Source organism: Euwallacea similis, chromosome 3 (assembly GCF_039881205.1).
Source record: "Euwallacea similis isolate ESF13 chromosome 3, ESF131.1, whole genome shotgun sequence".
Classification (NCBI taxonomy): Eukaryota; Metazoa; Arthropoda; class Insecta; order Coleoptera; family Curculionidae; genus Euwallacea; species Euwallacea similis.
In genome coordinates this window covers 7490792-8644224 of record NC_089611.1, presented here as the reverse complement: position 1 = coordinate 8644224, position 1153433 = coordinate 7490792, and the positions used below count along the sequence as shown (strand labels likewise).

Genomic DNA, 1153433 nt, shown 5'->3' with positions numbered 1-1153433 from the left:
ATGATAGTATTGACCTTCCGGAATCGGCCGAACTGCTGGAATTATTGCTACAAAACGAACAAAACATAAATATATTTGCATACGTACAGGGTGAGTATTTTTTCGTGCATAGTGAAGGGATCTTTGAAACTAAAAGAGATGGAGAATCGGTTAAATGGGGAAAAGTTTGCAGTTTTATGAGTTGAGTTTATAGTCATATTTGAAGTTTAAAAAAAAAAAGTCATGGCTTAATAGATATTTACTAAAAATCGAAATAGATCAAAAATCTAAAACGTCTGTAGTTCCCTTATTATTAATGGTATGAAAAATGTGTAAACACAAAAGTTGTAGATAACTGTTCTACAAATGTGATAAAATACATAACTTTTTTTTAAATGTTTCAAATTCGTTTCAGAGATATGACACAAACTTATCTTTTTTTAAATGGGAACCATATTAAAAAGTGGGCCTTTAAAATAGCGTACTTCCCCTTTTTAATGATATAAGGCTCTCAATATACTTATCTTCAAAATTTCCAAAATTATAGCACTTAACTGTTTTATTAAATTTTTCTTAGTCGGCTTTGGAAACAATAAAATTGGCAATTAAATGTAGTGATAATTTGACAATTACATAAGTATTTAAACATTTTGTAGTTTTATTTAATTCATTGTGCCTAATTTATGTGTTTTTTTCAATATAAAATGAAATTTTCTAATTTAGAGAAACGCGATATTGTAGTGTTACATTCAGTGTCATAAGAATGCAGTTAGGGCGGCAGAACAGTATTTCCTTCAGAGATGTTTTCATCGTCGGCAGCTTCAAGATTTTCGTGAAAAGCTTCCCTACATTGCAGTGATGGTGTCGCAATTTTGTAGCCCTTTCGATTATGTAGCGAAATTGTTTCGTCAAACTGGCAGTGTTCAAAGGAAATCGGGAAGTGGTAGACTAATTTAGCGAACCCCAAAACTTGTTGAAAGTGTCAGGCGAGTAATGGAAATAGTCTGCAGGCTGAAAGAGACCTATAGACGTACTTACAACTTTAATTAACCAACACACAAGTCCGTGGAGTCTTGGAAAAGACTATTTTTAATAAAATCCGACTAATAATAAATGTAAGCAGAGTTGTATTTTGAAATGAAGTTAGGTTGGTTTGTTTATGTTCGAGATTTCGCAGAACATGTTAAAGACATGCGGGTTCTCGCTCAAATAATTCCATGGTCTACTTGAGCTGAAATTTTTTATGACACATATTTCAATGAAACCAAACTAGTAATTAATGTTGTGAATATTTAGCTTCAGCCACCAAGTCTTCCAGTTCCATATAGATAAAAATTTACAAAAAAACAGTCAATAACACAGCCATTGTCAATGATAAAAAATTACTATAAAATCATAGATAACTGTTAAGAAAATTTTTAATATTAATTATATATTTGTATACATGTCTTACTTATTTTTGCTATAAAATGTATTAATTAACAATTCGAAAAAGTAGGTTCGTCACTTTTTTAAATTGTTCAATTTACTTAATTAAACTTTTTGATTCATATAGGTAAAATTTATTTTGCACGACATCTCAAATATACATAAATGCCGTAAAATCTTACAATAATTTTCTTAAAACTAAACAAATGACATTAACATAATTAGTTTCATCTACCTTTCAATTTTACAGATTATTTATTTAAATGTTTGTTAAAAAATTCTTGCTGTAACACAACGTCTGCAAGTTTTTTGGCACTTCCATTGTAGTTCGCATCGACGATGGCTCCAACGCAACCTCAACGGTTCGTTAACGCAATCGATATACAGAGTGTTAAAAAAAACCGTTTAATATTTAAGGGGCATATAGTGCGAACGAAAACAAGTAAAAAAGTTTTAATAAACATGGGTCCGCAAATGAACCGTTTTCGAAATAAAAGTGATAGTCTCTTTTCATTGTACAGTTTTTTTCAGCAGAAATAATTAATACAAAAAGACAAAAAAAATTACAATAGATGTTCGATATATCCTCCTTGCATTTCAACACAAGATCTACACCTTCTCAAAGAGGAGCGCCGCACTTTTTCAAAAAAGCCCGATTGTTGTCGAATTGTTTGACAACATTGTTCAATTCGTTGCCGCAATTCATCGGGATTATTTACAGGTGTCGCGTATACTAAACTTTTTAGGTAACTCCAAATACAAAAGTCTAAAGGGTTTAGATCGGGAGGTCTAGCAGGCCATAGAATAGGACCTCTTCGGCCTATCCATCTCCTTTGAAATGTTTTGTTTGAGTGCTCCCTAACAGCGAGCGTAAAATGAGGCGGTGCTCCATCTTACATAAACCAAATATTCAATCTTTAATTTAAAGGTACATCTTCCAAAAGGGCGGGCAAAGTGTTCATCAGGAAGTCAAGGTATACAGCACCTGTTAAACGTTGTAGCAAAACAACTGGTCCTAATAATTGGTCGCCTAAAATGCCTAGCCAGATATTCAGAGTTAAACGCTGTTGATGTCTGGATTCGCGAGTAGCATGTGGATTTTCATCCGACCAAACGTAATTATTGTGATAGTTGAAAATCCGATCTTTAATAAAACCGGCACCAGTGAAAAGGATGTTAGAAGCAAAATTTGGGTATTCAGCAGCATTCCTTAAGAACCACTGAGAGAATATCATTGTTGCTTGATAATTAAGGGGAGTAAGAGCTTGTACCGGTTGAATATGGTACGGTTGCAGGAGTTGTTGTTGGAGAGTTCTCCAAATAAGAGGATAACTTACGCCTAGTCCATCCGAGATTCTTCTCACATTATTTTCGGGATTTTCATCTACCATTTTCAAAATTTGTTCTTCAACCTCTGGCGTACAAACTGTCCTTGGACGTCCACTGTCATAAGCACATTTTGCAAAAAAGCCACTGTCCCTTAGCCGTTGGTAAACGTTTCCAAACATCATGTGCGAAAGTAGTTGACGATTGGGAAAAGCGTCGTTGTACAAGCGACGTGCTTCCAAAGCATTCCCATTGAAACGACCATACATGAAAACCATATCAGCCATTTTAACATTTGAATGTGGCATTGCAAAGCGAAAACTTTGAGTGTTTGAGTTAAAAATATAAACAAGCAAAAAATACTCTATACGGCTTTATCTCGGACTTGAAACTTTCTGTTTTTAAAACTTTTTATTTCAAGCAAAGAACGTTTACAAAATTTATGCGTATACATCAAAGCCGACTTATTAACTAACTGCATTAAGGCACTCCTAGCTTTTATAATAAAAATAATGCTGATTCTACTTTTGGTTTCATATTCTGTCTATCGTCACGTACACTGTGTATATATCACATAGCTAATGCAATATTTCTGGGGGTAAATGGACATATAACTATACCTTGATTTCCTGATGAACACTTTGCTCAAGGAAAAGAAACTATCGCTTTTATTTCGAAAACGGTTCATTTTTTACTTGTTTTCGTTCGCACAATATGCCCCTTAAATATTTAAACGTTTTTTTAACACCCTGTATAACTACGATCGACGTTACGATTATGTTTCTTGGTTCGTCACTTTTTTAGATTATTCAATTTTCTTAATTAAACTTTTTGATTCATATGGTTTCATTTCGATTACAATAGATTCGCTAAACAAACAACGGTGTGAGGAATGATACTATGCTAACAATTAGAGGAACAATAGTGATGATTAGAGAAATAATCATAACGATTAGAGTAACGATAAAAGTTTTAAAATTATAGAAGACTGTTATATTAATAAATTTAATGGAAAATTTAAAAAAGTTCTACTCAACAATCATTCTTTTCTAACATAGGTTCCTAATATAATTTTTTTGGCTTATATGTATTTTTCATTTTTATTTCCTTTTTTACCTCAATATAATTTCATTTTATATTCTTGTGTAATAAATTACTATTTTCTTCAAATATACTTAATTTTTAATACAATCAGAAATAATATATTTAAATAAAGCGATCATTATTTGGAAATGATATTTAATGATTTTGTTGTGACTGATATTACATTTAATGAATTTAAATCTATATGTAAACAATGTTGGAGTGTTGATTATGGATTCCTTATCCTTGTTGAAGACAAGTCTGCTTGAACTAATCTGGCGCTTACTGCTTTTTTCAAAAAATCTTAAAAATTACTGCTTTTATTAATAAATTTGACTCATTTCCTTTCTTTTAAAAACCGTTTAATATTTTTTAATAAAATGAACGTGACTTATTTCAAGTATCTTAAAATTTTGTTTCAATTATCACTCATAGTTTAAGTGTCTTAAAAACTTACTTGAAGTATTATGAAGCTGTAGGCAGGCACACCTGTGATAATGCTGATACATGACCATGCGCCAATGTATCTGTTGATCCAGGAATTAGATACCTTTTATCATCTTCCCAACTTAGCGACTTTTTATTTAATTCTTCTGTGTAGTGTTAGAAAATAATTGTTAAATGTTAGGGATTATTACTAAGAATGTTGGACGTGTAGATTTAAGATCAGGGTAAACAGTTTAGAGGAATATTGTGCACGTGTGAATGTTTGCGTAAGAGGGGGAAAACGACTCATCCACTTGAAAGGGCGGGTACCATCAGCATTACGGTACGAAAAAGGAGAAGGAATGCTTGCGACGAGACCCGGTGTTTCTCGTTCGAAGGACCAATGAAAAAGAAATGAAAGAAAAAAAAGAACTGCTGTGAAGGACCACTTTCTCTCTTTTTTCGATTCTCTAGTTCTTCTGTTACATCCGACCACCCCAACCGCACTCACTCGACCTCGACTTCCCCACCTTCTCCCGGTGTTGCCAATTCTTAAGCCCTTCCTTGCTTCAAAGTCTTAACACCCGTCATTATTTTCAATTTCCTATGTTTTGGGTGCTAAATAAAATAGAACTTCATTTTAAATTTTTGGTATTCTTAATAGCAGATTTCATGTTTATGACTCCTGATTATTTTTTTTAATGAAAATACTCTTTAAGCTCAAAGAGCGCATTCTTATAGTCATTAAAACTGATTTCTTTCTTTAGCACACCTTTCTTAATTCCTTTTAGCTTTTTTGCAACTGAGTTTTCTGTTCTAAAACTGCACATTTTAAGTTTCAAACCTATAAATTCCAACATATTTTCCGAGTTCAATTCATCCTTAAATTTTCCTATAACTTTTTTATTTTTATCTAAAAACAACTTACGGTTCTTAGGATAATCAGATGTATCAAAATAATTAGGATTATACTTCATAAAGTTATATAAATCGCAACCTTTAAGTTCAAAAAGGTGTGCGTTGGTATCCGCGTATAATAATTTCAATTTCTCATTAAAATTTGTGTTTTAATACGTTATAGTAAAAGTCATACATCAAGAATTTCGATAAATCTAACACTGCTTGTCTAATATAAATCGGTTTATTGAATAACACTTTGGCTTTATAATTATGAACTGCTACCAGATGCTTGCTAAATATAGTTCTTCATTTGAAATTGGGCTTATTAATATCTTTTTGACCCTTTTGATCATCAGAGCACAATTTAATGTTTTGCTGTTTTTTAACTAATTACATCGACTTTCCAAAAGTCCTTTTGAAAATTCTTTTTTGCTTTCTGCCTTTATTCAGTATTGAACTTGATATATGGTGCTATAAAGTCAGATTGAGTAAATTTTATACCTCTGTGAATTTTAGTTATTTCCATTCCCAACTCTATAAAGCTTTAATATTTTTTAATGAACTATTAGGTCGTGTAGTATGAAATGAGTAGAATTGAATTGAAACTTTAGTAATTTTTTTTTCATATGAAATGTTTTTATTGTCAATCGAAATATGCACCACCATTATCAATACACTTCTGCCATTTAACGGGAAGTTCATTGATTCCCCTGCTGTAAAAGCCTGCAGGCCGGAAGTCGATAAACTCTTGGAAGGCAGCTTTGACAGCCTCGTCGGAGTTGAATGTTTTCCCTACCAAGAAGTTATCTAAATTTTGAAAGAAGTGGTAATCAGTGGGTGCTAAGTCGGGTGAATACGGTGGACGACGAAGAGTGTCCAATTCCAACTCCTGTAGCTTGGCCAAGGTGACTTGTGCGGTGTGTGGCCGAGCGTTGTCGTGCAACAATAGCGGTGCGCTTCGATTGACTAATCTTGGCTGCTTGGCTGGCGTCAGTTGCCTCATCATTTCGGTCAGTTGTCGGCAGTAGACATCAGCCGTAATCGATTCACCAGGTTTCATGAAGCTGTGATGGATGACACCTACGATGGACCACCAAACGGACACCATAAGCTTCTTTTTATGAAGATTTTTTTTCGCACAATGGTTTGGTGGTTCATCTTGATCCAACCACTGCGATGAACGTCTGGTATTGTCCATTGTTGTAGGATCCATTTCTCATCACAAGTAACAATCCGATTGAAAAATGGATCGTTATTATACCGGCACAACAAAGAAAAGCTTCGAGACGTCGTTCTTTCTGTATGTCGCTCAACTCATGCGGTACCCACTTATCCAGCTTTTTCACCTTACCAATTTCAGCCAAATGAGTCGATATTGTTTTTTTGGTTACACTGAATATTAACGATAATTCGCTTGCACTTTGACGTGGATTCGCTTCCACCACGCTTCCACACTTTCAGATAATCGTTATCCACTTGAGTTTCAGGTCGTCCACGTGGTTCATTTGTTCAGGTTAGTTCAGGTCAAAATTGCCAGAACGAAATTTCATGAACCAACGAGATACTGTTTGCTGTGAAGTGACTTCAGTACCAAACACATCATTAATATTGCGAGCCGTCTGAGCTGTTGTGGTTCCACGGTGGAACTCATATTTCATTGTGTCAAACACACGAATTTCACTATTTTGCATGGCTGCACAAAAATTTTTATTAAAATAAAAGTTTTCAATAATTTTTAACACTTTAAACTCTGATTAAAAGAGGAAGAATGTGCCTTTTCCACATAAAAAAGTCAAATCCAAATATAGATTTAGAGTGAAGTTATTCGCAGTTAAATGTGGCATTTCGAGAATCTACTCATTTCATACTACACGACCTAATATATAGTTCTTCTTATCATAGAATCATAGATCATAGAAATGACACAACTTCTCGATTTTTCCACCTGGAGGAATTCTATTTTCTGGAGCAAGTGGAAGGTCGTTGTACCTTTTGTGCAGTTCTAAAACTTTTGGAAAAGACAAGTCAACTTCTAATATACAGGGTGTTAAAAGAAGATTGTAAAATATTTAAAGAGGCAATAGTATGGACCAAAATAAGTAAAAAAGTCTTAGTAAACATGGGTCTGCAAAGTAATGGTTTCGGAGATATGGAATGTTAATCTTTTTTGAAAGACTTATTTATTTATAAACAAACAAAAACTATTCTTTTTTTACCCAATTTTTTTATATTGCAAAAACTTGCATTTTCTTACCATGGTATAAACATTAAGTATTTGATTGTTGTCAGTGTACAAGTTCTCGTTTGCTATGGCTGTTTACTCTAACGCAGAATTAAGCGACATGTATTTCATGTGTGGTCGTGCTAATGGCATTGCCAACAAAGTGCGACGTCTTTATGCTGAAGCTTATCCAAATCGTCAGATTCCTTCACATCATATGTTTGGAACAATTCGTTAAAGATTGCGTGATACCGCAATCCTTGATTTTTGATTTTGATTTTGAATTGCGGTTCGTTAAACAAACAACGCTATTTATCCGGAAGATCAAGGTCAGTATCTATTCCTAGAGTAGAAGAAGAAATTTTAACACGGATAGACCATAATCCAGGGACGAGTGTGCGAAGAATATCAGCTGCGGTAGGAATTAGTGTTCCTCTTGTTTGGAAAACCCTCCACGAGGAGCTGCTTTATCCATACCATGTACAACGAGTGTAGGCCTTAAATTCATTTGGTCATGAAGCACGTAAATCCTCATGCTTTAATGGAATGTGGGCATCAGACACGTTTTTCATTAAACATTTGGATGGGTATTGTAGGCGACAGGTTCCTAGGTCCTGTTGTTTTACCAAATCGATTAACAGATGCTGTTTACTTAAATTTTCTGCAAAACACAATGGGTGATCTTTTTGACGACATTCCTTTAGACCAAAAGCAACAAATGTGGTTCCAGCATGATGGTGCTCCAACTCATTTTTCGATTGCCGTTAGAGAGCTTTTAGACCAAACTTTTCCACGTAGATAGGTAGGACGGAGCGGACCTGTATTATGACCTGCAAGATCGCCTAATTTAAACCCTCTAGATTTCTTTTTTTGGAGATATTTGAAAACATTGGTCTATGGTACTCCTATAAATAGCCTCGAGGAGTTGCAGCTACGGATTAATAAAAAATGCCAACAAATCTGAGCCAGTGAGGGGATTCTAGAAAGGGTTCGAATACCCTTCAGACAAAGATGTCGGGCCTACTTGGAAATGGAAGGAGGGCACTTTGAATACCTTACGTAATTGTATTTTTTGTTTTTGTAAGAGGCTTTTTTGTTATTTGTAGATAATAAATAAGTAATAAGTAATTAGAAATAAGTCTTTCAAAAAAGAATAATCTTCCATATCTCCGAAATCGTTACTTTGCGGACTCTTTGTTTACTAAGAATTTTTTGCTTATTTTGGTCCATACTATTACCTCTTTAAATATTTTACAATCTTTTTTTAACACCCTGTATATCCAGTTTCATCGTCAGATCTCAGAATAGTCTCTAAATCATATAATTCATCAATGACCACCCATTGAAAATCCTTTTGAGGTAATTTTTGATATAATGAATGGCCATAAAGGTTATTAAAATCAATATAATGAATTTGAGTAAAGTCAGAAATTTTTTCACCATTAATTTGTATTTCTGGCTTCACTAGCCCATATCTATTACTGCATTGAAATATTCCACCACGAATTTCTTTTTCGAAAAACAAATACATCTCATAATCTGTTAATAATTCAAGACTAACGTCACTATATTTTAACCTACAATCCCAAACTAATGCTAGTGTAGTATAATACCAAACAAGATCTAATCCATAAGATTTTTCTAGGCACAAATCTCTAAAATTCTCAAATATACCTGCTAGAAGTAAAACATCTAATTTTAGATATAGATCATGCCATTCACCTAGATCGTTGATTTCAAAATATTTCCAGACTGTTTGAGCATGATCATATTCTGACCAACTTATATTTTCTTTTGCTAGTGAGGAGTAAAATTTATCTATTGGAGGAAGAGAAGTTTCTTCAAATCTTTCAAATGAGTCCATATATCCATAAAAATATATGCCTTTTCTAATTATCTTTGATTCTTGTTTTCTGAATAATGCTTGTAGCTGTGTATTGCTATAGTATTTCTTCATTTCTCTCAACTGTTCATGTTCTAAATTAGATGACAGTGTCTAAATTATTTGCTAGGAACCTGAATGAATCTATAAATCTTAATTCACTATAGCTATCGTCATCCATTGTTAAAAGTTTACTGAATGAAATGTATTTCTCTTCATTATCTGGGATTAGCTTCAGATTACTTTTATCCTCACCCAAATTTTTAATAAACAAATGACAATCATATGAACTCAAATTTTGAAATAGAATTGGAATGAATAGTGGTTGTTTGTATTTCAAGTTGCAGTTTCTACATGCTGCAAGTTTATATTTGCCTGTATTATGATCATGCTGCCTGACCTTTGGATTTTTTTCAGTAAAATCTTTTTTGCATAGATATTTTGCATTCCTTTGCTTTTCTATACCCCTTTAGAGCTACATCTGTTATAGTTTCATTTTACGTTAATAATTTATATATTGTTTTTGCTTGCTTCGTGTTTTGTTCTATAAATCTTTCATCAGCATTTTCTTCTCTATAAATTTCTAAAGGATTTGGGATATTTCCTTAGACACTTTTTATACAAAGTCCATAACTGTAAGTAATATGTACTTGAGTCTTCTGAGCATATGATTTTACTGGATTTGGTTCACATGTCGGAATTGGCTTTAAGATTGATTTAAAATCACAATAAATCACATACAGTGAGGACAAAAAGTTTGGAACAATTTGATTTAAAATTTATTGGTTTATTTTCGGAAAAAACGCTGAGACCCGTCGATTTTTATTTTTGGTTGCGATTTTTCTGACGGTAAATTCCTGTATACAGGGTAACCAAAAACCAAGTTACGACAACAAACTTCATTTTTTCAAATGGAAACATTTATTTTATATTTCATTTTTAAATTCTACTTCAGATCCTAAGCAAGTTTCATGTAGCATTTCCTATACCCAAACCCAATGGTTATCGAGAAATTTACAATTGAATATTATAAAACGCACTTACAAAACAAATTCATCTAATCGTACAATATCCTATACCTAAACTAAACTTCTTTTTATTTTTCGAAAGTTAAAGTTTAAAATTATAAATTAAAAAACAATTAATGTTTTATCACTTTAGTAAATGTTGGAAATGTGTTCCATTAGTTAATTGGTAGTAACCTAAACGATCGATAAATGCTTTTTGCACATTTATAACTATTTCTGGAGTGATTGACCGTATTCCTTGGGTAATTCGATGCTTTAGGTCCTCCATGTTAATTGGGTTAGTTTGGTAAACTTTACCTTTGAGGTAACCCCACAGAAAAAAGTCGAGAGAGGTTAAATCGGGAGACCTTGGCGGCCATTCAATGGTACCCCCTCTGCCAATCCATCGGTTTTTAAAAGTATTATTTAAATAAGCACGAACTTCTGCTGAGTAATGAGGCAGGGTACCGTCTTGTTGTAACCAAATATTACGGTTGGGTAAATCTGAATTTTCTTCTTCAGGAAATGGTGTAGCAAGGGTTAGAACAAGATCATCTTCCAGAAACTTCAAATATCTTCGACCGGTTAAATTCTCGTTAAAAAAGATTGGTCCTACAACAACGTCACTCACAATCCCACACCACACATTTATTTTTTGCCTATACTGTGTACGCCCTTTTCTCATCCAATTAGGATTTACATCTGACCAATACCGAAAATTTTGCGTGTTGACTTCACCATTCAAGCAAAATGTGGATTCGTCAGAAAAAAACAATATTTTTAACAAAATTAGGATCTCTAAGGCACATTTGTTGTAAAAGTTCACAAAATTGAAAATGCCGCTCATAATCATTTTCATGAAGTACCTGAAGAACTTGCGTCTTAAAAGGATGGTACTTATTTTGATACAGTACATTTAAAACTGTTCCCTTCGCAATATCCAGACTTGAAGCTATCATTTTAGAATTAAGATGGGGATTTTCTTGAACACTAAATAACACGTTCAACTTTTTTTCATCAGTAATCGTTGGCCAACCGCTTCTTGGAGCATCTCTAACGGGATCGAGTCGAAGAAACTTGTACTCAATTTTAGTTACTGTTGAATGTGAAATTAGCTGGCTGTTAGTGTTATGTGGTCTGGAAGGGTGAAGAATTGTGATGGAGGTAAAATAAAAATAAAACAGTCTGGTGAGGTTTTCGTTGAGACGTTTAATACTGAACTGAACTCATTTTTGTCGGTTATCCAAAAACGTTTTTTTATCATCAGAGAATGGCCACTCATCAGTTGGCTAAACCGCACAGTTGCTTTGGCGGTCTTCTCATCAAACAAGAAGGAACATAAACTATTATTATTTTTGTTCAAGAGCTTACGCTATTTCAACACTGGCGATTAGGATATTTTTCGTTGAATAAGAGTCACATTTCTTCTCGAGTCCTTGCCCCATCGCCATATCCTCTTATAATAAGAATTTCTATCCTCTGTACCTCAGTGAGTTTCATTTTAAAAACAAAACTCAAAATAACTTATACTTATTAAATTTCTACACTTAACTTTAAATAATATGACAATTAACAAAAGAGACGAAGAAAGAAGAGCATAAATGTTACAATAAAAATACTTGACAATATAAAAAGGTTTATTGAGTAAGTTACCAAGGTAACCTCTATGATAACCAAGCTCAGGCAACTTGACTTACAATTATATGAATTTATTTTTAAGTGCGTTTTATGATATTCAATTGTAAATTTCTCGATAAACATTGGGTTTGGGTATAGGAAATGCTACATGAAACTTACTTAGAATCTGAAATAGGATTTAAAAATGAAATATAAAATAAATGTTTTCATTTGAGAAAATGAAGTTTGTTGTCGTAACTTGGTTTTTGGTTACCCTGTATACAGGAATTTACCGTCAGAAAAATCGCGGCCAAAAATAAAAATCGACAAGTCTCAGCGTTTTTTCCGAAAATAAACCAATGAATTTTAAATCAAATTATTCCAGACTTTTTGTTCTCACTGTACAGCTTGGCAAGAATAGCTTGATATATGAGAATTTTAGGAGGTGCGTAAAGGCTAAACAGAAAAAGTATTCGGAATAAAGAGATAGCAGCTGATTCGTTGCGGTAACAAAATTAATGTACATCACTACCAAAAATATTGAACATTTAACATTAATTGTAATTTTTGAAATAGATTCGATTTTAAAAAATCTAATAAGGCTTAGCTTTGACGTTAATAATTATTCCTGTATATCTTTTCGATGAATCAATAGTGTAGACAAAATAATAAGATTTTTAAAAATGCAAAAGCAAACATATTTCTCAAGAATCTGTTCTAACAATAAGTATTACTTATTTGAACAGTTAATAACTTAATAAGTTCGAATAACAAACTCAAAATTTTCGGTAATCTATCACTATCAACTTCTAAATTTATAATTAATTAATCTAATACTAAATCTAAATAATTTTGGTTCTTTTTCCATGTAAAACTGTTCAAATTCTTCGGGGTGTTAGTATCGTTTGGTCCAACCTTTTTTAGAAAATATCGGAAAAGTGCATCAGATTTTTGAATATTTTTAAAACTGAAATTTAAATTTTTTGCAGCTATGTATTATTTTACAGAAGTCCATACTAGTTCAATCGGCAAAACGGTTTAACTTGACCAAGCCATTATTTCATCTCTATCATAAGTTTTACATATGGACCTATGTATTCTTAGGAGAGTGTATAGCTATGTTTTTAACATGTTGTCTGTAAATAGTTCGTATTTTGAGCCTTTTTTCATATCATTTTTCATAGGAGTTGTTATTTGTTAATCGGAACGTTATGGTGCATTGTCTGGAACCAAGACACTCTCGGGTGGTAAATTTCGAATGAGTTTTTCTTCGATCTACTTTTATCTTATAGTCTAGTTAAATTGAGTTCATAATAATAATTTTAAAATTTATGAAAATAAAAAAAAAATTTTAATTTAATTTTAAATAAATAAGGGAGATTTTAATGAAAGAATGATATGTCTTAGTTATTAATTTCATTAGTTTCCACGAAAAAATGCTTAAAAAATTTAAAAAATGTTTGTTGTCTCAGTACTTTCGTCAACTACTGTAAGTCGTACAGTACTTCGTTCGGCGATGATAAATACCAAAATAATGACAATTTTTTTGTAGGTGGTTTAGTACGCATCGATAGGTGGAGATAAATATCGATTTTTCATATATCAAGCTATTCTTGCCAAGTTGAACGTGTGTCTAAGCATTCTTTGAATATTTTTAAACGATATTGTTTATTTAATTTCTATTCCATTTTCTAATTTATATTTAGGTATAACAGGCAAGCAGGTTTCATTATTACTACATATTACTTAGTGCTTTTTAACAGCTTCTTCAGTTCTAGCACTATAATTTAAATATCTTCTACAGAAATATTTTTTATGTCCATCAATTTCTAATCGATTATTTAATAATCGACTTAAACTTTTAATCCAATAATAATGATTTTCAAAATAAAGTAGATCAATATTTTTATCATATTCTTGTTTTTTATTATGGTATAATGGATGGAACGTAGTATCTTCAAAACTGAATACTGTGATATTAATTTTATTCTGTGTTTCAAATTTAAGAATGTCTCGAATTTTAATTGGAAATTCAATTCCATTAAAATTTAATAAATCTTTGTATTCTGGTTTGAGATATTGTGCCCATCTTTGTGGATCTTGTTTTTGGTGTTTTTAACGCATATGAAACTGAATATCGAAAACGCTCATTATTTTTATTTTTTATATTGATCCATGCTTTCTTATCCTATATCCATTTTGGTAGTGCGATATATGAACTTCCACTTAACGGTTTATATTTGTTAATATTAATTCTTAAATTATCTATTCTGCTTAGAGCCCAGTCTGATCCATTGGCTTCTAATTCATCACATATGGATATAAATAAATCTCTTTGAGTATCCCAGTAATTAATTAAATCATTTTCTCCTCTTATTATTACATTAGGTAGTTGGAACTTGTGCGTCATTTCTTGTTCTAAATTTTTAAAATCAGATTCCAACTCTAAATTTATTTCAATATTATTATGCATATCTAAAGCGTTTTTAATAAGATTATTTGCTTTATCTTTAATTGAGTCCATATAGTATTAGGTGTACAACTTTGCTTCCGCCGTTTTTTTTCCGAATTTCGCGATTTTATTGTAAAAAACTAATTATACCTTTAGGATCCAAAGTATTGTCCATCGCTGGCCACTACTTTCTCCCATCTTTCGGGCAGCATACGAATCCCGTGTTGAAAAAATTGGACATCTTTTGAAGCGATCCACGATTCTATCCAATTTCTTACTTCTTCATAAGACCGGAAGTGTTGGTCAGCTAGCCCATGTGCCATGGATCGAAACAAGTGATAATCAGAAGGAGCTAGGTCAGGAGAATATGGCGGGTGGGGTAGGACTTCCCATTTCAATGTTTCCAAGTATTTCTTGACCACTTGCGCAACATGGGGTCGAGCATTATCGTGCTGCAAAATCACTTTATCATGTCTCTCGTTGTATTGCAGCCGTTTCTTTTTCAATGCTCGGCTCAAACGCATTAATTGGGTTCGATAAAGAGCACCTGTGATTGTTTCAGTTGGTTGTAACAGCTCATAATATATTACGCCGAGTTGATCCCACCAAATACAGAGCATGATTTTGGAACCATGAATAGACGGTTTGGCCGTCGACGTGGAAGCATGGCCGGGATATCCCCAAGTCTTTTTGCGTTTGGGATTATCGTAATGAACCCATTTCTCGTCCCCAGTCACAATACGATGCAGAAATCCCTTCCGTCTTTGCCTTGCAAGCAACTGTTCACAAGCGAACAGACGCCTGTCAATATCTCTTGGTTTCAACTCGTACGGCACCCAATATCCTTGCTTCTGAATCATTCCCATGTCTTTGAGGCGTTTTGAGATTGTTTGTTGAGTCACTCCCAATGATTGTGCCAATTCTTGTTGACTTTGACACGAGTCTTCGTCAAGTAATGCTTCCAAGTTCGCATCTTGGAAAACCTTCTTTCTTCCACCGCTATGTTGGTCTTCGACGTGAAAATCACCGTTCTTGAAGCGCTGAAACCACTCACGACATGTCCTTTCACTAATAGTGGCTTCCCCATAAGTATCTGAGAGCATTCGATGAGCCTCAGCAGCAGATTTCTTCATATTGAAGCAGAAAAGTAAAACCTCCCGCAAATGACGAGAATTTGGCTCGTACACTGACATTTTCAATTGCGAATAACTTTATGATGAAGACACAAATAGACTAATATTTTTATGAGGTTATGTTAACAGGTGCCCAAGGCTCCTGCATGCCCACATGGGGTTATTTATTTCGATCATTACTTACCGCTACATACATCTATTCAAAAACGGCGGAAGCAAAGTTGTACACCTAATAAGATATGTTAGTGTTACCTTCTTTATTATTATGTTGATAGGTTAATAATCTACCTTTAAAAACAACTTCAACTAAAATAAAATGGGACCTTTTGCAACTTATCTCTGCATAAAGGCGGTAGGGTGCAATTAGGTACCCGGCCTCTCGTGGTCGGAACTAAAAAGATCATCTAGATCGTTCACCGACGATTCTAATAAAGCGCATTAGTAATGTCGATGAGTGCTCTCCAGCCAGGGTGCGACGTGTTTTTTTACGACCCCCGGGCGAATCCTTGGTACATACCGCCACCTGCGATCTCTCTCTTCTCTCTACTCTTTTGGCTGCTGGTAACTCCAGCGGCAATTCTCTCTTGGCCTTTGGCGACTCCAGATCGCGCACTTTTCTCTCTGTACCAGATCTTGTGCAACTCGCGAATCAACTCAGAAACCGCGACTCGTGTTACTTCCTCTCTGTATCAGATCTTGTGCAATTCGATGCTTAATTCTGTAATTGCGACCTTTGTTCTTTTTTCGTTATTATGTCTATACAAGAACTATCGTTGTGTGTAAATTAGCGGCTGGAGCGGCAGTGTTTCTCTGACCCTTAGAACCTTGAAACCCCTTTAATTGATGACGATAGATCGTCTAGTCCTTTGATTCTACAAATAACCACGCCAGCGCAAGTAAATTACATCGTGGGTACCTATTGAGACAGTCCCTACTGTTAGGCAGGATCTCAGGAAGCCCCTGGCCTCAATAATCACATTTTATTTGTTTTATTACTTTTTCTTTGGGGGTACTACTCTATCTGTGTCAAATGGAAATAAATAATTCAATTTCTTGTTTTATTCTTCTTTATGTTTTTCATGTTGTCTGATGATCTGTTCTATCAGCTCAGCTTTTTTATATCTTGTAATGTATTGTATTTTTAGTTCTTTAGCAATATTATATAACTCTGGTAGTTTAAGTTTATTTAATTTGTGCAATAACATTTGATCTTTTCTAATATATTCACCACCTTCTTTGCATTTTTTCTTCATTCTTCTTCCTTTCCTTGGTTCTGCTATTATATCCTGATCAAATGGAAAAAATTTATTTATTTTCTTATTTCCTCTTTCTTTTTTCTTCTTTTCAAACTGTTTTATAATTTTTCCTATTAATTCATCTTTAGTATAACTCTTCACATATTTTATACCTAGTTTTTTTAGCAAAAGTATATAAATCTTTAATGCATATTCATTTAAACGTTCTTCCATTTTAAGACAACCAATTTATTATAAAAAAAATTATTTCAATAAACACCTTTTCCCTTTTTATGTAAATTTGATTGCGAGTGTCTTTGATAATGCATTTTAATATAATATCTACCACATTCGCATAGCAAACGCTTACAATTTGTATAGATTTTACATTATTTACATCTTCTATCAGGATTTTTCTACTTATAAAATTCATCTGGATATTTAAATAGTAAACAAACAGAACACCGAATATCGTCTATTTATTTAGGAAAAGACATTTTCAATAAACCTAATTTAGCTGAAGTTATAATTTTATTCTCATATTCTTCAAATTGAACACTCATATTGCTAATCGTAATTCTTTCAAATTCATTGGATGCAGAATATTCTGATCTGTGTAGATCTTTCGGTAAAAATTGGGTATCACGGAAACCACTTAGAGCATTGCTTTTTTTCCTGTAATCAACTCGATTAGTAGTTTACGAATATGTGTTTTTTTGGTGTGGAAATGCTCTGTTCAAAAGTTCGCTTTTTTACATAAAATTTCATTAAGTGTCTTACGAGACAGTGGAGTGAAAAGGGATGCTGGGTGGGGTAAGTTAAGGCAAGATAAGGTAAGGTATGTCAAAGTAAATTAAGGTACCTGAACTAACCATTACCACTCTTATGCCCTATATCCATAAGATAGACTAGTGCGAATCGTAAAAACTATAACTCAGGAACGCGTTGACCGATTGTTCTCATATTTGGTCTATAACTACAACTACTCAACCTCTTATATTACCTTACCTTACCATGACTTACCTTATCTTACCTTGGAACGATAAAGAAACGATTAGCATGGCCCCTGCGCAATTATGACACCTTACCTTACCTCAACTTACTTTAATTTACTTTGACTTACCTTATTTTACCTTAACTTACCCCACCCAGCAACCCTTTTTACTCCACGATCCCGTAAGACATTTAAGTAATGAAATTAATGTAAAAAATCAAACTTTTGAATAGGGCATTTCCGCGACATAAAAATCACATATTCGTGTACTACTAATCGAGTAGAATATAAAAAAAAAAATCAACGCTGTTAGTGGTTTCCGTGATATCTAAGTTGATCCGACCTTTCACTCTTTTTTAAAATTCAGCACATGCACTTAGGTCCTTCAGACACTCATTGATTTGGGTTGAAACAAATTGATTCATTTAAAATTGAGTTAAATACTTTGACATTTTATTGTATGAAAATATCACAATTATTTATGTAGGCTATAAAATAAACTTAGATAATTGGTAGCAATGTCGGCTATATTTAAATATTAATTATAAATGATAAAAAATTTCATTTAAATCTTTTTTTAATATTATACCAAATTTATAAACGTATGCGACGTTAAGCGAAATTCAGCCGGAATGTCATAAATTTGTTTATCGAAACAAAAGTATGTATGTTATTTCCAAGGCACTCTTTACAGAAACAGGATTTTTGATATTTCCACCACAAGTCCGAATTTTAACATGTAATATATCATCGTAACAAGAAAAAAAACTGCATTGAATAATGTGAAAATCCAAGATGGCGCCCATAAGAAAACACAAAGTTGATGATGGTTCTGAAAAATCGAAACGTCGAATTCCAAATTTGGAACCGCCATGTTATAGAAGAGAAGAAGTGGCCACGACAATGTGCCAGCCATTTTCAATTATCTCTTCAAATAAGTCCAGAAAAAATAAAGACCTTTTTTCGAAATTTCGTATTTTCCCTTGTATTTCCGGAAGTAATAGGAATTTTGTAATTCTTCAAACGGCATCTTACAAAGCTCAAAAATGCCCAACTTTGTCCTAATTTAACCGACCTCATATCTCTTCAAATAACCAAGATCCCTGTGGTTAAGCTCGTAAAACGGACATCCTGTATATTTCTTCAGCAATATGTACGTTATTCAATGCTTTAAAAAATTTGATTATCATTTCATTATATGAATCTGGGAGACCTTTTAGGTTTTTAACACCATTATTGATAGTTTGAATATTATAACCCGATTCTTCGATTAATTCTTGTAATTAATGTACATTGGTTATTAAATTATCTAATCCTATTAATTCACTCTCACTGGGGGTAAATCATTTAATTTGTTTTTCCATTTAATTAGATTTATTTTTTAAACATTTCCACGCGATGCCATTCAACACAATACTTTACTATTCGTCACGAAACTATTCTCAATACCATGCTATATTACCATAATTCGCTGCCTTAATACAATTCAATACAACAATACCTTACATTACAATTCAATACCCCACAGTACAATACTTTACAATAACTTAAAAAATAATTTAAATAAATTAAAAAAATATCAAAGCTGATTACACCTGATGAATTTATTAAACTTTTAACATCTTAATAATTTTTTATCTAATTCTATTAATTCCCTTTATGAAAAATATAAAGTTAATCCTAAAACTGTAGTAAAATATTTCAAAGCTAAGATATCCTATAATCAAAAAGGAGTTGTTATTTTACCACCCCGAGATAATTATGGACGATTTACTTTAAAGGCCGTGTAAGGTTAAGAGGTCAATTCGGCCATCACGGACGATCGATCTGAAATTTTTACCAATTGTCCTTATCACTAAAAGGACTTACCACATAAAATTACAACTTCCTAAGTCTCACCATTCAAGGGTAGAACGTGGGTAGATACTTTGAGAGATCCTCTACACAGTGTGCAAAAATGGTTAGTGTACCGAAGTGCGAACTCCTCTAAAATCACCTAAGTTTTTTTTTTGAGATTTTGGCCCTTTGGCCTCAACCGATAAATCTCCAAGTATATGAAAATAAGGTGGTTATTGAAGGACGCACCATTTTGCCCCACGCTGTACGATGAATAGTTCCCGAGATATGGCGTTTTAAAGTTTTCACCCTCAACCCCGTCCTACCCTTGAATGGTGAAACTTAGGAGGTTGAAATTTTATGTGGTAAGTCCTTTGAGTGATAGGGACAATTGGTAAAAATTTCAGATCGATCGCCCATGGGGGCCGAATTGACCCTTTAACCTTACACGGCCTTTAATATTTATTAATATTAATAAGTAAAATAGAGAAATATAGAAAAACATGTTTAGTGCCAAACCATTAATAATTTCTGTTGATGAATGAAATGAATTCCATAAAATATTTTTCAATTTTGTACTCTTATTGCAACCGATAAAATAAGGCGGTAGCCGATCTTTAATGGTTATATAGATGGAATGTATTAAAATGCTAATTTCGCAAGACTCTAATTGATGTTTAAGAAGCACTAGTACTAACCATAAATGTACACAAGTAACAAAAAGCATTATCTTTGTTAGTGGCGCGCCTTAGTAAAAATGACATGCTCATGTACAGATGTCAAAATCAAGATGGTTTTACCCCGTATTAAAGCATAGGAAATATACGCACATGCGGGCGAAGCCTGGAGAGGAAGGGAAAAGAATGGAACATGGAAGCCATAGGCATCAACCTTACTATTTTATGGATTTGTTTATAAAAGACATTTGCTGGAAATGCATGAAGTATCTCGACTACATCATTATTACAACCTAGCCTGCTATGGTTATGTAAAGCACCCCGGCTTACGCATACGTATTATTATATCATATATGTATTAACCTCTTACATTATTTCTTGTACTATTTTCTCATGGAAACCTAAGGACAATATTAGAACTTAATTAGAATGCATGTCTACGTAGAAACACAATTCCTTTGTCTAATATAAGCAACCCATCAAATTGTAATTAGCTGAGACTCAAAGTCTCAGTACTGTTTAAGGTTCAAACTACCCTTATTAATGTACTTTAGCAAAGTCCACGTAGATATCATGTATATAAATAGGGCAGTCAAGCAGTCAAGCTGATAGTCCAGCAGAAACCTTCACGACTCATCTTCACAAAACACTTACATAAAAGGGTCTTTACGCCTCGCTCCCGCTCTTGTATTATCGAGAAGTTAATAAAGTGTTATATTTTTGACTCGCGTATAGTTATTCCAACCCGGCACATTACACCCTTTTTAATGTTTCTTTATTTGTAATCTGATGATGTCGAATTTGAATGTCTAATTAAGGCCACACGTTCTCAATGGGGTTGAGATCCGGGAATTGTAGTGGGATTTTTATTACATTTGGACAATTATACAACAACCATTATTTCTCTATTCGAGCACTGTGCTTAGGGTCATTGTCTTGATAAAATTTAAACCGATCCAGTAATCCTATTTTCTCAGCATTTTTTTAAGATTTTGCTTTAACAAGTTGAGACAATTATCTTACCTTTTATTCCCTCAATAAAAATCAATTCGCCCACACCTCGCAAGAATATACACCTCCAAACCATTAAAAAACCTCCTCCGTGTTTAATTGTGGGACATAAATTGTTATTATTTAGCTCAGTATTTGCTTTTCTCCAGATCATTTGTCTACCGTCCGATCCAAAAATGTTAAATTTAGATTCATCACAAAAAATAACGTCATTCCAGAAATCCTCATCTTCAGAAATCTGTTCAGTGGCAAATTATTGGTTGCTTGATAATTAATGTCATATTTTTTATGTTTTTTCAAAGTGAATATATTTATATTAATAATAAATATTAATCAACGATGTAGTGGCCATCTTGTTGGATGACTTTTTATCATCTTTCGGCAAGTTGGAAAATTCCGCGTTCGAAAAAGTCTTGATTTTTAGAGATAAAAAATTGATTTAACTCATTTTTAACGGCTTGATCAGAATCGAAATTTTTACCATTCAAATGATTTTGAAGAGAACGAAACAAATAATAATCTGATGGCACCAAATCAGGGTTATGTGGTAGATGAGGTATTAGTTCCCAATTTAGTTCCAATAATTTTTGACGCGTTATTAAAGACATATGGGGTCTAGCGTTATCATAATGGAATAGTACCCCTTTGCGATTGGCGAGTTCAGGACGTTTTCTTTTGATTTCTTCGTTCAATTTCGATAGCTGACGACAGTAAACATTCGAATCAATAGTTTGGTTTCTCGGAAGCAGTTCAAAATAAAGAACACCCTTGTAGTCCCACCACACAGATAGGATAATTTTTTTTTAATGAATATTGGCATTGAACATCAATTGTGCAGGTTCATCTTGTTTAGTCCATGATCGTTTTCGGACTACGTTATCGTAGACAATCCATTTTTCATCACCCGTTATGATTCTTTTTAGAAATGGGTCGTTTTGGTTACGATTCAGCAAAGAATCACATATGTTAGTGCGTTTGGTGAGGTGATTGTCCATCTTCAAGTTAAATTTTAAACAACTTCTTGTTTACCAATCACGTTCAATTTTCGATTGAAAAAAGACTAAAACATAACCTTTAAAATGGCATATAATAATATAAGCGACGAGATCATTACTACTCGATATGTATAAATTAAGCCATCTATGAGAATAAAACGACATTAATTTTCGAACAACCATAATAAAATCGAAACTTTTTGATTTTTCTTACTTAACCAGGGCTACATGACCATGGAAACCATGATCTCAAATACATTTTCGAATAACCTCCGTTGACACTTTCTGTCCATGAAATTTTTCCATTTTCATTTGCAACTTAGGGGCACTCACTTTAGGATTTTCTCTCACTTTTCGTATAATAAGTCGGTAATCTTGTGCGGTGAGAATTCATAGACGGTCATGGATTCATGGATTGCTTCAATAGCGTAATTCTATCTTCATTTTTATACTTTGATATTATGCCTCCTACCGAGCTTTTATTTAGATTTACCATAGCAACTATTTTTCAGTATGAATAACTTTTTTCACAATTGAAAATCACTAACTGTCTAATCTCGAAACTAATGTTCTTATTTGCGATACTGTCCATTTTTCAGATGATAATAAATTGCAATTCGATAACGTACTGTATGGATATGTATGAAAATGATTCTTGACATAAAAATGACTTATAAAATAGTAAAAAACTGTTATCTTGCAAGTAGCTAAACAGCATCTAAATATTATTGTGAGATTAAAAATGTGTGAACATTTTCTAATTCCATAATTTTCTTTTGATTTCGATGGTTTTATTTGAAAATGAAGGTCACTTTATGGTAGAAAAGATATCTTAAAAATTTGTTATTGAATATTTTTTGTCTAATTCTTTCAAATATCCGTTTAAAACGGTAAGTATAATTAATTAGATTTGCTGTCCGAATATTTTTGTGATCACTGTATCATCGCCTTCGCGGCAATGGATTTTTTAAAAAATATCAGAGCAAAAAGCGGCAATGTAGATAAATTTTTAAAAAAAGACGAAAACACAATAACTTTGAGTATTAAAATCAAAATGACTTACGTGTTTTATCTGCACTGGTAAATTTATTTATTTTTTGATATCGTTTTAAATGATGAACAAATCGTTCCGTTCCGTTTATCAATTGACCTCGAGTCTTGTACAACTAGGGTCGCCCTCCGGCTAAGTTTTGAGCCTACCAAAAGTTCATAAATATCAGCGAACTCAGATCATCATATTCATCAATAACGTACCTAAGTTATGCTATAGTGGGGAAACGTACAATAATTCATAAATAAGTAAAAATTCGAAACTAATTTAATCCATCACTATAACGTACATACAGTAGCAGTCAAAAGTAGAGAAACATTTATACTTGTCGAATTTATCTTGAAACAAATAAAATAAACTAAATCAAAGATATATTTTGGAACACTTAAGGTCTACAGTAAAGCAATTTTACAGAAAAAAATGAACAATACTCTTATCATATTTTTTTATATGGCAAAATTCTTTCATGGACAAGCAAGAGTAGAGAGACATTTGCTTATTGCTCTCACATCGTATTTAAAAATCATTGTATGTTTAACTATAATTGTTATACAGTGGGCCGCATTAATATTCGGACATTGTAGTAGTTAAGCATTTGTTGCTTTTAAAGTAAGCTGTTTGTAAAATTAATAAATCCCTTGTTGTATAATAAGTTAAATCACACATTCTAGATACTCAAAACATAATTTTTATTCCCCTAGATTATCCACATTTTTTATTAATCAATATTAAATGAAATACTGCTTAAATTTAACCGAGCAAAAATATTCGGACACATCACATGTCATGCAGTTTGAACGTCCTATTCTGCTGAATTTTTTGCTGGATTACAATGTTTGTAAACATATCTTTAAGCGCTACCTCGCAGAATTACTTTAGCTGTAAAAATGCCATGTAAAGGTAAAAATACGCCGTTTGATATACCCCAACTTGTGATTCATAATCACGAAAAAGGAAAATCTTGTAGAGAAATTGGTAAATTATTAAAATTAAGCAAGAGCATTGTAGCCGATATCATAAAAAGGTATAAGCATGAGGATAGAATACAATCTATCCCTCAAAAAGGTCGTCCAAAGTTATTGGACGATCGTGATAAACGCAATATTATGAAGAAAGTGAAGAATAATCCTGCTATAAGTGTTCCAATATTAGCAGCAGAATTGCTTCAAGAAACTGGAAAGAAAGTTCATGCATCTACAGTACGTCGAATAATTAATGAAAATGGGTACCATGGTAGAATTCCACGGAAAAAGCCATATATCTATGATGTTAACCGAAAGAAAAGATTATTGTTTGCCAATCAATACATTTCTAAAGAATATACTTTCTAAAGGATACAATATGTTTGGTTCAGATGGACATAAACTTATATGGCGTAAAGCCAATGAAGAGCTTCTTGTCAAAAATCTCAGACCAACCCTGAAACACGGCGGAGAAAGTGTTATAGATTGGGGCTGTATTTCGGCTGCTGGAGTGGGCGAATTAGTTTTCATCGATAGAATTATAGACAAAAAGTATTATTTAACTCTTTTGAAAGAAAATTTAATTAAAAGTGCTACTAATATGAATATTCGGCAAAGTTTCAAGCTTTATCAGGATAATGATCCGAAACATAATTCGCGTATTGTACAGGAATATTTATTGTATAATTGCCCAAAAATATTATATCCTCCTCCATAGTCACCAGATCTAAATCCCATAGAGAATCTATGGGATTACTTGGATCATAAAACCAGAACCTCACCCGTAAAATCCAAAAATGAGTTAAAACTACGATTGACTGAAGAATAGTCACGTATTCCACTATCATACTTAAATAATTTTTTTTCTAATACGTCTAAACGATTGAGATATGTAATTAAACAAAAAGGATATCCTACCAAGTATTAAAATTGTTAATTAAAAAGTAATAATTCGTGAAGTGTCGGAATATTTTTACTCGGTTAAATTTAAGCAGTATTTTACTTAATATTGAATAATTAAAAATGTGTATAAATTAGGGGAGTAAAAATTATGTTTTGAGTATCTAGAATGTGTGATTTAACTTATTATAAAACAAGGAATTTATTAATTTCACAAACAGCTTAGGTTAAAAGCAACAAATGCTTAATTACCATACTGTCCGAATATTAATGCGGCCCACTGTATACAGGGTATTTCAAATTCGACCCTCACCATTGGGATCTCGGAAACTAAAGGAGATACGAAAAAGTTTAAATGGGGCAAAGTTGCGCAATCTAGTGCTTGATCGAATACCGTTTTGAAAATTTTAATTTTCCGAGTACTTCCGGAGATATCCGAGAAAAACTAAAAATTGGAGAATCCATTTTTATTTTTTTTAGCATTATTTGACAAGAAAGGTTAAATTCGTAAGCACATTTTCATTGCCACTTTTTCTCAGCTACACAATGATATATTCAAATTTGCGATCCGACGTTTCGTCTTTCGGCTACCATCATCTACTTTATTTTTTCTTATGGGCGCCATATTGCATTTTTCGACAAAAAAATAGTGCGTTTCATTCTGATTTCGTTGATATAGAACTTCTCATAATTTACTTTTTTAAAAGCCGAAATATTTAAATAAAAAGAAATATTACATAGTTGGCCTTGACTCCATCGAAAGACTTTCTTTTGTTCGCGTTATATGACAGAACTTCTCAAACGAATTTAGAGCGTGTGCAGATTTCCAATGAAAATGAGTTTCCGAAGTGAAGAAAAACGAGATATGTTAAGACTTTATTACAAATTTGATAGGAACAGTACGAAAACAGCCTTTTGGTGGTGGCGGATTGATGGTTTGGGGGTCCTTTTCTGGACTTGGTATGGGACCACTTGTAAGAATAAATGGAATAATGGATCGATACAAGTATTTAGAAATAATAAGAGATGTTATGTTACCATATGCGGAAGATAACATGTCTCTTAAATGGATTTTTCAACATGACAATGATCCAAAGCATACCGCCAAAATTATTAAATAGTTTTTTGCCACCAATAATGCCAGTGTAATGAAATGGCCTCCGCAAAGTCCGGACCTCAACCCCATTGAAAACCTCTGGGACATGATAGATAAAAAATAAGACAGGATTATCCAGATAAATTTACAAACAAAGAAGAACTATTTAGTGCACTAGAAGATGCCTGAAACTCGATTGAGCAGGAAATAATTAATAAATTATTAGACTTTATGAAAAGAAGATGTAGTGCAGTTTTACTAAATAAGGGTTATGCAACAAAATATTGATTGAATACATTTAATTATTGAGTTAAAAACTTTGTTCATCTACTTTTGACCGCATCAAGTAGATTTTTTTTAGTTATATATGAATGGCTTGATGAATTATAATAAAAATTAATTAAAACTATGCCACTACAGTTTACATTTATAATAATAACAGTTTAATTTAAATGTAAGTAATATTTAGAAAGTATAATGCCTAAAAGAAATATTTCTCTACTTTTGACTGCTACTATATATCAGTAAAAATTTTGAAACAATGAAAAATCTGGCAACTGGATCTAGACTGACTTCGTCCTTTTCAAGCGCTAGTGCTCAATGCACTTCGTTGTTCTTTGTCGGAGGCATATTAAAACTTATATCGTCCTTCTCCCACTTATATAATTCCTATGTTCCGACTTGATCTGATGTTACCTATATATGAATACTTCGCGTTGCTGCCCTATATACTTATAGTATAACTTTGTATCATATCTAAAATAGTATAGCTGGTGTTCATCCCATGAACATATAAAAATACTGTAACACTGCATGAAACAAATGATTTTTTTATTGATAATGTTTAACAATTCACTACAAACCAGAAATACATACGTATGCAATTAAGTAACAGCTTCATTTCCTATACTTTATTAGGTAATAGCTATAAAGAGAATAGACAAATCCAGCAAATGCAGATACAACGGTACCCCTATATAAAATACTATCGAAGTACCCGCCTTTTAGATGGACTGGCACACCATTATCTTGCTGGAACAATTGCTGCCTCTTCTGTAGAGCTTGTCTAACTGTAGCCCTGCTGGCTTCAGTGCTGTAGGTACGAGTTAATTGGCACAACTACAATTATTATTTACTTATTTGCCATATTAAAATTCACTGAGTAAATCTCACCTTCACTAACGAGCTTTTTGATGCCATAGTTGATCGGTACGCTATGAAACAAATCGGCTATTGAATTTATTTTTAATTAGACTTTTCTGGCCAAGCTATATTTAATTTAATCTAAATGCCAAAAGCTAATTTTGTATTAAATTACATACGTATTGCAGTCTTTAATTAAGACAGTATCTCTGTCGGAGTGGCATTGGTTATATTGGTTTGTACGTACATGGTTAGTCCCAAAATTTCACGTACACCTTAAAAAATTAGGTTTTTTGAATAATATTAAAAAAAGACAGAGTTTAATTGCCGACTTCTAATATAAAACTGTTTTAAAATGTTAGATAAAACGTATGCTAAATTCAAATTTGCTTTAGTGTCATATTTGTTCATTTTCAACTTTTAAAACAGGCACCTCTCAAAAGTCTAAGTACAGTTTCAACTTGCTCCTAATAAATTGTTTAAACTCGCAAAAGAACGAAATTTGTTTAACCCATTAGTGCCCATAACTTTTATTTTGTTAAATTCTTACAAAAACTACGTTCATGGAGAACCATAGACACTAATTAGATGTATTAATGCATATTTCAGTTTTATTTTAATTGGAAGTACAAAAAAAATGGTGGCACATTAATGTAAACAAAAATTGATTTTATTTTTATAGGACTGCCGAACAAGGTGTGTAGTGTAAGAAAAATGGAAATTGTTATGTTATAAAACAGTGCAAGTAAACAAAATAAATTACTTATTACAATGCAAACACGTTATGATAATAGCTGTGCATCGCACTGCATATTTACCAATTTATGAAAAATTACTAATTATAACTTTTAATAAAAATTTATGTAATGCAAGCACATCACAAAGAATGCCTTCGCATATATTTAGAAGCGCTAAGTTCATATATTTTTTGGAAAAAAAAATTCTTTGACACATTTATGTGCCTATGGGCTTTAATGGGTTAAAACCTGTCAATCGTAGAGGTTGCTTCCTTTGTTATTGTATAATACAACATAGCATTATATTCGACAGTATTAGTAATAAGTATTTAAAACGCCCAGCACAGTTCAAACAATCTTTAAAAATTTTATTAAAAACGGTTATCTTGCTGATAAACCCCCCGTGTAGGTTGTCCCAAAAAATTAAGTGATCGAGATTGTAAAGAATTAAAAAAAATCGCCTTTGTTTTAATGGAAGAGTGCCCCGAAAGAAACCACTGATTTCTTAAGTCAACAGAGAAAAACGATTTGCGTTCGCTAAGGAAGACCAGAACAAAACTCTCGATTTTTGGGCAAAAGTTTTATGGACTGACCAGAATAGGTTTAACATTTTTGGATGTGATGAGAGGGGAAAAATATGACGAAAAAAAAAGAAGAACTGAAAACCAAAAACTTAATGGCAACCGTAACGCATGGTGAAGGGTCGATTGTGGCTAGTGGAGTAGGCAACTTGGTGTTCATTGATGGAATAATGCATAAAGAACTCTATCTGGTTATATTACAGGAAAATTTTAAACCATCTGCAACTATATTCTGCTCGGAGGATGATTGGATCCTTCAACATACAGCTCGGTTTATTAAGACGTGGATCTCACAACGTGCCTATACAGTTTCATTCGCCACCACAATCGCCCGATCTCAAAGCTATCAAGCATGTTCGGGACGAATTAGAAAGAAGAATTCGAAAATATCAAATTACTAACAAAAATTCCTCGAAAGATGCTTTACAGAGAGCATGAAATGATATCACCCCTTAAATTAGCATGAATTTAGTCAGTTCTATGTATGCCTAGAAACTATTGTAGCTTTACAAGATGGACAAACTATACAGGGTATTTCAAATTCAACCCTCACCATTGGGATCTCGGAAACTAGAGGAGATATGAAGAAGTTTAAATGGGGGCAAAGTTGCGCAATCTAGTGCTTGATTGAATACAGTTTTCAAAATTTTAATTTTCTGAGCACTTCCGTAGATATCTGAGAAAAATTAACAATTGGAGAATCCATTTTTATTTTTTTAGCGTTATTTGACAAGAAAGGTTAAATCCACAAGCACATTTTCACTGCCACTTTTTCTCAGCTACACGATGACATTCAGATTTACCATCCGGCGGTTCGTCTTTCGGCTACCATTATCAACTTTATTTTTTCTTATGGGCGCTATATTGGATTTTTCGGCAAAAAAATAGTGCGTTTCATTCTAAATTCATTGATATAGAACTTCTTACAATTTACTTTTTTAAAAGCCGAAATATTTAAATAAAAAGAAATATTACTCAGTTGGCCTTGACTCTATTAAAAGACTTTCTTTTGTTCGCGCTATATGACAGAACTCCTCAAACGAGCTTAGAGCGTGTGCAAATTTCCAATGAAAACGAGCTTCAGAAATGAAGAGAAACGAGATGTGTTAAGACTTTAATACAAATTTGATATGAACAGTACGAAAACAGCTCAAATGTATTTTGAGCTACAGTTAGGCGCAGAACTGAGTCAATACTTATAAAATTCGTATTAATGGTGGCATAAACAAAATATCTAACAAGTATTCAAAGGAAGGCTTTTATTTTCAAAAAGTACATTAACATTAACATTAAAACCATACAAAACATTTGCCGAAAATAAATGGGGTACATCAAATAATCCTAAATAACATTGGTTCAGTTTTGCACCGTCAAATTCCAGCCATGAACAAAAACGATACGATCGAGAAACTAGTCGACAAACAAGTAGAAACTCGCCATAAAATGCAGTGTGCAGCTAATATAGACGAGTACGAACCATTTAATCGCATATCCTCCGTTAATAAACATCATAATTCAAAATCTTTAAACAATGAAGCCGATTTCAAAGTTTCAAAGAAAACTAATTAAAAAATCACTGATTGATGGAAGATCCACACGGGAAATCGCATTTCAATTAAATATAAGTCAATCCACAGTACAAAGGGTAAAAAATAAGTGCAAAATTTCCTTAAAAATAAATAAAGGTGGCCAACCAAAAAAGATGTCTGTGCAAGATACTAGAAGAGTAATTAGATATTTGGGCAGTGGTGAAGCCTCTTCGGCCTCCAAAGCAGCCGTGTTGCTGCGAGGGGATACTGGGAAATCGGTGAGCAAATGGACAGTCCAACGAGCTTTACATCAATCCAAACTTGTTGCTGTGGAGAAGAAGAAGAAACCCCTACTTTCTAAGAAGAATATTAGGGCACGACTAGATTTTGTAAAAAGATATGAGGCATGGACCGAGAAGGATTGGATGAAGGTTATTTGGTCTGATGAAACTAAAGTTAACAGATATGCAACAGATGGTCGACATTGGAGCTGGAAACGAGAGGGAGAATCCATGAAACTAAAAGATTTCATTCTGACGGTGAAACATGGGGGAGGAAATATTAAAGCTTGGGGCTGTATGTCGGGATATGGGGTTAGCCCATTGAAGAAAATAGATGGGATAATGAACCAGCACATCTATAAAGCCATTTTAAATGATCACCTAATAGATACTGTTAATAATATGCCTTATCCCACTAGCAAAGTAATTTTCCAACAAGACAACGACCCCAAGCATACCGCAAAATCTGTGAAGGAATGGTTGGGTACCCAAAAATTTCAGGTTTTGCAGTGGCCGGCACAAAGTCCCGACCTAAATCCCATTGAGAATCTATGGGCTTACGTGAAATATCATCTGGTCGACGACTACGATTCGCCACCATCTTCACTTAAAGTTTTATGGGAGAGAATAGAAGAAGTATGGGACCAAATTCCACCTGATTTCTGTGAAACACTAACAAAAAGCATGCCAAGACGTCTACTACCTGTTAAAAAAGCTAAAGGTCTCTGGACCAAATATTAGTGTCAATGTCGACCAAAGTGTTCAATGTTAATATTAGTGGAGCAAAACTGAACCAATGTTATTTAGGATTATTTGATGTACCCCATTTATTTTCGGCAAATGTTTTGTATGGTTTTAATGTTAATGTTAATGTACTTTTTGAAAATAAAAGCCTTCCTTTGAATACTTGTTAGATATTTTGTTTATGCCACCATTAATACGAATTTTATAAGTATTGACTCAGTTCTGCACCTAACTGTATATATATATTTGAGCCTTTATTTATTAAGCTCATATCTAATCGCTATTTGGCGTGATTTATTCTTTGCTATTCCTCGCTGATTCTGCTTAAAGTCAATTCTCTTAGGTGACAAATAATAATCAGAATCAGCATCGCCGATTGCTCTTTTTTAATCATAAGATATATTAGCATTAGTCAGTTAATTTTTACCGCTTCTTATAGCCAGAAGTTCAATTAATAAACTCTTTTCGGATCGACTGGTGTTTAAATTAATAATTATTATTAATTGTTGTCCATCAACATTCTTTTAAAGCGGGCAAAATTTCTGTAGTAAACAATAACTTTCCTAAGCGTTTCCAACTCTTATAAGTAATTGTTGTGACACTAGCCGGTATTTTATACGTGGTGGGCACCACGGGGTTGTTTTAGTCGGGAATAAGACAGCTCACTGATTCGGTAACTCACTAACAACTTGTTTATTTCTTGTGTAAAGCACCCCGGCTTACGCATACGTATTATTATATCATATATGTATTAACCTCTTACATTATTTCTTGTACTATTTTCTCATGGAAACCTAAGGACAATATTAGAACTTAATTAGAATGCATGTCTACGTAGAAACACAATTCCTTTGTCTAATATAAGCAACCAATCAAATTGTAATTAGCTGAGACTCAAAGTCTCAGTACTGTTGTAATGTACCCTTAGGCTACGCCTGTGAATTTTCATTACTTTGGTGGTATGTCCAGGATGGCCATATGTTGGGAACCCATTATTTTCCAATAAGGGTTACCCTTCATAAAAACTTTCACTTCTTTTCCTCGTCAAGACAAAAGTCTAAAATATCCACATTTTGCTAAAATCTCACTATAGCTACAACACCCCCGTAAATCATCTTTTCTTACCATTATCTTGACGTTACGGGTTAAGGATTTAGAAAGTTACCATCTGTGGATTGTCTTGTTAATTGCCTAAAACCGGAGTACGCCTATGGGTACTGACCCCCAGATTTGGTACTTAAGATACCCCGAAGCTTGTAAAAGGACCATAACTATTTTGACCATTACGATTATAATAATATAACTCGACGCTCCCGGAATTTTGTCACTTCCCTCATTAACTCATAGCTCTCTCTATTGAAATGTCAGTTTAATCCCAAGATCTTTAGTTTTGTAAACGATTAAGGGTTGTGTGTGTCATAACGAGTGGAATAAAAATCTACCAAAGTGTTCCCGAGTTTTGTTTCGCGAGTTCCATTACACTGTTTAAGGTTCAAACTACCCTTATTGATGTACTTTAGCAAAGTCCACGTAGATATCATGTATATAAATAGGGCAGTCAAGCAGTCAAGCTGATAGTCCAGCAGAAACCTTCACGACTCATCTTCACAAAACACTTACATAAAAGGGTCTTTACGCCTCGCTCCCGCTCTTGTATTATCGAGAAGTTAATAAAGTGTTATATTTTTGACTCGCGTATAGTTATTCCAACCCGGCACATTACAGTTAACCAGCCGTGAAAAATTACAAACAAGAACTTGTTAGCGAATATGCATGGACATATTAGGAAGGTGTTAACACGGTTTATGCACAATTTCATTAGTATTTAAGCAGAAAAGAAGGAGGACATTTGACAATCCGCCAACACGTGTTTTTACTTATTCATTTCATCAGGCTTCTGTGTGTGTATAAAGTAGATACACACAAATCATGATGTATTCTGTAAATATAATATGTATTAGTATTGCTGTTCATACAAGCCAATTTTGTGTCATCATTATGTTATTTAAAATTATTTTCTGATTTAAAATCACTAAGAGAATTCCCTTCTTTTCAGGAGACATCGGCACAAGTGAAATGAATCTACACTACTCAAAACAATTAGAGGATATTATGTTATTTATGAAAAAAAATTATTTATTCAATTTTTTTTCGTCCAGTTCTTATCGTAATAAAAGTACAACAGGATTCGACACGAAAATAATGCATTCGCTAGGTTTTTGTCGTTTTTGCAGGTTTTGACTTGGTTTTTCACCAACGGTATAAAAGCGCATTTTTATACCGCTTACGGTTTAGTCCAGTTTTGGATTTACGATTAAGTTGTTTAAGTCTTTCATTTTTATTTATTCGTACAATGAACGTACAACATGAATTAACCGAAAGTGAGGCATGGAGAGCAATAGGGCAACTTGAGGCAGGGCGAACTCAAGTACATGTTGCCGAATTGTTTAATGTGACTCAAAGTGTGATTTCGCGACTGTGGAATCGGTTTCGGGAAACGGGAAATGTGAGAAGAAGACCTGGACAAGGTCGACCATCTTCCACAACACAAAGGGAAGACCGTTTTCTCCATCTGCTGACTCGGCGACATCGACATCTCAATGCAACACTTCTAAGAAGTGAGTTTGCTAATGCTACTGGAAGGCTTGTGTCCACTCAAACCATCAGGAATAGGCTGCATAATATCGGACTTTATGCCCGAAAACCTATGGTTTGTATTCCATTAACGATGCAGCACAAACGAGCAAGGAAAGAATGGGTCGAGCTTCACAGAAATTGGAGCCATAATGACTGGAGCCGGGTACTGTTCAGCGATGAGTCTAGGTTCACTCTGGAACCTGATAATCGACGTGTGCTCATTTGGCGTGAACGCGGAACACGAAACAATCCCCATTTTGTAAGAGAAAGATCTACTTTTGAAGGCGGCGGCGTAATGGTATGGGCAGGAATTAGTCTTGGTGGACATACAGATCTGTATTTCATCGACAATGGTCCTTTAAATGCCCATAGGTATCTTCACGAAATTCTACAACCTATTGTAATGCCTTATGCTGCAGCAATGGGCAATCAGTTTATTTTTATGGACGATAATGCTCGTCCACATCGTGCTAACATCGTGAGCAACTGGTTGGAAGAAATTAGGGTAGAGAGAATGGTATGGCCTGCCAATTCTCCGGATGGAAATCCAATTGAACATGCTTGGGATACTTTGGGAAGACGTGTTGCCAGCAGAAATTTGCCACTTCGAACCATTCCAGATCTTCGAAATGCCCTAATTGAAGAGTGGAATGAAATTCCACAAACAATCTTCAATAACTTGATTGAGTCAATACCATCAAGATGCCAAGCTTTCTTAGCAGCAAGAGGAGATCATACTCATTACTGAAAGTTAGTTTTTTTATCAAATTAATAAACAGAAAGTTTTATTTACCTTTATAAACCGTGACCTTTTAATGCACAACTGTACACATTTTTATTAAATATTGTCTCAAGCGGTCAAAATAAGCCTGTACAGTGTAAAACACTTTTACTATGCTGAAGAAAACTTAACATGCAAATAAAAACTTGTTTTGGAGTATTTCCTGTGACAAAAAAATTTTTTAAAGCTTTATTTTGCAATATCCCCTAATTGTTTTGAGCAGTGTAGTTGTTCGAACTTCTTGCATGTTGTAAATTATTGCCCATCTCCCGTTGTAAATCACTGCCAAGGGAAAGAATACCCTTTGTTGGAAAGGAGACACATGGGCCCACTTGTACCGTTCACAAGTGGACAACGGCTAGGAACCATGTGTGCTGCACATGGGGTACAGCTGACCAAGGACTAGAGAGACAGGTAATGGTGATATACAAGAAACTAGAACACCTTTGGCAAGTGATCGAAACGGACACACTTGATATCCTTCGGAAATTTTTGTTATCACTGCCTTAGTTGTTATCTTCGTTACTTGTTAAAATAAATACTTTAAAATTCATCACAACTGAGAAATTAATTCCTCACGTGTACGTCATTCACGAACCCCTATTTACCACTGAGCATTTCGAGATGATATGAGGATAGTCATTACTATATCCAACACTAGTTTTCTCAAATGTACCAGCAACTGCCGCAATTTCTTGATAAGAACGTGGCATCTGAACTATCCTGTCCATTAGCGTTTGTCGCTTTGCTTCACTTGTTCAACGAGTAAAATTTGAGTTTAGAGAGTTACAATGATTACGATTTCTGCATTTCAAATTCGAATTTTTAGCTATATAATTTTTTTGTCGAACTCAATCTTGAATTATACATCATTTGTAATGTTGTATCCCTTTAAATATTTTTGATAAGGAGTGCACAGAAAGTACTAAGCCATGAAATTTTCGGAGTGTTTATCTTCCTGACACTCGCACAAAGAAAGTGAGTAGATAACATATTAGGATTCTACGATCTACTTTGTAAATAAAATTTAAATTGGGTTTTTATACAGTAATGTGTTTATATGAAGTTTTTGCAAAATACAAAAAAAGTTTTTAAAAAATGGCATTTTTTTCTTATCACCTTCCCAAAATATTAATATACATATAATTTCAGACCTCGAAATCTAAGGCACTTGAATATTCCTGAACACATTCGTGGAACGCCTAAACGTCCAGATTACGACTGAAGAGTTTTCGCATAACAATTGGTTATTATTTGTATGTAACAGTTTTGAAACACCCTGGGCAATAAATTATTTTGCTTACGTGTCTACAATCTATTTTATGTTTTTTTCGCCTTATTAAAATTACATAGGGAGGTATAAAGTATGTTGTTGATGCTTAGAGTAAAGTCAACTTCTGCTGATCTTCGTGTTCATTTATTAACCTTTGATAGTATATCTATTAACACTATTACAATTGAGTGACATCTAACACATGGTATGCATACATTTATTTTTTATTTGAAAATTCATGTAAGTAACGTATTTATCATGTATTGGAAACTATCTGTGATATACCTACCCCTACTGCCTTATCTATTAAGTCATAATGAGTATCACGTATGAATATGTACCATTAAGTATCTAAAAATTAGTAAGTTCCATGAGGACCGTAATTACATCAATGAGATCAGTAGATGCAAACTTACAGAAATAAAGGACTGTATCGACATCGCACCAAATGGACCAATCGTGAAGGCAAGAGGTTTCTGAACTCTCGTGATAAAAATTAAAATCATGAATTTGATTTTAGGAGTCTCGTCTGGCCAATTGCTTTCCCAGATTGAATGGGTTAATTTCTGACTCTAAAATCGAATAAGAGCGGAGTCTTTTAGGAATTCCTAATAAAAGGTACTTACCAGAATCAAGAGTTCATCGGCATAGTAATAATACAAACAAAGCCTTAGCAACATGCTTATCGAGAACATAGTTACAGATGCGATTAACAGTAATGTGATTTCGTTCTAATTAGAAGATAAAGTAAGAGAATATTGCGACTAGAAGGAAAGTTACCAACCCCCGAAACTTGCGTTACAGCCGTGGCAATTTGAATTGAGCTCTGAATAAAATCTAACATCATAGGATAGCCCATGTTCTTGTTGTAGATGTTAACATATCTGAAAATGTGGAAATCACCTAAAAGTGGGTTATAGCACCTGTTTGTGACTCACTGAATAATATTCTCATGTCTGACAATGAGGTGTTTAAAAAATAAGAAAGCAGCCTCAATGGCATTCAAAATTTGATACTTCCGTCTAAAATCCTGAAAATTCCTGAGCAAATGGTCTAATTTTTTTAGCTGCCTGCAAGGATAGAGAATTAAACTGATCATGAGGATATCGATGACTACTACAGAATTAGACCCCGCTATACCATTTATAAACTGAAAAGTATACGCCGTCTAAAACTGATAATATGTTATTTGTCTATAGGGCATGTAACTCAATGGACCTTATAGTGCTCTTGTACATTAAAAGGAAACCAAGAGGATATAGGCAATTCTCTTACAATTTTGGTCATATTGCCATATGTTTCTTCAAAGGGTTCAACCATAATATGTTTTGTGAAGTATATCAAAGTCACGATAATTACGAAGTAAATGTAGATCTTACAGTTCCAATTGACGTTTTCTGTCCTCTCTATCGAGTCTTTGAATCTTAAATTTTGGAATATTATATGATGAAAACTAAACTATTGCTAACTCTACCAATTCATCATCAATAAGGTCTCCCTTCATTTGATCTTCAATAATTGTCTTGATCATTTTCTTGAAGCTGGGACTTATTCGTGTTATCAATCGCCTACAGAAAATAACGGTGTATATCAAGGTAATACATAGATTCAAAGACATTAGATCTTTTTTAATGGGATTTTCGTTCAGAATCAAGTATAATTCTATGTATGCCGTGACTATGAATACGGCCCAATAAACAAGTGTTATGTTGGAATAGACGTCATAAGCGCTTCGCATCTTCTTGTTTTCTGGAAACATGAACTCCGACGGTAAAATTCCCACCATAGAACACCATTTCAGGGCTATTCTCAAGTTTTCGCATTGGGGGTATATCTGGAAAACGTCTTTAGGATAGGAAACTATATAATATCCAAAGAGATGTTTTATAATTAATGGGATTTTGAAGGTTGACTTACGATCATGTTTTTCGGTAGCTTTAGCTGCAGCTATCACTCGACAGATGCAAATATATAGCTGCCAACAAAGTGCGGCACTGAGGTAAGTTAACTTCGGCGCAAATTACAAAGGTAATATAATATTGTATTGTATACAGCATGTACTTTATTCGCGTGTTAAAGGAATTCAGTGTTAGTTTTAAATGCTCGGAATGGTAGGTAAGACAGGTTCAAATGTCAGAAATTTTTTGGAAACGGCTTCTTTTATGTTAATATAATTTAAGGATCGGTTCCAACAATTTCTACCATATGCTATGTAGTAATTACATAATAAAGGCACTTGAAGCAATAGCTACTAATGTACGCTGATGGAATCTAATAGGAATGTTGGCAAATGCTGCAATGAAACGACAATTTCATTTGCAACAAAAACAAAAACTTTCCCGAGTAATTTATGCATTTTACCTTTACTTCAACTTAAGCGCTTGCACAATATGGTTTTCTTCCCGGAGAAAAGACCCTCACTCAAAAGACGCCTCCAACTGGCGCCTACCTACGAAACGGTGCATGGAGTCTTAAAGCTATAAAATTCCGGAGAACGCCTAAATACTCCTCCATCCATCAACTTTCTTTTGGGGGATATTAAAGTGGTAGCTTTCTCCCAACTCGTCTAGGAGAAGGGCTTCTTTGTGGTCATTGGACTATATGGTTTTCTTCCAACTTTTTGGTGAAATTACTTGAAATTAAAAAAAATCCATTCACCCTAATGTTCATCGCTAGAGATAACTCAGAATTTCAGGCTAGGCACTTACTGGTCTGTTGTCAGATTCGTGTCCTTTTAAAAATTTCGGTGCTTGGGAAAATTATTCATTGGTAAGACGACAGTTATTTGCGACATACTGTATAATAATCTGACCATGATACACTGTAATATTGTCCTCTTATTTAGTTATCATTTTAATAGTTACCTATGTACAATTATAAACCAATTACATTGGTATTAAATGTCTAGTTACTATTTCAGGACTATTATAACTTTAGTCTATAATTACCATTAGTTTAACCGCATTGCATGAACAGGTTTTCGTCATTAATAAAGAAGTATTTCCCATTTTTATATTCACATGTTTTATAACTTAATTTGCTTATTTATTGGCTGACCTTGGGACTCTGATGGTAAATCGAGACACAACTCTTCCCTGAAACCGAAAGACACTTGATGGTAAGACAAAATCAGGTTGTGCCAACACGGAATTATCTGAAACAGGTCATTCGGAACGTAACAGTGACGAACGCTGAATGCAGATATACAGAGTGATTCACAACTTATCTACAAAATTTTAGAGTTAGGTGTGTCATGAAAAACTAAGTCGATTTTGTAAGATTTTTTTTGAAAAATCCTTATAATTTCCGAAGAAAAAATGATTAAATCTTAACCATTGTATAATTGGACGACTGTAATATTTATGTTTTTCTGCAGAATCCTTTTTAGGTTCATTAACCTTACGCATAATTTATGGTTAGGTCTCTCACGTGTCAATGATTGGGAGCTGAAGACATGGTAGATCCAATTTAAGGGTAACAATTTATGATGCCAAAATTGCTTACACATGTAAGCTCGCTTCTTTTATTTCGGGGAAAACAAAAGTATCTTTAAGTCGAATCACCCATGTCTTCAGCTCCCAACCATTGACACGTGGGAGACCCAACTATAAATTATACCTAAGGTTGATGAACTTAAAAGGGAATCTGCAGAAAAACGGAAACATTACAGTCGTCCAGTTATACAATGGTTAAATTTTAACAATTTTTTCCGAAAAATTTTTAAGGATTTTCAAAAAAATTTTCTTACAAAATCGACTTAGTTTTTCATGACACACCTACCCCTAAAATTTTATAGCTAAATTGTGAATCACCCAGTAGATGTAATGCATCTGAAACCATTCAACACATCACCGAAGACTGTCAAGCGGTTGCAGGGATGGAGTATAAGAAGCGACACGACTTGCACACATTGAATCGAAAACTGGCTAGTAAGCTGGGGCTCCTACAAGCGGGCAGGAACCCCTATGAGCACGCATTGAAGCCTATTTTGGAGACCGAAAGCCATTTGCTGTATTGGGACCGTACAGTTTCGACAAACCGTATAGTAGATCACAATAGATCAGACATAATGCGAGCCCTAACTACTAAATGTTTCGAAAAATAAAAATTGTTCGAAAAACAATAATAACTTTTTTTTATTAATACGGAAACATCTATAATTAATTTAACAGCACAATTTGCTCGTTGAAATAGGTATTCTGTACAATGCCAGTGTCAAATTCAAAGAAATACTCAACAACAATAACAAAATAATGAAGAATTGTGGAAAAAAGATGACAACAAAATATTGGAAATTATTTTAAAAAATAGATTAACGTCTCCTTTGGCTTTAAAAACTGCTTGAATTTTGGCAGATATTAATTTAACTAGTTCGTAATATAAGTTCGGAGCAAAATTTTCCCATATTTAGGTGATTTACGATTTTAATTCTGGAATAGTTTTTTGTGGATTATTATGTAGGTCTTTGTTTGATTTTATGCCATATCTTTTCAATTACTCCATGCACAGTCTCGTAGGTAGGCGCCAGTTGAAGGCGCCCTTTGAGTGAGGGTCTTTTCTCCGGGAAGAAAACCATATTGTGCAAGCGCTTAAGTTGAAGTAAAGGTAAAATGCATAAATTGTTCGGGAAAGTTTTGGCTTTTGTTGCAAATGAAATTTTCGTTTCATTGCAGCATTTGCCAACATTCCTATCAGATTCCATCAGCGTACGTTAGTACTTAAATTTCAATTAAACTAGTTTTCATCAATAACGTAATATTTATACTGGAAACTCCGCAAACAGCTATGATGTTTTATATTTAATAAAAAAACGTCATTGCTTCATGTGCCTTTATTATGTAATTACTACATAGCATATGGTAGAAATTGTTGGAACCGATCCTTAAATTATATTAACATAAAAGAAGCCGTTTCCAAAAAATTTCTGACATTTGAACCTGTCTTACCTACCATTCCGAGCATTTAAAACTAACACTGAATTCCTTTAACACGCGAATAAAGTACATGCTGTATACAATACAATATTATATTACCTTTGTAATTTGCGCCGAAGTTAACTTACCTCAGTGCCGCACTTTGTTGGCAGCTATATATTTGCATCTGTCGAGTGATAGCTGCAGCTAAAGCTACCGAAAAACATGATCGTAAGTCAACCTTCAAAATCCCATTAATTATAAAACATCTCTTTGGATATTATATAGTTTCCTATCCTAAAGACGTTTTCCAGATATACCCCCAATGCGAAAACTTGAGAATAGCCCTGAAATGGTGTTCTATGGTGGGAATTTTACCGTCGGAGTTCATGTTTCCAGAAAACAAGAAGATGCGAAGCGCTTATGACGTCTATTCCAACATAACACTTGTTTATTGGGCCGTATTCATAGTCACGGCATACATAGAATTATACTTGATTCTGAACGAAAATCCCATTAAAAAAGATCTAATGTCTTTGAATCTATGTATTACCTTGATATACACCGTTATTTTCTGTAGGCGATTGATAACACGAATAAGTCCCAGCTTCAAGAAAATGATCAAGACAATTATTGAAGATCAAATGAAGGGAGACCTTATTGATGATGAATTGGTAGAGTTAGCAATAGTTTAGTTTTCATCATATAATATTCCAAAATTCAAGATTCAAAAACTCGATAGAGAGAACATTGAAAACTCCAATTGGAAATGTAAAATCTACATTTATTTCATGTTTATCGTGTGTTTGACATACTTCACAAAACCTATTATGGTTGGACCCGTTGAAGAAACATATGGCAATGCGACCAAAATTGTAAAAGAATTGCCTCTATCCACTTGGTTTCCTTTTAATGTACAAGAGTACTATAAGGTCCATTGAGTTACATGCCCTATGGACAAATAACATATTATCAGTTTTAGACGGCGTATACTTTTCAGTGTATAGGTGGTATAGTGGGAGCTAATTCTGTAATGGTCATAGATCTCCTCCTGATCAGTTTAATTTTCTATCTTTGCAGGCAGCTACGAAAGCTAGACCATTTACTTAGGAATTTTCAGGATTTTAAACGGAAATATCAAGCTTTGAATGCCATTGAGGACGAGGAAATGGCTGCTTTCTTATTTTTTAAACACCTCATTGTCAGACATGAGAATATTATTCAGTGAGTCACAAACACGTGTTATAACCTAATTTTAGGTGATTTCCACATTTTCAGATATGTTAACATCTACAACAAGAACATGGGCTATCCTATGATGTTAGATTTTATTCAGAGCTCAATTCAAATTGCCACGGCTGTAACGCAAGTCTCGGGGGTCGGTAACTTTCCTTCTAGTCGCAATATTCTTTAACTTTATCTTCTAATTAGAACGAAATCACATTACTGTTAATCGCATCTGTAACTATGTTCTCGATAAGCATGTTGCTAAGGCTTTGTTTGTATTATTACTATGCCGATGAACTCTTGATTCTGGTAAGTACCTTTTATTAGGAATTCCTAAAAGACTCCGCTCTTATTCGATTTTAGAGTCAGAAATTAACCCATTCAATCTGGGAAAGCAATTGGCCAGACGAGACTCCTAAAATCAAATTCATGATTTTGATTTTTATCATGAGAGTTCAGAAATCTCTTGCCTTCACGATTGGTCCATTTGGTGTGATGTCAATACAATCCTTTATCTCGGTAAGTTTGCATCTACTGATCTCATTGATGTAACTACGGTCCTCATGGAACTCACCCATTTTTAGATACTTAAGGGTACATATTCATACGTGATGCTCATTATGACATAATTGATAATGCAGTAGGGGTAGGTATATGTTAAAATACGACAGATCGTCTCTAATACATGGTAAATACGTAACTTACACGAATTTTCAAACGAAAAATAAATGTATGCATGGCATGCATTAGATGTCACTTAATTGTAATAGTGCTGATAGATGTACTATTAAAGGATAATAAATGAGCACGAAGATCAGCAGAAGTTGGCTTTACTCTAAGTATCAACAACATACCTTATACCTCCCTATGTAATTTTAATAAGGCAAAAAAAATAGAAAATAGATTGTAGCCATGTAAGTAAAATAACTTATTATACAAGGTGTTTCAAAACGTGTATCCGCAAATAAAGGATTTGATTCCTTGGCTCTTTATAAGAAAAAAATCCCTATAAACATGAGTCTGCAAATGTATCGTTTTCAAGATACAGGGTGTATAACATAAAGTTTATTATTATTATTATCACAGTGCAACCTCGCTAATCCGAATGAATTCAGGGAGAGGGTGTTCGGATTATCGGGGTTTATCAAAGAATGTAAAAATGAAAAAATGTAAAAATCTTAATGTTTGCTACAAAAAAAACATAAATTTATTATTGAAACGTTTAACAAAAAATATATAACTAACATCATTAAACAACAAACAACTTAAACAAAAATTAATTAAAAAAAAGACAGTAAAAAAACTATTGAAAATATTCTCTGATGGTGTGTTGTTTCATTTTATTAAGCTGTAGAAGGACTGCCTGTTTTCGCAATTTCGAAAGAACCAGTCGGTCGCTAGAAGACCTTTGATTTTCGACAGCCCATTGCAACACCTTATTGAGACAATTTATAATTTCCTGGTGAGAAACAGAAAATGGTGGCAGATCTTCGGAATCAGTTTGGACATCGTCATTTTTACCTTCTCCGGTAACAGCAATCAAATCTTCATCGGAGAAAAAGATCTCGTTATTTTCCTTTTTGTTCACAGCCCATTCCTTTACTTCGTCTTGTGATCATTTTTCGCCCTTTGATAGGGTATTCATTAGGATTGTCATTTGCTCAATTTCATTTATTGTCAGCTTAAGTTTTAACTGTGATAAGGGAATGGTGTCCTCTTCATCCCATTTTTCTGAAAGTGAATTGTTTATCTCCAGCGATAAATTTCGCTATGATTTCTTAATAAAATCGATTTTCACATTTGTCCAGGCTTTGTCAAGAGAAAACACTATATCTCGCAGATTTATATTTTTCAAAGCATTTATAATATCCACATCCTGTGCGACCAATCGGAAAAGCAAATCTTTCCGGTAGGATAATTTAATTGCCTGTATAACATTTTTATTTATTGGTAGGATCAATGGTGTACAATTTGGTGGCATGTGCATTACCGTGATTTAACCATCTTCGCTTACTAATTCTTCGTTGGCAAGATGGCTTAAAGCATTGTCCAGCCTTTGGAGGCATATTCCTATTAGTTAAATGTTGTTGAACTGCCGATACAAAATTTTGATGAAACCATTCCTTGAAAATTTCTTATGTCATCCAAGCATTGCTACTGTTTTTATAGATAACAGGCAATGTAATGCTTTTGGTTTCGCCGACCTTTTCGATAACAAGCAATTTTAATTTATGAGAACCCGATGCATTGGCACAAGGTATGAAAGTTACCCAATCTTTACTTATTTTTCGTCCTGGTGCCGATTTTTCATTTCTATGTGCAAGAGTTTTATGTGTGCAAAACTCGCCAAAATAGTTCACTCTCATCTGCATTATAAATCTGCTCGGAACAGAAATCAAGAGATCGAATTTTCCTGTTTAATATTTTTTGAAAGTGCTCGATTGCAGAAAAATCACCGGACAATTTTTCACTGCTCATAGTTGTATTCCGTATTTTTTTTAAATCTGTGTAACCACCTTTGACTTTCTATAAAATCGTCGCGTCCTGTTATATTTCTGTAGAACTATTTCGCTTTTTCTCATAAGATATCACCAAAAGTAGGAGTTTCCTTTAATCTTTGCTGTAAAAACCAAGAATGTAACGCTTCCTCTATTTCGAGGTTCCATGCTCTCTTTAAAGTGGATTTTGCCGTTCTTTTACTTGTTGTGGCTATTGCAATGTGTATTCTAAAATTTCTTGTCTCTTCTTCTTGATATCAAAAATGGTCGACTTCCCAACATTATATCGAGTGGTCAATTGTGTCAGGGATTGTCCTCTATCGAGATTTTTTATAAGTTTTTTTTTTCTTTCAAGCTTAAAGTGTGATGTTTGTGCTTTGATATTGTGCAAGCTTCACACGTAGTCAACTTAACAGAATGAACATAGCCTACAATATACAGGGTGTCCTATTTAACTTGACAAACTGGAATATCTGGACAAATACATATCGGATTAAAAAAAGGTTCAAATGAAATTTATTAGCCTTGAAGAGAGACATCCGATGACACCAAAAAACACCACCCCCCACCCACACTCCCGTAGGCGGGGGTGAGGGTAACTTTGGGATCTTAAATGGGAACCTACATTTTTTATTGCAGATTCAAATTCCGTGACTCAAAATACGTAAAATTTGTCTGAAACTTTTTTCGATTCGCGATAGATGGCGCTGTAATCGAAAAAATAATTTTTCGTGAAGAAAAGATACACATGAAATTAAATGTAAATTGAAATGTAAATATTGACATTATTTGTTTATGTTTACGTTTTATTTTTTTATCCATTTTATTATTCGTTTTAAGAGTAGTAAAGGAAAATTATTAAGCTATTCGAAATGGAATATTTAAGTCTAAGTGAAAAAATTGAAATGGTCTTCATTTATGGCGAAAGTGGAAGAAATTTCGACGTCGCGGGGTTAATCTTTATGCAGAACGTTTTCCAAATAAAGTACGATCACAGTCCTTTTTTGTTCGCGTAATTAAAAAATTTTCCATTGATAGGAGTGTAGAGCAGAAAAAAAGAACGCGACCACATACTATTTTGTGGACAAAATAATCAAATAGCAGTGTTAGCTGCCGTGGTTCATAATCCACATTACAGCATACGTGAAATATCTCTTCAATCAGGGATTTCTCGTATGAGTGTTTGGAGAATGTTGAAGTTACATAAATTCCACCTCTATCATGTGTCTTTACATTAAGAATTGTATGGTGATGATTTTCAACATTGATTAACGTTTTCTCAATTGGCAATTCAACAAATAGAAATCAATCCGAACTTTTTGCATGTGTACTGTTCTCAGAAGTTGGGTTGGGGAGGGTTGGGCCCCAACCCAACTTTGGGGGGTTGGGAAGATACTCTAGATGTAGGATGGAGAAGAGAATCGAAGTAGGAAGGTGTTTTCGGTGTTGGGGGCTGGACCATGTGGCCAGGAATTGCAAGGGAGAGGATCGGTCGAGGTGCTGTTTTACGTGTGGGAAGGAAGGACGTGGAAGAAAGGAGTGTAAAGGGGAGAAGGAATGCGTGAATTGCGGGAAGACAGGACACAGGACAGGATCTGGAAGATGCAAGGTGTTTAAAGAGGCACTAGCACGGGCAAGGAAAGAGGAGAAGACAAGGAGAAGTGATGCTGCGCCACCTTCTGGAGGAGGGGCGTAGCACACGACGATACAACCCCCCCCTTGAAGTAATGCCAAACGGCGGTTCCGGGGGGGATCCAGGTAAATAGAGGAAGGGGGTTTTAGTGGGTAGTCGGCATTTTACTGTTCACCGAAGTCCCACACAGCCAGGTCGATTTACCAGCAGAACATCAATGGCCTGGCGGAAATGCATAAATGCATTTCCCCTGCCTCTATAAAAAAAAGCTCTTTTTAGATATGAAATAAATCAGCCGATGAAAATAACTAAAATATAAATTTGTTAATGCATAAAATTCAAAACACGAAATACACTATCATTCACTATTAAAAATATCATGTTGTTCATATTTCTTTTACTCTAACAGCCGCGTAAGATTTTGAGCAAAATGTCTGTTAAGCAGCTTAGTAAACCAGTTGAGAAAAGTGATTTTCGAAGTAAACGTTTTGAATTAAGAATGTGAAGAAATCTGAGATAATTACGATAGTGTTCTAATACTACAGCTATAACATTAAAATCTTTTAGTTCCCAAAAAATGTCTGCATAGGAGAGAGAACAAATTGCACAACGTTGCACCGAACTCTTACTGTGACGTTACAAATTGAGATTGAAAACAAATAGTTTGTAACTTGAATAATTAAATTACAACTCTCTTAATGTTTTGATCCAGTACGGTATAAAAGTTGGTGAAGATAGAGATTGTCAAACTAAATTATTAATAAGTTGTCACAAAAATTCAAACTATTGCATGTGAGAAATTTTATAGGGATTAATGTGTTTTAGGTCCATTTTAACGTTATACACTCTGTGCGCGCGAGTTTTCCCTTTTATAAGAAAACAATGGCAGGAATGATTTTAAAGTTATTTAATGAAAAGATATATAATAATTGCTTAGTAATAAGGCCCTGACTCGGACACCTCGTTAAGATGGAATGAATGCAACTTGGGTCGAGCCTAAGAAAAGAAAAAATAAGAAAAACAAACAAGGAGGAGACAGTGCCCAATTTCACCGGGTGAACCGAAATACACCCGTGGTCTTAAATAATATCAATTAACAAACATCCAGAAATTTATGGGATTTGAAAAAATATACGAGAGCCGTAAGATCTATCGACTCTAGAGTTTATACATACTCCAAACTATCGGGAATACTCAGAAATGAAAACTGCTTGTTGTTTATGATAAAGTTGCCAGTTAGCACATTACTAATTTAGACCGCAGTAAAATAATCAATACTTGAAATAAATCATTATTTCTGCAAGAAATACTAATATTAAACTGGATTTTACTAAAAGTCACTCGAATACGTAGAAAATAAAGATCCAAGGCAGTTTTAGAATAGAGAATATAATACGATATATTTGTTTATGTGTTGATTATTAGATAGACAGTGTTTATAATAAAATTCTTTAATTAAAAACATTTTTTATTAAATCTTATGATTGACTGTCCTGAAACAAATTATATGTACATCGCCTCAATGATTTGTTCGGAAGTCTGGCAACAATTTAAGGCAGCGCGACATAGAACTTTGATGACGTACAAGACTTTTTGGTATGGCGTTTACTACAAAAGCATAAATGGTCAAAGATGCTGCAATGAAGAATCGTTCCATCCATAAAGTTCTTGTTACCTAACAAATCCTCTATAAATTCATTTTAAACATATTTCTTCAGCACATCTAAATTTTTGTTTATTGCCATCCAAAGGATAAGGTAAATGAATATGTTGTTTCCCTGATGATTTCTCCGTGATAGAATAAATTAAAATTCTTCCATGGTCATAATTTCAACCAAATCTAGTATTTTTTCCGCATCACCGAATTTACACCTGTTACGTAAAATTGGGTCTCCTTTAATATTTGTCAAGGAGAGTAGTTTCTTTACCAAATCATTTCCATATAACTTTTTGACTTTAATTAAGAATTTCGTTTCGCCATTATGATACGCATCATTTTCAAATAAATAATTTACGTCAAATTGAGACACGAAGGGCTTCATATTTAATAAAAAGAAGGCTCGGTTTTCATTAATATATTACAATAGTATATCGACGCTGTCGTCATAGAACATCAATTTATTCAAAATAGTTTGACCTTAAGAATTTAAAAGAGAAAAAATGTGAAACACAATGGTAGGTTCAAAGTGGTTGGGAAGAGGTTTCAGTAAAATCTTCGATAACTCATAGAAATTTTGGTGAAGCAGAGTATCGCCATTTGTGTCCGCTTTACAAATTACTTCCATTCCAGTATTAATTGCAAAATATTCTGTGATTATTAAAAGCAAATTTTCTGTATCTTTATCATTCAAATATTGGATATGGAACACTGATTGGCCCTCGATAGTATATATTTGAAGGAGTTTTTGCAATACCATAATGCTAAAATTTTTAATAAGATATTCTGACAATAATTGTAATGCAGTCGAACGTTGATCAAAGTTAAATGAGTAACTTATATTAGGTATTAGAAGAGACCAATATGCTTTATCAGAAACTGCTATGTAAAGGAATGATTCAACGTTCACGCTAACAAGATGCAAAAATGTAGTCAAATCGTAAGAAATACCAGCTTCTTGAACTTTAAATCTTATTCAGTTGAAAAATTGCTCTATAAATTGAAATCGTTTTCTTGGAGCTGCAAAATATAGAGGTTTGAAATTATAATTTAAACAAATACGTATTAAAAGCTCGAGAAAAAATTCAATATTCATATTTTGCGGGTAAATCGAATATACAGGGTGGCGCACTTCACCTCCCGTCTCCTATAGCTCGGTTATCATTGACAGTAGGGTTTCGATATTTTGTATACTTTACCTGTGTCTTAGGACGTACTCCAGGAACATATTTCTAATTATACAGGGTGTCCCAAAAAAGTGTGACGATACCGAACTTTTTTTTTATGGAACACCCTATTTTTTTCACATTTAAATGCTTTCTATGATTATCTACATATTCCTAAAATTTTGTTGAGATCGGTTAAATAATACCGGCGAAAAAAATTAAAAACTGAAAAAATTACATTTGAGCTTCTAGCTTGAAAAAATAATAAAAAATAGAGATAGTGTCTATGTCAAGAAACTACTCAAGATGCTTATTAAGCACGGTTTAATAGTTTTATTAAAAAAGTTTCGATGATCGATATTGTACAGGGTCTCCAAAATTTAGCGTCACATTTTTCAAACTTCAAAGTGTTTTATTTTTCTTATTTTAAATTGGGACCCCGTATATTTTAATTTAGTTCGATGCAGAATTCAAAAACAAACATTTTTCGAATTACATGTCTGTCGCAATTCCTAACACTTCGAGAGTTGTTCGCGGAAAACCATTCCAATAGTAATTAAATTGATTAAAAAACTACGGTTGCTATGACAAACGAATTATTTATAGGACTTATTTTATAATTACAATTATCTTACAACCATTACACATCTAAAGTATGTGTTCGAAATGTCCTCCGTTCTCTTGAAGACACAAATTAAGACGACTTTGGAAGGTCTTGTAACTTTCCGCAATTCATAAAAAAAAAGCGAAGGTGGCTTTGAACAAATTTCAAATTATTTCCGTTTTTATCATATTGTCAAATATTATTAGCATCATATTATTAATTAGTTAAGTTTTAAATATTATAAATCTAATTTTTTTGCCATGGAGTACAATTGAGAAGAGCTCGTGGACATGATCTTCGTGTTAGGCGAATGCCAAAAGAACTGTTTTTTGGCCAGTCGAGTTTACGCTCAGCGTTATCCTGAACGAAGACATCCAGACAAAAGGAGCCTGCAAAATTTATTACAAAGGTTTGTGGAAACAGGAAATGTTAGCTATACGCCACCAATTAGAAACAAACCGGTTAAGAACAGAAGAAATGCATTGGACGTACTATTAGCTGTTACAGAAAATCCCTCTGTTAGTCAACGAATAATCGCTAATAATTTAGATATTAGCAGAAGATCTGTTCAGCGGATTTTAAAGGAAAACCGTTTTCATGCTTATCATGTCCAGTTGCATCAAGAACTCCGCGAACAGGATTTTGAACGACGTATCGAATTCTGCAACTGGGCGCAGGGAAGAATTAGAACCAATGCTGATTTCTTCGACAAAATTTTGTTTTCTGATGAAGCTGTCTTTCATAAAAATGGATTCGTGAATCGTCATAATTTCCATTACTATTGTGACTATAATCCGAGAATTTTCCGGCAAATTGATGAACAGTACAGATGGTCAATTAACGTCTGGGGGGGAATTATTGGGGATCATGTTGTTGGACCATACTTTTTTAATGGCAACTTAAATGGACCGTTATATTTGGATTTTTTGGAAAATCAATTTCCAAATTTATGTGAAAATTTGCCATTAGTTGTAAGGAATATAATGTGGGTACAACACGATGGGGCCCCAGCACATTATGCATTACAAGTCAGGGACCATCTTGACATGACCTACCGAAATCGGTGGATTGGAAGAGGAGGTCCAATTAAATGGCCTCCACGTTCACCAGATCTAACTAAAATGGACTTTTTTTTATGGGGCTTTATTAAAGAAATGGTTTATGAGGAACTTCCAACCACGCCAGACAACATGCAAGAAAAAATTATAAATGCATTTCAACGCATCACACCCTATATGTTATGAAGAGTTACAAGATCTTTCCATAGTCGTCTTAATTTATGTCTTCAAGAGAACGGAGGACATTTCGAACACATACTTTAGATGTGTATTAGTTGTAAGATAATTGTAATTATAAAATAAGTTCAATAAATAATTCGTTTGTCATAGCAACCGTAGTTTTTAATCAATTTAATTACTATTGGTATGGTTTTCCACGAGGTAAAGTATACAAAATATCGAAATCCTACTGTCAATGATAACCGAGCTATAGGAGACGGGAGGTGAAGTGCGCCACCCTGTATGTAGTCCAAACAATTACTTACATTCTGACCTTCATAACATTTAAAACATATATTTAAAAGTATTTATAAATTATCATGATTTACTTTCAAAATAAATGTTTTATTATGTTTTGTAGTTTGTTGTATTTTTTTAAAATTTACTTCATTGAAAGTTATTACTTTTGCTAGTAGATTGACAATCGTTTTGAAAAATTCTAAATCAAAATATGCTAGCTGTATTATGTTTGAAACAATCTGTTTATACGAATAATAGACATGGGACAATGACAACATTTTAATTTAATAGTTCAGGTTAATTCGTTATTCTATAGTAGTACTAAGAAGACATGCTTGAATATATTCTCGTGTCGTCGTTGCATTATTTGCTTAAAAATTTCAAAAAGCTGTATTTCAATTTTTAATTTTAAAGTTTTGCAATTATTTACCAAGACACCTTTTTTATCTTTTGCATTTATGAATGTCAAGATAGTTTCGTGTTTCATAAAACAGAGATTGAATTTTTTCGTGAAGAGAATTTTTCAACAAATATTCGACTACGAAATACTCAGCAAAACTCAAGTGAACAAATTGAATATGGCCATCAACTGATACCGAGATAAATCCAATTTTGGCGATTTCCGCAATTTTCCCCTCATCTAATCATAATGGCTCTATTACTGTGCCAGGAAACAAAGTTTGAAATTCTATAACATATATCATCAAATGCAGGAACATCAGACGATGAGGATGCTTTTTCATCATAAAATATATTTAATTTTACTTCAGTAAACTTGTCATATAAAGAAGACATGTTAAAAATCGAACTATTGTCCATTTTGTGGTGGAAGATAATGTTCAGTACCATATCAAAATGTAATGGATTTTCAATGAATTTTAAATTCAAATTTAAGTAGATGCCCGAATCTTGAATAGACTCTCTGCCAAAAAGAGTGTCCCTGTCTGGCAAATCATTCCAATAACTTATCGTGCCATAATAAAAGTTTATATTATATTCATGTGGGTTTGATTGCCGAAATTTTTCAAAATATTATTCTTTTTCTTCGTTACTAAATGCATTCAAATAAAATGCAGCCACTCTCAAATTATCCTCTAGACTTTGTACTTCATGAATTCTGGTACTTGCCAACATTGGCGTCACACTACTTTACTTAAATGCCTTCAAGAGTATTAAAGTCTTATCTTTGTACGTAGGACTAATCTCATCAAACCCATCAAATAAGAAAGCAGCTTTTAGTTTTAGGTTTTCATGCTCATTTTTACCTTCCTTCAAAGCATATTTGAATAATCTTTTCTGTAGCAGTTCATCGTCTGTGCCACTGCTAAGTAACATCTGTATCTTCTTCTGTAAAATTTATATCTCCTAACGTGAGTTTTGCTGCTCCTAGAAGCTGTTCAGAAGATGCGGCATATCCATTAAGATTCACTCGTTTCACCTATATTTCGGGATATGCGGATTTGAAGTTTTCGCCAATGTTAGACATGACTAAATTTTGCCAATCTCGGTTCCGCTGCGATAAGGTTCACTTTGTTTTCCATTGATCTGTGCAACTTTATAATTTCTTCTTCATGAATTTTAATGCCGTTCGTTTCACTATTTATATTGCAAATAAAGCCCTTTACAGGGCAGTAGTTGTAAATTGCTTTAACACTAAATGACCTGCAGTGTTTTGTAGCTGAAACATATTATGGGTCTTTGACATATTTTGTTCACTATATCTCCTAAGTAAATATGAAAAACTTATAGTTTGGTTAATTAATTTAATTTCACTTCCCAGTTGGTTGTAACCAAACAAGGATTTCTTTTCAAAGTTTGCACCTAATTTTTGTAAGTCATCTGTTGAGGCATTTGATTAACGGCACAGTTAGAAAATAAAAAAGTACCGTCGCTTAAAATTGTTTTATTTACAATATGCGGTTTTAATGCGCGGTTAATAAAAACGTGTCCTTCCTCTACTGGACTAAAATTATGCAATATAAGTTCATGTTTTTGAAACAACTTTATCAACGTTTTGGGTAAAACTTGGATATCACGGAAACCACTTAGAGCGTTACTTTTTTTTTTCCGTAATCTACTCGCTTAGTAGTTCACCAATATGTTTTTTTTTGGTGCGGAAATGCTTTGTTCAAAAGTTTCCTTTTTCACATTTATTTCAATACTTGACTCTCTTACGGGACCGTGGAGCGAACAGAGGTGCTGTGTGGGATAAATAAAATAAATTGAGGTAAGTTGAGGTAAGTTTAGGTAAATTTAGGTACCCATGAGAAAGAGGAGTGTTCCGGAGACCTGGATCAGGAAGGAAGAAATCGAAGGCATGGAGACTGGGTTTGCCAGGAGAGGGAGGGTGCAAAGAACCCCGCCAAAGGACAAAGGTGAGGAAAATTGTACCTTTTCCACAGAGGAGTCGCCAGAAAGCGCACCGAAGGGGAAGAGGAAGAGGATGGAGGAGTCGCACGCGGAGTTAGAAGAAGCAAGGCCCAAGACGATGCTAGAGGTGGCTAAAGAGCAAATGGCAGAGGTCGACCGAATCCTAAGGGAGAGTTATCATCCCAAGCAGGAACTGGTCGATGCCGTTTCGGAGCTAAAAAGCACCATTAGGAGCATGGTGATTGGAGAAGAGGGAAAGGATTTGAAGACAAAGAACCTAGAGGAAGAAAACAGCAGACTGAGGGGAGAAATAACCCGGCTGATGGCCGGCAAGAGGAAAGGGGTCTCGGTGGAATGCCAGACCGAAACAGAGGAGGAAAGGACTAAGGGTGAGTTTAAGGAGAAGTTAACCATTTTAGCAAAGGAGGGAAGGATCTTGGAGGCCATCAAAGAGAGATGGGATGAGGAGATCTTCGGAGCGACCGAGGTGGCTTATGGAGATCCCATCAGCGAGGGTTTTAGAATGGACCTGGCCATTCTTGTGGGAAAAGGGGAGAGCTCTGTCAAGGAGAGGTTCTTGCAGTTCCTTCCGGAGTTGAGAAAACTCGAGACGGAGGAGGGAAGGATACCCAGCCTTATCCAGACGTGTAACCTGAGGAAAGAAGGTAAGGTTATAACTAAGCAAAAACACGTCTACTTCCAGGAGTTGAACAGTACGGGGTCAGAGGGGGTCTTCGAGGCCCTTAGGAAACTTACTGCCACGATGCTGGAGAAAAGGAGGGAAAGCGTAGTCATCTCGTTGATACCGGAGGCTGATCCGTGGAAGCTTCGGAAGGTGTGCGAGTTCGCATGCTGGAACCTGGAGACGAAAATTAGGATCAAGCTGTACTTGCCTGGACGGACAACCACTGGGGGGCAGGCAGTCAAAGGTCCGGATCCAAAGAGAAAAGAAGAGGGGGTCGTCTTCGTAGCCAAACAGGAGGGGGTGAGTTATAATGACACTCTCCGCAGGGTATACCAGCTGGTCGCAAACAGCCAGACCAAAGTGGACATCGGGACGGTCAGAGTGACGAAAAAGGGGGAGGTGCTCATCACGCTCCCCAAGGAGGGAAAACAGGGGGAGAAGCTGAAGGACATACTGGGGAAAGGATTAGGGAAGGATAAGGTCAGGTCTGGGGGTTACGGGCAGACTGTAGTGTTCCAGATTACAGGAATGGACGGGGTGATCACGGGGGATGATGCCATCGGAGCAGTGGCTGCTGCGACTGGGCTGGATCCCAAGAAGCTCCGACTGAAGGGACTCCGGACGAACTATGGGAGCTGCCAGACAGCCACTATCCTCGTCAGAGAGAGGGATGCGGCCGGTCTCCGAGGGGTGACCAGCCTGAAGATCGGCATAAATATGTGCCGACTTAGGGAGCGGAAGGACACCGGAAGGTGCTACCGCTGCTGGAAATCAGGACACCGGGTCCAGGAGTGCAAAGGGGTGTACAGGACCCGGCTGTGCTCCCGATGCGGGAAGGAGGGGCATAGGGCGAGGGAATGCAAAGACCCTCGCTACTGCCCCCTCTGTAAAGCAGAGGGACACAGCGCGGGGGGACCCGGCTGCAAGGGACCGGTTAAGGCTCTTGCAGGTGGTCGGGAAACGACCCCCAAAAACACTGGTGGGTCAGAGCCAAGGCCAACGGAGAAGATGGACGAGGCACCGGGGGCTACCGGGGACAGGAACATGGATCAGGGAAGGTAAGGAGTGAGTAATGGGTATGCATGTTTTAGGTGCGGGAGTGAATGAGGAGGACACGAATGGTACAATGGCGAGGCTCAGAAATCTTAGATGTTTGCAGATCAACCTGGACAGAAAACGGGTTGCTACCGATCTGCTGTTCCATACGATCAGGGAACAGGACATCGATGTCGTTCTAGGACAAGAACCGAACAAAGCCTTGAAGGATGCAATCCGGGATAGAGACGATGATGCGTTCATCTGGCTGAAAAGCGGGATGAGGACGAGGTCCATACACAAGGACCGGGGGTTCGTGGCGGTGGAGCTGGGACGGTTAACGCTAGTCTCGGTATACTTTTCGCCAAATAAGAGCACGGGTGAGTTTAAAGCGATGATAGATAGGTTAGACAGGTTCGTCGCTGACCTGGACGGCAGGAGGGTCCTCATAGCCGGGGACCTGAATGCAAAGTGCGCGATGTTCGGCTCTGACGTCACGAATGCCTATGGAAGAGTCCTGGAGGAGTTTGTTGGGGCGAGTCAACTCACCCCACTTAACATCGGGGCGGAGTGGATGATCGGTAACAAGAACGGAAGATCGGTCATAGACGTAACCATAGGTGGCGCTACTGTGGCGCGTACGGTGAGAGAGTGGCGGGTCGAACGGGACATTGAGAGTGGGAGTGGACATAGGTACATCACCTACAGAATCGTGGGGGATAGACCTGAAAGTCTGGGAAAGACGGATGAGAGGAAGACTGACGAATGGATCATCACAGTGAAAGGTTTGAGTAAGTTGAATAGATACGTAAGTGAGAATGTTTTAGAAGGCGGAACCGAGCCGGACCAAATAGTAAGGGAAATCGGGGAAGCCTTCAACGAGTGCTTGCTTAGGAAGAATGGAAGAACGGGTAGCAGGAAAGCGGTGTATTGATGGAATGAAACTGTAAGTTTGCATAGAAAAGAGTGTTTGCAGGCCAGGCATGATGACAAGAATAAGGGGGAGCAAGGAGACGAATGAGGGCAGAAGGGTGGCTGAAGAAGAGTATGTGCAAGCGAAGAAGACCCTGAAGGAATCCATTAGGAATGCCAAGGGGGACGCGTGGAAGAAGTTGTGCAACGACCTGGAGACGAACATCTGGGGGCTCGGCTACAAGATCGTGGCTGGGAAGCTTGGTCGCCTGAAACCGAGCCACCTGGCAGAAGCGGATATGCTGAAGCGGGTGGAGGAACTGTTCCCGGTAAGAGATAGGATAAGATGGGATAGGGTTGTTACAGGTGCTGAGGACGTGGAGCAGGTCTCGGCGGAGGAGATCCGACAGGCGGCCCGGGAACTCGGGAGTAGGAAGGCTCCAGGGTTGGACGGAATCCCCAATGAAATCATTAAGACCTACCTTGGGATTAATCCCCAAGGGATGGCAGACTGTGTCACGAACATCTTGGTGACGGGGGAATTACCGCAGAACTGGAAGAGGGTCCGGCTCGTCCTGGTGGAGAAGCCGAAGAGGGACCCGGGAGCGGAGGCATCGTACCGACCCATCTGTCTTATCGATGGACTCGGGAAGGTCGCTGAGAAGATCATCAAGACCAGGCTGATGACCCAGGTCGGGGAACACGGTATGATTGACAAGAACCAGTTTGGTTTTGTTAAGGGTAGGTGCACCATAGACGCTATGCGGGCTGTGATGTGGATCGTGGAGAAAATCAAAGAGACCAGTTACACACATGCGGGCCTCTGCGTGATGGTAACTATTGACGTTAAGAACGCGTTTATCTCAGCACCTTGGGACCAAATAGTGGAGACACTAAAGAGGTCCCAGGTCAGCGGGTACCTTGTAGGCGTGGTACAGTCGTACCTCGACGAAAGGTCGGTGCAGTTGCCTAACGGGGAGGTCCGGGAACTATCGTGTGGGGTGCCTCAAGGGTCCGTACTGGGTCCGGTGTTGTGGAACTTGTATTACGACGAGCTGCTGAAGCTAGACTATCCAAAAGGCGTCACACCAGTGGCGTACGCGGACGATCTGACGTTGGTGGTTACGGCGGGGAGCAGGGAAACACTGGAGTTGAGGACCAGAGAGGCCATGGAGAAGGTCATTGACACGTTCCGTGCCAAGGGGCTCAGCATGGCGTCCGAGAAGACCGAGATGGTGTTACTGGCCGGAAGGCGTAAGTTACCAAGTATGAGTGTAGTTGTGGATGATTTCAGGTATGAGACGAGTGCAAGTGTCAAGTACCGGGGGGTGTGGTTCAGCAAGGACGCTAGGTTCGGCGAGCACACTCGCAGAACGGCTGACAAGGTGGGGGGAATAATCCGCAAGCTGGATGGCATTCTCTCCAGGGTGAATGGGCTGGGTTATGACAGGAGGCGGGTGATGGTCATGGCGGCATCGTCGACGCTGTTGTACGCTGTACCAGTGTGGCAAGGAGCGCTAGGAACCAAGACGTACAGGGCCGTCCTGGAGCGGGCGAACAGAATGCTCGCGATCAGGGTGGCCTGCGCGTATCGAACGGTTCCGTGTGCGGCGGTGTTGGCACTGGCCAAGATCCCGCCGATCAGATTGTGTGTGGAAGAAAGGAGAATGGTGTGGGAAAGAGGAAAAGGTATAAGAAATGAGGCCAGAGAATGGGTGATGAATGAATGGGAGAATGAATGGGCTATGTATGATGGGTGGATGAAGGTCCTCGTTCCGATCATAAGACGTTGGGTCGAATGTGAATGGACGAGGACCGGTTATGACGCAGAACGGAACTGACGCAGGTATTTACTGGACACGGTGTGTTCGGGAAATACCTGCACAGAATAGGTGTTGAAGAGAGTAACGGCTGCTGGTTTTGCGAGGAGCCCGGAGTCACGGACACCCCGGAGCAAACACTCTGGGGATGTCCGGAGTGGGAGGCTGAGCGAACCGAGGCTAGAGGGGCTGGACTCAACCTGGACCGAGGGACGATTGGCAGCGAACTTGTGGAAAAGGAGAGTAGGTGGAAAGCGTTTGAATGTATGTTATATAAGATTATGTGCAGGAAGAAAGAGAGGTAGTGCATCAGGAGAAAAAGGCTGGAGAAGCGGACTGCAGATTGAAGGACCGGGAGCCCCGAAGGAATGCGGACCAGGTGATACCGGGGCTATAAGAAGAGAGAAGGTGGTTTTAGTGGGTAGGCGGGCGACGTAATAGTCGGTCGAATCCCACACTACCCGGCCGAGGGACTACCAGGCCGGGTGTTTTTGGAAGATTTCCACCTCCTCGGGCACAAAAAAAAAGGTAAATTTAGGTAAGTATATAGCAAAATAAACTTAGTTTTTTTAGATTAATTTATTTATTAACGGAAATCACCATATTCCAAACGAATTATATTTAATAAAGCTTCCATTGGGTCGATATTGATTTTTTGACAATAGCAACGCCAGAGTTCTTCACACAGAACATCAGCGAATTGACTTTCCGGTATAGATCGTCCTTTCAATTTTCGCTTCAATACGTTCCACTGAGATTCTATCCTTTGTGTATGTGTCCCATCCTCAGCAACAAACTCTTTGCTGTGATTTACCGTATGCCGTATACAGCTATTTCCGGTTAAACCGGAAGTAACAGCAAATTGAAAATATTTTTAAAAAATAGTATATATCGAACTTAACTTAACTCCAAATTTTCCAATTCGCATCACTTTTAGATCCTAGTAAACTTCTAATGAACGGTTTGGGTGAATAACCCTGTATAGATCGGACTTTCTGCGTCATAAGGGCGCCTACCATCATAAACCCAACCGTCGGGCGCATACCTATATCGGTCCCTTTTATTGGGGCATTGGAGACACGCTAAATTGCGGATCTCACCATTAGTTCAATTTAGACTGCGTCTATTCACAAGTAGCGTATTTCCCAAACATAAAACAACCTTCGGTATGGCTTTTTGGGTGTCGTCGTCACTCCCTCCACGTAAAGTCTCCCCAACAAATACTGACATACATTGGCGTAGCTTAAGGGACTAACTACGGCTAGTTTACGATTAAAATTAACTAATTACCTAACTCAAGGCACCAACAATACTACAACTTACCTAAACTTACCTCAACTTACCTCAATTTACTTTCATTTATCCCACCCAGCACCCCTGTTCGCTCCACGGTTCCGTAAGAGAGTCAAGTATTGAAATAAATGTGAAAAAGCAAACTTTTGAACAAAGCATTTCCGCACCAAAAAAAAACATATTGGTGAACTACTAAGCGAGTAGATTACGGGAAAAAAAAGTAACGCTCTAAGTGGTTTCCGTGATATCCAAGTTGATCCACGTTTTGTTATCAATAATTGTGTTAATATCAGCAATACTCAAAATTTTATTAAAAGAAATACTCTTACCGTGGAAATTAGTATTTTTCTGTAGTTTTTTATTTATGCATTTTTAATTTATCATGTAAGACACTGAAATTGCTGTTGTTATGGATGAACATATTTCCAAATTTTAATTTCCAATCCAAATCAACTAAAGCAATTTTTTTTTTAATCTTGCCATTCAAAGTTTTTGACCTTTCCAAACATTCTAGCAGTTTCGATAAAATTTCAGTTTTTATATCTGTATTATGCTCATTTGTAAATTCCCAGTTTAGAACCAACAGGTTAAAAATGGCCTCATTTTCAAAATAATTAAAAATAAGTTCATGAACCATTTTACATTGAAGAAGTTTGGATAGAGGCAATATAATTTCACTATATTTATATTTAAATTTGATATGGTCTGCAACGCATTGATTCATTCTGATGGAAGATAATAGAGGTGAATCGATAGAAAGAAGTAATATTTGAAAATTCCGGCTCTTCAGGAATTTAGTTATTTCTTGTCAGATGTTAGTGAATTGAATACGAAAAACATTGAGTTCTTCCATGTATTCTTCTGATAAGGCCAATGAGTCGATTTGACCAAATTTCATAACGAACTGATCGGTTCTGACCGAAATCACTAATTTCTGCCTATTTTAATCATATTTGCACGTTTTCTCGAAATTGGTGTTATTTGAAACCCAAATTGACAGATTTAGCCGAATTAACATATAATAGATTAGAACTCACCGAGATTTTGTTGTCCTTTTAATTCATCAATTCAATAGAAGTCCTTTCTAGTATCAAGTTCTTTCATTTAGAGCATTTGATGGAGAATTGGAGAGCAGGTGCTTTTTGCATATCAACTACACCGGCACTGATTAAAGTTTAATAGTCCTTATTACCGCATTAAAAAAAGACGAATCCTCTAACCAAATCGGAGAGACATTAAACTTTTCTTTTTTACATTGAATTTTATTGTAGTTGCTTAATGAATGGAAAGTTGAAGCTTTAAAGAGTCGTCGTAAATTATTTCGCATGAATTTTAATAGAGCATTTAAAAGAAATTATTCGGGGAGCCCTACAATGATCGCGCCATTGGCGCATGTCCGAGTGCATCTTCGCCACGTCCAATCTCCGCTCAACATAAAATTTTCAAATATTAATTATGGAGAAATGGATTAAAACCCAGCTGGAAGAAAATCATTTAGTCAAATGGTTTTTGAATTGACAAGGGAACAAATGATGTAATAATAGGCAGTTCGTGCGTCGATTTGATATTCATTTCCCCCAAAAAAAAACATTAAGGGAAAAGATTAATGTTTTGAACAACGCTTCGTACTAGAGCTAAACTGTTTTTTGTATGATAAGCAGAATTAATTAATTTAACTGTCTGTTAGGTAAAGGACATTAAATAACTCGAAATTCCTCACCTTTAAGTCGCCTAAAAATTGAATTCTCGACGGTTACGTTATAAAAATGTGTTCCTAATTATTTTTCGAGGAATACAGTGGAAGACCATAAAGCGTAATAACCGACATTACAAAGACTTAAGCATTATGAATCCGCACCTAATAAGCCATTTAAAATCGAAATTAGGCTAGTAATTTCCCTTAATAATAATGGTAAATGGTATTTTTGCGCAACAAGAGGCCATTCGAGTTGCGAATTAAACCGAAACTACGGAAGTCAAAAATTGGTATACAGAATGAGTTTTTTAAGTGTGTCACGTAAATATCTCTGAAGTTATGAGTTTTAGAAAAAAAAGTTTCAAATAAAAAAGGGATTATATGAAAGGGGAAAACTTTTGGCATCATCACTGTTTCGATTTAAGGTCACCTTCAGACTCTAATCAAGGTCAACTTTGTTTTTTCAAATGGAAACCCCACATTTTTTTGACAGATTCTAATTTGTTGTTCAAAACAAACATGTTTTTACTTGAAACATTTTTTTATTCATTTGATAGTTTTGGCACAAATTGACATTTTTAAAGAATTTTGTTCTAACGAAAATGCTTGTATCGATACATTCAAGAGAAGAAATTAAAAAAAAAAACATAATTTTTAAACAATTCAATCAAATAAGTGTTCAAAATGATATTCTTCTACTTCAATGCATTTAGCGATTCTCATTTTGAATGACTGTTGGATATTCCAATATGTTTCTGGTCGAATATTACGGCAAGCTACTCTTATTCTTTCTTTCATGTTTTCAGTAGTTGTTGGCACTTCAGCGTAGACAATTTCTTTTAAGTACCCCCAAAGAAAGAAATCTGGAGATGTTAAGTCTGGTGAACGTGCTGGCCAGTTAACATAACTACCACGACCAATCCACTTTTGGGGAAACATTTCATCCAATTTTTCCCGAACAACTGTTGCATAATGAGCTGGGCACCCATCATGTTGATACCACATGGTCATTCGTCGATTTAGATTTACTTCTTCCAGAAGTATTGGCAAGTTATGTGTTAAAAAATCGAGATACTTTGCAGCATTAAGATTTCCATCGATAAAAAAAGGGCCAATTAAATGTTCTCCTACAATGCTACACCAAACATTTACAGTCGATGGACGCTGGTTTTCCACCTCTCGCAACCAATAGGGATTTTCAACAGCCCAGTAATGCATATTGTGTCTGTTAACTTGCCTATGGTTTGTGAATACAGACTCGTCCGAAAATAACACATTAGAGAAAAAATCATCATTTTGTCTCATTTTTTTTTGAGTCCAAGTATAAAAGGTAACTCGGTTTTGAAAATCGTCACCATATAGTTCTTGATAAAGAGAGAAGTAGTAAGGATGCAACTTATGATTTTTTTAAATTTTACAAACACTACTTTGTGAAATACCAGACTCGTCAGCCAGCTGGCGAGTACTTACATGAGGATCAAGTGCAATGGCAGCTAAAATATCAATGTGATTGTCTTCATTCCAACGACAGTCTTTGAGCGCGCTCTTTTTTGTGTTTCGACACTTTCTGTTGCTCGAAATAAACTAACAATTTTATTGACAAAAGTCCGTGACGGAAGTACGTTTTATAGGAAACACTCGGCATAACGCTGCACTGTTGCAGTAGGACTTCTACCTGATTCGCCATAAGCAAAAATAATTTCAATTTTTTCGTCTTTTGAAAATCGCACTGCCATTTTACAATATTTATTATTCTAAAACTGAATTGAAACTGTAAGCGAGTAGGACTGTGGGTCCTACTTGTTTACAAATTGATAAAACATCTATTTATTACGTTTTTTTATTCTTTCTTTATTCGACCAGAAACATATTGGAATATCCAACAGTCATTCAAAATGAAAATCGCTAAATGCATTGAAGTAGAAGGACATCAATTTGAACACTTATTTGATTGAATTGTTTAAAAATTATGTTTTTTTTAATTTCTTCTCTTGAATATATCGATACAAACATTTTCGTTAGAACAAAATTCTTTAAAATTGTCAATTTGTGCCAAAACTATCAAATGAATAAAAAAATGTTTCAAGTAAAAACATGTTTGTTGTGAACAACAAATTAGAATCTGTCAAAAAAATGTGGGGTTTCCATTTGAAAAAACAAAGTTGACTTTGATTAGAGCCTGAAGATGATCTTGAATCGAAACAGCGATGATGCCAAAAGTTTTCCCCTTTCATATAATCCCTTTTTTATTTGAAACTTTTTTTCTAAAACTCATAACTTCAGAGATATTTACGTGACACACTTAAAAAACTCACCCTGTATAGAAATATATTACGAGTACTCACTCTAAGGTATCATTATCGCGTAATTACAGGAACAAATTATACAAAGTAAATTGAAATGCCGAAATTTTTCAAAGCTCTCCGGTTACATATTATTACATAATATTATTCTTACATGTTATTCTTAAAATTATTATTACTGTTAGTTTTTATCTATTTCTTATCAGGTGATCAACCAAATATAAATCGTGGCGCTATGATAATTACATTATTATCTGAAACACATATTAAACAAGTTGAAAATATTACCAAGATGTGGTGGGCTTTGGTTCTTCTCTTTGGACTTCTATCGCAAAGCTTTGCTGTAAGTTACTATATTTCTATTCTTGGGCTCAACCTTGAAACAGCATTATAATTCTAGGCAGATGATCTTATAGTAGAAATCCAAGCTGGAAAGGTGCAGGGTACTAGTTACACCTCTCCAAATGGAAAAGAATTTTACACCTGGAGACATATTCCCTATGCTAAGCCGCCTCTTGGGGACCTCAGATTTCAGGTACTCATATTGGAAATACAGTAATAGTATCCTGTATGTTATGAATTTCTCAAAGCGTTTAGACCTGCCGGGATGGAATCTTCCTAACATTTTCTCCCTTGTGGTCATAATATATACATTAAAAAGACCGTTTATAGGCACGCTAAAGTTATGATAAACGAAATGTTTATCACTTTTGTCTGGTAAATAAGTAAACCAACTTTTTTAAGCATGCATCATAATCGTTTTATGTCCATCGTACATAAAGCGGTCTTTACGATGCACATTTGGTTTCTAGAGAAATAATATTATATATAGTGCTTTCATTTCAAAACGAACCTCCCTAAACAACACTTGAATTATCTATTGTTTTAAAATTTCCAAAAACACGTCAATTAAGATGTCGAGGGGGAAACTTTTTGAGCTTATGTCCAATCCCCTACCTTCATCCCCTTGAGCAAGGGGCGACTCACCTCTAAAATCTTAAATGGAATGGGGGTTCGAGTGATACCTCATTTTAAAGGGCATGCAAAGGCCTATTCGTCTACGAAGTTTCAGCTCGTTCCGTTTAGCCATTCCAAAATGGCAGCCACTTGAATTTTTCGATTTTTACAACGAAAAAATTATTTGATAAAATGCTCAAAATGCGACCTGTTATTTTCGAGACAATAATAAATCTATTTTAAAATTCTTTGCGAACATTAATAAAAGTTTATCTGGTAATACCTCTGCATTCCAGTGTTATTATGTTTTTCAGTTCTTGAATATTTTATCAAATGTTCAAAATGCGACCCATTATTTTCGAGATAATAACCCTAAAGAAATGCCAAATGCCTTGCATTCTTTTGATATCAAAGCAACAAACACTAGTTTTTAGGACTACTTAGTACTATTTTAACGTTACTGTTAGAATATTCATTTATCAGATAGTTTGAAATTATTATTTAAAATGGTGTACACTTTGGCTGAAAGAATGGAGATAATCTTCCTTTACGGAGTCAAAAATCGATGCGCTCGTAGAACTGCTAGAGTTTTTAATTAGCGGCATTTAAATAAAAACATCAGTCATAAGTATGTTATCGAATTGGTGCACAAGTTTGAACAAATTGGATCTGTATGCAACAAGAAAACTACACAAGCAAGGGTGGTGAATGAAGCTTGCCAGATTGAGGTACTTAGTCAGTTCGCTGTAGATCCATGTTCTTCCATTCCCAAAGTAACTAATTTGACCAATATTTCGACTGGTTCCATGCACAAAATTTTGAAAATGAACAAGTTTTTCCCCTACAAAATGAAGATTCTGTACAAACTCTACGAAGACGACTATAATAGAAGAATTGAATTTTGCAAATTTATGTGCCAATGGATTGACGAAAACCCTAACTTAATCAAAAACATTTGTTTTAGTGACGAAGCAACATTTTTCTTGAATAGGTTTGTTCACAAATACAATTGCAGGTATTGGGATAATGAAAAAATTCACACTTATTTCGGGAAAGACATACTCAATTCCCACAAAAATTAAATATTTGGGCGGGTATTCTGGAAAACGAAACAATTGAGACATTTTTTCTAGAACAAAATTTAACTGATCAATTGTATCTGAACCTGTTTGAAAATGAAGTTAATCCTCGCATTTTGCAATCTTTGCAAGGTCAAGTGGATCAAAAGGGAGTTTTGGAACTCAATGAAAAAAATTTACATTTCTAGCACGATGGAGCTCCCCCTCATTATACTTTAGCAGTGAAAGAATGGTTTAATGAACGGTTTCTTAGAAAATGGATCGGTCGTCGAGGAGCAACAGATTGGCCAGCAAGATCTTCAGATTTTACTCCCCTCGACTTTTATCTTTGGGGTTACTTAAAATCTAAAGTGTATAAAACTCCAATTGAAAATATTCAATAACTGAAAAACAGAATAACACTGGAATGCAGAGATATTACCAGACAAACTTTCATTAATGTTCGCAAAGAATTTGAAAATAGACTTATTATTGTCTCGAAAATAACAGGTCGCATTTTGAGCATTTTATCAAATAATTTTTTTGTTGTAAAAATCGCAAAATTCAAATGGCTGCCATTTTGGAATGGCTAAACTGAATGAGCTGAAACTTCATAGATAAAAAGGTCTTTGCATGTCCTTTGGAATGAGGTATCACTCGAGCCCCCATTCCATTTAAGATTTTAGGGGTGAGTCGCCCCCTGCTCAAGAGGATGAAGATAGAGGATTGGACATAAGCTCAAAAAGTTTCCCCCTCGACATCTCAATTGATGTGTTTTAGGAAATTTTAAAACAATAAATAATTCAAGAGTTGTTTAGGGTGGTTCGTTTTGAAATGAAAGCACTGTATATTTCAATAGCGATATGTCTAAACAAGGTGCCATATTCATAACACTCCTTGATATCTAAAAACGACCATTACTTCAGGTTAATTCAGGTTAATTCAGGTAAAAAATATTGTTGTATAAGAGTTTCTAAACCCTTTATAAATGTTTCTATCAAGACTTTCTTATATACCTATTTATAATATATTGTTTTGCTCAGCCTCCAGTTAGACCCGATTCCTGGACCAATATTCTGGATGGATCTAAAGATTCTCCAGCGTGCCTTCCTGTTACATCTTCTGACATGGACTCTGTTTCAACATACGGATACAGCGAAGATTGTTTGTACATTAATGTATATTCCCCAGTACCAGCAAATTCAAGTGTAAGTAAATAAGGAAAATTGTTAAGAAAATTTAGAAGTACTTATTTAAATCTTCCCATCACACATGGATAAGTGCAAAATAGTGTTATTTACTATCAATTGTTTACTTAATTTCGATGAATGACCATATCATGCATTTCTCCAAAAATTTTGGACAATAGTGAATCAGTCTATTCAGAAATGAATAAAACAATTTTCTGACAACTTTGAAAATTTTGGCATCTAGAGTGGGACAGTTTCCGTAATTGAGACTGTTGACTATGTGTACTGGTTGCAACAAAATGCGAATAGGTCTTCGTCACCATGAGCCCCCTTCATTAGAGGCTTGCTTGTTCCCCTCTTCACTTGTTCTGAAGATTATCTAAGGCTCGTTATTTTGATTACCTATTCCAGAATCATGGTAAATCAGGCCATTTTCCTAAAACTTACAATTTACTGGAACATCTGTAATGAATATGGAAAAATATATAACACGAAAAATTATTCTAATTCATCTAGGAACAAACCATTTTAGTGAGTAAACGTCAGTGGCGTACCAAAAAAAAAGAAACCTTCTCAAAAATATCACTTAGTTTGTTTTCAAATTGACCAAATTATGTGGACTCGCATAGGAAATGTGTGTTTTTATTTGTAACTATATATCCTGAAAACTGAAGTAACTTTTATGAAAAAAAAAACAAAAAGAGTCTGGAACTCAAGACCCTATTTGTTTGCTAATATGTGATTTTCTACCACTCTCTAAAAAGACACACATTACAGGTGAAACAGTTTGTCTGTGAAAAATGTCCATTAAAATTGTAAGAAAAATGAACGCATCGTCTCTCAAATGTATCGGATATTATTTATTCTAGGCCAGTTTTTCCGTTATGTTCTGGATCTATGGTGGAGGCTTCGTGGGGGGATCTGGAGACTTCTCGTTGACCGATCCCACCGCCTTACTAGAAGACAACGTCATAGTAGTAACATTCAACTACAGACTTGGTAAGCTTTGTATCAAGCCCTATTTTCCTTTATAAACATCTACTTGTCTCAGATATATTTGGGTTCCTATCAACTGAAGACAGCATAGTACCCGGAAATGCTGCACTTAAAGACCAATTGGCTGCCTTGATATGGACTAAAAAGAATATAGCTTTCTTCGGTGGAAACCCTATGGACATTACAATTTTCGGGGGAAGTGCAGGGGCCATATCTGTGGGCTATCACATTATCAGCCCAATGTCCAGAAGTATTATCAATACCATTAACAAATTTCCCAAAAGACTAAGCTGGACTTATTCTTTCAGACCTATTTCAGGGTGCCATAATGCAAAGTGGTGCCGCTGTGACTAATTGCCTGCAAGCAAACCCTCGAGCTAATGCAGTAGCGGTGGCAAAACAAATAGATCCGACAATCACAGATGAAAGTTCTTCAGAAACAATTATGGAAGTCCTGCAAGCAACCGATGCTCAGTTATTGGTTAATGTTAGCTTGGCAACGCGTGTTTTTGATGCTGCTATATCCACAGTATGTCCACTGCTAATTCTTTTAACTTTAAGTTACCCTATCTTCATCTTAGTTTACCCCAATTATTGAAGTAGAAGAAGACAATCCAACTCCCTTCATAAGCCGTCCGTTGTATGAGGAAATTAAAGTTGGAAATATAACGAAGGTGCCCATTATTATAGGAACCAACTCAGAAGAAGGATTGGTTTTAGTACAGAGTAAGTTGCAGTGTAAAAATCGAGCACATGCGATTGATTATGACTTTTAGCTACGGACGAGCTTAATGATTTAGCCCAGTATTATGATGCCAATCCAGATATTTTGTTACCTAACATGAACCTAAAAGACGGAGTTTCGAAAGACACTGTGGTGGAATTGATAAAAGAAGCTTATGCTGGAAATAGCAGTTTTGAAGATGATCCTGCTTCTCTAATTAGAGTAATGAAAAGAGGCGTTTTATCAACTCGTGTAGTTAATTAATAAGTAAAAATTATAGCTAGTGAGCGATGCTTCATTTGTGCGACCCGAACTTAAGCACGGAGTTCTCCAATCTGAATTCAGCAATGTCTACTTTTATGAATTCTCGTTTGTGGGAACACTTAGCGCTGATAGACTCCAAATCCCCGGTAAAATCTTTGATTTACGAAAGAATGAACATAAAACACTTCTATTGTAGGATGTGGGAAAGTGGCTCATGGCGATGAAGTGGGGTACTTGTTCAACATTTCTGCAACACCCATAGAAACTGAAGCTGACTACCTTACTAGGAGCAGACTTGTTAAACTATGGACTAATTTTGCTAAAACTAAGTAAATATATACAAGGTTCTCTTTAATATCATACTAATATTTCAGGAGGTGATTTCTTAGGTCATTTTATGAAGAAAAGTTCATATAAACATGTCCACAACGACCCAAATTTTTAGTTACAGGATATTGAAATTATCTTTTCAAATCGTTATTTTTAAATTTCTCAGAAAGTACTTTAGATGTTGCTTTCAATTTTGCCGCATGATAATATTACATAAAACCCCATATTTTAATAAGAGGAATAATTCTATTCCTTAACCAATAACGTCCCGACATACATGTCTCCCGATATTATTTATGAAAAAAGTGGTACGCCACTGACATTCTTTCGTGGAAATATTCTTTCTGATTAGGTTGGTCAGTTCTATATGAAAAAATTATTATTATAATAAACTCTTAAAATATATAAATCAATTAAGACGATTTTTATTGTTTCAATCAAGAACGGTTCGTCTGACGAGAAAAGCGTTAGAGACCTTTTTCATATGGAATTAACCAACCTAATTAAAAAAAAATATTTTCGCGAAAAAATAACAATGATGTACCACTTTTTTCGTAAATAATATCGGAAGACATGTATGCAGGGAAGTTACTGCTTTAGAGATATAATTACTTCTTTTTATTAAAACATGGTGTTTTATGTCGTATTAACATACGCCAAAATTGAAAGTAATATCTAAGATACTTTCTGAGAAATTTAAAAACAACGATTTGAAAAAAAACCAGCACTCTACGTAAAAATTTGGGCTGCTACGGACATATGTTCATACGAACTTTTCTTTATAAAGTGACCTGAGGACTCGCATCTTGAAATATTGGCACGACATTAAGGAACACCCTGTATATACATGTATAATATGTATATCCGGTTCTGAACTTCAACCATGGGAGTGTCTGTAATTATAAAAGATGCGAAGTCGACCAACTTAAAACAAATTACGCAAAATTACCCCAATTCAACCCACTTCGTATTTTTTATGGTTACCGAGATCCTCATGGTGGAACTCCAAAAATGAACATCGTGTATAATTAATAATGTTCATATTGTTACACACTATTTAATTTTAGAAATCCTACGCCTGAAGATGACTCTGCTGAATTGCTGCAAAATGTAACATGGGAGCCCTTGGATAAAGATAACTTGCAATACCTTGATATAGGAGAAAACTTAGAACTGAAATATCATAGAAAGGCTGAAACTACAGCATTTTGGGATTCGCTTTGGGAGGAATATTCCTTCCATCCGTATAATACGTTTTGAATGTGTTTGCTAGCAAACATTTGTTGTATTAAATTTCAATAAAAGTGAATATCCTATATTGTAATAACGAAATTCAATTCAAGTGATTGCAAAAACAGCATGTTAATATAATAGTGTGCTTCCCAAAAGTGCCTAAGTGCCCACATCTAACAAGGGAGCCCCTGGCGCCCAGGTTCACGGCGCTACTCCAGTCGCCTAGCTCCAACCGAGAAACCTATGGCATACAGATCCATCGTAGACCAGTAGTTAAATTATCATAATAATATCAAATTTCTTTCAAAGTTAAATTTATGCGAAAGCCAAATTGCGTCATACTTAATTGAATCGGTCGATAAATGGTTCAAATCAATTTAAAAAAGTCGAGTTAACTAGAAACAGGAAGAAGATAGTCGACTTCATCCTTGTGCACATACTTCACTACCTATAATTTAATTCCATCCGTCCAGGTAATTTTGAACATAATCCAATCTAAAGGCAATTTAATCGTAGCTCAATTACCTAAAAGAATAACTCTCCTTAATCGACACGCCGATCTCTATAACATGCCGTAAACCTTGCGTTGACGTATTGCGAACTTCACAAAATAAATCATTACTTTTTTACTTTTTCTTATACTCTTTCCAAATTGTTGAACTGCGTTAACTCAGACCGACGTGGCTCAAGTACCTTAAAGAATAACTATCATTCATCGACAAGCCGAGCTGCATATCATGCCGCATACCTCATGTTGACATATTGTAAGGTTTTCCAGATACATCATCACTTTGATAACCTATGTTTTTGAGTCACGTCCGCCCAAGTTATCGCAATTAAAGTAATTGGAAAGTGCAAAAGAATAGGTACCAAAGTGATGATTTATCTCTTGAACTGTACAGAGTGGCCACCGAGAGGTGACCCTGTACCTTATCTCAAAAACTGTAAGAGCTACAAAAAAACTTTAAATATAAAAGTTTCATAGTTTTGTTAATAATTTTTAAGTATTTTATGTTTATGTATACAGCATGTCTCATTTTCGCGGAATGGAAGCTAACTTTCTTATTTTGAATTAGACAGTATACGTTTTATTTTTTTATTTGATTCTACATAAAAATCTAAGCCTTTTTTGTATTTAGTCATATATACCTATCTCTCATAGTTTTTGAAATAATGAAGTTTTTGATTTTTTTTTTCAAAAAATCTACTAGCAAAGAAATAATAATATTTACTTCAATATGCAAATCAAAACGATAATTTTTAAATAGCAAGTGAATGATGGTCTACTAACACTTGATATTTGGTCACTTTGCATTATTTATATACAGAGTACCGAAAAATTTGGATCAAAAAATTGAATTTTTGACGCGCAAAAAGTCAAATATTTTAAATGGGACACCCTATATATTAACTTATATTTTAAATAACTTGTATTTTCTCTATATTTTTTCATATACAGGATGTTTCATAAATATACCGACTCATAAAAACAAATATTTAGAACAAATAAAGTTAGATCCGAAATCGCTTCGTTTCTAAGATACAGGGTGTTTAATTCCTTTTTTTTGAATATTTTTTTAATATTTGAAAAACAGTTTGAGATGCGGACATGAAATTCGGGACATGCTATCACGGGATAAATGTGCATGTTCTGGAGTATACAAACCATTTCCACTTACACCAGTGGCGTCCGTGCGGCCATTCAATGGGATGTTTTTAATTTAAAAACTGGTACGCCACTGACTTTTTTTAATATAAATATTTTTTTCTTAATATTCCATCAATTCTTAACAAAAAAGGCCTCTTAGTGTTTTGTTGCCAGAGTGGCTGTTTTCAAGAAAAAAATTATTTCTCATTCATGTGCCTAGCAAAAAACCGGTGTAAGTTTCAAAGTGTGATTTTTTTAAAGAGAAATTAATGAATAATTCATGAAAAATTAATTTCAAAAAAAACCACTGGTGTAGGTGGAAATGGTCTGCATACTCCAGAACATGCACATTTATCCCGCAATAACATGTCCCGAATTTTATGTCCGCATCTCAAACCGTTTTTGAAATATTAAAAAAATATTAAAAAAAAAGAAATTAAACACCCTGTATTTTGGAAACGAAGCGATTTCGCATCTAACTTTGTTTGTTCTAAATATTTGTTTTTATGAGCTCTACAACCCCTGAAAGTTTGTCGATATATTTATGAAACACCCTGTATGGTATACATTAATCGTCGCCGCAATCTATATGCTAGCTGTTAAGTCTCTGTTAGTCTATATGCTAGGTGTAATGTAATAATCTCTCTAATTTGCAAATAAAATTGTTTTTGAGTTTAAGGTTCCCGTCCGATCACCGAAGTCAAGCGACGTCGGGCGTGGTTAGTACCTGGATGGGTGACCGCCTGGGAACACCACGTGCAGTTGTGTTTTTTTTATTTTTTTTTATACACTTTTCTCACTTATCCATATCATTCGCTAATGCCACTAAACTCTATACGCAACTGCCATACCACGTTGGTCTACCGGTTCCCGTCCGATCACCGAAGTCAAGCGACGTCGGGCGTGGTTAGTACCTGGATGGGTGACCGCCTGGGAACACCACGTGCAGTTGTGTTTTTTTTGTTTTTTTTTTTTATACACTTTTCCCACTTATCCATATCATTCGCTAATGCCACTAAACTCTATACGCAACTGCCATACCACGTTGGTCTACCGGTTCCCGTCCGATCACCGAAGTCAAGAGACGTCGGGCGTGGTTAGTACCTGGATGGGTGACCGCCTGGGAACACCACGTGCAGTTGTGTTTTTTTTGTTTTTTTTTTTTATACACTTTTCCCACTTATCCATATCATTCGCTAATGCCACTAAACTCTATACGCAACTGCCATACCACGTTGGTCTACCGGTTCCCGTCCGATCACCGAAGTCAAGCGACGTCGGGCGTGGTTAGTACCTGGATGGGTGACCGCCTGGGAACACCACGTGCAGTTGTGTTTTTTTTATTTTTTTTTATACACTTTTCTCACTTATCCATATCATTCGCTAATGCCACTAAACTCTATACGCAACTGCCATACCACGTTGGTTTACCGGTTCCCGTCCGATCACCGAAGTCAAGCGACGTCGGGCGTGGTTAGTACCTGGATGGGTGACCGCCTGGGAACACCACGTGCAGTTGTGTTTTTTTTATTTTTTTTTATACACTTTTCTCACTTATCCATATCATTCGCTAATGCCACTAAACTCTATACGCAGCTGCCATACCACGTTGGTCTACCGGTTCCCGTCCGATCACCGAAGTCAAGCGACGTCGGGCGTGGTTAGTACCTGGATGGGTGACCGCCTGGGAACACCACGTGCAGTTGTGTTTTTTTTATTTTTTTTTATACACTTTTCTCACTTATCCATATCATTCGCTAATGCCACTAAACTCTATACGCAGCTGCCATACCACGTTGGTCTACCGGTTCCCGTCCGATCACCGAAGTCAAGCGACGTCGGGCGTGGTTAGTACCTGGATGGGTGACCGCCTGGGAACACCACGTGCAGTTGTGTTTTTTTTATTTTTTTTTATACACTTTTCTCACTTATCCATATCATTCGCTAATGCCACTAAACTCTATACGCAACTGCCATACCACGTTGGTCTACCGGTTCCCGTCCAGTCTTCAGTTTGCTTTCCTAGAGAACGGGCGTGTCCCAAAACTCGACGAAATCAAAACACCGCAAATCCAGATAAAAACTCACGGCGGTAAAACAAAGCGGCGGCATCAAAGAGGCCGACAAAGAGCGGCACTACTGTGTGTTGTGAGTAAGTTTACACCAGTGCATTTGTAGGGTGCCCCGTCAGGGGGACCCTTCGCCCTTCTTCCAACAAATCGCATGAACAGCGACAACCCAAACTTAGAAAATTGTGTTGTGGGCACAGAAACAAACCACTCAGATGAACCACGCGTTCTAACTTCATCAACATCATCGAGCGACCAACACACAGAGGTGTTTTGCAGAGCTAAAAGAAATCGCCACAGCAAACTTTGCTCTCAGCTGAAAGCAAACAAAACTTGTCTGAGATGTAAAGCCCTCCTGAATGGCGTGAAGACGGCCGTGGACGACAATAATTGTACAAAGCTTCTCACAGTAGTAAACCACATCCGTACGAAGCACAACAAAAGGGGGATATCAAAGAATATCTCAAAAACGTGCCCCCCCAGCAACCCGTCACAGGATCCCGAGCTCTCCCGCAACATGGCAACCTTAAGGGCGCCGAAGAATCAAGACGAGCAGGAGTTCATAACCCCATCAAAAACAATCAAATGGGGAAGCCTAATCCGCAATCCCACACAAGTGGAAACGGGCAACAAGTTTAAGCCACTGGAGGAAAAAACGGCGGAGGAAATGCAGACTGAGGAGGCCGAGGACCACCCGCCTACTTCAGCCAATCAAACCCCCCCAGACTCGCAGAACCGAAGAACACCCGCCACCAACCAAAGAAAACGGGGCACCGACAAGCCCCCCCCATTAGTTGTGCCTGGTAAGCTCGTCCATCACAAGGACCTTACCACCAATATAAAATTAATAGTGAAAAATAAATTCACGCTCAAATACGCCAAGCACTCAGTCATAGTCTACGTGGAGGACATTAACGACTGGTCCCACCTCAAACGGAATTTCGAGCTGGCAGATCTGGAATTCCACACGTACGCCGCATCCGAGGACAGAACGCACGCTTTTGTCCTCAGAGGACTGCAAGGGGAAATCTCGCCGGAGGAGGTGAAAAGCGAGCTGACGGAGGAAAATGGTGTCCCAGTGAAAGAAGTCCATCTAATGAAAACCGCCTTCCGCCCCCTATACCTGGTAGTGGTGAATAGCTCGTACACCCTGAAAAAGCTCCAGAATCAGGTGAAGACAATCTTCAATGTCCGCATTAGCTGGGAGAATAGGAGAAACCAGCGGGACATCACCCAGTGCCGCAGATGTCAAATGTGGGGGCACGTTGCCAGAAACTGCCACCGCAAATTCCGATGTTCCAAATGCTCTCAGGAACATCAAATCACGGAGTGCACCGAGGAAACTGCCCTCAAATGTGCAAACTGCGGTGAACCGCACAGATCCTTCGACAAGAGCTGCCCAGTCTATCAGCACAGGATCAAAGCCTTGTCAAAGACGAAACCCACCTACAAAGAGGCCCCTCTGCCAACCAACCCTGCGTGGACCGGACGCCCACCATCTGGACGATGCCTGACCAGCCACGTCCACCCAAAAGGAACGGAACCCCCCCGAAAACGAGCTGCCGTCCCAGGACCATCCGACCCTCCAACCGAGGATTACGATGTAAATTTTCCCAACACGCTCGGCCAGAAAAGTAGGCAGACACCGAGACCATCAGAGGCGCAAAGTGCAAGCACGCAGGTTAAGTTCACTGCTCTAAAAGACAAATTTGAGGAACTAAGCACTTTGATAAATATGGACGAAATGTTGTCGGCATTAGACCATTACATATCCATCTTAAAACCCTGCAAAACATCCGAACAAAAATTTATTGCCAGTCGGCAATTTTTCACCGTCGACATTCAAAATTTCAAAATTTAATTTCAGTCACGTTCAATATTATCGAGTGGAACTGCAATGGTCTAAAATCCAAATTGGGCGAATTCATTCACTATTTGAGTACTAGAAAAATCGACGTCGCCGTGATCGTGGAAACGGGATTGCGGGACGTCGATAAAATTCGAATTAAGCATTTTCGCATAGAGCGAAGCGACAGACCCAACGCAAGAGGGGGGGGTGTTGCTATCGTCATAAGTAACCACATAAATTACAAACGACTCCCTCAATCCCCCACAAATATAGAGCACGTATCCGTCCAGTTGGAAAACGGCGGACTCTTGACCGGAATATACGTCCCTCCCAACCTAAATTTCACACCAGCCGATCTCAATGGCTTTTTCCCACCTAACCGAAGGGTGTTAGTGCTGGGAGACTTTAATGCACGTCACCGCTTGTGGAATAACAACCGCCTAAATACCAGAGGCACAGTGCTCGCGGATTTTATCTCGGACAACGCGGACTTGCATCTGATGTACCCCAGCACACCCACGCACTTCCCGCCCAACGGAATGTCACCCACCACAATAGATCTGGGAATCAGCAGAGGCCTAAACGATTTGCCCGATCTCACCACTGACAACGCTCTCAACTCAGATCATCTCCCAGTACACGTTTCTTGGAACGAGCTCAGGGTAAAACCGGGTGGTACAAAATATTCCTATAAAGATTTCGATTGGAACCTTTATAGGGCCAATATTTCTAACAAATGTATAATTTCAAATCAAATAGAGACCCCCGAAGCTTTGGAGCAAGAAATTCGGAATCTGACGGAGATGATCCAGAGTCAGCAAAGGTCATTGGCCAAAAAAGTACCGGATAGGCCTCCGCCAGATAACTTACCCCCCCAGATCATCGATTTGATAAAATTTAAAAACAAAGTCCGGAAAAGGTGGCAAACTTTTAGACGGGAAGCGGACCGATTGCGGTTCAATGCCCTTACGGTAACCATCAAACGAAAAATAAGCATCCACAAAAATGAATGCTGGTCGAGGACTCTTCAGGATCTGAGTACTCAGGACAATTCCCTGTGGAAAATTGCGAGAAACCTACGTAGAAACTACGAAAAACTCCCCACCATCCGGCACAACGGGGAGGAATCCGTTTCAGATGCGGAGAAGGCCGAGATATTTGCCAGTTTTCTCAGTACGGTACACACAGAAACCCCGAACGTCAATCAGGAACAGATTGCAATTGACGAGGCCGCCCGTAGATTCATTGAGAGGACCTATCCCATCTCCCCACGGGTTCACCGACAAATCCTGTGTACCCCTTTGGAAATCCGGAAATGCTTGCGTCGGCTCCCGAACAATAAGGCTCCGGGACCGGACGGCATAACATATCCTCTCCTCAAGAATTTACCAAGGAAAGCCATCGTCCAAATCACCTACATAGTCAATGCCGTCATCAAACTGCAATACTTTCCACAAGCCTGGAAACGGGCCGTAATAATCCTCATTCCAAAACCTGGAAAAGACCTATCCCTACCCTCGTCTTACCGTCCCATATCTCTCCTGAATACCTTGGCAAAACTAACCGAAAAGGTAATTTTGACAAGGCTAAACAAGATCGTGACCCACAGAGACGTCCTCCCCGCCGAACAATTTGGTTTTAGACCAGGCCACAACACGACCCTCCTTGCGGCGAAAGTGGTCAACGACATCTTTACCGCATACAACCACCAAATGAACACGGCGATGCTCTTTCTGGACATGGAAAGAGCTTTCGACACCGTGTGGCACTCAGGCCTCATCCACAAACTCGCCACAGTTCTCAACTTCCCCCCTCATTTCGTTTCCCTCATTTCCTCCTACATAACCGGACGTTCCTTCAACGTCAAAATCGAACAATCTCTCTCCCGCTCTTACCCACTAGCAGCGGGTGTCCCGCAGGGGACAGTGATGTCCCCATTACTGTACTCCCTGTATATCTCGGACGTACCCAAATTCCCCACCACCAAACTAGCCCTCTACGCAGACGACACCGTCATGTATAATCACAGCTTTTATGCCCAAGGGGCGAAGCAGCGACTGGCACATCACCTCAGCCTCCTCCTTCCGTACTTCCACAAATGGAAACTGAAAGTCAACCCGACAAAGACCGAATTGGTGGTTTTCACCCAGAAAATCACCAATCATCGGATCATGAATCCTTTGCTGGTGAACGGAACCCCGATCCAACAACAAAGAACCGCGAAATATCTCGGAATTGTGCTCGACGAACGGCTGTCCTTCAGGGACCACGTCACGCATGCCATACAGAAGACCTTCGCAGGCCAGCAGAAGCTGTACCCGCTCATTAGTCCGAAATCGGTAATGAGCCCGGCCAACAAACTTCTCATCTACAAAGCGATCATAAGACCGACGATGCTCTATGGCGCACCCGTGTGGTGTGCAATATCTGACAAACAAAGGAAGAGACTACAGATATTCCAAAACCGAATTCTGAGAGGAGTTTTGTCAGCCGGCAGATACACCCGCATACGTGACTTGCACGAGATGACCGGGATCGAGCACGTTTCCGAATACATCGACAGGACCTCCGACAAATTTTACAGATACCAAGCCTCTGGTTCCCCCCTGACGAGGGATCTAACCCGACTCCGATTCGATCCAGATAACCGCGTTAAGCACGGACCGGCGTACAAGCGCCTTCCCATATTCTTCGAGCCATGGAGGCCTCCTTGACTGGCATCAACACCATCCTATCTTACCCCATCTCGGGAACTCTTCCTCAAACTGCCGCAAAGGCCCCCTCCCCCCTCTCGAACGCGCTGATCCTACGCTAAAGGATCCACCGGAAAAGCTTGATAAGAACTCTGTAAGTCTGCTTCAGAGATCTCGAAAGACTTCCGAAATTTCTCGAATGCCACATAGTAAATGAAGCCACCCTTTAAACTGGTTTTTTCAACTGTTTTTCCAGTATATCACCTAATCCAACAACATTACGTCACGCATCAAACAGCCTACCGCAAAACTCTTTCACACACAAGTGTACGTCTTAGTTTCGCAAATGTTCACATAAGAGCTGAGAGCCCAGGTGGTGAACTACCCAGTGTACTCCCTTAAGACACTCTCTGATGGCGACTGGACATAACACCGTCCACCGTGCTCTGCGCACGGTCTGTCACGCGCCACTTTGCATGTCCGACATGTTGGGTGCGAACACTCCCAATTCGTGTATATACTTTATATATACTTAGCTATTAAGGTGTAATGTATGTATTGAAAATTTGTAAATAAAATTGTTTTGAGTTGAGGTTCCCGTCCGATCACCGAAGTCAAGCGACGTCGGGCGTGGTTAGTACCTGGATGGGTGACCGCCTGGGAACACCACGTGCAGTTGTGTTTTTTTTGTTTTTTTTTTTTATACACTTTTCCCACTTATCCATATCATTCGCTAATGCCACTAAACTCTATACGCAACTGCCATACCACGTTGGTCTACCGGTTCCCGTCCGATCACCGAAGTCAAGAGACGTCGGGCGTGGTTAGTACCTGGATGGGTGACCGCCTGGGAACACCACGTGCAGTTGTGTTTTTTTTGTTTTTTTTTTTTATACACTTTTCCCACTTATCCATATCATTCGCTAATGCCACTAAACTCTATACGCAACTGCCATACCACGTTGGTCTACCGGTTCCCGTCCGATCACCGAAGTCAAGCGACGTCGGGCGTGGTTAGTACCTGGATGGGTGACCGCCTGGGAACACCACGTGCAGTTGTGTTTTTTTTATTTTTTTTTATACACTTTTCTCACTTATCCATATCATTCGCTAATGCCACTAAACTCTATACGCAACTGCCATACCACGTTGGTTTACCGGTTCCCGTCCGATCACCGAAGTCAAGCGACGTCGGGCGTGGTTAGTACCTGGATGGGTGACCGCCTGGGAACACCACGTGCAGTTGTGTTTTTTTTGTTTTTTTTTTTTATACACTTTTCCCACTTATCCATATCATTCGCTAATGCCACTAAACTCTATACGCAACTGCCATACCACGTTGGTCTACCGGTTCCCGTCCGATCACCGAAGTCAAGAGACGTCGGGCGTGGTTAGTACCTGGATGGGTGACCGCCTGGGAACACCACGTGCAGTTGTGTTTTTTTTGTTTTTTTTTTTTATACACTTTTCCCACTTATCCATATCATTCGCTAATGCCACTAAACTCTATACGCAACTGCCATACCACGTTGGTCTACCGGTTCCCGTCCAGTCTTCAGTTTGCTTTCCTAGAGAACGGGCGTGTCCCAAAACTCGACGAAATCAAAACACCGCAAATCCAGATAAAAACTCACGGCGGTAAAACAAAGCGGCGGCATCAAAGAGGCCGACAAAGAGCGGCACTACTGTGTGTTGTGAGTAAGTTTACACCAGTGCATTTGTAGGGTGCCCCGTCAGGGGGACCCTTCGCCCTTCTTCCAACAAATCGCATGAACAGCGACAACCCAAACTTAGAAAATTGTGTTGTGGGCACAGAAACAAACCACTCAGATGAACCACGCGTTCTAACTTCATCAACATCATCGAGCGACCAACACACAGAGGTGTTTTGCAGAGCTAAAAGAAATCGCCACAGCAAACTTTGCTCTCAGCTGAAAGCAAACAAAACTTGTCTGAGATGTAAAGCCCTCCTGAATGGCGTGAAGACGGCCGTGGACGACAATAATTGTACAAAGCTTCTCACAGTAGTAAACCACATCCGTACGAAGCACAACAAAAGGGGGATATCAAAGAATATCTCAAAAACGTGCCCCCCCAGCAACCCGTCACAGGATCCCGAGCTCTCCCGCAACATGGCAACCTTAAGGGCGCCGAAGAATCAAGACGAGCAGGAGTTCATAACCCCATCAAAAACAATCAAATGGGGAAGCCTAATCCGCAATCCCACACAAGTGGAAACGGGCAACAAGTTTAAGCCACTGGAGGAAAAAACGGCGGAGGAAATGCAGACTGAGGAGGCCGAGGACCACCCGCCTACTTCAGCCAATCAAACCCCCCCAGACTCGCAGAACCGAAGAACACCCGCCACCAACCAAAGAAAACGGGGCACCGACAAGCCCCCCCCATTAGTTGTGCCTGGTAAGCTCGTCCATCACAAGGACCTTACCACCAATATAAAATTAATAGTGAAAAATAAATTCACGCTCAAATACGCCAAGCACTCAGTCATAGTCTACGTGGAGGACATTAACGACTGGTCCCACCTCAAACGGAATTTCGAGCTGGCAGATCTGGAATTCCACACGTACGCCGCATCCGAGGACAGAACGCACGCTTTTGTCCTCAGAGGACTGCAAGGGGAAATCTCGCCGGAGGAGGTGAAAAGCGAGCTGACGGAGGAAAATGGTGTCCCAGTGAAAGAAGTCCATCTAATGAAAACCGCCTTCCGCCCCCTATACCTGGTAGTGGTGAATAGCTCGTACACCCTGAAAAAGCTCCAGAATCAGGTGAAGACAATCTTCAATGTCCGCGTTAGCTGGGAGAATAGGAGAAACCAGCGGGACATCACCCAGTGCCGCAGATGTCAAATGTGGGGGCACGTTGCCAGAAACTGCCACCGCAAATTCCGATGTTCCAAATGCTCTCAGGAACATCAAATCACGGAGTGCACCGAGGAAACTGCCCTCAAATGTGCAAACTGCGGTGAACCGCACAGATCCTTCGACAAGAGCTGCCCAGTCTATCAGCACAGGATCAAAGCCTTGTCAAAGACGAAACCCACCTACAAAGAGGCCCCTCTGCCAACCAACCCTGCGTGGACCGGACGCCCACCATCTGGACGATGCCTGACCAGCCACGTCCACCCAAAAGGAACGGAACCCCCCCGAAAACGAGCTGCCGTCCCAGGACCATCCGACCCTCCAACCGAGGATTACGATGTAAATTTTCCCAACACGCTCGGCCAGAAAAGTAGGCAGACACCGAGACCATCAGAGGCGCAAAGTGCAAGCACGCAGGGTAAGTTCACTGCTCTAAAAGACAAATTTGAGGAACTAAGCACTTTGATAAATATGGACGAAATGTTGTCGGCATTAGACCATTACATATCCATCTTAAAACCCTGCAAAACATCCGAACAAAAATTTATTGCCAGTCGGCAATTTTTCACCGTCGACATTCAAAATTTCAAAATTTAATTTCAGTCACGTTCAATATTATCGAGTGGAACTGCAATGGTCTAAAATCCAAATTGGGCGAATTCATTCACTATTTGAGTACTAGAAAAATCGACGTCGCCGTGATCGTGGAAACGGGATTGCGGGACGTCGATAAAATTCGAATTAAGCATTTTCGCATAGAGCGAAGCGACAGACCCAACGCAAGAGGGGGGGGTGTTGCTATCGTCATAAGTAACCACATAAATTACAAACGACTCCCTCAATCCCCCACAAATATAGAGCACGTATCCGTCCAGTTGGAAAACGGCGGACTCTTGACCGGAATATACGTCCCTCCCAACCTAAATTTCACACCAGCCGATCTCAATGGCTTTTTCCCACCTAACCGAAGGGTGTTAGTGCTGGGAGACTTTAATGCACGTCACCGCTTGTGGAATAACAACCGCCTAAATACCAGAGGCACAGTGCTCGCGGATTTTATCTCGGACAACGCGGACTTGCATCTGATGTACCCCAGCACACCCACGCACTTCCCGCCCAACGGAATGTCACCCACCACAATAGATCTGGGAATCAGCAGAGGCCTAAACGATTTGCCCGATCTCACCACTGACAACGCTCTCAACTCAGATCATCTCCCAGTACACGTTTCTTGGAACGAGCTCAGGGTAAAACCGGGTGGTACAAAATATTCCTATAAAGATTTCGATTGGAACCTTTATAGGGCCAATATTTCTAACAAATGTATAATTTCAAATCAAATAGAGACCCCCGAAGCTTTGGAGCAAGAAATTCGGAATCTGACGGAGATGATCCAGAGTCAGCAAAGGTCATTGGCCAAAAAAGTACCGGATAGGCCTCCGCCAGATAACTTACCCCCCCAGATCATCGATTTGATAAAATTTAAAAACAAAGTCCGGAAAAGGTGGCAAACTTTTAGACGGGAAGCGGACCGATTGCGGTTCAATGCCCTTACGGTAACCATCAAACGAAAAATAAGCATCCACAAAAATGAATGCTGGTCGAGGACTCTTCAGGATCTGAGTACTCAGGACAATTCCCTGTGGAAAATTGCGAGAAACCTACGTAGAAACTACGAAAAACTCCCCACCATCCGGCACAACGGGGAGGAATCCGTTTCAGATGCGGAGAAGGCCGAGATATTTGCCAGTTTTCTCAGTACGGTACACACAGAAACCCCGAACGTCAATCAGGAACAGATTGCAATTGACGAGGCCGCCCGTAGATTCATTGAGAGGACCTATCCCATCTCCCCACGGGTTCACCGACAAATCCTGTGTACCCCTTTGGAAATCCGGAAATGCTTGCGTCGGCTCCCGAACAATAAGGCTCCGGGACCGGACGGCATAACATATCCTCTCCTCAAGAATTTACCAAGGAAAGCCATCGTCCAAATCACCTACATAGTCAATGCCGTCATCAAACTGCAATACTTTCCACAAGCCTGGAAACGGGCCGTAATAATCCTCATTCCAAAACCTGGAAAAGACCTATCCCTACCCTCGTCTTACCGTCCCATATCTCTCCTGAATACCTTGGCAAAACTAACCGAAAAGGTAATTTTGACAAGGCTAAACAAGATCGTGACCCACAGAGACGTCCTCCCCGCCGAACAATTTGGTTTTAGACCAGGCCACAACACGACCCTCCTTGCGGCGAAAGTGGTCAACGACATCTTTACCGCATACAACCACCAAATGAACACGGCGATGCTCTTTCTGGACATGGAAAGAGCTTTCGACACCGTGTGGCACTCAGGCCTCATCCACAAACTCGCCACAGTTCTCAACTTCCCCCCTCATTTCGTTTCCCTCATTTCCTCCTACATAACCGGACGTTCCTTCAACGTCAAAATCGAACAATCTCTCTCCCGCTCTTACCCACTAGCAGCGGGTGTCCCGCAGGGGACAGTGATGTCCCCATTACTGTACTCCCTGTATATCTCGGACGTACCCAAATTCCCCACCACCAAACTAGCCCTCTACGCAGACGACACCGTCATGTATAATCACAGCTTTTATGCCCAAGGGGCGAAGCAGCGACTGGCACATCACCTCAGCCTCCTCCTTCCGTACTTCCACAAATGGAAACTGAAAGTCAACCCGACAAAGACCGAATTGGTGGTTTTCACCCAGAAAATCACCAATCATCGGATCATGAATCCTTTGCTGGTGAACGGAACCCCGATCCAACAACAAAGAACCGCGAAATATCTCGGAATTGTGCTCGACGAACGGCTGTCCTTCAGGGACCACGTCACGCATGCCATACAGAAGACCTTCGCAGGCCAGCAGAAGCTGTACCCGCTCATTAGTCCGAAATCGGTAATGAGCCCGGCCAACAAACTTCTCATCTACAAAGCGATCATAAGACCGACGATGCTCTATGGCGCACCCGTGTGGTGTGCAATATCTGACAAACAAAGGAAGAGACTACAGATATTCCAAAACCGAATTCTGAGAGGAGTTTTGTCAGCCGGCAGATACACCCGCATACGTGACTTGCACGAGATGACCGGGATCGAGCACGTTTCCGAATACATCGACAGGACCTCCGACAAATTTTACAGATACCAAGCCTCTGGTTCCCCCCTGACGAGGGATCTAACCCGACTCCGATTCGATCCAGATAACCGCGTTAAGCACGGACCGGCGTACAAGCGCCTTCCCATATTCTTCGAGCCATGGAGGCCTCCTTGACTGGCATCAACACCATCCTATCTTACCCCATCTCGGGAACTCTTCCTCAAACTGCCGCAAAGGCCCCCTCCCCCCTCTCGAACGCGCTGATCCTACGCTAAAGGATCCACCGGAAAAGCTTGATAAGAACTCTGTAAGTCTGCTTCAGAGATCTCGAAAGACTTCCGAAATTTCTCGAATGCCACATAGTAAATGAAGCCACCCTTTAAACTGGTTTTTTCAACTGTTTTTCCAGTATATCACCTAATCCAACAACATTACGTCACGCATCAAACAGCCTACCGCAAAACTCTTTCACACACAAGTGTACGTCTTAGTTTCGCAAATGTTCACATAAGAGCTGAGAGCCCAGGTGGTGAACTACCCAGTGTACTCCCTTAAGACACTCTCTGATGGCGACTGGACATAACACCGTCCACCGTGCTCTGCGCACGGTCTGTCACGCGCCACTTTGCATGTCCGACATGTTGGGTGCGAACACTCCCAATTCGTGTATATACTTTATATATACTTAGCTATTAAGGTGTAATGTATGTATTGAAAATTTGTAAATAAAATTGTTTTGAGTTGAGTTGAGTGGTTCCCGTCCGATCACCGAAGTCAAGCGACGTCGGGCGTGGTTAGTACCTGGATGGGTGACCGCCTGGGAACACCACGTGCAGTTGTGTTTTTTTTATTTTTTTTTATACACTTTTCTCACTTATCCATATCATTCGCTAATGCCACTAAACTCTATACGCAACTGCCATACCACGTTGGTCTACCGGTTCCCGTCCAGTCTTCAGTTTGCTTTCCTAGAGAACGGGCGTGTCCCAAAACTCGACGAAATCAAAACACCGCAAATCCAGATAAAAACTCACGGCGGTAAAACAAAGCGGCGGCATCAAAGAGGCCGACAAAGAGCGGCACTACTGTGTGTTGTGAGTAAGTTTACACCAGTGCATTTGTAGGGTGCCCCGTCAGGGGGACCCTTCGCCCTTCTTCCAACAAATCGCATGAACAGCGACAACCCAAACTTAGAAAATTGTGTTGTGGGCACAGAAACAAACCACTCAGATGAACCACGCGTTCTAACTTCATCAACATCATCGAGCGACCAACACACAGAGGTGTTTTGCAGAGCTAAAAGAAATCGCCACAGCAAACTTTGCTCTCAGCTGAAAGCAAACAAAACTTGTCTGAGATGTAAAGCCCTCCTGAATGGCGTGAAGACGGCCGTGGACGACAATAATTGTACAAAGCTTCTCACAGTAGTAAACCACATCCGTACGAAGCACAACAAAAGGGGGATATCAAAGAATATCTCAAAAACGTGCCCCCCCAGCAACCCGTCACAGGATCCCGAGCTCTCCCGCAACATGGCAACCTTAAGGGCGCCGAAGAATCAAGACGAGCAGGAGTTCATAACCCCATCAAAAACAATCAAATGGGGAAGCCTAATCCGCAATCCCACACAAGTGGAAACGGGCAACAAGTTTAAGCCACTGGAGGAAAAAACGGCGGAGGAAATGCAGACTGAGGAGGCCGAGGACCACCCGCCTACTTCAGCCAATCAAACCCCCCCAGACTCGCAGAACCGAAGAACACCCGCCACCAACCAAAGAAAACGGGGCACCGACAAGCCCCCCCCATTAGTTGTGCCTGGTAAGCTCGTCCATCACAAGGACCTTACCACCAATATAAAATTAATAGTGAAAAATAAATTCACGCTCAAATACGCCAAGCACTCAGTCATAGTCTACGTGGAGGACATTAACGACTGGTCCCACCTCAAACGGAATTTCGAGCTGGCAGATCTGGAATTCCACACGTACGCCGCATCCGAGGACAGAACGCACGCTTTTGTCCTCAGAGGACTGCAAGGGGAAATCTCGCCGGAGGAGGTGAAAAGCGAGCTGACGGAGGAAAATGGTGTCCCAGTGAAAGAAGTCCATCTAATGAAAACCGCCTTCCGCCCCCTATACCTGGTAGTGGTGAATAGCCCGTACACCCTGAAAAAGCTCCAGAATCAGGTGAAGACAATCTTCAATGTCCGCGTTAGCTGGGAGAATAGGAGAAACCAGCGGGACATCACCCAGTGCCGCAGATGTCAAATGTGGGGGCACGTTGCCAGAAACTGCCACCGCAAATTCCGATGTTCCAAATGCTCTCAGGAACATCAAATCACGGAGTGCACCGAGGAAACTGCCCTCAAATGTGCAAACTGCGGTGAACCGCACAGATCCTTCGACAAGAGCTGCCCAGTCTATCAGCACAGGATCAAAGCCTTGTCAAAGACGAAACCCACCTACAAAGAGGCCCCTCTGCCAACCAACCCTGCGTGGACCGGACGCCCACCATCTGGACGATGCCTGACCAGCCACGTCCACCCAAAAGGAACGGAACCCCCCCGAAAACGAGCTGCCGTCCCAGGACCATCCGACCCTCCAACCGAGGATTACGATGTAAATTTTCCCAACACGCTCGGCCAGAAAAGTAGGCAGACACCGAGACCATCAGAGGCGCAAAGTGCAAGCACGCAGGGTAAGTTCACTGCTCTAAAAGACAAATTTGAGGAACTAAGCACTTTGATAAATATGGACGAAATGTTGTCGGCATTAGACCATTACATATCCATCTTAAAACCCTGCAAAACATCCGAACAAAAATTTATTGCCAGTCGGCAATTTTTCACCGTCGACATTCAAAATTTCAAAATTTAATTTCAGTCACGTTCAATATTATCGAGTGGAACTGCAATGGTCTAAAATCCAAATTGGGCGAATTCATTCACCATTTGAGTACTAGAAAAATCGACGTCGCCGTGATCGTGGAAACGGGATTGCGGGACGTCGATAAAATTCGAATTAAGCATTTTCGCATAGAGCGAAGCGACAGACCCAACGCAAGAGGGGGGGGTGTTGCTATCGTCATAAGTAACCACATAAATTACAAACGACTCCCTCAATCCCCCACAAATATAGAGCACGTATCCGTCCAGTTGGAAAACGGCGGACTCTTGACCGGAATATACGTCCCTCCCAACCTAAATTTCACACCAGCCGATCTCAATGGCTTTTTCCCACCTAACCGAAGGGTGTTAGTGCTGGGAGACTTTAATGCACGTCACCGCTTGTGGAATAACAACCGCCTAAATACCAGAGGCACAGTGCTCGCGGATTTTATCTCGGACAACGCGGACTTGCATCTGATGTACCCCAGCACACCCACGCACTTCCCGCCCAACGGAATGTCACCCACCACAATAGATCTGGGAATCAGCAGAGGCCTAAACGATTTGCCCGATCTCACCACTGACAACGCTCTCAACTCAGATCATCTCCCAGTACACGTTTCTTGGAACGAGCTCAGGGTAAAACCGGGTGGTACAAAATATTCCTATAAAGATTTCGATTGGAACCTTTATAGGGCCAATATTTCTAACAAATGTATAATTTCAAATCAAATAGAGACCCCCGAAGCTTTGGAGCAAGAAATTCGGAATCTGACGGAGATGATCCAGAGTCAGCAAAGGTCATTGGCCAAAAAAGTACCGGATAGGCCTCCGCCAGATAACTTACCCCCCCAGATCATCGATTTGATAAAATTTAAAAACAAAGTCCGGAAAAGGTGGCAAACTTTTAGACGGGAAGCGGACCGATTGCGGTTCAATGCCCTTACGGTAACCATCAAACGAAAAATAAGCATCCACAAAAATGAATGCTGGTCGAGGACTCTTCAGGATCTGAGTACTCAGGACAATTCCCTGTGGAAAATTGCGAGAAACCTACGTAGAAACTACGAAAAACTCCCCACCATCCGGCACAACGGGGAGGAATCCGTTTCAGATGCGGAGAAGGCCGAGATATTTGCCAGTTTTCTCAGTACGGTACACACAGAAACCCCGAACGTCAATCAGGAACAGATTGCAATTGACGAGGCCGCCCGTAGATTCATTGAGAGGACCTATCCCATCTCCCCACGGGTTCACCGACAAATCCTGTGTACCCCTTTGGAAATCCGGAAATGCTTGCGTCGGCTCCCGAACAATAAGGCTCCGGGACCGGACGGCATAACATATCCTCTCCTCAAGAATTTACCAAGGAAAGCCATCGTCCAAATCACCTACATAGTCAATGCCGTCATCAAACTGCAATACTTTCCACAAGCCTGGAAACGGGCCGTAATAATCCTCATTCCAAAACCTGGAAAAGACCTATCCCTACCCTCGTCTTACCGTCCCATATCTCTCCTGAATACCTTGGCAAAACTAACCGAAAAGGTAATTTTGACAAGGCTAAACAAGATCGTGACCCACAGAGACGTCCTCCCCGCCGAACAATTTGGTTTTAGACCAGGCCACAACACGACCCTCCTTGCGGCGAAAGTGGTCAACGACATCTTTACCGCATACAACCACCAAATGAACACGGCGATGCTCTTTCTGGACATGGAAAGAGCTTTCGACACCGTGTGGCACTCAGGCCTCATCCACAAACTCGCCACAGTTCTCAACTTCCCCCCTCATTTCGTTTCCCTCATTTCCTCCTACATAACCGGACGTTCCTTCAACGTCAAAATCGAACAATCTCTCTCCCGCTCTTACCCACTAGCAGCGGGTGTCCCGCAGGGGACAGTGATGTCCCCATTACTGTACTCCCTGTATATCTCGGACGTACCCAAATTCCCCACCACCAAACTAGCCCTCTACGCAGACGACACCGTCATGTATAATCACAGCTTTTATGCCCAAGGGGCGAAGCAGCGACTGGCACATCACCTCAGCCTCCTCCTTCCGTACTTCCACAAATGGAAACTGAAAGTCAACCCGACAAAGACCGAATTGGTGGTTTTCACCCAGAAAATCACCAATCATCGGATCATGAATCCTTTGCTGGTGAACGGAACCCCGATCCAACAACAAAGAACCGCGAAATATCTCGGAATTGTGCTCGACGAACGGCTGTCCTTCAGGGACCACGTCACGCATGCCATACAGAAGACCTTCGCAGGCCAGCAGAAGCTGTACCCGCTCATTAGTCCGAAATCGGTAATGAGCCCGGCCAACAAACTTCTCATCTACAAAGCGATCATAAGACCGACGATGCTCTATGGCGCACCCGTGTGGTGTGCAATATCTGACAAACAAAGGAAGAGACTACAGATATTCCAAAACCGAATTCTGAGAGGAGTTTTGTCAGCCGGCAGATACACCCGCATACGTGACTTGCACGAGATGACCGGGATCGAGCACGTTTCCGAATACATCGACAGGACCTCCGACAAATTTTACAGATACCAAGCCTCTGGTTCCCCCCTGACGAGGGATCTAACCCGACTCCGATTCGATCCAGATAACCGCGTTAAGCACGGACCGGCGTACAAGCGCCTTCCCATATTCTTCGAGCCATGGAGGCCTCCTTGACTGGCATCAACACCATCCTATCTTACCCCATCTCGGGAACTCTTCCTCAAACTGCCGCAAAGGCCCCCTCCCCCCTCTCGAACGCGCTGATCCTACGCTAAAGGATCCACCGGAAAAGCTTGATAAGAACTCTGTAAGTCTGCTTCAGAGATCTCGAAAGACTTCCGAAATTTCTCGAATGCCACATAGTAAATGAAGCCACCCTTTAAACTGGTTTTTTCAACTGTTTTTCCAGTATATCACCTAATCCAACAACATTACGTCACGCATCAAACAGCCTACCGCAAAACTCTTTCACACACAAGTGTACGTCTTAGTTTCGCAAATGTTCACATAAGAGCTGAGAGCCCAGGTGGTGAACTACCCAGTGTACTCCCTTAAGACACTCTCTGATGGCGACTGGACATAACACCGTCCACCGTGCTCTGCGCACGGTCTGTCACGCGCCACTTTGCATGTCCGACATGTTGGGTGCGAACACTCCCAATTCGTGTATATACTTTATATATACTTAGCTATTAAGGTGTAATGTATGTATTGAAAATTTGTAAATAAAATTGTTTTGAGTTGAGTTGAGTGGTTCCCGTCCGATCACCGAAGTCAAGCGACGTCGGGCGTGGTTAGTACCTGGATGGGTGACCGCCTGGGAACACCACGTGCAGTTGTGTTTTTTTTATTTTTTTTTATACACTTTTCTCACTTATCCATATCATTCGCTAATGCCACTAAACTCTATACGCAACTGCCATACCACGTTGGTCTACCGGTTCCCGTCCAGTCTTCAGTTTGCTTTCCTAGAGAACGGGCGTGTCCCAAAACTCGACGAAATCAAAACACCGCAAATCCAGATAAAAACTCACGGCGGTAAAACAAAGCGGCGGCATCAAAGAGGCCGACAAAGAGCGGCACTACTGTGTGTTGTGAGTAAGTTTACACCAGTGCATTTGTAGGGTGCCCCGTCAGGGGGACCCTTCGCCCTTCTTCCAACAAATCGCATGAACAGCGACAACCCAAACTTAGAAAATTGTGTTGTGGGCACAGAAACAAACCACTCAGATGAACCACGCGTTCTAACTTCATCAACATCATCGAGCGACCAACACACAGAGGTGTTTTGCAGAGCTAAAAGAAATCGCCACAGCAAACTTTGCTCTCAGCTGAAAGCAAACAAAACTTGTCTGAGATGTAAAGCCCTCCTGAATGGCGTGAAGACGGCCGTGGACGACAATAATTGTACAAAGCTTCTCACAGTAGTAAACCACATCCGTACGAAGCACAACAAAAGGGGGATATCAAAGAATATCTCAAAAACGTGCCCCCCCAGCAACCCGTCACAGGATCCCGAGCTCTCCCGCAACATGGCAACCTTAAGGGCGCCGAAGAATCAAGACGAGCAGGAGTTCATAACCCCATCAAAAACAATCAAATGGGGAAGCCTAATCCGCAATCCCACACAAGTGGAAACGGGCAACAAGTTTAAGCCACTGGAGGAAAAAACGGCGGAGGAAATGCAGACTGAGGAGGCCGAGGACCACCCGCCTACTTCAGCCAATCAAACCCCCCCAGACTCGCAGAACCGAAGAACACCCGCCACCAACCAAAGAAAACGGGGCACCGACAAGCCCCCCCCATTAGTTGTGCCTGGTAAGCTCGTCCATCACAAGGACCTTACCACCAATATAAAATTAATAGTGAAAAATAAATTCACGCTCAAATACGCCAAGCACTCAGTCATAGTCTACGTGGAGGACATTAACGACTGGTCCCACCTCAAACGGAATTTCGAGCTGGCAGATCTGGAATTCCACACGTACGCCGCATCCGAGGACAGAACGCACGCTTTTGTCCTCAGAGGACTGCAAGGGGAAATCTCGCCGGAGGAGGTGAAAAGCGAGCTGACGGAGGAAAATGGTGTCCCAGTGAAAGAAGTCCATCTAATGAAAACCGCCTTCCGCCCCCTATACCTGGTAGTGGTGAATAGCCCGTACACCCTGAAAAAGCTCCAGAATCAGGTGAAGACAATCTTCAATGTCCGCGTTAGCTGGGAGAATAGGAGAAACCAGCGGGACATCACCCAGTGCCGCAGATGTCAAATGTGGGGGCACGTTGCCAGAAACTGCCACCGCAAATTCCGATGTTCCAAATGCTCTCAGGAACATCAAATCACGGAGTGCACCGAGGAAACTGCCCTCAAATGTGCAAACTGCGGTGAACCGCACAGATCCTTCGACAAGAGCTGCCCAGTCTATCAGCACAGGATCAAAGCCTTGTCAAAGACGAAACCCACCTACAAAGAGGCCCCTCTGCCAACCAACCCTGCGTGGACCGGACGCCCACCATCTGGACGATGCCTGACCAGCCACGTCCACCCAAAAGGAACGGAACCCCCCCGAAAACGAGCTGCCGTCCCAGGACCATCCGACCCTCCAACCGAGGATTACGATGTAAATTTTCCCAACACGCTCGGCCAGAAAAGTAGGCAGACACCGAGACCATCAGAGGCGCAAAGTGCAAGCACGCAGGGTAAGTTCACTGCTCTAAAAGACAAATTTGAGGAACTAAGCACTTTGATAAATATGGACGAAATGTTGTCGGCATTAGACCATTACATATCCATCTTAAAACCCTGCAAAACATCCGAACAAAAATTTATTGCCAGTCGGCAATTTTTCACCGTCGACATTCAAAATTTCAAAATTTAATTTCAGTCACGTTCAATATTATCGAGTGGAACTGCAATGGTCTAAAATCCAAATTGGGCGAATTCATTCACCATTTGAGTACTAGAAAAATCGACGTCGCCGTGATCGTGGAAACGGGATTGCGGGACGTCGATAAAATTCGAATTAAGCATTTTCGCATAGAGCGAAGCGACAGACCCAACGCAAGAGGGGGGGGTGTTGCTATCGTCATAAGTAACCACATAAATTACAAACGACTCCCTCAATCCCCCACAAATATAGAGCACGTATCCGTCCAGTTGGAAAACGGCGGACTCTTGACCGGAATATACGTCCCTCCCAACCTAAATTTCACACCAGCCGATCTCAATGGCTTTTTCCCACCTAACCGAAGGGTGTTAGTGCTGGGAGACTTTAATGCACGTCACCGCTTGTGGAATAACAACCGCCTAAATACCAGAGGCACAGTGCTCGCGGATTTTATCTCGGACAACGCGGACTTGCATCTGATGTACCCCAGCACACCCACGCACTTCCCGCCCAACGGAATGTCACCCACCACAATAGATCTGGGAATCAGCAGAGGCCTAAACGATTTGCCCGATCTCACCACTGACAACGCTCTCAACTCAGATCATCTCCCAGTACACGTTTCTTGGAACGAGCTCAGGGTAAAACCGGGTGGTACAAAATATTCCTATAAAGATTTCGATTGGAACCTTTATAGGGCCAATATTTCTAACAAATGTATAATTTCAAATCAAATAGAGACCCCCGAAGCTTTGGAGCAAGAAATTCGGAATCTGACGGAGATGATCCAGAGTCAGCAAAGGTCATTGGCCAAAAAAGTACCGGATAGGCCTCCGCCAGATAACTTACCCCCCCAGATCATCGATTTGATAAAATTTAAAAACAAAGTCCGGAAAAGGTGGCAAACTTTTAGACGGGAAGCGGACCGATTGCGGTTCAATGCCCTTACGGTAACCATCAAACGAAAAATAAGCATCCACAAAAATGAATGCTGGTCGAGGACTCTTCAGGATCTGAGTACTCAGGACAATTCCCTGTGGAAAATTGCGAGAAACCTACGTAGAAACTACGAAAAACTCCCCACCATCCGGCACAACGGGGAGGAATCCGTTTCAGATGCGGAGAAGGCCGAGATATTTGCCAGTTTTCTCAGTACGGTACACACAGAAACCCCGAACGTCAATCAGGAACAGATTGCAATTGACGAGGCCGCCCGTAGATTCATTGAGAGGACCTATCCCATCTCCCCACGGGTTCACCGACAAATCCTGTGTACCCCTTTGGAAATCCGGAAATGCTTGCGTCGGCTCCCGAACAATAAGGCTCCGGGACCGGACGGCATAACATATCCTCTCCTCAAGAATTTACCAAGGAAAGCCATCGTCCAAATCACCTACATAGTCAATGCCGTCATCAAACTGCAATACTTTCCACAAGCCTGGAAACGGGCCGTAATAATCCTCATTCCAAAACCTGGAAAAGACCTATCCCTACCCTCGTCTTACCGTCCCATATCTCTCCTGAATACCTTGGCAAAACTAACCGAAAAGGTAATTTTGACAAGGCTAAACAAGATCGTGACCCACAGAGACGTCCTCCCCGCCGAACAATTTGGTTTTAGACCAGGCCACAACACGACCCTCCTTGCGGCGAAAGTGGTCAACGACATCTTTACCGCATACAACCACCAAATGAACACGGCGATGCTCTTTCTGGACATGGAAAGAGCTTTCGACACCGTGTGGCACTCAGGCCTCATCCACAAACTCGCCACAGTTCTCAACTTCCCCCCTCATTTCGTTTCCCTCATTTCCTCCTACATAACCGGACGTTCCTTCAACGTCAAAATCGAACAATCTCTCTCCCGCTCTTACCCACTAGCAGCGGGTGTCCCGCAGGGGACAGTGATGTCCCCATTACTGTACTCCCTGTATATCTCGGACGTACCCAAATTCCCCACCACCAAACTAGCCCTCTACGCAGACGACACCGTCATGTATAATCACAGCTTTTATGCCCAAGGGGCGAAGCAGCGACTGGCACATCACCTCAGCCTCCTCCTTCCGTACTTCCACAAATGGAAACTGAAAGTCAACCCGACAAAGACCGAATTGGTGGTTTTCACCCAGAAAATCACCAATCATCGGATCATGAATCCTTTGCTGGTGAACGGAACCCCGATCCAACAACAAAGAACCGCGAAATATCTCGGAATTGTGCTCGACGAACGGCTGTCCTTCAGGGACCACGTCACGCATGCCATACAGAAGACCTTCGCAGGCCAGCAGAAGCTGTACCCGCTCATTAGTCCGAAATCGGTAATGAGCCCGGCCAACAAACTTCTCATCTACAAAGCGATCATAAGACCGACGATGCTCTATGGCGCACCCGTGTGGTGTGCAATATCTGACAAACAAAGGAAGAGACTACAGATATTCCAAAACCGAATTCTGAGAGGAGTTTTGTCAGCCGGCAGATACACCCGCATACGTGACTTGCACGAGATGACCGGGATCGAGCACGTTTCCGAATACATCGACAGGACCTCCGACAAATTTTACAGATACCAAGCCTCTGGTTCCCCCCTGACGAGGGATCTAACCCGACTCCGATTCGATCCAGATAACCGCGTTAAGCACGGACCGGCGTACAAGCGCCTTCCCATATTCTTCGAGCCATGGAGGCCTCCTTGACTGGCATCAACACCATCCTATCTTACCCCATCTCGGGAACTCTTCCTCAAACTGCCGCAAAGGCCCCCTCCCCCCTCTCGAACGCGCTGATCCTACGCTAAAGGATCCACCGGAAAAGCTTGATAAGAACTCTGTAAGTCTGCTTCAGAGATCTCGAAAGACTTCCGAAATTTCTCGAATGCCACATAGTAAATGAAGCCACCCTTTAAACTGGTTTTTTCAACTGTTTTTCCAGTATATCACCTAATCCAACAACATTACGTCACGCATCAAACAGCCTACCGCAAAACTCTTTCACACACAAGTGTACGTCTTAGTTTCGCAAATGTTCACATAAGAGCTGAGAGCCCAGGTGGTGAACTACCCAGTGTACTCCCTTAAGACACTCTCTGATGGCGACTGGACATAACACCGTCCACCGTGCTCTGCGCACGGTCTGTCACGCGCCACTTTGCATGTCCGACATGTTGGGTGCGAACACTCCCAATTCGTGTATATACTTTATATATACTTAGCTATTAAGGTGTAATGTATGTATTGAAAATTTGTAAATAAAATTGTTTTGAGTTGAGTTGAGGTTCCCGTCCGATCACCGAAGTCAAGCGACGTCGGGCGTGGTTAGTACCTGGATGGGTGACCGCCTGGGAACACCACGTGCAGTTGTGTTTTTTTTATTTTTTTTTATACACTTTTCTCACTTATCCATATCATTCGCTAATGCCACTAAACTCTATACGCAACTGCCATACCACGTTGGTCTACCGGTTCCCGTCCGATCACCGAAGTCAAGCGACGTCGGGCGTGGTTAGTACCTGGATGGGTGACCGCCTGGGAACACCACGTGCAGTTGTGTTTTTTTTATTTTTTTTTATACACTTTTCTCACTTATCCATATCATTCGCTAATGCCACTAAACTCTATACGCAACTGCCATACCACGTTGGTCTACCGGTTCCCGTCCAGTCTTCAGTTTGCTTTCCTAGAGAACGGGCGTGTCCCAAAACTCGACGAAATCAAAACACCGCAAATCCAGATAAAAACTCACGGCGGTAAAACAAAGCGGCGGCATCAAAGAGGCCGACAAAGAGCGGCACTACTGTGTGTTGTGAGTAAGTTTACACCAGTGCATTTGTAGGGTGCCCCGTCAGGGGGACCCTTCTCCCTTCTTCCAACAAATCGCATGAACAGCGACAACCCAAACTTAGAAAATTGTGTTGTGGGCACAGAAACAAACCACTCAGATGAACCACGCGTTCTAACTTCATCAACATCATCGAGCGACCAACACACAGAGGTGTTTTGCAGAGCTAAAAGAAATCGCCACAGCAAACTTTGCTCTCAGCTGAAAGCAAACAAAACTTGTCTGAGATGTAAAGCCCTCCTGAATGGCGTGAAGACGGCCGTGGACGACAATAATTGTACAAAGCTTCTCACAGTAGTAAACCACATCCGTACGAAGCACAACAAAAGGGGGATATCAAAGAATATCTCAAAAACGTGCCCCCCCAGCAACCCGTCACAGGATCCCGAGCTCTCCCGCAACATGGCAACCTTAAGGGCGCCGAAGAATCAAGACGAGCAGGAGTTCATAACCCCATCAAAAACAATCAAATGGGGAAGCCTAATCCGCAATCCCACACAAGTGGAAACGGGCAACAAGTTTAAGCCACTGGAGGAAAAAACGGCGGAGGAAATGCAGACTGAGGAGGCCGAGGACCACCCGCCTACTTCAGCCAATCAAACCCCCCCAGACTCGCAGAACCGAAGAACACCCGCCACCAACCAAAGAAAACGGGGCACCGACAAGCCCCCCCCATTAGTTGTGCCTGGTAAGCTCGTCCATCACAAGGACCTTACCACCAATATAAAATTAATAGTGAAAAATAAATTCACGCTCAAATACGCCAAGCACTCAGTCATAGTCTACGTGGAGGACATTAACGACTGGTCCCACCTCAAACGGAATTTCGAGCTGGCAGATCTGGAATTCCACACGTACGCCGCATCCGAGGACAGAACGCACGCTTTTGTCCTCAGAGGACTGCAAGGGGAAATCTCGCCGGAGGAGGTGAAAAGCGAGCTGACGGAGGAAAATGGTGTCCCAGTGAAAGAAGTCCATCTAATGAAAACCGCCTTCCGCCCCCTATACCTGGTAGTGGTGAATAGCTCGTACACCCTGAAAAAGCTCCAGAATCAGGTGAAGACAATCTTCAATGTCCGCATTAGCTGGGAGAATAGGAGAAACCAGCGGGACATCACCCAGTGCCGCAGATGTCAAATGTGGGGGCACGTTGCCAGAAACTGCCACCGCAAATTCCGATGTTCCAAATGCTCTCAGGAACATCAAATCACGGAGTGCACCGAGGAAACTGCCCTCAAATGTGCAAACTGCGGTGAACCGCACAGATCCTTCGACAAGAGCTGCCCAGTCTATCAGCACAGGATCAAAGCCTTGTCAAAGACGAAACCCACCTACAAAGAGGCCCCTCTGCCAACCAACCCTGCGTGGACCGGACGCCCACCATCTGGACGATGCCTGACCAGCCACGTCCACCCAAAAGGAACGGAACCCCCCCGAAAACGAGCTGCCGTCCCAGGACCATCCGACCCTCCAACCGAGGATTACGATGTAAATTTTCCCAACACGCTCGGCCAGAAAAGTAGGCAGACACCGAGACCATCAGAGGCGCAAAGTGCAAGCACGCAGGGTAAGTTCACTGCTCTAAAAGACAAATTTGAGGAACTAAGCACTTTGATAAATATGGACGAAATGTTGTCGGCATTAGACCATTACATATCCATCTTAAAACCCTGCAAAACATCCGAACAAAAATTTATTGCCAGTCGGCAATTTTTCACCGTCGACATTCAAAATTTCAAAATTTAATTTCAGTCACGTTCAATATTATCGAGTGGAACTGCAATGGTCTAAAATCCAAATTGGGCGAATTCATTCACTATTTGAGTACTAGAAAAATCGACGTCGCCGTGATCGTGGAAACGGGATTGCGGGACGTCGATAAAATTCGAATTAAGCATTTTCGCATAGAGCGAAGCGACAGACCCAACGCAAGAGGGGGGGGTGTTGCTATCGTCATAAGTAACCACATAAATTACAAACGACTCCCTCAATCCCCCACAAATATAGAGCACGTATCCGTCCAGTTGGAAAACGGCGGACTCTTGACCGGAATATACGTCCCTCCCAACCTAAATTTCACACCAGCCGATCTCAATGGCTTTTTCCCACCTAACCGAAGGGTGTTAGTGCTGGGAGACTTTAATGCACGTCACCGCTTGTGGAATAACAACCGCCTAAATACCAGAGGCACAGTGCTCGCGGATTTTATCTCGGACAACGCGGACTTGCATCTGATGTACCCCAGCACACCCACGCACTTCCCGCCCAACGGAATGTCACCCACCACAATAGATCTGGGAATCAGCAGAGGCCTAAACGATTTGCCCGATCTCACCACTGACAACGCTCTCAACTCAGATCATCTCCCAGTACACGTTTCTTGGAACGAGCTCAGGGTAAAACCGGGTGGTACAAAATATTCCTATAAAGATTTCGATTGGAACCTTTATAGGGCCAATATTTCTAACAAATGTATAATTTCAAATCAAATAGAGACCCCCGAAGCTTTGGAGCAAGAAATTCGGAATCTGACGGAGATGATCCAGAGTCAGCAAAGGTCATTGGCCAAAAAAGTACCGGATAGGCCTCCGCCAGATAACTTACCCCCCCAGATCATCGATTTGATAAAATTTAAAAACAAAGTCCGGAAAAGGTGGCAAACTTTTAGACGGGAAGCGGACCGATTGCGGTTCAATGCCCTTACGGTAACCATCAAACGAAAAATAAGCATCCACAAAAATGAATGCTGGTCGAGGACTCTTCAGGATCTGAGTACTCAGGACAATTCCCTGTGGAAAATTGCGAGAAACCTACGTAGAAACTACGGAAAACTCCCCACCATCCGGCACAACGGGGAGGAATCCGTTTCAGATGCGGAGAAGGCCGAGATATTTGCCAGTTTTCTCAGTACGGTACACACAGAAACCCCGAACGTCAATCAGGAACAGATTGCAATTGACGAGGCCGCCCGTAGATTCATTGAGAGGACCTATCCCATCTCCCCACAGGTTCACCGACAAATCCTATGTACCCCTTTGGAAATCCGGAAATGCTTGCGTCGGCTCCCGAACAATAAGGCTCCGGGACCGGACGGCATAACATATCCTCTCCTCAAGAATTTACCAAGGAAAGCCATCGTCCAAATCACCTACATAGTCAATGCCGTCATCAAACTGCAATACTTTCCACAAGCCTGGAAACGGGCCGTAATAATCCTCATTCCAAAACCTGGAAAAGACCTATCCCTACCCTCGTCTTACCGTCCCATATCTCTCCTGAATACCTTGGCAAAACTAACCGAAAAGGTAATTTTGACAAGGCTAAACAAGATCGTGACCCACAGAGACGTCCTCCCCGCCGAACAATTTGGTTTTAGACCAGGCCACAACACGACCCTCCTTGCGGCGAAAGTGGTCAACGACATCTTTACCGCATACAACCACCAAATGAACACGGCGATGCTCTTTCTGGACATGGAAAGAGCTTTCGACACCGTGTGGCACTCAGGCCTCATCCACAAACTCGCCACAGTTCTCAACTTCCCCCCTCATTTCGTTTCCCTCATTTCCTCCTACATAACCGGACGTTCCTTCAGCGTCAAAATCGAACAATCTCTCTCCCGCTCTTACCCACTAGCAGCGGGTGTCCCGCAGGGGACAGTGATGTCCCCATTACTGTACTCCCTGTATATCTCGGACGTACCCAAATTCCCCACCACCAAACTAGCCCTCTACGCAGACGACACCGTCATGTATAATCACAGCTTTTATGCCCAAGGGGCGAAGCAGCGACTGGCACATCACCTCAGCCTCCTCCTTCCGTACTTCCACAAATGGAAACTGAAAGTCAACCCGACAAAGACCGAATTGGTGGTTTTCACCCAGAAAATCACCAATCATCGGATCATGAATCCTTTGCTGGTGAACGGAACCCCGATCCAACAACAAAGAACCGCGAAATATCTCGGAATTGTGCTCGACGAACGGCTGTCCTTCAGGGACCACGTCACGCATGCCATACAGAAGACCTTCGCAGGCCAGCAGAAGCTGTACCCGCTCATTAGTCCGAAATCGGTAATGAGCCCGGCCAACAAACTTCTCATCTACAAAGCGATCATAAGACCGACGATGCTCTATGGCGCACCCGTGTGGTGTGCAATATCTGACAAACAAAGGAAGAGACTACAGATATTCCAAAACCGAATTCTGAGAGGAGTTTTGTCAGCCGGCAGATACACCCGCATACGTGACTTGCACGAGATGACCGGGATCGAGCACGTTTCCGAATACATCGACAGGACCTCCGACAAATTTTACAGATACCAAGCCTCTGGTTCCCCCCTGACGAGGGATCTAACCCGACTCCGATTCGATCCAGATAACCGCGTTAAGCACGGACCGGCGTACAAGCGCCTTCCCATATTCTTCGAGCCATGGAGGCCTCCTTGACTGGCATCAACACCATCCTATCTTACCCCATCTCGGGAACTCTTCCTCAAACTGCCGCAAAGGCCCCCTCCCCCCTCTCGAACGCGCTGATCCTACGCTAAAGGATCCACCGGAAAAGCTTGATAAGAACTCTGTAAGTCTGCTTCAGAGATCTCGAAAGACTTCCGAAATTTCTCGAATGCCACATAGTAAATGAAGCCACCCTTTAAACTGGTTTTTTCAACTGTTTTTCCAGTATATCACCTAATCCAACAACATTACGTCACGCATCAAACAGCCTACCGCAAAACTCTTTCACACACAAGTGTACGTCTTAGTTTCGCAAATGTTCACATAAGAGCTGAGAGCCCAGGTGGTGAACTACCCAGTGTACTCCCTTAAGACACTCTCTGATGGCGACTGGACATAACACCGTCCACCGTGCTCTGCGCACGGTCTGTCACGCGCCACTTTGCATGTCCGACATGTTGGGTGCGAACACTCCCAATTCGTGTATATACTTTATATATACTTAGCTATTAAGGTGTAATGTATGTATTGAAAATTTGTAAATAAAATTGTTTTGAGTTGAGGTTCCCGTCCGATCACCGAAGTCAAGCGACGTCGGGCGTGGTTAGTACCTGGATGGGTGACCGCCTGGGAACACCACGTGCAGTTGTGTTTTTTTTGTTTTTTTTTTTTATACACTTTTCCCACTTATCCATATCATTCGCTAATGCCACTAAACTCTATACGCAACTGCCATACCACGTTGGTCTACCGGTTCCCGTCCGATCACCGAAGTCAAGAGACGTCGGGCGTGGTTAGTACCTGGATGGGTGACCGCCTGGGAACACCACGTGCAGTTGTGTTTTTTTTGTTTTTTTTTTTTATACACTTTTCCCACTTATCCATATCATTCGCTAATGCCACTAAACTCTATACGCAACTGCCATACCACGTTGGTCTACCGGTTCCCGTCCGATCACCGAAGTCAAGCGACGTCGGGCGTGGTTAGTACCTGGATGGGTGACCGCCTGGGAACACCACGTGCAGTTGTGTTTTTTTTATTTTTTTTTATACACTTTTCTCACTTATCCATATCATTCGCTAATGCCACTAAACTCTATACGCAACTGCCATACCACGTTGGTTTACCGGTTCCCGTCCGATCACCGAAGTCAAGCGACGTCGGGCGTGGTTAGTACCTGGATGGGTGACCGCCTGGGAACACCACGTGCAGTTGTGTTTTTTTTGTTTTTTTTTTTTATACACTTTTCCCACTTATCCATATCATTCGCTAATGCCACTAAACTCTATACGCAACTGCCATACCACGTTGGTCTACCGGTTCCCGTCCGATCACCGAAGTCAAGAGACGTCGGGCGTGGTTAGTACCTGGATGGGTGACCGCCTGGGAACACCACGTGCAGTTGTGTTTTTTTTGTTTTTTTTTTTTATACACTTTTCCCACTTATCCATATCATTCGCTAATGCCACTAAACTCTATACGCAACTGCCATACCACGTTGGTCTACCGGTTCCCGTCCAGTCTTCAGTTTGCTTTCCTAGAGAACGGGCGTGTCCCAAAACTCGACGAAATCAAAACACCGCAAATCCAGATAAAAACTCACGGCGGTAAAACAAAGCGGCGGCATCAAAGAGGCCGACAAAGAGCGGCACTACTGTGTGTTGTGAGTAAGTTTACACCAGTGCATTTGTAGGGTGCCCCGTCAGGGGGACCCTTCGCCCTTCTTCCAACAAATCGCATGAACAGCGACAACCCAAACTTAGAAAATTGTGTTGTGGGCACAGAAACAAACCACTCAGATGAACCACGCGTTCTAACTTCATCAACATCATCGAGCGACCAACACACAGAGGTGTTTTGCAGAGCTAAAAGAAATCGCCACAGCAAACTTTGCTCTCAGCTGAAAGCAAACAAAACTTGTCTGAGATGTAAAGCCCTCCTGAATGGCGTGAAGACGGCCGTGGACGACAATAATTGTACAAAGCTTCTCACAGTAGTAAACCACATCCGTACGAAGCACAACAAAAGGGGGATATCAAAGAATATCTCAAAAACGTGCCCCCCCAGCAACCCGTCACAGGATCCCGAGCTCTCCCGCAACATGGCAACCTTAAGGGCGCCGAAGAATCAAGACGAGCAGGAGTTCATAACCCCATCAAAAACAATCAAATGGGGAAGCCTAATCCGCAATCCCACACAAGTGGAAACGGGCAACAAGTTTAAGCCACTGGAGGAAAAAACGGCGGAGGAAATGCAGACTGAGGAGGCCGAGGACCACCCGCCTACTTCAGCCAATCAAACCCCCCCAGACTCGCAGAACCGAAGAACACCCGCCACCAACCAAAGAAAACGGGGCACCGACAAGCCCCCCCCATTAGTTGTGCCTGGTAAGCTCGTCCATCACAAGGACCTTACCACCAATATAAAATTAATAGTGAAAAATAAATTCACGCTCAAATACGCCAAGCACTCAGTCATAGTCTACGTGGAGGACATTAACGACTGGTCCCACCTCAAACGGAATTTCGAGCTGGCAGATCTGGAATTCCACACGTACGCCGCATCCGAGGACAGAACGCACGCTTTTGTCCTCAGAGGACTGCAAGGGGAAATCTCGCCGGAGGAGGTGAAAAGCGAGCTGACGGAGGAAAATGGTGTCCCAGTGAAAGAAGTCCATCTAATGAAAACCGCCTTCCGCCCCCTATACCTGGTAGTGGTGAATAGCCCGTACACCCTGAAAAAGCTCCAGAATCAGGTGAAGACAATCTTCAATGTCCGCGTTAGCTGGGAGAATAGGAGAAACCAGCGGGACATCACCCAGTGCCGCAGATGTCAAATGTGGGGGCACGTTGCCAGAAACTGCCACCGCAAATTCCGATGTTCCAAATGCTCTCAGGAACATCAAATCACGGAGTGCACCGAGGAAACTGCCCTCAAATGTGCAAACTGCGGTGAACCGCACAGATCCTTCGACAAGAGCTGCCCAGTCTATCAGCACAGGATCAAAGCCTTGTCAAAGACGAAACCCACCTACAAAGAGGCCCCTCTGCCAACCAACCCTGCGTGGACCGGACGCCCACCATCTGGACGATGCCTGACCAGCCACGTCCACCCAAAAGGAACGGAACCCCCCCGAAAACGAGCTGCCGTCCCAGGACCATCCGACCCTCCAACCGAGGATTACGATGTAAATTTTCCCAACACGCTCGGCCAGAAAAGTAGGCAGACACCGAGACCATCAGAGGCGCAAAGTGCAAGCACGCAGGGTAAGTTCACTGCTCTAAAAGACAAATTTGAGGAACTAAGCACTTTGATAAATATGGACGAAATGTTGTCGGCATTAGACCATTACATATCCATCTTAAAACCCTGCAAAACATCCGAACAAAAATTTATTGCCAGTCGGCAATTTTTCACCGTCGACATTCAAAATTTCAAAATTTAATTTCAGTCACGTTCAATATTATCGAGTGGAACTGCAATGGTCTAAAATCCAAATTGGGCGAATTCATTCACCATTTGAGTACTAGAAAAATCGACGTCGCCGTGATCGTGGAAACGGGATTGCGGGACGTCGATAAAATTCGAATTAAGCATTTTCGCATAGAGCGAAGCGACAGACCCAACGCAAGAGGGGGGGGTGTTGCTATCGTCATAAGTAACCACATAAATTACAAACGACTCCCTCAATCCCCCACAAATATAGAGCACGTATCCGTCCAGTTGGAAAACGGCGGACTCTTGACCGGAATATACGTCCCTCCCAACCTAAATTTCACACCAGCCGATCTCAATGGCTTTTTCCCACCTAACCGAAGGGTGTTAGTGCTGGGAGACTTTAATGCACGTCACCGCTTGTGGAATAACAACCGCCTAAATACCAGAGGCACAGTGCTCGCGGATTTTATCTCGGACAACGCGGACTTGCATCTGATGTACCCCAGCACACCCACGCACTTCCCGCCCAACGGAATGTCACCCACCACAATAGATCTGGGAATCAGCAGAGGCCTAAACGATTTGCCCGATCTCACCACTGACAACGCTCTCAACTCAGATCATCTCCCAGTACACGTTTCTTGGAACGAGCTCAGGGTAAAACCGGGTGGTACAAAATATTCCTATAAAGATTTCGATTGGAACCTTTATAGGGCCAATATTTCTAACAAATGTATAATTTCAAATCAAATAGAGACCCCCGAAGCTTTGGAGCAAGAAATTCGGAATCTGACGGAGATGATCCAGAGTCAGCAAAGGTCATTGGCCAAAAAAGTACCGGATAGGCCTCCGCCAGATAACTTACCCCCCCAGATCATCGATTTGATAAAATTTAAAAACAAAGTCCGGAAAAGGTGGCAAACTTTTAGACGGGAAGCGGACCGATTGCGGTTCAATGCCCTTACGGTAACCATCAAACGAAAAATAAGCATCCACAAAAATGAATGCTGGTCGAGGACTCTTCAGGATCTGAGTACTCAGGACAATTCCCTGTGGAAAATTGCGAGAAACCTACGTAGAAACTACGAAAAACTCCCCACCATCCGGCACAACGGGGAGGAATCCGTTTCAGATGCGGAGAAGGCCGAGATATTTGCCAGTTTTCTCAGTACGGTACACACAGAAACCCCGAACGTCAATCAGGAACAGATTGCAATTGACGAGGCCGCCCGTAGATTCATTGAGAGGACCTATCCCATCTCCCCACGGGTTCACCGACAAATCCTGTGTACCCCTTTGGAAATCCGGAAATGCTTGCGTCGGCTCCCGAACAATAAGGCTCCGGGACCGGACGGCATAACATATCCTCTCCTCAAGAATTTACCAAGGAAAGCCATCGTCCAAATCACCTACATAGTCAATGCCGTCATCAAACTGCAATACTTTCCACAAGCCTGGAAACGGGCCGTAATAATCCTCATTCCAAAACCTGGAAAAGACCTATCCCTACCCTCGTCTTACCGTCCCATATCTCTCCTGAATACCTTGGCAAAACTAACCGAAAAGGTAATTTTGACAAGGCTAAACAAGATCGTGACCCACAGAGACGTCCTCCCCGCCGAACAATTTGGTTTTAGACCAGGCCACAACACGACCCTCCTTGCGGCGAAAGTGGTCAACGACATCTTTACCGCATACAACCACCAAATGAACACGGCGATGCTCTTTCTGGACATGGAAAGAGCTTTCGACACCGTGTGGCACTCAGGCCTCATCCACAAACTCGCCACAGTTCTCAACTTCCCCCCTCATTTCGTTTCCCTCATTTCCTCCTACATAACCGGACGTTCCTTCAACGTCAAAATCGAACAATCTCTCTCCCGCTCTTACCCACTAGCAGCGGGTGTCCCGCAGGGGACAGTGATGTCCCCATTACTGTACTCCCTGTATATCTCGGACGTACCCAAATTCCCCACCACCAAACTAGCCCTCTACGCAGACGACACCGTCATGTATAATCACAGCTTTTATGCCCAAGGGGCGAAGCAGCGACTGGCACATCACCTCAGCCTCCTCCTTCCGTACTTCCACAAATGGAAACTGAAAGTCAACCCGACAAAGACCGAATTGGTGGTTTTCACCCAGAAAATCACCAATCATCGGATCATGAATCCTTTGCTGGTGAACGGAACCCCGATCCAACAACAAAGAACCGCGAAATATCTCGGAATTGTGCTCGACGAACGGCTGTCCTTCAGGGACCACGTCACGCATGCCATACAGAAGACCTTCGCAGGCCAGCAGAAGCTGTACCCGCTCATTAGTCCGAAATCGGTAATGAGCCCGGCCAACAAACTTCTCATCTACAAAGCGATCATAAGACCGACGATGCTCTATGGCGCACCCGTGTGGTGTGCAATATCTGACAAACAAAGGAAGAGACTACAGATATTCCAAAACCGAATTCTGAGAGGAGTTTTGTCAGCCGGCAGATACACCCGCATACGTGACTTGCACGAGATGACCGGGATCGAGCACGTTTCCGAATACATCGACAGGACCTCCGACAAATTTTACAGATACCAAGCCTCTGGTTCCCCCCTGACGAGGGATCTAACCCGACTCCGATTCGATCCAGATAACCGCGTTAAGCACGGACCGGCGTACAAGCGCCTTCCCATATTCTTCGAGCCATGGAGGCCTCCTTGACTGGCATCAACACCATCCTATCTTACCCCATCTCGGGAACTCTTCCTCAAACTGCCGCAAAGGCCCCCTCCCCCCTCTCGAACGCGCTGATCCTACGCTAAAGGATCCACCGGAAAAGCTTGATAAGAACTCTGTAAGTCTGCTTCAGAGATCTCGAAAGACTTCCGAAATTTCTCGAATGCCACATAGTAAATGAAGCCACCCTTTAAACTGGTTTTTTCAACTGTTTTTCCAGTATATCACCTAATCCAACAACATTACGTCACGCATCAAACAGCCTACCGCAAAACTCTTTCACACACAAGTGTACGTCTTAGTTTCGCAAATGTTCACATAAGAGCTGAGAGCCCAGGTGGTGAACTACCCAGTGTACTCCCTTAAGACACTCTCTGATGGCGACTGGACATAACACCGTCCACCGTGCTCTGCGCACGGTCTGTCACGCGCCACTTTGCATGTCCGACATGTTGGGTGCGAACACTCCCAATTCGTGTATATACTTTATATATACTTAGCTATTAAGGTGTAATGTATGTATTGAAAATTTGTAAATAAAATTGTTTTGAGTTGAGTTGAGGTTCCCGTCCGATCACCGAAGTCAAGCGACGTCGGGCGTGGTTAGTACCTGGATGGGTGACCGCCTGGGAACACCACGTGCAGTTGTGTTTTTTTTATTTTTTTTTATACACTTTTCTCACTTATCCATATCATTCGCTAATGCCACTAAACTCTATACGCAACTGCCATACCACGTTGGTCTACCGGTTCCCGTCCGATCACCGAAGTCAAGCGACGTCGGGCGTGGTTAGTACCTGGATGGGTGACCGCCTGGGAACACCACGTGCAGTTGTGTTTTTTTTATTTTTTTTTATACACTTTTCTCACTTATCCATATCATTCGCTAATGCCACTAAACTCTATACGCAACTGCCATACCACGTTGGTCTACCGGTTCCCGTCCGATCACCGAAGTCAAGCGACGTCGGGCGTGGTTAGTACCTGGATGGGTGACCGCCTGGGAACACCACGTGCAGTTGTGTTTTTTTTGTTTTTTTTTTTTATACACTTTTCCCACTTATCCATATCATTCGCTAATGCCACTAAACTCTATACGCAACTGCCATACCACGTTGGTCTACCGGTTCCCGTCCGATCACCGAAGTCAAGAGACGTCGGGCGTGGTTAGTACCTGGATGGGTGACCGCCTGGGAACACCACGTGCAGTTGTGTTTTTTTTGTTTTTTTTTTTTATACACTTTTCCCACTTATCCATATCATTCGCTAATGCCACTAAACTCTATACGCAACTGCCATACCACGTTGGTCTACCGGTTCCCGTCCGATCACCGAAGTCAAGCGACGTCGGGCGTGGTTAGTACCTGGATGGGTGACCGCCTGGGAACACCACGTGCAGTTGTGTTTTTTTTATTTTTTTTTATACACTTTTCTCACTTATCCATATCATTCGCTAATGCCACTAAACTCTATACGCAACTGCCATACCACGTTGGTTTACCGGTTCCCGTCCGATCACCGAAGTCAAGCGACGTCGGGCGTGGTTAGTACCTGGATGGGTGACCGCCTGGGAACACCACGTGCAGTTGTGTTTTTTTTGTTTTTTTTTTTTATACACTTTTCCCACTTATCCATATCATTCGCTAATGCCACTAAACTCTATACGCAACTGCCATACCACGTTGGTCTACCGGTTCCCGTCCGATCACCGAAGTCAAGAGACGTCGGGCGTGGTTAGTACCTGGATGGGTGACCGCCTGGGAACACCACGTGCAGTTGTGTTTTTTTTGTTTTTTTTTTTTATACACTTTTCCCACTTATCCATATCATTCGCTAATGCCACTAAACTCTATACGCAACTGCCATACCACGTTGGTCTACCGGTTCCCGTCCAGTCTTCAGTTTGCTTTCCTAGAGAACGGGCGTGTCCCAAAACTCGACGAAATCAAAACACCGCAAATCCAGATAAAAACTCACGGCGGTAAAACAAAGCGGCGGCATCAAAGAGGCCGACAAAGAGCGGCACTACTGTGTGTTGTGAGTAAGTTTACACCAGTGCATTTGTAGGGTGCCCCGTCAGGGGGACCCTTCGCCCTTCTTCCAACAAATCGCATGAACAGCGACAACCCAAACTTAGAAAATTGTGTTGTGGGCACAGAAACAAACCACTCAGATGAACCACGCGTTCTAACTTCATCAACATCATCGAGCGACCAACACACAGAGGTGTTTTGCAGAGCTAAAAGAAATCGCCACAGCAAACTTTGCTCTCAGCTGAAAGCAAACAAAACTTGTCTGAGATGTAAAGCCCTCCTGAATGGCGTGAAGACGGCCGTGGACGACAATAATTGTACAAAGCTTCTCACAGTAGTAAACCACATCCGTACGAAGCACAACAAAAGGGGGATATCAAAGAATATCTCAAAAACGTGCCCCCCCAGCAACCCGTCACAGGATCCCGAGCTCTCCCGCAACATGGCAACCTTAAGGGCGCCGAAGAATCAAGACGAGCAGGAGTTCATAACCCCATCAAAAACAATCAAATGGGGAAGCCTAATCCGCAATCCCACACAAGTGGAAACGGGCAACAAGTTTAAGCCACTGGAGGAAAAAACGGCGGAGGAAATGCAGACTGAGGAGGCCGAGGACCACCCGCCTACTTCAGCCAATCAAACCCCCCCAGACTCGCAGAACCGAAGAACACCCGCCACCAACCAAAGAAAACGGGGCACCGACAAGCCCCCCCCATTAGTTGTGCCTGGTAAGCTCGTCCATCACAAGGACCTTACCACCAATATAAAATTAATAGTGAAAAATAAATTCACGCTCAAATACGCCAAGCACTCAGTCATAGTCTACGTGGAGGACATTAACGACTGGTCCCACCTCAAACGGAATTTCGAGCTGGCAGATCTGGAATTCCACACGTACGCCGCATCCGAGGACAGAACGCACGCTTTTGTCCTCAGAGGACTGCAAGGGGAAATCTCGCCGGAGGAGGTGAAAAGCGAGCTGACGGAGGAAAATGGTGTCCCAGTGAAAGAAGTCCATCTAATGAAAACCGCCTTCCGCCCCCTATACCTGGTAGTGGTGAATAGCCCGTACACCCTGAAAAAGCTCCAGAATCAGGTGAAGACAATCTTCAATGTCCGCGTTAGCTGGGAGAATAGGAGAAACCAGCGGGACATCACCCAGTGCCGCAGATGTCAAATGTGGGGGCACGTTGCCAGAAACTGCCACCGCAAATTCCGATGTTCCAAATGCTCTCAGGAACATCAAATCACGGAGTGCACCGAGGAAACTGCCCTCAAATGTGCAAACTGCGGTGAACCGCACAGATCCTTCGACAAGAGCTGCCCAGTCTATCAGCACAGGATCAAAGCCTTGTCAAAGACGAAACCCACCTACAAAGAGGCCCCTCTGCCAACCAACCCTGCGTGGACCGGACGCCCACCATCTGGACGATGCCTGACCAGCCACGTCCACCCAAAAGGAACGGAACCCCCCCGAAAACGAGCTGCCGTCCCAGGACCATCCGACCCTCCAACCGAGGATTACGATGTAAATTTTCCCAACACGCTCGGCCAGAAAAGTAGGCAGACACCGAGACCATCAGAGGCGCAAAGTGCAAGCACGCAGGGTAAGTTCACTGCTCTAAAAGACAAATTTGAGGAACTAAGCACTTTGATAAATATGGACGAAATGTTGTCGGCATTAGACCATTACATATCCATCTTAAAACCCTGCAAAACATCCGAACAAAAATTTATTGCCAGTCGGCAATTTTTCACCGTCGACATTCAAAATTTCAAAATTTAATTTCAGTCACGTTCAATATTATCGAGTGGAACTGCAATGGTCTAAAATCCAAATTGGGCGAATTCATTCACTATTTGAGTACTAGAAAAATCGACGTCGCCGTGATCGTGGAAACGGGATTGCGGGACGTCGATAAAATTCGAATTAAGCATTTTCGCATAGAGCGAAGCGACAGACCCAACGCAAGAGGGGGGGGTGTTGCTATCGTCATAAGTAACCACATAAATTACAAACGACTCCCTCAATCCCCCACAAATATAGAGCACGTATCCGTCCAGTTGGAAAACGGCGGACTCTTGACCGGAATATACGTCCCTCCCAACCTAAATTTCACACCAGCCGATCTCAATGGCTTTTTCCCACCTAACCGAAGGGTGTTAGTGCTGGGAGACTTTAATGCACGTCACCGCTTGTGGAATAACAACCGCCTAAATACCAGAGGCACAGTGCTCGCGGATTTTATCTCGGACAACGCGGACTTGCATCTGATGTACCCCAGCACACCCACGCACTTCCCGCCCAACGGAATGTCACCCACCACAATAGATCTGGGAATCAGCAGAGGCCTAAACGATTTGCCCGATCTCACCACTGACAACGCTCTCAACTCAGATCATCTCCCAGTACACGTTTCTTGGAACGAGCTCAGGGTAAAACCGGGTGGTACAAAATATTCCTATAAAGATTTCGATTGGAACCTTTATAGGGCCAATATTTCTAACAAATGTATAATTTCAAATCAAATAGAGACCCCCGAAGCTTTGGAGCAAGAAATTCGGAATCTGACGGAGATGATCCAGAGTCAGCAAAGGTCATTGGCCAAAAAAGTACCGGATAGGCCTCCGCCAGATAACTTACCCCCCCAGATCATCGATTTGATAAAATTTAAAAACAAAGTCCGGAAAAGGTGGCAAACTTTTAGACGGGAAGCGGACCGATTGCGGTTCAATGCCCTTACGGTAACCATCAAACGAAAAATAAGCATCCACAAAAATGAATGCTGGTCGAGGACTCTTCAGGATCTGAGTACTCAGGACAATTCCCTGTGGAAAATTGCGAGAAACCTACGTAGAAACTACGAAAAACTCCCCACCATCCGGCACAACGGGGAGGAATCCGTTTCAGATGCGGAGAAGGCCGAGATATTTGCCAGTTTTCTCAGTACGGTACACACAGAAACCCCGAACGTCAATCAGGAACAGATTGCAATTGACGAGGCCGCCCGTAGATTCATTGAGAGGACCTATCCCATCTCCCCACGGGTTCACCGACAAATCCTGTGTACCCCTTTGGAAATCCGGAAATGCTTGCGTCGGCTCCCGAACAATAAGGCTCCGGGACCGGACGGCATAACATATCCTCTCCTCAAGAATTTACCAAGGAAAGCCATCGTCCAAATCACCTACATAGTCAATGCCGTCATCAAACTGCAATACTTTCCACAAGCCTGGAAACGGGCCGTAATAATCCTCATTCCAAAACCTGGAAAAGACCTATCCCTACCCTCGTCTTACCGTCCCATATCTCTCCTGAATACCTTGGCAAAACTAACCGAAAAGGTAATTTTGACAAGGCTAAACAAGATCGTGACCCACAGAGACGTCCTCCCCGCCGAACAATTTGGTTTTAGACCAGGCCACAACACGACCCTCCTTGCGGCGAAAGTGGTCAACGACATCTTTACCGCATACAACCACCAAATGAACACGGCGATGCTCTTTCTGGACATGGAAAGAGCTTTCGACACCGTGTGGCACTCAGGCCTCATCCACAAACTCGCCACAGTTCTCAACTTCCCCCCTCATTTCGTTTCCCTCATTTCCTCCTACATAACCGGACGTTCCTTCAGCGTCAAAATCGAACAATCTCTCTCCCGCTCTTACCCACTAGCAGCGGGTGTCCCGCAGGGGACAGTGATGTCCCCATTACTGTACTCCCTGTATATCTCGGACGTACCCAAATTCCCCACCACCAAACTAGCCCTCTACGCAGACGACACCGTCATGTATAATCACAGCTTTTATGCCCAAGGGGCGAAGCAGCGACTGGCACATCACCTCAGCCTCCTCCTTCCGTACTTCCACAAATGGAAACTGAAAGTCAACCCGACAAAGACCGAATTGGTGGTTTTCACCCAGAAAATCACCAATCATCGGATCATGAATCCTTTGCTGGTGAACGGAACCCCGATCCAACAACAAAGAACCGCGAAATATCTCGGAATTGTGCTCGACGAACGGCTGTCCTTCAGGGACCACGTCACGCATGCCATACAGAAGACCTTCGCAGGCCAGCAGAAGCTGTACCCGCTCATTAGTCCGAAATCGGTAATGAGCCCGGCCAACAAACTTCTCATCTACAAAGCGATCATAAGACCGACGATGCTCTATGGCGCACCCGTGTGGTGTGCAATATCTGACAAACAAAGGAAGAGACTACAGATATTCCAAAACCGAATTCTGAGAGGAGTTTTGTCAGCCGGCAGATACACCCGCATACGTGACTTGCACGAGATGACCGGGATCGAGCACGTTTCCGAATACATCGACAGGACCTCCGACAAATTTTACAGATACCAAGCCTCTGGTTCCCCCCTGACGAGGGATCTAACCCGACTCCGATTCGATCCAGATAACCGCGTTAAGCACGGACCGGCGTACAAGCGCCTTCCCATATTCTTCGAGCCATGGAGGCCTCCTTGACTGGCATCAACACCATCCTATCTTACCCCATCTCGGGAACTCTTCCTCAAACTGCCGCAAAGGCCCCCTCCCCCCTCTCGAACGCGCTGATCCTACGCTAAAGGATCCACCGGAAAAGCTTGATAAGAACTCTGTAAGTCTGCTTCAGAGATCTCGAAAGACTTCCGAAATTTCTCGAATGCCACATAGTAAATGAAGCCACCCTTTAAACTGGTTTTTTCAACTGTTTTTCCAGTATATCACCTAATCCAACAACATTACGTCACGCATCAAACAGCCTACCGCAAAACTCTTTCACACACAAGTGTACGTCTTAGTTTCGCAAATGTTCACATAAGAGCTGAGAGCCCAGGTGGTGAACTACCCAGTGTACTCCCTTAAGACACTCTCTGATGGCGACTGGACATAACACCGTCCACCGTGCTCTGCGCACGGTCTGTCACGCGCCACTTTGCATGTCCGACATGTTGGGTGCGAACACTCCCAATTCGTGTATATACTTTATATATACTTAGCTATTAAGGTGTAATGTATGTATTGAAAATTTGTAAATAAAATTGTTTTGAGTTGAGTGGTTCCCGTCCGATCACCGAAGTCAAGCGACGTCGGGCGTGGTTAGTACCTGGATGGGTGACCGCCTGGGAACACCACGTGCAGTTGTGTTTTTTTTGTTTTTTTTTTTTATACACTTTTCCCACTTATCCATATCATTCGCTAATGCCACTAAACTCTATACGCAACTGCCATACCACGTTGGTCTACCGGTTCCCGTCCGATCACCGAAGTCAAGAGACGTCGGGCGTGGTTAGTACCTGGATGGGTGACCGCCTGGGAACACCACGTGCAGTTGTGTTTTTTTTGTTTTTTTTTTTTATACACTTTTCCCACTTATCCATATCATTCGCTAATGCCACTAAACTCTATACGCAACTGCCATACCACGTTGGTCTACCGGTTCCCGTCCAGTCTTCAGTTTGCTTTCCTAGAGAACGGGCGTGTCCCAAAACTCGACGAAATCAAAACACCGCAAATCCAGATAAAAACTCACGGCGGTAAAACAAAGCGGCGGCATCAAAGAGGCCGACAAAGAGCGGCACTACTGTGTGTTGTGAGTAAGTTTACACCAGTGCATTTGTAGGGTGCCCCGTCAGGGGGACCCTTCGCCCTTCTTCCAACAAATCGCATGAACAGCGACAACCCAAACTTAGAAAATTGTGTTGTGGGCACAGAAACAAACCACTCAGATGAACCACGCGTTCTAACTTCATCAACATCATCGAGCGACCAACACACAGAGGTGTTTTGCAGAGCTAAAAGAAATCGCCACAGCAAACTTTGCTCTCAGCTGAAAGCAAACAAAACTTGTCTGAGATGTAAAGCCCTCCTGAATGGCGTGAAGACGGCCGTGGACGACAATAATTGTACAAAGCTTCTCACAGTAGTAAACCACATCCGTACGAAGCACAACAAAAGGGGGATATCAAAGAATATCTCAAAAACGTGCCCCCCCAGCAACCCGTCACAGGATCCCGAGCTCTCCCGCAACATGGCAACCTTAAGGGCGCCGAAGAATCAAGACGAGCAGGAGTTCATAACCCCATCAAAAACAATCAAATGGGGAAGCCTAATCCGCAATCCCACACAAGTGGAAACGGGCAACAAGTTTAAGCCACTGGAGGAAAAAACGGCGGAGGAAATGCAGACTGAGGAGGCCGAGGACCACCCGCCTACTTCAGCCAATCAAACCCCCCCAGACTCGCAGAACCGAAGAACACCCGCCACCAACCAAAGAAAACGGGGCACCGACAAGCCCCCCCCATTAGTTGTGCCTGGTAAGCTCGTCCATCACAAGGACCTTACCACCAATATAAAATTAATAGTGAAAAATAAATTCACGCTCAAATACGCCAAGCACTCAGTCATAGTCTACGTGGAGGACATTAACGACTGGTCCCACCTCAAACGGAATTTCGAGCTGGCAGATCTGGAATTCCACACGTACGCCGCATCCGAGGACAGAACGCACGCTTTTGTCCTCAGAGGACTGCAAGGGGAAATCTCGCCGGAGGAGGTGAAAAGCGAGCTGACGGAGGAAAATGGTGTCCCAGTGAAAGAAGTCCATCTAATGAAAACCGCCTTCCGCCCCCTATACCTGGTAGTGGTGAATAGCCCGTACACCCTGAAAAAGCTCCAGAATCAGGTGAAGACAATCTTCAATGTCCGCGTTAGCTGGGAGAATAGGAGAAACCAGCGGGACATCACCCAGTGCCGCAGATGTCAAATGTGGGGGCACGTTGCCAGAAACTGCCACCGCAAATTCCGATGTTCCAAATGCTCTCAGGAACATCAAATCACGGAGTGCACCGAGGAAACTGCCCTCAAATGTGCAAACTGCGGTGAACCGCACAGATCCTTCGACAAGAGCTGCCCAGTCTATCAGCACAGGATCAAAGCCTTGTCAAAGACGAAACCCACCTACAAAGAGGCCCCTCTGCCAACCAACCCTGCGTGGACCGGACGCCCACCATCTGGACGATGCCTGACCAGCCACGTCCACCCAAAAGGAACGGAACCCCCCCGAAAACGAGCTGCCGTCCCAGGACCATCCGACCCTCCAACCGAGGATTACGATGTAAATTTTCCCAACACGCTCGGCCAGAAAAGTAGGCAGACACCGAGACCATCAGAGGCGCAAAGTGCAAGCACGCAGGGTAAGTTCACTGCTCTAAAAGACAAATTTGAGGAACTAAGCACTTTGATAAATATGGACGAAATGTTGTCGGCATTAGACCATTACATATCCATCTTAAAACCCTGCAAAACATCCGAACAAAAATTTATTGCCAGTCGGCAATTTTTCACCGTCGACATTCAAAATTTCAAAATTTAATTTCAGTCACGTTCAATATTATCGAGTGGAACTGCAATGGTCTAAAATCCAAATTGGGCGAATTCATTCACTATTTGAGTACTAGAAAAATCGACGTCGCCGTGATCGTGGAAACGGGATTGCGGGACGTCGATAAAATTCGAATTAAGCATTTTCGCATAGAGCGAAGCGACAGACCCAACGCAAGAGGGGGGGGTGTTGCTATCGTCATAAGTAACCACATAAATTACAAACGACTCCCTCAATCCCCCACAAATATAGAGCACGTATCCGTCCAGTTGGAAAACGGCGGACTCTTGACCGGAATATACGTCCCTCCCAACCTAAATTTCACACCAGCCGATCTCAATGGCTTTTTCCCACCTAACCGAAGGGTGTTAGTGCTGGGAGACTTTAATGCACGTCACCGCTTGTGGAATAACAACCGCCTAAATACCAGAGGCACAGTGCTCGCGGATTTTATCTCGGACAACGCGGACTTGCATCTGATGTACCCCAGCACACCCACGCACTTCCCGCCCAACGGAATGTCACCCACCACAATAGATCTGGGAATCAGCAGAGGCCTAAACGATTTGCCCGATCTCACCACTGACAACGCTCTCAACTCAGATCATCTCCCAGTACACGTTTCTTGGAACGAGCTCAGGGTAAAACCGGGTGGTACAAAATATTCCTATAAAGATTTCGATTGGAACCTTTATAGGGCCAATATTTCTAACAAATGTATAATTTCAAATCAAATAGAGACCCCCGAAGCTTTGGAGCAAGAAATTCGGAATCTGACGGAGATGATCCAGAGTCAGCAAAGGTCATTGGCCAAAAAAGTACCGGATAGGCCTCCGCCAGATAACTTACCCCCCCAGATCATCGATTTGATAAAATTTAAAAACAAAGTCCGGAAAAGGTGGCAAACTTTTAGACGGGAAGCGGACCGATTGCGGTTCAATGCCCTTACGGTAACCATCAAACGAAAAATAAGCATCCACAAAAATGAATGCTGGTCGAGGACTCTTCAGGATCTGAGTACTCAGGACAATTCCCTGTGGAAAATTGCGAGAAACCTACGTAGAAACTACGAAAAACTCCCCACCATCCGGCACAACGGGGAGGAATCCGTTTCAGATGCGGAGAAGGCCGAGATATTTGCCAGTTTTCTCAGTACGGTACACACAGAAACCCCGAACGTCAATCAGGAACAGATTGCAATTGACGAGGCCGCCCGTAGATTCATTGAGAGGACCTATCCCATCTCCCCACGGGTTCACCGACAAATCCTGTGTACCCCTTTGGAAATCCGGAAATGCTTGCGTCGGCTCCCGAACAATAAGGCTCCGGGACCGGACGGCATAACATATCCTCTCCTCAAGAATTTACCAAGGAAAGCCATCGTCCAAATCACCTACATAGTCAATGCCGTCATCAAACTGCAATACTTTCCACAAGCCTGGAAACGGGCCGTAATAATCCTCATTCCAAAACCTGGAAAAGACCTATCCCTACCCTCGTCTTACCGTCCCATATCTCTCCTGAATACCTTGGCAAAACTAACCGAAAAGGTAATTTTGACAAGGCTAAACAAGATCGTGACCCACAGAGACGTCCTCCCCGCCGAACAATTTGGTTTTAGACCAGGCCACAACACGACCCTCCTTGCGGCGAAAGTGGTCAACGACATCTTTACCGCATACAACCACCAAATGAACACGGCGATGCTCTTTCTGGACATGGAAAGAGCTTTCGACACCGTGTGGCACTCAGGCCTCATCCACAAACTCGCCACAGTTCTCAACTTCCCCCCTCATTTCGTTTCCCTCATTTCCTCCTACATAACCGGACGTTCCTTCAACGTCAAAATCGAACAATCTCTCTCCCGCTCTTACCCACTAGCAGCGGGTGTCCCGCAGGGGACAGTGATGTCCCCATTACTGTACTCCCTGTATATCTCGGACGTACCCAAATTCCCCACCACCAAACTAGCCCTCTACGCAGACGACACCGTCATGTATAATCACAGCTTTTATGCCCAAGGGGCGAAGCAGCGACTGGCACATCACCTCAGCCTCCTCCTTCCGTACTTCCACAAATGGAAACTGAAAGTCAACCCGACAAAGACCGAATTGGTGGTTTTCACCCAGAAAATCACCAATCATCGGATCATGAATCCTTTGCTGGTGAACGGAACCCCGATCCAACAACAAAGAACCGCGAAATATCTCGGAATTGTGCTCGACGAACGGCTGTCCTTCAGGGACCACGTCACGCATGCCATACAGAAGACCTTCGCAGGCCAGCAGAAGCTGTACCCGCTCATTAGTCCGAAATCGGTAATGAGCCCGGCCAACAAACTTCTCATCTACAAAGCGATCATAAGACCGACGATGCTCTATGGCGCACCCGTGTGGTGTGCAATATCTGACAAACAAAGGAAGAGACTACAGATATTCCAAAACCGAATTCTGAGAGGAGTTTTGTCAGCCGGCAGATACACCCGCATACGTGACTTGCACGAGATGACCGGGATCGAGCACGTTTCCGAATACATCGACAGGACCTCCGACAAATTTTACAGATACCAAGCCTCTGGTTCCCCCCTGACGAGGGATCTAACCCGACTCCGATTCGATCCAGATAACCGCGTTAAGCACGGACCGGCGTACAAGCGCCTTCCCATATTCTTCGAGCCATGGAGGCCTCCTTGACTGGCATCAACACCATCCTATCTTACCCCATCTCGGGAACTCTTCCTCAAACTGCCGCAAAGGCCCCCTCCCCCCTCTCGAACGCGCTGATCCTACGCTAAAGGATCCACCGGAAAAGCTTGATAAGAACTCTGTAAGTCTGCTTCAGAGATCTCGAAAGACTTCCGAAATTTCTCGAATGCCACATAGTAAATGAAGCCACCCTTTAAACTGGTTTTTTCAACTGTTTTTCCAGTATATCACCTAATCCAACAACATTACGTCACGCATCAAACAGCCTACCGCAAAACTCTTTCACACACAAGTGTACGTCTTAGTTTCGCAAATGTTCACATAAGAGCTGAGAGCCCAGGTGGTGAACTACCCAGTGTACTCCCTTAAGACACTCTCTGATGGCGACTGGACATAACACCGTCCACCGTGCTCTGCGCACGGTCTGTCACGCGCCACTTTGCATGTCCGACATGTTGGGTGCGAACACTCCCAATTCGTGTATATACTTTATATATACTTAGCTATTAAGGTGTAATGTATGTATTGAAAATTTGTAAATAAAATTGTTTTGAGTTGAGGTTCCCGTCCGATCACCGAAGTCAAGCGACGTCGGGCGTGGTTAGTACCTGGATGGGTGACCGCCTGGGAACACCACGTGCAGTTGTGTTTTTTTTATTTTTTTTTATACACTTTTCTCACTTATCCATATCATTCGCTAATGCCACTAAACTCTATACGCAACTGCCATACCACGTTGGTCTACCGGTTCCCGTCCAGTCTTCAGTTTGCTTTCCTAGAGAACGGGCGTGTCCCAAAACTCGACGAAATCAAAACACCGCAAATCCAGATAAAAACTCACGGCGGTAAAACAAAGCGGCGGCATCAAAGAGGCCGACAAAGAGCGGCACTACTGTGTGTTGTGAGTAAGTTTACACCAGTGCATTTGTAGGGTGCCCCGTCAGGGGGACCCTTCGCCCTTCTTCCAACAAATCGCATGAACAGCGACAACCCAAACTTAGAAAATTGTGTTGTGGGCACAGAAACAAACCACTCAGATGAACCACGCGTTCTAACTTCATCAACATCATCGAGCGACCAACACACAGAGGTGTTTTGCAGAGCTAAAAGAAATCGCCACAGCAAACTTTGCTCTCAGCTGAAAGCAAACAAAACTTGTCTGAGATGTAAAGCCCTCCTGAATGGCGTGAAGACGGCCGTGGACGACAATAATTGTACAAAGCTTCTCACAGTAGTAAACCACATCCGTACGAAGCACAACAAAAGGGGGATATCAAAGAATATCTCAAAAACGTGCCCCCCCAGCAACCCGTCACAGGATCCCGAGCTCTCCCGCAACATGGCAACCTTAAGGGCGCCGAAGAATCAAGACGAGCAGGAGTTCATAACCCCATCAAAAACAATCAAATGGGGAAGCCTAATCCGCAATCCCACACAAGTGGAAACGGGCAACAAGTTTAAGCCACTGGAGGAAAAAACGGCGGAGGAAATGCAGACTGAGGAGGCCGAGGACCACCCGCCTACTTCAGCCAATCAAACCCCCCCAGACTCGCAGAACCGAAGAACACCCGCCACCAACCAAAGAAAACGGGGCACCGACAAGCCCCCCCCATTAGTTGTGCCTGGTAAGCTCGTCCATCACAAGGACCTTACCACCAATATAAAATTAATAGTGAAAAATAAATTCACGCTCAAATACGCCAAGCACTCAGTCATAGTCTACGTGGAGGACATTAACGACTGGTCCCACCTCAAACGGAATTTCGAGCTGGCAGATCTGGAATTCCACACGTACGCCGCATCCGAGGACAGAACGCACGCTTTTGTCCTCAGAGGACTGCAAGGGGAAATCTCGCCGGAGGAGGTGAAAAGCGAGCTGACGGAGGAAAATGGTGTCCCAGTGAAAGAAGTCCATCTAATGAAAACCGCCTTCCGCCCCCTATACCTGGTAGTGGTGAATAGCTCGTACACCCTGAAAAAGCTCCAGAATCAGGTGAAGACAATCTTCAATGTCCGCGTTAGCTGGGAGAATAGGAGAAACCAGCGGGACATCACCCAGTGCCGCAGATGTCAAATGTGGGGGCACGTTGCCAGAAACTGCCACCGCAAATTCCGATGTTCCAAATGCTCTCAGGAACATCAAATCACGGAGTGCACCGAGGAAACTGCCCTCAAATGTGCAAACTGCGGTGAACCGCACAGATCCTTCGACAAGAGCTGCCCAGTCTATCAGCACAGGATCAAAGCCTTGTCAAAGACGAAACCCACCTACAAAGAGGCCCCTCTGCCAACCAACCCTGCGTGGACCGGACGCCCACCATCTGGACGATGCCTGACCAGCCACGTCCACCCAAAAGGAACGGAACCCCCCCGAAAACGAGCTGCCGTCCCAGGACCATCCGACCCTCCAACCGAGGATTACGATGTAAATTTTCCCAACACGCTCGGCCAGAAAAGTAGGCAGACACCGAGACCATCAGAGGCGCAAAGTGCAAGCACGCAGGGTAAGTTCACTGCTCTAAAAGACAAATTTGAGGAACTAAGCACTTTGATAAATATGGACGAAATGTTGTCGGCATTAGACCATTACATATCCATCTTAAAACCCTGCAAAACATCCGAACAAAAATTTATTGCCAGTCGGCAATTTTTCACCGTCGACATTCAAAATTTCAAAATTTAGTTTCAGTCACGTTCAATATTATCGAGTGGAACTGCAATGGTCTAAAATCCAAATTGGGCGAATTCATTCACTATTTGAGTACTAGAAAAATCGACGTCGCCGTGATCGTGGAAACGGGATTGCGGGACGTCGATAAAATTCGAATTAAGCATTTTCGCATAGAGCGAAGCGACAGACCCAACGCAAGAGGGGGGGGTGTTGCTATCGTCATAAGTAACCACATAAATTACAAACGACTCCCTCAATCCCCCACAAATATAGAGCACGTATCCGTCCAGTTGGAAAACGGCGGACTCTTGACCGGAATATACGTCCCTCCCAACCTAAATTTCACACCAGCCGATCTCAATGGCTTTTTCCCACCTAACCGAAGGGTGTTAGTGCTGGGAGACTTTAATGCACGTCACCGCTTGTGGAATAACAACCGCCTAAATACCAGAGGCACAGTGCTCGCGGATTTTATCTCGGACAACGCGGACTTGCATCTGATGTACCCCAGCACACCCACGCACTTCCCGCCCAACGGAATGTCACCCACCACAATAGATCTGGGAATCAGCAGAGGCCTAAACGATTTGCCCGATCTCACCACTGACAACGCTCTCAACTCAGATCATCTCCCAGTACACGTTTCTTGGAACGAGCTCAGGGTAAAACCGGGTGGTACAAAATATTCCTATAAAGATTTCGATTGGAACCTTTATAGGGCCAATATTTCTAACAAATGTATAATTTCAAATCAAATAGAGACCCCCGAAGCTTTGGAGCAAGAAATTCGGAATCTGACGGAGATGATCCAGAGTCAGCAAAGGTCATTGGCCAAAAAAGTACCGGATAGGCCTCCGCCAGATAACTTACCCCCCCAGATCATCGATTTGATAAAATTTAAAAACAAAGTCCGGAAAAGGTGGCAAACTTTTAGACGGGAAGCGGACCGATTGCGGTTCAATGCCCTTACGGTAACCATCAAACGAAAAATAAGCATCCACAAAAATGAATGCTGGTCGAGGACTCTTCAGGATCTGAGTACTCAGGACAATTCCCTGTGGAAAATTGCGAGAAACCTACGTAGAAACTACGGAAAACTCCCCACCATCCGGCACAACGGGGAGGAATCCGTTTCAGATGCGGAGAAGGCCGAGATATTTGCCAGTTTTCTCAGTACGGTACACACAGAAACCCCGAACGTCAATCAGGAACAGATTGCAATTGACGAGGCCGCCCGTAGATTCATTGAGAGGACCTATCCCATCTCCCCACAGGTTCACCGACAAATCCTATGTACCCCTTTGGAAATCCGGAAATGCTTGCGTCGGCTCCCGAACAATAAGGCTCCGGGACCGGACGGCATAACATATCCTCTCCTCAAGAATTTACCAAGGAAAGCCATCGTCCAAATCACCTACATAGTCAATGCCGTCATCAAACTGCAATACTTTCCACAAGCCTGGAAACGGGCCGTAATAATCCTCATTCCAAAACCTGGAAAAGACCTATCCCTACCCTCGTCTTACCGTCCCATATCTCTCCTGAATACCTTGGCAAAACTAACCGAAAAGGTAATTTTGACAAGGCTAAACAAGATCGTGACCCACAGAGACGTCCTCCCCGCCGAACAATTTGGTTTTAGACCAGGCCACAACACGACCCTCCTTGCGGCGAAAGTGGTCAACGACATCTTTACCGCATACAACCACCAAATGAACACGGCGATGCTCTTTCTGGACATGGAAAGAGCTTTCGACACCGTGTGGCACTCAGGCCTCATCCACAAACTCGCCACAGTTCTCAACTTCCCCCCTCATTTCGTTTCCCTCATTTCCTCCTACATAACCGGACGTTCCTTCAGCGTCAAAATCGAACAATCTCTCTCCCGCTCTTACCCACTAGCAGCGGGTGTCCCGCAGGGGACAGTGATGTCCCCATTACTGTACTCCCTGTATATCTCGGACGTACCCAAATTCCCCACCACCAAACTAGCCCTCTACGCAGACGACACCGTCATGTATAATCACAGCTTTTATGCCCAAGGGGCGAAGCAGCGACTGGCACATCACCTCAGCCTCCTCCTTCCGTACTTCCACAAATGGAAACTGAAAGTCAACCCGACAAAGACCGAATTGGTGGTTTTCACCCAGAAAATCACCAATCATCGGATCATGAATCCTTTGCTGGTGAACGGAACCCCGATCCAACAACAAAGAACCGCGAAATATCTCGGAATTGTGCTCGACGAACGGCTGTCCTTCAGGGACCACGTCACGCATGCCATACAGAAGACCTTCGCAGGCCAGCAGAAGCTGTACCCGCTCATTAGTCCGAAATCGGTAATGAGCCCGGCCAACAAACTTCTCATCTACAAAGCGATCATAAGACCGACGATGCTCTATGGCGCACCCGTGTGGTGTGCAATATCTGACAAACAAAGGAAGAGACTACAGATATTCCAAAACCGAATTCTGAGAGGAGTTTTGTCAGCCGGCAGATACACCCGCATACGTGACTTGCACGAGATGACCGGGATCGAGCACGTTTCCGAATACATCGACAGGACCTCCGACAAATTTTACAGATACCAAGCCTCTGGTTCCCCCCTGACGAGGGATCTAACCCGACTCCGATTCGATCCAGATAACCGCGTTAAGCACGGACCGGCGTACAAGCGCCTTCCCATATTCTTCGAGCCATGGAGGCCTCCTTGACTGGCATCAACACCATCCTATCTTACCCCATCTCGGGAACTCTTCCTCAAACTGCCGCAAAGGCCCCCTCCCCCCTCTCGAACGCGCTGATCCTACGCTAAAGGATCCACCGGAAAAGCTTGATAAGAACTCTGTAAGTCTGCTTCAGAGATCTCGAAAGACTTCCGAAATTTCTCGAATGCCACATAGTAAATGAAGCCACCCTTTAAACTGGTTTTTTCAACTGTTTTTCCAGTATATCACCTAATCCAACAACATTACGTCACGCATCAAACAGCCTACCGCAAAACTCTTTCACACACAAGTGTACGTCTTAGTTTCGCAAATGTTCACATAAGAGCTGAGAGCCCAGGTGGTGAACTACCCAGTGTACTCCCTTAAGACACTCTCTGATGGCGACTGGACATAACACCGTCCACCGTGCTCTGCGCACGGTCTGTCACGCGCCACTTTGCATGTCCGACATGTTGGGTGCGAACACTCCCAATTCGTGTATATACTTTATATATACTTAGCTATTAAGGTGTAATGTATGTATTGAAAATTTGTAAATAAAATTGTTTTGAGTTGAGGTTCCCGTCCGATCACCGAAGTCAAGCGACGTCGGGCGTGGTTAGTACCTGGATGGGTGACCGCCTGGGAACACCACGTGCAGTTGTGTTTTTTTTATTTTTTTTTATACACTTTTCTCACTTATCCATATCATTCGCTAATGCCACTAAACTCTATACGCAACTGCCATACCACGTTGGTTTACCGGTTCCCGTCCGATCACCGAAGTCAAGCGACGTCGGGCGTGGTTAGTACCTGGATGGGTGACCGCCTGGGAACACCACGTGCAGTTGTGTTTTTTTTATTTTTTTTTATACACTTTTCTCACTTATCCATATCATTCGCTAATGCCACTAAACTCTATACGCAACTGCCATACCACGTTGGTTTACCGGTTCCCGTCCGATCACCGAAGTCAAGCGACGTCGGGCGTGGTTAGTACCTGGATGGGTGACCGCCTGGGAACACCACGTGCAGTTGTGTTTTTTTTGTTTTTTTTTTTTATACACTTTTCCCACTTATCCATATCATTCGCTAATGCCACTAAACTCTATACGCAACTGCCATACCACGTTGGTCTACCGGTTCCCGTCCGATCACCGAAGTCAAGAGACGTCGGGCGTGGTTAGTACCTGGATGGGTGACCGCCTGGGAACACCACGTGCAGTTGTGTTTTTTTTGTTTTTTTTTTTTATACACTTTTCCCACTTATCCATATCATTCGCTAATGCCACTAAACTCTATACGCAACTGCCATACCACGTTGGTCTACCGGTTCCCGTCCAGTCTTCAGTTTGCTTTCCTAGAGAACGGGCGTGTCCCAAAACTCGACGAAATCAAAACACCGCAAATCCAGATAAAAACTCACGGCGGTAAAACAAAGCGGCGGCATCAAAGAGGCCGACAAAGAGCGGCACTACTGTGTGTTGTGAGTAAGTTTACACCAGTGCATTTGTAGGGTGCCCCGTCAGGGGGACCCTTCGCCCTTCTTCCAACAAATCGCATGAACAGCGACAACCCAAACTTAGAAAATTGTGTTGTGGGCACAGAAACAAACCACTCAGATGAACCACGCGTTCTAACTTCATCAACATCATCGAGCGACCAACACACAGAGGTGTTTTGCAGAGCTAAAAGAAATCGCCACAGCAAACTTTGCTCTCAGCTGAAAGCAAACAAAACTTGTCTGAGATGTAAAGCCCTCCTGAATGGCGTGAAGACGGCCGTGGACGACAATAATTGTACAAAGCTTCTCACAGTAGTAAACCACATCCGTACGAAGCACAACAAAAGGGGGATATCAAAGAATATCTCAAAAACGTGCCCCCCCAGCAACCCGTCACAGGATCCCGAGCTCTCCCGCAACATGGCAACCTTAAGGGCGCCGAAGAATCAAGACGAGCAGGAGTTCATAACCCCATCAAAAACAATCAAATGGGGAAGCCTAATCCGCAATCCCACACAAGTGGAAACGGGCAACAAGTTTAAGCCACTGGAGGAAAAAACGGCGGAGGAAATGCAGACTGAGGAGGCCGAGGACCACCCGCCTACTTCAGCCAATCAAACCCCCCCAGACTCGCAGAACCGAAGAACACCCGCCACCAACCAAAGAAAACGGGGCACCGACAAGCCCCCCCCATTAGTTGTGCCTGGTAAGCTCGTCCATCACAAGGACCTTACCACCAATATAAAATTAATAGTGAAAAATAAATTCACGCTCAAATACGCCAAGCACTCAGTCATAGTCTACGTGGAGGACATTAACGACTGGTCCCACCTCAAACGGAATTTCGAGCTGGCAGATCTGGAATTCCACACGTACGCCGCATCCGAGGACAGAACGCACGCTTTTGTCCTCAGAGGACTGCAAGGGGAAATCTCGCCGGAGGAGGTGAAAAGCGAGCTGACGGAGGAAAATGGTGTCCCAGTGAAAGAAGTCCATCTAATGAAAACCGCCTTCCGCCCCCTATACCTGGTAGTGGTGAATAGCTCGTACACCCTGAAAAAGCTCCAGAATCAGGTGAAGACAATCTTCAATGTCCGCGTTAGCTGGGAGAATAGGAGAAACCAGCGGGACATCACCCAGTGCCGCAGATGTCAAATGTGGGGGCACGTTGCCAGAAACTGCCACCGCAAATTCCGATGTTCCAAATGCTCTCAGGAACATCAAATCACGGAGTGCACCGAGGAAACTGCCCTCAAATGTGCAAACTGCGGTGAACCGCACAGATCCTTCGACAAGAGCTGCCCAGTCTATCAGCACAGGATCAAAGCCTTGTCAAAGACGAAACCCACCTACAAAGAGGCCCCTCTGCCAACCAACCCTGCGTGGACCGGACGCCCACCATCTGGACGATGCCTGACCAGCCACGTCCACCCAAAAGGAACGGAACCCCCCCGAAAACGAGCTGCCGTCCCAGGACCATCCGACCCTCCAACCGAGGATTACGATGTAAATTTTCCCAACACGCTCGGCCAGAAAAGTAGGCAGACACCGAGACCATCAGAGGCGCAAAGTGCAAGCACGCAGGGTAAGTTCACTGCTCTAAAAGACAAATTTGAGGAACTAAGCACTTTGATAAATATGGACGAAATGTTGTCGGCATTAGACCATTACATATCCATCTTAAAACCCTGCAAAACATCCGAACAAAAATTTATTGCCAGTCGGCAATTTTTCACCGTCGACATTCAAAATTTCAAAATTTAATTTCAGTCACGTTCAATATTATCGAGTGGAACTGCAATGGTCTAAAATCCAAATTGGGCGAATTCATTCACTATTTGAGTACTAGAAAAATCGACGTCGCCGTGATCGTGGAAACGGGATTGCGGGACGTCGATAAAATTCGAATTAAGCATTTTCGCATAGAGCGAAGCGACAGACCCAACGCAAGAGGGGGGGGTGTTGCTATCGTCATAAGTAACCACATAAATTACAAACGACTCCCTCAATCCCCCACAAATATAGAGCACGTATCCGTCCAGTTGGAAAACGGCGGACTCTTGACCGGAATATACGTCCCTCCCAACCTAAATTTCACACCAGCCGATCTCAATGGCTTTTTCCCACCTAACCGAAGGGTGTTAGTGCTGGGAGACTTTAATGCACGTCACCGCTTGTGGAATAACAACCGCCTAAATACCAGAGGCACAGTGCTCGCGGATTTTATCTCGGACAACGCGGACTTGCATCTGATGTACCCCAGCACACCCACGCACTTCCCGCCCAACGGAATGTCACCCACCACAATAGATCTGGGAATCAGCAGAGGCCTAAACGATTTGCCCGATCTCACCACTGACAACGCTCTCAACTCAGATCATCTCCCAGTACACGTTTCTTGGAACGAGCTCAGGGTAAAACCGGGTGGTACAAAATATTCCTATAAAGATTTCGATTGGAACCTTTATAGGGCCAATATTTCTAACAAATGTATAATTTCAAATCAAATAGAGACCCCCGAAGCTTTGGAGCAAGAAATTCGGAATCTGACGGAGATGATCCAGAGTCAGCAAAGGTCATTGGCCAAAAAAGTACCGGATAGGCCTCCGCCAGATAACTTACCCCCCCAGATCATCGATTTGATAAAATTTAAAAACAAAGTCCGGAAAAGGTGGCAAACTTTTAGACGGGAAGCGGACCGATTGCGGTTCAATGCCCTTACGGTAACCATCAAACGAAAAATAAGCATCCACAAAAATGAATGCTGGTCGAGGACTCTTCAGGATCTGAGTACTCAGGACAATTCCCTGTGGAAAATTGCGAGAAACCTACGTAGAAACTACGAAAAACTCCCCACCATCCGGCACAACGGGGAGGAATCCGTTTCAGATGCGGAGAAGGCCGAGATATTTGCCAGTTTTCTCAGTACGGTACACACAGAAACCCCGAACGTCAATCAGGAACAGATTGCAATTGACGAGGCCGCCCGTAGATTCATTGAGAGGACCTATCCCATCTCCCCACGGGTTCACCGACAAATCCTGTGTACCCCTTTGGAAATCCGGAAATGCTTGCGTCGGCTCCCGAACAATAAGGCTCCGGGACCGGACGGCATAACATATCCTCTCCTCAAGAATTTACCAAGGAAAGCCATCGTCCAAATCACCTACATAGTCAATGCCGTCATCAAACTGCAATACTTTCCACAAGCCTGGAAACGGGCCGTAATAATCCTCATTCCAAAACCTGGAAAAGACCTATCCCTACCCTCGTCTTACCGTCCCATATCTCTCCTGAATACCTTGGCAAAACTAACCGAAAAGGTAATTTTGACAAGGCTAAACAAGATCGTGACCCACAGAGACGTCCTCCCCGCCGAACAATTTGGTTTTAGACCAGGCCACAACACGACCCTCCTTGCGGCGAAAGTGGTCAACGACATCTTTACCGCATACAACCACCAAATGAACACGGCGATGCTCTTTCTGGACATGGAAAGAGCTTTCGACACCGTGTGGCACTCAGGCCTCATCCACAAACTCGCCACAGTTCTCAACTTCCCCCCTCATTTCGTTTCCCTCATTTCCTCCTACATAACCGGACGTTCCTTCAACGTCAAAATCGAACAATCTCTCTCCCGCTCTTACCCACTAGCAGCGGGTGTCCCGCAGGGGACAGTGATGTCCCCATTACTGTACTCCCTGTATATCTCGGACGTACCCAAATTCCCCACCACCAAACTAGCCCTCTACGCAGACGACACCGTCATGTATAATCACAGCTTTTATGCCCAAGGGGCGAAGCAGCGACTGGCACATCACCTCAGCCTCCTCCTTCCGTACTTCCACAAATGGAAACTGAAAGTCAACCCGACAAAGACCGAATTGGTGGTTTTCACCCAGAAAATCACCAATCATCGGATCATGAATCCTTTGCTGGTGAACGGAACCCCGATCCAACAACAAAGAACCGCGAAATATCTCGGAATTGTGCTCGACGAACGGCTGTCCTTCAGGGACCACGTCACGCATGCCATACAGAAGACCTTCGCAGGCCAGCAGAAGCTGTACCCGCTCATTAGTCCGAAATCGGTAATGAGCCCGGCCAACAAACTTCTCATCTACAAAGCGATCATAAGACCGACGATGCTCTATGGCGCACCCGTGTGGTGTGCAATATCTGACAAACAAAGGAAGAGACTACAGATATTCCAAAACCGAATTCTGAGAGGAGTTTTGTCAGCCGGCAGATACACCCGCATACGTGACTTGCACGAGATGACCGGGATCGAGCACGTTTCCGAATACATCGACAGGACCTCCGACAAATTTTACAGATACCAAGCCTCTGGTTCCCCCCTGACGAGGGATCTAACCCGACTCCGATTCGATCCAGATAACCGCGTTAAGCACGGACCGGCGTACAAGCGCCTTCCCATATTCTTCGAGCCATGGAGGCCTCCTTGACTGGCATCAACACCATCCTATCTTACCCCATCTCGGGAACTCTTCCTCAAACTGCCGCAAAGGCCCCCTCCCCCCTCTCGAACGCGCTGATCCTACGCTAAAGGATCCACCGGAAAAGCTTGATAAGAACTCTGTAAGTCTGCTTCAGAGATCTCGAAAGACTTCCGAAATTTCTCGAATGCCACATAGTAAATGAAGCCACCCTTTAAACTGGTTTTTTCAACTGTTTTTCCAGTATATCACCTAATCCAACAACATTACGTCACGCATCAAACAGCCTACCGCAAAACTCTTTCACACACAAGTGTACGTCTTAGTTTCGCAAATGTTCACATAAGAGCTGAGAGCCCAGGTGGTGAACTACCCAGTGTACTCCCTTAAGACACTCTCTGATGGCGACTGGACATAACACCGTCCACCGTGCTCTGCGCACGGTCTGTCACGCGCCACTTTGCATGTCCGACATGTTGGGTGCGAACACTCCCAATTCGTGTATATACTTTATATATACTTAGCTATTAAGGTGTAATGTATGTATTGAAAATTTGTAAATAAAATTGTTTTGAGTTTGAGTTGGTTCCCGTCCGATCACCGAAGTCAAGAGACGTCGGGCGTGGTTAGTACCTGGATGGGTGACCGCCTGGGAACACCACGTGCAGTTGTGTTTTTTTTGTTTTTTTTTTTTATACACTTTTCCCACTTATCCATATCATTCGCTAATGCCACTAAACTCTATACGCAACTGCCATACCACGTTGGTCTACCGGTTCCCGTCCAGTCTTCAGTTTGCTTTCCTAGAGAACGGGCGTGTCCCAAAACTCGACGAAATCAAAACACCGCAAATCCAGATAAAAACTCACGGCGGTAAAACAAAGCGGCGGCATCAAAGAGGCCGACAAAGAGCGGCACTACTGTGTGTTGTGAGTAAGTTTACACCAGTGCATTTGTAGGGTGCCCCGTCAGGGGGACCCTTCGCCCTTCTTCCAACAAATCGCATGAACAGCGACAACCCAAACTTAGAAAATTGTGTTGTGGGCACAGAAACAAACCACTCAGATGAACCACGCGTTCTAACTTCATCAACATCATCGAGCGACCAACACACAGAGGTGTTTTGCAGAGCTAAAAGAAATCGCCACAGCAAACTTTGCTCTCAGCTGAAAGCAAACAAAACTTGTCTGAGATGTAAAGCCCTCCTGAATGGCGTGAAGACGGCCGTGGACGACAATAATTGTACAAAGCTTCTCACAGTAGTAAACCACATCCGTACGAAGCACAACAAAAGGGGGATATCAAAGAATATCTCAAAAACGTGCCCCCCCAGCAACCCGTCACAGGATCCCGAGCTCTCCCGCAACATGGCAACCTTAAGGGCGCCGAAGAATCAAGACGAGCAGGAGTTCATAACCCCATCAAAAACAATCAAATGGGGAAGCCTAATCCGCAATCCCACACAAGTGGAAACGGGCAACAAGTTTAAGCCACTGGAGGAAAAAACGGCGGAGGAAATGCAGACTGAGGAGGCCGAGGACCACCCGCCTACTTCAGCCAATCAAACCCCCCCAGACTCGCAGAACCGAAGAACACCCGCCACCAACCAAAGAAAACGGGGCACCGACAAGCCCCCCCCATTAGTTGTGCCTGGTAAGCTCGTCCATCACAAGGACCTTACCACCAATATAAAATTAATAGTGAAAAATAAATTCACGCTCAAATACGCCAAGCACTCAGTCATAGTCTACGTGGAGGACATTAACGACTGGTCCCACCTCAAACGGAATTTCGAGCTGGCAGATCTGGAATTCCACACGTACGCCGCATCCGAGGACAGAACGCACGCTTTTGTCCTCAGAGGACTGCAAGGGGAAATCTCGCCGGAGGAGGTGAAAAGCGAGCTGACGGAGGAAAATGGTGTCCCAGTGAAAGAAGTCCATCTAATGAAAACCGCCTTCCGCCCCCTATACCTGGTAGTGGTGAATAGCTCGTACACCCTGAAAAAGCTCCAGAATCAGGTGAAGACAATCTTCAATGTCCGCGTTAGCTGGGAGAATAGGAGAAACCAGCGGGACATCACCCAGTGCCGCAGATGTCAAATGTGGGGGCACGTTGCCAGAAACTGCCACCGCAAATTCCGATGTTCCAAATGCTCTCAGGAACATCAAATCACGGAGTGCACCGAGGAAACTGCCCTCAAATGTGCAAACTGCGGTGAACCGCACAGATCCTTCGACAAGAGCTGCCCAGTCTATCAGCACAGGATCAAAGCCTTGTCAAAGACGAAACCCACCTACAAAGAGGCCCCTCTGCCAACCAACCCTGCGTGGACCGGACGCCCACCATCTGGACGATGCCTGACCAGCCACGTCCACCCAAAAGGAACGGAACCCCCCCGAAAACGAGCTGCCGTCCCAGGACCATCCGACCCTCCAACCGAGGATTACGATGTAAATTTTCCCAACACGCTCGGCCAGAAAAGTAGGCAGACACCGAGACCATCAGAGGCGCAAAGTGCAAGCACGCAGGGTAAGTTCACTGCTCTAAAAGACAAATTTGAGGAACTAAGCACTTTGATAAATATGGACGAAATGTTGTCGGCATTAGACCATTACATATCCATCTTAAAACCCTGCAAAACATCCGAACAAAAATTTATTGCCAGTCGGCAATTTTTCACCGTCGACATTCAAAATTTCAAAATTTAATTTCAGTCACGTTCAATATTATCGAGTGGAACTGCAATGGTCTAAAATCCAAATTGGGCGAATTCATTCACTATTTGAGTACTAGAAAAATCGACGTCGCCGTGATCGTGGAAACGGGATTGCGGGACGTCGATAAAATTCGAATTAAGCATTTTCGCATAGAGCGAAGCGACAGACCCAACGCAAGAGGGGGGGGTGTTGCTATCGTCATAAGTAACCACATAAATTACAAACGACTCCCTCAATCCCCCACAAATATAGAGCACGTATCCGTCCAGTTGGAAAACGGCGGACTCTTGACCGGAATATACGTCCCTCCCAACCTAAATTTCACACCAGCCGATCTCAATGGCTTTTTCCCACCTAACCGAAGGGTGTTAGTGCTGGGAGACTTTAATGCACGTCACCGCTTGTGGAATAACAACCGCCTAAATACCAGAGGCACAGTGCTCGCGGATTTTATCTCGGACAACGCGGACTTGCATCTGATGTACCCCAGCACACCCACGCACTTCCCGCCCAACGGAATGTCACCCACCACAATAGATCTGGGAATCAGCAGAGGCCTAAACGATTTGCCCGATCTCACCACTGACAACGCTCTCAACTCAGATCATCTCCCAGTACACGTTTCTTGGAACGAGCTCAGGGTAAAACCGGGTGGTACAAAATATTCCTATAAAGATTTCGATTGGAACCTTTATAGGGCCAATATTTCTAACAAATGTATAATTTCAAATCAAATAGAGACCCCCGAAGCTTTGGAGCAAGAAATTCGGAATCTGACGGAGATGATCCAGAGTCAGCAAAGGTCATTGGCCAAAAAAGTACCGGATAGGCCTCCGCCAGATAACTTACCCCCCCAGATCATCGATTTGATAAAATTTAAAAACAAAGTCCGGAAAAGGTGGCAAACTTTTAGACGGGAAGCGGACCGATTGCGGTTCAATGCCCTTACGGTAACCATCAAACGAAAAATAAGCATCCACAAAAATGAATGCTGGTCGAGGACTCTTCAGGATCTGAGTACTCAGGACAATTCCCTGTGGAAAATTGCGAGAAACCTACGTAGAAACTACGAAAAACTCCCCACCATCCGGCACAACGGGGAGGAATCCGTTTCAGATGCGGAGAAGGCCGAGATATTTGCCAGTTTTCTCAGTACGGTACACACAGAAACCCCGAACGTCAATCAGGAACAGATTGCAATTGACGAGGCCGCCCGTAGATTCATTGAGAGGACCTATCCCATCTCCCCACGGGTTCACCGACAAATCCTGTGTACCCCTTTGGAAATCCGGAAATGCTTGCGTCGGCTCCCGAACAATAAGGCTCCGGGACCGGACGGCATAACATATCCTCTCCTCAAGAATTTACCAAGGAAAGCCATCGTCCAAATCACCTACATAGTCAATGCCGTCATCAAACTGCAATACTTTCCACAAGCCTGGAAACGGGCCGTAATAATCCTCATTCCAAAACCTGGAAAAGACCTATCCCTACCCTCGTCTTACCGTCCCATATCTCTCCTGAATACCTTGGCAAAACTAACCGAAAAGGTAATTTTGACAAGGCTAAACAAGATCGTGACCCACAGAGACGTCCTCCCCGCCGAACAATTTGGTTTTAGACCAGGCCACAACACGACCCTCCTTGCGGCGAAAGTGGTCAACGACATCTTTACCGCATACAACCACCAAATGAACACGGCGATGCTCTTTCTGGACATGGAAAGAGCTTTCGACACCGTGTGGCACTCAGGCCTCATCCACAAACTCGCCACAGTTCTCAACTTCCCCCCTCATTTCGTTTCCCTCATTTCCTCCTACATAACCGGACGTTCCTTCAACGTCAAAATCGAACAATCTCTCTCCCGCTCTTACCCACTAGCAGCGGGTGTCCCGCAGGGGACAGTGATGTCCCCATTACTGTACTCCCTGTATATCTCGGACGTACCCAAATTCCCCACCACCAAACTAGCCCTCTACGCAGACGACACCGTCATGTATAATCACAGCTTTTATGCCCAAGGGGCGAAGCAGCGACTGGCACATCACCTCAGCCTCCTCCTTCCGTACTTCCACAAATGGAAACTGAAAGTCAACCCGACAAAGACCGAATTGGTGGTTTTCACCCAGAAAATCACCAATCATCGGATCATGAATCCTTTGCTGGTGAACGGAACCCCGATCCAACAACAAAGAACCGCGAAATATCTCGGAATTGTGCTCGACGAACGGCTGTCCTTCAGGGACCACGTCACGCATGCCATACAGAAGACCTTCGCAGGCCAGCAGAAGCTGTACCCGCTCATTAGTCCGAAATCGGTAATGAGCCCGGCCAACAAACTTCTCATCTACAAAGCGATCATAAGACCGACGATGCTCTATGGCGCACCCGTGTGGTGTGCAATATCTGACAAACAAAGGAAGAGACTACAGATATTCCAAAACCGAATTCTGAGAGGAGTTTTGTCAGCCGGCAGATACACCCGCATACGTGACTTGCACGAGATGACCGGGATCGAGCACGTTTCCGAATACATCGACAGGACCTCCGACAAATTTTACAGATACCAAGCCTCTGGTTCCCCCCTGACGAGGGATCTAACCCGACTCCGATTCGATCCAGATAACCGCGTTAAGCACGGACCGGCGTACAAGCGCCTTCCCATATTCTTCGAGCCATGGAGGCCTCCTTGACTGGCATCAACACCATCCTATCTTACCCCATCTCGGGAACTCTTCCTCAAACTGCCGCAAAGGCCCCCTCCCCCCTCTCGAACGCGCTGATCCTACGCTAAAGGATCCACCGGAAAAGCTTGATAAGAACTCTGTAAGTCTGCTTCAGAGATCTCGAAAGACTTCCGAAATTTCTCGAATGCCACATAGTAAATGAAGCCACCCTTTAAACTGGTTTTTTCAACTGTTTTTCCAGTATATCACCTAATCCAACAACATTACGTCACGCATCAAACAGCCTACCGCAAAACTCTTTCACACACAAGTGTACGTCTTAGTTTCGCAAATGTTCACATAAGAGCTGAGAGCCCAGGTGGTGAACTACCCAGTGTACTCCCTTAAGACACTCTCTGATGGCGACTGGACATAACACCGTCCACCGTGCTCTGCGCACGGTCTGTCACGCGCCACTTTGCATGTCCGACATGTTGGGTGCGAACACTCCCAATTCGTGTATATACTTTATATATACTTAGCTATTAAGGTGTAATGTATGTATTGAAAATTTGTAAATAAAATTGTTTTGAGTTGAGTTGAGTGGTTCCCGTCCGATCACCGAAGTCAAGCGACGTCGGGCGTGGTTAGTACCTGGATGGGTGACCGCCTGGGAACACCACGTGCAGTTGTGTTTTTTTTATTTTTTTTTATACACTTTTCTCACTTATCCATATCATTCGCTAATGCCACTAAACTCTATACGCAACTGCCATACCACGTTGGTCTACCGGTTCCCGTCCAGTCTTCAGTTTGCTTTCCTAGAGAACGGGCGTGTCCCAAAACTCGACGAAATCAAAACACCGCAAATCCAGATAAAAACTCACGGCGGTAAAACAAAGCGGCGGCATCAAAGAGGCCGACAAAGAGCGGCACTACTGTGTGTTGTGAGTAAGTTTACACCAGTGCATTTGTAGGGTGCCCCGTCAGGGGGACCCTTCGCCCTTCTTCCAACAAATCGCATGAACAGCGACAACCCAAACTTAGAAAATTGTGTTGTGGGCACAGAAACAAACCACTCAGATGAACCACGCGTTCTAACTTCATCAACATCATCGAGCGACCAACACACAGAGGTGTTTTGCAGAGCTAAAAGAAATCGCCACAGCAAACTTTGCTCTCAGCTGAAAGCAAACAAAACTTGTCTGAGATGTAAAGCCCTCCTGAATGGCGTGAAGACGGCCGTGGACGACAATAATTGTACAAAGCTTCTCACAGTAGTAAACCACATCCGTACGAAGCACAACAAAAGGGGGATATCAAAGAATATCTCAAAAACGTGCCCCCCCAGCAACCCGTCACAGGATCCCGAGCTCTCCCGCAACATGGCAACCTTAAGGGCGCCGAAGAATCAAGACGAGCAGGAGTTCATAACCCCATCAAAAACAATCAAATGGGGAAGCCTAATCCGCAATCCCACACAAGTGGAAACGGGCAACAAGTTTAAGCCACTGGAGGAAAAAACGGCGGAGGAAATGCAGACTGAGGAGGCCGAGGACCACCCGCCTACTTCAGCCAATCAAACCCCCCCAGACTCGCAGAACCGAAGAACACCCGCCACCAACCAAAGAAAACGGGGCACCGACAAGCCCCCCCCATTAGTTGTGCCTGGTAAGCTCGTCCATCACAAGGACCTTACCACCAATATAAAATTAATAGTGAAAAATAAATTCACGCTCAAATACGCCAAGCACTCAGTCATAGTCTACGTGGAGGACATTAACGACTGGTCCCACCTCAAACGGAATTTCGAGCTGGCAGATCTGGAATTCCACACGTACGCCGCATCCGAGGACAGAACGCACGCTTTTGTCCTCAGAGGACTGCAAGGGGAAATCTCGCCGGAGGAGGTGAAAAGCGAGCTGACGGAGGAAAATGGTGTCCCAGTGAAAGAAGTCCATCTAATGAAAACCGCCTTCCGCCCCCTATACCTGGTAGTGGTGAATAGCCCGTACACCCTGAAAAAGCTCCAGAATCAGGTGAAGACAATCTTCAATGTCCGCGTTAGCTGGGAGAATAGGAGAAACCAGCGGGACATCACCCAGTGCCGCAGATGTCAAATGTGGGGGCACGTTGCCAGAAACTGCCACCGCAAATTCCGATGTTCCAAATGCTCTCAGGAACATCAAATCACGGAGTGCACCGAGGAAACTGCCCTCAAATGTGCAAACTGCGGTGAACCGCACAGATCCTTCGACAAGAGCTGCCCAGTCTATCAGCACAGGATCAAAGCCTTGTCAAAGACGAAACCCACCTACAAAGAGGCCCCTCTGCCAACCAACCCTGCGTGGACCGGACGCCCACCATCTGGACGATGCCTGACCAGCCACGTCCACCCAAAAGGAACGGAACCCCCCCGAAAACGAGCTGCCGTCCCAGGACCATCCGACCCTCCAACCGAGGATTACGATGTAAATTTTCCCAACACGCTCGGCCAGAAAAGTAGGCAAACACCGAGACCATCAGAGGCGCAAAGTGCAAGCACGCAGGGTAAGTTCACTGCTCTAAAAGACAAATTTGAGGAACTAAGCACTTTGATAAATATGGACGAAATGTTGTCGGCATTAGACCATTACATATCCATCTTAAAACCCTGCAAAACATCCGAACAAAAATTTATTGCCAGTCGGCAATTTTTCACCGTCGACATTCAAAATTTCAAAATTTAATTTCAGTCACGTTCAATATTATCGAGTGGAACTGCAATGGTCTAAAATCCAAATTGGGCGAATTCATTCACCATTTGAGTACTAGAAAAATCGACGTCGCCGTGATCGTGGAAACGGGATTGCGGGACGTCGATAAAATTCGAATTAAGCATTTTCGCATAGAGCGAAGCGACAGACCCAACGCAAGAGGGGGGGGTGTTGCTATCGTCATAAGTAACCACATAAATTACAAACGACTCCCTCAATCCCCCACAAATATAGAGCACGTATCCGTCCAGTTGGAAAACGGCGGACTCTTGACCGGAATATACGTCCCTCCCAACCTAAATTTCACACCAGCCGATCTCAATGGCTTTTTCCCACCTAACCGAAGGGTGTTAGTGCTGGGAGACTTTAATGCACGTCACCGCTTGTGGAATAACAACCGCCTAAATACCAGAGGCACAGTGCTCGCGGATTTTATCTCGGACAACGCGGACTTGCATCTGATGTACCCCAGCACACCCACGCACTTCCCGCCCAACGGAATGTCACCCACCACAATAGATCTGGGAATCAGCAGAGGCCTAAACGATTTGCCCGATCTCACCACTGACAACGCTCTCAACTCAGATCATCTCCCAGTACACGTTTCTTGGAACGAGCTCAGGGTAAAACCGGGTGGTACAAAATATTCCTATAAAGATTTCGATTGGAACCTTTATAGGGCCAATATTTCTAACAAATGTATAATTTCAAATCAAATAGAGACCCCCGAAGCTTTGGAGCAAGAAATTCGGAATCTGACGGAGATGATCCAGAGTCAGCAAAGGTCATTGGCCAAAAAAGTACCGGATAGGCCTCCGCCAGATAACTTACCCCCCCAGATCATCGATTTGATAAAATTTAAAAACAAAGTCCGGAAAAGGTGGCAAACTTTTAGACGGGAAGCGGACCGATTGCGGTTCAATGCCCTTACGGTAACCATCAAACGAAAAATAAGCATCCACAAAAATGAATGCTGGTCGAGGACTCTTCAGGATCTGAGTACTCAGGACAATTCCCTGTGGAAAATTGCGAGAAACCTACGTAGAAACTACGAAAAACTCCCCACCATCCGGCACAACGGGGAGGAATCCGTTTCAGATGCGGAGAAGGCCGAGATATTTGCCAGTTTTCTCAGTACGGTACACACAGAAACCCCGAACGTCAATCAGGAACAGATTGCAATTGACGAGGCCGCCCGTAGATTCATTGAGAGGACCTATCCCATCTCCCCACGGGTTCACCGACAAATCCTGTGTACCCCTTTGGAAATCCGGAAATGCTTGCGTCGGCTCCCGAACAATAAGGCTCCGGGACCGGACGGCATAACATATCCTCTCCTCAAGAATTTACCAAGGAAAGCCATCGTCCAAATCACCTACATAGTCAATGCCGTCATCAAACTGCAATACTTTCCACAAGCCTGGAAACGGGCCGTAATAATCCTCATTCCAAAACCTGGAAAAGACCTATCCCTACCCTCGTCTTACCGTCCCATATCTCTCCTGAATACCTTGGCAAAACTAACCGAAAAGGTAATTTTGACAAGGCTAAACAAGATCGTGACCCACAGAGACGTCCTCCCCGCCGAACAATTTGGTTTTAGACCAGGCCACAACACGACCCTCCTTGCGGCGAAAGTGGTCAACGACATCTTTACCGCATACAACCACCAAATGAACACGGCGATGCTCTTTCTGGACATGGAAAGAGCTTTCGACACCGTGTGGCACTCAGGCCTCATCCACAAACTCGCCACAGTTCTCAACTTCCCCCCTCATTTCGTTTCCCTCATTTCCTCCTACATAACCGGACGTTCCTTCAACGTCAAAATCGAACAATCTCTCTCCCGCTCTTACCCACTAGCAGCGGGTGTCCCGCAGGGGACAGTGATGTCCCCATTACTGTACTCCCTGTATATCTCGGACGTACCCAAATTCCCCACCACCAAACTAGCCCTCTACGCAGACGACACCGTCATGTATAATCACAGCTTTTATGCCCAAGGGGCGAAGCAGCGACTGGCACATCACCTCAGCCTCCTCCTTCCGTACTTCCACAAATGGAAACTGAAAGTCAACCCGACAAAGACCGAATTGGTGGTTTTCACCCAGAAAATCACCAATCATCGGATCATGAATCCTTTGCTGGTGAACGGAACCCCGATCCAACAACAAAGAACCGCGAAATATCTCGGAATTGTGCTCGACGAACGGCTGTCCTTCAGGGACCACGTCACGCATGCCATACAGAAGACCTTCGCAGGCCAGCAGAAGCTGTACCCGCTCATTAGTCCGAAATCGGTAATGAGCCCGGCCAACAAACTTCTCATCTACAAAGCGATCATAAGACCGACGATGCTCTATGGCGCACCCGTGTGGTGTGCAATATCTGACAAACAAAGGAAGAGACTACAGATATTCCAAAACCGAATTCTGAGAGGAGTTTTGTCAGCCGGCAGATACACCCGCATACGTGACTTGCACGAGATGACCGGGATCGAGCACGTTTCCGAATACATCGACAGGACCTCCGACAAATTTTACAGATACCAAGCCTCTGGTTCCCCCCTGACGAGGGATCTAACCCGACTCCGATTCGATCCAGATAACCGCGTTAAGCACGGACCGGCGTACAAGCGCCTTCCCATATTCTTCGAGCCATGGAGGCCTCCTTGACTGGCATCAACACCATCCTATCTTACCCCATCTCGGGAACTCTTCCTCAAACTGCCGCAAAGGCCCCCTCCCCCCTCTCGAACGCGCTGATCCTACGCTAAAGGATCCACCGGAAAAGCTTGATAAGAACTCTGTAAGTCTGCTTCAGAGATCTCGAAAGACTTCCGAAATTTCTCGAATGCCACATAGTAAATGAAGCCACCCTTTAAACTGGTTTTTTCAACTGTTTTTCCAGTATATCACCTAATCCAACAACATTACGTCACGCATCAAACAGCCTACCGCAAAACTCTTTCACACACAAGTGTACGTCTTAGTTTCGCAAATGTTCACATAAGAGCTGAGAGCCCAGGTGGTGAACTACCCAGTGTACTCCCTTAAGACACTCTCTGATGGCGACTGGACATAACACCGTCCACCGTGCTCTGCGCACGGTCTGTCACGCGCCACTTTGCATGTCCGACATGTTGGGTGCGAACACTCCCAATTCGTGTATATACTTTATATATACTTAGCTATTAAGGTGTAATGTATGTATTGAAAATTTGTAAATAAAATTGTTTTGAGTTGAGTTGAGTGGTTCCCGTCCGATCACCGAAGTCAAGCGACGTCGGGCGTGGTTAGTACCTGGATGGGTGACCGCCTGGGAACACCACGTGCAGTTGTGTTTTTTTTATTTTTTTTTATACACTTTTCTCACTTATCCATATCATTCGCTAATGCCACTAAACTCTATACGCAACTGCCATACCACGTTGGTCTACCGGTTCCCGTCCAGTCTTCAGTTTGCTTTCCTAGAGAACGGGCGTGTCCCAAAACTCGACGAAATCAAAACACCGCAAATCCAGATAAAAACTCACGGCGGTAAAACAAAGCGGCGGCATCAAAGAGGCCGACAAAGAGCGGCACTACTGTGTGTTGTGAGTAAGTTTACACCAGTGCATTTGTAGGGTGCCCCGTCAGGGGGACCCTTCGCCCTTCTTCCAACAAATCGCATGAACAGCGACAACCCAAACTTAGAAAATTGTGTTGTGGGCACAGAAACAAACCACTCAGATGAACCACGCGTTCTAACTTCATCAACATCATCGAGCGACCAACACACAGAGGTGTTTTGCAGAGCTAAAAGAAATCGCCACAGCAAACTTTGCTCTCAGCTGAAAGCAAACAAAACTTGTCTGAGATGTAAAGCCCTCCTGAATGGCGTGAAGACGGCCGTGGACGACAATAATTGTACAAAGCTTCTCACAGTAGTAAACCACATCCGTACGAAGCACAACAAAAGGGGGATATCAAAGAATATCTCAAAAACGTGCCCCCCCAGCAACCCGTCACAGGATCCCGAGCTCTCCCGCAACATGGCAACCTTAAGGGCGCCGAAGAATCAAGACGAGCAGGAGTTCATAACCCCATCAAAAACAATCAAATGGGGAAGCCTAATCCGCAATCCCACACAAGTGGAAACGGGCAACAAGTTTAAGCCACTGGAGGAAAAAACGGCGGAGGAAATGCAGACTGAGGAGGCCGAGGACCACCCGCCTACTTCAGCCAATCAAACCCCCCCAGACTCGCAGAACCGAAGAACACCCGCCACCAACCAAAGAAAACGGGGCACCGACAAGCCCCCCCCATTAGTTGTGCCTGGTAAGCTCGTCCATCACAAGGACCTTACCACCAATATAAAATTAATAGTGAAAAATAAATTCACGCTCAAATACGCCAAGCACTCAGTCATAGTCTACGTGGAGGACATTAACGACTGGTCCCACCTCAAACGGAATTTCGAGCTGGCAGATCTGGAATTCCACACGTACGCCGCATCCGAGGACAGAACGCACGCTTTTGTCCTCAGAGGACTGCAAGGGGAAATCTCGCCGGAGGAGGTGAAAAGCGAGCTGACGGAGGAAAATGGTGTCCCAGTGAAAGAAGTCCATCTAATGAAAACCGCCTTCCGCCCCCTATACCTGGTAGTGGTGAATAGCCCGTACACCCTGAAAAAGCTCCAGAATCAGGTGAAGACAATCTTCAATGTCCGCGTTAGCTGGGAGAATAGGAGAAACCAGCGGGACATCACCCAGTGCCGCAGATGTCAAATGTGGGGGCACGTTGCCAGAAACTGCCACCGCAAATTCCGATGTTCCAAATGCTCTCAGGAACATCAAATCACGGAGTGCACCGAGGAAACTGCCCTCAAATGTGCAAACTGCGGTGAACCGCACAGATCCTTCGACAAGAGCTGCCCAGTCTATCAGCACAGGATCAAAGCCTTGTCAAAGACGAAACCCACCTACAAAGAGGCCCCTCTGCCAACCAACCCTGCGTGGACCGGACGCCCACCATCTGGACGATGCCTGACCAGCCACGTCCACCCAAAAGGAACGGAACCCCCCCGAAAACGAGCTGCCGTCCCAGGACCATCCGACCCTCCAACCGAGGATTACGATGTAAATTTTCCCAACACGCTCGGCCAGAAAAGTAGGCAAACACCGAGACCATCAGAGGCGCAAAGTGCAAGCACGCAGGGTAAGTTCACTGCTCTAAAAGACAAATTTGAGGAACTAAGCACTTTGATAAATATGGACGAAATGTTGTCGGCATTAGACCATTACATATCCATCTTAAAACCCTGCAAAACATCCGAACAAAAATTTATTGCCAGTCGGCAATTTTTCACCGTCGACATTCAAAATTTCAAAATTTAATTTCAGTCACGTTCAATATTATCGAGTGGAACTGCAATGGTCTAAAATCCAAATTGGGCGAATTCATTCACCATTTGAGTACTAGAAAAATCGACGTCGCCGTGATCGTGGAAACGGGATTGCGGGACGTCGATAAAATTCGAATTAAGCATTTTCGCATAGAGCGAAGCGACAGACCCAACGCAAGAGGGGGGGGTGTTGCTATCGTCATAAGTAACCACATAAATTACAAACGACTCCCTCAATCCCCCACAAATATAGAGCACGTATCCGTCCAGTTGGAAAACGGCGGACTCTTGACCGGAATATACGTCCCTCCCAACCTAAATTTCACACCAGCCGATCTCAATGGCTTTTTCCCACCTAACCGAAGGGTGTTAGTGCTGGGAGACTTTAATGCACGTCACCGCTTGTGGAATAACAACCGCCTAAATACCAGAGGCACAGTGCTCGCGGATTTTATCTCGGACAACGCGGACTTGCATCTGATGTACCCCAGCACACCCACGCACTTCCCGCCCAACGGAATGTCACCCACCACAATAGATCTGGGAATCAGCAGAGGCCTAAACGATTTGCCCGATCTCACCACTGACAACGCTCTCAACTCAGATCATCTCCCAGTACACGTTTCTTGGAACGAGCTCAGGGTAAAACCGGGTGGTACAAAATATTCCTATAAAGATTTCGATTGGAACCTTTATAGGGCCAATATTTCTAACAAATGTATAATTTCAAATCAAATAGAGACCCCCGAAGCTTTGGAGCAAGAAATTCGGAATCTGACGGAGATGATCCAGAGTCAGCAAAGGTCATTGGCCAAAAAAGTACCGGATAGGCCTCCGCCAGATAACTTACCCCCCCAGATCATCGATTTGATAAAATTTAAAAACAAAGTCCGGAAAAGGTGGCAAACTTTTAGACGGGAAGCGGACCGATTGCGGTTCAATGCCCTTACGGTAACCATCAAACGAAAAATAAGCATCCACAAAAATGAATGCTGGTCGAGGACTCTTCAGGATCTGAGTACTCAGGACAATTCCCTGTGGAAAATTGCGAGAAACCTACGTAGAAACTACGAAAAACTCCCCACCATCCGGCACAACGGGGAGGAATCCGTTTCAGATGCGGAGAAGGCCGAGATATTTGCCAGTTTTCTCAGTACGGTACACACAGAAACCCCGAACGTCAATCAGGAACAGATTGCAATTGACGAGGCCGCCCGTAGATTCATTGAGAGGACCTATCCCATCTCCCCACGGGTTCACCGACAAATCCTGTGTACCCCTTTGGAAATCCGGAAATGCTTGCGTCGGCTCCCGAACAATAAGGCTCCGGGACCGGACGGCATAACATATCCTCTCCTCAAGAATTTACCAAGGAAAGCCATCGTCCAAATCACCTACATAGTCAATGCCGTCATCAAACTGCAATACTTTCCACAAGCCTGGAAACGGGCCGTAATAATCCTCATTCCAAAACCTGGAAAAGACCTATCCCTACCCTCGTCTTACCGTCCCATATCTCTCCTGAATACCTTGGCAAAACTAACCGAAAAGGTAATTTTGACAAGGCTAAACAAGATCGTGACCCACAGAGACGTCCTCCCCGCCGAACAATTTGGTTTTAGACCAGGCCACAACACGACCCTCCTTGCGGCGAAAGTGGTCAACGACATCTTTACCGCATACAACCACCAAATGAACACGGCGATGCTCTTTCTGGACATGGAAAGAGCTTTCGACACCGTGTGGCACTCAGGCCTCATCCACAAACTCGCCACAGTTCTCAACTTCCCCCCTCATTTCGTTTCCCTCATTTCCTCCTACATAACCGGACGTTCCTTCAACGTCAAAATCGAACAATCTCTCTCCCGCTCTTACCCACTAGCAGCGGGTGTCCCGCAGGGGACAGTGATGTCCCCATTACTGTACTCCCTGTATATCTCGGACGTACCCAAATTCCCCACCACCAAACTAGCCCTCTACGCAGACGACACCGTCATGTATAATCACAGCTTTTATGCCCAAGGGGCGAAGCAGCGACTGGCACATCACCTCAGCCTCCTCCTTCCGTACTTCCACAAATGGAAACTGAAAGTCAACCCGACAAAGACCGAATTGGTGGTTTTCACCCAGAAAATCACCAATCATCGGATCATGAATCCTTTGCTGGTGAACGGAACCCCGATCCAATAACAAAGAACCGCGAAATATCTCGGAATTGTGCTCGACGAACGGCTGTCCTTCAGGGACCACGTCACGCATGCCATACAGAAGACCTTCGCAGGCCAGCAGAAGCTGTACCCGCTCATTAGTCCGAAATCGGTAATGAGCCCGGCCAACAAACTTCTCATCTACAAAGCGATCATAAGACCGACGATGCTCTATGGCGCACCCGTGTGGTGTGCAATATCTGACAAACAAAGGAAGAGACTACAGATATTCCAAAACCGAATTCTGAGAGGAGTTTTGTCAGCCGGCAGATACACCCGCATACGTGACTTGCACGAGATGACCGGGATCGAGCACGTTTCCGAATACATCGACAGGACCTCCGACAAATTTTACAGATACCAAGCCTCTGGTTCCCCCCTGACGAGGGATCTAACCCGACTCCGATTCGATCCAGATAACCGCGTTAAGCACGGACCGGCGTACAAGCGCCTTCCCATATTCTTCGAGCCATGGAGGCCTCCTTGACTGGCATCAACACCATCCTATCTTACCCCATCTCGGGAACTCTTCCTCAAACTGCCGCAAAGGCCCCCTCCCCCCTCTCGAACGCGCTGATCCTACGCTAAAGGATCCACCGGAAAAGCTTGATAAGAACTCTGTAAGTCTGCTTCAGAGATCTCGAAAGACTTCCGAAATTTCTCGAATGCCACATAGTAAATGAAGCCACCCTTTAAACTGGTTTTTTCAACTGTTTTTCCAGTATATCACCTAATCCAACAACATTACGTCACGCATCAAACAGCCTACCGCAAAACTCTTTCACACACAAGTGTACGTCTTAGTTTCGCAAATGTTCACATAAGAGCTGAGAGCCCAGGTGGTGAACTACCCAGTGTACTCCCTTAAGACACTCTCTGATGGCGACTGGACATAACACCGTCCACCGTGCTCTGCGCACGGTCTGTCACGCGCCACTTTGCATGTCCGACATGTTGGGTGCGAACACTCCCAATTCGTGTATATACTTTATATATACTTAGCTATTAAGGTGTAATGTATGTATTGAAAATTTGTAAATAAAATTGTTTTGAGTTGAGTTGAGGTTCCCGTCCGATCACCGAAGTCAAGCGACGTCGGGCGTGGTTAGTACCTGGATGGGTGACCGCCTGGGAACACCACGTGCAGTTGTGTTTTTTTTATTTTTTTTTATACACTTTTCTCACTTATCCATATCATTCGCTAATGCCACTAAACTCTATACGCAACTGCCATACCACGTTGGTCTACCGGTTCCCGTCCGATCACCGAAGTCAAGCGACGTCGGGCGTGGTTAGTACCTGGATGGGTGACCGCCTGGGAACACCACGTGCAGTTGTGTTTTTTTTATTTTTTTTTATACACTTTTCTCACTTATCCATATCATTCGCTAATGCCACTAAACTCTATACGCAACTGCCATACCACGTTGGTCTACCGGTTCCCGTCCGATCACCGAAGTCAAGCGACGTCGGGCGTGGTTAGTACCTGGATGGGTGACCGCCTGGGAACACCACGTGCAGTTGTGTTTTTTTTGTTTTTTTTTTTTATACACTTTTCCCACTTATCCATATCATTCGCTAATGCCACTAAACTCTATACGCAACTGCCATACCACGTTGGTCTACCGGTTCCCGTCCGATCACCGAAGTCAAGAGACGTCGGGCGTGGTTAGTACCTGGATGGGTGACCGCCTGGGAACACCACGTGCAGTTGTGTTTTTTTTGTTTTTTTTTTTTATACACTTTTCCCACTTATCCATATCATTCGCTAATGCCACTAAACTCTATACGCAACTGCCATACCACGTTGGTCTACCGGTTCCCGTCCGATCACCGAAGTCAAGCGACGTCGGGCGTGGTTAGTACCTGGATGGGTGACCGCCTGGGAACACCACGTGCAGTTGTGTTTTTTTTATTTTTTTTTATACACTTTTCTCACTTATCCATATCATTCGCTAATGCCACTAAACTCTATACGCAACTGCCATACCACGTTGGTTTACCGGTTCCCGTCCGATCACCGAAGTCAAGCGACGTCGGGCGTGGTTAGTACCTGGATGGGTGACCGCCTGGGAACACCACGTGCAGTTGTGTTTTTTTTGTTTTTTTTTTTTATACACTTTTCCCACTTATCCATATCATTCGCTAATGCCACTAAACTCTATACGCAACTGCCATACCACGTTGGTCTACCGGTTCCCGTCCGATCACCGAAGTCAAGAGACGTCGGGCGTGGTTAGTACCTGGATGGGTGACCGCCTGGGAACACCACGTGCAGTTGTGTTTTTTTTGTTTTTTTTTTTTATACACTTTTCCCACTTATCCATATCATTCGCTAATGCCACTAAACTCTATACGCAACTGCCATACCACGTTGGTCTACCGGTTCCCGTCCAGTCTTCAGTTTGCTTTCCTAGAGAACGGGCGTGTCCCAAAACTCGACGAAATCAAAACACCGCAAATCCAGATAAAAACTCACGGCGGTAAAACAAAGCGGCGGCATCAAAGAGGCCGACAAAGAGCGGCACTACTGTGTGTTGTGAGTAAGTTTACACCAGTGCATTTGTAGGGTGCCCCGTCAGGGGGACCCTTCGCCCTTCTTCCAACAAATCGCATGAACAGCGACAACCCAAACTTAGAAAATTGTGTTGTGGGCACAGAAACAAACCACTCAGATGAACCACGCGTTCTAACTTCATCAACATCATCGAGCGACCAACACACAGAGGTGTTTTGCAGAGCTAAAAGAAATCGCCACAGCAAACTTTGCTCTCAGCTGAAAGCAAACAAAACTTGTCTGAGATGTAAAGCCCTCCTGAATGGCGTGAAGACGGCCGTGGACGACAATAATTGTACAAAGCTTCTCACAGTAGTAAACCACATCCGTACGAAGCACAACAAAAGGGGGATATCAAAGAATATCTCAAAAACGTGCCCCCCCAGCAACCCGTCACAGGATCCCGAGCTCTCCCGCAACATGGCAACCTTAAGGGCGCCGAAGAATCAAGACGAGCAGGAGTTCATAACCCCATCAAAAACAATCAAATGGGGAAGCCTAATCCGCAATCCCACACAAGTGGAAACGGGCAACAAGTTTAAGCCACTGGAGGAAAAAACGGCGGAGGAAATGCAGACTGAGGAGGCCGAGGACCACCCGCCTACTTCAGCCAATCAAACCCCCCCAGACTCGCAGAACCGAAGAACACCCGCCACCAACCAAAGAAAACGGGGCACCGACAAGCCCCCCCCATTAGTTGTGCCTGGTAAGCTCGTCCATCACAAGGACCTTACCACCAATATAAAATTAATAGTGAAAAATAAATTCACGCTCAAATACGCCAAGCACTCAGTCATAGTCTACGTGGAGGACATTAACGACTGGTCCCACCTCAAACGGAATTTCGAGCTGGCAGATCTGGAATTCCACACGTACGCCGCATCCGAGGACAGAACGCACGCTTTTGTCCTCAGAGGACTGCAAGGGGAAATCTCGCCGGAGGAGGTGAAAAGCGAGCTGACGGAGGAAAATGGTGTCCCAGTGAAAGAAGTCCATCTAATGAAAACCGCCTTCCGCCCCCTATACCTGGTAGTGGTGAATAGCCCGTACACCCTGAAAAAGCTCCAGAATCAGGTGAAGACAATCTTCAATGTCCGCGTTAGCTGGGAGAATAGGAGAAACCAGCGGGACATCACCCAGTGCCGCAGATGTCAAATGTGGGGGCACGTTGCCAGAAACTGCCACCGCAAATTCCGATGTTCCAAATGCTCTCAGGAACATCAAATCACGGAGTGCACCGAGGAAACTGCCCTCAAATGTGCAAACTGCGGTGAACCGCACAGATCCTTCGACAAGAGCTGCCCAGTCTATCAGCACAGGATCAAAGCCTTGTCAAAGACGAAACCCACCTACAAAGAGGCCCCTCTGCCAACCAACCCTGCGTGGACCGGACGCCCACCATCTGGACGATGCCTGACCAGCCACGTCCACCCAAAAGGAACGGAACCCCCCCGAAAACGAGCTGCCGTCCCAGGACCATCCGACCCTCCAACCGAGGATTACGATGTAAATTTTCCCAACGCGCTCGGCCAGAAAAGTAGGCAGACACCGAGACCATCAGAGGCGCAAAGTGCAAGCACGCAGGGTAAGTTCACTGCTCTAAAAGACAAATTTGAGGAACTAAGCACTTTGATAAATATGGACGAAATGTTGTCGGCATTAGACCATTACATATCCATCTTAAAACCCTGCAAAACATCCGAACAAAAATTTATTGCCAGTCGGCAATTTTTCACCGTCGACATTCAAAATTTCAAAATTTAATTTCAGTCACGTTCAATATTATCGAGTGGAACTGCAATGGTCTAAAATCCAAATTGGGCGAATTCATTCACTATTTGAGTACTAGAAAAATCGACGTCGCCGTGATCGTGGAAACGGGATTGCGGGACGTCGATAAAATTCGAATTAAGCATTTTCGCATAGAGCGAAGCGACAGACCCAACGCAAGAGGGGGGGGTGTTGCTATCGTCATAAGTAACCACATAAATTACAAACGACTCCCTCAATCCCCCACAAATATAGAGCACGTATCCGTCCAGTTGGAAAACGGCGGACTCTTGACCGGAATATACGTCCCTCCCAACCTAAATTTCACACCAGCCGATCTCAATGGCTTTTTCCCACCTAACCGAAGGGTGTTAGTGCTGGGAGACTTTAATGCACGTCACCGCTTGTGGAATAACAACCGCCTAAATACCAGAGGCACAGTGCTCGCGGATTTTATCTCGGACAACGCGGACTTGCATCTGATGTACCCCAGCACACCCACGCACTTCCCGCCCAACGGAATGTCACCCACCACAATAGATCTGGGAATCAGCAGAGGCCTAAACGATTTGCCCGATCTCACCACTGACAACGCTCTCAACTCAGATCATCTCCCAGTACACGTTTCTTGGAACGAGCTCAGGGTAAAACCGGGTGGTACAAAATATTCCTATAAAGATTTCGATTGGAACCTTTATAGGGCCAATATTTCTAACAAATGTATAATTTCAAATCAAATAGAGACCCCCGAAGCTTTGGAGCAAGAAATTCGGAATCTGACGGAGATGATCCAGAGTCAGCAAAGGTCATTGGCCAAAAAAGTACCGGATAGGCCTCCGCCAGATAACTTACCCCCCCAGATCATCGATTTGATAAAATTTAAAAACAAAGTCCGGAAAAGGTGGCAAACTTTTAGACGGGAAGCGGACCGATTGCGGTTCAATGCCCTTACGGTAACCATCAAACGAAAAATAAGCATCCACAAAAATGAATGCTGGTCGAGGACTCTTCAGGATCTGAGTACTCAGGACAATTCCCTGTGGAAAATTGCGAGAAACCTACGTAGAAACTACGAAAAACTCCCCACCATCCGGCACAACGGGGAGGAATCCGTTTCAGATGCGGAGAAGGCCGAGATATTTGCCAGTTTTCTCAGTACGGTACACACAGAAACCCCGAACGTCAATCAGGAACAGATTGCAATTGACGAGGCCGCCCGTAGATTCATTGAGAGGACCTATCCCATCTCCCCACGGGTTCACCGACAAATCCTGTGTACCCCTTTGGAAATCCGGAAATGCTTGCGTCGGCTCCCGAACAATAAGGCTCCGGGACCGGACGGCATAACATATCCTCTCCTCAAGAATTTACCAAGGAAAGCCATCGTCCAAATCACCTACATAGTCAATGCCGTCATCAAACTGCAATACTTTCCACAAGCCTGGAAACGGGCCGTAATAATCCTCATTCCAAAACCTGGAAAAGACCTATCCCTACCCTCGTCTTACCGTCCCATATCTCTCCTGAATACCTTGGCAAAACTAACCGAAAAGGTAATTTTGACAAGGCTAAACAAGATCGTGACCCACAGAGACGTCCTCCCCGCCGAACAATTTGGTTTTAGACCAGGCCACAACACGACCCTCCTTGCGGCGAAAGTGGTCAACGACATCTTTACCGCATACAACCACCAAATGAACACGGCGATGCTCTTTCTGGACATGGAAAGAGCTTTCGACACCGTGTGGCACTCAGGCCTCATCCACAAACTCGCCACAGTTCTCAACTTCCCCCCTCATTTCGTTTCCCTCATTTCCTCCTACATAACCGGACGTTCCTTCAACGTCAAAATCGAACAATCTCTCTCCCGCTCTTACCCACTAGCAGCGGGTGTCCCGCAGGGGACAGTGATGTCCCCATTACTGTACTCCCTGTATATCTCGGACGTACCCAAATTCCCCACCACCAAACTAGCCCTCTACGCAGACGACACCGTCATGTATAATCACAGCTTTTATGCCCAAGGGGCGAAGCAGCGACTGGCACATCACCTCAGCCTCCTCCTTCCGTACTTCCACAAATGGAAACTGAAAGTCAACCCGACAAAGACCGAATTGGTGGTTTTCACCCAGAAAATCACCAATCATCGGATCATGAATCCTTTGCTGGTGAACGGAACCCCGATCCAACAACAAAGAACCGCGAAATATCTCGGAATTGTGCTCGACGAACGGCTGTCCTTCAGGGACCACGTCACGCATGCCATACAGAAGACCTTCGCAGGCCAGCAGAAGCTGTACCCGCTCATTAGTCCGAAATCGGTAATGAGCCCGGCCAACAAACTTCTCATCTACAAAGCGATCATAAGACCGACGATGCTCTATGGCGCACCCGTGTGGTGTGCAATATCTGACAAACAAAGGAAGAGACTACAGATATTCCAAAACCGAATTCTGAGAGGAGTTTTGTCAGCCGGCAGATACACCCGCATACGTGACTTGCACGAGATGACCGGGATCGAGCACGTTTCCGAATACATCGACAGGACCTCCGACAAATTTTACAGATACCAAGCCTCTGGTTCCCCCCTGACGAGGGATCTAACCCGACTCCGATTCGATCCAGATAACCGCGTTAAGCACGGACCGGCGTACAAGCGCCTTCCCATATTCTTCGAGCCATGGAGGCCTCCTTGACTGGCATCAACACCATCCTATCTTACCCCATCTCGGGAACTCTTCCTCAAACTGCCGCAAAGGCCCCCTCCCCCCTCTCGAACGCGCTGATCCTACGCTAAAGGATCCACCGGAAAAGCTTGATAAGAACTCTGTAAGTCTGCTTCAGAGATCTCGAAAGACTTCCGAAATTTCTCGAATGCCACATAGTAAATGAAGCCACCCTTTAAACTGGTTTTTTCAACTGTTTTTCCAGTATATCACCTAATCCAACAACATTACGTCACGCATCAAACAGCCTACCGCAAAACTCTTTCACACACAAGTGTACGTCTTAGTTTCGCAAATGTTCACATAAGAGCTGAGAGCCCAGGTGGTGAACTACCCAGTGTACTCCCTTAAGACACTCTCTGATGGCGACTGGACATAACACCGTCCACCGTGCTCTGCGCACGGTCTGTCACGCGCCACTTTGCATGTCCGACATGTTGGGTGCGAACACTCCCAATTCGTGTATATACTTTATATATACTTAGCTATTAAGGTGTAATGTATGTATTGAAAATTTGTAAATAAAATTGTTTTGAGTTTGAGTGGTTCCCGTCCGATCACCGAAGTCAAGCGACGTCGGGCGTGGTTAGTACCTGGATGGGTGACCGCCTGGGAACACCACGTGCAGTTGTGTTTTTTTTGTTTTTTTTTTTTATACACTTTTCCCACTTATCCATATCATTCGCTAATGCCACTAAACTCTATACGCAACTGCCATACCACGTTGGTCTACCGGTTCCCGTCCGATCACCGAAGTCAAGCGACGTCGGGCGTGGTTAGTACCTGGATGGGTGACCGCCTGGGAACACCACGTGCAGTTGTGTTTTTTTTATTTTTTTTTATACACTTTTCTCACTTATCCATATCATTCGCTAATGCCACTAAACTCTATACGCAACTGCCATACCACGTTGGTTTACCGGTTCCCGTCCGATCACCGAAGTCAAGCGACGTCGGGCGTGGTTAGTACCTGGATGGGTGACCGCCTGGGAACACCACGTGCAGTTGTGTTTTTTTTGTTTTTTTTTTTTATACACTTTTCCCACTTATCCATATCATTCGCTAATGCCACTAAACTCTATACGCAACTGCCATACCACGTTGGTCTACCGGTTCCCGTCCGATCACCGAAGTCAAGAGACGTCGGGCGTGGTTAGTACCTGGATGGGTGACCGCCTGGGAACACCACGTGCAGTTGTGTTTTTTTTGTTTTTTTTTTTTATACACTTTTCCCACTTATCCATATCATTCGCTAATGCCACTAAACTCTATACGCAACTGCCATACCACGTTGGTCTACCGGTTCCCGTCCGATCACCGAAGTCAAGCGACGTCGGGCGTGGTTAGTACCTGGATGGGTGACCGCCTGGGAACACCACGTGCAGTTGTGTTTTTTTTATTTTTTTTTATACACTTTTCTCACTTATCCATATCATTCGCTAATGCCACTAAACTCTATACGCAACTGCCATACCACGTTGGTTTACCGGTTCCCGTCCGATCACCGAAGTCAAGCGACGTCGGGCGTGGTTAGTACCTGGATGGGTGACCGCCTGGGAACACCACGTGCAGTTGTGTTTTTTTTATTTTTTTTTATACACTTTTCTCACTTATCCATATCATTCGCTAATGCCACTAAACTCTATACGCAACTGCCATACCACGTTGGTTTACCGGTTCCCGTCCGATCACCGAAGTCAAGCGACGTCGGGCGTGGTTAGTACCTGGATGGGTGACCGCCTGGGAACACCACGTGCAGTTGTGTTTTTTTTATTTTTTTTTATACACTTTTCTCACTTATCCATATCATTCGCTAATGCCACTAAACTCTATACGCAACTGCCATACCACGTTGGTTTACCGGTTCCCGTCCGATCACCGAAGTCAAGCGACGTCGGGCGTGGTTAGTACCTGGATGGGTGACCGCCTGGGAACACCACGTGCAGTTGTGTTTTTTTTATTTTTTTTTATACACTTTTCTCACTTATCCATATCATTCGCTAATGCCACTAAACTCTATACGCAACTGCCATACCACGTTGGTTTACCGGTTCCCGTCCGATCACCGAAGTCAAGCGACGTCGGGCGTGGTTAGTACCTGGATGGGTGACCGCCTGGGAACACCACGTGCAGTTGTGTTTTCTTTTATACACTTTTTTTCATTTCCACTTTTCATTCGCTAATAATATCCCACAACCAGACAAGTCGCTGAGTAAGCATTTTTCTACTATAAAAGCTGTTTACCACGTAGTATACGGGACATTAAGTGTTAGGGCTTGTGTAGAGGACAAAATATCCGATAAGTGATTCTATTAGTTCGATAAGTTGTATTCTACATAAGCCTAAAATTAAATCCTTGATTATTATGTAAGGAACCTATGTGCTACGCCTATGAACATTACTCGTTTTCTTTTGCCACTTTACCCGTATGACCAGATATTGGTACGCATTGCGTTTGAATTTAAACTAACTGCGTAACAAAACTTCTCGCAGATCTTTTGTGCGTACTAAAATTTAGGCACGTTCTCGATTCTGGTTTTAACCGCCCTCCAATAAAACCCAATTATATTGTTAAAATTAGGCAAGTTACAAGGACAAATCTAGAAGAAGTGCCGATGATGACCTCCTAATTTCTGGTACGCCTATGTACGCTTACCATTAACTTTAGTATTTAAGATTTTGCAAGAAGAAAAATCTCCCTCTTCTTGTGCGTCTCCGTCGACTCTTAACTCCGTTCCCTGCACGTTACTCGTACGCGATTACTTTACTCACGGTTCCTATACACGATTAATTAGTGCACTAGTAACTTATCACAAAAAGTTGTTACTCTTTTGCTCTTTTGCACGAAATTGTTGGTGAATAATAAACCTTAGTTACAGTTAAAAGGGTTTTTTTGATTTTTCATTTGCACGAACACGGTATCTCTGAGACCGCGAACTCAGGCTGGTTCTTCGCAAGCATCTAGTCCATTGCTAACTAGACGTATCTAGAATTAGGCCACGTCTAATCAACATCTTGGTACTACGAATTCACGAACAAACACGTCTAATGTAAAATAAATTTGTTCTCAATTTAATTATTAAGTTTTTGTCTAATTAAGAGAAAATAAAAATATTTATCAACATTTCTTGGAGCATGATAATGTTTTCAAATTTATAATACAGAGCGAAATTATTTGTCCATTTGATTCCTTCAACAAAATATTTATTATTTCTTTATTTATCTTTTGTAAACTACCTCCAGATAAATTGAACGAAGTATTTGTGATATCTGAGTAGTATTCATATTCGCAGAAGGCGAGTTAATTTTAAAAATGGATCGTAAATATTCTGAAGTTCCTGCTCATTTAAGAGCGTTAATTGTAAAATTAAATAACAAAAGAAAATTGCAATGTAAAATAGCCAAAATTGCTGGTAGAAGCGGATCAACGGTTCAATCTATTATAAAAAAAATTAAAACATTGAAAACAACTGCAATATTACCAGGAAGAGGAAGAAACTGTGGTTTGACCGAACACATGAAACGAGAAATGTTAGAAAAGTGACAATAAATCCAAGAATTACGAGCACAGATTTGACAAAATGCGTTGAACATCATTACGGATTAGTTGTACATGTCGCAACAATAAGAAAATTATTAAGAAACAATGATTTGAGGGCACGAGTAGGTACGAAAAAACCATTCGTTAATAAAGTAAACAGAACGAAGGGTCTGGAATTTGTTAAAATGTATCTGTCCAAAGAATTTTGGAAAAACGTTATATTTACGGATGAGACTAAAATTGAGCTATTCGGAAAGTCAAAAAAAGTTTTAGTATACAGAAAACGAGTAAAGCTTATAAACCTAAAAATATAATTCCAACAGTGAAACATGGAGGTGGTTTTGTTCTTATTTGGGAGTGCATGTCTTGGTACAGAGTGGATCAACTTCATTTTATTGACGGGATTATAAACCACTTTGTCTTTCTTGGACATCATTTGTTCTTTTTGGACATCATTAAGAATAATTTAGACGAAAGCGCAAATGATACGGGAATTTTAGATAAATATGTTTTCTAATAAGATAATAACCCTAAACAAAAACTCGGATAGTTGAATGGTCATTATACACCGAATACACCGAAAGTGTTGGAAACGCTACCTCAGTCATCGGTCGTACGGTATCGGACGGGAACCGGTAGACCAACGTGGTATGGCAGTTGCGTATAGAGTTTAGTGGCATTAGCGAATGATATGGATAAGTGGGAAAAGTGTATAAAAAAAAACAAAAAAAACACAACTGCACGTGGTGTTCCTAGGCGGTCACCCATCCAGGTACTAACCACGCCCGACGTCGCTTGACTTCGGTGATCGGACGGGAACCACTCAACTCAACTCAAAATAACTTTATTTACATATTAGGGATTATTACATTACACCTTAAAAGCTAGGTATATACGGGGTATATACGAAAAGTACGAGTGATTGCACCCTACATGTCGGACATATATGGTGGTGCATCATAATCCGTGCCTAAGACACGGTGGACGATGTTATGTCCAATTGCCATCAGAGGGTGCATTAACGGGAGTAAGCCAAACAGTTCACCACCTGGGCTCTTGGCTCTTATGTGAACATTTGCGGAACTATTACGTACGTGTATGTAAAACGACTTTTTGAGATGAGTGGTTTGATTCATGACTTAATGTTGCTGGATTAGATATTATACTGGAAAAATAGGTGAAAAAACCAGTTCAAAGGGCGGCTTCAGGTACTTCGTAGCATTCAAAATTTTGGATCCTAAATCTTTGGAGCAGACTTGCAGAGTTTCCACCAAAACTTGTGAAGTAGGCCATCCGGCGTAGTGTCCGCGTTGTCAGGGGGGGCGGGGGGGTTTTATCCACTCCGTCCTGCAGCCACTACGCAGCAATCTGGGAATTCATGGGATAGGATGGAATAGTTCATTTGCTGGTCAAGGAGGCCTCCATGGCTCGAAGAAGATTGGAAGACGTTTGTAGGCCGGTCCATGTTTGACGCGATTTTCTGGATCGTATCGCAGACGGGTGAGATCCCTGGTCAGGGCAGAGCCGGAAATTTGATATTTGTAAAATATGTTGGACGTTCGGTCGATGTATTCGGAAACATACTCGATCCCGGCCATCTCATGGAGGTCACGTATGCGGGTGTATCTGCCAGCTGAGAGAACTCCTCTCAATATTCGGTTTTGGAATACCTGCAGTCTCCTCCTTTGCGAGTCAGATATTGTGCACCAAACAGGTGCACCGTAAAGCATTGCTGGTCTGATGAGTGCTTTGTATATTAGAAGCTTATTTGCCGGGCTCATGACCGATTTCGGACTGATGAGCGGGTACAGCTTCTGTTGGCCCGCAAAGGTTTTCTGGATAACATGCGTGATGTGGTCCCCGAACGATAGTCTTTCGTCGAGCACGATTCCGAGGTACCTCGCAGTCCTACGTTGCTGGATCGGCACCGCACCCATCATCAGAGGATTTATGATTCTGTGATTGGTAATTTTCTTCGTGAAAACCACCAATTCGGTCTTGGCTGGATTGACTTTCAGCTTCCATTTCCGGAAGTATGGTAGAAGGAGGCTGAGATGATGTGCCAGTCGTTGTTTCGCCCCTTGGGCGTAGAAACTGTGGTTGTAGATGACGGTGTCGTCCGCATAAAGGGCCAGTTTGGTGTTGGGGAATTTGGGGACGTCCGAAATATACAAGGAGTATAGCAGAGGGGACATTACTGTGCCTTGCGGCACTCCCGATACTAGCGGGTGGGAATGTGAGAGGGATTGTTCGATTTTAACTTTGAACGAACGTTCTGTAAGGTAGGAAAAAATGAGAGAAATGAAATGGAGGGGGAGATTGAGCATTACGGCGAGTTTGTACATGAGGCCTGAGTGCCAGACGGTGTCGAATGCCCTTTCCATGTCTAGAAAGAGCATCGCCGTGTTCATTTGGCGGTTATAGGCGGTAAAGATGTCGTTGACAACCTTTGCTGCAAGTAAGGTGGTGTTGTGGCCTGGCCTAAAGCCGAATTGTTCGGGAGGGAGGATGTCTCTATCGGTCACGATCCCGCTCAGCCTTGCCAAAATCAACTTTTCAGTCAACTTTGCCAAGGTGTTCAGGAGCGATATGGGACGATACGACGAGGGTAGGGATAGGTCCTTGCCGGGTTTAGGAATGAGGATTATTACGGCCTTCTTCCAGTCTCCTGGGAAGTGCTGCAGTCTGAGGATGGAATTTACTATATGGGTGATTTGGACGATGACTTTTTTGGGTAAATTTTTGAGGAGGGGATAGGTTATGCCGTCCGGTCCCGGTGCCTTATTGTTCGGAAATCGACGGAGGTATTTACGAACTTCGGAAGGGGTACAGAGGATGGACTGGTAAATGTGTGGTGGGATGGGGTAGGTCCTTTCAGTGAATTTTCGGGCGACTTCGGCAATCACAACCTGTTCCCGACTGACGTTCGGAGTTTCAGCATGAACTGTGCTAAGAAAACTGGCAAACACCCCAGCCTTCTCCACATCCGAAACAAAATCTTCGCCGTTCTGGCGGATAGTAGGTAATTTCTGGTAGCTTCTACGAAGGTTACGAGCGATCTTCCAGAGGGAGTTATCTCGAGCACTCGCATCGTGCAGGATTCTCGACCAGCATTCGTTTCTGTGAATGATTATTTTTTGTTTGATGGTAGTCGTAAGGACGTTGAAACGCAATCGGTCCACTTCTCGTCTAAAAGTTTGCCAACTTTTTCGGACCTTGTTTTTGAACTTTATCAAGTCAATGATCTGGGTAGGCAGGTTATCGGGCGGAGGCCTATCTGGTACTTTTGTAGCCAACGCTCTTTGCTGGGTCTGAATTATATTCGTCAGCTTCCGAATCTCCCGATCCAAGTCTTCAGGGGTCTCTATTTGATTTGTGACAACACAGTTTTTTGATATGTTGAGTCTATAGAGATTCCAGTCGAAATCTCTATAGGAATATTTTGTGCCACCTGGTGGTGCCCTGAACTCGTTCCAGGAGACTTGTACTGGAAGATGATCTGAATTAAGAGCGTTGTCTGTGGTGAGTTCTGACAGACCATTAAGGTCTCTGCTTAATCCCAGATCTATTGTAGTAGGTGACATTCCGTTAGACGGAAAGTGAGTGGGTGTGTCAGGATACAATAAATGCACGTCCACGCTGTGCGAAATATAGTCAGCAAGCACTGTGCCTCTTGTGTTTAACCTCCTGTTATTCCATAAGCGGTGACGCGCGTTAAAATCTCCCAGTACCAACACCCCACGGCTGGGAGGGAAGAAGACGTTGAGGTCAGCATGTGTGAAGTTACGAGTTGGGGGGGCGTATGCTCCTATTAGGAATATGCCATTTTCTACACAGATGCACACGTGCTCAATGCTCGTGGGGAATTGAGGAAGCCGCTCATAGTTGATGCGGTTGCTTATGACGATGGCCACACCGCCCCCTCTTGCATTTTGTCTATCACTTCGCTCTATAGAAAAATGTTTAATGCGTATTTTGTCGACGTGTCGTAATCTTGTTTCCAAAATCACAGCGACATCGACTTTTTTGGTACTTAGTTAATGAATAAATTCGCCTAATTTGGCTTTCAGTCCGTTGCAATTCCACTCAATAATATTGAATGTAATGGAACTTAGATTCTAAAATTCTGCAAGTCAGCAGTGAAAAATTGCCGACTTGCGATAAATTTTTGCTCAGGTGTTTTGCAGTTTTTTAGCATCGAGATGTAGTTGTCTAAAGCCAACAACATTTCGTCCATATTTATCAGTGCTTTCAGCTCCGCAAATTTATCCTTCAATGCAGTGAATTTGTCGCTCATACCTACGCTGTGCACCTCTGATGATTTTGGAGTATGTTTATTTTTCCGTCCGAGGACGTCGGGGAAGTTTACCTCGTAGTCTTCGGTTCGAAGATTGGATGGTCCTGGGGTCGTTGGTCGCTTTCGGGCACGCTCGGCTCTTGTGGTTTGAGGCTCACTTATCAGGCGTTGTGTGGGTGGCAGATGTCCGGTCCAAGCTGGATTGGCGGGCAAGGGGGCATCCTTGTACTTCGGGGTTTTGTCCCTTGACAGTGCGTTGATTCTGAACTGATATACTGGACAGCTTCTGTCAAAGGATCTATGCGAATCACCGCAATTTGCGCACTTGGTAGTGGCTTCCTCATTACATTGCGTTATTTCGTGCTCCTGAGCGCATTTGGAGCAACGAAATTTCCGTCGGCAATTCCTAGCAACGTGTTCCCACATCTGGCACCTGCGGCATTGCGTAATGTCACGTTGGTTCCGCCTGTTTTCCCAGCTAATGCGGACGTTGGAGGACAATTTTTACTTGGTTTTGCAACTTACTGAGGGTATAAGAGCTGTCCATCACCACCAAGTACAAAGTACGAAACATTGTTTTCATGAGGTGGACTTCTTTGACTGGGATACCGCTCTCTTCTCTGAGCTCGCTCTTCACCTCTTCTGGCGAGATTTCCCCTTGCAATCCTCTGAGTACAAAGGCGTGAGTTCTTTCTTCAGATGTGGTGTATGTATGGAACTCTAAGTTTCCCAACTCGAAATTCCTCTTTAAGTTGGTCCAGTCAGTAATGTCTTCCACATACACTATTACCGAGTTTTTGGCATATTTAAGGGTGAATTTATTTTTAACGATTAGTTTGATGTTCGCTATTAGATCCTTAAGGCAGGTGAGTTTACCAGGAACAACTAGTGGTGGGGGTTTGTCCGTGCCCTTTTTCCTTTGGAGGGTGGCGGATACCTTGCGGCGTATCTGCTGACTTGCGGATGCAGTTATATTTTCCTCAAGCTCTTCTGCCTGCTCATCCTCTGCTTCGTTGACAGTTAAAAGCCCGTAGAAATTGTCCGTTTCGACTTGAATGGGATTGTGAATCAGGCTTTCCCATTTGACTGTCATGAGTGGGGTTATAAACCCTTCATGGTTCTTATTCTGGGTCATCATTTCGTCTTGGTGGTTTGACAGCGAAGCCGGTGGGCTCGAGTTTTCCGAGAACCGTGCCCTTGAACTTGCCGTGTGAGCGGAGGGATCGAGACTCCGAGGGGGATTACTGGGGATGACCACTGTGGCTTGTTGTCTTTTGCTCTTGTTTTCTAGAACTCTATTTGACTTCCTCTTTTTAGAGTGCTCCGCACGTATGTGATTCACTACTGTGAGGAGCTTTAAAGATTTATTTTGGTCTAGGGCTCTCCCTACTTGATTCAGGAGGTCCTTGCACCTTAGGCAAGTTTGGTTGGCTTTTAACAGGGAGCAAATTTTCTTTTGGTGGTTTAATTTGCCTTCGCTAGTTAATCCAGAAAAGGTATCTATCCCTGGGTCGCTCGTTACTATCGACAGTTATAACTACCGAAAGCTAAATGATATTAGCATTGGTGACTCTTTTCCGCTTCCACACATCACAGAAATTTTAGACCAATTGGGTCACTCTAAATATTTTACAACTCTTGACTTAGCATCAGAATTCCATCAAGTCAACATGCATCCGGACGATGCACCTAAAACCGAATTTTCTGTCTCTTCCGGACACTATCAGTTTAAACGCATGCCATTTGGTCTGCGAAATGCCCCTTCTACCTTTCAAAGGCTTATGAATTCCGCCTTCGCCGGTATCCAAAATTATCGCTGTTTCGTTTACCTTGATGATATTGTTATCCACGCTGGAGATCTCGCTACTCGTAATCCTCGTCTAAAAGAAGTCTTCGAACGTTTGTCCCGCTACAACCTCAAACTACAACCCGAAAAATGTGAGTTTCTTCATAAGGAAGTCATGCACTTGGGACACCTAATAACTGAAACTGGTGTAAAGTCTGACCCTGACAAAATTTAAGCTATCAAAAATTATCCTATTCTAAAAAACGCAAAGTATATCCGAGCTTTTCTAGGTCTAGCAAGCTATTATTGCAGATTAATTTCCAATTTTAGTGAACTCAACACCTCTCAGTTTAGTGAACAACCTCTCTCAAAACTTCTTAAAAAGGACACCGATTGATTTCATCTGGACTACCCTACAACAGAAAGCATTAAATCAACTGAAACAGATTCTAACTGAGGAACCAATCCATCGGTTTACCGATTTCTCTACCCCTTTTAACCTTTCAACCGATGCCAGCGATCTAGCTATTGGCGTCGTTCTATCCTAGGGTAAAATCAGTCGTGATCTCACGATAGCCTATACTAGTCTCAGCTTAAACAAAAGCGAATCCAACTATAGCAAGATAGAAAAGGCGCTCCCTGCCATAATTTGGGTCGTAAAGCATTTTCGCCCCTATTTATATGGCAGGAAATTCGACGTACGAGCCCAGGCTCATAATAATTCGACCGGGCGAATTTTTCTGATGCATCGAATATTTCTGTACATTTGCTTTGACTATAAGAAAAAGATAGGTGGTCGAGTTACAAAATCAAAGTATTTTATTCTGCATTTACAATTAACAACAAATATCTAACTAAAAATGCAACTCAACACATGGGTCACAATAGTTCGGCCGACAGTTAGTATTGCGTAACACCGCTTTTATTGGCATCTACAGCTTTAATTCTTTTTGACATTGTGCCTACCAGCGTTACACATTCATCTGAAGTTATGTTAATTCAAATTTCTTGCAAAGTACTTTTTAATTCTTGTACTGTACGAGCTGGCTTTCTTCAAAGTTGCTTCTTCATATTATGCCAAAGAGTGTCTATTGGCGATAAATCTGGACTAGAAGATGTCCACTTTAGGAGTGGTATATTATTCTCCTGAAGCCATGATTTAACTATTTGTGCCGTATGACACGGTGCGCCGTTTTGTTGAAAGATAAAGTTACCTTCCATTGTTTGGCACGTAGGGACGGAAGATAACAGACTCTTTTCAAGAATCTTCTTGTATTTTTTCGCGTTAACATGACCATCAATGAATTGTGAACTAACCTACCCACACCTCTCGCAGACATGCATCCCCAAACCATAATATAGGCAGGAGACTTCAATTTTTTTTACAGTCGTTACGGTCGTTACGGTAAGCTTCGAAAGGTGTTCGTAAAACTCGCTTGCGGCTGTCACCAACACAAACGTAGAATTTCGACTCATCAGACCAAATTATGCTATTCCATGGGTTTGGAGTCCAGTTTTTATGCTCTCTAGCCCATTTCAGTCTATTGCGCTTCTGTATTGTCGTTAAGAGTGGTTTTTCTTTTGCTTAATCAATCCAAAATTGGCAAAAATCTGTTTTACAAAAGAAGAAATGCAAAACAGATACATAATATTATAATATGTACATAATATATATAAAATTTGTAACCGATTTTTTTAATAGTATTCTCTGTTGCAGACATTGAAACTTCTTTGCCAATGCTCTCTCTTCATAACACAGTAAGTTCCTTGCTGTTTAGTCGACGGCTAAATTTCACTATTCTTTTTAGAGATCTGTTATCCGCCTCCGTTATGGAAGACGGTCGACCATACTTAGGCTCTTGTTCTACTCCACCAGTACTTTTATACAAGTTGATAATATCTTAAACTGTAGACCCTGGAATAGAATGCGAAATAGATATTGTCCTCGTCGAATTCCCTTTTTTATGAACATTAATAATTGATATTCGTAGATTTCTGCTGAGAGCTTTACCACGACCCGTTTTGCTTCAAAACTGACGTTTTACAAACGACAATGGACAGTTTACACTTGTCATGGTAGCTTTAGATGTAATGTGCATTTGTTTTGCATTTCCTCTTTTGAAAGGATCGATATGCAAATCGAATATCAACTGCCGGCCGAACTATTATGACCCATGAGTTGAGTTGCATTTTTAGTTAGATATTTGTTAAGTCTATTGATTAAGTTAAATGTATGTATCGACGCATTATCCTCCCTGATGTTACGCCTATGTATATCGTGATCGGGGGTATTCTGTTTGGCAACAACTGGGTTTTTTTAACCGTTACTCGCAGACCAGTGAGGTTTATGATCGGAATTCCCAACCATTTGTGCCCACTATCCCCAAATGTAGCTTGCTTCAAGATCAAGAATCTCGACGGTAACCTTTGTCGGACCCAGAACTTAGGTCTAATTAACACACCACTCAATTGGCATCACCAATAAAGTTCCCATCGGCTATTCACTGAGACGTTACGCGTTAATATGATAGATTGCCAAGAAGCCGACAACTGCCAGGGTCTTCTAACCAGGGGTACGCCTATGAGGGTGGACTTTTAGGGGTAGTACTTAAGAGCTTCGGATTGAAGGATTCTGGTCTTTTTTTTTACATCACTCTCGCATTGGTACCTCATTGCCGTCAACGCTGTCGCATCCTGCTTCAAACTTGTAACTATTGTAACACTCCGGGCGTAAACGTACACTTATTGTCTTAATGCTTTATCTCGTATTGTATTAACGTAACTGGTGCAGCAAATGTTTAGTCAAAGTATTCACGATTTTTACTACCCGCGAGTCCTGCAATCACGTACAATATTCACGAGGGTGGTCACTCGCGCCTATCAAGGAACGAACCCCCTAACCACGAACAATATTTGTTATTAATTGTAAATGTAGAATAAAATACTTTGATTTTGTAGCTTGGCGATCTATCTTTTGTTATAGTCAAAGCAAATGTACGGAAATATTCGATGCATCATCCAGGTTTTGAAATTGATTATAACTTCAAATTGAAAAATGCGCCCGGCCGAACTATTACGATCTGGGCTCGTATATACAGACCATAGACCCTTAACATGGTTGTTCGACCCAGATATTACTGAGACTTTTTTATCTAGAATTTTTTTCTCGGAAATAGGCTAAATTTGTTTGGTCCAAATTTGGCGCGTGTACGTGGTTGGGTCGATTCACCCCTTTCGATACGATAACCGTGAACTACGTAGATCGTGGACTGGATTGATCGATTATGAAGGACCACCCTGAGTTCGCAGTCTCAGAGACACTGTTTTCGCGTATAAAAGAAACTAAACCTTAACTTAATAAAGGTTTATTGGTAACATTAACAACTATACAATATCGAGAAATGCGTTATTTAAAGAATGTTGACGAGAGTTTAACGCGTACGAGTCCGTGATGAAGTAGCGACAAAAGAGAGCTTCTTCACTTTCGCACCCTCCTTAAGTACTGATACGGAGGTGTAACGCCCATAGACGTACCCCCGATAGGGCCCCATTAGCGGCTTCTAGGCTACCTTGTCGCGTTAAAGCGTAGCACTTAGAGGCATGGTCGCTGGGCTTTTATTGGAGCCCAGCCATTGTATTCGTTTGGCGGTACCTTTAATTTAGATTTGCAATTTTAGTCCGACAAAGAATAGTGCTGGAAATCCCAATCATAAAATAACTTCTCTCAACCGAAGATGGGTGTTAAGCGCTGGGAATTCCAACAGTATTACCCAATGGCTGGGGTTGTCCATGGGCGTAACATCAGCTTCTTAAACTAACTTTGAACATTTAAACTAATAAATAACCCAACCATAATCCATGAAAACAATACGTCGCAAGTCCTAACAAAATTATTATAATTAAAAATAGATAGGATCTTATATTTTCCTTTTTTTTCTTCATCTAGTAATTTTTTGGTGTTCTTTTTAACGGACGGTAGTAATAATCACTACTATATGAGAAACATTTCCTATTGAAAGTAATAAAACAAAATATTGTCAAATGCCACTAAGTAGGTACAACATTCATTTATTTTCGGTTCAACAAAACTTAAAACAAGTTAAAAAAGAAAATTTGAATTTAAAATATTATTTAAAAGAAAATGACCTAATGTTCTGTATAATAATTTTTGCAACAAAACTTAGGGTGTAACGCCACGTTACATTTCTCGCAAATAAACTGCGCTTTTCTATGACAATAAGCACATCCGAGTTGAGTTTCATTGTAAACAATCAAATTATCTAAACCGTCGTACCTTGAATATTCATTGGCGTGTGAATTCCTTTTTGACGGTCGTTTCTTTGAATTCGTTTTGTTTGTTTCAAGGACGTTACATGCTAATGCTCTTCTGAAGCCTAACTGAGCCATTCTCCCTCGATGCAATTGCCAGACGTTTTGAACTATCATATCTAAACATTGGGCAAAAAGAGGAAAGTACCACTTTTTCCTTCTCATAGACACCCGATACAAGCTAATATTTAGGTCCGCGCGATCGATACCACCCATATACGTATTATAAGACTTTATAATTGCAAGCCGATTTATATGTATATGTTTTTTCTCTTCGTGAGAAAAACGGTTTACTTGACCCAGAGGGTATATGGGAGAAAAGTTAGAGGCAATGGAAACCACACTATTATCGTGCCATCGGCAAACAACAATACCTGTGTCTTTTTCATGCTGGTAATCAAACGACCTTCTTTTCAATTTTTTCACATCACTGGTACGTGAGAGTGGACATTTTAGCGATCTTCACGTACAGTTCCGGTAGCACCTATTCCTTTTACTTTGAGCGCGGATAATAAATGTATAGATGTGAAAAAGTTATCAAAATATAGTTGGAATCGAGCCGTGCCCCATTTTGTTCTAAGTATATCAGTGTATCGAACTACCACACTTGATTCTAAACCGAGCTCTTTGTAAGGACTCGCCAATTCCTGCGAAGCTCCTTGATATGGAGAAAATCAAACTATATAATCTAGGCGAAGTGAACCCACTCATAGTTTGTAACCCTTGGCCTGTTCCTGATAAATTACTTGCACGAGTGCCTTCCAAAGTAGGGCACCATTGCTTCGTCAATGCTGTGCTGCTGTTCCATTGGTGCAAAATTTAAAAATTTCTCATTTAATTGACTGAAAGGAGGTCGATGTTTTGCATATCTGTCTAATTTGTCCAGTTGGGTGTTGTCACATGTGTGAATTACTCTCATAATATACGAAAATAAATCTGTCCCTAGACATAGCTCTCGTTACCGTCTCGTATTTTGAACATCATCTCGATTCTCCCAATACACAAATCTCTTTGATACTACAACATCGCCACTTAGAAGTAGCACGTCGAAAAAACATTTTATCTTCGTTGGCGTTATATTGGCGTCTAAGTTCTTTTGACATGCATATGTATTAGTAAACGCAACTATCGTATCTATAATATCACTATCGAAGAAACGTTTAAAGAGTTGCATAGGAGATCATTCTTCTTCAGGTCCATACATTTGATCCCATTTGTTTGTTTTGCATTGAGGAACTAAATCTTCGTGGGTCTAAGACATTGGTTTTTTTTTTACTGGTTGCGGTCCGATCAGGTTACTCTAAAGTACCGCCCCAGGATAAAGCTGAGCTAGAGGCACGTCATCGTCGGATTCATCTGAATCTTCTTTCCCGTCACAGAGGATATTATTTGTAATCACCTCAGCATCATTTCTGAGCTGGGTACCAGGTAAATTACTGATGGCAGTACATTCTTCATCGCCCGAGTCGCAGTCAGCATTGTCGTGATTCGCATTTTCAGGTGGAAATATAATTATTCCCTCAGGAGGAACAGGAATTCCATCAGGATCTTCCAATTCGTCCAGTAGTTGATGTAATTTCAGTGGTCTCCTTAAAATTAAATAAGGTATGAAAGATTACTACCGTCCTTTTAAAAGGCCAGTTCATATTTTGCGGCATTGTAAAGAAAATAAGTCAAACTATACTGCACAATCAACGTTATAGTATTTTTAGATTATAAATCCATTGTAATTAACCAAAGGAAATACAAAACGTGTAGAATTTATAGGAAAAACTTACCTCCAACAGTCCATTTTGTTTCAATTAAAAAAATATTCACATAAATCATAACAGAGCTAATCGCAGCACAAGAAAGTTTTATGGACACTGGCTGACTGGAGGAATTACTACATTTGTATGAAAGAATCTCTCAACCGCCATTTTTGACTAAACGGCCAAACTTACAAAAAAATCATTTAGAAACCTATTGACTCTTAAAAGGACAGTAGTAACATATGGGTTAACGTCAAGGACCCTAGTTTTCGATTAATTAGATAGCGTTTACTCCTAGAAGAATACGATTATATTAGGTCGTGTAGTATGAAATGAGTAGATTCTCGAAATGCCACATTCAACTGCGAATAACTTCACTCTAAATCTATATTTGGACTTGACTTTTTTATGTGGAAAAGGCACATTCTTCCTCTTTCGAGCAGAGTTTAAAGTGTTCAAAATTATTGAAAATTTTTATTTTTATAAACATTTTTGTGCAGCCATGCAAAATAGTGAAATTCGTGTGTTTGACACAATGAAATATGAGTTCCACCGTGGAACCACAACAGCTCAGACGGCTCGCAATATTAATGATGTGTTTGGTACTGAAGTCACTTCACAGCAAACAGTATCTCGTTGGTTCATGAAATTTCGTTCTGGCAATTTTGACCTGAACTAACCTGAACAAATGAACCACGTGGACGACCTGAAACTCAAGTGGATAACGATTATCTGAAAGTGTGGAAGCGTGGTGGAAGCGAATCCACGTCAAAGTGCAAGCGAATTATCGTTAATATTCAGTTCAGTCAGTCAGTCCAAAAAAACAATATTGACTCATTTGGCTGAAATTAGCTGAAATAAGGTGAAAAAGCTGGACAAGTGGGTACCGCATGAGTTGAGCGACATACAGAAAGAACGACGTCTCGAAGCTTGTTCTTTGTTGTGCCGGTATAATAACGATCCATTTTTCAATCGGATTGTTACTTGTGATGAGAAATGGATCCTATATGACAATACCAGACCAGAGTTCATCGCAGTGGTTGGATCAAGATGAACCACCAAAACATTGTGCGAAAAAAAATCTTTATCAAAAGAAGCTTATGGTGTCCGTTTGGTGGTCCAACGCAGGTGTCATCCATCACAGCTTCATGAAACCTGGTGAATCGATTACGGCTGATGTCTACTGCCGACAACTGACCGAAATGATGAGGCAACTGACGCCAGCCAAGCAGCCAAGATTAGTCAATCGAAGCGCACCGCTATTGTTGCACGACAACGCTCGGCCACACACCGCACAAGTCACCTTGGCCAAGCTACAGGAGTTGGAATTGGAAACTCTTCGTCATCCACCGTATTCACCCGACTTAGCACCCACTGATTACCACTTCTTTCGAAATTTGGATAACTTCTTGGTAGGGAAAACATTCAACTCCGACGAGGCTGTCAAAGCTGCCTTCCAAGAGTTTATCGACTCCCGGCCTGCAGGCTTTTACAGCAGGGGAATCAAAGAACTTCCCGTTAAATGGCAGAAGTGTATTGATAATGGTGATGCATATTTCGATTGATAATAAAAACATTTCATATGAAAAAAAAATTACTAAAGTTTCAATTCAATTCTACTTATTTCATACTACACGACCTAATATATGTTCGATTTCAATTTATACCCGGTAGTTAAGAAAAAATGCAATATTAAAGAAGTTTCCATACTTATGGCCACTACTGTATGTGATTTCATAATTTTGCATCAGCAGTTAAAAAACCGAGCACATAAAAAAATGTAACATTTTTGAACTCTGACGCCCCCCATGCGGCACGCCTCTGACGAAATATTTTCCATTCAGCCACATGAGTCAATTAAGGTTTAAAAGGTATAAAATCATACCAAATTTCATAAAGTTATCTTGCACTGTTTTGGAAATATGTCAAAATAACCGTCATGAAAGTTATGTCTAAAGAGCCATAGGTCATTAAAAAAAGCATTTTTCGATATATGTTTATATAAAGTTTTGGTGTTATTTTTGACCGTAATTTACGCTGTTTAAGTCGTGGCAATTTCGTGGCACCCTGTATAAAATATTCTTTCAGGAAAAGGGGATGTTTAGCGGAATTACTAATTTCTAATTTCAATCATCAACAATGGAATAAACTTGTATACGATAAGTCCGCTTCCGTCACAATATGTACAGTAAAATTCAATTCCATTCTCATCATCACTCTCCTGTTGCCATGATATAAATTGAGTCGGAAAATCCAAAATATTTGTTATCGTTGAAATAGCGATAATTTGCAAATAACGCATAGGGTTTATAATTAACTCTAATGTGTTATTTACATATCGGTCGTGTATGATTTATCACTTTTTATTACGCTTCCGTAATTGTTTTATAATTCATAACAAAGAAACTTTACTAAATCTTATAACACTTCTACCTAGCTGCCTAGATGAAAGCTGTGTTTATAAAGAACATTTTCCACTGACCGCACCAAACCACTACGATGATAAGCTTAACTCCATATATTATCCTTAAGTTTTGAAATGATAGAGGTATCTTCACACCACCCTAATGTGATCAACATTATCAAGTTTATATTACATATACAATAGTGGTACATACAATGTGCAAGTTTTGGATGGACAGTCCATATAAGTAAGTTGCCGAACATATGCGACCAAAATCCTCAGACACGTGTATTTTTATTTTTTCTTGTGGTTTTTTTTTATGGTAAATTCATGTATACAGGGTAGTCCAAAAATGAGGTACGACCACCAACTTTGTTTTTTCAAAGAGAAACATCTATTTTTTATTTCATTTTTGAATTCTATGCAAAATTTTAAGTGTGTTTCATGTACCATGTCCTATACCTAAACGCAACAGGTCTCGAGAAATGCACAATTGAACGTATCAAAAATTAACATTTTTTATTTATTTTAAAATTTCTTTGGTCCTGAAAAAGACCGATTTGATACAAAATGGCACCCTCTTATTACCACGTTGATTTTAGGACTTATTGATCAAATGATATTTTTCTTGAACGCTGGATTAAGAGACGAGGGGTAATTGAATCGCTGGCACTATCACTTGACCTCACGCCTTTAGATTATTTTCTATGGGGTTATCTTAAGAGTAAGGTATACTTTGACCAACCAGCAACTATCGAAGCCTTAAAAGAAACAATCCGTAACAAAATAAGGACAATTACCACAGCAATGCTTCAAAATGTCAAACAGGAGTTCACTCATCGTCTTGCGAAGAAGTGGGTGGGATCCAATTTGAACATTTAATTTAATCGTTGCTTGTTTTTTTATTTTGTATTAAATCGGTAAGGACCAAAAGAACCAACCGATAAGGACCAAAGAAATCAAGAGGTTTAGTTTTCGATTGATCGTAAATTTTTCGAGACCTGTTGCATTTAGATATAGGACATAGTACATGAAATACACTTAGAATTTTGCGTAGAATTCAAAAATGAAATAAAAAAATAGACGTTTCTCTTTGAAAAAACAAAATTGGTGATCGTGTCTGATTTTTGGACTATCCTGTATACATGAATTTACCATCAAAAAACCGCAAGAAAAAATAAAAATCGACATTTCCGAGGATTTTGGCCGCATATGTTCGGCATCTTAGGTATATGGACTGTTCCATCCAAAACTTCCACACTGTGCGTATGTATACAGTGGTTATGCAGAGGTTCATGGAAATTTGACATATTTTCCCTTGCATAATATGATGGAAATTATTTTTAGGTCAGACTTGCCTCCTCCAAGGTTATAGACTACAGGTAAATAAAACCTCTCTATCTAAATGTCAATATAATTAAAGTAACAGCGCTGCTGTAAGTCCACCTGTTGGCAAGCAAATTTCGAGACTTTTTAAGGTCAATTTAAGGAGACATAGCGAAACTTAACCGTAACGCTATGTTACGTCAAAATTTCCAGATACCAACGAGCTAAATAATCTTATAAAATGAGGTATAATCTGTAATTCTTTATGGTACAGTAATATCCCCGAGTGATTCATAGAGTAAAGTGCTCGAGACTTCTTTATGACCTCTCCTATTGTGTTTTATGGTATAAGCGTTCAGGAAGTTAAACTGATAAATTTATTAATGTTTCACTGCGCGTTTAAAAGCCTGTGACGTGAGCGCTGTGCGTAATTTTTTTAGCAATTCCGTAAAAATACGCCTGAAGCAGGTAGAAGCTAAACTTTTCTACCAAAAAATTCAATTAACAAATAACTGATATTAAGAGAATATAACTTTTCATTAAGGAGGAGAATTTTTTATTTTACAAAATCGTTTAGAATGATAAAATCAATAATGCTTCAGCGTGTGGTATCTCTTAAAACACTCTGGTACACAAAGAGGTGCGTCGCATTGCTTACATATACAGGGTGTCCCACGAATATGGGCCTCTATCTTGAAAACTATGACTAGAAAAAAGTTTAAACTTTGGTGTCGTATTAAAGTGGATGTGATTTATTAATTAAAAATATTTTCATGAAAATACCACTTCAGGTTATGCCGGGAATGAATGTTAACTCGCTTATTTTAAATAGAATACCCTGTATATTATATCAAATTTCGATTATGTGGAACATTATAAACATTTTTCATGTATAATATTCTATACCTATTTTTTACAGTTTTCGACATATTTAGAATTTTCCAAAAAAATACTTAAATTCTAGCGAGCCATCTTAGTAACTCTCGACGTCATTTAAAATAAATCGTTGAATACTTAACATTGAAAAGTGTTTTTTTGAAATTAAATGAAAACGGTTAGATTTAGGTATAGACAATTGAATTGAAAGTAGTACCTATTTTTTGCTGTTAAATGCGTATTCTTTGAAAAAATAGGATAATCCTATTTAAAAAATGAAAGTTTTTAAAAATTTTTGAATAATAATTTTGGACTATCTTTTTGAATACCCTGTATGGAAAAGGTTGATTTAACTCACTGATCTAAGGACTGTAAAGCATTTTCTACAATAGTGCATAATTTCATTATAAAATACTTAGCCATTTTTGAATTATTAGAAAATACATTAATGGCTGCAACTGTTATTTTTTTGGAAAATTCTAAATATCTCGAAAACTGTAAAAATTAGGTATACATTATACATGAAAAATATTCATAATGTTCCACAGGATCGAAATTTGATATAATATACAGGGTAGTCAATTTAAAATAAGCGAGTTGACATTCATTCCCGGTATAACCTGAAGTGGTATTTTCATGAAAATATTTTTAATAAATAAATCACATCCACTTTAGTATGACACCAAAGTTTCAACTTTTTCCTAGTCATAGTTTTCAAGATACGGATATAGGCCCATATTCGTGGGAGACCCTGTGTACCGGATATTTTTTTTTGGTTTATGTTGCTGGTATAAATGCTATAAAGTGTCTGTCAGTTAGGCATAACGAATTTTCGCCATCAGCAGATCTTTTACCATGTCTATAATCGGTTTGTGTTTGATGATTGGCTTCTAATAGACTCTTTATAACATCTGTTTGAAACCTTGAAATGGACGGCTTTTTTCCATTTTTTATTTTGTAAAGTACGTGGATATTTATTAGCGATAAGTTCACCAAATAAACACTTTTTTGTACCATTTGATGCTTTTTCAAACACATTCAACAAAACTGACGATCATGTCGTTTCTATCAATAGCACTCATGTTTTCATTATTGTTTTTGATGCAAATGGGCTTTCTTATGGGCTGATTCGTTTCGAAATCAATTTTATCAGTATTAACAATATCGTTATTATGAAAAGTAGAAAGCATTCTCACTTCTTTTTTGTCTTTCCATTTTAAAGCTAATAGATTATTGCTGGACATAAATTCTACTTCACTTTTATTAAGTTTCTTTGTGAGAGAAGGCATTCCTTTGCGATTTTTCTTTACTGCTCCGCACGCGTTTGTATCATGGTCAAAGAGACATTGAAATAAATTTGGGCTGGTATACCAATTGTCGACAAACGATGTATGACCTTTACCTAAATACGGTTCCAACAAAGTCATAACAACATTTCCAGAAACACCAATGTCGTGGTCATTGTAATTCTAGTTCAACTCTGTTGCTGCTTCTATATAAATTATGAAATCAACGACATACCCCGTCTCATAATCACAAATTAGAGAAAAATTAATTCCAAACAGATATCGCTTTGAAGGGATGTATTGTTTGAAATACAATCAACCTTTGAATGGTAGTAATTTCTCATCAATGCAAACATTTGTAAATGGTAGAATGCTTCTTTGAAGGTTTTGCGTAGATGATCTACAAGTTTTCTAATTTTTCAAAATTTGTCGTTATCAGCGTTACTATTGTTGTCTACAAAATGGAGCATTCTCAGCAAAATTACATATCTACTCAGCTTATGATTTGAGAAAACATAGGAATAGCCCAAAATGGCTCAGTGGACCTGTAACTAGCTATGTCATTCTTTTTTACTTGCGCCATTAAAAATGTCATTGAAAGGGAACAATAAATTTCTTTGTAATCAACGTAATGCTTCAATCTTGATGTAGCCTCTACATGATTTTGGCACTGGTACTCATAATACAAGTTGTATTGTTCTGCAATGTATTGAGTTACTTCAAGTCCAAAGAATACTTGAATGCAGTCAAAAGGCGTACAAGATTCGTGCAAACTAGGAACTTTACAAACCAAGGCTCCGTAAAATTATGTATTTTAGGCTAAGTTTTTTGATTGCCAAATATAGTTATGGGTCTTACATAATTTGATAGATGGCGGCTCATTATCGTCGCATTTGCTATTAGACGAGTCAAAAGTTACATCAAAATCCAAAAATGTACTTAAATATTTAGTATTACCTATACAGGGTGATTCACGTAACTGTTTCATTAGAAACTTTTGTACTTGTAACAAATCTAAATTTTTCATATTTGGGGGTTAAACTAATATAGAGACACTCTACTTTTTAAAAATATTTTGAAAGTCATATCACTTCCGGTTATACCGGAAGTCGAGGTCAACTTCCTTATTTCAAATGGAACACCCAGTATATTTTTGAATTCTTAGAATCTAGTGATTAAGCTGATTAAATTCTTATTAGGTACTCCTATAACTAAACCTAACCGTTTTAAAGATATTTTGGTTTAAAAGAAAAATCTTTTTAAAACACCATTTCTATAAAATTGAAAATTCGCAGTTATTATTGAAACTGGCATTACGAAAATTTGCTGACATGTTAACTAGATATTGTAAATTAGGTTATTGTGAAAAGTTTTTATAAATATTCTACAGAGTATCCAAAAAAACACGTCATATTTAAAGAACTTTGATGGCAAAAAAGTCGCTTATTTCAAATGGAACACCCCATATATTTTTATATGTCTAGAATTTAAATTTCATTTTGAAACATTCTTTACTCTTAATCATCCCTATACCTAAAATGAATGCTTTTGCTCTAATTTGCGATTTTTTAATATTGAACAATAATAATTGTAAGTATCTTAGTTGGCTTTGAAAAGAACATGGCTATTTCCTCTAAAATGCGTTAAACTACTAAGCAAACTTATTAAATTGATAATTACATTAACTTCATTTTACAAACCATGTTGTTTTCAAAGCCAACTAAGATACTTACAATTATTATTGTTCAATATTAAAAAATCTCAAATTAAAGCAAAAACGTGAATTTTAGGTATAGGGATGCTTAATAGTAATCGATTCAGAATGAAATTTAAATTCTAGACATATAAAAATATATGGGGTGTTCCATTTGAAATAAGCGACTTTTTTGCCATCAAAGTTCTTTAAATATGACGTGTTTTTTTGGATACTCTGTAAAATATTTATAAAAACTTTTCACAATAACCTAATTTACAATATCTAGTTAACATGTCAGCAAATTTTCGTAATGCCAGTTTCAATAATAACTGCGAATTTTCAATTTTATAGAAATGGTGTTTTAAAAAGATTTTTCTTTTAAACCAAAATATCTTTAAAACGGTTAGGTTTAGTTATAGGAGTACCTAATAAGAATTTAATCAGCTTAATCACTAGATTCCAAAAATGCAAAAATATACTGGGTGTTCCATTTGAAATAAGGAAGTTGACCTCGACTTCCGGTATAACCGGAAGTGATATGACCTTCAAAATATTTTTAAAAAGTAGAGTGTATCTATATTTGTTTAACCCCCAAATATGAAAAATTTAGATTAGTTACAAGTACAAAAGTTTCTAATGAAACAGTTACGTGAATCATCCTGTATATAAGTAATACATATGTAAGTAATAAATAGTAGTTCATTACCACAGTCATACTCAAAGTAAACTTTTTCGCTTTCTTTCGAAATTGGAATGTGTTCGTCTTCATTGTCGCTGTTAGCCGACAAATCGTATAACTCTTTGTTGGTATAAAAACGAAAAATTCCAGCCATTTTATTAGAAAAATATGAAAATAATGCAACTGTTTTAAAAAAATTTACTCATGTAACATGTTACGAAATTAAATTTTGTCGCCGGTAAAATCAATTGACCTGACGTTGTAAGGCTATTATTAATGCTATCTATCGGAAGATACGTTAACAAAGCGTTATGTTAGCATATAAATATTGCCAAAGCCCTTTACCACCTGTTAATATTTTTACGAAATCCGACGTAAATATACGTCTACAGCTGCAAAAGCAGCAGTGTATATTTACGTCTGGAACAGTTGAAGAGTTAATCAATTGATTTTTTGACAGTACTTTATTAGCTAACCATAATTTCAAATGCTTCCAACTTAACACACGACTGTATAAACAATTACTATTTATCTGCAAAATTTTCTATTAGGAACTTATACGACTTTGAACTGGCGCATAAAGTAATATATGAGGTTAACCCACCCGTTACATTCATATTATTTTTGCATAAATTACTTCATATTTAAATTGTTTCCCTATCAGTGGATTACTTAAAGAATTTAAACCTTTGAAGGTTTTTTAATCTGTTCACTATCAAGAGATAACAATACTTTTTAAACGCCAGAAATCCGTATCACAATCCACAATATCTTTAACAAAGTAGGTCATACAATTGCTACGTTATAATGAGTCACGAGGGTCATGATGATCATGATGACCATAGCGGTCATGATGGTCATGAAATGAACAGCTACGTAAGTATATATTTCGGATTCAGAACATTACTTTAAATCACATTTTTTTAACTTTACTTTTCAATTCCACAGTTTATCTTTTCAACAAGTGCTACGGTCCTGTTTAAACAATGGAATTTCGATTCAATTGGTGGTCTAATCGGGTCAATGTTCGCTATCTACGCGATGGCTTTCTCGTACGAAGCTCTAAAGTTTTTGAGGTCTATAGTTTTTGCTACTTTAACCCTAATATAAGAGAATGTTTTAGGGCTTATCTGCTTGCAACTGCAGCCAGGATTAAACGAACCAATAAAGGTTCTGGAGACGAAAAATCCTCAGAGTAAGCATCAAGTTTGTATTGCCATTAAATCTTTTGTCCTTGGTTTTTCTTAGGCCAACAATAATGAGTAAATGGCACTTTATCCAGGCTCTACTACACGGAGTTCAAGGGATTCTCAGCTGCTTTTTAATGTTAATATTCATGACTTTTAACGTGTGGCTTTGTTTAGCTGTGATTGGAGGTTCCATATGCGGGTATTTCGTTTTCGCATGGCGAATGCCCTCTGCTTTGCTTGATAACGACGACCACTGTCAATAGTGTATTATTAGAAAATCACTTCACAATGGACAACTGTCGTTTAGTATAATTATTTTTGTACCAAGTGCGTAAAACTTAGCTTTTACGCCCGCAGCTGAAAGTTACTACCCGAGCTGTGCAAAGGCAATAGTCGATTGAGGACTAAGCTGGTATTACGCCAAAGGTGCGAAATATGTTAACAATTACACTGTCGAGAAATTACATTATTTTATGTCTGTATGTTCTTTTTATTTCTTGGTACCTTAAATTTGAAGTAAATAATAAAATTACAAAATGGAAATTTGTCAACAAATCTTTGCGGTCATTCCACTGGTGGATATGATTAATTATTTTGATTTACATAGAATGAAAATCGAGCATAATTAGATAAAAAATAATGCGGATATGATGAGAGGCAAACTACATATGAAATAAATTGATAAAAAATGCATCCATTTGTGGACAGAGTGACTGTAAAATCACCCATTGCGAGTGCATAAGTGCATTTGGGTCAACAGAAAATAAATAAACATTATTTAAAATTTTACTATTCAAATTTAGTTAAAGTAAGGGCACTGATAAAGTAAACGCACTTACATACCTACAAAAAATGGTTGTAATGTACCCTTAGGCTACGCCTATGAATTTTCATTACTTTGGTGGTATGTCCAGGATGGCCATATGTTGGGAACCCATTATCTTCCAATAAGGGTTACCCTTCATAAAAACTTTCACTTCTTTTCCTCGTCAAGACAAAAGTCTAAAATATCCACATTTTGCTAAAATCTCACTATAGCTACAACACCCCCGTAAATCATCTTTTCTTACCATTATCTTGACGTTACGGGTTAAGGATTTAGAAAGTTACCATCTGTGGATTGTCTTGTTAATTGCCTAAAACCGAAGTACGCCTATGGGTACTGACCCCCAGATTTGGTACTTAAGATACCCCGAAGCTTGTAAAAGGACCATAACCATTATAATAATATAACTCGACGCTCCCGGAATTTTGTCACTTCCCTCATTAACTCATAGCTCTCTCTATTGAAATGTCAGTTTAATCCCGAGATCTTTAGTTTTGTAAAAGATTAAGGGTTGTGTGTGTCATAACGAGTGGAATAAAAATCTACCAAAGTGTTCCCGAGTTTTGTTTCGCGAGTTCCATTGCATGGTTTTACAGTCCCTTTGTCCAAAAATGAGAAAGTTTTTTATGCATTTATTACATACATATGTTAACTTTCACTTACGCGTCAAAATCAAATACTATTTTTTGTCAAAGAAATTATTTCAAATTACTGAATGTTTTAAAACTATTTCTCCATTTGCATTAGCAACCAAGCTACTTTCAAGGAAACCTTAGTTCTGATAAAACCTTTTCTTCAAAATTTTACAACAATAAAACCGATCCTAGCTTATGTATACGATTTTTTAAACGAGTATGACCTTAATCGAACCGGGATTTAGACACATATCATTGATTACATATTATTTTCGTCAATAATGACCATACATTTATCCACATTAAGATAAGTTATGCGATATCAGTCACCTTGGGACGTAAAGAAAATCTGACGTCAGTTGGTATAATATCCATAGCAAGCATATATCGTGATAAAATTTTTCGTTTCAAAATAGTACAACGGATACCAAGCTAGCACATCGGCATTTAATGAGGACTTGCAATAATTCATTCGTAGCAATAATCGATTAGTGATTGTCGTTTCAAGTACAAGACATGGAGAAATGATCAAATGTACGGTTACGAAGAGTTCTAAACCCAGATTACTCTTGTATGATATGTGGAAGTAAAGCCTATGCAGACAACGTAGCATTACTCGTAAGAAAACCACCAAACAATTGCTTATTTAAGTTTGTTATGTTTCCCATTTTATTTTGTTATCTAATTAAATTGTTAGATGAATTTTAAATACGGCATTTTGATAAATAACACTATTAAAGTTAATCGGTAATCACTTTTTTCAATAAAATAAGTTATTTGGGAGTCGCGTATCAACCTCGGTACAGATATCACGTGTTCAGTTCGAATATTTACAAACAATTTTATCACGACGTATTCCGAAGAAACAGTTAAAGAACTCGGAAAATAACAATAGCAATTTCATCGCGTGGTATACAGGGAACCTTTGAAAAAAAAAGGATGTACCCTGGGAGCTTGCAAGAGTTCGAATCGAACCAGGCCTCCCGGGAGGTGCCTTTTAAAAGCCAAGAACGAGGAAAAGGGATAGAAAGTCTAATTCTACTCCCACTACGCCTACATCCCCGACAAGTAACACAATACGATCAGCACTCGAACAACCAAAATTGATGAAAGAACCTACAACTAAACCGACAACACCAACTATCACAGCAAGAATACAACACCCATCGTTCAATCAACAGACATCATTTCTACACACCTTCACGGCGGTTCCAACTATCGCAACCATCACAAGAGTCGAGTTTGCCCTTAAATGGGAAGAACTCAACCCCAACAATCAAGATATCATCATCAAACGGGAGGAAAGCTTCCTGGTAAAAACTAACGATGAAACCAAAGCCAACCAGACATTGAAAGCGCTCATCGAGAAGAAAGAAGTAGCATCTTTCAAACTACACCACAATAAAGATCCAACAAAAGGAGCGAGGACAAATCGCCCGATATCTCCCTTGTACTCAGTAGTAACTACAGGGGTAGACCTGGATATCACCGATGAAATGTTTCTAAAATACCTAGAAAAATGCAAAAGGATTATATCAAGGCAGAGGGATACGCCGACACTCATGATGAGACTAATTACGGGAGATTTAACAACCTACGAAAAATTAAGAAACAACCGTACCGTCCACTTCTTGGGCAGAGTATTTAGGATCATGGAAAGTAGACCTCCAGCACCTATCCCAGCCGCATGCGGCCAATGTCATCGTTTTGACCACCGGACGGAAGACTGCAAACAGCCAACGAGATGGAACAAGTACCAAGGACCGCACACAACGACGTCTTGCAAGTCACCACTTCCTATAAAATGCACCACTTGTAACGCAGAGGACCATGCGGCATGGAGTATGAAATGGCCAAAGAGACCCACAGCCCCAATTGATGGTATTCTAAATGATAAAATCAAATGCTTCAATAAGAGAACGGTGTCTAAAACAATAAAGAAAAATAGCAGAGTGTACGCGCCTATTGCAACTCACGACCACATAATAAATAAGTACAAACACTAACTGAATAAAACAAACAACACCAGTAAAGAGGAATTATTAAAAATAATGCGCAAACAATTCATTAAAGACTTCAATATTAACACCTTGGTCGTCTTCGGCAACCATATACATATATAGGGTGTTTCAGAATAGTATGTCATAAATTTAAGGGGTGATTTTATGATTGATTTTGAGAAAAAAAGTTTATATGAACTTAAGTCCGTTTTCGTTTTCTTCCTGAAATTAGGGTGTTAAAGTTTGCTATATTTTTTTGTTTTTTTTTAATAAGTCCGGACTTACACTAAATATTTTTATCAAACTTGGTGGGAGTAAGTTAGGTATAGAAACACAGCTTTTAAGACAAAAACGAATTTTTAAATTTAAACAGTGGCGCCCCCAGGGCCATGACCCTGGTTATTTTTTGTGAAAAATATGTTACGTCGCTGATATTTTTTAAAATATAAATATTTTTCTTAATTTTAGTTCTTTTTGTTAAAAAAATGGTCTCTTAAATTTTCTTTGTAACATCAAGCGTTTTCATGCAAAAAAATTGAAAAAGAATACTAGTAATTTCTTACTTTATGGAAAACCGGATTTTAAAATGATCTAATAGACTGACTTCAAAGGGTAATTATTTGTTGGTTATTTACTTTGACAGTTCTCGCTTTTTTTCTTTAATTGCATTCACATTTATTATTATTTTCAAAATAAAATAGTCAATTTTACTAATACGGAGTTTGCAGATATCCATTTCATTTATGGTCTCGCTGATGGAAACGCAGTAGAAGCTGCCCGATTATATCAAGAACGCTTCCCAAATAGAGTCATGCCAGATAGACGTACATTTTCCGACGTCCATAGGAGATTAATGGAAACTGGTACTTTTAAACCTAACAACCATTTAAAAGGTGTCCCTCGAACTGTTCGAACTCCAGAAATCGAAGAAGCGGTTACAAATTTAGTAGAAGAAAATCCTAAATTGAATACTAGAAAAATAAGAAAGCAATTGAATATTTCCTATGTTTTGGTATGGAGAATTCTACACGCTTTTTTTATTGTACCGGTATCATATTCAGCGCGTTCAAGCTTTACTTCCTCGGGATTTTCCTATGAGAACTAGTTTCTGTCAATGGCTTTTGCAGAAGATTGTGCTAAATCCTCTATTCAGTAGTGAAATAATGTTTATGGATAAAGCTAGCTTTTCAAGAAATTTTCACAATAATCACTATTGGGCCGAGGAAAACCCGCAAGCAATTGAAGAATTCTACCATCAAGTGCAATTTTCAGTTAATGTATGGGCTGGAATAATTGCTGATCACTTGATTAGACCATTTTTTCTGCCAAACAGATTAAACGGTAATACTTATAGTCGATTTCTAAAGGACGACTTGCCCTTATTACTTGAAGAAATTCCGCTTTTAACGAGAAACGGAATATGGCTCATACATGACGGTGCACCACCTCATTTAAGTGTTGAAAACATTTAAATAGTTCATTTAATAACTGGTGGATAGGTCGTGGTGGACTACAACCATGACCACCTCGGTCTCCTGATTTAAACAGTTTGGACTTTTTCTTATGGGGTCATTTTAAAACTCTAGTTTATAGCACTCCAGTTGATAGTGTGGAAGATCTAAGAAGTCGCATAATAGCTTCTTGTAACACTATTAGAAATATTCCAGGAATTTTTCAAAGAGTGCACGATAATATAAGAAAAAGGACTGAGGTGTGTATCCTTGCAGGCGAAGGACACTTTCAGCAACTTATTTAATTTTTTTTGTCTGAATGGTTGTTATAAATTGCTATAAATTATGTATTATTATAACTAATTTGGTCGTTATTATAACATAAAATGTGAATTAATCCGTTTGTTGTTTGAAAACGCTTGATGTTACAAAGAAAATTCAAGAGATAATTTTTTTAACAAAAATAACTAGAATTAAGAAAACGATTTTTATTTGTTGAAAAATCAGCGGCATAACATATTTTTCACAAAAAATAACCAGGGTCATGGCCTTGGGGACTCTACTGTTTAAATTTATAAATTCATTTTTGTCTTAAAAGATGTGTTTCTACACCTAACTTACGCCCATCAAGTTTGATAAAAATATTTAGTGTAAGTCCAGACTTATTAATGAAAAACAAAAAAATATAGCAAACTTTAAAACCCTATATTTCAGGCAGAAAGCGAAAATGGACCTAGGTTCATATAAACTTTTTTTCTCAAAATCAATCTTAAGGTGGCTCTAAAAAAAAATCATTAAGGGAAAGGTCAGGAGATCTGGGTGCCCATAAAATTGGTCTAAATCTGCCTATCCACCTATTCGGAAACTCCTGATTTAGTAAATCTCTAATAGCATTTGTAGAATGGGGAGGAGCACCATCCATTTGAAACCACGGATTTTCAATATTTAAATTAGCAATCTCTAGGAAAATTTGATTACGAAGAAGATTCAAAAATTTAATTGCTTTGAGATTTCCTTGAATAAAAAATGGTCCAATAAGGAAATCACCAATTATGCCGATCCTAACGTTGACTCTCGCATTATATTATGTGTGGGTTAAATTTTGTAGATGGACATTTTTATTTGACCAGTACCTAAGGAATAATAAAAAATTTAGATGTAGCGAGATACAACAGAATCAAAATAAGTTCTTACCTATAATTTTGAGAAATCACATAACCATTTAGGAAAAAAGATGCTTCATTAGTAAAACAAATTTTTACTAAAATATCCCCATTTTCATTGAGTAAATTTTGCACACGTTCGCAAAAATCTCTCCTTCTAATTTTATCTTCTTCGTACAATAATTGATGATTAGAATATTTGTAAACTTTGTATTTGAACTCTTTTAGGGTTTTACGTACGGAAGATTTTAAAATTGCAAAATATTCAGCTACTTGCTTCAAAGATGCGATATGATTTTCTTCCACAAAACATAATATATTCAGTTTCATTTTTTCAGTAAGGACATGTGATATTTTAAGTCTTTTTTTGTGCGAATGAACTGCACAACCTTTTGAGTTAAACGATTTTACAATGTAGTGAATAGTTCCTATGACAGGTATAGTTTTTTTCTGGATATTTTGCTGCAAATAAATCCCGTACATTTCTGAAACTGTTGCCGCTTTAGTATAAATTGAGTATTTCTATTATTTCTTGTTTAGAATACATAATATTTGAAAAATTCGAATTTTTATTAAGACTGACTTTGACGTTTTAAACATTCGCTGTGTAATGTTGGTTGCATGCGTTCCAATGCGTTGAGATGTGTTTTTTTTTAATTGAACATAAAGTAATAACATGATATGTTGAGAAATAAAAAATCTCACTGTATAGTAAACGCCAAACCAAAAATCTCGCACGTCATCAAAGTTTTATGTCGCGCCTCCCTACGCTGTTGCCAGACTTCATGTACTCGTATTAATTATATTACAAGTGTTAAATTCTATCTATAATTACCTCTCGCACAGTATTTAACGGTAACAAAGGTCCGTTATTATCTCGTTCCTGTTCGAAATAGTAGATTAAAGAAGCCATCATTTCTTTGCACCGACTATTCAACTGCTTTGGCATTTTCAAAATAATTGAGAAATCCCTACTTAAAAGCTGTATGACGTATTTGTTTTGAAAAAAACAATTTTTAAGTACAATTTACAACACGAAAGTTTCTAAAAAAAGGAAAATTTAAGAGCAAAAATCGACAAAATCGCCGGTATTATAAGATGACCTCACAAATAATCAAAATATAAACAAACATGGGTTTGCGATTAGCGGCAAGCCTGTTGACTTAAAATTTTTCCAGTGATTATGTTTACTTCATTAGAATTATCATATTTTTACCGAATGACATCACACCAAAATTTCTGACCATATTTTATTATAATTATGTATGTTTATATTTTATTATCTTATATACCTACAGTCAGCGGCAAAAGTGAGTACACACAATAGAAATTGAAAGAATAATATATTTAAGATAAACTAAATAATGAAAAAAATTTTATAAACATTAAATTATAGGTCATCATTAAAAAATAGGTACATATGTGGTTACATAAAAACATGGTAATAATTGTAATTACCTAAATGAATTACAAATCGATTTATAGATGATTGCCTTATAACAGAGCTTTAAAATAGAGGCAAAAGTCAGTACACAATATTACAAATCGACGTGTTCCAATGCATTTTGTTAACATTAACGATAAAAATTAATACTTTGTTGGTCCACCATTGGCCTTGATGATAGCTCTTAATCGTCTGGGCATAGAATTAATTAAATTTTGTATAACAGTAGGTAAAATTGTATCCCATGCTTCAAGTAGTGCAGTTTTGAGAGAAGTTGCGCTTGTAATTTGTTCAGAACGCACCTTCCTGTCCAATATTTCTCACAGATTCTCAATTGAATTGAGATCTGGGGACTGGGGTGGAGTATGGAGTTGTTTTGGAATGTTGTATAACAACCATTCCTTGACCATATGGGCAGTGTGCTTGGGGTCAATATCTTGTTGAAATACCCATGACCCCTGTAAACCTAATTTAACAATACTGGGCCGTAAATTGGCTTTTAGGATATTCATATATATTGTTTTATCCATTATTTTATCAATAAAAACTAACTGCCCCACTCCAGAGGCTGCCATTGCACCCCAAACCATTACGGAACCACCCCCGTGTTTAACAGTGCTCAAGAGATTTTTGGGATCCAGCTCAGAATTTTTCGTTCGCCATATTTTTTATCTCTTTTTTTGAGCAAATATCTCAAATTTACTTTCATCTGTACAAAGAATCGTGTTCCAAAATTCTAGTGGTTCTGATAAGTATTTTTTTGCAAAGGCCACTCTGAGGGTTCGATTTTTAGCACTAATAGCTGGCTTTTTACGGGGTATACGACCATGGAAGCCTTGCGAATTGAGTGCTCGCCGAATAGTACTAACATTTATAGAAGTCCCCTTCGGTTCTGACACATCCGCGGCTAATTGCACTGCACTGGTTTTAGGATTTTTTTTAACCGTCCTTGTTATATCGCGTATATCAAGAGGTGTTAATTTCCGTGGACATCCTGAACGAGGTTTATTGCGCACACTACCCGTAGCTTCATACTTATCCCAAATTTTTTTTATATTCTATATTTTTTCACTATATTCACTATTCACTATATTTTTCACTATATTTCCAATTTCCCGAAAAGACTTGCCCTCTGTCGCAAGGTTGCAATAAGTTTGCGTAAATCTTCTGATATTTCAGTCCTTTTATGATTTTCATTACGTTTTGCCATGTTGTTACTTATTGGATATTGTATTAACAGCCAAACAATTCACATATCGTATGAATTACTTCTTCACTGCATGCTACTTAGTGTTAATTGATCTCTAATACACAGACTGTGTACTCATTTTGCATCATATTTTACGGAGTCCTGTGATTCCCCAAACTCTACCTTGTTGCCAATTGTATATAAACATGTTTTTAAACGGTAATTATGAAGACGATAGAACGAACATTCTACTGTATTCATAACTTTAAATAAGGCTTTTTAAAAATTTTTTACTACGAGATAAATTGTACAACTTTTAAGTGTGTACTCACTTTTGCCGCTGACTGTATATGACCAAATTCATTCAATTGAGAATATCATCGTTTGTGTATTCTTCCATTTTGTTTCAAAATTTCATTTTAATGTTGCTACTAACAGCCACCGAAAAACAAAAATGCACAACTCAAGTAATATCTGTCATTATTTCTGTTCCATGATCAACTACGCGAAGAATAAAAATTTACCAGAATGAATATGTACTATTAGTTTCACATAAACTTAATTATCTCGAAAATGGTTTGGAATAGGTATAGGCAACCCTAATACAGTTCAATGGAGAATTACATTTTCTACTTGGTACTGCTTAAAGTTATAGGGTGTCCCATTTAAAAAAAAAACGACTTTTGCAACTTCAAAAATGTAAATGTCAGGAGCTGAATTTTGGATACCCTGTATAATACTAAGCCATGTAAATAGTGAAAGAGTGAACCTAACACTATGTATTGACATTCTGAAAAATATGGATATTATGTCTTTAATAACTACAGAGATATGCAATTTTAAAATTGGTCATTACAGAGGCATGTTTTTAATTCAAGGTCAAATATCTCAAAAACGGTAAGAACTAAGTATAGAACATTATACAGAAAATGTACCTAAAATATTATGTAGAATCTAAAAATAAAATAATATAGTGAGGGTTCCATTTGAAATAAGCAAGTTACAGCTATTTCCGGTTAAACCGGAAGTGACAGCAAGTTGAAAATATTTAAAAAAAATAGAATGTCGAACTTAACTCCAAATTTTCAAATTCGTATCACTTTTAGATCTTAGTAAACTTCTAATGAACGAGTTGGGTGAATAACCCTGTATACCTATACTTTGAATCGCTATATCTCAAATACTGAATTTGGTACAAATCTGATTCAACGTGGGTAGATACTTCGAGAGGCGCTCTACACAGTGTGCAAAAATGGTTAGTGTACCAAAGTGCGAACTCCTCTAAAATCACCTAAGTTTTTTTTTTGAGATTTCGGCCCTTTGGCATCAACCGATAAATCTCCAAGTATATGACAATAAGAAGGTGGTTACTGAAGGTCGCACCATTTTGCCCCACGCTGTACGATGAATAGTTTCCAAGATATGGCGTTTTAAAGTTTTCACCCTCAACCCCGTCCTACCCTTGAATGGTGAGACTTAGGAAGTTGAAATTTTATGTGGTAAGCCCTTTGAGTGATAGGGACAATTGGTGATAATTTCAGATCGATCGCCCGTGGGGGCCGAATTGACCCCTTAACCTTACACGGCCTTTATTATTATTTTACCTTGGATTATTATTACTTTTAATTAATTTACTATTTAACCTAAATGTCAAATCTTAACATATGGAATATGGTTGTTATTTGTTTTACTTGTGTATTTTATTACATCAATCCTGATAATCTAACAAGATTAATGGTGTGCAATATCAATAATTTACCTTCATCACAATGTTACATATCCTTGCTATTCTTTTACAATTGAATACCAATAGTGAACATGAAAAAATGGAAAATTGCTATTAAAAACCTTGACTTGTGCTATCTGTTTTTAGACCAATTATACTTATATATACACTTTACCGTTTTCTTATCAATACAATATTCGTATTTACTATGTCATCTAAATATCATAGTAATAGAAAAATGAATTATTTGTAGTTTATTCTTATACAAGGTGATCCTAGATAAGTGGGACAAGCAAATATCTTGAAGTCGGGAAGATCTACCAAAAAAATGTTCAAATAAAGTCTCTATTTTCGGAGCCTCAACTTTTTATGTCAATTTTTTTTCAAGGTCACCTCACCTGTCTTTTGGGGTCAACTTCATTTTGTCAAAAAAAAGACTTGTGTACTCCATAAATCCATTTCAATGATTCACAAAACGAATAAAACTACTTTTGTGAGCCTTTGACTCTTAAATCGAACTATCCGCCTAAAGAAATCTGCTTGACTTTTTATCTTAAAACTAAACATAAACATAAAAATAACAAAAAAATAAAGGTGTATGTCTCAGTCTAAACTATACCAGAACATAAATAGAAATTAATTTTAAAAATTGCTGGCGCTAACTACGTATACCTACTTAAACGGTATGGATTACGAGACGAAATCTATGCCTATTCATAAATAAATCAATCATAAGATTCATTGATGAATTTATGGAGTACACAAGTCTTAACACAATCAATGAAGAACCGTAGTAAACTATTTTCAACGAAATTTAACTGTTTTAACAAAAATTTTATAAAATTGGACTTGTAGCGTTCGCGGGATAAGAGTTTGGTATTATTATGAATCTCAATACTTTTAGCAAAAAATGTTTCAAGTAAAAACATTTTTATTGCCAACAAAGAATTCGAATCTCAAAAAAAAAAATTGGGTGTTACATTTGAAAAAATGAAATTGACCCCAAAAGACAGGTGAGGTGACCTTGAAAAAAAAATTGACATTATAAAAAGTTGAGGCCCCGAAAATAAGGAAGACTTTGTTTGAACATTTTTTTTGTAGATCTTCCCGATTTCAAGATATTTGCTTGTCCACTTATCTAGAATCACTCTGTATATAATTATAAGCGTGATGATATATAAATTAAGAGTAATGTCGGTGTGGTATACCTTTTTTAAGCAGAAAAGATGGAAAAAAGATTTTTTTAGTCAAAAGTAACATACGCCGTGGCACAAAAAATGTTGGCGGTTCGAAAATGTCCTATTGGTCGCTGGTGACGCCTTCTAGAAGATGTAACTTAAACGTCTACAAATTTGAATTTCTCATCCCAAAAAAGCCCTACATACTAAAATTTTTTGAAATTTACTCCAAAAAGTCGAAAAATATTAAATAAAATGTGATTTATTTTTTTATCTTCTACACCCTGTACATCCGTTATTATTAACTTTTGTACTAAGGTAAACTTACTTAGGTAAATCGACTTATTTTGACTTTCTCTATGCCTGCACTTTCATTTTTGACAGGACCTTCTAGGATGCCCTGCAGTAGTGACGAGTGAATTTAATTTGTTAAAATGCCTTGCTAAATGTGAGCCGAACGAATGAATCTTACACAGATTGTAAAAGATTTACTGTGTGCATAAAAAATAAAAGATCCCGTCAAAAGGAAAAACAGGTATTGACTTAAAAAATCCGGTCGTTGCAAAAATTAAGAAAATGTTCATTCGAGATCTTTTTGTCGAGGTTCCGTGTACATTTACGGATTGATATGTCGGTAATAGTGTAGCGTGCACCTAGAGTGAATGGGTTCGTTTTGCGTTATAGCTCCCGGTAGATACGCAGGAAGAATCAATATTCAACCCGACAGAGAAACTAATCCAGTAGATTAAATACGCGCTTTTCCTAGTAAACCACTTTATTTTGCACAAAGTTAAGGTTTGCACTAACTATATTACAACTTGGCATCTCTGATACTAAGGGTGATGTTGTGGTACTTTACCTCGAGAGAGTTCAGGGCAGCAAGAGAGAGTTTTAGAGGGTTGTCTTCCCTTTTAAAGGCTAACAACCCTTTCTGTTTGTCTGGTACTGGCACCCGTCAAGTGAGACTTTCCTGATAGTGCCACTTATCGGTGCAGATTCTTGGAGTGGACGATCTCTCGAGTGGTGCACCACATTTTCCTTTTCTATGAAATAAAATAAGTCAAATTTCAAGAAATGGTTTGCCATTGGTAAGTTCTGCGATAAGACGTAAGTCAGTGAATACTAAATTATTCTCCTGATTGGTGGTGCAACCCAAATACCACCGCTTAATACCACGAGTTAAACATGAACAGATTTCTTCATTGCACAACTCTCAGTTTGGCTAGTAAGGAATAATTCCTTTCCAATCTCGAGTTCCCAATAATACACTTACAATATTTACCATAACATATACAAACACAAAACGTATACACTTCAATTAAATTGCTATTCCTTCTAAGGCAATGAAAACTTACCTCTGATGTTGTTTCGTTATAAAAAAGACTTTTCATAATTGAAATCTCAAGACATCTCTTGAACGTGTATACAATTTAGGCTGAGCAAAATGACCATGCAAAAATTACGATTTAGTTCAGGTTATCAAGTTAATATTACCTTAAGTCCATTAACCTGCTAGGAAAATGTCTTATAAAAGCTGATGGGTGTATCATATTATTTGCAACACTCTATGATATTCAATTAGAAATTTCATTGAAATTGCAATTTTGTAGAATTAATTTTAAATTGTTCCCACCTTTGATTGTCTTTTAGGCGCTTATCTTGACAAGATTCGGTATATCAATAACTCCTATTCATCGGCTCGTCCATCGAGGGCTTTAAGTATGAAACTAGAAAATCATAATTCTGTGTTAATTCCTAAGTAATTATTTATTATTATATCGAACCTTCTTAAATGTACTGGAAGGTATTTAAGGTCGTTCATCTTTTGGCGTCTTTAAATAAATTTTCAATCTATTACATATAATTTGAGAATCGAACCTCTTGTGTTGTGTTCATTCAATTTATCCATCGATATATCCTTGCCCCTCAGTCGCAAGGATTATGCTGTGAAACCTCAAATGTCTTAAGTACCAGGATTGATAATCAAGGCTTGGCTTCAGATCTGATGCTTATGCCAGACCCATCTAATGCAGAACTCATTCAAGCTTTTTTGTTTAGATCTTTGATCGAGTGCTGTGTCCATTTAGTATATCCACCTATAAGAAATCTATTTGTTCTTTATTTTTAGAAATATTAAATATCCTACTTTCTTCCTCAATATGATATTTTCATAATCCCATTACCACAAATTTATTCATCATGTTGTGTAAAATACATCTCGAGATCTGTTCTCTCCGAATTTTCCTGTAAATACATGAATTAAAGACCTCGCTCTACTGGAAAAATATGTATGTTTACGAATAGATTTTATCATTTAAATGAACTGGTGACTATAAACACTAAGTATGCTTTCTGTACTCCATAGAAGTATTTGCTTCGTTAAAATAAATATGTAGCATTAATCCTCAAACATTATCGCCATTTGATTGTCAGGTAATAGTAACGCTACGTAAAAATTACGTATATTAAGCTTATTAATTAAAAAAAAACTTTTTTGAAAATTGTGTTTTTTTTCAAATTTCGTGCTTTATTAAATAAAAATAAAATATTTTTAACAGATTTAAACTTCAAACTAAATAATATCGTACTTCTTAAAACATTAAAAAAGAAACAAAAATTATAAAAAATTAAGTTCTTTGCTTTATTTACTGCATGCTGAACAACATTTCACTTGGTGTTAACCACAAATTGGTTTTTTGCACTTTTTACAGTATGTAGTCATGATTCTTCTTTTTTCCGGAGCACAGAGATGGCAATATGTTTGACGTCCTTTAGAGGACTGCTGCAAAGCCAGACTTGCATTCAAAGCAGATTCCTCACAATACTTTGTGAGGTACACTCACAGGTACTCCTCTGAAATTATCTGTTTCAATTCTCGGCTCAAGTTAGTGCCACATTCAAGGCGGTGCTGTTGCCATGGCTTCGTCAGGCTTTTATGCAATTCAAACATACATATATGATGTTCTTGATAACGACTTTTCTCAATGGGCTAACACATTATACGAGTAAATAACATACGAGTTAATACACGCCATTTTTAGCATGTTATAGAAGACGCACCTGGGCCACCTCTTCGTTTTCCTATTACAACTCAAATTGGCACACATTTAATCAAATGTATCCACCGTCCCTTTACTAGAATTATGTGAATGAATAACTTCGTGTTTATGCATATTTTCATTTATAGCACTAGTTAGATGCATCGATGACAATAATAGAGGTAACTTATTTGTTTCGGTTTGTATAAAACTAGTGAAATATTGTTATTTTTACTAAAAGCAAATATGAACGTAGAAATGTTCCGTTCTTTGTTATTTTCAACGAGAAGCGGTGGAATTTTGGATTTGTTTTTTTAAGGTTTCAACTATGATTAATCTATACGGTTCCTGGAGAAGCTTCTCTGCTAATGGAACGCTGGTAAACCAATTATCTATGGTACGATTTCCATTGATACCATGAATTATTTTAGTCAGCAATTTCACATAAAATTCGGTTAACGGACGACCAGCTGAATGAATAGATTTTCCAGCATACGATACAGCATCGATCAGATATGTATTTCGTGCTAACATCGCAAAGCAAAACGAATTTGAGTCCATATTTTGCCACTTTATTTGGCAAATACATATGAAAGCTGCATCTTCCTCTAAATCCTACTAACTCATCATTAACTTTTACATAAGATCTGGGTTTGTACGATTGTCTACAAATTTCTATAAATTTCTCCCATATTTCCGAAATAGATGCAAATTTATTAACCATTTGTCTTTCGTTTCTGGTTTGCTTGTCATCAAAACGAATGCAGCAAGTTAAAAAATCAAACTTCCCTTTGCTCATTGTGACTCTACAACGAGTGCCGCAGAATAAATTATGAAATATTACATTGGAAGAAAGATGGTTATCTTTGAGAGCTCCCGTCAAAATGTATGTATTAGGTCGTGTAGTATGAAATGAGTAGATTCTCGAAATGCCACATTCAACTGCGAATAACTTCACTCTAAATCTATATTTGGACTTGACTTTTTTATGGGGAAAAGGCACATTCTCCCTCTTTCGATCAGAGTTTAAAGTGTTCAAAATTATTGAAAACTTTTATTTTTATAAAAATTTTTGTGCAGCCATGCAAAATAGTGAAATTCGCGTGTTTGACACAATGAAATATGAGTTACACCGTGGAACCACAACGGCTCAGACGGCTCGCAATATTAATGATGTGTTTGGTACTGAAGTCACTTCACAGCAAACAGTATCTCGTTGGTTCATGAAATTTCGTTCTGGCAATTTTGACCTGAACTAACCTGAACAAATGAACCACGTGGACGACCTGAAACTCAAGTGGATAACGATTATCTGAAAGTGTGGAAGCGTGGTGGAAGCGAATCCACGTCAAAGTGCAAGCGAATTATCGTTAATATTCAGTGTAACCAAAAAAACAATATTGACTCATTTGGCTGAAATTAGCTGAAATAAGGTGAAAAAGCTGGACAAGTGGGTACCGCATGAGTTGAGCGACAGACAGAAAGAACGACGTCTCGAAGCTTGTTCTTTGTTGTGCCGGTATAATAACGATCCATTTTTCAATCGGATTGTTACTTGTGATGAGAAATGGATCCTATATGACAATACCAGACCAGAGTTCATCGCAATGGTTGGATCAAGATGAACCACCAAAACATTGTGCGAAAAAAAATCTTCATCAAAAGAAGCTTATGGTGTCCGTTTGGTGGTCCAACGCAGGTGTCATCCATCACAGCTTCATGAAACCTGGTGAATCGATTACGGCTGATGTCTACTGCCGACAACTGACCGAAATGATGAGGCAACTGACGCCAGCCAAGCAGCCAAGATTAGTCAATCGAAGCGCACCGCTATTGTTGCACGACAACGCTCGGCCACACACCGCACAGTCACCTTGGCCAAGCTACAGGAGTTGGAATTGGAAACTCTTCGTCATCCACCGTATTCACCTGACTTAGCACCCACTGATTACCACTTCTTTCAAAATTTGGATAACTTCTTGGTAGGGAAAACATTCAACTCCGACGAGGCTGTCAAAGCTGCCTTCCAAGAGTTTATCGACTCCCGGCCTGCAGGCTTTTACAGCAGGGGAATCAAAGAACTTCCCGTTAAATGGCAGAAGTGTATTGATAATGGTGGTGCATATTTCGATTGACAATAAAAACATTTCATATGAAAAAAAAATGACTAAAGTTTCAATTCAATTCTACTCATTTCATACTACACGACCTAATATTTTCTTTTACACACAGATGCACCCTTCTGCTCGATTTTTTTTTTTTTTTTTATTTTAGTTTTGACACCAAATCACAATACATTTATTTTCTCAAGAACGAATGACTTCTCGAAAAATGTGCAAGAGTACGAAAAGATATGAAATTAAATTTACTATCCTATTTATAAACCTTAATTGTTAATTTGGTAAGGGTTAAAAAAATTCATATCATTTTAAGGGTAACCAACCCCTAAACCACCCCTTATTGAGCTTTCGGCCACTTCAAATTTTTATCAAATAAAGACGTCAATAAAACAAAAATATTTCCTAAATATGGTTATTCTAGGTTAAGCCTTTCCTGAGATCCCGAATTTTTTCAAATTTTTTAATTTATCTTCTGAAGCCGATATATCAGCAACCACAGACCTCAGAAAAAAACTTCATATAAAAAATCGATATGTTTTGAGGTCCTCTACACGCACCTGTTCTGTGTCGGTTGCGTTACGAATCACCTTGTATAGTAATTTGATTTTTAAGAAGCGAAATCACACTCAACTGTTGAACGCTCCACCACCACAAACTCTTTGAACGCGCCTATTGTTTTTTATGGCGCCACAATATAAAAACCAATTATGTCATCTTTGTAAGTGTCAAGTCAACTCGGCATTTGTCATTGCTTGGACCACGAAAAAAAAATTGCGGATAACTTTTATTGGGGTTTGAAGCACCGACCATAATACGTTAGGAATACCCCGATTTTTGCTGATTGCCAGTATATAATTCCCTTAAAATGCAGTCACAAATGCTGAACGTAATGGCCAATTCGTTAAAGGTAAGTTCCTATGTTATTTTTCCCTCTGTATTTGTCTGGACGTAAAAACTACCGTTTACGTAATATAACCTTTTAAATGAAATAAAATTTCCAAATTTTTTAACATAAATTGTGGGCCCGTCTACTCAGATGTTTCAGTTACTTTGTCTAGCCTTAGAAATTTTTGGAAATTTCATTCTAGATCACTTACCTTAGTGACAGCAGTAACTTCAAGTTACTCAGCTCTGTTTCTCTAAGAGCAAATCAATGTAATGGATATTCAATCTAGAAGATAATTTCTGTGGAAACCAAGAAACTAAGCAAAGATGTGTCCTTATTTCGTAGTCACTATACTAATAAAAATAAGAATCTCACTATAAGCAGTTTAAGCAGGTTTGTTCTAATTGGTCAGAAAACTATCTCAGCGTGGTTCAAGAATCCTTCTGGGCAACTTGCATAGTAAATTGCAACTCGAAACAAACAAGGCCTTTCTCAAAAGGGTTCTGGAACTGTTCTGAGGTTATTTCCTGGTAGGTTGGAAGAAGCCTATTATATACATGTCAGGAGGATATGTATTTCAATAGACTTCAGAATAATTTTATTATTGATTTTCAGCCTTCTCTCAGACTTCACAGGAACATAGCTGCCAGTTTGTGTCAGCGCTCATATTCATCATCTACAGATGCTGATTTAGTGGTAATTGGTTCTGGACCAGGAGGGTATGTTGCTGCTATTAAAGCTGCACAATTAGGAATGAAAGTAAGTGTGTAGTGAAGAGTAAATTTGGAATTATTATAAACTGCAATTTGTACCACATATTCTCTAATTTTTCATGGATACCTAAATTCTCAACTCAGTAAAACAAACTCCTGAACATTTCTCAAATTTTGACACATACAAAAACAGTTTTGATAATGAAAATTGGTGGCAAAATGAGTTTCACAGATCTTATACAGGGTGTCCCAGGTTTATTATCAGTGTTTCAGGAATGATTACATAAGAATGTTTTAAGGTGGGTCGATCTTATAAATATAAGTCTTGTTTGTTTTCTCAAATGAGTCAAAATTTAAATGTGGTATCTGAAAAACTATGAGCAAATTATATGGAAATTTAGAAAAAATGTTTGAAACAGACATTTCACACTTTAGAGCAGTAAAATTGGATGTGTATAATTTGGTTGATATTTATTTGTATTGATTTTATTTCCAGTTAAACCAAACTTAATTTTATTATTGTTGCAGACAGTATCCATTGAGAAAAATGCCACATTAGGAGGCACCTGCTTGAACGTTGGTTGTATTCCTTCAAAAGCTTTACTAAATAATTCACATTATTACCATATGGCACATTCAGGGGATTTAGCCAAAAGAGGAATTGAAAGTGATAATGTTCATTTAAATATAGATGCTCTTATGACCCAAAAGACCAATGCAGTTACCGCTTTAACTGGCGGTGAGTTTAACCACAATAGCATATTAACAACTTCCAAAATATATATACCAAAGTCTAGCACTGATTCCTTAGATTGAAATACAATCATATGACACAATTATCAGAAATCAAGATTTTGTTCAAGTGATAATAAAATGTTTGTGTAGCGTATTTCAAAATGTTGAAATAAGGCAAGTATTTGGGTTAAATCATGGTGCTTTAATCTGAGGCATCTGTGGTAGGGTTTTGTACAAACCCTTTAGGGACACCAATGTAATAGTGCATTGACTCTCATATATTATTCAGGCATTGCCCAACTTTTCAAGAAAAACAAGGTAGAACTGATCAAAGGCCATGGAAAAATAACTGGTGTAAATCAAGTGACAGCAATCAAAGACGATGGCTCTAGTCAAATTGTTAACACCAAAAACATTTTAATTGCCACCGGCTCTGAAGTTACGCCTTTCGCTGGGATTGATATTGATGAGGAACAAATAGTTTCCTCTACCGGAGCATTATCTTTAAGTCGAGTACCCGAACGCCTAATTGTTATTGGAGCGGGTGTTATTGGCGTCGAGCTGGTATGGGATAGGATATCTTGAGAGTCAATTTCAATTAAAGTAAAGAGCTTCAAACTTGCAATAGGGATCTGTGTGGTCTAGATTGGGTTCTCAAGTCACCGCCATTGAGTTTATGCCAACTATTGGAGGAGTAGGAATCGACCAGGAAGTTTCCAAAACCTTTCAGAAAGTTCTGACCAAACAAGGTTTAAATTTCAGACTGGGAACCAAAGTGACTGGAGCCACCAAAGCTGGAGGAGTTGTGAAAGTTAGTGTCCAAGACGTTAAGGATAGCAGTAAAACAGAAGAGGTAATTGTTAGTTTGCTTGTCTAGTGGCTAAACATAAGTAAATTGGAGTTTGTCATCATATTTTATGGACACAAACCTTCACTTGAAGTATTTGTTTGAAACAATTACAGCTCGAATGTGAAGTTCTGTTAGTGTGCGTTGGCAGAAGACCTTACACGGAGAACTTGGGACTAGAAGAAATGGGAATCGAACGAGATCAGAAAGGAAGAATACCGGTAAACTCAGTATTTCAGACTGTTATTCCAAATATTTACGCGATTGGTGATTGTATCCATGGGCCTATGTTAGCACATAAAGCAGAGGATGAGGGTAAGATATTTATGGTTAAACAGGGTGATTTCTAATGGTTGCAAAAAACATCAATCAGGTATTCTACATCAAAATATAAAACTAGTTTGCTATACAGAGTGTTTTTTTAGATATATCCACTATTGCTATCTCCGAAATGGTAATAACTTACAAGGTGGATAAGTCCAAGTTAGCTCACTTCATGACTTTCATCAATTCAGAGATAGCAGTAGTGTGCACACTTACCTTTAAAAAAACTATATACCTGAATAAAAATTTTGAGAATTTTTATTTCATATTATACAAAGTACTACAGCCCAAGAACTAATCTAGACCCAAACGACATAACACCATAAAAGTACAAGAATATTACAACGTTTAAACAGAAAGCATAAAAGATAAAATTATACAAACTATATATTTAAAATTTTTCCTGAGGCTTATCAGGAAAACTATAGAATTAAAGTAAAATTGAAAATCAAAGCTGTGGTCTATGCTTTATACATATGTCTTGATATTTTTTCGGCAGGAATCATCTGCGTTGAGGGTATTTTGGGAGGTCCAGTTCATATAGACTATAACTGTGTGCCGTCTGTGATCTATACACATCCGGAAGTGGGATGGGTTGGGAAGTCTGAAGAAGACCTTAAAAGTGAAGGTAAATTTAAAAAATACGAAGAGAGTTTAAGAATTAATGTTTTTTTTTCTTTCATAACTATTTGTCTAGGTATTGACTACAAAGTAGGGAAATTTCCTTTCCTGGCCAATTCGAGGGCGAAAACGAATAACGACACCGATGGATTTGTTAAAGTGCTGTCGGATAAAGCCACTGATAGAATTTTGGGCACTCATATCATTGGCCCAAGTGCTGGGGAATTAATTAATGAAGCTGTGTTGGCTCAGGTAATGTTATTATTATCAACTAAAATAATTAACATAGCAAGCTGTAAACGAAACAAATCGCATTCTAACGCATTGAAAAGTCGTCAATATCAAAATTAGCTGTAAAAAGTCGCCTGCTATTTAATAAAGAGAAAAAATCAGTTGGATTTGCTTAGTCGCTCTAATAATTCTGTGACAAACTGTTATAATTCAGTTTTGTACCTGTGTTCTTTAAGAATGTGACACGAATATAGCATATGGAAACCATTTTATCAGTTCAATTAATAATCCAAATAATTATTATATTCCTATGAAACAAATATTGATCAGAAATAGTTCCGAAAACACATCGCTGGGAGTGACTGACATGGTTTAGAAGATCCCTTATATTGCAGCAAATTTGTAGCAATTTATATACCTCATGGCACCTTCAGCTTTTATAAAAATTAATCATCTGAATGCCTTTGTTTTTCAGGAATACGGTGCATCTTCTGAAGACGTAGCAAGAGTATGCCATGCACATCCGACCTGTGCAGAAGCGCTCAGGGAAGCAAACTTAATGGCGTATTTTGGAAAACCTATAAACTTCTAAATAAATTTAAGCAATGAACGGTCTACCTATTTATGAAAGCATTCAGCTCATGAAATTCGAGCATTTTAAAATTACTGATTAAAAACATCCTTCAAATAACACATCAATAGTGTTATCATTAGCAGTGTTAAATTCAACATCACTTCGATTGATAACACCACAATATTCTTTAGTAATAATTAAGTGAGAAAGATAAAATAGTACCAAAATATACACATTTTGATAAATGCTTCATAAATAGATGATCTAAGTTCCATACTTTTTTTTGTTATTTCTTTGTAAATATTTTATTTCCTCTTTAATTTTTGATCATATTGTATTTTCGATCGGATAGGAAGTACTTCATAAGAGTCGTAAAAAATTGTGCGGTTTTAAGTATAAAATAATTTATTTATTAACCGTTTTATTATTTAAGCGGATAGATGAAATTCGCAAATTCTTTTACACTTTAACTATGTTAAATCCAAAGGTGATTAGTTCTAAACAACATCGACATAAATTTTACAACCACTGGGAAGGTTCAGTAAGAACATTTTGAAACACTGTACTATAGCATATTTCTATATCTATAATACATAGGTGGAAATTTATCTTTACATGCATTTTGCGTGTAATGTCTTGTTAGTATCGTAAACACACCCACATATGTATTAGTAGGAAAAACCGATATTTTTTAGATAAATTAAAAGACAGACATAAACTCAAATCACACACTGGTGAATTTCAACGTTTCAATTTTATTCACAAAAGTTCCAGTTACTAAACCGTTTCAATTGTCAAAAATAAGCTTAAAAATTTCATCAATTTTGGATAACGCCCTAAATTAAATATGGGGTACCCATTTAATAGCCCCTTCAGACTACTGTGAGTTTATTTATAATTTGATAAAAAATAAATTATGGGGATGTATATGAGACTAATGAAGGTACATTTTAAAATTAGTGACAACCTTACAAGGTGTCCCAAAAAAGCGTGACGCCATAAATTTTTTTATCAATCAATTATTTTTTTATTTGTCGTCAATCATTTTTTTAAATGGGACCACCCACATTTTTTTTCATACAATAGAATCTTCTCTTGAAACTGTGTTAGTTCCTAGATTTTTTTTACCTTGGATGCACTGGCTCGGAGCTATGATGTAAAAGAATTTTTTTGCATTTACAGTGCCTCAAAAAAAAATTAATATCACAGTTAGCTTAAATTCGATTTTGATAATTTCAGGATGAATTTTTATGTAAGATCTCCTAAATAGGCACTAATACTTATTTAGTCAAAAATGCATACAGGGTGTCCACAATAACAACTTTAATTTTCACTTTTTCAACTTAAATTTTTTTTATTTTTTCAAATGGGCTGGTGTTTTTTTTATAATGTAGGACGAAAGAATATTTAATTTCCTTCATTTTGATATAAAATAATGGCATATTTATCTTAAGGGTTAATGGAATTATTAATTATTCTAGGAAATTCGCACTCATGGCTAAGTGCCTGAGTGTTTAGCATGTGCTACCATGGTTTGAATGTCTTTTGTTTTAAGTTTTGACAACTCATTTACGGCTTTTTGTTTCTTTGAAATTTATTTCTTTTAAAACTGGTAATCAAAATGAAGTATTCTCAACCAACAACTTATCAGTATGATTTATTTGGTTGCTTCATGTGTTGAAAATAGTTTATTAGCATATTGGGTTATACATACAGGGTGTTTTACAATTTCATCAGAAAACGTTAATGAGTGATTCTGCACATGAAAATAATGGTAACATGTCCTGTAACAAAAGTTCGAATCTCAATATTTATCAAGTTATGACGTATCAAAAGTGAAAATTTTTATTATTTTTTTCAAGTTTGTGTCGCCATTTCATAATCGATTAAAGAAATATTTGGAATGAGGCACAAGCTTAATGAATCTTAAATTCCTATAACAAAAATGTTTTTAAAATGTGTCACCAGAGGGAACTTTTCCTACATCCAAATTTTAACTTTCCTCTATTTTTTTTTGTTTCTTCAATTATAGCAAAATAAAGTGTGTCATTTTAAAGATATGAACATATTCCTATAAAAAGGTACTCTTCATTCAAACCGATAAATTGAACGGTTTAGGCGTAATTCAACATTAAAACTCTTACTGATTTTAAATTTAGTAAAGTAATTTTGACTTTACTTGTATTTTTTAAACAATTAAAATAGTGGGTACCAGTTTTTAATTTATTAATAAGTACCATAAAGAAAATTGCTTTAATTTAAAAAATTTTGAAAATGTTCTCCATTTTTCTCTATACACTTTCTAACACTCTTTAAGAAATGTCTTCGTACACGAAAAAAAAATGCCCTGAGTCTCCTGTATAGTATTAAATCCATTTTCAATTTTAAAGCGTAGTTGTTCAACATTATTGATCGGCTCATTGTACACTAGTGATTTTATATGGCCCCAAAAATAAAAGTCCAACGGATTTAAGTCAGGTGACCGTGGTGTCCAAGACAACGGCCCATTTCTACCAATCCATCTGTTCGGAAAGGTATTGTTTTGATGGGAACGTACAGCTACACTAAAATGTGGTGGTGCTCCGTCTTGTAATAGCCACATATTTAATCTGGTTTCTAAAGGAACTTCTTCTAATAGGACTGAAAGGTTATTTGTAAGAAAATGTAAATACATTGCTCCATTTAGGGTTCCATCAAAAAAATAAGGTCCCAAAAGAAAATTTCCTATAATTCCGTCCCACACATTTACAGTAAATTTTCGCTGATGCTTTAACTCTACGGTGGCCTGAGGATTTTTATTTGCCCATCGGTGTGTATTATGTAAGTTCATAATCCCATCTCGTGTAAATGAAGCTTCGTCAGTAAATAAGACCAAATTCGTAAAGTTGATATTTTCTTCTCATTTTTGTAATATTTGACTACACACATTCAATCGCAATAGTTGGTCCCCTTCATATAGCACTTGAACCTTTTTAATATGATAGGGATAAAGTTGCTCTCTTCGAAGAACCCTTGAAATTGTTGCGGAACTACACGTCACCCCTCCTAAATTTGAAATTTTTCTGATACTTGTTTCTGGATTTGCAGCTACATTTTCTAAAATCCTTTGCTCTTTTGTAACATTTATAGGTCTTTCAGTGCCAGCCCATTTGCCTTTAAGTGATCCTGTTTCGCCCAGTCGTCTGTGTAGGTTTATAAAAGTTTGTGTGTGCGGTACCTTATTTCTTTGCGGATAGGAAAGCATGTAAATCCGACGAGCTTCTTCTGCATTTCCATTTGCTCTTCCGTAGCAAAAATGAATATCACACAATTCACGGTTTGAATATCCGTAAGTCATAACACTACTACATCCCCTGACCCGTAAATAACCGGAATAGCGTTAAAACAAAAGAAAATCGTGACGCGATCTGTCAAAGGGCAATTGTTTTGTAAAAAGCTGTTCAAGCCTATGAATGACATCGACGATTTTGTTGTAATTGTTTTAAACGTACAAGTAAGGTCAAAATTAGTTTACTAAATTTAAAATCTGTAAGAGTTTCAATGATGAATACGCCTAAATCGTTCAATTTGTCGGTTTGAATGAAGAGTACCTTTTTATAGGAATATGCTCATATCTTTAAAATGACACAATTTATTTTGCTATAATTGAAGAAACAAAAAAATAGAGGAAAGTTAAAGTTTGGATGTAGGAAAAGTTCCCTCTGGTGACACATTTTAAAAACATTTTTGTTATAGGAATTTAAGATTCATTAAGCTTGTGCCTCATTCCAAATATTTCTTTAATCGATTATGAAATGGCGACACAAACTTGAAAAAAATAATAAAAATTTTCACTTTTGATACGTCATAACTTGATAAATATTGAGATTCGAACTTTTGTTACCGGACATGTTACCATTATTTGCATGTGTAGAATCACTCATTAGCGTTTCCTGATGAAGTTGTGAAACAACCTGTAGACCCTAATCTCCGCCGCAATCTGTATATACATATAATGGGAATGGTGTCCCATTTAAAGCTGTGATTGAAGATTACTCTAAAACGGTATGTTGCATGAAAAACAGTTTCAAATAAAAGTTATCCGATAAAGAGGAGGACATGTCATGAAGATAGTGACTTTTAGCCAAAACGTCATTTTAAGGTAATTTCAAGGGTAACTTTTTTTTTCAAATGGCAATCCCATATTTTTTACAGATTCTTGTAGACCTTCAAAAAACGAATATCTTTTATTTGAACATTTTTTTTTATTAGACGTTTTGCTGCAGAGTTATTCTTGATTTTTGTCCACTTTTTTAGATACCCGAAATTATTACATTTCTTTTCTAGAAAAGTTTTGCAATGCATATTCTGTTTAAAACTCAACAATCCTATGTAATCAAAAAAAAATTATTTCTATAAAAAAAAAATTTCTTATATGTCCTTTTGTTAGAGCCTACCTTATAACAAGGTCTACAGGAAATCGATATTCTTTTTTTGTGACAATCAATCTAATTGTTTTGTGTGAAAGTTTTAAAAATTATTCTCTTCGTTTCAAAATTCAATAATTAAAATGGATCGCTATTCTTTGGATGAAAAATTAGAAATGGTCTCTATTTAAGGAGAGGCTGGACTTAAGGGCAACAATTTATGATGCCAAAATTGCTTACACATGTAAGTTCGCTTCTTTTATTTCGGGTGAAACAAAAGTATCCTACTTAATCACCCATGTCTATCAGCTCTCAATCATTGATACGTGAGAGACCCAACTATAAATTATACGTAAGGTTGATGAACCTAAAAGGGATTCTGCAGAAAAACGGGAACATTACAGTTGTCCAGTTATACAATGGTTAAACTTTAACAATTTTTTCCAAAAAATTTTCTTAAAAAATCGACTTAGTTTTTCATGAAACACCTACCCCTAAAATTTTATAGATAAGTTGTAAATCACCCTGTATGTACAGTGGCGGCCACCTATTTAAAAACGATCCAAAATTTAATTTACCTGGAAAACTACATTTTGTAATTTTACATATGATATTTATTTATAAAGGTTAGATATGTACAACACATTTTACCCCAAAACAAACGTTATTTATAAAAGAATTTAACAAAATTTATTTTGTTTTCAAAAAACCAATGGACAACAAATTAAAAACGATTTCTATATTTTAATTTTTACAATAAAAAAGTTAATATTTGGTAGGATAGCCTTTAGCTTCTATCACTGCTAGACATCTTCTTTGCATAGACTCAATTAGATTTTGACAACGACTGACTGGGATGGAATACCAAGCTTCTTGAATACCTTTCACTAACTCGTCCATGTTTTTAAATTGTTTTGGCTGAATCATTTTTTTAAGATCATTCCACAGATTTTCTATAGGGTTAAGGTCTGGACTACATGAGGGCCATTCAATTATAATACATCAACCACGTTTTGCTCAAACCACCTTTTTACTGACCGTGCCGTATGTTTAGGGTCATTGTCTTGCTGATATTTCCAGGTAACGGGCAATTTTTCTTCTGCATATGGCAGCATCACATTTTCTAATATATATTTGTATTTCTCTTGATTCATAATTCCATCTATTTTATAGACTGGTCCAACTCCATACCATGACATGCAGCCCCACATCATGATCGAACCACCCCCATGTTTAACAGTCAATTTTGTGTATCGTGGATTATATTCTTCATTAGGTGGCCTTCGTACGTACGTACGACCATCTGATCCAATGCGATTAAGCTTTGTTTCGTCCGACCAAAATATATTTTTCCATTGAGCAAGTGTCCAACTCGAATGGTCGCGTGCGAACTGCAATCGGATTTTACGATTCTTTTTTGAGACAAGGGGCTTCTTTCTGGAAACTCTTCCAAATAGTTGAAACTCGTTAAGGCGGCGACGAATCGTTCTTACTGATGGCTTTGGATCGTTTTCTGCATACATTTCACGTCTAATATCTACTGCTGTTAAATGGGGCGACTTTTTCGCCATACGTACCACAATTTGGTCTTCTCTTTTCGTTGTTATTCTAGGCCTTTTTTTCCTAGGAACATTTTTAACAGTACCATGGGTTTTATAATGTTTAATAGCATTATACACCATAAACTTGGAACACTTTAGAAGTGATGTAACTTTACTATAAGAATGGCCTTCTCGAATCAAATTTAAAATTATTTGCCTTTTTTCAGAATCACAATTTTTCTTTTTTCCCATAACGTATGTTTTCTTTGAATCATGTACTACTAAGCCAAGACACCAACTAAATAATAAATACCTTCTACACATTGCATTCGACAAATATGGCTAAAATACAGGTAAAAAATAAATCGTTTTTATTTAGTTGTCCAAGATATTTATAAATTGTTTATAATAGGTGTACAAAAAGAAACTGAGCATTTTTTGGCGAAATTAAGCTTCATTAAAAACATAGTTATTGAAAATATTAGTAATCAAAATAATTTCCATAACTGTCTATGGTCTTTTGCCATTTACTGGGTAGACGATGGATGCCCTCGTGATAAAAGCTTAGTGGTTTCGTCGAAAAATAGTTATCGAGCCATTTTCGAATATCTTCAACATTCAAGAATCGTTGGTCAGCTAAATGAAACTGCATGGATCTGAACAAGTGGAAGTTGGAAGGAGCCAAGTCTGGAGAGTACGCCGCATGCTGGAGTATTTCCCAGCCTAACGAGAAGATGAGTTCCTGGGTCGGTTTAGCTGTATGCGGACGAGAATTATCATGCAGCAATATCACTTTCCGACTTCCTTGGCCCGTAAATGGTCTTTTTTCCTCCAGAGCATCGCTTAATTTGATCATTTGGGCCTGATAACGGTCAGCTGTAACAGTTTGACCGGGTTCCAGAAGCTCATAGTAAATGACTCCTTTACAATCCCACCAGACACACAGTAAGATTTTCTTGGCATGAATGTTTGGTTTTGCAACTGATGTGGATGGCTGGCCTGGGTCAACCCATGTTTTTCTGCGCTTAGGATTGTCATACAAAATCCACTTTTCATCTCCCGTAATAGTATTATGCAGAAAATTCTTCCTTTTATACCGAGAAAGCAAGTTCATGCAGATGTCAACTCTTCGATTTTTATTGTCTTCGGTTAGCTCATGAGGAACCCATTTTCCTGCTTTTTGAATTTTTCCAATTCCATGCAATCGAACTGAAACTGCTTGTTGAGTTACTCCTAACTGCTCTGCAAGTTGTTTTTCAGTTTGGCATGGATTTTCATCCAGTAAAGTTTGCAGTTCTTCGTCTTGAAACTTTTTTCGACACCCGCACGTGGATCGTCCTCAAGACAAAAATTTTCCTCACGAAACTTCTTAAACCATCTCCTAACAGTTGATGCACCAACAGAATTATCTCCCCAAGCCGAATTAACCATTTCTGTTGTTTCAACAGCATTTTTGTTCAGTTTAAAACAGAACAACATTGATATTCTCAAATATTGCTTGGAAATATCCATGTCTCTATTTACGTTTTGTGCACTGAACTACAGCTCCTAAACAACTGAAACTTTTATCATATAAAAAGTCATAAATAAACAATACCTGCTTACAATTGCAGGCGAATTGAACGTGTCTAAGTATGTTTTTTTATTGCATATAACTTCATTGCTCAGTTTCTTTTTGTACACCTATTATATAGGATACAAAACATTTTTCAATTCTATGTCTTTTTACATATTCAGACTTAAAATGAAGTGATAACAATATTTATGTATAAATAGAAAATATACCATACGTATTATAACATAAAATATTGAAAATTGTATCGTTTTTAATTTGTTGGCCGCCACTGTATATATGTATACAAGATGGTGACGATTTCGATGTGTCATTATTGGGATCTCGAAAAGTATAAGATATAGAGAAAAGTTGCGCATTTTAAGGCCCTTTCACATAAGCTTTTTGAAAAAGCAAAATATACTGTCATTTTTGAAATATCTGAAAAAAACTGAAAATCGTCGATTTTGTTTTTTATTATTTTTTTTTATATTATAAGGAGTAAAAATATGAATTTTGGTATACACACTTAATTCGATGAGAGGAATAAATTGACATTAGAATAAAGACGGTACATGTTATAATTTTGAAAATACGACACCCAATTTTCGTTTTTCTTATGGACGTCATACTTCTTTTTTATACTGTTGGATAGAGCGGAAAATTTCCTTTACAAGACATTACAAAATATTTTCAAAAAATCACATAAAAAAAATTCTAACCACTTTCACCATTTCATTTTTGATAAAAATATTTTTTATATCAGGTGGGCCATGAAAAAAAAAAGAACGACGTTTATTCGAATTGAAAATAGTTACGCCTTATTCAAATCTGAATTCAATCTGTTTTTACAAAGTGTGCAGTGTACTAAAATGTTTTCAAATGAATAAAAACGGGATATGTACGATTCCTACGTACGTAGTTATAGGAATTGTGGAACGGCTGCAAAAAATTTTCATCAATTATTATACCCTGAAAGGCAACGGCCAAATTCTGCAATATATTCCAAACTTTGTCGAAATTTAGCAACCTACGGTAGCTTCCAGCAGGTACGTTCACTGAAATATCGACCAAGAGCTCCTAATATCAACGAAATCAACGTTTTGGCGCAAATTGAAATTAATCCTGCTAACTCAAGTCGCAACATTGCCAACGAATGTAACATCCACGACAGTACTGTTCGTAAGATTTTGAAAAAAAACAAGCTCCATGATGATTACAAATTCCTTTCTATTCAAACATGAGAGTGATGCACAAAGAAGATTTGGAGTTTTGCAATTGGTATATCGAAAAACTACAAGACGATTTACATTTCCCCAGGAAAATGCTTTGGACCGACGAATCTTTTTATCAATAGTGGAATATTTAACAGGAAAAACCAGCACTTTTACTCCACAGTAAATCTTCGTTTAGTGAAGCAGGGTAGACTGTAATGTACCCTTAGGCTACGCCTATGAATTTTCATTACTTTGGTGGTATATCCAGGATGGCCATATGTTGGGAACCCATTATCTTCCAATAAGGGTTACCCTTCATAAAAACTTTCACTCCTTTTCCTCGTCAAGACAAAAGTCTAAAATATCCACATTTTGCTAAAATCGCACTACAGCTGCAACACCCCCGTAAATCATCTTTTCTTACCATTATCTTAACGTTACGGGTTAAGGATTTAGAAAGTTACCATCTGTGGATTGTCTTGTTAATTGTCTAAAACCGGAGTACGCCTATGGGTACTGACCCCCAGATTTGGTACTTAAGATACCCCGAGGCTTGTAAAAGGACCATAACCATTATAATAATATAACTGGACGCTCCCGGAATTTTGTCACTTCCCTCATTAACTCTTGGTTCTCTCTATTGAAATATCAGTTTAATTCCGAGATCTTTAGTTTTGTAAATGATTGTTGTGTGTATCATAACGAGCGGAATAAAAAATCTACCAAAGTGTTCCCGAGTTTTGTTTCGCGAGTTCCATTACAAGACCTCAAGTTAAATTTTCGTTCAATGTATGGGCTGGAATAATTAGCAGCAAAATTTTCGGTCCTGTGTTTATCAATAATCAATTAAATGGACGCACATATGTAAATTTTCTGCAAAACGATTTAGAAAATTTAATAGAAGAAATTCCGTTAGCTGTCGAACGGAACTTGTGGTTTCAAAATGATGGTGTTCCTCTTCACAACACAAATGTTGTGAGGAAAATTTTAAATAATAGATTCCCTAACAAATGGATGGGCACATATGGGCCTATTCGGTGGCCACCATATTCTCCATGTTTAAACCCTTTGAACTTTTTGCGGGATACTATAAAGAACGATGTGTTTGCAATCGTTACAAACAATTTAGAACACCTAGAAATGAAGATAACTAATTAGTTTCAAACAATATCACAGGAAAGTGTTCTAAGAGCTGTGGATCAAATAAGCTTAAGAATACGACTTTGTGTTGAAAATAATGGTGACCATTTTGAACAGTTATTAAATTAGTTATTTGTCCTAGATACAACATTTGGTAAGTTTTTAGGTGTAAGATACTAATAATGTTAGAACAATGTAGAAATAAAATTTTGTAATTGTTTTATTTTTTGTTTATTGTATAATTTTCGAAATCTCAATAGTATAACATAAATCGTCATCGCCGCCATGGCCCACCTGATATAAAAAATATTTTTATCAAAAGTGAAATGGTGAAGGTGATTAGAATTTTTTTTTTTTTATGTGATTTTTTATGTAATTTTTTGAAAATATTTTGTAATGTGTTGCACATATTTGTAAAGAAAATTTTCCGTTCTATTCAGCAGTATAAAAATGAAGTATGACGTCCATAAGAAAAACGAAAGTTGGGTGCCGTATCTTCAAAATTATAACATGTACCGCCTTTATCTAATGTCAATTTATTCCTCTCGTCGAATGAAATATGTATACCAAAATTAATATTTCTACTCCTTATAATATCAAAGAAAATAATAAAAAACAACATCAATGATTTTCAGTTTTTTTAGATATTTGAAAAATGACAGGATATTTTGCCTTTTTGAAAAGCTCATGTGAGAGGGCCCTAAAATGCGCAACTTTTCTTTAATTTAACCGTTTCTTTAACTGTTCTACTTTTCCAGATCCCAATAGTGACACATCGAAATCGTCACCACCCTATACACCTGTATACGCTGTTGGAATCCTATACTCAACCATAAGTTATCCAAATTAATAGTAAACAGTTTTTCTAGCGACGTCTAAAAGACAAGCGGATTGATTTCCTATACAGGGTATTTCAAATTCGACCCTCACCATTGGGATCTCGGAAACTAGAGGAGATACGAAAAAGTTTAAATGGGGGCAAAGTTGCGCAATCTAGTGCTTGATCGAATACCGTTTTCAAAATTTTAATTTTCCGAGTACTTCCGAAGATATCCGAGAAAAACTAAAAATTGGAGAATCCATTTTTATTTTTTTTAGCGTTATTTGACAAGAAAGGTTAAATCCGTAAGCACATTTTCATTGTCACTTTTTCTCAGCTACACAATGACATATTCAAATTTGCGATCCGACGTTTCGTCTTTCGGCTACCATCATCAACTTTATTTTTTCTTATGGGCGCCATATTGGATTTTTCGACAAAAAAATAGTGCGTTTCATTCTGAATTCATTGATATAGAACTTCTTACAATTTACTTTTTTAAAAGCCGAAATATTTAAATAAAAAGAAATATTACATAGTTGGCCTTGACTCCATCGAAAGACTTTCTTTTGTTCGCGTTATATGACAGAACTTCTCAAACGAATTTAGAGCGTGTGCAGATTTCCAATGAAAATGAGTTTCCGAAGTGAAGAAAAACGAGATATGTTAAGACTTTATTACAAATTTGATAGGAACAGTACGAAAACAGCTCAAATGTACTTTGAGTTATATCCGGAAAGACAACAGCCGCATAGAACATTATTTAAAACTTTGGACGAACATTTAGCTGAGTTTGGTGCTTTTGAAAAATCTAGGATGAAGTATGGAAGCAGAATGGAAGAAGATACTAGAAATAACCTACTGGCAGAGACAAAACTAAATTATTATTAAATGTTACAACAAGTGCTCAAATTGACGACTTTCCTCCTGCATACATAAACGAACACGTCTATTTAAATTAGTGACAGCCCTAATAATATTTCTCCTTCTGATTACTCTACATTGTGTAATGATGTTTTCTCTAAATTCTTCTATTGTGTTATAATCTCGATTCTCATATATTCTATTTTTCAAAGTGCCCCACAAAAAAGTCGTCAATTTGAGCACTTGTAACATTTAATAATAATTTAGTTTTGTCTCTGCCAGTAGGTTATTTCTAGTATCTTCTTCCATTCTGCTTCCATACTTCATCCTAGATTTTTCAAAAGCACCAAACTCAGCTAAATGTTCGTCCAAAGTTTTAAATAATGTTCTATGCGGCTGTTGTCTTTCCGGATATAACTCAAAGTACATTTGAGCTGTTTTCGTACTGTTCCTATCAAATTTGTAATAAAGTCTTAACATATCTCGTTTTTCTTCACTTCGGAAACTCATTTTCATTGGAAATCTGCACACGCTCTAAATTCGTTTGAGAAGTTCTGTCATATAACGCGAACAAAAGAAAGTCTTTCGATGGAGTCAAGGCCAACTATGTAATATTTCTTTTTATTTAAATATTTCGGCTTTTAAAAAAGTAAATTGTAAGAAGTTCTATATCAATGAATTCAGAATGAAACGCACTATTTTTTTGTCGAAAAATCCAATATGGCGCCCATAAGAAAAAATAAAGTTGATGATGGTAGCCGAAAGACGAAACGTCGGATCGCAAATTTGAATATGTCATTGTGTAGCTGAGAAAAAGTGACAATGAAAATGTGCTTACGGATTTAACCTTTCTTGTCAAATAATGCTAAAAAAAATAAAAATGGATTCTCCAATTTTTAGTTTTTCTCGGATATCTTCGGAAGTACTCGGAAAATTAAAATTTTGAAAACGGTATTCGATCAAGCACTAGATTGCGCAACTTTGCCCCTATTTAAACTTTGTCGTATCTCCTCTAGTTTCCGAGATCCCAATGGTGAGGGTCGAATTTAAAATACCCTGTATACGTAACAATAAACTATTAATTTGGGGAACTCGAGAGAAATGCATACGTAGCAGTTATGATTGTATATTTTCCTTCTTAGAGTTAGTTTTATATATAAGTTCAGTCTGAAGATTTGTCGTCCACAAGACGTACACGATTCTTGGTCCTCTCTAATTTTTCTTTATTTAGACAATAAAGTTATTTCATTCTAAGTTGTACCTCTTATTATCTCCCAAAATCCAACATACGCACCTATATTATTCACAACTTATTTGTTTTGGCATAAGTAAATATTACTTATGAAAGATACTTACTCTTATCTCTACATATCATCCTGTAGAATTAACGTTAACCGATAAAATTTATTATTTTGTGATTAGGCATTATCTGATAAGTTGTTATTTCGCAGTAGACCACAAGTTCTCCAGAGTTGATTTTCATGTATGTTGCGTTACATTTGAAGCAAAAGAAAATTAAAAAATGTGTACTGAAGCTATTGCAAGAATTCTAGTTTTCGTCTTTAACTTTTGCTTCGTATTGGTGGGAGCAACATTACTAACTCTAGGTATACTCTACACAATAAATTTTTCGGATTTCTTAGACACAATCCCCGATGATTACAAAATCATTGAACATGTCCCAACGATTGCCATCGTAGTTGGTTCAATTATATTCTTCATAGCGTTCTTAGGTAAGTAAGATGACATTATTTTACCTCAAGACACATTGGTGCAGTTTCATTATAAGTATCTACCTTTTCTAAACTAAATTGAGACAATTACGATATTGTAAAAAAAATGTAACTTTTTATGGGGACATGAAAGTCCATAGTTGTCTATTTGGATAGTGTGAACTAGTGATCGACAAACGGTAGCTTAACTATTTTTAAAAAATTTCTATTAACTAATGTGGAGAAAAAACTGATTACCCAACAAAATCATGAAAAAACATGTGCTATCTTTGGATAAATTTGTCTAGCGAATCTTTATCTGTCCCTGCATTGGAAACTCATGGAAATGGTTAACATACTAAAAATGGTGCTGCTCAGTATAACGCCGATGTTTCTTAAATCAATTATATGATAAATTTTTAAATAAATAAATGATGTAAATATATACACGTAAGTGAGAATCGTTATTAGGAGAGTCAATGGCGCATGAAGGGTTGGGCCTCGTTGCGAAACAAATTCATGTGTTATGTATCGATCTTTATTTCAAAAATTATGCTTCAGTGACAAATAAAATAGCATCAGAAAATAAATGTGGAGATATGGGCCTGGACTTGCATTTGGTGCCCAAAATGCAATACACATGCTATGCGCGTTTCACAATTTAAGAACCCGGACATTATCTTAAATTATTTCTCCTACTTTATTGTTTTTTTTTATCCTGACTATTATTTCAACACTGCTATTACTTTCACTGCAGTAAAATACAAAACTTCTCAAATTATAAATAACCTTTACAGCATTAATTGTAAATAAACTAAATCATTGAATTATTAGTCCTAAGAGAGGTATTAGTCATTTTTCAAAATTCAATGTATTTTCATCCTGTACAATGACTTGATAATAATGCCTAATTGACCAATTTTAACAAATTTATTTTCACCTTTGCCGCTACCGTATTAATTCACCTGGATAATTTATTTTACGAACTTTATTTATTTTTAACTTTATTTTTATTGTTCTAAGAATGACAACGTCGATTTAATTGGCTTATCTATTTTAGAATATCGAACTGCTCAATGCTCCGACAGTCCAAGATTCTCAAATTAATTGTTTATTAATTTTTAACTTTTTTCAGGATGCTGTGGTACATTGAAGAGCAGCAGTTGCATGCTCACAACATATGCGAGTATCTTGTTCATCATATTTGTCCTACAAGTGGGTTTAGGAATATTCGGTTTAGTACAAATTAAAAACACAGATGAGTTAAAGAAGGCCATACGTGAACAAACTACCTTTTTCTTCAACAAATATCACAACAAAGACGAGATAGCTAGAGTTATTGACGATATTCAAACAAACCTCAAATGTTGTGGGTCAACAAATAGTAGTACACCTTACGGTGGAAATCCACCTGCAAGTTGTTATGAAAATCCTACTACAAAAAAAGATCTATATAGGGACCCATGTTACTCTAAAATATTCGAAACTTTGACAGGTTCTGTAAGAATTATAGCAATAGTGACGTTAGCAATTTCAGCAACTGAAATTATTGTCGCCTTTTTAGCTTTATACCTAGCCAATGTTATCAAAGGCAAGTTTAGGAGGACTCAATATTAAAATTAGATTTTGCTTTCAAACTGGCGGGTCCGAAATTCACTAATCATAAGAATTAAATTGATCACACTGGCGCCGTCAAAATGTACAACATTAGTAATGTTAATTAAAAAGAAGCAAAGTTGAAAGTTTATTGTTGAAAAATCGGAGGACCTGTCAATTAAACGTGCTTTGGAATATACCTCCATTTATTTAAGTCATTATTATGTTTAAAATGTATCGATTATATATGAGATCTATTTTGACATAACAATTTCTGTACGACACAATAAAATATCTAAAAAATTCTTATACATAAGATATTTGCATTATTAGTTATGCGAGTGTTTCTATACCACTTTCCAATTTGCCCAATGAAATTTCGAGAATGTATGAACGATTTATACAAACTGCGCATGCAATAGTTCGGAATTTGGCTGGAAGAAACAATATACCCTACTTTTCTCTTAAAGTTGACAATATATTGTTAATGTATTGTCAACTTTGACTGCAAGATAATTTCCATAGAAACATTGAAAATGAGCCCAGGTAATGGACAATTTCTTGGTTCCAACTGTTGGTAAAATGAACCATGCAGGGTGTGAGTGACCAGAATGATACACGTTGATAGTATATAAACTATTAGTATATTATACGAGAAATAAAGTGCTTGGTTGAGGTGGTTCCGTAACCTCTTACAGACTAACTATATCATATTCAAAGAAGTAAAGGGTACATAGAACCCAAAAAATAAAAACACAACGTAGCCAGAAAAGAATCAGACATAAACATAAACAATCTCCCTAGACGAAAGGTAATCAATATCAAGTATTTATTACCGAAAATGGGAGACTGTTCCCATAAACCATCTTTAATATTGTGATTTCTAACACCAACTTGACATTAAAAATTACCAGCACACTAATAATTTAACCTTTAGACTTAGGTGTAAAGTCATGGTTAAAAATTCGGTTTAGCTGAATCAGAACTGGTATTTGAAACACGTTATCAGATTAGCGTTAGTGTTACCAATTTTAACAAATGAAATGAATTTGACTCTTATAAATGATTCAAGTGCTAGTTCTAGTTCAGTGTGCAGTTAAACTAATTTGAAACCTAATTATAGAGCTGGTCCTAATACATACATGTGAGCATTCCTCGCTTATGTTAAGACTATCAAGTAATACCATGTGAGAATGACATGGGGGTTAGCCGTAAACTACTTCTAAGATAAGCGTGAGAAAACGATAGAGGGTTGTTTATGAATTCCTTAACATAGGCGAGAGAAAAATTGATGACGGGTCAGGGAATCGTGGGAAAAGGCCTGGAATGTGGCTTATCAATGCTCTTGAAAAGAGCGCGGGGGTGGATAAGACATGTGTATCGGGGGGCATTCTGACTCGGATCCTTGACAAGTAAAGAAGTACCTCAAAACTTGCTTTTGTTTTATTTTTTTCTTTCCATAACGATACCGAAATCTTACATACACATAAAACGTAAAACTAAATGTCACATCCTTTGTCCATGTCGGTATCCTTAAAATTAGTCAAATTTGAGTTTACATTCACACTTGAAGTTTCCATTTTTGTCCTGATATTGTCATGAATTGGGCTGCTGGGCAATTGACTTTGGTCGTTCCAGTTGATTTCATCAAAATCAATGACAATTTTGCGGTTTTTTGGTATAAATTGTCTGAAAATATGATAATAATTTATTTGATATGTATATGTCAGATCTTCCAAACTCGTAGAGAAACAAAAACACAAGTTTAGGTGATACTTCTTTATTTCTCTAGAATCGGGAATCGAATGAATCCCTTTTTGATGCGTGAGGGTCACCCCGGGTGCATCTGCTTTTCTTCCAAAAAGCCTGTCACCATACCTTCCACATTCTTCCCACGCTTACATCCTTTAATCATCTTATTCGCACCTCCATATGTTTTTAGGCGAGATGATAAACAGACCTTTATCTTTACCACGAATGATCTATTTTGACTAGTACAAGTTTAGTCCATTTCTAATTTACAATGGGGCACCAGTAGGTGCCTGTGACATTCCGCACATGTCCAAGGATAAGTTACAATATTATGGGACAACATGTTTTTTGCATTTACATTAAATAAGTTGATAAGTAACCCCATATGGCTTTCTTTATGAAAGCTCACACGGCCAATCCTGACACAAAATTCGTTCTCGAATTTTATCCTTACTAAAACCTATAGTAAAAACATTATCATTTTATATTGCGAAGACTACGCCATTTTAACAATTTACAAAATATTAATTTTAATTGCAAAGAGCACGTCATTTCAACGTTTAGGTACTCATGACCTAACGCAAAGAGCACGTCTTTCAACAATTCTCAAAGTATTAGTTTCAATTGCAAAGAGCACGTCATTTCAACGTTTGGGTACTCATGACCTAACGCAAAGAGCACGTCTTTCAACAATTCTCAAAGTATTAGTTTCAATTGCAAAGAGCACGTCATTTCAACGTTTGGGTACTCATGACCTAACGCAAAGAGCACGTCTTTCAACAATTCTCAAAGTATTAGTTTCAATTGCAAAGAGCACGTCATTTCAACGTTTAGGTACTCATGACCTAACGCAAAGAGCACGTCTTTCAACAATTTTTTTTTTTTTTTTTTTTTTTTTTTTTTTTTTTTTTTTTTTTAGGTGATAAATCTAAGTTTTTATCAACTAATAAAGCTCATACGGACATCCGTTGAACAGAACACTTGATAGCGATAACATAACTACAAAAATATTACAAGGGACAAACCTATAAGATACAGTAATATCAAGAATTATTAAATAATTATTAAATAGAAGAAATTATAAAATTATTATCAATATACTACTGATACTTCCTCTTCGAATTCGCCTGGCCATATTCGCATCATGTCTTTGGCGACAATTCGTTTGCGGTTAGTGGCTAAGTTTTTTATTTCTACGCGGTCGTTAGGCAATATCTGCAAAATTTCAAATGGACCTTCGTATCTTGAGTCTAACTTGGACAGATGTGAGTTCCCGGATGGGTGAAAAACTATATCGCCTACTTCGAATTTTTTTGTCATGCGTCGCTTTTTGTCAAATCTTTCTTTTGATTCTGATCCGTAGCGCAACGAGCGTTCATGGGCTGTTTTGCGGTCTTTGTCTAAATTTCGGTTGGTACTTATCACGGGCTTGATGGTTTCTGTCAAATTCTGAATCTCTGGGATATCTAAGGTTTGTCCTGTGAGTAGATAAAGTGGGGAAAAACCCGTTGTTTTTTGAATGGTCGTGTTGAGAGTTAACTGTAACTTTGAAAGAACGCTCGTCCATTCTGACTTGTTGCCATTTAGATCCGCCCTGAGCAAATCTAGAATTGTCGAGACGTATCTTTCAATTTGGCCATTTCCACGCGGGGCACTTTTAGCAATAAGATGTTGTGTAATTTGTAACTCTGAAAGCAACTGCTTCACTTGTTGATCAGTGAAATTGGTTCCTCTATCGCATATTAGTCGTTTAGTGTTTCCGAATATAGTTAGATAAGTCTTTAATTTCTCGCATGTCTCAGGGCCGGAGAGGGTTTTTAAGGGGATCAAAAACAGGTATTTTGTGAAGGCATCGATTACAAGAAGGACATGCTTGTAACCGTCTGGTGATGTAGGGAATGGACCAACACAGTCACAGTGTACGGTGTGGAAAGGAATGGGGATTTTATTGATAGGATGTAGCCGTCCCTGTTTGGGTCCAGTATGCTTCTTGTTCACGATACACTTTAGGCATCGATCGCAGTATTTTTTGACAAACCTAGCCATTCGTGGAAACCAGAAGTAGTGATTTATTTTAGCAAATGTCTTATCTGGTCCCACGTGAGACTGTTCATCATGGAATATTTTTAGTAACCCGAGCCTGCTTCCTTTTGGGACAAAAGCTCTGTAGATTGGTGGATTTTGGCCCGGATTTATTTTTCTAAATAAGATGTCGTTTTGGCAGAAATATTCGTGAGTCAGATAACCATCAAGCAGTTTTGATTTGATCTCGCGAGTCTCGGGGTCGCGTTTTTGATTGATTTTGAGCCAGTTGTCGGTCGTGAGGACGTTCACGGGAGCTGAGCAACTAAGTTCTTCCCGAGATTGTGGAATATTCCTACTGAAATAGTCCACATGGGGAATGTATTTGCCTTTTCGATACTCAATGTCGAAATTGAAGGATTGTAAATAAAGCCACCATCTTGCAACTCTGGGCGCTAAATCTTTCTTCTTCTGTGTCAACCTAAGCGAGTTGCAGTCGGTAACAAGTTTAAAGTTTATCCCTAATAAGTAAACACGATAATGTTTTATGGCATAATACACAGCTAGTGTTTCGAGTTCGTACGAATGGTACTTGCATTCCTCCTTCGTAGCTCGTTTTGAGAAATACGACACAACTTTTAGTTTGTTGTCATGTTTTTGAAATAGAATCGCCCCATACCCTAAAGAACTCGCGTCTGTATGGAGCTCGGTGTTTAATGTTGGGTCGAAAATTGCCAAAAGGGGGTGCTGACTTAAAAACGCGCAAACATAACTCTTGGCAATTTTCTGGTCAATTCCCCATTCGAAACTCACATCTTTTTTCGTTAATTTCGTAATGCAAGCGGTACGTGCGGCGAACTCGGGGACATACTTGCGGAAATAACCGGCCAAACCCATGAACTGTCGGACTTGTTTAACATTTTTTGGATCGGGCGCGTTAAACAAAGCGGCCAATTTCCTTTTATCAGGTCTTACACCCTCTAGAGATATTTCGTGGCCAAGATAAAGAATTCGGTTCTCGAGAAACTTACATTTATCGATGTTTAAAGTGAAACCCGCTCTAGTAAGAGAAGCTAATACCCTATCGAGCTTATCAAATCCTTCTCGTATGGTTCTAGACGGGATAATTATGTCGTCCAAATATACCAACGCGTCGGCGTCCTTAAGTTTGCCTAGCGCCTTACAAATTGCCCGCTGAAACACCGCAGGAGAGTTCGACAGCCCAAAGGGTACACGCAAGTACTCAAAATGTCCGTCCGGCGTCACGAATGCCGTCTTTTCGATCGAATTCTTGGCCACAGGGATCTGGTGAAATCCAGCCGCCATGTCTAGGGTCGTGAAGTACCCGTGTCCTCCCAGTTGGTCAATTTGGTCGTCTATGCGTGGTAACGGAAAGCGATCTTTGACGGTGATTTCGTTGAGTGCGCGGTAATCCACGCATAAACGATGACTACCATCCTTTTTGTGGACTAAAATAACCGGGCTAGCGTATGGCGATGTACTTTCGCGAATGATTTTGTTTCGCAATAGATCTTTGATAATTCCCTTAACTTTTTCTCGCTCGCTCAATGACATTCGATACGGGTTGTAATGTATTATTTTATCGCTCTTCAATCTTATTTCCATTTCGCCAGTTTTTATTGCCCCAACGGAATTACCAGTAGCTATGAAATCGCTATATTTCGTCAATAACCTTAGCAATTCATCGTATTCGCCCCCTTGTACGCCTGTCTTAATTTGTTCGGGAGAAATGCTTACATTTTGAATTGTTTTAGATTCATTCTTATCTTCCTCATCATCTAGGTAAATTTTGGTACCGCGCGAGTCAGTGCAAATTTTAACCCCCTTATAATTGAGCAAATCCCTGCCTAGTATAGCGTCTGGTTTCATAGCAGAACTTTCGACAACATAAAAGGTGATATCGAATGCAGTACCCTCTCTTTCGAGCAACAAAGCCGCCCTTCGACAAGTTGGTACTAGGTTACCACCTATACCCCTTAATATAACGAAACTTGGTTCAAAACGGCAATTTAGTTTATTAGCGACTTTCTCAGAGATGAGGCTACATTCGGCACCAGTGTCGATTAGGCAGTTTACAGTCAAATCTTGTATTTTAAACTTGACGCAAAAATCACTATCTAAGCTTACGCAGAAATAATTTATTTTCGAGAATCTCGACAAGTGGCCCCCTCTTTTATTTTTAAAAAAACACTTTTCGGGAGAATGTCCGATTTTTTTGCAGATATCGCAAGGCTTTTTAACTTCCATCGGATTTAGACCACCCGCAGTAGTAGTATCGCTCAATTTGGACGATTTCCCACAGTTTCGACTCATATGCCCAGGCTTATTACAATTATAACAAATTATCCCTTCGTCGTTCTGCCTAGGCAGATCTGGACGGGGACGTTTTAAGGATTTTCCTTGAGGCTGATGGCCTTGTTTATTGATTTGATAATTACTAAGTACATTAAGTAGCGTCGCAATAGAATCAATATTGCTATTAAAGGCTGCTGTTTTAACATGAGTGTCGGTTATGTCACCAATAACCAGCTCAATTATTTGACCAACACTTAGGTTAAAATTCAGCCCTTTCAATAACGATATCTTCTTTCGTGCGTACTCACAGTAACCCGGTGCTTGTCCGCTGGTGTACAAGCTTGCCCTGCGCAACCGCTCGCTCAGGTTTCGTCGTACAGGATAGAGCTGACAAATTTCTGCTCGAAAACTAGCCCAATCCTTTCTTGCTGGGTGCCAATTATTGTACCACTCCTTAGCGTCGCCCTCCAAAGCGCTTGCAGCTCGGCAAAGTTGTTCGAAATCAGTCCAATTAAAGGTGGTCGCCAAGGCCTGCACGTCATCACACCACCCGTTCGCCCCTACATCGCTCTTCGAGGGGTCGAAGGTCGGAATGTCCACTGGCATAGCAGGCGCCTGCAGCACAGGCACAGCTTGTTGAGGCCGTTGTTGCATTTCACGAAGAACAGCCGTCAAAACACTGGTCAATTCTTCCATGCTAGCGTACTTTTCTGCACACGAAACGCACCCACAAAACAAGCGCACTTTTCACACAAATAATTGTTTTACACGTTGTGGTATCTTCGCGAGTCTATCCCACTTCTGATGTCAGATCTTCCAAACTCGTAGAGAAACAAAAACACAAGTTTAGGTGATACTTCTTTATTTCTCTAGAATCGGGAATCGAATGAATCCCTTTTTGATGCGTGAGGGTCACCCCGGGTGCATCTGCTTTTCTTCCAAAAAGCCTGTCACCATACCTTCCACATTCTTCCCACGCTTACATCCTTTAATCATCTTATTCGCACCTCCATATGTTTTTAGGCGAGATGATAAACAGACCTTTATCTTTACCACGAATGATCTATTTTGACTAGTACAAGTTTAGTCCATTTCTAATTTACAATGGGGCACCAGTAGGTGCCTGTGACATTCCGCACATGTCCAAGGATAAGTTACAATATTATGGGACAACATGTTTTTTGCATTTACATTAAATAAGTTGATAAGTAACCCCATATGGCTTTCTTTATGAAAGCTCACATATATGTATACAGGGTGTCCGGAAATTAGAGGTAAATATTTCAAGGGATGATTGTATGACCAAAATATGTAGGAAACCTCATATAAGCATAGGTCGGCAAATGGACCCTAAGAGAGCTAGACCCTTTTAAAAGGAGAAGTTTGAAAATGGTTTTTTATCGATATATTCTAAACAGTTTGAAGTAAAGTTATGAAATTTTGAAAGTTAACTCAGATTTTTATAGTAAATTAAAAAACTTAAACAAAATTTAAAAATCTTGTTTAGATGTGTGTTAAACAGGGCCGGCTTAAGCTATTTTAAGCCCTAACTTTTCATACATTTTGACTACATGAACTGAAAAAGAATGGTTTTCTAGATTAAAAAGGTACTTTTTGTCGACTTCGAAATAAGGCCTCGTTTTCGAGTAATATCGATTTTAAATAGCATATGCAAAGTGTCATGTAACGTGAAAAAAAAAACTTTTTAAAAAGAATTAATTTATGTTTGGTACTAGAAGGAGATCATTTTTATAAAATAAAATAAATAAATAAATAATTATTTACTTAATTAATTTTTCACGTTACATGACACATTGCACATAATATTTAAAATCGATCTTTCTCGAAAACGAAGCCTTATTTCGAAGTCAGTCGACAAAAAGTACCTTTTTAATCTAGAGAACCATGCTTTTTCAATTTATGTAGTCAAAATGTAGGAAAAATTACAATAAAAAAAGATAGGGCTTAAAATGGCCTAAGCCGGCCCTGTTTAACACACATCTAAATAAGATTTTTAAATTTCGTTTAAGTGTTTTAATTTATCATAAAAATCTGAGTTAACAGTCCAAATTTCATAACTTTACCTCAAACCGTTTCGAATATATCGATAAAAAATCATATTCAGGGTTCACCTTTTAAAAGGGTCTAGCTCCCTTAGCCCCCCCATTTGTCGACCTATGCTTATATGAAATTTCCTACATATTTTTGGTCATACAATCATCCCTTGAAATATTTACCTCTAATTTCCGGATACCCTGTATAAATTAGTAATACATAATGAATACAACTCAAAATATCGGGTACTGCTAGAAAAATGCGTTGCATTTAACTACTTACAAAAATAGTGGGAATAATAAATTTTTGTTTGCACATTTGGAGATTTTCTGAGTTTTTCTTTTGACTTACAATTCGAAATGTCAGAAAACTAGTTTTCGATTTTGCTGAAAAAAATTATTCTGCTTTTAGACAGCCACACAATGCATTGCAAAAATCTGAATGCTTTGAATTTGGCTACAGAACGGTGTAATAATGCTTCAGTTATCGGGTCATACTACACACCGATTGCAGCCGCTGGACCGTTCTTTTTTTAAACCACTTGGAGCTTATTATAATCAAGCTATGAAAAAGTGGCTGAGAACCAATGTCGGAAGGCCTGTAACTCAGTATCAAGTTGCAGCACTTTTAGAAGAAGCTTATGGAAAAGCTGCAACAATTGAGAACGTAAAAAATTATTTTTCTTTTTCTGGAATATGGCCGGTTGATAGGAATGTTTTTAAAGAATCAGACTTTCTTGTTTCTAAGGTATTCCAACAATCTCCTGTTTTAAAAAATAAAAAAATAATTGAAATGGATTGGTCTACTAACGATAATGTGCCTTTCATTATATTTAAAAATCGTGAAAACTTGCAAAATGTTGAACTTGAATTTCTATCTTCTACAAGTAAGGTCTTACGTGCCCCTTTACAGGCGATTGCTCCTCTGCCAAAACAGTCCACTAGATTTGAGCACAATCAAAAACTAAAACAAGGTCAAAAAAAGAGGAAGCGACACAAGACGTTGGAGAGGAATTCAAAAAGCTCTAGTAGTCACTAGTTCTGAGTATAAGGAAAATTTGAAAGTTTCTGCTCAACAGAAAAAAACCTGATTCTAAGACCGAAATGAAGTTTTTTTCTTCAAATGAATTTGTTTTTTTGTTAGCGTTTTGAAAATTTTCTGATGTTAATATAGTTAATACGAGTACATTAAAATTTCCTTTTTTATTAAGCATTTCATTTTTAAAACCGATAACAAAATCTAAGGGTACAAATTAGGCAACTCGTTGTGATTTGTACCTTTTGTAAACTTTTTGTCTTAAGTTATTTGTGAAAAACCTATTAGCAAAAATAAGTTGATGAGTGCTCAGTTCTGTGAATAAAGGACCAATTAATCCTTAAATGCATGGTGTTGCCATTTGGTAACACGACAGTATTTAAACATATCTAATGTGAAGAACGGAAAATTTCGGCTCGCTGCATGGCGTAGCCGATTGAATATTTACTATTTAAAATCTCAATTGTGTCATTCACGAATAAAAGGGGCTCTCTAGGATATTTCAACCATTTGTGTTATTCACAGTAATCCAGTCACATTGTAAAAGTTTCGAATTTTGTTATTTTGTTCACAATATTATTTTTGGCTTTTAAAATTGGGATTCTTAGTGCGTAAGGTATATATTACAGCCTAGTAATTTTGCAACCTTGCTTTTCTCCAAATACTGCTTTTTGTTTGTTTTGTGTTATTGCCAATTGAATACTGCATGCATTAAGTTCTACTGTGTTATTGCATTTGTCTTCTCTTTCAGCATGAGTAAAGATAAGTGGTTCTTGTTAGAAAAACAACCGATTGAATACTAGCAAAGTTTTACGGACTTGGAAAGTGACGATGAGGTTTTAAGTGATCATGAAAGCCTTAGCGAGTTTCAAGATGACTTAATGGTAGCTGGCTCATCAAAATTTACTCAAATACAGAATACGGTTGATCAGAAGTGTTTCAGTCAAACGAAAGCTCATTCATTCGCGCACAAGAATGATCAAAACCCAGAAGTCGTAACTAATGTGGAATCGAGTGATGGCGAAGAGGACTATGTACCTCTAAGTATTTTACGGCAACGGCAAAAAGATATAAAAAAAAACGGGCAGATATTAGAAAGAACACGATCTAGAAAGAAAAATCAATGCGATTAAAGAAAATCAAATGATACGTTTCAATGGAGACACAAAACTAGAATGAAGTATCTGTAAACGTGACAGTCCTTGTGAGTTTTTCAGTTTTTTCTTTCCCAATGAGTTGTTCACTAAAATCGTAAATGAAACTAACCTTTACGGAGTACAACAAAGATCCGAAAGACCACCGATTTTCACAATGGCCGATAAAAAGCAATATATATAGGAATAATAACATATGTATATGTTATTAATTCACATGCCTAATACGAGATTATTCTGGAGTAAAGAACTTAGATGTTCACTTGTAGCCGATGTAATGCCTGTAAATAAATTCGAAAAAATTAAATTATTTTTACAATTCAATATCAATCAAAGTTTTATAACTCGCGATCAACAAGGACATGACAAACTCTATGAAATAAGACCTATCGTTGATCACCTCAACAATAAATTTGGTTTGGTTGCCTTAGAGGAACATCTTAGTATCGATGAACAAATATACTCTACCAAAGTAAGGTATTATTTGAAACAATATATGCCAATGAAACCAAAAAGTGGGGTTTCAAATTCTATGTTTTATCAGGTATAACAGGATTCGCCTATTAATTCGAAATTTACGCCGGTCAAAAAGGTTTTAAGGGTCTACAAGACGGTGAATCGGACCTGGGAGCACTTCAAATCTCGTTTTGAGATTGGTTAGGATTATACTACGAGGAAAAAATTTTAAATTGTATCATGATAATTATTACACAGCATTATCTCTCATAGTGCCCTTGACAAAATAAGGAATGATTTATCTTTTTACGCAGAAATAGATTACCAAATTGCCTACATAGGCTTTTCTGAAAAATTCTGTGCGCGGTACTAGTCATGAATATGTCACAACAATCGACGGAATTGAAATATTTTCAGTGATTTGGAAAGATAACAAATATTTAACTTTTATTTCGTCATTTACAGGAAAGAATCCCGTTTCAAGTATAAAAAGATTTGATCGTAAAGAAAAAAGGATCATTGAAGTAGAGCGCTCTTACATTGTACAGGGTAGTTCATTTTTTTTTGGCTTTCGGAGGTATCATGGAAACTACTGTAGATAGCGTAAAACGGTTTACACAATAGTTTGCTATTTTTTTGTGAAAAAAATGATGTTGCTGACAAAGTTTTCATAGTTAGCTATATGTTTCATCTACAGGGTGATTTTGAAAAAATGCCATTTTGCGACCTCCCCACGTATTTCCTTTATCTCCTGGCTTATCGAAACGGAGAAAATGAATTCCTAGGTAGAATTTTCCGTAGAATCCAGAAGCGTACTCAGTTTTTTCTATATGTTATAATTTTTTGGTTATTGACTAAAGTTGGGTTTTTTCTTATGGAACACCCTGTATATTTTTTCATAATAAAATTCTTTTTGTGTAAAAAATTGTGTAAAAAATACTGTATGTATTAAAAAAATTCTGATCAAGTATGCCATGGAATTTTTTCAAAGCGAATCCGTATGTCTTTGATACGTTCTGCGTAATCTCGAACATAAATGAACTAACCTAACCTCATTTAAAAATACCACTCTGTTTACCTGTATTATTAGTTGATTTTTATTAAACATAGTCTTTTCTAAGACTTCATGGACTTGTGTGTTGCTTAGTTAAAGTTTTCTGGGTGCAAAAAATGGTTTTTGCACTCAAACAAAAAGCCTTGATGATTGAGTCTTATTTTATGAATGGCGAGTTCATAAACAGAAAATGGGCCTATAAATATCAACCCTGTTAGTTGGTCCACCACTTCCTGATGTTCTTTGAACACTGTCAGTTTCACAAAACAATTTCATAATTTGCTACAAAATTGCAATTCCATCACCGCAATGCGGGGATATTTTTCACGAAACTCTTGGAGACAAGGTTGAATTTTGTAGATCCATTCTCCGTTTATGAACTCGCCATTCTGAAAATAAAACTTAACCATAAAGGCTATTTGTTCGAGTGTAAGCAGCATTTCTTGCACTCAGAAAACTTTAACTAACCAACACACAAGTCCGTGAAGTCTAAGAAAAGACTATTTTTAATAAAAACCAACTAATAATACAGGTAAACAGAGTGGTATTTTTAAATAAGGTTAGGTTGGTTCATTTATGTTCAAGATTACGCAGAACGTATCAAAGACATACGGATTCGCTATCAAATAAATTCCATGATCTACTTGATCCGGAAATTTTTAATACACACGGTATATAATACTATAGAGTTGATTCTATATTTGATTGACAAAATTAATATTTATTAATTTCTAAATTATTTTTAGTAAGTACACTATGAAAAACAGAAGGATTTTTACTTTGACAAAAAATTACATGTATTTTCTGGAAATTTAAGTTAAACTATAATATATTAAGTTTCCCACTCCTTGTTATGGCAGTTTTTGAAAGTTCTGAAAAATATGATGCATTAGTTTGTTATATACAGTGCAATGAGAATATTGAACAAACTCAAGAAATGTATTTCAACCGATCCGATAAGTGTACCTAGGTCTACTTAACTTTATTTGTTATTGATTGTTTAAATTGTGATAAGTAATTTTAAATTTCCTGAACACAGACAACCCGAAAAAAGATTTTATCCACGACTTAAAAGGAATTTAATAAATTATGGCTCGTTTTGCAGGCCACATTCGAAAATTTATAATAAAGAAAATAGGGAAATTGAAGAAATTAACGTCTTAGCTAGTGTAGCAAATAACCCATCCGTTTCAAGTAGAAAAATTGAAAGTAACAGAGGCGTTGCAAGATCAACAGTTTTGCGAACATTACTTAAGCATAAATTCAAACCATTTAAATATAAAATTGTTCATCACCTTTTTCTTGAAGATGCAGAACGTCGGCTCGATTTTTGTTATTGATATCTGCAGAAGTTAAACAGTGATAGAAATTTTTTTTAGAAAATAATTTGATCCGATGAAGTTCATATAACTAGTGCAGGTATATTAAATAGGCATAACACTCTATGATGGTCGCAAGACAATCCACATAATATCCTTCCTCGACAACAACAAGGACGATTTGGGTTCAGCATTTTCTGCCTTATAATCGGAAGTAAAATATTTTATTGTATTTTTGAAGGAGGATTGAATGTTAATAAGTATCTTCAAATTTTGCAACATGTAATTTCTGAAATTATAGATGAGATTCCGTTAGCACATAGAAATCTTTTTTTTTTTCAATAAGATGGAGCTCCAGCTCATACTGCCCTTGTAACTACTACATTTTTAAATGCAACTTTTAACAATAGGTGATTAGGCACTCATGGTCCAGTGAGATGGCCTCCATGATCCCCGGATCTTTCAATGTTACATTTTTTCTTTTAGGGTTGTTTCCAAATTATATTATACCTCACTCAATACATATAATAATATTGACGAGTTAAAAATGACAATCCATAGAGCTTTTGCTCAAATTCAAGAACGACCAATTGTCATAATAAATGCTTTAAAAAGACAGACAAATTATGTTAAAAATTGCATAAGAGTCAATGGTTTACAGTTTGAAAAATTTGAATAGCGTTGTAAATAATTTCATCGATTAAGTATAAGTAAGTCTAAGAAAATACATGTAATTTGCTATCAAAGTAAAAAAAGCCTTCAGTTTTTTATAGCCAACTTACAAAAATAATTTGGAAATTAATAATTAATTTCGCCAACCAAATATAGAAATAACCTTATAGTATTATATATTTTTTAAAAGAGAATTACAAGTAGAATTTTATTATGAAAAAATATACAGGGTGTTCCATAAGAAAAAACCCAACTTTAGTCAATAACCAAAAAATTATAACATATAGAAAAAACTGAGTACGCTTCTGGATTCTACGGAAAATTCTACCTAGGAATTCATTTTCTCCGTTTCGATAAGCCAGGAGATAAAGGAAATACGTGGGGAGGTCGCAAAATGGCATTTTTTCAAAATCACCCTGTAGTTCAAAAATGAAGCTAACTATGAACATTTTATCAGCACCATTATTTGTTTCACAAAAAAGTAGCAAATTATTGCGTAAACCGTTTTACGCTATCTACAGTAGTTTCCATGATACCTCTGGAAACTATCAAAAATGGGTCACTGTACAACAAGAATTTAATAAACACATAGGAAAAGTAGATTTATTAGACACTTTTATGGGAAGATTTTAGTAGACAGTTTTATTAGAAAAAAAAATTGTATATACGAATATTTTATCGTTTGATTGACTTATCTTTGGTAAACATATGGTTACTTTACAAACACGTACATTCTGAGAATGGAAGTGGCAAATTACTGAATTAATCTGAATTTAGAGCCGCAGTCGCCTACCATTTGTGCAATTTTAGATCCACACATGGAAAACGTGAAAAACCAAACAACTTGGAACAAGAAATTGCAGAAAAAAGAAAGATAGGTCCGACGAAACATGTTCCTCCCAAAGAACTGCGAACAGATCAAATTAGTCATTGTCCTATACATCAGGATTCCAAAATAAGGTGCAAATATTCACAATGCAAAGGTTTCACACACACAAAATGTGAAAAGTGTGGGCTAGAATTATGTTTAAACAAAAATAAGAATTGCTTTAAAAATGTTCATGTTTAGTATTACTACGTCATTTTGACACTCGTTTCAACATAACTGCATATTGTAGCCATTTGGAAACACTTTTTTTGTGGTTCTTAAAAAATTTAAATAACGTCCAAATATTTTTTTAATTATTTTTCCTGTGTTTTAAACTTGTTAACTGATGTAGTATATATATTTTTTGTTTCTAATTAAAAAAATCATGCATTTAAGGATTAAGAATCCAGACTATTTTATTACGGAAAATTTGGATTATTTTGATAGTTATTGTCAGTTAAGTTCAAAATGGTACAAATTAGACAACTTTGCCCTATACAGGGTACCCAAGATAAGGAGGGCCACTAAGGGAATCTTCGAAACGATACAGATGCTGTAGAGAAGTACCATCAGTTTTGGTCTAGGTTTAATATTACCGCCAGAAAAAAATAATATGTAAAATCGGAAAATCCAATTTTTTCCAAATATCTCAAAAACCAAAAAATATTTTGGCGATTTCTAAACACCATTTTTTTAGGTCATTGATTGCGCAACTTTTCTTCCATTTAACCAAATCTGTATCTCTTACCGTTTCGAAGATTCCCTTAGTTGGCCCTCCTTATCTTGGGCACCCTGTATATCTTTGTGTAGAATAAACCTTATATTTTTGGAATCAGCAAGAAGAGGGCTATAGAATGAATCAATTATATAGAGGATGTCCTATTTAAAAAATTAAAATTTCTCTCAATATTCCTAAAAATATTGCTTTTTAAAAAATGAAAATTAAACTTAAAAAAAATAAAAATTTTAAAGAGGATAAGATTTACAGGTAGTTTTAAAAAAATGCCCTGTAGCTTTGAGGCGGTAATAGATATCAAAATACGGTTTTCGCCGTTAAATTCTCCTCAAAAAGTGTTTCTCTACATGATTAAAAAATGGGTTTCTCTTGTCAAAACTATCCAAATGTGACTAACCTATATAATAAACAAGTAACTATTTTGTGTTCACTTACTAAATGGAATTTGTTATTTCTAGAAATTCTGATATTTTTACCATATCTTCTTAAGATATGCAAATATGAAAGAATAGAAAATACCAAAACAAACAAGATAATTCAACTCACATAAAATATATGATCACACTCACCTATATTCAATACCAACAGCATCAAACATGTTTTTGGCAGCAATTGTTGATAATTTCCTTTCATGTTTATCTGACATATAAACAACTTCTTTTATTCCTGATTGAATTATAACTTTGGCACATTCATTACAAGGAAATAACCCCACATACATAGTGCAATTTTTGACACTGGTACAATTTTTATTTAATATTGCATTAAGTTCCGCGTGACACACTACAAAATAAAAAATAATGAAAAAGTGTAAATAGGGCTTAAATTGGGTACAGTAGAAACAAAAAATGTTATATAGTCCATCGTTTAATTTACTTAAATTGCAAATTAAATTAACCTATGTATAAATATACTTTGACATTCATAAGAAATACATTGGTGTCAATATCATATGGATAAATTTCTTATATGTACCTCTTGTTACGGACACCTCTAATAGATGGACAACTCTCTTGAACGAACACTTTTTGTGGCGCCGATTTTGCTATATTGATTTCTTATATATTCAGCTCTCTCTTGAGCGGACACTCTCTTGGACGGACGCGGACACCGAAATCCAGTCCCATGAAACAGTAAAGCTCTCTATTGAGCGGACGGAAAACAACATTTCAACTTGCGCGCAAAAATAAACAGTCGGGGTTTTTTAGGATTCAATGGGTAGTTCCCCACTAGAGTGCGTGGACCTATTCGCGGAAGCAATAATAATTTGTAATTTTGCCTGTAGTGTTGTAACATTGCCGACATGTCGTCGAAACGGAATGTTCTAACGCTTAAACAATAAGTCCATGTAATTGAAACATTCGATAAGGAAAAATTTAGTGTCCGTGATTTAGCAAAACGCTTTGAAATAGGAAAAACACAGGCAGCTAATATTGAAAATAAAGAACATCTATTAACTAAATTTCGCTCAAATATAAACGTATGTGAAAAACGAAGCTTTTTAAAAGAAGAAGGTAGAAATATCGATAGGTTGCGTTATGAGTGGTTTATTCGGACTCGTAGTAAAGGTATTCCATTATCAGGTATGTTCATTATTTTAATTTAAAGTGATTTGACGTAAATAAAATTTTAAATATACAGTGAAATCTCTCATAGCAGACACCTCTCTTAAGCAGACACCCCTCTTGAGCGGACACTTTGTCCCGGTCCCAAAAATTCATGAAATTACATTAGATGAATTTTTATCTTATTTTTATTTAATGTGTATACATGTTTATTTTTTCAATAAAAAATCCTTTATTTAAATACATATGTATATGTTTTCTGGATGATTTTATATAATAAAAAATATCTGTTATACCTGAACTTTTTTCCCTTTGAGCGGACAAAATTTATGGTACCATCAGTGTCCGCTTAAGAGGGATTTTACTGTATATGTATGTATATTTTCAGGTGTATTACTAAAAACAAAAGCCAAAGAAATCGATGATGGATTAAGTTATAATAATTTTAGTGCTTCCGAAGGTTGGCTGGAAAAGTTTTGTATCCGACACAATATCGCTTTCAGAGCCATATCTAGGGAGGCTGCGAGTGTAAATCCCAATGATGTTGCCACATTTTTGGCCAAAATTCCTTCAATTATAAACACATCTTTTTCAGAAAAGATTTATAATGCAGATGAAACCGGGCTATTTTTTCGTTCACTTCCCAACAAAACATTACATCTGAAACGTGAAAGATGCACTGGAGGCAAACTTTCGAAAGAAAGATTTACAATACTGTTTTGTGTAATATGACTGGCAAAAAAGAAAAACCGCTAGTAATAGGAAAAACAGAAAAACCAAGGACTTTCAAACATATTAATCTAAATGATTTATCGGTTACTTGGAAATGGAATAAAAAATCATGGATGACTGGTGAACTAATGACAGAATGGTTGGTGCAGTTGGATTAAAGGATGAAACATGAGAAACGAAACATTCTGTTATTTCTTGACAATGTGTGTTCTCATCCAAGAGACATAGTGAAAAAATATTGAACTGATTTTTTTCCCTTCTAACTGTACTTCTGAATGTCAGTCTTTAGATCAGGGCATTATTAAAAGTTTCAAATCTTTACAGAACATTTATTGTGAAAAAACTTTTAGTAGCCATTAATATTGCTGAACAGCTCAAGAATTATCAAAGAATATACATATTTTAAATACAATTTATCTTATGCATGGGACAAAGTAACAGAAAGTACAATTCATAATTACTTCTACAAATCTGGAATTACTCACTCTACTAACCGTGAAAATGCACCACATAGTCTAGAAAATTCAGATACTAAAGATGACCTTCTATTGTCACTTTTAGCTCAAATATTGAAACGTAAAAAATGATTTTGGAATTGATAGTGATAGTGCAAAATGATAGTGATACAGGGGACTTTTACACCGTAGACGATAATATCTTGTTCGAAAAAATAGATGATTCCGCATGCCTGGAGGTTTGCTTGCAAGAAAGAGTGTCCGATGATTCAGATGATGAGTATATAGCAGAAGAAGAGGGTATATATATATCAATAAGCAATTGTTGATATATACATATACCTGATTTGACACAGCAATTAAAATGCTTTGTTGAGGCACGTGGTAACTTATCAGCTCTAAATTTAATATCTAAGCTGAATCTCCACATCCGGGATACTTTAATCACCAAGAAAACTCGACGAACAACTCTGCAGGAATATTTTAGACTTAATTAAAAATTTTAAAATATATAAATTGTAATTTAGGTTTCTTTTTAAGTTATAATAATGTATGTGTCGGAGATTTATTAGTTTTTAGTTCTGTAGATGTAATATTAGAAGAGACAATAAGATGAAGGGCAGGCTGACAGTCTTAAGAAAAAGCATTGTCAAGCGAGGTCACTAATACCACGACGCTCTTAAGTGGCCATGTGTGTTAATTATTGGGGTGACACTAAACTATTGGTTCCTTTGTAATAGGGACTAGCAGGTACTTTTCCCACGGTTCTGAAGGACTGGGAAAGTTAACACAACAGGGACAAAGAACTGACAGTTAATAGATTGACGAGCAGAAGAGCGGTCGTGGGGTAGTGAATTCGCTAGTCTGTCTTTTCATTCTTTGACTTTTAAAGAGATACCTTTCCTTCAAAATGGAAAACGCATCAAACACTATTCCGACATATGTAATATTTTTTTACACCTTATGCCATTTTCTACGTACATATTAAATATTATTTTTAGTTATTAATAAATAATATAATGTTTTGCTATATTCGCTTTTTCGTCACATCTCTCTCTTAGACGGACAACTCTCTTAAATGGACACTTTGCCGGGATTTAGAATTTAGAATTTAGAATATTAAGATATATAAATTTAGAATCCTAGTTAAAAAATTTTATTTACGCTATAACTTGTAAACAAACGAAAATCGGATAACAACATTTGAGTTTTTTTACATTTATTTTTCATGTACAATACGCTTCTGAAGTTTGGCACGATCCTCCCGACTCACCCTGTATACAAGAGTCTAGCTTAGCAAAGTCTAACTCTTTTATTCATAACAGAACAATTTGATGTAAGTATTTTTCACCTAAAAATGATAATTTTACATCTTAGTCTCTCAATATCTACTTATGACAATAGAGATTTATGTTGTCATTGAAAAGGTTTTTTTCAAGCCCTCTAAATATATAATAATGGTGGTCCTTAAGAAAGTTGTATAAAGTGAAGCTTTTCATGTTATGTTAAGATGGGTTTATACAGCACATAATGTATAACACAATGAATAAGGATTGCACAGTAAGTTAAAAAGATATTAACTTTTTATATCCTGTTATGTTTATGCTATGTTCTGTATAGACAGTAATAGGTACCACCATAAAACCCACTTCCTATGTCTTGCACTATGATATGCATTATGTGCTGCATAAACCTGGTTTTATGTCACCTTTATTTTATTTTAGGTAAATCTCAAACCTGGGCTAATTCATATGATTTGTTAAATGCTGGTCAACTCTACTTAAAACATACCATAGAAGTGTTTGTTTTCAAGTTTATTTTTGGAGTTTTTGGTCCAAGGGAACTGATCATCACTGCACCCGATAGGCATCCCATTATAGCCAACACCGACCATAACATTGTTCTCATTAACTATACAAGCCCCTACTTGCGAACATGGATCTTTGCTTCTTTGTGCAGCTAAAAATGCAGCTGCCATAAAATAATCTGGCCACTCCAGGTACCCTTTCCGTTTTTTGTTAATGTTGAGGTCAGTGCTATCCCTGTATTAATTCATATTTATGAGATACCCTAGTTTTTTGAGCTTAGATTTTGCTAGACTTACTTTTCATCTTTGCAATTCATGATGTGATGTAACTATCTGGCCCATAGAAGTCGAATAACTTAATTACGTAATTACTTATTTAAATCACTAATAGATAAAAGTTAATCATTAAAAATTCTGATGCTGAAATGTCAGACGCACACTTTGGTTAAGTTCATCTGTTATCTATTGTCAATAATTATTAGGTTTTTAATGACGTAATTTTTAAAGTATATTTTTGGTCATTATATCTGTCTCTGTTTTGTAATTGAGATTTTGTATAGTTTATCTTTTTCGGTTGTCGGAAAACGTCACCAACAGTCAGTACGAAGATGTTAACTTTAAAAACAGACGTACGGCCTATCTATACGGTTCACCGCTGTTACGAGGTTACAGAGTTAGTAATGCTCCGAATAGAGAAAAGATGGGCATAGTCTCATAAAGGCAAGTTTCAGTAACGTTAACCATAATCAGAAGCGCTTGCAACAAAGATAAATGCTCGAATGACAAGTGAACTGTCATTCATTTTGTCAAACGCGTAAAAACGATTAGTCAAAGGCAGGCGGCGGGCAGCCGAACTGAAGCCTAACTCACCAATCAACCAATTTTAAAGAAGTAGTCATTAGTGATAGTCGTAATACTTGTAATGGTTTAAGAAGTTTTGAATTAAAACCCGACGTTAAGATATCGGGAATTATTTAGAAAATCATGAGTGACCCTGGCAGCTCCAATAACCCGAGCGGTGATTTGGCCAATCCAACGCCAGCCGTGGATAATGCTGGAAACCAAAATGTAAGTCAAGGTTCATACCCGATTTATTCCTAGTTTTAAGTTTTGGTGTTGGCAAAGATCAAAATTTTATCAAACTTAATTTTATTCAGGCAGTAATGGTGGGTTTATGCTCGTTTACAATCTACAATTTAACATCTAGATTTGTTAACTATTTAAACTAAAAACCACCTATGTTCCGATCTACAATTTAAGAGAAAATTAATTACAATGAGCTTTATTATCACGTGATTGTGACTCGTTCCTTTGACAAAAAAATGAATTTACCTATATTCTGCATACCATGTGGGTATACATGTTCTGCTCATTTTTCGTTGTCTTCTTATTGTTATTCTGATTAAAAATTTTCAAAACATCTAAGTTTCACACATTTGACAAAATAAAATGTATGTACAGAACATAGTGTTTGTAAATTCAAAGTCCTTAACAGAGGAGACAGCTTAACTAAGAAATTAAGTTGTCTTTATTGCCACTTGTGTGGTCACACTGTGCAACAAAATTCTGGGAAAAAACTTAGTTTACGACTACAAATTTAACAGAAATATAAAAAATTATCGGCCTTAAACAGGGATAATGATATGTAGCACATTTGATGAAACACAGATATTGCAGACATACAGAGTTACTAATTTGATCTGCTTGCATTACTATGTTTGTAACCATTTAATACAGAAAGTTAATTAAATTGAGGCAAACTTGTTTACTAATAAAATAATTTTGTTGAATAATTTGTTAAAAAGAAATTGTATTTCCACAAATATTAAAAAAAAATTAGATTTCACTATTATTTTATGGCTTCATTTCTCATTATTTTCAAAAACTAACAACACTTAAATGTTTCTTATTACTCTCACTAGAAATCCACCTTTCAGTACATTAAATAAAGGATAGTCATTATAAAAGATATCAATTGGGTGTTTCAATATCAGAAGTATGCCTTGGCTAAATTAAATCTTTTAGCTATTAATGGGGATATGTTTGATAGTAAATAGTATCATTGCTTAATCAATGCCTTAAAATTGTAGCTTACTTATCGTAAAGGTTTAATTAATGCAGGGACTGACAGATCTTCAAGGCATGCATATATACATATTAGCTAAGTTATCTGCCTTATATGATAGCAGGGTGATATTTAATACTAAAATTCATGCATAGAGACATTTGCTTGAATAATGATGCAGTGTTATGAAACACTCCATATATGCAAAGCATGAACATAGTCTTTTAATAAAATTTTGTAGAATAATCTTAAATTGAATATTCTGAATTTGTTTTGAGTTACAAAAAATCATTTTTGAGAAGCAGAATCCTATACTTTTTCTACAATTATGCATAATACAAAAGGTAATTAAATTATCAAACAATTTAATTATTACTACCATGGCCAATCACAATGGTCCACATTGTATGTTTTATTAAACCCAAAATCAACAAGACAGGGTAGTATTCAGTTCCATTGGTAAATAATTACAGTATCAGTCTATTATATTTGTGCCCAACATCTATTCTTATTTATATTACAGTTCAGGTTCAGTCATTGTTTTTGGGGTTAAATTTTTGAAAGAGGCTACTCACATACTTCGAGCAATACTCTGATAAATGGCAGATTGCGTTCATGCGTCATTGTCAAATTTATACCCTTAGAGACGTAAATTTATTTTCGTTTAGGGTAAGGTACTCAAATGATTTCATATAAATGGGTGAAACGTCGAATTTGAATGACCCTGTATGTATTTAACAAAAATATGCATTCCAACATAATGCTTATGTGGACATTTTTTATTCACTTTCAGCAAAATGGACAACCTCAAAGGCAACCAACAAGAATGGAATATTTTCTGTCGATTGCTAAATCCCTTTTAGTCAGGGGCTTGATTATTTATGCAGTATCTTCCTTCTTTAGAGCACCAAAACCTCAGCCTCTAAATAATAATGGCCAATCGGGGCCGGCTATACAAGCCAGGAATATTTTCCCTGAAGGCACACCATTAACACTTTATGTTTACCTCACAGAATCGGACGTTCTTGACAACTTTCACCATTCTAATTTGTTTTGGATTAAAGAGAATATAGTGTATGGTGATTGGACAGCTGGATTCAATAAAGATGGAATCTTTGAGATTGAGAAGGATGTCTTCATTACAGAGAATATGAAAAATAATGGTTCTCTATATTTTCATACCTTTATCACAAGATTAGGAAATAGTCCCGATCCAAAAGCCAAAAATTATGATATAGACCAAACGGCCTATGCAGTTAAGCAGCTTAATAGGCAAGTTTGTTTTGTTTTTTGACACCTGTGTATTTTTATGGGAGTCTTTTAAGCTTCATTATAGTTTAACATTAAGGAGAAGTACTCGGCTTCAGCCATGACTCAAAAAAACTAAACCATAGAGTTCTGTTAATATTTAAATGTCATTTTAATGGAAACTCAATAAATAACATTTTTCTAGTATTATCGAATTACATAATTTATGGTCTTAGACAATAACTTTACATTCATGTTTTTTTCAGGTTTAAAAAACTTCAAGCCAGTAAAACCAAAAATCTGTTGACTGGGGAAACTGAACAGGCACCTGTTGAAGATGGAAAAATAATATCCCATTGGCACCCTAACTTTACTATCAACCTTATAACAGACCAATCAGTCTGGACTTTTGGAGCTGTACCAGCACCTCTTGATCAGTACATTAAGTTTACAGATGATTTCAAACATTACAAACCTATAGTGTACCCCAATGATTATTGGAACATGGCGCGAGATTATAAGCCCTTGAACGAGACTTACTCACTTAAAGTGACATTCCAGCCTTTAAGCTTGTTTAAATGGCAGTTGTATGCCGCCCAAGCTATGAAGAATAGTATGTTTAATATGTGGGATAGCGGTGAAAATGGAAACACAGATGAGGAGCAAGATACCATTAAAGAAACCCTCTTGGATACCAATCCCTATTTGTTGGGTGTAACAATTGCCGTGTCTCTCTTACATTCGATTTTTGAAATCTTGGCCTTTAAAAATGACATTCAGTTCTGGAATAATAGAAATTCACTCGAAGGCTTGTCAGTTCGATCTGTTTTTTTCGGCGTTTTTCAAAGTGTTGTTGTTTTGCTTTATATATTGGACAATGAAACGAACGTCATGGTGAAGCTGTCTTGTTTCGTAGGATTAGGCATTGAACTGTGGAAAATATTAAAGGTTGTAGACGTAAAATTTGAAAATGGAAAAATTAAATTTACAGATAAGGGGTCTTATGTGGAATCAAGTACCAAGCAATACGACGAACTTGCTTTTAAATACCTCTCATGGTTATGTTTCCCATTGTTCGCCGGATACTGTGTTTACGCTTTACTCTATCTGGAGCATAAGGGTTGGTATTCATTTGTCTTGGACATCCTTTATGGGTACTTGTTAACATTTGGGTTTATAATGATGACCCCTCAATTATTTATAAATTACAAACTAAAATCAGTGGCGCACTTGCCGTGGAGGATGTTAACTTACAAGTTCCTCAATACCTTTATAGACGATATGTTTGCATTCGTGATCAAAATGCCTACCATGTATCGGCTAGGTTGCTTCCGAGACGACATTATATTCCTGATATTTTTGTACCAAAAATGGATGTATCCGGTAGATAAAACCCGTAGAAATGAGTTTGGCTATTCCGCTGAGCAGGAAGAACAGAAGGTTGTCGAAAGCAAGGAACAGAAGCCCGTCGACAGCAATGGAGAAGCCGTTCCTGCCATTGAGAATAAGAAAGACCAGTAATATTTTTATATTTATTTTACATTAATTACGTATAAATAGATAATTGTTGATTATTTTAACGTCTTTTGTATTTTATCACATTTCCAGTTGAATTTTCACGCAGATTGGCGAGTACTTACGCAGTCTCAAATAGAAAATTTCGCGATTGAATAAAAAAATAAGGATGATATCTTGGGGGAAAGGGGGTATTACCGTTGTGTACTAAACTCTCTTTTGATGTTTTACTGTCATGTTAGCTTTTCGAAGTCTGGAATCATTGGACATGAGGTAAACAGATATTGAGAAGTGCCTAATGCTTGATCTACTACTTATTTTTTTGTTTCCAATTATTCATATTTTTCTGAGAAATGTTCTGGAAATTTTAAATAGTTTAAACAGTTATTGTCCAGAAAAATCAATTAAATCGTCGATTATGTGGACTGCTATTAACCAAAAATCTTTAAATTTAAATTAGATAAAGAGATACTCATTAAGGTTTTTTCTCCAGATTTCCCATAGGAAATCTAACAAAATGTAAATTTAAGATCTGTGTTCCAGGGTGGTGCCGTATGATTTAAATAAATAATAAAAATATATAATATTTCTAACAGTTAGAGAACTTGAAAAAGAAAATATGGACGGCCACGTGAAATATAGAACTAGAAGCTCTTTCAAACACTGGAAAAAGGGGGTTAAAAAAGAATCAATATAAAATTCTTCACGTTCTGCCAAACGCATCCATGTGCCTACAAGTAAATACAGGGTTAGATCAATAGTTCGAAAAAATACAAAAGAAAAACTGGTTAAATGATGAACCAGATAGCAACAGTAAAATAGACATATGCATTAAATAAAAGTTGAATAAAATACAGCATAAATCGAATGTTTTAGGAGTGTGTAACACATGTATGAGCAATTGCTAGATGTTTAAGTATTCATTACGCAGCTCTGAAGGTCTATAAGCCCAAGCGGACAGTGAAGTTATATATATATATATAGTAAGTACCCATGACGAAAACCTTTGAAAATAACAGTTTGTCACATGGTTTAATTACTAAGCTACAATCGAATATGATCATATTTACATGGGTCTGCAACAGTTGCATTCTAGAGATATAGGGTATTCAAATTAAAACATTAATTTAATTTCTTGATTATATTTATGGAGAATACAGCGAAATTCTGACAACATTTTACATATCGGTGCAGTTGATGGTAGACTTAAATAGTTACTCAGTTTTTTGTTTACCGATAGAGGACGCTGCACACTGTGATTTACCTGAATTTAAATAGTTATAATTTTTTTTAATTTTTAATTAATTTTTTCTTTTTATTTTTTATTTTTTATTTTAATTTAATTTTAAATGTATATAATTTTTGAATAAAAAAATATTCGTATTATTAACAATTGTTGACTTCAGCTTTTTATCTTAAAATTGTTCAATATTTGACCCTTTAAAATTTGTGTATATACTTAACACCCTATATAAATACATACTACATAATAACAATGGGACGACTTGGCAATGCCGCCCATCAGCTGACCGTATACTGAATCGTTCAGAAAATCGGACGCTGGAGGCGGATGGGAACTTCATACCATTAAAAGGAGTAAATAAGTCAAAAAAGTTTAATTTTAGGATCTTCAAAATACATTTTTTGTGCCTACATTTTCAGCGTACGTTTCCGTTTACCTTATCATTTGTTACATTTTTCTTTAAATTGAATACAATTTTTATATATTTTACTACTGTCCTATAATACTAATAATTGTTTGCATTACTACTATTGTCCTGTCCAATATTTGATTAACTGAAGTGGAGTACCTACTGGAGGAAGTGGAGAATCGTGAGGATACCTACATACACTCATGGGTAAACAATACCTATACTTATTTAACAAGGCTATTAATGAGTAAACAATAAGGGCTATTCAAGCGAGAAGATTAGTTCAATACCAACCAGGTAGTACTGCTGTTATATCTTGGTCATTTTTACACTGTCTGGTGTATCCTTTAACAGCTGTTGATAAATACCATATTGCAGCAGTCTTTTGCTCGATTGGCCTGATAGTTTCCCAAGGAAAGCACTGCTGTAATATAGGGGCCATTATAAAATTTTGCCCAAGTATTTTACATTCATGTGATTTTTTAGGTAGGGGTAGGAAAGATAATTATTGACATTGAAAAGTATTATTGAGTCTATATTATGGCTGTTGAGTCATGGCAGAGCTTTCCTAAGAAACTGTAGTATAAACAACAATTTTGTAATCAATATTTTCTCTTGCAGCACATTTTAATTTAAAAAAATGAATACAGTGTGTTGTAAAAAGGTACATCTTTACCTTATAGTGTGAACAGTAGCTATATTTTTAAAGTATCAATTCAATTTTGATTGCCACTTTATTGAGTTCAAATAATCTTATAATTATATGTTAGGCAGATTTAGCAAAGACATATTCAGTGTATATGAAATATATTGTTGTTTTAGGGAAAGGAGAGGAGTTTTTGGATTTGTCAAATACAAAAATTAGGAAGCTGAATAAATGTACACCCAATGAGTGTCAAGTCACTGAATTGGTGCTTGATGATAATGAACTTCAAAGACTAGATAATATTGACTCATTTGTGAAATTGGAAAAGGTAAGTATCTAAGTATATTATTTATCATATTTAAAAAAATCAAATGGTATAATAAAAGGTATTTCCTCTTACATTTGTAAGATTTGTAAGCTGATATGTGTTTGCTTTAAAATCAGAAACTATTTCATTATAAAACATATTTTTGCTTTGGAATTTAAGAAGATAATTATGCTTTTTTCTATATATCCCAACTTGTGTCATCAAGAAATAAATTTAGGGAGTTAAAAGTTATTTCCAGCAATTTCTTGTGGGCAATTTCATATTAAAATACTTTTCCACATTGATCTACCATTAGTGTTTTTCAATATTTGTACACAGTACATCAAAATTTTAACAAACAATGTTTGAAACTCACTTGGAAACTTCGCTGCACTCGTCTTCTACTGCATAATCTTTTTACACAATGTATGCATTTCTCAAATGGCTTGTTTTTTGCAATCATGGCGATCTTATTGTTATGTGGAAAATTACCTCTAAAAACGTTATTGTTTTTTTGAAAAATACTGGTAGATATGCAATGGATTAAAAATTATTTTTAAAATATCCAGTTGACTATTTTAATTAACTCGTTTTTCTTGAAATAAATTTTCATAAATACAAAAATTTCAGTAAAAGTCGTAAGGAAGTTCCAGTATTTATATGTCAATTTGATTTTTTAAATTAGTTACGACTAAACTGTTATTTTTTTCTTCAGCTCTCTGTTTGTCGTAATCAACTCTTGCGTATGTATGGAGTCTGCCGGCTTCACAACTTGCACACTTTAAACCTCAGCAACAATGGAATTCTCATGATTGAAGGGCTAAAGGAGCTTATTGGGCTTAAATGGCTTTGTCTGTCGGGCAACAGCGTTAAGGTCTTAATTGTTTAATTTTCGTTAACATCATGTTTAGTAAGATTGTTTTTGTCGTCTTTGCAGACCATTGAGCATTTAAATACTAACATCAACTTAGAACATTTGGATTTATCAGAGAACAGCATTACACACGTCAGCGATCTTTCATTTCTAAAAATTTTAAAGGTAAATTTAGTGATGATCATTATTCATGCTTTTCACTGCTAACTTGGAACTAATCTTTTATTTCAGAATTTGTTTTTACATAAGAATAAAATAAATCATTTAGGACAATGTGACCGCTTCTTGCCAGCAAGTCTAACAACACTAACCCTAGCTAATAATAATATTGGGGATTTAAATGAAATTTCTAGGCTTGGACACCTAGTCAATTTAACCAAAATATCAATTGCTAATAATCCCTGCGTTAATATGACTGGCAGTAACATGTATCCTTTATAGGTTTTTTTAGACATTTTTAGATAGAGTGAGTTATCAAACTAACAAAAGTTCTGGCCTTAGATCAGACTTTTACTAGTTTGCTTTCTTCTGTTCATTTATAATGGAAATTTGAGATTATTTTGAAAGTTTATAAAATTGTAACATTCATTTCTACTTGATACGTTGTTAATAAGTAAATGGAAGAAAATTATTCAACCACAACTTTTAACATTAAATACGGCTCCTTAATTAACATACAGAGGTTTTGACTATAGACCCTTTGTCATAAACTGGTGCTTAAATGTTAATGTCATTGATGACTATGTTGTGGATGCCATTGAAAGGTATTATCATGGGTTATCTGAGAAGTAATGAGAGTAGTCCAGAAGGTTTTTAGTTAGGTTAAAAAAATACATATTCCAAGTTATGTACCAGGTGGGCCAACACGTGAGTTAGTCAGATTACCTCAAAGTGGATTTGTGTCCTTGGCCTGTGGCTCGGGATCAAACATTTCCCTAAGGAAATATTGACAGTTATAATACATCATCTCCGCAGAGTCTAGTCTTTGAAGATGTTCTACCTATCACTCATCAATGCTGAAATAAATACTTAACAAAATCAAAAATAGTAATTCATCAAAATGTATACTCTCATTACTTTAGAGATTTACCCCGTGTCTCGTTACTAACATATTATGACAGCTTTAAAATAAGTTCATTTTCATTCCAAATTTCTCTAGTTTAAGGGCAGAATGGTTATATTCTCAAGGCAGGGGAAGAAATTTTAGAATTGGTGACCAAAGGGAGCTTGCCAACTACTTGGCCACTGTCTGTCCTTTAACAGGAGAGACGCTGGAAACTGAAGAGGACAGAAAGTTACGATTAATTCTAAGCAAGGCTCAGCATCATCAACAACAGCTAAGGGAACAGTCTTCTAACTGTAAGCTACTTATTATCAAGAATGTTGTGTTTTACTTTTTTGATGATATTTGAATAGCTTCTCCACAACCATCCCCTGCCAGCAAAAAGAGAATGCAGCAAAATAGGAATTCGCCTAGATTAAATTGTGAGTAGTAATGTAAACACTCTGATATTCTGAAAATACGGGTGAAAATTTGAGAATTTATACGAACATTGGAAAATAGTAGATTATGTTTTTTTACTTTCCCATTTTTTGCCAAAAGTTGGAAAATGCTGCATTGAGTTCAGGTCAATGGTTTAATTAATTTTATGGTCATCCTTTAACTTTTATAGCTTCCCGAACATCAAGTCGCATTAAATCTCCCGATCGAATGTCGCTGAGTTGTTACAATATTTTAACCGGTAGCGGAGATAATGATAATAGTTCCATAATGACGCAAAGTTTGGACGCTTCAATATTGAGACAGAGTATTGCGAAAAATATGACAGAGTCTTTGAGTAATTTCCCCACACCTGACAGACTTCGAGGTATTTTTGTCCCAAAACAATAATCGAATATATTTAAAAGTTTGATGACTTTCAGATGCAGCGCCCATAAACAGTCCGTTGCAGGCAGTGACTAAAATGGTTCCAGTACCGGAGAGTCTTATGAGTCCCGATTACAGACCTCCGCCTTTAATTGAAAAAATTAACAGAACACAAATGGCGCAGGTTTCTAGCAGTTCACCTACCAAAGTAAAGCAAACTGAAGTTGTTCGGTCACCTAAGTTCAATAGGATGTCTTCATCGACCTCAAGGTCACAGATTAGTGAAAGTGGAAAAAAAGATCGTGGAACACCATCTCCTAATAGGCAAAGGAAAATTGTGGATTCCAACTTGAGGTATAAAAATTACCCATAAATTTCAATTAATATTAAGAAATAAGTTTAGTCTATCTAATCACTATTAGCTGTTACTTTTCTCACGTTAAATGAGCTTAAGGGAGTATATTAAATTAATATACATAGTTTGAAGCACCAGTCTCGCGCTACAAAGACATGTATTTAGAAAAATGATTAATAAAATTGACTGAATTGTCACTATTCAAACATAAATAAAATACTAATGATTAATTGATTTAATATTGATTTAGAAGGGAAGTGAATAAGAAACCATCAATTTTGCGGGCTAAATCTCCCTGCAGTGAAGATGAGTCTGAAGTATATGATTCGAAGCTGGAAAGAATTCAATTGAAAGCTGAGGAACGAAGGTAAAAGTTTCATATGTGAATTCAGATATTGGTTTTGTTTCGATCGTAATAATTAGTTGGTTGATTCATCGTATTATTAATATCCAGAGCGTTTTATTATATGTTCCCGCCATTGTTATCTCTGAAACGGTAAGAATTGCAAAAACAATTAAATAGGAGAAGAGTTGCCATTTTTGAAGATTTGATATGCTATAAAAGGCGTTGTTAAACTATTTTTGGTTTCCAAGATTTTATGAAAAATGTAAACATATAGTGGAGATAGTTTAAATCTAGTGGATTGTTCTTTTTAGATTTTAGAGAAAAAACTATTAAAATACAAAATGTATTTAAGAGAATGGTGGAAAACTGTCAATGTTACTAAAAATATATCATAATTTTGACGTTAAATAAGTCCTAGCCTACTATCCGATTTTAGTGATTTATTAATTTAAATTGTGGGTTCATTTTTTATGAATCGCACATCTTACATTTTTAATAATTCCCATTACCACTTGAATCTATGCAACTTCTGATGAAGGCACTCTCTATAAAGCATGACACCTATTGTTTCTCATTTCCTTCTACAATACCTGCAGTTTTCTCTTGCTATGCTATTTAAAGTTACTAGATTCACAATACACTTTTTTGATGTATATTATATTTTTTAGGATACAAAAAGACTTTGAAAACATTAATGAGAAGGTTACTCCAGCTGCAATATATATTCAAAAAATGTGGCGTGGATATTATACAAGAAATAAGGATAAAGATGTTCAAGAGATGTTCAGAGCCTTACAGAATCAGCGCGCTAACAGTTACATTCAGTAAGTATTTTATTTTTTTTATTTATGAGTTGACTATCCAAATGACTGATCGGAACACTATTTAATATAGAGTCTTTCGTAATTTAGTCTTTTAGTATGTTCCAAACTGGTTCTACATGTGTGGAAACTTCGGTTATCATAATAGATTCAAAATCGGTTAAACAGGTAATACTTTAGAGAATTTGATAAACATTTACTTGTTTTAAAAATGGTCTTAAGCTTAACCACTTTCCAGAAAAATGAAAATAAGTCAAACTCTACATTTTTTAACTTTTCCCTTGTAGTTTCTAAACTAAGCCAACAATTGTTTTTGCCAAAAGTGATCCAAGTTTAGTTTTATTGATTCTATTAATCCTTAGAAAAACTGTATGTATTGGCCGTTAAAAAACGTATAACTAAAGTAGTTTTTTACTGTTAAACCATATATTGCAGGAAAAATGAACTACATTACAGAATTCAATGGCTAACACTCTACGGGTACAAATCGCCGTATTTTAATCTCTGGAGTCAGTGGTAGTATCTTCTACACACCATTTTTATTCCATTTCGGGATATCCGTTAAATTACACTTTGTTTTATCACTGCCTTTAGAATTTAGGTTGTTTTGTAAAAAGACGGTTTTATTCTACAGAAAACTCTCTTCTGATATGGAAACCACTAAAGCAGCTTTGGAGAGCGAACGCAAAATTCAAATGTTGCAGACGGAGGCAATTAGTGCTTTGTGGAAAAAAATTTCATCGCTACAAACTATAAATCCTGACGGTAGTTCATGCAGTTTTAACATGACGAATTTGGCACCAAATAACTCCGAAGTTGTTCGAGAATTGGCTCAAACCTGTTCGGTTCTGCAAGAGCAGGTTTGACAGACTCTAAACGCATGTCATACATTTTAATATTTTATATTATGTCTGTTAATCGTAGATTCAACAACTTCAATACTCCATGCAAGACATCCTACGGGTGATGTCTATATTTAATCAAAACGCCGTCATTGGGCAGCAATTAACAGAGAATGGAATTGCTACTCAGACCGAAATCGTTGCTGTTCATACGCCTCAGGTAAGGTGCCATTTGGGAAAACATTCTGGTTAAATTTTGTTTCTTTCGATATCGCATTAGAAAGAAGTCTGTGTTATTTTTAGGGTGAGGCAGGAAAAATATTTCCTTTCCAAAAGCAGCATTTACAGCAGTCACGACCTTCTTCTTTGCCATTGCCAGTGAGCCAAAGAAAAAAGGAGAATGTCGAAACTGGACAAGCGAATAAAGAACTGCATCAGTTTGCCGGAACATTGGTGGATGGAGTTATACGAACTGTATCTGAAAATGTTGACACACAGGTAAAGTTATTGAAATTACAAAGACATTAAATTATGCCCTACGTTTATATAAATATTATTTCTATTTTCAAAATCCAAAACAAAAGCACAAAACAGATACATATAGACGACCTCAAAACATGTCAATTCTAAATTTAAAAAATTTTGATACCTACGGTTTAGCTTCAAAAGATGCACTAAAGAATATTAGAAAATTCTGTATTTCAAAAATGCTATTGCCTTAATCTAGAAAAGCCAAATTTCGAAATCAAGTGTATTTGTTTTATTGATATCTTTATTTAACTAAAAGCTTAATAAGAACTCTCTTCAATATCCTACTAAATTGTACGTAAAATAATTTACACTTAATCGTAACCATCAGTCAATGTCCTTTTTTATGGTGGAGGTGTTTTAGATATGTATTCTTACCTCAACTACTAAGCTTTAATTTCAGTTTAAAACACGCTTCTTCGGCAAGTTAATTTTTATCTAATAGCTGTCATTCCTTAACTAGACATTAAAGAAACAGTTCTATAGAGTGGGTGGAAAATCCCTTAATGGGACACCCTCTAATAGTAAGTGATACCTCAGTTTATTAATAGAATCAGTGCAAGCACCCCTTTGATGCCTGCAAAAAGTCAGCATTTTTGGTAACGGTTGTAACATAAATCATGTGAACAGAGTTGCGTGAATTAAAAAGCGGTCTACTTAGGACACTTACAACGGGTTTGGAGGTACTCTACATACAGCTGTTCTGTGTCGATTGTGTTGAGAATCACCCTGTATGGTAAATGTATTTTTTCATAAGTTGAGAATATTCTACAGGAACCACAATTGGCAGAACTAGAACCGAAAGAAGATTCTCCCATTGAAGACGTTGAAAATAAAGGCAGGGATGCTTCTATAGAGGAAACGTAGCGGTTCACTTGCTGTGGTATCATTAAAATACACGTTGTTTCGAAATACTCTAAAATTAAAGAATCAATAATTGTTGTTGTGGACGGAGAATTTACTTCTAATAGTTTGTTATTCGTGTTGCCTCGAAGCTGCATAATTTAAGATGTGCAATTGTGGCTATGGTGGGTGCTAATGTTTAGATATAAATTTGAATAAAGAATAAACAGCATGGGGACATAGGAAATAGTAAGAATTACAGATTTGGACTGTTTCCATAGAAAAAACTTGTAGGGGAATTTTAGACTAAGTGGAAGACCTATGATTTAATCATACATAAAAAGTAAAGAAACAAGTTTTAAAAATCTGAAAAATCAGTTTTATTCTTAGAGAAGTATACAGTCTGTCTTAAATTGGTTCTACGTGAACGTTTGCCTCGGTTATCATAAGAGGTACAAAGTCAATTAAATGAGGAAAGTTTTAGAGTATTTTATGAGAAATTCATATCTGGTTTTAAAATTTGCTTTAGGTTTTACCTAAAATACTGTAAAAAAAGTGTAGTTACTTATTTTTACACGTTTTGTAGAGTAGCTGCCATGAAACGAAAAGTTTATTACTTGTGTAATAAAATGTTTCTATTGAGTTTTTTTCTATTTTAATTCCGTAAGCAGAAAATTCTTTGGTATCAATAGCCTTACTGCAAAAGTTAAAAAATAGCTCTAATGATTTGATACTCATGTCTTTCGTTTCAGTTTGCTTCAATTAATATTTTCCACTTAACCCTTATTTAAATTCAAAACAGGTTACTTCAGGTTAGTACACGTTTGCGTAACAATTACTCTAATTTTCTATATCACTATGCTAGAGAAAATCAGTTTGTTACTTTAAGTAATATAGTCATAATTTACCACAGCCTGATCAAATTAATTATAATTTACATATCGTCACTTCGAAATACAAACCCTTACTATCCGATCCTTTCATCCTTACATCTGAATATTATATAATAAAAAGATAGCAGATGGAGCTAGTTTTTTAAAATAATAAATTCCATTTTTTATTATTTTCTATTATTCGACTTTGCTCTGTTCCCCTATAGGTGCTATGAACTATACATATATAAATTTTTATTCAGTATACATGTGTATGAACCAATATTTGATGTTGGCAAGATAATGAGAATAACACGTGTATTATTTTCTTGTTGCATAGTAAGCAACATAACAATTTGTTGGATATAAATTAGGCAACTTTTATTTAAATTTAAAAGTTTTGAAAGTATCTTACTACATCCGATGTCCCGATTTTGTTAATATTTACCGTTATACCTTTTATTTGACAAGTGTTTGCACTAAGACTGGCAGCAAATCTTTCACTGATACTTTATACTAATAAGGCGAAGTATTAAATGCACATCAACAATTTTTGTAACACTTTTATAAGGTTCATTAAGCTAGTTCAAACTATGTAACAATTTAATATTATTTTTAATCTCACTAATCACAAACCATCGTAAATATATGTATATGTATATGGGGATTGAGTTATGAACTTTACTCAATCGGATAAAGCAGAAAGCCATTCTTTCGTAAAAATTACTCACCGAAAAGATATCTTCTCCTGAGTCTATATTTAAAGTATTTTTCTTTCTAACTAAATAAACTATCAAACTGACTCTAGTCTTAATATTTATTGTTTGTTTTTAGCTTGAATAAATGGTTTTACTGAAATTTTATTGCCCTTTTGTTTTATCTCGTATTAATTCAACAGCGTGTTGAGGAAGTAAACTCTGACAAGTCATACGAGATATGTAACCCCCTATTTTGTGTCGAGAAATAAACTAAGCAACAGCTGAACTATTGGAAAAGAAATTTAAAGTTAAAGGGTACAGCAGGATAAGCATGGCGAATTGGCCTATGAAAGGGATTTCAAATTTTTTGTTTAAAATAGATGTATTTGGTTATAAAAATAACATTTACTTTGACTTTGGGTCGATTTTTCAAAGTAATCTTGAAATATATCAAAAAGATCGTTTAAGTACCTTTATTACTTTAAACTCAAATATCTCAGGAACTAAAAAAGATACAAAAATGATTCAAAAACTAGTTTGTAGCTGATACTCTAAAGAATATTTATGTATTTTTTTAATAATTTTTAGAGGGTCGCAATATTTTTAAAAACATTTTTAAGTACTATTTTTTCATTTTGGTTTTTGAGTGATAATCACAGATTTAATATATGTTAAAATATGGTCCAAATTCTATTTCCTGTAAAAATTTTAATTTTTAAAAAGTGTCGCAACGCATTCAAATATATAAAAAACGAAGAGCCCGTCACCAATTATTTATACTTCTTAATGTTATGAATATAAAATATAAACTAATAATAAGTTATACAAATACAAATAAAAAATAATAACTAATACAAATGCAAGTAAAAAATAATAAATTATAACTAATAACTAATACAGGATATTATTATATTCTACAATTAACAATTAACAAACAATAATTCAACAATTAACAAACTTAAGCAGAATTTTTTAATGACAATGAATTGAGTCATCTTATTGTAGCTGATGAGTGCGGGAAACATTGAAGTGGTTTGTCCTAAAAATATTTAATGACAAATTTGATAAGGGTAATTATTTACCCTTGTCTATATTTAAACAATTAGAACCTTCGGCGATCCTTTGTTCCGCTAAGAAGAGGAAGCAAGAAATAAAAGTAGATTGGAAGAAAGTTCATCCATCTTATGAGGAGACATTATATGCTGATTCAACAATGCAAAGGGTGAAGAACTTGAAGAGAAAATTAGAAAATTTTACTCCAGTCCAAATGTTTGAATATTTTTTCGACGCGAGTGTCTTCAATTTGATTGAAAAAGAAACCTTAAATTATGCCAGGAATCAAAAAAATAAACACGACTTTTCTATAGATACTGATGATATAAATATATTTATCGGCTTTCTGATCTTTTCCAGTTATCACAAGTTACCAAGTGAAAGGGATTACTGGTCAGAAGAAGAAAATTTGGAAATATCAATAGTAAAAAGTATATTTAGCAGAAACACCTATCAGGCCATCAAATCGTTTTTTCACTTGGTAAATAATTAATTTGCAAATGAATATAAACAAGATAAAAGTTCATCCACTTGTCGATTTAGTGAACAAAAACTTCAAACAGTTTGGAATTTGCAATAGGAATATCTCGATAGATGAGATGATTGTTAGATACTACGGACATCACTCGCTAAAACAATTTATAAAGGCTAAGCCCATAAGGTTTGGCTATAAATTATGGGCTATGTGTGGCGATGATGGTTAGTGCTTCAATTTTTATCTGTATTGTGGTAAGGAGGACCCTTCAAGTTTCTACGAAGGTCCTCTTGGTTCAAGGGTGGTTATTAAGATGGCAGAATGTATCGAAGATCCTACTAGTAATATATACTGCGTGACATAGAAAAGAGAACACCCCGTAAAAATGGTTTAATTTAAATAATTTTTGGTATGCATGTTTGTTTATATGTATAGCAGAAACGATCAAAATTTCACTCATATTTATCTACGTATTTACGAGTTATTCGGAATTTTAGGTTTTTTTTTAATATAAAAATTGCAATAAAATATCAACAATACAACTGGAAAATAACATTTATTGGAGTGTAGTGTGCTTAGAAACTGCGTAGAGATATGCCTAGAACCAAAATAGAGCGAAATTTTCATCAATTGAGCGAGTTTGAGAGGGGTCGAATAGTGGGTCTACGAGAGGCTGGTCTGTCATTTAGGGAAATCGCCACTAGATTGAACCGTAGTGTAAACACTATAGTGAGATGCTGTCAGGGATGGTTCGAAGAAGGGCAAACAGGCAGAAGAACAGGTACTGGACGACCTCGAAGAACTACAGAACGCCAAGATCGCCGACTCCGAATTATGGCCCTAAGAGATAGGTTCGTCTCGTCGAGGACGCTGGCGGATCAGTGGTTCGCTGAGTATGGAAGGGCCATTGGGATACGAACCATTTATCGCCGCATAAGAAGTTTTGGATTGATTTCCTACCGTCCCTATCTCGTGTTACCCCTCACCTTAAATCATCGTCAAAATCGACTACAGTGGTGCCAAGAACGGATACATGGGACTCTGGAATGGGATAACATCGTGTTTAGTGACGAATCCAGATTCTGTTTCGGTATGCATGATGGTCGGGCAAGAATACGAAGGAGACGGGGTGAAAGATGGGATCCTCAGTTTGCAATACAGAGGCATGTCCATCAGACTGTTGGGGTAATGGTTTGGGGTGCCATTGCATATGGTAGCAGGTCACCTTTAGTTTTCGTCAGAGGCAGTATGACAGCCCAGCGATACATCCAAGAAGTCCTGGAACCTCATCTTGTGCCTTATCTGGAAACTCTTGTTGATCCAGTTTTCCAACAAGACAATGCACGACCACATGTGGCTAGAGTGACTATGGACTTCTTCCAACAAAATGCAGTCAATTTGCTACCTTGGCCACCTCGATCTCCAGACCTCTCACCGATCGAACATGTATGGGATATTATAGGTAGAAGGTTGCATAATTTACCCCATCCCCCGCAAACCCTAGCGATGCTGTGTCATGCTGTCCAGTTAGCCTGGAATGAGATCCCCCAAGAGGACATCAATCACCTCATTAGATCCATGCCTAGACGTGTACAAGAATGTAAAAGACACCGCGGAGGACCGACAAATTATTAAATTTTTTTTAGTTTTTAACAATTAAATTTGTTCAACTTTTTAATGAAGTATTTGTTTTGGCGTAAACAACATGCATACCAAAAATTATTTAAATCAAATCATTTTTACGGGGTGTTCTCTTTTCTATGTCACGCAGTGTACTTTACTTCAAGAACTTTTTTAGTAGTCACGAGCTATTTTATAAATTGTCAGAAATTGGACTTAGAGCTACAGGAACCATTAGAGACAACAGAATAAGAAAATATCCACTAATAAATAACAAATCACTACAGAAGAGTTCCAGAGGAACATATGACTTCTGTTTTGATGAACAAAATAAAATTTTCATTGTAAAATGGAAGGATAATAAATGTGTTTCTCTAGCGACAAACTTTGGCAAAATTGAACCCCTTGCATCAATAAATAGATGGAGCGCTAAATCCAAAGGATTCAAGTACCTCAGCCTAAAGTAATCTCAAATTATAACCGATTCATGTGGGGTGTAGATCAACATGACTGGTTGGTTGAGAAATATTCTATATCTATTAGGGGCAAGAAGTGGTATTGGTGTTTAATAACTAGAATAATAGATATGGCGATTGTAAATGCTTTCCTCCTCTATAGAGTTGTAAATGGAAAAAAATCTATTTCACTAAAAGATTTTAGAAGAACGCTAGCGACCCATTGTTTGAAATTAGGACATGGACGAAGAGTTCAAAAAGGAAGGCCATTCAGTTTCCCATCAACATCCGGAGTTTCAGATGATATAAGAAAAGATGAACGGGATCATATGATTCAAAAAGAGCTAACTAAAGAAGATGTCAATTCGCAGGTTGTAAAAGCAAGCCGTTAACATTTTGTGGAAAATGTAACGTTATCGTGTGTACTCTTTGCTTTCCTAATTGGCACAATAAGTAGATCTGTACTTACAGTTCATTTAGTTTTTGTATTTTTTTTATTAAATAGTTTTTTGTAAAAAATAAAATTTATGCATTTAACGCCTAAATAATTTAACCAAAAATATAATAAAAAAGTACACGACACATCCCAGTGATCTATATACAGGGTGTACCAGCTAAACATAATCATTAGAAGTATCTGGTCAACCATCAAATATAAAAATCTGAAAAAATTTACATAAATCTTTATCGACCTGATCTACCTCTGGAAAATATTTTCAACTTTGTGACACTTCCGGTTATACCGGAAGTAGCTATCAACTTCGTTATTTTAAATCGAAACCCCCATTTTTTTAAAATTTTCGGATTTATCGTCAAATTTTAAGGTCACTTTATGTAAGGTGTTTTACCTTTAAAATTTACCGTTTCCGAATTATTCTGGAAAATTTGAAAATTTTCGAAGCTGCAAGGTCCTACAGAAATCGATATTGTACGCTAACCGCCAAGAATTTTACAATCAGTCTTTTGGGGCTCCAAGAGGATTTCACAAACTACGTTTTGACATATTCACACTTTAAAAACGGTCCCTTAGAACCTTCGAAATAGGCCTCCGAAATGGCATGATTTCGAACGTCAATAACTTGCTTATTTCGAATGCAATGCTTCAATTTTCTCCACGGCATCGGGTTCAGAATTCAAAAATCTACAACTTTTGTTAACATTACCCAATCCCTAAATCCAGCCGTTTCTGAGATTTCGAAAACTGCTTGTCAAAATGACATTGACATTGCGTAACATTTGTCTATGCTGACGTCACCCGTGCAAAAAAAAGATAAATTTCAAGATTACTACTCAAATATGATGCTAAAAGACTAATTCGTGAAGAAAGCAGCATATTTTTTCACGACAAAATAATTTGGGCGCTAATGGGTTAAATGACACTGTTTTAGATTCATACGTAAATAATGTAAAAAATATCTTGATCAGTTGATGTGTGCTCGCTTCGTTTGAGGTTTCATTCAGCGTGCCGATTGGCGCCCAGCGTTTATGAACGTCTTCAATCGTTAACTGTCTTGCGGTAGATGCGAATTCGTCAATTCTTAGTGTACAAGTAGTATAAATTTTGCGTTAAAGCTTAAAAGCTTTTAATCTTGCATATAATGGAACTTTAAATATCCTTTTCTTTGAAAACGATCCAGGAGCTTCGCAATTTCAGCCCTTGGCCTGCCAGTCAGAATAACTGGAATATAATAAACAAACAAGACAAGAAAATATGCATCTAGGCACTGAAATTAATGTGATTTTAGAGAAAAAATAAGCCGGAGCAAATCTCGTTTGAAACCGCTGGTTGAGAAATGTCGCGCAAATTTTAAATGATGAATGAATATCATTTATATTAAAACTAAGATTTTTTGTCTGTGGCAAACACTTTTTCGGCCATCAAAGCTGATAAGGCTGAAAAAGTTGGAAAATTTCTTTCTAGTTTCGTTAAATTCATTTGATTTATACTAAAGAGTTGATATGTCTTTAGACTTTGAATGTTTGCTTTAACTTCTTCATTTCAAAACTTTTAGGAGTTATTCGTGCGTAACAGTATCAACCAACGAAGAGCTTAAAATACTAGCTAAAACACGAAGAAATTATGATTTCAATTTCATTATTACAGTTACCTTATATATTTTAACGTTAACGATATAATTAAAACTAGATATCATGTCCAACATTAAAAAACAGGGGGTGACGTCATATCTGTTACAATAATGATCTAAAATATGTTTGTTTGTGAGAATCTGTGAATTAAAAAATTAATTTTAACCTTTTTCCGATAATTGTTTTTAATTCAGTACCTCCAACCTTTGAGTCTCCATTAAAAATACCGAGTGATAATTTAAATTTCACACCTAACCAGCTGTGCAATTTTACACAAGAGAAATAGAAGATAAAAAGTATGTCGTAGCTTGATCATATGCTGCAAAATGATGTTAAAAGTAATTTTTGATAGTGGAGCTGAATGAAATTCTGTTGCTTTATTACTTTTAACTTTGAAGATTTCAATTAAATGTCAAAACTATTTTTTAATAACACAAGTCTAATTGTTTAAAAAATTTACAATAATTGCTGAAAATGCTATCTATTCCCTTTAATGCACAAATTTACCCGACGCTTCATACTCTCGAAGACATTGTCGAGAACTTCTGGGATGATATTTGCACACTCTGCTCTAGTCCGTTCTTTAAGGTCTTCAATTGTGTATACTGGTTATCTAAAAACGTTATTTTTTAAAGTTGGGAATAAGAAGTAATTCAATGGAGTAAGTGTTAAATTTAAATCCTCCATTGAATTTCGTTATAACTGTTTTTATTGAACAAAACCAAGTTTATGGCATCAAAGCTTTATTACGACTGGCTGAAAGAAAAAAAACAAAAACGGTGTTGGGCAAAAATCAATATAAGCATAGTATCGATTATTATAGTGCTGACCCAGCAATCATATAAGGTTGCCGCCAAACTTGCAGTTTATTAAGAAAATCAGATTACGAGTGAAACCTTATCGGTCGGCATCGGCACAAATTTCAAATATATGTGAGCTTTCATAAAGAAAGTGATACGGGGTTGGTTATTAATTCATTTAAGGCAAGAGCAATAAACCTGTTATCTTACAAATGTAATGTACCCTTAGGCTACGCCTATGAATTTTCATTTCTTTGGTGGTATGTCCAGGATGGCCATATGTTGGGAACCCATTATCTTCCAATAAGGGTTACCCTTCATAAAAATTTTCACTTCTTTTCCTCGTCAAGACAAAAGTCTAAAATATCCACATTTTGCTAAAATCTCACTATAGCTACAACACCCCCGTAAATCATCTTTTCTTACTATTATCTTGACGTTACGGGTTAAGGATTTAGAAAGTTACCATCTGTGGATTGTCTTGTTAATTGCCTAAAACCGGAGTACGCCTATGGGTACTGACCCCCAGATTTGGTACTTAAGATACCCCGAAGCTTGTAAAAGCACCATAACCATTTTGACCATTACGATTATAATAATATTAGGTCGTGTAGTATGAAATGAGTAGATTCTCGAAATGCCACATTCAACTGCGAATAACTTCACTCTAAATCTATATTTGGACTTGACTTTTTTATGTGGAAAAGGCACATTCTTCCTCTTTCGAGCAGAGTTTAAAGTGTTCAAAATTATTGAAAACTTTTATTTTTATAAACATTTTTGTGCAGCCATGCAAAATAGTGAAATTCGTGTGTTTGACACAATGAAATATGAGTTCCACCGTGGAACCACAACAGCTCAGACGGCTCGCAATATTAATGATGTGTTTGGTACTGAAGTCACTTCACAGCAAACAGTATCTCGTTGGTTCATGAAATTTCGTTCTGGCAATTTTGACCTGAACTAACCTGAACAAATTAACCACGTGGACGACCTGAAACTCAAGTGGATAACGATTATCTGAAAGTGTGGAAGCGTGGTGGAAGTGAATCCACGTCAAAGTGCAAGCGAATTATCGTTAATATTCAGTTCAGTCAGTCAGTCCAAAAAAACAATATTGACTCATTTGGCTGAAATTGGTAAGGTGAAAAAGCTGGACAAGTGGGTACCGCATGAGTTGAGCGACATACAGAAAGAACGACGTCTCGAAGCTTGTTCTTTGTTGTGCCGGTATAATAACGATCCATTTTTCAATCGGATTGTTACTTGTGATGAGAAATGGATCCTATATGACAATACCAGACCAGAGTTCATCGCAGTGGTTGGATCAAGATGAACCACCAAAACATTGTGCGAAAAAAAATCTTCATCAAAAGAAGCTTATGGTGTCCGTTTGGTGGTCCAACGCAGGTGTCATCCATCACAGCTTCATGAAACCTGGTGAATCGATTACGGCTGATGTCTACTGCCGACAACTGACCGAAATGATGAGGCAACTGACGCCAGCCAAGCAGCCAAGATTAGTCAATCGAAGCGCACCGCTATTGTTGCACGACAACGCTCGGTCACACACCGCACAGTCACCTTGGCCAAGCTACAGGAGTTGGAATTGGAAACTCTTCGTCATCCACCGTATTCACCCGACTTAGCACCCACTGATTACCACTTCTTTCGAAATTTGGATAACTTCTTGGTAGGGAAAACATTCAACTCCGACGAGGCTGTCAAAGCTGCCTTCCAAGAGTTTATCGACTCCCGGCCTGCAGGCTTTTACAGCAGGGGAATCAATGAACTTTCCGTTAAATGGCAGAAGTGTATTGATAATGGTGGTACATATTTCGATTGATAATAAAAACATTTCATATGAAAAAAAAATGACTAAAATTACAATTCTACTCATTTCATACTACACGACCTAATATAAGTGCAATCAACGCCCATATTCTCCACCAGAGTTATAAAAATAATACTGCGATGGAAAAAACAGATTTTATAAAGATTTTGGCGGACGAACTAGTTAGACTACACCTACATAGAATGAAGACAAAGAATCTAAGAATCTGTCGCGAATTACGTTTTGCATACAGAGTATTCTTAATTCGGATGAAAAACAGTTGGAACCAAGTGATACGGATAAACTTGAAAAAAGAAAAACATGTTATACATGTCCTTCAAAAAAACGGAAAACCATTTCATTTGTGTCACTTATGTAAGATGTCGATTTGTCTAGAATATTTTATGAAGTTGTGTATAAACTGGAAGTGGAATTTGTTATGATTGTGAGTGCTGTGATTTTTTAGAAAGATAAGTTTTTGACCTTGACTTATACTTTTTAAATGTTAATTTGGGCTTTAATCTAAAGGAACAAGCACTTAATTTTTAAAAAATAAATTTTGTTTTTAATTACGATTCACATAAAAATATTATTACAATTTTTGCTTAAAAACGCTTTGTGTCAAAGTACTCAAAATTATTATGTTTTATTTGTTATTTTTTCTTTAATAGAGCGTTTTGTTTTTGTTACCCAACCTTATTCAATTTACTAGAAAAAATAAATAATTAAAAACCAAAACATACATATATTGTTTTACTTTACTTTATTTAACGCGGTCACCATTACCGCACCACATACGAAGCGTCCCAAAGTGTGCACCACAGTAGTTAAGTGTTAATGCAAAAATGTTTGCCTCGTATCCAGTTTACACCATGATGACAACATTGATTTGTCTGCAAACGAAAAATGTAAACCCGAAATAATAACATTTTATAATCATACTAAAGGAAGTGTGAAAAATTTAGATAAACTATGTGCGATCACGATATGACATAGTTAGAAATACGAGAAGGTGGCCTATTGTGGTGTTTTTTGCACTAATGAATATGGCTGGTGTAAATTCTCAAATAATATTTGCATCTAATAACAACAAATTTAAAATGCAGAGGCGTCTCGATCTAAGGGAAGTTGGATTGTTCTTGACAAAAGAGCATTTGGAACGCCGTTCTCTAGAAAAAAACGTACCAAGGCTTACAAGGGAAAAAAGACAAGAGGTTTTTGGGATAAAGGATAACAAACCAAATAAAAGTGTACAACCTGGCACTAGAAAGAGGTGTTATTTTTACACAAGCAATTCAAAAACTAAATATTTTTGCAAATGATGTAAAAAATTTGTTTACTTGAAACATTTGGAATCTTTATGCCCTAATTGTGTTGAACTTATTGACAGCGATTAAAATTTTTTATTTTATGTTTAATTCGTTATACCTTCTTAGGAAAAAGTTATACGTTGTTAACGTATTTTTGTATTTGCTGTTTTACAAGCGTATGTTCATTTTGAATTGCTCAGAATAAACTGCATTTTCTGAATAACTTTAAATTGAATTTTAAAACCATTTATGAACTTTTAGGAAGAAAAGGTTGCTATATTTATATAGAATTAAAAATATTTGATTTTTGTTGAATATTGATGGTTATTCATACAAAGGATGTCTAAGACCCGGCGCTCTGATTTACGTACTAAATATGGGCGCCCTGCCCTGAGGGTGAAGCAGCATAGGTAAAATGAGCTGTTCTAAAATTATGTATAATATGACGAACAAAAGTAACAGTTAACACACGAAATGTATAAAAAAAGACGTAGGTTTCTTTGTATTGTATCGATTTGACATCGTTGCAATATAAGCAACACATCAACAGCTTGCATGTCTGATGATAGGAAATTTGTTTGTGGTTTCCTCTCACTGTTTTTTACCTTATATGTATATTCTCTTAAAAATGCAGCTATACTTTATCAGATTTTATAATTTATTCTTTTTTTTGCTGCAGAAAGATGAACAGTTCAACTGAAGGCGACCAAGAATCGTGCAACGATTCACGCACAAAAGTAAGTCAAGTTTCTATGGAATTTTTGTGCGATAAATTTAATTATCTTTTGGGAATTCTAAAAGCAACAGTTTCAGGTGACGAAAGTTATCAAGTGGATTCGTATTGTACTCTATGGATTAAGATACTTCTTTAAGTTCTGTAATATCTGGGGGCCTATCTTCAACAAGGACATATTGTTAGCGATTACTATCTTATGGATTCTATCACACTATCTTGCTAGGTGGCTATCTAAACCATATGTAAGAATTTCAAGTAATCAACACAACATATTGTCAAGCCCTCTGAAATGATTTTTTCTCCTATCCCCTATTGCACTATACAAAGTTCTCCTCACATTTTCAAATTTACATAAGAAAATTAAATTTACATCTAAAGAACTAATCCAAGATATACAATAATTTAATAAAACCTATTTAGTAAAAAATATAAAGTATTAAATTAATCATAATCATGTGTTAATCAAATATTGGTCATATCTGTAGTAAGTTGTCGACAACTTAAAATTACGAAATTTTAGCTGGAGATGACTAGAATGTGACGTGATTCGATAATATTACTGAAATGAGTGAAATAAAAAAAATATTTATAAAAACTAATTACCGACCGAATATTTACATTGGGAGCGCTTTGAGTTCTGAATCTCAGGATACTGCTTCGTGCAAGAAAAAACCGACAACCTTTCTAACTATGCCTAAGGTTTATTACACTTGTCAAAACAATCTTAAAAAACACGAGCAGTATACAGGATGTTTTTAAAAAAGGGTTCAGGAATGAAGAGTGTGATTGATTCCTTGGCCCATTCTAAGGAAAAAAGTTCTTATTAATATGGGTCAACAAACATATCGTTTTCGAAATGCAGGGTATCAAAAAAAAACAAGATCAAGAACAGTTTTAACTTTTTTCCTTACTTAAAGGAGATATACCACATGTCATTTGTACACAGAATCCACATCTTCGCCGAAAAGAAGCACTTATTCTTTCGAGCTATCTGGAATTTTGTCTAATTGTTTGGTACTCATATTCTATTCGTTATTGTAGTTCATCCACATTATTAATTGGCCTCGAATATACCAGTTATTTTAAATATCTCCAAATGCAAAAATCAAGTAGGGTTGTGTGGTCATGACACAGGACCTCCCCGCCCTATCCATTTGTTGTTATATGTTTTATTTGAAAAACGTCTTATGGCGATAGCAAAGTGCGGTGGGGCTCCATCGTATAAAAACCATTGTTTAGATCTATCAATTAAGGGAACATCTTCACGTAATAAGGATAAAATTTTAATTAAAAAGTGCGAATAATTTTCTTCATTTAAATAATTTAGTACAAACACTGGACCAAACGATCTCCAAACTTTCACAAAATACCGATGTTGATGTTTTGTCTCCATAACAGAATGAGGGTTTTCATCGACCCAAATATGGTTATTGTGAAAATTGATTATTGTATTGTTTGTAAAAATAACCTCGTCAATAAATAAAATATTAACAATAAAGTTTCGACAAGTTTTTCTAACAGGAATCTACAGAAAGCAAGTCTGGAATCATAATTCGGAGCTAAAAGAGCTTGTACCGATTGGATATGATAAGGATACAGCTGCTGTTCTCGTAAAATCTTCCAAACTGCAGAAGCATTCATCTTTAACTCCGCTGCTATTGGTCTGGTGCTGATATTCGGATTTTCTTCTACTTTTCTTAAAACACGTTCTTCAACTTCTGGAGTTGTCACTGATCTTGGTTGCCCAGCATCATGTTTTTGAACGTTAAATGAACCAGTTTCCCATAATCGTTGATATAGTTTCGAAAAAAAAAATGTTATGTGATAGAAGCGCACCATTAGGAAATGCCTCTGCATATATCACTGTGCTTCAGCAGCATTGCTATTAGCACGACCGTATCGGCCATCTCTGAATTAGTATAAAAAGACATTTTTATAGTAAGAAAGAATGAGCACAAACTAGCAGCACAACAGTTAACACTACTAAATAACATTTGCAACATTACATTTCCTTGAATATAAAGCAGTAACAACAACAAAGACAGCAACACTGGTATTCTTTTTGTAACACCCTGTATCTCGAAAACGATGTGTTTGCGAACCCATGGTAATAGGAACTTTTTTCTTAGAATGGGCCAAAGAATCACACCCTTCGTTTCTGAACCCTTTTCTTTAAATACCCTGTATATGGATGGCGAGGCAGAACAGCATTGAGCCACTTTCGAAACGAGGGGTTCTAAAATAGCGTCTAAAGTATAAATGTTCCAAAAGATAGTGTCTGTTCTCATACTTACACATTAAATCTACACATAGACCATAACATAAAAAATACTTTACAATGTATGGTGTTGTAACATAAAAAACTATATCTTTGTCTATTTTTCAGGAGTATACCACTTGTGAAAAATTCTTCCTCGTTGAGACTCTTATCTTTGCTATGTGTTCAGTAGCATTTAACTTTTATACATCAAAATGGATCTTTGAAGAGAAAGTCGCCATCGGGGCTCTAACATTTGTAACCTTCTTCTGTGGATTCCTAATGGCAAGATTTCGTGATTGCAAAAAACCTGTGGATGTAAGTTTCTTTCGTGTTCGGTTATACCTAATTCTGAATTGGTTTAATTTTATTTCATATAATTCCGCTAACAAGAATACTACTCAAAAACTATTGGCTTTGCACCGGGCCATTGTACTTCTACGAGTGACATTTTGGTTTTTCGAGCTACTTTTTATATTAAATCTTGGGGCCATGATATAGTACGTAGCTGGCAACCCTCGGACGAACATATGTTGCATGTAATCTGGTTGCTTTATACGACCATGTTGGAGGCGATTATAGACTACTGTCTAGAAAATTTGAAGGCCGTAAGTATATCATAGTGATATATTATAATATATATAAAAAGACTGTAGGTGGGGTAATCTATTAGAAATGAATCAAAGCCGTGTTTTAGACTTTTTAGACTCCAAACTTGTGCCATATACGGAACTAGCTTTTCACACCCTAAGCCCTTAGTTTTTTGTCTTTTGTTAGTCTCTAGTGTTTTATTTGTCAACAACAAAAGTAACGTATTTTTCACATTACTCCCACATGTTCTTTTATAGTCTTCAAAATAATGTTAAAACACCAAGAGCAAGAAAATAACAAAAAATAAATAAACAGAACACGAGACTAGATTTTAAGATACAAATTATCAATAGCGTATCCCAAAAATATTCAGGATGTTAAAAGACCAATAAAAATTTTTTAATATATTTTCACCCCCATGAAAAAGTCGAGGCATGTGCCCATGTATCCTCCATCCGTACCTTATCTAACAAAGTCTGACTTTTCCGATAAGAAAACTATATTATCATCCCGTTTACGGAAAGTACTGAAATTGCTTTGAATTAATACTGTATACCTGGTATTTGTTAAACATCTAATTATTAAGGGTTTTTTATAAGTCCTTTTACATAATAAGTATGTCGGAATAGTGTAGGACACGTTTTCCAAATTTGAGGACAGGTATTTTTTTAATAGCCAAATAATGAAAAGACAGACTAGCGAATTCACTACCCCACGACCGTTCTTCTTCCCATCAATCTATTAACTGCCTGTTCTTTGTCCCTGTTGTTTTAACTTTTTCAGTTCTAGTGTGTCCTTAAGAACCGTGGGAAAAGTACCTGTTAGTCTCTATTACAAAGAAATCAACAGTTTAATGTCGCCGAAAAAATTACCACACATGGTCACTTAGGAGCATCGTGATATTAATGACCTTGCTCAACAATGCTCTTTCTTAAGGAGGCTCTGTCAGCCTACCCCTCATCTTATTGTCTCTTCTAATGTCAAATTTGCAAAACTTAAGAACTAATAAATCTCCGACAAGGACATATATGTTATTGGAAAAGGTGTTAACGAATTTAATAGTACACAGGAAGTTCTATAAAAAAACAGTCCACTTTTTGAATATCGCAAAAAATATTGCCCAGAGAAAACTAAATTATCGAAAGCATCCTGCGTCTAGGAAATAAAAAAAGACCCGAATTTTTCTCAGGCTATCCATATTCGTTATAAAAAAATTACCTATTGACGTAATTCGAGATTAAATTCCATGTCGGTTGTTTCAGACAATTTTGATTATTAGATATTTTATAACAATTTAAACTTGAAACTCTTGGCTTGACATTTTATTACCTTTTCAGCAACAAGAAGAATCATTGCAACATTCTACGTCCACTGATTCAAAACCTAAAGATTATATGATGATTGAGATGATAGTGTAAAGCACCCCGGCTTACGCATACGTATTATTATATCATATATGTATTAACCTCTTACATTATTTCTTGTACTATTTTCTCATGGAAACCTAAGGACAATATTAGAACTTAATTAGAATGCATGTCTACGTAGAAACACAATTCCTTTGTCTAATATAAGCAACCCATCAAATTGTAATTAGCTGAGACTCAAAGTCTCAGTACTGTTTAAGGTTCAAACTACCCTTATTAATGTACTTTAGCAAAGTCCACGTAGATATCATGTATATAAATAGGGCAGTCAAGCAGTCAAGCTGATAGTCCAGCAGAAACCTTCACGACTCATCTTCACAAAACACTTACATAAAAGGGTCTTTACGCCTCGCTCCCGCTCTTGTATTATCGAGAAGTTAATAAAGTGTTATATTTTTGACTCGCGTATAGTTATTCCAACCCGGCACATTACAATAGTACTCAAGGAAACGTAATTAGAATTTGCCTAATATACCGCTGATGAATATTTGTGTTATAAACTTTCATTTAAAATTTATTTTAAGAGCAAGAAATATAAAATTAAGACTTATTTAGGTCTCTGGATTTAGGGATCTTGTAATTTTTGCTCTTACCTATACGAACAATGACAACATCGGTACCTGTCTTATACTTACTATATAAATATAAATATATATATATTACATATATAAATAAAGCACTGATAACATTTATATTTACTATTCATTATTAATTATAATATGATATACAATAAAAATAATATTACCCGATTTGACAATTTACTAGACTGATTATGTAGTGTACCCATCGAAAGCTATTAGTAACGCAATATTCTTAGAATAAGCTACATCGATTATTAATATTTTTTCATCCAGATTTATTTATCTTTTCCATTAAAAGGCACCATTAGTATAAACAAACTCAACCTTTATCTCAATAATAAAGTAATTAAGACAACCAAAGGTTAGCTTGGAAAAATTCAACAAAAATTAAGATATTGATGCAAAAAATCCTCCTAGTTGGTAAATTTATCTCCAATAGATATAAATATAGGCATAAGCCAGTTACAGGGCACTTCCAATACAGAATGTACAGGATGACTCACCAATGATAGAACACAGCCAAAATTTAGGCGTCTCCTGTAGTATTTGCAAATTCTCATCGCTTCCAGCTATTTTTCTCTGTAGAACTAAGGTGCAAGCTTAGCTATGATATACAGGGTGTTTTTTTTTGGGGTGCCTATCATTGCTATCTCCGAAACGGTGAGAGTTACAACTTCGGTTAAATTAGACTAAATTGGCCCCTTATGGAGCTGATTAAGGAAACCGCTGCAAAGTTGCCACATTTTCAGTAGTTTCCTAGATATTTGAAAAAGTATGAAAATGGTCCAAAACTTCAATCCCTCGTATTTCGTATACTATTTGTGACAGAAAAAAAGTTGAAATTACAAAGTTTCATAACTTTTTACTCTCTACAAAACGACATATCGAACGTCATTGTACAGCTTTTAGTAACTAAGTAATCGGTATCAACTTCATTATTTTAAATACGGACCTGGAATTTTTTTTTCATATTTCGAAAGCGCTTTTTATTCCTGATAGACCCATGTATAACATGTTTACATTTATTAACATTTCTACCCGCATAATTCCTCATCAGACTATTTTTTATTTACGTTTTTAAACTACATTACGTACTAGGTCACTATGGAAACGATTTTCTAACAAGTTTGACATTTATTTGTCAAATAAAGTTATTTTTAGATTTATTTTCCTCTTTTATCATTTATTTTCGGGCTTAGCTCATAAAAAAGTAAATTTCAATCATGCAATTTAGTAACGACGAAAAAATGGATATGTTAGTTGTGTATCTGCGAAGTTTTCGTAATGTTAAAACTGCTTTCGAACAATATTAGAACTTGTACCCAGAGAGAAAATTTCCCACATCAAAAATCTTCGCGAAATTGGAAAGAAACTTACGTGAGTACGGCTCTTTTGTTAAACCTAGAACGAATCCTTACGCCACAAAAGCTGGGGAAAATCGGGAAATTAATGTTTTAGGTAAGCACCATAAAGTCGTAGTAGTTTTAGTGGCATTAACGAAAACGCTAATAGCTTATAAGTCAAACAAATATTAATTCTTTCTGCTTCTTTATTGTTTTGTTTTTCAAGATTCACCAATTTCAAAAACTTTAATAATAATGACGTATCTCTAAGGGAAATCCAGCAAGAAACTAATGTATCTGTGACATCGGCTAGAAAAATCTTACGTCAAAATGGTTTCAAACATTATCGAGTTCGAAAAGTCCATCATTTGAGAAGAACTGATTTTGTTAGGAGGCGCACATTTTGCAGATGGTTATTACGTTCACGAAGACGTGATACGAACATCTGTAAAAAAATAATGTGGATCGATGAAAGCCGATTCTGCAACAATGGTTAGTTTAATAGAAATATCCATTATCATTGGACCCAAGGAAATCAACATCTTCATAGAGAAACGGCATTTCAGGAAAAGTTTGGGATTAATGTGTGGCTTGGAATATTGGATACCAAAGTTGTCGGTCCTTTTTTCTTCGAAAATCATTTGACTGGAGATATGTACCTACATTTTTTGGAAAACGATTTTCAGGATTTGCTAGATGATCTTCCCTTAGATGTTTTTGCACAATTTCAATATTTTCAACAAGATGGGGCTCCCGCTCACCGCGATCGTCGTTGCGTGAGGTTTTTGAACCGCTTTAAACCTAACCGCTGGATAGGAAATAACGGCCCAATATTATGGCCACCTCGTTCTCCCGATATGACTCCAATGGATTTTTCTATTTGGGGAATAATTAAAGACAAAGTTTAACCCCACCAGAAAATATTGACGACTTAAAAAATAAAATTATCTTTGCGTGTCAAAGCATTACACCCAGAACACTTAGAAGCATCCAGAAAAAACTAATAAATAATGTACGGTTATGTCTAACGGAGAATGGGAGACACTTTGAACATTTAGGATGATTATAGGTTAATAAGAAAGAGTACGTAGTGTAGTTTAAAAAGGTAAATAAAAAATAGTCTGATGACGAATTATGCGGGTAGAAATGTTAATAAATGTAAACATATCTGTCAGGAATAAAAAGCGTTTTCGAAATATGAAATAAAAATTCCAGGTCCGTATTTAAAATAATGAAGTTGATACCGATTACTTAGTTACTAAAAGCTGTACAATGACGTTCGATATGTCGTTTTGTAGAGAGTAAAAAGTTGTGAAACTTTGTAATTTAAACTTTTTTTCTGCCATAAATAGTGTACAAAATACGAGGGATTGAAGTTTTGGACCAGTTTCATACTTTTTCAAATATCTAGAAAACTACTGAAAATGTGGCAACTTTACAGCGGTTTCCTTAATCAGCTCCATAAGGGGCCAATTTAGTCTAATTTAATCAAAGTTGTAACTCTCACCGTTTCGGAGATAGCAATGGTAGGCACACCAAAAAAAACACCCTGTATGCAGAATATTTCCAAAAATGTGGGCAATATCTTGGATATGAAAAGTACTCGTAAAAAGATTGTACTTACGTTTATAAGGTGATTTCCAAAAACTTACCCCTACGGAAATACAGCCCTTCAAAATTTGATGGCGAAAATGGTATTTTCTAAAAAACTTTTTTTCCAGTTGATGAAATTTAATGAATTTTAGGTCATTTGTGTATCATACAAAGGTTAATAAGATAGGATTTAACATTTTTTTCTACATGTTCAGAGGGGTGGAGGGGAGGCTACCCTCAACTTTTTTACCCCTAAACTTTTAAGATCTTGGATTTTTTTAAACCGTAACGTGGTTTATTAGATTTCCGGCATATCTAACTAAAAAAAAGGTACTCTTGGCTGATACACGCAAACTGAACCGTTTTCCTCAAAAACAGCATTTTGTAAAAGGATGTATTTTACAAAAATCAAATTTTACAAACAAAATTACAAAAAAAATGAGAAACAAATTTGAATATTCATAATGATTCAACATGAGCGCCATTAACTCTCGCACATTCTTGAGCTTGACGTATGGAAAACTGTTGCACTTTCTACAATACCTGAACGTTAATTCTAATTTGATGACAATGAAAACTTCTTCTTTTTAATAATTCTTCTCTGTTCTCTACTGGAGTGACATATACTAAACTTTTTAAATGTCCCCACAAGTAAAAGTCCAAAGGATTTAGATCTGGAGAACGAGGCAGCCAAACAACAGGACCTCCACGACCTATCCATCGGTTCGGAAAAACATGATCTAAATATCTTCGTACTTCAATACTGAAATATGGAGGAGCACCATCATGCATGAATCACATATTACCACAAGTTTCAAGAGGAACTTCTTCTAATAAAGCGGATAGTGAATTTTGAAGGAAATCCAAATAATGTAGTCCATCCAACCGCATTGGCAATACGAATGGACCAATTAGAAATTGTCCCAAAATTCCTGCCCAAATATTAATTGAATTGAATTGGTGCTGATATTTGCCAACAATAGTCGAATGAGGGTTTTGAGCGGACCAAGTGTGTAAGTTGTGCGAATTAATGATGCCGTTTCTGGTAAATCCTGCTTCGTCAGTGAACAAAATATTTCCGATAAAGGTATTTTTATTCGTGTGTTGTTGTAACATCCAGTTTGCGAATTCTAATCGACGTGGAAAATCATGGTGAGTAAGTTCATGAACTTTTTGAACATGATACAGATGCAACAGTTGCTCTTTAAGAATGTTAAATACCGTCTTCTCAGAGGTAACAAATTGGCTTGCTGATTTTCTAACGCTAGTTGAAGGATTTTCAAATACGGCATCTAATATGTTTTCTTCCAGCGCCGGTCTACAAACAGTTCTTTGGACTCCGGCGTCTTTTCGGATAATTCTTTATTTATGATATTTTCAATATTATTTGCGTAACTTACAAGATAACTTTCATATTTAATCAAATCCCCGAAAAAAGAATGCATAAATATGACTCTTTATATTGATATTTTAGATGTCACCGTGGTAACTGATACAAAAAGTAATAGGATTTTCTACTTTCTTTAAAAATCTTAATTTTCAAGGAAAACTTGTACATTTAGGTATAGGAAAGTATAATAGTTTTCGATCGGTAATATTTCAATCTCATAGTTGGAGTAATAAACTATAGGGTGTTCCATTTAAATTAAACAAGTTAATACATTTCAAAGTAAATACATATTTCAATTTATGTTTTGGACACACTGTTTAAGATATCTAAATTTTCATGACTATGACATGAAATATGCCTCATGTCTGAGGTTTGATGTGAATTTCGGCTTACTCCAGTTTAAACTTCCTTTAAAGTAAAATTTTTAAACTTGTACTACATTTTTACAAAATCTCAATTATTTCAAAATCCTTAAGGTTTAGGGTAGGTAAATCTTAATCAAATTTACATCTATTTTTCTCAAGGAATCTAAAACGGTACTAATATATTGAGTGTTCCATTTAAAAAAACATAACTTTGATATTTTTCAATTATTTACAACCCCCAGTATAAAAGTAAAATAATTTTAGAATGTACCTCTATATGAGTTCTACACATCGCAAAAAAGAAAAATTCTAAATATTAAATACTCTAGCTGCAATATTCCGTGTAGCATGACGTGAATAATCCTGTATATATCGTTGAAGAGGGTTTAAAATTGTCTATTTTGTTAAGCCATGGCCACCTATGATTTATATTTGAAAAAATGAAGTTGTAGCAATTTATAGGAAAACGGTGAACAGCAGAAAAAAATTGAGTACTCTATTAGATTGTTCTTAAAAAAGTGCTATAGTAATGTTTTTACGCAAAACCAATATTTTAATAAATAAGAAAGTTATTGGCGATTTTCAAAATGGCCAAAAATCAAATAACCTTCTGTATCTTAGTGGGCTGTAATGATATCGGGAAACGGTTTTTGGCATTAAACATTTCTCAAAAATCGAGCCCGTGACACCTAAATCAGTTTTCTTCTATCTAGTTAAGAAATAGGTTTTCCCTGTCAAAACACTCTAAATTGAAACACCCTGTACATACAGTCAGTCCCAAGAGTCTACGTACACCTTAGAAAAATAGAATTTTTGGGTATTATGAGAAAAAAATATTTGAACAAGAATTTTTATTTCAGAACAGTCTTATAATGATAAAGGAAATATTATATTTGTTGAAGTTAAATTTGCTCTAGAGTCCAAATTATTTATTTTTAACAGTTAAATCTTAAATTGGCACATCCTAAAAGTGTACACACAGTGAAAAGGTTTTCATGTGAACTAGTTCTAATCTTATTATTTTTTACGAAATTAATATACAGGGTATTTCAAATTCAACCCTCACCATTGGGATCTCGGAAACTAGAAGAGATATGAAGAAGATTAAATGGGGGCAAAGTTGCGTAATCTAGCGCTTGATCGAATACCATTTTCAAAATTTTAATTTTCCGAGTACTTCCGAAGATATCCGAGAAAAACTAAAAATTGGAGAAACCATTTTTATTTTTTCTTAATGTTATTTGACAACGAAGGTCAAATCCATAAGCACATTTTCATTGCCACTTTTTCGCACTCACAATACTGTTCTGTGCGGCTGTTGTCTTCCCGGATATACAGTTAGGTGCAGAACTGAGTCAATACTTATAAAATTCGTATTAATGGTGGCATAAACAAAATATCTAACAAGTATTCAAAGGAAGGCTTTTATTTTCAAAAAGTACATTAACATTAACATTAAAACCATACAAAACATTTGCCGAAAATAAATGGGGTACATCAAATAATCCTAAATAACATTGGTTCAGTTTTGCTCCACTAATATTAACATTGAACACTTTGGTCGACATTGACACTAATATTTGGTCCAGAGACCTTTAGCTTTTTTAACAGGTAGTAGACGTCTTGGCATGCTTTTTGTTAGTGTTTCACAGAAATCAGGTGGAATTTGGTCCCATACTTCTTCTATTCTCTCCCATAAAACTTTAAGTGAAGATGGTGGCGAATCGTAGTCGTCGACCAGATGATATTTCACGTAAGCCCATAGATTCTCAATGGGATTTAGGTCGGGACTTTGTGCCGGCCACTGCAAAACCTGAAATTTTTGGGTACCCAACCATTCCTTCACAGATTTTGCGGTATGCTTGGGGTCGTTGTCTTGTTGGAAAATTACTTTGCTAGTGGGATAAGGCATATTATTAACAGTATCTATTAGGTGATCATTTAAAATGGCTTTATAGATGTGCTGGTTCATTATCCCATCTATTTTCTTCAATGGGCTAACCCCATATCCCGACATACAGCCCCAAGCTTTAATATTTCCTCCCCCATGTTTCACCGTCAGAATGAAATCTTTTAGTTTCATGGATTCTCCCTCTCGTTTCCAGCTCCAATGTCGACCATCTGTTGCATATCTGTTAACTTTAGTTTCATCAGACCAAATAACCTTCATCCAATCCTTCTCGGTCCATGCCTCATATCTTTTTACAAAATCTAGTCGTGCCCTAATATTCTTCTTAGAAAGTAGGGGTTTCTTCTTCTTCTCCACAGCAACAAGTTTGGATTGATGTAAAGCTCGTTGGACTGTCCATTTGCTCACCGATTTCCCAGTATCCCCTCGCAGCAACACGGCTGCTTTGGAGGCCGAAGAGGCTTCACCACTGCCCAAATATCTAATTACTCTTCTAGTATCTTGCACAGACATCTTTTTTGGTTGGCCACCTTTATTTATTTTTAAGGAAATTTTGCACTTATTTTTTACCCTTTGTACTGTGGATTGACTTATATTTAATTGAAATGCGATTTCCCGTGTGGATCTTCCATCAATCAGTGATTTTTTAATTAGTTTTCTTTGAAACTTTGAAATCGGCTTCATTGTTTAAAGATTTTGAATTATGATGTTTATTAACGGAGGATATGCGATTAAATGGTTCGTACTCGTCTATATTAGCTGCACACTGCATTTTATGGCGAGTTTCTACTTGTTTGTCGACTAGTTTCTCGATCGTATCGTTTTTGTTCATGGCTGGAATTTGACGGTGCAAAACTGAACCAATGTTATTTAGGATTATTTGATGTACCCCATTTATTTTCGGCAAATGTTTTGTATGGTTTTAATGTTAATGTTAATGTACTTTTTGAAAATAAAAGCCTTCCTTTGAATACTTGTTAGATATTTTGTTTATGCCACCATTAATACGAATTTTATAAGTATTGACTCAGTTCTGCGCCTAACTGTAGCTCAAAATACATTTGAGCTGTTTTCGTACTGTTCATATCAAATTTGTATTAAAGTCTTAACACATCTCGTTTCTCTTCATTTCTGAAGCTCGTTTTCATTGGAAATTTGCACACGCTCTAAGCTCGTTTGAGGAGTTCTGTCATATAGCGCGAACAAAAGAAAGTCTTTTAATAGAGTCAAGGCCAACTGAGTAATATTTCTTTTTATTTAAATATTTCGGCTTTTAAAAAAGTAAATTGTAAGAAGTTCTATATCAATGAATTTAGAATGAAACGCACTATTTTTTTGCCGAAAAATCCAATATAGCGCCCATAAGAAAAAATAAAGTTGATAATGGTAGCCGAAAGACGAACCGCCGGATGGTAAATCTGAATGTCATCGTGTAGCTGAGAAAAAGTGGCAGTGAAAATGTGCTTGTGGATTTAACCTTTCTTGTCAAATAACGCTAAAAAAATAAAAATGGATTCTCCAATTGTTAATTTTTCTCAGATATCTACGGAAGTGCTCAGAAAATTAAAATTTTGAAAACTGTATTCAATCAAGCACTAGATTGCGCAACTTTGCCCCCATTTAAACTTCTTCATATCTCCTCTAGTTTCCGAGATCCCAATGGTGAGGGTTGAATTTGAAATACCCTGTATAGTTTGTCCATCTTGTAAAGCTACAATAGTTTCTAGGCATACATAGAACTGACTAAATTCATGCTAATTTAAGGGGTGATATCATTTCATGCTCTCTGTAAAGCATCTTTCGAGGAATTTTTGTTAGTAATTTGATATTTTCGAATTCTTCTTTCTAATTCGTCCCGAACATGCTTGATAGCTTTGAGATCGGGCGATTGTGGTGGCGAATGAAACTGTATAGGCACGTTGTGAGATCCACGTCTTAATAAACCGAGCTGTATGTTGAAGGATCCAATCATCCTCCGAGCAGAATATAGTTGCAGATGGTTTAAAATTTTCCTGTAATATAACCAGATAGAGTTCTTTATGCATTATTCCATCAATGAACACCAAGTTGCCTACTCCACTAGCCACAATCGACCCTTCACCATGCGTTACGGTTGCCATTAAGTTTTTGGTTTTCAGTTCTTCTTTTTTTTTCGTCATATTTTTCCCCTCTCATCACATCCAAAAATGTTAAACCTATTCTGGTCAGTCCATAAAACTTTTGCCCAAAAATCGAGAGTTTTGTTCTGGTCTTCCTTAGCGAACGCAAATCGTTTTTCTCTGTTGACTTAAGAAATCAGTGGTTTCTTTCGGGGCACTCTTCCATTAAAACAAAGGCGATTTTTTTTAATTCTTTACAATCTCGATCACTTAATTTTTTGGGACAACCTACACGGGGGGTTTATCAGCAAGATAACCGTTTTTAATAAAATTTTTAAAGATTGTTTGAACTGTGCTGGGCGTTTTAAATACTTATTACTAATACTGTCGAATATAATGCTATGTTGTATTATACAATAACAAAGGAAGCAACCTCTACGATTGACAGGTTTTAACCCATTAAAGCCCATAGGCACATAAATGTGTCAAAGAATTTTTTTTTCCAAAAAATATATGAACTTAGCGCTTCTAAATATATGCGAAGGCATTCTTTGTGATGTGCTTGCATTACATAAATTTTTATTAAAAGTTATAATTAGTAATTTTTCATAAATTGGTAAATATGCAGTGCGATGCACAGCTATTATCATAACGTGTTTGCATTGTAATAAGTAATTTATTTTGTTTACTTGCACTGTTTTATAACATAACAATTTCCATTTTTCTTACACTACACACCTTGTTCGGCAGTCCTATAAAAATAAAATCAATTTTTGTTTACATTAATGTGCCACCATTTTTTTTGTACTTCCAATTAAAATAAAACTGAAATATGCATTAATACATCTAATTAGTGTCTATGGTTCTCCATGAACGTAGTTTTTGTAAGAATTTAACAAAATAAAAGTTATGGGCACTAATGGGTTAAACAAATTTCGTTCTTTTGCGAGTTTAAACAATTTATTAGGAGCAAGTTGAAACTGTACTTAGACTTTTGAGAGGTGCCTGTTTTAAAAGTTGAAAATGAACAAATATGACACTAAAGCAAATTTGAATTTAGCATACGTTTTATCTAACATTTTAAAACAGTTTTATATTAGAAGTCGGCAATTAAACTCTGTCTTTTTTTAATATTATTCAAAAAACCTAATTTTTTAAGGTGTACGTGAAATTTTGGGACTAACCATGTACGTACAAACCAATATAACCAATGCCACTCCGACAGAGATACTGTCTTAATTAAAGACTGCAATACGTATGTAATTTAATACAAAATTAGCTTTTGGCATTTAGATTAAATTAAATATAGCTTGGCCAGAAAAGTCTAATTAAAAATAAATTCAATAGCCGATTTGTTTCATAGCGTACCGATCAACTATGGCATCAAAAAGCTCGTTAGTGAAGGTGAGATTTACTCAGTGAATTTTAATATGGCAAATAAGTAAATAATAATTGTAGTTGTGCCAATTAACTCGTACCTACAGCACTGAAGCCAGCAGGGCTACAGTTAGACAAGCTCTACAGAAGAGGCAGCAATTGTTCCAGCAAGATAATGGTGTGCCAGTCCATCTAAAAGGCGGGTACTTCGATAGTATTTTATATAGGGGTACCGTTGTATCTGCATTTGCTGGATTTGTCTATTCTCTTTATAGCTATTACCTAATAAAGTATAGGAAATGAAGCTGTTACTTAATTGCATACGTATGTATTTCTGGTTTGTAGTGAATTGTTAAACATTATCAATAAAAAAATCATTTGTTTCATGCAGTGTTACAGTATTTTTATATGTTCATGGGATGAACACCAGCTATACTATTTTAGATATGATACAAAGTTATACTATAAGTATATAGGGCAGCAACGCGAAGTATTCATATATAGGTAACATCAGATCAAGTCGGAACATAGGAATTATATAAGTGGGAGAAGGACGATATAAGTTTTAATATGCCTCCGACAAAGAACAACGAAGTGCATTGAGCACTAGCGCTTGAAAAGGACGAAGTCAGTCTAGATCCAGTTGCCAGATTTTTCATTGTTTCAAAATTTTTACTGATATATAGTAGCAGTCAAAAGTAGAGAAATATTTCTTTTAGGCATTATACTTTCTAAATATTACTTACATTTAAATTAAACTGTTATTATTATAAATGTAAACTGTAGTGGCATAGTTTTAATTAATTTTTATTATAATTCATCAAGCCATTCATATATAACTAAAAAAAATCTACTTGATGCGGTCAAAAGTAGATGAACAAAGTTTTTAACTCAATAATTAAATGTATTCAATCAATATTTTGTTGCATAACCCTTATTTAGTAAAACTGCACTACATCTTCTTTTCATAAAGTCTAATAATTTATTAATTATTTCCTGCTCAATCGAGTTTCAGGCATCTTCTAGTGCACTAAATAGTTCTTCTTTGTTTGTAAATTTATCTGGATAATCCTGTCTTATTTTTTATCTATCATGTCCCAGAGGTTTTCAATGGGGTTGAGGTCCGGACTTTGCGGAGGCCATTTCATTACACTGGCATTATTGGTGGCAAAAAACTATTTAATAATTTTGGCGGTATGCTTTGGATCATTGTCATGTTGAAAAATCCATTTAAGAGACATGTTATCTTCCGCATATGGTAACATAACATCTCTTATTATTTCTAAATACTTGTATCGATCCATTATTCCATTTATTCTTACAAGTGGTCCCATACCAAGTCCAGAAAAGGACCCCCAAACCATCAATCCGCCACCACCAAAAGGCTGTTTTCGTACTGTTCCTATCAAATTTGTAATAAAGTCTTAACATATCTCGTTTTTCTTCACTTCGGAAACTCATTTTCATTGGAAATCTGCACACGCTCTAAATTCGTTTGAGAAGTTCTGTCATATAACGCGAACAAAAGAAAGTCTTTCGATGGAGTCAAGGCCAACTATGTAATATTTCTTTTTATTTAAATATTTCGGCTTTTAAAAAAGTAAATTATGAGAAGTTCTATATCAACGAAATCAGAATGAAACGCACTATTTTTTTGTCGAAAAATGCAATATGGCGCCCATAAGAAAAAATAAAGTAGATGATGGTAGCCGAAAGACGAAACGTCGGATCGCAAATTTGAATATATCATTGTGTAGCTGAGAAAAAGTGGCAATGAAAATGTGCTTACGAATTTAACCTTTCTTGTCAAATAATGCTAAAAAAAATAAAAATGGATTCTCCAATTTTTAGTTTTTCTCGGATATCTCCGGAAGTACTCGGAAAATTAAAATTTTCAAAACGGTATTCGATCAAGCACTAGATTGCGCAACTTTGCCCCATTTAAACTTTTTCGTATCTCCTTTAGTTTCCGAGATCCCAATGGTGAGGGTCGAATTTGAAATACCCTGTATACAGTGGGCCGCATTAATATTCGGACAGTATGGTAATTAAGCATTTGTTGCTTTTAACCTAAGCTGTTTGTGAAATTAATAAATTCCTTGTTTTATAATAAGTTAAATCACACATTCTAGATACTCAAAACATAATTTTTACTCCCCTAATTTATACACATTTTTAATTATTCAATATTAAGTAAAATACTGCTTAAATTTAACCGAGTAAAAATATTCCGACACTTCACGAATTATTACTTTTTAATTAACAATTTTAATACTTGGTAGGATATCCTTTTTGTTTAATTACATATCTCAATCGTTTAGACGTATTAGAAAAAAAATTATTTAAGTATGATAGTGGAATACGTGACTATTCTTCAGTCAATCGTAGTTTTAACTCATTTTTGGATTTTACGGGTGAGGTTCTGGTTTTATGATCCAAGTAATCCCATAGATTCTCTATGGGATTTAGATCTGGTGACTATGGAGGAGGATATAATATTTTTGGGCAATTATACAATAAATATTCCTGTACAATACGCGAATTATGTTTCGGATCATTATCCTGATAAAGCTTGAAACTTTGCCGAATATTCATATTAGTAGCACTTTTAATTAAATTTTCTTTCAAAAGAGTTAAATAATACTTTTTGTCTATAATTCTATCGATGAAAACTAATTCGCCCACTCCAGCAGCCGAAATACAGCCCCAATCTATAACACTTTCTCCGCCGTGTTTCAGGGTTGGTCTGAGATTTTTGACAAGAAGCTCTTCATTGGCTTTACGCCATATAAGTTTATGTCCATCTGAACCAAACATATTGTATCCTTTAGAAAGTATATTCTTTAGAAATGTATTGATTGGCAAACAATAATCTTTTCTTTCGGTTAACATCATAGATATATGGCTTTTTCCGTGGAATTCTACCATGGTACCCATTTTCATTAATTATTCGACGTACTGTAGATGCATGAACTTTCTTTCCAGTTTCTTGAAGCAATTCTGCTGCTAATATTGGAACACTTATAGCAGGATTATTCTTCACTTTCTTCATAATATTGCGTTTATCACGATCGTCCAATAACTTTGGACGACCTTTTTGAGGGATAGATTGTATTCTATCCTCATGCTTATACCTTTTTATGATATCGGCTACAATGCTCTTGCTTAATTTTAATAATTTACCAATTTCTCTACAAGATTTTCCTTTTTCGTGATTATGAATCACAAGTTGGGGTATATCAAACGGCGTATTTTTACCTTTACATGGCATTTTTACAGCTAAAGTAATTCTGCGAGGTAGCGCTTAAAGATATGTTTACAAACATTGTAATCCAGCAAAAAATTCAGCAGAATAGGACGTTCAAACTGCATGACATGTGATGTGTCCGAATATTTTTGCTCGGTTAAATTTAAGCAGTATTTCATTTAATATTGATTAATAAAAAATGTGGATAATCTAGGGGAATAAAAATTATGTTTTGAGTATCTAGAATGTGTGATTTAACTTATTATACAACAAGGGATTTATTAATTTTACAAACAGCTTACTTTAAAAGCAACAAATGCTTAACTACTACAATGTCCGAATATTAATGCGGCCCACTGTATAACAATTATAGTTAAACATACAATGATTTTTAAATACGATGTGAGAGCAATAAGCAAATGTCTCTCTACTCTTGCTTGTCCATGAAAGAATTTTGCCATATAAAAAAATATGATAAGAGTATTGTTCATTTTTTTCTGTAAAATTGCTTTACTGTAGACCTTAAGTGTTCCAAAATATATCTTTGATTTAGTTTATTTTATTTGTTTCAAGATAAATTCGACAAGTATAAATGTTTCTCTACTTTTGACTGCTACTGTATGTACGTTATAGTGATGGATTAAATTAGTTTCGAATTTTTACTTATTTATGAATTATTGTACGTTTCCCCACTATAGCATAACTTAGGTACGTTATTGATGAATATGATGATCTGAGTTCGCTGATATTTATGAACTTTTGGTAGGCTCAAAACTTAGCCGGAGGGCGACCCTAGTTGTACAAGACTCGAGGTCAATTGATAAACGGAACGGAACGATTTGTTCATCATTTAAAACGATATCAAAAAATAAATAAATTTACCAGTGCAGATAAAACACGTAAGTCATTTTGATTTTAATACTCAAAGTTATTGTGTTTTCGTCTTTTTTTAAAAATTTATCTACATTGCCGCTTTTTGCTCTGATATTTTTTAAAAAATCCATTGCCGCGAAGGCGATGATACAGTGATCACAAAAATATTCGGACAGCAAATCTAATTAATTATACTTACCGTTTTAAACGGATATTTGAAAGAATTAGACAAAAAATATTCAATAACAAATTTTTAAGATATCTTTTCTACCATAAAGTGACCTTCATTTTCAAATAAAACCATCGAAATCAAAAGAAAATTATGGAATTAGAAAATGTTCACACATTTTTAATCTCACAATAATATTTAGATGCTGTTTAGCTACTTGCAAGATAACAGTTTTTTACTATTTTATAAGTCATTTTTATGTCAAGAATCATTTTCATACATATCCATACAGTACGTTATCGAATTGCAATTTATTATCATCTGAAAAATGGGCAGTATCGCAAATAAGAACATTAGTTTCGAGATTAGACAGTTAGTGATTTTCAATTGTGAAAAAAGTTATTCATACTGAAAAATAGTTGCTATGGTAAATCTAAATAAAAGCTCGGTAGGAGGCATAATATCAAAGTATAAAAATGAAGATAGAATTAAGCCATTGAAGTAATCCATGAATCCCCATGGTCGTCTATGAATTCTCAACGCACAAGATTATCTACTTATTATACGAAAAATGAGGGAAAATCTTAAAATGAGTGCCCCTAAGTTGCAAATGAAAACGGAAAAATTTCATGGACAGAAAGTATCAACGGAGTTTATTCGAAAATGTATTTGTGATCATGGTTTCCACGGTCGTGTAGCCAGGAAAAAGCCCTGGTTAAGTAAGAAAAATCAAAAAGTTTCGATTTTAATTTGCCACTGAATAGATTTCTGAAGATGAGGATTTCTCGAATCACGTAATTTTTTGTGATGAATCTAAATTTAACATTTTTGGATCGGATGGTAGACAAATGATTTGGAGAAAAGCAAATACTGAGCTAAATAATAACAATTTATGTCCCACAATTAAACACGGAGGAGGTTCTGTAGTGGTTTGGAGGTGTATATTCTTGCGAGGTGTGGGCGAATTGGTTTTTATTGAGGAAATAAAGGATAAGATATATTATCTTAACTTGTTAAAGCAAAATCTTAAAAAAATGCTGAGAAAATAGGATTACTGGATCGGTTTAAATTTTATCAAGACAATGACCCTAAGCACAGTGCTCGAATAGTGAAATAATGGTTGTATAATTGTCCAAATGTAATAAAAATCCCACTACAATTCCCGGATCTCAACCCCATTGAGAACGTGTGGCCTTAATTAGACGTTCAAATTCGACATCATCAGATTACAAATAAAGAAACATTAAAAAGGATATTAACTGAAGAATTAGTTAAAATTGATATACGATTTATAAAAAAAATTATTTCTTCCATGCCATGCTGATAGCAAAGTATTCAGAACCAAAAAAGGGGTCATATGAAATCTTAATTTTTAGAAGGATTGCAACAATTACCGTTTTTTATTATGTTTAGACCGGCATCCAAATATTTTTGTGATCCACTGTACATCTCTGGTACCGATAATCTTGCCGATTGTGGTAGCAAAAGGATGCTCCCATCCGAACTCACTACTTTCGATCTTTGGTGGAAGGGTCCAGATTTTTTAACTCAGAATGTGGACACTTGGCCACCGGAGGAATTTGACTTCCATGATAATTTGGTCTTTCGAGCCGGATGCGGATTACTCGTGCAAATTTACGTATCCGAACATATTATAGTTCATTGTTGCATTTAATTGTTTTTCTTGAGAAATTCCGCCTTGTCCTATAGGGATTGTGGATCACTTCGGCTGCTTACTGGGATGTTCTGTGGCGGAGTGCACAGACGCCCCATTGTCTTGAGTTGCAATTAATTTACGTATTTTCGGCTATTTATTTTTTTTCCTTTTGATTCTAGTGACGATATTTAACTCGCAAACCAATTCCGAAACAGTTTCTAGAGTTTTTCTTTCTTCGACCTTGAGCCTACTCTGGGTATATACCTACACGATCAAATCTTATTTTTTCGTACTAAAGAAAACCGACCTTGCGGCGACTTTGGGTACATATCAGTACTATCGACCCATATTTTTCGTATTAAATAAAATTCAAAGTGTGCTAAATTATTCCTTATTTTATTTATCCTTAAATAAAATTTAATAGTTCACCTGATATCACCCCGCTTGATTTCTTCGTATGGGGGCTCGTTAAGAATTAAGTTAAGTTGATCAGCAAAATTTTGCTATAGCACAGAAACCGAAGGGGTTAGTTCTGCACGCATTTACCGGTATTACTTCACAAATATTGACTACGACGTTAGAATCGACAGTTTCAAGGTGCTATTTATGCCTGAAAAATAATGGCAATTTTTTCGGACATATGCTCTAAATTTAGTTGTTTTATTCGTATTCGTTTGTTGTTGTTTTTTCAATTTTTAGAACTTCTGTTAATTTAAATTTATTTGCTCTTTGTGTGTACTCTATTCAATTAGTGCATTAATTCAGTCATTAGATTATTATTAAACACCTAAATGACACACACCGTTAATTGATATAGCTAATTGTTTATTCTTAAAAATTTAAAAACTACCTACAGGTCCATAATAGAAATTTTCTTGATTAAGGCCGAAAAAAAGGCTAAAACGCAATTAAACCATAAAGTGTTATACGAGTACATCTGTAATGGGAACTTGCGAACCAAACTGAGGAACACCTTTGGCAGTAATTTATTGTACTGTTTGTAATTCCCCTATGGTCACAAATAATATACACAGTGTAACCCATTTAAGATGGAAAAACCTCTGTAACTTTTATATTTATAACTCGATTTCAAAGAACCAATGCTCAAAAGATAGAGAATAAAAAACTATATTTATGCTGTAAAAATTGTTTTTTAACTCATCCGACCAAGGCCTACTATAAATGTTTTTCTACGTCAAAAATCTCCTTATCTCGGACACCCTGTATGTAGATAACTTCTCTGAAAATTTATTGATTTTTCAACCACATTAAAATTAAATGGAATTTCATCGTGTTTATTTAAATCTGTATTATTTTTTGGATAAAATGTTCTATAACCTGTAGACTTTATACGGTGATTTTTCTCGCAATAATTTAGCAAAGTCTTTCTTTGTTTTGCACATTGTTTAGAAGTGAAATGTTTTCATCAATTTTATCTTATTTTTTTAAATGGATTTTATAACCTGACCAAACTCCATAGTTTCCATTAATTTTAGAAAGATTAAACAGAGATGTACACATACAGTGGTGTGCAAAGTAATAGCAGCGCAACAGCAGTTTTGCAAAGGGCTGATTATTAACTTAGATTATGCTTTTTGACTGATTAGGCAAGTTAAAAAGTAGAACTTAAGAAGTTTTTGGGATTAGCATTTTAACACGTTGACTCTGCAAATGACAAGGTCAATGTGAATAACTTACAAATGGCGAGAGAATCATCATCATGGATGAGAGCTGGCGAGTTAAGTGAGTATCCAACATCGCTCGAGATCTGCAGATAAAGAAAAAAAATCGTTATGTAATGTACCCCAGGTTACGCCTATGTGTTTTCCTCTTGCATTACTTGTATTACTTTCTCATGGAAACCCAAGGGCAATGTTATAACCTAATTAGAATGTATATTTATTTAGAAACACAATTTCTTTGCCTGATATAGCTAAATCGTCAAAACTGTAATTAACTGAAACCAAAGGTCTGAGTACTGTTTAAAGTTCAAACTACCCTTATCAATGTATTTTAACAAAGTCCACATATGTATCATACCTATATACATATATAGGGGAGGTCTACACAGAAAAATCAGAACTAGTAGAAACGTAGAAACGTTCGACACGTCTTCTCAGGCACTCACACTTACACCAAAAGGGTCTCTGCTCCTCACTTTCGCTCTTGCATCATCGATAAATTAATAAAGTGTTAATTTTTTGCCTCGCGTGTAGTTATTCCAACCCGGCACACTACAGTTATATCCTTGCCTGTGTTGCCTCATTAACCTCAGGGTTGGCATTTCGGTATTGGACAAAGTACCTAATAGTGATTATTATTTTTTGGTTAAAATCCAAATGAAATAATTGTGAAGGGAGCCTTGACCTACATTACTGTATGAAAATTATCATACAAAAACAACACTCTCTATGGTCTGTACGTGCTGGTGTCCTGGTCATGCATATTACTTAAGAACTTACTTAATCCGAGAATAGTGAGGTGGGTAAAACCTCTAACAAGGGGAGGACGCGAGTTTAGGGTCACAGATTTGAATGAAATTTTGGGAATATAGAGTACCCCACTAATATATACAATTTTTTTTAGTTATTGTACAAGGAAAAAATACAGAGTTCACATTTAAAACTAAAAAAAATTGTGAGTGTCAAAGTATATCGTTTATCATATTATGTGCATCATGCAGGAAACATTTATATTTCAATTGTTTTTATGATAAATCTCATAATAAAGATTGTTCTAAAATAGTTATAAACGAACAATATAAAATAAATTTGTTTTCAATTTGCAATTCTATAAGCACTGTAAGTCTTATAGTTTCGTAAATATTTTACGGTTTTCCTAAATGATGTGATTTTGCCCGAACCTCAAAAGGTATTTATAGACAGATATTTTTATAATTAAATAAAATTATGTTTAACCTACCAATTTCGAATCAATAAAATCAAATATTTTAAGTAATTATTAATTATTCGAATATTTTATTGATAATTAAATAACATTAAAATGAAAAAAATAAAATTAAAAAAAAACGCACGGAGGGAGAATCGAACTCAAGACGACGATGTAGCAGGCAATTACTTTACCCACCGCACCACGCCGATCGTTGCTGAACGTCACAAACATGTAAGTATTTAAGACGCATAGCGCACCTTTAATACCTTTTTTCTCTTGAATGATTGAGTGTTGTATTCCATCTTTTTACTCAGGTAACATATTAATAGGGTACTCTATATACCCAAACTCGTGTCCTCCCCTTGAAAGTATTGATTTGAGAAAACGGCTCTCAAAGAGGCAACGCAGAGCGTTTATTTGATTCTTACATTTTTTTATACTGAATGGAATTGGGCAAAAAAGTTCAGGGTCCTATATAAAAATAGGAATACAGCGAATATTTCATTTCATTTTTACAACGTTTGCTGCCTCCGTGCCACATTTAACGTGCAACACAATTTTTTTTGGTAAGTCGATTTAACTGTTTAAAAAAATGCGACACTCCTCAACCTTTTCATGTTTCTATTAATCAGCTGCAACAGTCGCGAGATTAATTGTTTGTCCACTAGCAGAATATTTAAAAAATCGGAATAAAATCCAAATTATTTAAATTTATATGAGCCTTATTTCATAAACGAAAATGTATCGTTATTATCTCAAATATGCAAATAAAATATAAACAATATCTTTCAAAAATAAATAACAAATTCTTAAAAACCAAAAACCAGAAGAGAAAAATTATTCTTCTACTGTCATATTTATGCGAAATGTCTCAATTCAGTATCGTGTAGGATATCCTTTTGATTTTATAACTTCTCCCAACCTGTTAAGCATTGACTCAACTAATTTTCTGACAACTTCCACTGGGATTTTTGCCCATTCTTCCAGACATCTGGCTTTTAGCTCTTCCTTATTAAATATTTGATGTTTCTTCGCTCTTTCTTTCAGTTCTGATCACAAATGTTCTATGGGACTTATATCCGGTGACTGAGGTGACATTTCCAACACTTTTGGTGTATTACACAATAACCATTCCCTAACTATCCGAGTTTTGTGTTTATGGTCATTGTCTTGTTGGAAAACATATTTATCTAAAATTCCCATATCATCCGCGTTTTCGTGTAAATTATTCTTAAGGATGTTCAAATAGACAAAGCGATTCATAATCACGTCAATAAAATGAAGTCGACCCTTTCTGTATCAAGACATGCACCCCCGGATAATAACAGAACCACCTCTGTGTTTCACTGTTGGGATTATATTTTTAAGTTTGTAAGATTTTCCTCGTTTTCTGTACACCAAAACTTTTTTTGCTTTCCGAATAGCTCAATTTTAGTCTCATCCGTAAATATAATGTTTTTCCAAAAATTCTTTGGACCAGATACATTTGAGTAAATTTCCGACGCTTCTTTCTGTTCACTTCAGTAACGAATGGTTTTTTCGTATCTACTCGTGACCTCAAACCATTGTTTCTTAATAATTTTCTTATTGTTGCAACATGTGCAACTAGTCCGTAATGATGTTCGACGCTTTTTGTCAAATCTGTGGCCGTAACTCTTAGATTTATTATCACTGTTCTAATAATTTCTCGTTTCATGCCTTCGGTTGAGGCACATTTTCTTCCTCTTCCTGACAATGTTGCAGTTATTTTCGATATTTAAAATTTTTTTATAATAGATTGGACCGTTGATCTGCTTCTACCAACAATTTTGGCTATTTTACATTGCGATCTTCCTTCGTTATTTCATTTTATAATTAACGCTTAATGAACTTAAACTTAAATGAGCAGGAACTTCAGAATATTTACAACGCATTTTTAAAATTAGCTCGCCTTCCGTGAATATAAATACTACTCAGATATCACAAATACTTTGATTAATTTGTCTGGAGGGATTTTACAAAAAAGAAATAAAGAAATAGCAAATATAGCCATTATTGACTGTGAGTCCGATCTAATGCTATTTTATGGTCACCAGCTCCCAATTTCCCATGTCTCTCGTTCGAATCGAATGCCCCTGTATCCGAATGTAATACACACCCAATCACTATTTCTGCAAGATGCGAACACAGTCAAAATAGACGTCTCGAACACTCCTCCAAATCACGAAGGTATTCTTCCAAAATCCAAAATCGCCGATAGTGTGTTTCTATGCGAAAGTATAGTCTCAATTGATAGCAATAATTAAGCCCTCACTTCAATAATGAATATCACTGAAAAACCTATGGAAATCATACAACTCAAATTCAATGTTGAAGAAATCGAAATAGAAGAAAACCCCCAGACTAACGCCAATATCCTCAATATCGAATCAACTTTTAAAAACTTCGATCCAAATCGTTTAATCAAAATCTCAACGTGCTTACGCACCGACCATCTAAACAACGAAGAAAAAGCATGTCTCATCAAACTATGTCACGAATATCATCACATATTTCATCTATAAGGCGATTTATTATCTTACACTGACTTGATAATGCATAAAATACCTACTAAAACCGATATTCCAGTAAATGTCGAAACTTACCGCTACCCCGAAGTTCACAAAACCGAAGTCCATAAACAAATCCAACAAATGCTAGAACAAGACGTAATCGAACCATCAAACTCACCTTGGAATTCTCCTATTTTAGTCGTCCCAAAAAAATCTTTAGAAGCAGGGAAAAAGAAGTATTCCATCAAGTCAAAATACATCCAGACGATGTACCTAAAACCGAATTTTCTGTCCCTTCCGGACATTACCAGTTCAAACGCATACCATTTGGTCTACGAAATGCCCCTTTTACCTTTCAAAGGCTTATGAATTCCGCCTTCGCCGGTATCCAAAATTATCGCTGTTTCGTCTGCCTTGATGATATTATTATCCACGCTGGAGATCTCACTACTCATAATGCTCGTCTAAAAGAAGTCTTCGAACGCTTGTCCCGCTACAACCTCAAACTACAACCCGAAAAATGTGAGTTTCTTCGTAAGGAAGTCGTGTACTTGGGACACCTAATAACTGAAACTGGTGTAAAGCCTGATCCTGACAAAATTCAAACTATCAAAAATTATCCTATTCTAAAAAACGTAAAGGACAATCGAGCTTTTCTAGACCTAGCAGGCTATTATCGCAGATTAATTTCCAATTTTAGTGAACTGACTCAACCTCTCACAAAACTTCCTAAAAAAGACACCGATTTCATCGAGATTAGCCTACAACAGAAAGCGTTCAATCAACTGAAACAGATTCTAACTTAAGAACCAATCCTTCGGTTTACCGATTTCTCTACCCCTTTTAACCTTTCAACCGATGCCAGCGATCTAGCTATTGGCGCTGTTCTATTCCAGGGTAAAATCAGTCATGATCTCCCGATAGCATATGCTAGTCACAGCTTAAACAAACGGGAATCCAATTATAACACGATAGAAAAGAAACTCCTTGCCATAATTTGGGCCATAAAGCATTTTCGCCCCTATTTATATGGTAGGAAATTCAACGTACAGGGTGCCCCAGGGAAAAGTGTCCACCCTGAATATATTTCTTGCTGTTCGTTAAAAAAAAAACGCTAAAACACGTTAACTTTGATAGGGAGGGGGGCATCATTTGGTGAAAAACTCGTTTTCGAAATGTCATCCCTCTACCCCTGGAAATTACCCCTTTGAAATTTTCAAATTGGAAGAGGGGTTGTGTTATATCTCGTTTGAAAGATAATTCTATTCTCTACATGGTCAAGCTTCTATTTTTTATTTTTGTACATCGGTCTTGTAGAAATTAAACAAAAACCAAATAACTTGATTTTAACCATTTTACTTGTATTTTATTTATTTTATCGTAATAAATGTTGAAAGTGACCTCCATTGACTTCCATGCACATGTACAGCCGATCCTCAAAACGTCGTCGCACATTACCTAACATTTCTGGTGTTATTAATCTGCACTCTTCAACGATTCGGGCACGTAACTCCTCGACGGAATCAGATTGGGTGGCATAGATTTTGGTCTCCAAATGTCTCCATAAGAAAAAATCCGGGGGACTAAGGTCAGGGGATCTTACAGGCCATTCTACTGGACCTCTTCTGCCAATCCATTTTCCAGGGAATTCTTCATCAAGAAATTGTCGGACAGCAGCAGTGCAGTGTGGAGGTGCTCCATCCTGTTGAAAAACTAATTCTTGTTCTAACAGGCGGGGATCTTGTTCAAGTATTTCAGTTATCCTGGGAGATATGGCATCCTGTAGAAGTTGTAGATAGTTTTCTCCATTTAAGTTTCTAGGAATGAAAAATGGTCCAACTATGTGATCACCCAAAATTCCTGCACAAACGTTCAATTTTTGAGGTTGTTGTGTATGGGTCTCTCGGAACAAATGAGGATTGACATCGCTCCAGTAACGACAATTATGTCTATTAACTTCACCATTTAAATAGAATGAACATTCATCATTTGGTTTTCGCTTAATTTCTAAAAGACCGAAGGATAAAAATAAGAAATAAAAGTTTGACAACGTAGAGAATAAAATTACCTTTCAAACGAGGTATAATACAATCCCTCTTCCAATTTGAAAATTTCGAAGGGGTAGTTTCCAAGGGTAGAGGGATGACATTTCGAAAACGACTTTTTCACCAAATGATGTCCCCCTCCCTACCAAAGTTGACGTATTTTAGCATTTTTTTTTAACGAACAATAAGGAAGGTATTCAGGGTAGACACTTTTCCCTTGGACACCCTGTATATACAGACCATAGACCCTTAACTTGGTTATTTATCGTCAAGGATCTTAGTTCTCGATTAATTAGATTTCGTTTCCTTCTAGAAGAATACGATTATATTATCAAATATTGGCCAGGAAAAACGAACCAAGTCGCCGACGCGTTAAGCCGTATTACCCTAAACCAATATATCACGAGTTCTATCAATCTAGTAACCACAAATCTCTCATACGACAATTTCCTGAAGGCGTACAATACAACTTTGATAACCTATGACAAAATCACGGAACCTAATAGCAATCTTCTGTCAAAACCTGACAACTACGTTGTCTGCATTTCAAAAGATTTCTCTTCCGAAGAAAAATCATTTAGCCAACTAACTGATATATTTAATCTCAAATCCGAGTTATTGACACTTTATCTGGTGTAATGTATCCTTAGGCTACGCCTATGAATTTTCACTACTTTAGTGATATGTCCAGGATGGCCATATGTTGAGAACCCATTATCTTCCAATAAGGGTTACCCTTCATAAAAACTTTCACTCCTTTTCCTCGTCAAGACAAAAGTCTAAAATATCCACATTTTGCTAAAATCTCACTACAGCTGCAACACCCCCGTAAATCATCTTTTCTGATCATTATCTTGACGTTACGGGTTAAGGATTTAGAAAGTTACCATCTGTGGATTGTCTTGTTAATTGCCTAAAACCAGAGTACGCCTATGGGTATTGACCCCCAGATTTGGTACTTCAGATACCCCGAGGCTTGTAAAAGGACCATAACCATTATAATAATATAACTCGACGCTCCCGGAATTTTGTCACTTCCCTCATTAACTCTTGGCTCTCTCTATTGAAATATCAGTTTAATCTCAAGATCTTTAGTTTTGTAAACGATTAAGGGTTGTGTGTATCATAACGAGCGGAATAAAAAATCTACCAAAGTGTTCCCGAGTTCCATTACACTGGAAATCGGTAACAAAACACCTCCGTGAAAACGATAAACACATATTTTACCTTATCCATAAACAAACATTTCGGGATAAAGGCTCCTATCAAATTTTATTTGAACTTCTAGTTAAATTAAAATAAACTTTAATTTCAGTAAATATAAAATCGATAAGTTTATCTAGACTAGTCGTTCATTTTGATAGGCTTGATTTCAGGCAACTATGAGCAATGCTTAAGTACATCTTTAAGAACTCTAAAATAGAAATAACCGTTTCTCATCATGTCCTTATTTCACCACCAACAGAATTAATTCCAATCATTCTTGAGAAAAACCATTCAATTCCTTCATCGGGCCACTTAGGCTATCATAAAACTTAAAATCGTATTAAGCAGTGTTACAATTGGAAAAATATGAAAAGTGATATCAAGAATTTTATAAGGCAATGTGAGTCTTGTCAAAAAACTAAACTCATTAGGAAAAAGACCAAACAAACCATACAAATTACCACAATTTCCGAAAAATCCTTCGAGAAAATAGCTCTAGACATAGTAGGTCCTCTTCTTTTAATAATATCCGGTAATATGTTTATTTTAACCTTACAGGACGACCTCACTAAATTCACCCAAGTATATGCAATTCAAAATCACGAAACCTTGACCATCGCCCAGACCTTTGTTCATAATTTCATCTGTAAACTTGACATTCCTCAATCGATTCTCACGGACCAAGGTCGTGACTTCACATCACAATTCTTTAAAGAAATTTCGAAACTATTCAAGATCAAAAATATCACAACCACCGCATATCACCCGCAAACGAAAAGAGCTCTGGAAAGAACTCATCTTATTATTACTGATTACTTAAAACATTATGTAAACTTGGATCAAACAGATTGGGATTCTTCGTTAGATTTTGCAACTTTTTCTTTCTACACTTCTATTCATAGTTCAACAAAATTTTCACCTTTCGAACTGATTTTCGGATTTAAATCTATCTTACCATCACAAATAACTAGGAAACCAGAATTCAAATATACCTATGATAACTACATCGACGATCTGATTTTAAAACTTCAACAAAGTCATCAGATAGCCCGTGAAAATCTGATTATATTAAAGGAAGCAAATAAAACTCAATACGATAAAAAAATCTCGACCAACAGCCTTCAGAGTAGATGATAGTGTTTACCTCGAAAATAATGTCATACATCTAGGTAAATTCAGGAAGTTAACACAAAATTATGATGGTCCTTATAGAATCACAAAAATCAACTCTCCCGTTAACTCGACAATTTTAGTAAACAACAAACAAGTAATAGTGCACAAAGACAGATTAAAGCTAGTCTTTGTTACAAATTAATCATCCTACTTCTCGATGGAATCTGCCCCACTCGCCAGGATGTTTCTAAATTACAAATTCACCCGATAATAGCATCACCTGGTATTTATTATGATCATATGGGTATCTCTCAGTTTCTTGATTCCTCCTGGAAATTACTTTCATATCTAAACCTCGATACTCCTTTTTTCTGTCCTTCCGTCCTTATCAAGTCTTTGTAAATGAAAAAAATACACTGCGTGATATAGAAAAGAGAACACCTCGTAAAAATGATTTGATTTAAATAATTTTTGGTGGGCATGTTTCTTCCGCTAAAACAAATACTTCATTAAAAAATCGAAAAAAATTAATTTTCAAAAATCAAAAAAAAATTAATAATTTATCGGTCCTCCGCGGTGTCTTATATATTCCTGTACACGTCTAGGAATGGATCTATCGAGATGATACATGTCCTCTTGGGGGATCGCATTCCAGGCTAACTGGACAGCATGACACAGCGCCGCTAGTGTTTGCGGGGGATGGGGTAAATTATGCAACCTTCCACCTACAATATCACATACATGTTCAATCAGTGAGAGGTCTGGAGATCGAGGTGGCCAAGATAGCAAATTGATTGCATTTTGTTCAAAGAAGTCCATAGTCACTCTAGCCACATGTGGCCGTGCATTGTCCGTGCATTGCTGGAAAACTGGATTAATAAAAGTTTCCAGATAAGGCACGAGATGAGGTTCCAGGACTTCTTGGATGTATCGTTAGGTTCTCATACTGCCTCTAATGAAAAGTAAAGGTGACCTGCTGACCAACAGCACCCCAAACCATTACTCCAACAGTCTGATGGACATGCCTCTTTATTGTAAACTGAGGATCTCATCTTTCACCCCGTCTTCTACTTATTTTTGCCCGACCATCATGCATACCCAAACAGAATCTGAATTCGTCACTAAAAACGATATTATCCCATTCCAAATTCCACTGTATCCGTTCTCTGCACCACTGCAGTCGATTTTAACGATGATTTAAGGTGAGGGGTAACACAAGATAGGGACGGTAGGAAATCAGTCCAAAACTTTTTATACGACGATAAATGATGCGAATTCCAATGGGTCTTCCATATTCAGCAAACCATTGATTCGCCAGCGTTCTCGACGAGACGAACCTATCTCTTAGAGCCATAATTCGAAGGCGGCGATCTTGGCTTTCTGTAGTTCTTCGGGATCGTCCAGTATCTGTCCTTCTACTCGTTTACCCTTCTTGCAACCATGCCTGACAACATCTCACTATAGTGTTTACACTACGGTTCAATCTAGTGGTGATTTCCCTAAACGACAGACCAGTCTCTCGTAGATCCACTATTGGACCTCTCTCAAACTCGCACAATTAATGAAAATTTCGCTGCATTCTGCGTCTAGGCATATCTTTAGGCGCTTTCTAAGCACATTATACACCAATAAATGATATTTTGCACTCATATTGTTGATATTTTAATGGAATTTTTATAGTAAAAAAAATCTACAATTCCTAATAATTCGTAAATGCGTTGATAAATAAGAATTAAATTTTGATCGTTTTTACCATTCATATAAACAAACATGCCCACCAAAAATTATTTAATTCAAACCATTTTTACGGGGTATTCTCTTTTGTATGTCACGCAGTATACATTATGAGCGTCTGTAAACCATAGTAACTGCAAACACTTCTGACAAGTCTTAATGTAATAATTCTAAAAGTATTATTAATATTAACTCTAGTCACCTAAAGTTCATAACACAAACGGATATTATATGTCCAATAGACACATACCATTTATAATGGGAAATAAATAACTCGTATACTTTTAAATTCAAAAAACCTTTAATAAGCATTAATTATTTTAATTTAACTATTTATTGGATTTGGAACAAAAATATTTTTTGAGTCTTGATTTCTTAGAGGGACAAATGTGACATCTCCGCTTCTTTGCAAGACCGGAATCCATATAACTTGTAGAGTTTGCTTCTACAGATTCTTGTTCATTCAACACATGGCCCATAGCATTTTCAACAGACTTGCTGTGTTTTTGGTTTGTTCACCTAAAAATATGCGGTTTTACTAAATTTTCTGCAATTTCAGTCAAAAACAGTCTTCTTTTGTGCTTTTTATTTTCATTCCATTTTGGATAAGTTTTTGTCCAAATTATAAAGGAAGCTACACACAGCAGTCGATACCATTCATAAAAAATGCAAACGGCCCTCTGTTGAATTTTTTTTTACCATGTACTCATGTACAAGTTGATCTAAAGTATCAATGCCGCCTTTTGTTTTATTGTAATAGGTTATTATTTCTGGTTTGTTTCCATCAATTGTCGATGTATAATGCATGCTAGATAATAAAAGTACACATTTTCCTGACTTACACACGTACATGGGATAAAAAAGTGAAGTTTTTAGTTTAGTTAAAAGAATATCACGCAACTATAAAATGTCCGCCACTGACATATGGAAAAAATTTAATTAGCACTCGAAATGCAGCTGATACCACTGTTAACATGTGTACATAATCTGAGATCGGTATCGCAAACGGTTCGTGAGATATCGTCAATAAACTGAAAATAAACCTGTTTTTGACACCCTGTATCTAGAAAACGGTGCGTTTGCGAACCCATGTTAATAGGAACTTTTTTCTTATAATGGGCCAAGGAATCACACCCTTCATTCCTAGACCCTTTATTTTTAAACACCCTGTATAAACCATTCTCTACTGATAAAATACAAAAAAATATAAAGTAACCTCCGTTGTTCTATATTTCCTAATGTGTTTCTCATAAATTGTACTCGATACGTTTATTAATATAAGTAACGTTAATTTATAGGGATCCTCCCTTGTTTCTTCTAAAAGGTTCTCTTAGTTTCCTCTAAAATTTATATTCCTCCTTACACTTATTGTTGAAATCAACAATGATCCTTACTTGGTTAATAAAGAAAAATACTTAAATAATATACTGGGAAAATTATCTCTTCTCTTATATGGCTAACTGAATTACCTTCCTTTTTTGTGTGTAGTAAATGACGACGTTGCATTCCTGTTTATCCTCCCCTGTATCTTTCCTCTTCTTGTGCATCCACCATCTACTCCTAATCCTTCCCCTTTCCTTACTTTACAAACGCCCCACAATGTTGTTTTCATTTTCTTCTTCCTTAAAGCTTTGGATCTTATCTGGTACGTTTCTCACTCTCATCACAAGTTCTTTTCAAGCTTTGCATTCCTACTTGTACTCCCTCTTGTAGTAATATTAATTCACTTCCTAAAAAGGAAATTATTTTAAAAGGCCCTCTAACCTTCTTTTTACTTGCTATAAATGCACAATTTCCGAGAAAATTTCTTAACAGAAACAGCAACTGGCTTTGGCTTTACAATTTTATTTTATACAATATTTATGTCAAAAAAATAGTACCTTTCCCCTTTGGAAATAAAAATCTCCTAAAAAATTTAAATGTCAATATTAACAAAAATGTATCTACTTGTTCTCCTTAAAAATTAATCTATAAAGTTTATGTTCTTCTTGAACTATTAAATATTCCTTATTGATGATCCTATTCATTATGGTATCCACTAATTTAATGATAATATAATTTATTCTCCATAAGTGTGTGCGATTCCCAATATTCATTTGTAAAATGGTAGATACTGCACTTGTAAAAACTTGCACTGTACTGTACTTGTAAAAGGAAACAAACTACTATATTGAGTTACAAATTCAATATAAAGTAACCATGTACAGTAATATGATGTTTCCAATAAGTACTCTTATGTTCAATTCCAGAATAATACCTAATTTTTAAAGTCATCTGTAATCTATTCTTACCTCACCTTTTATCATTTCCACAATTTTTTGCTCTTTTTTTATAAAATGGTGAAATGTCTTGCTGCTATCAGAAAATACCTAGCAAATACCTAATAGAGTATCATGATTAAACTCGTAAAACATAGAAACCCAAAACAAATTCCTATTCCTCCTAAATTGATGGAAACTTACCTTGTTGTAAAAAAGCAATTTCATAATAAACCCCTCAATTGCAATGATCCAAACTTCAATATTCATCTATGGGCCCTTCCTCGTCAAAGTAAATCTAATAAGTGTCCTGTTTCCTTCTATTATTTTCCTGTATATATACATAAACAATGTTCTTTTTTTTGAAAGGCAATAAATAAAGCACTCCACCCATATAATTACCTTTTGTTGGTAGGTTAGGTTTTTCCAACTCCAAGCTCGAGCCATGTTACCTATTAAAATATATCTTTTATAAGAGCTAAATGTGTAGATTTATGAGCAATCAACCATGGCAATCTTCCAACTTTGAATGGAAGGTTCGGCCCAAGTTACTTATATCTTCCTAGCCCCTTATTCTTCAAAGATCCATGCAGGGACCTTAAGTATTGGCATAGTGGTATAACTTTGTACCTTCTAGTTCACTTTACCTTACCTTATGCCAAATCCTTTCTACCTATTAAAGCAACAAACCATCTTTCCTTGAGTGTGTAAAACTTCACACATTCTCTGTCCTCACTACTGGCTCTCTTAGATACCCATATATCGAGTCAAAACCTTGTTCCAGACCTACCGATGTACTCCGGGCCTCTCTTGTTCTGATCGTTTAAGGCATTTCCCAGTTTCTTCCTGTTAATGTTATTAACGTTAGCTTAGTCCTCTTTTTTTTGGAGACACGACTCTGGGGAAAATAAATCTTCTCAGTAAGACGTACTGAAGCTGGTACTCCAGCCTGTGTGGGATTTTTACTCACTAACAAACCCCGTATTTTCTAAGGATTTCAGGCCCGGTGCTTATGAATCCTCGATTTATGCGTGGCAGTCGTCATTGGGACTCGGTCTCTCTTTTTTTAAGATATCTCACAGCTCGCCAATTTAATGGCTGCGGAAGTCAACCTGTTTATCCTGCCTTCCATAGCATTTTCTACGATCTTCAGGAGTTGCATTTCAGAAGACAGGTTTTTAGGGGGTTGTTCTCCTTTTATAGGGCTAGTCACCCATTTGGGTCCCTAGCTCCTGTCACCAGTCAAGTGAGATCAACGTGTCAGTGTCACTTGTCGGTGCAGGTTCACGGAATGAAAGACCTCTCGAGTAGAGCACCACATTGTGATAGTCTGTGATTTGGGGCTGTCCAGTTATGAACGTTTATTAACGTGATATCGACCCGGTTTTTTTCCACCATACGATAGTCGCCTAGAAATGCAAATTGATAATCTTAAGATAATATATTTTAATTGAAAATAATCTTTTTTAATTGCCACATTTAGGTTATGATTATTTTCAAATACGTCAGAATATCTGCCTTAGGTTATCTTGGTAAGTAGGAAAATAAAAATAATACATGTAATTTTATTTTTAAAGGATAATGGATGGTGAAAAAGGACTTGCAAGTTTGCTAAAAAAGGATCTAGAGATTGCGAAGAAGGATCTAGAGATTGCGAAAAAGGATGTAGATATTGCGAATCTAGCGAAGGATAAGGATGTAGAGATTGCGAATCTAGCAAAGGATAAGGATGTAGAGATTGCGAATCTAGCGAAGGATAAGGATGTAGAGATTGCGAATCTAGCAAAGGATCTAGAGTTATCGAAAAAAGATATTGAATTATTGAAGGTCCAATACAAACATGAAAATGAACGCCTTCAAATTAAATTAGTAAGTAATATGATATTGATTGTTGTTGGTTATTTAATGGAAATTTCCATTGTTATCTTTTAGAGAGAGGCAAACTGGGAAGTGTTAAAAACACATCAAAAAATTCATGTAAGAGAATTTCTTAAGATGTTTGTAGCAAAATGTGTAGAAAACCAGTCATGTACAACATGGAATAACAAATGGACCAAATTCTTGGAAACTAAAACACAATCTTTAGATGAATGGTATTTTGATCAAAACAATTTTATGGCTACTTATTGGGAATTATATAAAGATCTAAACAAGAATGCTCATCCAATTTTTGTTCTAACTGATTGTTTGGAAATCCCTCTGAACATGTTTTCGAAGAGTGAATTTAGACTGTTGGGATTTTTATGGGAGAATTATGAATTACCGCTAAATAATTTTAAAATTGTATATGGTCATAAGCCAGCAGAGAGTGTGGATCTGTTTAAGAAACACAAAGTTTCCAATGAATGTCTTTGAATATTTGAATTTTTTTTTTTGGGAATAAAATTTATGACAAAAAACTTATTTTTATAGTGTGCTATTTATTTTAATCAGTTTTTAAACTATGAGAACCCAATTTATTTAATAAAGTTTTCAGTTGTTCCAAAATACCTAGATTGGGACAATGAATATTAAAAGTACTAAAATCAAATGGAGCAGCTTTTATTAACATATTTAAAAATTCATCATATTCATATGAAATCACTTTGTTATTCTTTTTAAAAAATATGCCATATCTATATCAAAAAACAGCATTTACATCAGATGAAACACGAGAAAATAGTTCATATTATAACTAGTTCCCATAATCGAGCACATATATACCCTTTATTGTTTAGCCCTGAATTAAATTAGAATAAATCACTGGTCGTCAAAGATATAGAGTCTGTTTATCGTCTTGGTTGGAACATAAAATGCAGAAAACGACTCACCTATCAGTTTTGTCCTAACATAAGTGTGAATAGAATGATTGAGGGTTGCGAGCGTGGGAAGAAGGTGGAATGGTGTGTGTTAATTCTTTTGAAGATAAACAGATGCACTCGGGGGTGACCCTGATGCATCTTGGGTATGGGAGCATTCGGTTCCCAAAAAGGAGAGAATAAAGTTGTTTGAGGACATGTGCGTGTATTTCATTAAAAAATAAAACCTACCCGCTTTAACAATTTATAATAAAATGATACGAGAAAAATAGTCTTCTTTTAATACCTATTGTGCAAAAAACTTTCAATGATGCTAATAAATTGGTTGGGTTTTGAAGTACCTTGTAGTGAATATAAGTAAGTCAAATATTTATTGTGCAGAAAAATGTAAGTAGAAAATGCCCTCGAAATCATTGAAATCGACACTCTACACATTTTTAATTTAGTAGAATCACTTTTTCGGATCTCTTTTATTGTTTTTGCAATTGTTTGACTAGATGAAACACGTTCACTATTGGATTCACTATTGTTTCTACTTTTTAAGCAATCTACGATTGCATGTCTATAAGGTGGCCATCTTTTACTTTATGTTCAAAAGTGAGTTCGTAATCTTTCTTCATTCCTCGCCTCTTTCATGGGTCCACTTCTGGTTCCGGCATTTCGTCTTTTCTGCATTTAGAGTCTTTGGTTAATTTCATTCGCCATAATGTTAAGATTTTCCATTGTTAATCTTACACTGCTCGAGAATCTTTCATTCTGTGAATTATCGTCGATAATTACGCAATTTATTTTATCAATCACTAGAATAACCCAGTAGATAACACCTTTAAGTTCGGTCTTCAGTCTTTTCTTACAATTTCGATCGGCTTTTATTATCGATCATAAAGGTCATTTTGGTTAATAAACAACTTATTGATTTTCCCATCAACGAATCTGAATGTCTTCAAGGTATAAAAAATAATATCGGCTCATTGAGGACATGCGTAGATAGGGGTGTTTAGATGAATTATCCTTCATGATGAAATATCATCTAAGGCATCACGCCCCGAAATACCAGCACGATATTAAAGAAAACCCCGTGTTTGTTTTCCTCTTGAAATTTTCAGTACACCTATGATCTTGTATTGCGGGAATTTTCTAAATCAATGCTCTTACATCTGCCGTTAATTATTACTTGTTATACACCAGAATGGTGCACACCTTTATTAATCCAGAATTCTTAGCCGAACGAATCATAAACCTTAGGTGGCAGAAATTTCACCGCCAACAACCTTCGTTAACGGCTTTTGCGTTTTTATTATAATCAGAATTGAAGAATAAATCATTTATACTGAACCAAATAATTCAATAACTAAATATCAATTAGATCTTATTCAATTAATATAAATAATTTATAATAATTATTACAAGCGCAAGTTAATCATAAAAATATAAAGATCAGTGGTAAACAATAATACACAATAACTGCTCGACATATAATAAAGTGATTTACCATAAACCACCACATACTCTCCGTTTGATTCTCATCGCTTGGGGTTAACATAAGGAAATAAAGTCAAACTTTAATACCAATTTATAATGGTCAATATTCGAACATACAATATCTACAGCAATATAGATCTAGTTTAACTTTTCATTCTGATTCTTAAATTATTAGTAGGTACAAATATAATATAAACTGCACGATTTAATTGATTACGAAAGGAAAACAATACACCGTTCACCGTCTCTTATCGGAAATATAATGGTGTGACCGATCACATAAGAACTTCAGGTATTTTGACATTTACTCTACTAGGAAATGGTAAATGCGATGATATTAAAGTTTATTATTTTTTAAATAAATACCAAAAGTGCCCCGCTAAAAACATGTATTCTCTGACAGAGATACAAAGACGTTTTCGACTCAATTTGAGATGTACCTAAAAACGAAAAATAAAACTTCTTTCTTAAGCCTGGTTTAAATATGATTTTTTGTCCTCACCATTTCACGATCGTGTTACATCAACAAGCAAAACAACATGTATGTATGGATGTAAAACCTCATGTTATCTATCCCGACAAAGCAAAAAAACTGTTGGCCTAGAGATTTGTGCATAAATCAGGTGGCAGATCGGTTGACTGGAAAACGACTAAGAAGTAAATATTTGAATAATGTATCCGTCGTTTTTGGTATTTTTGTATGAGTCTTGTTAATCGTTCGTACAAGACTGAAGGCAAGACATGACGTGAGGACCAGGCTCCAAGAAAAAGGAGGACGGTCATAACTAAAATGATAAATGGATGCTTGCCCATCCACCCTATGCGATGATGTAAAATAGAATGTTAAACACCAAGGTTGTGCAGGACTTAAATTATGGGCCATAACAATGACTCGAAATTTAAGTCCCGAATCGCGCAAAGCTGAGGGATCTAAGACGTGAGGGTCTCAAGTACTTCACAGCCGTGGTGTAAATATATACGATTTTTTGCACTATCAATTTTAACTAGATTTCATAAAATTGTAGTAAACCGAAACACACAAAGGCAATGTGTCTTGAATCATAATTTCAAGGACTTCAACATTTCATTTGACGTTAATCTCTATGGCAACTATAGATGAAACAGCAAAGGATGATTAACTTGTTATTCATCTGCTTTAGAAAAAAAGGGGAGAAAATGTACTTCACGTTTTCTCAATTCAACACGCCCAATAATGGTGTCTTTTAAAGCTTGTAGGGGAAAATACATTTGTTAATGTAATAAAATAAGTTGTAAATGATAAATAAAAATCTCTACTTAATAATACGAATATCAAATAATTCAATCTCAGTGGTAAAGAAATATCAACGCAATAAATCGATATATTTGTACTAGGAAGTGGTTGAGCACGGTGCTTCAGTGTCAAATATTCAACATGTTGAAAAATACTAAAACTAGCCATGAAATAAGAATTATCGAAAACTAATTAGAAACACAACTCTCACATATTACCATAATAAAAAATATAACAATAACATTTTCTCGAACGAAAATATACACAGAATACTGCGTTTTCTACGAAAAAATAATAGAGTTACTAGCTTAATTATATAATATCAGACCGGGAAAACTTCAACCACAAGACTAGAGAAACCTACACTGGTTCATCACAATTAATGATTATAAAAAAATATAATTTCTACTGATAAAATACACGGTAACACAGCATAAAGTGAGTGAAGGCTCTCGCACTTCAGACCTAATAACTATTCACAGAACTTTCTAAATTTTAAGTAAAACGGGAAGAACATCGATTTTTCTTATCCTTAAATGTGGGCTGAAGGGGAGGTGATGCCATGGGTAACTGAGCTTTCTAAGACTACATCTAACTCATCTAGAGGAGCCAATATTTGAGTCAGAAACGTTTGTAGCGCGCGTTTACGCAGAAACGAGTTTTCTTCGTACATTTCTTGGGTGACTCTGCAGGATGACATCGGGATTAGCATTCTGTGCAGTAGATGCTCTCTGCAATCAAATCGAAAAATCTAATAATCTTCCTCGGCTCTCGAAAAGTATCTCTATGTAGGCTCTATGTAGAATATGATTTTTTTAATTGTTTATTTTTGTTTACAATGGAATGAACTAATAATCGGGTGTTTTTTTGTTCAAAAAACTCGTTGGATACGGCGCTAATTTTTTTCTCTTTTTGAGGCGCGTTCCTCTACGTAAAACAACATGCACAACTGGACTTCAAATTATCCAAGAAACGCTCGATTTTAATCAATTTTTTGCCGATTGGTAAATTTCCAAATGCATGGCCTGAGCAGGCCACCTTCAAGATTATTTTTAATTTAGGGCCGCTCGATTGAATATCGATTTTTCAACACAAACAAATCGACACGTAGTTTTGCGATAATACGTCATCCGAAAGTGACGCTTTGGATTAAGAAGGTTCTGGAAACAAAAGAATAACACTTTCGCTGTCAGCGTTAATGGCGTCTTCCTGCGTAGCTCGAGAAAATGATCAAATTTCGGTTGAAAATGTGCAAAAAATTTGGAAAAATTCGTGCAGACTTGAAGATTAATTAAATAGAAATGCAATGAATGCTTGTACGGGATTGTGTCTGATTGAAAACGGGTAAAAATCGCACGTTTAAAATTCGATTTTATTCGACAATGCCGGGAATATCATTTCGTTTGCATTCGGGTTTCCGAAGCCGTACGATTGCTGAGTAGCATACTTGGAAGAAGCTCAAATTGAATTGAAGTAAAAGTTTTGGTGACTGAAAAGAAAAAAGCCATAGGCGGACGTGAAACCGGACAGTGTAGTGCGTGCTGTGTCGAAAGTAAATAGTAACTGAAATCTCTCTTCTGAGTAGCTGCGGAATGATAATTTTTGTTGACAAGACTCCAAGCGAATCATAATTCCAGAAGGATTATTTGCGGTAAGTGACCGATTTTGATCATCGAGCCTATTTTAAGCTTCGCTTAATATCATTTTCTGTGTTGATGACCACTCTAAATGATGTTTCTTACTATTTATATGGTTTTCTTTAAGCATATACACGTTATGTATTATTTCGTTTCGCGTATCGTTTCCATAACTAGACCGCTGAACTGTTCTCTCGCAAAAAAGAGTGTAAAGTTATTATCATTCGTGCTATGATTCGTATCTTTGCAAAAGATATCGATTCTTAGATGATTTAGGTCAGTGGTAGCACGACAAATAAGATATTCGAAATACAGGATAAGCTGATCATCGAGTTCGCTCGAAACGAAAATTGTTTAGCAATATCCTTTTTAATTTCCCAGATACAGCATCATTTTGGTCCCTAATTTTTGCGATTTTTTGGTGCCGAAAATGAAGGTACAAAAAGTGCCCTTCCGAGGCTCCACGACCTCAATGTTGGTACCCACGGTCAATATAAATTCAAAATTTTTAATTGTAATTTAGGAAATTAAATTCAACATTCTCTGATTTGAGCCAGCCGAAATTATTTATCAATTTTGGTTTTTAAGGAGGCACTATCACGGCTTGCAGGATTTTTTAAGTGTCGAGTACATTATCCACAAACGTGTTACGAGAGAAATTACGAATTTCAGACAATTTGGTAGAGAAGTTGTCCCTACAGAGACGCGACATGATGCTTGTGGCTATTGTTTATGAGAGAATTAAACTTGTCAGATTAAATATATCATATAGCCTTGTAAGTTGTTAAGTTTTAACAGACTGAGACAAAATGTTAAGATTGGTAGTGACTTTATTATACAGTGGCCAGCAAAAGTATTCATACACCTGTAACGCTGTTAAACAAAATGAAATAACAATATAACTAGTACATTGTAACATTATTTAATTAATTTTGTATTAAACGGCAACATGTAAACAACTAATCTATAATAATTTTCTTTACTAAATCATATTGTTTATAAGTACTATGGTAAAATGTTTACAAACATGTCATAAAATTAGACCGCAAAAGTATTCATACATTTGTGTCGGCACACAAAAACAGGTCTAAACCTGCAAGGAAGTCGATCGTATCTACGGATATTCATTTTTAAATTATACTAGCTAGTAATAGCAAGTGAATGTGAGTAGTAAATCAGAAATTAAACTAAAAAATAATTGTTTCAAGACGTAATGGGTCGAAAATTGGGAGAAACGACAATTGCTGAGAGAGAAATAATAATCAGGTTACATAAACAAAATAAATCATATCGAGAAATAGGGAAAACAGTTAATAGAAGTTTTGCAACTATTCAAAGCATTGTCAAAAAGTTTAAAAATGAAAACTCCGTTGTTAATCGCAAACGAACTGGACGACCAAGAAAGACGACTGTTAGAGAAGAAAGGAAAATTGTACGAGAGGTCCAAAAGAATCCAAGAATAAGTGCTACACATTTAGCTGCAAGGGTTGAAGAAATGTTTACAAAAAAAGTAAGCCCCGATACTGTACGAAGGATAATAAAAAAGGTGGATACTGTTCAAGAGTGGCTAGAAAGAAACCTTTCATTAATGAAAAAAAATAAACAGAAACGTTTACAGTTCGCAAAACAATATATAAATAGCCCACTAGATTTTTGGAATAGTGTCTTATTTTGTGATGAAAGCAAATTCAATATATTTGGTTCAGATGGTCGACAGTTGATGTGGCGAAAAAGAGGAGAAGCTTTAAACCCCAAGAATCTGCGAGCATCAGTAAAGCATGGAGGTGGTTCCTGCATGGTATGGGGCTGTATGTCAGCCAATGGAGTGGGAAACTTAGTGATCATTCCAGGGATCATGGGTAAAATGATTTATTTGAATGTTTTAAAAAACAATCTGAAACAAAGTGCTGAAAAACTAAACATGCCTCGAATTTATTCATTCTACCAAGACAATGATCCTAAACACTCGGCGAAAATTGTTCAGGAATGGTTAGTATACAACATACCAAAAATTGTTAAGCCTCCACCCCAATCGCCAGACATCAATCCCATAGAAAATTTATGGTATGAATTAGAGAAACGAATCAGAAAACGTGAAATAAGTAACAAAAGTGACTTAGAAAGAATTTTGCGAGAAGAATGGTTAAAGATTGATCCTTCTGTAACACGAAACTTGGTCCAATCGATTCCTCGACACTTAACAGCTATTATTGAAGCTAAAGGCCATGCCACAAAATATTAATATTATATATCATAATATTATTTCTAATTAATTACATTATGTATGAATACTTTTGCGGTCTAATTTTATGACATGTTTGTAAACATTTTGTTATAGTACTTATGAATAATATGATTTAGTAAAAAAAATTATTATAGATTAGTTGTTTACATGTTGCCGTTTAATACAAAATTAATTAAATAATGTTACTAGTCATATTGTTATTTCATTTTGTTTAACAGCGTGACAGGTGTATGAATACTTTTGCTGGCCACTGTATATGCGACTCAGTTATCAATGCGACGTATGAGTTTCTAAATTAGTATTGTTCTCGCAAAACCTAACTTTTTTTTCAATCAAGTTCTATTTGCAATAGGAAATGTATTTTTTATTCCAATGGAGTATGTTTGCACAATGAAAGTATTGCCTTGAATTCACAAGAGAGATTTTCCCCCATTTTGCTAAATTTGAAAACATCTCATGTTACTTCTTATCGTGTATCGTGTCCAATAAAGATTAGGTGTATTTTTACAAACGGCAGGTTGTACCAATATCACTTCGTAGATGATTCGCTCGAATGTTAACGCGGCGATGAATAAGATGTTCGTAATGTGTGCTGCGCTAATAATCGGGATAATCGGGTTTTCTTTTGTTCTTTGTTGACTCATCAGGTACTCCATTATATACAGTATATTTGTAGCATCGAGTTTGATACTACTGTAGATATAGAATGGTGTTTATATCTTATAATGAAATCACAGATAGGAAAAGGACTATAAATATGCGTTTATTAATGTAAAGTGAACAAAAGAGAGTGTAAAGTAACTTGTGAGTTTCGTGAGCGCGGACGCGACTTCTGAGTTACCAGCGACAACCGAACCCAGAAGAAAAGAGAGCTTGTACGTGCTCTGCAAGATCTTAAATTCTAAAACCCATGGTGATAAACCATGGCCGTACCCTGGTTAGGGTGCCATCCGCACCACCCGCCGCATCAAACCGTTACGTCTTAGCTAGGAATTGGAACTGCCACTATAGGGCCAGCGGAATCTGTCAAGGACAATTCAAATTCCGACAAAGTATATTACAGGCAGTTCCAATGCCGACCAGGTTTATTGCGGGGATTTCCAACACCGACAAGGCATGGCATGGAAAATTCCCATGCCTCAACTAATGCCCACCAGGGTCATACCCCAGGGGTATGACAATCTTAAAGATAACTCCTACTATCTAACCCGTGTCCAACGTAAAAGTAACACCTATCTACAAGAGTCTGAGGTAACACGTATCTACAAGGAACGCGATCCTACATATTCATGACGTACTGAGTGAAAGTGGAGGGGGGCATTTAATTGTCGTTTTGTAAGTCATTTCGAGATAAAAAATGTCATTTATAGAAGCAGCTATATTTTTCCAAGGCAACTAAGATATTTCGGAGTATTACTAGCCAATAATCAAAAAATCGCAAATTATGGCAAAACCGTTAATTTTAGGCATAGGGATCCCTAATAGAAATCGATTCAGAATTAAATTTAGGATCCAGACATGTAAAAATATACAGGGTATCTCATTTAAAATAATCGACTTTTCTGCTTTCAAAGTTCTTCAAATGCGACATTTTTTTTGGTCACCTTGTATAATATTTATAAAAACTTTTCCTGCCAACCTAATCTATTATATCTGGTTAACATGTCGACAAAGTTTCATAAAGCCAACTTTGATAACAGTTAAGAATTTTACATTTTAATGGAATGGTGTTTTGCCAATTTTTTTCTTTCAAATCAAAATATCTCAATAACGGTTAGGTTTAGGTGTAGGAAAATCTAATGGTTATTTGATCAGTTTAATGCCTGGAATCTAAAAGTGCAAAAATATACATAGTGTTTCATTTGAAATAAAGAAGTTTCATATTGCACAAGCTTTATGCTGAACCCTGTATAAACGAAAATATTTTTAGTTTGTAGTGTTGAAAAAATTAAGTCTGTTTTGTCTATACACTTTTTCTTTAAGCTTAATAGTTATTGAGTTATCCTCCGCGAACATCTTAGTGGGACACCCTGTACATATATACAAGGTGTCCCATTAAAAACACAAGTTCGGTTCATATCTCGAAAAGTATGAATTACAAATAAAATCTGAATGTGCCACTGGATTTTACGTAAAAATCTCTATCCGACACTGTTTTTATATTTTCAATAGCTTGACGCACATTCAAACTATAGGGGGAGGCCCAAAATACAACATTTTCAAAAATGCCCTGTAGTGCAAAAATTAAAGACAGCTGGATCAATTCTGTCAACGTCAGTAGTAGGTGGGCTGTTATATCCCACACCCCAAAAAAACCACATTTACCAACTCAAATTTTCTAAATCCCCAGGTACCTACCTGTGGAAAATTACAGAAATTTATTCCGAAATTTTTTTTAAATTTTCCCAAAAAGTTCTTTGCACAACATATGACGAGTGGGAGGAAGACGTTTAGGGGCATCTTTTGTTAAAAAATTAAAAAATATTTGATTTTCTTTATACATTTTTTTTATTACCTTTGTACAATTTTTCTCTGGTCAGTTAGCTGGTGGGTTTTGTTCGTTTTGTGGTGGGCTTGGTGAGTCCGATGACATATCAGATGACATGCCAGAATCTTCACCACTGCTGCAAGAATATAAAAGAAATTTTTGTTGTAATATACAGTTTGGCTAAGAACCAATAAGGGTTCAAGTATAGAAGGTTGGAACAAAAAAGTGAAGCTACAGATATGACTTTCTGCATCTTTATCAAAAATAAGTTAGTTGTGAGGACTTACAGAATGTTAACTTATATTATATTATATATGTATGTATATTTCTTGCACTCTTGTAAAATTGGTCTCGAACTTGTTCTCGCAGAGCCAATTCTTGTCTTGCATTTTGTGGCAGATCAGGACCAATACTGTAAACCCATTACTAATCACTATTTGGTACCATTTAGCTCCAAACGGGATAGTCTAATTACATTTCGTGAACCTTAAGACTTAAGCAGTAAATGAATGAATGCGGTTGAAAACGTGGTTAACCTTTAAGCCAATAACCATTAATCATTAACTCTAAGTAAGTTGCCAGGGGTATAGGTTCTTCGTCCAATTTCCAGATTCTTCTAATCTTGCCCAAATAAACGAATAATTTCCTTTCTAAATTAACATCTAAAGTATAGTACCTCGTATATAGATGTCCTTGTGTGGTTAAAAGATGTTGATGATCGCGAATGTAGTAAAGAACTGTTTTATTTAAACTTGACAACTACTTAAATAAACTAATTTGACAAAAAGTAACTATTCACAAATACTCTAAAAAATAATAATAATTGGTGGTTTGCCAGACCTACCTATGACAACTACCAGATTATAATACACCTATAAATAAACTAATTATTAAGAAAGTAAAACAGGTACTCACAATTAGCACCTGACCTAAATTACGTGCACCACACAGGTATCACCAGTTCATGTGGACACAAAGAGATTGTGAAAAGATCGCATAAGGCTTAATATACCTCCAACAAAGACTAACGAAGTGAGACGAGACACTAGCGGCTGAAGTAGATGGAGTTGGTCCTGTATATTCCTAGACGTCTTACCGTTTCAGAATTTTTATTGATATAAGTGATGAGTGAATCGTTTTTTTTTTTCATTTATTTACAGTGCTGCTTTTTGTTCCGATATTTAAAAAAAATTTCATGGCCCTGGAGGCAGCAAAACCCATACTAATTTAAGTATCGAACTAGTTACGTTGGCGGGACTGACATCCCCCCACGTCAGCTGCTAGTTTCGCAACCCACTTCCTTGATTTTTGTCAGAGGCACATAAAACCTTATGCGGCCCTTCTCCTACTTGCATAATTTCTATATTTCTACTTGAACTGATGATACCTGTATGTCGCAAAAGATAAATTTAAAAGGAAAGGGAATAAAATAATTTAAGTAAAATAGGAAAATATTTTGAAAACTTAATTATCGATTGCAAAAACCCAAATTGGATAATGGTAGGTACTTATAAATGTTACATTATTCTGAGAATGAGTGAAGCTTATGCAACCTCAGCAGGCTGATCTAATTGGCCAAAATATTGTTTAGGCAAAAAACTAATAGCGGCATCTGTGAAGATCTTATTTCCCTTGGCCACAAAATTACACAAACTATCCTGCTTAATGCATATTAAGGTAGAACCACTTGTATCTTTGACTAAGAATAAACTCCTATTTTGTTCAAAATTCAAAATTACTAATTTTCCCAAAGAACGTTCAAGTTATAAAACCTTGACTGGCGCAGTCGGAAGGAATCCCCTCGAAAAAATCTTTTCTCGATCTTATCGTTAAGGCAGAAAATCCAGAAAATTAGTAAACAACAATCCACGTCGAAAATGTAGAGCTACGAAGACATTGACGAAGTATTATTGATACACAAGCAGAGTTCCTAAAGGTTCCAAGTGGCAAGTCAATGGGATCTATTTTACTTGGCTCAAGCAGATCCTTCAAGACCAATCCGCTTCAGTGTAAGGCCATTGAATTTTGGATAGGTGAAGCATTTCCAAAAAAGAAAAGTGACTGGGTACCCGTTTGCCGTCCAGCCGATTATCAACCAGAACAAGCTATCATCTTGGTCAAACCATCTTCGGTGAAAATCAACTCAAATTTGGTAAAGTGCATTGTTCTCACGAAAGAAGTACACCTTAAGGTAAGTCGAATTATATACGTTTTTCTGTTTCTTTCTTCAAGTAATTGATTTGATTTCGTTTATGCATTTTCATCCAGTCTTTATTAATTTACATCGACTTACTCAATCTCCCTTTGGACTATTCTAAATTCGTATATTATACTAATTTAGAATAGTCCTTATTAAAACAGACACTTATTTTGATCGAAGAATCCAAAAATGTAATAATATACAGAGGGTTCCATTAAAAAAAAAACACAACTTTGATACTTTTAGGGCTTTTGGGGCACCCTGTATAATATGAAAATAATTTTAAAAAGTAGCCATAATAGATCCCCATATAACCCAAAAGTGAAACCTTTTGAAAGCCTCGTATTTTAGCCATAATATTCCGCGCTGTATAGCGTGAATAACCCTGTATAATTCGACTTACCTTAACACTTAACTACTGTGGTGCACCCTTTGGGACGCTTCGTATGTGGTGCGGTCATGGTGACCGCGTTAAATAAAGTAAAGTAAAACAATATATTTTTTTGTTTTTAATGATTTATTTCTTCTAATAAATTGAAGAAGGTTTGGTAACAAAAACAAAACACTCTATTAAAGAAAAAATAACAAATAAAGCATAATAATTTTGAGTTCTTTGACACAAAGCGTTTTTAAGCAAAAATTGTAATCATATTTTTAAGTGAATCATAATTAAAAACAAAATTTATTTTTAAAAAATTAAGAGCTTGTTCCTTTAGATTAAAGTCCAAGTTAACATTTAAAAAGTTTAAATCAGGTCAAAAACTTATCTTTGTAAAAAATCACAGCACCCAAAATCATTACAAATTCCACTTAAAGTTTATACACAACTTCATAGAACATTCTAGACAAATCGGCATCTTACATATGTGACATAAATAAAATGTTTTTCTTTGTTTTTTTGAAGGACATGTATAACATGTTTTTCTTTTTTCAAGTTTATCCGTATCACTTGGTTCCAACTGTTTTTCATCCGAATTAAGAATACTCTGTACGCAAAACAGTAGTTCGCGAGAGATTCTTGGATTCTTTGTCTTCATTCTAGGTGTAGTCTAACCAGTTCGTCAGCCAAAATCTTTATAAAATCTGTTTTTTCCATCGCAGTATTATTTTCATAACTCTAGTGGAGAATATGAACGTTGATTCTACTTATACCTAAGATGCGGAAAAAAGTACCATGGGCCATCTCTTGGTGCGACGACTTGTTGAGTGCTTAGCATATTTTTCATCAAGAGCATTTACTCCACCTTTAGTAGAATTGTAATAAATAATTATTTCGGGTTTCCCCATATTATCGCTAAATGTTTTGGAATGGTGCATAGACGATATAAGAAGACTATCCACTGATATCGTCAATTTCGTCTAAGCATTCTTGCGCAATTGTCTCAAACTCTGGAACACCGTAGCGAATTCTTTTGGATGGCCCTTCATCATTATCAGCCATCAAAAAAGAAAATATCTGTGAAATCTCAAATTCTATTATAAAATATTGCACAGTTACCGTGGTGAGATCACTGTGACCGCAAACAAATTTCAACTAAACGTAAACATGGGAAAAAGCGCTGTACGGACACAGCACTCCTACCAGCTCTTTAAAATGCACTAAATTGAAGGTACATTGGCGCTAGAAATAATTTTAATTAAGAGGGGGGTGACTTTTATAGGTTGAGATATATGCAGCGGTCATTATGATCGCACCACAGTAGTTAAGGGTTAATGAGTTGAAACATACACTTGAGGACTTACTAGGGCAAATGTACAACTTCAGCGTCTGCTAGATGTTTCCAGGGTTTAAAGCAACCCTCTGACCATTCTCCGGAAGGTTCTTGCCCTGGGAAATTCCAATGGGCTGGATAGTGCCCAGAAACTGGTTTATCGCACAGGCGTTCCTAGCATAATGCATGATAGAGTCATAATCACACTTCTGCCCCAGCGGAGTCGCCTGGTCCAAGCCCATTTTGTGAAAGTTGTTCTTCTGATCTACATGGATTTTATGATCATTCCCCCTTAAGGGAAGAAGCAGACCACTAAACTAACCTTCTATTATATTGTGCTCAAACACATGGATGTAGTTATTTCGGTCCGGCCGGGTGTGCTGGTGGTAATATCTGATCGCGTGGCCTATTTCTTGTACGATCTCACCGAATTTTGCGCACTTGTCCCCGATATTCAAAACCTGAGCCCCATTTCCCCGTTTTCTGTCGAAAGAACAGAACCTAAAGACGTGGCATGATTAAGTCTTTATTCTAAAAGCGAGTTTCATCACGTTTGGGGTGGTGAAACTGCAATTTCGAATACCCTGTACGTTATAAGGTTTGGAGCCTCAAATTTGGGGTTTCTCGTTCATATTAAAAGTGAAATCAAATTGAACTCATCCGCAGTCTCTTTTGGTGAAAAACACGTAATCATCGTCCTCGCTCTTGTTCCTCTCGATGAATTTCAGGCAAGTGTGTTTCTCCCAGTGCCTCATGGCCTGCCTGGCCAAGATTTTCCTGGAAGAACTCTAGGTCTCATCAATTTTGTAAGGAACAATTCTGAAGTCCCACAACCGTTTTTTTATAGTGGTAATTGATGCTCTTTTCTGGATTCTGTGCTCGTCCCTCGTGCGCACATTCCTCTTGAGGAAGACCATCAAAGGATTTTCCCAAACAAAATTTTCGTTTTGATTCTCTATTACCAAATCTTCTTTTTCCCCAGAATATTCTTCGCACTAACCGATATAGCGGTGTTCTTCTCCCGGTAATCTTTCATATTCTTAGGAACCCAGTGCTTTCTGAAGTCTTCCAAGTTGATGACAATATTATTCAGGAACAGATCTGGATATTTACACCATGCAGTGACTATTGAAATACGCACTTGGAAAGGAGCGAAATTTTCATAAAATATTTATAGAAGTTTTTTGCCTTAACTAACCTTTTTTTTTTTTGTGGGGGGCTGAGGGGAATCTGCTGACAGACTTCGGGGACTTGGCTGAGAAGCGATCTAGGGTGCCCCCTTCGTGTCGGGTTGGGGGAATTATTGCCTCCGACCGACTAAACCCCCTTTCCCCCCTGACATCCTTCTACTCGGGACCGCCATTCTGACATTACTTCGAATGGATGGAGCCCATAATATCCTATTTATCTTCCATAAGATTCCTTCTCTCTGAGTTTTTCATGTTCGTATTTAATCCTCATTATTGTTTCTATCATTTCCATCACTATCTCACAGCTTTTTTCATTTTCTATCAGGACACAAGCTATATTCCTGTCATTTATCCTGCGACCATATTTAATGTGAGCTCTTCTTCTTATTTCTGTGAATCTTTCGCAGATAAATGTCGTATGTTCTGGAGTATTAACACAGTTGCAATACCAGCACTCATCAGTGGTTGCTTTACCTAACTTCTCTAAATACGTTCCAAATATTCCATGTCCGGATATAGCTTGTGTCCTGAAATGATTCAGATTGCCAAATCTCCTTTCTGACCACTTACGTACATCCTTTATAAAAGTTTTTGCAAACCTCTTGTAATCATTCCACCTGCTTTGCCACTTTCCGAACAATCGTGTTTTGGCCTCTTTTCTGTATTCTGATCCATGTTTATATATTGCCGATCTTTCTTCGATTAGTAGATCGATAGGTGGCATTCCAGTTAACACTTGAACTGCCGATTGAGAGATCGTCCTGTAAGATTGGACGATCCCCATCGAAAGTCTTCTGTTTACTCGATCTAGCTTATTTAGATGTACTTTTTTGTTGCAAATCGCGCCCCAAATTGGTGCAGCATATAATATTGTCGATTTAACTACCGACGCAAGGGTCCTTCTTTTACCAACTGAACATCCTCCTGTTTTAGGCATTAGTCTAGTGAGCGCATTAATTATTTGATGCGCCCTTTCTGACATTTTCTGTACATGTGTTCCATGATTGCCATTACGGCCAAAGTGCACCCCTAACATCTTAATTGATTCACTACTTACGACTAAACTGTTATCCAATTTAAAGCTCATCGACCTAATTTTCCTCCTACCCTCCAGCAGGACCATTTCCGTTTTTTGCTTGGCTACTCTTAAACCCATTTCCTCTAGTTTATTCACTAATTTTTTAATTGTGATAGTTGTTTTATTTTAATAATTTATCGCGATTTTTAGCTCTTATAATTACAGATAAGTCGTCTGCGTACGCTACCAAGTCAACACCCAGTGGGATCTCCCTTCTCAGGATGTCGTCATAAAACAAGTTCTACAGGGTCGAACCGAGGACCGAACCCTGAGGAACACCGCAGCTCATTTCAAACGGAGGACATCCCTCCGCGATAATAGTCCTGCTGTCCAGGTAAAACTTAACCAGATCGACAAGGTACCTACTAACTCCCTTTCTCAGGAGGGCATTCACGATGCCATCCCAGGGGGCGCTATTGAACGCATTTTCTACATCTAAACAAACCATAACACAAAAGTCCTTATTCTTAGCCGCCTTCAATTTAATTGTATGTACAATATCCATAACTTGTGTCATAGCGTCAATTGTAGATTTACCTTTTCTAAAACCATATTGTCTATTTGATAATAAATTTTTGTCTTCTATCTCGGTTTTCAGTCTATTATCGACGATCTTCTCATATACTTTGGCAGCCGTATCTATGAGACAGATAGGTCTGTATCTTACAAGGTCAGATTCCTTTTTTTTAGGTTTCTTAATTAATACTAATTTCGCCGTTTTCCAGATGACTGGGAACGTTCTTTGCTGTAAATAATTGTTGTATAACCCGACGAAAAAGTCTCGATGGGTCTTAGCTATTTTGGCCAAGACATCCAGCCCGATGCCGCCCGGCCCTGGCGCTTTTTTAATACTCATATCATCAAGTGCAGCGATGAGCTCTGTTTCGTTGATCAGCAGCACTGTTTCGTCTCCATCTTGCGATATTTCCCACGTTATTTTCGGTTTGGTGGGGAATAATAGTACTATTTGTTCCTTTATTACATCTATAGGAATCACATTATATTTATTCATTTTAAGTTTTTTCATCACAATTTGGTATGCCTTGCCCCATATGTTTTCCTCCAATTCATCGCATAATTCCTTCCATTTATTCTTTTTGCTCTTATTTATTTCATATTTGAGTTGTTTTTTGCAGTCTTTATAATTATCCCATAAAATTTCCCACCTCGCTCTATTCGTGTCTTTTGTTTTCCTAGCCTTTTTAAGTTGTCTCCTTGCTTTAATGCCACTCTCTCTGCATTTTTTAATGTCTTCGTTCCACCAGTATACTGGTGTTTTGTTAGTTTTGCCGTGTCTTAAGAGTTTCTCGCATAAACCCGTTATGCGTTTGATGGTTGCTTCTGCCGTTTCACCGTTGTATTTGTCAAATAATTCTTTGATGTGTTCGTCTAATTTGGCCTCCTTTCCGGGTATTAATTTCCATTTGGCATTGGCTTTTTTGTCGTGCATTACATTTCCTATATAATCCTGTTGCAAAATCTGAAAACTGATGGTTCTGTGGTCACTCATGTTCTCGTCGTCCTCCACGACTTTCCATTCTTGTATTTCATTACTTATCTTTAAATTTCCAAAGGTGACGTCTATAACTGACGTCCCCGTTTTGCCAGCGAACGTGGGAACATCGCCACGATTGAAGACGAGACGAGGCCATGAGCCACCACCCAATTCTCAAGTACCATGCCTCGTTCGTTTGTAACGGGCGATCCAAACATCTGTGATTTCGTGTTCAGATCACCTCCGATAATAATCTTTTTATGTCTATACTTGGGGATGTGAGTCGACATATCATCCAGCATGGTTATAAATTTATTAATTTCCTCATTTGGTGAGAAATAACATGAAATAATCATATAATTCTTTGAAACTAAATAGGCAAACCCTGAGCCGGAAAACTTAGTTATAACATATTTACAATTAATTAATCTAATAAAACAATTCGTTCTTATGTCAACGACATCGCAATTCAATAAATTAACATTAGGTTCGCAACCGATAACAACATTTACATTATTCTCATCTATTTGTATTTCTAACATTTCATGTGCCGCTCTTGATCTATTTAAATTAAGTTGAATTACATTTAAATAGCTCCTATTCTTGTTTTTGTGTCCCTTAGTTCTTACTAACATTTTGTTTATTTATTTACAACTCCCTTTCTTAGTGTCCTCCTCCTTTCTTGTACAATCTTGCTGTACGAAGGACAGTTCATACTTTGTGCTTTATGGTCTTTATTACTATCGCAAACGTAGCAAACGGGAGCGTTCTTACATTCTTTTGCTATGTGCCCGGTCTCACAGCAATTTAAACATTTGCCTTCCATTGTGGTTTTGCTATCACATTTGCCTGCCGTGTGGCCGTATTTGGAGCATTTATAACACCTGAGTGGGGCATCGGCTTCCTCAATCCTGCATTTAGTCCAGCCAATCCTGAGATATCCAGTTTTTAAAATTTTATTTGCAATTTCTAACCCGGTAGTGACAAATGCATGTTTTTTGTTTGCCTTGTTAGCCTTTAATGCCATTCCAATTTTAATTTCCTCCAATGGTTCACTTACTTCGGCAACCGCCTCCTTGATATCCAATTCATCCGTGCATTCATCCACATCTCTGATAAACAGCGTTTTTAGCTGTTTAACAATTTCGCTTTTGCCTTTATCTCCCAATTTAGCTTTGACTTCTTCCATGAATTTATTTCTGTTATCTTTTTGTCCCGTAAAATCAATCTGGATGCTGCCTTCTTTTGTTTTTCTAATATTTTTAACCCTTATTTCAAGTTTTTCCGTATCTATTTCTTTTTTAAGAGCCCTCACAACATCGGCATAATTTCCCCCTTCTTTATCGATGCTAATCTTAATCGAGTCGGAGGATTTATTCCTCCCGGCTATTTTCCATTCTTCTGTTTCTATTGCATCGGTTTGCCTAATCTCCTTTTCAGTGGCGGGATTTACGTTGACCGGCCTCCTTCTTTCAGTCGGTGCACCGTAGACCCATATATTTTTTTTGTCCCAAGTACGACGATCTCAGACAGAATCTGTCCGAGTGCGTGAACGACGATCGACAAAATCCGCAGAAGGAATTAACACCGAAAACACTTATCGACAGGATGCTCCAAAGTGCCGATAAGTGGGACGAAGCCACCGATACGATCACGAGTATGATCAAACGGAAGGAAATCGAAGAACGGACAAAGGCCCAAACAGATCCGAAGGCCTACAAGGACAGCGAGGAGGACTCTCCATCAAGCGAAGAGGACTCCCAATAGAAGACAGCACGACAAAGCGCACAACACTGTCAAGATACTGACGAGATGTCCCTCGGGACGGTACCGGGTCTTGACAGTTTAACTATAGAGAACGGGGTTTTTTAGTGGGTAGGCGCTCGGGGACCATCGGTTAACGCCAAAGAGTGTTCCCCGAGTGAATCCCACACTACTCGGCTGCCAGAACAACAGGCCGAGTGTCTTTTGAAGATTTTTCCTCGACAAAAAAAAAAAAGACCCATATATTTTCATCATCCGTATCTTTACAAATCAACTCAAGAAATCTTCTAATTAAAACTATAGTCTTAGATGATGTGCAGGCAAAAGCCAGATTTGTCCTTTTATTTTTCTTGGCAGCTTCCTTAATTTTCGTTAGGTTATTCAAGACGGATTGCACCTTGTTAATACCACTAATTTCTTTTTCCAAACCTACAATGAACGTATGCCTGTTGAAAAAATCTTCTTTTACATCATCTTCAATTATGAGCGAGTTATTTTGTACAAGTGTGTATACTTTGTCCGTAGTCAGTTTGTCTGCTTTGATTGTTAAGGACTTTAGGTTATTGCTTCTTGGCGTAGTTTGCTTAGTCAATTTGTTTTGTACTTTCATCCCTTAAGTTACGCCCATGGGCATCGATACGTATTTGAAGGATTCCATCTGGGCGCCAGACCATCGTACCCATCAGGCCATATCGAAGGGCTCTTTATGGCTGGGAAATACGCTACTAGTCAAAGGAAGCTTTCTAAATTGGACCTTTGCCGCGATACGCAATTCGGCGGATCGCAATACTTCAATGAAAGCGACTTGTATAGGTATTTGCCAGATGGCGGCGATTTTATGACCTTAGGCGCGACCATTGCCCGCAATGGCGTCTGGTATTGGTGCGCCCCTGGGTGGAGTTCCTCGGGTTTAGTACTTAAGGGATGATCGCAGTAATTTTGCTCTCTTTGACCAGTGCTCGCTCTAGACATGTGATCGTAAACGTAACTCGTAATCTTCCCAACTAAGCAAACTCCCACTTCATACTTAGACCAATACTTTACCATTATTTATATAAGTGAAATTTAATACAGTCCACTTTCGTAAACCAAATTGTTGTTTTCGTGGTTTTCGTTTATCGAAGGAACCTCAACAATGATATTACCTAACTTATTGTTACTCTCTGCTAAAATCTGTAGGAGTTTACTTTGTTGATGCGTTGCATCTGAGATAATTATTACATCTCTGTCTTCCTGTTCAAGAATACTCCCTTTCACAGCCTTGGTTCTTTTGTAACAACTGTTGGGCCAAGAAGTGCTTACAACTTCAAATACTTCTTCGATTTACATATGTCCACTCAACTGATCTATTTTGATTCTCATTTCAATCTCTTCAGGCGTAATTTCTAAATTTTCGGTTTGCGTGCTTATGTACTTTGTTTCAATTAGTTTATCAGTTTCAGTTTTAAGTCTGACGTCACACATTCTGTCTATTGTATCCACATAGTCAACGGTGATTAAGAGATTCGATTTCTTTTCCAACGATGAGATACCTTTTTTAATCTCTTTTTTAGTGTTAGCATTTTGTGCCACTTGTTTCGACAGTTCTTTGATGACTCTGTCCATTGATTTAATTCAATCTTTCATTTTCTTCATTCTGGATCTGTCTAATTCGTAATCAGAGTCGCTTGCTTCGCTCTCTTCCCACTCAATATCTACTGGGGATTTCATTTCCGACCTTCTCCTTTTCTTCACAGAATTCCCCGATTTTTCATCCCAGCAGTAACTGTATTCCCCAGCTCCGCTGGGAGAAACCGTGAAATCAAAACCCTCTTCCATATTGGACCACGGAGGGGTAGTCACGGGTCTCAATCTGAGCCTTCTGTTCGAAGTTCCGGGCTTTTCCGGTGCATCTTTATCCTTATCCATACTTCGCAACCTCTCTAATAAACTCGATAATAGAGAGTTTGCGAATCGCCCTTAAAATTACTATTTACAGCCTACGCACAACCACTCCGATATAAATATTTACAATAGTTTTTTATGCAGCAGCAAATTGGATGCCACTTCCTGACCATCCGACCTTTTCTATTTTTAGCCAAGGGGTCGTATTAACAACAGTACATTTATATACCACTAACGAAAAATTTACACTCAGTAATATGAACTTCTAATTATTATCCTACACTAATTATTGTTTAATGTGGAATGTCAACGTTTCAGTACTTGCCCAACATAGAAGATCTTCCCTCGACAAGCACAAACCCGAACACTTATACGGTATACTTTGACTGTATCTCGGATCCACCGGTACAGCGCTTCCACGAATCTTTGGGGAGAAATCCACCCCAACGCCCTGGAAGGACTCACAAGGGAGGGGAAAACCGAACCACAGCCGAAAACCACGAATACTGCAGGAGTGCATCGAACACACGTCCTCGCACGCTCGCTTCTCTGCCTTAACTAACCTGAATTTACTCAAAGTTACCCGAAATTACCCGAACTTACCTTAACTAACGCAAACTAACATGAATTTACTCGAAGTAACCTGGAATTACCTTTTTTAACAGCCAGGTAGTGTGGGATTTGACTGCAATCCGTGCACCCACCTACCCACTAAAACCACCTCCCTTCTTCTGCCCTGGAATTGCCTTTCGGCATGCCTTTAGGGCTTCAAATTCTCTTCCCTCGCGAGCTAGTCGCTGCCAAGGTTACCCGTTGTATTCTTTCTCCTTTCATTCTCTTTCTCACGTTTAACCCACATGATTCGCTCAGCCATTCTCTAGATTGCCAGCCACTTCGCCTCGCTTTCTACTAATTCACGCCCGATCGGGCTTCGGTTGAAGTTGAGTCCGTTCTTTCTAGCTTGCACACGATTGTCCTCCCACTCTAGACATTTCCAAACCGTGTGCTCCGGGGTGTCCGACACGCTTCGCTCCCGCAGAACCAGCAGTGGTCACTGCGCTCTATGCCAATTTGCTGCAGGTATTTACCAAACACGCCATGCTCAGTAAACATCTGCGACAGGGCAAAACCGGACTTGGTCCACTCACATTCAAAGCACCGCCTTATGCTAGAGAATCTTTTTTTTATTTTATATAGGAAAGGAAAACCTTCATAGGTACCCGACCTGGTGATCTGGCGACCGGGTTATGTGGAATTCACCGCCCTGAAGGAAGGGCACCAACCCACTAAAAACCTCCCTTCTTCACCTTAGATCCTCCCCGGAACCGCCGTTAAGCATTACTTCGGGGAGAGGGTGGCATCTCCCTCGGCGTTGCGGCTCCTTGCCCATAGGGAGGGAGAGTTAGGCGAGACCTCCCCTATGGGGGGCTGCGGTGCCCTCTCCGGTGTCTCTCTTAGTCAGCTCCCTGCCAGTCCGCTTACCGGTATGCCTCGGCTTTTTGTCAGTTGCGCATATCCGACACCAAGACTCCGGACCCGGCCCCTGGTATCAGGGAACGCTCAAGTCCCCCAACCTCGTCAAGGTGGAAACACACGAGGGAGACGCTAGGAAACCTGGAATTACCTGAATCAACCCGAACTAACCCGAACTAATAGAAACAGGAACAAACTGAAACTGTGATTTTCTACTGACTTGAACGAAAAATTTCACGTTACCGTATTATACCGAGTGTTAAGGACTTTAGGTTATTGTTTTTGGTGCAGTTGCTTACTTGCTTAATTTATTCGTACTTTCATCCCTTAAGTTACGCCCATGTGTATCGATACTTACTTAGAGGATTCCATCTGGGTGCCAGACAACCGTACCCATCAGGCCATATCGAAGGGATCTTTATGGCTGGGAAATACGCTATTTGTCAAAAGAAGCTTTCTAAATTGAACTATTACCGCGATCTGCAATTCGGCAAGTCTTCAATAAATATAATAATGCACTAATAAATGCGACATGTATAGTTATTCATCCAATGGCTGCGATTTATGATATCAGGCGCGGTCATGTCCTTAAGCGCTCCTGGTTGGAGTTCCTCAGGTTTAGTACTTAAGGGATGAGTGTAGTAGTTTTGCTCTTTTTGACGAGTGCTTGCTCTAGACATGTGATCGTAAACATAGTTCGTAATCTTCCCAACTAAGCAAACTCCCGCTTCCTACTTAGACCAACATTTTGTCATTATTTAAATAAGTGAAAATTAATACAGTCCACTTTCGTAAACCAAATTGTTGTTTTCGTGATTTAGTTTATCGAAGGAACCTTAACACCGGGCGCGTTAAAAAAGTAATATTAACAAATATCTGAAAATGTACGGTGTTTAGGCCAGGGGCTTCCTGAGATCCTGCTCACCAGTAATGACTGCCTCACTAGGCACCCACGAAATAATCCACTTACGCTAGTGTGATTTCTTTTCTATCGAAGGACCAGACGGCTTACCGGGTTCAAAGGTCTCAAGAGTAAATGAATCACCGTCGCACTAATTAACACTACGTTTACTTACACTATAGTTCTAGTACAGACGAAAACAGAGAAGAAAGCAAGAATCGTAATCACAAAAACTAAGCACGGGTTGCACGAGATCTGGTATTGTGGTGTATATCGCGAGATAAGTTCTTTGTGACTTTCCCTGGAGAGTTTTCTTTTTAGAGTGCGTTCGGGTGCGGACTTCCGAGCCTCCCAAAAGGGACACCCCCTCTTTTCCTGGTGGGAGACTTAGGACCTTCAACCCTCTTTTCCAATTACTCCCGTTGCCGCCTTCGACTTCTTTTTACAACAAGAGGTCGGAAATTCCAAGATGGTTTATGGCCGCTCTTTTTCGGTTATAAGCCCGAACTGCAGTAATACAGATGGTCGGGTCTTATGACTGTATCTGCAGTTCGGCACGTAATGGTCGGTTGAAGATCGGTCTAGTGTATTTTTTATTTTTACTGTAGAATTGCTTGGGTTTCATTTGGGGTATTTTTATGTTGGGAAATTCCCAACACACAAAATCACTTAATTGAAAATATCTAGAAAACTGTTGGAGATGCGAATTTTTTCGCAGCCTGCCACTTCGTTGCAAAATATCGAAAATAACACTTTGGCACTCTGTCGAACGCAAACAAGAAGCTTGTGAATGAGGCAAGTTTATCTGAATCGCTTGATTTTTTTACCTTCTAGCTTTGATCCCTTTTCTGGATCTTTCTAGGCATCCTGTATATTTAGCAATCAAAAATAACTTACAGCATATCTGCCAGAAATCCGCGCCCTAGAGACCATACCGACAATTTAAAAGGGGGAAGTGCACTTACCGGCTTTGCACGAGATCAATCCGATGTCATTGGATAGTTTTTTGGAGAAAGTCGTGGTGAGCAGTTCGTCAATGGAGAACTGGTGGTCTTTTTGATGAGTGGAGGCTGCGATGACCGAAACCTGGTGCGCACATAGAACAAATGCCGCCCAACTGAACATGATTGCTGAGTGTAGTATATGTCGGAGATTTATTAGTCCCTAAGTTTTGTAAAAGTAACATTAGGATAGACAATAAGATGAAGGGCAGGCTGACAGGGCCATCTGAAGACAAAGCATTGTCGAACGAGGTCACTATTACCACGATGCGCTTAAATGGCCATGTGTGCTAATTAGTTGGGTGACATTAAACTATTGGTCCCTTTGTAATAGGGACTAGCAGGAACTTTTCCCACGGTTCTGAAGGACTCACCAGAACTGGGAAAGTTAAGTCAACAGGGACAAAGAACAGGCAGTTAATAGATTGATGGGAAGAAGAGCGGTCCTGGAATAGTGAACTGGTTTGCCTGTTTCTTCTATCTTTCTTTTCTCTATTAATAAACGATCTACAAAATATAAAGAAATGGAAAATACTTCAAAGGTTATTTCGAAATATATTTCTCGGCTTTGATGTTCTGTAGTTACAGTTAGTCAAATTAATATTGGGACCTCAGTTGATAAAATGAAAATGCTTCTATAAATTGAGACAAATAATTTTATCTACGTTGTTCTTCATAGACATGAGTAGAATATACTTTTACAAACACGTTAGTAATAAAAAAAAATGCATGGAATAAGAAATAAACTGCGATTGAGCAAAATTTAAAAAATATCTCAACTTTTCAATGCAAAATTAATATTGGGTATCCCCATACCTAAAATGAACGCTTTTGCTCTAATTTGCGATTTTTTAATATTATTCGATAATAATTCTAACTGTCTTAGTTGGCTTTGAAAAGAACATCGCTGCTTCCTGTAACATGCGTTAATGTAATTATCAATTTAATAAGTTCGTTCTGCAGTTTAACGCATGTTACAAGAAGCAGTCATGTTCTTTTCAAAGCCAACTAAGACAGTTAGAATTATTATCGAACAATATTAAAAAATCGCAAATTAGAGCAAAAGCGTTAATTTTAGGTATAGAGATACTTAATAATAATCGATTCAGAATTAAATTTAGATTCTAGACATATAAAAATATATGGAGTGTTCCATTAGAAATAAACGACTTTATTGCTATCAAAGTTATTTAAATATGACGTGGTTTTTTGGACACCCTGTATGATATTTATAAAAACTTTTCACATTAACCTAATCTACCATAACTAGTTAACATGTCAGCAAATTTTCGTAAAGCCAGCTTCAATAATAGCTGATATTTTAAATTTTATAAAAATGGTGTTTTAGACAGATTTTTCCTTTAAATCAAAATATTTTTAAAACGGTTAGGTTTAGGTATAGGAGTACTTGATAAGAATTTAATCAAATTTAATCACTAAATTCCAAAAATGCAAAAATATACTGGGTGTTCTATTTGAAATAAGGAAGTTGACCTCGACTTCCGGTATAACCGGAAGTGATATGACCTTCAAAATATTTTTAAAAAGTAGAGTGTATCTATATTTGTTTAACCCCCAAATATGATGAATTTAGATTTGTTACAAGCACAAAAGTTTCTAATGAAACAGTTACGTGAATCACCCTGTATATACTCAGTAGTGAGGCCCTTCGGCATCAGAGGTCAAATGAGCTCCCAAGACGGATTCGGTGGACGTCCGATTGTTCGCGAATTTAGGATCAAGTCCCCATTTCCAATGAAAAATTGGCCAAAGTCGCGAGCGAGCGTTCAAAAATTGAATTCAACGTTGATGCCGCGGAATAGCAACGACGGCTCGCTGTTTGTACTGTCGTAGGAAAACGGACGGCGCATGCGCTAAACACTTTTTACACTCAGCTGATTTCAAAATTTGACATTTGACTACATCTGCCTTATCCGTGTTATGTAAAAAAATAAAATATTGAGATCGAGTTGAAGATTCATTGAATAATGGCAAGTTTTGTCCGAATCGCTTTTAGGAATATCCCTTTCAAGGGTAGTAGCCGTGGAATTTGGGCAGAAATTAATGGTCAATCAATTAGAACTATCACCAGTAGGTTAGAAGACTTGCCACCGAAACCAAAGCCCTGGAACTATAATGAACGATCCTATACATATTTCCACTATCTATTCGATAAAACTACCCCCAGGTTTGATGAAAATACTAAGGTAAGTTTCACGTTGACTGCTACTGGAGCAATAAATTGTTTTTGTATTTTGGTGTAAACATATGAGCTACTCAAGGCATTTCGAGGTGTTTCCTAGGTATTGTAGAGTACAAAAAAATCATAACTGATCTATCCTGTTGTGCTACTGCTGCTACTGAATTGCACATTTTTAACTTATGGAGTGTATCTTCTGTCTATCTGCTAATGAGTTTTACAAAAAAAAAGAAAAATAGAGCTGAGTAGTCTCTGACCTCTAATCCTTTGTATACTATTTGTATAAAGAGTTACAATAAAAGTTCATAGATAAGTCCATAAAAAATTTAAATCCTATTTAAATTTCATAAAATTGTTTAAAATTGACATATAATTACATTTACAAAATTTCACGAAAATCAAATAAACCAGTTTCAAGGAAAACCCAAAGGAAAAATGAAAACCTGACAGTTTAGAATATGTCTAACAGTGGATTTTCACTACACATACAATTTTATTATGTCAAAATAGTTGTAGAATTGAGTGAGTAACTTAATATGATGTCTGTGCACACTAGTGAAAAAATCTGATGATTTTTTTGCTTCTTAGATTTTTATATAATATTTGTTGTTCTTTATAGAAATAAATATTAATTTCAGCTTATTGTGGTTGAGGGCCCTGTAGCTGCAGGGAAGTCTAGGTGTGCCAAGGAAATTGCAAAAGCATTTGGTATGTTATATCTGCCAGAAGCAAATTTGGATATGGAATACATAAATAGCTATGGGTATGATATAAGGCAGCTTGATCCAATGTTGCCCCCAGACTGTAGAAGTTTTGATATAGTAGACTTTTTGAAGAATCCAAAACATAAATTGACTACTAGAATGCAGATTCAACTATTCATGATCAAGTAAGTGCCTATATTTATTTATCTAAGTGTGGTAAGTGATGCTTTACTGTACACGGATTGCAGTTCAATAACAACTTGAAGAGGAGTTGTCTGAGCAGATGAGTGTTATCAAGACTTTTTGACATGTTCTATGTAAAATATTTGTATTAAGCATGTCAACAGATTTCACTGTTATCATAATTTTCCTCTCATTACGCTTTTTTAAAGCTTCTTTTTTTTCACAGATATGTTCACCATCCTAATTTTTTGATATTTTACATAGGTATTCCCAATATATTGATGCTTTGGCACATATTCTCAGTACTGGTCAAGGCGTGGTTTTGGATAGGTGTGTCTATTCTGATTTTGTGTTTGTAGAAGCTATGTACAATCAACGATATCTCTCAAAAGCAGGTATGTATTATATGGTTTGTAGGTACTATTTTTTATAGTTATAAGAAATCCAAAAGTGCTGTACAGGTCAAACATTTTTTTCACCATATTTGTATTGATATTCATAATGATGAATCGAATCTCAATTAAACATACTTGTCATTACTTCCACTTTGAAGAAAGGAATAACTTCAAGTTCTAAAGCAATGGAAGTAGTTAAAATTCTATGACTAGGACAATTAGTGTAAAAAATGATTTATTCACTTTAAAAAGTAAGTTCATTATTGTGAGCATAATTCAACTCCTCTGAATTAGATATTTGCTAAATTTTTAACCTTACTTATTTGTGTTTTCTTAATATTATACTTAAGAACAATTCCAGCATACAAAAAATACTATGAGTACAGAGATAATACTATTCATGAACTGTTAAGGCCGCACTTAGTGGTGTATTTAGATGTTCCCGTTCCAAGAGTTTTAGAAAACATTAACAAGCGCAATATAACTTGTGAGAAAAGATCGCAAGCCATGAATCCCCAATACTTAGAAGTGCTGGAGAAAAACTACAAACAAAATTATTTGAAAGAAATCTCGTAAGTACATCTGATCTACACAAATCCTCGTTCTCAATTAAGCTGTTTTACCAATGCTGTGTAATATCTGAGTAACATCAATTTAAGTTAGGCCGTTGTTTTTGCCATGGAAATGCCTAGGGCATTGGCAGAATGTTATTAGTGGCATAGCTTGTTTTTGTTGTTGTTATATAAAGGTTCCTAGTTAAAAACTCATTTATAGCACACATGCTGAATTATTAGTCTACGATTGGACCGTAGAAGGAGATATGGAGGTAGTTGTGGAGGACATTGAAGCAATCGACTTTGAAAAATATGATGATCATGATACTAACTTAAAGGACTGGAGACAGGAATTTGAAGAGGATTGGGCTTGTCTCAGATATAAGTAAGATGTTTAATATTCTTTTCCATCGATTAATTATTAACACATTTATTTAGTGTATACAAATTCCTTCATTAATAACCACCATTAATATATAATTTCTCTTTAATTAATGACTTGCATATACGAATCCTAGCAATTATATGTTCGGACACTAACATTTTTTCTTCAAATTACGACATAAATCCGGACTAAATTATTATTAATCTTTTTTGTGAATGAAAATGAATTAACTGCTTCATGTAAAACTTATTTATTACAAATTATAACAGAAAACTCAACACGGTATTTAACCATAATAAATAAACTCTTTTATTGTCAAATCCGCTTAACAACTAATAGTTCAGACAATGTTATCTTGATAAAAAGTTACATTTCCTTTGGTTTTAATTACAACCTCAATTCTTGCCGATATTCTAGAGGCAAGTTTCCTTCAGAATACGTATATAACATTCCAAATTTCTTTTATTTTTTGTTGCAAATCTGGCAATGTTCAAGCAGGATCATTGCGTAACTTCTTTTTCATTTTATGCCATACATTTTCAATGACATTTAGGTCTGAACTATTCGCCGGCCAGTTTAATGTGATGACATGACGATCTGACAATCATTTTTGTGTACTTTTGGCTGTATGACATGAACTCCGTCCTGCTAAAATATACAATCCCCCATCAGGATGTAAGTCGTATATACCTGGCAGTAAGCTTGTTTCCAATAACTTTTGATATTTGTGAGCATTAACAGTGTCCTTTAGAAATTACGACTTTTCTAAGCCATTTGCTGACGCAGTTCCATACCATTTGTCCGTGAGGAAATTTTGCGACGGTTTCAAACAATCTTTATGGAAAACTTCTTTTTTAGACCGTATTACTATTTTTCTCATATCCCGAAAGCACACATCAAACTTTGTTTCATTGCTAAAAACCACTTTATTCCATTTATCCAGTATCCATTGTGCCTTTTCTTTTGCCCACGTCAAACGTTTTTTTTTATGAAGATTTGTTAACAGCGGCTTCTCCTTAGCCTGATATTTTGAAATGGATTACCAAACTAGAAATAGTAGCTAAAAAGGCGTACCTTATAAAAATGAAGTCCCGACTTATGAATGTACTTTCTGCAACATTCTTGTGAAATATTTAGGTCCGTTTTGGCATTTCACATTAATGTTACCTCGCGTAAAGTTGCTCTTCGTGAATTTTTACATATTTTTACCAATTGTCTTTGGTCTCTAGCAGTGACACGTTTTGGACGACTGGTACTTTTTTCTTTGATACTAAAATTAGCAGATTCCTCAAAGCTTTTAATAATGTCAGCCACTGTAAATTTAGCTAAATTAAGAATTTCGGCTATTTTTCGCATTGAATTGCCTTTATGATATTTTTGAACAACAAGTTCTCGAATTTTTAACACAATTGGAGTTCCTCAAACCATCGTTTCGATTTTATAACTTTGACAATTGATATTAACATTAGCGGAAGCAAAACGTAAAAGAAAAATTCCATCGCCATCTTCGTAAATTACACAAAATGGCGAACTATCCGAACTATTAGTTCTCAATCGATTTTGATAGTAAAAGAATTTATTTATTATGGTTAAGTACTGAGTTGTGTTTTTTGTTATAATTTGTAATAAATAAGTTTTAAATGAGGCAGTTAATTCATTTTAATTCACAAAAAAATCAATAATAATTTGGTCCGGATTTATGCCGTTATTTGAAGAAAAAACCTTAGTGTCCGAGCATATAGTTGTTAGGGCTCGTATGTATTATGTTTGTCACATGATCAATAGCTGTCAAAAAACAATCTCTGTGGTTTTGTTATTTTGTTGGATTTTGCGCAATGCAGTCGACAGAAAATTGTATTTATTAATAGTTCTAGTGACTCTTTCAAGTCTTGATTATTAATTACAGACGTTAATGCACTCGCTCGTTAAATAACTATTGCTCTGGTGTGAACAAGCAAATTACACATTTTAGATATGCTGATCAAAAAGACTACCTCATGGCCGGTTTCAATGTACCCGACTATGATTGTCCTGAATTGCTAGTGGATGCCATGGATATAAAGGCTTGTGATGCCGTGATGGATGAGGTAAATTATGAGTTGTAAAAAATTTTCATGTGATTTTCATAGTTGGCATTGGGTATTATTTCTACAAAAGTTTGTGTTGCCGAAAAATGAAACTTCATATTTGAAATCTGATTTCAGTATCTCATAAAGATATAGGGTATCTCAAAAAACCAGACGAAGGTATAACTCTATTATTTATGGACGGATTTTGATGAACTAAAAACAAAATAAAATGGTACTTTTAGGACTACTAAGTAACGTCAAAATTGGTTTTTTCTAACTTAATTTTTTCTGCTTTAGGTGTCAATTTCAGAATTTCAAATAGAACTTTATTTTTTTACATTTTTTGACAGAAAATATTTTTCTGAATTTAATAATATACATATGACAAGTTAATGTTAAAACAATTTTTAATTGAAAAAAAATTGAAACATTTTAACAATATGAATTATGTAGCCACATGTACCCTAAATTTGGACATTATGAGTTAGATAACCATCTGTATCGTTATGGGGTCATCTGCATTTCATTCTATCTCATTCTATTGTATTATTTTGTACAAAGACGTTTGACACCATGGACAAGTGGCGCCCATATGATACCTAGCGGGAAGGGACAAGATAAAGCCACCCTTTACTATTGGAACCACGTCTTTTTCTTCATAATTTACTGTGAACAGTTATACTGCAAGTGTGATTATTGTAAATTTCACTTTTTGAGAAATGTAAGGATGGTATTTGTGTTTCTTTAAAATTCTTCGAATTTTATCTTTGGTCGAGTTCAATGCCTTACCATTTTCTCTTATTAATGTTTTTCAATTTTCTTCAACACTAAGCAATACGTTGAGTACTACATTTTGATCGAAATTTTGCAATTATTTTTAGGCTTTTTAGAAGATCTATTACGAAAACGAGTAGAATGAAACCCTAACAACTAAATGTTGGGACAATCTCTGATGTTGGAAATAATATTCTGGCTTTTCAAATGACTCAATTATTTTATTTTTTTCTTAAACATTGATTGAATTACATATTAAAGACTATTTTTTTTTTTAATTCTTGGCCTAATACGGCAAACACTAACAATTGCAGCATATTTTGTGTCACAACGCCCAAATTTACTGACAATTAAATGTTGGGACAAAAAAGAAAAAAATCAAATTTAGTAGGAGGGCATATCACCCTTCGCCTTAATAACTGCTCGAATTCTAGCAGGCGTTGTATTGAGTAGGGATTGACACATTTTGGGAGAAAAATTGTTCCAAATATCTTGTAATTTATTGTTTTCTTGTCGTTTGGGACATTTAACAACCCTTTTTAAGCAGTCCATATGGAAGGCTTCTTTCTTATTATTCGTTTGCCATGATCTCCAACAAATAGATCAAATTTCGCCTTTTCGCTAAATATAATTTTGTTCCATTCATTTTTTTTCCATAACAATTTAGGTTTGGGCCAATTGTACCGGTTTTTGTTCTGCGCTTTTGTGAGAAGTGGTTTTTCTTTAGCCTAAACACGAACTGATGTCAATTTGGCGAATCACGCAAGACTTTACTTACTTTATAAACCCTAAACCACATTTATGAATGCATTGTCGGCAGCATTTTCTAGAAATATCTAATCCAGAGGCTTCGATCCATTCAACTGTAATTTCTCTCAGAATGCTTCTCTTAGAAGATTTGCAAATTTGAACTAAATTTCTTAAACTTCTTTGAGAAATAACTTTCGGTTTTCCTGAACTTTTGCCACGGATATTTACGTTAGCAGATTCACCATATTTTTTAAATATATTGTTGTTGTATGAACATATGAATTCAAATCCGAAGGTTTATTATTACTGGTTAAACTTATTTTACAAAACTATGTATTATATATATGGATTTTTTGATACACAATAACTATTCTAAAAATACAAAAGATATATGAATGAATGGTGGTTTGCTAAACTTATTTTTTGGAAACGATCTAAGTTACAATATACCTATAAACAAACTATCAGTCGATATTATTATAAAGGAACCAATTACTAGTACAGGAGTATTTGGTAGATGAATTTAACATCTGACTAATATAAGGTACACCACAATATTATATACAGTACTCTTCAAAATTGCCAGTTCAGTTGCAATTTCACGAATTGTCTTGCAACAGTGATATTGTTGGATACTTATTTCGCGCAATTTTGCTTCCACGAACCATTATTTAAATTTAATTACTTAAAACATAATTATTTTACCAAATCTACTACGCAACTTGTGTATTTTACTTAAAATTGTCAGTGAATAAATAATATAACATTTTTTAAAGTTTAGTCCAAAACCATCTAAATGTTTTAATACCCTTTTTCTTGTTTGTCCCAACGTTTAGTTGTCAGTGAATTTGGGTGTTGTGACACAAAATATGCTGTAATCATTAGTGTTTGCCGTATTAGGCCGTGAAATTTTTTAAAAATAGTCTTTAATATTATAATTCTATCAATGTTTAAGTTAAAAAATTAAATATTTGAGTCGTTTGAATAGGCCAGAGTATTATTTCCAACATCAGAGCTTATCCCAACATTTAGTTGTTAGGGCTCGTACTATGAGCAGTTATGTTGTAAGTGTGATTATTGTAAATTAGTTCTTTAGTGGAATAAAAATAGCTATTGGTGTTATTACTGACGACAATTATCAAGTGTCAATTTCAGTTGAAATTATTTTAAAATGAACAGTGAATTTACAGATATACTTGATTGATATTTTCAAAGTAACAAGAACTCCGGTAAAGCAGTACGTCTTTATTCTACCCGTTTTCGTAATAGAGAAGTACCTAATCGTAATAAATTTAAACGTTTAGGAGACGATTTTATGATGCTATGGATCTTTAAAAAGCCGAAAAAATCATTGCAAAGCTTCGATGAAAATGTAGGATAGAACGTATTGCTTAATGTTAAAGAAAATTTAAAAACATCAGTAAGAGAAAATGCTAAAGCATTGAACTCGTCCAAAAATAAAATTCAAAGAATTTTGAAGAAACACAAATACCATCCTTACATTTTTTAAAAAGTGCGACTTATAATAATTACACTTTCAACATAACTGCTCACAGAAAATTATAAGGAAGAATGATATGGTTTCAATAGTGAAAGGCAGCTTCATCTTGTCCCTTCTCGCTGGGTATCATGGGCACCACTTGTCCATGGCGCCAGATGTCTTTGTACAAGATGATACAGTAGGATGAAATGCAGGTGACAATACAGATGGTTACCTAATTCATAATGTCAAAATTTAGAATACAGATAGTTACATAACTCATATTTTTCAACTTTTTTTATTTTTTTCAATTAAAAATTATTTTAACATTAACTTGTTATACATCATTAAATTCAGAAAAATATTTTTTTTCAGAAAATGTAAAAAAGTATAAAGTTGTATTTGAAATTTTAAAGTTGACACCTAAAGCAGAAAAAATTAAGTTAAAAAAAAATCAACTTTGACGTTACTTAGTAGTCCGAAAAATATTTTATTTGGTTTTTAGTTAATTAAAATTGTTCATAAATAATTGAGTTATAGCTTTGCCCGTTCTTTTTGAGACACCTTATATATCAATATTGTTTTATGTTTATTTCAGTTATTATTAATAATCATCAATATCATCATTGTACTGTTTGCCAATTTTACTCCTGTCAATAGCCCACCCTGTATCAAACATCCGATTAAAAAACTGTTAGTTTTTTAGTCGGTATTAATAATTGTGTACATATCTAGGCGCCCGGAAACCGATATGCACCAGGATTCAACATAAACATGGGCGACAAAAGCTGGCTATTTAAATATAAGCTTCCAAAGAAAAATACTCTGCCTTTGCGTGAAAGAAAGTGAGATTTTAAAAACATCATTTGTCCCTGATGATTGATCTTAACTTGTTTCAGGAAAATGTAAACTTTGGTAGACGTAACTTTATCTTTTTTTGAAGTTCTTGCATCTTTGCCCCATCTAATGCGTGTAATAGGTATTTCTTCATTTTGGTATGTATTGCAAATGTTCTTTGACATTTACATTATGGGAACTCTTACGTTTATTTATGAGATGTACTTTGTACACATTAAATCAATAATTCTGTCAGCAAATAAATTTTTGTTTGCATGAACAGATTGTTTTTTTTATTACGGTTTATGTATTAATCAATTTTTATAATGATAAAATAAACTCATGGTTGTATACAACACACACTGTAAAAAGGACCGCAACTTGGGTAATAATTGGCTTTAATTCGGTAAATAATCGAAAGATTCTTATTTCTTTCCAAAAAAGAAATCTTCCCTTTAAAATAACTTACATCATTCAGTGATTTAAAGTATACAAATAATATTTCAGCATCTAACATATTGAATAGAGCAAAAAATAACTTGATGCCCGCATTAATAGAGACATTAAGTATTCAGGTTAGTTGCCATATTTTGATCAATGCCTAACCAGAGGAAGCAAGGCTCCTACAGAACGATATTACAGATACACTAATTCTTTAATTTAGATAGGTCGCAAAATACTTCAACGCCCTTTCTAGGTTTTTCTACTTATTTTCTGGGGAACCCCAACATTTTCACCAATTCCTAAACAGAGGATACGTTATCACCATGTTGTTTTACCAACCAACAATATTTGTCTTATTTTTTAAGAATTTTATTGTGATGTAAAAATGACAAGTCAGTAGTTTTAATTAAGTTTATTTTGATGGCCAAGTGTACTATACAATACGAGACACCTTAGTCTTATAATTATGATCGAAACAGAAGTTAAGACAGAGTCTTAATTGTTTCCATGAGACTGAATTAATTATAAATAGTAGACTTTGGCCATAGACATCTTAGTCCCCTCATACTCCTGTTAAAGTTACCAGCACAGTGATAATTTGGTCTTAAGTATTGTAGGTTCACGTTATTGTTTATACTTTTTTTATCTTAGTAGGAAAGTTATGAGCAAGGAAATTTATTTTTTGAATTGCTTTCCTGTTTTCTTTTCGTGTTGCTTCATGCCTTGCATGAAGAATCTGTGAGTTATAGTCTATGCAAATCAAATTATTCAATCATGTGTATTTATATTATAAATAAAATATGTGTGTCTATATTTTAGTACCTACTCACAAATATTTAATAACTCGCACATTAAATAAAAAAATTGTTTAACCCTGTCGAAAATGTATTTTGAATTCCAAAGGTGCGAGTGAAATTCATAAGTATATACGGGTGTCCGTTTTACAAGCTTAACCATGGGGATCTTGGTTATTTGAAAAGATACGAGGTCAGTTAAATTAGGGCATTTTTGAGCTTTGTAAGATGCCGTTTGAAGAATTACAAAATTCCTATTACTTCCGGAAATACAAGGGCAAATACGAAATTTCGAAAAAAGGTTTTTATTTTTTTCTGGACTTATTTGAAGAGATAATTAAAAATGGCTGGCACATTGTCGTAGCCACTTCTTTTCCTCTGTAACATGGCGGTTCCAAATTTGGAATTCGACGTTTCGATTTTTCGGAACCAACATCAACTTTGTTTTTTCTTATGGGTGCCATCTTGAATTTTTACATTTTTAAATTCAGTTTTTTTTCTGGTTACGATGATGTATTACATGTTATTTTTTTAAGAGATGCTCAAAGGTTTCGCCCTCCAATTCCAAGCACAGTCGCATGCGTCTCCTTAGGTTCTGCATTGATCTTAAAACATCTCGTCTTCTTATTTTGTTTCTCAAAGTGGTTATGATTTTCTTTCACAACTCATTAATATCGGTGGATACAGATTTATAAATAAAATCTTTCATAGTTCCCCAGAAATAAAAATCTAGTGAGGAAAGATTCGGTGAACGTGCCGGCCAACGTATGTCTCCATTATTTGAAATGACTCCCTAGAAATAGTTCTTGCAAATAATCCGTTACTCTCCTAACGTTATGTGGCGGAGCACCATCCTGCTGGAATCAAACGTTATTCAAGCGGTTGATGCAAATGTTTTCGTCGATGTAGTCAGTAAGGTAGGTTCTCAAAAAGTGTAAATACCCATCTGCGGTCAAATCTTCTTCGTAAATGTAAGGGCCAATAATCCTATCGCCAAATAGGCCAACCCATACATTTAACCCAAAGCGTATTTGTGGTCGACGACCCTGGTGTTCTCGTGGATTTTCAATGGACCAGACATGTTCATTATGTCGATTAAACATGCCAGTGTTAGTAATCTTGCACTCGTCAGAGATCACATTGGAGAGAAAATGAGGATTTTGCTCCAAATAGAATAAGATGTTTCTGCGAAATGTTACCCGCTGTTCAGTATCTCTTGGATGCAAAATTTGAGATATGTGAATTTTAAAAGGGTGATATTTTTGTTTTTTTAAGACTCCACACAGCCTGATGAGATATGTATGTTAATCTCTGTTGCTGTCGTCCTTGTAAATGTAGAAGGGTTATCTTGAACCTAATGAAAAATTAATTTCTTTGCTGTTTAATAATTTATGTGGAGGTGTTAACATTTTACTCACCGCATGTAAAATTTCCGCTTCCTTCTCATTCGATGGATTAATTCATCTTCTAGGCTTAGAAAATGCTCAAAACTCGGCTAAATTTCGATGAAGAGACAGAAAATAATTTTTTGCTGGTTGTTGTCTTTCTGGATACCGTTGCAGATATGTTTCCGAAGTAATTTGACCATTTCTATGTGAGGCGTAATAAATTTCTAGAATATCTTGTTTTTCTTCACTTGAAAAAAGCATTTTAATATGATATTATACCAAATTTATAAACATATGCAACGTTAAGCGAAATTCAGCCGGAATGATGTCATAGATTTGTTTATCGAAACAAAAGCATGTATGTTATTTCCAAGGCACTCTTTGCAGAAACAGGATTTTTGATATTTCCACCAAGTCCTGCAAGTCCGAATTTTAACATGTAATACATCATCGTAACCAGAAAAAAAACTGAATTTAAAAATGTAAAAATCCAAGATGGCGTCCATAAGAAAAAACAAAGTTGATGTTGGTTCCGGAAAATCGAAACGTCGAATTCCAAATTTGGAACCGCCATGTTATAGAGGAAAAGAAGTGGCTACGACAATGTTCTAGCCATTTTCAATTATTTTTTCAAATAAGTCTAGAAAAAAGTAAAAAACGTTTTTTCGAAATTTCGTATTTTCTCTTGTATTTCCGGAAGTAATGGGAATTTTGTAATTCTTCGAACGGCATCTTACAAAGCTCAAAAATGCCCAACTTTGCCCTAATTTAACCGACCTCGTATCTCTTCAAATAACCGAGATCCCCATGGTTAAGCTCGTAAAACGGACACCCTGTAGGTATATTTTGTTAATATTTTTACAAACAGAATCAAGTGGTTAATTGGCTTTACTATCTAAATATTTATTTTAGGATTCTAAATGTCGTTATCTAGGTTGGTAGGAACCGAGCTATATTTAAGTTCGAATAGGTAAGTATATACCTTATACATTTTACTAGCCAAACTACAATGGTCGTGTCAGTTATTGCGATAGTATTGCCAATAATTATGTGTTTCTCATTATTTCTTCATTTTTAATGAATAAATTTTAATATTTTGATTTCATCTTCAATTATTTTTTAATTTTTACGATAAATAGATGGTTTCTGAATTGACATAAAACTGTACCCTACGTGTAACATTGCCAAATCTATTCAATTCATAACTAAACGCATCCCTCACGTGTGATGGATCTAAACATGGTATTTTTATAGCAACACTGTAGTCAGCTGTTCCAAACATGCTGATCACGTGTTTAGCTTCAATCAATAGGCGCTTTCATATCGTTAATGTATTTTGAATCGACTAGGCAGCATAAATATTTTTTCCGAACTCTACTGAAACATGTGAGAATGAGAAAGATTACGTAACCGATTTGACGGTATGCAAACGCTCATTGTTTCTATTTATATGAAGATAAGTACTGAGTAAAAAAGGGATGTCTTGAATTAATGAAATGGTAAAATTCAAATTAAATCCAGATAGAAAATTTCAATGCATCTCCGACTTATTTAAATCCGCATTTGAAAGTTGTCATTATTGTAATAGTTCTAGCTGATATTGTAAAAATTCCGTGTCGGATAAACCAATTACGTGACTGTGAATTTCATCGTCATTTTCATGTAAATGAGAAAAATTTCATATTGTTAGCAACCCTGCTACGATTCAATGTCCAACGTTAAAAACATCTAATTAGCAGGAGACGTCATTTCGAATTTGCGAATTCCGACCACAAGACAGCAGTACGGCAACAGTGGCGACGTAATGCAAACAAACCGAAATCAGCTGATTGATGTCAAATAAACATACAGGGCATCGCTTTTCCTGCGCTGCAGGAAAAAATCCTGCTCGAAAATCTGGCAGTGGTTCTGTCATTTTCCGGCCAAACTTGGCAGAAGGTGTACGATAAGTTAATCCTTTTAGGAAAATGTGTTTTACGTGTTAGTGTCACGGATTTTAGTTCGATATTTGTGGTAACTGGCGTGGAAAACTTGTGCCGCTATGGCGGATTTAACGAAACCGCCCCTCAGTGACATTAAACACCCCGAAGAGGTGGTGAGAATGGCCATGAACGATAATCTCAAATTCGCCGTCCTAATCGGCCTTATCGAGGTAGGACAAGTATCCAACAAGGAAGTGGTGAACACCGTCTTACAGCTGGTAAGTACTCAATTATTTTTACATTACCTTTAAAACCAAGTTCAAAACTAACCTGTACCCTGCACTTGACTTTCCTGCTAATAAAACATACAGGTATACCTACATTAGAGTAATTTTTAGCCCTATTATATGAGAAGTTTATCAGCAACTCTTTTCTATCTTTAGTTATATGTAAGTTATATGTAACATGTGATGCAGTAAATATTTATTGTAAGAAGTAGTAGGTGCAGGTATAAGAAGCTGGGAGGAATGCACCAAAGTAATAAACAAAACATTATTTGCTTAGTTTTTTCTGCTGCTACCTATGTTGCTAGCTTAAGTACATAGTCAAATAGCAGGAACTTCATTCAACAGCAGGTAACTTATTGTAGATCATCCGAAACATTCAGAACTGCATTCAAAGAATCCTTACTGGCCTGTCCATTGCCCATAAGTATTTCCTACTGTTTTTGAAGTTAAACATCTATAATGCCTTGAAAAAAACTATTAATCTTGTCTCCAAGTGAAAATATTTCTCCTTAGATCTGCCCCAACAGTTGTCTGTAAGATGCTCCATCTCATTTCATGATATTAACAATATACAGGGTGATTCGCAACGCAACCGACACAGAACAGGTGCGTGTAGAGGACTTCAAAACATGTCGATTTTTTATATGAAGTTTTTTTCTGAGGTCTGCGGTTGCTAAGATATCGGCTTCAGAAGATGAATAAAAAAATTTGAAAAAAACTGTATTTCAGGAAAGGCTTAACCTAAAATAAACATATTTAGGAAATATTTTTGTTTTATTGACGTCTTTATTTGTTAAAAATTTGAAGTGGCTGAAAACTCAATAAGGGGTGGTTTAGGGGTTGGTCACCCTTAAAATTATATGAATCTTTTTAACCCTAATCAAATTACCAACTAAGGTTTATCAAAATGATAGTAAATTTGATTTCATATCTTTTTGTGCTCTTGTACATTTTTTAAGAAGTCATTCGTTATTGAGAAAAAAAATGTTTTGTGATTTGGTGTCAAAACTAATCAAATCGAGCACAACAAAAATATATTCCTCAAAAACTAAAAGGCTGTGCTCCAATTTGGTGTCAAAACTAATCAAATCGAACAAAAACAGTACTTTTATAATAGTAAACTATGAACTTAATCATAGCTCGTTAATATTCTTATTTAGAAAGATTTTGCAAACGATAACTAACATGTGGTCTCATTATTAATAAATATTAAATAAAATTTATTCAAAATTTAACGATATTTGAAACAAATTATTACTAAAATAAAATAAACACTAAAGATATTGTTCAAAATGGCTACCATTTTCTTTTACACACAGATGCACCCTTCTGCTTGATTTGATTAGTTTTGACACCAAATCACAATACATTTTTTTTTTCAATAACGAATAACTTCTCGAAAAATGTACAAGAGTACAAAAAGATATGAAACTAAATTTACTATTATATTGATAAACCTTAGTTGTTAATTTGGTTAAGGTTAAAAAGATTCATATAATTTTAAGGGTGACCAACCCCTAAACCAACCCTTATTGAGCTTTCAGCCACTTCAAATTTTTAACAAATAAAGACGTCAATAAAACAAAAATATTTCCTAAATATGGTTATTCTAGGTTAAGCCTTTCCTGAGATCCCGAATTTTTTCAAATTTTTTTTTTCATTTTCTGAAGCCGACATCTCAGCAACCGCAGACCTCAGAAAAAAACTTCATATAAAAAATCGACATGTTTTGAGGTCCTCTACACGCACTTGTTTTGTGTCGGTTGCGTTACGAATCATCCTGTAGATAGGGGTGTTGTTAATGAAATCTAAAAAAAGCAACATTCCTATAATCCACTGATATACATATAAACATTTGCTCCATATTTGATTAATATTTGTCAGCGACACTTCTTCACATTTGTAATATTTAGTCAACATTATTTGATTTTTTTGTCTAAATATTTTTCCATTACTGTGTACCATTTAACACATTGAATGAGTTATACATATACAAAAATGGATTGGCTAAATTATGAAGAGTAATACAGATAAATTAATTTTTTTGTTAAATTATTGAGTTAAAATGATGTGATGATGAAGCTGAATTATATATGGAAACAAACTGATTGTGTTTTTAGTAGTTAATTAGAAAGTTTATAGATCACAGATGTTAAATCATAGATCATAGAAAAGCATAAATTACCATTACATGAATTGATACATTTTCTACCTGGGTAGTAAATTTTATTTTAACATGAATAGATAGAAACAAATCTCTAACAACTAATGAATATCCATCTTGTAACACTGGTTAATATGCATCTGAATAAAATCATATTGTAACAATTTTCAAAATTTATTCCTTTAATATTAGGATTAATCATAATTAGTGTAAATTTAAAAAATAGTATAACTATCATGCAGAGTAATCATCTTTACTGGTCATACGTAAGTTAGAGAGTTTGCTTCAGTCAATCTTCAAACTTTAACCAGTAAAGCTTTCTTGCTGTTTTTCATACTTAATATAGTATATTATATAGTAAACATTTTTTACATATTCATGTCTGCATTGTCCTATAATTCAATATAAATTTTGTAACTATTAAATCCACATAATTCCTGAACTGCTAATGATATATAACAAGTTAATTGAACATTATTGCTAAATTGTAGGGAAATATCTATTAATTAAATTTAGCACTAAAAAGACCCTAGGGTATGTAATGCACCAGTGCTTTTTCAGTGTCACTTCTGCCACCCTCTTCTAACTTTAATTGTGTTTCCAAATAGCTAATATAAATCATATCATTGCATTTGAATATTACCAATTTAATTTAAACATGACAGATTTCCACCTAGTTTCAGTAATCTAAATCACATTGACAGTCTGATTGATGGATAGTAGCCTAAGGCATCTTCTTTCGAATGTGTGGTTGTTCGGTATTTTATTTGAATAGATATGTCAAAATCTAAAACAGTAAAAATATCCAAAATTTTTCAGTAAATTTTAAATCATTTGGAATATAATGTAAAATAATACATAGTTTACTTGAATATTTAGGAGATAATTAAATTGGTCATGCAGTTGATCTCTGGCAATAGAGTTACGAAATTGAGAAATATTTCTAGCAATTTACTAATTAAGAACTTTTCACCATTCATAGTGGTTTTAAAATATTTTTTTATTTCACAATCACAATGATAGCTTTACTGCACAGTTTTGACGTCAAAATAGTTTTGAAATGATAAAATGTGTCATTTTATCATTTCAATTTTACTTTTTGATGTTGACAATACATACCATATTCCCTATGTACACATGTTATTTCTACTTCAAATGCCGCAGAAATGAACAGTACTATGTTACTTTAATATCGCAATTTGATAACATTAATATTTTATTAGATAAGCTTTAGTATAAGATAATCAGCGAAATTCACAATTTGCCACATTTTACTTTTATATTAGATAGTCCTTGCCGGCCCTTGTCAAGTGCATTAAGTTTTCACAATTTTTAGGATTAGAGTCACCGATGTTCTAATTTATTTTTGTTCATGCGATTTTTTAACTCAGTCGAAAAAACGGTATGGACAACAGAATTCAAAAAGCTAATTGTCGCAAACGTCTAACTGCAAAGTTGTAACTTCCCTTTTCGTTTCGCGAACTTGAACTGGTACGATAATAAATTTCTATATGAAATTTATGTCTTAATGTACTATTTTAGTACTAGTAAAGACCAATTAATTGTTCTCTAGCAGACAAGCCTAATCTATAGGTTCGTAAGGGAAAGACTTGGCAGCAAGCAAGCGCTAAGCAGTAAGGAAATTGAATCATTGAAATTAAATAGTGTCACAGTGTGTACTGAGACATATGGATCAAATTTGAGATTCTATTGCACAAGTAAGACTTAAGCTACACTCAACTTAAGCTTTAGCTAAATTAAGAGCTTACTTCAGCCCTCTCATAAGAATAACGTTACTATTAAACGAAATTGATTTGACAATAACGGATTCCTTATCGCAGGCCCTTAATCAGGCACGAATGAAGGCTTATAGTTGAGCTTATACAGATGCGAGCAAAAAAATAGCGTCACTTACTTTTCGTTCATTTGTTTAATAATTAGGAAAAACTCAAGTAAGGTAAAGAAGTTTTGACGTTTGAATTAGCTCCAGGTAGGTTTCTAAGTATATCCATAGAAGTTTTCATCCTTATAAAAGCTTTGAGTAATTTATAAATTAAATATTTCGGTTGAACCGTTTTTTTGCTGTAAAACACTCTTGAAGTTTGTAAAGTGAATTTTGTCGAAATTTTTGAAATTTTCTTAACATTTTTTTGGTAAGTACTCTACTATTCTTTGAACTAATATTCGGTACTTAATAGTGTAATTTTCTTAGTATCTATTATAAAAAATGGGTCGTGGCAAACATTGTACGCCTTCACAAAGAAAGTTAATTCGAAAGTTGAAAAACGAAGGATATTCGTTAAGAGCAATTTCCAAAATTATTGGATGTACTTTAAAAATGGTTCAAAATGCAATGAATGACCTTCCGGAACAAGAAAATAGAGGAAGGCCGAGGAAAACCACCCCAAACGCAGATCGAATCATAATTAGTACATCGAAGCGGAATCCATTTATGAGTGCTCAAGGGATTCTTACAGAAATTAATTTGAATGTGAGCGTGTGGACAGTTCGCAAAAGGTTACGCGAACAAAATTTAGTTGCTAGAAGCCCGCGTCAAGTGCCCTTGTGAAAAAAAATAATTTAAAAAACAGGATAAAATTTGCTCGAGATCACCTAAAATGGACTGGGAAAGAAGATCAGAAAAAATGGCGCAACATACTGTGGAGCGATGAAAGTAAAATAATGCTTTATTCTTCAGACCATTCTGGACTAGTTAGGAGGCCCCCAGGTACTGCCTATGACCCTAAATACACGAAAAAGACAATTAAGCATGGAGGTGGAAATATTAAGATCTGGGGATGTTTTTCGTGGAATGGTGTTGGCCCCCTTGTGAAAATCGATGGGATTTTAACAAAAGAGTTATATTTGGGAATTATGGTGGACCACATGCTTCCGTATGCTGAGGACAATATGCCTATTCGATGGGTTTATCAACAGGACAACGATCCTAAGCATACAGCGAAGATTGTCAAAAACTGGTTCACCGAAAGTTCCATCAATGTTATGAGTTGACCCGCACAATCCCCAGATCGGAATCCAATCGAAAACCTTTGGCAATACCTTAAACAGCAGGTTAAGGCCCGAAAACCGACAAATTTAAAAGATTTGTGGGTCATCACTCAAGAAGAATGGTATCGGATTCCTGTAAAGTACTGTCAACGACTGATCGCCTCTATGCCTAATCGTTGTCAAGCAGTTTTAAATGCAAAAGGGCATACAATCAAATATTGAATGTACATTTTTATAAATACATTAAAAAAAGTAGAATTATTTGTTGTAAATTTAATTATTTAAAGTATGAAGTAGAGAACCTTAATTTCCAAGTAAAGCAGTTTTTGTGTTTTTTTCTAACTTTCCTTAATATTTTCTTTAATATACGACAGACCGACGTCAAATTACTTGTAGATAGTTCTTAAAAGTGTTCAAAGAACGTGTTGTATTTATAATTTCAATAATCTCAACTGGGAGAAAAATATTCTACTTGAAGCTGCAAGCGCATAGGTGACGCTATTTTTTTGCTCGCATCTGTATGTATAGGATGACACTGAAAGAAACTGCATTGGAAAGTACCACTGACCTGAACCACTACATGGTTAAGAATGTCCTAAAACTAAAAAAGATTCTATAAATTTTTGATTAAATTCCTTTCACTCTCAGGAAGGTATTTGTATGAGCTACTGTTATTTCAACATCACACATTGAAATGTTTTTTTTTTTTGTTCAAAAATGGTGTCTAATGAAAAAGAGTTAAAATTGTTTTTTTCTTTATGATTGAATGGGGAATTGAAAATTGTTTTCTATTTTTAAAAAAACAATGCGTACCATTTTTTTCTTGTTCCGCCCTGTCCCGCCACAAATTTGTAAATTTTTAGTAAAATTAAACATTCTACATCTTAAAAATGAAAGAAATTTCGACAAACGAGTATAAAAACTTTTTAAATTTTTTTGTCATCCTTTAGCAAGTAGCAGTATTGAGGCCACCACGCATTGTAATTTTTTCAATGTCACTCTGTAGTGCTTGCATTTCAAATATTGTAGAATATCTTAAAATAGAACCGTTTTAGGAGATCGACACGATTTCATAAATGCAACATTTTGAATTGTGTTTCGTTTGCAACGATGAAATTACTAGTAATTAAAAAAAAATTCATGTTTAAAGAAGTAAAACTTCCCTAGAATCATTCTAACTGTAAAGAATTGCTCTGTACCTAATGTTTATATTTTTATGAGTGACTACTACTTGACCCTTCCCTGTGAAGACCACTAGAATTAATTGCCTATATACATATTTTGATGATTGATATATGATGTGATTGATCGTATTGTAAATGATCACGTAAGTATCGAATCGCAAGCTTAATACGTTTTTTACTGTTGTATACTTCGTATTGGATATTACCGAAGATATTCTTTATTATTTTCCTGTCGTTAATCGGGAATAAAAATGGGACTATAGGCTATTTGAGATGATTTTAACAAGTGTGCCACAAGAACTATACATTCTCTGGTTTATAATGTATTAGGTCGTGTAGTATGAAATGAGTAGAATTGAATTGAAACTTTAGTCATTTTTTTTTCATATGAAATGTTTTTATTGTCAATCGAAATATGCACCACCATTATCAATACACTTCTGCCATTTAACGGGAAGTTCATTGATTCCCCTGCTGTAAAAGCCTGCAGGCCGGGAGTCGATAAACTCTTGGAAGGCAGCTTTGACAGCCTCGTCGGAGTTGAATGTTTTCCCTACCAAGAAGTTATCCAAATTTTGAAAGAAGTGGTAATCAGTGGGTGCTAAGTCGGGTGAATACGGTGGATGACGAAGAGTTTCCAATTCCAACTCCTGTAGCTTGGCCAAGGTGACTTGTGCGGTGTGTGGCCGAGCGTTGTCGTGCAACAATAGCGGTGCGCTTCGATTGACTAATCTTGGCTGCTTGGCTGGCGTCAGTTGCCTCATCATTTCGGTCAGTTGTCGGCAGTAGACATCAGCCGTAATCGATTCACCAGGTTTCATGAAGCTGTGATGGATGACACCTGCGTTGGACCACCAAACGGACACCATAAGCTTCTTTTGATGAAGATTTTTTTTCGCACAATGTTTTGGTGGTTCATCTTGATCCAACCACTGCGATGAACTCTGGTCTGGTATTGTCATATAGGATCCATTTCTCATCACAAGTAACAATCCGATTGAAAAATGGATTGTTATTATACCGGCACAACAAAGAACAAGCTTCGAGACGTCGTTCTTTCTGTATGTCGCTCAACTCATGCGGTACCCACTTGTCCAGCTTTTTCACCTTATTTCAGCTAATTTCAGCCAAATGAGTCAATATTGTTTTTTTGGTTACACTGAATATTAACGATAATTCGCTTGCACTTTGACGTGGATTCGCTTCCACCACGCTTCCACACTTTCAGATAATCGTTATCCACTTGAGTTTCAGGTCGTCCACGTGGTTCATTTGTTCAGGTTAGTTCAGGTCAAAATTGCCAGAACGAAATTTCATGAACCAACGAGATACTGTTTGCTGTGAAGTGACTTCAGTACCAAACACATTGTTAATATTGCGAGCCGTCTGAGCCGTTGTGGTTCCACGGTGTAACTCATATTTCATTGTGTCAAACACGCGAATTTCACTATTTTGCATGGCTGCACAAAAATTTTTATAAAAATAAAAGTTTTCAATAATTTTGAACACTTTAAACTCTGATCGAAAGAGGGAGAATGTGCCTTTTCCCCATAAAAAAGTCAAGTCCAAATATAGATTTAGAGTGAAGTTATTCGCAGTTGAATGTGGCATTTCGAGAATCTACTCATTTCATACTACACGACCTAATAAATGATTATTACTTTTTACCAACTTACTTGCTTTGCCCCAATATGAAAGTAGCATTATAAAAATCGACGTGATTAATAAAATCCTCGAAAATAAAAAAAAAGTCTATTTCTACCATTGTGTATCACTCGCAAACGTGCGTTTATATTACTAATTTTCCTCGATCAATCTCAGTGATGAAAACATGACCCGCGTTTACGTTTGTGGGGTGCCCGTTCAGCCCCCTTCATCAGAGCTCCGTTTACTTGCATAAAGGCATAGTGATGACCTTTTGCATTATGCAAACTCTAATAACGCTGAATCTCAGTTTGAATGAATCACTGAGGACCTTACCTGACATGGGATATGAGATTTTCAGACAACATTTTAAAATCTTTTACCGCACAGTGCGTATAAAGATTTTACCTCACGGTAATACTTACGACAACAAAGTTAAAAAACGCCATGAAAATGTTATTACTGCACTCAGTTACTGGTCCTTTCTGTGTAGTTTGTTCAAATCAGCCTGCAGTATAGTGCTGCTTTTCGCACTCCATAGGTAAAACACTTTTTTTACGTTAATATTTAATTTACCACAAGGGTAATGCAACTTTACGATAGCAACGTTAGATTACCTTCAAAAGAACTTACATTATCAACAATTTTTTTTCGACTTTTCGTTTTCAGAAAACCGTCATCAATTTTAAATACGGTCCTAATGATCTATAACAAATTTGAGTGTATGTGATAAGCAACTTTTTGTCTCAACTCAACTTTGTGTTACAAGTTATAGTTGAATTTAGGAAACTATAGGTAAAAAAATCCAATAAGTTCCTCAGGTACTCCATAAGATAATTTATCTCAATTTATGTAAAGGGTGGCCTTTGTAATGTTGTGGAGTAGCGAAAGACGAATAACTCAATTTCATTTTTGGGTGTTGAGAGTGGTACATTTCAATGGAACACCCTATATGTTATGGCATGCTTGAATTTTTAATAACCTTTTACATCCCGTGACTTAATATTCGACTAGTTGATTTTGTAGGTTTTTTTTCATTTTTTAGTTCATCTTAAAACATTTCTCTATCTACCTCTTATATATTTTTTTAACTCTTCCAAACCTCCAAAGTTTTGCTGCAACCGATTGTTGCACCAACGAATTTTAACAGAAATTATTTTTTAGTGTACGCGAGTTTTGATACAATTTAATAACGCGAGGTAAATTTGATTGCTAACCGAATTTCGCTTCGTGTCTTTGGGTCAATTGCAATCAGCGTGCTATAAAGTATCAATTTCCGCACGCGCGGTGGCACGTGCGTGCAGGAAAGCCATTTTACCGTACACTCGTAGAGAAAGACTTTTTACAGATATCCTCAAATTAGCTTTTAACTGGTTTTCATTCTTTTGATCCTAATGGTCAAATTCTAATATTGTCAATACAGACTTCACTTGAACAAATACAATTGCATACAGTAGACTAAAGGGCACAGAACTAACAAGAGCGAAGTTGCAAAACTCTCTGCGACACAAAAGACAAAAGCTTATGTAAAACAATTTAAGCCTCCAACAGCGAAATGGCCCTTTTAACTCCTACAAGAGCAAAGCTGCGGGGAAACAATAGGCCCGAGAGACCAGGAAAAAGACCTGAGCTCTACTGTGTTTGGCGAGACAAGAAAAGTGATATAAATGATGCTCTTCTAAAGTTTCAGATTAAAAATAGTGTTTTGTGATGAGGTCTTGTGCAAGCTAATTCGAGCAAAAGTGTAAGAGAATCAGGGTGGGGCAAAATGAAAATTCGCAGTGAAAATAAGATAATACAAAATTGAAATGATTCGAATATAATATTAAAGAAAAATTATGAATGTTCAAATGGAGCGCCCTATATTTTGGTATAGGTATAATTCGGTATATGTAACTGGTTCAATGGATATTTCTCTATTAGCAGATTCTATTATTGAAGAGCAATGACCTTTATCACTTATAGTTTTTCAAAAATTAGACATGTTTTTCCTCATATAGTATGTTAGATTTGATAGACATTAATTATCATTAATATTATAGTCAATTAGTATTAAAGTAGTAGTTATTGATATAACAAATAAAGAAAGTAACTCTTAACGCACGACTAGGAAATGTTCACGCGAGTTATTTAAATTTTTCTTGGAAGTTATGTACACTATTTTCCCTACGACAATAAACCATATACAAAAAAAGTTTACTGGACCGGGATTCGAATCCGGATCGGAAATTCGATATTACTTCATCGTTGCAGAACTGCGCATGATCACTTCATAGCGGTTAAATAGGCAATAATTTTGACATTTCTTGACGTTTTGATAAATATTATTGTCAACATTAACATTTTTTCTATTTTTGAGACATATGGTGTCCCTAAGTTATGATAGGGACATATTTTGCCCAATTGACTAATACAATAGCATATTACTATACATAATAATTGTTTTAGTCAAGAGTGATTCATTGCATTATGTCTATCATTCATTTGTTTTTTTTTAACATACGTGTTTGTTAACATTTTCTATCACAAGCGTATGTTAGCATTTGTTTTTATCACTACTACTTTCATTTGTTATGTTTATTTTTGTAATGGGCCTTGGAAAAATAATTTTTCTTCCTCTCATCCAGTACGTGTTATGGATACTTTCGTAGATGGCCGCGGGAAAACTCCATTTTAATTAATTCATTCGGAGACGTTGTTTTAACTGTTTTATCCAATTTAACACGAGACACTGACCCATCAGTTTTTTACTTTTTAGTTTTTTTAGTCAATTAATTTGTGATACGACCTGTTTAAAAATTCCACGTTTCCCTAATAATCCAACTTCTGAACGGTTGGAACTGGAACGTTTGGATGCACCCACTGAATGTTAAATTTTAGGGAAGTTTCTTCCAATAAAAGGGAGTTCAGTATGCACTGTGCACGAACGTATGGAATTACCGCGGGCTGTGAATACTTTATGCAGTTCGATTTAAGCTATAAACTGATTACAAGGCCTTTATGAGATCGTATAAGCTTAACAGGTTAATTGCCAATTTAATTCCTAAAAATTTTAACATTTTTGTTTTTAATTGAGATAAAGATATTTGGTCACGGACCTTTGACATTTTATTTATTATTTAGTGGACATATCATAGAGGGAGAAAAATTCCATTTTTATAATGCAGTAAAAATGTAATTACGTATATTAAATCAAACATTAATTATTGTCAGTAGATAAAAAATTGAGTACTGTCATGAAAATGCCGCGTCTACTTTTCCTGAATAAGGGAAGACACAGAAACCAAAAGTAAATATAGGGTGTAGGAATAAAAAAGTAGGAATAAAATATTACAGTTAATAAAGCTATTGACAAATAACAATTTTTAAAAATTGGCAACATTTTCGTACGTACATATTTTACGGAATACTGTTTATTTTTTGGAAACGAAATTGCCAAGAAAAATTTTAACAAATAAAAATAAAAATTCCGTGGAAAAGGTAGCTGAATTTGAGTTCCCTTAACTTAAGAGTTGAGTGAGCCCGTAATTTCTTAAGTAGGCATTTTTCCAAATTATTGCATAAGTGAGTTTCAACTTGATTTCAAATCATTTTGGATACCGTAAAATTTTTCAAAAACTTGAGAAGTTAGAGCTGCTTGGTTAAGCTAACAACCTAGAACTTTTCTCATTTAACCGACTTTGTAACTTTATATAGTTTCCGAAATCGTGAGAACATGTGAGGATAATTTGATTGGACAAAAGTTTCATCCTCACTCTCACATGTTTCTATAGTATCAGAGTCCGGTGTGTGATACACATTCGTTTAACACCAATTAATTTGTGTCATTATGTGTCCAAGCAGTTTTTACTAGATGTCTCCAAGTTACATGCCTTGGATCTTTGCTGCTGTGCTTTATTTACGAATTTACCAAAAAGTCCTTTTAGATTAATGGTAGTTCCACACATTTTGGGGTTGGGATCCCGATGTTAAAATTTATGGCCGGGATCCTGGGATTGGATTTTCCTAGTGCACACTGTTATCGAAAATATTATTCACACAATCGATTTGGTTCATATTATTTTTTCAAAGCTCGGATCGGGATCCCGATATTAACATTCATGGCCGGGATCCTGCGATTTAATTTTCTATTGAATATTATCATCGAAATTATTATCATCATGGCCGATTTAGGTAATATTATTTAAATACCCTGTATACGGAGGTGCAGTGTAAAGTTAGAAATTATTGAATTTAGGACGAAATTTATAGGAAGTTGGTTCAGCACTTGGTACCGGTTCCGAGTCTGGACATGTGGGGAATAACGCCTACTAGAAATGGGTACAGGGGAATATTATTCACTGCCATGGCACGACTTATATTTTAAAAGGGGGTTAATACTAGGCAAACGTCCCTTGATGAAATATAAAACTCAATATAGGGGCGCGTTCGTTTTATCTATTTTAGGTTTTTAATTAAACTAAAAGGCAAATTTAATTCGCCGTATTCCTTAAAACGACCCTTAATCGTGCCCTTCTGCCGTTAGAGTTAAGCCGTCACAGGTTTCAAATAAAACCACCTTTTCCTGCATGCATTTGTCGACTGTAGGGAACACAACTACATTATTAAATATTAAAATATTGATTCGATGATTTAGTTTTAAGCTCTTACTGGGGCAAATTAAAAGTAAGTCCTGTTAGGATAAGCACCCACGAGGTAGATTATAATGAAGCCCTTACAATCGAGCTTGCGAATGCAGATCGATAAAAATGTTGCCTCCTTTTGTTTCAATCCAATTAAAAATTGTCTGTATCCTGCGAAAATCACCAGAGTATAATATACACTGTTATATTTTAATTAAACATTCCTTCAAAAGAATTTACGTTTTCTGCCAGTTAAAATGAAAAAGATTACCTAACAATTTTGAAGGACGAGTTTTTGATTACTGTGAAGCGACCAGTCATTATTCCGTATCGTCCCTTATTTGGACAAACTCCACTTGTGAATCCTCTTGTTGATAGAGTATAGTTTGAACAAGAGTTCTTGGTGGTTATGTTTTCGCATGTTATCGTTACTTTTCTGTCACTCGCATACTGAGCTAGATAGAAATTTGATGTCACCCAAGGATGTTATTTTAGTTGTATATTATAAAATTGCTCAAAAGGGCCGAACGTTTCCTTGGTTCAAACTTGAACATTTCGTCGAATAACGAACAGTACAACGGATTATACGACATACGAAACACCGCTTGGACACAGCTATAAAGACGTTTGCAAACCAGTTTGTCAATTATCTCTGTTTGGCAAATGGTTTGCGGTGTTCCCATTACTTGTCAGTTGTTTTCCGAACATTAACGGCAATGCGCGTTAACTTGTTTGAAAATTACACCGCAAACATGTTGCATTGGTCGTTCCTTATCCAACGAAATGTTCAGGTGTACATGAAAGTTTAGGATTGGCTGTTTCACGGAAAGAAAGCCAATTTGTCTTCTTGCCGTTTTGTCTCCTCAATGGTTTTATTACAGATTTATATTAGTTATTCATTGCTTCTCTGTATTTTTATCAACACTTTCGGTGACTTGTGAAAAGTAAATAAACTCATTTTCGCATGAAATGCACCACCCGGTAATAATAATAATTAAGTCTTGTAATTTTGGCAAAATAATGCTTCATAATAGAGTATCAAATGATCAGACTTTCAGTTAAAAGATACAACATTTGATAATGAAAAAATTAATAATGAGTGACATCGCCTCGTACGGTAATGCAAGCACGTACTCTTCGAGGTATGCTTTGCAACAAATGATCAATATCTTCCTGGGGTATTTCATTCCATGCTACCTCAAGATGATGTCGTAGGTCATTCACATTGTTTGGAGGCCTCGGTAAATTTCGAAGACGGCGACTCATCATATCCCAAAGATGTTCGATGGGCGATAGGTCCGGTGACCGTGCAGGCCAAGGCAGTATTTCCAATTGTGCTTCTTCCAGGTATCGTCGAGTAATGTTCGCACTATGTGGTCTTGCATTATCCTGTTGGAAAATGCCATTTGGTAAAGTTTGCATGAAAGGTACTAATACTGACCTCAGAACATTGTCAATGTAGCGACGTGCGTTTAGGGTGCCTGGAACGAACACAAGAGAAGATCTTCGGCCAACACATATCGCACCCCAGACCATAACATTAGGTATTAAAGCTGTGTGGCGCCTTTCAGAAAATTGCAAATTTCTTCTTTCACCTCGGTATCGTCTTACTCTTCTATGACCATCATTGATCCATAAACAAAATCGCGACTCGTCACTGAAGACGATATTGTTCCACTCATGATTCCAATCAATTCGTTCTTGACACCAGGCCAATCTGGAAGCTTGGTGTTGGGCGGTTAGTGGCAGTCGTAGAATTGGGCGGTATGAATGCAGGCCAAAAGACGAAATTCTTCTGTAAACTGTTGCCATCGACACCCGACGATTTAGAGCTCCCATCCAATCTACTGCAACACACATTGTTGTTTGAAATCGATCACCAATGGCCATCCGTCTAAGAAGTCGATCTTCACGTGCGTTGCTGCTACGGGGAGGACGTCCGGCTGGACGATGTCGCTGAACCCTCTCTTCAGACCACGAAAGCCATATTCTCGCAATCGTGGTGTGGTTCCGATTCATTCTTCGGGCAATCTCACGAAAAGAAAGTCCACCCTCCTTCATGCCGATAATTCGCCCTCTATCAAAATCCGAAACGTGGGGAAAATTTCGACGCTGTCTCACTGGGGGCATTTTGAGATGTCTTGTTCACAGTTCAACAACAAAATAAACTGATATTTCCATATAAATATTATTTTATTTATTTACAATTGAATAAAAAATCTAATAGGTCGATGACACAAAAACCACCAGCATTCTTTCTTTTTTACTGAAAGTCTGATCATTTGATACTTTATTATGAAGCATTATTTTGCCAAAATTACAAGACTTAATTATTATTTTTACTGGGTGGTGCATTTCATGTGAAAGTGAGTGTATTTCACTCTCATTTTGAATGCATTGCCTTGCAATACTTGTTAAGACTCAGCGACGTATAATTTGAGTTAGTTCAGGTTAGTTAACATGGCTCATGACTTGAATAGCACTAGTGCTCATGCCATGAGCCGTGTTATTGTCAGTTCAAGTCAAGAGGCATGTCACCTAGTGAGAATTTTTGTAATTGCTTCAAGACAGATAAAATGTCATCTCAATTGATAGACAGATTGAAAGACAGATAAAATATCATTTCAACATTCGATTTCCCATTTGCTATCTGAAGAGTTATGACGGTATTCCACTAAAGGGGCAAAACAAAAGAGCAACTCGTGCAGATTTGAGCTTTTGACGACTGTTTTTTTTTGTTTTTCATGACCGGGGGAATTCGTTAGTAAATTATCCCAACGAGTTTTGGAACTGGATCTGTTTAGTAGCAACAACTCGGAAACAAATCGTTCAAGTTTCTACCAGTTTAGTTATTTACCCAATAAGTGCGGGAAATGATAGTTTTCCGCACGCGATTGCGGTTGGCGAAAAGAATACGGCCATGGGACAGAAGAGAAATAGAATCTAATAGTGTTCAGAGTCTTCGGGATTAGTCCAACGACGTTACAGAAATTTCGGATTAAACAGAAAGAGAGATATTCTCCTCGGGCTAATCCCGAGGGGTTCTAGACCTAGTCGATGAATAACTGAACCTAGTCTGAAATGCAACGCCAAATCCAACTTCAAGAATATAAATTGGACTGTCAAGTTATGCTACGAATACTGCGCTGACGTTCGGAGCTGGCACCAAAGTCTTAATCCAATGTCGAGTTTATGAATCCAGGCCTTAAGCAGAGATTGAAATTTTGTGGTGGATTTTAGACATTAAGATTTGAAATAGGTAACTGATGTTTTTATGGTTTACGTAATATGGTCTAGCTTTTTATGGTTTATTGATAAAGCGGTGAGTTGTAAAATTTTTATGGAAAAAGTAGACATGCTAGAGGCCTAACAATTGTGACTATCCTTAATCTAACGGTATTGTTAGGGTTATAGCCAAAGAGAATCTAGGATAACGAAATTCTCATAACTAGCTGATTATATGGCAGATTTGTCAACATCAAAGATTTAGCTTGGTTCTTCCATGCAAATTACATAAGTCAGCCTTATAAATTCAAAAATAGGAAACATTCATATTAGAATAATTTCGTTAACTGAACTATGGTCACTATTTACCAAATTATTTATAATTATGGCGAAATGTACCATTTTCATCCAATATTGTTAGTAAGACCTCACTTCTCAGCTAACAACTGGAATTATTAACGCTGGAAGGAAAATCACGTATTAATCTGACAGGTGCTATTCGCCCATTTAATAGATCGTAAACATTATGAAAGGAACATAGCAATTAATACTGTCGGCGCTATATAGCAATAGTCACAATAGTAAGACCGTGAGGCTATTTTTAGTAAGGTAATTTACAGTAAGGCATTTAAAATTATTGTGCACTGTTTCGCATTCTTATTGTGATTTATATGTTAGAAGAAGATGGGCGGGAGCCGAGACGAGAAGTTACACTCCAAGGATAATTTTTCCGATGCAATCGAAATTTGTCTACAACATAATCTGAGATGCTTTCAGCAATATTGATCGAGATTCAAATGAAGCAGCAATAGTAGCAACTGAAATTGCTTTTATAACATAAATTTAATTGGATATATTTTGTGTCTCCAGGAAAATCCGGGATGACAGGCAGCCAATCTGAATAAAATCTGGACTGCTCGCGGCAGATTCGCCACATAATCTCTGGTAATAAAACGTTTCCCATCAGAAATGTGTTTTGTCAACATCAGCAATTCAGGCACACGGAGATTATTTTCATGGTGAATTTATGTTTAATAAAAGCACTTCAATGATCGTGTTTTTGGACGAATTGTCCGGAAATTTATTATCTGAATACTGTTTTTGCCTTTAGCAGAGTGCATTTTAAAGAAGGGTCAATAATGAGTAAGAATTGGTCACTCGAGAAATTTTATTAAGCGTCATACTTTTCTGTAGCAGAATTTCAATCATTTATTCTAAAACGCTTCCGTAACCACACACAGGGTGTTTTCACAAATTTTTAGGATTTGCTTTCATGGTTCTCTTAGTTTTTGTAATAATTAGTTGAAATTCCTTCGAAAGCTTAATTCTAGTTGTGATCATTTCATAATTATCATTTTATAGATACTATTACTGAAACATGGTTGACAGAATTGGGTGGGTTGAGGTGGTCTTGTGATGAGGTTTGGCCATGAGCTAGCACTTTGGAGAACTGTTTTGCTTGAGATACATACTACATGTTGAATACGAAAATATTATGTATTGATGATTTTAATATCATCCTTTTGTCCTCTGAGTCTCAGAACACAGTTAATTGAAATAATAGTGTCGATGCCGTTAATATAGTTCTTTGCAATCCATAGTTGATTTCAACTCTTACTAGGGTGGCTAAGGTCATCTCGATCCAACCTTACTTGGTTTGTTGTAAACCGGATATTATTGGATGCGGACATGAGAGATGTTGATATGTTGGATCTTCCGACCTTTGCCGTGATTAATTGTCAAAATGACGTTTCTGTGTTTCTCATCTTTAAATTTAGAAATATTCTAGCATTTGATATGATGCGATGTTCTTAGTGTCCTGTCGCGCCCAGTTACTTTCTTTGATATGCAGGTACTTATATTGAACAATTCCCAATTCATTTACATCTATGATATCTGATGATATTTTACCCACCGTTTTCAATGGGTTTTATAATTCTGCGTTAGTCGATCCATAGAGTTTAATGACATTTATATACAAGAGATGGTTTATTGTAGATAACCATTATTCAATAATCATTTTATGTCTATCATGTACGCAATTTACGGATCTGGAGAGCGGATTTAATGACATATACTTAATATAATCACAATTCAGTCAAAGCACTATTCTGAAATGTCTCCCTGTTTATATTAATCGATTCTGTTTCTATAATATCTTTGCTGATTTTTAAGTGTAGTATTACATTTCATCTTTGTGTACGAGAGAAAGTTCCGTATGTATATTTATAAATATTTAATATCTTTCAGCTAGTAATGGAAATCACGTCGAATCCTTCCTTTAATATAATCAACATAAGCGATGTGAATGCTTTTTTTACATGAGTTTTTTTCATTATTGCTGTATCGATGGTAATTTTTTTTACATTCTTCGTTTCTCTTTATACAGGGTGTTACAAATTAGTAGGCCAATCCGCTAACCACGGATTCTTTGAGCGAAAATAAGTCGACTTTCCTTATGCGACTTTTTTCTTTAGCGTTTTATACTCACTATACAGAGTGTTAAAGTTATTAAAAAATTAATTTATTTGGTTAATAACTTCGTTACTTCTTATCGTATTTTAATGAAATTTTGTAGTGATGCACAGTTCGACGAGGCGTTCTTTTCCTATAATTTAGGTAAAAAAAATTTTAACCGGAGAGGGGAAATTGGGGGTCACGGACACGTCCCCCCCCCCAAACTTTTTTTTGCGCGCGCCAATGGTGAACGTGTTTAATTTTTTAAACTAAATATTCTTTCATCTTAATTTTTTCATTCTTGTTAAATTTTGATTTACCGCTTACTTTAGAAGATATTCCAGCATATTGCCTTTCAATACACCGTAACTATTTTTCGTTTAGTATATCGGAAACGTATCTTTTAATACACGATATATTGTCACATACTTATATTAAATGTTATAAGTAAAACAGACCTTTTCTTAAGTATTTCTTCTAGATTTTATTCAATTTTATGTATTCAGCAAACGGACAACGATTTTGGAAAGTTAAAAATAAATAATAATACTACAACTAAATGGACTGAACGAATCTAAATTAAATGTTCAATATAATTGCCCTCTTCTTCAATACGCATCATCACAGATATCTACTAGATTTTTCAATAGTAACGCAACGTACATTTTGTACCGGAATAAATGATCGATACGTTCCCGATATACATAAATGAAAAATGGGTACCATGGGGACCATAAGAGGGGGAGGCAATATGCTGGAATATCTTCTAAAGTAAGCGGTAAATCAAAATTTTACAAGAATGAAAAAATTAAAATAAAAGAATATTTAGTTTAAAAAATTAAACACGTTCACCATTGGCGCGCGCAAAAAAAAGTTTGGGGGGGAGACGTGTCCGTGACCCCCAATTTCCCTTCTCAGGTTAAAATTTTTTTTACCTAAATTATAGGAAAAGAACCCCTCATCGAACTGTGCATCACTACAAAATTTCATTAAAATACGATAAGAAGTACCGAAGTTATTAACCAAATAAATTAATTTTTTAATAACTTTAACACTCTGTATAGTGAGTATAAAACGCCAAAGAAAAAAGTCGCATAAGGAAAGCCGACTTATTTTCTCTCAAAGAATTTGTGGTTAGCAGATTGGCCTACTAATTTGTAACACCCTGTATATCCCTTTTGTTCTTCGGTCAGTACATTATTTTCTTTCATGTATTGGTCGATTTTGATTGCAACAATGGATGTCACTACTTTGTATAGCGTTGGCAGACAGGTCATGGACCTATAATTTGCTGAATTTTGAATATTTTCATTCTTCGGTTTTGTGAAGGTGCTTGCCTTCCTTGAAGAATGGTGGCAGGAGATTTGAGCGTTTAAATGTTTGATTTATTTGGCAATTTAGGTATTTATAGGTTGCTGTAAATTGTTTATACCAGAAATTATGAATACCTGCGGGTTCTAGGCATTTCCAGTTATGTGCCCTTTTTATCGTAGCTATTACTTCAGATTCAGTGATCATTATTGTTTATTATTACTATTAATTATTATTATTATTATTATTGTTTTATAAACAACCAAAACAACTCTTATAAAAATAACGAACTATCGTCCACTATACCTATACTTTTTTGAATAAAGTTATTCGTTTTACGCCATGAAATCAAATAATAACAACCTACCCTGAAATGAGGTAGGCTAAAATAAAATTATGACAACCATCAGTTTTATATATATTTAGCCATTAACGTTAACCCCATTTACGCAACCTTTTCGTGCCGATTCGCATTATTAGGTAATGCATTAATTTATGAGACACCTGTAAGCTTAGACAGCTTGCGCCATCTGATGGGACAACTCAACAAAACCTGAAAGAAATCATTTTATGCTAAAGTCGATAACCTAATTCCTGTCTGATGTTCATCGATCCTTGACCAGCCAGGACAGGACACGTCCTGATGTTCAATCGATCATTTCGTCAGTTTCTGCTGTTCACGCTAGGTGGAGTCACTGATACTTCTCGGAAATTCTATTAAAATATCCTAAAAATGTTGCTGGAGATGCTAGAGAGTCCTTAGCAGAAGCCTCGATTCTAATGGGAGCTGTTTATAAAGCGGAACTTTTGAACTTTGAGCATTAACTTTTATGCAGCTCATTATCTGATAATGACGATCTTAAATGCTGCGTTAATGGGATGCGTAAATTGACTTTATTTGGGTATGGTGAAATGTTTATTAGACTGTTATGTAAGGGGATGACAATATCGGGATGATTTTAAAGGTGGAGGTGGAATTTGAAAGTTAACAACAAGATCTACATTGACGCCCATTTAAGAAACAAAGAGCAAACGATTCAAGACGGAGTCCAAACATCAGCTTTTAATGTGAGCCGGTAGGCTCTCCTAATGGCCTTTTCAAGGATCCACTTAACATTGCTAAATGAATTGGTTCTGGCTCGTAGTTCTTGAGTTTGCAGGAATTCCAGGCATTATTTATCGGGATTGCTGAATTGAAGAGCCTAGATGGTCAAGGGCGGAACACTTTTTTTTGTCGTGAATGGGAAAAGCGAAAAACCTCAAATAGAGCTAAAAGAGAGAGTACGATTACGTTTTTTTAAAGAACCTTTCAATTGAAATTAGTGAACCTTTCTTTGGAAAAGCCCTTAGTTTCCTAGGTTAAAAGGAACTGAATTATTCGTAGGAGATTTTGTCTGCTAGTTTTACGTTTAGCCCAAGTTAACTAAAACATTGTTTGTTTACTCGGTTGCCCATACAGTAACTTCCTATATCATGGTATTATATACAGGGTGTTAGAAAAAGTATGTAAATACGTTATTCAAAAATCGGGTCATGCAATCTTTGATTACCATATAACTTTTTATGTTCCTCCATTGACTGCGTCTCACGAAATATTTTTAGGGATTTGTCATCGATCAACAATTCATAATTATTTTCAATTTGAAACAAAAATTTGACTGATGGTGATGAATGAATCCAACCCGTCATACTTGGGAATCCGTCTCGAAGCATGCGAGTTATTATTTGGAAAATGTAATCTCGGTAACAGTGACAAAACCATGACGAAATACTAGTGACAAAACTGTATGTTTTATAGCCTATTTATGTTTGTTGAGTATACGAGGTCTGACAATGAAATTCCCGGAACAGCACAACTGCCTCTTACATAAACTAATTTAAGTCGAACTGTCGCACTTGCGTGACTTTATATGTCTCTACTATTGGTCTGATTGATGAAAACAAAATCAAGTTATTAGCTGTCAAACTGTAGCATTAGTTGCACAAGACCATTTTTTCTGTCGGTCGCAAAAATGTTCGAACAGCGCGTTAATATCAAATTCTGTGTTAAATTAGGGAAAAGTGCAACTGAGACTTTAGAAATGCTAAGAGTAACATATGGCGGGGTTGCCATGAAGAAGTCTGCAGTGTTTGAATGGCATAAGAGATTCAAAGAAGGACGGGAAAACGTGAAAGATGATGGAAGGTCCGGGCGTCCGAAAACTCATCGAACGTGTGAAAATGTGGAAAAGGTACGACAACTAGTGAGATCTGATAGACGGCTGAGTACACACATTGCAGAGGAATTAAATTTAGACACGGAAACAGTAAGAAAGATTTTGGCCGAAGATTTAGAAATGAGAAAAGTGTCAGCGAAGATGATTCCAAGAATTTTGTCTGACGAACAAAAGCAGCGGCGATTTGACATTTCATCCGAACTTTTTTCTCATTTGGAAGTTTTTAACAAAGTGATTACTGGAGATGAAACTTGGTGCTTCCAGTACGACCCAGAAACAAAACGACAGAGCATGCAATGGAAAACAAAAGGATCCCCAAGACCGAAAAAAGCGCGAATGTCACGATCCCGAATCAAAACCATGCTGATTTGTTTTTTTGATCACAAGGGCATTGTTTACTTTGAGTTTATTAAACAAGGGCAAACAGTAAATTAACATTATTACTTAGAGGTTCTGACAAGATTATGCAATGCTATTCCTAAAAAACGTCCCCAACTTTGGCCAAACAATTGGCTCCTTCATCATGACAACGCTCCAGCACATGATGCCCTAACCATTCGCTCTTTTTTGACTAAGAAACAAATCACAAAGTTGGACCATCCGCCTTATTCGCCAGATTTGGCGCCTTCCGACTTCTGGCTTTTCCCAAAAATGAAAAACGCAATAAAAGGACGCCGATTTTCTGATGAGTCTGACATCCAAAGACATGTGGCCAGAATACTGAAGAGCATTCCGGAAGACGAGTTCCAAAAATGTTTTGAACAGTGGCAGCAACGTTTAACAAAGTGTATCGCTGCCCAAGGGGAGTACTTTGAAGGCGATCATAGAAATTGATTTGTATAGATGCAAATAAAGCGTTTATGAGTTCATTCCGGGAATTTTATTGTCAGACCTCGTATGTCAGGTAAGATGACAATACCGTGTTTCTCTATTTTGTGTGATTAGCTGTCTATAATAAAATCGTGCATTATAGTATAAGAATTGAAAAATTAAGCGTTAAAATGAATCATTTATGATCGATTTTGTATACATTAAACCGACGTGTAAATAGTCGATCGATAGAAAAGAATGAATTAAAATCAGTTCAACTAAGATTAATCAAGCAAACTGCTAAAAAATCGATACTGTATAATTTTTCGTGATTTTCAAGACACTATATTTCGGAGAAACGACGTAGCCCCGATTCATAATCGAAAAGGATCTGACTGGCCGTTTCTTTTAGAGTGAGATACGTGAGTCAATATTTAATTAAACGGATTTTTTAATGTTATACCGAACAAAGAAAAATTCACTGCTAAATTGTAAAATTTTAACCAATTATTTGATAGCATAGCATTTGACATCTACGGAAAACCTTGAATTTTCATTGCAGTATCATTTAATTGGCTTGGTCGATATCTGTCAAATTTATATGTTGAACGTTTTTTTGTTGTTTTGCCCGAGAACGAGTATTTTCAAAATGTTATACTTTTTCACTTTTTGCCTTCTATGCGAAGTGTTTGTTATTTACGATTATAATGAGATCAAATTACTCTAAAAGCTCATTGAATAAAAAATCAATGGTGCGGAGCGGCAGGTCATAAAACTTTTCTTCGGCATGTTTTACCAAAGTCTGAAAACTAATTTTCAAAAATTTTGTTAAATAATTTGTTAATTGGTTTTGAGATTAGTGGCTTTAATTTCAGAATTTTGAATGAAATACCATTTAATAGTTTTAATTAATGTTTTGGAACTATTTGGCGAATTTTTGTCCGTAAACCTAGATACAGGTGACTAAAAGTAACTAACTAAAGTACCCCATTTATATATGGCAAATTAAGCCTAAAACTGGATGGAGAGCTGAATCAGTGCCATAGATTGTTTGACGGTAAAATGTTGCTATTCAGTCTACAAATAAGTATCATTAATTCAATTACAGCTCTTGTTTGTGATTGCAAAATTTTCATTAATGTGAAATAAACTGACAGTCTTTTTGGCGTGTTTTTAGCTAATTTTTATTTGCCTGTCTGGAGTGAAAAATACGGGTGCTCTTCAAAAAGTTCGGAAGTTTTTATTTTTTACAAAAACGATAATATTTAAACGGTATAGGTTTTTAATAGTATCATACTATTGTAATACTAATAAAATTTATATCTTAAGCGAGAAAAGCATCACTATCTAAAAGATTTCAGAATTAAAAGGTGATTTTATTTTTATAAAAGACTTAATTTCTTGACAAATTAGTAGATTAATTCCGATAATGGAAGTATTGAGACCATTTTCTAAAGGCTAGTCTGGATTTCATCAAGAACTCCTATTTTCCATTCCATTAACTCAATGTGGCAATATTAGGAACCTGCCGTTATGGAAATATAAGGCGTTTCAGTGTTAAGAGCAAAACATTAAATGGTATTCTTTAGTTCGAAAGGCAATAAACTGTGTAGGAAACGTAAAATTATACTCGATTATATACCTAAAAATTATGTAGGTAGACTTCACTAAAACTAAACGAACTTTCATGAATTTTTATAGTCAGCATAAAATGAAGATTTCTGTTTTTTTTACTTTTTTATGTTTTTTTCTGTTACCTTTGGCCTTCATATCACAAAATGAGCTGGATAGATATAAAGTGCAGAAATCCTTAATATAAGATTTTGAAAGAAGTGATAACATCGGGCTCATCATGTAGTTGATTCAGATACCTGTTATTAGATAGTTTTAATTTCAAACATATTTACAGCTGTGGATATATAACAATTTCCAGACCCAATCAAGCCAAATAAAAAGAATTTATATCAGCATTAAACCAGCCCTAAAAACTTTCGGTGGAAACTCGCCTGAGGTTTACCGACGTGTTAGAGGAAAAGATAAACTTCACGAAAGTTAGAGTTCTCTTCCTGGAACCATTATCGGTACGAAGCAAGTTTGTGTCTTAATTTCGTTCGAATGGGCCATAAAATTAAAACTACTGGCAAAGATATTGAGATTTAAAAGGAAACATCAATGCGACTCAGAGAAATGCAGACACAAAGCGAGAAAGCATCTTGGTATTATGCTGCCAGCTCTAACTTTAATTAAAAGAAGGTCTTGATGAAAATCGATAGAGTTTTCTGGTAAAGTGCTATGCTCTTCTATTAATTTGTTAATTAGTTTTCAGACGATAATGGAGTCACATAAAACAAAACGAATAATTTTTGGTGGAACAACATACCTACATAAACCGTAGTGCGTTTGTTCAGTTTATTTATTTTTTGAAACTGCAATAACAATGCGGATTCAACGAGGGCTTGTGCATTTACAATGGGCAAGTAAATTGAGTGAACAACATGTTCCTCGTTACACGGGTGGACGACTCCAATTTAAAAACGAGAGAATTTTTTTAACAATGCTGTTGCCTGCAGTTTGTGTCTTGTAATGAAGCCTTTATGCGGCGTCACATTGTGAAAACTTGCAACACTTCAATAACAGTGCTCAATAAATCGTCTCGCGGGACCTTCATCATTCTTTAGTTTCATATTTCATTTTTAGGGCTTCAGCTATTGTTATTCCGGAGAATACATCACAACCTACTTAAAATTTGGAGCGAAGGAGCCTCGACGGAGATCATTTTTTAAAAGTCGGAATTTGCATGATTTGATATTCTCCGACATGGCTCCTGACATGACCTACATCCACTTGACACGCCTTTGAATGATTGTCGAAGACAGCGTCTCATAAACAGGAGTTCACGTGTTGAAATTCTTTACCTTTGTAGAGATACCCTGTTTCCAACTTTTTCGGGCAACGAAATGAAAAATTCATGATTAAAGCAGTGGAAATGCTGCAGTGATGTCGTAGATCAGTTCTTGAGAGTTACGGCCAATAGAGTTGTATAGGGAACAAAGCAGGTTTTCTCCGGAACGCCATTTGAACCGATCTGCGAAGTTTTATTTGGAAAATATATTTGTTCGATTGCACAGAAAGGTTTTTGTTTTGGTCTGTTTCCACTCCAATTTTCCGATCTTAATTTTATTGGCTGCTTGAGCGGAAGGCAGTGGGAAGCTACTTTACTGAATCGTCTAGATACGATATTTTTATGATAAAAACAGAAAAGAGGTTGAACCTGCCAATGCGGCGAGAGCTTGAATAATCTTATTTAATATTTTTTCGACTGTTACTGTAGGCTAATCTACTCGATTCAATACAGTACAATGCTACTAGCATTAATAAACACCATTATTGCGCCTGTTAAAAAACACATTAAAGTATAGGATGTTTGATGTCTTGTGATTTTATTTTCAAGGGGTGATCAACCACTTCGAAAGAAGTTGGCTGAACTAAAAACCCCATAATAAAAGTTATACAGGGTTGCTCATTAGTGCGTCAAAGTGCGATATCTCAGTAAATATAAGTTTTGGAAGGAAATGTGTCTTAGTAAAGTTTTTGGGGAATAAAAGGTACGTATTTTTAAATTATTTTCAAATGTACAGGGTCTGTCATAAAAGTGTGGTAGTACCAAATTATGTTTTTTTAAATGGAACCCCCCAATTTTTTTGCCATTTTCGGATTTATCGCCAAATTTTAAAGCCAGTTTATGAAATAGGTCTTATATAAAAAATTTACCATTTTCGAGTTATTTGTGAAAATTCGAACATTTTGATGGCTGCAAGGTCTCACGGAAATCAATGCTGTTCCCTGACCGTTGCGAATTTTGGAATCGATCTTATGAGGCTCCAAGGCGACATAATAAGCTTCGTTTTGACATGTTTTAGTTTAAAAAAAGTTTTCCATAACCCTCGAAATAGGCCTCCGAAGTTTCACGACTTCAATCCTCAATAACTTGCTTATTTCAAATGGAATGCCCTACGTTTCTCGACGGCATCGTGTTCAGAATCCAAAAACCTACAACTTTTGTTAACATTACCCTATTCCTAAACCCAACCGTTTCTGAGCTGCCGAAAATTGCCCCTTTTTTACATCTAAATTTGTATTTGAAGTCGCATCGGTTACGTCACCATACGCAAATTTTACGCGATGTCCGGTGACGTCTACTGTCATTTTTTAAATTTTGATCAAGTTAACCAGCTACATGTTGTCATGGAAACAAAAACAAAAGGTTTGTAGGTCACTAAATACGTATGAATTTTATGAATACCTTAATATAAGAATAAGAAGGAAATGTGTAAAACATCTGCGTAACTACTCACCAAGTGGATAAAAATAAACAACTTAAAAAATTGTGTAAAACAAATTTAAAAAATATGTGGATTAAAAAAACCAAACCAAATAATGAATGTACAATGTAAAACTAATTGTAACTTACAAATATCTACGACTTTTATGATATTTTAGAAAGAAAACACAGACATCAATAGAAATAAACAAAGCATTTGTTTTTGTTTCCATGACAACATGTAGCTGGTTAACTTGATCAAAATTTAAAAAATGACAGTAGACGTCACCGGACATCGCGTAAAATTTGCGTATGGTGACGTAACCGATGCGACTTCAAATACAAATTTAGATGTAAAAAAGGGGCAATTTTCGGCAGCTCAGAAACGGTTCGGTTTAGGAATAGGGTAATGTTAACAAAAGTTGTAGGTTTTTGGATTCTGAACACGATGCCGTCGAGAAAAGTAGGGCATTCCATTTGAAATAAGCAAGTTATTGAGGATTGAAGTCGTGCAACTTCGGAGGCCTATTTCGAGGGTTATGGAAAACTTTTTTTAAACTAAAACATGTCAAAACAAAGCTTATTATGTCGCCTTGGAGCCTCATAAGATCGATTCCAAAATTCGCAACGGTCAGGGAACAGCATTGATTTCCGTGAGACCTTGCAGCCATCAAAATGTTCGAATTTTCACAAATAACTCGAAAATGGTAAATTTTTTATATAAGACCTATTTCATAAACTGGCTTTAAAATTTGGCGATAAATCCGAAAATGGCAAAAAAATTGGGGGGTTCCATTTAAAAAAACATAATTTGGTACTACCACACTTTTATGACAGACCCTGCACATTTGAAAATAATTTAAAAATACGTACCTTTTATTCCCCAAAAACTTTACTAAGACACATTTCCTTCCAAAACTTATATTTACTGAGATATCGCACTTTGACGCACTAATGAGCAAACCCTGTATAATAAGAGAGAAATTATTTTTTAATAATTTATCCATTCATTTTTTTTGTCTCCGTGTGTTCCACGAATTATTCATCAGATACCTGGCTGCTACCAGTAATTTTTCACATTTGTCATGCTATGTCATCTCTTGTTGGTTACTACGTTGCTTTGATGAGATCCTCTAGAGAGTACTCCTTGAGAATAAATTGTATCTTTTTCCATGTACAAAAAGTGCAGACTTCACGACCTGAAACTCAAGTAACGTTTACACGCAGTAGCATAAATAACCCTCATAATACTCATACCTAGGCCATCGATAAGCCACAGTCTGTTCGTTGCAGCAATTTCCAGCATAGATTTTCAAAAAACGTTTGGGCCAGACTGGTGAATAAATAACTTATTAATTTTTTTGTGCTGCCAAATCGATTAACCAGATGTGATTGTAAGATAGTTAAAATATTATCCTCTTATCAACTCGAATCACTCAGTATGATTAGAAGCTTGCGGGCGACGTGGATTTTGATTGAATACTCGCTGGCGAACTTTCAACGCTTTTATTTTAACTTATAACAATAAAGGTAACAATGTTCTTGACGTGCTTGGTTCAAGAAGAAAAAAAGGATGGTATCAGTGAAGGGCGTAAACTGAGACTGCTTCTAAATCACGTTCTGGAGGATGTCGAAAAGTAGCCCCTTTTTGATACATCTGGGCGCCACGTGCTCTCTCCACCCTGGAGTGGTCAGTTTTTTTTCCTTTTTTTTATCATTATTGCCTACCTTCCGGGTCCTTGGGGTGCTGCAAGGGGTATAATATGCCCTAAGTGTTTTTTTACAACCAAGGGTTATTCCTTTCTTTTAGTAATGGGTTATACCGGAAAACCGACAATGGTTTATTACAGGCTATAACCCTAAACAATGATTATTTATTTGTTTGCAAAATCATTTCCAAGAATTCTTAGAAGAGATTCCTTTAGATGTTTGTCGACAAATGTGCTTTTTTTCAGGATGGCGCACCGCTTCACTTCAATCACTTAGTTCGCCAATTTTCGAATGGTGTCTTTAGAAATCACTGGATGGTGGTCCTGCATATCATTAACAACATATAGAACTTAAAACACAATTGATATTCAAATTTTTAATTATATTTTAAATTTCAAAATATTTAGTTACAGAGCACAGCAAACATTAAAATAGTGACATTAGACCCCACTTGGAGGATACGTCTATAATCTATGCACCGACTTTTTCCCTCTGGATTTGGTAAGAGGGTGTAGGAAAGATCTCTGATATATTTGTATCTACCAAAGTACAATGATTATACTTTCACGATTCCATATTACTATATGTGTTGGAGGTATATTGAAGGAGTTTAATAGGCAAAGACTGAGTGTTAAACGTAGATTGGGGAGTATTTTGTTTATTTATAACTTACTTAATAACACAAAGTACAAAGAATGTAACTTAATTCGTAGAGTTCCTTTATCGGTTTCTAGAACTAATTTAGGAATTGGATATCCGTCGATGTTCTATTGCTCCATTCCAATTGCTCATTTATTACGTAAATGGCATTTGTCCCATGAGACAAGGGGTTAGACTCCAAAAGTACCACCTTAACAGAGACTCAAAATTACTTTTCCCTAATTCATTCTTTAAACTTTGAGGATAAAATTATGAAATTTTATATACATGTATATTAACAGTGACGGGGAGTCTTGGGGAAAGGGAATATTTTGAAATAAAAATTTGCCACCAGTGACGTGCGGGTACGCTATTTTTAACTGAATTGTTTTTAAGAAAAAAAAAAGTGTTACACCATTGCATGTTATTCTAATAGCACCTAAACAAGAGTACATTTTTCTTGTAGCATTGAGCGTTCTTTTAAATTGTCGACTTGTTTTAAGCAAGGCTCAACGGATAAAAAAAATATGTCTTGAATAATTTAAATAATACGGTGAAACTAGTGTCCTCTAGAAGCAACGTCAAAATAACCTTAAAACTTGTAATTCTCACACCAAAAAAAACATAAAACTGTCAATTATCAGATTTATGCTATCAAAACTTTCTTAATTATTGAGAAATTTTAGAATAAAATTTAAACTTTGAACATGCTGTATCTCTTAAACCAGCGACATTGGTATAAACCATGTTGAGTTCAATCACAATATTTTGATGACTAGTATTTCTAGTTTAGTGTTGGCCCATTCTTTCTGACTCACCCTGTATATAGGGTGGTCATAATCTATCTACAAGTATGAGTAACTTTTTCATTTGAAGAAATAGAAAATCAGTTAAATGGACAAAATTGGGCAAATTTTCATATGTAATGCGATGCTGGTTTTCAATTTGACAAATTAAGTCAGATTTTTTAAATATTTGAAAAAAACTGAAAATTACCTAAATCTTTAAACTCAAATATATCAGAGTTTATTAAAGTTTTTTACGGATGTTTTTGCGTAGAATTCAATGGTGTTAAGTAAATTTTCAGAATGACCTTGATTTTTCAGATATGACGGAAACTTATGTTTTTTTAAATGGTAATCATAGTTGGCTATGAATGCATTAAATAGCTTTTTTTCCTGATTTCATTGATATATTTCATTATAAAATGTCATTATCTTTTTGCACGCATTCAAAATTACTAAAATAAGCTAAATTTAATATTTTTACCTAGATGGCTATGGAAAAAAAATGTAAGTTATATCAAAATACAATAAAAAACTAACAATAAGATAAAATATCAACCAAATTAGTTTGTAGGATTTTAGTTTTTTTAACAAATAATTTAAATAAAATATTTATACATTTTAAACAAATTTTATTTATAAGAAACGATGAATAAAAATTAAAATGACAACATGAAAACGATAATCAAAACAATTTTTAAGGACTTAAAGTGTAATTATTTAAATTGTTTAAATTGACCGCTATTGGTTTGAATACATAACTTTATTCGAACCACAGTTTCTTTTGATACTTTAGTTAGAGTTTGGTGCGCAATTTTTCGAACTGCTACTGAAACTTTCTGTTTTAAATCTTCTAAGTTAGTAGTCGCTGCTTTGTTCGCTTCATTTTTCAACGTGCCTCATAAATAAAAGTCCATAGGGGTTATATCTGGCGACCCTGCAGGCCATAATATTGGACCTCTATTGCCAATCCAGTTACGGAAACGATTTATTAAGTAGTTTAAAACCATTTACGAGTTATGAGGAAGAGCCCCGTCATGTTTGAAATACTTTAGATTCATAAAAATATTTAGCGGTAATTCATCAAGCATATCTTCAAATGTGTTTCACAAAAAAATTAAATATTGTTTACCAGTTAAATTAAAATTGTAAAAATATGGTTCCAGTATTTTTTGTCCCAAAATTCTACACCACACATTAATAGAAAAACTATTTTGGTTATGCCTCCTGCTATTAAATGGGTATGTTCTTGACACCAGTAAAAATAATTATGTCTGTTAAAAATGCCATTATTTGTAAATTTTGACTCATGTGTAAATAAAACTACTCGTGGAAGGTTTTTATTTATATTGGTCTGATTCAAACGCCAACGGGCAAACTGAAGTCCTCTTTGACCATCGCCAGGAAATAGAGTATGTGCAATATGGTATTTAAAAGGTTTTAATTAATTCTGTTTTAACATTAATCGAGGTTTCTCTTTGGAAACATTACATTCTTTTGCTAACTCCCTTATTGAGGTATTTGGAATGAAGTTGTGGTAAGCTAAAGCTCTTTCATCATCTGTTTCTGGGAATTTAATATTTGCGCTTTTGGATTTGTTAAATGCTCCATGTACTTTCTATTAAATTATATATATAATAAATTTTGTTCTAATTTTAAAAACATTCTTTTATCTGGTCGTCTGTTCTGGATATTTATTAAAACAGAGGTTTACTGGCTCTGTTCACGTTTCTTTCATTAACATAATAACAATATAACATATAACTTTTTTTCTTCATTTGTGTACATTTTTATCTTTATAAATCCGAAAAAACTACTTGAGAACTAACAGCGTAACACTTGTATGATATGTAAATAAAAATGAAAACTTAAATTAAGACATCTCGAGAATTTTTTTTGTTTTCTAAGCCATTTTGGTTAAAACGTTAAATTTAGCTTATTTTGGTAATTTTGAGTGCATGCAAAAAGATAACGATACAATGAAGTATATCAATGTAGCATCGGGTTTGATACTACTGTGGATATAGGATGGTATTTATATCTTTTCAATGAAATTACAGATCAGAAAAAGCATAAATGTGCATTTATTAATACAAAGTGGACAAAGCGGAGGACAAAGTAACTTATGAATTTGCAAGCGCGGATACAACTCCTGAGTTGCCAACGACCAGCCGAACAGCTGGGAATTGAAACTGCAACTATAGGGCAAACGGAATCTATCACGGACAGTTCCAATGCCGACCAAGTTTATTGCGGGCATTTTTAATGCCGACAAGGCATAGCACGGGAAATTCCCATGCTCCAACTAATGCCTACCAGGGTCGTACCTCAATGGTATATAAATCTTAAAGATAATACCTACTATTTAACATATATCGAACTTAAAAGTAACATCTATCTACAAGAATACACCAACAGTTAACTGCGATTCTACATCAATAAAATCAGGAAAAAAGCTATTTAATACATCCATAGCAAACTATGGTTACCATTTAAAAAGCATAAGTTTACATAAGTAGCGTTCTAAGGAGCGTCGACTGATGTAAATCATTATCGAGTGCGACCTGCTTGGTACTAGTATGGGGCTAATGCTAAAAAAGACAAATGGCATCCATACAAAGTGCATCTGGTCCAAGAGTTGTTTTAGTTACTGATATGTTTAGACGTAAATTTTTTGATAACTGTTGGGTTTAGGTATAGGACGTGGTACATGAAACACATTGAGAATTCGATGTAGAATCCGAAAATGAAATAAAAAACAGGGGTTTCCATTTGAAAAAATCAAGGTGTTGGTCATAACTTATTTTTGGGCCAACCTGTATATATGACTGCCATCAGAAAAATCGCAAAAAAAGTAAAAATCCACGTGTCCGAGAGTTTTTTCAAAAACCACACCGCTGAATTTTAAACGAACTCATTCTATACATTTGCATCATACTGTATATTATTTATTATATTATATACAGGGTGGTCCATAAGTATGTTCCGATATTTAAGGAGGTGATTATCCGAATCAAGATAAGAATGAAAGTTCATATAAACATAGGTTCCAAAGTGCTCCGGTTTTAAAATACAGGGTGTTAAAGTTACAGAAAAAAAGTCGTGTTTTGAAAATTCAGCGAGCTCTTTCCGTGGTATTTGGTACGTCTAATAAGTGAGTAAAGTGTTACATTTTGCAAGTATTCAAATGTTTTTAAGTCGATCACGGCCGTACGTACAGGCAGTCACGTGCAGTATTTTTAGGAAATCGATGGTATGCCACTGTTTATTCCTCTATTCTGATATCAGCAACTTATTTAACACAAAAAGGATCTTCTGTTTTTTTTTTGATACGATAAACGATTTTTGAGAAAAAACTAAAAATTAATTTTGCTACACGCCACTTCGTTCAAGTTCATATGTTGTAATATTTTTATTTAATTAAATAATGAAATGAATGTGTTAAAATTGAGACACTAAGCTAGTACATTAAATAATTAAATCAGTTGTTGAAAATTCCCACCATTTGCTATAATGCATCCTTCTACTCTCCTTACCATGGACTCTCGAACTCGCCCAAATAAACCGGGGGTACGACGAATTAAATCACATGAGTCTATTATGCGATTTCTTAAATGATCAATATCTTGAAGTGGCGTAGAGTAGACAAGGGTCTTCAAATGTCCCCATAAAAAGTAGTCTAGAGGATTTAACTCCGGTGATCTAGGGGGCCACGATTGATTTGGCTCCACAGCCCCCCCACCTACCCACCGACCTTGATATACCCTATCCAAATATTCTCGAGCAGTCACACTAAAATGTGCAGGAGCCCCATCATACATAAACCATAATTGATTCCTCACAATGATTGGGATATCTTCAAGCAGTACAAGTAATTCGTGTTCGATAAAATAGCGATAGGTATTTCCATTGCGTCTTAGTGGAAGAAATAAGGGTACTATAAGAAAATCTCCAATAATACCAGCCCAAACATTCAATGAAAACTGATGCTGTTGGTGAACTTCTGTTATAGCATGTGGGTTTTCTTGAGCCCACAGATGATTATTATGAAAGTTTTGAATGGTATTACGGGAAAAGTTGACTTCATCCCTAAAAAGAACATAATTTAGAAATCCATTATTTTCAGTTATTTTTTGAAGTAGCTATTCACAGAAATTCAATCGTTTGGGAAAATCTTGAACTCTCTGTATGTAATATGGGTACAACTGGTGGTCTTCGAAGATCCTCAAAACTGTTTGATGGCTCACGTTAAACATATCACCAATTTTTCGTGTACTTGTTTCTGGATGTATAGGTACTTCCCTAAGCACAGCCTCCTCCAATTCTGGAGTCCTCACTACCCTAGGTTTTCCAGGAATATCAACGCTTTTTGAAAAAGTGCCAGTTTCTTGAAGCCGTCGGTGAATGTTCTAAAATGTTTTGGCGCAAAAAATTGGACGTTGCACATACTTCTTCTGGTAAATACGACGCGCTTCGGTAGCACTGCCATTAGCCAAGCATTAGACAAAATGCATGTCTGCCATTTCCATATTCGTATAATATTCAGGTATTATAAACAATTTTTATCTAATAATTTTGAAAAAATGCATGAAACTTTTTTATCCAGCTTAAGATGTAGGATTAAGCGTCAGTGTTAACAAAATTAATAAGAAGTGGTTAAACTGAAACAAAAAATGAAATAATTGCTCTTCAAATTCCAATCAAGCGGTGTGTAGCACAATTAATTTTTAGTTTTTTCTCAAAAAACGTTCATCGTATCAAAAAAAAACAGGAGATCCTTTTTGTGTTAAATAAGTTGCTGATATCAGAAAAAAATAAAAATAAAGGAATAAACAGTGGCGTACCATCGATTTCCTAAAAATACTGCACGCAACTGCCTGTTGTGTGTATGGTCCTGGTCGACTTAAAAACATTTGAATAGTTGCAAAATGTAACACTTTCCTTACTTATTAGACGTACTAAGTACCACGGAAGTAGCTCGCTGAATTTTCAAAATATCATCAAAACACCATTTTTTTCTCTAACTTTAACACCTTGTATTTTAAAACCGGAGCGCTTTGGGGCTACCCTGTATATATGTATATATTATAGCCTTGGCCAAATGTATTGAACACTTCTATCGACAGCAGGTATCTGGTTTACTATTAGGTAAATTGAAATGAATCTATTTTTATACGCAAAAAGTACAAGTTTTTATTTAAAAAATATTAATGCCACCACCCTTAGTTTTAATTATAGCAGCTATACGGTCAAGCATAGTGTCTACAAGCTTTTTACACTCATCTGAAGAAATCGCTTCCCATTCTTGTTGCAGCACACTTTTTAAATGATTTTTAAAGGTTATTGTATGGTTTCGTATTTTTTTCTTTAATAAACTTTATAAGTGTTTGATGGGGTTGACATCGGGGGACTGAGCAGGCCATTCTAGAAGAGGAATGTGATTGTCCTCGAACCATTTCATTGTATGCTTCGATTTGTGGCACGACGCGTTGTCCTATTGAAATTGTACTCCCTCCGTGTTTGTGTCGCCAAAAAGGTCCGAAATTGATAATGCAAGGGCTAATTCCAAAACATTTATGTATTTTGTGAAATTCATGCGTCCTCCAAAAAATAACTAGTTTGCCCACCTCCTAAGTTGCCATGCACCCCCACACCATCACACTACTACCACCGTATTTTATAGTAGTCACAATTCAATCTGGATTATATTCCTCCCCTTTGCATCGTCTGACGTGAGTAGCTCCGGGGGTTTCAAATATCTGTTTAATGATAAAAATAATGATTATAAAGGATTAGTAATTTCAGGTGTTTTTGAAATGTTTACTTTCTAAAAATAATAAATTTCTACACAATATGCTTCAATTTTATATGCCTGAAAGTTAGATTCATCTAACCAAATAATATTTGACCAATCTTTCTTTGTTAAATTCCTATATTTCAGGGCTCAAGTATAACGCAACTTCATATTGGTTTTTGTGAGCAAAGGCTTTCTTCTAGCCTTACAGCCTTTCAAACCAACATCGTTGCAACGTCTTCTAACTGTCCCAACTGGCTTTATAAATATATACAGGGTGTCCCACAAGTGTTTCATTATATTTCAGTGGGTACATTCATTTTTTTTTTGGTTCAGTGGGTGTTCAATTTTTTACTGGCAAACGATGCGTCGGACGAAAAAGAGTCAAGTGAGCATTTCTCTTTTAAATGAAATTAAACTTCTAAAAATAATTTTTATTTTGATAAAAAGCAGTGGAGCACCATTTTTTTCTTTAAAAATGTGCTGAGAGGTGTCCATACGCACGCCACTGGTGAAACGAAAAATAGCCTTTTTGCATAAATAAATGCGTCTACATTAACTCTCAAAACATGCCAAATTTCACTTACATATTTCAAGCGGTTTTGAATATATCAATAAAAGTTGGATTTTTTAAGTAAAGTTTAACACCCTGTATCTTCTTAATGAAGCATTATTGGAATATGGTTTATATGGGGAGTCATATTATTTTTCAATATGCTATTACCCACTGAAATATAATGAAACACTTGTGGGACACCCTGTATATAATAATATGCATAAAAAGCCCAATCATGCTAGATAGGTGAAACATAAACAACATATTCTTATCTTCTCGTTTATTATAAAATTACTTTTATACAGGGGATTGTAAATAAGTGAAAAGTATCAAAGTTATGTTTTTTTTTAATGGAACACCCAATATATTTGTGCCGTTTTAGATTCCTTGAGAACAATAAATGTACGTTTGATTAAGGTTTGTCTACCTTAAAGTTTAAAGATTTTGAAATAATTGATGTTTTGTAAAAATGTAGTGCAAATTTAAAAATTCTGCTTTAAAGAAAGTTTAAACTTGAGTAAGCCGAAATTTATACCAAATCTCAAACATGAGACATGTTTCATTTTACAGTCACGAAAATTTAGAGATTTTATACAGTGTGTCCAAAATATAAGTTGCAAAATGTATTTACTTTGAAGAGTATTAACTTGCTTAATTTAAATGGAACATCTTATATTTGATTACTTGGAGTAACAGATAGAAATATTACCGATCGAAAATTATTATACTTTCTTGTATCTAAATATACAATTTTCTTCGAAAATTAAGATTCAGAAAAAAGTAAAAAATCGTATTACTTTTTATATCACATGTTATATTCGATTTAGCTATATAAATACTTTTTTATTTTAGGATTGATTTTACTCTCTCCATTGTACCGTGTATTAAAATTGTCTTTTACGACATAGTATATGCGTTGAGACGGGAATAATATGCATATTACAAAGCCCCTTCACGTCTGGTAGGTGAAATATGAACAACACATTCTTATCTTCTTGTCGACAAAATTTTCTTTGTCAATTTTATTTTTGTTCAGGAGTGTACTGACCAAATTTCGATGATCGAAAGTTGTGTTAAAGCAGCAGACCATGCATATTTATTTAATTTTTAAATAAAAACAAACGTTTCGTTTTTCGTTGGCCTAAAATATATACCTAATATTTACATAGCTTTCGTCCTGCCAATGAATATTCACAGTCCAGTGGGTGTAACAAAAAAAACTTGCGGTCTACCAGCCCTGCAATATTTCGTGTTAGTATTTTATTTATGGATGTGAAGGGAGCTTTTACGGGAAATTTTCCCTGAGGATATTTTAAAGATTTAGGAGACCGTACTCCAGTCCAACTCGAGACAATTTGCATGATTATTTCAAACGAACTCTTAGGAAAGTTCTACGTCTTTGCTCCCCTCGGAGATATTGCGGGAAGTTTATTACCGCTCCTGTTGGTTTAGTTATTATATTATCTAGTTTTAGTCTAATTGTATGATTATAATATAATTTTGATGAGGAATTATTAATGTTTGCAAGTATGTTGTACTTTATTCTGTTATTTCCGCAATTAGCGCAGTAACTACGGTCATGTCATTAAAGTTTAATATAGAGGTCGTCCCACAAATATGGGCCTGCTTCTATCCGTATTTTGAAAACTATGACTAGGAAAAAGTTGAAATTTGGATATCATGCTAAAGTGGAGGTGATCTATTAATTAAAAATATTTTCATGAAAATACCACTTCCGATTATACCGGAAATGAATATTATCTCGCTTATTTTAAATGGAACACCCAGTATGTTACATCAAATTTTGATTCTGCGGAACATTATGAACATTTCTCATGTATAACATTCTATACCTAAATATTACGGTTGTCGAGATATTTGCAATTTTCTAAAAAAAATTACAGTTGCAATCATTAATATATTTTCTAATAATTTGCAAATGGCTGAGTATTTTGCAATGAAATTTTACGCTGTTATACGAAATACTTTACTGCCCTTGGATCAGTGAGTTAAATCATGCTTTTTCATACAGGATGTTCAAAAATATGACTCAAAATTGTCATTCAAAAATTGCAAAAACTCTCATTTTTTAAATAGAAACTCCCTTTTTTTTCATCAAATACATATTTAACACCAAAAATAAATACTACATTCAATTTAGTTGTTTATACATAAACCTAATCGTTTTCATTGTATTTCAAAAAAATACTTTTCAATGGTCAGTACTCAACTGATTTATTTTAAATGATGTCAAGAATTACTAAGTTCGTCTTGCTCACTAGAATTTAAATATAGTGTTATCTGTAAATTATATAAACGAAAATTATCTCAATATGTTTATTATTTATGGTAAATGCAACAAAAAAGTAACTAGAAAATATCATATACAGGGTGATTCACGTAACTGTTTCATTAGAAACTTTTGTACTTGTAACTAATCTAAATTTTTCACATTTGGGAGTTAAACTAATATAAATAGACTCTACTTTTTTAAAATATTTTGAAGGTCATATCACTTCCGGTTATACCGGAAGTCAAGGTCAACTTCCTTATTTCAAATGGAACACCCAGTATATTTTTACATTTTTGGAATCTAGGGATTAAGCTGATTAAATTCTTATTAGGTACTCCTATACCTAAACCTAACCGTTTCAAAGATATTTTGGTTTAAAAGAAAAATCTGTCTAAAACACCATTTCTATAAAATTTAAAATTCTCAGCTATTATTGAAGCTGGCTTTACGAAAATTTGCTGACATGTTAACTAGATATGGTAGATTAGGTTAATGTGAAAAGTTTTTATAAATATCATACAGGGTGTCCAAAAAAACATGTCATATTTAAAGAACTTTGATAGCAAAAAAGTCGCTTATTTCAAATGGAACACCCCATATATTTTTATATGTTTGGAATCTAAATTTAATTCTGAATCGATTACTATTAAGCATCCCTATACCTAAAATTAACACTTTTGCTCTAATTTGCGATTTTTTAATATTGTACACTAATAATTCCAAGTATCTTAGTTGGCTTTGAAAAGAACATGGCTGCTTCCTATAAAATGCGTTAATGTAATTGTCAATTTAATAAGTTCGCTCAACAGTTTAGAATCATGAACTTTAATAATACTTATTCAAATAATGATATTTTAAATTTATTCTTTATTCGTGGAGAGTGTAACAAAGTTTTGGAGAGAACTTGCCGTACATTCAACGAAAGATATCCGCATCTTCCGAAAATCACAAAGAACAAATTTAGGATATTGGAATCAAATTTTTTAAGACATGGAAAAGTCGAAACTAAAAAGTCTTATTCTAGACCCATAATAAATAAAAAAATAATAAATCAAAACAAAGAAAATTAAATTAAAATAAATGTTCAATATGACCTCCATTAACTTCTAAACATTTCAAAATTCTTTTTTTAACTTCATGTTGTGTCACTTTATTAATTGTAATGGGGCGAAGGTCTTCAAAAGCTTGTCGAATTCTATCACAAAGATGTTGTTTGCTTTCTATGGAAACTTCATAAACCCGAGATTTTATATGACTCCATAAAAAGAAATCTAGGGGCGTCAAGTCGGGTGACCTTGGTGGCCATTTCCATGGCCCGTTAAATCCGATCCACCGGTCTTCAAATGTCCGCTTCATCTCTTCATAAACTTCATGGGAAGAGTGAGCCGGTGCACCGTCCATTTGGTATCAAACAGTCTGTAGCATATTAAGAGGTAAAGTGTCTAAAAAATCGGAGATAATACCTCTCAATATATTTAAATATTTTGAAGTGTTTAAATTTTCATTGTAAATAAAATATCTTGCTTCATTATTCATAATCATGGCAAACACGTTAACACTAAAACTATCTTGATGACGGGCCTCTTTGAATATTTGAGGATTTTTTTCTGCCCAATAATGAAGATTTCTTCTGTTTATAAGCCCCCCTTTTGTGAATTTTGCTTCATCTGTCCATATAATATTTGACAAAAATGATGGATCTTCCTGAATATGAACAAGCATAAATTCACAAAATTTACTTCTTCTAACTTCGTCTCCCGGTTTAAATGACTGTACAATTTTATAACAATAAGGATGCATTCTACGTTTCTTTAGAATCCTCTGAATTGATGAATATGATAAATCTGTAAAAATCATTAGTTGAAGATAAACAATTGCCATCATTAATAACAATAAAAATACAAACTTAACTCATTAGAAGCAGTTCGAATAGAAAAATTCGGATTTGCATTAAAATATCCTAAAACGGTGATTTCATTGTCTTCGCTATTTATTATGGGTCTAGAATAAGACTTTTTAGTTTCGACTTTTCCATGTCTTAAAAAATTTGATTCCAATATCCTAAATTTGTTCTTTGTGATTTTCGGAAGATGCGGATATCTTTCGTTGAATGTACGGCAAGTTCTCTCCAAAACTTTGTTACACTCTCCACGAATAAAGAATAAATTTAAAATATCATTATTTGAATAAGTATTATTAAAGTTCATGATTCTAAACTGTTGAGCGAACTTATTAAATTGACAATTACATTAACGCATTTTATAGGAAGCAGCCATGTTCTTTTCAAAGCCAACTAAGATACTTGGAATTATTAGTGTACAATATTAAAAAATCGCAAATTAGAGCAAAAGTGTTAATTTTAGGTATAGGGATGCTTAATAGTAATCGATTCAGAATTAAATTTAGATTCCAAACATATAAAAATATATGGGGTGTTCCATTTGAAATAAGCGACTTTTTTGCTATCAAAGTTCTTTAAATATGACATGTTTTTTTGGACACCCTGTATGATATTTATAAAAACTTTTCACATTAACCTAATCTACCATATCTAGTTAACATGTCAGCAAATTTTCGTAAAGCCAGCTTCAATAATAGCTGAGAATTTTAAATTTTATAGAAATGGTGTTTTAGACAGATTTTTCTTTTAAACCAAAATATCTTTGAAACGGTTAGGTTTAGGTATAGGAGTACCTAATAAGAATTTAATCAGCTTAATCCCTAGATTCCAAAAATGTAAAAATATACTGGGTGTTCCATTTGAAATAAGGAAGTTGACCTTGACTTCCGGTATAACCGGAAGTGATATGATCTTCAAAATATTTTAAAAAAGTAGAGTCTATCTATATTAGTTTAACCCCCAAATATGATAAATTTAGATTAGTTACAAGTACAAAAGTTTCTAATGAAACAGTTACGTGAATCACCCTGTATAATATAAGGTGTACAAATAAGTTTCCGCCGTGTGACAAAACATGGCCTTACCAGGAGATTATCTTGAAATTGTCAGATGTAAAACGTACTATCACAAGTTTGGTCATCTAGTAACTGTGAGTGTACAGTGACTCCTTATCAGTATCACATAATTTGTTTCGTCCAATAATGTCAAATAAGCATCATTTGCGGGAACTTTTAATTTACTTCTTTAATTTGAAGAAATCTGCAGCTGAGGCGCATATGGTGAAGCTGCTTTAAGTGAGAGAAATTGTCGCGAGTAGTTTCACAAATTTAAAAACGGTAAAACGGTGGAAGACCTAAAGTGTACGAACATACGGAATTTGAGGTATTATTGGAGAAAGATTCATCCCAAACGCAAAAACAACTTGCTCTTACATTAGAAGTGACTCAACAAGCATTTCGCATCGTTTGAAAGTGTTGGGAATTGGATTTCTTATGAAATGAAGCTGAGAGACGTTGAACGCCAATTTTGCATGAGTCAAATGGTACTTGCCAGGCATAAAAAAGTTTTTTGCATCGAGTAGTCACTGACGATGAAAAATGGATCCATCCAAAGAAGAGAAAATCATGGGGATTACCTGGCCGTGATTCAACATCGATAGCCAAACCAAATATTCATGGGAAAAAACTCACGTTGTATATTTGGTGGGATCAGCTTGATGTTATATATTATGAGTTGCTCAAACCGGACACAACCATTACTGGAACTCTATCGAACACAATTAATGAGATTGAGCCGAGCACTTAAGGAAAAACGCACCCATTACTACTCTAGATGCGACAAAATTATTCTCCTACATGATAATGCTTGTCCGCATGTTGCGGTGCCGGTCAAAACCTATTTGGGAACACTTAATTGGGAAGCCCTACCCCACCCGCCACATTCACCAGACCTTGCCCCATCCGACTATCACTTATTCCAGTCGATGGCACATGTTCTGTCTGAGCAGCGCTTTACACCATATGAAGATACCAAGGATTGGGTCGATTCATGGATAGCCTCAAAAGATGAAGAGTTCTTCCGACGGGTAATTCGAATGCTGCCAAAAAGATGGGAAAAAGTAGTGGCTAACGATGGACAATATTTTGAATAAAACATAATGCACCGTTCTTTCTTAAGAAATTCCTTATTTTTGGCATAATCGAAAATGGTATTTTCACGAAAATACTTTTAGTCAATAGATCAGTTTTATTTTAGTGTTGAGCTCAAATTTCAACTTTTTCCTAGTCATAGTTTTCGAGATACGGATAGAGATCCATATTTGTGGGACACTATGTATAATATGAATCACTTTATTTGATGTACGTTATTGCAGTTTTTGTAATTTGGAACATAATTTAAATTATAATTATAAAATTAGACTGTGCTACGATTACTCCATTATTCTCCATCCTTATTAACAATATTACCCATATTATCTGAATTTCGCAATAACGGCTTATGCGAATATGGACTTGAAAATTATTTTTTTAAACTATCTAAACATGTAATAACATACTAAAAAATAGTATATCAAAAACATCAACTTGTCAGTTTTATAATTCACGATATTTAATTTCTTTTTTTGGTCACTCTCTGAAAGCTCGGAAGCTTCAACTTTAATAATAAACTCACTATAGATTTATCAAAATTTAATGAATATCTCTTTATCATGAAATGTGGTTTCAAGCAAAAGACCCATTCAGGACAGGTAAGCTATTTATAGTAAGTGTTACATGATAGACAAATCAAAATTCTTAATATTTATTGGAATTTTAAAATAACACGGACCAGATTCAATTAAGCCCAATTAACATATGCCCTTTTTACGATAGTTATTATTACCAAAAATCAATTATAACTGAAAATTTATTGCGATTTCTGAACATACACTGATGGTGCCGATTTAAAAATACTAATGCACCTAATGATTAGGGCTGTCTTTTCTTTGTTCGAATATTTTCAGCTTTCGTATTATAAATGGAACAGTCCATACGTGCTTATTCCAGAGTTTGGGAACAATGGAGATAAAGAGATTTAATATGCCCGGTTTTTTTTTGTGGGCAGGTTTATAGGGAGGGTAATGGTTCCTAGAGCGGATCGTGAAAAATTATAATATCCCAAAGTAGATTCTAATGCATCGTCGACTGATATCGGGCTTAGAAAGTTAAATAACTTTCCAAGAACTCGAGGAGAATTCGGGTCACTGCAGGCTTTAATTTTGTCCGCCTTGTTTGAACCACTTTGTCCCCAACTACAGCGAATATATTTATAAAAACACTCCATCACGAGAGAGGGACCTCGTAAACTTTAATTAAATTCCGACGGAATTTTGAAAACTTTGTAAAGATCCAGGACTCATCCTCGTTTTTCAGCATGAATTACATGATTAGGTTTTGACGATGAATGCTACCAACAAACGGGCGGCCATTGGATTTCGTGATATGGAAATGTGATAATGCTGGTGCATGTTGTGTATTAGGTTTACACCTGTATATGAGATAAAAGCAAAACCGAGCAGCCTATTAGTGTGTGTACACCCCGGTAAACAAATAATACAACCTTGATGGATCGATGGATGATAGTTAATTACTTACCCAAATAGAGACCTATAGGTTTATATTTACTAATTACTATAGATCGGTGAATATCGTCAAGTGCAAAACTATCATTCTATTAATCGTAATTTACCTACATGTGAAGCTGAATAATTGGAAATACTAATCAAATTACACCATCGATTATTTAATAGTCCATTTTGAGATCAGTATTGCAGCCACCAGGAAGGTTTTTTCTTTTTCAGTCTTCATCTAGGTAACTTCTCAGTGCTCAAAACGACATGTTAAAGACTGACGATGAAGAAGATACAGTCAGCGGCAAAAGTGAATACACACTTAAAAGTTGTACAATTTATCCCGTAGTAAAAAATTTTTAAAAAGCCTTATTTAAAGTTATGAATACAGTAGAATGTTCATTCTATTGTCTTCATAATTACCGTTTAAAAACATGTTTATATACAATTGGCAACAAGGTAGAGTTTGGGGAATCACAGGACTCCGTAAAATACGATGCAAAAATGAGTACACAGTCTGTGTATTAGAGATCAGTTAAAACTAAGTAGCATGCAGTGAAGAAGTAATTCATACGATTTGTGAATTGTTTGGCTGTTAATACAATATCCAATAAGTAACAACATGGCAAAACGTAATGAAAATCATAAAAGGACTGAAATATCAGAAGAATTACGCAAACTTATTGCAACCTTGCGACAAGAGAGCAAGTCTTTTCGAGAAATTGGAAATATAGTGAAAAATATAGTGAATACTGAATATAGTGAAAAAATATAGAATATAAAAAAAATTTGGGATAAGTATGAAGCTACGGGTAGTGTGCGCAATAAACCTCGTTCAGGACGTCCACGGAAATTAACACCTCTTGATATACGCGATATAACAAGGACGGTTAAAAAAAATCCTAAAACCAGTGCAGTGCAATTAGCCGCGGATATGTCAGAAGAGAAGGGGACTTCTATAAATGTTAGTACTATTCGGCGAGCACTCAATTCGCAAGGTTTCCATGGTCGTATACCCCGTAAAAAGCCAGCTATTAGTGCTAAAAATCGAACCCTCAGAGTGGCCTTTGCAAAAAAATAATTATCAGAACCACTAGAATTTTGGAACACGATTCTTTGTACAGATGAAAGTAAATTTGAGATATTTGCTCAAAAAAAGAGATCTATGGCGAACAAAAAATTCTGAACTGGATCCCAAAAATCTCTTGAGCACCGTCAGACACGGGGGTGGTTTCGTAATGGTTTGGGATGCGATGGCAGCCTCTGGAGTGGGGCAGTTGGTTTTTATTGACAAAATAATGGATAAAACTATATACAGTGACTCGCATTAATATTCGGACACTATGGTATTTGTGGAAATATTATTAGGTGTACAACTTTGCTTCCGCCGTTTTTGAATAGATGTATGTAGCGGTAAGTAATGATCGAAATAAATAACCCCATGTGGGCATGCAGGAGCCTTGGGCACCTGTTAACATAACCTCATAAAAATATTAGTCTATTTGTGTCTTCATCATAAAGTTATTCGCAATTGAAAATGTCAGTGTACGAGCCAAATTCTCGTCATTTGCGGGAGGTTTTACTTTTCTGCTTCAATATGAAGAAATCTGCTGCTGAGGCTCATCGAATGCTCTCAGATACTTATGGGGAAGCCACTATTAGTGAAAGGACATGTCGTGAGTGGTTTCAGCGCTTCAAGAACGGTGATTTTCACGTCGAAGACCAACATAGCGGTGGAAGAAAGAAGGTTTTCCAAGATGCGAACTTGGAAGCATTACTTGACGAAGACTCGTGTCAAAGTCAACAAGAATTGGCACAATCATTGGGAGTGACTCAACAAACAATCTCAAAACGCCTCAAAGACATGGGAATGATTCAGAAGCAAGGATATTGGGTGCCGTACGAGTTGAAACCAAGAGATATTGACAGGCGTCTGTTCGCTTGTGAACAGTTGCTTGCAAGGCAAAGACGGAAGGGATTTCTGCATCGTATTGTGACTGGGGACGAGAAATGGGTTCATTACGATAATCCCAAACGCAAAAAGACTTGGGGATATCCCGGCCATGCTTCCACGTCGACGGCCAAACCGTCTATTCATGGTTCCAAAATCATGCTCTGTATTTGGTGGGATCAACTCGGCGTAATATATTATGAGCTGTTACAACCAACTGAAACAATCACAGGTGCTCTTTATCGAACCCAATTAATGCGTTTGAGCCGAGCATTGAAAAAGAAACGGCTGCAATACAACGAGAGACATGATAAAGTGATTTTGCAGCACGATAATGCTCGACCCCATGTTGCGCAAGTGGTCAAGAAATACTTGGAAACATTGAAATGGGAAGTCCTACCCCACCCGCCATATTCTCCTGACCTAGCTCCTTCTGATTATCACTTGTTTCGATCCATGGCACATGGGCTAGCTGACCAACACTTCCGGTCTTATGAAGAAGTAAGAAATTGGATAGAATCGTGGATCGCTTCAAAAGATGTCCAATTTTTTCAACACGGGATTCGTATGCTGCCCGAAAGATGGGAGAAAGTAGTGGCCAGCGATGGACAATACTTTGGATCCTAAAGGTATAATTAGTTTTTTACAATAAAATCGCGAAATTCGGAAAAAAAACGGCGGAAGCAAAGTTGTACACCTAATAATTTTTCAGCACTTTTTAGTAAATTTTGTTTTAAAAGATCCAAGTACATAACTTTATATAAATTTCCTTCAATAAATACTAATTCGCCTACTCCTGCAGCTGAGATGCAGCCCCAAACCACTATACTCCCTCCGCCGTGTTTCACAGTAGGCCTGAGATTATTAATTTTTAGCTCTTCATTCTTTTTGCGCCATACCATTTTGCGACCATCGGATCCAAAAATGTTGAATTTTTTTTCGTCAGCAAATATAACGCTTTCCCAGTATGTTTTCTGTTTCACAACGAATTCATGAGCAAAGGCGAGACGTCTCTTGCGATTGACTTCCGATATGTATGGCTTTCTTCAGGCTACTCCTCCGTTGTACCCGTCTTTTTTTAATAATCTCCGAATTGTGTCAGGATGCACTTTTTTGCTACTGTACTCTAGTAAATCAGCTGTCAATTTAGGAGCACTCAGTCCAGGGTTTATTTTAATTTGTTTAATAATTTTACGCCTTTCACGTTCATCAATAAGTTTCGGTCGTCCTTTTTGCGGAATTGATTCAATACGATCTTCTTGAACAAATCTTCTAATTATATCACCAACTGTACTTTTACTTACACTTAACAAATTACCGATTTCTCGATAAGATCTGCCTTTAGCGTGATGAAAAATAATTAATTGTCGTACGTCAAAAGAAATATTTTTGCCTTTTCGCCCCATAATATGAATTTTAGTAAGTTATAAGTTTGCCTTCAACGCTAACTTCTAACCTGAACTAACAAGAAAATTGAGTCTTGGATGCATCTCTAATCTTTTACGATCATAAAAAAGTCTGTATACAGTGTTTTTCTATTATTTTTTACCTGCATTGCACCGCACCGCATTCCGTGTCCGAATATTTTTGCGACAATAAAATTATGCCTTGTTTTCTTTGTTCGATAGTATCTTTGTATATAATTTAATTTCAAAGATCAAAAATGTATTTACATATACTAGAAACATGGTTGTAACTAATGATTACGCAATAAATACTGTTACTTAATAATAAGTTAGCAAAAAACTTAATATTTCCACAAATACCATAGTGTCCGAATATTAATGCGAGTCACTGTATATGAATATCCTAAAAGCCAATTTACGGCCCAGTATTGTTAAATTAGGTTTACAGGGGTCAATTCAACAATATAATGACCCCAAGCACACTGCCCATATGGTCAAGGAATGGTTGTTATACAACGTTCCAAAACAACTCCATACTCCATCCCAGTCCCCAGATCTCAATCCAATTGAGAATCTGTGGGAAATATTGGACAGGAAAGTGCGTTCTAAAGAAATTACAAGCGCAACTTCTCTCAAAACTGCACTATTTGAAGCATGGGATACAATTTTGCCTACTGTTACACAAAATTTAATTAATTCTATGCCCAGACGATTAAGAGCTATCATCAAGGCCAATGGTGGACCAACAAAGTATTAATTTTTATCGTTAATGTTAACAAAATGCATTGGAACACGCCGATTTGTAATATTGTGTACTGACTTTTGCCTCTATTTTAAAGCTCTGTTATAAGGCAATCATCTATAAATCGATTTGTAATCCATTTAGGTAATTACAATTATTACCATGTTTTTATGTAACCACATATGTACCTATATTTAATGTTTATAAAATCTTTTTCATTATTTAGTTTATCTTAAATATATTATTCTTTCAATTTCTATTGTGTGTACTCACTTTTGCCGCTGACTGTATGTTAAAGTTAATAATAAGAATATGATCAAAAACTATTATTCAAATGATTCAGTCTTGTTTTTTTGTAGGGAGCCGCTGTGAGTTTTCTTCTTCATCCTCAAAGAAACTTTAAATGAAGTTTATAATCATAACGGAAAACATATTTTTAACATTAAAACCGACCGAAACCCACCTCCGATTGATGTGGCAAAACAAAAAAAGTTATTGTAATTTAATGCCATTTAATCCTTGAAAGCTATGCTTCCGCTTCCACATCGAAATTAATTTTTCATATGAAAAATGTTTCTTGCTAGAATTATGCCCTGTAATAACCGCCCCTGTTAATTGCAATTTATTGTGCATACAATTTATGACTTTTAATATATCGCGTTCGATTATTTGAAGGCATAAAGCAATTGCGAAATAATGTACACGAAAGAGTAGGGCGGTCCCTTGATACTTTCGCTAATTTTGTAATTTTTGAACGATTTGATACCAGTGTTTTATTAGAATATTTACATAAAGGTCGTGCCCCCTTTGCCCGATAAACTAGGGCAAAAAACATATTTTAAAATCGCGTTCCTAGATGCAATAATAATTGTGTACTAATTGCTTTCGAATGTGATGAAGCAGCCTTCTATATCAACATTTTAATAGAAAATAATCATTACGCGGCAACAGTTTCCAATATTTGCAACCCAATACAAAATTCTGTCTGCCTGTATGCGCCGACGAATATATAGAGTAACTATATGAATTCGAACGAAATATTCAAATGAAATGCGTCAATGAGTTTTCAGTTCATTTCACGATATCCAACAATGCAGTTAAAATTATGCATGTCAATGAAGGGGCATGGGCATGTTATTTTAACAATAACATGCCCACTTTTTAAGCCAATACTGTTGGATAGACGTGATCATTAAATACACAACTATCGTTCAAGCCTAATCAATACTAATGCTAGAAGAACAATAAAGACTTTCTTTGACACAAATTGACCGAAATCCCGTAATCCTACAAATTTAGTTACTGTGTTCGTCGGTTGCCTTTTCTTTTCTCCGCAGTTTTTATGTCAAAAGCTCCTTTTATTTAGCTTCCTATGGCATTACCAGCGGACATGAAAAAGGCCTTAATTAATTTTCCTTTTTCTTAAGTATCTGCCTTGTGCGAGCCCTTCACCGTCAGGAGAAGGTTGCAGCTGATGGAACTAAACGAATTTACCGACGATATATCTACGGCCGAAAAGTGAAGCACTAAATTACTTTTTGAGGATGTAGTCGTCGTCAAGGGTTTTTTTACCGTCCCTATTTGAGTCAGATGAGATTTTCGTTTTTTTTCTTTAAATATGTTATTGAAGATTTAAGATGCAAAATCGCAGTAGGAGGTATTGTAATAGTTCTTTAACGAATAAGTATATTAATGAAGACGATTAACAATCGAGAGATATTAACCCGTGATCTTAGCGGACGAATGAATAAAAATGGAAATTATTAATCGCTCATTAATATGTTTGTCCACTGCAACATTTTTCTAACATACATTTTTCTTCGTATATCTGATATAATTGCTGTGTACTTAGCAGGTAGTGGTTATTTACTTAACAAATGCGGAAAGTTATAATGCATGCCGGTTGCAGTTTTTTTTTTTACACAGAGCTACACTGGCCCGCAATAGTCTTGGTACCCTTCTATCAAACGTATATTATTGCCTATTTCTTTTTAACAACTAGTATAATTTTTATTTACACTTTACATATTAATTCATACACTTCTGCTACATTAAATAATATAACTAATTAAAGATATAATTATCGGCATGTTAAGAAAAAAATACATTTTCGTCCGGCGGGCAAAATACAACCTCGCAAAAGTCTTGGTACTCTACTTGGTACTAAAGTATGTTTATTTTTGATGATATTGCAAAAAAAAAGAAAGAACAGCCAAGGTAGGTCTAAATATGTACATAGTATATTGAAATCAAATTTGTTATCAGTTTAAGTTTACTTCTGTTAACTTTAAAATGGCAATAAATTTGCATAAAGAAGGAAAATCCTATACTGAAATTGGAAATATTTTGGAAAGAAGTAAATCCACAATTCAAAAAGTTATTAATCGACATAATACTGAAGGAAGAATTCAAAATAAAGTTCGAACGGGCCGCCCACGGAAGTTAACGCAACGAGAGGAAAGATGGATACTCATGGAAGTCAAAAAGAATCCCAAACAAAGTGCTCCAAAAATTGCTGCTGAGTTGCAGCAACAATATGGAAAGATAGTGCATGAAGATACAATTCGTCGAGTATTACATCGAGGTGGTTTTAAAAGTTGTACTCCTCGCAAGAAGCCATATGTTAGTAAGCAGAATAGGTTGAAGAGATTGAAATTTGCTCAGGAGTACAAAAATTCTTCTCCTGACTTCTGGGATAAAGTGATTTGGTCAGACGAAAGTCGATTTAATGTTTTTGGATCTGATGGATGCATAAAAGTGTGGCGAAAGTCAAATACGGCATTGAGTCCAAGCAACACTATTAAAACCGTGAAACATGGAGGTGGCGGTGTCATGGTTTGGGGTTGTATGTCAGCAGCTGGAGTCGGTAATATTTATATAATAGAGGGAATCATGGATCATAAAGTGTATCTCAACATTTTAAAGACAAATTTAAAGCAAAGTGCCCAAAAGTTAGGGCTTGCTGAGGATGTTTACTTCCAGCAAGACAACGACCCCAAACATAAGGCATACAATGTACGTCAATGGCTCATATATAATACCCCTCATTTGTTGGAAACACCTCCTCAGAGTCCAGACTTAAACCCGATTGAACATTTATGGAGTGTTTTAGAGTCTAAAATTCGTCAGCACCATATTCAAAATAAAGAATGTCTAAAACGGATTATTTTGGAGGAATGGTCTAAGATAACCGCTGATGTAACAAAAAAACTTGTTCATTCAATGCCAAATAGGCTATTACAAGTTATAAAATTAAAGGGGTACCCAACAGGGTACTAATAATTATATGTACCATAAATATAACTTTACTCTGTTATAGGTACCAAGACTTTTGCGAGGTTGTATTTTGCCCGCCGGACGAAAATGTATTTTTTTCTTAACATGCCGATAATTATATCTTTAATTAGTTATATTATTTAATGTAGCAGAAGTGTATGAATTAATATGTAAAGTGTAAATAAAAATTATACTAGTTGTTAAAAAGAAATAGGCAATAATATACGTTTGATAGAAGGGTACCAAGACTATTGCGGGCCAGTGTATATTCCACAATTCCCTTATTCGCATGTCCCTTTTCCATGGTTCAGGGGAAAGAAGTCATACTATCCGATTGGGCCCACGAAAGGATGAAAATTTAAAATGAGAAAAGTTATTTACGTGTAGAGGGCTGAAAGAAGAAGATTACGCCTGCGACTAAAGTTTGAGGCCAGATGTGAACCAGACGATCTTTATTCGGTCAAGGACGTAATCCTTTTTTCGGCTCGTGTTACATATAAAATTTTACGCTTTTTGAAAATTTTTTACATGGAATTAAAATAAAAATAGGATACAAAAATAGTCTCAAGCGGTATGTTTTTAAAACAATTTTGAAGGTCCGTTATTACGAAATGCCTTGATCGATTTTCATGAACACTGAATGTCCGTTTCTTCTAGAATCATTGATAAATACTCGACAAAAAAAAGGCTAATGATTCTACTTATAAGTAAATAAAGTTGCTTCTTTCGTTGCTGTCAGCGGGTGCGCGAGGCAAGAAGTAGGTGTAGGTGATGTATCAAGGATGTATCGGGCGTTTAACTAAATGACGTTTCTATCATATCATATATAGCGTGTTTTAATTAAGGTGCATGATTAGGGCCAATGTGTTCGTCTAAAAACTCGTCCACCGAAGCAAGCTTGAAATTACGTTCCTCATTTTTCGTCATAAAAATACAACTCCTTTCGTTAAGATGGGGGTTGTTACCTTACTTACTCATCTACAACTATTCCCCGTAGTATTAAAGTTAACTTATGTTTTTTTTTATTTTCAGGTAAGCCCAAATTTAAAAACTTTCAGATCTTCAAGAATAAATGGTAAGTGAACTTCGGTTACCCGAAATGTTATAGCAAGCAGAAGTAATATGGTCGTCTGTATTCTTAAGACGATCGCTTTTCAAGGAAAACGGGATAATGCACGAGCAAACGTGTTTGCGAATTAAATACATCTGGAGAACAAAGATGGTTATACAGTGTAACCTTCTTAATCCAGTAATCCAGACATCGTTTTTCATAATTTGGACATTTTTCGCCTATTGGCAGCTGACCAGCTCTGATCCGACTTTATGTATAACACATGTTAAGCGTGAATGTTAAAACATGTTGAAGAGAGTGCATTTTACTTTAAATTTCTAATAAACAAAAACTAAGTTATTATCAGATAAGTGCATCGAAAATTATCGATAATTTACGGAAAGCTTGCATGAATGCTAATTAAGTTGAAAAAGAACACTCGTTGAATTCTACCTTGTTCAGTTTAAGTTGCATGAGTTTAAAGTTGTCAAAAATGACAGATTCGTTTTCGTTACGCGAATTGCATTTAAGAAGAAAATTCATGACTCACATACTTGAAGAATACGGCCGCAAAATTGGAATATTTCACTTTATTCCAAGATTGCTAGGGCGACTAGGGAAATTATCATCGCGATAATTGCACTAGTGCGAATTACCACTGCAATTCTCTAGTGATTGGTTAAACGTAATAATGAGAAATCAGTATTATATTGTTGAAATATCAAATTTGACAGACGAATGAAATTCTCAATTAAAATCAATCAGAGGAAAGCATAACATCAGTTGCCAGTAGGTAAATACATATAATAGTGGAAAATGGATAGTGTCAGATATTTGCAACAAAAGAATTGACATAGCCGATCATGGAGTTTCCAGGGGTAACTCTAGAATTAGTTATAGAAAAAATGTGTGTCATTATTTTATAGGAAAATATTTTTTGCATACCGGGTACATTGTTTTAGATAATTTAGTACATAAGCAGAGAATCGAATAAATCGCTAATGTAGACAACCTCTATACAGGGTGATTCTTAACTTATACGCATAAACTTAGGAAATTATAGCTGAGGACAAGTAATGATTACACTGGTTTGCACAATATGTGTTGCCTGAAATGTTTGAATTGTTACAGTTACAGTTATTAATGACGTGCTCAATTCAAAAGTGCAAGTAGAATTTTTTTTATCAGATCTTGTTTACAATTTAAAGATAATATAAGTTAAGGAAAGAATTAACAAGTTTTTAGAAAAAAAAAAATTAAAATAGTATCAATTGTTAGCTTCTAAAAAGCTGCGTTTTAAAGGTTTATCATTTTGATTCAGCGTCAAGCCAAAATATAGTAAATTGATATTTTTAACGTAGTCGGTGGTAATTTTTCTAGAATTTTTAAACATATACTCACCACATACAGTGTGACCCACTTAAGAGCGGGACACCCCTGTAAAATTTTTATTTGTGGTTCGATTTTGATCATTTTTTTATATGTTGTAGGGCATCAAAAACTCTATTTTGTGACAAGTTCTTGTTACGCTCGCTTAAAATCTAAGGTCTACTTTGCCCCTTTCTTATGACGAAATTTTAAGAAAAGACATTAGGGAATTTTTTATTTTAAATTTAGCTTCAGTAATAACTTTAGAATTATTCAAAATGGCTGTATTTCAAATTTCGTTAAAAAATGTTTATCCATAAAAAAGTTGTAGAGCAATCCAATTTTAAATTTATTGAACCATCTGGATGTAATAATTTTTGGTCAAGTTGGCTGAGTACGGATCCAATAAACATAGTTAAGTCACTTGTTTTATCCTTGTCATTAAATACAATGCAATTGTCTTTTTGTAAATAAATAAACCAGTTCTTGGTGGTTTAGAAGAAAATTTAACTGTTTTTGATTGAAGAAAAAGTTCAGATATGAATAATCAATTAACTTTAAGGGAAAAAATTGAAATAGTGCGTCTTTCTGGTGACAATGACAGAAGTGTAAGGGAAGTGACTAGAATATTTAACACAAGATATCCTAATCGACGTCCGATTACTAAAAGTACAGTGAATCGAATAAATCGTACATTTAATGAAACTGGAGCCGTTGATAGATATTTGTTAAAAAACAACCGTCCTGGAAATAGAAATGAAGGTGATACAGAAATCGCAATTTTAAATTATTTTACTAATAACCCACATGCTACATTAAGAATAGCAAGTTTAGATTTAAATGTACCGAGGGAAAAGATTCGTCGATGCCTGAAAAAGAATAAAATTAAGCCATTTAAACCAAAATTTCTGCATACTTTGGAGGAAGGAGACAAGAACAGAAGATTGGAATTTTGTTTGTGGGCGCAAGGGGAGTATCAAGATAACAACAATTTTCTAAAATGTATTCTATTTAGTGACGAAGCTACATTTACTACTAACGGGATAGTTTCTTCACAGAATTGTAGATTTTGGTCTCATGAAAATCCACGCTGGATTATCAACTGCAAAAGTCAATATTCCCAAAAAGTAAATGTTTGGTGTGGAATAATCTATGACAAACTTATCGGTCCATTTTTTCTTGAGGGCAATATGAATTCTGCAAGTTTTTTAGAACTATTGAGAAATGAATTATCCAATGCGATTGACAATCTTCCACTATTATACACAAGTAACATGTACTTTCAACTTGATGGAAGTCCTATACATAACGCGAAAATTGTTCGGCAGTGGCTAAATACAAACTTTCCCAATCAATGGATCGGACGGAATAGTCCATTAATACAATGGCCACCCAGATCACCGGACCTGACCCCTTTAGATTTCTTTTTGTGGGGTACTCTTGGGCAAAAAGTATATAAAAACCGCCCCAGAAATAGAGAAGAACTATGCATAAGGTTGAGACGCGCCTGTGAAGAAATTACTCCCTTATCTCTCAGAAAAGTAATGAGTAATACTAGAAGAAGATACGAGAAATGTATCCAGTTGAACGGTAGCTTAATCGAAGCAAGTGTTTTTTAAAATGAATTAAATCTCTTTTCGTTACAATTTTTTTTTCACATTGAATCATTAATTAATTTAAATTAAATAAAATTTAATTGTTCTACAACTTTTTTATGGATAAACATTTTTTAACGAAATTTGAAATACAGCCATTTTGAATAATTCTAAAGTTATTACTGAAGCTAAATTTAAAATAAAAAATTCCCTAATGTCTTTTCTTAAAATTTCGTCATAAGAAAGGGGCAAAGTAGACCTTAGATTTTAAGCGAGCGTAACAAGAACTTGTCACAAAATAGAGTTTTTGATGCCCTACAACATATAAAAAAATGATCAAAATCGAACCACAAATAAAAATTTTACAGGGGTGTCCCGCTCTTAAGTGGGTCACACTGTATGTAAAACAAATGATTTTTATCTTTTAAACAACACTTTTTCGAACTACTGATAATCCCAAAGCTTTGCTTATGGTTGTAACACAGTGATTTTGCTTAAAACCTGCACGTAATAAGGAAATAAATAAAAATAAGCAAAAACAAATATTGAAGAAACTGGAGGTGTAAAAAAAAAATGTTCAGAAATTTAAAAACAGCTTGTTATAAATAAATTTTAACAGGTATAAAATTTCCGGCAATAGAGAAAAATTTTGTAAACCAGTGTTATTAGTGAAAAAAAATGTAGTAAAACATTTTTAGTTTCGAAGATATCAGTTTATTTCAAGTAAAAATAAAAGAACCTGAATTTCATAAAATTGAAAATGTATTTAATTTATCATAGTAACTGTTTGAAGTTATTTTCATGATTTTCAACGTACAGCTGAGTTGAGGCGCCAAAAAAATGTATCAAGTGAAATTTTTTGTTTATACAAACTAAGAAGTGAACAAGGTAGGAAAATATGTTTGGCATTTCTAACAGTCCTTTTTTTTAAATTGTTGTCATATTCGAGTTCATTTTCACGCGATTTGAATAAAAGTATGGCGCATTATTTCTCAAACGAAGAACTTATCGACATGGTCCTAGCATACGGCGAATCACATCAAAATTCAGTGGCTGCAGCTTTACACTCTTTTTTCCTTTTAATTTTATTTGAAATAAATTGGTATCTCCGAAACTAAAAATGTTTCCCTACATTTTTTTCCACTAATAATCATTACTTGTCCTCAGCTATAATTCCCCAAGTTTATGCGTATAAGCTAAGAATCACCCTGTATACTTAACTGCCTAGATTAAAAAGTTTACACGGTAATTATTTATGTTGTCTTTCACCATTGAAGTTTGATTTTATGCACTAATCGAAATCTGTTCCACTAGAGATAAGGTGTTGTGTAACGCGGTAGTAGTCCAACTAAACCTCGATCCTATGAAATACCTCTCTTCGAATAGTAATTACCCTAATTTCTGATAGGTTAGGTAAGATTTCGCTAACAAGCAGACGAGATCGTGAATAAAATATTAACCCGTGCATGATCCTGAAACAGGGAATGTGCAACTGGATGTAACTGACAGGGGTTTAGTACGAAATAATACGAACTTGAAACTTCCTCATGTGGGTGCAGTTAATTGGATTAATAACGGAGTTTGCAGACGCTGTCACGGATTATTATTCTTTGGGTTTGCACGAGGATGCATTTTCTTAGAGATTCCGGAATTGTGTCAAGTCGCGCTGTGTAGTGAGAGGATTTGGATTAATATCCCATTATGAGTTAATCCTTAAACGTCATTGATTAAAGCTAATGAGATTTTCGCATCTGCTGTGCACGGTTCTGTTATGGCCTATGCGCTCCGAATTATAGTAATTATTATCTGTAGTAAATAAAAATAATAGTAAATCTATTCGATACGCTGGAAACGGGGTTATTCGTAATATACAGTCAGTCACAAAAGTCTACATACGCCCATAAATTTTACTATAACTCGTAAATGAAAAAGTTTATATTCTTCGTTTAATTATGTAATTATAGCATTTCATTCACAATACAATATTATAACAATTAAATCAATATACAACCCTCCTTGTTCGAAATATAACTAAAAACTAAAAATATATACTCCACAAAAGTCTACATACATTTGTATTTATTATTAATAATAATTAATATTTTTTGGCTAATATTTCGTGGGTCCACCATTAACATCAAGGACTGCTTTAAGACGTCTTGGCATTGAAAAGGCCAGGTTTTGCGTTACTTCTGGCGGTATTTCTGACCAGAATGTTTCTAACGCTGTCTTTAACGATTCTCTATTGCTAATATTGAATTTTCTTATTCTTCTCTCCAACTCATCCCACAGATGCTCGATAGGGTTCAAGTCCGGCGACTGAGGTGGTGAATTCAGTTGTTTTGGGACATTATATAAAATCCAGTCTCGCACAACTGTAGCTGTATGCTTGGGATCATTATCCTGTTGGAAAATCCATTGATCGCCAAGCCCCAGTTGTCTTACTGACGGAATCAAATTGCCTTGAAGTATATTCAGATAATGTCTGTGGTTCATTGTGCCTTCAATAGAAACCAATTTTCCTACCCCAGCCGCCGCCATTGAGCCCCAAACCATTACGCTGCCCCCTCCATGTTTTATCGTTGGCACCAAATTTTTAGGGTTCAGTTCTTGGCTCACTTTTCGCCACACTTTGCCCTTACCATCACATCCGAAAATATTGAACTTACTCTCATCCGTAAATAAAACTGTTTCCCAAAAGTCTAAATCCTTGTTTAAATGTTCATTGGCGAACTCCAGTCTTTTCTTCCTATTTGCCTCGGATATGAATGGTTTTTTTCTCGGAATTCTTCCATGATAGCCATGTGAATGTAATACTTGTCTCACCGTTTCACTATGCACGATTTTCCCGGTGGTACTTTCGATAGCTGCTGCGAGCTTTGAGGCACTTGATTGGGGTTCTGAACTAATTTTTCGTATGAGCACTCGAATATCTCTTTTACTTAGTTTCTTTGGGCGTCCTGATCTTGCTTTATTAAGAATAGTTCCCCGATTTTCATAGTTCCTAACTATGGTTTGGACAGTACTTCGAGGTAAACTTACGACAGTAGCTATTTCTCCGAAAGATTTTTTTTGCATTTCGCAATTTAACCACTAAACTTCGGATGGATGCTGAAATTTCTCTTCTCCCCATGATTTTAGCGTTAAGATGTTGGCACGTTCAATACAATATGGCTTTATTTGGATTTATTTCTAACACAAAATGTCCACTTTATGTTTATTTTAGTTCCGGCTAACTGATAAAGGTGCATAAGAAAGGGGAAAACACAATAATTCCAAGCATATGTAGACTTTAGTGGAGTAAAAATTTTTTTATTTAATTATTATCTCGAATTGGAATGTTGGAATAATACTTTCTTTTGTTATGATAATACATTGTTGTAAAGTACTTTTCGTTCATAATTAAACAAATAAGTTATACTTAAACATTTATTACTTATAACCAATTATGGCGCTGTATGTAGACTTTGTGACTGACTGCATGTCCCAAAAGTTTTGGCACTATTAAGTTTTTATAAATTGGGATATAAATTTACTCGATATTATAACGTGAAATAGTCAAGAACACTTTAACTAAACATTTTTATAACTTATATTAAATGGAGTGGTTCGTGTTCCTCAACGACTCGCAGTCTTCTTCGAACGTCTCCCATTAAGGCTTGGACGGTTTCCACGTTTATTTCTCAAAATTTTTTATAGATCCTACGTCTTAACTGTGTCACATCTTCTACTTGCCACCCTTCATAAACCTTTTTAACTAAAATTGACTAAAAATCTTTAATTGGAAGCGGAAGATTAGGAGGATTATCGTTCTTAGGTACGAATGGTACATTGTGAGCGTTTAGCCAATCTTGAGTTTCTCTTGCATAGTGATAAGAAGCCAAATCAGGCCAAAACATTATATCATCATGAGCATGGGTTTCTCGAATAAATGCAACTAATTTTGTCAAACAGTTGTGAATATAACTTTAAGCATTCAGCGCTTCACCTCTTACTCGTCCCCCCCTTGAAAACCCCTTACTGGAAGTCGCGCACCAAACTAATACTTTATCGTCAAATTTGGCTTTTTCTTTGTATTTAACTTTGTTTGGACACTGGTTGATATTATCTGTGCAAAAACCATAATTTCCTTTAATTTTAGAATTACTTCTAGTAAAGTACTTTTCATCATCCATAACAATGATTTTGTTATTCGAAAGATGAGCTCGCCTTAATGTTTGGCAACATCGTGGTATTCTAGCTAATTGGTTTGCAGTATATTTTGGACATTTAGTTCTTTTACAACATTTCAGACCATTTTTTGAGAGTTTCCTTGAAACGGTATTTTTAGACACACCATAACGGCGGGATAATTTCCTAACTGACGCTCCAACTTTATTTTCGGCTTTGTGATTAGCTGGGTTAATCTAGGTTGTGTCAAAATCTTAGGTCGCCCGCTTTTAGGAAGATTTAAACATGGTATACCTTACGCACAATCGGTTATTGTATGATAAATGGTCCTACGAGAAATATTTTCGTTTCTAAACACTTGGAAAATTTCAGACTTCGGCATCCGCCCAACTAAATTATTAATACTTTTACGAAGATCTAATTTGTATGACATTTTCAATTGGTTAATCTGTGACATTTAACTGTCAAAGGAAAAATGAGTTAACGAGTAATTTTTGTTTCCACAGCTATCTTAGTATTTTAATAATGTGGCTTATTTTTATGCAATTTCGTTTTATGCCAAAACTTTTGGGACATACGTTACTTTTATTTTTTGAGAGCAACGTCGTACACTCCGGCAGGGATTGTTCGACCAATGGAGTTGCACACTTTTCTCAGTTAAAACTAACTAATAATAATATTTACCCTTTACTAAGAAATTAGACGAACATCCCTCTTAACTTTCTGGAACTCTGTGTTCTGCAACTATTTGTTTCCTGTAAATTTGTAACCATCTCTAGAACTTAATAAAAAAAAATAGAAAAGCAAAAATAAACAGCAAACTACAATGTATGAGAACGGTGTAATGAATATCTAAAATGTGCGAAACACTCTGAAATTCGTCTTCCGAATTTCTGAGGAATGAGTTTTTTTAACATGAGTTATCTCGTCATACCAAAAGGTTGATTTGAGATTCGTGGTAATCATTAAAGATATTTAAACCCCTTTTTCTTTAAATTACGTTTTCTGTGTTGGTGATTAGTTTAAATGATATCTGTTAATTTTAAATTTCTTTTTGTGTATCTGAGGTTGATCTCGTGCTCAACCATAGGTAATCAAGTGTTGTCCATACTTGCTGATGGAAAGGCTATACATCAGTTTTTATTAAGTAAATTATATGCATTTTCTTTGATTTTACCATTCTTTGATAATGGTTTCTTGGTAACGATGCATCATCCCATTTACTAACATATCGTTCATTTATAATTACCAAGTTTCATGTGCATCTAACTTCAATTTGCAATAAAGCTTTCAGTGTGTAATACTAATAATACACTACTCAAAACAATTAGGGGATATTATGTTATTTATGGAAAAAAATTATTTACTCAATTTTTTTTGGCCCAGTTTCTTATCGTAATAAAAGTACAACAGGATTCAACACGAAAATAATGCATTCGCTAGGCTTTTGTCGTTTTTGCAGGTTTTGACTTGGTTTTTCACCAACGGTGTAAAAGCGCATTTTTATACCGCTTACGGTTTAGTCCAGTTTTGCATTTACGAATAAGTTGCTTAAGTCTTTCATTTTTATTTATTGGTACAATGAACAACACGATTTAACCAAAAGTGAGGCATGGAGAGCAATAGGGCAACTTGAGGCAGGGCGAACTCAAGTACATGTTGCCGAATTGTTTAATGTGAGTCAAAGTGTGATTTCGCGACTGTGGAATCGGTTTCGGGAAACGGGAAATGTGAGAAGAAGACCTGGACAAGGTCGACCATCTTCCACAACACAAAGGGAAGACCGTTTTCTCCATCTGCTGACTCGGCGACATCGACATCTCAATGCAACACTTCTAAGAAGTGAGTTTGCTAATGTCACTGGAAGGCTTGTGTCCACTCAAACCATCAGGAATAGGCTGCATAATATTGGACTTTATGCCCGAAAGCCTATGGTTTGTATTCTATTAACGATGCAGCACAAACGAGCAAGGAAAGAATGAGCCGAGCTTCACAGAAATTGGAGCCATAATGATTGGAGCCGGGTACTGTTCAGCGATGAGTCTAGGTTCACTCTGGAACCTGATAATCGACGTGTATTGATTAGGCGTGAACGCGGAACACGAAACAATCCCCATTGTGTAAGAGAAAGATCTGCTTTTGAAGGCGGCGGCGTAATGGTATGGGCAGGAATTAGTCTTGGTGGACATACAGATCTGTATTTCATCGACAATGGTCCTTTAAATGCCCATAGGTATCTTCATGAAATTTTACAACCTATTGTAATGCCTTATGCTGCAGCAATAGGCAATCGGTTTATTTTTATGGACGATAATGCTCGTCCACATCGTGCTAACATCGTGAATAACTTGTTGGAAAAAATTAATATAGAGAGAATGGTATGGCCTGCCAATTCTCCGGATGGAAATCCAATTGAACATGCTTGGGATACTTTGGGACGACGTGTTGCCAGCAGAAATTTGCCACCTTAAACCATTCCAGATCTTCGAAATGCCCTAATTGAAGAATGCAATGAAATTCCACAAACAATCTTCAATAACTTGATTGAGTCAATGCCATCAAGATGCCAAGCTTTCTTAGCAGCGAGAGGAGATCATACTCATTACTGAAATTTCGTTTTTTATCAAATTAATAAACAGAAAGTTTTATTTACCTTTATAAACCATGACCTTTTAATGCACAACTGTACGCATTTTTATTAAATATTGTCTTAAGCGGTCAAAATAAGCCTGTACAGTATAAAACACTTACTATGCTGAAGAAAACTTAACATGCAAATAAAAACTTGTTTTGGAGTATTTCTTGTGGCAAAAAAATTTTTTAAAGCTCTATTTTGCAATATCCCCTAATTGTTTTGAGCAGTGTATTTGCTAAATGTTTATGATGAATATTTAAAACGAAATGTAGTTTAAAGTCATCTCGTTCACTATAGCTTACTTAAAATAGCTTTAAATATACAACTAGTTTTGATAATTCTTATATCACGTTCAACTTTATTACACCCAAATAAAACAAAGAAATTAGATAAGTCATATACAACTTTGTGATTTTTTAATAACATAATTAAATAAGTACGTTTTAAACTTGATTTTCTAATAAGTGACAAATAATTTTAAACTGGGAATGTCAATGAACAATTAAATATTCTAACCACTTAATTAGTATACAGTGTGACGCAATAATAGTAAAATCATTCTAATTTAAAAGATACAGAAAATTGATTGAAAATATGGATTATGTTACATGTAAAATATTACTCAAAAAATATTCCTTGTTGACCATAGGCATCCATTTAAGCATTGATCTTATTGTTAAGATTTTTCCTTTGCTTAGTACATTACTTTTTCGAATAGGTCAAAGAGTTCTCAATTTTGTTTCAAATGGTTTTCTGGTGACATTATAATTTCGCACCGAAGCAGTTTCCCAACAGCAATTTTGTTTATTGGATTTTTATAATTAATATAAAAAATGTTTTCTGATGAAAACCTTAGAACATTTACTTTTGCAAAAGATACAGTTTTATAATCGTAAAAAGTTGTGCAGGACTTCAAATCAAAACAATCGGCGATAGTCATTGTTACAATTTTGTAAGGTTTTGCTATGGAAACTTTCTTCAAAAGTGTCATTACCGATACTGGAGAATAATATTCTGCCTTCAATAACACTTTTTCAATAAAACTATGAACATTATCTATGTCCTGAACACAGGAATGGTGCGGAGTAGAAAACGTCATAGTTATTCTTGAAATTCGTGGATGCCTATACAAGAAGTAAGTAATGGAATATGATATTATAGAATTTTTGTTTTGTGGGATGCAGCTGTCATTCCATAACACTAGATTTTTAAATTTGGATAATCTAAGTAAACATTTTCCAAAATTTTTAATAAGGAGTTTGCAATATCATTACCACTCCTTTCTGTTAGATGTTCACCCCATATAGCACAATAAGTCTGCTTCGTTTTGAAAGCTATTCTGTTAAATCATACACAGAATACTTAGACTTGTAATAGAAATTGCTGTCTTCAGCTCTAGGGCAGCTTAAGATATTTTGTTTAGGCCAGGGTCTCTTAGAGTCTGCCTAACAGTAGTGACTACCTCAATAGATACCCACGGAGTAATCCACTTATGCTGGTTGGGTTTTTCGAAGGACCAGACGGTCTACCGTCATTTAGAGGAAGTAGGTTTTATGGGTTTTCCAGTTCACAAAACACACTGTTGCACAATTAATCATTTAATACACTACTATCTTGTATAAATTCACAATCGCGGATACAGTCGAAGGCACCGTGTACGCGAGATCTGAGGGCTAGGTTGAGAATACGCGAAATTGCTAGAGCTGTTTGCTTTAGTGTACATGTATAGAGTTTGGAGTGATTGAGCAGCGACCAATAGACCCTGAGTTATGAGAGTAACTACGAAGTAGCGAGAGAGAGATAGAGAGATTGAGATACTTTTCTCAATCGGGAGTCCAATTGCACTCTTAGAGGTCTTTTTTCGTACTACTCGTCTCGCCCTCGAGGAGTCTGCCAACTTCCCCACTTCTTAGGGCTACAAGAACTGGTGGGAGAGATGCTACTTTTTTAACCTATTCTGAATTATATCAATGCCGCCACCCTCTAATCTGGGTGCCGCTTCGTGCAATATTTATGCCGGGGAATTCCTAATGGTTATTACGGGGAATTTCGGATAGGTTTATCGGAGGTTGATGTGGTTCCAATTCTGGGCTACAACCCCGAGCCGCAAAGAACCATATGGGCGGAACGTATAGCTCCCATCTTAATTCGGCACGTAACGGTGGCTCGAGGATGTCTATTTTATTGGGGCGCAACAACGATTGGAGGCCCAACGGTTTTCAACCGTTTTATGTTGGGAAATTCGAACATATTTTGTAGGTCAAAAGTCAAAATGTATTTATCATTATCTCTTCTGTCACGATTTCTGTCTTCACGTGTATCTAGTTTTTCTTCTTTTTGCTTTTAATGTTTTTCTTATAAATCTTGATTTTTAGTTTGCGGCAAAATTTCTCATTCCTCGCATAAGTCACAACGATCTTTTCGCCTCGAACGGAGCGATAGATTAAAATATTTACATAATACAGATCTGTAGTATCATTCCTTCATCGGCAAAAGATTTTTTCTTCACAGAACACTGTATACAGGGTATCCCAAAAATGGCGGAATATCTCCGCAATATGTCTTGAAAGATCCTCCAAGGAATAGTGAGAAAGTACCAAAAAAATTCCTGGGAGTTCTTCATGGAATTATTAAGAAAAATGTGTTTGATAAATTTGACAATACTGCCAGCGAGTAAAAGGCTTTAGATACCAGTTTAATTAAGTATCCCTTATCCGCAAATCCAGCCGTCGTATGACGTTGGAGGACGGATGTCTTCGGTTTGGGTATCTTTCTGTGTAAAGTCGTGCAGCAGCAGCTACATTGTTGTGACTTTCGCCCAGCAAACGTAACATATTGGCGTATTCGTGATTTGAATACATAATAATAATTTTTATTTTTTTATTGTCACTCTGGTAGTTGAATTGACATTTTACAGTTAATAAATGTTAAATGCGTATTCTAAGGTGTATTTTTAGGAACTCAAACGAATTTTCAAATTTTTAAATTTAATTTTATCGTTATTTAAGTACTTAAACGCGATTTCTTATGGGAATTTCTTAAGCATCCTTGTATTTTCAGAATAAAACAGGTGGAGCTGCAGAATCCATAAAACAAAGAAGTTGCATTTTCAAATTTCTACCTTTATATCTGAAGAATAGGGTCTCTAGGAATTTTTTTCGTATTTTTCCCGTATTCCTTAGAGGGTTTTTCAAGACGTAGTGCGTAGGTACTCCACCATTTATAGGACATCGTGTATAATTTGTACATTTTTTTAACACTTAATGAAAAATCTAAAAACTTTTTTTGAACTTGTTGCTCGGCAATAATCTGACTCAACACAAGGAAATGTGATGGTATGTACCTATACAAAATCAACATCAATTTCAGGAACAAATATTTTTCGATACTTTCCTTGTAGTAAAACCGTGGGAACATCAGAAATGATTTCCTTCTTAATATGGGCGTTAAAAACTGTCATGTCGTTGGTAAATAAGATTCTAATATAAAATTGTTGCCAGACCTCCCTCTTGCAATTACCGATTTTTAATAAATAACGATACGTCCAATATTTACACCAAGTTTTCTCTGCTGTTCTGCGTTTTCTCATTAATAGCTCTTAGGATGTAGAAATTATGTAAATTTTTTCTCACGTTCTGTCACACTGTAACAATGTTTAGAGACTGTCTTGCGCTCTTCTTCAGTAGCAATTTTTTGCATTTGTACTTACCCTGGGAACAGACTTTCAATGTTCTAACTTATCTGGCGGGTACAATTATGTACCTTTCTGTTAAATATTCAACTCAGGAGTCATGCACACGTTTACAGGTAACAGACATCCAGTTGTGCGAATTGCGTTTTCTTTTTCGGGACGTTTCAATTTAATTTTCAATTTCTTTTTCAATCATTTCGATAGCTCTTTCGATATTATCTCTGTAATTCAATTATGTATTTATGACGTATCAAAAATATTAAAAATGAAATGGACTATACCGTCTTTTGCCAAACAGAATTGCAAGAGGAATGTCATCTTCAATATCAATCTTAGAGTCTCAATAAGGAACTAAAGACCTCATTTCCTGATACTTTCAAAAACTAGAACTGACTCTCATGATTTAAAACCAGTTACTGACGCGAATTATGATTGAAAGTTAGCCGCTTGATAGCAGTCGATTAGGTTTTGTTTGGTGTGGCGCATGTGCGGCATACAATCTTGATTATTAATTCTTAATTTTTCCATGTACGACTATGTTATTTCAAAATTTGTGGTTTTTAACACATACAACTTTGTAATTATCATTTTTTGACTATATATTCGACAATTACGAAAATATAAAATTCCAATACAAATAATACCTTTTTTGTTAACACGTTAACCGCCACGAAGCCCACACCATGGGCTTCACTTTTTCTGTCAAATCGGCTCCGAATCCCAAACGTTGGGCTTCATTTTCAAAGTGTGTTTTTACTGATTTTTGGCATTTTTACAATAAAAGTCAAATATATATGACAGTAATGTAATCAAAAAATCATTTTAAACCAAAGTTTCGTTTCGGGCCCCATCGACTAAAAATTAAAATGTATGGTGGGCGGTTAACGTGTTAATTCCCTAGAAGCAATTATTATATATTTCTTTATATTTTATTTTATTATTTAATTCTAAATGAACGATATATAGTGTGTAATACTTAATCTGGAATTTCGACATATCTCGAATACTAAGCATCCTGCAAAGAGGTGTTTAGTATAGAACTTTAATCACTCTTAGGGAGAAGTGTATTGATGTTAAAGTTGATTCCTCTCTATCTCCCGTGTGGGCGGAGTGAGGGCTAACTTTTTAATTTCAAATGGCAACCCCCATTTTTTTTCAGATTCGGATAATACGACTAACAGTAAGAAACATTTGTCCGAGACATTTTTTCCATTCATGTTAGAAAACATTGTAATTAACAAAATTGAATTTATATTTTAAATGGCAACCTCTATTAAAAAAATCTATGATAATAAAATGTGATAAATAACCAATAACATAGATAAATAAAACATCTACTTTTAAATATTCTGTTGTTAATACTGCTTCACGATGGAGTATTTGATCGTAGAAGAGAAAATCGAAATGGTTTTGGTGTATGGAGAAGCTGGTAGGCATTTAGATAATGCTGTCAATCTCTACGTTAAGCGTTTTCCTGAATGACTGCGATCCCGGACTTCTTTCTATAGTGTGATTAAAAAAAAATTAATGAAGGGACTGTAAATCAGAAGAAAAGAAGTCACCCAGCTACTGTGTGTGGAAAAAACAAGCAAATCGCAGTCCTAGATGCTGTGGTTTTTAATCCCCAAGTGAGCATAAAAGAAATATCAGAATCATCAGGAATTTCTCATATGAGTACGTGGAAAATACTGTGGATGCACAAGTTTCGTCCTTATCATATCTCTTTACACCAAGAGTTCCATGAGGAAGATTTTCAAAATCCTTTAAACTTTTGTGAGTGGGTATCTGGATAGATAGAATGAAATCAACATTTTTTCCTTTGTGTGTTCTTTGGAGAATCATCGTTTATAAATCATGGTACAGTTTATAAGTATAATACATACTACATTATACATACAGTTGTGGTCAAAATAATAAGAGTGGTAGTGTTGAATTTCAATATATTATCGCCAAATATTTAATGAATAAATTACATACTTTGTAATGTATCACCAATATAGAGTAACGTGTACTCATGAAAAGAAATATATAAAAAATAAAAATTATTCAAAACCACAAACTTTACAATATTTATAAAAGAGGATATGGATCTTTTTCCTGGCCAATAAAATAAGAGTGTTCTATTTTTAATTTTTATTTTGGTCGAATGTTGATTAATTTTTTGTAAATCTTATTTGTTTACAATTCTTCGTTTATCTATTATCCGTTAGTATAGTTTTGAGTATCACCATGGGTCGTGCAAAGCACTGTAGTGCTGAAGAAAGGCGTATAATTTTGCAACTGAGAAGTGAGAACAAAACTTACAAATTCATTGCTGATGTAATCAAGCGATCCGAATGTGTTATTGTCAAAGTTTTGAGGGATCAAAAATTAACTGAAATACCAACAGAGACTAGAGGCCGTCCAAGAAAAACCAGCAAATCTATGGATAGAAGAATTGTAAGAAAAGCAGTAAAGAATCCTTTTTCTACATCTTTTGGCATTAAACGAGATCTGGACCTACCATTCAGTACAAGAACTGTAAGAAGACGCTTACAAGAGATGAATCTTCATGGGAGAGTGGCAAGAAAAGTTCTGCATTTGAGCAAGAAGAACATCAAGCAAAGATTAGAATTTGCTAAATCCAACTTAAATGAGAATTACAATCGTAACTGGAAAAACATTTTATTTAGTGATGAAACCAAAATAAATTTGTTTGGATCCGATGGAAAACGGTATGTTAGACGATATAAAAATGAAGAACTAAATTCTCGGAATACCTTACCAACTGTAAAACATGGTGGAGGAAACATCAAATTGTGGGGCTGCTTTTCTTATAATGGTGTAGGTCCGCTATATCTGATTAAAGAAAACATGACTAAAGAAATTTATATGGATATACTGGAAACTGTTATGCTTCCTTACGCCGAAATTAATATGCCTCTAAATTGGATCTATCAACACGATAACGACCCGAAACATACCGCCAAAGTTGTGAAACAGTGGTTCGTAACAAATAAAATTGAAGTGTTGCCCTGGCCGTCGCAATCACCTGACATGAATCCAATTGAAAACCTATGGAAGTATTTAAAAGAACTTGCAGATAAAAAAACTTCGAATAAAAGGCTTTTGTGGGAAGAGGTTCAAAAAATCTGGTACGCCACACCGGTAGAGCTTTGTCGAAAGCTAATTGATTCTATGCCAAAGCGATGCACCGCCCTAATTAAGCAAAAGGGACACGTTACGAAATACTAAAGTATATTTGTTTTTTTTTGTTGAAAGTTCATGTTTACAATTTTTTTTCTCAAAAGAAGTGTATACTCTTATTTTATTGGCCAGGAAAAAGATCCATATCCTCTTTTATAAATATTGTAAAGTTTGTGGTTTTGAATAATTTTTATTTTTTATATATTTTTTTTCATAAGTACACGTTACTCTATATTGATGATACATTACAAAGTATGTAATTTATTCATTAAATATTTGGCGATAATATATTGAAATTCAACACTACCACTCTTATTATTTTGACCACAACTGTATATACATACTACATTACTGAAATGTTGAAAATCCGCATTAGCTTGGACAAGTTGAGCACCAGTGCCTTAAACTGTGAACGTATGGTGTGGAATCGTTGGCAGTAAACTTATCTGTCCTCATACGAGGTCTGACAATGAAATTCCCGGAACAGCACAACTGCCTCTTACATAAACTAATTTAAGTCGAACTATCGCACTTGCCATGAACTTATATGTCTCTACTATTGGTCTGATTAATGAAAACAAAATCAAGTTATTAGCTGTCAAACTGTAGCATTAGTTGCACAAGACCATTTTTTCTGTCGGTCGCAAAAATGTTCGAACAGCGCGTTAATATCAAATTCTGTGTTAAATTAGGGAAAAGTGCAACTGAGACTTTAGAAATGCTAAGAGTAACATATGGCGGGGTTGCCATGAAGAAGTCTGCAGTGTTTGAATGGCATAAGAGATTCAAAGAAGGACGGGAAAACGTGAAAGATGATGGAAGGTCCGGGCGTCCGAAAACTCATCGAACGTGTGAAAATGTGGAAAAGGTACGACAACTAGTGAGATCTGATAGACGGCTGAGTACACACATTGCAGAGGAATTAAATTTAGACACGGAAACAGTAAGAAAGATTTTGGCCGAAGATTTAGAAATGAGAAAAGTGTCAGCGAAGATGATTCCAAGAATTTTGTCTGACGAACAAAAGCAGCGGCGATTTGACATTTCATCCGAACTTTTTTCTCATTTGGAAGTTTTTAACAAAGTGATTACTGGAGATGAAACTTGGTGCTTCCAGTACGACCCAGAAACAAAACGACAGAGCATGCAATGGAAAACAAAAGGATCCCCAAGACCGAAAAAAGCGCGAATGTCACGATCCCGAATCAAAACCATGCTGATTTGTTTTTTTGATCACAAGGGCATTGTTTACTTTGAGTTTACTAAACAATGGCAAGCAGTAAATCAACATTGTTACTTAGAGGTTCTGACAAGATTATGCAATGCTATTCGTAAAAAACGCCCCGAACTTTGGCCAAACAATTAGCTCCTTCATCATGACAACGGTCCAGCACATGATGCCCTAACCACTTGCTCCTTTTTGGCTAAGAAACAAATCATAAAGTTGAACCATCCGCCTTATTCGCCAGATTTGGCGCCTTCCGACTTCTGGCTTTTCCCAAAAATGAAAAACGCAATAAAAAGACGCTGATTTTCTGATGTGTCTGACATTCAAAGGCATGTGGCCAGAATGCTGAAGAGCATTCCGGAAGACGAGTTCTAAAAATGTTTTAAACAATGACAGCAACGTTTAATAAATTGTATCGCTGCCCAAGGGGAGTACTTTGAAGGCGGTCATAGAAATTAGTTTGTATAGATGCAAATAAAGTGTTTACGGGTTCATTCCGGAAATTTTATTATCAGATCTCGTATAATTGAAGGCAACTTGAATGTTGAAATGTACCGGAATATTTTGGAAAATAAACTGCCCATATTACTCTACGACTTAAACTTAGTTCATCAGAACATGTGGTTTCAACGTGACGGTTCTCCAGTTCCCTATTCTGCAGTGGCACAGGAACTTTTCAATCGTAATTTTAACGGTAGGTGGATCGGCAGATCTGGTCCGGTGATTCAGCCTGCTAGATTTCCTGATCTTACTTCATTGGATTCCTTTCTGAGGGGATGTCTCAAAAATCAGGTTTATAAAGAAATACCAACGATGTGTGAGGATATGATTTTGTGAATTATAAACGTTTGTACCAATATTTCAAAAGACACACTTCGTAGATGTGAAGAGTCCCTTAAAAACATGGATAAATAAGTGCACTGAAGTTCGGGGACACCATTTCGAACATTTAATTTAAATGAAAGCTATCCAAAAATTTACGTTTTCATTAGTTCTAAAGCAGATGCCATCAAACCTTTCGGTAAATCATAAGTAAAAGAGAAATTGAATTTCGTTAATTACAGTGTTTTCCAGTATAAATTGGAAAAAATATTTTAGTCAAATTTTTCTAATTTTTAGCTGTATATTCGAATCTTTAAAAAAATGGGAGTTGCCATTTGAAATTAAAAAGTTAACCTCCTCTTCGCCCACATGGGGGGTAGAGGGGAATCAATTTTAGCACAAATATATTTTCTTCCCAGGGTGATTAAAGTGTAATGCTAAACATTTTTTTATAAGGCCCCTAGTATTTGAGATATTTCGATATTTCAGGTTAAAAGTTACACCCTGTATATATACATCCAAGAGAAGTATGAACGACAAATTATAAGAAACAGCTATAACTTGGTCGAAACTAGAGCTAAAATTTAATCATTTAATCTATTGTTTAAGCTTTTTTCCGCGCAGCCTTTTTCACATCCATAGATGAAAAAATTAAACCAAAAATGAAACAAACTGGTTAATAAATGTGCGGCTAAGCTGCTTTGCAAATGCACCGTTAGCAAAGCCATAAATAAAAATCATATCAGCATACTGTTCGTTGGTAAACATCGTTAAACACCTTTTTCTAAAAACCTTTTTTTATTTATCACCATTAAACCACATGTTAACTGGATTGATGTTCGAAATGATGAAACAAAGAAGACAATTCACTTTCTTGTACTTCATGTATTCATAAATGGAAATAGTAGTTTATTTAACCGTAAAGAAAATGTTATCTACCTTTTCCCTACACTAAAAGGTTTTATTTTGGAGATGGTTTTTCTGTATTTGTATGAGCAACAAATAACAGAAAAGAACTGTTCGTGATTTTAAACACTTCTAATTTAGTTGTCAAGCAATAAAAAATCGTAAGTGCTGCCTTTTTGTTATGTGAATTGGAGAGACGCAATTTTAGTAAACATCAAACAAGTAGTAAATAAACATATACAAGAACTAAATATTTTTTAAAATGTCAAAAAAATTTGCTACTAATTTTTTTTGTTGCAAATTACCTGTATAATCACCTTCTAAATTATTTTCTTATCGGCATAAAACATTCTACATTTCCTTTGTACCTTGTTTCCAGATTGACTATATTAACTAAGACATCAGTGACCGTCGATGTTGATCAGTAGCTTTCTGGATGTTCGTCGTTTTCGGATTTCGTTCACTGTCTGGTAATAAAGAAATCGATATCGTCTAGGTCAGCGGTTACTTGTGCCCCCTAAGTCAGTGGTAACCGATGTCCCTACACTTCTTGTAAGATAATTTCATTAACGGCTGTGGTAAAATTAGTATGCATTTCAAGAGCACAGCAGTTCTGCTTGTAAAATCCTGTTATGAGCATCTAACGTCTGTTATCTCAACTTAACCTAATAGGGCAGTTGCTCAGGGTTTAACTCGCTAATGTATTGTGCCAAAATGCGAAAAATATATGTATCTGTGAGGAAAAAATAAAAAGACGCAAATACAGGGTGATTGGGATCTAAAGGGACAAACTTTAATGTTGGATGGAGGGTTCTGCTGTGATACCATATTGACTATTAAAATTCTTGTAAGATGATTAAGATTCTTGTAATTATGATAAAAATTTTAAATTATCAGACGTTTAATTAATTTGACAAAGGGAGAGGTGCGACACAAAAACTAGATGTGAAAATGTTTCTACTATATCATGATCCAAATAACTACATATGCATTTTTTTGAAAAATACACAGGGTGTTTTATTTTTAAGGAAATATCAAAAAATCGCTTATAATAGTCCGGACCTGGAATTTTTCAATTCTTGTTATTAGAGGTTCTTAGGCATGGACAGTAACATAAAACTACCAAATTTTGAGAAAATATCTCAAGCCATAAAAAAGATATAAACAAAAGAAGATTTGGATCATACCTATAAAACACCCTGTATCTTCGTTGTTAATGCCCTAAGGGAACATTTTAATAGTCAATATGGTATCACAGCAGAACCCTCCATCCAACATTAAAGTTTGTCCCGTTAGATCCCAATCGCCCTGTATAAGGATGGCATAAAAATCAAATGTAAATAGATTTTAAGCGGTATCGATAGGGGAAAGAATTATTTGTTTTATTCGGCGAAAACGCAAATTTGCAACCTAAGTAAGTTAGACTTACGAAATTTCGCTGCAGCAGTAAGTTTTCTACTTTTTCGCCTTGTGAAACAAATAACTTCAAATGTGTAGATTTTAAACATCTATATGGGAATAGCCAGCTGTACGGGACTATTTTCTTTGCCTGGTATATGCCTTTGTTACGGAGTAACGGACTTATGTATATATGAACCCGGCCGCATAGGTTTATGAACGAGACCTGGACTCACCTGGAAAAATGAGTTTTGCGATAATTCCAACAAAAAAAGAATTTCATTCTTACTCGCTAGAGCTTAAGGTGTACGTATTACAATTTGTAATTTGGGCGTGGCTCGTCCTGTGTGCTTCACTGTGAAACAGTGTGGCCCATCGAAAACAGTCCAGCAAGGTTTACGGCTTTGTATGTGAAAATGAAAAAAAAATCCTCGGACCCGTATACTTTTGTTTTCAGGGGGACATATTTCCACATTAATTCCATCACTGTAACTTCAACTCCTTAGCGGGGGCGGCATTCACCCTTATTTTTTCAAATGGGAAGGGATACGTTGTGATACGTCTTTTGAAAGGATATTAAATTTTCTTTCAAATGGAGCTTCGTTTTTTACATTTGAGCTACGCGTCGCCGAGAAATGGAATTTTAAACATTTTATGGGACCTCTTACTTACAAATAGGTTTATGAGCAATAATTGTTTGTAAACTAACAAAAATATTAGTCGACTGTCGGAAAACAGTTCAGACTTTTTGGGAATTCCAAATTTCTGCAATAAAGCAGGCCAAAAGGAAATAAACCCGGGTGACCAATAAACCCGCGGGATCATCAAAAGATTGATATTTATCAATTGTCGACAATACAGTTTACTGCTAGTTTATGGTCACTACAAAGCGACAAAGGCAAGAGAATTGGAAGTCAGGAATTGGACTGGCCGACAATGGAGAATTTCGACCGCCTTGTTGGATTTAACCCCCTCTATTGGAGGTGTCCAAGATGTTGGGACAAGGCAAATCGAAGGGACCAAGTCACATCAGTTGCTTCAGTGTTATTTCGAAGAAATCATCTTTAAATTAACCTCATCAAGTTACTTGACAGCACTCAGTAGATATTCGATAAGAAATGGTTTATTCTGCTGCAGAGAGTCACCGGGGTTGGTCACCCGGTTTTATTTCCTTTTGGCATGCTTTATTGCAGAAATTTGGAATTTCCAAAAATTCTTAGCTGTTTTCAGACAGTCGACTAATATTTGTTACAAACAATTATTACCCACAAATCTATTTGTAAATAAGAGGTCCAGTAAAATGTTAAAAATTCCATTTCTCGGCGGCGCGCAGCTAAAATGTAAAAAACCTAGCGCCATTTGAAAGAAAATTTAATACCCTTTCAAAAGATGTTTCACAACATACCCCTTCCAGTTTGAAAAAATAAGGGTGAATGCCGCCCCCGCTAAGGGGTTGAAGTTACAGTGATGGAATTAATGTGGAAACATGTCTCCCTGAAAACAAAAGTATACGGGTCCGAGGATTTTTTTTATTTTCGCATATAAAGCCGCAAACTTTGCTGGATTGTTTTCGATGGGCCACCCTGTATAATTTAATTACTGCCCTTGTTTGCTTACGTTTTCGTATTCGAAACTTAAAGTATGATTTAGAATGTACTCATTCTATGATTTGTTATAAAATTGTGTTCCCTAATAGATGGTGAGCTGTTGACACCTAATATTAAAATACACCTTATATCTGAATACAATGATGGCAAATGGTGCGGTTTATCCTATTTCCTAGAGGTTTAAAATTTTTAAATAATGATATTTCATGCACTCGTGTAATCATAGAACTCGTCTTCGGATCGGTCTACAAACTTTTCCCTTTTGATAGAATATACTATTATACACAAGTTTTAATTCCCGAGCCAACGACAAAATTCGCGAGGAGGTTTTCATGAAGCTGAGCATCCATCCGCAATTTTGAGCCCTTTTCTGAAATTAAATTGCCCTTCATAATTGTGGTATTAGAGTGCCTCCGAGGGATTCAAAGAGCGATAGGGATTACTTTGCCTTAAACAGATATTTTCGCTTTTATGATTACAGATTTTAGTATCGAGTTTCATTCTTTGTTCTTTTCCTTAACGTCGTAAATGATATCCTTTACATAAACGACGACAACTCGAGGGATTGCGCATTTTATTTTGCGAAACATTATTGCGTCTCATGTTCGCTAATGTTATGACATCGTAATTCTCCAAAAAAGGAGCGAAGTTGCGTTAATTTTTGGTCAAATGACTTGATCTGGGGATTTTCTTGAAATGTACCCAATCGTTTTTAGGCCCGAAGGAAAATTCCTTCATTAATAAAACATGTTATAAATTCATGTTCAAGTATGGGGATTTCGAAAACGGTAAGAGATATGAATTCGATCAATTTGGAACAAATGTTCGTGTTCTAATGCTGATAGGTGCATGCATACTTCATCCGACGATACCGTGGTATAACTAGCTGTCGAACTGGCCACAATACTACCTCGGATAAAATTCAAATAAATCGTCCGATTATCCGATATTTATGTTTTTTTTTCATTTCCGGTTTAATAGGTAGCGTTTGATCATTCTACAGTTAATTCACAGTTTATTTGAACAAATTATATCATAGTAACAGTAAATCGTCGGCTGACAGATGCATGGGGCAGGACATTTACATTTTACATAGGGTTAGTACAGTTTACATGACCGAAAAACAGAGCATTGCAGTTTTTGTTTTTCGTGAATTGCATCAAGACTTATTATTGTGGAACGAAAAAAAGGTATATTGTGAATATTTTTATTTGGAAACTCGATGTGATGTTTAACTTTTCATTGCATGGTGCATTATGCAGGAATATACAGAGTGGCTTTAGCTGAGTGCCCATTAGATGTATTTAGAGAACCGCGCAAGTTAAAAAGTTAAAATTTGGTATATAGCTATTTGAGCCCAAGATCTATTGACTGAAAATATTTTCAAAATGGAGGCACTTACGGAAATACTGCAAATTGATAACAACTTTACCATTTTAAATGGAATGATGATGTTTTTTATTTTTTTTATGATTCTATGTTGAATTTCAGGTGAACTTTATATAACATACTGCTACCCTAAAATGTTAACTTTCGAAGATAAAAATTGTTTTATGTGAAAATTGGCAAAAATCTTCTGTGTAAGAACAATTTGTTATAGTGGAATTAACAAAGGTAGAACAATAAAATTTTATCAGTAAAACTACACTGAAATCTTCAATAAATTTGAATTTCTCGTTCAAAGAAACTCTCGGATACAAAATTCCATGAAATTAGTTCAAAGTAGTCGAAAGTTATGAAGGAAATTGTAATATCTTTGTTCAAATTTGGCACCCTGTAAATCTTAAATAAAGGGTTTCTGGGTCTAAGTTCATAGAAACTTTTTTGCTTAAAATTAAACGTAGAGTAATATACTGAAGTATGTGCATCTCCTCCTGAAACACTCTGTATAATATATTTAAAAACTTTTCACCCCTATTATCTCGAACCAGATAGATTTATAAAAATCGCCGGAACACGTCGATTTTGTTATCGAGGAGGAACAATTTTTATGTAGAATTCACTGTGCCTCTTTCGATCCTCTACACCCCAGAGACACCCTTTCAAACACCTTAAATGGTAAAGGGGTTTAAGTGATATCTAATTTTAAAGGGCTTTTCATTTTCTACATTTTGGTACTTCATTTGTCTCATTTGATTGTTAAGTTATTAAGTTAAGCATATTTGATTATTTTAAATTAATTTTTTCTATTAATCTTTTGATAGCGTTGAAATTAAGACTTTTTTATTCAAACATGTCTTACGATTAGGAAATTGTTGTAATAATTCTATTTACTAACCTATTGACTAATTGGTTGTCGAAATGACCATCAAAAGAAAAGACGTGTTAACCACTGAAACAAATGTTTATCGATTTAATCAATTTTCTCGGTCCTCGAAAAGAAATATCTATGTACAATACCATTTCGATTTTGGTATTATCTTGTTTGGTCCAAATATGGCGCGTGTACGTGGTTGGGTCGATTCACCCCTTTCTATACGATAACCATGAACTACGAAGATCGTGGACTGGATTGATCGTTTATGAAGGACCATCCTGAATTCGCAGTCTCAGAGACACTGTTTTCGCGTATAAGAGAAACCAAACCTCCTTAATTTAACAAAGGTTTATTGGTAACATTAACAACTATACAATATCGAGAGATACGTTATTTAAAGAATGTTGACGAGAAGAATCTAGCGCGCACCAGTCCGTGGTGAAGTGCGAGAAAAGAGAGCCTCTTCAGTTTCGCACCCTCCTTAAGTATTGATACGGAGGTGTAACAGCCATAGACGTACTCCGATAAGGCCCCATTAGCAGCTTCTAAGCTACCTTGTCGCGTTAAAGAGTAGCACTTAGAGGCACGATCGCTGGGCTTTTATTGGAGCCCAGCCATTGTATTCGTTTGGCAGTACCTTTAATTTAGATTCGCAATTTTAGTCCGACAAAGAATAGTGCTGGAAATCCCAATCATAAAATAATTTCCCTCAGCCGAAGATGGGTGTTAAGCGCTGGGAATTCCAACAGTGTTACCCAATGGCTGGGGTTGTCCATGGGCGTAACATCAGTTTCTTAAACTCACTTTGGACATTTAAATTAATAAATAACATAACTATAATCCATAATATAGCAATACGTGGCAAGTCCTAACATATTTTACTTGAAAATCTGGCTTGAAAATGTTACTTGAGGTACTGGTCAATGTTACTAGGTATTCTAATCAGTTAAAAGTTATTGCGATAATTCGTTTTTTATTGTGAGTAATTTTAAAAATGGTACTCAATTAAGCAAAGAACTAAGTTATTTCTATTTATGGGGCGCAAGAAAGATGCACAACGAGAACAGCGGAAGTTTTTAATGTTGGAAATCCTAATTCAAACTGTATGAAAAGCATTCAAATTAAATATATTTCAACCTTACAAAATGCAAATTTTACTGAACCTTTATGATAACGATTTTGATAGAAGTATCGAGTTTAGCGAAACCATGACTAACTTAATTAATAATAATAATTTTTTTTAATAAACATTTGTTTCAGTGATGAGTGCACCTTTTTTCTTAATGGTGGAGTCAGTAAACAGAACTGTCGATATTGGAGTGATGAAAACCTCTACGTTTTAGAGAGGGTGGTACACAGTTGCTAGAAAAAATTAGTGTTTGGGCTGGTATTCTCGGAAATGCCGTTATATAGGACCTTTGTTCATTGACGAAAACTTAACTAGAGTACTTAAACTTACTTGCAAACGTAATTGATCTTTTAATATCAACTCATTTGAAACATCAAATTGGTGGAAACATGTTGCAAGAAGACCAAATACATTTTCAACCAAATGGAGCTCCATCGCATTATTTTCGCCTAGTGCGAAAATGGTTGGATGACTGATTTCCCGACAAATGGATTAGTGAAAGGGGACCGCTAGAATGGCCTGCAAGAAAGACCACTAGACTTAACGCCTTTGGATTATTTTTTATGGGGGCATATAAAATCGGCGGTTCACAAAACCCACCCTGATAATATTGACAATTTGAAAAGATGAATCACAGAAGCAAGCAGGGCTGTTCCAGAAGCGGTATTTGAAAATGTCAGGGATGCGTTTCAAAATAGGCCCTATTACACTGCGTGACATAGAAAAGAGAACACCCCGTAAAAATGGTTTAATTTAAATAATTTTTGGTATGCATGTTTGTTTATATATATAGCAGAAACGATCTAAATTTCACTCATATTTATCTACGTATTTACGAGTTATTCGGAATTTTAGGTTTTTTTTTAATATAAAAATTGCAATAAAATATCAACAATACAACTGGAAAATAACATTTATTGGAGTGTAGTGTGCTTAGAAACTGCGTAGAGATATGCCTAGAACCAGAATAGAGCGAAATTTTCATCAATTGAGCGAGTTTGAGAGGGGTCGAATAGTGGGTCTACGAGAGGCTGGTCTGTCATTTAAGGAAATCGCCACTAGATTGAACCGTAGTGTAAACACTATAGTGAGATGCTGTCAGGGATGGTTCGAAGAAGGGCAAACAGGCAGAAGAACAGGTATTGGACGACCTCGAAGAACTACAGAACGCCAAGATCGCCGACTCCGAATTATGGCCCTAAGAGATAGGTTCGTCTCGTCGAGGACGCTGGCGGATCAGTGGTTCGCTGAGTATGGAAGGCCCATTGGGATACGAACCATTTATCGCCGCATAAGAAGTTTTGGATTGATTTCCTACCGTCCCTATCTCGTGTTACCCCTCACCTTAAATCATCGTCAAAATCGACTACAGTGGTGCCAAGAACGGATACATTGGACTCTGGAATGGAATAATATCGTGTTTAGTGACGAATCCAGATTCTGTTTCGGTATGCATGATGGTCGGGCAAGAATACGAAGGAGACGGGGTGAAACATGGGATCCTCAGTTTGTAATACAGAGGCATGTCCATCAGACTGTTGGGGTAATGGTTTGGGGTGCCATTGCATATGGTAGCAGGTCACCTTTAGTTTTCGTCAGAGGCAGTATGACAGCCCAGCGATACATCCAAGGAGTCCTGGAACCTCATCTTGTGCCTTATCTGGAAACTCTTGTTGATCCAGTTTTCCAACAAGACAATGCACGACCACATGTGGCTAGAGTGATTATGGACTTCTTCCAACAAAATGCACTCAATTTGCTACCTTGGCCACCTCGATCTCCAGACCTCTCACCGATCGAACATGTATGGGATATTATAGGTAGAAGGTTGCATAATTTACCCCATCCCCCGCAAACCCTAGCGATGCTGTGTCATGCTGTCCAGTTAGCCTGGAATGAGATCCCCCAAGAGGACATCAATCACCTCATTAGATCCATGCCTAGACGTGTACAGGAATGTATAAGACACCGCGGAGGACCGACAAATTATTAAATTTTTTTTAGTTTTTAACAATTAAATTTGTTCAACTTTTTAATGAAGTATTTGTTTTGGCGTAAACAACATGCATAGCAAAAATTATTTAAATCAAATCATTTTTACGGGGTGTTCTCTTTTCTATGTCACGCAGTGTATTTGGAAAATATTGGAGGACATTTCGAACATCTAATAAACTAATAGTGTTAAAAATAGGAATTCCAATTTTGAACGTGTTTTTTTTTTAAGACCATTAATAAGAAAAATTATCTGTTTTATAACTTAAAATGGCAATACAGAAGTTTATTATGACAATTTTCCAATTGTAAGAAACGTTTGAATAAAAAAGTTTTAGTTTCAACGCTATCAAAATACTAAGAGGAAAAACGAATTTAGAATGATCAAAGACGTCTAACTTGATAACGTAACAGTCAAATGTAACAAATGAGGTACCAAAATGTAGAAAATGAAAAACCCTTTAAAATGATGTATCATTTAACCCCATTTACCATTTAAGATATTTGAGAGGATACTTCTGAGGAATAGAAGGTTGAAACAGTCGTAATGAATACTACATAAAAATGATTCCTTTTCGATAACAAAATCGACGTGTTCCGGCAATTTTTAAAAGATGTATCCCGTTTCGAGATGATAAGGGTAGGGAGTTTTCAAATTGACACCTTGCATATGTAGTTTTTTCAAATTTATTTCGGGCGCCATATCGGATTAGTAATATTTTAATTAAACAATGAGTCGCTTGTGACCTACATTTTAAAAATTATGAGCTTTATATAGGATGTTCCAAAACATTTCCATCATTGAAATATTACGTTTTCTTAAATAGAACGTCTTTTATATTATTATTGCACTATAAGGTTTGATCATTTTAACTCTAATAGTTTTCACACTAATGAAAGATCTCTACCATAATATTCATATTGAGATAATTAGCTACCTACGAGGAACGAAAACATAATAACATATAACATGCCAGAATTACTCGTTCTATTATGTTTGTAGTTTACACACCAGGCGTTGAATTTATTTTTGGAATTCCTCAAAGGGAACCTTTGTTTGACATATTATTTCGTTATGTAACAAAAAGGTTTGGTTCTTAACGTGAAAAATATTAGACTATTATCATTAAAGCTTACATTTTTAAGTCACCATTAAGAGTCCCATCTATTGGAATAATAATATACTGGGTGTCCGTTTCTAGAGCACAACGATAGGTAACCACAAAGATACGAGATCGATCAAATTAGGGCAAAGTTGCGCAATTTGGAATTCAAGAGCATGTCGTTTGAACTCAAAATTGCGCAACTTTGCTCCAATTTAACGGACCGCGTATCTTTTATGGTTACCGAGATCTTCATAGCTGAGCTTCAGGAACAGAAATCATCACAAACCATGCATTGGAATAACAATATACAAGGTGTTCCAAAATATGTGGGTAATCTCTTAGATCCAAGGAGTAAAAATAAGTATATTAGTTCATGTAAACTTTTTTCAAAAAGTCGATATTGAAAAAGTTACAAGGTGTCAAACTTCCATTTCAAAATTTGTTTTTTTTAAATATGTGGAAAAGTAATTGATAGATTTTGTTGAAATTCGGTATAGGCGTGTTTTTTCAATGAAAAATCGTAATATGCCATCGCTTTTGCGATATCGCATAGAGAGCGCTGTTTACAGTGCACTTTTACTGTTCAAGCTAATTTTTTTTTGCTCGTGGACATTTTAACATTTTGAATAACAAATGTTAATTCTTATTCAATTTTGTGTAAAAAATCTATTCTTGTTTGAAGTCGGTAGATTTAATGGTTTTCGAGAAAAAATGCAATTTAGAAAGTAATACAGGTTTAAAGCAGTATGAAAGATATCTCATAAATGTCATTATGTTAATTGACAGTTGCGAATTTACAATATCTTTCGTAAAATCAAGGTTAATTTTCCTAATTTTATCATGGAATTTACATTTTGCTAATATGCGGATATGCATTTAATGCACGGCCTCTCCAAAGGTAACGCTCGTAAAGCTAGACAACCTTATCAACAACGATTTCCACATCGAAGAATTCCAAACAGAAAAACTTTTGAAAGAGTTGATCTTCGTTTAAGAGAGACCGATAAATAAAATTAGAGTATTCCTTTTAAGAAAACGAGCTAGAAGTGTCACAATGATTTGGGTCGTATAATGTTCAGTATGTTTAAAATATAGCTCGTACGTGAAAGTTCTGATATCCATAGTGGCTCCCGAATTTGTGACCCCCTGAATTTTGAAAGTTTACCTAATTACTTTGCTCTCTCCCAAATTTCCTCTACGATTCTTCGGAACTATGCAAATTTTTTTAACTCGTAAAACTTAGTTTCGATTAGCTTCAAATTTGGACTGCCTTTTACTGGTTGCAGTTAGAAAGTATTACCTGGTTAATGAGTTGAATTCTGGCGTAACCAAAGGCTAGGTTTCCAATTAGCCCTATTACCGTCTATAACTATTATTTGACCCCCTCCTCTCTCCCCGTATGATGAATATCGGAGATGTTCGAAACCTACATTTAACCTCAAAAGCGCCATGCTATATGGCTCGATTGTCACTTTGTCGTGTACCTTCGGCCGATTTCGTTACTCGCAGCATCCTTACGAATATATCCTGCTGGACCGGATCGGCAGTTTGTCTCCTGCTCTCGGACTGAGCGCCGACTCTACGCAGACGTATTGGCCTCTCGTTTAGTTTCCCAGGCGTGTTCGTGAGTGTCAAATTGTCGGTTTCGAAAAAAAATTGCATCCCTTGTATTGGATCTTATATTGTTCTGTCCTATTATGGAAACTTTCATCATAATCGGTGTTTGTATTTTATGTTATCAAGCCATAGATTTTATGATTAAGTGTGCGAATGGCGCCAGCCGACGAGACTCCGAGATTGGTTCCGAGTCGACGACTAATGGCTTCAGTTCTGAGAAAAGTCAAGTGATTTATACAGTCGCGGGACAGGTAGAGTCCAGTGCCAGGAATTAATTTATCAGTGGTAGACTGTCAGTGTGTGTATGTTTCACTTTGAAAAAGGGTTATCTGATTCGGATTTCGAATCTTTAACAGACTCTAACGCCGATTTCTTCAAATCTATGCATTGGAAAAGATCGAGAATTGTTAAACTCCAATCCTTTGTCGGTCTGAATATTTTCGCAATGCAAGTTCCATTTTCAACGACCTTTAAAACTGTTCCAAACGGAAAAACGTTTTGAAAAATGAATGGAAAATGCATCCGCATCAATCATCTAGACACGGTATCTAGTTTGAGTTTCCACATTTAATTTACCATTTTGACACGAGGGAAATGTTTTTAAGCAAACTGTTACTGTAAGCACATGTCGGACTTTCACACAGAGAAAGTTCCGCTTAAAGCAGAAAATGATTGAGTGCCATTCGGAAAGTTTCGGATCCACTCTGAGCAAGTTGCAAAACTTGGTGTGTATCATGTTTCCACTTTTTTTTTATAAATCACTTTTTGATGATTTTGAAGAGGAGCAGAAATGCGATATTTTAACATACAAGCTTAACTAACACCCTAATTTTCCTAAAAATTTTGATTTTCATGAAATTGGAGGTTTTAAGGGAGATATATGAGAAGTACGACTCATCGATGTTAGTTACTGAAAATAGAAGAGTTTTTAAAACACTTTTGAGAAGGTAATCATATTGCAATAAATGCTATTGTGGGATATTCAAATTTAATATATTATTATCGTATACTGACCGGAAGTACATTCGGAAAACATATTCGGACAACGTCAATTCTTGGCAGTAGGTCAACAGTGAATATCTTGCAGGAAGTTGAAAAAATTTTACATCACGTACATACAGCTACTGCACACCATGTGTATTTTTGAAAAATTACTGAAGTTTTCATTCGAAGTTTAGATATTAACCCCTGGATAGTTAACCTAATGTATTAGTAAATTTTCGGTTGTCAGCTGTAAGACTTCAGTTTTCTAGTTTTTATATTTAATGTATATCTATATATCATATTTTTTAATTGCTCATGATTATATAACTATTGTACATAAACTGGCTTTAGTACACAAAAATTCGTCAATTCCTTTGTAAGATGCAGTACATAATCTCCTGTTTTTACGTCCAGCCAATGGTGTTTCCATGACTGATAAATTTAAACCACATACCGACACCTACGTTATGGCTTACGTTATCTCTGCCACTCCGACTAACGCTATTTGGCCAGTTTGACATTTAAATGCTTTTTATCGCTTATTTATGGACGGTTACGGCAAAGGCATTACAGTTTCACATTGGACATAAATTATAGAGACAAAATCAAAGTTCTTCGGCTTTACTTTAGGCCAAAAATGTATTTAAAAAATGAAGTTTGGATAGGGAGAGTTCTTTAAACCACTTATTTGAAAACATGTTAATTTGACACTTATTTTGACACATTTTGGACGTTATGGTTAATGTTAACCTAAGTGGAGTTTACGGGTTCTGCTATATAGGGTGTCTCAGAATATGTGGGCAATTTTTCGGATCCAAATATTATTGTAGACGTAAAAAGAAGTATACTAGTTCATGTAAACTTTTTTCGAAAAGTCGATATTGAAAAAGTTACAGGATGTTAAACTTCCATTTCTAAATTCGTTTTTTTTTAAATATGTCGAAAAGTGAAAAAAAAAAATTTTGTTGAAATTTGGTACGGGCATGTTTTTTCAATGAAAAAACGTAATGTGCCTTTGTTTTTGTGATATCACACAGAGGACGTTGTCTACAGTACACTTTAACGATTAAATTTTTTTTTTTTTTGTTTGTGGATATTTTGACATTTTGAATAGCAAATGTTAATCTCTATTCAATTTAATAATACAGGTTTAAAGCAATATGAAAGATATTACATTTTACCGAAAAATTTTGTATGTTGGTTCGATTTGCGTCTCCTCCAAGCTAAGAAATTTTTTCATTTGGTTCAACAATCCACGATTGCTCGAACAAGGAAATATCTTAGGCTGGAGGGAGCGGAAGTCGAGCCGACATACAAAGTTTTTCGGTAAAATGTAATATCTTTCATACTACTTTAAACCTGTATTACTTTATAAATTGCATTTTTTCTCGAAAACCGTTAACTCTGGCGACTTCAAACAAGAGTACAATTTTTACATAAAATTGAATATAGATTAATATTTGCTATTCAAAATGTCGAAATATCCACGAGCAAAAAAAATAAACGAGTTTATATGGTCAAAGTGCACTGTAGACAGCGCCTTGTATGCGATATCGCAAAAACGATGGCATGTTATGATTTTCCATTGAAAAAGCACGCCTGTACCGAATTTCAACAAAATCCATCAATCACTTTTCTACATATTTAAAAAAAACAAATTTTGAAATGGAAGTTTGACACCTTTTAACTTTTCCAATATCGACTTTTCGACAAAAATTAGATGAACTAGTATACTTATTTTTACGTTTATTATTTAGATCTGAGAAATTGCTCACATATTCTGAGACACTCTGTATACAGAGTGATGAGTACTTTAAGCAATTCCTTAACGTTGTCGATGATTTTGTAATTTTGAATGAGGGAAATAGTAATTTAATTGACTGCATTGGATCGGATTTTTAAATCTACTGGTTATATATTGCACTATTTACGCCTAATAAGTCTATGTATAAAGTAATAACTCCGTAAGTTTTGTGCGACATTATTAGTGGCTAAAAAACTTGAGTGTAAATTTAAGGATTAAAAAGTCAAAAAAATCAAAGTTCCTCCAAATTAAAGTTCTAAACTCTGACATTGTAACTTCACTTCTGTGTTGAAGCATCCAAAAATTCTCAAAAATGGAGAATAAAATAAATATTCTTATATTTGAATTTGTGGCTAAGAAAAAGTTTTAAAAATGAAATTATAGTTAAAACCTAAATTTTTGGCTTTAAATTTCAATTAAAAAAAATGAAAATAACTAAACTAACTACCAAATTTAGACGAAAATAATTTTATGATTTATATGGGTGTTCAAAAGTTGAAAATTTCTCAATATGGAAATGAAAAAATGCGAGAGAAGAAAAGGGTGATGAGGATAGAAAAGATATGAGGAAAAGAAAAAGAGAAACGAAAGAAACAGTATGCTGCTGGAAAACACTAGAATTCGTAATTAAATCTTACTTCTTTGCCAGTAAGCTAAATCCTACTTACTTTTTTTATGTTAAATCTTGACCATCTGTCTTTCGTATTTAGTACCATCTTAAAGCAAAACCTTTCTAGATAACTTGATTAAGTGATATAGACCCTTTCTATATCATTTATTTAGCAGAACGTTTCCAACTCTTCTTATCGAAGCTTCTGCGATTCTTATCCCTATATCTAGTGCTCTTTCAGATATAAAATCCTCGATTTAATCCTTCGTCTCGTTCCCACTGATTTCTATGATAATAGGGGTAAATTTTGGTTGAGGTGACCGCCTATTTATGGCATTTATCGATTTTCCATTTCAAAATGATGTTGAAAGAATATTGCGGAGGTTTAGGTAAAATTTAAAATCAGTGAAATTTCATTTTTTTTTAATCATTATATGTATATCTTTTATCCAAAACAAATTATTATTTATTATATAATATATAATTGTACATATTATATTATATATATTATATATTATATTATATATAATTATTAACAATTAATTTTTTTTTAATGTATGAAAAACATGAAACATATAAAGCGATATATTTTTTTAAGTTGCATTTAACACTCGAGTAGGCTTTCAATTCTTGAATGGTGAGCATCGAATTTTAATGCACTGTGTAAAAGCAATAAAACTTGTGCTTCGCCGTAAAATCGCAAATGCGAAAATATCTGTGTTAAGCAAAGTAATCTCCACCGCGTTTTGTGTCCCAGGAGGGATGGTAATACCACAATTATGAAGGGTAATTTAATTTCAGACAAGCGGTTCTTCCTCTGAAAATCGGGTCTGCATATTCTATTCCTCTGAAAAGTACTTTGAACATATTGTCGTTAAGCCGATAATTGAATTCACTCTACCGAGGAATCTGGCAATAAAGTTTGCAGACACTGGCGGCAATATAAGCTCTTAGCAAGTCTTTATCTCATGATTGTCCTCGTCTAGGTTTTCATCAGCAGTGTTTTGCTGCCATCTATCTGATCGTGTTCTCTCCTCGTAAATCCGATTTTGGCGAGAATCTGGAATGAGATCCAAATGGCCTTTTGGACTGCGATGTCTTATATCGTTTTAATTATTGCTGGCTGGTAGTAACATATTTTCTACAATTTTTTTCTCTCAAAAGTTGTTGCATTCGATTATCTTTTCTCTTGTTTTTACATATAATTTTTGAAATTGACACTTTTTCGCTTCTCTAAAAGATCTTGTGGAAGTAGGAGCTCGTGCCGTTTGGAAATTTTAGGCGTTCAGAAGGAAAGTGGGGAAAAATATGTTAATTTTCACATTTTTTCTATTGAAATTGACTGTTGCATAAAGAGGGTTTCCCTTATTTGGCATGAAATATGTTACATCATATGTTGTTAATTTGGAAAAGCGATAAATCAGTGGATTCGTTAAGAATTTCGAATGTGAGGAATTTTAAAAGTTGGCTTGGAAAAATTTCACTGTTGTGTAAGAATTTTTTACATTAGAAATGTAATGTAATACCGAGAACTTTTAAGGATTTCTTACAGGTTTTTCCAAATTTTCGAGAATCGGATTCTATGAATTTTTATAGTTTTGCAATGAGGAAAATTTTCTGGAGGTTGTTCGAAAAAATACGAATATTATAGGGATTTTTTGAGAACCGAAATATCCATAATTTCAGACATTTACGCTGTGATTAATGAATTTTCATGTATTCTTTAGTTAATTTTTTTTTGGAGATTAAATGTAGATAGAGAATAGAGAATAATTTTAAGACCCGGATTCATTACTTCAGTTTAAACTTCACCCGAAATTAACATCATGTGTGTGAGACATAATGGATGGGATATACGTCAAATATGGATGTTGAACTTCAAGTTGTGTTTAAATCTTGGCTATACAATTCGGCCTAAGGAGAAATTTGAATTTCCTAGTATTATTTGAAAATTAAGATATCTGAATTTTTTTTGTTAATTTTTGCGAGAATTGTTCGCATCAGAGTTATTTGCCTTGTTGGAATTTCTGAGAATCAGAAAACCCAGAGACATTTTTAGAGATTTGTTCTTTCGCAGTATGTTTAGGAAGTTTAGCGGCGATGAATTTTTGCACTTTATTTTTCACACATTCTATTATGTTATTTGGTTAATGCGGTTAATGGACCAAGCTTTTACGTTTTTTTAACCGAATTTTAGCGATTTTCCAGTTCATATAACGCAAATAAGGTATTTTGCGAAAACGTTTACAATTTCTATGAAAGCGGTGATTAAAGTGGTTGCGTCAAAGCATTTCGGTGTTTGAATTTTTGCAAACCATAATCTGGTATTGTACCGAGGACAAAACTGTGCACCTTGTGTCAAAATTTCATCGTTCAATTCATCTCATGAAACGAGTTCTCATAGAAGGTTTGCATTTGAAAATTCGCTTTCTCTATTGCTCGATTGTAGGATTTGTTCCTCTAATTTTCGTCGTTTTTTTAAACAATGGCGTGGCTAAAACGACAACAATATTTTTCCAACGGATTTTAGTGTCGTAGTTTCATTTTTAATATTACAGTCAAAACACATAAAAGCTCCCATTCTTTCTTGGACAGCTTGTTATTATTTTCTTTAATCAAAAGTTTGGAAGCCTTCCAGAGAAGCTCTTTTATTGAGTCGTTCGTTATTTGGTTCGAGAAGGAACATCGTTTGATGTATAGTTTCGCATTGTGAGTTTCTTCTTACCTCGAAGGCTATTTTTAAACGAATTAAGCTAACTTTGAGCTAAAACAATGATTATATGAGAATAATCAAAAGTCGATTTCACCCTCATTTTCCACAATACAGTTCCGAATCCTGTTAACCCACCCTTCGACCTTTTTGCTGCATGCATGGTATTCTTCTTTCACAAAAAAAGGAATGTGTCAAGGATAATACCAATTTTTCACGACATATTGTATTACGGTAGGCGAAGGGCGAAAAGGCATTGTATACAGGGCTTTCGCATTATTGCCAAACAAAACACTTTATGACCCTTACATATTTTCGGCATTTTGATGGCATTTTCCGACGGCATGGCGTTTGATCCTGGGTTATAAATTGGGCAGTAATTTGTCGCCGGGGCTCAATATGAACTGAAGTTTTTTGATACACGACCTCTGTTTGATTATTTCGTGCCGAGTCGTTCATACTTTAATCGCCCAGTTAAGAAGCAATAATTTGATTTAATCAAAAAGTTGGTCATGCCACGAATTTCATCCTAAAAAAAGTAACTAAGTTAGGTTTGTTCCTGATTTTACTTTAAGCCATTCAGGGTAATTTTTATGGGCAAAGTTTAAACTAATAAATATGAAATACTCTATTAAATTCATTAATTGTTTCGTCAATTGCCTAACACAAGTACTCATGTATGTGTTATTCGTGCATATTTGGCTCGACGTTGAAGCATTTAACACGGTGGCAAATATGAAAAATAAACCGTTGATAAGCAAAGAACTTCTTTTTTGTCTGTTAAATTGATTGCTGTTGAACAGGAAACAACGTATAGTGTCTCCGAAGTAAGATGCTCCATCTCTTTATCTAGGTACTTGCCATATTTTAATATTATAAAATTCACATTTTCTTTTAAATTTATTTCTGTCCTATCTTTTCTAATTTTTTTTCTGTTTATAACTTTGATAGTTCGGAAAATTGAATCAACGTCAAACATAATTTGAAATTTTAGTATTTAAATTTATATAGAGAGAGGGCACTAATAAAGAAGGCGCACATGCGTACGTACTGAAAGGGATTTTACAGTTACTCTGTCCAAAAATGGGTAGGTTTTTTTTATCTGTTTGATCTATATGTTGACATTAGTTCATATTTTAAAACTAACTCTCATTTTCTGCTAAATTTCTTCAATTATGTGCTGTATATTTTGGGGCTATTTGTGCTCATTTTCATCCTCTATCTCTCTGTAATAATCAATTGCAAATAGTGAAATGGCCGCAAAGCAGATTCTCTTGCCAATTTCAATTTTATGATTTTATTATTTATTTCACATGCATTGAAATTATTTTTGTCTAAATGATAAAAATTTCCAATTTACACTATTTCTCGCAGAAAATTAATATTTTATTCAATTATTGGAAAGTTATCAAGTCTAAATTTACTTAACTTTTTTTGCGGTGTCGGGACGTTTCTTCTATCTCATTTTTGTCTTTCTTTTAAATGATACAACCTGTATATTATAAGATATATATTTGTTTTATGGAGGAGTTCAATGGTATAGGGTTTAATGGGTCTGTGATGAAGAGTCTCAGAACTGCACAATGGTACCGTAGTAAAGCTCAGCTTCTTCAGTACTCGTAGCGTACCAAAGCAGTTCAGTTTTCCAGACTCCAAAAAGACCCAAAAGCCTGTTTTTTTTTGACCTCATGTAACTTAGAGAACTCAGAAAATAATGCTCCAATTCAATGCTAATATTCTTACTATGTTAAAAGAAATTTTCATTAGCTCCAAATTGCAGATAAAGACATATTTTGTTAATAAGTGTAAGTCTGATTGGCTCTGTCGCCATTTTTCTAGAGGCGAAATTTTAAATAAACCGGAAAGTATATGTGAGCTACGTCTTTTTGCCTTTCTCAATGCAACTTTTTGCTTCAACGAGACGCCAGCATCAAAACGGCAAATAAATTGCGTTGAATTATTTCTATTCTAGATGGTAGAAAGCACCAAAAAAGTCAACGGGAGGAAAATTCTTTGCTAAATCGTACAGTGCGAGCAACAATGATTGAAGTGTTCGCTTCATCGAAATAGTGGATCTATCGTTGAAAGATTATCAAAACTTCTTTCATCTATTGCCAAACAATCAAACATTAGATGCGTAAAGATTTGATTTGGAAGTCTTTAATTCTTTACTTATTTCTTTTGTATAATATTCTCGGATTTTTATAACCAATTGTGTTTTTTTAACAATAACTTGCGACTACTTATTTGCTAAACCGTAAGTAAATTTGTAATTAATTATTTTGTGATACTCTAACTTAAAAAGTTTACATCTTCACAAGAAACAATGTATTTAACTCAACAGCAAGAAATTTTTCTGATTGAAGCGTACTTTCCAAATCGTTAACACAAAACCAATCATAATGTTAATATATTTTTTAAAAGTAAAAATAGACAAATTTTCCCCTGAAAGTCTAAAATATAATACATACGCCATTGGAGCCCAGCTGATTAATACTTTAATTCTTGACCTTGAAAATTAATTAAACAAAGTATTGAAGCCGAATTTTAGTAAAGAGCGGCACACTTCAAGTATTGTTGCTCGCACTGTATATTAGGATTCAAGTTTCATAATGTAGCATTAGTCATTATGGTATTACTCCAAGTTTGAACTCAGCCTTATAAATGTTTTTTTTTGCCAAATTCAGATCTAAAATTATGAAAGGTGGATGTACCTGGTAAACGCTAACAGGCGTCATTTAATGTAACCTTTTTTCAAGTTAGTAAAAATAATTTTATCTAATAAATTTATGATTAATGTTATAAAACTGACTGATTAAAATATTATTATATTGTTCATTTTTACGGTTTATGTATAAAGATTTCTTCTTCGGTAGTATGGAATTCATTCTATTTCCGGCACCAGGAGCCAATTTCGGTATCAAATTTATCATGCCGTTATCTTGGCATTGAAAAAAAAATATATTAAAATATCTTGAAAGGTAGTATACTATTGATATTCGCATTCATTGGGATACATCAGTTCAGTATACAGTCTGTCCCAGATAAGGATGAACAGCATGAGGATCTCGGAAACGGTAAAAGATATGAAATGGTTTAAATTAGGAAAAAGTTGCGCAATTTAAAACAAATTAATAATCTGTTTTTATACCGGCTAAATTCTGAATGGTTACAAAGATATTCGGAAAAAAACAAATTTGGCGGTTTTGTTTTTTGCAGGTAACTCTTATACAGTTACAGTTAGAGGAATAAAAGTTTTACATCATTAAGAGACTTTTGTGAAAACTTCTTAGCAGTGTTGCCAGTTTTCTTGTGAAATCCTTACTGGTGAAGATAAATTGTTAAACTTTTGATTTTCATATGGACGCGATATCGAATATTTATATTTTTAAAATAGTCATAAAATTTTCTTTTCAGCCATGCATTACAATTGGTATTTTTCTCAAAAACTCTATGAGTTTAGCCATTAAAGCATTTTTTGTTAAGTCGCCTATAATTTTGACTTACAGTAACGGTACACATTAAATAAATATATGCGATGGAAAAGTCAAAAATATTTTAAAGTTGTAAAACCTTAAATTGGCTTGACGTGTGCATAATTATGGCTCAAAATTGCCTCTCTAATGGAGAGAAATTTGATATGTTGTTATGTTATATATTATGCCACAGAAACTGTGTAGACGCTCAACGTATATATTTAAATCAGTTTCCAGAAAGAAAGCAACCCATAAAATTCATATTTAGAAGACTTGTCTCTAATTTGAAGGAATATGGTTTATTTAAGCGACCTGTAAACGTTCACCAAAAGAAATTTACCGAAGATATGCAATATGCTGTTTTACAATCTGTAATAAAAACTCCAGAAACATTATGTAGGCATATTGAGATGCGTACTGGTGTTGCTAAGTTAACGGCCCATCGTATTTTAAAAAAGTACAATTTTCGTCCTTATAAATTTAAAGTTTGTCATGCCCTTGTGCAAGGTAATGAAGTTAAGCGTAGAAGTTTTTGTGAGTGGTATAAAACAAAATATGAAGATGATATAAATTTTCCTTCTGAAATAATTTGGACGGATGAAAAGCATGGTAGCCAACAATGAAATTTTTAACCGACACAATACTCATTATTGGTTACAACAGAATCCACTGTTAAAAAAATCAAGACACCAACATCGCTTTAGGTTTAGTATGTTTGAAATATTTGGAAATAGAATTATCAGACCAGTTTTCTACCACAACTCTCTCACTTCATACCGGTATCTTAATATACCATACTGCAACATGATTTTGAAGATGCGCTTGATAATTTACCATTAGCGAAAATTCGTGACTGTTGATTCCAGCAAGATGAGGTTTCGACTCATAATGCGAGGATTATAAGGGAATATCTTACTGAGCAGTTTCCAGGAATACCTATTGTAACTCACAATGACGTTTTGTGGCCAGCGCGATCTCACGATATAACTCCATTGGATTTTTTTCTCTGGGGTTACATAAGAAACAAAATGTACACTCAAAGTTTTGAAAACGAAGAACAATTACAAGTATGTGTAAGAGAGGCATTTAATACGATTACCCCAGATACTAAATAGAGTTTTAGATTCGACGGTGAAAAAAGCATATTTATATTTGGAAAATAATGGTGGTTTATTTGAACATTTGTTATAATTTGAAAATTTTATTTGATCTAAATTTACTCGTATTATTGTTTTAAAATATTAGGTCGTGTAGTATGAAATGAGTAGAATTGAATTGAAGCTTTAGTCATTTTTTTTTCATATGAAATGTTTTTATTGTCAATCGAAATATGCACCACCATTATCAATACACTTCTGCCATTTAACGGGAAGTTCATTGATTCCCCTGCTGTAAAAGCCTGCGGGCCGGGAGTCGATAAACTCTTGGAAGGCAGCTTTGACAGCCTCGTCGGAGTTGAATGTTTTCCCTACCAAGAAGTTATCCAAATTTTGAAAGAAGTGGTAATCAGTGGGTGCTAAGTCGGGTGAATACGGTGGATGACGAAGAGTTTCCAATTCCAACTCCTGTAGCTTGGCCAAGGTGACTTGTGCGGTGTGTGGCCGAGCGTTGTCGTGCAACAATAGCGGTGCGCTTCGATTGACTAATCTTGGCTGCTTGGCTGGCATCAGTTGCCTCATCATTTCGGTCAGTTGTCGGCAGTAGACATCAGCCGTAATCGATTCACCAGGTTTCATGAAGCTGTGATGGATGACACCTGCGTTGGACTACCAAACGGACACCATAAGCTTCTTTTGATGAAGATTTTTTTTCGCACAATGTTTTGGTGGTTCATCTTGATCCAACCACTGCGATGAACTCTGGTCTGGTATTGTCATATAGGATCCATTTCTCATCACAAGTAACAATCCGATTGAAAAATTGATCGTTATTATACCGGCCCAACAAAGAACAACAAAGAACAAGCTTCGAGACGTCGTTCTTTCTGTATGTCGCTCAACTCATGCGGTACCCACTTGTCCAGCTTTTTCACCTTATTTCAGCTAATTTCAGCCAAATGAGTCAATATTGTTTTTTTGGACTGACTGACTGAACTGAATATTAACGATAATTCGCTTGCACTTTGACGTGGATTCGCTTCCACCACGCTTCCACACTTTCAGATAATCGTTATCCACTTGAGTTTCAGGTAGTCCATGTGGTTCATTTGTTCAGGTTAGTTCAGGTCAAAATTGCCAGAACGAAATTTCATGAACCAACGAGATACTGTTTGCTGTGAAGTGACTTCAGTACCAAACACATCATTAATATTGCGAGCCGTCTGAGCTGTTGTGGTTCCACGGTGGAACTCATATTTCATTGTGTCAAACACACGAATTTCACTATTTTGCATGGCTGCACAAAAATGTTTATAAAAATAAAAGTTTTCAATAATTTTGAACACTTTAAACTCTGATCGAAAGAGGAAGAATGTGCCTTTTCCACATAAAAAAGTCAAGTCCAAATATAGATTTAGAGTGAAGTTATTCGCAGTTGAATGTGGCATTTCGAGAATCTACTCATTTCATACTACACGACCTAATACATAATTAAAATTTTTTTTTTTCAGTTTAAGCTGATTTCAGGAATACGCATAAGTAAATAGAATTATGCACACGTCAAGCCAATTTAAGGTTTTACAACTTTAAAACATTTTTGGCTTTTCCATAGCATTTATTTATTTAATGTGTACCGTTACTGTAAGTCAAAATTATAGGCGACTTATGAAAAAATGCTTTAATGGCTAAACTCATAGAGTTTCTGAGAAAAATACCAATTGTAATACATAGCTGAAAAAGAAATTTTATGACTATTTTAAAAATATAAATATTCGATATCGCGTCCATATGAAAATCAAAAGTTTAACAATTTATCTTCACAAGTAAGGATTTAACAAGAAAACTGGCAACACTGCTAAGAAGTTTTCACAAAAGTGTCTCTTAATGATGTAAAACTTTTATTCCTCTAACTGTAATTGTATAAGAGTTATTTGCAAAAAACCAAAACCGCCAAATTTGTTTTTTTTCCGAATATCTTCCTAACTATTCGAAATTTAGTCGGTTTAAAATAGATTATTAATTTACTTGAAATTGCACAACTTTTTCCTAATTTAAACCATTTTATATTTATTACCGTTTCTGAAATCCCCATGCTGTTTATCTTTATTTGGGACAGACTGTATACATATACATATATGTACAGTGGCGATCAAAAGTATCCGGTCAGATAATTTTTTTTGAGTAATATAAAAATAATCAATATTTTTTAATTAATTTTATATTAATATTTAATAGGATGGGTCGATACATAAAAATTAAAATTTTAAGGAAACATATCTGTATAATTACATAGATGAATAAACTTTTAAAAATAAGCAAACAAAAGTAACCGGCCAAAAAAATAATTGAACAATAAACATAAATAATCAACTAATAATTAGAACATATTTCATTATTTTGTTGCCATGCCTCTAGCTGCAATAAATGCTGTACACTTCCCTGGCGTTGATTTTATTAAATTTATAATAGTGGTTGTAGGAATGCCTAACCATTCTTTTTGTAAGTTCTCAAACATTCCTGTCTTACTTTTGCGTTTTTTGTTCTGAGCTCTTTGTTAATTACTCAGGGTAATTAAGGATAAAAAAAATACGGACATGGAATGTTCAAAAGAAAAAATTAATTCTCTTCTTTCTTAACATTCGGTGGATTACCGGTCACGTCGCCCTCAGCGTTAGTGCTTGATCTATGGTAAAGTTCGGTTATGCAAAAAATGCCTCAGTTCGGATCTTTTCTTTCTCAATCTGCCTATTCAGCATATCGCATCAACGTTATACAGGGTGATTCATTGGGAATGGGACATGGCGAAACCCGAGATAGGGGACACCAAAATAGGACGATTGGACGCAACATGCCTTATATCAATGTTGCGCGTTTCAGAGTTACAGGGTGTTAAAAGTTAAAATTTTATTTTAAAATTCCTTAACAACTTTTTGTGTTTTCATAGCATCAACACCAAAATCGGTGTACTTAGGTTTTGTAAGATGCCAAATAAGGATTTTGATCTAATTTTTACGAAATGTCTAGAGGGCGCTAGTTACAACCCACCGCTTCGATATATTTGGTCATATTTTTTTATGAGTGCAACTAAGGTCAAATTTTATTCAATGTATTGAAAGAGCGTTTATTTTTACGCAAAAAAGGTATTCTTATTCAATTCCGATATCTCTCTTCGTTTACGAGATTTTTACCTATAAGCTAATTCGTGTCCTTCCATTTCAACTCGGTTTTATTAATTTTCAAATAAATATTTTGCCGCATTAAACAAATGAAAAGCCATTAACAAATGAAAAATAAGTTTTATTTAAGTAAATGTTCAAAATGACGACCTTCCACCTCAATGCACTTTATTAACCTTTTTCTCAAAGATCTTTTTATTCTAAATTGCATATCGACGTTCTTCTTAATTTCATCAGCTGCTTGTTGAATTTTTTTGCATAATTCTTCGCGAGTATTAATTGTCCCTTTGTATACAATTGCTTTCATACTTGACCATATTGAGAAGTCCAATGGGTTGAGGTCTGGACTTCTCGCAGGCCACGGAAATTCACTTCCACGACCGATCCATCGATGTGGAAAAACATTATTTAAATGTTGGCGTACTTGGAGAGAAAAAAAAAAGCCACCTCCCTTTTTGAGGATTTGAAATGGCACGACACGAATTAGCTTATAGGTAAAAATCTCGTAAACGAAGAGAGATATCGGAATTGAATAAGAATACCTTTTTTGCGTAAAAATAAACGCTCTTTCAATACATTGAATAAAATTTGACCTTAGTTGCACTTATAAAAAAATATGACCAAATATATCGAAGCGGTGGGTTGTAACTAGCGCCCTCTAGACATTTCGTAAAAATTAGATCAAAATCCTTATTTGGCATCTTACAAAACCTAAGTACACCGATTTTGGTGTTGATGCTATGAAAACACAAAAAGTTATTAAGGAATTTTAAAATAAAATTTTAACTTTTAACACCCTGTAACTCTAAAACGCGCAACATTGATATAAGGCATGTTGCGTCCAATCGTCATATTTTGGTGTCCCCTATCTCGGGTTTTGCCATGTCCCATTCCCAATGAATCACCCTGTATATATTGCTTACGCTGAGATACGACGTTACCATTCTAAACCTGTCCAGACAGGCACACCTGCACAAGAGGCATAACTTAAAATTTTAAATGACGACACACAAACATAAATTCTCTATTACTATTAAACACGAAACACCCTTTGTTCAAGTTCGTCCTGCAAATGTTCTGTTGGAGTCAAATCCAGGAATTGAGCTGAAAACTTTAAAACATTAATTTATTTTAATGTAGCCATTGCTTGACAGCTGCAAATGTGTGCTTGGGGTCGTTATCACGTTAAAAAATCCAAGACGGTTCAAGTTTAGCTGCAGCATCTTGTAGGGGGTTCTTTTATAAAATTTCACGGTACATAATTCCATTCATTCTTCCGTCAATTTTAACTAATGGTCCGACACCATGAGCTGAGAACGCCTCCCAAATTATCACGTTACCGCCCCCCATGTTTTGTAGTGGGAATGTGGTACCCTGAATGAAATCTTGTGTTCTTAGGCCTTTTAATATATTTTTTTCCATCACTTCCAAATAAATTAAATTTAGATTCGTCAGAAGAAAGCATCTTTTCTCACCGTTCAAAAGTTCAATCACTATGATCGCGAGTAAACTGACAGTGTGCCTTTTCACTTTTTTGTACTGACGAGCAGTTTTCTTATTCCAACTCTACCAAATAATCCAGTTGTATGCAGCCTTATTGAAACCGTCATTCTGCTAATATTTACGTCATTTTCCTCTCGTAGTTCGTTGGCGATTTCACTAGCAGTCTTACTGGGGTCACAGTGTGATTTGTGTTTAATAGCATGGTCTATCCTCGATTTTGGTTTTTTTTGGTCTTTCAGATTTGGGGCGGTTTTGAAGGCCACCTCCTGTTCTAAATTTTTTAATTAAGTCGTTAAGTGTTGCCTTTCCAACATCCAAAAGCAATGCTATTTCCTGCAATGATTTTCCTTCATTTAAAAGACGAATAATACTTCCACGCACCTGAATATTTGTGTAACGTGACATAATCATCTTTCACAGTCAACGTTAATAAATTTAAAAGCTTCACAAGAGTAGTTGTGGTGACAGAACCGAACAAATAATTGAAATAAAAGAATAAACAATATGGCCGGGTATTTTTGAACAAAACAAATATGTATTTTATCTCACTAATCCTCTAATAACGGTTATGATTTAGTGGTGGTCGCTCTATTTTATTATGGTAACGCTACAAATAGCTACCTAAAAGAATAATTGATTTAGGGCGAAATTAATGCGTTATTCTCTAATTATAGCAATTTTTACAGACGGCCAGATACGTTTCATCACCACTGTATATCACTAACACAGTTTTTTAATACGCATGCCTCATGACCGGCGTTTATGATGACCGTCGATACACATATGTTCATACTGTTTAGGCCAGGGCTTCTTAGAGTCTGCCTAACAGTAGCGACTGCCTCAATAGATATCCACGGAGTAATCCACTTATGCTGGTTGGGTTTTTTCGAAGGACCAGACGGTCTACCGTCATTTAAAGAAAGTAAGGCTTATGGGCTTCCCAGTTCACAAAAACGCTGTCGCACAATTAATCATTTAATACACTACTACTTTGCATAAATTCACGATCGCGGATACAGTCGAAGGCAGCGTGTACGCGAGACCTGAGGACTAGGTTGATACGCGAAATATTGCTAGAGCTGTTTGCTTTAGTGTACGCGTATAGAGTTTGGAGTGATTGATCAGCGACCAATAGACCCTGAGTTATGAGAGTAACTACTAAGTAGCGAGAGAGAGAGAAAGAGAGGTAGAGAGATTGAGATACTTTTCTCAATCGGGAGTCCAATTGCACTCTTAGAGATCTTTGATCGTACTGACTACCAATTCTCGCCCTGGAGGAGTCTGCCAACTTTCCCACTTCTTAGGGCTGCAAGAACCGGTGGAAGAAATGCTACTTTAAAACCTATTCTGAATTATACCAATGCCGCCACCCTCTAATCTGGATGCCGCTTCGTGCAATATTTATGCCGGGGAATTCCTAATGGTTATTACGGGGAATTTCGGATAGGTTTATCGGAGGTTGATGTGGTTCCAATTCTGGGCTACAACCCCGAGCCGCAAAGAACCAGATGGGCGGAACGTATAGCTCCCATCTTAATTCGGCACGTAACGGTGGCTCGAGGATGTCTATTTTATTGGGGCGCAACAACGATTGGAGGCCCAACGGTTTTCAACCGTTTTATGTTGGGAAATTCCGACACATACATACACTCACTTTCACATGAAATGCACCGCCCAGTAATAATAATAATTAAGTCTTGTAATTTTGGCAAAATAAAGCTTCATAATAGAGTATCAAATGATCAGACTTTCAGTTAAAAGATACATTTGATAATGAAAAAATTAATAATGAGTGACATCGCCTCGTACGGTAATGCAAGCACGTACTCTTCGCGGTATGCTTTGCAACAAATGATCAATATCTTCCTGGGGTATTTCATTCCATGCTACCTCAAGATGATGTCGTAGGTCATCCACATTATTTGGAGGCCTCGGTAAATTTCGAAGACGGCGACTCATCATATCCCAAAGATGTTCGATGGGCGATAGGTCCGGTGACCGTGCAGGCCAAGGCAGTATTTCCAATTGTGCTTCTTCCAAGTATTGTCGAGTAATGTTCGCACTATGTGGTCTTGCATTATCCTGTTGGAAAATGCCATTTGGTAAAGTTTGCATGAAAGGTGCTAATACTGGCCTCAGAACATTGTCAATGTAGCGACGTGCGTTTAGGGTGCCTAGAACGAACACAAGAGAATATCTTCGGCCAACACATATCGCACCCCAGACCATAACATTAGGTATTAAAGCTGTGTGGCGCCTTTCAGAAAATTGCAAATTTCTTCTTTCACCTCGGTATCGTCTTACTCTTCTACCTACCATCATTGATCCATAAACAAAATCGCGACTCATCACTGAAGACGATATTGTTCCACTCATGATTCCAATCAATTCGTTCTTGACACCAGGCCAATCTGGAAACTTAGTGTTGGGCGGTCAGTGGCAGTCGTAGATTTGGGCGGTATGAATGCAGGTCAAAAGACGAAATTCTTCTGTAAACTGTTGCCATCGACACCCGACGATTTAGAGCTCCCATCCAATCTACTGCAACAGACATTGTTGTTTGAAATCGATCACCAATGGCCATCCGTCTAAGAAGTCGATCTTCACGTGCGTTGCTGCTACGGGGAGGACGTCCGGCTGGACGATGTCGCTGAACCCTCTCTTCAGACCACGAAGACCATATTCTCGCAATCGTGGTGTGGTTCCGATTCATTCTTCGGGCAATCTCACGAAAAGAAAGTCTACCCTCCTTCATGCCGATCATTCGCCCTCTATCGAAATCCGAAACGTGGGAACAATTTCGACGCTGTCTCACTGGGGGCATTTTGAGATGTCTTGTTCACAGTTCAACAACAAAATAAACTGATATTTCCATGTAAATATTATTTTATTTATTTACAATTGAATAAAAAATCTAATAGGTCAACAAAAACCACCAGCATTCTTTCTTTTTTACTGAAAGTCTGATCATTTGATACTCTATTATGAAGCATTACTTTGCCAAAATTACAAGACTTAATTATTATTATTACTGGGTGGTGCATTTCATGTAAAAGTGAGTGTATATGGTTAGTTGGGAAATAATACCAGAAATTTCAATTGTGACATGTGTAGATACTTCCATTAATTGGTAAAACTTCCTGAGGCCTAAAAACGTCAATTAGTTGGAACATTGTTGCATTTGTAATAAAAAATGTTCGATTAGCCTATAAGAGCCTTTAAAGCCCTTGCAGTTTTCAAAACACTCCGCATTGCAAAACATATCTACCTTACAAAACACCGTCTTACAATACACTCTACCTTATAAAACATTCTGATATATTGCAAAATACGACGCCCACTGGAGTAGCGCGTGCTTTAAATACTTTCTTATACATTTATAGTTAAAAAAATGCTATTATTATACATACATAACAAGAAATAAATTATTTAATTAAATATTAATTTGTTATAATGGCTAATTACATAATTAATCATTATTATGATATATGTTTAGCATAATTCACTTGTGTGTTAATGTGTAGTCTTGAGTAGTATCCATTGGACATTTGTGAGAGATTTGTGTTTATTTCTATGCATCTAACCGAATTTAAAAAAGATTTACACCATAAATAATAAAAATTGTTAACTTCGTTACAAGACATATTTGGAATGTTTCACACACACGTATACTAACACTGCATTTTCGTATGTTTTGAGGACGGTACCTCTGGCAAGGCGATTCACTCATCCCCAAAATACTGTTTCAAAATAATCTTGTGAATTATCCTCGTGAATTATTCCAGGCACAATTTTTTCAATGAATATTTATTTCGACATGTAATTAATGCAGAATCACATTTAATTAATACGTCCATGTTGACACTGATTACATTTTCCGATTTTCAAATGCCACCGGTCACGTTTTGGTAATTGGTTCCCATATGACTCGCATTTCATTTTCAATTTGATTTAAATTTAATTAATAATGCGAACAATAGTTTATTTTCCTAAAAAAATTGTCTTTAGAACGAGTTGTTGATATTTCCATCTTTAGAAGGGAAATATTGAGTTAAATCATCCAGCAAAATGACTACGGCAAACTAAATGGCCCGCGACGTTGGTTAAGAGATAATAACCAATTAATAGAGACGCTACAATTTAGATACTTCATATTCTAAAGTATTGATTTCTGTTCCACTTCCTATCAGAATTAATTTGACTATAAGTCAGTAGAGCATGACACACCAATGTTGAAGTACTGTTCAGGCACTCTGCACCCAAGTTAAGTAACATTTTTGTCTTACAGATATAGAGCTTTGCAGTAAAGCCGCTGCCTCGTAAAATGTAACTTTAGACCGAGAAAATTATAAATTTCGTATGCAGTACGTGCTTCTTAATATTTAATAAAACTGGTGTGAATACATTTTCCGTGCAGAAAATAAATGCGGGTATGAACTAAAAGGAGTGCTATGGACTCATTGAACCGGCTGACCGCCGCAAGGCCCGTACATGGCTCGGCTTTGTCGAGCGGCAGTAGCCTTCCACGGCGCGCATTGGTTCACGCAAGTCTGGCTACAGTGGGTCGACGCGGGCGTCACCTCACGGGCACTTTTTGCCTCACTGGTGATACCATGGAGGGTATCATTCAGTGTTTGGTGTTCCTGAAAGCGTTCTCGGTAAGTTGTCTTCATTTTTATCTGTCACCAGCTTTCCAGGATGAAAGATCTGAAAATAGTGCACTATTGAACAGTCAATGGGGACCAAAAGATTAAACTAAATATATTCAAAATTGCATTAGAGTCAGTGTGTGTGTTTTTTAAAAACAATTTCAAATGTTTTCGTATATACAAAGTGTTTCTTTATTTTCCAAAATAAATCGAACCTTGTTTTTTATGCTAATTTATATGTTAATGTGGTATTAAATCGATGAACGAGTTGTCATTTTGAATGTCAAACCCCATAGCAAAGCAATTTATTATGTTGAGATGTCATTGCTTCCTCTCATGTTATTCAAAAGTATATGTCATGTCATCGTGAATTTAGGGATGTCAACGGTTAAAAAAAATCCAGATCTGTATTTTAAAAAAATTAAGTAGATGTGGGTACGTCATAGCTGATAAATAGATTTTTTTTGTCGAAAAGAATCTAGAAGTGCGTATGAAAGTGAAGCCATGAAAAAAATTTTTTTTTAATTATTTATTTATATTATTAAAATTGATTATATTTGAGATTTGGACTTTCATAGTAGAAATATTTAGCTTGAAGGACATTTAGTATTGCTTCACACATAAACAATCATTTTCTCAGGCGAATGTCTCCAATAACGGTGAAATTAAACACAATGTCGTGTTCGCCTTTGGCCGTTACGAATAAATACACAGCAAACTCAATATTGAGCTCTCGAAGGACCAGAACTCAATGAAGCGGGTTTTACGACCTACTGCTCTGGAACTTAATTTTTCATTTTTACGCGGGTTGGCAGTTAATTAATATGAGATATATCAAAATATCTATAAAGCCGTCGTGACAGATTTTAATCAGAGATTGTCAGCATTAACGGTTGATAAATATTTTTTCCAGCTGAATGTGTCTTATTAATATGGTATTTTATGGATTGTTCTTCTACATTTCACTCCTAAGTTTTTTTTATACATTTGGTTAAAAATCAAGAATTAACCATAAATAAGTAAAACCTATGAGATTTTTTTTTAGTTTATTATTAAAGGGACGTCAAAGTTGTTTAGAAAATTAAAATGTTCTTAAATTCCGTTGAATTTTATTAAGAACCATTTTTATATGTCCTAAAGAAAAAAAGTTCAGCGGTGTCAGTTCGGGAGATCTCACCGGCCATTCAATCGTTCGTTTTCTCTCAATTGATTTTCTATCGTTGATCTAATCATTCTTTGCAACTCTCCCAACTCATTCAAGGCACTCTCCCGACGGAGAAAGCGAGCCTAATGGTCGTAGTGTTTTTCTGCACTAATTAAGAAAATAACTATTTCTAGAAGCGTGAATTAGCAATGTTTGCTTTCGTGATTGAATCTGGTCCAAACAATAAATTTATTCGGTAATCGGTAATGAAGTTGCCGTCTAAGACGAAGCGATGTGGAAATTCGTCCTGCCTCTTCGCTAACTAAATTAAGCAGGACCAAATTTTCGCTTCCTGGGCAGCGGTCTCGCATCCTAGAATCCGCAATCTTGATTAAATTTTCATAATTTTGTGACTAGTCCGAAAATGTCCTTTATTTAGCTATATAAACCAGACGAATTTCTAGATTAATAGCCATTAACGCCTAAAGTATTATGTATTATTTGACACTGAGCCCGTATGTCTTTGGTATGTTCTTGTACATAATCTCGAACATAAACAAATAAACCTAACTTCAATCAAATACGACTTTGTTTACCTATATTATTAGTTGAATTTTATTAAAAATAGTCTTTTTCCAAACTTATAATTTAAATCAATTGCACTATCTCAGTATCTTTTCATAGTCCGGTGGTGCAGTTCCTGAAACATTTGTACCCTGTATGGGTATAATCTCAAATTTTTTTAAAGAATTAAACAAGTGCTAGGCGGTACGTCCACTTGTTGCGAAAGTGTTCTTAAAGATGTGCTGGGATTGTCATCCAATACTCGCCTCACATTTTCAACAAGTTCTAGAGTTCGCTTAGTTAGTCTCCCACTTCTCGATTTTCTTTGAACCCCGCCAATTTCATGAAACAATTTCACAACATAATGCAAAGTGTCGCGAAATTGTGATTCCAGCACTGCAATGTTGGGAAATTTTTCACGAAACTCTTGAAGACAGGGTTGGATTTCAAAGACCCATTCTCCGTTTACGAACTGTTTATTCTGAAAATAAGACTCAACCATAAAGGCTTTTTATCCGAATGTAAACACCGTTTTTAGCACTCAGAAAACTTGAACTAACCAACACACAAGTACGCGGAGTCTTGAAAAGATTATTTTTTAATCAAATCCAATGAGTAATAAATATAAACAGAGTCGTATTTAAGTGAATTTAGGTTTATTTTTTCAAAATCATGTAGAACATATCAAAGATATACGGGTTCGGTGTCAAAAAATTCCAAAGTCTACTTCACCAAATTTTTTTAAACACTTAGTACATTAGCTAACGGTTAGTTTCTGGAGTAGGAATTCAAATTAAATAATTAGCTTAAAAAAATGTATTCTCAAAAACTCAATTTTCCTCCGAGTAACTAGAATTTTAAACTTTTCCTTTAAAATAAAATAACAGTTATCAAACTCACGTCAAATTAACATCTTCTGCTATTACATTAGGGTAGCGCCCAACGTCCAATATCTTAATTTGCAATTTCATTAATTATAAAGTAAACTTTATTTTTGAAATTCAACAATGTCACATGGCGTTGCATTTTTATGAAGTTTTGGTAGCAATAATTGAATAAATTCGTTAAAAAAAATGCTTTATTTTTAGTTCTATCCATCAATTTCAATTCCCTATAATTTTGTTAATGTTTAGATCTACATATCGTTGGGTTTTTGAAGCACAAAAACACAGCATTTCTAGTGAAAAAAATAGTTAAATATTTCAGAAAAGGCATTAGCAACCATCCGTCTTAGGGTTGCAGGGAAACCGTTTAGTACCATTATATCAATATCCTCCTAAGTTTATATATATATCTATAGAAGATAATTTCCATGGAAATCGAGAATTTAACTAATGCACGCGTTTGATTTCATGATTTCAATGGAAATTATTTTATTGATAGTTATCAGGAGTTTGACATATTGGCACTTAAACGTTTAATGTACCAGGTACCTCAATTACTGCTTAATTGGTGGAGAGGTGTGTAAAAATTTATCTCTAATATATAATGAATCGTAATTTGTCGTAGTTTAAATATGAAATATGGATTAAAGAAAATATCGCGAATATTTGACTAATCGTAAACTTGGCAACGTTGCCGCTGTCCTTATTGAATTGAATATACATATAATAGTTCTGTGGAAAATTGGCAAATTTTTCTTTAATAGTTTTTGGAACATTTTGCCCTTGCATGTTTTTAAAAATCTACTGTATAACCCTGACCCGAACGTCCGTTAATTAAATTGTTCGAAAACTCTTGACCGACGTCGCCTCGTTAGAAGATCGCGTCTGGATAGAATGGATTTGCGAGGTTGTTTGCCTGAAGCCACTCCAGTGGAATATCATTAAAATAACGGTTAATCAGACTTGTTAGAATTGTAAAGTTTTTTGCTTTGTAACTACTTTTATTGACGTGAAACACTAAGCATCCCGTCGAACGATTGATTTTGAAAATCTCATGAAACTCAACAGAAGTTTAATTTCGGAAAACGACCACTTCGGAGAACTTGTTATTCAGGTTCACTTATATCGGAACTGGGAAAGTGTTAGTCATAGAGTACACAAAAAGAGGTATAGGTACCTTTGAACGAAATGGGGAGCTAATTTAAATGTTAAAATGTTTCGTCGCTTCACAAAGGGCTGTTAATGAGAGCAACTAACGAATAGATTAATCGACACGAGAATTTTTACGAATTTTTCCTATTACGATATTTAAGAGTTTTCGAGATAATGAATTGAATTTTAGAAAAGGGAAATCTTTCTCTGGTATCGACAAGGATAGTTCAAAACTAAACTGCTGGACAAATTAAAGGGACAAACATGCATTTTTAAAATTTTTTATTTGACGTTTTCCAAATTCTGGTGGAATAAAACTGTATCGAAATAAAAAAATTAAGAAATGAAAAAAAATGGGATTTTGAGTATCAGTGAGGTGTCTAATCTCTCACGGATGCTATATAAGGATATAAAAAAGGGGGTTTATTAAGAATTTATCCTTGGGCGCGTGATAGTGATTTAGCGATGAAGGCCTTTTTATGAGAAAGTTTTTTTTGCTTGACTCGGTAAAAGTTTTTAAAATTCTTTTTTCTCACTTGTGGAGAATCTACGATAAGGTTAAGAAAATTGTGTTTGGCGATTTTGTGATATTCGCTCTCAATGTTGATTATTGTGACGTAAATTCTAGAATAAATTTTACAGGAAATTAAGGGTTCGATTTACATCAAGGACTTACATCAAATTTTCTACTCAATTAATATTACCTATTTTCAAAATTATTTAGTCTTTTGCGCAAAAAGTGGATAATCTAAAATGAGCTTTAAGTTGTACAGTATGTAGTACATAAATGACAAATAAGATTTACAAAAATGGTAAAAAATGACTCAAATACACAAAAATCACTTTGTTATGACTTTACTGATAATGTTCTAAAAAAGGAAAAAATATACCACGCGACTATAAATTTACCCCCCTCATTAACTGTTTAACAAATTATTATTTTTAAAAAAGTCAAAAGCAGCATTAAATAGGACTGAAACACTGTCTTTTGACATTTGTTTATTTTTTATTTAACCAAAGACTGAGCACAAAATCGAAAACAAACTAATTTTCTATCAAAAAAGAAGTTTTTTTCATTGTTGGCATACTGTAATATTTAACTGAGTTTATATTGCATTTTACACCACGTTTTTAGCTGTTTTTTCTAAAAACTAATCGATAGATTTAGAATCACAAAATACCATTGAATGTATTTTTGAAAGACCTTTAATTTGAATTGTCACTTAATACATGTTTCAATTAAAAAAAGTCGGCCAGTTTGCGCTACCTGTGATGTATGCGTCTATTAAAAAAATTAGAAATGTTAAAAGGTAGTTTTTTCCTATTTAATGATGCTTTAGAATTTTTAAAAAATGTGTTAAAAAGTGGGGGGTCGCATTAAAGTCGTACAGTAAGTCAGGAATTTTGACAATATGAGTGAAGGACTTAATACTGTGGCTCACAAATAAATTACTTATGTCCAAACCGTTTGAGGAAATTTTATGAAATTTTGCAAATATTAAAGACCACTGATGATTGTTCAGACCTGGAACAACACTCTCAGAATTTTATCAAGCTTTTTCCATTTCGTGCATTTATAGTTTGCTTTCTGTCTATCCAGCTTTTGGTATGCATGATTAATAATCCCTTTTAATTGTTTACTCAACTTCGTAGCGACGAAAAAATGTCTTAAAATCTTTTTTTCTTCTTTTCGTGAAATTACAGTGCTTTTTAGAAAAAGACTTTTGGTTTTTACCTACATAGCAGCAGTTATATCTGTACAATGAGAACCAATGCATAAATATAGCCATTTAATTAGGTAAAAACTTTCTTTAGTATTCATCATGGAAAGATAAAAGGTGGTGCTTTCACATTGTTTGTTTCAACTTGTGTGAAGCGGCAAGTCATTATGTAGGTATGTATATTTTTTTTGCAAACACTTTAAAGCCTAAAAAACTTTCGGGAGTGAAGAGTTTGCTCGACTCGGGGTAAATGCGGCATGAAAGCGCCTTTGTAATCGTTTAAGCGAAAGTTGTGGGGGAATTATTAACAACTTTACATAACTTTAAGTCGAAAGGATTTTGCGTCCCCTTGATACAGCTTTGACAAAGTATTTGGGACAATAGAGCACAACAAATGTAATTCTTTATTTTTGCATTGTCTTTATGTTACACGATGTTTTTTTGGATGCCTTTGGTCTAAAAACGATCATTAGAATGCTAATTAAATGGAGTACTCTAATAAAGTGTCGACAGAGCCGCTTGTCACAACTTAGCTTAGGGCGCGCAAAAAGGCGAGTCCGTCTTCTAGTAGTTCCCTTAATGAACTGTCAAGCTTTATAGGACGAAAACTATGGTCCCAAGTTATTATAGTATAACACCAACTGTAATCAAACTTTTTGTCCCCTCGTAAGGAACATGCCAAAGGTCGTTACAGCGACACAAGTGTTATATTTTCCCAATTATTAACACGGGTTCTCGAATCTCTTATTGCGAAGGCGGGAGTCCTTAAAAAAGAAAATTGCAGCTATTATTTTCAAGCTCTAAAAGGACTGTTGTGCCTCGGTCTTATGTCTGCGCTTTATTCCGATCCCTTGATGTAATAAAAGCTTTGGAATCGCTCAAGTTTTTTGTTTCCTATTCTGAGTTAATTTTTCCTGTATGTCGTTTCAAAGAATATTTCGGTATATTAGTTGAAAGGGAGAATTAAGGGATGATTGAAAGTTTGCTTACAAAGTTCACATAACACAACTTTGCTGAAACGAGTGTGAAACAAATGAATTAGTAAAATGTAGCACCACAAATTTTATGTTAATTTGTTGTTAAGGAGTTTGAAATTGCAAGTGTGGAAAAATTGTAATGTAATCATGTTAATTGTAAATGTTTGGGTAAGGAATTGCCGTTTGATTTCTTCATCGCTACGTTCATTATTGATATCAAGGGCCAAATCCTTGAATTTGGGTCATTTATACATGGTATCCTAAATCAAACTGTAAATATCATCATAAATTCTACACTAATACAATTAACAGATACGTATTTTACTTTTCATCCAAAAGCCTATTGTTTAAGCTCTAGGGCTCTTTAAATACCGGATTCCTTTTAAATAATTTTTTTATTGTCCTACAGCAAAGATGAAATTTTTGAAGGACCCTCGTTTTTGATAATACAGTTCAAGAAAAGAAAAAAAACTGCCCTTTCATAAGATGGATATGAGGATTGTCCTCATGGTTTAAGGACCCATATTTTTTACTGTTAAATATTTAAAGGAATAACTATTGATGTCACTAAATTTTTCATTTCGTATGTTTTGTTTTGTGGTCATTTGATTAGGATACGTCGTTTTGAAAGAGTAGCTACCGATTCAAATTATTTATATTTAATATACAGGGTGCTCCAATTGCCGTGGTTCATTATTGCTCTCTCCTAAACCGTTAGAAATAAAAATCGGTAAAATGACACAAAAGTTGCTTACTTTAATGGTAGAACTTGAAAATGGTGCTGCTACATTTCATTTGGTTTACGAAATATTGAGGGAAAAAATTGAAATATTGAAAAATCTGGCAATGCAGTTTTTTCAAAATAAATTCAAAAACTTGTGCTTTTACAGTACTTTCCCATAGTGATATTCAGTTTCTATTCCTGCCGCACGAGTTGGACATACAATGAATGTTGTTTGGTTCACCTAACATAGTCGCAGAATATACATAAATATCGAAAGGAAAAAGGACAAAAATGGCCCATCCATTAGGAATAATTCATGAAATATCGCATCACATGCGAAACACAAACAACTGCATCTAATCCATTGTCCCGTGCTATATTGCACCGGGGCAAAATCGGTTAAAAATGGGCCCAAGGTGCTATTTCATGCGCTTATTTGGAATGCCAAGAGTGCTACGAAAGGAAGTGTTGTTTCCATCGTCCTGACAGCAACGTTGCTTATTCATTCAGCACCTTACACCTGAAGCCAAACGAATTGTTGACGTTTAATTTAGACGACTGTAGGACGAACTTATTCCCCTGTTATTTTAGGCTGGAATGTGTAATTGTACGGCGTTTTATCTAGAGTAGAGCTAGAGCTTTTCAAGCCCCACCTAAACGCTGACACCGTACAGCGTTTATGCATATCCATATAACCTCAAATAGTACCCATTCCCAGATAGAGGGTAATATTTGTCTTTTCGCGAAGTTGAAAAATTGCTCTTTTCGTAACGAAAGCAAACACGCTGAAATGGCATGTGGAAAATTTAGAGTGAAGCTGAAGTTGCCGAAAACAACTTTTAAGTATTTACGAAAAGTGGATAAGAGGTTTTTGACACGAAATTACGAGCCTGCCTTCCACATAAATCGTGTTAACTCGGGCGTCTCGTGAATCTGCACTGGAACAGATACGAGGATTTGCGGATGAAAAGTTTCATTCGTCTGGTTTCTGTAACTGATGATGCACGGTATAGCTAGTTTAACTATTTATTATATATATTATATATACCAGTAGAACTTTGGTTAGTTTAACCATTATCAAGATTATAATATAAAACGTTATGGATGCATGTCGTTTTTTCGCATTTTGAAACGTTAAAGCGGAAGAAAGAGTCGGAGTTAAAAATCCATAACGCCTGTTTACAGAACCATTTTTACGCAATTTTGCGGCATATTATAATGAATCCAAATAACAACATAGTGTAAAAAAATAATTTTCAATCAATTTCGTATTTGTTTATAACAAGCATATTTAATTACACATTTCAGACATATTTAGCGAAATTTGCTGATCGCATTTCACAAAAGCTGCGTTAACACATACAATTGTTCCATTGTTAAATGTAAATGCAATAAATGGTCGGATATACGAAAACTTATATGCCATTTTAAATGGCAACCAGGAGAACTTTTATACAGTGCTTCATAATGTTCAGCTGCCTGTTTAGCCTTTCTGCCTTTATACCTCTCAGCTCATACACTTTCAACTGCCTAAAAGAAACACTACGCCACTTGAACAAGAATTTAATTTTAGGGTGTCAGGCTCCTTCATTAATCATGTTGAATTTCAAAATATAATAATGTGTGAAGGCCGAACCGCAAAAAAAGGGCTTTAAAATGATATATTATCATTATCAGTTATACTGGTCAGGGCAAGAACATCGTCCTCAGCTTGTCATTTTCCTCATTATATAAAGATTTTCAACTTAATTGCCAATAAGCATTTAAGATGGACTTAAAAAAAAGCTAAAGATTACACGCCTCGAGCACCTTCAGGCAGGGGTTTTAACAACCGAAGAAGCTCCATATATCATTATAAAAGGCCCTTCCTTTCATCGCACTATTCTGTCATTAATATTTCCTGATTCAGTATATGATTAATGAAAGCGTCTTAGAATGTTTGTGATGCTGTAGCTGTCGTTCATTGGTCAAATAAACTCCAAAGTAAAGCCTTTTATCTCGTTATAGTTTTTTTTAAGTTCTTGAAGTAGTTTTATATAAAAAACAATCCCCCACATGAGGGCACTTTAATACCATTAAGGCTCGCTTGCAAAGCAAACAGACTGGACTACAGATTGGATCCATCAATCTTCGTTCCAGTGCTGAACTGCAAAGTATCCAGCTAAGGTAAAATGACCAATATTGATTGATTAAGTGAGAGTTAGACAGAAGATGAACGGCTGATTGCCAGTTGTGTAAATGCATCGACTTTTTGCGGCAGATTCCGAATTGCCTTTTAAATTGGAAGCTCTGAAGTGAGATTGATCATGGTGCCGCCAAATTGGGGATTCTCGCATTTCCAGGTAATAAAATACGACTATTTGATGGGACGCCGAAACTCGGGCCATTTAGCAAGTTTATAATGGGCGACCAATCATCCGGGACGTAGCAGCTCAGGTGACCTCAAGTTTTAATAATTAATTTCCTGATTAAAATATGGGCTTAATGGATGTAGGATTACCCAATAAGGGTTCTATTTCTCGACTAAAGTGGTTCGTGCTCGTTCGGTCTCTAACAGGATTTACAGGTTTAAGTTTCCCTGCACGGAAATATGAACAACATTGAAGGGTATATAAATATCCCATGTTTATGTTTGCCCAATAAAGATAAATGCCGTCCCTTTAGATTATTGGCTTTAGACGAAGGAAAACGCCTATAATAAATTGAACAGGGCCATGTGGCAATTTTTCAAAGAAAAGGCCCACGTTTCACACATTTGTTTTCTTGCTCAATATTGGATTGGTTTCACGAACAGTTTTACGAATAATTCTTTAGCACCAGCTCGAATTGGAAGATCTCACAAGCTAGCCGAATTTCATACGCACCGGATACTTATTTCAATCTTTTGCATGTTGAGTGTCCTGACATCCTTGTCCCGAAATGATAGCAGATACTTTCATTTCTTAACTTCGGTAACCAATGGGATCAGCATCAACGATGATTGCTGTAATCTTCCAGATACAGACACCGTAGCTTGAATTTGTTCATTCAGAACTAAGTCCCTATTTTCGCCTTACTTACTATTCGAGATCATAACTATTTTTTTAAGTGGAATAATCACTTGATTAATAATTATTAATTCCTGCGGCATCCGTTGTTCCCTGTGTTTAATGTGCGAAGCAGTACTCACATTTTCATGGCTTACTTAAAGCAAAATTGTACTGCATTGTGTGTAGTTTTCGTCTGTCTTTTAAAAGTGTATTTCTCTTAAATTGAGACGACCACGCCCAAAAGATGTTCTTGGGTTTAAAGAACAACTTAAATGGTGCTTACTTGATGATTCTTTGATATTGATATAAAAATTATTATTTAATAGTTTAAAATTTAAGTGTAAAAAGTCATTTCATTTTCATTTCAAGTCAATATCTCGCAAATAGTCAAATATCACAAAAAGGTATGGCCGTATTTTGATCAGAAGTATACGTCCAGCTATAAGGCCGCTAATGAGCAAATAACTTATGGCAATACGAACAACGAATATGACACTCAAATTTGTATACCGGGGTGTATATGAGGTTTATAATGAACCCAAAGGCGTTATATACAGGGTGATTCTAGATCAGTGGGACAAGCAAATATCTTGAAATCGGGAATATCTACAAAAAAAATGTTCAAACAAAGTCTTCTTTATTTTCAGGGCCTCAACTTTTTATAATGTCAATTTTTTTTTCAAGGTCACCTTCACCTGTCTTGGGGTCAACTTCATTTTTTCAAATGTAACACCCAATTTTTTTTTTTTTGAGATTCGAATTCTTTGTTGGCAGTAAAAATGTTTTTACTTGAAACATTTTTTGCTAAAAGTAATAAAATTCATAATAATACCAAATTCTTATCTCGCGAACGCTACAAGTACAATTTTATAAAATTTTTGTTAAAACAGTTAAATTTCGTTGAAAATAGTTTACTATGGTTCTTCATTGATTGTATTAAGACTTGTGTACTCCATAAATCCATTTCAATGATTCACAAAACGAATAAAACCATTTTCGTTAGCCTTTGACTCTTAAATCGAACTATCCGCCTAAAGAAATCTGCTTGACTTTTTATCTTAAAACTAAACATAAACATAAAAATAACAAAAAAATAAAGGTGTATGTCTCAGTCTAAACTATACCAGAACATAAATAGAAATTAATTTTAAAAATTGCTGGCGCTAACTACGTATACCTACTTAAACGGTATGGATTACGAGACGAAATCTATGCCTATTCATAAATAAATCAATCATAAGATTCATTGATGAATTTATGGAGTACACAAGTCTTAACACAATCAATGAAGAACCGTAGTAAACTATTTTCAACGAAATTTAACTGTTTTAACAAAAATTTTATAAAATTGGACTTGTAGCGTTCGCGGGATAAGAGTTTGGTATTATTATGAATCTCAATACTTTTAGCAAAAAATGTTTCAAGTAAAAACATTTTTACTGTCAACAAAGTATTGGAATCTCAAAAAAAAAATTGGGTGTTACATTTGAAAAAATAAAGTTGACCCCAAAAGACAGGTGAAGGTGACCTTGAAAAAAAAATTGACATTATAAAAAGTTGAGGCCCCAAAAATCAAGAAGACTTTGAACATTTTTTTTGTAGATCTTCCCGATTTCAAGATATTTGCTTGTCCTACTTATCTAGAATCACCCTGTATACATAGTACAATATGCATTTTATCTTGGTGTTTTTAGAAGTAGTGGTAATCGTTAAGAATCCTTAACGGCTACCATTCGTTGAAAACGGTTGATCGTCTCTATTTTGAGATATGTTAAAAGTAAATAACAGTATGATGTAACAGAAATTCAATGTCGGATCGTGCCATATCATAATCGGACGGAAGGTCCCGTTTTTTATTTTCATCTGTCGTGTTTCCTGGTCAATAATAAACGCACTGGGTATATTGTTCTACGAAACCACCAATCAATTAATATTAATGTGTTGGCTGCCCATCATGATTTAATGTCAGATATGTGAACGGGGTAAGCCCCATTGCTTATTCAGAATTATGGTAACAGCGGTATACGTGTATGCCGAAATTAACTCTACCTGGCATCTATTGAATTGTTAAAATCAATTAGCCATGTTCTAGCCGCATTGCTGTCAGTTCAGTTAAATTTCAAATGTTAAAAACTAGATAATACATATAATGTTAGATCAGTTTGTAACAACACCGATAATTTTGCCTTATTACGTTAAATGAAAAGTTGCTGAAAAGAAAACAAAAAGTCACTTTGCATTATCATATCATCATCATGGAAGGGACATCTCAGTTATCCAAGAAACTAATATTACTCACTTGGTAGCGCGACACGTATAAAATTAGAATCATTATTTAAGTACGAAAATCTACGTCACCATCTGGTGAACATTAAAAGTAGATAAAGTCTGTTTATTCACTGTCAGTTTGGAGTAACTCTGTCTGTATCTAATTTATCTGTGTTAATTTGTGAAATTTCTTGTAAGGGCACCAGATATTTTGAAATCACTTTTGGAATTATTTTTGACACATCGTCATATATTATGTAAAAAATATATAAATAAGTTTTATATTCAAAATAATCTTCGGCTGGTCTTAGAAATGATAGGAAGCAGTTAAAAATGCAATGTTTCCCTTCATTTGATTTTTCTAGGAAACGGTGAAACTTTAACCCAGATATGGGTTTCTTCTAAAATTTCTCAAAACATTTCCCATTTAGCTGATTTTGTAGGTCTTATGATAACTGAGATTCTCATAATGTTGAAGTAATTTTGGGCACGCTATGTAAACGGGCGCAAAAACAAACAAAGTTGGATACATTTTTATAGAGCAGGAGTCAAATTACAGTAAAAAGTAGCATAGTCTCATAGTCGCACTCTGAAGATTGAATTACTATAATTAGGTCGGTGAGTGTATAGACTTAGGATATTATACCATGCGTTTAAAAAAAAATCGGTAAAGTAGGCTTTGCAATTGTTTGACACCGAACCCGTATATCTTTGATATGTTCTACATGATTTTGAAAAAATAAACCTAACTTCACTTAAATACGACTCTGTTTATATTTATTACTCATTGGATTTGATTAAAAAATAATCTTTTCAAGACTCCGCGTACTTGTGTGTTGGTTAGTTCAAGTTTTCTGAGTGCTAAAAACGGTGTTTACATTCGGATAAAAAGTCGTTATGGTTGAGTCTTATTTTCGAAATGAACAGTTCGTAAACGGAGAATGGGTCTTTGAAATCCAACCCTGTCCTCAAGAGTTTCGTGAAAAATTTCCCAACATTGCAATGCTGGAATCACAATTTCGCGATACTTTGCATTATGTCGTGAAATTGTTTCATGAAATTAGCTGGGTTCAAAGAAAATCAAGAAGTAGGAGACTAACTAAGCGAACGCCAGAACTCGTTGAAAATTTGAGGCGAGTAGTAGATGAGCACATCTTGAAGAACACACTTTCTCAACAAGTGGATGTATCGCCTAATACTTGTTTAATTCCTAAAAAAAACTCTAGGATTATATCAATACAAAGTGCAAGTGTTTCTGGAACTGCAGCACCTGGATTATGAAAAGAGACTGAGATATTGCAATTGGTTTAATCAAACAATGAAAGATGATCTTGTGGATTTGACGTTTTTACTGACGAGGCGTGGTATCATTTGTCAGGTTATGTGAATTCACAAAATATGAAAATGTGGAGTGCAGAGGATCCCCATGTGTTACGGAAACACCTTTACATTCTCGAAAAATTGGAATATGGGTTGCTATCTCACGAAGACGTTTAGCAGGATCTGTTTTCTTCGATGATATCATTACAGCTGACCGATATCAAAATATGTTCAGTAAATTCATCAATCTACTTCACTTTGACGAAATACGGTATGGATACTTTCAACAGGATGGGACGACGGCCGATACAGTTAAAATAACTCTTAATTATTTTAAGGAATACTATGACGATAGAATAATAAGCTCGCCGACAGACTGCGTCTATACACCATGATCTCCGGATTTAACCTCACTTGACTATTTCTTGTTTCCGACGCTAAAAAATACAATTTTCAAAATTTCGATGCACACAATTGAAAACTTTAAGGACAGGAATGTGAAAATGTTTTTCCACAGACTCTCATTAGGGTTTTTGATAATATAAAACGGAGAATTAATTTGTGTTTGTAAAATAATAGATAACATTTTTAGCATTTGTTGTAAATGGGGTAAGTAAATAAATAGGAATTAAATTCATTCATGTTTCATTTTTTCTAGACAAATTGTAAATATTAAAATTAAAAGTGAGATTAAGTTTATTTATTTATGTTCGAGATTACGTAGAACATTTCAAACACATAAGGGCTTGGTGTTAAATAATTCCAAAGTCTACTTGAAGGGATTTTTTTTAACGCTCTGTATGAAATGAACTTAGATTTTGAGATTTTCAAAATTCCTGTGAAGAATTCATTTTAAAAAATCACACGTTTGTGCCATATGACAAAAATTTCATGCTCAAATAATTCTTTGCTCGTTAAGCCTCAGTAAAGATCTACTTTACTAACTACATCTTTAGCATCCAACATTTTTTTCCATTTTAAGAATTAAGAAAGTTAAAGGGGGTGAAACCCGTTTATAATGAATAACCCTGAATGTAAAACGGTTCGTTAAGTTTTAAAAGTAAGCGCAAACTTCAGTTTACGTTTGACGTTGGGAAGTTACGAATCCATTTGTCGTTTTGCTTTAGGAGTATTATTTATCTTTGTGCATGAAATTATAAAATGAAAATTAAAGTTAAAAGTAGGGACCTCGCATGCTTTTAAGTTTACGAGTATGTTGCACTAAAAGGAGAGATTTAATTTTCTTTGAAGAAAACGAAGCTAAGACTTTTGAAGGGAGACGGGGATTGGTCGTCTGTCTTTGTTGGTCAAATGGCTAGTAATCTTATTTTTACTTAAATCGGAATCACTTATAGGAATTTTTAAAGGTAAAATATTAATTAATCCATTAATAATTTCTTTTCACTTTTTCAAAATTCCTCGTCTGAGACTGTCCTGATCTGTACGAGATTCGCTTTTGGGAGCTGATAAAATCCGTATATGGAACAAGTTTAATGTACTTTGTTTTGTGGAAAAAACCTGACATAAAAACATTTTCAACCTGGTATGACTTCCGGTTAATTGGGAAACTAATCCTTATTTCATTTTTTTAAATGGAACATTTCAGTTTTTTTAGTGAACATGTTTTTTTGTCGAAAATAAATATAAGTTTCATAATACAATTTAGTACTGGTTTTTGATTTATTGGTTTTTAGCGACTTTTTCGACACTTGTAGAGATTTACTATAACTCAATTATTTACAAAATTATATAACATAAATTGATGAAGTAAATTTTAAATTACTGAAAAATTAACACATTTTTATAAACAATTAAAGAATTTAAAAAAATATTTGAAAAAGTATGTGAAAAAAATTATTGAATTTTCAAATTTTTAAATTCAGAAAAGTATTTTTTTTTCAAATAGCATTCTACAATTATTTTTGCATCGATTTGCATTCGATTGGCAAGAAAAAAATGAACAAATACAATATGTATCATAAGTATAAAAAATTAATACTTTTAGAGTAAATTGAAAAAAAGTATTTTATATTTCAATTATTGCTATTTTCTGCAAGTAAAAGATATTTGAATATTTTGAGAAATTTTGAACAAATCTATTTTGAAAATTTGTCAATAGCAGAACATCGACGATTATTTTGCCAGCATGACAGAGCAGCGCCTCATAATGGTTATTTGGTTAGTAACTTTTTACCAGAGATGTTTCATGACCAATGGATAGCGAATAATGGACCTCACTTGTGGTCCTCCCGATCACCCGACCTTTCAGTTCTCAGCTATTTCATTTGAGGAACAATTAAAAATAGTGTTTATAATAATCCATTAACAACTATGGAAGGTAGCATTGAAAGATTTAGAACTGCATTTGATAATTTCGATCCCTTATCAATAAGAAGAGCAACCTAACGAAAATGAATCTTGAGATGTGAAAAGTGTTTAGCAGTTCAAAGACGCGACTTTGAACATTTACTCAAATAACTGTTTTGTGATATTGATAGTTTAAAATCTGTTTTAATATTATTACTTCAAATTATCTAGTACTAAGGTTTTTAAACTCTTATTTCATCATTAACAATAATAGGCTTGTTTCTTCTGTAAAGTATTTTGACAGATCTGCCAGTTTGAAAATGATCTATTATGGTATAAGGATTGTTCATATTAAACATATTTTGAGATAATTTTCGTTTATATAATTTAAGGATAGCACTATGTTTAAATTTTAGCTAGCAGGACGAACTTGGTAATTCTTGACGTAATTTAAAATTAATCAGTTGAGTACTGAACATTGAAAAGTGTTTTTTTTAATACAATGAAAACGGTTAGGTTTATGTATAGATAACTGAATTGAAACGAGTACTTATATTTGGTGTTAAATATGTATTCGTTGGAAAAATAAGAGATTCCTTTTTAAAAAATGAGAGTTTTGTATAATTTTTGAATGACAACGTTGATCTATTTTTTTGAACGTCCTGCATGAAAAAGCATGATTTAACTCACTAATCCAAGGGCAGTAAAGCATTTTGTACAACAGTGCAAAATTTAATTGCAAAATACTTAGCCATTTGCGAATTATTAGAAAATATATTAATGACTGCAACTGCCTTTTTTTGGAAAATTGTAAATATCTCAAAACCGTAAAATTTAGGTATAGAACGTTATAGATGAAAAATGTTCATAATGTACCGCAGAATCGGAATTTTATATAATATACAGGGTATTTCATTTAAAGTAAGCAAGTTAATATTCATTTTCGGTATAACCGGAAGTGATATTTTCATGAAATTATTTTTAACCAATGCTTCCACCTCCGCTTCAGTATGATACTCAAATTTTAACATTTTCCTAGTCATAGCTTTTAAGATACGGATAGAGGCCCTTATTCGTAGAACACTCTGTATGTACTTACCTAGTGCAACGTGTTAAATCTTCTTTATTAGCGCTTTTGGATTCATAGGCAAGTAACTTGATAGAGATTTTAGATTTCATGTTTTTTTTTTAATAAGATTATGTATGTTACTTATAAGACCTCCACGATGTTATTAGAATACTTGATTAACTATAATTTAATCAGTATAATTAGATGTTTTGAAGAAGCGACACACTATTATAATTAAGCAATTTAGTAAGGTCGCTGTCGCACTAATCCATTTCAAAAATCTCTTTAGACATTTGCATATGCGTGAAGATGTACTCTTACGAAAGTTCTATTTTTTTTATGTAAAGAAAGAGTTTCTTGGCTATTGTCATTACATTAGAAGCAATTTTTTGCTCCTACGGCAACTACATACACAAATCCCTCTTCATCCGCGTGCCATATCATCAATCTCCCACAAAAGCCATGGAGTTATTCGAAAAAATTCTTACATTATACAGCAATTGACCCCAATTGACTGTTAAGGACAATGCTTTTGAAGGCAAAACATAATAAACGAAACCGTTCGAAAAAGAACGTTTTTTTCTTAAATGCTTGGATTGTACATAATCTGAGAATGCTGCTCATTAAATGATTATATAACCCAGCGCGATTCTGGCGAGGATTGAAAAAGAAAGGAGAAACGGAAAACTGGGGAAACACGAATCCGATTCGACGCCATTATCAATTTTATTAATCGCCCCAGAATCGACGTGAAGTTAAGTTTATAAGCATTGAATTCTGGGGCTTATTTACCGTTAATGCTAAGAACGGTATTTTAAACCTGTACGAATCCTTTTTTTTTTAATTCCAATGGGAGAACGCAACAATTAATACACTTATTTAAATTTCCAAAAAAAGTTCTACAAATTACATGCATATAATAATTATACAGGGTGTTAGTGAAATAACTTTCGTAAATTTAACCAGTGATTAAGAACATCATTTTGGACAAAAAAGTTCCTTACAACAGGGGTCGAAAACCTAATAGTTAAAAAAAAAAAACGTCAAAGTTGGTAACCGAAAAGCAACGATGAGGTTTAAAATTTGAATAAAATGTGAAAAAATGTATTTGACACATTTTTGTTGCTTGACGTGTAACAAAAAACTTAAAGTTATTCAACAATAACATTGCTAAAAGCAATTGAAAACTTAATTAATAACTTAAGCGATAAAAAAACGTAAGTGGCAACGCCGCACTGAACGTTACCGAGGAAGAGAAGTTTGTTTCTGTTATGGTTGTTTTTTATGGCCCTTATGAGGGTCGCTCACCCACGTTGCGGGTGAAGTGATAAAGCATTGAAATGCGCAGTAAACAGATTGACTTAGTACCTCAATAGTACATGAGTTATGTAACCATCTGCACTTTATCCCATTTTATGTGATCCTGGGCAAAGATGCGTGGCGCCATGGACATGTGGAGCTCATTAGTGACCATCAAGAAGGGACAAGACAAAAACCACCCTTATTTTTCAAATTTGTCATGGACTATATGTCCTTCCATACTTTTAATATTTTAGTGTGATTTCGGTCTCGTTGAATGCATCTTCTGTCGGTACACGTAACAGATTATTCGCAAAGTTAATTTGGGCGAGCTTTAAGTGATTTTATTCCGACTTATTAACAGTACCTACGTGACAATGTATTCTGTATGCGAGTATCATGACATGCTTTTGATCTATGTAGAGGCGTTACAACATTCTGAAGAAGTTAGGCGCATTTACGCTAATCCTTATCCAGAAAGAAAACTTCCAGCTCGACAAACATTTGGGCGAGTTTCCCAAAATCTTCTGTATACAGAGAGTGTTATTTCTTTATATCAAGGACTCGAGATCGACAGAGAGAAGTTGGTTCTGAAGCCGAAGAACAAATTTTAAATCTTGTTCAAAAGAGTTCAACAAGGTGTACCCGGAGTAGAGCATGCATGGACTCAAATGGTGAACATTAAGAACATTTAATGTAGCAAAAACAATAATAAATTTGTGTTTTTGAATGTGATGTGAGTGGTGTAAAATGTGTAACGTGTCATGTTAAGCTAATTAAAGATGATAACAATAATTTCAAGGTAAATGGCTTTTCAAAATAATAAAATAAGAATCATACAATTTTTAAATTCCATGAATTTAGGACATTTTATTAATTATGTACTGTAAAATCTAACAGATCCAAAAAACGTGTAAAAAGCAAACACACTTCATGCGGCTACTTAGGTGGGTGTGAAAATGAAATAAATACGAGGCGACGTTGCCAATTCTCAGAAAATGTTTTTTGATTTTCCAGGGAAATGGTTGTATTTACGACCCCTGTTGTAAGGAACTTTTTTGTTCAAAATGATGTTCTTAATCACTGGTTAAATTTACGAAAGTTATTTCACTAACGCCCTGTATAATTATTTTATATTATATAATTATATAATTGTTATAATCATTTTTACCTTAAAGTGTTCCTTCGCAAGCTTTGTGGAACGTTATGCAGCAATAGAATTGTAGGCTACTTTCCATTTAACCATTCAATTATTCAACCTGAGTTAACTAATAAGAATAATTAATAACAAGGTGCCCGTTAAGAATTCGGACAAACACACACAAATGGCAATTAATCGACTCTAGAATCTAAGATGAACATTATTGCGCTCTCGGACTTCGATAGATTGCGATATTATTTTTTACCAAAACTTTATTTTTTAAGAAAATAAACACAATTTTATTACAACCACCTAGTAGTAACCCACTATAATTTCACTACTCAACTATTCCTACTAATGTTTACAAGTCTTAGCTAAGCCTTGCAAATCTGCTATTCCAACTACATCTAAAGCAGACTTGTATCAACATAATACAAGTTGAGCTTGGCTAAATTGGTCAGTCGTATACTGTTGGCACTTCTAAGAAATTGTTTGCTATCAGTAGTTATTTTCTTAACAAGTAAACTTTATGCCCCAGGACGTAAAAGTACATACATGCTCGTACATAGAGGCGTAAAGTGGTGTTTTACAGAAGTTTAGCAAACAATATTTTAGTGTTAGGGTATATGATTTAATTGTCATGAATTAACTGACTGTAAATATCATGTTTAAATATTAACACATGCGATGTTCTTTTCCTTAAAATATCCGTGGATTTTGGATCGTCGGTTGTTAGACTACACTGGTAGGAAACTTTTCTATATTGCCACATGTTTTACCTGGTTTTTAAAATATTTGGGAAAATAGTTTACGAATTTGAACTTTCGGGAACTATTTTTCCAAATATTTTGTAGAAACACTCAGCCTTTACAATGGTTTCACAAATGAGCTCCACAAACATAATTTTTTTCTAATTTAACGGATTTTGTAACTCCTGCTGTTTCGAAAATAGCAATCATTAGTGAACATACTTAATAAAGGCATCGTGTATGCGATTGATAACTTCGTCTTTAGTTATCTCTTTTTTTTAAACTTCGAAGTGCCTTTTGAAGCGGACACTTAAATATCATTAGTATTTTCCGTTTTGCATCTCTCGTCTCCCTGAAACCATCTCTGGCTCAAGCTTTACCTAAATTAGCCTTATCCCATAATATCCTCTCATCATACACTTGGACAAATAGTAATGCCCTGCATCACAGTTTAACAAAGTCCTTACGCCCCTTTAAATTAGGTTAATGCTGGTTAATCCTCGTCTCCGCCATTGCCCTGGAGGTGCGGCCTGTATAATTAATTATTTTGCTTGACGTTCATAGTATCCATGACAAATTAGAGAAAATGCCGATTCTTTCATAAAATTTGCTCATGTAAAGACCGCTTTACAGTTTGCAATTTTTCTTGTTGGCGACTAAATTTGCTGCAATACACCGTGAGAGCAAGTTGCTGAAACTTTTATTGTCGACGTCGTAAGTCTTGGAGTTGTTTTTTGCATTGTTCTTTACTTTGTCACGAGTATTTCAATAGATTCGTTTCAACGGGGAAGTAAACCAGTATCGAATTGTCAGAAATATGCACTATTTATCAGCTGGAACATTGGTTGACTTTTCGGTTTAAAGCGACACCAGGTAGGCAAACACTCGGTGCAATTTTTCGATTAACTGTTAAGATTCGTTAATTTCGCTAAGTTCCAGCTTAGTGCATTCAATTTAAATTAATTTAGTGTCCTATCTAGTAAGAACCTTCTTGTCCGTTAGTGGGTCGTAGGAAAGTAAGAGAGAAAAGTATTGGTAAACTATAGCGAAGTTCGTCCTTTTATTTTTAGAGTTACTTTAAAAACTTTTATTATTATTTGACGACTATGACACTTTAAGCATAGTTGGAAGTTAGGAGTTATAAAGTGGGGTGGAAACGATTGGGAATAAATATGGCGCATCTAAGATAAAGATATTTACCATAGAGATCTCCTAAACGGTGACAGATATGGCTGTTGGGGTGAAATGAGAGAAAAGTTGTGCGTTCTAGGGAGTATTTTCATGATGAAAACAGATTTACAAAGTAATTTTTGGTCTGTAGCTATTAGGTCGTGTAGTATGAAATGAGTAGATTCTCGAAATGCCACATTCAACTGCGAATAACTTCACTCTAAATCTATATTTGGACTTGACTTTTTTATGTGGAAAAGGCACATTCTTCCTCTTTCGAGCAGAGTTTAAAGTGTTCAAAATTATTGAAAACTTTTATTTTTATAAACATTTTTGTGCAGCCATGCAAAATAGTGAAATTCGTGTGTTTGACACAATGAAATATGAGTTCCACCGTGGAACCACAACAGCTCAGACGGCTCGCAATATTAATGATGTGTTTGGTACTGAAGTCACTTCACAGCAAACAGTATCTCGTTGGTTCATGAAATTTCGTTCTGGCAATTTTGACCTGAACTAACCTGAACAAATGAACCACGTGGACGACCTGAAACTCAAGTGGATAACGATTATCTGAAAGTGTGGAAGCGTGGTGGAAGCGAATCCACGTCAAAGTGCAAGCGAATTATCGTTAATATTCAGTGTAACCAAAAAAACAATATTGACTCATTTGGCTGAAATTAGCTGAAATAAGGTGAAAAAGCTGGACAAGTGGGTACCGCATGAGTTGAGCGACATACAGAAAGAACGACGTCTCGAAGCTTGTTCTTTGTTGTTCTTTGTTGGGCCGGTATAATAACGATCCATTTTTCAATCGGATTGTTACTTGTGATGGGAAATGGATCCTATATGACAATACCAGACCAGAGTTCATCGCAGTGGTTGGATCAAGATGAACCACCAAAACATTGTGCGAAAAAAAATCTTCATCAAAAGAAGCTTATGGTGTCCGTTTGGTGGTCCAACGCAGGTGTCATCCATCACAGCTTCATGAAACCTGGTGAATCGATTACGGCTGATGTCTACTGCCGACAACTGTCCGAAATGATGAGGCAACTGACGCCAGCCAAGCAGCCAAGATTAGTCAATCGAAGCGCACCGCTATTGTTGCACGACAACGCTCGGCCACACACCGCACAAGTCACCTTGGCCAAGCTACAGGAGTTGGAAACTCTTCGTCATCCACCGTATTCACCCGACTTAGCACCCACTGATTACCACTTCTTTCGAAATTTGGATAACTTCTTGGTAGGGAAAACATTCAACTCCGACGAGGCTGTCAAAGCTGCCTTCCAAGAGTTTATCGATTCCCGGCCTGCAGGCTTTTACAGCACGGGAATCAATGAACTTCCCGTTAAATGGCAGAAGTGTATTGATAATGGTGGTGCATATTTCGATTGACAATAAAAACATTTCATATGAAAAAAAAATGACTAAAGTTTCAATTCAATTCTACTCATTTCATACTACACGACCTAGTAGATCGCCATCCTTATTTTGGAGATACTGTATCGCGTATTTTGAAACTAATTCCAAAAATAACTCTATATGAATGGACCGGTTTAATAACACGACTCACACGACTATTTGAAGATAGGAACACAGACTTCTTTACTATCCTATAAGGTTTTTGTTGAGATTCTAGGGACATTGAGGAAGACTAATCCTAGGGTGTTTCAAAGGGTTGTTTCTTATTTCAGTGACGGGGTTTGGTTAACTTTTTACTGATGTTATGACGCCAAATTATAATTATTTAATACTGAGACAAATTCGGGCTAATTGCTTTTCAGGCGCTATTCAATAAAACTGTCATTATCGATTCCATAATTATGGTAAAATGGCTTTAGCGTCTCGCATGGAAATTGCTTTTTGGCACCCTCCCATCCTAGATCTTAGCGTCGGTCGCTCCGGGACAAATAATCTAGTTATAAATTTACCTACGATGTTGCCAATTTGTGAGTCTCATGTGCCACTAAAATTCTGAAAGTGCAATCCCTAGGTAGGCGAGATTCCTTGGATGATATGATGTGAGGCCTGCATGTTTTATGGTTAAAATTAAACTGAGAATAAAATTCACCCTTTACTAAGTGCTCGCACGAACTCCCTCGTTAACATTTTAGTGACAAATTTGTCACCATCTTTAGGAGGTAAGAAAAAAGAGTAGAACAGTCATAATAAATGGAAAGCTAAAATAGACGATAGGTGAATATTTAAGTTGTGTGAAACAATCCTAAATTCCTCTTCTTAATTGCTAAGGGATAACAGCTTCTTTAACATATCTCATGCAGTATCGTAGTGTTTTGTGCATTCATCTGTTATATACAGGGTGTTTCATAACGGTTTGGGCTTCCAAAAAAAATTAAATAAAAATAAATTAAACAGTCTGTATCTTGAAAACGAAGCAATTTCGGACCTAATTTTATTCGATCTAAATATTTGTTTTTATAAGGTCTACATCCCTTGAAAGTTTGTCGGTGTGTTTATGAAACACCATGTATATTTCAGTGTACTGTTTTTTTGGTGATTCTACTCTTTACTATTTTCCTGGGTTCTGAAGACGGTGTATAATTTGTTACCGAAGAGTTGGCAAAAAGAAAGTCCTCCGTAAAAGGTGAATGTTATTCTCAGTCAGTTTTAATTGACAATTTCACTATAGCAACCCTTACTGGTGTGTTATTACTAAAAATTAAGCAAATATCTGACTTTAAAATCCTTCCCGCACGCCCATGGTTTTATTGTATCTAAACGCAAGATATAATAGAGAACCTATAGCTCTAGAATACAACATCTTCTAGAGGTCATTGGCGTATTGTTGTCTTTTAAAATCAAACAATTTTCTATTTTATTTCTCCATTTCTCTATTTGGTTTATTGCCTGGTTCCTTCTGGAACATAGTGGGTACCGGTTCGCCCTAAATGCTACTCGCTTCAAATGCAATATTGTTGACATTACAGGGAACCCCATCTTAAAGTCAGTAGCGGATCTAGGGGTAAGCGGATCCTCAGACAAAGCACCGAACTGTGTGGCCATATTATCCGACACTGCAGCGTCGTCCCGTAGGGGATTTGCGCTCATTATAACCATATCGTCATTATAATGTAAACAGCGATTATATGTTAAGTTGGTTTTGAACAACAGCAAATATGGAGCGGATATTACGGAAATGGACTCGGGAAATTTGAATTTTCTCAGTAGTAACACAGCTCGGCAGTCTATAGTCAGTTTTGACAACTACCAAATAGTTAAAATGATGGCTAGATCGTGGTGTATTCGTTAAGAAGTTTACAGTTTTGATGATGGGTATTTGACCTTCGTTATGTTTGATCCCTGACATATGTATGTATGTGCTAGAGGACATGCAGGAGGTTTCACTCGCCCGAAATGATTTATACGTTGAACATCCGAGCTCGAATAAAAAATTATCAGCATCAGCCAGCCATTTAACACGGATAAATCCTCGAATATGGAATAGTTTGATTTATTTTAATGCTTTCGATTCATAGTAAGCATGTGTAGCGAAAATTTAACGTTTATTAATAACAGGAATATACGACTTAACACGTGAAAAGTCCTATAAATTTTGCTTTGCTTTCAATAACGTGCACACACACATTGTGTGCACCTATTTCCAAATAATACTTTCTTATATCCGTAATACGTGGTTGTTAACCAATAAGAAACATGCTGATTAGATCTTCGTTATAGTGATGCATGTAATGTTGTAGTTGAGGTTTGAGGCAATACCTCCATATTATAATTGTTTTTTTATCTATTTATCAATATTTTTAATTGATCTTAAGCTTCTGAAGTTCAAAAATTGTACTATTACTTTTTCCCTTAAGTTACGATAGGTGACGAATATTTCAAGTTCCCAATCACTTGACGCCACTGATTACTAATATTTCAGTTGTTTGTAAATATAATTAAATTTATAAACTTTCTCCTTCGTCTCCGTGATCGAGTCACATGTTTGTGAGAATATGGAGGAATAACACCCGGTGCGAACACAATTTTCGATAGGTGTTTAATCTAAGGGTGCCTCGAACTTCAACACTTTGTATATTAAAGTAGAAACTTTGTTCCATCTCAAGGTGATGTTCTAAAATGCACATGTGTTCATTTAACAACTCCTCGGACTTTATTAGTTTATTTCTGATTTTATAAACAAATCAATTATGGGGATATACATATATGAGACTAATGTAGGTAAATTTAAAAATTAGTGACAACCCTACAGGGTGTACCAAAAAAGCGGAGCATTATAAAGTATAATTTTTTTAAACGGGACTACCTACATTTTTTTCACATGATAGAATTCTCTCTTAATCCTGTGTTATTTGGTAGGTTTTTTTGCCCTGGGATGCAGCGACTCAAAATATAACGTTTAAAAAGAAATTTTAAACGTTTGCAGTGCCTCATAAAAAAATTAATATCGCATTTAGTTAAGTTAGATTTTGATCATTTTAGGATAGATTCTCATGTAAGATCACCCAGCAGGCACGAACATTTACTTAGTCAAAAATGTATACCGAGCGTTCCCAATAAAAACTTCAATTGTCACCTTTAATTCAACTTCAATTTTCTTGATTTTTTTAAATAGGATGGTGTGTTTTTTCATCACATAGAATGAAATAAAATTAAATTTTCTTCATTTTGGTATAAAATAATATCTATTTATCTTAAATGTTAATGAAATGATTAATTATTTCCGGAAAACCTGCATTCAGGGCTGAGTGTCTGAATGTTAATCATGCGTTGCCATGGTTTCCATCTTTTTGTGTTTTAAATTTTGACAGTTCATTTACGGTTTATCGTTCCTTCGAAATCTGTTTATTTTAAAGCTGGCCATCAAAATAAAGTACACTCAAGAAGAACTTATTAATATGATTTATGTAATGATTTATGTGAGGGAAATTGTTTATTAGCATCCCGGCACAACAATTCTTAATAGGGCACAATGATTTCCTAATAGACGATTTGAATGTAAGAAGCCTAGAACGTCTAAAGGAGCGTTTTGAATAGACAGGATTTGTTAATTATGAAATGAAAAGTTGAAAGAAGAGGATCTTAGGACAACAAAATGAACTGAACACCGCTTTATCATTAGTAGAAAAGCATTAGCGTAAGAGAAATTAGGAGGTGAGTAAACTTTTAAAATTTAAAACGAACAAAATTGAAACTATGGCAATGCATGCTGAACACTTGGTCACTTAGCCATGAATGCAGGGTTTTCCTGAAATAATTAAAAATTCCATTAACATTTTAGATAAATATAACATTTTTTTATACCAAAATGAAAAAAAAAACAATTTTCTTTCGTCCTACATCCTAAAAAAATTACCGTCCTATTTGAAAAAATCAAGAAAATTGAACTTGAAAAGGTGAGAATTAAAGTTATTCTTGCAAACATCCTGTTTTTGGCTACACAGGATGATTTTTGGCTAAACGAATATTCATGCCTGCTAAGAGGTTTTTACGTGAGAATCCATCCTAAAATAATCAAAATCTAACTTGAGCTAAAGGCGATATTAATTTTTTTATAAGACACAGTAAATATCTAAAGCTTCTTTTAAAACATCATAGCTTCGAGAGACTGTAATCCAGGATTAAAAAAATCTAGGAACTAACACAGGAGCATAAGAAAATTCTATCACGTGAAAAAATTACAGATGGTCCGATTGAGAAAAATTACATTTACCGACCTCCGCATTTTTGGGGCACCTACTAGGGTTGTCACTAATTTTAAAATTTACCTCCATTAGCCTTATACAGGCTGAGTGAGAAAAAATGGGCGAACGCTAAACTGGAAATATTACACACCAAAATATTGTGATTGATCTCAACATTGATTATACAGGGTGATTCACGGTCGATGGTAGGTTAGACGTTTCTGGAAGACTGATATCACGATTTTTATGAAAATTTGCATAAGTAGATAAATGAACTTGCCCTATCGACGTAAAATATTTTCAGTCATGCAGCGTTGCCGGTTCTATCAGAAAATACTAGCATCTCCGATATTTTAAATGGAACACCCTGTATATTTTTTCATTTTTGGGTTCTACATTTCATACTAATAACTTCTGCATTTAACTTCCTATACTTATCTCTAGCAGTTTTCGGAATATTATTTAATTTTCTTATTTTTTGTTCAAAGTGAGGCCTTTAATAAAACCTCTGCTATAACGTGATTTGAATTCACAAAGGGACAAAATTTTGAATATAATTTGTGAAAGGTCCATCAATTTATCGCATGTAATTAAGAATGTTCTGTCTTATACAGGGTGGCTCAAAATTAATGGTCTTACGGGTAAACAGTAAAAGTGTCTAAAGTGTGTTTTTTCAAATGAAACCCTCTGTATATTACTAGCCATGCTGAAAGACAATTAAATTTCCTTTAAAATGATGTGGTACATCCCTATACCTAAACCATCACGTTTCGAAAATAAAAGCTGTTTTGTCTTTAAATTGAATTATTTAAAGATATTTGCCAAAGGTGGCTCTGCGACGCCATAATTGTTGAAAACTATGCAATTGTTTGAACAGTTTGACAGGCGGCGTTGTTGTAATTTTTTATTTACGCATTTTTAAGAATAGTGAGTCAAAAACAGTGAGAAAATGCCAGAAAACAGTTATTCAAATGAAGTGTTGATGAAATTATTTATTTTACATGGACAATGTGACCAAATTATAGCAAGGACCTGCAGAAAGTTTAATGAAATGTATCCTGATTTGCAAACAATAAACGAAAGGAAGTTTATAAGAATACAACAAAACTTCATTAACCATGGCTCGAGACTAAAGGCCGAACCTAAATTACCGAAACCTGTAACTGCTGATGATCAACACTTCATTTGAATAACTGTTTTCTGGCATTTTCTCACTGTTTTTGACTCACTATTCTTAAAAATGCGTAAATAAAAAATTACAACAACGCCGCCTGTCAAACTGTTCAAACAATTGCATAGTTTTCAACAATTATGGCGTCGCAGAGCCACCTTTGGCAAATATCTTTAAATAATTCAATTTAAAGACAAAACAGCTTTTATTTTCGAAACGTGATGGTTTAGGTATAGGGATGTACCACATCATTTTAAAGGAAATTTAATTGTCTTTCAGCATGGCTAGTAATATACAGAGGGTTTCATTTGAAAAAACACACTTTAGACACTTTTACTGTTTACCCGTAAGACCATTAATTTTGAGCCACCCTGTATAAGACAGAACATTCTTAATTACATGCGATAAATTGATGGACCTTTCACAAATTATATTCAAAATTTTGTCCCTTTGTGAATTCAAATCACGTTATAGCAGAGGTTTTATTAAAGGCCTCACTTTGAACAAAAAATAAGAAAATTAAATAATATTCCGAAAACTGCTAGAGATAAGTATAGGAAGTTAAATGCAGAAGTTATTAGTATGAAATGTAGAACCCAAAAATGAAAAAATATACAGGGTGTTCCATTTAAAATATCGGAGATGCTAGTATTTTCTGATAGAACCGGCAACGCTGCATGACTGAAAATATTTTACGTCGATAGGGCAAGTTCATTTATCTACTTATGCAAATTTTCATAAAAATCGTGATATCAGTCTTCCAGAAACGTCTAACCTACCATCGACCGTGAATCACCCGGTATACTGCGTGACATAGAAAAGAGAACACCCCGTAAAAATGGTTTAATTTAAATAATTTTTGGTATGCATGTTTGTTTATATGTATAGCAGAAACGATCAAAATTTCACTCATATTTATCTACGTATTTACGAGTTATTCGGAATTTTAGGTTTTTTTTAAATATAAAAATTGCAATAAAATATCAACAATACAACTGGAAAATAACATTTATTGGAGTGTAGTGTGCTTAGAAACTGCGTAGAGATATGCCTAGAACCAGAATAGAGCGAAATTTTCATCAATTGAGCGAGTTTGAGAGGGGTCGAATAGTGGGTCTACGAGAGGCTGGTCTGTCATTTAAGAAAATCGCCACTAGATTGAACCGTAGTGTAAACACTATAGTGAGATGCTGTCAGGGATGGTTCGAAGAAGGGCAAACAGGCAGAAGAACAGGTATTGGACGACCTCGAAGAACTACAGAACGCCAAGATCGCCGACTCCGAATTATGGCCCTAAGAGATAGGTTCGTCTCGTCGAGGACGATGGCGGATCAGTGGTTCGCTGAGTATGGAAGGCCCATTGGGATACGAACCATTTATCGCCGCATAAGAAGTTTTGGATTGATTTCCTACCGTCCCTATCTCGTGTTACCCCTCACCTTAAATCATCGTCAAAATCGACTACAGTGGTGCCAAGAACGGATACATTGGACTCTGGAATGGGATAATATCGTGTTTAGTGACGAATCCAGATTCTGTTTCGGTATGCATGATGGTCGGGCAAGAATACGAAGGAGACGGGGTGAAAGATGGGATCCTCAGTTTGCAATACAGAGGCATGTCCATCAGACTGTTGGGGTAATGGTTTGGGGTGCCATTGCATATGGTAGCAGGTCACCTTTAGTTTTCGTCAGAGGCAGTATGACAGCCCAGCGATACATCCAAGAAGTCCTGGAACCTCATCTTGTGCCTTATCTGGAAACTCTTGTTGATCCAGTTTTCCAACAAGACAATGCACGACCACATGTGGCTAGAGTGACTATGGACTTCTTCCAACAAAATGCAGTCAATTTGCTACCTTGGCCACCTCGATCTCCAGACCTCTCACCGATCGAACATGTATGGGATATTATAGGTAGAAGGTTGCATAATTTACCCCATCCCCCGCAAACCCTAGCGATGCTGTGTCATGCTGTCCAGTTAGCCTGGAATGAGATCCCCCAAGAGGACATCAATCACCTCATTAGATCCATGCCTAGACGTGTACAGGAATGTATAAGACACCGCGGAGGACCGACAAATTATTAAATTTTTTTTAGTTTTTAACAATTAAATTTGTTCAACTTTTTAATGAAGTATTTGTTTTGGCGTAAACAACATGCATACCAAAAATTATTTAAATCAAATCATTTTTACGGGGTGTTCTCTTTTCTATGTCACGCAGTGTACTAATGCTGGTCGCTGGTTTTAGAGATACAGCGTGTCCAAACTTTCTTCAAAATTTCTCAATAATTAAGAAAGTTTTGACAATATAAATTCGAAAATTGGTAGTTTTATGTTTTTTGGTGTGAGAATTACAACTTTTAAGGTTATTTTAACGTTGCTTCGAGAGGGCGCTAGTTTCACAGTATTATTTAAGTAATTTCAAACGTACTTTTTTTTGTTGAACCATGCTTAAAACAAGTTGACAATTGAGAAAAGGTACTTATGTTTAGATCGTTTAAATTAATTCGTTCTTAAGTTATTTGCATTTAAAAGGTTCAATGTATTTTGTTGAGCTCAATCACAATATTTTAGTGTGTAATATCTCCAGTTTAGCGTTGGCCCGTTCTTTCTGACTCACTCTATATACAGGATGTTTCCTAAGTACGGTACATAACTTAGGGAGCGTATTCTACAGCTAAAATAAAGGCAATTTTGTTATATAAACTATATCCCAAAAATGCTTCGTTGCGGAAATACAGGGTGTGAAAGTTTCTTTAAAAAATTACAATTTTTTAAAGAAAATTTAAATATTTCCGAAACTACTTGAGACATTTTAATGAAATTTTGTAGGGTTTGAGAGTTAGCAACGGTGCGTATTTTGCGCTAAAAACAGTAGCTGTTGTGTAACCAGTGGCGTGCGGACAGGATAATTGCTGGATATTTTAAAGGAAAAATGTGGTACGCCACTGTTCTTTTCCAATATTTTGTTCCTTTTTTAATTATGTGTTCGATTTGGAAGAAGAAAGGTCTCTTGACTTTTTCGTAGGACGCACCGTTTTCGAGTAAATAAATACAAAACCGTAATGTAATAAGTACTATTCGTGAATGAATACACCATTTTTATTTTTTTTATTATTTAACTACAAATAGCAATCATAAAAACAATCATTTCTGACACAGAATCAAAGCAAATGTTGAAAATGGCCACCTTGTGATAAAATCCACGATTCCATTCGTCTCATCATTGATTGTCTCACTCGTTCAAAAACTCCTGGAGTACTTCTTATGGTATTGCAACTTTGAATTATTCGATTCCTTAAGTCATTTTCATCTAATACAGGTGTCTTATACACGAGTGACTTGAGGTGACCCCACAAATAAAAGTCTAAAGGATTCATATCGGGACTGCGAGCTGGCCAAATTTGAGGACCTCCGCGTCCAATCCAGCGATTAGGAAAAGTGTTGTCGAGGTACTGACGAGCAACACGGCTGAAGTGAGCTGGGGCACCGTCGTGCATAAACCAGACATTAGCTCTTACTTGTAGAGGAACATCTTCTAACAGGACATTTAATTTTTCAGTTAGAAACTGACTATACGAATTACCATTTAGTCGAGTACGATTCACGGTGTGTATTTAAAAGGTCAATAAAACGAAAACGCGTTTGCATGTTTCTGAATTATACTTAACATTATTTCTAAGTTCATTTGGACGAATTATAATTAACACTATTAATATTAATGCTCAAAAAAATAAATTTTCCTAGACAATCAACGCTACCTATGGTTACAAGCATTTTTCACTATGAAAGGATAGCTAGAGTTTTTATACATATACATTTGTACATATTAAGGGATTCAAGAAGTCAGTGGTAAGACGGTAAGATTTTTTAATTACAAATTAAAATCACAAAATGAAATCTACTATACATTGATATGGGAAAACAACATATGGATTAATTATAATAGTCACTTCGTTGCTCTATTGGATAATGAAATAAAATACCGAGAGAAAGAAATCGATTATCAATGTTTTTTTAATATGGAATTTAATACTTTTTGGGCACCTTGTACTAAATGAAAAAATGATCTTAGCTTAGACAGATTCTGTCATATCTTATTAAGTATTTCAGAAATTTTTGCTTTGGTCCAATGACCAAACGTCAATACGATTATGGCCATTGAAAGATAGTGGTAATTAATACTATATAAACACATTACAATTAATATATATCTCAAAAACGGTTGGATATAATAGTATAGTTGTCGTATATGGGATTTTTGTTTATTTTCCATATAAAAAACCAAAAACGTATAAAAATAAGATCCTCGGTGGCACACCCTGTGGGCACTTAAAGTTATGTGAAAATTAAATTTTTCAACCTGCTTTGTTTGAAAAGTTCAGGTCTGCCGGTTTTATTTGTTAATTCAGGTGCCGGCGACATCAATGCCAGATCAAAGTCCGTGAGTTAATTGAATATTGAGCCGTTTCAAATAACCCAGCAGGCAGCTTAAATTGCATATTCGCTTTGTTGCTAGAATTAAAAAGTAATTCCATAATGCTCCGTTAATGAACGTTTGGGATAATGTTCGAACGCAATGAACGGGGACCCTTTCGGAGTTGTTGTCAATCTGGAATGTTAATATTTAAAGTTGAATAAATGAACTTATATTGTAATACTTGTGTTAATGATTGAATGAATAATCGTTATTAATGCGTAATAACGAGGCGTTAACAGCACGGCAGATCTAAAGTGTAGTAGCGGATTGAAAGTAAATTTTAAGGGCCGCTTGTATGATTACGACTCAAAATTTGATTTAGTTAAATAAAATCTATACCTCAACCATCCCACAAGGATAGTAATTCTCTAACCAAGTGTCACAAGTGAAATTAATGTGGCAGTTAATTACCTTTTACACAGGAATGGAGTTAAAAAAGTCTTCCCCTTTTATATATGCTAGCAAAGAGTGGCTCGCCCTAACGAGTAAAAGAAATCCTGATGGAACACCAGGACCCCACCTTATTTCCAAATTCTATGTCTAGTCATGTAGGATCGATCACCTTAGCAGATAATCGAGTAGGCCGTCAGTTAGGCCGTTTTATCACGGAAAAACTATTAAGTATTGCTTAGAAAGAATAAAAATGTTCAAAGAAGTGAAAAAATGTGTACTTTTTATAATATGAAATATTAAAAGTAATAAATTACATCGGCCAAAACAATTTTGTGTCTGGGTTTTCCTAATCTGATTTTCATTTTTTTCACTTAACTACAGAAAAAATGGTTTTAACTTAGAAGATTTGCATTTGTGGCAGCCAGAATTAAATTAATTACTGATTTTAAAAGCAGATTCTTTTTTTCTCATTTTCATTGTAGGTAAAAATAGGAGAAATTTGTAAAATGTACGAGCTGAATGTACTTTTACAAACGTAAACAAAATATCAAAACGTTTAATTGTAAGAAACAATAAATTAGAAATTACTATTTTTAAAACCAGGGAATTAGGAATTTAAGCTCCCACGCGTTTATGGAATGTTTCCGATTAGAACGTAATAATACAAATTTTATATTCTGGACAAACACCAACCTGAATTATAGTATTAACATGTCCTGAAAATTGCGATTGTGTCCCATAAAAAAAAACAAGTTGGTCTGTATACTGACAAATCCCTAGATCCGAAAACGTTGCTAATTCAATATTTAAATAAGTCGTGTCAATTTTCATGTCACATTTCTCCATTAATTGATGAGACACATGTTTATGCTAAAAAATCACAACATTCGGTGTGGTTCTTTTGACAAACCCTGTATGTGTGAGTTTTGTCTTTGTGGCAGGAACTTCAAAAGGTATTGCCATAAAGTCACTTTCGTCCAGATTTATTCCAATCTGCAATTTAAATATATATAAAAAGTCCTTCCGAAGCATTGATTTTCTGTTTTGCCGATAGGGGTGTTTCGAACTTTCCTTTATACTTGATGTAAAAACGCGCAACGAATCGCAAAGACCCGAGAAACGCAGGGGAAACTGCTAAATTTATTTAACTCTGTGAAGAATAAAACAAATGGGGTTGGAATATCTAGTTTTGTCATTCTCCCCAGTAATTTAAACATGGCATCTCTTGCTAATTTCTGCTAATTAAACGATGCCTTGGGTTAATTTCTTTTTCCATTAAGATTTCTTTTATCAGAGGCTTGGGAGTATAATTAGCAATTTCTAATGGCACCCCCTTGATAATTTGTGGAATTGATTGATGAAAAGCGTCTCAATTAAAAATTTCAAAGGACTTAACATAATACCACGACAAATTATGCTCTTTCAAACATTTATTCAAAGTAAGGTTTCATGTAATTATGGGTTTTAATCGGATTTAATTACCATTTTCTGTGTGTCACCAAAAGATTGACTCTCTTCTTCGGGAGACACCTCTTTAAGGTACAGAATATTGCAGTATCAATTTGAGTAGTGTATTAAAAAACTGATCAGAGCCAGAATGTCAATTACATCAAATTATCCAAAGGGGATGTAATCTCTCTCACTTTAGGTAACTCGATGTTAGTTTTATTCATTGTTCATCATTTTATGTTAAAATACTCGTAAGACCTATAATACCATTAGGTATAGAGGGTGGCACCCACCTAATGAGCCACGCTTCATCCAGATATTCTTTATGCAAAATAGAAAACCATTTGGCTAAAGGTGTCTTATACGAAAGTTAATAGTTTTCGACATACAGAATGTTTAATTTCTAGTTATTTTTTCCAAATTTGCCTATAGCTCTTACAAATTTTGAGATAGTTAATTCAAATTTTGTCATGTGTGTTATAAACAATGACTCTAATGAACAGATACTGAAGAAGCCTCTAAATATCGCTTCATTTCACGCCATACACGTGTAGAAGACAGCACGCTCCCACATACCCATGGTTGTGGTATCGGTACCATCTAGTATCTACTCATCTAATACACTTTCTATAATTTCCTATATTCTTAATCCCAACATCCATTCTCAACAAAAACCATTCAATCCACCAATTCGCATGACAGGCAAATTAGCTGAAAATTAGTACCATCGAGGGGTACCATATCATCGAGAGGCCAGTCTTTAAAAAATAAGTCAGTAAAAATTACAGGTACTGTACATAGCACATTTCTCTGTCTTTTTTTCCCTTAATGAAGGAGAACCTCTTTCTTTCCCATGAGAGTAAAAATTTATACAGCTTTAGTGAAAAATTAATTAAAAAAATAGAGAAATCTTAAAATGTAACATTTTACACTGGCTACACTAAAATGTTAAGGTTTGACAAGTGTGAAAAGGACGTGCAGTGGTCATGACTTGTAATTTCCATTAGTTCCACGATTTTAGAGAGATTGATATGGAAAGACGGCAATTCTTTGCCCTAGCCGCAGTTTCCAAGTTATTTAAGTTAATGTGAAATGGCTTTCATATTCGGTCTTTCATACTCCCAACAATGTGATGGCCCTTTTTGATGCATCAGCCAGCCCCGAAATATATAAATATTTTTCATACAAACGTAATGCCATAGGTGTGTAAAATCGATGAATACTACAATATTCGCTCGTTGGCAACAACTAACGACATGAAATAACAATTTGTGACAATTTTAATCTAGCATCCTGTTTTGTGTTGTTGATTTTAATTCATTTGATGTTTTACTTTGACTTTCTTTTCTTTGTTTTGGGGACTGTGCATTTCGTGAAACCTAAATTGACTCTGGACTCTGGCATTCCATCGAATGCCCTAGTCTAGAGTGAGTTTAGGCAGGAACCGACTTGCCCTGTATAATAATGACCGCATAATGCATTTCCGAATGTCTCCATCACTCCCTTTATTTCGACGCTCGCTTTCTAGTTCAAGCACTTTTAGAAAATGGGTTAGAAAATGGAATGCTGAAATAAACGTCCAACATCCTTGTAAGAAATCTCTAACAGTTCGAGTTACTTGAAATTATCATGCCAATTCCAAAATAATTTAGAATTGAATTGATTGAATTAGGCAGTTCGAAATTAAATTGGTCATATGTCAGCGAAATGAGATTCTTTCATATTAAAATATGAAAGTTCAGAATGCAATTTAAAAAAATCAAGATTTGAGAACATTCAAAACGTCATCGTCAAGGTTGTCCAGGTTATAATGAATTCTTTTTAAGTCTTGAATAGACTTCGAAATACAGTATTTTATGAGAGAATGTTAATATATTCTAAGAACTTTTCATTAATGCTCAAAAATTCTCTGTTACAAATTCGCTGGAAAACCTGAATCTTCATCCGTATGATAAAATAACCGGTGATTTGTCTAAGTTCAACACTGGAGGTATTTTAGTTGCCTTCATGAACCAACAGAATTTTTTAATTAATTCTCTAATTTGATGAAATACTTTTCTCTAATAGTGTATGTTTTACAACTTTACGAATCTGTTACAAGATACAATTAGTCCTATATATAGGGTATTTCAAATTGGACCCTCACCATTGGCATCTCGGAAACTAGAAGAGATACGAAGAAGATTAAATGGGGGCAAAGTTGCGTAATCTAGCGCTTGATTGAATACCATTTTCAAAATTTTAATTTTCCGAGCACTTCCGAAGATATCTGAGAAAAACTAAAAATTGGAGAATCCATTTTTTTTGTGCGTTATTTGACAAGAAAGGTTAAATTCATAAGCACATGTGTTTGCCACTTTTTCTCAGCTACACGATGACACATTCAGATTTGCCATGCGACGTTTCGTCTTTCGGCTACCATTATCAACTTTATTTTTTCTTATGGGCGCCATATTGGATTTTTCGACAGAAAAATAGTGCGTTTCATTCTGATTTTATCGATATAAAACTTTTAATAATTTACTTCTTTAAAAGCCGAAATATTTAAATAAAAAGAAATATTACATAGTTGGCCTTGACTCTATCAAAAGACTTTCTTTTGTTCGTGCTATATGACAGAACTTTTCAAACGAGATTAGAGCGTGTGCAGATTTTCAATGAAAACGAGCTTCAGAAATGAAGAGAAACGAGATATGTTAAGACTTTATTACAAATTTTATAGGAACAGTACGAAAACAGCTCAAATGTATTTTAAGTTATATCCGGAAAAACAACAGCCGCATAGAACATTATTTAAAACTTTGGACGAACATTTAGATGAGTTTGGTGCTTTTGAAAAATCTAGGATGAAGTATGGAAGCAGAATGGAAGAAGATACTAGAAATAACCTACTGGCAGAGACAAAACTAAATTATTATTAAATGATACAAGTGCTCAAATTGACGACCTTCCTCCTGCATACATAAACGAACACGTCTATTTAAATTAGCGACAACCCTAACAATTAATAATAGTTTAGTTTTGCCTCTGTTAGTAGGTTATTTCTAGTACCTTCTTCCATTCTGCTTCCATACTTCATCCTAGATTTTTCAAAAGCACCAAACTCAGCTAAATGTTCGTCCAAAGTTTTAAATAATGTTCTATGCGGCTGTTGTTTTTCCGGATATAACTTAAAATACATTTGAGCTGTTTTCGTACTGTTTCTATAAAATTTGTAATAAAGTCTTAACATATCTCGATTCTCTTCATTTTTGAAACTCATTTTCATTGGAAATCTGCACACGCTCTAAACTCGTTTGAGGAGTTCTGTCATATAGCGCGAACAAAAGAAAGTCTTTCTATAGAGTCAAGGCCAACTATGTAATATTTCTTTTTATTTAAATATTTCGGCTTTTATAAAAGTAAATTGTAAGGAGTTCTGTATCAATGAAATCAGAATGAAGCGCACTATTTTTCTGTCGAAAAATCCAATATGGCGCCCATAAGAAAAAATAAAGTTGATAATGGTAGCCGAATGACGAAACGTCGGATGGCAAATCTGAATGTGTCATCGTGTAGCTGAGAAAAAGTGGCAATGAAAATGTGCTTATGGATTTAACCTTTCTTGTCAAATAACGCTAAAAAAAATAAAAATGGATTCTCCAATTTTTAGTTTTTCTCGGATATCTTTGGAAGTACTCGGAAAATTAAAATTTTGAAAATGGTATTCGATCAAGTGCTAGATTACGCGACTTTGCCCCCATTTAATCTCCTTCGTATCTTTTCTAGTTTCCGAGATCCCAATGGTGAATTTGAAATACCCTGTATAGCACTATGAATGAGTATATGACACACTGATTTTTGGCGGGTGACCAGCTTAAGAGGTACGGTATCATACAAAAATCGGTAGTTTCAGGAGTAATTTAAGACAACTCAAAAATTCACAGTTCCCCTTTATTGTTCTCAATATTTTCAATCCCAAGTCTTATTTGCAAGTTCTATTTTTTCTTTTCAGCATGCGTTAAAATTGTTTTACAACTCGCATTTACGAGGTGAAAATAGGACTCAACTTCGTGCAAAACGTGGCATATGTCAGTGCCATGAAGATTCTACCAATTCTACCTCCCCTCCCCCGTCCTCTTATCTCCAGTGTAGTTGACCTAAAAAGCGAAGTCATAAAATCTATCTTATTTTTTTCTATTACCATTTGCTCTGTATGTAAAAATATGAGCACTCTGTGCAGTCTATTTTTTCTATGACTAATAGGCAAAACAACATAAAAGAGGATATTCAGTAGTCAAAATTTACCTATTCCACATGACTGAAACGTAAACTTTTAAATCTATAAACACTTCAAACGTTATTTTCATAAACCCGCTTACTGCTGATAACATGGTTAATAACACATACATATAGGCTATCATTGCTCGGTTTCATATTTGCAGTTATTCCACCGCTGATCATCCAAAAATGTATAAATAATAGAAATATTAATCTTATTATGTTTCAGTTTTAGGGAACTCTCACATTTTATATTTAAAAATGGGAGCACGATGTCAATTTATTTCAGTTGTGTAATTCAACGTCAACATTTCAAAATTGGTTTAACCACTACCCACAAATAAACAGTGCTCCAATGAACTAAACGAGCCATAAATTTTGGGTCTATTTTAATTTACAATTAAATTAAACTAAGATAAAAGGCACGACACGGATTGGCAACCGGGAGGGTTGCCCGTGAAGTACCGGAGTTTTAGAGTGATTAAGATGACGATAAGTTAAACAATTTCATTTGAAGTCAGATAAACTTTCTTGAAAATAAATGATGCATTATGCAAAGCGTCTAATAAAGGTTTTAAACTAATCTTCATGAACAAAATGTAAATACACCCTAACTGCTCTTCTTTATCCGATTTAACACAATAACTAGGTCGCAAACAGTCAGTGTTTGTTTTGGATTATAGCGTATTTACCTGAAACACGGAAAATTTGAAGATTGGTTTGCTTGAACGAAATGTACATTACTTGGGAATTAAGTGGTCAAACTCCTGATAATTGACAAGTTAATTTCCATCATGCACGGCTTGGCAATAACCCTTCGTCAAAGACAGATCGATTAACTCTCTGGAAACTTCCTACTGGAGTCCTGATTTTAACGAGATGGTTTGTTACAACCCACGAAACAAATTGTAAACTACTTGATTAGAATATAGAAAGGTTGATTGCCCGAGGCGGGACAAACTAATAACATACACTTGAGTATGTTTCGTTCCATTACAATATTTACTGTTATAAAGCCAAGTTCTTATTCTGTTTAAAATTTCAGAGGAGAACATAAGCATGAATAGCACTACATTAAATATCCCAATTAACACTATTCACTGTCGGCTACAAGTAACGAGCAAAAATAATAAAAGGGTCTAGTTCCTCAGTTATTTTATATTGAAATTTTATGAAGTTAATGAAAAATTTTCGAAAAATTTAAATGTAAACTTGTAAGCGATATACAGGGGGTGGACAAAATAATATGAACACTATGCAATAAACTAGTTTCACGTTGGCAACACTGCTTCCACGTAAATGATGCGATGCATATATGTAATATATATTGTACAATTTACGTAGTACCTTTCATTGGTTATGTTTCGGTATATTGCGTGCTTTCTTATGCAGTAGTTACAACAAGGGATCGATGAAATGTGTGATCTCTCAGATTTCGAAAGAGGGCAAATCGTTGGGGCTCGATTAGCAGGAGCGAGTGTAACAAAAACAGCTGAATTGTTTAACGTTTCACGAGGAACAGTATCCACGGTAATGACAGCATACACAAAATATGGCAAAACATCATCAACGATGAGGAATAGTGGACGAAACACAAAGTTAACGGACAGAGACCGACGAACATTAAAAAGAATTGTGGCCCGACAACATAAAACTACCGCAACAAAAGTAACAGCAGAACTCAACACTCACTTGAGTGATACTGTTTCGACAAAAACGGTATGGCGAGAACTCTACAAGGCCAACATTCATGGAAGAGTTGCAATTGCGAAACCCATTATAACGAAAGCCAATGCAAAGTTACAAAACAAGTGGTGTCACGATCATAAAAATTGGACACTTTATGATTGGAAGAATGTGGTATGGTCCGATGAATCATCGTTTACTTCGTTTCCTACAAGCGGCCGTGTTTATGTATGGAGAAGTCCAAAAGAAGCTTATGATCCGGACTGTCTGCTGCCTACTGTGAAGCATGGAGAAGGTTCAGTTATGGTTTGGGCGGCTATATCGTGGTATTCAGCTGGTCCTATCATTCACTTGACTGGTCGGATTACTGCGAATGATTATCTCGACATCCTCAGTGATGAAGTCCTTACCATGACCAGCATATTGCTGCCAAACACTGCCATATTCCAAGATGATAATGCGCCTATACACACAGCCAAAAAGGTTCAGTCTTGGTTTGAGGAGCATCAAAATATAATCAAACATCTTCCCTGGCCAGCACCATCGTCTGACCTCAACATAATTGAACCATTATGGGGAATTTTAGAGCAGCGTGTGAGGAACAGATTTCCACCTCCGACCTCACTGAAGCAATTGGCGGATGTTTTGGTAGAAGAATGGGATAATATTCCGTTGGAAACTATTCAGACACTCTATGAATCTATTCCGCGAAGAATTGCAGCTGTTATAAAAGCAAATGGGGGTCCAACACGTTATTAGTTCATAAATATTGTGTATATGTGAGGTGTTCATATTATTTTGTCCACCCCCTGTATGTATATGTATACACAATAAAATGATGGAGCAAATCCACACGAAAAAATACGTCTTGGCATTGACTCGAAAGAAAAACGATACAAATGAGTTAAGTTAGGTTTGAATGTTAGTAAATATGCCATTTTTCATATCGACGTCAACATGAAATAAAAAGGTACGGGCCAAGAGCCTTTCAATTATACTGACCCATATAAAGTCCAGTTCCGTGAAAATGACTTTCGGAAGTTGGAAATAAACTGGATCTGGTTTTTGTAATAAATATATCGAGACACATTTGGACAGGATTTTTACCAACTTTCTTTAGTATTGGTCCTGAATAATTAAAATCACTGAAACCTTTAGCTGATTTTTTGTCCAGACCAGAATTTTACTCGAACAGGGAAACAAAATCCCTCTTACGAAGAATTACATGTTCATTCTAATCGTTTGCAACGCCTAAAAAAAATTTTACTAATTAGCACAAGTTAATTTAGTTAGGGCTTTTACCGAGCAAAGTTGTCACTGCAACTTACGTTGTAGAGATTCGTAATGTCACATTGGGAATATTCTTTTATTTGAAGAAAGAAGTATTGTAGCTGATTTTTCACCCAAAAATGTTCTATTTCGCATGTTATATTGGGTGTGTTACCAGTAATAAATGCCGAAGGATATCGAGGGTGTGGAACTTAGTCATAAAAATGTTGTTCACTGTAGAAAATACTGTTTGCTTCACTAATTCCGTTTTTTAATACAGAACACTTTTTAAACCGTAAGAATCCAACCGTCTAAATTAGAATGATATTTTTTCAAATGGAAAAGCTCTAAAACAATGCGACATTAAAAAGATCAAGACATTCTTAAGATTAGAAGAGCTAAAACAAACAGAAGCTTTTAGAAAAGAACTTGAAACTGTGGCTTGCACAAAAAGGATTTTGGATCTTGAGAGATTGGAGACGTTAAATAAATTTAAAAAATCCGATGTATCAGTCTCCAATTAAAATTAACAATGAACAATCTCCCAAAACAGGAAGTAAAATTACGTAAACCCTTCTCATAATTTGCCATTAGGGAAGTTGTTCATGCCTAGAAACACTGAAAAAGAAAAGGATGAAGTAAAAGGCGCACCGGCAAAAGACAGATAGAATAATGAGAAAATTGCAGAAGCTTTGTTGAAAACTCCGAAGGCAGAGGAGTGGCTTTAAAAAAAAAACGAGAGACATTTTTTTACCACTAATGCGAAAAGGGTTCGTGTAGTTCTTCCATAAATGCTTTAGATTTTTTTGTCTTCTTTCGATTAAGAGGGTACAGCAGTCGTCCGTCTCATAAACCCGAATGCCTATAAATTATTCTCAAATCTTCATTTAGAAGAAAGATATGGACAGTCCCGTGCTTACAGAAATCAACGATCAGATTAAGGTTCCTAACTTCGTTACTGCCTGGAAAATTCAAATAACTTAATTCGCAATTGCTATAAGTGACACAAGGAGCTCCTGTTCCGAGCTCAGCTTAGAATGAGACAGCAAATATTTGGACAAATATTTACAAGAATTTCAAGCAGACACAGAATTTTTGACACATCTGAGATTTTAAAAAGAAATTGGATGTCGAAGGATTCATTGAAGGAGTGCGAGATGATGATATAAGATCGCTTATCGCACCCGGGGACATTCATACAGCATTTGTTCGGATTTTCAAATTTTAAGTGATTCGGGCTCATTCAGTTTAGTGCTAATAGCTACTATGACGTAACTATGACCACTGACATGCTCATACTATTGGGTTGTTCGATAATTAATGTCGTATTTTTTATGTTTCTTCAAAGTGAATATACTTATATTAATAATAAATGTTAATCAATGATGTAGTGGCCATCTTGGTGGATGACCTTTTGCCATCTTTCGGCAAGTTGGAAAATTCCGCGTTCGAAAAAGCCTTGATTTTTAGAAGTAACAAAATCGATTTAACTCATCTTTAACGGCTTGATCAGAATCGAAATTTTTACCATTCAAATGATTTTGAAGAGAACGAAACGAATAATAATCTGATGGCGCCAAGTCAGGGCTGTACGGTGGATTAGGTATCAATTCCCAATTTAGTTCCAATAATTTTTAACGCTTTATTAAAGACGTATGGGGTCTGGCGTAATCACGATGGAATAGTACCCCTTTGCGATTGGCGAGTTCAGGACGTTTTCTTTTGATTTCTTCGTTCAATTTCGATAGCTGACGACAGTAAACATTCGAATGAATAATTTGGTTTCTCGGAAGCAGTTCAAAATAAAGAACACCCTTGTAGTCCCACCACACAGATAGCATAATCTTCTTGTGATGAATATTGGCTTTGGACATCGATTGTGCAGGTTCATCTTGCTTGGTCCATGATCGTTTTCGGACTACGTTATCGTAGACAATCCATTTTTCATCACCCGTTATGACTCTTTTTAGAAATGGGTCGTTTTGGTTACGATTCAGCAAAGAATCGCATATGGTAATGCGTTTGGTGAGGTGAATTTCCTGCAATTCGTGAGGAACCCAAACATCCAATTTGCTAACGTACCCAAGCTTTTTTAAATGCAGAGAAATGCAGAGAATTCGATATGTTCAACTTTCCTGCTATCTCTCGAGTTGTCATACGCCGATTAGCTTCGATTAAGGCCTTTATTTTATCGTTATCAATGGTGATTGGGCGTCCAGTGTGTGGTGCATCTTGGACGCATCCGGAACGAAAGCGAAAAAACCAACGCTGGCACTGGGCGTTCAGTAAGGCAGTTCTCACCATAAACCTCACACAATTCCTTCTGAGCTGGTACTGCATTTTTGCCCTTTCGAAAGTAAAATAATAAAATGTGTCGATAATGCTCACTTTGATTGTCCATCTTCGACTTAAATTTTAAACAACTTCTTGTTTACTAATCACGTTCAATTTTCGATCGAAAAAAGCCTAAAACGTAACCTTTAAAATGGCATATAATAATATAAGCGACGAGATCACTATTACTCGATGTGTATAAATTAAGCCATGTATGAGAATAAAACGACATTCATTATCGAACAATCCAATAATAAAGGATATGAAAACCCATGATCGGATCAAACCCATAATTGCTCCTGTGGAATTCCTGTGTCACGGTACTACTTTATTTTCTTAGTAACTGGTTGGTGGCATAGCAGAGAGTATTACGAACTTAATTTTTAAGAAAGCAAAGTGGGGACGTTGTTAGAAGAATGGTAAAGATGTAATGAATTGCTGCATGCTATTTTTAACGTATTTTCTGAGGGTTACTGGAGGTACGGAATTGATTTACTTGCCTGTTGGTACTAATCAAATATTAAGTATTATTGATCCGCATATTGGAACACTAAGCTCTATCACATTGCACTGATATCCTTCAGATTAACTGGTTTTCCAGCATAATTGCAACTAAATATTCTGCGCATTACGCTATTGGCAAACAAACGCATTATTAGATTTTGGGCTTTCGAATTATTTCAGCAGGTTTCAGTACATTTGGATTAACTAGTGATATAATATGCCACCTCTCATTAATTAACTAATTTCAATCAACTTTAATGCTGAGCTGATGGTCAGGTTATTACGCGCGATTCATCCGTCAGTCCTTCCCCTCGAGTTATATCTAATGCAGCTCAAAAGAGCTAATAGATTTCATCATTTAATAAAAAATAGTGCTATATTTGTTAATATTATTGGTTAATATATGATGCTACTGAGTTATTCAAATTCGTTAATTACCTTAACAAAAAAGTGGAAAATACTGTAGTTAGGAGATGACGCACGGTTTTTGAATTAACTATTTAATATTTGTTCTATGAAATAAGTTGAAACAGTGAATTAAAAATGCAATAAAAACAACAGTTATTTATATACAGGATGTTCCTAAATGTCGTGTACATACGGAAGGAAGTAATTCTTTAATTTATTTCATGACTAAAAGTTCATATAAAAGTAGGCCCGCAAACACTTTGTTACCTATCTACATGGTGTTCTCAATTTCAAAATTTGTTCAGTTTTTTCTTTATCGCTCCCGCAGTTTTCGAGATGTTTAGCTAAAATTTGAAACTTAGTTTACGTTGTAGAACTTACATCATTGAGCATATCAAATGGTTTTGATAATCTACAGGATAATATTTTTTCAGGGGTCATGCCCCTTTTTTTCTCTTAAACTTTTTCGCAGCGCTCCACTAGTAAAATCTAAAATATACGACTTTTATTTTATTTAAAAATTTTTTGGTCTCATGGTTTTTTTTTATACCTGCATCGGTTATCGAGAAAAAAAACGATTTTCTATAATTCCCCAGATGAAATTAAAATTCAGATGATCCTAAATAATAATCTAAATAATAACCTAAATAATAATAATAATAATAATCTTAACAAGTAAACTATGTTACCGCAGCTGTTGAAAGTGACCTCTCCCAACCCTTACACATGCGTTTACCCTATTTCTCATTGATATCTGTACTCTTTCTAATACCCCCGGAATATTTCTAACGGTTTAAAATATATCTATCTAATACTCGATTTCGTAACTTATCAACGGTATTTACTAGTGTTGTGTGCACTAAAGATTTTAGTTGTCTTCGTGGGAAAAAATCTAGGCTATTTAAGTCAGGGGACTTAAGGGGCCATGACTTAAATATGAGATATGCAGACACAAGTTACAATTTCAAATGAGAACTGTCGGAATTAATAAAAACAAAAGATTGGTCAAATAAAGCCAGAGCCTACTACACTTTTTCACACTCATTTTAAAAATTTTAATTTCATCTGGCGAATTGCATAAAATTGTTTTTTTTTTCTCTCAATAACCGATGCAGATATCAGTGGCCACCGCGAAAAAATTTAAGGGGAGAAAGGGAGACATCACCCCTGAAAAAATATCACCTTGTAGTTTACCAAAATGATTTAGCAAGTTCAATGATGTAAGTCCTAAAACGTAAACTATGTTTCAAATTTTAGCTAAATATCTCAAAAAATCAGAGAGTTATAAAGAAAAAACTGAAAAATGTTTGAATTTGAACATCCTAGAGATAGGTAACGAAGCGTTTGCGTACCTATGTTTATATGAACTTTTATTCATGCAATAAGTTAAAGAATTGCCCTTTTTCGTATATACATAATACCCAGCATTTGAAAAAAAAAATAAGCCACCCTGAAGGAGTAGAAGCAAAACTTTAAAATTACGTCTATATATTCACTGCATAAAAAGAAACAATTGATTATATTTGCAAAACAAATGAACAATATTTCCTGAAAGAAAAACTAATAATGCGTTACATCTCCGCGTAGTATTATGCATTCAGTAACTCTTCTAGGCATGCTGGAAATTAAATGATCAATTGCATGTTGAGGTAGTTCGTCCCAGGCTACCTGGAGCGGTTTTCGTAATTCCTCTAAAGTGTTGGAAGAATGAGGTAAACGACGCAGTCTGCTGTCCATCATGTCCCAAACATGTTCTATAGGGCTCAAGTCCGGTGATTTTAGTGGCCAAGGCTTGATGTTGTTTTTTGTTAGAAAGTCTGAAGTTAAGTTGGCAGTATGAGGCCGCGCATTGTCTTGTTGGAAGATTGTTTTTTAAGATTCTGCATCACTGAAAGAACAATAGGCTCCAAAACTGAATCGACCTAGCACCGTGCGTTTAATGTGCCTGCAATAAATACCAACAAGGACTTACCTCCGCACTATATTGCGCCCCACATCATTACCCCAGGAGTTAAAGCTGTATGGCAACTCTGAACGAACTTCAAATTTTGTCTCTGGCTTTTAAATCATTTAATTCGCAAACACTCGTGCCATAACCAAAATCTAGATTCGTCGCTAAAAATGATTTTTTCCCATTTATGGCTCCAGTGTTGTTTATCCTGGCTCCACTGCAATCTGGTAGCTATATGTTGTATTGTCAGAGGAAGACGAAAATCAGGACGATAAGAGCCTTATCCAAACGAGCGTATTCTGCAATATATTGTACTCATAGAGACTCTGACCAATTGTTTTTATCCAATTTATTACAATAGTTCTTGTTGGTTCTGTCGGGTCTTGAATTATACTTTGCCTTAAGAGACGATCTTCACGCTTCACGCTGGTGCTCTGGGACGTCCACTACCCCTACGACGAGCTTCCAGATTTTCTTCTTGCCAATCTCTCTAAATTAATCTTACAGTGCTGTGTGTTTGACCTACACGTCGGCCAATTTCACGGAATGTTAAGCCAGCCTCATGCATTCCTATAATTCGTCCTCTTTCAATAGGTGTTATTTGATGAAAATTTGCACGACGTCTCACTTGTGGCATCTTTCAAGGTACTGATTTTTACAATAAGAAAAAATTGAAAAAAAAAATGTAAGTAAAGTGAAATAAAAAACATCTCCAAGTGATAACAAACAACTTTCGAGTCGAGGATTGCCTTCAAAATGTAATTAATTGTTTCTTTTTATACAGTGAATATATAGACGTAATTTTAAAGTTTTGCTTTTACTCCTTCAGGGTGGCTTATTTTTTTTGAAAAGCAGTTTATTTAGTGGCGAAAATCCTTGAATAGACTGTCCAGTGGTGTGATAATAAAATAAGATTGTAGGTGTCAACATTATCAAACTTTATTCTTACTATTAACGACCGTCACAAAACTTGACAGGTGATAGACTAACTCTAAATATTTTACACACACTTGACTTCTTTTTAACTCAGAGCCAGAAAAGGAAAATATACTAACCTAAGCAATAATTATGTTTGGACCAGCCGTCCTTTGCAGCATTGATAGTGCTACGTCATATATTTGTGGAATAGAAAAGTACTTTATTCGTTGTTTTGAACTGAATATTTCAACATATACAACTCTATACAGGGTGTCTCTAAAAGGTGCGGAAAAAATGCTACTATAAATTTCGGAGGCTAAAATATGACGATCTAATCCAATTTACTTCAGTCCAAAAGTGGATGATTTCGGGTATACAGAATTCAGTTTAGTTTAATTTTTCATAAATATATTTTTTTAATAACTGGTGTATTGTCACAATATTCGGCTAGGGGGGATTTTTGGGTTAAAAATTGAAATCTGCTTTCATTTTCATTGTAAAATGTAGAAAGCGTCACCTGTGATACTTTGCACACATTTAAAAGAAAATAACTTTTTTGAGCCACACTGTGTTTTACTTTTAAATAAAATTTCTTATTTTCCAACGTCTTTTACCTAAAAAAGGTATACCTGGTAAGACTTTATTTGAGCAGCCGTTTTTGGAAATTTGGATGTACAGGGTCATTCAAATTCGACGCCCCACCCATTTTATACGAAAACAGTTGGGCTTAGTAAAATAATTTTTTCATCACATTAAATAAAAGGACGTAAGCTACAATAAATGCTAAAAACGTTGAAACGTGGATAGCGACAATTGGCGTCGCGACACTAACTTTACGTTTTTTTTCCGAAACATACCTATATTCTAAACAAGTTTTGTATAATTTTTTTTTTATTTCTAATCATTTAAAAGCTATAGGAGAAACAAATATTGACATATTAGGTAGTCTTATGTTAACATATTGCATGAAGGTACACTTCGCTACGCACTTACGCATGAAGCAAGCGAAGAAACAATGTAAACCGTTGCCTAGCAACACAAATATTCAAATTGTCAATTATTTTTTATTTATTTATCAAAGTGTCAGTTAAAATCGTCAAAATAAATAAACAAAAAATATAACACAAAATATTAAGATATGAAACAGGTAACAAGTTAAAAAATAAATTATAAGATGTGCTCAAAGTGGCCGCCGTCTGCTAGCAAACAATATCCAAAACGCTTTCTAACTTCTTGACACGTAACTTTGCAGAGTTCTGCGATCTATCGAAGTACAAGCATCTCAAATTTTTTTGTTTCAGATGTTCTACATTATTTGTAGGAGTGCTGTAACAATGTTTTTTAATGTTTCCCACAAGAAGAAATCTAAACAACTTAGATCCGGCGATTCTGCAGGCCAAGGTACTGAGCCAGATTTATCGATCCATCTATCTGGAAACGTCTGATTTAGGTATTGGGTAACTATTGCAGCATTATGGCAATGGTTTACATTGTTTCTTTGCCTGCTTTACTCGTAAATGCGTAGCGAAGTATACCTCCATACAATGTGTTAACATAACACTAGTTAATATGTCAATATTTGTTTCTCCTGTAGCTTTTAAATGATTAGAAATTTCAATTGTTTTTTTATTTATCGATGTTCATATTTTTGAAAAAAAAGATATGTTTCGGAAAAAAACGTAAAGTCGGTGTCGCGACGCCGATCGTCGCTTTCCACATTTAAACGTTTTTAGCACATATTGTAAATATTTTGCTAATCCCAACTGTTTTCGTATAAAATGAATGGGGCGTCGAGTTTGAATGACCCTGTACATTTTTGATTTCTTACACAAACTCACCATTGCATTGCATTGCCACAAGAATAACACCAAAAATTACAAAAACAAGTAAATGTGTTGTTCATGTTATTCTATAATCAAAACAGTCAATAAAAGATTTACCAACAACAAAAAGTTAATTAAAAATAAACATTTTTAACAGATATTCAAAATTACCTCCATTTTCGTGTGTACAAAATTAAATTGAATTTTCTAGAGCATTTCGTTATCATTTCTCAGAGCGTCAATTCTAGCTTGAATACATCTCCCTATTTCATCTTTTGTATCTACTGGCCTAGAATACACAAGGGTTTTTAAAGTTCCCCATAGAAAGTAATCAATTGGGGTCATGTCAGGGGATCGAAGTGACCAATTTGTGGGCGCATTATTACCTCTACCTATCCATCTATTTGGATACCTTGGATGGTTTGTTCAAATAATTATGTACGTTTAACGTAAAATGTGAAGGACCACCGTCATGCATAAACCACATTCTTCTGCGAAGTTTCAAGGACAGGGGATCTAATAAGTTTGGTAATTCGTTTTGCAGATGTTCCAAATAATTTTCGCCATTTAGCTGAGGTGGTAAAATGACAGGACCAATTATGAAAGTGTCTATAATTCCTGCCCACACATTGATCTTAAATTCATGTTGATAATGGGTTATTTTAGTCGCATGAGGGTTTTCTTCAGCATAGACATGTTAATTGCGCACATTAGTTATGCCACTCCGCGTGAAACAGAAGTTCATGTGTGAATAAAATTATTCGTGTAAAGTTCATATCTTGACTTCTGTATTCTTGGATGAACCGGCAGAAAGCTAGGCGTGGCTCACAATCATAGGGTAAAAGATCTTGTACTCATTGAACATGAAATGGATGCAGTAGTTGTTCTCTGGTCACCCTTCTAACACTATATTTGCTTACCCCTAGCTCTAAGCCCAATCGTCTGCTGCTGAGTTTTGGATTTTCTCCAATACGACTCAGAATATCTTCCTTAACCTCTTCTTAGCAGACGGACACGACCATAATTAATAGAAACAGGTGCAAACCTACCCGTTTCATGAAGAAGTCTTTCAACTGCATCGAAAGTTTTATGGATTGGTAAGCGACGATTCGGAAATTTTTCACTGTATACTTCGTAAGATTGTAAACCATTTCCTTGGCAACATCCAAAAACCAATAACGTATCAGTTATTTCTTCATTGGTAAATTGTATGGCCATGACCAAAATTAAGATTGCAAATTTTTTTACAATTCACCGGTGCTTGCTAATTCTCTTTTATGATTTTCTAGTACTACTTGCAATTTAAAACATAAATACCGGAAAGGAAGCAACAATGTACCAAAAATATCAGCAACAACACCGCTCACAATCAAAGGCCTTTCAGGAATTTCACGAATTTCACCTATCAAAAGATAGGCCGTAATTCATCCTATTCTGATCAATATGTAATGCTTGAATGGTTTTAGACTCGATTTGACACCAGTCGGTTTTTAGTGACAGTTAATTTATTATAACGCCTTTGTTTCAAATTATGTTCAATTATTACAATAATTTAGACCTGGCTATACACGAAATGACTTTTTTAAATCCAGATATCCCAAAAACAGCTGCTCAAATCAACTCTTACCAAGTATAACTTTTTGTTTGTTGAAGAATAAGAAATTTTATTTGAAAGTAAAACACAGCGTGGCTCAAAAAAGTTATTTCGTTTTAAATGTGTGCAAAGTACTGTAGGTGGCCTCCTCTACATTTTATAATGAAAATGAAAATAGGTTTCAATTTTCCACCCTAAAAAAAACCCCTAACCGAATATTGTGACAATACACCAGTTATTAAAAAAAAAATTTATGAAAAACTAAAACTAAATTGAACTTTTGGCACTCTGTATATCCGAAATTATCCACTTTTGGACTGGAGTAAGTTGGGTTAGATCATCATATTTTACACTCAGGTATTTGTGGTAGCATTTTGTCCGCATCTTTTAGAGACATCCTGTATATTAATTATACATAATTAATAAATAAATGTTGGTTCGGGTTCAAGTTTAATTTTTAAAATTAAACTTCTTTAAGGGATACAAATAAGTTTCCGCTGTTTGATATCAAAAATTAGGAATTTATTGTGAAAGAAAGGTGTATTATGTCTTATTGAACGTATTATCCATCGCTAGTCACTACTTTTTCACATCTTTCTGGCAGCATTCGAATTACCCGTCGGAAGAACTCTTCATCTTTTGAGGCTATCCATGAATCGACCCAATCCTTGGTATCTTCATATGGTGTAAAGCGCTGCTCAGGCAGAACATGTGCCATCGACTGGAATAAGTGATAGTCGAATGGGGCAAGGTCTGGTGAATGTGGCGGGTGGGGTAGGGCTTCCCAATTAAGTGTTCCCAAATAGGTTTTGACCGGCACCGCAACATGCGGACAAGCATTATCATGTAGGAGAATAATTTTGTCGCATCTAGAGTAGTAATGGGTGCGTTTTTCCTTAAGTGCTCGGCTCAATCTCATTAATTGTGTTCGGTAGAGTTCCAGTAATGGTTGTGTTCGGTTTGAGCAACTCATAATATATGACATCAAGCTGATCCCACCAAATACACAACGTGAGTTTTTTCCCATGAATATTTGGTTTGGCTATCGACGTTGAATCACGGCCAGGTAGTCCCCATGATTTTCTCTTTTTTGGGTTATCGTAATGGATCCATTTTTCATCGTCAGTGATTACTCGATGCAAAAAACCTTTTTTATGCCTGGCAAGCACCATTTGACTCATGCAAAATTGGCGTTCAACATCTCTCGGTTTCAATTCATAAGGAACCAAATTCCCAACACTTTCAAACGATGCGAAATTGCTTGTTGAGTCACTTCTAATGTCAGTGCAAGTTGTTTTTGCGTTTGGGATGAATCTTCCTCCAATAATACCTCAAATTCCGTATGTTCGTACACTTTAGGTCTTCCACCGTTTTACCGTTTTTAAATTTGTGAAACTACTCGCGACAATTTCTCTCACTTAAAGCAGCTTCACCATATGCGCCTCAGCTGCAGATTTCTTCAAATTAAAGAAGTAAATTAAAAGTTCCCGCAAATTATGCTTATTTGACATTATTGAACGAACCAAATTATGTGATACTGATAAGGAGTCACTTTACACTCTCAGTTACTAGATGACCAAACTTGTGATAGTCCGTTTTACATCTGACAATTTCAAGACAATCTCCTGGTAGGGCCATGTTTTGTCACACGGCGGAAACTTATTTGTACACCTTATAATTCAAAAGTTTATTCAGAATATAAAGGGCTTTAAAAAATTATAATAAAAAAATGTTAAATGTAAAAAAATTGAAAAAACGAATTTGATAGTTCTTCCACAAAATCGGAGACGCCATATAAAAAATGTGATGGCACCATATTCTTAATAGAAAATAGAAAAGTGCATGTGAAGAAGTTAACTTTAGTTTAAGAAATACATTCTAATAAGCTCAGGAAAAAATATACACAATTTAAGAAAATGTCGAATTTTTTCGATTATTTCCGGGATCAGTTCTAATTTTGCAAATTTTAAGACGTAATTTCGTTCAGCACAAAGTTTCGGAAGTTTGACCCAATTTAACTACCTTCGTATCTGTTCTGACATTCGAGATTCCAATGGTGAGCCAGCGAATTTTAATAACTCTGTAGAGTCGTTGTAAAAATCCGGTACGACGGAAGTTCCTCATCTCAATCTCCGAGTATTTTAAGGTATAATTACAGCACTTTCAGAATACCTCTAAAATCGTAACAATTTTGAAAATCTAATCAATCTTCCTTAAAAGGGTTTAATTACTAAACAGCTCGGGATAGGTAAAAAGCTCCCAAATTATTCAGCAGCCTTAACCAGGTCATTCTGACTTAATGCACACCTCATAAATAAGGAATCCAGAAATTCGATTAGCCTCAAGTAAGCCGAAAAACGTTCCATTCTTTCTGAGTGAAATTATATCAACATACATAGCGGGCACCCCTGCTAGATTATTTAAATATTTCCTTTGAAATCGAAAAGTCGAGCTCTGAAAAGTTCTTAGCATATATTTTACTTGAAAATTGGATTTGGATTACCGTTTTGTGTGTGGGGAAAACTCGTATCGTGGTTTGGGTTAAAGTATTGTGCCTGCAGGTTTCAGTTTTATCTAGAGTAAGGTGTCAAAACTGAAAGCCGACAGATTGAAGGCAAAATCTAACATAATTTTAGTTCTTGGCGGCTTCACATTCAAGGCAATTTGACTTGTCACTCAACTGCTTTGCCTAGCGGCGTCTTGGAATCACTTCGAAACTTTGATCCCACAGTACATATAGGTGTAATGCGTGATGGAGAATTCACGTATGTAGTGGACGCACTATTGCCATTAATTCCCATTCATCTATTTCATTACAAATATAAGCGGTGCTAATCAGTTTTTGAGATATTATGTTGAAATTTGTTAGATAGAGAGATAACCATAGTTGTCCGATGAAGCCTTCTCATATTACACTGCGTGACATAGAAAAGAGAACACCCCGTAAAAATGGTTTAATTTAAATAATTTTTGGTATGCATGTTTGTTTATATGTATAGCAGAAACGATCTAAATTTCACTCATATTTATCTACGTATTTACGAGTTATTCGGAATTTTAGGTTTTTTTTTAATATAAAAATTGCAATAAAATATCAACAATACAACTGGAAAATAACATTTATTGGAGTGTAGTGTGCTTAGAAACTGCGTAGAGATATGCCTAGAACCAGAATAGAGCGAAATTTTCATCAATTGAGCGAGTTTGAGAGGGGTCGAATAGTGGGTCTACGAGAGGCTGGTCTGTCATTTAAGGAAATCGCCACTAGATTGAACCGTAGTGTAAACACTATAGTGAGATGCTGTCAGGGATGGTTCGAAGAAGGGCAAACAGGCAGAAGAACAGGTATTGGACGACCTCGAAGAACTACAGAACGCCAAGATCGCCGACTCCGAATTATGGCCCTAAGAGATAGGTTCGTCTCGTCGAGGACGCTGGCGGATCAGTGGTTCGCTGAGTATGGAAGGCCCATTGGGATACGAACCATTTATCGCCGCATAAGAAGTTTTGGATTGATTTCCTACCGTCCCTATCTCGTGTTACCCCTCACCTTAAATCATCGTCAAAATCGACTACAGTGGTGCCAAGAACGGATACATTGGACTCTGGAATGGGATAATATCGTGTTTAGTGACGAATCCAGATTCTGTTTCGGTATGCATGATGGTCGGGCAAGAATACGAAGGAGACGGGGTGAAACATGGGATCCTCAGTTTGTAATACAGAGGCATGTCCATCAGACTGTTGGGGTAATGGTTTGGGGTGCCATTGCATATGGTAGCAGGTCACCTTTAGTTTTCGTCAGAGGCAGTATGACAGCCCAGCGATACATCCAAGAAGTCCTGGAACCTCATCTTGTTCCTTATCTGGAAACTCTTGTTGATCCAGTTTTCCAACAAGACAATGCACGACCACATGTGGCTAGAGTGACTATGGACTTCTTCCAACAAAATGCAGTCAATTTGCTACCTTGGCCACCTCGATCTCCAGACCTCTCACCGATCGAACATGTATGGGATATTATAGGTAGAAGGTTGCATAATTTACCCCATCCCCCGCAAACCCTAGCGATGCTGTGTCATGCTGTCCAGTTAGCCTGGAATGAGATCCCCCAAGAGGACATCAATCACCTCATTAGATCCATGCCTAGACGTGTACAGGAATGTATAAGACACCGCGGAGGACCGACAAATTATTAAATTTTTTTTAGTTTTTAACAATTAAATTTGTTCAACTTTTTAATGAAGTATTTGTTTTGGCGTGAACAACATGCATACCAAAAATTATTTAAATCAAATCATTTTTACGGGGTGTTCTCTTTTCTATGTCACGCAGTATATTATGGATTTTTTTCTGCCAAAAGAAGGTTGATTTTTTTAGTACAAAATTGAATTCAGAGAATATTCATTGAACAAAACCATCTGCAGAAGTTTAATGAATCGGGAAGAAGATGAGAGCTAGCTAAAATAACCTGAACTATTCAAATTTGGAACATACCAAGTTAAAAAACCGAGATTGAAGGAACTGGGGTAAGCACAGAATATCAGTCGAAATATATCGTCTCGTCAAATATGCTTTCCCTACGCGACTGTTTCTAAACAAATCAAGCTGAACATTTCACAATTTATGCCCAGACTTATCTCAATAATTAGGCGATTATTCACTCCGAAATTCATAGACGCAGTAGGTTGATTTGACAATTCCAAATTTTTTAAATTCGTTTTTTTTTGTAATTCGCAGTGATTATGGCTACAGAACCGGACATTTTGCTTATGAGCTATATTATTGTACTGCGATTATTGTTTTTTCTCTATTGTGTGTGTGCGCCTAATAATTAAATGGATATTTACTCCGAAATTCGTTGGTGCCTAAGCTGTATCTGGACAGTAACAAATTTCTAAAATTTCTCTGTAATGACCTTAAAATGTGTTTGTCGCCTTCCCAAGTGTGACTGATACGCTACTGTTTTCTAATAAATCGATATGAAAGTTTCAGGATTTATGCTCAACATTTGGACGATTTTACTCTGAAATTTGCTGGTGAAGATGCCAATTGATTCTCACTAAGGAAAAGGCAGACTTCATACCTAAAAATTCTAAATATTCAATTAAAGAAAAACTGTTAGTTAAATAAACCTAAAAAAACGTTGAATCTAACTGCAGCTCTTCAGATAAGTCCACTTAAAATATCTTGAAATTCTTACTAAAATGAGCAACCTAAATTACTTTGAAGGACTCAGCCAAAAGTTGCAAATTCGTATCAAATATTTTAAATATTTGGCAAAAGAACTTTCTTGAAAATTTAATCAATTGGAGTAATGTAGAACTCCTAAGGAATTTCCAGTGAAAAAAATTACTTGCGTATACCTAATTCAAAATTAGAAATTTTCAGAAAAGTTATTGAAAATTTCAGTCGGTTATAGGAAAAACCAAGAAACTGAAGTAATCTGACGAAACTGCATTTAATGGGATCAGATTGGTGCACTCGGCTTGGCATAATCGGAAAGCTTTGTGAGGCATGAAATATGTGTGTGACTAGTAGTGGATTGAGATTTTCAGTGCATTCAGTCATGCATTTAATTTCATACACAACAAAACTTTTCGATTATGCCGTAACCTTGGTAATATTGTGGGTCAGCTTGTGATGTCACAAATGATGTACAGCAAACCGAAGCGATTTAACTTTTTTCTTATCGAAATAAGCTATCCTGTAAGCTTTCTTTTATCCTTAGTGTCAAGCTACAACTTGATTGAAAGCTCCCTTCATGGTCTTCTCAGACTCGGCCATGTATTTTTTTTGTCATTCGTGCAGTATTTTCTGAAGAACTGACGAAATTCTTAAGAATAACACACATTTACAAATTTATCAGAATTGACTCTGATGGATTAAATGACTTAACAAAATACATGGTTAAACAGAATATTTTGAGTTGCGGGAATTAGAACACAATTATGTATCATTTTTAAGAGATAAAACTATTGATAAACCCAATCTACTAACGTGGGAACTTATATAATATTTGTCTTTTGTTACTACTAGCATGAGGAAGACAGTTCCATGATGTGCTTGACGTACATTTAAAGCTCTCGATAGGGCAGTTGGACCTGCCACCCTAGCTCAGGAAAAAGAACGAAGTACACCTCGTTAGTCTGCAGAATCGAACTCAAATCCCAAGCCTTTCCATTTGGCATGAAATTCACTTCGTAACAAATAAGCGACTTCTCTCTACTGATGTTCAAAGATTCTCTAATACAATTATTCGGTTCCTTTCCCCATGGCATTATAGTAACCAGTTTGAAAAGGAATTTCTAATGAGAAAATAAATTAACTTTCTCTTTTGAATAATTTCCACGAATTGATTCAAAAATTTTACCTCTGACAGAAAAGAATTCGACTGAAATACCTCGTTAATATTTTAATCAATAATGGAATAATGTTGCGTGTATAATAAGAAAAGTAACATTTTGCACACAAAACTCACTTGATACCACTGGTTAAAAGAGATTATTGGAGTTTAACAAGGCCATCATAAATATTTTATTTAAAACCATGTATGCCATGATATTATTTCTTACGTATTTTTTGGGTGGTAATTGTAATAGTTTTTTAAACGGATATGTTTATAATTTTTTTTCAGTATGAATATTGAAAATAGTACTTTTTTATTTCTCCAGTTATTAAACAGTTTTTTTTCCGCACTTGTTACTGACAACAGAACATGCAGTAGATTTTTTAAAAATTTTCTAAGTATTCGAGAATTAAGTATTTTTTCTAACTCTGAATGATCACAGGTCCTTTAGCGCTTGGCTAGTGGTTCGAATATGAGATTTACTACTATACAGCGATTTTGAAACCGTTGGTGTCATATGTGCATAAATGTTTAGGTTTTCGATGAGTCAATGAAATTCACCCACTTGCATTTTAGAAAGGACTTTTAAGGCATAAATAAAATATGAGGAATTTGGGGAAACACAAAATATTCACATTTAAGATTTTTCTGATAAGTCGAATCTAAAACTAGCGATTTTTAAAAATAGTTGCTAAGAAAAAATATTTCATGTCAATAAAAAAACCCCTAAACGATTCCCTCGCAGAGAAAATGATCTGCTGAAACTAATAATGACTTAAAATATAGGGCGACCAATTAAAATAAAAAGTTTGGGTCACCTTTTGTCAAATAGGAAGTAACATGATATAAAAAATTGTCCAGAAAAATTAGTAACGGTGTTTTTTTTAAGTGGTTCAAATTTCAATTTTTTGTGAGTAATAACAAAGTTATGGTATGTATCGACTTATTCTTTTCACCCGGTATAGTTGATTTTAGAATAACATTGGTCAAGAAAGTTGAGGTAATGATAGAAGTATGACACATTTGCATTAATCGCTTACGACAAATTTGACGTTTTGCGTAGTATCCAGTAGCATATAAATAAATATTTAATTACGCACGTATAAGATAGTATCGAGACTATTTTACATTGGAACTTTTTTGAGTCTTTCAATGGAAGTGGTTTGATCTATTATTTTATAGGAGATGCAATTGCCTTCCGAAATTTCCGATCCTTTAAAAAATCAAATAATTCAATGGAAAAACTTTTTCAATATGTCTTTTTCCAGAAATCGTTGGAGTAAATACTCGCGATTTCGATTAATCTTTCAACGTGGTTTCCACGGGAAATTTCTTTTGCTTGCCGATTTTTCACAATTTCCAAACTTCTTGCTATATTTACAGCGACAGAGTTAAAGAGATACCCGCCACAGAAGTAAATATATTTAAATGTTTTTGATTTATGACCCTCTTTCATGTTTTAAGCCGATCCCTGGATTCACGCTAAATTTAATCTTAGAAACATCTCAAGTCTTTTATATGCATAACCTGACTACGATATATTCGTGACGTGAAGTTTCAATTTATTTTTAGGGCTCTTTTCGCACATTGGCTAAATGAGGGCGCAAGGTTTTTGATTAAAATCCGTCACTATGGATGTTGGCGCAAAACTTCGCGTGGCCCTCATCCATTTAACTATAAGATAAGTCTCTCGAATTCATCAAAGCGGTACCGGCATGAATGCCTTACAAACATGTCTATAAGTAAACCTCAAACGCTGATTGCAAACTAAATTTGTAAGGTTCCTTGCATAGATAGAGATGTTGGCTAATGCCTGAGATAAATTAATGCTAAATACAATTTCTTAGTTTAAATTTTGATTGTCCTTTAGTTAGCTCTCTAGACCGCTGCATGCCTTAGAAATGACCACAGTTCCAAACTTCGTTGAGGTAGAGATAAAATATTTGACCGAACATGTTCTTAAATCGCCTAAGCTGTGGAGGTTTTCACGGTGTTAATTATGGCTTAATTACCTTAACAAAATTCTATCTGCGATTACATTTAGTGCACAACTTTTGAGCGATGTAAGAAATAAAGTTCTTGCACTCGAAAGCTCTGTCCCCAGCTTGTTATAGCTACGGCAGAACTAACTAGTTGAGAGTTTTGAACTTTAGTTATGTCCCACGAATTAAATTGGATGCAAAACGCGTATATTTTGCCGGGAAATTGGATTAGTTTTCCGTTTCCAAATGGAGTTTAAATGCCAAATTAGAAGTTTATTCCACTAGTTTTCTGGAGAGCAATGGGAACTATATCTAAAAACTAGGTTAACGTTTGGATTGTTTGTTCGGCATTCTCAAAGAAATGAGAAAATTACGAGACCCAGATTAGACCTAATGTAATAAGGGAAGATTTAATTCTCTTTGATGGTTCTATTTAAGAGCCAGCAAGACATGTCGAGTTTTGAGTTTTTCACCGTAGGCCTCCAACTCATTCTCAATCAGTCCTTGAACGTCACTCTCCAAATTTTCCATAAATCTTTCCATGTTTTAGATCCTCTTTCGATATTCCATACTTCAGATCCTGGGAAGCCGCAGTTTGCTTCCAATATTTTTTACTTTTCTTCATACCGGTCACAAGTCGTCATCAGATTTGTTATCGAATCATTATTACATTCCACAAGTGCAAAAGTTCTTCAGATACCCTTCTAAGGATTAAACTATTTCACATACTCCCCTTCGTTAATGTAATTTTTTCGCCGACAAGTAATTGATACGCCTCTTTATGATCATTCGAGAACCCATGATTCTTGATCAGATCCATTTCCAGAATAAATTTGTTCTTGATCTTCGCCATTATGTCCTCGTGCTGGATCGTGAGCTTTTCTCTCATTACGTAGGGTATGATTTCAACGTGATAGGGTTGGTCAATGGGCGAATAGTATGGGAATGATCCTGTCATTTCATCTGGATTTAGAATGGTCACCTCTGCTTCGGTATACAGGGTGTTTTTTTTTGGTGTGCCTACCATTGCTATCTCCGAAACGGTGAGAGTTACAACTTCGATTAAATTAGACTAAATTGGCTCCTTATGGAGCTGATTAAGGAAACCGCTGCAAAGTTGCCACATTTTCAGTAGTTTCCTAGATATTTGAAAAAGTATGAAAATGGCCCAAAACTTCAATCCCTTGTATTTCGTATACTATTTGTGACAGAAAAGAAGTTTAAATTACAAAGTTTCACAACTTTTTACTCTCTACAAAACGACATATCGAACGTCATTGTACAACTTTTAGTAACTAAGTAATCGGTATCAACTTCATTATTTTAAATACGGACCTGGAATTTTTATTTCATATTTCGAAAACGTTTTTTATTCCTAACAGAACCATGTATAATATGTTTACATTTATTAATGTTTCAACCTGCATAATTCATCATCAGACTATTTTTATTTACCTTTCTAAACTACACTACATACTCTTTCTTATTATCCTATAATTATCCTAAATGTTCAAAGTGTCTCCCATTCGCACTTAGACATAACCGTACATTATTTATTCGTTTTTTCTGAATGCATCTAAGTGTTCTGCGTGTAATGCTTTGAAACGCAAAGATAATTTTATTTTTTAAGTCGTCAATATTTTCTGGTGGGGTTTTATAAATTTTGTTTTTAATTATTCTCCAAATAGAAAAATCCATTGGAGTCATATCGGGAGAACGAGGTGGCCATAATATTGGGCCGTTATTTCCTATTCAGCGGTTAGGTTTAAATAAATCTAAAAATAACTTTATTTGACAAATAAATGTAAAACTTGTTAGAAAATCGTTTCCATAGTGACCTAGTACGTATTGTAGTTTAAAAAGGTAAATAAAAAATAGTCTGATGATGAATTATGCGGGCTGAAACGTTAATAAATGTAAACATATTATACATGGGTCTGTCAGGAATAAAAAGCGCTTTCAAAATATGAAATAAAAATTCCAGGTCCGTATTTAAAATAATGAAGTTGATACCGATTACTTAGTTACTAAAAGTTGTACAATGACGTTCGATATGTCGTTTTGTAGAGAGTAAAAAGTTGGGAAACTTTGTAATTTAAACTTCTTTTCTGCCACAAATAGTGTACGAAATACGAGGGATTGAAGTTTTGGATCATTTTCATACTTTTACAAATATCTAGGAAACTACTGAAAATGGGGCAACCTTGCAGCGGTTTCCTTAATCAGCTCCACAAGGGGCCAATTTAGTCTAATTTAATCGAAGTTGTAGCTCTCACCGTTTCGGAGATAGCAATGGTAGGCACACCAAAAAAAAAACCCTGTAGATGATGTTATTTCAATTAGAGGGAATGTAAGAAGGCAACCTGTTCAACACCAGAGTAGCTGTTATCTTGACGTAACCAATTTATGACCTCCTTTCATTTGGGCAATTTTTCCATTAGTACGTGTGTAATCCTTTGCATTGAAATTGATGAGACTTGAAAAACTTCAAATTGCAAACTACATGTTTCAAATGACATATATGTATTTTATGAATTTCTTTGTGTTGAGGTACCTTCGATAAACGAAACAACGAAAACAACAATTTGGTTTACGAAAGTGGACTGTATTAATTTTCACTTATTTAAATAATGACAAAACATTGGTCTAAGTATGAAGTGGGAGTTTGCTTAGTTGGGAAGATTACGAACTATGTTTACGATCACATGTCTAGAGCGAGCACTGGTCAAAGAGAACAAAATTACTGCGATTATCCCTTAAGTACTAAACCTGAGGAGCTCCAACCAGGGGCGCACCAATACCAGAAGCCCTTACGGGCTATGGTCGCGCCTAAAGTCATAAATCGTCGCCATCGGGTAAATACCCATATAAGTCGCTTTTATTGCAGATCCGCTGAATTGCAGATCGCGGCAATGGTCCAATTTAGAAAGCTTCCTTTGACGAGTAGCGTATTTCCCAGCCATAAAGAGCCCTTCGATATGGCCTGATGGGTACGATGTTCTGGCGCCCAGATGGAATCCTTCAAATACGTATCGATACACATGGGCGTAACTTAAAGGATGAAAGTACAAAATAAATTAACTAAGCAGACTACACCAAGAAACAATAACCTAAAGTCCTTAACGCTTTGGGTTTCAAAAAATTTAAGTGGTGCCTCATATTGTCATTTTATACTCGTTCACTGAATCTCCCGACGAAAAATTTGTCAAATCTTTACTGTTTTACTTTTAGTTGAGTTAAAACAGGAGTTTCCTGTGCTCTTTGCCGAATTTGTGTTAAAAGGCGTTATTATCCAATCTGTGCTGAAGGTACCACGTTAACCGAGAAGATAACATATTTTTTGTTTGTTTTTCTCCCTACGACAACTATGATAAATTCGCCAATTTACTATAGTTTAATAGCCGAGTCTTTAAATGTCCTATTAAAATTCTTGTATAGTTGAACTCGTTTGTTATGAACTCGCTCATAACGAACACTCGGAGGTAATGGACAACATTTGAATCCCGGTTTCTAGATACATTTGAACTATTGTAATTTAGTTCGGATATAATGGACATAAAATACAATAACGTTCAATATAAATGAGGGTTATTTTAGGGGAAATTCCCATTTCAGAATCTATATGTGCTTATATTTTGCGTCTATTTGAAGGTTAGGTTAGATTAGATTTAACCAACAAAACATTTTGTGTGTTGTGTTTTTTGTGTTGTATGTGTAAAAATAATAATGGAAAAAAACAAACGTCGTGCAATTTCACTCAGTGAAAAACTATCCATTATCAATGAAATTGAAAATGGAACTAAGCAAGTTAACTGTCTAAAAGATTATCTTTAAATAAACAAACAATTTTCATTACCTGGAAGCAGTGGAATAAAATTGAAAATGATCTGAAAAATAATAGTCAAACAAAGAAGAAAGTACGGACAAGTACACATAAAAAATTGATCAAATGCTTTATAAGTGGTTTCTTCAAAAACGCGCACATAAAATTCCTATATCAGGAAATATATGTCGGAGATTTAATAGTCTTTAAAATTTGTAAAAGTAGCATTAGGATAGACAATAAGATGAAGGGCAGGCTGACAGGGCCATCTGAAGACAACGCACTGTCGAACGAGGTCACTATTGCCACGGCGCGCTTAAGTGGCCATGTGTGCTAATTATTTGGGAGACACTAAACTATTGGTTCCTTTGTAATAGGGACTAGCAGGTACTTTTCCCACGGTTCTGAAGGACTCACCAGAACTGGGAAAGTTAAGACAACAGGGACAAAGAACTGGCAGTTAATGGATTGATGGGAAGAAGAGCGGTCGTGGAATAGTGAACTGGTTTGTCTGTCTCTTCTATCTTTCTTTTCTCTGTTAATAAAAAAAAAGCGATATACCAAATACAAAAAAGTGGAGAATACTTCACAAGTTACTCCGACATATATTTAAACTGCAAGCGGAAATTTTCAGTCAGCAGAGTGGTGATGTTTCCATATTTACCACATGATGGATTAATGGGTGATACGGAGTTTTAATCAAGCATATAGAAAAGAGGTGTTACTGAAAATCATACAGATGCAGGAAGTTAATGATATTAAAAAGTTGACAGTTTTAAATGCTATGAACATTTTGTCTTTAGCTTAGGAGTCAGTTTCTTCAAAAATAATTCAGAATTGTTTTCAATACGCTGGATTAAAAAAAAAAAGGAAGTGTAGTAAAAGCAGAAGAAGAACAAGAAGACAATTGGTCACCAGAAGATGAAATTCTATTACGTAAATGAATTGAAATTCAAAATCTTTCGGGTTTTAACAATATTAGTCAGTTTTGAGACTATATACGGGTTGATGCTGATCTTACAACTATTCAACAATTAACTGACCGAGAAATTGTGGGAGATATTTATTCCAAAGAAAATACTGATGTGAATAAGATAGAAGTAGGTGATGATGAAATCGACGAAGTGAATGAATTGGAGGCTTTGGAATCACTTCAAACCTTACAAAAATACTTTCAGCAAAGAGATTTTCCAGAAGTTCTCGAACAATTAAATAAGTTGGAATTACTTTTGATAGAAAAATATTTCAAAAACAAATTGAAGCAAATCAAAATAACGGATTTCATTCAAGATTAACTTTATATATTATATTATACATACAGGGTGGAGTTATAGTGTGACAAAGTACCATATATTTCTTATTTTACAAAATAAAAAAAAAACTATTTATATAAAAGTTATACGTGAACATGCGGCCTGAATTTTAAAAATATTTTTTACCATATAGGGTGTTGCATGCAAAATATTTATTTATTTTACTTAGCGGAACACCCTATGTATTATTGCATATTTGGATTTCTCGTAAAATTCTCTCTATGGTAGGGTAATTAATTTTAAATTAAATTGGGACGTTATCTGCTTATGTCGAAAAATGTTTAAATTTGAAGAAAAACATGGTTCCATAACATGCGCTATAACTTTCAAAGTACGTTAATTATTTTAACAAAAACTGACACGACAGAAGACAAAGGGGTGCTTAAGTGTCTCGTTGGACGCATAAGTCAGTTTCTTATACAGGATGCTTTATACAGGCCCTGCAACTTGGGAATATTCAAATTCATTTTTCTTGGAATTTTTAAATGGGACACCCTGTATTTACGTATTCTATATTGCTGAGATTTTAATGCTCTTCAACTTTTGTTCAGGTATTATTATACTTATTTCCATTAGTTTCGGTGGAATACTCATTTCTTTAATACATTTGCAAAAAACATGCTACGTTTATTGATAGTTTAATTTTCCAGTTTTCCATGAAAGCCATTGACAAATAATTTAAATACGAACTTTTCACAATTCGAGATGGTTGACATGATTTTCGTATTGGGTGCTAGTGACAAAAATGTACTATTAGCTAAAAGATTGTATCAGGAACAATATCCCGAGAGAAGACAACCTGAGAAAAGGGCATTTGAAAAGTTTGTGGAACGTTAATATATTCGAGCATTAAGGGTTTAGCACAAGATTGCCATAGATGAAAGAGTTGTCCTTCACAATTTCTATGATTTGACTAATTTCGAATACAACTAACAACGTTGCAACAACGAAAATATTTTTAAGTGATCTTCTTGGTTACATTCCGTAATAAGATTTTTGCTTCAAATTTCTACCATTTACAGTTTCTGAGATAAAAACCGACTACTATTATTAATGAACCACCTGGTACCAAAATAATGAAATCATAAAAATAGTTTTTCTTATGTATTATGTTTTCATAGATATGAAGGCACAACAATCTTTGACATAGCAAATTCCAGTACTTTCTGAGTTTTTGAGAACGTAACTATTGAATTCTAAACAGTTTAACAATTGTGCTCCTGTCTTTGAAATATATAGTAGATTTATAGTGAATTTATTGGATATTCGTACAAATATTAACGGAAATACACAGAGTGTTTGGTAGGTAGTGCAGCATACAGAATACGGTATTAGACGAAGTCATTATGGATTGATTTAATCAAACATACCTATACATATATCAAATGTTACAGTTGTTCTGATATTTAAGTTTTTAAAAATAACACACTAATTAAAGAATAAGAATATATTGTTGTTATTGTCAAATAGACTTAAAAATAAATGAAAATCAAGTGCAACAATGTCTAATAACATTCTACAATCAAAACCAACCAAAAAGATTGTTCACTTTTCTTTTTTGTTTTTTCAAAATCAATTAAGAAATCCCCGAATACTTCCTTTATTACATTGGAAAATAAAATATTATTTTATAGTATTAAGTATTGGTTAATGCGAATATGCAGGCCGTATTAAAGATTATAAAATACCAAAAACCTCGAATATCTAGAAAACTATCTCAAGATAATAAATGGCTAGTCTAAGTTTTGGCGAATGTGCTTAGTGGATACTTAAAAGTATGAAGATTAATTGTTCTAATTTTTAAAATGTTTCTTAAAAACCTTTCTATAATAACTGAAAGACCATTGCCTAAGGAAGTTTTTAAGAAATTTGAATACACATACACCTAAGCGTTCAAATAAAATCCACTTTTTAATTTGCTGTACTACAAATTAGGAAAATCATGTTTATGAAGTTTTAGGTAAGTAACAAAGCCATTTTAGATTTTATGCTTTAAATAATTTAGGCAATTCATTTATACATAATAAAAAAGTTTAGTACATTTTTGTGGTAAAAGAGCTTGTTTTTTTACATTTCAATGATTGTAGAAAAGCACGGCCAAAGTACAAAATATTAAAAACTTAATTATTAAGAAAACTGTAACACTTGGTATATAGGTATGTTTGGTTAAATTAATCTAGAAAACCCCCTCTAATACCCCATTGAGTATCATGAACTACCTACCAAACACCTTGTATACAGGTTGAGTCGGGAGGATCGTGTCAGACTTCAGGAGCGTGTTGTACATGAAAAATAAATGTAAAAAAACTCAAATGTTGTTATCCGATTTTCGTTTGTTTACAAGTTATAGCGTAAATAAAATTAAAACATAAAATTAAAAAAATTTATAAATTTCATAAGAAATTCCATAAATTAACGTTTGGATATCATAGTAAATGTTCAAAAATATTGCCATTAACTTCTAAACATTTTCGGCTTCGTCTATGAAGAGCATTCGTTGCGCTCCTGATTGTTTCGTGTCTTTCTTTAATAGCAGCTGCAGCATTTCTAATGCGTTGAATTAGTGCATCTTGAGTGTCCACTTTTACTCTGTACACTTCAGTTTTAAACCAACCCCACAAACAATAGTCTAGTGGTGTGAGGTCTGGAGACCTTGGAGGCCAACTAATAGGGCCACCACGACCAATCCAACGTCCAGGAAACGTTTCGTCTAAATGTTGCTTAATCTGTCGAGCAGAATGTGCGGGAGCTCCATCCTGCTGATAGTACATTTGGATTCGGATGTTTAAAGGAACATCCTCAAAAAGTCTCTGCAATTCATTTTGAAGGAAATTCAAGTAGCGTTCTCCCGTGAGGCGATTCTCCAAAATAAAAGGGCCAATTAAATAACTTTTAATCATACCACACCACACGTTTACTGAAAACTTATGTTGAAAATTACTTTCGACTGTTGCGTGAGGATTTTCGTCTGACCATACATGACAATTACGTGTATTATTAATGCCGTCACGGGTGAATGTTGCTTCATCCGTAAAAAGAATGCTTGATACAACACCATGATTATTATTGATCCATCCACAAAATTCCCTACGTTTAGCATAATCTCCGGGTTGTAAGTGCTGCACTCTCTGTACGTGATGTGGATATAAGCCTTGCTCGTGAAATGTGTTTATTACTCTTTTTTGTGGAATGCACAATCGAGTAGCAACTCTTCGTGAGCTGGTCGTTGCATCTTCTTCTACTAGATCCAGGATATTTTCTACTTCTTCCAAGCTTTGTTCAGTAGATCGATCAGATGATATGTTGGCACTGGGAAGCTTTCCGGTCTCGCACAAATTGTTGAACACTCGGATAAATACGTTTTTAGAAGGATGTCTTTGATGTGGAAACCGTTGACGATATTCTTCAGCAGCAGCTCTAGCATTCCCATTACAAAAAAACACCATATTTGCATATTCTAAATTTGAATAAATGTTTGGCATCTTGTAACACTTTAATTGAACTCGAAAATAAACATCAAGCAGTATCAATATCACTAATACCAAAGGTACGTTTATGGTAAATAGAATCCTAGTTAAAAAAATTTATTTACGCTATAACTTGTAAACAAACGAAAATCAGATAACATTTGAGTTTTTTTACATTTATTTTTCATGTACAACACGCTCCTGAAGTTTGGCACGATCCTCCCGACTCACCCTATACATATATTTTTGTTTTTGTATGTACATAGCACATATTTACTTCATAAATTTATATGTACTTTTATGTATTTATGTACAATTAGTTTGTTTTATTATGTTGCATAGTACATTATTACATATTATTCTAGTTGCATATTAAAATTTTTCTTAGTTTTTGTGTTACCATGTGAAATAAAAAGTTTCTAATCTTTTTGCTTGCATTTATCTATTCTTTTTATCACCTTTTAAAATTATTTCGCTTAAACTGGACTTCGACTATAATGGACTTATTTTGGTCGATCTCTGAAGTCCATTGTAACCGAGTTCAACCGTATAAACACTGCATAAACACGTAATGCTCGGACAATTTGCCAACTTACTACACCTACTTCAATACCTGACTTCTCAAATGTTCCACCAAACTCAAACTTTTGGCATTAATTGCGTCCTAGAGGCGTGAAAAGTTCTAGCCTATTTTCTTCGAACTAATGGTGAATTTGGGCCCAGAAAGTGCGTACTCAGTATGGTAATATGATCACCGAACACTATCTGCGTTAGTCTCACATTTACAAAATATCATAAAGAAAAAAAGACCCTAGAAAAGTTTGCCACTGTAGTACATTCTTGCGCGCTTTTCGGTGATCCGATTTCGACGTAAAATACTTCTTTGTTTCGACTCGCGAATTTCATTTACCTATTAAATTTGATATTTTAGCAGTGTAAAATTGGTGTCTCATTGTTACGCTGAACCAATCGTTGGCGAATTACAGCGGTAATTGGCACTTGTGCAATTATTGCGATAACTTCTCTGGTTGCCCTAGCAACATGCAAACCGAAATTTTTCAGTATGGCTGCCGTTCGAAGATGTGATTCACGAAAATCGTTTCTTAAACACAGTTTGTGCAATCATCATAAATTTATAAATTTTTGACACTTAACACCTATGCAACTTAAATTGAAAAAGGCACTTGTGCACAGAGTTCACTAGTACTGTTTTTCAATTTAATTTTCATTGATGCAAACTTTCCACTTATTTTCTTTAAATTTGAATCTTTTTAAGATCGTTACATCTGAATTTTTAGAACTTTCGCATTTGTGACACAGACGACATCAATTTTCAACATGCGCATGCTTAAAAAGATACAGACTTGAAGAAAAAAAATGAATTTTTAGGACTTTTTTACAAACTTTTTTTTGACTCATTTAGTGATATTAAATAAATATTTGCTAAGTTTCATGGGTTTAATTCTGGTAAAACGGAGGTCAACATGGGATTAAAATTTTAACACATGAAATGCTATATTGCACGTTTAAAAAACGCAGCGTATACTGTTATGTGTTTCCTTTATTATTCGATATTATGAATTCTCAGGCTAATCTAGTATTGAATTTGATTCATGTAGTGGAGAAATTTTTGGGTTTATGCGTGAAATTAAGATCTATATTCTTAGCGTTCCGACTGTCAACGATTCGCGTAAGGAACCCATCAAAGATCGTTAGTAAGAACCAACCTTTCATCACGTTCTGGCGATTATTAAATACCGTATTTTTTTTCGTAATACCATTTTCTAACCCATTCTTCTTATTTCAGTTGGTTGGGGGCGAGTTTGACATGGAGCTGAATTTTGTGATTCAAGACGCTCAAAATATTCGACACATGCTGGAACTTCTAGACCATTGCCCTCCACATTTGCAAGTGAGTCCGTTAATTTCAGCAGCTGAAAAATCAATTTCGATGCCTACGGCGAACTCTGAGGTAAAAACATAAGTACGAAAATTTAAGTGAAAAACTTTGGGCCAGATTGAACCCGGGCCAATGTGATTTAAGGGCCAATTTGCGTGGAAATTTGTCGAGGAAATAGTCTATATCCGCGGCCGAGGTGCCCCGTGGAAGTATGTTCATAAAACCGGTTTCATTTTTCATCGGTTCCTGGTGAAAATATCACCCCTAGGGCGCAAGGGCAGTTCGATAGAAATAACTTTCAATGGGTATAAATTTCTTTTTATATTTTGTTTCCACGTCTATTGGAAATAGTGCCCTTTCAGGTAAGAGCCCTTTGAACCGTCTAAATATCGAGATCGTAAGGAGTTTCAAACTTTAAAAGTAAATTTACTTTAGATGTCGCAACAGTCTGGAAAATTATTCGGCCCGAAGGCGCAGTCGGAAAATTGCAGAGTTTTGTTTCGAATAGTATCGAACAAGTTGGAAGTTTTTCCAGTTAAGAAGCACATTATTATTAAAGCATTTTTGAAACTTGTTTTAAAAGTTATTTGGCAGTCCAGCTCGATGGTTTAAGATAACTTGTCTGTCCAAAAGTTAGGTAGTTGGAAAAGTTTAAAAAAATGTTGACAAGAATACTTAATTTTTATTGCAGAAGCTTTAAAAATATACAGGGTGTCACACAAAAATTGTACAGATGAGTATTCGGTGCTAGAGTGTAAAGAAATAAAACGACTCGATTAAGCTCGTCTTATACAACAGTTGCTTATTTTCATTCTACAGGGTATCAAAGTGATTGCTTCGATTCTGTAAAGCGGGAATAAATCCTACAGTTTTTGATTTACATACTTGAAATTGTTCCAAGGGAGGTTTTAGAGTATGATGAATTCTAATCTAATAAATTTTTATCCATGTCGATGAAAACTGCCACAAGTATTTAGACAATTAGAAAAATTAGAAAACTCTTTTCTTTCATCATTCTGATGTTATTCACAGCGTTCCATCTAAAATACCATAAAATCTATAGCAAACGGAACTTTCAATAGATAGTAAGAGATATAAACAACGTAAAAAAGTTCAAGGTTCGCTTCAAAATTGGCACAAATTTTCTCCCAAACCTACCAGACGTAAACAAATTAGAGAAATTAGAACTCTTCCTCCTTCGCCCTGATATTATTCAGAACAGTTGAAGTAAAGTGTAAAAATGTAGCACCAAACACTTCAAGGAACCCTGAAAAGTCTGCCAATGATGTTAATGCGAGAACTTCAAATGTTGCTACCTTACAAATAGATTTCCTAGGCAAATCTGCCAGAATTTCACCCCTCGAGACAGCCTACTGGAACAGTCAGATGTCAATTCATAATTGGTAAAAGAAAACTGGACCCCGTTATTGCCGTCCAGAAAGTTGACAGTTGCATAAAAAAAACTTCAACTTCCAGTTTTTTTTCTACTCGACCGTGCGCTCAGATGAAGAATACGAAGTTAATGGTCGAATGAAGTTTAAGGAAGAAGAGTCTTCTAAATAAATTTTAATTTTTGACGTTCTACGAATGTTATGGTTTCAGGGAGAATAGAAATTTTGTGGCTCGTCAAGACGACGCCAGAGAGCTCTCGTTCTCCCCACATCTGGCGCCCGTAGTCTATTATCCGTTAAGTGTACTTCTCTGAAATTCGCTTCGATTCTTGCCTTTCCAGCCTGATTAACTTTCTAGCACAAAAATATTTTGCTCCTTAAATCGACTCATTGCTGTACCATTTAAAGAAGTCTGTTATACAGACAACTCACAACTTTCTTATTTGGCAGTTTAACACATCTAATCAACAGTTGCCGCGACCTGATAGAGTTTGAGAAACTTGCACCACTTCACAAAGTAGGGAGTCGGTTAATAAAATCCAATAAAGCTTTTGGAGCGAAATAACAGACCTGAAAATTATATTAATTTCTGGTTCACTGCCCGAGGATAATCGAATTCGAGGCTCTTGATTATTACGAACTTTTCTCGTTAAGAATTATTATTTCAACAGCAATTCGCTTTATTTATAACTTCATATGTATTGGGTCATATGTTATAGATCTATTTTGCAGTAAATTAAAAACAATCTATCCAATTTGTGCTCATTTTGTCTTCCGGACTGTGGCAGCTAAAGCCAGTAATGCAAACCTTTATTCAAATTCTTCTTAACCATTGCAATTCACTTAACAAGCTGATTTAACTTTTTCGTCCCTTGTTTTTTTTCCAGGAGCTTTAAGCCAGTTTCAAATATTTTTACTGGACGCGAGTTTGAAATCCTTATTGATCAATTCTTATTCTTAACCCCAAACCATGGTAGTTGTTTGTTGATATTTTGAACGTATCACAGGAGATATTACGTTATTGGAAATGATGCCAATATCGGTTTTTTACATTTGAACTAGTAGCTAGTGAACTACGTCATAATTTACGTAAAGGCGATTATCAACTAGATTTCGGAAAATCTTCCTCCAAGAGTGATCTTGGTGTTTTATGTGCCTGGGATGAGAATTACAATACATACTTGGTCAATATTGTTGGTCCCATGGAGTTTTTTAAATGTTTTTTCTACCATTGCTTTCAGGTCTAAATTGCTATGACATTCGCTCATTCATAGTACTATGAAATTAAATATTTGAAGAGTTTTGCCGAGAAATTTGTCGGCCCTCATTTCTGTCCTCAAACTTTTTTGTGTTCCACCGATGATCGTTCATTTCTCGTAATTAAATTTTCGTCTTCAATGTTTAACTATTTACCTCCTGTATTGTTATCTCTATTTTCCGCCTTTTCCAGTAATTTGTAAAAAGATTAATGAAATCGAATCATCCCGGACATAATATTATAATGCGTCCAGAGCTTTCAAATTTGAGTAAAAAATTAGAGAAACTTCTGTTCAATTAATGGCAAAACTAAACGCATTATTCGATATTTCACTACATAAAACGGATAATCATATTATTGCATTTTGGAGGACGACAGATCTAGTACATTAATTCAACAAATAAACTGAGGTTCAAGAGTATTTGGGCTTTTGATTATTAAGTTACATTAAAGTAACGGGTGATCATAAAAAAACTCGAAGGCTATGAATTGTAACTATAGGGCGTTGATTAAGCTATTTGCTATTTACGATCAAATATCTGACTAACGACAGTTAAAATATGAATTTATCCAAGACAAGTCTTGTTATTTTAACGCTTACTTAAGTTTTTTATAATCATTACCCTTTATTAACAGGCCTTTAGCTCTACTGAAAATCCTTTGTGTCGTACGATTATATTTATTATTACTCTCGACCTTTCGACAAACTCAAGAAGAGCTTTCTTTAAATGGTCTAAAATAATTAGCTTTACTTAAAAGCTTTAATCAATTTTCTAGGGTAGATATAGAAACAATAGTTCTCAAACTTCTCGAACAGTTTATTTGCTTAGCCGTGCGTCATTGTGACACCCGACACGCCCCCGTCGCTATTCGGCCGGCTAAGCTTGCCGTGTCTAGCAACTTGTGAATGCCTAGAGGGTTGAGACTTCCCGTGAAGGGTGAGCTTGGGTCGATGTTGCCAAGTTGTAAAACTTCTCCCTAGATTTACGGAAATCGCATAATTGCAAACCCTGGCTTTTCCCTAGATGTAGAGAAATTTCAAAGTGACACTATGGCCTTCAGAACAATAGGTTTTCGTATAACAATGGTGAAGCATTAATAACTTTATTCAAATTTAAATATGTTGCAAAAGTTTTGAGGAGTTTTGTGTATCATTACACTAAAGGCCACATCCCTGTGACATTCAACATTTTTTTCAGCTACAGTAATTCATTACACAGTATCCATCATTTATTTATTTTCCCTAACACACGCGTGTGTTAACATTTTTTTCTCTTGGAATATTTGCTTTATGACTGGTCGACACTTAGCATGTCATGGTTCTAATACAAAGCTGAAGGTTATTAGTAATTTTCTACAACTCTCATTTAATACGTGTTATGGATATTTTCGTAGGTGGTAGAAAACGTTTAGGTAAGTCCGTCAGAGAAAATACTATATACGGAGTGTACCAAATAAAGCGAATTCTAAGTAGACTATGAAAACGATAAAAGATAGAAGACAACTCAAATTAGAAAAAAGATTAGCATTTTTATAAATTCTAGGTAGCCTCTAGTCTTTAAATCATGTTTTGAAATTAAAAGTTGGTACAGTGGGTGTCAAGATGTTATAATTAAAACTGCAATTGTAGTAAATCGTAAATTATGACTAAAAGCTTGAGTCAATTCTACGAAATTTAGTAATTTTCTATTACCGACAACTGCCAATTTTTCCAAAATTTCCCTTTAGCCTTCTAAAATTCAATCAACTGGTCCTCAATTTATTTAGGACACACTGTATATTTTCAGGTAATTGTTTCGTATGGCCCATAAAGAAATCCTTTTGAATTTTAAAAAGCTCTACTCTAGACCGGCGCAACTGTGCAATCTACTAAATTAGGGACTACTTAATGGAACGTCAAATTTAAATTCTGCATAGTGAAATGAATAGTATACGATGTAATAGCTAGATGTATCTCGCCCAAGCGTTAAAGTAGTATAATAATTACTAGAGTAGCAGAACTGACATGTTTCGCCATGCTGTCAGCATTATTAGTCGTGATTTGAAGTTCGAAGACACAAGAACGTGTTTTGGCTTGTGTGTAATAAATTGGATGTGGGTTTTGGGGTAGTTTCGTTTATTTTATAATAACTCTCCTCAACCTCCAAGGCTAGTGGCATAATAAAATAAGATTAATGATGGCACAAATTCTCCCCCCCATCTATCCAAAATGTTTAGGGCACGATAATTAATGCAACAAATTGCTGTCTGTGAAATGTTTCTTTGCTTGTGACAGTGCGGTCGCAAGGCGAGAAGATTAATCCTTAAAAGTAACGAGAATCTGTGCTTAATTTTGATGTAAAGTGTTAAAAATTTGCACATATTACACACATAACGTTGTTCGAGGTACGGTACTTTTTGTGTTGGATTACCCGCGACGCGACTTCTTAAAATTTGTTTACGCCTGGGGAAAACTTCCTCTTTGTAGGATACAAATATTTTCAGAAAATTTCCATTTAAAGAGGTTTGTTTGCTTATAACGGCATTATCTTTGCAGAAGAATAGGCTTCTCGTATATTTTGACATTACATATTGCTTTATTCGTTATCTTTTTGCTGTCATTTTCGATGTAAAATTGGACCAGATTTTCGTTCTTGACACTGATCGTTGTGTAATATACTAGGTACTAGGCGCACATTTTCCGATCGGTTCGCGATATAATGTTATATTGTCGATTTTCGACAGCTCTTCCCAGCTCTACCTATCTCCATTTCTTTAATCTGAAACATATTTTTAACTTCATACAATGCATGGATTCTATTCGAAGTGCAACGCAGTATTCTTTGTCAGATTGGTTTTGCAAGGAACGTCATTTATGTATATGTGTTCTACAGGGTGTTAGTGAAATAACTTTCGTAAATTTAACCAGTGATTAAGAACATCATTTTGAACAAAAAAGTTCCTTACAACAGGGGTCGAAAACCTAATAGTTTAAAAAAAAAAAATGTCAAAGTTGGTAACCGAAAAGCTATAATAAGGTTTAAAATTTGAATAAAATGTGGAAAAATGTACTTGACACATTTTGGTTGTTTGACGCGTAACAAAAAAACTTAAAATAATTCAACAATAACATTGCTAAAAGCAATTGAAAACTTAATTAATAACTTAAGCGGTAAAAAAAAACGTAAGTGGCAACGCCGCACTGAACGTTACCGAGGAAGAGAAGTTTATTTTCGTCAGGGTTGTTTTTTATGGCCCTTATGAGGGTCGCTCACCCACGTTGCGGGTGAAGTGATAAGGCATTGGAATGCGCAGTAAACAGATTGACTTAGTACCTCAATAGTACATGAGTTATGTAACCATCTGCACTTTATCCCATTTTATGTGACATATGATCCCAGGCAAAGATGCCTGGCGCCATGGACATGTGTAGCCCATTAGTGACCATCAAGAAGAGACAAAAGACAAAAACCACCCTTATTTTTCAAATTTGTCATGGACTGTATGTCCTTCCATACTTTTAATATTTTAGTGTGATTTCGGTCTCGCTGAATGCATCTTCTGTCGGTACACGCAACAAATTATCCGCAAAGTTAATTTGGGCGAGCTTTAAGTGATTTTATCCCTACTTATTAATAGTACCTATGTGACAATGTATTCTGTACGCGAGTATCATGACATGCTTTTAATCTATGGTGAGGCGTCACAAAATTCTGAAGAAGCTAGATGCATTTACGGTGATCGTTATCCAGAAAGAAAACTTCCAGCGGGACAAACATTTGTGCAAGTTTCCCAAAGGCTTCTGGATACAGGTAGTGTTATTCCTACTTATAAAGGACGAGGTCGACAGCGAGAAGTTGGTTCTGAAGCCGAGGAACAAATAATAAACTTTGTGGAAGAGGATTCAACAAGGAGTACCCGGAGTATTGCTCGCTACGTAGGTGTTTCTAATTGGACTGTTCATAGAACGCTAAAGGAGCAATTGCTCTATCCTTTCCACGTACAGAGAGTTCAAGGACTTTTACCCACTGATTTTGCATCAAGGCAACAATTTTGTGAATGGTTCATTGAACAACAAAGAAATCCAAATTTCTTGTCTACCATTTTATCAACGGACGAAGCTTCTTTCACAAGGAATGGAATTTGGAATTTTCACAATTGTCATAACTGGGCAGATGAAAATCCTCACGCCATTTCTCCAAAAAAATTCCAACATGAATTTTCAATAAATTTATGGGCTGGAATAGTGGGAGATCAGCTTATTGGGCCTTTTGTATTACCTTCAAGGTTAAATGGACCCATCTATTTAGAATTTTTAACAAATGATTTGCCAAATTTGTTAGAAAATGTACCTCTTCAATTGCGTGCCATGATGTGTTATTTGCATGATGGAGCTCCTGCACACATAAGCCGTCCAGTTGTGGAACATTTACACAATAAGTTTGAAAATAGATGGATAGGAAGAAATGGCCCTAATCATTGGCCTGCCAGATCTCCGGATCTTAATCCTTTAGATTTTTTCTTTTGGGGTTTCATGAAGAATTTGGTCTACGCCGTGGAAATAAAGGACGAAAACCAGTTACGACAACGTATTTTTGCTGCTGCCGATCATATTAGGAATACACCAGGAATACGCGTACGGGAAAATTGGTTAAAACGCTGTCGTGCATGTATGGACTCAAATGGTGGACATTTTGAACATTTGATGTAGTAAAAACAATTATAACTTTGTATTTTGATTGAGATATTAGTGGTGTAAAGTGTGTAATGTAACATGTTATACCAATAAGAGATGACAACAATGATTTAAAGGTAAGTAGCTTTTAAAAATAATAAGAATCACATAATTTTTAAATTTCATAAATTTAGTGCATTTTGTTAATTATGTACTGTAAAACCTACCAGACCCAAAAAAAAACGTGTAAAGAAGCAAACCCACTTCATGCGGCTACTTAGGTAGGTGTGAAAATGAAATAAATTCGACGCGACGTTGCCAATTCTCAGAAAATGTTTTTTTAATTTTCCAGGGAAATGGTTGTATTTACGACCCCTGTTGTAAGGAACTTTTTTGTTCAAAATGGTGTTCTTAATCACTGGTTAAATTTACGAAAGTTATTTCACTAACACCCTGTATACATGTTAGATTTTCCCCAGCAAACAGATAAGGATTAGTTAGTCAAGTTAACGCGAGACCTAAATTCACCAGATGTGTTAATATGTGTCTAATAGTCGGGAAGTTCTGCCCAGAAAATCTAATGGATCTGGTTTAATTGAATCGTAGATAGTATTATATGTATGTCCCGTTTGTTCTCAACGTCATGTCTAAAAAGCGCCTCTAGTGTAATCATCGCTAGCGGTTTGGTTTATACTTGAGCTATGTAGCGTAAAGCTAGTGCTTTGAGAAATTGAATGTTCAGTATTGATTTTCTTGGGGAATGAGGTTTTATTTGCGAATGATAATACCGTGTTATTCGCCATGAAGTTAAATGTATGCGTAGGCATTAAGCTTCGACCCATTTTTCTAATTTTAACAAATTTACCTCACTCGGTATGATAAAATACTTCCTCTCATTTCAAATCAATGTAGGGAAGTGCATTTTTCTGCACGCGAGTGCGAAATACAGTAGTGGCCAAAAGTAGATGAACACCTATAAAACATAGCATTTCTAATAATTTATACCATTAAGTCTCTATAGAATCTAATATTGCCATTCCGCCAAATAACTAATAGAATGCTTTACCAAAAAAAAAAAAAAAACAAATAATGGGTTTCTTATCAAACATTGTTAATCTACATAAAAATAAAAAATAGCTCTGGCCAAAGGTAGATGAACAAAAACTTTTAAATATTTTTGATATTCATCGATTCGGTTTTAAACGTTAGTATCTTGGTGGACGATAGTAGTGAGCCACTAGAATAATTTATTAAAATGCCACGAGGTGTTTATGTTTCTGAAGACTTAAAAATAAGAGTGTTAGCTGCGAATAATGCTGGAGCGAGTCAAGCACAAATTGCAAGGCAATTTCAGCTAGAAAGATCCACTGTCTGCATGTTAATTAAGAGGTGCAATCAAAGGGGAGATACCACAATTAAGAATAAGTCGGGCCGTCCTAGAAAAACTGACCAAAGACTAAATGGGGCCATTAAGAAGATGTCTATGCATGATCCCTTTCTTTCATCTAATCAAATAAAGACCAAAACAGAAGAAATTGGTTTGCCTTCTGTCAGTTCTAGGACAATAAGACGTAGACTAGTAGAGGCTAATTTGTTTGCCAGAAGACCGGTCAAAAAACCTCTGCTGTCAAAGAAGAACGTTAAGGCCCGATTACAGTTTGCAAAGGAGCATCAAAATTGGACTGTAGCGCAGTGGAAAAGGGTTTGTTTTAGTGATGAATTTAAATTTAATATGTTTTCATCTGATGGCAATGTGTATGTAAGACGTCCTCCTAACACTCGTTTATTGCCCAAATATACCAGACCAACCGTAAAGCAGGGAGGAGGATCAGTGTTAGTTTGGAGATGTTTTTCTGGGTACGGTATCGGTCCACTTTATAGGATCGAGGGAATAATGGACCGATTTATCTACAGGGACATATTAAAAACTCACATGTTACCCTATATCGAGGAAGTTTTGCCGGTCACGTTTATTTTTCAGCATGATAACGACCCCAAACATGCGTCAAAGATAGTTAAGAAGTTTTTAGAACATGAAATAGTACCTGTTATGACATGGCCCTCGCAGTCACCGGATCTTAATCCAATAGAAAATTTATGGGAGGTCCTAAACAACAAAATTAGGACAAAAACCTATTCGAATAAGGACCAATTATTCATAGCATTACAAGAAGCATGGGCGAGCATGGATCCATCTGTTATTGAACATCTCATAGCGTCAATGCCCAAGAGATGCAATGAAGTAATAAAAAATAAAGGATATTACACAAAATACTGACTAATAATACTGTCTCAATGGTTTAGTTAATAAGAGTTTATAATATTTGAAATTATGTTTATTTTGTTCATCTACTTTTGGCCAGAGCTATTTTTGTATTTCTATGTATATTAACAATATATGATAAAAAATCCATCATTTATTTATTTCTTTAGAAAAGGCACTCTATTAGTTATTTGGCGGAAAAATTGTATTAAAATTTATAGAGACTTGTGGTATGAATTATTAAAAATGCAGTGTGTAATACGTGTTCATCTACTTTTGGCCACTACTGTATATTGTGCAACTAGTGTCGAAAATGGCACGGTTGAGAGACACGAGTAGGGGAGTAGCACAATGTCTTACGAATGTTATAACTGATTTTTCCAAATACCTCAAGTAAGGCATTTCGTATTATTAATACTTTTTCAACGTCTGCAGAAATTATGAAAGATTTTTTTCCGTTTAATTTTATTCAAACTTAAAAAGTAGCCACCTCTATTACTTCTTTTCATTAGAACAATCGGATCTATACCAAAAAGAGGTGATTTGAGACATCGAACAATGAGGTATTGAGGGAGACGTTTAAAATCGGTGTCCCTTGTAATGTGGATTCCATCTCCCAGCTAAGCCAACTTCGAGAATGGATCAACCGATTTCAACTTTCTTTACATGATTGAATCAGGATTTTGAATATCCTTAAAACTATGTGTCCCAAGATGGGGGTGTGCCAGATTTTCAAGTTGAATTAGTTAGAGGACTTGGGGTGAAATCCAGTTTAGGAGAGGTTTCCATAGAAAAAGAAAGCTTTAGGAAAAATCGTTTTCTACGACAACCTAAGAAAATATTCGTAACATGTATTGAAATGAAGGTTAAAACATGAAGGTAAATGAAGGTTCAAACATTTTTCTCCTACCCCCAAAAAACAAATGGCAATACACGCATGTGTTAGGAAAAATAAGTGAAGGAGAACAACTCCGCCTAAAAGAATTATTATGTAGTAATATGCTATTGAATTAGTCAATTAGGGAAAATATGTTTTATCGCAACTTTATTTAAACAAGGGAGTGATATGCATTGCAATATAATATGCTAGCTTATTTGTTGTTGTTACAAAATATCCTTATTGAGCAATGGAGATTTCCATTTAAAATTACGTCGCGAAATATGATATATGCACGATGGTATCTGCATTTCAGCATGAATTTTCAGAAATTTTTAAACCAACAGTTTCCAAATCGAAGAATGAGTTGTGGAAATAACTGCCCTCAACACTGGCTACCGCGATCACCAGATTTAAATAAATGTGATTTTTTGCTCTGGGGGACTTTAAAAGAATTTGTATATTCGACACCCGTTGAATCTGAAGAAGATTTATGGAACCGCATCAATAACAAATGCACCATTATACAAAATGACATTCGATTATTGAATAGAGTAGACTTTAACTTTTCGTGTGCATCTATGTGTAAAAGAAACGGGAGTCTTTTTGAACAGCTTTAGTTAGAGTTTAATTAAATAGAAGATTATAAGTTATATTATATTTTCAATTATATTATAAGCATTTTTAGTGTTAGTTTCTTTTTAATTGCTCTCATTTAAATAGAAATGCTAAATTTTGCATTGACCGAAAACAATAAAGTGGCATCATTTTGTTTCTTGTCGCAAAAAATTTCTAAATCTCAATACTGACAGACAGGAAGTTCATAAAAGCATATGTCTTAGATCAATTCATTATTGAGATACTGGGACGTAAAGATATTTATTAAATAATACAGAATTTATGCCCCAATAGCTCGATAATGAATTGACTTAACATATATGCTTGTATGAACTTTATTCTTTGTTTTGTACTAGAGAATACATATCTCAATGCCGTGCAATTCTGAAATATCGAGGGATTCATAGATTTGATTGAATCTATAAATTAATTAATTTATGAGGAACCTGAACGAAATTCGATCAAAAATCAAGAGAGATAAAATTTAGGTAATACATTGAAGATCTTAAAAAAATATTAGCGTACACCTGTGGCGTACGAGCAAATTTTTCTAAAGGATTTATGTACCAAGACTTCAGAAAATACGCTACCCCGTATAGTAGATAGAGGCAATCTATACTCGTGTTAAGCAGCACCTATTATCTAATACGCATATAAAATTCTAAAACTCTATCTGCAGTAGATGAAGCACAATAAAATAAAAACTCAATTTTTTCTTAACTTTTAAGACTCTGAAACTCCGCTACCGATCAAGATCGGACACGTGCTTATATGAATTTATTTCCTTTTTTTTTATCAGAGAATACATAGCTCAAATAGTGCCGTGTAATTTTGAAACACTCTATATTATAAAAGGTGTATCAACATTTGTGGTCAAAAGTGCTTTGGCACAAGGTTGATTCACTGTTTTGCGACCTATCACAAAGTTTTCTCAGAGACGGGCAGTATACAGGGCGAGTCGGGAGGATCGTGCCAAACTTCAGGAGCGTGTTATACATGAAAAATAAATGTAAAAAAACTCAAATGTTGTTATCCGATTTTCGTTTGTTTACAAGTTATAGCGTAAATAAAATTTTTTAACTAGGATTTTATTTACCATAAACGCACCTTTGGTATTAGTGATATTGATACTGCTTGATGTTTATTTTCGAGTTCAATTAAAGTGTTACAAGATGCCAAACATTTATTCAAATTTAGAATATGCAAATATGGTGTTTTTTTGTAATGGGAATGCTAGAGCTGCTGCTGAAGAATATCGTCAACGGTTTCCACATCAAAGACATCCTTCTAAAAACGTATTTATCCGAGTGTTCAACAATTTGTGCGAGACCGGAAAGCTTCCCAGTGCCAACATATCATCTGAACGATCTACTGAACAAAGCTTGGAAGAAGTAGAAAATATCCTGGATCTAGTAGAAGAAGATGCAACGACCAGCTCACGAAGAGTTGCTACTCGATTGGGCATTCCACAAAAAAGAGTAATAAACACATTTCACGAGCAAGGCTTATATCCATATCACGTACAGAGAGTACAGCACTTACAACCCGGAGATTATGCTAAACGTAGGGAATTTTGTGGATGGATCAATAATAATCATGGTGTTGTATCAAGCATTCTTTTTACGGATGAAGCAACATTCACCCGTGACGGCATTAATAATACACGTAATTGTCATGTATGGTCAGACGAAAATCCTCACGCAACAGTCGAAAGTCATTTTCAACATAAGTTTTCAGTAAACATGTGGTGTGGTATGATTGAAAGTTATTTAATTGGCCCTTTTATTTTGGAGAATCGCCTCACGGGAGAACGCTACTTGAATTTCCTTCAAAATGAATTGCAGAGACTTTTTGAGGATGTTCCTTTAAACATCCGAATCCAAATGTACTATCAGCAGGGTGGAGCTCCCGCACATTCTGCTCGACAGATTAAGCAACATTTAGACGAAACGTTTCCTGGACGTTGGATTGGTCGTGGTGGCCCTATTAGTTGGCCTCCAAGGTCTCCAGACCTCACACCACTAGACTATTGTTTGTGGGGTTGGTTTAAAACTGAAGTGTACAGAGTAAAAGTGGACACTCAAGATGCACTAATTCAACGCATTAGAAATGCTGCAGCTGCTATTAAAGAAAGACACGAAACAATCAGGAGCGCAACGAATGCTCTTCATAGACGAAGCCGAAAATGTTTAGAAGTTAATGGCAATATTTTTGAACATTTACTATGATATCCAAACGTTAATTTATGGAATTTCTTATGAAATTTATAAATTTTTTTAATTTTATGTTTTAATTTTATTTACGCTATAACTTGTAAACAAACGAAAATCGGATAACAACATTTGAGTTTTTTTACATTTATTTTTCATGTACAACACGCTCCTGAAGTTTGGCACGATCCTCCCGACTCACCCTGTATAATTATGATTTTTGCGTGTAAATTGCATCCTTCTAAAAGGCACACCTTCCAAAGAAATAATTTCCATAACTGATGCATTACCACGATTCATAAAATTATTTGTAAATAAATGGAAATTTGGGGCTTTCGGTATTGTGACTGACATGTCACATGTCAGCTAACAAGTGGAATTTATAATTGAATTTTCAGACAGTAATAAAAGGTCTTATTGGTACGGAATGGAAAATCCGTATTAATCTGACAGATGCTTTTCAGAGATACATTTGATAAACCTAAAATGCATATAAAAGGAATACAGCAATTAACAATATGGATAATAAAACAATGATTAGAATAGTCCAACCGTAATTCCTGCAATATACGAATAATTGTACTAATAACAAAAATAATAGTTATCTACACTGTCATAACCGAGACATAGCTAAACTTCGTATATTTAACTGTTGCCATCAGATTTTCCTTTCGGCAATGGCAAAGAAACAGAATCATATAATGGAGATAAGGGAAAATGCGGTTCTTAACTGGTTATGTAAGGATTGGCGGCTCCCCAGCGATTTCCTTTTCCTAGATAATAGTATTTGCGCCTATCAGCTTGGAAAATTTCATTTTTTTTAATCTGGAAAAACAGGAACGCAATATTAAGGAGCTTTCTATTGAGTTGCGGTCGCATCATCAATTACTGCAATTTTATATTTAGTTGTCTTGGTATTAAAAAAAAACGTTTCTATCATGGTTTCCGTTTTAAATTTCTATACTTTATGGATCAATTGTTTATACCATTATGGTGTAAGGCTGACACGGGCTTCTGTTAGGTCGACTTCGAGGTATGGGTGTGTAAAAGGTTTTTAAAGCTTTTTTTCGCAGCGACTTCAGCTTTTGAGGTATTAGAGACTTTCGTGAGTTATCGTGCGTAACAAGAGTAATTATATCGCAATTTATTCTTCTCCAGCTGGATTGAGGCAGTAGAATTACGTTGAATTTTTTTTATCCCAAGTACAGCATCAAACAATGGCGAGAGGCATTTCAAAATTTTTACATTAAATAAAAATTAATTCAGCATGTTTGTTGCCAATATGAATAGTAATGATAGGTGATATAGACAAGTAAACTTATTCTTGATTACACCAGGGAGAGAGGTTCATATTGAACAACGCATGCATAATATTTAAAGCAGTAATGGAAATATGTATGAAATAAATAATGTATAGTTTTGATCGAAATACCTAGGGGAAACTGTTGTATACTGGGACAATATTTTTTAGGTAGCTTTATTATTTTGCATTTATTTTCAATATTAGGGAATACTTATTAAAACATATGAGGCCTACAAATAGCAAATAAATATGCTAAAACATTTAAAAAAATGTAAACTTTATTAAAAAAAAATTACACGTCCTACTATACACCCATGTCCCAGTATGCACAGCAGCAGGGTTCGTGGGGAGCTCAAGCATGTGCATACTGAGACGGTCTTAACTTACCAATTTTAAGTAGAAAAGGAAACACGCAAATTAAATTATTTTGAACAACAAAGAAAAGTTTTTATTTCTTATTATTTAAGTAGGGACGTACACAAAATATAGATCTTTTGTTGAGAAATACAAGAAAAAATGAAGAAAGTTCCTTCTGCTATTCATTATTATATAACGAAAGTCGTAATTAAATCTCCATTGATTTGCAGCTCTTTTAGTTCCACTTACCATAATAGGAGAATTAAGTTTAACAATAATATTTTCTTTTGGCACAAAATCCTCAACTCTTTTCTGAATATAAAAACTTATCACTGGAGGTCTCCTTTAGAAAATTGATTAGACATTCACCAGACTCAATTTTGTCAACCAGGCTAACAAATGTTTAATCCTTTTTTTTTAATGGTATTGAACAATAACAAAATCATTAGGTCCTATATCAAAACTATCCTCCATTGCAAATTCGTCATAATCGTCAAAGCTGTTGTCATCACACATTTCTTCTACTGCGACATCACTGTCACTGGAAACTTCAAATAAATTCTTCGTAATACGTTTTACTTTTGATTGTTTAAGTTTTAGTGTCTGTTTTATGATTTTCTCCTCTTCCTTTCGTTTTTTATCTTCCATTACTGGGGTATCGGTCAATATCATGGATGTAACTTTCTTCCTTTTGTAAGTCTTCTTTCTAGTTGCTGGTTTTATATGCGGTCTTATCTATTCTGAAGTAACAATATCTTTTTTAAGGGTTACTTTCTGGACAGCTGTTTCCCTTGAGCCATGTCTGCAGCAACTGGTATATTGGTTAGTACTACATCCTCTGTATTGCTGACAAGAGAAAGATTTTGATTGGTTACAGAGGAACTTAAGAAATCAGAATTTTGGAATATCCCTGCGTTTAGAGGATATATTCCCGTAGTTTCAAATCCTTGTATTATATTGCTTGGTGTCAGTGCGAGCCCAAAAGCTTTTCCAACGATTTCAGCGATGTTATATAAAGTTACTGGAGTTCCAGGATGGTTAATCATCCACTCGTCCATAGTTCTGTTGTTGAAACTTTTAAAAGGTCAAAACATGTAAGGGGCTGAAGCCGATGGCTTCAACCGGGGGGGGGGGGGGGGGATGATGATTAGAACAATACCATTATCCTTACAGTACTGCAGCGCCCTAACATCAAGGTGACTCTTATGATTATCGAGAATCAATAATATTTAATTATCATTATTACAATAAGGTTCCAGTTAGGTGTTTCAGGTGTTCTAGAAAATTTGTGGCGGTCATCCAACCACCAGCATGCGCCGAACTCCTGGATCCAGGTGGTACGTCTTGTAGCAGATGAGGCTTAAAATTCTTTCGGGGAAAGACAAAAAATGGTAGTACATAGGTACCATTTACACAGATTGTTGCGCACATTATCACCAGGACTCCTCTTTTGCCACTGGTAACTTTACCAAGCTGTTTTTGATCACATGTTGCCATTACCTTCGGAGGTTTATGAACGTCGTAACGTTGGTTTCGTCATAGCTATATATTTGTCTAGGGCCAAAATGGCCTTTCTCCGTTACCTTATGCAAATTGTTAAAAAAATATACTAAAATTGTGTCTATTGAAATTAGTTGCACCGCTTAAGCTCGTCGCTTCAGGTGTTCTTAAACTTAAATTGTACCTGAAACAAAATAGCTTCATCCACTCTTCACTGGTAAATTTCTTTTCCCTCCAAGTCTCTAGAATAGACTTCTGATTGGAAATGGCAAATCTATAGGCAAATAATCGACATTCGTTGGCTGAAAATCCATAGCACATATGAGACGCATACATTAAATAATCACTAAGGAACAGCTCTTCATCATCCGAAAATACCGAAGTAAATCCATAACATGTTTGAAAATTGAAAATGCTCTTTTTGTCTTCTTCTGTATTTTTATATTTCACGGTATATTTTTGTAAAGCATACTTTGTTTTCTCAAATTACCTTGCAGCTTCCCTAATTTTAATATTACTATTTATAACAGCTAATACTGCTTGTTTAATTTTTTCTGCTTTCTGCATATGAATCTTTTTGCTTTCTTTATAAGATTTATTATTTTTGCGAGGTCGTTTCTTCCTATCCATTTTCTAAGAAAAAAAATATCACAAATAAAATAACACATATATTCTACAGTGGGACAAATCCTACTATACAACCTACATATTGTCCCAATGTACAGGGTTGTTCCCCTTATTTTTCCTCGACGCTAAAATCGTTATTTTTGGAAATAGAAAAAAATAGTTAAGACAAATGTTTTAGTTTTTATTGTGAATTATCAGAATCCGCCATCGGATGAAACGAACGAGCATTCTAAAGCTGTCAAAAAATGGCAAGTTGTGTTTTTTTAATGGAACACCCTGTATATTTATACTTTTTTGGAATCTGTTCGCCCCCCTCGCTCCACGGTCCCGTAAAACAGGTAAGTGTTGAAAAAATGAAAAGATGAACAAGACGCACATTTATTTCGTTAGACAATGTCCTCAGAATGTCAAAAATATTATTGTTTTTTTTTTTTTCATAAAAATGAAAAAGTACCTAAAGTGTCATGTCACCATATATATATATATATATATATATATATACAGTTAGGTGCAGAACTGAGTCAATACTTATAAAATTCGTATTAATGGTGGCATAAACAAAATATCTAACAAGTATTCAAAGGAAGGCTTTTATTTTCAAAAAGTACATTAACATTAACATTAAAACCATACAAAACATTTGCCGAAAATAAATGGGGTACATCAAATAATCCTAAATAACATTGGTTCAGTTTTGCTCCACTAATATTAACATTGAACACTTTGGTCGACATTGACACTAATATTTGGTCCAGAGACCTTTAGCTTTTTTAACAGCTAGTAGACGTCTTGGCATGCTTTTTGTTAGTGTTTCACAGAAATCAGGTGGAATTTGGTCCCATACTTCTTCTATTCTCTCCCATAAAACTTTAAGTGAAGATGGTGGCGAATCGTAGTCGTCGACCAGATGATATTTCACGTAAGCCCATAGATTCTCAATGGGATTTAGGTCGGGACTTTGTGCCGGCCACTGCAAAACCTGAAATTTTTGGGTACCCAACCATTCCTTCACAGATTTTGCGGTATGCTTGGGGTCGTTGTCTTGTTGGAAAATTACTTTGCTAGTGGGATAAGGCATATTATTAACAGTATCTATTAGGTGATCATTTAAAATGGCTTTATAGATGTGCTGGTTCATTATCCCATCTATTTTCTTCAATGGGCTAACCCCATATCCCGACATACAGCCCCAAGCTTTAATATTTCCTCCCCCATGTTTCACCGTCAGAATGAAATCTTTTAGTTTCATGGATTCTCCCTCTCGTTTCCAGCTCCAATGTCGACCATCTGTTGCATATCTGTTAACTTTAGTTTCATCAGACCAAATAACCTTCATCCAATCCTTCTCGGTCCATGCCTCATATCTTTTTACAAAATCTAGTCGTGCCCTAATATTCTTCTTAGAAAGTAGGGGTTTCTTCTTCTTCTCCACAGCAACAAGTTTGGATTGATGTAAAGCTCGTTGGACTGTCCATTTGCTCACCGATTTCCCAGTATCCCCTCGCAGCAACACGGCTGCTTTGGAGGCCGAAGAGGCTTCACCACTGCCCAAATATCTAATTACTCTTCTAGTATCTTGCACAGACATCTTTTTTGGTTGGCCACCTTTATTTATTTTTAAGGAAATTTTGCACTTATTTTTTACCCTTTGTACTGTGGATTGACTTATATTTAATTGAAATGCGATTTCCCGTGTGGATCTTCCATCAATCAGTGATTTTTCAATTAGTTTTCTTTGAAACTTTGAAATCGGCTTCATTGTTTAAAGATTTTGAATTATGATGTTTATTAACGGAGGATATGCGATTAAATGGTTCGTACTCGTCTATATTAGCTGCACACTGCATTTTATGGCGAGTTTCTACTTGTTTGTCGACTAGTTTCTCGATCGTATCGTTTTTGTTCATGGCTGGAATTTGACGGTGCAAAACTGAACCAATGTTATTTAGGATTATTTGATGTACCCCATTTATTTTCGGCAAACGTTTTGTATGGTTTTAATGTTAATGTTAAGGTACTTTTTGAAAATAAAAGCCTTCCTTTGAATACTTGTTAGATATTTTGTTTATGCCACCATTAATACGAATTTTATAAGTATTGACTCAGTTCTGCACCTAACTGTATATATATATTTGGAATCAGGGAGGCGAGCAGATTCCAAAGAGGTATAAATATACAGGGTGTTCCATTAAAAAAAACACAACTTGCCATTTTTTGACAGCTTTACGAAGCTCGTTCGTTTCAGCCGATAATTCACAATAAAAACTAAAACATTTGTCTTAACTATTTTTTTCTATTTCAAAAAATAAAGATTTTAGGGTTGAGGAAATATATGGGGAATAACCCAGTACAATCATGTCCATATTTTAGGTTATCATTTGATATTTATACAAAATTACTAGATATTATTAAAAGAGTATCTAAACTTACCTTTAAAATCCTCCGGCCAATGTACGCACTGATATTTTCAGTTTTATTTGCATAAACAAATCATGAAATTTCACTGAACTCAAAAAGGCAGAAAAAACTTTTGCTCTGTGAAACATCCGGCTCGACAGTGTGCAAATACTGATCACGCGGGAGCAAGCTATTTAGGCTTATTCATAGAGAACATTATAAGCACATTTGTCTCAAATGAATTCAGATTTATATCACGAGCGTTTTGCGGGAAATTTGAATAGACCCAGTGTGTAACCTGTCCCACTATACAACAGTTTCCCCTACTTATCAAACGCTGTACCATAAGAAATGGTATGGCCTTGCATGACAAGAAGTTATAGATTTGAGGTTTACCTATTGTCATATTTTGGACAAGAATCAATTACTTCAATTAACTTTAATAACATGAAATCGTTTATCTTCTATGTCAGACAAGGCAGACATTCAAATAATTCATGGAAGTGTGACTTCTTCTCGAGAAAAGTCATTTAGGTCCAATTTTATCATAAAGGGCTTTTTATGAGACAATTTTGCAGCGATAAACTGATTTATTATTGTCCGAGTAGAATAAAGCAGTTGAAATTATGATCCTATTAGAATAAAGCAGATATGTGTTTACTGTGGAATTGACAATTACCCCTACAATGGAACATCATATTGTGTTAATGGTCATGCTACAGGTATATTACATAGAAATCCTCGTAAACCTGTTTTCCATTAATTTCCAAAAATATTTGAAAAAATGCTCCATATACCATGACTATCAAGTAGGTATTATGAAAGCTATAGTTTTCTATTACTGTTCTTTGGTTAACATGGATAGCTGTGCGTTCAGTGGCACGAAAAGCTTCGTAATTTAATAGTTACTGACAACGTAAATAGAGATCCAAATTCCAAAGTGTTTTTAGAAGTACATGTATTTTTTCTGATACTTTTACAATTTAGTGGAGAACAGGTGATAGATATGAAAATCGCAAGAGACAAAAAAGTTTCTAAATTGAACGGGAAATTTTAAACTTTGGATGGTAAAAAGAGGGTAAGAGCAAAAAGCGTCCTAACTGCTCAAAAAATATCTCCCTGTGGATTTTGGAATTGGCTTTTAGGGGTCAGTTATGTTGGCACTCATGAGAAATTTACGTCTTAAATTTAACATACAGTGGCGAACAACAGTATGGAAACATTTAAATTTCGAGCTGTGATTTGAAAATAAATACTATTTATTAAAATAATGTTGCAACAATAATAGTGTTTAACTTCAGAGAAACCTTGCCTGTAGGATCGAAGGACTGTAGAAGAAAAAACGTTTCTCCTTGCACTTCAGGATGATATAATTGGGTACACTTTTGAACAATAAGTATTGGTGATTAAGGGATAGTTGCCGTGTGGTCAAATCGTAGAGAGAGAGAGAGAGAGAGAGAGAAAAAACTCCCTTTGGAACCTTAAATACTACCTTCAGGGATCGGCACCCATAGGCGTACTCCAGGAGAACCCTTGTAGACAAAGAGGGTTCTCTTCATTGCCGCCGCTAGAAACGTGGTGCTATGGTAAAACAAAGCTACTTGAGAGAAGGTTGTCCCGTTCGAGGAACCATCATTATTAGGACAAAGGATTCCCCACATCTGGGCCTTCTGAAATGGTGCCAATTTCTTAACGTTCATAGGCGTCGCCTCTGGGTGCGCGATCAAATATGATACACTAAATTAAAGCTACTAGGTTGCGATGCAACCAGCAGTACTAATTCGACTTATGCTAAAGTGCTTATCTAACCACTATGTACAACCTTAAATCAGTCCTGAACAAATAGTAGGCATTATAAAGAAGACAATATCAGATTAAAATAGTTGACATAGTTTATAATGTGGTTTGTTTTTAAAATTAACAAAATAATGCACTAACAAAGGTATGGAAACATTTCTATAATAAGGAGAAAATTAAATGAAATTAAAAAATTATTTAGTATTTAGTGGGATATTCATTGGCATAAATTACCGCTCGACATCTTCGGCCCATAGAGTCAACAAGTTTTGCGCAAAAATCAAGTGGAATTCGTTGTCATTCTTGTTGTAACGTTGTCCAAAGATCTGTCCAATTTTTAATATTTATTTTTATAACTTGGCGGTCCAGATAATACCAAATGTTCTCTATAGGGTTCAAATCCACTGACTACAAAGGTCAGCGCATCAAGCGTTAATCAACAATCTAGTTCTCAACCAAAGGGCCTGTGTGTTTGGGGCCATTGTCCTTATTGAAAAATCCAGGACAATGGCAAATTGTTTTCTTCGTATGGAATCAAATGATCTTTCAAAATATTAAGATGGATTTGCGCATTCATTCCACCCTCTATTTTTACTAGTGGACCCATACCAAACCGTCAAAAGCAGCCCCACACCATCACGTTTCCTCCGCCATGCTTTACTGTGGGCACAAGATACTTTGAATCGTATCTTCAGCCAACAGGTCGTCTAACATATCCAGTAGAATCACAACTAAGAGATTAAACTTGCTTTCAATACTAAAGAAGACATTAGGCCATTGATTTTGCGTCCAATAAAGATGCTCTTTAGCAAAGCATACTCTCTCCGGTCTGTGGAGCTTTGTAAGTAGGTGGAAGTTTTTTGACTGCACCTCTATCATGAAGATCTGCTGACAACAAACGGTGCCTAATAGTCATGTCAGACACCTTTACATCGATATTTCTCCTTTAACTCCTCTTTATTTATGTCAACAGCAGTTTTCCTCGGATTGTTTCTTGATTCTCGTATAATAATTCTGTCTATTGTTACCCTTGTTTTTAGTGGTCTTCCTTTTTTAAATGCTGGATCTACAGTCGCTCAAGTCAAAAATCCTTTAACAATTTTGCTAACAGTGCCCCTATGCATTTTAAGCGATTTTTCTATATCAATTTGCTTCGTACCACTTTGGTACAGTGAAATAATTTTTGTGCTTTAAATCAGCGCTATATTTGCACTTTGGCATTTTAACAAATCACTCATTTTCAAAAATTAAAATTAATTACTCAGGACCAACAATATTGTACTCTAAAAGAAGACCGAATCGAATTTTTCCATACTTATGAAAAGAATAAAACGTCTTACTAGTTCTTTCATCCAGTAAGTAAACAATTTTTTTGACAATAATGAAATTCCAAAGATCCTTTGAAATAAATAATAACTAGTTTTTGTTTTCCTGAAACGGCGTTTATAAATATTTTAAATTAAGAAAATGTTTCCATACTTTTGTTCGCCACTGTAAATATCTGAAAAATTGGAAGAGCTGCAAAGAAAAGACGAAAAACAATTCTGAAACACTTAACGCCCAGTATAATATACGTTTTTCAGATAATGCTTTCTCACAACGTTATTTGGTTTTGTGATTTTCTATCTCCACACCCACTGAAAAAAACAGAGATTAAAACTCAAAACCTCCGTGAGAATAATCGTCAATAACAATTGCCGAATTGTGCACATGAGAGAGGTTATAAATCAGCAAATATCAAATTTTATGAATGGGCTATGTTGCTGAGTGGTTGATTGAACGAGTGAGATTAGAAATTTCTATCGTCACTCATGTGCCAAATTTTGCCTCTGTTGCTGTCCATAATGTATGCAGGGGAAAAACATCTGCTTTCCATTGCGAATCAAAATTTTTTGTAAAATGGAAGAGCACATAATAGTTTATATAGCGAACTGGTATTCTTTTTCGATTTACCATTAAACAAGTGGATAATGCTTTGCCACTGCACTTCGCAAGCATACTCGTATCTCACCCATAATATTTAGTTTCGTTCGAGTATTGAAATAGACAATATTTCACGAAACCCCTTGTGTTTATAATCTCAAGACCAATATAGAAATGAAAATTATTAGCCAAGGGTCGCTCAAAATCAGCTTTGCACCATTAGCAAAATGACCACTCTAACGTGGAACCGCACCTGACGACCACGTTCTTTGCCAGCAGGACTATTATAACTTGCTGGAAGGAACCTAATTTCGTTACGGAAAAGGGTCGAATTTATCCTAATGCCTGGCACAAAAGAGACCCTTTTCTGTCCATCTTTCTGGCTAAATTATTATATTAATAAAGCTGGGAGCGACCTATGTCCCATTTCAAAATTGGCTGAAAGTTTCAAGCGGCGAGTTAAAATTGCTCACAATCCCCTAAAAAATCAGCTGACTGTTATGTGGGACGTTTAAAGGATTTCTAACTTCGTGACATCATAATCCCGCCTCGTATAAAATAGGGCAGTAGCTTTTGATAACAGTGGATGTTGAAAAAAAAACGGAAGGAAAATCGGCTTTTTTCCAGGCGGTTGATGCGGTAAAGGGGATACCTCAAGTTGCGTAAATATAACTGTGTTTTGGTTGGAATTTCAAAACGGGGACAGTGCTCAACATTTAGTACGTATCATTTTCACGTTACCTTTTACAACATTATTAATCATTTCTCTTAAAATAGTTTCAAGATACCACTTTAAAACCCCTATCAATGGCTTGATCTTTGTAGATGCCCCGGCTGCTTTTACGATAACAACGCATAAAAATTCTGGATCCGCCTATGAGTAACATTGGAAAATGGATTTCAGCAAGGCCCACAAGGGAAAGTAATCTCCTAAAATGGCACAAAAAAGAGGAAATGACGGAAGAGGCTTCTGTTATAAATCACAATAAAACGACCACTTTATTTAGAAGCGTCACCGAGCATATGGTGATTTGGCTACATTAACTGAAGCAACGCCAATGTGGGTTTACAAACGGAGCTTTTGTTATGTTATTTGCTGGAAAATGTGAAAAGATTCCATAATCTCATTTTCAATTTCATCAGATTGCAACCCAATTAATATTTTAGATACATCCACTGGAATAGTTTGAAGCACTAATCTCGGTTTGGTTTAAAACGGCGGGCTCTTTAGGGATTTGTAGAATTAGGAAAAATAATCCAGTAATAGTCCCAAGCGTGGAACAAAACACTCGTAATCCAATAGCCCTATGGGCCTTTGAATGCACGGCAACACATTTTTAGTTTCAAACTGTAGAGGAGATTAACGGTATTAAATTATTGGGGCTGATTTTTGTTTGTTTGAACATTAATTTATACAGGGTTATTCACGCTATACGGCGCGGAATATTGTGGCTAAAATACGAGGCTTTCAAAAGGTTTCACTTTTGGGCTATATGAGGATCTATTATGGCTACTTTTTAAAATTATTTTCATATTATACAGGGCGTCCCAAAAGCCCTAAAAGTATCAAAGTTGTGTTTTTTTAAATGGAACCCTCTGTATATTATTGCATTTTTGGATTCTCCGATCAAAATAAGTGTCTGTTTTAATAAGGTTTACTATACCTAAAACTTAAGGTTTTTTAAATAATTTGAATTTTATCAAAATTTGACCTAATTTTCATGTTTTAAACACTTAAGAAGTATTTAAGTTATGCAAATGCAATTTACAGTGTAGTGTAACAATAGATCATATCTTATATTCCAATCATGATAAACTTGCCATTTTATACAGGATGTGCAAAAATTAAAACTAATCAAATAAGAACTTTAAGTGACTATAACTTGATTAATTTAAATACAATGCTATATTTTTTAACTTACCAGGATATGTAATTTTTAATTACCTATTGAATGGTATCAGGGTGTTCATAACTAAGTCTTCGCATTTTTACTGAATACACTAAATAATTGTTCTTTGCGCCATTTGGTGTTATTTAGTTCAAAGTTCTAAATCACATACCAACTATAACATAAAACAGAAAAAAAATATTTATAATAGATGTTCGAAATGTCTACTGTCCATTTCTAGGCACTTACAAATTCTTTTTTTAAAACCACTACTAACTCTGGAAAGCATTTGCGGAGTAACAGTTTCAAACGCGTCTCTTATACGTGTTTTCATATCCTGTGAAGTTGTCGGAGGCGTATTGTAGACAATTCCTTTTATGTATCCCCACAAAAAGAAATCTAGTGGAGTTAAGTCCGGGGATCTGGGGGGCCAATTTTGATATCCATTTCTTCCAATCCACCTTTTTTTAAAGTTGGCATTTAAAAATTGCCGATCCTCGCGATGATAATGAGGCGGAACTCCATCCAATTGAAGCCACATGGTGGTTCTAATAGTTAAAGGGACTTTTTCTAATAATACTGGAAATTGATGTAAAAGGAAATAAAAACAAACTATGCAGACTAAACTGACAGATTAAATAAATTATCTGACATTTTGAAATATCATAGAGAACTCGATATTATACATTGGAATTTTGAACTAAATAACACCAAATGGCGCAAAGAACAATTATTTAGCGTATTCTGTAAAAAGGCGAAGACTTAGCTACGAACACTCTAATACCATTCGATAGGTAATTAAAATTATATATCCTGGTAAGTTAAAACATATAGCGTTGTATTTAAATTAATTAAGTTATAGCCACTTAAAGTTCTTATTTGATTAGTTTTAATTTTTGCACATCCTGTATAAAATGGCAAGTTTATCATGATTGGAATATAAGATATGATCTATTGTTACACTACACTGTAAATTGCACTTGCATAACTTAAATACTTCTTAAGTGTTTAAAACATGAAAATTAAGTCAAATTTTGATAAAATTCAAATTATTTAAAAAACCTTAAGTTTTAGGTATAGTAAGCCTTATTAAAACAGACACTTATTTTGATCGGAGAATCCAAAAATGCAATAATATACAGAGGGTTCCATTTAAAAAAACACAACTTTGATACTTTTAGGGCTTTTGGGACGCCCTGTATAATATGAAAATAATTTTAAAAAGTAGCCATAATAGATCCTCATATAGCCCAAAAGTAAAACTTTTTGAAAGCCTCGTATTTTAGCCACAATATTCCGCGCCGTATAGCGTGAATAACCCTGTATAGTGCAAAACAGCAACTGCTAGCTTAATCTGCGTTTTCTTTCGCTGTTGCTGCATGTGAGCTACAGAATAGCTTAAAGAGATTAGCATAGAATATGGAGAGAACATCAACAACACATATCAGACTCTCCCGTTTAACTAACCCGAGATGTACCGCGGGTGATGCATGAAAAGTGTTTTATATATTTTTTAATATGCTTTTCAATCATTTCAAATTCAATTCTTAAACTTTGCTGCTAAAGGACACAATTCGTCCGACAAAATATGTAATTACTAAGGCTAATACAGGGTGTCCCAAATAAAGTGAGTTATATCAGGATTGTGGAAAGGGTAAAAAGTAGAAGGCGGCACAAATTAGAAGAAAGTGTGCACGTTTGTGCTGTTTCAGATAAGTGTATCCCATTTCTAAATGAATCACTGATTGCAGAAAGGGTATATGTAGCTTAACGTTAGTTCTCAGAAAATCGTAAAAAACTGTCCCTTAGTCTTGATGTTGGATATATACAGAAAACCGCTATATGGTTCAAAATTGCAGGATTTATCTGTAATTTATTACTATATTTTAATGTGTTTTTTAAAAATTTTGTCGAAAAAAGTGAATTTTCAAAATCAAAAACTTGTATCTCCTTGTAGTCAAAAAATAAAAGACCGGCAAATTTCGAAAATTAAAACGTTAATAAAATAATAAACATAAAAAATAATGTTAGTTTATGACGGACCATTCAAAAATCTTCCAAAAAGCAGTGACATCTTCTGAATCTGTAACATATTTCTCTGACTTCTTGATTTGCACTATCTTATTGGATTTGATAGGAACTTTTACATATGGATAGCAATGCATTGAAGGTTCGTATAAAGGAATTTGAAGTCCTAATCGAAATGTGTTAACCACTAAGCTACTTACGTAATCTTTTGCAACAACCACGCCTTTACTTCGCTCCAATAAGTAAAATGGTGAAATGTACTTATAATAAAAAACAATTTTTGGTTTCTTGGTACTTCTCTTTTGTAAGTTTCAACGGATATGGCAGTTTTCTGGTATAGCTTTGGCCACTGATCTTTAAAGTTTAATATGTCTTCTCCTTGTATTACGTGTCTAGTAGGGTTTTTTTGTTTCGAACTAGCTGAAGCCAAAATTTCTACATATTCATGTAGAGAATAAGCACAATAAACTTTTTTTAGTTTGCGTTTAATCTGACCGAAATCTCGATCAGCATGGCAAAAAGGAGTGCCTCCTAATAGGAAAAAACTGTTGTATTTCATCAAATCTACCAGAGTCTTTTAAATATAAGCACATTCCTATCATTGTGTGGTTCTTATTCTAGCCAGGACAGTTATCACTGAAAAGGTGCAGTTTTCTTATTGTAGCAGGTACATCCTTTTTAATGTATTCGTAAGGAAATGAGCACGCCTCATTTGGTTCCTTCTTGGCTTGTCTCTCATGATGTATGAAATATACAACGTCATTGGTCTTTAGATTGTGAACACAAAAAAGACTCACAGTCAATTGCCCTAAGTAAAACAGATCTTGTACAGGAATTTTAGGAAGTTGCAAATTTTGCATGTAATCAAATGAGAGGGCTAAAACGTTGTCATTTTCTTGACAAAACTTTGCCGATTCCTGCAAAGTAGCGTAAAATTTTTAGCGCGTCTCTTGTGTACAAGAAGTTCTGCAGTTGCAACTCTTTTTGCGTTTTCGTTTAAATCTTTACTTTTAATTTTCAGTGAAAGAGATTCCCACGAGCAACAAGCATCAACCTGTTGTCGGCCAAACTTCAAATCATAATCCTCCCTAAAGATTTTATTGTAGTATTCACACTTGATGTTTAAGTGAGAATTTTTTGTACAAACATGGAATACATTTTTACTGTCAGATCGGAATGGAGGTAGTTGTAAAATCTCGATGAGTAATGAGACGATTTGACAGGATAAGAATCGATGTGTTTATGAATACGTATTTTAGCTAAAGCAGATATAGCATTGCTATTGGCTTGTTTACCCCTTTTGTCGATCGGCGTAGTACCAGCTCACAACTGCTGCAATCATTGAAGAATCTTATTGCTGATTGAATGGAGACTTAAAAATGCTTTTTTTACAAATTTTTCTTCTTTGGCTATTCACCCAGTTATGTTCTAAGTAGACGTAGAATTTCGCATATTTTGTTCCCTAGGTTGATCTTTTAGGCGACGTCGTTTGGCAGGCTTGACAATAATAAGTTCTTGCAAGTATAGATCTTGTTCGTTTTTAGTAGAGAGATTGCACAATTTTGTAAATACGTCCATCTGCTAAGCATCAGTAATGTTTTCGAAGCATTTTAACTTACAAGCACATGCAGGACCAACAGTTTTAGAAGAAACAACTGCACTGTGTAGTTGGTGTACTCGACACCTTTTACACTGCAATCAATAACATAAGTAAGTAAATATATAAAAAAAAACATATCAAAATATCATATATTAATTTGTATTAAAACTTACCAGCTTTTCTTAATAATATTTCTTGATAAATACCTGGGGTATTTTAGAATTAAAACAACATAGCTGGCTTCAGTACCAGCCACAACTTATCGGTTCAAATTCTCAAAGTATATTGATTTACATAATCATATTTCAACGGGGATTAAAAAATAAACTGTCTATACGCTGTTAATAAGCGTACCCTTGATAAGCATGGCAATTTTGGCTACTCAGCCATGAGTCACCTTAGCGCCTAACGGCTTAGATTACTGGACAATGATTCCTTATAGTTATTGCCAGCGAAGCGGTCAGCAATTAAACTCGGATGTTTGGCCAATAATGAAATTGATGTGATTCCCGACGTAAACGGCTGATGCAGCATCGGGATACACTAACATACTTAATTATAATTAAAAAAAACAAATAATAATAAAACTAAAAATACTAAACATGCCGCCCGCCTTGAAAGCGCAGACTTTTAACATCTATGGACACAAATAAATTAATTAGTCTACTGGCAACGGACAAATTTTTGAAAAGCAACGCTTTATGACCCCAGATTGAGTCTTTATATACGCTACACGCGCTACCCCGTCTTTTCCGCGGAACACTTCCACGATTTTTCCTAATTTCCACCTCATAGGGGGTGCATTGTCATCCTTCACTAATACTAGCGAACCCTCGGTCAAACTGTCATAGTTCTGCCTCCACTTGATTCGCTGTTGAAGTTCTGCAACATATTCCTTGCTCCATCTGCTCCAAATATGCTGTCTTAATTGCTGCAGGTGCTGATACAACGACAGCCGATTGGTAGGCAAACTCTTTAGGTCTGCACTTAACCAAGAGTTTAGCTGACGTCCGATGAGAAGATGCCCCGGGGTTAGCGGAGTGAGATCCTCGGGATCAGAGGACAATGGAGAAAGGGGACGTGAATTCATTATTGCCTCTACCTCTGATAACAGGGTATAAAAATGTTCGAATGTTAATGGGGTACTACTAACCACTCGTTTTAAATGGAATTTCATACTTTTAACACCTGCCTCCCAAAGCCCACCAAAATGGGGTGATTGAGGTGGAATAAAATGCCATTCTATCCCTTCATTGCATAATTTTGAAGTCAGCTCGTCATTGTTTTGTATAATAAACTGTCCCAGATCCTTTAATTCTGAGTGCGCCGCCACGAAATTTGTACCATTGTCGGAGTACACTACAGAGGGTTTACCCCTTCGCGCAGCAAATCTACGTAGCGATAGTATAAAGGATTCTTTACTGAGATCAGTAACCAATTCCAAATGAACCGCCTTTGTTAGAAAACAAATAAAGAGACTAATATATGACTTCGAAAGTTTGGCACCACGACCAGACCGACTTTTTAGCAAAAATGGACCTGCATAATCCACCCCTATAACATCAAACGGATGGTTAGGGGTTACCCGTTGTTCGGGTAAATCACCCATAATAGGCCTTAGCATTTTGGGATTGTATCTAAAGCATCTTAAGCATTTGTGCACGATTTGTTTGGCTAAGGACCGACCTGCCAATGGCCAATATGATTCCCGTATGGAGGCCAATAAATGCTGTGGACCACAGTGGTATAACTTTATGTGCTCATGAGTAAATATTAAATTAGAGAGATGATGTCGTCTAGGCAGGATTAACGGGTGTTTCTTTTCGAAGCTAAATTTTGCATTCGTTAATCTGCCACCCACCCTTAACAATCCAAATTCATCAATAAAGGGTTTCAGACTAATAATTTTTGATGAGGACTTTATTTTGTTCTCCTTTATACTCTCGAACTCCTCATTAAAGGAACTTTCTTGTACTTGCTTTATCAACATTTTAAAGGCATGTTCAATTTCACCTTTTGATAATGGACCATACCTTCGCTTACCTGAACCCTTGCGACAATTGTGTGCAAATCTGTGTAATAATGCGAGTATCCGCTTTAACTTCAATAGATTAGAAAATCTTTCGACGACGTAATTACCTCCTCCTTGTAATGTGCTTTTTGCACAGTAGGTTCTAGTCTTACGCAAATCAGGCAATTCATCGCTTTTTCCAGGAGTTTTTGGCCATTCAGTTTCGGGCAAGCATAAAAATCGTGGACCATTCCACCACATATCTACGTTCTTGATCTCAGAACACCTTAATCCTCTCGATAAATAATCCGCTGGGTTAAGTTGACTTGGAACATGCCTCCAAGTATCGCTACTGGTAGTTTCTTGAATTTCGGCAACTCTGTTACCTACAAATGTTTTTAGTTTGTTTGGGGCCGTTTTTATCCAGCCTAATACAATCGTCGAATCCGTCCAGAAACATATTTTTTCCAATTTCAATCTCAGCGCCTGGGAAATCTTTTTTGCAAGTCTCGATGCTACCAAGGCTCCGCAAAGTTCTAGCCGTGGCAAAGTTACCGTTTGCAGAGGTGCAACCTTAACCTTTGATGCTAAAAGACATACATTTGTTTCGCCAATTTCGTTTAAAGACCTGAGATAAATGCAGGCCCCATATGCCCTTTCAGAACTGTCCGAAAAACAATGCATCTCAATTGATTTTGCATTTTCACCAATTGCATGACGACCTATCTTAAGTTCATTTAGAAACCTCAACTCCGCAGCGAAGGTAGTCCATGCCATAGCGATATCACGGGGAACTGGATCATCCCATGATAGCTTTTCTAACCAGAGACCCTGGAGAAGAATCTTAATAATAATTACGCATGGACTTATAAGGCCTAACGGGTCAAAAATTTTGGAGCTTTCGGATAATATTAATCGTTTTGTGATTTTTCCACAATGAATTAAGTCCTTTACCTTGTACATTAGTATGTCGTGAATAGGGCTCCAAATCAGACCAAGCGTTTTCTTTGCATCGTTTTCCCCGAATTCGACAATTTTTGTCAACGAATCATCATTAGGGATTCCGTCTAAAATACTGCCATCATTGGCACAAAACTTGCGCAACACGAAACAACCTTGTTTAAGGGTCTTAAATACTAAATTGCATATTCGTCTTGCCTCTTCTACAGTATTGGCTCCCGTGAGGAGATCATCTACGTAAAAGTCGTTTTTGATTACTTCGGCTATGTCCGGATAGGTGTTTTGGATTTCAAGAGCAAGCTGGAAAAGACACCGAATAGCTAGGAAAGACGCTGAGGTGGTACCATATGTTAATGTTTTTAATTGATAGCAATGCAGTGGCTCTTCAGGGCTAAATCGCCATAGAATGCGTTGCAGTGGCCTTTCATCTGGATGGACCCACACGGACCTATACATTTTTGTGCAATCGGCAGATACAACGCACCTATGTTGTCTAAATCGAATAAGGATTGAGAATAGATCTTGCTGAATGGTAGGCCCAGCCATCTGAATATTGTTCAAGGAAAACCCTGTGCTGCTTGGAAGTGATGCATCAAATACTACACGTAGATTGGTAGTAATCGCATCAGCGCGATACACCCCATGATGGCACATAAAATAATGGTCTGATAACGATTCGTCCAGGCTGGTGTCTTTAGTCATATGTCTTAATTTTATGTATTCTTTAATAAAATCATGATATAAATTTTTATATTGCTCATTTGAACACATCTTTCGTTCAAGGTTTAGAAATCTCCTTTTTGCATGCTCAAAAGAACTACCTAATTTTGAAACTTCCAATTTTAGGGGTAATCTAACTACGAACGAGCCATCTTCACACCGCGTCGTATTTTTTTTGAAGTGCTCTTCGCACGCCAACTCTTCTTCTGACAACCCCCTTTTGACTTCATTAATATTTTCTATTTCCCAAAACCTTTTTAAACCTTCATGAATTTGCTGCTCAAGACTAGTCTCGGTGCTACTAAAATTGCAATTTACAACTTCTGTTTTATTTTCCTTGCCTACAGGACCAGTTACAATCCAGCCAAGCCTTGTATTTTTTAGGATCGGTAATTTATTCCCTAAATAACACTTTTCTTCACACAACACTTCCCAAAATAAGTCCGAGCCTATGAGCATGTCAATTTCTTGAGGCTTAAAAAATTCAGGATCGGCTAACTTACAGTTGATGGGAATCTTTAGATGGTTAATGTTTATCGGCGCCGCGGGCAATGGCCCTGTTATTCTTGGAATAACAAAACACGACACCTTTAAGGAAAATTCATTCGATTTTGAGAATATTTGTGTGTTACATTTATAGTTTATCGTCGAAAATGAATTATTTATTCCATTGAGAGATACCCTAAATTTTTCCTTGAACAATTGCAGTTTGTCGCAGGCCCTCTCAGTAATAAAACTCGACTGAGAACCACTGTCTAAAATCACACGAATAGTATGCTTATTGTTAAACCGATCCAAAATATAAACGTGCGCTGTCGATAGCAAAACCTCACTTATGTCACAATTAGCCGAATTATTAACTAGTTCTTTGCTATTTACTACCAATGAGGATGCACCTTCAGTGCCAATATTTGATTCTTGGCCATTATCGCAAAGGTTTCGTGTATTATTTTTGTCAACATGTAGTAGCGTATTATGCTTCTTGTGACATTGTTTGCACGTTGGCTTTCGACAATTCTTATTAAAATGACCAGGTCTTAAACAATTTAAACATAATTTTAAAGACATGATTCTCTGGCCCCGTTTTTCAACAGGCGTTTTTAAAAAAGAGGGACATGATTGTATGTAGTGATCACCTTCGCAACATGCACACTTTGGTAATTTAACGTTCGTTGTTTCGAATTGTTTTACGTCATCATCTATCGCAGTTAAACTTCTGAATTTTCCAGCTTGCTGCCTTTCCGTACGACTTGGTTCTATATTTTCGAGAAATTCCGCTTTGTCACTCAAGAATAATTTGAAATCTTCTAACGAAGGATATACCTTTGACTTTGATTTGAATGATTCCCATTCCCTAGTCGTGCCTTTATCTAATTTTGTACTTAACAGGTACACCATTGGTACATCCCAAGATGCTGTAGGCAAGCCCATCTTGTTTAATGCGCGCATATTTTTAGTTACATTAGTTAACATCATACGCATATCTTTGGCGGACTCTTTACTAATGGTTTCTACATTAAAGACGTTTTTAATGTGATTATGAGTCAGCAATTTATCTTTATTGTAGCGTTTTCCTACTAATTCCCATGCAGTAGTATAATTGTCCGAAGAAAATTCTACACTTGCTACTATCTGGAGGGGCTCATTGCACACAGAGGCTCTTAAATAATGAAAACGCTGAATATCTGATAATGCTTCATTCTTGTGAATCAGAGATTCAAAAGTGTCCCTGAATTCAAGCCAATTTTGCAAAGATCCGTCAAATATAGGTAAATTTATATCTGGAAGCTTTACAGCCTTCGCAGTGTTTAAATTAACGGACTTCTGCGAGCTTTTCGAGGAGTCTTTACCGTCCTCATTGTCGGTTTTGATTTCATCCAAGTACTTTTTTGCTAAAGAAATCACGGAGTAGTACCTATTTTCAAAGTCTGCCCTTTCTTCGTATTCCTTTTCTAACTCAGCTGATTCACATGCTGACTCAATATTGTCTTGGATTTCGGTAAACTTTTGCAACAAACTGACCTCAATATTATTAATGCGAGTTTCTAATTCTATGATTAATTGCTGCGATATACTTGCATTATCATAAAAATTCTGGTCAATATACTTTGAAAAATAGGTTAAACTAGACTTTACAGAACCTCTTTGCCTTTTAAATCCGTCCATTATATACCTTTATAAATGAACAACTATGATTATTAATCGCAATGAGGCAATAATGAAATACACAATGAGGGAAAAAATGTTTGGAGAACAAATGTAAAAAGGAAGAGAATTACTCACTCAGGAACTTCACCCTTTGTCTTCTACTTCTGGTTTCTGTGCTGCAAGGCCGATGTTGGACCACACAAACTGGACACTTGGGTATTTTATTTGCAACCCGTACTTCACTTCTGCCGCCGTGCACTTATAAACTTCTTCCAAACTTATTTAATTATTTTTCTAGTAACCAAATTTTTTGAATCCGGCTCGAAGGACCATGTTAAATACCTGGGGTATTTTAGAATTAAAACAACATAGCTGGCTTCAGTACCAGCCACAACTTATCGGTTCAAATTCTCAAAGTATATTGATTTACATAATCATATTTCAACGGGGATTAAAAAATAAACTGTCTATACGCTGTTAATAAGCGTACCCTTGATAAGCATGGCAATTTTGGCTACTCAGCCATGAGTCACCTTAGCGCCTAACGGCTTAGATTACTGGACAATGATTCCTTATAGTTATTGCCAGCGAAGCGGTCAGCAATTAAACTCGGATGTTTGGCCAATAATGAAATTGATGTGATTCCCGACGTAAACGGCTGATGCAGCATCGGGATACACTAACATACTTAATTATAATTAAAAAAAACAAATAATAATAAAACTAAAAATACTAAACATTTCTATTTATTAAGAATTAATATATTTATCCGAATTTACAACATCCTTTTTACGCTTTTTAGCGTTTATCACTTCCACAGGTGCGATATAATGTGTTTACGGTGCCTATCAAAATAATCCTGGAACAAAATTTCGACACTCTTCGATAAGGAACGATTTGATATGCTGTTTTTCCTATTATTCTCAAAATTGCCGAAAATGTTACTTATACCCTTTCTGCAATCAGCGATTCAAATAAATTCCTTCCAACTATGCAGTGTGAAGTGGTGACCATGGGTGCAATCATACCTTATCCGAAAGTTTATAATTTTGGAAATGTACAGGGTGTTGAAAATGAAAATTTTAGTGCGTTTTTTGTAATTGAATACTATTTTTACGACCACTATTAAAATGTGATATTGTATATACCGGGTGTACTCAGATGGAGTTGCCTATACCACAGATGGACCAAGTTTCCCCAAAATTGAATCCTTTAGGTTATTTACTTTGGAGACATTTGAAAACATTAATTTACTCACCGCCAATCAATACTGTGGATCATATAAGACATCATAAAGTGGAGTAGTGTCAGGTATTCGCAATACATTTAGGATTTTTGAACATGTTCGATTTTTCTTTAAATACAAGAAAAATGTACTGTTTGGACTGGTCCTATATCTACGTATATCGAGTTTCAATAAAATATCTTGTGCCATTTTGAAAATACGAAGAAAAATATCTTTTTTTTTAATATTTAAAACCCTATATATCAAAAACGATTCCTTTTTGGTCATACGTTTATACAGTGAGATTGTAAAATCCTACCTAAATTCAATAAAATGTGAAATAACTACTTTTGGAAAAAACCGTGAAACGTGTAAATTTTTATTTTGAAAATGCAGTTTTTTATGTAAATGTCTTACCAGCCCTTTCAACCCCCTAAGAGGGGTAACAACCCCTTACTATTTTTTAAATGGGAGCAGAGGTTATGCAACACTTCTTATCAAAGGGAATTTAATACTCTATCCAACGACGTATTTATTTTTTCATTTCGATCATTAATTTGCGAAAAAATCAGTGTTTAATGAAAATAACATTTTTGATATAAATCCAAAAAAGAAATTTCTTTCATTAAAAAATGATTACTAAACCACAATAAAATGTACTGAAACAACTTGTGGAAACAAAAATCATTATTTAAAAACTGTTTGAAATGCTTCCTATTAACTTTTTGACAATATGCTAGTCTAGCCGTAGATTTCTGAATTGCGCTGTGAACAACTTGCATAGTAATACTTCTGTTTTACTGTTGTAATTTTATCTTTTAAGCGTTCCACATTATCTGGCTTCTTTTTATAGACTTACATGTCCTCATAAGAAAAAATCAAGAGGTGACAAATCAGGAGATCTTGCCGGTCATTTCACTTCATCTCTTCAACCAATCCGTCGATTCAAAAATATATAATTTAAATATTTTCTTACTGGTTTTGCGAAGTGCGGCAATGCTCCGTCCTGTTGAAACCATAGTGTTTTGCAGGAATATTTGGATTTTCGGCATTTGGAAACAATAATAAAATAGCGTTCAAATAAGGAAGTAATTCTGTTTGTTAAAAAAAGTAAATATCTTGGTCCAGTCAAAGTGCCGTCCAAATAATATGGTTTTATAATCCTATCATGAATAATTTCAGCCCAGACATTCACTTTTCGCTGATATTGCGTTTTATGTTCGATAAACCAATGCAGATTTATAGGGACCCAATATCTACAATTCTGTCCATTAACGATACCTTTTAGATAAAATGATGCTTCATCTGTGAATAGTATGTTGTTTAATAGTAATTGATTCATTTGTACCATATTCATCATGGTTTCAACAAATTGTGAACATCTATCGGGATCATCTTTGTTCAATTATTGTAACAAAATGAATTTGTATGGGTGCAATTTGTGTTGTTTCGCAGTTTTTAATACTGTCGTTTGACAAACATTCTGATCAGCAACTACAGCTCGACTGGCCTTATTCTCCAATAAAATATTTAAATAAGTATCTTCATTTACTTTAAACGTTCTGTTCTAGGTAAGTTTCTAACGTGGCCAAATTCACGATATTTCTGTTTTATTCTAACAACAATAGATTGACTGATGGAATTTGTTTCTGGATGGTTGGTGTTAAATAAAGTGCATACTTCTTGTTGCGTTCTTGTTCTAAACATGTGATCGATTCATAATCCGCCCAACTAAGCAAATTCCCGCTTCATACTTAAACCAACACTTTGTCATTATTTAAGTAAGTGAAAATTAATACAGTCCACTTTCGTAACCCAAATTGATGTTTCCGTGGTTTCGTTTATCGAAGGAACCTTAACATTAGTTATGGCTAAATTAAGTGAACGAGAAAGAATTGAAATTTTAATAATCATCGGGTATGGTGATAGATTTCCGCATCTTAAAACATTTGATTCCAATTTCCTAAATTTGCTCTTCTTAATTTTCGGAAGATGCGGATATCTTTCATTAAATGTGCGGCAAGTTCTGCTCCAAAACTTTGTTACACTCTCCACGAATAAAGAATAAACTTAAGATATTACTATTTGAATAATTACTATTAAAGTTCATGATTCTAAACTGCTGAGCGAACTTATTAAACTGACAATTACATTAACGCATTTTACCAAGAAGCACCCATATACTTTTCAAAGCCAATTAAGATATATCGAATTATTATTGTCTAATATTAAAAATCACAAATTACAGCAAGAAAAGCGTTAATTTTAGGTATAGGGACACTTAATAGAAACGGATTCAGAATTAAATTTAGAATCTAGATATGTAAAAATATACAGGGTGTTCCATTTAAAATAAGCGACTTTTTTGCTTTCGAAGTTCTTTAAATATGGCAATATTTTTTTGAGACCCTGTATATATTTATGAAAAATTTTCTCGTTAACCTAATCTACCATGTCTGGTGAATATGTCAACAAATTCTCATAAAGCCGGCTTTAAAAATAGCTGAGAATTTTACATTTTGAAGAAATGGTGTGTTAGAAAGATTTTTCTTTTAAATCAAAATATCTTCGAAACGGTTAGGTATAGGCATGGGGAGATCTAACAAGAATTTAATCAGGTTAATCCTTAAATTCCAATAATGCAATAATATACCATTAGGTGTTCCTTTTAAAATAGAGAAGTTGACCTTGACTTCTGGTATAACCGGAAATAGTATGATCTTCAAAATATTTTAAAAAAATAGAATGCATTTACATTATAATAGTTTAACTCCAAAATTTGAAAAATGAAAAATAGTTACAAATCCAAAAGTTTCTAATGAAACAGTTACATGAATCACCCTGTATATATGTTGTTTTTATCAGCGGATTGTAATGAAACACAGTTGAAGAGTAAGTAAAAATGATGTAATAAAGGAATTTAAAAAAAAACAAAGAAAAAGGGTAAAATAGAAACGCGGTGACTGAAATCTCGAAAGGCAAGAAGATGACTGACTTGACGGTTATCATCTTACGAAAGCACGAGCTGTTTACATTATGGCTTCTCGGTATATCGCTGGCTATCTTCATAAATAATATAAAAAAAACGGCTATTGAAATAGCATTTGGAACATTATTTACTTCAACATTCCTTCTTATTCTAAATGTTCTTCAATACTTATCATTTTAACATTATTGAAAAATGCACTTTTCGGTAAAGGCTTCATGAGAATATCTGCTAGCTGTTGTTTACTTTTCACGAACACTAACTCGATTTCACCATGCTTTACCAAATCCCAAATGAAATGAAAACTCACATCGATATGCTTTGTTCTTTTGTAAAACTCGGGATTCTTAGCCAATTTAATAGCAGATTGATTGTCCACCTTCATAGTTACTGTCTTCTGCGGGATTTCTAGTTCATTGAGGAATCATTTTAACCACATTGCTTTCTTTCCACCTAGGGCTAAGGAAACATATTCTACTTCCGTTGTTGACTGAGCTTCAATGCTCTGTCTCCGACTTGTCCAAGTGATTGGACCATTTGCCATTATAAAAATACAGGGTGTTTGTTTTGGTGTGCCTACCATTGCTATCTCCAAAACGGTGAGAGTTACAACTTCGATTAAATTAGACTAAATTGGCTCCTTATGGAATTGATTAAGGAAACCGCTGCAAGGTTGCCACATTTTCAGTAGTTTCCTAGATATTTGAAAAAGTATGAAAATAGTCCAAAACTTCAATCTCTCGTATTTCGTATACTATTTGTGACAGAAAAGAAGTTTAAATTACAAAGTTTCACAACTTTTTACTTTCTACAAAACGACATATCGAACGTCATTGTACAACTTTTAGTAACTAAGTAATCGGTATCAACTTCATTATTTTAAATACGGACCTGGAATTTTTATTTCATATTTCGAAAGCGCTTTTTATTCCTAACAGAACCATGTATAATATGTTTACATTTATTAACGTTTCAACCCGCATAATTCGTCATCAGACTATTTTTTATTTACCTTTTTAAACTACACTACATACTCTTTCTTATTAACCTATAATTATCCTAAATGTTCAAAGTGTCTCCCATTCTCACTTAGACATAACCGTACATTATTTATTAGTTTTTTCTGGATGCTTCTAAGTGTTCTGGGTGTAATGCTTTGACACGCAAAGATAATTTTATTTTTTAAGTCGTCAATATTTTCTGGTGGGGTTTTATAAACTTTGTTTTTAATTATTCTTCAAATAGAAAAATCCATTGGAGTCATATCGGGAGAACGAGGTGGCCATAATATTGGGCCGCTATTTCCTATCCAGCGGTTAGGTTTAAATAAATCTAAAAATAACTTCATTTGACAAATAAATGTCAAACTTGTTAGAAAATCGTTTCCATAGTGACCTAGTACGTATTGTAGTTTAAAAAGGTAAATAAAAAATAGTCTTTTGATGAATTATGCAGGTTGAAACATTAATAAATATAAACATATTATACATGGTTCTGTTAGGAATAAAAAGCGTTTTCGAAATATGAAATAAAAGTTGCAGGTCCGTATTTAAAATAATGAAGTTGATACCGGTTACTTAGTTACTAAAAGTTGTACAATGACGTTCGATATGTCGTTTTGTAGAGAGTAAAAAGTTGTGAAACTTTGTAATTTAAACTTCTTTTCTGCCACAAATAGTGTACGAAATACGAGGGATTGAAGTTTTGGATCATTTTCATACTTTTACAAATATCTAGGAAACTACTGAAAATGGGGCAACCTTGCAGCGGTTTCCTTAATCAGCTCCATAAGGGGCCAATTTAGTCTAATTTAATCGAAGTTGTAACTCTCACCGTTTCGGAGATAGCAATGGTAGGCACACCAAAAAAAAACACCCTGCACATCCAATTGTTGATTTGCGAATCTCTTAGCAACCTGCATGGTCGGTGTCTGTATAGCCAGGTACACTAATATTTTCAGTCCTTTTATATACTATTTTTTAATCAATTGTGTACTTTAGGTAACGCATAATTTTCTTAACAGCAACTCTATGTTGTTAACTCCAATTACTTTTGAAGCTACTAACTTGGCTAACGCTGTAAGCAATGTCTGGTCTACTTACGGTAGCTAAAAATATAAGAGAACCAACTGCCTCATTTCTTATCGATATAGCTCATTTCTTATCTCAGAGTTTTCTCCTGTCTCAGCTGGAATATTCGATGATTTTGCTTCTTTCATGTTAAATTTATTTAAAATTTTCTTGATGTATTGTTTCTGACTAATGGCTATTGTCTCCTTTGCACCATCATGCACTATCTCTAGTTCGACAAAACATCTTATGTCCTCCACTGTAATGTCAAAATCACCTTTTAACTTCATTATTAAATCGTCAATTGCATCTTGACAATCTGACATTATAAATCCATCATCAACATAAAGGTCTATGTGGATGAAGTTTCCGCGAAAGTGTCCAATAAACACGCACTAGTCACTTTTTAGTTGTTCAAAATTGTACGATTCTAGAAAGTTCACAAACTTATTATTAATAGATAAGTCCATAAACACTTTTCTTTAGTTTACACACATAATCTTTTTTTTAATCTTCATATCCACATGGTTGCTTCATATAGATTGTCTGTTTTAAATCACCATTCAAAAAAGCTGTTTGCACATCAAAATGTACAAATTTTATCCCTTTTTCAGCTGCTAGCGCGAGTAAAAGCCGAATTTAATCATAGCGTACTACAGGCGAAAAAGTCTCATCATAATCTATACCTTTTTGTTGAGTATAACCTTTTGCTACTAAACGCGCTTTGAAATGAATACCTTTAGGGTCTTTTTTCACAGTATATACCCATTTATTGTCAATGGCTGAAGCATTGATTGGTTTTAATACTAAAATCCAGATATTGTTTTTATTCAAAGCCTTAACTTCCTGTTCCATTGCTGCCTTCCATTCTACCCTTTCTTCACATCGAATTACTTCTTGATAGTGATAATTCTGAATTTAAATTTGAGCAATATACAGCAAAGCAATAATAATCTGGGCGTTTTAGGCTATGTCTATCTCTTGAAACTCTGTTGTTTTCATTTGAATTTTCTTGTTTTGCTTCTTCTTTGATTAGTTGCTTTTCCACTATTTTTTTTTTCAATTTCTTCTGTGATATCATCTTTGAATTCACATGTCAATGGAATGAAGTTTTAATTTAATTCTGAAAAATCAGCTTCTTCAGTTTCTTTGAAATTTACATCTAACATAAATCCTTTTTCTATTTGCACCTCATAATCTATAATGATTTGAAATTCCATCACATTCTACAAATAAGAGTTTTCTACTCTTGTCATCCCATTTTGTACGGAGTTGTGTCGATGCCATTATGTATACTACATTCCCAAATACTTTAGTATGTTTAATTTCGAGTTTTATCCCTAAAAATGCTTCAATATGCGATATATTTGTTACACGATTTATTGTAGCTCTATTTAATATATATGGTGTCCAGGAACACTTCGACAAAATAAAAAGGGTGATTTTACGTACAAAATTATGAAAAACGTTCCTATCAGCTTGTGCCCGGAAATGTTTTTTAAAGAAACTTTAAAGATGGCGCTTTAAAAATTGACTTTTGATTAATTACTATAAAACTACTTCACATCTACACTTCAAATGTGGTACACGAATTAACAGTGATATTTACTATTTTTGTTGATTTTATTTGTATTTTTTTTGTTAATTTGTATTTCATTTCTTTTTTAATTGAATCAATTTTAATTATCCTCTTAATTTATTATTTCTAAATTATTATTAATCAAAAAAATAATGAACAACAAATTAAAACTAGAGAAAATCTTAATTTTAAACTATAATAAATACTCGACATGTTGACTATTGATTTCAAGGCATAATATTATCCTTTTATTTAGAGAAAGTCTAATCCGTTCATAAATATTTCGCAACTGTCGGTATTTGTTATAAGCATTCTGAACTCGTAACCATAGCTGCTCACGATTTTGAATTGACATAGAGTATACCCGAGACTTGAGGAAACTCCATATACAAAAATCACAGGGATTTAAGTCCGGCGACCTTGCTGGCCATTGCACCGAACCGCCTCTACCAATCCATTGGTTCCTGAAAGTCTGATCTAGATGTTCACGATCATTTCTACTAAAGTGAGCCGGACACCCATCTTGCATGGACCACATTGATTGTCGAATATTTAGAGGAACCTCCTCTAACAATATGGATCAAATATTTTGAATGAAATTTAGATATTCTTCTCCAGTTAGCCAACTAGGCAACTCAATAGGTCCGATTAGATTGTTATTTATAATATCAATCCATATATTGATACTAAATCTATGCTGATGTTTGGTTTGTTTAACGACATGAGGATTATCCCCAATGTATGAATAATAATGAGCATTGTGTAAGTTATCGATCCCGTCTTTAGTAAAATGGGATTCATTCGAGAATAAAATATGAGAAAAAAAATTTGAATCTTCAATTTTCTTCCTCCTCATCCAATCGCAAAACGCTAAACGGGTAGGGAAATCACCCTCCAATATAGTGTGCACCTTTTGGAAATGATACAGATAAAAGTTTTCTTTTTGTAGAAAATTATTAATTGACGATTTCGATATTCCCGGACGCATACTGGACATCCTTCATACACTCAATTCCGTGTTATCTTTAAGATCCGCTAGAATAACTTCCTTAAATTCTTCCACTAAAATGGGATGTCTATCCGTTTCATTCTTTTTAGGAAAAACTGATCAGGTTTTCTGCAACCTTCGGTGAAGAGCCGTAAAGGTTGCACAATTGGGATGCGTTCTGTCAGGAAATATTTCAAAGTATCTTCATTCTGCCACTCGAGCGTTACAACGAACTTCCCCATAGACTAAGTGCATATTTACATATTCCTCATTAGTAAATGAAACCATTTTATAAACAAACGTAAACTAATAGATTGTGAATTAATTCGGTGACCGAATTTTAATATAAACTTAAATCTTACTTTCAATTTAATTAAATCGGAACCAAAGGCACATGGAGAACCATAGACACACAATGACACATTCTCTTTTTCAGAGAGTGTCTAATGCGTTTCTAGGTCGCCATCTTTAAAGAGCGGTACCTCGTTCTCGGGCACAAGTTGATAGGAACTTTTTTCCATAATATTGTACATAGAATTACTCCGTTCATTTTGTCGAAGTGGTTCCTGGACACCCTGTATACAGCAGTGCTTACTGCTTCAGACCACAACTCAGTAGCAATCTTTTTGTTGCACAACATTGAACGGGCAGATTCTACTGTGATTGTATTTCTCTCTCTGCTACGCCATATTGCTGAGGAGTATACTGTGCTGTTTTTTCATGTGGCATTCCCTCTGATTTAAAATATTGTTGAAAATTTTCATTTACATATTCAGTCCCATTATCGCTTTTAAAAATCTTGAATTTTGTGCGTGTTTGCTTCTCTATAAAACCTTTGTATTCGTTAAGTCGTGCAAAAACTTCCGACTTCTGCTTTAAAAAAATAGACATTTCTATAGTCAGTACAATGAGCCTTAAATATTACAAAGAAACGTAATTCACTGGATGACGAAACATTTATAGGTCCACCAACATCGCTGTGTATTTTTTCTCCAGGTCCCGACTTGTCGTTTCTTATTTTACAAACTGTTTGTTTGTGAGACTTTCGAGACTTTACTAAGCTGGCAGACCTCACAAAAATAATCGGCTTTAGAATCAAAGTTAAGACCTTTTATTTTTAAGAGTTTGTTGAAATGTACACTGGCCCGCAATAGTCTTGGTACCCTTCTATCAAACGTATATTATTGCCTATTTCTTTTTAACAACTAGTATAATTTTTATTTACACTTTACATATTAATTCATACACTTCTGCTACATTAAATAATATAACTAATTAAAGATATAATTATCGGCATGTTAAGAAAAAAATACATTTTCGTCCGGCGGGCAAAATACAACCTCGCAAAAGTCTTGGTACCTATAACAGAGTAAAGTTATATTTATGGTACATATAATTATTAGTACCCTGTTGGGTACCCCTTTAATTTTATAACTTGTAATAGCCTATTTGGCATTGAATGAACAAGTTTTTTTGTTACATCAGCGGTTATCTTAGACCATTCCTCCAAAATAATCCGTTTTAGACATTCTTTATTTTGAATATGGTGCTGACGAATTTTAGACTCTAAAACACTCCATAAATGTTCAATCGGGTTTAAGTCTGGACTCTGAGGAGGTGTTTCCAACAAATGAGGGGTATTATATATGAGCCATTGACGTACATTGTATGCTTTATGTTTGGGGTCGTTGTCTTGCTGGAAGTAAACATCCTCAGCAAGCCCTAACTTTTGGGCACTTTGGTTTAAATTTGTTTTTAAAATGTTGAGATACACTTTATGATCCATGATTCCCTCTATTATATAAATATTACCGACTCCAGCTGCTGACATACAACCCCAAACCATGACACCGCCACCTCCATGTTTCACGGTTTTAATAGTGTTGCTTGGACTCAATGCCGTATTTGACTTTCGCCACACTTTTATGCATCCATCAGATCCAAAAACATTAAATCGACTTTCGTCTGACCAAATCACTTTATCCCAGAAGTCAGGAGAAGAATTTTTGTACTCCTGAGCAAATTTCAATCTCTTCAACCTATTCTGCTTACTAACATATGGCTTCTTGCGAGGAGTACAACTTTTAAAACCACCTCGATGTAATACTCGACGAATTGTATCTTCATGCACTATCTTTCCATATTGTTGCTGCAACTCAGCAGCAATTTTTGGAGCACTTTGTTTGGGATTCTTTTTGACTTCCATGAGTATCCATCTTTCCTCTCGTTGCGTTAACTTCCGTGGGCGGCCCGTTCGAACTTTATTTTGAATTCTTCCTTCAGTATTATGTCGATTAATAACTTTTTGAATTGTGGATTTACTTCTTTCCAAAATATTTCTAATTTCAGTATAGGATTTTCCTTCTTTATGCAAATTTATTGCCATTTTAAAGTTAACAGAAGTAAACTTAAACTGATAACAAATTTGATTTCAATATACTATGTACATATTTAGACCTACCTTGGCTGTTCTTTCTTTTTTTTTGCAATATCATCAAAAATAAACATACTTTAGTACCAAGTAGAGTACCAAGACTTTTGCGAGGTTGTATTTTGCCCGCCGGACGAAAATGTATTTTTTTCTTAACATGCCGATAATTATATCTTTAATTAGTTATATTATTTAATGTAGCAGAAGTGTATGAATTAATATGTAAAGTGTAAATAAAAATTATACTAGTTGTTAAAAAGAAATAGGCAATAATATACGTTTGATAGAAGGGTACCAAGACTATTGCGGGCCAGTGCATATGACCCAATCTTTCGTGCCATAGTCTTAATGAGTCGGTCTTTGTCACATCGCAATGGATATCAGGCTTCATTCTTAGCAGAATATACCATAAGTAGTTTTTTCTGATACCGATATGGTAAATTGCCATCTGAATCTCGAAATTTGCATCTATGCCTATTGGCATGATGTGTAAAACCCTTATCAGTCATAACACCAACTGAAAGGAGATTTCTTTTCAATTCAGGAATATACAGGACGTTTTTCATGTGTTCTGATGTGTCACTCATTACTTACTTTAGCTTGTAAATTTATGGTGCCTTTTCCTGTAGCGAACATTGTTTTATCGTTTGCAATTTTTACTGACGAAGGCCTCTCGAGATGCTCTAATTTTGAAAACCACGTTAATTGGCTTGTCGTGTGCATACAAGCACCTGAATCGCATATCCATTTTTCTTGATCATCATCAGGACTGATAGATCGCAAACATAAACTAAACTAGAGTTACCTTGAGTGTCCTTTTTCTTCTCGTTAGAAATTTGCTTTCTACATTCTCCGGCCCAATGTCCTTTTCTTTTACAATAGGTACACAAAGTCTTTTTCTTAAATTCAGCTGTGTGTTTTGTTTTTGCTCCGTTTTGCTGGTTATTGAACTTAACTTGTCTGCCCAATTTATCTTGCAGTTCTTTTACCTGTAAAGCTAATTTGCTCGTTTCATCTTCCGAGCTTGACATTCTTAATTCTTCTTTCAGAAGACGGGCTGTCAATTTAGTGCAGTGTCACCGAATCCCACGCTGTTTTGCAGTTGTTGATTTTTTCCGGTAAGCTGCTCAGTGTTTTTTGAGCAAATTGCACTTTCGCTTGCTGCAACTTCTTTAACGTCGTTGGGGTTTCTAATCATACTTTCCATCTTGATAATATGATTTGCTATTGGATCACCCTCCTTCATTCTACAGTCAAAGAATTTTTGCCATAAAAGTTCTTTAGAAACCTCAGTTCTTTGCTCATGAGTTGACATGAGTTTTGTGCAAATTTTTGCAGCATTTTTGCAATTCACTAAACATTCTTGTTGGTGAGGCGCTATGGAGGTAAGGAGTATCACTTCCGCTATAGAATTCTTCTCCTCCCAAGACGTCCACTTTTTTGAAGAGGTATCTTGTGGTTGGAAAAGACTTCTATCCACGATTCCAAGGAGTTTCTTCGACTTTAATATTATGGACATACTGAACTTCCATAACTAAAAATTCGACGCATCAAATTTCACAATTTCAGAGTTTGTATGAGTTGTCATTTTACGCTGTTTCACTTTTGTCTTTAAGCACGCAAATTTCTTTACACTACAATACTATACAGTTAATTTCACGAACCACTTAACAATTTATTATTTATTGTCCTCAACTCTCTGGGTATCTGGGCGTTTAGACCCATAACCTGTTGTTTTTGTCAGCGGATTTTAATGGAATGCAGTTGAAGAGTAAATAAGAACTATGTAACAAAGGAATAAAAAAAAACAAAGAAAAGGGGTAAAATAGAAACGCGGCGACCAAAATCTCGAAAGGCAAGAAGATGACTGACTTTCTAATTGACGGTTATCATCTTACGAAAGCATGAGCTGATTATTTAGATTATAGCGTCTGGATATATCGCTCGTTGTCATAAATAATATATAAAAAGAACGGCTATTGAAATAGCATTTGGAACATTACTTATTCCAAAAATATATATATGTTATATCATACTACGAATGAGAAAGCAGAAACAACCTCAGCTGTTCGATCCGAATGACCAAAATATCGTTTAGGCAAAAGGCCGATAGCGGCGTCTGTGAGGATCTCATTTCCCTTAGATGTAAAAGTTACACTGAAAATATCCCGCCGAACGTACTTTAAATCGGAACCACTTGCACCTTTAACTAAGAATAAATTCTTATTTTGTTCAAAATTCAAAGATACTAATTTTCCCAACGAACATTCAAGTTATAAAACTTCACTTATATATATAGGGTGGCCCATTAGTGTGTGGACGGCAAATAACTTAAAAACTATTAGAGATAGAGAAAAACTTTTTCCACAAAAATTGTACAGTTTTTAGAGATGTATAATCGGAAAATATTATTATGTATACGGGGTCGTCCAAAAACGTGTGACATACCAAACATATAATTTTTTAAATGAAACACAACAACAAATTGATAATAAGAAAAAAGATACGAGAAGAATCAAAATGAAAGAACAAGTTAAAACGAGAAAAAGGAAAAGAAATCCTAGTACCTGGAATAGAAATATGTGGTATGAAGCAAGAATTAAAGGAAATCCTTATTTTTTTCAACATCAAAAATTTTTGTTTGTGGAAAAAATTTAAAACCAAATTGCTCGTGCGAAAGGCGTGGAGAAAATTTTTCAGAAAATATTAGACTGAAAATATTTCAAGATTTTTATAAATTAGATTCAAATTCCCAAAATCAATGTATTGCTCAGAATTTTGATGAGGTTAACTAGAAAGTTGAACGACGTCGGCAAAACAAGAAGCCATTAAGCGACAATTTATTATATTTTATTTTTTGAATAATGAGGAATGTAAAAACATGTTTTTAAATACATTAAATCTCAGACATGGAAAAATACAAGTATTGGGTAAAAAGAAAAGAAAATCTAACAGTGGTAGTATTTGTCCAAATGATTGTAGAGGAAAACATGGGCATCAACCAAAAGTTGATAGTAATGCAATTGCTATTATAGAAGAGCATATCAAAAGTTTCCCGTCTTATATCAGTCACTAAGTCGCTCTAGATCTCACACGGACAAGAAATATTTGCGGTCAGATTTGAGTATTTTCAAAATGTACCGTTTACACAAAGATTATTGCAGTTCAAAAAATATAAAATTAGAGAGAGAATCATTTTACCATATAGGAAAATATTCGTGGAACACTAATTTATCATTTCATCGACCTTTTAATGATCCCTGTGCCAAATGCGATAAATATAAAATGAAAATTGATAACACTGCCGATTTTCAAGAGAAAACAGTATGCGAGAAAAACTACAATCATCACTTAACAATGGCAGAACAAGCATACAAGGAAAAGAATAAAGGTGAGACTGAAAGTTGTAACAACGAAACTAAAACAATTCTCTCATTTTATTTAGAAAAGTGCTTGCCTTCACCGTTACTGCGAAACAATATTTTATTTTATAAAAGGTCACTATGGACATATAATTTGACCATCTACAATTGTGTACATAAGCAGAAACGTGCTGTTTATTATAAAGGGTGGCCAATTGGGTACGCCGGATTTAAATTTCCCTTAATTTTTTTTTGTATTTAAGTTGGCAACTCTAATGTTTGACATCTGTCATCTGCTGTTATTGAGGTTATTAAAAATGAGTCGCTATACAAAAGAAAAATGTATTGTTATTGCTAAAACACCTTACAAAATTGGCGAATGTTTTGCGGCGACTGTCCGAATAGTTCGTGGAACTTTTGGTATTCATATTTCAATTAATGAGTTAACCATTTGAACATTAATTAAAAAATTTGAGGAAACTGATTCGGTTATGGACAAACAAATTCTACTGCGTCCCCGTCCTATAAGGTCGGACGAAAACATTGCAAATGTCAGTAAGAGTATTGATGAGAATCCAGGAACATCAATACGTCATCGTACTCAACAATTGAACATTAGCAGAAGCAGTTTGCCACGAATTATCAACAAAGACCTTCACCTTCACCCTTCCAAAGTTGAATTATCTCAGGAACTCAAGCCGCAAGACAGCAACAGAACCAATTCACTAATTGGGTGATGGAAAACCAAACAGTGAATGAAAACTTTTTTAAAAACATCATTTTAAGTGATGAATCTCATTTTCATTTGGATGGTTGTGTCAATAAGCAGAATTGTCAAATTTGGAGCAATGAAAATCCTCGTGTTATTCATGAAAAAACGATGCACCCACACAGACTCACTGTTTGGTGCGGATTATGGACTGGAGGGGTAATTGGATTGTTCTTTTTTGAGAATGAGTCTAGCCAAGCTGTAACTGTAAATGGAATACGATATTGTGCCATTACATCTATCTTTTTGTGGGATCAATTGGACGAGATGGACCTCGAAGAAATGTGGTTTCAACAGGATGGTGCCACATGCCATGTAGCCACAGAAACCATCGATTTGTTAAGACGACGAAATGCTGACGTTGATTGGCCGCCCAGATCTTGCGACTTGATGCCATGTGATTTTTACATCTGGAGTTTTGTAAAGTCCAAATTCTATGCTAAAGAATCACAAACAATTCCTGAACTGAAAACAGAGATCCAACACATTATTTTTGAAATTGAATCAATTGCAAAAAGTCTTCGAAAATTGAATCCAAAAATCATGTACGAACACCAACTTGGTTTTTCAAATAGAAACATCTATTTTTTTATTTCATTTTTGAATTCTACGCAGAATTTTAAGCGCGTTTCATGTACCATGTTCTAACCTAGGCGCAAAAGGTTTCGAAAAATTTACGATTGAATATCAAAAATTAAAACTTTGATTTCTTTTAAAAAATTTTTGGTCCTGAAAAGGACCAATTTAATACAAAATAAAACAAGCTACAATTAAATTAAATGTTCAAATTGGATCTCACCTATTTGTTGACAGTAAGCAAGACGATGAATGAACTTCTGTTTGACATTTTTAAACATTGTTGGGGTAATTGTTCTTATTTCATTACGGATTCTTTCTTTTAAGGCTTCGATAGTTGCTGGTTGGTTAAAGAATACTTTACTCTGAAGATAACCCCATAGAAAGTAATCTAAAGGCGTGAGGTCAGGTGATCGTGCCGGCTATTCAATTACCCATCGTCTCCCAATCCAGCGTTCAGGAAAAGTGTCATTTAAATAAGCTCTAAAATCAACGTGGTAGTGAGGGGATGCTCCATCATGTTGAAACCATAAAGTATCACTGGGAATATCAAGGTGATTCTCATTTGGATATAACTCACCAAGAGCAGGAACAAGATCTATGAGCAATTCTAAATACTTTTCACCCGTTAATGTTCCGTCAATGAAATAGGGTCCTAAAATTCTGTTGTTAACTATTCCGGCCCAAATATTTACCTTTTTTAGAAATTGAGTGTGGGCCTCCATCATCCAATGAGGATGCTGGGGCGCCCAATAGCGAAAGTTTTGTCTATTGATCGTACCGTTAAGTGTAAAGGTATCTTCATCAAAAAAGATACTATGGTTGATACAAGTAGCATCAGTATTGCACCTCTCCATCATGTTAGCACAGAATTTAACTCTACCATCAGGATTAACTGCATTTAACTCGTGAACCAACCAAATCGTGGTAATTTGTATGGATGTCATTTATAAGTTTTCAAATATTTCAGAACAGAAGTGTGGCTGATGCCATTATTAACAGCCACTGCTCGCGAAGTATTATTCGAATTTTTTTGTGGCTGCAATAAAACGTTTAATTGCACTTCTTCGGGTACTTTAGACCGGTGCTGTAAATGGTCTCTAACATGTCCCAATTCAGAAAATGTATTTAAAATTTTAGAAACTCTGTAGTGCACTAAAGGACCATCATCTGGATATTTATTTTTAAATAAACCACATACTTCTTGATGTATACGTTACCTACCTTCACATCCTTTTATAATCAGATTTTTGATTCTCTGCTTTTCTGTCAAATGACGAAAAATTTTGCAATAAATCAAAAGCAACGAAGAACACTACTTGGCATAAGCAGAAATTGAACAAAAATAAACAATAAAAAAAGGACATGCGGGTTCGCACTCAAATAATTCCATGATCTACTTGATCAGAAATTTTTTAGGAAACACGGTAAATGAACAAGTTCAATAATGCTCAATCGTAAATTTCTCGAGATTTCTTGCGTTTAGGTATAGGACATGGTACATGAAACACTTAGAATTTTGCGTAGAATTCAAAAATGAAATAAAAATTTGGTGTTTCCATTTGAAAAAATAAAGTTGGTGGTCGTATCTGATTTTTGGACTACCCTGTATACATGAATTTACCATAAAAAAAACCGCAAAAAGAAAATAAAAATCGACGTGTCCGAGGATTTTGACCGTTAATTTTGACGTTTCCACAGCATTCATGAATTTAATGTGTACCATTACTATAAGTCAAAATCATAGTCGACTTATCAAAAAATGCTTTAATGGCTATAACTCATAGAGTTTCTGAGAAAAATACTAAGTGTAATACATGGCTGAAAAGGGAATTTTATGACGATTTTGAAAATATAAATAATCGATATCACGCCCATATGAGAATCAAAGGTTTACTAATTTTTCTCCAAAAGTAAGAATTTAATAAGAAAACTGGCAACACTGCTAAACGGTTCTCAAAAAAGTGCTTTAATAACATAAAACTTTCATTCTTCTAACTATAACCGTATAAGAGTTATTTGCAAAAAACGAAAACCGCCAAATTCGTTTTTTTCCGGATATCTTCGTAACCATTCGGAATTTAGCCGGTATAAAAACAGATTATTAATTTGCTTTAAATTGCCCAACTTTTTCCCAATTTAAACCATTTTGTATCTATTACCGTTTCCGAGATCCTCATGCTGTTCATCCTTATCTGGAACAGACTGTATATACAGGGTGTCCCGGTTTGTTTCGGACAAATTGATATGGGAGATAAATCTCATTATTTTAAATAAAAAAGTTCATATGAACATAGGTCCAATCTCGATCGGTAGCGAAGTTACAAGGTGTTAAAATTTAAGAAAAAAATAGGTTTTTATTTTATTGTGCTGGACCTATCATAGATAGACACTTCAAATTTTATATGCATATTAGGTAATAGGTGCTGCTTTAAACGAGAGTAAATTTCCTCCAATTACTATACAGGGTTAATAATAATTGAGTACAAATGTACTCAATTATTTTAAATATTATATTTAAACATTCGTGGTGAAGAAACATTATTTTAATAGTTAAATTAATATGAAATGTCAAAATAGTATGAGCTTCTTGACGTTTGTAGATTTGACTGAATTTATAAATTAATTATTTTATGAGGAAATGGAACAGAATTCGACCAAAAACGAAGAGAGTCAAAATTTAGGTAATAGATGGGAGAAGTTAAAAAATATATAAAAATTCATCAGTGGCGTACCAGCAAATTTTTTTAAAGGATTTTATGCACCAAGACCTCGGAAAATACAATACCCTATATAGTAATCGGAGGAAATTTACTCTCGTTTGAAGCAGCACCTATTACCTAATATGCATATAAAATTTGAAGTGTCTATCTATGATAGGTCCAGCACAATAAAATAAAAACCTATTTTTTTCTTAAATTTTAACACCTTGTAGCTTCGCTACCGATCGAGATTGGACTCATGTTCATATGAATTTTTTTCTTAAAATAATGAGTTCCATCTCCCATATCAATTTGTCCGAATCAAACCGGGACACCTTGTATATATAGGGGAAGGAATTTTTTGTCAAGTATTGTACGCTAATCTTAGGGATATCCTGCAAATATTGCTTCGTGATATTATAAAGCGTCACCTATGATATTAACGTTCATAGATTGTCAGATAAAATTGAAAATGTACATTAAACATAAACTTTTTTATTTACGACCATAGAATCATACATGAACCGAAAAACCCAAAAATCGCAAAATCACATTTTCACGACGAAAACAGATGATACGTGTAAAAATTAGTAACTCGTGTTTCCACCCCGAGCACTAATGACAATTTCCATTCTCCAACCCATTCCTATTATTAAATTTCTAACTTTTTCTTGAAGAATGGTTTCCCACTTTTCAAGCAAACAATTTCGCAATTCCTCCAATGTTTGTGGTTGTCGTGTTCTCACCCGTCTTCCAAGCATGTCCCATATATATTCTGTTGGATGCAGGTCAAGACTTTTTGCATGGCAATGCATAGTTTCAATTTCAACTTCATGCAGATGCCCTGGAACAACTCCAGCGACATGGGTTCGTGCGTTGCTGTGCCTTAATAAAAACCGAGGGCGCACAAATGGGGCGAAAAGCTTCATAAGGGGTTCAAGGATATCTGTAATATTCCTGGCAGGAGTTAGAAAACCACGACTGCTAGTTTCGTAGAATCGTTTAGATTAATGCCATCCCAAACCATCACAGGACCTCCACAAAAATGCATTCTTGGTAAAAGATTGCAGGGTGCAAACTGTTCGCCCGGCCTCCTCCATACTCTTTCACGTCCATCTGAAGGTCTTAGGTAAAATTTCCATCTGGAGGTCTTAGGCAAAATTAAGCTTCATTGGAGAATAATACGCGCGCCCAATTGGCATTAAGCCAATTTAGATGTTCTCGAGTAAACCTTAATCTCTGAACGCGGCGTTCTTCGTTGAACAACGGTCCAGCAGCTGAGTGGTGAAATGTTAATCCATACTGAATAAGCCTTCTTCTCACTATACGCTCAGACTCGAACGTTTCTGAAATTTTGTAGAAGAAAAGGCAAATTCAAACCAACAGTGCATCGATTCCGAAGAGCATGTAATCACAAAAAACTGTCATCTCTTGCAAAATTGCTCGCAGCAGACTTTGTTCTTGAATAAATATCAGTCACTTTACCAAGTGATTTACTACTCTTAACACCACTGATTGCGAACGTTATAGTTTGTTTGCAGTTTCTCTTTGACTAAATCCTTCTTTCATCAGAGCTATCGTTCTGATTGCTTCTTAATCACTTAATTGTGTTCTCTGCGCCATGACACAGTAATAAAATGTTTGTGAGAACTGCCCCAATACCCTGGAGCTGGGAGAAGCAAATTCCATATTATTTTATTAAAAGAATTCGTTATTATTCGAAATGCAAATAAACAGCAATATGTTTTGATGTTAAAATATCCTCTTTTATTTCATTTTAAAAACCGATTTATTTAATGTATATAAAATTATATATTATTTATTTAATTATATTTAACAATGATTTTTAATTTTATCGATCAATATTACAAGCAGCAATATAAATATTTTTGGTTTCCGATATGACAAAGAAGTAAAATTTGAAAGTATCAAAGTGATCTTTTAAATTTGTCCGAGAGTGTATGTACAGTGGCGGTCATAGAATTTAGAACCTCTGCTTGTTTTACTAAAATTGGAATATATTCAGAAAATCTGATAACATTGTAAGAATTTATGTTCTTAAAATATCTATGGAAATCCCGAAGTTTCTATTTTAAAAGAAGGTAGGGGATTTCCATGTTTTATGAAAATTCTAAATCAATTCATGCATATCAAGAACTGAAAGAGGATGGACACTAAATTAAGACTGCTATTGATTTGTTATCTATTGGTGATAATTTGTGATAGTTTTTATAAGATTTCGATTTTGAGAACTAATTAAATGTAGAAAACAATGGAAAAATTAAAAAGTTGCATATCACCACTTAGAGAATTAATGTGAATTCGAGGCCTTCGGGGATGTCGTATAAGAATATTGCAATAAGGTTAAAATGCTCTAAAATAATGGTGTTTCATACGATTAAGTATTTTAAGGGTTATGGAATTACATTAAATGTCTCACGCAAAAAGAAATTTCGAAAATCGGATCCTGAAGCAGATAGACAAATTATGAAGCTTTTCCGTCGAAATCCTGATGACGGCGGTTGATATGTAGAAAGCAATTTTTCCAAAAAAATGTGAAAATAAAAACTCAGTGTTATGCGTTTGAACAATTATACATCGTCTGAATGAAGGCAGCTTACATGAAGGAATTGCGCGCAAAAAACCGGTGATTTCAAAAACGAAATCAAACAGCTAAAATACAGTTTGCTGAGGATCGTAAGGCATGGGTCTTGTCTCAGTGAAAATACGTTCTTTGATCCGATGGAAAAAAATCAATCGGATGGGATCAGATGGGAGACAGTATGTATAGCATCCTTCAACCAAGGAATGCAATTCTAAGTACACCACAACCACAGTGAAACATGGAAGTGGACCGATTCAAGTTTGGGGTTGTTTATTCTGGTATGGAGTGGGCCTTATTCATAAAATTCAGGCGATTATGAATCAGATCCAATATTAGAATATTATGGAGACTGTAATGCTATCGTATGCCGAAGACAACTTGCCTTTTGAAAATTTCAGCAAGACAACGATCCGAAGTATATGGCAGCTAGGCTTCGTATTTGGTTTGACTAGAATCCGTTTTTTATTTTAAAATGGCCGTCTTCTAGTCCGGATTTTAATCCGATTGAAAATTCATGGAACGAGGTAAAAAAGGCTTTGAGACAACAAAACATCAAAAATGTTCCAGATTAATTCGACTCCGTTAAGCAAATGCGTTACTCTATTCCTAAGGAACGTTGTCAGGCATTAAGTCTATGTCAAATCGTTGTTTAGAATTAGAGAAGAATAAATCTTATCCGACTTGTTACTAGTTACTTTAAATCTTGTTTGTTTGCTTTTTTAATATTGTTATTTGTTTAAATACATCGTTCTTAAATATATATCAGAAGAGTTTGTTTACTTTTTTATGAAAAAGTGTTTTTTTACTTTTGATTATTGCAGTTTTCTTAATATTTGCATTATTGGCTTTTCTCATACTCTAGTAAAAGCCATTAAAAAAACTGTTGTGATTTTTTTTAAGTTTACTTCCAAGGAATTATATTTTCTATTTTGTTATATATCGTTCTTAATTCTATGGTCGTCACTGTATAATAAAAATAAAATAGTATACCCTACTGGGAATTGAACCCTGGTCATCGCAGCGAAACTGCGAACATTTCATCGTTACAGATCTGCCCACCATCGCTTTCATAATGGCCGACTAGGCTATGCTTTTGACATTTCGAGACATTTTATTGAATATTATAATGGAAATTAATACCTTTTTGCTGTTTTAGCGACACGCGAGTGAGTTATTGGTTATTATATATTTTACCGAATTGACAAATAAATGGTCATTATTAAGTCTTGCATAAATGCATTATTTTCTCTTGTCAGTCAAACGTTTGATGGTAAATCGTAAATGATTCAATAAAGTGAAAAGTGCGAATTTCAAAGTTGATGGAAATGTAACTCTTGACCATACATTTTTGATTCACTCATTATGTAATAATTCTTTTAGCCAGAGTATTTCCGCGTAGTATTATTGAGCTATTCCCATCATTAATTTGTTTTTCCTAACACACGTGTGCGTTAGCATTGGTTTCTTAACTACAAACTGCACTATTGCAGTAATGTTTATTTTGGTAGAGTGTTAAGGCAAAATATAAATAGTGGTACGGTGTAACGATATATAATGTATTATTACGTTCTCCTATAATACGCAAAGTGAAAAGCCAATGCAGCACCAATTCACCTAGTCACGTAAAGTCAGCACTGCTCAAAGATTAAAGTCAACTCAATATAACAGCGTTTCGTTCGAATTCTATACGAGAATAATAGACCCAATTTAGTTAAACTCAATTCTACTGCAAGCGCGCAGCCAATTTGTTCAAGGGAACAATGTTGCCCAAGGTGTAAAACTGATTATGTCATTACTCACGTATGTCTTCCCTACTAAGTCAAAATTTCTACATAATTAAAATTCTGTAAGAGGCGAAACCTCTTAAAACACACTTTCATGGCCAAATTAAATAAATTTTATAATTAACTGCTTGTTGTCATCGCTTCTTGTACTTCCTCCTCATCAAGTTATTAGTTAACGCGTGTTAGTTGCTAAAATTATGAAGTTGTAATTCGGTTACTGTTGAATATTCATGTTGATTAATTCCGGTCGCGTATTCTGAAACAACTGGTGCAGTTTTAGCCCTATAATCTTTAAGGAAAATTAAATTCCACCGAAAGAGAAACCAATTTCTAAGACGCACCGTTATGTTACTGTCAAGAAAAAAGCCATTTGTCAATGTAAGCATCCAGGAATCTGGGATGAGAATAACTCTTTTTTTATTCGGCGTTCTTTTTGTGGGTGCAAGGAATTTTAAAAGGCTTGTTTATTCTAAAGGGGCTGAGTCATGGAAGTTTCCTCTTAAAATCAAGAAAGATGCTGAGAAGGGATTCCTGGCATTAATCACAATCATTTGAGCAATTATGTGGAGCGGTTTACTAAAGATAGTTCCCGAAAATGTTACTATTGTTGTGTCAGAATATGGGGGAACTTCAAGGGGAATTCCAATGAAGCGTATAAAGTTTTTTCTGAGACTATCTTGATAATAAATAAAAATACATAAATACCATAAGCAGAAAATTTCTATACTGGCAAAACAGTTTTTTAATACACTCCCCTAATTGCCACCCTCGCCTGCTGCCCGTGCGCAACATTTCCCACTCGTGCTTTAAGTGTTATGTTGTTCGCGAGTTACGTAAATAACTGTTTTGGTGCGAGTAGCACGAAATGTTATTCTAAACTCTATTTCTCCAATGGAATATTATTGGTACATGCTTTGTTTATGCGGAAGGACACAGGAAGGAGACCCTAATAAATATAAAATTTAAATAATACAAGAGAAGTGGATAAGGTAGAGCAAAATGACATACATTTACTTCTAAATTTGACAACGTGCATTATTCTGCATCAACTCGTAAGGTGACATTGATTTGTAATTGATTTCTTATGCGAAATTTCTGAAGTGAAATTCTCTATTGCAACACGTCATTCTTCTTGAGACGATAAGTTTAAATGTATATACAGTAGTGGAAAAATGTAGAGCAATGTTTGAAAACTTAATATAATTAGAGTTGTAATAGTTATAAGTATTTAGGTATAGGTTCAATATGAAGCCAGTGTATGTTCAAATACTTCTACAAAAAAAAATCGTTATTTTAATTTTTTTGTGGAATTTTGTATTAACAATAGTATTTTTTGGTGTAAAAAAGTAGAGCAACTTATAAACTTATAGCTAATATTTGCCTTAAAATTTATCAAAACAACAATTTACATTAGAAAATGTTAATATTTTAGAAAATATCCATTATTTTTAATTACAGCATCGCATCGTTTTGCCATAGACCTTACTAATTTGGTCAGGATGACTGGATCCATGCTTGTCCATGCGTCTTTTAAAGCAGTGAACAGTTCGTCTTGATTCCTATAGGTCCTATCTCTAATTTTCCGATCTAAGATTTTCCAGAGGTTCTCAATAGGATTTAGATCGGGGGATTGCGAAGGCCATTCCAAAACGCGTATTCCTTCTCTCCTGAACCATTCTTTCACATATTTGGACGTGTGTTTTGGATCGTTATCCTGTTGGAAAATGTGTCTTAAGGGCATAACATCATCCGCATATGGCACTATTTGATTCTCTAAGATTTCCTTATATTGAAATCTATTCATATGACCATCTATTTTATAAAGGGGGCCAACAGCATAGCCGGAAAAACAACCCCATACCATTACCGACCCACCTTCGTGCTTCACCGTGGGACAGGTGTATTTTGGATCGAGTCTTTCATTTTTAGGACGCCTCACGTAGGTGATACCATCACTATTAAATAAGCAAAACTTTGATTCGTCACTCCAGATTACTTTTTTCCTGTCCTGTTCTGTCCAATGACAATGTTGTCGCGCAAAATTAAGTCGGGCACGTCTATTTCTTTTGGATAAAAGAGGTTTTTTGGCTGGTCTTCTTCCAAATAAATTGCCTTCAAGTAACCTGTTTCTTATTGTTCTAGATGTTACTTCAACACCGAGCTCATCAGAAATACGGCCCTTAATTTTGTTCGATCCTAGAAATGGTTCATTCTTCGCAATTTTTAAAAGTTGTTTATCTTGATAACGATTGGTTTTTCTGGGTCTGCCACACTTCTTTTTTACATCAATATTCCCGGACACTCGATATTGTCGGATAATTCGACAAACAATGGATTTGTTTAAATTAAATGTTTTTGCAATATTTGCTTGCTTTTGGCCACTTTTATACAAATTAACAACACGTTCTTTTATTTCCACTGATAAATGTTTGCCTCGAGGCATTTTGACCAACGATATACCACAGATGAAATAAATTTTAAGGCAAACATTTGCTATAAGTTGATAAGTTGCTCTATTTTTTTGGACCAAAAAATACTATTGTTAATGTAAAATTCCACAAAAAAATAAAAATAAAGATTTTTTTTGTAGAAGTATTTGGACATACACTGGCTTCATATTGAACCTATACCTAAACATTTATAACTATTACAACTCTAATTACATTAATTTTTCAAAAGTTGCTCTACATTTTTCCACTACTGTGTGTATACATATACATTTAAGTTTATTGAAAGTATTTCAACTGAAGAAATATGGATGAAAGAGTACTTCTGTATCGGTTGGCTGCGAACGTATTGTCTACAATATTTCACTGCAAAAGTTAAACTTAGATGTATACGAAAAACCCCAAGGGACCAACAATTCTCTAAATTGACAAAGAAATTCAATTTTACTTTGAGAAATGGAAGACGCATCCTGCAAAAATGTGCGGGGGAAAGGGGGCCTCATCACTAAAAAGGTACCTTCCAATGCATTTTCGTTAAATTGGTATGGCTGTAGATGTACACTATGCTAAATAAACTCAACTCATCTGAAAAAAATATTCAGGAATGACAAAGCAAAAGCAGGAAAAGTATTGAAGCTTTAGCGAAAAGCAACGTACGCTTTTCGCGAGTACGTGAAATAGACACTATTCAACGCTGATAAACAAATCTCTTCCTTTAATGCAAAACAGCTTTCCATCAATGATATAGTTCTCTTGTAGCGTATTTCAAATTGTAGCGGATTTCAAATAAATACGCCAATTCCCAGGTATCATTTAGGTGCGACGTCTGGCATCAACACACCATACATTCGGAATAAATAAATAATTTTCTGGTGCGTCTCACTGGAAAGATGCGGATATCTTGTATTAAAGAAAAAATGTTGAAATAAAATTATTGCTTTCAGATTTAAGTCTTAATACGATTTGGAAATTTTTTTTTAGATTTTTTTGAATTTATTTATTTTTTTTTTAATTTTTAATTAGAATTTTTTCTTTAATCTTTAATTAGAATGTCACTTACTGAGGTCAGACTTCACAGGTTTCGATAGGGATACTGTCAAGGACTTGGCTCTCGTTTATATTGACACCACTCAAGCCTGTGTCAAACCTATGTTGCTCGATTTTTTTTCTCAATAGATTCGAATTTCTTCACTACAGATTCTCGAACATATTGGCATTGTTCAAGCTTCGTTTGAGCGGTGACAATATGAACGAGGGCCAAGTCCTTGTTCAATAAATTTCAATCTGTATATCTGGACGTATATGTATTGAACAGATATACAGGGTCCGTCATATACAGTTATGGACAAAAGTATGAGATATTTTTTGAAACAACATTTTCTTGGTGATCATTTTTGTTTTCGTCTTTAAAGGTTGTTATTAAGGTAAAGGTATGTTCCTAAATTGAACATGTAATTTTTGGCTTAGGAATGTTGTTTTTAAAATAGTTGTTATTAAAAGCAATTTTTTTGCTGCACAAAATGGAACACTATGTAGTTTTGTTGTTTATGGGGGCATCATCAGTTGTTCAGTCCGATTGTGTAGTGCATTTTATACGAAACGTACCAAAGAAAAAGTATTTTTCGGAAGATTTTCGAAATTCAATAGTCCAATTGTCACGTGATGGTTACAACCAGAAACACATTGCAAGGAGGTTAAAAATCAGTCAAGGGGCCGTCCCCAAATTTTCTCAAAATTTGGCACTTATGGGGATGTAAAAGATGGATTAAAACCTGGACCTCCAAGAAAAACGCATGCCACTACCAATCGACGGATTAAAAGAATATAATCTGCAGATCCTGGCAAGTCCTCCAGGATTATAAGACAAGAAATCACTGACAATAGTGACATCAATATAAGCGAGCGCACTATACGTCGTCTGTTGTGAGAAATGGAATTAGTAGGAAGGATCGCAGTAAAGAAGCCCTTAATTTCTACGAAGAACAGAAGAGCAAGAACTAAATTTGCTCAAGAGCATTTGTTTTGGTCACCTTCCAAGTGGAATACTATTCTTTTCAGTGATAAAACTAGAGTTAATATTTTTTATTCTGGTGGGAGAAGTTATATTCGTCGACCTGGAGGCTAGGTTTGATCCCAAGTATCAAAAACCAACAGTGAAACATAATGGTGGCAGCATAATGGTATCTGGATATTTTTCTCGACCCGGCGTTGGACCATTGGTCAAAATTGAGGGAATTATGGATCGGTTTCAATCCAAAGCCATCCTTGAGAATCATATGCTGTCATTTGCTAATGAAAATATGCCTTTACTTTGGCGTTTCCAGCAGGACAACGACCCCAAATATTCATCACGATTAGTAAAATATTGGCTGAATGATAATAACATCTCCGTATTAGAGTAGCCGTCTCAGTCGCCAGATCTTAATCCGATTGAACATCTCTGGGAATACTTAAAACGAAAAATTCGAGATAGGAATGTGTCTAATCGGGATGAATTGTGGAAAGTCCTGCAAGAAGAATGGGTGAAGATTCCCATTTCCATTTGTGAAAATTTAATCGATTCTTTGCAACGTCGATGTCAGGCTGTTATCGACTCGAAAGAATATATCACTAAATATTAGTTTATTTAAAATTTCGTATTGATTATAATGAATTTTATGAAATATTCCATTCTTTTGTCCAGCATAATTTATTGTTTTTATTTTTTTTATATTTATAGAAATGAATTTATTTGCTTTTGTTTATAATATTGTTAAATATTTGGGCTTTTGTATAATATGTTTATTTTTTAATATTCAACTATTTTGATATGAAATTATGATGGATTTAAAATATTCCATACTTTTGTCCACAACTGTATATGAAATAATGTCAATAACTTTTTAAATAATTTTTTATCAAAAAATGTTACAATGAAAAGTCGCGATGCTAATTTTTGTCACTTTTTGATGACTTTGAACTTTTTTTTTTCCCATAACAGTTCAACGAAGTCGAAGTTTTATTTTTCAAATGTGATCCTCTATTTCTGACTAGTTTTATGGAATATACGCTTAGTAGCGCACACAGACGTATTAAATTTTAGTGAGGTTATACAAGGTATCCCAAATGCCATGGGATACCATTGCTATATCTTAAACGGTGGGAGCTACTAAATCGGTTAAATTTGGATTAAGTTGGGGTCATTACCTCGAAAACTAGGCCAATTATAAAATTTAGAAAATTGCACATATCAAGAGCCCAAAAAAGTGTAAAACTTTTGTATGAAATATTTTTTTGAAAAATCTTTAGTTTTCGATTTATTATGAAAATTAAATTTTAACATTTTTCAGATTTTTCCAAATAAATTCCAAAATATCTCGAAAAATAAGAAAAAGTTGGCAACACTGTTTTTAAATATTAACTAAGCACCAAGTTTGACACATTTTCCTTGATTTAATCGACCTCTTAATTCTCACCGTTTTAGAGATAGCAATGGTATCCAATGACATTTGGGATACCTTATACAAGTATAAGAAAAATTTCAAGAAAAAAATTATTTTCCTTATTTCATTAAAAAAAATTTAATGCGATCAAAGAAGCAAAATAACAAAAACACTCTGTATATGTTTTAAACATCAAGTAAATAGCATTTCGGAAAATCCAATTTTTAATTTAACAAACGGGCTACCATTTTATTGATTGCCTATGTCGTTTTGCACCTCAGTCTTTTTATATGTATATACCTTGTTTAATTCATACATATATTTGTATTGCTAAAAATAGTGCTGAAAAAGAAAGGATTCATTTGTTAAAATGATTGAGTATGGATATCGAAAAAGGATCCAACAAGAAGTTGTGGTACTCTCTCTCTAATGAAATGTATCCGAATCGGCTGCCCCTATCACAATTCTGTGTGCCAAAAGTATTAAAAAATACATACAGACTGGGAGTGTCCGAGACAAGCCTAAAGCGGGACAAGCGAAATCTCCTACAGTTGGTGACGCTGTGCTAGATATTCTGTTAGCTGTGGAAGACAACCCTAAAATATCTTGCAGCGACTTGGCCACAGACTATCCAATATGTGAAGGGTCGATAAGCAGGATTCTAAAAAAAGAAAATTTTCATGCTTACTAGGTTTATTTAGTGCAGGAATTAATGCGGATAATTTTGATAGAAAAATGCAATTTTGCGAAATCGTGACAAGGATTTCTGAAGAAAACTCAAATTTTTCAGATAAATTTGGAGATGAAACCACATTTACTTTACATGAGACTTTAAATAAGCATAATTACTATTATTAGTCGCGACATAACCTTCAGTGCATGGCACTAGTCGATACAAAAAGACCTCAAAAAATAAATGCGTGGACAGGTTCATAGGCAATAATGTAGTTGGACCTTTTTTCATAGATGATAATTTAATCACCATAAAATATCTTCAGTTATTAGAACAAATTGTACCTATATTATGATTTGTTTATGGCGATGGTATTAATGAAGTATGGTTCCAGTAAGACGGAGGACCTCACTTTGGACTGGAAGTTAGGAACTTTTTAAATCTAGTCTTTCCGAATAGGGTTGGTCGTCGGGGTGAAATAGAGTGGCCAGTCTGGTCAACTGATTTAAATTCTTGCGACTTTTTCCTTTGTGGCTATTTAAAAGATCAAATTTATAAGGATTGACCAAATAACGTAGATGACTTGAGGGCTTGTATCGTTAGTGTAATGCGATCGATCAGGCAAGACACTTATGTTCAGGTAAGAATATTTATGAAAAGAATTTCTGTTTGGATAAAGACGGAAAATATTTTGAGCAAATGCTTTGAACATTAAGTAACAATTAATTCTTGTAAACAGTAATTTGTTATTTTCCTTTTTTGATTGAATTAAATTTTTTTGAATAAAATAAAGAAAATAATTTTTTTACTTCAAATTTGTCTTATCTAGTTTCAATAAAATTGGATATGTCTGTATACGCTTATTCAATGTAGATTCCATAAAACAAGTCAAAAATAGAGGGTCACATTTGAAAAACAAAAGTTGGACTTCGTTGAAACGATATGGGGCAAGAAAAAAAGTTTAAGGTCATCAAATAGTGACAAAAAATTAGCCTTGTAACTTTTACTTCAAACAATTTTTGATAGGAAAATTAATTAAAAAAAGTTATTGCCATTATTCCGTATATGTATACAACGAACCCTGTATAAGCAAAACTGCATTGGAAGGAACGGAGCCTAAATTCAAGTATCCAATTATAAGTAGGTATCCATATTACATATGCAATATGTACATTACTCATAATACAAACACGAAAATATATGTTGCTTGTATGTCTACGTTCTTCAAAATTTAATCCACAAATTCATGCATAAATTGCTTAAATTGCAGGAGTGTAATAAGCTTTTCGCCACTGCACCACTCATAATTTCTAAATGAAAATACAGTGAGCTCCAGCTATCAGAGATAACTTCTATGGCTGGGAACTATAATTCAAAGATGCACGTATTTTGCCATGAGCAGCCGCAATGGGAACTAGATATAGGTAACAACTATGACGCCGACGTGACGGTGGGTGGTTCTCTGATCACGAGACATGCATACATACTACCAAATATGGTCTTAACTGACGGGTCCTAAGTTTCCTGCTCATATGATTCAAAGCTAAACAGACATTAACCATCAAAATGTCTGTCAATAATAATTTACATTAGCATGAAAGCAAACATTTTGAATGAAGGTTTTAGCGAGCCTGTAACCGAGAGAACACTATTGCCTCAATCAGGATATTGCATTGTTACCCACTCAGAAATGATATCGAAAAACCCTCGGTTTCCACATACTTTCATTTCCTACAGGATGTGTGCGCAACGATAAGGAAATAAACTTATTTCCCACGGCTTCGTACCGGTATCCACAGCAACGGGATCAAACAAAGAAATGTCAAAAGTCCGGCAGCGAGTTTGGTGACAGGTATATCTAATTTTCAACTTTCAAAGCAGTAAATCCCTTTTATTTTTCTCAAGTGTCGCAATCGTAGAAAAAGTCTCGTGCACAATGACACAGAATGACAATTTCGTGCGATAATGTAAAATGTAATGTAAAAGTCATTATCGCACGAACTACAATGTCCATTATACAATATCCTATTTTATGCTACAGTGCTTACTTGCATTGCCACACCTACTTGCTTGTGGAAGCTGATCTTTTCCCGCACTCGTGCATATTTTTTGTAGTTTTTTAGGTATAAATTTTGCCCTCGTCTCATTTTTATTTATATATTACCTTTATCATAGCTGCGAATGCACATTCAGTAATTAAATATTCACTTTGCGCCGCGATGTGTTTGCAGTTCTGAATTTCGTCTTCGATTCATTTAGCCTATGCATCTTGATTAGTTAATGTTTTCGATATTGAACTTTTGGTTGTTCACCTGATAGTCACCTATAGAACAGTTTCGCTCTATTTTTGAACAAATCGTTTTGGACCATTCTCCCATTTGACTTCTTATACCATTTGAGACCACCCGTATATGTTGCTAATTTTCATTTCATTGTTTCAAAAGTCTGTAGTAGGCCGCTGTACTTTCATCAGAAATCTGTATTGTGGATAATACAACGAATTTGGCTTGTGACCGATTTGATTCGTTTGCCTCTAACATATTGCGTGGTTCTGCAAATGTCTTGTGGAGGCCCCTCTATTTTAATTTCCCATCTGATCTTCTGGCAGTTTTTTCTAAACTGCATTCTGGAATTGTTCCTGGGATAGGTAACTTTGTGTTTGCTTGAGGTTAATGCTGACACTTGCATGTGCAAATGTCATGGTTACATGACCAAATCCGTCATTTCATGAAAATCCCAGGCAGTTCGTGAAACGTCGACTTTCTGTGTAAATATTGAGGGTTATGTGTTATGACTATGCTTTTCGTGAAACGACTTCTCTTAGTCCGCATATCGTGAAGTAAAATTTAGTATATCATTTGCTTCGATACGGATATTGAAGTTTCATGAAACGCCTTGCACTAACAGGCATATCACGATGTTGCTTTTCGTTTAATTTCTTAAGTCAAAAAACCGGTTATAATTTTTTCTTTATTACCAAATCTTGAATTTTTTATTTCTACAAAAATACAAAACTTCATGGCAAAACAAAATAAACTCTAAATAATGAAAACAATAAAATTAAAAGTTACTTATTAGCACATAGCCCATTTTTGTAACATGGGGAATTGCACTGTATGTTTCCTTTAAAGCATATGCCTCTATTGGTTTTACACTGCCTTTTAAATGGTTGGCACGAGTCCGCAGATTTGTGCCCACCATCTAAAAGCCATCCGTCTTGTAAAGGATTATTTTTAATAAAATGTAACGAATAATAAGGGTAAACAGAGTTGTATTTAAGTGAGGTTAGGTTTATTTGTTTATGTTCAAAATTACGTAAAAGAACACATTAACGATATACGGGATCGGAAAAACAATTTCGATGTCTACTTAACCGAAAATTTGTTTGAAACATATGGTAAATGCTTTGCCTAGGTATTCTGAGTTTCAGTTTTTGCTTATTAAGAAAAACCCTTCTGATAAATGTTCTGAAAGACTGTTGAAAATGCACTGCAATCTCTATTGCGAAGAGAAACCTAACAAATACGCCGTCTCTCAATTGAAAAGGGTACTCGAAAATAAACAATTTTTAGGTTAAGATCCGGTAATTTTAGATTACTCTGGAAATTACTCAAGCTAAACAAAACAACAATAACAATAGTAGAAGGGAGTATTATTTATTAGAAATGCGCGAGAGTGAGAGACGTGAAACACGTTATAAGAAAAGTGAAAACCAACGATGATCTTATAATTCATATTGTCTCAGAAGAACAAAAATTTGAAAGACTACGAGACATTTATAGTTGTTGCGGTCCTGGGATAAAATGACCAAAATAATTTGGTAGACATTTGCCACACCACAACTCTGCATAAAGAAGTTTTTAAAGTCATGTAAAATGTGTCAAACAAAAAAAATAAAACTGCATCGAAAATCGTGGTGAAACCTATTACTACTAAAAATTTTATGACAAAAGGGCAAGTTGACTTAATTGACTTCCATTCCATACTCGACAGTGAGTTCAAATGGCTTTTAAACTGTCAATATCATGCCACTAAGTACGTATGCCTGAGATCTTTATATTCAAAGCATGCTATTATTGTTACTGAAGAACTTTTCAAAATATTTTTCACAATTTGGCACTCTATTTGTTTTGCAAAGCGACAAGGGTCGTGAATTCATCAATAAAGTAATTAAAGAGTTAAACATCATTTAGGCGTAATTTATTATCGTTCACGTCAGACCTCGCCATGCTCAAAGCCAGGGAAGCATAAAACGTTCTAATCAAGATGTAGAAAATATCTTAAGATCGTGGATGATAAACAACAAATCTACCAATTGGTCGGTTGACTGTTACTGTGCTCAATGGCAAAAAAACAATTTATTGCACAAAGTTATAGGTCGGACTTCCTATCAAACAATTTTTGGCCAAAATTCAAAAGTTGGTTCAGGTTAGTTCAGGTTAGTTCAACAATTCTACCACCTCACATCATTGCAATCGTAACAATAGAAAAAGAGTTAGACAAATTTGATATAGAAATTGAATCTTTAAGAGAAGAAAGTGAAGGTATCAATGTACTTGAAGGTCAATATGGAGAAACAGTTGCAAAAGCTGCGTAGTCACGTATCGACCCAGAGGAGAGTGAATATACCATTAAAATAATTTCAGATATTCATATCAAATCTGTGAAAATGCAAAAATGTTATCCATCTACCATGTGGAAATAATGACAGATTGTGTAATTTGTGTGCTAGCAAAGACATAATAAAATGGGAACAAGAAAAAAGCTATGAGAGTCAGAAAGGTCAAGCAAAACAAAATATTTGAACTTCCAAAAAACGGTTGTCTGATATAAATCTGGAAAACTATGTTTTAGATTAAGTATATCGAAGTTCCGGAGATCCACCCAATCTTCTCACACTTGTTATTGACATACGAATTGAAGTTTATCAAGTTAGGACTGCTAACAACATCATTAAGTCTTGGTTCAGCAAGCCAGATCTTAAAATAGCTGATAGTAAATTTATTTCAAGCAGTCAAGTGAACAAAACCAAATTCTTTCCTATTAGAGAGACCGTTTCTTTAGATTCCTTATTTGAAGAACAAAGATTTATAAGATGCTCGTGCTAGTCATCTAAAAGGCAGTGTAAACCTGGCAGATGCATATACTTTAAAGGAAACGTACAGTGCAATTCCCGATGCGATTAAAGTTGGCTATGTGCTAATAGGTAACTTGAAATTTCATCGTTTTCATTATTTAGAGCTTATATTATTTTATCGTTCAGTTTTACGTTTTTGTAGAAATGGCAAATTGAAGATTTGGTAATAAAAAAAAATTAAAACTAGCTGTTTGACTCTTAATAAATCAAACGGAAGGCAACATTGTGATATGTCTACTAGCGCTAGGGGTTTCACGAAATTTCAATGTCTGTATTGAGGCAAATCATGTACTAAATTTTATTTCACGATATGCCGGCTAAGCGAAATCATTTCACGAAAAGCTTGGTCATAATACGTAATCGTCAACATTTACACATAATGCCGACGTTTCATGAGCTACCCAGGATTTTCATGAAATGCCGTATTTCGTTATGTAACCACCACACACATACTTGTGCAACATGGTGAATTTCTTCTAATTTCGTATCTACGACTAGATAATAGGACCTACTATTATCGTTAATGATTTGAATAATATCTAATGCTCATTTATTAAATATAAGTTTTGGTGGGCGTGATCTTGCTTTAGGAGTGGTTTCTTTCCAGTTATCAATCTGTTTCTGCATCTCCGTTGCCATCTTACTGATGAAAGATTGTGCTCCATCGCATTACACTGTGCAGTGCGATATTCTGTTATTGATGAATGTTAGGGAGGGCTGCATGGCATTATCTTGATTCTCATTGTTGAAAGTCTTATATTCCAGAATCATTTGTCTTGGAGTTTCCTCCGTGGCCCTATTTTCTGGTGTTCTTCGTGCAGATTGATTATCACCAGTTGCTGATAGCTCGTTTTCAACTTCCTTCTTAATATCTTTAATTTCAGACTGTGTCAATCGGTTTGTTTTGAATAGCACTCCTTTTTGTGGTCTATTAGTCGCTGTGCAAAAACCGTTGTTCTAGGTGCGTTTTTTGTCCTTATTATTATATTGTCCCGGCGGCTCTAAATTGGCTCTTTCCCCCCCAAACCTTTTTACTTTTTAACTAATTACTTCTTTTAATCCAAAAGCAACATTGATAGCGACAACGAATACCATCTTTTAACTTTTGTTCATTTTTCTAAATATCGCTTATGTCACCACTGAGGTATAATGGCCAATATTTTAAAATTGAAACATGGGCTAAGTGATACTTCAAATTAAAGGTCTTTCATAGGTATAATGGTGGTATAATGCGATTCAAAATCTACTGGTTAGTTTTTGAGGAAAAGAGATATAAATTTAATAAAAAAGTAATACAAACTCAGTTAAATAGTACATAAACAAGGAAAATACTTGTTTGTTGATAGGAAATTGGTTTGTTTCCGATTTTGTGCTCATAAACAGTCTTTAGTTAAAAAAAACACTAAAAAGAATAAATAAATAAATAAAAATAACCGAAGACTGTTTGTGAGCACAGAATTGAAAATAAACCAATATCCTATCAACAAACAAATTTTTTCATTGTTTACTTGCGATTTAACTGAGCTTGTATTGCATTTTTTACAAAATTTGTAGCTGTTTTTCTCAAAAACTAATCTATAGATTTTGAATCGCATTATACCATTAAGTGTGGTTTTAAAATATCTTTAATTTGAAGTGTCGCTCGACCGGTGTTTCAATTAAAAAAAGGCCATCTTGCCCTACCGATGACGTGAACAATATTTTAAAAAATAAACAAATGTTAAAAGACAGTATTTTTTGTACTACGTAATGCTGCTTTCAGATTTTAAAAAAATTATAATTTGTTATAAAACGTTAATGGGGGAAGTTAATTTATAGTCGCACGGTATTTTGTTCATCGATGAAAATATGTAGACAAACGCAGACAACACAATTACCTTGAGTTTGCAGGCATCTTTCAACGAAAAGTCCTTGCCTGGCTTTTATTTAGATCTGCACGGTGACAAACTCAAACGTATTATCGGTTTCACATTTTTTCGTTCAAAAGACGATTAACTTAAGTACAAAACGACGACTAAACTAATGGAAAAAACAAATATTAAATAAATCCCCCTGTATTCTAAAATTTCAAAAGTAATCTAATTTATAGCAACTCAGCAAATACATACAACAGACAGTAACATTCGTTGTGCCAAGTGACCGGCAAAGTACATTACCGAGCGCCAAGCGAATAAGTAAAATCCTCTCTGTGAAAGCAAAACTGTGCTTTTTGTTTAATTGTAGAAAAGAGTCGTTATGACCAATTTAAAGCGCCTGGTCAAAAACAAAGTTCGCACGTCCTTGTTTTAAATTACGAACTGTTCTTCTTATCAAATTATGTCGTCTATAAAACATCGACCGCTTTGAAGTTCACTGGCATAGAAAATTACCTTTGAGAATGTAAAAAGGTGCAGCAAATTTTCGCTTCATTTAAAATGTGTCAACGATTGGCGCCATGCCAGTAGCAGCGCTTAATGAAATCTCTATCGCTATGCAGATTGATTTTGACAAGGTAGTTAACGATCGCGAAAAAATTAATCTGCTTGCTTGGGACAGCTCGAGGTATATTGTAAAAAATCTATAAATCTTCTACAGCATCTTGAGACATACGGTCCACGTTCTGAGCTTTAAAAATAAAAGCCATTCCGGAGATATATCGCAGCATTTAAAATTTAATACCCCACTGTCGCCACGGGGGAGGTTTTAGAAAAATTATTTTTAATCTCCGTATATTACTTCGCATAATGGAATTTCGCACCACTCACACAGTTTACTGCCCGACGCCGACGTTCAGCGACGCATTTATGGGACAAATCGCAAAATGGGATCCGAACGCCAACAACTCTGGTCCAGATTGGAGCGAATTTATATTGCTTTAATGGGGATTTAAGTGTTAATGCCGTGTTGCTGGCAATGGGGCACTGCGTTTAATCGTCCTGTCTAGTGTTTAAACAAGTTAACTCTCTATGAGACGAAATATTGAAAGCATTATGCCTGATGTGTTCATTGTTGTGGACTTATTACTTCGCTGCTCTTATGTTGGGACATTTAGCGAAGCTCACATCGGACTTTTTTGAAATTCTCGTGAAATTTTTCCGCCTTAATTTTAGCCCCGTCGTAGAAACCTTTTAATGCACGTTAGTTCACGTTAAATAAAGGAAGGAAAATATTTTTATACAGAAAGTCAATTAATGAGAATGACGGTTCAAATGGGGAAAATGTGTTACTATGAAAATTCATAACTTGATTGGGGGATAAGCACAATCTGGTCAACTTTGAAATTAGCGTACAAGAGAATGGCGACCATCGTGATAGTACGTCGCTCATAAATAAAAATAACGAAGTCGCTCTATCGCCGGACATTAACACGCAGTCAGAGAATCCAACTATCCACCCAAACAGTACCACAGCTGAAAACAAATTTAAATGTGATATGGATACTCATCGTGGAGCAGTCTGCAGATCCACCTGCAAGTGGTCTCGAGTCGGCTAAATAAAACAATATAGTGTGCTAAAGGGAAATATTTAGAAAATAATACGCTGGAGAATAAATCGGCCTTCATGTCAGCAGCAGATTACATTACAATACCTCATGTTTCAAACCTGAGCCCTGCTGCAACATGCGAACAGCTGACGAAATACATTTGCGTTGGAACGAAATCTTCTGACAAACATAAACAACCTGCTTGTTGAAATACTGGACATCCCTAAATTTAAAATGTCATTCAAAAACGAGTTTCGTTGAAAAAGTCGTATCTGCTAAATTCTGGATCTCCAGTATACGATTCCTGATATTTCGAAACCATATCGATAGTTTTCAATATCATAAAGAACACGCAGGTCATCAGAGCAGCAGATGCAATAACACATCTGACTGGAGAGAAAGGCGATATGAAAGTAGCTAAGAGATGATCGCATGAAGAAAACTTCATATTCTGAACACACAGTTGAAAAACGTACGAGAAACGACGGAAAAATGAAGCTTTTCTATGTGACTCTCTATTGATTCGTGATATTCTGTGTTTTTCTAAACATTTTCTGAGTGGCAGTGGAGTTAAAAAGTTTTGAGTTACAGATTATGAACTGACATCCGCCTTTTCCAATGGGCTGTGTAGGGGTGAAGTTCTGGCAGATAAATGATTTGCCTGCAGAAACTATTTGTTTGACAGCAGAATTTGAATCAACTCATATTAATATAATTGGCACATTTTTCCGAGTTTCTTGAGGAGTTTGATGCAACATTCACCTTCCTTGAACTGTTGTGAATAATATCAGGCCGATAGAGGAAAAGAGTTCTCAAACTACCCATTGAAAGACCAGTTTGCAGTAGTTTTTGTGGTGGCTTAGATGGGACGCCTTGAATAATATCACACATTTAAATCAATTAAATAACTGAATGCATTCCTTCAGTTACAATGTTTCGTAACATACAAACCATGATTATGCTAAGAATTTGTTGTGAATATTTATAATTTTCCGACAGTGTTTAGCAAATTTCAGAACGTAGGGTTTTGTTGGATATAATCCGCTTTGCATTTCTTACCCCGTAGTTAAACTTTAATCTTAAACCTTCTTTATCCTTAACAGCACCAAAAGTGGTCCACATGTAAATTAATTGAATAAGCCGAGGGTATTTCTTCATTGACAGTTATCCATTACCCTGAAATGTATAGCTTATTCATGCCAAGAGATTTCGCGAATATTTTAAAAAGTTTTGTCGGTTTTAAGACTATAATTTGAATTAGTTGTAAGGAGTTTTTAAGCGCAGAGAAAGAGCATGGTTAAGAAGTCAAAGTAATGAGGGCGGGAAGTTTTATAATTTAGGAGGTTACACAATTTCAGGAGTCTGCTACGAACTATTTTGAATATTTATAATTTTTTTAATAGTTTTTTTGTGAAATTGCGGATGTTTTAGGTTATTCTGCATCCCCTAAAAGGACCCATTAAGATTGACATGTAAATTTACTAAACGAACTGAATATATTTTATAACTGGAACTCACTTATTTACTTTGAATACATAATTTATTCTTACCACATTGAGTTTTGAAATTGTGAACTCGGATATATCTCTAAGATTACTGAACATAACGTTAAATAAAAACTGACCTCAGTTTACTGTTATTGGTCGTCGTTGATTGAGCTCTTTTAACAAAAACGTTTGTAATTTAGCAACAACTTGGTGTAAAATCAACGTACGAGTACTGAAGTTCGAAAGCGATATGGACAATCCAAATTCGTTTTGGTCGTTTAGCGAAGAGTAAATAAGATCCTCTCTATTTCGATAATAGTTAAATTGCTTCTTAAGTTTGTGAATGTTTCACTACACAGTACAAGTTGCAATTTTGCCTTTGTCAGTTTAAGAATTTCATAGCATAATTTTTGTGTTGTTTTGGAATAAAACACATGACTTTGCTGTTCCCTCCCTGGTTCTTCCATTTGTTTCTCAGAAATAGCTTCGTCCTATTATGTGCCCGGTGTGTAATATTTGACCTGGAATATTAAAATATCTCAAATACTAGGCACCTTATAAAGAAATGTTTAGTCATCACTCTGAGGGAGAAATGTATTAGGGTTAAAATTGATTTCCCCCCCCCCCCCCCACCCCACCCCACTTCCCCGTGTGGACGGAGTGTGGGGTTAACTTTTTAATTTCAAATGGCAACTCCTATTTTTCTTTACAGATTCGGATAATACAGCTAAAAGTAAGAAAAATTTGTTCGAAACATTTTTTTCGATGCATACTAGAAAACATTGTAAACTAACGAAATTCAATTCATACCTTAAATGGCAACCTCCACATTTCAAAAAATTCTATGATAATAAAATGTGATAAATAAACAATAATGTATGTTTGAAAACAATTCAGACTTTTTGGGAATTCCTAATTTCAGCAAAAAAGGAGGCCTAAAGGCCGATCATAAACCGGGGCGACCATCTCGGAATGGTTTACAACCTGGAATTCCCAGGAGGTCTTTTATCTTTATTGTTAGCCGGAATTGGGCTTTACTTGAAAACTCATCTGATGTTTGCAAGATGTTGGAAGTCAGATAGCAAAATGAAAGGCCAACAAAGGTCAGTTCCCAGATTGTGTGGAGCTAATGAACTCGTTAGGCGCTCTTCATTGCATCTACAATGCGGCAAGGAAGTGATTGGATTGACCGTCAATTGGGGTATTGTCCTTTCATCCTCCTTTGTCGGCTGAGATTCTCTCTAGAGGAATGAAGCCGAACCAATGGGGGTAACGGAACCAAGAGAAATTTTCCATCAGGAACACAACAAAGAGAGTCTCCATCAAGCTGTCATCAAGAACAGACACACAAGAACTTTCCACACAACTTGATACTACGTTCCACTCTTGCAAACACTACATACTCTAGTTATTAAGGAAATATATTTAATAAAGCAAATCAAAAGTGCATCAATTCAGTTCCTCTTGGTCTGACAAAAACAGGAGTGGTCCTTCGAAAATAAGCAAACGCAGAACCAGCCGCGGAAGCAGATACCACTAAGTTGCATCAGTGTCTTGAAGAGGTTGAGTAGTAACCATCCCTGACAATATAAACCAAAAAAACACCTACTTTTAGACTTTCTGTTGTTAATACTTCTTTACGATGGAATATTTGACTGTACAAGAGACAAGTGAAATGGTTTTGGTGTATGAAGGAACTGATAGGTATTTAGGTAATGTTGTCAATCTCTACGCTCAGCGTTTTCCTGAAAGATCACGATTCTGGACTTCTTTCTATCATGTGATTAAAAAATTTATTAATGAAAGGACTGTAATTCAGAAGAAAAGAAATCGCCCAGCTCCTGTGTGTGGAGAAAACAAGTAAACTGCAGTCCTAGGTGCTATGGCTTTTAATTTCCAAGTGAGTACAAGACAGATATCAGGATTATCAGGAATTTTTTATATGAATTATGGAGAATGCTGAGGATTTATAAGTTTTATCCTTAACATATCTCTTTACACCAAGAACTCCATGAAGAAGATTTTCAAAATCGTTTAGACTTTTGCTATCTGGATAGATAGAATAAAATCCCAATTTTTTACGTTGTGTATTTTTTTCTAACGAGTCATGATTTACAAATCATGGTACAGGTAATAGGCATAACATGCATTACTGAAGTGTTAAAAATCCGTATTAGCTTCGACAAGTTGAGCAACGGCATCCTTGGACTGTCAACGTATGGTGTGAAATCATTGGCAGTAAATCTATCGGTTCCCACGTAATTGAAGGCAATTTGAATGATGAAATGTATTGCCCATATTACTCCAGGACAAACTTAGAAGTGGGTCAGAACATGTGGTTTCAATGTGACGGTTGTGCGACTCAGTATTATGCGATGGCATGGGAAGATCTTAATCGTAATTTTAACGGCAGGTGGATGGGCAGATCTGATCCGGTGAATCAGCCTGCTAGATTTCCTGATCTGACTTCATTGGATTTCTTTCTGAGGGGATATCTCAAAAATCAGGTTTATAAAGAAATACCAACGACACGTGAGAATATGATTCCGTGAATTGTAAACGCTTGTACCAATATTTTTAAGGGCACACTTCGTAGATGTGAAGTGCCCTTTAAAACACGGATAAATAAGTGCATTGAAGTTCGGGTATACCATTTTGAACATTTACTTTAAATAAAAGCTCTACAAAAATTCACGTTTACATTAATTCCAAAGCAGATGTTATCGAACCTTTCGGTAAATCATAAGTGATAGAGAAATTGAATTTCGTTAATTACAATTTTTTCTAGCATTCATCGAAAAAAATATTTCAGACAATTTTTTCTTATTTGTAGCCCTATTATCCGAATTGATAAAAAAATGGGTATTGCCGTTTAAAATGAAAAAGTTAACTTCCATCTCGTCCGCATGGGGGGTGGAGGGAAATCAACTTTAGCACCAATACATTTTCTTCAGAGTGATTAAAGTTTGATACTAAAAATTTCTTTATGGAATGCTAAATATTCGAGATATTTCGATATTCCGGGGTAAATGTTACATCCTGTATATTAGCTACTATTCGACAGTAATCCCGAATGGAAAAAAATCATTTTCAGCATAACATATTTACTCGAAAAATAATTTTTTCAACGTAATTTTGGACACCCATGATGTGTTATATCCATACTCAAAATACGGAAAAATAATTGGCCAAAAAACTGAAATTACCTAGCCATTTTCGATTTACACACATCCAGGTAAATTCTAATAAACCGTCAAAGTTTTAAAAAATCTTCGGAATTGTATCCGACGTAGTCAAGAAAACATTCCTTCCGAATTTGCTTTTACGATTATGGTTCCGTACACTTACATAGTGGGTTTGTAGAATTCCCCTAGGAGAGTTGCATATACAGAGGTTATTATATCGCGAAAACTCCTAAATCTCGTTAGTTGGACAAGAAAAAGAGAATTCTCTGTATACAGGGTTCAATGGAGCCAGTCCATGCATACAAATATTTGCGTTTATATCGGACGTCGCTTTGGATATACCTTGGGATTGCCCGATTTTCGCCCAAATAACGGGGGTGGATTCAATTTCCCTGAGAGGGTGAATATATTTTTGTATAATTTGAATTTTTCCTTTTGTTTGGTTTAGGAAACTGGAATAAAAACCATGTTAATGATCTCATTGGATTTTTTTTATATAGCGCACATTCAAAAATTCACCGTAATCAGGCACCGGAGATGAAAATTAATTCTCATTATTCGAGCTTGTTTTGATTATACTTTTTCATGAATTGCCAGCAATCGATGGGATTTTTAGGTTGCGGTGATTTTTTAAATCTTATAATAAATGATTATGATTTTTTTGCACTACGCCCTAGTACAGATCGTAAGCAAAGTAATTACTGTTTTAAACAAGAATAATCAGGTCTAGAAAATTAAATTAATTAAAATGGAAACGTAAAATAGACTCAAAAAGTGTATGTAAAAATATCTAAATTAAGCGTACATTAAATCCGAAATACAAACGCGTCTTGAACTACAACATCGACGGCGATGTTTTATTTGACGTGAATTTCCATGGCAACCATATGTAAAATGCCAATGGAGATGATGACGACATTGTGGCCGACTACATACATTATTCATCCATTTAAAAAAAAGACGGAAAAACATATTTCACCATGATTCAACGCACCCTATAAAGGTTTCTTCTAAAGCTCGTACTTTAAGTTTGAAGTTTTTAGGGTTTACTTAGAAGTAGGTAAAATGAATAAGAAGTAAATAATAAAATTACAGAGCAGAAATTTGCAAGCATGGAATTTCTATATATTGACTTTGACTCATATTTCAAAACCAAATCTAACTTTTTGCTTAATTTCTTCTGTAGTAATCAATTGCAATCAATGGAATGACTGCAAACTCAATTTTGTAGCTTTATTACCTACTTCTCCGTAAACGCCGAGAATTCCAAACGAAAATAAATCTTCTATCGAATGAGAGCTAAGACTGTAATCAGTTAATACAATAATTTCAAGTTCATGTAATCACTTTCTTCCAATCATTCGCTGTACATTACCTGAACACGTTACTCAACATAAGAATTGTCAATGGAACACCTAATTTGGCCCTAGTGCAACACTAGTGTTACCGATAGAAAACACTGTAAGATACCCGCCTCATAAGGCCTTTGATGCACTTATGTTTTGCGAATTCGTTGTTAGGCTCCTCTTTTTTAAAGCTTTGATTCGTGCACCTGTTAGGACTTGCGACGTATTGTTATATCATGCATTTTAGTTATGTTATTTATTAATTTAAATGTCCAAAGTGAGTTTAAGAAACTGATGTTACGCCCATGGACAACCCCAGCCATTGGGTAACACTGTTGGAATTCCCAGCGCTTAACACCCATCTTCAGCTGAGGGAAGTTATTTTATGATTGGGATTTCCAGCACTATTCTTTGTCGGACTAAAATTGCGAATCTAAGTTAAAGATACCGCCAAACGAATACAATGGCTGGGCTCCAATAAAAGCCCAGCGACCATGCCTCTAAGTGCTACGCTTTAACGCGACAAGGTAGCTTAGAAGCTGCCAATGGGGCCTTATCGGGAGTACGTCTATGGGTGTTGCACCTCCGTATCAGTACTTAAGGAGGGTGCAAAACTGAAGAGGCTCTCTTTTCTCGCTACTTTATCACGGACTCGTGAGCGTTAGATTCTTCTCGTCAACATATGTTAAATAACGTATCTCTCGATATTGTATAGTTGTTAATGTTACCAATAAACCTTTGTTAAGTTAAGGAGGTTTGGTTTCTCTTATACGCGAAAACAGTGTCTCTGAGACTGCGAATTCAGGATGGTCCTTCATAAACGATCAATCCAGTCCACGATCTACGTAGTTCACGGTTATCGTATAGAAAGGGGTGAATCGACCCAACCAAATTTGGACCAAACACACCAATGTGCTATCTTATGAAACTTGTATTTTAATGTACTATTGCTGCATGCTAATGTGTAATTGAGCTTACAGAATCTAACATACACTAACAGACATGTACTCGTAGGAAAAATATTGTACCTAACAAGATCACAACTGTATTTCTAATTTTGACGGATAATGTGACGCTTTTTCTCATCAAATCCTACAACCAAACGGTTGTCACTTCTTAGCTAGTCATAAAACGAAAGCAGAACCTTAATTTATCCTGCTTGCTGCAGTTCTACAAATACAGGACTTGTGTTGAACGTAAAGGATGACAATGGTAAAAGGGTGCACCATGTCACTTACATCGGACAACAACACAATTTTTCTGTTCTGCTTTAACGCATATACTCGTGCAATTTAAACTCAATCAACTTGAATTCTCTGTGTATAAATGTAGCTGAAACTGAAAAAGACACTCGTATTTTACATTCACTCCTGCTCTTTCTCACGGTAATTGGCATTCGTGCTAATTTCCCAAAAATTATCGATAATTTTCCCTCAACTTATTGCATAATCACTTTGTCCGTCGAATAATATGTGCATCATTAAATTCCTAATAATTTACTTTTAAATTTGTTTACTTCTATCTCAAGTTCGATAGTCGAACTGAAAATCTTATTTATTTCATCCTAAAATCAACATCTAACTTCTGAGCTTCGAGTTAAATCACATTTATCACTCGTTCCGCTAGTCTATAGGTAGCTAATTCGTCCTGAAACTGGACACTAGCGAAGTTGAAATTTCCATTAGTCCAATTGCAAACTTTCGTGACGGTGCGAAAACTTTCATCACCACGAAACTTCATAGGGCGGTTACAAGTATAGACGGGTAGAGAATCTTATAATTTTATCTTTATCCGATTAATGTTTTGAACTTTAGAATTATTGGTATGGGATTTTAATGTTGTTTTCAACAATATTATAATTATTCCATTCCTGTATAATGAGATTTTCTTGTTTATTGAGAAACAGCTTAAACAGGAGATAGGGAAATCCGACTTGCTTTCATCCGCTATAAGTAAAGTCGGACGGTGAATATCGTAATGAGTAACTAGAGTATACATATACTGCGTGACAAAGAAAGGTAAACACCCATTAAAGATAATTTTATTTTGATAATTTTTTTTGTACCTGTTCAGTACCACATACTTATTCAATGATTACATTTTCAGCAAGATCAGAGGAAGAACTTCATTTTTTTTTTCAATAGTGTGTTGAGTATCCACGGTTCCTTATGCACTCATTGATACGCCTGGGCTCGGATCTAATAAGATTGTCAATGTCTTCTTGAGGTATCTCATTCCAGGCAATCTGAACTTCATGAGTAAGGGCTGCTAAAGTCTGTGGAGGGTGCTGTAAATTCAACAGTCTGCGGCCAATCATGTCCCAGACATGTTCAATAGGAGACAGATCCGGCGATCGAGGTGGCCAGGGTAAACGGTTGATTTGATGTTGATCCATGAACGTTATTGTTTGCGTAGCAACAACATAGCATTGTCTTGCTGGAAAATAGCGTTTGGGATAGTTCGAAAATATGGAATCACATATGGCTCCAACACTTCTTGGTTATAGCGTTGGGCAGTCATGTTGCCTCTAATGAAAACTAGGGGTGACCTGCTACCATATGCGATAGCACCCCATGCCATAACGCCTACAGTACGGTGGACATGACGCTCTCTGTCAAATTGTGGATCTCGCCTTTCACCCCGTCGCCTTCTCACCCTTGCCCGACCGCCGTTCATCCCCAGACAGAAGCGGGATTCATCACTAAAGATCACCTGAGTCCATTCTTGATCCCACTGAATCCTCTCTCTACACCATTGTAAGCGGTTAGATCGATGTTCGCGAGTGAGAGGCAGCACCCAATGCGGACGATAGGACAAAAGGCCAAAACTTCGTATTCGGCGATATACTGTACGCATACCAACCCTATTCCCATGTACTTCAAACCACTGATTTGCAATATCTCGACTGCTGCTAAATCGGTCTCTAAGAGCCAAAAGTCGCAATCGACGATCTTCGCGCTCTGTGGTTCCTCTGAGTCGCCCAGTGCCTCTGGTTCTGTGCCCACGGCCTTCCTGAGTCCACGCCTGGTAACATCGCACTATGGTTCCTAAGGATCTGTTAGGTCTTCTAGACACTTCTCTGACTGACAGACCTGCTTCGCGCAACCCAACAATCCGCCCCTTCTCAAAGTCACTAAGCTGACGAATCTGTTCAATTCTACGCACTCTAGGCATAATGAGTAAAAATTATGACCGATTGCAACACATTTCACAAAAGTTGCGATGCAAATATGAACAAAAATGTTTAAACAAAATTTTATTTTTTTAAGGAACGACCCATGGAAACTAAAAAAAAAATTAACAGATTAACTTGAAATTTTGATCATTTCTTTCTTTTTTTAAGATAACTCAACATGCAAAAAATTATCAAAATAAAATGGTTTTTAATGGGTGTTTACCTTTCTTTGTCACGTAGTATATAAATAGTAACTAACTTATTAAGTTTTTAGTAACCCGATAAGCGTCCCCTTAGTAATGTTTACAGCAAAGGGCCGGACAAAGCAGGACACTAAAACCGCAGCAAAGCAATGAAATCATAACGGAAAGTAATACCTTATTTTTTGAATTTCTGAAATAACGTGCGTTCAATAAGTCCGACCTCCACTTCGCCTTGGAGAAAGTCTAGGATGCATGTCTAGGATTATTTCAGGTATACATTTGTTTCCATTTGCCGAAATGATAATCATTAAAACTTGAACTTATTTTAGACATGCAGCTGTATTTCTAAGGGTAGCTGGAGGTCGGTTTTAGTTTGGAGCACGTTATCGGTTCAAACCTTTTTACCAGGACTTGATTTTCACAAATTACCTGTCACTTCAGCAGCCATTGACATTAATATTGGTTTTGCATGCGGACCCCTGGAGTGGCACTGACCAACAGATATCACATCGAACGGACAGTCCTATTCAGGCAAAGGTCCGACTTCGATTTGATGTTGACGCGTGACATAAAACGAGGAAAAATTGATAGCAAAGCTCATTCTCCGTCGAATTGGAAAATTGACTTGAAGGATTTACATTCGGATATGTGTTTGCAGGTTTATTTTGTTATATGTTGCGTGCGTGTTTTTACTAATGATTTTTTGCTTTGATAAGTTTCGAAACCAATGAATACACGCCCTTGCTTGAATTATGATAGCTCTAACCATCGATGGTAAAAAATGGGATTGCAAAATGTTTATATTACGAAGCAAAATTTATATGCAATAAACCAACTTCCAAAAAACGTAGATAAAAAATGTTTTTTGCGAAAACAATTATCTTAATAATTTTATTAGGTCGTGTAGTATGAAATGAGTAGATTCTCGAAATGCCACATTCAACTGCGAATATCTTCACTCTAAATCTATATTTGGACTTGACTTTTTTATGTGGAAAAGGCACATTCTTCCTCTTTCGATCAGAGTTTAAAGTGTTCAAAATTATTGAAAACTTTTATTTTTATAAAAATTTTTGTGCAGCCATGCAAAATAGTGAAATTCGTGTGTTTGACACAATGAAATATGAGTTCCACCGTGGAACCACAACAGCTCAGACGGCTCGCAATATTAATGATGTGTTTGGTACTGAAGTCACTTCACAGCAAACAGTATCTCGTTGGTTCATGAAATTTCGTTCTGGCAATTTTGACCTGAACTAACCTGAACAAATGAACCACGTGGACGACCTGAAACTCAAGTGGATAACGATTATCTGAAAGTGTGGAAGCGTGGTGGAAGCGAATCCACGTCAAAGTGCAAGCGAATTATCGTTAATATTCAGTTCAGTCAGTCAGTCCAAAAAAACAATATTGACTCATTTGGCTGAAATTAGCTGAAATAAGGTGAAAAAGCTGGACAAGTGGGTACCGCATGAGTTGAGCGACATACAGAAAGAACGACGTCTCGAAGCTTGTTCTTTGTTGTTCTTTGTTGTGCCGGTATAATAACGATCAATTTTTCAATCGGATTGTTACTTGTGATGAGAAATGGATCCTATATGACAATACCAGACCAGAGTTCATCGCAGTGGTTGGATCAAGATGAACCACCAAAACATTGTGCGAAAAAAAATCTTCATCAAAAGAAGCTTATGGTGTCCGTTTGGTGGTCCAACGCAGGTGTCATCCATCACAGCTTCATGAAACCTGGTGAATCGATTACGGCTGATGTCTACTGCCGACAACTGACCGAAATGATGAGGCAACTGACGCCAGCCAAGCAGCCAAGATTAGTCAATCGAAGCGCACCGCTATTGTTGCACGACAACGCTCGGCCACACACCGCACAAGTCACCTTGGCCAAGCTACAGGAGTTGGAATTGGAAACTCTTCGTCATCCACCGTATTCACCCGACTTAGCACCCACTGATTACCACTTCTTTCAAAATTTAGATAACTTCTTGGTAGGGAAAACATTCAACTCCGACGAGGCTGTCAAAGCTGCCTTCCAAGAGTTTATCGACTCCCGGCCTGCAGGCTTTTACAGCAGGGGAATCAATGAACTTCCCGTTAAATGGCAGAAGTGTATTGATAATGGTGGTGCATATTTCGATTGACAATAAAAACATTTCATATGAAAAAAAAATGACTAAAGTTTCAATTCAATTATACTCATTTCATACTACACGATCTAATATATTTTAACTGCAATTCCACGGCTCCAGCAATCCCTACTGGTGTTGGTGGTTATTTCCAAAAAATAAGAGAAATAATGTAGATTTTGACGAGGCCCAGACAATTCTTCAGCTTTTAAAATCGAAATGCTGTCGTCATCAATGTAAAAAAAAACGAGGTCCCAGGATATGGAACACATTCCAGTAGGTGTGCATATTAGGCACCTTAAGCACGAAATAAAAGTAAGCGTATCTAACTTCCGTAAACGTAGCATGATCCACATCCTCCGTTACGTATAGGTTGATCAGTTGTCCTAAAACCCAATGTTAAACCCCTGGTAGTTTTACCAATGAGATATTTTCCATAAAAATGGATACATTGACTAATACCCTGCTTCGATTTTACCATTTCTCTGGAAACTAAATATGTCGTCGGTAATCTTACCAAGACTTTATTGATTCTAAATAGAGTAAAATCCAGGAAAAACGAATTACGTAACATTGATCTGACATTTGATACATCTTGGTATTTGTTTCACTCAGCTATTCTTATCAACGACTTTCTCATAGTTCCTTGCAGACTTCACATTTTCAGAAATTTAGTTTCAGAGATTATATTTTAGTTACATTTGAGCGACGGATACTTCGGAACACGGACACTGGATCTGTTTTGAGAAATAACGAGTATTTCTAATCAGATGTTTCGTTATACCCGAAAGCTAAAATCGACGTTATACATAAAGTGTGATCATTAAAAATAAACCTCGAGTAGACTTTGAAACCTCAAAGGCATATCTTGGACAAATTAATCACAGTTATCTATTTATCATATTAAATCACATCTATTTATCATATTAAATCACATCTATTTATCATATTAAATCACATCTATTTATCATATTAAATCACATCTATTTATCATATTAAATCACATCTAGTTATCATATTAAATCACCCTGCAATAATTTGTTAGTTTCTTTTATTAACATCACTTAATCCGCAATTTCTCGACAATCAATTCCATCGCGTGGTTTCCCTACAAAGACGAATAAAACATTTCCTTCGAAATGATTAATAATAAATGCGCGTCCTAAATACGAATATCGTTTGTAAGGGATTTTAAAGAGAAATAGGCATATGAGAAACCTCGACATTAAAATTTACGAAAGTACGTATCAGCAACTCCACCTAAGGCTGTGTCTAGGAATTCCTTTTCAGGAATGATGAATTGGATTTATTCAGTCAGGCATATTACGTATTTCTAACTTGAAATCTTTCCTTGTTCTTAAGTGGGTCTATGCACAGACGTTTTGTAGAATACCTATCTACTTCCAGATTTATACATACCTCGAGGATAAAATGTGAACTTTCTGAGCTGTGAATCTTGCAGACGAGTAATACATTTATTATTAGTTTCTCCAGGTCTTTATTGAAGATGTGGTGAGCTCCGGCGTCTCCGAACTGTTGAAATACATAACATTTGGTATTGGAAGAGATTTAAAAATTATGTTGGATCCATTGATTTTCTTTAAGAACTGACTCCAAAGTTTAGTTCTTGCCTGGATATCCGAAATTATTTATTTCAAATGAGAACCGTCCATATCATTAATTTTTTCAATTGTGCGGCAATTATTTAATTCAATGCATTCTCAATGGACCGAGTCTTATAGCCATCTTAGAGATATCACTTAAAATTGCATTTCATTTGTCTCACTGTACCGTTTCTTAACATCTCAACCAGTTGACACCAGCACTCTTCAGATGCTGCATTTAGAGTGGATGATGTGCTTTTCTGCAAGGCTCCATTAATTCTCCTTTAGGGATAGTCTCCAATAGCGAATCTATCAGCATAGAAATGATATATTCTCTTACAGTTTTACTTATTGAAACATATATGTATTTCATGAAGTGTATGCCCCATCACAGAGAAATCTCCTAGTATGGTGAATAGGAATTTCAATATTTTCCTATAATATTCTAGAGGCTTAAGAATAAAGGAAGTTAGGTCGGACCTACTTCTCGGCACTGCTACATATTACACAAATTTGCACGTGAACTTTGTTGTTTTTGAGCATGTCAAAGCACGTGATTATGTACTTTTTTAAATAAGCTGTGAGCTAGAATTATTCATTTTATTGGCTAAAACAAAATCGGCTTTTTTAATATTCGCAAATGATCTCTTATAGGCCAATTTTGTATTGTGGAATTTACTTTAATGTACTCTAGTCAATAAAACAATGTCAGTCCTGATGCGCCAAATGGTCCAAACTATCTTCGGTTATTCGCGGAAGCCAAATTTGATTTTAAGTAGGTTAAAGAACAGTGATCAATGGTTTTTGGGTACATCCTGAAAGAGCAATTTATGTTGTGAAAAAGTAATTAAATACCTTCTTTCTGCTAAAACTAAAACCAATCTAGTTCTATCAAATTAGAGAGCAGTGGCGTATTATTGCTCTTTGGTTGCAGTTGATATGTAGCACGCTTCCTGCGCTCTTCATGGTTGGTTGAGGGGGTCTGAGAAGTCAGGAGAACATTTCTAGGTTGGTCAAAGTCTGTCAAAAACCCATATATTGTACGCAGAGATACATTTAAATGTATTACAAAAAAACGACAAAAAGAAGGAAATGGTGAAACTACCCATTTTTCACACTTCTACACATTTAGTCGCGACATCAAAATACATGTATATTCCCCTGCAACTGTTTATAATTTTATTTTCGAAGTTTCTATACTGAAACAAACAAGACATACAACGGTAAAGAAAGTCTGAGCAACTATTTGTCCACTGTAGAAATTTACATACATTTAATGTTTGCAGCTAAAGTTAAGAGAACTTCATGCATCGTATACAGCACTATAAAGATCCTTTAAATATTAGTGAAGATGGATGTGTGTATCTGTAAAATTGCATCTATGCCTCGCTTAATCACAAAAACCTCTGTAACAAATTACTCTCAATTTTCCCCAAAAAAATAAACTTTTCTTGTTGGATGTTTTTATTATGTTGGTACCTGAGGGTAGAAAAAGCCATTAGGCAAACAACCTCGTTATATTAAAGTTTTAAAGAGGCCTTGTCGGTACTTAGAGCTTCCAAGTCCTAATGTCCTTTGCATATGTATTTATGTAAATGCACGTCAACGCGAAACGTAACAATATATAACATTCCGGAGACACTGAAATTATTCGTTATTTTTACATTAAGGAAATATGCCGCACCATTCGTTTCCCTCATGATCAAATTGTGCTCCTCTTGCATTGTAGGGCAAAGAAGAATGAGATGTTCTCTGTCAGCGTACCGGTTAATAATAAATACATCCTAATTACAAATTCCTTGCGTTAGTCGAAGTTTAAAGAGATACACGAGAAACTTCGATATTAAAGTTTAACGGAGAAGGCAACTCTACTGAAAATAGCTTCTACAAATTCCCCTTCGATGAAGTAATGAATTAAATTTCTTCAAAGAAACATATACTCTGCAATATTTTTATTATGTAGGTACGCTGAAGGGTTCAAGACCTTCCGCTAAGAAAATCGATAAGCCGTAATAAATATATTTTCTTAAATTTATAGTTAGAGAAAGCACAGAAGCAAGGAATAGTATTTCCTGCACCCGAGAATGATTTATTCCATGCCCGTTACAGGAATCGCTTGAAAATAAACAAAAACACGCTGTGGAGTTGCATGGTGTCTCAACTACCACTTTTGCAACTCTCTTACTTCAATAGTGATCAGAAAGGGGTGCAATTAATTAAAATAAAACTCTCCCGAACTTCTTTCCCCGCTTTGTTTAATCTACCTTTTTCAGGGAACTTTGTTATATGCTTTGTTACTGGCTGATCCTACTGATATGAGGTTGAACCTATTTATGATAATAATAATTTAAGTTTTTATTTAATTTTTCAGTCTATATCAAACCTCCTGTCAGTGAAATCAGCTTAAACAAATCTATCGAATTAACCAATAATATGCAGAGTATCTTATTAAAAAAAAAAAATCTATCAGAAGTAAAAAAGCTGTTATCGATGGAAAAGTTTTGAGCAAGCAATTGAATTGCAACTTAAATTATTTAAAATATTGACGTTTGAACTTTAGCTCTATCTTCTACAGTGGCCGAGGTACCGCGCCATGTTCAAACGAAAGCTTTTTCCAAAACGCCCTGTATATTGAAAAGAATCGAGGTGCCTTAAAACAACCACTTCATAAAGTTTCCCTTAAAAATCGTGCTAGAAAATCTACTGCCGTTTTGCCTAGATTCCATAAATGCATCAACAAAGCGTCACCCTGTATATAGCCAAACCGCAGTTGTTATTACAGGATGTAAGTTTGAAATATTGAATATCAAAATACGACTCGGAATAGCTCGAAAAAACTGAGAGTTTCTAACCGTAAAATGCCATGTCATGTCGGAATGACCCGAGAAGTGCACGAACTTCTCTTCTTATAATTTAAGGGTGTACTTTTGTATTTGGTCCGCCAATTAGCTGTGAATAAACGATTTATGATAGTTACATTTTTATATGTCCTCGGTACATTGGTACAGATATGAGAAGTTGGACATTAATAATTACTGCTTGTAGTACTTTAAATAAAATGTGCAAGTGCTCTTTGACAGCTGACGTTTTGACAGTACTACTATTTGAACGGTCACCGTGTTTATTGATGAATTAGTTTTTACTGCACGTCAATTCGCATCCGACTAGCAGACGCAGAAGTTCTCTAAATCGGCAAAGCGTCTTAAGAAATTGCATTTGCCCAGAGAAACTATAACTGTTGCAATTTAGAGGATCGATATTCGGGTATTAATATTTAATTCAAATAAAGTTAATGTAACGAAATCCTTCTATGCGGGACGATAAATAATGTACAAGACCACGCTACTTGCAGCTACAAGTTCCACATTGGACATTAAATATTTCCACTTAATTTCGTAGTCTCAAAATCATTTCCACAACATGTTGCATCAAAAGCCGCTACCGTTTCTAATTTGCTGCATATTCACCTGAATCTCAAGACTGGTTCAAGTAGACAATATAGCAATATACGGAATCCTGAATGTTTCAAAGAGACGTGCCTAGAATTCGATATCCCAGCGTCGTAATAACTGCGTTGTGCGACAGACATGCGGCGAATGGATATAATAATTGAACTAATTTAAAATGTAGATGAGTACGAGGCTTCGACAATGGAAAACAACTGCGAGAATTGGCTTTTACGTTGAAAGACCCGGCTCGTTAAGTTCGAGATGTGGTTATGCTTACATTTCCCAGGCAGGGGCGTAATAGGATTTATTATAATAGGAAAAGGATTTCTAAAAACACAATCAGGAAGGCCTGGAAACAGGCTGCAAGACAATCTCCAACGCAATTTAACACTGACGCGTGGCAGAGCTCGAGGAAAATCAACGTAGCAGGGGAACATTTTAAACTCATCCATGCGAGACTCCCGCCGGAAACGTATCCGTCGCCTTCGGTATGCTGGTAAACCCGCAACAGACAAGAGAACTGGAAATAAACGAAAATCAGTGAGACCCAGGCGTCGAGACTAAATGGAAAAACGTCGGAAATGTGAGAATGCGTCACCGAGAGTCCTGGGGGCATGCCTTCCTACCCGGCGAATAATTCAATATACAGGGTGTTTGGAAAACTTGCTGTGGAACTTAAGAAGGTGAAAGTAGTCAAAAATAGTAAAAATTGTTCCTAAAAACATTAATTCGACAAAGTACCATTACTGAGATATGGCCCTCTAAAGGGACCCTAACATTTGGATATTTTTTAAATACTAAAACTTTTTTCTGATTAAGATAATAATCATACCGTAAGGGTCTTTAGCTATCATAAATTTCACGAAAATCGATTATAAATAAGGGTAGTTTTCTAACTACCATCAAGAAAAATTTTTCGATTTTTTTTTATTTCTTTGAATTATCAAACAAATAATATTATTTATCAATGAATTTGACTTTTTTTGAAAAAAAAATTCTCTACTTTCTTTTAGAATTCTGCATAGTTTAGTCAAAAATGATTATTTTTTAAACAATGTATGACTCAGAACGTACCGTTTTTTTAGCACTTACACATAACAGGCACCTTTCATGATAACAATTTGATTGTAACGATTATCACTTTCATATTTTTAATACACATTTCATAATTATATTCGGTTAATAAAAGCGTGGTCGTAAAAAATCGAATGCAATGCAAAGTCAAGCACAAAAGTCTCAAATAAAAAACTAAAGAAAAGTAAGAATTTAAATGATAGCACACGAAAGTGACAATCACTACAATGAAACTGTCACCGTGGAAAATACCTACTATGTGAAAATGTTAAACAAATATTACCGTTCTGAGCCATACATTATTTAAAAAATAATTATTTCTGACTAAATTGCGCGAAATTCGAAAAAAAGTAGAGAATTTTTTCTTAAAAAATAATATTTATTTAATCTTTCAAAGGAATAAAAAAAATTCGAAAAAATTCTGTTAAGGGTGGTTAGAAAATTACTTTTATTTATAATTGATTTTTATGAAACTTACGATAGTTAAAGACCCTTGTGGTATGATTATTACGTGCAATTTTTAAGTGCAATCTTAATAAAAAGAAAGTTATTTTAACAAATATTCAAATGATATAACCCCTTTAAAAGGCCTTATCTCAGGAACGGTGCTCCGTCGGACCAATATTTATAGGAACTTTTTTTGCTATTTTTTGGCTGTACGTTTATCTTCTTAAGTTTTGTACCAACTTTTCCAAACACTCTAAATCCGATAAATCGCCATATTCTTCACAAACATGTTTGCTAATAAATGTTTACCAAATGCTTCTACTCTTGTTGATAATTAGGTTTATAATAGTAGGGAGATAAAACTAATTTACGTTGCAAGTCCGGAAAGCGATTATTACAGTACCAGTCGTTTAAAAAAGAACAGTCGTTTGAGAAAAATGCAGACTGAAAACAATTAATTTATCAATTTGCAGCTTAATGTTCCGTTGTCTAGCACCCGAAACTGCCTTCTTTATAATTTTGTAGAATTTAGTTCCAGGCTCGCAAAATTAGTATTGCAATTTTAGATTGCATTTATTAATGCCGTAAATAGCTGCGAATGAATCTTACATAATTTTAAACCTTTTTGAAGTGAAAGACTATTTGAAATAAATAGTTTTATTTTGCACTAAACTTACTTTTTGTTTTAGGCCGAAATTTGGAGCGTATTCATAGCCATCCTAAGAAAGAGCGTGCGGAACCTTCAAGCTTGCACTGACGTCGGCCTTATAGAGCACGTCCTCAAGAGACTTAGATATGCAGATAGTGTAGTCGCAGGTAATAAAGTTACATTCACCTATTAGCATTATACCTGATATTCCATAGTACCTTTACAATCTTTATTTAAGTCTTACTCTTCTCTACTGATTTATGTGGTTGTGATGTAGTCACGCATGTTAAATTCAAGTAAGTAAATAGTTCAAGCGGTAGCCCATTATAAGAGTGTATATGTCCTTAGGTGTCTTAGAAATGGCACATATTTCAAAACCATTTTTTATACAGAAGTTCTTCAATGTGATTTCGATATACAGTGTTCCTCAATACTGTGTAATTGTTCGATATTTCTGTTACCATTATAGATATTGCAAAAAAGTTGAATATAAGAGTTGAAAAAGAACTATACAGATTGCCTCAAAAAATGATGACATTTCTGTGGAGATATGGAGTACGTCCAATATTATTATTATCTTGTGTTTTATTTTTGGTTTTACGAAATTACTATGAAAATGTTCGCTACAGTGTTATTCAGGTTCTGTACTCACCATTGGGACCTCGATAAACCAAAATAGGTACGAAGTTGAGAAACTCTTGCGCTTTTTTATGTGCAACAAAACTACGTTTAAGGTAAACTATTTCCCTAATTAGTCAAAATAGTCCGTTATGCAGTGAAATTGTTATGGGCATTTTTTCGTCTCTAGAGGATGGTGTCATTAGATTTAGAATTTGATGTTTTAAATTTTCCACACTATCATCGCTTATTTTTTTCCAGAACATATTTAATATTTTTAGCGTTTTGGGGAACTTTGTTTCTCATCACACATAGGACTACAACCTAAGAACTAATCTCTATAAGAAATAAAAAGTTTGCTCATATATGACAAATCGACACACTTCTTTGGTGAAAGTCTATCCGAACTGTAGTTTAGCATTTTTATTTTCTCAACTGGAAAAGTCGGCTATAATGGTCTGCCATTAGTCAAATTAAAACGGTCGCCTTTTGGGGCCGAGAAGAGAGACAGTTATTTTTTTTTCAACACGGCGAAACGCGAAATTGTTCTTAGAAATGTAGCACGGGTTGCCGCTTTTCATTTACTGGAATGCACAGGTAATGATGCTTTCAGAGACTTTTTTTCAGTTAAAATGGTAGTAAAATTTCTTCATAAGATTCAACAATTCCATTTTCCCATCATTAAGTTAAGTGTTAAAATAATCAGAAGTACGATTTTCCAATTTATTTGTAATAAGAAGTGAATGTTTTTTACATTTCTCCCTGGACTTAGCATATGGCAAATTTCTAGTTATGTATCATTTTTTCTCTACTACTTCATAATAAAAGAGACATTACATACAATTTCCTGAAATTAGAGAGCATAATTTTAAGAGAAATTCTGCGTCTAAAAATAAAGCAAAAAGTTCATATAAACGTAGGTCTGCTGACGCTCCGTTTTTACATTACACGGTGACATTTTTTTTTACTACATAGATAGTTTAAATTAGTTCTGATTAGTATAATTCGAAATCTATAATCTATGGACGAAATTTTACAGGGTTTTATTTTTTCTAGGATAATTCCCCCTTCTACCCTTACCTTTAATTTTTTTTGAACCGCCACTTATGGCTTTCTCGTAAAAATCTAAATTTCCTACTCGATTTGGAATCTTTTTTGGATTGTTAATTGTTTCTCCACCATCTGTCACTGTTTTCCACATGTTTGAAAAAATATCTAGGAATGCACATGCTTTGCACAAGAAATCTCAATACGTTTCTTGTTCTTATTTGGTTCTCCAAAAACGGACATAATTAATTATGATAAAAGTAGGATGATTCCTCTAATTGTTTTGCAAATGGCTGAAAATGGTGACAGATACAGAAACAATCCAACTGAAAAAAGTTTCTAAATGGAATATTAAATTCAGAATTTTTTATTTCAAATACACGATACATAATGCAACACAGCGAAATTTTTGTGAAGGTTGGGGGGAGGGAGATTAACTTAGGAAATATAATATATTGTAGATTTGAGATACTTATTGAATAACCTTAAAAATAAGCTGGTTTCCAAATTTGGGCTAAATATCTCATGAATTCTGGTAGAAATGAAAAAGGTTTAAAAAACGAAAAATTTCGACAACCTGTATGTACCGTATTTTTTATTTCAGAATTCCTGTGCCAATGTGCTGATTTTTGTGTCGTAATGTATGGTAAAACACCACGTACGAGTATTAAATTACATTTATCCATCTAACAACTATCAATAACAATTGGAAATTGGTCATCACCATTAAGAAAAAAAAAATTCCTTTGACTAATTAAGACTTATTACAAAAAAAAATGAACATGAATATGAAAAATAATGATAGAAGAATAATGTATTATGATATGTTTCATTAGGCTGTCGGAACATCCATGTTCTCCTCACATCACATCGCTCCTTGTTTTCCAACGAACGTGCCTGTCAATGAAACTGATGGATCATTCATGTTATGCTGTATTTTTTTCGTAACTGTAGAAGATTTTTATATTTAGAACAAGAAAAAAGTGCTACCAGAAAGATGTTATCCCGAACACAAAGAAGGATGTTTCCACTAGGGATTTATCTAGATATAACTTGTATTGAGTAAATAGCTGAACATGAAATTTCGGGCCCTTCTGTTCATATGGCTTCGTGACTTCCTAAAAATAATCATCAGCGGCAACTGTAACTCCCCCGAAAGATTCTATACCGATCTGAGAAAAAGCTGTAGTTCACAGTGAAATGAAGCTCAGGAATACTAGGGTCACATCTATTGGTTTCCGGCCTTAAAACTAAAATTTCCCGTTTTACTCTCCTTAATTGACTGATTTTGGGAACAACTCAAGATACAAGTAGTGAGTTCTTGGATAATTGCAAAAAATATTATTTATTTTTTACATGATGAGGAGACTTCTGAAGATACGATTGTAGGAACATCGTGGGTGACAAAATATTATAAAATAATGTATTGCTGGCGATGCCAAACCATAGAAAGTCATATCATGGACAGTCAGAACATAAACTTAAGATGTTCCTTCTTTAAATAAAAACTACGTTGAATTGTTCCACAATTCTCCGTTTAATTCATGTTATTTCAAACCAGAATGGTCATATACAACTTAGAAACAACGTGTCTGCCACAAACAGAGCACTTTTTACATAGACTAAAATTAAAATAAAATTAAAATTACAGTTTGTTGTTGTCTTTAACAGCCGAAATAAACGTTTGATAGTTCTAAAACATAAAAAGCAGAAGAAGCTCAAATCTGAAGGACTAAAATGGTTTTTACGCTTCGCTGATATTTCTAAGGCGTGCAATACGCATTTAAGACATTTAAATTGGGTTGCTTCGAGGGTACATCGGTAGGTCTTCGTTTTCTATATATCATGTCATGTATAATCCAAAAGCACGGCAAAAAGTAGATTTACAGTGCTTCTGAAATTAGTCACTTAGATCATCACTATAACTCAAATAAATGAATACAGTGCCAGTTGCGAATGAACGCGTTTCCGAGTTGGAGAATTCGTCGTTTATTGAAATCGACAATTTTGCGCTCGGTCGATGCCATCGTTAACAACGATTGGTCATATTCCCATATTTCCCCCTCAATCTCCCGACTCAAACTTCGTGTGCAAATCGATAGTTCAGTTTTTTAGTACCGAATCTCTGTTGCAATGCGATCAATTTTCTTTAGTTACAATTTTTAGATTCATCATCTGTAATTAATGCATATGAGCTTTCTAGAAACTAGAGAGCTGCGAAACTGTTGGACGACGAGTGGCCGCTTACGGTAACAATCGCCATTTGCAAGTGTTGCTGTAAAAATTGCTCATTCAAGGAAGTAATTTCATAATGCACATAGTTATTTTTGATTTTTCAGTTATTCCAAAAAACAGAAATTTTCAAATTTATTTTTTTCCCCAAGATATGACGGAAGATAGATGAAAACGAGTTCTCCATTACATTTTTTTCTAAACTTTAGCATGACAGTGTTGATTTCATTCTATGTGTTGAAAGTATGATGCGACACTGCTTGTACTTTGGATGTTTTGTTTCTGCTTGCCTTTTGTTCGTTTTGCAAGAATTTAGCGATTTTTTGGGTTCTTTCTAAGAAGGGCCATATGCAGACTCATCTGGCAACCCGTAATTCATGATGTCAGACTAGGGTAGTCTTTGGTGAAAGTTCTTTCTTGTTTCTTGCACACGTGTTTTTGGTTTTTAAGAACCTTTTTTTAGCAGATCAATTGCATTGGCCTGGTTTTGAGTTAAGTTAGTTCATTCTTTTCACACGTACCACAACAATCTACTTAATAAAATTCTCACTACTCTGTAGAAGTGTATGTTTTTCGTTCTCGACGAAGACTCAAGAATCTCAACATTATGATATTTCGTAAGTGGTAAATTTTGTATCGCAATGATGCAGTTGAAGCAGAAAGCATGTATGAACTACCTCAAAAGTGGTGTCAATGGCGTCTACCTCAAAAAATTTACACGAATCGTCAAGTTTCTGGCTGGCTCGTAAGAAGTTTTAAATAATACGGATCATTAAAAACCGGTCACGCGCCCTAACAAACGCTGTAACGAAGAATCATTAGAGCATGTAACGTTATCGGTTATTGAATATCCCTAAATATCGCTTGGCGAAATTGAATATATCACGAGTGCCCCAAAATCAACAGTTTGGTTTGTTTTACGCAAATAAAAGTATCATCCCTTTAAATTTCGAATTTGTCAGGGACTCCGAACCGGTGATAACGAAACGCGAAGAACATTTTACGAATAATACACACAGAAATGTGCAGATAATCTAAATTTCACACATAAAATTATTGAGCTAGAAGACAGTCAAGTCACAAATAATTGAATTTTCGGTAGAAGAAATACGCATTACTTGTGCATGGAGAGAACCCCCATATTTACAGGATTAATATGTGGGTTGGAATATTTGGCACTTTAATGATTGATCCTTTAACACAGAACTATTAGTTCCAACAGGATAGTACTCCCCTCTTGAATGCAACAGTTGGGCGGGAATATCTACCACATAGACTTCCTGGAAGATGGGTAGGTACCCACTCGGAACATCCGTGGCCAGTCAATTTCCCGGATAGAACCCCGTAAAAATTTTTTTGGAGCTACATCAAAAATCATTACCCACTACCAAAGAAAATACTTGAGCCTTATCGCTTATTTCCCTGATGCGGCTTTCTCATATTAGTAATAATATTGTAAGTTGTGATATCTTTCAATTCGAGGTAGAAGTATGTAAGAAGTAGTAAGTTACTTCGATAGTGCATAGGTACTGCCCTGTACTCCTGTGCCCCGTACTGCATAGGTGTATCAAAGAACAATATAGAAGAAGTGCAAGTAACTAATATACCCCACATTTGCAACGAAATTTGAACCCGTTGTTGTGTTTATTAGCTTATAGAGAAAAATTACTGTATTAATCTCAGATACAACTGAATAAACTACTAGATAAGCTCATGTATTATAATTAAGAAAACAACGTAATCCTTAATGCTGACATAATTATTTTGTCGTAAAGACGGCTTAATTTAACAAAATTGTGTTTTGTCCAAACAGAGTCGACGGCGTCTACATTAATATTATACAAAATGTCAGAATCTGTTTCCAGCTTAATTGGGTTATGGAGCATTAAAATAAATTGTTAGCAGAAATATATTGTGCCGTAATGGAAGTTTATATAACCACAGAGTTCACTCGGTTATCCACAGTGCGCTATGTCATGCCTTAAAATCGTCGTTGTGCTTTGATTCAATTTAGATGGATGATATATTTATTTTCAGTGTGAAGTTTAATTCATTAATTAATTTATATTAATTTGAACGCAATTTGAAGTGCGAGATGACTACTCACCTAATTTCGACGTTGCCACATTTCCAACTTTATGGTTTGCTTTGCAATAAACGACAGTTCTGGTCTACTCTATGCCCCTTAAATTACGTTACAAGCTATTTTTAAGCTTTTATTGACTGATATGAATAACATATCTTCCACACCCTAGATATTGAATTTAACACCCTCATTAATGGAAGCAATATGCCACTTTACCTCTCTAGGGAGGTAAAGTTTATAAAGGGGAATAAGGACTTGATCTCCCGAGGGAGGTAAAGTTTTTATCCCCCGGCGTCATGGCAACGAGAAAAAAATTGGTAAAATGACATAATACAGTAATCCTCAAACTTTTCCTGCGATTTGTATGCTTAGTTATAAATTATCGTGACAGGCAAAACCAGGTTCACCAACCGACTAGTTTTGTTGTGTTTAGCGTTTTCGCACAACGTTGTCCCCTAGGGGATTTACGTTCATCGTAACGCTGTTAAAGCGTTCGTTCCGAATAGACAGACTTCACTAGTATTTCATCAGCCGATCCAGGTGTCCAAAATTTCTCAGGAGATCGTCGAAATCTCCTCGATCGTTGTGATACGTTATCATCTATATGCGAACTCGCATAATCAGCAAATTCATATTTTTGGTAGCTGCGGGATTTGACTGGCAAGTGTGCAGTCTTAACTCAATTGTTACTAACCGCCCATTAAACTTCTCCTTCTAACTTTCTATAATTAGTTCTATGTCCGGTGCACGGTCTTGATGATCAAGATCTTGTGCTGAAACCTCAAGATGAACACAAAAAAGGCACAGCAACGTCTAAATTTAGCCAACTTCAATCCAGCGATAACTCATGCCACATCTTGGCTCAAGTTTTTAAGTTTTTCACCGTTTTCTCTTAATTATGAGGGTTAGTAACATCATCCGTATTCAGTCATACATTTTTCTGTCTTGTTTTCTCAGTTTTTAACTATATTTTGACCTGTCCCAGTTTCCCGCAATCTAACACAATAATCTAACAATAATATTTAATCAAATCTCCGAAAGAAATAATGCATAAATATGATTCTTTATATACAGGGTGTTTCATAAATATACCGACAAACTTTCAGGGGTTGTAGAGCTCATAAAAACAAATATTTAGAACAAATAAAGTTAGATCCGAAATCGCTTCGTTTCCAAGATACAGGGTGTTCAATTCCTTTTTTTTTAATATTTTTTTAATATTTGAAAAACGGTTTGAGATGCGGACATGAAATTCGGGACATGCTATCGCGGGATAAATGTGCATGTTCTGGAGTATGCAGACCATTTCCACCTACACCAGTGGCGTCCGTGCGGCCATTCAATGGGATGTTTTTAACTAAAAAAATGGCACGCCACTGACTTTTTTTAATATAAATATTTTTTCTTAATATTCCATCAATTCTTAACAAAAAAGGCCTGTTAGTGTTTTGTTGCCAGAGTGGCCGTTTTCGAGAAAAAAATTATTTCTCATTCATGTGCCTAGCAAAAAACCGGTGAAGGTTTCCAAGTGTGATTTTTTAAGATTTTAATTTTCTTTTAATAGAGGTAGTACACCGGAAGGCATGATTCACAAATGTTTGTTTTCATGTCTACTACCTCTATTAAAAGAAAATTGTATTAATTTCTCCTTAAAAAAAATCACACTTGGAAACCTTCACCGGTTTTTTGCTAGGCACATGAATGAGAAATAATTTTTTTCTCGAAAACGTCCACTTGAGCAACAAAATACTAAGAGGCTTTTTTTGTTAAGAATCGATGGAATATTAAGAAAAAAATATTCATATTTAAAAAAATCAGTGTCGTGCCATTTTTTTAGTTAAAAACATCCCATTGAATGGCCGCACGGACGCCACTGGTGTAGGTGGAAATGGTTTGCATACTCCAGAACATGCACGTTTATCCCACCATAGCATGTCCCGAATTTCATGTTCGCATCTCAAACTGTTTTTGAAATATTAAAAAAATATTTAAAAAAAAAAGGAATTAAACACCCTGTATCTTGGAAACGAAGCTATTTCGGATCTAACTTTATTTGTTTTTATGAGCTCTATAACCCCTGAAAGTTTGTCGGTATATTTATGAAACACCCTGTATATATAGTATATATATATATATAAAGATATAAGAACTTCCTTACGCTCAAGTGACGTCATTTTTTTACTTTTCATGCGACTCACGATATGGTTGCTCTTGTTCCTGCCTCTATTCTTGAGTAGAGTAAATAGCCCGTTGTTTGCGTTCTATTGTTCATGTGATATTCAAGTAACACACTTACTTATATCTTCCACTGGAATCCCACATTTGACAAAAATTCTCTTGTATCTCGGGATTCGATAAATTCCAATTTCTTTTAATTCAATCATTTTTATTAACCCAACAAACATAATTATAATCGTATATTAAAAATCTACTACTACTTCACTGGTTATAGCATTATTTCTTAAAGGAGACATTTACGTCCTGAGTTGCAAGCGAGGGACTCAAGTTTTCCGAGGGAATAATGGCCATAAAAGCGAGTCACTCTGTCCACGGCCATTGTCCACAGGGTGTTAAATTTTGAGATTTTTCTTTTAGTTTTACTTTTAGTGTCTAGAATCTGTACAAGTAGATTTTAAAAATAGTTGGTAAAATCTAGAGTGTGGTACTTTTTCTGGGATGAAGCCCTCTTTTATTACCCGAATTTTTATTGTGGACCATTACTGTTCTTTCAAGCTTACTTAGTACGCAAATTCTATTTCGTAATATTTTTAACTAACGTTGTTTTCATACCTTTAACTGTTTTCGAGCTACTTGCGAATATTGCAAGCAATGCACTTTTTTATGTTGATTCGAGTTCACAGGTTTCACATAATGTGCTGAATATAAAAAAATTAGGGGCAAATTAGAGTATTTTTTATATCATTTCTATATTATTTATAAATATGTTGAAAACAATTCAGGGCAAAATTTGGAGAGAGAGAGAAATTTCTAAATCGAATAAGACATTTAAATTTCAGGGACAGGGGCGATAAAAGCGGCCCCAGAAGAAACCACCCTGTAGATTTTAATAACATTTTTTTAAATCTAGTTATACAGATTTTCAACTGTCTAAGCTGAGGCTATGTAAAAAATTTGAACTGAATATAATTAGCTAGTAAAATCTTTAAAAATTCTAGAATTTTATCACCCTGTATCTCAGTAATGCGTCGTTTGCGACTAAGGAATCGCCTACCAATATATCTGAATTTAATTTCTGGACATCCTATATATCCTAACACACTCTTCGATACTTGGAATTTCTCGAATTGGTCTAAATCAATAATCTCCCATGTTCTCGAGCGATTTGTTTGATCCTTTTAATCATTGCGATAAGCTCACCGATCGACCGGCGCTGACGTTATTATTTCTAATAACAAGAATTAAAAAAAAAAAACATGAAAAATTACGAATAATTATTTAAAATATCCTCGTAGTGAGCCGCAAGCAGTAAACGTGGGCCGTTGAGTAAGCTATTTGCTATTTACTATCAAACATTTAACAAAACATCTAACAAATAAATAAAAGCTGATGAATGTATCCAAGACATACCTCTGGCATTTCAACGTCTATTTGAGTTTTTTTTAATGCTCCTTCTTTAGAATTTGCAAATGCTTCCAACGTTTGGTACTCTCGTTATTGGCAGGCACAGACTTAAGTAAGGAGACGATCGATACATTTTAGAGCGTCTTGACTTACAGTTTTCTTAACTATAATGCATTATTAACTATATAGTTAAGTTTTGTTGGATAAAATAAACCGTTCCAAGTTTACTGTACTTGTGTTGATCCTTCAAGATTCACATGAGAAGCCGCAAGAATCCTTCAGGCAGTAAGATACCTGAGCCGTGGATTCCTCACAGCTTGTGTATTTTTAAGCCTAATGATTGAATGCATTTGGTAATTAGTTGCATTAATACATGTTTTAGTGCTTAAATTACCATATTTTGAGGTTCTTTATTGCTTAATCTGTTTACCTTTTAGAGCAACAAATTTTCAGTTTAAACCAAATCGAATATAAACCAAACTGTTCAGAATTTTTATTATATTAGGTGTACAACTTTGCTTCCGCCGTTTTTTTTCCGAATTTCGCGATTTTATTGTAAAAAACTAATTATACCTTTAGGATCCAAAGTATTGTCCATCGCTGGCCACTACTTTCTCCCATCTTTCGGGCAGCATACGAATCCCGTGTTGAAAAAATTGGACATCTTTTGAAGCGATCCACGATTCTATCCAATTTCTTACTTCTTCATAAGACCGGAAGTGTTGGTCAGCTAGCCCATGTGCCATGGATCGAAACAAGTGATAATCAGAAGGAGCTAGGTCAGGAGAATATGGCGGGTGGGGTAGGACTTCCCATTTCAATGTTTCCAAGTATTTCTTGACCACTTGCGCAACATGGGGTCGAGAATTATCGTGCTGCAAAATCACTTTATCATGTCTCTCGTTGTATTGCAGCCGTTTCTTTTTCAATGCTCGGCTCAAACGCATTAATTGGGTTCGATAAAGAGCACCTGTGATTGTTTCAGTTGGTTGTAACAGCTCATAATATATTACGCCGAGTTGATCCCACCAAATACAGAGCATGATTTTGGAACCATGAATAGACGGTTTGGCCGTCGACGTGGAAGCATGGCCGGGATATCCCCAAGTCTTTTTGCGTTTGGGATTATCGTAATGAACCCATTTCTCGTCCCCAGTCACAATACGATGCAGAAATCCCTTCCGTCTTTGCCTTGCAAGCAACTGTTCACAAGCGAACAGACGCCTGTCAATATCTCTTGGTTTCAACTCGTACGGCACCCAATATCCTTGCTTCTGAATCATTCCCATGTCTTTGAGGCGTTTTGAGATTGTTTGTTGAGTCACTCCCAATGATTGTGCCAATTCTTGTTGACTTTGACACGAGTCTTCGTCAAGTAATGCTTCCAAGTTCGCATCTTGGAAAACCTTCTTTCTTCCACCGCTATGTTGGTCTTCGACGTGAAAATCACCGTTCTTGAAGCGCTGAAACCACTCACGACATGTCCTTTCACTAATAGTGGCTTCCCCATAAGTATCTGAGAGCGTTCGATGAGCCTCAGCAGCAGATTTCTTCATATTGAAGCAGAAAAGTAAAACCTCCCGCAAATGACGAGAATTTGGCTCGTACACTGACATTTTCAATCGCGAATAACTTTATGATGAAGACACAAATAGACTAATATTTTTATGAGGTTATGTTAACAGGTGCCCAAGGCTCCTGCATGCCCACATGGGGTTATTTATTTCGATCATTACTTACCGCTACATACATCTATTCAAAAACGGCGGAAGCAAAGTTGTACACCTAATACATGGGTCCCGCATGCGAACATTACTGAGGTTTTAATGATCGTTTTCCAATTATTAAAGTCAATTCGCGAGGCGATTAAGTCAGCTGCTCTGCCCACTAGCTTAGTAAGGTCAGCATCGAATAGAGCAATATTAACTTGGGGCATTTTAATTAATACCGGCTTTATGAGCATTTAGAAAATTATCATAAGCCATGATAAAGCAATTGATTTATCTGGAACTTACTTTAAAAATTGGAACGTTGTCTGCTTAATAGCGGATAAGATTGTAATTGATTTGAGGCATTTTGTTAGAGAACAATGACGACCAAAAGCTGTGTAACAAACAAAACAGAAAAGATTATGTGGCATTATTAAAAATGATGAAATTCGAAGTTTTATTTATTCTGTTTCATGAATATCCAGAAAGAAATTCCAAAAAGCGGTATCGAAAGAGCTCCATTTCAGTACTTTTTTGAGATCATGAGCATGCACCCATTATGATGGCGAAATACAACGAAATAGAAAAATATTTAAAAAATTGCATTAATATGAGAAATTTTTACACCCTACGTGTTTATCTATCAAATCCCTTTATTCTAGTTCCCGTAGACTTTCAACATATTCCTATACGCCTATACACATATTTTCTTTTGAATATTTGCCTAATGGAAATACATTTGTTCCTTTCAGATTTGCTCATCGAGATGCTCGGCGTCTTGGCGAGCTATAGCATCACTGTGAAAGAGCTGAAATTGCTTTTTGGCGCCATGAAAGCTGCAAATGGAAAATGGGTAAGTTTGCCCAAACACATTCGCAGAGTTTCCATGCTTCATTTGCTGGTAGGTCCTCGCTAATGTATCCCGTTTATGAAACCGAAATGTACGTGATACTATGCTGAATAATTTATCTTAATATCGGCCCCAACGTCCATATGGACAGGTCATCCAATATATAACTAGTTACATGGCTAATCAACTTGGTTTATTGCTCAATTTCCTGGAATTATTATGATATCCTTTGGTAATTTGTAACCTAGACATATACAGGGTGTTCCAGCGATATTTGTGGAAATGCGCATGGCGTACTAGTGGATAAATGAATAGACCGATTCAGCTAAAAGCTTGCCTTGCACGAAACTGTGAAAATAACATTTTGAATTATGTAAATTCGGAATAAATTTTACAGTTTTTAATTTGCAGGATGGGATTATTGAGTGTGCTAATAAGCAATGAGTTTGCCCCCCTCCCCCCTCCCAAATACACACATCCACACACACCCGCACACATACACACACGTCTGGTATTAGTTTTTGGTTCCTCCAATATTTGATTTTCTCTTCTTGATCCATAACGAACATTTTTGGTGATCCGGTATTGAACGAAAATATCTAACTTTTGCATGAAACAAATTTAGCTGAATCTCTATTTTTTTATTCTCTATCACCCAATACTCAATATGAACGATTATTTCTGGAAAACATTGTAGATGAATCATTTGTTGCCACAACGCAAAAATGTTTTGATAATGTAAACTTTGTTAATAACACAGCAATAATGGCGATAACACTTTTGGATAGCTATAAATCTTATAAGTTTTACTACTTTCGAAGCTTTCGATCCGTAATTTTATTGTCCAGTCGAACTAGTGCCAGAAGACTGTAAAATCGTATCGAATACTCTCACAAATTCAATTCTCTGTCCGTCCCTTTGCGTTTTTCCGTCGGTATGACAATACAGTCAGCCTCAGTTGGTTGTTTTGATCGCATCGGATAGTGTCGGATAGCTGAGATGATTAAACAGCTGGTTGGTTGCAAATCCTGTTTATGCGACTGAGAGGAAGCTTCAATTTTGAGGCAATTAGAAAAAAAATATATATTGGTTCGTCGGCACCATTTTCAGGTGCAGTTCAGGAAGTATCAATTTAAGTTGAGAAATAGTCGAGGGTCGTACGTCCAGATGAAGGCGAATCTTTACGAGTTGCTTAGACCATACTTTCTCCAGCACAATCTATTTTATTACTGACATTATGAATTAGAGTCAGTTAATCTCTCCATTATGCCGCGGAAGGTCATTCGAAAGAGAAATGGCTTTCTCGCGATTATGGGGACCGGAGCAATGGTGTAGAAAAGGCGAAATGTGTAAATTTTGTTCAATTTTAGAACGATACAGGTTACAAATATCCATTAATCGTAACGAAATACGAAAGATCGAGAAAACTCAGGATCTTATAGAACAGGCTTACTTGCCCTTGTACCGGTCGCGTCCATTCGCGAAAGATCCCCTTTTGAAGCACTTCGAGCATTTTGCATGACGGTGTCAGAAAGGGCATATCCTGCGCTGTTTTGAAAAATGAGAAATATGTGTGTGATGGATGAAAAGTGAAAATATTTGTAAAATCTGAACGTTTGGGGTGAAACAATCATGTAAGAGCCATCCTGAACACATTCAACCATGGTGCGCAGCGCTAAAAGCGCGCCTGCGTTATGCAAGAGTGCTTGTCGGAAGGCAAAACGCATTCATGTAGAGATATTCTTGGACTATTTTACAAGATGCCCATAGATTATAAAAATAATAAGTAAAAAATAAATAAAGTAAATAAATAATTACGAAGGTGGCAAAATAAACATGTTTTTTGGGTCAAATTTCTTCGAAATGTAACAATGAAAAAAAATGCTCAAGTTTTTCTTGGCAGAGAGGCAGAATACGGAGGAATATTATAACTCTGGACGTGTTCGGCCGATTTTTAATGTCATTTCTAATCCTACAGAAATACTATAAAATAAAATATCGATTATTTTCAATATTTTGGTCTGATATGCACTCTGAGCAATATTTCTATGCTCACTCTCATAATAAGTACATGCATTAAATCTATTGCAGTCTGTCTATCAGTAAAACGAATAGGAAGCAAGTCATGTGTACAGATTTGTAATGTGTTAAATCGTCATCGAATTAGTAATATTAACGGTGAGGAAATGAAACGTTCCAAAATTGGGCATCAGAAAACCTAAGTTGGTGATTTCGTTATTGGATTTTTTTGCTCCTCCATATTTTCGCTTGTTGAAGAATACTACATGATTTTCAAAAGCATTAACATTAGAATTTCCATGACATTTGAATCTATCGAATAAACTTATTTCATACTTTGGTATTTTTAAAACCTTGATATGACTTGTTCACTGATTTGATGTCCTTCGTGGGTATTCTACACATAGGGACAGTAATTTTCAGAAGATTTTAATGAGCCATGATATAAAGAAAATCAAAATGTGGATTGTAGGATAACGAAAAAGACCACGATATAGATCAAGAATTTCCATATTGTGATGCCAAATTTTGAAACGTCTCATCTCTTCCCCGATCATATCATTAATTCGGTGTCTATTAAATCGAGGGGTATGACATTTGCTAAAATGATTAAACCTATATACAAATATCAGTACATTTAAAGAATTTTAATTTATACACGTTTACGTTCCTATATACACGAAAAAAACATACATGAATTTATATGTATTTACATGTACTTCATATTTTATACTTTTCGTTAATTGGTACATCTATGTACCAAATATCATACCGCTCAGTTTCTACAGAGTCCGGCAACTGAATTGAACGGTTTTGAAAAGCTTGCCATGGAAAAACGAATAAAGCCATGTTTGTCAAAGTGCCATTTCTTGGTTCTGTCAGTTTGACAATTATGTGTGTTATGGCTCATTGGGAAATAAACGTCGTATGAAAGTTTCTTGGTGGTATTCGTGCTCCAGAAAATATTGATAGGTAATCGGTTTGGCGATAATCATTGCCTCCTACCGCCAGTCATGCGATTGCGTTGAATATATCAGATCGAAGTTTAAGACGCATTTTGCATAAAAACTTACACTATCACCTGTTTAAAATCCGGATTGTTCATATGCTGAATGACCTTAATGAAAAAGCCCGTTTGCGTCTCAGCAGACAAATGTTAGAAATGTTAAATAACGATCGACATGTTCTTATCATGTCGGACGAAGCTCATTTTCACCTAACTGGAATCATTAACAAACAGAATTTTCGTCAGTGGGCACGTGACAATTCTAGAGAACTGCACGAACGACTTCTTCACGGCCAAAAAGTAACAGTATGGTGTGGAGTATCCGCTTTTGGCATAATCGCATCGTACTTTTTTGAAGAAAACAACCATACCGTTATCGTCAATTCTGGCCGATATGTTATGAAGTTGGACACATATGTAAATTTAGAACTTGAAAGAAGGGGGCAAAATATTGTATGGTTTTAACAAGATGGTGCTACCGTTCATACCAGTAGGCGAAGTTTAACTGTTTTACGGCAAATTTTCCCACATTGAGTTATTTGGTGTTTTGGTGACATTCTATGGCCCTCAAGATCTCCGGATTTGACACCACCAGATTTTTTTTTTTTGGTTATTTAGAGGCAAAAGTATACAATAATCGTGCTCAGACCATACAAGACTTAAAAGATCGAATTAAGCATGCGGTAAACGGAACTGATCAAGATTTGCTTCAGAACGTGTTGGAAAATTTTAGGAAGAGATTGCAAATGTGTGTTAATGAGCATGGTGGACATCTTGAAGACATAATTTACCAACACTAAGAAATTGTCGACCACAAAGTCCATGTTTCAGCATCGGTTGTTTGGATTGCTACATTTATTTTCAGCAAACTTTTTAAAATAGTTCAATCCTGTTTCCGGATCCTGTATTATGTACATATAAAAGGAGTATCATTTTTTTAATGGAATGTGGTTAACTGTTTGGCCTACTTTTTCTAACACCATGTTTAAATATACGTCCCTTGATACAAGTGGAAAAAAACAGGTTTCAAGTTTTAACATCTTTGCACATACCTAATTAACTTTTTCCGTTAAGTTTTCTTAAGTTTTCCGTTCAGATAACATTCTACTCTAACTTGGAAAACTAACAATGTTAGTCGTTTATTTTATATTATTTCATCTTAAATATAAAAAAAATCGAATCCTTCCCTCAGTACCGATTAGTTGGATGAAGTTAAGTGTCTTACAACGATGGTAACCCGGTGAGCATATTCTGCTAATCCATGACATGAAATTAATTAATTGTTGACGTAAGAGAGATCTGGTTAAGATCGTTATCCATGGCTTTACGAAGGTGTCTGGAATGTCATTGTGGTCAAAAAGCATGTTCTAGCACTCGAGTAAATTGCATCATGCAGAGCGGGTCATTGAACACAATTCTCATGATTGGATGGATACATTCTCGCCTTACGCTGTTGTGATTCAATATTTTTTCCCTTTCCTATTCATGGACCCTATCAAGTATTTGCGAGTAAATCAACATAGGTCTGGAAATGCGGACTTCAATTAAAGCATCAGCAAATTCCTAGTAACCCTTTTACGGACTCGACCCTAAAATCCTTTGAATATTATTTAATTGCTGGAGTGTTTGTCTTATGGAATGAATGGCATTTTGATTAATTTCAGGCTTGACCTAACTCATCTTCCCCTAGAAAATATCAATGAACTATCACTCGAAAATTATTATAAACTTTTAAAATCCCGAAAGCCCCCGAAATCGGTAAACGAGTCCGAAGGGATTAATATTATTTCCGGCCCTACGAGCGCGGTTTTGTAGCAATCCAATTAGGAAAACGTTTCAATTTATTTGATCGGCCGCATTTCTGTTTCAGCCCCGACATTCGGCTAAACTGCTCAACGTCCTGCGGCAGATGCCCCAAAGGACGGGCCCGGACGTTTTCTTCAGTTTTCCTGGAAGGAAGGGATCGGTAAGTCCATTTGAATTACAGTTAATGATATCAAAATCCAGGGTTTATCGTCTTAGCTACGGTTATTGCTCAACTACATACAGGGTGTTCCACACTCGATGAAATATTATACATTTTTCGAAAATTGTTGAGAGAATCGCCGCGAGAATTTGTCATATTCTAAAATATTTTGGAAAATGCAGTGTTAACCGTTCTGTTGTAAAGTGGCACTAAATCCTAATTTTTAAATGGACCACCATGTATGTTATTAAGTTTTTAGATTCATCTCAAAATTCTAGCACATATATTTTCTAATTGTTTTCGAAATGTTGACCTTGAAAATTTAACTTGTGATTTTAGCTTTTGAAAGTAGTAACTTTCGAACGGTTTAAGTTAGAGCGTAACAGTTTTTACATTTCGATATACTTATTTTTTTGTAGTGCGTTAAAATAACTTAGTTCAGGTTAGTTCCGGTTGTAATCTGTTTGCAAGCGAGCCAGTGAAGGGAGTTTTTCGAGTACTCGCCGTCGATATTAACCAAATGCGGCGGTCATTATATACGATATTTTATTTGCAACATCTTCAATTTAATGAAATAATTATATCATTGAAGTTGATGTGGTGGCTGTTTCCGATTTTGCCGCCATGGATTAGTGTTTAATTTGCCATAACAACGGACAAAACTGAAACAAACAACATATTATATTAGGTCGTGTAGTATGAAATGAGTAGAATTGAATTGAAACTTTAGTCATTTTTTTTTCATATGAAATGTTTTTATTGTCAATCGAAATATGCGCCACCATTATCAATACACTTCTGCCATTTAACGGGAAGTTCATTGATTCCCGTGCTGTAAAAGCCTGCAGGCCGGGAATCGATAAACTCTTGGAAGGCAGCTTTGACAGCCTCGTCGGAGTTGAATGTTTTCCCTACCAAGAAGTTATCCAAATTTCGAAAGAAGTGGTAATCAGTGGGTGCTAAGTCGGGTGAATACGGTGGATGACGAAGAGTTTCCAATTCCAACTCCTGTAGCTTGGCCAAGGTGACTTGTGCGGTGTGTGGCCGAGCGTTGTCGTGCAACAATAGCGGTGCGCTTCGATTGACTAATCTTGGCTGCTTGGCTGGCGTCAGTTGCCTCATCATTTCGGTCAGTTGTCGGCAGTAGACATCAGCCGTAATCGATTCACCAGGTTTCATGAAGCTGTGATGGATGACACCTGCGTTGGACCACCAAACGGACACCATAAGCTTCTTTTGATGAAGATTTTTTTTCGCACAATGTTTTGGTGGTTCATCTTGATCCAACCACTGCGATGAACTCTGGTCTGGTATTGTCATATAGGATCCATTTCTCATCACAAGTAACAATCCGATTGAAAAATTGATCGTTATTATACCGGCACAACAAAGAACAACAAAGAACAAGCTTCGAGACGTCGTTCTTTCTGTATGTCGCTCAACTCATGCGGTACCCACTTGTCCAGCTTTTTCACCTTATTTCAGCTAATTTCAGCCAAATGAGTCAATATTGTTTTTTTGGACTGACTGACTGAACTGAATATTAACGATAATTCGCTTGCACTTTGACGTGGATTCGCTTCCACCACGCTTCCACACTTTCAGATAATCGTTATCCACTTGAGTTTCAGGTCGTCCACGTGGTTCATTTGTTCAGGTTAGTTCAGGTCAAAATTGCCAGAACGAAATTTCATGAACCAACGAGATACTGTTTGCTGTGAAGTGACTTCAGTACCAAACACATCATTAATATTGCGAGCCGTCTGAGCTGTTGTGGTTCCACGGTGGAACTCATATTTCATTGTGTCAAACACACGAATTTCACTATTTTGCATGGCTGCACAAAAATGTTTATAAAAATAAAAGTTTTCAATAATTTTGAACACTTTAAACTCTGATCGAAAGAGGAAGAATGTGCCTTTTCCACATAAAAAAGTCAAGTCCAAATATAGATTTAGAGTGAAGTTATTCGCAGTTGAATGTGGCATTTCGAGAATCTACTCATTTCATACTACACGACCTAATATCAACTTTCTTCTAGACCGTTGATTTCATCTCATTAGTTGATTTAGTTTTAAACCGCGAGATACACTATCCGACCTAATTTTTATTGATCCATCACATGTCGCACAAGCCCCTAATAGCGGTGCCATAACTGTAATGTGCAACCGACCATCTAGCTACAGTCGTAGCTAGCAGAACTTGCGAAACTTCCAGGTCTCACCTACGACTCGCCCAGCAAAATACTTCTTTCCAGTTTTGTAACGCAAATGACTTTTTCGTTTGAAAAATTTTTATTTTCCCCATGGGCATGTCCACCGTCTTTTATTCATCTATGGCAGCAGATTCCATCATTTGCGTTTTTGTTTTCTATTGCTAGGTATGTCATAGTGTCCTTTAGTTCCGGACACTTTAATTTACAATGTAATATCCATCCATCCAGAGATTTTGATAATTGACGGATTGACCGACTGGCGGTTTAGTGCCAAGCGCAAATTATCATAATTCTCAAAGTTTCATGTTGATTTTTTTTCTTCCATTTGCTAAACGACTTTGCGCCAACGACTCTTATCAGTCTTGAATTCCATTGAGCAATGTGGATGAATAAGAGAAAGTGCCCTATATATGTCTGTTTGTCATCGTGTGCAAAATGTTGAGTTTTTGGTAACATACTAAATTCTCTTTTGGGGTTTGATTATAGATATTTTTAACTGACAGTATCTCAGACTCGTTCTTAAAGGAGTCGATCTTCTTAATAGCGGGAGTTATTGCCAATATTTGAAAGAAATAAAATAATCAGAACATTTTCTTCCGTTTTGCTTTTATTTTTGTTTTCACCCTATGGCCTATTTCCGCCTTTCAGTTGGGGATGTAGATTGGAGCTTACTAAAACTGCTATTGAATCGGCGGGAGGGCCGGAGGAAAGGCAGCAAGAATGCCCAGATATTTTATGCGGAGGCTTCGTTCCGTTTCGAATTAATTGCGAAAGTTTTAACCCGAAATAAAGGAGCCGGATTTAATAAAGGTGACTTTTGAACGGGAATGGCTAGCGAGAAAGTGCAAATAAAGGCAAATTCCCTAACGGGTTTTTGGGATTTTATTAAAACTCAAGTGAGAAATTGCAGTTGTTACTAAATAACTAACATTTTTCTTGGACTACACAAAGTGGACAACAAAGAGAGGTGGCCCGAGGAAACTGTTAGTCGAGAAAAATTAGAAGAAGGAACATTACATGTGGTATCTACACAATTGAAAATGGGATATTGTGAAAGCAATATTCTCAAAATTGAATATTTTTTGAAAACTATTTAGATTTACCAATTCGACTTGAAATTCTACGGATATTTCAAATAGCAAATTCTACTTTAACTTTCAACTATTTTTGTGATATTGAATCGCAAACAAAACCTTTTTTACACGTAGGGTATTATAGCAGTATCCAACAGTTTCCTTCTTTCTTGATTTAAACAACAATAACAATTTTATTTTAAGCAAACTAAAGTAGATTCAATTAAAAAAGAAATTACAGTGATATGAGTGGTATAACTTACATAACTTAAAATTAATCTTAAATATCTTGAATAAACGAGGCATTTTGATTGTTTACGTTCACGGATCAAAGAAGAAACTTTTAACGTTTTTTAAATTAAGCTCAAATTTCAGTAATACGAATTATAATCTTTTTTGCACAACATAAAACAACTAGGAAAGACTAAAGTTAAAACTCAATAGTTTCATTGTATGGTAAGTTAATGATATCCATTTATTTTTCATATATTACCAGTAGACATCACATCGTTTGTCAAGCTCAAGTTTGCGGTCGGCAACTAGGGGCAGCTGATAGATTACACTTTCTAATCTGTTAACAGCTGATAGATACTAACTAATCCTAGATTATCATTTCCGAAAACCAATCTAATAAAATTAGACACCTGATGCTGAATTTATAACCTCACTCATTTGTCAAATTCTCTATTACTCTTATTCTCGATTACTTAAACTGGGGAGAGAAACATCAGTTTTTCATGGCAATCGTAGATTCTTTTATAGCTTGGACTATCGCAGCTTGAAACTATTTGTTTATGATCATTACTTAATTTTTATTTATTTTTGTTATTTTTTTAATGCTGCAACTAGTTTAAATTTGGAATTTTACACGTTTGACGCAGAAATAGGTATAATGAATATGAAGTAAGTAATTAAATTACAAAATGGCCGTCGACAGTGCTATAATCAAGTGCTATCAGTGTGGTAAAGAAGTTATAACCGTACCGAGTTAGGAAAAAAACCTGTTAAATACTATAATTTTGAAACTTCTCGAACTCAAAAAATTACAAATGTTTCAAATATTTTTGTAATTTTTAATAATGATTTCGCTTCGTATTTCGTTCCTTTTTGCTGAACTGATGATATAGGAAAAAACGGCAAACTTTGTACTAAATTGTTCCAAAAATTAAAGTTGTCAAATTTGAAGAATTGAAGTTAAAGATTGGTATAAACGGCCATTTAACGAAAATATGACTCACATAATCTCAAATCCCCTGAATGTCTAGTAAATTGCCGAAATTCCTCGTTGTTTGTTTTGACGTGAAACAAATTTTGAATAAAAATTTTTTGTGTGAAAATTCATGGGCTCGACTTCAATTTGTTTCAACAATTTCACATCACAGCAACCCGCCTTAAGAATTTTATATAAAAAAAAGATATAAAATATAATAAATTAATAAAACTGAAACTATTTGTGTTCGCCATACGACACTCGTTTTTATGACGATTCACGCAATTGACAGGAAAAAATCTGCAATAAACTTTTTGTCTTTTGAATAAATAAATGAGTGGATTTATAAGTTTTTGTTTTCTTTTTTAAGATCTAAAAAAACTAAGTAACGTATCACATTACCCTTCTGGTCACTTAAAATTCTTAAAGAGGGAACTGTGACGCGTAAAAGATAGAAATTGGTAACACATTTCATTTTACACTAAATGTGTTCCACTTCAAAACAAACATTCTTCTAAAAATTAAAAAGTTTTTATACATTATTTTTAAAGATTATGGAAGTCACTTTTTCTTCGAAAGACTCTGTTTCACAGGAATTGCGCAAAATCGGAAATAGCGTGCAAAAGAATGATAATATTGCCGAAATATCATTGAAATAACATACTGCAGGACTACCATATTCATTTGGGATATTTTCTATATTTTCCTATAATTTTAGAATAAACGCAGCAGTCCTTCAAACAACCGTTACTCTCGCATTTATTTTTTTACGCTAACTCTCATGTTAAATGAAATGTCAACCAATTACCAACTGTAGAGAGAATTTGTATAAAATTTTGTTGTTCTACAATGTTTCCTACGGGCGTGCAGTAAAGCGGCTTTATCGCACTCATTTGCCGGCTGAACATAGAACTTTACGTTAAAAAATTTTACCGCACACGTAAAGCTTTATTTCTAGCTTATAAATAAGTAAATGAGCGATAAAGTCATTTTATCGTACCTTTCTAGGAAATATACATTGTTTGTGCATCATTGTTAAACCAAGTCCGCCAGGTGTAATAAATAGCACCCTCCAATTAATATTTCTTGCGGCTTCACTCTCCACGGGACTTCGAACAGTCGGTTTGGGTAATTGTTTCTTTAAAAATGGCCCAGCAATTTTTCATTCTCTGCAACTTTCGATATTTTTCTTTTTCAGGCGATAGTGCTGCCGCCCCTTGCGAAATGGCCCTACGAGAATGGCTTTACCTTCACGACGTGGTTTCGTCTAGATCCCATAAACTCGGTCAACATCGAGAGAGAGAAGCCCTATTTATACTGGTAAGGGATTGACATTTTTGCGAGATGGGTTTTTCGCTTTTTGCCGCCCCAATAAATCCAGTTTATGTTTGCGGATCACGAAAAGTCGTTTCCGATATTTTCCGTAGCTTTAGGATGTTTGAGAGGACATTAACTTTCGCCTAGGAAGAGGTGTTTTGCACCAATAATTGTATTTTGAATTATTTTTTTGGTCGATACTTTACAGTTATGTACAGAGTGATTCGTTGCATTTAATTCAATAAATATTTCCGTTTGTGTCGCTGCTACAAAAGTCTACAAATTAGCAAAGCTGCATATTTTTCTCCAAACGACACAACTTTAGTTTTTTTTTAAATGGACTATCCGGCATCTTTATACCGGAATAAAATAATCCCTTTTCTTGTAAGCTCCCTGTATAAATTATTACATTTATGAAATCAGGGAAAACAGATCGTTTAATTTCTGTAAAATAATACAGGGTGATTCATAAAAAGGGGCAGATTTGTGATGCTCATGCGATAAGAAGAATTTTTGTTCTTTGCTAATTTAAAGATTTTCGTAGAACCGAAATTAACAGAAATATCAATTGGATTAAATATAGCAAATCACCCTGTAGATACGCATTGTTATGAATTCGTTTGAGATTTATTAAACATACTGTGATGTAATATTATGAGTACCTTTCAATCGGGCCTATATGTTTATGCACCCTCTAAAGAATATTCTGACATTGTTTTTAAATGACATAAAAGCGCGCTACTGTCATAGAAATGTCAATGTCATAAAAGCATTCCTATTTTTATATATTTTATATTTCCTATTTTTTCTGTTATCTCGAAGACTAGAGGAAAAGTAAAAAATTATGTCTATTAGAATTCTTGGAGATGAATAAAGAAAATAGTTATGTGTTTTACAAGGCGAAAAAGTAGCAAATTTACTGCCGCAGCGATATTCGTAGACTTGGCTATGAATACTACGAAGTCATCCAATACAACAAATTTGGTTTTTTACCTGGTAAAAGACATAATTTTTCTCCGGTTGGCGGTGATTGGTCAATTTCCTTCCGATTGATAAAAAACTAATGGAGTGAAAATGAATCCAAATGACGCACAATAGCCCGTAAAGTGTTACTTTTAATGCCAATGAAAGAAAAGTTTTCCTTTAAAGCCTACTTATTAGAAGTAACAATTTACAGCCTGTTTTATGCCATTAAAGGGCCAATTTTGAGCCAGTAAGAATAAAAACATTTTAAGAATTCAATTTAAAAAATAATTTTAAAGAACTTTTATCTTAAAATAACATGTTGAATACACCCCTGAAGTACCATGCCGAACTTTTGTTACATCCTGTGTGACTCTTAATCTAACTGCTAGTACGGTTGTGTAGCTATAACAATCTCAACGAGAAAAATAGCTATGAAAACCTGGCGTTTTCATCTCGACACATTTTAAAAATTCTGCGCTTGAAAATCGTCCAAAAATATGTTTGCCCCATTTGTTTTGTCCAGCAGTTTATTTATTTTAAAAGTTAAACTTTAATGAAATACATTTTTTGCGTAGCTTCAAAACAAGCAAAGGCGTCGGATACACAGCTCACTTCGTCGGCAACTGTCTGGTTCTGACTTCAATGAAAGTTAAGGGAAAGGGATTTCAGCACTGCGTGAAATATGAATTTCAGCCTAGAAAGGTGAGTTTTTATTCTATTTATGCTATATTGAATTTCTCTTTGTGCCATGACATGCTGTTACCTTCTGGAATATTAATGGTTTGTTTTACCGAAAATATAGATGTTACATCCAACAGTTTAACATAATTGAGATAGATAACAGTTTCAAGAGTTGGTCGAACATTTACCTCAATATATATGTAGTATCAGGTTTGATACTACTGTAGATATAGGATGGTGTTTATATCTTATAATGAAATCACAGATAGGAAAAGGACTATAAATTATTAGTTAATGCGTTTATTAATGTAAAGTGAACAAACGAGAGTATAAAGTAACTTGTGAGTTTCGTGAGCGCAGACGCGACTTCTGAGCTACCGACGACAACCGAACCCAGAAGAAAAGAGAGCTTGTACGTGCCCTGCAAAACCTTAAATACTAAAGCCCATGGTGATAAACTATGGACGTACCCTGGCTAGGGTGCCATCTGCACCACCCGCCGCATCAAACCGTTACGTCTTAGCTGGAAATTGGAACTGCCACTATAGGGCCAACGGAATCTATCAAGGGAAATTCAAAATCAAAGTACACTAACTTTCACATGAAATGCACCACCCAGTAATAATAATAATTAAGTCTTGTAATTTTGGCAAAATAATGCTTCACAATAGAGTATCAAATGATCAGACTTTCAGTTAAAAGATACAACATTTGATAATGAAAAAATTAATAATAAGTGACATCGCCTCGTACGGCAACGCAAGCACGTACTCTTCGCGGTATGCTTTGCAACAAATGATCAATATCTTCCTGGGGTATTTCATTCCATGCTACCTCAAGATGATGTCGTAGATCATCCACATTGTTTGGAGGCCTCGGTAAATTTCGAAGACGGCGACTCATCATATCCCAAAGATGTTCGATGGGCAATAGGTCCGGTGACCGTGCAGGCCAAGGCAGTATTTCCAATTGTGCTTCTTCCAGGTATCGTCGAGTAATGTTCGCACTATGTGGTCTTGCATTATCCTGTTGGAAAATGCCATTTCGTAAAGTTTGCATGAAAGGTACTAATACTGGCCTCAGAACATTGTCAATGTAGCGACGTGCGTTTAGGGTACCTGGAACGAACACAAGAGAAGATCTTCGGCCAACACATATCGCACCTCAGACCATAACACTAGGTGTTAAAGCTGTGTGGCGTCTTTCAGAAAATTGCAAATTTCTTCTTTCACCTCGGTATCGTCTTACTCTTCTACGACCATCATTGATCCATAAACAAAATCGCGACTCGTCACTGAAGACGATATTGTTCCACTCATGATTCCAATCAATTCGTTCTTGACACCAGGCCAATTTGGAAGCTTGGTGTTGGGCGGTTAGTGGCAGTCGTAGATTTGGGCGGTATGAATGCAGGTCAAAAGACGAAATTCTTCTGTAAACTGTTGCCATCGACACCCGACGATTTAGAGCTCCCATCCAATCAATTGCAACAGACATTGTTGTTTGAAATCGATCACCAATGGCCATCCGTCTAAGAAGTCGATCTTCACGTGCTTTGCTGCTACGGGGAGGACGTCCAGCTGGACGATGTCGCTGAACCCTCTCTTCAGACAACGAAGACCATATTCTCGCAATCGTGGTGTGGTTCCGATTCATTCTTCGGGCAATCTCACGAAATGAAAGTCCACCCTCCTTCATGCCGATAATTCGCCCTCTATCGAAATCCGAAACGTGGGAAAAATTTCGACGCTGTCTCACTGGGGGCATTTTGAGATGTCTTGTTCACAGTTCAACAACAAAATAAACTGATATTTCCATATAAATATTATTTTATTTATTTACAATTGAATAAAAAATCTAATAGGTCGATGACAAAAAAACCACTAGCATTCTTTCTTTTCTACTGAAAGTCTGATCATTTGATACTCTATTATGAAGCATTATTTTGCCAAAATTACAAGACTTAATTATTATTATTACTGGGTGGTGCATTTCATGTGAAAGTGAGTGTATATTACAGGCAGTTCCAATGCCGACCAGGTTTATTGCGGGGACTTCCAACACCGACAAGGCATGACATTGGAAATTCCGATGTCCCAACTAATGCCCACCAGGGTCGTGCCCCAGGGGTATGACAATCTTAAAGATGATTCCTACTATCTAACATGTATTCAACTAAAAAGTAATACCTATCTATAAGAATCTGAAGTAGCACCTATCTACAAGAAACGCGATCCTACATATATGTAGTTACTTCCATATAGTCCCAATGCTGTGGGGGGATTATATGTGGAATGTCGATTCAGTCGTACTTAAGTAACAGAACCCGGTCGATATGTATAGGTGAGGTGATGTTAAAGTCTGCATGGTTTATTTGGGGGCTCGCATAGGGTTCGATTTTGAGCTCGATTCTCTGTTGTATGTTAAATGTCTTAGGGAGACATTCAGAGATGTCAACATTCGGACCCATCAACAACTGCCTCTGCACTGTACTGAGACAATCGAGCTCATGCTCTTCCTTATACGGGTATCACCAGTTCAACTCGGAATTTAGGAGTTGTGCAAGTAGGAGGAAGACCGCACGAGATTTAATAGACCTCCAAGAAAGACCAACATCGAAGTGGATGGAGTCAGTCCGGCTGGCATCTCCACTTGGATGTTTAGATTAGTATCGATTTCGCTGCTTTCGCGGCGATGGAAATTTTTTAAAATATCAGAGCAAAAAACACCAATGTAAATAAATGAAAAAAAAACGAAAACACAATAACTCTGCGCGTTAAAATCGAAACTCCTTACATGTTTTACCTGCACTGATCAATTTATTCAATTTTCGATATCATTCTATTATATTTCGTCTCGAGACTACTGCGCGTGTTGACGTCTTAGCTCGGACCCACCAAAAGATCATAAACAAATATCATCGAATTCAGATCGTCATATTTATTAATGACGCAACTAAGTTATGCTATAGAAGAGAAATGTACATTTTACTTTTTTTTACGGGGGTATGTAAAAAATGAAGTTTATAAGATTCCTCCTACCCCGACTGATGACATGAGAATAAGAATTAGAAATGTTTTTATTGGGTTGGCAATTAAATTCGTTCGGTTTTCTTTCCGTATAAGTTTCATGCTGATTTGCTTTTTTTTCTGAATGCTATAAAGCAAATTAAATAAACACATGCAAGATCAGATTTCTCTTATATTTTCTACAAACTTTGGTTTGGCTATCATAAGTATCGTACATATAGTGTAGCGGTGAACATGGAAAGAAATAACGTGCATTTTCGTCACATTTTGTTTTATTATTTTAAAAAAGGCAAACGAGCCGCCGATGTTCATAAAAAGATATGCCGTGTGTATGGAAATGGTGCCTTAACAGAACGTATATGTCAGAAGTTCCCTAACTCGTAGAGAAACAAAAACACAAGTTTAGGCGGTACTTCTTTATTTCTCTAGAATCGGGAATCGAATGAATCCCTTTTAGATGCGTGAGAGTCACCCCAGGTGCATCTGCTTTTCTTCCAAAAGCCTGTCACCATACTTCCCACATTCTTCCCACACTTACATCCCTTAATCATCTTATTCGCACCTCCATATGTTTTTAGACGAGATGATAAACAGACCTTTATCTTTACCACGAATGATCTATTCTGACTAGTACAAGTTTAGTCCATTTCTAATTTACAATGGGGCACCAGTAGGTGCCTGTGACATTCCGCACATGTCCAAGGATAGGTTACAATATTATGGGACAACATGTTTTTTGCATTTACATTGAATAGGTTGATAAGTAACCCCATATGGCTTTCTTTATGAAAGCTCACATATATGTCAAAAGTGGTTTGCCAAATTCCGTTCTGGAGATTTTGATATCGACGATGCATCCCGTTCCGGTCGTCCAACTGAGATTAACTCAAGTGACGTAAAAGCTATAGTCGAGAGTGATCCATCCCAATCGGTAAGAGAGATTGCCACAAAATTGAATATATCTCATACAAGCGTAGAAAAACACTTGCATCAGTTAGGATACGTTTCTCGACTTAATGTTTGGGTACCGCATCAATTAACCGAAGCTAACTTGATCACCCGAATATCCATTTGCGATTCGTTACGGAAGCGCCAAGAAAGCGATCCATTTTTGAAACAAATAGTGACAGGTGATGAAAAGTGGATCATTTACGAAAATGTTAAGCGCAAAAGATCATGGGGACACAGCAGCCAGCCACCACAAACGACCTCGAAAGTGGGATTGCATCCGAAGAAAATAATGCTCTCCGTATGGTGGGACTTTAAGGGCACCGAGTTACTACCATCTGGAAAAACAATAGATTCAACCCTATACTGTTCCCAATTAACGAAATTGAAAGAAGCTATTCGCACAAAGCGGCCAGAATTGGCAAATCGCAAGGGTGTTGTCTTCCATCATGACAACGCTAGGCCTCACACATCTTTGACCACGCGGAACAAATTACTCTAGTTTGGCTGGGACGTTTTGGCTCATCCTCCTTATTCACCGGACCTTGCCCCTTCCGATTTTCATTTATTTCGGTCGCTGCAGAATTCAATGAAAGGAAAAACCTTCAAAGATGAAGATGCAGTTAAAAACCACCTTGATCGTTTTTTTGCTGATAAGCCACAGTCATTCTATGAACGCAGCATAATGAAGTTGGTAGAGAGATGGCAAGAGGTTATCAATAAAGATGGTCAATATATAATTGATTAAAATTTGTTTTGCATATAAAAAAAAAAATGTTTTATTCCAAACTAAAAAACTGAACGAATTTAATTGCCAACCCAATACCTCTATTACGCCACAAATGCTAGAAAATGTCAGAAAATCTTTTGAAGAAAGAATCAAAATATACATAGAAGAAAAGGGTCATCATGTAGAACACCTGACATAAATTTTTAATCATACTTAGTTTTCTGCTTTTTGTTAATATTGTTAAAATTGTAATATACAAATATACGCAAATAAATAATTAAATTGCATGGATATCTTAACAATTTCATATGGCATAATGTTAACATTGGGGATTTAGATATTTTTATAAAAATTTATGTTTATTGCGAAAATGAGTAGAGCTATGTATAGGGAACCCTAATGACATTCGATAGATAAGTAAATTTGGCATCTAACGGTAACACAACATACCGGGTGTTCCATTTAAATTAAATAAGTTATTAACAGTTAAAAGTTGAATGAATTTGGCGCTATTTTTAGAACACCCTGTATAATTCGCCGACTTTTTTAAACTTGCGTTACAAAATTTGGTCCCTTGATGGCTTCCTATCAAAATTTTGTTTTAAAAACTTAAATATGAGATGAGAGATTGGGTGTTCAAAATTCTCTTGTATTTTGACAAAAATTGCTAAAGTTAGATACCATAAACCTTAATAAAACTTAATTTTATTTTAATGGTTGAATTCAAAAATTATATAATATACAAGGGATCCCATTTAAAAAAATGCAACTTTGATCAATTACATGTGTTTGAGACACACTGTATACTTTCAAAATAATATTAAAATGTAGCTCTAGTTAGTCTACCAGGTCTACCGCTATGAAATGAGCGCTATTTTGTGAAAATAAAACACCAATTTTAACAAGGAAAGAAAAATAAAATTTATTCAAAATATTGACCATTGTTTTCTACACATTTTGACCACCTTTCTGGCAATTTATGGATACCACGCCAATAGAAATGTGCCTTTGTGGCATCAAACCAATTAGACACCCAATTTTCTACTTCTTCGTAGGAATCGAAGTGCTGCTCAGCCAATGCGTGTCCCATCGATGAAAACAAATGGTAGTCCGAAGGAGCCAAGTCTGGTGAATACGGCGGATGGGGTAGCAACTCCCAGCCAAGTGTTTTGATGGTATCCTGAACCGGTGTTGCTTTGTGTGGAGGTGCGTTGTCATGGAGCAAAATTACCTTCCCGTGTCTTCTGGCCCATTCTGATCGTTTTTCGATCAACGCATTGTTTAAATTAATCAATTGTTGTCGGTAGCGAACAGTATTAACGGTTTCACCAGGTTCTAAAAGCTCGTGGTGCACCACACCTTTCTGATCCCACCAAACACACAGCATTGCCTTCTTGCCGAATCGATCAGGTTTTGCAGTCGATGTTGATGGTTGTCCCGGATCAACCCATGATTTTTTCCGTTTAGGATTTTGAAAATAAATCCATTTTTCATCTCCAGTAACAATTCGATGCAAAACTGATTTTCTTTCGTGCCTTTGAAGCAAAATTTCACTGGTGTTTTTTCGGTTCTCCATCTGTCTTTCATTCAATTCATGCGGCACCCATATTCCGTATTTTTGGATCTTTCCCATAGCTTTTAAACGATCAGAAATTGTTTGTTGTGCAACATTTAACATTTTTGCCATTTGCTTTTGACTTAAAGTGTCATCTTCATCCAATATTGATTGCAGTTCGGCGTCTTCAAACGTAAGACCACCAAAAAAGAAACAGTTAAAAAATCTCTTGGCGTTGTCTTGAAATTCCGAGGCGTCACTCGTGGCCCACCCTGTATAAATAAGTATAAATTCGAAACAAATTTAATCCATCACTAGAACTTATATCAGTAAAAATTCTGAAACGGTGAGAGATCTAGCAAAACACTGGACTGACTCCGCCCATTTTAATCGCCACTCTCTCAAACCATTTCATTGAATTTTGTCGGAGGCATGTTAAACCTTACAAGGTCCTTCTCCCATTTATACAGTTCCTATTTTCTGACTTGAACTGATAATATGATGAACTAACCTGAATTAACCTGTATGCGAGAATTGACGGCGGAAACGTTGCCAATCTCTGATAGTATTAGGGTTTTTGGACAATGAAGCATGGACGCCACCCAAGACTTCTTAGATATCGTAAAAAAATTATCTGCTTGCGTGCAATCAAAAACTGATTACTGTATGATATTTGGGGATCCTCTACGTCGGCCATAAATATTGTTCGAACGAGAAACGAATAATGAGATCCGTTTCTACATTCGAAGGGGATTCCGCACCTGTTCTGGACCAATGTGGGTAATTACTCTCAAACGATATCGGTGGAGATCAGAAATAGGGACGATTCAATAGTACGTTCACACAACTCTGAATTTTTTTATAACTAAATGTTACTGCAGGACTATTAGACCGTATCGATAACTTGCCACAGAAGTAAGACAAACAGAAAGTGTTGAGAAGCTGCATAGTTTTATTTTTCTAACATTTTATTATTTTATGCTTTTGGAGCAGATGTGTTGCTCTAATTCATGTTGACATTTCCTCACACAACTTTTAATTCTCCATTGATATTTGTGTACTCGAAAGCTTAACAAGGCTTTGATATGGATTGCTTGAGAGGAAAATTTTGCAAGAACAGAAAAATTTCCCTACAAACGATATTCAAGCCGCAATAGGGAACGTCAATATTTACTTTCCGCATTAAGCTGATTTTCATTTTCTTTGATTGCCTTCCTTATTTTCGTATGAGAAATTCCCTACTGGCGCCCTATTTCGGAGAAATGTCGATCAAATCGAATAAAATGCCGAGTGGTTATATTTGTCCACAGCATACCATATGTGGTTGAAATTTGTAAGCCGAGGAGTTGTCGATGTTTATAATTAGCCAAAAAGTAGTTACTGATGTAGGTGCCAACTGTGCATCGTTCAAAATATTTCATTAAACTACCTTTTCGTTAACAGAAAGAACGGTGTGAAAGGCGGGCAAACCCTTTGACGAGCTTTTCGATAAATTTAACGACCACTATAGAAATAAAAATGTCTACTAGTTGAAATAAGCCATAAAGCAAAGCTAGGATAATAGATATATAATATTTGTCAACAAAGTTGTTTTAAAAAAAAATCCTGGAAACAACCGAAAAAATTATAGTAGATGCAAATCTCGTCGCTGAAAATGGAGTATTTGGAAATATTTACCAAAGTAAATACTTCTCTTCTAATATTTACCGTAATAAATACTAGAAGAGAAAAATTAACTTAATAGTAAAATATTTAATAAATGTACAGGTGTGTCGTAGGCCTACCGGCGGCCATTAAAAAAGCAGTTGTAACGGCCGCCATCCGGTAAATATAATTTTTCACGTATATTTTGAGACATGTTTATTGTATTATTGGGTTATTCGATAATGAATGTCGTATTATTCTCATAGATGGCTTAATTTATACACATCGAGTAATAGTGATCTCGTCGCTTATATTATTATATGCCATTTTAAAGGTTACGTTTTAGGCTTTTTTCGATCGAAAATTGAACGTGATTAGTAAACAAGAAGTTGTTTAAAATTTAAGTCGAAGATGGACAATCAAAGTGAGCATTATCGACACATTTTATTATTTTACTTTCGAAAGGGCAAAAATGCAGTACCAGCTCAGAAGAAATTGTGTGAGGTTTATGGTGAGAACTGCCTTACTGAACGCCCAGTGCCAGCGTTGGTTTTTTCGCTTTCGTTCCGGATGCGTCCAAGATGCACCACACACTGGACGCCCAATCACCATTGATAACGATAAAATAAAGGCCTTAATCGAAGCTAATCGGCGTATGACAACTCGAGAGATAGCAGGAAAGTTGAACATATCGAATTCTCTGCATTTCTCTGCATTTAAAAAAGCTTGAGTACGTTAGCAAATTGGATGTTTGGGTTCCTCACGAATTGCAGGAAATTCACCTCACCAAACGCATTACCATATGCGATTCTTTGCTGAATCGTAACCAAAACGACCCATTTCTAAAAAGAGTCATAACGGGTGATGAAAAATGGATTGTCTACGATAACGTAGTCCGAAAACGATCATGGACCAAGCAAGATGAACCTGCACAATCGATGTCCAAAGCCAATATTCATCACAAGAAGATTATGCTATCTGTGTGGTGGGACTACAAGGGTGTTCTTTATTTTGAACTGCTTCCGAGAAACCAAATTATTCATTCGAATGTTTACTGTCGTCAGCTATCGAAATTGAACGAAGAAATCAAAAGAAAACGTCCTGAACTCGCCAATCGCAAAGGGGTACTATTCCATCGTGATTACGCCAGACCCCATACGTCTTTAATAAAGCGTTAAAAATTATTGGAACTAAATTGGGAACTGATACCTCATCCACCGTACAGCCCTGACTTGGCGCCATCAGATTATTATTCGTTTCGTTCTCTTCAAAATCATTTGAATGGTAAAAATTTCGATTCTGATCAAGCCGTTAAAAATGAGTTAAATCGATTTTGTTACTTCTAAAAATCAAGGCTTTTTCGAACGCGGAATTTTCCAACTTGCCGAAAGATGGCAAAAGGTCATCCACCAAGATGGCCACTACATCATTGATTAATATTTATTATTAATATAAGTATATTCACTTTGAAAAAACATTAAAAATACGACATTAATTATCGAACAACCCAATAGAAACGTAACGAAACAGAAATATTCATTGTAGCATAAGTTTTTAAATAATAATTACTCTCCGGGCAGTACAAAAATGATAGGAACAGGAAAATAAGCAATAATGATAAATCCAGTAATACTGGATGGAAACATCTCCTTAATGAGCCACAGAGGGGCTATTTGTCATAGAGCTCTTTACGCCATTGTGCGGCAGAGTTCCAAAAAACCGAAATATTATTTTACTCGCATTCAATCCGTGATGTGGCAGGTGGCAGAGTCACCAAAAAATGAGCATATCGAACGGATGATGACATTTGCATTAGGTCATCGAACAACAATGGACATCATAAGTTCTGCATAGCAGAAATGTAAACGATAGTTAATTAAAAACCGTTTCATTAAAAGGGGTATTATAAACTAATTGCAAGCAGGATTTTCAGTTGTCAGCTAAATATTCGCAAGCTAATTTAAAGTGATCTCGTAACAGTCAGTGAATAAATAATAATTGCTGTAAATTATGGAAAACGGATTTAATTTTCATTTATTCAGCCAAATATGTTAATTAGAATAACAATGCCATATTGCTATGAGAGGATAATAAATAGTGTAGGTATTATATGATACACAAGTCGTTATTGATAATAACGCATTACCCCGCGTTGATGCATCAAGAGGTGATATCTAATGCGACTTGTATATCTCGGACTAGCGTTTGATGCGTTTTCCATTTTCGAGGAAAGGTATCTCTTTAAAAGTCAAAGAATGAAAAGACAAACTAGCGAATTCACTACCCCACGACCGCTCTTCTTCCCATCAATCCATTAACTGCCAGTTCTTTGTCCCTGTTGTCTTAACTTTCCTAGTTCTGGTGAGTCCTTCAGAACCGTGGGAAAAGTACCTGCTAGTCCCTATTACAAAGGAACCAATAGTTTAGTGTCACCCAAATAATTAGCACACATGGACACTTAAGAGCGTCGTGGTATTAGTGACCTCGCTCGACAATGCTTTTTCTTAAGAAGGCTGTCAGCCTGCCCTTCGTCTTATTGTCTCTTCTAATAGTACATTTACAGAACTTAAAAACTAATAAACCTCCGACATATATTAGGTCGTGTAGTATGAAATGAGTAGAATTGAATTGAAACTTTAGTCATTTTTTTTTCATATGAAATGTTTTTATTGTCAATCGAAATATGCACCACCATTATCAATACACTTCTGCCATTTAACGGGAAGTTCATTGATTCCCGTGCTGTAAAAGCCTGCAGGCCGGGAATCGATAAACTCTTGGAAGGCAGCTTTGACAGCCTCGTCGGAGTTGAATGTTTTCCCTACCAAGAAGTTATCCAAATTTCGAAAGAAGTGGTAATCAGTGGGTGCTAAGTCGGGTGAATACGGTGGATGACGAAGAGTTTCCAACTCCTGTAGCTTGGCCAAGGTGACTTGTGCGGTGTGTGGCCGAGCGTTGTCGTGCAACAATAGCGGTGCGCTTCGATTGACTAATCTTGACTGCTTGGCTGGCGTCAGTTGCCTCATCATTTCGGTCAGTTGTCGGCAGTAGACATCAGCCGTAATCGATTCACCAGGTTTCATGAAGCTGTGATGGATGACACCTGCGTTGGACCACCAAACGGACACCATAAGCTTCTTTTGATGAAGATTTTTTTTCGCACAATGTTTTGGTGGTTCATCTTGATCCAACCACTGCGATGAACTCTGGTCTGGTATTGTCATATAGGATCCATTTCTCATCACAAGTAACAATCCGATTGAAAAATGGATCGTTATTATACCGGCACAACAAAGAACAAGCTTCGAGACGTCGTTCTTTCTGTATGTCGCTCAACTCATGCGGTACCCACTTGTCCAGCTTTTTCACCTTATTTCAGCTAATTTCAGCCAAATGAGTCAATATTGTTTTTTTGGACTGACTGACTGAACTGAATATTAACGATAATTCGCTTGCACTTTGACGTGGATTCGCTTCCACCACGCTTCCACACTTTCAGATAATCGTTATCCACTTGAGTTTCAGGTCGTCCACGTGGTTCATTTGTTCAGGTTAGTTCAGGTCAAAATTGCCAGAACGAAATTTCATGAACCAACGAGATACTGTTTGCTGTGAAGTGACTTCAGTACCAAACACATCATTAATATTGCGAGCCGTCTGAGCTGTTGTGGTTCCACGGTGGAACTCATATTTCATTGTGTCAAACACACGAATTTCACTATTTTGCATGGCTGCACAAAAATGTTTATAAAAATAAAAGTTTTCAATAATTTTGAACACTTTAAACTCTGATCGAAAGAGGAAGAATGTGCCTTTTCCACATAAAAAAGTCAAGTCCAAATATAGATTTAGAGTGAAGTTATTCGCAGTTGAATGTGGCATTTCGAGAATCTACTCATTTCATACTACACGACCTAATACATATATTGGCTAGACTTAGGGAAATATGCTCATAAGTACCTCAAAAACACGCACATACAGGAGACACCCTGTAGTATTATGAAGCATTATTTTGCCAAAATTACAAAACTTAATTATTATTATTACTGGGTGGTGCATTTCATGTGAAAGTGAGTGTATATCCCAAAAGGGTCAACCAAAGAAATTGAATGAGCGTGATACGAGAACCATTCTTCGAAGAATCAAAAATAATCATTCAAATAAAAAAATTAGCATTAAGTGCACGAAAATTAGCCGATGAACTCTTCAGAAACACTGGGAAACAAGTCCATTCCCAAACAATACGCCGAGCATTAAAAGAAAGTGAATACAATGGAAGAGTTTCTAGGAAAAAACCATTTGTTAGTGAAGTCAACCGAAGAACATTGAATTATGCAAATTAATTTATTTTGAAACTCGATACTTGGAAGAATGACTTTTCTATGATGAAAGTAAATACAGCATTTTTGGGTTCGATGGTCGAAGAATGGTGTGGCGAAAGAAGGGTAAAGAATTTAAAATAAATAATATTAAACCGACTGTTAAACATGGAAATGGAAGCGTTCTTGTATGGGGGTGTATTTCCACATTTAGAGTAGGGAAACTGGTTTTTATAGATTCTATAATGGTTAAACATTCATATTTAAATATTTTAAAAAGTAATTTACGTCAAAGGGCTGAGAAAATGGGAATTTCAGACACTTTTAAAGTCTACCAAGATAATGATCCTAAACACAAATCACGTTTAGTGCAGGAATGTTTACTTTACAATTGTCCTAAAGTATTACAACTACCACCCCAATCACCGGACCTCAATTTCACCGAACACCTGTGGAACGAATTAGACCGACAAATAAAAACTGAAATATCTTCAAAGGAAATATTAAAACAAGAATGGGACAATTTTCAAACAGATTATTTGAAAAAAATTATTAGGTGTACAACTTTGCTTCCGCCGTTTTTGAATAGATGTATGTAGCGGTAAGTAATGATCGAAATAAATAACCCCATGTGGGCATGCAGGAGCCTTGGGCACCTGTTAACATAACCTCATAAAAATATTAGTCTATTTGTGTCTTCATCATAAAGTTATTCGCAATTGAAAATGTCAGTGTACGAGCCAAATTCTCGTCATTTGCGGGAGGTTTTACTTTTCTGCTTCAATATGAAGAAATCTGCTGCTGAGGCTCATCGAATGCTCTCAGATACTTATGGGGAAGCCACTATTAGTGAAAGGACATGTCGTGAGTGGTTTCAGCGCTTCAAGAACGGTGATTTTCACGTCGAAGACCAACATAGCGGTGGAAGAAAGAAGGTTTTCCAAGATGCGAACTTGGAAGCATTACTTGACGAAGACTCGTGTCAAAGTCAACAAGAATTGGCACAATCATTGGGAGTGACTCAACAAACAATCTCAAAACGCCTCAAAGACATGGGAATGATTCAGAAGCAAGGATATTGGGTGCCGTACGAGTTGAAACCAAGAGATATTGACAGGCGTCTGTTCGCTTGTGAACAGTTGCTTGCAAGGCAAAGACGGAAGGGATTTCTGCATCGTATTGTGACTGGGGACGAGAAATGGGTTCATTACGATAATCCCAAACGCAAAAAGACTTGGGGATATCCCGGCCATGCTTCCACGTCGACGGCCAAACCGTCTATTCATGGTTCCAAAATCATGCTCTGTATTTGGTGGGATCAACTCGGCGTAATATATTATGAGCTGTTACAACCAACTGAAACAATCACAGGTGCTCTTTATCGAACCCAATTAATGCGTTTGAGCCGAGCATTGAAAAAGAAACGGCTGCAATACAACGAGAGACATGATAAAGTGATTTTGCAGCACGATAATGCTCGACCCCATGTTGCGCAAGTGGTCAAGAAATACTTGGAAACATTGAAATGGGAAGTCCTACCCCACCCGCCATATTCTCCTGACCTAGCTCCTTCTGATTATCACTTGTTTCGATCCATGGCACATGGGCTAGCTGACCAACACTTCCGGTCTTATGAAGAAGTAAGAAATTGGATAGAATCGTGGATCGCTTCAAAAGATGTCCAATTTTTTCAACACGGGATTCGTATGCTGCCCGAAAGATGGGAGAAAGTAGTGGCCAGCGATGGACAATACTTTGGATCCTAAAGGTATAATTAGTTTTTTACAATAAAATCGCGAAATTCGGAAAAAAAACGGCGGAAGCAAAGTTGTACACCTAATATCTGCAATATGCCTAAACATTTACAGGCCGTTATAGGTAACAATGCTTATCCCACAAAATATTAACCAAAAAAAGAACTTATTTATTAGTATGTGGTAATTAAGAAAGTCATTAGTCCGAATATTAAAGTTACTCACTGTATAATGTTGTGAAATTTTAAACTGTTACCTACCGAACAGCCGTTTTTGGGCGCCTTCGTTAGTGGGGCTCACCCTATGCTAGGTGATTCGAGCAGTACCAGAGGTACCGTTGCTAATGCGAATAGCAAAAATGTTGAAGAACGTGCAATCTAAATGAAGCAGTATTATCAGCAGTGGATAGACATATCACCAGCTCCACCTAACTGTATTTCACGGTACTAATACTGCTATCGCAGCATCAGTTCGACACGAATTGGTGCTTATAGAAGTCCAGATTGTACCAAGTGTGAAGAATGGTCCGTATTTGAAAAATGAGTGTTTAATAATTCGTTTCAACAGAAAAACTAGTTCTATTTTAGCTTGTATTTTTATACGGACACTTATACCTTTTTAACACATACAATTTTTTTCACATAAAAAATAAGCCAAACTTTTTTGTTGCAAAGTTCAGAATTTTACTTCTCAGATCTGCCAAACGCTATTCGACGTAGCTATATTTAGAATTGGTTGACTTCGTTCTAGATACCTTTATTAAGTATGGTCATTCTTCGGGTGTTCTCTGCAAAAGTACCTGAACGACGACAATCAAAAGTAAAGTCAAAGAAGGCGCGCTATTACGAATTTTCGGGTGCCCTATAATTTAACTAACAAGCATGGAAAGTGATATTTTACCGGACGCTAATTGTAGTTTGATTCACTTTAGCCCATTCGGTCCGACTGAACGACATGAAGTTTATGTCTCAAAAACGAAATAAACTACAATTTTTTTATTAGAAATTGATTCTACTCAAAATGTGCCTTAAAAAAGAAAGTATCTATCATTTCTAGACTTAATCCAGGGTTGCGAACTGACATGGGTGTCTTAAGAATGCCACATTTTGAGAAATCTTCTATAGAGAGAGAACTAAAACCGATATAGGAATGCGATTTGCAGCAATAATTTTTTCCTTAAATCAATCCCCGCAAGCGTACATATATTAGTTTTCTTGTACAAATTATAAATAAACCCTAAATTCCATGAAATCTAAACGACCCAGAACGTACAAGATGCTGGAATGTAGAACTTTTTTCAATAGATACTTGAACTAATTCATTCGTCCGGTTATTGTATAACTTCCGGTATTGAAATTTCAATCCGGAAACATAAATTCCACCTCGCAGAGTCAGAATTGAAAAGATTTTACTGAAGTTGGTCGAAATCACCGAAATATTTCGCTGGTAATGTTTGTTTTTGGCTCGGATTTTGGTTTATTCAAATGCCTTATGTTATGAAAGCTAGAAATTATTCCGATAAAATTGCTCCGGAGCTATTTGTGCAACATCAGCCCGTTAAATATTCCAAGCAAATTCTGCTGAAATTATTGATTTTCATTCCCTACAATCCTCACAAACCTTTAGAAAAAAATTCTCCCCTATTAACGCAATGGAAAAATGGTAACTTTAGTCATTTGTCTTGAGGTGTCCAAAAAAACCAAATATGTTCTATAGGTTTGAAATGGATTGCTTTTTTCCTTTTTTTTGTTTGGGAGTAAAGCCTCTCACGCAAGTAGGGACTGGGGGGGGGGGGGGGGGAGCATCACTCCCTATTCTCAGTTAAAACTAAGTGAAAATCACATTTACCCCTCAATAAAGGTTTGGAAGAGTCTTATTATTATTCTTTAGCTTTAAACCCTAGATTAAGCATTAAGGCCAGCATAAAATTCGGTTTAGCTGAAGCGGAACTGGTACTTGAATCGTCCTATAGGAATACACTCACACACAGAATACACATCATTACTCTTAGAGACTGCAATAAAGTGGTTCAAGTACCAATTGTGGTTTAGCTGAATCGACTTCCACACAACCGAGCCTAAAAAGGTCTAAATAGTTAGCTATAGATTACACTAACGCTATAAAACGGGCCGCCATGAATAGCGTCAAATCAGGAACGGTGCATACAGTGTTTGAAATAATTAATAATTTTGCAGTTTTAAAACTAACTCCAACGCAAATTCATTTTATATGGAATATTAATTATGTTCTATACGTTTGAGGCAAATTATTCATTTTTTTCCTTAAGTTGCTTGGGGAATACTCACATGTACAGGGTGTTGGAGAGCCGGGATTGCACACTATTTTCAGTTAAAACTCACTGAGAATGACATTCACACTTGATGTGGGCTCGGAAGAAAACCCTTAACGTTTCCGTGACAAATCTATCGGCGTCTTTAAAGCCTAGAAAAAAAATTGTTATAAAACGCAAAATGTACTGAATTGAAGGGCATGTGATGTTAATGTGTAAAATATGTGAAATACTGTGAAAAGTCCTCATTTCATTCACCAAGGAATGACAGTTTTTAACATCAGTCATGTCAGCATTTTTACGGGTTAGTTCATGTTACGATTTCAATTAATTTTCAAATCAGCCTAACAAAATAATGGCATGAATCATATTAAATATTGTCATATCTCAGTGATTGAGGCGAGGAATTCTCAGAGTACTCCACCTATTTTACATACTGAATTTAGTTCTGTTAACACGATAACCGCCACGAAGCCCACACCATGGGCTTCACTTTTTCTGTCAAATCGGCTCCGAATCCCAAACGTTGGGTTTCATTTTCAAAGTGTGTTTTTACTGATTTTTGGCATTTTTATAATAAAAGTCAAATATACAGGGTGTTTCATAAATATACCGACAAACTTTCAGAGGTCGTAGAACTCATAAAAACAAATATTTAGAACAAATTAAGTTAGATCCAAAATCGCTTCGTTTCCAAGATACAGGGTGTTTAATTCCTTTTTTTTTATATTTTTTTAATATTTCAAAAACGGTTTGAGATGCGGACATGAAATTCGGGTGCTATCGCGGGATAAATGTGCATGTTCTGGAGTATGCAGACCATTTCCACTTACACCAGTGGCGTCCGTGCGGCCATTCAATGGGATGTTTTTAATTTTAAAAATGGCACGCCACTGACTTTTTTTTCATATGAATATTTTTTTCTTAATATTCCATCAATTCTTAACAAAAAAGGCCTCTTAGTATTTTGTTGCCCAAGTGGCCGTTTTCGAGAAAAAAATAATTTCTCATTCATGTGCCTAGCAAAAAACCGGTGTAGGTTTCCTAGTGTGATTTTTCAAGGAGAAATTAATATAATTTTCTTTCTAAATATGCATGTTTTTATGAGCTCTACAACCCCTGAAGGTTTGTCGGTATATTTATGAAACACCCTGTATATGACAGTAATGCAAACGAAAAATAATTTTAAAACAAAGTTTCGTTTCGGGCCCCATCGACTAGAAATTCAAATGTACGGTGGGCGGTTAACGTGTTAATTTTCTTTTTTTTAAGAATTTTTTCCTCGGCCCTTAAGACGATGCGAGATTTGTCACTGAAGCGTTAACGAGGACTTTTATCCGAATAGTAGAGGATGAATGCTATCCTCAGTTAGTTTTAACTGACAATGGTATATTATTCCACTTCTCTAGCAACCCCTACTTGTGTGTAAACAAGATGAAAGAAAAAATTACCAAGACTTAAATGATGGCTATGACAAAAGTCAACTGATTTTACGGTCGTTAACTAACAAACAGTTTCCGTGACATTGTTAAACTTTTTTCATTTGAATGTTCAGGATTACTATAAAGTTGAACTTCTCCTGGTTTGACAAACCAACCTGAGTGTTACTGTTTGTAATTAACTAATGTCAACGTAACTTTCCTTTCAGTGGTACATGCTGGCTATCGTATACATTTACAATCGCTGGACGAAGAGTGAGATAAAATGTTTCGTCAACGGACAATTAGCTTCCAACACAGAAATGGCTTGGTTCGTTTCCACTAATGACGTAAGTAAATTAAAACCGTACATCCAAGTTTTTGTTTGCCTTCTAGTCTCTCTGGATGTGTGTTTGGTATGTTTGCCGCTTGTTTGGCAATTTACCGCACATTCAGCTACGAAGTTTCATAATTTGATGATTCGGACACGATGGGTTTCGGTTACTAAATGAGATGCATTTTCTGAGGATCGTATTTTCAGCCAACTATTTACACAGCACGGTTTATCCTTGTGCTTTTGAAATCGTTTAATGCCGTTATGTCCAGGAAAACTAGTAAAAATCGGGGAAAAGTAGAAACGACTCCAAACCAAACAACTGAGAACTCCATATTCGCGTTCGACAAACTGCCACCTTATATAAAATGAATTCTTTGTTTTGAAACTAAATTTAAACCAGATCGGTTCTGTTCTACTTGAATTGTTGAGCTGGCGTTTGAACAGTTAAACATACATGTAATCGGCTTCACGTTAAATTAGTTTTTCGATTACAAAAACTCGCAGATATAACCCTGAAAAAACGCACGCATTTCATATATAATTTGCTTTTTCCTACACATTTCGTAATTATTTAAAATGAGCGAAAAGTGGTGTATTCATTTCATATGCAGTATTAATTGTGTTCAAGACATACAGAGGCGATTCATCAACGATAAGAAACTCAGAGGCTGGCGGTGTTACACTTCAAATGGCAGCCATTGGCGCAAACATGCTCTATTCCTCCAATGGGTGTTCGTAGTATATGGTATCGAAAATATGCGCCAATGGTTACAATTTGGCGTGTACTATTATTTGCAGCTTTCGAACTTTCCGATCTTAATGAATCGCTCTGTAAAACAATTGCAATTTTTTTTTTAATCGGTGCTACTTACTGTGCACTATCGCCCAGTTATGATGGCAAACTATTACTAGGTCAAATCTCGGCTGCACGACCATAGTCTATTAATTCCATACGCAAGCACTATCTGAATTTCGCATTCAAATCTAACTAACTGAACTTCCTGTGTTAGAACATATCATGCGTAAAAATTCGTATCAATTATTCCACAGCCGTTCGACAAATGTTACATCGGAGCCACGCCAGAACTGGACGAGGAACGAATATTCTGTGGTCAAATGTCCGCCATTTACCTCTTCAGTGAAGCATTGACCACTCACCAAATCTGTGCTATGCATAGGTTAGGTCCAGGTTACAAGGTAATAACCGTTATAATTTACCTTCAATAAGTAAGTTCTGTGTTAATATATGTAATAATGAAATATTAATATGTGTTCCACAATAGAGCTCACAACAAATATCTTATAACCCTGTAGTAATTTTAAAAAATGTTTGAATAGAAACATGTAGGGTTCTGTTGGGGCTACAAATTGAAGTGATAATAAAATACACAGTGTGGCACATAAAGCTATGGCAAAAGGAATTTGCAACTTTTTACATAGTACACTCTATATATTTTTACATATTTAAGTTCCTAGTCGAAATCTAGGCACATTTGATATAGCTTATACTATTCTTAAAATCAAGAGATTGTGAAATTATTAATGATAAAAAAAATACATTTGAAAAAACCTTTTTGTCACCTATTAGCTAGAATTAAGTACTTTATAGGTAAAGAAAACTTCACAGTGATATCATCTCTACGCCAATGAACAAATTGTGATAAAAACTTTACATTTTAAAATTTAATTTGATCACATTCGAGAAGCTTATCGTACAGTCACGCCCAATATGATACGAAAAGCTTGTACTAGGGAACTACTTCGACGATTTGAAGCATGTTTAGATTCTCAATGAGGACAATTCCAACATCTTCTTTCTTAATGTAATAATAAAAATTTATTTTCTAACTGGGATTTATTTTTTGTAAGTGTGAAAATGTACTTTTTAAATACTCAACTGAAATTCACTTCACAATTTCATGATTTTAAGTGTAGCATAAGCTATATCAAATGTGTCTAGATTTCTATTAGGAACTCAAATATGCAAAAATACACAGGATGCGACATTTAAAAAATTGCAAATTTCTTTTATCATAGCTTTGTGCGCCATACTGTGTATTTTATTATTACTTCAATTTATAGTCCCAACACTACCCTACATGCTTTTATCAAAATCTTTTTTAAACTTCCTTTAAGCTGAAATATCTCGAATGCTATGCATTCTATAAAGAAATGTTTAATATCAAACTTTAATCACTCTGAGAGGCAAATGTATTGGTGCTGAAGTTGATTCCCCTCCACCCCCCGTGTTGGTGGGGTAGGGGTTAACTTTTTAATTTTAAACGGCAACTCCCAATTTTTTTTACATATTCGGATAATACGGCAAAAAATAAGAAAAATTTGACTGAAATATTTTTTATGCTAGAAAACACTGTAATTAACGAAATTCGATTTCTCTTTCACTTATGATTTACCATAAGATTTTGATGATATCTGTTTTAGAATGAATGAAAACGTGAATTTTTGTATAGCTTTTATTTAAAATAAATTTTCAAAATAGTGTCCCCAAATTTCAAAGCACTTATTTATCTGTGTTTTAAAGGATTCTTCACATTTACGAAGTATCTTCTAAAATATTGGCACATGCATTTATAATTGGCAGAATCATATCCTGACGTGTCGTTGGTGTTTTTTTATAAACCTAATCTTTGAGATATCCTCACAGAAGGAAATCCAATGAAGTAAGATCAGGAAATCTAGCAGGCCAATTTACCGGACCAGATCTGCCGATTCATCGACCGTTAAAATTAGGATTAAGAACTTCCCGTGCCACCGCAGAATAGTGAGCCGAACAACGGTCATGTTGAAACCACATGTTCTGACACGTTTCTAAGTTTAAGTCCCGGAGTAAAATGGGCAATTTATTTTACAAAATATTCTGGTACATTTCACTATTCAAATTACCTTCAATTATGTGGGGACTGATAAGCCAATGATACCAACCATAAGTTGACCAAGGACGCTGGTGCCCAACTTGTCCAAGACAATGCAGAAGCTTTCAAGATTTCAAGTAATGCATGTTATGCCTATTAACGGTATCATAATTTGTAAACGATAACTCGTCAAAGAACACACAATGGAAAAAATTTGGATTTCGATCTATTTGTCCAGATGTCCACGAACAAAATTCTGAACAATTTTGAAAATCTTCCTCAAGAGCTCTTGGTGTTAAGAGATATGATAATGACGAAAATTGCGCATCCTCAACATTCTCCACACACTTATATGAGAAATTCCTGATAATCCTGATATTTCTCTTATACTCACTTGGGAATTAAAAGCCACAGCACCTAGGACTGTAATTTGCTTGTTTTCTCCACCCATAGTAGCTGGGCGATTTCTTTTCTTCTGAATTACAGTTCTTTCATTAATAAATTTTTTTATCACACAATAGAAAAAAGTCAGGGATCACGGTCTTCCAAGAAAACGCTGAGCGTAGGGATTGACAGCATCATCTAAATGCCTACCAACTTCTCCCACACACCAAAACTATTTCAATTTTCTCTTGTATGGTCAAATACTCCATTGTGAAGCAGTATTAACAACAGAATGTTTAAAAGTAGATTTTTTTTTGGTTTACATTAGTATTCATTCATCACATTTTGTTATCATAGAATTATTTGAAACGTGGAAGTTGCCATTTAAGGTATGAATTGAATTTCGTTAGTTACAATGTTTTCTAGTATGCATTAAAAAAATGCTTCGAACACTTTACTTTACTTTTAGCCGTATTCTCCATAGCCGTATTACCATTGGAAATTAAAAAGTTAACCCTCATTCTGCCCACACGAGGGATGAAGAGGAATCAACTATAACACCAATACATTTCCCCCTCAAAATGATAATGATAGTTTGATACTAAACATTTCTTTGTGGCATGCTTAGTATTCGCGATATTTCGATATTCCAGATTAAATGTTACACACTGTATATGGTACGTACATATGGGCACTAAGTTGTAAGATGCTGAAAAATCAGGAGAATATTTACTGCTAATTGTCATGTTAAAGACTCATAATTTGAAAGCGCAGAGACACGTTCCAACCGCCCTCAGAGATACTCAATATAAATGTTTCTGTGTTTGGCATGTTTTTCTGATGAAGTATATTTCTCCGAAAAATGTAAAAGTTAACACGACGCGAGTCACTCAAATCAAAATGACAACTGGACCAACAGCACCGTCTACAAAGAGATTGAATTAAGGGGTAGGAAAAAATATTCAATGTATTTTAAACAATCCTGTAAAAGACTATTTTATTCAAATTAGAAAATATGGTACAGTGTAGTTCTATTTTTCAAATTTCATTCTTAAACTCACTATAAACCGCCTTTATTTACGTTTTTTTATTTTCAAATTATGGGTATATAAATTTACACCAGGTCTATATCTTTTTTCAGGGTTAGAGTTAAAGGAAAAGTTAAATCCGAGAGTTGTAGAAAGATGTGCCGTACATTTTAAAATTTTTGGAAAATATACCGGTTGTTTCAAAAAGGTATAGCAGTCTTAAATTGTATTTTTTAAATGAGATACTTTCAATATTAGTATCCTCTTGTATTCTATTTCTTTATAACATGACATAACCCAACAATCATAACTTGAAAAAAAATATATTTTCGAAAAATATAAAAATATTCCAAAATATTTTATTTTTAGAAATTTTCTAAATTGTTCAATAAATCTTATGAAACTAAGGAAGAAAAGTGCCAACCGCCATCCCCGATATCAAATAGTTTGTAAATTACATCCCCCTTCACTATAAGTTATGAGAAGTATCCCCCAGAAGATTAAAGAAAAAAAATGGAAAAGTATTACATTATTTCTCAACATAGTTTCCTTTGAGATTTACACACTTTTCCCAGCGAGGTTCTATTGGCTTCTATACCCTGTTTGTACTAAGAAATTCCGAATGTTTCAAAATAGGCATCAACCTCGAACCCACCTCTTCATTATTGGCAAATCTCTTTCCACCAAGTCATTTTTTCAAGTTTGGAAATAAAAAGTAATTTGAGGGTGCTAAATCTGGCGAATAGGGTGGATGAGGAAGAAGTTCGAAACCAAGTTGATTGATTTTCGCTATCGCGATGATGGAAGTGTGGACTGGTGCGTTGTCTTGATGGAACAAGACTTTCTTTTTCGCCAAATGCGGTCGCTTTTTCCTAATTTCTTCGCTCAAACGCTGCAGTAAATTTGTATAATATTCTCCATTTACTGTTTTGCCTTTAGGGAGAGAATTAATGAAAATTATCCCACGTGCATCTTAAAAAACTGACGCCATCACCTTTCCTGTAGATGGAACGATGTTCGTCTTTAGAGACAATGCTCTCCTTTGAATCCATTGTTTTGACTGCTCTTTCGTCTCAGATGTGAAATGATGGACCCATGTTTCATCTATAGTTATGAATCGACGCAAAAAGTCTGCTTTATTGCTGCAAAACTTTACCAAACATTCCCGTTTTGTTTAATTGTAAGGAATCACGATACCCATTTTACGCAGAGATCTTTCATATCCAATTGTTGTGTCAAAATGCGATGTAGAGTACTTTTTGAAATGCTAATCATGTCTGCTAACTCGCGCAATTTTAGCCCACGGTCTTCCAGTACAGTTTTGCGGATTTCCACCACAATTTCTGGAGTGTCCGCGTCATTGGACTGACCACCGTAGAGTTCGTCTTGGCAGCTCGTGCGACTGCGTTTAAACTCTGCCATCCGATATTTTACAGTTGTTAGGAAAAGACCAGATTCCCCCAGAATAGAATGTAACTCCGCTTTAATGTTGGATGGACAAAAACCTTTTAGATGAAAGTATTGAATCAGACATCGATAACCAATTTTTTTCATGTTTATAAAATCTCTAAAAGCGTTCACTAAAAACGGCTCCAAAACAAACACAAATCAGCGTAGCACCCTGAAAATTTAGACATAAGTTTTTTAAGATTAGGTCTTTGTAATATAGGCAAATTTTTAACAAAAAATCGTCATTCGTATGTCAGGTGGGGTACTTCTGGAACTACCCTCGTATGTATAGAAAATGTTTTAAAGAATATTGCAAAAAATCACTCATAGAACGCAAAGAACTACTAATAACAATCGAATCCCATTTAAGAAAATGCCACATTTAAGACTTAGCTTAAAAATAACAGCCTGTAAGTATGCGTACTTTTCAATAATTTTAAAATATTGCATGGAATTTTTTTCAACATGTCTCATATTTAACTTTTAGCTTTATGTTTAATGCTAAAAAATATATCTACTGATTACAAATTGTTCGTAATATCTTTCTTGGTTGTCATAAATATACATAAAACATACATAAAATGTACCAAATTTGATGCTCATTGTTGGGATCTATATTTTATCAATTAGATTTGAATTTTTTAGACTAAAAATGAATTGGGAAGTTTCGTGTTTGTTTTAAATATGTACCTTTTTAAAACTGAAGTAACGTCTTTCGTTTTATTAAATTTGAAAAATAGTGCACAGCTGAACTGTACTTTGAAATTGACAGACCAATAATTTTAAGAAAACCGTTAAGAATGTGAAGAATTATGTTAGATGCTTCAAAATGGCATAAAAATTTTGAATACAACCAAAGTATAACTAGAGAAAAAGTGCTGTAAGCCCAGTTAAAGAAAAAATATTTCAAATGGACATGAGATTCTCTAAAAATGTTTTAATCTTAAAACCTCCCTAACACAACTGAAAACTTAGTAGTGAGCGTTAACTTAGGGACACTTTGTCAAACACTTTGTTAGTCCCCGATTTCTTTGATTTAGTGCAAATGATTGTTGAAATTTTGGACCCACCAGATAAGCGAAAGTTTGATTCCGGAATTTTCTCACATAAATCTTTTATATTACAAGTTTCACTCTGAATGAGCTGATGTTGGTTTGATGTGTTTCAGAGTCAATTTCGTTTCGACAATGAGTGCAACATAAATCTACCAGACAATCACAGAAGGGTGAGTGATAGTAATGAGGATAATTCACAAAGCATGGTTATTGTTACCCAGGCAGATGCACGAATAGTAAGCATTTTTTTTAAATATTTTTAAATATATATTCATAATTTAGAGTTTAATTCGGCTTGTTCGTGTTTAAAACTTTTAAAAGTTGTTTTAATTTGGTTTTAAAACTCCCAAACACTGGCATCAAAAACATGAAAGTAAAGTTATGTGAAAATATTTTTATCAAAAAAATTTACTCTCTTCATTAATTCGGAACTCAGAGAGACAGTTGCTTGCATTTTTCATATTATAGCTCCCCGGTAAATATCGATATTAAAACATGAATGTTCTGGCAAATCTCGTTTTTGCGAGAGCTTTGAGTTTTTAATTAAAAATATTTCAGGATTAATTTGAAATTTTCATTTGTGCTCGATATGGAATATTACTTTTTCATATAATTTTTTCCGGGTGTAGTTTAATTTAATTGTTAAAAAATTTCCACTAAGCTTGTTGTTCTTCAATATTCTAGACTGCCAGTTTTATTAAATCCTAGTTTTGATAACCGTTGGTCCGCTCCATTGGAGAAGTCTTAAAAGTATTAAATCATTATGAGTACACGTGCTCTTTTTTCCGTGTTCAATAAGGATTTTCCGACGGAGTTTTTTGCAGTAATGGAAGCATGAACCATGCAAATGCGTATAAGAAAAATGCCTTTAAAATGAATTTTATCATTGCCATCAATTAGGAACCAGTTGTTTAACTTTAAAAAATAATAACAGAACTGTAATCAACTTTATGGATGGAAAAAGATTATATGTTGAGTCTGTTTCCAGCTCGAATATTGTCAATTCTGAATACATTTCAAAGTTAAATTACCTTATTTAGCACATCAAGGAGAATACGGACCCACTTTGATACTGATTTTGGCGACTTCAAGAACAACTTAAAATATGAAGGTTCGTCAACCTGTATTTTCAAGGCTCTTGAGACTTGAAAGCGAAGCGAAAAATAACAGCTCAGAAATATCTAAATTTTGCTGAAAATTTCAAAATACTTCTTGTTTTTCGGCAGTTTAAAAATTTTAAAAACGACTCGTTTAAGCCCCGTGTTAAAATTTTGCGCTGATCAAGGTTACTTCAGAGTAAGTAGTTGGATTCAAATTTTTGGATATTTTAATTAGTTAAATTCTGAATCTGCATGAAGAATATTACGATATGAAATTATCTTATGGTATTTCTTTTGTTGTGCGCATGATTAAATAAATTTACTTGAATTCCAATGCTTGAGCTTTCTTTCAGTTTAATTTATCTGATTATACAGGGTAGCTGAAAGGTATACTTACAAAATCCTGCCACTTGTTTCTTCCGTTAAATGAAATTTTAGCATCTTTATTTTAGTACAAAGTTAAATTCGATTTTAATTTAATAGACTAAAACCGATTTCAAGCGACAGAATGGTACTTGCGAGTTCTAAATGGCGACAGCCAAAAGTGTTTAAGCGAGTGTGGTGAAGTGGTATCTTTGTCCTGTTTACGTCATTATCACTGAGCCCTTTCCTACCACAGCAATTAAGGTATCTGTAACCCTTAACGTAAGTCAGGTTAATTCTGGTTAATACAGGTAACGTAAGTGGTATGGAAAGCGATCGAAAGAAGGAACTCATTCATTGTTTTTGAATTACAATTGAACTTTCCGATCCAATTGACGGATGCTTAATTTCATGTGACGAACCTGAATTACGCTTGACACTTTCTAAATTACAATTAATTACTCTACGATTGTTGATACTGAGTTACTCCTGACAAACCATAATTACTTTTAACGCATTCTGAGTTACAATTGAAAATGATGTAGTTTCAGATGAAATTCCGAGACATTTCATTCTCACATCATTGCAAATGGTGACAAAAAGTGATATACATTTGACGCTCCCTGAATTACACTTGATGCTTTCTGAATTACTGTTGGAAATTGTACAGTCTTTATAGGGATATCCTTCAAAGTAAGATTAGCTAAATCGCTTATTTTCTCATCCAAGGAACATGCAGGATTTTGTAAACTTCATATGGAATTTCCCAGTATATTGTTTTAAAATTGTCTTATTTGTGGAAATTTGTATTGTGCATGTGCGGAATTTGTAATTTTCAAATGTTACGTTTCGTGTTTTACCACATTTTAGGTTTTGTACGACGGAAAACTTTCCAGTGCCATCGTATTTATGTACAATCCAGTAGCAACCGATACCCAGTTATGTTTGCAATCTGCCCCCAAAGGCAATTTATCCTATTTCGTCCACACACCTCATGCGCTCATGTTGCAGGTAAGTACGAATATCATTAATTTGAGTAGCACAACTATGAATTATCCACCACGAACTTCGCTTTCTGATTTTAATTAATCAAATATTCCGGCATTCTCTTCGTTTTCGTCTCATAATCGAGTTACTATTCTAATTGCATTTTACCGATCTCTCATGCTTCAAAAGCGCGGAAGAGAAAAAGAGTGTTAAAAGAAGAGTTCTTTTGATTATACATCAAACGACAGTGATTAATCCGCTCTAGCTTTAAGCGCCGCTTTCGGATTGGATCTATTCATGCGACGTAAAAAATGTGCAAACAGGGAGCACAATCCTAAACGTATTTTTGCTAAACTGCTTTGAACGGGTCGAATAAGGAAGAAGCTTAAATTCATCAGAAAGCCGAGTAAATCTGCTATTGTTTCATTAAATGCGAACCCCGTAAAGATAACATAAATATTTTTATTTCGATCAGTTCTCTAGCATCATGCCTTTGTTTTACAAATTAATTTGCTTGTATAGTATCTTATAATACAGGGTATTTCCTAATCACGCGGCATAAATTTAAGGGAATCTTTCTTGGGCCAATATATGAAAAAATCCCTTTAAAGGTACAGAATGAGAATTCACGTAATTTCGTTAGATATATGTGAGAGAAAAAATAAAAAATCCCTTGAAAGTAATTTGAAAACCGCAGGGGAAAAAGGCGAAATGTCGCAAAGTATCGAAAATTGAGTGCTCTCTAGTAGAAAAACTTCGATATTTTATTATAAACACATCTTCTGGGAAAAAGTCCGGCTCAGCCCGCTCATAACCAGCGAAAAGAAAGAATTTTCTTTGGTAAATCGTTAAACTTAGGGAGGCCCATAGCTCCATTTTATGCAAAAAAATGTAGTCTTTTTAGTGCGTAGTCTATAGGTTGTGGTCTTTTTAGCACGTAGTTTATCTGTTGCGGTTTTTTTAGTGCTTAAAAATTTATAGTATTTTCCATTAGTAAAATTATTTTCGCTCGGAATCTGCACTTAACACTGGGAAAACTGGATTTAATGAAATTTATACATTTTTTATACCATACCACCAGCCAACCAAGATTCGTTTCCTTTCTCTAAACGTTCCGAAAATATAATAATACTCAACTAGACGTATTTGTCTTTGCTGTTTGAATTTTTAGTCTCTCAGATATTTTTGGATTTTTATCCCCTGAAAATGACCAAAATATCGATCAAAATATCTGCAGTTTACCAACTGCAAAGCCCTTTTAGTTTTGTCCTAAACCCAAAACATATTTACTGAAAAACAGTAAAATCGTAAACAGCTTTCGAAATTAAACAATCATTCTATATTCGTGCTTCTGTCCAAATTTAAGGGTACCTGTGTTAAAAATTAAAATGTTAATAAGAGGCAGATACTGATTATGTAGTAGGCACACTGTAATTAATAGGAGGCATACTAGTGCCTCATTATTACGAATTTAACATAATCGTGAATTAATGTGAAATCGTGTATTAAGACCCTGTTGTATTCCATCATTTTAAAGTCCACTTTAGACTAAAATGGAAATTTTGGTAAATAAGCAATAGAATATAACTTCAAATCAGATACTTACTCTGTTCGTAATTAAAATTAGGGTGTGCGACCGAGCGTAAAGGGTATATTAATGAACGGTTTAGAATATATTAAAACAACGTGAGAATATATTGTTAATTGATTATTATTTAATGATGGACCACAGCGTTTCGTATATTTATTATCGCTATTCAAGTTCTCAGTTTAAGCGTTCCTCATTCTTATGCCCTTCCGTAAACAAACTTACAACCCAAAGGTTCCAAGTTCGGAGAGTTGTTTTTAATCATCATGTTTTTTGTAGGATGTAAAAGCTGTGATAACCCACTCCATCCACAGTACTCTTAACTCAATAGGAGGCATCCAGGTTTTGTTTCCTTTATTTTCACAACTAGATTTGCCATTCGAATGCAATGGCTCCGCTGACGTCAAGAAAGATCCAGCCCTTTGGTGAGTTTCTGGATAAGGTGGAAATAATTTTTAAAAGTGACGCAAGCCTCCGAATAAGCGTAAAGGTTTACAACTCACATAACAATGCAGGCAAAGCAGAACATAATAAATTTGAATGGTCAGAGAGTGGAAATGTCTGTTTGGAGGTTTGTGATGTACTTTTTTGCTCCAAATAAAAGTTCTGTAACAGAGCGTGACAATGTTTTGTTAGAGGATTTCCAAGTACGGCGTTAAGTTCTGGACGTTTGAATCCCATTTTTTAAGCATCCCAACAGCGTTTTTAGTTAAGGCAATTTTTTAATTTAATTAAGGGCAACCGCACAGTTTTTTGGTTGCCTGCGGCGGGGAGCGGGAAAGGAACTGCCGTTACTTTCAGGGCTAATGTTGCACTGAAGTAAAGCAAATAATTTATTGCTTAAGGCGTGTCCGTACGTATAAACGTCGAACTAACAACTTTTTAATCAAAGAATATTCCCCGCTCGCGAATTTGTAAAACTAAAATTGTAATCGTAGTTCTCATATTATTAAAGGACCTGAGGTACTTTAATTGAAACGCCCTTTGTGCTGATCAAAGCAATATGTCGAAAGGATCTAAAACATCTGATTTTTTCACGAATTTGTTATAAGCCTAAAGGCAATACATGAAAGTCGTGGCAACTTCAACCAGGCCATAACATCCGTGTAAACAGTGAAATAAAGGCAGAGTATTGGAGAGATTCGAAGTTTCCGTGAAAATGAACTTCTAGTTAAAGTTGTCAGTATATTGATCTAGCGTCGCTAAGACTGTTTTAATTTTGTCCTACGACCGATGCGCTGCCGAATTATTTCAATTTTATGATTTTATTGTTAAATAGTTTAATTAATCAACTTTTCTTGTTATACAGGATGCAAAAAGAAACATTCGCACAAATGAATAGAGCGCGCTAGCGAATAAAATAATAAAGCGATTCAGCGACATATGCCTTAAACAATAGTTGCTTAGTGATGTTATCCCATATAAAACTTTATATTCATTGTATAGCACCTATTTGTGTTTCAGTTCCAAACTACTGGGCTTCATTTGCGAACTTGTGGAAACATCGCACACGGTTCAACAGCACATGATACAGAATCGCGGCTTCTTGGTGATCAGTTTCATGTTGCAGCGGTCGTCTAGGGATCACTTGACAAGCGACGTTTTGGGTTCTTTTTTAAGTTTGACGAAGTATCTAGTCACGTGTTTATGCGCTAATAGTGAGTTGCTTCTAAAACAGGTAAGAATCATTCCCAAAAACATTTGTAATTATGGTAATAGTTACGAAAACATCCAGTGCATTTTAAACTTTTATTTAATATATATATACATGTGATCCGCGGTTGATGGTACACCCTGTATATTATTTTATTGAATCTCTTATATTGTTTGGGAAACTTTCACGTAGCATAACCTATACTTTTTTCAACTATTTTAGGAACAGAAGGGTCTTAAAAATTAGATTATTTATAACTTTCTATAGCTAACTGTTACTATAATATACAGGGTGTCCGGAAATTAGAGGTAAATATTTCAAGGGATGATTGTATGACCAAAAATATGTAGGAAACCTCATATAGGCATAGGTCGACAAATGGGGGGCTAAGGGAGCTAGACCCTTTTAAAAGGTGAACCCTGAATATGATTTTTTATCGATATATTCGAAACGGTTTGAGGTAAAGTTATGAAATTTGGACAGTTAGCTCAGATTTTTATGATAAATTAAAACACTTAAACGAAATTTAAAGATCTTATTTAGATGTGTGTTAAACAGGGCCGGCTTAGACCATTTTAAGCCCTAACTTTTTTTATTGTAATTTTTCCTACATTTTGACTACATAAATTGAAAAAGCATGGTTTTCTAGATTAAAAAGGTACTTTTTGTCGACTTCGAAATAAGGCTTCGTTTTCGAGAAATATCGATTTTAAATAGTATGTGCAATGTGTCATGTAACGTGAAAAATTAATTAATTAAATTAATTAAGTAAATAATAATTTATTTATTTTATTTTATAAAAATGTCTCAAAATGATCTCCTTCTAGTTCCAAACATAAATTAATTCTTTTTAAAAAGTTTTTTTTTTTTCACGTTACATGACACTTTGCATATACTATTTAAAATCGATATTACTCGAAAACGAGGCCATATTTCGAAGTCGACAAAAAGTACCTTTTTAATCTAGAAAACCATTCTTTTTCAGTTCATGTAGTCAAAATGTAGGAAAAGTTAAAATCACAAAAGTTAAGGCTTAAAATAGCTTAAGCCGGCCCTGTTTAACACACATCTAAACAAGATTTTTAAATTTCGTTTAAGCTTTTTAATTTACTATAAAAATCTGAGTTAACTTTCAAAATTTCATAACTTTACTTCAAACTGTTTAGAATATATCGATAAAAAACCATTTTCAGGCTTCACCTTTTAAAAGGGTCTAGCTCTCTTAGGGTCCATTTGCCGACCTATGCTTATATGAGGTTTCCTACATATTTTTGGTCATACAATCATCCCTTGAAATATTTACCTCTAATTTCCGGACACCCTGTATAGTGAACGCTAAAAATTCTCGCACGTCATCAAAGTTCTATATCACACTGCCTGCGCTGTTGCCAGACTTCCGAATAAATCCTTGGGGCGATATACATATAATTTGTTTCAGGACAGTCAATCGTAAGATTTAATAAAAAAATATTTTTAATTATTTACAACATAAAACCTTCTAAAGAAAGAAAAATACAAGAGCAAAAATAGACACAATCACCGGTATTATAAGATAATCTCACAAAATAATCAATACATAAACACACATGGTTTTGAGATAGACGGCAACCCTGTCAGTTTAAAATTTTTCCAGTGGTCATGTTTACATCTCAATGGAATTATCGAATTTTAGCTAAATGACGTCACATAAAAATTTCTGACCATGTTTTATTATATTCATGTTTATATTTTATTTATATTTTATTATACAGGGTGTCCCGAAATTAAGCCACCATACTTAAACAGCGTAAATTACGTCCAAAAATAACACCAAAACTTTATATAAACATATATCGAAAAACGCTTTTTTAACGATCTATGGCTCTTTAAAGACATAACTCTGATGATGGTTATTTTGACATATTTCCAAAACGGTGCAAGATAACTTTATGAAATTTGGTAAGATTTTATACTTTTTAAACCTTAATTGACTGATGCGGTTGAATGGAAAATATTTCGTCAGAGGCGTGCCGCACGGGGGGCGTCGGAGTTAAAAAATGCTACATTTTTTTTATGTGCCCGGTTTTTTAGCTGCTGATGCAAAATTATGAAACCACATATGTATCCAGAAAAAAAATGTACTCTTGGTTCATATTGATAGAACGCTCCATTTTCGAATAAAATTAATTTGAACATTACATTGCATGACAAATACAAATGATGCTTAAAACGATCATTTTCAACCATATCAAAACTATTAAACAATAATAAAAAAAAACAACAAGAAATTGAAATGACACATTTTTAGAGTAAGTTTTCAAATAAGTTACTGTTTTGTTGGATATACAGTCTAGACCGTCTTTTTATGCTCTGGGAGGCACGAAGAATTTGAAACAGATTTTCTTTTTTGAACGGTAACTTATTTGAAAACTTACTCTAAAAATGTGTCATTTCAATTTCTTGTTGTTTTTTTTTATTATTGTTTAATAGTTTTGATATGGTTGAAAATGATCGTTTTAAGCATCATTTGTATTTGTCATGCAATGTAATGTTCAAATTAATTTTATTCGAAAATGGAGCGTTCTATCAATGTGAACCAAGAGTACCTTTTTTTTCTGGACACATATGTGGTTTCATAATTTTGCATCAGCAGCTAAAAAACCGGGCACATAAAAAAAATGTAGCATTTTTTAACTCCGACGCCCCCGTGCGGCACGCCTCTGACGAAATATTTTCCATTCAACCGCATCAGTCAATTAAGGTTTAAAAAGTATAAAATCTTACCAAATTTCATAAAGTTATCTTGCACCGTTTTGGAAATATGTCAAAATAACCATCATCAGAGTTATGTCTTTAAAGAGCCATAGATCGTTAAAAAAGCGTTTTTCGATATGTTTATATAAAGTTTTGGTGTTATTTTTGGACGTAATTTACGCTGTTTAAGTATGGTGCCTTAATTTCGGGACACCCTGTATATGTACCTATATGACCAAATTCATTGTATTTTTAATAATTAATACATTTTACTTTCGTATGATATTGATAACTAAATAAGTTTGATACACATATTGCGGATTGTTTCCGAGATGAACATAACCATGTGGCCATTTTATTTCGTCATAGATGTGCGAGACTTTTAATTAGGCGTTAACTATAGGTAAATTGTGCTTTAATATTGTTACTTTTGATAAATTATGTTATTCACATTCGATGTCATTCATGTTATTCAAATTCGAATTTCTTCAAGACTCATGAAAGTGAAATGAAAAATGTTCTAACGAACTTGTGTATTAATTGAGGATTAATACACTTGTTGGTTAAATAACTATTACAAAATTGAAAACAGGGATGTTAGCAAAACTTGGGAAACAGAAACTGCTAGTGTAGAGATATTTGGAGGAGAAGCAAAAAATAAATAATGTACCGGATGTACCATCTACAATATCAGAAGTTGCCTGCATTTTTTTAAATAAGCGGCAGTTGCATTGCTGAATCTATGTTAGATAGGTCCACAAATCTGATTGCCTCAATTTACAAATTTTCGGACCGAGCCTATACCCCGGTGAGTGCAAACGTTAAATGAATTGCGAGCAGATCACGTTGTATATGTACGAATGTATGTGTGTGCAGCAAAAAAGTCGTCCTTTGCTGTCGGTTTTATATATCTCGATGAAATCTTGACGATTTTTCATACACACGTGATATTTTTCCCACTTTGTAGGATCTAAAGGTCCCTCAATAGTTTGCATTACATAAAGCTGAATTGCACTTTTCTATCTAAAAGTTCACCCTAAATATTAGTATTTGTATAAATATTATCCTGGTTTTCGATTCCGACTGCGGTGGATCATTTTCTAAATAATATTAAGATAATATCTGGGCTCTTTAGATCCCCTAAACGCGCGGAGGAACAGTTTTTTTTATTTTTTTTTATTTAAAGACAAAATACTGGACATATGAAAGTTTTTTTGAGTTATCGCTTTGCTGTATTCGGGATGTCTGAAATATTAACTTACGGGAAAAATTGGATACATTATTATTTTGGTTCTTGCCATGACTTGACTTCGCCTAATAGACAATCTGCTTGCATTAAAACCTACCTAATTGTGCACTTGTATTCCATTTTTTTATTATTTCCAAAGCGCTAGGTAAGAAATCTTAATTTCTCTTCTACACATCTTCCTTTTGCATATGTCTGGAAAATACGTAAAAAATATTGAAAGCAAATTTCTATGGCCTACCGCTTTGCAAATAACTAAGGGAAATCTATACTATATTATTTTTTATTTTTTGTTTATATGTTTAACCCCTGTACTTATCCAAGCATGTCTTTGTACACAGGAACTAACCTGTACTGCTTACTATGTTGATTTTAAATTTTGAAAGGGCTCAAATATAAGAACAAATTTAATTCCCTGCTCTCGCTTTATTTTCGAAGTGTCTCGTCTTAAATCCAAAAGCATGCTCTGTGTTTATTATGTTAAAACTAAGAAAGAGTTCAATAATAATGCATATAAACCATATATACAGTCTGTCCCAGATAAGGATGAACAGCATGGGGATCTCGGAAACGGTAATAGATACAAAATGGTTTAAATTGGGAAAAAGTTGAGCAATTTAAAGCAAATTAATAATCTGTTTTTATATCGGCGAAATTCCGAATAGTTACGAAGATATCCGGAAAAAAACGAATTTGGCGGTTTTCGTTTTTTGCAAATAACTCTTATGCGGTTATAGTTAGAGGAATAAAAGTTTTATATTATTAAAGCACTTTTTTGAGAACTGTTTAGCAGTGTTGCCTACATTTAATATTTTTCTCAGAAACTCTATGAGTTATAGCAATTAAAGCATTTTTTGATAAGTCGGCCATGATTTTGACTTATAGTAATGGTACACATTAAATAAATGAATGCTGTGGAAACGTCAAAATTATTTAAAAGTATAAATATATTACTGGTATCAGCCTAAAATTAAAAAAATAATTGTTTCAAATTATTATTATGCACACGTCAAACAAATTTAAGGTTTTGCAACTTTTAAATAATTTTGACGTTTCCACAGCATTCATTTATTTAATGTGTACCATTACTATAAGTCAAAATCATGGCCGACTTATCAAAAAATGCTTTAATGGCTATAACTCATAGAGTTTCTGAGAAAAATATTAAATGTAATACATGACTGAAAAGGGAATTTTATGACGATTTTGAAAATATAAATAATTGATATCACGCCCATATGAAAATCAAAAGTTTACTCATTTTTCTCCGAAAGTAAGGATGTAATAAGAAAACTGACAACACTGCTAAACAGTTCTCAAAAAAGTGCTTTAATAATATAAAACTTTTATTCCTCTAACTATAACCGTATAAGAGTTATTTGCAAAAAACGAAAACCGCCAAATTCGTTTTTTCCGGATATCTTCGTAACCATTCGGAATTTCGCCGATATAAAAACAGATTATTAATTTGCTTTAAATTGCTCAACTTTTTCCCAATTTAAACCATTTTGTATCTATTACCGTTTCCGAGATCCCCATGCTGTTCATCCTTATCTGGGACAGACTGTATAAACCAAGCATTTTGACGTAATATGGTAAAGAACAAAGAAAGATAGAATGCACTCAACCAACTCTTACTATAAATTTTGAAATTAATGGTCTTTATAATTAAACGAATATCCGTCCATTTGCTAAACATACCTTATGCACGTAGGTAATGAACGGGACAAATACCTATGGCTTCAATCGCCTTACGGTGATCTGCTCCTTCTATCATGTGGAAATGACAATAATAGGGTACAGTTTCCTATTATTGAGTTTATTATCAAAGTGGCATTCCCGAGGCTTTCCATTACTTTATATAGAATCATAAAATTGAAGCAGAAACCTCTTAATAGAACTAGTTTTATAATAATTGTCTTGTTAACTTATTTAGAATTTGATGAAACACTTTGCGAATATCGTCATTCCTTTTTAACGGGAAAATAGCATCTCTTTCGTAACTTTGAGAAAGCTCTAGAATGATGAACTACTATAGTAGGTTGCAAGGGCTTATTCTTTGTAGCCCCTAGCGCCCCAAATACCAAACATTCCGTGGACTGAATCCGTCTATAACCAGGTCGCAGTTTTCATCTTTCTACCGCGTCTGATAACCTGCTTAATATAACCCTTCAGCCCTTGATGTGGCAACTTTTCAAGCATTTATCACTAACTTATGTTATCAAGGATATAGAGGGTAATAATTGCAACCAAACTGTAAACGGGTTTATTTGAAAGAATGTCACCAAAATGTGGATGAAAAGGCTAAATTAAATTATTTTTAAAAAGTTGTAAAAACTTTTGTATTTGAGGCTAAAAGGGCTACAACAATAAGCTCTTAAAACTGAGCGTAGCGCTTATTATGTGTCCTACAAATATTCACTACAGGTTCGAGCAACAAACTATTCTATGGTAGAGCTTAAATCTAAGTGCCATTACGACGTTTGGTATGATTTTCTGTAAGGACTACATCCTCAAATGCAGTTGCCTTTTTCTATCTACATTCTGAGTCGTTTTTCGTTCTATAGTGTCTTCCTTGACTGTCAAATGGTTTTTACAAGCTCGCTAAATATTTTGTTCTACAGCTCTTCCTCAGCCTTAGAAGAGGTGGCATTTTATTTCTCAAAATAAGATGAAATACCGCCACTGTTTCTATAATGGCTGAGTATTGCAGAGTCAACACTTTGTGAATATTTACATATAGTGTGTTCTAAATTGGTTTTATATGCCTGAGGACCTCGATTACTGTAGTCCCTCATTCATATTGGCACAACACCTACATTTAAAATTTTTGCTTAACTTTTTTTCAACAGCATCGCGTGATGAAGCATCGTTTTCAGTGGCGGCAATATGTTCGAAGCCTAAGAGGTAGAGAGTCGGTTAAATGTAAAAAGTTTTGGACATTTTATGAGGATCTCTTATGATTTTAAAAATTGATTTATCTCTTACTTTTTTCCGGAAAATTGAGTAGGTGAATGTGAAACTCTGCATTTTAAACTTTGCCCTATAGTTATTCAACAAAGCTCAAAGTGCTTTTGAAAGTAAAATATTATTAGAGTACTTCAGACGTATGCGAGGGCGTTACAAGGAGGATTCCATTGTCATTTGTTTCCGAGGTAGAGTGGCAGTAGAGAGCATGGAAAATTAGGACCCATGGAAATCACGAAAGACTATGAGAAGATAGTAAATTACTCAAGAAAATATTTCAAGCCATAAATGTTTCCTTCATTTGTCTGATTGGTTTGAAAATTTCCTCTTTGAATTTTAAAATGTCGGCTCCATTTTAGGGTTTGAGAAAGTTGTGCAACACTGTATAGGGTGACATACAATTTGTTAACGAATGGGCTAAGTGAATCAAAAGTTGTCTGAATTTCTCAGTTATTTTAGTTTTGTCCCCTACTTAACAAATCGCAGACACTATCAACCAATACGTAATATAAAATCAGTTTATATATTATACAGGGCATTTCAAATTCAACCCTCACCATTGGGATCTCGGAAACTAGAGGAGATACGAAGAAGTTTAAATGGGGGCAAAGTTGCGTAATCTAGCGTTTGATCGAATACCATTTTCAAAATTTTAATTTCCCGAGTACTTCCGAAGATATCCGAGAAAAACTAAAAATTGGAGAATTCATTTTTATTTTTTTTAGCGTTATTTGACAAGAAAGGTTAAATCCGTAAGCACATTTTCATTGCCACGTTTTCTCAGCTACACGATGACACATTCAGATTTGCCATCCGACGTTTCGTCATTCGGCTACCATTATCAACTTTATTTTTTCTTATGGACACCATATTGGATTTTTCGACAGAAAAATAGTGCGCTTCATTCTGATTTCATTGATACAGAACTCCTTACAATTTACTTTTTTAAAAGCAGAAATATTTAAATAAAAAGAAATATTACCCAGTTGGCCTTGACTCCATCGAAAGACTGTCTTTTGTTCGCGCTATATGACAGAACTCCTCAAACGAGTTTAGAGCGTGCGCAGATTTCTAATGAAAATGAGTTTCAGAAATGAAGAGAATCGAGATATGTTAAGACTTTATTACAAATTTTATAGGAACACTACGAAAACAGCTCAAATGTACTTTAAGTTATATCCGGAAAAACAACAGCGGCATAGAACATTATTTAAAACTTTGGACGAACATTTAGCTGAGTTTGGTGCTTTTGAAAAATCTAGGATGAAGTATGGAAGCAGAATGGAAGAAGATACTAGAAATAACCCACTAGCAGAGACAAAACTAAACTATTAATAAATGTTAGGGTTGTCGCTAATTTAAATAGACGTGTTCGTTTATGTATGCAGGAGGAAGGTCGTCAATTTGAACACTTGTTGTATCATTTAATAATAATTTAGTTTTGCCTCTGCTAGTAGGTTATTTCTAGTACCTTCTTCCATTCTGCTTCCATACTTCATCCTAGATTTTTCAAAAGCACCAAACTCATCTAAATGTTCGTCCAAAGTTTTAAATAATGTTCTATGCGGCTGTTGTCTTTCCGGATATAACTCAAAGTACATTTGAGCTGTTTTCGTACTGTTCCTATCAAATTTGTAATAAAGTCTTAACATATCTCGTTTTTCTTCACTTCGGAAACTCATTTTCATTGGAAATCTGCACACGCTCTAAATTCGTTTGAGAAGTTCTGTCATATAACGCGAACAAAAGAAAGTCTTTCGATGGAGTCAAGGCCAACTATGTAATATTTCTTTTTATTTAAATATTTCGGCTTTTAAAAAAGTAAATTGTAAGGAGTTCTGTATCAATAAAATCAGAATAAGGCGCACTATTTTTCTGTCGGAAAATCCAATATGGCGCCCATAAGAAAAAATAAAGTAGATGATGGTAGCCGAAAGACGAAACGTCGGATGGCAAATCTGAATGTGTCATCGTGTAGCTGGGAAAAAGTGGCAATGAAAATGTGCTTATCGATTTAACCTTTCTTGTTAAATAACGCTAAAAAAAAATAAAAATGGATTCTCCAATTTTTAGTTTTTCTCGGATATCTTCGGAAGTACTCGGAAAATTAAAATTTTGAAAATGGTATTCGATCAAACGCTAGATTACGCAACTTTGCCCCCATTTAAACTTCTTCGTATCTCCTCTAGTTTCCGAGATCCCAATGGTGAGGGTCGAATTTGAAATACCCTGTATAGTGTGTATATATACAGGGTGTTCCAAATCCGATGTGCTATTATTGCTATCTCTTAAGCGGGAAGAGTTACAGGGACGGTCAAATTAGAAAAAATGTGCCAAATTTAATACTCTTCTAAGAACCGAAAACAATGTTGCCAAATGATTTTTAGTTTCTGAGTTATTATGAAAAAACTAAAATTAGGTCGAATTTAATTTTCTAAATATATCGATAACTATAGATTTTTCATCAAAACGTTTGATACAAGGACTTCATAGTTTTCTTATGTCTACAAAGCAGTAAATTTCCAAATTTTAAATGTTCCTTAGCTTTTGAGATAATGATAACAACTTGAGTTTTTCAAATACGGACCTGTGCATGTTTCGGCGATTTTTCAAAGTTCTTAATAACCCCTTTACAACAATGTATCACAAGATAGAATTTTTTATGTTTTAGTTTAAAAGAAGTAATTCTGCATTTTTCTCTCAATAAGCTAGGCCGGTCTTGGAGTGCCAAGTAAAAAATGCAATTATAATGTCTCAAAAATGTTATGCAGGCAAATAAATTGTCATATATATATATATATATATATATATATATATATATTTTTTTTTTTTTTGTTGTATATGAAATCAATTTGGGACACACTCTATTTATTTCATTGATGGTATAAATAATTTAAAATTGGCTATATAGTACCTATGTACGTCAAAATGTGTGGTGTCATCTTGTACAGATCTTCTAACTTATAACTATTCTTATCTATTTACTTTAATTTTACATCAGTGGGTAAGTACAGGGGACAATGTTGAATACTTTTGATATAGTTGTTTTGCATTTCATTTTTGACATGGCAGCTCTTAGACCACGTACTCTTCAATCCTGCGCTTTGGATTTACACCCCTTCACTAGTTCAGACACGTCTCTATTCGTACCTCGCTACCGAGTTCCTGTCGGACACCCAGATCTACAGCAATGTGAGACGGGTCTCTACCGTCCTTCAAACGGTTCACACGTTGAAGTATTACTATTGGGTGGTGAATCCCAGGATGAAAAGCGGAATTGTACCAAAGGGCTTGGGTGAGTTGATGAAACGTCAATTTTGGAAAAAAAGAAGATAAATAACAAGGTGCAAAAATGATAAAATCTGCTGAAGATTCACATAAACATGTTCATGGTCCAATTGAGTTATTTCTTCAGTAGATTTCCCAAACACATGTGTATCTATTGCGCATCACTAGCTATTTGAAAAACGACTGTCGTTTTACTTCCACACTGAGATGTTAATGCATGGACAGTTACTCTATTTGGAGCGTCCGTGGACGCTCGATCGCCAACTATTATGCTGCATATTTACTTAGGACCGGTTCTTTAATGTCCTGTAAAGTGCTAGTGAAATAATTTACTGTCAAGGTTAATTATGAGTGAAATTGCTTGTATTCATTTCGGAGGTCCCTCAGATAGCTGCTCTCACTTCAATTATAAGTTAAACTCACCTTAAGTTTGAAACATTCTTCTGCTAGCCAGCTATTAACTGACAGCTTTCGCTCCCTGACTGAACATTAAAGAACTGGTTCTTAGTTCACGAGTTTCGAAGCTCGTCATTCATATGGCATATCAGTATGTGTCATCCTGCGCTACCCTGTTTAATAACTGACCTTTTATACTTGTTAGGAAAAGCTGCGGTTTCCTGGGAATCTATACCGTAATAGAGTGGCCGGAATATGGCGCCAATAATATTCTCAACACCGTCAATCACAGTGAAATGCACAGGCGACGATTCATTGCCACCGCTATATTGCGGCACCGCTTTCCTAGGAAACCGCAGCTTCACCGATATTTATGTCACTAATGTCGAATTTAGGTTCCCGCACTGACGCATTCTCCGTGCGGTAATAGGGTGGGCGAAAATGATCTATTTCTGTCTTAACATATTACCAAACGTAATAAAATAGAAGAAGTCGAACAATAGACAATATCGCCGCACTTAGCGTGCACTGGTACAGGTGCCCGAAATCGCCAGGATTATCATACTTGAATGAAACATTTATTTCCTGCAAAAAACAGTTTAAGTTTCGAATTTTTAGCGTTTACACAGAAGTAGGTACAATACATATGAAATTTCCAAGTAAATGTGCTTTGCAGCCATTCCAGTGCTTTCAATTGCACAGAGGAATGCAGAAAAAGAAAGGAATTGAGCATAGATAATGCAAAGTGAAACAAATCAAGAAATTAAATAAAATATCAGATATGGTTATGTAGGGTTTTTATATAGTTGTCTAGGGTTTTTATTTTGAATCATAGGGTTTATTGAATAAAAAACGGATTCAAATGTAGGATAACAGTTCTGGTGAGCCACTCGAAAAGAAAGAGAACCCTCTAGATTCGGGGCGCTCTTAAATACTAAACTAAGGGTAATTAAAACAGTGTCGTACCCTGGCTAGAAAGCAATTGCTGACTTATGACACCACCTGAGTCGTTACCATGGTACTGATAACGCTTTGTCGGTACATTTCCAGAAATGCCGACGACAATGCGCGGCCGCGCGTCTCATCCACGCCGACAAAGGGCGGCTATCCTTTCCCACAAGTACCGACAAAGGGTGGCTAGACGCTAATCATAAAATAGCAGAATTGCATGAAGATAATGATTGCGAAACCCTCTTAATTGACGAAAATACTTCTAACCAGGTTGCGACATACATAGGCGTCCTATAGGGGCAACATCAGCCCCTTCACAATTCTTACATCTTAAATTAAGACCTAACCTAATTAACAGTATTAGAGTACTATCACTATTTACAACTCAACGACTTCCGATTGTGCCTCGACTTAAGAATCCTACAGTTATATATAAATAAAGAAAATTGCCCATTATTTTTGGAGTCTGCCTGCTTCATCGTTGTCTTGTCCCTAACTAATTTGTTTTTAATGTTAAGTATTCTTTTTAGCAGCATTAAGCGGATTTGAATGCAAATTCCCATTTTGTAACTTCAGTACATTGTATCTACTTCTGTGTAAATGCTCAAAAGTTGTAAACTTAATCTAATTATCATATAATATATTGTTTAGGTTAGTGTGGAAAAATATCCATTTGATACGCACTTGCGAAAACCCTGTGTTTGTTAGTTGAGAGCTGGGCACCGCAATTGCTTAAAAGTGTAATATTTGCGATACTTCTATGCTTTGGAATTTTTCGAAATTCTTCGTTAATAATGCGTCAATTTAAATTCACACTAATTAATCACTTCACAACTTGTAAACTCGCTGTCGGTTGCCATTTTATATTAAATTTTATCCCTACCTATACCTGCGTTTAACGTAATCACAGGCTCCTTATAATTAAATTCGTTCCGGGGTAGCGAGATTGTCCCGAAGTTAAGCGTATAACTGCAAGATTTAATCGATGCCCCTAAATTCTCAGAAATGTACAAAAAGTCGACACCTTTTTACCGGCAATCATTAGCATATAAACTCAAGACTGTTAACAAAATATTATTTCTTTAACCTTTAAACTTTGAAGTTGTTCGCAACTTTGCCGTGAAGTGTTATTAATAATTAACGTCTAATTAATTTCGCAGACGGTCCGAGGCCCGCGCAAAAGGATATTCTGGCAATTAGGGCGTACATTTTGCTCTTTCTCAAACAACTTATAATGCTTGGAAATGGGGTACGTAAGTAGCAACAAACTTGCTAAATAAACTCTCTCTTTAACTCATTTTTAGTTTCATTTTTCTATTTGTGCATCGACCTTTCATAGGAATTTTAAAAAGATTTGGCATTACCTTTGGAATTTTAATAATTTCATGCTGCGCACATTTTCGTAATTACGCTACGATTTTCTGGTATCTATAGGTGAAAGATGACGAACTACAGAGCATCCTCAATTACCTGACTACAGTCCATGAGGATGAAAATTTGCACGACGTTCTGCAGATGCTAATTTCGCTTATGTCTGAGCATCCCTCGTGCATGGTGCCTGCATTCGACGCCAAATTTGGCGTCCGAACCATTTTCAAACTGCTCGCCATGGAAAGTCAGCTGATTAGGTTGCAGGCGCTCAAGCTTTTGGGATTTTTTCTGAGTCGAAGCACTCATAAACGAAAGTACGACGTCATGAGCCCGCACAATTTGTATACCCTGTTGACTGACAGGCTGTTGCTTAATGAAGATTCGCTGTCGTTGCCCACTTACAATGTGCTGTACGAAATTATGACTGAACATATAAGTCAGCAGATTCTTTACACCAGACATCCTGAGCCTGAATCGCATTTTAGACTGGAAAATCCTAGTGAGTATTATTTTTAAACCTGAAAAAATATTATTTTGCGGAATGGGTTGCGTAGTTCACCCCGTATAATACGTATCCGTGTTTTTGAAGAATGACCTTTATTTCGTCTCTCTAGTGATTCTAAAAGTGGTTGCTACCCTGATCCGTCAATCGAAGCAAACCGATCAGCTATTAGAAGTGAAAAAACTGTTCTTATCTGATATGACGTTGCTATGCAACAACAACAGGGAAAATCGTAGGACAGTTCTGCAAATGTCAGTTTGGCAGGAGTGGCTCATTGCTATGGCGTACATCCATCCTCAGAATACCGAAGAACAGAAGCTGTCGGATATGGTTTATGCCCTATTCAGAATGTTGCTACATCACGCTATTAAATACGAATACGGAGGTTGGAGGGTGTGGGTGGATACTTTGGCAATCGTCCATTCTAAGGTGAGTTTTAATTCGAGGCAATCTAAATTGAATGGAATAGATAAGTGAAGGTGTCGCAATATCGATTGTGCTTGTTTATTTTAGAAACCTTTTCGTCTGTTTGGTATTTGTTGTATCTGGAACGGTTTTAGTGTCATCAAGGAGAATTAGAAAGAATAGTATTTCATACCTTAGGAGTCACATTCTGAAATATAGGCACGTCATTAAGAAACATCCTGTATATTTTTTATAAATAATTAAGAAAAATTTGTAAAAAAAAGTTTTTAAGTAACAGGATGTAATTGCATATTTAAACGTAGTTTTTAGTTCTGATCAACTTTTTTTAATAACAATTTTCGATATTGTCAAAAATGAAGGTACTTTACTCTTGAGCAAAATTCACGTTTTTTGACAAACCGCGTACACGACTGAAAAAATTTAATATCTGATGATTGTATTTTAGATTTTAGAACATGCAGAACTTTTTATAAAGAATAACTTTTTTTCGTAAAATTAATAATAAAAAAGTTTCCCATATGTTGCCAACTTAAGTAAACATACTACATACCTTATAATTACCCAAGTTTTTACCTAACGAGTACTTGTAACATCAACGCTTATTCGATTTTTACTCCTCACTATTTTACATTTTTTAAAATTTAGTTGTGTGATCGTGTGCGATTAATATTGAGGATTTTGCATACTGTTTTATTACTTTTACCAGGTGTCCTACGAAGAATTCAAACTCCAATTCTCCCAAGTCTACGAACACTACGAACGTCACCGTGCGGACCAGATCACCGATCCTGTATTAAGACAACAGCACCCAATCAGCACCATCTCCGGATGGCATGGTCAACCCCAAACGATACACAATGGATGCCAAGCGGACGAGGACAGTTGGCCTTCCTCAAGACCAAATATTCGTGAAATCGAGTTGAACGAGAACGATAAGAGCGAGCAGGTCTGCAGTTGCGACTACAATTCCACAATTTCCGAAGGAAGTCCCGCTTCATACATAGCTAAGCATGAGGATAGTGAAGGTGTCTCATTAGACTCGAGGACTAGTGATTTGTTTAGTGACAATAAAATCGACTCGCCCTTAAAATCTCTTGGAGGTTCGCCGATGTGCAATGGAGTTCACACAGGAAGTAGTACGAGTTTCAGTAGCCCCGCCAAAGTGGAGGAACTGAGCGAAGAGCAGCAGAAAAGCCAGATTATTGAAGAAATTGTCCAGGAAATTTTGGCCAAGTCCGAAAAGTTACTGGACGAGCAAGAGGCAGAAAAGAAAGTGAAGTCTAGTCAGGAAGTTTCTATTAGTCCAGTGAAGAGCATCGGGAATGAGAAGGACAGCGAGTCCGAGCGATATTTAACGCCCACTGAGGACATTAAAGTTCCAACCGAACATATTATTTGCGGTGATAGTAGTGAAGGAGACGTCCACGTGCCTGTAGTGACTTTGGCCGAACAGGGGCAAGGCGACGTGAGCGATAAACACGATGTAAGTGCTAGTGCCAAAACCAATAATGTGCCAATTGTCGAAAATAGTGCTGTGCCAGTAGAATTAGAGCCGTCCAACCAAACCAACTCTTCAACTATGAAAGATTTCGTCCACTCTGGGTAAGTTGTCATTGAGATTCAGGAGGCACGGATGCGTTACTACAATCATAGTCTGCAATAATCTTTTCCTTCCTGGATAGAAGTCATTATTCGAAATTGTTTAAGATGCGTGAGAATTTTATGATCTATGTAGGATTATATCAAACTTACGAGCCGAATTCATTCCTTTTAACGCTTGAAAATTGAACTATCTTCACTTTTTAGTCTGGAAGATAATCCGGAAAGTGATAAAGGCACCGACGCCGACGGACAGGAGGAACAAGTGCCTACCGTTGAAAAAATACCAACGATTTCGCAATTCTGTGATCCTAGCTATTCTACGCCTACTACTAATACAGTTACCGATGTTGTTGTTGATAACGTTAATCCGGAAACGGATCTTGTTACCGCGCCGAACTTCGTCGAGCTGCCCCAAGTGGAGTCCAGGAGGAGGGTGAGCCTTCCGACCAATCACATTGAGTCTCAAACTGAGAACATCGCCAGTAGTTCACACGTGCCTCAAGCCTCGCCACAGAGGAGGCCCCGAAGCGCATCGATTTCTACTCAAGTAGATTCCAACCACTTCGGTAAGTCCTGTGACCGTCAATTTTCCCCAGATTGCCTGGTTCACATTTGTAGAAGTGTTACATGCTTTAATTTGGTTGCAGCCCAGTGATCTCTGTTTCGGCAATGTTTATTGGTAGGGGTTGATATTCCCACGATAGCGTAAGATGTTCAAGACAGTATATCACGTCCAGTTTCGTACCGTCATATAGTTTCTTTGAAGATACCGATTGTTGTCCTATTCACGCTATTGTTACGAAGGTGAATTGAGGACAGATGTGCGTCTAATTACAAGAGTTCCGCTTTTTTGATTGACGACCAAAATTTCCAGTGTCGAATCCAAAAAACCTCCCTCCCGACCCTTCATCGACAGGGTCGAAGGGATGGGACAAGTCGTTTTTTCGTTCTCTTCTCCAAGAACTTTCGGACGGTACACATCGCGATCGGACACTCACAACATCTTATTTACACTCACTAATGCTATAAGTGCTTACATTATAGTGATTCGAACATATCATATGTTAGATCTAACGTTATAATAAGTAATAATTAATAAATAGTGTTAACCAACATTGTGAATTGATTGAACAATTAATATCATCTCGTTTACAACCATACGGGAAAAACAAGAAGTATTGTAGAAACATCTACTCTTCCAGATGGGACAAGCGATAAATACAAAAATTTCGCATTATCGATCATTGTTTTAGATCTGAAGTCAGAATAAGAACTATAGACACGTCAGATAGAAAAAGAACTTGCTGGCACGAAAAAATAATTTACTTGTGCGAAAAAACAGTAAACCACCGGCGAGTAATGAAAAACTAAGAATGTTTTAAAAGCTCGTAAAAAAAACAAGCTACAGGCACATAAAACATAATCTACCGAGATATAACGAGAAAAACTATCGCTTAACAGGAAATAAAATACGACCAGGTGATGAAATAGTACGGGCACGTAACAAGCATGCCGAGGGCACGAAATAAAATATCTACGGGGGCGCATAATGAAAAAAAAACATAAGCAAGTAAAAAATAAAGTATCCGTAAATTGTGAATAAACGACAGGCCCGAGGCTTAAATCCGCTTTAGCGTAAAATTAAATAGATAAATAGTGCAAATGCATTGGTGAATATCTTTGTTTCTATAGAAACTAGCTTGATGTTGAACTTAACAGCTCCATTAATAATTTGATTCTTAACAAGTTAAAATATACAGGGTTATTCACATCATGCTACACGGAATATTGCGGCTAAAGTATTTAATATTCAGAATTTTTCTCTTTTGCGATGTGTAGAACTCATATAGAGGTACATTCTATTAGGTGTATACCTATGACTCCGCGTTTTTTTACGCATTTTCAACTGCTTGAAACTGTATAAATTTATTACCAATGTTTATTAAAAATAATTTCCATCGTTAATGACAACATTTTCCCAGAGATTAGGCAGTTTATGGATTCCATCGTAACAAAAATTCGTCAGTTTTGAAGCGATCCATTCATCAAGCCATTCTTGGACTTCTTGGCGATTCTGGAAGCGTTGCTCTGGCAAACCGTGAGCCATTGAACGGAAAAGGTGATAATCCGACGGGGCGATATCTGGCGAGTATGGCGGGTGCGGTAAGACTTCCCATTTGAAATCCTTCAAGGTGTTCTTGACTGGTTGAGCGACATGAGGCCTTGCGTTGTCATGAAGCAGTATGACTTTGTCGTGTCGATCCGCCCATTCTGGCCTCTTTACTGCGAGTTGATTACGCAACTGCACTAGTTGTTGGACGTAACGATTGGCAGTGACTGTTTCGCCAGGTTGGAGAAGCTCGTAATAGAGTACGCTGCGCTGGTCCCACCAAATGCAGAGCAATACCTTCTTCCCGTGGATATTTGGCTTTGCGGTTGAAGTTGTTGGCTCACCCGGGCTTACCCATGATTTTTTCCTCTTTGGATTGTCGAAGTAAAGCCATTTTTCATCTCCGGTCACGATACGATGTAGAAAAGACTTTCTTTGAAAACGTTCAAGCAAGATCTCACACGTCGTTTTTCGTTGCTCTTTGTTCCTTTCCGTCAATTCATAAGGCATCCATTTTCCTTCCTTCTGAATTTTTCCCATAGCGTGAAGACGAACCGAAAGCGTTTTCTGCGTGACGTTAAGGGAAGATGCGAGCTGTTCTTGCGTTTGCGCGGCGTCTTCGTCCAACAAAGCCTGCAGTTCTTCGTCTTCAAATTTTTTCGATGGCTTACCATGCTCCTTGTCGTTGAGGTCGAAATCACCTGATTTGAAGCGCTGAAACCATTGTTGGCAAGTTCTTATAGACGCAGCACCATTGCCATAAGCCTCAACGAGCATTTGGTGAGCGGCAGTGGCGTTTTTCTTAAGATGGAAAAGGAAGAGCAAAGCTTCCCGCAAATGATGTTTATTCGGCACAAAATTGGACATATTTAAACCTTAATTGAAAAGTTTTAAAAGGTCATATAGCAATTATCATATATAAATAGAAAGCTGGTAATACGGAGCAAAAAATGAAATAAAATTCCTTAAATAAAAAAATATTTTTTCAAAGAAAATAGAACTAGAAATAAAAACGCGGAGTCATAGGTATACACCTAATAAAATTATTTTACTTTTATACAGGGGGTTGTAAATAAGTGAAAAATATCAAAGTTATGTTTTTTTAAATGGAACACTCAATATATTAGTACCGTTTTAGGTTCCTTGAGATAAATAAATGTAAGTCTGATTAAGGTTTACCTACCCTAAACCTTAAGGATTTTGAAATAATTGAGATTTTGTAAAAATGTAGTACAAATTTAAAACTTTTGCTTTGAAGGAAGTTTAAACTGGAGTAAGTCGAAATTCACATCAAGCCTCAGACATGAGGCATATTTCGTGCCATAGTCATGAAAATTTAGATATCTTATACAGTGTGTCCAAAAAATAAATTGAAAAATGTACTTACTTTGAAGGGTATTAACTTGCTTAATTTAAATGGAACACCCTATATTTTATTACTCCAACTATCAGATTGAAATATTATCGATCGAAAACTATTATACTTTTCTACACCTAAATGTACAAGTTTTCTTTGAAAATTAAGATTTTTAAAGAAAATGGAAAATCCTATTACTTTTTATATCAGTTGCCACGGTAACATCTAAAATGTCAATATAAAGAATCATATTTATGCATTCTTTTTTCGGAGATTTGATTAAATATGAAAATTATCTTGTAAGTTACGCAAATAATATTGAAAATATCATAAATAAAGAATTATCCGAAAAAAGAATGCATAAATATGACTCTTTATATTGGCATTTTAGATGTCATCGTGGGAACTGATACACGAAATAATAGGATTTTCTACTTTCTTTAAAAATCTTAATTTTCAAGGAAAACTTATACATTTAAGTATAGGAAAGTATAATAGTTTTCGATCGGTAATGTTTCAATTTGATAGTTGTAGTAATAAAATATAGGGTGTTCCATTTAAATTAAGCAAGTTAATAGTTAATAGTTAATAGTTAATAGTACATTTTTCAATTAATTTTTTGGACACACTGTATAAGATATCTAAATTTTCATGACTATGGCACGAAATATGCCTCATGTCTGAGGCTTGATGTGAATTTCGGCTTATTCCAGTTTAAACTTCCTTTAAAGCAAAGTTTTTAAATTTGCACAACATTTTTACAAAATCTCAATTATTTCAAAATCTTTAAGGTTTAGGGTAGGTAAACCTTAGTCAAACTTACATTTATTTTTCTCAAGGAATCTAAAACGGTACTAATATATTGAGTGTTCCATTTAAAAAAACATAACTTTGATATTTTTCACTTATTTACAACCCCCTGTATAAAAGTAAAATAATTTTAGAATGTACCTCTATATGAGTTCTACACATCGCAAAAAAGAAAAATTCTAAATATTAAATACTTTAGCCGCAATATTCCGTGTAGCATGACGTGAATAACCCTGTATATACCTAAAAAATAAGCTATGGAACCAGGATGAAGATAAAGTAAGGTTCCATGAAAAATGTAGTTGCTATGGGCAAGAGACGAAATAAAATAATTTACGTAATGACAGAGATTACGGACAAGTAAAAATTAACTACTGCTACGTAAACAAAAAAAGCTTCTGACAAGAAAATTTAGCTTCAGACACATAATTTACATTTAAAATACTTCGTTTACTTTTAGTACCAGAAAAACTGAATTAAGACTGAAAAACTCATTAGCTTGACTTTATTAACTATATTAACTGACCATTTTGTGGGCACCAGCCAGTTCTCCATGTTCAGTAACATAATTAGATGCTGGAAATTTGATTAAGTTTGCAAAGACAGTTTTTGACAAGTTAGGGCAGTTTTGCTAATGATTCAACCGTTTTATTTAGAACCGAAGCATTCAAAATCAGGCTCATCGTCCACAAGGCCCATGTTCAGCCCAGGCCCCACGCGACCTCCGTTTAGGATACCCGAATTCAAGTGGTCATATATCCACCAGCGTCTCTTGTCAGACGTTCTTTTTTCCTTGGAAACGGACATTCAGGTATGGCGTAGCCATTCCACCAAGTCCGTTCTGGATTTTGTAAACAGCAGCGAGAATGCCATTTTCGTCGTAAACACTGTACACCTGATTTCCCAATTGGTTGACAACTTGATTATCGCCTGCGGTGGACTTTTGCCTCTTCTGGCCTCGGCCACCTCACCAAATGTAAGTTGCACCTTTGATATGATGTGGGCAGAGCAATCTCCAACAGAATAAACGTTTTTCGCATTTAGACATAGGATTCTGGATTCGATGTAAGAATCCAGGCCCGTGTTTAAAAAAAGGGGGAGTGATTAGTGAAAAAACTAAACACTTGGCTTTAAAATGTGATAATACCATGTGTTGTCAGATTCAGCGTCAGAGTAAAAAAGCGATTTCATAGTTATTTATTTTTCATTGTCTCATCAAATAAATTCGGGCCAAAATGAAAATGATTTTAAAAGATCTTGAAAGTATGAGTGTTCATTTAAATAGAGTCACATGGCATGGAAACTGCTCTGTTCAGTTCAGGTTATTGGTGCGTGGTAAGGTCGCGTGAGAATTAGCGCCGTTCTTAATGTGGGGGATTTCAGAATGAATTAGATGTAATTGAGCCGACTCAAGGAATGCCTATAGAAGTTGCCGTGAGTTTCCTGCAGAGATTGGTCAATATGGCGGATGTTTTGATTTTCGCCAGTTCTCTTAACTTTGGAGAATTGGAGGCCGAGAAGAATATGTCGAGTGGCGGTATTCTACGGCAATGCTTGCGATTGGTAAGTTCATTTATGGATGCATTGCGCCTTCCATGAGTTAAGTTGATGCGAAAACGCCTATCATTCACTCAATATTTTTGTATGTACAATAAATGGTATAAGATTGTTTAACTGTGCGTATATGTTGACACTGCAATCAATTTTATGGCTTATTAAATTACGTGCAATAATTTTTAACACAATCGAGTCTTTGTTCCACTTTAAATCATCCCAAATCTTTTGTTTTTCACTTTCTTTAATGAAGTTGTTGACGTCTTTCGTTGCTCACACTGAGTTCGACACTATGACGAAGCTTTTTGTTGTCATTTATTGAACAATCACCAATGATAATGCGTTGGGCAGACACATTTGCGTGCTGGACGATCTTCGTATTAGAATCTGAGTCGGAACCTGTGGTAAATCTCAATTAGGTACCGGGAAAGCGACGTGATATTCGCGACGCCCCGACATGGCTCTGATTAATCATAAGTTTGCTTCCGTAAGTTTTTCCGCCTTAGATGAGTTTCCACGGTCTGCAGATGCCACATGATGAGGCGTGGGGCAAAATATCAAATTGCCAAAGATACCGCTGGGCTTGAATAAAAGTCAAAACTCTTCCTTCGAACGTAGAAGTGAAGAGCCCAAAGACACCTGTACCCTCATAAGAAAGCTAACAGGCAGTACTTCTCTGAGAGCTCATATTGTCGCACTCAGTCGGCTGTTCAGTCGAAGACATAGACTACCTTTCGAAAACAGAAAGGACGTTTTCCTCGACAATTCTTAAACAGTTCATTCTCAAATTCTTGTTATTGTATATAAATTGTTCAGTTTTTGTATGTGACTGTTGTGTGGCTTGTATTAGGTATGCACATGCGCGGTTCGAAATTGCCTGGAGTGTAAAGAACGGAATCGGCCGCACCACGCTATTGCACCCACATCACTAAACGCTAATCACAAGGCGGCTCATTTGCAGTCTTTTATCCGAGGAGTCCAGAACTCCCCGAAGGTATGTCAAAGTGTTTTTTTTTTTAAATAAAGCTTCAAATAAACTTCTCACAAAAATGTTTGATATTGGATGATACTGGATGATTCCAACGATCAAAAAGATTCTCTTCATTTCCCCTACAATTATTGACAGGCACTGATTTAAAATTTTTGCATTCGCATTTAATGGCCTTTGGCGAAATCTAACCTGAATTAACCTGATTTTCAATTTAAAAAAATGGTATTAAGCTGTGCTCTCTAGAAGCTGCCACAGTGGAACTTGCGATCCATCAATTTTGGAAAATCTATTACTAGACAGAACCTTAAAATTTGGCATTACACACAAGTCGATGGGGCAATACAATTAAACTACATGTTTTCAAGATGACTGTGCTTCCGGTTATAGCGAAATATGTAGGATTAATTTATCATTATGATTAGTGACGAGATTTCTAAAACTATCAAAATTACAAACTTAAGTGGAGAATTCATTCACTTTTAAAAGACCTATTTACGTCGTCGTTCTCAAAGTATAGTCGCTGAATTTATATAATTAAAGCCAAAGGTATTCGTTAAAAAAATAACATTTTCCTACATTTCCAATAGTAAAATTTTAAAACGTTAATTGATAATTAACTCATTAAAAGGGTAACTTCGGGCAGATCTCGATTTCAACTTAAAAATTATAGTTTGAAAATTAGATGCTAATTGTAGCCAATCGAAAAGTGAATTATGGCATTTGATATCTTAATTCCATTATGGCATGTTGCTGAGATCGGACTAGGGCCATTCGATTGAATCACCCGGTATAAACATAGGTAATGTTATGTTTACAAAACTTTTATAAAAATTATAAACTTTCTGGAAACTCCTTCTAATTGTTGTAGATCAAAAATAAACATAGTTTCATATTCAATCCGAGGTATTGTATCATCTAAAACCCCATAATAATGCTATAATGATAGTTCTATTTTTAATTTATAAAGTCGTATGGACATCATTTAGTATAAATGTAACATTTGTGCATTACAAGTTCTATTTTTAACTATTTAAAGTATCGAAACAAATTTTAACATAAACTAGAATACGGCATTAATTCTGTGAGAATTAGATTTTATAACCCATTTTAACTTGTTTGAATAGGTTGAGCTATTTTCTAGATAGAGGATACTTAAAAGATAGATGACCATAATCAAAACTTTTAAAAAGTTTTGGAGTACGAATATAGACAGTAAATTATCAAATTGTACTTCGAAATTATGTAATATTAAACTCTTTAAAAATTTCTTGTAAAGTTTACAATTATCCAAGAATTAAAATCCACCAAACATGATTCATTATATCAACCAAAGCCACACATAAAGTTACAAGCAGGATTTCAAAGCAATGTAGTACTTAATAAACGCAGATGATTGAAAATTAACATATTTCCATGGCATTTTTATTTATCCTGTACAGTGTGTGCAATATACGGATGTTCAGCATGGGAATCTCGGAAACAGTAATAGACACAGACTTGGTTAAAGAAAAGGAAAGTTGCGCATTCGAGGGAGTAACAACAATGAAAACACATCTACAAAATTATTTTTGATTTTTCGATTGTTTCGAAAAAACTAAAATTTTCGTTTAAAACAGTGAAAATTAAAAATAATTTTATTGATCTGTTTGCATCTTGAAATTACTACCTTGAATGCGCACTCCTTTTAACCAAGTTTACATCTATTACCGTTTACAAAATCTCTATCCTGGACATACTTATCTTGGACACACTATATTGTATTAAGAAAAAATTTTTAATTCAAAATCAGTGTCTGTGAATGGTTTTAGAAGAAATTTGTTTCTCAAAAGTTACAGAAATATTTATCGTTCCAATTATTTTTGTGACCAGTTTAAATCGAAAAAATGCACTTCTTTATTGGTTTTCACTCAAATGCAGCGAAAATTGAATTTAATGTACAGAGTGAGTAAACAAGAGAGATTGTAGAGCGCATCTCGAATTCTTCCCTTGAAAGCGAAGCGATTTTACGTTCCTGTCTTAAACTTTCAAGACCAATCGGAACATTTAATTTGGCATATGTTGTCATAATTGTGCAAGAATTGATCGTAAACCGTTTAAAAATCTAAAAATAATGAAAAGATCGTCACCCATTACAATACGTAAAGTAATTTTTTTTTGGGTTTAGAACATGGCTGATAACCTGGCAAGTCAATCCAGCCCAGTCAAAGACCCGGAAAAACTCCTCCAGGACATGGATGTAAACCGCCTGCGTGCAGTTATTTACAGAGACGTGGTGAGAACCTTTATAAAACAGGCACGTGAATAGATGTCACTTAAGTCGCCTGTAACATGGATGTTTTCAGGAAGAGACCAAACAGGCTCAGTTCCTCTCCCTGGCCATTGTCTACTTTATATCTGTTCTGATGGTGTCGAAGTATCGTGACATTTTGGAGCCTCCAGTGTCGGTTAGGGCTCCAAGTCCGATACCGGTACGAAGCAACGGCACATCGCACCATTCCGGCAGTCCCCAGGGTAAGATCGCAATATTTTTGTTTAGGTTTTTTCGCAACTGGAATTTCGTTTGGAAAACACTGCCGGGCCATCGGTTCACAGTGAGTGGAGTATGGAAATTTGATGTATTAATGGGGGTTTCAAAGTGTCGAATATGAAATAAATTTGGTCCAAAATGTGACGATGTCTGTACCATTTTACTACTACAACTAAGGAAAAAATATTTAAATTTTAGTTACGTGGGTAAACAGGATGTTTGTATGAAAACTAGTTTGAAACTTGAGTGTTGTTTCGCTCTGTTGTAGTTTACAAAAACGGCAACAGCCTCATCTTTTCTGAGCGTTTTGTTTTTCTATTCACCTTTTTATTTGCAATATTAAGTGGAACACGGAATTCATTGTTAAATTCTGCCTATTCACGGGTTAAAGGTAACATTCTGATACGCTACAAAATATTTGATGATCTGCAGTCGTGGTAAAATTGGCCATGGAAAATCAAAGAGGAGTGACCAATGGACGGTTCGATTCCCTGTCTCTGTCATTGTAAACATGAGAATGTGGCCACAAGAACTGTAATAATTATTTGAACTAAATTTTATCACGGAGCATCAAAGAAAAAATTTATCACATGATGACTGTGTGAAGGCAGTGACGTTGGTCCCGGTCCAGGAAGAATTGAACTTGGGTAAGAATTCAGGTGTTTTTATAGAAGTCATTGGTATTTCAGTTTTGTCTCGTACTGTTCAATCGATCTTATTTCTCACGTTACATGATAAAATTTATATACAGGGTGATTCTTAACTTATACGTATAAACTTGGGAAACTATAGCTGAGGACAAGTAATGATTATTAGTGAAAAAAATGTAGTGAAATATGTTTAGTTTCGGAGATACCAATTTATTTCAAAAAAAAAGAAAAAAAATGAGTATAAAGATATGCAGCAGTCACTGAATTTTGATGTGATTCGCCATATGCTAGTACCATGTCCATAAATCTTCGTTTGAGAAATAATACGTCATACTTTTATTAAAATCACGTGAAAATAACTCAAATACGACCACAATTGAAAAGAAAGTACTGCTAGAAATACCAAACGCATCGTCCTGACTATTCACTTCTTAGTTTTTACAAACAAAAAATTTCACCTGATACATTTTTTGCGTTTCAACTCGGCTGTGCATTGAAAATCACAGAAATAACTTCGAGCAGTTACTATGATAAATTAAATGCATTTTCAATTTTATGAAATTCACGTTCTTTCATTTTTATTTGAAATAAATTGTTATTTCCGAAACTAAAAATGTTTCACTACATTTTTTTCACTAATAATCATTACTTATCCTCAGCTATAATTTCCCAAGTAAATGCGTATAAATTAAGAATCACCCAGTATAATTATTACCCACACTCACAGTGGCAGTGACAGTGAAGTACGTCGTCCGTTCAAGTTACTTTTTTATTTTCTATGACCAACCTTGTCTCGTGCGAGTAGAGATCACCAAACGTTCCGAAGGACGTTAACGTAATACGTTTAACATGTGAACCGGCAAGGTTTGACATTAAATTCGGTGGGTTAAACAAAAATGGTTTTTTCACGTTAAGCAAAAGGACGTAAGGTGAAATAAATGCTAATAAATGTAGGAAGCGACGCAATCTACTGGCATCGAGAAATTTGGATGATTGACTGTCTCACAGTTAAATGGACAAAAATGATATATAAAAAAATTGTTATTGTATTGTTAAAAAAATCATCCCCTATTTGGCTTGGCTGTTGTAGAAAATACTTACAAACTATAGGACGCAGTTTTTTAAATCATCCATTTATTGGATGACGCTACGTCTGTAGTCAATGTTAATCAAATATTTCCTCAAATAGAAAGACTAGTATGTATGTCTCAAATAAAAACACTATGGTTACTAAAATCTGTAAACGGAATACTTCATTAACAGAGCAACAATAAATCATCAATTATCAATTATCTTTTCTAGTTTGTGCAAGGAAAAAGATATAAAGTTATTAACTGGAGACCCAATTATCTGACGCAAATTTAATGGCAGAGCTTTTGTCATGTTTCATCAAGCCCTTAATTCGATGAGAACATGTAACAGCTTCCCGAAAATTATTATGTTATTAAAACAATATCATTTTTACTACTTTTGACCAGTCGACTTATTTCACATGTATGAATTTAATCAGCAAATGAAAGACGATGAAATTGTCAATTTTATTAATTTTGCCCACGAATTATGTATTGGAACCCAGTCCGAATGGAGGTTTTGATTGAACAGGTAATAAAAATGTAAGTTCACCTATTTCACGCAACCAACACCATAATAATTTTTTGGAAGTTCTCACATGTATCCATAAAAATAAGAACCCTGGCTGAATTGTTAAATTGAATTTCTTAAGTAATTTCGAATTTCTGCCACATAACCATCATTTTTCGTGGGTCAGATTAAACAGGTATCACCAGTTCAAGTTGAATCATAGGAACTGTGCAAGTGGGAGAAGAAGTGCATAAGTTTTAATATGCTTGCGACAAAGACCAACAGCGAAGTGGGCGGAGTCAATCCGGCCGACATCCTCACTTCTACGCTTAGATTAGTATCGATTTCGCTGCCTTCGCAGCTATGATTTTTTTAAAAATATAAGCAAAAAACCGCAATGTAAATAAATGAAAAAAAAAACGAAAACATAATAATTCTGTGCGTTACTGACGGTTAAGCAGCCAAGATTAGTCAATCGAAGCGCACCGTTATTGTTGCACGACAACGCTCGGCCACACACCGCACAAGTCACCTTGGCCAAGCTACAGGAGTTGGAATTGGACACTCTTCGTCATCCACCGTATTCACCCGACTTAGCCCCCACTGATTACCACTTCTTTCAAAATTTGGATAACTTCTTGGTAGGGAAAACATTCAACTCCGACGAGGCTGTCAAAGCTGCCTTCCAAGAGTTTATCGACTCCCGGCCTGCAGGCTTTTACAGCACGGGAATCAATGAACTTCCCGTTAAATGGCAGAAGTGTATTGATAATGGTGGTGCATATTTCGATTGACAATAAAAACATTTCATATGAAAAAAAAAATGACTAAAGTTTCAATTCAATTCTACTCATTTCATACTACACGACCTAATATCTACGAATTTAGATCATCATATTCAACAATGACGTACGTAAGTTATGCTATAATGGGAAAATATACAATTATTTATAAATAAGAAAAATTCGAAACTAGTTTAATCCATCACTATAACTTATACCAGTAAAAATTTGAAAACAGTGAGAAATCTGGCAACTGGATCTGGATTGATTCCGCCAGCTGCGACCGCTAGCCTCTCAACGTACTTCGTTGGTCTTTTTCGGAAACGTATTAAAACTTATGTGGTCCTTTTCCAGCTTACACCATTTCTATGTTTCGAGTGGTGATACCTGTATACCAATTTTCCACTGTCGATTAGGTAAATAGAAAGCTTCGGTCAAAACGGTAAAAATTTAACCATCTGTATTTTGTCATTCGAATACTAATGAATTGTTCTTCAAACCCTGTATTTATCAAAAATTTCCATAACTCCCTCTATTACTTAAATGCTACACTTCATACGATTTTCCGAACGAAATGTTTGCCTTCTGCTGCTTAAGACACGAATAGGGAAATGATCAGAGCTTCAGGTTTTGTTTGTAGTGTTCTTTCACCGAGACTGAAAGATTCAATAGATACATCACTAGTCACTGCTCACCATTTCACGCTGTTAGTAGGACATGCAATATACTGTCATAACCGCGTTAAAATAATTTTAGTAGGTATCTCCTTTTTGGAGATTTTTGAAATGTGTATTTTTCAAAAGGATTGTGCAACCATCTTTTTCATTGTGTTGGGAAAGCCCAATGATATTTACTCAATTCTGAGTTACGGAAAGATCATGAATTTTGTGCATTTTTCCAGTAACTAAAAATAGTCTATTACATAACAACCTAAGAGACTAATAGCATCACAGCTGAAAAGTGCGACTCGGGCACAACATTTCACACTCGTGCGTTAAGAGACTCTCCTGAGCCTGCGTTGAATGCGCGATTTTCCCCACGACCCTCGACCTGGATCATCACACCCGGTTATTACAGAAAAAGTTCGACACTGAAGCTCAATAAATCAATATCGTTGATCGTTGCGAATCTATGCATGATTACCTTCATAATAGCTGTGTAGGCGATACTTCTGACATTTCGTTGTTGAACATTATATTTACTATTTTTGTTATTTTGGAGATATGTAGGATGTAGCTAAATGATTGTTAAAGACGTATTTTGCCTAATTGATTAATACAATAATACGTACGTAAGAATTTTTACAGCCAGAGCCGTCCATTGAGTTGAATTCATATCTCATTGGTTTTTTCAAAATTTGAACAATAGTTGAAAGTTTTCACACCCGTAAAACGCTACTTTGGTTAACGTTATTTGATAAACAAATTCGATACTAACGCTAACTAACGATGGCAAACGCACGGTATATTTTTCGATTGCGGTGAAACTACACAGTGTGTTCACTACGCTTCTCCGAAACGCCACATATCAAAACTCGTCAGGCATTTTAAAAAATTTTTTATTTTTTAAAATTATTACAGTATGGCCGCTTTTATCTGTTATTATGATCGCTTGAAATTTTCGATTAGAACGCGCGGCTGAAGAAAGCTGTTTTCTGAAAAGGAGAACTATACCCAATTTTTTAAAATTAATTATAACCCGAAAATGGAGCATTTTTGTGTACAAATAGGTATGATGAGTGAAATCATGTTTTTCTGGGGCTTGCCATTAACTTTACCGTGCATTTCTGACATTTGCACTAAACTTTTCCACGTTGCATTTTATAGCGATATCATTGGGCTTCCTAACACTTTTTATCAACGTGTGCAAACATATTTTAATGAATTCGATATTTTCTCCTTACCGACATGCAGAAGGGAGTGCGAGACCTCTGTTCCCTCAATGGTCCCACCACGTCTACCCTCAATTCCTACCCGGTTCCCATCCAAATGCCGTGTCGCACGCAAATTATGCGCGGCACCGGCATCACTCCTATCCCAAACACAACCACTATAACCTGAATAACAACCACCATTCCCACTACCATAATCACAAATTCGACCATCGGTACCATCGAAATTCGTTGGGTACCAGAACAGGTAATTCAGATGATCCTATTAAATTGTATATGACTTACTTAGTTTGTCTCTGGTTTTGTGGTTGCAACCTGATTTTCGAAGCAATAATACATACGGTATGTCCCAAATTTGTTTCTCTACATTCGTTTCTAAGAAATTTTCGCAGGTAAGCAGAGGTTAAATGAGAAAGTTTTTAGGCAATTTTACATCACCAGATGTTTTGTTTCTGAGATATACAAAAATATAAAATGGTGGATGTGTTTTAAGGATTGCATATCAATACGAAATGATTTATTTGGCAGCTGTCAAAGTATGAAATTATTAGGACACTTTTCATGACGCCTGAGATGATAAATTCCGATCATTCTTCGTGTTTCTGGAGCGCACTGTAATTTTTGCGTTTCTTATGACTGTCATTTGAATTTTTTCATATGGCCGTCGTAAGAAAAATTAAGTTGTACTGCATCCTGGACAAACAAAGAACGATTGGATCATGACAAGTGTCCTAATAACGTTGCACTTTGACAGCTGTCAAATGAACCATTTCGAATTTACTTAAGAAAAAGTTATTAAAAAAATTTTACTTTTGTTTTTTTTTTATTAACTCGAGAAACTTTTAAATTTGATCTTCATTGTAGCTAAAATATAGTGAAACGAATCTGGGATATAAACTGTACACGTCAACTGAGACGGATTAACGATCGTTTAGCAAGGATCGAAGTCAAGAAGGATGTTAAACTGACAACGTGTCATGTAAAGCAGAGTAACCTCCAAAGGCTTCTATGACTTGCTTTGTGAAACGATGGATACGATCCGTGTTATTAAAGACAATATAAAGGGTATCTCATACATACAGTATTGGCCAAAAGTAGATAGACAAATATAATTTATATGAAAACGATTAAAAATTTTAAAGCTGATATTATTTTATTTTAACATATTGATACAATATGTTATAACTTAATATAATACATAATTTAAACTGAAATAATTCTTGAAATCATAAGTGAAAAAATAAATATAATATTTTATGCTGGTCAAAAGTAGATAGACAATTCAAAAAATTTTACGGACTTAAGGAAAAATCAGTTAAAACAGAAAAAGAATTAATATTTTGTATAGTACCCATTATTGTCAATCACAGCCTGGCACCTTCGCGGCATCGATTCTATTAAATTATTAATAATGTTTATATCAATTTTTTTCCACTGTTCTTCTAGACTAGAAATCAATTGCTGCTTATTCGAATAATTCTGACTCCTGATGTTTCTGTCTAAAATTTGCCACAAATTTTCAATGGGATTCAAGTCCGGTGATTGTGATGGCCATTTTAAAACTGGTACTTTTTCCTCTTCAAAAAGCTGTTTTATAAGCTTAGACGAGTGTTTTGGGTCACTATCTTGCTGGAATTTGTATCTCAGTGGTAAATTGTCTTCGATATAAGACAGCATGACGTTTTTAAGGATATCACGATACATGACTCGATCCATAATACCTTCTATTTGATGGAGAGGACCAACACCGAATCCTGAGAAGCAACCCCATATCATCACTGAACCTCCACCATGTTTTACTGTTGGCTTGGTGAATTTTGGGTCTAAGCGTTTGTTTGGGGGACGTCTTACATATTGAATTCCGTCCGAATTAATTAAATTAAACTTGGATTCATCACTCCAACAAACCCTTTTCCATTCACGTCTGGTCCAATGGATATGCTGGCGTGCAAATTCAAGTCGGGCTAAGCGGTTTTTTTTTCGAGAGTAGGGGTTTTTTAGCAGGTCTACGTGCAAACAACTTTTCTTCCACTAATCGTCTTCGTACGGTTCTTGAAGATACATTAGATACTCCGAAGGTTTGTAATTCTGCCTGTATTTGACTTGAAGACATGAACGGATTACTAGCGCTCATTTTTTTTAGGGTACGCACAGCTCTTTCGTTCATTTTTCTGGGACGTCCCGATTTGGATTTATGTTCAACGGATCCTGTTCTTTCATAACGTTTTATGATTGCCCATACAGCCGACTTTTTCACTTCAAACCTTCGAGCAATATCACTTTGGCGCTCTCCCTGACTACACGCATTAACAATGCGGTTTTTCAAATCCACTGAAATTCTTATTCCCCGTGGCATCTTGTACAGCACGATTGGCACAAATAATAATAGGAAATATTTAAATTCACACATATTTATACCTTATTTATACCTTATTTATCAGTTGATCGTTGTTTGTCTATCAATTTTTGTCCAGCATTTTTTGTTTATTTCTCGTATTCCCAATGAAAGAAGCGATATATTTTAAATCGGTTTGCATGTTTTTTTCTGTGCCTTCATGCCAAATAATATACCTAAGCAATAAAAAATATTCAGCTGAATATTTTTATTTTCCATATGAAAATAACTTTGTCTATCTACTTCTGGCCAATACTGTATATAAGAGTGTGAGAACGCAATAATTTTTGTGTTTTTAGTCTAATTTAAATAAAACTGAAATTCACATCGTAGCAGATACCTTTACTTTTCAATAAACCCTGGTGAGCATATTCTTTTGGAAGCAGTCTCTTTTTAAATCCGACAAAAAACATAATAATTATTACACGGTTACACTCTTAAACGGAACACGCAATATGAGAACGTTAATCTGTTGCGGTCGCATGACACCATTACATTCTTTTACCGTTTCATAAAATAAGCCAAACATCTCTGTAGAAAGTGGGCTCACAGGCATAACTAATAGCTCAACATAAAGGCTGCAAATCCTATCTTCGTCATTTTTAAGGGCTTCGATTTCAAAATGTCTCCTACTGATTTTTAAAAACGAAGAAGCGTCTCAGGTTCAGTTTTACAATAATGGTTCTACAGTTTGTTTAGCTAAACCAGAACTGATACTTGACTCATCCTATAGAATCGCATTTCTGTCAAATTATCTTTGTTGGTGACAGCAACGTTCTTATTGGAAGGACTTAAGTGAGCTAAAGCTTAGCTTGAACAGAGCTTAAGCCTGACTTGTACAATCGGGTCTAAATCTGATGCTCATGGAAAGACGAATAAGGAGGAATGCATTAAAGTTCAGAAGTCGATTTTATTCAACCAGGGCTGGTACGTGAAACATTCCATAAGAGTAGCGTTGGTGTCACCAAGTATCGCGACTAAAGTTAATTTGACACCGACAGATTTCTTATGGCAGAGCTCAAGTGAGTTGAAGGTTAAGTTGAGCATAGCTTAAGCCTTATACAGGGTGTCCCAGAAATAAGTGCCATAATTTGAATCAATAATAGAACTCGTCAAAAGCAACATTTTTTTCAAGTACGTTTTTGCGTAAGAGGTACACTTTTCCAGTTCGATTCATTAAAAGATTTATTACAATTCCGTTGCCCGCCTGTGGCATCTAAAATTGTTTATCCTATTTCGGATCCTTCGCATAGATACGTTCCGGATTCTTTGCCTACTTTCTGATGTACACGTCTTTTTTTGCAAATAGTTAATAAACGTGTACAGCTAAGTAGGAGGAGTTACTGGTTATTGGGGCTTTACGTTATTTACTGTTAAAATCATTTAAAATTTTGACTTACCTACTAAAGACCCTACGAGCCTAAACCTCCTTCGAGCCCGATTAGAATTTCCACGGGCTTCCCCATAAGCTAACACCATATCAGTCCACTTGTTGTTCATAAAACGCGGCATTTCACACGAAAATTTCTTAATACTTTCAAACGCTAACACAATAACAGAAACGACACGTATCAATCGTGAGCAATACAAGCCTTGCGGTGCATCGAGCTTGACTCACGGTTAGCAAAAAAACTTTATGATAAGAAAACATCAACAAAATATCCAGTGTGTATTTGGATTTTTTTTTTAAATCCATGAGCGGTACCATAGAGTGGTTTTAATAGGTAAAAATACCAAAAGTAAATGTTACTTAAAAAAAAACTTCTTTGACAAAAGTTGTTACTATTGATGAGTTCTGTTACTTGTTGAAATTATGGCACTTATTTCTGGGACACCCTGTATAATTGGGTCATAGAAGGATCCAGAATATATGATCATTTGCAATTTTTATATTTTATATAGGACGGTTAAAATTATGTTGCTATGCTGTATGCAATAATTAATGTTTTCTGTAATAGTAAGTATTTTATGGAGTAGGTGTATAAGAACACGGATGTGGATGCATATGTCGCACAAAATACGCATGACACAACGGTTAACAGTGGTTTAAAAGGCTCAAGAGCTCTAAAGGATCTTATACAAAAATATACAATATTTTTTATTATATGTCCAGTAATATTGTAGCTAATTAATGCTTTTAGACGTCATAAAATGGTCTTCAAGTATTTTGCAAAGCGTTGCCGGAATTAAAATTTCTAATATTACTTCTCTAGTAGCAATACCTTTATCGCAAAGATAGTTTATGCACCCTGCAATAAGGCTATTATGGTTGATTATGATAGATGCGAAGTAAAGAAATGTTGAAATATTCTAATTGAATAAAGAGTAACTTTGCGAGACATAGTTCAGTCGGAATTTTTAGGTTTTGGCCAGACTGAAAACATTGAAAAATCTTACTTTAAAATAATTCTCACATAAGCTTACTAATTTTTAATGAGAAGCTTAATAGAATATGGCCTCTCTAAAAAGGTCACTTTCTAAGGTTTAAAATAATACCGACAATCACGTAGCAATTTTGAAAATGGCGAACCTGCAGCTATTTTTCAAAATGGCGAACCTGCAGCTATTTTTTTAGATTTAATGCCACGGAAAAGAAGGCGTAAACATCCATATAAAAATAACTATTTTCAATCTGGGCAGAAATTCATAAAAAATAATTTAGGAAATTTGGGATTTTTCTTAATAACCCCTAAATCACTCGAAAATAGAGTAGCTTTTGATTTTTGCCTATCTGAAAAGGAAATGAGCAGTTGTGCCATGCGGCCGTCATAGGTTTCCTCGATATAATTACACCTTATTAGTGGTAATTTTCTTCCCACAAAACAGGAGACTTTCCCTTGATTCACTTGCACGCCGTATGTCACTTTTTTATGTGGTTTTGTATTTGCTTGTAGATTAGTTATGGTTGCCTCTATTTAAGTATTAACCCTCCATCACAGAACCATTTGCATTTTTTAACTTGTTTGGCTCTATCTTGTATTTTTTTCCACAGAAAATATTAAAAATGGCACTAATCTTGCAATTTTGAAGACTATTAAAGCTCGATGGTTATCTTTGACCTCAAACTTATTTATATTACTTTTCGTTGCTCATGTAGTATAGATATTTAAACCTTAATATATGGTACATATAGTGAGTAGCAATACAGATTGCCGTAGTTTATGTATACAATATTTGTAGTATTTTATTCTGCAGAGCTTTAAACAAGCCTTTACAGTAATTGTCCAAAGTAGCTGAAAATTCTGGAATATTTTCTTGTTTTTCGGTAGTTATTTCTACATTTAAAATTATCCAGAAAAATTTAAATGTTGTTTTGTATAAGTACTCCAACTTTGAAATTTTTATAAAAGATGTACGACCTTTGCTTCCGCGGTTTTTTTCCAGAAATTCGAGGTTTTATTGTAAAATACGAGTTATACATACATTCGTGATGCAAAGTATTATCCATCGCTGGCCACTACTTTCTCCCATCTTTCGGACAGCGTACGAATCCTGCGTTGAAAAAACTGGTCATCCATGACAACCGAGCGATCCATGAATTGATCCAATTTTTTACTTCTTCATAAGGTCAGAAGTGCTGGTCGACTAGACCATGTATCACTGAACGAAAGAAATGATAGTTAGAGGGAGCAATGCCAGAAAAATATGGCGGGTGGGGTAGGACTTTTCATTTCAACGTTTTCAGGTATGTCTTGACTACTTTCGCAACGTGGGTTCGAGCTACAAAATCACTATATAGTGTGTCTCTATATATGTATGTATTGCAGCCGTTTGTCTTTTAATGCTCGGCTCAAACGCAAACTCCCAATGATCGTGCTAATTCTTCTTGACTTTGACACGAGTCTTCATCGAGTAATGCCTCCAATTCTGCATCTTCGAAAAGCTTTTCTCTTCCATCGCTATGCCGGTCTCCGATTTGAAAATTTTAGTTCTTGAAACGATGCAGCCACTCCCTTACGTTCTTTCACTAGTAGCGGCCTCATCATAAGTAATTTAGGGCATGTGATGCACCTCAGCCGCAGATTTCTTCATATTTAAGCAGAACATTTAAACCTCCTGCAAATACAGAGAATTTGGCTCATAAACTGACATTTCTAATCGAAAAGAACTTTATGACGCAAACACAAATCGACTAATGGTTCTATGTGGTTATATTGATAGATGCCTAAGTTTATTACACAACGTCTGTGATCTATTTATTTCGGCCTCTACTTACCACTAAAGCCTTCTATAGGAAAACAGCGGAAGCAAAGTTTTACACCTCAAATATCATAAAAGTTACAGGATGTCTCGTTTTCTATTGTCATCCGGTATACAAGGAGATTCATTTAAATGTTGAAAAAGTTGAATCTTATTGAACATTTTCAGTCACTCCGTGTGCTTGAAATAATGTTCAGCCAATATCTTTGCCTCCATCATAACTCTTGCATTCGAACCGTTTTTCTGTCTCTATGAGGTTTTGCGATAATTGCTGTCGCATTAAATATATAGCACCCTGTATATAACTTCAGTTTCAAAGAATTTTAGTTTTTGTAATATCTCTAAAACGAAAGATCACAATTATTTTAGAAGGCTCATAGTAGTTTATGCAAAAATATCTATCCAGAACAGTTTTTTTCTACACTAAACATTTTACGAGATACCTAACGTAGTTGCAATTGCCAATTTTCGCTTTTTAAAAATACTTCAGTAGCGTACCATGTAGGTATACAGTTCCATTTTATTTATATATAAAACTTATGGTGACACCCTAAAATGTATTTCGTAATTTTTGTAATTATTTGACGTAGTTTGACTATTTATGAGTTATCAATTCCGTTTTTTTCGTATTATCCCCAACTATGTGTTCGCTTTGCCATTGTCATAATTAACCAAAAATGATAAGACTATTTTCTACTTTTCTATAGCTCCGAGGGCGTTGCACCAGAGCCAAGACGATGGTGATTATGATGTCATCACTGCCTACGTCATGGAGGATACTAACTCTTTGAACCACGAAAATGAGTTGCATTCAGGGCCTGCATCCATTAAGGTAAGAACTTCTGCCCATATGAACGGGCTGTTGGAATTTTGGTTCTTTGATACTATATAAACATTTAACAGTACCCAGTACCTATTAGTTATTTAGTGTGTGATAATTGATAATATTTTACGACATTAGAGGTGTAAATAACTCCTGTAAATATGAATTTTATTTGGATAAATTAGTAATTACAGGGTGTTTAAACGACGTATCAAACCAATTTCAGTAAAATCGCTTTAATAAGGCGATTTGGTTTTCATTTTGGGCACATTTTAAAACTATTTCGAAATATAGATGGTGAGCTAAAAATATATATATAACTATTGTTTTGGATTTCTAAATGAAATCAACCAGTTTTTCATCTCTAGTTAAGTCTGCAATGGGTGGCAATAGTCTTTAACCTAAATGAATTATTTTATACGTGAATGTTCCATACTCTATCAATTTTAATATTCTATATAATTCGAAACAGCCTTAAAATAATGCACCAATCGAAAACTAAATCGACGGGTCTATGGGATTTTACTAAAATAACATTGTTTCAAAAATTTGTATTCTTTCCATAATTATTCACAACCTTATGTAGATAGGAATGTACAAGGTGGCCCTTTAGCAATTACTGAGGCAGGGTACTATATCCTTTTTGTAAACTTCCTACATTTTCATTAGGTTACAACAGAGAATTTATTGTATATTATAGCGTTATATGTAGTTCTTTTATGTTAAATAATTCATTTTTAAGATTTGAATTGTTTTTCCACCAAGTATCCAGGCAGCAGTATAACGCGAAAATAATGGTTAATTACTGACCTAATGTCAAAGACCCAGCACGTCATATGTTCACGTGAATATAATTTCACATTTGATTATTGCAGTATACACTCAACGAACTATCCCAATATATTAAAGGTAGTTAAAATTGGGCATTTTTAAAGAGAGAATGAGGACTTTTCTTTTAAGATTGTTCAATGTCAACCACGTTTTATATTATGAGTATAGTTATATTTATAATAATACTTATGTGCAGGGTGATTCAATACATTTAAAGGGGTAGTCCTATTTCTAAACGATCTACATATAACAGAAGTAATGTCAGTGCCAGATGCTTCTAAAAAGCACAATTTCGAAAAACGTCTTGCACCTCTCAGACTGTAAGTGGTGATAGATATCAAAATGCGATTTTTGCCATTAAGTTCATCGTAAAAATTGAATCCCAGACATCGTTTCTTCTACAGTGTGTTCCCAGACAGGCGAAACGATTCTTGTAAAATACAATAAGATTCATAATTAAAATTTTCAATTTTTTGAGATTAGCCTTGACTAGTTAGGGACTAACTTCTAAACGTACTACAATTAAGACTTAATGCCAGTTTGAAAAAGTCCAGTGCGTGTTAAAAAAATTTTAAAGATAAAAAAAATTCTGTAGAGGTGAGTGTTTTTTGTGAGTCAATTACGACAAGAAGTTATGGAAAATCCTGTTGGAAACCGGACTTTAACATTCATTAACTAAACAGGCCAAGATGGAAAGTTCTAGTCAATAATCGAGACTGGTCAACATCATATTTTTTTTTAGTTACAATCGCATCCTGTTTCACTCCTAATCATCCAGCTAAAATTCTCAAATTTATTTTAAAATTTTTATTTCATTGTTAGTATTCAGCTAAAATTTTAAGTCTAAATTCCGTAGTCTACCACGGCAGTTTCTAAGTTTAATAGATGCCACTATAGTATATTGATAGTTTAATAGGTCAGTGTTCGATTTTGGTTTGATATAACGTTTTGGTGTTGGCATTTTGGAGAAGTTCACCCGCACAATGCAGCTCAGTGCACCGGAAAATTTCTTCGTTCATTATTTCATTTTTACTATTAGAGTACCTAAATGGAAAATATTTCTCAGCTTCAAAACATCAAAGTAGGGCCATCAAGTGTAATTTTTTCATTTCAAATAATAATGTGATGTCTGTGGTGTCTGTAACTATCTCCCTCCGGTCTTTGCGATGTTTATCTGCAACTATGACAGTTACAGTAATACATCGCTGTAAGTTAGCTACATCGAAGTAAGATAATTACAGAATAGTACCATAAAGAATCAATGGGAGAAATTGATTCCATATTAAGTAGGTAATCCATATTAGTCGCCCACTGATTTACTAATTTTTAAATAAATACTTTATATTTCCTCCGACTGCTAACTAACATTGCTCTGCTTTGCCATTACGGCGTTCCGTAACCGTAGGTTAACGCTAGACCACGCCCGTCTTTGGGACATGGGTTTACTGTAGATTACTCTTTGGATGGAATAAGGCATGCTCGAGGTTGTAACAGTGCTCGTGTTGTAAAAAAGGTAAATCCAGCTCTAGCTGTGGTCAAATTTACGGAGATTTGCGAATGAACTGTATTTTACTTACGTTTAGTTTGAATTTTCTGGTATCAGGTTTTCTTTATAATTTGACCAGGGCTTTAAGTGCGTAACAGGCTTAATTCAGTTCAGTTCATTATTACGTAAGTAACTGAAACAGTCATTTATTTTGTCGTCAATATGAATTGCACATTATTTGCTGGTTTTCATACTACGCCATGTACGTAGTAATGAGCGGACCTGAACCGGGCGCTTTGAAAAAATTCCTTGAACTTTATGATTTCCTCTGAATTTGATGGAGACACTTACAAGAGACTCGACAAAGAAAATGTATTACCCTGCACCATATTTCACCATATGAATTTAAGCCTTTGAAGCACCTAATGCCCTATCCTACGTCTTGGAGTCGAATTCGAAATTGGAGAACTTTTGGGTGTTTCCACACATGAGTGAGCAGATGTGCACCCATGGTTCCCATATTCCTCTTTCCATTATACGGCGTAAGTCTACGGATATCCCATGCTGTGTCCAGGTTCAGAAAGATAGTGTGATTTCTCAATTTAATGCTCACTATTGACATCTAGGTTATTGTTAAAGTTAAAGAAATTTTAAAATATGAAAAGTTTTAGATAATTGTATTCTCGTTTCAAAACTCTTTTGAAAAAATGCTAATCAGCTGTTTTTTATTTCGTCGTTCGATCGCAGTTATTTAACAAGTGTCGAGATTAGAATAATGATAGCGAAAGCACCACGAAATAAAAATCGTCGATTTTAATTTCTTTCCAAATATTTTAAAAACGAAAGGAGCCAGTTTACATTAAAAAAAAAAATTAAAAAAGCACATAATAAACGATTCTATATCCACACACACATGCCTGATGAAGCCAATAAATAGAAACACTTGTCGTCGCATTATTCGTCGAGCGATTCATTTTCTATATCTACTTTAATTCTCAGTTCCTTTTCCATTATTTTCCCATAATATCTAATATTATCACTATACAGGGTATCTCAAATTTCCGTTCGGACATTGGGGTTAGAGAAACCATAAGAGATAGAAAATCGGTAACTATCTGGTGGCACATGTATGTACGAGTATGTATGTATAATGGCACTGTTGCACAGTTGCCCCCACAACCAAAAGCAGATCTCTTTGAGATTGAGAAAATTCCTAGCGGCCCCTAATGTATTTTAAAAATATTAATTTACAAAATAATTTTCATTTAGTCCTCTGCATGAAAGACATTTATCTGCCCTTTTTGCGTTGATCCGTTGATATCTTCACTGTGTTATAGATCATTGGCTTTTGATAGGTTTCTCTTACCTCCTTCAAATCTAGTACGGAATTCATAATTTAATGGAATTTTTCTTACTCCGGATGCGATTATTATCATTAATAACAGTTTGCTTGAATGTTGCCTTTGCATGAAACTGCATGTAGGATGTTAATCAAGACCCCACTAAATGTTACGATGTCGTAACCATATCGAAAGCTTCAATATTTACCTATTAGCATTTAAATATACCGTAGAGTACTGATTCGATGGATGACGTAAACTCTGTGAACTCAACTGACACAAACAACGTCGGATCTACCACGGAACTACCGGAAGACAACAAAATCATGTCAAACGATGACAACTGGACTGATATTAATCTAAACGAGGATGATCCACGGAATGATCTTAAAGAGGAAACCCGGAACGCGGAAAACATTTCGCATTCTCATGGGTTGGACATGGAGGGTAATATTGAAAGTCCCACGTCTGATAGAGGTGAGTATCTTTTAGAGTTAAGTATAACTTACACTCAAGTTTTTTTAAGTTTGACATATTTGCGGGCTCCTAAACGCACTGCTCGTATGGACCTCATCAAAGTATTTCTATCGTTATTCTTAGGTATTTGAAAAAAATGCATAATTTCCTTATCAATGATATAAATCCACGTTTTTCGAGCTCTAGCATTGAAATTACAATTATCCTAAGAGATGTGAGGTTGCCGAAACTAGAACAAAGTTGCGCAATCTAAAACTTAATAAGAATGCTTTTCAGAATCATAAGTTTTTCACGTTTTATATACAGGATGAGTCAATTTATGCTAGCAGGAATCTGGCATCAGATAGAGTACATTATTTTAAGGTCAGTAAGTCATATAAACATATGTAGACAAATGCTTCATCCTTGAGCAACAGGATGTCAAAGTTTTAGATTTTTAAAAGTATTTTCCACACAGCTCCTACAGTTTTTGAGATATTTTATTTCAATTTTTACCATTTGTTACCGATGATGATTCACAAGTTTTGACGTGTCCAGGCGATTTGAAAACCTGCAGGGTGATATTTTTTCGGGGGTCAATCCTCCTTTTACTGTCCAGAATTTTTTGTGGTACGTCACTAATTGCTTAATCTCACAAATTTGGATTTCACGTTAAATTGAGAGGCTTTTTTTTTAATTATTCAGAAACGATAAGAGATACGATAAAACTGCAAAATACGAAAAGTTTCTAAATTGAACGTGGAATCCAAATTTTTGAGATCAAACAGTCAGTGGCGCACCACAAAAAATTCTGAACAATAACAGGGCGCTTGACCGCCGAAAAAATATCACCCTGTAGGTTTTTAAATTATCTAGACACGTCGAAACTTGTCGACCACCATAAGTAACAAGTGATAAAAAAAATTGAACAAATCATCTCAAAACTTGTAGGAGCTGTGTGGAAAATACAAAAAAAAACCTCCAAAACTTTGACATCCTATATCTCAGAAACGAAGCGTTTATCAACATATATTTACATGACTTAATAAACTTAAAACTACTACTAGGTACTATATCAAATGCCAGGATCCTGCTACTATGAACTGACTCACCCTGTATAAATTGAAAGGTCCCATACAGGATGAGTCAATGTATACTAACAAGACTCTGGCCTTCGATGGAAAACCTTATTCTATGTCAAATATACGTGGTTGCCATATAAATGTGAAAATATCAGCACTAATTAGTTGCTAACTTGTGTATAATAATATTACCTAACACTATCAAGGTTCGTTACATAGTACGTGCTAGTAATTGCTGATTTTTTTATGTAGGTCATTCTATCATTAGAAATGTATTATGTACGAGGATAGTTCCAGGAATATCCTACCTGACATGTAGAAGACACTTTTCTTGTTAAAAATTTGCATATATTACAAAGACTTAGAAGGCTTACGTCTAAAGTTTGAGGGTGCTACGTTAATTGATGTGTGTTTTGGAGCCGTTTTTAGTGAATACTTTTAAAGATTTTATGAACATGGGAAAAATTAGTCATCGATACGTGATTCAATGCTTTCATTTGAAAGGCCCTCTAATATCAAAGCGGAATTAAATTCTACTCTGAGGGAATTTGGTCTTTCGTTAACAACTATAAAATTGGGCGGCAAAGTTTAAATGCGGTCGTATGAGTTGCCAAGACGAACTCCACAGTGGTCAATCCAATGAGGCGGTCATTCCAGAAATTGTGGTGGAAATCCGCAAAACTGTACTGGCTAAAATTATGCGAGTTAGCAGATATAATAGGCATTTCAAAAAGTACTCTACATCTCATTTTGACCTAACAATTAAATATGAGAAAGCTGTGCGAAAGATGAATGCCGCGATCACTCACAACTGAACAAAAAGGGAGTGTTTGACAAAGTTTTGCAACAATAAAGCTGAGTTTTTGCATGAATTCATAACCATGGATGAAACATAAGTCCATTATTTCATACTTGAGATGAAAGAGCAGTCAAAACAATGGATTCAAAAGGGAGAATCGGCTCCAAAGAGAACGAAAACTGTTCCATATCCAGGAAAAGTGATGGTGTCAGTTTTTTGAGTTGCACGTGGGATAATTTTTATTAACTATCTCCCTAAAGGCAAAACAATAAACAGAGAATATTGCACAAATTTATTGCAGCATTTGAGCGAAGAAATTAGGAAAAAGCGACCGCATTTGGCAATAAAGAAAATCTTGTTTCATCAAGATAACGCACCAATCCACATTTCCATCATCGCGATAGCGAAAATCAATCAACTTGGTTTCGAACTTTTTCCTCATCCACCCCATTCGCCAGATTTAACACCTTTCAATTACTTTTTATTTCCAAACTTAAAAAAAATGACTCGGTGGAAAGGGATTTGCCAATAATGAAGAGGTGGAGTCCGATGTCTATTTTGAAACATTCGAAACTTCTTACTATACAGGGGGTATAGAAGGCAATAGAACATCACTGAGAAAAGTGTCAGCCTCGAAGAAGACTATGATGAGAAATAACGTAATATTTTCCCATTTTTTAAAAAATTTAAGTGTTAAGTCGAACACTTCTGGGACTATCTCCGTATTAAGATCTATAAAGTGTCAATAAGCATAATATAACAGATGTTCATCTCAGCTGACGTATTCAATCAAATGAAAGACAAATGAGACGTAATATGTAACATCATGGTCAAAATACTCATTTTCTACGCTATAGCAAATTTCATTATTACTTTTTTTTAGTTTTAAATAATTTTCTTTCTGTGTTGACAGGCGAGAAGCATTTGGCTCAAATCTCAGTAGTTCGAGTACCAGAAAACGTTCTGCAACCTCCCACCACCCAGGTGTGCCCTGATGACCTTCCAGTAAGCAGCATTGTGGATCACATCTCCCTTCCCACGCCTTCACGGGAAGCGTCTTTAACTCAAAAACTGGAAATGGCTTTGGGGTCGGTCTGTCCCCTTTTACGAGAAATTATGGTCGATTTCGCTCCGTTCTTATCAAAAACTTTGGTTGGATCTCATGGGCAAGAACTTCTCATGGAAGGCAAAGGGCTGACAACGTTCAAAAACAGCAATTCCGTGGTCGAACTAGTTATGTTGTTGTGTTCTCAGGAGTGGCAAAATTCGCTTCAAAAACATGCCGGTTTGGCCTTTATCGAACTGATTAATGAGGGAAGATTGTTGTCGCACGCCATGAAGGATCACATTGTTCGTGTGGCCAATGAGGCCGATTTCATACTAAATAGGATGAGAGCTGATGATGTGTTGAAGCACGCTGATTTTGAGGTCTGTGTTGTATTATATTGAGGCAATTGCTTACTTATAATAACTTCTCTTCTAGACGCAATGTGCTCAGACGCTGATTGAGCGCAAAGAAGAAGAACGCATGTGTGATCACTTAATAACCTCAGCCAGAAGACGTGACAATGTAACCGCTGGAAAACTGTTGGAAAAAATACGCAACATTTTGTCAAATAAACATGGAGCATGGGGAACAGCAGATCCGAACGAGTACAAGTTAACTGAATTCTGGAAGTTAGACGCTTGGGAGGATGATGCGAGAAGAAGAAAGCGGTTCGTTCATAATCCTTTAGGTAAGAATTATAGGTACTTACATATCGCGATTTTGTCATTCACTAAATTAAACTCCTCTAATGAAATGATATTTTAGATCTTAAATGTCCAGCTAATAAGAATCATTCGTCTTGTCCACAATGCTTGCCGTTTACTTTTAATTGCACTTTTTAGTAATTCTACCTTACAATTAATTTACAAGGTTGCTCTTCATCCATTGTATAGGGGTCTTTCTCAACCCTATATAACTAAACTAATTAAGAATAACATTTACCTTTTACTAAGGGCTGAAATGTAGACGCAAGTTAATATACTCAGTGACATTAGACGTGTCACTGAGCACATTTCAGTGACGATTCTATCACCATCTTCAAAACTTAGGAGAGAAAAGTAGAAAAACGAAAAAAAATGGTAAACTAAAATCTACCAGAGATGAATATTAAAAATATGTGAATTACTGTTAAAGTCCTTTTCTCAATCGCTCATGGTCCTTCAACGTTGAATTACTTATTAAATTAACGACATTAGAAATATAGTCTGTTTTATGCAATTATTGTACTAAATAAATATTCCAGGTACAACGCACCCCGAAGCAAGTCTAAAGGCAGCAATAGAACATGGGGCACCTGAGGATGCGCTGTTGCAGGCACGTGAAGAGTTCCATGCTCATTTGGCGAATAGCCGAAGCTATCAACAAAATCAGTCTACTGAACTAGTAGATGATAGCGAACTTTTAACGGAAGATCGAGAATTAGACAGTGATCTCAATGGTAAGATGTACTGAGGTCGTATAATGTGTGAATAATACGGCCAATTGCAAGATTCCTCGCTTCACCTCTTCTTTCACAAACTTGGGTTGGTACAACAATGGGCTGCGTTATGAAATTTGTATCATAATACACATAAGTCAAACACAACAACATAAGTTTTTGAAGGTTTTTTGTACACCTTGTTGAACTGTTTTTATGCGAGAACCATGCTAATTAATTATTCTTGTGCCTACCTGTAATCTATACAGAGTGTTTGGTAGGTAATGCATGACACTAAATAGGGTATTAGACGAAGTCATTCTTAATTGATTAACCAAACATACCTATATAGGGTGGTAAAAATTTCGATGCTCACCATTGGTATCTTGAAAACCGCAAAAGATATGAGGTTAGTTAAATTAGAGAAAATGTGTCAAACTTGGAGCTTAGTCAATATTCGGAAACAGTGTTGCTAATTTGTTCTGATTTTTCTAAACATTGGGAAAAATCTGAAAAATGCTAAAATTTAATTTTCAAGATAAATCGAAGAGTAAAGATTTACACAAATAACGCGATTTTCCAGTTTTCTGGGCTCTTGATATGTGTGACTTTCTAAATTTTATAATTGGTCTAGTTCTCGAAATAATGACCCCAACTTTATTTTTTTAAATGCGGACCTGGATAAATTTTGGCATATTTTGAATGTGTTCATTAAGGGCTTTTCAACGATATATCACATGATAACATTTTCTAGCATTTTGATTTAAAAGAGACCATCATCAGAGTTTTTTTATAAATGTGAACAGAATTTTATTACAAATGGAAACATTAGTAGGTAAATAACAAATTTAAAGCCTTAAAGTAACAATAAATTTCTTAATTTAACATGTATTCAAAGTGTCCATTGCTTTTTGTATACTGAGTCTTGGAATGGTTTCGAAGGCAATCTTATTACGAAATATGACCAAGAAGACGACTTAAAAATATTTTCGTTCTTGCAGCATTGCTAGTTGTATTCGAAATTAGTCAAACCATAGGAATTGTGAAGAACAACCCTTTTATCTATAGCAATCTTTTGATAAACCCTTAATGCTCGAACATTTTTTGTCATATTATGCTTGCTCCTAAAATTCGCTAGTTTCAAAAAAATCTCCTTGAAAAATAGGAATTTTCGTTTTTTGGAGGACCGTAAAACACATATTATTGACGTTAAAGCAAATCGACTTATATTTTCGCAACCACCAAATGACGGGTATAGTCTCCGGGTGGAAGATCTCCGGCATACAGTATAAGGAATCCCGGATAAGTAATACGAAAATCGTTAAAATTAAGGTTTTCTCAAATATCTTCGGGAATAATCAGATTTTCTTTAATTTGAAAAGTTCTGAACCAATGATTATTAAGGCGCATCTATCTTAATTTAATCATTTTTATGCTTTTAATACTTTACGGAATCCCTATAGAGTACATTTTTATCCTAGATTCCTTCTATGGTATTAAACCGTTAATCGGTGAATCATCAAAGTCTCTCGATGAATATAGATTTCATCGTAAACTGAAGTGTCTGTAAATAAAAATGCAATGGTACATTATGAAGGGAAAAGAGAATTTAAACGATGGAATTTGGTGTTATCTATGCGTTCATCGACGAATAAAAGAAAGCTCTAAAAGATAAAATAAACATGCTAACATAAGTAGTTATAAAATCTAACATAAATATGGATAAAATACATAGGAACCACAACCGAATCAAGATAAAAATTGTTTAATTCCATGTTTGAAGGAATTCGCCCACATTATAAAAACACACTGATTAGAAAGTCAATAAGTTTACATTTAAATTAGATGGATAAATATTAAATAACATATAGGGTGTCCAATCATTTTTGACCAATAGGATACCCCAAAATAAACGGTTGTTTCAAAGATCAACAACGTTATTTTTGAAGCAAGTCAAAGGAATTACTAATTAAAATTTCTCTCAATTCAGGTCCAGTAAATATTAGCACCAAAGCTCAATTAATTGCACCGGGAATTGTCGCCCCTGGTATGGTATCAGTGACGTCAGCAGAGCTATATTTTGAAGTGGACGAGGACGACGAAGAATTTAAAAAGGTTGATAGCGAGGTAAGTTACGTGTTTTTTTGAAGATAGGAGCACTGTTTGTCTCATAACGGATATTGACTCTTTCTTGGAGTTCTTCGCATAAAATGAGTTTTAAACGACACCTCCAGAGACTCGCTTTTCCATTCCATCTGCTGTCCACATGGCAAGGTCCCCTTGATTATATTTAAATAAATATTTATTTATGCAGTGCGGCCTGGTAGCTTCGTGACCAACATAAGGCACTGCAAAGGTACGGCCCAAAACCAGCTGCCCATAAAATCGCAATCGAAATAATAAAACACGAGAAACGGCTTAAAATCTGCATTCAGAATCCATTCCCATTCTTGTTATCAGGCACATATAAAACAATAAAGTCCTACTCGCCGATTGTTTGCCACCGATAAAAAAATATCTCTTTGCTGGGAAATACAACCCTGATAGTTTTAGTCGCATCAAAGTAAGTGATGATGGATCCATTATCCTTCTACAAACCCTTTTTACTCGACTTTGCATATTATAAATCTGAAACTTCAGTATTCCCATTTTAACGCATAAAATGGGAGCATTAGTGTAATTTTCATAGCTACGGTCCTCGAATGGAACAAAAAATTAACAGAAAACTTTTTGAAGGTGGTGATCATTTATCAAATACATGGGTATAGTTATAAAAGTATGAAAATCGAATCATGTTTTTGAAACTCCCTGGAGGTCATCGTTTTTTTTTCTTCTTGAAACTGAGAATATCTCTTATAGAATTTATTTACGTATTCTGCTAGCAATTATTTATAATTAAAAAAAAGCAACCATTTGCCATTCTGTACTATTGCGACGTTTCGAAAAAATATATTTAACGTCTGGTTTATGAAAAACATAAATATTTAAATACCCTTCTGTATCCATACAACGTTTATGATTAAACTTTGATAAATCTATTAATATTTACGAAATACTTAGAGGTTTAATGATATACATACTTTGTATAAATTAACAAAACCATTTTTTTTTCTAATTTATGACATGAGGGAAATAACAATAATAAGTATGGAATTTTAACCTTTACGCCGAAGTGGATACAATGAATATGAAGTAAGTAATAAAATTATAAAATGGAAATTTGAAAGCAGATCTGCTTTGCGGTTACTCCATTCATTGTAATTAATTATTACAGGTAGATATAGAATGATATTGAACATAAATAAGTACAAAATAAAGTGGATAATTAAAAAAAAAAAAAAAAATTATTTAGTTTTTAAATGCGAGTTAAAGTCGATGTTTGACGCTGTTGAAATGTGGAGGACCTATTGGTCGCGTTAACTTTTTGGGATGGGCGCACTGGATAATTAAACTCACTTGGTTGGAAAACAGAAAGGAATATGTATTGAATTCCAAAGGCTATGTTGTAACTGAAGGGTAAAAAAAGGGGTATATCTAAATGACTAAATATATGTAAAGAGGTATCAAAGCGAATAGTCCTCTAGCTCTCCTTTAGAAAACGCCGCGTATAAAATTGAGTGTCAGCAGTTTTGAGTTCTCGCGTACGAGGACGCTTCGAAAACTACACAGACGCAGAAACTGTAAAATCAGTTGCGTAATTTTTCCTGTTTCGTCAGTGTTCCTCCGACTAAATGTCAATAATAATAATAAATATAAGGAAATCAACATATTATTAGTTACATCAAATATTAAAAATGGTCTTCGTCTGCTTCTTTTGGGGAAAAAGTTTTTTTGGGAAATATTTTTGCAATTTGAATTTAACGAAATGATGACTATTAATAATTGAGATATTTTAATAATTTAATAAAAGTCGAAATTACTAGGCAGTCGATCAAGATTAGTCGACAATAAGTTGAAATTTTATATTCGTATAATCGGAAATATTAATCTTAAATATATTTTAGGTGAAGTATCCCCTCAAAATTTTAGATTTCTAACTTTTAAAGTTTTTCCAAAATCGATCTATGTATTTTCCGGATGCCGACACTGTGCATTAAATTTCCATTAGCTACCTACTCAGAGGAGAAATTGAAAGTGGCCGAATATGACTATGACAAATGACTTAAGTTAGATAGCTACTGTTAAATTTTATTGTGCACAGGCATTTCACATTATTTTCCACTAGGGCACGGTAGGATTGTCAATATTTATTGAAAATATCGATTGTAGAATATGTTTTCACCGAAATATAAATTTGATTCATGTAGAAGATCATAGCGGAAAATTCTAACTCGCCATTTTCAAAGAAGAGCGATTTCATAAATTTTCTACTGTTTCAGGATAGTTATTTGAGTAAAATTATTTTAAACTTTTCAACAAAAAAATCGAAATAGCTAATTATCAGTTTCGTATTGGCATTCCTGTGCAGCTATGAGGTACATTCGAACCTATAATTCATTTATGCCCGTGCACTATTAGGATTGTGTTAAATTTATACATAAGGTCAACCGTTCAGAAATTTGACCCATGCCTATATATTAAAATTTGACATAATTTGTCAAATTTAGCAAACGTCACTGTCTTTTATTTATAGAGGGGAAAAACAATGTCAGCCGAGATTTTTAATCGGTTGCATTAACATATACAGTCGAACCTGTTTTTGTGCGATCCTTTTCTATGCGATTTTTTTTATGCGGTATATGAATTTCGACGGTGAAAAGAAAAACGTGTTACTTTTGGAAGCGATATTCATTTGTTATACTTTTGACATATACTTTTGACAATGCACATTCAATTGTTCTTGTTTTACGCATTAGCAGCATACACTTCGTGTTCAGAGCTTTCTCCACGACTCGCGAGATTAAGAATTAATTTTATATTGAGATTAAAGATACATTAACTACTTTTTTTTTATTTTGACATAGTTTTTATGATTTTTATTTTATTTTCAGACATAAGAACTCGCTTAAAATGAATAAAAATTAAATAAAAAGACAAGTGAAAAGAAAGACAATCGCATTAGAAACTAAAATTGCAATATTAAATAGACTAGCAGATGGTGAAGGATCCACAGCTATTGCTAACGAATTTAGATTAGGTGAATCTACTATAAGGGCCATACAAAAACGTGCTGGTAAAATAAATGAATCTATTAATTGTGCAACAAACGAAAGTAGAAAAAGAGCGTCGTATTCAAGAAATATTGTAATAGAGAAAACGGAAAAGGCCCTCATGATTTGGATTAATGATTCAACTAAAAAACGAATCCCAATTAACGGAGATTTAATTAAGGAAAAAGCTAAGCAATATTTCAATCAACTGAAGAATTTAAAACTATCTAGTTCCTCTAACTGCTTTGAAAACCTGAAATTTTCTGCAAGCAATGGCTGGTTAGCTGGATTTTTAAGACGGCACGCACTTCACAATGTGAAGATCCAAGGTGAGGCTACATCCGCCGATGAAACAGCTGCTAAGAATTATTGCCAAGTACTGGCAAAAATCATTGATGGCGGTGGATATTGCCCAGATCAAGTATTTAATGCAGACGAAACTGGGTTATTTTGGAAAAAGATGCCCAGTCGAACATTCATTGCCAAGTCTGAAAAAACTGCAATTGGTTTTAAGGCTGCAAAGGATCGAATTACACTCCTTTGCAGTAATGCATCTGGTACAAGAATAGTAAAACCACTTATTAAAAATAAAGCTTTGCACCCACGTGCTCTAAAAAACACAAATTTAGCTGAATTTCCAGTACATTTTATGGCAAATAAAAAAAGCATGGGTCACAGCTGTTTTCACAACATGGTTCAATGATTGCTTCGTACCAGAAGTTGAAAAATATATGATGGAGATGGATCTTCCTTTTAAAGTGCTACTAATTGTTGACAATGCACCCGACCATCCTTGTTTAGAACATCCTAATGTACAAGTAGTGTTCTTACCACCCAATACGACTAGTCTTGTACGACCATTGGACCAGGGCATAATAGCAACATTTAAGGAACATTATGTGAAATTAACTTTCAGCTACATTTTGAAAAAACTAGAAAACGATGGAATAAGCCTGACTGAAGTTTGGAAAAAGTTTTCGATTTTAGACTGCATAAACCACGTTGCTGCAGCAACTGCTCAACTAAAACAACACACTTTAAATTCGTGCTGGAAATCGATCTGTGTCATCATATACGATGTGTCATTAATAGAAATGTAACCGAAATCAAGTCTACGTTATCAACAGAAATAATTGCATTAGCACATAATATCAACGGAGACTTTCAACTCTTTCAACTTTTTCAACACTTTCAACGAAAATTACCTTGTCGAAATGATTGAAGACGAAACCATCAATGATAGTGACATTATCAGTAACTTGACAGATAATGCACAAAAACATGAAGAACCGGATTCTATGGCAGCGGATAAAATATATGCAGGAATCCAGGTTTGTAACAAACTGGAAAAGCATTTTCTTAAAATAGACAACAATTCTGAAAGGAGTTTGAAATTCCAAAAAGAGCTTCGATTGTGTATATCTGGCTATCGTGACGTTTATAAGCAGCTGAGTAAACGCTCGTTGTCGCAAAAACTCATCACAGACTTTATGGTAACGAAAAATAAATCAATTGTATTATCTTAAAGCGATGAAACCGATTTTGAACCAGTTTATCACAAGAAGATGCGTATTTTGGACTACGACGAATAGCAGTGAATTATGTGCATTTTGAAAATTTCTCCAGATCTAAAATATATTCTAATCTAATTAAAAAAAAATAAATTAAAAAAATTAAATAAATAAAAATAAATTCTAATTCTAAAAATATCTAAAATAATGTTTCTTTTAATGTTGTGATGTATAATTTAATTATTTATTTTGTTTAAAATCACTTTTTCACTATTTCGTAAATCTTCGACATATTTTCTAAGTGTGACTTTTTTATGCGGTCCCTTTCTACCGCATAAAAAAAAATCTCTAATACGTATGTTGTAAAAGATGATCTGTTATAAATATTAATATAATTTCTGAATATTTTTTTATGCGATTTCTTTTATGCGGTCCCTATCTATCGCACAAAAACAGGTTCGACTGTATACAATAGGTAGTGAGACTAATAATTGTTTTCTTGAAAGCGATTGAAATACACATTAAAAAATAATTGTTTCAAAACAACATTGCAAATTAGGAATTTTTGGCAAACATTGTTTGTGACCGCTGTATTTACACTATGTAACAGATGAGTAGGTAGTCTGCCAGTTAATCGGTGGGCGTAACAAGTCAGAAGTGATTAGATGCGCTGTATTTCGGAACTATGTGGCAGCTTGCCATCAGGTCGATTATAGTTCTTGGGTGGCAGGGTCGTATTTGAGTGATAAACTGGCCTATCAGGCAGGTGTGTTAAAACTTTAGCCAAACAAAAGAACTATAATTAAAAGTGTCTACTAATTAGTAGAAATTATTTTAATCACTACCTGGTACAATTTTTAATACCTTTGTGGAGAAATTTTTGCTCGTATTATCAAGACTCTATCAGATATTACAATTTATAATAAACCTTCGCGTCATGGCGAATTTCATATCGGCATCATTACAGCCCAGATAAAACCGGCATGGTGTGTATCAAAGCAGGTAGGTATGCACAATATGAATAAGCGAAATCATTTAATATGACACCTCACAGCGTGTAGTCGCATTGAACCAATTCTTAATATTTTATTATCCACGAAATACCTAAATGCAGGCAGAACTGTGAGAGATGTTTCGGAGAAGATCTATATAGGTTTAAGTACTTTCTTAAAAATTTATTCAGGTACATAATTTAATTGATCCTTTTTTAGCTTCAAAAAGTAACTTGAAGTGTAACTAAGAGACTAGGAAAATATCCATCTCTGTAAATTCTTTGTAACTATCTGATCTATTTAAACAGATAAAAACTTAAATAAAAATTTCTTTAGATTTAAAACAAATTGTTGATCTATCTACAGAGACTGCATTTGTAGACTATTCTGTAGACTAAGACGAGGAACTAACATGATGCGTTTTCAAAAAGCCATTTTAAGTTTTCTTGGGTGGAATACATCTGGAACCATCATTAACTTTTATTTTTCTTTTGGCGGTCATATTTTTGCATTTCTAGATGAAGAAAAAAATTTTCCTTCGTGTTCATGTGCCACACGACACATTCATCACTTTGTTTTACGTTAAAAATTAATAGTTTTCCACTTGGCGGTGTTTTACATGTTGTCATGAATGAATGTAGAAAACATAAAATATTACGTAAATGGTATGCAGTAAATAAAGGAAAATTCACAATTTCCCTGTTTTCTATGCTTCGCGGGAATGCTAACTTATTCTTGAGATTTAGGTATATTTATGTTATTGTTGAGCATGTTTCTCAAAATTTACAAATTTAAGTTATTTCGGGCTACTGAAAAGTCGGAAATAATTTCTTTAGATTACAAAACAGTGTAATACGTACATATTAATCTGAAATATAAAGAAGTTGAGGTAATCGACAAATTAAAGAAAAGTTTCAAAAAGCAAAAAAATTAAGTTGACCCAAAAATACAAGAAATGGCAAAAATTAAATTAGTTCATATAGGTCGAGGTCTTTGTTGCCCACCTGCAGTGTATCGCTTTTCAGGCGATAAAACTAACTGTAGAGTTAGTAAAATATATGTATGGCATCAGTACAATCAAACCTAAGTTAAAAAGGCTTGTTGCAAGAAACTTGTAAACGATAATAGATCCAGACTTAATAAAATGAGGAAAAAGTCGCGCATTCAACGGAGTAGTTTCACGACACAAATACATCTACAAAATATTTTTTTAAAAATTATTCCAAAAAAAATAAATTTCTTAATTAAAAAAATCCCCAGGTATGATAGAAGACAGGTGAAAACTAAAACCACTTTTCCATTGCAGTTTTTTATAAGCTTGAAAGCGACAGCCTTGCTTTCATTTCATGATATTTTTGGTATCAACGATGATTATCAACTTTTTTGTCTAAATACAACCCTGATGAGTTTTTTTGTCGATTTTAAGACATCTTTTTATCTTTCATCTTTCATCTTTTTATTACGAGTTCATTGATTCTCGGGACTTAGTAATTATTCAATATTGTAGAACTGTGTGCACCATGATAGTATTCCCGTGAATGCTCAACTTTTCATCCATTTAACTAGGTCTGTGTCCAGTATCGTTTACGAGATTCTCATGCTGGACATTTTTATATTGGACACAATATACAGGATGTCCCACAAATATAGTCCTCTATCCGTATTTTGAAAACTATGACTAGGAAAAAGTTGAAATTTCAATATAATACTAAAGTGGGGGTGATCTATTAATTAAAAATATTTTCATGAAAATACCACTTCCGGTTATACCAGAAAAGAATGTCAACTCATTTATTTTAAATGGAACACCCTGTATATTATATCAACACACAACAACAACAGGGGTGTTCCATTTGAAATAACCGAGTTGACATTCATTTTTGGTGTAACCGGAAGTGGTATTTTCATGAAAATATTTTTAATCAATAGATAACCTTCACTTTAATATGATACCCAAATTTCGACTTTTTCCTAGTCATAGTTTTCAAAATAGAGACCCATATTCATGGGACACGCTGTATAGGCATTTGAAAAGAGGATTTCTGAGACCTGTATATGCAAAAAATCGGTTCATATAAAAGGTTGCAATAAACTATTATAAAAATAAGACGCTTTTGAAAGTTATCTTGGATTTGTTAAACATTCAAATTCAAATATATCGAATTTGCCTCTTTCTGTGCTATCGTACCTAACAGAATAATAATTATTCAGTTAATCACTTTAAAGGCAGATACCGAAAATACTTGAAAAGGATCTTAAAATACTTAAAAAGTAACTGAATTATTCATAATTATTTAAGATATTTTCACGGCTATGTAGATATTTTTTATGAGTATCTTCTCAAGATACTTTAATAAAGTAAACATCTAAGATATAGTTACTTTTTGGACCATTAAAAGAGCACCCAAGAATCTGGGTAATTGGGTCATTGATACTCTAAAGTATCATTTCACTAGATACTTTTACAGCTCTGAATGCGGGGAACACTCCCTGGCTTCTCAGTGGAATCGCCAAAGTTTCTCAAGCAATATCACCTAGCCGGAGGACGAAAACGTGGCAAAAATAGCTAGTTGGGCCCCCAGCTAAGCGAGTCTCCATCGATCACCCTCATAGGGTCTTGCCTCGTGTAATCGAGTACCTGATAATCCCTAGAATTAGCAGGGTCGGTCTCGGTGGTCCCGCAACTACTGCCAAAGTCCCACGCAGCATCATAACACCCTGTCACAATCGCCATATAATTATGTTATAAATTACGCCCAATAATCGGGCCCGGCTACCCGCCCGACCCCGCGGCTATTTGGTTTGTTCGACGACCGCTAATTGAAATCGACGCTGAAAAGTGATTCCGAAGTAGTCTGGGGCCCTATCAATGACGCCACTTCAAGTTTTGTGCCTTGCTACTCTTCTTTGTTTTAAGTCTGACATAATTTTTCCTTCGCTTATGTGACTTTGGGGATCTTCTAAAATGGTCGTCGAACCGACGGCATGATATCATGAAGACCGCATCAAACGGGCGTCAATTACGCACAGAATTGGGCGGGGCACCTACCTAAAATGTCTTTAATTCGAGTGCAAAGTGTATCAAAAGCTGCGTGTCCTCCCAATCAATTTTGCAAAAGATAAAAAATTCTCGATTTTATTTTGCATATTTTTGGGCTCAGACCTGCACGGTTAAAAGCTAATTTCTAATATTTCTAATGCAATGCGTCCAAGGTAACGATTTCCACTGCAGGGAACTCATAAGTGGCAATTCGTATACTGCCAACATCAATGAGCAAAATGGATAAAATGGTGTCGAAATGGTTTCATTTCAACACTATTTTTACGTCACAACACTGCGGTAAAACTGTCATTTTGATGGCGAAATAGAAAGAAAACTCGATGTACGCAAACCAAAGTCACATGCGTGAATGTCAAAGATGCTCATGGACACTGTCATGTGACAATTGTCCCGGACAATAATTGAAGAGCAGACTTGAATAAGGGGCTCAGTGCCAAAAGGAGGAAAATGTATTATTTTCTTTAAAAAGGCGCTCAATGTCATGATTTATGTCTTTATAAGGAACTAAGTTTGATTCAACACACAGTTTCAGTCTGTGTGTGTGTGTGTGTGTGTGTGTGTGAAAGTCAGCGAATGGTTTTATTCATAAAATGGTTAAATTAATGATTTTTTTGATTCTCCTGAAAATTTTGCTTTTTGGCGCTTAACCCCTTATTCAAGTCTACTCTGCAATTATCAACAGGCAACTATCCAAAACCTGGACCCGACATAAAATTATTATCTTTACATGTGTGTTATTACAAAAATACTTCTATCATCGTCCAAGTATTAATTTTTAAAGATATGTCCCGCCGCTTATAGTTAATTGTGTAGTAACGTTCATTAGACCCGACCGAATAGATAAATGAGATTGGAATCTAGTTCGAATAGTATCAACATACCATGGGCGATGTGGTGTTTACCTGCGATCGCGCCAGCCCCATAAATCTGAATCAATTTTTGTTCTTGGGGAAAATATTAATGACCTGCTCAGTTTCACAATTCTTTCGTGATTTATCCTCTTAGTTGGCCACTAGTTAATTATTACTATAAAACTTTTAAGGTTGAAGCGTGTCCGTTTGAGTTTGGTTCTCAAGCGACAATTACGAGGGCCTCGTAACGTAAAAATCACTGGGACTCATTGATTAAAAAACTGGTGGTGATATTTTGCCAATTGCGATAAAATTTGTTGTTTATGTAAAGCACCTTCATTTCGTAATTCATCGAAAAATATCATGCGACCAGTAGTAAGAACGATTGGTGTAGTTCTACAGATGCAGGGTGTAGTTTGAATAAGTTCAAGTGCCCTTTTTTTCTCATTTTTTCATCTTATAATAAAAAATTTTTAAAAAACATGTATGAACTTGTTACGAATTAGGAATTTTTTAAAGTATTTTTTGAAACTCGTCTCATGCAAGACATTTAATCCATGTAGCTCTTTTCGTTGTGAAAATATTTTTCCCTAATTTCAGGACATTCTGTACAAAAATATGGTCATATTCTGAGCCAATGCAGTGTACCACTACATTGATTCAAAAGGTTATTGGCGATAAAATGAAAATTTTTCAGATTTTACGGCCCAATAAAATTCTTCTCACTGTGTTCGAAGATCATGGGAAAAACAGAAATTTTGGTAAAATTTTTTTAAAATATTTTAGAATAGTGGGTCCCAATTAGCTTTCGAAAATGGAAAAATAAAATGTGATTTAATCAAAATTAAAGTTTTCTCATATTAGTATGTGCCTTTATATGTATATCATTGAAAACTTCTACTCAGACCCTGAAAAGCCACCTGTGACGACTGCACTACCTGCTCGAGCCCGATTATACAAAATTTTACGGTTGTCCACTTAAAACTAAATATTTTAATAAGTGTGGCTGGGTTAAAAAATCATCGACCCGTACATGTTAGTTTTCATTATCTTTTTGCTGCAAGGTCTTCATAAATTTGGTCTGATGAATCGAACGGGGACCACTGAACTACTATTATAATATTATAAAGTACAGTGCAAATAAAATGGCAATGTTCATGCAGAGCGAAGCACAACACGGTAATTAATAACGGCAATAAGAAAACAATTTGCCATCCATCCATCTCAAGATACGTAACGATTTGCATCAGAAAATCATTAATATCGTTGCAGGATAAACGGTAAAAAACAAAGTACGCGGAGTCCAAGACTAACTGCATATAAAGAGGCTTTTAAATTAAAAAGTAAATTGAGTCGGTGGTAATTGTTACCATTTAGAAGAGTCGTCGGAAATTGGGTTCTTGACGGGCAGACCCCGAACGGCAGCTACCACGTTATTAATCAATCTTACGACTGTTTACTTAGAACTTGTAATCAGGATATGGAACGACCACCCGTAAAGGTGGGCTACAGGACATCGATCCTCAATTCTATCGCAGTTTTGTGTACTCACGATGCCTAGAGATATTGCAAACTCTAAAATAAAGAATGTCTCACTATTTCGGTAAGAGAATACACGTAACCTGTTAGTAAGTCACAGGGTGATTACGTTCGGTAGAAAATTTTGGCGAATTGAAAATGGCAACCTCCTCGAATCCGATATACAGTGTGAGCTAAATTGGTAAAGAACCCAGGTCGAGAGTTGTTTTTGTGTGAGGTACTCATCTATTTCCCCGAACTTTTTATGCTCCATAGTGACTGTCACCCTGTAAATTTTCAGAATGAGAGTGGCATATCCTTGTGCATCCTTAATCCACCCCGAACTTAAAGTAAATATCTTATTGACTCTAGGAGAAAATTTTGAGAGCTCTTTTCAAACTTCAACACCAAGTAGGTCGGTAACGAAGCGTTTGCCGACGTATGTTTATATTAAACTTCGAAGAAATATATCCGAGAATTCCTGATTCACCTTTTATGAATTTTCTTTTTATTTCATTTTCTAAATAGACCAGTTTTTCAAAATTTTTAAAAATTTCGCGTATTACTATGTGATTACAATAACACAGCTCATGGCCCATTTTTAACGCCTAAACTGAATTTTATTCTTTTTGTTAACATGCCTATTACAGTGTATATGTGAAATTCAACGGAAAAAACTCGGTTATTAAAGTGTGATAATTCTTTCTACCACCTTTGTCGTTGTGTACATATAGGTTAGCCAAGCCGTACCTATAAGGCAAATTACTACTGATACTGTGTTGTTTACCACAGTATTTAAGTATTCATTCGATTGCAGGCCTGGTCAGAGCGTCGCCTCTTAATGCATTTTGCTGCTACCTATTTTGATGTATATATCTAGACCTAACTATCGTTAAAATACACCTGAGCCCTGAGCACGCTTTTTGATATAAACTATTAATTAGATATGCGAGTACGCCATTAGCATTAGCGGACGGATAATTATTTCTAAAGACGAAAAGATATCTAAATGAAATTTTAATATAGACGTGATATACAGTGCGTTTTAAATACTCAACATAGGGCTTTACTAATTACATTTTTAACTCCATGTTGAGTTCTGTTCTGTTAGAGTTACAGTTTATGTTGCGCATTAAAAAACGTAACGTATACACGGTAGTCAAGTATAGCTGTATTTTTTAAGGGGCACTACTCGTTTTGATTCAAGAAAATATGGGCTTATGTGGGATTAACACATGAAAGTCTGAATTAAAAGGACGCACTTATGGGATTGGTTTTCGACGTGAGCCGGGGACTTAACAAGATGGCCCACAATCTTTTGTTGCGTAACTTTGACTCCACAGACATCAGATGCACCGTTAATGATTAGATAGGATTTTACTTCAACGATTGAACTCAACAGGTAGAGATGGGACAGTAATCCACACCTGAGATCATCAGAAGAGCTATACCGCAGGGATCATACCCACACCATTTAGGTGCTACATTCATAATCTGTAATGATAATTTTCAATGCCTGAACAAATTTCGGAAACACTAAGTTTGGTCACATTGCCGAACTCGTCATTAAATCTAGCATAACTATTAAATAATTAATATAAATAAATGCAAAAAAACCTGAATCGTAAAAATGTAAAAGCAAAATGACATAAAATTCGCATTCAAAATCGTGTCCAAACTTTTGTTACACACTATGTAAAGGGTGTCCTCGAATTGTGTGGCTAAAATGATACCGCAGATTATTTCAGTAAAAATAAGTCGATTTAATTAAATTTGCCTCAGTCCAAAAGTTGATAATCACTGAGCTACAGGGTGTTAAAGTTGAAAAAATAAATCACATTTACTTTAATATCTTTTGATTTCTTTGAGCTAATTTCACGAAATTTGGTATCTAAGGGTGTTTAGGATGCGAAATTCAAATTTATTGACGATTTCGGTGTATTTTTTAGAGAACGCCACAAGCGGCCATTAGGACTCATTTAAACCTCCAAAATTTTTTTGTGCCACGGTGCATGTCATTTTGGACTAGATAAATCTTTTCTCTCACTTCTCTTGCTTAAAGAATGTATACCTTATTGAAGTCGCTAGAAGAAACGCATTTAAAGTTGATGTATGCAAATTATCTTAAAATTATATTAAATATAGACACTCTGTAGTACAATCAACGTAATTTGTTCAAATTGTGGATGACAGAATTTGCCATTATCTTTTAAGGCAAACGTTCGTATCATTTACAAAACACCCTCGTAATAAAAAAACCTATCTTTAATGCCATAGTTGGAGATATTTCTCAACCTTCAATCACAGTGAAACTTCATACGTTTTTTTATTACGCCTTTTGCCATATTTTATTTTGGACTCAACATCCGTGTGACATGTCATTAGGATGTAATTTTTTATTGATTGGCTTTTTTAAACGTTCACTACATCAGAATTTAAAATTTTATAGCGGGTTTTAATGATTTGGACGTTCCTTCATTAGTCACCAATACAGTTGACACTCAGCCGTGTGAAAGCTGGGTTTGGCATTCTAAATCATACTTAATAAAAGCTATTTTCGAACTAGGCTTCTTTTGGATTTTCCAGCATAGGTTCAGCAAGTTTAGCAATGATTCAGCAATTATTTTATATCCTATTTTTTAGGTACGTACTTTTTCTCGAAATTCAGTTAAAACCTGCTTTTTATTTAGAAGCACTCATCATCTAAAAATATGGTAGCCTTATACTGTCCATGAGGCGACTACTATCTAGTTTCTCTTGCTGCTTATCGCATTTCTCGTATTAACTAATTAATTAGATAATACAATAGCAATTGTTAGTATAGTAGATTATATTACCTGTATTTTTAGTTAGTGCTTGTCACGTGATTTAAAATATTGCTTTGCTTTATAACTCTTATTAATTTGCTCCACTCGACTGCATTAAAAAAATTGATGCTACCCATATTTCATCATTCTACATATTACTTTGTGGCAACCCATAGTTACACCGACATTCTCATAAACAATCTTAATTGTAAATAGGTATTGAATTAAGGATATTTCTCAACACAATGCATTACTTTACGTACGATGGTGTACATACGAAGAAAATCGCCATTGTCCCACAGCGTGAAAGGTATAAGCACGAAGCACTGTTACTCAATAAATAATATTATCATTTATTAGATTTGGAGATCCTGATGTTTGTCTAACTGAATAACTAATTTAATTTGGAAAATTATTACGAGCCAGCGGGGCGCAATGGTTCCTACACGAATTACAAAACGTCAAATTTATTGTCTATACTCACCCACGCCCGTGTTAATTAAACGCGTTCCGGCGTTGAAAACGTTAACGTTTACATACTGGTTTTGAACCTAACTTAATTTTTTGCAATTTAACATTAACGGCAATTGTTTTCTTTCAAAAACAAAGATGGATAAGACGACCACCTCGCTCGAGGTCCAATTTTCGGGTTTAAAAATTACTATATGTGTATTGATTAAAAATGCGATCAAAACTAAAATACCTCTGAAATACCTTAAATACCTGTTAAAAGAATTTTTTGCTGGTTGACATAAAGTGCGCCACTACTCGCCCCAGAGCACGCACATAAAATGCTACTTTAATGCCTTGAAGTAAAAGTAACTTCATGAATTCACCTTTGGCGTTGAGATAGCGCAACGCCAAACCGATTGTCATTTCGCAGGGACAACTGGCGTATCAATTACATAATATTATCTTTTTGTTAATAATATCAAAAAGGGAGCTGCATGGAATTGTTATATAACCAAATTCATTGAACTGACCACGTAAAATCTTACGATATAATCTAAAAATTGACATATAAATGGGTGGTTTCAGCCTAATGGTGACCTCTGTGAGGAAAACTTCAAACTTCTATTAGGTGTCAAAAACAAGAGACGCCCCGATGTTCGTAATCAAACTAATCAATCAATATAAAACGTTAACAATAATCGTATTAGTAATGCGTAGGGGCAACTTGCCTATTACAGCTCCTAAATTTAAATAACCTATGTGGCCCGTTATTTAAATTTTATAAATGACTACACTTTATGGAATTCTATCCTCTGGATGTTAAAGTACAGGTATATTTTGGCGTGCGCATGAAATATTAACGTCAATTACTTCTTACTTCTCAGTCTCTACGTTCAACTCAAAAAGACTCCATTTTGTTTCTAAAATAGTAACGTGACCTACTAAGTCCGTGAGTCAGCGTTCAGTCATTGTCAATTCCTCAGTCAACACATTTTACCTGCTTTATTCCACTAAAATTATAATTTCATCTGATTTATTATATTAAGGCCATAATATATCCATATACAGATGCGAGCAAAAAAATAGCGTCACCTATGCGCTCACAGCTTTAAGTTGAACATTTTTCTACCAGTTGGGATGAGTGAAATCATAAACACCACACGTTCTTTGAACACTTTTAAGAACTATCTACAAGTAATTTGACGTCGGTGTGTCGTATATTAAAGAAAATGTTGGGGAAAGTTACTAAAAAACGCAAAATCGAAAAGTAAATGACGCTATTTTTTTTTTTTGCTCGCATCTGTATAACCGCAAAACAGTATCATAAAAATCTTTAAAAGTAAATCGGGTATAAAACGAATTTTCATAATTTAGTATACTGGTACCACTAATTTATAAAATTTTGATGCGAATATCTGTGGCAAAAGCTAGAGTGAAACAATTTAGCATGAATCTCATATAGCTAGGAAGCACTAGAACTATTATATTTTTCTCAAAGTGCAAGCCGCAACACACTCCGATTAGCTAAATGGGAGGAATATAAGAATAACGAAACCGCTACAAATGAAGCCTAAAACAGCTGATAATAGACGTCACCATTCGCTTTGAGCTGAACAAATGCACATGCGTCTATTTAAGTAATTGACGTCAATAAGTCATGTGTCATTCTTCAAGGATTAAATGGTGTATGTGGAAATGTGCCGCAAAATTGTTTCAACCATCTGCGAAGAGTTTCATACTCAACTGATGAGCTTCATTGTCGAACTATTGCGAACCGTTGACACTATCAATATATTAAATCTAACAGGTGCGTGACCCCGATTCCTAAATTTCAAAAGGCACTACTATGTTAAAATAACTTTGCAGCACTAACTGACTCTGTATTTTTTAGTTTCCGAGACCCCAACGATTACTCGAAAGTTTGGGACACCCGTGCCGTGCACCAATACATGATTTGTAATGTTTAAAGAATAAATTGGTCGATAGGAAATCAGTGTGAGCGTGATTTTTCGGGTTGTGAGAACCATCCGGAACCCGTCTGGGGTCGCCCATCAATCGGCCGAATTCCTGGCTGCGTGGCGTCGGCGCCGGTGACCTCCCGCCGCTTGCAGACAACACGCACGCCCGCCGCGTTTTATTGTTTTACCGTTAAACCTAAGGGACCCGCGAGTGATTTATTGAATATACAGGGTGATCATTTTTTACACACCAATTTTTGTCTAATCGATTTACACGGGACGAGAGGTGCGTGCCTCTGCAAGGTCAAAAAGCTCGAAGTTTATAAGCAAGAGCAACGTTCTGAGCAAATATCGCCCCATCAAACAAGGTCTAATTACAGGACCGTCATTATCATGTTAGCCCGTACAAGCCCCGTCTGTCAACTCTCAGTTAAATGCTGTTTAGGCCCGTTCAAGCTGCTGACACTCGTCATTTACCACGTAATTACAACAGTTCCGTTGATAGCGCTTGGAATTCGTCTACCTTTATTTTGCAACCTGCAAACCCACTTAAAGTTAAGGAATTGTTTGTTATACAAGGTGTTTCCTATCTATACTAAAGTAAAAAATTGGAAAAAAATTCTTATCAACATCTGTCCGGTGTTACTTCATTTCTGAGATGCAGGGTGTTGAAGTCTAGAAAAAAATTCCTACTATTTTTTCGTTGGTTGAATATTTAATTAAATAGTATATTATATTAATTATATAAATTATATAATATTAAATAATAATATAATGGTGTCTCTTTTAGGCATATCAAAATTCATAATTTTCTGATTTTCGAGAATCACCACTCGTATTTCATTGAATTTTTTTAAGAAATACTCTAATGGCCCCCTCTTACATCTGGAAAATTTTTAAAGCATGAGCATTAAAGCCATATTGCTCAGTAAGTCCATATAGAATTTTTGAATAGAACAAGGCTAAATAGGTGGTTCTCATGGTAGATGTATCAAGAGACTACCATAAACACATTAGAGAAATAATGCTGATAAGAATCAAATACATATAGAACCTATGAATATTCCGATCCAGTCTATCATCAATACAAATTTTCAGTGAGTCTGCACTGAGACCTGTATACTTCGTTTTCAACACTATGAGTACCTGTGTTTTAATTTGATTACGAAGCAAACTGTGAGCACAAAGTCAACTTCGGGGAATAATTTATATACACGAGAAAGAAAAGTGGCCCAAAAATGGAACTTTGGGTCTTAAAAGTGGTACAGAAGATTTTATTCCGTTAATATTTACGCATTACCGACCCCTTTTAAAGAAAGAAATTTTCGCCAAAACGCCAATTTCCGAGAGTTCTCTCGCTATCGAATCATAACTGATACAGTCGAACGCCTTAGACATTTCAAGCAAAGACAGAGATATATTATCATTTCTCTCAATAACTTCAATAACAGCATCAACCACAGATCAAACTACTTTTGAAGTGGACTTTCCCAAAAAGGTTCCAAAATCACACGAGCAATTTTAATGATTTTCACATACGAACCTTTGGTATTGCTCATAATTTATTTTACTGTTTATCAAAAATATTTTCAGTATTTCTTACGTTTTGTGTTCTTTTGTAGAATATTCTATACCAATAAAATATACCAAAAAATGCAATATTGAAAGCCAGCAAGTTCTTTTCTTTTGACATATTGTAAAACTCAAAATTTCAAAAAAATCTTTAAAAAGACCCAAATCTTTAACCACGTCAATTAATTCTTGTTTTGTAAATGGTTTGATGTTTTCAGACTTCTCGACACATTGCAATTTTTTATCGGAAATGTATCTCTGACAACTGACTAAGAAGAAGTTGAAAAAGACTTAGAGCGCCCTTGGAATCAGTATTTCATCGTTGTGCAGCATTGCTCTCCTTCTTCAGGGTATATCTAGATATTGAATCAATTTCGTCTTATTATTTTTTAATTAAATCCTGTTGCCTTACACAAATCGAAATATTTTCTTCTATTTTTATTATGGGTCCATTTCCTCTAACCTTCTACCCAGTTGTTAATATTATATAAACATCAAGACAAGGTAAGTGTTTTAACGCCACCAACGGTCAAAAACAGTCTAGTCGAAAATAATCGGAAGGCTAAATGAGCAATCAGAAGGAATTTTCATTTGTTCAAAGTCCAAACAATAATTAAAGTCAGCATTCAAAGATGAAACCTGGGAGACCAAACGATCCGCCACCGTTCCAAAGTGAGAATTGAATTCTTAAGGATTAATTTCAATAACTTGTTCTGATGTAAATTTATTCAATTCATGGCGTATAAGCCTCCAGGAACTTTTATTTTACGAGTTCGCAATAAAGTGTCTGTATGCGCCTTTCTTTGTTAGACAAACCGCTTTTTTTGTAGTCTAATCTGATCCAAATCTAAAATTTTTCTTACCGCAAAAAAAACTTTTAAGTAAAGAAAAGTTCTTTACGAGGGTTAGTTCAATAAAAGGCTGCAATATTTTATGATCCAAGGTGGGAGACAGTTGCAAAATAAGACGATTTTATAAATAAACACTATATGAAAAACGCATACTAACAACATGCAGAGGGTTAAAGTTCCAGATTTGTTTTTATATTTCTTTGCGGCTATCAACAGAATGACATTTTTTGAAGGGTCAGACCCCATTTTACCGCCTTTAATTTTGTGTGGTACGTCGCCACTTATATTTACTATTCAACCTTTTTTGTCTTTTATATTTTTGCATCTATGTCACCTGTTTTCGAGCAATTTAAAAAGTATTCGAGAAAAACCGCCCTTTTTTATCACGTTTCCTGAGTAGGTATAACGAAATTTACAGGATCTTAGTAGCTTATTTTACCATTTAACATCTGTAACTCTGCCCCTGGAGGCACGAAAGATTAAATTAATATTTAGTGATAACGCATTTAGGGACTTTGGTTAATGAATGTCAGTGGTGTACAACCTATAAGTTGAGACGGCAAAGGAAGGCGTGACCCCTCAAAAAGTATCACTCTGTAGATTTTCGAATTAATTTAAGACACCAGTTGATGTGCAGTTTTTCTAAAAATATGTATCTTAAATTTGAACTGAATATCTCAAAAAATAGAAGCGTTACAAACAAGTGGAAAAAATATTCCTCGACGCCCTGTAAAATCAAGTTCCAACACCCTGTACGTTTGTCAATATGCGATTTTCAGATAAAATTTATTTACAAATTTGTCTTATTTGGCAATTTTTTAACCACCCCCTGAAAAGACGGAAATTAAAGCTTTTACACATTATTTTGACAGAGTGGTGGAAATAGGCTTAATAAAAATGATTATTACTCACATCCAGGAGTAGCTTGTGTACCACCTAATGTGGATTGGATGTGAAAGACTGATGAAACATGTTTTTTTTACTTTAAAAGATTCTATACGAGACTAGAAGCGCACTTTCGAGCACGAATTCGAATGCGAAAATTTGTCCTTGAAAAAAAGTTCGAAGAGGATCAGGTGCTATTTTCCCATAAAAATAATATTAACAGTTACTTGTTTGCACTAATTTGATGAAAGCGACTCTCATCTCTTTAGCAAATGCAATAGTGCACTCCATCCATTCGTACTTCCCACAACTTGTACCTGGTTATAATGAATTTTGGAATGAGCACTAATGCTCTATAGAGATATTTTAACTTTTTGTGAAATTGATTTCGAGAGTGCCTTCATTTTTTGAATACTCTTATCTCACCTTTCCTATCAGCCTAGTCATAAGTATAGAGAAAAATGTATTATTCCTGACCTCCCTCAGGTACACACCCTATCCCAGCTAGCAATCAGCAACATAATATTGACTGCCCATTCTGAAAATTTGATTTGATTTGACCATTACGACATCACTCAAACATCGTCCAACAGCATAGCATTTTCTTACTAATAGCAACTAGGTATCTTAATTTGTATTTGCAGAAGTGCACCTTGGCCCTTTTATCTATTTTAAAAGTTCAATTTGTCCAATGCAAATAAAATAATTTAGAAGAAAACGTTGAATTCCTCATGTAAATTCTACTAATTGATATCCACAAACACAAGAAACTTGCCAATGAAATACGACGCTGCCTTTCATCATTCATTTACATTGAGGAATGCTTAAAATGTGTTGGTGCAAACGATAGAAACAAAAATAGCATTGAGTTTTCAGTAGCATTATCTTCACTTAAGTGGGGCTTGGTTCATGTCTGCGCAAACGGCCCCTAAATTAATATAAGGTCGCTTTCGCATCAAGGGCTTGATTGTATCGACAGTCCTATCAGTTTCGCTCCAATGTGGTCTGCAGTACCAAGCCTCAATAACTGACGTAGGTCTAGCCACGAATTGGAAGTAATTAAAAAACTATATCACATCGATGAACACTGAACGAAAACAAACAAAAATCCGAAGAATCTAATGCCCCTTTTAGAGCCCAGAGGACCCGGTGATCTCTGCGGGAGCTGCTGTAGCACCACAGGCGGGTATTGTGTGCCCGTCATGAGGCCCCAGAAAGGCCGGCCAGGTCGTAAACTATCTTTATTACGATTGTGGGCAACAATAATTGAAACTTTTATGCAATGTTTGTTTACTACCGGGTGGATACTAGACACCTGCCGGGATGACATGAGCCACCACTTCAAAAGGTTAGGTATACAGCGTGTTCAAGATAAAGATGTTCAGCATTGGGATTTTGTAAACGGTAACAGATACAAATTTGGTTAAAAGGCAGAAAAATTACGTATTCAAGGGAATTGTTTCAGGATACAAACAGGTCCACAAATTATACTCTGTATCTATTACCCTTTACGAGATCCCCCTTCTGGACATCCTTATCTTGAACACACTGTATAGTTCTGCCTGCGAAGACTTGCAAAAGTCCAAATTTAGGTAGGGAAAGGTGCTTTTAATATATTCTTCTTAGTAATAGTTTCCTAATCAACATACAACCACTGCCGATTTTTTTTTTTCGGGTAATTGGTAAAGGACATGAAGTTGACCAGCATTATATATCATTCGCCTTTTATCTGAGATTCAGATTATATTTATCGCCAACAGGGTGCTCGATAAATTAAAGTGGTTAAATATGTATTCTTGCGGACTCAACCGTGTCCTGATGATGTGGGAGAGGAATGTTAACATGGGTCCTACGTACCCATACCTGTGGTATGATGGATAGGTTCGCTCCGTCCGAACATTCTGTGAATCGTAATGTATACTTTAAGACAATGAGACGCTTTTCGATACAAGCTGAATACAATATTCATAAACCCTACATCTTCATCCGAATGCTTGATGATCATGACAGTACCCAGACGGGCTTATACAGTTTATCAATTTTTGGATGTCCTTTAACAATCACTCATTTAACGGGATTTCCAGTTGTCACGTATAAATAAATTTCTTTTCGGTTTAGATATACAGAGTTTTTGTGCATTTTTATGCCATGTAAACGTCGCTATAGTTATCAGGCGTATGGCTTCAGGATTCCTTTCGACGCGTGGCACAGCTCTGAGCAACATCAGTACATAACACCTGTTTTCCTTTCAGAAATATGCTCATGGTGCTTGTTGCTCCAGAAATGTTCGTACTTGTCCCTCGGTGTATAAGGTGTTCTTATGCACAGGTTTTGCCAGTAGTGCAACTTACACTTTTGAAGAACTTTGTGGCCATTCTACTAGATTGTCCAGTAAAAACTTATAATGTTGCAAACGTACAATTATGGTCCTCATAAGAGAACTTTCAAAAAACTCAACCAACTTCATGAGATAATGTGTCATAAAAATTGTGGTTCGGCAGTTTCCTGTTTTTATTCAAAAATAGATCATTTTGTATTATAGTGGCCATATGTTTATGCTCTAGTGACCCGATAGTGCAATACCATAGTGCAATAGCGAAAGAAATTTGTGAAAGTAGCATTACTAATATTGTATATTGATATACAGAGCGCGACAAATTCGATGGTGAGTACAAGGATATCTGTATCTCTCGGGCTCGATTAAACTGAGACAAATGTGATATTTCATTACTTCGGAGATATCTAAAAAAAATGAAAATTTTGATTTTGTGTTTTCCATATTAATTTCGATTTTAACATCGTGGGTCCCTCAGATTTTAGACATAAACTTTGTCTACATAAAAGTTGCCACAGATTTAGATTACTTATAAAAGTGCTTTAGCAGTACTAACGTCGCAATACTCGGAGTTTTTCAGATATCAGGAGGTGTCCAGATAGTAGCATCAATTGAAAATTTCATTAAAATTGAAATATTATAATTCAATCTTGGAATTTACGTACATTTAACCGACGCTGTACTTCTAACTCTTTCCGAATTCACTGTACTGACCCTCCACTTTATAGTATCCTTAATAATAATACTACGCATACCTATTTAGATCAATCGAAAAGCTATTTATCGCATCTAATTATTGTCTTTTGTGTCGGTGTTAATAACGGACTTGATGCCACCATCCGGCGATCTTTAGCGCTGGTCGGACCAGTTCTTTGTCTTTTCAATTATTTATAACGCGCCTCTGAATTTTGGGCCGCTTTTTGTGTAACTCTTGAATAATTCAATCCTGGTCTCAGTTTTTCGTCATTGTATAGCCTGAGTCCGAAAAAAGTTGACAAGTTTATAATAGATTCCACTCATATTTGGAAAACGACTAAGGCTGATAATGTAAACCTGCAATACTAAAAAGGTACATAAATGTTAAAATGCAGTTCCCTGCATAAATTCGTCTTTTTTAAATCTTGTACCTTTACGTAACTAGCTAAAGTCGCGTCGGTTCGGATTAAATGTTCAAAAGGCAGACACCGTGCCTCACTTTTCCACCCAGATGCACTAAAACGAATAAAGGATAAGCTTAGGAGAGGTATACAAGGGAGCTTTTTCTTATTGTACCAGTCATACCCAACAAATCTCTTTGTAAGATAACATCTCAAAATTCATAAAAGACCGGGTCATGCGAAAGGGATATGTTCTATACATAATGGGCATCGAGTGGTATTACTTGCCTTTTTGAAATACACAGTGTATCTCAAATTAGTTTTTCTAAAAAAGATCTTGTTTACCGGAGGACCGGAGGTAAAGGGCAAACTAATTTTAGATAAAAACATTTCGGATTGCAACAAAAACACTTTTGGATTTTCTGAAACAACTCCAGAAATCTAAATTGCTAACGACGACGAATCTAAAGGGAATGCATTGATGGTTTATAACTTGGTGCTATTGGAACGAATTCCACACATTTTTGCTAGATATAATAAGATAAAATTAGAGTCTTTCATTCAGTTCATTATCAGTTTCTACTAAAATAGGAATTTAGTTTGATTAAATATCTGTGCAACATTTTAAGAATTTGATGTTTCATTGGTTTGTTTCAGGTAAGCAACATTTTTGTATCTTCTCATTGCTTGAGCGAACGTAAAAACCTTATACAGGTAAGTCAGGTAAAAGACATCCATTTGTTTGAAATTTATTAGCATAAAATTATTTTTATATTAATCAGTCATTGTCTGGTTGTTCAGGCTTTTTATCGGATACGAATGTCGAGGAAATATATCATTAATTATCATATATCAAAATATGCCGTTTCACGAAGCGTTTTTTATTTATACGAGTTGGCATAACAGAACCGGCCTACACCATTACTATTTAACTTCTATATTTTGATTTAATCATTTATTTTTCCCTACATTTTTTTTCCTTAATTTATAGCCTCATGCTCCTCTGTAATTTAGAAACTTGATATTGCTAAACCTGTTATTGTGTGTTATTGTTTGTTTAGCCTTGATTTGAATCAATTCTTTCAGAAAAGTCTATCCGAATATCAAAAAAAGTTGAATGCCCCAGTAGACAATAATAAGACCTTGTAAACAAAGTGCTAGTCGACCTCCTTTCCAATTTGAAATTTTGAACATGATTGGTGGTAGGAAGGCAAGATGACGCTAATATTTTTAACTTTTACCACAGGAAGAAATGGCATGTGTCATTTCTTGATAAAAATATTTCGCCGTAAAGTTAACCTTAACTGAATAACATAGAGTCGCTTGTTTTAATTAGAACGCACTGTATAATGAAAGCCTTTATCTTCGACAGAGAAGTTGTGCGATTTCCTCTAACTCCAAATTTTCCGCTGAAAATGTGGGATTTATGGAATTTCATCATCAGTAGTGAAGTAGGATTTTCATGAATGTCGAACCCAGAGTTTGATTTTGATACTTTTAGGATATATCTTATCAAAATGTGCAAAATGAAGATAGGTAGAAGAAAAATTAAGATATAGAAGCTAACAAGATATATAATATTTAATTTATCGTAATGACATTTGCTTATTATTTACGCATAGAACGAATATACTCGTCATATAGTGTCTTTCAGAAGTTTTGGAAATATTTCAAAAAAGGCTTTAAAAATTGAAAATTTTTTTGTAACGCTTGATTCAATGGTGAAAAGTTGTTGCTTTTTTCAAGGTGTTAAAATGTTCACATTTCAAATGATTTTATTTACTGGTGTATCTTGTAATTGTTAGGTTTTATCCGAGAAAATACTATATAAGATCTTCTAATCTTATAGTGATTATGTTTTTCCTTCAATAATCATTACTTGAATCTCGGTAACTAGGAAAGTTAGAAAGTCGGCTAAATGGACAAACATTTGCAGGTTTAAGGGAGATATTTAGATAATCTTTTTTTTTAGTAAAAGTTTATGGCTCACAAGATATTAAAAATAACAACGACTTTTACCTTTTTTTTAATGTCTAATCAATTATTGTACGACTTTAATCATTGAATTGCGCAATTTAAGCTGAAAACTTAATTTTTTTTAAAATTAGACAGACGTTTAGATCAAAAAAGTAGTTTAGAGTTCTTCAAATTACAATTTTTCAAATCTATGTCATTAAGGATAAAATTCCTTTCAACTTTCATATTTACATAATTTTTCTAAAACAAATAATACTCAGCTAGATTGATTTAAAGAAAACAAAAAATCTCGTATTAGATTTTATATATCATTTTAGTGAGGCATAAACTTTGAAAAAAAAATGTTGATTTACATTGCCCCACTGAACCTGCAAACGTTTGCCAATTTAATCGACTTTTTAACTCTGAAGAAAACTCACCCTGTATATGGCTATAGTAAAAAAGCAATATTTTCTTCAATAAATTGGAGCATTTTTGGTTCATGGACAGAGATACAGTCATTTACAAACCACAAAATCAAATCAATCTATGTATTTTGTGTTAAAGCAGATTAACGGGAGTAGAAATGCATTAAGCAAAGTAACTGCGTATGCATTCAATTTGATTAATCGACGTCAGCAAAGCATTTTTGAAAAAGCATGTGGTGCGCAGTTCAAATACGCCACAATACTGTTTTGAGCCTTTACGATCAGTACCCATTGTCATTATCGCTCCATTATTTATTAAGGTTGAAAACATAACTACGAGCAATGCATAAGGACCTAGAATAGCCCAGTTTGAGAAATTACCTCGGTAATTGAAGATGAAGGCTAATAAATGGTCCGTTTTGCCACCTGCATAATATTATATTATAAGGAGGGTTGTAAGAATCCCGTAACGTCGTACACACGCAGCCGCTCAACGGCGAGTGCGTGTTACCATGAGCACGTAATGACTTTATAACACGAATTTTGTATCATAGTTTACCTTCGACCGATACCCACGCCCTTATTAAGATATCATATTTAACACAAAAATTCAGATTTTAATACATATGAGCAATATTAAATTTTACCACTAGTTGTGAAATGAAAACCATTTCGTCACCGGTTTCCGGTAAGATTAATAATAATACTAGCACTTTATTTGTCAAAATTTAAAAAAGCATTTTTATTATAAGTAAGAAGCTGACGCGTGCTTACATATTAAAGTTAAACATTAATCTATATACCGGGTGTCCATGTGAACTTTGGATATAGGAGATTAACATGGAAAATTGGTTAATATTTTTTTGCGCCTGTACGGATTATCCAATTGAAGAATTTTTATATGGAGGTCATAGTACGCAAGACCGGCTATCTTTCAGTATTTTTTTCAACCTTCTAGTTAGAGCGTTTTTGACACAAAACGCCTCCAAAGTTAAAAAATTTGAATATCCCGCGTAAACGTTCGGGGCCATAATCGGTCAGAGTCACTGTCAAACACAATGTCGCCAACAACTTAAGCGTAAACACCCCATTTAAAATTATTTTTCCCTTTTTGCTGATTTCTAAGCAATTTCTAATTCATTTAAGAATTAATTTAGGAAAAAATCAATGAAAAACCTGAGGACAATTATTATATAACCTGCTTTGATGTCCCTATGGTAAATGCGCAAGTTTCTTATTATCTCTTAATGATCATCAAAGCAGACCACATAATAAGTTATGAAATTGCTTAGAAATCAGCAAAAAGGAAAAATAAATTTGAAATGGGGTGTTTAAGCTTACGATGTTGGCGACATTGTGTTTTGACATTAACTCTAACCAATCATGGCCCCGAACGGTTACGCAGGACATTAAAATTTTTGAACTTTGGAGGCGTTTTGAACCAAAACGACTCTAACTAGAAGATTGAAAAAAATATTGAAAGATAGCCAGTATTACGTGCTATGACCTCCATATAAAAATTTTTCAATTGAATAATTCGTATAAGTGCAAAAACATAAAAACCATTTCCCATGTTAATCTCCTCCTATGTCCAAAGTTTGCCTAGACACCCGGTATATGGTACGTTAGATTTACCGCTATATGTTCTATAAACTGCACTATGCATATGAAGGTGTTTAACTTTTTTAACGATACGTTACGTATATCAATAAACCAAACTTTAACAGTCTCATCTGTATTACAGTCAAGGCCCAGTCTTGACACGATTATCATAAATGAAGACAACATTAAACTTAAACATTTATTTAATATTGTTCAATTTAAATCGATGTTTTTTCTTTAAATTTTGAACTGTCTGTTCAATTTAAGTTGAATGCAATGTATTTTTAAATCATTTTTAAATACTCCGCCTATTTAGTTAACAATTTTTATATTTACATTGAAATTAGGTGTTTTTATTCACATTTTTGCAACAACTCTAAAATGGCTCGAGATACGAAGACAAGAAACTAAATGTTTTTCTAAATTAAATCAAAGAAAGTGAAGTTCTAAAAATGGAGTGACGTAATACCATAAAGGAAATTAGTGCCAAAATGGGACTTGATCCTAAAAAATTATAACCATAGTTTTTTGCACAATCATTTCATAGAAAAATATTGAGTATATGATTATGTTAATTTGAGGACTACCATTTTCAACAATAAATGAAAAACTTTACTTTCCTCTATTTTGACTAATAAACTATTTACTTAAGGATCTCAAAAAAGGTGAGTGGCGTTGTGTCCATAAAACTTTTTTATGTAGTTTAAAAGGCAAGCGATATTCACCCTTAAACGAACCACTCTGTACATTACAACCACAACGGATAATATACAAATTCGACCGCTCTATTGAATTGTCGTTCGTAATTGAAATATCTGTGGGTTCATATTCTACTAGCGAGAAATTAACAATAATTAACCATTTCGTTAATTAAATAAATTCTGTACCTGTTAACTCATTATCACACAAACATTACGGCCTACCAATAACTCTTACTCCTCTGCGGATAGTTATAATTCTTATAAATAGCTTTGTGGATGCATGGTCAAATAGGAGATCAAAGGTACGACGCCTTGGGAACGCCCTGTACCTCCCCCAATCGCCTTTCCTGTTCATTTACGGTCGGGAAAATGATCAACTTATCGCGTGCCACGTGGTTATAACCATTTGATTTTTTTACTTATAGGATGGTCTGCACCAACGTTCTTAAATACATGCTTTGTATGCGTCTTTAATAGACATTTATTTTATTAGAAGTATAAGTTGTACTTTATGTCACAGAATGTGGCGGTTTAAATGCCGAGCGAAACGATGCGTAGTAAAACCCTGCTAGTCACAAAGTAGTTATTTGTTTCACGAGGCGAAAAAGTAGCCGTTTTATTGCGTAGTCGAAGACGGTGTAAAAACTCAAAAAAGTGTATGAACACTTATACAGTGATTGAAAAAAATCATGGTTAGGCAGTAAAAGTGTTATTTTACAGCCTAGGGGTTAAAAGTGACACTTTATAGCCTCTTTAAAATCACTAAAAAGTCATCACTTTTTTAAAAATTGGGGAAAAATGATATAAATCATATTTTCTTATTTGTAATAGAATATGAGCCCTTCGGTCAGTTTTTACGTTAATTTCAAGTACTTTGAAATAAAAACGGTATGAATATTTGTTTTTTAGAATGCAAACTATTGAATTTCCCAATGTTCTCGGTTATCTGAATGGTGTGCCCAAACGAATTTACCATATGAGGACTTTTGTAATAATAAGAGATAGAGAAACCGTTAATTGTAGACAAAGTTTTGCGCGATTTTAACATTTTACAAATTCTTATTCCTACACAGATGTACGTGGCGGTTTAGTTACCAATCTTTATGAATATTCACTTCCAGGATTAGAGATAATGAAATGGCAACACTTTTTCATATGAAGATCGGGTCCTATGAAATACATTACGTTGACGCCTGTTGGGGCAGTTTAGTGAATTCGATGTATATATTTCCTTGCTTCTAATATAAACCAGGACAAATGATAAACCTTCATTAATTATTTATATCCGTTTTAGCTTTCCTCACGTAACCCATGTTACATGCTACGTGACTCCCTGATTTAGTTATTCAAATAAAATCCTCCGATTCTGGACACATCCCTGAATTCTAGATAAATAATAAAAACTATGAATGCGATAGTACATTTTGCGCACGTTGTGACTTGAATTGAAAGATCATGAATTATTCAAATCTCACTGAACACAGATTATGTGTGTAGCGTTTTTTGGCTTTCGAAAAATACTCTCTAACAAATTGAGTAATATAAGTAGAAAAAAAGTTCGTATGATGGAGGAAGAAATTTTACCAAAAATATCCAAAGCACTAAAGGTATCCAATGTTAACTACTGTTTACACTTTAGAAGTCAATTTTTTGAGAATTACTTCGAAATGACCGTTCTTCACGGACCTTGTGACGAAATGACGGACTTCGGTATACATACATATATACAAAAAATCAGGTATTTTAGTATTAAGCAACAATTATTGTGACCACGGTGAAACTACACTGCGTGACATAGAAAAGAGAACACCCCGTAAAAATGATTTGATTTAAATAATTTTTGGTATGCATGTTGTTTACGCCAAAACAAATACTTCATTAAAAAGTTGAACAAATTTAATTGTTAAAAACTAAAAAAAATTTAATAATTTGTCGGTCCTCCGCGGTGTCTTATACATTCCTGTACACGTCTAGGCATGGATCTAATGAGGTGATTGATGTCCTCTTGGGGGATCTCATTCCAGGCTAACTGGACAGCATGACACAGCATCGCTAGGGTTTGCGGGGGATGGGGTAAATTATGCAACCTTCTACCTATAATATCCCATACATGTTCGATCGGTGAGAGGTCTGGAGATCGAGGTGGCCAAGGTAGCAAATTGACTGTATTTTGTTGGAAGAAGTCCATAGTCACTCTAGCCACATGTGGTCGTGCATTGTCTTGTTGGAAAACTGGATCAACAAGAGTTTCCAGATAAGGCACAAGATGAGGTTCCAGGACTTCTTGGATGTATCGCTGGGCTGTCATACTGCCTCTGACGAAAACTAAAGGTGACCTGCTACCATATGCAATGGCACCCCAAATCATTACCCCAACAGTCTGATGGACATGCCTCTGTATTGCAAACTGAGGATCCCATCTTTCACCCCGTCTCCTTCGTATTCTTGCCCGACCATCATGCATACCGAAACAGAATCTGGATTCGTCACTAAACACGATATTATCCCATTCCAGAGTCCAATGTATCCGTTCTTGGCACCACTGTAGTCGATTTTGACGATGATTTAAGGTGAGGGGTAACACGAGATAGGGACGGTAGGAAATCAATCCAAAACTTCTTATGCGGCGATAAATGGTTCGTATCCCAATGGGCCTTCCATACTCAGCGAACCACTGATCCGCCAGCGTCCTCGACGAGACGAACCTATCTCTTAGGGCCATAATTCGGAGTCGGCGATCTTGGCGTTCTGTAGTTCTTCGAGGTCGTCCAATACCTGTTCTTCTGCCTGTTTGCCCTTCTTCGAACCATCCCTGACAGCATCTCACTATAGTGTTTACACTACGGTTCAATCTAGTGGCGATTTCCTTAAATGACAGACCAGCCTCTCGTAGACCCACTATTCGACCCCTCTCAAACTCGCTCAATTGATGAAAATTTCGCTCTATTCTGGTTCTAGGCATATCTCTACGCAGTTTCTAAGCACACTACACTCCAATAAATGTTATTTTCCAGTTGTATTGTTGATATTTTATTGCAATTTTTATATTTAAAAAAAACCTAAAATTCCGAATAACTCGTAAATACGTAGATAAATATGAGTGAAATTTTGATCGTTTCTGCTATACATATAAACAAACATGCATACCAAAAATTATTTAAATTAAACCATTTTTACGGGGTGTTCTCTTTTCTATGTCACGCAGTATATTTAAAGGCGTGGGGCGTATCAACTTTTCAAACTTTAAGTGTCGATATTTTGAGAACCCAAATAGCAGTCGCTTTAAGAATATACATTAAATTACCGCCTCGATGAGCTCTATCAGCAAGCATAAGGCGGGTTGCTCTCATTCCTGCAGTTCCTGAGATATCCATTAGCTTTAATACCGATTTTCTCGATTTTGAAAGTGCCTCGAAATGAAGGTGCTTCGGGGACCAAACTAAGCTGTATTCTGCTATAGTCATGTAGGCCTAAGCATAAAATATTCAAGGCCTTTTGGTTTCGAATTCGAATTTCGCCTCGACTTTTGCAAGTCTCCATCTTATTAGCATGCGCATAACCAATAAGTCGTCTCGTCTGTCCGGTGCGGCCAATGCAAACTGACAAAGTAATGAAGGCAGATGTAAACAAGCCCGTTTAGCCTTTGGCGTCCCGCTAAAGCATAAAATAATATCAGACTATTATTTCGAGATAGCGCATAAATCTTCAATCCGTGGGCATTTCGGACTGCGCCAAAAGGTACCGACTGCCTCGGCACGCAAATACCCGACCGCATGCAATAATTTTCGTACTGCTATGGAATTGAAAAATAAGACGCTATTAATGATTAATAATTATCTCCATATACATAGCGTTTCGGTGAAATGCCGGTCTATGCATGTCAAATCGTAAAATAAATTGTGTTACTGTCGGCCGTCGCGAGCGTCGCGTCGGTGTCATTTTATGCACCAGTAGAGCAGGACAATTACATGCGACGGCAACGCACATTTTGAAAAGCCATGCTGCCAACTTTCTTTGCTTTCAATCAACAGTGAAAAAAAATCAGGAATAACTTTTCAACTTTAAGATATAAACTAAATATAAGCAAAAAAATTACCTGATAATTTTGTGCAAGAAAGGGGCAGATCGGATAACGAGTATAGACGTTAAATACGTTTTTAGAGCTGCCGTTTTAATTGCTCGGGGAGTTGTCTCCTATTTGCATCAAAAAGATCAATGCAAGTGAGCGGCAGTTCCTAAAATTTTGTTTTTTTAATTTAACCTGTTTCACTCTGTTTCACCTGAACTAACCTGTTTTCACTCAAACTCACCAAATGGGGGGCGATCTGACATGCAATCTGCATAGAACATTGCCAGTAACACATCTAGCGGTGCCTTTTTTCATTATAATGTTAACTGTTTAGTAAACTAAAACGACAGCTTTAAATACGAGGTTTTCACCCCCTCAACAATGGCAAAAATTAGAACTGCCCCTTCTTACGACAAAGTTCTCAATTTGAATTCCTTATTTAAGTTTGAGACTGATTCGTCGCTTATTTCTTTTTAGGCTCCTTTTTTTGTTTAAATAGATTTCCTGCGTGTGATATAGTGTTATGTACACGTTCTTAGGTGTAATATATTAATTTCCCTCGACTGCATATTATTAGAGTGAGTATTTAATTAAGACAAATTATTCGTCAATGAACCCTATTAATTAATTAATTATTTTTCATTAAAACACCAGTTTGGAACACACTGAATTACGACAAATAGGCTTCTAGAAAATGCTGGGAGATTACTTATTGGTGGGACAGAGTTACAGAGTCGAAACTACTAACTTTGACATTGAAATTTGATATATTTACGCAGTGGGAACCCCTTTGTATGCCTCTGTATCAATATGCACTACTGTATTAGATAGGTCGCATATCGTATAAGACATAATACATGCAACGTGAGAAATGCATTAAACACTGCTTGGAGACGTAATGGCGCAAATAAATTGAATTTAAACAAATATCGCATGAAGTAGTATCGCTCCCCAGAGCAATATTTGCGTATGTTGCTCTGGTGGGCGATATTTTCTTATTTATATTTTATATTTACTGCATACCTCACATTGCATGTCGCATGTCTAATGCATCTTTGCTGTGCGATACACCTGTCTGGCGTGCCGGCCTTATACGGATGCTTCACTGAAAGTAGTGCCATACCAAGTTCAAAGTCATACCAAGAAGCAGGAGCTTACCAGGGAGATAATGTTGCAGCAAAAAAACAATAGTGTTTTCTTTAGTTCCGAGTTACGCCCATTTGGCACTGAGGGAATTTCCCTGAATATCAAGTTGGTCCTCCTGTGTGTTGAAAAATGGTATTCAACCCACTTACTTTGTCCCACCGCGGTATCTAGACGGTTTTAGAAATACCCGGTAGCAGATTCAGCTGGGATGTCAAATGAACACGTTACAAATGTAACCGGTTCCGTGACAGTGAACTGTGAAATTATAATCAGAAATTAAGAAGTAGAGTTTATCAAGGTATCAGTGATTAAACGGTTTCGCTTTGACTGCATGCAATGGAAGTTATAAGTCGATCCAGATTAGCCGAAAGTTGTTATACTAAACATGGCAACCTTGCCCACCCATATTGAACAACCTCTCATTTAAGCACTTCATTAAATCTCAACTAAAAATCATAACGCTTCGTTGATCTCTGATTAGATCCTAAATCTAACATGCGGCGAACTAAATCCGACCCGTTGGGGTGTTGCAAAAATATGGGGACGGGGCTTTCGATTGATTTGACATGTTCATTGCGTCACGTGAAATTGCTTCGCATTGACGAGGAAATATTATGTTATCGTAAAGCGAGAATGTTTCCATTACTCAAGAGCACTTAACATGCACATAAGATAGCAATTATTTTCGCGAAAGTACAATAGTTGTAATGCAAATCGACCATTATGAATCTCATTATATGGAGACAGACCGCTCGAATGTTTTGCCTTTATAGTTAAACTTGCGTATTTATTGTGGTCATTATTGTCAAAGTTCATTGCCAGGGAAGTACCTGGTTGGCATACTCAACGCATATTTCAGTGCTCTATTGACATCGAGGTAAATACGAGTATGAGTACTTGGATGCTGTAATTTAATATAGCTGTTATGGTACAATAATAGAAGAACGGATTATGGAGGTCGTATGGGTTAGCACATGGCAAACTCTCCCATTATACAAAGAACTATAGGACTATAGTGATTTGTAAAGATAGGGCTTTTATGCCGGGGCACAATAGCTAAACAGCTTTAGACAAACAGCGAGAGCAAAACGGGTTGAAATCTGAGACTTGCTGCGCTATCGGCAAAAACAATCAAATTCGAATGAAATATGCAGGGTCGGCTCCGGTTAGCTTCGGTTATAATGAGTTGTGGCTTTGGGGTATGATGAGTGGTACAGTTAAAAGTTATATCTACTTAATTGTGCTACGGGTTTTATAATTGGTTATAACAATAGTAAAAAAATTGTAGCGTACTAGTCTAATCAGAAAAAACCAATAGTTGAGCGCCATATTTAAATGTAGCTCCCTGTAACTCCGTTACGAATCTTTTCGTATGGAACCATTTCCTACATATGTTTATAAGAACTTTATTTCTTATTTTGATGTAAGACTGCCGTTCCTAACGTATACTGGATGACATATTTTCACATAGAAATTTAAAAAATAACAAACATAAAAAGAAAAGTTCTATTAACTCCGTATGATTCCATACTTTGTTATGAAAATACTTATAAGATATTAAACTTTCAATTATTTTACAGGCTCATATTGTCATAGAAAAACGGAAGATTTTATTGAAACATTTTCAAGGTAGTTCCACATCCAGTTATTCAAAAAGTAGTTGTCAATTTTCTCGTCTAAAATTGAGCTTCCTGTATATTATTACAGTATTGAATTCGCTTTGCGATTCTAAGAACATTTCATATTGTACGCTATATTCCGATTTTTGTAACCGTTTTCGAGATATTACGTTTGAAAAATACATTTTGTGCAATGTCGAATGTCGAAATCTATAACTTCTAATAAATTTAAGCTTAAAGAATTTGCAAAAATTCCATATACGCAGAATAAACTTTAGCTTATTTGCGCTTATAGAATTTAGAACCAAAGTATATTATTTTGTGTAAAAGATTTCCTAATTTTTTGCAAATGCTAAAGCAAACATTTGCTTAAAAACTTTCGAGGTACTATTGTATACATATGTCGATTCAACGTGACATAGAAACGAATTTAGAAAACTTTTTACCAAAGGTACATAGAGTCAATTTTAGCATCATTATATCTCTTTATCACCCACGTCACTGTGTTGCACCCAAAAAGTACCTGAAAAAAAAGTATCACCTAACTGATTCTACAAGAAACCAGATTTCGAGAGATCTATACCTGTCATTTAAAACGGAAGCTGCAGGCCGAAGGCAGCAACTCTTTAAGAAATTTGACACGCAGTTTATATCTTTTTTTCTAATCTTTCATCATTCATTTAAGGCCATGCTAATATAATATTCCAGACATGAAAATCAATCAATTAAGTTAAAGCAATGCTTCTTCAGCATGCACTGCATTTTGATTGGGTGAACGTTTAAAAATATTTACTGGAAGATAAAGCGGTTAAACACATTACTTGAAATACTCCTATAATATCCTGCTATATTTTCCCATAATAGCAGGCAAAAGGATGTGCACATTGCCAGAAAAGTGAAACGTTCAAAATAATACAGATGGGCCCACTCCATAGGCCTCGAAAGCTCGATTTTCTCAAAATTAACTCATTTAACAGCGTCTTACACTTAAGCGGCACTCCGCCGTTCCTCTGAAGTATGGGCACCACCTGATCTCGACTTAAAAGGCCCTCTTAAGTGGGTTATTATGTTTTTATGATACTGTTTAGGGCGCAATGTGTTAATTTTTCATGGTGTCTAAGAGCCAGGGCTATTGATTTTATGTATCCGGATATAGGTGCAATGTCACAACAGCGGGAAGCTAGCAATATATAAATGCTTGTTAATGTTGCAAATAATGAACTCACAAGTTTCTAGCGATGTTTTGTCTACAAATGTTTCCCACATTAATAATCGTTGATTATTAACATACTAATTGACTGCATTATTACTTTCGTAATTTAGGGTATAATTTTTTGGCAGTTATTTCTTGGTACTTTTGCCAGAAAGTGAGCGATTTTTAAAATCACAACGTTGGGTATGAAATCGTTAACGTGTAAAAGTCACTTGATAAATTGTGTGTGTTTCAGAGATTACGAAAATTTTACGATTTATGTATCGCGTGGGTAATTTTTTTAAGCGACACTGTGTGTGTGTACGCGTTAGGATTTAGGGTTTTATAAAATCAATCTTTATAACGCGATTTAAAAATTAGTTTATCTTTAAAAAACACTTTGTGCTGTGCCGCAAAAATATACGGCGAATCCAAATTTTGGTTCACATGTTTTGAAATTTCGGAAATTATGCATAAGGAGTTACAAAGTCGGCTAGATTGGGAAAGTTTTAGGCCGTTATGTTAGCAACATAATGATGAAACCGAAGCAGCTCTAACTGCCCAGATACTAACCAAAATACTGCATTTTCAAAAGACTGTTATAAACCTAACAACTGCAAAAAATGATGCTTTCCCGTATGCGATCGCTGTTGCACGAAGAAAGGTGAGTTCAGGAAGCAGTAGAATGCAAGAAACACACTTTCCGTAGAAGTTACAAACATTTTTCTACGAGTATGACTACGAGTATACCTTAGATGAGCACATCTTATAGTCACTTTCAGGTAATTAGTGCGGAAAAGTCACTGCCATCGTCACTTTTACTGGAAAATAGAACCTGATCCTTTGCCCTTACTTAAACGAGATCGTGTCTTTGACACTTCCTGACATCACAACGGTGCGGCCCGAAATTAAAACGCCCTGTATATGTATTATCATCTTTCGTAATTTTCAGATGAAAATCGGAACCCCTAGGTAATATCAATTTACTACCCGTTTTGTGTAACTAAACGATCGACTTCTAAACTCTATTTCACTATCTCGTCATTTTACTCTAGACGAGTTCGGTCACAATTATTGACTTCAGCAACCTGCACGTATTAATTTATCTGAGCATTTTATCTTTCACCTCGTGTTTTATGTACTGGTATACGAATACACGCCTATACATCGTTAATTATTTATAAAGCGATTTTAAACGGTACGACATTAATTTATTTCGCTGGCATATCCGTTGGGCGAAAAAACCGCCTGTCGGGAGGAATTGAGACACATAAGGCAAATAATCGGGTATAAATTTTATTGGACAGCAATACGTTTTTGCTTACGTTGATGTAACTTAAATTGAGTATTAGTTTATAGCCATAAAACCTAATGACTGAGGTCTTGTTATGGTCAATGTCAATTTCCAGGCCTATGCCTTATAGTAGCACCATAATCAGCATTCCGAGTATGGTGCGCCGCATTCCTGCGCAGCATGGTCGCAACCATCGAATTAAATTCCCAATTAATTTGCTCGGCTTCGTTTCCGAGTTAATCAAGTAATTTCTGTCATTTTCTTTGGATTAAAGAAAGAAATATCGTGCGTCATACTTCCGCCAGCCCGACTTTTGCCCGGGAAAATTGATATTTATAGGCCTGCAAGGCCTCCAAACTCCAGCGGGACAAGGGGAGTTTTGATGAACGATACTTGTCATACCTTTCGACTCGATCAGTGCATCAATCCCTAAAATAGTCCGACCGTAAAAACGACCAAAATACAAGACGGCGGCCCATAACATAGAGAAAATGCACACACATTAATAGTCGTCTGTTTTGAATTAAATTAGTTTCTCAGGCCGAATGAAATTACTCTCTACTCGATTACAGAAAAACACAGCAAGCCAGCACTTAACACTAATGTAGTGTTTTGTCTGCCACCCGGTCCCAAGGGACCCGTTCTGAAGTAGAGTTCCGGTCGGTGAACACTTCGAATGACATCAGCCATAAATATCAGCCCCATCGCGTTAACCCCCAAAAAGCGACGAGTTTTAGAATATAGACATACATAGTACGGCAAAAACTTAAGAAAAAGGGTATTTAGTTTAATATTTCACACCTTTTTATGTTTATGAGGAAGTATTAAGTAGGACGTCTGCTTTTAGGGTTAATAGGTATATAGGGTGTCTCTAAATGGTCTATACAAAACTCTACTACCACAGGTTCCTGAGGTAGCTATTCGACAATTTTACCCCAAGGACTTAGTCCAAAAGTTGACAGTTTTCGAAATACAAGGTTTTAATTTCTTTTGTAACGACAGTAATTTGAGCAATAACTCGTATTTAGAACACCCTGTACAAGTGGCAGTGAGTGGCAAATAGCATCAATCGATTATGGGAAAACAATCAATAAAGGAAATGTGAGAATTTTACTCACTATATGAAAGTCGATGAAGCGTCAAACCACAACTTACATATTTTCAAAATTCTGGCATTTCCAGAAGAAGTTTAACTTATTTTGCGTAGAACTCTCTGCATTTTGTTGCAGTTTTAGAACTGTTTTCCAGATACTTGCATTTCCGATTTTGCATTTTTTGCATTTTGAAAGCAGTAACGTGTCAACCGGTTATGTTAGAGAAAGATGCTTTTCACAGTCTGGCTTTAGAGCAGTATCTATTGCCATTGATTTATTTATAAAAGTAACAGTTAAGTGCAAATAATACTGAAATTTTAGAATTATATATATTGAAAAACTCTCCCCTCTTCAATAAGAACTCGTCGTACAGCACACTAAAACCCACCCGAAATTACTTTCCAATTCGCCTATAATCAGATTCGGATTAATCCGTCGTAGCCCCTACACATTATAATATCTGGAGCACTAATAGACACATATTTTTGTTACATCATACAGCACCGTTATTTACATTTATTTCATACTTTCTGGGTAGATCTCTTTATCCTGTGGCGCGTAGTACTGATTTACTGCCGCTAAATCGAATATTGCAGTACCGTATACTGCAATGTTGTTGATAAGGACTATCGGATTGGGGAGCTATCGGAAAATTGCTATACTTTCTTTTACTTTACTTACTTTTTTTGTAAGCGACATACAGATCTGGACATGATCGATAGAAGCATTGTCACTCGACTGTACTTTTTCTTGCATCGAATCGGGCGATTTTTAACAGGCACAAGATCAACATCGGGTATTTTTTTTTTAAATCGTTGAGTTGCTTTTTTACGATTTTAAATGTAAAATATCGACCTGAAGTACATCGGCTTAAGTTTATGGAATATTTGGTTAGGTTAGAGTTGTGAATAAATCTTATGGTGTGTTACTAAAAAATAACTAAAATATTGAAAATATCAACGCACAAAGGACGAAAACGTTTCCATCTTCAAATGTTCACTAATTCAATAAAGTAGCGTAATAGATTCCTTGTGATAAAATAGTTATTTGAGTTACACGGCGAAAAAGTAGTATATTTACTGTCGCAGCTATGTTCGTGAATGATGTAAGCTAAAACAGTAAATTTACCTTTTCGCCTTATAAAACACATAATTTTCTCTCCGATTGGTACCGATCAATCCATTTTTATTGAAGTGAAAAATGACCCAAAACAGCAGGCTGTGAAATGTCACTTTCAATGCTTAAGCAGTGAAAATGTTTCTTTAGAACATAGGCTTTAAAAGTGATACTTTAGAGCGTAATTTATGCATATAATCAAAAAGTCACTTTTATATCAATCGGTGAAAAATTATTTTTGCTAATAAAAGTTTTTCTGCGTTTTTATGATTAATGGAACACAAAAGATCAACACGTAATAACATTTTTAGGCTTCATATATGATATCATTTTTGTATTACTAAATAACTTGTAGTGTGTGTAGACGTGATGGATACATGTATGTTCTATGTAAATCCCTAGATCATAATCGGCCTTAATACTTTTTCTCTGAAGGAAAAGATACAATCGGCGGAATGTTTCCACCGATCGTATCTAGGTCTGTACGTGTGACTAGAGCCGGCATTTATTTTATGTTAAAGATTATTTGAAACATTGCAATATTAACCCTTTCGCATGTAATTCATATTTATAACATAAATAGTGTAAACATTTTACTCTAATAGTTTTATATAAATCTGCATGTGATGGACGTAAATAAACGAGTGAAAATTAATTCCATCTAGGGGCATCTAGCATCTTGTTTGTATAATAAGCCGTGACAGTTAAGTGATTACTTGACCCACCGAATTGGAATTGAAATTCAGTCATGATTGAGATTAGTTCGAAGCGTTTTCTTCGGCATTTGCGGGTTGGCAGGTAATTGGATTAATTTTAATATCCAAGTTACGTCACATTTTAAAAATAATACTGTAGTAGAACATTGAACATACAGAGAATTAGGTATGAAGAACCATTGAACCCAGAACCATGTCGGAAATTTCGCGAATGTTTTAGGCCATTATACAAACTATACTAATGATTTTTTTTAAATTATTATTAGTTCAAAAAATATGATGTTCATTATAAATTATGACATTAGAGCTTTTTAAAACCCGTGGCCTTGAAAAATTTAATTTTTCACTATACAGGGTGAGTCGGGAGGATCGTGCCAAACTTCAAGAGCGTGTTGTACATGAAAAATAAATGTAAAAAAACTCAAATGTTGTTATCCGATTTTCGTTTGTTTACAAGTTATAGCGTAAATAAAATTAAAACATAAAATTTAAAAAATTTATAAATTTCATAAAAAATTCCATAAATTAACGTTTGGATATCATAGTAAATGTTCAAAAATATTGCCATTAACTTCTAAACATTTTCGGCTTCATCTATGAAGAGCATTCGTTGCGCTCCTGATTGTTTCGTGTCTTTCTTTAATAGCAGCTGCAGCATTTCTAATGCGTTGAATTAGTGCATCTTGAGTGTCCACTTTTACTCTGTACACTTCAGTTTTAAACCAACCCCACAAACAATAGTCTAGTGGTGTGAGGTCCGGAGACCTTGGAGGCCAACTAATAGGGCCACCACGACCAATCCAACGTCCAGGAAACGTTTCGTCTAAATGTTGCTTAATCTGTCGAGCAGAATGTGCGGGAGCTCCATCCTGCTGATAGTACATTTGGATTCGGATGTTTAAAGGAACATCCTCAAAAAGTCTCTGCAATTCATTTTGAAGGAAATTCAAGTAGCGTTCTCCCGTGAGGCGATTCTCCAAAATAAAAGGGCCAATTAAATAATTTTCAATCATACCACACCACACGTTTACTGAAAACTTATGTTGAAAATTACTTTCGACTGTTGCGTGAGGATTTTCGTCTGACCATACATGACAATTACGTGTATTATTAATGCCGTCACGGGTGAATGTTGCTTCATCCGTAAAAAGAATGCTTGATACAACACCATGATTATTATTGATCCATCCACAAAATTCCCTACGTTTAGCATAATCTCCGGGTTGTAAGTGCTGTACTCTCTGTACGTGATATGGATATAAGCCTTGCTCGTGAAATGTGTTTATTACTCTTTTTTGTGGAATGCCCAATCGAGTAGCAACTCTTCGTGAGCTGGTCGTTGCATCTTCTTCTACTAGATCCAGGATATTTTCTACTTCTTCCAAGCTTTGTTCAGTAGATCGTTCAGATGATATGTTGGCACTGGGAAGCTTTCCGGTCTCGCACAAATTGTTGAACACTCGGATAAATACGTTTTTAGAAGGATGTCTTTGATGTGGAAACCGTTGACGATATTCTTCAGCAGCAGCTCTAGCATTCCCATTACAAAAAAACACCATATTTGCATATTCTAAATTTGAATAAATGTTTGGCATCTTGTAACACTTTAATTGAACTCGAAAATAAACATCAAGCAGTATCAATATCACTAATACCAAAGGTACGTTTATGGTAAATAGAATCCTAGTTAAAAAAATTTATTTACGCTATAACTTGTAAACAAACGAAAATCGGATAACAACATTTGAGTTTTTTTACATTTATTTTTCATGTACAACACCCTCCTGAAGTTTGGCACGATCCTCCCGACTCACCCTGTAGAAGTCTCTAAGTGGAAGTCATTCATCATTTATTTTGGAACGAAGTTATTTGCATGTCATTGATTTTATTTATGTAATCAAATACTTAAAATTTAATATATTATTAGCTGTAATTTTGAAAATATCACTACTTGATAAGTTACTAAAAATGAAGGTACAAGTCATTTTGTTCTAACGTGAATGGTCTTCGGGTTACAGCCTATTAATAAGTGAAAATTTCCATTTCTCAAGGGTATTTGCTTAAAAAGGACATCGAATCGTGAATGAGCCGTAACATGACAAAAATTGATGTGGTAATAGGGCTGTATTCAAAAAGTACTTTTGCCTTTCAAAAATCCTATGGCGTCACTGGTTTCGAATAAACCCTGCAATGCGATAATATCGAAAATATTTTTTAGGTATTTTTCTTCCAATATCCTTGAATAAGGTTTTTGTTTCGAGTCACTAACATTTGTAATTCCGTTGGTATCATTAACGAACTATTCTGTAGCGTAAGTTGTATACCAACCAGTCTATTCAATAGCAATAGGCGGATAATGATACAAGTCTGACTGGAAAAATGTGAATATTGCCATTTTAAGCTTTAAATCTTCGAAATGTCAAAAGGCAGGAAAGATAGGGGTGCAGTGTACTGGACAATTTCAAGAACTATCTAATCTACTTATGTCAAGGTATCATTAATCACAAGTAAGAATTAATTTTCTCTGAATGCGCTGCTGTTGGAGAAACGAGGATTTGGATTTTTCGGTTAAAAGAAAAGGCCGATAATATGAGGCAACTTCAAGCCCCTGCATGAAAGAACATCGCTCGTCATATTCCTATCGAAAAATAATATTAATTATCAGGAAAAGACGTTGGTTGCATTCCCCTGTCCGGGCAACAAGGAAGTAAAACTTGCGAGTCTCTTGGGAAATCAAGTAATCGCTTAAGAGCAGAGTAGTACGTACACTTTTGTCGTTTATTACAGTCGATAAATTACTTTTTTTTATCGTGTTTCTTCTTTTAAGGGCAAAAAGAACCTGGTATCGATCTACAGGATGTCTTATTTAGGTATGCCGCTACTGCTGTTTCAGAAACGTTGATTTTCGATGTTAGGTACAAAGTTGGTTAAACGGAAAAACATTTACATATTTTACATGCTTTTAATATATTGTAAATGACGTGACCAAATTGGTGTTGGTTTTATAAATTTAATGTATATTATTAATCTAAAATATTAAAAAAAAAACGATCAGTCTAAACAAAAATATTTTTTTGGTTAGTGTCTTCCTCTCTACATAATAACACTTAGTTTATATTACCCAATTAAGAGCTTAGCTTATTATTGTCTCATTGTTCTAAGATCACTTTACGCATTCAAGATATCGATATCACTTCATTGCCTTTAAATATTGCATATTATATAACATGTCTTAAACTCCATTTACGGCATAGAAAAAGCCTTCGAAAATTACAAATCTTGTTCCTGTTTAACCGATTTTGTAACTCTTGCCGGTATGAAAATTTTAATACTAGATATATCTATAAAAGACACCTTGTATATATAAGGTATTTTCTAAAGATACGACACAAAATTATTAAAGAATTATTGCTTAGATCAACATTGCAAAAAAATTACTATGTGAACCTACACAGAGTGCTTCAGCAACAAGTTGCCAAAGTTTAGGAGGTTATAAAGGACGATAAGTTAAGTCATTTTGTCATATAAACATATATTCGGAAATGAGTCGTTGAGGCACTAGACAAAAAATTGTTAAAGACGTTAAAGAATGCACATCTTTTCGTATTTACGACTTTTTGTATTTTTGTCTTCTAAGGTATTTATTAGAAAAGAAAAACAATAAAGTATTACAACAGTTGTTCAAAATTGCGGCCAGTAACTTGCTGACAAGTGGTCGTACGCCGAACCATTGATTGACGAACTCGAAAAAAAAACATTTGGATCTTTCTGATCAAAGTGACTTGCAACCATCACTCCTCCAAGCAATTCTTCTTCTGTAGTTACAGGTGTTTCATTAACTAGTGATTTGAGGTAACCCCAAAAAAAGAAATCGAGAGGTGTTAGATCTGGACTTCGGGTCCGCCAGTTAACAGGTCCACCTCGTCCAATCCACCTCTCAGAAAATTGTAAGTTTAAGTGGTCCCGCACGTCGCGAGTAAAATGTACCGGAGCTTTGTCATGCTGATATCACATCCTTTGGCGGATGTGAAACAGAACGTTTTCAAGCAACTCCAGGAGAACTTCTCGTAGGAATGTTAAATAGATGTGACCATTTAAGCGTGGGGGTAGCAGGTACGGTCCAATAACTTGACCTCCTATTATGCCAGCCCACACGTTAATAGAGAACTAATATTGGTTAGACTTTTTAAATGTTCTATGAGGATTTTGGTCGCTCCAAATATGACTATTACGGCTATTGAAGTAACCTTCTCGAGTAAAGCAAGCTTCATCGGTAAGCATAATAACTGAACTAAAGTCGAACTGTTGAGCACATCTTCCCTAAAATCAGCGACAAAAGTTTATTCTGTTGTGTCAAATTGTGAACTTTTTAAAAATAATAAGGGTGTAACAATTGTTCATGAAGTACACGCCATACTGATATCGCTGAATTTCCCACTTGATTTGCTATTGCTCGCACTCTAGTGAAGTTCTTCCACTTGGCATAAAACTTCTTCCATCTCTACTAAACGAGCCTTAGAAGAGTTCAAGAATTTTAAAGAACAATCAATTCTGCATAAAAAAGGTACTCTTAGTAAAATACCCTAAAATGAACGATTGCCCAAAAAAATTACAATTATTGTCATATCGATTTCAAACGCTTTTTTTAAGAAAGTCTGAGATTTTTCTAACATTGCTTTTAATACTACCTAATTACATTAAAATAAACACTACTATTACAATAAATGTTGAAAGTGATAATCAGTAATAAATTTTTAAAAATTAACTGGAAGAATTTTTAATGCTTTTGATGTGATTCAGAAACCCCAGGAATTTTTTAAAGGGTACAACAAAACTTACAATTTATGTACAGACCAACGCGGTCATCAGAGTTCTGCGATCTATCCAATTACAGGCATCTCAAATTTTTTGTTTCAGATGTTCTACTTTAGTTGTAAGAGTACTGTAAACAATGTTTTTTAATGTTCCTCACAAGAAGAAATCTAAACAACTTAGATCCGGCAATTTTGCAGGCCAAGGTACTGAGCCATACCTACAGATCCATCTATTAGGAAATGTTTGATTTAGGTATTGGATAACTATTGCAGCATTATGGCAATCGTGCTTCATCCATTGCATTGAAACCACATATTTTGTCTAAGCAAGTTTCGAAAATTTTGTCCATTAAAGTTGTAGTCGTAAAAATACAAATCTACTAAACGTTGACCAATTATGCCACACCAGACATTAATTCTAAAGTGCCTTTGGTTTTTAATTTGATTAACTATATGAAGATTTTTAGTGGCCCGGTATCTCTCGTTATGCCTATGGCTTAATGGATGCCCATTGCTTACGAATCTGCTCTCGTCGCTCCATAAAATCTGATTAAAAGTCCTATGGTTGTCATTTTCCATAATGACCATGTTAGTGAAAAAGTCAATTTTTCTAGCACCGCTTTCTTCGTTTAAAAGCTGCAGATTATTCAGTTTATAGGGAATGTAATTATTCTTCTTGAGCGTGCGTTGAATCGTAAAATAACTTAAATTTAATTGTCAGCTTACAATATTAATTGACGTTCTAGGGTTGTCTTCAAAAAACTAGCAAATCTGATTTACAACAAGATCATTACAAACATATTTTGCTATTGATACTGACTTCCTGCATGAAAATGCGTTTGAACGAAGAAATCTTTTATGATCAGGAATCACTCAGTCTAGATATCTTTCTTGACACAGTCTAACTGCTGTTCTTCAATTACACTGAGTCTCGCTATAAGTTAATAACATATCAATCTTTTCTTGATAACTAATCATTGTTTCGATATTAAATTAAAATGTTGAGCAAGTATCTTTTTGTTTTTAACTTCAAAATGTGACAATAAACATTCATTCAAATTGCCAGCTGCAGTTAATTTATATTTAACATTAACATAAAACTACCTAGTATGTTAATGTTTGTTTCTCCAGTAGCTTTTAAATGATTAAAAATTTCAAGAAACTTTTTATACAAAACTTGTTTAGAATGTATTGATCTTCACTTAAAAAAAAAGGTATTTCTGAAAAAAATAGCGTCGGCGTCGCTTTCTATATTTTAACGTTTTTAGCATTTATTTTAGCTTACGTCGTCTTATTTAAAGAGGTAAAAAAATTACTTTGCTAAGCCCATCTATTTTCGTATAAAATAGAAGGGGCATCTAGTTTGAATGACCCTGTACATAGTACAGAATATCTTTCATCTCCTCGGCATAAGCAAAATTACATCTTTTAAAAAATATATTTACTTGCTCTGGTGTCGAAATCCTTTTTCCAATTACAATTAACTAGAAAGCATACTGTCTTCGTCGGAAAAATGACTATTTTGGTCACATTCATTATTTAACTTGATAATATCAATAATCACGAATTAATCTCTGATTATACAACGTAATATTTAGCAATCAGAAAGCAATTGTCAAGTTAAAGTTAATGTTGCAGAATAATCAAATTGCTAACCTGAACTAACCTGAACGACACTCAGAGAAATCATATTGTTTACAACGAATATTTAAGGCATTTAGCGTACAAGTCTTTGATTCTTATCAGCAGGTTTCCAGTCAAATCTGTACAAAAATGGTAAGCGACAGGTAAGCAAGGGGCTATCGAAAAGTCAGTCATCAAGATCGAATAGGCCTTGCGTGTTCTGCAAAATCCTAATCGTGCTTTGACAATAAAATATTGCGGACTTGGAAAATTCAGGAATGGCCGATAAGGAGCAAACATCTCCACAAGGGCAACTTGAGGGAAAAACGAAGATCACCCGTCTCCCCACTGATCTAACAAGCCATGAATACGTCAGCATTAACCCCAGTTGAGTATGCATATATCAACTTATCCTAAGATGAAGATTCGCCAAGAAGCGAAAGAGGGACGAATACGACAACGAACAAGTAGAAGACTTTGAAGACACAGAAAAGAAGAGAGAATATATGGCGAAAGCTAACATAGAAGCAGAGGAAAGTAGACTGAGAAAAGCCAGAGAGCTAATCAGATCAATAGACGGGACTAGAACAGGAATTATGCAATTAATGTAATTGGTTGAAAATCTAACGTTTCTAATGATTTATATCGAGGAACGAAAATAATGCTGAAGCCGATTTCTATGTTTTTTCCCCACGGGCAATTCAATTAAATGTCAGCGTGCGGTAAAATCGTTTTTCCATTACCCGGTACCTAAGTAAACATATTTAACGGAGATAATAGTTGTGAAAATAAATGGTAACACACGCTTGTTAAGAAAAATAAAAAAGACGCATACACTGCAATGAATTACTATGGCTAAAATAATTATTATGCTATTGTATGAGTGTAGTGAGTTAGGCAAAATATTTCCTACCAATAACTTTGCTGCAGCCTACATGCATCCAAAATAGCTAAAAGATCTTAATTTTAGTAATAATACTCAACAAAACATCACGAAATGTCAAAAACATCGCCGTTAATGTGTCTAAAACATGTGTGTGACACCCTGCATATGTTCTTTTTGTTGTGACTCGTCTACAACATTATTTCTCCATCACTAGCGCGAGAGTCGATCAAATTAGCTTTAAAAACCGCCATGGATTCACTTGTTATATCACACTATTGCGGAATAAATATTTCGTAACAGGTAGTCACGGCCAACTTATACCTACTTCCGTTCTTTTTAAATTTGAAAAATGGTAAGACATCAAAATGTCACTTTGAAATTTATTAAAATACAATTCAAAAATATGTACTTTTTCCCATTAATTTGCAAAATTTCTAGAACCCGAAACTCGCTGTACATTTGAGCTTTGTTCCCTTTGTGAGCAAGCTCTCATTGTAGTTTTTTACTTCTTGGGCACCTGGTTTCGCACTTTGCTTAAATGGTAAGGGTGTCCATCTGATATAATAATATACAGCTAAGTATAATTCACACAATTTGTACCATGTAGTTGCAACTTTTTTTCTGAACCACCATGTGGGTAATTGCTAGTGACAACAAACAACCATCAGGTCATCAATTTGCACCTATTGTGAAAGTCAAATTAAAAATGTCCCGCATGTTAGGTAGGTTTGCTTATGGTGGACGATTAACAGTGAGGCCACCCCATTTTTTACGCATTTAATGAATTCATTGCTAAGTGTATTATACCACCATCATCCTATCAACTAATTTTCAACAGAAAATTCGATTTTCTTTACAAATCCATTACTTCGCGTCGAAGGTGTCCCTACGCGGGGGTCGATGTTTTACCGGACCCCCCCGTGTCACCTGGGCGTACGCACGTCGGCGAGGGGGTTCAACCAGGTCTGTCGCGGCGGGGGGCGGGCGCCACTCGTAGGTACACGCCACTGCACAGAAGCCGGTCGCCGGTCCGTTCGCAGGGTCATCGGATACGAAGAGATAGGAAATTGAAGATAGGCCATTCGAGGAATGATCCGCTTTTTCAGACGGTCATCGTAAATAATGCTTGATTAAAGGTGGGTTTATACGGCTAATAAAATAAGAATGGAATTTTGATTTTTATATAGAGAAATCATTTTTAGCTAATGAATAGCGACTGCGCTAATGAAAAACACACTATTTTTATATAAATTTTATCCTTGACCAAGAAATTAACATACCACAAAGTAATACAGCGCTGTCATTTCAAAAATTAGAAAAAAAAATCGTTTTTATCTGTTCGTGAAATAAAAAAACAGCAAAAAGGTGCTTGTGCCCTTAATAGTTATTTAAGTTAAGTTATAAGACCAGAAAGTTGTGTTTTGTAGGATGAGCCTAGAAGGAAGCAGATTTCAGGGCGAGCCGTAGGCAAGTCCTAGATGGTTCAAACCTCACAAGAGTACAATATGAACAACGATAGCTGCAATGTTTTGGCAATCACGACCGATAAGTTGAAGATTTTAACTCAAGTTAGCAGTACAAAATATACCAAAATGGTTCATATAGCTTCAACCATTTTTAAAAGGCGGCCATCTTTAAATGGCCGTAACTCAAATATGATTTTTTTTTAAATACAATTTTGTGAGCCTTTTAAATGGAATAATTGAAGATATTCAAATAGCTTATGAAGTAATATTCTATGACAAAACCATGGAATGGATTGATTCTACAACCAATTTAACGTCCGAGATCGGTAATTTCTGACATAGTGTTAAGGAAGCCTGTTTTTCTAAGACTATTAGAACCGACTACAATCCGATGTCGGAAAGACCGTCGATTTCTGTATCCGCCTTATTATCATAATTTCCTATGAATTGCGCATGTACCGGCAAGGAAATAAGCTAATTTCGTACAGCTTCAGAATTATATCAATAATTATTGACCTAACTTCGCTTTATTTCGTTCAACTAGCTACTAGCACGGTAAAGTATCACTTTCTGTGCATCACAAAAAAAGTCAGCAATGTGTCAAAAATGTTGGTGGACAATTAGGTAGCGGACTCGTGGCAATTGACATGCGTGCGGTAAAATTTTTGGTCGTACGTGTGTGTATAAAGAATTTACCACCCTCTAATATTTAATTGAACTTAAGGCGGCTTATACATGTATAAATGAATGGCACCAGTTAAATAATGCCAACGTTTTTGCGCGTGTAACAGTCAGTAAGAAATATACTTTACAGGGTCTTCACACAAAAATGTACACCATCCATAACTTTTTTACGTGAAGACTTAAAAAAATATGCTAAACATAAAAGTTGAATGTAATTTTCTTAAGAATTTTATGGTGACAAAGGAAAAACTTTTTATTGAGGGTTTTCATTCTGATTTTAAACATCTAAAAACTAAAGACATTATCTCTAATAGTTTTTACTCAAATGAAGATGAAAAAAAGAGAAGAATTAGCTAGAGAATACCATTGAAACTATGCGAATATTATGGAACAGAAATTCTTAGTTGGCTTCCTTCATTATAAATTTTTATGCCGACCAAGAATTTTGGTTCCACATTATTTTGCATAAGTTCAACGGTTTTCTTTGTCTAGTATATTATTTTTACGAAACAGAAATTCTTCATTTACATGAAAACTATTAATCAGGAATAATATGATTAAGTCACATACAGGGTGCCCCAGGGAAAAGTCACCCTGAATATCTTTTCCTTTGTGTGTTAAAAAAAACAACGCTAAAACCCGTCAACTTTGATAGGGAGGGGGACACCATTTGGTGAAAAAAGCGTTTTCGACATTCCATCCTCCTACTCCTGGAAACCATCTCTTTGAAATTTTCAAATTAGAAGAGTGAGTATATTATATCTCGTTTGAAAGGTAATTTTATTGCCTACATGGTTAAGCTTTTATTTTTGCATGTCGGTCTTGTAGAAATCAAACAAAAACCAAATAACTTGATTTTAACCATTTTTACTGATTTCTTATTTATTTTATCGTAAGAAATGTTGAAGGTGACCTCCATCGACTTCCACTTACATGTACAACTAATCCTCAAAACTTTGTCAGTTATTATCTAATGTTTCTGGTGTTATTAACCTGCACCCTTCGATGATTCGAACACGTAACTCCTTGAAGGAGTCAGATTGTGTGTCATAGATTTTGGTCTTCAAATGTCCCAGTAAGAAAAAAATCTAGGGGCTAAAGTCAGGGAATCTCGCGGGTCACTCAACTGAACCTCTTCTACCAATCCACCTTCCAGCGAATTCTTCACCTAAATATTGTCGTACAGTAGCAGTGTAGTGTGAAGGCGTACCATCCTGTTGAAAAACTAAATCTTGTTCTAAGAGGCGGGAATCTTGTTCAAGTATTTTAGTTATCCTGGGAGATATGGAATCTTGTAGAAGTTGTAGATAGTTTTTTCCATTTAAGTTTTGAAGAATGAAAATGATCCAACAATCTGATCACCCAAATCCCTGCCCAAACCTTCAGTTTTTAAGGTTGTTTAGTATGGGTCTCTCATACATGTGTCTCATAAATCACGATTGACATCACTTCAGTAACGACAGTTATACTATTTGTTAGCTTCATCATTTAAATAGAACGTACATTTATCCTAAAAGGCTGTATTATACAACAAATGTGTGTTTAAATGGAATATGTTACTAAAGGATTCACATAATTCTAACCGACGGTCGAAATCATCTTCATTTAATTCCTGTACTAATTTTATGAGATAAGGGTGGAATTTTACTTTTAAAATTCTATGATTAGTACTTTTTGAAACGCCGGATTCTGCAACAATCGTACAAACGTTCTATTGTCCATTTGAACATGTCCCAGAACCGCGATTTGGACGTCATCACCTCTCATTGGGCGGTCACCATCGTATTTTTTTATTTTAGACAGAACCATTCTTATTGAATTTCATTAGCAACTTAGATACATAAGAGTGGCATACCATTTTGTCAGGATGATTTAAATTGAAGACGGGAGCTACCGCTCTTGCAGAATTATTGTTTTTATAACACAGACTCACAATCTCGATTCTCTCTTGTAATCATTTTAATCAAATTAAAAATTTAACGAACTGCAAAGTGCTGTCTTGCCACGAAGTACTAAACACACTAAGTGCAGAAGAAAATGTCAATTAATTGTTCTTCCAAAAAACTGAAGGTTGGCAATTTTAAATGGAATGTTAGATATGTCTTTGTTATTGATACATTTAGGACATTGGGACGTTTTGGGTCTAACTGTACACTTTCAGCGTTTATTACAATAACATTCATGGTTAATATTAAGTTATTTAGTTGTTGTTTAATTTCTCCAAGACCGACGTACAAAAATAAAAATAAAAGCTTGATCCTGTAGAGAATAAAAGTATCTTTCAAACAAGGTATAACACAACCCCTCTTTCAATTTGCAAATTTGAAAAAAATGATTTCGAAGGATAGAAGGATAACATTTCGAAAACAGGTTTTCCTGAAATAATTAATAATTTCATTAACGTTTAAGACAAATATCGCATTATTTTATACCAAAATAAAGAAAATTCCATATTTTTTCATCCTACATCATACAAAACACATCATCCTATTTGTAAAAATTGAGAAAATTGAAGTGAATAACGTGAAAATTAAAGTTGTGATTGTGAATACCCTGTATGTATTTTTGACTAAACGAATATTCGCGCCTGCTAATAGGATCTTACATGAGAATTCAGCCTACAATTATCAAAATCTAATTGAAATTAACTGCGATATTATTTTTTTATGAGGCACTGCAAATATCTAAAATTTCGTTTTAAACGTCCTAGATTCAAGTCACTGCATCCCAGGGTAAAAAAAAATCTGGGAACTGACACAGGCTCAAGAGAGAATTTCATCACGCGAAAAAATGCAGGGGGCCCCACTTAAAAAAATTACACTTTATAACTCCTCGCTTCTTTGGGGATTGTCATTAATTGTAAAATTCGCTTTCCTAATTCTCATTTACATCCCTAAAATTGTTTTTTTTTAATAAAATTACAAAGAAACTCATAGGAGTCCGAGGGGCTATTAAATGAACACTCTGTATCTGAATGAAGAGCCTCATGTACAGATCTAATAATATACAGGCATCATTAAAAAAAAAACTCAAATTTAGTCATATCTCAAGGAAGCGATGTTGAATATTGCTTTTCGTTTAACATCGCAAGGTTCTGAAGGACATTATGTCCAAGTTTTTTGTTTGGCACATCTTTCTAAGCCTTCAAATGAACTAGTTGGAGGGGGTGTATATTCTTGCGTGAAAATCGTGCGAAAGTCTTCTTACTCTAGCAACCTCCTTAGAAATAATTTATCATGCAATTTCGCGCGAATTTTCCGCTAGCTATATGGCAATAAATGTTACATTGTGTATTTATACTATAAGCGTATTTTCTTGAGTAAAAGACTCTTTTCTACAAGATGTCGTATCTAACGTAAAAATGCAGATAAATGACCGCTGTAACGACCGATGGTTTAGGATTGGTTTGCTCTTAGTTGCTACGTCACTTCACAGGATATATTAGAAATTAACTAAAAAATATACTCATTTGGTAGACCCTGTATATTGGAACCAATTTAGCGTCTATCAAATTGAAAAACATATTTTATTATCATATTTTATCACAAAATGTTTCGTTAGTTCAAAAGATATTGAGCCTTCATGCTGTTATCAACCTTGCTGCGTTTTCATTAGTTTTAGAGAAATGACGTATAGTCGAAAATTATAAATTCATATAAATAAAATTCCTTTTTTTCAATTAACTAATCTAATACAAATTTACCATAAACTCTAAAAGATAACAGTAATAAAGGTTGATAGTTTAAGTCGGTATCGACTAAAAAGCAGCTCGGCAAACCGATTTTCTGGCCTCTCCCCGCAATGGGTGCCCTATGTCGAACATACCTACGTAAATTATATTTAAATGAGCATATCTCTAAAGCAAATAATTAAGCGTTAAGTCGTTTTAATGAGCGTTCATAAACATTAATCTTCGAGGCCGGTCCGCGGGGCATTAGACAGATGTTGCCGACCTCGCCTTTATCACGGACTCCCAAATTTATTACATGAAGGTTTGCCATTTGAATACAAAATATACAAGTTCCTATTTGCAGGAATCGCCCTTTGAAATTTCCGGTTTATAAAAAGACTACACAGGGGGCTACAAATTCGCGAAAGTGTATAAAGGTCCTCTAAATCATAAGTATTATAAGATGGGTTAACTTAAGATAAATATTACGCAATTTTATCTTGATTTAGAATCCTCGTTAACCTCCTTAACTTACACTTTTTATATTTACATTGATTTTAAAATTTACAAAAATTGAGGTACCGAGACTTTTCTGTAGGTTGTTGAATATGCTATTAGCAATTTATTTTCAAGTGCAATGCATCAAGATTATTCAGCAAGCAATATCTACACCGACACAATATATATAACGTGTGAAAAGCTATTTTTTATCGAACATCTTGTATATTTTTTCTTTGTTTACATATTCTTAGAATTTCGAGTTGAACCCAAAAGTCTTTAAATATACAGGGTTAGCTACACAATCCCTTCATTAGAAAATTTTTGACTTAACTTTTCACTATTATAGCTCAATGAAGTTTAATTTCAGATTAGAGTCGACCATTTTGAATTCAAAGAAAATATTTTCAAAATGGTGGCACTTCCAGTTATACCGGACTAGCTACCAACTTCGTTATTTTAATTAAACTCCCTAATTTTTATTTTTGAATTTCTCGATAAATTTTAAAGCCAATTTATCTACAGTGTCTTATGTCTAAAATTTGCCGTTTCCTAGTTATAGCGGAAAGTGAAAAATTTGACAACTGTAAGGTCCTACAGAAATCGGCATTATGCGCTAACCGCTACGAATTTTGGAATCGGTGTTGTGGGGCTCAAAGAAGACCTAATAAACTACGTTTTGTCGTATTTCAATTTGACAAAAAGTTTTTCACCACCCCCATAATATGCCTCCGAAGTCAATCTCCTCCCTTCAAATCTCAATAATTTGTTTATTTCAAAAAAGGCACCCTGTATCTTAAAGCATTTTCAAGTCTAGAATTTAATTTTGTATCAAATATTATTAATATTCGCTGGACCGATTCTGGACAGGGGGTTTCAGCTAAAATAATCAAGTTATTGAGATTTGAAGTCATGCAACTTCGGCGGCATGTTGCGAGGGTTATGAAGGACTTTTTATCAAATTGAAATACCTTAAAACCTAGCTTACTGGTTACTCTTTGAGCCCTAAAACACCGATCCGAAAAGGCGCAGCGCTTAGCGCACGATAGCGATTTCCGTGGGATTTTGCAGTTGCCAAAATTTTCAAATTTTCCGGTATAACTCGGAAACGATAAAATTTTTTACATAAGACAGTTTACATAAACTAGCTAAAATTTAACGAACAATTCGAAAATCTGAAAAAGAAAGGGGGTTCCATTTAAAATAATGAAGTTGGTAGCTATTTCCGGAGGTGCTACTATAATCGAAAGTGCCACCATTTTGAAAATATTTTAAATAGATTCAAAATGGTCGATTCTAGCATGAAATGAAATTTCATTGAACTACCATACTGGGAAGTCAAATATTTTCGAATGAACGGTTTGCGTGGCTAACCATATATGTATAAGCTGCTTTGCTAAAAACGTTATCAGATAATCTAAAACAGATATTTTAAATGAATATGTCGTACTCAAAAACCCCCTAGGAGCAATATCAAGTCTGTAAATCACAAACTGAAATTTATTTCCAATTTACAATTAAAAAAATACTTTAACACTCTGTAGAATAAAAACAAGCAACTTTTGAATAAGGCAAGTTTAGCTGAATTGTTCTATTTTTTTGTCCTCTAGCACTTAACACTAATTTATACCATTGTTTCTGAGACACCCTGTATATCCTATTTAAAATATAAGTTATCCGCAACAATATACAAGGTTTTCCATTGAATTAAAGAAAGCTCGTTGCTGTCCACCTTTACTGCTTCACCTTATCTAAAAACATAAATATACCGGGTGACGCACAGCGATTGTTCTTGTTAATTTTTTTTTTTAATTTTTAGCAGTAGAAACAGTAACTTGCTACCCACAAATTGTTTATATCTATGAATTTCTCAAATTCTGTTTTCGGCTTCAACGAATATGAAACCAATTTCCTTATTTCACATAGAACATCCTGTATATCTGATAATTTTCGGATTCAATATATTACGGACATAACTTTAGTAATTTGTATTTTGGAGAGCTTCCAGACGGCTTTAGTTTAAGTAAAAGTTTTCTATTTCCCTAGCTGAATTTTGCAAGGTAAATCTGGTCATCAATTATTGCTGGTTCGTAAATTCAGAACAAAGATTTAATGAAGAAAAAACTACTCTTAAAAAATGTTCAAATTTCGTAACTCTATTTCTACATCCTCACAACAGTTATTGATTTGACTTTTCTACTGCTAGTTTCTTTCCTATAGCGTAAATTCATAAACCTTTAGTACATATACTCCTTAGTACCATTTATTAACACGTGATTAATAATGGTCTCCCCTCGAAAGTAATTGATCTTAGCAATTTGAGCTGATTCGGTTTCCCATCATCTGCAAAGAGAGAAGATGGTGGGGAATCATTAAAAATACGCGCGCGGTACGAGCCCAAAGATGAGGTCTTATGGGGTATTATATATGCCATTTGGTTCGCCATAATTCACTCAGTATGAACGGCGAGGACTATTTATAAGAGTGTTGTAACAAAGAGGTCGCGGGAGGGAATAATTTAATGGCGATCAGAAGAACAAACAAGCCGCGCGTGTAAAACATGGGCTTTGAAAATCAATCAGCAATAACTCGATACTCGCTCGGGCCATGGCCGGTCAACACGCAGATGGGCACTCACTCGGTAATTAATATCGTTCTATGATCTAAACAATTTTAAAACAGTAATACGACTTTGTCTTTAACTTTCCACTAAATAAAGGTAATGATGTGTAGGTGCCTAACATGTGTTCCAGAAGTTTTGTCGATAAGGGCTTTATCAAATATTTTTTTAATTAACATTGTTTTTTCGGTGATCACCACAATATAATATTTCCTGTAATTATGTAGTAGTTCGTACACTTCTGCTTCACATGTTAGTTTAGTTTAATTCGAATTTTGAAATCTTTAGTTTATGCTTATTAGTCAATTAATTAATTTATTAAAAATACTTTAAGAAGTATTTGCCTTAGACATTGTTTAGCTACAAACGCAAAATCATTTCCAACAATTCATAAAGAAAATCCCGTAGTTTTTTTCATTATTTTTAATAGGCTAGAGAAATCTTGGGCAATCGGTAGTGAGCAATATGCGAATAAAGCTTGTACACTACTAAGCTGTAAATCATTTTTATCTTCTTCACGTTTCACATAAAAGGGGGGTCCCCAGGAGCAAAGAGGGGTATTCCTTATACGTCATACGTTATTATATAACTTTTCAATTTTTATAAATGTTTAATTTTTGTTTAGATAAAAACACACAGCACGAACATATTAAAATATTGAAAACTGAGATAGACATATTCTTCCTTCCATGATTATTAAAATTAATCTCTTTTTGAAAATTGTATTCTTACACTTGTTTTTTGTTCCTATCGTTTAAACTGCGATATGGAGACTTGTGTGCCGCAAAGATTTGCGAAATATAACGATATGCGAGCAAATTAGGGGTGAATTTTGTTTTTTTTTGAGATAAATTATATAAAGATTTTCAAAAATATGGGGACGAACAGATATTTAAAAAAATGTAAATAAAAATTGCTCCCCTTTTCACTGGTTTTTAAAGCCATGTAAAACGTAATTTACCAAAATAAACGTAGCAGACTAACACTTTATACCGACGATATACTCTCCTAGGTGATTTTAGTTCCAGAAAACTCAAGTTACTCTAGTTTGATACCAACTGGAATAGTATAAATGTACCAAACTACTGGAAATTATACTATTTTTCAGCTCTAATCTAAATTGTTATGGCCTTAACACAATAAAATAGATTAATTTATAATTATAGTGGAATAAAGTACACGTATTTACTATGGAACTGGCAATGACGAAATATTAATTGACGGTCTTATAGTTCTTTTAACAGCTGATTAAACTATTTCCGAGGTATTTTAATTTTATTGACTTAATAGTTAAATTATTAGCAAATTAACAACAACTAATTAAAACATTGTATGTAATACGTACATTGTAAGATTTTATTTATTTATAAGCTTGCTCGGCCATAAACGGATTCGTTGCATAAAACTTTATACTACGTACTTATTACATAAATCACTATTACGTGGAAAAAACCGGACAAATAATTTCTTTACTATAACGCGAATACAAAATACTTATCGTATTCCTATCTTAGCACTAACACTTGTACTGCTTTTACCTCTCAATTGGTTATTAAACTGGAGCTATAAGAATATAATTTCAATAACACCGAAGCATAAGACGTTCACCGTATGACACGAAAAAGTTTTCAAATTTATTAACGACTTAAAATATTAAGAGAATAATGGTCAATGGTGATTCCAACGTTTGGGAAAGTAAAATAGAGTTAATTTTCCGAAGAACTGCCTTATAGATTTCTACAACAATTTGTAAAATTTAATCGTGTATATGTGTCTTAAAAAGCAAATTTCACCTTAATATTTCAGAAACTGAAAGAGTTAAAAGAAAAATGTTTATCTCGGTAATCTAGTCAATTCTTTTTCAAAACTTAAGACTTCCATAGTTTGCAATAATTGCATTTTTTCTCGTGCTATTTATTACGGTGACTTTTCTTACAGGAAGAACTTGGTTGGTTTTGCAATTTATGAAAGTATTTCGTTTTATTTTTGCAATAAAATACTGCAGCCAATATTGTGAGCAGTTCTTAATTTTAGCGATTTTGGATAGTGTAATTTCAAACATTTTTGAGAAGTAATTTTTTTCTAGTTAAAAGTGATAAAACAAACAACATAAGAAATATACATTAATAAGCGATACCATGCAGAATAATAAAGTCAAAGATATTTCCAACACGATGGTGTAGCCTTGAAAGATGCTAGAAAAGACACCAAAAAGTAGTTATTACAGGCCCGGTGTTGTAAGCCGCAAGTGAAAGAAAAAAATTACAGTGCCTATTTAATTTTTTATTCCAAATCTGTATACGGCATGCAAACAAAATTGGTATAATCTTTAAAAAATTTGCAAACTGCAAACAGCATTTATACTGGCAAAATTATTTATCTAATTTGCTCTGAAGGGGATAATTTACCCACTGCCATACCCATGTGCACGGAACACGATAATTGAATCCCTAACATTTCTTAATCAAAAAGTTTTCGAGTTATAGTGCATGAAAATTACAATAAAAAAATAACTTTTATGTTTTTTTTATATCACATATTACATGCGTCTTTATTAACGATTGCTATTTAACAAAAACTACCAGTATTGATATAATATCTACTTACTGTTTGCAGCTGATTATATCCCATATAGCTTCATAAATTAATAAGAGTTTCATTACGTATAAGCACCGACGATTTCTTATTGGTTTGCCATATTCTCCTTTATTACTTCAAAATCCTAATAGGTATGCAGTTATTGAACCTGTTTCCGTATTTTACGATGAAGATGTGGTCAAAAAACAATTACGTGATTTTTCATGAGCCATCACAGACCACATACTTACACATTTCCTTATCCAATTAAAGTCAAAACGCTATTTTATACATAAATTTACCTACTAAACTTCTCAGAAACGTCGAGAAGAACCTCTTCGAAAATCTTTAGAATCGACGAACAAATTTCTCAATAAAGATAATTGCCATGGTGACAAATATTTAGGCTAGTTAAGTAGAAGATTATTTGATTCCTAAAGTTTTAATTAATCCTGTATATTATACTATTAAAACTATGTGAATAGATGAAGATGTCATGATTCACTAGACACTCCACTTCTTTCCGCTTGCACTTCTTATATATGCTGATATTTTAGTGGGGAACCCGAAATAAACCTGAACTGCAGTAAATACATTGGTATACTTTTATTTAAAAAATTATTTCTGTGGAAGTGCTTGATACATTTGAATGAAATTTGGTAGGTGTTGATATCTACAAGGGATGCCTATATTTCAATAAATAAATAGTTTCAGTTCTAGCAGTGCCCCCCTCGGACCATCAAGTCATTGAATATTTTTAAAGAAAAAAATGTTACGCCACTGGTTTCTCAGAAAATAAAAAAAGAGTTTGCAATTCTTTGTTTAGTTCTGAAGTAGAAACCTCTTTCTGAGTTTTTTTCGCTTTCGCATGACGAACCATTTTCATGCAAAAAAATTACAACCGCTTTAATGTACACCACTAACTTGCGCTAAATAAATTATTTTAACTTTACATTTGAAATTAACAATGTTAGTGAGCAGTTATGTTACCTTAATTGGGAACATTACTATAAGGAGATGTTTTCAAAAGATCCCTCAAATTCATGAAAAACTTAAGCTAAAAATATACTATTTTCTCGTATTAGACAATGCGTTTCTCGGTAAAAATGCATATTTCCGTTGGTTTGATATTTTCAAAAAGTGCCGAAAGAAAGATATTATTCTTTTTTTAACATTATTTCCTGCTTAAACGAAATCTCCAACTTAGATATTACCCTGCATTACAATAAAAATGTCAAGGAAATCGAATTAAAATTTAATCGGCACTAATCGTCCAAAAGTTTATGTGTTTTGCTCGAGGAAATGAATGCAAATTTATTGCCTGAGCTTTCCAATAAATTAGCTGCTTTCTTGTCTTGTTAAACAAATAACTATGTATTTTTACTACCGTCAAAATATGACTCGTTTTGTTTATCAACGTCTGTCTAAATCCACGCGTTTTTTTTATTGTTACATTTTCTTCATGTTCGTTATGACAGAGGCACCGAAATCAAAGTTTTAACTTTGTGATATTTTATATCAAAGTACCAATAGGTCTCTAAAAAATATTCGTTACAGCGGATACACGAAAACTTTTTGTTAGTATTGATCGAATTTTTTGCCTCATTTTCAAAAAACTTTCTATCTAATATATAAAAAGTAGTGTTTGGCACACCAGATTCAAAAATACCTATTCTCTTTGAATTTTGTGAGTAACTATTGGGACTTGTATTTCAACCTCTTTTTAAGAATTAGATTACACCCCCTACCGAAAACAAAACATATCTTCATTCATTTTAATGAATTATATTAAGTTTTATTAACATAATATACAAAAATACGATACATAATCTAGAATACGTATTAAAGCAGTCTATTCTAGAACATCACAGTCAAGTTGATACAATTTCTATAAATAATATTAATACAATCTGCTGGCAAATAACTTTCATTCCACAACAATTTTACATAAATAATTTACCCCTAATTCATAAGCATTATACGTAAATTATGTATACTTACTTAAAGACATACAAATTTTTGACCTATTTGCTACAATTTTTCAAAGCACCTGGAATTGGTCAACATCTCTCTGGTCAACCTCCACACTTGCTTGGCAGCATTTTCCAAAGCGCTAGGGGATTTCCCCTTGAAAAGATCCAGATTGGGCAAAAAATAATGAGGACAACGTCTGCACTGTAAGCAGGATATAAGCTGTAGGAAAATGCCATTTATACGGTCGGCTATGCACGCCTCATCCCATTCAGTTTCTCTAGGATGCTTTTCGCATTCGTAAAGTAGCAAAGTCTTCATGTGATAACCGGTTACGGGATTTCCCGGTAAATCTAGATGTCGGTCTCTTAAAGTTTTTAGTATGCTCAAACACCTTCGACGGCACCCTCCTTGCAAAAGACGATTTTCTGCTTCTAAGAAAGATAGCACCCAAGCATCACCTTCCATCGCCGATTGTTTGCCTTGTAGTGCTATGCACTCCTTAGACAATAAGTCGAAACCTTCAGTTTTTACCTCGACGACGAGGTTCGGATGTGGCCAAGGGATTTGAGGCAGTGGCCAATGAGCTGCTGATCTGGGCCATAATCCCGTGCACTTGAAAGCGGGTGTTATTTGCACAATATACCTCTCTCTAATGCGCAGTTTCACTTCCGTAGTGTCAGCAATCATTTTCACGGAGTCTCTGTAGGAACATTTATCACAGGCTTGGGCCACTAGAGTCTGGAACCTGGACCGCATTTTCCGGGCGGAAAGGTACCCTGAGGCAGTGATGAACTCCACCCATAAAGACATGGAGCGCTTGCGGCCGTCGCTTAGTTTAAGTACCGCGCAACCCGGCAAAGTACCATCGTCCACAAAATTTAAGACACCCATTTGGTTTAGGTAGATCACTACTTCGAATTCCGTTGGGGAGATCACTTCCAAGCCATCGAACCGCCCGTTGTAATCAGTGAGAGAGGAGATGAATCTCGGTTCCTGCACTTCTACCTCCTTGAGCACGTCTTGCACTACCCGGCACACTTCGTGAATCGTTTTGGCAGAAGTCAATTTCCTCGCTTGCACCTTTTCAGTGTAATATTTGTTAAGTTGATACACCATTTTGGATTGGGCCGCTAGCATATCCGGCGGCACGAGCATATTGGCAGCTAGGGGGCTACTAGAGCCTCGTCTTTCAGCCGGAGCCACGATGACAACGATTAATAATTTCCCTTTTAATGAATTTCGTAGAGGAGGAGGGGGGAAGTTACAATGCTAATTTTCTCCCCCTACACTAAATTGCACAAAGTACACATACATACACTGAAATATAACGAACGGTATCAAGGCGAAGCGAGAAACCCACGAAGCGACGGCATATACTGTACACTGCGCGGATCGCATCCTCGTCCCGGTTTGGGTGAGGAGGTCCCCTCCTCCCAGTGGGCCGCCTCTATGATGCAAGAGGATCCGCCCCTGACGACCAATGGTTGTAGGCTGTGCGCAATACTCATTATTCGAGAAAGGGCTTGGCCGTCATTGTTGATGAGGAAAACGAAGGCTTGATCTGTTTAGGTGCCCTGGCCCCGAAATTTTTCTAGATTAGGGCTTAAAGTGAGGGTCATATACACGAGTGAGAAGAGGGTAAAAACGTTGCTTATTTTTCCTTTCACCTAACTTTTATTCGTTGTGCTGGAAAATTACGAATTTTATGCAGCTGGCAACTGAGGGATAGTTAATTCGATATCGAAAGTATTCCCTTAGAATTTGATATAGATAGGTAGGTATCTTAATATTTGGAATAAATACAGGAGAACACGCAGCTCGTTTATTGAATCGTGAATCAATTTGAAGTACTCACAACTTTTGTACCATTTTCAAGTTGTTTGCAGCTAGACAGATGTACTCAACGAAAGAAAAATGATTGTTGAATATGACACGAATGACAAATCATAGCATTTACTGGAGTTTTATACGTGATTTTTCCATATCAGTAGAAAAAAAAAGTAGAAATTTGGGCTTATAAAAGTTGCTTCCCGTATGTGTAGCACTACAGCAATTATTATACGAGTTGCAAAATGAAGGTACCAGATTTCTCTTCATAATTAATTTCAAAATTAAATCGCTTTAGTCACCAATTACGATTTTGCAAACTTGCAGGGTATTTGCCAAAATTAAAAAGATATATGTTGTTTTACTTCTTGTTACCTCAGATTTTTGTTGACTTTTAAGAAGTCTTTTTCTTCTTTGCCTGAATTTGGTAATACATATTTTCACACTAGAGATTTCACGTGTTAAAATTTTAATCCCATGTTAGTTTTTGTCCTAAAAGCTATGAAACCTGACAAATGTTAATTTGGCACTACTAACTTTGCGCTACTAAGCAATTGAATTAAAGAAAAATTGGATTTAAAAAAAATACCAAAAGCCCTGAAGATTAACTTATCTTCTCCTAGTCTATATGTTTTTGCACCATATGTTGAAAATTGCTATGTTACGTTGAAGTGATGTGAAAGTTGTCTCTCTGCAATTGTGCAGTAACCGCCCTTATTTGCGAGCTAATGTAGTATTTTACCACACATACAATAAATGTTTTTACTTTGGACACATTAAAGGGGCATGTGCATGTCAATGCTAAAAATGTTTGTATGTATTTCACATTTATATGCGTGCAGTAAAACTTTTTACCACACCTGTCCATGTAACGATTTAACCGCTATTAAAGCTATCAACCATTCGCCGTCTCCATCCCAACATATTCCTTGGAAAGAGTGAAAAGATTTATCACGGATTTAGTAAACATTGACATAGCAACGAAAGTATACAGGGTATATCAGCATCGTTCTGCCAACTGCTTACTGTAGGTTCCTGTGACCGAAATCAGGTATAAAGTTTATATAAACAAATGTCCAATTAGCCTTTAGTTTCGAGATACAGAGTGTTAAGGTTTAAGAAAAAAATGTGTTTTTATTTTTTAACTTTCAACGGCTTAAAATTTTTTAACCAAATTTCGTACATTTGTTTAACATATCGCTAGGTATAATTCAAAAAATTATCAGCTTCAACCATTCACCAGTGATGGAGATATGGGTGTCATATTTCCTTTTTAGTCATAGAAAATTGTAACACTCAATATAATATTTCGTTTAAAGTAGTCCGTCATGTGCACCAATATGTTTAGCAAATTTTTTGTCTTTTCTTAGTTTGCCGTATTTCAAGTAGTTCAGTCATAATTTTTTTCCTTGATTAAGTGCATTTTTACAACTCAAGTAAAGAAAAGAAGTTTTTAATTTGAAAATGATAATGACAATAAACTGGACACTATATGCAATTACAATGCCACTGTGATGCTTTGATCGCACTGTATTATATGCTAAACACATTGGCGCACATGACGGACTACTTTAAACGAAATATTATACTGAGTGTTGCAATTTTTTATAACACCCATATCTCCACCACTGGTAAATGGTTGAAGTTAATATTTTTTTGAATTATACCACCGATGTGCTAAACAAATATGCGAAGTTTTATTTAAAAATTTTAAGCCGTTTGGAAGTTAAAAAAAAACTTTTTTTTCTTAAACTTTAACCCTCCATTTCGAAACTAAAGGCTAATTGGACATTTGTTTATATAAACTTTATACCTTATTTGGGTTACAGCAACCTACAGCAAGCAGTTGGCAGAGCGATTCTGATACATCTTGTATAAAGCAAATAAAATTGAATTGGAAGTCATGTATTTAAGGATTGACACTTAAAAGGACAGATAGAGGTCGGAGATTGATCGACCTACATGAACTCCACGCCAAACTAATACAATCATGGATTTTATTATTTTGGCGTGTTCTTCACGGCACTTCACAAAGCGATATGTGCTCTAGATACTCCACTAACTTTAACCAAAATGGAACACTTAATATTGGAAATAGCCTAGATATAAAGAAAATAAAGTGGGAAACGTAAAAGTTACATGGAAGGCACTACAACATTATGAACATAGACCAGACAGATACACCAAGAACATACACGTTTCTGAAAGATGGGCAGCCATATCCTAAAACAGAGTTTTATAGTTGCAATACAGGATCCATGTTATTCTTATTTACCTACTTACCAGAATTGGTACTAGAGAACAAGTAGTTTAAGTTGTAATATGATGTATGTATTCACACAGACCAAACAATCATCCATTATATACCAGACCAAAATAGCGAAGACCACTTATTTAATTGATATAACAGCTTCATAAGATCAAAGCGTTTTTAAAGGTATACAGAAAAAAAGAGTAAATATTAGGAACTTACATTAAAAACAGACAGATTGGGAAAATAGAAAATGGTGTGGATTATCTACTTCATAATATCAGCAATCGGCATTACTCCGCACAAGTTCACAAAACATCTAGAAAGACTTCAACTACGATGGGATGCATTGCACAGCCCAAAAAACATTCGGGCTGTATACGTGTAACATTATGAAATCATAATTCAATTAAAATAGTTCTTCCGGTAAATTTAGCTATTCCTGGTTTTTGGAAAAAAAAATAAGCGGATGGTCCATCAAACTATGAATGTTCAGAGCTACCTCCACTTAATAATAATATATATATTAATAAGTATGATAATGTTGATGATAATGGTAATGGTAATCCTAGTGACAATAATAGTGATAATGATGATGATGATGGTAATAACAACAGTAACGCAAGTGGCAGCGAGGTTTCTACTAACTGCTTTGGGCTGTGTCGTGCCCACGGAACAAATTTAAACTAGATCGCATCGCAGAATCGCCCGCTTTATAAAGAGGAATGACAGTGACCACTGCAGAGAACACACCACTTTGAAAAGGTGCGTTGATTGCCTCGACCAACATACAGATAGAGTAACGTCTAGCAACCTCAAACGAACCCGAGTAGGAATATTGTCCCATCTAAACGTTCCCTTATCGTCCATAAGGTCCAAAGCAACTCCTGATCTCATGGATATTCACAGGGAGAAGAAAAAGTGACATCTCAACGAAAATTGCAGTACAGCTGCCCCTCAAAAAATAGAGTTTAGAGTAAGCGCCCCAACTATGGCCTCGTGATCCGAGATACCCACACTGTACCGAGCAGACCGGAACAATGTTAAAACATACGTGGTCACTGATGATAGCGGTAGAATCCGAGTTTGCACAGTAGGGTCGAAAGAAGTCAAAATGCTCTTCAAGCCCAAACAGAGAGTAGAAGATTTAGGGGAGCTAATATTCGAGCCAATAAAAGCGACACATTTCGTGTCCCGCTTCTATTGGCTAATCTAAGATGTGAGGGCCATAAATATATTTCATGACATGGTGTATATCCAATTTCTTCCACTAATATAATAGACTTAAAAAAAGTGAAGTAAACCTCCCAAATTAAATATATTATAGATGGAATCCCAAACAAAAAAGTCAATGCGTCGTAAATCATAACGTCAATGGTGCCGTTTCATTGGCCATTCATTACCATGGTAATCACGGGTGAAATAACAATGAAGATGACGAGAACATTGTAGTCGACTTCTTCATTAGCTCGTTAGATAAATCACAGGTCATATACGTGTCGTTATTAACCCATTATTAGCAATGACGTAAGTAAGGAGTGGAAAAACATTTTTTTCCAAGTGACCTTAAACTGGAACATTATGTACCCTAGAACACACACACTTACTGCTTCTTTAACGCTCAGGAGTACAAGTAGTTCCATGAATTCACCCATCACTGACGACATGGTAATTCAATGCTAAATCGATTATCATATCGCGATGCTACAACGTCGTAGCGCTTAAAATCTGAAGAGCTGCCTGAGACAAAGGTGATCTCTAGAAGCAGAACTTCAAAGTTCCTGGAGGTATTAAAAGTGAATGAGGTCTCAATATTTGTGACTAAACTAATTACCTCAAAACACTGTTTGTAATAATTGCAATAGTAATAGATATTTATGTATCATTCAGATTTATGTTACTTGAAGTACATAGTTATATTACTTGAAGTGCTGATTTATGTTACTTGAAACCATGGCGCTTCGCTCAGTTGTTGACATCAGTTTCACTTCGACCTTTAATCGCTGAACTCGGTACATAGTACATAGTTACATTCCTTGAAGTACAGATTTATGTTACTTGATGTCATTGCGTTTCGCTCAGTTGTTGACATCAGTTTCACTTCGACCTTTAATCGCTAAGCTCAGTACAAAAACACCCATTTTTACTCCCTGTAACGTAAATGTAATATTCGTTTCACGGTCAATAACCTACAAAGCGAAAAGCACCATTTTCTATTTTTAGATTTACAAGTTCAAAAATACGTAATTATACTGATGGCTAAAAAAATTGACTCGGAATTCTATTTTACAAATATTTAATAATTTAACATCACATTTAACAAGTCGTCACAATGATTAGATTTTACGGAAAAACAAACAATAAAAGATATGACTATTAATTTATTTGTCACTATTCACATGGTTATGATAGACGTTTTATTATTTTACAAAAAGTATAACATTTTAAGCTCCACTTCAAAACTATATGAAAAAACAAATTTTTATTTTATAAAAAAATCTTCCCCTTCAACAATAGTAATCACACCATAACAAACTAAATCCTAATAAATGCTCAATCAGTCTCTAAAATAGGAAACATATGGCACAAAACGTTCACTCTTATCGTACAATTATTTGGCCTATGTAATTTTAAAGCATTCACAGCTAAAGTCCATTTGAAGACTCTGGTAGAATCGAATATAGCTAAACCCACTGAGGATGATACTAAACCCTATAGTTTCTCTAAACACCGACTGTTAGTGAGCAACTCTCTGGTAAGCCGCCACACCTGTTTGGCTGCATTCTCCAAAGCACTAGGAGATTTCCCCTTGAACAAGTCCAGATTTGGTATGAAGTAGTGCGGGCACCTCCGACATTGCAAACAGGATATCAGCTGCAGGTATATACCGTTAATTCTATCTCCTATGCACGACTCATCCCACTCACTCTCCCTTGGATGTTTCTCACATTCATACAACAGAAGTGTCTTCAAGTGATAGCTCGTAACGGGGTTTCCTGGAAGATCCAAATGTCGGTCCCGTAGGGTCTTTAGGATACTCAAACACCTCCTGCGACAACCTCCCTGGAGAAGCCTGTTTTCAGCTTCTAAGAAGGAAAGCACCCAAGCATCTCCTTCCATGGCAGACTGTTTTCCTTGAGCTGCGATACTTTCTTTGCTTAACAGGTCGAAGCCTTCTGTTTTGACTTCAGCCACAAGACTGGGATGCGGCCAAGGAATGTGAGGTAATGGCCAGTGGGCAGCTGACCTTGGCCAAACTCCTGAACATTTGAAAGCTGGAGTTATTTGAACTATATACCTCTCTCTAATGCGCAGCTTTACTTCAGTTGTGTCGGCAATCATTTTTACGGAATCTCTATAAGAACACTTATCACAGGCTTGAGCGACTAGAGTTTGGAACCTCGATCTAATCTTTCGGGCTGACAAGTAACCAGAGGCTGTAATGAACTCCACCCACAGAGACATTGAGCGCTTTCTGCCGTCGCTAAGCTTTAAAACTGCACAACCGGGCAACGTACCATCGTCAACAAAATTAAACACCCCCATTTGATTCAGGTACAGCACCACTTCGAACTCAACCGGGGAAATTACTTCGAGTCCTTCATATCTCCCGTTACACTCTGTTAAAGAAGATATGAATCTGGGTTCTTGAACTTCGACCTCTTTAAGCACGTCTTGCACCACTTTACACACTTCACGGATCGTTTTTGCAATGGTTCCCATTCGAGTTTGAACCCGTTCACCGTAATATTTGTTGACTTGATAGAGCATTTTCGATTGTGCAGCCAGCATGTCAGCCGGGACCAACATGGTTGAGTTTCGCTGTTGCCCGGGTGCCAACTAGACTTGTCAAACAGGTAAAGCCCGTCTTGGGTGGATCCACAAGAGGAGGAACGGCTATGCCCCGCCTCACTGCGCATTACAATTTTCTCGGAGTTGCGCACTGAAACGCGATATTATCGACTTTGCGTTGTTAGGATCCGCCTTAATGTATAATGTATTGCCATTAGAGAGGTTTGTCTCTGATAAAGCGTATTTACTGTACAAGAAATATAAATTGGCAAAATATTGTTAGCTTTTTATGAACAATATTTTTTTCTGGGTCTTCTCATTAAGTGTGACGCTTGATACAACAACAAGACTAACGTTATTTAATATGTGAAGTAACGACAGCAGCCGCCATTTTGTAACATAAATCGGCGGGAAATTTTACAGCAAGAAGTAACCTAAGCACTATTTGTTTAAGCTGACAATGACAATGTCCCTACAGAACTGATTAACGAAACAGAAAAGTACGTTGTCAGATTGAATTAAATAAAGATAAGGATGTGCAGCATGGGAATCTCATAAACGGTAATAGATACAGACTTAGTTAAATGGGAAAAAAATTTCGCATTCGAGGGAGTAGTTTGATGATGCAAGCAAATAAATAAAATTATTTTTGATTTTTCAGTTATTTTGAAAAAACAGATAGTATAAACTTTTCATCTGAAAAATTTGATATCGTACATTGTTACTTTTTGTGTCATAATAATATAAATGAAGCAGATCGTAAGTATTAAGGTGTTTACGAAAGAAGAATTCAGCCAAATCGTAAAGTTTTCGGAGGATTTATAAGAAATTTTAAGGCATACGAATCGTTAAAAAGCCGGTAACAAGCGGCGAAAACGCTGTAAGGAAGAATAAGAAAAACATACCGTTGCTTACTCACTGTTACCGTTACTGCGGTTACTCAAAATCACAGGTTGAGTTTTTTTGCGCAATCAAAAATAACATCCCTTTAAATTGAGAATTTGTCAGGGACCCTGACACGGTGATAATGAAACACGAAGAACATTTTGCAGATAGTACATATGGGAATGTGTCGATGATCAAAATTTTCCAAATAAAATTATTTGATCAGAGGGAGAATCAATCGACAAGCAGTGAAATTTCCGGTAGAAAAAATACGCATTACTGGTCTAGGAAGGTCCCTGTGACCACCGGATTGCGTATTACCAACATCGCTTTGAATATTGTTGAAGTCATTGTTATATACATTCGTACTTAACAGTAAAAAGGAGTGATAAGATAATATTCAAGAAAGTGTAAATACAGTCAGAAACAATAACCAAAAGTTAAGTAAATATGCTAACTATAGATATCTGGATTGTCTCCTAATACATATATTATGCACTTTACTGTTTCAAATAATAGTACACTTCACTAAATAAAAATGTTGCTGTTTTCAGATTTTACTTGATGGGCGGGGCTCATCAAGAAAGTTATACCAACAAAAGATTTAACATGCACGGAACCGTTTAATTGAAAATATCTCAAAAACCGTTAAAGCTACTAGTTCCTTTGGAAAATCATTTGTTATGTGAAGCACTTGAGAGTATCACAATTCGAAAAATATTTAAGTATCGGCACTGGTAAAAAAATAATGTCGTTTTTTGTACCTCGGCAAGGGGCAGGTTGCATCACCTATCAACTAACTTGAAACAGATTTTTAGGTGAATTTATCGCACCATAAACCCTTCGTAGGAGCAATTTAAAGTCTATCTTGCTATTAGAAGGTAGAACTTATATAGTCTTCAGAAGTACGCGACTATTAGAAATCGAATTTTCTAGCATACCCGATTGTCCTCAAATAATAACAACTATTTCCTGAATAAGAAACTATTTTCACTAATCGAGCAATAAAAACTTTTCATATGTACGTATATTCTATAAAGTTGCGAATTTCTCAGTGCAATGGAGCATTTATCTCCGAGGCAAAAAGACCATCGTGGCTCGGAAGTAAAGGGCAGCCGCTTCAATGCATCAAAAGAAATAAAGACGTTTCAATGGGATAATCCGTCAATACATTCGAGGCTCAGTAACCAAACGACGTGACAATGTCGCCTTTGGCGCTTTTGATGTTCTTTTTGTCGTGGGTTGGTAATAGATCAGGGGGGCTTGTGGACCGTTTTTACTTTGTTTTGTTTTGCTGTGACTTGCTTGCACCAATAGCAGAAAGGTAATTTAACCGAGTGATTTGAGGTTTGAAAGTACATATAGATAAAGTTTTAGAAACTAAAACGCTAAGTATGAACAAGGTGTGTCTATTGAACCTAGAAATGCAGGTTTTCAATAACAATTCCTTCAATTAGAAAACAAATTAATAGATTATTCGCTCTTTTGAAAGCTATTTAAGGAGACCATTCAAAATATGTAATAATAGGGTGTCTCATTAAATATATGATGCACAAAACATATATGACATATGATGCGGAAAAAAACGCGCTCCGCCACTGGATTTTATGGCAAAAGAACTCGTTTTCACTTTTCACGATATCTTGTTGGATAAATAAAATAATGGACAGGTCCCAAAATACAGAATCTTTAAAACCTACTGTATCTACGAAATCAAGATAACGACAATCTGTCTATCACAGTCAATGTTTGTTTCATAAAAATCGATCACAGGATTGCAAAAACTGAACGTCTATAAACGAGTAATAAGCGAGATACATATACAGGGTGTTTCCTAAATACGGTACATAACTTCGGGAGCGTATTCTACAGCTAAAATAAAAGTAATTTTGTTATATAAACTATATCCCAAAAATGATTCGTTGCGGAAATACGGGGTGTGAAAGTTTCTTTAAAAAATTACAATTTTTTAAATATTTCTGAAACTACTCGAGACATTTTAATGAAATTTTGCAGGGTTTGAGAGTTAGCAACGGTGCGTATTTTACGCTAAAAACAGTGGCTGTTGTGTAAGCAGTGGCGTGCAGGCAGGATAATTGCTGGATATTTTAAAGGAAAAATGTGGTACGCCATTGTTCTTTTCCAATATTTTGTTCCTTTTTTAATTATGTGTTCGATTTGGAAGAAAAAAGATCTCTTGACTTTTTTTCGTAGGACGCACCGTTTTCGAGTAAATAAATAAGAAACATTGTAGCTAAATTTTTTCATTATTTTTTATTATTCTTAAGAGAAGAAATACTTGTATGAAGATATGAATTTTCTTGTTGTGCTCTTGCTTGTTTGGTAGCGAAATTGTCGACATTTTACTAGTCACCAACACCGTTTATTTATCTGTGCGTGAGACATTAAAATTCGAAAATGAATAACTTTCACACCCTGTATTTCCGCAACGAAGCATTTTTGGGATATTGTTTATATAACAAAATTACCTTTATTTTAGCTGTAGAATACGCTCCCGAAGTTATGTACCGTACTTAGGAAACACCCTGTATAATCGACTAAATAAGTCTAATCGTTTAGTAACTAGGTTCGTCAAATTGATATTTGAACACGACGTCATTTTGATTAAAAAGACTGCCTGAAATTATTTGGTAAACGAATTGTAGGTTAAAAAGATTTCTAATTGTTTTTATTTTATTATTATTAATTATTGGTATTACTTTTTATGATTATCATATATTTTTTGGTCACAAATTCAAAGGAAATTCCGTTGGAAATTTCTGCCATGCATTTTAATATTTTCTGTTGTGTATTCGGTATCCTCGGGTGTCGGGGATTTGGACTCTTGAGATGGTCAAAGCGAAGTTCTGCAATCTGTCAAATCCTTAGAAGGATCAAACAGTGAGGCTGACTTTTCAAATGGTAGTGCTGTCGACAATGTCAAAACAGCTTGACACTTGAACATACCCAACACACCCCAGGTAAGAAATATTATACTGTGAGTTTAAACGTCCAATGAAGAGAAATACAATCAAATCATAAATTGGAGGAAAATCTGAAGACTTTAAAGCACCATAGTTTTTTTAACTCGTTTTACTATTAATCAATAAAAAGTTAAATAATAAATATACACAATCTCCAATATACATATGTATATAACGAGAACCAAAATGGAGATCCCATAAAAGATGATGGATACAGACTTGGTTAAATGAGAAAAGTAGCCCATTGAAGGAACGTTAATCTCTATCCTTGTCTATCATTTGAAAATCAGTGAAAGAAATACGCATCGATGTTACCTATCGGGTGTTAAATTTTAAAGTTAAAGAATCAAATTTCATTTCATAACCGTTAGGGAATGAGATGATGTTATTGCCAAAATACCTAGGTATATCCAAATACAAGGCACAGTTAAAATATCTTCAAATGTGTGCCATTTTTTTAAGATTTCTTTATCGTATCGCGATATTAGAAAAAATCACGTATGAAACCATTAGAAAAAGTTATTTTGTATAATTCGCGTCACATTGCGGAACCTCTCCTCGCTCGTCCCGTAAAATCCCCACACATACTCGACACATAAAATTATGTATATCCTCACTTAATGGGTATACTAAAAAATTCCTGGTCAAGAATGCTGATTGCAAGATTTGCGAATATTGCATGTATGTCTATGTAACTTAATTCAAAATTAATTCAATACATTATTACAATGTCAACTGATGTGTCAATGTGAAATGTATGAAAATGAACATCTAATCTAGGGGCGAACGTGTTCATGCATGTATATATGTATCATGCTTTTTAGTTACTGTGAGCTGGAAACTTTTATTTTCTCTCTAGTCGGCTAAGTCTACGAATACTTGCTATAATGTATGGCCTTAATTTAGATTCCTGAGGTGGAATTAATGGTTGCTATAAAGACTTTTCATTGGGTAGGTACAGCAGAAGCCTTTCCCGGTCACGCCATGCGATTGCAATCTATACTGTCGCACTTTCACACATTTTACCATTGCAGCAAAATGGAGGAGTCATTAATTTATGAAAATAGTTGCCCGGAAGGAAATTGCGCAGACCTAAGTGCTAAATCTAAAGTAAAGACCAAAAAATATACGCCACTGAAAATAAATAATTAATTCCACCGTCCGAATTAAAAAAAAGTGATATAACGAGCAAAGTTGCAAGTATGCAGGCCATCGATCAGTCGGTTGGTGACAATTTCACGATTCTTGGGAAACGGCGACGTTCTTGTATCATGATGGGATGGAACCTTCATCGGGAAGTTACTCAGGTAGAGAACAGACTGGTTAACGAGTTATACAGTGTCTTAAAAGTCCCAGAATGGTCAAATATTTCAGAAACGGCTTAAGTAAAAATTACCAAATTTTTAATCCGGCGTTCTGGATTTTCGAAACTCATCAATTTCATTTTTTTAAAGCCGATCTATTATTATTACTTTTTAAAAATACAACATTATCAGTTTTTTTTTATATATTTTTAACGCCCTTGTGCTTCTGCATAAAAGCATGAGGAATTAGTGGATAAAAAATTCACCCATTTATTCCATAGGTTGTCTTGGACTCCCAGTTCCAAATCAAATATGAACTTTTGCTTAATTTCTTCAAACATCTGCTTCATTTTGTGGCTATTTATGCTCAATTTCATTCTCTGTTTAATGATAACAAACGTTTTTTTCTCCTTTTCGAGATCTCAATGAGGTGCACAGAACTTAAACAACCCTGTATGAGGGTAGTCCCAGAAGTACCCGGCCTAACACTTAAAGAAAAAGAAATTGGAAAATATTAGATTATTTCTCAATATAGTCTCCTTTGAGATTGACATACTTTTTCCAGCGATGTTCTATTGGCTTCTATATCCTGTTTATAGTAAGAAGTTTCTAATCTTTCAAAATAGGCGTCAACCTAGGACTTCAACCCTTTATCATTGGCAAACCTCTTTCCACCAAGCCATTTTTTCAAGTTTGGAAATAGAAAGTAATCTGAGGGAGTTAAATAGGATGAGTAAGGAAAAAATTCGAAACTAAATTGATTGATTTTGGTTGGCCATCGCGATGACGGAAATATGGATTGGTGCGTTGTCTTGATGAAACAAGACTTCCTTTTTCGCAAAATGCGGGTGCTTTTTCCTATTTTCTTCGCTCAAACGCTGCAATAAATTTGTATAATATTCCTGATTATTGTTTTGCCTTTAGGGAGATAATCAATAAAAATTATCCCATGTGCATCTCAAAAAACTGACGCTATAACCTTTCCTGCAGAGGAACGGTTTTCGTCTTCTTTGGAGCCGATTCTCCCCTTTGAATCAATTGTTTTGACTGCTCTTTCGTCTCAGGTGTGAAGTGATGAACCCATGTTTCATCCATGATTATGAATCGACGCAAAAACTCGACTTTAATGCTACGAAACTTTGCCAAACATTCCCTTTTTGTTCAATTGTGAATAATCGCGGCATTCATGTTGCGCACAGCTTTTTCATATTAAATTGTTCCGTTAAAATGCGATGTAGAATACTTTTTGAAATGCTAATCATGTCTGCTAACTCACGTAATTTTAGCCGATGGCCTTCCAGTACAGTTTTGTGGATTTTCTGTTGTCGGAAAGTTCTCAAGTGGTCACCTCATTGGATTGACCACTGTGGAGTTCGTCTTGGAACCTCGTACGACCGCGTTTAAACTCTGCCACCCAATATTTTATAGTTGTTAGGGAAGGACTAGATTCCCCTAGAGTAGAATCTAACTCCGCTTTGGTACTGGATGGACCAAGACTTTTGAAATGAAAGTATCGAATTACACATCGATTACCAATTTTTTCCATGTTTACAAAATGTCTAAAAACGTTCACTAAAAACGGCTCCAAAACAAACACAAATCAATGTAGTACCTTCAAACTTTAGACATAAGTTTTTTAAGATTAGATTTTTGTAATATGGGCAAATTTTTAGTAAAAAAATCGCCATCTATATGTTAGGCCAGCTACCTCTGGGACTATCTTCGCGAACCTCCACCTGCTGCGGAGTTACAATACCGTCTTTAAATACTATAATTAAAGTATAGTATTTATTAAAGTATACTATAATAAATTATAGTATTCAAATACTTTAAATACTATAATTTAGTAAACATTGCCGTGGTTATTTTTTATTCGAGTGTTATAAATAACCTCAAATTCAATATTTGGTGATTTTTACTTATGCTGGTTATTGGAATATTTCACATTGAAACTTTTGAAAGACACTGTAGGCAGTGGTCTATTATGCCCTATACCAACGCTTTTGTATAGCATCTACAAATACGCAATTTATCAGAAAATTTTTAGGTGGAGTGGTGTAAACTTTTTTCAACGGTTGACAAAAAAAGCGTTCTTTAATGGTACAAAATACACTGTAAGATATCACAGGCTGAAAAGCAACACCTTTGCTGCCTAAACAGTATATACGATCGACGTTTATACAGAGGTCCACAGTTTTAGTTTGTTTATATACCTATTTATTTACAGATGCTACAGAATTATCCTACGCTGTTGTAATGGTGAATTGTCCTATGACATTTCTCCTATTGTGTATAGGAGCTTGTGTGTAGGAGTCAATCTTACTTCTTAGACGAACTTGCACATTTTTTAGCATTTGTCCACAAATGGTCACTGTCGTTATACTGAGAACAACAAACAACATACATATCTGGCACTTGCCTATGCAGGATATTACAAATAATTTGTATTCCTATGTAACCAGAAACCTCAAAACAAACTGAAACTCATCACGTCAAACAAATTTTGTCGTGTCATATTTCTGAAGGGTCTCATTATTCTCATTTCAAGAGTTGTTCTTGTACAATAGGGGAAGAATATTAGTTGAAACATGACTCCCCCTTCTATTTCGGATTATATGCCAATATTAGGACTTGCCTTTGTTTGTGTCACTCAGATTTTGTTCATGATAATCCTCCTAACGTAGCTTCATGAAATATTAGAAAAACTACGTTCGTATGAATATTTTGTAAATAGGAACAACGTTAATGGCTCTTATACGTAACTCCAACAAAACCACTTTAAGAACATCTTTATTTTGGTAAAAACTCAGACCGTAATGGAGATAGTAAATATTATCGAAAACTTGATTTTTTTCACTTTTTGACCGCCCGAGACAGAATATCGGAAATTTCCTAATCTATGAACCATGTGAAACAATAGAAATAAGAAAGAAAACCAATTAAGGATGGTTAGAAACAGAAAAAGATAGCACGAGTCCCCATCGCTATTCGACCATCACAAAAACTGTTTCTGATTGATTCTAATTTGCTATAATTGACAAATCTAAGTCTTGAATTCGTGGGTGTTAAGTTTTTTTGATGAAAATGTATAACTCTACTTTTGCAGAGGTTCAGAATGGCCGGCATTATCTCGTAAAAACACTCGATAACATTCGAAAGTTTTTGGAATTTTATTCCAGGAATCAGCCGATCCATGATCGTCCGATTTAAAAAAACTTCAAATTTACTTTTAATCGTAAAAGTTTCCTGTTTATAGAATCATAATCTTTTCCAACATTTAGAGGAAATATTCAATACTGACTAGTCTTTTAATCTTTATTCCGAACCTCATCCCTACAACCAAAACTAGATAATCGAATCATACATCTTCCATAAAGACAGATTGATCTCCCGGTGTGGGGCGGCAGCAGCCCCTTCTCGTTTGATGGTGGTGAAGCGAATTACTCTAAATCTATCAGACAAATAGTCTACCACGTGAAAGGAAAAAGGGGGCTGTTTTATGTCTCTAATGTGCGTTACTTAATGGAAAACGTTTTTGTGTTTTGTAAAGTTGGTGGGTTACAAATCAGAAATTTCGACTAATAGCTCCTTCGAAGTTTTCGAGGTGTTACCACTTGGCATATTAATCCGTGATAAAGACACGCATCTGAAATTTAATCCATATTACCAGAGGCAGGATATTAATAAATTCACCTGGGAAACACCATATGTATACGGATCGCGTATATATACACAGATCAGAAGGGCGGCAAAGAGCCTTAAAACGTGTACCCAGGTGTTGCGGAACGTGATAATTCATTGATAACTTGCAGGGTGTATTCCGAAAATCGGGTCATAAATATCTCTTTCTTTGGTAGATTAAATTTTCAACTTAATGGAAAAAAGAGCCGCTCTCTCTGTTTTAACAAAATTGGAAGTAAAACATTACAGAAAGACGTTTATTTTAATGGCCTACATGATAGGTAAACTTTAAACCAAAGTCAAGTTTCCATCGAAATTAAAAAAAAATGACTTTGTCATCTTTTGCGATGTGAAACGCCCCAAAAAAAATATCTCATAAATTGTTGGAGCTGTAAAGGAAAAAAATTAGAATCATTTTTAACACCCTATATTTTGGTAACAAACCATTTCCGAACCTGTCTTTATAGAGAATTTTTTCGTACTCTTCAATGTAAAATCTACTCTAGAATTTTCTGAACAATATTTGCTAACATCCTGTATTACTAGCGGAAGGAACTTAAAAGTATCTAGTTACTCTTTCGTAGTCTCTTTAAGAGAATTTGCTGCATCCGCCCTACAGCTCCTCTATTTTCTCAGCAGTTGCGAACTGTTTAATTTTTCGTAACTACTTATGAAAAATAAATGGTTTTCAAAGTTCCGAAGAGCAGGTAGAGTGTCACATTAAAAGTGAAAAAATCGAAAAAAGTACATAATATTAAATTGTTCCAAAATACGCAACGATAATGCTAGACGAGAAAACGAAAATTTGGCCCAGTGGATCTAGTCTTTTGTTTAATGAAATTAAATTTAATGCGATGCTTTCGATGCAAAATGTTAATAACATAAATGCTAATTGTCAGTTTAATGGGCCTGAGCTGCAGTCCGAGAAATAACTTTGGTCAACTCGGTACGACTTTTATAGAGCACGGAGTGCATAAAACCGCCTTTATTCGACAGTAAATCTTGGCAATTCTCAAAAACATGCTGGATACTTTGTCGTATAATTGACTCCAAATGGGCGTTTTTATTGCACTATACAACGTCTCCTTCTTAGTGCGCCTTATATATTTAATTATTGGTGGCGAGTGAAGAGAATAAATACCAAAGATTAGGATAGAGGTATATTTTAACGAGGGGGCCAAAAAACGAGCGGTCGTAATTTATAAGAAACGCCGACTGTCACGGTGACAGTTTGTTTATGTGGACCCCGTTCAGATTGGAATGCCCCGATAACACTTGATATTCTATACTCGGCCATTGTTTTATACCTCGAGTCCAACAAAAAGAAGACGAAGAAGTTTAGGTATTCCTTTATCTTTTCGGTCTTAAAATAGACGTATCGTTGAGGCCTTGTCTTTTGTTGTAGGGGTCTGGTTTTATTTTACTGGATCTAAATCCCTATTTATCAATTCCCTAATGCCCATATATCAGCCAATTCGTTGTCCAATTTCCATAACTTGACAAGTTACCGCGTGTTTATTGCTAAAGTCGGAAAAAAACTGTTAATATCGAAGTTATGGATTTTTGCATATATTTTGTCATATACCACCAGAAAAAATTATTTAATATCGCAAGTCCATCAAAATGATCTTTATTTTTAGCATAAACCGGTACGTTGTTATTTCCAAGGCATCCTTTGCAAATACAGGACTTTTGATATTTGCACCAAAGTGAAAAAGTAACTGAACTCAAAAATGTGAAAATTCAAAACGAAGATTGGAAGGTCAGATATCAAATATGACATCGCCGTGTTATAAAAGGGGAAAAGTTGCAGTTATGAATTGAGAATAATTTTGGGTCACCTCTCCAAATAAGCTCGGGAAAAAATAAAAACGTTTTTCCAAAATTCCAGAATTTTTCAAAGTTGGAAACTGCGCATTCTTGAACTCCAAATAGCGCAACTTTACCCCAATTTAACCAATCCTATATCTTTTATGGCTATCGATATCATCACGATTGAGCTCAAGAAACGAATACCCGGCATCACACAATATAATATATTTTTTAAATTGAGCAAAGTCAAATTGACAAACACTGGGCAGAACTAATTGCAAAAGGTCATATATCTGTTTCTTCGTATCAGTTTATCAGTAATTACCGCGTATTTGAGCTTTCAGGTAATTTTATCTTAAAACTATACATATTTCAACACCTAAAGCTGTGAGGAGCGATAGACCAGTTTTACGTTTGTGATTCTAGGATGAATCACACCCTTTTGGAACCAGAAAACGAAAACTCATCGAGGGTAGTTCGAAGAGCCGTCGGAGCGTATACGGAACAAATCACATTAGTCGGGTGGCAATCGAATTAAGACTAGAAGTCCTACGATAAACAAAATTACTGTCAAGTAATGGGGCATTAGTCCCATTCTAAACTAGTTAACGAGGTTCATGCCCGGATGCCTTTGCATTCGGGATCCCTCACCCCTGAATATACATAGCTATAACCTGATTAATATCGATTGCTCATTCAACGACTCCCTGGATACTCTGCTTAGGTTTGACGAGGCCAATGACGGTGCGGCGCTTAAATGGCAGAGAAAACTTTCCAGGCATAATTAAGTAAGGTACACTGAAATCGAATTTCGGAAATGCCGTAAGTATCTTATATGTCTGCCAGACAGGGTGATCCCGACCAACCTGCTAAAAGCTAGAACCTTTTATATTCGTACTTAAGATTCCCTGGCCTAGTTTGATTAGTGACTAATGGTGGTGCTTTATTTTATAATCGAGACTAGAAAGATGCAAAGGTTTTCCTGTACTTCTCAAAGCCAAATACAGACTTGTAAAAATGTACGTCATTGCGTGAAAACTACTGCAGCTGTGAGGGAAAAAGGATAATAGAAATTGAACTTTAACGCCCTGGATATCTTAAGTTTTAAGATATAGGAATAGAATTTACAACTCATAGATTTCTTTATACTCAAAGAATCTGTGGTTAACGGATTGGCGTTCTATTTCGGAACGCACTGTATAGGTCTTTTTTTTCAAGTCGACTTTAATTAAATAACAAAGATGTTACCTTGTCATATTTAGGCAGTTGCCAATGCATTGGCTATTGTAACAAGATAGTAAATAGGCGAGACTTCAACAAAAATGTTAATATCTATCTTTTTTCCATTTTAGCTCAATTTTGGTACTTACCTTGCCACATTTTAACATTTAAACATTGGGATGCAGAGATTAGTGAACTCTTCTTTTTTCTTTTGATGCAGGACTTTTTTTCAACATTAGCCCTTATTGAAATCGAAGGAAACGCTTTCCTGTAAAAAAAAACGAAGAATTGTAATTTTGTTATAGCAACATTCATGTATGGCATTTGACTTTTGTTAAAAAAATATCAAGGAACTAATCATTCTATAATAAAACAACAATAGAAATAAACTTTTGAAAAAAACATTTTAGTAAATTCTAAAACTATAATCTATAAATATATATCTAAAAACATTATGATTTTAGAAACAAACTAAAAAACCGAGAACAAAACATTTTTTAGCCAATGCGGATGTTCCATTTTGGATATCTGGAGAGTTATATTGGCTGAAAAAAAAACTTGGAGCACCATCTCAAGTATACACCATATAGGCAAAATTTTAGACTCTTCAGTTGGAACTTCCACTCAAGTTGGTTTCAAATTTTCGATGTTGTGTCCATTTTCGCGCTATATTTAGAAGAGTACGTTTCATTAAGAATGTGCTTGAAAAGCGGAAAAATAAGTTGACCGACGTTTGCCCGGTATAAACGTAGACTACCATAGATGATTACCTACTTAATGAATTTGATTCATCTTCCTGTCGCGCATTGTCGAAAACTGCAATTTGGTAGTTAAGGCAAGAATTTTCGAGTCGGCAAGTCGATACGATCGGTTCCCAAGACGACAGGTCTCCTTGGCGCCCTTTAGATAACAAACGTGACAGCTAACATCTACATGACACAATTTATTTCTTTTTTCCTTTTATTTTTAACGATAATAAAACTGTTTGTTAACAACAAGATTATTATCGATCCCATTGGGTGTCCTAGGTAAATGGCAATAAAATCAAGAAATCTCATGTACAAGTTATACCTTAAAAACTGTCAACCTTTTATCTGCTCGTAATTCACCGGGAACTAAGGCCCAGGTAAAATTAATGGGTGACCCAGAGACAGAATCAAAACATCAACAAAAAATCAAAATAATAATAGCCCGTATAATTGATGATGTATAGCGTTTTCTATTGGGAAACGTTAGTGTTACACTAGTTTAAAATTTCTGTTCTATTGGTAGTTCTTATGCAAACTCTTCTGTTCTGTTGAAGAACTAAACATTTAGTTGAATAAAAAATTAACTGTACGATTATATCTACCACTTTTTGGCGCTAGGCTGTAAAGCTGGTGCCAGCATCAATGTACAACTTAAAACGTTGGGCAAACATAAAATATTTCGTTTATCTATAAAGAGTTGTTGAGAAAACCTCAAATGTATGCACTTTTCTTTCGTTACAAGCAAAATATTCAAAAAGTCACCTCGCTTGGTATCCTGGCGGCCAAGTACTGTGGAATTCGCCGAAGCACGTATCCACTAAAATCCCCATTTTGAAAAAATCTTCTCCAAGTCCGTATCTGTCCGTAAGGGATATGACGTCAGGGTCAGAGAGGTTTGAAAGTTGCTGCTATCTAATCAACTCATCTCCTGATGAGGATCGATCTTCTCGCCCTCATCGCTCTCCTCATCTGATATGATTTCAGAACGTTGCTGTCTATTGTAGTGTTTGCCAACCGAGTCGGTTCGCTTTGCTGCTCTTACCTCTTTGAGGGCTTATTCAAATTTGGGGCATTTACCGCTGTGTCGTCGGTGCCCCTTCATGTTACATAGAACGCACTCTTGACTTTTCTGTAAGCAATCTTTGGTCCTTTACTTTACATCTGACCGGCCCTATTCAAATGGCCTGATTTTTTTCTATTTGTTTGGTATGTTTTTCATAGATTCGCATGGTCACTGCCTAACCTGTATTCGCATAAGGTCTTAACTTCCCGATGGACACATCTCCTTGGCAAAAATCCGGAGTGTTGCTTCTTATTGCCATTTTTACGTCCTCTTTCGGAGCGAACTCGTCCATACCTCTTATGAAAATGGTGGTTTTATTCCGTCTTTCTTTTAGGGACTTAACATTATCCTCTTGTGTTTATGTTACTGCCAAGTGCCTCCAATGCCACTTTGTCCCTATCTATGATAATAATCAAATTTCATTCCCAATTAGTGTCAATTATTTTAATGGCATTCTTATTTTTGTTGTTCCCCAGGTTAAATTTAATTTCATTTATTATTTCGCTTGTATTTTCCTTTTGATTGTTATGGCATACATCGCCAAGTTTTTTCCTTTGTTTTTCGTCTCCTTGTTTTTCCGTTATTGACTTAACTTTTGATGCATAAATGTCTCAGCTATACAGTGTCTTAAAAAAAGAGTGTAAAATAGTTAAATATATAATAATATAGACTAAAATAGACAAAAAAGTCTTAGTCAACGTGGGTTCATCAAGTAACGGTTTCGGAGACAGAACTTTATTGCTTTTTCAAACATTTATTTGCAATTATTTAGTACTTATTATGTCCAAACAAACAAAAGTTATTATTTTTCATCTAATTTTTTTATTTTGCAAAAATTTTCTTATCATAGTATAAACGTTAAGTATTTTACTGTTATCAGTGCACAATTTTTCGTTTGTTATGGCTGTTTGCTTTATCGCAGAATTGACCAAAATGTATTTTATGTATGGTCGTGCTAATGACTTTAGCACCGAAGCGCGACGTCTTTATGCTGAAACTTATCTAAATCGTCAGATTCGTTCATTTGGAACGAATCTGTATGATGGTATGTTTGGCAGAATTCACCAAAGATTGTGCAATACCGATTTAATTAAGCAAACTGTGTTATTTATCCGGAAGCTCAAGGTCGGTATCTACTCCTAGAACATAAGAAGAAATTCTAACACGGATAGAATATAATCCGGGGACGAGAGTGCCGAAAATATTAGCTGCGGTAAGAATGAGTGCTCTCTTTGTGTGAAGAATTCTCCACGAGCAGCTACTTTATCCGTACCACATACAACAAGTACAGGTCTTAAATCTACTTAATCATCAAGAACGTTTGATTTTTTTGTCGCTGATTTCTACGGAACGATGCTGAAAAACCGCGTTTTCTTGCCAATATTCTTTTTATGGAAATGGAGTTGTTAAGTTTCACAATACGCACATTTGGGCCGATGAAAATCTCCATAAGCTAATGAAATCTAAACATAAGACATGTTTTTCATGAAACATTTGGATAGGTGTTGTAGGCGACAGGTTTCTAGGTTCTGTTTTACCATACCCATTAACAAATGCTACTTGCCTAAATTTTGCAGATAAATGAGGTTCCAGCATGATAGTGTTCCAGCTCATTTTTTGATTGCCGTAAAAGAGCATTTACACCAAACTTTTCTATGTAGATACATAGGTAGAAAAGGGCAGACTTGTATTATGGCCTGCAAGATCGCTTGATTTAAATCCTCTAAACTTCTTTTTTGCAGATATTTAAAAACATTAGACTATGGTACTCCTGTAAATATCCTCGAGAAAGTGCAGCTATGAATTAATTAAAAATTCCAATAAATCAAAGTCAATGGGGAGGTTTTAGAAAGAGTTCGAATATTTTTCAGACAAAGATATCGTGTCTCCTTGAAATGGAAGAAGGGTACTTTGAACCTCTTATGTAACGTTATTTTTTGTTTTTGGCAGAAGATTCTTTGGTTGGTTTGTACATAATAAAGAAGTAATAAATGATTACAAATAAATGTTTCAAAAACGATTAACCTTCCATGTCTTCGAAGTTGTTACTTTGCGGATCTGTGTTGACAAAGAATTGTTTGTTTATTTTAATGCATGCTATTGCCTCATTAAATAGTTTACACTCTTTTTTAATATTCTGTATTATATAGTACACTTACCCAAATCGAATGTACAGGGTCTTCACGAAATTTTATCCCACACTAAAGACTCGCCGTCTACAGAAAAATTCGCTCAATCATTGAATTTACAAGATCGAGTTTAAAAAGTCCAAAAATATCTAACAGTAAGCAGTTGCTAGTAATAAATTGAAATACACCAGGAAGTAGAGGGATGCAAGAGGAAACATGAGAAATTTATGGGTGCTAAGTGGCATTTATGACTTTGTTTTGGGTTTTAGAAGGGCAGTTAATTTTAATTTGCGGTTATCTAAACCTAATGCATAGTGTCAACACATTTTCTGGAATAAGTTACGGTCAAGATGTTTCTCAAAACTGGAAACGGGAGTAAATTGGTCGCAGCGTTTTGGAAAACGAACGACGTTAATAATCAGTTTTAAACAGACTTGCAGTTGTTCAGAATTCACTTAAAAGTCATGTGTTAATACCTAATCTCCATTTTATGAACAAAAGTGCCATCATGTGACTTTCTGATTATGAATTAAGATGCCTCTCGAAAAAATTCAAACAATAGATTGTAAATGTACGTGTTTCACAGGTGGAGCTCTAAAGAATGGCTTGAATGGTGTCAACATGAACAAGGTCTAAGGGTTTATTAAATAAAAAAAATCATGTTTAAAATTTAGAGTAGACCTAATTCTTCGAAAATATCAATTTTAGAAATAGGGTTTACTTAACAAATTCGCATTATTTTTTACTAAGGATTATAAAAATGTCATAACATTCGGGATAGTTAATTAAAAAAAACGTATGCGTGGATCGTCATGATATTTTGTATGTTGTTTATTGTTGTTTTAATGTAACCCGAGCTCTCCAACACCACATCCAAATCAATATTTGCCATAGGTTAAACGCTATCGAATCCTACGGTGTGAGTGGATCCATTCGTCGACATGTACACCATTTTTCCTGCAATTTCGAGTTTTAACAAAAGTGTGTTAAAAATAAATAACACGAGAGCACCCATACAGGAGTACTTTTCTGCTGAGTGTTTGTTGCGCGATTTAATTTCTTGTCGAATTCTCGATATAAAAAAAAATTAACAAACCACACTTGACATCACAGCTTCCTTATTTCATATTTTACGTGCCCTGCTCCAGTCCAATTTTAAGCAAAGAAAAATCCCATTTTCGTGGAAGTAACCCATTATTTTCACCCCCGCTGTTCGCCCCTGTCCATGAATTATTTGGGAAGCTTAACATCAGACAGAGTTGTAAACTCGATTAGGGATGATTTAGTGAACGAGTGCTGGTGGAAATATTGCGATAGGGCACGAAATAATGTTGCTGTTTTGTAAATACACCCGGTAACAATGGAAAGTTGAGTGGTTTCTAATGCATGGGGTCGTGGGGCGAGTGTATCCAAGTGATTTCATTTCTAACGTGACTGAGAATAATGATTTCATTTTGCTACCTTCGAGTCGTATTTAAGCACCACAGCAATGCAAAAAAAAATAATTAATCAGATATACACGAAAAAGCCGTCTTGGGTGTCACCGATATCTGAGAATGCACCTAACGACCCTCCGAGTGGGCACAAACGGTCAGGTATAATAAATAAAGGGACCTGTTATTGTCTGTCCGTTTTAATTACATTAACGAGATGAAGAGATAGGCGGCCAACGACGCAGACAATATCAGGGTAGGATGCTTCAGTGACGTAATAAGGTAGTTTTTGCCAGGTTCATTTGGATATACTTACTTACGTATACGTACAGTGAGTCTCATGAGTATTCGTACCCTATTGATTCCAGATTTAAAAATAAAAATACTTTTTTATAAGTAATTTTCAACAATTTTTTTTTTAGTAGAAATATTTTATGGGCGTGTAAAAAGCCCAATTCCTATAAACTTTATTGAAGATAAACAGTATTATTAACAAAATATAATTTTAAGTATAATAAGTAACAAAATCACACCCACAAGAGTATTCGTACCTACTAAAACTATACTAAAAGATCAGTTTATTTTCTATTATTTAATATTCTGTTGGACCTCCCCGGGATTTTATAATACTTTTAAGCCGATTAGGCATACTACTAACTAATTTTTTCGTATATGTTGGTTCAATTTTATTCCAAATATCCAAAAGTTTTACTTTTAATGTTTTTTTGCTATCAATTTCGTAGTTTTTTAATCTTCTTTTTCATTTCTGACCATAAATGTTCTATAGGATTGATATCGGGACTTTGGGGTGGTGTTGCCAAGGTATGTGGCGTATTATACAAGATCCATTCTTTCACAATATGAGCCGTGTGTTTTGGATCATTATCTTGCTGGAAATAATAATTATGTTGTAACTCTAATTTTGTAGCACTTGATGCCAAGTGATTCCGTAAAATATTTAGGTAATATGTTTTGTCCATGATTCCTTCAATAAAAACCAAATCACCAACACCATTTGCGGACATACAACCCCACACCATGACGGAACCACCTCCATGCTTTACGGTTCCTTTTAAATTTTTTAATTCGTACTCTGAATTTGATTTTCTCCACACCATTGTTCGTCCATCTGAATTGAACAAATTGAATTTACTTTCGTCAGTAAAAATTACTTGTTCCCAAAAATTAATATCCTTGTCGACATATTTTTTTGCAAATTCTAAACGTTTCATTCGATTCCTTTTATTAATAAATGGCTTCTTTCTGGCAATTCTCCCATTGTAGTCGTTCTTTCTCAAAATTCTTCTATTTTTGAAGTATTTTAAGACGAATACTGCTAACTTGGGTCCACTAATTTGTGGATTCTTCTTTATTTCCTTAATAACTGCTTTTTCCTCGTAAGGAGTAAGTTTCTTCGGGCCTCCTTTACGTTATTTATTGCAAATATCTCCACTTGACTTAACGTTTTTTATAACATATTGTACCGTAGATTTACTTCTGCCCACTAAATTCGCAATTTCTAAATAACTTTTACCTTCAGTGTGCCATTTAAGAATTAACTTCCTATCACTTAATGAAACTTCACTACTTTTTCTCCCCATTTTTACTAGTATCTCCTAAAGACTAACAAATCGATATGTCTATATTGGTAATCGTTCGTATTATGCCGCAAACAAGTTAAGACAGGCTAAATTTCTTATCATCTTGATTTAACCCATAACAGACAGTTGCAGTACGAATACTCTTGTGAGCCTCATTTTGTTCTTATTTCCTTAAAATTACGTTTTCGCCATATAAACATTTGAATTTGCAAGAAAGTACATATGAGTTTAAAAGCCCTTTAATTGGAAAGTAGGTTTGTGATGGTATCAGTTTCAAATCGTTCATTGTAAATTAATAACAGTAATTTAAAATAGAGAAGCAATAGAGTACGAATACTCATAAGACTAACTGTATGTATGAGGCCATGAATGCACCTATGAAGATGGTTTTGAAAATACTCAGCTAATTGTTGTATAAAAATTCCCGGGATTTATTATAATTCCACTCAAACTTTAGTATAAAAGTTCACAACATATAAGAAAGCTTCAATGAACTCATCATTCCTCATAAGACCCCATGGCATTTCGTCTCATTAACCAGTTCTGTGGCGTTTTAATACCAGATGCTGAAACCGTTAACAATAGTTATTTATGTTTAGCGGACCCAAAGTGAGTGATTGCGGTCGCAGATGAATTTTGTGACACAACAGGGCGCCGAGTTCCTTTATGAGCAAAAGGATAGTAATAGCTCACTTTCTTGCTGATGTTTTATTATTTTCTTTGATCCTTTATTTCGAACAAAATTTATCTTGTTTTTAATCGTATTTTGCATCAGTTACCGTTACACCAGCAAATCCATTATTGTTGAAGCAGGTACCACGCAAACGGTACTATCTGACAAGTTAAGAGGCGGGTGTTTTTTGCGAATGTTAATAAAACTAAAATGTATGCACTTACGATTAGACAATATTAGCATGCCCGCGTATTGCGTCACAGCAACGTGTGTTAATAGTCATTATTTCAGGAAGGCATAAACAGAAGAGTTTATGCCCATGATAATGATGGCGTAATTGCCGATTGTAATACTACAATATTTTTTAACAGTGACAAAGTGGTTAGCGAATAAGCACAGAAAGTGGACCTACCCTATCACTTTTTTGCTTCGTACTTCGTATAAAAGTTATACATTTAGACTTTTACACGACAACATTACATGATTTTTTTGGTTAATTTAACATGTGTTGTTACTCGAGTTTCACCTATAGTGTCCTTAGTAGAAGTAGTAATAAAGCGGAGGGGCCAAGCTCAATGATTAGGCCCTTAGGGACCCCTTTCTCGGCGAGGATATCCTGGCAATCTTGCAATGGTAGCAGGCACATTTCATCTAGCAAGGATATATGGAAAGCCCTTTGTTTAAATCACACAGGAAGAACGTGTTCCTTATTTTCTGTGTATTTCTACTGTGCACTTCACATTCCTAGCTATTATGGTAGAACAACTGTTCAAAGTGTTTTACGAATTCGAACTGCAGTTTTATGTCCATTTTAAGTTTCACACATATAGTTTGTAGACAAATCCCATAGGACAGAAAGTGCAATAAAGCGTATAGCTTCTTCTTGAAGGTTCAAAGATGAAGATTTAACTCAACTTCTGGATGTATGAATGAGTGCTGATAGTACATTTGGTGAAACACCAATGTGTGGAAAACTGTTTTTAATAAAGTTTGAGAGATGTCGAAAGTGCATTTTATGGGATTGAGCGCACCTTGTTTTAAAATATTCAAAATTTTAATACGGTTGCTATAAAAGTCAACGAAATTTAAATAGATCAATTACAGTCAAATATACTCTCCTCGACGGAACAAAAATTCCATATATGGATTGGAAAATTGATCCAAGCCAGATCATGAAACCATCGACCATGACAAATTTACTGCTGGAGACTCAGGCTTCGTCTGACACAATCGACGGGATATCTTTCTGATACCATGATGAACCACGCAACGCGTGGAAGTATTTCCTGGGTATGACTAACATTATCGACGACTCAGATTTTTCCATTTGGGAGTTGCCTTTTGATATAAATTTTGTCACTCCTGTTCATCTAGGGAGAAATCTATTTCGAATTGAACTGATTCCGCCTTCCAAAATTTCCTTAAGGTAAAGTGTAATGACGGAATTTTGGAGGAGTGTCCTATCCTATTCAATTGTTGGAAGTTCCTTCCAGTGTAGAAAGATGCCTCCGAGAACCCTGCCCCTTAGACATGCCCCTCTATTGCACACTCATACGAAGCGGTATAGAGCGGGCTGTTCTATACTTCCAGGAGATGCATATGTCAGTTTAGTCTGCAATGATCTGTGAAGACTCCCACTAGGTCCCAATTGCATTACAGACTCCTTTCTTAGTATCCATAATGTCTTGGATGTCTCCAGGTCAGGCAAGATACCCTTGGCTTCTCTAGTTATCTTTGCTCTTTTAAAGGCCCATGTATTCAGCGCGTGGGAAACGTCATGGAAATAATCTTGGTTCAAGTTCCTTGAATCGTTATTTTCAGTCTTGCGAACGTTAGCGCATAGTTCATCGTCAGCTTCAGCACAATTTACCTAACATGTGTAAGAATGACTACCTTACTGCACGATTATCACTGCTTGCAATTGGCCAAATGATGAGACACATGAAGTGAAATTTGGTCAACAATCAAATGTGATTTCCTTTCGTATTTATAGTGTTTGATACCAAGTGGCTTACCATATGCTCGTATGCAATAGTTCTTTACCTGCCAAGTACAGTGAGTGATACTTTACCGTAGGCCGATTGCAATCGACCGAACGATATGAATCGTTGCAAGATTGTTGGTTTATTGAATGTCTTTTTCTCCATTAATGGTTTAATGTAAACCATTTTAAGCGTAACTTCAAAAGTCCAATTCCGAAATGTGGCGCTAAGTGGATCATATCCGCATCCTGTCATTTATATGCAGTTTCATATTTCACCCCAGAAAAAATCCGCCTTAGGGAGGTAAGAAATGCATATCGACATTCTTGAGATAGTGTAACTTAATGGGTTTGGTGTGTTCATGCTCGAGCGAGTGCCCTCACACGCAGTTGCATTGGCTGATTAATTTCAGCAAAATTCAAAATTCGGGGCTATTAAGATAATGCCTGGATATTAATGGCGCCAAAGCCGGATAATTTGTCGTTTTTTGTATTTTTTAATAAGTGTCTTATTATTTTAATGTCGATGTGCGTGCGATGCCAAGAATGCACCATTATGCAGTTTTATCACCTTATTTCGCAAATAACGAAGTGGTTAGGTTCAATATGTCTTTAGGCTGTCTGAACTTAAACATTAAGTATTTAATTTTTTTTTGCTGCTGGCAAACTCTACGACTGGCTCCTCATCACACTATTTGGCGTTTCATTTCATAATATTAAACTGGTATCGGCATAGTTTTTTGCTTTGACCACGTGAATCAAATTTAAGAAAGTAAATCATTTAACAAAATGTTAAAAACGGAATTATAAAATAATAACAAATAAATAAACGTGCGAATTAACACAACCATCTAGGAAGATGTATAGGTCATTATTGGCAGTATTTTTTCCTTGGCTATTCCACAGTATACAGGGTGTCCGGCGATACCACTGAAGTATTTTGGGAAGTGATTCTAGAGATTAAAATAATAATAAAAGTTCTCATAAACATACCTTATTAAAGAGACTAGAACCCCGTAAAGGGAGAACTCTGAAGGTGGTTTTTCGCAATATTTTTGAAATGGTTTGCGCTCAAATTATGCAATTCGGTATACTTTAATAAGCTGGAAGGGAAAACTTTTTTTGTTTGCGATATTCTTAATTTTAAAAATTAAATTAATAAACCGCGAATGTTTTTAAGTAAAAAAGTCCCCTTATTTCATCTCTTTGGAATAGACCGTTTTCCAGAAAAATGGGTTTTTATGAACCGATGCACGATTACGAAATCTATGACGAAAAGAATTAGAGGATGCATTGAGATGAATGGAGGCCATTTTCAACATTTGTTATAAGCAAGTTATAAATCCTTAATAAGATTAGTCTTGTTATTTCTAACGAATAAAAAAATATTTCTATTTCAAGGATGCCCACTATGTTTATTAATATGCATTTCAATGCCCATGTAATCGTGCATAGATTCATAAAAACTCACTTCTCTGCAAAACGATCTATCCTAACGAGGTGAAATAAGAGGACTTTTTGACTTAAACATATTTGCGATTAAGTAATTTGATTTCGAAAGTTAATAAATGTCACAAATAAAAAAGTTAAGGTGACATTTATGTAGGAGACCCCCAGTATGTGACGCCTCTGACTAAAATTTACAATTATTAACATGAAAAAATGTTCCAATTCCAACTTATTAAAGTATCCCAAATTTCATAATTTTAGCGTAAACCATTTCAAAAATATCGCGAAAAAACACTTTCAGAATTCTTTTAAGGGGTTCTAACCCTTTTAAGAAGAAATTTTGAGGTATTTTTATAAGAACCTTTTTTATTAATTTAATCTTTAGAATCACCTACCAAAATATTTCAACGTTATGTCCGGACACCCTGTATAAAATGCTCATTAGTTTGGTTTCTTTAGTAAGCACATGTAAGGTTTTACTTAATATCATTTATTATTTATTTATTTCTTCATTATATTAATTTATCACCAAACCCTTAAACTTTAACAATGGATAGTATGAATGTGGGCGGGAATGGGATATACTGTTATAACTATAGGGTAACCCATCGAATACAGCATAGAAAGTCTAACTGCCAGTTAGTTCTCGTACTTCAAACTGAAACTGTAGAATTTGGTTTCGTGTCTGGAATTCTTAACTTCTTTACCTCTTAAGTCCCAAAGTACAATAACGAAAGTGTCAAAGGCCCTTCAAATTTTGTATTTTGTACTTTTTGTATTCCCTCTACTTGATTTTATAACTAGGATTATAAAATTATTTGTTTTGCTTTTTTATCATATCTTTAATCGGTTTGAGACATTTAGGAAAACAAAAACAATATACAAGTTTTTCTAGTAACTTGGTTCGAGATACACGCGTTTTTCATGTAATTTTATGAATAGGAGCGTAAAATAATGTAAAAATAGGGCGCTTCCTATGCTATATTCACAAATAGTTCACAATAACTTATAGACATGGAAAATGCAAGAAATGGCGAAATTTTTTAACTGAACAAGATATGAATTGTACAATTATACCCCTACCGGTAGCAAAGTGGTCAACCATGAAAATTTAATTTCGAAATTTCTAGACTGTTGTTCAAAAGTTAATATTCTTTGACCCTTACTGCATTGTAGATAGAGAGTAACAATTGGAAAATTTTGGATATACAAGGTGTTCGGAAAGGTCATGTCATAAATTCTAAATGTTATAGGGAAGACTAAAATAATGCTAGTACTTCATATAAAAAAATTCCTAGCGATCTTCATCATCAAGTTATTTGCTTTCAAAGTAAGAAGTTAAAAAAAGTATTTTGACTGTTACTTTCAAACAATTTTCATGGTAATAATGAAATTTGGACAGTTTAAATAACTCAACCGTACTTATTTGCATATGTCTTCCTCATACAGGGAAAGTCAAAATCTCTCATTTAAACACATTCATTTTTTTAATGAGTTGACGAAATCAGTATTTTATATTTGATTTCAAATTGTTGGTGTTTGTTGATATGGTATGGTGGTTGGTGTTTGTTAATCATAAAATGCGATTTTCTCAAAAACGGCACAAAATATCGATTAAAGAAAGGTATACATTTTTTGTGGGAAAGTTGTGAAACTATAAAGCTATAAAAGAAAATACCAATTTCGTCAACTTACTAAAAGAACGAAATCGTTTAAATGAGAGATTTTGACTTTTTCTGTATGAGGAAGACATATGAAAATAAGTACGGCTATAAGTTATTTAAACCACCCAACTTCCATTATTACCATGAAAATTGTTTGAAAGTAACAGTCAAAATACTTTTTTTAACTTCTCACTTTGAGAGCGAATAACTTGGTAACGAAGGCCGCTACGAATCTTTTTTATATGAAATACTAGCACTATTTTAGCTTTCTCTATAGCCCCTAAAGTTTATGACATGGCCTTTCCGGACACCCTTTATATTTGAAAAGGTAATTAAAACTGCTTATGCTGAATGTACCAGAACCGACGTGCATTTATTGATAATTTAAAAATGATATTCCAACACGAGGAAAAATAATGTCGCTGTGTGCTGTCATATGGCTTTTATTTAGGCGCAAATGGGGCCGCTCAAATCCGGAATGTTGTTAATGAGGTGCTTAGAAACGAGACGTTTAGATTTAATGGCCGTAATGTACGGAGCGACTCTGATTAAGGCACCTCTTACGTTTGTATGGATGGATTAACATAACAGTATCGTAAGGTGGCCTTGTCATTAGCAATTATTCTTAAAATGCTATTATCTGGCGAAATTTTGCTAGGTTACATCTTAAGTTGAAGGGCTTACATGGTGACCCATTATTCCAAAGATAAACTTTGTTACAATGATATATTTTCAAAAAAAACGTGGCATATATCACCCGATAAAGGAAAATATCAGAGGCAATGTATAATAATAAGGGTGAAATACAGGTATAACGTACTGTATAAACTTGAAGAGCGTCTTCCTGAGGTCATTTTAAACAAAAAAATCTTATAAATACATTGTGTCGAATTCGCTATTGTTACCGGGTTATAAGTGTTCAAAATTAAGATAAAATCTTTAATACTTACTGTATTTTGTGAAATTACAAATAAGAAAACAAATTACATTACAAATACTCGAAATTACCACACTTAGCATTAACATAACCATAGTAAACGCCAAACAAAAAGTGTCGCACGTCATCTATGACGAAATAACATGGCCGCATTGGTTATGTTTATCTCGGAAACAATACACAATATGTGTATCAAACTTATTTAGTTATAATTATTATACGAAGGTAAAACGTATTAATTATTAAAAATACAATTAATTTGGTCATATAGGTACATAAGATAATAAAATATAAACATAATTTTAATAAACTATGAAGAAGAAATTTTGGTGTGACGTCATTCGGTAAAAATCGATCATTCTAATGAGGTAAACATAACTACTGGAAAAATTTGACACCGACAGGGTTGCCGCTAATCGCAAACCCATGTTTGTTTATGTTCTGATTATTTGTGAGGTTATCTCATAATACCGGCGATTTTGTCGATTTTTGCTCTTAAGTTTTTCTTTCTTTAGAAGCTTTTGTGTTGTAAACTGCATTAAAAAATTGTATTTTCAAAACAAATAAGTCATACAACTTTTAAGTAGGGATTTTTCAATTATTTTGAAAATGCTAAAGCAATTGAACAGTTCGGTGCAAACAAATGGTGGCTTCTTTATCCACAATTTCGGACAGGAACGAGATAATAACGGACCTTTATTACCGCTAAATACTGGGCGAGAGATAGTTATAGATAGAATTTAACGATTGTAATATAATTAATACAGGAGTACATGAAGTTTGGAAACAGCGTAGGTCAGCGCGACATAAAACTTTGATGACGTACGAGACCTTTTTCAACGTTTACTATATACAACAATATGAAGAATATATTTTTTAGAAAAAAAATCCGTACCAAAGTAAGCTCGGGAATGCGCCCCCTTAAATTTGCACAGAATGTCATACAACACCCTGTATATTGTATTTAAATCGCTATGCCTAGCATTTTACATCGCTTGAGCGTGTTACATGTATCGTCCTATAACACTGCAAGCTCGTATTATGTATTAATTTCGTAAGGTGCTCAGCACACAATGGCTATTCAATGTTCAAGTTACACAAAAAGAGCAAACGTATGTCTTGGGTAGCCTCGTGTAACATGCGCCAAAACGACAAAGCGTCCTTTTGAGAGCTTGAGAGGTAAACAATAATAGCACTCCAGGAGTCTTTATAACCAGTAATGACATACGAGCCTCCCTAAAGGGCCAGATTGCAGAAGATAATTAAGGTTTGCTTTACCTGCACCAAGCGCATATTTCAATGGCATGTGCCCAAGTTTTCACCTTAACGGCAGTTTTAATGTTGCGCAAACTCAGGAAAGAAGAAACAATTCGTTCGCTCAGATTCTTTTTTGACAATATTTGACAAGTTTATCAAATTTGACAGGCCAAAGTCATCATTGGCTTAGATATTCTTTATTAAAATGGATTTAATGTATTAAATATTTTTTATTATGATTCATGAAAATTTTCGTTCATCATTACAAATATGTAATAATTTATTTCAGATTCTGAAATACTGTGACCATCTGCACGGCAAGTGGTACTTCTCCGAAGTACGGGCCATTTTCTCCAGGAGATATTTGTTGCAAAACAATGCTATTGAAATATTCCTCGCCAGTCGAAGTAAGTAGCTATTCAAATTTACAATTTTCTTCACTACATTAATAGAAATTTTCAATCTCGTATTCAACAAGAAAATGCCGTTTTTTCTCGTCAGGAAGTGATAAAATTTTGGTTTAAGGAAAATGTGGAAACAGTGGCACATTCCAGCAGGAGGCCACTTACCCGAACAGCTCGTAGCAGTTCTTTGAATGTTAAAAGAGTTTATCATACAACATTATAGTTTCAACTGTCAAGATATGTTACACTGAACGAAAATTTACAGAAACAGTCGAATTTGGCTTTAATAAAAAATATAAAGTACTTCATCCAACTCAAAAAAAGAGTAAGGTAACGTTATTTTGCACTTACAATTAGTGCTGTAAAGTACCTTTACCGACACCAATGCAAAAATAGTTATGTATGCCACAAGTCCAATAGGCGACTTGTTACAGTACTCTAACAGATTTTAAAATTAAAAAACTTACCGCACGCATGTGCCTGGCCACGGCTTGACATTGACCATAAAGTTTGTTGCCACTGACATATGCCACTTTCTTTGCGTCTGGTAAAATACGTGCGGTAAGATGCTTCTTTAAGCTCTCGAACCCATGAAATAAGTTTACTTTACTGGACTCTCATAGGGACTATACTTTTAGGAATGTGGAAGCATAACGTGCCTCCGGAAAAACTATGTTGCAAAAACCTTATTTAAGGAATTTGCTGCGAAGTCGTTGCTTTTCCGGAGGTGCGATGTATAAATCAAAGTTTTTAGACGATTCTTATAGTTATATTGGTACGATTACAGCATCCATCATGTTCGCATTTCCTGACCAAAACACCGTCAAAAAAGTCATCAAGGCTCTCCCGCGAGTCGGAGTGGGGATAAAATATGGCATACCTCAAACCAGGAAGGCCAGCATGATGTCTCCAAGGCAGTTAATGCGCAACTCTAACATGACGCAAAAATGGCAACGCCGCGAAATCTCTAATTTCGAGTATTTGATGTTTCTCAATACTATTGCAGGTAAGTGCTTCATAGTATTTCGTTCACATGTAACCGTTCAAGTATGTCGCAATGCATTTTGTTCTATTGAGAAAAAATTAATTGTCAAAGATTCTTGTCTAACGACAAAAAAAAGGTCTAATTCAGCCTCAATTACGAATTTTAGTCACTTGTATGAACTGTCCGAAATAAGACGCCCCACTCTCTTATATTTAGGAGAAAAATGTTGAATTCGCCAGTTAGACCCCTTTAGTAAAACTTTAACTTTTTTAATAATTTTACACAAAAACTTACCTAATAGGGTCTTCCATGAAACCTAATCAAACATTTTTTTTTCAACAAACACTCTGTATTTTATCTTGGTTTTTATGTCACTTCCAAATTCAGGGAATACTTACACATACTAATGTGATCAAAAAATAAGGTGAATTTTTCATTTAAATGAAATTATATTTTTTTGTGGGTTGGTAGAACTCTCTGTGCCATTTATACAAAGTTACATGTCAATATATTCAATTGGTGCAGAACTACACATATTTTTGTAAACATGTAAATTTTGCAAAAATGCAATTTTTCGATGTTTAGTATGCCTGATTTTATTTAACAAAGAATTTACATTAAATTATGTTTGCGAAATAAAAGTTCTGCCGTGGAAACATTGAAAATGTTACAAAAGGCGTTTGATGATATGGGTATATCACAAAAAAATGTTTACAAGTGATATAAAGATTTCAAACAAAGCTAAGAAAGAGTTCAAGATGAACAACACCCCGGACGATCATTAATATCTACCAGTGGAAAACACGTCAAATAAATTAAAGATTTGAAACTCCAAAATCGTCAATTGACAATTAGAGATCTTGCTGATGGGATTGAATAAACCTTTTTTAAACCATTTTAAAAGGTGTTTTATTCCACAAACGCGTCAAATCTCAATTAGTTCATAAAACACTCAAATTTTGGAAAAAAAATCTCGATTTCAAATCTATCAAACAATTATTTTTAATTACCAGGACGTCATAAAATGCATCATTACGGAAGATGAGACTTGAAACTATGCATATGACCTGGAAACAATCAAACGAATATCGTGCAGAAGGTTGACCAAAACCGCATCAAAATCGCCTAAAAATCAAGTACGTGTTGACGGTTTTCTTCGATTATCGTGGTGTTATGCATTATGAATTTCTCGTCCAGGCCAAACTGTTAACAAGGAATATTATTTAAGCGTTATGCATCGTTTGCATAAAGCTATTCGCCTCAAGAGGCCAAAATTATGGGCAGGCAATTCTTGATTTTTACACCGCGATATTGCACCATCTCACACTGCATTGGCTCTTCGAGAACATTTTCCAAAAATTCGACCCATGTCGTTTCACAACCACCGTATGCGCCTGATTTAGTACTATTGGACTTCTGGCTGCTCAACAAACTCGAAAGATCGCTCCGGGGACACCGTTTCGACTCGGTTAAGGAGATAAAAGCCGAATCGAAGAAAGTATTGAAGAGCATTCCGGAAAAAACTTCTATGACTGTTTCGAGGATTGCAAAAGAACGATGACATAAGTGCATTGTATCGGACAAAGTACTTTGAAGGGGATGAAATTTAATTGAAGGAATAAATAAAGATTTTTCATTTTATAAATAAATTCACGTTATATTTGGTCATAATAGTATTGCATAAAATACTTTTTCAAATTTGGTAGAAAATGTCCTAAATAAGGATAGCAAAGACTCTTGGTTAACTGAAACTGTCTTTACATTTCTTTTAATGATTCCACCATCGGTTATTTTGCTTCTAAAAATAAGCTAAGCAGTTACATCTGAAATGTCGAGGGGGGCTAAATCCGACTCAGAATGCCGGATAAAGATGTCATGACGAATTAAGCGCCACCTTATTCACGTGCGCACCGGGTACGGATTAGTTTCCCTTTCGGGATTGAAGAACAAATGGAAAAAGGCGAGTCTTATGCTGGGGCTGGGGGAAGGGTGCTTTTAGGGAAACGCAACGGCGTTCATAAAGTTCTTGTTTTTTTTTCCGTTTGATTCATTTGTAAGAAATATGTATGCAATAAAGACCAAAATAAATAGGGAATTAATGGAGGAGCATTTTACATCTTTACCGACGACGAACTTCTAAAGAAACGAAAACGAAATGGTCGTTTACTCTGAGACAAATTGCAGGTCATAAAAACATGATGTCTAAAAAAAGCCTCGTCTCCATTAAGTTTAATATCAAAGATGTAGCAGTTTTCAAACAAAAAGGCCCCGACGCATTATTTAGGCGGTGAATAATCGAGTTCTAAAAGCATCGCCTGTAACGAACTTAACGTTTTAATTAATTGAGTAATTAGTTTGACTTATAATCGCGTTGACTTGTTGATGTAAAGTTTTACAAGAGCTACACAGCTGATATAGGGTGTCTCTACATGGTCTGTACAAAATTCTACCACAAAGTCCTGATATGTAGAGACGATTTAACCCAATTTGCTTTAATTCAAAAGTTGACAATTTCCAAAATACGAAGCTTCAAAGTTAAGTTTTTTTAAAAGTTTTTAAAAATTCTTTCTTCTGCGTTAACAGTAATTGAGCAAAATCTTGTATTTGGATTTTTTAGGGGCGACAAATCGTCTAAATGTTTGTTATATAATGCGGCATTGCAAAAAGCATCATCTTCAAGTCAGTCCCTTCAGTTCTAAAAGCATGAGATTATATGCAGCTTTAATTATATGCAGAACTTGCATTTCATCAATCGATTGAAAGAAAAAGGTCAGAATGCGCTCAGAAAACATAGTCATTATAATGAGTCGATATGGTATTATTAAAGGAATAAATACTCACGGAAGTAATATTTTAACATCATAGAGAATGACAATCACGATATTATAACATAGAAAATCAGCCACTGATCAGTGTACCATTAGATGGGATGCACCCTGTCCAGTGTGGCCATGATAAGGATCTCCAGCACGGGAATCTCGTTAACGGTAATAGATGCAAATTTTGTTAACTGGGAGAAAAGTTGCTCATTGAAAGAAGTTTCAAGAGTTTTCACAATGCGAACCGATCTACAAACTATTTTTGGTTTTTCAGTTATTAAAAAAAAGGGAAAAATTAATTATTTTCCGAGTTATGACAAAAGCCAAATGAAGACTAAAACCACTTTTGCATTGTAGTTTTGTATATGATTAAACATGACCATCTTGGTTTCGTTCTATTGCATGAGGAGATATAAAAAACCATTGATACAATTACCTAATAATTAGAAATTTCTGAAATCTGCCCGACAAGGTTTATCTAACGGCCGATGTAACACTTTCACAATCATATCGAATTTTTGTTCAGATGAAAAGTTTTGTTACGTTTTAGAATGCCAGAAAATGTTAAATAAACAATTGGAGACGAAATAATCCGTTAAGCTTCATGTTTGACTCGAGTGTGGTAATTTATCTGAAGCCTCACGTTACTTTTATAAAAGTAACAAAAAAGTGATTAAAACAAAAACATTGCGTGATTTACTAAGTATGATACATCACTGAATTCGTAGTAGAACGGTGCTTTAAATTCGACAAAAACTTACCAGGGCCGCATTTAGAAAAAAAGTGGGTGATCATTCTTGTGAAACGAAATGTCACTGAAAAGCTGTTTTATTTTTCATCTATCTCTTTCCATAGCTTGAGGAAAAAATAGAAAAGAAATTCGGAAGTTCAGAATCACTGAAAAACCGAACATAATTTTGCAGGTCTGTTTGCACCGTGAAACTACACCCTTAAACTACACCCTTAACTTTTCTCCCATTTAACCAAGTCTGTATCTGTTAGCATTTACGAGACACCCATTCTAGATATAATTGCCATACCGCATCGCATGCATGCGAAAACCACATCTATACAACAGGCTTACACGGATCAATACAACGTTCCTTTAAATTTTTTCATCAACTCCAAAACTATAGAAATAAATGTGGGTCCAAATAAAATCGCACACCCTATAACTCAGTGTAATGTTCCCTACAGTAGGTAGGTACACATAAATTATATTCGCAAACAAATATGTGTGACGTGGACTGTGAAGTCCCGCATGTTCGAAATAACTTATATTGGTACTGAATGAGGTTTTTAATAAAGAACCAGATTCCCTGACAGTGCGACAGGCGCTAATTTCGCATGGGACGTTTGTCGAGTGACTGCATGCGTTTAAATTTATGCCCCGTCGACACGCGCCCAAATTGTTTCCTCCTTACCGAGAAAACGACGCGCCAGGTTTTAATTTTGCTGTAATTGGACGGGACCGGGATATTTCCGAGGTCTTTTAATCTCCGTTTATTTTTTTGTGTCATGGTTCTTCTGGCGCATGTAACGCTCGGAACTTAATTAAAAACGATATACCAATTTCTGTATTTTGACGTCTTTATTTCCTACCAACATGATACCTTGCTGCTTTGATGTTCTGCTTTTAATAGACTACCCGTTAGAGCAAAACGAAATATTAAAATTCTCATCGTCCAGTGAAATAATAAGTATCAGGGCTGTCTTTCATGTTTTGCATACAGGGACGTAGGTGGCGCCGCTCCTCAAATGTCATTAATAAAACTTAACTTCAATCTTTACTTAACCTAAATCTGAGGTTTCAGAGCGATACTTATTATAGATATAGCGAATTGTCAAAGTTGACAAGTCATTCGAACAATGGAACTAAACAGAGAAAATTTTCGCGCAATATTTTTTTACAACTTTCGAAGACAATTATCTCAACAAGAACGCCTCGCTGAGTTGGTTTCTGTTATCAGCAAAATAGAGCGCCACATCAGTCGACAATATCCTATTGGTATGGTGAATTCAAACGTGGACAGATGAGTCTTAGTGACGATCCAAGAGCAGATGCACTAAAAATGACATTCACCCAGGAAAACGCCAATGCTCTGCGCAAGCTCACCACGGAAGAACGACATGTGACATATCTCGAGATTGAGGCATCGTTGGGGATTTCAAAGACCTCAATTCAAAAAATTTCGCATGAAGAATTGACTGTAAAAACAATTAGTGTCCCGTTGGGTATCGCATGCAAAGAACACAACGAAGTTAGGGCCAATTGGTGTCAAAAAACTCTAGGCCGCTTCTTTGCAGAAAACTCTAAAACGTGTGCAGCATCATCAGTAGTGATGAATCGTGGGCTTACTTACATAAATCTGAAAATAAACGCTAATTGTGTGTTTGGGTTGTCCACAGTGAAGGAAAACTAAGAAAAGTCATCCGTTCTCAAAATGTGTCCAAAAAGATGGTTGCGATATTTGTCTCAAAAACAGGCCATATAATGATAATTCTCCTGCAAGATCAAAGAACTATTACTGCCGATTGGTATGCAACTATTTATTTGCCGAAAGTCATCACTGAGCTTAGAAAAACCAACCCCAAATGACGAATTATCCTCCGTGAAGACAATGCAAGTTCGCACCCATCTCGCAGGACAATGGAATTTTTAATGCAACAAAACTTCAAATTGTTAGATCACCCTCCGTGCAGACCCGATTTAAGTCCAAACGATTTCTTTACCTTTCCGAAAATCAAGAATGGAAAGTTTGGGCAAAGGTTCCAATCACTGGAAGCATTCCACTTCTTCAAAAATGTAATTTTGACTGTACCAACAAACGAGTGAAACGACTGCTCCCAGAAATGATTGCAGTGCATGCAAAAGTGTATTGATCTTCGTGGAGAATACTGCGAAAAACAGTAAAGCCTTTAAAAGCCTTCTACTGTTTTATTCCAGCTCTATATGCAAAACTTAAGACAACTTTTGTATTAGCACACAGTAAATACGAACATATTTGAGTATTTGAGCTGCGATACACACTCCAAATTGTGCCTAGACTTACTTCTCAAACTTAAGTAGCATTGCAAGTCCGAGTCTCCCATTCGCACACTCATTATTCAGTTTTGCATTTCAACTTGCATTCACATATTTAGTTTTATATAGCTAATGACCTAATATCTACTCTATGAGGCTGCTCTCTCAGTTTACATCCGATTATTCATTGCAAATGAAAGGAAGCCTGAGGTGCCACATAAAGCCACTAGAGGCTTACAGTTAGACATGATTGCGCAAACTTGAAAAAATATTCAACGTGCTTGATTTCATTTAGATTAATAATTGTCTTTACGAATTTAATAAGTCTGTCGACTTGACGGTACTGCCGTAGAGACAAATTAAGCTTGTATGAGTAACGGTACGATTCTATAATATACCTGCTATAGTTATTTAATTGGGAATACAGTTAGTGGGACTGTACAAAGTATTCCATTTTTGATGTTTTTGTGTTCTCAGTTTTTATGAAGTATTGCTCGATTTGTTGTGATGAAACAACAAGAAAACGAACCGAATGAAGGTGTAATAATATACGAATTTCAAAATTCATTATCGCACCAGTCCAAGCTTGCGGAAGAGGAGCGACGTGTGTGGCAATGAGCCTTAAGAATATTGCATGTTATATTATTTTTTCTATTGAGTAACAGATGTTTGTTTATAAAAATGAACTAAAATTATAATTTTTTTAATAAAAGAAAATGTATTATACTTGACTGGTTCGTTATTCACCATCGGTCATCGTTTGTTTCGTATCACATAAAAATCGAAGTACAAAATGCAGATAATGTATCCCTCGTAATTTGTTACAAATTATCCTCATTTGATGAGACGTTACTTCCAGAAAAGAGGTGGAAATTTCCTGTATTTCACATTTATTTCAGGAAGGACATACAATGACCTCAACCAATATCCCGTCTTCCCATGGGTCCTGACCAACTATGACGCCAAGGAGCTCGACCTCAGTGAACCCAGCAACTACCGAGACTTATCCAAGCCCGTAGGTGCCCTAAATCCTAGCCGAAAAGCATATTTTGAAGAACGATATTCTACGTGGGAACATGAAACCATTCAACCCTTTCACTATGGGACGCATTATTCCACATCTGCCTTTGTTTATAACTGGCTTATACGATTGGTGAGGTTTTGCATTTTCTTGCTGGTGATAATCTAAAATGTGTTTATGTAGGAACCTTTTACCACCATGTTCCTGGCACTTCAAGGAGGTAAATTCGACTACCCGAACCGTCTCTTTTCATCCATCGCTTTGTCGTGGAAAAACTGCCAGAGAGACACTTCAGATGTCAAAGAACTAATCCCAGAATTTTACTTCCTGCCGGAAATGTTTATGAATTCCAATCGGTACCGGCTGGGTATAAACGAGGACGGTAGGCAGATAAGTGATGTAGAGTTGCCCCCTTGGGCGACATCTCCAGAAGAATTCGTGCGAATCAATCGTATGGCATTAGAATCCGAGTTTGTTTCTTGTCAGCTCCATCAATGGATCGATCTAATATTCGGGTACAAGCAGAGAGGACCTGAAGCAGTTAGGGCTACAAACTGCTTCTACTACTTGACGTATGAAGGTAGCGTTGATTTGGACGCGATTCAGGATAAGATCATGAAAGAGGCCGTTGAGAATCAAATTAGGAACTTTGGGCAGACGCCATCTCAATTACTGATGGAACCACATCCGCCAAGAAGTTCTGCGATGCACTTGGTGAGGTCTTTGGCATATTCTTTAATAATACCTTTCAATGGCATTTTTCAGTCTCCAATGATGTTCTCCGCAATTCCCGACGACGTTTGCATGACTATGAAGTTTTTGTCCAATAGTCCCATTGTTCATATATCAGCCAACACTTATCCCCAATTGCCCAATCCATCAGTGGTCACTATTTCAATGCATCAGCAGTTTGCAGTGAACAAGTGGAACTCCGCTTACGCAGCTGTTGCGCAGTCTCCTAGTTATGCAGATACTCCCAAAGATCAGACCGCGAATCTGCCGTTGGCTATGGATCCAGTTCTGTGTAAGTTGGAAAGTAAGCTATAATCTTCTTCTCTTCGATTTATTTCGTAAATGTCGTATACTGTATCCGATATAAGGAGGGCCAGTATAGGGAAACGGTAAAAGATACAGATTTAATTAAATGAGCAAAAAATTGTGCCAATTTATTGGCTGCCAAGATGGCACCTCCTAGAAACATTGGATACGATATTTAGTTCTTTAGTCATGTAGAAATAGGCACCTTTGAATAGTTTATATTATATCCTGACTTTAATATTTCATATAGAGAAAATTTTATTTATATTTCACCTTAAAAATTACGCCATCATTATTTTTATCCAACGTTTCATCTTCAACCACCATCAATTTATTTTCTTTTTAATACGGGCCTGATTTTTTATAAGGAATTTGAGAGGTTATTTTTATTCTAAATTGAACTATATTTGGAATACAGATTATTTATAATCACCTACTATTTGGAATCAGGGATGAGACTTTTTTTGATCCTTTGAATTTTTTGCAAGACACCCCTGTCCGTTAAAAAATTAATGTTTAACCAGTGAAAAAAAATTCCCCGCACGTTTTTTTGAGTAAAAAATCAAAATATTATTTCAAAATTTTCTAAATGTAAAAGCAAGGTTTTAAAATGGTTTAGAAGGGCGATCTAATAGCTGTTTTTTTAGAGCAAGATATGTTCAGGCAAACACTGCATTGTTAAAAAAATAGTAAAACCACTTTTTATTTGCTATAATTTCCATGTGATATTTTACTTTCTTTTTCATGAATTTGTACCATTTTTAGCCCTAACAAATAACAGCAACCAACAGAATCAACTTCAGCGACGCAACTTGGGCGACAACTTCAGCCAAAACCTGAAGATCCGCTCGAATTGTTTTGTCACCACCGTCGATTCAAAGTTCCTGTTGGCTTGTGGCTTCTGGGACAACAGCTTCCGAGTGTTCTCCACTGAGAGTGCCAAAATCGTGCAAATCATATTCGGTCACTATGGGGTAGTGACTTGTCTCTCAAGATCCGAGTGCAACATCACTTCAGATTGTTACATTGCTTCTGGATCTGCAGATTGTACGGTGCTATTGTGGCACTGGAATGCACGAACGCAAACTATTGTGGGCGAAGGAGAAGTACCTACGCCTAGGGCTACTTTGACTGGTCATGAGCAGCCTGTCTCTAGTGTGGTCATTTCAGCTGAGCTTGGATTAGTTGTTTCTGGGTCTCACAGTAAGTGGCATGTAATACATAATTTATTTGGTATAAGCATACGATAATAATTAATTTTCCATGACCCACGATAACACAAATGCTAACACACACGTTAGTTAGAAAATGGCATTAAGAACAAATGAATGATCGACACACTGTCGTCACACTATTGTATTAGTCAGTTAAGCAAAATATGTTCCTGCCAATAACTTAACTGCAGCTGATGTGCTTCAAAACAATTAAAAGATGTTAAAGCAATATATACAGGGCAACCCAGTTTATCCAGCCAAATTTAAAATTTAGATTCTACTAATCAAAATAAACAAATTTAATTTTATAAACTTTAATTAAATTCTTCATCAGTTCCTAGATATTGATGTTCAAAAAATGTCTAATTTGTCCACGCTGCAAATAAGATTTTTGCTTATTTCAAAGCAGATAATTTTTTTCGTCAGTATAATTTAGTGTGTGGATAATAATAATAAAATTTCTTGAATTGCTTTATCGAAATTTTCGCCACCGAAATAAAAACAGAATTATTATCAGTCTGACTGAGAAAAGTTTTTATTTCAAAAAATGTTTATTATTTTGCAGATTCATTCACAAATCAATAATTTTAGTCGTGATTTAATATTGCTTAGTGTTGATTATTTTTGAAAAAAAAATTTAGTTCCAAAATCTAAATGCCTTACGTGTACTCGAAGGAAGAATATGTTGACATGCATTTTTATTACGGCCATGCTCGAGGTACCGCGAGGGAAGTCCGAAGATCGTACATAGCTGCATTTCCTGAAAAACGCCATCCTCACCCTGAAGTTTTTGTACGATTTCATAGAGTTCTTAAAGAAAAAGATAATTTAATATTATAAGAGATCATCAGCTTCCTGTTGTGCCTCAACGAGATAACATTATCCTCATCCATTTCAACAATAATTCTCGTACAAGTATTAGGCGAGCTTCTAATGTGTTAAATGTTCCTCGGAAAACCATTAGATGAATTTTAAGAAGAGACTGTAGACATCCTTTTTGATATTTGCCGAGTGCAAGAACTTTTAGCTGGACATTTTGAAAGGCGTATTGAATTTTGCGACTAATTTATTAATGCTGTTCAACTTGATAAACAACAATTGCAAATGATTTTATAGACTGACGAAGCTACATTTACCCAAAGAGTTCTGTTGAATATATGCAACGAATATAAAATGTAGGGTCACATGAAAATCCTTTCGTCATGCAAGAAGATCGCTTTCAACATCTATTCAACGTTATTATTTGAACCCTTTAACAATCGACTTAATGGCGATTACTTTTTGTATTTTTTGCAAGAGGAGCTTCCTATTGTTTTGGAAGATTTGATGTTAAATGGAAGACAGCGTCACTGATTTCAATTAGGTGGGTGTCCTGCTCATCACAGTCGACTCGTTCGAAACTGGCTAAACAACAATTGTGCTGAGTGTTGAATCGGAAGAAATGGACGTGTAATTTGACCTGCTAAATCTCCAGGCCTTACCTCTATCGATTTATTTTTGTAGGGAATTTTAAAAGCTTTGATTTACAGAAATCCTCCTAGATCAAAAAAGAAGAACTAATTACTTCAATTCAAACCTGAACTAATAGCACCATGTCAGGTAGCAGCTGCAACGCGTTCGGTACTTCAAGAATGTCGAAGTTGCGTAGTACGCTATGAAGGCTTATTTGAAGCGTTTCCTCGGTAATTTAAGATCGCATAAAGAACAAAACAAAAACATTAAAAACGACGAAACTGATGAAAAAAATTATGTGTTTTGAAATAAGTAAAAAATCTTATTTGCGATTTCTTAAAAACAATTGCAGCGTGGATAAAGTAGAAATTTTTTGAACATCAATATCTCAGAATTGTTGAAGAATTTAACTAAAGTTTATAGAATTAAATTTATTTACTTGATTGGTAGAATCAAAATTTTAAATTTGGCTGAATAAAACTGAGTCACCTTATATAATAATATTCAACAAAATAACACGAAATGTCAAAAGCATTGCTTAGTCGGTCATTATGAAAACGATTAACGCACAAAGTTCCTTAACACACTCGCGTGGTTGCTGAATTTTTACCTATTCGTTTACGTTTAATAAACAACTTCAGATGGTCCTGTATTGGTGCACACGACTTTCGGCGATTTACTGAGGTCCTTGGATCCACCCAACGGATTCAAGTCTCCCGAGAATATCGCCATGTCCCGCGAGGGAGTTATTGTAGTCAATTACGAGAAGGGAAATGTGGCTTCCTTCACTATCAACGGCAAACGATTACGACACGAGTCCCATAACGATAATCTTCAGGCAAGTGTGCTCTGAATATTTTTGAGAAACTAGGTAAAAACTTCCGATTTATATTCTAGTGCCTGCTTTTAAGTCGTGATGGAGAATACTTGATGACAGGAGGCGACAAAGGAATCGTTGAAGTCTGGCGAACCTTCAACTTGGCGTTGCTCTACGCATTCCCAGCTTGTGATAGTAGCATTAGGTCACTGGCGTTGTCACATGATCAAAAGTACGTTTTCTGTTTTTTATTACTCGTATATTAGGACAATTGGACAATGTTAATATAGTACATAACCCATTGAGCGCGACCTAAGAGACATTTAAAGCCTGAGCGCCAACAAAGTATCGGCCACTTAAAGCCCAAACTCCGACCTAATTCACTGTTTCTGATCAATGAGTAGCCAAAAAAAAAATTTATTTACTATTCGTCATATATAATTTAACGGAAAAGAAAAATAGGAACAAAACCGAAATTTTTAATTTATAGTTATAGAAAAAAGTACTGTTTTTTATTTCACGGTGGATTATTATATAAATATAATAATATAAACAAAAAACAAAAATATTAATATTTAAGGCAAGTATGATATTTCTCGAAACATTGTCCGAGATGTAAGGGTGCTAAGTATTCAGCACACACAAAGCCACTCTCGCTTCTTTTTTTACCACCTGAGCAAACTTTACACGGACGTCGTACATATCTGTTTGTGTTCCCTGATCCAGACTTTGTATTTCTTCATATCACCTGAAAGTCTCTGAAGGAAACCAGATTCTGGTGTGCGAGGTGTAGGAACAAGTACACAAGTACTTGAAGTATTTGAATCAGAAGTACTAGAAGTATAATTTGATACATCTTGAGTATTTGCGAATTCTTCGATCCAAGAACGTTCAACAGCATGTAACTTTTTTTTATATTTTATAATGTTGCCATTCAATTCAATATATAATTTAAATACATTAAACATTACGCAATTTAAAATAAACAATACTATCTTCTTTGTCCACTTCACCGTTTTTCTCATGATGGAATAACATTATAAATATCGATTAGCCAAATCTACAGCCATCGTATATTTGTTATAGTCTATGACGAATGCGGTTTTACAATTTTTTATTTCGTTTTCCAGTGTATTTTATTCGTTTTTGTCGATGTGTAAGACACCCATACCAGCAAAAAAAGTCCGCATTATCGCGGGGGCGGCGCTCAATGTGTTAACACCAATATTTGAAACGAGACCTAATTTAATAAATGATCCGTTACCTCCCCTGACGGTTCTAAACAACCTAAGCGTACACTACAGAAACTCCGAATAACAGAAGTAAAAAAGAAAAAAATCTTATTAAGGACCAGGAAAAACACCTTAACATATTTTCATTGTTGGAGCGTTGCCAGTTTTACTGGAAATCAGTGATATTATAGGAATTTTAATGATCAACTACATCTGGGGCAATTTTTAGATATAGCCTTAACACTCGAAAAATGTTTGTCATATTAAGTTAGGCTCTGGAGTTACTGATTTTCGGGTAAATGGCTTGTCGAGGCAATAGTTGAAAAATGCGAATACAAAAGTCAGATCCGTATTTAAAATAACGAATCTGAAGATGAGAGAGAGAAAGCAGAAATTTGAAGCGTCGGAGAATCGTTTTAATGGTATATTATGCAAAATAAAGTACTGCCATGACAAAGCGATTTGAGTTTTTTTTATATCTTTTTTTAACAATAGCACAATCATCAAAACAAATTTGACGAATTTTAATTTGTTTCCAAAATTACTCCAAACAAAATGGTCAATATAATCGTTCAAAATTTTTTCGACATAATCAATACTCCTTTTTCAATAATAAGGATAATGTCTATAGAGACAGCATGATACTGGGGCACCCCGTGTACTGAGATTTTAACATGTTTGTTTTTTCTTAGATTCCTGTTGGCCGGATTAGCGCTCGGTTCGATTGTGGTATTCCATATCGACTTCAACAGGTGGCATCACGAGTTCCAGCAAAGATATTGATGGAAACGCCCTAGTAATGGTTATAAGAGGAGATTTTTCGTAAAGAGGAATCAAATATTTTTATTGATTGACTATTGATGACATCCAGGTTATCGCTTGTTAACATTCCATATTTTTTGTTACCTATAGTTTCGCGGGATTGTTAGGAATTCGCGGGATAAATTAGGCTGGTGCATGGTAGTTGTACCATGTGTATAACTAAGAAAAGCTGCTGATCGCATCTCCAAAACGATTCGTTGTAAGGGTTGTGGACAACTAATATATGAACTAAATGGACTGTAATAGATTAAAATTAATTTGAATTCGATACAACTGGGTTTATATTCCAATCTTGGCTTAAAAACTAATATAACAATAATATGTGGAAATTAGTACTCTGTACCTTAATTTAATTTTTCATATCCGATTTAGTTCATGTAATTTTTCCCGAATTTTTGATACTGAGGATCAGTTCTTCAATATCCAGATAGGGAACGACAACTGTCAGTTAACAACTAACTCACAGATGTTTTTTAAAATAAAGTTAAAGCTTAGCCAATAGTTGAAGTAAGAATATCTATCTGAAGGACGTCCGCCATGAAGAGACACTTTGACTGGTGGTTAACTTTAACTATAAGTTATTTCCCATGCAGTTTAGCAGGACATTTAAGAACCGGCTCTAAAAGTTTTGGATATGCGGCCAGAGACCTTTTCTTGATTTTTTTGTGCAATGTCTTATTAGTTTTATTTCATAGAGAATTGTTGGCTTCGATACTTAACTTGAGCGTCGTTAGAATACATTTTAGATAATTTTTGTATTTTGAATTGTTATTTCTTAAAATTGCTTCAATTGCCCTTATATAAGTATATTATTTAGGAAGTATCGTAACAAGCACAGTCAAAATGAACGAAATGGTTTCACGAGTGATGCTTACAACACGATTTACCGTCCTACATAATATGCTATGACCACGCTTATCAGGCATATCGCACAGAGTCATCCAACTATTTGGTGCAGTATTAAATATTTATGTAAGTTTTTCAAACAGCTAAAAAATAACAGTAGTATTAACAAATATTTGGATGACTGCACTTATACCGTAAAACTCATATTATATAACTAGTATGTTGATTACGTAAAAACTATAACCAGAAAAAACTGAAGGTTTGGTACTACGTACAGATGGATCAAAGTTAACGCCGATTAAGATGAATAAATTGATACTGATCAAAAACAGCATATTGCTGTCCCAAAAAGATCCATAAAGTATACGGACGCTTAAAGGTATATTCAAGCGCGGTTTGGACAATTCTATTACTCACACATTTTCTAATTGCACTTATGCTTCTTAGCAGTTTTCCATGTTTTTCTGCAGAATTTTAGCTGTACGGATTTCACATTCACCCAGCTTTTTGGCGCTGATTCTTCCAATGCGTAGCCACGTGGCTTTAGTGCTCTTTCAACTCCACAACCTTTTTCTTATCCACTTTCCAAGTTCCTGTTTTTTCTTCAAGCTTTTAAATCAGTTTTGCGAATTTGAGCCTTTTAATGTTCATTCCGCTGCCTTTAGTTTCATGATTACCAATGGAAGCATTTAAACCATGTTCCTTCAATCTATATAGGGCGGTCAGTTGTTTTTCAAATTTAACAATAAGTTCCAAGACATTTTGCAAATAATTGTTTTTTCTACGTAACACTGGAAAATGGTGGATGGAATTTTATCATTTGGATTCAATTTTAGTTTTAAATAGGTTTAGATTTTTTCCTTAATGACACAACCTTGGTAAGTTTGGCACACATGAATCAAGGCCACGTTTTAAAAACAGAAACGTCAAACTCTTTGCGGCTGTTAGAACATAATGAATCATTCGGAAAATTAGGCTTATTTGGTCGTTTGTGTGCCAAATTAGCGACTATAATATATTTAATTATATTAAATTATCTTTTACGACCTTTAAAGAAAGTAGAACATTCCTCTTTTATTTGCGGAAAGAAAACAGAACTATCGCTCCTTAGAAAGGAAATATCTTTCCTCCCCACTGTATGCGAATTCCGTATACATGATTTTTCTCACATGAATAAATTCTGATCAATCGACCTACTTTTTCTTGAGATGCTTATGGCATCCTTTCATCCACGTTTTCTGAGACACCCAGCATAGTGCCAAATTTTCAGTTGTCCTAATTAGAGCGTTTCTGTAATCGATTGATGCAGCGCCACACCCTGTATAATGATCGATCGTTCGACTGAGTGGGAAATATTGCCCATTCTTTATTTATTGTTGTTTCGTAATGATTTACTAATGTGCTAAACTAACGGAGACGGTTTTATTCGGCCATTTTTCACCTAACTCAAGTCGAGCCGAACGATCAAGCTGAATATGAAGTATTAATAAATTTTGTTCCCATGGTTGTTTAGTTATTATTATTATTATTTGCTGTAGTGATCGTAGTAAAAAATTCAATTTCCCCTTTAAAATGTCCACATAAAAAATTATAAAACAAAATATGTAGGAATTATTGCTTTTAGTATTCAAAAGGCTCATTTAAGGAATAGCCTATACATACTTATTAATAATAAAGGAATAATTTTTAAAACTTAGTCGTTAAGGATTTTTACAGCTATTCAAACCAAAAGTCAATCAAAGTTGGTCTTTTTGTAAGTTCGAGCACGTTCGAGAGTAGATTTTGCTTCAGCTTACAGCACTTCTGTGCCAGCAATTGTTAATCCAATTTTGGCGCACTTTTTTGGACACCGTATGTTCGCCAGTAAGTTGTTGCCTCCACAAAACCCTTACTTTTACTTTTTATTTTCTCAACAATCAGTCGGAATTGATTTGTTATACATTTACAAGTATTTAATATTCTTCCTGACTCTAACATACCTGTAATAACAACGTTCTATAAAAACCATTTTAAAAAATGATTGACATCAAGCCCTACTATCTAAATGTTCGGACGAACCATATTTTTTATTCAAAGATTTATTTCTTAATGCCATTCAAAGATTCTTGAAAACCCACTTATACATTATTGTGGAAAAATGTATTTTAAACCATTATGTGATAACATTTTTAATTATTTTTAATTTGTTGCACCTGTAAAATTATAATTTAACTTATTTGGCATATTTTATTGGCAACTTAATGTTCGGGCAAGGTTACGTAAATGCAAGAAATCCTTGAAGCGCTAAATAAATTGAACTGTTTCAAGTCATCACTAATTGAAATTTAAGTAATGGGGTTTGCACCTAAACCCATTGATGGATTAGGAGTGAGTTTCACTTTTATTCGAGGTTTTTTAAAAATACATCACCTTTCATGTCTTAAAATTTCTTAGTGAACATCGTGTAGAACACAAAAAGAGTAATTTCAGCTCCAACTCTCTGTACCATAGAAATGATTTTATCTTCACTCAATGGTCATTGTTGAGTGGTATCAATTTGACTGATGTCTGGTATTAGTAAACACGTAGTAGTAGTATGGGGACGACTTAGTATCGCCAAAAACGGTTCTGTAACATCCGATGTATCCAAGCATTAGAACTGCCCCCGGATTCTAAAATATCACTAAAATCCGATTAGAAATTAGAGTAGTCTCCGATAAAATTATACTCCCTTGTGTACTAAATTATCAGATCTTAATTTTATTCTTTTTTCAGAAATTAGAGGAAATTCCTAAGTTTTTGCTAACTTTAAATGATCAACGCTGAGTGTAGGACTTGTGGTGTGGTGTGAGTTGTGGTATGATCACAAGTATAATTTTTTTACAAGTAGTCGAGAAATTGCGAAAAGCTAGTGAGTACCTCCACCTCAAGTACTAATTCTTTCGTCAACTGAAAGTAAAATGCTCCTTAATTACATTCTCATCTTACCTCTACTAGCCTGAATTAACTTAAACGAACACGAACCAGATCTTAAGCACACAACTTGTACAGAGAGCTAAAAGTACGTAAAGTTCAAAAGACTAAGCTCAAGAAAAAATGTCGATTGTGTAAGGTGTTCTGAAAATTGGTAAATATAATGATACCAATGCTACATCTTATGCAACACACTGTTTCCTAACTCGGTAGAGAACTCATTTAGCTACCGAATATGAACATAAATCCGTTTAAGAAAAAGGCCTTCTGCTTCCTGGATACGGCTCTCTCTTGTTCAAACCCAAGCAAAGGTGATGGACTTTAATTTTATTTACTTTCCATGGTGTCAAAATATACCTTGCTCTTCATTAATGAATTTCGAACGTTAAAAACCTTTTCATCATAAATCTATTTGTCTGTAAAAGTTTTGTGGAAACAAAACAAACGTCTGTTTGAGTTGTTTATGTCGTGCAGGCGCATATATACGGTGCTCACAAACATTCCCTCCAGCATTTGTATTATATACTGCAATCTGTCCAAAGAAATCAAACTTATAAACGTGTAAATAAGATAAGAAACGTCGTGTCTCCTTTTTGTGGGACAATATAGGATATAGGCTTATAAGCAATGGGATATGTCTTAAAGCGTTTGACTTTATGCCTCTTGCACTGGACAAGTTAATTGAAAACCTCCTGAGTTAGAGCTGTTAGTCTGGTTTGTGACACTTGTAAATAGTTTCCTAATCAGTGTCACATTCGAGACAAAATGTCGCTCCCGTAGGAATTGTAAATTAACCGCACAGTGCAACTAGACGGTATTTTTTACCTACAATTCAAAATGTACTTAATTGTAAGATTACTGTATGTTTGATGTTAGCAATAACATTATGTTCATGGTTTGTATACACAATATCAATAAATGTGTTTTGTTCCTATTTTGTTGTTTTAATATACAGGGTGTACATAAAATATGGAGTAAATTTATTTTCTTGGTCTGAAATTAAAATAATAAAAAATCTTGGACCACCCCTCTTCTTATTGTTATTACTTATTAAGTATAATGTTTCGTTAAAATTTATTTTATCGTTACCGCAAAGAAAAATATGTTTTTGAAAATATATCAAAAAATATGTTATGCAACATAGTAAAAAAGTTTACGTCCTGATATAAAAAAGTGCGCCCTTCCATATAAAGTAATCAAAAACAGGGGTTATCATTAAAAAAAAATTAACACTGACGTCACATCTGGAACAACAATGACGTCATGGCTAATGTTATCCAACCAAAATATGTGGAATTGTAAACTAAAGTCACCATGTCCAAGCATTTTATATTATTTTAATTCCAGACCAAGAAAATGAATTTATTTCATATTTTATGTACACCCTGCATATTGCAGCACTGCATTAATCGCACTGCAATATATTACCTTCCATCATCAAATATAAATTGTTTTGAGACCAATATCGCGTATTGTTCCGGTTGAAGAGTCCGAAATTAATAAACCTGCTCTCATCAGAAAATAATATTATGGAAGGAAATCGTGGGTTTAAGTTCAAATTTTCAATAAACCAGTTGCGATATTCTAATTTGATGATCTTCTAGATATACATAAATGCTGGTGTAGTTGATATTTGTATGATTGGTATTTAGGTTTCTTCAAAATTTGACATTTTGACGAATAGCTAATCTCACAAACTGATGTACTTGGATTACCTTTTATCATAGTTAAAACATCGATTTCTTTGTCTTCACTGATAATAAAGTTTTCTTTTTCATTAGCATTTCCCGTTTTCATTTTAATCACTAATTTTTTAAAATATGTAGTTTCGGCCTGGATGGTTTCTAAGTGGAAACCTTTTCGCATAAAGTCGCGCAGCATCAGAAGACCGTTGACGACATTCTCAAAATATTAACAGCGCATCAATTTTTTCACTTTTAGTATAATTTTGCATCTTTTTTATAATTTAATTCGCTTGCGTTTTCACCACTGTACACAATTTCTACAAATAGAAATATTTTATTCTTTTGCTTTGTCCTTTGGAAAGCGGCCATGACATATTCCAAGTCCAACATATTTTTTTCTAAATTTAAATGTTTTTAACGAATTAACGGTTCATTTCTAAATGAACATACGTTGTGTTTGGTATCAAAAAATTCAGGAAAAAATAATCTTTTAGAAAATCGCAATGAGCCACCATGTTGCCATTTGAAAAACGGAAGATAAATGGGAAATACTGTTTTTCGGTATTTAAATTGCTTGTAAAAGAAAAAGTACTCAATAAAATGGCAAATTAGTATTTTTCCCCATAATTCTGATCTAAAATTGTGCCTAATACGTATACCTCAGAGGCGTAGCTCGACATAAAAAAAAAAACAAAAAAATGTTTTTTTTAATAACGTATTTTTAGATTAAAACTGACTTCTAGGTTCCAAAAAAAATTATAGGTGTTAAGAGGGTAGGTTTTATTTTAATAAAAATGCACGCACGTGTTCTCAAACAACTTTATTCTATCATTTTCGGGAATCAAATTCCCACCATACCAAAAAATGCATCAGGGTCACTCCCGAGTGCATATGTTTATCTTTAAAAGAATTAACACATACCATTCTACCTTCGTCCCACGCTCACAACCCTCCATCATTCTCTTTACACTTATATTAGAACGGACCGATAGGTGAATCGTTTTCTGCATTTTATGTTCCAGCCAAGATGATAAACAGACTCTCTATCTTTTACGATTTTTACACTAATTTAATACAGGGCTAAACAATAAAGGGTATATTTGTGCTAGATTATGGGAAGTAGCTATAATATAGGACATTACGTTTAAAAATCGAAAGTTGAGATTATTTCCGGTTAAAACGAAAGTGCTAGGTAAACGTCATTAATGCCAATCAATCGGCTCTATTTTCATATAGCTTCCCTCCAAATTTCAACTTTCTAAGTTTAAAAACAAAAAAGCTATAAGAGCGAGCCACCTTCTTGAATCACTCGTTATATGGAAAAAAACTCGACGATTATTTATGATGCAGTTCTGACGAATATTACTAGTAATTGTTAGGATTATAACAAATATTATTATATATTCTTATTATTTATATATTGTATAAAATTTGTGCCGACACCGGCCGATAAAGTTTGTCTTAACTTCTTTATGAACTGCAAGTCTGGCAATAACTTTATATGATTACTTGGCCAGCACTATGTTAACCGATACTCTGCTTATATTCTTTTTGTTCCTCCTTTTTTTTGTTGTTTTGAAGTCGATCATCTTTAAGCTTGATCTCAAAAACTTGTTTTGTTTTTGTTCAATAAACACCTACAACTAAATTCAATGAAGGACGTTCATTTAATAGTAATCATACATAAATTTAATCGCCGATGCGTTGCCAAAACGACGGCGAGTATTTACTCGCGTCATTTAGTCGTATACTTGGTGATTATTTCTCGGATTACTTTTTACATATTCGTGCAATGCTCTACTTTATAACACCTCTCATAACATTCAAATAAATATTTCAAAATTTACGCCTGGAAGCGTTAATTGCTTTGTGACTCAAATTATTAGCTCTGAAACGGAAATATGTAAAATGTAGAATTCTTAGGAAACTATGAAGAAGTCCATTCTTTTTTTAAATCTATGGGCATCAATTAATACACCTACACAAACTCTCCAATTCTAGTTGGAAAACCCTGTAGTAAAATCCAATAAGGGCGAGGCTGAGACAAGGCATAATTGAGTGAAACATCTAATATGAGATTGAGCAGGCCAGACCGTTTTTTTTGTCGACAGACTAAACCGATGATCAATGAATCTGAATAAGTTTCTTCCAGTTTGTAAAATTTTATTACTATTTTAACAAAAACGCGAACATACTCTCCTATTAAATAGAATTTTTTTTTTTTTTCTTTTTAAGATTTTTTGCCTTTTTCCAACTTTTAAAATGTGTCTTCTGTTTCTCTTCTTCAATTTCCTTAAATTTCCTTTTATTGTATTTCTGAAACTCAGCATCGGACAGAAGTTCGTCGACCAAAGTACGTTTACGTTCTTTCTTGGTCAGTCGGTTATTGTAAAAGTCCAATGGAGCATCCATCACTTTACCAACCTAGAAATTATTTAATTAATTCTCTTTAAAATGTGTCTTTCTGTGATTAAAGACTTGAATGCCAATCACTGAATGCTAGTAGTTAAAATCTCAAAAACCATTCGTTGTAAATAAGCATAGAAATAATTTATAGTAACGAAATAATTTATATTACAAGATAACGAAACTTGAATTTAAATTCTCTTTTTCAAAGTTTTACTATGAAACAACAAAATATTTTTGAGAAACTGCTGTTCATCTCAACTGAGTTGAACAACAGATTATGGAACATATGTTTGGAGAAAAAGGAATTAGTGTAAGTACCTGGAAATATTTTGGTAAAACTTTGAGATCATTTTTCTTATAGAACCGTTTAGGATCTAAAACTGATCTCATTTGAAGAACCTCCAAGTCTTGTTTCAGCTCATCAGTCATTTCAGTTGCAGGTAATCCATACCAGTTCTTGCCCTTGGTCTTCTCTCTTTCTTTCTGTAAAAAATAGCCATAATTTACTATGTGGAGCAAGGCCATTATATCTTAGGTTATTTTTTCATTAAATTAATATGAAATATCACATTTCAGAATCATTCATTTTCAAAATACTTTACAATTACATTCATTTTCTTCTGTTCCGCCGTGTTTATCAATGATGTCCCCTCCTTTAAATTAGATTTTTTTTGTTAAATAACAATTAAAATAGTATATTCAATCTGTGGAACAAATAATTTTTACATACACTGAACAGTGAACATAATAAGTAAATTATTCGTAAAGGTGTGACTTGCCAGAAAAAACTTTTACTGATATCAGTGTAGGTGATACAATCTCTTTCAAAATATAGAAAATGAAGGCGACCTTTAACCTGCCACTAAACTGTCACTTCACATCATTGTGTTTACATGGTTGAAGTTGAAACTTATTTTCAGAATACTTTCTCATTATTTTTTAAAACATTCTGCAGAAATACGATCTTGAGAAATTTACATCACTAGCAGTTTATTATATATAAAAAATGTTTAATGAATACTAACCTTTCTTTCTTGTTGGAGTCTCTTTTTCGATATCTCATATCGTGGCACAACCTTCAGCTGCTCAAAATCTGATGTAACTATAGCCTTCTGCATTGCATTTTGCACTTGAACTTGTAATTCATGGTTCTGCCCAATATTTTTAGAAACAGTAATATCATTTTCAGGCTTTTGTTGTAAAGTTGTGAAAGTTAATCCTTCACTTTTGATAAGATCACTCCAGAAACTGGATTTTTGTTGTCGATCAGCTAGAAAAAAACTAAATAAGGAAGTATACCATTAGCATCGCTATTCTCCAACGCAAGTGAGTGGATCTGGTGACAGAGGCGGATTTTTGTCATTTTAGTTTTGGATGAATCACTAGAGTTTTTTAAAATGACTTAATTATTTTACTAAGAAAGTTGGTGACAGGTGTAACTTAAAGAGTATGATCAATTGAGACAGACTGCAAAAGTATTTGACCATATTTACAAATTGTTTCACTCAAATAGCTTTTATATTGCCACAGTTTTGGTAACCACATCACTGCAATTGGAAGTTAAATGTAAATAAAGCATAAGTAAATTGAATGCTTACTACCAGATCCTGTTTTTGGAAGCTTGGCTGAGATATTTGAACATTTTACCAGATTTGTGTTCCTTGGACTCTCATGTGTGCCAGAAGTATCAATAAAAAACATTTTAGAGAACCCTAAAACGGAAGGTAAATTCGCTTCGATGTCTTGGCCTCAAAGGCGATTGAGCAGATATGATTCAACAACGCACAGTCCAACTGCAACTGATTCCCTTTAAAATCTGTACTGCAATAATGCAAATATCTGTTACAGACTGCTTTTATAAGCAAAGCAGACTTCAACTCACCACCAGAATATTGAGAATACGAAAAACAGAATGAGAAATTTATGTTTGAAGATTAGATTTTTCAATTCGAATTCAAACAAGTTTTTCAGATTCAATTTTAGGTTAGGAGTTCTATTAAGTTAGGTTATAATTGCAATGCTCACAATGAGCTGAAAAAAGATGGCAGAGTCGGGGTTATGTGCACGTGTGTTTACCGATTGAGATGTCGGTAATAGTGTAGCGTGCACCTAGAGTGAACGGGGGAGAGCGTTACAGTTCCTGGTGGACACGCAGCAAGGATCAGTATTCAACCCGACAGAGAAACTGATCCAGTAGATTAAATACGCACTTTTCTTACTAAACTACTTTATTTTGCACAGAGTTAAGGCTTGTACTAATTATCACAGCTTGGTATCATTAATACTAAAGGTGATGTTGTGATACTTTATCTCGAGAGAGTTCAGGGCAGAAAGAGAGCTTTTTCGGGGGTTGCTTTCTCTTTTAATGCTAACAACCCTTTTTGTTCGTCCTCCGTTGTCACCCGTGAAGTGAGACTTTCCTGACAGTGTCACTTGATGGTGCAGGTTCTTGGAGTGGACGATCTCTCGAGTGATGCACTACAGTAGCATCGTTAGTCACAGTTCTGTCCGCTATTTTTGGCAAATTAAGCACCAATGCGAGCATTACTACCAAATTTGCAATGTATTCACAGGAGGTAGAGTATATACCAGTTTTACATTTGAATCAACATGACTCGTGAACACAGACAACATAGGTTGGTGCGGACATGCGTACTAAGATGCAACTACTACTTTCCTGACGGGTAACCCTAGTGTAATCAAGCCCGACTATGCAATGTGCCGAACTGCCAAATACAACACAGGGAGTTTAGACCCACTGTATAGGCCTGTAACGTAATTTGGCATATGATAATTAAAATGTATGCTTTTCCGAAATCGGTCGCCATCTCGTGCTCTTTTTGGATGTCCGACTTCACCTTTTCTTATATACATATTTAATTATGCACTCAGTGCCCAATGATGATTCATCCTTATACTCTCGGAGATGAATATATGAGGTAAATCGAAAAATATGCGTACAAAGATCTTGAAAGTCTCCTGAAACATATTAACCATTTAAGCAACAAACGTTGAAAAGAGACTAACAAAAAGAAGTAAAATATATAAAACTGTATTGGCAATAATTGTATACATCTGGAATCTTAAACAAGCTTTTCTTAGCAGTACAAATATGTAATATATCACTGGGACAGTTCTAATACTTAACTTATAAAAATATTTAAGTACATATTGTTTGACCTTATAATAACATATACCCATTGGCGGAAAAATTACAATTATCATTAAGAGTTTAATAGGGAGGTCTAAAGGTGAAAACGATTATTAGAAATGGTCAGATAATCACATGTATAAAATTTCAGAAACATCAAATAAATGAGAAAACTCCAAAAGAACAAGAAACATTCTCATAAACACATGAAGCGCTGTCGCAGCGGTGTGACGTCACAATGCGTAATCAGGCAGCACGCCACACGATTAATTCGGGGTAGATGAGAAATTTGACTTTTACCTATTTATTCTTTTATAATTATTTGTTAAATTGTTTAATGTTTGTGCAGAAATGGTAAAAAATCTTGAAAAGGTATCGTTACGAGTTACAAACGAAACAGTATTAATAGCGACGCAATACCGGGCGTACCCTTAAAAGTATTTAGAGAAAGAGAAAGAGAGAATATTGTATTTAGATTTGTGATAAACCTGAAGAATAGACAATGATAGTCAAAGATTACTTACTTCAAGTTCAGTACTTAAGAAACTTTAAGGGCTTTCCAGAAAAAACTGATATCATGTTTAGGCAATTTTCTCTTATTTCAACATATACGGGGTGGTCATTCATTGATTTTATAGGGCAAAAGGTGAAAAATAGAAAAATAACAAGAAGGGTTTTACTAACTCGATTTTTGGGCTTAGTCTATTGGTTGAAACAGAATCGAGCTATCTTCATTTATTTCCGATAGAGAGATTGAGAAAAATTGGTAATTTTCGATTCTGAGCTGTACTTCATCTATTATTACTTGATAATGAATTTAATTAAAAATAACATGGGGGCATGTAAAAAACCAACTCCGTGCACTTGAAAACTAATTTGAAGCAAAATCGTGCAAAACTATTGGCCTGAGAATAGAAAGTGAATAGGGTGTGCCCGAAAAATTAGAAAGCTATGCAGAAGGCGTTTAAGGTCACCAAGAATGTAGAGACGCTGGAAATTTAGGTAATTTCATGGGAAAATAAACAGCATATCCGCTCCTATGAACGTGAATAATTGGGTACTTTTAAGCTCTCAACAAAAAAGCACTTTGTTGTTATGTCAAACAAGTAATTTAAAAAAATTAATTGGTTTGCGTCATAAGGTCTCCAAATAGTATACCAAATATTTAGTACTACTGAAAATCTTGTATTGCATGCCTTATGTCCCATAAATGTCTGGTGGATGACTAGTTAACATTTGTTTTCACGTGAGCGTTTTGCCATAAATTGCCTATGTCTGCATATAATGCGATACGCTGTGTGACTTCAAAACGCTAAGTTTCCGCAGGGTATCGTTTGTCAACCTCGTTACTTTTGACATATTTAATTTCGATTTATTTCGAAAGTAAGAGCGTTTTCAGCGTTTTAATGCCTAGTAGATGATTGTTTGATTTCTGAATTAGAATTTTCTACAATAAGTAAAAAATAGCGAACCTGCCTGTTCTTTTACCATTAAGATTCATTGCACTGAACGTAGTTGGCAGGGAATAGTCCATATTTCCCTTTGCATAGACCCCTCCACCATCCCTCATCAATCTAAGAAAAAATTAAACTTTTATATAAATTATAGTAAAATATAAATACTACTTGCCTTCTCTATATGAGTAATCAGATTATCAGGATCGAAGGAAATTTCGTCATCGGCAGCCGCCTGATAGTCGTACAAAGCTACTGCCGTAATCCCAGTATCAACTATTTCATCTTGAGTGAAATATTCTATCTCTCCTTGCTCGGCTGTAGGCGATTGTTGTTGAACAACTGATGCAGATGCAGCCTGACTGTGCTCCTAGAATTATATAGATTCAAGAAATTTATGCAAACCCCAAAAATTTAAAACAATACCTTAATTGGTGGCTGCACATCTTCATACGTGTCATAGACGTTTTCTTGCGCACTACTTTCAATTACATTAGGTTCTTCAACAACATCATCTTGTTTCTGCCTTTGTAACTGTTTCAACAATTCTAGTTCCTCTTTTATTGCACTATTTGAACCAGATAAGCTTTCTGCTGCGCCATTTTGAGCACTTGCAAACTGAGCAAACTTATTTGGATTTATTTTTTGAGGCGCATTTCGATCACCACCTACCGCCGGTTCTTTAACAACGAACTCATATGAATACTTTGAAGGCATCAAAAAGTTCATATCACTTACCACTGGCTGCTTGTTGTTGGGTTAAAAACGCGATTTTTGAAGAATCCAACTGTTTAGGTGCTGAAGAGTATTTTTCTGGGCTTGCCGACCCAGAACTGTCCTGACTACTTTGCGAAAATATCGCGGCTTTTGCATGTATAGTCTTCCTTGGAGCTGGTGAGCTGGTTTGGGAATTCGTTTGACTGTCCTGTGAGCTCTGAATGCTCTGGAATTATAAAACGATGTCCTATTGAAATATTATTGAAACGATAAGGTTCTGTAAAATTAGAAAAATAGCTATTTTAATTAAAAAAAAAAATATATATAATGCCTTTATCTAAAATTCAAACATATTTTTTCAAAATATTGGTTGAACCTGTTCCAGTTTTTTCCGTTGTTGACTGTCAGTTTATATTAAAAATAATTTATAAGTACCTTCTATAAAATTGCACAGTTTAATTTTGTTTGAAAAACAAAATGAAAGCAAAATTTTAAAGTACAACTTAGAAACACCAGACGTCCCGTCAGTTAAAAGTCCATTCGACCATAGGACCATAGGATAGGGTATTAGAATCAAAGGACTTAAAATTAGGAAGTCAGTCCCAATGATATTCAAGATGGGTTCTAAATCTGCACAAAATATTAATAAACACATAAGCGGGACACGCACAAACGACACCCACCTATCTTCATTAATAAATGAGAGACTTAGCAAAAGTTTTCAAAATGGGGTACAGCAATACCGAAACTACTTAAATAGATAAGATACACTAATTGACCTAATACAAAAGTCAAAATTTCTCACCATGCTTTCAAATTTTACCCGAAGATCTGACGGTTTAGCACTCCCAATATCAGGTTTAACTTTGGTATAATTCGTTCCTACTTTAGTGGGTTCATCAAATGCAGCGGCAGATTTATCAACTCGGTCAGTCTGAAGACCGAATTTACCCCCAAAACCAATTTTGTGATCAATTTGGCTCTCGTGCTTCTGAGGTGCTTCGTGGTGATCCCATCCAACAGCCGACTTATCCTGTCTATCAGTTTGAACGCCAAATTTTCCCCCAAAACCTTTTACGTAGTCTGAAACATACAAAATGAAACCTTATGAATCAAGGGCAACATGTTTTTACACCTTTCTGCGACTCGTGTTTTTCTACTTTTTCCACATGGTCCCATCCTACAGCAGACTTGTCTTGTCTATCAGCTTGAACGCCAAATTTTCCACCAAAACCCGCGACGTAATCCTTTTGAGAAGCGTGTTTTTCAAGCTTCTCTTTGTGATTCCAACTTAAAGCGCTCTGAAAAGAATAATTTTTATATCTAAAAAATATTACAGATTCTTTATGATATTAGTAAAAGCACCAAATCCCAATCAATTAACCAAATAGTAGTTAAAACCAACGCCAACAGAAAACAAAAAGCTGAATTAGGGTAAAAAAGACAATGTCCCAGCATCTAATTCCACATAAACAAGCCGGAAACCCCCATAGGCCCCAATATCCGTGGAGTAGACTTCTGGTTCTATCCTACCTTATCCACTCTATCCGTTTGGAGCCCAAACTTGCCACCAAAACCAGTCGAATAATCCTTTTGGGAAGCATGTTTTTGCAGTTTCTCTTTGTGGTCCCATCCAAGAGCACTCTAATTTAGACAATGAATTAACACAGAAAAATGACTTTCAATCACCACAAAACTAATTGAATCGGGAAGTGAAAGAGCAGTACAGATATCTCCACCATCATAGTTTTGAGAAAATACAAATAAACTGGTTAATGGAAAAACTGTTAATTATCGTATTTATTAACGTAAATATTTCGAAAATAATTTAAAATCTAAATAGAGTATACTATAAGAAATGTTATTAGAATTTAAAAGTGTGAAAATACAGAAAGTGTTCAATTTAAAATAAGAAAATTGGGTAATTATTCACTTTAACCTTCACCATTTTGATCCCTCTGATTTTTTTAATATGTTATTCCAGAGATTGTTTTAAACAATTTTTCTTCATACAGTGTGGAAATTTTGGATGAAACAGTCCATATAACTAAGATTCCAAACATATATGACCAAAGTCCTTGGATACTTCGTTTTTTTTTGTGGTTTTTTTCATGGTTAATTCATGTATACAGAGTAGTCCAAAAATCAGGTATGAGCACCACCTTTGTTTTTTAAATGGAAACACCTATTTCCTATTTCATTTTTGAATTCTACACAATAAAGATAAATACAATGATTTTGTAAACATTAATACATAATATAAAACACATACATTAGTAATCTGTTGATTGAAAAGTCAATTAACATTCACCTAGTATTCACACAAAATGTTCCTATATAAAATAATTTATCAATAATTTTAAATGTAATAATTTGTCAATTTATTTTTATTTCCTATTAATAGTGTCTATGGGAATTTATTTATGTATAAATGAATTTACATAGTTTATATACACCTACCTTATCTACCCGGTCACTTTGAATCCCAAATTTTCCACCAAATCCTGAAGAGTAATCCTTTTGGGATGCATGTTTCTCCACTTTACCAACATATTCATGACCCATTGCAGAAGCATCCATTCTGTCTTTTTGAACGCCAAATTTGCCTCCATAACCAAAAGATGGATTATCAAGGGCTTCATCATGCTGCTTCTTTTTCTTCAGAGCGTCAGCTTCTTCGGTTTCGCGCCTCAATTTTTCCATGCTATTTAGAAAGCAAAAAATAATATAATACAGTACTACTCACAAAAAATTAACCCAATATATTTTGACGGTATATTCTACCTTTAAAATGTAACAAAAATTTCATATCAATCATAGAACTGCAAACGCTTCATTAATAAAATATAAGGGATTAAAATTTAAGTTTATCCAAAGTTTATTCCATCTACAGTTTTTCAGATAGTAAACTCACATTTTATATCCTCAAATTTTATTAAGTTGTATCATTATCCTTTGATTTTGTGAAATTTAAGTTAATTAATCACTTAAAAAAAAATCAAACCCCCATCTTGACATTACTTGGCCACTATGTGGTTTGCTATTGTATTCTGCAGAAATAGCTAGGGCTACTTTATTCATTAAGCAAAATAGGCAGTTGCCTACAACAGAAAATTTGCGAGGGTGGCAAAAATGACAATAAATGTCACATACATAATAGGGTGATACATACATATATGTACATATATCATATAGGAATAATATAAGGATGTGACAAAAAAAATTCTATTATAGCAAGCTTCATAAGTTCTAGAATACACCAGCATAAATGGTTTGCTCATCAGTTAGAAGGGAGCTTTAAAAATAATTTGTTTGTTGATATGCATTGAGAGTAAAGGCCTTTTTAACTCTTTAAGACATAAATTTTCAAATATAAACAACCATAATATGTAAATACAAGCAGTTAATCACACACATACCACAAGAAGTAAACAAATTCAATACAACTTAAAATACAGATTAATCTTAACAAAAAAACAAGGCAGTTATTTGTATTTAAGAATCTGTAAGAGTTTTACTATTTTCACTTCTGCTAATTTAAAACTTAAAAAAAAGAAATTTATAGTTTGTTTTTTACTTTTTTTGCTATCTATATAATCAATTTACATTATGTCAAATTATTTTCCGTTATGTACTTTTGTATACGTCTTTCAAATTTTATGAATAACGAAATTGAATACCTGGCTCTACTCACTCAATAGCCCCTGCAGTTCTGCCTGATCCTTGCACAGTATTAGAGCCCCACCTCTGCTGCTCTTCGTCAACATCATTAATAAAATCTGGATCAGTTTCCCATTCATCCTCTTCAGTATTCTCATTAATATTAATCTGTTGTCCTGCTGCTGCTTTCCACATTTTGCTGTGGATATTAAAAAAGAAATTAATTTAATTATAAATACGTGCCTATCAATTGAAAAATAATCAAATTAATTCAATGGTTATGGTGATGTTGCGTTATCTGTTCCTGTTAACGCCCTATTCTTAATTCTGTGGAAATTTCAGTAGGTGTTTGGAAATAACCTCTGTTAAAGAATACCTTAATATTTCTAGCACTAACGGAGACCCAGGCAAGGTAAATTCGTTTTAAGACTGTAGTTATTAATAATTATTCTATATATTTTCTTAATTTCACCTATTTTCACTATGTTGTTAATGACAAAATCGACAAATAGTAAAATTAATATTAGGTTATGATGAGACATATCTTGCGACTGACAGTCAACGTGACATGACAATTATCCAAGGCTTCCTATAGGGCACGGGCATACGACGTCATTTTCCATCACAACATCGTAGAATTGTCAATGTCTATCGAGAAATCGATTACGTGAATTAATTTGAACGGTAAGGTTTGGAATTAGGTGCTTCAGGGCCATCTATGAGAACTAGCCTGCATAAATCCTAAGGCGTGAACCAAACCTGAAAAAAGCGTGGAGAATTCTGTTAGCTACCTTTGCGTGTAGTGACAGAGGGCGCTACACCTTAAATTGACTTACCTACTATCTCTTTTTTTACTGTTTCTATTCCATTTTAACTTGAGCAATTCACAATTCACTGCAATTCTATATTCATTCCGTTTTTCAGTAAGTAAACTGTGGCATCCAGCCATGTTGGGTAGTGTCGGCGAATTAAGTAGTGTTTTCACGTAAACAAATTAGTGTTTTGTGTTTTTTTTGTGATCATCTCGATTTGGATTAACATGACCGCCCTAACGGAATCCATGAATTGGGGTACCGAGCTCTGGGTAAGCCTCCCTAAATTCCTTGTTTGTTACTTAGGTATTTGTTTTATAACACTGTCTGAGTCGAAGTAGAGAAGGCGTTAAAAAATACAGATATTATTGTACCATTCATGTACCTATCGTCATTTTTTACCATGGTTCTTCAATATACTGTTACTGTTAGTTTGAGGACATGATAATCTCCGACGACCAAACAGATAATCTTCGGTCACAGGTTAACCGTCTGGGCCGCGTACGGTCAAATCTCGAAAACTGGAAACCTGTCCCAGTGAGGTGACTAGCAAGAGCAAGTAGTTATTTTACCTGATACAGGTGGAATCTCTTAATTCACTTTTTATTTAAATATCCTTAAGTCTTCATGAGATCTTCGCACTGTTAATTTAGGAATAAATTATTAATGACCTATTGACTTTAACATTGAGACATTTTCCATAGAAACAAGAATCTAGCCAATATCCAGGCTCTAGGTATTTCAAGGTTTCCACGGAAGTTAACTTGCAAGCAAAGTTGACAGCACATTAGTAACTTTGCCCTTAGGTTTACTCATTAACAACATTAATAATTCACTTCAATATAAAGCTAGTTCCCGTAGAAACCAAGAATCTGACCAACACTAAGGCTTTACTTCAATGCTGCAGTTAAAGTGACCTGCACAGTAACAATTTAGCCCCTAAGGCCAAATTGTTAAATTGCTATTGACTTTATCTTGACTTTAAATGTAAACCTCACTGCTAACTAATATTCATAGAACTATTGAATTAAAGCCTTAAGGGTCATATAACATGGATTTCAAGCTAATTGAAATAAAAGTTTGTATCCTATAGTTAAAGCCTTAGTTTTAGAAATAGACTTAACTTCGAGGGAAAGAGCTTGATGTTAAAGTTAATATCACATTAATATGTTCTATGTGTTTGAGGAAGATTGCTAATTTTTTCTTTAATTTATTTTTGTTGTATTTAGGGAATAAAGCCTCACTCACTAGTAAAAGTTGTTGAAGGGGTGAAGTTGTACATCAGTTTTAACTAACCGAGAATAACATTTGCCTTTTACTAAGGGGTTACTCAAAGCTTTTATTAGCATTTCAATGATAAATCGATCCCCCTCTCCAGAATTTAGGTCATGAATAAAAAAATTGATAGAAAAACAAAAATAAACATTCACTTAGATGTGTGAGAGGTTATTATCTAAAATGTGGGAAACACTCTGAAGTTCCTCTCCTGAAGCACTGATTAATGGCATGACATTAATCATATAAAAAAAAATCAATTACTTACCTCTAATGAACCTACTTTGCGTCTATTCTGTTGATTGCGATTAATTATTTCAGATAGGTAAAGAATAAAATTGAGGGTAAATAGCAATAGTATAAATTTGAAGCATCTATAAGACGACAGCGACGTTGAAAAGAATAGTTACCGTTCTTGGAAGCCGTTGGGTGAAATTTGCCATTTAAGTCTTATCCAATAATGATTTTTTTTTTAATACGAGATAATGGTACGGAGTAACATCACTGATCTAACAATGGTTTAGTCGATTATTTCTCAGATTGTTATTGAGATCTGAAATAAACTTTTAAAAAAATGTCAGTGTGGAGGTTCAGAATAACTAGTATAGAGACAAAAACCAACACTTTAACTTGAAGCTTGAGGCTTTGTTAGACGACCTGCATTTTCAAAACCGGCTTTATAGTGGTTTGAGTTTCAGAGTAAGACGTCATCGTTTTGGATTTACAATAAGATATTTCATCAATCATGTGCATATTTTAGTTGGAAACGCTGAGACATTGACTCAAAATAAACGCAACTATTCCTTCTTCCGGTTTTATTCGATTTATAAGGTATGAGTCACTCGGAAAACCTTCACCCTCCAACCCTAAGGCACGTCCGTTTATAATTTTCTTATGAACAGAGAAGGCTCCCGAAAAGGGACAGTGCTTTGGGAGCAATTTCGAGGGGAATCCACCCCGGATTCGACGTACTAGTCTGACACATTTTGATGCCTCATTTGACGGCTGTAAATTTAGATAATAAGTAGTTAATTATTTATTGGCGTGTTTACAGCACACAGGTACACTTATAATTAACAGAAGCGAAATACATCTATTAAAAATAGTAGAAGCTGATTTAAAAAGAAAATCACACGGGTCTAGCTCGGTTGTTCTCTTGAGAACGGTTCTGTCTACTTGGGAACCTGCAGGTGAAGGTCACAGCAGTCTGTGGTTCATCGCGGAATAATAATCATCTGTTAAGGTATTAAGTAGACTCAAACGGACTTTTTTTCAGGGTTCCATTAAAAGTAGATAGTTCACTTTGTGACAATCGAGGCTGCATTGAGATTTTTACGTTTTCCTTACGGCGATGGCATACTTAAACTTATTTTTAGTGCTCCACCTCCCAATACACATTATTTTAAAAGCTTTCCCTAAGCTAATGCACAGGTAAATAGAGGAGTGGCTAGAGCATAAATTGGCCTATTTTGTGGAGCATATTACAGAAAGAATTTTCCTTGGTATCTTCATACCGCTATCAACGTTATTAGCCACTTTATAGTACCGTGCGGCTCTAAATTGTACCTCTTGCCGCTCCGCCCCCCCATTTACTTTTTAACAATTTTTTTTTTTTTCATTCAAAAGCAGCGTTAAGTGGAACAAAAAATACTTTGTTATGGCATTTGTTTTTTTTTAAATTGCGCCACCAGCAGCGCAAAATAGCTGATTTTTTTAAATTGAAACATGGGTCAAGTCATGTATTTATATGTAACATACTTATACCAAAATATTCATATAAGGATACCCCGCAGAGGTATTTTGGCGGGCAACCCATTAGGAGGTATTAGTGAATGTTAGTAGATATTCTCTGGTATTAGTTGGAATTAATAGGTACTGCTCAAAATTAGTGGGTGTTAATTCAGGAATTAGCAGGTCTTAATGCGTAATGAGTAACGTATTAAGCGAGGTATCTGGGAGTTGTGGAGAGTTTTTGGGAGACAAGTTAAAAATGTCACCTTCTACAATTGTAACAATATTACGTTCTTACTAATTCAAAAAGGCCCTCGATTTCCGTATTAGTGCTTTGACTTCTTACGGGTTGTGCGCGAAACGATGAAGAAATAAACGTTTCATTTCTAACGGCTTCATATCTGTGTTCATAGTAACGACACAAAACAAATATCAATAAACTGCTGGACCTTGAAATAATCGGGGTTTTATGTTCAAACTAAACAAAAACTTTATTTAACTGATGAAGTAAAGGCAACAAAATTTATAACGTAGATTAATTAACTAAAAATTTTCAACATGCACCAAAATTAGTTTTGAACGATGCATCTGCTTCGAAGTTTTCTTCTTTCAAAATTCCTTAAATTTGTCGTTTCTTCTACTATGCAGACTGTGCCATTTGAGCCTTTCGGGCACTACTGTGGTCTTTAACAGGCAAAGAGTGCCACATTTGGCACGATTGTGCATCCAGAAACAATCCTGCAATCCTGCTTGCTGCCAGTACGACATTTCTACGCGGCATCAGTTCTCGTACGCGATCTTGTTATGTCAACAATTAGATTTGCAGAGTACCACGTGCTGGTTATGCCGAGTGGCCACCAAAAATGGGTACATCCTGTAGCTTTTTTGCTATTTCATATAATAAATTTCAAGTTTGGATTACTTATACAAGACAATGCTACGAATTTTCTGAATCTTTGAATGTTTTGTTATTTCTGATTTGGCTAGAAGTGGTCCTAACTTTAAAATTTTCAATAAGACACCTTGTATTTTTTCATATTTTTGGATCAAGCAGATTATTCTACCTCCAGCAGGACAATTTTGGATTTTTTTATGAGAATTAAGTAGTTGTCATCTAATTTAAAATGCAGTTATTTTCAAATATCGCATATATTTGGGTTCTAATTATAAAAACATCCTAAATCTAATCTTTTTGTTTTTTAGTTGGTATTTTGACCTAAATTCCTGACATCAATTTTTTTTTGTTAAAAAATGCAACAAAGGTTAACCTCATTTACAGAAAAGAACAATATACAAAATCATATAATGTGTCCAGATTATTACTATATTGGATATTAAGCTACCTAAATTATACTAAAGAGGAATTAAAGAAAAAAAGTTAATGATTTTTTAATCAGACTGATAAGTTTCAGAATATTCTCATTTGAATCTTTTAACAGTTCTATGTTTTTTTCATAAAATGTAAGAAACCAGAAATCATACGTCAACGCTGTTTACAGTATATTAAAAGTTGGTTAAAAAATGGCAACTTTTTTTCATTTAATCGATTTTGCAACTTTCCATTTTGGAGATAGCACTAGTTGACACACCTAAATGATACATCCTACACACTGTGCTGTATGATTCAAATTGTGAAAATAAGTGTTTGATACTATTAGTTTCATCCAAGGTTATTTTTGAGTCGATGTCGGGTTTAAAAAAAACCACAGGCGACAGTGTTATTATGTAAAGGCTCTATGATCAAACAGGGGGTGAAACCGCATATCTACTTCCTTTTATAGGAAGCCCTTTTTATTAAATTCACTGAGGTGGAATGAGGCATATGGTTCTATAAAGTGAGTTTGTCAGTCAAAATTTGGAAACTAGCTCTGACTGATCTTTTTTTTTCTATCGATCTGTATTTTGTCCACAATTTTATTATGTAACAAGTTTAGTTCCTGTTGATAAATTAACACAATTTACTTAAGTTTAAAGCCGTGCTTAGTTTTGTTGAAAGAAAAAAAAATGTTAATGTTAGTGTTACTCTTTTAGACCCTGACCACTAGAGTTGATTGGCCAATTTTTGCAAAATTAACACAAATTTCAAATTTTCTCTATCTCTTTTTAGTTTGAACGTTGGTAGCGAAACAGGACTAAATTATGTCCTCAATTACATCTAATTCGAGATTTAATTGTAGTAGAATTAATTTCTTCAGGTATAGGCTACCAAGGTATCTACTGAGACCAAGATTTGGAAAAAAACAATAAGAACAATCCTAAATGTTCATTCACTCTGATCAGATACCGTTACTTGCTTTAAACTCTTAACAGCAAGAGAACTTTTCATAATTTAACCAATCTTGCGTCTCCAACATTTTCTGAAATAGCAATAGGCACAAAGTATAATATTCTTCTAAAATATTCTCCCAATATTTTGAATTTTTCGCGAACTTATACATTTCAGAGAATTATTTCTACTTTTTTGTGTGTTTTTAAGGTTGTAAAGTTTTATTATATTTTTATCACATTATCTGATATTCTATTTCCGTCCACTACTTAAAACATTCAATCACAGAGGAGACCTAAACCAAGAGCTGGATATTTTTACTTATTTTACTAAATTTTCAATACACTTTATTACCGAAATTGAATTGGAAGAGATTTTAAACTGCGTGTTTACACCTTCGTGGTTAATGATTCTTCGAGGAAAGTTTAGCAATAAAAGATTTCTGTACAAATACCCGTGAAACAGTGCTTGCTATAATTTTATTGTGTGTAAAAAGTAAATTTAGATCAGTGCATCTAAGTGAGTCAAGTTTTTATTCAAGTTATCGCTGTTCCGGTGAATAGGCGTGTGTATACAAAAATAAGATTTCCACAGAGGTCAACAGTTTCTTGTCTACTCAGGAAGTGTCACATTGCGTTTTATTTAGTTTTATATTCATTGTTCTGTTACAAACCTTCCAAGAACTGCAAGGAATAATCGATACTTGGTTATAGGAGTAGAAGATAAAATTTCAAGGATACGCTGGTAATTGCGCCTCTTCAGATATGAATTCAATGCGTAACATCCTGATACCAACGTGAAATATATTGTTTTTCGTAAATATGAATCGGAAGAAAAATGACCAAATTTGAAGATCTAAAAATCCTCTAATAATGGTTAAAAAAAGTGAGACCTAACAAATTGACATTTCAATTTCTTGAAGCCTATGAATGTTTCATGCTTTTGGGTTGTTCGATAATTAATGTCGTATTTTTAATGTTTTTTCAAAGTGAATATACTTATATTAATAATAAATATTAATCAATGATGTAGTGGCCATCTTGGTGGATGACCTTTTGCCATCTTTCGGCAAGTTGGAAAATTCCGCGTTCGAAAAAGCCTTGATTTTTAGAAGTAACAAAATCGATTTAACTCATTTTTAACGGCTTGATCAGAATCGAAATTTTTACCATTCAAATGATTTTGAAGAGAACGAAACGAATAATAATCTGATGGCGCCAAGTCAGGGCTGTACGGTGGATGAGGTATCAGTTCCCAATTTAGTTCCAATAATTTTTAACGCTTTATTAAAGACGTATGGGGTCTGGCGTAATCACGATGGAATAGTACCCCTTTGCGATTGGCGAGTTCAGGACGTTTTCTTTTGATTTCTTCGTTCAATTTCGATAGCTGACGACAGTAAACATTCGAATGAATAATTTGGTTTCTCGGAAGCAGTTCAAAATAAAGAACACCCTTGTAGTCCCACCACACAGATAGCATAATCTTCTTGTGATGAATATTGGCTTTGGACATCGATTGTGCAGGTTCATCTTGCTTGGTCCATGATCGTTTTCGGACTACGTTATCGTAGACAATCCATTTTTCATCACCCGTTATGACTCTTTTTAGAAATGGGTCGTTTTGGTTACGATTCAGCAAAGAATCGCATATGGTAATGCGTTTGGTGAGGTGAATTTCCTGCAATTCGTGAGGAACCCAAACATCCAATTTGCTAACGTACCCAAGCTTTTTTAAATGCAGAGAAATGCAGAGAATTCGATATGTTCAACTTTCCTGCTATCTCTCGAGTTGTCATACGCCGATTAGCTTCGATTAAGGCCTTTATTTTATCGTTATCAATGGTGATTGGGCGTCCAGTGTGTGATGCATCTTGGACGCATCCGGAACGAAAGCGAAAAAACCAACGCTGGCACTGGGCGTTCAGTAAGGCAGTTCTCACCATAAACCTCACACAATTTCTTCTGAGCTGGTACTGCATTTTTGCCCTTTCGAAAGTAAAATAATAAAATGTGTCGATAATGCTCACTTTGATTGTCCATCTTCGACTTAAATTTTAAATAACTTCTTGTTTACTAATCACGTTCAATTTTCGATAGAAAAAAGCCTAAAACGTAACCTTTAAAATGGCATATAATAATATAAGCGACGAGATCACTATTACTCGATGTGTATAAATTAAGCCATCTATGAGAATAATACGACATTCATTATCGAACAACCCAATACATAGTACGTAGTTCACATTGTACAAGTACAGATAAGTCAGAAAGCGCTTTCTTTCTGAAATAATAGATACTGAAGGCTTTTCAGCAATGATGATTCTGTTCCTTTACTTTTGTCCATCTTTCTTTTCACTAAAAGTACGATAAAACAATGCAGACACAATTTTGCATGCTTCGCGTTAAAATCAACAAGTTGCGCACTATGCATTCAAGTTAAATATGAAACTAGCGTGCCAAAAATGTCTGCTTGGTACCAATGGTACCAAAAAAACCTAGTGTTTTTGCGAGTGTAAAGACGTAAATTTTGAAGTACAGTAAAACTCGGTTATAACGAATACGAGGAGATCGGAGATTTTGTTCGTTATAACCAGTTGTCGATAATATTTGTTCGAATTAAATAGAATGTATGCTAAAGCATTTTTCGGACATAAAATTGATTTCAAAATTGAACAGAAATCACAAATGAACCTAAATATGAATTACCTACATACCAAATTACCCTAAAATTACATACTATAATATCTAAAATATCTATTTTTTTTTTCATTTCAAAATAGTCAGTAATTTTATTTTGTATTTGATTTTTTACAAATTATTGTCTTTCAATATAATTAAATAATTTGTCAAAAGCTTGAAATACAAAACGTTCAGCATTAGAAAAGTACAAAAGTTTAGAACTCTTATTCATATAATTGAGAGACATATTTGGTAGATCATTTTCGTCAGCTGCCTCTTCCACATTTTCACTATCCAGGAGTTCTTCCTTAGAGGCTGTCTCAGCTATGGTGACACACGCAATCAATTCAGCATTGTTTGGAACAGCAGTGGTTATTAATCTGTTATGAATTTCGAAATATTCATTGATGTCGATATTATTATGCTGTTTAATTCAAGCAGCCAAAGGAATGTCGTCTTCATCCACAATGTATTGTGCAGTTAACTACCAACAAGCCTCAGTCTCAAATACGCCAAAGGGATGTCATCTCTTTCATTATCTTCGTTTGTGGACTGAGAGATTAATCCTGTATGAAGAAAACAGTTTCCAATTGTTACACCAGTGTGTAAAATAATTGCATCGACCGAATTCTTAATTGAGAATATCATATAACACGTAAATTTGCTAAGGAAACAATTTCTTTTTTTTTAAATAATACTATCTAATAAAATAAGTAAAAAAAAACAATAACAAAATAACAAATAACGTTTTTTTTTTTAATAACATATATTCTAAAATATTCTTGAACATCTGTGTGCGAAAAATTAGCACCAAAACACGCCTTAGTAAAAAGATTTAATTTGATGGGTCTAATCATTTTTTTAAAATTAATAATTGATTGTGGAACCTTTGTTCTTTATTACTAAACTACATCTCTTGGACATGGAATCCACTAAATGTTGGTGCCTTTCCAAAGGGGCGACTGCCCATGCATTTTTTACCACTTGCCACAAATCATTTGTAGTTACCGGTCTGGCATCGAAAACTGCTTTTTTTTATGTCCATCCACAAGTTTTCGATGGGATTCAGGCCAGGAGATTGAGCCGGTCAATCCATGACCTGAATCCTATTGACTTAGAATCACTGTTTGACAAGCCTACTGGTGTGTTTTGGGTCATTATCCTGTTGCAGGACCCATCTCAGCAGCATTTCTTCTTCAGCATAAGGCAGCATCACTTCAAGAATATTCACATAAATTAGTACGTTCATTTTTTCTTTTATCCAAAAAATTGGCCCAGTGTCTTAGTATGAGAAACATTAATTTTTGCACCACCATGCTTTACTGTTTTAGGTCGTAGGCAACATTAGGAGGTCTTTGTACGTGTTGCTTGCGACCCGACGAACCTAATAGCGCTACTTTAAACTTATTGGTCCATAACATATTCCTCCAAGAAAAAGCTGGCCAATCTACCCTTTCTTCCGCCCAAGAATTCGTCCATTCAAGTTGTTTTTTATTAAGAGCCGTCTTATGGTTGACGTGTCAACTGGCAATGGGAAATCTTGTTTTAACTTAGTTGAGGTAACAAATGGATCTTGTACGGTGGCTCTAATTTTCCTAATATCACTTTTGTTTTTCTTCCTCGTGTTTTTGGTCCAGGCGTCCATTTTTTTGCATTGGAAATCATTTTATTTGAACACCCGAGAGATTCTGTAATAAATTTATACGTTTTTCCTTGAGCCAAAGGTTTTTAATGATGTTCCGTTTCTCCTCCGAACAGTGTTTCTTTCAACCTATCTTTCTGAAAATTCAGCTGCCGTTTAATTCGAAATTTTTACGAATTATCATTACTTAACTTAATAGGTTTCTAAAAACAATCTATTTAAAAACTGAATGCAAACTTTTTCTAAATAAACATGAGTTTTTTTCGAAGACAGACTTTATACGAGAGCTCTTTCGTTGATGCCTTGTAGTACCAGTCAAGTGTCAGTACTATAGTAAAGTTTCTTACCATTCAACTAAATGACCCCATGTCAAATATTCTCTTATAGATAGAGCTAGAGATAATTTTTAAAACATTGAAATGCTATTGTTGGTGCTATTATTTTGCACACAGATGTATTTTGGAAACGTTTCGCCATGCCCCACTTATTTTTATTATTGCATCGAAGAGTGTGAATCTGAAGTCTTCCTTGTTTTCAAAGACGTTTAGTGACCGTACTACAAACACTTTTCGATAGTATGTCTTTAGACAACGTATAACACCTTGGTCCATTGGTTGGAAATCAAGTTTAACAAATCTAAGATTTCTTAGTTGTGGATGTACTGGACAGTTATCTAAAATCAATATTATGTTTCTGTTTTCTTTCGAAGTTCTTCATCCCATTCTTGAACTAGTTTTTCAAAAATTTCACCTGTCATCCATGCTCTTTTGTTCGACACGTAATTTAAATGTAACTTGTCTTTATTTTTAAAACATCTCAGTGATTTAGATTTACCAATTACCATCAATCGACATTTCTTAGTTCCAGTCATAGCACAAACCCATAGAGTAATTCTTTCTTTGCTTTGTTTGCTATCACTACATTTCTTTCCCTTCAATTTTAATGTTTTATCTGGAGTAATTCTTTAAATCAAACCTGCTTCATCTTCGTTGATGATATCGTTCAATTCGTATCTAGCACTAATACTTGGCCATTTATTTTCAAGCCATTCAGATGTTACTGCAGGCGATGTCCCAGCTGCTTCTCCATGGATTTTATCCACCGATATGTTGTGTCTCAATCTAAATCTATCGACCCACCCTCTTGTACATACAAAATCTTCACCGCCACTAGAATCACTACGCAAATTTGCTAGTTCTTTTGCTAGTTTTTCGGCCTTTGCTTGTAAAATTGAGCTAAAAATTGGATTGATTCCTTTGAATTGTGGACCATTTAAGAAGCGTTTGGTCTTCATCATTTTTGATCGGTTCTCGTATTCTTTTTTTTTGTTTTTAGATTAGTTGTGCTAAGTAAATTCTTAATTTCATCTTTTTTTTTTTAATCGTAGAAATGATAGATTGTGATTATGCTTTTTGCATACATTTGAATGAGAAATTCCCAACTCCAAATCAAAAGTGATATTTAATTTTTGTTCAGTTGTCAACACTACGTTTTTTAGCTTCTGTATTAATAGTGAACCGCACTCTTTAGAATATACAATTCGCGTGGCCGAAGAGCGTTACTTCCTCCAAGCGGTGCAACTTCACCAACAAATTAACTACTTTTGTTAAAGTTTATTCATATGAATAACAACGTGATACAACAATCGCAAGAACCGTCGCAATCGAGAAAAACGAGCAAACAACTTTTTGCCTTCTCAAGAAGTCTTAAATATTGAAATTAAACTAAACAAAAAACATTATTAAAAAATTTTTCATGCTAACGGAACTTGGATGAAAAGGGTGCCTGATTACAGTCTAGACCAAACCTAAACATGAACCAAAATCAATTTCAAATCGAGTGACGCTAATTGCGTAATTTGATAACAGGGCTAAACCTAGGCCTATGCAGAAACAAATAAATTAAACCAAGAACGATAAACAATATAAAAGTCCCAGTACCTTAGCTAGACTCTGCTCCAAGAAAAAGTATCGTAGGATAACACTGACGTTGAATTTCTTCTTTTACAACGAATGAAAAAAAAAGCATGACAATGAATATGTGATCTGGGAGTTCCCCGGAGTTGAGAATTTTCATCTAAAAATCGATATTACTTCGTTGGAACCGATAATATCTCCTTGTTTTGTGTTGAAAAGTGTTCACTTAAAGCGATTGTTCATGATATTAGGTCGTGTAGTATGAAATAAGTAGATTCTCGAAATGCCACATTCAACTGCGAATAACTTCACTCTAAATCTATATTTGGACTTGACTTTTTTATGTGGAAAAGGCACATTCTTCCTCTTTCGATCAGAGTTTAAAGTGTTCAAAATTATTGAAAACTTTTATTTTTATAAACATTTTTGTGCAGCCATGCAAAATAGTGAAATTCGTGTGTTTGACACAATGAAATATGAGTTCCACCGTGGAACCACAACAGCTCAGACGGCTCGCAATATTAATGATGTGTTTGGTACTGAAGTCACTTCACAGCAAACAGTATCTCGTTGGTTCATGAAATTTCGTTCTGGCAATTTTGACCTGAACTAACCTGAACAAATGAACCACGTGGACGACCTGAAACTCAAGTGGATAACGATTATCTGAAAGTGTGGAAGCGTGGTGGAAGCGAATCCACGTCAAAGTGCAAGCGAATTATCGTTAATATTCAGTTCAGTCAGTCAGTCCAAAAAAACAATATTGACTCATTTGGCTGAAATTAGCTGAAATAAGGTGAAAAAGCTGGACAAGTGGGTACCGCATGAGTTGAGCGACATACAGAAAGAACGACGTCTCGAAGCTTGTTCTTTGTTGTGCCGGTATAATAACGATCCATTTTTCAATCGGATTGTTACTTGTGATGAGAAATGGATCCTATATGACAATACCAGACCAGAGTTCATCGCAGTGGTTGGATCAAGATGAACCACCAAAACATTGTGCGAAAAAAAATCTTCATCAAAAGAAGCTTATGGTGTCCGTTTGGTGGTCCAACGCAGGTGTCATCCATCACAGCTTCATGAAACCTGGTGAATCGATTACGGCTGATGTCTACTGCCGACAACTGACCGAAGTGATGAGGCAACTGACGCCAGCCAAGCAGTCAAGATTAGTCAATCGAAGCGCACCGCTATTGTTGCACGACAACGCTCGGCCACACACCGCACAAGTCACCTTGGCCAAGCTACAGGAGTTGGAAACTCTTCGTCATCCACCGTATTCGCCCGACTTAGCACCCACTGATTACCACTTCTTTCGAAATTTGGATAACTTCTTGGTAGGGAAAACATTCAACTCCGACGAGGCTGTCAAAGCTGCCTTCCAAGAGTTTATCGACTCCCGGCCTGCAGGCTTTTACAGCAGGGGAATCAATGAACTTCCCGTTAAATGGCAGAAGTGTATTGATAATGGTGGTGCATATTTCGATTGACAATAAAAACATTTCATATGAAAAAAAAATGACTAAAGTTTCAATTCAATTCTACTCATTTCATACTACACGACCTAATACAAGAGTTCACAATATCCGAGTGACTAAAGCATGTAGTTATACGGAAAGTAAAACTTTAATTTTGTTCGCTAAAACCGAGTGTTCGCTGCATCCAGGATACGCTCTAATCGAATTCTACTGTACCAGTAAACTGGCGCGAATAATTAGCACCAATAAACATATTAAGCCAGGTGTACACACGCATGGTTTGTTGGCGCCATTGCCAGCGTAATTATTGCCGCCAAAAAGCTTAACTGCTTTTTTGGTCGCATTTATTGGTACGAGTTATGGGTGGCAGTTTACTCACATTTTAAAATTTACGAGTCTATACACGCAAAAATCCGACTGGTCAACTGGCGCCTATGGTTCATACATGTGTAAAAAACCCTGTTTTGAAACAGTTCAACTTATTGGCGCTAGTAATTACACTGGCACTGGCTCCAATAAACCCTAACCAACCCTAACCAATAAACCTCCAATAAACCCCCAAAAACTGGTACCACAGATGTGTTACTGCATGCATGGTTTATTTTAACTTTGCTTTACTGGCACGGCCATTGGTGCCACTACATCCATGTATGTGTAAACTGTCTTTAATAATTAATTGTTTAAAAGAGTTATACGAATTAAATTAATAATTGTTCGGGTTGAAAATTTTAGCCATTTTTAGACATGTAATAAATAACAGGGTATCCCAGAATAAGGGGATCAACACATTTTCCTTGGTCAAAAATAGCATATCAATTCATGGTGATATACTTATATACGAAATTGTCTTCTTGTGGAGATACAGTTTCTCAAAGTCTAATTTTTTTTAAGTTTCGCAGATAGGTCGAAAACGGCTATATGAATTGCAACGAAATTTGGTGTATAATCTTTCTGCTTCTCAGAGCACATTCGGTGGGGGTTATTATTCTACAACTATCAAGGGTAGTGGTCAATTGCTAAAAGGTCGTATGTTAAATGCACTCAAAGTTTTTTATTTGCTTATAAAGACGTTTTTTTTTTTAATGAAATTCCCGGTCTGTTACGCAACTTTTTTTTCTTTTATTGAATTTTGATTTGGAGCCTCAATTAGACAGAATTTTTTTAAATTTCGATTTCTTGAAACGAAGCTATAATGAATGTGATGCCATTATGTAATTGACAAGAACGCCGTCATCAGTTCAGCTTATTGTTAACATTGTCAGTGAACGCATAGCGTTCTAATTTAATTAGGTTTCACAGGTTTTAAGTAAGTTTTGAAAAATGTATACGTTTGAAGACAACAGATATTTTACTCACATTCGTGTTTTGTCAGGGAAATTGTCGTATTAGTGTGAGAGTGCACGCGGAAAAATTTTCAAATCGGCGATCTCCAAATTGGAAAATTTTTACACAATTTGAGAGAAAGCTCTAAGAAACTGGCAGCTTTGCTGTTCAACGTCATCTATGTGGGCGCTATAGGGCGTTACCGGTTGAACGGGAGGAAAAAGTTTTGAAGAGTTTGGAGCAGAATGCTCATAACAGCACAAAAAGGCTAGAACTTCCAACATTCCAAAAACATCGGTGTATAGAACGATAAGAGAAGAACCAATCCGTCCATATCATTCAGGCAGTTCAAAATATTGAAGAAGCTGACTATCCGCTCCGCTTGAATTTTTGTTGCACCATAAAGAATCATCAACGACGTGATTCCCATTTTGTTAACATAATTTTATTTACGGATGAATCATGCTTCATTCGAACGGGTATCTCGAACTTACATAATGAGCGTGGAAGAAAATTCACATGCTACTGCTGTTAGGCGTTACCAGAGAAGGATTCAGGTAAATATTTCGATTGGTGTTATAGGAGAACATTTAGTTGGTCCATACTTTTTGCCTCATGCTCCTAGCGCCATTTATTGCTTCAAATTTCTCTAAATTGATTTACCAGATTTATTTGAAGAAATACCCCTAGAAGTTCGACATGAAATGTGGTTTCAACAAGATAGAGGTCCTAAACATTTTGGATTCATCCTGAGGCATTATCTCCACGAGCAATTCTCAGAACGTTGGACAGGCAGAGGAAATGATACCCCTTTTCAAAGGCCACCTAAATTGCCAGATCTGACTCCCTGCGATTTTTCTATTTGAAGTACGCTAAAATCCCTTGTATATACTGTTCCTATTCAAAATAAAGACCACCTAAGAGACCGAATTTTGCAAGTAGCTGACGGAATGTGTAATAATCCAATAATGTTGGACATTTTTTCGACGCCTGAATTTGTATTCTAGACCGGGGTGGTCATGTTGAGCACTTATTAAATTAATTGTTTACTGACATTTATGCTTTTACTTCCTCCTGAGGGCTATGCGTTCACTGACATTGTCAAGTATACAACAATGGCATAATATTTATCGTAGCTTGTTTTCCAGGAATCGAAATAAAAAAACAATTCCATCTAATTGAGGCTCCAAATCAAAATTCACAAAGAAATTAAAAAAAAGTTGCGTGACAAATCAGGAATTTCATTAAAAAAAAAACAACCGTCTTCATGAGCGAATAAAAAAGTTCTGGTGTATATAACATATAACCTTGTAGCAATTAACCACTAACCCTGATGGTTTTAGAATAAAAACCTCCGTTGAATGTGCCTCGAGAAGCAGAAAGATTATGCACTAAATTTCTTTGCAATCCATATAACCGTTTCAATCTATCTTCAAAACTTAAAAAAAGTGAGACTTTGAGAGGCTGTGTCTCCACAAGGAGACAATTTCGTATATAAGTATATCACTATGAATTGATATATTTTTGACCAAGGAATATGTGGTTAAGCGTTGACCTTTTCATTCTGGGACACTGTATAATAAAAACAGCATTAAGCATAAAAATGAAGTCAGTACTTAAAATAAGGCCTAAAATTATAAAATAGAAATTTGAAACAAATCTTTGCAGTTATTATTAGATTGATCTATAATAAAAGTGAGCCTAAATAGGCATAAAGTAAAGCGCATTAAGTCGACGAGGCTAACTTAAAAACTATAGGATAGGATCTATGGATAGAAAATATCACACCATATAATATGCAGGATATTAAGAAGATTTTGTTTCATAAAATCTGATACACCCTCTTAGGGCGTACCAGGGTGTATAGGATCTCACCCTCAAGTTATATAGGGTGTGAGGAGGGTATATTAAAAGTTTAGGTGTGAGTTAATTTGTTCTTGAAGGTGTGTGCTCTCGATATGAACGAGGAATTGCACTTCAAAGATAATTATCTCTGTTTATGTAGAATGCTTGATAAAGCAGCGTAGAATATAATAGTTTAATATTTTTTCCGTCAGCCCTTTGTACTTCATTAGTGACATCATGGCACGAAAATTTCACGAATATGTCAAACCATAATAAACGTTTACCAGATTTATCGTAAATATTTTTTCTTGAACGAACACAATTTTTACATTCTCGTCAGTGAATCACTGGTTTTTACCCAGGACGTGTTGCGCTTTAAACAATTTCACTCGAAATTTTATTAACAATAGTGATTAAGAGGCAAAGTGATTCAGACTAAAATGAAAAAAGAGAAAAAGCGAATGTGGGTTTGAGGTTCAGTGATTAATAGAAATACTTGCTGTGTTTGGCCAACCTCGAGGAATAAGATAATGTTACACTTAACGCACACCATTAGGAAACGTGCTAATCGGTCCCCAATGCATATATTGGTTAAATGTATCAAAAATAATACTTGCAGCGTTTGAAAGAAATTAACATTCATAATAATAACCGTTTCTGGAATGTAGCCTACAATTATTGCGCTATAAGCTTTGCATATTAAAATCATTTCACATATGCATTTGAATGGGTGCCTGTCTACGAGAAATTCGGTTACGAAACCATATCGCCTATGCTTTCCTTTTATCGCTTGGTGCTCGAGTCTCGCTCCCTATTTTTCGGTATAGATTTTACTAAATCCTGTTCAATACAATTCCGCCAACGTTGCAACTGAGTTCTGCAACACTCAGTCCAGTGGCCTCAACCAGAGCGGGAGAAAATATTCTCGAAAATAAGTGGTTCTTGAAACTTGGTCTGGCCTTGAGGGGCCCAGATATTCACAAAAATAGACATTCAACTTTTAAAGTCGTTACAGCCTCTTGGATATATGCGAGCTGAACAAAAACGAGTTCGCGGTTTTACAAGGCACGTGGGTTGAGCTAAATTATGGCCCAGATGGCTGAACCACGACCACACAAAATGTCTTTTGGACTGGAGAAGGAAGAAATCATGTTTTACGTGCTACAAATGTTATCACCGATTTAGTGCATAAAAGTGAAGAGGATAGTGATTGGAGAACGTCAATAATAAAATAATTGTTAGTATCGCAGCTGCTACGATGTAACCGATTTAGTATTAATCGACATAGCGAACTTATACTAAATTGAGTGTTCTCGACATTCTTAGCACCAATTATAGGCAATTGGTAATGGCGGAAATTGCCTATGACAGAATACTAGATCTCGACCTGAGAAATCTCTCTGCCGGATGTCTCTGAAAGGTTAGTTCTTAATCGAAAGATCATGACTGAACAAATTCATTTTTTAACGAGTTATGAAATGAAGGCACCCGCGTGCAATTAATAAATGGGACCAATTCCAACGATGGTTACTGGTCTGCGTATACGGGACGCAACTTGAATAAGTTCAAATTTTTGCCTGTTTTGCTTTCTTTTTACAATAAAAATAATTATGTCTGACACTCATTAGGTAATGCCAGTTTGCATAGCTCATGGTATATTGCGAAAACAGAGTCGTTACAAAAAACTATGCATTTCCTAATTCATTACATGAATAATAGCAGTTATTTCTTAATTTTCTATCGAATTTATTACATTTTGATGCAACCAATTGCTACCCGAATATACACACATGGCAAGAATAACTGAAAGATTTACAAATTCGGGCAAAATAGAAAGATACACACGCAAATCTCGCTCATGTATGGACGTGTTTGTTACAATGGCAGAAACACCAAATGATTGAGAGCCTTTTTCCATGGAAGTAATGTGTAAAACGGCAGTAATTTGTCTTAATTTTGTTTTTAAATATCTATAGAATTTCAAATAGCTACCACGTCGTATTTATTATAGACTAATTTGCTAGTTTTACAAGTAATATTTTACCTATGGAGTTTCCATAAAAACGCAGTTTGACGATATTATGTTGTTTTAAAATCTAACCTCCACTGACAATTCTAAGCTTAACCTTCAGCTAGTGGATGTCTGCGGGTTAAACGCAGCCAGTTTGTAAGATATTTATTGGTAATAAATTAATAGCGTGCAAAGTTTGGCGTTTACAAATCAGCTGACCGTAAAATTTCATTCTTTTTTCTTTGCACTATAGAAATATTCCCTAAAATTCCCAAATTGACAATTGCGACTTATTTAACTGTCAGACGAACATTATTCTAATTTGTCTTCATAAGGTCTCTTTGGCATTAAATAGGCCAAAAAACTGGCCATAAAATTATCCTTGGTACACAAACATAAGTTGTTACTATAAGGGGTTCATTATTCACCAGGATATTATCCTTATACCCAATAAAAGCGTAAAGAGGGCCCTATAAATAGACTTGTTGTTTTATTGTTTATTTTACGTTGCTTGAGGAAAGCCAGTCGGCCACTTGGTTAGAACCTCGGTTGAAATGATGTGAAAAATAAAATTTACCCTTTTTGAATGCCGAATAAGCTCGCAAATACTTACGTGATTGTGTTTTTCACAACTTGTTCCTCCTCGAATGACAGGAATTTGGTAATTTCATATTAACTTAATTGATATCCGCTGGGTTTTACTCCAGAAATATCTAATTCGAGTATTTGCAGCCTTCTCTAAATAGTACAGATTTGAGTTTTGCGCTGTTTTCTAAATAATTCGATATGGTAAAATATTTTTCATTCGCTTGCACATCAAAATTGCCTTATCTCACGCATGTCAAAGTGGAAATTAGATGGAGAAGAAATTGGTAATTTTAAAACTTATCAAAACTTCATGTTAACATCAAGTATTGATTCAAACCACGTAAAATTTGGCAGTGTTTTAGGTATTTCCTAAATGAGGTCCACGAATGGCGCAGTTTCCTAATTTAAGTAACCTTGTATAGCTACAGGCATTTCGGGGACAGTAATAGTATAAACTAAAACAACAGTAAAAGTACATTAAAAATAGAGAATTTGATAGATTAATTATATGACAGCATGTCTTTGATAAAAATCATAGGATTAAATGCAACGATGCTTGCATTGTTAACAAGGGACCATTATCAAAAAACGTAAAATTCAATAAAATGTATATATTTCACTTACTAAAAACGGATGTGTGTCCTCTGGCTTACTAAGCGTGGATAACATTTTATTACGTATGCTTGAGCAAGAGGTCAACCTCGGACACATAAAAAGGCACTAAACACTAACGAGTATCACTTAGAGTAATCACCAACACAGAAAATGACATAAAGAGTTTAATTAGGTGCAAGGAACAAATACCAATCACTTACCTTAAATCAAAATGAGATTAATGATATGAAATATCATCAGCCTCATGTTAAAAAATATCATTCCTCAGCAATTGAGAAGAGGAATTTCAGAGCGTTTCACACATTTAAGATGTTCACCCCCCTAACTTTACTTAAGTGTTTATTTTCGTTTTTCTACTATTTTTTTTCTGGGTTCTGAAGATGATGATAAATTTGTCACCGAAGCGTTAACAAGGGTTTCTGTTTGAAACGTTACTAAAGGGTCAACATTTTTCTCAGTTCGTTTTAATTAAGAATATTGTGCAATTCCACCTCTTTAACGACTCTACTGGTGTATGAGGCATTATTCTCGAAAAATAAAAGAAAGAATTTATCACATTTGTTACTTGTGGCTTGAAAATTTTCATCAGCATTGCAATACTGGACTGGTCTTTGATGAAAATTATAAGTGAATACGTTGTCTGAAATTACAAGACATCACGTAATCGACTCTTACGGAGTTTCTCCCATATGCGGAAGTCTTAGGCCTCATACAGGTATGAAGGCCAAGAAACGCTTTCTTAAAACAAGTAAAATTTTTGTTAGAGGCTGTTCATAAGGCAAATTCTTAGAGATGTTTGAAAAGATCAATTCGAGAACGATTCGTAACAAGCTCACTTAACAGATTTCCGTTGCACTTAAACCACGAAAATAGTTTATGCCAAACCACAGACAAGTCATTCCAACGAAATCCAATTATTTCATTTCACCTTGTCCGATAACCTAAAAGTCCGCTAACCGGTAATATCTGAATTATTACACGACTAGAATAACGTACATGAAATACCAATGCGTTTGTCTTATTGGCGACACCAGCAGTTACATGCTACGGCCGTAGAATGTATAAACAGTTGAATTGTTGACCCATTGTTTGTTGGATTTGTTGATGTGTAACTTTAGCAGTAAATCTCGTCAATCTTTCAACTGTTTTTACTGTGAGAATCTAGAAAAGTCTTAAGGCCCATTGTTCAAAACAAGTTATGTGTTAATCTCGCAGTTAACAACTAATTGTAACCGGCAGTTAATAATTGACTACGCACTAATAAACCGCTCCTTAACTTCTATATGCAAACAGATTTTGAGTTGCAGCATAAGTAAGTCTGTCCATGTTCATTAAACTGAGTCTGATGTGCATCTGTCTAGCAATTAATTTTAATTCGTGCTCGCTATCCTGAGGAATAGCTACGAGTATATGACGTGTAGTCGGAATGGAGCATTTTGTTGCACGCGAGGAGTCATTCGCTCCACAGAGAGTTACCATTTCTGAACCGAGTCAACAGTTAACCTAATGAACCTTGTGGTTATGTATGTGAAGGAATTCATTTAAATTAGCCTATTATGAAGAAAGCTGTGAAGTTTGTCCGCTGTCGCACACCTGTGCCTTTCGGGTAACTGTAGCATTTTCGATTTTTTTCTCCAGAGAGCATTTTTATCGCGTTAAATATTTGTTATGCAGAGTAATTCAAATTTTAATGATGAAAGTTCAATAAGCAAAGAACTAAGGAAAATAAAAAAGAAAATTTCATTTAGAGTTGTATGATTTAAAGCTTTGTTGAAGGATTCTTAGGTTCTATCGATAGTGACGAGATTTGTTACCAAAAGGTTAACAACGGTTCTAGTCCGAAACCTTGATAACGGGTGATTTACCTTATTTTTTAATTTCCATTAACCTTTTTCTTTTGGTCTGGTTTTGGAATGTTTTTTTTTATTGGTTTTAAAACACTGGTGAATAAAGGTAAAAATGACGTATTCTAACTCATCTTAATAAACAACTCAGAAACGGTTGCACTTACGGAAAAAATTAAAGTGATGACATTTTAATTTGAATAAGGAAGCACAAGTTTCACGAAGAAACGAACAGTAACTGGCGTATCACAAAAAATGTGAGGTGATAGAACGATGCCCGAACCCAAATACTTGGTCGATCCGTAAAGTAATGAGTCTCATGCTTTTAAGAACATTATATTGAAAACAATTACAAACTAATATGGTCGCCTTCAAAATAGAGATAAAATGTACACAACGTCTCCAACGGTTCTGCCATTCATCGTAGTAATGTTGGAAGTCATTTTTCGTAAGGTTTTTCAAGGCATCGGTTACAGCTTGTTGAATATTTTCAATTGCCCCAAAATGTTTCCCCTTCAAAACATTCTTTAACTTTGGGAAAGGAAAAAAGTCACTGGGGACCAAATCGGGACTGTAAAGAGGGTGAGGGACAACTGGAATTGATCTTGTTGTGAGGAATTTCCGCACGAGTAAAGACGAGTGATTGGGAGCATTGTCGTGATGTAGGATCCACCTGTTCGAAATGGCACAACGCACATGACGAACTCCCTTTCGCAATCGATCCAGCACATCTCGGCTGGATGCCGAGATATATGATTTGATTAACAGTGGTTCCCGGAGGAACAAATTCCTTGTGAAAATGAAACAGGTGGATCCTGCATCACGACAATGCTCCCAATTACTCGTCTTTACTCGTGCGGGAATTCCTCACAACAAAATCAATTTCCGTTCTCCCTCACCCTCTTTACAGTCCCGATTTGGTCCCCAGTGACTTTTTTCTTTTCCCAAAGTTAAAGAATGTTTTAAAGGAGAAACATTTTGGGTCAATTGAAAACATTTAACAAGCCGTAACCGATGCCTTGAAAAACCTTACAGAAAATGACTTCCAACATTACTACGAGGAGTGGCAGAACCGTTGGAGACATTGTTTATATTCTTAAGGGTCCTGTTTTGAAAGCGACCATATTAGTTTGTAATTTTTTTCAATATATTGTTCTTAAAAATATAAGTCTCATTACTTTACAGACCGACCACGTATATCAGGACTGAATTTTTTTCCAGATGTTTTGAAATCTCTAACGACGTAGAGTGTTGAGATATACATATGCTAAAAATTCTGTGAAACATTATGTCGCAAATGGTATAAACAATAAAAACCAAAAAAGAAATACATAATTACGGTTTAAAGCTTATATCCAAATCCAAACTTAACTTGCAATAATAACAAACTCGATTCCTTCAGCCGTAAATCAATAATCCTTAAAAATGTAAATGTAACAACATTTCTTTGGGCTAGGCCTGGAAGATGTAAATTTAGCAAATGAACTGATTATATATAGGCAAGACGCAAATGTGCTCCTAAGTCTTCCGCACATCTGTGCCCCTTGGCACAGGCACTCATCAACACAAAAAATGACAGTTCGTTGTCCTTTCTTAAAAAAAAAGAATAATTATTATCGTAGGTTGTTAAGTACATACCTACATATCTAGTTCCCAAATATCATGTATTAAAAAGTAGTATTTCTTTCTCAATTTGAATTTGCTTATGGCAGACCATTACAGAACTAATGCCCCTCACCCACATATGGTTTAATCGCACGTTCTTAATGTCTGTCTATCAATATATCATTATAGTTTGCGTCCAAGCTTAGGCTGGCTTTATGGAAATTAATAAATTAATTATACATGAGGAAAATACAATGTGATCCATGACTCATTCGATGATGCTACGGGGTATAACATTTTACATGCTATTATTGGAATTTAAGCATATATTACATGTATTTGTACTGCTTGGGAAATAACTTCGGGGTTTGTATAATTTAGTAGGGTTTCTATACAAATGTTAATCGTCGCACTGTTAAGCTTCCCGTGGTACTCCTTAAACTTGATGATACTCAACAAGCTTTATTTCAATACAAATACGACACGAGATATTCTAAATTATAGAATCGTTTGTATATGCAAATAATAAAATGGATCTAAATAATTTCCATAATCGAACGATTAGATTAAGTAAAGGGTGGTCATTAAAAAAAATATCAAGTAGGCGTTGGAATATAAGTTACATGTCTTGGATAAATTCCTTCGTTATCTATTATCATTGTCAGATGATTTATGGTAATAGTAAATGGCTTAATCAACGCCCTACGTTTACCCTTCACCGCGTTCTGCGAGGTTTTTTAAAGATCGCGCGTTAGAATCCCATACAGCCTTGGTGTCCGCCATGTTTTTATTCATTTTTCGAAAAAATGATGCCGTAGGTCGCGTCGCTTAAACTTTCAACCTGAACTAAGATTAACTAAATCATACTTTAAAGTTTTGAGTTATAAGTAGGTATTGCAAAAATGACTAACTTAAAATCTCTGCATTTAAAATCGCTGATAAATAGACTGCGCCAAAGCTGATTTAAGTATGATAAATAAACGGTTTCCCGAAAAATAGCTCAGTGACCCTTCCCTGAGACACCTTATGTTAGTCAAACCTTCAATTCACACATGTGAGGATCGAGTTTGTACCGCCCTGTATATTAAAAGTAATTGTAATTTCAACGTCAGCTAATTTTATTGTCGACGTATAGAATTTCTGAATTTCATAGCGAAAAAGTGACTGACCAACTTTTCTTCACAATCAACGACATAGAAACGTTTAAAGGTACTAAGTGTTTAGTTTATTCGAAGAATCATTATATGCCACTAGTACATATACATCTTGCAAATTGATATAAATGAACGTTCCTCTCGAACTCACTAATCAAGAATTCAGTTTATTTATACTAGAAGAATTCCCTGCATTTCACGAACTACAGAATGTTTATTGTATATTTCAGGAAAAGCTTGATATTTCAAGGTCAACCAATGGCGTGCTTGATTATTGAAAAACAGTCATTCGGTGTATTTCGCCTATTTGATATTATTTTTATTATTTTTTTTACTTTGTGACTTTTTTCTTTTATTTCTATCGAGAAAGTATAATGCAACTTACAATTAGATAGGGCCCATTCAGCTTGCAACCATTGCAATTGACATAACTTATTTACCTATAAAGATATTAATTTGAGGCCAAAGATACAGGGTGCCTCTAAAAGGTCTTTACAACGCTCCACCATAGGTAGCTGAGATCAAAATAAAACGATTTAACCACATTTGCCTTAGTCCAAAAGTTGATAATAACCGAGCTACAGGGTGGCAAAGTTGAAATGTAAAATTCAATTTTTAGCCATAAATTATTAAATGGCAAGAGGAAAACTCATGAAATTTTCTACAAGGGGGTTTTTCGGGATGAAGGATTCATGTCTACAAACAAAATTTCGGTACATCACAGAGGGCCCCACGTATACGCATTAGGTACTTGTTCAGGTCCTTCAAACTTTTTTGTTTTTAACAGTAAACCAGTTTTGGATGAAAAAACGTATTGGCGCGGTATTTTAGCTTAAAAAAGGTATACCTTAATCAAGTCGCTAACTGCAATCATTTTCGAGAGAAACGCTTGTAAAGTAAATGGAAAGGAATGTAATTTTCTAAATTTTTATTTTTTAATATTAAAAATAACATTAAAAAATTACTTAAAAAACTGTTCAAAATGCCCACCATTTACACGCACACAAAAATTAATGCGACGAATAAAATTAACCCCTGTTGCTGTGTGCCACCCTGTAGCTCGGTTATTATCAACTTTTGGACTAAGGCAAATGTGGTTAAATCGTTTTATTTTGATCTCAGCTACCTATGGTAGAGCGTTGTAAAGACCTTTTAGAGGCACCCTGTATATTGTAGTTTATAAAATAATTTGAAATATGGTTAAATTATGTAGGCATGTGGTATTTACAAACTCTTTAGATCTTTTTCATGTATCTTATCAAGTTTTTTTTTAAATTTGAAATCCCATTTAAACAAGTGGTGACACTAACGTCGGAATATTGATTGCATGTCACTCGTTGCAAGAAAAAAAAATTTAATCAGAAATTCAAATGTATCTAATTGCCTGAAAATATGTGGGGCATCCCTAAAAAAACCGATGGTAAACAGGCGAGTTTCTAGTAGTTTGTTTCGTAAACACATCGGAAAAATACTGTGCTATGAAATAGCTATTCCAGGAATACGCTAATATTATAAACAAAATAGTAAACAAATCATGGGCGTTTGGTTGCCGGGGCCATTGTGCCGACAATGCCCATACGGACTTCATGGCTATTCTCTAAAGTTCCATTCAATAAATTTAAAAAGCGTTGACCTCCGGCAATTGCATTCTTGCATACATGGTAAAGAGCTAACGTGTTGCGTGAGGTCAAACAATACTAGACGTAACGATTTTCATGGATTTGCCATGGTAATAGCTTTATTTCCTTGTAAAAATCGACATAATATTAACATTAGATCTTCAAGTTGTGTAACAATGATTTTTTGTTACAGGATCAGTACGACAACCTGTCGATACACACGTTAAAAGGAATAGATTTTTTAGAGAAATATGGACATTTTGTGAGGGATAGAGCTACGATAGAGTCTGAATACGCTTATAAGTTAAGGTAAGTTTTATATTAAGTCACCGGTTTTTACCTATACCAGCCATATTGTTTTTTCGCTGTAAATTTGTAACATTTAAGTGTAAACCCAATGGATCTTGATCTACTGATACTTTTAGTAGTAGTATCTCTTTGTAACATGTAGTAGGCCTTGACTTAATCTAAACTACAGTTTTCCATTTCGGCTGCTATCTTGGGGTGTATGTTCAAATGTAAATATGACTAATCTACCAAAAGTACCTATGTGTTAATAGTTTTGATGGAAGAAGGAAAATCGTATATCCTTTAGCTAAAAGAGAATGGCATATTTCAAGCTCCACACATGAAGGTCGAGTTAATTTTAAATTATAAAATATTTTAGTCAAGATACTGGTTCTTGGCGTTGATTACTAATTATTCCATTATATACTGTGAATTACTGTTTCAATCATAAAATTTCAAGATATTGCGTTTTACATACATTCCACCTTTTAGTAGTTGTAGACTGTAGGAATATAAGGTTTCGTAATATGACGATAACTCATCAGATTTTTTAAAAAGTTTATCACAAATGTATTTGAACATGCGATAGTTTCAGCAGCAGACAGGATTTGAAGCGGTAAATTATGCAAAACATTAGAATGTACTAACGTTTCATTGTAATATTGTTATTACTCGTTTAAAGACATTTCTCTTCCATTCATATGTCCATAGAATGTCTACAGCTTTTCTGGCTCTAAAAGAATCGACAAGGAAAGATGGTTAAGGAGACATTCATGAACACTTATTATATTTCTTCTTTTGTCCTTTTTTAATTGTTTCTATCTTTCTAAAGTGTCCGTTTTTCGCTAATTACCTGTTCATATGATGTTACAATTTTTCTTTTTGAGAATTTTCTTTATTTATTAATGGCTTCTGTCGTTAAAAAAAAAACGAAAGTTCATAATGAGCAGTTTTTCTTGGTCTCGCTTTGGGTTTTCATTTACGTTCCCAAGACTTTTCTAAATTTTAAAAGAAAAAGTTCACAGATGTTCTTTTTCTTACCCTCTGATTGGTTTCTGTTCATGAACATTTTCTTCCCGTGTTATTATGTCAACACAAGTATGTATATAACAAGTATATTGACCAGGAATCTGAAGTTCTCAGAGTTGTTAAACAGCAAAGTCAAAAAATAACTTGACAAAAGCCAGATGACTTTCTTCCTGATTTCTTGAGACTCTTTAATACTTTTGAAACTCGAGGGATAAGTTGTTTGCGCCTGCTTTAGATCTACGTATTGTAAATTTGGCTAATAGTCACGTTTGATATTTAGGAAGATTTTTATATTAGCTGTATCAACCATAGAAAGTGGGAATGGTTGGCTTTCATTTTTACCACGTTCTCTCTTTCGTTTTGTAATTTTTTGCCTCATAGCTGCAATATTCTTTTTACTGCCACTACTACCTCCTTTACTCATTGGTGAAACCGTCATGAAATTTCCGCGCCCGTATTTAGTGCCAGAAATGAAAGTCTAGTCAGGTCTATAGGGTCCAGTTTGCAGCCTATATGAATTATTTATTCTGATATTAGATATTGCTGTAATGCTCTGGATTTTAATTCGCGACGCCGTTTAGACAAACGGGACTAATCTTTTTATTGGCCATTTTTACATTTCAATGTCTTCGGAATAACAATAGCTGAACTGATTTCAATTATTAAAAAAACTTAGAAAGCTCAATTTTTCTACATTTGTGGGATGGATTAATTTATGTAATTATGCCTATTTTTGCATTATACAAGGTAATTAAAAAGATGCTGCAAAAGAGTTAGAATTGAAGTGATCACCATTTTGTCAATTTTAAATTTATATATCTTATTACACTGGAAGCTTGCAGACTGAACGTGTATCACAAAAGTAATTTTTTAGATTTTAATTTGAAGTTTTGTGAAGGAAATTACGAGAGTCTTCCAAAAAGAGCCCATTTCAATCGTCACAAACATTTAGTAATAAGAAGCTTTTCAATTACATTAAATTAAGTTATTTATTGTTATAGAAATATTAAAGCGTCCGATGATTAAATAACCTGAATTATGAAAATCCGCACTTTTTGAAAATCGCTTGTAATTTTTCTGGGACTTCAAATCAAAATCCAAGAAGTCGCTTTTGATATGTATAGGTTCAGTTTACAAGCTGCCGATATAACACACCTAAAGTAAAAATTAACAAAACTGTGATTACTCCAATTCTAACTTTTTTGTAGTACCTTGTATAATTTATAAATAGGAATAATTTTAACCAAACTAATCATCCATAAGTTTTTAAATAGATAATTGACTTTCAAAATTTTCTTGTATTATTGAAATCGATTCAATTATTCCGAAGATATCGAATCATGGAAATTATTTTAAAGAAATATTTTTCCATTTGTTTTGAACAGCAGTTTATACTTTGAGTTTCAAAGATTCTTATTGTGTAGCTATATGTATACAGGCTACAGAAATATCGTGCGACTTTAAATTGTCGCCCTTTAATTTGTTGGCCCCCTTAACTTTTTAACAAATTATTATTTTTTAAAATGCAAAAGCAACATTAAATAGGGCAAAAATAAAACTATCTTTTCACATTTTCTTATTTTTTTAAATGTTGCTTATGTCACACAGCCTTTAATTGGTTTTATCTATTTATTTAGTCTTTTTTTCACCAAAGACTGTCTGTGAGCACAAAATCGAAAACAAACCAACTTCTTATCAACAATTAAGTTTTTTCATTGTTTACATACTATTTAACTAGGTTTGTATTGCATTTTTTACCAAATTTATAGTTTTTTTTTCTCAAAAGCTAATCAATTGATTTTGAATTGCAATACACCATTGAATGTAGTTTTGAAATACCTTTAGTTTGAGGTATCACTTGACTAATGTTTCAATTTTAAAAAATCGACTATTTTGCGCTACTGGCGACGTAAGCAACACTTAAAAAAATAACTTAAAACATAGTATTTTTGTCATATTTAATGCTGCGCTTGAATTAAAAAAAAATGATTTGTTAAAACGTTAGCAGAGGCAGTGGGAGGAGAGGGGGCAATTTATAGCCTCACAGTATATAGACTGGTCCCTGCCAAGGTACTTGCCATGCACTTAGCGAGCAACTATTATCGTTCCTTGCCGGACAATTATCATTGAAGGTAATTGCACAAGTCCATTAAAATTACTGATAATTTTGCATGAAAGCCTGTTTAAAAACTGGATTAGTTCATTTTCATATTGCGGTAAAAGAAGCCGACCCCAAATGATACAGTGAAGACTGTACCACAAAACGAATGAAATAGTTTGAAGATAACCAACTTGAATGTTGAATTAACCCTAGAATGCTACCCATATTTTCTGGTACATAAAGAGTACCCTGGGGTTCCTTTATACCCCAAACAATCTACACTTAGAATATAAACACAAATCAAACTAACGAAGCCTGCATCAGGACAGGATATCGGTGATATGAAACTACTGTGAAGAACAAATCGATGTTGTCAACTAGCAAAAAATAGAATATTTTTTCCTTTTTGAGGTACAGGTGTACTCCAGGTAGCATTCTAGAGTTAAATGATTATTTTGATCTGCTAATGTTTTTACCAGGAAATGTGAGCTAATGTTAGGCGGTCCTAAATGGAGAAAATGCAAAAAATGTTAAAGAATATCGGAAAATCTAAAAAAAAGAAAAAAACGTTCGAAAATGCAGAAAAATCTACAGAAAAAATATTTAAAATCTAGCCAAAAATTAAGGAAACGTATTTTATCAGTATATTGCAATGTTGCAAAGTGATGTATGAAATTTAAGGTCTAGTTTATCACCGGTAATTTGATATAAATGATATAGACAATAAAAATGCGATCTGCCGTCTATAGTTATGAATGAAATGATGTTCAGAGAACTGAAAATTAGCACAAAAATACAATATTGTTATCTGATAGGTATGTTGAAGTTGATGTAATGATTATTAAGAAATTTACAAAATGGACTGTTTTTCGTTAATATTTTGATTGGGCCTAATAGCTCAGAAATGACGACACACATATGCATGTGTGCATGTGTAAAATATTTTTTGGACTTTGCTGTCGTTTTGATATAGTCGAATAAATCAGTGTGACATATTTCATAATTATTCCTATTTTTGAGAAGTGTTATCATGACTTAATAGTAATTTTCGGTTATGGATAATATGTTTATCTCCAGCACGTAAAAATAGTAAGAGATTATTGCCTATTTAATACTACGAAATGTTGTGTGTGTTCGGTGACAGCATGAATCAACTTTTTCGCAACATTCCTGTTGTGAGAACAATGTGAAACCTGTCTAACGGATAGAAATTTCAATTCCTTCGGCATGTTAAGAAATCATCGTGTTCTTGAACTAATTGCGTCAACAAATCCTACTAGTGGTTCACATTCCTTCAAGACGTGTTTCGTTTTTGATTGACTTGTTTCTTGTGTAGTAAGGTCAATTTCTTAAAGATCATAATTTAAATTCCAGTCCTACGTAATAAATAAACGTTGCGCCGTGGTAAGAAATAAAATGCCATGAATCATTTTATTAGTTTATTTGGCTCTTATCTTCGACATTATTTTATCTCTTTGTTAATTACAACCCGATGGCCAGCTAATGGCAATATGAAATTGCATTCGCCTGGAATCGTGATAAGGAGCGTTCGCACAATTATGCGAAGAATCGAAAATAATGACATTACGGTTCTATTAATTATTGTTATTGGCATTGCTCATTGATGTTATCGTACACATATTTGTAGGCCTTACACCTAATTGCGTATTAGTGTTACTTCGTGTTTTGCCCCGGAACAATTAGTTATTTTTGTTTTTCACAATTTTATTGGATGTCGTCTAGTTAAATCAGTGCAAAGATACAAGCGACGTGAACTACATAGACCTTGAGTTCGAAGATTAATTTAAAGCGTAGCCATGAAACATCTGTGTATAATTTTTACGTTCCAATTATCAAGAATAACGATATTTATTTCTCTATAATTTTTTTTTGTTATTTCTCTGGATGCTGAACTTGGCTCAGAGTATTCTTGATATTTGTTATTATCCATTATACGTAGCATTTCAGTTTTCTTGTGAACTTGTTACAATTTTCTTATGCTTACGGGAAATTTATTCTTTTACTGATCGAAAACTTATTCTTCATGTTTCGACGTTTTTCGTTTAGTTAGTACCAATCGGTTGGAATACCTGGTCCTAATGGAATGTAACTTAACTTTTTTATGCAGAAATATACAGGGTGTTTTTTTGGTGTGCCTACCATTACTATCTCCGAAACGGTGAGAGTTACAACTTCGATTAAATCAGACTAAATTGGCCCCTTATGGAGCTGATTAAGGAAACCGCTGTAAGGTTGCCACATTTTTAGTAGTTTCCTAGATATTTGAAAAAGTATGAAACTGGTCCAAAACTTCAATCCCTCGTATTTCGTACACTATTTGTGGCAGAAAAGAAGTTTAAGTTACAAAGTTTCACAACTTTTTACTCTCCACAAAACGACATATCGAACGTCATTGTACAGCTTTTAGTAACTAAGTAATCGGTATCAACTTAATTATTTTAAATACGGACCTGGAATTTTTATTAATATTTCGAAAGCGCTTTTTATTCCCGACAGACCCATGTATAATATGTTTACATTTATTAACGTTTCAACCCGCATAATTCATCATCAGACTATTTTTTATTTACCTTTTTAAACTACACTACATACTCTTTCTTATTAACCTATAATTATCCTAAATGTTCAAAGTGTCTCCCATTCTCACTTAGACATAACCGTACATTATTTATTAGTTTTTTCTGGATGCTTCTAAGTGTTCTGGGTGTAATGCTTTGAAACGCAAAGATAATTTTATTTTTTAAGTCGTCAATATTTTCTGGTGGGGTTTTATAAATTTTGTTTTTAATTATTCTCCAAATAGAAAAATCCATTGGAGTCATATCGGGAGAACGAGGTGGCCATAATATTGGGCCGTTATTTCCTATTCAGCGGTTAGGTTTAAATAAATCTAAAAATAACTTTATTTGACAAATAAATGTAAAACTTGTTAGAAAATCGTTTCCATAGTGACCTAGTACGTAGTGTAGTTTAAAAAGGTAAATAAAAAATAGTCTGATGATGAATTATGCGGGTTGAAACGTTAATAAATGTAAACATATTATATATGGGTCTGTCGGGAATAAAAAGCGCTTTCGAAATATTAAATAAAAATTCCAGGTCCGTATTTAAAATAATGAAGTTGATATCGATTACTTAGTTACTAAAAGTTGTACAATGACGTTCGATATGTCGTTTTGTAGAGAGTAAAAAGTTGTGAAACTTTGTAATTTATACTTCTTTTCTGTCACACATAGTATACGAAATACGAGGGATTGAAGTTTTGGACCATTTTCATACTTTTTCAAATATCTAGGAAACTACTGAAAATGTGGCAACTTTACAGCGGTTTCCTTAATCAGCTCCATAAGGGGCCAATTTAGTCTAATTTAATCGAAGTTGTAACTCTCACCGTTTCGGAGATAGCAATGGTAGGCACACCAAAAAAAAAAATCACCCTGTAGATAAAAAGTGTTCCAAGCGTGTGTCATGGGTCGATATTCCGTTAAGCACTAGAGTGCTGTGAATACTTTAAAATGATGAACTTTCTTGATGAATTAAAGTTGGGGACCACTCCTGGATGAATAACACAGCAGGTATTTATACCGAAGCTTCCGTCAATATTCAACTTATCCCTGAATTTGAGAAAACTTTGAGTGTTTCCACCAAAGGGCGAACTGATGCTTGCTTATAGTTCTCTCTTTTTTTCGTCCATTTTTTCCATGCTACATCTGTATGTGCCTATGTTTTCGGGCATACATACGCAGCATATTTGTGTGTCTACTTTCTATGCACATATGCCTGATGAAACCAATAAGTAAGAGCGCGTTCTTCAGGTTGGCCAAATGCTTTTTCCATTTCTGCTTGACCTCTCATTTTTTTGCAGGTTTGCTACATGTTTTCCGTGCATTAATAATTATTCAACAATCGAATATTTATCTCGTCCGATGTAAAAAAAGACAATTCTGTATCTAAATTTGAATCTAGTTTTAGCCTGGTATAAAAATTTGTTCTGAGTTTTTTATCATATTTACTGAGGTCACTACATTTAATATAAATTGTAGAGGGCGCTGGGAGTCAGAAAATATTTTGTAAATATACAGCACAATTTATAACTGGGTCAAAACCTGAGCATACCTCACCCCTCCATATCTTTTTACATGAAACATGATGTATGTTAAAATTTCTATTGAAGATTTTTTTATCGCCAAACGAAAAGAGTTTCAGAGTCACAAAGTCCCAAACTGTTTCTAACGCGTTTTTCAAACCCAAGAAGGTTAATCATATACGTAATATCACATTCAACAAGAAAAGCTTCTTCCCAAAAAGCAATCTACGATAATTTTCATTAGTTTACGTTTCATTTAAATGAGTCGCGAGTGTTTCAACATCAGAAATCTGAAATCTACGATAAAGTGGGCCATTAAATTCGCTTAAATGATAATAAAGTGCAATAAAACGTCATTGTAATGGCTGGCCGAGGTAAGATGAAAGCTATAGGAAAAAATCTCAGGAATTCTGCATTATCGTAAAGACATAGACATGTAATACAAGGTGTTGCTGCGGATTACCCCCAAAGACGTACAGTGAAATTGTTAGAGAGTTTTTTCCGGTATACTTATACCACGTGACTATTGACGAGACATATACTAGACGATTACGTTTAATAATATATTTAATTTTACCCGGTTAAGGCGGGGTGTAATATGTAGTTGTGTAATTTACGCTAACGCCCACATATTTCACTATTATAATACTATAGGCATCCATTGTCTGCGAGCAAATTGAATTGCTATGGTCCACTATTGCTATCTTCTAAACTGTAAACGTTACAAGTTTGGTTAAATTAAACAAAAGTTGTCAAATTTCATGACAAGTTAATGTCTCGAGGCACTGTTGCAAGAATTTGTTTGGTTTCGAAAGTATTGGGAAAAAACAAAATTTTTACGAAAGCGTTTTTTGTAAATAAATCGAAAATTAAGGATTTTTGAAAAACGTTTTTTTTACCATATTTTATTGGTTTTTAAAGCTCTACACACTAATGTTAAGTCTTAAAAAGTAGCACTTTAAATTTCTGAGATATCGACACTAACTTCAATTTTTTAAATATGGACCTGGATTCTAATTCAACAATGATCTGGACCATTAATTTAATTTCTTATTTCAACAGAGGTACCTAATTTATTTTGTTCTATATTAGAGTTTTAGGATTAGAGCAAAATAAAATTTATAGTTTCTAAAAGACAAATGAAAACCATAAGAAAACGAAACATGTTTTTGGCAAAATTTCGTTTTTCCTAATATTTCCGAAACCGAACAAATTCTGGCAACAGTGCCTTAAGATCTTAACTTGTCATCAAATTTGACAACTTTTGTCTAATTTAACCGAACTTGTAACGTTTACAGTTTAGAAGATAGCACTAGTAACCCATAGCAATTGGACCACCCTGTATATATACAGTAGCGGACAAAAGTGGAGCAACAATATATAAAATTCTTTCTGACGTCTTTTTTTCTCAAACACATTTGAGTTATTGTGTTTAGTATTATTGGTGAAAACCAGCAAATATGTCTCGTGGTAAATCCCTCTCAGTACAATTGAAACAATTAATTGTTTCGAAGTTTGAATCTAGAATGTCCCAAAGTGATATTGCTAGAGAATTAAATTTTAATCGCTTTATAATCTATAGAGTATTGAGTGCCTACAAAATTCGCAAAAGTGTAGTGAGTCCTCCAAAAACAGGTCGTCCTCGGAAGACAACAAGAGTTGAAGACAATAAAATTGTGAACATTTCGAAAGGGGATCCACATAAAATAGCAGTTGATGTTGCACAGGAATGTAGTGACTTTGGTGTTTCTGTAAGATCGATTTGAAGACGCTTACAAGAAAAAAGTTTGAATGCCCGCAGACTCGCTAAAAATCCCTTCATTTCTAAGAAGAACAGGATGGCCCGGCTCCGTTTTGCAAATGACCACTTTCAAAAAATGGAAAACTGTGCTATTTTCTGACGAGAGTAAATTTAATTTGTATTCCTCGGATGGAATTCGATATGTCAAGCGTCCTCCAAATGAAAGGTACAAGCCAAAGCACACTAAAGGCACAATTAAATTTGGTGGGGGTAACGTATTAGTGTGGGGATCATTTTCCGGGTTTGGAATGGGACCATTGATAAAAATAGAGGGCATTATGGACCTGTTTAAATATCTGGAGATATTAACGGATCATATGCTTCCGTTTGCAGAGGAAAACTTGTCATTGTCATGGATTTTTCAACATGACAATGACCCGAAGCATACTGCGAAAATAATAAAAAAATATTTGGAAAAACAACGGGTAAATGTAATGCTGTGGCCTGCTCGAAGTCACGATCTTAATCCAATAGAGAACTTACGGGAGATAGTAGACCGTAAAATAAGGACAGAGAATCTACAAAAATTTAGAAACTCCGCAGAATTATTCACCGCCATTTCAACTGCATGGAATTTCATTTCAGAAGAAACCATCAATAAATTAATAAAGTCTATGAGGAATAGATGCATTGAAGTTATTAAAAACAATGGTAATGCTACTAAGTATTAGTTAAAATTTTCGTAATCATTCAAAATTTCATATGTTGCTCCACTTTTATCCGCTACAGTATGTGTACACGAGACTACGTATTATGACTCAATTTTACGATGCGGGAAAATGAAAACCGAAAAAATCTGCAACTTGATTTAACAAAATCAATTTTCTTTGATCATTTTGCTTCTCGCCAAACACGAATAAATGACACATAGGAGAAACAAAGGCATTGACCGGTTTTAATTTTTAACCGCCTTCGTGCATATTTTTAGTCTGGTTTATTACCCAACGAAGATTTCGAAGTGAATAGAACCGACATGGCAATAAAGGTTAAAACAATACAAAGAGTATCCCATGAAACGCTATAAAAAACGCAACCATCAAGGGAAAGTAAACATTTCTCTCAGATATGCACACACGTACATAGGTAACAACACAATGTTACATAAAATCGGTTGGTTTCGAATTTAGAGTTCTAACCAATTAGCATAATGTAAATTCGAGTGAAACCTACGCGTGCAGGGTCTTGAAACAGCCCAAACTTGGACAAGATGATGCATTAAACGGTAGGTCCGTGTAGTTCCTGACTTGATTACACAACATGGAATCTGATATTGTTTTCTTTTTGATCACTATATCATTTCGCTTTCCGGCCCCGAAAACCCGATAACCGAATACAGCTGAAAATCAGAATTATAAGTAAGATTTCATCATTTATTATACGAACGCACAGGCATGACAAAAATGATTGAAAGAGTGAAACAAATTCAGATAAAATGGAACAAGAATCGTGACAACTTGACCATTCTGAATCCTCTTTGCGTCACAAGACAAAAACTTTTGATAATCTTAGAGTAACTAGATACTTCAAATTTAATTATTTTTAAAATTTTTATTATTCACCCTTAATAACTTACCCTGTATTTGTGGAATTTAATTTTTCTGTGGAATTTTGTGTTATGAAATTTTAGAAAATATACTATTGTGGTTAGATTTCCAATTAGTACGCATTAAATTTTACTTTTATTTAAGAACAAAAAACGTCCAGATCAGTATTTCATAAACCAAAGTTTATGGGATACGGATTAATTAAAATATCTATCTATAATTTTTTTCTTGAAACAATTTTACATCAAGAACTAAAAATAATTTAGTAACTGTGCTAAAGGGGTTCAAAGGATTCGAAAAAACACAACTTATTTCTAATTTAACCGACTTTATAACTGTTGCCGTTTCAAAAATAGCACTAATGTCATATGACATTTGGAACAATATGGAGTGAATAACTCACATACATGTAAGAAGAAATGAAAATCAATATTTAAATTTAAATAGTCCAAACTTTTTGCCAAAGATACAGGCTCCATGTGTTTTTCGTAGTCTGAAAGGTCATATTATGGTCTTCAACGGAAAATGATAATTTAGTTTTTATTTAATGATAATTAGCTGATTAAGGACGATAGAATATTCCCTATAAAACGACTCCAAAAAAATCGACAAATTCTAAAAAATTAAGTCTTTATTTATCGAATCTCTGTCAATCAAATCCAACATTTTCAATTTTTTTGCAGACGTTTTTTGGCTCATCTTACAGAGAATATTCTAATGATTTTAATGAACCTTTTTATAGTTACTCATCGAAAACCATAAGATGACTTTTCAGATCATAGAAGACACATGGAAATTATACCTTTCGCAAAGTTTGGAGCTGTATGGGATACTGATTTTCGATATCTTTAATTTTTTCCTTGTGTGCATTTTTTGTATATTTAATAATTTTAGATTTAATCAACTTAATAGTAATTCAAATATATCAATTTCAGGCGACTAGTGAAAAGCTACCAGCCCAAAAAGAAAGACGAAGAAGATTACCAGTAAGTATTTCTATCTCTGTATCTAAACACCCGTTGAAATCCCGTTAAACTGATATCCCATCTGCCAATTCTCTGTTTAGTGTAAATGTTGTATGATTGTAAACATCTACAAAGATGTTCATCCAATCAATCCATTTACTTGATATTCTTTGATTACCCGGGCGATGGTCTGTTAACCTTATTTTTGTTGCTGCAATAGGTACTGTCTCTTTGCGGTTAGTGCAGCCATAATAGTTACCTATACTTATTATTGAGAAAGCTGAATTAAATACTTTGGAGAAAAACAGTATTGTCCACATTTAGTTGCCTGTATGTCTATAGATCCACTGCCCAAATCAGGATAGATGTTCATAAACTGATTACAGACTCTGATATTCAATGCTATAAATCGACTAGCAGATAATCGATAGAAACTACTTACCCAGAATTTTGTATAAAATGACCTACCTATCGTGCCAAAGGTAGGTGCCTGCTTCGACTGAATATAAATAAGAACAGTACAGTTTAAAAATACCGGAGAAAGTACATTATGCGTCTATTGATGTTGACAATCCTCTAGCACCTGTTGTCACGTAGACCTTCTTCATTTATGATTAAATGTTTAATGGGTTTTGGTTATATAATTTATTTAACAGCCTTTGGATACAAATTAGCAGCTAAATTTTACTTTCTGGACTGTTGACAAAGTTACCATTTATGAAATCTTGCTATTGGGGGTCGATTGACTTTAAAATGGAGCGAAATTGAAAAAAAAAACAATTAAATAGCTGATTTTAAAAAAATTTGGATGCTTGGAAAATTATAAGTTTCAGGATTTCAGGAAAATTTTGGATAAAAAAGCGTGAAAACGCTGTTGTCAGTTTTAGCAATGACGCATGCCACTCTGATTTTGCCTGCGATAAAACTTTACTGCACACGTGCGATGAAGTGCGACTTTCAGCTAGTAACTGCGTGCAGTAAACCTACGTTATCACAGGCTGATAGGAAGCTCAGGAAGGTTTTCTTTTTTTTTTCTTTTTTTTTTGTTGTATGTTTTGTAATTGTTGTAGAAAACAGAGATTTATGTTAATGATAGCGCACAAAACTAAGTTCTAAAAATAGAATTTTAGATATTATTTCTTAAATGATTTTTAACTTTATTTTACCAATTAGCCCAAACTTGGGACTTTCAAATTTTCTTATATCAAGTTTTTTATATCAATTCTACCAGAACTGGACACAACATGAGGTAAAACCGAATTCAAAGTGGGGTAATAAACGTAAAAAATCTTATATTGCGCTTTAAAAAACCGCACTGTAAGTATACTATTATGGAAAGAGTGTTATGATTTACATTGCAAATTTTTGTTTGTTCCTCCATAGCACATTCAAATATTTGTATTTAAGAAATTGCTTTTTGATTTATTATTTTGGGTGAATTACCACCGTGTAGTGCCAAGTCATCAATCCTCACATCAATCAATGTGAGAATTTTGTTATATTGTTATATATTATTTTGTATACAGGGTGTCCCAAAAGTAATGGGACAAAGAGAAACGGCAGATTCCTAACATCAAAATATTAAGATCCAGCGTAATTGTTGTATTCCGAAAGTTCATATTAACAGAGATACAGGGTGTTAAAGTTTATTTTTGATTTTTTTTCATATCTTTAACATCTTTTGACTTATGGTACTAAAATTTGGTATACGGGGGTTTTTGGACTTGGGAAACTGGTTAGGACTGTCGGTTTCATTGTCACTAATAGGGGGCGCCACTTTAAAACGTCTTGGCTAGTTAAAACGGCTCTAATTTTTTTCTACGTAGCTCCAGTAGCCCCATTAATTAAAATTATTATTCTGTTTAAAATTCTAAACAAAAAAGATATACTTATTAGAAATCTTAAAATTTGACCGTTTTCGGATCTTAATATTTTGATGTCAGGAATCTGCCGTTCCTCTTTGTCCTATTACTTATGGGACACCCTATATATTGTGTTACTACATGATTTTTTCGATCAACCCTACATCTGGTATGAACACAAGATGACGCCTCTGGAGAAAATTATGATTTGTGTGGTGAACATTTTTACTACGATTAATCTGTTGTTTAAATAGGAGTACCGTGCAAACACTAACCTGAACTAACTGAGGGTAGTGATATTTACTAAAACGCCGTAACTTGGGGAATATTCACTAGTGAAAGCGTGGTTATTGGTGCTGTAATAATTGTATCTTTTACCGATTTGTACCCTTGGAGATGTTCCTAAATGTTTAATATTATTTCATATTTAGATCACAAAGTGACACAGATTTAAATGGAATAGTATTTTAATAACAACTTAAAATCTCTTCTACTACAATTCCATGGTACAGGATTTCAGAATAATGTACCGTTAAATTTGTACATAAATATATGCCTGCAAACGAATATTAAATACTTCGGTGATATGGACAGTTACATTAAACTGGGTTATTGTAATTCGCTCTTATTTATATCAATATTATATTTTGCATTCGTCGGCAGGAAATGTAAATAATAAACACACTTCCACTTGAAAACAGTTTCGATTAATAATCATATACTATAAATCTGGAAGTTGTAAAAATACGTGTTGTAAAGCTCGGGTTCCATAAATAACTTCCTCTGCCAAAAATACTTTGTTGTGGCTACTTTGTGCCACGACATACATATATCAATTCCCTTCGCAATAATGCTATAAAATGAAAAGAACCTAATTGTAATACAATACTACTTCCAAGCTCAGTCTAAGCCGTATAAGACCAAATATTATAACAGAGTCATGAATCAAACACGTGGTAAGTGGAAATAATAGAAAGTGAAATTTCTCACCAGTTTTGCCACTGCAATTAATTTATTCGTCTACTCTGAATTAATTATTATAAATTTATTTGTTATTGTTAATTTTTGGCGTACCCATGTAAAAGAAGAGAAAGTTTTGTTTCCTTTCTGGTTAGAATCTTCAATCTTAAGGAAGTGTAGGTTGAATGTTTATACATGCCTATTAAAATTCCCCTTTACATCCTGCCAATTGTGGACGTTAATTATTATCAGATATTACCAATACACTTATTAGGAGATATGTAAACTGGGTAATTATCCACAGGAGTTTCTTTTTGAAGGCGAGAAACTGGTGCGGAAGTGGTAAATGAAATTAGGAAGTTAGCCTAAAAAGCTGCAAATAGAAATGCTGTAGATTTAGATATTATACAAGGTGAGTCACGTAGCGCGCTCGTTAAAAAATTTTAGAAAATTTAAAAAAAAACTTCCTCAAATCTGGGTTACCTCTATGGTAGGTCATATTTTAGTTTATAGAGATAGTGTCACTACCACAGAGTTGCGAATTGTATCTGAAACCAATTGCCACATAGAAATGCCGTTTTAGAGATAGTGACGTTCGAAATACGACGCTTTTGTACTTTTGAGAACCGTATCTTATGAACGGTTTGAGTTATACCGAATTCTCACATTCTTATCAGAACTTGTCAAGATAAAGACCAATACAAAATTTGACATCTGTCAAAAATTTTAGCATGTGTCAAACTGAAAGTTTAGACTCCTCTCGAAAAGTTTAGATATAGATGTTAAAACCATTTTTACATAACTTTAACCATTGAAAAATTGCGACTAGAAAGTATATAAAGTGCTATATTTCGAACGTCATTACCTCGGAAGTAGTTTAAAGGCAGAATATGCTATACTACTCGAAAGATGCTTAGAATTTCTGTACTATTCCAAAAATGGCTCAATTTACTGGGTGTTTTATTTGAAATATCGATGTTGCTATTAGCTTCAGAGACAATTGGTAAAACTGCAATAGTGGAACTATTTTTATCAAATAAAATATCTATTATGGCCATATATCAAATTTGAGAAAGTTGTCTTTCTTAATTATTTAACATTTTTTAAAGTGTGGGTTACATGAATCACCCTGTATAGCTTTAATTCGAGATCTGAGAGTCGTCTAACCAGAAAACCTCGATTTTTTTCATCTTCTCTGCAGAACTAATTATGAACCAAACAACTGTCTTTCCTGTGCTGCTTATTTAGCCTCAACACCGAGTTTTTTGTGCTCGCGGCCTTAATCAATTTCCACGACAGATCTAAATCTCTAAACCCATTTATTAATTTCATAACAGCGATGACATAATAATCTGCGCAATCGGTTTCGTTTTCAGTAATAACCGCAGAAAATCACCATTAAGTCGAAGCAAGGTCAGAGGTTTGGGTTTGTGTTTTCTTAAAAGTTTCACTTTGGGATTAGGGACTAATTTATTCATAGTTTTTAAGGTATTGACAAGAGTGAAATTAAATAAAAACTTAAGCTTGCAAACGTATCTATTATCACCAGAGTTATTCTTTGTTGTTATTGGTTTGCTTATCAAGTCTAAAAGATATGCGTTCGTTGCTTGTAGTATGTTCAGAAATGCAAATTTTTTCCTTTCAATTCGAAAAAACCAGCGAATAGCATTACTAATTTGTGGGCATATTTGACGTTGACTTTCAGTTGATTCTTCAGCTTTGTTAACTCCATTTGCCCTGATGAATCCTGATGAGAGGTAAAAGGGGAGCTTGCTTTATGTTCTCAATCTATTTTTTGATTCTCGATTGCCGGTAGTACGTATATACTATTCAAACCTATTAAAATCAGGCAGTGTCATGAAAATCAAAGCTTGTGCTTATATATATCAATGTTTTACCCTGGTATGAATAACAGGCACTGACTGTAGCCAAATTTCACATACGAGTGTGGTTAAAAACCAAATCAACCACAAATTTTACTTGGAATATGCTGAATCTCTAATTTCGCAATGTTCACACGTTGTCAACAATGTTCACAACGCAAGAATTCAGACTAATTGACATTTCCTTGATCTCTACCCTCACTCATATGACAAATTTGGCTTTTGTCACTGTACATTGTTTAAACAGTAATATAAATTTGAAATAACACAGCGTTTTCGACAATCTCGATAAAATGTCACTATGGATGAAAGAATCAAGGAAAGTCACAAAGTTTAATTAACGAAGCAAGAAAAGTTTTAAAGGAATAAAAACAAACCAAAGTTGACCTTGGTTTTTTGTTTGATATTTTTTGTATTTTATTTTTTACAAATCTTGATTTGTTTTATTTTTTACATATGAATTTCAAACCGTGGTAACATTTTTTCAGGGAGAGAAACTAATTATATAATTTATGTCTACAAATGCGTAAGATTCGCCCACAAATGAGAAGATGGTAAAACTGGCGAAATATGTCTTGTTCTATAACGTTAATACAAATTATTATTTAATTCAAGGCTCATGGCCTCCGAGATCTCTAGATGTCGCATGTCTTGAAAAATAAGGTACTTTTAATATTTTTCTTCTTCCGACGTACAGTGACGCATTTCAGATATCTTGGTGATAATATGAAGAAATAAATTGAATTTTTTTAAATGATTGCTTTTCTGTTGCTTTTCTTGTCCTTACCCTTGTAACTTATCAGATTAGATGTTTAGAGAGGAGGGATATGGGACTTTACTTCAAAAATAACATTTTTTATATAATTGGGGTGGCTTTATAACCTTTAGGGTTGTGTTTTCACCCTTATAAATTGTAGCAAAATTAGAACTATAAAAAAGTAGTAAAATTTCGTTTCTCCATGTCATTGCGAATAGAATCGTACCTTTTTTTATCAAATTTTGACATCTTGAAATATAAATTTGTGTTTTATTTATAATTAAAATGTAACATGCCTGATTATTTAGTGGAGTTCGGAATAGCATGAAGAACTGAAATGTATTTACAGTGTGGCCCATTTAAACTTTTTATGAGGAAGTACTACGAAATTTAGCAGTTCCTTCAGCTAAGTCCCTTTAGGATGATTTGGAGATGATTGGAACATGAGACACATTGATTCAAATTATATACTTCTTCATTGTTATAACTTAAACTTTGATATTTCATCAGAAGATTGAATAAATGGTCAGTTATTCAATCTACTGGTGCAACTTGAAAGATTGGAAGTATAACTGGTAAAAAAATACTGGAACATTTAGTCTATCAGTCGTTGGTTTGATTTGAGTTCTTGAATAATTGTTAAAAAATTTCAGGGAAAAATGTTATAATTGCTTTGAAGAGAGACATCAATGGCAAAAATGTTTCACACTTGCTATTCATTTGAATTCAACGTTCAAGGAAATCCACTAATTTGACTTTAAATACCTTCTGATTATTAACGATTATAAAAGTGGTTACTCACGGCACGTTGGTCAGCGAACCTCAATCGAGAAATTAGTCTGAAGAAGGTTTGTATCGATAATCTCACTTAATTTCATTTAGTTGTGGGTGGATATAAATACCAAATCAATCATTCGGAGTTGGTTGTCTAGAAATATCATGGTGACATCTTCATTCAACCCTTTCATCACCCTAAAATCTATAGGTAGATCAACTTTTCACTCAAAGGTAGTACTCCTATTTACAACTAATACGCACTACTTCTTGATCGCTAGTCACTTGATAGAACCTTTACCTTGAAGTTGATTAAAGTAGGTATATACGTTCATTTCTGTAGATAACTACCTACCGATGCTCTTTATTACGTATAATAACTAACTTGAAAGACAGTCGGATTGTAAACTTCGCTTTGATGATCCAAAGTAACTGCACTTTCAAGGTTGTGCATGTGTTCCGATATTATGACTAATTAGGCACTGGGTAATTATTTATGGTAACAACAATCTGCTTAATTGATTTTCTGAGTTTAGCAGCGTAATAACGCCTTAACAAGTATACGAGTATTTATAGTGTAAACCTCTATAGGTATATACATTCTACTGAAGTCCCAGTCAAGAAAGCATAAAGCGTCGATTCCGGCATACCGACGTAATATAAGATTTGTATTCGAAGTCATGGACTATTTATTTTGTGAAGACTAAATTAGGAATATTCGAATTTCTTTGTGAAAGTGCTTGTTGTATATTTCCCAGAACGTTGATAAATTCCTCTAGATCAACTGAAATCCGACTAAAATCAGAGCAGCGGAAAGTCTAATTTTCATTTTGTCACAAATATGGCTGGAAACAGCATTAATCAGTTGTATCTGTATTGAGCTAAGAGTTGCAAAAAAATGTGCTCCATGAAAGGTATAAAATATATGTATATTCAAGCAACCAGTTACGAAATACATAATTTTATGTGACGAATGGAACGAGCGAAGCGAGATGTGACACCAGTTACATAAAATAGCATTTCTGAATGAGTTTTATACGTGTTTTTTTCCTAATTTTGTTGTACGATAAATAAATCTTCAGAAAATGACATACATTTAAGCATATTTCAGCTGCGCCCTGTATATGTGGAACTACAGCAATCATTGTTAATATTAATCCCATGGGTTAACTGTGTGTGTGTGTGTATTTTACCATACTATATACTTGAACTTATAAGGATAACGAAGTTAATGCAAGAAATTATTCCTAGTACTTGTGAAACCCTCTTTACCGCACTTGATTGTTTACCGAACTCCGCTTCGAAGCAATCGGTTAACTGCATTCAACACTGCTGCCGAATTCGAAATTTCTAGGAAATAATACAACTTCGCGAGCTTTCACAGATCTGTCGTGGGAACCCGACTTTAATGTTAATTATTTTTATTCAATCTTAAATTCTAACGTTAACCATTTTTTTGCAGATTTACATCATGCATGGCATTCAAAATCTTAATGAATGAAATAAACGATCTAGCAGGTCAACACGAAGTGGTTGCCGAAGATCTACAAGCGAATGTAATAAAGGAACTGACTGCTTTAGTTAAGGATTTAAGGGAGGAACGGAAAGTTAGTATTTTACTTTTGGTGGTTTGCAGGGCTTATTATCATGTATATCTGCATTTGTAGAAACAACTTCAAGAGGGCAGTAGACTATCGCAAACGCTGCAGAATCAGATAGAATCGTTACAGAGGGCAAAAAAGGCGTACGACAAAGCGTTCAAAGAGGCGGAAAAGGCCATTGAAGGTTTTCAAAAGGCTGATGCAGATTTCAATTTATCTAGAGCTGAGGTGGGTTAATACGTTCTTCTTATATCATTGTTATTTAATTTTTCGTTACTATTATTCACATTTGACATACTTTAAAATAGACACATTTTTAACGGACGCCGTTCGTTAATTCTAAAAGCTAAATATGTTTCTGATAGTATACATGGTTAATTTCATAATACATTATCTAGCATTTTCCTTGGACCTTCCAAATTTTCCATTTTATTCGGCGGACCTCATGCTGCCACTATATACGTTTTTGACATAATTATCATGTTTTCGTACAAACACATCTTGCATCTAGGCATTTAAGTAGATGTGTTTGTATAATCTGATAGCACTTTACTTGCAACGATTGGGGCGATATAATGAAAAATATTGAATAATACGTGGTCGTTTTGTAAACGACGTACTTAGGTTGATTATATATATTGAATCTCGTTCTCGTAGATAATTTACTCATTATTGGCCTGTAGGATTTCTATTTTCTATTTCTATTTCAATCTTCTCAGCAAACCGTTTAAATTTTATTGAACAGGTGGAAAAACATCGAACAAGTATGGCACAAAAAACGCAGGCCTGCGACCAAGCCAAAAACGAGTACGCGGTTCAACTTCAACAAACCAACCAGCTTCAGAAGCAGCACTTCCGATCTGGACTGCCCGAAGTCTTCAGGCAACTACAGGAGTTGGATGAAAAACGAATCAAAAACATAAAGAACTTTATTAGGAGTAGTGTAGATATAGAGCGAAACGTATTTCCTATCATCAACAAATGTCTAGATGGTATCCTAAAGGCCGCGGACATAATTAACGAAAAAGAGGTGCGTTGGGAACTAGCTTTTTAGGAAAATCTTAAATCTAGCTTTTTTTAGGACACTCTGTTAGTAATTGAAAAGTATAAATCAGGTTTTCAACCTCCAGAGGACTTTCCCTTTGAGGATTTGTCAAAGGGCGGGAGTGACTCCGGGAGCTCTAATAATTTGAATAACATACAGTTAGGAGGGAAAATCAAAGATGGAGGCTATACGGTGAAAGGAACCATAACGGGCAAAGTGATCAAGAAGAGAGCCGGCATTTTTAATATTTTTGGAAGCAGAGGGGTAAATACCATTCACTTTAGTTTGAACTAATATGAATTTATGATCGACACACGAGAAATCTGTGGTTTAAAAAAATTTGTGCCCTAGTCATCGGCAGTTCCATTTTGAATTCCTGTATTCATCAGGTCATAGTCCGTTTTCATTGATTTCTTTTGCATGTGGTAATTTATTTTACTGGGCTTTTTGGAAAAAAATCAGCGAATTTGTTCCTGATCAGGTCAGGTCAATATATACCATTATTCAATTTTTATAGGGTCTTATTGATACACAGGATTATTATTTTCCAAGCTTAAGCATGGGAATCTTGGCTACTTGAGCTACAAGTAGAGTTAAATTAGATTAACGTTGTAGAGTTTTGCAGTTATTTTGGACCGTTAAGAGTGATACTGCAAATTTACTGTTCTATATTAGATAAGCATTGACTGAACTTATGACAATTAAAATTAATAAAACAACACGATTAGTGCACATTTGAATAGTGTCCGGGGTTCATGCCTTTCCAAATGCGGTTCTCTCGAGTCAGCTCTACTCAAAACTGCTAATTCGTTTGTTTTAAAGTCAAAAAAGAGGAAAAATATAATCAATTGCGAAACGGGATTTACACTAAACTGACTAAGCTAAATTTTTATTTTTACCTGTTCAATTACGGATTTTTTCTTTCCATTTGCAAACAGTATGTATGGTAAATGTATTTATAAATATAATAGTATCGTTTACCCGGGATTCCCATTTTTATCTTGGACACATCCAATAAATATGTTGAAAATGTTAGAATTAAGCTCTCTAATTGACGGTCAAAGTATTTTTTAGCATTTCATATAGTAATTAATTCCTTTCTCTTTATTAATGAAAAAACCATGCCATCTTACAACATTGACATTGATCGATATTTCTGATAAATAATATTAACTTTTTATTTCCGATTCTATCTTCCCTGGTGCCCATGTATGTGATGACAATTTATTTTAATATAGTAAGTAAAACGTTGCATATATTTTGAAATAGTGCACGCAGGCAAAAGGGCAAACATTAGATATCCGTCAATCCAGGGTTCATCAAACCTTGTTATTTTCAAGCAATAAACTTAAGTTCAGAATAGTTTAATATTAAAGGAATATCTTCTTTGTGCTGGAAATATCTTTTGTTAGCCATGTCAATTTTGCCAGATTAAAATTAACATTTAGGCTTTGTGTCTGTGAATTAATGTTTGTGAATGCGACTACAATACACTCAGCATTTTTTCACGTTGCAATGTTGCTAGCATTGCATAATAATTACTAGAAAACTGAACAGCACAATTTCTCTTGCATTGTCTTTCATTTGATTATGATTATATTTATATTTTATTACGATTTAATCGCCTTTGTTTATTGGACCTTTAGTCCGAACTTCTTCAGATTATTTTTACTACAATTTTCGCTAACGCTTTGTATTATTTTTCATGCGTTCAGAAGCTTACAGAGGTCTGTATGGCGATAAAGGTACGTGCTTTTGAAACCGCTTAATTTTTGTGTCCGTATTTGTTTAGAAGAGTAGTTGAGTCAAATGTTGTTCATAGTTCATCGATGTTTTAAATGTTTAATAAGCCGCCTTTGATGTTATAATTGATTCGGTTAAATTCAGTGGTAGTTAAATTTGCCTATACAGGAAGCAAATATTTTTGTTTACTCTATTTAAGGATTTTTAAAGTGCTACAAAAGTCGGTTGTTATTAACGTCACTTGTGTAAACTACCAGCTTACTTGTTGCGTTTTCGTGTGTCGATAACTATTCAGCATATTTAAAACGATCATCAGAATATGATTTTCGAAACGTATTCTTTCAAGTATGCTATTCAAAGGAAATTATTTTGTAAAATTATTGAATTCACTTGTGACATTTGGTTCCCACAGTAATTAATTTTTTTAAAAATATTATGTGACAAAATTATTGCAAAATTTTTCAAATGTGTAACTCATCTTTGAGAAAAAACGATGAAGAAATATTTGTATAACGAAGTAATTTGAATTATGAAGCCGGAAGAGGAACAAAGACAATTGGATTATACCAAAGATGACTTATTATGAACTTGGCTAGTGATTTTGTTATCGTTCATTCCTTTATTCTCCTTATTAGCCGATTTATCACAAGCTTGTTATTTTCTTTGTGCATTTTAGATAACAATTTAATCAGTAAATTCATTTTTATCAAGGTTCCTTCAAGCATCTTTTAAAACTTTTTTATTGATAATTAATATGTTATTTTTGTTAATTACAAAAAAATTTGAAATAGATACTTTGTAACGTAAAGTTACAAATTTTTTAATATTGTCCTGTTGTCTCCATCTACAGGATGTCCCATAATAAACGGTACACAATTACATTAGATTCCTTTTGTGAAAATAATAAGGTATCACCTAGTAAGCAATAACTGATGCAGAGTATTAAAGTTTAAAATTATTTTTCGACTTTTCAAGAACAGTTTTGTGCAAAAATCTGTCCAGAGATTATACAGTATGCCCCCTTGAGATGAATATAGTGTTATATTGTTTTTATTTTTAGAGGTAAAGAAATAATTTTTGGTACAGTTATAGAACTCTATAAACTGCATATTTTACAGTATTTAGCATAGGAAAAATGTTGGGGCCTCGCCTATTGCGATTGATGACGACTTTTTTAATATTTCGCTTTGCGTTAGAAATATCAAAAAAAGTTACATTTCTTGTCATTGAGAGGTAAAAAAATTAAGCAGGCGATTTGCATTTAACGTAGTGTTAAACAAAAAAGGTCCAATTATTTAATCGCCTAAAATGCTGCACCAAACATTAATTCTTTTTTTAAATATTGGTCTTTGTAATTAATAATCCAGTGAGGATTTTCTACAGCTCAATATTTGCAATTTTGTGAAGACACCATCCCATAGTGAATATAGCTTCGTCGGTAAACATAATTTTTGTTAAAAATTGGGGATCGTTTAAAAAGTTTCCTGGGTCCCAATAACAATAATCCAACCTGTTATTTTTGTCACTTTCCACCAAAATGTGTAAGTATTTGGGTTTAAATGACTTTATTTCATGAAGAAGGAAACATCTTTTTACTCGGTTTTTTGAAAAATTTAATTTTTACGACAAGTTTTTTAACTCTTAGCTAGTAACATCTTTATTTTATACTTAGAAGTAACATCCATCTCTCAGTCGTCAGACGTATGTAGAATTTGTTTTAATTTGCCGCACTGTTTTTCATGAAATAAACATTCAACTATTGGGAGTGCAAATTAATTAGGTCCATATTCAAAAGATATCTTCAGGCGCATGACTGGTTCAAGTGCCCGCCGATTTTAATGTTTTCAGAGAGATTAGGAATCTGGCAATAATAACAATTGATATCACTTTGAGTTTCATACAATAACCTTATTTTGTACTGTATTTAAAATGTCGAATTTTGTGTTAACTGAGCAGCATTTGCGGGAAGTTTTCCTTTTCTATTTTAATTGGAAAAAAGTGCATCTGAAGCCCATCGAATGCTTATGAAAGTTTATGATGACTCTGCTCCAACTGATAAATCATGTAGGGAATAGTTTCGACGTTTCAAGGATGGTGATTTTAGCATTGAAGACAAGCCTCGCTCTGGACAGCCGAAAAAATTTGAAGACGAAGAATTAGAGGCATTACTCAATGAAGATCGGGGTCAAACGCAAGAGGAGCTTGCAGAATCATTTAAAGTGACTCACCAAGCCATCTCGGTACGTTTGAAAGCAAATGATTCAAACGCAAGGAAGTTATGCATTGAAACCAAGAGACATTGAAAGGCGATTTTTCGCATGCGAGCAGCTGATTCAAAGATAACGAAGAAAGGATTTTTTACATCGGATTGTGACTGGAAATGGGAAGTGAATCTTCTACGACAACCTCAAGAAGAAAAAATATTACGCTAAGCCCGGTCAATCATTGCCATCAACCTCAACATCAACACCAAAGCCGAATATCCATGGTTCGAAGTTTATGCTCTATATCTGGTGGGACCAAAAGGGCGTTGTCGACTATGAGCTGCTTAAACCTGGCGATTCCATTACGGGAGATTGGTATTCGTCGCAAATGTGTTCGTTTAAGCTGTGCACTACAAGAGAAACGGTCGGAATAGAATCAAAGACACGAGAAGGTCATTCTTCAGCACGACAACTCTCGACCACATGTCGCAAAAGTCGTAAAAAAATATTTGGAAACGTTCAAATGGGATATTTTACCACACCCGCCGTATTCTCCGGATATTGCTCCTAGTGACCACTGGTTGTTCCGACGGATGCAGCATGATTTGACAGGTCACCGGGTCATTTCTTTCCTAAAAATCGAAAATTGGCTCCAAACTTGGATCACCTCAAAAGATGAGTCATTTTTTCGAGTTGAAATTCGAAAATTGCCTGAGAGATGGGAAAAAGTAGTAGCCGATGTTCAATAATTTGATCTGCTCATTCATTTTGTTTTAAAATAAATGTATTTTTTAACACAAAAAATGGACCGAATTAATTTGCACTCCCAATACTTTGTTTAAACATAACTTTTTATTTTATTTTTTACGTGTTTAATAAAATTAAAAACTACTCTAAATTTTAAAATTTTAAAATAATAAATGAAGAAAAATTGGAAAAATTAACAGTAGGTTGGCGCGTTACGAGTAACATCCGCCTCTCAGACGTGTAGTCGCAACGGTGATTATAAACGTATTAGTAACAAACTAGAACAGGCTTAATTGGAAATATTCGTGTGGATTCGGTGATGCAATAAAATTATCCGTCCTCCTGACAGTCGAATATTACTATCTAAGGGTTAAACTGGCCCTGGAATTTTCTTGGTTTGCAGCCAAAATAATTGCGTCTTGAAGATTTTGCTGATGTCTACGAACTGGGCTTTACGAAATTTTTTTTACTACACAATCGGTAGTATTGAACAACCTGTTTATCTTAGCTACTGTTGCATATTGAACAGCAAGCCATAAGAAGACAGCATCTATCAAATTCATGAGCAACTTCTCTACTACTTCGAACATTGTTTTCAAATAATTTTATTATTTCAATTTTTTCTCATAATGTAAGATGTTCGACGGGGATTTCTAATTTTACTTGCTAAACTTGGAAATATATAAACAATTATTATGTCAAAATAACAGTATATCTGTTTATTAAGCTGCCAATACCATTCGTTTAAAATTCGTTAAATTCGTTTTCGTTATCATAGTTTTTCTATTGATGGCCTACTAGTAAGAATAATGATAAATTTGAGCATTGAAGCATGGACTTTATACAAGATAATTAAAAAATTTTAAATGCTAATTTTTCAATGAAAATCGTTACGTAAGCTTAAAATAATATTCTAAACAACTTTTTCTAATAACTTTTTTCGATATCTCTAACGCGAAGCTAAACATTAGAAAAATCGCCTTGTTTATCAGTTGCAGTAGGCGATGTCCTGAAATTTTTCCTATGCTAAATACCGTAGAATATGCAGTTTATGGAGCTCTATAAGTGTATCAAAAATTATTTATTTACCTCTAGAAATAAAAAAAATATAAGATTGTGTTCCTCTTAAGTAGGACTCATTGTATGAAAAATTTTTGAAATAGTTTTACCGCCCTATATTTGAATTATTTTCAACTTTTCAATATAGTTAAATTAAGATAAATCTTAATATTTTTATATAAGAATTCTGTGGTTCAGCTATATATCATAATTATGAGGCACCCTGTATAACTTATGATGTTTTTGTATTTGTGTTGTCAGAGGGTTCATAAAGGGGTAATTTCTTTATACTGAACTGGTTATAAAAGGTCACTTTGGGCCAATAAAGTCAGTCGGTTATTAGCCGTTGTCCTGCTAACATCTCTCGTACCTCGCCATCCTAACGATCTCGAATAAGTTATTTATTTTTAAGGATTTAAGTGCCACATTATTATTAACTTTGCCTTCAAGCTAATTTTAATGCAAAAATTTTATCTCTTTGGCCCGTTATTAAATATAAAATTATTTTATTAAATTGGTTCTACGACGTTCCGTCTTTAAAGGAATTAAAAATGTGTAACTTCCTTGACATATAAGTAAACTGAACAAAGATCATACTTTTGATATAATTTAATCGACTTACTATTTTATAGTTTTCAAAATCCCCAAGCTCAATGTTATATGCTGACAAAGTAGATAATACTCGAACCACTGTATAGAAAAGCTTAGCTTTCTTCACACTACGTGTTAATTTACATCCATCCCATTTGTGTAACGTGAATAATACCTGTTCATCATATGGGCACGAATAATCCCGTTGACGGGCAAAAAGGACGAAATTTCAAAGAAACTTATAATAATGTTTTCCATGTAAATTTTCCATAAAAGTTCCATGGTAAATTTGAAGCTAAACTATTGTATTGTCTTGTCTACTTGATTAAGAGTCATTAGAAACTGATAAGAGTACATTATTATTGCGTTTTATACAGTACAATATTATTATAAAAATTCTAGACGATGTACATATAAGGCAATATCTGAACAGGAGCTTCTTCAGGCAGATGACTGAAGGTTACAACCTCTTAAAGCTAACAAATAGCCACATACTTCGAAAACTTCTATAATACCCAAATTCGAACGTTTCGATTCTTCATTTCACTAGTGTGTATAGATCAATGGATTTATGAGCTGTAATACTTCCAGATTTATGCAACTTCATCGCCTGATCCAACTAACTATTTTGAAAGTGAACTCTTGCGTCCTTTTTCGCCCATGTAATAATCTTGCACATTGTCAGGAATGTTTAGAAATTGTAATTAATTGATTTGCCCTTTTAGAATGCTGCAATTGCTGACGCAAAGGATGATCTGAGCGATTTACCTCCGAATCAAAGACGGAAAAAGCTGCAACAGAAAATGGACGAAATCAAATTGAAAATATCGCAAGAGTCGGCTGCCAGAGAAGGGCTTATGAAAATGAAGGGAGTGTATGAGGGCAATCCTGCCCTTGGAGATCCTAGGACTATTGAAAGTAAGTTTGTCGCCTGGTTGCTTTTTCCTTTAGGACAAAAAGAAGAATGGGCAGCTTAATCTGCACCATTATTACCATGGAGATCTACCTAACGGTTTGAATTTGTTTTATGTTGAATGTGGACGTCACTTGATTTACTGCGATGTTGACTGTACAGGTTGTTCCATTTAAAATCAGCAAGTTACCAATCACTCCTGGTATAAGGGGGAATACCGTTATATTGAAAAAAATTTATTCATAGGGGCACCATCGAGTCTCGTATAGTGCCCAATTTTCATATTTTTCTTAATTGTAGTTTTTCCATAATCATTGTTTTCAGTGCGACACCCTGTAAAATTAAAGTTTCTTGTTTTAATAGATAATGTATAATTTTCAGGCCAACTGAACGAATGTAGCCATAGGTTAGAAAAACTCCAACAAGACCTCGTGCGATATCAAGGCTATTTGGATGAAGTAATCAGAGGTATCAATTCGATAATATAGTTTGATATTTAAACTTCACTGTTAAATTTTCCGATTAAGGGAATCAAAACAACTCCGCAACAGGTAGTCCGAGACTAACAAACGGAGCATCTCGAAGCCATAGGAACAGTGGAGGGAGTGCTGCAGATGACGATAGTCTCAGTAGGTAAGTTATCTTTAAGCAGGTTGAATTTCTCCTTATTTTAATCTCAGTATGTTGGCACTCTTCTAAAATTTCAATTTGGAAGCAGGTCCGCCAGTGATAGTAGCGTAGCAAATCCCACGTTAAATCACAACAAGAGAAGCGCACCAGGAACGCCGCAATTGCATCACGGGTAGGTTTTCCGTGGTGTTGCTTTCGGGTGATTGCGGTGCTTACTCCCAAATTCATATTAGAGAGATATGGGAAATTTTATTGGCACTAATCTTAGTAAATAACTACAAGCAGTGTCTCGATAACGATATTATTTTATTTAGGTGAATTAAAGATATATTATGGGCTTACTTTTTGTTGCTGCTGAATTAACTAATCTTTGCCAATGAAATGCCATGTCATAAAACAATACTTGATAGTCTCAAAGTGAAATTATAAAATTGAAGCGTTGAATCAATTTATCAGAAATTTCATGTAAATGAAGAGTTTCTATTCCATAATATTCGCATAGGTTCAGGTTAGTTCAGAGTATTGTTTTTTGATTGTTATTTGAAGAATTTTTTATATTTTACAAATCCAATAGGTTTGTTTGGTTTACCCGAATTTAGCTCAAGATCATGAGTTACTCAGTTTCAATTCCAAAAATGAATACAAGCTTTCGCAGAATATTTACAAAACGCCAAGAACACTTATCATTGACAGTAGATTAGCTATTAAATGTAAAATTAATTATTACTTAAAGTTATCGGCTTATTGATAGAATTTCACTAGTGCATATAGACAGCTGTGATTACCTTCCAAGAGAGCAGTATAAATTTGATGTAAAATAACTATGTGGGAAATATCAAATGTGCCATATGTGGCGTTTATTACAAAGATATAAGTTAAAATTTGGCACTTTAATTATCTAGCCCGGCTATAGCAAAGAAATTCCTAGTGTTGTATCAATCAGTTAGGCTGAGTAGAGGTGGGACATTTACTCAAGTGCCACTGGAAAAATGCAAGTATCCGAAACAGGCAAATTGCGGAAAAAGAGAGAAGTATAACAAAAACTAAAATATAATTACCTCTCTTTCTTGGGGATGCTTTACACAATAATCTTTTCTGTTTAGAGTGAAGAAACGTGTCGATGTTTTGAGATATGAAGACGGCTATCAAACGAACTAAAGTTTGACTTCATTTAATAGTTCTAAAGGCCCTAAATCGGCCTAATTAATGAATTTATTCTAAAGTTTTCACATGCCACAAAAGGATGTAGAACTTAAAAAGTATATAAATATGTACCGGGTGTCCCATTTTAATGGAAACAGCTTGATATCTCCTGAATTATTCGATTTTTTTAAAAATGTTTCAAACAAAAGCTGTAGAATACCGAGGGACAAGAAAGGTGGTAATGCTCATTTTTTTTGCAGCGAATTGCCGTCAAGAGTATTCATAGGTCAACTTTGACATCTCACATGGTAACCTATATTTTTTTATTACAGATTCATTTCTAGTGTGATTCTGGATACTTTTTGTAGGAAACATTTTTTTAAATAACGTCAGGTTTCTTTGTTATAAAATGAGAGATACCGACTTGACCCAGTCAATTTTTTTTCTGTAAGGTTATCTGAAAAATGTAGTTTATCGCCAGCAAACTACAACATGCCAAGATATCCGACAAAAAGTTATTAATGCATGTGCAAATATCCTGCAACAAATATTACTGCAAACAACACAACATTTTCACCGAAGAATACAACTCTGTCTTCAGGATGATGATAATTCATTTGAACACTTCATAGATTAACTAATATTACATTGCATTCAATAAAGTATTACAACATTAAAACACATTTCTCACTTTATAACAAAGAAACTAGACGTTATTTAAAAAAATGTTTGATACAAAAAGTATCCAGAATCATACTAGGAATAAATCTGTAATAAAAAGAAAATATAGGTTGCCATTTGAAATGTTAAAGTTGACCTTCAAATAACTTTGACGGCAATTGACGCTGCCAAAAAATAAGTAATGCCACCTTTCTTGCCCTCCGGTATTCTACAACTTTTGAGACTCTTTTTTAAGTCGAATAATTCAGGAAATATCAAGCTGTTTCCATTAAAATGGGACATTTCGTATGTATATAATACTATCGTTCCGCGCTAAACTAATAGAAATTACAGCTTCTTACTGTAAAACTGCATCTACTTGACATCTTCCGATCACTAGAAATACCAGATAAATCTCAATAACGAAATTATTGCAAAGTAGTAAGCTGTCCGTAAGTTTAAGATGTGATGCACGATTAATCGATAATATGGTCAGCAAAAGTATCACTAATTTGCTGTCAGTAATTTACTTTGCTGTATTTTAATGTTACTATATCAACAGTACTCTTTGTTGACCGTATTAATTTTATGGAACAGAAATTCTAAATTCTCTGAAAACTATACATCACGGAACCATATATTTTTAAAATCAGATTCAAAGCCTTATCTACAGAAACAATTATATACTAGGTATCCTATAAAATTGGTTTAAAAGAAGTTTTACTTTTAATACACATTGTTGTAGATATCCAAATAAAACAGTCGAAGGAGACTTTCTCTCATAAAAATCCTGGATATACTATAATAACTCTACTAGAGTTTAATAGTAGTGCAAAACTTAAAGGTTAAGTCCCAATGAAAAAAAATTGCATTAATTAAATAGAAATTGGGACGCACCAGTATACACACTTTTGAAGAGTTTTAATTCTATCTCTGGGGTTTAAACTCAAAAAGTCTTCTAAGACAATTGCCGACATGATGTGAAATTCAAATTGAGCTTGGTGAAATTATGCCCTAAATTGCGGTAACATTAATACCACCAAGGCCAAAGGCGGTAAGAATCTCATCGAGCTATACTTAAACTGTCAAACTAACACAAGCACTTCCATATCTCTCTATTGCTTACGAACGTCATGTGCAAAACTTATTAAACACTTAAAGCACAATCGTCATTAACGCAAACGTGCCCGACTACCGTAAATGCCGGAGGATTCTTATTATGTTCGACTGAAACCGTTGTGTAAAATAGAGTTAAAGCCAGGCTACACGGCTCAGGGAACTTCTATTTGACATCTCATTTTTTCTTCGAGCTGATGTTCCTATTCGCGACTTTTCGTACTTTCTCATGGACGATATATTGTGTGGATTTCAGTTTCAGATCTAGAATTTGAGTCACATCTAAAGAATAGAAACTTCTGGTACTTACAATTGTTTAAAAAATAATTCGGGATGTTCTAAAGTTATAATCGGTGATTAAGGATCGCTACGTCTGTCGTAAGCTCAAAATTCGGTTTACGTCATTTTGACAAATGCGAACATATGCGTGGTCTTGCTTTAAGTGTCTATTGTCCTTGATTTTGCAGGTTTGAACTGCATGCCTTTGCATGGGACGTTCTTCACGTTTAATGCTGTCATAATATTACCTACACACATAAATTAAAGTATTGTGTATATTATTGTATTCCTCATTGGCTGTTGCTTTCGTCGCTCGCATTTAATCCGACCGTATTTGACGTAGTTGTTCAAACAGTCCCGAAAGCGGCCTGGGGACGTCTCACACGTCCCTCCACCACGCAGACTCGGACCAGGATCAGTATGATGGGAATCACGGCGACCCTGAGAGCGAGTATTACGAGGCGGATATGTTGCCTGCTATAGGGATTTGTAGAGCGCTCTACCCCTTTGAAGGTGAGTTCTTTAGTGAGGGTGTCATAAATTTGATTTGTACAATTCGCATATTTGTCGGTGGATCACAAAGTCACAGAAGTTAGAAAAGTTGTAGAAAGTTTTACGCCCATTTCAACTATTTGAAAACTTGAACTAACGCAGTTCGTTTTTAAAATATTTGGACAGGCCTTATTGGTACTTTTTCCTAAAATAATTTATGGATTTCAAGTAGGGCCGGTTCTGCTGAATGGATATACCTGCTGTCTCGTAAAAAACGGACGAAACACTAACTCAGTTATTTATGAACGGATTTTGATATTGTTCGGACTACCAAATAACGTCAGTTTTTTTTTACCTCAACTTCTGCTTCAGATGTCAACTTCAGAATTTTAATTAGAACTCTGTATTTTTCTACATTTTTTGATAGAAAGTAAATTTCTAAATTTGATGATGTGTGACAAGTTAATGGTAAAATAATTTTTAACTGAAAAAAATTGAAAATTTTAAACAATATGAGTTATGTAGCCATCTGTATTGTCATGGAACCATCTGTGTCATTCTGTTGTCATCTGCATTTCGTTCCACCTTATCCCTTTATCCCACATTATCCTGCGCAAAAATGCCTGGGGCCGTGGACTAGTGGAACCCATTAAGATCCAGCAAGAAGGGACAAGATGAAATCACAGGTTCTTTCTTCGTTGGATTTCTAGCTGTGGTGTTACTTTCAAAATAAAGTTTATGTTACCCAGCCAGAAAATGTTTCCAAAAAATTTTCTTACAACATCGACTTAGTTTTTCATGACACACCTACCCCTAAAATGTTATAGATAAGTTGCGAATCACCCTGTATAAAGGACCTCGCCAAGACCGTATTTAGGGAAAAAGGGTCGTTCCTCATAAATAAAATGTAGAATGAAACCAACTTAACTTTTTTTACAGCAACAAGTGAGGGTAGCATACGAATGTCTATAGACGAAGAGCTGCATCTAGTGGAAACGGACCAGGGTGACGGTTGGACGAGGGTACGCAGAATGAACGGAGAATTCGAGGAAGGTTTCGTTCCCACCACGTATATAGAAACGAGCGTATTTAACACTTAGAGTTGCGAAATTAGGGACTACGTTAATTGTTCGTTATGGCTTCGATGCAATATATTTTAGGGTGTGCTGCGTCCGTTTTTTGCTGTGCGCGGGTTCTTTTCCGCGTTCAATGGTGTTGGAGTTGCTCACCTTTTCCCGCCCAGTTTCAACAAAAATCTGACTGGACGCCCTTAGATTGCGCTTTCATTGCTTGAATATAATGAAATAGTGTAAACAAATGATAATATTCTAGAACAATTAATGATCAAACTTACTTTAAAACAATTCCTTTTGTTAATATTAATAAGCACAAAATTGCCCACAGATTGGAACATTTAAGCTTCAGATTTTTATTAGACTTATTCCACAAGTTTGAATGTCCCAATCTCTTTTTTCTCTGTATTCTTGTAGGGTGTTTAAATAAGATATTTTAAAAAAGAAGCTTAACGTATTTAATTTAAGAATTGATATGTGTTTATTCCGTCCTCTGTTGATAATTCTTGGTTAGTTTTCTCCCTCTTGTAGATTCACTAATCGTTGATATTTTTTATCTTGTAATATTTTCTGATATTTGAACACCCTATGGAACACCGAACCAGGGGTCAATGAGTTATAATATGATCTTCATCTCCTGTTTTTCTTCAAGTTATTTGAATTTCATGTAAAATTAATAAAATATATGCGGATGCCCAATTATCTTATCTCACTAATCATTGAGACAATGCAGATGAAATGTTAGCATCAGAGATAAGTTAACATTCCGCATCCGGTTGACATGCGAAAGTATCGCCGACATTGCCAGGTTTCATTGAAATTTAAATAAAATCTATTAAAGACGTTTTGATTCACTTCTGGGCTAGTTTGATCAAATCATCTCATATACGCTCAAGTCTTACTATACAGGGTGGTTCAACCTATTCGATGTAGAAGATTGTGAGAGAATCATTTTGGAGGGATTTAAACATGTTTTCAACTACTACAGGCTTATTTGGAAAAAACGACTACCGAAGCTACTTTTTTAAAGTGGAATGCGCTTATTCCCACGGAGCCGTTTTTTGGAACTGCGACAGGTTTCGAGATATCAAATTGAGGTATTGACAGCGGCAGCTACATCCAGCTGTACAGAAGTTTTCGTTCATAATCGCTATTGAACACAGGGTAAATTGGAGTTTTTAAACCCACAAACAATGGAGACAGAAATTCCTAGATGTGCTTAAGGTACAATTATAATTTGCAGTTGTATGAAATAAACAGGAAAAACACCGTTTGCTATTATATTCTTATGAAGTCTTGAACTGCCTAACATTGAGCTATTTGAAGCGACTTCGTACCTCATACCATAAACGAGATTCCAATGGTGGACTTCGGAAACCGTTGATAATTGGAATATGGTATGTTATATGTATTATTCCTGGAATAAGGGATTCCAATAATCCATTAATAAATGGGTTCTTCTATTTTTAACATAAGCAAGTTGAGATTCAATTCCAGTACAACCTGAAGCGCCGCTATCTTGAATACAATTTAGTCGCTTGCCTCTATCGACTTTCATATCTTGCCAAATTTTCAGATTTTTCCTATTTATAGTTTTTCCCTAATCGATTGATACAGTTTTCCCTGAGAAGCATTCACTATACTACAGCATGTTCCGCCCTGTGCGGCCATTTAGTCACAAATACATTCTTTATTTATTTTTTTGTTATATCTTAAATTTTGGAACTATCCATTTTACAACTGATAGAGAGAAAATTAGATTGGAGATCCAGAAAGGTAATGAAGATTAGAATATCCTTGTTAAAAATCAAAAGTTGATTATGATTTCTCAGTAATCCCCCTAGACAGCGTCACTGATATTTTAAGCGGATGCGGAATGTTCTTTTACCTCTGTTTGCCCTTATAATAATGGTTAGTGAGCTAATTGGACTTTTTCATGTTTTTGAAATGCCACGTATGTATTACTTAGACCATTGGAAGACCACTGAAAGTTTGGCAACTCTAGCTGGAATATAATTTGCTTGGAAACACAAAAGTTAACCAGTGATCTTTATTTGTATCTCATAATTTTTGTATTTAGTTTATTTGGAAATTGTTGTTATAAAGTTACCTGGATTTTTTTGGCACTTAGTTTTTATTTTTTCATATCATTTAACTAATAGCTTTAGGTGTTCATTCTGTGGTTCTCAGGTCGAGCCAAACAGGCGAAATGACCAGTAGATGTGAGACTTTTATAGCATAATTGTTGATTTGTGAAACCTCTTTTGAATCCGATACATTTTCCCTAAATGTGGAAATAAACTCATTGGCTCCAGGCTTACTGGATGTTTGGGAGAGGTGGTTCCCTCTAAATTTGTGAACTTAAATCTTGATATTTTTCGAATGAAGTAACATAATATTCATAATTTACATTTTTTTATTGACGTGTGACAATCCATTAGGATTTGTAAGTTTGCTGCAAGTTTAATCAAAATAGCTCTGCCTGATTCCACCTTTTCTCAGATACCGACTAATGCTCATTTTGGAGCCATCTTTGATGTTCCGCAAAAGCGTCTCGTAGATGGAAGAACCGCCTTGTAAAAACAAACATTCGGTAAATATTATGCTCATTATTAAAACTATTACGAGTAAAAAGCAAATGTATTAAGTATATTGTCAATTTTGAATATACATACTATTTGTAAAATATATAACTAAGATAAGTAGTGTTAAAGCTAAGACCCTATTTTATAAACCCTTTTATTATACAGTCGTTTTAATATTCATTTTCAAGGAAAATGGCCAAATTGGTTTTGCTCACAATTTTTGAAAATCGGGCTTCATCATATTTGTTTTTTAAGAGTTCTTCCTCCTATTTAGCTTAAGAGTTTCTTCACCATATCTTCATCGCAAATGTATCATTCTCATATCTTGAAAACATTTCACCGACATTGTTTAGAGTCGTAAATAATTCGTAGTGAATAAAAACCAAGGGAAGACTAACATGCGTGGCTTATATTCGTGTATATTTGCATAGAAAAATATTTACTTGTTATTGTAAAAGAATGATATGATACAAAAATACAACCAGGTTGAATCTTATCATTTTTAAAATGCAGTTCGATGGTCTTGCTGTATCTATGGATAGAAGGATCCGGTTGCTCCATTTTCACATTTCTGTGTTTGTATAATATGACTGAACTTGTGTAAAATATAGCATTCAATAATATAAGAAAATGTGTTTTTTCTGTCATGCTGCGGACAAATTAAAGTAAAAAACTGCACCTTTCATAGCAACACTTCAGTCGAAGTCCTAGAGCCGCTTCTTCTTCAAGTCACATTCTGACCACACAGGCAAGAGTCCTCCATCGTCTACAATCCATGTACAGTTTTGAATATGGCTTACTACGGATGCGTGGCAATTGACAATTTAGTCTATTGAACACCTCAACGTATTGAAATTCGCACTGTGTAGCCGATTTAAGGCACTTCGAGGGAATGATTTCCCCACTAATTTAAATTTGTTTTTGTATACGAGACAGTTTTTGTGATAACAAGTGGTGATTATATGGGTTCCATTTTGTAACTGGTTACATAATGAAAGCAGGTACCTTTATTTTGTAATTTGGTTAACCAATGGAACAAACCAGATCTAGCAATTTCTTAGGATTTCATCATCGTACAGGAAAATTAGTAAAATGTAGATATGAAACTCAGGAAATTTTATTTTATGTAATTCGTGTGAGACTCCCACTAGTTGCATAAAACTATGCATTTCCTAACTGACTACATTAATAGTAATTACTTAATTGATTTTATTATTGTGAAGCCAAGCGTTCAGGAATAAGAGTTTAAAAAACTGAATATTGTGTAGCATAAATATTGTTATGGCCGTACATTCACGTTACACATACAAAACAACGACGATCCGTGTAACGCTTCGTGTAATTTAAATAAAATTATAAATTTGCAAACCAAATCAATGGATTAGTTTTTTGATTTATTGAAACGAATAACTTAAATTGATTAATTCTCTAATTAAAAGGAGTTAATCGATTATTTCATTTATTGTATTAATCGTCACCATCCCAAGCTGTTATGCGTCATGTGCTCTTATCAAAAGAAAATCTGCTACTGGTGACATCTTAGTATCAATTCTTTGGTGAGACTGGGTGGTTCTACTTTAATGCCAATAAAAATCGGTTATGGGAGGTAGGTCGGAGACAATAAAATAAAATTACTATCGATGTATAATATATATTTCAATAGAAAAGTTTCATGTAAAAATTTGTTTCAAAAATTGAGTACAAAATTTCATTTTGAGGGTTTGGGACCGCAAAATCGTACGGTCGTTTAAAGGCCACCCTATAAGTCTTATGTTTTATTTAACATTAATAAAACTGAAATGTATAACGAAAGTACGGATCAAATATTACACAAAAGTAAGTTTTTTCAAAACGAACAAAATGCAACGTTAATTTCGATATAATTTCTAACAATTCAATTTTTGATATTTAAACATAAAAACGAGCGTTTAGCAAAAAAAGAAGTCAGAAAGTGGTGGAGACGTGACTCCATTATTATTACGCCTTTGTTGTGTATTCATTACCAACTAGACTTACTTGATGTATTTTGTTCAACGCTCTATATAAACATGCTTCCTAATATCTGCCAAGAGATCCAGGGATATAATTTTTGATTGCCACATTTTTTTATAAATAGCTTAGAAGCATATAATTTACATTTTAGACGATAATAACAAATAAAAATATTTTTGTTAATAAATAACTTTCTACTTGACTATTTATAACAATAGTCAATATATGCCGTAGTTTCACTACTATTAAAAAAGAAAATCAACACAAATTGGTAAAAGTGTTTTCAGCAATCTACAAATCAGCCAAAAACCATTTTCCAAATCAACCATAATATTGGAATGAACGTTTGTTTATAAAATTAACATTATCCATATTTTATAGGGATAATTATCCAAATCACTTTGAGCTGTATACAACCTTTAGTGCATTGATTTGATGCATTCATAATGCATTTTTGACAATTTACAGATGCAAGACGTAAACGTCTTTGTAATACATATCTCCGATTCACCCTGTGTGGAGAGGCGTTAATTGCTACTATTTTGAGGGCGTTTCTTCGTCGAGTAAAATGTCAGTTAAACGTTTAGTTAAATTATGAAAAACCTATTTACAGAAAATACAATGGAAGCAGAATACAAGGTTTATCCAACAAAAATGAGGAACTGAACTTCTTGACCTGTAAGCTTTGGTACCTAGAGAAGATAACCCTGCCTTAACGTTGTATTTGGACAAGTGCACTAATTTGCCTAAACCGGATGTTACTTAACGACAACGATACGTAACCCCCACAAATTTCAGGAAAAAATGTTTTATATAATTTTTACACCTGCATCACAATTATTATAGCACGCTGCAGCGTACAGAAAGAGGCCTTTATCATGCATATACGGTTAGGAAAGGTGCAGGTATGGTAGGGAAGCAATATCAGAAATTTCAATTCCGCCATGTATAAACACTTTAGCAACTTTATAACACTTTCTGACAACAAAACGCGGCAATTAGTTGCAGCGAGCTTCTAACAAAAATGTTGAATAATCCACTGCGCTGCGCGTCGTGTTTTGCAATATCTGGCTCGTGCTTTAAGTCCTTTTTATACACTTCGAGTACAAAATACTAACATTTTTTAATTAATTTGTCCAATGAATTACTGGTCGATTACGATACATTTACGACAGTTTGCGACACTGTTTCCCCGCTAATGCAACATTGTACATTTCACAATTAGTTTGAGTACTTTTTTATGCTGGCAAAATTGAAAGAGATATTCAAAAATATAAATAATTGAACATTGAACGTATTGACATGTTTTAGTGTACAGTGTTTCCAGATTCTGTTCAAAGAATTCTTGGGCACACTGTACATCCAAAAATACGAAAACAATTTTCTATAAACTTAATTCCAAATTGAATTTCAGATTGTTGTTTTCCAGTTATCCAGATTCCCATTCGTTAATGAAGTGCAGGGCGACAACCTTACAGAAGGACTCTCAATCTTTTCTTTACAGCTCTTAGTTTATGAGATATTTGGTTTAAATTTAAGATGACTACTACACTTAAAGGTATACACAATGTGACGTGTTCACCCATTGATGGTTAAAATGCGAAACTTCGTATCCTAACGTTTTCTTTAATTTTTGTGTTTTTCTTTGTAATTTACTTCGGCATTGCGGACTTTCTGTCGAGTTCACCCCTAAACGGGCACCGGGTATCCAGGGTTTATGTACAGGGTCATACTGTGGGGCAGAAAACATATCCCTAATACTTTTGTACCTGTAAATAAAAGTTTTTAATTTTAAAATATAAGAAATCCAGCCAACAATTGCATTTTTTTTCTAATAGAATATCCTGTAAACTTAATTATTTTAGTAATTTGCTCAAAATTCTAGGAATACTTCATATAAAAGGCGACGGTTTTGTTTGGTGTCGAGCATACACCACAAATAAATAATATTAGAGGGTATTCCATTAGAAAAAGTACAGTTTTTAGGCGAACATATTTTATTTTTAAAATAGAAATTTTTTGGAGCAAGATTCAGATTTTACTTTCAGTGAGTACAAGGAAAAACAAAAAAGCACCCCTCCCTTTTTGTGGTTTCTTTTTAATTTTCCTAACATTTTGTAACACCATATAATTGGTGAAAAGGACTTTTTTGACCGATTACGATTTCATTGTCCCCACAACAATAAGGCTGTTTTCGTATAGATTGTGTCTAAGATTTACATATTTCAAATTAATTTTGAATTGCAGAAAGAAAAGTATGTGCATCTCGCAAGAAAATCATGTTCTCGTTTTATGATGCTTGCTAGTCGCCTCGGCTGTGCTTCATCAGCTATCATGTTACTTTTCCTGCTGGGTACACAATATACTACTTGCTGTTTTGAAGCTACTTAGAATAGTACTAGCTAGTAGAGACATATATTGCCTAATTAACTAATACAAATGTGTCCCATTAAAATTTAATAAAATTCCATGTTTCTTTTTGAAGTAGCATGTTATGGAATTTGCTACTTTATAATTGGTCGATACCTAGCAGGTTATTGATTCTAATTTAGAATCGAAGGATATTGCTAGCTTTCTAACCCTCAATCAGTACGTGTTATTTCCTACAAATTGAGAAAACCTGGAGTATCACTAAATGTCTGATCTGAAATAAGTCACAACACCTCGCATTTATTGGATAGACCCCGTAGTAGCGTCAAATGAGATATTGAATCTTTGCGTTGTAAAATATTACCACACTCCCTTGTATAAACCTATTAATCACATTTATAGAAATCGTACGGATTGTTAAAAATTTGGCAACCTTGTTTGGTGTTGCACCCTAACGGTGTGAAAAAGTGGCAACTGCTACACTCCGAAATTGTACTAAAGTTTCTTCAAATGGATTAGAATGGCTGAATAGAATGAAGCATCATACTGGCATATGAAAATATTTAAATTATTTGATTAAAATGAATTTAAAAAAAAAAGACTTCACACATCTGCTACAATAACCCCTATTTACTTTTCAATCATTTGATAAACTCTTAAAAGATACACAGATATGTTTCAAGTTAGAAATGCCGCCAAGTCATGCAAATCACTCACTTTAGTCTGTACTTGTAAGGGACGACGATAGTAGCCGAATTTGACCAACGAGCAAGGTTTAATATTTACCAAATGGCTATGAATGAAAATGAGTGGATTTTTTTACAGTTTGAGGCATACCACAAATACGTTTATGTATTGGGTATACAAATAAGGCCGTACCTTTATCGTAAAGCTGTATGAAAAAGAATCTTAACTAACTTGAACATGAGAAATTGATTAAAAATACTTCTCAGTTGATCTTCTGTCTCGGTTAAATGAGGAATCGCAAAAATAGTCATTTTCAAAAACAATAACCTCCAAATAATTTGAGCTCGAACAAAATGATTTTTCCATTAATGTATTAACTTCAGGACTGACCTTAAATATACGGCACAAATTTAAGGAAATATTAATCATGTCAAAATGAGGAAAAAAGTTTATGATATTATTTTAACTCAAGAAACGTTTTTTTTAATTTGCGCCGTATGTTTAGGGAATATTCTACATATTTAGGTTCTTAATGAAAATAGTGGTAACGACACCTAGTACTTTACATTCGACCATTTACAAGATGACATTCCAAGAAGAGTAATTACGCATGAGATACTCTATGAAAATTGAATGAACACATCTATCAGTTTTCATATAGCAAGTGTCATGCGGATGTATGTATAGTATACATACACAAAACTCTATCTGCTAGATATTTCAGAAAACTGCTAAGATTTTAAATCAATTCCTCAAATCCGGCTTTATTTATATTATTTTTCCCCAAGCTTTAAGATAAACGGTTATAAAGACAGTCTTTTTCATTTGTAGGCCCGCGAAATCATTTTCAAAATCAAGAAACAAGTAATTTCAACTATCACAACACCACTCATTAAAAATAATAAATTTGACGTCACTGTAACAGACTTACGATACTCATATTCTTCAGTTTGGCTGCAGAATTCCAAGGACTCTCCAAAATATATCCACAATCTAAACATTTCCACGGAACCAATAATAACGGACATATCCTCAGACCAACTCTTGCTGTATCACCCTGTGTTAAATTGCAAAAAATATAACGACTATTTATGTACGGAACGCGACCCTGTACAAACGGCGCTAAGTACGCGAAACTTGCCTAAACCTAATACGTAAAAATTATAAAATAAAATTAAGCGAAATACTGTCTGTTAAGTAATTATGAGCCCGCCACCGTAAGCTTAGAATGGGTCAGTGGCTGCGGCAACAGTTACGCTACACTTCCAACTGAAAAACAACGTTAAAAACGCAATTAAAAAGTAGGGCCTTTAATACAACAAATGGACGGATGAAGTAGGATCTACTAATTTGTCAACGTATACCGAAAACTAGCGAGGAAAACTGTCACTTCTTGCGTCAACTGTTGCCATTACGTTTGACCCTAAGGCACATTGAAGTCTCCATGGTTTCAGTGGTCTCCCCTGAGAAGTTCCATCAGGAGATTAAAGCTGGGGCCGTCTCCGTCTTTTGATTTTATCGTTAACATTTCCTTTCCCACCTAAATCCAATACATTAATACTTAATTATTTAGTAACGATAAATCTGTACCTGACACGTTCGCTGTAACTCCGGTATCCGCAATAACAACTCTCCGAATTTGGCAGGGCTTTCGGGATAGTGCGATAAAGTGTAATCCTGCAAAGCCTTAAGGGCCTTCTCTTGAGATACTCGCACTTTCTCGGCCTCGCGGAGTTCCGAAGTGTCTGCAAACCCCTCACAAGATTATACATTGTCTAGTTGAAGCTCTGTTTTATAAATTTTGCTGTTGCCGCTGCTTGCGCTATTACGTAGATTCTACGTTACTGTTGTGGTGTATGAAATGATTACGCCACTGGTAACATGGGTCATCTACGCGCGATGATACAAACACACATGCTACGTAGTGTAGAACGAGGTAGCCGTACAGAATTCGTAGTCATTGAGAATCCAATCAAGCATAGTGCATTTTGAGCAATTAATTCTGCACAGCTGTTTTTGAGTTTTCATTGAATATTATTTCTCGAGGTTGTCATTTTTTTAATATCAGGCGTACTGAATCTCGGATGAAGGTGCAAATATGAAATAAGGAAAGCGACGTTTTTATTTAAAACTTATAAGTAAATATGTAAAAATATATTTGTTTTTAGTTCTCTCTTAATGCAGTCCACTGAAAAAATATTCCGACTTTTGAATGTTATCTATCTATGTGTTATTTGTCTTTCTATGACCAATATTTCCCGTATTAGTTATGCCCCAAACAGCAAACGGCAAACATAAAAAACTGGTTATTTGGCAACATCGACTAACGACAAGAAAACAATGAAGAGTAACCAGCAACATGTTTAATTGCATACGCTTGGTTTCCTCAATAGCGAATAACATAAACAGCCAGATTTATAAATTATTCTGCACACTAACCTGACGTTAGAAGAAGGATAACCTTCATCGCTACATACTCGTACTGGTCCACTTTCAGTCTTCTCAGTTGTTCGGTGAAGTTGAGCATGCGCTCTATGCACGCTTGCATGCCCATGTCCCGTGCCTGTGGCAAAGTTATGCTCTTTCCCAAAGACACCCGGATCTCCCCAGGCGTCGACATCGAACGGAAGCAGCAAGAAAAGAGCAGTAGTTCACACCACGAGTTGATTAAGAGGCAGATTTGATCATCGATCTGTAAACGTTGGTTTTATTAAAATGCGGGGTTTTTCCCATTTTTTTTACACATTTTGGCGGCAAAATAGTAAAACTTTCAAAATACTTTAAAAATTAAAGACACCGCTAAAACACTCTTAAAATAAATAAGATAACGTAATTCTCTGAAAATTTCAAAAATGGTCCGTATCCGTATGGTATCGTAGATAAAATGATCTGCTAAATGCAAGAATGCCAAAAAATATAGGTTGCCGCGTTTAAAAATCAAAAGTTAGGGTTATTTCCGACCAAACTGGACAACACTGAAAATTATTCAAAAAAAGTCGTAATGTTTTTTTGTCTAAGTCGTTCAAATCTAAAATTTTGACAAGAAATATAAAAAAGTTACAGAGTACACCCACATTCTATTGTCAGCCGGTATAGAAATATGAATTCGGGGAAATTAAGGCAATTGTCCGTGTCCTAGTGCTGAGTTAAATCATCTTTTTTTAGCCGGTACAATACTACCGAGTACTTTACGAATAAACAAAAAACAACTTCACTTATCAGTTTAGTTTCTCTTAAATATCCTAAAAACTTAAACTGAACTTTTAAAGAGATGCTTACCGAAATATTCTTAAATAATGGAAGACTTTTGCACCATTTGACGATTTTGTAGAGCCTGTGATCGGCAATATTGCACAGATTGGCCACAAAGTCAGGATTCGTGTCTGCCGAACCAGCCAAAGCGGTGCCGGCCAACAGGGGATGGTTGGACAAATTGTGAACAGCTCCGGTGGCTCCCTCTTTGCCCAGATGGCCTTCGGTACTCAGTTTATTCAGTTCCATTTCGTTGTAGTGCCAAAGATGCTCCACGTCCATTATTTCCTTTAAGAAATAAGTTACAAATACAATTATGGTATGTAAGGCGTTGCAAAATGTTGTTCGGAGAATTACAATGCAGATTCTACATCCGAAAAGGTAAAAAAATCCTACATACACATGTCCGCACATGGTTCGTTACTGACAATGCACTAAAATCTGAAAATCGTTCTGAATTTTTGCTTTACAATTTCTAAAGTTTATAAGATATTTTATTCAAATTTCGGGTAAATACTACTCCTAGAGATATACTGATATAGCATCTCAGTTGGAGCTGTCGGAGATCATTATTTTTGGGTCAGGCCCCATTCATTTTTCGGACAATATTATGTCCCAGAGCAACTATCAACCGGTAGGCTTTTAATTTCAGCTTAGATGTCCTATCATGTATATTCTTAATAGTAGTCCTCACCCCAAATGTAGATAAAATATCTTGTAACCTCCAGGAGCTATAAATAAAGGATTGGAAATCATTTTCAAACTATGTTTGTCCTATTTTGTCCAACAGTTTCGTTTTTATATATATAATTAATCAATGCAGTTCCCGGAGGAACTTCTTTTATGAGGTACTAGGGTGATTTATGTCAAAAATTCAACGTTTTACAAAGGTATCTTTTAGATTAGCAAGAGGGTAGGATTCGGGCCACGTAGGCCAATTGTTATTAGAAGTTTTTCATACATGAAACCGCATTAACTATACAACATTGCAATTATTCAAAGACTAATAAATAAACTGACTAGTATCCGTCAATTCATGAATTTCTAAATATAACAACTGAACTTACTTGTAATAATGGAGGGACACCTTTCGAACCAGGCAACCAGCTACTCCTTTTGTGATAGGAGAGAACCCCATCTTGGGGTTCCAATTTTATCGTAAATCCTGGATGGTGATCTCCTAAACCTTGCCTATAGAACAAGGAGCTTATTAAAGAAATTATAGCGACATTATAAATATCTACCTTAAATCTGTGCTACTAGCCCTTAATTCAGTCTGTGAGGCCAATGAAGGCGGCAGTGAGTATGAGCACTGATAAGTGGACCGACCGCCCCTAGTCCGATCTTCTCTTATCGCTAAAAATAAAATATTGCCACAAACACTAAAACAAATGTAATATCGCACCTTCAAGCTTCATTCCGCACTGCAGACATTTATCAAATCGACAAGCCGGACATTTTTTCCTTGTCGCCACAGTTACGGGACATTGAGCACCCCTCAAACACACATAGTTTTTCCTGAAAAATATATTGTTTATTAGTAAATGAATCGTCGTAAATTAGAGTGGGACTCACCTATTTTGCACAGTTCTCTTAAAAAAACCTTTACAAGATTCGCAACTAAATATGCCGTAATGAAAGCCGGAGATCTTATCGCCGCAAATTGGGCAGGGACTATTGATGAGCTGCTGCCTGAAGTAAAATTTCATTTAACAGTAATCCCCATGTTTTCCATAAGTCCAAAAGAGAAGCTTAAGTCTAGGGGGGCTTAAATTAACACTTCTATATGCAAAATTGTCAATTTAAGCTAAATAGACTTAAGTCAGCTTATGGACTGACGGATTATAGGGGGGTAATCCTGAATTAATCGATAAATTTTAGGGGGTAACATTAAAACGTCATTGTCTAGCCACAACCTGCTATGTGGAGAATTGTATATACCTTTACAACAATCCCGCACTATTTACTAACCGGATAATGCGTGAATTATACAGCAAGACAACTTTGTCGCAATATCCTTAAATTAATGACATACTATTGTGAAATTCTCTTCTTAGCTTCTTACGGGGAAATCACGGAAAAATCACGGAAAAATTTAAATTTAGATTTTTTGGTCTTCACGCAGGAGTAGGTGCCATGAGTATGAAGTAAATAATACATTTACAAAATGGAAATTTGCAAGTAAATCTGCTTTGCGGTTAAACCATTGATTGCAATTGATTGTTACAGATGGATATAGCATGAAACAGTGTAAATAGCCACAAAATAAAGCAGATAATTGAAGAAACTAACAAAAAAAGAATTGCAACACCTGGTCGCAAATTTCTATTTTCAGCACTCTTTTCTGCCATTCTCCGATACTTTTGAAAATCATTTTTCTACACATAGCGATTACCAAGAATAGATTTATCTAGGGTACTGAGAAGAAATTAATATAAAATGTCAAGAAAACTTGTGTTATATATATTTCAATCCATGATTCAATAACCAGCCTGCAGGCCGTCTATAGTGCAATTATCAGTCTAGTGGGTAATTGTCGATCGCTAGCGGGCAATTACCACTGTAATGTAATTTTTCAATAATTGCATTCCTCAAACGGACAGTTTAACAGAGGAGGAAACTATTCGGTGTAAGATTTCGATAACCGCATTTCTATGTAGGATTTTTTTCATATATGAAAGAAATATTCTGTGTAAGTACCTAGAGATCCCCGGCTGAGCCGGTAAAGCGGCATGCAACAACCCTGACTTGTCGTCTGCATCATCAATCGAACTACCGCTAGGATCATGGTCATACTTCTGGTCAAATTGAGACTGTAGAGAAGACGAATCTTCCGGAAGACTGCGATATAGAACACCTTGGTGCAAGGGACTGCTGTGTAGTGAATTATGTATATGACGGCCCTGTGAAAAGTCTTGATCAGTCTAGAGTGAGCTTATAATATAAGATACTAACTGTACTTAAACGTAAATTAATAAAAGGAAATAACAAATTTGCATTAATGTGTCTAATAGATCGAGATGTGCTCTCGAGCGTGAACATTCTATTTAGACTAATCACTGAGCTATTTCCTAATGACCCTTGTTTCTACTAAACACAAATAAACAATTTTTGAGTTTTACTATCAAGAACTAATGTTATCTTGTTATTGCTAACTATTCGCGTACAAAAATTGTCAGGTGTCTGCCTTGACTTAGAGGAAGCCGCGCGTACCTCACCTGCCCACCCTGTATAAAAGTTGTGGTCTGCATTCCATTTCTCATGAGTGACCGCGCCGCACCTAAAGCAACTTATATGCAAAATAGGTTGAGAGAAAAAAATGGACGAACGGGTGCAAAAAATCGGAACAACCTTGTGTCTAATAGTTGGTTTTTATCGTCGGACACTGCCGTTTTATTTTTTTCCTATGTATATTCAACCGACAACTTTTTATGTGATCGGCGGCATAGTTTAAAGCGATCGACTACCTAGACTTGCGTGTATGGTGGTATCCTTGATGGTGGTATGGTGACAGAACTCTTGTAATATTTCCTGCTGATTTTTTTCGTAATAGAAGCCTATTTAAAACCAAAGATTCGCGTTCTCATGACAATTTATGATCAATTTATGACATAACATTTCACTATTCTGGAATTATCTTAAACTTTACTTTTTCTGAATTGTGTTCTGGATATTTTTATTACTTTTCGAAAGCTTTTCATTACAAATTAATTTGTGTATAGCAACTTCAGATTTTAAAAAATGTTTAAGAGCTTTATTAATATTTTGCAAATAAAAATTGAAAATACAATAATTTTTTTAACTCAAAATTTATAAATAATTTAAAATATTTTTTACCGTTGCGTTATTCTTTAAATTATGCAACTTTTCCCCCATTTAACTACATCTGTATCACCAAAGTGTCCCTGAAACACCGGATTAAATTAGTAAACTAAGCGGCAAATGAACCGAGTCGGCCAATAAGTCTAACTTTGTCTACCAACTAAGGTGGACAGCGTCATCGTTTCGGATATTTTTCTACAATGCATTCTCCTTGTATAACTTGACTAGGATGGTAAATTTTGTGTACAGAGTATTAATTTACAGCTAGCTAAACATTTGCAATATTTTACCGAGAATTTAAGGAATGTTAGAGATCTTAAATTTTTTTCGATGTTTGGTAAATTGTTGGATTGATGCCACGGGATGCCTTTTGTTGATTTTTTTATTTATTGCGTTGATGTGAAAATATCGCCATTTTAAGATATTTACTTTTCTTAATGGCAGTTTTTAATTAAACACAACTACTATTGCAACAAGGTATAATTTCTAAGCAAATTAGGCAAACAACTAAAAACAACAACAAACAATTAAAAAACACCGACGACGAGCAAAAAGAGACTTATAGAATTGAAAAAAATCTTTTTTTTTTAAATTTAAATAGTTTCATTGACCATTATAGATTAAAAGAAACCATCATTGTACGTAACGTAATTTTTATAAATTAAGAGACGTGTAAATTAGGAGGCATGCAATAGATAATTTAAAAATTACAATATCCAGCTTCATTCTTTTTTAGTTTTTTTACTAAAGTTTCCAAATACACGGTCACTGTTGTTCAAGTTTAAGCATATGTATCTCGATTATTTGAATAATAAAAAATTCGGTTAATTAGGGCAAAATTAAATAATTTGAAGTAAAGTAAAATACTGCATTTAAATTTGTGAAATTACCACTAGATCGGAAAATATTTCTATTGTTTGGGTTTGATTTTAGCATGATTGCTAATTCCTGGCAATAAAGCCTTGATTTGAAAATATTCATTTCACATACTTCAATTGTCTTAGAAGTGAGTGGCCTAGACCTGGATTGATAAAAGTTAATACTTTATTTACATTTATAAAAAGAACGTTCGGAATTCGATTGAAAAAATCCAGGGCCGTATTTATAAAAAAGATCATAATGGCTACTGAAATATGAAAGATGACATTTTAAATCTGATAGCACCAATCACAGAGGACAAAAAGTGCTTCGATACGGTATGAATTATTTTTAATTGATTAATAAAATAAATGCAACAAAAATAATCTTTTTTAAGAAAGCGAGCATTTTAGAAACAAGTCGAACCAATTTCTAAACGACATTTTATTTTTATTAAAGTTCAAAATGAGGCAAGTTCAAAAAATGAGCATACTATAGAAAACGATGTCTGATTTTTATTTTTGAAAAAAAATTGGAAATTATGGAACAGAATTAATTGCAAGTGTTGGTTCTTAAGGTGTGCCGAACTTACAATGTAAGAATCTCGGAGCACAAAGTGACTGTCCTAATTTTCCTACCAACTCTTAAAACCTAAATGAATGAATTCCTCTTGATTTTACGACCAAATGCGACTGATCATTTGGATAATAATACATCAAGATTCTTAATCTACAAAACCGTTTCTATTATTCTAGGTCAGTCGTTCAGATCGCTTTTCGTTATGTTGCACATTTGCTCACTAACGAACGAATTCGCAATTTCTTCACACTTTAGAAATTATGCAACGATCGTTCATCTAATCCCGATTAGTTAATCAGCCAATTGATACACTTACCTGTATAGGACTGTGGGTGGGCGAGAACTGCTGTGTGGGTGAAACTGAGACGGAAACGCTAGAATAGCTACAACAGCTTGAATGGGAAGCATCCGAGTTGTTCCTGCTCAGATTAGGTGTCAAAGTGACATGACGCTGGGTTAAAGGGCTTTGATTTGGAGAACTAAATACCGAGTAAGCGGAATGAATGGCGGAATCAGGACTAGGAGTTGGCGGCACGTTTAATGCTTTTTGCATGAGATCCTACAAATGATATTGTCGTAAGAACTTGGGCTGAAAATATCATGGATAATTTCTCACCTTATGACTAATGATAGGCACTCCAGGTCCTGGATGTCGTTGGTTCAATAACGGCGAATTCGACGGCGTACTATGCAACGAATAACTGCTAACAGGAGGTTGTTTCAACCTCAAAATTGGACTATCTTTTAGGTCGAATGTAGTAACCTGCTTCGAGGCGGAAAGCGACAAGTTTTCAGGAAGATGCGCCGGTTCACTGCTTTCATCTATGCACATTCCTACGCAACAACAATATAATAATAACAATATTAATAACAATAATAACAATAATAATAATATGGATAATGATAACAATAATAATAAAGCCTCCCTAAAAGGTCTGACAGATATGCATTTTACATACAAATCGGAAATGACATTTTACGAAAAGAACTTAACGTAACTTAAGGATTCTCAAACTTGAAAGTGGCAACGAATTCTGCATAAAATTCTGCTCATTTTTTTTATTTCCTCAAATTTGTATCTTGGGTACCTAACTTTAATCTTGCAACCTTTCTCTTGTAAGTGACAGTAAGTAAACTTTTTGTGTGTGGGTATTTTTACTTAAGTTTATCTTTAAGCCTAGCGTTGAAAGTTATTCAAAGTTTGTGTGGTTTTTCCAACATTTGTAAACTTCTCAACTATCATAAACACAACCTACCATCTCTTTCCCCATCGCTCAATTCCCCTTCCCAACTCATCGGTCTTGGCAACTCTTCCTGCTTGTTCTTTTTACTCCTCATATTTACAGATTGAAAATCTATTCTAGCCAATTCGGCATCCGGTCCGTCAATGTCACCAACGCCATTGGTCAGAACGAGGGCGGGGTGTGGCGCGCTTCGAGTTCTGGGAGGCTCAGTCACGCCCACTTGCTTCACCACGCCCCCCGTGGTGCTTATCACAGTGCTAATTCCACCCGTTTCTCGTCCGCCGTTGGTCAGCTGCGACGGAGGCACGTATTCCATGTTGATGGGAGTGACGGATACGTTCGGAGAACGCATCTCCGTCGACATAGTCTCGGTGCCCGGCTTATAGGGCCGGGCAATGATTACCGTGGATCAGCTGGCCAAATGCCGTTTGGCGTACGGATGGGGCGGAGCATCTTCTGGCGAAGGCGGATCACTATTTGAACTACAATAAAAAAAACTGTTATTCTTTATTCAATTTAGATAAAATCTGAAAACATCACTCAATTTATTTTATTTTTGCAACATTATATCGATATATAAAAGAAGTCCATTTTTTTTTCTGATTCGTTAATATTAACAAAAATCTTTAAGAAAGACATACACTTAAATCAAATACGCATGGCACACTAGGTGCATCCCTACCTCGAGAACAAAATTTCATAGGGATTTTTGTGAATTCTATTTAACGTATGCGAGAGATAAGGACTTGGGGGAAGGGCAGCTCCATCAGAGGAAAATTATTTGAATAGTAATAAATAAAAATAAATTGCTTTTAAAAAAAAACTACATGATAGGAAAGTTTATGGTTTATTCTGCGGCTTATTAATAGTTAAAGTAAACATCAACTTATGCTTCAGAGCTTTGATATTCCAAGGTTACACGTAGATTTATTGGGAGATAGTGATAAAATGCAGTGTACTTAGCTGAGTTATTTGACAATTTTGTTCCTACATACTTAAACATTGGTTAAGGAGATGTATGCACCATTGAAGGTTTCCTTATTCGGTTAATTTCATTAATTATTACTAAAATTATGAATTCTGCAAATTAAATTCGGGTACTACTGCAACTATCCGAAGGTATGAAAATATTCGATTGGAACAGCGGAACTCAAAATAAAATAATACAGGGGGACAATCTTAAGTAGGAGTTTTTCATTTAACACCACACAGGCCTCAAAAAGTTAAGCAAAATCTTTATGTAATATTTTTTCACAATATCAAAAACAAAAACAAGTAAAAAAGTATAGAACTTCTTAAATAATCAATTTTTTAGCTGGCGTATAGGTAGTAATGCCCCAATAATATGGCCCGTGAGATCGCGAGACTTAAATCCGTGTGATTTTTATCTGTGGAGGGGTTATATGAAAAATTTAGTTTTTACGACTGAAATTAGCATAATGACAGAGTTGCATGAACGGATAGAAAACACCGCAGAAATAATTAAAGCAAAAAAGATCTCTTCTAAAGCATATACATTCAGAGTAGTGGATAAAGCGAGCGACAATTTGTGTAAATGAAACCAATGATGACAATTTCGAACACCTTTGTAGTCCTGGAGTGAATAATAATTAAAAGTTTTGTTATTTATTAAAACTTCAATTCGAGCATATTTCAGTAGTTTTTAAGATTTCGAAAAAATGTTACATGAAGTTTTTGCTTAGTTTCTTGAGATTTTTTTCACTTTAGAAGGAAAATCCCTACTTAAGATTTATCCTGCATATTTCAAAAAAAGTAAAAAATACACAAAGTATAAAGTACGACACACATTTTGGATGGATTTATGGGATCTATCTCAAGTTCGATTTCCAAGCGACATTATATGGTACAACGGTTTCACGTCTAATTTGCTTCACTTTCAACATACAGGGCGTTTTTAAAAATCTTCTAATTGGACATGTCACTGTACCTCCCCCTACCATAGAAGACCGAAAGTTACAACATAAAAAAGTTATGGTATTTAAATTCAATTATGTCACTGTATCTATAGTTTAGTTTCCCATCATCAATTTTCCCAGCAAGCAAAATTTCGACAAAATATCGCGTTATTGTCCAAAAATATAAGCAAAAAACGAAATTAAGATTTTAACTTTATTACTGTGTATCTCGAGAACTTAGTCGTTGCACACTGATATTAATATGAACTTTTTATCTTAGAACTCTTCAAAGATTCATCCCTTAAAATTGGGCCAGTGTAAAGGAATCTTTATTAACTCATGGCTAATTAAACTTAAGCACACCTTAACCTTGCCCTGGTACGACCGGTGGAAAACGGTATTCATCTATCAAGCTGTAGAACATATTTATATGTCAACCTTTAAGGCAACATTTGAATAAACACCAAATTATGCAACTTTTTACGATGCGAGTAATTTAAACGTTTGACCTAAAGAGAGCTCAACAGTCACTCTCGAATATCTGACATTCTTCAGGAGGTATAGATTATCCCGTAGAGTGTTTCGATGGCAAAAACTATTCGAAAATTCAGCTATTAATATAAACAGTCGATATTGAAGAAACTAGTGTAGAGTTTGCCCAAGTATTATTACTATTCTCGAGTGTTGCCACGATTTTGGCGATAAAATAGAAAAAAGCCATTTTCGTGAAGTATTGCTCCATTGCGAAACGATGGAAGACCCGAACAATTTTCCATGACCTTCGGTTGACCCTATGACGGTTAGCATTTTACAGGGTTTATTACACCTAATTTTAAATTAACAGATTTCACCTGAAAACAGTTCCCATAAACCTTTACTTGGCGTAAAAAAGGAATCGTAAAAAGAAAGAAATTCCTAGACAGATGACCGAAAGACTCTCAAGCTTCGACTAACCACATCATGGTACCAAATTAACCTTTTTTGTGTCCCCCCGTAAGAAGGCGCTCAGATAAAGCCACCAGGCTATGCAAATACAAATTAGAAACCCAAGTTCCTTAGAATTACTTGTATGAGTCAGCAAGGCTTTGTACTAGACCGCACTGTTATATTATCTAACATTTGATTACTTCTTTTTCCAACGACCGGACGCAGTTTGCCTTGGGTTATACGTGCTTTACCCTCAACGGCAGTATAAAGGCTTTAATTGCAAAATAAAATAATGCGTTTGTGCCTATCAGAGAAGACGCATGTGTTTCTCTGACTTTTTACCGTCGACAGTGATATGACACATTTGAACCTGTTAAAAACTGATGCAGAGTCGAGGCCTGCACGCACCAAGACAAAACAGCTCAGCTCACCTAAAAATACAAATTATCATAAACACAAAACCACCTACGCGCTTTTGAAAATAAAAAGAGTCAGCGTATAGGTACGACAAGCACTTAAGGCGAGGTCAAGTGTGGTCTGGGTGGTCCAAAACAATGGACTTTTAACTTGTTGCGGTTAGGTAATATTGCATTTCAATAATCGCGTCCAGGTCCTGAATGCTGTGACTGAACCAAATCGATTTTAATGGAGATTTTGGGGCTAGGTGGTTCTGCGAGGTGGACATTCAGAATATAAATTCGTGCTATATGACATACTTACAAAAAAGTTTCGGGTTTCATCCGTAATATGATTATAGTTGGTCCCTTGGATGAGGTATACTCAGGGCGGCGAGTGAGACTGGGATGAGTTTAGGAGATCTGTAACAGGAAGGAAGAGTAGGTAGTAAAGAGTTAAAGCTGAAGTAGTTATACGAACTATCCTAAAACTTAGCGGTAACAATCAAACTTGCTTCGTACTAGAGACCAAGGGGCTCGCGCTCCTCACTGAAATGAGCGCCACGCCCATTTGAGTCCAAAGTAGCGTGGCGCTCACTTTAGTATGAGCACACTGACTACTTTTCAATGTATTAAATTCTAAGCTTTGCTTGAGTGACGCTATAGTATTTCTAAGGTGAAAAATTTAACAAGAAGTTCTTACGCGAAATAAGTCCACAAAAACCGTTCATTTAGGAATTCCGCAAAATTAGTTTTCCTTTTCAATTGATCCTCCGGAGCTTCAGCAAATTTGGAATATATGAAGTTTCTGCTTACATTTATCAGACGGGGAATATTTATTTTAGTATGTTCCGTAAGTAGTTTTGGAAAAATACCTATTGTAAGTTTGCTGGCAGCATGAAACTCTTCCACCTCAATGCACAACTATTCTCCCATTTAACCTATGCACATGTATGCACATATCTCTTATCATTTATTAGATCCTCATACTGGCCCTCATTAACATTTAACACAATATACAGGGTGTTCCACCCCAGCTAGAACATTCGATAGCTCCCAAACCAATGGAGATATAAAACAAATTATTTCATAAATTGTGTTTCGATTTAAGTGCTGCACATTCTAAAATTATTTTCAAATATGGCGGACTTTCGTTTATACCGGAAGTTGACACTAACTTACTTATTTTAAATGGAACACCCTGTATATTATTACATTTTTGGATTTCTTATTCAAAATGAATATCAGTTCATTAAGCATATGGAAGCATTAATTCGTACCATTCACAAGTTATTAGACAATTTATAATAAAATTGACGTATGCATAACTGAAGAAAAAGTCCAAAATCAAGGAAAGTAAAAGAGATAAAATTTTGGGGTTTCTTTCATTTCAAAGAGCAGAGAATAGACTACTACAGCAGCTACGATTTTTTTATTTATTGCCTAAAATATCAATTTTCTAATGCTTGTCAAATGGAAATATTCAACCACCAACAACTTAAAAAAATTAAAATTAATTAAATTTAATTAATTAAAATTAACAAACAGTTTAATGACAGGGTCCAGTTGTGCGTTGAAAATAACGGTCAACAATTTGAACATGTACTTTGAAATCCCATTGACATTCTTTAGATAACCGTTTATTTTTTGCATCATTTTTGCTGCCCCTTAAAAATATTCTTGTTGCGAATTGATTTAAGAATACTTATTAATAATAGTATATCAAATGAGAGATATTTTTTTTCTGCGTCGGATAGACAAAAAATAATTATATCATTCTATTGGAAAAACTGAAGTTGTTGGTGGTTGAATATTTCCATTTGACAAGTATCAGAAAATTGATATTTTAGGCAATAAATAAAAAAATCGTAGCTGTTGTAGTAGTCTATTCTCTGCTCTTTGAAATGAAAGAAACCCCAAAATTTTATCTCTTTTACTTTCCTTGATTTTGGACTTTTTCTTCAGTTATGCATACGTCAATTTTATTATAAATTGTCTAATAACTTGTGAATGGTACGAATTAATGCTTCCATATGCTTAATGAACTGATATTCATTTTGAATAAGGAATTCAAAAATGTAATAATATACAGGGTGTTCCATTTAAAATAAGTAAGTTAGTGCCAACTTCCGGTATAAACGGAAGTCCGCCATATTTGAAAATAATTCTAGAATATGCAGCAATTAAATCGAAACACAATTTATGAAATAATTTTTTTGTATCTCCATTGGTTTGGGAGCTATCGAACGTTCTAGCTGGGGTGGAACACCCTGTATAAGAATCGCTGCAATCTTTTTCGAGGGTCAAACTTTTTTTACTTTTACAAGCTTTTACATGTTCCGCCACTGGATATTCGTTTTTCAAAATGTAAATTGTCTCTTTTAATTTTGAAACTTTTAGGTTTCTTGCTTCGCCTTTTAAACTTAACTCGTATCTCCCCACCATTTTACAATAACTTGTGAAAATATTAATGAAAACAGATAATTTGTAAAATACATTTGGAAAATTCTAAAATGGAAGATCAAAAGAATTTTAGCTCAGTTAAATGAAAACTGCATGCATTCTTCGATACTCTTGCAAATACCTAAAAAATGACTGAAATATGAATAAGGTACAAGATTCCTAAAGGGTTTCTGGCTGAGAAAGGAACTTAAATTAAGCGAAATGAACGAATAGTAACGGAAAATATTGAGAATATAAAAGGGGGCCTGATTCCAGAACAAGCGACACTCTGTAGATATTTAGAATCATTTTACTTAGATACAGGGTTACCCTACCTATGTCGAGTATTAGGTATCTATGGAGTGTCCAGATAATGACGCTATACGTCGGAAGCCGTTCGTCATAGAATATTAAAAAATAGAACAGGTCAATCAACTGAATGAAAGTATCAGATTTTTGACCGCTCTTTGGCAAATGAAATATTAATCCGCGGTGGAGAAATGCGAAGAAACGACGCTACCATAACACGACGTCTTATATGTACTGATTATGCCAACTCTGATGCCAACTCTGACTCTGATGATGCATCTCTGACGACAACTTGATATCATAGGGATACTAATATATGGCAGCTCTTCGGTAAAATATTGCCACCAATATTTCTCCCGTCAAAAGGTTGCCTCCGATGTCCTCAAAATTACTCCCTTAAAAGAAAAAAATCTCGAAATACTTGAAGTGAATTTTATTTATTTTTTTTTATAGAAATAACCCATTTCTATTTAATATTTGGATTCTGCATTAAGTTGTCAGTTCAGAAAGTTCATGTCTCAAAAATTTATTTACCATAGTTCCTGACCACAAGAAATAACTAGATTTTTTGTGTTTATATACAAAATAAATTATCTATTATAATAGTGATTAACGTACAGAGAACCTTGTTTTAAAATATGTATTTAATTAAACATCCTACTCGTTAAATATACTGAGTGATTTAAGAAGGGTGGCTCGCCCTTACAGCTTTTTTGTTTTTAAACTTAGAGAATTAAAATTTAAAGAGAAGCTATATGAGAATAGAGTCGATTGATTGACATAAAGAACGTTTGTTAAGTACTTCCGGTTTAACCGGAAATGACCTCAACTTTCGATTTTTAAATGTAATACTCTAATTTTTTTCTTTTTTGGAATCTAGAGGTCAGTCTTAGTCTAAAAATACATCATTAAAAAAAAAATTGTGATTTTTTCATATCGAGCTGCGCCACTGAGGTGTACGTATTAGGCTCGATTTTAGGTCAGAATTATGGGGCAAAAAAAAAAATTGTCATTTTATTGGGTTATAAGCAATTTAAATACCCAAAAAAAATTTTTCCTATTTATCTTCCGTTTTTCAAATGGCAACACACTGGCTCATTGCGATTTTCTAAAAGATTATTTTGTCCTGAATTTTTTGATACCAAACACAACGTATGTTCATTTAGAAATGAACTGTTAATTCATTAAAAACGTTCAAATTTAGGAAAAAATACGTTGACCGTGGAATACGTCATGGCCGCTTTCCAAAGGACAAAGCAAAAGAATTAAATATTTCTACTTGTAGGAGTTGTGTACAGTGGTGAAAAACGCAAGCGAATCAAATGATAAAAAAATGCAAAATTATACCAAAAGTGAAAAAAAATTATATGTTCTTAATATTTGGAAAATGTCATCAACGACCTTCCGATGCTGCGCGACTTTAAGCGGAAAGGTTTCCACTTAGAAACCATCCAAGCCGAAGCTATTTTAAAAAATTAGTGATTAAAATGAAAACGGGAAATGCTAATGAAGAAAAAAACATTATTATCAGCGAAGATAAAGAAATCGATGTTTTAACTATGGCTGAAGTTAATCCAAGTTCATCAATTTGTAAGATAGCTCTAGAATGTGGGATTAGCTATTGGTCAGTGCGTCGAGCTTTGAAAAAAACATAAATACCAGTCATAGAAATAACAACTACACCAGCATTTATATCCGGAAGATCATCAAAGACGATTAGAATATCGCAACTGGTTTATTGAAAATTTGAACTTAAATCCACGATTTCCTTCCATAATATTATTTTCTGATGAGAGCAGGTTTATTAATTTCGGACCCTTCAACCGGAACAATACGCGATATTGGTCTCAAAATAATTTACATTTGAAGATAGAATTATATCGTATAAACGGTAATCAAGAACAGTTTGGCTTTAACTGTTAGCCAGGATTATTAGGACGGACAATTGTTGGTAAATTTTACTAAGAAGCTTAAGAGCAAAATAGTTACAGAACTCTTATGCTCGTTTGTAGATCCTATAATTTTCGATGGGCAGCTAACAGGGGAACGATACTTACATTTTTTAAATGGAGAAATATCGGCTTTTTTAGGCAATTTGCCCCTACAAGAACGATTTAGTATTTATTTTATGTATAGAATGATGGTACTCCTCCACACAATTCTCTTATAGTAAGAAACTTTTTACAAGAAAATTTTGAAAATCAATGGATTGGTACTAATGGGCCAATCACATGACCACCTAGGTAATTAAACAATAAATAAATAAATAGTAAATAAATAATAAGTTAAACCAATTTAAACGAATAATCTGTATAAACTCTTGTAGATCGCCCGACTTGACTCCTCTTGATTTTTTTGTTTAAGGTACAGTTAAAGCACAAGGTTACGCCACTCCTTCTAATAATCGGGAAGAAGTAGAAGAAAAAGTTCGTAGAGCGATAAATAATAATACGCCAAAAATGAATTAGACAACGTTATGAGAAAACAGTTCAAAATACTTTTGCTTGCCGAGAACAACAAGGTGGTCATTTTGAACATCTTAATTAATTACTTGTTAATAGCCACAAGAATACGGAAGTTTTTTCAAAACTCGACACCCTGACGAATAGCTAATCCCACAGTCTAGAGCTATCTCACGAATTAATGTATTTGGATTAACTTCAACTATAGTTAAAACATCGTTTTCTTTATCTTCACTGATAATAAAGTTTCCTTTTTCATTAACATTTCCCGTTATCACTTTAATCATTAATTTTTTAAAATAGTGGTCGCGCAGCATCGAAAGGCTGTTGGCGACATTTTTCAAACACTAAGAACATATAATTTTTTTTCACTTTTGGTATAATTTTGCATTTTTTTATAATTTAATTCGCTTGCGTTTTCACCACTGTGCAAAATTTCAACAAATGGAAAATTTTATTCTTTTGTTCTGTCATTTGGAAGACAGACATGACGTATTCCACGGCCAACGTATTTTTTCCAAATTTGAATGTTTTTAAAAAAGTAACGGTTCATTTCTAAAACAACATAAGTTGTGTTTGTTATCACAAAAAAAAATAAGAAAAAAATAATCTTTTAGAAAATCGCAATGAGCCGCATGTTGCCATTTGAAAAACGGAAGATAAAAGGGAAAAACTGTTTTCCAGCATTTAAATTATATATAAACGAAAAAGTACTCAATAAAATGACAAATTAGTTTTTTTCGCTATAATTCTGACTTAAAATTGAGCCTAATACGTACACCTCAGTGGCGCAGCTCGACATGAAAAAATCACAATTTTTTTTTAAATGACGTATTTTTAGACTAAAACTGACCTTTAAATTCCAAAAAAGAAAACATTATAGAGCATTACATTAAAAAATCGAAAGTTGAGGTCATTTCCGGTTAAACCGGAAGTACTTAATAAACGCACTTTATGTCAATTAATCGACTTTATTCTCATATAGCTTCTCTCTAAATTTTAATCCTCTAAGTTTAAAAACAAAAAGTAATAAGGGTGAACCACCTTGAATCACCTGGTATATGTAGCTCTTCACGTTATACGCTGCCAGTAAATTACTACTGACACAAGACTGAGATACAAGGTTTTAAAGTTTAAGATCTAATAAAAATGTTAAGCTGAGAGGTGTTAAATTGAAATTAAATATTATAAAATGTTTAGTGCTCTTTTTAATCTCCACCATAGTTTTCACACATCTTTGTGAAAATCCACATGGCGTTACTTTCCCTGGGGTCAGGCCCATCAAGACCCTTTTTATAATAGTAAAGTTATTTGCAATGCGCCACTGATTATTCGTATCATGAATTCTTCGTTTAGTTTATAAATTTGTAATCTTTTAAAAGCTTGCAAAAGTACTCAACAATAGTTATTTACGTAATAAATACTTAACAGAAGGTTTTATTAGACGAATTAGTTTATGGCCGAGCGAGCTTGCAATCAAGTCCATAAGTGGATGAGTCGAATAAAACCTCATTACTTACGCGTTACATACAACAGTTTACGTCTAATTTCATGTTAGTTTGCTAATATAATGTAGCTTTAAAGTAAAAAATTAATATACCTCTGAAGTACCTTAATAACCTGCTAAACAAGATTTATGTTCGTCAGTTAATATTCAAACACATTTGCTGCTTGCTTTGTTCTACTAAAATATAACTTTATCGTACTAGATCCACAATGAAACAGTTTATGACCACAAAATAGTACCCTAAAGAGCCCTTTATAATCAAATTAAACATAATAGCATATTATACACCAAGGTTGTGAAGCACATTATTATGACTCAAACCAGTGAGGGTCATAACTACTTCACAGCAACGGTGTGTATATGATTTTTTTTATTAGGAGATTTGAATAAAATGGCATATTTTCTAGCGTGTAAAACGTATTGTGGCATGTTTAGAACAATGCGAATTTGAAAACTACGAATTAACTACAGAAACATAGATTTTAATAGTAATCAGCAAAACTAAGTGCTAAAAATTGATTTATTCAAACTTATTGTTCGAAGTAACCTCCATTTGCACCTAAGCCGTTTTTTTAGGTATTTATACTAACTTTTTTGATCCATAAGGTAAATTAAACTGAAAGTTAAGATTTCAGATCTTTCTTGTATCAAGTTTCATAGCTGAAACAGTAATAAAACTGAACCTGAAGATTAAAATTTAACCCATAAAATCCGATTGCGCCTTAAAAAAACTCACTGTATAGAAATTATTAGAATTCCAAAGAGAACTCAAAAATTTCGACTAAAACGTAGCTTGTAGTTTCACTGAAAATAAAAATGTTTAGATATATACAATTGGTCTGGTACCTTGAAAATGTAGTTAAGTATCCATTGATGTCTTCAGCATTGAACCAATTTTTCGATATTTTCTTGGTTATATTTTTCCTAGTTCTTGTATAATCTAGGCCCTATAAGCTATCGTGGCAGTTTCCAGAGCGATACCCTGTATACTACTATGAAAACTAAATATCTCAAAACTTTTTCTCACTTCACTGCGTGGAATCAACTCTGAAGGTTTTTATTTCTTAATTGCCCATTAATTCCACGATCCAACTCATATTCCCCAGAATTCGTTAATAAACTTTGACCAGAACTAACCTTTGAAGATGCAATCATAGAAAATAACAGTAGATATTTTTGGCTCTCATCAGAATCTTTCCTAGTAGTGAATTTACTTATTCAAACAATACATTTTTTAAGATCTAGATTAGCTGTGGCTTGTTAGCTGTGTTATTATTAAATCGCTATGTAACGTTCTCACATAATGGTCGCAAGGTCAAGTACACGCGACTTTCATTTTAAGAACTGTACCGGTTCTTTGAGGTTTTTCTATTTTTTTCTATCTGTGTTTAGACAGGACGTTACTCGACTGCCTTAAGAGGTATCAAAAAAATCCAAAGTGTGCGGACAATCAACAATCGATCAGCCGCCCTTGAACTGAACTGAAAAACTGAAAGCTGACTGGGGTTTCAGAGCTTCAGGCATTTCAATCCATATAATCGATGGTCGATCAGTTACCCTACAACTGAACTGAAAACCTGAAAGCCGACTGGGGTTTCCGAGTTTCAGGCATTTCAATCCATATAATCGATGGTCGATCAGTTACCCTACAACTGAACTGAAAACCTGAAAGCCGACTGGGGTTTCTGAGTTTCAGCAATTTCGATACATGTAATAATGAACTACTAATTGAACGTATGTGAAACCGTTTGCAATAGTACTTGAGCAGTACTTGAAATGTATACTTAAAGGAAAAGTGAATAAATATTAAGGTTAAACGTGAAACACTGGCAACTGTTGCAAATTGGCTTTTTTCGAGATCCGTTTCGAAATAAACAATAATAATCCTAAACGAGCAACGTTCGGCATATAGGTGGGCATTAAAATTGACCTAAAAATTATTAAATGCGCTACATAATTTGGTGTAAATTACGACGAAAACGCAGAATTAGGAGGCTTGACAGCGACAACTGAACCGATGACAAAATTGGGTGTTGCCCTGCACAAAGCAACCTCAAGGCATCCTGAACTTAAGGTGCACCATTCAATAATCGAACAAGTCCTGAAAACAAAAAGAATGAGTCTTTCCAAGTAATGACTGTGTGGTAACCCACGGCAACTGGTAAATTAACATGTAGGTATCGACGTGTTTGGTTTCGATGCTATGACGCCGTGGCAGCCATGTTATATGGTGTCATGACCCTTCAAAGTACTCCACCCAGATCGCGAGCTGCATTCCAAGCCACCTAGATAGAAATGCAGGCCTACCTTGAATCGACAGTGGCGTAGGTATGCAAGGTAATGTTTCGTACACTTTGAACTCTCTTCGAGCTACGCTAGCTCCCACGGGGTTTCGTTCTGGTACTCTCAGAACAGTCGATTGGGTAAGCATCAGCCGTACGGGCCGAATGGACGCACTAAATGGAAGGGTTCGAATCGTAAAGTGTCCCATTCACCGTTCTGGGTTCGAACTTAGAAATTTGATTGAAGAAGTCAACACGCCGCTGAAGCAATAATTACTAAATACCATAGATTTGTAAACAGCACTTAAAGGGGAGTAGTCTCTACCACCAGTCTCCGTATGTAGCATTTCTACAAATCAACCATACGAATTGAATTTGTTAAGGAGTTCGTTCTTCTTAGTAACCAAATAAAGACGACCACCTAGGTGAATTGAAGCGACGAGAGTACAACGTCCCGTTACGTTATATGGGCAGATCCGGACTTCGGGTATCTCGCGAAAATGATGATGTAACTTGTTACGAGAACAAAACTGTAACTAAGTTGTACCTGCAAGGATTGAGCAGGGGCAATGCAAAGGAATTAATGTGCCCATCAGGTACGCAAATATGTATTTTTACGCTTTTCGTGAGGTACTGGAAGTACTGGGATATGACCTACATTAATGTCTTGCATAGAAAATGTAGTGGAATTCTTATAAGATAGTGTAAAGAACTAGGTTCACGCTTGGACTCCAGTTAATAAGATTCTTTTTTATCGAAAAAATGAACCCAGAAAATACCCAAATGAAAATGCACAAAGTCGATTTGCGATGTCTTTTTTTATTTATATGGGGAACCGTGATCTGGGTAAAATTGGCCCTGGCCGGCTAATTTTCCACCAGTTGGATTGACTGACTAACTTTTGGATCAATCCGATCAGCTAATTTTCAATCAATCCGATTGACTGAATCCTAGCTGATCGGATTGATCCATATGTTAGCCCACCAATCTAATTGATTAAGAATCAGCTAATGGGGATCAATCGCATTCAGATCATCGTTTCCGAAATACTTTTATGCCAACATTTTTTTAATACAAGAAATTGTCAAAAAATAAAGTAATCTACGTTAGGAAAAACTACTTTATTTTATCGGTACTTTCTGTGAGAGCTCACTGCTTGGCCCTCAAAAATCCACTCAGAAAATAATACCTATATATACCGTATTTCCTAACTGGTTAAATATTTGTTTATAGCCATTAAGAGGCACCGTTTCTGAGATAACACATTCTTAAACGGGCAGTCCTCAGGTTATACTACAACCGCAGTTTAGTGACACAAAGTGTCACGAGAGCGAAAAAGGATTTTCATATGCATTTCCTTATTGCACTGATGCCCTGAATTTTCTAAGGATACAAAATTCATGAAAATTTCTACGACTACAGGAAATAAACGTTAACGTGTCTCTGCGGTTACCGTATGAAAATTTAAACGCTTAATTTAGATGCCTATATGAGTGTGTGCAAAGTACACGCGTGTGCGCAAAACACGTTTTTAGATCATTTAATTTAAGATTTAAGATCGTTTTAATTTACTTTATAAGTCACAATAGTATATTAAGGTACAAGTTTTCTGTCACTCTAGTACAAGTTTACGAAACGAGGAGCGAAGCGATGAGCTTTGTAATTCAACGTGTGCGACAATAAACTTTATGAATCGCATATTTTAATCCACTTTTTCTATTATAGAAGAGACATTGTGTATGTGACCTGCGTAAGAATACTTATCTCACCATCTTATAAATTGTCAACTCACACAATCAAACTTTTGTAAATTAAATATAAAATCCTGTATCATATAGATGATTAATCTTTTAATTCTAAGAATATTTAACATAGGTGCATATATCGATTGTATAAATCAGGCTTAAGTTATGCTCAACTTAAGCTTTAGCTCATCATGAGCCTTCCAAATGGAGTCCATTGATATCAAATTAACTATATTTGTAATGGCAACATAATTGTTATGGAAAAGCTCAAGTGCTCTGAAGCTTCAGTGGGCATAGCTCAAACGTTAAGAGGCCTTAGATCGGCTCAGAACGGTCGATTAGGCGCGGTGCACTTAGACCACCATAGTACTGAATACCCCGCTGAAGGTATTGCGCACCTTCGGCGTAAGTTTTTTTAGCTACATTCCTTAGTAGCCATATCGTACCTGACTACCAAATAATTTTGATTTATTATAGTCACATTTCTTAATTTTTTTAGTTCGTCAGATTTTGAGAGGAGTTATTAAGATTGCTCGCCCTAAAATAAAGAGAAGTCATGAAGTGTTGGCATCATGATCAACATGAAAAGACATATTTTCTTCCACACTTTCAATTAACGTCTCAACAATCATTGTGATAATTCTATATAATATTAACAAAGTCACTACCGCCAATAATATACATTGGAAACATACAGAGTGTCCCGGATAAGAATTCAATTGACAAGGGCGAAAAAATATTGACCCTTCAATTAATGTAGCCGCTGTCGATCAGATCATGCTGGGCTGAAATGGCCTATGCCGGTAGGCGGCAGCCAAAATTAGAAAAAAAATCGTGCGAGAATCTCATTAGGAAATTATGCTTTGTGTAACTCATCTTATAGCGCGGGGACTCATTTTACTTGCCTCTTTAAAGTCCACTCCTTACATAATACTATGAATTTCCTAACTAGTTACACAAATACCCAATAATATAATCATTTATCATTTTTTAACGTTTTCGAAATACAGATTGAAGTTTGAAATATGATACTTATTGCATTTTCTTTGAATTATGCTCATATGCACCACGTGCCACAAAGAGTTTGTTAAATATGGCGGATATCGTTTTTAACTAAATTAAATCCCCCCCCCCCCCCCCGTTTTGTTGAAAATAATCAAAATATCGTCCCATAAAAGATGCTTAAGGGCCGCCGTCCGTTATAAAAAAAAACCTCTAGTAAGTAGTACTCCAAGCCGTCTATTTTGAGATACATCAAATAATGTAAAAAAATTGTCCAGTAAGCTATAGCCAAAATTTTAGTAATTCAACAATCCGTCTTAAGAGGAAAATGCAAATATGAGTTAATATGTATTTGAAAAACAAACTTCATAGTAGGTATCATTAAACCGCACATAACAAAACCATGTCCTCGTCATAAGCGTACAATGAGATGGTAGAACAACGATCGTACGAATAAAGCATTGAATGGTGATACCAATGGATGGGCTTGGTTGAGAGGGGCCAGGGGGGACTATTAACGTGTCCTCGGAAGGTCGACCGCGGCGGTCTCATTATAAATGCTAATAGAGTGAGATGGGGAAAGGGAACTAGCGGAGGGGCAGATAAGGTTTTTTGCGTTGGAGAGTACGGATGAGGCTGATGGCATTGAGTCGTCCTATGATCATTTTTTGTTTGCCGTCATATGCCGAAGGCTGCTCGCCAGCAGTAGTATTACTCACAGGATAACAGTAGAATTTCATCAGCTTAGACCCGCTTAATGAACATTTGTGGTTTTCTAAATGTCTAAAATTAGTCCATTATTATTATTAAGAAATCAGCTATTTTATGTGGACAGCGACTTCCAGGCAGGCCTTGAAATTTAGAGCGTTAGTGAATCACATTGGGCAGACACCCTGTATGAATCACTTACTTTTTCATAAATTACACATGTCTACATTCTGCACGTTTGTTCGTTAACCGAAAAAACTAAGCGTTATAATTGTTATATGCCGTTTTAATTTTTTCTAAATCCAATCTGTCTAATCCGAAATCTAATCTTACTTTCCGCCGATCTTGGCTATCAATAACGTCGGTTTGGTTACTTTTGTAGGAATGTGTAAAAATTCATAATTTTGTATTATTTTTCAACAAGCCTACAGTAAAACCTAGCAATGACTTGCCTACGCTCTACAAGTCGCTAAGTGTTAAAAGCATAGCCTCACCGGCCATTATTAAATGTGCACAGATCTGCATTCATGAAGTTGAAGTAATGTCAGACTTTCGCTGATTTGACCTGGGTTCGAATGCCGCTTGGGTGAACTGTTTTATTTTTTTTCGCGTGATCCATGGTCATGGGAAAAATATTGTATATAACGCGCAAGTACGACGTATAATTATCTTTCTCGCCTGAAGCTCGTGCGCAACATTTCAGACTCGTGCGTTAAGAGCTACTTTTTTTTAGCTCGTTATATAAATTAATATTACGGAGTTGATTGCTGACAAGCATAATTTTCTGCATTTGTTAGGCAAATAAATATTTCGCTTCTCTCGATTCGTTCGAATGCACCGTTGCGGCTCAGGTGCACAACTGATGCTTTCTCGTCACCGACTCGTCACTTTACAGCACGAGTTGCATTGGTGCAGGTTTCTAATTGTCTGGAAAACCTGAACTGGATGGAAATTCTTGACACTGCACCTCAAAGAAAGAGGTGAAGAGCCATCTTTCCCTCAGTTATTCTACTAAAGCATCTCGCTTCGATAATTAACTTTCTAACTTTGATGGGTCCGTTTTTCGCGTTCCCCTGTTTGCGGCAATTTAAGATACAAAGGCCTATTTGTTTCATTATGAATAAGTTAAGCTTTGCTAAGCCCGGCGCTCCTATATTTTGACATTTATGGAAAATATATTAGCGTCAATTTGAATTTAATGCTGAATTGATGATTGATTGATGAATGTGAAATTGACAACAATTAATTTATTATATCCAACAGGGATATACGAGGATCGGCCTTAACAATGTCTAATTTGATTCATAATGAAACAAGATGAGAGAATTCATAATTTCATTCACCATTATCAAAAAAAAAAAAAAAAACAATCCTTCATAGGAAGTATTACTTAGAATCGTCCCTGAAGTACCTCCAAGAGTACTTATGACATTTGAAAACCGAAAAATCTGGTATATATTAGAAGGGTAAACTTGGCAACATTGTCATTGTTCAATAGGACACGAGTATATGACGTCATTTTTAATCAGGGTACCATCAAATTATTAATAAATTTCGAAAAAATTGATGGGCATGAATTGTCAAGAAGAAAATCGATTAAAAAATTCAGTTATAAAAGATTGTATAACTTTTCTACTATTTCTATTGCTGGAACAAATTTTCTAAACTAAATATGGGTGTCACGCCCGCGCCCTATAGGGCAATAAATGTCACCTCCAAAAGGACACTGTAGTACCACTTATCCAGTCCAATATTCCTATGTCAGTTTATTTGTTTTAACTTTCCAGCCCAACTCAATACCTACTTAATGCAATGGAACATAATGTGGCACTCAGATCCCTAAACAGGACTGGCCAACCTTTAGCTAAAGTTCTCAATTCAGATTTTCGTTATCTTAGCTTAATAATGTCGTACTTAATTTAATAGTGTGGTAAATACATAATCAGTGTTGTAGCTTATATGCCTTAACCACCCAGGCCTCATCCCAATCAAGCCTTTTTAAAACTCAGACCAAAGCCCTGTTTTTACTCCAACAATATTGCTTTCTATAACATTTTCTTATTTAAATTAACTTAAGCGAAATCCCTCGAATTTAAATCATCCCGTGCATCTGCAATACATACAACAACATCTAGACCCTTAACCTACCCCACCCAACGTAACACACCCCGAATTGCACCGCAGATATAGTACGATGCACTTTATCGACCATTTCGCCCCACCGGAAAAGAGACAACCGGCCATCCCCTAAAATTGCCCCGTTGTCCTTTTCTGGCTCATGAAAAACCGGCCAGACATTGCGGCTGTAAAAGCACGAGCGCAAGGGAGGGGAGGCAAAGGTCAAGGCCCTTAATCACGTGGCGGACCTCAAGGACATCAAGGACGAAATTTTTATAAGTGGCTGTATCGTAATTTTCTTTCTATGTCGAATAGGAGCTGTTTTGTTGCTACAAAGCCTTCGGGGAAACGTACCAAAACTCGTAATTAGTTGGAAAACTTACGCATCTCGAAATTGCGAATTTTCTCGGAATTAAAGGAATTGATACCAGTGGTTCAGCCGGGCCCGTTTTTTAAGTGCCCGCAAGATTTAAGTCCCAATTATCAATCTCCCGATAACTTTGTCAAGAACCGGGTGGGGAACGTAATAGACTGTGTATTTCTAAGTCACGCTGCAGGCTGGATAGAGATAAAGTAGGTTTCGCTACAACTTGACAGTGGAGTCTCTGACAGTTTTCTGACGAACGACTGTCGACTATACGTTACCTATAATAAACAACTCTACAAACACTTAGATCAAAATAGCCCTTACTCACTTCACTTTTAAATCGAGTCTAAATAAAGCGACTAATCTAAGGTTAAAAACGCTTAATACCCACCTTTTGCTGAAACTGATAATAAAAGTATAATCCGATAAGAGAGCCCAAATACAGCAATAATAAATATCTGTCAAACAGAAACGCAGAAAAATAAAAACAAACACCAATCGTCGCGGCTTATCAGCGATTAGGGGATTAAAAAGTTACTACGCGCGGCTAAAGACCCCTCTACACCACTACGGAAGATTTTTTAACCGTTCAATTAAATATAACAGGACCGTGGAGGAAAGGGGAGCAAGCAGGTATGGATATCGCGAATGACCGAACCCGTTTCTTTGTCCAAACCCGCAAGTTTGTTTCTTCTGACTGATTCGAGTCGGCGATGATGATGACGGGTCGCAGTCGCGGAACGGCCTCAAAGATTTCTGTTGTTGCGCTCTTCGTGCGTGCGTAATATTCGCAAAATTTACCGTACACCTGACTGCTGACTAAAGCTGAAACTTTATTAGTTCAGGATTCAATGTCCGATCGACGCGGATTCCTATTACGTAATATTTGATAAATTGCTGGCCAAATCGCCCAGTATAATGCTGATTTTTCTCTCTTAAAGATGCGCGCGAAACTCGAGAATGTAAAAACATGTACGTACGAACGGAGTTTGTGGCGAGTTGGAGCTACAAGATTTAAAATATTATTGAGTCGCAAAACATTCATATTTAAACCAAAAGGTCTTGTACAAGGCTTTTAAAATGCTCTGCATATTTTCCCAAAGCTTAATCACGGTTTTCTTTTATAAAATATAAAATGCGAATTTAAATTCTTCACAAATGCATCAAAACAATCTAACACATAAAACGAGAAAATGTAACTTCGGAGATTTTCAATAAATTCATCTGTATTTGACATAGAGGGTCAAATTTTGCGACCTTTTTTGACAAATGTGCTAAAGGGTCGTTTGATTTTCTATATCATAACTCACAAGAGAATTTTTTAACACGAAAGTTACTTTCTTTGCTTGTTATGTAAATAATCATTACTGCACTCAACTGCTGGCAAGTATCACTTTCCGCACGTCTTAGATAACTACATATTTCGTTTCTCTCTAGTCGTTCGTGCGCTTCATTGCGGCTCAGGTGGAAAACTCACACTTTCTCCCCACCGACTCATCATTTTACAATTCGATTTGTATTGGTGTGGATTCTTAAAGAGGTGTCCTGAACTAGGTGGCGATTCTTGACAGTACTCGTACGAGAAAGACCCTGGGAATGGAGATAGCGTTCCATCGATTCCCAAAAAAACATAACTATTCTCGCTCATTAGGTTATGGAAGACCACATCTGTACTACTATCAACCAGTAGTGTGTCACTATAAGACTAGTGTGTCACTATAAGAGGGACGTGAGAAGTGAAGGAAGTTCTTCCCTGTCTAAATTATTCTCCTAGAGTATCCAGCTTCTTTAATTAACTCTCTAACTTTGATGGGATTCGTTTTCCGTGTCCCCCTGTTTGCGATAATTTAAGACACAAAGACCAGCGGCAAAGATTTCTGTTATTGAACTCTTCATACGTACGCAATATTTGCAAAATTTACCGTACACTTGACTGCTGCCTCAAGTTGAAACTTTATTACTTCAGGACTCAACATCTTTCCGAATTATAGTGGCATAATATTTAATAAACTGCTTTATTAATAAATAATGAATAAACTGCTTTATTAATAAATAATGAATAAGCTACTTTAATATATTCATAATTTAAAAACACAGAAGCATATTGAAACGCAGTTTTTGTTGAATTCGAGTGGCAAATTTGGAAAACATTATTGAGCTTTGAAACATTCTTCATTTAAACATATACAATAAACATAAACAATAATCCCGTACAAAGTGATTTACAATATCCTAAAGGGACAGGTTAACCCGATAAGTACCGGTTAACAACGAGTTCTCTCGATAAAATCGAGTCAAAATTTATAGTAAGTGCATTAAAACAATCTAACACATAATACAAAAAAAAAGTATAAATTCCACGACTTTCGATCACTTTAAGTGATATACACGGCAAGTAACTAACATTTTGTGATCTTTTTTAACAAATATAGCAAAGGGACGTGCAGTTTTCGATATCTTGAAGGCATATTGATAAATTCTTACTTCATGATTTGTCAAGTTTCGATGGTGGAAGAGGAATAAATATAAAATTGAAAATTAATTATGTTAACATTTTAGCAACATTAGATAGATAGCAAAATTAGAAAAAATCATGTATAAAACTCATTAGGAAATTAATTTTCAGTAGCTCATATCATATTGAAATTATGAATTTTGATGTAGTTACCAAAGGTTTTAGCTCGATTTTACAACAGAACGTTAACGCAAAACATTTCATAAAGCCCCAGCCATAAAATCCCAATTACACATCAAATCCGATAGTTTTACCTGGTACGTCAATTATTATAGAAGTTAGAAATATAAGGTTTGCAAAATCCTGCGTTCGATTTTTTATGAAACGAAAGTTACCAGTGAAATCGTCATCTTAGTTCTGTAGATAGAGGGTGATTTTAAAAACCATTTATCTGTATTTATTATATCATTTAACCAACAAGATTTTCCGGATGTAGCCGGATTGTGATAGAGTTTTTGGCGCAGACTCCATTAATTACAATTAACTGTAATTATGATTTTTATATTGGAACACCCTATATATTAATAGATTTTTGAATCTTCTCACCAATAGTCACAAACTAATAAATGTTTTATATGTTTTTGTAATGAAGAAAAAATGTTACTATTTTGAAAGCAATTGATAAGACAAATCATAAGTCTATTAACGTATAGAGTGATCCACTAAAAAATCATAATTATCATTAATGGATGCTAAATAATACTATGCAGAAAAAATAACCTGCACCGCTAGATTCTACAGCAAAAACGCTATTAGAATCAGTTTCCATTTCTCAATATCTTATTGGATAAGTGAAATACACAGGGGATCCCAAAATGCATCAAAAAACCTCACATAGACGTTGAAATATCAGAGATATGTCTTGGATAAATTCATCTGTTGTCTGCTGTCAGTCAGATGTTTGATGGTAATCAACGTCCTACGTTTACAGTTCACAGTCTATTGCGAGGGTTTTTTTAATGATCACCCGTTACAATTAGACAGACATTACAACAGAATGGGTGAGTACAGAAAAAGCACCGATTAGCAGAACTTCTTTGCTGCACCGGATGCGTTTAATACCTTAACAGTTTAATAAAAACTGCATTGATTAAATATTATAATTATTTGAATAAATATAACTGAATAAATGAGTTCATAGCAGGATGGAGGATTAGACATAGCAGTAACCCGGGACAGTAGATGCACTTTGCCGCGCCGTCTGGGTGATTCAAAAAAAAAATGTTTGTGTTTTTCTATAATCTCAGGTAAAATAAATTCACTAAATCCGGCTCTGCGACAAATTGGACTGCTCGTTTGGAAGCTTCCCCATCAACTGACGCTGGAGATACTGTGGAAGATGTTGTCAATACCGGCCATAAAAAATACAATATCGTTGAGAATTTTAGGCCAAAAGGCCCTGTTGTGTATCTCTTTTCTGTGCTTTTACTCCCAGTAACTTAGACTATTTTCCTCTAAGTGAATTACCAATTAATCTAAATGATAAGTTCCCATTACTGATGCAATTATTACCAAAAGTTTTTAATAGCATCAGTTTAGTCGCAAGCATTGGGAAATTACTTTTCACATATAATAGAAATTTCAAATTCAGCAGCTAGTCACCATTAGGTTAAAATCTCAATGGCTGGAATTAATTTGATTTTCAATAAACAATATCTTTTTAGTTGTATAGGAATTTAAGAAAAAATAAATGTGTCGCTAAGTTGACAAAATTCTAAAAATGAAAAAATGATGAGTATATGTTTTCCTTGCCTTATAAAACACTGAAAATATAATACCTATTGAAAATCAGCTGAGTTTCAGTTATATTTTTCAAATATAATCAAAAACTACTGCAGAGACTTGTATAAAAAAGAAAAACTTTATGAAAACCCCTGTAAATTTTCTTGTACACAAAATCATAAATCCGCAAACATATTCTCAAACATGGTCCAGAACCCTTAAAGGATCTATATCACAACTATGAAAACTCAACTTTTAATGTCTTTCTATTGATTCTGCAAAAAACTATTTTCCAGATAAAATTTATTCAGTTTTAACAGGATGTGATATTTCCTAGATACAAGATAATTAATTCAAAAATCATAACTTTCTGAAAATATCTAGTAATCTATCTCAATATCTAACTGTCAGAAAATGAAAATCCACCACAGCCACTAAATGACATTAAAATTACAATTTTGAAATAATGATGATATCTATAATAAAATAAGAAATACAAATACATATAATAAAGTAATAAAAATAACGCTTGCTGCATGGCATTGAGAAAGGTTTTTTCAAGATAAGTGTTCATCTACAAGAAGGTAGTCATTCTGCAAGACTTGACCTTTCAGAACTTTTTTATTCATAAAAATCAGACAAAGCACTTCCTAAATAGAACTTCACAAAACCAAGTGAAAATTGTGCTATTTTCACTATTTTTTAAAGTAGATTAGTAAAACTGAAAAATCATTACATTAATTTGTATCTGTCAAGATATAAGTGATGTTCATAATAATTAAATAAAATAATCATGACAAACTTCTAAAAGTTAGATTTTGATAAAGTACCGGGGGCAATTAAAAAGTGAAAGAAATAAATTATTTTTGCACTATTTCTCCAATAGATTTTGCTATTAGACACTTTGTCTTGGCCAAGTATTTCTGCAGAAACTTTATAAATTAGATAAATTAATATTCAGAAGGCTTTCTGATTTTGATTGTTTCCGGATCTGCTTCTTTTGCTAAAACCTCTAAGTTAATTCAGTCATATAGTAATTGTGATCTAACTAAATTAAAAACTCCTGAATAGGGTCCTGTTTCGTCACGTGACCCGCGACCAAGCCACGACCTTCAGCAGAGTACAGTCACCGACCGCAATATTACCTGTCCTATGTCCTATCACTGGGTTGTTATGTTACTTCATATGTCAAAAAGGACTAAAAGGAGGGCCTGCTGAATTGCACACATAAAACGTATGAATTTTGTGCTCTATATCCTGTCTTAATTAATCAAACCAAAAGCAACGATAAGTTACAGCTTATTGAAGATAACTCTGAGTAAAAGAAAATGTTGGATCTGGAAATCACCTGTTTCTTAGCTTTCTTTCTATCTATTAATGCGTGGATAGATCATAACGACCAACGTTTTGAGCACCGATTGAAAACACATCAATTCAGTACTTGCTTCGCACCTATGACAGCTTGGTACTTGCTACACGCTTAATACCAAACTACTAGAAATGTATTTCTAAAAAAGTGTACCTACGTTAATTTACACCACTGGCATAGGTTGACAAGGAGACAGGCCTACTGTGACTACATATTACCTTTTAGTTCCTCTTCAGGTCATCCTGGGAGCTATTGCAGATACAGCTTCCTCAAAGTTCTTTTGCAAATACAATCAACCTACAGAAGGTTAGGTAATTTAATTTTCACTTTCACGTACCGACGAACGATCATTACACATTTGATAAAGGGAACAATATTTATCAGTTTCAAGTAGTTAACCTTCGATAAAATTCATAAACGATAATTAGGAAACACTAAACCCGTGTGAAAAAACAGTGCCATCCGAGAAAAACGGTAAAACAAAACAAAAAACTTGCAAGACCAGTGACGATGCACTCACAGACCTGCGTTGAATAGGTATTCAGAATTCAATGAACATAAAAAACAATGAAAATTAAAAAAATTAACATGAATACAGGTTGCGACATCTAGGTAGAAGTGCCGAAGCTCATGAATGCTTGTATTGATGGTTGCATAGCACGAAAAGTTACATGTTTTTAATTTGCTTTGCGTTTCTCAGTTCTATGTTGAGTGCTTTTCATTCCTTCATTTTCATTTCCCATTTCGCAAAGATAAATTTTAGTTGAACGTTCTTGTCGACAAGAAGGAAAACTCTGAATGCGAGAACTTTCTAGTTATTTGCAGATCAGCACCTTCTATGTGCAATTGCGAGAACTTGAGCGTGTTTCTGTCTGTCATCGTTGACAATGGCCTGACAGAAACTGTATGATTTCTGTTTATATTTACATTTCTTATTTAGTGTTATGAATTTTTAAGCTTTAAATGTTAAGACTAATAACTTAATAATGGCAAACTGTTTTTGATCCATTTCAACTTAATCGTACCACAAGATCCATAGATATTATGGATGTCTTCAAGAAACTTTCTTCCTTGCAGGAAATATCCAAAGCCCAACTAGCCAAAATATTTTCTGTAAATCCAAATAGAAAATTTTTAGTAATAGAACCATCATTAATTAAACCATTGGAGAGAGTTTGTGGAGTACAATGGCTTAAGTAAGTGACTATGTAAGGTCTGAATGAAAATCGAGGGGTGATTTACTGACATATTTTGGTGTAGACACTCAAGGTATTTTCAAGATACATATTTTGAAGTATTTCTAAGATATTTTGGTGTAAAAAGAATCGTCAGTAATCTACTCCTTGAAGGAAATTTAATCATTCAGTACTTACCTATTAATAGATCTACATTTGCTCTGTATGCCATTTACTTGTAATTTGGATATATGTTTAGAAGATATGCATGATACCTCAAAGTGGAAATTCCATAGTCTACCTAAAGCTTTGCAAATGTCCCAGGATTTCAGGAATCATTAAAAAACGGCATTTTTAGATGCATGTCTACATCCACCCGCAAATTTTAAACATATATCATGTATCATATCATTTATATCCTATTATGATCTTCAATGGTTTTCAAGGAATGGATGCGAAAATATTGTCATTTTTACAGAGGAAATCAGTATTTTGTCATTCAGTAAGAAATTAGTGTCATTAGAAAAGTATTGGGTACTCAGAGCCATTCATAATTGAATTAAATAGTGCTGAGTAGTGTGCAAAATTTCTCACTGATTTTTTCCAAATACTCCATTTTTGAGCAATCTCCAATATCCACTTATAGTGGGAACTGACTTTGTACAGCTACTCTTTATCTGCCCCTTTACAATTTAATTACAAATGTTAAAAAATTTGTTTCCACTCTAACCAAGAACTCCACTTTCAGAGGCTCAGGTGTTGACAAAATATTCAAATTGGAGTCTGTAGCAGTAAATTATCAAGATACCCCAATTTTTTATATGATACCTCCAGAATACAAAATATTTACCCAAGTAGTGGATCAAATCAGAGCCCAAGTAGACATAGCAAATCCCCCAAACAACAAATACCACATCATAGTGATCCCCAGAAGCCTACACATTTTTGAGGAAGAGTTGGAAGAACATGGACTATTAGAAAGCGTTGCAAAATTACATTCCTTCCAATGGATGCCATTACATTTAGATGCTGGTATTTTAAGCCTTGAAATGCCACTGCTTTATAACTCACTATTTGTTTATGAAAATTTTGGATTGATGCCAGTACTGTCCAAAGCTTTGTGGCAACTTAGTTTAGTTGTAGGTGAGTAGGTACATATTTGGTGTTGTAACAAAATACATACAGGTATCACCAGTTTAAGTTGGAACATAAGAATTGTGGAAAATACAATCACTCTGATGGTTAAAGTTGAAATTCCTTACATGCTTTACTTACACTGGTCAATTTATTTAGTTTCTGATATCATTTTATTTCGTCTTGAGACTAGAGCCAGTGCTGACTGCTCACTCTTTGACCCATCAAAAGATCATGAACAAATATCAGCAAAATTAGATCATCATATTCATTAATAATGTAATTAAGTTATGCTATAATGAGGAAATGTATTAGGTGTACAACTTTGCTTCCGCCGTTTTTTTCCGAATTTCGCGATTTTATTGTAAAAAACTAATTATACCTTTAGGATCCAAAGTATTGTCCATCGCTGGCCACTACTTTCTCCCATCTTTCGGGCAGCATACGAATCCCGTGTTGAAAAAATTGGACATCTTTTGAAGCGATCCACGATTCTATCCAATTTCTTACTTCTTCATAAGACCGGAAGTATTGGTCAGCTAGCCCATGTGCCATGGATCGAAACAAGTGATAATCAGAAGGAGCTAGGTCAGGAGAATATGGCGGGTGGGGTAGGACTTCCCATTTCAATGTTTCCAAGTATTTCTTGACCACTTGCGCAACATGGGGTCGAGCATTATCGTGCTGCAAAATCACTTTATCATGTCTCTCGTTGTATTGCAGCCGTTTCTTTTTCAATGCTCGGCTCAAACGCATTAATTGGGTTCGATAAAGAGCACCTGTGATTGTTTCAGTTGGTTGTAACAGCTCATAATATATTACGCCGAGTTGATCCCACCAAATACAGAGCATGATTTTGGAACCATGAATAGACGGTTTGGCCGTCGACGTGGAAGCATGGCCGGGATATCCCGAAGTCTTTTTGCGTTTGGGATTATCGTAATGAACCCATTTCTCGTCCCCAGTCACAATATCCGTCACGATGCAGAAATCCCTTCCGTCTTTGCCTTGCAAGCAACTGTTCACAAGCGAACAGACGCCTGTCAATATCTCTTGGTTTCAACTCGTACGGCACCCAATATCCTTGCTTCTGAATCATTCCCATGTCTTTGAGGCGTTTTGAGATTGTTTGTTGAGTCACTCCCAATGATTGTGCCAATTCTTGTTGACTTTGACACGAGTCTTCGTCAAGTAATGCTTCCAAGTTCGCATCTTGGAAAACCTTCTTTCTTCCACCGCTATGTTGGTCTTCGACGTGAAAATCACCGTTCTTGAAGCGCTAAAACCACTCACGACATGTCCTGATGCATTCGATGAGCCTCAGCAGCAGATTTCTTCATATTGAAGCAGAAAAGTAAAACCTCCCGCAAATGACGAGAATTTGGCTCGTACACTGACATTTTCAATCGCGAATAACTTTATGATGAAGACACAAATAGACTAATATTTTTATGAGTTTATGTTAACAGGTGCCCAAGGCTCCTGCATGCCCACATGGGGTTATTTATTTCGATCATTACTTACCGCTACATACATCTATTCAAAAACGGCGGAAGCAAAGTTGTACACCTAATATAATAATTTATAAATAAGTAAAAATTCAAAAGTAGTTTAATCCATGACTAAAATTTATATGAGTAAAAATTCTGAAACGATGAGAGAGGTAACTAGACCTAGACTGACTCTGCCCTCTTTAATTGCTAGTCTCTCAATCCACTTCACTAATGTTTGTCGAAAGCATATTAAACCCTGTGTGATCCTTCTCCCACTTACGTAATTTCTGTGCTCCAACTTGAATTGGTGATACCTGTATACAGCAGCATGCCATGGAATCAAGAGATAATTCCATGACCTTCTACTATGCAAATTAACAATAAATGGAATGTAAAAAATGCAGAAATTTAGAACACTTTTCATTACTTTACAGGAAAACCCAACGTAATCATTTCTGTAGGCGCCCATTCAAATACGGTATTGAAACAGTTCGACGATCTATGTGAAACCAAAGGAGATACTGATAAATTGGATTCTGATTTTGGAGCCCTGTTAATCATAGATAGAAGTGTGGATTATCCTAGTGCGTTGCTAACTCCAGGGGTTTATTCAGGCTTGTTAAGTGAAGTTTACCCCGTTAAGTCGGGCCTTTGTGATTTAAAAGAAACCGCTGAAACCTCAAAGGATTTGCAACTTGATGATAAATGTATACCACTTTGGGAGAGACAGCCAGTGAATCTAACGTTGAACAGTCAGCAGGACCCTGTTTATAGAGACATTAAAAATCGGTATTTCACCGAAGTGACTTCGGTACTAAGCAACTTAACCAAGCAATTAAAACAAGAGAAAATGAGTTCTCAGGAAATGGCACTTGATGAAATCAAGCGATATGTACAGACGCAACTTCAAGCGGCAAAATCCAGGAAGGCTTTCATCTCCAACCACTTATTGGCTGCTGAAAGTATTATTAACGTAGTTGGGCATAGATATGAGAAGCAAAAAGAAGTGGAGATTGATATAATGAAAAACACCAACAAATCCGCCAATCTCAACTACCTGGAGGAAATTACAGTAATTGAAAATGACATGCTGTTGTCTTTACGATTGTTCTGTCTACTCTCTATCACTCAAAAACTGTCTGATAGTGAAGTAAAATCGTTTTGGAGGAAGTTCTTACATCAATTCGGGTTCAATTATGGCTTCGCCCTGAACAATCTCATAAACCTTGGATTCGTTAGTGAACCATCACAGAGTTCTTCAACCATCAACATTCCATCCAAACTGAACTTAAAGCTGCCAAAATTTACCACCAGCAATTTTTATACAAATACCAAAAATATGAGACAAATACCTGCAGATCCTGATAATGTGAATCTAAAACACCCAACCTGTGCCAGTTACGTGTTTGGTGGCGCGTACATACCGCTTATAACCCAAATAGCTGGCATGCTGTTGAATTCAATTCCGCTGGAGGATATTAAAGCCAAATTGGAAAATTTCGGGCCAATGTCTCTAAGGAACGATAAAGGGTACCCTTTGCTATGCAGAAACATCTTACTGTTTGTGTTGGGAGGAATCACTTATGCGGAAATTGCAGCTTGTAATTTGCTTGAAACTTTAACAGGCTCGAGAATTTGTGTCATGAGTGATCGCATTGTTAACGGTAATGATTTGGCGAATGACATCTTGAGTTTACCTAGATGATCAATTTGTAATTTGTCCTGCTCAAGACCAAGGAGAAATATATCTAATGCGCCAGTCTTAGCATGTGTACTAAGTTTACTAAATCGTAACAACAGGACAAGCAACAAAAAAGCGTAGTTCCTATTTTTATTAAGTGTAATATAAATTATAATCCAAACAAAAGTATTGGTGTTAAATTCAACAAAATAATGTGAAAAATGTCACATAATACATCTTATATGTTTATTTATAATTTATTATGCATATATTTATATGTACAGCGAAAGCTCTAATGCACGAAGACGCACAGTTCCAAAGAAATTATCCGTTTATGGGAGTTGTCTGGTTAATAGAAAAAAAACAAATTTTCATCATTTTAAAATCTATATATTTAAAGAACTACATACAATAAACAAAATGTACAACAACAAACTTATTAGCATTTTATAAAATAATTTATTTGTTGAGAAACTCTAAAATGGTAATTTGACGAGTATTTTGTATCTTTTATCGAATAACACAATTTTCAAAATGCGTTTCCAGATTTTTTATATGTTGAAACGCGACAAAGTCATTGACACAAAACGTTTTTAAGCTGAAAATTACACGAAGAGCTTCATTTCATGCTTGACCAATTGAGATGACGTTCAAGGTTCAGTTTCCAATTATTCGTCTTCTGATTCCTTCCCATTAAGCTTGGACTCCTCAACATTTATAAAAAAAAATCGGATCATCAATCATTTCGTCTCCTGTCAGCATTATCTGATCCATGCTAACATAATTTTCTGCGCCTTGGGGCCAAACTTGCTCCTAAATTTCTTGCATGCCTCCATAATTCAGCTAGAGTTGATAAGGCAGTTCATCCTTCGAGTCAAAATCACTTAAATTTCTTTCTTCTTTTTTGAATCCAATTTTAATAAAATATTTTATGATGATTGTAGTGCTTATTTTATGTCGTATTTATGAAGTACAACGCTTCTAAGAAATTGATAAATTTTGATAGTTCAGAAACAGATGCAGTACCATCCGTAAATGTTATCTAGAAACGATATTTTTTCGGTTCAAATTTATTTTCTAACATGCTGACGACCCGGAACATTTTTCAAAAATTTGCCGTGAATATTTGAAGCAACAGAACAAGGAAAATAAACTTGACGTAATGATCCGGACACCACAATCGCCCGATATCAACTCAATAGAATTACTGTGGAATGAACTACATCGGAAGATCAGAACAATGTGCCCAACGTCAACAGAAATGCTCTGGAACTTACTGAAGCACCGTGGTTTGAAATAACCAGCGAAAAACTTCTAAAATTACCAAAAAGAATGTCAAGATTGTATGCCGCTGTGATTTGATGTAAAGATGGCCATATGGACGAATCTAAAATTTAACTTAAAAATACCCAATTTCTTAATTGGGCTCTACAAATATAAATCTTCATCTTTTTATTTCAAAAATAGATATTTCATTGCAAACATTTAATCTAAACTTGAAGTATTTAGTACAGATTCATTATTGTTACTATTGCGGTCCAATCATTAAATACACGTTGCTCTAGTTAAAATAACCACACCGAGTTTCATTCTGCCCAATACAGTCTACTCAAGACCTAGCCAAGTTCCAGACAGGCGAAGTTGATACATAAACTACACCTTATTACTTTGCCATTATTAATCATCTATAAAATTCCTAATGACTTTTAGACGTTTCTCGTTTGCAAACATTGGATAAAAAAATCAATAGGTCGGTGCATTCACTTGCCAGACGACTAACATCGTTGCCGACATTAAGAAAATAGACTTTTTAATTATTTTCTTCGTGTTTGGCCTTGATGGCCGCCTTTACCGCTCTCGGACAATTTGATATAAATTAAAATTGTAATTTCCAAATAACCAACGATCTAAAAGTGAATGTAGCATTGTTCTTTATAATTTTGTTCAAGCTTGGAGTCGAAATCTTCGGTTAATTAAATGTGAAATCGTCTTTTAAATTATTACAAGTTGAAAACATTTGAATAAGCAGTATGAAACCACCAGTAATTTTAAAAATAGTTCTTTGACACCGGCTCTCCTGATCTTTATTACCAAAAATATAAGTAATATTAAAGAACCAAATAGATCCAAATAATTAATGGAATTTTTATAATTGACAATTTTGTCAATATCTTAAAGCCGAGTTATTCTAAATTCGAATTTTTAATTTTATGGTAGCAATTAGACGCGTCAAAGTGGTTATTTAAGAAACATATTGCACCAGTTGTTTGTAACCTGATCTTTATGGTGTGTTAAACGACATTAACAAATGAAAATTTTGGTGGCTAAGTAATAATTTATATCAGAATTGAAATTTCAAAGATATTTTTGAAAAAAATGTTTTACTCCCCGTAAATGGTTGAAAATGATCTTTCTCATTTTGGAGGAACCAGGACTTAGGAGTTATGAATACTGAAGAGCTTGATATTTAATTGCCACACAAAACGACGTGACGGCACAGTGGACTAAAAATGGAATTATAAAAAATCTCAAATCGACACCCGTTAAAATGCTTAACGCTCCGACTGTTGATTGTGATATGGCGAGAAGAACCAGCTACTGGTTGCTTCAAATGCAAAAAAAAACAACTATTACTACTGTGTATTGAAAAAACAATTGTGTTCAAAAATTCATATAATTTTAAGATTTTCTAGGTTTTCTTTGCACCTAATAGAATTTTGTACTCACATTAACAAAAAAACAAACCGCAAACCGCCGTGCAATAATAATTAAGCATATATACAAATCAGTATGGTTTTCACTCATAATTAACATAAAGAATATATTTTTCCTACCGGCGAGCAGTAAAATAACTTTACCGCAAACCTTTGCGAGTTGAAAATAACAATTTATCACACATGTGGGGTCAAAAGTTTTACCGCAGGCCAATTAAAGAAACACGTAACGGTATCAAAGGTTTTTGTGGCTATTGGAAATTGACATACGTGCGGTAAAACATTATACAGTACGTGTGCGTATAAAGATTTCACCACGCGATAAAATTTAGTTGAACTAAGTGAAAGCAATATATTTAACATACCTGCGCTCGTAGGAAAAATATTACAGCTAACACATGTGAAAGTATTTTTACCGCACTCGTTCAATATGACAGTTAATCCAGTATCTAAACTACATTTAGAGTACGGTAAACTACCACTTCCCGCACTGATTAGGTAAATATTTATAAAAACTGAATACATAAACTTCTACTTCTGTACCTAAATCTTTTTTAGAACCTAAGGTGCGACTTATGCTGCTCCATGTGCCTGTAAGATCATTAATCAGATTAGTTATGACTGTTACAATTAAAAAGATAGCTTACCTGTCTAATTTTTCCCAGAAAACCATCAACTGAGCTCTGTCCAAGTGTCTTTTGGTCCTGGACAACTGAATCACTGTAACGTTCCATTTCTCAACGTTAGGATCCAACTTCATTTCGTCGTATTTGATATGGAAGGCTGCGATTTTATCGAATATTTCTACAGGGGAATCCCATGGGTACCTAATTATTGAACAGTTACATAGTTATGGTTTCCTTGGACATATACAAAATTAAAATAACTGACCCTTTAAACTGCCAGGCTGGTCCCATTACAAACACCGCCACTACCCTATCCCAATCGCTGGGACTGAGTTTTGAAGTATTATCCACCACTCGATAGGGCACAGTTTGTCTATTCTTCTGCCTCTGAATCAAGACCTCATTATCTCTTTTACCTCCTTCCGCTTTTTTATGTTCCTGGGTAACAAAACGCATTTCCTGAAGGATGTCTTTGACATTGTACATAGATATGAGTGAATTTGCGCCTGGAAATAACAAGTGAGATTAAAACTCCGCGACAAAATGATAAATAAAAACTTTTAGTTAATAAAAAAGCATGTTAATTTAGTTCTGTTCAACGAACATCTAACCAAAGAAATGTGATTAGAATACCACATTCTTTGAGAGCGCAATATCTAAACAATATCCGGATTTACAATTATAAAGTGACATAATTATTTACGTCACAGGTCCAGTAGGGAATTTGTCAACGTATGAGTTTTTTACACTGACACGAGTTCTTACACATTAATCAAGGAACAATAAAGAAATATCTTCCGTTATTTGTAAAGTTTACTGCTACTTAGATATTTCTAAAGAAACGAAGCTCATCTATTACTGGTTTAAAAAAAATACGAAAGTTGAAGTTTTGATTCTTTCAAAATAAAAATGAAAATCACGTACCTACAAATATGTATTACCCCCAATAAATTGAATATGAACTTACCAGCAGGGATAATAATAATTGGTGTCCTAGATACCCTCTTTTGACCTCCACCAGAAGGGGGTCTTGCTTGACTAACAGGCAGTGGAGCTTGTGGTGGTTGTTGGGGAGCTTGCTGGGGTCGCGTCTTTGCTTGTCCTTCCGTTACGGATTTCAATGTCATCCCGTGATAAGTACCCATAGTATCAATTTTGAAGCCTTCAGTTTCTTCTTTTTGTCTGTTGAATCTCTCTTGGTCGTAACGATTGTACACGGATTGTTGTGGTGGGATTGAGCGTTGAATTGTTGGTCTCGGCGTCGTAATGGGCGGTTGAGCCGGTTGCGGTCTTTGACGCCCTATTAGCCCAAGATAATATCAATCAAACTTCATTGTTATAAAGTAAGGGATTAGAAGAAAAAGTTTGCGGCATAATTACGTAAAGGGTGACCTAATACAATTTATACGCTAAATGTCATCGCACTTATACTGGAAGATAACAAGAAGTAGGTACATTAATTCAATTAATGTATTATTATTATTAAATTACGAAATTGGACAGATTCAATATTACTCATTTTTAAAGAAAAAAATTGTAGTTCCTATTTGATTTGGCAGTATGTGATTTTGACTTTGATCACAAAATAGGAAAAATCATCTGTCTCATTGGCAGACAAGTCTGGACGGATATCTGTTAGCGCAACAAGACAAAGAGCTTACCTTCCTCTCTAGCTTTTATGCTTTGCAACATAGCTAAAACGTTCTTAGCAAAATTTTTCCCTGTGCTTTGCAAGATCGTAGTTCTAGTACGCCACTGCCTTTCTCTGCTAATAATATCTTTTGTAATGTCCACATCCAAATCAAGGATAGCCCTAATATCATATTCTTGGCCAATGTCATCAATACCTAAAACGTTCTTTATAGTCCCTTGAAATTATTGCTTAGACAAACATGCCCAACCTTTAATTGTATTTCTTTTCTTAGCTAAACGTTTTGCCTTTATCGCAGCTATCTTTTCAACAGACATAGCCTCAGAGAGAGACTTAATATTGTCCACAGTTACGGAGGCCTCTTTCGGGGCATCCAAACGTGCCACATATTTTTCCCTAACTTTCTGCACATGAGTATCCTCAAATCGAGGTTTTTTAGCAATGTTCTCCAGACCATCATAATCGGCTGATCTCTTTACCTGAAAACCAACTCAATCTAAAATCTACTCTATCATTTAAATAAGTTCAAAATATACTTGTGTGGGCAATTCCAATGGAGCACTCTTATCTATAGCGCCACAACTGGCTGTTTCACCATTTAGATAAGCTAATAGTTCCTTTCTGTCGGGACGACGCACAACTGGAATATTTTCGGCGGCAGCTTGTCTTACATATACCGGGTGAGTGAGTGAAACGTTTTTTAAAATAAACAGTAGACATTCCAAGGTGTAGTATTCCTTTGCTGTTCCGTCCTTTCCAGAGCTAAAGCAAATGAAAATTAATACCCATACTTAATCGTTTAATTCGTGAATTAAATCAAATTATTTTTGCCACTGAAATTGATTTTACCCTGACTTTTACTACTAAGGGGGCATGCTACTATACAGGGTTTTCTACCGGGAGCCACCGTTAGACGTTTTGAGAAAACTATGAATAGCAATGGTTTGGTAATCTAATGATAGTTCCCAATGAGACACCCTGTATAATTATAAGGAAAGTCATGAAATTTCCCTATCAATTACAGCGCTTTTTACTTTATTATACAAAGTTTCTAAAAAATTTGAAAGGAGCTTAATATCTTAGAAAATATCAAATACAGCTATAAAAATTGTGCACTTTGGGAGAGATTAGTTTTTGAAATGAAAGGGCTTAAAATTTGCAGTTTTGATGGGGCTATTAAAATGCCTATGTTGCCCTATATCAATTTTGTGAGAAAATATTATTGAAAACCTAGATATAAAATAACATTAATGCCATTCTTCCAAGAACTATCAAAGATATATAGACACCTTGCGTAAAAAATATGTCCACAAAGATGCCTGGAGGATAAAAAATTAACACTACCCCAGTTGTTTTATAATGATTTTTTAGTATTTCTGGGAAAGTGTGAATTTTTCTACAATGCCATCATCCTTGGATCAGGCATAATTCAGTAGATCCTCGGGAATAGACACTAATTTTCACATGAATCTATATATCATATTTGGTGATTTAGGCTTTTTCCGAATTTTTTTACTTTACAAGTCTCGTAAGAGGGTTAACATTATGCTAAGTGATGTGTGCTTAGGAAAAACAAAAAGTAAATTATTGTTTGTTTAGTGATGTTAATAATGAAATGGGTACCTGGATTAGTTTGTACTTTCCGGGTACCGACGTTTGTTTATACTTAAGTAAAGTTTACAGGTAAAGGAACACATTACTTACCCCCACATAAGATAGTTTGTTTTAACATTTTTGGGCCACGAAAACTCCCCAAAAATAATTTGGCCATCCCGTTCAATTATTTCTTTTTTGTTTACATTATACTGTCGAAGTAAACTCAGGGGGTCCGCCATGGCTTGAAAAATACAAAGGACGAACCAATTTGCCCTTTCAGTACTGTGGTATGAGTGACACAAACTCAAAAAACGAAATGAAAAATAAAACGAAACAAACTTCAACTTCAACTTAACCTCAAAAATCTGCGTCAAAGTCAGCGATCGAGAACGACTGGACGTTGTAAACTTTGTAAACGGAGGGCCGCCATGTATTAGTACCCTTGTGACGTCATTTGTGGTAGAAATGCGTCATCATTCATGCGAACAACCAATTTACTAGCCAAGTCACTACTCCGAAATAAAAAAAACTTTATATTTTAAAATTTTAGGAGCGAAAGTAATTCCTCAGTACCAGTAAACTGTACATATGGGTTCCTAATTTCCATTTCCGGTTTCATCAGAAATAAAATCTGTTTCCTTATTTAATATGAATCGCCTGTGTGAAATACCGTGTGTGTGAAATAGCGCTTGATTTTCCAATTTTACAAACAATAATGTTTTTAGGTTTTCTGTGTTCTCCCTTGTCGTCATTGAAGAAAATTATAGGCTGTTGCATGTTAATTACTTAGAATTTGATGCAGAATCGCAAAAATATGTTGTTAGGAAAGTTTCCCATCTGCTGGATGTACCAAAGACTGTTTAAACTTAGTTATATTTAGTAATACATTTTTGGTTTTGTAAAACTCAAAATTTATTTTTATTTGTAAGTTTACATTTTGATTCGCAGCTAGCGTTTTTCTATTTTTTTAACCATGACTTCTTTTTCTTTAAATTACGCACCATTTTAGAGCAGTTCATAAAGAATGAAGAGAAAAAACGTTGGGTTTACTTGTTGGTTCAGGCACAAGGAAAATACCTAATATCAAGTTTAACACGTTAAAATTCAGAACCTTAAAAAAAATCTTGAGTTCCATTAAAAAATATATTATTCATTGTTCTTACTAGGGGTCAAAATTGTCAAAATAGTTATTTCACTTTCCTTCAATCCTCTGTCTAGAATCATGGTTCTGCCAGTTTCATGTAAAATTGTTGCAAATATGGACAAAATTTAGATATAAAATATATCTACCCTCCAGTTGCTCATAACAAGTAACGGAAAAATATATGGGGTTCTTCACTTATCCCCATCCCACGTGAACACTTTTCTCGTTTATAAAGCCCTCCACGCTTCTTACTTATCTGAATCCCGAAAGCATTCTCATTAAACTTTAGCGTTTCTTCTCAATTTCGGAGCAGGCTTGCTTTAGCATTTCCCATAATATGTTCTGGGACGTTGAACATTGCGTCTTCACCTTCCAATCGAGCTCATCCCACAAGAGTTCTATGGGATTCAGATCAGGCGATTGTGGTGGCCAGCTCATGACATCAATGGCATTATTTTGTTTCAATTTATTCAGATACTCATTACAAATTTTGGCAGAATGTTTTGAGTCATTACCATGCTGGAAAATGAACTGAGTTCCAAAAATTTGTAAACCGGAAGGCAACATTTGTTCTTGCAAAATTTTCAAATAGTGCTCTTTTCGCATAATTCCTTCTACCCTAAATAAGTTTCCAACAGATAAGCCATCAAAACACCCCCAAACCATCACGGAGCCTCCTCTGTGTTTAGCAGATGAAATTAAACACTGGTCAGCACAACGCTCACTCAATTTTCTCCTGACATAAACTCTACGCTTTGACCCGAACACTTCGAATTTGGACGCGTCACTCCAAAGAACCTTTTTTCATTGTTCAGTAGTCCAATTTTCATGTTCTTTTGCCCACTGTAATCGTTTTACTTTATCGATCTTTCTTAGTAAAGGTTTTTTCACGGCAATTCTGCCATATAGTCCATTGCTCCGAAGACGTCGCTGATTGGGTTGTCACGGGATAAATTCACACTTGCAGCGATTTCTGGAGCACTCAATCTTCCATTACGTTTGGATGTGATCACGATGTTTCTGTCTTCCAAAGCAGTTGTCCGTCTTAGCTTTTCAAACCGCCCATTACTGGATAACGACTGCCCAGCTCTAAATCTTCTAACTTGATAGTCAACAGTTCGGCGAGGAATTTTTAGCTCTAAAGTAATCTGATGGTTAGTCACTTCGATTCTATGTTTGGCAACAATTAGTGCCCGAGTTTGAATGGAGGTTTCAGTTCTCTTTGGCATATTTTCGGAAAAATAAGTAAAAACAACAGTACTGTGCCTTCAATATTAAACGACTGACTTTCGGTAAGCAGAACGCACAATGACAAATGTGGCACATCGCCAAAAACATGTACCAACTCGTCAATTTCTGCACAACCCCCAATATAATAAACGACGATTATTCCAACGAAAATGTTGGGCAAACTATGATTTTATTGAATTTTTCCCTAACGACTAAAATTGCTCGATAAGCAAAATTTCGATCAGTCTAAAACACACAGGACAACATTCGAGACATAAGGCAGGAACACTAATTAAACACTTTGTTTGGCGATATCTATCAGAAAATATAATTTTGTCGAAGTTTGTGCACTTAAAAATTCATTTAATTGAAGTATATTGGGGTGGGCAAATACTTTTGACCGGTAGTGTATCTATTCTAATCAGACCTTTGCTTCACTGCTGCTGCTGCAAAAAATGTAATAATTAGTCCAACATAATTTAATTACGGTAAATTGCTGATAACGTTTTTTACCTTTAACATCTACTCATTTTTTGCATTAATATCTACTTTGAATCGATCCTGTTCTTCCTCATTCTGGAAATGGAACACCACTATACCCCTCTTATTTTTCAATAAGAGTTCCACCGTCTTGTTGTGGTATTTGCAATTTTGGACATTTTTGAACTGAACGTTTTTCGGTTCGTCGCCATCATAATAAAGGATTAATAAAATCTTCAAATCTTCATCAACTATTATTTTCGCTTCTTTCAGTGGCTCGTCTAAATATTTCACAACGACATGTTGGTGCACACCCTCTATAATTTTTTTCTTTCGCAATGGACGTTGCCTACGACAAAGACAATGCTTTAAGATAGAGCAAGTCTGGCAAACATGTTTTATGCAAATATTTGCGAAAAACCGGCGTTTATGGTTGATATAAGAGTATGTTTAAGATCATGATAGTGCAATTCATAAATTATGGACAATCGAAAGCAGTTAATATACGGTCTTCGGCCTACTAGGGCTTGGTCTTGGACGAAGCCCGCATATAAATAAACGTGTCATCTTTCTTCACACTTAAAATAAAATAAAACGTAATTAATATTCTTACCTGAGATTGTTAATCAAATTGTCCATCAAAAATTGGCAGAGTACGAGACTGAACGGACGATTGTAGGCAACGAACAGCCGTTCGCTAGTTTCTCAGTTCCACATGCGCATGTGCGCATCACAGTTTGAAAGAAATCTACACTATTCTAGTAGTCGTAACGCTAAACACAACTTACGGTGGTTAGATGGCGCATGTGGAATTTCATTAAATTAGTCTTCTTTGTGGTCAAATTAACTATAAATACAACATTTAAAATTCTTGGCTCGTCCTTTTGTTGTGCCTATATGATGTCTAGTTACATGCAAGCACATTTGTTAACTTTTTACTTTGGTTTTTAATGTTTTAATTACTTCTTCATCTTGTTTTTTGGTTAAATTACCATTTATATGTTTGTCGTTTAAATTGTTTATACATTTGTCAGGTGTATGTTCATTTTCTGCTATAGCGTTAAACAATTCAGATTCATGTTTCACGGGTTGATGATTATTATTTGACTGTTTCGATGATTGATTCAATAGCTCATTTTGTTTGCTTTTCACTGCCTCGTTGTTACTGTTAATTACAGTATCATTATAAACACACCGTGTTTGCGCTTCAGTACTAGTACGCATTTGTTCCATTTGAGTAGTAACGTTTTCAAGTTCCTCTTTCAATTTAGTTACAGGATCTTTTAGTCCATGTTTATTCATCATATATTCATATATCGGTTTAATTTGTTTATAAATTCGTAACAAATTCGTTCTAGAAGTGTTATACTTACGTCCTATTTCTGTTATAGAACACTTTTCGTGCTCGACTAGTTCGTAAATTTCTACTTTTTGTTCGGGATTAATTTTAATATTTATTTATTTTGTAAAGCACCCCGGGTTACGCATACGTAATAATATTATATATGTATTAATCTCCTACATTATTTCTTGTACTATTTTCTCATGGAAACCTAAGGACAATATTAGAACTTAATTAGAATGTATATTTACGTAGAAACACAATTCCTTTGTATAACTAACCCATCAAATTGTAATTAGCTGAGACTCAAAGTCTCAGTACTGTTTAAGGTTCAAACTACCCCTATTAATGTACTTTAGCAAAGTCCACGTAGATATCTTTTATATAAATAGGACAGTCAAGCAGTTAAGATATGGTCCAGCAGAAACCTTCAGACTGATCTTCACAAAACACTTACATAAAAGGGTCTTTACGCCTCGCTCCCGCTCTTGTATTATCGAGAAGTTAATAAAGTGTTATATTTTTGACTCGCGTATAGTTATTCCAACCCGGCACATTACAATTACACTAATTAATATTTACACGAATATATACCGACTACTGTAAATGGTGATAAATGTCTTATGCCAATGATCTCTTTTACAAAGATAGACCGTATGTAAATCGAATTATAGGATGAGAGGCATGACAATCCGGGGCCAGTCCTCTAAATCTCAACTCTCGTTAATTACCCAGTTCCAGTATGCGTATTTAAATATTTTAAGAAATAATTTAAAACAAAGTGTTCAAAAACTTGATCTTGAAGAGTGTTATTTATTCCAACCAGATAACGATCCCAAGCACACTGCTAGACTCGTATGTGAATGAATGATTCATAATGTCCGCCAACAGCTTCATACACCACCGCAGTCACCTGACATGAATCCAATTGAGCACCTGTGGGAAGAGTTAAAGCGTCTGGTGAGAAAACATCAAATTAGTAATAAAGGTTTCAAAAAGAAGATAATTGAAGAATGGGAGAGTATTCCACCGGAAGTTACAAGAAAGCTTGTATTGAGTCTTCCAAAAAAGCTTAATGCTATTATTAGAGCAAATGGCAATTGTACAAAGTATTAGATTTAAAGAATAGAGAAAGAATATAGAAAGTTGTAAGTTCATTAAAGAAATGTTAGTGTATGGAAACTTTTTTTGTATAATTTCTTGTCGTCAATATCAATTAATTTTTTATTTTCGAAATAAAGTGCTCAAATCACTTCACTTTTATTTTTCTTATTTCTAAAGAGATTGCCAATATTGATTTAAAAGATATTTCTAATTAAATTAAAATAAAAAAATTACACTAAGAAGAATATTGAAAAAAAGGTTAATGTATGAACACTTTATTGACTCACTGTATATACCCTTTATTGTTTAGCCCTGTATTAAATTAGAACAAATCACTGGTCGTAAAAGATAGAGAATCTGTTTATCATCTTGGCTGAAACATAAAATGCAGAAAACGATTCACCTATTGGTCTGTTCTAATATAAGTGTGAAGAGAATGATTGAGGGTTGTGAGCGTGGGAAGAAGGTAGAATGGTATGTGTTAATTCTTTTAAAAGATAAACAGATGCACTCGGGGGTGACCCTAATGCATCTTTAGTATGGTGGGTCATTCGATTCTCGAAAAGGATAGAATAAAGTTGTTTGAGAACACGTGCATGCATTTTATTAAAATAAAACCTACCCTCTTAACATTAGTCATATTGATACTTTTTATTTAGTCTTCTATTTTGATGTTTAGAAAATCCGAGATATTCACCAATTCGGGTTCGTCATTTTTATAAAAATTTAACTTCGCGCACTGGCATCTTACAGAATACATAATTACAAAGTTAGCTTCATCTTCTGCCATGAGGTTACGTAACTTAATGTTTGTATTTCTTGGTTTCCATGTGTCCAATGTGTCAAAGATCCGTCGATGTAGGCCATCTTGTATTGATTCAAAATGTTGAAATTTTACAAGCCATGCACATCTCGGTTTGCGTGTACAATTTAAAGCTGTTACATTGTGAATTCGAAAACCTGGTAAATATTCGTTCCATAGTCTTATTCTATTTTCATCAATACATTCATTCTCCAAAGGTTGAAGAGGATGCACCCAATTACGTGGGCAAGGAATCATGTGATAATTTACGTTCATTTTTCTAAAACAAAAACCAAATTAGTATAATACACGTAAGATTTCGGTATTGTTATGGAAAGAAAAAAAAATAAAACAACGCAAGTTTTGAGGTACTCCTTTACTTGTCAAGAACCAAGGCCGGAATACTCCCGATACACATGTCTTATCCACCCCCGAGCGTACCCATCTCTTTTTAAGAGCATTGATAAGCCACATTCCAGGCTTTTTCCCACCATTCCCTGACCCATCATCAATTTTTCTCTCGCCTATGTTAAGGAATTCATAAACAACCCTCTATCGTTTTCTCATGCTTATCTTAGAAGTAATTTACGGCTAACCCCCATGTCATTCTCACATAGTATTACTTGATAGTATTAACATAAGCGAGGAATGCTCACATACATGTTAAGGTGTTATCTTAATTATTCATGTAAAACTACAGAATATCAAATTTATTACCTTTTATCAGCACAATGCCGATGTTCCAAGATGCAAATGTAACATTATAACAAAATGTACGGATCAAGAATTTGACAATTTTTGTTCAAATAATATTTTGTTGTGTTCGTATCAACTGTCAACGTCAACTACAGCTGAAGCAGCACAATACGTCGAAGAAAAACACATAATTATAATAGGTGAAGGCTCGTCCACTTGTCAAGAGATGGCGCAAGTTGTAAGGTTTTAGGTTTTATGTTTTGTTTATATTTATGTTTTATGTTTATGATTAGATAAATCTATTATTTATTATAATTTGTATACATACGTTAATAATAAAATTATTAATTATGTGTAAAACGTTTAAAATTTTTTGATCTCCCTTTTGTGGTGCATATTTGATGTTTAGTTACATACAAACACATTTGTGGTTTGGTTTTTAAATTTTTAATTTCTTCCTCAACTTGTGTTTTGGTTATATTACCATTTATATATTTGTCGTTTAAATCGTAAATAAATTTGCCAGGCACATGTTCACTTTCTGTTATTACAGTGTTACACAATTCAGATTCATGTTTCACAAATTGATGATTATTATTTGACTGTTTCGATAATTGCCTCAATTGCTCACTTTGTTCACTTTTCGTTATCTCTTTGTTACTGTTAATTACAGTATCATTATAAACACACCGTGTTTGCGCTTCAGTACTAGTACGCATTTGTTGCATTTGAGTAGTAACGTTTTCAAGTTCCTCTTTTAACTTAGTTACAGGATCTTTTAGTCCATGTTTATTCATCATATATTCATATATCGGTTCAATTTGATTATAAATTCGCAACACATTCGCTCTAGAAGTGTTATACTTACGTCCTTTTTCTGTTATAAAACACTTTTTGTACTCAACTAGTTCGTAATTTTCTAATTTTTGTTCAGGATTCATTTTAATATTTATTTATTAATATTAAAATCAAATTTTAATAACATTAACAGAACACTAACAATATAATCGTGTAACGTAAGTGTAACAGTAATACAACAAATTACTTAAATTTCCTCTTTTAGAGTATTTTTTAGTATATCGTGATAAAAACTTACATTTGAAACAACAATTACATAACATATCGTTCCTTCTGAGGCGCTCGTTGGAATAGTGACAATTTTATTAAAATCCACATGAAGAATAATTTTATTTTTGAAACCAGAGATATTAACAGGCTGGCGAGACAAATCTACACAGTAAATTCGTTGAATAAAGCAAGTGTATAAAGAGGAACTGTATTACCAAGTACAAACACTTTTTTGAAATTATCACTGTACAGGTGTTATGTCAACGCTCACATTTTACTAGACGCTGAATAGGATATTCGGCGTATCGATTTTATGGTTTATGTTATTTTTTCCGATTACGAATCGGATCTCTGGAAGACAGAACTGATTCGGTATTCTTTGCGACCAGACACCTTGTATTATTTTTTTCCTCATTAAAATCTCGTTACCGAACCGTTAGTTTCAATTTTTAAAAACTACCGAAAATTAAACCTACACTCAACATAACTCAGGGTCATTCAAACTCGATGCCCCACCCATTTTATGCGAAAACAGTTGGGCCTAGCAAAATAATTTTTTCACCAGATTAAATAAAAGGACATAAGATACAATAAATGCTAAAAATGTTGAAATGTGAAAAGCGACGCTCGGCGTCGCGACGCCGACTTTATGTTTTTTTTCAGAAACATACCCTTTTTTTTCAAAAATGTGAACATCGATACATTCTAAACAAGTTTTGTATAAAAAGTTTTTTGAAATTTCTAATCATTTAAAAGCTACAGGAGAAACAAATATTGACATATTAAGTAGTCTTATGTTAACACATTGCATGGGGATATACTTCGCTACGCACTTTTTTTCGCACAATGTTTTGGTGGTTCATCTTGATCCAACCACTGCGATGAACGTCTGGTATTGTCATATAGGATCCATTTCTCATCACAAGTAACAATCCGACACAAAAATGGATCGTTATTATACCGGCACAACAAAGAAACACAAACTTCGAGACGTCGTTCTTTCTGTATGTCGCTCAACTCATGCGGTACCCACTTGTCCAGCTTTTTCACCTTATTTCAGCCAATTTCAGCCAAATGAGTCATTATTGTTTTTTTGGTTACACTGAATATTAACGATAATTCGCTTTCGCTTGTACTTTGACGTGGATTCGCTTCCACCACGGCTTTCAGATAATCGTTATCCACTTGAGTTTCAGGTCGTCCATGTGGTTCATTTGTTAGGTCAAAATTGCCAGAACGAAATTTCATGAACCAACAAGATACTGTTTGCTGTGAAGTGACTTCAGTACCAAACACGTCATTAATATTGCGAGCCGTCTGAGCTGTTGTGGTTCCACGGTGGAACTCATATTTCGTTAACACACGAATTTCACTATTTTGCATGGCTGCACAAAAATGTTTATAAAAATAAAAGTTTTCAATAATTTTGAACACTTTAAACTCTGATCGAAAGAGGAAGAATGTGCCTTTTCCACATAAAAAAGTCAAGTCCAAATATAGATTTAGAGTGAAGTTATTCGCAGTTGAATGTGGCATTTCGAGAATCTACTCATTTCATACTACACGACCTAATATATCAAAACTAACCTGAACTACCCTAAAAATACATCAAAACTCCGTTTTAGCTGCCCCACCCAGCATCCCTTTGCATTCCACGGTCCCGTGAAACAGGTAAATATTGAAAAAAAAAATGAAAAGATGAACAAGATCCACATTTATTTCGTTAAACAATGTCCTCAGAATGCCAAAAACATTATTGTTTTTTTTTTTATATAAAAATGAAAAAGTACCTAAAGTGTCATGTCACCGGTAATACAGTTCCTCTTTATACACCTGCTTTATTCAACGATAGCCACACAATTTACTGTGTAGATTTGTCTCGCCAGCCTACCAATACCTCTGGTTTCAAAAACAAAATTATTCTTCATGTGAATTTTAATAAAACTGTAACTGCTCCAACAGGGGCCTTAGAAGGAACGATATGTTATGTAATTGTTGTTTCAAATGTAAGTTTTCATCACGATATACTAAAAAATACTCTAAAAGGGGAAATTTAATGTACTATCGGCCGTAAAGCGTCGTATTACTGTTACACTTACGTTACATGATTATATTGCTGGTGTTTTGTTATTATGTAATTATGTTTTATGTTATATAATGTTATGGAATGTATAACATGTATAATATTATATAATATGTAATTGTTATATAGAAGCCGCAGGCATTCTACTAGGGCGCTTCGCGCCCGTATAAAATTTTTATTTTAATATAAATAAATAAATATTAAAATTAATCCCGAACAAAAAGTAGAAATTTACGAACTAGTCGAGCACGAAAAGTGTTCTATAACAGAAATAGGACGTAAGTATAACACTTCTAGAACGAATTTGTTACGAATTTATAAACAAATTAAACCGATATATGAATATATGATGAATAAACATGGACTAAAAGATCCTGTAACTAAATTGAAAGAGGAACTTGAAAACGTTACTACTCAAATGGAACAAATGCGTACTAGTACTGAAGCGCAAACACGGTGTGTTTATAATGATACTGTAATTAACAGTAACAACGAGGCAGTGAAAAGCAAACAAAATGAGCTATTGAATCAATCATCGAAACAGTCAAATAATAATCATCAACCCGTGAAACATGAATCTGAATTGTTTAACGCTATAGCAGAAAATGAACATACACCTGACAAATGTATAAACAATTTAAACGACAAACATATAAATGGTAATTTAACCAAAAAACAAGATGAAGAAGTAATTAAAACATTAAAAACCAAAGTAAAAAGTTAACAAATGTGCTTGCATGTAACTAGACATCATATAGGCACAACAAAAGGACGAGCCAAGAATTTTAAATGTTGTATTTATAGTTAATTTGACCACAAAGAAGACTAATTTAATGAAATTCCACATGCGCCATCTAACCACCGTAAGTTGTGTTTAGCGTTACGACTACTAGAATAGTGTAGATTTCTTTCAAACTGTGATGCGCACATGCGCATGTGGAACTGAGAAACTAGCGAACGGCTGTTCGTTGCCTACAATCGTCCGTTCAGTCTCGTACTCTGCCAATTTTTGATGGACAATTTGATTAACAATCTCAGGTAAGAATATTAATTACGTTTTATTTTATTTTAAGTGTGAAGAAAGATGACACGTTTATTTATATGCGGGCTTCGTCCAAGACCAAGCCCTAGTAGGCCGAAGACCGTATATTAACTGCTTTCGATTGTCCATAATTTATGAATTGCACTATCATGATCTTAAACATACTCTTATATCAACCATAAACGCCGGTTTTTCGCAAATATTTGCATAAAACATGTTTGCCAGACTTGCTCTATCTTAAAGCATTGTCTTTGTCGTAGGCAACGTCCATTGCGAAAGAAAAAAATTATAGAGGGTGTGCACCAACATGTCGTTGTGAAATATTTAGACGAGCCACTGAAAGAAGCGAAAATAATAGTTGATGAAGATTTGAAGATTTTATTAATCCTTTATTATGATGGCGACGAACCGAAAAACGTTCAGTTCAAAAATGTCCAAAATTGCAAATACCACAACAAGACGGTGGAACTCTTATTGAAAAATAAGAGGGGTATAGTGGTGTTCCATTTCCAGAATGAGGAAGAACAGGATCGATTCAAAGTAGATATTAATGCAAAAAATGAGTAGATGTTAAAGGTAAAAAACGTTATCAGCAATTTACCGTAATTAAATTATGTTGGACTAATTATTACATTTTTTGCAGCAGCAGCAGTGAAGCAAAGGTCTGATTAGAATAGATACACTACCGGTCAAAAGTATTTGCCCACCCCAATATACTTCAATTAAATGAATTTTTAAGTGCACAAACTTCGACAAAATTATATTTTCTGATAGATATCGCCAAACAAAGTGTTTAATTAGTGTTCCTGCCTTATGTCTCGAATGTTGTCCTGTGTGTTTTAGACTGATCGAAATTTTGCTTATCGAGCAATTTTAGTCGTTAGGGAAAAATTCAATAAAATCATAGTTTGCCCAACATTTTCGTTGGAATAATCGTCGTTTATTATATTGGGGGTTGTGCAGAAATTGACGAGTTGGTACATGTTTTTGGCGATGTGCCACATTTGTCATTGTGCGTTCTGCTTACCGAAAGTCAGTCGTTTAATATTGAAGGCACAGTACTGTTGTTTTTACTTATTTTTCCGAAAATATGCCAAAGAGAACTGAAACCTCCATTCAAACTCGGGCACTAATTGTTGCCAAACATAGAATCGAAGTGACTAACCATCAGATTACTTTAGAGCTAAAAATTCCTCGCCGAACTGTTGACTATCAAGTTAGAAGATTTAGAGCTGGGCAGTCGTTATCCAGTAATGGGCGGTTTGAAAAGCTAAGACGGACAACTGCTTTGGAAGACAGAAACATCGTGATCACATCCAAACGTAATGGAAGATTGAGTGCTCCAGAAATCGCTGCAAGTGTGAATTTATCCCGTGACAACCCAATCAGCGACGTCTTCGGAGCAATGGACTATATGGCAGAATTGCCGTGAAAAAACCTTTACTAAGAAAGATCGATAAAGTAAAACGATTACAGTGGGCAAAAGAACATGAAAATTGGACTACTGAACAATGAAAAAAGGTTCTTTGGAGTGACGCGTCCAAATTCGAAGTGTTCGGGTCAAAGCGTAGAGTTTATGTCAGGAGAAAATTGAGTGAGCGTTGTGCTGACCAGTGTTTAATTTCATCTGCTAAACACAGAGGAGGCTCCGTGATGGTTTGGGGGTGTTTTGATGGCTTATCTGTTGGAAACTTATTTAGGGTAGAAGGAATTATGCGAAAAGAGCACTATTTGAAAATTTTGCAAGAACAAATGTTGCCTTCCGGTTTACAAATTTTTGGAACTCAGTTCATTTTCCAGCATGGTAATGACTCAAAACATTCTGCCAAAATTTGTAATGAGTATCTGAATAAATTGAAACAAAATAATGCCATTGATGTCATGAGCTGGCCACCACAATCGCCTGATCTGAATCCCATAGAACTCTTGTGGGATGAGCTCGATTGGAAGGTGAAGACGCAATGTTCAACGTCCCAGAACATATTATGGGAAATGCTAAAGCAAGCCTGCTCCGAAATTGAGAAGAAACGCTTTAAAAACTGATAAATAGAATGTCAAGGTTGTGTGTCGCTGTTATTAAAAGTAGAGAGGGTGACATTAATGAGGTAAAAATTTAAATAAGATCTTTTAGAACTAATAAAATCATTGTTTTGACATCTAAAATGTGTATTTGTATCGTTTCAATTAAAATGAAAAAAAATTCACTTATTATAATTCAACTTACATTTGAATATAAGATTTTTTTAAAGGTGGGCATACGTTTGGCCGGTAGTGTATGTGGTGTAGGTACTTTAAAAATAAAAAAATATAAAAAATGTTTTGATTTCAATTGCGAATCGCAGGATAAAACAGAACATTTTTTTCTCGTTGAGTTATGCTCAACTAAGTTCGCGCTTGGCGTGCACCTGTTGGCACATTGGTTACATTTAGTTGCCTACATTAGAGTAATAACTTTCCTACGGATGCCAAAGGCATCCTATTAGGACTCTTCAAGTCCGTATTAACAAAAGATGCACCTTTTACTCATCATATTACGTGCAAAGTAACTTTTTTGGAGAAATAAAAAAAATTCGGAATAAATTTCTCTAATTTTCCCCAGATAAGTACCTGGGGGGTTTGAGAAGGTTTTTAATGTCTTTGCTTAAAAGTTTTTCCAATGGTTTAGGTGGGGGCGAAAAGATTAGTGCGGCGGGTTTTTGGCGGTGATTTGGGGGCTAAATAGGTACCTGGGGTAAAGGGAATGTGGGGTGGGAATAAGAGCCAAAATGAGGTATTTTCGGGGTGTGGGGTATAACAGCCCATCTAGTAGTCCTAAATATATATATATATATATATATATATATATATATATATATTCACCATATCAGTATCGGATGATGAAATTAGTGGATGTGGCATAATGGATACTGTTCTGAATCTCCAAAGAGGAAGTAGAAAAGATTTTCTATGGCAGTACCTAACCGGATCAAAAACTTCAGTGCTGATGGTGGTTAATTACCTAGTTTCTAATTATATGTTGAGGAGATTAAGATTTGTGAAATGGTTTTGAGGCCTAGCTGCACAGCTTTGCACTTTTCATCTAATACTACTATTACTATTAAATTTAACCTTAAACTTTAATAAAGGAATGATTAATACATATCTTAAAAAAGGACAAAATTCTACCGTTTTTAAAATGCACATTAAAAAAATTCCTAAGCATAAAATCTCAAGGCTATAACAAGTGGAGTTAGCTGTTTCATTTATATCACACGAAGCATATATATGAAGCAAATTTAATAAATTTAAGACGCTCACAGCTTTTGCAACGTATTACTTTTGTGTCCTAATTCTAAAGTAAAATAGATTAACTATAATTTAATGAAAATAAATACTGACACTTTCCAATACATAGTAGTTCATATAAGTGACCTAGTAATAAGTCGTAAGTAAACCAAGCACCCCAATTTTTGAAACCTCGATTTGATTGTCGTTTTATCAAATTTAACTGTACTTTGTAAAAGGCATTCGGCAACTAAATTCCAAGATGTTCAAAGGTTTCAAGAATCCGTCAACTAATCTATGTTTTTCTTTTAGCTAGTTTGTTAATAGTTTGATAACTATCAGAGCGATTTGAATATTGCTTGCAAACTGTATATTCGCGACATGCCCTTTAAATATTCTTACAGTGGCTGTTCGTGTCCGTACTTCATTTTCCAATCAACAAAAGCGTGCAATCCCACAGTCATTATCCACACATTTAAATTGCAAACAATTCAAGAGTATTCTCAAATAATACAAACTCATAAGATTCCTTATATCTATAAGAAACAATGTAAATTGGTTCGGATTACTGCCCAATGACGGTGACGCCACCCGCCAAGTTTGTCAATCCTATTTTTTACACAATATAAATTTACCAGGAGCTTCATTTAAATTTGTATGTTGCCATTGGGTTCGACATGAATTAGCAACTCTACATTTATAAAACATTGTCTTTTTATTCTTTAGAACTTTTAATAGGACGCTTATAGATATCACTCTGTATACTATTAGAGCGTCGTTACAAAATGTAATTAAATATATTTTTGATATGGAATCATCACAAAATGTTTAAAACAGATGCACCAGAAATTGTTTTAGTTATTGTTTATCAACAAATTAATATCACATTGTGTTTGAAATAATGGGATATACTTGTAATGAAGAGATCATATTCAAATCACATCTAAAGCGGGTAATTGCCATAAAGCCGACTCAAAAATGTTTTTTAAATACTTTTGTATTTGGTATATTTTTAGATGTATACTCTATATATAGTGTTAAAAAGCAAATTAAACTTAGAACAGAGGAGCCAGCATATAAAACTTCTTTGGTCATAATGGAAAACGCAGGATATTCTATTAAAAAACTGAAATTTTATACGGTAACTCTTTTGTTTTAGGTCGAATTCTATATTTAAAACTATACGACAAGGGCATTTTTAATGTTTTAATTTATATAGAGGGGCATTAAAAAAAGAAAGTTTAGTGTTTGATTGGGAACTCCCAATAGCTACGTAAATAGACGTTTACCTGTCCTAGTAAAGCCATATAGTGTTAATTATTGGTGGTTTCATCCCCACTTCCAACACAGCAAGACATGCGATTCTCTCCTTGCTTTTTAGACAAATCAACAGTGTCATTAATAATAGTTTCATTACTGTCTGCCCGAGATTCCAACCTTAACCAATGTTGCACAGCCATTTTAAATGCTTCTTGAACGTTACTAGCATTTTTTGCCGACGTTTCTATACAGGATGTTATACTGTTCTCATTGCACCAAGTTTCCATTTCTAATTGAGATACCTCTCTTTGTTCCATAGAAATATCAGACTAAAATTGTTTCTCCTAGTTTTTTTTTTCTTTATTCGTATGGAGACACTTTTACCTTATTTCCTACTACAATGAAAGGAATTTGACTGGTTTCCTTTAGATCGGCATAGTAAGCAAATTCCTTTCTCCAAACTTCTAAATTCTTAAAACTTGTCTTATCGTCAATGGCATAGGTTAACATACAAATATCACTACCGCGATAGAATGGTGTCCTAAGCGTCTTAAATCGTTCCTGGCCAGCAGTGTCCCAAATCTGAGATATTACTTAATTAATATTGAATATTGGGGAAATTTTAATTTTACTAAAGCCGTACTTGTAAAGTGTAAGTTTGTCCATCAATCTCCAAGTCTTTATTTAAAAATTCTACACCAATCGTATGAAATGAATGGTCATCAAATTGATTGGAAACAAAACGATTCATGAGGCAGCTTTTGCCCACCCCACCATCTCCTAATATCACCACTTTTAGCAGAGGATTCTTGTTTGCCGATCTCATGGTTCCTGGTCTGTTCTCTAATAGTTTATGGTAAATTTTGGTGTTAAGGAGGGAGGATCTAAAAAAATGCGATATGTAAGCAAGAGTATTTTTTCTATATAAAGTACATAAATGCTGCTACTATTTAAGTTACACCGTAATAGGGTAATAATTAGGGGAAACTTTTAAATGGTAATGTAATTGATGCAAGAAAAATTTTCTAAACTTTTTGAGAAGTTTTCAGGAATGCAAGTTAAGTGATACTTTTGCAGTGTGTGTATTTACCCTTTTTTCAGTTTAAATAAAAATTTTTGGTGCCCTTTTCTGTGAAATCAAATTGTATGCTATCTCATTAAAAATTTTGTCCTGAGTTTCCTTTACAACATCTGGTAAATGAGCTTAGATAAAGCTTAGATAGATGGATGGATGCATGTCCATCCAAGTGTTTGTTACAGTTTGATATTATTGCAGTCCTTCAAAGTTGAAAGATTGTTTTATCTTTCTAATGTCTTGAAAAAACACAGAGTTCCCTGTGGGACCTGGACGCTTGGATACCCTGATTGGACCTTGACAGTCATGGTTCCCAAATTAGACCTTGATGGCCAGGGATCCCTAGTAGTCCTGTATAATATTATACAGGGTGTCCCATAATTAGGTGCCAACACTTAAATAGCGAAACCTACGTGCAAAAATAATATCAAATTGATAAATAAACATATGTCCTGAAGCGCCCCCTAACGGAGATACGGCCCCTTGAAGGGGGCCCCAATGAGAGAGTTTTTGCTAAATAACTCCTAAACTACCCAACATAAATGTATGAAATTTTGGTATTCTCACAATTTTGACGAGTTCAAGCAAAATATCTTATCAAAGTGTATTAATCTGAATCATAAACCTGTAATTTGGAGGGGCTGGGTTACAAAAACAGCGATATTTTTTTTGTGGATTCAAATTTTTCATTTCTTTGTTGAAAATATGTAAACTTAGAATTTTTTACTCAAAAAAGGTATTCTTAAATAATGTCTCTAATTATCACCGTTTTTGAGAAAAATGCAATTTAATGTTCTTCATACATTTCATATTCTTTTCAGTAAAACACTGAAGTAGGCTTTGAAACAAAAGCTAGTTGTTAAATATGTGACAGTTTAATATTTTTAGTAATTAGTTAAGTAATCTTTAATAGTCAAAATTGAATTTAATGTGAATTATGGAACGTTTTACAAATAATGAACTAGCTGATATTCACTTTATTTATGGTTTCTGCAATGGTAACGCAAGTGCGGCTGTACGGGAATATCAAATTCGATATCCTACCAGGACAGTACCTCATCGAAAATTGTTTGTCATTGTACACAGAAATTTAGTGGAATATGGTACATTTAGGCGGTCTCAAGGACAAGGAAAACCTCTTAAAAATCGCAATTTTGAACAAGCATTAAATATTATTGAAGAACATCCCCAGATATCGTTAAGATCACTAGCCAATATTACTAATATTCCTAAATCAACTGTAAGTTTTTAATACATATTATGTAGTTAAAATACGAGTAAATCCAAATTTAGCTTGGAAGAATGACTCAAATGCAAAACTTTTGTTTCAAAGCCTACTTCAGTGTTTTACTGAAAAGAATATGAAATGTATGAAGAACATTAAATTGCATTTTTCTCAAAAACGGTGATAATTAGAGACATTATTTAAGAATACCTTTTTTGAGTAAAAAACTCTAAGTTTACATATTTTCAACAAAGAAATGAAAAATTTGAATCCACAAAAAAAATATCGCTGTTTTTGTAACCCAGCCCCTCCAAATGACAGATTTATGATTCAGATTAATACACTTTGATAAGATATTTTGCTTGAACTCGTCAAAATTGTGAGAATACCAAAATTTCATACATTTATGTTGGGTAGTTTAGAAGTTATTTAGCAAAAACTCTCTCATTGGGCCCCCCTTCAAGGGGCCGTATCTCCGTTAGGGGGCGCTTCAGGACATATGTTTATTTATCAATTTGATATTATTTTTGCACGTAGGTTTCGCTATTTAAGTGTTGGCACCTAATTATGGGACACCCTGTATAACAGCAATGTATTAGAATTTCAAACACCTCTTCAAATAAAATAAGGCCTGAAAGTATTTTACACATAATAAAATAATCATGGAACTTGGTGAATATGACAAAGAGAATTGATTTGTAATACTTTTGGTTAAAAATTTTGCTTCAATGTTTTCCAATGAAACAAACTGATGTTTAAAATGGCACTGGAAAATACCTTTGAATCTCTGTTTAAAATTTCACCACAGAACTATTTTATTATTAAATTTTAACTGTTAAAAGCCCAAGTCACATTTGTTTTAAAAGGTTAAACTTTTAATTTGCCTTGATTTTCCTACCCACCTAGCACAACGATTTTGCCAGTATATGAGAGCCGAGCCTAGCAGAATTAAATTTAAGCTATGATTGATCTATTCTACCTTAAGTGGCTGTTCCTCTCCCTATGTTAAAATTAAACAGGGCCTAATGTTTTTAGTTATCTAGGAGTAAAATATTACCAAAATTAGATAGTTAATTTAAATCAAAAATATGTGATTATGTGTTAAGGGCAATTAGGTTGTAATAATTGCTTAAACAATGGGTATTGTCCTTCAAAGCTCAATTTACTATTTTTATTTTAAAACTGCTATACAATAATACTTTACCTACCTGCATCATGTGGTAAATTTTGATTAAATTTTTAATTTCCTTTAATAACTGTACACTACGTTTTTTTGATTAAAAAATTCGAATTAATGTAATATTTTAGGGATATCTGGAATAGAATCAAAATCAAATTTAATCAACTCAGTGCGATCTCAAATCCATTATTAATGAAAAATCAAACAATAAAATCAAACATAACTACTGTCCTTATCAGCTGATTTGGATTTGTCTTTTCGTAAACCCCTATACATTGTTGTTGTTCATATACTCCCATAACGGAGCAGTAGAGCTTGAATCGAACGCTTAGAGCAAGCATTCATTTAACGAACGCTTTCCACCAGTTTCGTCGTCACAAGCATCATATTAAAATTATAGCTTGAATTTTGTAATTAGTTACAATCAATATTAACATTAACGATATATACCTGAAGCTTTGACTTAAAGCCATGAAAGTTACAGCGATTTGCAACTGTAAAGTGAAATCTGATGGTGCAGAATCGTTCTGTATTTTCTTGTGCACTATAGAAATCAAATGCTAATAATTATTCTAATGAACTTTCCTGGTATATAATAAGGTTCAGAAAAAGTCTAGTTTTTGAAAGTACTGGTGAGGAAAGAAACGAAACAAAAAAGATTTTGGATTTTATGGAATTTACTTACAGAGATGTGTTTTAATCACCAGCAATTTAAAAACTAATTTAAATTCCCTGCAATCTTGCTTGCAGATTTACCTCAAATTTTGATTGAATATTCTGTTTATTTCATTTGAAATTTCAATTTCTGGTTATGTAGTTTTGTCAATTTTCAATTGGATTCAAAGCGAGTTATTACGGAATAAGAAGCGCTCAGAAGCTTAAGGAGCGAACGACACTGAAGGTTCTAAGTGATCGATGAGCAATAGTAAACGTAATTATAGAATCCGATACTTCCGAGCCCTGATCGTACAAGAATATGTGAGGACGAGCGAAACGAAATTTTCGGCGACGGTGATTGGTCAAAAAATTCATTTCCGCCGATTTCATTGGACAACGAATTGCGAAATTCGTTCTGGTTCTCGTAGAATCACATGCGAATGGAAAACACTTTTTGTTGTTTGTGTCGTACATGTTTGTTATTGGTTTTAACTTTTCGATTTCATCTCCTTTCTCCTTATGATTGTATTTTAATTGAATATTATTAACAACATAAAACGCCACATATTCTTAAATATTTCAGTCCCGATTTAAGTTTTTCTCTTACCATTTAATCCAGAGATTTTACGTAAAATTATTCAACATGCCCAAGTACTACTGTGATTATTGTGATACATATTTAACTCACGACTCACCTAGTGTTCGGAAGACACACTGTACTGGCCGCAAACACAAAGACAATGTTAAATTTTACTATCAGAAGTGGATGGAAGAACAGGTAAGTCAGAATTATTACAATTAACTTATTTAGCTTTGCTAACAGGACAAACTGGAAATTTTAGGCCCAGCATTTGATAGATGCTACAACTGCAGCATTCAAAGCAGGAAAAATTGCCAGCAATCCATTTGCCACCCCTGGGAAAGGTGTGGCAATTCCACCACCTACTCAACTCTTAGCACAACGACCTGGAGGTCCACCAGGCCCTGGCATGATGCCTCCAAGTATGTTATTGTATACAGAGCATTCTGCTTTGTTTCGAACAAATTGAAATAAAAGATAGACCTCATCAAAAAAAGTTTATATGAATATGAGTCGAATCAAAATTGGTATCAGAGTTACAGGATGTTAAAATTTAAGAAAAAATAGATTTTTATTTTATTATACTTGATCTACTATAGATATACTCTTCAAATATGCATATTAGTTATTAGGTGTTACTTAAAATGAGAGTAAATTTCCTTCAATTATTATACAGAGTATTGCATTTTCTGAGGTCTGGATTCATAAAATTCTTTAAAAAAGTTTGCTCATATGCCACTAGTGAATTTTATATATTTTTTAACTTCTCCCATCAATTACCTAAATTTTATCTCACTTAGTTTTTGGATGAACTCTGTTCCATTTCTTTATATATTAATTAATTTATAAATTCAATCAAGTGCAATAAAATAAAAACCTATTTTTTTCTTAAATTTTAACACTCTGTAACTCTGCTACTGATCATAATCAGATCCATGTTCATATGAACTTTTTTTATTTAAAATGATGAAGACTATCTTCCATATTAATTTGTTCGAAACAAAGCAGGACACCCTGTATATGATTTGGTATATGTATTTTCTAAGGTGATATGTCATCTTCATAGGGATACCCACAGAGATTGACAAAGAGCTTCAAAAGTTAGAATCAACTAAAAAGTTGTGCCAAATTTAGAAAGTGATGGTATCATTTATTTCCATATTTTATCTGCTTTTTGTCTCATTCAAATCGCCTATTGAGTATCTTCTTCCATAATATGTTACATGCAACCAAAGCATGGGCCTCATGCCTATTACATGTTACATATTTTGAAGTACTTCAAAGATATTGTGAAACAAACCATTGAATTTTCAATAGAAGAAATTCATATTACTGTTTTAGGGAGATAGAAAAGTGGTTTTAGTACCTTACTATAACTCAGAATTTTTTTTATTTAAAAATTTCAATTTTTATTTTTTAAATAACTGAAAAGCCAAAAATAATTTTGTAGACTTGTTTGCACCCTGAAATTGTTCTCTTGCATGCTCAACCTTTCTTCCATTTAATCAAGTATGTATCTATTATTGTTTATAAGATCCCCATGTTGGGCATTCTTATCTTAACTGCAATGTTCAGGTTTTATTTCATCCAATACCATTTTCTAGCTCATTTTTTATTACCAGTACCAATTTAAACATACATGTACTAACTTTAACTTTATTTGGGATACCCTGTATAGCATACATTCTCTTGTCATGATCTATGAAGGTTTCTTAGGGGTTTTTTTTTATCAGTGGGTGTTCAATTATTCAAACTTTCAGCTATGGGCCCAGGAGGACCAATGCCACCAATGGTAATGGGCCCCCATGGACCTATGCCTCCAATGATGGGTATGAGGCCGCCGATGATGGGAATGATGCCCATGGGTCCCATGGCCCCATTGCCACAAGTACGACCGCCTATGGCGACTTCCAAATAGTGCTAAAGGTGTGTGAAATAGCTTTTAAGTTTTTGTATCTTGTAGTGCTTTTCTGACTAAGTAATACCTATGTAAATTTGAGGCATAATAATAAATAAATATTGAAAAAGAGAACATCCTTTTCATTTCTCATCTGAGATAGATTCTATTATAAATATAGGGTTAGTTTTTTCCATGGTTAATAAAAGAATTTTGAAAAATAGCAGTTACAAAGTTTTTAAATAATCCATAGACTATTATGCTTTTCAGTAAAAAAAGCAAGTTTATGGCATATTTTAAAAATGATAGAAAAAATATTAGAAAAAAATGATAAGTGTGTCTTATTCAAAGTGATGTGTTGACAAAATTATTTGCATGCCCCACCAGTTTTACATCAAGTTTATTGTCAAAAGATTTAAACAGAACTTTCTAATAATGTAAATGTTAAAAAGAGATCCTTGTGGACCCCCAAAATGACAATCACTTATCCTATTAATTCTTCACTGCTACTTTTAGAATAAATTTTCTTCAGTATATAACCTTGTGATGTTTGATGCAATGCTAAAATGACATATTTTCTCGTATAACTTGCATATGGTGTTTAAACACCTTGTTTTTTCCTTAAACTAACTAGAAATCATGTGAAGATTAATTTGTTTTCCAGTAACCATTTAGTTCTATTTTTTAAAATTACAGTCGAACTTCAATAAGTCGGATTCTAATAACTCGAATTAAAACGATTGTCTCTAGAATTATGAGTCAAACAGCGTGTAATTTTTATTTGATAACTCGAACTTCTTTTACATGAATATCTTGATAACTCGAAAATAAACTTTAACGTTATACTTGATAAGACGAATTTTCCGGGAAATTTCCTAACTATGCGGGCATGCACTCGTTTGTTTTATAGCGAAGAAATGCAGACAGTTCAGTTTCTATCCTGCAAGAGTTAACGTTTATCGTTTATTTTTTGATACCGAGTGGAGCATTCGTGATAGTGTGCTTACTTGTTTCCTTTATTACATATTTGTTATAATATGTCATTGAAACGAACGTTGGAAATTTTATCTATTGAAGAAAAGTTCCGACTTATCAAAGGAGTAAAAACCGAATCTCGAAAAAAAGATGTAGCTGTGAACTATGGCATTCCAGCAAGCACACTGTTTACTATTTTAAAGAATAAACAAACAGTCATTAACGCGATTGAAAATGGAGAGACTAGTAGAGGTTTAAAGAGAATTAAAATGCCAACATATGCAAATGTGGACAAAGCAGTTTTAGAATGGTTTTAATCGACTAGAAGTCAGAATTTACCTATATCCGGAGTATTGAGAAAAAGCGTTAGAATGTAGTCAAAAACTAGAACAAACGCACTTCAAAGCAAGTAAAGATAATTGGAAACGAATGTGTGTATTGATTATCCACCATAGTAACTGAAAAATTTGGATTTAAAGTTTTTTTTCTTAATTTTAGATCTAGACTATACCATAAGGTTTGTGGAAAGAGTAGTAATGTAACTGAAGAAGACTGTACTAAATGAAAACGTGACATGTTAGCTCATTTTCTAGAAAGTTATCAAACTTGCGACATATTTAGTGTAAATGAAACCGGCTTATTTTTCAAATGTCTCCCGAATAACACTTTAATTTTTAAAAATAAAAAATGACATGGTGGAAAGCGTTGTAAACAAAGAGTTACACTGATGATTAACGTAAACATGGATGGATCAGAAAAATTTATATTGCTCTTGATAGATAAAAGTAATCAACCTCGTTGCTTCCGAGAAGTTTAATGATTGTTGCTCAACCACAAAGTACATGAAAAAACTTGAATAACAGGAGAATTTTTCAAAGAATGGTTGTTTAAGTTGAACAAACAATTTCGAGACTACAAAAGAAAAATTATTCTTTTTTTTCTTCGAATATGACATCCACATTACATACAAAATATAAAATGTCATTATCGCCGTAAAATTTTGAAAAAAACCTTAACGTCTTTTGAAAAGAAAAATATTATCATTATATTAATAGATTGTGCTGATGAAATAACTAATGCATGGACCATGGGTGTAAAACCTGAGACAATTTCTAATTGCTTCAAAAAAGCAGGTTTTGGCCAATTTTCTGATTAGGACGAAGAATATTAACTTCCCTTGACCTTCTTAAGTGAACGACTGAATGAAAAAAGTGAAAAAGAAATTCAAATATTAGGTGTACAACTTTGCTTCCGCCGTTTTTGAATAGATGTATGTAGCGGTAAGTAATGATCGAAATAAATAACCCCATGTGGGCATGCAGGAGCCTTGGGCACCTGTTAACATATCTTCATAAAAATATTAGTCTATTTGTGTCTTCATCATAAAGTTATTCGCGATTGAAAATGTCAGTGTACGAGCCAAATTCTCGTCATTTGCGGGAGGTTTTACTTTTCTGCTTCAATATGAAGAAATCTGCTGCTGAGGCTCATCGAATGCTCTCAGATACTTATGGGGAAGCCACTATTAGTGAAAGGACATGTCGTGAGTGGTTTCAGCGCTTCAAGAACGGTGATTTTCACGTCGAAGACCAACATAGCGGTGGAAGAAAGAAGGTTTTCCAAGATGCGAACTTGGAAGCATTACTTGACGAAGACTCGTGTCAAAGTCAACAAGAATTGGCACAATCATTGGGAGTGACTCAACAAACAATCTCAAAACGCCTCAAAGACATGGGAATGATTCAGAAGCAAGGATATTGGGTGCCGTACGAGTTGAAACCAAGAGATATTGACAGGCGTCTGTTCGCTTGTGAACAGTTGCTTGCAAGGCAAAGACGGAAGGGATTTCTGCATCGTATTGTGACTGGGGACGAGAAATGGGTTCATTACGATAATCCCAAACGCAAAAAGACTTGGGGATATCCCGGCCATGCTTCCACGTCGACGGCCAAACCGTCTATTCATGGTTCCAAAGTCATGCTCTGTATTTGGTGGGATCAACTCGGCGTAATATATTATGAGCTGTTACAACCAACTGAAACAATCACAGGTGCTCTTTATCGAACCCAATTAATGCGTTTGAGCCGAGCATTGAAAAAGAAACGGCTGCAATACAACGAGAGACATGATAAAGTGATTTTGCAGCACGATAATGCTCGACCCCATGTTGCGCAAGTGGTCAAGAAATACTTGGAAACATTGAAATGGGAAGTCCTACCCCACCCGCCATATTCTCCTGACCTAGCTCCTTCTGATTATCACTTGTTTCGATCCATGGCACATGGGCTAGCTGACCAACACTTCCGGTCTTATGAAGAAGAAGAATTTGAAGAAAGAGAAATTGGATAGAATCGTGGATCGCTTCAAAAGATGTCCAATTTTTTCAACACGGGATTCGTATGCTGCCCGAAAGATGGGAGAAAGTAGTGGCCAGCGATGGACAATACTTTGGATCCTAAAGGTATAATTAGTTTTTTACAATAAAATCGCGAAATTCGGAAAAAAAACGGCGGAAGCAAAGTTGTACACCTAATAAATTAAAATAAACTCTAATTTCAGTAAATATAAAATCGATAAGTTTATCTAGACTAGGCGTTCATTTTGATAGGCTTGATTTTAGGCAACTATGAGCAATGCTTAAGTACATCTTTAAGAACTCTGAAATAGAAATAACCGTTTCTCATGATGTCCTTATTTCACCACCAACAGAATTAATTCCAATCATTCTTGAAGAAAACCATTCAATTCATTCATCGGGCCACTTAGGCTACCATAAAACTTAAAATTGTATTAAGCAATGTGAGTCTTGTCAAAAAACTAAACTCATTAGGAAAAAGACCAAACAAACCATGCAAATTACCACAATTTCCGAAAAATCCTTCGAGAAAATAGCTCTAGACATAGTAGGTCCTCTTCTTTTAATAATATCCGGTAATATGTTTATTTTAACCTTACAGGACGACCTCACTAAATTCACCCAAGTATATGCAATTCCAAATCACGAAACCTTGACCATCGCCCAGACCTTTGTTCATAATTTCATCTGTAAACTTGAGATCCCTCAATCGATTCTCACGGACTAAGGTCGTGACTTCACATCACAACTTTTTAAAGAAATTTCGAAACTATTCAAGATCAAAAATATCACAACCACCGCATATCACCGGCAAACGAACAGAGCTCTGGAAATAACTTATCTTACTATTACTGATTACTTAAAACATTATGTAAATTTGGATCAAACAGATTGGGATTCTTCGTTAGATTTTGCAACCTTTTCTTTCAACACTTCTATTCATAGTTCAACAAAATTTTCACCTTTCGAACTGATTTTCGAATTTAAATCTATCTTACCACCACAAATAACTAGGAAACCAGAATTCAAATATATCTATGATAACTACGTCGACGATCTGATTTTAAAACTTGAACAAAGTCATCAGATAGCCCGTGAAAATCTGATTATATTAAAGGAAGCAAATAAAACTCAATACGATAAAAAAAATCTCGACAAACAGCCTTCAGAATAGATGATAGTGTTTACCTCGAAAATAATGGCACATGCCCAGGTAAATTCAGGAAGTTAACACAAAATTATAATGATCAATATTCGAACATACAATATCTACGGCAATATAGATCTAGTTTAACTTTTCATTCTGATTCTTAAATTATTAGTAGGTATAAATATAATATAAACTGCACGATTTAATTGATTACGAAAGGAAAACAATACACCGTTCACTGTCTCTTATCGGAAATATATTAATGTGACCGATCACATAAGAACTTCAGGTATTTTGACATTTACTCTACTAGGAAATGGTAAATACGATGATATTAAAGTTTATTATTTTTTAAATAAATACCAAAAGTGTCCCGCTAAAAACATGTATTCTCTGACAGAGATACAAAAATGTTTTCGGCTCAATTTGAGATGTACATAAAAACGAGAAATAAAACTTCTTTCTTAAGCCTGGTTTAAATATGATTTTTTGTCCTCACTATTTCACGATCGTGTTACATCAACAAGCAAAACAACATGTATGTATGGATGTAAAACCTCATGTTATCTATCCCGACAAAGCAAAAAAACTGTTGGCCTAGAGATTTGTGCATAAATCAGGTGGCAAATCGGTTGACTGGAAAACGACTAAGAAGTAAATATTTGAATAATGTATCCGTCGTTTTTGGTATTTCTGTGAGTCTTGTTAATCGTTCGTACAAGACTGAAGGCAAGACATGACGTGAAGACCAGGCTCCAAGAAAAAGGAGGACGGTCATAACTAAAATGATAAATGGATGCTTGCTGATCCACCCTATGCGATGATGTAAAATAGAATGTTAAACACCAAGGTTGTGCAGGACTTAAATTATGGGCCATAACAATGACTCGAAATTTAAGTCCCGAATCGCGCAAAGCTGAGGGATCTAAGACGTAAGGGTCTCAAGTACTTCACAACCATGGTGTAAATATATACGATTTTTTGCACTATCAATTTTAACTAGATTTCATAAAATTGTAGTAAACCGAAACACACAAAGGCAATGTGTCTTGAATCATAATTTCAAGGACTTCAAAATTTCATTTGACGTTAATCTCTATGGCAACTATAGATAAAACAGCAAAAGATTATTAACTTGTTATTCATCTGGTTTAGAAAAAAGGGGAGAAAGTGTACGTACTTCACGTTTTCTCAATTCAACACGCCCAACAATGGTGTCTTTTAAAGCTTGTAGAGGAAAATACATTTGTTAATACAATAAGTTGTAAATGATAAATAAAAATCTCTACTCGATAATACGAATATCAAATAATTCAATCTCAGTGGTAAAGAAATATCAACGCAATAAATCGATATATTTGTACTAGGAAGTGGTTGAGCACGGTGCTTCAGTGTCCAATATTCCACATGTTGAAAAATACTAAAGCTAGCCATGAAATAAGAATGATCGAAAACTAATTGGAAACACAACTCTCACATATTACCATAATAAAAAATATAACAATAACCTTTTATCGACCGAAAATATACACAGAATACTGCGTTTTCTACGAAAAAATAATAGAGTTACTAGCTTAATTATATTATATAATATCAGACCGGGAAAACTTCAATCCCAAGACTAGAGAAACCTCCACTGGTTCATCACAATTAATGATTATAAAAAATATAATTTCTATTGATAAAATACACGGTAACACAGCATAAAGTGAGTAAAGGCCCTCGCACTTCAGACCTAATAACTAGTCACAGAACTTTCTAAATTTTAAGTAAAACGGGAAGAACATCGATTTTTCTTATCCTTAAATGTGGGCCGAAGGGGAGGTGATGCCATGGGTAACTGAGTTTTCTAAGACTACATCTAACTCATCTAGAGGAGCCAATATTTGAGTCAGAAACGTTTGTAGCGCGCGTTTACGCAGAAACGAGTTTTCTTCGTACATTTCTTGGGTGACTCTGCAGGATGACATCGGGATTAGCATTCTGTGCAGTAGATGCTCTCTGTAATTAAATCGAAAAATCTAATAAATTTCCTCGGCCCTCGAAAAGTATCTCTATGTAGGCTCTATGTAGAATATGATTTTTTTAATAGTTTACTTTTGTTTACAATGGAATGAACTAATAATCGGGTGTTTTTTTGTTCAAAAAACTCGTTGGATACGGCGCTAATTTTTTTCTCTTTTTGAGGCGCGTTCCTCTACGTAAAACAACATGCACAACTGGACTTCAAATTATCCAAGAAACGCTCGATTTTAATCAATTTTTTGCCGATTGGTAAATTTCCAAATGCATGACCTGAGCAGGCCACCTTCAAGATTATTTTTAAATTAGGGCCGCTCGATTGAATATCGATTTTTCAACACAAACAAATCGACACGTAGTTTTGCGATAATACGTCATCCGAAAGTGACGCTTTGGATTAAGAAGGTTCTGGAAACAAAAGAATAACACTTTCGCTGTCAGCGTTAATGGCGTCTTCCTGCGTAGCTCGAGAAAATTATCAAATTTCGGTTGAAAATGTGCAAAAAATTTGGAAAAATTCGTGCAGACTTGAAGGTTAATTAAATAGAAATGCAATGAATGCTTGTACGGGATTGTGTCTGATTGAAAACGGGTAAAAATCGCACGTTTAAAATTCGATTTTATTCGACAATGCCGGGAATATCATCTCGTTTGCATTCGGGTTTCCGAAGCCGTACGATTGCTGAGTAGCATACTTGGAAGAAGCTCAAATTGAATTGAAGTAAAAGTTTTGGTGACTGAAAAGAAAAAAGCCATAGGCGGACGTGAAACCGGACAGTGTAGTGCGTGCTGTGTCGAAAGTAAATAGTAACTGAAATCTCTCTTCTGAATAGCTGCAGAATGATAGTTTTTGTTGACAAGACTCCAAGCGGATCATAATTCCAGAAGGATTATTTGCGGTAAGTGACTGATTTTGATCATTGAGCCTATTTTAAGCTTCGCTTAATATCATTTTCTGTGTTGATGACCACTCTGAATGATGTTTCTTACTATTTATATGGTTTTCTTTAAGCATATACACGTTATGTATTATTTCGTTTCGCGTATCGTTTCCATAACTAGACCGCTGAACTGTTCTCTCGCAAAAAAGAGTGTAAAGTTATTATCATTCGTCCTATGATTCGTATCTTTGCAAAAGATATCGATTCTTAGATGATTTAGCCCAGTGGTAGCACGACAAATAAGATATTCGAAATACAGGATAAGCTGATCATCGAGTTAGCTCGAAACGAAAATTGTTTAGCGATATCCTTTTTAGTTTCCCAGATACAGCATCATTTTGGTCCCTAATTTTTGCGATTTTTTTGTACCGAAAATGAAGGTACAAAAAGTGCTCTTCCGCCGCATCAAACCGTTACGTCTTAGCTAGGAATTGGAACTGCCACTATAGGGCCAACGGAATCTGTCAAGGACAATTTAAATGCCGACGAAGTATATTACAGGCAGTTCCAATGCCGACCAGGTTCATTGCGGGGATTTCCAACACCGACAAGGCATGGTATGGGAAATTCCCATGCCTCAACTAATGCCCACCAGGGTCGTACCCCAGGGGTATGACAATCTTAAAGATAACTTCTACTATCTAACCCGTATCCAACGTAAAAGTAACACTTATCTACAAGGAACGCGATCCTACATATTCATGACGTAGTGAGTGAAAGTGGAGGGGAGCATTTAATTGTCGCTTTGTAAGTCATTTCGAGATAATAGGGATAGGAAGTTTTCAAATTGACACACCCTGAGTGCACCACTTACCGCACTCCTAAGCAAATAAACAGCTGGAATTTCCCGTCTTTTCCCAAATTTTTGCTTGTGTGCCTGATCTCATCGAGGAGATGACAGTAGCATCTCCAAACTGCGACGGTTTCTTGATGATTTCGTTCTAAACTGGCGGTTTTGTTACCGGAAAGTTCATCCATCAGGTTTTGCTCGAATTGATCTTTCACACGCACTAATACATCAAAGGCTAAATTATTAAGTACTTGAAGTTTAACACAAACAACATTTACACGGAGAGAACACTTATCATATTTTTCTAAATTATACACCCCTTTCTTTCACTCACCAAAATAATCCCACAGATAGTTCTTTCCAACAAACATCCTTGCCGATTTGAATCCCAAAAGAAAAACATTCTCGAGACACTGGACTAGGCCATCTTCACTGCACAAGAGAGCAGTAAGGGTCGTGTGTCTTTCGGAATTCCTGGTGTATCTCCATTTGACAATGTTATTAACGCAGTCTCCTAAGCATTCGTGAAATAGAGGAGTGAAAAGGCAAGATTTACGGAATTCAAATTTAAACGATTATTTAACGGCCAAGAGTTTATGTTTCATTCCGTTAAATGATAGTGATGAACTTGTTTGATGTCTTCTTTGTTAATCAAAACGTACAATATGGGGTTAAAATCACAAATCACAAATGAAGAAAGAAAATAAATGTTATTACGAATGTTTGAAAACAAATTTGAAACTATTAGTCGACACAGCTATACAGAACCGACACCTGATAGAAAACCAGGGTAATGTTCCTCGTTATAATACTTACTTTACCAGGGAATAGTGTCGACTCTGTATATTTCTGTACGTATAAACTGTACTAACCCAACATGTACTGCAATTCGGAGGCCTTCAGCTCAGACCGGGGTGGTGAGGGGGCTGGAGATCGCGTTCTCGGTGTGCTTCTCCCAAGGCTACCGGTCGGTCTATTCTCCTCCTCTTCTTTTTTCGGGGACAGGAAATTGATTATCGACCAGGAGTCTTTCCGTTGAACCGTCGTTTACGCCTCTACCTAACCATCTACCACACGCAAACCTAAAAACAATGTAAGTCACAAAATATACAGTGCAATTCTAAGTACAAAAGTTTACATGGAAAAAAATGTACTATGAGGGAAAAATTGGATAGATTTGGATTTTAAAACTTACTTATAGGTATGTTCTGTCACATCATTCCTCACCAACACATAGTCCACCATCCACTTTGCATACAATCCGGAATTATCATGTCCAATCCTCAAAGTAGTCAAAACTCCCAAATTCCTGTTTCTATACTCGAAACTGTATATATTTTTGGGAACTTGAATTCTCTGAGTTTCTGACAATGTCCCGGACAAAACCAACCATACATTTGCCTACGTGTAGGCTCCTTTCTTATTGGGAACTATCATGACGTTATAAGGTATCACAGTCGTCGGGTACGTACTGGTAAAACAAAAATAATCCACTGCATTCAGAGAGAGCAAGTGGTATAAAAATTGCTCCTTTTCCTCTTCACATCGCACGAAAGCAGATCGCTTGTATAACTCTTTGAGAAGGCCCTGGTCCAGTAATAGTGCCCGTAAATGTTTGGACAGTTGTTTCTTTTCCAGGGCCAATCGAACCCAAGCTCTGGCAAATCCAATGCCCGTTTTCACGTCCGGCATTGCCTGGACGTTAGTTATATCAAAAAATATGCTATTGGGCAAGTCGGGAAAGTCGCTTTTAGTTCGGTCGCTTGCGGGGCTGTTCCAGCTTTCTAAACTTGTAGTTAACCGTGAAACGTCTGAAAATAAATATATATTATAACTAGTTTCCACAATCAAATACATATGTATATACCTCCTATTGTTTAGCCCTATATTAAATTAGAATAAACCATTAGTCGTAAAGATAGAGAGTCTGTTTATCATCTTGGCTGAAACATAAAATGCAGAAAACGACTCACCTATCAGTTTTGTCCTAACATAAGTGTGAATAGAATGATTGAGGGTTGCGAGCGTGGGAAGAAGGTGGAATGGTGTGTGTTAATTCTTTTGAAGATAAACAGATGCACTCGGGGGTGACTCTGATGCATCTTTGGTATGGGGGGCATTCGATTCCCGAAAAGGATAGAATAAAGTTGTTTGAGAACACGCATGTGTATTTTATTAAAAATAAAACCTACCCGCTTTAACATATACTAAGTTCCAAGCGTTTATATTTAACTCCTGTCGATCTCTGACACACGTTAAAAAATCAGTTCTGGGAACGTACATTGCGTTACGAAGAGTGTCCCATTTTCGTTGTAATCTTGGGATATCTCTGTTATTAGCAAAGATAGAGGGATGCGGTTTTCGCGAACCAGTGTCACTTTTTAGTCAAACTAATGATGAGGTTGATAGAATCGATCCAGTTATCTTAGTTTTTGCACTACATGGCGTTTTTGAAAATATTCAAACTATAGGAGCCTCCCCTTATAGTTTGGATATGCATCAAGTTATTGAAAATATAAAAACATTGTCGGATAGAGATTTTTACGTAAAATCCAGTGGCATATTGGCATATTCAGATTTTATTTGTAATTCATACTTTTCGAGATATGCACCAAACTAGTGTTGTTGGAGTCTTAAGGGAAAAAGCTTCTGACACCAGGTATTCTTTTGTACGTGGGTACCGCCACGTCAAATCAGGACGATGGTCGAGACAAAACACTACCGTAACGTCAACAAGTCTATATTTAAAAATCTGTGATAACTATTACTGTATTAGGCGCGTTAGAATCTCAAGTACGAATTTTGGAGGAAGGTCGGATTTTAGTTTATGCCTAGAGTTCCACTCTCAATCTGCAAAAAAGGGGAGCAGGGAAAAACGAGCAGAATTTGGTTTCAGCCTATTTTGTTCTAGTTGACCAATCAGAACACAGATTTGGTAGGTTCCCACGAACTTAGGATTTTTAGATTGAATGAGAAAAAACAGACCTTAAAAGGTTTTTGCAATTAACGTCTTAACACATGTGATTCTGCGAAGGGCCAAATTACTGATAAGGACTGGTGAGTGGCGACAGAGTCACGGTGTGTTAAGTGTACTCGAGAATATTTTTACCTAATGGTTCTCACGGTCAAACCAGAACATCCCTTAAGTTGAGCGATTTATGTATATTGGTTATCGCTTCGTTTGAGATGAGGCATAGCAGATGATTTGGACGGGTATCCAACAGTGTTTTAATGGGACACCCTGTATATATACCTCTTCTGATTCCCCTAATTCTCCCCATTTCAAAAATACAAAAATCGATATGGTTATTTCAAAGAATAATGTCACAAATTCACGCTGTCTGCTAGAATAGTGACTAGAGGCAACCATATTTAAAGCAAAATAATTATTGACAATTATAATTGTCAATAATTATATTAACAGTCAAAATCTAACTAACAGTATACATTATGAAAGGACTCAACATATAATCTCGTTTTTACAACATAAATATATTACTAACAAAAACAAATTTGCCACTTTTTTTAACTGCATAATGATGTAAATTTAAGCAAATGTTCAAACTGAATTCCGTTCACGTCTTCGTCATATCCAAACATTTTTCATATAGTTTGGACATTCTGTTTAAGGCGTTTAAAACCACTACCGGGTGTCTTTCTATGTAGGTATTGCAAAGCTTCCTCCACAGCAATGCTTAAACCATCCATATTTTCGTGCTGTCTTCGATAAATCCCGCTTCTTAAATACCCCCATGAAAAGAAACCTACGATAGATATATAAAATATATACAGGGTGTTTCAGAGTTGCGGTGACAAAACCCTAGGGGAGATTTCTCTGACCAAAACAAGAAAAAGTTTATCATTTATCGCTTAGAAACGCATTTACCTATTTGAATAAAATTTTTACGGTTTATTAAAACAACTATTGTACACCTGCTGGACCAGTTAGGTTTGATCCAGAATTTCTAGAAGCGTACCCGGCGAGCAAGTCGATTGTTTTTTTTGCAGGAAAACCTATTATCCCGTATTTTTTGCTTTTTTTATGTGATATTCAGATGACCCCAATAAAAATAGTACATTTTTATCTCTTGGCTTTTTTCGTGTCTTGCTTCGTTTTCGAGAAAAAATTACATTGCCATACCTCGCCATGTTCCTGAACTGAAAAAAACACAATTTTTTTAAATTAATAAGTGATGACATTACTACAACAAATGCTCAAATTGAAATTGCATTATAGTTTTCCCGTATGAAGTTATAGTGGGGTTATCTGAATATCATGTAAAACTTTTAAAAAAATACAGGGTTTCACAGGGTTCAGCTAGGTTTTCCTGCAAAAAAACAACCGACTTGTTCGCTGGGTACGCTCCTGGAAATTCTGGATCAAATCTAACTGGTCCAGCAGGTGTACAACAATTGGTTTAATAAACCGTAAAAATGTGATTCAAATAGGTAAATGCGTTTCTAAGCGATAAATAAAAAACTTTTTTTAAAACAACATCCTGTATCTGTATTTTATATATCTATCGTAGGTTTCTTTTTATGGGGGTATTTAAAAAACGGGATTTATCGAAGACAACACGAAAATACAGATGGTTTACGCATTGCTACAGAGGAAGCTTTGCAATACCTAGAAAGGGTTTAAAAAAATGGCACATTTGTTTTTAGTAATAAATTCATGTTATAAAAATAAGATTATATGTTGAGTCCTTTTATAATGTACACTGTTAATTAGACTTTGACTGTTAATATAATTATTGACAATTATACTTGTCACTAATTATTTTGCTTTAAATATGGTTACCTCTAGTAACTATTCTAGCAGTGTCAATTTGTGACATTATTCTTTGAAATAACCATACCGAGTTTTGTATTTTTGGAATGGGGAGAATTCGGGGAATCAGAATAGGTATACATATACAGGGCATCTCATTAAAAACACAAGTTCGGTTCATATCTCGAAAAGTATGAATTACAAATAAAATCTGAATGTGCCACTGGATTTTATGTAAAAATCTCTATCCGACACTGTTTTTATATTTTCAATAGCTTGACGCACATTCAAACTATAGGGGAGGCCCAAAATACAACATTTTCAAAAATGCCCTGTAGTGCAAAAATTAAAGACAGCTGGATCAATTCTGTCAACGTCAGTAGTAGGTGGGCTGTTATACCCCACACCCCAAAATACCACATTTACCAACTCAAATTTTCTAAATCCTCAGGTACCTACCTGTGGAAAATTACAGAAATTTATTCCGAATTTTTTTTTTAATTTTCTCAAAAAGTTCTTTGCACAACATACGACGAGTGGGAGGAAGACTTTTAGGTGCATCTTTTATTAAAAAATAAAAAAGTATTTGATTTTCTTTATAAATTTTTTTAATTATCTTTGTACAATTTTTCTCAGTTAGCCGGTGGGTTTTGTTCATTTTGTGGTGGGCTTGGTGAGTTAGACGACATGTCAGATGACATGCCAGAATCCTCACCACTGCTGCAAGAATATAAAAGAAATTTTTGTTGTAATATACAGTTTGGCTAAGAACCAATAAGGGTTCAAGTATAGAAGGTTGGAACAAAAAAGTGAAGCTACAGATATGACTTTCTGCAACTCTATCAAAAATAAGTTAGTTGTGAGGACTTACAGAATATTAACTTATATTATATAGTTAACATCTTGTTAGCAACTGTTATATTCTAATTACAGTTCATATTTTACCTGTTTGTTCTGAACATCCGGCAAAAGGCGGTTTTTGAAAGTGGTGAACCAAAAACGATGTCCATATATACACCACGGCATCCGTAAACGCACGCTACACATGGTTGAATAAAAATAAATCTTGTGGCTGCGGCGGCAGGTGTTTAAATTTGTATTGATCTATCATTATTTAAAAATAAAATTCTGTTAAAATTGATCTATCATTATTTCAAAATAAAAATCTGTTAAAATTGATCTATCATTATTTAAAAATAAAATTCTGTTAAAATTGATCTATCATTATTTCAAAATAAAAATCTGTTAAAATTGATCTATTATTATTTTAAAATAAAAATCTGAACAAATTTATCGAGCGAGCGCCATCTATGAAAGAAGCTATCAAGCTATGTCTGGGAGATCTCGTGAACTGTTGTCTTTCTTCATTCCAATATTACCACGCGATTGATTGCGCGCACGCCTTAAACAGTGAATTGAAGGTTATGTTATCTTTGAACCCCAGAAATATCACACAGATCAAGATGGCCAGGCAAAACAGACAATATCGTGTATCAATTAATTGTTGTAACAATCACGCTTTGGAGGCAGATATTTCGATCCAAGAAATTGACAAACATAGTGTAATCCAAATTGTACCCTGGCCAGACCCTAAACAAGGGTTCGTTCTTTTTACCGAAAATGTTGAAACCGTTTTGGATTTACCTGCCGCCGCAGCCACAAGATTTATTTTTATTCAACCATGTGTAGCGTGCGTTTACGGATGCCGTGGTGTATATATGGACATCGTTTTTGGTTCACCACTTTCAAAAACCGCCTTTTGCCGGATGTTCAGAACAAACAGGTAAAATATGAACTGTAATTAGAATATAACAGTTGCTAACAAGATGTTAACTATATAATATAAGTTAATATTCTGTAAGTCCTCACAACTAACTTATTTTTGATAGAGTTGCAGAAAGTCATATCTGTAGCTTCACTTTTTTGTTCCAACCTTCTATACTTGAACCCTTATTGGTTCTTAGCCAAACTGTATATTACAACAAAAATTTCTTTTATATTCTTGCAGCAGTGGTGAGGATTCTGGCATGTCATCTGACATGTCGTCTAACTCACCAAGCCCACCACAAAATGAACAAAACCCACCGGCTAACTGAGAAAAATTGTACAAAGATAATTAAAAAAATTTATAAAGAAAATCAAATACTTTTTTATTTTTTAATAAAAGATGCACCTAAAAGTCTTCCTCCCACTCGTCGTATGTTGTGCAAAGAACTTTTTGAGAAAATTAAAAAAAAAAATCGGAATAAATTTCTGTAATTTTCCACAGGTAGGTACCTGAGGATTTAGAAAATTTGAGTTGGTAAATGTGGTATTTTGGGGTGTGGGGTATAACAGCCCACCTACTACTGACGTTGACAGAATTGATCCAGCTGTCTTTAATTTTTGCACTACAGGGCATTTTTGAAAATGTTGTATTTTGGGCCTCCCCTATAGTTTGAATGTGCGTCAAGCTATTGAAAATATAAAAACAGTGTCGGATAGAGATTTTTACATAAAATCCAGTGGCACATTCAGATTTTATTTGTAATTCATACTTTTCGAGATATGAACCGAACTTGTGTTTTTAATGAGATGCCCTGTATATGTATACCTATTCTGATTCCCCGAATTCTCCCCATTCCAAAAATACAAAACTCGGTATGGTTATTTCAAAGAATAATGTCACAAATTGACACTGCTAGAATAGTTACTAGAGGTAACCATATTTAAAGCAAAATAATTAGTGACAAGTATAATTGTCAATAATTATATTAACAGTCAAAGTCTAATTAACAGTGTACATTATAAAAGGACTCAACATATAATCTTATTTTTATAACATGAATTTATTACTAAAAACAAATGTGCCATTTTTTTAAACCCTTTCTAGGTATTGCAAAGCTTCCTCTGTAGCAATGCGTAAACCATCTGTATTTTCGTGTTGTCTTCGATAAATCCCGTTTTTTAAATACCCCCATAAAAAGAAACCTACGATAGATATATAAAATACAGATACAGGATGTTGTTTTAAAAAAAGTTTTTTATTTATCGCTTAGAAACGCATTTACCTATTTGAATCACATTTTTACGGTTTATTAAACCAATTGTTGTACACCTGCTGGACCAGTTAGATTTGATCCAGAATTTCCAGGAGCGTACCCAGCGAACAAGTCGGTTGTTTTTTTGCAGGAAAACCTAGCTGAACCCTGTGAAACCCTGTATTTTTTTAAAAGTTTTACATGATATTCAGATAACCCCACTATAACTTCATACGGGAAAACTATAATGCAATTTCAATTTGAGCATTTGTTGTAGTAATGTCATCACTTATTAATTTAAAAAAATTGTGTTTTTTTCAGTTCAGGAACATGGCGAGGTATGGCAATGTAATTTTTTCTCGAAAACGAAGCAAGACACGAAAAAAGCCAAGAGATAAAAATGTACTATTTTTATTGGGGTCATCTGAATATCACATAAAAAAAGCAAAAAATACGGGATAATAGGTTTTCCTGCAAAAAAAACAATCGACTTGCTCGCCGGGTACGCTTCTAGAAATTCTGGATCAAACCTAACTGGTCCAGCAGGTGTACAATAGTTGTTTTAATAAACCGTAAAAATTTTATTCAAATAGGTAAATGCGTTTCTAAGCGATAAATGATAAACTTTTTCTTGTTTTGGTCAGAGAAATCTCCCCTAGGGTTTTGTCACCGCAACTCTGAAACACCCTGTATATATTTTATATATCTATCGTAGGTTTCTTTTCATGGGGGTATTTAAGAAGCGGGATTTATCGAAGACAGCACGAAAATATGGATGGTTTAAGCATTGCTGTGGAGGAAGCTTTGCAATACCTACATAGAAAGACACCCGGTAGTGGTTTTAAACGCCTTAAACAGAATGTCCAAACTATATGAAAAATGTTTGGATATGACGAAGACGTGAACGGAATTCAGTTTGAACATTTGCTTAAATTTACATCATTATGCAGTTAAAAAAAGTGGCAAATTTGTTTTTGTTAGTAATATATTTATGTTGTAAAAACGAGATTATATGTTGAGTCCTTTCATAATGTATACTGTTAGTTAGATTTTGACTGTTAATATAATTATTGACAATTATAATTGTCAATAATTATTTTGCTTTAAATATGGTTGCCTCTAGTCACTATTCTAGCAGACAGCGTGAATTTGTGACATTATTCTTTGAAATAACCATATCGATTTTTGTATTTTTGAAATGGGGAGAATTAGGGGAATCAGAAGAGGTATATATACAGGGTGTCCCATTAAAACACTGTTGGATACCCGTCCAAATCATCTGCTATGCCTCATCTCAAACGAAGCGATAACCAATATACATAAATCGCTCAACTTAAGGGATGTTCTGGTTTGACCGTGAGAACCATTAGGTAAAAATATTCTCGAGTACACTTAACACACCGTGACTCTGTCGCCACTCACCAGTCCTTATCAGTAATTTGGCCCTTCGCAGAATCACATGTGTTAAGACGTTAATTGCAAAAACCTTTTAAGGTCTGTTTTTTCTCATTCAATCTAAAAATCCTAAGTTCGTGGGAACCTACCAAATCTGTGTTCTGATTGGTCAACTAGAACAAAATAGGCTGAAACCAAATTCTGCTCGTTTTTCCCTGCTCCCCTTTTTTGCAGATTGAGAGTGGAACTCTAGGCATAAACTAAAATCCGACCTTCCTCCAAAATTCGTACTTGAGATTCTAACGCGCCTAATACAGTAATAGTTATCACAGATTTTTAAATATAGACTTGTTGACGTTACGGTAGTGTTTTGTCTCGACCATCGTCCTGATTTGACGTGGCGGTACCCACGTACAAAAGAATACCTGGTGTCAGAAGCTTTTTCCCTTAAGACTCCAACAACACTAGTTTGGTGCATATCTCGAAAAGTATGAATTACAAATAAAATCTGAATATGCCAATATGCCACTGGATTTTACGTAAAAATCTCTATCCGACAATGTTTTTATATTTTCAATAACTTGATGCATATCCAAACTATAAGGGGAGGCTCCTATAGTTTGAATATTTTCAAAAACGCCATGTAGTGCAAAAACTAAGATAACTGGATCGATTCTATCAACCTCATCATTAGTTTGACTAAAAAGTGACACTGGTTCGCGAAAACCGCATCCCTCTATCTTTGCTAATAACAGAGATATCCCAAGATTACAACGAAAATGGGACACTCTTCGTAACGCAATGTACGTTCCCAGAACTGATTTTTTAACGTGTGTCAGAGATCGACAGGAGTTAAATATAAACGCTTGGAACTTAGTATATGTTAAAGCGGGTAGGTTTTATTTTTAATAAAATACACATGCGTGTTCTCAAACAACTTTATTCTATCCTTTTCGGGAATCGAATGCCCCCCATACCAAAGATGCATCAGAGTCACCCCCGAGTGCATCTGTTTATCTTCAAAAGAATTAACACACACCATTCCACCTTCTTCCCACGCTCGCAACCCTCAATCATTCTATTCACACTTATGTTAGGACAAAACTGATAGGTGAGTCGTTTTCTGCATTTTATGTTTCAGCCAAGATGATAAACAGACTCTCTATCTTTACGACTAATGGTTTATTCTAATTTAATATAGGGCTAAACAATAGGAGGTATATACATATGTATTTGATTGTGGAAACTAGTTATAATATATATTTATTTTCAGACGTTTCACGGTTAACTACAAGTTTAGAAAGCTGGAACAGCCCCGCAAGCGACCGAACTAAAAGCGACTTTCCCGACTTGCCCAATAGCATATTTTTTGATATAACTAACGTCCAGGCAATGCCGGACGTGAAAACGGGCATTGGATTTGCCAGAGCTTGGGTTCGATTGGCCCTGGAAAAGAAACAACTGTCCAAACATTTACGGGCACTATTACTGGACCAGGGCCTTCTCAAAGAGTTATACAAGCGATCTGCTTTCGTGCGATGTGAAGAGGAAAAGGAGCAATTTTTATACCACTTGCTCTCTCTGAATGCAGTGGATTATTTTTGTTTTACCAGTACGTACCCGACGACTGTGATACCTTATAACGTCATGATAGTTCCCAATAAGAAAGGAGCCTACACGTAGGCAAATGTATGGTTGGTTTTGTCCGGGACATTGTCAGAAACTCAGAGAATTCAAGTTCCCAAAAATATATACAGTTTCGAGTATAGAAACAGGAATTTGGGAGTTTTGACTACTTTGAGGATTGGACATGATAATTCCGGATTGTATGCAAAGTGGATGGTGGACTATGTGTTGGTGAGGAATGATGTGACAGAACATACCTATAAGTAAGTTTTAAAATCCAAATCTATCCAATTTTTCCCTCATAGTACATTTTTTTCCATGTAAACTTTTGTACTTAGAATTGCACTGTATATTTTGTGACTTACATTGTTTTTAGGTTTGCGTGTGGTAGATGGTTAGGTAGAGGCGTAAACGACGGTTCAACGGAAAGACTCCTGGTCGATAATCAATTTCCTGTCCCCGAAAAAAGAAGAGGAGGAGAATAGACCGACCGGTAGCCTTGGGAGAAGCACACCGAGAACGCGATCTCCAGCCCCCTCACCACCCCGGTCTGAGCTGAAGGCCTCCGAATTGCAGTACATGTTGGGTTAGTACAGTTTATACGTACAGAAATATACAGAGTCGACACTATTCCCTGGTAAAGTAAGTATTATAACGAGGAACATTACCCTGGTTTTCTATCAGGTGTCGGTTCTGTATAGCTGTGTCGACTAATAGTTTCAAATTTGTTTTCAAACATTCGTAATAACATTTATTTTCTTTCTTCATTTGTGATTTGTGATTTTAACCCCATATTGTACGTTTTGATTAACAAAGAAGACATCAAACAAGTTCATCACTATCATTTAACGGAATGAAACATAAACTCTTGGCCGTTAAATAATCGTTTAAATTTGAATTCCGTAAATCTTGCCTTTTCACTCCTCTATTTCACGAATGCTTAGGAGACTGCGTTAATAACATTGTCAAATGGAGATACACCAGGAATTCCGAAAGACACACGACCCTTACTGCTCTCTTGTGCAGTGAAGATGGCCTAGTCCAGTGTCTCGAGAATGTTTTTCTTTTGGGATTCAAATCGGCAAGGATGTTTGTTGGAAAGAACTATCTGTGGGATTATTTTGGTGAGTGAAAGAAAGGGGTGTATAATTTAGAAAAATATGATAAGTGTTCTCTCCGTGTAAATGTTGTTTGTGTTAAACTTCAAGTACTTAATAATTTAGCCTTTGATGTATTAGTGCGTGTGAAAGATCAATTCGAGCAAAACCTGATGGATGAACTTTCCGGTAACAAAACCGCCAGTTTAGAACGAAATCATCAAGAAACCGTCGCAGTTTGGAGATGCTACTGTCATCTCCTCGATGAGATCAGGCACACAAGCAAAAATTTGGGAAAAGACGGGAAATTCCAGCTGTTTATTTGCTTAGGAGTGCGGTAAGTGGTGCACTCAGGGTGTGTCAATTTGAAAACTTCCTATCCCTATTATCTCGAAATGACTTACAAAGCGACAATTAAATGCTCCCCTCCACTTTCACTCACTACGTCATGAATATGTAGGATCGCGTTCCTTGTAGATAAGTGTTACTTTTACGTTGGATACGGGTTAGATAGTAGAAGTTATCTTTAAGATTGTCATACCCCTGGGGTACGACCCTGGTGGGCATTAGTTGAGGCATGGGAATTTCCCATACCATGCCTTGTCGGTGTTGGAAATCCCCGCAATGAACCTGGTCGGCATTGGAACTGCCTGTAATATACTTCGTCGGCATTTAAATTGTCCTTGACAGATTCCGTTGGCCCTATAGTGGCAGTTCCAATTCCTAGCTAAGACGTAACGGTTTGATGCGGCGGAAGAGCACTTTTTGTACCTTCATTTTCGGTACAAAAAAATCGCAAAAATTAGGGACCAAAATGATGCTGTATCTGGGAAACTAAAAAGGATATCGCTAAACAATTTTCGTTTCGAGCTAACTCGATGATCAGCTTATCCTGTATTTCGAATATCTTATTTGTCGTGCTACCACTGGGCTAAATCATCTAAGAATCGATATCTTTTGCAAAGATACGAATCATAGGACGAATGATAATAACTTTACACTCTTTTTTGCGAGAGAACAGTTCAGCGGTCTAGTTATGGAAACGATACGCGAAACGAAATAATACATAACGTGTATATGCTTAAAGAAAACCATATAAATAGTAAGAAACATCATTCAGAGTGGTCATCAACACAGAAAATGATATTAAGCGAAGCTTAAAATAGGCTCAATGATCAAAATCAGTCACTTACCGCAAATAATCCTTCTGGAATTATGATCCGCTTGGAGTCTTGTCAACAAAAACTATCATTCTGCAGCTATTCAGAAGAGAGATTTCAGTTACTATTTACTTTCGACACAGCACGCACTACACTGTCCGGTTTCACGTCCGCCTATGGCTTTTTTCTTTTCAGTCACCAAAACTTTTACTTCAATTCAATTTGAGCTTCTTCCAAGTATGCTACTCAGCAATCGTACGGCTTCGGAAACCCGAATGCAAACGAGATGATATTCCCGGCATTGTCGAATAAAATCGAATTTTAAACGTGCGATTTTTACCCGTTTTCAATCAGACACAATCCCGTACAAGCATTCATTGCATTTCTATTTAATTAACCTTCAAGTCTGCACGAATTTTTCCAAATTTTTTGCACATTTTCAACCGAAATTTGATAATTTTCTCGAGCTACGCAGGAAGACGCCATTAACGCTGACAGCGAAAGTGTTATTCTTTTGTTTCCAGAACCTTCTTAATCCAAAGCGTCACTTTCGGATGACGTATTATCGCAAAACTACGTGTCGATTTGTTTGTGTTGAAAAATCGATATTCAATCGAGCGGCCCTAATTTAAAAATAATCTTGAAGGTGGCCTGCTCAGGTCATGCATTTGGAAATTTACCAATCGGCAAAAAATTGATTAAAATCGAGCGTTTCTTGGATAATTTGAAGTCCAGTTGTGCATGTTGTTTTACGTAGAGGAACGCGCCTCAAAAAGAGAAAAAAATTAGCGCCGTATCCAACGAGTTTTTTGAACAAAAAAACACCCGATTATTAGTTCATTCCATTGTAAACAAAAGTAAACTATTAAAAAAATCATATTCTACATAGAGCCTACATAGAGATACTTTTCGAGGGCCGAGGAAATTTATTAGATTTTTCGATTTAATTACAGAGAGCATCTACTGCACAGAATGCTAATCCCGATGTCATCCTGCAGAGTCACCCAAGAAATGTACGAAGAAAACTCGTTTCTGCGTAAACGCGCGCTACAAACGTTTCTGACTCAAATATTGGCTCCTCTAGATGAGTTAGATGTAGTCTTAGAAAACTCAGTTACCCATGGCATCACCTCCCCTTCGGCCCACATTTAAGGATAAGAAAAATCGATGTTCTTCCCGTTTTACTTAAAATTTAGAAAGTTCTGTGACTAGTTATTAGGTCTGAAGTGCGAGGGCCTTTACTCACTTTATGCTGTGTTACCGTGTATTTTATCAATAGAAATTATATTTTTTATAATCATTAATTGTGATGAACCAGTGGAGGTTTCTCTAGTCTTGGGATTGAAGTTTTCCCGGTCTGATATTATATAATATAATTAAGCTAGTAACTCTATTATTTTTTCGTAGAAAACGCAGTATTCTGTGTATATTTTCGGTCGATAAAAGGTTATTGTTATATTTTTTATTATGGTAATATGTGAGAGTTGTGTTTCCAATTAGTTTTCGATCATTCTTATTTCATGGCTAGCTTTAGTATTTTTCAACATGTGGAATATTGGACACTGAAGCACCGTGCTCAACCACTTCCTAGTACAAATATATCGATTTATTGCGTTGATATTTCTTTACCACTGAGATTGAATTATTTGATATTCGTATTATCGAGTAGAGATTTTTATTTATCATTTACAACTTATTGTATTAACAAATGTATTTTCCTCTACAAGCTTTAAAAGACACCATTGTTGGGCGTGTTGAATTGAGAAAACGTGAAGTACGTACACTTTCTCCCCTTTTTTCTAAACCAGATGAATAACAAGTTAATAATCTTTTGCTGTTTTATCTATAGTTGCCATAGAGATTAACGTCAAATGAAATTTTGAAGTCCTTGAAATTATGATTCAAGACACATTGCCTTTGTGTGTTTCGGTTTACTACAATTTTATGAAATCTAGTTAAAATTGATAGTGCAAAAAATCGTATATATTTACACCATGGTTGTGAAGTACTTGAGACCCTTACGTCTTAGATCCCTCAGCTTTGCGCGATTCGGGACTTAAATTTCGAGTCATTGTTATGGCCCATAATTTAAGTCCTGCACAACCTTGGTGTTTAACATTCTATTTTACATCATCGCATAGGGTGGATCAGCAAGCATCCATTTATCATTTTAGTTATGACCGTCCTCCTTTTTCTTGGAGCCTGGTCTTCACGTCATGTCTTGCCTTCAGTCTTGTACGAACGATTAACAAGACTCACAGAAATACCAAAAACGACGGATACATTATTCAAATATTTACTTCTTAGTCGTTTTCCAGTCAACCGATTTGCCACCTGATTTATGCACAAATCTCTAGGCCAACAGTTTTTTTGCTTTGTCGGGATAGATAACATGAGGTTTTACATCCATACATACATGTTGTTTTGCTTGTTGATGTAACACGATCGTGAAATAGTGAGGACAAAAAATCATATTTAAACCAGGCTTAAGAAAGAAGTTTTATTTCTCGTTTTTATGTACATCTCAAATTGAGCCGAAAACATTTTTGTATCTCTGTCAGAGAATACATGTTTTTAGCGGGACACTTTTGGTATTTATTTAAAAAATAATAAACTTTAATATCATCGTATTTACCATTTCCTAGTAGAGTAAATGTCAAAATACCTGAAGTTCTTATGTGATCGGTCACATTAATATATTTCCGATAAGAGACAGTGAACGGTGTATTGTTTTCCTTTCGTAATCAATTAAATCGTGCAGTTTATATTATATTTATACCTACTAATAATTTAAGAATCAGAATGAAAAGTTAAACTAGATCTATATTGCCGTAGATATTGTATGTTCGAATATTGATCATTATAATTTTGTGTTAACTTCCTGAATTTACCTGGGCATGTGCCATTATTTTCGAGGTAAACACTATCATCTATTCTGAAGGCTGTTTGTCGAGATTTTTTTTATCGTATTGAGTTTTATTTGCTTCCTTTAATATAATCAGATTTTCACGGGCTATCTGATGACTTTGTTCAAGTTTTAAAATCAGATCGTCGACGTAGTTATCATAGATATATTTGAATTCTGGTTTCCTAGTTATTTGTGGTGGTAAGATAGATTTAAATTCGAAAATCAGTTCGAAAGGTGAAAATTTTGTTGAACTATGAATAGAAGTGTTGAAAGAAAAGGTTGCAAAATCTAACGAAGAATCCCAATCTGTTTGATCCAAATTTACATAATGTTTTAAGTAATCAGTAATAGTAAGATAAGTTATTTCCAGAGCTCTGTTCGTTTGCCGGTGATATGCGGTGGTTGTGATATTTTTGATCTTGAATAGTTTCGAAATTTCTTTAAAAAGTTGTGATGTGAAGTCACGACCTTAGTCCGTGAGAATCGATTGAGGGATCTCAAGTTTACAGATGAAATTATGAACAAAGGTCTGGGCGATGGTCAAGGTTTCGTGATTTGGAATTGCATATACTTGGGTGAATTTAGTGAGGTCGTCCTGTAAGGTTAAAATAAACATATTACCGGATATTATTAAAAGAAGAGGACCTACTATGTCTAGAGCTATTTTCTCGAAGGATTTTTCGGAAATTGTGGTAATTTGCATGGTTTGTTTGGTCTTTTTCCTAATGAGTTTAGTTTTTTGACAAGACTCACATTGCTTAATACAATTTTAAGTTTTATGGTAGCCTAAGTGGCCCGATGAATGAATTGAATGGTTTTCTTCAAGAATGATTGGAATTAATTCTGTTGGTGGTGAAATAAGGACATCATGAGAAACGGTTATTTCTATTTCAGAGTTCTTAAAGATGTACTTAAGCATTGCTCATAGTTGCCTAAAATCAAGCCTATCAAAATGAACGCCTAGTCTAGATAAACTTATCGATTTTATATTTACTGAAATTAGAGTTTATTTTAATTTATTAGGTGTACAACTTTGCTTCCGCCGTTTTTTTTCCGAATTTCGCGATTTTATTGTAAAAAACTAATTATACCTTTAGGATCCAAAGTATTGTCCATCGCTGGCCACTACTTTCTCCCATCTTTCGGGCAGCATACGAATCCCGTGTTGAAAAAATTGGACATCTTTTGAAGCGATCCACGATTCTATCCAATTTCTCTTTCTTCAAATTCTTCTTCTTCATAAGACCGGAAGTGTTGGTCAGCTAGCCCATGTGCCATGGATCGAAACAAGTGATAATCAGAAGGAGCTAGGTCAGGAGAATATGGCGGGTGGGGTAGGACTTCCCATTTCAATGTTTCCAAGTATTTCTTGACCACTTGCGCAACATGGGGTCGAGCATTATCGTGCTGCAAAATCACTTTATCATGTCTCTCGTTGTATTGCAGCCGTTTCTTTTTCAATGCTCGGCTCAAACGCATTAATTGGGTTCGATAAAGAGCACCTGTGATTGTTTCAGTTGGTTGTAACAGCTCATAATATATTACGCCGAGTTGATCCCACCAAATACAGAGCATGACTTTGGAACCATGAATAGACGGTTTGGCCGTCGACGTGGAAGCATGGCCGGGATATCCCCAAGTCTTTTTGCGTTTGGGATTATCGTAATGAACCCATTTCTCGTCCCCAGTCACAATACGATGCAGAAATCCCTTCCGTCTTTGCCTTGCAAGCAACTGTTCACAAGCGAACAGACGCCTGTCAATATCTCTTGGTTTCAACTCGTACGGCACCCAATATCCTTGCTTCTGAATCATTCCCATGTCTTTGAGGCGTTTTGAGATTGTTTGTTGAGTCACTCCCAATGATTGTGCCAATTCTTGTTGACTTTGACACGAGTCTTCGTCAAGTAATGCTTCCAAGTTCGCATCTTGGAAAACCTTCTTTCTTCCACCGCTATGTTGGTCTTCGACGTGAAAATCACCGTTCTTGAAGCGCTGAAACCACTCACGACATGTCCTTTCACTAATAGTGGCTTCCCCATAAGTATCTGAGAGCATTCGATGAGCCTCAGCAGCAGATTTCTTCATATTGAAGCAGAAAAGTAAAACCTCCCGCAAATGACGAGAATTTGGCTCGTACACTGACATTTTCAATCGCGAATAACTTTATGATGAAGACACAAATAGACTAATATTTTTATGAAGATATGTTAACAGGTGCCCAAGGCTCCTGCATGCCCACATGGGGTTATTTATTTCGATCATTACTTACCGCTACATACATCTATTCAAAAACGGCGGAAGCAAAGTTGTACACCTAATATTTGAATTTCTTTTTCACTTTTTTCATTCAGTCGTTCACTTAAGAAGGTCAAGGGAAGTTAATATTCTTCGTCCTAATCAGAAAATTGGCCAAAACCTGCTTTTTTGAAGCAATTAGAAATTGTCTCAGGTTTTACACCCATGGTCCATGCATTAGTTATTTCATCAGCACAATCTATTAATATAATGATAATATTTTTCTTTTCAAAAGACGTTAAGGTTTTTTTCAAAATTTTACGGCGATAATGACATTTTATATTTTGTATGTAATGTGGATGTCATATTCGAAGAAAAAAAAGAATAATTTTTCTTTTGTAGTCTCGAAATTGTTTGTTCAACTTAAACAACCATTCTTTGAAAAATTCTCCTGTTATTCAAGTTTTTTCATGTACTTTGTGGTTGAGCAACAATCATTAAACTTCTCGGAAGCAACGAGGTTGATTACTTTTATCTATCAAGAGCAATATAAATTTTTCTGATCCATCCATGTTTACGTTAATCATCAGTGTAACTCTTTGTTTACAACGCTTTCCACCATGTCATTTTTTATTTTTAAAAATTAAAGTGTTATTCGGGAGACATTTGAAAAATAAGCCGGTTTCATTTACACTAAATATGTCGCAAGTTTGATAACTTTCTAGAAAATGAGCTAACATGTCACGTTTTCATTTAGTACAGTCTTCTTCAGTTACATTACTACTCTTTCCACAAACCTTATGGTATAGTCTAGATCTAAAATTAAGAAAAAAAACTTTAAATCCAAATTTTTCAGTTACTATGGTGGATAATCAATACACACATTCGTTTCCAATTATCTTTACTTGCTTTGAAGTGCGTTTGTTCTAGTTTTTGACTACATTCTAACGCTTTTTCTCAATACTCCGGATATAGGTAAATTCTGACTTCTAGTCGATTAAAACCATTCTAAAACTGCTTTGTCCACATTTGCATATGTTGGCATTTTAATTCTCTTTAAACCTCTACTAGTCTCTCCATTTTCAATCGCGTTAATGACTGTTTGTTTATTCTTTAAAATAGTAAACAGTGTGCTTGCTGGAATGCCATAGTTCACAGCTACATCTTTTTTTCGAGATTCGGTTTTTACTCCTTTGATAAGTCGGAACTTTTCTTCAATAGATAAAATTTCCAACGTTCGTTTCAATGACATATTATAACAAATATGTAATAAAGGAAACAAGTAAGCACACTATCACGAATGCTCCACTCGGTATCAAAAAATAAACGATAAACGTTAACTCTTGCAGGATAGAAACTGAACTGTCTGCATTTCTTCGCTATAAAACAAACGAGTGCATGCCCGCATAGTTAGGAAATTTCCCGGAAAATTCGTCTTATCAAGTGTAATGCCAAGGTTTATTTTCGAATTATTAAGGTATTCGCAGGAAGAATGAAGTTCGAGTTATCAGGTAAAAATTACACGCTACTTTGATTCATGATTTTAGAGATAGTCGTTTTAAGTCGAGTTATCGGAAATTCGAGTTATTGGAGTTTGACTTATCGAAGTTCGACTGTATTTCACACAAGCGTGGTGAGCGTTTAATGGTAATGGGTCTCAAAACTTTCTCTAATTTGTTGACCAAAAAAGTTGCATACAGTAAAAGTAATTTCGGCGATTTTCGATAACTTCTCATCGGTATTCCATGTGGATGACCCAAATCACCCAAAAGCATGGTCGTAGTCTAATTTCAGTTATTAATAGAACATTAAACATGAATATAAAATACTGGATTTATTAAGCACATAACGCATAGAATAGAAAGTGGGCTTTATCTGTTACCGTTTACGAGATCTCTGTGCTGGATATTCTTACTTTGGGCACACTGTACACACTATTTTTTCCATTGCTGGGTTATATAAAATTACACTAAACTTACCTAAATAAAGCATAACTTGAGATGAAACACAAGGAGACAAGGCGTCTTGAATCACAACATTAACGGTGACATTTCATTTGACATTCATCTCCATGGCAACCATAAATAAAACAGCAACAGGGGTGATGGCATTGCGGCCGATTGGCTTGCTAAGTGGGCAATGAGCCATATATCTGTCACGATTGACTTGTTGTTCAATTGTTTTAGCAATAAGACCAGAAAAAGCACTTTGCAGTCAGTCAACACTTCCAAAAATTGTGTATTTAAATTTAAACTTTTAAATTATTATGCGGCAGATTTGGCCGGCAGTTATGTACCTCAAAGTGGTTACCTGTGTGAACTGCGCCGTCTCAAATTCAGTGCACGTCTACCGAGCGGAACAGGCATTGCCGCTTCGCGTTCTTCACTTGTTTACCGGCATTCGTGCCGCGAACGAGAGACTCCGGCCGGTCTGTCCGTAAAATCTCGTTGCCCGCTACGAGAACTTACTCGCCAAATTAAAAAAAAAAATGTCTCGAATCAAAAGTGGTACCGGGCATGTGGATTTAGTGAGATGATCACCATCGTGAGTGAACGTTAAAAAAGTGATGGAAAGTTGTGGTACCGCACCGCCGCACCACCATGCCCTTCGTACAAAGAGTCATAGAGCCCAAGTACCTGTCGAGGGTAACGCTCTTCAACGAAGACGGTACCCTGCGAGTTGCGGACGACGAATTGGAAGCTGTCACCAATTCGACGCTGTGCAATGCTCTTCGGCAGCTCGCTTCTATAGCATTGGTGGCCGATGATATTTTCAAAGAACTGGGTGGTCAGTTGAGGGACGTGTACAAGAGATCTGAAGATGCCAAATCCAGGATTGCGTTGGTTGAGGAGAAAATCGCGCAATTTGATCCAAAGAAGGTTCCTGTGCGTAAGTATCTCATTTATTGCTTTAGCGTTGAACGAAGATCAGAATTAGAATTTGCATATTGCAACACATGGTCGAGTCCTGTAGACTACAAACACTTAACTAAACACAAACAGAAACAAAGATTTAGCGTAATTCATTGCCAAATCGCCTCTACTCCATCACGATGAACCATTGACCATGACATGTCACAAAATTAAACGTCCATTAGAATAGGATGCAGGTTCCAAATTGGAAAATAAAAATAAACACCTTCATAATCCATTCGATTCGATTTCTCTTCAGCGGCGGCCTTGAGAATCAGATACGAACGAATAACTGCCATGAATGGTTACAAAAACCTGCACAGGTACAGACTATATGAGAAGGGGTACCTCTGAACTTGGGGATTGTTGGAGGTCCTGAGAATGTTTAATGGTTATAGTACCACGTTAAATTCTAATAATCCGGTTGTTGGGTAATTCATTTAATTTATTTCTCAAAACGAAGGATCTAATGTTTGATAATCCTTTCACGTGGACACACCTTCATGTATATGTGTTCGCAAATAGTGCTAAAATAACACTTGTTGAAATTTTTACAATTTAGCGTTATCTTATCAGTATATGGTATAGGTATACATTAGATAAATACATTAGATAAAACTTGGGATAAGTGTTCAAGCGTAGACCTACAGGTGCAGTAATGAATAATTTATATTACCTAATAGAATGACATTAAAAAATACAGTAGTTATTTTTTATGTCAATAAGTTAGGTTTTCACGCAGATATGAGTTTTAGAAAGAAGAGTATCGCTGCCTATCATTCCGTTAAAATTTTCATAGTGCTGAAAGATGAAAGACAGTCTAAATGTGTTCCCCCGTCTCCCAATCACTTCCCCAAAAATTTAACGAAAATGTCTTACACCGTTTTTGAGATATCGCGTTGTAACACTCTAAAAAAACTCTCTGTATAACGTGAAAATTGTTGAGAAGTCTGAAGCGAGGAGGAACTCAATTTCAAATCATTTGAAAGTCAATTAAATCAGTTTAAATTTGGAAGTGCATTATAGCATTTTCGAAAAGTGATGTAGTATCTGCCTATTTTTCAAAGTGCCGTTTGTAGGTTAAAAAAATGAGGGTAAAATGTCTGTTTGTGACATCATTTAAAATTCCCGGTGGCCTAAAGAACGCCACTGTCTTTTAAAGGCAGAGGATTTAGAAGTTCAAATAATTGCCTACAAACGCCGAAACCTGAAAGCCGATGTGAAAAAATGGGTGTTATACTGAGTTCATAAATTTTGGGAAACAATGCTGCCTGCCGGTCTATAATTTGATACTTTGTTTCAGCTTTGAGAAATAATCTGTAGGCCACGGTAAGAATAAGGGTCTGAGTAACGGATTGGCTCTGCATGTAGGGTGGTCTCTACCTAATGGGCCAATCTTTATCCACATATTCTTTCTGCAAAAATATTAGGAAACACACGTTTTTACTATAATTTTTCACAATTCAGTGAAAAGGTGTGTTTAGGCCTCCACAGTAACTTGCTAGTCATCAATTTAGACCTAGTCGAAAGATTACTCAATGCTAATTAGTCTTACTACGTATTTTTGGTAACAATCAGGTATTGGGATTTAGTTAACCGATTGATTTGGCAAGGACGTAATCTATTTCGTTTATTAGAAGCTTCCGGGCTCCGAATTGGTTATAGATCATGTAGTAATGCAATGTATGGTATTGTTATAGCTTTATTCTAGCTTTTTCGTGCAATTAAAAATGACTTATCATCTCTTAAATCCGCGTTTATGTCAATGAACATTTCATTGTAGTAAAAGCTAAATTGATATTAACATCGATTTTAATCAAAAACAGTATTTGGTGGATGTGCTGCAGTATATTTTATTTATGTGCGAGGATTACTCTAATATTATATTAGGTGTACAACTTTGCTTCCGCCGTTTTTGAATAGATGTATGTAGCGGTAAGTAATGATCGAAATAAATAACCCCATGTGGGCATGCAGGAGCCTTGGGCACCTGTTAACATAACCTCATAAAAATATTAGTCTATTTGTGTCTTCATCATCATAAAGTTATTCGCAATTGAAAATGTCAGTGTACGAGCCAAATTCTCGTCATTTGCGGGAGGTTTTACTTTTCTGCTTCAATATGAAGAAATCTGCTGCTGAGGCTCATCGAATGCTCTCAGATACTTATGGGGAAGCCACTATTAGTGAAAGGACATGTCGTGAGTGGTTTCAGCGCTTCAAGAACGGTGATTTTCACGTCGAAGACCAACATAGCGGTGGAAGAAAGAAGGTTTTCCAAGATGCGAACTTGGAAGCATTACTTGACGAAGACTCGTGTCAAAGTCAACAAGAATTGGCACAATCATTGGGAGTGACTCAACAAACAATCTCAAAACGCCTCAAAGACATGGGAATGATTCAGAAGCAAGGATATTGGGTGCCGTACGAGTTGAAACCAAGAGATATTGACAGGCGTCTGTTCGCTTGTGAACAGTTGCTTGCAAGGCAAAGACGGAAGGGATTTCTGCATCGTATTGTGACTGGGGACGAGAAATGGGTTCATTACGATAATCCCAAACGCAAAAAGACTTGGGGATATCCCGGCCATGCTTCCACGTCGACGGCCAAACCGTCTATTCATGGTTCCAAAATCATGCTCTGTATTTGGTGGGATCAACTCGGCGTAATATATTATGAGCTGTTACAACCAACTGAAACAATCACAGGTGCTCTTTATCGAACCCAATTAATGCGTTTGAGCCGAGCATTGAAAAAGAAACGGCTGCAATACAACGAGAGACATGATAAAGTGATTTTGCAGCACGATAATGCTCGACCCCATGTTGCGCAAGTGGTCAAGAAATACTTGGAAACATTGAAATGGGAAGTCCTACCCCACCCGCCATATTCTCCTGACCTAGCTCCTTCTGATTATCACTTGTTTCGATCCATGGCACATGGGCTAGCTGACCAACACTTCCGGTCTTATGAAGAAGTAAGAAATTGGATAGAATCGTGGATCGCTTCAAAAGATGTCCAATTTTTTCAACACGGGATTCGTATGCTGCCCGAAAGATGGGAGAAAGTAGTGGCCAGCGATGGACAATACTTTGGATCCTAAAGGTATAATTAGTTTTTTACAATAAAATCGCGAAATTCGGAAAAAAAACGGCGGAAGCAAAGTTGTACACCTAATAGCATAAATAGTCTAAAAGTTACATAAATATACAGAGTTATTCACGTCATGCTATAAGAAATATTGCGGATAAAGTATTTAACATTTTGAATTTTGTTTTTGCATTACATAGAACTTAAATAGAAATACATTCTAAAATTATCTGCCTTTTATACAGGGGATTGTAAATACGTGAAAGATTTCAAAGTTATATCTTTTTAAATGGACTACTCAATATATTAGTACCGTTTAGATTTCTTGAGAAAAATTTTGATTAAGGTTTGCTTACCCTAAACTTTCAAGATTTTGAAATTTTATAAACATGTAGTATAAATTTAAAAACTTTACTTTAAAGAAATTTTAAACTAGAATAAATCAAAACTCCCACCAAACCTTAGACATTAGGCAAATTTCATGCCATAGTTATGAAAATTTAAATGTCATATACAGTGGGTCCAAAAAATAAATTGAAAAATGTATTTACTTTGAAGAGTATTAACTTGCTTAAGTTAAATGGAACACTCTATACTTGATTACTTAGAGTAACAGAGAGAGGTATTACCAATCGAAAGTGATTATACTTTCCTATACATAAATGTAAAAGTTTTCTTCAAAAATTAAGATTTAAAAAAAGTAGAAAATTCTATTACTTTTTTTATTAGTTGCCATAGTTACATCTAAAATGCTAATATAAAAAGTCATGTTTATACGTTCTTGTTTTAGATAACTTTTTATTTATGGTATTTTCAACACTATTTGCGTAACTTACAAGGCAAAGAATGGTATTTATGTTCTTCAAGTATTCTTGATACACTCGACTGACTTATGTTGGTATTTTGAGAAATCTGGGTTTGGCTAACATGAGGACTTTCCATAACAGCACCAAGTACATAAAATTCATTTTTTTAATCCTCGTGTTAGTCAAACCCACATTTCTCAAAATACCAACATAAGTCAGCTGAGAGTATCAAGAAAACTTGACGAACATAAATACCATTCTTTGCTTTGTAAGTTACGCAAAGAGTATTGAAAATATCATAAATTAAAAATGATCCGAAACAAGAAAGCATAAACATGACTTTATATTGGCATTTTAGATGTAACCGTGGTAACTAATACAAAAAAGTAATAAGATTTTCTAATTTTTTTTTATCATAATTTTTGAAGAAAACTTGTATATTTAGGTATAGGAAAGTATGATAATTTTGGATTGGTAATATCTCTATTTTTTACTTCAAGTAATCAAATATAGGGTGTTCCATTTAAATTAAGCAACTTAATACTCTTCAAAGTAAATGTAATTTTTAATTTATTTTTTGGACACACTGTATAAGATATCAAAAATTTTCATGACTTTAGCATGAAATGTGCCTCATGTCTGAGGTTTGATGTGAATTTGGACTTACTCCAGTTTAAACTTTCTTTAAAGCAAATTTTAAATTTGTACTATATTTTTGCAAAATCTTAATTATTTCAAAAGCCTTAAGGTTTCGAGTAGGTAAACCATAATCAAATTTACATTAATTTTTTTCAAGGAATCTAAAACGGTGCTAATATATTGGATGTTCCATTTAAAAAAACATAACTTTGAAATCTTTCACTTATTTACAACCCTTTGTATAATAGAAAGATAATTTTAGAATGTATTTTTATTTGCGTTCTATGCAAAGCAAAAACAAAATTCAAAAAATTAAATACTTTAACCGCAATATTCCGTGTATAATAACGTATATAGCCCTGTATTTAGTTATGTGTATATACAGTGTGTTCAAGGTAGAAATATCCAACATGGGGATTTTACAAACGAGAATATACATATATAAGCTTGATTAAGTGGGAAAAAAGGGAGTAGCACAAAGCAAACAAATCTGCTAAATTATTTCCCGTTTTTAAGTTAGTTGAAAAATACAGAAATTTTCCCATTTCTTTTTCTTTCCAAATTGTGGTAAGAAGTAGAAAACAAAATCTACTTTCTCATTGCAGGTTTTTATAGGCTTCAAGATATCAAGCACGCGCTAACCTGCACTTTGCAACATTCTGTATATCTTAAAGCTTTGAGAAATAGGAATTCAATTTACTAAAAGTGGTAAATCTAAGGGTAGATTTCTTTATACTCAAAGAACCTGTGGTTAACACATTAGCCTATTTTTTCGGACCACTCTATACATGCACAGAATGTGTACAGAATGGTTTTGTTGGGTTAGTTTAGGGTTTTGTGGGTTTGGTTACGGTTAGGTTAGTTCTATTACATGATTTTTGCATTATCCAACTATGTTTTTAATTTATTGTACCCTATCCAGCACCCCAATTCACTTCACGGTCCCGAAAGCTTGCAGATATTGCAGATACTTATGTGAAAAATAATGAAAAAAAAATCCGCAATTTTTTGTAAAGTATCACGCATTACAATATCAAAGAAGTTATTTTTTCCAAAAAGAATTGATTAATTTTTATTGTGCTAAAATGATATGAACCCAATGTATGTTTTATTTATTTATCATCTACACATTCAGCATTATGATGGAATTCATATGGAAAAATTGCAAAATGTCGGTTTTAACATGATATGACAAACTCTAAGTATATAATTTTATTGGGCACTTAGTTGCAGCAAGTAAAGACTTTTAACGGGATTTCTGGATTTTTCTGTATCTGACGCATTTAAGTGATACTTTAAAAGCTTGAAACACATCATTCAATAAGTTATCAGATACGGCTTCCGACAAATTAAATTTTGGCACCTTAAATTGTAACATTACCTAATTTCCAATTGTTTTTTTCGGTACTCAGTTTCCATTGTCTTCGTCTAATACGTACACATACTGATACCATCTTACCTTGAGTAACGCAGTAACAGCTGATAGGAAATGAATAGGGGTTTAAAAAAGCGGATATGAAGGTATTGTGAGGCCATTGAACAGGAACAAGACCGCCATTTTTTTGTCGAGCAGGGCCTGAACAAATTGTAATTTGCATGTGGGCTGTGCCTAACTGACCAAGAAATTGGTCCACTGGGGTCCAACGAACTTTATCTAACTATGTTACATGTAGGTATTTAAAGTAGGTAAATCCTATAGGTACTTTCTGGGAAATGGTGGAATGTGTCTAAACCGCGACTTTCGTTCGTAACCGCAGTCAACTCTCACCAGACGGAGCATTACTCTTTCTAAATCAATGGACCATGTCATAGTATTAAACCACGAAAGCCTCAAAAACTGGTATTTTTGGAGCAAGTGGGTCAAATTCACCTTCGAATCGCTTTCCTTAAAACTAAGCATTTATATTAAGTGACTGTCAGCGAACGGTCTTCTTTTGTTGTTTAATTATATTCATCATTCAATAAAAGATGCTTTTAATGGCTTTGGCCTTAGAATGTGGTCTACAGCCGGCATTTTCGTAACCGTAATCCTGTACTTTTAAAGTCATGAAAGTAATATCTATTGTTTAAAAATGATGTACCCATTGCTTTAATGGACAATTGTCTATAACACATGAAATGCTATAATTAAGCTTTCTTGTGAGTTTGGTTTCTCGTATGGTCTTTGCGGGAAAATATGGGTCTTTAATCCCTCCCTGACTGATCCATCAATCTAGGCTGTTCTTGGGTACATTATTCCCTAGGAACTAAGTTCCGGAATAGGGCCTCAAGCAGCAAAATGTTTATTAATGAGATTGAAGCATTTCGAGAAGGTAATCAACTATATGCCCCCAGACGACTTCGTTTTTCCCAGCAGACAGGATGTCCCAGGAAGTCAAAGACGAGATATAAATAAGTTACCGCGACAAATTCACAAAACACCTTTCCCAGTTTCCCTAACTAAACGCATTGTCACTTTTTCCCTTCCCACTGTATGTCTTCTACCGGAGGATGTGGCCTTTTTAAGCAGCTTTGTTCAGATGGATAAATGCACCCCTTGTGTGTTTTCTTGCACTTAATTTCTCGAAACTTAATAGAAGGGAGGAAGTGTCTTGTTCGGTCTGAATGGCTCAGGTAAAAGTCAATGTCGAGATTTAAAAGGATCAAAAGTAGTGGTAGGAATTGTTTTCGATGTAGAATCTAGTAACAAAGAAACCGTATCTTGATAATATTCCCTTAACACCACTCTGAGATAATTGAAAGTAGATAATGTATTGAGTCTAGGAATTGTCTCAAAGCTTCCCTATAAAGTTAGCAAAAAGTGGTAATTGAAGAGCTCGGTGCAAAAACCGCTTAACTTTATTTTTAAATAAATATTGAGAAACAAATAACTTTTTTTCATTATGGAAAAAAAGAAGAGCGGGGAGATTGGTTTGGGACTTTTTAAATTTCCAATTTCAATATCTGTTATAATCTCCTTGCGCTTGCCTGAATTTTATTCGAAAGTCAGTTTGGTCTGAGCTATTCTAAATTCCATAAAATCTCGCCAAAAACAAGTGAGTCTAAAGTTAACTGAATCAGAAATTGTTTTAAATCGAGTCGGAGAACGTTAAAAATCGGTAAGGATGAGTTTCAGGCCAGTGAAAATCCGTCGCAATTTTTTTTCTCCATAATTGCCCTAACAGTATTTTTTTTAATTTACCCCATGAAAGCGCACGTAGTTATCCATAACTGCGGGTCAAGAGTAAACATACTCACTAGTGGAATGCGCATTTTGGATATCTAACTAATAAAAAATCAGTAAAAAAATATACATATAAGAGAGAAAAAAGTCCTTAACCCCGATATATTATCGTAGATTACCGCGGTCACTGGTTTTTCAACTCATTCAAAGGAATCCCATTTCGAAAATATAAAAGAATTCCAATCGATGTATAACACCACTTTTCTGGTGAATTAAATTAATTTAATTCATTTCAATTAGCCCGTTCCAGTTTTAATTAATGAATCCTAATTAGGACATTGCTTAACTTTTTACACGAACACAGAACAACTTTCAAGCTAATTACTTACTCACAGGAAACACATACGGCCATAGGAACAAGGCAAATTAAATACGTCTGTGTTGGCTGTACGCTACCCATTCATAAGACCTTGTTAACCTAGTTTCACATTTTTATGTTTTTATTGCGTATTGGTTTACATAAGAAGATTCCTGTGATACACAATTGCACTTTGCACTACATAACCCCCTAAAATCCTATAAAGCTCATATGTTCATCTTGCGCTGATAAACATTACCTGTTTACTGATTTGAGTAAATATTGAACATTGACTCTCGAACCAAACCGAATGGCAGGGGTGGGAGAGGTAGTGGGTCTCTAATGGTATACTTCAATATTGACTTTAGAAAATGCCTGTTGCTTGCATAAGTTTTTAAACCGATGAAAGAATGACATTCAACTTCCTTTTCCCCTTGAGCTATAGCATCAAATTTAAGGTTGACGTAGTACTGCTATAGCCTATTAGCAATTTAATTTAAAACGATGGTCGGTACTTTCAAGTCTGATAAAGTGGCGAGGCTTTTAAGTTTTATACATGGCGCCTGCCTACGCGTTTGCAATAAATCATCACATTACGAATTGAATGGGGCTCTGCGGAAGAAATCAACTTCTAATTACTTTGGGCTCTATTATTATTTTAATATTTAATTTTTGCGTTTAGCCCTGCAACTCTTACGTGGGAAAAAAACAAAACCGTTACGCAACGTAGCATGCAACGTCCGTTAAAATGCGTGCCCATTCCTTATAAACATATGGTCTTTCCACTCAAGAGTAATTTTGCCTTTCCTTGTATCTGGTCGTGTCCAAATAGGGACAATGGTAGTCGAGTACTACATGTCGACGACGTTACGAAAGATACCATTGTATCGGCTGGAAAAGTTCGGTAAATACACCGGGTGGTCGATGGATGGTATGGAAATTTTGATCGTCGACGCTACGGTTTGTAGTCCCTAATTTGTTGAAGGAGCCTGAAATTAGAACAACGCTAAGGCTAAAACTTTTCACTATTTATTTTTATTGCTTCCTGTCATCGCGTAAAGTAGGAAAGTAGGTTGAAGGCGAATAAACATTTGATTTATAACATTTATACATTGAGGAATGTTGTTAACCGATACAGGCTTCTTTGCATATGACTAATCAAGGAACTATACACTGTGTCCGTTTCTGAATCTCAACCATGAGGATCTTGGTAATCATAGAAAATACGAGTTTGATTGAATTGGAACAACGTTAAGTATTTTAGAGTTCAAGAATATGCCGTTTTAAAACGTAAAAAATGTCGATGATTTTTTGAGGTTTTCGAAAAAAATTTTGGAAAAATGTTTTTATTTTTCTCTCAGTTTATTTGGCGAGGTATTTCAAAATGATTCGCACTTCATCATTTAGATTGTTCCTTTTCTTCAACGTGGCGATGTCATAATTCAAATCCGACATTTCGATTTTCGATAACTATCAACAACTTTGTTTTTTCTTATCCTTCCTATCTTAGATTTTCACATTTTTGAATTCAACTTTTTGTATTGATTACGATTATGTTAATCTTCAATTTTGCAGTTTAGTCCAATTAAAATTAAAAATCTTATTTTTACAAAGAATTCCTTCAAAATAACAAAATAAGGAACAAATAAATAAAGAGAATTATAAGAGGTCCTGGCAGGGTTCACTTTCTTTTAGTTTAATCCTTAAAATCGTGATGACCTTCCCGCGCAACTCATTAATATCCGCGGGCACAATTTTATATACTATGAGGTTTTTCATAGTTCCCCATAAATACTAATCTGATGGAGAAAGATCTGGTGAACGTGCCGGCCAACGGCATTGTTTGAACTGACCCTACCGGGAAACATTCCAGATTTGGATGATATGAATTTTAAATAGGCGATATTTATATTTTTTTAAGACCCTCCACTACCTGATGATATACGTTAATTTCTTTTGCTACAACCCTTGTTAAAGTAAAAGGGTTATCTTAAACCTAATGGAGAATTCAATTCATTTCATTTTATTCTTTTTGAGGAGGTTTTAACATTTTTGATATATGAACATGTCTTTTAGGTTTACAAAATGTACTAAATTCGGCTAAATTTCTATGATGGAATAGAAAATAATTTTGAGCTGGTCGTTGTCTCTCTAGATGCCTTTGTAGATATGTTTCCGAAGTAACTAATATTTCGATACGAAGTGTAATAAATTTTTAGTATGTTTCGTTTCTCTTTGCTTTTTCTATCGCAAGTCAAAACGCCGGATTTCAAACATAACATTGCCACGTTGTAGAAGAGAAAAAGTTCCAATGATAAAGAGTCACTCATTTTAAATTACCTTGCCAAATAAGTTAAGGAGAGATTAAAAATGTTTTTCCAAAATTTCGGTTTTTTTCAAATACTCCCGAAAGTGATAGAAGTTCTCAAATTTTGAAATATATTTTTTAGCTCCAAAATGCCCAATTCTGCTCTAATTCAACCAACCTCGAATCTTTTATTATTACCGAGACCCTTGGTTAAATTCCAGAAACGGACACTCTGTAGACAATGCATAATATTCTATGCTTCCCCCACGTATTCCCTAACGTCATAAACCCACAAGGGTCGACTGTGTGTGAGAACCAGGCACCAACCTGTTTTCCCTAGGAAAACGTTCAAACTGATGTGTTCCTTTATAATGATTCATTCATAAGTATGTAGGTATTCCCGGAATTTCATTTATTGTGAAATTATTGGTGTTTATTGGTGTTGTCAAAAATTAAGTAATATTGCCCAAGCAAAGTGAATACCATTGCTAATTTGTTCCTCCGGTAGAATAGCCACAAACAAAAATCTTACATAATGATATACTTAACTGAAGACCTTTGACTTCCTCTCGTTTTCTGTAAGGCTGTTGGGTAATGATGAATTCACCCGTGCATCTGAAGGTATGTCGCAATGTTGCCAAATGCCCCCCTCAAAATCTGTAAAAAAACTAAATATCATATTTCAATCGGAGCACTGCTTGATTTTACATAGAGACGCAATCAGTCATATGGCAAGTGTTTAATATGTAATATTGATAGGAATGCGACGAGGAAGATGTATGTAGGTACGTAAGAAGGGACGTGAGAAGATATATGTAGGTGAAACATAGAAGGGAAATAGAGGAAAGCTTGGCATTGTCACAAAATGCACGGTGGGCCTTTAAACTAGCCTCAGGCCGTTAAGACCGGCTCTGTGGCCTCGCTGGAAGCCCGCCCGTGGTTGCTCCTTACAGGGCAGTACCGCAACAATGTCATTTCGTGTTTGGGTTTTGCAGTACCTACCGCAGATATGTTTATATCTGTTAAAGGAGTTTTACTAAGTAATGGGAACGAAAGGCCAATAATAGATGAAAGTACCGGCAAGTTTTTCTGAAATTATCGAAGACCGATAATTCCAGATATCGACACCGAACTAATACGAACAGTCCTCTTGATGAAGCTATCTGGACTAAGAATTCAATTATTGGAGTGTTGCCATGTTTACCGGGAGCATAAAGTTCATGCTAACTAAATATATAATGGTCGTCAAAAAACAGCCCCCTAAGGCGATTTTAGATAATGAAACATCCTCAAAACGACCCTCTACACTTGTCTGGAATTGACAAGGAAATCCTGGAAATTGGTCTCAAAGTTAATCCTGATTAGTCATAAATCCTGAAAATAACATTTTAACTCGGTTCGTTCAGGTTAGTTTAGGTTATCGGTTTTGGTTTAGTGCTAAATGCTGACCTAAGGTTATTCCGGTTTCGAAAAAAAAATATGAAAATACAGTTTAACCTCTAACTTGAAGTAAAGATGATTTGTGGTAGTTAAACAAACAAAACATCCGTAATCTATCAATGGTCTGGGTTTTGTGGCGGATCCTTAAAGAAACGGCAGCAACCTCTATTTCCCAGAACAACCAAAACTTATAGTCCAATAAATAATCTTCACTGAATATACACTGATAAAAAGGATTAATCACTTAAACTTTATTACAATATATTTGTTATTAATTTTTTTTCTGAACTAAGTTCTATAATAAAATCTTGTAAATCCCATTTAATTTTTGAGTCTTTCATAATCAACAATTTTGCTTACAAGTATGGTGTGTTACTGACGAATTTCCAGGATTATTGTAAAAACCTATGGACGTTTACGTATTTTTTGATAAATTCCAACAATAAACACCATATAACATCGTATCTCTTAAAACTTTCCGTTATTCAATCTCCATTTTATCATTGTGAATTAAATAAGTTAGAATTAAAACAACATTCTGCTCAATTTTATTCTAATTATATTAACGCGTAACCGAGCCCAACAGTTCGATAAACCGTTTAAATAATTAATTGCCTTCATTAATGCACTTACTGATGAAATAACCATAAAGCAATGTGCAGGTATTTTGCTTTATGTGTTAACGATGCTGATAATATGGCACTTGAAACAAAAATTGCAATGTGCCCCTTTTTCCCGTACTACCCTTCAAATAAATAAACAGAGATGAGGAATTATCATTGCTTTCTTACGATTTTAATTTTTACCTCTAGAGTCCATGAATGTAAGTGGATTTCATATGTTGCATACACATAAATACATACATACGTATATACGTTACAAATTTTTATCGAATTTGATGGCTCGATTGCGAAGGACTACCTTCCAATTCCCCCACATATACAGTATGTTCAGTAACATAAGTACTTACGGGCTTATTTAAAACATTTTCAAAAAATCGCAAATATAAAATTTCTCTACTTTAGCAATTTTTGAAAAGAAAATAGTAGATTGAAGAAAAAATTCTTGATAATACAACGGTTCCACTAAAATACCCCATTAAAAAAAACGCAGTTTTATATCAGGTCTTAAAACCACCTTGGTTAAAAAAATATCGAGCATGTTACTGAATTTTGCCTCAAAGCCTCTAAAATATTGCCATTTGATCTTTTGTTCTATCTTCTATAATAGCCGAGACATGGCATTATGTCCAAATGGAATATTTTTCAAAAACGCCCTGTATATTAGATTTGAATCAATTTAGCTATGTGTCAACAGTGATACCATTAAATTCTCTTGAAAATCAAATTGAAGAGTATGCAATCTGTTTTTATCTGTCTGTTATGATTTTGTCAAAACTCCATAAATCCATCGAAAAAGCTACAACGGGGGTATTCTAAATTGTTGGAGATACGAAGTGGGATAAGTTAGGAAGAAGTTGCTGTTTCGTATATCTAACCATTATCTATAATCAGGTTGTTTACCTTGCTTTCGAAAGCATAGATACGTGGTGATATCAAAAAGGGACATGCTTTGGACATTGTTATTAAAAAACCTACATGCTAAATTTGCAGAGTGGGTGTAAATGGATAGGAATCGTTATTTGAAAAATAGGGTCAAAATAGGTTTTTTCTATTTTGCAATCATAATGACAGCTTTACTTCACTGTTTTGTCGTTAAAACAGTATCGAAATGAAACTGCTTTTGATACTGTTTTTTGCATTTTGCTCTTTGATGTTGGCAATACATACTGCTGAAGAAAAGATTATACATTTCTATTATTCTTCCTATCACATATTTCATCCTTTAGGACGTAGATTAAAATTGATACACCCTGCATAGTTTAAATGACTAACCAAAACTTATTTCCTCATATCTTAATTCTCTTTTAAAATGTTATGTGTTTGAGCTCCTGTGTCAAGGAATTTCTATGTTTTTTTGCCGATCGATATAAAAAATTATGTTTTATTTACATATAATAACCTCCACACAATGAAATTTACTTCCTAGGCAGTAAAAACTATTGGTGTTGTACGCCTATTGCAGGGCATAAAATAGTGGTTCACCAAGTAGTATTGAAGTTAAAATTTGTTAAGTGAAAACGCTTTAAACTACAAACCTGGAGCAAACATTTGGAAATAATTAGAAATATTAATATTAACCATGAAATTCCATTGTACTGAATGTTTTCCAAGTGTCCTGGGTTTTCTGAATTCTCTTCTTTTATTAAAACTATACTTCTGTTGGGAATATTTTTGCTAGGAACTTTATTGGTAATGAATTCTGTTTATCGCGTATATAATTCTGATAATCTAGTAGTGATATCTTGTAACATAATTAGTTACGTATATGCTATATTCTCATTTTAAATCCGATAAGTAATACGTATGTAGATAGAAAGTAGGCATTTAAATATTTTCGGATTTAGGATTTAAAAGGCTCATTGCATATTTTGATCACTTTGCATGGCGGTACTTACACAACGCTTACACCTAACCCAAATGAAATAGTGATGAGGTAACTTTATGAGAATACGTCATAACTAGTGAGTAGGTACCTGCGTTAAGTAAAGTACGGACCTGTGCGGGTTGCAGGCCCTCTTAGATGTGTGGGAATTTATCTCAGGCTGGTATTTCGTTCACTTTTACCTTACCGATTTCTCGGGAGAGATCACACGGTCCATTTTCTCTAGACAGCAGACACCCTCTCTTTATTTTCGTTACCGGCAGGGCTACCTTATTCACATGATAACTATATGAAGAGCGACGTGCGCTTCAAAAGTAAATTTCGCGGAAATAACATAAATGAAAATTTTTACGAAAATATGGGATAAGCAAAAATAAATATATCGGCAGTGTATAAGTATGTGGGATTCATGGAAATGGTACTACACATACACTGACTGACGGGTCAAAGCCATAAACAATAACGAGAAATATGAGTCATGCATTTAAAGTCAATAATGAAAAAATATCATGTCTCAGCGACTTTGTTGATTCGCTTGAGCACACGGAGCATGAGAAGCGGCGTACCGGCACTGAACAATCGAAAAGCAAATAAAAATACTCATAAAAATTCAATGGCGTAAACCCTCATTAAAATTTTGAGCAGTCGAAAAGGGCTACGTTCAACATTTGTGACTATACAAATACTGATGACGATAGGTATCTAATCTAGATTTAATCAATCATATTCAATCAAATCCATATTGTTGTGGAATAAGAAGGACTCTCGTCATTGTGATAATTTATGCTAAGGCAGCTGTAAAATTGTTGTTCCTACGACCGTGTAAAAAAATGTTACCATTTGTAAACACGCTTACTCTAACCGAAAACATCGTTTTTGTCTCTAGACATAGAATATCTCATGATGTTAACTTACATCTATAGAGATGGCAATTTGACATTGACGCAAAAACGCAATCCGCCATTTATGGGAGTATTGTTGAAAATTTGGGCCTATGTCAAAAATTCAAACTCAATGACAGTGACTGAAGTATGACATGAAGTAAAATTACAGATCACAAATGCCGCATATATTGTAATCTATTTTTGCTTGTGGGATAAGTGTCGAGCACGACAATAACACAGCGATGCTGTAATTACTTAGGAATGGGATTGAATATTACCTTTTATTGTTGTTTTTAAGCATACTCGACTGCCTGTAATAAAATCGTGCTCTATCGAAGCACAGCGTGTGCGAGTGCGGTTGGCGATGTTAATAACAATTAAATTATTTATTAGCTTAATAACCGCTTGTATTATGTATGATCGTTAAAAAAGTATAGTATTGTACTTGTCGAAAGGCATTTTCTGCAATTCGAGAACATTACTAAACTCGGCTTCATTTTATTAGTAAATTGTTTTCGCAATGACAGAAAATGCTATTTTCGTCACTTGTTGAACAAAATACTATTCCACTGCTTTAAATGTAAATAAAATTTAAGTATAATCTAAAAGTCGCCGTTTGTTTTCTAATGAAAATAATGTTCGCGTGTTGAAAGTCCACTTTTAGTCTCCAAAAATTCTTATGGCGCATTTTTTTCTGTCCTACATCCTCAAAAAGGTTATCTGCTCCTTTATTCGGATCCCTACTGTTTATTGTATTAACATAAAAGTTACGAAGGCTATATCTTGGACTAAAAACACATACAGGATACTTCATTCTTTATATTCTAAATCTCTTTCTTACCGACATACACGGTGTTCAACTTTCAGATTTTTTAAACGTTTTGGTTCTTTCAATTTTTGAGATTTTTTTTCAGTTGTTTAAATTTTGTACACATATTACTCTTTAAAATTTACACAATTGAAGTCTAAAAACTGTTGTGAAAATGTACAGTGTGATACCTTTTTGATGGTCAGGACCTTTTTTATTCTTCAAAATTTTTCAGTGGTGCCCCACTGTTAATCCACATTATTACATTTGAGTTCCTTGTTTCATTTACAAATTTTTCCTCACTTTCACTTTGCCATATGTGATTCTGATGAACTATTTTGAAAACTAATATCTACCATAATTTTTTAGTATTGGCATTCGTTCAAAAAAAATATCTTAGTTAAATTGGGTAAAAAATAATATACATTGAAACAATAACGTAAATACTTCAGTATCATTATCAGGTACAAAAAAAAAGTAATCCCAAGTTTCTAGATACATTTTTTAAAACCATTTAGGTGCACTACAGCCAAATTTCAGAATATCAAAAGGTTCTGACCAACGAAATCACGCCACCGAATGCATTTTCATAACATACTTCGTTTTTGAAGATTAATGTGTGTATGACATTTCAACTTCATATCTCAAAAACTGAAAAAACTATTAATTAAAAATTCTGAAAGTTTAACACTTCACTCCGCATGTCTGTAGCGAAGCTTTTTTGGGATGTAGTTTATATGGTAAACTAGTGTTATGTTTCAGCGATTGCTAAAAAAAATGGATCACCCTCTATAAATCAACAATGGCAAGATAATCAATAATTAGCTTTTACTTTTCTATCTGTCCCTATAAAATTGAAAGAAATAACAGTTATCAGTTACAAGGGTAACACTTCATGTAGGGATTATAAAAGACTAAAACTGAAATACGGGCACTTTGCAATCGGAGCAGATGTGCGCATCTCAGTGATGGAGAGGCTTTTTTGGTTTAGGGCCCTCTTTATTACTTTGTAACTCGATTGTCGAGCTATTAAAAGGTAACTGAAAATTGGGGTCATATTGCCAATGGGGATACACTCGAGTTGATACATTGTTATGGTTAGGATTATATGGCTCTAGTAAACAACAGAAGGTCCATAATTTTTTCGTATTCAACGTGAAACTAAAAATTTGAAAGACATTAAACTCAAAATCCGAGATAAACGCAATGAATTTTAAAACTTTTCGTTTTATAGATTTTTTTAAAACTATAATTTGGCGTCATTTGAGTTACGTAATGATAATCCCGACTCATGTGATAATGAATCTCATTACATAACCAAAACGTCCTAAATTGATATAATGAACTGCCATGAATTTTTGCAAAAAGGGAAACAGTTTATTTCAGTAATCGCTTCCCCAAAATTGCAAATGATTGCCCATTTACTGATTTTTTAATTCCATCATTATCGAAACTCCTGCATGCTAAGTATCGAAGAAAACTTACCTCGAAGGATCACAAGTTTTGACCCTGAATTTGACTTAAAAATTCATATTTTATGAGCAGCTCGAAGTGAAATAGTCACCTAGTATTCAAAAAGGAATTATTGTTCAAATTGGATATTGAATTCGCAGCTGGTATCCGAGCTATTATCCAGATTTCATAAATATCACAAAGTTCCACGTATCTAATTCGAGGTCGAAAATTTTGAATATTTGATTAACGAAGAAGTTACTGAAGTTAAATACTCTGCTCCTGTTCCAAAGAAAGTCATTGATCAAGTTGAAAATAGCTTGATGTTCAAATGTGCCAGAATATAGTCTTGTCTTATGTCTCATGCACGTTCTGGTGTGTAACCGAGCTAAAAGATAAGTTTCTACCTGAAATTTTAGCTTAAAAATCCAATTTTTTAAATATTGGAGCTCGGGTCCAGAAAAGTTAATTATTTATGTTGAATATGGGTTAGTGCTCGAATCGCAAAATACCATCCGGATTTGAGACTTACAATGTGTGTTTCTCACACATGTGAAAAGCATAAATTTGTATTGTAATATTCGGTTCCCAATCAAAAAAACTCATTGTTCAAATTAAAAATATGTGTGTTGAGTTGTGCAAACTTATGATAGATACATTAAGGTTTCAGGCTCGCCCTTTTCATTTCTCAGTAATATGTTAACAGCCAATCTTCAGGTTCGAATTTGAATTTACGCACGACAGTTAGGAAATGCTTGAAGTGAAATTTTCAATACCAAATGTAACAGTTCCTAATTAAATTCAATTTCCATATAGGAGGAGTACTTTGAAGAGTGCAAGCCTCGAGCTTACATTTCATATGTAAAATGCTCAAAGGTATAATATCAAACGCGAATTATTAGTTGAAGTTTGAGGTGCAAGATGTTGTTCATGTAATGGCAATTTGATTATTTTCTTGATGCCTGGCATGGAAATGATCAAAGATGGCAGAGCTTAAGAGAAATATTTTGCATCGAGATTTCCGTTTTTGAAAATCTGTTAATGTTAGACACGGACTTCTATCCACCTAACTTTAACTTAGAGTTTAAACTGGAGCTTTTCTAATCTTTTGAAACGCTTTAATCCAGAAGGTCCAGCTTTCTCAATTTCATGTTTAATAACTATTGAGTACAAAAATCCACCAGATATATTGACCCCCATTGTAACAAATATAGAAAAACTTCGGACTAATCCCGGTTTCATGGCAGAATGCTTTTAGAATATTGGAAGCCCTAGGCAAAGGCCATGTTAGTAGTATGAGCTTTGAAGTATAATTTATTAATGTGATTCACATTGTTAGTTGTTACTTCTTCAAGTAAATCTATGTAAAATGGGAGAAAAGTAAACACTGTTTTTGCATCATTAGATAGTAACTATGTCCACTGAGTAATTGGACTTGATAATGCTACATGCATATAAAAATACATATAAATAAAAAACATACCTAAAAAGGCTCACGCTTATCTCTAAATGTACCACGCAATTTTCATACCTAAACCGCACAATCTCTAAAAAACTCAATGCATATAATTACAACAGACTTGAAATTCATGCCATAGCTTACGCCTCCAAGTACAAGCTTTAATTTCCTGGTTCATTTACAAGACGTTAATGAATAGATTTTCAGCCCATGACCCATGTCGCAGCGACTTGTAACACACTGTAGACAGAGAAAGAACATCACGACATCCCGTGATACTATAATGAAAATTTACTTAGTTCGGACTAATTAACATCTAAAATTAGCATTAGGTCTAATTGCAGTTCAGGACACCAATTGACCTTTCTATGGTGTGGTATAACATTGGATGATGTGACTCACTGCCACATCAACCCGGAAAGAATCTCGAAGATCAAGCCAAACTAGTTTTTAACATAAAAGTTACTATGCATAAGGGTTATTGAGAGGAACTTGTAATTTATTGGGACAGAACTAATCCGAATAGATGTAGCTATCCATTCATTAAGATGTAGTTTAATGTGGTTTACTAATTGCATTCAGTTGATAAGTTTGACACTCTCGAGTTAATCGATACTTCCGTGTTTGAGTGTGTGTGTTGCGATCTCTGTAATCATCGGATATTAATTTACGTACCCACCCTAGATATTAATAATCTGCAAAAGGCATTGATTTGTACAACAGCATTGTAAGACATTTCTATGGGTTGGGGCTCGTTAAACGTATGCATGATGAAGTTGTTAAAGTGGACATTATTTAAACTGTTCCGTTTGCGAAGTTTTAATTGAGCGATGGATGTTATCAAGCTAATGATATGAACAACAATAATTACTCCAAAAGTAGTCGCATTCGCATAATGGAGCAACTCTTCAAGCCTCAAGCGTTTTTCCAGGAGTCGTACAGTTGCGATGGATTTAAAGGCACGAATTATCGCCCCAACGCGTTTTCATTTATCAAATATCCCTCCAAAGGTAATGTGAATTCAAAGATGCCAACTGTAGTGCAATGGCTCCAAAGGTCAAATGCACACAAAGTGTGGATTGCATGAAGTACACATACCTTAGTACAGTGCTCCAAACGTCAGACGTGGCACCAAAAGTCAGGCCGGTTAGAAAAACAAATATGCCAAAAAAATGACATAAGCTCCAAACGTGGCACTCACATCCACATGGTCACTTCAGAGTATACACGAATGTGGGGAATATGAAAGAGTATAGTTGCACCCGTCAAACATAGTTCTAAAGACCAAACGCCAACGGTAAGACGTGTCTTTGATGCAAAATATACAAGCTTGGACCGTATTGGAGTAGAATTAAAAAATCAGGAATAGCTCCAAAAGGCACAACACCAAAAATGGTGATCAAACAAATTTCGGAAGTCATCCTGCTGCGGAAAGCAAGGTGGACCTTTATCCCTATAATGTACAATTAAAATCGACACTAACTGTTTAAAACCTTCATCAGTATTTAATCCAGCCTATTACCGTTACTCAATCAAACAAAAACAATGAAAACCGATGAAATGATGATGTAATAATAGCACTTTTCTAAACACTCCTTTGCTTGCTACTTCCTGCGAGTGTGTGCCGATGTGTGAATGAAACAACGCTATGATTCTCATTAGACAATCTGACATGGTGAGTTTGTGATTTACTGATCGGATCCCTATGTTGCAATGGGATTGCTGCTAACTTTATCAAGAGAGACTTCATCATACAGTCTCCGCCTTTCGGAACTCTTTACAATGCCGCAATCTAAGGTACTTTACATGTCGTTTTGCCCTATCAAGTATTATTTAGCGGGCATGAAAAATGAGATGCAATGGAACTCCTTTATTTTCGTGAGGGCATTGTTGAACGCCAGTTCGTTAAGGCTGCCATTGTGCAATCCCAAACCTCAATGCGCCCATTATGGGGTGACCCATTTGTTAAAACGCCTAATTTTTACGTTTTGCGATTAGTTGGTGATGAAGCCAGCAGAGAAAATTCGGCACTATCATCGATCCTAACTCATGGCAATACAATAATTGAACAGATCCCTTTTTAGCATTCAAATTGGAAAACTTTCTCATAAACGCCCTCGTAACGGCATGTTTTTCTCTAAGGCAGTTCGAGGATAAAGGCGACGTCGGGCATAAAGAGCTTTATTGCATTTTTTTTGTGGAGTGTGATAGTCTTGGGGAGGAGTTTGCAATGAAATTGGAGGTGTAAAACCCTAATTTGAATTTTTTAAATTAGCATTTCACACATTTAACACATTTAACAAGCACCGCAAACATGAACTGAAAATAAATAGGCCGTAAAAGTGTTCGGCTTTAGGTCTTAGCACAATTATCTACTCCCAGTGTTCCCAAAATATACTGAATAATCAGGGGTGAGTTACACGATGCAGCTGTTCAAGTTTACCTTCAAAAAGTACACCCTTAGGTTTGTTATTTTTTAATGCCAATGTGTAGCCTGATGGTGTATATCAGTGTTATCCTGTGCCAGGTGTCGATGCCTCTATACATTCATTATTAGGTAATGTTTAAGATTTCATTTGAAAAAGGCGAAGAACAACGATACTTTAATTAAATTTTAACGTTTTTGTAGCACTCTTTTTCTCACCCTGTACAGGGTCATTCAAACTCGACGGCCCACCCATTTTATACGAAAACAGTTGGGCTTAGCAAAATAATTTTTTTTCCACATTAAATAAAAAGACATAAACTACAATAAATGCTAAAAACGTTGAAATGTGGATAGCGACGCTCGGCGTCGCGATGTCGACTTTATGTTTTTTTTTTTCAAAAACATACATTTTTTTTTACAAAAATGTGAACATCGATACATTCTAAACAAGTTTTGTCTAATTTTTTAAAAAATTTCTAATCACTTAAAAGCTACGGGAGAAACAAATATTGACACATTAGGTAGTCTTATGTTAACATATTGCACGAAGGTACACTTCGCTACGCACTTACGCATGAAGCAGGCGAAGAAACAATGTAAACCGTTGCCTAGCAACACAAACATGTGCTTTGACGTGACAAGTTTGACTGAATGTTCATTCTCACATTTTGAAGTTAACGGTAGAAAGATACTTTTTTAATTTAATATTGGAATAATGGTTAGTCATTAAGAAAAGGTCTATGTGTTACTAATTTATGACGAGATTCAACGTAATTCAAGAGCATCAGTTAGACTGTATCGAAAAAGGTATCCAGATCGAGTGATTCCTGATCATAAAATGTTTCCTCGTTTAAAAACAAACTTAAGAAACAATTCAAATGCATTTCCATGCAGGAAATCAATGCCAATAGCAAAATCTGTTTCCAATGATTTTGCCGTATGTCAGATCTGCCAATTTTTTGAAGGCAATCTTAGAGCGTCAATTAATACTGCAAGCCGACAATTAAATTTAAGTTTTTCTACTATTCAACGCACTCTCTAGAAGAATAATTATATTCCCTATAAAAAGAACAACCTGCAGCTTTTAAATGAAGAAAACCGTGTTAGAAGAATTGACTTTTTAAGTAATATGGTCATTATGGAAAACAACAACCATAAGATTTATAATCAAATTTTATGAAGCGACAAGAGCAAATTTGTGAGCAATGGGTAATCAAACAGGCATAACGCGAGATACTTGGCTAGTGAAAATGCTCATATAGTTAATCAAATTGAAAACCAAGGGCACTTTGGAATTAATGTCTGGTGTTGCTTAATTGGTCAACGTTTATTAAATCTGTATTTTTATGACTACAACTTTAATGGACAAAATTTTCGAAACTTGTTTGAATTTGATCTGCAAGTATTATTAAAAGATATGTCTTTATTGCTTAGACAAAATACGTGGCTTCCAATAGATGGCGCACCATGTCATAGTGCTGCAATAGTTACCCAATACCTAAATCAAACATTTCCTGATAGATGGATCGGTAGATCTGGCTCAGTACCTTGGCCTGCAAAATCTCCGGATTTAAAGTGTTTAGATTTCTTCTTATGGGGAAGATTAAAAAACATTGCTTACAGTACTCCTACAAATAATGTAGCACATCTGAAACAAAAAATTCGAGATGCCTGTAATTTGATAGATCACAGAACTCTTGGCAAAGTTACATGTCAAGAAGTCAGAAAGCGTTTTGGATATTGTTTGCTAGCAGACGGCAGCCACTTTGAGCACATTTTATAATTTATTTTTCAACTTGTTACTTGTTTTATATCTTAAGATTTTGTGTTATATTTTTCGTTTGCTGATTTTGATGATTTCAACTGACAGTTTAATAAATAAATAAATAATAATTAACAATTTGAATGTTTATGTTGCTAGGTAACGGTTTATACTGCTTCTTCGCCTGCTTCGTGCGTAAATGCGTAGCGAAGCATACCTCCATGCAATGTGTTAACATAAGACTACCTAATATGGCAATATTTGTTACTCCAGTAGCTTTTAAATGATTAGAAATTAAAAAAAAAAAAATTATACAAAACTGGTTTAGAATGTATCGATGTTCACATTTTTGAAAAAAAAGATATGTTTTTGAAAAAAAAAACGTAAAGTCGGCATCGCGACACCGGTCTATCCACATTTCAATGTTTTTAGCATTTATTGTAGCTTATGTCCTTTTATTTAGCGTGGTGAAAAAATTATTTTGCTAAGCCCAACTGTTTTCATATAAAATGGACAGTTGAGTTTGAATGGCCCAAAAAATTACATGTTAAAAACACTACACTCTCGCCGACCACAAGAGGTACGCTTTTGAAAGATGCGATGTTTTTCACTTGGGCATAGAATAAGATATTTTTGATGATATATGTATGTAGGTACTTGATAGATTATAGACGGACAACTTTGTTTTCTGTGAGGCATTTCAAGTCTCGATAGAGATCTTTTAGAACACAAAAGTACTAAATTTGCTAGTTCATGAACATGTGAATGAAACTGCTCAGTAACTGTGGTAGGGGCGCAGTTCTTTCGCAGAGTACCAAACCGCCATGCCATCAGCATACTGCTTCAAAACTTCGAATATACATAGGTAGCTTTGGGTTGATGTATAATGTTGTCTAAAGATCCCGCCAGTACAGAGCTCTCATGGATCTTGCTTAGCTACTGGCGGAAGTAATTAAAGGAAGTCACTTGTCTAGCTTCTCTAGTTATATGGTGTCAGTTGTGAAAATTTAATGGCTCTCTTCAGTTGCTTACCAGTAGTTAAACTAGTGGGCGCGCCCTTTTACTGAAAACAAAGTTGTCAGGAATTGATAATTCCATTTGCCTTTTGTCGACGAAAGCAAGTCGTATTACGCCTTAACTTGATCAATTGTCCAAAATTAGTATTTCGATTTTAGATGAAAACATCTGAATAGACAACGTAATTATTGCTTCAAATTCAAGATAATTTTATTCGAACGTAAATGATATCATTAGAGCGAAAGTGAATTAAATTATCAATTATTATTCCGTGGAAGCAGCTGACAGCTCCTCCAAAGACCATGGATTTAGTGAACATAGCAGTTACGCTAACCTTAACGCTTAACAATAAGTAATAACACCTTAGCTCTTGTAGAAGAATAAGCTTTCTTCTCTTTATATTTTTCCACGTGAGCCCACCTTTCTGTCGTGTCTACTATTTTGTCAGGTTTGTTTACTAAAGATTACTGATTTACTTGACTTCATTACACTTGACCTTATAGAGGACTGTCATTGAACTCAAGCTGCCATTCAGTGTTATAATAAGCTTGAAAACACAGACTGACTACAGAGGTATACGCGTGGGTAGACACATTGACACCTTTACTATAGTCTACACTTTACAGCTCATTAATATTGAATGTGCAGTATTAAATTTTACGCTGGTTTTATTTATGTATTCAGAATGGTTTCACTGATTGTTTGAATATCTCGTGTTTCTTTTCATAATATATTCTAAAATGCTCACTAACTTAAAATTACGCTATGCTACTACGGTTATGTATTCACATGCGAGTCTACTTAACGGCCCGGTATGGTGTGTATGTTACGTAAACGAAGTCTACCAGTTTAAACCGAACATTAGTTTGGAGATTACAATCCGGTGTCATAATTGAAGAAAGCTTTTTCATAAAGTCCTGCGTACTGGTTCGTATAAAAAGAACCGAATAACGCCATGATTAGTGTGAAATATGATACAGCTCTCAACCAAAGCTGATATACTTGGTGTAACGGTAGATTTAAAAAAGTGTAAACACGTTGTTAGGAAGGTTTTACGACAATGCCTTGCCTTTAGGTCTTGTTTTAAAAAGCTCGCTTTTATTTCCCATTCCTCCATTAATTATTTCCCAACAGTTACGGGATAAGAAACCCCTCGGTGCTTATAATATAAACCATCGGGGGTTACGTCAAACCTATTAGGTAAGGTAAGAACACCTGGAGGGCTTTAGGTACACAAAATCGATACAAATTATTCGCAAATCGAAGTTGGCATTCTTGAAGGAAAATAATCTACATTAAGGCTCCCCGTTGCTCGTCAGAGCTAAAAATATTTCGAAATCCTTCTATTGTCACCGACCTCTAAAAGCTATGTTGAATAAGTGGTATTTTATACACAAAGCCGCTAAATTCGCTTCTAATACAATGGGGCTTTGAATTTAAAAAGGGGCCCCGAAAGGCGAAATCTTTTTTTATTGAGTCATTATTTTTGTCACCAAATGCTTTGCTTCCCATAAAAATTAGCCTATTAAATTAAGTCAATAAGATTTGTTCATTAATTATTCTGGAACAACTGGAGGGATAATTGGCGCATTATTTCAATGGTTTTTTTCAGCAAGTGACATGTCATGGAAAAACAATTCTGGAACGGCACATTCTTACGAGGATCTCAAAAAAGAAAAACTTTTATAGGAAATAGCGTGCATGAAAGAGAAGGAAGAAACTACATATTTTGTTTTTCTTACTTTTTTCATAAACTTGTTGATCTATTACGTGTTCATTATTTTTTGTCTTAGTTTAGGTAACGAGTGGAAATTTGCGGGACGAGCGAAGCGAGTTAGTGTCGAGCTATAGGAGTTACAAATTCTCTACGTCCTACAAATGTTAGGTTTTGTGTAATCCCCTGTAGCGAGAGAACTAAAAATCATAGATCAATGTAATTTGAACCAATCCGTATTCCTTTAAAATTGTGCGTATCTCATTTTCTTATATCCCCTACGAATTCTAAAAAACTTGAAGCCAATTGAATTCGGACCACCCTTTACAGCTTTTACCAAATTACTAAAAAATGCTTTTTGGGACGTACATAGATTTATTCGTTTTTTCACTCTACATTTTTTTTCGTAAAAAAAAATTAGGCATAGACTAAAAATACTTTGATTGAAGTATCAAGGGGAACGTTTAATATGGGCGTTCCTTGTAATAGGAACGATTTGAAACTTGAAGCCTCTCCCTTAATAGCTTGATTTGTTTAACCGAAATTAAGATGTTTTTGCTCTGTTCCTAATTCCCTTTAGGATCAGTAGAATAATTTGACAATTTTACTGGGGATAATATGCATGGAAATCTTGAAATAAAGGCAGAGGATTCCATGGAAATTATCTTGTAGGTCATGTTAACAGTGCATTGATTCAGTGGCCCTTAGAAAAAAAATATTGGAAATTGTTTACTTAACGTGCATTTGCCAAAACCATGTGATTTTAAGAGTAATTTATTCTTTTTCTTCTTTTCGAATAACTGAAACCTCGTCATTCAAGAGATAAAAATACACAAATTTTATCGTGATAGAATTTTTGCCAAATTTTATGAGTCAAAAATTCTACAAAGGAATTGCAAATACATGGCATTTGGTTCATGAAATTATTTTTCAAGTTTAACTTGCACGTCGAAAATTATCGATACATTTTAACACAATGTGCATTCGTGTAATCTGAATCAGAAAAAATAACATCCTAAATTAAATTACTAGATTTTGTCCCGAAATTTATTAACAATTTCCTTGCACAATGCAACAATGCACTTTGTTGCATTACATCTGATTATAAATTACAATGAAAGATAATTTGAGTTCATGTTTTAACTCATAGCGTAATCGTATAGTGTGTATTTTTAGGTAACATGCGTTAGTTTGGTAGGAAGAAGGAATTCAAAAGTAGGCAGTCTAACTATGCAAAGGTAGGGACGCTTTCATCTAATTTTATTTATTGTTATCCCTGATGTGGCCCTAAGTCCCCTATAAATTTCTTGTTTACGTCAGGGGTTTATTCAAATATGTGAGGCCTGACAAACTGGCAAAGTAAGGGTGTTCCATGTTTTGAGCCGGGGGATTTGTATTCGCTATAAAAATCGTGAGAAATTTGAAATAACACTATTGAGAAATTATAGTTTTTGAGTTCTACAACTTGCCACTATCAATAGCATACGGAATATACTGTAAATACTCCCATTAATAAAACTATAACCTTCTGTTATCTGGTTTGTTTGTAAACATGCATATTTAATTGCTATGTAAATCTATCATAAAGGCAGTCAACGCCGTCTGGCGTCTTCTGTTAAAAAAATCGTTAGCTTTGTCAGGTATTGCCTATAGGAATAGCCCCCCTGCAATGAACGCCACTGAGGTCCATATAATGATGGATAAATATGTATAAATATAGTGTTTCGCTCTGCATTTTGTGGTGGGCTTAATACTAGGGGTAGACAGATTTATTGTGGCCCGTATTAATAGTTTGTCCATAATGTGTGCTTAGGATGCAAGATAAATACAACTGATACGTATGAATATGTGACGGAGACTTCACACTGTATAACGTAGGATTTCCTTGACAAATTTAATCTAATCTTGAACCAATATTCTTTTATGACCAATTGCTAATAATATTTTACTCCTTGTATCATTGATGTCATCATTGAAGTAATAAAATCACTACTTGACTTGTGCCTTCAGAAGCATGGCATCCTTCCCCCTTTTTTTTTAACTAACTACTAAACAATAATGGTGCCTGTGGTGGGTAATAAAGTGTTATTGTGCGTGTCGTCGGGGAAGGTAATAATGTGTTATTGTGCAGGACGTCAAATAGACACCAGACACCCCAAAAAGGGCATAAAGAAAATTATTAATAGATTCTTAATTAAAAAGGCATACGGCGTGTGCTCCACCAAATTACTAGTCGACAGCTGTTTTTGGTGAAGCTGAGGCTTTAATCAGCATTTTTTGAAAAGACATCTGTTCCTTAAAGGTGCAATGGGTGTGATTTCCCATTCAAGAACGAATGAGTAGGCAAACAAACAATGTAGTTTCTAGTCTCTGTATCACTTCTTATCTAGAATTAACCTATACCCAGTAGCGGCGCGTGCAAAATAAAAAAAACCAGTAAGATTTAAGGTAAATCGATGAAGACAAATTATTATATAAGCAATTTTACACGATTTCAGGTATTCAAGTTGTTACGAAATTCCTATTAAAACAAGTGGCAAAAACTTGCCTTCGACACCCAAAATTAAATGATAAAAGATAAAAGCAATGAGTTATACGTTACTAGCTCAGAAATTTGTAAATTATCGATGCCCATTGAACAATTTTATTTGGAACATTTGGAGTTTTTTCTAATTTTCATTTCTCAACATCCGATTCACCATAGAGTATTTTTAATTGATCAATCTTACGGTATTTATCTACTTATTTGTGGGAATGTAGGGGAATCTTCCAAACTATAAGGGATACGGCATCGCTACGATCTTCTTCAAATCAGCGACTGCTTCCTCCCAAGTGAACCGGGAAAATTATTGGGAGAATTGTTGATGAATGACATACATTTATTAACTGAACAAAATTACACAGAGTGCACTTGTAAAGCCTTCCTCCAAAGGTGAAAAAAGATTTGTTGCTCGCTTCTGCTTTGCATAGAGGCCAAACCAGAGTGTAAAATTCTCGCTTAACTATAAAATATATAATAAATAAACGATTTTTAACACTTATTCATTTTGTCATTCTTATTTCAGGTAAGTACCCTACCAAGCTGCTATTTGAAGTTGGGCTTATTCCACGTAAAGAGAGGTAATAAGTATTGTATGGTCTGAAGGAAAAACAATGGAGCAATTTCTTGTCCTTAGAACTCAAACCATCGCGTCTCTGTCTAATCATTGCAGACAAAAGGCAATGAATTACCGTAGGTTCAGAGTTAATAGTTGCAGTGTGCCTGTGAATAATATCAAAATGAAACCGAAATCCACGCCCATTTTCATTCATGAATAATTCAAAAGAATGGTCTCGCTAAAAAGCTCGACACAGGTCGTAAGTTGTAACGTAATGGGCATTACACGCAATACTGGGGAATCTGGATATTTTGTCGGATTTATACTTTAAAGTTCAAGTTGGCACTGATATCAGGGATTGTGGGGTTGTGACCTGTGACAGGAATAGAATTTCATAATTAAATTTTCTGCTTTATTGTTCTAAAACCGAAAGATAACAAGGCGGTTGCACGCTATAAAGTTTTAAACTAAAAAGCGGTTCAGTTAATGGCTAATGGTCAAAGGCTTATTATTGTTCATTGATGTGTGGATAGATTCCAATTAGGAATTAATTAATTATTCATTGAGTATAAATTGTGTTCATTGCCCGCACACCGGCAAATTTTGTTTAAAAAACATGTAGTGATGTAATTGCGTGATTAAAGAGAGAATCAAAATTTAGAATCAGGTTTTCTTAAGAAAATTATAGTCTTTATTTAAGTAAACAGCATTCTCCACTTTGTAGCATGAACATAAGTTATGAACTGAGAGGGGCGCAGCATATCTAGAATGTTTGATAGAAATTTGAAATTTTTTGAACGTGGGTAATTTATCTGTCTGCTCCAGCGCCTTTAGTGGGGTTTTAGAATTACTTAAATTGGGATGCTTTAAGTGTTTTTCTCTCTTTGATGTCAGGGCTTAAAACTTCTGCCTTCTGTGCACCCTACATAAGATATTTCCAAATTAGGTGGCCAAGGTTAATTAATTTAAACTTCAACCGAAGTTTACTAATTTGCTATATAAACAACGTTCTAAAAATATTTTTGTTACGAATCGAAATAGAGGGTGTTAAAGTTTCAGATTCTTAAAAAGTGTATTTTCACATACAGTGCCCACAGCTTTTGAGTTGAAATTCAGGAGGTACATTACTTGGTAGAACTTACATGAACAATTCGCAATTTCATAGTAAAGAGTAAATTATTCAATGTAATATTAATGTATCATATTAAGCATCGTTAGCATAGCGTTTCTGCAAATTATGTTTTTTTTTTAATTAAGAAAGTCAATTTCTTCGCTGTAGTTTTGTCTACATTTCTATTAAGTAAATATATTATTGAATTAAAGCTTTATCTTGCTTCAAGTAATTCTTTTATTGACTTAAGAATGCAAATTTCTGACGTTGAGTAAATACTCGTATAGCACATTTAAGGTAAGAAAATATTTAATGTGAATAGGCACTATTTCAATTGATCTTTTATTTCAAATAAATGTTGTATCACTTTCAATTTGTCCCATATTCGCAATTTAAATGCATTTACTTAATGTTAACCAAGGAAATTTCTTCTGAATTTAGATATTCAAATTAAGTATTCACTTTTTTCTGAGTTCTACAGATGGTATTTTATCTGCGATCAGAATAGCTTTGTCCTTTTTCCGAAGCTTGAAACCTTATTCAGTTCAGAAAATTTTTCGCCATTTGATTTTGTTTCCATATACAGGGTGGCTACTTAGTGTGAGGAAGTCCAATATCTCAGGACATATGCAACTTAGAAGAAAAAGTTTCGTACAAAAGTTTTTATTATGTGAAAGGTCCGTATTTTAAAATTATTTTCAAATCTACAGGATGCGCCATAAAAGTGTGACGAAAACAAATGAGATTTTTTTATGGAACTCTCCCAATTTTTTGCCATTTTAGGCTTTCCCGTTAAATTTTAAGATCAGCTTATGTAAGATATCCTATCTTTAAAATTTACCGTTTCCGAATTATTCGGGAAAATTTAAACGGTTTGACAGCTGCAAGGTTCCACGGAAGTCAGTGCTTTTATACGGGAAGTTGTAAATATGTGAAAAATATCAAAATTATGTTTTTTTTAATAGAACACCCAATATATTACTACTGTTTTAGATTCCTTGAGAGAAATAAATGTAAGTATGCTTAAATTTTACCTACGATAAACCGTAAGGATTTTGAAATAATTGAGATTTTAAAAAAATATAATACAAATTTAAAAATCTGTTTTAAAAAAAGTTTAAACTGGAGTAAGCCGCGATTTACACCAAACCTCAGGCATGAGGCACATTTCAAGCTATATTCATGAAAATTTAGATACCTTATACAGTGTATTTAAAAAATAAGTTGAAAAATATATTTGCTTTGAAGAGTATTAACTTGCTTAATTTAAATGGAATACCTTATATTTTATTACTGGGAATAACAGATAGGATTCAAGGAATCTAAAACGGTAGTAATATGTTGGGCATTCTATTAAAAAAACGTAACTTTGAAATTTTTCACTTATTTACAACCCCCCGTATAAAGGAAAATAATTTTAGAATGTACCTCTATTTGAGTTCTATGTAGCGCAAAAAAAATCAAAGTATTAAATACTTTAGCCGCAATATTCCGTGTACTATAACATGAATAACCCTGTATATATGTATGTGTAAAATACATATAGAACTAATGCGTACCAAATCTCTCCATGCATTAGCCCTTGTAACGTCATTTTGTCGTAGAAATACGTCATACGCTGGTGACATCGGCACATATAAGATGTAAAGGGTCATAGTAACGTCACTTCCTCTAATTTCGCCGCCATGGATTAGTGACTCATTTACTGGAACTGTAAAGAATGATGCTACATCCAGTTGTTTGAAATCGATAGAATGATTTGGCGGCTGCTCATACTGACGATTCAAAACGAATTTTGTAACTTAAATCCACATAATGCCTAAACGGCTGAAATATACATATTTCATAGCATCACTTACATCCAGAGTCGCTTTCTTTCGACACTTGTGAAATCATCATCATCATCAAAAGACTATAATTCCGAATAGTTCCAAATAAAAGTTTGAGGTGGGAAGAACGGATGTTTTGATAATAAAATCTATTCCTCTTACCCCTCTGAAACAGATTTTTTTCGGGAGTAGAGGGGCATTACAGATCCGGGTTCTTGTTTTGGCGTATATGTGAGTAACGATTAGGTCTTCCAAAAGAGCGGAGAAACGTGATTCTTAAATCATAACGTGTTTTGATCCGAAATCATAAGTGGAAAGAAAGCGGCTATGAAAGTTATTTAAATATGTTTTCGAAAGACGATGGATATTTTTGATCGAGACGTTTTAAGCACAGTACGCAGTGTAACATGTTTTTTATTTGTCTATAGTTAGCAGAATATGTTAAAAAAGTCAGACCTGGGTTAAGAAAATGATTTTCATGTTGTAGTCTGTAAAATTACCGAAAGGTAGTTATTTTAATTTTCATGCTTCTCTATAATTTATTCAGTAACAAGATTTTTTGTTTGTATTAGGAAAGCAAAATACTTCTTTCATATAAGCACAGTTTTGTCACTCCATTTAACCGATTCTTGCGGCTCGAATTTGGAACACCTTGTACATTCATAGGGGGTGCCCTAAATTCTAGTTGCATGCGCCCACTTTGTATCCTCACTTGTAATTTCCATGCTGCGGACCGGATTTGGAACATCCTGTAGATCAGTTAAGCACATGCCCAAGGAGTAACCAATTATTCCAAACGTAATATTCTTATGTGTATATCGAATTTCCCCATCTAACAGTGAAAAGATCCCAGTGTATAGTGTAACCCATTCCAAATACGTGAGAAGTAAGCGATAGCTTTCCGATAATGAAAGTCAAGAGATGGAATTTCAGTCGTCTCTTTTTTCTGGTAATACAATGAATGACGTCATGCAAACCCAGTGTAGGTTTGCCAATTTTTAAGGGTTCTCCTTACTGTACCATGGATCAGTAAGGTAGGTTTCCGGGCTTCGGGTTATGAAAAAGAAAGAAAGTTGAAACGTGCGCACGAAAGAACGTTTATTTACAACCCATAAGCAATATTCTCTTAAAATTTTTGATTTATTAAGGTGCGGAACTTCGTTGAGTCCAATGACATCATAATATGTTACTGCAGCCAGAGTTTATATCAAGTGAATTTATTGATGTGGTATGTGCTTTTCGTTAAAGCTTCGTAGCGCAGAATGTTTCGATATCTCATATCAAGGATTAAAAGGGCTTTCACCTTCGCAGATGCAGCTTTTTTATATCTTAAGGAATTTTATCTGATGGCATTGTTCATTGAGGTGATAAGCTTTAACAACCTGCAGCCTGCAATGGAACAACTCTTATCGCTGCTGCTGCACAATGTCATTCAAGCAGTATCGATATTTGATCTATGGGCAGCAAACACGCACACCCGCGAACAACCAACATAGTTATCGTTATCTGGTAATTGCACTATGTCAAAAATGCAAACTGTTGCAAGGTAATAATGGCGTTTCCTGGTGCCTCACACTTTTTTCGGAATCTACACATTTTAAACACGGTCAGCCATAACCAGACACCATTAAAATAACGGATATTCAGACAGATGTGCCATTGAGAGCGCTAAGTAAGACCTGATAAAAAAGTCCTATTTTGGATAAAGATATAACTGGTTTATAATACACGCGGTGCATGTGAATGGATCGCCATGAGACCGATTTTATTTTCTTGAAAATTAAACAAGGCTCCAGAACTGACCTAAAATTAAAATGCCGATCATTTCAGTGGTTGTTGGAAATGTGTATTGACTATTATGTAACAGGTAATTATTTACAATTTATTGAAGGAGTGCGGTAATAGAATATTAAGATACAAATTTCAAAACTCATTGACGCACCAGTCCAAGTTCACATCATATGGCACCACCCCATTGCGAAACGAGGAACAAACGACTGGCCTTGTGAATCATGTATCTTATGCTATTTTTTATATGGAGCAGGGATTCTTATATTAATACTAAACGTAAAACAAATATTTATCGAATATAACCTTGCGAAGGTCAACGCTTCTAACACACTCCGGCAGGCGCCATCTGATGTAAACGTTAGAGCAAATGGAATTTGGTATTTATAAGGGTAATTCCACAAATCTAACGTGTAGAAACATGGGACCTAAAATGTGTAAAATCATTAAAAACCACGAAGTTATCTATCAGTTTTCTTGAAAATTTTCACAAAGTGAAAGTATTTTTTCAGTTTTGGAGATCCGTAATTCCGTTATGATTGATATAGACATCTCGCCTGATGTAGCCCCATTATTACGCATTAAATTGTCTTATTATATGGGTGTAGAAAAGATTTCGTCAAATGGAGCTATGGAGTGTGCAAATGTAAAAAAATACGTTTTAATTTCCAAATGTTGGTTTTTCGGCCAACTAGAATGCATTCCAGCTGAATTTGGAAATAACGATTTTTTAGGTTCAAGCGAGTAGGAGGCGTAACTTCTCTTCCATTTCAAATGTTGTTGAGGGAATATAAACAACTTTAAATCAATAAATTAAATATAGAATGAGATAGAGCACGACAAACTTATGAGGCTAAACGTATAGAGACAAAAACTCATTTATTTTAATTTCTTCCTGGATATCATTTTCTCAGGTACTAAATCGTTTTACAACTTTCTACTACCCCTGCATATCTCATTTTTGTCCCGTGGAGCAAGTTGGGCGGTTAGTTCAGGTGTTCAGCTTTACACTATAAGAATTTAATAGAAATAAGGAAATAATTCGGTTTTTTAACTAAACTGAACTAAAATCGATTAAGAGAAATATTCATAAAGTGCACTGATTTGTGTTAAATTGTATCAAATACTCTTTTTTGCACAACCCACATTATCATATTACTAAAGAGTGTGAACGTGCCTATTTCGTCTGTATTTAAAACTGAGGTGTCTATAAAAGCCAGCTTGCAATTTGGCTTATTTTTTTCAAAATTCGCTATTATTCTTTTCACGTCGACCACATCAATGTACCATTTAAAGAATTTAGCGCACGGTGTCAAAAACTCTGCAAAAGCTCCTCATTCTAATAAATTCGCACCCTGATAGGATAATACATATAAAGACCATTTCTGGGGTAGTTTTATCAGTAAAATATGGCTACATGGCAAAAGTTTAAATTGAAAATCGTTATATTTTTGGGACAAAAACTCGAGCGAATGGCGGGCTGCTTGATAGGTGCGCCGCAAAATTCTCATAGAAAACACGCAGACTTGGCGAAGTTTTAATCTAAAAGAACTATAGAGGAAAATCCGATGCGGTCTATAGACAGCCCTTGAAGGGTCTTTTTGTTACACACAAGTACTTCCTCTTCCGTCGAAAGGGGTGCAAATAAGTGAGTATTTCCTAGGCTAAATAACCTAGTAAAGCTTCATTGGCTTCGATATGTGACAGGACACTAAATGAGTGCATTCAACATCATAAATCATCAAGCTGAAGTAGCTATCACGCAGAGACGTTATCAAAAATAAAAACAGGTGCGTTTTATCTCTCTTTCCCTCTTTGATTATCATAAAGCGCAATTTGTCCCCGTTGGATTTTATCGTTCTCGGGTTTTCGTTTTATATTGTTCTGGTTTGGGAGGATTCTACAAATGTGGTGTTTAAAATTGGTAATGATCACAAGCACGGAGAGAATTTAAAGAAACAGCGTTATGAAATTGCGATTTTGCAGTTTCGGAACTGTACTAATCTATTTTTTAGAGCGATTTTTAATAGAACTAAATATGGAGAACTTTAAAAGTTCTCCATTTAAAAGGTCAAATGTTTAAAAACTAATGCCGCCTACCTTATGAGAGCCTAGTAGTGGTAAATGTTCCTACAATATACCGTATTTTTCGGACTATAAGACGATGCGTCTTATAGTAAGTTAGTCCGGTGCGGACGATAAGGCGCACTTCAAATTTAGAAACGGTTTATTGGAAAAAATATTTTAATGTTGCCTTCGGACCATAAGACGCACTCAAAATTTGAGTCCATTTTTCTATGTAAAAAGGCGCGTCTTATAGTCCGAAAAATACGGTACTTACATATACGTGTTAGAAAACTTGAAGCTGAATGAAGACCGCGTTTTATTACGTAATTTGTTACCTTTAAAATTAGAAATGATAAAAAACGGATAACAGTGGAAAATGTGTCAACATTTTATACTTTCTTGTCTTGTCCTTGTTGAGCAATCCTGTTCGTATGGCCCCGTTACCATATTTTTTGACATTTAATACTCTACTGAAAATCTTTCACACTATTTTTCGGTCACCCTGTGAACGAAATATTTAAGTAGTCACATTGTTTGTTTAATTCTAGAGGCAAAACCTTCTAAATGCAAAATGAGCAAATATTGAACGTGCTGTAAATACTTCACTAAAGTTCAATGATGTTAAAATATTCTTTGGTGTCGAATCCGGCAAGTAGGAGAAATTTTGTTTAAATTCGTAATTTAAATGGAAATGACGAGAGGTCTCTACACAGCATCACAATGCAATGAGAAACGTTTAAATTACTAAAATACACCTACAAAACAGTTCTTTCGCTGACTATCCTATTTTTCATAAATCCAGCTAACGCGCTCGTATTCACTCTTCAAATTTTCAGGGGTGTCACAACCCTAAAATATCTTTGTTTAGAAAAACGCTTCATAATTTGCATAACCGGTTGCACGTCTCTCATAATCCAACAGACAAGAATAATATAGCCCTTTGGGAGACCCCTTTCCGGAGGACCAACGGTCATTTCGACCTTGTATGTTTTTCCCTTTTACCGGCTTCCCTTTGGTTTTCAGTAAAATTTTTAATCAATTTACAGTGTCATTTTATTGTTGTATGTGTAACCATTAACAATCTGTTATTAAACAGCAATGATAAATTAGGGTATTGTTTAGGTTTACCTTCAATAGTTTATTATATTATAAAATATTTTTTATATAGGGTTGCTCATTAGTGCGTCAAAATGGGAAATGTCAGTAAATATGAACTTTAGAAGGAAATGCTTCATATCAAAGTTTTTAGTCATTAAGAGGTGCATACTTTAAAATTATTTTCAAATTTACAGGGCCCGTCATAAAAGTGTTGTAACACAAAATCATATTTTTTCAATGGATCCCCTCATTATTTGCCATTTTGGATTTATCGCCAAATTTTAATGTCTAAAATATACCGTTTTCTAGGTATTTAGGAAAATTCAGCAAATTTGATAGCTGCAAGGTCTCACGGAAATCGGTGCTGTACCTTAACCGTTGTGAATTTCCAAATTGATCTTATGGGGTTCTAAGGGCACCCTAATTAGCTACGTTTTAACACATTTTAATTTAAAAAAAAAGAACAAGTTTTCCATAATCATTGAAATAGGTCTCCGAAATTGCATGACTTCACACCTCAATAACTCAAAACTCAAACGGAATATCCCAATTTTCTCCACAGCATCATGTTCAGAAATCAAAATGTTTTTATTTTTTCCTTAGTTTTTTCCTTTTCCACAACGTGGCGATGTTATATTTTAAATTCGACGCTTCGAATTTCGGCATCCATCTTCACTCTTGTTTTTCCTTATGCACGTTATTTTAAATTCTGCTTTTTTTCTGATTACATCGAATTTACTCATGTTTACTCATACTTTTAAACGGCATATTCTTGAACTCCAAATTGCGTAATTTTACTCCAATTTACCCATCTCGTATCTTCTATGGTTACAGAGATTGCAGTCCAACTTTTCCATATATCAGAAAGTGGCAATGAATTTTGCAGATATTTTTGCCTAACTTGGCACATTAGACGAAATTTGGGTGCTCATAGAACAAAATTTATACCCTTACATCCTGCAACTTTAAATTTTATTTAAATTTCCACTTCAAAACAGGACAATATTAAACAATGAAAAAAGACCCGCCATGTTAATTCGTAATTATTTCTAATGATGGGAACGATAGCCTGAATTCATTTTGCTGCCGTATAGACATTTCTTCGCTTACTATTTTACTTACTAGGCTGCCATGTAATCTACCAGGTATACCGGTATGAAATGAGCGCCAGGATATAAATGTCTCGATATAGGGCATTTCTTGTAAACAAACCTTTTTTTTCTGTTTTGCTTGGTTGGTATACAAACTGACAAACATACTTAGTACAAATCAAGTCCTTGAACAAATAACACCATATTATTTCATTGTGCCAAAAATGTCGAATTTTGTACCACAAAATGATGATTTGCGGAAAGCATTAATTTTTTGCTTTCATTTGAAGAAAAGTGCTGCAGAGTCGCATCGAATGCTTGTCGAGGCATATGGTGATTATGCTTTATCGGAAGCAACATGCAAAAGATGGTTTCAACGATTCAGAAATAACAATTTTGATATGCAAAACGTAGAACGTGGCAGACCACCAAAAAAGTTTGAAGACGCCGAACTGCAATCAATATTGGATGAAGATGACACTTTAAGTCAAAAGCAAATGGCAGAAATGTTAAATGTTGCACAACAAACAATTTCTGATCGTTTAAAAGCTATGGGAAAGATCCAAAAATGTGGAAAATGGGTGCCGCATGAATTGAATGAAAGACAGATGGAGAACCGAAAAAACACCAGTGAAATTTTGCTTCAAAGGCACGAAAGAAAATCAGTTTTGCATCGAATTGTTACTGGAGATGAAAAATGGATTTATTTTCAAAATCCTAAACGGAAATAATCATGGGTTGATCCGGGACAACCATCAACATCGACTGCAAAACCTGATCGATTCGGCAAGAAGGCAATGCTGTGTGTTTGGTGGGATCAGAAAGGTGTGGTGCACCACGAGCTTTTAAAACCTGGTGAAACCGTTAATACTATTCGCTACCGACAACAATTGATTAATTTAAACAATGCGTTGATCGAAAAACGATCAGAATGGGCCAGAAGACACGGGAAGGTAATTTTGCTCCATGACGATACACATCCACACAAAGCAACACCGGTTCAGGATACCATCAAAACACTTGGCTGGGAGTTGCTACCCCATCCGCCGTACTCACCAGACTTGGCTCCTTTGGACTACCATTTGTTTTCATCGATGGGACACGCATTGGCTGAGCAGCACTTCGATTCTTACGAAGAAGTAGAAAATTGGGTGTCTAATTGGTTTGATGCCAAAGAGGCACATTTCTATTGGCGTGGTATCCATAAATTGCCAGAAAGGTGGTCAAAATGTGTAGAAAACAATGGTCAATATTTTGAATACATTTTATTTTTCTTTCCTTGTTAAAATTGGTGTTTTATTTTCACAAAATAGCGCTCATTTCATACCGGTAGACCTGGTATATTCCTACTGATATGAAGATGAGCAATTCATCATAATGCGCTTGTCACACTGTCCGTTATACTAGTCGGTTAAGGGAAAATTTAAGTAAAAGAAAACGTTTCTGCATTTCCTAATCGGCGACTAACAAGCAATATGAAAGTTTTTGTTACAAAAACTAAGAAGCATTAAAAAACATGTTTTTTTTTTATTAAGTATGGTTTACGCACAAAATAAAGTTAAATGCCTTTTTTTCGCCGTGAGCTTAAGTCTTTCAAAATTCATTAGGGTCTCCAAGAAGAAAGGATGCTTGAGAACTCGCCTTCTTTCTAAAAAGTCCATTTTCGTAATTAAAAGTGACGCACTGTTAAGTCTCTGGAAAGGCAACCTGAGTAAAATTACAACCGAAAATCATCTGCCGGACTATAATTATATCCAGGACTCGCTTTTCCACAGCTAAGAATAGTTGGGAATTTTGTTTTTGCCAGAGATGATATAAAATATGGTAATCCTTCATTCAACCATTGAACCATAAGTGTTCTTGCTAAAGCCATATTACGTAATTGCAAATTCCCAAATATGTCCGTGTCTTTTACTTCAACGCCAATTATTTTATTCCACTGGCCCAGTGACATTGAAAACCAAACTGAATCAAGATTATCTCCTCTTGTGTCTGAAAAATCTTTTTCAAAACAAGTTTTAAAAATCCGTGTTATGTATGATGATATCGAATTCTTGCCGTTATACCGAACGACGGTCTTGCCGAGGGAAATTCTTCATTCAAGATGCCGGTGTAGATGTTAATAAAACTTATATGAGCCATCCCATAGGTGGGCCAGTCGTTTTCGAGATACCACATCACGAATAACCCCATCAGCATACATACAAGTTTTGAGATTTATTCATTCCTCGAATACGCTATTTTCTTAGGGTTGGGAATCTGGATTAGGCCAAAGTCCAAAACATCTAATCTATCACGATGAAATAGTGTTGTATACAAATGGGAAGGTCGTTATTATTAAGTACATAAAAAATCTTTTTTGTTCGTTTAATGATTAATCGTTGGTGTGCCGGTTCTCATGTTCCCTATTATTCAATCAGGGTCTTCCCACCTCTGCAAACTTTAAATGTTAGTATTTATCTTGGCTATTACGAAACAGCATCGTCTAAAAATAGTTGTTCAGGTTCTTGTCGTTGAAGGCGTGTGATCTCGAGGAAGCTAATTTATATACGTATACTATATCCAAATGGCACCTTTGCAAATTTGCTGGCCATAATATGTGTGCGTATCTGGAATCAGTTCTGGATAAGCACTAACTTGTCCACAACCCAAACACGCGTAAATCAACATTCAACATTTACCAATCGAGCCTTCTGTTTATTGTTTTTACGCTCACTCAGTTCATAATAATCACCAATTCATATATGAAAGTATTTTTAAATCTCATGCTGGCCACACATTTACTCTTTCCCCGAATTCCTGCCCGTTTAATGACCTTAGTACGAAAAAAATGTCTTTCCATAGACATTTTTTATGAACTAAAAAGTGCTCGCAATTGTAAAGAGAATCCTTCACAACGGTAGGGCGATGTGGACATAGAAGAAAGACCATAGTTATACCTTTTAAGTTTCCTACAAGGATAACTTGTTACTGCAGAAGAGTACAGTGGATCAAATTAACCATTGTGCGAACATAAAAAGCTGTATGGTAATTTTGCTTCGAAGCTGCTCAAATTATTTTTGCTTAGTTTGGGAGCAAATGTTAAAATTTTGGAACCAGAGCTTCAGGCTCTACCATTCAAAAGTGGACCCCAGAAACGTTAAGGGGGATGATTATACTAATGAAAGTTACTCCAGCATACGCGAAATTCCTTGTTATATGTAGCGTCATGACTAGATGTAAACGTGAAATGTTTCATAGTCGCAATATTGATGCAGTTGGTGCCTCAACAAAATTCCGCTGTGCAGTATAGTGCTACGTTTAAACGTTCCTGCGTCTTTAGAGACGTATTATAATGTAGGGTACTTGGGATGCGGTGCTTGGCGGAACAAATTAATTAAAATTTTTGAACTTTAATTTATGAAACGTTTCGATGCTGATTGGCATCTTCAGGGCGTCGTAGTAGACCGCTACATTTACTTTATCCAATCTACCAAAATTTTACCATTCGCTACCCAATCAACATCAAGACGTTCATAAATACAGTTCAATAAGTTTGAGGAATTTGTTTCTCATTTCACAAAATACGGCACTCCAAGAACCAACAACATAGCGAAATGCCTTCTTGGGAATGAGAAAATTCCGAGTGGTTTCGGGGATGGAAGAAAATGAAATTTGCAGCACTTTTTTTCGCTGTTTAGCAGCTAATCTACCTTAACGGTTTGTATCCCTGAAGGAATTTTAACGGCTGCCATTCGTCAAGAACCGTATATCGCGTTTACTTTGAGGTACGTTGAGTGTAAGTAACAATACGGTCTAAGAAAAAAAAATGAACAATATAGTAATTTAACCGTATTTTCTGCAAAATTGCAACTGTGCTAATAATCATAAACAAACAACTGGCAAGTACGCCCAAAGATATTTACCATAAGATGCATTTATTCAAAGACCTTTCGACTTATAAATGATTATCCTGCGAAATGGTAAAGCCCTGTGTTGCACTCTTGAGGACCGTAGCAGATCCTATGCGGTAGTTAAACGGACCCTGTGCGGCATTGAAGCAGCCTTTTAAGCATCGAAGGAATGAACAGAATCAGATCAGAGCTTTTAGAGAATATTTTGAAGGACAGATTATTTTCTTAACATTCCATTCTGGTCGATCTGCTATTACAGTTCTAGTTCTAGGGAAGGTGAACGATAGTTCTGACGCTGAAGGCTCTGCAAATACCTCATTGAACATGAAATATTCCCATGCAAGTCTGTTTCTGCCCGCGGACTAGCAAGGCAAAAACAACAAGAAACAGAAAAACTAAAACCAAAGAATTTAAAATATTACACAATCAGATGCGGCACTTTCCCGAGGTCTTTCACCCGCAGATAGTCGATAAATTGTCGTCAGCATCTCTACGGCAAAATGGACATTACGACCTAATATGGTGGTACTGCTTCTTGTTTACTTATAGGCTTCTGAGAGAATGTGGGAACAGCGACGATAACTGCTTGTGTGCAACTGAAAAAAAATCTTAATAAAAAAATTGCATTTCTTCGGTCCTGAAGCTGATCGTAAAATGACGATGAAATTAAGCGGAATAAAGGGGAAAAAAATTGGTAGAAAAGGGGGGAAATTATTATGGCTCGAACATAAAGCTTTGCCTTATCTCAGTCAAGCGGGTCTCATGAAAATGAAGGGATTCATAATTCAGAACCATCAAGAAAACAATATGAAGCTGATGTAATTTGAACAGTTTGTTTGAATGCCTTCAATTTATTTTTTAGCTTAAATTGAGAAACGCATATTTCTCATTTTTCTCGTTTCCCTTGGCAGGAAACATGCTTTTCGTGTTTGGAACGATTTTTTTTTCTCGCAATTAGCTTTGTAAATGCACAAAACTGGAAAAAATAATCATGTTTAAGGTTGATCCTCACTATATCTTTCATTTCCGTTTCATATTCGTTTCGTATACATTAGATAGAGTTTTATTAGAGTTCACAGTGGGAAAACTGGCGGGACTTCCACAAACGGAAACTTTCAAATTTAATCAACCTTGGACTATGGAACTTAGGAGAAGGGGCCTAAAAAGACAATCTCTGTAAGGGTCAATTTTAAACGGTTGGGATAATATAGACCTCATTGATTTTGTACACCTCAATTAAGGTTTTGGAAGCTTGAAAAAGTATTTTTGGGGCCTTCGCTTTATAGTACCTTATACGAAGTTATCGGTTACCTGGCAATCCAGCAGAAATTCGTAGTTATTACTGAACCTAATTTAAACTAATAACCGCACGATAAAGGGTTTGCTACATACAGGGTGTCCGAAAATAACGTTGAAATATTTTGGAAGGTGATTCCAGAGATTAAAACAATAAAAGAAGCTCTTATAAACATGCCCTAAAAATTACTTCTTAAAGGGGCTAGAACCCCTTAAAGAGAGAACTCCGAAAATGGTTTTTTTACAAACTTTCGCAACGGTTTGCGTTAAAATTATGAAATTTGGTTTACTGTAATAGTTGGAATTGGAAAACTTTTTTGTGTTAATAATTGCAGATTTTAATTAGGGACGTCACATACAGGAAATCTCCTACAATGCTGTCCAAACTTTTTGTTTGCGACATTTCTTAATTTTTGAAATTAGATTACTGAATCGCAAATTCCTTTTAACTAAAAGAGGTTCTCTTATTTCATCTCATTAGGAGAGGCCGTTTCCAGAAAAATGAGTTTTTATAAAACGACGCGTAACTACATAGACATGGAAATCTATGAAGAAAACAATTAGAAGGTGCATTGAGTTAAATGAAATAAAATAAATGATACATTCTTAATAATATTAGTCTCGTTATTACCGACTAATAAGAAATATTTCTGTTTCAAGATTGCCTACTATGTTATTAAGATAAATTTCTATGTCCATAGAATTGTGCATCGGTTCATAAAAATCCATTTTTTTTTGAAAACGCTCTATTCTAATAAGATGAAATAAGAGGACCTTTTTCATTTAAAAATATCTGCGATTCAATAATTTGATTTCGAAAATTAAGAAATGTCATAAACCAAAAAGTAAGGGCAACATTTACATAGGACACCACTTATACGTAACTCCTCTGACTAAAATCTACAATTATTAACACAGAAGAAGTTTTCCTATTTCAGCTTATTACAAGATCCGAATTTCATAATTTTAGCGCAAACTGTTTCAAAAATATTACGAAAATAACATCTTCAAAGTTCCCCTTCTAAGAGGTTCTAGCTTATTTAAGGAGCGATTTTTGGGGCATGTTTATTAGAATTTTTTCTCATTATTTCAATCTCTAGAATCACGTCTTAAAGTATTTCAACGTTATTTCCAGACACCTTGTATTGTATAAGGTGATTTACTTTTAAGCTGCGAACGTTTCGAAGGTGGTAGAAAATTTTAAAACCAGAACGTTGCAAGAGAAATATCAACGTAAAACATAGATACAAGTTGTTAAAGTTTCAGATTTACTTTGTCGCTGCAGCCTTTCCAATTCTTCAGATGCTTATTTATTTAGTTGATATTTGGGGTGTACATTTCTCATAACTCAGTGGGTCGCTGTGAAAATCTATAGGACGATATTTTTCAGAGGTCAGGACCCTTGCTTCCGCCGCAGACTTTTTTGCACTACGTTACTGATTCCCTGAAATTCCTCGTTCAAATTGTTCAAAAGGTATTTGCTAAGATAACAGTTATGAACGAGTTTTTTTTTCTTCATTTTATTACCTTTTTCGTGTAGTTTTTCAAACGATTCCGAATGTCATTGGAAGTTGGGGTAAAAGTGGTGTTTTCTATGCTATCATGATGAAATACCTCGAAAACGGGTATAGATAGAGGAAAATGTAAGAGGCAAAAAAGCGTATAAATTGCCCAAGAATTTCACGTCAGTTCAGGTTATTGAAAGATAATGACACTTTTTTGTTACATCGCCTGAACATTTATGCGCATTTGATACGTTGGGTATTCTTAATTGGATTATTTATCCTCGGCAAATGAGAAAGCAATTTAGCAAAACTCATCTACGTCAATAAGCACTAAAATACCTCACGCATAATAATCTTAAATTTATCTTCCAAGTGAAATTAAAGCTACTAAAACGTAAATTACGAAATAATCGCTTTAGGATACAGTTTGCTTCGGCGGACAGCCGAGGATACTTCCTATATTATTTTGTCGCTAACAGCCTGCGTTGCTGCTATATAATTTATTTCTATATAGCTATACAATGTATCGCTTATAAATCATTTGTGTAAGAGCATTTTCGATTTTTGTTAATACTACATACCTACCTACAGTGCTTCGGTAGCTATTTGTCATCGCGTAAACAAAAACCAATTTATCTATAATAATTGAGCTCTGTTTAGGGCTTCTGCAATGAGTTGTGCAAATTTAATTTTCATGGAATAAATGGAGCAGTCACTGGCAAGACCCACTGTAACTAATTTCGTATTATCACGGAGTGGTTCAAACTCCACTGTGTCAGACGCAATGGCCAAACTACTTCGATACGCTTGAGGGTTGAGGGCTAATAAAAAATTAACATCCACTCACATTGACGTCATCGGATTTTTCCGATAAATTTTCCAGTTCAGTTGTAGGACGTCTCTTGGTCAGTTCATTGTTTTTCACGTCATGAAATATTTGCCTTCGTGCTTGAGTAAGTACATCTGCAATATTGCAAATAAACACCCATTAGAATGAGAAAAATAAGGACCTAGAACACCTCTTCAGTGTTTGTTGCCAAGTATTATCCAAGAAATTGTCTTTGTACCCTTCACCTTAGTAGCCGCGTTGAAAAAGACTAATTACCCATGGTAGGAATAAGACACATTACGATAAGACGTAGAACAGCTGCTGTGCCCCGCAATTATTCACCCACCGTATATTTAGCTCTCTCGGTCTTGACATTCCCCCTGGGATCGTCCATGAGGAAGGCCGTGAGGAATTTGATGTTGCTTGTCTCCGATAGTTAAGTATTTACAACTTAAAACACGACGCGACTAATAATTACTTGTTCTTTTTTTTATTTAATCAAAACATAAGTGAGTACCCTCCACGATAATCGGGTTATAATTCGATTAAACCACTCAACAGGCTGCTGAATGTGATATTCAATTAGTCTTAATTGTACAGGATGTCTCGCATGTAGTGGCGTCGAGCACCAGACTTATTATACTCTGCGTCCTGTATCTCAAAAACGATATAGTATAATCTGAGTCTAGGCCACAGACCGTTATGTTCACACACACATACACACACACATAACGAGCTTTCTTAAAGCCCATTCAGGCCGCTCCGTAGGTATCCAAAATCTTATGTGGGCGACCTTGCATGGGCGTCGAAACAGGATTGAAATACCATTTGCATGGGCCGTGTCAAAAGGGCACCCGATCACTTTCGGAGCGTTCTTTTAGCCGTGGAAAGTACCGAGTTTGGCCACTTGTTACGAAATTTGAGCCGCACACGGGTGGCCGTATTTTAACAACTGCATGGCCTCGATAATAGACATAAAGCCATAATTTATCAAATACGTGTTTGTATGTTAGCTATAAAGTGATCAAACAAATCATACAGTTCTTCCGGTCAAAGGCTAAAAATACGACATTGCCGGTTTCTTTGTGTTTCTTCTAAATAGACTAAATAGACGCCAGCTGGTCCACACGTAAAGAAAAATGTAGTCGACGCCTTAGGAATATAGGAGAAAATGCGGAATTTGCTGAAATATTATATAATATCTATTTGCCTATCAGGTTTCTTCGGAGAATTTGCAAACAAGGACTTTAATCAAATCCGCCTCGCGTTTAATCAATTAGAACTCTCGATATCAATTAAGCAAAACCAGTAAAAACCATTCGCCAATCCATTTGTGTATCGTGTGTCCATTGAGCAGGTTTACGGTAATTACGTGGTTTATCGCATAGATGTCCCTCCCGATATTAGCCGGGACAGTCACGTAGAAGTCGTAAATTTGCGGTGTTTTGTTTTTCCAGTTTCCCGGCACGTCTGGATAACGGAACCTGAAAGGGTAAATGTTGGAAATGAGATGAAACAGGTGTCGTTTTCTTATTTTTGTAAGACCTTAATTGGAGGGTAGTTTTTAATTTAAACCAGCATTTAGAAAACATCTTGAGACGCGAGTATACAAGGTGTTACAAAGGAATAGGCCTAACAGTTCTACAGAGTGTTTCAGAATAAGTCTGCCAACTGCTTACTGCAGCTTCCTGTGACCGTAATAAAAGAATAAAGTTAATACAAACATAGGTCCATTTTCGCTTCCTGTCTGAAATGCAGAGTAATAAAAAATTATTTGTTAAAAGTTTTTCTTAATAAGTCCTTTCCGACATTAAATATTTTTATGAAAATTGGAAAGTGTAAAACAGGTGTAAAGATACATCTTTTAAGGGGAAAAATGTTTTTAATTTCACCAGTTCCGGCCCTATTGATGTGACCCTGAACATTTTAAACGAAAAATATTGTACGCCACTAGTTTAAAAAAGTAAAAATAATTTTCTGAATTCCTCATACTTTTGTAACAAAAGATATTTTCAGTATTTTTCATAATATTAACCGTTTTTATGGAAAAAATAAAACGCAACGCTTTACAACCGAGAAATTGCATAATTCATTCATCTAACACCATAAAAATACATGAAGAATTTTTCAAATAATGCGTGATAATATGTGAAAAAGGACCGAGGCATACATTCTTGCAGATACGGGGTATTTTCAACACCTTATACAGTTATTCTTTTATGAATAACGTAAGCTGCCGAATTTAGCCTTGTATTTTAAATATTGGCAAATAATGTTTTTTTTCCTATGAAAACGGTTAATGTTATGAAAAATATTCAAAAGACATTTTTTCACAGAGATATCAAGTATTCAGGAAATTATTTTCGTTTTTTTTTAATTCAGTGGTGTATCATATTTTTCGTTTCAAATCGTAACGGTCACATCAAAGGGAACGCCACTGGTGAAATTTGAAACCCTGTTTTCCCTTTAAAAAACATGTTTGTGAATTTATTTTACGTTCTCCAATTTTCATAAAATTATTTAATGCTGGAACAGACCTATTAGGGAAAAACTAAAAAAATAATAATTTTTATTATCCTGTATTTCAGAGAGGAAGCGAAAATGGATGTTTTTGTGAACTTTTTTTAAATTTCGGTCACAAGAACCCACAGCAAGTAGTTGGCAGAGTTATCCTGAAACACCCTATATACAGGGTCTCCCATTAATAATTTATCCCCTATCTAATTACTTTATTGTTGACATTAGCAATAAGATTTAAACTGAGACTCCTTCATTTTAGAAATAGAACTTAAAATTCGCCTCTGTGCTCTCCCCCGCAAGATCTGTCCCGCCGCACATGACATAAACTTCCTTATTTTAAATGGAACCCCCCAATTTTTTTGACGTTTTTGGATTTTTCATTAAATTTTGGTATATGGTATGTAAGGTGTATTATCTTTAAAATTTACCGTTTCCGAGTTATTTTAGAAAATTTGAAAATTTTGATAGCTACAAGGTCTCACGGAAATCGGTGTTGTTCCCTAACTGCTGTGATTAGTGGAATCGGCCTTTTAAGCTCAAGAAAGAATCTAATAAAATACATTTTGACGTATTTTTAACTTTGAGAAAAACTCTTTCGCAACCCTCGAAATACGCCTCCGAATTTACATGAATTCAAACGTCAACAGCTTGTTTATTCAAATGGAATGTCCCAATTTTCTCAACATTACCGTGTTCAGAATTCAGAAATTTACAACTTTTATGAACATAACCCTATCCCTAAACCTAGTTGTTTCAAAGTTATTAAAAATTTTCCGCTTTTGTGGGTCAAGTTTAAATGTTAATAATGATAACGTCACCAAATTTTTATATTTGATAAAAAAAAAGAAAAAGGACGACGATTCGAAAACTTTTATAATACAGTTTTTGTACAGTTTAATGTTTGTATTTCTCAAAATGTGTTGCAACATCGTTTATTCTCAAAGAGTAAAACAGGATATGGTTCAAATTTATTTTTAATTTGACAAATAACTAACAAGAGGTATTAGGATGTATCGCGAAAGATTTCCCTATCGTTCTACATCTAGATTTTTGAATTCTGAGCACGATGCCGTCGAGAAAATTGGGACACTATTTGAATAAGCAATTTATTGACGTTTGAATTCATACAAAGTTGGAGGCATATTTCGAGGGTTGTGGATGACTTTTTCTCAAACTCAAATACGTTAAAACGTAGCTTATTAGGTTCTCTCTTAGTCTCAAAAAGGTGATTCCACAATTCGCAGTGGTTAGGGAACAACACCGATTTCCGTGAGACCTTGTAGCTACCAAAATTTTTAAATTTTCCGGAATAACTCGGAAAGGAAAAATTTTAAAGATAAGTCATGTTACATAATCTGACCTCAAAACTGAATGAAAAATCCAAAACTGCTAAAAAAATTGGGGGGTTCCATTGAAAGTAAAAAAAGTTTGTTACGTGCGGGGGAGGGCAACGAGGCCATTTTTAAGTTATACTCCTAAAATGAGGGGGGTCCCCGTTTGAGCTTTTTTTATAATGTGAAAAATAAACAAATTAGATGGGGGTAAATTGTTAATGGGTCGCCCTGTATATACAGGGTGTCCCAGATAAGGATGAACAGCATGGGGATCTTGGAAACGGTAATAGATACAAAATGGTTTAAATTGGGAAAAAGTTGGGCAATTTAAAGCAAATTAATAATCTGTTTTTATATCGACGAAATTCCGAATGGTTACGAAGATATCCGGAAAAAAACGAATTTGGCGGTTTTCGTTTTTTGCAAATAACTCTTATACGGTTATAGTTAGAGGAATAAAAGTTTTACATTATTAAAGCACTTTTTTGAGAACTGTTTAGCAGTGTTGCCAGTTTTCTTGTTACATCCTTACTTTCGGAGAAAAATGAGTAAACTTTTGATTTTCATATGGGCGTGATATCAATTATTTATATTTTCAAAATCGTCATAAAATTCCCTTTTCAGCCATGCATTACATTTAATATTTTTCTCAGAAACTCTATGAGTTATAGCCATTAAAGCATTTTTTGATAAGTAGGCCATGATTTTGACTTATAGTAATGGTGCACATTAAATAAATGAATGCTGTGGAAACGTCAACATTTGATTCGATCCAAGTTTAGCCGCATTGTTGTTATTAAATACATAATTTGAAACAATTATTTTTTTAATTTTAGGCTGATACCAGTAATATATTTATACTTTTAAATAATGTTGACGTTTCCACAGCATTCATTTATTTAATGTGCACCATTACTATAAGTCAAAATCATGGCCTACTTATCAAAAAATGCTTTAATGGCTATAACTCATAGAGTTTCTGAGAAAAATATTAAATGTAATGCATGGCTGAAAAGGGAATTTTATGACGATTTTGAAAATATAAATAATTGATATCACGCCCATATGAAAATCAAAAGTTTACTCATTTTTCTCCGAAAGTAAGTATGTAACAAGAAAACTGGCAACACTGCTAAACAGTTCTCAAAAAAGTGCTTTAATAATGTAAAACTTTTATTCCTCTAACTATAACCGTATAAGAGTTATTTGCAAAAAACGAAAACCGCCAAATTCGTTTTTTTCCGGATATCTTCGTAACCATTCGGAATTTCGTCGATATAAAAACAGATTATTAATTTGCTTTAAATTGCCTAACTTTTTCCCAATTTAAACCATTTTGTATCTATTACCGTTTCCGAGATCCCCATGCTGTTCATCCTTATCTGGGACACCCTGTATATGTATATATAAAAATGTACAGGGTGTCCCGAAAATCTATGTCAAAAATGGTATCACGAGATTATTTGGGTCAAAACATTAAGATTTAGGTCAAAAGTTATTTGAAAAAAGTGTCTCGTTTAGATGCTATTAGCGGTCAAAGTTCTTGAATAAAAACATACTTTTTGCTATATCTCGAGAATGCTTCAATGGATTATAATGAATCTCATTGTGCATTTATTCGTTAGTACAGAGATTATTTTCTAGTGACATTCATGTCTTTTCGCAATGCGAAAGTGGTAAATTCTTAGCCATCTTCGTACAAAAATTATCAGAACTTTTCGTTGGGTGTAGCTGCATAATAATAATGCAATAAATGCACAATGAGATTCATTAAAATCCTTTGAAGCATTCTCGAGATATAGCAAAAAGTATGTTTTTTTTTCAAATAACTTTTAACCTAAATCTTAATGTTTTGACCCAAATAATCTCGTGATACCATTTTTGACATTGATTTTTGGGACACCCTGTATATGTACTTTCAGGGAAAGAAGCTCTCGACTACTTGGTTCTTCTGCCCTTGTGGCAAAATCATTTACATTCGTACATAAATAATAATTCATGAAATGCAAAGAAAAGAAAAAAATACATTTTAAAATGTTCCAATAGTGTGGTTGAACGGAAAAGGAAGCGGGATTATCTTAAAAGGCAAAGAGGGATCAGAATGTTTCAGTTATGTATTAATTGTTTTTCCATCTTGCCCTGATTTGTTGCAGCTTTTCAGTTATTCTTGTCATGTGTTTGCGTGTTCGTATGGCAGTTGATTGGGTGCCTTATCTTTGTAATCAGTCTGAGCGCAATTTGTTCTCTTGTTCGTATCTATTGCTTTATTATTTTCGTTAAATTTGTCTTTAGTATGTGTCAACAATAGTCTCCAGATGAACTTGTACATATTTGTAGTAGTTTTTGTACTGATTCCTTCGTCGTTTAGTAATTTCTATTCGCATATTTCTACGTGTTTAGCAAATTCTAACAAACGACTGTTCCCTAGTCAACTGTCCACTAGTCAGTTTGATTGCAGAGACTCACGAGATTCTACAGATGTTAATTTTTCTCATTGATAACTTATAATATTTTCTAGCATAACATGCAGTTTTCCTATGACGTATAGGACTACTTGCGCAACAATGCAGATGATGGCATTACGTAATCATTATTCTAAAATTGAACACGAATGTACACGTAAGTTTCCTAAATTTTGAAGGGAGCACTTTACAGGTGCAGTTACATAGTTGTGCAATCACCCGACTAATTACCTAACAGTACCATTCGAGTAGCATCAGTCTTAATTATTAAAATGCAATAAAATAAGCCATAGGAGTGCTATTATTTATAGGTGCAACGACTCATACATGACCCCCCTCGGATTTACCACTGAATAAATTTAATTAGTGGCGGTACAACGTTGGCCGACATGCTGTTAAAGAGTGCATAAGATGGAAAATTAACAGAAGAAAGCTTTTCTTTGAGGAACTTCCTACCAACCGAAAGACCACACCCTTATCGCGTTTAGATAAAAAGTTCTGCTAATGGTAGACAAGCAATAGTTTGACTGGTAACAGGATGCCTCTTCAATGAAATTTTCTGTAAATTACTTCAAGTCTCTTGTGTTTATTGTCTGTTGTCAGGGCATCTTTGCTTTGTCGATCTTCTCTATCGCGATAATTATTTACTATTAGAAATAATTACTGCTGCTGCAAGATCTCTCGAACCTATTAGACTGCGTTTAACTTGGAAACCAAGAATGATTTTGGAATAATCGCAGTAATCGAAGAGAACGGCGAAGCTTTGAAAATCTGATTGAATCTTTTTTTACAGCCGTCGGCGACATCTGCTCCTTTGCTCAGACTAAGGAACACTATGCTGCCAAGCACCCTTTGGACATCAACCTATTCGGCGTGGAAACAAGGCCTAATGCCCTTAAGTAAGTTTATTTTGCAATTACGTTTGTAGTGTACGATTTTGTTACATTTGTTCCTGCACTGACCCGGGATATGTAAGGGGTGTTCCAAATTGGTCGTCCGGTGTCTTCGTTAATGATGGCGGTAAAAAAACCTCGTCTCTCTTGCCTGAAAAAATTTCAATGGCACATATAGATTTTTTAGTTTGTTGTAACTGTTTGAAACCAGCTAAAAAGTAATCACTAAAGCAAAACTTTCAAAATTCAACGGGTTCAAACCGTATAAGTTCTATTGCGGATTTCTCGCAACGGGTTTAACCGAAATACCTCACGTGGGCCGGACAAATCTTCAACAGTCCTGCCTGACCCACTTTCAAGCTAAATGACGTTCATACATTATAAAAATTTTTCTCATATCATAGGGAACTTCATTTTCTAAAAATACATAAATTCGTTTCTCAAAATCAAAACCAATCTAATGATGAGCAAAACAAAACCGATCCCTTTGAAATTAACTCGATTAAATCTCCGGCCTGACCCTTGTTAGTCTTGCATAGAATTATTATTTAATTATTAATGATTTTCTACGAAGGTGCGATAATATTATTTTACCGCACTCTTTTGAGAGTTAAGTAGCAATTTACCATGTATGTGCGGTAGGATTTTTTTATAATTACCGTGGCCGTTGATATGCGTAGGATAAAACGATTTACCGCACGTGTGCTTGGACTTTTTTCTACCATACGTTATTATTCAATTAACATGCAGAAGACAACCTAAGGTTAAGACTGTCAAATAGTTGCGCAACTGATACCTCTGCTGAGTACGGTCATTTACGTGAAATTTCCGGTCTGTATTTCATTTTTGATGACATAATCCTGGATTTTTGTTGGTTTTTGAAATTATCGGAACTTTGATATCCGTTAATTCTCCACCCCATTGCTACGAATTGTCGTGATTGGATTATTGCTTCTGCTGTCAACCATTAGCTTCGCCTTGTTGGAGTTAATAGAGGTGTGAATCTTTAAGCCTAATCACATTAGTTACAGTGAAACTGAGTTGATGAGTCTGAAAAAGAAGAGTGCAATATTTGCAATGCAATAATCGGACGTACGCTCACATAATTCTTTTTGTTGGTTCTTCAGGTCCCTATATGAGGCAGCTAACAAAACTCCGGTCCACGCCATGCGACAACTTGACCGGTGGAGAAGAGATGGTCACCGATCCTCCAGGTTCTTTGTTTGTACTCCTATCTTGGGAGCCAAACGGAGAAGAATCCGGGGGAAGGTGGATATCGACATAGAAACAAGAATGGTAAGGATTCATTAGAGCGTTGCATTGCAGTGTTATGTTGTCCATTAAAACGTAACGAAGCTTTAAATTTACACATTTCCTTGCTGATTCCACGTCAAAAAATAGTATAAAACGCTTCGTGCAAGTTTTACCTATTTAAAGTGGTTTCTGCTGGGTATTTTTGTTAAAAACCGAACCGGAAATCGAGGGCCATTATTTCCAGCCGATAGTCAGGCGCCACAGAGCGCAAAAATAGATGAGTTGTTCCTTCCTTGTTCGCCTTAAAGCAGTTCGCAATTTCAGCCGATCTATTTTCATTTGGGTCCGAATTTTTCTAAGAATATAAGCGATGATTTACCGCTTGCTTATGAGGCCAATTTGTAATCTGGCAAACTTTAACACATGTATCAATTTGTCGAGGCCTGAAAAGTGCAATTTATCTTTAACTATGCGAACAGAGATGTAACAACTCATGTGTAGGTAATTGATTTGTTATTTCGTTAATTTCAAACCAATAAAAACCCCAACGGCGTATCAAGGTGTCAATGATCTTGAACCTGCATCTGAAATGTTATAAGTTCAAAAAGGCTATTTTCGGTGCACTTACTCTTCGTAAATAAACCTCTTCAAATAAACCTGAGCCTTGGAAGTGCGCCGCAAGACGAAGTGGATTTGTGTAAATTGGTTCAATTACACGAAAAACTGTTTACAAGTTCGTTGTGTTTATAAGAAGCAGGAATTATACAGGGTATTTCAAATTCGCCCCTCACCATTGGGATCTCGGAAACTAGAGGAGATACAAAGAAGTTTAAAAGGGGACAAAGTTGCGTAATCTAGCGCTTGATCGAATACCATTTTCAAAATTTTAATTTTCCGAGTACTTCCGAAGATATCCGAGAAAAACTAAAAATTGGAGAATCCATTTTTATTTTTTTTAGTGTTATATGACAAGGAAGATTAAATCCGCAAGCACATTTTCATTGCCACTTTTTCTCAGCTACACGATGACATATTCAGATTTGCCATCCGACGTTTCGTCTTTCGGCTACCATCATCAACTTTATTTTTTCTTATGGGCGCCATATTGGATTTTTCGACAGAAAGATAGTACGTTTCATTCTGATTTCATTGATATAAAACTTCTTATAATTTACTTTTTTAAAAGTCGAAATATTTAAATAAAAAGAAATATTACATAGTTGGCCTTGACTCCATCGAAAGACTTTCTTTTGTTCGCGCTATATGACAGAACTCCTCAAACGAGATTAGAGCGTGCGCAGATTTCCCATGAAAATGAGCTTCAGAAATGAAGAGGAACGAGATATGTTAAGACTTTATTGCAAATTTTATAGGAACAGTACGAAAACAGCTCAAATGTATTTTGAGTTATATCCGGAAAGACAACAGCTGCATAAAACATTATTTAAAACTTTGGATCAACATTTAGCTGAGTTTCGTACCTTTGAAAATCTTCTTCTATTCTGCTTCCATACTTCATTTTAGGTTCTTGGTCAGTTTGATGAGTTTGGTGCTTTCGAAATGTTGCCGAAAGACGAAACGTCGGATGGCAAATCTGAATATGTCATCGTGTAGCTGAGAAAAAGTGGCAATGAAAATGTGCTTACGGATTTAATCTTCCTTATCAAATAACACTAAAAAAAAATAAAAATACATTCTCGTGTATATGAAAATTCAGTCCATTATTTTAATGAAATTTCTATCTTTTTGGGTCGCTCTAGATAAATGACGTAGAACAGAAGCGTCTTTATGAAAGACATTTTTCGTTTAATTACCATTTCGTGTTAATGAAGCACGCTTGCCTCCAGATTAGAATTTTAAATTGATATTTATGGATTTTTTAATGAGGTTCTTGTTGATGGAGTGGGCAATATTTTTGAGGATACAAAAAATGATAACTTTTGCGTAATCTTTAACAACTAACTTAAACGTACTTATTAACAAATTATCAAGTTTATTAACATCGTCGAGAAATCGCAAATTCACAAAGCACTTTCATGAAAGTAAAGGAATTTAGTAATATTTAATAAGGGCGTTCCCATTGAAATGACGTCATAAAGGCACTAATGCATGGCAGCCTTCCGGTCAAAAAACTTTTAATGGAATAACAGCAACAGTTAGCTATATCTAATTTTTCTACATCATTGTTTTAGTTTATCGAGCGCCGATTTTAAAATCCCTAGTTTTAGTTGAACTTCAGTAATAAGTTCATGAATCAATCGTTTATTTTTTTTTTCGGCTAAATTATTAATAATTCTTGGTCTCAGATTATTGTACGAATCTTCAATGGTTCAAAAAATAAAAACTGTTGATGTACGCAAAGAGCTTAACAAATTTTTCTCTGCCAAATTGAACGAATAATTGAAAATCAGAGTGTACCATACCAATAAAACTTGAACACCATGATCATCAACCTTGACTATCAAAGACAGAGGCATATTAGAATTTTTTAAGGTCTCATAATTTCAGCAATCATTTATTTTATTCTCCACGTTGACAAAATACTTTTGAATTGCCCTGTAATAGTTATTTATGTAATAAGTAACATACGTAATGTAAGGTTTTGTGAGCTAAATCAGTTTATGGCCGAACGAGCTTACCAACAGATCCGCACATGAAAGAATCGAAAAAAACCTCATTACCTACACGTTACATTCAACATTGTATGAGAATGCCCACATGACAAGCAATATCCAATATCACATAATGATGAAGATGGTGGTCCAGGTCGGTCCACGTAAGATGGTCCACTAACTTACCTCAAAAATCGTAATGTTTAGGAAAAAAATTTAGTACAAAATTTATTAAGCTTTTTATGAATTTTTATTTTTTAATACTTTCGAAGCTAAAGGGGGGTCCAGAAAACCTTTGTGCAACAAAAATACAATTTTTTAAATGGAATACCCTATACATATTGTGTTACGCATACTAATTCTGTTTGTAATTCTAAATATTTTTTGTTATGACAAAATATGAAAAATTTGTGTCAGTTTTTGAATTAATTCAATTTAAAATAAAGATCAATGGAAAAATAAGGTTCTGACAATTTTCATTAAATTCGCTAGGTATTAGTTGAATCGTTTGAAAACTTGTCCAGTTAAAAATAAATGGTCGTTCTACTATAATATAGTTTTAATTTTCTAGAAATTTTATACAGAGTGTAAAAAAACAAACTTTTCATATTTCAAATCAAACTCAACTTCAAACTTGATTCAATCAACCTCAAACTTGATTTTTTTTTAATGGGATACCATGTATTTTTTTTATTAATTCTTTTAATTCTTTTCTAATCTTTAATTTTAATGCTGCTAAAAAGTTTTCATATTTTGTAATAACAAAATGTACTTATAATTACAAGCAAATTTAGTATCCATAACAAAATATAGGGTATTTTAAAAAATGTGTTTTCGTCACGCCACGGTTTTTTGAATTATCTCACAAACCCACCACAAAAACATAAAAAAAATAAAAATTAATCAAAAACTGAATAATTTTTTTCTAAACTCTGCTGTTTTTGAGATACGGTAGTGGACCATCCTGTACATTAACAGCATAATGAAAAATTATCAAAATTCTTCTAGAAATTAATAAGCTGTTTAAGATTGAATTTGAATAATACTCATTTTAAAATTTAATCATTAAAAAAAATAAAAAAATGAAACTAAGGTTTGATAATTTCGAAAACTAGAATAGAAAAACATGTAATATTCGGAATTCTTGTTATTTAAGAGATACGACAACTACAAACTTAATGAAGTACTAAAAGTACCGCCCAGTTGTTCCATCATGCATTTAGCATGACAGAACGTCATGCTAATTGGGCTGGCCACATTATTCGATTACTTATCTTCTACTAATATACATAGGAAATGCCTTTCGTTGAACATTTATTTCACTACAAGTTCCAAAAACTTTAAACTCCAATGCATATTTTCAAATACAACATACAGTGTGTCGAAGATAAGGATGCACTGAAAAATGTTGAATGGTATACTCCGAGTATAACTTTGAGAGGTAATTAGTATTGTAAAGCCTCATTACAATCATCTAATAGAGGACAAAAAGTGGCCATCTATATGTAAATTTATCTTGAGAAATGTCTTCCTTTCTTTAGACTGGGATGTTGCATTTTTTCCTTGGACTTGTATAGATACCTGACTTTTTCTTTATTTTACATAATTCTATTGAAACTTGATGATTGGGTATTTGAACGATTGAAATTAAATATTAAATGAGCCAAAACTAATAAAGTAACCAACAATTACAAAAACATAAAGACTTTGTTCGTGCTACGATACCTGTTCGATGAGACGTCTGTTGTTAAGATGAAATGATATACAAAACTAAATCTTTGGATTATCTTAGTGCGGTTACAACTTCATCAAGTCATAGAATAAATTAAGATAAAAATTCCGATAAGTTCTCGTTTAAATTTATATAGACTTATCACTTATTATGGGTTAGATGCTTAGTAGATACCTGTGCATAGTAGGTAATATTCTCTTGAACTCAAACATAGAATTTAGCATTAGATAGTGCATATACCTACTATAATATATCTTACACCTTTATACAAAGCCTGGGGTTTACCCTCATTTACAGAAGGTTATGGGCAGATTTCCTTCCTCAGAGAGTTTCCAAATCACATTAAATATTATTATAAAAAGTAAATGATGAATAAAATGATGTTGATAATCAGTATAATTTCCTTCAATCTCTCAGCCAGCAGTTGTCGAAGACCTTCGCAGATGGACATCAGATGAAGCCGTGGGAGACATCACTGTAGAACTCAATTGCGCTACCAGAATTACCAGCGCCTTAAGTGATGACGAGCGGGACGGTACTATCGTCTCTGATGATGAAGGCATTGACCATAAGCTTCCATCCCCAGAAGAACAACTTCAAGTTGTGGCTTTAAGGTATATTCAAAAACGGTTGAAAGAAACTGAATTTATTAGTAAGGGAATTTGATCAACAGGTTCCCTGCTGAGCTTGTGGCCGTAGACGTGTCTGGTAAGAGTTTTGATAGGATGTTACTGCAAAGGCGATCTTTGATGACTGGGGAAGTCCCTAATAGAACTACGGATATAGACACCATCAGAAGAAGAGGGAGGACGAGGAGACCTAGAAACAGGTTTGTTCTGCGATTTCAGACAACCACAGGATTTTCTATAAACCTTCTTTCTAGGAGACGCAACACTTTAGCAGGTACTGACCAGAAAGAGATTCAAAATGCACTAACAGCTGGGTAAGTGTTACTAATCTTGACATTACTAAAACTTGTATAGTGTGAATAATACAGTCATATCATCAGCCATCAGCATGCAGCTCTGGCCCGTGTACATATTTCACACTAATTAACAAATCACAAACATTTTGACTACGAATCACTTTCTTAGGGACGATCCTCAATTGGCCGACACTGCAGACCTCACGGAAACGCGCACCTCGAAACCCGCGACCGTGCCTCGAAGTAAGAGTAGCGATCTTTTGCGCTCCGCCAGCAAGAAAGACTATCCAGAAATGAAAATATCCAGATTTAACAGTCTTAAGCAGTGGGGCAAAAGCCAGTATGAAAAGTTCCGTAACAAAAGCGGAGATAAAAATGAGATTAGTTCTGGAAGTAATAAGAGTAAAATGTCTGAGGATGGGTTGGATGACTTTAACTTGTATGAAACGGTGACGATGAAGAGAAGGAGGGATTTGGATAAAGATAGAAAATCACACGAGAGAAATTCGTCTGTTTCTAGCTCTGAAAAGTCGTTGCAAGTAACGAGTGGTGCTCTATCTTCGATGATGAGTATAGCGGTGAAATTAAGGGATAGTTCTTTGCAACGTAGGCAGAGACGTCAAGGCAACAAAGATGAGCCGCATTCTTCAAGTGGCAACTGGAGCGCAAGCTCTGAAAGTGGTAGAGCATCTATAGGCTCAGAAATCACTGCATCTACTGTTCATCCTAGAAGCACCACTTCGGCAGCTACCAGCAGCAATTCTTTAAATCATCCCCCGAGCTCTGTAAACTCTCGAAGAAGATTCAACTTTGACACTTCCAGTAGTGTAACCAGTGAAGGAAGCACTCTTACTCCCGACATAATACACGATTTACACGAGGATGGCGATTCGGTGTACTCGTGCGATACCGAGGGATACTACACGTCATTCCACATGGACAGTGGACTAAAGACTTTAAAAGAAGAAGACTTGCCATCGACCCCTTTGCAGAGCACTAGTGCTTTTTCCAATTCAGGCTCAAACAACACTGTGCTCTCTGCAGAAAACGAATACGAATTGTTCGGCAAAGGGTCTACCTCTACTACCACTAGTTCTGCAGGTACCGTGTGCACCACTTTGAGAGCAGCAGAGAGTAATAGGAGCTTAATTATAGGCCCTGCAGTACCTGAAAGGAAAAGCTCTCTGTCAAAGCTTTCCACAAACAAACCGAAGAGTTCGGAAAGCTCACTAGAACGGGATAACAGCGAAAAGACTGGTACTGTAAAGAGAAGCCCGGCCCCTTCAAATAAACCCACCGTGGTAGCTGTGATACACAAAGCTTCCAATAATGGAGGAGATGTGTCTCCTGATAGCGGGCACAATACTTCCAGCTCTCCCATTGAAAGCGTCTCTAGTCCTAATGGGTTACGAAGCGGATCAGACTTTGAATTTTCTGAGAGTTCCGACATGGAAGGACCCGAGAGGATTGAGAGAATTCGAGTCAAAACTACTATTAATTCCAGTAGGATACCTTCAATGTGCGCCATAACTCCCTCGCAAAGCGATGATGAGAGCTCCAGTAACTCCTCATATAAGAAACACATTGAGGTCAATAACTTGAAAAATGCGTTTCCCAGTGAGAATAATGAGCGCTTTATTAGTACTAACGTTAAAGTGAACATTAACAACCAAACAGGTTATGTGACGGTGGAGCATGTGGACGAACGTGATGGAGAACACACGGTGAAACCAGTAAGGGCCCCTTCACCAAGTGGAGGCAGTGTAATTATTAAAGCTGACAATATTCAGGAAAATCCTACAAATAATAAACCAGTGATCAAATCCAGCCTTCTGCCCTTGAACAACATGCTGGGCAGATTGAAGACGAGCTTCGGTTCGAGGAGGGAGCGCAGCAAGAGCCCCAAGTCCCCAGAAGAGCCATTAGATATGTTAGGAGAGTACGTTACTCTCGCAGATGTGCGCAACAACAACGAAAAATATACACCTGATGATCTAGTGAACATGAATCTGAAAAACATCTTAAGTGGGAAGATAAAGGACACCGAATACGTGTCCTTGAATGAACTCCCGGTAGTGGACAATAATAACATCGTGTCCAGCACCAGCACTTCAGCAGATTCCTCATTGGAAAGAAAACGTCGTCAAGGAGCCCGAGTCATGTTAGATGCAGAAGGCAAAGTAGTATACAGCTCCGATAGTCTGCGACGCCGCAAACCTCCTACATCCTTTGAACCAGGTCCATTCGTTAAACCTATAACCCAGCAAAGCCCTCAAATGTCTCGAACTACGAAGCCAATCCGTCCAGTAACTAACACTCAGTCGCAAATGAAGATGCTAATTCCTCAAACTGAATTTAATCGTCCAATGTCGCCGACCTCAGGGAATAAAGTGATTATCAAAGCATCAGGAAACCAGCCTGAAATAGTCCGAACGCCTTCCGCAGTGGTGCAACCAGCCTGTCCCAAAATGAGGCCTTTGAGTCCTAAGGGTGCCTACGTGCACATCCAAACCCCAGGAGGCCCATTGTCGCCGAAAGATTTTAGAGGTAAGAGAGGCCATATTTTACTGCCAAACAAAATGTCTGTAAATAGTTTAAGTAATAATAAAACGGCAGTGGTGGGTAACAATTCGGGTAAGGTGATCAGAAGACGCGAGAGCTACAGGTTAGCGAATACTGCTATTATCACTCCTAAAAAAATTATAAAGTACGAGAAAATAGCCTCGAATAACGCTGGGGATGGTGACGAGCAGGATAGTTTTGAAAGGGAGCTTGAAGAAGAGCTCCTTCAGCAAGAGATTAATTACCCTCCTACTGTATCACCTAAAATGTGCCATAAGCACATCTTGTATAGCCAAGCGCATGCGCAGAAGATGCTGTTGCACTCACCTAAGCCGGTATCCATTCCCAGGGGCAATGAAGAGACTTGTTTGAGGGTACTAAATGCTTCTGTAGCCGATACTGAGATTTGGTAGGTGATGTTATAAAATAAGAAATAATAAACATGAAACATTCCTAGGCATCTTCCCTTACGCTCTCCCCCTTTTTTAGAAAACTCATACACTTTCTAGAAAATGGCTTAATTTTTTTCATAAATATTAACAATTTTCGAAAAGTGTGATGTGATTGTCGATACATGCCCTATCAATTCTCCGTGTGCTTTGAGCGCAGTTTCATGCAAAAGAGATCTCCAACGTTATGCTTGAATTACCTGTGCGATTTCTATTCCCAGCTCAGTAATGTGTCCCACTTTCCATTGTTAGTCCAATTAGATCTCTTTCTTTTTAAATTATTTGGACCTGTACGATCGTTTTGGATTTGATCTGGAATCTAGATGGCTGCAATTCTACTAAATTGATCAAATTAAGTTTGATATAAGTTAGCACAGTGAAAATTCTGTGTTACTGCTCCAAAAGTGTCAGATGGCGGCAGATTGCCAGGAATCATGAAAAGAATGCTTCTTTTTCGGTCAAATCTATCAAACTGGGTTTCGTACAAGTAAAAACATAGAAAATAATATTTAAACGATCCAAAACAGATGAGAACGATGATTTTACTCTGAAACGATAAAATGAATATAAAACTTGCATAAATCGGTCAGGTTAATCCAACTAAGCGTTAAATAAGTTATAATGGTCTAGGGAGGGGAGGGGGGGTATAGAATAATTAAGCATATTTACACGAACAGATAAGTAGCTCCTTTATTGCTTATCATAGAGAAATGAGAAAGTTAAAAGCAAAACCTGTAAAATCTGCTCACATTGTTGTCGATCTAAAGGTAGGAAAGCTGGTGCAAGACTTCACCTATTTTGCTTGAAAACGGGAAATTCAAGAATTAAAGAGTAGGTAATGGATTTTTTTCTGGGTATTGGAAGTACCAATAAAATACACGTTCGTTTGAAAGCACTAGACAATAACCCATTATTAAACGATAATTCCTGGACTTCCATTATCTTTATTGAGTTTTTTACAGACGTTTCAAGCCGAACTATTTCTTCTCGTCATTAAGTGAAACTGATAATTGCTGAAAAGAATACACTTTTAACGTACAATTTAATTTATTTACGAGCTAATTTTTCGCGGGAAATGTATTTTACATGTTTAGCTTTTAATCCTCCCATACATTTTGAAATAGTAAAGTTGAAGCCTGTTTTTTTAGCCCCCGATAACTTTGCCAGTAAGACAATTTTCATTGAAATGAAGTAACTGAACCAGACCTTGCTTTAATTTCGTCGATTCTTTGGAAGCGATTTAGGCACAGTGTTTCAAACTCCTTGTAACTTCGTCAGTAAAGTAATGTCCATGGAAATACAGAAATTGACCAATGCTGTGTTTTGATTTTGTCGCTTATACAAAGTTTGCTGGATAAAAACATTTGGGATACCCTGTATTTAAAGCAACGCATCTTGAGGATATGAGGAAGGGTCTACAAAACCGAAACGCCGCATAAAAAGTGCTTTTAGATATTTGGTACATTCCCTGACAATCTCAGTCACCACTTATTTGTTTCCCAAGGCAAAAAAGTAGCAAATTTACTGCTGGAGCGATATTCATAGTCGAGTTGAAGACGATACTTCGATGCAAGCGCAGGTTGTAAATTTGCATTTTCACCAAGTAAAACGCATCATCATTTTATCTTCAACTGATATCATTAAAATTCGTTTTAATTTTATTTTTGTATAATCCTAATATTTGTTTTTTTTTTACTTTTTTACTTGTACCTAATTTTTTACCTTTACAAAAAACTTTCACTGCTATTGATCAATCAAATATGTCGTTATCGAAAAGAATTGAATATCCAGACAGCAAAACAGTAAAATTGTCGCTTTACAGCCTGGGAATACAAAGTGACACTTTACAGCCTGTTTTGATGTCATTAAAAGATCACTTTTCTAGCAATCGGGGACAAATTTGTTTCGATATTTGTGATATTATAAGAAAATGCAGCAAAAATCGAAAAGCACCGTTTCCTGCGACATTTCAAACTACCCTCAAGATGTATTGCTTTTAATACAGGGTGTCCCAAATATTCTTGCTCAGCCAATTCTGTAAGTATAAAGGTTGAACTTCTGAGTTATAATTCTGCCAGTTACAAACAAGGAATCCCAATCTCAAAAACCAAATCAAATCTAGCACGGAGCCCTATGCGTTAACAGAACCGCAGAGAATTTAAAACAAAAAATATACAACACAATTAAAAGAAACATGTTTCTGCTTCAAACGCCCTGTATAACAGTAACGTGAGCTCCTAAGAAAATATTTACAATAATTCGCATCTTATTTTGTACTGTTGCCATCTTCAGTGCAACAAATGGCATTTTTCATCCTCTTATTGGGGCATTTACTTATACTTCACAAATAAAACGGAATACGGCTCTGGTGCAAAGCAAAGAAGAAAATACTGTTTCCGCGAAATCGATGAAATTACACCCCTCCATCCCCAAATTCTGGCCTGAAATTGCGCAGGGTTGGGAAATTGTGAATTTGTACATATTTGTACTGAATATTCTACATTGTTTGCCTTAGTTTACTTACATTGTTGAATAAGCTTTATTATGAATGCAACGTTATTGAAGAGATTTATACAATTATAGCAAATTGGCTTTTTGATTCAAAGCAGAATTCAATGGAAATCTATGTAGTACAAAATTGCCTGAAACCTAGTACAGCTCTCTCATATTCTGGTCCCTTTACCTTACAAGAAGGGCTAAGCACGACGTGCTTTCACTTCTCACATGGTCCAAAAGTGCACATTTCTCCCTCCAAAATTTTACATTTTAACCTATTTTCTTATAAGAAATACTAAAAGTCGGACTTTGGTTTCGGACAACATAAACTGGGTGTGGGCAAGATTACCTCATTATAAGGTGTGCTTTTAATTAGGTATATTGAGGGGTTATAATTTAACGTTATGGGTGCAATATGAATAGGTTTATATGTTTATGTCTGTTTAGCACAATAGATTTTAAGTTTCATTCAATATTTAGGTTCAAATAGTTTAATATTTATATACTCCCATAAACAATGAACCAATATTTAGTGTTAAATAAAAGTTTTTAGAATAGCGAATAGTGATTGTTGTATATGTAAATATTTGTGTGTACATAATTGTTTGTGTGTTGCATGGTTTTACATTATGTACAGAGTGGGTCAGTTTCGATGTTTATGTAGAATATCTCGGCAACTATAGGAGAAAGAGAAAGTAGAGCGAATAGAGCACTCTCGGTTTTTTTGGAACAAGTTTAGTGGTTAAAAGTGATGAAAAATGTTCGATTGTTTAAAAGTTGTCTAGTGTCCAAAGTATGGACCAATGCACTTTTTTTAACAAAAATAACTTTTGCGTACAATGGGCATAGCGGTTTATTTATCCATAATGCGTTTTGCTGGTTATATGTTCAATTAACAAAATATCTAAAATTCTCTGCTCACATTTGACCCCCATGTATCCTCCCATGTATCCTCCCATGCATGACCCCATGCATCCTCCCATGTATGACCCCATGCATCCTCCCATGTATGACCCCATGCATCCTCCCATGTACGACCCCATGCATCCTCCCATGTACGACCCCATGCATCCTCCCATGTATGACCCCATGTATCCTCAAAATGTCTTATGAAAACTAAGAAAAATATGATAAGTTGACATGTTTTATTTACAGTAATAGTAGCTCCGCCATTGCTCCTCGAACATATTTCAACTAGAATCCTAAAAGAAGACAAACTGGTAAATCCGTTTTTTCGAATTTAAAAGAAAATCTATCCGATCATGGGGCAATTAAAGCAAAACTGGAATCTTTCAATATTGGAGATCGTTGATGTGAACGAACTCATCATCTTGTGTATTTTAAGTTTTCAGTCTTGGCTTGTTTGGGATATTCCATGATCAGATAGATTTTCCTTCAATCTCAAAACAGCATTTATCAAATTGTTTTCTTTCAGGATATCGATTGAAATGTGTTTCGGGTGCAATGTCTCAGTTACGATTATTTTGAATAAATCATGTCAGCATATGATATTTTGTTTAGTTTTCCTAAGATATTTTGAAGATAAATCAGCATAGAATTTTTGATAATTTATTATTTAAAAAAGAACCCATCAAATGCGTTATGGATGGGTAAACCGCTATACATATATTGGAAAAAGTTGTTTTACAAACCAATCATAGCTCATTTTGAAGAGAAAAAATCCTCTTTCCGATGATGGCTAAACTCACTACTGCTAATATTTAAAAAAACGCAACTTTGGAACCTTTTCTTATAATACCATAATAACTAAACGAGTAGGGTTTTTTTTTGCTGAAAATTGCCAAAATCGACTGATTAATGCTAGTTAGAAAACCAAAAACAATAGGAAATTTTTAATCATTCTACTAGCTTTGTCTCCAAAAAAACATATCGACAATACTTTTCGTTTTTTGCTTGCTCCCATAGTTACCGAGATTTCCTTTACAAACATCAAAATTCGCCCCCTTTGTTACATGCTTTTTGTGTGTTTGTAATTTTAGGGGCACAATGCACACTCAAGCTTTAAATATCTTACGTAGCATGATTATTGTCTTTACCAATTTTCCATACATTCATTTTATTTGTATTTTTTTAAATAAAAACGTTCCTTATATTTGTTTTTGAACTATTTTAACATTCTTACTGTTCACTAACAAAATAACCCATCAAATTAATACGTAACAATTTCAAATTAATTTTAAAAAATCACTCAATTGAATAAAACGAAAACCAGCACAGTGCACGTCACTTTTCATCTGCAAAAGCACACCATCGATTTTCGTCACAAAAGGCAAAGGGTAAGCTTTTGGAGTTTAGTGTTTAACCATTCTCATACTGCATTCTGAGAGTATTTTGCATGTAAGAAGATGGGAAGTTCCTTGACTTGATACATCGCTAGAACAAAGGTGAGCCACAATTTTGTATGTATGTTATTGGTATTAAGAATAACCGTATTAATTTATAGACCGTGCTTGAGCATGCAATCTTCAAGGTGATTCCTAAATGTTGCGAAATATTTCAGGGGTAGCCAAAAAGTGCATACAGGGTCTTAAAAGTGAATGAAATTTTATACGGGGTGGTTGTGTGTACCGCTCGATTTAATGATGTTAACGATAATGCTTCCATGTTTACGTATGTTTCCTCGCTTAAAGACCAGAACTTTCTTATCATATTAGATACATAGGATTTTGTTACATTTTTTAATCATGTTGGTGATTCTAATTATTTTCTAAAGCATGTACTGCACATACCTATCTCCAATAGTTTTTGAGATAATGACGCCTTCAATTTTAAATGTTTCGCAGTCAGTAGCTCTATAACGGTTTGAGTAAAATAAAATGTTTTGTAAATTTTCAAAAATACTGACAGTTTCTAGAATTTTTCTTCTTTTACACAGGGTGGTCCTCACTTAGCTAAATTTACCATTTACAAAATTATTAATGTCCTATTTTACCTATAGCTCCAGTAGTTTTTGAGATATTGACTTCATAATTTTTACACATGAGAATATTCATTTATATTTATTCCACTAGACGGACAAAGTGATGTAATCAATCTTAAATGCATACATCAGATCCGCTTACTATAAAGCTCACTAAAATGAGTACAGCTCCCACATGAATTCATAAAACCATAACGTAAACTCATTCTAGTGTTAACTCTCTGGACCCTGATGCTATAGCAATGTGTAAGAGCTAAAATGAATTTTTTATCGACATTAATCAACCAAAAAATTTAATTGGCATATTTCATTGAACGAAATTTCAAAAAATTCACCTTGACACGTTCCTCTAGAATCAGGGCCCTGATTACTTGTCAACATATTAAATTCAGAGTTTTGCTTGCGTGGAGAGCTATAGCATGAAATGAGCTTTAGGCTAATTCCAATCCATCAGGAACCTCTCTCCGAACGGTTCAAGAACCCTTCTCGACAAACACATTGGTCATTTAGAATTCTGATCTATAACGCGACCTAAAAGGATTTTTGAACCGTTTGGAAATGGTTTCTTCTGGCTGGTTAGAGTAAGCCTATTCAACGTATGTGTCGGATTTTATCTACATCCCCTGATTGTGTGTTACCACATCAATGAAGTCTCTTCTTTATTTTACGATGGCCATATCGGACGCACAAGGTGGTATCGGGTGCACTGTCCTGAGGAAGCCAATTTGGGGTCAAAACGTAGACAAGTGCACCCACTTCCACTCTACAAGTGTTTTTTTGTGATACACACAATAGCCAACAAATAAGATTATGGAATCACTATCATTATGTTTATTATACAAAGCGAAACAAGAATGCGGTACCAAACTCATTTTTAGGCAGTCACCCTGTATTTAAATAAAACTGAAATTCATTTTTTTGGTTATAAAGGGACGAAAAACCAGCAGAACAGCAAAAATTATGGGTGCTTTACCGCGAAAGATTTTTATTACTGGTGTTGAATTCTTTTGTTTAATGATATTAAGGATGATGAAGTTAGCATGCAAACAAAATTTATCAGGAAAACATGAAGTCAAGTTATGTTATGTTGGATATATTCCTGAAAAATGTTGTCACCTCCTAGGCATAAACGCAATTACGTTTATTAAAAATATTAGGTCGCTGTTTTATCCCTCAGAATGAACTAGAAAGTGTACAGGGTGGTCCACGTAAGATGGTCCACTATCTTATCTCAAAAATCATAAAATTTTGAAAAAAGTTTTAATATAAAAGTCATTCAGTTTTTCATGACTTTTTATTTTTTAATATTTTCCAAGTTACAGGATGGTCTAGAAAACCGTGTCGTGATAAAAACACATTTTTTTAAAGCAAACACTCTATATTTTGTTATGGACACTAATTCTGCTTGTAATTATAAACATCTCATTATTACAAAATAAGAAATAATTGTAGCAGTTTTTCGTTAATTCAATTTATAGAAAAAGGAAAAATAGACTTCTGAAAATTCTCAATAAATTCACAAAGCGTTTATTGAATCGTTTGAAAACTCGTCTAGTTGAAAACCAAAGGTGCTTCTACTAGAATATACTTTTAATTTACGACAAATTTTATACAGGACGTGAGAAAAAAAATATCCAAACTTTTCACAGTTCAAATGCCTCAACCGCGACATTTTTAAATGAAACACTCTATATTTTTTAAAACGAATTCATTTAGTTTCCTTTCAAATGATATATACATATGTATCTGTTATATATTTATACCGAAGCGATCTTAGATACTTAGCTGATTAATATTATTAATCACCGTTTTTTGAAATTTAAATTACAAATTGAATATTTACCATTAAATTGACTTACAATTGTAACATTCTATTCTTTACCTACATTCTAGATTGATACATAACTAATAAGTTATCAGATATGTAATTAGTAATTTAAATAGAAAAAATTGTGATGAATATTAATCAGCAAAGTCTGTAAGACCTAGTCGGCTTAGGTATATAACATATACAGGGTGGCTATAATCTATCTTTCAGTATGGGTAACTTTTTCATTTGAAGAAATAGAACATCAGTTAAATGGGCAAAATTGAGCAAAATTTCATATGTAATGCGATGCCAATTTTAAATATGACAAATTACGACATATTTCTGAAATAATCGAATTAAACTGAAAATTGCTTAAATCTTTAAACTCAAATATTTCAAAACCTATTAAAGTTAGATCAATGAAATAAGTTTCTTTTTACAGAGTAGAATTCAATAGTGTTACGTAAATTTTCAGAATGATCTCGATTTTCAAAATATAACCTTTTTCAAAATAAATTTCAAAATAAACCTAAAGTTACGTTTTTTTAAATGGTAATCATAGTTAGCTATGGACACATTAAAGGGCTTTTTTCCCTGATTTCATTGATATACTTCACTGCATTATTATCTTTTTTACATGCATTAAAAATTATCAAAATAAGTTAAATTTAATATTGTTACCAATATTTTTTTTGTTGTGATTGTCGTTTTCGTGTTGTCATTTTAATTTTTGTTAGTCGTTTCTGATAAATAAAATTTGTTAAAAAAAAACTAAAATCCTACAAACTAATTTGGTTGATATTTTATCTTATTGTTAGTTTTTTTTGTTGTCGTTTAACTTAAATTATTTTGTTTTCCATGGTCATCTTGGTAAAAATATTAAATTTAGCTTATTTTGATCAAATGATGCATGTAAATGCATATAAAAAGATAATAATACAATGAAGTATATCAATGAAATCAGGAAGATAAGCTATTTAATACGTCCATAGGCAACTGTATTTATCATTTAAAAAAAATCAAATTTACGTTATATCTGGAAAATCAAAATCGTTCTAAAATTTTACTTAACACCATTGAATTCTATTCTGTAAAAAGAAACTTATTTTATTGATCTATTTTTAATTAGTTTTTGTATAAATCTGACGTGTTAAATTTGATATTTATTATTTGTTATAATGTTTACGCGGTGTTGTATGATTTAAAATAATTTTTTTTCCGAAAAATGCTTTTATATAGGAATATAAAAGTATCATCTCCGTACTTTTCAGGACAAACTTGGTATGGAGGTATAAGATTGCATTTTAAATAACTTTTTTTAGTCGAATTTTTTCGTATTATGAAAACTAAAGATACTTTATTCATGATGATTTTTACAAATTTGTTTATAAAATACCCTGTATAATACGGAATCAGCTCGTTTTTTGAATATCGTAATTTTACAACAAACAGGACTCAACCCCCAAATGTCATTCAAAAATCTTTGGTCCATCCGTCCTCTTGGTACATCTGTCCTAGAACACATTGTATATATCATTTGAAAGGGAATTAAAAGACAAATTCATAAAAAAATACAGGGTGTCCCATTAAAGAAAATCGAGTTTGAGGCACTGGAAATGTGAACAAATTTTCTGCACACCCTGTATAAAGTTTCTCGAAAATTGAAAATGTTCTTTAGTAGAACCACCCTTTGTTTTTAACTGGGCAAGTTTCCAAACGATTCAATTAATACTTAGTGAATTTATTGAGAATTATTAGAATATTAGAATCTTATTTTCCAGCAATCTTTACTTTAAATTGAATTAACTCAAAAACTGCAAAAAAATTTCTTATTTCATAGTAATAAAACATATTTATAATTACAAGCCGAATTAGTATCAGCATTAAAATATAGAGTATTTCACTTAAAAAAATGTATTTTTATCACGCCACAGTTTTCTGGACTACCTTGTTATCCGAAAATATTAAAAAATAAAAATTCGTGAAGAACTGAGTAACTTTTATCTTGAACTTTTTTTCTAAACCTTATGGTTTTTGGGATAAGATAGTGGACCACCTTACGTGGACCACCCTGTACATATTTTCCCTGACATGGGATTAATTTTTCCATCTTCACCATTAAGTCAATATGCGATTAATGATAAGACAGAATATTTATTAATAAGCTGTTGTCAGGTTAAAGCTAACGTTAGAAAATAACCAAACTGGCTATATTACCTTGACGACGTTGATCAAAATTTGTTTTTTGTCGCATTACAAACCATATTTTTGTCACAGTAACTTATTCGTTAGTAAATTGATAAGATTGACTGAAAGTCGAACGTTTCCGAAGGTGACTGCATTTGTAATTTAAAATAAGTCCCTACTAATTCCGTAGTGATACATGCGCCAAGAAGTCAAGAGATCTATAGTAAGCTTTACATTTTCACTCCGATCATCACAAAAAAAAAACACAAAATGTACAGTACTTCATTTTTCTTAGTCCTTGTCGTCCTTATTTATTCAGCCTGCACTATGGCGAGAAAGTCCAGATATTACCGTCAAAATTGGCCATCACCGTCATTATCGTCAAATTCATGACCTGAATATATCGCAATAATCAATGAAATATTCTGGTTATCCACGTTAACAGTATACCTACAAAGTGGAACAGCCAAATGAAATAAATTCAATATCTGCATATTTCCACATATGTGAAAAAAATACCGAAACACGTCAATTTTATTCTAAAATTGCATCTCGTAACGCGAAAATTTCATCTCTAAGTTCAATCTTCTTTAAGTAACGATTACAACCTCCAAATTTTTTATTTGGAAGTATGGGTTTATAATGCCTAATTTGAAGTCATTTCATTCTCTATTCAAAATTGCTATCGTTTTAAACATTATTTGAAAGAATAATAGAAAAAAAGTCACGTAAGTGACGAAATTCTCTACAACATACTAAAAACTTATTAACTAATACCATTTCGTTATTGATAATGTAATAAAATAATAAAACAAATCAATCTCAATGTACCTCGGCTTAACTTTTCTAAATCGGTGGATAGGAAAGCGAGGATCACTAGGATGGCCAGCACGATCACCTGATTTTACTCCATTAGAGTTCTTCTTATGGAGATATATGAAGAGAATACTGTACAAAACTAAACCAGGCGATCTAACCGACTTAAAAAGAAAAATTACGTTTGCGATTAGATCGGTTACGCCTCAGATGTTGATTAATGTTAGGAGACACTTTTATTTACGATTAGGGTACTGCCAAGAGGTTCGAGGCATGCATTTTGAACATCTCATAGAAGATTGGAATTTAATTGTTTTATTATTTTATTACATTGTCATTAACGAAATTTTATTAGTTATTCAGTGTTAAGTTTATTGTATATAATGTCGTTAATTACATTGATTTATTTTTTCCATTGTTCTTTGCAATAAAGTTTAAAATCATAACTGTTTTGAATAGAGAATGAAAAAGCCTTTCAATTAAGATATCATAAACCCTTACTTGGAATTTAAAGATTTGGGGGTTGCAATTGTTACGCAAAAGGGGTTAAATTTAAGGATAACATTTTTACATTACAGGATGTAATTTCAGAATTTAAAATTGACATTTTTCGGTATGTATGTTTTTTTACATATTTCGAAATATGAATTTATTCCATTTGACTGTTTTACCCTGTATGTTAAATTTTTGCCTCTATTTTCATGCAGTATAGTAGGATTTATTCCAATATTTACGAATCACCCTAATATAACATAAAAAAATATTATTTTCCTCCAATACCAAACTGTTACGCTTCTTGAGAACATCCTCACCTCGAAAAATGTACTGTTTTAAGCTCGATAGAAGCATGACTTTTTTCAGGGTTGAGTGCGAGGTAGTTACTTACAACTTTCACAACGACAACGTCCAAACATGCTAAATGGAATTTTTATTTGCAGAAGGCGTACTACCTCCGTCCTCTCCCAAAGACGCAACACTTACCATGTTTGGCTACGCTGACAACGAGCCTTACTACTACCACCCCCAATCCTACTACCCACAAGCGGACTACCGACAAGGAGGGACCCCGTTTTACTCAACACTGCCTTCTAAAAAGACCCAGTACTTCCCTTACGATCCTCTCCCAGAACGTAGCGTGACTCCCGACATAACTCGAGGCCTATCTAAGATGAGTGACGAAAGCTTGATTCACCGAATAGGTATTCCTGTTAATGCGCGTCAGTATGGTAGCCCAGAACACCCTATTCAGGAGGACTCTTTCAAAATATCTCCAATAGATCCTCGGAGCGTTGGAGGTTTTAAGTCTTCAACGCCTTCTCAAATTCGGGCTGCAGAAAACCTAGAGAGCAGGCTCCTATCTCCGAAGAGAAGCACAAGGTCTAATGACGAATTATATGCAGTTATCCATAAAACCAAAAAGAAGTTGAATATAGAGGATAATGTGAATAGAGCTTCTCCCCCGGTGATGGAGGTTGAAACGAGCACTCCGAAAAAAATTAGCGTTGAAACTGGATATATAGGATCGAGAGCCAATGCGTCACCTTCCAGGGGGGAGTATATCGACTTTACTGCTAATGTCGATAAATTATCCCCGATCAACGAGCCTAAAACATGCAACGATCGTAAGGGCATTAAGAAAACCTCGACTTTAGACTTCAAGAGATTACTATTACAAAAAAGCAGTTCCTTGTCGGGAAACAAGAAAATATCTGCAGTAGAGCAGCTTAAGCTCTCCAAAGAGCAAATGGAGAAACAAAAAGAAGGCCATCCTCACCCCAGTAAAGATATGACAATTTTAGACCTAAGTGCTTCGCCCAGAAGTTTAGTGAACCGTAAAATCTATAATCCTCCGGGAAGTCCCGAAAGAGGAGCCGTGAAGCCGGCCAACAAAATTCTGAGCCCCAGGTCTCAATGGCGGTTCGCAAATCCAAGAAGTAACGTTCTTTCTTCGACTATCTTGGAGGATTGCAGAGAAGATGATAATAGTAGCAACGCCTCTAAGAGCTCTCTGGAGAAGCGCAGTTTGAAAAGTCAAAGTGGTGAAATTAAACCAATTCTAGAAAATAAGGATGCAAGGATCGCGTCTGTAAGTGAAAGGATATCTGTTCAGAGAGCTAGGTTTTTTGGTAGCGAGGAAGGTTCGGCAGCTAAAAAAAGCCCTCCTACATTGGAAACTGCGTTTTAAGATGAAAAAGACTTCAAATGAAATCTACATATTCCTTTTATATATTTTGATTTCTTTTGTCTAATCATAGGTAACGGTGTCCAATAAAATTCCTGGTCAAGCGCACAAATTTCACTTAATTGCGTACCAATTTAGTTATTTAAGTTTTAATTTAAGGTAATTAATTAAATTACCAATTATGCGTTTATGAAGCTGATTTGATTGGATGGTTTCAGTTTACAAGAGATATGGTTGTTAATAACAAAATCTTCGTCATTCCCTCCTTTACCAGGGATTTCATTGGGGCCTCTCCTGTGATTCATAATATCAGGTGTGTAGTTATATTTTAAGAGAAATCGACTGTTGCAGTATTTTCATATAGCCGTGTAAATAGGTTTTATTTAAATAAGGATTTTATATAAGCAAGTAATATGACTTTAATTTACTTAAGTATTTCTAGGATTTTCAGGCCTACTGTCAAAAGGAAATTTCTAGTCTGTCTGTACGGTACTTACCATCGTTCATTTTCTCTTTACGTGAACTTGTTCGCCTTAATAATGTATAAATTTACAGCTTCCCCTACATGATTTTCAATTTAAAACAGATTGCCATTATCTTCTTCAGATGGGAATTATATTGTAAACTAGTATTATTTACCATAAAGCTTAATATATTGCATCTTTGTACATAGAAAACAATAAAAACTTGTTTGAATATTATCATTGCTTGATATTCAATGCTTCATTAGGTATCATCTGTCTTAATGAAGGCGTTTAAAAAGATGTTTCAATAAGTGAATATAGAATTTTTATACAGGGTGAGTTTCCCAAACATACGGCGCAAATCTAAGGGAACATTGGTTAAGTCAAAATAAGAAAGAAGTTCCTATGCGACGGTCAAGCACGTGGTGGCGCGTTCTTCGCCTTTGGCTAGTTAAAGTTGGAAAGATGAACCATCGAGTAGATGGGAGACCTGGCCCACCAACCATCAAGCCGACCGAAGTGCTTTTAATCTATTTAGTTTAAAATGGGAAAATGTATCGTTAAGTGGACGAGGGATCCGGCCCACTGACCATTAAGCATGTGGTGTATGTACTGATGACTGGAATCGCTTTCTTTCCGAAATACGGTATGTTAAAAACATCGCTGGTGTTTTCGGAAGGATTCGGCAGAAGAGAATTTCATTCATGCATTTTAGCTAGTGACGGCCATTTTAAACGATTTTTGTCATCTTAGAGCGTTGCGTAGAGATGTGCAAGAGTTTGGATGTTAATTTTAACGAAAAATAATTCCAACAGATAAATCTCGCTTAGGTTCCAAAATCATTTAGGAATTCCTTTGCCTTGCAATTCCTAGTCCCCAGCGTCTTTGCAAATTAATTGCATGTTGCAAATTACCCAATTTACGTTACATTCAAACGTGCAATAGATGCGTTACAATATAATTTTTTTCAACTTAAGAATAAACTTGATGTTTAAGTTTTAGACTAAGGAAAAAGTAATGTCCGCTGCTGCTACTACCAGATAGTTTCTAGGCAAGATTATCTGACGATAATTTACGTATTTTTCCATGATACCTATTAATCGCACTATTCTCACAGAAGTTTAATATAATATTAAGCTGCGAAATTCAAGCATGCAAGTGAAATAACAGGTATATACTGCATAGTTCAGAAGCGATTTCACGAGGGATGACTAAAAAGCCAGATTCACACCTCTTAAATATATCTAGTAGATATTTATAATAGAATCATCAAAAATAATTCGATTCTGAATAAAAACAGTATTCCGTGTAGGAAGATATATGTTACTTCGTATTACACCCCATCCATTATTGGGACACAATCACATATTTAATCGTTTGGCTTTGAAATGCTCCATTTAACGGAACATTGTTCTATGTTGTTATGCCTACTGATTTAACTGACTGTTCGTCTTAAAGATGAATATACCGTGCGGCTCTAAATGGTCACCAGGTATGCCCCCCCTTCACTTTTTAACAAATTTTCATTTTCAAAAAAATTCTAAAGCAGCATTAAATCGGATAAAAAACACTATATTTTGATGTTTGTTAATTTTTCTAAATGTTGCTTACGTCATCGGTAGAGCAAAATGGCCGATTTTTTGAAAATTGAAACATTGGTCAAGTAACACCTTAAATTAAAGATCCTTCAAAATTACATTTAATGGCATAAGGTAATTTAAAATCGATAAATTAATTTTTGAAAAAAAAAGTTATAAATAAAAAAAAATAAATTTTGTAAAAATGCAATACACATCAACCTTCGGTTATTTTTATAGTGTTAGGAGTTCTATAGGCATCTATGTCGTCGTGGGACTATCTGCGTTATCCTGTGGTCATCCGCATTTCATCCTTTCTTATCCCAATATATTATCCTGTGCAAAGACATCTGGCGCTATGGACAATTGGAGCCCATTAGAACCACAAGATAAAACCTCACTTAATCATTGAAACCACATAATTCTACCTCATAATTTTCCGGGCAGTTGCAAGTCTGATCGTTGCAAATTAGTTCTTTAGTGCAATAAAAATAGTTTTTTAAACCTATTGTAAAATAACGAAATTCAAGTAATGCTCAAAAGTACTGATAATTTGTTAGTTGCATGCGTTAGAAGAAAAAGATCGCCTGATTCGACACCGCTAGACTTTTCTTATGAGACTACATTAAATCAAAGGTTTTTATTACACCACCAGAGAATTTGACAGAATTGCGACATCAAATTACAGAAATTTGCAGGTTTAATAACCCACAAAGCTTCTTTAATGTAAAGTAGGAATTCGTTAACAGGTTACATTTATGTCAGGAACAAAATGGTGCCCATTTCAAACATTTAATTTATCGACAAATAATTTTTTTAATTGTTTATGTACTATGAAATTGAGTTTGTATTTTCCAACTCTTTTTCTCAAAAATGAATCTATCGATTTTAAATCGCATTACACCATTAAATTTAATTTTGAAATGTCTTTAATTGACCCACATTTCAATTTTCAAAAAATCGGCCATTTTGCTCTACCAATGATGTAAGCAACATTAAAAAATAAACGTCAAAAGATAGTATTTTTTGCTTTATTTGATGCTGCTTTTGAATTTTTTTAAATACAAGGTGCTTTTTTTGTGGTACCCAACGTTAAATTGGAATAAAATGACATTCAGCTGTCAGATAGATATGTGACAGCGCTCGTTGGAAACGTCAATCCAGTACAATTTTTGCCATAGAGTATTACACGCCAAAAGAAAGAGCTAAAATTGTTCAATTTTATTTTCAAAATCAGTCCTCAGTTAAGTCGACACAACGTGCGTATAGAAGTAAATATCGTGGTCGAAATATGCCAACATCGAAAACAATTCGACGTTCAGTGACTAAATTTAATGACAGTGGTTCTTTAGCAACATCAAAGCCTAAAAACAAAACTTGTCGACGTCGAAGTAATGCGATTATTGACGTCGTAAGGGCCGATGTTGAACAAAATCCGGAAGCATCGTATCGTCGATGCGCTCAGCAATTTGGCATGCATCCATCGACATTATGGACTACTTTAAAGGTTAACCCGCATCTTTTTCCACATAAGATGCAAATGGCACAACAGCTATTGCCGCCTGATAAGCCACGCCGCGTGCAATATGCCAGAAATATGCAAAACATGTATGCTGGTAAACTTGATTTTTGGAGTCGTTTGATTATAACTGACGAAGCTCATTTTTCGCTTTGTGGAAGTGTTAATACACAAAATGTTCGTTATTGGGGCACTCAAAATTTACATTTCATTCAAGAGGTGCCTTTACATTACCCAAAAGTTACTGTCAGGTGCGGTAATATTCAGAAAGAATCACTGGCCCGTACTTTTTTGAAGTTGAAAATGGTGCGACAGCAACGGTCAATGGGGAGCGATATGGGGCAATGCTATGCAATTTTTGGCGCCTGCACTGGATCACAATGGCATGGAGAATTGCTGGTTTCAACAAGAATGGCGCAACATGCCATACGGCTCGTCAAACAATTGCTTTTTTGAAAGAAATATTTTTCAATCGATTGATTTCCAAAAATAGAGATTTTGACTGGTCCGCACGATCACCCGATTTGACTTCGCCTGACTTTTTCTTATGGGGATATTGAAAAGCAGGGTGTATGGCAAACCGGAATCTCTCGAACAATTCAAGACCAACGTTCGGAACGAAATCACCGGAATTGCGCCGGAAATTCTTCAGAAAGTGATGGCAAACGTCGAAAAAAGGGCCGATTTATGTTTGGCTGCAGAAGGTGACCATTTGCCAGATATTATTTTCAAAAAATGACCAAACAAATTGTAAAGGTCCAAATTATTCAAAAAAAGCACATTGTAATAATTTGTTAAAAAGTTAACAGGGGAGGCACGGTATTTGAGCAGCACGGTATTTGATTCAAATACGACGATTTAAACCTAAAAGCGAGTGTCATCCGGCATTCGTTCAAAATAGGCCACCTGATCTGCCTCAACTTTGTAATCATGTTGCCAACTGTTGCCTTTCCTCAGGCTCCCACGGATGCCGTCTTTCCAAACTCCTAAAATTTTTCGACGTTTTCAAACCTAGTCCTAAAGCGAGTAACTAAACATACCTGCTGGAAGATAGACTTCACGCACCCTAACTCCTGGATAAAGAATCGGCGCCACTATAATGTCCTTTCCAATAGAAAATTGATCTACCACAGTTTGACAAAAAGGGTCATCCGGGTCGAGCATCCACAAAGGCCTGATTATAGGAAGGCCCAAGTTAAGGGATTCTCGTGCGTATTTCCTCAACACTGGCTTCACCTGAAACATTCCACTCAGTAAAGTTTCTTCTGGATAGAGGAAAAAAGATTACAAACCGTTTTTTGCCTTAGAAATGTCAGACTTATGACGATATCTAGAACTCTCTTATCTCCGTAACTATTAGGCAGTCTGTTGAATCTGACAATTGGAAGGAAAGATGCTAGCTGCATCCATCTTATATACAATTCCGGATCTTCCAATTCCGTAAATGTTCCGTTTAGCTGTGCCAATTGTGACTCTATCGAGTTATAATCGCCTCCCACGGCACCAGGCATGACAAACGGATACCCAATGATCCCATAAGTCAGTATGGTAGGTACAACTCTTCGCAAACCATCCCAACTTGACTCTACCTTAGGAAGCGAAACGAACGCAGGAGGTCGAGGAAGTTCAACTGCATCGCTGACTCCAAACAAACTGATAGAATTTTGAAGGCTATTGACGAACAGGGTTTTATACTGATCGGGGTTTGCCAAGGGCTTCTCGCATTGGTAGTAATGAGGCATATCGTAGGCAGTTCCTAATTCCAAGTAGAAAGCGTTGATTTTGTATTTGTTTATTATCGAGTTCAGCTTGTCTATCAACCAAGGCACTGTTCTATTGTTGGTGATGTCCAAAACGCCGGCACTCTGAGTCGTTTTGAAGCTACATGGGGGAGAAACACACAGTTCTCGTTTTATGGTATATTTAATTATTATGTGAAAGCGAAAGCTTACCTGGTAAGTGCTGGAACGTTCCTCCCACTGAACCTCTCTAAGACCAACAGGCGCCGTTCCACAGCTTCAGCAAAGTTAATACTTTCGGTAGATATGAAGGGTTGTACGGTGAAAGCGATGCGAAAGCCTCTCCTTGTCACTACTTTCATAATTTTTTCTATTGAAGGAAATCTATCGATGTCCACTTCAAAATCACCAGCGTGGTTTTGCCAGAAACTGTTTAAAAGTACGTGGCCTAGTTTAAACTGCAGGTCTAGTAGTCCAATTATACCATTTGTGAAATTGGAAACCATTTCTAAAAACAGAAAATACGTTTATCGATAAAGGTAGCGGTCACTTTTTTCTTTACGGAACGTGGCGAATGCTTAATAATCACCGCATTCGGCAGAAGTAACATCCGTTTAAAATTCACAACAAAAATGGCATCAGCTCCCATTTAATTGTGTTTCAAGACCACGGCTTCACGTTGTCTTTGCATCTACTCTAGCGGTTTTTGTCGTAGTGAAATTGCGCAGAATTCTCAGTTAAAAGTAATTGAAAATAAAATTTGCTCTCTATTAAGGACTCGGACGGAAATTTTTTTTAACGTTTCGGTGACAAATTGGTGACCGTCTTCAGAAAATTAACAGAATTAAAGTGTATGGAATGTCAGTGTAAAAAATATGTGAAAGGCTGAAAATTCCTCGTCTCATTCGCTGTATTTTTAACATGACTCATGGTAAAAACTCTTAAGGAAAATTCTAAATGCTTCACATATTTTACTTACAAGCATTCTATATACTTTTCACATACACGCAGGGCTTTCACAAACGTACAGAACACATTATCTTGAAAATATCCTTTATGCATTTACCTTCGGTAAAAGCTTCTTTTTCATCAGTGGTGATTTCCCAAACAGGCTCGCTTAGTAGAATTTCAATGACATCGAAATCTTCTTTCTTTACTCCGTCCCACAAAGTGTTTTTACTAAGATAAAAGTTTTCAGCTCAACTCAAAACTACTCTCGACTCACTCACCTCAATTGAGAATGCAGCTGCGTGATATTTCCGGCAGTACAGATGCTATAATTCAGCTCTGGAGTCAATGTGAACTTATTCACGAAGGCAAAATCATCGTATCGGGCATTGAGGCACAGTTCCTTTTTGGTGCTGTTCTTAACTGAGACATACAAAGGCGTCTTTTCGTCTACGATTATGGCAACCCCTTTAGAGTTGATAAAATACCGTTTCAAAACGTTGCCCCATTGGTTACGTTCTTCATCACCAGTCACAAAAGGGTGAAAGTCGTGATTAGCTTTTTCCAGAGGCCAGGCAGACTCTCGGGTTTGACCTCCCCCATACCTAGAAATAACGAATTCGGAGTTAAGACGTATCTTGATGAATCAACGCCTTGCTTACTTGGCTTACCAATGCACCCCGGGAGTCATTTCGATACAGTCGGTAGGAGCAAGATCCTCGTTAAGGGAGATCCAGTTTAGGTTGTAGCACTTGACATTGTCTCGTAGTACATAGTATCCGAGATACAGCCTTGCCCGATCCATCCATTCCAGACAAATCGAACCGTCACGTCTTTCATCTTGAGGTAAGCATGGTAAGACCTTGTCGTAGTTTATCGTGGTACCCAATCGGGCGTTGAGAAGTTCAGTTCCTGTAATTTTTGTGGAGTTAGAGATGTTGCGCAAGATGTACAGTTCTACAGGATGTCCATTTTCGTCATCTTTGTTGGTTATTTCGCTACTTTTTAATCAAAGGCCCGTACAGGCAGGTTTTTCATTACGTTTTGGTTTTCTTTATACGGTGCAATTTTAAAATTTAACACTTTCGAAACAGTTTGTTCTTGTCAATTTTCACAAAAGTACAAAAAACTTTCCAGAAGATTTTATCATTTAGACTTCATTAGCGACGCTGATTTTCTCCTGTATCGCCCAGTTTATCCACAATAAATAAAATAAGAAAAAAAAGGGAAAAAATGTTTACGTTTTTGAAAACTATTGATGAGACAATTCTAAATATCTAATAATATACAGGGAATTGTAAGACGTTTCTCGGATAATTCCAGGACATATTATACATCCAAAAGCACGAAAAAATTAGCCGATAGACGTTCGGAAATGTTTCGATACTCGAATACAAAATAGGAACTTTGATAATGGTTCTCAATCTTTTCTTACAATTAAGGTTATTGACGATATAACGTGTTCGCTAATGCCAACAATCTGGTAGACAGTGATCGATGTTTTTCAACCAGACCTTTAATTCCACCCTTATGCTTTTACCGAAAGTCTATTATCGTGACATGTCGGGGGAAGCAAACATACTGTGTTTTTTCTTTAAATTTTAGGGACCATAATGGATTATTGCAGCACCTAAAAAATTGTGCAAATTTTTCTGGATAATTTTGAGCGTTCTGTCACTTCTGTTTTGATAGGAAGTGACTCTAATTTTTCAAACTTACGATGGGACATTCTGTTTTTAAACCTTTTTGGGACCCAGCAGATCATTCTATTTACGACACGGTAATCTTGTTCGTTCTTGAAATGTTTTTTTTTTTTTCAATTTAATTTAAATATAAAGAATAACGAACCAGTAGCTTTCAAATCAATCCCTTTTTCGGTTAAAAAAATAATAAATTTGAGTATTTTTCCTAATATTTACTTCCGGTCAAATTTTCAAAAAGTCATAAAACAAATAAATGCGAGTAGGGCGGGTCTCATTGGCCCATCGAAAACCCGAATATTTAAACACATTTTGACAAAAAAGGTTCCAAAATCCAGTAAAAAAACACCTAAAATTTCATTTTCTCAGTCACCGCTTTAATTAGCATCTCACGTCAAGAAATATGGAAGATCATTTCTTTTGTTACCTTATCGTCTTTGATATTTTTCATCGCAGTTATGGATGAAGTCCCAGAAAGCAATTTACGGGACCACTGTTTATTTGCCCTCTAAATATTTCCAAATGTACTTCCCAAGAATGTGTGGAAATTACAATTATCTATTACTAAGAGAATTATTAATTTTTTTCCATCAATAAAAAGTTCTTAGGAAATACAGCAGACGTTTTAGTTTAAACATGAAGCTTCACAAAATAAGTTTTTCTTGATTTCCTCCTTTTCTCTCCAAAAAATAGTAGCTCGGGACTTCGTATTGTGCCACCCTGTACATTAGGGCGTACTATACAGGTAAATTGGTGTATTTTGGTTTGTAGGAATTTGAATTCCAAAATATAGGTTGAAAAAAACAATAACATTTTTTCTTTGCGCGTTAAAGAGCTTAAATTGACTTAAATATAAATAAATTTAGTATAGGTATCAAAATTACACCAAGAAAGAGTGGACACGACGGTCAAAAATCAGTTTTAAGAGTATGCCAACAATTTTTTTATTTAATGTTGAAGTGTAAATATTTTTTTTATTTAATGGAAAAGGAAGATTGGAAAGATGGAAAAGGTATAATACGCAAAATAGTCTCCTCGGAAATACACCATACTTTTAGACCACTATGTATGTTTACTCTGATAAAAAATAGCAGGGATTTGAAGAACATAATTTTGCTTTGCATATAAATCAAGTTCATGTTTAGCTGGAACATTGTTTCACTAGTGGATTAAACAAATTTAACGAAATTTAATGTTCAGTCAACATTGGATAATTGAATTGGTAACTGATTTTTTCCCGAAAGATTCCAAACAGTTTGTGACCATGAACACTTAAATGTTAACTATTGTGACCATGAATGCCAAAATGTTAACTAATATGCCTTGGTGCTTTGATCCCCTTTGTTTTCGTGCTTTAAAAAGGAGATGGCAATCTACAAAATTACCTCTCTAATGTACACACATATATTTTAAGCTTTCGACACCACTATTGCTTTGAGGTGCAAAATCTGGATAGAGTGCATACGGGATGATTGCCTCGTTAGCCTGGCACAAATGGAAAATTGACGTGTTCTCATATTTAAATAGTTCTGCTTACCATCCTTATTGTAAATTTTCATAAGCCGTTTGTTTTTGTTAAACTTGATCCTTTCAAAGTAAGCTTTTGCCAGTACTTTTTGGTTGTAGAGGAAGTACGCGCAACATATTAGGACTACGATAGTGATAAACAAGAACATGACGAAGACTTTAATTTTGTAGTCGTTGGACTTCTTCTTTCGTATCGTTTGAGGTAAGTTCTGCAAAACGAAATCACATCAAGTACTCACCAGAAGAATGAGCTTTCCTAATAACTTACTTGTATTTTCTCCTTAAGTAGACTCGCCAAAGAGTTCACAGAGGTGATGGAATTTCCCGAAGAATTTCCCCCTACGAAGTCACTAGGATCGGGAGGCGTCAGCATTTTCGGACTTAACACTGATTTTCTTCTGACATTTCTCGAAGGCCCACTGAAATATAAATGTAGGTATTAACACAGCCCCAAACGATTACAGAATTTCTCTATAGACAGACTGATTTTTCTTTGCCATTTCAGACGAGACCACTTATATCTGATAATAAAAATGCTTAAGAGTCTCAACCCTAAAAGTTTAAAGTAAAATAATAACGGCGTTAAAAATATGAATTGCGGTTGTTCTTTTATTAGTGAAATTAATATTTGCTGTAGTGGCGAATAGACAAATTACCACTTTCTCCGGCTTAATTAGTGGAAGGGACACGGCCAATAACCAAGCGAACCTAATGGGCCCTTAAGAGCAATGTCCGGAAACTATCAAGATAAGCCTTATTGAATGCAATAAAAACATTAATAAATAACGTAATACTAGCTATTACCTTGTTAAGAGGACAAGAAACGAATGTCTAGTAGGGTAAGTGGCCTCGAGTAATCATATACAGGGTAATTATTTGAAATCACTTTTCCAAAAAAAAAAAGATTCAAACCTTACTTAAGTACACTCTCCGTATCAGTATTCTCATCATTGGAATCGCCGTAAATGTAGATTTTGGGAATATTCCAAATGGTAGAATTGTCTACCTTGAAATGCTGAATTTGGGAATACATTTTTGTAAACAGTTTTTATCAGATTGTAAGGACGAATGTAAGTACAGAACGGAGCTACAACTGAAAAACGGCAAAATTCACATAAGGTATCATAATTATCACCTTCTCTGCTTATTATGTTAATTGTTTGGTTAAATACACTTGTAAAAAGGTTTCAGTATGTATATTAAACATTTTCGTGTGTCCACCTCCACAATTCATAGGTCACACTTTTCTTAATCATACATGGGCTGACATATTAATGATCGCGATAATTTAGAATAATTCTAATAGTATTTTCCTAATTAGTTCCTGAATTTGTATAATGCTAAAACGAGGATCTTCCCTGTTATAAAATACCAAAAAAGCTTTTCTTCACAATCATTAGATCATTAACTTCAGTCCCGCCTAAGTGAAGTTAAAGTATCGACTTGATGAAGCCGACGAGTCTATTGGGGAGTAACTCCTTCATCTCCTGGGGTAAATAGATTACTTGATTGAAATACTATTCGGATTCGCACGAAAGATATGCACTCTGCCAGGATCTGCCCACATGTCTCGTTGTCTGCAAGGCAACCGCTGCATCTGTAGTCCTCGACAACGCCTATCAAATATCTATATCGTAGGATGAAACAGTGGCCAGTCAGTAAGACAGCTACCATCCTCCTTCTGTCTCTCCTTCTATGCTTCCTTGTCCGTCTAACATTTGGTCTGGCCATGCGTTAGTTAGCCTACCGCACGCTATCGGCATTGTCCAGTGGCGCAGGAATGCCTGCTCAATCATCGATCTCAGTAATAGCAACGCCACGCTTCGGAAGATTTCGAAGATGGCCTTAACAAACTATATTAAAGTTTGGTATGTTTTCAGTTTACAATTAAATGACGTTATCTGTACTTCGAGATTGACCGCTTTAAAGGATTATGGATAATACTTAGGATTAAAATATGCTTATTTAAACCTAGCACGCACGTTTAATTTTGTATACTTTGATCTGGGAGTATCCTTTCTGTAAGTACATAGGTAATTTTTTCGCCAATTCGCCATTGTGTAGCACAACAGAAATTTTCGTTATTTGATTTCAACTTAACCCTAATCGTTTGATGGATTGATCGATTATTTTGCAATAGGTTTATCCATACACTATATCTATGTAGAAACAAATTCATTTGATTTAGACAAAACGAAGTAAATTCACTGAAATAATGTTGCTACATCACCGGATTAATGTGAAAATCTATAATTAAAAAAATTAAATTTACAACTAATAAATATAGTACAAGGTGTCCCATCAAAAAGTACTACCTTTGTACCGCGATTTAATAATAAAGATCAACTGGAACTAAAATTGGTGCTGGGGATATACAGTATGTTCCTGGATGGAGTTACCAAAAAGATAAAGTTTCATTTCATGAAAAAAATGTATTTTCCATAAAAGTTTTTACCTATTCCAAAACGATTGAATCAGTCCTCACCGTTTCAGTTTACCTTTTCATTAACAGGAAAATATCAAAAAATATATCCATTTAGTTGAAAATGTTTCTAAGTATTGATCAATTAAATCAACAATGAAGAATTTATCCAATTCTTGACAGCTAGCTTACATTAGTTTATGCAATTTAACCATTCGCAGCTGGATTTTCATTCAACACACATTACATTCACATCAACCATTCGCTACATAAAAAAATATTATTAGGTGTACAACTTTGCTTCCGCCGTTTTTGAATAGATGTATGTAGCGGTAAGTAATGATCGAAATAAATAACCCCATGTGGGCATGCAGGAGCCTTGGGCACCTGTTAACATAAACTCATAAAAATATTAGTCTATTTGTGTCTTCATCATAAAGTTATTCGCAATTGAAAATGTCAGTGTACGAGCCAAATTCTCGTCATTTGCGGGAGGTTTTACTTTTCTGCTTCAATATGAAGAAATCTGCTGCTGAGGCTCATCGAATGCTCTCAGATACTTATGGGGAAGCCACTATTAGTGAAAGGACATGTCGTGAGTGGTTTCAGCGCTTCAAGAACGGTGATTTTCACGTCGAAGACCAACATAGCGGTGGAAGAAAGAAGGTTTTCCAAGATGCGAACTTGGAAGCATTACTTGACGAAGACTCGTGTCAAAGTCAACAAGAATTGGCACAATCATTGGGAGTGACTCAACAAACAATCTCAAAACGCCTCAAAGACATGGGAATGATTCAGAAGCAAGGATATTGGGTGCCGTACGAGTTGAAACCAAGAGATATTGACAGGCGTCTGTTCGCTTGTGAACAGTTGCTTGCAAGGCAAAGACGGAAGGGATTTCTGCATCGTATTGTGACTGGGGACGAGAAATGGGTTCATTACGATAATCCCAAACGCAAAAAGACTTGGGGATATCCCGGCCATGCTTCCACGTCGACGGCCAAACCGTCTATTCATGGTTCCAAAATCATGCTCTGTATTTGGTGGGATCAACTCGGCGTAATATATTATGAGCTGTTACAACCAACTGAAACAATCACAGGTGCTCTTTATCGAACCCAATTAATGCGTTTGAGCCGAGCATTGAAAAAGAAACGGCTGCAATACAACGAGAGACATGATAAAGTGATTTTGCAGCACGATAATGCTCGACCCCATGTTGCGCAAGTGGTCAAGAAATACTTGGAAACATTGAAATGGGAAGTCCTACCCCACCCGCCATATTCTCCTGACCTAGCTCCTTCTGATTATCACTTGTTTCGATCCATGGCACATGGGCTAGCTGACCAACACTTCCGGTCTTATGAAGAAGTAAGAAATTGGATAGAATCGTGGATCGCTTCAAAAGATGTCCAATTTTTTCAACACGGGATTCGTATGCTGCCCGAAAGATGGGAGAAAGTAGTGGCCAGCGATGGACAATACTTTGGATCCTAAAGGTATAATTAGTTTTTTACAATAAAATCGCGAAATTCGGAAAAAAAACGGCGGAAGCAAAGTTGTACACCTAATATTTATTTTTAATTTGTAAACTTTTAAGCAATCCAAATGGAGCTTAATTTACACGGGTGGCTTCTTTAAAAAATACATTGAATGCTCTAAAAGGCCTAGGACATCCCATATGAAAAACGTAAGATATTGCTGCATCTCGAAAACGAAACTACAATATGATTATTTTGGAAATTCTGCCCAAAAACGTGCCTCAAAGAAGTATTAACAATTTCTGTTATGATTATATCTAATATGAGGTTGCCGTGCTGTAGGAGTCTCTGTAGCGAGAGAACTAAAAACAGTAGACCAATGCACTTACCACCAGTCATTTTTTCTTTAAAATAGAGTCCACAGAATGGATGCGCATACAGAGTGCTCCAACGAAAACTTTCCACCGCTGTTATTTTGGATGATTGCAAAAATATCGTAAAACGCTAAGACACGTCGATTCTGTTTTCGAGGGGGACACATGATGATGTAGATTTTAAATTTATTGAAATAACCCCGTCGGTGAAGGTGCAATTAGCCTTGGAATTTCGAATGGACCCATGGGTTGAGTGACCCCTCATTTTAAAGGTAATAAAATTCTCTTTAACGTAATACCCAATTTTTTATTTATGATCACCAGTTCTGAGAAAAATAACATCCAGAGTATGCAGACGATGCGACGAAATATTCACAAAATTCCTTTGACTAACTTGAATAAACAATTTTTTTTAATTATCGCAAAAACAATTTTTACTTTACTAAAGGAATCCACGTAAAAATTGTTTAATAATATTTATTTACATTTTTTCGCTCAGCAGTTTAAAATTTATTCAATACTTGTTCTTCCCTTCGAGTTTTCACATAAAAACCTTAAGTGAATTATGCATTATTGTTGTATTTCTTAAAATGGTTTACTCTACGGCAGAAAGGGTTCAATTAATTTTGCTGTATTTCAAGAATAGCGATTGCGCTCAAGTAACTACAAATTTTCAAGGAAAGGCACCCGGAGAAGAGTACTTCCCATGTTTAGGTAATTTCTCTGGTACGAAAATTTCAATAACAGGGTCTGTATATAATAAAAAGCGGCATTCTGAAAATCCGGTCAGAAATAAAGCCATCGAAATTGCTACAATTGGCTAAACGACAACAGATCACGTCTTGAGTATACGCAAATTACCAGAAGCTTCAGGAGCTTCTGTGACTAGTCGCTGGCGTACTTTGAAAGCTTTCAAGAACAACCCCTATAAGATTAAATTGATCTACATATGAAGTCAACGAGGACCATCTCGATCGTCGCCTTCAGTTTTGTAAAATGTTGACTGATAGACTTGTGGCTAATCCCAATTTATTTTACTTGATTTTCTTTTCGGGCAAATGTATCTTTTTCGTAAATGGATTGGTTAATAAATCAGCTTAACAGTCGATGCTGGATTAATTCCAATCCGAGACTTTTCAAAGGGGAATGCCCTAAATACCCTCAAAAGCTGAACGTTAGAGCTGGAATTCTTGGTGATCATGTAATCGGACCACTTTTCCTTCCGGAAAATCTCAATGGGGGATTGTACTTGAATCTTCTGGAGACTCACATCTACCCGATGATTATGGAGGCCAACGAAAATGATCAAAAAATTTTAGAAAACGAAGTGTGGTTTCAAGATGCAGCGCCTCTACATTTTATAGCAACAGTACGCCAATTTCTGGATGAAAATTTCCGGAATAACTGGATAGGTCGTCGAGGATCCATTGAGTAGCCACTAAGCCAACCTGATTTAACACCCTTCCTTTTTTTGGGGGGTCACTTAAACTAAAAAATTTGTCTAACCCAACCGGATTCCCTGGAAGAATTAAAAAAGTGCATAATTGAAGAGGGTCCCCTAATCAATCCTAAAGTTCTTGGAAATGCTCGAAGAAATATTGAGCAACGTTTATTTTACTGCATGGAGATAGAATGGACATTTAGTTTTATTTGAATTCATTGGCATTTAATTACTTAATTTTATCTAATCACTGGATAGGTACTGGGGGCGTTATTTTTCTTACAACTAGTGATCAAAAATTTAAAAATTGGGTATTACGGTATAGAGAATTTGATTACCTTTAAAATGTGGGGTCACTCTATCCATGGTTCCATTTGAAATTCCAAAGCTAAATTGTACCTTTACCGACGGGACCGGGGTTATTTCAATACATTTAAATTCCATAGCATCATGTGTCCCCCTCGAAAGCAGAATCAACGTGTTTTGATGTTTTACGATACTTTTGCAATTATCCAAAATAACCATGTGGAAAGTTTTTGTTGGAAAACCTTCTATGTACAAAAACGTGCAATTAGCTCGTGAAAACACTGTTAAAGTGTGTGCATTAAAACCTGAAACGTCCGGTATAATTACACGTACAAAGCATTAACTTGCCTTTGCAACCGTACTCTGCAGAACAACGATCTACATAGATACCTACAACGATCACTACAGACTCACTATATCTACGTAACTATATATAACTGACCATATTTAACCAAGACCTTAATTTTATGGTAATGACAAAATGAATGAATGCAACGATGCTGCCATTTAACTGCACTAAATACTTTAGAATGAAACAAAACTAATAATATGCTCTTTCATGAAAAATGATAATTACCTCATAAGTGCATCCTCTTCAGCCTGGTGAATTACCAACTTGGGCAAAGTATACGGCGTCTGTAGGGCCATATCTTCTGCGGGTATTACTTTTGTCCACAAAAAAATCCGTCACGAAAATGTACTATTGCGATAGTACCACTAAAGTACTATTTCTACCTCTGATTATAAATAATAGATTTTTTAATAAAAGTCAGTCACGAAAAGTTGAAAACGCTCATTGCCGCATCCTGCACTTACGTGTTAAAAATGGTAATTCGACCCAAAAACCGCAGATGTTATAGGGTGCACATCTACATAATTTTTATTGGTTATATATGAGTGTATTTGATTAAATATTAACGGATCAGTTTTATCAGAACATGCGACAATAGGTAGTGATTTCTCCGCATGCAGACGAAACGCGTAAATATAAGTGTGCCAAGATAAGTAAGACTTCATAAGATAAGGGTTCCTATCCTAGTGCACACCAAGTGAGAATGACGATGGTCATGTACTTTAACAAAGCAATAGGACTTAGAAAAGAATAAAAAAACAATAAGAGCGCATGACAGAATTTTGTCGCACCATCAACCAAATTGGAAGTACCTTGTCAACGTGGGTACCAAATAATTGATTTTTCCTGAATATTATTCAAATTGATATTACTAAACTAATTATGTATCGTAATGTCTATTTGCCTTCGAATTACTATAAGCTTTAGAATTATTTCTTCCAAGGAATGTGACCTTTAATTTAATAATCACTTTTTGTTTTAAGTGTTTGTTTTAGTGCTAACACCGATTTTATTATCTCCGCAAATATTTTCCACTTGTTTAAACTTAAGAGCAACTTTTCAAATCGCATTATCTCCATCAAGAAGCAATAGTGAAATAAACTTATAATGAATTAAAACAGATTAGTTTTATTCCATTATTAGCCTTCGCACAGCCAAATTACAAAAATTCACGTATTTTTCAATTTTGTTGGACAGTGAAGAGAACACGCGAAAAATTCAAAAATTTCAACATATTCAAGCGGCTCCCCGTATGTTTAGGACTACAACGGCCGCCATTATTACCGGTCCCATTTCTCAACTGAGCTACGAAATGAAGGTCACTCCTTTCATTTCCTAATCGGTTGCGAATTGAACAAATAAAGCGTGATTTTATTGTAAAAAATTGAAAAAGTTTTTTTTTATTTATTTTGCATATCAGAAATCAATATAGTCTTCAATGCGATTTCGGCAAAACGTATTATGTCCAGTTTTGACCACAGCAAAGGGAATATTGTATATTTTGATACGACGAAAGGGCCGATGCCCTAACAATTTCCTTTCCTTAGTGTCGCTCTTGACTGAAATTTCGTGATTTGACTAAAACGGATGCATAAGAGTGGTACAAACAGTTAAAAGGATGTATTGTTTTCATGTAATGTATTTCCTACGCCCTGTATATACTCAGCTTGACATAGTACATATTTAAATATGTTTGTTGGTAGCGAAATGTTAAATTTTTCTTCTTTTTTTTTTCTTTTTTCTATTTTATTATATACAGGGTGGCGCACTTCACCTCCCGTTTCCTATAGCTCGGTTATCATTGACAGTAGGATTTCGATATTTTGTATACTTTACCTGTGTCTTAGAACGTACTCCAGGAAAATATTTATAATTATACAGGGTGTCCCAAAAAAGTGTGACGATACCGAACTTTTTTTTTTTAATGGAACACCCTATTTTTTTTTCACAATTTAAATGCTTTCTATGATTGTCTACATATTCCTAAAATTTTGTTGAGATCGGTTAAATAATACTGGCGAAAAAAATTAAAAACTGAAAAAAATTACATTTGCGCCTCTAGCTTGAAAAAATAATAAAAAATAGAGATAATGTCTATGTGAAGAAACTACTCAAGATGCTTATTAAGCATGGTTTAATAGTTTTATTAAAAAAGTTTCGATGATCGATATTGTACAGGGTTTCCAAAATTTAGCGTCACATTTTTCAAACTTCAAAGGGTTTTATTTTTCTTATTTTAAATTGGGACCCCCGTATATTTTAATTTAGTTCGATGCAGAATTCACAAACAAACATTTTTCGAATTACATGTCTGTCGCAATTTCTAACACTTCGAGAGTTGTTCGCGGAAAACCATTCCAATAGTAATTAAATTGATTAAAAAACTACGGTTGCTATGACAAACGAATTATTTATAGAACTTATTTTATAATTACAATTATCTTACAACCATTACACATCTAAAGTATGTGTTCGAAATTTTTTTTCGAATTTGTTCAAAGCCACCCTCGATTTTTTTATGAATTGCAGAAAGTTACAAGACCTTCCATAGTCGTCTTAATTTGTGTCTTCAACAGAACGGAGGACATTTCGAACACATACTTTAGATGTGTAATGGTTGTAAGATAATTGTAATTATAAAATAAGTCCTATAAATAATTCGTTTGTCATAGCAACCGTAGTTTTTTAATCAATTTAATTACTATTGGAAGGGTTTTCCGCGAACAACTCTCGAAGTATTAAGAATTGCGACAGACATGTAATTCGAAAAATGTTTGTTTTTGAATTCTGCATCGAACTAAATTAAAATATACAGGGGTCCCAATTTAAAATAAGAAAAATAAAACACTTTGAAGTTTGAAAAATGTGACGCTAAATTTTGGAGACCCTGTACAATATCGATCATCGAAACTTTTTTAATAAAACTATTAAACCATGCTTAATAAGCATCTTGAGTAGTTTCTTCACATAGACATTATCTCTATTTTTTATTATTTTTTCAAGCTAGAGGCGCAAATGTAATTTTTTTCAGTTTTTAATTTTTTTCGCCAGTATTATTTAACCGATCTCAACAAAATTTTAGGAATATGTAGACAATCATAGAAAACATTTAAATTGTGAAAAAAAAATAGGGTGTTCCATTAAAAAAAAAAAGTTCGGTATCGTCACACTTTTTTGGGACACCCTGTATAATTATAAATATTTTCCTGGAGTACGTTCTAAGACACAGGTAAAGTATACAAAATATCGAACTCCTACTGTCAATGATAACCGAGCTATAGGAGACGGGAGGTGAAGTGCGCCACCCTGTATATTATATATATTATATATTATATATATATTATATATATACAGTATGTCCACAGATAGAGGGCCCAAGAGGACAAATGGACAAAAAATGTCGTTTTTCGACAAAAAGTCGTTCTTGATAAAAGTATCTGCTTCTCAAAAAAATACGATTTACGAAGATACTTTTGAACTTTTTTATACAGGGTGCCCAAAAACTACGAACACATGAAATATTATCAAGAGTAAACTACCTTTATTTCTCATTTTGGAGCAAAATGGTAAATAAAAAACAGATTTCAAATCCCAGCCAAAGTTTACAGACAAAATTTTAACTGAGTATTCCATGTTTTATTTTTCTTTTAAAATTCAAACAATATCTAATTTTACCTTTTTCACCTCATTTCACGTATTTGCAACAAGCATGACAACAAATGTCACAATATTAATTAATAATCTCGTTTTGAAAAATAATTTCGAAATGTTAACTTTTGAGCAAAAAATATTTTTGGTGCAGTGTTATGGAACTGGCGATAACTCTTACAGATATGTACAAGAAAGATTTGTCGAAAAGTTTCCGGGAGTTTCTGTTTCATTACATGGAATTCGTCAGTTAGTCAAGAGATTCAAGGATACTGGGTCGGTGAATAATTTAAAAAAGAAGAAGAAATTTTTAACGATGATGATGCAACTACAGTTGTTGTCTTGCAGTCTGTTATGGAAAACCCTCTTGTATCGTTACGAAAACGAGCTCAAATTTTGCAGATCGCCCATAAAAGTCAAATTCAAAAAATTTTAAAAGCAAATAATTTTTTCCCATTCAAACCACATTTCAATCAAGGATTAGAAGATGGAGACAATGCAAAGCGATTAGATTTTTGTTTGTGGGTGGGGGACAAAATTTTAAATGAAAATAACCAGTTTCACAAACTTATTTTATTTTCCGACGAATCAACTTTTTCGACAAATGGTACGGTGGCTTCACAACATGTAAGATACTGGAGCAGAGAAAATCCAGAATTCAGAATTCCTTCACGTCGCCAATATTTCAAAAAAATTAACGTCTGGTGTGGCATTTCATATTATGGAATAATGGGACCATTTTTTTTTTGAAGGTACGTGCAATAGGAATTCATACTTGGAAATGTTGAAAACTTTTCTTTTGGACAAGTTAAATGAGTTGCCATTACAGTACCGAGGACAAATGTACTTTCAATAAGACGGGTGCCCGGCACATTGTGCACACGAAGTTACAGAGTGGCTTAACAATAAATTTGGAGATCGGTGGATTGGCCAGTACGGCCCAGTTTTGTGGCCTGCAAGAAGTCCTGACCTCACTATTTCTGACACATATCTTTGGGGCCGTTTGAAGCAATTAACGTTTTAGCAACCCATTGATAATAATATCGACATTTTAAAACAGAGAATTTTAGAGTCAGTTCAAATGATTTCACTCGAGGAGATAAGAAGAAGTTATAATCACATTAGACAGCAGTTTGAGAAATGCGTCGAATACGGGGGAGGTGTGTTTGAATAAGTAACATCTACTAACTTTTATTTTGAATTACTTATAAACTATTTTGGAATAGTGGAATTTTGTATCTAAACTTTGGATAGGATTTGAAATCTGTTTTTTAATTACCATTTTGCTCCAAAATGAGAAATAAAGCTAGTTTATTCTTGATAGTATTTCATGTGTTCGTACTTTTTGGACACCCTGTATAAAAAAACTCAAAGTTATCTTCCTAAATCGTATTTTTTCGAGAAGCAGAGACTTTTATCAAGAATGACTTTTTGTCGAAAAACGACATTTTTTGTCCATTTGTCCTCTTAGGCCCTCTATCTGTGGACATACTGTATATATATTTGTTATATATATTATATTTTATTTGTTCTATCTCTTATTAAACAGTAAATAAAGAATGCACGTTATTCGCGGTTAGTTTCAACTGAAAACAGTGTACAATTCCACCACTCCCACAAACCCTATTCGTGTGTAAAGCGTTACTCCCAAACAGAATAAAAGATCAAATGGTACGTACAATCAGACAAATCACTTCTTAGACGGTAAGTTAATTACAGGAGTACGTTTGTGGTCAAAAAAATTGCGTTGAAGGACAAAATGTGATTTAAAAAGTTGATCGCCAATCACTTTTATAGCAACTACTCACCGCCCGCCTCCATACTCATCGTCAGTATCTAAGTCACTCTGAGAATTCAAAACAGTGACCTGAAAAAAGATGGAAAAATTACCTCAAAACTAAGTCCTCTTCTTCCGGATTCATTAAAGAAAACACAAACTTATGACGGTTATTCGAATGATCGCTAGAACATACACAGCAGTTTTGATTTTGCCTGCATTTAAGTAAATCTCTTTATAATTGACCTATTATTGTATATGTTTTTGAATCCTCACAACACAACTAGTATTTGAACGTGTTACCTTAATTGGTGTTTCATAACCATTGAGCCCAACTACGCCACTAAAACTGACCGACCGGGATTTTCTCATAATTACCGGTTTTTTGAAGATTAATCCCAAAGGAGAGCCTCATAAAAGAAACGACTGACTGCATATGAGAAATCATTTCATGTGGAGACACATTTTATGAAGAGATAGCAAGTAAAAAGCATTTAACTTATGTGTGCATAAATATAAAGGTCTTGTTTATGAAAACATACAAAGCCATTTAGTGGTGTTTTGTTTATAGTGGGATGACCGTTACTGACCCGTAAAGATAAACTGCTTTTTCATTTCAAACTGTGATTCAAATTACTTCAAACTCATGTAAATAATACATGAATGTTTTGATATACAGGGCTAACAAAAACAAAATATACAGGGTTAGACCCTGTATATCAAAACGAATTATTATCAACAACAAAAATTATTGATCAAGTGTAAGCAACAAAACTTTTTAAAGTACCAAAGATTCTAAATTGACCCTCAGTGTGTCGTTTCAACGTTGACCTTTGATTTCAACGCATTCTTGAATAGGAAATGTGAGATATCCTGTAATCCAAAAGATCCATTCTGATATTGACATGATTGTAGAAAACTCTTAGTTAGCGACGAAAAATAAACTGACAATAGTAATATCTGTGATTAGTGGTAATGAATGAAAACCTTCAACACATCTTTCCTTCTGCATAAAACTGTTTCGACTTACAAGATGAATCACCTTTTCCTTTACGATTTTGATAAAACCGGTAAATATTTTGCCGGAACCTGTATTTATAAGTTCAATGATATGCAATATAATCGATTTGTTTATTAAAATATTTGGCGAATCATTAAAATAAATCATATAAATATTATGTTTTTTTTTATATTAAATTATTCAAGAACTGGGCGGCGGTGACGGCACAGCCCCAGGTAGAGATAAACGTTATAACAAAATTATTTTGGAGAGTGAACCGGATTCATCCTCAATAAGATACTGTTGCGTCCGTTAATTCAATGGATTCCAGTACACTTAAGTAGCACACTAGCATTTCACTATTAACGATTTCAACCCTTCTCTACGCCTCCACCACACTCAACCCTTCAACCCACCTCTACCCACCTCCTAGCCCTAGCCTTACAAATACAGCATGTGTCCTGTCGCACGACTATCTAAACTAGATTATCCTATCTCAACCATGAGCTCTCTTATACGGAGAGTTTTTCCAACACCAACCGAACTTGCTTATATTAGCAATCAAAATAACGAAAAATATTTATACACGCTATTATGGAGTTTTCATGGCAAACAAACCGCCCTGAATGTCTCGATTCTGTGGAAATTTTAATTTGTGAGGAAACGCGTCCAGATTTGGAGAGGGAGTTCCCATCCAGCTAATCTCCTTTTAAAATCTCAAATAACTTTTATCGAGCAATATATTGTTGCGAAAAGCGGAGGTAGCAAAAAGAAATTCATCGATGTGCTAATTTGTAGAAAATTGCGTGCAAATAAAACCAATAATTTTTTATGATATAATTTATGAAGTTCAACAGCTATATCCAATGCACAAATTGAACTCTGTTACCGACGAAACAGTATAAATGTTTGTTTTGAAATCCCTAGCGAATTTAATAGTTATTTTAATTATGGAAAGTAATATTTTTCCACACGTGAAAATATCATTGGTCAAACGACGCGAAGCGCAATGTACCTAATTAAATAAATTATTCAAACTCACTAGAAAATCTCTGAATTTTAAATTAACATTAAATGACCAACTACGTAATAACTATTTATTTTAATAATAAATGGATAAAAAACATTTAGCAGATTAAGTGAAATAAACATGTGGGCATTTGTAAATTTAATTAAGTATTAAATTCTGAGAAATACAAGCCCGTGTCAAATATTTTTTAGAGCAACAACTAAAAATTCAACAGTAATTTGTGATGGTTAAATTCATATGGAATCCAAATGTGTATGGAAAACTCAGGGTCTTATTATAAAATCTCAAAGGTCAAATGTTGGATACAGAACTTAATGATTCAGTTTTTAAGGTTGAGATAAAGTTGTTGTGGTAAAGTTCTATTAGAATTTCCCTATCTTGAAAATTGAAGCAAAAAAAGGGCAGCCTTGCCACCACCTCAAACTTTTTTTGTGACACGCCATCGACTGTGCGTCATACCAAACTTGAACCTTTTGGTGAATTTAGAAGCTTTTTTGTCGATTGCAATATTTCCGTATCTGTAGCCATTTTTAAGCTATTGCGAGTAAAAACTCAAAGAACGGAATTTTTCATATTGCAAGATATGTAAATTCAGGTTGTTAAATTAAAGCCCGTTGGCCATTGTATAGTTTCCCAAATACTCTTATGAACATTCCAATTTGGGATTTTTGGGAGAGGCTAAAATTGAAAGTTTGCGGATATGTAGGATTACGGTCAACGCTGAATAACGGGGATGTAAACCGCAGGAGCTGAAATAGTTGGTCCTAATCTGCAGCAAATTCGAAAAAGAAGAATTGAATACCAGAATAGAGTCACTTAATGGAAAAGTTCTTAATGATCCGATATACGAGTAGAGTTTAAGAGGTCTTAACAATAGGAAATTTCCTTTGTACTCATTTATTTGTGTTACTTTGAAGGACATTAGTAGATAGATAAACAGACATTTTTAACGTAGAATTTACAGTGAGGAAATTGTCGTTTCAAGGGACCCATACAAAATCCTCTCAACATTGTCTTTTTAGCTATTTCCTTTATGTAAGTTCTAGATCCAAATAAGATCTAGATAATTCCCGGGGGTAAACACTACACTATCTTTTCAGCATGACACTATGTGTAAAAATAAAATAGAAAACACAATTTTACCCTAATTCGCTAACCAAAAGTCAATCTGAGGAAAAAATCCTGCATTGCCCATTATTTTCTCAGTGAAAAACAGCTATAAATATGAAACAAAGACTACGGACAGGCAAACTCCTAAATTGAACATGGATTCTAGATTTCAAGAAATTAGTTCAATGTCCTGCTACAAAAAATATTGGGAACTTGACACCAAAAAATGTTCACCCAACAAAAGCTGGGCATAACTTGGAAAATTTAAAGGTACACATACACTAAAAATTTGACTTAAATACCTTAAAAACTGTAATAAGTATAGATAAAAAACAAAAAAATATAATAAATATTGGAAGTATAACACTTGAACAATGAAATTTTAAACTTTACAAGTTTAAATGGATTTTTTTTTAAGTTTCAGGTTTTCTCCATTTTAAGTATTAACGTCAGAAAAAAATTAAGAAAAAATCTAAAAATTTTGTTTTTTTAAAAGATCTCAAAAAGTAAAGTTCTATTACTTTTTCCTCACTTTGTATCTACTGTCTTTTCCTAGGCCTCCAGTCCAGCCCTTATATACGGTCATTTAGTAAATCCATCGTTACCCCCAGTATAGTTTTTTAAGATTTTAGATGCAAAGAAACAAAACTTTTGACTTAAGATTTAATATTGTGGACGTTTAAAATAGCGATTTAAAGTTATTTTAAGAAGTTTGAAGATACGAACAAGCCTAACTGTGCTTTCCTATATGTGTAAAAATTCCTGTAAATTATCGAGAACTTATTAAAAATATGATGGGAACATTTATAAAATGCCTTTGTCAAACCTTGTGGCATTCACGATTATTTTCATCTAAAATCTGGTTCATGTCATCCATTCATGTTTTTAGATCGACCCTATCTAGTAAACTTTCCCTGTATTATAGAGCCACAAAAATTATCGGGTCTTGAGTCGGATATTTCTTGGTTGAAAAGTCAAATGCTTTACTGAATGTTTCCTTGTAACTAAGTAGGTACTGACTGAGTAGGTTTAATTGGTACCTTCGTTATTCCAATGCAATTATACATATGGGGTGTTTTCGAATAAGTTCGAAAGATTTTTAAGGGGTGATTGCTCAGGTATTTTTGTAAAGAAAATTTATATAAACATAATTAATGGTCCATCAATTCTTATCAAAAAAACACTCTTAGTATTTTGTCGCTCAAGAGGTCGTTTTCAAGATAAAAACTAATTTCTGATTCCTGCAGCAACCAACTGAACCAACATGAAAAATCTTGAAAATCTAAGACATCGAATTATTACTGGCTGTAACATGTATCACCACTGACGGCATTTATTTTCAACATCTGTTGTAACCATTTTTAATACTTTTTAACAAACATAGCTTAGCAATTAACTCTTGAAAATGGTTGCATTTTGGAACTTGTAATAAATATTTATACCGTTGGTACAGGAATCAAAAATTATTTTTTATCTTGAAAACGGCTTCTTGAGGGGCAAAATACCAATTTTCAATTGGTATTTTGCCCTTGGTAAACCAAATTGTTAAGAATTGATGGACCATTTAAAAATAATATTGGTATGAGAAACAATTATTGGCGTACAATTTTGTTCATCAAAAATATGTCACTGGATGGATACACGAACGCCACTGGGATAAGTAGAAATGTTCTTTTCACTCCAAAAGGTGCACATTTATCCTGCTATAGTGTGTCGATATTTCGAAATATTTTTGAAATATTTAAGAAAATATAAAAAAGAAATCGAATACTGTGTGTCTTGGAAACGCACCATGTTCGGATCTATGTTTATATGAATTTTTTTTTTACAAAAATACTTCAGCAATCACCCTTTAAAATCTTTCGCACTTTTGGAAACACCCTATATAAAGGAAAAGAGCTTATTATTCTAAAGATCATCATTAATCATTGATAACTAAACTAATTCGATGGATAGAATTGATCCAAATTCATTATGAACGGGCTTTACCAGGGACACTTTTTGCGCTATAATCCCTCCACTTCGTATCAATAGACAGATAACAGCGTTTACCTTAATTCCGTTAGAAAATTTACCTCCTCATGCAATTGAGTGAAAACTTTCAGATCCTCCAAATTAGGCAAAGACACGCTGTTTCTTCTGTGGCTAACAGCTAAGCTTCCTCTTCGCGAAGTTTCATCACCGTCTTCAAACTCCTTTTCTCCATCTGCATACGGGATGTCCCGTAAATTTTCACGTGAGGGTCCCTCGACCATGATCATGGGCGTCTCCGCTCCGTTCTCCAAGTTTTTTTTGTGAGAATTCGACATGGTTCTTGCTTACTTATACGCCTGGATCCAAACAAAAATATCAAGTAGGTTTTAATTAATTTATTATGTAGTTTTAGTTTATTAATTACCTACTTAAACTAACCTGGCAGACTGTTTATTTTCATTGCACCGTGTATTGCAAATTGTTCATGGTAACAATTCCGAAGATTCACTATGATTGGTGTGCGCTACTACTGAAGTTGAAAGGAATAATGCTAAATATGTGATAATATTCCAAGGTGTGTACATACCTGTTATATTTTCTATTAATGTGTTAACGAGGTTCGAATGTATACCGCGGATGTATCATGTGGTTGCAATGAAATTTTCACAATTCCAACCCGAGGGGGTCTTTGAATTAAATCTCTCGCCAAAAACGAATCAACAGTAACTCGATATCCTTTAAGATTAGAATATAGACTGGGTAGGTGTATTAAATTACAAATTAGTATTACCAAACGTTCAAATATTTGCAAAGCCTTTAAGTTTTGAACGATTTTAGTGTTTTATTGGTAATAATCTGCGTAAGATATGAACGGATTTCTGTATGAGCAACAAATAAAGTTCTTTATGTACCAATGTAGAACGCAACACGCAAACATATTGTAACACACTTTACAATACCTACACAAAACTTGGGACAAATCCCAGGATTTTAAATTATACTGAAAGATGGGTAATTTTCTCTTTATTAAATAAGTGTTTCCCGCTTAAGTAAGAATTTTCAACGCCTATATAGAAATGATTAACAAGAGGTGTGCGACTTCACACGACTCTGCGTTTATAAATATGAATATCAATGAGCATTAATCTACTCATTTAATTGCCACTCTACGATTCTTTGGTTTATGGCAATGTGTTCCACTAGCATTCTACGATGTGTTGAGAGCCACCTACTTAAGATTAATTTTTTGCTTACTAATACTGGTACAACTCTGCCGAAAGAACATAAAACCACCGATGATAAAAATCATTAACTAATTCACATTTGGAAAAGTGGTAATCTATATTTCCTTACTATATCTCTTATCAAATTTTGTGGGATTATATGTATATGCAAAGAGCAGCAAATGTTTAAAGAACCTTGATAGTATTTGGTGAAAATAAGCACAATTGGAAAACAAGGCTAGCAGTATCTACCAAAAATCAGAAACCACGCATTTTCTTGTCAATAAATCATACCGCGATACCATTAACTTAGAGGAAAGATTTTTTACTTAATTATATATAATAAATATGAATAGAAACCTACAGATTTATCTAAAAGCACCTAAATCATTACAGCTACAATAGTACTGCTAAACTACAATATGCTCGGAAATATAAATCGGAGACTGACTCAAAAACAACTATCACTCTGTACAGGGTGTCTCTAAAAGGTCTTTACAACGCTCTACCATAGGTAGCTGAGATCAAAATAAAACAATTTAACCACATTTGTCTTAGTCCGAAAGTTGATAATAACCGAGCTACAGGGTGGCACACAGCAACAAAGCAACAGGGGTTCATTTTATTCGTCGCATTAATTTTTGTGTGCGTGTAAATGGTGGGCATTTTGAACAGTTTTTAAAGTAATTTTTTAATGTTAGTTTTAATATTAAAAAATTAAAATTTACAAAATTACATTCCTTTCCATTTACTTTACAAACGTTTCTCTCGAAAATGATTGCAGTTAGCGACTTGATTAAGGTATACCTTTTTCAAGCAAAAATACCGCGCAAATACGTTTTTTCACCCAAAACTGGTTTACTGTTAAAAACAAAAAAGTTTGAAGGACCTAAACAAGTACCTAATGCGTATACATGGGGCCCTCTGCCATTTATCGAAATTTTGCTTGTAGACATGAATTCTTCATCCCGAAAAACCCCCTTGTAGAAAATTTCATGAGTTTTCCTCTTGCCATTTAATAATTATGGCTAAAAATTGAATTTTACATTTCAATCTTGCCACCCTGTAGTTCGGTTATTATTCATAAGCTAGTGAGACGATAATAAATGTTTATTTTTACTTCAAAATAACATTATTTCGATTACCCATTTCAAGTAAGTAGATACTATACATGTACCCAGTGTACCTATATGAGTACACCTACATATTTTCTTTAACTCTTTAAAAAATATTAAAATATTTTTTTATTTATAAGTACTGAGCATCCTTTGCATTATAAATACTAATTAAATGACAATTACCTAAAAAAAAAGTTTTGGGCACAAATGGGGTAAACTATTCCTTTGTAATAGGGTGTAGCAGGCACTTTTCCCACGGTTCTGAAGGACTCACCAGAACTGGGAAAGTTAAGACAATAGGGACAAAGAACAAGCAGTTAATAGATTGACGAGCAGAAGAGCGGTAGTGGGGTAGTGAATTCGCTAGTCTGTCTTTTCATTCTTTGGCCATTAAAAAGATACCTTCCCTCAAACATGGAAAACGCATCAAACGCTGTTCCGACATATACATGATTGCTTTTATAATGGCCGCCTAGGCCGATTTTCCTTCTGCTGAATGTATGCTTTCCACATTAACATCTTTTTGCTGGACATATGGACATTTTATTTATTTTGAAATTATCATTTGATTGTGTCTAAATAGTATTACAAACTGTTATTGTTAAGTGCTAACAAGGTGCGAATTTCTCGCCGAAAAAACTGAAGGGAGCATACAGTTTTGGATATATACACAGAATTCCATTAAATGAAAAACAAGGCAAATTATTGAAAAAAAACTCATTTATCTTCATGCTCACATAATAACAATTATCACCTTACGTACATTATGTACAAAAATTCATAAAAAAATGTATGTCAATATTAGGAACAGTCTTTACGTAATTACAAAACGACATATACCTTTCTCTTTTTATTTATTAATAACTCGTAAACCTGAACTAACTCAGAGGAATAAACCCCAAAGATGCAGCTTAATAAAAACAACTTGTCCAGAGATAGACCTGAATTTCATTAAGGATTTACCCCCCCCCCCCCCCCCCCCCCCACTCACCACAAATACGACGATGTTGCGAACAAATTAATCGATTCAATAGACATTTTATTTACATAACAAACTTATGTTTGGATAACTAAACCTGTTCCTGGAAAGCAATCTCAAAAATCTCATCCACGTGATTGACGAAATGTACTTCCAAGCCTTCAGTGATGAACGTTGGCAAATCATTGAAATCTTTTTTGTTTTCATCAGGAAGAATTATACATTTTACACCAGACCTTTTCGCCTAAAAACCATAAATTTGTGCTATACTCGAATGTGAGATGAAAGCAAAGGTTATAGTCAAGGCACAGCTTGCAGCTTTAAATTGATTCTACAAAAGTCTCACTAATATATTTTCTATATATGTACATATCTGTATATATATACAGTATGTCCACAGATAGAGGGCCCAAGAGGACAAATGGACAAAAAATGTCGTTTTTCGACAAAAAGTAAGTAGTCTTGATAAAAGTCTCTGCTTCTTGAAAAAATACGATTTACAAAGATAACTTTGAACTTTTTTATACAGGGTGCCCAAGAACTACGAACATATGAAATACTATCAAGAATAAACTAGCTTTATTTCTCATTTTGGAACAAAATGGTAAATAAAAAACAGATTTCAAATCCCATCCAAAGTTTACATACAAAATTCCACTATTCCAAAATAGTTTATAAATAATTCAAAATAAAAGTTAGTAGATATTACTTATTCAAACACACCTTCCCCGTATTCGACGCATTTCTCAAATTTAATATTGTGACATTTGTTGTCACGCTTGCTGTGAATACGTGAAATGAGGTGAAAAAGGTAAAATTAGAAATTGTTTGAATTTTAAAAGAAAAATAAAACTTGGAATACTTAGTTAAAATTTATCATTAATAATTTATTATATAAGGTAATTCAGTTTTTTCTACATATAGTTAAACTGCAATTAATTGTAATTATGATTTTCTTGGGACATATGTGTATATATTGGACGCCCTATATATTATTAGATGTTTTGAACCATCTCATCTCATCAAATCATAATTATGATTTTCCTTTCATTAAACACCCAGTTTTTCAATATTGGCATAGAATTTATTGCTGTTTTTGATTTAGAGGCAGATTTTATGTGCTTGATTGAAGTAATTAAGGTATAGACATTTGATAATTTTCAAAACAGTGAATATAACATCATGATTTTTTTGTCATCATGTTTTCTTCTCAACTTTCGTAATATTTTATTTAAGCAATAAACTGGTACTCTGTGTCCCGTTCTTTTTGGGACACCCTCTACATTTCAAACAGAATTCTCTGATGGATATCTGTTCTTCTATAACTTCAATCGTTCTGCAGCGAAAGTCATGTAAACCTCTTGCAAGAGCTGTGTTCTAACAAAACACTATAGTTAAGACTTACAGCTATAGTCTTTTCCTTAATGCCCCCTACAGGTAATACTTTCCCCATTAAAGAAATTTCTCCGGTCATAGCCAAGTCTTGCCTAATTGGTTTATTTTTTGCCAGTGACAAAAGGGCGGTTACTATCGTACATCCTGCACTTGGACCGTCTTTAGGGGTGGCTCCTTCGGGAACATGCAAATGCATGTGGCTGAAAATGTCGATATTATCAGAAGAATTAAATATAAAATAAGCTGATTATATCGATAGATGAAACACGGAGATGCTTCACACAATCAAAGTAAAATAAAGTGCGCAGTGGGTCTAGATTAACTTGTTACTGTACGATAAGTGCAACAAGACTAATAAAACAACCAACAGCAATGATTTCCAACGACGCACGTTATCTGCACTAAAGCCATCATATATTAGCAAATGAATAAGTATTTAGTTTTCAATTAAGTACATATACACACATCAACAGAATCTAAGGATAATTATGAAAAATCACAACAAATTATTTATTTCCAAAGGAAAACCAAACATTTGTATACGTAGTGTTTCTAACATGTCTCATAAGTTAGTGAAAGTTATTGAATTGAATGAAAGTTAATGAAAGTTATAGAAAAATTACATATTAACAAATCTTTGAAAATAAACATAAATTATTGCAAAAACGAAAATCTTGAAATTTCAAATTTCACCATAAATTCAATAAAATAATGCGGAAAAAAATTAGTGCGGCCTCTACTGTTCAATACGACTTTGCATTGTCTGTTCATATTCATAACGAGCACATCAATATCGTTGTGACCAATTGCTGTCCACTCTCTTTGCGGGCATAACATAAGCTGCTCGAATGTATTAAACGCCGGATTTTCGCGTAAAATCCGTCGTTTGCGGCATAACTATATGCTCACGATGAGATAGTACCACACCAGCTATTATTTTAATAGGGTAAAATGTGATTCAGTTGAAATCCTAATAGTTACGAAACTGTAGCAATTAAAAGTTGCAAAAGAATGAGCATGTTTCGTCGTATTTTAATCGTGATATGCAATAGCCCACGGTGCCACTCGATCTCTCCGATTGTTTCCTAACAGACTTTAATATCATTAATGAAAAAATGTGACAATTTCTTTTATGATCGTTTTATATCCTCTTTATTGTTTGTATTTGGTATTTACCCGTTTATTAAAAATTTGTTCCCGGGGTCATGTTTAGTTAAGAAGTTTCTGGCTACAGTTAGAGCTATTTTAGCTGATTCCTTCATAACATCACCTAAATGCCCAGTCAGTTCTAGACTCCCTTCAGAGTCCTTGTCAGAGGGCGGTTGTCTTCGAGTAGTGGTTTCTATATATAAAGTAGAGCCCCCTGTAGAAATACATTCATAAATGATTCATTTCAGAAATCTAAGTCTGCAAATACACTTTTAAAAAAGTTAGTGCAACAAGTTAAAAGTACTATTGTACTACGAGAGTAGGAGATAATAATGTGTAATTCATGATTCATCCTAGTTACATCATTTGTGTCTGCTAAAGCAGTATGTCAAGTGAACGGATTATAAAATAGATTTGGCAAGCCTTTGAATATCCATCACAGCTACATTACTCACACTTAAATGCGTAGGGGAAAGCGAATTTTGATTGTTACTGGGTGGACTCTGTTTCGCGTTGTGCATGAAATGGCAGTTGTGTGCGGAAATGGATCACCTTCCGCACTCATTAAAAAAACTATTTCGTTATTCAGTAACTCAATAGATATTGAGCCATTTTGGTTTTATTTACCAACCATGTCTATTTGCAATTGATTAAAAATCTCACCCATAGCAGTCCATGCTAAACCCATCACAACTCCTGGTGGTGTCGTGGGATACATCCGATCGTGTGTGAATACAGGTTTCCCCACAAATTCTTGCAAATTATTAGAGCTCACATCGATAAAGTGAGCTTCTTCCTTTACAATCTTGTAGGCAACTTTCCGCACCACCTGCACAATGAAATAAAACGTTAACTATTAATCGGATTGATGTAAATCCTTAACCTTTTCAATGTGTTTCTGAAGGTTTCTAACTCCACTCTCTCTACAATAATTCCGTATCAGAATGTTTAAGGAACTATCTTCCACTTTAATTTGATCATCCTTGAGACCGCTATCCCGCATGGCTTGAGGAAGTAAATACTGCTTCGCGATTGCCAATTTCTCTTCCGCAACATAGCCAGACATATCTATCATTTCCATACGGTCCCTGAAATACGTTATTTATCACGCTTTGCACTGTTAGTTCACTTTTAAAAGTTAAATTTATTTTGCAATCGTCAGATGCAAATGTGGGTTCACAACTTAATTCTTTCGTTTATTATCTAAAGGAATAAAAGGATTATTTTCTGCGAGAAATTGTATTTATTAAACATTGCCGTTATTATATTGATTATTTCTCTACAAAAACTTTAAAACTTCCTGTAATTTCTTATTTTGTTTGTTTCATACAAAATAAGAATTTGGGAAAAAAATTGCAAAATGAAGTTGCACGTGCATTTGAACGAGAACTCATTCTTACCTCAAAGGTTCAGGAATGGTGTCAACCACATTAGCAGTGCAAATAAACAACACTTTCGATAAGTCAACGGGCACATCTAAATAATGGTCTAAAAAGTTGGCATTTTGCTCTGGATCAAGCAGTTCTAGCAATGCCGAACTGGGATCGCCCGAATAGCCTCTGTATAACGATACTGTGATAATGCCAAATCAAAATGAAAAGAATTTAATACGTACTTTCCAATTTTGTCGACCTCATCGATCAAAACTAAAGGATTTTCGGTACGAGTTTTTTTGAGACACTGTATAACTTTACCGGGCATGGCCCCCACGTAAGTTCGCCTATGACCTTTGATTTCAGCCACATCCGTCATGCCGCCAACCGAAAATCTGAAGTACTCCCGATTTAAGGCACGTGCTATAGATCTAGCTGTTAAATATTTAAAATTAGAAAATGTAGGAAAGATTGTCACATGAAATCAATTAATTGAAAAATATTAGGTGTACAACTTTGCTTCCGCCGTTTTTGAATAGATGTATGTAGCGGTAAGTAATGATCGAAATAAATAACCCCATGTGGGCATGCAGGAGCCTTGGGCACCTGTTAACATAACCTCATAAAAATATTAGTCTATTTGTGTCTTCATCATAAAGTTATTCGCAATTGAAAATGTCAGTGTACGAGCCAAATTCTCGTCATTTGCGGGAGGTTTTACTTTTCTGCTTCAATATGAAGAAATCTGCTGCTGAGGCTCATCGAATGCTCTCAGATACTTATGGGGAAGCCACTATTAGTGAAAGGACATGTCGTGAGTGGTTTCAGCGCTTCAAGAACGGTGATTTTCACGTCGAAGACCAACATAGCGGTGGAAGAAAGAAGGTTTTCCAAGATGCGAACTTGGAAGCATTACTTGACGAAGACTCGTGTCAAAGTCAACAAGAATTGGCACAATCATTGGGAGTGACTCAACAAACAATCTCAAAACGCCTCAAAGACATGGGAATGATTCAGAAGCAAGGATATTGGGTGCCGTACGAGTTGAAACCAAGAGATATTGACAGGCGTCTGTTCGCTTGTGAACAGTTGCTTGCAAGGCAAAGACGGAAGGGATTTCTGCATCGTATTGTGACTGGGGACGAGAAATGGGTTCATTACGATAATCCCAAACGCAAAAAGACTTGGGGATATCCCGGCCATGCTTCCACGTCGACGGCCAAACCGTCTATTCATGGTTCCAAAATCATGCTCTGTATTTGGTGGGATCAACTCGGCGTAATATATTATGAGCTGTTACAACCAACTGAAACAATCACAGGTGCTCTTTATCGAACCCAATTAATGCGTTTGAGCCGAGCATTGAAAAAGAAACGGCTGCAATACAACGAGAGACATGATAAAGTGATTTTGCAGCACGATAATGCTCGACCCCATGTTGCGCAAGTGGTCAAGAAATACTTGGAAACATTGAAATGGGAAGTCCTACCCCACCCGCCATATTCTCCTGACCTAGCTCCTTCTGATTATCACTTGTTTCGATCCATGGCACATGGGCTAGCTGACCAACACTTCCGGTCTTATGAAGAAGTAAGAAATTGGATAGAATCGTGGATCGCTTCAAAAGATGTCCAATTTTTTCAACACGGGATTCGTATGCTGCCCGAAAGATGGGAGAAAGTAGTGGCCAGCGATGGACAATACTTTGGATCCTAAAGGTATAATTAGTTTTTTACAATAAAATCGCGAAATTCGGAAAAAAAACGGCGGAAGCAAAGTTGTACACCTAATAAATAGATAGAAAAGGTCACACAAACTCACCTATACTCGTTTTTCCGACTCCAGGCGGACCATGAAAGCACAGAATTTTCCCCTGCGTACTTCCTTTAAGCTGACTCACTGCTATAAATTCCAGTATTCTCCTTTTAATATCTTCCATTCCGTAATGATCTTGGTCCAATATTTTCGAGGCCGTTTGAATGTTTAAGTTTTCTTCGCTTTGGATGCCCCAAGGTAGAGACGTCAGCCAATCTAAATAATTCCTTGTTACGCTGAAAAAAGTAACACGTACAGTCTAGAATCGAATGGCACACTATTTACCCGGTACGTTAATTTTATTTATATGTACACTTCATCTATAATTTCATAAATGTATAAAGTACCGTCAAATTAAACCGATACCAGTCTTGTTTATGAAATAGCAATTTTTTGTTGTTTCTTTTTATTCTGACCTAAACGGATTTTATTTACAGATCTATTTAAGATCAATCAAACATTAACAATTTTTCCGATATCAACTGCTTACTTACTTACTTACTTGAACTCTGAACTGTGACTTTCCAAGAAGTTAAGTTTATTCAGTTCTTCCTCTATCACAGCACTAACGGCTTGAGGCAAAACTTTATCCTTAATCCGCTCTCGAAACTTTTCCCCAATCGCGTCTTTATCCTCTTTTTCTAACCCCAATTCCTTCTTTATGACTTTTAGCTGTTCTTGCAAGATGTATTTTCGATGGTGCAGCTTCACTTTTTCCTCCACCTCCCTGCCGATTTTTTGTTGTAATTTTGAGAGCTCATATTCTTTTTTAAGAAGGGACAATGATAACATTAATCTCTTAGAAATCTGCAAAAATATGATATTAGCTAATATTGAGAAGTCAAAAGAACTAAACGATCTCACATCCATCTCTTCAAGAACTTCTTGCAGCTCTTTACTATCAGCTGCAGTTAAAGCGGCTCCTAAGTCAGATAAATATACAGGGTTGTCTACCACTCTCTGTCCTTGGTGCATCATTTGCTGTAAACTGTCTCTGTAAACATAACCAAAATTTTAGGGAATTTGCTATAACACCCAAAAATATTCCCACCGATATAAAGGATTTAGACTTATAATATCTCTAATAGTCTTGATAACTTCTTGAGTTAACGCCTTAACTTCCTCTGTTTGTCTGAACTTATTATGTACCACATTCTCTACTTCTGCCATCAAAAGAGGCTCAACCCCAGGAATCGCAGTGCTATCCTTGGAGATTTCCTCAGTTTCCTGTGTGACTTTCTGTGTTTTCGTTTTTTCATCTAGGCTCCTTATTTCAGGGTACGATTTTTTAATACGATTGGCGCGGTTCTTTCTACGCCCTCGAGTGTCTGTCTCCTCTGAAATTTTGGGGACATTAACTGTTGTGTCGAATGCTGGGAAGTGAACTTTCATCGACTTCCCGACATCTACGGTGAAAATTACAAAATCAATATTCTCATACTTCTGCCTAGAAGGACTCAAGGGAAATGTCTACCTTTAGGTTCTTCCTCGATATTATCAAATATTTGGCCAGTAATTTTGATTCGCCTATGTGCCATTACAACAAGCCGCAACCGGTCGCCTAAATCTTGCATCTCATGAATTTGGGCAAATACTCCTATTTTATATACCTCATCAATATTATTAACAACCTAAGGAAATATTAATAAATTAAGAAACTGAAGAATTAAGTGCCTGAATAACAAACTGTTAATTACTCTTCAATATAGTATAATGCATTCACTTTTTATACCCTTTTTTAACGCTAGTTTGAATCCAAATATGATACTTGCCATACATTATATAACTCCTGTAGAGGAAGTCGTGTAGAGCGATGTTTACATTCACTCGTTAACAAAAACTTTCTCTATGCCATAATCAGATTGTACCCAAAATGAAAATTTAGTCAGACATGCTTTGAAGAGAATCTCCTTGTCTTATTGTCAGGAATCACAACACACCAAAATTTATGATCTTTATCTTTATGGTTCCCCTGTCCCAAGAATAAAGTATTTTTCGAAATTTCAGCATTTTTTTATAGGGAGAAAAGTGGATGTACTTTGGAGGTAATTGTTAGGGTGAATGGGAGTTCTGCTTTTAGTTAATATATTAGCAGGTATTAAGGAAGTCTTAGTACATATTAGTGATTATTAGTAAGTATGAATGAGTATTGGTCAGAGTATTAGTAGGTACTAGTGTTCGGGATTTTAAATTATGGTTTACTCCACAGTAATGCCGCAGGACTAATTTAGGCAGGTACAAAATCACAATAAAGAAAAATGTTAAAAATGGTTTCAGATCACATAAGGTAAAAGAAGTTAGGAAAATGTCTACAACATGTTATGGGAGGGACTACTGGTGCCAAATAGAACATTTTATAAAAGATCAATGCTATCTATGTCCCATAAAAATGTTTGGATCTCTGGTCTTACCAATCTATTTGTAAATGATATTGCACCTTGATAAACCATAAAATCTAAATAAATCACAGCTAACTATAGGTGTCCTCTTTAATAATGGAATAGTGCAAAGTGAGTGCAATGATGATGCAACATATTGCAATTATTGTTAAATAACATTTTAAGTAGCAGTTTGTCAATTAACCATTTATTTACTCCTTAAAATTCTTTTGTTACTTACCTCCGATTCATTTTCCTCATTTTTCTTTAAAAAAATACCACAATAAGGTTGGTTTAATTTCACTTTTCTTCTAATAAGCTCAATCAGCTGGGGGTTGGTTAATTCAATAAGCTTAATAAAACGTGGAAAGACTATGTTCTTACTGATTGCTATTACTGGCACATGAGGCCATACCTAAAGAAGATAACAATAAATTTGTATTAAAAACACTTATAATAGGTTTAATTTTTATCACTAAACTAAATTTTCAATGTTTGTCAGTAGTTCATAGAATTAAACTAGTTTTTCTCTTCCAACAGTTAATGCACTGTTGGAATAAAGTTTATACTGTGCACAATTATTATGGCAACTCATGGACTTCAGTCTATATCTTGCCTTACAATGTCAGATATTCATTTTTAAGTCCGTGTGAATTTTTCCAGTTCAAATATAAATTATATTAAAAGCTGATAGATCGAAACAAACAATAAAGTAGCTTTTGTATGCACTCTCAGCTAGTGCATGGTAATAAAACTTAGCCATAAAGAAGAAACCTAATGGCAACTCATACCTCAGGTACAGCTACAGTTGCTGGCAACTGGGGACTATAAGGCTCTTCTTCAGGAGGTAAATCTTCGGCCCCATCAGTCTTAGAAGAAAAGTATCGCACAGACGTAACTATCCTACTATGGAGTAAATGTCTATTCAACCATCTATTTCTAGGAAGCTCAAAAACTCTGCTCTTGGCTTCACGCAAAAGCAAAACATTCCTATTCGTGAGTTGTCTGGATTTGGAAACCACTGTAGGTAAATCACTAGTGTAATGCATCAAATTTCTGGTTATGCTTATAAGCCTAGGGTTTTTCCCAAGTTTAAGGAAATTCATCATGGATTTGCGTGTGTGTTTTAAAATTAAAAAATCATTTCTAATCAGCAGAAATCAAAGTTACAACCAAAATTCGAGATTGATTTCGAAAACTTCCCAATATAACCTCAAATTTTCAACGGCTGGGAAATGGAATGTCCTGAATGTCTATTCCGCTAGAGAGTAGATAGAGTAGTAAGAGTAAACACCTGTGTAAAAATATTTTTTACACCTTTTCCCTACACTCTCTATCTGTATTTGGTTCTTATACATTTTTTTCTACTTCTTTTAGGCTTTCTGTCGAGCTGCCCATCCTAATTATTATTATTAACATATCATTACGGCTTTTAAAAAAACGTCAAGCTTAGCCCTAGAACCATATGTGTTTTTGAAAGTGAGATTGAAAGTAAAAATAATAATAATAAAAAAATCTCATGGACTTTTCATTTCATTGGATCCCCCATTTCATTTTCATTTTTACGCATAGATATCGAGTCATAGATTGGGGCGTTCTCCTTTCGCATGTAATTCTAGTTAGGCTTGACAGGGGGCAAATTTAAGCATCCTCATCAGTAGCAATATGGCCGTCTTTTTATATTGCTCTTATTTTATTATGACATTTCATAACATGGTAAACAGTCGTAGATAACGTTAACCTGCCATATAACCAAAATCACATGCGAAAGAAAACTGCTGAAATCCTGCTTACTACGCCTCACTTCTTACAGAGAGGCGTAGTAGTGTAGAACTGGCGAAGACAGAGACAGAGAATGCCCGCGCATCGACGGCCATATTGCCGCACTCAGTGCGCATTATTTGGATGCCCGAATTCGCCATTGATCCATTTTAAAAAATTTGAATTTTTTTTTTTTTGTTATAACTTTTGACATTAATTTGTCAATGTCATTCTGTCATTTAACGATTCTAACATTGCGTCATCGAAAAACGAAAATGGTGGACGATGTGTCGGGCGTTGGAAAATAAAAAAAATTGGTTCTAAAATTTTAATATTTGGTTTATATACGCAAGTTACAGAGCAACCATTACTTAACTAGTATCCTTTTTTAAACGGTAAGTGACTTAACAATCTCTCATTATATGACCACTTGCCGTTTCCACTGGAAGTTGAAATAACGGTATCGTAAATGACGTACTGACCAATCTTCACTAATTTTTATAAAACCTCTTTCTTTAGTCACAATTTTCCTGCTAAATCCGGCACTGAACTTTTACCTCACTCCGCTTTTCATTGATTTTCTGGATAACGCAAGCTCAGTGCTATTTTAATTGTTTTTCCTGTTTCTGGGTGACTCAGAGGTTTCACTCCCTACGCTACAGGGTTTCCCTGGTGAAGCTAGTGCAAATTAGTGTTGGAAGTATGGAACTACTTACAGATAGACCACCAAAACCAACCATGGCAGATCGAAGAGCTGAGCTAGAGCGTAAGAAAGCTAAGCTTCAGGCTATTCGAGATGAGAAAGAAAGAAGAAGAAGAGAAAAGGAATCCAAAGATGTTAAGGAGACGTTGGATCGTGCCCATCTGGTGGCTGGCGGTGATAGGAGAGACATTGATGAGATGCTTAGTGAAGTTGGGGTAGCTCCACTATCAGAAATTTACTCCAGTATTTCAAATTCGAATTCACTAACTCCTGAGCAAAGCAGAAACCATACGCCTGATGCATCCCTGCAAATGAATAGTTTACCAAATAAGTAAGGCCGGGTTCTTTGAACTTAATTGTTTATTCTTAATTGCTAATCCTTAAGGACTTAATAATATGTTATGACATTCTTAATTTTTAATTTTCCTAAGATTTCCAAGAAAGTTTCCTACTGTTAACTTTTAAGAATTAACAAAATACACACAGAGTAATGAGGTGGATAGTCATTTTGCCAGAAAACTGCCAATTAGCCAAATATCAATATGATATTTTTACATATTAGGAACTTGCATAAACCACTTCATATATTATAAATTAACAATAAGCATTATAAATTAATAATTAGGAATAAGGAATTAAGAAATTGGACAATCAAAGCCAAAGTTTTATCACAGTGATATTCTCACATTCAAAGAGAATTAAAATTTTATCTTTGTTTTAAAGTGTTATTGCTGTAAAGAAGAAAACACCACATCTCACAGTGGTTCCAGTTCAGACGACAAGCATTCCTCCTAAAGAAGTTGTCCTTTATACCAAACAAACCCAGACTACTGCAACTGGCCATGAACTCCGTGATGGTAAGTTTTGTTTACATATTCCTTACACTTAAGTATTGTTTGTTTTAATCCAGTTTGAGAGTTTTCAAATCTTGTCCAGTTATTTTTTATTGGCAAAGTGGTGGGTCATGGAATCTAAATTTTTTTTCTATCCACAGCTCTTATACACATGTCAGATAAATATGTAAAAGATGTCAAAGCCAAATTTCCATTTCCTATTATTTTGCAAGTAATACAAAAATTGGGTTATCTACCTAATTTCATTAAATTTTTATTGTTGGTAATTCTTTTTTTATGCATTACATATTTTGATATTTTGGTGACTAGTTTTATTTTGAGATATTCCTTGCTATTACTAACACAATAATTATTGTAAAAAAATGTCTTATTATTTGCCACTAACTGAGTTATCTTCCTTTTTCTTTTATCTGCATCCCCATGTTTTAAATTTTATTTAATTCAATTTTCACTTAAAAAGCTTAAACCATGTGGTGTTAAAGCTTTTTATGATATTAGGATTATATAGTTTTAAATGGATTTTTTTTGGAAATGGTTTTGTAAGTAGTACTGTTAATATTCTGCCATTTCATAGTTCATGAAGCTATCATATTAGAAAAAGGAAAACTCCAAAGTTAAACACAAGTCAAGCAGCATGAGGACTAATTCTCAATTACTGACCCAAAAGGCAAAATTACATATCCAAAAAAAAAATTACATTTGTTGTTCTTTGGTATACACTGTAAAGTTTTTTAAACAACTGTAATTATGAACAACTAACATAGTAGCGATATTACTGTTTTGTATCGTAATTGCTAACAAGGATTTTCTTCTGCATCGTCATCACCCCTTAAAGGCTATATGGAGGATTGGTGGAGACCACGTAAAGGTACGCTCTCACCCTGCACGGCATTGTATATAGCTTTTTATATGTATCGCGATGTGGATATTAAGATAACTTCCCTTTCACGTAAATATCTTATTAAAACTCCTAAAATGATTCAGACAGAAAATTTATTTAATAAAAATGTAGAGATCGGGATATGATTAATAGATTAAGCAGTGACTACATTTACACTATTCAAGCTAGAGGAAAAAGTATAGGTGTGATGAAGCTGTCGCGTTCACTTGTCAACGTCAAACTGAGCAGGTAGTCAGGCGGCATGCAATGTAAACGTTAAATTAGGAGCACTATTTTTCTGGTTGCAAATGCATGGCTACAAATAATTTTATATTAGACTTTTTTTGCTTTTAACGCGATAATAAACAAAAAACGTCGTACGTAACTTTAATATAACTAAGAGACATTTTTATAAAATCATCATGCAGGACTTTCATAAGGAAATTCGACAGTAACAGTCTGAAAAAGGGCTCAGGTTAACACTGAAAACCCTGTATAAGTTGTACCGTTAAAGATGTGGAGCAGCCATATTTTAGAAACTATGAACTGCTTAGAGATTATAGCACGAATTTATTGAATTTATGCACGAAGCATTCACAAACCAGAGCAACGATGCAAGTTGTGCTCTGGTGTGTGATACTTCACTTAAATTAAATTCATTTATGCCATTATGTCTTCATGCGGTATGACTGCATTGACTTAAGACAAGCATCTCATGTTACATGTCGTGCATCTTATCTCTGGTGTGCAATCGGCCTAATCGCTGCCTTTTGAACGGCATGCTAATTAATCAATCACAATTCGAAAATTATTAATTTTCAACGGAAAACAAGATAATAAACTATAATAATCATGTAATAAGCGTATGCGGAGAGAAAAGTTTGCGTTTATTCTTTGTGAAAGTTGGAAAATCCAATATGAGTATCGTAAGAAAAATAAAAGTTGATAATACTTTCCGAAAACCGAAATCGTGTTTTGATATTTTTAACTCTTTCAGCGTATTCCACTCGAAGAGTTCCTTAAGGGGAATTTTTACAGATTTTGATTATCTTTTAATTTAAACGATGTATAACCATTTTAGTTGCTTCAAAATGTCTCAAAAATCTAAGTATCTAGGATCGCCACATTCTCGTCCATAAGTTATTGTTACTCACATAATTACTTACATCTCGATTGTAATGCTTCTATTTTCGGAGATTCCAGTTACTAAATCTTGGTCGCACTGTATACACAACGTGAACGTTAGCAAATTATTCTATTACTCATTTATTTCGATTCCAAAGCCAAAAATTAGTTATAAAATGAATGATTGTAATGCCTAATAGTAAGCTAAAGTAGTACTTTGTTAATGGGTACTTCATTTCAACTGAAATTTCCTACGAATTTGACTTGATTAAGTGAGTGTTAGTTCCTACTGGTTGTATACTGTACTTTTTTAAAAATTTGGTAATTTGGTTGGTTAACAAAATTGGTAATTGTCAAATTTGGTATTTCAACATTTTTAAAGTGACCACCAACTAACTTTAATTGATCTTGCACATTTTATTGTTGCAAAAGTAGTAATACTGTTGCCATTTAAAAGAGATTTAATTTTTGATCCCTGAAGAATCCCTGCATTGGCATACCCCACAGAGGCTGTCCGAAGTCAAGTTAGGCCCGGGTATTGTTCTTATATTTCAACTGCTTCAAATTACAAAAAGGTGCTTTAGAATATGATTTAAAAAATATTTTAACGGTTGTTGCTGAAAACGAACATCAGGCGTTAGATCTAACAGCACCATGTCGTTGAGAGTAATAAATTGAGATGATAAAGTTTCAGCTATTTTTAATTATCTCATGGGATAATTCACAAATTTATGTTTAGAGATTGACAGTAATTTTCTTCTTTACCATACAGATACGTTCTTGTACGGCCAGGCATAAAATACAATTTTTAGCCTCAATTTGCGGGTGTAAGATGGAAGTTTTATGGCTTAGGGGAGTAAAAACCATCTTACCTTTCCAAAATTATCGTTACCACGATAATGTTGCAGTACATTAATTCCTATGAGTTTGTATGATGGACGAGATATTTGTGTCCTTGGTGCCTCGTCCATTAGCGTTAATGAGTAAATATTTAATTGGATTCCATTCTAGCAAGAAATCGACGGTTTGGAACGTGGATTTTGTGTTGCAATAATTTCTAAACGTTAAAATGACAGGCTTGATCTGAAGAATTGCGATAATTTGCATTTTTTTTAACTAGCTTAGAAGTAGTCTATAGTAGGTTTCCACTTTTTGCTGCTCACCTTAGCTTGCCTCATTCCCTACAATAGATGCGTAGACGTAGGTAGATCTCCTCTTTACAAACAGATTTTGTCAATTAAAAAAACTTACTTAGTCTGACTTGTAAATTAGCCAGGAAACTAATAACATCTCCCAGAATTACCAACAAAAATGTACTGTTTTAGAGATAAGTAGTGAATTATGTTCCGCAATGTTCTAACTGAAGTTTTCTTTTTTTTTAAATCCTATAGCTCATGCCACAGACTACTACGGTAAGTTTCTAGATTTTGGACAGCTTGCTTGTCGAGCCAGTTTTCGCTTTTTGCCAGTTTTACGTTTAAGACACCATACTCTCTATTTACCACCTATTTTGGCAACCATTCAAATGCCACTTGTGTCTTCGTTATGTCGAGATCCATTCCTGTGTCAGATCCCATCAACTCTAAGTTCCGTAGTTCCTTCCTAGTTACACGTGCATAATGCCGAATGTTTTACAAACAGGGTTGTGTTGTGTTCCTTGTGTTTGGGAGATCTGATTGCGTAATTAAAAGCTTGTACGTTTTAAGTTTATACTCGGTGATTTTGCAAATTGAACGAACACCGTTGTCCTCGATGCCATCGTCGTCGATGATTGCCTTAGACGGTCCAGTCCATTCAATTTGCAAGAATTGTACAAGTTAATCTATTAACAGACTAACTGCATGCGGATTATTTTATTAAGATGTTGGAGTAAACATTGTAGTCATTATGGCTTCTAAAGCACCACTTTTATATTGATTAAAGCCATCATTTGTGGACATATTTACGAGGCTGAAGTGCAAGGAAAAATAAGTTAGTAAGTACCTGCACCATTGAGGTCTCACTTGATACTTTCCAACGGGATAACTTATTTTTATTTGTGCAGTAAGTCGAGCATTATTTTTTCAATACAACAAACATTATTCCAATCAGAGATTTGATTTTTGAGCCCTAATTTTAACTATTTCTTTTTACTCCCACCTACGGCAGACGAATACAACCTAAACCCAGGTTTAGAGTGGGAAGATGAGTTCACAGGTAGGTGGCTACGCATAGCTTAAGGTTACGTCAATTTGGTGTATGTTTACTTGGTAATTATCTACTTAATAAACTTCTATTCCCTTTGCGTAGTTGCGGCATATGCTAACAAGACATGTCCATGCATTCTGAAGACTTACTCAAAGAATTTCCTTCAAAAACGATCATTCCTTCCAAATCAAATTCGCTTATAGACTTTCGCTTAATGTTCAATGTCTTAAATTCACCCATTAGTATCATTATTATTAACACTGTATTTACTAATACAAGGGCCCTTCTGTAATTGTAGTGAGGTTGCTTGCAAAGGGTCAATGTTTCCTCTTGCCTCGTTTTACAGTCCCGTATTTTTAAGTCAATCCCGACTTTCGATATCCCTTTACACTTGCTTGAAACGCTGATTTTTAATGTGCGGTTTGTGTGAGTTTTAGACAGAATGTATGTTTCATTTGAATAAAAATTATTTACGTTTGTTCATAAGACCCGACACTAAATGAATTTCTAAGCGTGACGATTCAGTCTAGTACGTTATTCTCTTGATCTCAGTTCAAAATACCGTTTAGTATGATCGAGTTGAAGAGATAGCGAACTTTCAAGATTATCTCGAATAATTCCCATTCTTTGGCTATAATTTTTGTTCTCATCATTATAAATGCATAATTAATTATAAGCGAATGTACAGCTTTCTGTAAGGTAGTCTGTGCTGCATGTTTTTTAAAGTTAAAGGTCAACTATCTAGAGAGGATTTTTATGGCAAATTCACTGTAATCTGCACCCACAGCAAAATCCTTCGCGATAAGAAGAATTACTAGAAAGAGTACAAAGTAGTAATCGACAATTATTGCTCATTTATAGATCGGTGTTCGCACGAGGCGTCATTATAAAATATTGCATTTAAAATGCACTAAATGTCGATAAAAACGAATAGTTAAATTTTTCCAATTTGCTGGTTTAAGTTTTAATTTTTAATTTGTTCATATCAATAGCAGATTCACCGTTTTTTACTTATTTTAGAAAACTGTAATTCGGAGTTCACACAATCACGTGCTAAATGTTAAAACAGGCTAATAAACGATATCCTGTGGGGAGACTACTGTTATGACGTCATACGGCGTATATTATTGTCTGCACTGTTAGACATATGGGGCAAAACATGGTTATTTTAGATAATGGAAAGACGACGAAGACGGGTGAAAGCCAAATTTCTCCCTTTCTCCTCAATTTATTACAAGTCACTGCCTGGTAACATCTGGGTTGTATGCCGCTATGTGACGTGACACCGGTGCGAGATCGTTTCGTTCATGATAATTTTGGTTTTTCTTTTGGATTTTTCATATAAAACGATTTGTTTAATTTCTTTAAAATTTATTTATGTACTTATATACAGGTTGTTTTATAAAAAAAAGTGGCAAAGCTATAACTCAGTTATTTATCAACGGACTTTGATGAACTGTTATAAGAATCAAATAAAATAATATTGTTTAGACTACCAAATAACGTCAGAGTTGATTTTTTAAAATTCAACTTCTTCTGCTTTAGGAGGCAACTTCAAAATTTTAAATAGAATTCCGTATTTTTTTGAATTTGGCGATGTATAACAAATTAATATTAAAACTACTTTTAAATGAAAAACATTAGAAAATTTATTTCTTTAAGTACTACTACATTATCTTGAATATTGCAAATAAGATTTTTCTTCGGCGTTTAACAATATATTTATCCATAGTTTTCACAAATTATTATTTCTCAAGATTTTTTCTCTCTCCACCATGTTGTACGCACAATTAACATTTTGTGATTATACCATGTGTAGCATTTATAATAGCATTTGGTGCAATTTCCTGGCAAGTCTTTATAATTCTTTGTCGTAAAATATCGATACTTTCTGGCTGGGTGACATAAATTTTATCTTGAAGGTTACCCCATAGCTAAAAATCCAGTGGAGAAAGATCTGGTGAAGGAGCCGGCCATTTTATCTTGTCCCTGCTCACTGGGTCCTAATGGACTTCACTTGTTCATGGCGCCAGGCATTTTTGCATAGAGTAATACAATGGGATAAGATGGAATGAAATACAGATGACCACAGGATAACACAGATGGCTACATACGTCACATTGTTTAAATTTTTAATATTTTTCAGTTAAAAATTGTTTTAACGTTAACTTCAAATTCAGAAAAATACCTTCTATCAAAAAATGTAAAAAATACGGAGTTCTATTTAAAATTCTAAAGTTGACATTTGGAACAGAAGAAATTGAATTTAAAAAAATTAACTTTAATGCTATTTCGTAGTCGGAACAATATCATTTTAATTGGATTTTGTCAATCAAAGCCCGTCAATAAATAGGTGAGTTAGCCAGTATGCCAACCGGTATGACTAATTCTTACAATTTTACGATGTTAAAATAGATCATTTTTCCTAAAACCTATTTCTTCTTTAATCTTTGATGGAGTCTTTTAAAGTAGACGATCGTTTAATTTTTTTTCACGTATTGTTTGTTTTTGTTGTGACTATTCCGGTTGGACTGTAACTGACTTCATTATTTCGGTTGGTTGGATCCTCAATATCTGCGCATTGCTTAAACCGTTCTGGATAGTTGACCTTAAGTGTGAATGTTACAAATTGGCGCCAATGCGCCCAAGAGCCCGCCCAATATTCACCTATAGTTCTGACGTATGGCGACCCACAAGGAGAGGACGAGGAAAGCTCGCTGCCACACCTCGGCGCCAGTAAACTGCCTCCAGGCATCCTTCCTCATGGGCTGCCCCAGGTCAAAGAGGTTCAGCCGGCAGTCACCCAGCTGGAGCAAGAAGCGAAAAAAGAGGAAATTAAAGAAAGTGAGTTGTGAGTCTTTAATGTTAAAATGGTTGTATATCAAATGGGTTTACTATCAGTTAGGGAACTTAGCGAAGAAGAAAAACAAATGATTATCCTCTCCGAGGAGTTCCAGCGCTTCGTGGACCGAGCCGGTCAAATAATGGAGAGGGCCTTATGCGAGACTGTGGACATTTATACGGACTATTCGGGCATTGGGGAGGAGGCTTTAGACGAGAAGTGCCATCAAAGGATTTCTTTCAATAGAACGTTTTTCGATGAGAGGTATTTCTCTCGGCTTTAACAAAACCTTTTTTTTCTTGAATCTTGGCTTCAGGTGGTCAAAAAACCGAACGATAACTTCTTTAGACTGGTCGCCGCAGTTTCCAGAGCTGCTTTTGGCGTCATACAACAATAACGAAGAATCGCCAAACGACCCGGACGGAGTAGTTCTAGTTTGGAATACCAAATTTAAGAAAACTACTCCTGAGTATATTTTCCATTGTCAAAGTGCCGTGCTATCAGCTACTTTTGCAAGGTTAGTTTCCACTGGGGTTCTTAACGTTTATCATCTTTTTGCCTTCGGAATTTCGTAGGTTTCATCCGAATCTTATTTTGGGCGGTACCTATTCTGGACAAATTGTGTTGTGGGACAACAGAGTGCAAAAGAGGACGCCCATACAAAGAACTCCATTATCGGCTAGTGCGCATACGGTATAATTTAATAGAGGCGTTAAAACGAAATTTATCATAAACAGCTTAACTGCATTTTTAAAGCGAAACATATAATTATACTGAAAACTATTTTATCATAAATTTCATTTAAAATTCTTTAGTTTATGAAAGTTTTATAGCCAGGAATCAGGAATCGATGTCTTGTAATCAAAATTTCGATTTTCAAAAATGCTGCATCAAGAATTTTTCAACTAATAATAACAGGTGGAACAGAAAAACATCCTGGGACAAGACTCACAACTTCAATAGAGTCATAGATGTTCTGTTGCATGAAGTTTGTTACCAAAAGTTACGCATAAATTTCACCAAAATGTGTGGTCTTTTTATCAACCTTATAATACCAGTTGGCTTATGCTAAATAAAATATGGTACATGAACTATCCTTGTATAATAGACCTGGGATGGACCTGTCCGAATATGTTTCGCTTTACATAATCGGTTAAGCCATTCTTGAAAAATCTGTCTGAAAGTTTCGTTTGTGACGTTGAAATTGTTGCTTAGTTGAAGACATAAATTAAAATCCCCCCAAATGTTTCCCAATTTTTATTTTTCTTCTTATCTGCCAGCATCCAGTGTACTGTCTGTCGGTGGTGGGGACCCAAAACGCGCACAATCTAATCAGCATCTCCACTGATGGCAGGATGTGTTCGTGGTCCTTGGATATGTTGGGCCAACCTCAAGAGATTCTCGACTTACACCGGATGCAGGGCAAACCCGTGGCTGTGACCTGTCTGGACTTTCCCAGTTCGGACGTCAATAATTTCGTTGTGGGATCTGAAGAAGGTTTGTGGCGTTGAAATTTGTGTTTAATGGAATTGTTGATATGGCGAGTTTAATCATTGACTTGATCTCGACAAAACATTGTTGCGTAGTTTTAAGTAAAATGCTCAATTTTATTTTCTATTTATTTCCATTATATTTAATAATTTTATTACTTTATATGCATTACATGCATCTGATAACAAATCTTTGATTCAGTTAGAGTGGTCATCGATTTAAATTTTGATCTTGTAATTAGGGGCAGCATATTCAGCTTGCCGGCACGGAGCTAAGGCGGGCATAACAGAAACATACGACGGCCATCAAGGGCCCATTACTGGGGTTAGTGTAAACGCGGTCCAGGGAGGAATCGATTTCTCTCACATGTTTCTTACCTCCTCGTTGGATTGGACTATTAAATTATGGAGCTTAAAGGTATATTGAGTGGCGATTTCAAGCTTGCGCAAACTTGAAATAAAATGTTTCCATAGGACTCCAAACCAATCTATTCCTTCGATGATAACGGCGATTACGTGCTGGACGTGAAATGGTCGCCGGTGCATCCTGCCCTTTTCGCCGCTGTTGATTGCAGCGGTCGTTTAGACCTGTGGAACCTGAATCAGGACACGGAGGTACCAGCGGCCAGCGTTACAGTGGAAGGAATGCCGGCTTTAAACAAGGTGTCCTGGACGCCATCTGGACTGCATGTCACCGTTGGGGATAACTTGGGTCGGATTCATGTGTACGATGTTGCAGAGGTAATTGCCGAGAAATAAGTTTTGTAATGAACTTAGCTTAAACTTTAGGTCCCCTTTCTGTTATTAAAAATTACCTTTTTGGTTGCTTTAAATCAGACATGCACTTCCATTTTTAGAACATGTCGAAAAAGAAATATGTATAATAGTGTCAGGCACTAATATATTTAATTTGTTTACAGAACTTTGCCCATCCAAGGCACGATGAATGGAACAAATTTCTCTACACGACGCAGGAATTGTGGAACAACCAAGTGGACGAGGAGTTGGAGAAATTGAATTTTTCAGTGTCCAATATAAACACCTCGTTTTAAAGCTTGAATGCTTTTAGGAAATTACCCGTTAACTCACTCTAGTGATGTATTAAGATTAATTCTCAACGGGCTTTCTTCGACGTCCCTTTCGTAGGCATAAACTCATCAATCATTAGATTAATGCCTTCCTTTACGGTTTGTACTAAAATAAACGGGGACCGTAGAGCATTGTGATCACGTGTCGTTCCGAGAATTGATCGTTTGTTAAGAATCAAAAAAGTCGTTCTTTTTACTCATTCATTATTTTAGGCTCTAAATTACGTTTTGTTTCCATCCAAATACTTAATTACTAATGTGCTTTATCTCTAACATTCATCCAGAAAATATATATCTAAACGTACCTATATTATAATCTGGAAGAGAGATACCTACCTATCCAAAAAATAAAGAGCTTGTTTCTCAAACGTTTTTGTTACATATTTACTTACTGTTTCCTTCTTTGTTAAATGTGCTTGTATATAGCTAATTTATTTTTATTATTAACAAGTAAAATTTAGTGATTTTTTTGATACTTATGTTTGTTTTATAATGCATTTTGTGCCTCTGTGTACATATCTTATTTAAATTAAACCGGCATTGATTATGAGGGATGGGATTTTCTTGCCATAGACCTTATTCCTTTTGCTAAGGTATATATTGTGAATCATTCTAAAGCACCAAAAGTTATTTGTTTTCTTTATAATGAGACTCCCACAATATTACTACTTTTCTAACAGTCAAGGGTCAATCAGTGTGGACGTGTGTATGTCCACGTTGATTAACTTCATTGATGACACTATAACACACAATTGCGGAATGTCTGGAAGGCATACATTTAGGTATTCAAAGCTGAAGGGAAAAAAATTCAGGTAGTCATTAAAACATATTTTTTAATAATGGGTAATATTCGGACAAAATTATATAAGTATAATAATATAAACTTAAAAAACACACCGACATAATTAAAAGCTTACAGAAAGCCTGTTCAAAGATTATTCTTATGAACGAAAATAACAGTAACTTCTTTCATTCAATAAAAAAAGGAGCATTAAAACTGTTTAACAACTTCATGTCGTACTATCGTCACTGGATTTAAATCAAGCAAAAGTTCGACATTATTGGGAGCCACATTGGATAAACAAAAAACTGTGGCGAATATCAAAGTCGACAGTAAGGCAGAAAAAAACTTAAGCAACATACCTTGGAAAACGTAATAGATTGTGATCCAAAATGGTCGCTGAGTGGCGGTAAGTTACTAAAATCTAATGACCCAAGTAAATACTTTCGTATTTGTTGCAAAAAAACTTGTCAAACTTTTGATTATTTCCTGGACCTTGCAACGACACACTAACATTTCATTTTTGTTTTTTAATAAGATGTAGGAGTAGATACATATGAGCTATTCTATGAAACCACCGTTACTGTATTTTACTTGGCGCCTAAGTTATAAAATATAACGATTCTTAAACCTTAACCGTAACTCTTAAAACCTAAAAACCTATCACTATCTTTCGCACAGCCAGTTTTCACAAAACTATTTTTTTGGGTAAGGATAATTTTGATGGAATTGCGACCAATTGGTTGATTCCAAGTCGCTGTTACTATTATATGCCTCAAAATGCACTCAAAGTCGACACGCCAATGTTTGAGATGATAACGGGATTAAAATAACATGAAAACACATGCAAATTAAAATTGTTTTGAAATTAGGCCAAAATGTAATATTTTCCTCGATTTGAAAAATTTGGTTGAACCTAAACATGCAGCCTCAATTGATCTGAATGACTTAGTTTTAATTTTTCTTAAGTAGCATACAGAGTGTTCCAGTTTTTTGTAGCAGGACTTTGACCACGTGCTGTACTCCAAAAAATAGTACCAATTTTCTATACAAACTATATTCACAAAAGGCAGCGTTGAAGAAATACAGGGTGTTGAACTTTAATGTATTTTTTCCTACCAGAAACTTGGAAAAAAACGTAAAAAGTAGGAAATGTTAATAATTAAAACGTTAAATAAATATCAGACCCAACGAAACATGCATTATTTGATTATTTCATAAATAACTCGAAAGCGATGCCAGGCGCCAAAAAAAAACAAAATAAATTAAAGTTTCTAAATTGAACAAGCAATTTACAATTTTAAAATTGAGTTCTCTGTAGCACCTCACAAAGACATTTAGAGGGATAAAGGGGTCCCAAGAAAACTATCACTCTGTTGATTCTCATCATTAGTATGTAGATTCTAAAAAGTAATTTATGCTCAAAATGAGCTAATTATCTAAAAAAAATTAAGACCTATAAAGGAGAAGTTAAGAAGAAAATAACTTCAACCTATTGTATTTCTTTAACGTGGCATTTTTTGAATATAATTTATATAGCAAACCAGTATAATTTTTACCCATAGGCTACGTGGTTCAAGTTCTACTTGGAAAAACCCGGTCACACAGTGTAGCCACATACAAGTAGGAAAACTTTAAAAAGTGTTATAATCATGAGACAATTTTGACCACCCCGACAGCCCACTGTTTACCGTTAGATATCAGTTATATTCGTCATTTCTCTTCAACTTAACTTGGTTCAATTTTGCAAATCAATACGCTCAGTTAGTGCACATTAAAAGGTGGGGGCAAGTAAACGCAAAGGCCCCCTAAATGACGTAGTGGAATTCAAGGAAATGGTGCATAGAAGTTCGATTTTTTTCACTTTGAAAGGATCTGTATCTCCGCAACAGTTTGAATTTTCTTGTCTTTCTCTCTTTGTATTCCTCCAAAATTTCCAAAAATCTAACCGCATATCTAATAGGTGTAAAGACGTGTTTACTAAATGAGCGTATTGAAAAGGAGTGTGGAAACCCAGAAAAGCTTCAATGTACGAATTGTTCTTAGTTTGTTTGGAAATAACTATCTCAGCTTTTTCCGCAGTCATTGACTCAATGATAGCGTCTAGAAATGTCTTATTTGAGTGAATTGAAATTGCCATCTTTGAAACGGCAATTTTTGAAAAATATTTCCGATTCACAATTTTAACCAAATTTACATTTTTCGTAACACCTGTATATGAAAATAACTTAACAGCTCCATTTACGACACACTAAACGCTCCAAAAATGACAATTTTTTCACATTTAGCGGGCTTCATAGCGGTGATGTGGAACCACTCAAATATGACAATCGATGTTGCTGGAGAGCAACACCGGCTTTGTTTTACTTCAACATAATGCACCTTTTAACGTTTTTGTTACCTAGTTTTGCTTAATATAAGATTATGTATGGTAGAAAGTAAATATGTAATAATAATTATTATTTCATTCAGGAGCAAAACTTGCACAAGTTTCACGAGGCCAGCTCCCAATTATTTTGCAATCATCTTATTTTACGACTTTTATCACAAAATGAACACAACGACTTAATTTTTTTAGACTTATTAATTACAAATTAAATTCAGGTGTTTTCCTCTGATAAGTAGTCTCTAAATCTACGTCTACTTACGCGTTAAAGCTGAATCCCTGTTCTTTTTGTTACTTTTTTTTAGAAAAATGCCAAAATTGACTTCACCACATCAATCACGTTTTACCCTTAACTCTAAGCTCTACCGATGTCTTAAGTTTTAGCAATAATTTGCTTGACATTGGCCAAGTAAAATACGTCCTTTTATAACATGCTTACAGGGTATATGAAGCCACAAATTCATTCGCTGGTCTCTTAATTCTAAAAGGTTTAAGATATAATTATAAAACATTAAAATATGATTTGTTCCGTTATAGCAATGACTAATAAAGGAAAGATAATAGTAAAAAACAGCTAATATCAACGCGAAACTCTGTTTCTAAGTCCTCACACATATTGGCACTACTTAAGTGATGCTTTATCGCGCGAAAAAAAAATTATGCAATAAATTTTGAAGTTAGGTGTTTATATTTCACTGGTGTATCACTCGCTACAAAATATATTGGGAACAAAAATTCGGAAAACACGTTGCGGTAAAGAGTCGCTTGAGCGGTGCCAATATGAATGAAGTCTCAGTTCTGCAATTACAAACAGAAGTGCAGAGTTCCCAATTCTAACCAAATTAAATGGCAACGTGAAAATTTGAAGAAAAATCCTGCAAACTATGGTATTGTTGAATTTCTCTGGAAATTTAATTTATATTTCGTATACTACATACCATTATTTCGATTTTCGACCGTTTTCGAGACGGCATTTGATATATGACAATTTTTGCACTTGACTTTCGAGATTCGCCAGTTCTGAATTAGCTAAAAAAATGTATCGAAATGATATTTGAAAAAAACTACAAATATCAAATCAGATTATTCTTAAAAGTCAAGATCAGGAGGTAAAAACTATATCAGCACAATAGTAATAGTGGGGAGGGGGGGGGGGGGGGGGCTTTTATCATGCGATTAGACCCTTGGGGCTCTTTTCCGCCTGTTTTTTCACCCCATGTGCCCCCTTCTTTATTTTCTACATAACTTAAACGTCATTATCTCAAGGAGTTGAAATTCAGAATATTGTATATCACACGAAACATACTTAGATTTTCGATAGGACCACAAACATGCTAAAAAAATGTTGGAAGTAGTAAGCCAAAAACAAGTCACTGTTTGATTATTTATGTTTAAATACTTGGATTTCTCAATCAGTTCCTTTGCCTCCCTACGTTTTTTCTTAGGGGTTAACTAATCAGCTGATGATAACAGAGATGCGCAAAACGTAAGAATTAATCATGGCAATAATTGAGCAATTGTCAATGCATCGAGAGATACTTAAGATTCTGTTTCGGTTCAATTATAACAAAATTGCCGAAAAAAGAGAAATACCCAATGATTCCAAATAATTCCGAAAAAAATTAAAATTTGCAAAGCCGTATTTATTTCTTTTCTCTCTAAACATAAATGTGAAAAAAAAAACGAATACAATTTTCAAGTAGAATTTTGAGATAATACTACACATACTTGTTTTAGTAAAGGTTAAATTAGATGGCGGGAAACATTAAAGTAATAAAAACGAGTTTGCAAATCTTTAGTAAAGAAAAAATATGGAACCTGTCAGATTTCGTCTATTCCCCAGGCGTCGTTTGTTAAGAAGCTAATTGAGCAAATTTGCCATAATTTAAAAGGTGCACAGGGGGGCAAGATGGAAAGTTTATGGCAGAAATGCCCTTAAAAATAATTTAAAAAGTTTTATGTTAAGAATAATATCCAAAATCGATTAATCTATTATATTTTATTGATGCCGTATTGATTGTTACTCCTAGCAACAAGCAAAAGGCTTACTTGTAGCATGTTTTTGAAAAGTCAAAAAGTTATGTTTTAGTAACTTTTCTTCTTAACTTTTTCTTAAAGGTGGACATTTGCGAAAAATATTTTAGTGGCATCTGCTAGCCAGGATATTGTAACGGGTAATCATTAAAAAAAAACTCCCACTAGGCGGTGAACCGTAAACTTATGACGTTTATTAAGCCATTTGCTATTTACCATCAAATACCTGACTGACAACAGACTAATAGATGAGTTTATGCAAGACCTGTCTTCGATATTTCAACGACTACTTGAGATTTTTTTTTAATGATCATCCTTTTTTTGTAGATTATGGGTAAAAATAATTGACTATAGTGAAATTACGATCTTGATACTCTAAATTCAAATCGAATTCTCGCAGCAAAACTTCCTATATAATTTTTCTTTTCTAGTAATAAGATACGTGCACTAGTACAATATACAGACAGAAAAAGTATTATGAAAAAGCATACAGGGTGTCCCATTTAAAGCTACAATTGAAGATTACTTAAAAACGGTACGTTGTATGAAAAAGATTCAAATAAACGTTATTCGGCAAAGAGGGATATATGTCATGAAGATAGTGACTTTTATCCAAAACGTCATTTTAAGGTATTTTTAAGAGCAACATTTTTTTTCATACAACGTACTGTTTTTGAGTAATCTTCAATCATAGCTTTAAATGGGACACCCTGTACGTTAAATTTTAAATTAAGTTTTAAAAAATTCCCTTCTGTTAGACGCAGTTTTTAAAAGACTAAAGTGGAAACGTCACAATTTATGAATTAGAGTTCTATTTCATGTAATACCAATTAAGTCATTTTTTAAAAGCGTCTGAATTTAGAAGGTAAAAGTTCGACGTCCAACGTATTGAACTGAATTCACCCATTCAAATGTATGTATTTCTTAACCATAACGTCATTCCATATTTCAATAAAGTAAGAAAAAATATTCAAATATACTTTAGAACTAATAATCGGCTGGAGCCACAAAATCGAACCAATTTTTTTGGCGAAAATTGGTCCATTTTCCTTTATTAATCAGTGTAAAAGCGCCCATCACAACAAGACACATTAAAAGTTAATATGTTGATATAGCGCGCTTAACATTATTAAAATAGTTTTGCACTTAACATGTAGTGTATAAAAATATTATGGCCAAAATAAGGTACCCAGTACGGTCCATGCAGCGTCATCTATAACGCAGTCTTCGCATTTACGGGCTGCGGCAAATTACTATTTCTTTAAACCAAGGAACTGCAGTGTTTTGTTGAATATTATGACGATTCAAATCGGTGTTTAAACTCACCAATGTCAGTCTTTAAGGCGTGACCAAGAAGTTCGCTTTTAAAAATTCATTCTGAGAACAATGCACCTTACCAAGACTTCTTCTATATTGACTAGTTTGTGATTTGTACAAGTGGATTTCTGTCTCGCATGTTTCCAAATCCCTTCAGTTTCTTTTGTCAGAATTAACCCCAATGCGAATCATCGAGATCAATAATGACTGAAAAAGAAACTGAAAGAATTGAGTAATAACGTAACCTACGAATTCAGTTATCTCAAAGAGATTCAGATGTACTGACAGGAGTGAGCACAGTCTATAAGTCGTCAGTAAAACTAGTGGCCAGAGCGGTGTTGCCGCTGCTACCTGCTTTGATTTTATCGAGGACCCTGTTTACGTAATCGGTGGAGCAGCCTGCCACTTTTCCTTCTGAAAATAAGTAACATTTCTAGTAAGATAATATCAGAATTTATGCCAGAAAAACAAATAGCTGCAATTTTTTAGAATTATTACATTATATGTATATATTATACAATACATACATGTATCTACAAAAGTGGCCATAAGCTTGGAAACTTTTCATTTTTCTACACTAAACACTAATATCGTATCCAAGACTTGTCAAAAATTTACCTTTTCTCTACTATTTACATAGAATTCATAATTCTATAAGAAACCACTGATTCTAAATAATTCATTTTTATTTAATACAATAAAGTTTCTGGTTGGACAAAAATATGGAAACTTTCCAATAATTTATGAAACGATAGGGTAATATTTATGGGATTAATATTTTGTTACATAACCTTTCGCATGTATAACAACAGCATATCTGCATCGCATGGAACCCACTAAATTGGCACACACTTCTTGAGGAATCATCTTCCATTCTGCTTGAAGTACATCCCAAAGTTCCTATTTATTTGATACATTTCTCTGTCTAATTTATCTGCCTAGATGTTCCCACAGATGTTTAATTGGGTTTAAGTTTGGACTTTGTGAAGGCCACTTTATGAAGTCAACAGAATTTTCATTAAACCAATTTTTTACTAGCTTGTTACTATGCTTAGGATCATTGTCTTGTTGAAATTGCCATCATAATAGTATTTTCCACTCAGTATACGGCAGCATATGGTTCTAAAAGATGTCTCGATAAAGAAAGCCATTATTCCATCAATTTTTACTAATGGTCCTGGCTGAGACAAGGAAAAACAACCCCAGACTATAATGTTACCGCCGCCATGTTTAACAGTTGGTATTTAGTATTTTACAGAGTATCTTGTATTTTTTGGCATTCGTATATAGTGTCTATCATTACTTCCAAATATGTTGAACTTGCTTTTGTCGCTCCATAATACTGCATTTTATTTTTCATTGGACCAACTGATGTGACTTCGTGCAAATTTGAGACGTACCTTTCTATTTTTCTTGGATATTAATGGTTTCTTGACTGCAATACAGCCAAATAGTCCCATATGCACTAATCTATGTCGTACAGTCCTTCCAGATAAGATGTTACCTTGGCAATGTTTACTTGCAATTTATCTGGAAGACTTTGGCATCTGCTTGAGCGATTTGTTTAAAAGCCTGTCTACTTTACTGGTACATTTCCTGGTTCTTCCCACTTTTGGTGCATTAGATATCGAACCTGTAGTTTTATATTTTTTAATAATTTGTAATGGTTCCTTTAGAAATATTCAATCTTCGTGAAATTTCGCTTTGTTTTACACTTTGATTATATAACCGCATTAATTTATTTTTCAAATCATCAGAATAGTTTGTAACTTTGCCCATTATAATTGAAAACTCGAAGTTTTCGTATAATCTGACAAATCTTAAAAGTTGCTAAATTGTTACTTTTAAAAATAGTGTCCATATTTATGTCCACGTAAAAAACAAATATTGCTATCAAAACATTTGTCGGAATGTATTGAATTTTTTATACATATTTTATTGCTTCCGGTAAAATATTAAATATAATATATCCTGCTTCTCAGTTTGAACTATTATGATAGTAAATTGCTTAATAAAGGAAAAATAGAAAGTTTCCAAACTTATGGCCACCACTGTATGTAAATAACTCGCGTAATACTTACTTATACATGATTTACTAATTTTGTCTATTGTCCTGGCCATTTCTTCTCGCCTTTCAGGGTTATGCTCTTTCACTTTGACCGCGATGAGCTGCTTTAATTGCTGTATGGTATTCATATACCGCCCTGGAAACGGAAATTATTAATGAATCTACCAATTTACCAATCTGTTAATTTTCGCCATCTGAGCAAAGTAGATATGAGAGTCATCACTTCAGACGAGAAGAACGATCACTCTTCCAATTCCAAAGTTGAATTTATACGAGTGTTACTCGAGATGTTGCATATACGGGATTGCTGTTTTCGTTTTCGTTGCAATTTTCGATTTAAAATGAAGTGTCCCTATATTGAAAATATTTTAAATGAAGTAGCCCTATCGAAGTCAATAAAAATGGCGCTCTGCTGTTATTTCAACATTTTGAGCTAGTATTTATATGTTCGAAATAGGCACTTCAATAGTCCATACTCAATACAGGTATACATGGTTAGTGAGTAGATCATACGAAAGTTCAAAAAATAAAATAAATGATCTCATAAAAATACAGAACGTGTATATGGAGTAAGTTTAATAGAAACGGAGAGCATAAGTAAAATCCAGCGCCCATGACAAAGTCATTATGAAAATTATATACTCAAAGTAAATTTACAATAACATTCAAACTATTAAAAATTGTTGTTGAATGGTACTCACTATGTTCATGTTCGAGTCCGCTCAACTTAATCTTATTCGCTTCGTGTTGAGCTTTCTTCTTCAGTCGGCAGGCTCTCGAGGCCAATTTATTTTTCTCTTTTCGAGAGTTCGGCCGGACGTTGAAGGGCAGCTCACTCACTGGCGTCATGTCGTTGATCGTCCGCCCAAGTTTGTCGAGTTCTTTGCCGATGTTGAAGAGTTTACGTGGATTTGGCGTCAGATCGTTGCCGTCACCTTTACGCGCCTTACCTGATATTCGGTGTTTCAATTAGTTAGGTTGCATAAACCGTTTAACAAAAGATGAAGTTAAGAAGGATGTAAGATTGAAGTTTTATTCTGTAAAACAATGACACTCTCCTGTTTCACCCTCACAACTATCTGGACTACGTGTTTTATTGAACCCTTGATTGTAAATGTATAAGTTATCAAAGAAATTTTTCTTTCTAAAAATGTTCAACATTGATTATGTCTTAAACTTAATAATAAAAAACTTACCACTGTGTTTTATGCCCCTAACCGAACAATTTGGGCTAAACACTGGATCGGTGACTTCATTGAGTACATGGGGATCCTCCATTTTGCACTTCATGACTAACCGTTGGCCCTTCGGTCCTTTGGATTGGATGTTGTACTGCCAGAAGTATTTTTCCTTCTTAGAACTCTTAGGACTATCATCGTCATCGTCAGAATCTGTGACATAAACACAGACCTTGTAAGGAGTTTCATTCAAATAAAGTATATAAAAAAATCAAATAAATATTTATTGCATAGTACGTTACTGTTACAAAAATAATTTAGTATTAAGAAAGATCCAAAATTTCAAAATATCTAAAGAAATTGGGTGTCTGGTCACTCTGACAACTACTTCTAAGTTTAACATCTTAAATAAATCACGGAGTATGTTCGTCAGTTTTGAGAATTCTAATATAATTGCATTTAGCAAGAAAAACCACTGCTGAGTGTAGAGTGGCGCGGGGATTAACGTTCTAGTACCATTTCATGTTTTTTTCATCGCAGCAAACCGCAGTAACGTCAACAATAGTAACTTGTCCTAAAGCTGATGATCTCATTACAGGTAAAAATACAGTGCAAGTTAGTTTTCTCAGATTATGTCATCTGTTCGTGAACTCCACACAAAGATCCTTGATCTTAAATAACTTTTTAAATTAAACACCCTATACTCTGTGTAATATTTTCGTTTAAAAAAATGGAAATCTCCATTATCGAAACGATAAATGATAATTTACTTAAAGAACATCATTGTATTCTAGGCTAAATCGTCTATCAATAACTGTTTTTAGTTTTTTCATACAGAAAATAATGTACAACACATTTAACGTTGAAAAATTGTCGATTTACATTTTTTTAACTATATTTCGGGAAACTTTAAATCTTCCTTAAACATGAAAGTGGCAATGAATATTGCATGAAACTAAGCATTTTTGCACATAAAAACGTTCGCTATGCAAAGTGATATATGTGAATACCACTTTTCACACTCAGAACTAAAGCTGAACTTACTATTGTCAGACGAATAATCTTCATAATGTCCGTCACTGTCTTCATCGCTTTCATATTCATCATGTGAATAATCTTGAAGATCCGGACTGAGAATGCCTCCAGTTGACAGAGACGAAGTTGAACCACATTCCGCTAACGAACTAATATAGAGATTGGCATTAAAATACCCATCAAAATTCCTGCAAAACTGATCTTCTTACCTAGTTGATAACAAATGCTTTCGGGGTTCCCGCCTCTGCCATATTTGCTCAAGGCCAAGGTGTGTTGGAGCAGAGGAGGACAATCTCGATGCTTGGCCTCGAGAGATTTTCAAGTTGGGTGAGTGGAGAGAGGTATTTCTGGTGGAGGGTACAGACTGACCTATAACCGAAAAAAGTTGATAAATCTTTAATAAATATTTGTCATGCATAAGCTACCCAATAGTGATCTTTCAGGTGAAGATTCACATTTGTCCTTCCGCATAAGTAGATCATGAAGAGTACTTTGTTTGGGTTGCGCATTATGCGACCGTATGGGGGATGATTGCGACGTTAGAATAGAAGAATTAGAGCTTGCGGGGCTTCCTGGAAATTCCAATTTTGAACTCAGTATAGGCTAATTGAGCGCAAACTTCAGTTAAAACAATTCGCCTGGAACTGTGCCAAAGACACCACTAAATTTAAATATGTAAATACCTGGAGACAAAGCAGAAACGGGAGTCTTAGGACTGACATCAAAATTCCCACTGGCAGTCCCCGAAGCTGCGTCTAAATCTTTATAAACCATCAAACCTATTCGTGAATGAAACACATTCAAGGCAATGATAAAAAAATATAAGTACTTACCTTGAGGACAAGAGGAGGCCCCCATAAACTGATTATTATTAGTCATATTCCCAATGTTAAAACTATAGGGACTGGAAGTAGATTCCAGAGTTGTGTAGCTGGAGTCATTAGGCAATAATAAGTCGTCAAAGTTCAAGTCTCCCAGAAAGTTATCATCATTGGCGTTTAATTCTGCTAATGTTGGACCTACAATTGCAATCTTTCACACCACTGAAATGCTGACATACCAAACCAAATCACTACCTTGTATAAGATCAGCTTTATCAACTTGAAAGATATCGTCTTCATCCATGTGAATAAGGGCTTCAGATTTGAGCATTTCTTCATTAGTTATGATACGATTCTCCCAGTAAGTGTCATATGTGTTGGTTGGTGATAGGGTTTGGTCTGAAGAAAATCCTGAAACATTATATTAACTTGTGGTTTTTATTTTAAAGAATGTCTACAAAGTGTGTCTTCTTTGCTACTCATCACAGGGGTCTGGACAATTAGCGGAGTTATGAAGTCGGTTAAATGGTCAAAGAATTGTAGTTTTAGAAGATCTATTGAAAGCTCCTTTTGTTTTTTTTAATTCACAGCTTGTAAGGTACTTGATTAGAAAAAATTTAGCAAAAACGACAGAAATTTGAACGTATTCAAATTATACTTCGTGTCTGTAGAACTACAGTAACCATTGTTGTTGATTCTATTTATTAACTGACACATATAATATAAGTACCTCCTTTTAGTTCATAACTAATTATTAAATGAAATCCATTTTACCCCAAATACCCATTTTAATGCAAAATCTTGTCATTTTAATTATAAAACCTATCGGTTTAGGCGCCAAAAATAGGTAAATATCATTACGACGCCACTCTTGCCAGGACACTAAAATGCACTACTACACATAATTATTTGAAGTGTAGGATTAAGTTGTTGCTTACCAATAGTTCCACACAAAGGACTTTGTGAGTTCTCCAATTCAAAAATATAATCTCTATAGTCTGGGAGATCCCTACGAACCGGAATAGGGACTGAGGCTGAGGTAATCATGACGTTGGTTTCGTTGATTGGTTCCTGCTTCACTGTAATTCCTGGATCCAAGTTATAGTCGTGAAAATCACCCATAATTCTATAAAAATATTACGTATTTATTTCGTCCTTCATTGTTTAATGTGCAGTAGTTTGAGATGGTTCATTTTACGACCTTTCTCCCCAGAATTAATCATTAAGCGTCATTTAGAATCATTTTTCAAGCTCAAAGGTGATTTTAATTTTGAGAACGGCTCTGTTTATAATTAAAAATCGTGTTAGCACCGAAAATGTTTTATTTACTATAAGAAAATAGTTGGATTATCATTGCCGCAGTCAAAACAACATGTGTTATTGTTTCGCCTGAAGATATTGAACTATTAGCATTATGTAGTGTTTGTCACAATAATAATAATTATAATAATGTATCGCATATATTTTAATAAAGTTGAGTAGAGTAATGAACGTAATGCCTATGGCTTGGGTTCCGCATAACTTACATGGAATGCCATTAATTTCCTCGACACTTCAAACCGGTTTTCAACATTGCTTTTATTGCAAATTGGCAGAAAAGAACAAAGTTTTTAACAAAACAACAATAATTAAGTTCCTAGTATATTCCGAATTGTGTTGTGTTATATCAACAAGCAACGATCTAAAATGCAGTTCTACTATTTTCTACTACACGTAAACAAATCACCTGTGGGTAATCTGTAATTAATATAAAGAACTTCAGAATTTGAGCTTAAGCTAAATATAAGGCAGACATTGCGGTACTTTGCAATAAAATTATTATCATATCAATACTTATCATATATTTATTTAATCATTGAGATAAAGCAGATGTTGACAAGAATTATTTAAACATTGCACAAAATTCAGTTAGGGTGAATCTTACTTTTTTACATGTAGAGACAATATCAAAATGCAAGCACGTGACTAATAAAAATCATACTAAACTTGTAGGAATAAGACATGAATGCAAAACCAGTGTCAAGTTCAAGACAATGCTAATCGATTTCACCTATCATTTCCTTAATGACAAATACAATACTATATTATGTGATACTTAGTAACATTAATATTTTAATTCTTGCAGATGAATTCAGTTTGCCAGCTGCAATAAAATAAACCTTGAAAGCAGCTAGTGAAATGGGAGATTGTTCGGATTTAAGTGCATACTTGGATTTTCAAGTAGTTCATTAATTAATCTAGCGCATCCCAGATCATACACGAGACTCAACAACGAAATTTGGTAAAAATCAAGTCAGAATAACCCTAAAATTCGCTTAAGAGTGATTTCCTATGATAAAAAATAATGGAACGAAACCAGATTAAGAAATTGACAGGGGCAGGCTATAGGCATTAAATGAACACCTTGGGAAAAAATCTTGCATTTATGAAATCTGCCCTTTGTTCTCTCTAGGTATTTTAATCTTCAACACTACGAAGAAAGAACCCTATAAGTAGTTACTAACGCAATAAAGTTTCTCAATTCATTCATTATATGGGGATACAAATTTAAGTCATTCTAATCTTTTAAGTTAATTGTAATTTAGTGCAAGTAGATTAAACATATTCTCAAATGTTTCTAACCAAAAATTCTTTATGTCTAAGGAGAGTTTCCTCTTTATCAACCTTATCTACTTTTATGCTTTATCTATACGAGCAACCTATATTACCTCCTTTATACCTTACATACCCTTTATACTTACACGAAAATTCATTCTGAAATTATCAAAATCTAACTAAGCTAACTGCGATGTTAATATTTTTATGAAACACTGCAGATGTCTAAAATATCTCTCAAAATATTATAGCTTCGAGTCACTGCATCTCAGCTTAAAAAAGTTCTAATAATTTAATACAAGATCGAGAGAGGATTCAATCAGGCGAAAAAATTGCAGGTGATCCCATTTTAAAAAATCACATTTTACGACGCCCCATTTTTTTGAAACACCCTATAGGATTGGCATTAATTTTAAAATGTATCTTCATTAGCGTCAGATACATCCCCATAATTGATTTTTTTATAAAACCATAAATAAACTCATGGGAATCCAAGAGGCTGTTAAATGAACACCCTGTATTATACAATAACACAGATTAGTTGCTAAGCCGGATTTAAAATATCATAATAGAATTTACTACATTTGTTGATATGTTAGCCTCAGAAACCGTCTTAAAAAATTTGAAAACCACTGTACTTAAAGTAATGACATAGAACAATCAAATTTTCAAAATGTATTATTTTATTGACGTCTTTGGTTGGTAGAAACTATAATAATTGACAGCCCAAAAAGAAATGGCTTAAGAGTGGGTCACCTTTAAAATTTTATCATTTTTTTTTATCTTAATTTATTTTATAATTAAGGTCTACCAGTTGTATACCACATTAAATTTTTATACTTTTTTTTTTGTGTCAACTTTTCGAGAAATAATCCGTTTCTGAAGAAATTGATTTTCTGGTAGGGTTCACAATCAATTGAATCGAACAAAAATATATGATTTTACAATAGCACATAGATTGTGCTAGTGCTATTCTTCAATAGTTCTGTTACTAGGATGTTATTAATGTATGCATTCTTTTAACAAAATTCTCCGAACATCTTGTTATTGTCTGTCATGCTATTTATTGATAAAAATGGCTGGAAAATTGTTATTTAATGAGCAATTTATTATGTTGCGAGAGTTCAGGTTTGCTTTTCTCTGTAAAACTTTTTTACTTATGACCGGAGTTTAGTGCCAATTTAGTGTTGACAGCAGCAAAATATTTTCAAAGTTTTGACCTTGTCAGTGTTATCTTGTTTAACGTCTGAATTCTATAACTATTTATATTAATGTTAACGATTTAGAGCAATAACTTTGATTAAAACAATTAAAATTAATGTGACACACTGCTATAAGGATTCAAGGGATGTTATAAAATCATATCCTAAAAAACTTTGCAAGAAATTATCCCAGAAATAATCTCAAATTACGAAACTGTCCAGCCCGAAACGTTTCGAACGGTATACACTAGAACAACTAGACAAGATGCCTGGTGTTGCTATATAAAAGCTTTCTCTTCTCATCTCATCTCATCAAGAGCACAAAACAACTAGGGGACGAACAAACTAAAGTGATATGCATTTTATTTAAATAGTAACGTCTTTCTTCTAGGCCATAGAGAAACTACATATTACCAGCAGAATAGTAGCGCGTGGCATAATAACTATCAAAAGCAGGTCGTTATGAGGAGATGGATAAATGCATAGAAGTATCAAGTTCCTTGAATACCAATGATTAATAAAATTCCCTTACACACAAGAGACATACATTTACAGCAAAATTCAGATAAGTTTATCAAGTTGTAAAAAGAATTCAGACAAAAATGTAAAATAAAAAAACTTCAGTTTGAAATAGGACAAAAGGTAGGATCTTTCAGAAAAAAGCTTCAAAATACTCTTTTTTTTGGTAATATCAGTTTTATTAGGAAGAAGTTAGATGCAAAATATCCATCACTGACACTCCACTTGAGGGGATTAAGGCCAGGTTTTTAATTCTTCGTAAAACATTGCCAGGAAGATAATTTCTGTAGATTTGACAACAATAACAAACGAGAGGTTTCGACATTTCAGCAGAAACAGTGAAATTAAAGTAGAGCTTTTGCCAATTTTGGCAATTTTCGATGCTCAGCAAAAATAAAATCCACTACCTACATATATATCTAAGTTCCTGGACCAGTGTCATACTCTTTTATTACAGTAATTAGAGGTGTTTCTTACAGATTTTTGCCAATAACCTTTTAACGGAAATTCCTGTTTATTTCCCATATTGTAATTCTAGGAAAACCAAAATGACAGACGTGCAAGGAATGAGGGATTCAAGTTCGATAAAAGAGATGCCTTTGAGTATTAGTTTGTCAATAATTCAGAGTGGACACACCTCCAAGAGTTGTTTACTACCAATTATCACAGTTATTAGTCATACATTAAGGAAGGCAGTAAGCCAAATGAGATGAATAACAACATTCATAATAACATGTGAAATGAAAACAAGAAAGAATTCATACCTCATTCAACTACTCTATAGGTAAACAAAACAATTCAGTTCGCTTCGTGTGTGGCCCGAGCCCCTCTCAAACGCGATGTTGTTTACAAACATGCCAGTAATCGATATTTCTTGGAAAAGGGACACATTTTAAAGTGTAAACAAAGCTTAAATTCTTTGGATAATTTTTTGCGGAAAAACCAACGCTTGCACATCCAAAAATTCCTGGGAGCCATTAAACACAACTGAAGAAGGAAACATCAAATACTTACCAAAAAAACCTTGAGATTGATGAAATATCTGTTTAAAAATAGTCTAGATATTTGGTTAGGACACCATAATGAGTCTGCAATAATCAGCGATTATGGGTTTGCACCATATTGTCACTGAACACGTGATATCCCACACTTTTCTACCTTTGGAAGGAAACTCTTGGGGCACAAAATAAGCTTAAGACACTGCGGTATTCCTAGCAAAATTGCCAAAAAATCGAGAGGCCACGGAAGTAGCTGAAAGGTCACATGGACTTTGTCAACTGATACGTAGCCAATAACCTTCGCGATAGCGCACCGCGCACCAATCAGCATCGAGGTCTCTGTTTTGATCAAAATGGCAACCAAAACATCGATAGTGGCAATGTATATTTTCGTGGTAAAATCAGTTTCAAAACGACAACACACCTCGAAATTCGCGAAAATAATACACTTGAACTGTACACAAGGTACTGACACCTTGATTTACAACGGCCTTTTAATTTTTATTGGAGGAAACCTTGTTAATTTTCTGACGTCATGAGCAGCAGTGCCAGATAATCTATTTATTTCAATTACTTACTACAATGACCTTGAGCAGTTCATGCAGAGTTCAGACAGAGGCGCCGTGTACCATGCAGTGGATCAAACTATCAAAATCAGCCACAAATATCCTTCGAATAGAAAATTAAAGTTTCCTAATAGTTCTATATTTTGAGTAAAATATCATAAAATATGAGTTTTGTGAAATATATTACTAGCTCCTACAGTCATTTTAAGAACGAAAAACCACAAGAAAAAAATGTCCGTTTGTTTTATATGTCTGCGAAAATAGACATTGACCCACTGGGCAACATACGTCAGCCGTTTTGATCACATGAGCTTGGCGCGTTTTTCAGTGCATGGTTGCCAGTACGTTCGATTTGTATTTTGTATACATATATATTTTTTGAGTTATTTGATTGATTAATTACATTCTTGCATGCTTGCTAATGTGCTTCGGTGAATGGTGAATGTAAATACATCTGATTATTTATTACTGTGGACACAATTTATCGATTGATCTTTGTGCTGTTGATGATATTACTTTTGCTTATAAAATATTAAAATAGGCAACATAGACACTTTAGAGGCAACTTCTTTGGAGCGCCATCTATCCTGATGTAGAATTATGAATGATTAGAGGACTGTACATCTTCCTGTGTATTAGAATCGTTATTCAAATGCTTTACTAGATGGCGAAATATCTTCATTTAGCTCATTCCAGTTTTCTTTTCATCTACTTGTCCGAAATAACGTCACCTATATCGATGATCCTTGCAAGATGTCTATTTTAAAGGCGGACACTGTTGTCATCTCCGAAACGGTGAGAGGTATAAAATCGAAAAAAAGTTGTCATTTTTGCAGATTAGATATGCTGTAAACAGCATTGTCAAATTGTTTTTCGTTTCCGACAAATTACATGTTTATTGACATTGGCATGGAAAATTTAGTATTTAACAGTATATGTGCCGCATCAGAAGCACCATTTTGCCGGGGTTGGTTGATTTTGGATCACTCTAAACACCGGGTTAATCGGTTTTTCTGAAATATTATAAGACGAAAGTGTCCTTTAGGATGGACATAGTAAGTTTATAATTTGTCAGTATACGTACCTCATAAGGGTGATCAGTAATGTGAAGATTGTTTAAATTTGAGTCACTCCAGATACCTTGTAAACAGGTTTTGTGAAAGGTTGCAAAAGGAAAGTGTCCTTTCGAATGGATATGAAAAATTCAGAATTTATCAATCCTAAAAACGCAGACAAAAGAAAAATATGAAACCAACGAGTTGCTACCTAATAAAGATTTTATTATGAAGTTTTAAAGTTTCGCACAAGTAAATATATAAAATTGTATGCAGGGTGTGTCTTAATAAGTGTCCGATGTTTCACAGGACGATTCCTCGGGTATTTTTAAGATGAAAAGTTCATATAAGCACGGGCCCGCAAGGCCTTACTTATCGAGCTACAGGGTGTTAAAAATTTATTTTTATTTTTTCTAAGTAATTTTTGAAATAGCATCGAATTTGAACGAAACTTGGTACTTAGAGGTTGTGTAACATGAGAAACTTAAATTTTATCTTTAAAATTAATATTGTAATATTATTTTATCTTTTCTTTTCATTTTCAACACTTATTGTGATTTTGATTTCATTTTTTATCAGTGAGTTTCTTCGTTTATTGTTGTTTAAAAATTAGCGTTTAAAATTTTTATGCCAATTAAAACAAGCTATTTTGCACAATATTGTAGTTTCACTTTTTGAAAAACACGTGCGTTTATTACTTTAAATCAAAATATCTCCAAAATGGTTGTTCATAGCGACGTTTGATAACATACCTTTTTTACGTAAAAATGATAAAGGAATTGACTTTTTTGCTAAAAAATGTGATACAAGCATGCATGAAAAAATTATGACTCTTCAAAAGAGAAAGAGACGTGTAGGTAGCTACCTCTACATGTAAGAGTGAAACTGAGATAAAATTTAAATTTCTCATGTTACAAAACCCCTAAGTACCAAGTTTCGTCCAAATTCAATGCTATTTCAAAAATTACTTAGAAAAAATAAAAATAAATTTTTAACACCCTGTAGCTCGGTAAGTAAGCCCTTGCGGACCGTGCTTATATGGACTTTTCATCTTAAAAATACCCGAGGAATCGTCCTGTGAAACATCGGACACCTATAAAAAAACCACACAGTATATAGGCAGGAAGAGCGAGTTCACTGGTCAAAATAGCATATTGTCTAATATTGTATGCTAAAAAATAATGCTAGCATAGTTAAGAAATTGTTAAAATATGGAACTTTTTACTGAGCTCCTTGGAATTTGTTATAAGCAAGTCGCCAATGTGCACTCCCTTGTTCAAAAGATTAGGGGACAGTTCTATATAAACACAAGATTGGCTTGAATGTGGCCTTTTTTTCTTTTTTGTTTTCGGGACAAATCCTGCAGTTTTGGGACGCCCTTTATTCTCGTATTTCACCACGATCTTATCAGTAAGGTTTGGATTGTTGCCGTAGGGCGAATCGCGAAACCTCGAACTAACTCCTGTTTGTTTTACTCCCTGAGTTCTCTCTTTGTTTCTTTTCGATACCTCCCTCAACCATTGGCAAAATACTTGCTCGTTTTGTTGCACCTTTAAAGCTCGATAATCTTCAATCAGTTTTCGCCTCGCCATTTCCTTTTGACGAATCATTTCGGTGTACCTGTCTCTATTCTTAATTTGGCGAGAGCTCAATCCATATTCCGATCTACATCCATTGTAATGGGGCAAATTTCTGTCGGAGTTCGCCAGTTTGATGTCGTCGCAACATTTACGCTGATGAAGTTGGAGAGGTGGCAAATTGATCTAAAAGTTGATGAAAATCATGCTTAAATGATTCAAATTTGGTTAAGAAACTACATACTGGAGGCTTTTCGTGGATTTCCAATTTCTTTATAGACATAAGTAAATGCGCATCCAGCTTCTCAATGCAGTGCTCCTTGCAATGCACTTGCTGCTGTCTAAGTTCTCGGTGAGGACGTCTCTTCCTTTTAGAGTATTTCTTGGAGCTCCCCGAATTAGTCGGCGTGTATTTTTTAGCATTTACCCCGTTGGCTTTAGGAGACTCTAGGACAGACTCTTTAGTTCCATTCGGACATTCATTCTGGAATTTGCCAATGTAACATACGCATACTCCGGAATCAAGCTATTTTACCTCGTTGAAATTCTCATCCGACAAAATCAGTTCCTCTACTATTGCCTCATCAATTTCCTCCTCAATATCAAAGATGCCCACCTCTCCTCTTAAAATTGTGTTATAAGGGACGCTGTCTTGGTCCAGTTTTATTACCTGATGCTGATCACTATTCGATGGGAAATCATCTACATGATCATCACTCTCTATGCTGTTGACATCGTCATCGGTCAGATCTGGCTCGAAGGACACAAGCTCATCACGAAATTTGACTTTGGTGGACCTCGTGGTTTGAGGAGTGGAGTTGAACAGAAAAAAGTTAGCCTGCTGCACTTTTTCTGTTATGTTATAGGGCGAGGATGTTGGCTGAAGAACTGTGTCCAAAATTGGTCGATAACTACATATTTGCTTGCTACTGTGCTGACTCAGTACTTACAAAAGCATCCAACATCTTCATCTTCCTGGTCTGGTTTCACGATCAAATCACTTTCCAGGGACATTTTTTACTCCTACAGTCGCTGCCATCGATTTGTTTCTGGAATCATTCTTAGTCTGAGATCGAAGTTGTTTATTAGTGGCGTTGCTATAGGGATATACCTATCTACAGGACAGAGTGTGGGACATATTCGGTGATATTTATAGGACAAGTACCCTCTTTTCAAAAACACGACGAATATCGATTACGTCGTTGAATGTGTTATTTTGAATCGAAGTCCTTCCCGCTTCTGTAATAATAACTTGAATTGGGTCAAAGTTATTGCCTATACCGAGTGTTTCATACACCCATCTAACTCGATATATGTCCGGAAATTTCGAATCGGAAGAGAAGTGGTGATACGAATAGGACAATTCTTACAGCCGTTTCTAGCGTAGTTTTCATGGCACATGTGGAAATTGGATGTAGAGTTAATGTTGAAGAAGGCTCTTATTAGCAACATGAGGATTTGCATATTATCATGGTCCCGATGTTCCGTTTAAGTCATAAAGCGAGCGTTCAGCAAAACGCGTGCTTGAAGGCAAACAAGTAGCAACAGTAGCACCTGTTGCTATTGTGTTAAATAATTGCTTAAACGATGACTTTGCAAGTCTACAGAACATTTTTATACATTCGAAAATTGATAATTCATACTCGCACAGTGTCGTACAGTAAGTAGACTGGTCAGCACCAGTCTTTTCTACCATCATCTTGTGGAGTACACATACCAGAAACCCATCCCTAAACCATACTTGTTCCAATAGACGATGTTAATTAACAAATCTCTATTTATGCATATATCGGAGATTTATTAGTCCTTAAGTTTAGAAATGTAACATTAGAAGAGGTAATAAGACGAACGGAAGGCGGACAGAGCCATGTTGAAGGTAAAGCACTGTCGAACGAGGTCAGTACTACCGACGCAATTAAGTGGCCATATGTGGGCTTTTGTCCATGGGACATCGGGACTAGCAGGTACTTTCTCCTTGGGTCTTAAGGACCACCAGAAGTGGCAAAAGTTAAGACAAAAAAAAACAAAGAACAGGCAGTTAAAGGGCAGTAGGGCAGGGAAGCGGACGGGTGAAAGTGAATTCGTTTTTGCCTTGCTACTTTTGCTATTAAAAATATAAAACTGTTAACCATGGACAAGGTCTCTAATGTTACCCCGATATATACATAAATATGTACAAAGTTAACCACGCAACCCGTTCATTAGAGAATTTTTGACTTCCCACTATCGTAACTCAATGAAATTTGGTTTCAGACTAGAATCGATCATTTTGAATCCAAATGAAATATTTTCAAAATGGGGACACTTCCGGTTATACCGAAAGGAACTTCCAACTTCGTTATTTTAAATGGAACCCCCTGACTTTTGGAAATTTTTGGATATCTCGTTAAACTTTAAAGCCAGTTTATGTAAAGTGTCTGATGAAGCATTTTCGAGTGTAGAATTTAATTGTGCCAAATATTATTAAGGTTCACTGGACCGATTCTGGACAGGACGTCCCATTTTAAATAAGCAAGTTATTCAAATTTGACGTCACGTAATTTCAGAGGTATGTTTCGAGGGTTGTGAAAGACTTTTTGTCAAATTGAAATACGTTAAAATGTAGTTTATGAGATCCATAATAGCGAATCCAAAATTTGCAGCGGTTAGCGTACAATACCGAGTTCTGTGGTATCTTGCTGCTGTCAAAACTTTTGAAAATTTCCGATATAACTCGGAAACGATAAATTTTAAACATAAATTGGTCTTAAAATTTAGCGAGAAATCCAAAAGTGGCAAAAAATCAGAGGGTTTCGTTAAAAATAATGAAGTTGGCAGCTACTTCCGGTATAACCGGAACCGTTTTTTTATTTGTCTTCACGTTACCTTTTCGAGAAATTTTTTGATTATTCGATCAAAAATTCCACTACTTGGTGCTCTTTCTTCAGGGAATCTTTGTACATTAATTCAATAAGCTTCGCGCCGTTTTGACTACTTTCTCCATAAGCTAATTTGAATTTTGTTCTCTTTAGAAAGGTTCTCCATTGTTCACTTTTAAATTAACAACTTTAGTTGAAAAACAAATAATTAACTTCGTCTTAAAGGTTCTTTTGAAATTTATAAAGAAATTCGATGCCCAAAGAAAAAGAAAATTATGAGTACATTCTAGTGGAAAAATGGTTTTTTTGTTCGGCTAATAAATACTTAAAAACAATTTTTACCATGGTTTTAAATTCATTTTTAGAATTTGTGAATTTTTATTTTCCATAAAAAATGTTTTTTTCGTAGTATAAGCCATGTTTTATTTTAAATGTGCCGGTTCAATTTTTATTGACATCTGGGAAAAGAGAAGTTTTGGGAATACAAATTTCCAGCAAAAAATGTTTAATTCTTTTAAACTCTTTACAAATTAACTTAAAAAATAGGTGTTTCATTAAAAAAAAATGACCTTGAAATGTCCTTTAAATGACATTTAGTAAAAATTTACTCATGTGTGTCCCTTTTTTTATTTTTTTTTGATTCAAAGATAATGGATTGTATCACTTTAAATGAAACACACGGTATATAAAAATTTCCATAAAACCACGAAACAAACTGCAGTAGAAAATCATCGATTTACATAATTATCCTTCACTAAAGTTTTTCATACGTTCGAAAATTGATAATTCTTACTCGTAGTATCGTTCAGTGAGTAGACTGGTCAGCGCCATAATAATATTCCATATTCTTCAGGTTAGTTCGGGTTATAAAAATATTCCAGTAAACTCCGTCTGCGGTCCCTTATGATGCCACAGAATTTGAATTTTACTGCTATATATTTATAATCTAGTTCATCTTCATTTCTCTATATGTATTTCTCAATGTTACGGTTTTATTTAGATTTGTGAATTCTGAAAGGAAAAATAATGCGGCGCCTAATTAAAAGATTCCTTTGAGAAAAACAAAAAGGTATATTTCGTTACCTAAGCAGTTATGTAAGTATCTTATGTACAGGGCGATCTAACTACGATTAAACACCACGTTTATTTGAGTCAGTCCGTATTAATTGACAATAGCTGTTTTGGTTTCCCATAGAATGAAAAAATGCTACCAAAAAGGCCATTGGATGTAAATAAAAAAACATGAATATAAAATTTCAATTTTGGTAATGGAACTCTCTGTACATCATTATTGGATCAGATGGATTTCTTGCTAATGCCCAAACATGGTGTTAGTTTATCTTATCTGTAATCGTTGTTAATCAATTGTATTATTTATTTTCCATAAAGATGGCATATAGGGCGAACAATGTGTCTTAATCTTACACCTTTTATCTGCTGAAATTTTAGTAATTTCTCCGTAAATACTTTATTTTAATGGAACATAAATAACTGAATTTAGTGAAAACGTTTAGAGTTAAGGTCAGGAAATTTTGAAATCAGCAAAAAGGAGACGACCTAATAAATTTAGAATATACAGAGTGTCTTACTTTATACTCTCGCTTTCTTAGTTATTTTATATCGAATCCTCAGTGGCAACATTTTTTACTTCTAGTGTATAATAGCACACAAAATCGCAACTTTCAATTTTTTAAATAAATACGGGGTGACTCAAGAAAAAAGGGAGTGCAGTCTTACTTCGAATAACCTGCAGATGCGAATATTTAATAGATTTCAAAATTTGTTAAGTGAACCACAATATAGTTTGGATGTTTTATATACACACAATGTAGATAAAACATTATCTAACTTTTACTACAAATAATACATATACACATAAAACAGATAAGTTTAAGTAATGAAGGTATATCACAGAAAAAAGACTAGAATTTGCCAACATCCACTGGAATTAATTATCTTTTTAATTTTAATGACATATTCGAAAACTAGTTAGAATTAAGCATAAAAAGTTATGAATGCTACTGGCCCCCAGTGGCGCACTTCTCCATATAGTACATATCCCCCAGCAGCTGAGTAATGGGAATTTCGCCTATAGTTTCCTTGAAAAACAGCAATTCCACAGTCAAAGACCTGATAGCTCTTAGACTAGGCACCAACAGGAGCAGCCTACCGAACCTAGTAGGTTGCCTGGGATAGCGCATTCTGACGTAATCTCCTAGTATACATTGCGCCTGGTCCTGAAGCATTTCTACTGGCTGAACGTCACAGAGTCCTGCAGTTTCTAGTAGGTAAGAAAGTATCCGTAAAATATACATTAAGCAGTAAGGTCACGGTTGCTTACCAGGGGTGAACAAAATTATGGCTTTCATGCACCCACATTCACTACCATCTGGGGAAATTTGCCTGAACCGGCACATGATTTCCTGAAATTGAGATTGGATTGTTTAATACGGTTTTGTATGATCATGTAAAACAAGACGAGTTTCATCCTAATTTACCCTAACCGAGCACATTGGTTTCATGTCTAGAGATGAAAGCTGGCCAGTGGCGTGTCAGCCCGCCTTATGCTACTTAATAAATATTGTGCAACTTAAGATAGGAAAAAGCGAACCGTCATTACTATCGAATAAATAGTTATTATAGTATAGACAGCAGGATGTACCCCCCGTAACTCTATGAAAAACGAGAAATTTATATTCCATTACTTCAGGAATTGCTAAAGGTGTCCCCTTTAAAAAACATAAATTGGCAATGTTACGTTTTTGAGACACCCTGTATCTTTCTCCATAAGTTCAAAGTGTACGTAAATTTCTTGATACTTTAACAACACTGTTATTTGACTTTCGGCGCTAATTCTGATGCTAAAAGAGATAATCGACCGTTTATATATTGTTGCGACACCCTGCATAATCCGTTGCCAGGACGCACTTACTTGTATTGTTTTAATCTCCGTGGCAGTATGTACATCATTTGGAAGCCTTTCCCTAGCCTGGCTACAGCCCAAAACCGCAGAAAGATCCCACGGAACTGACCACTGAGCCAAATGCAATAAAAACAGTTCTTTCCAGGATTCCTGGAGTAGCAGTAGTTGATCGTTCTTGCTCAACGTTTGGAAAGGGGCCAGACAACGCACCCAACGTACTGCCATAAAAAGTAAACGAGCTGTTGTTTCCTTAAAAAAAAAAAAACATGTGAAAGGACGAATGGTAGAAAAACGATATTTCTGGAAATGAAATTGGATTCGGCTTGAAGCAAGAGAATCCAGAAGTAGGCGTTTCCAGGCGATATTTTAGAGCCAACTGCAAATTCGCAGTCGAAAAGTCAGCGCGAATGAAAGTCAGCGATGTTAAAAGGACCTCCCATCTTTCAACAGGGTCGGTGTTTCCAGCTACATTTAAAGGAATATCCAGGAATTTCATTGTTGCTGAGAATTTAAGGCGTGTGTAAAAATGAGCGCAACATTTGGATTTTATGGCATTTTTTGCTAATCAAACCGGCAAGGTTTAATATTATGCGATCCATTCTGAGGAGTTTTGTGGGGTTTTCTTCTTGTATCAGCCAACCAATCAAAGTTCCGAACGGAAGGAAACAATTTCAGCGAAATATTGCCTAAATTAGTGCCTATAATTCCGAAAATGTTATTGGTAATTCTTCTATAAGGGCAAAGGCGTTCTAAGCTTGAGGGATGGCCATATTTTGGTAGATTTTATTTCGCACATCTTCAAATGCTTTAAATTAATTAGCGGATTTTTTTATGAATCAGAACATGTTTTGGAATATTACCTGCAACATTTCCCATGTTGGAGTCAAAGGAAGAGGAGGTGGCAGGGAGTTCGGACTGAGCTGCGCCAATGGTAGACCTGGACTAGACATGCTTAGGCCGCTGCTGGCTTCAGAGGCTGAAGATTCTAGCTGAGAAAGTTTAGTGCCCCACACAAGTTCCTGAAATAAATAATATTTCCATCACCTAGATATATCTACCGGGTGATTCACGGTCGATGGCAGGTTAGACGTTTCCGGAAGACTGATAACACGAACTTTCTGAAAATTTGCATAAGTAGATAAATGAACTCGCTCTATCGACTTAAAATATTTTCAGTAATGCAGTGTTGCCGGTTCTACCAGAAAGTACTAGTATCTCCGATATTTTAGATGGAACATAATAATAGATACGTATCTAGGCCATCCAATGCAGGCCGGAAATTTTTCATCACTTTTTCTTGTGGAACTGTTATCGAATTATTTCCATAACTGTGATTCAATGCATGTGATTTACGACTAATTTGGCTCAGCTTCCAACTTTTTTCCAGTCTGCTAGTCTTAATACTGAGGTGTTATGGTAGATATCGACAGTTCCTTCGGTTATCCCGGGAATTAGATACTCACAAAAAAATAAGGAAATGTTCACTGACTTATTGGTCATGGAAATACAGGGTGATTTGCAACTTATTATCACCGAGATATGACCGAGATGCGGACTTACTTTGGCACTGATTTTGTACTCCTCAACACGAAAAGAGCCACTTCTTTGTACGCCCATATGCAGAGGGGCTTCTTTTCCGTTTTGAATAGTTCATCTTATTAAATAGGAATTCAGCGAGGAAACGAAATCTTTGCAATTCTTAACGGAACAGAATCCTGATTTGTGTCCCAAAAAGGCCAATTTCACGTTTCGTTTGCTCTAAGAGACATAATTTCTCGCAAATTTCAACTGAACTAAACAGATTTCAAATGGGTCTCCCTCGGAGTAATCCAAATCTTCTTAATGTCATTGCGGTGTCTTGTTATCATATGTATTAAGATGTGAGTTCTCGCACAATGAAATGCCGGTCGTGGCCTTTTATTTTAAAATGAAATTTACCTGGCATCTTACCTGGCACTTCTCAGCGGACATTAGCACGTGCAACAAACCAGGAGGTGGTGGCAAATGCGGATGATGGAACAACGGCGGTGGCAAATTACCGCCATTTTCCAAGTGTCCACCCGGTGGACTGCCGACGGGTGGCGGAGGGGGCAGTGTCAGCACCTTCAAATGATGATGTGGAGGGACGAACAGACTCCCTGGTGCAAAGTGAAAGGGAGTCCCCGATGTCGGGGTAATCTTACTGACTGAACCTTCAGGCAAGGGCAATTGGAGCGTAGACGATTGTTGATGTCCTGAATTGTTAATCCCAGGAAGTTGTTGCAGTTTCGGTTTCCGAGGGCCGCGCTCATGCTGCACAGCTGAAAGCATTTTATCACGAGGTATTAAGGTGAAGCGGCAAAGGAGAAAAGCAATAATTTTTCATGTTTCCCGGCCCTAAAGGCAGCGGAATTGCCTCGGGTTGAAGATTTATCAGGGCCTTTTCATCCCGAAACGTTACGCCACCGCCAGAAGTGAAATAGTCCGGAGGTTGCCGAGCCACAACACGTCATCATTAACCGGTGAGGCCGAAGGGGTGGTCGAGGGGGCCGGTGGGAGGACCAGCTGACTATTTCACACGGTCTGGATTACCTAAGGATGCCTTGTATATGGATAAACAGGAGCTATTAATTTTATATCACATGCCCTCGATGGAAGCGGGGGATGTTTTCTATTTTTATTCCTATTATCGCAATTTTCGTGTTCAGTATATGCGCTTCAAACACATATTAATTGCTCTTTCCAACTGATTTTAGCAAGTGTAACATTTAGCTAACCTGAATTAACCAAGTAGGTGTAAAGGTAGTGGGCCTTGATGCTCACATTACATGTAATAATAATTAATAATAAGATCTTCCGGCTCGTCTTTATTTAATTTTAATTAGCCAAATTTTTCAAATAGTTTCCCATGTATTTCATTATGTTTAGTTCGCGTATTAACCTATTCTTCTCATGTATAAGTCATATTTTTGCCGATTTTTCGCTTCCCAAGGCGACATAGATGTCATTTTATAATAGACAATGACAGCCCTCAAAGTTGACAAGGAAGAGAGGTTAGAAATTTAGCATATGCTCGAGGAAATTTGACATTTTCTAAATTTCTAACATCACTCATTTGTTTCCCACGGCAAGCCGAGATTTTTAATACGTTAGAGTAACATATAAGAACTGCAACAAAAAGGAAAGTAATCAGAGTGGGTGAATTAAGTTGTGGTTTCTCAGCTCAGGCGGTAAGTGAAAGTGACATCTCACCGTCATTGTGTTTCGTGCCATTGAAACATCAATTATTCGTCAATCGTCGAAAAAATTATGTTTAAGTCTCGGCAGCGCGAAATCGGCACTTTACTTCGCAGACCTGCGTTATTATTAAGAAATAAGATAATGCTCCCTACATCGATTTTGTCGGCATCGATAACTTATTTTAGAGACAAAACCTTAATCTCCCGGACATTCTAACTTCTCTGCTTCAATTCAAATTCAGCCAACCGTTGCGGTCCCCGTCTATTAATCCCCTCTTAGTCAAATTTCAAATTTAATACGTGCGAATGGACTTGTCTTTCAGTGGTAGTCAGTGAGGACCGTGGCCAGTCGTACTTCAATAAATTATGAAAAAGCTCCTATTTTGCCGGTAATCCCTTCGAGCTTTGCTCGCCGTCATAAAAACTTCTTAGGGCCATGCTAAAAAGCCCTTTTAAAATTCAAAAAGCGGGGACATGTTTAACTTGAACGATGCGGGATCAGAAAAAGTAGGAAGGTCTTGAGACCTTTTAATCGCACTGCATGACTAAATTGTTTCAGAGGGGATTTGGGCAGTGCATTCGGAAACGATTGGGAATTAATGGGCTCAATTATTAGTTTATTTTCCTTATTTCATTACGTTATAGGCTTTTGTGCAAATGGAACATTTGGAAAGTAGCCACTCAGCAAATAGGTTGGTAAGTGGTGAAGCACTTTGTAGGGGAGGGAGTGGATGACGAATAATAAGTCTTTTTCAACAACAGTTTTCAGTACTGGAACTGTAAAGAGTGCGTACTAGCAAAAGGTCTTTCTAAAAACTAACACCATCTGGGTAGGAAGGTGTCGGTACATACAGGGTGTTTTTTTAACTCTTTCGAACAGACCTCGGATATTTTTTAACACTCTGTACTTCGAAAATGAAGCGATTCCGAGGCATATGTTTATAGGACCTTTTTTCTTATTTTTACCCAAGGAGTATCTCCTTAAAGTTGCGCCGGTATATTGAAGGCACAATCAGTATAATTTTGTACTACTGGATAAGCCACTTAAGACTTACTGTTGTGGTTGATGTCACTGTGTGTATGTAATGTGTATGTAATGTGATGTGTGTGTAAACACTATGCAGCTATTTCCATATAAAAAAATTAAAATAACGAACGCTAAACCTGTCCCGAAACATCGATGAAAATTGCTTAGTAATATTACTTCCAAGAAAGTTGTAAATTGATGGTAGGGTGGCTAGTTTAAGTATAATATGAGTGCAAAGCAAGAGGAATAAAATATGATAACTTGGTTGGTACTATATATTTTAAAGAACACGCCACTACCTAAAATGTTCAATAATACTTATTTATGTAAGCAATTTGGAAATGCATAGTTTTATGTAACGAGTTGAATACTGCGGGGCGAACGAGGCGAAGTCCCGCAATATGGTTTGTAAAAATAAAAATCCCTAGAGTGCTAAAAGTTCGAATTGAAACCATTAGAATGAAGCAATTTACTTCGTGCATTATTTTTATGATTCAGGAATAATAGTTCCACATGGGAAATACCTCCTCGATTTGCAAATAACTCCATGGCCATGAGCAACTAGCAATTTTCTTTCTATGCTTCTGCTTAATTGCTAGAAATTTTACGTTAATAAAAATAAATTTTTATAGTCGCAAATGCGCATCTTATTCTCTTTTATCAAATTAGATTGTTGATATGTCCATGTCGCTCCCAACGTCTCGCTTATTGGTTACATGGTACCAATTTAGAGGAGCGCAGAAAATTCAACCATGAGTCACTTTTCCATGAGTTGATTTTAGTTTTTCCATTTTTAAAATATCCGAATCCCTTTAATCCGCTGAGTAATCCTCTGCCTTTTTATTTTACATTCACATTTTTCAAGCATTAAAGGAAATTAATCTATTTACACAATGCTTTTTAAGCCTTTTCGGCGACAATTCTTTTAAGCATCAGATTAGTGATTTCGAGCGGCTCTGATTGCGAGTATTTTCCGAGGCGTGGCCATATTGCGAATTCGTCTTGGCTCCTGCGACATCCTTCAAAAAGCCTTAATATCTTCAAATTCGATAAATCCATTAAACGTCGACCTTTGAGTCATTAATAATGTAGCTCGGCGTCGC

At 35.6% G+C, this 1153433-nt stretch overlaps 34 protein-coding genes, 1 long non-coding RNA gene, 40 other non-coding genes and 4 pseudogenes across 124 annotated transcripts in view; 62 read left to right on the top strand and 17 right to left on the bottom strand.

Annotated features, from left to right (window-relative positions):
- Window positions 1-17697: 17697 nt before the first annotated feature.
- LOC136420227 (U6 spliceosomal RNA) lies at window positions 17698-17801 on the top strand. The gene has a single exon (XR_010753165.1). It is a non-coding gene; the product is annotated as a U6 spliceosomal RNA (small nuclear RNA).
- Window positions 17802-36023: 18222 nt separating this feature from the next.
- On the bottom strand, window positions 36024-37840 carry LOC136419959 (odorant receptor 10-like). Its single transcript, XM_066406569.1, has 7 exons — window positions 37835-37840; window positions 37392-37751; window positions 36856-37067; window positions 36702-36801; window positions 36544-36648; window positions 36334-36489; window positions 36024-36083 (listed from the first exon to the last, which is right to left on the bottom strand). Exons 1-7 carry the CDS (start codon window positions 37838-37840, stop codon window positions 36024-36026), a joined length of 999 nt encoding a protein of 332 aa, XP_066262666.1.
- A 1954-nt stretch (window positions 37841-39794) lies between these two features.
- LOC136419958 (odorant receptor 67c-like) lies at window positions 39795-42686 on the top strand. Its single transcript, XM_066406568.1, has 8 exons — window positions 39795-39962; window positions 41145-41504; window positions 41556-41762; window positions 41831-42054; window positions 42109-42208; window positions 42262-42366; window positions 42421-42576; window positions 42642-42686. The coding sequence occupies exons 1-8, from the start codon at window positions 39795-39797 to the stop codon at window positions 42684-42686; spliced, it is 1365 nt and encodes a 454-aa protein (XP_066262665.1).
- A 10709-nt stretch (window positions 42687-53395) lies between these two features.
- On the top strand, window positions 53396-55249 carry LOC136419957 (uncharacterized). The gene has a single exon (XM_066406567.1). The coding sequence runs from the start codon at window positions 53396-53398 to the stop codon at window positions 55247-55249; it is 1854 nt and encodes a 617-aa protein (XP_066262664.1).
- A 10-nt stretch (window positions 55250-55259) lies between these two features.
- Window positions 55260-56156, top strand: LOC136419956 (uncharacterized). Its single transcript, XM_066406566.1, has one exon. It carries the CDS (start codon window positions 55260-55262, stop codon window positions 56154-56156), a length of 897 nt encoding a protein of 298 aa, XP_066262663.1.
- Window positions 56157-63512: 7356 nt separating this feature from the next.
- Window positions 63513-70058, top strand: LOC136419789 (juvenile hormone esterase-like). The gene is made up of 11 exons (XM_066406329.1): window positions 63513-63589; window positions 63647-63781; window positions 66305-66469; window positions 67321-67450; window positions 67503-67697; window positions 67756-67976; window positions 68029-68173; window positions 68224-68393; window positions 68452-68581; window positions 68632-68764; window positions 69833-70058. The coding sequence occupies exons 1-11, from the start codon at window positions 63539-63541 to the stop codon at window positions 70023-70025; spliced, it is 1668 nt and encodes a 555-aa protein (XP_066262426.1). The 5' UTR covers window positions 63513-63538; the 3' UTR covers window positions 70026-70058.
- Window positions 70059-72483: 2425 nt separating this feature from the next.
- Window positions 72484-72601, top strand: LOC136420237 (5S ribosomal RNA). The gene has a single exon (XR_010753175.1). It is a non-coding gene; the product is annotated as a 5S ribosomal RNA (ribosomal RNA).
- A 72-nt stretch (window positions 72602-72673) lies between these two features.
- LOC136407969 (5S ribosomal RNA) lies at window positions 72674-72791 on the top strand. The gene has a single exon (XR_010752057.1). It is a non-coding gene; the product is annotated as a 5S ribosomal RNA (ribosomal RNA).
- A 72-nt stretch (window positions 72792-72863) lies between these two features.
- On the top strand, window positions 72864-72981 carry LOC136420236 (5S ribosomal RNA). The gene has a single exon (XR_010753174.1). It is a non-coding gene; the product is annotated as a 5S ribosomal RNA (ribosomal RNA).
- A 69-nt stretch (window positions 72982-73050) lies between these two features.
- LOC136407952 (5S ribosomal RNA) lies at window positions 73051-73168 on the top strand. The gene has a single exon (XR_010752041.1). It is a non-coding gene; the product is annotated as a 5S ribosomal RNA (ribosomal RNA).
- Window positions 73169-73237: 69 nt separating this feature from the next.
- On the top strand, window positions 73238-73355 carry LOC136407955 (5S ribosomal RNA). The gene has a single exon (XR_010752044.1). It is a non-coding gene; the product is annotated as a 5S ribosomal RNA (ribosomal RNA).
- A 69-nt stretch (window positions 73356-73424) lies between these two features.
- LOC136407954 (5S ribosomal RNA) lies at window positions 73425-73542 on the top strand. Its single transcript, XR_010752043.1, has one exon. It is a non-coding gene; the product is annotated as a 5S ribosomal RNA (ribosomal RNA).
- Window positions 73543-79011: 5469 nt separating this feature from the next.
- Window positions 79012-79129, top strand: LOC136407968 (5S ribosomal RNA). The gene has a single exon (XR_010752056.1). It is a non-coding gene; the product is annotated as a 5S ribosomal RNA (ribosomal RNA).
- A 72-nt stretch (window positions 79130-79201) lies between these two features.
- Window positions 79202-79319, top strand: LOC136420235 (5S ribosomal RNA). The gene has a single exon (XR_010753173.1). It is a non-coding gene; the product is annotated as a 5S ribosomal RNA (ribosomal RNA).
- Window positions 79320-79388: 69 nt separating this feature from the next.
- Window positions 79389-79506, top strand: LOC136407950 (5S ribosomal RNA). The gene has a single exon (XR_010752040.1). It is a non-coding gene; the product is annotated as a 5S ribosomal RNA (ribosomal RNA).
- Window positions 79507-79578: 72 nt separating this feature from the next.
- On the top strand, window positions 79579-79696 carry LOC136407966 (5S ribosomal RNA). Its single transcript, XR_010752055.1, has one exon. It is a non-coding gene; the product is annotated as a 5S ribosomal RNA (ribosomal RNA).
- Window positions 79697-95978: 16282 nt separating this feature from the next.
- On the top strand, window positions 95979-96096 carry LOC136420234 (5S ribosomal RNA). Its single transcript, XR_010753172.1, has one exon. It is a non-coding gene; the product is annotated as a 5S ribosomal RNA (ribosomal RNA).
- Window positions 96097-101565: 5469 nt separating this feature from the next.
- On the top strand, window positions 101566-101683 carry LOC136407965 (5S ribosomal RNA). The gene has a single exon (XR_010752054.1). It is a non-coding gene; the product is annotated as a 5S ribosomal RNA (ribosomal RNA).
- Window positions 101684-101755: 72 nt separating this feature from the next.
- On the top strand, window positions 101756-101873 carry LOC136420233 (5S ribosomal RNA). Its single transcript, XR_010753171.1, has one exon. It is a non-coding gene; the product is annotated as a 5S ribosomal RNA (ribosomal RNA).
- A 69-nt stretch (window positions 101874-101942) lies between these two features.
- On the top strand, window positions 101943-102060 carry LOC136407949 (5S ribosomal RNA). The gene has a single exon (XR_010752039.1). It is a non-coding gene; the product is annotated as a 5S ribosomal RNA (ribosomal RNA).
- A 72-nt stretch (window positions 102061-102132) lies between these two features.
- LOC136407963 (5S ribosomal RNA) lies at window positions 102133-102250 on the top strand. The gene has a single exon (XR_010752052.1). It is a non-coding gene; the product is annotated as a 5S ribosomal RNA (ribosomal RNA).
- Window positions 102251-107724: 5474 nt separating this feature from the next.
- LOC136420232 (5S ribosomal RNA) lies at window positions 107725-107842 on the top strand. The gene has a single exon (XR_010753170.1). It is a non-coding gene; the product is annotated as a 5S ribosomal RNA (ribosomal RNA).
- Window positions 107843-107911: 69 nt separating this feature from the next.
- LOC136420231 (5S ribosomal RNA) lies at window positions 107912-108029 on the top strand. The gene has a single exon (XR_010753169.1). It is a non-coding gene; the product is annotated as a 5S ribosomal RNA (ribosomal RNA).
- Window positions 108030-108101: 72 nt separating this feature from the next.
- LOC136407962 (5S ribosomal RNA) lies at window positions 108102-108219 on the top strand. Its single transcript, XR_010752051.1, has one exon. It is a non-coding gene; the product is annotated as a 5S ribosomal RNA (ribosomal RNA).
- A 72-nt stretch (window positions 108220-108291) lies between these two features.
- Window positions 108292-108409, top strand: LOC136420223 (5S ribosomal RNA). Its single transcript, XR_010753162.1, has one exon. It is a non-coding gene; the product is annotated as a 5S ribosomal RNA (ribosomal RNA).
- A 69-nt stretch (window positions 108410-108478) lies between these two features.
- Window positions 108479-108596, top strand: LOC136407948 (5S ribosomal RNA). Its single transcript, XR_010752038.1, has one exon. It is a non-coding gene; the product is annotated as a 5S ribosomal RNA (ribosomal RNA).
- A 72-nt stretch (window positions 108597-108668) lies between these two features.
- On the top strand, window positions 108669-108786 carry LOC136407961 (5S ribosomal RNA). The gene has a single exon (XR_010752050.1). It is a non-coding gene; the product is annotated as a 5S ribosomal RNA (ribosomal RNA).
- Window positions 108787-114260: 5474 nt separating this feature from the next.
- Window positions 114261-114378, top strand: LOC136407960 (5S ribosomal RNA). The gene has a single exon (XR_010752049.1). It is a non-coding gene; the product is annotated as a 5S ribosomal RNA (ribosomal RNA).
- A 10866-nt stretch (window positions 114379-125244) lies between these two features.
- Window positions 125245-125362, top strand: LOC136407947 (5S ribosomal RNA). Its single transcript, XR_010752037.1, has one exon. It is a non-coding gene; the product is annotated as a 5S ribosomal RNA (ribosomal RNA).
- A 69-nt stretch (window positions 125363-125431) lies between these two features.
- On the top strand, window positions 125432-125549 carry LOC136407946 (5S ribosomal RNA). The gene has a single exon (XR_010752036.1). It is a non-coding gene; the product is annotated as a 5S ribosomal RNA (ribosomal RNA).
- Window positions 125550-125621: 72 nt separating this feature from the next.
- Window positions 125622-125739, top strand: LOC136407959 (5S ribosomal RNA). The gene has a single exon (XR_010752048.1). It is a non-coding gene; the product is annotated as a 5S ribosomal RNA (ribosomal RNA).
- Window positions 125740-147425: 21686 nt separating this feature from the next.
- On the top strand, window positions 147426-147543 carry LOC136407970 (5S ribosomal RNA). Its single transcript, XR_010752058.1, has one exon. It is a non-coding gene; the product is annotated as a 5S ribosomal RNA (ribosomal RNA).
- A 69-nt stretch (window positions 147544-147612) lies between these two features.
- LOC136407964 (5S ribosomal RNA) lies at window positions 147613-147730 on the top strand. Its single transcript, XR_010752053.1, has one exon. It is a non-coding gene; the product is annotated as a 5S ribosomal RNA (ribosomal RNA).
- A 72-nt stretch (window positions 147731-147802) lies between these two features.
- Window positions 147803-147920, top strand: LOC136407958 (5S ribosomal RNA). Its single transcript, XR_010752047.1, has one exon. It is a non-coding gene; the product is annotated as a 5S ribosomal RNA (ribosomal RNA).
- Window positions 147921-147992: 72 nt separating this feature from the next.
- Window positions 147993-148110, top strand: LOC136407953 (5S ribosomal RNA). The gene has a single exon (XR_010752042.1). It is a non-coding gene; the product is annotated as a 5S ribosomal RNA (ribosomal RNA).
- A 69-nt stretch (window positions 148111-148179) lies between these two features.
- On the top strand, window positions 148180-148297 carry LOC136420244 (5S ribosomal RNA). The gene has a single exon (XR_010752035.1). It is a non-coding gene; the product is annotated as a 5S ribosomal RNA (ribosomal RNA).
- Window positions 148298-148369: 72 nt separating this feature from the next.
- Window positions 148370-148487, top strand: LOC136407957 (5S ribosomal RNA). Its single transcript, XR_010752046.1, has one exon. It is a non-coding gene; the product is annotated as a 5S ribosomal RNA (ribosomal RNA).
- Window positions 148488-153962: 5475 nt separating this feature from the next.
- Window positions 153963-154080, top strand: LOC136420240 (5S ribosomal RNA). Its single transcript, XR_010753178.1, has one exon. It is a non-coding gene; the product is annotated as a 5S ribosomal RNA (ribosomal RNA).
- A 69-nt stretch (window positions 154081-154149) lies between these two features.
- Window positions 154150-154267, top strand: LOC136420243 (5S ribosomal RNA). Its single transcript, XR_010753181.1, has one exon. It is a non-coding gene; the product is annotated as a 5S ribosomal RNA (ribosomal RNA).
- A 72-nt stretch (window positions 154268-154339) lies between these two features.
- On the top strand, window positions 154340-154457 carry LOC136407956 (5S ribosomal RNA). The gene has a single exon (XR_010752045.1). It is a non-coding gene; the product is annotated as a 5S ribosomal RNA (ribosomal RNA).
- Window positions 154458-154529: 72 nt separating this feature from the next.
- LOC136420222 (5S ribosomal RNA) lies at window positions 154530-154647 on the top strand. The gene has a single exon (XR_010753161.1). It is a non-coding gene; the product is annotated as a 5S ribosomal RNA (ribosomal RNA).
- A 69-nt stretch (window positions 154648-154716) lies between these two features.
- LOC136420242 (5S ribosomal RNA) lies at window positions 154717-154834 on the top strand. The gene has a single exon (XR_010753180.1). It is a non-coding gene; the product is annotated as a 5S ribosomal RNA (ribosomal RNA).
- A 69-nt stretch (window positions 154835-154903) lies between these two features.
- On the top strand, window positions 154904-155021 carry LOC136420241 (5S ribosomal RNA). The gene has a single exon (XR_010753179.1). It is a non-coding gene; the product is annotated as a 5S ribosomal RNA (ribosomal RNA).
- A 69-nt stretch (window positions 155022-155090) lies between these two features.
- On the top strand, window positions 155091-155208 carry LOC136420239 (5S ribosomal RNA). The gene has a single exon (XR_010753177.1). It is a non-coding gene; the product is annotated as a 5S ribosomal RNA (ribosomal RNA).
- Window positions 155209-155277: 69 nt separating this feature from the next.
- On the top strand, window positions 155278-155395 carry LOC136420238 (5S ribosomal RNA). The gene has a single exon (XR_010753176.1). It is a non-coding gene; the product is annotated as a 5S ribosomal RNA (ribosomal RNA).
- Window positions 155396-177973: 22578 nt separating this feature from the next.
- LOC136419925 (high affinity copper uptake protein 1-like) lies at window positions 177974-178867 on the top strand. Its single transcript, XM_066406532.1, has 4 exons — window positions 177974-178103; window positions 178176-178303; window positions 178351-178422; window positions 178476-178867. Exons 1-4 carry the CDS (start codon window positions 178035-178037, stop codon window positions 178678-178680), a joined length of 474 nt encoding a protein of 157 aa, XP_066262629.1. The 5' UTR covers window positions 177974-178034; the 3' UTR covers window positions 178681-178867.
- A 17070-nt stretch (window positions 178868-195937) lies between these two features.
- LOC136420079 (dihydrolipoyl dehydrogenase, mitochondrial) lies at window positions 195938-200534 on the top strand. The gene is made up of 9 exons (XM_066406841.1): window positions 195938-196094; window positions 196689-196832; window positions 197315-197525; window positions 197811-198085; window positions 198150-198374; window positions 198485-198683; window positions 199192-199320; window positions 199390-199565; window positions 200020-200534. The coding sequence occupies exons 1-9, from the start codon at window positions 196053-196055 to the stop codon at window positions 200134-200136; spliced, it is 1518 nt and encodes a 505-aa protein (XP_066262938.1). The 5' UTR covers window positions 195938-196052; the 3' UTR covers window positions 200137-200534.
- A 12568-nt stretch (window positions 200535-213102) lies between these two features.
- On the top strand, window positions 213103-215270 carry LOC136420092 (23 kDa integral membrane protein-like). Its single transcript, XM_066406859.1, has 2 exons — window positions 213103-213391; window positions 214506-215270. The coding sequence occupies exons 1-2, from the start codon at window positions 213181-213183 to the stop codon at window positions 214985-214987; spliced, it is 693 nt and encodes a 230-aa protein (XP_066262956.1). The 5' UTR covers window positions 213103-213180; the 3' UTR covers window positions 214988-215270.
- A 348-nt stretch (window positions 215271-215618) lies between these two features.
- LOC136420093 (deoxycytidylate deaminase) lies at window positions 215619-235411 on the bottom strand. Its single transcript, XM_066406860.1, has 4 exons — window positions 235262-235411; window positions 234949-235199; window positions 230975-231188; window positions 215619-216655 (listed from the first exon to the last, which is right to left on the bottom strand). Exons 1-4 carry the CDS (start codon window positions 235279-235281, stop codon window positions 216466-216468), a joined length of 675 nt encoding a protein of 224 aa, XP_066262957.1. The 5' UTR covers window positions 235282-235411; the 3' UTR covers window positions 215619-216465.
- Window positions 231709-232597, top strand: LOC136420097 (jerky protein homolog; annotated as a pseudogene).
- Window positions 232699-233379, top strand: LOC136420096 (tigger transposable element-derived protein 6-like; annotated as a pseudogene).
- A 395-nt stretch (window positions 235412-235806) lies between the features above and the next one.
- Window positions 235807-239851, top strand: LOC136420075 (putative lipid scramblase CLPTM1). Its single transcript, XM_066406835.1, has 3 exons — window positions 235807-236032; window positions 237823-238301; window positions 238544-239851. The coding sequence occupies exons 1-3, from the start codon at window positions 235949-235951 to the stop codon at window positions 239796-239798; spliced, it is 1818 nt and encodes a 605-aa protein (XP_066262932.1). The 5' UTR covers window positions 235807-235948; the 3' UTR covers window positions 239799-239851.
- A 1499-nt stretch (window positions 239852-241350) lies between these two features.
- Cep97 (centrosomal protein 97kDa) lies at window positions 241351-250603 on the top strand. The gene is made up of 16 exons (XM_066406817.1): window positions 241351-241651; window positions 242267-242418; window positions 243113-243271; window positions 243335-243436; window positions 243503-243699; window positions 243952-244035; window positions 244431-244630; window positions 244688-244756; window positions 244945-245139; window positions 245195-245492; window positions 245744-245860; window positions 246508-246663; window positions 247295-247520; window positions 247585-247722; window positions 247806-248000; window positions 248805-250603. The coding sequence occupies exons 1-16, from the start codon at window positions 241648-241650 to the stop codon at window positions 248895-248897; spliced, it is 2385 nt and encodes a 794-aa protein (XP_066262914.1). The 5' UTR covers window positions 241351-241647; the 3' UTR covers window positions 248898-250603.
- A 25033-nt stretch (window positions 250604-275636) lies between these two features.
- On the top strand, window positions 275637-276129 carry LOC136419787 (cytochrome c oxidase subunit 7A2, mitochondrial-like). Its single transcript, XM_066406328.1, has 2 exons — window positions 275637-275773; window positions 275828-276129. Exons 1-2 carry the CDS (start codon window positions 275747-275749, stop codon window positions 276047-276049), a joined length of 249 nt encoding a protein of 82 aa, XP_066262425.1. The 5' UTR covers window positions 275637-275746; the 3' UTR covers window positions 276050-276129.
- A 17402-nt stretch (window positions 276130-293531) lies between these two features.
- LOC136419942 (uncharacterized) lies at window positions 293532-296660 on the bottom strand. Its single transcript, XR_010753140.1, has 6 exons — window positions 296442-296660; window positions 296124-296369; window positions 295874-296068; window positions 295676-295802; window positions 294683-294943; window positions 293532-293732 (listed from the first exon to the last, which is right to left on the bottom strand). It is a non-coding gene; the product is annotated as an uncharacterized lncRNA (long non-coding RNA).
- Window positions 296661-296805: 145 nt separating this feature from the next.
- LOC136419947 (uncharacterized) lies at window positions 296806-297863 on the top strand. Of its 2 annotated transcripts, none has more exons than XM_066406556.1 (3): window positions 296806-296994; window positions 297049-297340; window positions 297404-297863. In XM_066406556.1, the coding sequence occupies exons 2-3, from the start codon at window positions 297053-297055 to the stop codon at window positions 297824-297826; spliced, it is 711 nt and encodes a 236-aa protein (XP_066262653.1). In that variant the 5' UTR covers window positions 296806-296994; window positions 297049-297052; the 3' UTR covers window positions 297827-297863. The 2 variants fall into 2 exon arrangements, with proteins under 2 accessions (XP_066262653.1, XP_066262654.1); XM_066406557.1 differs by having other exon boundaries at window positions 296806-297003.
- A 26146-nt stretch (window positions 297864-324009) lies between these two features.
- ND-42 (NADH dehydrogenase (ubiquinone) subunit ND-42) lies at window positions 324010-332703 on the top strand. Its single transcript, XM_066406542.1, has 8 exons — window positions 324010-324299; window positions 324931-325181; window positions 325444-325574; window positions 325936-326146; window positions 326349-326513; window positions 328486-328600; window positions 332322-332431; window positions 332486-332703. The coding sequence occupies exons 1-8, from the start codon at window positions 324081-324083 to the stop codon at window positions 332493-332495; spliced, it is 1212 nt and encodes a 403-aa protein (XP_066262639.1). The 5' UTR covers window positions 324010-324080; the 3' UTR covers window positions 332496-332703.
- A 4183-nt stretch (window positions 332704-336886) lies between these two features.
- On the top strand, window positions 336887-820157 carry rg (rugose). Of its 16 annotated transcripts, none has more exons than XM_066406803.1 (41): window positions 336888-337249; window positions 510822-510926; window positions 602464-602590; window positions 614450-614550; window positions 619443-619538; window positions 625235-625356; window positions 626895-627021; window positions 644918-645037; window positions 646075-646221; window positions 651927-651983; window positions 654147-654287; window positions 656131-656276; window positions 657316-657529; window positions 667494-667746; window positions 670247-670335; window positions 670521-670956; window positions 671072-671388; window positions 672092-672987; window positions 673192-673553; window positions 677921-678240; window positions 678648-678827; window positions 679669-679812; window positions 681974-682081; window positions 682152-682320; window positions 687263-687487; window positions 694543-694667; window positions 696895-697002; window positions 698549-698792; window positions 701566-702080; window positions 702136-702388; window positions 702944-703138; window positions 705108-705244; window positions 800886-801003; window positions 801788-802006; window positions 808729-808982; window positions 809034-809564; window positions 809616-809874; window positions 810654-811091; window positions 813196-813392; window positions 813452-813603; window positions 815296-820157. In XM_066406803.1, exons 1-41 carry the CDS (start codon window positions 337091-337093, stop codon window positions 815384-815386), a joined length of 8997 nt encoding a protein of 2998 aa, XP_066262900.1. In that variant the 5' UTR covers window positions 336888-337090; the 3' UTR covers window positions 815387-820157. The 16 variants fall into 16 exon arrangements, with proteins under 16 accessions (XP_066262895.1, XP_066262892.1, XP_066262888.1 ...); XM_066406802.1 differs by having other exon boundaries at window positions 651927-652049; XM_066406794.1 differs by having other exon boundaries at window positions 651927-652049; window positions 809616-809886.
- Window positions 765699-767296, bottom strand: LOC136419940 (protein mab-21). The gene has a single exon (XM_066406549.1). It carries the CDS (start codon window positions 767056-767058, stop codon window positions 765961-765963), a length of 1098 nt encoding a protein of 365 aa, XP_066262646.1. The 5' UTR covers window positions 767059-767296; the 3' UTR covers window positions 765699-765960.
- LOC136419950 (protein mab-21-like) lies at window positions 772295-773831 on the bottom strand. Its single transcript, XM_066406559.1, has one exon. It carries the CDS (start codon window positions 773789-773791, stop codon window positions 772694-772696), a length of 1098 nt encoding a protein of 365 aa, XP_066262656.1. The 5' UTR covers window positions 773792-773831; the 3' UTR covers window positions 772295-772693.
- A 2901-nt stretch (window positions 820158-823058) lies between the features above and the next one.
- On the bottom strand, window positions 823059-825111 carry LOC136419772 (deoxynucleotidyltransferase terminal-interacting protein 2-like). The gene is made up of 4 exons (XM_066406310.1): window positions 824916-825111; window positions 824343-824587; window positions 823636-823800; window positions 823059-823332 (listed from the first exon to the last, which is right to left on the bottom strand). Exons 1-4 carry the CDS (start codon window positions 825016-825018, stop codon window positions 823111-823113), a joined length of 735 nt encoding a protein of 244 aa, XP_066262407.1. The 5' UTR covers window positions 825019-825111; the 3' UTR covers window positions 823059-823110.
- Window positions 825112-826353: 1242 nt separating this feature from the next.
- On the bottom strand, window positions 826354-832795 carry Cortactin (cortactin). The gene is made up of 10 exons (XM_066406840.1): window positions 832676-832795; window positions 832334-832498; window positions 831100-831343; window positions 830173-830283; window positions 829775-829940; window positions 829445-829722; window positions 828661-828865; window positions 828349-828602; window positions 828098-828292; window positions 826354-828042 (listed from the first exon to the last, which is right to left on the bottom strand). Exons 2-10 carry the CDS (start codon window positions 832492-832494, stop codon window positions 827959-827961), a joined length of 1698 nt encoding a protein of 565 aa, XP_066262937.1. The 5' UTR covers window positions 832495-832498; window positions 832676-832795; the 3' UTR covers window positions 826354-827958.
- A 404-nt stretch (window positions 832796-833199) lies between these two features.
- Cip4 (formin-binding protein 1-like Cip4) lies at window positions 833200-895291 on the top strand. Of its 7 annotated transcripts, none has more exons than XM_066406828.1 (14): window positions 833200-833383; window positions 858901-859016; window positions 870514-870564; window positions 878242-878386; window positions 878447-878608; window positions 879126-879410; window positions 879462-879689; window positions 881141-881170; window positions 886495-886687; window positions 887064-887150; window positions 887210-887315; window positions 887398-887484; window positions 890866-891023; window positions 891942-895291. In XM_066406828.1, exons 1-14 carry the CDS (start codon window positions 833339-833341, stop codon window positions 892100-892102), a joined length of 1854 nt encoding a protein of 617 aa, XP_066262925.1. In that variant the 5' UTR covers window positions 833200-833338; the 3' UTR covers window positions 892103-895291. The 7 variants fall into 7 exon arrangements, with proteins under 7 accessions (XP_066262925.1, XP_066262924.1, XP_066262922.1 ...); XM_066406827.1 differs by having other exon boundaries at window positions 833201-833383; window positions 881144-881170; window positions 890854-891023; XM_066406825.1 differs by having other exon boundaries at window positions 833201-833383; window positions 890854-891023.
- Window positions 895292-896295: 1004 nt separating this feature from the next.
- Hr39 (Nuclear hormone receptor FTZ-F1 beta) lies at window positions 896296-933782 on the bottom strand. Of its 3 annotated transcripts, none has more exons than XM_066406999.1 (14): window positions 933469-933782; window positions 913028-913125; window positions 909477-909946; window positions 908837-909054; window positions 908537-908779; window positions 905662-905864; window positions 904537-904653; window positions 904367-904479; window positions 904206-904317; window positions 904029-904152; window positions 902989-903249; window positions 902149-902401; window positions 901300-901454; window positions 896296-901249 (listed from the first exon to the last, which is right to left on the bottom strand). In XM_066406999.1, the coding sequence occupies exons 3-14, from the start codon at window positions 909826-909828 to the stop codon at window positions 901160-901162; spliced, it is 2241 nt and encodes a 746-aa protein (XP_066263096.1). In that variant the 5' UTR covers window positions 909829-909946; window positions 913028-913125; window positions 933469-933782; the 3' UTR covers window positions 896296-901159. The 3 variants fall into 3 exon arrangements, with proteins under 3 accessions (XP_066263096.1, XP_066263097.1, XP_066263098.1); XM_066407000.1 differs by lacking the exon at window positions 933469-933782 and adding an exon at window positions 928036-928354; XM_066407001.1 differs by lacking the exon at window positions 913028-913125.
- A 346-nt stretch (window positions 933783-934128) lies between these two features.
- Window positions 934129-940133, top strand: Vps33B (vacuolar protein sorting 33B). Its single transcript, XM_066406836.1, has 3 exons — window positions 934129-934446; window positions 935174-935568; window positions 937487-940133. Exons 1-3 carry the CDS (start codon window positions 934295-934297, stop codon window positions 938755-938757), a joined length of 1818 nt encoding a protein of 605 aa, XP_066262933.1. The 5' UTR covers window positions 934129-934294; the 3' UTR covers window positions 938758-940133.
- Window positions 940134-941388: 1255 nt separating this feature from the next.
- hyx (cell division cycle 73 hyrax) lies at window positions 941389-945672 on the bottom strand. Of its 2 annotated transcripts, XM_066406501.1 has the most exons (9): window positions 945656-945672; window positions 945429-945561; window positions 944261-944486; window positions 943975-944203; window positions 943735-943920; window positions 943041-943373; window positions 942339-942579; window positions 942095-942274; window positions 941389-942038 (listed from the first exon to the last, which is right to left on the bottom strand). In XM_066406501.1, the coding sequence occupies exons 2-9, from the start codon at window positions 945557-945559 to the stop codon at window positions 942002-942004; spliced, it is 1563 nt and encodes a 520-aa protein (XP_066262598.1). In that variant the 5' UTR covers window positions 945560-945561; window positions 945656-945672; the 3' UTR covers window positions 941389-942001. The 2 variants fall into 2 exon arrangements, with proteins under 2 accessions (XP_066262598.1, XP_066262597.1); XM_066406500.1 differs by lacking the exon at window positions 945656-945672 and having other exon boundaries at window positions 945429-945638.
- A 2354-nt stretch (window positions 945673-948026) lies between these two features.
- Window positions 948027-952342, bottom strand: LOC136419887 (uncharacterized). 2 transcript variants are annotated; one of them, XM_066406478.1, is made up of 5 exons: window positions 952140-952342; window positions 951243-951702; window positions 948788-950452; window positions 948208-948523; window positions 948027-948140 (listed from the first exon to the last, which is right to left on the bottom strand). In XM_066406478.1, the coding sequence occupies exons 3-4, from the start codon at window positions 948811-948813 to the stop codon at window positions 948217-948219; spliced, it is 333 nt and encodes a 110-aa protein (XP_066262575.1). In that variant the 5' UTR covers window positions 948814-950452; window positions 951243-951702; window positions 952140-952342; the 3' UTR covers window positions 948027-948140; window positions 948208-948216. The 2 variants fall into 2 exon arrangements, with proteins under 2 accessions (XP_066262575.1, XP_066262576.1); XM_066406479.1 differs by having other exon boundaries at window positions 948066-948137.
- Window positions 952343-955494: 3152 nt separating this feature from the next.
- LOC136419922 (uncharacterized) lies at window positions 955495-957068 on the top strand. 3 transcript variants are annotated; one of them, XM_066406525.1, is made up of 3 exons: window positions 955495-956307; window positions 956572-956887; window positions 956955-957068. In XM_066406525.1, the coding sequence occupies exons 1-2, from the start codon at window positions 956282-956284 to the stop codon at window positions 956876-956878; spliced, it is 333 nt and encodes a 110-aa protein (XP_066262622.1). In that variant the 5' UTR covers window positions 955495-956281; the 3' UTR covers window positions 956879-956887; window positions 956955-957068. The 3 variants fall into 3 exon arrangements, with proteins under 3 accessions (XP_066262622.1, XP_066262623.1, XP_066262624.1); XM_066406526.1 differs by having other exon boundaries at window positions 956958-957029; XM_066406527.1 differs by having other exon boundaries at window positions 956961-956977.
- Window positions 957069-960642: 3574 nt separating this feature from the next.
- On the bottom strand, window positions 960643-964488 carry Rab9 (RAS oncogene family member Rab9). Its single transcript, XM_066406250.1, has 4 exons — window positions 964344-964488; window positions 961479-961719; window positions 961220-961417; window positions 960643-961164 (listed from the first exon to the last, which is right to left on the bottom strand). The coding sequence occupies exons 2-4, from the start codon at window positions 961659-961661 to the stop codon at window positions 960889-960891; spliced, it is 657 nt and encodes a 218-aa protein (XP_066262347.1). The 5' UTR covers window positions 961662-961719; window positions 964344-964488; the 3' UTR covers window positions 960643-960888.
- A 996-nt stretch (window positions 964489-965484) lies between these two features.
- Window positions 965485-967584, top strand: snRNP-U1-C (small ribonucleoprotein particle U1 subunit C). Its single transcript, XM_066406298.1, has 3 exons — window positions 965485-965750; window positions 965815-965974; window positions 967313-967584. Exons 1-3 carry the CDS (start codon window positions 965616-965618, stop codon window positions 967468-967470), a joined length of 453 nt encoding a protein of 150 aa, XP_066262395.1. The 5' UTR covers window positions 965485-965615; the 3' UTR covers window positions 967471-967584.
- Window positions 967585-973107: 5523 nt separating this feature from the next.
- Window positions 973108-977966, bottom strand: LOC136419954 (DENN domain-containing protein 5A-like; annotated as a pseudogene).
- Window positions 977967-985670: 7704 nt separating this feature from the next.
- LOC136419953 (DENN domain-containing protein 5A-like) lies at window positions 985671-990449 on the top strand (annotated as a pseudogene).
- A 5788-nt stretch (window positions 990450-996237) lies between these two features.
- gukh (GUK-holder) lies at window positions 996238-1072124 on the top strand. Its single transcript, XM_066406806.1, has 8 exons — window positions 996238-996787; window positions 1049358-1049463; window positions 1050585-1050753; window positions 1055473-1055669; window positions 1055729-1055884; window positions 1055939-1055998; window positions 1056150-1058527; window positions 1070180-1072124. The coding sequence occupies exons 1-8, from the start codon at window positions 996499-996501 to the stop codon at window positions 1071424-1071426; spliced, it is 4602 nt and encodes a 1533-aa protein (XP_066262903.1). The 5' UTR covers window positions 996238-996498; the 3' UTR covers window positions 1071427-1072124.
- LOC136420065 (myogenesis-regulating glycosidase) lies at window positions 1072078-1098434 on the bottom strand. 6 transcript variants are annotated; one of them, XM_066406812.1, is made up of 12 exons: window positions 1098399-1098434; window positions 1097914-1098168; window positions 1092730-1092788; window positions 1081166-1081316; window positions 1080908-1081106; window positions 1078342-1078582; window positions 1077952-1078275; window positions 1077789-1077901; window positions 1076936-1077230; window positions 1076276-1076864; window positions 1076024-1076219; window positions 1072078-1075969 (listed from the first exon to the last, which is right to left on the bottom strand). In XM_066406812.1, the coding sequence occupies exons 2-12, from the start codon at window positions 1098145-1098147 to the stop codon at window positions 1075848-1075850; spliced, it is 2523 nt and encodes an 840-aa protein (XP_066262909.1). In that variant the 5' UTR covers window positions 1098148-1098168; window positions 1098399-1098434; the 3' UTR covers window positions 1072078-1075847. The 6 variants fall into 6 exon arrangements, with proteins under 6 accessions (XP_066262909.1, XP_066262907.1, XP_066262910.1 ...); XM_066406810.1 differs by lacking the exon at window positions 1098399-1098434 and adding an exon at window positions 1098251-1098341; XM_066406813.1 differs by lacking the exons at window positions 1097914-1098168; window positions 1098399-1098434 and adding an exon at window positions 1093002-1093129.
- Window positions 1098435-1101153: 2719 nt separating this feature from the next.
- Lon (Lon protease) lies at window positions 1101154-1110420 on the bottom strand. 2 transcript variants are annotated; one of them, XM_066406335.1, is made up of 14 exons: window positions 1110034-1110420; window positions 1109484-1109657; window positions 1108339-1108495; window positions 1107916-1108270; window positions 1107729-1107858; window positions 1107367-1107671; window positions 1106871-1107100; window positions 1105292-1105484; window positions 1105077-1105235; window positions 1104560-1104764; window positions 1104340-1104505; window positions 1103704-1103890; window positions 1102538-1102727; window positions 1101154-1101376 (listed from the first exon to the last, which is right to left on the bottom strand). In XM_066406335.1, the coding sequence occupies exons 1-14, from the start codon at window positions 1110349-1110351 to the stop codon at window positions 1101224-1101226; spliced, it is 2922 nt and encodes a 973-aa protein (XP_066262432.1). In that variant the 5' UTR covers window positions 1110352-1110420; the 3' UTR covers window positions 1101154-1101223. The 2 variants fall into 2 exon arrangements, with proteins under 2 accessions (XP_066262432.1, XP_066262433.1); XM_066406336.1 differs by having other exon boundaries at window positions 1107916-1108201.
- An 825-nt stretch (window positions 1110421-1111245) lies between these two features.
- LOC136420110 (cytoplasmic dynein 1 intermediate chain-like) lies at window positions 1111246-1122722 on the top strand. 15 transcript variants are annotated; one of them, XM_066406880.1, is made up of 14 exons: window positions 1111248-1111398; window positions 1111722-1112037; window positions 1112430-1112563; window positions 1113363-1113428; window positions 1115957-1115977; window positions 1116714-1116761; window positions 1119426-1119596; window positions 1119654-1119858; window positions 1119911-1120111; window positions 1120170-1120287; window positions 1120875-1121091; window positions 1121327-1121502; window positions 1121559-1121825; window positions 1122005-1122722. In XM_066406880.1, exons 2-14 carry the CDS (start codon window positions 1111742-1111744, stop codon window positions 1122134-1122136), a joined length of 2052 nt encoding a protein of 683 aa, XP_066262977.1. In that variant the 5' UTR covers window positions 1111248-1111398; window positions 1111722-1111741; the 3' UTR covers window positions 1122137-1122722. The 15 variants fall into 15 exon arrangements, with proteins under 15 accessions (XP_066262979.1, XP_066262976.1, XP_066262975.1 ...); XM_066406882.1 differs by having other exon boundaries at window positions 1111246-1112037; window positions 1113396-1113428; window positions 1119450-1119596; XM_066406879.1 differs by having other exon boundaries at window positions 1111246-1112037; window positions 1113396-1113428.
- Window positions 1122723-1122985: 263 nt separating this feature from the next.
- On the bottom strand, window positions 1122986-1139056 carry REPTOR (repressed by TOR). 2 transcript variants are annotated; one of them, XM_066406252.1, is made up of 12 exons: window positions 1138873-1139056; window positions 1134731-1134918; window positions 1134048-1134203; window positions 1133805-1133990; window positions 1133655-1133750; window positions 1133427-1133543; window positions 1133181-1133340; window positions 1132981-1133120; window positions 1131955-1132149; window positions 1131460-1131708; window positions 1130772-1130894; window positions 1122986-1129104 (listed from the first exon to the last, which is right to left on the bottom strand). In XM_066406252.1, exons 1-12 carry the CDS (start codon window positions 1138875-1138877, stop codon window positions 1128992-1128994), a joined length of 1728 nt encoding a protein of 575 aa, XP_066262349.1. In that variant the 5' UTR covers window positions 1138878-1139056; the 3' UTR covers window positions 1122986-1128991. The 2 variants fall into 2 exon arrangements, with proteins under 2 accessions (XP_066262349.1, XP_066262348.1); XM_066406251.1 differs by having other exon boundaries at window positions 1133397-1133543; window positions 1138873-1139053.
- A 2798-nt stretch (window positions 1139057-1141854) lies between these two features.
- Window positions 1141855-1143361, bottom strand: LOC136419896 (uncharacterized). The gene is made up of 4 exons (XM_066406491.1): window positions 1143255-1143361; window positions 1142840-1143192; window positions 1142549-1142788; window positions 1141855-1142490 (listed from the first exon to the last, which is right to left on the bottom strand). Exons 1-4 carry the CDS (start codon window positions 1143316-1143318, stop codon window positions 1141921-1141923), a joined length of 1227 nt encoding a protein of 408 aa, XP_066262588.1. The 5' UTR covers window positions 1143319-1143361; the 3' UTR covers window positions 1141855-1141920.
- A 3733-nt stretch (window positions 1143362-1147094) lies between these two features.
- The window catches only part of dsf (dissatisfaction), a 17569-nt gene continuing 11230 nt past the window's right edge, over window positions 1147095-1153433 (bottom strand). The window contains exons 4-8 of the mRNA XM_066406847.1: window positions 1150036-1150385; window positions 1148946-1149104; window positions 1148095-1148334; window positions 1147504-1147585; window positions 1147095-1147443 (exon numbers count right to left, since the gene is read on the bottom strand). Coding sequence (XP_066262944.1) covers window positions 1147181-1147443; window positions 1147504-1147585; window positions 1148095-1148334; window positions 1148946-1149104; window positions 1150036-1150385 — 1094 coding nt within the window. The 3' untranslated portion in view covers window positions 1147095-1147180. The remainder of the gene's footprint in view (window positions 1147444-1147503; window positions 1147586-1148094; window positions 1148335-1148945; window positions 1149105-1150035; window positions 1150386-1153433) is intronic.

Excerpts from the sequence above, each read along its gene's own strand:
- ND-42 (XM_066406542.1), top strand. The coding sequence starts at position 324,081 with ATGGCAAGTTTTGTCCGAATCGCTTTTAGGAATATCCCTTTCAAGGGT. Across the intron at positions 325,182-325,443 it reads ATTCAACTATTCATGATCAA|GTATTCCCAATATATTGATG; the intron begins GTAAGTGCCTAT and ends TATTTTACATAG. Across the intron at positions 328,601-332,321 it reads GTGATGCCGTGATGGATGAG|GCGCCCGGAAACCGATATGC; the intron begins GTAAATTATGAG and ends GTACATATCTAG.
- LOC136419925 (XM_066406532.1), top strand. The coding sequence starts at position 178,035 with ATGAGTCACGAGGGTCATGATGATCATGATGACCATAGCGGTCATGAT. Across the intron at positions 178,304-178,350 it reads GAAGCTCTAAAGTTTTTGAG|GGCTTATCTGCTTGCAACTG; the intron begins GTCTATAGTTTT and ends AGAATGTTTTAG. Across the intron at positions 178,423-178,475 it reads GGAGACGAAAAATCCTCAGA|GCCAACAATAATGAGTAAAT; the intron begins GTAAGCATCAAG and ends GGTTTTTCTTAG.
- Cep97 (XM_066406817.1), top strand. Across the intron at positions 243,272-243,334 it reads TGTCGGGCAACAGCGTTAAG|ACCATTGAGCATTTAAATAC; the intron begins GTCTTAATTGTT and ends TCGTCTTTGCAG. Across the intron at positions 245,140-245,194 it reads CACACCTGACAGACTTCGAG|ATGCAGCGCCCATAAACAGT; the intron begins GTATTTTTGTCC and ends GATGACTTTCAG.
- LOC136420065 (XM_066406812.1), bottom strand. The coding sequence starts at position 1,098,147 with ATGTCGAATTCTCACAAAAAAAACTTGGAGAACGGAGCGGAGACGCCC. Across the intron at positions 1,081,107-1,081,165 it reads TACTTAAGGAGAAAATACAA|AACTTACCTCAAACGATACG; the intron begins GTAAGTTATTAG and ends TTCGTTTTGCAG. Across the intron at positions 1,076,865-1,076,935 it reads AACGTTCCAGCACTTACCAG|CTTCAAAACGACTCAGAGTG; the intron begins GTAAGCTTTCGC and ends TCCCCCATGTAG.
- Hr39 (XM_066406999.1), bottom strand. The coding sequence starts at position 909,828 with ATGTCGACGGAGATGCGTTCTCCGAACGTATCCGTCACTCCCATCAAC. Across the intron at positions 903,250-904,028 it reads GTGTCCCTCCATTATTACAA|GAAATAATGGACGTGGAGCA; the intron begins GTAAGTTCAGTT and ends TATTTCTTAAAG. Across the intron at positions 901,250-901,299 it reads AGTTACAGCGAACGTGTCAG|GTGGGAAAGGAAATGTTAAC; the intron begins GTACAGATTTAT and ends TATTGGATTTAG.
- LOC136419772 (XM_066406310.1), bottom strand. The coding sequence starts at position 825,018 with ATGTTTTTTATTGATACTTCTGGCACACATGAGAGTCCAAGGAACACA. Across the intron at positions 823,801-824,342 it reads GACTCCAACAAGAAAGAAAG|AAAGAAAGAGAGAAGACCAA; the intron begins GTTAGTATTCAT and ends TATTTTTTACAG. Across the intron at positions 823,333-823,635 it reads TTTTACCAAAATATTTCCAG|GTTGGTAAAGTGATGGATGC; the intron begins GTACTTACACTA and ends AATAATTTCTAG.
- LOC136419947 (XM_066406556.1), top strand. The coding sequence starts at position 297,053 with ATGGATGGTGAAAAAGGACTTGCAAGTTTGCTAAAAAAGGATCTAGAG. Across the intron at positions 297,341-297,403 it reads AACGCCTTCAAATTAAATTA|AGAGAGGCAAACTGGGAAGT; the intron begins GTAAGTAATATG and ends GTTATCTTTTAG.
- Cortactin (XM_066406840.1), bottom strand. The coding sequence starts at position 832,494 with ATGTGGAAAGCAGCAGCAGGACAACAGATTAATATTAATGAGAATACT. Across the intron at positions 828,866-829,444 it reads GGGTAAAATTTGAAAGCATG|AGCATTCAGAGCTCACAGGA; the intron begins GTGAGAAATTTT and ends TTATAATTCCAG. Across the intron at positions 828,293-828,348 it reads ATGTGCAGCCACCAATTAAG|GAGCACAGTCAGGCTGCATC; the intron begins GTATTGTTTTAA and ends ATATAATTCTAG.
- LOC136419958 (XM_066406568.1), top strand. The coding sequence starts at position 39,795 with ATGGAGTATAAGAAGCGACACGACTTGCACACATTGAATCGAAAACTG. Across the intron at positions 42,055-42,108 it reads AGACATGAGAATATTATTCA|ATATGTTAACATCTACAACA; the intron begins GTGAGTCACAAA and ends CCACATTTTCAG. Across the intron at positions 42,209-42,261 it reads CTGTAACGCAAGTCTCGGGG|AACGAAATCACATTACTGTT; the intron begins GTCGGTAACTTT and ends TCTTCTAATTAG.
- LOC136419940 (XM_066406549.1), bottom strand. The coding sequence starts at position 767,058 with ATGCTCGTGCCGCCGGATATGCTAGCGGCCCAATCCAAAATGGTGTAT.
- Vps33B (XM_066406836.1), top strand. The coding sequence starts at position 934,295 with ATGGATGTCTTCAAGAAACTTTCTTCCTTGCAGGAAATATCCAAAGCC. Across the intron at positions 934,447-935,173 it reads TGTGGAGTACAATGGCTTAA|AGGCTCAGGTGTTGACAAAA; the intron begins GTAAGTGACTAT and ends CTCCACTTTCAG. Across the intron at positions 935,569-937,486 it reads GCAACTTAGTTTAGTTGTAG|GAAAACCCAACGTAATCATT; the intron begins GTGAGTAGGTAC and ends ATTACTTTACAG.
- REPTOR (XM_066406251.1), bottom strand. Across the intron at positions 1,134,204-1,134,730 it reads TCCTTTGTGTGGAACTATTG|GATTTTCTTCAGACCAAACC; the intron begins GTAAGCAACAAC and ends ATAATGTTTCAG. Across the intron at positions 1,129,105-1,130,771 it reads AATTAGTAAATCATGTATAA|AAGGAAAAGTGGCAGGCTGC; the intron begins GTAAGTATTACG and ends ACTTATTTTCAG.
- LOC136419950 (XM_066406559.1), bottom strand. The coding sequence starts at position 773,791 with ATGTTGGTCCCGGCTGACATGCTGGCTGCACAATCGAAAATGCTCTAT.
- LOC136420110 (XM_066406877.1), top strand. The coding sequence starts at position 1,111,706 with ATGGAACTACTTACAGATAGACCACCAAAACCAACCATGGCAGATCGA. Across the intron at positions 1,120,112-1,120,169 it reads CTATCAGCTACTTTTGCAAG|GTTTCATCCGAATCTTATTT; the intron begins GTTAGTTTCCAC and ends GGAATTTCGTAG. Across the intron at positions 1,121,826-1,122,004 it reads ATGTGTACGATGTTGCAGAG|AACTTTGCCCATCCAAGGCA; the intron begins GTAATTGCCGAG and ends ATTTGTTTACAG.
- LOC136419956 (XM_066406566.1), top strand. The coding sequence starts at position 55,260 with ATGGGTATGCATGTTTTAGGTGCGGGAGTGAATGAGGAGGACACGAAT.
- LOC136419896 (XM_066406491.1), bottom strand. The coding sequence starts at position 1,143,318 with ATGTCCCTGGAAAGTGATTTGATCGTGAAACCAGACCAGGAAGATGAA. Across the intron at positions 1,142,789-1,142,839 it reads CGGATGAGAATTTCAACGAG|AATGAATGTCCGAATGGAAC; the intron begins GTAAAATAGCTT and ends GGCAAATTCCAG. Across the intron at positions 1,142,491-1,142,548 it reads AAATCCACGAAAAGCCTCCA|ATCAATTTGCCACCTCTCCA; the intron begins GTATGTAGTTTC and ends ATCAACTTTTAG.
- LOC136419787 (XM_066406328.1), top strand. The coding sequence starts at position 275,747 with ATGGCATCAAAAAGCTCGTTAGTGAAG. Across the intron at positions 275,774-275,827 it reads CAAAAAGCTCGTTAGTGAAG|TTGTGCCAATTAACTCGTAC; the intron begins GTGAGATTTACT and ends TAATAATTGTAG.
- LOC136419789 (XM_066406329.1), top strand. The coding sequence starts at position 63,539 with ATGTGGTGGGCTTTGGTTCTTCTCTTTGGACTTCTATCGCAAAGCTTT. Across the intron at positions 67,977-68,028 it reads TTGATGCTGCTATATCCACA|TTTACCCCAATTATTGAAGT; the intron begins GTATGTCCACTG and ends TCTTCATCTTAG. Across the intron at positions 68,582-68,631 it reads TGATAGACTCCAAATCCCCG|GATGTGGGAAAGTGGCTCAT; the intron begins GTAAAATCTTTG and ends CTTCTATTGTAG.
- LOC136419959 (XM_066406569.1), bottom strand. Across the intron at positions 36,649-36,701 it reads CTGTAACGCAAGTTTCGGGG|AACGAAATCACATTACTGTT; the intron begins GTTGGTAACTTT and ends TCTTCTAATTAG. Across the intron at positions 36,084-36,333 it reads CGATACAGTCCTTTATTTCT|ATATACTATCAAAGGTTAAT; the intron begins GTAAGTTTGCAT and ends TAGTGTTAATAG.
- Cip4 (XM_066406825.1), top strand. The coding sequence starts at position 833,339 with ATGACCGCCCTAACGGAATCCATGAATTGGGGTACCGAGCTCTGG. Across the intron at positions 879,411-879,461 it reads ACATAATTAACGAAAAAGAG|GACACTCTGTTAGTAATTGA; the intron begins GTGCGTTGGGAA and ends AGCTTTTTTTAG. Across the intron at positions 881,171-886,494 it reads AGGTCTGTATGGCGATAAAG|AATGCTGCAATTGCTGACGC; the intron begins GTACGTGCTTTT and ends TTGCCCTTTTAG.
- LOC136419922 (XM_066406525.1), top strand. The coding sequence starts at position 956,282 with ATGGACAATTTGATTAACAATCTCAG. Across the intron at positions 956,308-956,571 it reads AATTTGATTAACAATCTCAG|GCAACGTCCATTGCGAAAGA; the intron begins GTAAGAATATTA and ends TCTTTGTCGTAG.
- LOC136420092 (XM_066406859.1), top strand. The coding sequence starts at position 213,181 with ATGTGTACTGAAGCTATTGCAAGAATTCTAGTTTTCGTCTTTAACTTT. Across the intron at positions 213,392-214,505 it reads ATTCTTCATAGCGTTCTTAG|GATGCTGTGGTACATTGAAG; the intron begins GTAAGTAAGATG and ends AACTTTTTTCAG.
- LOC136419887 (XM_066406478.1), bottom strand. The coding sequence starts at position 948,813 with ATGGACAATTTGATTAACAATCTCAG. Across the intron at positions 948,524-948,787 it reads AATTTGATTAACAATCTCAG|GCAACGTCCATTGCGAAAGA; the intron begins GTAAGAATATTA and ends TCTTTGTCGTAG.
- Lon (XM_066406335.1), bottom strand. The coding sequence starts at position 1,110,351 with ATGATGAATTTCCTTAAACTTGGGAAAAACCCTAGGCTTATAAGCATA. Across the intron at positions 1,105,485-1,106,870 it reads AGTCGGAAAAACGAGTATAG|CTAGATCTATAGCACGTGCC; the intron begins GTGAGTTTGTGT and ends AATATTTAACAG. Across the intron at positions 1,105,236-1,105,291 it reads GAGGTCGACAAAATTGGAAA|AGGCTATTCGGGCGATCCCA; the intron begins GTACGTATTAAA and ends ATCGTTATACAG.
- LOC136420093 (XM_066406860.1), bottom strand. The coding sequence starts at position 235,281 with ATGAATTGCAAAGATGAAAA. Across the intron at positions 235,200-235,261 it reads ATGAATTGCAAAGATGAAAA|GGATAGCACTGACCTCAACA; the intron begins GTAAGTCTAGCA and ends GAATTAATACAG. Across the intron at positions 216,656-230,974 it reads GCTGTTGGTATTGAATATAG|ACAATTTATACCAAAAAACC; the intron begins GTGAGTGTGATC and ends TCATATTTTCAG.
- hyx (XM_066406501.1), bottom strand. The coding sequence starts at position 945,559 with ATGGCGGACCCCCTGAGTTTACTTCGACAGTATAATGTAAACAAAAAA. Across the intron at positions 943,374-943,734 it reads CATAAAAGCTAGAGAGGAAG|GGCGTCAAAGACCGCAACCG; the intron begins GTAAGCTCTTTG and ends TTGGGCTAATAG. Across the intron at positions 942,580-943,040 it reads AATTATTATTATCCCTGCTG|GCGCAAATTCACTCATATCT; the intron begins GTAAGTTCATAT and ends TGTTATTTCCAG.
- LOC136419957 (XM_066406567.1), top strand. The coding sequence starts at position 53,396 with ATGAGAAAGAGGAGTGTTCCGGAGACCTGGATCAGGAAGGAAGAAATC.
- Rab9 (XM_066406250.1), bottom strand. The coding sequence starts at position 961,661 with ATGAGATCGGCAAACAAGAATCCTCTGCTAAAAGTGGTGATATTAGGA. Across the intron at positions 961,418-961,478 it reads GACAAACTTACACTTTACAA|ATTTGGGACACTGCTGGCCA; the intron begins GTACGGCTTTAG and ends GTAATATCTCAG. Across the intron at positions 961,165-961,219 it reads TCATTGTAGTAGGAAATAAG|TCTGATATTTCTATGGAACA; the intron begins GTAAAAGTGTCT and ends AAACAATTTTAG.
- LOC136420079 (XM_066406841.1), top strand. The coding sequence starts at position 196,053 with ATGCAGTCACAAATGCTGAACGTAATGGCCAATTCGTTAAAG. Across the intron at positions 197,526-197,810 it reads AGTTACCGCTTTAACTGGCG|GCATTGCCCAACTTTTCAAG; the intron begins GTGAGTTTAACC and ends TATATTATTCAG. Across the intron at positions 198,684-199,191 it reads ACATAAAGCAGAGGATGAGG|GAATCATCTGCGTTGAGGGT; the intron begins GTAAGATATTTA and ends TTTTTTCGGCAG.
- gukh (XM_066406806.1), top strand. The coding sequence starts at position 996,499 with ATGCCCTTCGTACAAAGAGTCATAGAGCCCAAGTACCTGTCGAGGGTA. Across the intron at positions 1,050,754-1,055,472 it reads TCGACATAGAAACAAGAATG|CCAGCAGTTGTCGAAGACCT; the intron begins GTAAGGATTCAT and ends TCAATCTCTCAG. Across the intron at positions 1,055,999-1,056,149 it reads CAAAATGCACTAACAGCTGG|GGACGATCCTCAATTGGCCG; the intron begins GTAAGTGTTACT and ends TCACTTTCTTAG.
- rg (XM_066406789.1), top strand. The coding sequence starts at position 337,091 with ATGGCGGATTTAACGAAACCGCCCCTCAGTGACATTAAACACCCCGAA. Across the intron at positions 652,050-654,146 it reads CCCAGGCAGATGCACGAATA|GTTTTGTACGACGGAAAACT; the intron begins GTAAGCATTTTT and ends ACCACATTTTAG. Across the intron at positions 682,103-682,151 it reads TGAGAACCTTTATAAAACAG|GAAGAGACCAAACAGGCTCA; the intron begins GCACGTGAATAG and ends GGATGTTTTCAG.
- snRNP-U1-C (XM_066406298.1), top strand. The coding sequence starts at position 965,616 with ATGCCCAAGTACTACTGTGATTATTGTGATACATATTTAACTCACGAC. Across the intron at positions 965,751-965,814 it reads AGAAGTGGATGGAAGAACAG|GCCCAGCATTTGATAGATGC; the intron begins GTAAGTCAGAAT and ends TGGAAATTTTAG. Across the intron at positions 965,975-967,312 it reads CCCTGGCATGATGCCTCCAA|CTATGGGCCCAGGAGGACCA; the intron begins GTATGTTATTGT and ends TCAAACTTTCAG.
- LOC136420075 (XM_066406835.1), top strand. The coding sequence starts at position 235,949 with ATGAGTGACCCTGGCAGCTCCAATAACCCGAGCGGTGATTTGGCCAAT. Across the intron at positions 236,033-237,822 it reads ATAATGCTGGAAACCAAAAT|CAAAATGGACAACCTCAAAG; the intron begins GTAAGTCAAGGT and ends ATTCACTTTCAG. Across the intron at positions 238,302-238,543 it reads GCAGTTAAGCAGCTTAATAG|GTTTAAAAAACTTCAAGCCA; the intron begins GCAAGTTTGTTT and ends TGTTTTTTTCAG.